Genomic DNA, 1,153,433 nt, shown 5'->3' with positions numbered 1-1,153,433 from the left:
ATTTGTTTGTTTTCCTTTTTGAAATTGTTTTTAAATTTTTATTTTTACTTTATTCTGTTTTACAATACTGTTATTATACAAGTAAAAAAAAAATCACCTGTGTGGTGAGTTGAAGACTCTGGTCCTTGGGCACCAGCATGGGTGATCTGATTGCTGGGGCTATGGTGGGACTCAGGAGGCACTGACCTTTCAAGAGCTACAGGCATATCGGAGGCCCACATCACAGTTTGGGAAGCACCACTCCAGGCAGTAGGGAGCCATGAAAGTTTTCGGAGCAGGGTTGTGCAGGATGCAAGTGGAAGGTTAGGTGGTGGTGTGCAGGGAGAAGTTACAAAGCCAATCTGTCCTTATGGCTAAAGGGGGAACAGGAGAGGAGAGGGAGGAGCAAAGCCATGAGGAGACAAGACGAATAACCTCCAGAACATGGTGAATTATCTCCAAAGTACTGAACAGAAACCGCTGACCACAGGGCTATTTCCAGCCTGTCCAGCAGCCCCTCTCAAAGGAAGGGGAACTTCCACTCCCTGCAGACCTCTCTCCCAGAGCTCCTGACCAAGGTGGCTCACAAGGGGACCATCTGCAGACCCCAAAAAAGCATCTTCTTCCACTGGAGGAAACCAGCCAGCATCTGGCCTCTCCAGGGCTTCTCCAGGGACAGATTCCAAGCTTGGGAGTGACCAGCAGGGACACAGGGCTCTGTGCTGTCCCAGCCAACACCCACCGGAGAGAAATGAGAAACCTTCCCTGGGAGTCGCAAGGCTCAGCTCCAACTCGAAGCTCAGGCCACAGATGCACATTCATCATTCGAAGGGACGGTCCCAGCAGGGAGGCGATCCCGAGGCCAGCATCACAATGGCTGTTTCTGCGGCCACTGGAGCCGAGAGGCCCTCTGGTTTGGAGATCCTGCAGCAGTTGGGGAGGGTGGCTGTGTTCGGCTCTGTGACAGGGTCTCGGCCAGGTGAGATCACTTCTCACGGGGCCTCTCTCTGTCCTGCCAGCAGCTTCCAAGGCTCAAACCCAGCTCTACTCAGAATAATACAGAGGTGTTTGAGCCTGGAGCCCCCGGCATTTGCTCCTTCCTTTGCCTCCAAGGGGACAGTCCAGCCAGGTAGCAGTGGGATTTCACCATAGAACAGCTAAATGCGAGGGAGACAAGGTAGGGGTCTCCTCTGCTCCACAAAAGAAGAGCTTTTGGTGGGGCAAGGGACAAACGGCTCTTACGTTAGTTCTTGGATCCTGCTGCTAACAAAGTGATCACTTGGAATAATATTTTCAGAAGGCCACCGTCCCTGCCCTTGGTTCTGACCTTTGACCTCAGACGTGTTCCCGAGTCACAGTCTCCACAAGGCCTTTCCCAGCACGGCACATCGTCCAAGATTCTACGATTTATCTGCAGAGAAACTCGGATTTCCTTCCACGTTATGCCCCCTCCCCAGTTACACGTTTTTTGGTATGTGGAAACTTGAACGATGCTGTATGGGTTGAACTGTGATAGTCGCTCAGTCGTGTCCAACTCTTTGTGACCCCATGGACTGTAACCCATCAGGCTCCTCTGTCCATAGAATTCTCCAGGCAAGAATACTGGAGTGGGCTGCCATTTCCTCCTCCAGGGTTGAATAGTATCACCCCTCCAGATTCATCTGATGGAGTCCTAACCCCCAGTACTTCAGACAGTGACAGTATTTGGAAATGAGCCATTGCCGGTATAAGTTAGGATGAGCTCATACTGGAGTGGAGAGGCCGCTAATCCAGTAGGACTAATGTTCTTATAAAAGGGGGAATTTGGACACAGACACACACACAAAAGGAAGACCGCATGAAGACAAAGGGGAAAGCCACCTCCATACCAAGGAGAGAGGCCTGGAACCAATCCTTCCCGTCCAGCCCTCAGAAGGAACCAGCCCTTCCGATGCCTTGATCTTGCCTCCAGAATTGTGAAACTATGTATTTCCATCGTTTAAACTGCCCAGCTTATAGCATTTTGGTACGGCAACCCTAGCATTAAATACAGAAGGGTATCAAGTATGAAGGGAAAGCTGACTCTCTCAGGTGCCTTCCTTCTGATCTTCCTCCAGGGTGGTATGCTGAGGCCACAGCACTCCGAACTACGTTCACCAGACTTGTGTACACATGGTTTCTGCACATGAGTTAGTTTCACCACCAAGGGGCATTCTCCTGTGATTTGGAAGGTGGGACTGAGGGAGAGGCCAGCCTCTGACTGCTCCCCGCACTGGCATGTAAACATCTGGCAGCGTCTCGAGATGTTTCATGGGTGTAGGAGGTGTGTACGGCAGTCAGGGCAGCAATGACCTCTGGGGTAAGGCCACATGGGGGGGCCCTTCCGCAAATCACCCCTGGCTCCCCTAACCTTCCAAATAGCACGGCAGGCACGTAGTCCGCACTGTTAAATGCCTTTCCTGGAAATGCCTTGAGAGTCTCCCATTTCCCATAATGGATCCTGACAGAAATAATTGCATAGATCTTACTTCAGACTTTTCTGCCAAGAATTTTATAACATTATTGATTTCCTAATTAATGCTGGGAAATTAATATCTCTTCATTAAAACTTTGGAATTACTTGTATACAAGAGAAAAGAGAAAAGAATCCTTTTTAACACTTTTGAAGTTTTTCCACTCTTTTCTCTGTGAATATGTTCCCCTCTAAGCTGGGTTCATAACGTGTATATGGTTTTGTAACTGGCTTTTCTATTCTTATCAATATGTAAATAATTCCCCATGTTTTACAGTTATTATCAGAAAGATGAGTTTTTAATCATGTTTAGATATAGATGACATTTTTATGTTTTAACTCACTTATAGGGACTTTTTTTTTTTTTTTGGTTTTAACTCACTTCTCTTGTGAGATACTACTAAATATAAGAGGTCATTAACATTTACAGTTTAAATAATAATTATAAAATGACCACACAGATAGGGAAACAGAACATTTACTCTGCCCTAAAGATGGGCTTGATAAAGGACAGAAATGGTATGGACCTAACAGAAGCAGAAGATATTAAGAAGAGGTGGCAAGAATACACAGAAGAACTGTACAAAAAAGAGCTTCATGACCCAGACAATCACGATGGTGTGATCACTCATCTAGAGCCAGACACTCTGGAATGTGAAGTCAAGTGGGCCTTAGGAAGCATCACTATGAACAAAGCTAGTGGAGGTGATGGAATTCCAGTTGAGCTATTTCAAATCCTGAAAGATGATGCTGTGAAAGTGCTGCACTCAATATGCCAGCAAATTTGGAAAACTCAGCAGTGGCCCCAGGACTGGAAAAGGTCAGGTTTCATTCCAATCTCAAAGAAAGGCAATGCCAAAGAATGCCCAAACTACCTCACAATTGCACTCATCTCACACGTTAGTAACGTAATGCTCAAAATTCTCCAAGCCAGGCTTCAGCAATACGTGAATCATGAACTTCCTGATGTTCAAGCTGGTTTTAGAAAAGGCAGAGGAACCAGAGATCAAATTGCCAACATCTGCTGGATCATGGAAAAAGCAAGAGAATTCCAGAAAAACATCTATTTCTGCTTTATTGACTATGCCAAAGCCTTTGACTGTGTGGATCACAATAAACTGTGGAAAATGCTGAAAGAGATGGGAATACCAGACCACCTGACCTGCCTCTTGAGAAAGCTGTATGCAGGTAAGGAAGCAACAGTTAGAACTGGACATGGAACAACAGACTGCTTTCAAACAGGAAAAGGAGTACATCAAGGCTGTATATTGTCACCCTGCTTATTTAACTTCTATGCGGAGTACATCATGAGAAACGCTGGACTGGAAGAAACACAAGCTGGAATCAAGACTGCCAGGAGAAATATCAATAACCTCAGATATGCAGATGACATCACCCTTACGGCAGAAAGTGAAGAGGAACTAAAAGCCTCCTGATGAAAGTGAAACAGGAGAGTGAAAAAGCTGGCTTAAAGCTCAACATTCAGAAAACGAAGATCATGGCATCTGGTCCCATCACTTCATGGGAAATAGATGGGGAAACAGTGGAAACAGTGTCAGACTTTATTTTTCTGGGCTCCAAAATCACTGCAGATGGTGACTGCAGCCATGAAATTAAAAGATGCTTACTCCTTGGAAGAAAAGTTATGACCAACCTAGATAGCATATTCAAAAGCAGAGACATTACTTTGCCAAAAAAAGGTCCGTCTAGTCAAGGCTATGGTTTTTCCAGTGGTCATGTATGGATGTGAGAGTTGGACTGTGAAGAAGGCTGAGTGCAGAAGAATTGATGCTTTTGAACTGTGGTTTTGGAGAAGACTCTTGAGAGTCCCTTGGACTGCAAGGAGATCCAACCATTCCATTCTAAAGATCAGTCCTGGGTGTTCAATGGAAGGACTGATGTTGAAGCTGAAACTCCAATACTTTGGCCTCCTTATGCAAAGAGCTGACTCATTTGAAAAGACTCTGATGCTGGGAGGGATTGAGGGCAGGAGGAGAAGGGGACGACAGGGGATGAGATGGTTGGATAGCATCACCGACTCGATGGATATGGGTTTGAGTAGACTCTGGGAGTTGGTGATGGACAGGGAGGCTTGGTGTGCTGAGATTCATGTGGTCACAAAGAGTCAGACATGACTGAGCAACTGAACTGAACTGAACTGAAACACTTATGAGTGGAGTCGCTTCTAAGACAAAGTCTACGTCATCAGCTTGATTAGATACTGCCAAACTTGATTTCAGTGTGTCTGTATCAGTGCACACTCCTGTCAACAGTGGATGAGTTCTCATTTCTCCACATCCTCACCAGCACTGGGCTTCCCAGGTGGAGCAGTGGTAAAGAACACACCCGCCAATGCAAGAGGCAAGAGATGCGGGTTTGATCTCTGGATTGGGAACATCCCCTGGAGGAGGAAATGGCAACCCACTCAAGTATTCTTACCTGGAAAATTCCACAGACAGAAGAGCCTAGCAGGCTAGTCCATGGGGTCACAAAGGGCTGGACACCCATGCATCACCAACACTAGGGGCCATCAGATTTTAACAGTTTTACTAGTCAAGTGATAATGTGAGATTATTTTATTGTGGTTGTAATTTTCACGCTCTTGATGACTAATAAAATTGAGTATCGTTTCATGTTGACTGGCCATTTGGATTTCCTTCATTGTGGAACTCTTGTTGAGATCTTTTGCCTTTTGCCAAGACAGATGAGCCTTTCCTGTGGGATGTCTGTCTTGTTCTTATTATCTTATAGGAATGCTTTGTACATTTTAAATACAAGTGCTTTGTCAGCTGTATCTGTTGCAAATATTTTCTTCTGATCTATGGCTTGTCTTTTGGTTTCCTTTATATATTTTGATGTGCATGTATTTATTACTCTTTGCCTTTTAAATTAGCACATTTTGAGTTCTTTAAGAAACTCTTCTTAATCCCAAGGTCAGGAAGATATTCTACCATGTTCCTTTCTAAAAGTTGTATTGCCTTGTCTTTCACATTTAGGTCTTTAAGCCATCTGTTATTTGTTTGTTTTTTTTTTTTTTTGGTTTATTTATTTATTGGTAAAAGGTAGTGCTCTAATTCTCCACAATTTTCCCAATGCCATTGTTTATTTATTTTTTAAATTGGAGTATAACTGCTTCACAACATTGTCTTGGTTTCTGCTGTACAATAATGTAAATCAGCTATATGCACATATATGCCCTCCTTTTTGAGCCTCCTTCTCAGCACCCCTCAACCCATCCCTCTAGGTTATCACAGAGCACCCACCTGAGCTCCCTGCCAGTATCATCATTGAAAAACCAATCCATCCTCTCCCACAGATCTATAACATTTGGTATCCACATATGTACAGACCTGTTTTTGAACTCTCTACTTTATCCCGTGGGTCTGTTTCTCTGCCTGCCTCAGGCTTTATCCGAGTCCCTTAATACAGAACTGTGTGGCTGAATCACCTTCTGAAAACACATATTTCCACAACCCTACAACTTCCATGTTATCCCCTCATTCACCCACCTGGCCTGTATCCTATTTCCATTTCTTCAGGAATGATTGTTGTAGCAGAACATATATGATAAATAGTCAAGTTCTTGACTCTTGAATTTCAAAAAGATACAGATAAGTCAGAGCTAGTATTTCACACCCCTAAGATGAGATAAAGATCACTTAGATGAGGAAAGGTGATGCAAGGGACAGAGAGAGCTTGAAGCAGGCTTCCTGTCTCTGGATCATCTCTCTTGATGCCTCTCTCTCTCTCTCTCTTCAGTCACTAAGTCATGTCCAACTTTTGCGACCCTATGCCTGTAGACTGCCAGGCTCCTCTGTCCATGGGATTCTCCAGGCAAGAATACTGGAGTGGATTGCTGTTCCCTTCCTTGATGCCTCAGGTTATTGGAAATATAAGAGCATAAGGAACAGATGCCCCTGACCTGAGTAGGACTGGGGACATTAGCAAAACCCCAGATTTGCCCTGTGCCTGGCAGTGTTGGAGATGGGAAGCAGAAGAGGCCCAGAAGGTGACAAATGTTTCCTGAATATCCGGGGGCACAACTGCGACTGAGAGAGTGCCCCTGTAAAGAGGCCCTGCAATGGAGCAGGAGGGTGTGAGCATGGCCCGCACGGCCTGTGGACAGAGTCCGAGAGCTGGGGCACTTGGGCTGACACTCCCCTCTGCATGCCGAGCTCCAGCACAGGGCTGAATAGAGCAGTGAAGCCTGTTTCTAGGGATGGGGTAAAGTGCTCCATACTTCTCATTAAACGTAATGTCAGCACTCCAGTTATTTTGTAAACAACCTTTCTCAGCTTGAAGAAGCTCCCTCTATTTCTAGTTTGCTGAGTTGATACCATGGATGAGTGTTGAATTTATCAAGTACTTTTTCTGCATACATGAGCTGATTATATGATTTTTGACTCTGTTCTATAACTCTAGTGAGTGATCTCTGAATTCTGTAATGGTCCTACATTCCCTGCACAACCACCACATGTTGCTAGACTTGGTTTGCTAATAAACATTTTCTAAAGGATCTTTGTGTCTATGTTGGTAAGATATATCAGTCTTTTCCTGTGATATCTTTGTCAGATTTTGTATTGGGGTTTTATGTTGGTCTTAAAAATGACATTGAGAGGTACTCCCTCCTCCTCTATTTCATAACAGAATTTCTATGAAATTGGTATCATTTCTTAATTAAATATTGATACAATTAACCAGTGAAGCCATTTGGTCTTGGAGATTTTTCCCTCTGGCCAGGTTTTTCTTTACAAATTTAATTTTTTATTTTATATAAGGTTATTCAGATTATATATTTCACCTTGTGTCAATTTTATTAAGTCATATTTTTAACTGTGCCCATTCATCTTTGTTACTGAATTAATTGACATAAAGTTATCTCTTGAGTGAGTGAAGTCGCTCAGTCATGCCCGACTCTTTGCGACCCCATAGACTGTAGCCTACCAGGCTCCTCTGTCCATGGGACTTTCCAGGCAAGAGTACTGGAGTGGGTTGCCATTTCCTTCTCCAAAGTTATCTCTTAATACTCTTTAAGTACTAAGTTATCTCTTATTACTCTTTAAATAGCTTCAAGATCTGTAGTGATAACCTCTTTTTCAATTGTATATTGGTAATTTGCGTTTAGTCTTTTTCTCCCCCTTGATCAGTCTTTGTAGAGCTTTGCTAATTTTTTAAAATTTTCAATACGCCGTCAATTTTATCTAGTGCATTCTTCATTTCAGATATTGCATTTTTCCGAATAGCCAATGAAGTGCATTTTTCCTAGTTTTTATTTCTCATTAAGATTCCCCATATAGTCACCTCTTGACTATTTTTTGTTAATTGACTGATTGATTGATTTTGGTTTCACTGGGTCTTCACCTCTACATGCAGACTCTCTCTGGTGAAGGTGAGCGGGGGCTGCCCTCTGGCTGGGGTGCACATGCTTCTCATTGTGGTGGTCTCTCGTGTTGCAGAGTGTGGGCTCTAGGTGTCTGGCCTTCAGCAGCTGCAGCACGCAGGCTCTAGAGTGTGCAGGCTTCTGTAGTTGTGTGCACGGGCTTAGTTACTCTGTGGCATGTGGAATCTTCCCAGGCCAGAGCTTGAACTCATGTCCTCTGCATTGGCAGGTGGATTCTTATCCTCTGTACCACCAAAGAAGTCCCAGTAAAAATTTAAAAAAAATATTATTTATGTATTTATTTATATTATTTATGTATTTCATTCTGTTGGGTCTTCATTGCTGCATGTGTGTGGTGAGTAGGGGTACTCTTCCTTGCAGTGTGCGGGTCGGGCCTCTCATTGCTGCGGAGTCTACTGTTGCAGAGCACGGGCCTACGGAGGCTTCAGTGGTTTTGCCATGTGGGTTCTACAGAGAGGACGGGCTCAGTAGCTGTGATGCACGGGCTTAGCAACTTTGCAGCATGTGGAGTCCTCCTGGCCAGGGGTCAAACCTGTGTGCCCTGCATTGGTAGACAGACTCCTATCCACTGCGCCACCAAGGAAGTCCTTGGCTATTTTATAATAGCTATCTCAGAGACCTTGTCTGAAATTCTGCTTCCCTCGCTTGGATCTTCTCTTGATTATAGGTTCCATTTCCCCGTATACATGTCCCCTAAGTGAAAGTTATTAATCACTGTGCAGCCACATCACTTCCCTGGTGGCTCAGACGGTAAAGCGTCTACACTGCGGGAGACCTGGGTTCGATCCCTGGGTCGGGAAGATCCACTGGAGAAGGAAATGGCAATCCACTCCAGTGCTATTGCCTGGAAAATCCCATGGACAGAGGAGCCTGATAGGTTACAGCCCATGGGGTCGCAAAGAGTTGGACACGACTGAATGACTTCACTTTCACTTTCACAGCAGCCACACAACCACAGATCTTGACAAGAAGACCTATGTAAGCAGAATTTAACAGGGCACAGTGCAAAATGGGTTCAGAATCAGAGTGGGGAGCCCTGAGTAAAACTCTGCCCAAGGTACTAAGAAAGGCTTGATTGAGGAGGAAATTCTGGGTATCTTCCTTTAAAGAGCAGCTAAGTTGTGGAGCAACAAAGCCTGTGCGCACAACTACTAAAGCCTGCACACTCAAGGGCCTGCCTGCCACAACTACAGGGCTTTCCCTGGTGGCTCAGGTGGTGCAGAATCCACCCGAAATGCTGGAGACCTGGGTTCAATCCCTGGGTTGGAAAGATCCCCAGGAGAAGGAAACGGCTACCCACTCCAGTGTTCTGGCCTGGAGAATTCCATGGACAGAGGAGCCTGGCGGGCTACAGTCCATGGGGTCCCAAAGAGTAGGATATGACTGAGCTACTTTCACTTCACTTCCTTTGAAGAATGTTAATTTTTGTGAAGTTCCTGTCTGCTAAATTTCTTGCCAGATATCTCAATTTTGTGGAGGTTTTTTTTCCTCACACTTGTTATGGAAATTCTGTTTGGGTTTTGCCATTGGTTTTAGGATAAATCTGAGATATAGTCTTGTCTCCTGATATACAGCCCAGTGGAGTTTCAGCGGACATTTCAAGGTGTTTGGAAAGCTCCTCTAACCTAGTGGAATCCTGAACTCTGACTTTCCTGCAATGGGAAGCAGCTGAATTTTTTTTTTTTTACTAGCTTTTTCAGTTAATTCTTTCCACTGTGTTCTGTCCAGTTGCCCCCATGCAACGGTTCCAGGAGTAACTGACTTAGTAAGGGAGCTGATAGGCAGATTTTGAAGTTCTCCTCTCCATGTCTCCTGCTTCCTCTGCTTTATCTTTTTCCATTTCAGATGAACTGTCAGTTCAAACCCCACCCTCCGATGCCTCAAGCCAATAATAAGGGAGCTTTCTTAGTTCTAATCCCCCAGTGCTCTGTGGCCTGGAGAGTGTCCTCCAGGAAAAAGCTGGATAAATAATACGCATGATTATAACAATATGTAGTTCTCTTCTTTCAAGAGTCAAATCTCCTTTAGCATTTGCCTGATTTTGGTCACACTCCAGTGCTTCAAATCATTTTTTTCTACTTTCCTTTTTTGTGTTTTTATTTATTTATGTATTGCTACTTTGTCCATAGTTTATTTTGCTATCTATGGGAGGGTTAATCTGATACACAATACACAGTTATTCCTATTGTTTAGTCACTCAGTTCTGTCTGACTCTTTTGTGACCCCCCTGGACTGTAGCCCACCAACCTCCTCTGTGCATGGGATTTCCCAGGCAAGAATACTGGAGCGGATTGCTATTCCCTACTCCCCTGTTACTAAAACAAAAACTCTTCTCAGTACTGTGTATTTTTAAAAAAGTATTATTGCATCTGCATTGAATTGCATGTTTTGGAATCTTAAAAAGTATTTAGCTTTTTAAAAAGGCACAAAAATGATAAAGTACTTAGAAAAATGATAATGATACTTCAAATGATAAAGTATATATGAGTTCTGTCATTCTCCTATGGTACTGAAAACATACCATTCAGTGGGTTTCCATTTCCTGATAATTTGTGAGCACTTTAAATTGAGCGCTGAAATCTCCCTGACAAGTAGACACACTGCTTCATGTCTCCTCCACACCCCATCCCAGCCCCAACATGAATTTTGGAAAAAGGCCGATCTAGTGTGAATTTTGGATCTGCCATTTATTACGTGAGCTCTCTGAACTTCCTTTCCTCCTCTGTAAACTGAAGTCAAGAATACTGATCTCATAGAGGTTAAGTAAATGGAGTAACTTATACAAAGTGCCCAGGACTTAGTAACTCTTCTATAAATGTTAATTTCATGATTCACAAGGGAAACATTCCATTTCTCTGAAGTAAGACTCATTATTTTACCGAAAACTCTTTGATTGTTTTAAGCTAAAAACTGGATATCCCAAGCTGTTTGTGCAAAAATATTTTATCTTAGTTGTTATTTCCCCTTGGCAAATAACCCCCAGATTCTGTTATCTTCTCCTGAAGAGCGTTGATTTTTGTGAAATTCCTGTGAAATTCCTGTCTGAACATCTCAATTTGGTGGAGATTTGTCTTTTACACCTATTAAGGGAAGTCTGTTTGGATTTTGCCATTGATTTTAGGACAAATCTGAGACACAGTCATTTGATGGCAAATGCTATTTGGTGGCAAATAACCCCACAAAGAGCCTAGAATAGAAGTAAAGAGAAACTAGTACTGGCTACCCACCGACCTAGCAGGCCATGGTGGGTGATGAAGGTGAGTGAGCCTTGGTTAGGGCCAGTCTGGTGTAGCAGCCAGGGACCCACAGGTGAAGGCAAGAAACCCCCAGTAAGGAGCCGAAATCTATCGGGATTAGTGGAAAGGGGCCTGGATGGGGTGAGGAGGCGTGACAGAACTCCGTCAAAGTGCCCAGGAAGGCTGGACTGATCTTGCCACAGAATCTCCATATTTCCTCAAGAAGAGAGGAGGTAGGCATTCCAGCCCCAGGATGCTATGTGGGCCAAAGCTCGGAGCTTTAAGAGAGGTGTCTGGTCCCTCAGTGGGGAGGTGTGGTGATGGGGGCAGGGGTTAGAACTCAGAGTCCGGAAAGGTGGGAGGAGGCAGGGTCAATCAGGGCCTTAAGGCGGTCAGGCCATCACTTCTGGGCTCGAACTGATGTCCTGTCTAAGCAGCAGAGTCCAGACAAAGTTTGCTTCTTTAGGAGGAAGAATGCGTAGACCCAGAGGAGGCTGGCCTGAAGGAGCAGGAAATGGTCAGGAGGTGCTCTGTACATCAGCTCTCGGGGAGGCACTGGGGTGGGAGGAGGGGCCATCCGGTGACTGCGTCCAGCAGGGGCTGGAGGACTTTGATGACTCACCGGAAGTGCGTCTGGAAGTTGATGACTCACCGGAAGTGCGTCTGGAAGAAGTCTTGAGCAACTGAGATTTCTAGGTGGGGCAGTGATGTAGGGGTGATACATTAACTGAAGCAGAGATAGGAGGTGCCCCAGGTCCTGTGAATTCTCTCAGTCTCGTAGGTAATCGTAATTGTGACCCCTTCAGAGGAGGAAGCCAGTCTCTGCCGCGGGCAACTCACCTGAGATCACAAAGCAGCAGGTGGCCTGGCGCAGGGCCTGGTCCATGTCTGTGGAGTTGATCGGAACCAGTGTAAACCAGAGCTTATTCTGGAAATTCCAATTCAAATAAAAAAGCCTGACTTGAAGCATTTGCCATTTCCTGAGTTGTAAATAGTCCTCCAACCTAGGCCAATTTCAGACCACCAGCAAGATGTCACTGAACATGGAGTTGGGAAGGGCTGTGTGCAAGTCATTGTCACGAGTTGGGTGAGTGGGTACTCGCCAGCTCATCCCTGACACTGACCCAGGTTTGGCTGGTACCAGGGCCCCTTCTTCCTTCACAGTGACAAACCAAACACCTCACAATTTCCCCACTTTCTTGCATTTTGAGTCACTGGCCTTCACCCCAACCTCTCCAGGATTTATCTCTCCACAGATTGGTATAGCAAGTGGGTTACAGTGAAATACAAATTAGTGAGAAAAGTCACACTTCCCCATCTGTGCCCAGGGCCCCTTTCCTGAGATTTCAGGGCAGTGAAATTCCTTGGAGCTGTATTTCAGGGCCTTTCTGCTGAATCTGCAGAGGAAGCACTCCAGCCAGCACACATTGTGTGTCTGGAGGACTCAGAGGAACCACACTTGGCAGCTGTCCTGGATCAGAAGGACTGGATATCTGCTCATCATTCAGAACCCAACACAGAGGTTTCCTGTCCTGAGTAGGGATGGTGTTACTAGTGCCACAATCTGGAAGTGGATTCAATACTCACAGCAGCTGTCTTTAGAGTTGTCCAAGCTACAACTTACAGACAGTTCACATTCAGACAATCTGCAGTATTTTAGCACTGACCCTACGAACATCCATGTGTCACAGGTCCTCCACCATCTTGTTTTTTGTGAGCATTTTCCTTCTGACTTGGAACTGACTGCTGTAGAGGCCGAAGAAAGGCAAACATATCAAGCAAGGAATTAGGGCAAGAGGAACCCCGTGGACCGTGCCCTTCTGTGGGTGAAAAGGGGATGAGGATTTAGGTGAAACCAAGCAACTCTGTGATGAACTCATCTCCAAAGCAACTTGGGGCAGCAAACTGCTGCAGAAGCCACTCTGGGGGAAGGGCAGTGTTAGGCCCTCAGCTGGGAGGCATGATGGTGGCCGGCATTGCAGGGACCCATCTAACAGGAAGTCACCAGGGGGTGAAATAGAAGTCGTGCATTCTCCCAGCTGGGCGACACCTAGCAGCCAAGCCCTGGGCAGTGGGCAGGCACAGAGGCCAGGCTGCCCTGTGACTCCCTGAACCTCAGGCCCCTGGCTGGGGCTGGAATGGGGCTTCCTGCCTTGCTGAGCTGCACGGCATATGTCTCACATCCTTCTGGGGACATGGCTCATGGCAGGCTGTGCTCACAATCTGCCTCAGAGAAACTGGCCCTGGTGAGCTTTTGCTGGCAGGCACACCCTTTTGGGAGAAGGAAAGGCTTGTCCCCAAATCTAATTTTAAAGAAGGCCTGTGAATCATAACCCAAACTGCTCATTACCCAGGGACTGCCTGGTGACTGACTCGGACCTTCAGCTCCAGCCAAGGAGAAGTTGGGAAGGCACGTGTTAACTGCGGTTTCCCCTGATCCCAAGAGCCTCTCAGAGACCTCCAGCCTCACCCAGGCCCAACAGGGGTCTCAAGGTGCCTTTGTCTATCATGAGGTGCCCTTATCGTCCCTTCATCGCTGCTTCTACTAACAAAGGATTACTCACGGAAGCCCCTGGCCTCGGCCTTGAAATTCAGTCACGGGCTTTAGCTTCCAGGCAGCACAGAAGCCAAGTAACAATAAATTGTTTTATTGAGAAATGAAATGAAATATTTCCTGCCATATCAGTAAACAAAGATATCACAGTCATTGGTGATTCCAGCCCTCCAGTGTGAGCTGAAGGGCCCTAAGGGCACTTAGGAAGAAGAATACTGGTATTCAGACTGCAGCCACTCTTGATGGTGAGCCCCAAGGGAGCTGAGGACGTGAAGAAACACCAGATACCAGCCCAGGAGAGCTGAGATGCTTATTAAAGGAATGATTTCAGTGAACCCAGATTCTTGCATCTTACAATACATAGAAAAGCACAAAACTCCTTAACTTGGGATATCTGGTTTTCTTTAATTAACAATAATCTCTTGATGTTTAGACTACCTGCCCTTTGTTGCAGAACTTCTGTATAAACTGGCTCCTCCTCTCACCTCCTCAGAGCCATTCTCTCAAGGTCACTTGAGATCCTGTCTCCCAGGCTTGAAGTCCTAATAATTCCCATGGATTAAAACATAACTCTCAATTTTTAGGTTGCGAATTTTTTTTTTAAAGTCAACATGTATTTTATACATTGTTTAGTCACAGTTGTGTCCAACTCTTCTGCGACCCCATGGACTATAGACCTGGCTCCTCTGACCATTAGACTCTCCAGGCAAGAATACTGGAGTGGGTTGCCATTTCCTTCTCCAGGGGATCTTCCAGCCAGGGATTGAACCCACATATCCTGTGTCTCCTGTATTGGCAGGCAAATTCTTTACCATTCAATCAACTGGGAAGCCCATATTTTATATATTACCTAAAATATATATTTTTATTTGTATAGACCCTCAAAACCTCCCTACAACATAGGCAAGGGGTCAGTGGTAAGACAGAAATTAACTGCCATTTGTGTTCAAATGTACACTTTTCTCTCTGGAAAAATGCCCTTGCTTCTGGTCACATGGATCCTAGTGTCTCTGGGCATGTCTATGCCCACCCTCCTCAAAGTCTTGGAGGAGCCCCTTACCTTGAGCTGCCATTCTTGTATCTTGCTTTGTGCTTTGATCTCATGGGACAAATATCTGTGACCTGGGATTGGAGATATATAACTCGTTCCCAAACAGCCCATCTACCTGCACCTTGCTTCTCCTCACCCCCGAGTCATCAGTAAATCTTCCTGCCTTTTTTCTCACTTTGCAATGACTCAAGTTTTGCAGCAACAAAATTAGGTTTGTTGAATTTCTGTTTTCACGGGATGATGTAACCAAGACACAGGGTGCAATATTCCCACAGTATTTCTTGAAGGCCATTTAGTTGTTAAGGTTTATTTTTAAAAGGTTTTATTAAATGACTAGTAGCGAAATGCCAGTGTCGACCAAGTGAAATACCAAATGACTTAATGTCAGAAGTGGCCAAATACTAAGGTCCCTAGGAGTGGATGACATACTACTGGAAACCAATCTGATGATCTAAAGTATGAAAAGGGCTTTGTGCAAAAGGCTTCAAATATAGTGTTATTCAAGATGGAATAGGATGCTTGAGGTGGCCAACAGCAGGGAAATTCTCAACTCTAATAAGAGGCCTCTAATGAGGGCCTTTAAAGACAATTGTAGATACAGTGTTTTAAGTGGGAGAGGGAGAGCAAGATGCCAAACAGTATGTATGCATACATTAAACTATAAAGAAAAACCCTAGAGAAATTTACTAAAATGGAATAGGATGGTGCATTCCTTTTCCTTCTCTACTTCCCAGTAGATCTATATTTGCATTGTGAAGACACTGTCATTTACAGTGGAGGAGACAGTCTTCATCTAAAACTCCAAATTGCTTCCTTCACAACATGATCGTTTGAATGTGCAGTTTTAGTTTTACGTTTCTAGTTTGCAGAGGGCATTCTGAGCACATGAATGAGATTTCCCCTTTAGTTATGTAACAGGAAGTGTTTTCCTAAAGAAAGACCTGAACTTAATTTGGAATTAATAAATTTGAAAGTCATTTGAGGTTTGGCTAGAAATGCTCTCTTTTCTGCAAATGGGACTATGTCTATAGCACTGAGCTAGGCGTGTGTGGGGCTGGAACTTGACACAGGGCGATGGGTTGGGGTAAATCAGCAAAAGGAAAGAGGAAGTGGCAGCCCAGAGGTGTCACCGACTGAACTGTGATGGGCTACTTAACAGAGAAAAATTCATTACAGATGCATCAGCTTTGTCTAAGCAGATTCCAGATCCGGCCTAATTTGCACCATTAAATAATTTAATCAATTTATTAAGTTTTCTCATTAGAAATCAATGGATAGCTGTTACCATTTTAAAGGAAATGTAGCTAGGATATTCTTAAAGAAAAAAAAAAACTTTGTTTTCATTTACATTAGTAAGAAAAGACAACCCTCATAACTGGAATATAATGAATGGTAAACTGAATATATTAAAAAAAAAAAATCTGACAACAGGCACTTAAGTGGCTTAACTGCACTGATGACAAGCCAACCTCAGATCTGGTTGGTCCTGTGGTTTTCAGTGAACATTTTACTCCCATCTCCTCCTCCACGTGGTTGTCATTGTTCAGTTGCTCGGTTGTGTTAGACTCTTTGTAACCCCATGGACTGTAGCACACCGGGCTCTCCTGTCCTTCACTATCTACCAGAGCTTGCTCAAACTCATGTCCATTGAGTCAGTGATGCCATCCAATCATTTCATCCTCTGTTGCCCCTTCTCCTCCTGCCTTCAATCTTTCCCAGCATCAGGGTCTTTTCCAGTGGGTCAGCTCTTTGCATCAGGTGGTCAAAATATTGGAGCTTCAACTTCAGCATTAGAGCTTCCAGTGAATATTCAGGGTTGATTTCCTTGAGGATTGACTGGTTTGATCTCTTTGCTTTCCAAGGGACTCTCAAGAGGCACCACGTTTCAAAAGCATCAGTTCTTCACTGCTCAGCTTTCTTTATAGTCCAACTCTCACATCCATACATGACTACTGGAAAAACCATAGCTTTGACTATATGTACCCTTGTCAGCAAAGTGATGTCTCTGCTTTTTAATATGCTGTCTAGGTTGGTTATAGCTTTTCTTCCAGGGAGCAAGCATCTTTTAATTCCATGGTTGCAGTCACCATTCACAGTGATTTTGGAGCCCCCCAAAATAAAGTCTGTCACTGTTTCCCCATCTATTTACCATGAAGTGATGGGACTGGATGAAAGTGAAAGTCGCTCAGTTGTGTCCAACTCTTTGTGACCCCATGGACTATACAGTCCATGGAATTCTCTAGGCTAGAATATTGGAGTGGGTAGCCTTTCCCTTCTCCAGGGGATCTTCCGAACCCAGGGATCAAATCCAGGTCTCCCACATTGCAGGAGCATTCTTTACAAGCTGAGCCACAAGAGAGGCCCAGGACTGGATGCCATGATCTGTTTTTTTAATGTTGAGTTTAAAACCGGCTTTTTCACTCTCCTCTTTCACCTTTATCAAGAGGTTTTTTAGTCCCTCTTCACTTTCTGCCATTAGGGTGGTGTCATCTGCATTTTTGAGGTTATTGATATTTCTCCCAGCAATCTTGATTCCAGCTTGAGCTTCATCCAGTCCAGCTTTTCACATGATGTACTCTGCATGTAAGTTAAATAAGCATCTGCCTGCCAATGCAGGAGATACAGGTTCAATCCTTGGGTCGGAAAGATCCCAAGGAGAAGGAAATGGCAATGCACTCCATATTCTTGCCTGGGAAATTCCATGGACAGAGGAGCCTGGTGGGCTAGAGTCTATTGGGTCACAAAAGAGTTGGATACAACTTATCAACTAAACACCAACCTCCTCCACATACATCTCTGTAAAAAAAAACAAACAAAACTCTGAAACATAGCAACACTTCTACATAAAGTCACACAAAATGAGTTGCTTTAATTTGATCCTCCGCATCGTAACATTTAGTTTCATTGTATTTATAACAAAACTAAGCATATTTGGTGTGAACTGGTCTTTTCCTTCAGGTGGAACAGGGACATTTTTTGAACACTGGGAAAGAACAGTGGGACCCCTCGAGGCAGCTGTGTGGAGCCACTTCACAAGACAGATCCCTTGCTGGCCTCCAGTCACTGTGGCAATAAGCTCCTTTGCAGCTGAGATTACAGCAGTTCACATGTAGCAATGCAGTTGAAACCCCTCAGGGAGGGCTGGCACCTGCTTCCTCCCATGACAAGAAACATAAGGAGAGATTTTGGAAGTCTGGGTCTGGGTAGAGCCCCTCAGCCACCGGCAAGCCATCCAGTGGGTAGGCAATCCCCAAAGTGTCATCTTCCTGGAGGAAGGACTTGCAACGTGAGAAAAGCTTCTGTAAACCCACTGTTCTCTGAACCTGACCACTATCCTTGGGAGGTGGTGTGGAGCCCACATCTCACTGGTACCCTGCGGAAACACTGAGTAACACATGAAGGTGGCTGCAGACACCACCAGAGCCTCTAGGTGACATTTCAAGTGCTGAGAACTGAGGTGAAACATGACTTGTCACTTAGCTTGGTCACACATCGTGACAAAGGTTGTGTTAGGAGGTATTAGCCAAGGCCCCCAGTCTGCTGTCTGCGCTGCATGTTTTGCTCTGCTCCAGTTGCGTCAGGATGCGGTTGGCCTTGTGAAACAGGATGAGGTCAGAGCGCTGGGCAGAAAGGAGGGGAGGGCAGACTTGCCTGCGGCTATCAGGAACTTGACCACTGGACTGATGGTGTCTGAGGCAGTGGGACACAGACCAGCTTCCGAGGATCGTGGCTCCTTCTGTGTCTGGGCTCAGAAAGGGCCCTGGAGGGGAGCACCACCCAGCCCTTCTGCTCTGAGACTCTGAGAGTGATGGCACCTCCTTTGTGCCAAGAGAGCTGCCATATGGCCTACATTATGCGACACGCAGCCTGTCTCCAGCCGAAGTCCTGCGTGCTAAGATCTGTCGTGCACGTTCTCACACTGGCTCAGAGGAACAGTGCTGGGAAAGCAATGTGGCCCTCCAAAAGTTAACGAGCTGCACCATCTGACCTGAGACAGCCTCTCCAGCCTCCACGCGGGCAGACCTCCCACACAGGCAGCCCACCCAGCCTGATTTCCTCCAAAACACAAGTGCGTGAGTCTGCTCGTGGCAAGAGGCTGGCACAGGTCCAAGCAAGCATGTGCCCTCCCTTATCCGTTTCAGTGAAGTTTAAAATGCTACCAAGTCAGCCTATTACACAATTCATCCTGCCTTCTGTACCAGAACCCCACACACCTGGTGGTTCTTGGTGGGAAGGGCCTGAAGGCTGGCTGGAGGAAGGAGGGGTCCGTGCATGTCTGTGCATTGCGATTGCCCCCCTTCACCACTTTCACATATTATCCTTAACTTTTAACAGGAATTATCTGGTTTGCGGTTTATGGGCCATTTCAGTTGAATTCTTCTCTGTATTTAAAATAAAGTTACAGAAGCTTTTAATTTTAATTAGATCCCTTTTATTTTTGCTTTTATTTCCAGTATTCTGGGAGGTGGATCATAGAGGATCCTGCTGTGATTTATGTTGGAGAGTGTTTTGCCTATGTTCTCCTCTAGGAGTTTTATAGTTTCTGGTCTTACGTTTAGATCTTTAATCCATTTTGAGTTTATTTTTGTGTACGGTGTTAGAAAGTGATCTAGTTTCATTCTTTTACAAGTGGTTGACCAGTTTTCCCAGCACTGCTTGTTAAAGAGATTGGGAGGTGGGAGGGGGGTTCAGGTTTGGGAACTCATGTACACCCGTGGCGGATTCATGTTGTATGACAAAACCAATACTGTACTGTAAAGCAAAATAAAGTAAAAATAAAAATTAAAAGAAAAATAAAGTTACACAAGCTAAGAGAAAGTCAAAAGTAACAAGTGAAACAGAGTTCTAACTAGAAAGCGTTCCAAGTTTAAGGGAAGAAGGACTCATCTGTAGGTCATGAGTGTGGGAAGCCGTGCAGTGGGCAGGCGGGACGGGACATGATCTGTGGGGAGGCATGCAGGGTGAGGACTGGAGCACGGATGGAGGGCCGGGCACTATGGGGCACTGCAGGCTTCTGCAGACGTGGGCCCAGCGCGCGGTCATCGCCTAGAAGAGACCCAGGACCACGGTCCAGGGAGACTCTCCACCTGTCATATCCACGCTGGGAGGGCCTGAAATGACACCAGGGTGGACGCGGGGGAGTTTCAGGGTCTCCTGGAAGATGAGTCAGAGGCGAGGCAGGGAGAGCGCTCCAGGCAGAGGGAAAGCAGGTGGAGACTTGACGTCCTCATGAACGAAGAGACTGTTTGGCTGGAGGTGGCACCCTGTGGGTCCTACAGAGTCTTCTTTCTGGACGGCAGGGGGAACCAGAGCTACTGATTTGGAGGGGTGTTTTAGGAAGAGGGAGTGTCCAACTGGAGCATGAGCCCAGGGGTACTGAGTTCAGGCATGGCAATGCCAGGGGAGTGAAGGGCTCCAACGGCATCTGTAGAGCCAGAGTCTTGATGAAGAGAGGGCAGCACTTCTATCATCAACACTGATGTCAGGAAGAGGAGCAGATGCGGGCAAGAATGAGATTAGGGAAGGAAGTGGCCAGTGTTAAAGGATCACTGGGACACCTGACGGGCACTGAGGCTCAACAAAGCAATTGCTCACACTCTGTCCTATGGTTCCCTATTACGATAAACAGGAGAGAACTTAACTGACTTTGTCATCAGGATGTATACTAGCTCTTCCTTACTGAAGAATAAAAACGTCTGTGCTTTTTTCCAAGGAAAAACTAACTACTCCCACAAAGTAAATGGCAATTAGGCTGAAGGACAGCAATTCCTACTGTGAGCACGATGTCATTATCCTGGATCTTCACTGTCATTACATGGTAAATACCTGTCCTGGGAGTGTAATTCACATCCACAAAGCTTGCTGCTTTGGCGTCAAAGATCTTACTTTGTTTGATTCTTAGATTATATGGCAACTGTGGGCAATTTATTCTGTAGCTAGATCCACCCTAAAATCCTGAGCACATTCAGGCACACAGTACCAGCAAGTGGACACTTGTTAAAATGCAGATTCTAAGGGGCCTAGCAGGTTCACCAAGGGGCCCTGAAAGATACACTTGTATCAAGAAGGCAGAGGCGGGCTTGGATCTGGTTTGAAGACTTTTGTTCTATAAAACACAGATTCAGCAAGTTCTTTAAGAAGAACAAACATAAGAGGACGCATTGATTCCAGCAAAAAAAAAAAAAAAAAAAAAGAGGAAAGAGGCACTTGAAAGTTTCATTTCCAACTGCAGTGCACATAAATATTCCCCACAAATAACTTGAAAAACCTTATGAATCAGTATTTAAGATCTTTACTCTCCAAATGTAATAAAATTCTTCAGCTAAAACAGGAGTAATGAGACAAAATGGTTTTGAAAAGTACAATAGAAAAATATTGTCCACTGGTTTATTTTTCCAAATGAGCAATAGGCTATTTACAAATAAGCAGATCTCCAATGATGTATATTAAAATGACAAAACTATTACTGTTTGAAATCTAAGTGAAAAAAAATTTATTAAGGCACATTTGTTCTGTGAGTCTAAAACAAACTTTCTGGTGTAACGACAGATTCATTTCACTTTTGTCCCCAAAACACATGAGCACCAGGATTATCAAAGAACACTCAATATTTAGTAAAACAGCAAGGAATGTAAAAATTGAGGAGAGGGAAGAGTTTTCAAAAAGAAATCTTTGGAGATCAGTTTACTGCAAATAAAATATACTAAACACTCCTTATACACATAAATACTAATAACTAACAGAAACTTGGGAAATGGTAGAGCTCTAAACAATGGATATTAAATAAATTAAAGGTATTTCAGATACAAAGGATAGAACAAAACAGTAATTAAAAATGAGACACCCATCTCCGTCAACGTAACACAGATAGGATGAAGTGAACAAAATTGGATACATTTTCCCCCAATGCTTTCATTAGGGTTAGGTTTCGTTTATTTTGTTTACCCTTGCATACATTACATTTATGGCAATAAGTCTTCTTTGCCATTCTAAATATTAATATTTTGTCTTTTAAAAAGAAGGGTCTGGAGAGGAGAAAGTGTCAGACTCTTCTTGAACTCTGATGCCAGGTCCATCAGGCCACGCTAATTGCAGTAAGAACAGCCATCTAGCTTACTATGCGTTCCTGCTCCCCTTGTTTTGAAAAATGAGACAAGTTTTGGGGAAACAATCACTTTTGGAAAGCTCTTGAGGACGATGACATAGCTACTATCACATTTCCTTATTTGACAACTGGAACATGAAATGGCTTAAAAAAACTGTTGTAAAAAAGACAAAAGGTAGAATCTGTGCAAAGTTAACAGTCAAAACAAAACATTTATCAGAGTTACAGTGTTTTGTTACAATAATACTTTGCAGTAACGTTCATGTTTTCTGCCATAGGACTATAGCAAAGAGGTCTGAAAAAGAAATATTAAAAAAAAGTTTTGCTCCTCAGGTACATTTCAAGTCATAATTAAGCACGTCTGCTACATAATGTTTAGCAAGAAAATGTGTTCAAAAGGCAAACATGATCACATTTTTGTTCAAAAAGCTCACTCTTCAAGGAGTCCTTTGTAAGAAAACCATGTGTAAAATATATCCCCTTGTATGGACTTCAAAAACTGATCGTACAAAAAAATTTTTGAAAAATAAATTAGATTAATTAAAAATGTCCTTTCCAGCAAAGCTGGACATTAGGCTGTCCTCACTGAGCCATTATTATTGCTGCTTTTACTATAATTCGGGTCATTTTTCTCTAGCCACATTTCAGCCAACTGCTGTGTGGACCCATATGTTGACGCTTTGGACCCCAAGCACATTTTGTACTGTTTGGGATCAAGGTTGGGATCGCAAAAGACAGGATGGTGGACATGGACTACTCCTACTTCTTGGCTCCTAAATGTCTTCAAACCTGCCTGGACAACCTTGTTGAAAAGGTCAACATCCTCAAGCCCCCAGCCTTGGATAGAAACATCAAAGCCGCCTACTCGGACGAGATCTCCCTTATAAATACAAGTGATGCCAAACCCATAGTTTCTCCAGAAGCCAGTTTTTTGAGTAAAGGCAAAATGGTTGTCACTGGGAACCTTTCCACTATAAACAATCTTTGGATCATACTGGCTAAAGATGATTGGAAAATATATTTGTTGGCCCAGAACTGTATTTGCTCGACATCGCTGGAGAAATTCTGCAGTAAATACAAGGTCAACGTCACAAAAGAAGAGCAAAGATTCATTATTAAACTGAGACGATCCCACTTCTAGGGCCAGAGCTCTTGAAAATTCTCCAGACACGGGCAAAATCTGCATGTCGGCTTTAGGGTACTTAATGCGGTAGTCTCTCATGAGTTCAACTTGCTTGGCCTTGTCAGGGTTGGAGTCAGAATTGAAAAGCAGAACAACGAGCTTGACGTTCTGATTCGGAATGAGGCATGTCTTCTCAAAGTTCCCCATAAATCTCACAAACATGTCAAACCGTCCAGACAAAGGAATCAATATATTGATCTTTCTTTCTTTGGGTTCTTTGTGCTCATTCTTGGACCCAGGAAGCTGAAAGGGAACAAGCTTCTTCAGGGAATTTGAGAGAAAGGACAAGGATCCGGATTCCTGATTGATTTTGTTGGCCAATTCCTTTGCGTCCAGCTCCTCGTGCTCCACAAACTGGATCTTGCTGAAGGTCTGCTGTAAATACGCGTGCCTCCGCACAGGGACCGTCATCTTCTTCCCTTTGTGCTTTTTGTACAGAAGCAGCAAGTCCAGAATGTACTCAGCCCCATACATGGGGTTCACTCGGCGATAGCCATACTGTATCTCCTTAAAATCAATTATGCGTCCTCTGGTCTTGGCGTTGGCGTTGATCATCTCCATGACCTGCATGACAATGTCATCCAAGGCCTCGCGCTGCGCGGAGTCCATCCCTCTCCGAGGGGGCTGGCTGTCAGCGGCTGAATACAAGTATTTCCCAGTCAGAAATTCCCATTCCAGAATCTCCTCTCGTTGGCGGGGCTGGAACCTCATGAAGGAAGGAGGGATTCCCAGCTGGAGGTCTTCTTTATGAATCTCGGTGTTGCTGTATTTGCTCATCAGGACAATCTCACGGTGCAGCTGGATGGTGCGGTGGCGAAGCTCAGCGATTTTGCGGCTGAGCATGTAGCTGTGCAGCCTGTACTGGTAGGGCGGGTTTTTGTTCGGGTGCAGAGTGATGGCGCGATGGATTTTACTGTTATGGAGGTCCCTAATGTACCCCTTCTTGTTCTGTTCATAGTTCTCATAGAAAAGCTGCTGCATCTGTGAAGAAATAGATAAGGTTTCTATTATTAATATGTGGCTGAGTGTCCCCCTTCTTGTACTTCCTTATATATCTGCATACTCTGTATTATAAATCTTTCTAAATGAGTCAGAACATACCTAAGGTTCTAGATAAAGCTCAAAAAACAGCAGTCCACTGATAGTAGAATAATTGTAAACTGCTTATAGAAACAAGACTTCATCAATAACCAAGGTGGCCAATACAATTCTGTAGGCAAACAGAACTATGAAAAAAAGTTTTCCCATAAAGTGAAAGTATAATCTTGAGCTCACAGTGCACCAATTCAGCATACCTCGAAGAGAATGCCACCTTTAGCCCCCAACAAACCTGGGAAGGGGACTGGAGAGCCAAGGTCCCCTCCCTGAAGACTGGCACCCACAAGGAGCTGCCATCTAAACAGGAATAAACCGTCATCAGTGGGGTGAAAAGGAGAACTCCAGGAGAATGAGCCGAGCACAGACAAATGCTGCTTCCAGGGAGCTGAGCAGAACCATCCAGCCACACGCAGAAAGAGGCCTGCCACTTGGCAGGGCATGCTGTAGGTAAAGTCAAGGGTCAGCAAGGTTGCCAGGACCACACTCTGAGAGTCCCTTAACCATCTGTATGTTCCTAGGCAGGCAGGAGAGGGCCTGCTTGCTAGCCACCAGCTCTCAAGGACCAGTGCAGAGGTGAAGGGCAGGCAAAGCAAGGGGGCTCATTATCCCATCCACTCTCCCTCTGTCTTAGGACACTGGTTTGGGAAACAAAAGTTTGAGGTCCTTCAGCCAAAAACAGGGCCTGCTGCCTCAAGCTAGATAGAGAATATACTTAATTATCTAGTACATTCACGCAACAAAATGATGACCTCTACAAAGCCTTCTGGAACGAAGAATTTAAAAATTTGCAAAAAGTGTTTTAGTAAAAACGACATTTGCAGCTGGTATCTGATAACCTAGCCTTTGTTTGATTTGTGGCTCAACTTTGTTTTTCTGAACATGTTACTAAAAACTAACTTTTGATAAAGGTACATGTATTTGGATCAAGTAGTTTATTTGCCTCTGGACAGTCATATTTTTGACTTTTTACCTTGAGCCACTAAAGTTGTAATAATAAAAAATACAGATTAATATTTTTACACCGTGTTTTCTTTTTCTATACAATTACCATAGGCTACCAATAAATAAGCCAGTAAGAGCAAAAAGAAGAAAAATGCTTCCAAAGAATGGCTTAAGTGGAAAAATAAAAAGGCGCACAGGTAATGCTACCGGTGCTGAGCAGGGACTGTGCGCACACCCACTGGCCCAATTCCCTAGAGCCACGAGTCTGCTGAACGCTGACCACCTACGTCCTGTCCTTGGAAGAGCAAGCCAGCCTGGAACTCATCATTTCCGACTTCGCTCTCCAAATCATCTAAAATCATCATACAAGGTACGTGTGCACATGGAATTATCCACTGAAATAATTTCCAAATGTTACAGTTAAGTGGAACAGGTAGTCAGGCAAAAAAAAGAAAGAAAAGGAAGCAGAGAGAGTGTCTCTAACGCTGGAGAGAGCACACCCTTCTCTCCTGAGCAGCAGGCACGCGGGGTGCTCACCCACGTGTGCAAGTGCCCACTCACTGTTCCTCTTGGCACAAATAGCACTTAGTTACTGAAAACACCCGACTTAGTAATGACCTGATTTGCTGAGAGGGCTTTCAATAACTGATGCTTGAACTCCTCCAGCCCCGGACAGACAGGCCACAGAATGATAAACAAGAAGAGTGACAAGGTTTGGATGATGATCATAAGGACCATAAGAATTTACCTTTCTTTTAATTTCACTCTTTAGACAGGTCACAACAAAAGAACTTTAATGAAATTCCTATCGAAAGTATTTTTACCATTCATTTTCTAGCTGGGGTGATTTCAAGAAGTACCTGGCTCCAAGGTGACAAGTGAGTGTCCTCTGAGGATTCAAAACCATGAAGAAACATTGGGGAAAACCCTTTGCAGATGCTAAAGATATGAAACAAATACCTTCAATACCGTCATTTCCTTCTCTGACTCTAACCCCTATATGCCCTAACAAGTTGAGATCATTCTTCCAGTTTTAATAAAGTCAGTCAGCCTTTACAACATCCATCAAATTAGCTAGGTGAGCCACCTGACCCCGCTTCCTCCTCCTGAGGACTCCACCGTGTGAGAAGAGTCACTCAAAGGTCAGCAACATCCTCATCACAGCAAAGAACTCAGCAAAACCCAATGCTCTGAGGTCAGGGAAAAGTACACTCACCACTGTAAGCTATATGATGGAAGGTTTCCTAACGATTTTGGCAGAGAGTTTAAATATTTGTTATAATTACAAATTATTTCCATTTGTCTGCTTATAACTTTCAAAGTTTTGAAAATGAGCACGAAGAACCACGACTGTTCTGGAAAGGTCCCTTTTACATCTTCAAGAATACAGACACAGTGAGCCATCAGCCTGGCCGTAAACACTGCTTTCCAACTCTGAGGATGCTCTGAAGCAGGCGGGCTCCTTCCTTGCCCTGCACTGCCAACCCCATCTGCACAGGCGTCTCGACTCTGCTCTGCTCCTGCCCTGCTGGCTGATATCTCGGTCTCCCAATGGATCTCCTTGCAGAATTCTGTTCTTTCCTCAATCCTGCATAGTACCAAAACCAGTCTTCTTAAAATATAAATCAGAGGCTTCAGGCTAAAATATGAGTGGTAGAACCCACATGAGTCTCCTTCCCAAATGCTCTTAAAAGAGAGTAAAGAAATGCAAAAGGAATAAACTCGTAAGGACCAAGAGAATGGGGTCACAAACACAGACACAGTAGGCAGGAAATGTCCCCAAATTCTGAGAAAATGGAGCATGAAGTTGAAACCAAACAGACTGCTCTGAAGAGTAAGCCAATTTATTTAATCCTGAGAACCCTGGGAAAAGATACTGGTGTTGCAAAAGCTAGCGGGCGGGGGAGCTGCAGGGCTGAACACAGGGAGAGTGGAGGAGCTGGGAGTAAGGGGCAGGGCGAGCCCCACGGCTCCTCCCACAGAGCATCTCGGGAGCGGAGGGAGGCCACTGGCAGGAGATGCCCAACGTCTTGAGAAACACGCTCCCAGTCACTCTGCCATTTAGATGATGGGTCTTTTGCCAGAATTCATGTAGAGTTGCCTATCGATTGTTGTACTGTGAGTAGCAAATACCGGCGGTTTCTTAATGCATCAATCATTTACAGTAGTTATTCCTGAATGTCCCTGTCTATAGGTTATCTTTCTTTATTCTGCTGGGGTTACTTCACTGATAAGCACATCAGCCTTAAGTTCAATCTCTCCAAAAATGAAATGTGAACACCTGCGTAGAGATGAGTTCAAAGCTGACAACAGGGGGAAGTGAAGTGAAAGTTGCTCAGTCGTGTTCAACTCTTTGGGACCCCATGGACTGTAGTCTGCCAGGGTCCTCTGTCCATGGAATTCTCTAGGCAAGAATACTGGAGTGGGTATCTGTTTCCTTCTCCAGGAGATCTTTCCAACCCAGGGATCGAACCCAGGCCTCTTACATTGCAGGCAGATTCTTTACTGTCTGAACCACCAGGGAGACAGCAAAGATACTAGTTTAAAAAAAATCTTGCCTACAGAGATTCCACTTAGTTTTTCAATGCTTCAGTCTCAAGTGACAATCAACAGCAAAGACCATCAGACGATTGAAAGAGGGTTCCAATGAGAAAGATGGAGACAAAACAAAGAAACAAAAAGCTTGGTGAAAATGCAAACAGTGAAATGAGGAGAAAAAAAACTCTAGAACCAAAACAAAAACCACCAGGTATTCAAAGAGAAGCTACTGTCTCTGTGCAACAGAAATAGAATACTATAAAAAAGAACAATCAGAAAACAAATAAGCTCTTGAAATTAAAATAGCAAAACAAAAAGAAGAGAGTTCAAAGATAAAACTGAATACCCCAGAAAACAGAAAAACAAGAACAGCACACAGGAGAGAAACATATTCATTCTAGAAAGAGAAAGCACATGGGGAAGAAAATACCAAAAAAGGGTCTAAAATGAAAGAGTTCAGATGCCTGGAATGAATCCTAAGTGCCCAGAACAGAGTATAGATTGGGAATGCTGCAGGTAAAACTATTAGAGGAGAAGAAAGGCTGCATATAAATAATTCAGAAACTGGAGTGGCACTAAACATATACAAAACTGAAGAATAATGCCTTCGAAAGTAAGGAAGAGTAAAAATTATTTCTTCATATAGAACTGTTTTCCCAACCAAACTATCCATCAAGGAAGAGGGAAGAAAGAGTTTCAGGTATTCAACGACCCACATTTCACCTTGCATCCATTCTTTCCCAGGAAGCTGTTAGAGAATGTGCCCACCCAGAACGAGGGTTACGATGACACAGGATCCAGGCAACAAGGGGAAAACACAGAAGGAAGAAAAGAGAGCCCAGAAGGACAGTGCCGGGGAGTCCTCCCAGAACAGTGCTGTGGACTGCGGTTCGTGTCCCCGCAGACTCGTGTGTCAGGAGGGAGGGCCTCTGGAAGGTGCCTGAGCTTAGACAGGCCGTGAGAGTAGGGCCCACTGTGAGACAGTGGACCTCACTCAAGAGGGGATGGAGTACCACGAGAGGACACAGCAGGAGGGCGGCTGTGTGCAAACCCCCGGACAGTCCTCCTGAACCCACAAGGCTGACACTCGGATCCTGGACTTCCAGCCTCCAAAACTGTGAGAAACTGCCGCTGTTTAAGCCACTCAGTCTACAGTATTTTTGTTCTAGCAGTTGAACAGATTAGACAAAGAGCTCTGCAGCAGGCTGAGGGTACCAGTGCACACGGAAAACGGCACAGATGGTTCAGTGCTTGCATCTCCAGAGTCCAGCTCAGTGCTTGACACACTGCAAGATACTCAGCTTGAATTAATGATCAACAGTGGTCCTGAAGCATAGCAAGTACCAAGAAATGAACGAACACAGCTGATGTGGTTAGACACAATACAACATAGGTGTGTTCCACTGACCAGGATACACTCTAAAACATAAAAATCAGCAGCGTGTTTTGAAAGAGAATACATACCCCGAAGGATATAGCTGTCATTTGTTTTTCACTCCCCAGACACCAGTATACAACTGTGTGTTTTATTCTTGGCTATCAAAACCCTGCATGACGAGAGCGAGGTCCATCAGGAGTCCTCTGTGAAAGCAGGTCTCCACCCGTGACTGAGAATTCTTACAGACTCAATATGACATCACGTTTCCAAACACTTTCAGGGAAACATTTCTCAGTATGTTTTAGAAGCGGTCCATGACCATTACTTCCATAGTGACTGAAGCAGAGGCCAGCTTTACCTGAAACACAGAGTTTCAGCGTGCTGCAGGAATAAATACAGAGAAGAGAACATGATTGACTAGCAGGTTTCAGATCCCCTGGAACTGTTGCAGACAGAATTTTAAGCTCTAGTAAAGCTGCTGTAAGCACCTTCTGGCTAAAGATTGGCTGAAAGAAATGTTGTATTATGTTCTTTTTTCCTTTTACTGAGAAGAAATCTGTTGCAAGACAGAAGTGTGTATGCACATTTGTGTGTGTGTGTGTTTAGTGTGGGAAGCACTTATTTTATTCCAAAGAAGGTCAAGTCTATACCTAGACTAGCTAGTGCCTCCCCTCAATTCACTCCGAGCGACTGACTTAGTCCACTAACACTGATACAAGATAAACGTTTTAGACAAAGAAGCCACTCACTTGGCACACAGGATGAAGTAACGTACCTGCTAGGATCTTAAGAAAAGTCTAAATAAATGTTCTAAAAGGGCAAATGCAAGTGCAAGTACTTTACAGCGAAGTAGACACAATGTAACAGGTGAGCACTGGCACCTCCGCATAAGGGTATTAATGGCAGTATTCAGTTCAGCTCAGTTCAGTCGCTCAGTCGTGTCTGACTTTGCGACCTCATGAATCTGACTTTGCGACCTCATGAATCGCAGCACGCCAGGCCTCCCTGTCCATCACCAACTCCCAGAGTTCAAACTCACGTCCATGGAGTCGGTGATGCCATCCAGCCATCTCATCCTCTGTCGTCCCCTTCTCCTCCTGCCCCCAATCCCTCCCAGCATCAGAGTCTTTTCCAATGAGTCAACTCTTCGCATGAGGTGGCCAAAGGACTGGAGTTTCAGCTTTAGCATCATTCCTTCCAAAGAAATACCAGAGTTGATCTCCTTTAGAATGGACTGGTTGGATCTCCTTGCAGTCTAAGGGACTCTCAAGAGTCTTCTCCAACACCATAGTTCAAAAGCATCAAGTCTTCGGTGCTCAGCTTTCTTCACAGTCCAACTCTCACATCCATACATGACCACAGGAAAAACCATAGCCTTGACTAGGCGGACCTTAGTCGGCAAAGTAATGTCTCTGCTTTTCAATATGCTATCTAGGTTGGTCATAATTTTCCTTCCAGGGAGCAACTGTCTTTTAATTTCATGGCTGCAGTCACCATCTGCAGTGAATTTGGAGCCCCCCGAAAATAAAGTCTGACATTGTTTCCACTGTTTCCCCATCTATTTCCCATGAAGTGATGGGACCAGATGCCATGATCTTCGTTTTCTGAATGTTGAGCTTTAAGCCAACTTTTTCACTCTCCACTTTCACTTTCAGGCTTTTTAGTTCCTCTTCACTTTCTGCCATAAGGGTGGTGTCATCTGCATATCTGAGGTGATTTATTATTAATAAGTATTTCAATGATCTATTCCTTGGCACATTCTTTGGAAAAATATTATAAAACGCAAAGCTGAAAAGCACTGCAGAAGAAAACACATATCAATGCGTATAGGTTATCTAATAATCACAAGGAATACCTTGTTGAAAACACTCTGAAGGCTTTTTACAATGGAGTACCACTGAAGGTTTGAAGTTAATTTCCAGTGTCCATAAAACAGCCCTTAATCTTTGATCTAAAAAGTAGCCCCATAATCTTGGATTCCAGAAATCTCTCTCTTTTCTGGGAGATGTTTCAAGACTCTGAGTCATTCCATTGTAAATCTGAAAGGGGTTAATAAATAGCAAGGTCACTCTATTCCCAGAACTTCTAGCCAGCTGGGAGTAACTATCCACTACCCACGTCTAATCTTTAGTTAACAAATACTTCAATGGTCTTCATTAGCAAATGTCCTTCTTGTCTTCTGTAATGAACATCAACATTCTCATTAAGTCAAGACTCTTGCCGTTAACTGTTTACACTAATGTCAGCATTAAGTATATATTTCAGCCATATCAACAGATTATCACTGCTCTGGATGGACAGCTATTTCTAACTGTGATTTATGCAGTGTTTTAATTCACTGCACAGAATTTTTCTTACCCTTTTGTCCTGAGAACTGATTTAAAGAAAATATGGATTGTGTAAATGTCAGGAGACCATAACTAGTGGTAGTTTCAAAGTAACTATATTCACAAGTCTTAAATACTTATATTAACAATGTCATAAAACCTGCAGGTAGGGTTTCCAGAAAATTTATTGCCTGAAGCAGGATCTTCTGAGATGAAAGAGGAAATCTGTTGATAATCAGGTCAAGACCACTGGTATAAACTGGGCCTGTTCCCAGCTCTCAACACATATGGGTCCTCTACATGTCCCTATTAGGTCTCTTCTAATTACTTTTGTGTAGGCTTTGCCAATTTTCATCCAATTAAGTTCAAGGATTAGGTGCTTAGTGTTTTAAAGACTCTATTCAAGAAAGTAAGTTTTCCATGGGAATTAAGCTGGGTCTTTAATGGTAAAAAAAAAAAAAAAAAAAAAAAAAAAGAACTATATGCATGTCTTGAATGGTTAGTGTTAAATTTTGAAATCTAAAAACAACCTTTTAAAAAAGCCTGACACATTTCAAAATAATTGAGAATTAATCTTGGCAAAGTAAATGAAAACTGTTGGTAGTAATTTAGGACTTCTGCCTCAGACAATAAAAGTACATGCAGAACTATCTTTAAATGACCAAAGTCTTATGCAAATACAGCACCAAATACTTGACTAAACATTCACATTAAAGGCATTGTACCATGCAAGGAAAATTCACAAGGCCACATATAAAGAAAGGATACGCAAGCATATCTACACTCACACACACACACTCTCTCTCATCTGCAACAGAGCCCAGCACTGAATAGCCTGACACAGGACACCAGTGAGGGGCTCCCTCTGAAACTCGACTCACAGCAGGTCCTTGGGTCCAGCCCTCACTGGCGCCTGCTGATCCATCACTCACAGAACCGGCAACTAGCTCCAGTCAACAGGCGACACACTAGCTCTCACACTTGACCAAAAGTCTTTGCGACAAACTGAGTTAAGCCGTGGTCTAGATCACCAAAAAACAAAGCAGAGCAAAACCAAAACTAAACGAGAGGGAGTCAGGAGAGCAGGCTATATAGGAATATAGCCCTGCGAGGCCAGATTTTTATAGAGAAGCTAGAAATCTGGCTGTTTTGTGTAGAATCTTCTACCTTTTAAATTTCAGCAACCATTTCAAACTAGAAAAAGAAACACAGGCCAAAATAAGTCTGCGGGTCAAATATGGCCTATAAGTTCATCTCCTTCTAGGATTTTTAAAGTCTATTCCTGATTTGTTATGGAACCTCATTCTGTCTAAAGATATTTTGTACCATTAATATTTTATTTTAAAATATTTTGTTTTAAAGCTGAATTTGTTACAGTATCACTTTTGGACACAAGACACCTGGAGTCTTAGCTCTCTGAAGAGGGATCGAACTTGCACCTGCTGTGTTGGAAGGCAAAGTCTTATTAACTACTGGACCGCCAGCTAAGTCCCTGTGCCATTTAACTTTCCACGTTTATCAAGTAGTGTCTCACCTAAGCCCACCCCCTAAAGATTCAAGCGGCCTCTAAGCTATGAAGGACTAGCGAATGGCGAGAGCTGCAGTCACGAGACAAGGCCATCAGGTGAAGGCAGCGAGCGAACTGCGGGAGGGGGTGGCGGGGAAAGCACAGCGCCATTACCCTGCATTTATGAGACCCTGCATGCCTCGTGGAGCACAGCCACCACTTCAGAACCAACGGTGTGTATTACAGGTTTGTTTCACACATTCAAGTCAGTATTTCAGCCAAGTACACAGTGCTGAGGAACATGCAGTTGAATTAGTGGATCAAGAGTGGGCTTGGAATGCTCAGGTTTAATGAACCCTGTGGGGTTAAAACAACCTGTGTTAAGTCTAAGAAGGGATTCTCAATATACAACTGTCACACAAACCCTTGAATTCTCAAAGTTTTCTTTCACAAAAGATTATAAGAAAAACTTTGTTGGAAGACATTTTGGCAATTTCTTATGAAACTAAATGTGTTCTTACTGTATGATCTAACAATTGCACTTCATGGCATTTACCAAACTGAACTGAAAACTTGTATCCACAAAAACACGTGCACATGGATGATCATAAGTGCCAAATCCTGCAATCAGCCAAGATGTCCTTCAGAGTGTGTTAGTTGCTCAGTCATGTCCGACTCTTTGCAACCCCATGGACTGTAGCCCTCCAGGCTCCTCTGCCCATAGATTTCTCCAGGCAAGAATACTGGAAAGTGAAAGGGAAAGTCGCTCAGTAGTGTCCGATTCTTTGCGACCCCATGGACTATACAGCCCAGGGAATTCTTCAGGCCAGAATACCAGAGTGGGTAGTCTTTCCTTTCTCCAGGGGATCTTCCCAATTCAGGGATCGAACCCAGGTCTCCCACATGGCAGGTGGATTCTTTTACCACCTGGGCTACAAGGGAAACCCAATACTGGAGTGGGTTGCTATTCTCTTCTCCAATGTCCTTCAGTAGGTGAATGGATAAACTGTGATGCATCCAGAAAATGGAATACTATTCGGAACTAAAAAGAAAGAGTTATAAAGCCATGAAAACACATGGGAGAACTGTAAGTGTGTATTATTAAGTGAAGGAAGCCAACGTGGAAAGGCTACATCCTACAGTATCAACTGTACCACATTCTGGAAACGGCACAACTAAGAGCACTAAGACCAGTGTCGTTAGCCGGAAGGAGAGAGGGATGGCCAGGTGAGGCACAGGGGATTTTTAGGGCAGGGAAACGAATCTGCATGATACTACAATGGGGGCCACGTGGCATCATGCACCTGTCAGAACCCAGGGAGTGTTCAACACCAAGACGGAACCTAAGGTGAACTATGGACTCTGGATAATTACGATGCAGGTTCATAGATTATAATAAATGTACCACTTTGTGAGGGATGTTGATAACAGGGGTGGCTTTGTGCGCTGGGGTGGGAGGGTTGGGGTATATGGGAACTTGGTACATTTTGCTTTGAAACTAAAACTACAAAAAATGGAGCTTATTACTTAGAACAAACAAACAAAAAATACAGGCCACCCACTAGGGAAAAAAGTCCTCAAAATATTTATGTTAATTAAGACAGATTCTAGGGGAAAATAGTAAATCTTTTTTCTCTGGATTCTTATTTATGATCAATTCTTTCATCCTTTCCTTTGTTCATAAATATATAAAATACTTAAAATTTCAGATCTTTGTGGAAAGAGGTAAGTTAAAATAAAAATGCAAGTGATTAACTATCACAATGAGTACAATCTTTTGTCCTTTAAGACAGTAATCCAAACTAAAAAGCCTTACAGAAAGAGAAGAAATAGTTCGGGCGTCTGACCATCTACTATGAGACATCATGCTTCTCTCCCTTTGATTCTCTCCACAAATGCAGCCATTTTTCACAACTTTAAACCCCTTGAGGGAAAACCTAGTTTTATTCATAAGCCATTGCCCCATCAGTACTTGCTGAAAAAAGGAACATCATTTCTCACATCACACAAATGAGGACAGAAAGATTAATCACTTAACAGTAAGTGGCTCCAGACAATATTTAACCATAACAAGGAAAAAGCAGCAGCAGCTTAGAAATCACTGGAAGGACTGATGCTGAAGCTCCCATACTTTGGCCACCTGATGTGAAGAACCGACTCACTGGAAAAGAGCCTGATGCTGGGAAAGATTGAAGGTGGGAGGAGAAGGGGATGGCCGAGGATGAGATGGTTGGATGGCATCACTGACTCGATGGACATGAGTTTGAGCAAGCTTCGGGAGTTGTTGATGGACAGGGAGGCCTGGCATGCTGCAGTCCATGGGGTCGCAAAGAGTCGGACATGACTGAGCAACTGAACTGAACTGATCACCGCATACCAGTTAGATAAATGCTGGAGATGATGCAGACAAAAGGGAATCGTCCTATAACTATTGGTGGGAATGTAAGCTGGTACAGCCACTATGGAGAATAACATGGGGGTTCCTCAAAAAACTAAAAGCAGAATCACCCAGTGAATCAGCAATCCCACTCCTTGCCATATATCCAAAGAAAACTCTAGTTGAAAATAATACATATGCCTCAAGTTCATGGCAGCACTGTTTACAACAGCCAAGACATGTAAGCAGCCCAGATGTCTGTCAACAGATGAGTGCATGGAGATGTGACACGCACACACACACACAGTGGAACAGGACTCAACTGCCAAAACCAGAGATTATCATACTAAGTCAAGTCAGAGAGACACATACCATATGACAGCACTCACACGTGAGATCCAAAGCATGATACAAAGGAACTCATTCACAGAACAGAAACAGCCGCACAGAAAACAAGCTTACGGTTACAAAGGGGAAAGTGCGGCAGGTGGCGGGCGGGGACGGGTATCCATCAGGAGTTTGAGATTGGTAGATACAAAGCATTATATATAAGATGAACAACAAACGACCGACTGTATAGTGCAGGGGACTACATTCAGTGTCATGTAATAACCTATAATGTAAAAGATGAAAAATATATATACACACACAAACACACACACACTATGTATACACACACACACACTGTATACACACACACGCTGTATATACACACAATGTATACACAATGTACACACACAATGTATATACACACACACGTATATACACACACATACACACACTATGTATATACACATACACACACTATGTACACACATGTATACACACACATACTATGTATATACACACACATACACTGTATACACACACACGCTGTATATACACACAATGTATACACACAATGTACACACACCATGTATATACACACACACGTATATACACACACATACACACACTATGTATATACACACACACACACTATATACACACACATACACACACTATGTATATACACACACACACACTGTATATACAATGTATACACACAATGTACACACAATGTATATACACACACGTATATACACACACATACACACACTATGTATATACACATACATACAATGTATCAACACACACACTGTATCTACACACAATGTATACACACAATGTACACACACAATGTATATACACACACGTATATACACACACACACACACTATATACACACACAATGTATATACACATACACACACTATGTACACACACGTATACACACACATACTATGTATATACACACACATACACTGTATACACACACACTGTATATACACACAATGTATACACACAATGTACACACACACAATGTATATACACATGTATATACATACACATACACACACTATGTATATACACGTAATAACCTATAATGTAAAAGATGAAAAATATATATACACACAAACATACACACACACACTATGTATACACACACACACACTGTATATACACACACACTGTATATACACACAATGTATACACACAATGTACACACACACAATGTATATGCACACACACTGTATATACACACACATACACACACTATGTATATACACACACATACACACAATGTATCAACACACACACTATGTATCTACACACAATGTATACACACACACATGTATACACACACACTATGTATATACACACATACTATGTATACACAATGTATCTACACACACATACACTATGTATACACACACATACACACACATATTATGTATATACACACACTATGTATATACACACACATACATACTATGTATCAACACACACACTATATCTACACACAATGTATCTACACACAATGTATCTACACACACAATGTATACACACACACATATATACACACACATGTATACACACACATACTATGTATATACACACATACTATGTATACACACACAATGTATCTACACACACACACACTATGTATATACACACACACATACACACATACTATGTACATACACACACAACTGAATCACACACACAACTGAATCACTCCACTCTATGCCAAAAACTAAGACTACACTGTGAAATCAACTGTATTTTAATAGAATAAATTCCAAGACAACCTATCTCCCTCATACAACCATTCAACGGGACTCTGTTATTGAAGTTACACGTGAGAACACAGGTCTTTTCCTCCAAAGGATTCTTCAGGGGCACTGGACTTTGTAACAAAGGCTTCTCACCTCCAACCCATAAAGGCAGGCAGGCATTAGTAAGCAGCGCCTCTGGGAGGGTCTGTGCAGCACTCAGCACAGGCTCACATGCGAGGCCGTGGGGGTCCTGCTGCCCGCCATCTCACACACGGCAGGGCGGGAGGGGTGTCGGGGGGGTAGGGTGCAGACCATCAGCAGCTACCCGGGGTCCCCAGGGGCGGGGCGGGCCCTGCTCTGGTCGGGGGGGTTTCACCCTCCAGGGCCAGAACAGGCAGTGTACGAAGACCAGCTGACACAGGAGGCTGAGGACCAGAAGGTGGGAGACTGGACAGAGGGGAGCTCTGCAGACTCAGGAAGGGAAGGCGCTCAGGCAGGGGGTATCAGAGCCAAGCCCGGTCAGAAGCAAGTGGGAAGGGAAGTGCTGCAGAGGACGCAGCAGGTCAGACCTGAGAAGACCATGCGCTCCCGAGGGCTGGCGTCCATCCACTCCACGCTCACCCACCCTGCCAGAAGCAGACCATAGCGGGCTCCCCTGAGCTCCGTGGCCCAAGGGGCCTTCTTCCAGCCCACAGGTGCTACTACAGTCCCTCCAGGCTGGCTCATAGCAAGGCATGTTCATGCGGCTGTGGGGCCAATGATGCTAGTTACATAACAGAGAGAGAGAGAGAGAGAGTGTGTGTGTGTGCACGCGCGCGTGCATGTGTATGTGAGTGCGCACTTCTGTGAAGAGAAGGCGGGGAGGGGAGGGAGATGGACAGAATTTTAAGAGCATAATCTTATCAAAGGTTTAAAAGCAGGAAATGGCTATCCCAAACTTTCTGAATAAGTGTGCGTCTGTACACAAACAGGGCTTGCCAGGTGGCACTAGTGGTCAAGAGTCTGTCTGTCTGCAGTGCAGGAGACCCGGGTTCAATCCCTGGGTGGGGAAGATTCCCTGGAGAAGGGAAAGGCTACCCACTCCAGTATTCTGGCCTGGAGAATTCCATGGACTGTATAGTCCAAGGGGTCACAAAGAGTCTAACAGGACTGAGTGACCTTCACTTTCATCCTACCCACAAGCATGAAGACCCCAGACTGATGGGAACCAGAAGGCTGATGATGCTGATTCCCACTTTACCTCACCACCAACCAATCAGAAGAACATCTATGACCTGATTACACCCTCTTTAACCCATTACTATAAAACTTCTCATTACTCTCTCCAACAGGGGACACACAGCTTTGGGGGCACAAACCTGCTGTAGCCTGGCCTAGCAAAGCAACAATGCTCTTCTCTTCTACTTCACTCAAAACTTTCTCCCAGATTTAATTTGGAGTTGGGTACAGAGGCCAGATTAGGCTTCAGCAACAAAACCAAATTATACTTGGTATACTTATTTTGTAAACATACCACACCCAAGTAATAATTCTACTTTTGACCATCTTATTTTCTTGAAACAGTGTTGTTGTTTCTTGAAACAACAGTGACTGCTAAATAAAATCAAGCTGTCAGGACTTTACGCAAAGAAAAAGAGTCACTAAAATTGTAAGCCATGAGGAAAGCAAAAATTTCATAGAAGCAAGAAAGCTGAAAGGTTAAAAGTAAAGGAATAAGGCATACATCAACCAAAGGCTAGAAGTGCAAACTTCTTTCATTAAAAAAAACTTTGGTGGGGGAAGAGTTATCAATGGAAGGGAATCTCATAAAGATTTAGAATCGAATTCAAGTTACATATTATGTCAACCCAAGTTCAGTTCAGTCGCTCAATCGTGTCCGACTCTTTGCGACCCCATGGACTGTAGCACACCAGGCCTCCCTGTCCATTAGCAACTCCCGGAGCTCGCTCAAACTCATGTCCATTGAGTTGGTGATGTGATCCAATCATCTGATCCTCTGTTGTCCCCTTCTCCTCCTGTCTTCAGTCTTCCCCAGCATCAGGATGTTTTCTAATGAGTCAGTTCTTCATATCAGGTGGCCAGAGTATTGGAGCTTCAGCTTCAGCATCAGTCCTTCCAATGATTTCTAAGCTGCTGCTGCTTTTTCCTTGTTATGTTTAAATATTGTCTGGAGCCACTTACTGTTAAGTGATTAATCTTTCTGTCCTCATTTGTGTGATGTGAGAAGTGATGTTCATTTATTCAGCAAGTACTGATGGGGCAATGGCTCATGAATAAAAACAGGTTTTCCCTCAAGGGATTTAAAGTTGCGAAGTAATTCACCATGAACTACAGACACATTCCTAGAATACAAAGGAGCAATACATATTTAGTTTTAATTATTTTAGTCTTTGTTTTATGTTACTTTCAAGTACAATCAACATAAGGGTTTTCCAGTGGTGCCAGTGGTGAAGAGTCTGCCTGCCAATGCAGGAGATTTAAGAGATGCAGGTTCAATGCCTGGTTCAGGAAGATCCCCTGGAGGAGGGCACGGCAATCTACTCCAGTGTTCTTGCCTGGAGAACACCATGGACAGAGCGGCCTGGCGGGCTACAGTCCACAGGGGCACCAAGAGTCAAACAGGACTAAAGCAACTTAGCATGCATGCAAGCAAGCACAATGCAAATTCTTAAGAATCAGATTTTGCTTTATTTCTTCCCAAAGAAGGTGGTGCTGTGTGTGCTCAGTCATGTCTGACTCTTTGCGACCCTGTGGACAGCAGCCCACGAGGCTCCTCTGTTCAAGGGATCCTCCAGGCAAGAATACTGGAGTGGGTTGCCATTTCCTCCTCCAGAAAAAAGGTGGTATTAATCTATTTTCCCTCACATTATTGGTAAATTTGACTGCAAACCTGACAATCACAAATTGGCCCCTGCCATCTACAACAATTAGATCATGCTGCTGCAGCTGCTGATCCTCAATCCCTGCTGAAAGGAGTTCAGGGTGGAGGGCAGACATGAGGTGCTCTGTGCTGGGGGGTGTGGGGGGCTGGAAGGCAGATCCTCAGATAGACAGTTTCAGGAGCTCATTTTACGAGCCCAAGTCTGGTATCTCCCCATAACTGGAAGAGCACTAAAATCCTTCATAGTGATGACCGTTCCTCACAACTAGCAAAGCTCCACAGGACTAACAGAAACCTTCTGGAAAGATACGTGCTTGACCGTATATATTCCCTCTTCACCAGAATCGAATATACACTGACCGTTCGCCCTTGCCTCTTCAGAATAGGCTCAGAGCTATCTGAGGTGCTGACTCCTGAGCTGCAGTCCTCATTTTGACCGAAATAAAACTTAACTCACAACCCTCACATTGTGCCTCTTTTTTCAGCCGACAAACTCATTAACTATGTTTTCTTTAGGCTCTGAGAATAGTAATAAAGCATTTCCATGCTCCCCAAACGGAACTCTAATCACAAATGCATTCTCAGTCTCAGTGCTACAGCAGGGGTAAAGGTAAAAGACACATAAAATAAATTTAAAAGGAGATACTCCAAGGGAAACTCCCAGCTGGACTGATTTGCTAGTTTCACACCGTAACTTGAGAATATTCCTAAGTCCTTACATTATATTCTACTATTACAGCCACCATGTTTTTCCATGAGAGGAAAACTCAGGGGAAGTATCTAAGGGCACCCTGAAATATGGCGCTTATATAAAGTTAATTAAGACCAAAAAACCATACTACATATAATAAAACCAAAACTACGAATGAAAGGGAGCCCCCCATAGCACTGAGTTTCCCTGCAAGCTTATCATTAACCTTTCTATCTGAACCAGTATTTCCTTTCAAGTCCCTTTTCTGTTCCCCTCGGGACTGAGGCTATCAAAGTAAACAGGATAATACTGAAACCCAGCGGGACCCTGCCAAGCCCGCCCTGGTACAAGAGCCCCCTCCACGTCCCCTGTTTCTTGTCTGTAGGAAAAAGTCTTTAGTCTCCAAAGGCCTTCCCTGAGTTAACAGAAAGCAGACTCAATTAGTAACTAATTAGGAAAGTGAGAGACTGCCGAAACAAAGGAACCGCAGTCAGGCAAGAAAAGTCATGAGAGCTCAACAGTCTCACGCAAATCTTCGAGCTGTTCTACAGAAACTAAGACCCTCACCCAGGTGGAGGATGGTGACGACAGATGCAGACCCCAGATGGCTCGGCACCAGAAGGTTCATGATTAAGATTCCCAAAACACCACGCTGCCCACCTGTCAGAAGAAACCCTTGCCCTGCACCCCTCACCCCAAATGCTGCCTCTAAAAGCCCCTCCCTGAAAGCCATCGGTCTATTGAGTATGAGCTGCCTCTTCTCCATGCTTTGTACTTGTTTGTGTTTAGAGGCTCAGTCGTGCCCGACTCTTTACGACCCCATGGACAGCAGCCCGCCAGGCTCCTCTGTCCATGGGGATTCTCCAGGCAAGAACACAGGAGTAGGTTGCCACGCCCTCCTCCAGGGGGTCTTCCCAACCCAGGGATCGAACCCAGGGCTCCTGCATTGCTGGCGGATTCTCTACTGCCTGAGCCCCCAGGGAAGCCCTGTGAATCGCACCTGAAAATAAACGCTGCACTTTTCCTCACCACAGCCTGCTGTCAGCAGACTGACTGGCTCTGCTGCTGATGAACTCAAGCTTGTTCCAGTAGTTCAGCTCAGTCCCTCAGTTGCGTCGGACTCTTCGCGACCCCAGGGACTACAGCAGGCCAGGCCTCCCTGTCCATCACCAACTCCCGGAGCTCACTAAAACTCATTTCCATTGAGTCAGGGATGCCATCCAACCAGCTCATCCTCTGTCGTCCCCTTCTCCTCCCGCCTTCAATCTTTCCCAGCATCAGGATCTTTTCCAATGAGTCAGTTCTTCTCATCAGGTGGCCAAAATATTGGAGTTTCAGCTTCAACATCAGTCCTTCCAATGAATATTCAGAGTTGATTTCCTTTAGGATGGACTGGTTTGATCTTGTAACAGAACTACAATGTATTGATGACCAGTTCCTAACAGTCATTGATTCTTGCCAATGGAAATGCTTGATAGAAAGCTATTTCCCATTCAGATCTCATATTAGCTTTTTAACCTAAAAGTCAATTAAATGGCACTGTGCAACTGTAATCCTTAAACATCTGACCCTGGTACACTGCCGTGATTTCCAAATGCGCCCCTGCCGGCTATCTTTTCAAGTCTGACTGTCTCCCCAGGCCCTGGTCTCCTCCTGTGCATGTACCCAGAGCACCATAACCGTGCAGCTGAGAATGAGCCGCCAGACAACGCGGAGAAATGAAACTACATACAGACCCATTCAGGTCCCTAAATGACTGTGAGGAGCAGAGTCGCTTCCGTCCTGGAATACACGCCTACCCAGACAGAAATTAACGTCCATCTCCACTGCATTTCTCAGGTGGCTGTGACCGTGTTCAGCCCTCTTCTAAGTCGTATGTAACTCTGTAGGATGACATCTCTCAAAAATTATGTAGCAACTATTTTCTGAGCAGGATTTTACATAGTTCATGTGATCGCATGCCAGTCCTGGGGATCATTCCCATTTAACAGAAGACAAAGAGCTTCAGGAAACCAGCTGAGCCGACAACGAGACGAGCGCCTAACGGCAGAGCTGGCATCTGAATGCCCGTGTCGTAACTGGAGCAGAGGCCAGCACGTTCACGGCAAGTCCTGCTTCTCACGCTCGTCTGTCTAACTACTGTCTATGGCTGCTTTTGTTGGGACAGAGACCTTACGGCCCACAAAGCCTGGAGGATTTACTGTCTGGCCCTTGAGAGGAAAAGTCCACTGACCCCTGATCCAGAGCCACACGCTGTCCCCGTGCCTCTGCTCAGCAGGGCCAAGCCAGGCACGCAGAGACTGTGCCTGGCGCAGTGGCCCCCCAGGGCCCACCTCCCTGCCCCCAAACCCACCACTCCTGACCAGAGCAGGGCTGCATCGCCCTCACACAAGGCGCTCCATTACACCCACGGAAGTCACATCTCTGGCTTCCGACCATCTCGACGCTATCTATACAGCTTAAAAAAAAAAGCAATTTCAAAATTAAGAACTTTATGTAAGTTGCTTAAAATAAATACTTGATTCAAGGGAAATTAAAAATCTGAAAACAGTAACACCAGAAGCAGAAAACACAATGCACCAAATTCTGCGTACTTTATACTCTGTGGTATATTTTCGTTTTGCTTTGGTTTTGTCCATAAAGGCCGTTTCAAGACACAAAACCATGACATAACCCTCCCTGAAATAGAACCCTCAAAGACCACGAACAGCAGACTTCTGTTCATTTTATCCCTGTTTCTAACCAGCACTGGAGTTGCAAGAGCAACTGGATATGAATGAGTCACAAAAGCTCCCAGAAGCGTCAGTCTCAAAAGGTATGAGAAAAATGACTTCATCTACACAATTCATTTCACAACAAATGGAAATGTTTGTTTTTCACAACAAATATTTTTTCAACACCTACTATGTATCAGGCAGAGGTGTACAGTCACCCAGGACTCTAAAGCATGAGCTAAGTATTTTTCAAGTACTCATCATCTACGTGACAAAACAGATTAAGACAAAACACAGTCACCACCTGCAGTCATTTAATGAGCCGATTACTTCTAGATTTTTAAATTTTCATTCTTATGTGTTTCAAGGTTAAAAAAAACGCGGGGTGGGGGGGCGGTTTGACTTCTCCCGCCACAAACCGCTAGCTGTGAAGCTTATGAAGGTCTGATCTATGTGACTGGTACATGTGCTGCGAAGAGGAGGCTGAGATCCCAGAGCCTGTTTAGCTCCTACAGGCTATGTGTTCTCAAACAAGTCTCAGCTTAATTGTGAAATAAAGCAATTGGGAAATAATGAAAGTCCCTTCCAGGGTTTTAATTCAGGGTAAATTAATAGTATGAACAAGATAAGGGGGCCCATTCAAACACTGTTCTCCAAGACAACACAAACAGGCACTGACAAGGATGCCTGGTTATCCCCTGCCTCCGACCTGCACCCCTGAAATCCGCAGTGCAGCCCAGGTGCTGCTGACACGCCGCTCCTCCGCAGCCTGCTTGTGAGGGTCCTGGTTATCACTGACCCTCATCGTGTCTCACCTGGCTACTACAGAAATCTCTTCTGCCTTCCCTGCCCCCAAGCCTCACCCTCCTCTAAACCTGTCGTGGTGACCTTTCAAATACATCATGCTTCTTGCTTGCTGGGAGTAAATCAGATCCACCCAAAAGAGCTGCTCTATGTAACCCCGAGGTTTCCTCGCATTCTAGCCATCTCCACCAGGCCTAATTCCGAGGCCCCTCTGGGGCTGGCAGCCACCCCATTCTGTGCGTACCAATCGCCCTGTCCCCCTGGGACTCAGTCTTTTCCTGAGCCGAAATCTGTGGGTCCAGGAACCTGGGCACTTTCTGCCACGTGATCTCCCGCTGCCTAATTCTGAGCCCTGCCTCCCAGGATGTCCTGGGGTGTACTCACAGGTGTGTGGGTGACTGGGGCAGGGGTGGGTAGGGTAGTTTGAGCCCAGACAGAACATAAACTCTAACAAAGCAGTGATTCTCCATGAGGAGAACATGGCAGAATCAATTGAGATTCACGCCCCGTGCAGATATAAAGAATCTGATGAGGCTGGAGTCAGAGAAAGGGGACCTCAAGAACTGGTGCCTATTACCCCACATGTGCCCTGCCCGTGAGTATCAACATGAAGGCACTCTGGCAGGAAGCATCATCTCTCAAATCCTGTGGCACAAAGGTGCGGGACAATGGATAAACCAGAAAAGACTTCATAAGAAAGATGCCAGAAAGCGGGCAGCAGATTGGTTAGCAACCCCCAGCTCACTCCGTGTCTTCATGGGGCTAATCTGCGTTTAACGTGTAGAGTAGTGGCTCTTCGTCCAGCAGGATGCTGGGCAAGCAAACAGAGGGGACCGAGTCACAGGGGCCAAATCTTCACTGAGAAGTGCGGCTGTGAGCCACCAGGTGGAGAGAGGACAGGCAGGCAGAAGAGTGGTGGCAGGGAAGAAGCGCAGACAGGCTCCCTGGCAGCTCTGGGGCCCCGCGACAGGGAGGGCTGCTCACGTCCTTCTGAGGTCCCCCTTTCTCAGGGAGACCAGGCTAGCCAGATGCAAAGGAGGGAAAGGAAGACTGTCGCCTTCCATCTTTCCTGAACTGAGACCGAGCGAGCACTGGACACTGCCTTTGTGCTGAGAAGTGACCGGAGGGGTGAGAAGTGATCTGAGGTCAGCAGCACTTGAGCCAAGGCCATCGCCAGATAGAGACAACCCTCAACTCTCCGACTGCACCAGAGCTTTCAATCTGAGCTAACGTGATGGGTCAGACTGCATGTACTGAGCGCTGTTTAGCAGCTTCAGAGGCTGCTGAGACAAGCTCTCATCCTAGCCAGCCTGCCAGGAAGGCAGGGGAGGGGTAGGCCTGGAAGAGGGCCTGGGCTCTGGAAAGAAGGGCAGTGGGGGACCAAGGCGTGTGGGACTGCTGGCAGCACTCACTGTTGGGACGAAGCAACCCCAACTTAGGGTGGTGGGCTTTTTCTTCCTTTTTTTACCTTTAAAAAGGCTGACTTATAAATAGTAGTTTGCATGTTTAGAAATTTTGGAAAGGTAGTTAAGACTGAAGGATAAAAATCATAAAATGAGAACCAATAATTAAAAGAGATCTATTTAATGGAAAACACACAAAGGAAAAAAAACCCAAAAATTGGTGAGATAAATTGTGTGTTTTAGGCTTTCTCCCTACCAGCCTGAACCAGCTATAATTTGAGGGGAAATGTCAGTATCTTTGGGCTTATACATAGACCAAGATTTCTTTTTTCTTCCCAAATCAATTTTGACCTGCTATAAAAAGGTCACTTGTTTCTAGAAGAAAACATTAATACCACCAGTTAACATATAATTTTTTAAAACTGTGACAACAAGATTCAGTAACAGCTATCTCCAACTAAATGAAACAGTGTTAGTCACTGAGTCCGACTCTGTGATCCCACGGACTGTAGCCCACCAGGCTCCTCTGTCCACGGGATTCTCCAGGTAAGAATACTGGAGTGGGTTGCCACTGCCTTCTCCAAAATGAAACAAGACCACCACATATCAACTTTTATTAAGAACTATTTAGATCTACAACCAAGCTTTAAGATGGAATATGCTGAGTTCCAGAAGCCACAGCCTCTGAAAGGGGAATGAAGACCATAAGACAGTCCAGGCCCCCAGAGAGCATTCAGTAGGTCCTGTCCAAAATTCCCACAGGCCACACACCTTCTCCCCTTGGGCCACTCACTGCACAGGTCAAGGCTAACACCCGAGAGAACAAGGTGAGAGTGGACAAGGGCGACACTGTTTAACCTCAACACAAACACTTAGCATATTCAGTCACTCAAACTATTTCTAGGAAAGTAAACAATTACCAAAAAGCTCCACTATAAAGTTGCCAGACATATAAACTAGCATCTGGTAAAGAATATCACCATTTGACAAACATCAGAGTAATTAATTCAGGCAAGAATCATGAATGGATGCTAAAATTAGTAGATGGCAGTAGAGGATAGCTCATGGTCTCAAAATATCTCCCTATAAAATAAGTATCTATTAATTACAAAGGGGAAAATAGTAATTTCATGGTGGAGACTCAGCAAGCAGTCAGAGTTACTCCTGCCTGTTGGGGGGGTCACACTGACATCACGTGTTCCTATTACGTCCTTATTCTTAGAAAATACATGCAGGGAGAAAAAAGTGTATAATGTTTGCAACTCATTCTCAAATGGGTCAGAAAAAATATACATACATAGAGAGAAAAATGACAAGGCAAATGTGGTAACCATTAACAACCGGGAAATCTGGATGAAGGAAATAGGAGTTCTTTGCACTATTCTCAAAATTATCCTGTCTGAAGTTATTTCAAAATGAAAAAAAAAAAAAAAAAGAGAGAGAGAGGTTAAAATTGACCACGGTCTTTTTCTATAATAGTTCATTCACCAACAAAGAAATCATGAATGACAGTATTTATCTCTAAAAGGTTCTTCAGCTGCTCAAAGATGTTTTCAGAAGTATAAAGCAAGATGCTTTTGATCTGTAACTGTTTTTATTAAACCTAGAGTTTCATTATTTCATCTTTTGGATCTATTTCCCATTTTTTTTTTTTTAAATCAACATGGCAATGCCTCATTATATTCTTTGAGGTTTCCTGGACAAAAACTTGTTACTATTCTTGTCTCTAATTCATCCTTTTTGCCTGCTGTGCTGTGGGCATGACATCAATGTATTATACCCAATAATTTACAGTGCCTCCTAGTTACTAAACTACCACCATGCACACGGATGATTCATGGCGGGGTGGCAGGGGGAAGGGGGGGGGGCTTAGTATGTACTGCTAGAACCAGTATACTCATCAGTTAGGAAAGAGCTTAAGTCTTTGTAGTCCCCTTAACATAAAAAAAGTATTCATTAATCTGTATATGTTCTATAAAACTTTCTGATAATCAAAGAAAATATACAGCTCTATCAGATCTTTATAGCCACTTGCTGAAAGACACATAACGCAGACCTAAATGGTATTATAAAACTCTTATGAATTTGACCTTTCAACTGACAACTATCTGTACTAGCCATTCTGACCCTGGGACACACAAACCCATACACTCTTAAACTGCTCAAAGTGGAAAACGTTAATTTTGAAGATGATTTAACAATCTGCTCTATCTCCCATGCTGTCGGTATGGTACTGATTTCTATCGGGTTGGTGCAAAAGTAATTGCGGTTTTAGATTTTTGAAATTTGCCATTTGATACTTGAAAACATTCTTAAATAAATGTGGTTATGTTACACGTCATTTTGATGCACATTTCTTTGCTTTGCATTTTTTTTGTTAATGACTTATTGTTTATTATTTATTTTAGACTAGGGAAATGATGTCAGACAAAACCCAAATTCAATCAATTTTCTTATTCAAGTTCAAAATGAGTTGTAAAGCAGTGGAGGTTCAAGAAGTCTTGCAAAGGAGACGAGAGCCCTGAAGATGAAGAATGTAGTGGCCAGCCATCAGAAGCTGACAACGACTGAGGGCAGTCATTGACGCTGTTCCTCTTACAACTACATGAGAAGCTGCCGAGAACTCAGCGTTAACAGTTCCACAGTCACTCAGCATTAGCAGCACACAGGAAAGGTGAAGCAAGCTGGGTGAACTGACTGAATATTTTAAAACTGGTCATTTTGAAGTGTTGTCTTCTCTTATTCTGTGAATCACCAATGAACCGTTTCTCAATTGGACTGTGACATGTGATGAAAAGTAGATTTTATATGACAACCAGTGATGACCAGTTCAATGTCTGGAACGAGAAGAAGCTCAAAGCACTTTTTAAAGCCAAGCTAGCACCAAAAAAAGGTCATGGGCACTGTCTGGTGGTCTGCTTTCTGAATCCTGGTGAAGCCACTACATCTGAGAAGTACGCTCAGCAAGCTGATGAGACGCACTGCACACTGCAATGCCTGCAGCAAGTACTGGTCGACAGAAGGGCTACACTGTTCTCCACAACAACGTCCAAATGTATGTCACACAATCAATGCTTCAAAAGTTGAGTGGATTGGGTTACAAAGTTTTGCCTCATCTACCATATTCATCTGGCTTCTCACCAACTGACTACCACTTCCTTCAAGCATCTCAGCAATTTTTTGCAGGGAAAACACTTCCAAGATCAGAAGGAAGCAGAAAGTGCTTTCCAAGAGTTCGCAGAATCCCAATGCACCAACTTTTACGCTACCAAATAAACGTACTTCTTGTTGGCTAAAGTGTGTTGATTGCAATGGTTTCTCTGTAGATTAATAAAGATGTGTTTGAGCCTAGTTATAATAACTAAAAATTCACAGTCCCAAACTACAGTTATGTTTGCACCAACCTAATATTTCAAGTGCATATAGGTAGGGAAAGAGTCCATCCTTAAACTAACTAAGGGTCTTTGATTTTTGATGAATATTACACAGTGTATGACCAAATGTGAAGTTTAAGTTCAAACCCAAACACAAGCCTACATTCCTCTCTCTCCCAGCTGGGGCAGTCTGAGCAAACAGGTAGGGTCTAGGAAATGGACTGAGGCCATATGGGCAGATCCGGCTCTTGTGCCAGGTGTGAGGTTAGACAAAGCAGCAGAAGAACCAATTCCCAAGTGTTTGTTTTTAAAGAGTCATAATGATCCACTGAGAAAGTCTGACAGATAACAACGGGCAGGGGAGTGTGCAGTCCATGGGGTCGCAGAGTTGGACACAACTCAGTGACTGAACAACAGTCCATTAGAGAAGCAACTAAGCCTCTGGGACAGGGTGCGGGACAGGGAGGAGCAGCGGGCTCAGGGGTTCACGGGGCTCTGAAGACCGCAGAATGCTAAGTGCTATGGTCACAACTGAGACCTGTTTCCCATGGAAGTAGCTCAGAGCAGATTTATATACATTCATTTCATACAAATAACACTTTAGAAAATAAATGAACAGATAACAACTTATCATTCACTGAAAGAATATGGTGTTGTATAAGTAAACTAGGGAAGTCAGAAAAGAGAGGAGCATTACACAACATCAATAAATCTGTCACAGAAAAGAACAGGGTAAAAGAGACGATCTAGCCTGTGAGAAAACAAAAGCATTAAAAAAAAAGGAGTTTTATTTATTTATTTTTTTGCTGTTCTGGGTCTTAGTTGCTGTACTGGCATAAATGCACTTATTTTTTCTTTTTTTTTTGCACACAGAAGTACCTTAATGGCAGAGAAGAATAGATGAGTTCTCCTGCAATTTGGAGGGCATAGTCTAAAGCAGTCCTCCAATAAATATTAAATTTCTTTTCCCACTTTCAATCTTAAACTCCTTCCTGACCCAGGGACAAACCTACATCTCCGGCACTGGCAGGCAGACTCTTCAGCTCTGAGCCACCAGGGGAGCCCAAGCTTCCATGGTTATCCTCCGGCTACTCATTTTTCCCCAACCTAGCAGCACACACTTGGGAACCCTTTTGGAGAAGCTTGGTTCTAAAACTAGAATTTTATTTAAAAGAAATAAGACCAGACGAAAGAAAACAAAACCAACAGCAAAGAAATAAAACTTAATGGGGGGAAATTTTAGTGGGATGTCTGAAACACATCTTGTCTAGTCAGGAAAAAAGCCCACTCACGATAAATATTTTCTATATTAACATAGCACAGTCAGCCAAAAACAGAAAACTCACTACCTAAAATGAGAAAGGCTTTCTTCAACACCTCATTTCTTGAAACAAACAAACAAACAAACAGAAAACTTTGGCCGAAAGAAGAGGTAAGAGTTACACCCATATAGAACTTCAGAATGGGAAGAAGCAGCATCACCAAGTACTTCTTGACTTTGCCAAGTAATAATGGTATTTTAGAAATTATTCATTCTGGTTTTTACAACACAATTCACTTTGCTGGCTGGCTAATAGCTATATAGTCTAATACTTTACATAATATTTTATTTCGATTTTAACAGATCATTTTTTTAAAAAATCTCAAGGTAACTTTATCATATTACCTATAAATGCTAATTTATCAAACACATAAAGTGCCTAATATGTTAGGCCTCTAAGAGGAATACAGAAATGGTTAAGACCCAATTTACCAGGAAAGAAACAAAATCGAAGATTTGATTCAAAGTCACACCGAGAGAAAGCAGATCTTCAAGAGAACATACTATCAAAACAAATACTGTTTTGGTAAATTTATCAATAGGATCTAGACTCAGGTAACTAAAACTACAAAAGCCTGTACGAAGGTGGATCTAAGGGCTCTGGTTCAAGACGATGAAGCAGAAGGACATGGGCTCATCTCCTGTGAGAGCACCGAAACCACAAGTAGCTGCTGAACAGCCACCGACAGGAGGACGCAGGACACTCCAGAAAAAGAGGCCCACGTCCAAAGACGGAGAAGCAGCCCCCACGAGACGGCAGCAGAGGCACCGCCACGGTGCAGTCACAGCCTGCGCCTGCTGGGGGGCGACCCACAAACTGGGGGCAGCGACACCAACGCAGCCCTCCCACTCTTACGAAGGTTCTGAGCCCCACGTGAGGCTTCCCAGCCTGGGGGTCCGGTAAAGGCACTGGGAATCCCCAGGGAACCTGACCTTGATGGCCAGCGGGACTTGACTACAGGACTTCCACAGGACTGGGGAAACTGACTCCAGTCCTGGGGAGCACAGAGAACACTGCACACACCACGCCCCAGAGGAGAGGAGCAGTGATCCCCCCGGAGGCTGAAGCAGACCTACTTGCTGGTGCTGGAGGGTCTCCTGCGGAGGCGAGGGTCAGCAGGGCTCCCCACAGGGATGGGGCACTGGCGGCAGCAACCCTGGAAGGCCCCCCCACTGCGTAAGCCCTCTCTGAGGTCGCCATTAACCTACCATCAACCCCTCAGATCCCAGGGCTGGGCTGCCTCAAGCCAACCCCACCCATCAGCAGATAACTGGATTAAAGCTTTGCAGAGCAAGACCCAGTTTTTCCCACTGCCAGTCCCTCCCATCAGGAAGCTTATATAAGCCTCACAGCCTCCTCCATCAGAGGACAGACAGAAGAAGCAAGGAGAACCACAGTTCCACAGCTAGAATAAAACCACATTAGAGAAAGTTCATCAGGATGAAAAAGCAGAAAGTCATGTCCCAGATGAAGTTGCCTTGTCCCAGACGACAAGATAAAGCACCAGAAAAACAACTAAATAAAGCAGAGACCGTCAATCTTCCAGAAAACGAATTTAGGATAATGATAGTGAAGGTAATCCAGGACCTCGGGAAAACAAAGGGAAAGATGCAAGAAACGTGTACCAAAGACCTGTAAGAACTAGAGGACAAACAGAGATGGAATCCACAGCAGGATAACTGAGGTAGAACAGATAAGTGACCTGGAAGACAGAATGGTGGGAAGCACTGCCACCGAACAGAATGTTGGAAAAACAAAGAAAAAAAAATGAAGACAGCCTACGAGGCCTAAACACACCAATATTCACATTATAGGGGTCCAAGAAGGAGAAAAGAGACAGAGAGGACCTGAGAAAATATTTGAAGAGATAATAGATGAAAACTTCCCAAACATGGGAAAGGAAATTGTCAACCAAGTCCAGGAAGTACAGAGACCCTCAGGCAGGATAAACCCAAGGAGGAACACACCAAGACACGTAGTAATCAAACTGACAAAAATTAAAGACAGATAAAATATTAAAAGCAACAAGGGAAAAATGACAAATAACATACAAAGGAACTTGCATCAGGCTATTGGCTCATTTCTCAACAGAAAACTCTACAAGGCAGACGGGAATGGCATGATGTATTTAAAATGATGAAAGAGAAGAACTTACAACCAAGAATACTCTACCCAGTAAGCCTCTCCTTCAGATTTGATGGAGAAATCAAAGCTTTCCAGACAAGCAAAAGTTAAAAGAACTCAGCATCATCAAACCAGCTTTACAACAAATGCTAAAGGAACTTCTCCAGGCAGGAAGCATAGCAGAAGGAAAAGATCTACAGAAAATAAACCCAAAACGACTGAGAAGCAGGTAACAGGAGCATATATATCAATCATTACCTTAAATGTTAATGGCTTAAACGCACCAAACAAGAAACACGGGCTGGCGGGGCCGATGGAAACACGCGCAGCATGTACACACTGCCGCTCGCCACACCACTCTGGCCCTCCCAAGCTGCTCAGTCATTTTACATCGTCAACCATCTCTCCATTAAGGCTTACAATCGTCATTCTCTCTTATTTTTTGTCTGGCTATTGATTGTGAAAACTGATAAACATCTTTTCTATTGTGATTATGTAATATTACTCAATTATCATTGTATCATGACTGGTCAAAAGAAGAATAATAGAAATCTCTATCACCAAAACTACCATTTAATAGAAAAACCTGTAATCACTTTTTAAAAATCCAGATGCATATCAGAATTATCTTAGAAGTTTTTGAAAAATACAAATGCCCAGTTATTGCCTTTGTCCTCCAGAGCTCCAGATATGTTTCTAAAGAGCAACCATATTTAAAAACAACTGAACTATATGAAGATTTTTTTCTTTCTTCCAGCTTGTTTCACTTTTTCTATTTTGTGCTTCCATTTCATTTTTCAGCTTATGTTTCCCAATTCCTCCATCTCTTTTTTTTTTTTGATGTTCTTTCTCAAGCCTTTATTAAGCATAGTAGAAAAGCTTTTGTATACATATATGTAAATAGTATGCATAATATATATCTTAGAAAATTTATTAATTTTTGCCTAACTAAACTCTACTTGTTTGACTTAGTATAACTAGAATGCTATATTTCTAACTAAAAAAAATTAAAATGTGCAACAAGTAACACAGATTTACTGTATATAGCACAGGGAACTATAGTCAATATCTTATAATAACCTATAATGGAAAAAATCTCAAAAATAATATATGCATATATGTATAACTGAATCACCTTGCTGTGCAGCTGTACTTCCACTAAATATAAATATTATGAAAAGGGAAAAAAGGATGGATTTAGGCTTCCTGCTCGTTCTGCACCTTTTCCTGAAGTAAAGCCACCAATGACACCAGGCAAGGCAAGGTCCCTAGCGGGAGGCAGGGAGCACCAAGGGTGGAGTACCAGAGCCTGAACAGTGCAAGAGCCTGAACAAGCTATACAAGGGTGTCCCATTAACCACATACAGTGGAATTTACCCAGCGAGTACGTATTTCTGAGGGTAGTGGGAGCTAGATTCTTCAACTGTCAAAGAAAGACACAAATATGGAAAAGGAGAAAATCACAATGAATCCTTTAGTGTTGAAATGGGACTCTGGGCACCAATGTAAACTCATGGATACAGATACAGACACATACACACACACACACTTTGTGGTTCAGTGCACTGAACAGGCCTGAGAGCGGCAATACCCCAATGTAAACTCATGGATACACACACACACACACAGACACATTAACTTTGTGGTCCAGTTCACTGAACAGGCCTGCGAGTGGCAATACCCCAACAGCAATGGGCACATTTAGAGCCGAGGTCTCCTTCCTAGTGACTCAGCTGGTAAAGAATTTGCCTACAATGCAGGAGACCCGGGTTTGACCTCTGGGTCGGCAAGATACCCTGGAGAAGGGAATGGCTATCCACTCCAATATTCTTGCCTGGAGAATTCCATGGACAGAGGAGCCTAGCAGGCTACTGTCCATGGGGCTGCAAAGAGTCAGACACAACTGAGCGACTAACACTTTCACTTTTCCACTTTCTTGGCTTCTAAATATTTCCCATTAAAATGATCCACGGTCTGAGATACGGCAAACTGGAGAGAAATAGCAGGGAGAAAAATAAGAGCTTGGAAGATCTTATTGTGCCAGAAAGCAAGAAACTACTCAAAATACAGACAGATACATGTCAAAAAGACCCAGAAGCCAACAATAAAATACAGGCACTGGACAAATCGGGGAATATTTAAACACAGAAAAATATAATAGTAAAAGATTATCACCCACTAGAAGATCCTTCCTCATACAGACACATACACGAATAAACAGACCGAAGAGCAAGCTCTATCTAGTTTCAACCAACAAAAGCAGAAACAATGACTGTAACTAGAAAAGCATCATTTGGCAATCATTTGTAATAATTTATTCAGCTAAAAATTGTTGATGGCTGTTAAAACTAGTGGGTATGAGTTTGATGAGGAATTTGCAGAGCCTGAAAGTTCCTGTCCATAATGACAATAATTACAAAAAAAAGTCAAGCACCCCGATTTTCACAGTGGCACTATTCACAGTAACCAAGACATGGAAGCAACCTATGTGTCCATTGACAGATAAATGGTAAAGATGTATATATAAATAAAGACAAACACACACACAGACTATTACTCAGCCATAATAAATTACAGTGACACTTGTAGAAACATTGATGGAGCCAGAGATTTTGGTACTGAGTGAAGCAAGTCAGACATGAAAAGATGAATACCATATGATATCACTTATATGTGAAATCTAAAAAGCAATACAAACAAACTTGTTCACAAAACAGAAACACATTCATAGACATAGAAAAAAAACTTACGGTTACTAAAGGGGAAAGGGGTGAGGCGAGATAAATTGTGAGTTTGGAAGTAATGGATACATACTGCTGCTGCTGCTAAGTCGCTTCAGTCATGTCCAACTCTGTGAGACCCCACAGACAGCAGCCCACCAGGCTCCCCCGTCCCTGGGATTCTCCAGGCAAGAACACTGGAGTGGGTTGCCATTTCCTCCTCCAATGCATGAAAGTGAAAAGTGAAAGTGAAGTCGCTCAGTTGTCTGACTCTTAGCGACCCCATGGACTGCAGCCCACCAGGCTCCTCCATCCATGGGATTTTCCAGGCAAGAGGACTGGAGTGGGGTGCCACTGCCTTCTCCAAGATACATACTACTATATATAAAATAAACAAGGATTTACTGTAAAGCACAGGTAATTATATTCAATGCCTTATAATAACCTATAATGGAAAAGAATATGAAAAAACCCTCTATATAACTGAATCATTTTGCTGTGCAACTGAAACTAACACGATACTGTAAAGTAACTATGTTTCAATAACACTTTTTTAATTAAAAAAAAAAAAAAGAGCAAGTAACTTTATAGTGGACACCACCACCTTGATCACGTGATCAGTGTTAACACCCCAGTAACAGAACAAATCAAAACCATTCACTTAAAAATATAAGAACATAGCATTATTTCCGTCATACTCCTGCCCCAAAGGCATAACTTTAATTTAATTGGGAGGAAACAATAAGCAAGTCCAAACTGATGAACACTTCACCAGTCTATGCTCTCCAAAAGCATCAAGGTCTAAAACTCAAGAAAAGACACAACACTCAGAGCACTTAAAATGCTACCTATTCTAATAAAATTTCAATTTGCACAGATTTATAGAAAAATGACAAAGAGAAGCACACCTGTATGCCATGAAGCCTTTTCTGTTTTAAGGGAAAGGGGCTAAGTAAAAACTTTGATCACTGATATTTGAGAGACTGGAAACTGTTATACAAATTCAAAGCTCCATATTTTAAAAAAGCTGCTAAATAAAATTACAAAGTCAGTTGCTATGCAGCAACAATGAGATATGTTCGCATGAAGTCAACAAAGGAGTAAACAACAAAAAGGCAGTAAAAATGAACCTTTCTCTATTTTCTATGTTCAACTTCCAGGGCAGGATACACAGTCAAGCCAGAAACTGCGCCCACAGAGGTATCTGCTTACACACGCGTCAGTTCACTGGAAGGGAATGGCTATGACCATATGGTAAAGCCTACTGGTATGGGACTGACCTACAGTGAAGGGTAATTTAAATAGCAGGTTCAATACAGAACGTGTAAAAAGTGCCGCCAACTTTGTACTTTAGCCCTTTTAAGAACACTCTGGAGGCAGCACTGTTAAAATACTGATCAAGTTTCTCAAAGTCCCTATCTCCGACCTTCAGTCCAGTATCTATCTTTCTACCTACTCACTCACCCTGATAAAACTTCCCAAATGCTTTAAGTAAAAAGTATGGAAAGGTAAGCTCAAAAGATCTATTAACCTTAACACAAGATTTGATAGTAATTACCCATTACACAGTTTGAGATTATACATTACCTTAAAATCGGTCAGATGTTTCACACACTTGGCCACAGGAAGTTAAGGTTAAGAGGTAGAGTCTATGGTCTTCCTGTCTTAGAGCAGAAGTAGCTCAGTAAACACCTTCAGTACGACTACAACACAGCTACACAAAAACACATTTTATTCCACCCTGATTTGTCCCATGTAGTTCTGTAATCAGGATCTGGGGAAACTTTAGAGTCCTTCCCTTGTCACAACATGGGATAATTCTGATTCCCGTAAGTTCCCTAGGAGGAATCAGGCAAAGTAAGCGGGGTATATTCAACTCCCTCTGAACAAACTGTGGAAATCTTTAAATCTCTTCATTGTAATTACTTTATCAGTTACACAAAGTTCAGCTTTTCTATACAATGGTCTGTTAGTTTACTTGTTTGTTATCTAATCAGGAAAAAAAGACTTTCGTTGAAACATCAAGGCAGTATGCAAAGAATAGGGTGCTTGTTGGATACCCTTATCCCCTAAAATAAAATCTAATCTAACCACTTGGTTCATCGATCTTTACAGTCTAATTTCCTACCAACCCATTATACTAAGACACATGTAGTTTTCATAGCATGTCGGTTCAGTTCAGTTGCTCAGTTGTGTTCGACTCTTTGCGACCCATGGACTGCAGCACGCCAGGCTTCCCTGTCCATCACCAACTCCTGGAGCTTGCCCAAACTCACATCCATCCAGTCGGTCATGCCATCCAACCATCTTATCATCTGTCGTCCCCTTTCCCTCCTGCCTTCAATCTTTCCCAGCATCAGGGTCTTTTCCAATGAGTCAGTTCTTCCCATCAGGTGGCCAAAGTACTGGAGTTTCAGCTTCAAATCAGTCCTTCCAATGAATATTCAGGACTGATTTCCTTTAGGATGGACTGGTTGGATCTCCTTGCAGTCCAAGGGACTCTCAAGAGTCTTCTCCAATACCACAGTTCAAAAGCATAAATTCTTCAGTGCTCAGCTTTTTGCACAGCAGATCAGACTATCCCATATTCATGGGACTTACTGCTACCTCACCCCTGTGAGGTTGGGACCATCCAGCAAGGCTCTGGGTCCCTGTCCTCCAACACGGGCTTCTCCCTCCCACCCCACTCCTCCACCCAGTCTGTCTGGTTTCCCAGAACACCCTGATCCTGGCTCTGCCAGCACTTCCCACTGAGATGTGAGTTTACATGCTCTCTCCCCTGCAGGACCACAGGCTCCTTGACAGTTGGGTCTCGTCTTACTCATCTTTGATCCTCCGCCTGCTTAAAAGCGGGACAATCCTTCTATCAGTCTGTACTGTTTCTATCAGATGATAAAAATGTCATCTAAAAAAATCCAGTGTCTGCAAGATGTGCCTTCAGTTATTATCACTGGCATTTTATTTGCCTTTGAGGGGAAAAGGATGGGATATAAGGCATAAAATTCATCTCTGCTGGGGGAAAACATCAAAAGAGAGTTGATGACTGTACATTCCCAGACTATCACGTGACTACCCTCAACCTGCCACCTTGCTTGCCCCTCCCCACCTGAACCTAGCCCAAATCACAAACAAAAATACAGAACCAAAAAAAGGCACACCGGCTGGGACTGACCATAAACAGGGTACTAAAAATCTCTGAAAACAACAGTAAGACATTAGGAGACACCTATTAGAACAGCTAAAATCCAAATCACTGACAAATCCAACTGCTGGAGAGATGAGAGCAACAAAAACCTCTCTCATTGCTGGTGGGGATGCAAACTGGGCCAGCCACTGTGGAAGACAGCTTGACAGCTTCTTACAGAGCTAAACACAGTCTTACATCATCCAGCAATCACACTTCCAGAATTTACCCAACTGATTTAAGAACTTATATCTACACAAAGTCATGCAGACAAAAGTTTTACAGCCACTTTGTTCATAATCACCCAAACTAAAAACAATCAAATTGTCCTTCAACAGATGAACAGATTAACTATGGTACAAACAGACCATCCATTTATCTATCAGTCCAGTACTTTGGCCCCCCTCATGCGAAGAGTTGACTCACTGGAAAAGACTCTGATGCTGGGAGGGATTGGGGGCAGGAGAAGGGGATGACAGAAGATGAGATGGCTAGATGGCATCACTGACTTGATGGACCTGAGTCTGAGTGAACTCCAGGAGTTGGTGATGGACAGGGAGGCCTGGTGTGCTGCGATTCATGGGGTTGCAAAGAGTCGGACACCACTGAGCAACTGAACTGAACTGAACTGAACTGAATACAGAGAAATAAGCTACCAAGCCACAAGAGACACGGATGAATCTTAAATCGATCATTTCTTCCTAAGTGAAGAAGCCAGTCAGAAAAAGCTACACAGTGCATGATTCCAACTCTATGACATTCTGGAAAAAGTAAAACTATACAGCTGGTAAAAAGAGGGGTGATTGCCGAGGGCTCAGAGGGTAACGGAGGAGGGACGAGCAGTGGACGGGTGAAGCACAGGGATCTCTGAGGTCAGTCAGTCCAGTTGCTCAGTCTTGTCCACCTCTCTGTGACCCCATGGACTGCAGCCAGGCTTCCCTACCCATCATCAACTCCCAGATTTTGCTCAAACTCATGTCCATCCACTAGGATTTTTGAGGATAGTGAAACTATTCTATGTAATATGAAACTGTAATATGGACGTAAAACACTATGCACGTATTTGTCAAAACCCATGGAACTTCACAGCATTTAAAGTCATTTAAAGTCACTGAAGGGACTGGTGGTCCAGTGGTTAAGACTCTGCATGTCCATTGCAGGGGTACAGGTTTGATCCCCAGCCAGGGAATGCAGATTCCCACATGCCATGCAGTGCAGCCCACCCAAAAAATTAAAAATAAGAAATGAAGTCATTTGAGAGGAAAGGCAAAGGACCTGAGCAGTAAAGCCAAGGGATGGTGGATGGTGAGAGCCCGGTTTTTCACTGCGTAGTGGAAAGGTTATAGTTAAGCAAAAAAAGGCTAGAGTGGTTCACGTGGTACTGATTCCAGTTGGGAGACACCAGTACGAGCTCATATTTAGTTTCATACAGATGTAGTTTGACATACAGGTGATTACATATAGAAATATTTATGGACATGTTTATGTACACAGGTCAGTATACACACACAGATGTCAGTATGAAGGGGGCACCTAGGAGCAAACGATACCCCAACAGCAACGAGCACACCCAGCACCCAGACCTTGTTTCTAACACTCTCCTCCAAGAGAAGGAGCCTGGCTGGGCTTCCTGAATAAACGGCTGACTCTAAGACCGGGGCAGAAAATTTATAACACGAGTCTGCAGCTTATTCTAGTGCCAGGGAGTATTCGGAAGATGGGCAGGGAATCCAACTGAAAGATGCCCCAGTGGCCAAACCTGGAACAATTCTAGCAACCAAATCAAGTAATGTATAACCCCAAATATAAATATCCATGAGTCCATAAAGTGATGTTAAAAAAAAAAATTGAGCAATTAAATGGGAGAGAAGAGACAAATCCATGCAGAATTCTAAGTAATATATGCAGATTGCTGCTGTTGTTGTTTCGACGCTAAGCCATGTCCGACTGCTTTGTGATATATGCAGATACTTCAAGCTTAAGACCAGGGGAGCGTAGGCCCTCACTCCTTAAGGGTGGAAGGGATTTCCTTCCAAACAGCACAGTGTGGAAATGAGAGAGGAGAATTTTTACAGTGGAGAAACCTGACAGTCCCTCAGCCAGGTAATCAAGGCCAGCTGCAATGGTGATGAGTCGTGTGGCGACATGTGACAGGAATGACACTTTAGCTTTGTGGTCCTCCTCTAAGCAACCCCAACTCCGCCAAAGCATGAGATAAACGATAACTCTTAGTAGAGGGACACTTTCAAAATGCCTGAGCCAACCTGTCAAGGTCATCAAAAACAAAGAGGGTTTAAGAAACTTAAAGAGCAGAGGCGCATAAGGAGAGGTGACGACAGAAAAAAGACGCTGGTAAAAACTATGGACGTCTGAATAAAGCATGTAATTCTTTGTAATTTTTCTGTAAACCCAAAACTGTTCTAAAGTCAAAAATTTATTTTAAAACACAGTGAAACAAACCAAAATCTCCTTCTATTCACAATCAAACCTGACACCAATGGTTGCCAAACTGCAGTCCCTGGACCAGCATCAGAATCCCCTGGAAACCTGTGAGAAAAGTGAATTTTCAGGCCCACACAAGGTCTGCTGATTCCATTCAGGGGATGGGGCTCAGCAATTGTGTTTTTAAAAAAGCCCCTCAGGTGACTATGAGACATGCTCAAGTCTGCCTGGGGGCTCTGATTTGATACCAGAAGTGAGCAGGACCTGAGAACCAGAAGATGCTCAGGCTGTGGGTCTGGGAGCACACTTCTGAAAATCTCTTGATTTACAAAAACCAAGCAGTAAGAGCGGCCGTTATTGGGTGCTTGCAGGTACTTACTGCAACACACCTGTGAGAAAGGTTTCACCACACCCACCGCAGAGCGCGACAGTGCTTCTTCTTGGCCGGGTAATCACCAACGGGACTGCGGAACCTTTGTCCTGCCCTCTCCTGGGGCAGCATTTCTGGGCAACACACTGTATTCATCTCCTGGCCAGCTATAACAAATGACCCTAGACCGGGTGGCTTAACACAACAGGAGCAGCTCTGGAGGCCGGAAGTTTGAAATCCAGCAGGGGAGAGCTAGCACCCCAAGGAGCAGGCACCGCCCTGCCTTCTCCCAGCTTCTCCGGCTCCTGGCCACATGGTTCCAATCTCTGCCTGTCTCCTCTGTGTGTCTGTGTTAATCCCCTGTTTCTCTCCTACAAAAACACTTAGGATGGCATTTAGGACCCAACTGGAGTCTCCTTATCTGAAAATCCTTAGCTTAAATACATGTGCAAAGACCCATTTTCCAAATAAGGTAACATTTACCAATTTGAGGGATGGGGACTTGATGCCTTTGGGTGGCGATTATTCAACGTACTACACATGTTGTAAGTCAGGATGCTAATCTAATGGATTTCTCCTATAAAATTATAGCAGAGAATGAAGATTTCTAACCAAGGATCTGACAGCTTTTTTCTTTCTACAGGCATGACCACACAATACCATACAAAATCAACTACAAATGTGAAATACTGCCGTCTTTTAAACTATCAAAAATTCAACTTACAGTTAATAAACACCTTCTACAAGGCTGGAGAATTCAAAGAACTTGTTTAAGAAGATCCTGATCTTTAAAGACTTTTGGGAAATTTTTAGGACTAGCTTAAAAATTTCTCAAGAAACTGATCTAGGAATGTTTGCTCTGCTGCTTTTACAATGAAAATTTCCTAAGAATAAATCTAGGGATTGAAAATCAAACTCCCCTTTGTTTGTTCTTAGGCTGAGGTCCACCACTTTAAACCCATTACATCACTGCTTTAAACAAGTTATTTACACTGGCTTGGCAGGAGTCTCAAAGAAAACCGAGAGAGTACTATTACGTCTAACTGCTATCCATTAAACATTATCTTAGTACTACATGAGCATACTAAAAATATTCTACCAAATAAAGAAATGTAAGGACCACAAAAATCTTCCCCTCTTTTCAGATTCCTGACAACTGAACTTTATGGGTTCTTTTCAAATGAATACTGGCAATATTTACAGCAAAAAGGCAGAGTGCAGTGAATTATAAAGAAAAAGAAAATGTCATTTCGTCCGAGTTAGAACTGCAGGATCTGCAGTTAGACTGCCTGGATTCAAATTCGGAATTAAGCACTTAACCTTTCGTACAACTCTGGATGAGTTAAGTAACCCTGTATTCACAGAAGAGGAAACAGACTTGGAGACCAGAGGTTAAAGCATAAAATGTCCTTTAAACCTCACCCCTCTCCAAAAACAAACTATCTGTTACAGTGGCTTAACTGAATAATGCTCAATTAAAGCTCTCTTCTGAAATCAATAGTGATTTCTGCCTTCTAAGTTAAATGCCCACTGGGAAACACTATGATCTACCATAACTATGACAAAACAACTTAGATCACTTGATGATAAACAGGCTTTCCACTGATTAGCAGGAGTTTTATAAGCAAAAAAATTGTAACAGAAAGGCTGAGCCCCTACTACATTTCTCTATCAACTGGTAAAGGTTGTGCAGTGATTCCATGATCAATGCATGCAATACTATGAGTGGCTTATCTTTCTAAAAATAAGCAAAACCATGTCATTCAAAAATCACTACAAGTAAGTGTTAAATTTCATGATAAGTAAAACCTCTGTAACGCAGGTGCACAAGCCTCAGCGCTTACTACTCCAAGCAAACAATGTTCTGGCTTCTGTTCAGGTGCTGACCACCAGCCATCTGTGGTCCACTGGTCTTCAGGTTGCCCTGAGGTTTATCAGTTTCAAGCAGTTCTCACAGACTTCCCTGGGAGCTCAGCAGCAAAGCATCTGCCTGTCAATGCAGGAGACGTTAAGTTCAATCCCTGGGTTGGAAAGATCCCCTGCAGAAGGAAATGGCAACCCACTCCAGTATTCTTGCCTGGGAAATCTTATGGACGGAGAAGCCTGGCGGGCTACAGTCCATAGCGGTGCGAAAGAGCAGAACACAACTCAGCAACTAAACAATGAAAATATTCCCATACACTAGTCATTAGCTGATTAAAAAAAGCTCCTCAACATTATGCCAGCACACCTCCCACCCTGCCTACCCGTATCAGGAAATTCATTTTAAAGAAGAAAATGATCACTTCTGATAAAAAAAAAAACCTCCCATATTATTATCTTTTAAATCAGATATAACAAGTACCTCAATGGCGGGTATTCAAACACTGCAAGTTAAAACTAAACAAACATCAATCAAAGGTAAGACCTTCCTCTTATTTCACCAGCCTCCCCTGCCCTGTCTCCCTTGCTGGATCCTTTCCATCTCTAACTTCTAACCCCTGGCAACCCCAGGACTCAGCCTTACAGTCCTTCTTCTATCTCCACTAACTCCCTAGGAGATGTTATTTGTCCTCTGGCTTTAAAAAATGTCTAGATGCAGACGACTCACAGAATTTCTCCAGTCTCTCCCACCACCTTAACCCTCTCTACCTGCTCAAGCAAGTTTCCTCTCCCCACATCTCATCCCTTAACAAACCCTACTGGAGGCAGGTCTGAAATCCACCCACAGTCTAACCACTTCTCCCCACTCTCACTGCTCCCTCCCTGGGCCCCGCTACCCTTCCCTCTTCTGGGGTTGCCTGTCTGGCTCACCGATCTCCCTGCTCCACACCTGCTCCCCTGCAGTTTCTTTGTCCACAAACCAGAGGAATCCTTCTGAAATACTGACAAGCTGCACTCCTCTCCCCACAACCCAGAGGGCCCTCCCAGATCACTCAGCATGGAACCCAGAGCCCTAACCGTGGGCAGGCCTTACAGCACCTGGCCTCTCACGCACACGCTCCAGCCACAAGACCTAACCACGCAACATCCTTTGCCCCAGGGCTCTGCACACCCCATTCCCTCCGCTGGAGATGACCCACCCCAATATAACAAGGCGTGCTTCCTACTCTTTCAGCGGGCTAGCATTCCCCCGCGGCTCCATCACTCTATCCCCTTTCCATGCCTATATTTTGTCAGAGGGGTTAGCACCACCTGACGCTATGTATTTTCTCCTTATTCTCTGATGTTCCCATGGAGGAGTAAATGTGTCACGAGTGCTCTGCTGTACTCCCTGCTGCGACCCCAGCGTCTAGAACAGGGCCTGCCACACCACGGGCATGCAGGTAGTTTTCTAATGAATTAACCACTAAGAAAAATTTAAGTATGCTTGCATCATCTGGGATCTCATACCCACCTGATCCTAATAAAACAACCAGAATTCTAAATGATTACAGAAACAACTTATAGAAATCTAAAAAGTAAACAGAAGTGTTCTTTGGGTGGTAAGAAAGAATTAAGAGTGGACTCATCTTTCTGCCTGAAATAAACCACATTGTTGTAAATAAAAATAAGCCTCATGTCTTTAAATGAGTGTTCCTGTTGAAGAGAAATGCATAGATGTTAACATATACGAAATGAAAAGTAGTACCTACAGTATTTATCAAAAGAAAAAACTGTTTTGAAAGAATTAAAAAAAAAAAAACCTTTGAAAATAATGATGACAGACATCAAAGACAATAATTTTGTACTGATTTAATCCCTGCAAAGGTCCACAAACAGAAACACAGAAGCAGAACATTCTAGGGTTAAACATGATGACATCGGCAAGGGTGCTAGCGCTAAATTGTTGAGTGCATGCTCAAAGATTCCTTTAAGCCAGGGAGAAGTTCTGCTGTAACAGTACCATTACAAATTTCTTACAGTAATAACACAGTGCATTATAAGCTTGCTCCAATGATAAGCTCTTTATGAGGGTTAAAAGCCTGCAGTCCTCTCAAACAAAGGCCTTTCTGTCTTGGATTTCCTAGAAGTCAATAAGCTAAAAATCACATCCTGCCTGATACTTAAGACTCACAGAAGGTCTTCTATGACTTTACCCGGTTCCCCAAGGCACTGGGCGGTCAATGTGACACGGTGGCAGAGACGGCAACCTCACTTCTGTGTCCAAATAAATCATCGATGGGTTCTTACTGCTTTTTATTTAGAAATAATTCCAGAATTACAGCACAGTTAAAAGGCAGTGGAGAGAGTTCCCATCTCTTCACCCTGCTTCCTCTAGTGTTAGCATCTTATGTAACTATTCAACACATATCAGAACTAAGAAAGTAACATTAATACACTATTATCTAAACTAGAGGCGTTATTCAGACTTCATTAGTTTTCCCACCAATGTCCCTTTTCTCTTCATTCAGCTGCTGTGTCTCCTTTGTCCCTTCCATTCTGGGACAGTGCCTCAGTCTTTCCTCGCTTTTCATGACCGTGGCCAAGTATTTCACAATATTCCTCAGCTCCGTCTATGTTTTCTCGTAGCTGACGGAGGACTAAGGCAGACGTGAAGAGCATTCTCATCCCATCCCACCCCCTGGTGTGCCATGGGTTTCTACTATAAAGTTACTATTTTTTCTATTCCCTACTCCATTCATTTAAACATGAGTCACCAAGTTCACTCCACATGCAAGGGGAGGGAAAGTAAGTTCCACCTCCAGGAGGGAAGGTTATCAAATAATCCGTGACTGTTAAAACCACCGTGCATGCGTGCTAAGTTGCTTCAGTCATGTCCGACTCTTGGCAACCCTATAGGTTACAGCCCGTCAGACTCTTCTGTTCACTGGATTCTCCAGGCAAGAATACTGGAGTGGGTTGCCATGCCCTCCTCCAGGGGATCTTTCCAACGCAGATGTCAAACCTGAGTCTCCTGTATGGCTCACGAGGGTTCTTTACCACTAGCACCACCTGCGAAGCCCAAAACCACCGTAGTGATGAATAAATACTTTGTAACTACTTTTTAAAACTGAAATTTGTTTGATAAACAAAGTTCAAGTTATGGTTCACAGCAACTAACAAAGACTGAGGCTTAAAATAGGAAAAAAAAAAAAAAAAGAAGAAGAAAGCTTGAGCCTTGAGAAAGATTTATAACCAGAACACATTGATATTTGAGAAATCAAAAATTGCAGGGACAAATAACAGTATTTTAAAATATCACTGACTTTTAGCTTTAAAGTGTTTGTCCATTTAATCTCTGCCCCAAAGTTCTTATTTTCATCATTGCATCTAAAAGAGATGCATTTACTCAGGATTTACTGTTGACCAGGACTCATCATCACTGACTTTATAAATCTGCCAGATTGCAATTAACATGGCTTAGAAAAGGAGAGAAATATATATATATATAAAGCATTAGCCTGCCAAACATAAATGACCAGAGGATACTGTGTGCCAAGTTTGGCTTCCCTACCAACTGGACTGTGAGTTCCTTCCTGGGAAGGCAAAAGTCTTAAACTCCTTTTCTGTGCTCTCCACCACCCAGGGCAAAGCCCTCCACAGGGGTTAAAGGAGATGATGGCAATTAACCAAAACAACTACGGTCTCTACTCAATTTCAAAACATACTGGATCAGGAGAAATGTTTTAAGGGTAAATAAATGGCATTAATAGTTCTTAAACATGAAAAAGGAGAACAATTAACAGAAGATGGTGGGAGACTAGGAGGATGCAGACTTCCCATCTCTGCACGACTCGGGCGCCTCCCAGGCAACTGGCTGTAAACCACCGACACCTAATGGGATGGAGGCAACCCCAGAGCCACCAGGTAGGACGTGGGTGGGGAGGAAGACGGGAAATGCACAGACCAGGGAGGGGACCTGTGACCTTGAGGGGCAGCTAGGGAGGGGTGTCCATCCCAAGAGGGGCCCACCAGTACGGAGGGTATCAGTGGTGAGGGGAAGACCCTTGGGAGGGCAGAAGATAGCAGGGGAACTTGGTCAGTGTCTCCTCTTCCCACATGGGTCCCGGGGAGCCTGCTGAGGTCTCGAACCTAATCTTCACCCTTTGAGGCCCTCTCTGGTCCTGTGGGTCCTGAGTCTAGGCCCCAAACACATCCTAATCCCTGCCTGTACCTAAGTCCCGAGTTGCCTAACCTCCACCATCTACAGTCAGTTCAGTCTCTCAGTCGTGTCTGACTCTTTGCGACCCCATGGACTGCAGCACGTCAGGCCTCCCTGTCCATCATCAACTCCCAGAGCTTACTCAAACTCATGTCTATTGAGTAGGTGATGCCATCCAACCATCTCATCCTCTGTTGTCCTCTTCTCCTCCTGCCTTCGATCTTTCCCAGCATCAAGGTCTTTCCAATGAGTCAGCTCTTCGCATCAGGTGGCCAAAGGACTGGAGCTTCAGCTTCAGCACCAGTCCTTCTCATGAATATTCAGGGTTGATTTCCTAGAAGACTGACTGGTTTGATCTTGCTGTCCAAGGGACCAAGAAGAGTCTAGCACCACAGTTTGAAAGCATTGATTTTCCGGTGGTCAGCCTTCTTTATGGCCAACCTCTCACATCCATACATGACTAATGGAAAAACCATAGTTTTGAGTATATGTTGGCAAAGTGATGTCTCGGCTTTAAAATATGCTGTCTAGGTTCTTCACAGCTTTCTTCCAAAGAGCAAGTGTCTTTTAATTTCATGGCTGCAGTCACCATCTGCAGTGACTTTGGAGCCCAAGAAAATAAAGTCTGTTTCCCCATCTATTTGCCATGAAGTGATGGGACCAGACACCATGATCTTCATTTTTTGAATGTTGAGTCTTAAGCTGGCTTTTTTTTTTTTTTTCCACTCTCCTCTTTCACTTTCATCAAAAGGCTCTTTAGTTCCTCTTTGCTTTCTGCCATTAGGGTGGTGTCATCTACATATCTGAGGTTATTGATATTTCTCCCAGCAATCTTGATTCCAGCTTGTGCTTCATCCAGCCTGGCATTTCACATGATGTACTCTTCATATAAGTTAAATAAGCAGGGTGACAATATACACCCTTGATGTACCCCTGTCCCAATTCTGAACCAGTCCAGTGAATTGTTCCATGTTCCGTTCTAACTGTTGCTTCCTGACCTGCATACAGGTTTCTCAGGAGGCAGGTAAAGTGGTCTGGTATACCCATCGCTTTATGATTTTTCCACTTTGTTGTAATCCACACAGTCAAAGGATTTAGCATAGTTAATGAAGCAGAAGTAGATTGTTTTTCTGGAATTCTCTTGCTTTTTCTGAACCAATGGATGCTGGCAATTTGATCTCTGGTTCTTCTGCCTTTTGTAAATCCAGCTTGAACATCTGGAGGTTCATGATTCACATATTATTGAAGCCTAGCTTGAAGGATTTTGAACATTACGTTGCTAGCATGTGAAATGAACACAGTTGTAAGGTATTTTGAATACTCTTTGCAATTGTCCTTTCAGATTGGAATGAAAACTGAGTTTTTCCAGTCCTGTGGCCACTGCTGAGTTTTCTAAATTTGCTGGCATATTGAGTCCAACACTTTAACAGCATAATTTTTTAAGGATTTGAAATAGCTCAACTGGAATTCCATCACCTCCACTAGCTTTGTTCTTAGTAATGATTCTTAAAGCCCACTTGAGTTCACATTCCAGGATGTCTGGCTCTAGGAGTGTGACCACACCATCATGATTATCCAGGTCATTATACCTTTTTTGTATAGTTCTTCTGTGTATTCTTGCCATCTCATCTTAGTATCTTCTGCTTCTGTTAGGTCCATACCATTTCTGTCCTTTATTGTACTCATCTTCGCATGAAATGTTCCCTTGGTATCTCTAATTTTCTTGAGGAGATCTCTAGTCTTTCCCGTTCTATTGCTTTCCTCTATTTCTTTGCATTGTTCACTTAAGAAGGCTTTCTTATCTCTCCTTACTCTTCTTTGGAACTCTGCATTCAGATGAGTATACATTTCCTTTTCTGCTTTGCATTTCATTTCTCTTCTTTTCTCAGCTACTTGTAAGGCCCCCTACAGCAAAGGTCTTTTCTGGCCTTTCTTTTGGGGTTGTGGTTGTTTTACCTTGTTGTTTCACTTATATTTTTATTTCTAATAATTTTTTTACTTTTACTTCTCACCTGTCATTGCTATGTTACTTTGGGCTTGTTTTCCCCTGCCCCCTTTTTCTTTTTCCTGCTGTTCCTCTGTTTTACCTTGCTGTAGTTGCTTCCATTACATTTTTACTTTTCCTAATATATTTTTAATTTTTACAACTTTATTTTGTTTTCTATTCTTTGGTTATTGTACCGTCCTTTCTTTTCTTTTGCCACATCATGCAGCTGGTAGGATCTTGGTCCCCAGGCTGGGGGTCAGGCCTGAGCTTCTGTGGTGAGGGTGCCAAGCCCAAACCGCTGAACTAACAGAGAATCTCAACCCGCCTGGAATATTAATCAGTGAGGTCCCATCTAGGTACCGAGTCCTGGCTGTACCAAACTGGCTGCAAACTCCAGTGTTAGAAACGTCATGACAAACAACCCTACCCATCAAAAAAGAGAGACAACCGGAAAGTGTGCTACAGACGAAGGAGCAAGGTAAAAACCAACAAGACCAAATGAATGAAGAGGAAACAGGCAACCGACCTCAAATAGAGTTCAGAGTAATGACAGTAAAAATGATACAAAATCTCAGAGCAGAATGGAGGCAAGAATTGAGAAAACACAATAAATGTTTAACAAAGATCTCGAAGAACTAAAGAACAAAGAGAGATGAACAACATCACACCTGAAATGAAAAACACACTAGAAGGAATCAACAGCAGAATACCGGATGCAGAAGAGCAAACACGAGAGCTGGAAGACAGAATGGCAGCAATAACTACCAAGGGGCAGAATGAAGAGACAGAAAGAGCTGAGGACACTCTCAGAGATCTCTGGGACAGCATTAAATGTATCACTATTCAAATTATAGGGGTCCTACAAGAATAAAACAAAAAGCAAAACAAAAAAACCGGCTTTAAGGAAATATTTTAAGAGATTATAGTTGAAAATTCCCCTAACATCAGAAAGGAAATAGCTACTTACTTTCAGGAAGTGCAGAGAGTCCCATACAGGATAAACTCTAGGAGAAACACATCAAGACACAGTTTAATCAAACTAACAAAAATTAAATTCAAAGGAAAATATTATAAGCAGCAAGAGAAAAGCAACAAATAATATATAAAGGAATCCCAGTAAGGTTATCAGCTGATCTTTCAGTAGAAACTCGGCAGGCCAGAAAGGAGTGGCAGGATACACTTAAAGTGATGAAAGGGAAAACCTACCACCAAGATTCACTGATCCTACTAAGACCTGAAAGAGAAATCACAAGGTTTACAGACAAGCAACGTAATTACCATTCACCCCTGCAACAAAAAGAGTAAAATATCTAGGACTAAATCTACCTACTGAGGCAAGAGACCTGTACTCAGAAAACTATAAAACAGTGAAAGAAATCAAAGAGGCCACAAGCAGATGGAGAGAGATGCCATGCTCCTGGATTCGAAAGCAATCCAAAGCAATCTACAGGTTCAGCGCAATTCCTATAAATCAGTAACACCAGTTTTCACAGAATAAGAACAAAAAAAATCTTAAAATTTGTATGGAAACACAAAAGACACTGAATAACCAAAGCAATCTTGAGAAAACTGGACTGCTGCTGCTAAGTCGCCTCAGTCGTGTCCGACTCTGTGCCATCCCATAGACAGCAGCCCACCAGGCTCCCCCGTCCCTGGGATTCTCCAGGCAAGAACACTGGAGTGGGTTGCCATTTCCTTCTCCAAAGCATGAAAGTGAAAAGTGAAAGTGAAGTCACTCAGTTGAGTCTGACTCTTCGCGACCCCATGGACTGCAGCCTTCCAGGCTCCTCCGTCCATGGGGTTTTCCAGGCAAGAGTACTGGAGTGCTACACGTAAAAGGATGAAACTAGAGCACTACCTAACTCCATACACAAAAATAAGCTCAAGACAGATTAAAGACCTAAAGGGAAGACTGGACACTATGAAACTTTTAGAGGAACACATAGGAAAAATACTCTTTGACATAAATCACAGCAAGGTCTTTTATGACCCATCTCCTAGGTTAATGAAAATAAAAACAGAAATAAGCAATGGAATCTAATTAAACTCAAAAGTTTCTGCACAGCAGAGGAAACCATAACCATATGAGGAAATAATAACCCACAGAATGGGAGAAAATATTTTCAAACAAAGCAGTGGACAAAGGAGTACTTTCCAAAATATACAAACAGCTCATGCAGTTCAATATCAAAGAAAACCAAACAGCCCAATCAAAAAGTGAGCAGAAGACCTAAGCATACATTTCACTGAAGAAGACATACAGATGGCCAAGAGGCACATGGAAAAGATGCTCAACATCGGTCATTACTGGAGAAATGCAAATCAAAACCACCATGAGGTTAACACCTCACACCAACCAGAATGGCCATCATCAAAAAAACCCACAAACAACAAATGCTGGAGAGGGTGTGGAGAGAAAAGAACCCTCTTGGACTGTTGGGGGGAATGTGAATTGATACAGCCACTGTGGAAAACAGAATGAACGTTTCTTAAAAAACTAAACATAGAACTACCATGTGATCCAGCAATCCTCCTGCTGGGAATATATGCTGAGAAAACCATAATTCAAAAAGACACGTGCAACCCAATGTTCACGGGAATACTATTCAACCATAAAAATTAATGAAATTGGGTCATCTGTGGAGATTTGATGGACCTAGAATCTATCACACAGAGTGAATTAAGTCAGAAAAAACCCCCAAATATCATATACTAACACATATACGTGGGCCTCTTTGTGACCCCACGAACTACAGCTCACCAGCCTCCTCTGTCCATCTGGATTCTCCAGGCAAGAATCCTGGAGTGGGTAGCTGTTCCCTCCTCCAAAGGATCTTCCTGATCCAGGAAAGAACCCAGGCCCCCTGCATTGCAGGCGGATTCTTTACTGTTGGAGCCACCAGGGGAGCCCCCAGAGTGGCCCAGAGGAACCCACCAGTGTGGCAGGAACAGAAGCACAGACGCAGAGAACGAGCGCGAGAAAGTGGCGGGGGCAGGGGCAAGGGGGAGGGGTGACCGGGAGAGTCCCGGAATTAACAGCTTTAGAAGCCTTTGCTGTTGCCATCCGGAGACCTCCCCCGGACGTGACAAGACAGCTTCTTAACTGCTCCCGACAGTCCAAGACCCAGCCATCTTCAGAGAACATGGTGGCCCAGACAGGGCAAGCCCCCTCCACAGCGTCCCCCAAGTCATCTTGCCTCATCCTAACTGTTCCACAGGCCCACCACCCTTTCCTGTGTGCTTTACACTACTTGCCCTGGCTTACTGTTGGCTTATTTTTATTAGCATTAGGTAATGAGGCATTTTTTGCATAGATTAGTCCATTTTCACATAGTAAGTTTCAGAGCTCACATTACAATGGCTTGTAAAGCACTTTGAATACTGAGATATAATTTAGAAGACAGACTGTCAGTTTATTACAAGAATTGGGGTGATGACCTTTATGATTTCAATCTTTTCAACTATACAGGAAATGCTCTTCTGCTGTACTGTAAGATAAAGAAAAGGATACATGGAGCCCATCTCCTGATAATGTTGCTAGGAGCCCTTTCCTGTCAACTGAACATTAAGTTAAATATGCCTTGTTATGAGTTTCCACTAAAAAAGGTGGTTAATATATAAAGCCTAGAATACCTTTAAACACACTCCTACCAAACGTGAACGTCATGAAGATGTATCTCCTTGCCTTAGATACACACCTTACAACCACAAGACTCTGCTATATTAAACACTGAGACCACTGCAGAGGTGTTTAAGTGCCTATAGGAGGTTTCACCTTGCCACGAAGATAATCACAGGTCCAAAGCAACGGACTTCTTCATTTCAGGTGAACTGTGATCTGTTCCATCAGAACAGTATTCTCAAAATTGTAAAAGAAAACAAAGATTCCAAGAAAACACTGTTATTACAAAGACAAAGTGTTAGTCGTTTAGTACTGTCCGACTCTTTGTGACCCCATCAACCACAGCCCACCAGACGCCTCTCCGTGGGATTTTCCTGGCAAGGATACTGGAGTGGGTTGCCATTTTCTCTTCCAGAGGATCTTCCTGATCTGGGATCTCCTGAACCCGCATCTCCTGCATTTGCAGGCAGATTCTTTACCACTGAGCCACCTGGGTACACGCATGCTGTTGCTTCAGTCATGTCGACTCTGCTACACCATGGACCATAGCCCGCCAGGCTCCTCTGTCCATGGGATTTCCCCGGCAAGAATACTGGAGTGGGCTGCCAAGCCCTCCTCCAGGGGATCTTCCGGACTCAAGGACTGAACCTGCCTCTCTCATGACGCCTGCACTGGCAGGCAGGCTCTTCACCACTCATGCCACCTGGGAAGCCCTCACAGGAACAAAGACATACGCCCCCCAAATGTTTTCAGACACTCTCTTCAGGACTCTGAATATTAATCAAAGGTCTGCAGTAATTCAGGAAGCATTTCTCCAAGAATAACTGAAATTTTGGTAAGAAGAGTGGGTCTTGTGACATTACAGCTTGCCCTATTTCCCTTCCCACATTCCTAGCAATGTGTTAAATTTGAAAATCACTAGCTCACCATCATGGTGAAAACCAGCGGCCTGGCAGCCACAGGAGGAGGCAGGATGGGGCTGCACGTCCTTCATAGCCCCGTCCCCCGAGAACCGTCATCACCAGACCTGTCCAGTGGTGCCCGAGGAGACCGCACTTGGAAGAACGCCTTTTTTATTTTTCGGTTGTGCTGGGTGCAGGCTCTCTCCAGCTGCACTGAGCGGGCCTACTCTTCGTGGTGGTGCACGGGCCTCCCACTGCCCACTGCGGCGGCGCCCCGAACCGAGTCCTCACCCTCCCCACCCCAGGAAATACTGAAGTCTTTCAAACGGAAATGAAGAGACACTGGGCAGTAACACAAATACACAGGAATAAGAAGTCCATTAAGAGTCACTACATAGGTAAATACAAAAGATACTATAAATGCATTTTAAAAAATTCTAAGTCTGTTTTTCTCTATCTTGATTTAAAAGACAACTGCATAAAGCAATAATTATAAATGTACCTCAATGGGTATACATAATTATACCGAGATAATAATTTCCCTATAATAACAGCATGAAAGACTGAGGGGAGAATTAGGTATACAGAAGCAAAGGTTTTGTATATTACTATTAAGCTGGAATTAATTTGACCAAGGTTTTTATCAATTAATATGTTAACTGTAACACTCAGAGTGACTTCTAAGAAAATTAAAAAAATAAAAAACAGAAATGACAAGAGTGAAAATGTATAGAAAATGTGCATTTAACACGAAAGTGGCATGGAGGAACAAAAAAAGACATGACATATAAAACACATAGCAAAATGAGAGACATAAATCCTCAGTTCAGTCGCTCAGTCGTGTCTGACTCTTTGCAACCCCATGGACTGCAGCACCCCAGGCCTCCCTGTCCATCTCCAACTCCCGGAGTTTACTCAAACTCATGTCCATCGAGTCGCTGATGCCATCCAACCATCTCATCCTCTGCTGTCCCCTTCTCCTCCTGCCCTCAATCTTTCCCAGCATCAAGGTCTTTTCAAATGAGTCAGCTCTTTGCATCAGGTGGCCAAAGTATTGGAGTTTCAGCTTCAGCATCAGTCCTTTGAATGAATATTCAGGACTGATTTCCTTTAGGATGGACTGGTTGGATCTCTTTGCAGTTCAAGGGACTCTGAAGAGAGTCTTCTCCAACATTACAGTTCAAAAGCATCAGTTCTTCAGGGCTCAGCTTTCTTTATATTCCACCTCTCACATCCATACATGACCACAGGAAAAACCATAGCCTTGACTAGATGGACCTTTGTTGGCAAAGTAATGTCTCTGCTTTTTAATATGCTGTCTAGGTTGGTCACAATTTTTCTCCCAAGGAGCAAGCATCTTTTAATTTCACGGCTGCAGTCACCATACGCAGTGATTTTGGAGCCCAGAAAAATAAAGTGTCACTGTTTCTGCTGTTTCCCCATCTATTTCCCATGAAGTGATGGGACCAGATGCCACGATCTTAGTTTTCTGAATGTTGAGTTTTAAGCCAACTTTTTCACTCTCCTCTTTCACTTTCATCAAAAGGTTCTTTATTCTTTTTCATTTTCTGCCATAAGGGTGGTGTCATCTGCATATCTGAGGTTATTGATATTTCTCCTGGCAATCTTGATTCCAGCTTGTGATTCTTCCAGCCCAGCGTTTCTCATCATGTACTCTGCATAGAAGTTAAATAAGCAGAATGACCATTTACAGCCTTGATGCACTCCTTTCCCAATTTTGAACCAGTCTATTGTTCCATGTCCAGTTTTAACTGTTGCTTCTTGACCTGCATATAGATTTCTCAGGAGGCAGGTCAGATAGTCTGGTATCCCCATCTCTTTGAGAATTTTCCACAGTTTGTTGTGATTCACATAGTCAAAAGCTTTGGCGTAGTCAATAAAGCAGAAGTAGATGTTTTGCTGAACTCTCTTGCTTTTTCGATGATCCAACGGATGTTGACAATCTGATTTCTGGTTCCTCTGCCTTTTCTAAATCCGGTTTGAACATCTGAAAGTTCACAGTTCACGTACTGTTGAAGTCTGGCTTGGAGAATTTTGAGCATTACTTTGATAGTGTGTGAGATGAGTGCAATTGTGCAGTAGTTCACTGTATCAGTAGTATTAAATATAAATAGGTTGAACACTTCAATCAAAAAGAAGAATGGCAAAATGGGTTAAAAAATGATCCAACTATATGGTTTCTAATAGACACACTCTTTTTTTAAACTTATTTTGTATTGGGGTCTAGCCAATTAACAGTGTTGTGATAGTTCCAGGTGTACAGCAAAGGGACTCAGCCATACATAAGTATCCATCCTTCCAGAAAACTCCCCTTCCATCCAGGCTGCAACGTAACACTGAGCAGAGTTCTGTGTGCTATCCAGTAGTCCCTGTCGGTTATCCATTTTAAATATAGCAGTCTGTCCATGTCAATCCCAAACTCCCTAACCACCTCTTCCCCCATCCTTCCATTGGCCAGCCATAAAGGAGATATACTTTAGAGTCAAAGATTCAAACAGGATGAAAGAGCAAGGATGGAACAAAAGGTACCATGTAAAAGAGATGGAGTGGTTATACTAATATCAGATAAAACAGATTTTTAGATGGTGGAGTAGAAGGACCTGCGCTCATCTTCTCCTGTGAGAACTCCAACATTACAACTCGCTGCTTAACAACCTTTGACGGGAGAATGTTGGATCTCACCAAAATAAGATACCCCACATCCGAGGGCAATGGAGAAGCCCCTGCAAGATGGCAGGAAGGGCGAAATTGCATTTAGAATCAAACCCCATACCCACCAGAGACGCTCGGAGGACTCAAATAAAACCTTCTGCACACCAGGACCCAGAGACCCCACAGAGACTGAGCCAGACCTGCCTTTGAGTGTTGGGGTGTCTCCTGCAGAGGTACAGGTCAGCAGTGGCCTGCGGCAGGGGCAGGGGCTCTGGGTGCAGGAGACCTGGGTCACAGCGTGTGGCATAAGCCCTTTTGGAGGAGGTCACCACTAACGCGACCACAGAGCTACTGAGCAGACAACCCACAAACTGTAGAGCAATTATACCAAGTAAATTCTAGGGCGCACAACAGATATCCCAACCTGGGGATCTGGCAAAAGGACTGAGAACCCCCAGGGAATCTGACTTGGAGGCCAATGGGTTTTGATTACAGAACTTCCCAGGACTGGGGAAGTAGACTCTTGGAGGGCACAAACAAAACCTTGTACACACCAGGACCCAGGAGAAAGGAGCAGTGAGCCCATAAGAGACTTGCGCGTCAGTGTCCAGGAGTCTCTGGCGGAGGCGTGGGTCGGCGGGGGCCTGCTGCAGGCTGGGGCCACTGAGTGCAGCAGCGCCTCCATGGGACTTGGAAGGAGGCTGCCCTTATCTTCATCACCTCCACCATAGTTCGGTCTCAGGTCAAACAACAGGGAGGGAACACAGCCCATCAACAGAAAATTGGATGAAAGACCTACTGAGCATGGCCCTGCCCATCAGAACAAGACCAGATCCCCCCTCAGCCAGTCTCTCCCATAAGCCTCTAATCCTTCCCCGTCAGAGGGCAGACAGAATGAAAACCAAAAACAGAAAACTAAACAAACTGATCACATGGATGACAGCACTGTCTAACTCAGTGTAACTACGAGCCATGCCTTGTAGGGCCACCCAAGACCGATGGGTCATGGTGGACAGTTCTGACAAAACGTAGCCCACAGGAGAAGGGAACAGTAAACCACTTCAGTATTCTTGCCTTGAGAACCCCATGAACAGTATGAAAAGGCAAAAAGATATGACTCTGAAAAATGAACTCCCCAGGTTGGTAGGTGGAGAAATAACTCTAGGAAAAACGAAGAGGCAGAGCCAAAGCAAAAACAATGCCCAGCTGTGGGTGTGACTGGTGACGGAAGTAAAGTCTGATGCTATACAGAGCAATACGGCTTAGGAACCTGCAATGTTAGGTTCATGCATCAAGGTAAATTGGAAGTGGTCAAAGAGGAGATGGCAAGAGTGAACATCGACATTTTAGGAATCAGTGAAGTAAAATGGACTGGAATGGGTGAATTTAATTCAGATGACCATTATATCTACTATTGTGGGCAAGAAACCCTTAGAACAAATGGAGTAACCCTCAAAGTCAACAAAAGAGTCCAAAATGCAGTACTTGGATGCAACTTCAAAAACGACAAAATGATCTCTGTTTGTTTCCAAGGCAAACCATTTAATATCACAGTAATCCAAGTCTATGCCCCAACAAGCAATGCTGATGAAGCTGAAGTTGAACGGTTATATAAAGAACTACAACTAACACCCAAAAAAGACGTCCTTTTCATCATAAGAGACTGTAATCCAAAAGTAGGAAATCAAAAGATACCTGGAGTAACAGGCAAATCTGACCTTAGAGTACAAATGAAGCAGGGCAAAGGCTAATAGTTTTGCCAAGAGAACGCAGTGGTCATAGCAAACACCCTCTTCCAACAACACAAGAGAAGACTCTACACATGGACATCACCAGATGGTCAATACTGAAATCAGACTGATATGTTTTTTGCAGCCAAAGATGAAGAAGCTCTATAAAATCAGCAAAAACAAGACCAGAAGCTGACTGTGGCTCAGATCATGAACTCCCCATTGCCAAATTCAGACTTAAGTTGAAGAAAGTAGGGAAAACCACTAGACCATAAAGGTATGACCTAAATCAAATCCCTTGTGATTATACAGTGGAAATGAGAAATAGATTCATGTGATCAGATCTGATAGAGTGCCTGAAGAACTATGGATGGAGGTTTGTGACATTGTACACGAGGCAGTGATCAAGACCATCCCCAAGAAAAAGAAATGCCAAAAGGCAGAATGGTTGTCTGAGGAGGCTGTACAGATAGCTGAGAAAAGAAGAGAAGTGAAAGGCAAAGGAGAAAAGGAAAGACACACCCATTTGAATACAGAGCTCCAAAGAATAGCAAGGAGAGATAATAAGCCTTGCTCAGTGATCAATGCAAAGAAATAGAGGAAAACAATAGAATGGGAAAGACCAGAGATCTCTTCAAGAAAATTAGAGATACCAAGGGAACATTTCATGCAAATATGGGCTCAATAAAGGACAGAAATGGTATGGACCTAACAGAAGCAGAAGATATTAAGAAGAGGTGGCAGCAACACACAGAAGAACTGGACAAAAAAGGTCATCATGACCTGGATAACCACAACGGTGTGATCACTCACCTAGAGCCAGACATCCTGGAATGTGAAGTCAAGTGGGCCTTAGGAAGCATCACTACAAACAAAGCTAGTGGCAGTGATAGAATTCTAGTTGAGCTATCTCAAATGATAAAAATGATGCTGTTACAGTGCTGCACTCAATATGCCAGCAAATTTGAACTGAAGAACTATGCAGTAGCCACAGGACTGGAAAAGGTCAGTTTTCATTCCAATCCCAAAGAAAGGCAATGCCAAAGAATGCCCAAACTATAGCACAATTGCACTCATTTTACATGCTAGCACAGTAGTGCTCAAAATTCTACAACCCAGGCTTCAACAGTAAGTGAACCATGAACTTCCAAATGTTCAAGCTGGACTTAGAAAAGGCAGAAGAATGAGAGATCAAATTGCCAACATCCGCTGTATCACTGAAAAAGCAAGAGAGTTCCAGAAAAACATCTGCTTCTTTATTGTGGATCACAACAAAGTGTGGAAAATTCTTCAAAAGATGGGAATACTAGACCACCTTACTTGCCTCCTGAGAAATCTGCTTGCAGGTAAGAAACAACAGTTAGAACTGGACATGGAACATGACTCGTTTCAAATTGGGAAAGGAGTACAAGGCTGTATATGGCCACTTTGCTTATTTAACTTATATGCAGAGTTCATAATGCAAAATGCCAGGCTGGATGAAGCACACGCTGGAATCAGGATTGCCGGGAGAAATATCAATAACCTCTGACACATAGATGATACCATTCTTATGGTAGAAAGCAAAGAAGAACTAAGGAGCCTCTTGATGAAAGTGAGAGGAGAGTGAAAAAGTTGGCTTAAAACTCAACATTCAGAAAACTAAGATCATGGCATCTGGTCCCATCACTTCATGGGAAATAGATGGGGAAACAATGGAAACAGTGACAGATTTTATTTGTTTGGGTTCCAAAATCACTGTGTATGGTGACTGCAGCCATGAAATTAAAAGACGCTTACTCCTTGGAAGGAAAGTTATGACCAACCTAGATAGCATATTAAAAAGCAGAGGCATTACTTTGCCGATGGAGGTCCGTCTAGTCAAACCAAAAAGCTATGGTTTTTCCAGTGATCATGTATGGATGTGAGAGCTGAACTATAAAGAAAGCTGAGCACCAAAGAATTGATGCTTGTGAACTGTGGTGCTAGACTGGAAGATCAAACCAGTCAATCCTAAAGGAAATCATCCCTGTATATTCATCGGAAGGACTGATGGTGAAGCTCCAAAACTTTGGCCATGTGACATGAAGACCTGACTCATTTGAAAAGACCCTGATGCTGGGAAAGACTGAATGCGGGAGGAGAAGGGAAGAACAAATGATGAGATGGCTGGATGACATGGCTGACTCTATGGACTTGAGTTTGAGCAAACTCCGGGTGTTGCTGATGGACAGGGAAGCCTCACCTGCTGCAGTCCATGGGGTCAAAAAGAGTTGGAACCAACCGAGTGAGAACTAAGACAAAAACTGTTACTAAAGATAAAAGAAGAAATTTTATAATGATAAAAGGAGTCATCCATCATGAAAATATAAGCGTTATAAACATAAATGCACATAACAAGAGAGGCCCAAAATGTATTAGGCAAAAACTGACATAATAAAATGGAGAAATACAGACAATTCAACAACAATATTGGAGATTTCAATATCTGACTTTCAGTTATGGACAGAAAAACTAGCCAGACAAAGACAGGAATAGACTTGGTCAACATAAAAACCAACTAGATTTAACAGACAACAGCCCACACAACAAGAGCAGAATACACATTTTTCTTCAGTCCATGTGGAACATTCTCCAGGGTATGCCACATGTGATACCATAAAAAAGATTTAGCAATTTTTTAAAACTGGAAATACAAAGTATGTTTTCCAACCATACTGAATGAAACTAGAAAGAAATCAATAACATAATATTTGGCCTCAAGACTATTGTGCCGGTCACAGCTGCATGTTCTCTTATTTTTCACTTCCTTTCATGCCCTTCCCACTCACAACTGACACAGTGCTTATACAGCAGCCCTCTTCTGGGGGTGCTAATAGATTAGAAGGTAATCTATTAGGGCTTGTAAACTGAACCAGCAAACTGCCAGAACAAAAGACGACGACTCAGTGTAAGACCACAGGGGCTCTGCCTCGAAGAAGCAGGCAGCACTAGTGCTCAGGATTTGTGCCGTCTAGCCATGTGGAAGCCTGCCTGGTTCTTGGGCAGGAAAGGTTAAAGGGCAGCCTAAAGGAACGAAGAAGGCATCCCAATATAACACAAACCAGCTCTATGACAATTAGCATTAAGAAATACTATTTCTTCTGTGATGAAAGGAAAAAAACTCAGGCTTCTGATGTAAGGATGTTCAATATTCCTTTAAAAACCAGTCAGACTAACACAGAAAAACGTCTCTTTATATTTTGCTCTAAACTCCAAGCTCCCTTGGTCTAAAAAAAGAACGTCATAGATCTTACCGTCAAAGCTATGGTTTTCCAGTGGTCATGTATGGATGTGAGAGTTGGACTATAAAGAAAGCTGAGCGCAGAAGAATTGATGCTTCTGAACTGTGGTGTTGGAGAAGACTCCAACCAGTCCATCCCAAAGGAGATCAGTCCTGGGTGTTCATTGGAAAGACTGATGTTGAAGCTGAAGCTCCAATACTTTGGCCACCTGATGAGAAGAGCTGACTCATTTGAAAAGACCCTGAAAGATTGAGGAAAGATTGAGGGCAGGAGGAGACGGGGACGACAGAGGATGAGATGGCTGGATGGCATCACCGACTCGATGGACATGGGTTTGGGTGGACTCTGGGAGTTGGTGATGGACAGGGAGGCCTGGCATGGTGCAGTTCATGGGGTCGCAAAGGGCTGGACACGAATGAGCGGCTGAACTGAATAGATCTTATCTTTCCCTGTTTTATACTTTTAAAATCAGTATCACAAAGTTTTACACTTCTAAGTTTTTTTCAACTATTTCATGAACATATATATTTTTATCTCCTTAACTAAAGTCTCTGAGAGAGAAAAAGGCCATTTTTCTTTCATCCTTATTTGGCAATTTCCTACCAATTTCCTTTAACAAACACTTACCAGTTAACTCAGACCTCACAACTGATGGTCTTGGTATACTGATGTATCCCCAGATAGTTCAGGATGTGCCAAACAACAACCCCTTGGGTCTGGAGGGGGCGGGTGGAGCATTAGGGGTTGGGGTAGCAGGAGCCCTCTGGAGGCAGCTTCCTCAGTATGTGTGCCATGATGTAAAAAAGACTGGGAAACATTAGGATACATCACTGGTTAGAAACACTGCTGGAAAAACACTAGAAACAGCCTGAATGCCATGAAAAAGGTAACACTCTTTCTGTACCAAATTGAAAATCTTCCAAGACAGGTAAGTGTAGCGTAGCAGGATGTGCACAGTATGTAAAGCATGCTACTATTTGTATAAAAGGGGGAAGACACACAAACGTAACTGCTTATGCACAGGACAGAGGAGCCTGGCATGCTGCAGTCCATGGGGTTGCAGAGTCAGGAATGCCTTAGGGCCTGAATAACAAGAGACCACGCACAGCGTGCAACTGTAAAGGCGCACTGCGGGGACTGACTTTGGGGCACCCAGTGGTTGGAGATAAAGGTGGGAGGACTTATCTTTGTAAGCCCTTTGCACGTACGAATTCTGAACCACGTAATGGCATTAACTATTAAAAAGATCTTTAAGTGGCTAAAAATGGGCTTCCCTTGTGGCTCAGCTGGTGAAGAATCTGCCTGCAATGCAGGAGACCTGGGTTTGATCCTTGGGTCGGGAAGATCCCCTGGCGAAGGGAAAGGCTACCCACTCCAGTATTCTGGCCTGGAGAATTCCATGGACTGTCTAGTCCATGGGGTCGCACAGAGTCGGACACGACTGAGCGACTTTCACTTTACGTCGCTGTATCTATCTATTCCTGTTACTGACTTTCACTGGTAATGATCATTATCTACCCCAAACACATTCAATACTGGTCCAACAGTGAGTTAAAATCATACAAGAAAGAGCTGGATGCTGGTTACCCAGCTGTGTCCAGTTTGCCAAAACCCACTGAGCTCTGCACTTAGTTATGATCTGTGCACTTTTCCAGAGGCATAACACACACTTCAATAAGAAATGAAGATGAATGGGTTACTTGGCTCAACTTTCGTTTTGTCCCTCCTATCAAAAGAGCAGTGTGTGGTATAATATGTCATGTATTTGCCTAAATAAATTACTGTTTCAAACTGTTCAATAATGTTCCTTAAGAAAAGACTGTGAGGTAGTGATGCTGACCCTATGTGACAAGGGGGAACCAGGCTTGCGAGCTCCTCCTGACGCTTTCCGACCAACAGTAACAGTCTCAAGGCCCACACTGTGCTGCGAGGTAACAAACCCTGAAGAGCCAAAAACCACCTAATGGTTTACTATATTTAAGTCACATTTTTTCAATATGAAAATCGTGTTTTGAAAATGCCAAGGTCATGAAAAACAAAGAAAGAGGCTGTGCACACATCCCAGATTAAAGAGACATGACAGCCAAATGTAATGCCTGACCCCAGGATGGAGGCTGTAACGGAGAAGGACGAGATGCTGCGGGGACTGTACCGACTCTACAGACATTACGTTTAATTTACTTAAGCGGTACTGTGGTGGTATAAGAGAATTTCTATATTTGTAGTCAAAATACACTGACACTGTTTAAAGTAAAGGGCCACAAAGAAAGCTAACCTTAAATGGTGGCTGAGTATGTCTATGTCTCTGTACTGGAAGGAAAGGGGGGCAAGTGGGAATACAAGCAAACGATGGCACAAATGGATAAAACATTAACAGGTTACTCTGAGTGTAGGCTTGCATTTCTTTTTTAATTCCTGTAATGTTCCTATAAAATTAAAATGATTGCCAAATAAAGTTTTTAAAGTCATGTATTAAGAATCAGCCACTATTAATAGACAAAACAGGGACTTCTCTGGTGGTACAGTGGTTAAGACTTCACGCTTCAAATGCAGGTGGTCACAAGTTCGATCTACGGTCAGGGAACTAAGATCCCCATGTGCTGCATGGCATAGCCCCCCCCCCAAAAAAAAAACAAGTGTAGAAATGAATCTGAATTTTGATTATGACAGTTGCTCCTGAGGAGCCACTTTAATTATATAAGTGTAATCCCAAGACATTATTTTGGACTTGCAAAAAGGAAAAAAAAAAAAAATACACCTTCTGGCTATGTTTATAACAGTACCTTCCAAGATCCAAAGCTTAACATAACTGTCTTTAATATAAGACTCGACCTCAATAATTTCTCATAATGTGAGCCTTAACAGAGAATCTAGATTTTACAGAAAGTTTAATAAAAGTTCCTCATCCACATGAGGGGATTATGGTGAACACAATAAATTCTAACGACTTTTCAGGTTAGAACTGCTTAAAGCCCTCCATAAAGGGAAAGAGAAAAGAAATCAAAAGTCTAACAAAGGGGTAAATGCCTCAACAGAATTCTTAAAAATGATGGTGATAAACTCTACGTGAAAATTAAATTTACAGAAAAATATATATAAAGTTCCTGTGACCCAAGGAAGGGAAGAATTTCTCAAGACATAAAATGCACAAACCATACCGGGAAAGAATGATGAATTAGACTACACTTAAATTCATAACTTGCATATATTAAAAATACCATATTTAAAGTGAAAAGACAAGCTACACTCCAGTAAAAGATTGCTGCTGTTGTTCAGTTGCTCAGTCAGGTCCAACTCTTTGGACCCCATGGACTGTAGCTTGCCAGGCTCCTCTGTCCGTGGGATTTCCCAGGCAAGGATACTGGAGCGCGTTGCCGCTTCCTCCTCCAGGGGATCTTTCCAACCCAGGGATCTAACTCGAGTCTCCTGCACTGGCAGGTAGATTCCCTACCTCTGAGCCACCAGGGAAGGCCCAGGTGAAAGACATTCTCCCACAAAAGGAGAGTCATCTAGTATAAGCCTTGTGGAGGCCAACCCAGCAGTATCTAGAAAAAAACTGTCTTCAGGCTTTAGAGAAATGCAGAGGAGTGGGGCCTGCATCCAAGGTGACTCAGGAGCTCCTGGGCAGGGACAAGCAGTGACGGTCACACAAGCAGTGAAGGGAGCTTCCTCCCCGACCAGGCCCTTTTTTTAATAAGGTCATTTACCAGACCCATCAAGTCTAACCAGCAGTTCCAAGTATACAGATGGGATGATTCCAGCACCCTCACTTCAGGCCTTACAAAACTTTGGCGATCACATGGTAAAAAGAGAAATAGCCCCTCAAACTGGCTCCCAACCCCTACTTTCTCCCTCTATCTCGGCACTAATGTCAGGTCTAAGTTCTTGATAACTCAGTGCACTGAGTGTTGGTGCCTACCAGCAGCACAGAAGGTCTAACAGTGTGCCAACACTGAGACAGACGCGCTTAGCAGGCGGTGTCAGCGGTAAAGAACCCGCCCACCAACGCAGGAGACAGGAGAGACACGGGTTCGATGCCTGCATTGGGAAGATCCCCTGCAGGAGGGCACGGCAACCCACTCCAGTACTCTTGCCTGGAGAACCTCATGAAGAGAGGAGCCTGGTGCGCTGCAGTCCGTAGGGTCGCAAAGAGGTACATAGGATGGAATCGACTTGGCACACACACGGCACACCTCAAAGGCAGGCCTATCCTCTACATTTCTAGCAAGAAGGCTAGCTCCTCAGAGTTCAGGGGCAGTATAAACCACTCCACAATATAAAGGGCATTACACATTTTAAACATAACGAAACATGTTAAAGTTAAAACTACTTAATTAAGGATGAGGAAAATGCAAGAATATCATCAGCTGTTATTTTGTTTAAAACGCCACAAAATTCCCAAATCGCTTTCCTAGCAGCAAAAATCCGTGAAAACTGAATCCCCCTTCGATTCAGGGAGCAACAGCTGGTGGATTGGGAGGCAGGGGAAGAGACAGAGATGACAGCGTTCACTCGGATGGCATTCTGACTTAAAAGGCAACTTTTATAATTGGAAACTGTAGGAAGACTACCTCCTGTGTACTTGAAAGTGTCCACTTCCCTAAAAGTTTAACCAAAAGAAACAGTATGATTAGGAGACATTTCGAAAGGAGTCCGGGGGAAAGACAAGTACGGGCAAGAACACCATTTCTTCACATAAGCACTTCAGAAAATTAACTCTGAAGACAGGCTAACAGTTTACATCTGAAGCTGCGTTTCTTTTTCTTGGGCAGAGGTCTAGCAATTCCCTCTGTGCCTCACAACTATCAGTAGTTTATCCATCTAAACACAACACAACCTAAATAATTTTTTCCATTCTGACTAATATCACATCCTGCAACTGCAGGCAAGAGGTGAACATCTGCCAATGAACACAAGAAAGTCAAAAGCTAACTCATATTCTCCAGAACTATTAAAAAGAAAACATCTCCAAGTCGGCTTCTTTCAAAAATCGCACTTATGTATCATAATATAACTCATAAACTGCCTATTTTGAAAGGAAAACTGTATTACAAACTTCCAGATCTTAGTAACTGTACAAAAGTCAAGGTTTAAAATAAATGCAAACCCAAATACTGTCGGTTGTTTTACATTATTACTCATTTTATGAATTCAAAACATGTAAGTCTCTAAACTATGCAGTCAGCAGGACCAGATGAGAGGCGTCAGGCCTTTGGAAGAAAAAAGGACACTCTCACAAATCACGTCTGCAGAATCAGAGGTCAGAATAAACGAGTCTTCGGGAAAATCATGAAAGTATCACCGTGACCTGTATTAACCCTTTTCTTTGGGTCCCAAATGCCATCATTAACTAAAATTTTAGGACCAAAGTACAGAAGGTAAATTTAAAAGCTAAGAGAAAAGGTAATAAGAGAGAACTCAAAAGAACTAAGGTAAAAATATATAACTTAGTACCAAATGTTAAGTGTTAAGGAGGACGTTATCAGAGTTTCCTATGACTGGTCCAGAACTAATGACAAAAATCAACAGATTTTCTTCTTGTTCTTACCTCGTAAGACCAGACGCACTGCACCCCCGCAAACCTTCGGACGCACCTTCCCACCTCAACGTCCTCGTGGGTCGTATACATTTCCCGGAGGCACTTGCCGATGTGTGGGACCATTCTCCGGAGAACTTCCCGGCTCATGATCACACCAGGGCCCCCCATACAGAAGTTCTCGCCAGGTTCCAGAGCAAGCTTCCCCATTTCTTCCGTGGTGCCCAGTCCCGTCTGCCCAAGAAAGAGGGGTTCACTACTATTCAAACTCCTCAGAAAACTCTCCAGACGGTCTCCTTTGATGTAAACATCATCATCTGCTCTCATAAACCATTCGTATTTGTCCAAGTAGTGGTCATGCATGTACTTGAGCATCATGAAAGACTTCTTCTGGGGCGGGTAGGAGTCGTCCACGCCCCGTAGCGGCACTACTGGAATTGAGATCGATGTGTCTGAACCCTCACTGGAGAAGAATTCAACTTTCCCAGGAATTGTCTTGGACCACGTCCTGGAATTAAAATAAACATCAGTGAGAGAACAGTTCATTCCAAGCTTCCCATTTCTATAAATTCCCATATCGACTCACGGTGAATCACTGTACGTTCAAAAGGATGATAAAAAGCTACTTGATATGCTTGCTTCTCCTTAACAGAAGCCCACACTACTGGGTATTGCAAAGTTCTAACTTGTTTTCAAAGGAATCCCAACAAAAAAGAATGACTAATATTAAAATATTTCCCAGATAACTATGTTTTGGCTAAGGCTGGAAAGTCGAAGTCTACATATTCAGGTTAACTTTCTGATACTACCGACTCCCTACCTATAAAGCCCTCTGCTCTATAAAACAAAATATTAAAAAATAAAATTGTTCATTCAACACATTTTCTTGGAGCGCTCATCAAGTGCCAAGTATGTGCTAGGCCACAGGGATGCAGCGGTGAGCAAAACACAGATCCTCCAGCTGAAGCGCAGTCCACAGGAGGGCAGATACACGTCTCTCTCCAAGGGAAAGGCAAGCACAGAAAGGATGCGAACCAGAGCGGAGGAGGGACTGCTTCCCTGCGGTGGGGGAACCTCAAGGGTGCAGCAGGCCCAGAGCGCAGGGGCAGTCTTGGGGGGAGAGCAGGGGAAAACTGCAGGGCCTGACAGCCCCCCAGTGATGGGGCCTTTCTGCTTTAAAACAGCAAGAAGCCTCTGGCGTCAAGGTGAAGGGCCCTGAGCTCTGGAACATATGCCTTTCATAGGAAACTGCTCATCCCACTGCCAGAGGAAACATTAGGGGTCAATTAAGAGAAAACAGTGACAAATTCTGCTGCCAAACAACAGATTTAAGGCCATCAGATTACATTTTTCCTTATGCTTTCTTTATGCTACATAAAGAGTTGAAGTAGTCTAGCTACAAAAATACATTTATATACAAACGACGTCTAGGAAAAACGTATCATAGAGAATAAATGAAACCATACATTTAGCCTTAATACAGTCAAAAAGCATAGTTTCCAAATGATGTTCTTTCCAATATAGCCTTATTGTAGGTGACTGTTACAATTGTATTTATTATAGTGAAAAACAACTGAAAGTCAACGGAAAACAGACTCCTGCTCTCTGTAGGCTCAGATGATGGTGAGCATTTTTAGCGATAAAATATTTTTAAATTAGTGTATGTACATTGGTTTTTAAACATGATGATATTGCACACCTAAAAGACCACAGTATAGCATAAATATAACTTTTATATGCAGTGGGAAGTCAAAAAAAATTGTGTGACTTGCATTCTCGTGATACTTATTTTTCTGCAGCAGCTACAAATTTCCAGTGTAACTATGAGATATGCCTATACCGCCAGTTGTAATCACATAATGCCAGCAACTGTAAAATGCACCTTCACTTCAGAGATGCTAAAATGTGAAAACAATTCCCATCTTAGAATGTATGTAGTATAGTAGTTGTATTGTAATGAGTGCTAAGTCGCGTCACCTGTGTCCAACTCTTTGCAACCCTATGGACTGTAGCCCACCAGGCTCTTGTCCATGGGATTCTCCGGGAAAGAATATTGGAGTGGGTCGCCATGCCCTCCTCCAGGGGATCCTTCCAACCCAGGGCTCGAACTTGCACCTCTTCTGTCTCCTGCACTGGCCTTTTCACTACTAATAGCGCCACCTGATAATGTTTTTCCCTTAACGCCTATGGATTTAAAATGGACCTACAGGTCTTATGCCAGTTATAGAACCCTTAACAAAGAATCTGGCATAAATGAAACCTGACTGGACTACAGAAAATATACCAGGTTACTACATTTTCACAAATGATATGCTCCTGAAAAGAAGTATGCAAACACAGCAGGAATGAGGCAATTAATGTAAAAAGAAATCAACCCCTCCCATAAAGAGAAGTCCATTTTAAAATGGGAATCAGCCCCAACCTACACAAAATAAAACTCATGTATCAGTCCCTGGCATGTAACAGTGTTCAGTAAACACTGGTCACCCGTGTGAAGTAAGTGACTGAAAAATACCTTTGTACATGTGTGGGCATGCTAAAGGGAAGAAACCATTTGTTTCTTATCTTTGAAAACTTTCCAAGAGAGCCACATTAATATTCCTATGTGCACAAAGAAACCAATTTTATCAAAACACAACTAGAATGCAATTATTAAGAGGTAAAATCCACAGGCATACTTGAGTTGAAATATACTACCATTCATGCTACTTTTGAAATGCAATTTAAAGCTAAATAGTCTGTAGTATCTCACAACTGATTTTAAAAGGGTAATGAATAAAATCAATTTAGCTTTAGCTTCCATCCAACTGCTTCTGTGATTAACAACACAGACCAAGTTCAAAGTAGTACTAAAGTAGTCAGTCCCAGAAGCCATTAAAATACTAAAGCATCATGGAATTGTCTGGAATACAGGGGCTGTAAGACAACGTCTACCTCCACAGGAAAAACCTGCTCTCAAGACACAATATGATGTGTGACGGCTAAAAGCACGGACTCAGGAATCAGGCTGTTGGGGTGAGAATCCTGCCCTCACTTTGGGCAAAATATTCTGTGCCTCACTATCCTTATCTGTGAACCGGGGATAATAAAAAATATCTGCTTTGTAGGGTTGGGGTGAGGGTTAAGTGGATTATTATATCTAAAAACGCCAGCCTGGCGTGAGATAAGCAAGTCTACAGGTGTGACTCATTAGGGAAGACAAGAGTTTGCAAATAAAATAAGGTACTGAAATAAAAATGAGAGAGAGAGGAAACTGTGGGCTGAACTTGGAACAGTCGGCCTCAAGATTACACCCCAAAGTGAAAGCACAGAGATAAATGCTGCTTCTCTTATTTCTGGCTGAAAACCTGACACTTAAGCTATATGACAAGTTCTATCACATTATGAACCTCAAGACAACATCAGTCTAAAAAGTCTAAAGAGACTAGTCTAAAAAGACTTTAAACTGTAAAAGCGCTCTCACTTAAAACTCCGCAATGCTTCATACTAAACTGAGGATAAAACCCATTTGGTCTGGCTCTGCTTCCCATGGCTGCCCCACAGAGAAGACAGAGATGGAAGCCTTAGTGGCACAACCATCAGTGACGTGATTGATGCTTGAACTGTAACCTGAAATGGCGTTAATGTGTCCAGGAAGAGCAAGCAAGTAATTCTAAAAACAGACAATCTAACTTCAAACCATCTCTGAAAGCCTCTCTGCAGCTTTAAGGTAACACCAACCATTATTATCTTTTCCTCAGGTGACCCATGGAAAAATCTCATGCTGCCCTTTTGCTTAGATGGCTGGTGATTTGAGGGAAATCTCTCAATAGAAGTTGTTGTAAATCCTTTAATCTCGATAAATTACTATCTTTTAACTTACGATACCTTTAGCTTAACTAGCTCCGTAAAGTTAAAGAGTTCTGGAACACAAATCATGATTCATCACCCTAGGGGAATCAAGGTGAGGGCATCGATAATTCCAAAGAAATGAAGAAAATGCTACTGAAGAAGCAAACTGCCCTCCCCTTTCTGAGACAGAAACAGGTTAGCAATCTTAATTTTCCTAAGCAGACATCAACTTTGCCATCAACACATTTGTAACTGGGGGGAAAGAGCTCCTACTTAATTGAAACCACAGAACATTTGAATGGGTCCCTGCCAGAAAGCTCACTTTTCAATGAGCTGATAACCAACTCTTGCTAAAGCAGACAAGATAACTGAAGTCTGTGAATGCCAAGTCAATAGTCTTCCTTTCCTCCAGGCTTCTAAACCCTGCCCCTATACCGAGTTAAGTCACAGTGAAGTCACACAGCTGGACAACATTAGCTTCGCTGAGGAATGCCTTTGCCGAATTGGGATTTAATAAAAGTCTCCATCTCTATTTACGTCACTTTAAGAAAAACGACACAAAATACATTTCTGTACAAAACCACATCTACAGTATGAGTACTGTCCTGGGTATACATTCATGCGGCTAATTTTTAAAAGCAAGCAATAGAATACCTGTGATACGGATTAATAGAGGAACAGAAGTACACACACAAAGTAAAATAATGTACAACTCTACCCCAAAGTGTTTACTGTAGTTGTTTTTGGATAGAGGATCAGAAGGGATTTACTTTTCTTCATGTTTTCTACAACAAATACAGAAAAAAAAAAAAAAATTAAGTCCAAGGGAAAGCTTCAAACTAAAAAGCATCCAAAGAAACAGAATTTGACAAGAGATAATCTTACTTGTGTAATACTTTTTACTCTATTCAATGGGGAAAAAACTAAGAGAAAAATGGCGTAAGATTGAGTACTTTTCTTTCACATTTTCTAAGCTTTAAAAGTTTATATTAAGTTTTATAAATAAGGAGAGATTTTCTGTGAGTTGCCCCAAATCACTATTATATATGTGGTCTGATGGTTACAGTGTAAGTTTGAAAGGACTCATGATCAAATCACTTTGCAATTTCTAGTCAAGGAAGGAAGGGAGAATATAGTTTTCCCCTACGAATTGATAGGTTTGTTTGTTTGTTCAGTCCCTCAGTCACGTCTGATTCTTTGCAACCCCATGGCCAGGCTTCCCTGTCTTTCCCTATTTTCCTGACTTTGCTCAAACTCATGTTCACTGAGTCAGTAACACCATCCAACCATCTCACCCTCTGTAGTCCCCTTCTCCTCCTGCCCTCAATCTTTCCTAGCATCAAAGTCTTCTCCAATGAGCTGGCTTTTTGCATTAGGTGGCCAAAGTATTGGAGCTTCAGCATCAGTCCTTCCAATGAATATTCAGGACTGATTTCCTTTAGGATGGACTGGTTGGATCTCTTTGCAGTTCAAGGGACTCTCAAGAGTCTTCTCCAACACCACAGTTCAAAAGCATCAGTTCTTCAGCACTCAGCCTTCTTTATGGTCCAACTCTCAACATCCATACATGACTACTGGAAAATCCATAGCTCTGACTAGGTAGACCTTTGTTGGCAAAGTGATGCCTCTGCTTTTTAATGCTGTTTGTCTACGTTGGTCATGGTTTGTCTTCCAAGGAGCAAGCGTCTTTTAATTTCATGGCTGCAGTCTCCATCCACAGTGATTTTGGAACCCAAGAAAATAAAGTCTGTCACTGTTTCCATCATTGCCCCATCTATTTGACATGAAGTGATGGGACCAGATGCCATGATTTTAGTTTTTTGAATGTCAAGTTTTAAGTCAGCTTTTTCACTCTCCTCTTTAACTTTCTTCAAGAGGCTCTTCAATTTCTCTTCACTTTCTGCCATAAGGGTGGTGTCATCTGCATATCTGAAGTTACTGATATTTCTCCCAGCAATCTTGATTCCAGCTTGTGATTCATCTAGCTTGGCATTTTGCATGATGCACTCTGCACAGAAGTTAAATAAGCAGGCTGACAATATACAGCCTTGACATACTCCTTTCACGATTTTGAAGCAGCTTGTTATTCTATGCCTGGTTCTAACTGTTGCTTCTTGATCTGCATACGGGTTTCGCAGGAGGCAGGTAAGGTATTTTAATTAAGGAAGCAGTAGCAGATGTTTTTCTGGAATTCCCTTGCTTTTTCTGTGACCCAACAGATGTTGGCAATTTGATCTCTGGTTCCTCTGCCTTTTCTAAATCCAGCTTGGACATCTGAAAGTTCTCAGTTCATGTACTGCTGAACCCTGGCTTAAGGGATTTTTGAGCATTACCTTGCTAGCACGTGAAATAAGTACAACTGTGAAGTAGTCTGAACATTCTCTGGCATTGCCCTTCTTTGAAACTAGAATGAAAACTCACCTTTTCCAGTCCTATGGGCCCTGCTGAGTTTCCCAAATCTGCTGGCATACTGAGTACAGCACTTTAACCACATCATTTTTCAGGATTTGAAATAGTTCAGCTGAAATTTCATCACCTCCACTAGTTTTTTGTTTGCAGTGATGCTTCCTAAGGCCCACCTGACTTCACACTCCAGGATGTTTGGCTCCCGTAATCATGCTTGCATAATTAAACGTACACATTTATATTCTTCCCTATTACAGAAAGGATTTAAGACAACTTAACCAAAATGCATACAAGATGAAAAGAATAATCAAAAAATTAGGCAAAAGAAAAACAAAAGTCGGAAAGTTGGAGCAAGGCATGAAGGTGGTACCTACAGCAGAGAGGACAAAATCAGGGTAGGGGCTGCCTGCCCACCTCAGTACCCATGACCGTGATTACCCAGTGAGCTCAAGGGGCGAGACCTCATCAGTTGTCACACGTCCTCTACGTCTGCTAACATGGCACCAAATTTAGTCGTAAGGTCTTTCAGCAGGCAACCAAGAGGAGCCACAAGTCTGAGCTCCACTGTACAGGGTCAAGTGGGATAATGATTCTAGATACTAAGACCTCAAGGAAGTTTCTCCCGTGTCTACGACAAAGAAATGGAGCAAAGGTCCGGAGCACCCTTACAGGAGGCACAACGCGACGGAGCAGCAGTCTTAGCTCAACCTCCCAAAAAAGCCCATGAAGGACAGTTCTAGACTGCCAGTCAGAGCAGCCACGGGCCTGGAGAACAAGGAGGGCTTCCCAGGCAGGCTACCCAGTGAGGACTCACAGCCTCTCCCGGAACTGAAGGAATGTCCCTGGCAGGAGACCACAAGCCTTATTCAGCCCATTACCTCCAGGAGCACTGCAGTCAGAGTACTAAGCTGCAGCTTCCCTCTTCTATGCATGTGGTTTCCGGTATGTGGCTTCCTCTTTTTAAATGTTTAACTGCCTCGCTGCTATGACCCTATGACATGAGCAATCTCAAAGTCTTTTGGAAGTGGGTGGGGAAGTATATAACAGGGATCACAAATGTTGGGAAAATTTTTTAAAGGAAAAATCATATTAGACCACTTACCATTAATCCTGAAAACTAGACTTAAGCTAAAATCAAACATTAAAGAGCTCCCCCACCCAATAAAGCTGCTGGAGGGTGGATGACAGCTTCCCACCTCAACAATGGCCTGGGCACAAGCCCAGGAGGCAGCATCTTTGGGCCTAGATTCACAGCAAACAACAGAAACACTTATCAACAGAGACCACAAATACGCCATCCATGAAACACAATAGTTAAACTTCGGAGTGTTAATAGCAGAAGATAAATTCTGACCCTGTGATCCATTTCCAAGCTTCAAGTCTTAGCTACTTTTAGAAAGCTATAAGTTTATATTTTGCTGCTTACACTTAAAAAGTGTAAACACACAACTAATTCTTAACCATGCATAAACAAAATTAAGTTTTCAAATGTAATTTTAAGAAAAAAAAAATCAGCGTTGTTTGAAACCACCCTGAACCCACAGCCAACTCCTGTGAAGCCAGTCGTCGTGTTCCGCTGGAGTGCTTCCTGGCATCAAGCGTGCTTCACAATCATCAACAACCAACAGTTACGGTGTAAGGGGCAGTGCACGCTGAGGGCACCAGACACTCAGACTTACGACAACGCCACGAGACGCGAGAGGCACTGAGACCCACCTTTTACAGAGGAGGAGACTGAGGCTCAGAGCCAGGTAAGTAACTTGCCCAAGATCACACAGCTAAAAACGTGGAAGCCAGGCCACCAGTGAGGTCCGACTCTAACACGCCCACTGGCTTGCACACGTCACACTGCTCTCCCAGGTTATTACCCACACTCCTGCAGTCCCTCCTCCGTGGCTCCGTGTTTGTGCTTAGTCCCTCAGTCCCGCTGACTCTTTGCGACCCCAGGCACTGCAGTCCGCCAGGCTCCTCTGCCCATGGGGATTCTCCAGGCAAGAATGCTAGAGTGGGTTGCCATGTCCCTCTCCAGGGGATCTTCCCTACCCAGGGACTGAACCCAGGTCTCCAGCATTGCAGGCGGATTCTTTACCATCTGAGCCACCAGGGAAACCCCAGCTGAGAAAACAGCCATCACAGATAAGGAGACAGCCTTATACCCGTTTCAGTCACTGCCTCCCATGTCATCTGTCTGCCTGGCTAAGACCTGCCCATCGAAGGATACCTTCATAGTTTGGGCAGATTTCAAAGGCCAGAAGACTTCATTCAAAACTAATTTCCTGAAACTTTCATTCTGTCTTTGGGTCCCTTTGTCACTCCGAATCCTGCCCAATTATTTTCTGGTATTAGGTTGCATCTAGGTTCAATTTACAAAGCAATCATTTTAATGGCATGAACAGCTACATTTTCAATCATCCTCAGGCTCTGCAAGCCCAGAGTTGACATCAAATCAGAGCAGACCACCTCATTTTTAATCATCCACAGAAAAATGTACTTACCTACAGAACAAATATAGTAGCCATGAACACTTCCGTTCATGACACAATTAAGGTGAGATGAACAGTTTCACTACCTTGTTCTAAAAAGATGTGTTTATCTTTTGGCCATGGAGGGTCTTTGTTGCCACACACAGGCTTTCTCCAGCTGTGGCGAGCAGGGGCGGCTCTCTGTCGCCGGGCACAGGCTTCTCACCGCGGTGGCTTCCACTGTGGAGTGTGGGCTGCAGGCTCAGCTGCTGTGCAAAACGGGCTCAGATGCTCCTCCGTACGGAGGATATTCCCAGAACAAGGATCCAACAGGTGTCCCCTGCATTGTAAGGTGGATTCTTTACCACTGGACCACCAGCCAAGCCCTAGTTTCGCTTCTTTTACATTGTAACTAAGTTTCTCATTCCTCCAATTTCATCCAGAACCAGAAGCCAAAAAGACATTGACAGAAGATGGAGGCAGAGAATACTATGAATACACAGAAGCCCTCACATTAAAAACACTGTCACCCGACTCTCCTCAGTATCATCTGGAAATGTACAGATACAGTAACTGATGAAATACAGTTATAGTAACACCACATAAATGTGTTATCCCTACATTTGGGGGGAGAGGAATAATTGTCATTTACTGAAACAAGAATAGCCCTGACCTCAAACCCCAGGGAACCCAGGGCCAACACATCCCCTGTGCCCAGCAGTCTGGCAGGTACCTGCAATTAACACGCTCAAAACTGCATTCACACTTCCTCCCAAGAGCTGTCACCTCTCTGCTTCAAAAAAAAAACTATAGTCATGTAGCTTTATAATAAAATAAGTTCTCCCTGCAGAAAAACTCAAAAACACAAAAAGTACCCAGAATATGAAAAATCATTCAGCATCATGGTATGTGTATCTTTTACACTTTCTTTTCTATATCACAGAAAAAGAAGCGTTTCATCTGATTTTAAAAATGGTCTCATACTTGGCATACAGTTTTAAAACCCACTCTCATTTAGATATATTATGAACTTTTCTTCATTCCGATAAACATATTCAGCCACACCATTTTTTAAGATTAGAGAAGCAGATCACAAAATGGACAAACTGGAGAAACCAATCACGGTCCGTCGTTCCTAATGCAGGACACCAAAGCTTCTCGCAATTCCCACTTCATAGAACACATGTTTGAGCGCATTTCTAAACTCCTTTGGAAACATTTCTAGTGGAATTGCTAGGTCTCAGGTCCCAGTCCCAGTGAACTGTTCTTTCTCATCATCCCTTCACTAACTCCTGCTATTTCACATTTCCAGGAACCTGTTGTGTCTGCCTCAGAAACTCCAGCTCATCCTTCAAGACTATGCAAGGGAAGAGGGGTAAGACTGTGAGGGAGACCTTCTTCAATCCCCTTCGTAAGTCAGTGCAGACCTCTCTCTTCTGCATCCACACAGTAACAAGTCCAGGCACCTTGCGAGCCCTTTCATTCAACAGTATCATTTGCTTCCTTCCCTAGACAATTAATTCCACAAGAATGGAATTATTAATCTACTTTCAAAAACTGCAGCTTAACTAATGAATGGGAAAAAAAATGAAATTGCCAATGCAACAAAAACACAATCGTGTTTATCTTCTATTGACAACCAAACTATCCTTGGAATATTCTGTTTGGAGACATCCAGATCTGGAGCCACGATATATAACATTAAACTCATTTTCAGGACCGTAATTTTCATGAGTTTTCTTATACAGGTAATTTATAATGTGAAATGGGTTGTGCCCCCAAAAGTTCACTTACATGTTAATTATTTTGACTACAGAAGGCTTTCAGTAATTTTTTGCCAAATTGAATTCTAAGAAAGCAAGCACTGCTCTAAACTGTTTCAAGATAAACATGGTTTACAGCATTCAAAAAAGAAGGAACTCTCAGATCTGCTCATGGAGACTGGTAAAAGGAACAGTTTGCCATCATTTAAAACATTAGGAAGAGGCCATTAATTGATAAAACATCTTGCAATAAGATTCCTGTATCTAAAGCTAGTGTTTCTCGAACTTTCTTCCCATAATTCCCTATAAACAGATGCTAATATTTCAGAGCACCCTTTATCACTCCTGGGGCAAAGAAGGGAAACCATCCACCTCTCTATTCTGAGAAAAAGAACAAATCAGTTCCCCATCTTCAGCCCAGGGGAAGCAAGAGTCAAGATAAATAGATAGCGCTGTATTAGTTTAGTGTTCAGGGCATAAAAATGGACTGAAATCTAAATACAAATTAAAAAAAATCAAACCATTAATTAAAAAAAAAAGTCCAAATAGCACCAAAACTCTCTCAACAGGAACAGGTAAGTGTAGCCAAGTAATGTTTGAACCAGAAGAGTAACAAAGGGGACTTGTCTACCGGATATTAAAATATTTTTCAATCCTCAATAATTTCAGTGGGTGGTACTGGAACAAGAACAGACAGAAAGATCAATGAATCAAAACAGGAAGTCCAAAAAGATACCCAAGAATCTTGAGTATGATGAAGATGGCATTTCAAATTGGTAGGGAAATAGGAGCTTATTTAACAGGTGGTGCTGAGACAATGTATCATTTGCAGTGAAAATGATGATGAGATGATTTGTACCCCTTCTAAAATGAGAATAATGTTCCTTAAAAAAATCTTGGGACTTCACTGGTTGTCCACCAGTTAAGACTGCACACTTCCAGTGCAGTGGGAATAGCTTCGATCTCTGGTTGGGAAACTAAGATCCCACAAGCTGAGAAGCACAGTCAAACAAAAAAAATCTCTCCAGGGCAATGAACTTTCTGCGCTTCCTGAAAGGAAGAGACTGAATTACACGGACGTCCAACTTCTGCATATCAAATGATGTAACTAAGAAAAACAGGAAAAAAAAAATTGCAGCTAGTAACAGTAAGATATAATGAACCCAGCCGGAGACTCTACTGAACTATCACTAACCAGCACACTAAATTACTTCAGAAGAATCACAGAACCATTTTAAAGTGAAATTACCTAGAATACAAATACTTTACAGATGAGTGGAAAAAAAAAAATCTTAACATATTGACTTGTAGAATACCACCCTATCCAGAACCCTAAGGGAATTTTAGTTTAAGACAGCTTGAGTTGCAACACTGTAATCACTTCAGATATAAATCTGTTCTCAATTCCTTTTAAAATTCATTATATTTATAAAACTAAGGACATATCCACCTGCTCCTATGCAAAACCAGGTTTCGGCTGACTTACCTCCTTCCCCCTAAATTCATTCGTCCTCTAGTTTTCCCCATCTCAATAAATGGCACCGCCACCCACCCTTTCTTTCAAGGCGAAATCCTACAAATTATCCTGAATTCCTCTCTGCTTCACGGCCTCTGAAGCATTTTGTCAACATGTCCCCAACTCTGGCTCCTACATATTTCGTGGGGAAATGATCCTCTCTCCATCCCAACCATCTTCACCTAGACCACCTCCTAACAGCTCCTTGCTGCCCCACAACCTATTCACACAATAGCATGAATTAACTTTTCAGAATATAATGCAAGCCCCTCCCTTTCCCATCTAAACCGTCCAAGTGGAAGATGCTCAGTTGTGTCCTACTCTTTGGAACCCCACGGACCATAGAGTCCGTGGAATTCTCTAGGCCAGAATACTGGAGTGGGTAGCCTTTCCCTCCTCCAAGGGATCTTCCCAACCCAGGAACTGAACCCACATCTCTCACATTGAAGGCAGATTCTTTACCAGCTGAGCTGCAAGGGATACCCAAGAACACTGTAGTGGGTAGCCTATCCCTTCTCCAGCAGATCTTTCTGACCCAGGAATCGAACCAGGGTCTCCTGCACTGCAGGCAGATTCCTTACCAAAGGAGCTATCAGGGAAGCTCAAAACCTCCAAAGGGTTTCTAATTCACTTAGAGTAAAATTCCATGACACCAGACACGCATCTTCTTTCTTTTATTGATCTTCTTCAAGTTTCAAACTGATTCCTGTCTCATAATTTACCAGCTCTTCCCCCTGCCAAGCACACTCATCCGTGACGTTCCCAGATCTTAGCCCAAACACCACATTCTCGGAGGTGTTCCCCAGACATCTAACAGAGAGGACATCCCATCACCCTGCTCTATTTGTTCCACAGTACCATCACTGGCTGAAACCCTCTCTTTAAGTATCTGTCCCTCTCACTAGAGCAGAAGCTCCATGAGGACAGGCATCTTCACGTTTGTGTTCCCAAACATTCAGAGTCCAGGTCCAAGGCACCATGCACGTATTTGTTGAACGAAGGGATGAATCCTAAGTGTATGGGATCATTTGATGAGCCAAGACCACTCCCGTGAGCATAAGAGCCACGGCATCTGCCCGGTGCCTGTGAAGGAGCGCCACTGCTGCCCTGTCTGAAGGCTCTGTTTTGCCTCGCCTGCTTTCAGCTGCACTGCTAACGTCTACTGGTGCTCCCTCTCCTCACTGAGCATATGGCAGAACTGAAAAGTCGCCAATGATGGTGCTCTCCCATCACTTAAGTGTACCAACTTTAGTGCAGACAAGTGTATCTCCTTGAATTTTTCAAAGGCTTTGATAGCTCCTTTCTGAATCTCAGACAGTTAGTAGTCCCTAAAGCTGAATTCTGACAGTCAACGTCCTAGCATAAAAGCACATCTTTTAAAAGTGTCATCTTTCTAAAAACACTGCCATCTCCTTCAACCTATAAGCCGAACAAAAATTTTTACTTTAATAAACAAAAATAAAAACATTGACTTTTTTCCTACGGTAAAGAACATATTCACTTTCAGCGGAAATGTAGAACTCAGTGCCAAACTAGAGTTCTACCCTGTGCTAGAAGATTCAAGCCAACTTTTATACTGCATGAAATTTCCAGTTTGAAAGCTGAGTGTGGACTTTTGGCCCAGGCTGCAAAGCACAGCAAAGCCATAATTATAAGTTACATCCTATAACCTCCATCCCAATTTTGGCTTTCCCCAGAAGTTCCTTAAGGCTAAAATCGTCTTGTGTCCTCTCCTACAGCCAGTCTAATCACAATGTGGACAAGCTGAGAAGGAGAGGACCTTAACTAGACAGGCAGGTCCACCCCTAGGCTCCAACTAATGTGACTACTTAAGATCAGAGAGATACCAGAAGAAGTATGCTGGAAAGCTGACTGAACGACTGTATAGAATATACCATTTCCCGGTAAGGGTTTTATCAAAAAGGCAGAACTTCCACAAAGAAGGGCCAGAGGACAAATTATGTTTCTACTTTTCCCTAGCTGCCTTAAAGAAAATAAACAATGAGATAAAATCCTACATCCAAAAAAGATGAGGTAGGAGATTTAGAAAGGAGGCCAAGCATAGAGCCTCAAGCATGGGTTTGGGGAAAGACCATTTCCAAGTGTTAAATAGTATCCAGTGTGCAAATCATTTTCTGAGTATTGCTGGTGTTACCAGGACCCCTTCTAGTTTGTGATTTTGTTATCTACGAAAAAGTATTTGCTTGGGGGGCAGGGAGTTACATGTCCATATTTGAACAAACCACTTTGGTAACTGTCCCAAACTTGATTTCAAAGAACGTGTCATCAAATTGGAGTCATATAGATTTACTTTAAAACCCATGTTGTAAACAATGTATATAGCTCATCCTCAATTTCTGATTAGATATTCCTTTTTTCAAAAATCAGATGTTTTTTTGATGTACACCTAAAACACTGTAAATCTACTATACTTCAAAGGAAAAAAGAAACAAACCACGAAACAACAAAAAGCACAACTCCACCTAATTCAATAGATCTGGGAGAAAACCATGATCTGCATGTTTGCTTCCAAGTCATGATCTTAGTCAAATTTATGCTACCTTTTCTAACCTTTTCAGGCCCTCAGTCCCCTTCTGGCAGAACCTAGGTCATGGACTTAACAAGATCCAGTGGAAACACAGGAATGGGAATCAATGCACTGAAAAGGCAGACTTTCTCTACTGCTCTCTACCTTCCTTTTCAATCCTTCACCTCCTCCTTTAGAGGAACGGAGACCCAAATATGCTTTTCTCCTCACAACATCTAATGCCTGAAAATTTAGACCAGGACTACAGTTAAAAGCTGAAGTTATAAAGGTGATGGCTATAAATTAAGAACAACAACCAGCTTGGCCTCTCTCAGTAATGACTGCTCTAAGAGTCCATTCCCAGCAGACCTCTCAGGTTGGTTTGCTCTGCGGTTGGATGAATACCAAATGTTATCTGTAGAGTAAGCATTTCTGTACTTCACACATATAAGGTTTCCATTAAATCTCTTTACTGAATCTATTAATACATCCTTCTTCTACCTCAAATTCATTCCAATATCATCTCTCTTTCACTCTTCTAAAGATTACTTTGGCTAATCCCTTTGTTAATCCTGAACATGATTCCAGCCACTTTTCTGACTCATATGGCCAACTAGGACCCAGATACCGGATAACACACACGTCACTAAACTGGGCTAGTTAACAACAAATCTACCATGAGCCAAGAACTGCTTTCCCAAAGGTTCTCTTTCCAGTTACAAAACAGTCTGGTGGGGTTGAGTGTGCAGCGTGTACCCCTTCCATTTACCAGAATGGTTCCAACAGTGAAAACTAAAAGTGGAAGGCCTCTGACCAAATTAACTTACACAGGCTCTAGTTCTGCAAGGCTAAAAGTGCAGGTTTCAGAGCCTCGAATAATAACCCCCGCTGCCACCACAATCACCAGTATTGTGCTGAGTTTTCCGAACACTCTTATGGGTGTTTGGAAATGTTCGGTGGTGCTCATTCAACAAAGGAAAGGACTAGGACAAGAGAAGATGAAGCGCGGAGCATAAAGTCCGCGTGAAGACTACACCCAGAGGGGCCAGGCTGGTCCGCTGGACCCCAAAGCCCCTGCTTTCGAGCGCTGAGCTCGCTATACCGCCCCTGAGCCCGCTGCCAACGCCCGGCACGCCCCACGGGGCACAGCGGCCCCACGGAAACCCAGCGAGCGCCGGGTCTGGGAGGCAGGCAAAGGCGCGCGCCGCACGCGGGCCGCGGGGCAGCGCGCTCGGATGCTGGACGCCGCCCGGGAGCGGGGACTCACCTGAAGGCCGCCACCGCGCGGGTCTGCAGGTACTTCTGGGCGGTCATGACTCCCACGAAGAGAAAGTTCCTGTCGCGCGGGACGCCATCCTGGGCCTCGCTGTGGGGCCAGAGCCGCTGCCCGCGCGCATCCCCGCGCGCCCCGCCGGCCAGGGGCACCGCGGCCGCCTGCCCGGGCCGGCAAGCCTCGGGGCTGGCGCGGCGCCGCGGGCCCGCCCGCTTCAACTCGGAGGCGCGGGGCAGCACGAGCCGCGAGGCCAGCACGAAACCCAGCACAAGCCCGAGCAGCACGCTGAGCCAGGCGCGCCGGCCGCGCACGGCCATGCCCGCGCCGCTCCGCCCGCCGGGCCGCCGCCGCCGCCGCTCCGCGCGCCCTCAGCCCGCCCGCCGAGGCCAGCCCGCCCTACGCGGCCCCGCCCGGGCAGCGCCGCGGCTGCGGCGGGCCCGCCGTGCCCATCGCGGAGCGCGGGCCGCCCGCAGGCCCCGCGCCGGCGCTCGGTCCCGCTCGCGCGCGCCCGCCTTCAGGGGCGCAGCATGCCCAGCGCGCGCCGGCCGCGGCCCCCCGCCCGCGCCCCGCGCCCCGCGCTCCCCGGCCGGCTCGGCTCCCCGCGCGGCGCCCCCCGGGCGCTCGGCTCCGCTGGCGCTGCGCGCGGCACGCTGATGTCCGTGGCCGGCGCCGGCGCGGCCGCTGCTCATCGTCCGGCTCCGCGCGCCATCGCCGCGGGGGCGCCGCACGTCACGCACGGCGCGCAGGGGGCGGTGCGCTGTGGCCCCGCTCGGGATCCGTCCGCGCCGCGCGATTGGCGCAGCAGTGAATGGGGGGCGGTTCACGTGGCGAAAGTTTGCCCGAAAAAGAAAGCCCAGCTCAGAGCCCCGCCCGCGCGGTCTGCGGCGGCCCCGGGCGGAGGGGGCGTGGGTCGGGCGCGGCGCCGCCTGGGGCCGGGAGCGAGGCGCCCGGCCGCCCGTTACCCGCCCCGCCGGGGCATCCCTGCCGCGGCGCGCGGCGCTGGCTCGAGGCCGTTCCGCCCGGCCTCCGGCTGCCGCGAGACGCTGCGCCAGCGTGGATCTTATCAGGGATTTCCAAGAAGGGGCTTCTTGGTCCTCGAACACTGCACTCGTGGAGGACGAGCCGAGCGTTCCTCCTGCACACACTGTCCTCAGACACACCCGCCTCCCCACGCCCAGCCCTCCAGCCGGGCGGACCTCTCCGGCCACCTTCCCTGCGTCCTCCCGATTCACACTGTATCTTTGTTCCCGCAGCTCTGTGGGTACGAGCGAGCATGTGTAGCATAAACAGCTCAGGAACCGTTTGAAACGTGCATGACTGCAGAATGAACCGTGAATTCAGCTACCTTGTTCTCTGCTACTGGTTTCTAAGCTAAAAACAGAAAGAAAAAGAAAGCTATACTCAGTGTCCAACCTTCGAACACTAGCAGCATTTAAAGGACGTTGAAGAAATGGTAGATGGTGTTAATACGCTTTTTCTTTACATTCTGTGTAGAAACTCATCAGTTTCTCTAGTCTGAGTCTTTGTGTTTTAACATCATCCATCCATAGAAGTGCCATGGGTTTCTAAAGACAGTTTTTGAGAACTGGCTTCTCTATGATGGATTTTGAATTTTATGCACTTCTTCTTAAAACAGCTAAGGTAACAAAAAGCTGACGAAATGACCACACAACAAATATTTGTGTAAATTATTATTATTTAGTCGCCAGTGTGTTGGAGTTTTTTTTTTTTTTTTTTTTTTAATGAAACTCCCAGACAGCAGAGTGGTTCCCTCGGCCTGACAGGTTCCCGTCATTTAAACAAATGAACCCAAGAATTAGGGACAGAAAATAAGCATGCTTGGGTAAACCTTGGATCTTTCTTCATTGCTAAGATGACCAAATGAAGAAATATACACAATTTAAAGTACCATCTTAGAGGAGAGATATCATCTCTGCAGCTAAATAGTGGTCACTCTTGGTATTCTTTGGATATCAGCACTTTCTTCGGCACTTGTGAATTGTGCCAGATATAGTTCGTTACCCACCTTCCCACAGGCTCCCTGGGTAGGTGATCCACATCTAAAAATAAAATACTCATTATACAGTGAACACAGGATTCCAACAGTGGTCTTGAGAAAAATGCAGAACCATGAATTAGAGACTCAAAAATCAGCCAAAGGGGTTTCCAGTTAGACCATAAGCCACAAATGCCAAGTTCCCCAAATTCAGCAACAGCCTCATAATTCACAATGATGTCCATAAAGCACAAATCTAGCTAGGTACAGATGTTCAATTTTTTGACATAATGATTTCAATATTTTCTAACTTGCTTTAAACTTCTCTGTTTCCTCATTTAGACTAAAATCTGATTTAAAAAGCACATAAATGGTGTGTTGTTGTTCAGTCACTCAGTCATGTTCAGCTCTTTGCGACCCTGTGGACTGCAGCATGCCAGGCTTCCTTGTCCTTCACTAGCTCCTGGAGCTTGCTCAGACTCATCCATTGAGTCAATGATGCCATCCAATGATCTCATCCTCTGCCATCCCCTCCTCCTCCTACCTTCAAACTTTCCCAGCATTGGGGTCTTTTCCAATGAGTCGGGTCTTCGCATACACAAAAGTGCCATGGATTTCTTAAGACACGTTTTGAGAACCAGCTTCTCAAGTGTCTTCTCCCCTAGCACCACAATTCGGAAGCATCAATTCTTCGGCACTCAGCTTTCTTTATGATCCAATTCTAACACCCATACGTGACTATCGGAAAAACCATAGCTTTGACTGAACGGACCTTTGTTGGCAAAGTGATGTCTCTGCTTTTTAATAAGCCATCAAAGTTTGTCATAGCTTTTCTTCCAAGGAGCAAGCATCTTTTAATTTCATGGCTACAGTCACTATCCATGGTGATTTTGGAGCCCAAGAAAATAAAGTCTGTCACTGTTTCCATTTTTTCCCCATCTGTTTGCCATGAAGTGATGGGACTGGATGCCATGATTTTAGTTTTTTGAATTATGTTTTGTCCCCCTCCATTTCCTGGCTCCTAGGTCCCCGTCAGTTCCTAGGTCAGTAGCCTTAGCTGCATACCTGTAGACTCAATGGGAGTGTGTGTTTCTTAATGTAGAGAAAATAACCTATTCTCAATAAAGATTGGGCCTGAAGGTTTAGAGCACCTGGGTCAAGGGAAATACTACACAGGTCAAGTCCTCCGGACAAGTGTGGGGTGATGCTAGGCTAGAAGCAGGCAGGAGACTAGGGAGGGCTGGGTCATGTAGGTGCCGGCCAGGGTCTCCAAGAGCCTGCAGGCTAGGGGTGGGACAGCTTCCCGAGTGCAGCCTGGGGAAGTGGAGAGGAAGCTCCTGCACAGCTGGACGGTCTGGCTAAAGCAGTTCTGGGGAGGGACGCAGAAGTGAGGACTCAAGGGCCTCCTCAGAGGTCTGCATCAGGAGGCAGAACTCTCCGGTATGGTAGGATTTCACAGCTGGAGGCACGCTCTGAGACCCCTGCCCTGCACACACATGCCCCCTCCCCGGAACTCCCTCAAGGTCAGGGCGGGTGCTCACTCCCCGTGTCTTCTTTTCCTTTATTTATTTGCAAAGGTGAGGAAGACGGTTCATCAGAGTTCCTAGGCGTTTCACCTCAGGAAACTGAGGAAAAATCTTTCCTCCAAGGAGCTGTACTAGGAGCCCTCTCTGTTAGGCTAAAGTCATTAACTGTCTTTCTCATATTAAAAAAGGAATGGTGTTAACCATAATCAGATAGAGGTATTCAGTGAGGAAGACTCCTAAAGGCACACCCCACCCATGAGGCGGCCTGGGCTGAATGAGGGCCTCACATCGAGTGTGGGGGTCTCTGTTTCCTTCTGCGTGGAGGGTATCCCTCCAGACAAGCATCTGCAGACTCCTCAGTGTCTTAGTTTCCTTGTGAGCCTTTCCACTAGTTCATGTTAGAAGTTTCTCCTCAGTGATTCTAGACAGATGATGAAAAAATTGTTCAAAAGTGCCACATCAGCCAACTTCCTTTCTGTTTTCATTAGTGTGATTCATCTCTACCTACATTACTGAACACTTTCTCACAAATTGCAACACTGTTCCCACACGTTACATTTTTTTCCTGTTCCTAATACATTGAATGCCTGTTACAGGTATAATATTTCATATAATTTGCAGCAATTTCTTGGAAACCCTTGGTAAATACCTCAATTGTTTGTTGGCAGCAAGCCTCGAACAACTGACAGAGTTCCCTGTAAGGGTTTCTTTAAAGACGCAGCTACTAGACTCCTGCCTCAAACAGGGGGCACTGCAAAAAGTGGTCATAATTTTTAAAACCTTTAGAAATGCCTCTTTTAAGAAACAGCAAATGCAGAGGAGGGAGTTATAATCTGTGCTTTCAGAAGGCTCTGTTCATTGCCTGCAAAGAAGAAAATCTATCATGACCATTTTACTAATATTACCACTTAACCTCTATTAACCCAATAAAACTTTGCGTTATTATTAATGCTGCTATTAAACTGACATTTAAGGTCCTCATTAGCTAATGAATTTTGCTCCCGGTTTCCCTTGTATTTGCAGCATTTCCAGCCAGATGCAGGAAAGGGCAACCGATATGCCTTGTGTCCTGGCTTCCACACCCTAATGGTTGCGACGCTGGCTGTGCTAGAATGTACTTCATGCTTCCTTGTTCTGCTTATCAGCTCTGTCCATTCTTCTGTCAGACACTGAGTCAGTGTGTGTGTGTTTCTCACACAAGTGCAAGTGTTCGTGTGTATGGGAGAGAGACGAGGAACTGAGCGCCACTCTGTGTGCTATCCGGACGGGATGTAATCTTACTAGAAAACGCTGGCAACCGCCAGCACCAGGAAACTGCCGGAATGTTCTCCGGGAGATAACCTCACTGCAGAGGCTGGCGACAGTTTGCTCCTAGTCTAGGACTTAATCCTTGTGTAGCAGAGCAGTTTGCCTTTCCCATTCATCGCCAAGTAATGCCATTAATCTTTAAAGCCGTGCTGGAGTTTCCACAGCTGGAGAGTTTGCACAAAGACAAAGCTTCCATTTCTCAAGAGGGAAGGAGTACCTCCCCACCCCCAGACACTGGTCAGCTGGCCTGCTGCCTTGCCACCTGAGGGCCGCACACAGTGGTGGTCAGGCCTGGGAGTCTCGTGGAAATGTTCCAGAAGTGCAACTCAAACTCTCTTTGCTTTACTCAAGGCCTAATGAAGCATAAAATTGCCTGGGGTGGTGGAGTGGAATTCAAGCTGCAGAAGAAGGTTTAAGCTTCAAACTGGGGCAGCAGAAATTCAGATCCACAAACGCATAACGGGCAAGGCAAGGATAAGAAAACTTTAACACCATAAAACTCAATAAATGACCTCACTGCATTGATCATTCATTTGTACACCTTGTTGTCATGCTATCATGCTCCGCTCAGGCTAGGGTCATAAAGACTTCTATCACCCAGTGATGGGTGATAACATTGTTATCAACCATGGTAGTAAGGCCTCTACCGGAGTTTAAAATAAACACAGTGGGATGAGACATTCTGTTGGGAAGTCTGGAGAAAGAGGCTCTGAAACCGGCTGGGAGAGCCAAGTCCTGCAACCCGTTTGGACGGCAGTTTCATCACAGTTGCAAATTACTAATGAATTTACTTTTGACTCAGCACCCTCACTTCTGAGAATTTTTCTTCCAGTCATACATACCAGTACAGATGGACACTTGTACTGGATTATTCTGTCACCTGTGTGTGATAGTAAACGATTAGACCTGTGTCCATTCAGAGGGGAGTGAGGAAGTAAACAACTCTGCATCCATCAGAGAATGAGATATTCTGCAGATGTAAAACAGGGCGAGGAAACACTCTTCCTTCTTAGACTGAGAGACTGCCATTCCGTCAGGACAAAAAGCAGAGAGAATAAGACTTTTGCTCAGGTCTTTACAACAAAACTCTAGAAGAATACACGCAAAATGAAATGAAACCTGGGGTGGGTGGTGGGGCTGGCTGAAAGAAGAGACCTAAGCCAGGAGTTCCCAATGGGTACTTTCAAATACCCTTCTGATTTTTTTAGTGTGTGACTGCATTATCTATCCACCTCTCCAAAAAAAGTACCCATTTCCTACAGGTTGAAGCCCTAAAATGCTATTAGCAGAGCATTGACTGTTAAGACCATTCATTCTCCCTGACAACTTATTTGCTTCCACTGCTCTTGTTTAATAGAAGTGGGAACTGGCGCCAGTTAGCCGCATGGTGAGAGCTGCCACCAAACCAGCCAGTCTGCCGGCTGCAGACTGTAAGCAAGAATCCCCCAAATATCTTCTTTCAAGCTTTGTCTCTTGCCCCTTAGGAACTGGTTAAAATGAGATCTAATTTCTGAGGTCTAATTACTTTTACTTTCCAGTTTCCTTAGCATATCATTTTAAGTGTTCTTCCAGCTGAGGAAATATTAAGAGCCTTCTCAAACCATCAAAATGGACATGCCTGTACTCATTTCATGGAGAAGGAAATGGCAACCCACTCCAGTGTTCTTGCCTGGAGGATCCCAGGGACGGGGGAGCCTGGTGGGCTGCCGTCTATGGGGTCGCACAGAGTTGGACACGACTGAAGCGACTTAGCAGCAGCAGCAGCAGCACTCATTTCAGAATCTCTTTCTCCATTTGTTTTGTACTGGCTCCTCCTTGGACTTAATTTTTGGATCTCCCATAATTTTAGGAGCTCTGGCCCCATCTTTTCCTCCCACTTAAAAGAAAAATCCATCTTTCAAAACTCTTGGACTCTTGGAGCACTACACTCAAGAAAGCCTGGAGCAGTGCTAGAACTTTGGGACAATGGCGCCCTCTTATGGTGTGTAGTTATTTCTGTCACCAGAAGGCCTGTCCTCTTGGACTCAGAGAATAATGCTGGGTATTTTATTTTATGGTTCCACTTTACCAGCATTTGCCAAAGTGATATCCTGGTCTTGGATTTGTGACTAACTAGCTGATGATACTGTAAAAATGAGAGGAATTGATATAAACAGTCAGCTAGAACCTACCCCTTCCTTATATTTTGAAATTGAGTGAGACACTCTGGGGGAGTTTTAGCACTCACTTCCCCTTCTTGACTCTGATACCCAAATAGTTTTGAGAGCCATGGATATCTGCTTTCTTGTGGAAAATTGGCTGATTTCCTCAATATATGAAAAGTGTCAGCCAGTGTAAATTGATTGTATATGGGAGCAGATTCCTCCTGCAACTGCTCAGATTCACAGCTGCAAAGGGGTTCACACTGGAGAGGCTGTCTGCAGGCCCCAGAACTCCACATGTCTTCTTTGAGATTCTTCTCGAAAAGCCACCTTTAATCCTTCTGATTAAACTGTTGGTGGTGTGGTCAACTGCACACAGCATTTGCTTCGGCTTTGCTCCCCACAAGGGCACCAGTTTCGACCCACACCTAAATTCAGACGGCGCCCTGTACATGTGCCCTCCTGCCTAGAAAACACAAGAAAAACCTCATCACTAACATGCTTTCATTATCACAAACTAAAAGTGGCCCTTGACACAGTTGGCCCTGATGCCGAACATTTCAGTGATGTTGAAGTGGACAGAAGGAAATTAACTAAACTAGTATAATTGGTTTCTGCTCTGTATATTCTGGGTTTTATGACATTTTCCAATCACTGTTTTATTTGGCTTAGTGAGAAATGAGCATTTATGTCACTGCAAAACATTCTTTATTTCTAAATATTTCATAGTAATGAAGCCAAGTTACAAGTGAGTGAACATCAGAAGGATGTTTGTACTTCGGCTCAGACATGGGGACTGTGCATGATGACACCTGGAACATATGCCAGGCCCAAACCACCTCTGCTTTACTCCTTGGTCAGATTTTGCGCTGTCAAGAGAGCAAAACTGGCAGAGACTCACAGATCCCACAGAGAGCTCTGATCCCCCATCACTATCACCTGTGCCATCAGAGTCTAGTTAGAGGATAGAAACCTTGCCAGTCCTTTGAACAGAAAGATTTTAAGTTTTATTGAGATCTAATTGATTTACAATAAACTGCACATATTTCAAATATACAATTTGTTAATTTTTTATACAAGTATGCATCTGTGAAAACATCGCCACTGCTATAAGCTGAATGTTTGTGCCCCCCTCCCAGTTCTTATGCTGAAATCCTACCCTCTGAGGTGAAGGCATCAGGAAGTAGGGCCCTTGGGATGGAGACCCCTCATGAATGAGGCTAGCATCTTTATAAAGGGACCCATACAGTTCTCTAGCCCTTCCTACCATGTGAGGACGCAAGAAGTCTGAAACCTGGAAGGGGACCCTCATCCAACTGTGCTGACACCCTCATCTCAGGCTGCCAGATTTCAGAACTGTGAGAAATACGTTTCTGTTGTTTATACACCACCTAGTCTGTTGTATTTTGTTACATCAGCGTGAACAGACTGAGACGACCATGATCAATGAAGTGAACTCATCTGTCATTCCTAAAAGTTACTCCTTCCCTGCCGCAGCCTCCATCTCGGGGACAGTGATCACTATAGACTAGTGTGCGTTTTCTATAGTTTTGCATAAATGGAATTACAGAGTACCTACTTTTAAAAATCTGGCTTCTTTCATGTACATTATTTTGGAGTCCATTCATGTTGTTGCATGTATCAAGAGTTCATTCCACTTTACTGCTGAGTAGCACTGAATTCTATGAACATACCAGCATTCACCTACTGATGGACATTTGTACTGATTTTGACTTAGGCTGTTACATGCAAAGCTTCTATGAATATTCATGTGGAAGTCTTCATAGGAACACATGCTTCCATTCCCATTAGGCAAATACTTAGAAGAGGAATGACTGGACTGTAGAGTAGTGTGATTTAACTTTTGAAAGTGAAAACTGCTCAGTCGTGTTCAACTCTTTGTGACCCCATGGACTGTAGCCTGACAGGCTCCTCTGTCCATGGAATTCTCCAGGCAAGAATACTGGAGTGGGTAGCCATTCCCTTGTCCGGGTCTCATGCATTACAGGCAGATTCTTTACCATCTGAGCCACCAGGGAAGCCTTCAACTTAGGAACTGCCAAATGTTTTCTCATTTTTTTTTCTTCTAGCAGTGAATTTCAGCTCTTTCACATCTTCATCAACACTTGGAATACTGAGTCATTTTTAATAACCGTTTTAATAAGCATGTAGTAGAACCTCATGGTCGTTTTAACTGCTTTTTCCTAATGACTAATGATGCTGAGTACCTTCTCATGAATACCTATCTGAATGTCATTTTGGTGATCTGTCTGTTCAATGCTTTTGTTCACTTTTAAAAAAATAGAAAAGAATTTATATGTGTGTGTGTGTGTGTGTGTGTGTGTATGAGTTACTTTGCAGTATAGCAGAAACTGCCACATAATTGTAAATCAACTATACTTCAATTTTTTCAAAAAAGGAAGGAAATCCTGTCACACATGGATCATCCTGCTGCAACACTCATGAACCTTGAGGGCATTATGCGAAGTGAAATGAGTCAATCACAAAAGGACAAAAACTGTGTGACTCCACTTATAAGAGGTTAAAACAGTCAAATTCAAAGAGACTGAAAGTAGACTGCTGGGTGCCAGAGGTGGCAGAGAGGAAGACGGAATAGTCGTTTAATCTGTAAGTTTTCTATTTTGAAAGGTGAACCTAGAGAGATGCTGTATAAAAATGTCAATATTCTTAACGCTGCTGAACTGCACACTTAAAAACAGTTCAGTCACTCAGTCATGTCCAACTCTTTGCAACCCCATGGACTGCAGCATATCAGGCCTCCATGTCCATCACCAACTCGCGGAGTTTACTCAAACTCATGTCCATTGAGTCGCTGATGCCATCCAACCATCTCATCCCCTGTCATTCCCTTCTCCTCCTGCCTTCAATCTTTCCCAGTATCAGGGTCTTTCTCAGTGAGAAAGTTCTTCACATCATGTGGCCAAAGCATTGGAGCTTCAGCTTCAGCATCAGTCCTTCCAATGAGCACCCAGGGCTGATCTCCTTGCAGTCCAAGGGACTCTCAAGAGTCTTCTCTCCTGGATCTTGAATTCTAATGAGCCTGGGTATATGACCAGGGCATAAATCAATTTCACTTTGATTGTTTGTGCACGTTGATTAAAGGTGAGCCTAGGGAACTATGTTAAAAAGAACTATGATAATGTGTAAGAACTTGATAATATATGTAAGAAAGACTGCCCCCCCCCAAAAAAGTCTTCTCCAACACCACAGTTCAAAAGCATCAATTCTTTGGTGCTCAGCTTTCTTTATAGTCCAACTCTCACATCCATACATGACTAATGGAAAAACCATAGCTTTGACTAGTTGGACCTTTGTTGGCAAAGTAATGTCTCTGTTTTTTAATATGCTGTCTAGGTTGATCATAGTTTTTCTTCCAAAGAGTAAGCGTCTTTTAATTTCATGATTGCAGTCACCATCTGCAGTGATTTTGGAGCCCAGAAAATAAAGTCTCTCACTGTTCCCATTGTTTCCCCATCTATTTGCCATGAAGTGATGGGACTGGATGCCATGATCTTTTCGGTTTTCTGTATGATGAGTTTTAAGTCAACTTTTTCACTCTCCTCTTTCACTTTCATCAAGAGGCTCTTTAGTTCTTCACTTTCTGCCATAAGGGTGGTGGCATCTGCATATCTGAGGTTATTGATATTTCTCCTGGCAATCTTGATTCCAGCTTGTGCTTCATCCAGCCCAGTATTTTGCATGATGTACTCTGCACAGAAGTTAAATAAATAGGGTGACCATATATAGCCTTGACATACGCCTTTGCCAATTTGGAACCAGTCTGTTGTTCCATGTCCGGTTCTAACTATTCTTCTTGACTTGCATGGGGATTTCTCAGAAGGCAGGTCAGGTGGTCTGGTATTCCCATCTCTTTAAGAATTTTCCAGTTTGTTGTGATCCACACAGTCAAAAATTTTGGCACAGTCAATAAAGCAGAAGTAGATTTTTTCTGGAACTCTCTTTTCTTTTCAATGATCCAGTAGATGCTGGCAATTTGATCTGTGGTTGCTCTGCCTTTGTTAAATCCAGCTTGAACATCTGGAAGTTCATAGGTCATGTACTGTTCAAGCCTGGTTTGGAGGATTTTGAGCATTACTTTGCTAATGTGTAAAATGATGTGGTAGTAAATTGATGTAAATTGATGTGCAATTGTGTGGTAGTTTGAGCATTCTTTGGCATTGCCTTTCTTTGGGATTGGAGTGAAAACTGGACCTTTTCCAGTCCTGTGGCCACTGCTGAGTTTTCCAAATTTGCTGGCATATTGAGTGCAGCACTTTGACAGCATCGTCTTTTAGGATTTGAAATAGCTCAACTGGAATTCTATCATCTCCACTACCTTTGTTCCTAGTGATCCTTCCTAAGGCCCATTTGACTTCACATTCCAGGATGTCTGGCTCTAGGTGAGTGATCACACCATCGTGGTTATCTGGGTCATGAAGATCTTTTTTGTTTAGTTCTTTTGTGTATTCTTGCCGCCTCTTCTTAATATCTTCTGCTTCTGTTAGGTTCATACCATTTCTGTCCTTTATTGAGCTCATCTTTGCATGAAATGTTCTCTTGGTATCTCTCATTTTTTTGAAGAGAACTCTAGTTTTTCCCATTTTATTGTTTTCTTCTATTTTTTGCATTGATCACTGAGGAAGGCTTTGTTATCTCTCCTTGCTATTCTTTAGAGCTCTGCATTCAAACGGGTATAACTTTTCTTTTCTCCTTTGCCTTTTGCTTTTCTTCTTTTCTCAGCTGTTTGTAAGCCCTCCTCAGACAACCATGTTGCCTTTTGGCATCTTTTTCTTGGGGATGGTCTTGATCACTGCCTCCTATACAATGTCTTGGTTACTGTAGCTTTGCAAGTCTTGAAATCAGGTAACATGAGACCTCCAACTTACTTCTTTTTGGATGTTGACTATTCTGATATTTTGAATACTTTACATCCTTTGTGAATTTTAGAATTGCCTTGTCAATTTCTATGAAAATGCCTACTGAAATTCTGATTGATACTGCATAGAATCTTGAGATTAATCTGGGGAAAAATATTGTCTTAACAATATGAAATCTTGCAACTCATAAATAAATAGGTATATGTTTATATATCTTTTTAAAATACAATCTATTCATGTTTTTTTTTAAATTTCCCTCAGCAAAGATTTATAGTTTTTAATACACAGATCTTTTACATATTTTTCAGATTTAAGTATTTCTTGTTTTTGGTGATAATGAGAAAATCATCTTAAGGTTTCAGTTTCCTGTTGTTTATATTCAGAGAAGGCAATGGCACCCACTCCAGTACTCTTGTCTGGAAAATCCCATGGATGGAGGGCCTGGTGGGCTGCAGTACATGGGGTTGCTAAGAGTTGGACATGATTGAGTGACTTCACTTTCACTGTTATGCATTGGAGAAGGAAATGGCAACCCACTCCTTGCTGGAGAATCCCAGGGATGGGGGAGCCTGGTGGGCTGCCATCTATGGGGTCGCACAGAGTCAGACATGACTGAAGTGACTTAGCAGCAGCATACAGAAATGCAATTGAAATCTGCATACTGACGAATCACACAGCCATGCTAAATTCAAAGGTTCAGATAACATTTTGTAAATTCTATCAGATTTTCTACATAGATGGTCAGATCATCTGCACATAATGACAGTTTCACTTTCCTTTCCAGTATGTATACAACTGGTTGTTTTTGGTAGATGCCCTTTATCAAGTTGAGGATGTTACTTTCTAGCCCTAGTTCACTGAGTTTTATTAGGAATTGGTGTTAAGTTTTGTAAAATGTTTTTTCTGTGCCTATTGAGATCATATGGTGTTCCTTAGTTTTTTAATACATTGAATTATACTGACTGGTTTTCAATGTTAAAACAACCCACACTTCATCATTATGTCATGACCTTATTGTTCTTTTTATAAATTATAGGACTTCATCAATTTTGATTTAGAATTTATGCATTTATGTTCATGGGAGATGTCTTGGGAAATGTTAAATTATAGTTCCTTTTTCTTGGTAAGGTGTTTGCATGATTTTCATATTGAGGTAATGGTATCCTTATAGAATGAGTCGGAAAGTTCTCTCCTCTTTGATTTTCTGCAGGAGTTTGTGTAGAATTTGTATTATATCTTTCTTACATGTTTGATGCAATGTACCAGGGGAGCCATCTGAGCCTGGAGTTTTCCTTGTGGAAAACTTTTAAACTATAGATTCAATTTCATTAATAGATCTAAGACTGTTTAGATTATCTGTGTGTGCATACGTGCTCAATCATGTCCAGCTCTTTGCAACACCATAGATTGTAGCTCACCAGGCTCCTCTGTGCATGGGATTTCCCAGGCAAGAACACTGGAGTGGGTTGCCATTTCCTTTCCAGGGGATCTTTCCAACCCAAGGATTGAACCCATGTCTCTTGTGTCTCCTTCACTGGCAGGCAGATTCTTTACTACTGCACCACCTGGGTTTTCTATTTTTCCCAAATAATCTTTGGTAGTTTGTATCTTCCAAGAAATTTATCTTTTTCCTCTAAATTATCAAATTTATTGGCATAAAGTTTGTAGTATTTCCCCCTTATCATTTTAATATCTACAGATTCTATAGTGATATTATCTTCCTCAATTCTAATATTGGTAATTTGTATCTTTTCTTCCCCCCACCAGATTAGTTTGGTTACAGATTTTTCAATTTTATTGATTTTTTTAAATCAAAGAACCAGCTTTTGGCTTTATTGATTTTCTCTGTTGTTTCAGTGATTCCTGCTCTGATCATTATTTCCTTTGTTCTAGTTACTTTGGGATTAATCTGCTCTTATTTTTCTTGTTTTTTGAAATAGGAGAGGTGGTAACTGATTTGAGACCTTTTTCTTTTGTGATATAGGTGTTTAATACTATAAATGTTCCCCCAAGTACTATGTTACCAGCATCCCACAAATTTTGAGTGTTGTAGTTTTATATTTAGTTAAAAATGCTAATTTTCCCTTTATTTTTTGACTCATGGATTAGATGTTTCCAAACATTTAAGAAATGGACTTTTCCAGATATCTTTCTGTTATTGATTTCTAATTTAATTCCATGACAGCCAGAAAAATAAAAAACAAAAACATGTTGTATGACTTGAATCTTTAAACACTTTTCAACATTTACTTTATGGCTAGAATATTATCTACCTTTGGAAATGTTCTATGAACACTTGAAAAAAGAATGTATGTTCTGCTGAGTTGGGGAGGAGTGTTCTGTAAATGTCAGTTGGATCAAGTTGATCTAAAACATCCTTGCTGAGTCTACTTTTTCCATCAGTTACTGAAGGAAGGCTGTGAAGGTTCCAGGCCCCACAGCCTGGCAATCTGGCAAGAGGAAATTGAGTCCCCAGGGAAACTGATCTTGAAGGCCATAGGGATTTGATTACAGAACTTCCATAGGGCTGAGGGAAACAGAGATTCTTGGAGGGCACAAACTTTGTGTGCACCAGGAACCAGGGGAGAGGAGCAGTGGCGCCACAGAGACTGAGCCAGGCCTCTGTGAGTGTCTGAGAGTCTCCTGCAGAAGCCTGGGTCAGCGGCGGCCAGCCTCTGGGACAGGGGCACTGGCAGCAGCAGTCCTGGGAGGTGTGTGCTGGTGTAAGTCCTCTGGAGGGTTCACTAGAGCCCTACCACAGAGCCTGTAGACTCTAGGGCTGGAAGGCCTCAGGCCAAACAACCAACAGGGAGGGAGCAGAGCCCCGTCAATCAGCAGACAATTGGGTCAGAGACTTACTGAGCATGGCCCTACCCACCAGTGAAGCGAAAGTGAAGTCGCTCAGCTGTTTCCGACTCTCTGCTGACTCCATAAACTGTAGCCTACCAGGCTCCTCTGTCCATGGGATTTTCCAGGCAATAGTACTAGAGTGGGTTGCCATTTCTTTCTCCAGGGGTTCTTCCCAACTCAGGGCTCAAACCCAGGTCTCCCGCATTGTAGGCAGATGCTTTACCATCTGAGCCACCAGGGAAGTCCACTAGACTTCCCACTAGAGTAAGACCCAATTTTCCCCACAGCCAGTCCTTCTCATTGGGAAGTCTTCATAGGCTTCTTATCCTCAGCCATCAGAGGGCAGACAGAAGAAGTAAGAACTACAATCCCACAGTCTCTAAAATGAAAACCACAATCACAGAAAGCTAGCCAAATGATCACATGGATCACAGCCTTGACTAACTCAATGAAGCTATGAGCCATGGCTGTGCAGGGCCACCCAAGATGGACGGTCATGGTGGACAGTTCTGACAAAATGTGGTTCACTGGAGAAGGGAATGGCAAACCACTCCAGTATTCTTACTTCTAGAACTCTATGAAACAATATGAAAGAGCAAAAAGATATGACACCAGAAGATGAGCCCCCAGGTTGGTAGGTGTCCAATATGCTACTGGGGCAGAGCAGAGAAATAGTTTCAGAAAGAATGAAGAGGGTGGGCCAAGGCAGGAATGACACTCAATTGTGGATGTGTCTGGTGGTGAAAGTAAAGTCTGATGCAGTGAAGAACAACATTTCATAGAGATCTAATGTTAGGTCCACGAATCAAGGTAAGTTGAACTTGGTCAAGCAGGAGATGGCAAGCATGAACATTAACATTTTAGCAATCAGTTAACTAAAATGGACAAAAATGAGTGAATTTAATTCAGATGATCATTATGTCTACTACTGTGGGCAAGAAAGGCTCAGAAGAAATGGAGTAGTCATCATAGTCAAGAGTCTGAAATGCAGTACTTGGGCACAGCCTCAAAAACAAGAGAATGATCTCAGTTCATTTCCAAGGCAAACCATTCAACATCACAGTGATCCAAGTCTATGCCCCAACCACTGATGCTAAAGAAGCAGAAGTTGAATGGTTCTATGAAGATCCATAATACCTTCTAGAACCAACACCTTTTCACCACAGGGGACTGGAATGCAAAAGTAGCAAGTCAAGAGTTACTCAATACTTGGAGTAACAGTCAAGTTTGGTTTTGGAGTACAAAGTGAAGCAGGGCAAAGGCTCACAGAGTTTTGCCAGGAGAACACACTGGTCTAGCAAACATGCTCTTCCAACAACACAAGAGACGACTCTACACATGGACCTTACCAGATGGTCAATACTGAAATCAGATTGATTATACTCATTGCAGATAAAGATGGAGGAGCTCTATAGAGTCAGAAAATACAAGACCTGGAGCTGACTGTGGCCCTGATCATTAGCTCCTTATTGCAAAATTTAGGTCTAAATTAAACAAAGTAGAGATAAGCACTGGGCCATTCAGGTATGACTTAAATAAAATCCCTTATGATTATACAGTGGAGGTGATGAATAGATTCAAAGGATTAGATCTTGCTAGACAGAGTGCCTGAAGGACTATGGATGGAGGTTCGTAACACTGTACAGGAGGTGGTAACCAAAACCATCCCAAAGAAGAAGAAATGCAAAAATGCAAAGTGGTTGCCTAAGGAGACCTTACACATAGCTGAGAAAAGAAGAGAAACAAAAGGCAAAGGAGAAAGGAAAAGATATATCCAACTGAATACAGAGTTCTTAAGAATATTAAGGAGAAATAAGAAAGACTTCTTAAGTGAACAGTGCAAAGAAATAGAGGAAAACAACAGAAGGGAAAGACTGGAGATCTCTTCAAGAAAATTGGAGAGATCAAGGAAACATTTCATGCAAAGATGGGCACAATAAAGGAGAGAAATGGTATGGACCTAACAGAAGCAGAAGATATTAAGAAGAGGTGGCAAGAATACACAGAGAAAGCTAGGCTCATACTTACTTACACTCAGTAAGATGGCAGAGTAGAGGGACAGGTGCCCATCTTCTCCTGTGAGAACACAAAAATCCCAACTAGCTGCCGAACACCATTGACAAGAGAATGTTGGAATCCACCAAAAAGAAAAAAAAAAAAAAGGATATTCACATTCAAGGGGAAAGGAGAAGCCAGAAGAAGACAGTAGGAGGGGTGCAATCACATTTAAAATCAAACCTCAGACCCACCAGAGATGCTCAGAGGGCGCAAATAAAACCTTGTGCACAGCAGAACCCAGGGAAAGGAGCAGTGACCCCCACAAGAGACTGAGCCAGACCTGCCTGTGACTGTCTCCTGTGGAGGCGTGGGTCAGCCATGGGGACAGGGGCTCTACCAGCACCAGTCCTGGAAGGTACAGCATGTGACATAAGTCCTTTGGAAGAGGTCACCATGACTGCCACTACCCCTACCATAGTTTGGTCTTAGACCAAACTACAGGGAGGGAACACAGCCCAACCCATCAGCAGAAAATTGGATTAAAGACTTACTGAGCCTGATTTTCCCTATCAGAGGAAGAACCTGATTTCCCCACAGCCAATCCCGCCCATCAGGAAGCTTCCACAAGCCTCTCATCCTTATCTATCAGAAAGCAGACAGAATAAAAATCACAGTCACAGAAAACTAACCAAACTGATTACATGGGTCACAGCCTTGTCTAACTCAGTGAAACTACGAGCCATGCCATGTAGGGCCACTCAAGATGGATGGGTCATGGTTGAGAGTTCTGACAAAACATGATCCACTGGAGAAGGGAATGGCAAACTACTTCAGCATTCTTGCCTTGAGAAGCCCATAATAGCATGAAAAGGCAAAAAGATATGACACTGAAAGATGAACTCCCCATGTAGGTAGGTTTCAAATATGCTATTAGAGAAGAGTGGAGAAATAGCTTCAGAAGGGAGGAAGAGGCTGAGCCAAAGCCTCAGAAACAACACCCAGTTGTGGATGTATGGTGGTGAAAGTAAAGTCTGATGCTATAAAAAACAATATTGCATTTGGTTCAAGATGGCAGAGTAGAAGGGTATGTACTCATCTCCTCCTGCAAGAGCACCCAAATTGCAACTAGCTTTTGCACAACCATCGGCAGGAAGATGCTGGAACCCACCACAAAAAGCTACCCCACATCAAAAGACAAAGAAGCAGCAGCAGTGAGACAACAGGAGGGGTTCAATCATGATAGAATCAAATCCTATACCCACCAGGTGGGTGACACAGACTGGAGAATAATACCAAAGAAGTTCTCGCACTGTTGTGAACATTCTGAACCCCCTGTCAGGCTTCCCAGTCTGGGGATCTGACAAAGGGACTAGGAACCCCTAGGGAATTTGAATATGAAGTTCAACTGGATTTTATCTCAGAACTTCCACAGGACTGGAGAAATAGAGACTCCTGGAGGACATAAACAAAACCTTGTGCGCACCAGGACCCAGGAGAAAGGAGTCCCCCAGAGGACTGGGGGAAACAGGCTCCAGTCTTGGAGGGCACAAACAAAATTTTGCATGCATAAGACCCAGAGGAGAGGAGCACTGACCCTACAGAAGACTGAACCAAAACTACCTGCTAGTGTTGCAGAGCCTCCTGTGGAAGCATGGGTTGGCAGAGGCTCACCACAGGGATAGGGGCACTGGAAGGTCCCTCTTGGTGGAAATCCTCCTGGAGTTTGCCAGTAACCCTACCATAAAGCCCACAGACCCCAGGGCTGGGTCACTTCAGGCCAAACAACTACTGGAGGGAGTGTAAACTCACCCATCAGCATATGATTGGATTAAAGCTTTTATCAGCAAGGCCATGCCCACCAGAGCAAGACCCATATTTCCTGTTGCCAGTCCCTCCCATCAAGAAGCTCACACAAGCCTCAGCCTCAGCCATCAGAGGGCAGACAGAAGCAGCAAGAGGGTAGCACAATCCCACAGTGCCTAAAACAAAAAACACATTACAGAAAGTTAATCACAATGAAAAAGCAGAAAGTTATGTCCCAGATGAAGGGACAAGATAAAATCCCAGAAAAACAACAAAATGAAGTAAAGATAGGCAACTTTCCAGAAGAAGAATTTACAAAAGTGATAGTGAAGATGATCCAGGGTCTCAGGAAAAGAATGGAGGCAAAAATTGAGAAGATGCAAGGAATGTTTACCAAAGATCTACAAGAACTAAGGAACAAACAAACAGAGATGAATAATACACTAGAAGGAATCAGTAGGAGAATAACAGAGGCAGGAGTACAGATAAATGACCTGGAGGACAGAATGGTGGAAATCACTGCTGCAGAACAGAATATAGAAAAAAGAACTGAAAACAGCCTAAGAGACCTCTGGGATATTAAACGCACCAACATTGGCATTATAGGGTTCCCAGAAGGAGAAGAGACAGAGAAAAGACCTGAGAAAATATCTGAAGAGATAATAGCTGAAAACTTCCCAAACATGGGAAAGGATATAGGCAACCAAGTCCAAGAAGCATAGAGAGTTCCAAGAAGGATAAACTCACAGAGGAACACACTGAGACACACAGTAATCAAACTGACAAAAATTGAAGACAAAGATAAAATATTAAAAGCAGCAAGGGAAAAATGACAAATAACATACAAGGGAACTCCCATCAGGCTATCAGCTCATTTCTCCACAGAAAACTCTACAAGCCAGAAGGGAATCGCATGATAGAATACTCTATCAAGCAAGACTCTTTTTCAGATTTGATGGAGAAATCAAAAGCTTTCCAGACAAGCAAAAGTTAAGAGAATTCAGCACCATCAAACCAGCTTTACACCAAGTGCTAAAGGAACTTCTTTAAGCAGGAAACAGAGGAGAAGAAAAAGACCTATAGAAAATAAACACAAAACAATAAAGAATACACTAATAGGATCACCTGAGTTAAATTCACCCATTCCAGACCATTTTAGTTCGCTGATTCCTAGAATGTCGACATTCACCCTTGCCATCTCATTTCACCACTTCCAATTTGCCTTGATTCATGGAACTGACATCCCAGGTTCCTATGCAATATTGCTCTTTACAGTATTGGATCTTGCTTCTACCACCGGTCACATCCACAACTGGATATTGTTTTTGCTTTGGCTCCATCCCTTCATTCTTTCTGGAGTTATTTCTCCACTGATCTCCAGGAGCATATTGGGCACCTAATGACCTGGGGAGTTCCTCTTTTGATATCCTATCATTTTCATACTGTTCATGGGGTTCTCAAGGCAAGAATACTGAAGTGGTTTGCCATTCCCTTCTCCAGTGGACCACATTCTGTCAGACCTCTCCACCATGACCTGCCCATCTTGGGTTGCCGCACAGGCATGGCTTGGTTTCATTGAGTTAGACAAGGCTGTGGTCCTAGTGTGATTAGATTGACTAGTTTTCTGTGAGTATGGTTTCAGTGTATCTGCCCTCTGATGCCCTCTTGCAACACCTACCATCTTTGGTTTTCTCTTACCTTGGGCGTGGGGTATCTCTTCACAGCTGCTCCAGCAAAGCACAGCCGCTGCTCCTTACCTTGGATGAGGGTTATTTCCTTACTGCCACCGTTCCTGACCTTCAACGTGGGATAGCTCCTCTAGGCCCTCCTGTGCCTGCACAGCCACCGCTCCTCGGGTTGCTCCTCCCAGCTGCCGCCCCTGGCCTTGGGCTTGAGGTGGCTCATCAGGGTCACCACCCCTGGCCTTGGGTGCGAGGTGGCTTCTCCCAGCTGCCCCTGACCTCGGACACGGGGTAGCTCCTCCCAGCTGCCACTGACCTCTGACGCGGGGTAGCTCCTCTTGGCCATTCCTGCGCCGTTGCAGCCTGGCACTCTAGGCCGCTGCCCCTGACCTTGGACATGGGGTAGTTCCTCTCGGCCACGCTTAGTGTGCCTGTCTACTACTGCGGGCAGGAATCCCTCAGAAGAAATGGAGTAGCCATCAAAGTCAACAAAAGAGTCTGAAATGCAGTACTTGGATGCAATCTCAAAAACGACAGAATGATCTCTGTTCGTTTCAAGGCAAACCATTCAATATCACAGTTATTCAAGTCTATGCCCCAACCAGTAACACTGAATAAACTGAAGTTGAATGGTTTTATGGAGACCTACAAGACCTTTTAGAACTAACACCCAAAAAAGATGTCCTTCTCATTATAAGGGACTGGAATGCAAAAGTAGGAAGTCAAGAAACACCTGGAATAACACGCAAATTTGGCCTTGGAATGCAGAATGAAGCAGGGCAAAGACTAACAGAGTTTTGCCAAGAAAATGCACTGGTCATAGCAAACACCCTCTTCCAACAACACAAGAGGAGACTCTACACATGGACATCACCAGATGGTCAACACCAAAATCAGATTGATTCTATTCTTTGCAGCCAAAGATGGAGAAGCTCTATACAGTCAACAAAAACAAGATCAGGAGCTGACTGTGGCTCGGATCATGAACTCCTTATTACCAAATTTAGACTCAAATTGAATAAAGTAGGGAAAACCGCTAGACCATTCAGATATGACCTAAATCAAATCCCTTATAATTATACAGTGGAAGTGAGAAACAGATTTAAGGGCCTAGATCTGATAGAAGGAGTGCCTGATGAACTATGGAATGAGGTTCGTGACACTGTACAGGAGACAGGGATTAAGACCATACCCATGGAAAAGAAATGCAAAAAGCAAAATGGCTGTCTGGGGAGGCCTTACAAATAGCTGTGAAAAGAAGAGAGGCAAAAAGCAAAGAGGAAAAGGAAAGTTAAAAGCATCTGAATGCAGAGTTCCAAAGAATAGCAAGAAGAGATAAGAAAGCCTTCTTCAGCAATCAATGCAAAGAAATAGAGGAAAACAACAGAATGGGAAAGACTAGAGATCACTTCAAGAAAACTAGAGACACCAAGGGAACATTTCATGCAAAGATGGGCTCGATAAAGGACAGGAATGGTATGGACCTAACAGAAGCAGAAGATATTAAGAAGAGGTGGCAAGAATACATGGAAGAACTGTACAAAAAAGATCTTTACGACCCAGATAATCATGATGATGTGATCACTAAACTAGAGCCAGATATCTTGGAATGTGAAGTCAAGTGGGCCTTAGAAAGCATCACTATGAACAAAGCTAGTGGAGGTGATGGCATTCCAGTTGAGCTATTTCAAATCCTGAAAGATGATGCTGTCAAAGTGCTGCACTCAATATGCCAGCAAATTTGGAAAACTCAGCAGTGGCCACAGGACTGGAAAAGGTCAGTTTTCATTCCAATCCCAAAGAAAGGCAATGCCAAAGAATGCTCAAACTACCGCACAATTGCACTCATCTCACATGCTAGTAAATGCTCAAACTTCTCCAAGCCAGGCTTCAGCAATACATGAACCACGAACTCCCTGATGTTCAAGCTGGTTTTAGAATAGGCAGAGGAACTAGAGATCAAATTGCCAACATCCGCTGGATCACAGAAAAAGCAAGAGAGTTCCAGAAAACATCTATTTCTGCTTTATTGACTATGCCAAAGCCTTTGACTGCATGGATCACAATAAACTGTGGAAAATTCTGAAAGAGATGGGAATACAGACCACCTGACCTGCCTCTTGAGAAATCTGTATGCAGGTCAGGAAGCAACAGTTAGTACTGGACATGGAACAACAGACTGGTTCCAAATAGGAAAAGGAGTACGTCAAGGCTGTATATTGTCACCCTGCTTATTTAACTTCTATGCAGAGTACATCATAAGAAACGCTGGGTTGGAAGAAACACAAGCTGGAATCAAGATTGCCAGGATAAATATCAATAACCTCAGATATGCAGATGACACCACCCTTATGGCAGAAAGTGAAGAGGAGCTAAAAAGCCTCTTGATGAAAGTGAAAGAGGAGAGTGAAAAAGTTGGCTTAAAGCTCAACATTCAGAAAACGAAGATCATGATATCCGGTCCCATCACTTCATGGGAAATAGATGGGGAAACACTGCAGATGGTGACTGGAGTAACAGGCAAGTTTGGCCTTGGAGTACAAAATGAAGCAGGGCAAAGGCTAACAGAGTTTTGCCAAGAGAACGCATGGTCATAGCAAACACCTTCCAACACAAGAGAAGACTCTATACATGGACATCATCAGATGATCAATGCTGAAATCAGACTGATAATATTCTTTGAGCCAAAGATGGAGAAGTCAACAAAAACAAGACTGGGAGCTGACTGTGGCTCAGATCATCAGCTCCTTACTGAAAAACTCAGTCTTAAATTGAAGAAAGTAGGGAAAACCACTAGTCCATTCAGTCATGACCTAAATCAAATCCCTTAGGATCATACAGTGGAAGTGAGAAATAGATTCAAGGGATTAGGTCTGATAGAGTGCCTGAAGAACTATGGACTAAGGGTCATGACACTGTACAAAAGGCAGTGATTAAAATCATCTCCAAGGAAAAGAAATGCCAACAGGCAAAATGGTCATCTGAGGAGGCCTTACCAATAGCTAAGAAGAGAAGTGAAAGGCAAAGGAGAAAGAGATAGATATACCCATCTGAATGCAGAGTTTCAATGAATAGCAAGGAGAGATAAGAAAGTCTTCCTTTTAAATGACAATGCAAAGTAAAAGAGGAAAACAATAGAATGGATAAGACTAGAGATCTCTTCAAGAAAATTAGAGACACCAAAGGAACATTTTCATGCAAAGACAGGCACAATAAAGGACAAAAACAGTATGGATCTAAGAGAAGCAGAAGATACTAAGAAGAGGCGGTAAGAATACACAGAAGAACTATACCCAAGAGATCTTAATGACCTGGATAACCACGATGGTGTGATATTTCACCTTGAGTTAGACATCTTGGAGTGAGGTCAAGTGGGCCTTAGGAAGCATCACTACAAACAAAGCTACTGGAGATGATGGAATTCCAGCTGAGCTATTTCAAAATCCTAAAAGATGATGCTGTTAAAATGCTGCACTCAGTATGCCAGCAAACTTGGAAGACTCAGAAGTGGCCACAGGACTGAAAAAGGTCAGTTTTTATTTCAGTCCCAAAGAAGGGCAATGCCAAAGAATGTTCAAACTTCCACACAATTGCACTCACTTCAGATGCTAGCAAAGTAATGCTCAAAATTCTCCAAGTGAGGCTTTACCAGTATGTCAACTGTGAACTTCCAGATGTTCAAGCTGGATTTAGAAAAGGCAGAGGAATGAGAGATCAAATATCCAACATCCATTGGATCATCAAAAAAGTAAGAGAATTCCAGAAGAAAAAAAAAAATCTACTTCTGCTTCATTGACTATGCTAAATCCTTTGACTGTGTACATCACAACAAACTGGAAAATTCTTAAAGAGATAGGAATATCAGACCACCTTATATACCTCCTGAGAAACCTGTATGCAGGTCAAGAAGCAACAGTTAGAAGTGGACACAGAACAATAGACTGGTTCCAAACTGGGAAAGGAGGACATCAAGGCTCTATAATATTACCCTGCTTATTTAACTTATATGCAAAGTACATCATGCAAAATGCCAGGCTGGATGACGATCAAGCTGGAATCAAGATTTCTGGGAGAAATATCAATAACCTCAGATACGTAGATGATACCACCCTAACTGCAGAAAGGGAAGAGGAACTAAAGAGCCTCTTAATGAAGGTGATAGAGGAGTGAAAAAGCTGGCTTAAAACTCAGCATTCAAAACACGAAGAGCATGGTATCTGGTCCCAACATTTCATGGCAAATAGATGGGGAAACAATGGAAACAGTGACAGACTTTATTTACTTGGGCTCCAAAATCACTGTGGATGGTGACTGCAGCCATGAACTTAAAAGATACTTGCTCCTTGGAATAAAAGCTATGATAAACATAGACAGCATACTAAAAACAGAAGCATTAGTCTGCTGACAAAAGCTCCATATAGTCAAAGCTATGCTTTCTCAGTAGTCATGTACGGATGTTGACAGTTGGACCATAAAGAAGGTTAAGCACTAAAGAATTGAGGCTTTCAAACTGTGGTGCTGGAGAAGACTCTATTGAGTCCCTTGGACAGCAAGGAGATCAAAGCAGTCAATCCTAAAGGAAATCAACCCTGAATATTTATTGGAAGGACTGATGCTGAAGCTGAAGCTCCAATACTTTGGCCACCTGACGTGAAGAGCCGACTCCTGGGAAAAGACCCTGATGCTGGGAAAGATATATAGCAGTAGGAAAAGGAGACAACAGAGGATGAAATGGTCGGATGGCATCATCAATTCAATGGACATGAGTTTGAGCAAATTCCAGGAGATAGTGAAAAACAGGGAAGCCAAAGACTTGGACACACTGAGTTACAATAACAAATGTTTGTTAGAATTCACCTCTGAAGCCATCTAGTCTTGAACATGTACTGGGGGTTTTTAATCACAGTTTCAATTTCAGTATTTGTGGTCTGTACATATTTTCTATTTCTTCAGTCTTGAGAGACTGTACCTTTCTAAGAATTTTCCTGTATCTTCAAGGTTGTCCTTTTATTGGCATATTTGCCTGTAGTGATCTCTTATGATCGTTTTCATTTCTGTGGTGTCAATTGTAACTTCTTTTAATTTCTAATTATGTTGATTTGAGCCCTTTCCCTTTATTTTCTTGATGAGTCTTCCTAAATGTTTATCAATTTTATCTTTTCAAATAACTTGGTTTTACTTTCATTGATCTTTTCTAGTTTTTTTGTCATTTCTATTTATTTCTGCTCTGATCTTAATGCTTTCTTCTGCTAGAGTTTTGTTTATTCATCTTTCTAGTTGCTTGAAGTGTAAGATTAGGTTGTTTGTGATTTTTCTTAGTTCCAGAGTTAAGATTATATTGCTATAAACTTTCCTCTTAGAACTGTTTTCGCCACGTCCCGTAAGCCTGGATCATTATATTTTCGTTTGTCTCTAGGTATTTTTTATTTCCTTTCTTTGACTCATTGGTTGTTTAATCATATTGTTTAGCCTTCACATTTGTGTTTTTGTTTCTTTCTTGTAGTCTATTCTTGTGTTGTGGTTGGAAAAGTTGCTTGGTAAGATTTCAGTTTTGTTAAATTTACTGACTCTAGCTTTGTGCTCAGCATGTGGTCAATTCTGGAGAATGTTCTATGTGCACATGAGAAGTATGCACATTCTGTTGCTTTTAGATGGAATGCTTTATAAATATCAATCAGTTTATCTAGTCTAATCTTGATAGAATTTCTTAGGCAGGTGGATAAGGAGCCCACGGGCCCAGTCATGTAGTCATACATGTCCTAGAATTTATGGCTGGTTGGAATTTATGGCCATTCACCCACATCAGAAACGGGAGCTAGGGAGCTGGTTAATTTGTAACATTGGAGCCATAGGAAAAGGTTCCTTGATGTTTTCAGCTGACCGGCCTTTGTCACAAGATCTAAGGGAGACAAATTGACCTAATGAATCTTATGCCAAAACTATTTTTAGTATAACAGGTCAAAAGGTGTATCAGTTCAGTCACTCAGCTGTGTCTGACTCTTTGCAACCCCATGAATTGCAGCATGCCAGGCCTCCTTGGCCATCACCAACTCCCGGAGTTCACTCAAACTTACATCCATTGAGTCAGTGATGCCATCCAGCCATCTCATCCTCGGTCGTCCCCTTCTCCTTTGGCCCCCAATCCCTCCCACCATCAGTCTTTTCCAATGAGTCAACTCTTCACATGAGGTGGCCAAAGTACTGGAGTTTCAGCTTTAGCATCATTCCTTCCAAAGAAATCCCAGGGCTGATCTCCTTCAGAATGGATTGGCTGGATCTCCTTGCAGTCCAAGGGACTCTCAAGAGTCTTCAACACCACAGTTCAAAAGCATCAATTCTTTGGCACTCAGCTATCTTCACAGTCCAACTCTCACATCCATACATGACCACTGGAAAAACCATAGCCTTAACTAGATGGACCTTTGTTGGCAAAGTAATGTCTCTGCTTTTGAATATGCTATCTAGGTTGGTCATAACTTTTCTTCCGAGTAAGCATCTTTTAATTTCATGGCTGCAATCATCATCTGCAGTGATTTTGGAGCTCCCCAAAATAAAGTCTGACACTGTTTCCCCATCTATTTCCCATAAAGTGATGGGACCAGATGACATGATCTTCATTTTTTGTATGTTGAGCTTTAAGCCAACATTTTCACTCTCCACTTTCACTTTCATCAAGAGGCTTTTTAGTTCCTCTTCACTTTCTGCCATAAGGGTGGTGTCATCTGCATATCTGAGGTTATTGATATTTCTCCCGGCAATCTGATTCCAGCTTGTGCTTCTTTCAGCCCAGCATTTCTCACGATGTACTCTGCACAGAAGCTAAATAAGCAGGGTGACAATATACAGCCTTGAAGTACTCCTGTTCCTATTTGGAACCAGTCTGTTGTTCCATATCCAGCTCTAACTGTTGCTGCCTGACCTGCGTATAGGTTTCTCAAGAGGCAGGTCAGGTGGTCTGGTATTCCCATCTCTTTCAGAATTTTCCACAGTTTATTGTGATCCACACAGTCAAAGGCTTTGGTATAGTCAATAAAGCAGATATTTTTCTGGAACTCTCTTGCTTTTTCCATGATCCAGCGGATGTTGGCAATTTATTTCTGGTTCCTCTGCCTTTTCTAAAACCAGCTTGAACATCTGGAAGTTCACGGTTCACATAATGTTGAAGCCTGGCTTGGAGAATTTTGAGCATTACTTTACTAGCATGTGAGATGAGTGCAATTGTGTGGTAGTTTGAGCATTCTTTGGCATTGCCTTTCTTTGGGATTGGAATGAAAGCTGACCTTTTCCAGTCCTGTGGTCACTGCCGAGTTTTCCAAATTTGCTGGCATATTGAGTGCAGCACTTTGACAGCATCATCTTTCAGGATTTGAAATAGCTCAATAGCTCATCACCTCCACTAGCTTTGTTCATAGTGATGTTTCCTAATGCCCCTTGACTTCACATTCCAGGATGTCTGGCTCTAGGTGAAAGATCACACCATTGTGATTATCTTGGTCGTGAAGATGATTATCTTGGTAGTGAAGATCTTTTTTGTACAGTTCTCCTGCATTCTTGCCACCCCTTCTTAATATCTTCTGCTTCTGTTAGGTCCACACAGTCTTGTCCTTTTTTGTGCTTGTCTTTGCATGAAATGTTCCCTTGGTATCTCTCTAATTTTCTTGAAGAGATCTCTAGTCTTTCCCATTCTGTTGTTTGCCTCTATTTCTTTGCATTGATCGCTGAGGAAGGCTTTCTTATCTCTTCTTGCTATTCTTTAGAAGTCTGCATTCAGATGCTTATCTTTCCTTTTCTCCTTGTCTTAAAAACTGTATGTGGGTCTCTTCCTACTCCTCCTGGTGACTGGGCTAGAAGCTGTCCCTATACTTCCTTTTACTAAAGCTTTACACTCCTGCAAAGACCCGAGCGACTGCTCCTTTGGTTCCAGAGTGAATTCTTTCCTTGGGAGACTACAGAGCCATACCCAACACAGAACGTGGTAGAACAATGTGCCATTTAAAGCTTGCACTTCCTAATTGATTTTCTGTCTAGATGACCTGTCCATTGACGAAAGTAGGATGTTAAAGTTCCCACTATTATTGTCTTACTGTTGATTTCTCCTTTTATGGCTTAGTATTTGCCTTATATTTTGGGGTGCTTTTATGTTGGGTGCATATATTGATATATCTTCTTGGATTGATTTCTTGATCATTATATAGTGTTTTTGTTTATCTCTTATAACATCTTTATTCCAGTCTATTTTATCTGAGTATTGCTATTCCAGCTTTCTTGGGATATCCACTTGCATGGAATGCCTTTTTCCTTCCCTCACTTTTAGTCTGTATCTGTCCCTAGATCTAAAGTCAGTCTCCTGTAGATAGCATATATGCAGGTCTTGTTTTTGTATCCATGCAGCCAGTCTATGTCTCTTGGTTGGAGCCTTTAATTCACTTACATTTAAGGTAATTTCCAATGTGTGTTCCTATTGTCATTTATTATGTTGGATTTGTTTTTGTAGGTCTTTCTTTTTCCCTTCCTGTTTTACTCTGTTCTCTTGTGATTTGATGATTTCGTGTTGTGTTTGAATTCATTTTTCTGTATGTAACTATTAGACTTTTGATTTGCAGTGACCATGAGGATTTGGTATAGCAGACTATATGTAAATAAGACTGTTTTAAGTTGCTGGTTGTTTAATTTCCAACGTTTTCCAGTATCCTGTATTTGTGCTCTCCTCACACTGCTAAGTTTTGATATCTGTATGAGATGATTTCCTACCTATGTTTGCCCTCACCAGTGATCACACCATCATGGTTACCTGGTGTGATCACTGGTGAGGGCAAACATAAAGGAACTCATCTCATACAAGTATCAAAACTAGCAGTGTGAGGGGGAGAAGGCGATGGCATCCCACTCCAGTACTTTTGCCTGGAAAGTCCCAAGGACAGAGGAGCCTGGTAGACTGCATTCCATAGGGTCACTAAGAGTCAGACATGACTGAGTGACTTCAATTTCACTTTTCACTTTCATACACTGGAGAAGGAAATGGTGACCCACTCCAGTGTTCTTGCCTGGAGAATCCCAGGGACGGAGGAGCCAGGTGGGCTGCCATCTATGGGGTGGCACAGAGTCGGACACAGCTGATGCGACTCAGCAGCAGCAGCAGCAGCAGCAATGTGACAGGACCCATGATGATGTGATCACTCACCTGGAGCCAGACATCCTGGAATGTGAAGTCAAGTGGGCCTTAGAAAGCATCACCACGAATAAAGCTAGTGGAGGTGATGGAATTCCAGCTGAGCTATTTCAAATCCTAAAAGATGATGCTGTTTAAGTGCTGTGCTCAGTATGCCAGTAAATTTGGAAAACTCAGTAGTGGCCACAGGACTGGAAAAGGTCAGTTTTCATTCCAATCCCAAAGAATGTTCAAACTACCACACAATTGTACTCATCTCACACACTAGCAAAGTAATGCTCAAATTTCTCCAAGCAAGGTTTTAACAGTACATGAACCAAGAACCTCCAGATGGTCAGCTGGATTTAGAAAAGGCAGAGGAGCCAGAGATCAAATTGCCAACATCTGTTTGATCATAGAAAAAGCAAGAGAGTTCCAGAAAAACTTCTCTTTTATTGACTACGCTAAAGCCTTTGTGTGGATCACAATGAACTGTGGAAAATTCTTAAAGAGATGGGAACACCAGACCACCTTAACTGCCTCCTGAGAAACTTGAATGCAGGTCAAGAGGCAATAGTTAGAACTAAACATGGAACTGGTCCAAACTGGGAAAGGAATATGTCAAGGCTGTATATGGTCACCCTGCTGATTTTACTTATATGCAGAGTACATTATCTGAAATTCCAGGATGGATGAAGCACAAGCTGGAATCAAGATTGAGGGGATAAATAATAATAACATCAGATACGCACATCAACCACCCTTATGGCAGAAAGCAAAATGGGACTAAAGAGCCTCTTGATGAAAGTCAAAGAGGAGAGTGAAAAAGCTGGCTTAAAACTCAACATTCAAAAAACAAAGATCATGGCATCCAGTTTCATCACTTCGTGGCAAATAGATGGGGAAACAGTGACAGACTTTCTTTTCTTGGGCTCCAAAATCACTGCAGATGGTGACTGCAGCCCTGAAATTAAAGACACCTATTCCTTGGAAGAAAAGCCATGACCAACCTAGACAGCACATTAAAAAGCAAGAGATATTACTTTACCAACAAAGGTCCGTCTAGTCTAGGCTATCATTTTTCCAGTAGTCATGTACAGATGTGAAATTGAAGTATAAAGAAACCTGAGCGCTGAAGAATTGATGCTTTTGAACGGTGGTGTTGGAAACTGTTTTGAACTGTTGAAGACTCTTGAGAGTCCCCTGGACTGCAAGGAGATCAAACCTGTCAATCCTAAAGGAAATCAGTCCTGAATATTCATTGAAAGAACTGATGCTTAAGCTGAATCTCCAATACTTTGGCCATGTGATGTGAAGAGCTGACTCACTGGAAAATATCCTAATACTGGGAAAGACTGAAGACAGAAGGGGACGACAAAGGATGAAATGGTTGGATGCTATCACTGACTCAATGGACATGAGTGTGATCAAGCACCGCGAGCTGGCGATGGATAGGGAAGCCTGGTGTGTTGCAGTCCATGGGGTCACAAGGAGTCAGACATGACTGAACTGAACTGAGCAGTGAGCCTTTCCACTTGTTTGTTGTTCCTAGCTGTCCTGTCTCTGCTCCAGACCCTCCAAAACTAGCAGATTGGAGATCTTGGCCCAGCCTCTTATGCGGTCACTCCTTTTCCCCTAAGTTCTGGTGCACACTAGACTCTTGGTGCCCTCCAAGAGTAGAATTTCTGTTTCTCTCAGACCTGTGGAATTCCTGAGACACAGCATGCTGACCTTCAAAGTCAGATTCTCTGGAGGCTCCTCCTTCCATTCCCAGACCCCCAGGCTGAGAATCCTGATGTGAGATTTAGACCTTTCACTCTAGTGGGAGAACTTCTGTGGTACAACTGTTTCCAGTTGTGGGTTACCCATCCTTTGGGTATGGGATTTATTGCAACTGCACCCCTCATATCATCTTGTGGCTTGTCTTTGCATGTAGGTTATCTTTTTCGGTAGGTTGCAGCATTTTTGTTGTTGTTCATGGCTGTTCAGCAGTTAGTTGCTAGTTTGTTTTTTTTGTAAGAAGGGATGAACTCTTGTCCTTCCACTCCACCCTCCTTTGCTGTCTTCAGTCATCTATTTTTGTATTAAGAACTGTGTGATGTTCATCTCCCTCCAACAGATAGAACGGCCCATGAGGGCAGGGCATATTTCTGTGCTGTTTATCATATCTTCTTTAGTGCCAGACTGGTATGACTCTGAGACTTTAGTTTTCCAGACAGAGCACATCATTTTCCAAGTTCTTTTGACACACAGTATTTGAATTGGGGTATGCTATGCTGACATTTTGTTTCAAGCTACAAACACCAATTTGCCTAATCATTCCATCAGACACTTGTGGTTTCTGCAGTGACCACTCACACTGATTACCTTTTGCCTTTTGTAACTTCAATATCAGCATTTAGAGCTCAGAAAGTTGAAGAAAAGTAGAAGATTGACAAGAAAGATAGGAAAAAAACAGACAAGTGCAGAGCCCAGAATTTGAGAACAGTTTTTCGAGGAGTGTACAGTTACTGCAAATGATGAAAGCCAAGAATGATCCATCAGATACATGTCACCTTAAGAAGAGCTTTAGTGAACCAAATATAACAGTAAATGGAGGAAGAGAAATAGGAAAGAGTATAGGAACTTATTCAGTAAGACCAGAAGTGCTGGGCAGGGTTGGCACAGGAGAGAAGTATGAGCTGTTTTGGGAGTAATGACCCAGAGTGTGGTGTTTCAGAAGGCAAGAGAAGGAAAAACTACAAGGGCTGTCAGGTCAAATAAGATGAAACCAAAAACTCCACTGGACTGTGAAACGGGATGATCCAGGGAGAGCGTCTGCAGCATTAAGCAGAGGGTAGGCAGAAACAGATGAATGAAGACAAGCCAAAGCTCGATCCATAGCAAAGAGCAGCAGCAGGAATCAGGGTTTCGTGAATGTGATGTGGCTTTATGCTTATGATAAAGACTTGACATATTTAAGGAGTAGCTAACAGAAACGACATAGGGGAGAACAGAAGATAGGTAAGAGTGGTCCTCGAGGAGGGGGGTGTCCTCTTTCCAACAGAAGCCGGGGCAATTGGCCAAGGCCACAACTCTAGGCACCAGGAAGTTTCAACTGCAGGTCTGTGTGTCTTTTGCCCACTTACTAATGTTACTCCACGATCAGGATGCACTGGGTTACGCATCATTTAAATACACAACTCCTGCTATCAGTTCCAAGTTGCAGCCCTCCCACTGCAGCATGAGGCAGTGTTCTGCCTGGTTCAGCTATGTTCTGACCCATCCCTTCTTTCCCATGGGCCTCAGATTCTGGCACCACTTCTTTCAACAGTAGCACAGGACCCACCTCCTCTGGCAACTTCAGTCCACCCTTCTGAAATATTTACTGCTCTTGACTTGTAGCACATAATACTTCATAAGTATTCACTATTCCACATGGTAACTGTTTCATTAGATACGTCAAGCTTGGTTTTCTATGACCCTTGGCTGTACGGTCTTTGGCTATCAAGAACACAAGAACAAACCGACTACAGTATCAGGGTCTTGCACCAGTTGACCCTCTAAGCTACAGTTTCTAAAAACCAAGGTTAATTAGAAGTACCTACCTCACAGGACTATAGTGAGGATTAACTATAAATGTATGTGCCTGGCACACAGCAAGTGCTCTTCAAATGCTGTTACACTAATTAGTTTCCTTCCCTCTTCTATTATCTGCCGATCAGTTAGTCACATGGCACCACCCCTCCACCACCAGTCATACTGCCAGATACAAGGTGGGTACACACAACTCAGCATTTCTTCCTATGTGTTTACACCTGATAATTCCTTAATTTATGGGGGAAAAAAAGGAGGTTTGAGGGAAAAGTCACAGCTAATAGTATACTGAAACATGCCTTCTATTCCTAAAATGAATAGTTAATAGCTGCTTAACTATGTATGTTCAACTACAGAAAATATTTTAAAGGAAGAACTCTTAAAAGTTCGTTTATATCCTACAGGGAATCAATCTCTCTGGACGTAAATAACAGACCTAGATGAAATATTTTAACCCAAGTCTAAAACTTTCCATTATTCTTTCTCATGATCTTGACATGAAGCAGGGATCAGCAAACTACAGGCGGCAGGACAAATCTAGCCCGTAAGCTAAATATTTTTAAATGTATTTAAAAATTCTTTAAAAATTTTAAAAATATAGACTGTGCCTAAAGCCTAAAATCTTTACTACCTGGCCCTTTATAACATACTTCACAGAGATTCTCGATAAGGACATAAGAAATGAGTGCGAGACTCACAGGGCTTCCCAAAACCCCAATAACCCCTGAGGTACTTACACGCAAGATGTTTCTTTGCCCTATTAATGCAGAAACTCAACTCCAAGTACCTGGTTTTGCGGATAAACCCCCAGGAGCCCTCAAGCTCTGAAAACCACTGCAGCTGTCCCACTTTTCACGCTCACTGAGGTGAGCAATAATGAGACGAGAAAGCAAATCTTATTAATGGGAGGTTATGAATGATAAAAAGCTGTATTATGTTAGACAGACAAATTCAAGTGCATAAAGAAATTTCCTTAAATTTAATAAAGATACTGAAAATGTTCTCTGCATTTTTTTTTTAAATATTTACAGTCTCTTTTTTTCTAAAACAGTTCTGTACATATAAATTTACAGAACAACCCCGTCAACTGTCTGCATCAGTAATCCTTGCTGGTGGGCTCACCATTTACAAGGAAGACATCATTCAACACAAGCTGTCACAGAAACTGTCCTACCAGCCAGGAGCTCTTAACTTGAAGGATCATTGCCAGGTCTCTTTTATCAAGATCACCAATCATCTGCAAGCCCTTAGCTACCAACTAACAAAGACCTGTAAAATCAATGAACAGTCACTGGCTTCAGTGCAGTGTGACTAACTGCAATTACTGCCTAGTGGCCATGTCCACACCCTATGCTGCCTTCAATCCTTGAAGTCATCAGTGTAGTTAAGAACAGAAAGAAAGCCCCTCCCCCTGGCTAATGACTGTGAAAAGCGTGCGTAAGACAATTGAGTTGAGGGTTAAGGATTCATCTTGCTAATGTCAAAAGTGACACTAACAAGATTCCTAGCCTCATCCACCAGATGAGGGTCCTCTGCGTCCAGGTCTCCAGGAGCAGGTTCCACCACCTTCACCAGACAAAGGATTGTAACCTGTGACGAGAGAAAGGAAGCAAAACAGTGCTAGAAGCATTTTGCATCAAACAGAGGACTGTAAGCCTGATATGCAAATCACTGCAAAGATATGATCCTACTCTCATAACATTTTCAGAAAACTTTAAGCTACCACGTGACAAAAAAAACTTTACAGTGTGACTGCATTCTATTGCATTGTATATACTGATCTTACTTTCTATAATGTGATCGCAGTCTGAACTGACTTGAATAAAACAAGCCATTCAGCTTCTGTTGTAACTATCAAAACATGAAAATCCCCTCCAAATACACAAAAAAATTGCCCCCAAAGCCTCTCAAGATGGCTAAATTTAAGTATATAAAGGTTTCTAACTGTAGTCCTTAATAAAATGAATACATTCAAGTAAGAACTGCTCAAGCTACAGAAAATAAATTATAAAAATCAAAACAGAATGGAACTTGCTGTTGCTTTCACCAGTCAGAACTGGGAAATCCACATGCCCCAGCCCCCACACTCATCCCTGCCCACTCATTAACTTACTAAAGTTAACAGACATTAGGCGACCATTCTGCTCAGGCTCTAGACTTAGCAAGACCTTAAATGAGGTGGTTTTGTTCCTTACTGTAGAATCTTTGGTCACCAACTCCCTGTGCCTCAGTTTCTTTAAGGCCTATAAAGACAGGCCATTCCAAGCCCCCAAGCTCTGGATTACTGGCAATGCTAGAGGCATGCACACAGCACACCATACATTCCATTTTCTACAATCGTCTCCTGAATACTACCACTCTTTGCTCTGCAAAATGGTCTTAGAAGATTATTTCTTGCTGGAGCAAGAAAAAGACTTAAAAAAGCATTTTCTTTTCAGACATACCACTCCCCTATACAAGCCAGCTCTGAGTTCCTAACACAAAGGAAGGGATTAGAACCCAGCCTTTAAGGGCAGCCCACAGGCTTCACAGACTCCCCTCAGTCCTCTAAGAGGTTGGCCAGGCTTCCACACCTCTGCCTCTGTGGCACCTACCCAGAGCAAACCCCTCTTCCCAGATAGAAGAAAGTATCTTCAGCCTAGAACTGGTTCCTTCCCAAAGCATTCTAATGCTTTTGCCCTCCCCTCTCTCCAGATGGAGGAGGAACTCCTGGCAGATCATAAAGGATTACTTATTTTCAACTGTGTGGGGGTCCCATCTTCCCAAAAGTACATGAAAGTCCTCAAGGATGGGATGGTACACACTGCTATGGTACCACCTAGAGTGCTTCAGGGTACTGCACACAAAAGGTCTCTTAATGAGTATCTATCTGTTCATGCCTCCTTGAGGGAGTTATTTGTAAGAAACAAGGCAGCTCTGGCTGGAAAGGCCAAAACTTGCGTCCTAGGCCCCTTGACCCACTTATATGCAAAACAGGCAAACTACTCCTTGCCTCACTTAACTTACCCCTTACAGGACTGGGATGAAGTGAAAAACACTAAAATACAACTGCAACCATCCCAATTATTTCCTGAGCGCCTCGAGTGACCTCCTTTTCTTTGCTCATCAAATGCTAACTTTTGTGAGGCCAAGGAGGTCAGTGGCCTCCTGGAAACAGGACATGCACCCACGCCCTTGCTGGAGGCCCAGGGGCAACAGTAGGGTTCAGTAGGTTGGTCATTTCTAGCTGCTGAAGGCTGTTTTATATCTGTTTCTTTTATTGAATCTTCATAACCTATACTTAGGAATTAGTCTCTGTTTACAGACTATGAATCAAGAAAAGAGAATCCTGTTTCAGGTAAATTTAGCCAGTCATTGTTCAGAATGCTTTAATGTTTGACACTTACCTCCTCCTCGCAAAGGCTTTCTGTCAGATTTTCGTTTCGGGATGACTGATGAAGTAGAAGGCCCAGGACTGTCTTCTTCCTGCTTGAACATATACAGGCTTAAGAATCTAGTTAAGACATTCTACTCCAGGAATCTTCACCTACTTGAAAAAAGTCCACTAGGTTGAAGGCTACATCACCTGAGGCTTTCTTGTATTTCCTTTATAACTTTTTCCTTCTTGCATGCTATCCCACATTTCAATCTTCTGTCTCCTTTTTTCTTCTTCAAGCTGAGGAAGAATCACACATGATACAAAATGAATTTATAAGCTGTCATCTTTCTCAAAGAAAATGCGCTTTTGATAATCTGTAATTTAAATGTTCTTCAAACTTTCACCTGCACTTTCTTCAGTTAATAAAGTAGCTGTTATCTAGTGGTGTGTGAGTTTAATTCAGATACAGAATCCTTCGCTTTTCCATACTATTAAAGAAAGCAGAAAGTGTCACAGAAGAAAGGATACCGATTCTTCTTTTAAACTAGGCATTTCTGGTCATGTTGAAGAACCCTGACTTGAAAAGGGTCAGTGTGTCTGGCAGGCATGCTTTGCTGCTATTTGGTTGTGTCACCTGAGGAAAGTCACTTAACCCTTCAACTTGGAAGGCTGTGAGGAGCCAATGAGAACAAATTTGAGAATTCTCTGAAAGTAAGGTACTATGGGAGTATAAGAGAAAACTAATCTCAGTAGGAAACCATGTCCAACAGTGAGCACCTGGGAAAGCTTGAGCAGTGAACAGGAGGGAAACACAGCACCCGAGGTCTTCATCTCTGCTTCCCACTCCTTGAACAACAAATGGGTACTGCAACGCACGTGCGCACAAAGGTCACTAACTCTCTCAGTTCCTGAGGCAATCCAAACCCAAGCTTCAATTCACTCTGGTTCCAATTAAACTGCGACGCCACAAAGATATGCAAGAGGATGCCTTAGAAAGCACATATCCAGAAATTTCTCAATGGTTCAGGGTCCATCACTGCTAAACCCAAATGCCTGTCCCTTCATGCCTTCACTGTCTGCAAGTACAGGAGGTTAAGGAAGAAACTGCTTCTTGATCTGAAAGCTGTTTTATGTTTATAGCCAACATGGAAAACACCAGAATGGTACATCAGTGACAAATTCTGAGACCACATACAAGAGAGCTGACTAAACTGTGAGACAGCAAGACTGTTACTTAAGTATACAGAACCACGTTGACTACACTAAAGTCTCTGACTGTGCAGATCACAAACTGTGGAAAATTCTTAAAGAGATGGGAATACCAGACCACCTTACCTGCCTCCTGCAAAACCTATATGCAGGTCAAGAAGAAACAGATAGAATCAGACATAAACAATCGTCTGGTCCAAAACTGGGAAAGGAGTACATCAAGGCTATACGTCACCCCGCTTATTTAACTTCTATTCAAAGTACATCATGGGAAATGCTAAGCTGAATAAACACAAGCTGGAATCAAGATTGCCAGGAGAAATATCAATAACCTCAGATATGCAGATACCACCACACTAATGGCAGAAAGCATCAAGAGCCTCTTGATGAAGGTGCAAGAGGACAGTGAAAAAGCTGGCTTAAAACTTAAAACATTGAAAAACAAAGATCATGGCATCCAGTCCCATTACTTCATGGCAAACAGATGGGAAACCAATGGAAACAGTAACAGACTGTATTTTCGTGGGCTCCAAAATCACTGTGGATGGTGACTGTAGCCATGAAATGAAAAGATGCTTGCTCCCTGGAAGAAAAGCTTTGACCAACCTAGCTAGTGTATTTCAAAGCAGAGACATTCCTTTGCCAACAACAGTCCATAATCAAAGCTATGCTTTTCCAGCAGTCATGTATGGATGTGAGAGTTAGACAATAAAAATGGCTGGGCAGAAAAGAATAGATGCTTTCAAACTGTGGTGCTGGAGAAGACTCTTCTGAGTCCCGTGGACAGCAAGGAGAACAAACCAGTCAATCCTAAAGGTAATCACTCCTGAATATTCATTGGAAGGGCTGATGCTGAAGCTGAAGCTCCAATAATTTGGCCACCTGATGTGAAGAACTAACTCACTGGAAAAGACCCCGATGCTGGGAAAGCTTGAAGGTAGGAGGAAACGGGGGTGACAGAAGATGAGATGGTTGGATGGCATCACCAACTCAATGGACATGAGTTTGAGCAAACTCCCAGAGATGGTGAAGGACAGGGCAGCCTGGCGTGCTGCAGTCCATGGGGCCGTAAAGAGCCAGACACACGAGTGAGAGACTGAACGAACAATATAGAACAACTAGAACGTTAGTTGTTTAAAACTCAACACAGGCTTCTATCCTTTCTCCAATTTTAGGAAGCTCATGTTACAGTTTTTAAAAACAATCTTTTAAAAGCTTTTCCCCCCAGCTACATCAGCAAACTGGGTAAATGATCAGGTTGTTTTTCTAACGCAAAAAACTCAGACCCTCAAGTCATTAATTTTGACACGTAGCAGGAAATTACCTTATTCTTGGGCTCCAGAAACAAAACAATTAAATATTCCTCAAAAACTTTAAAACACTTTCTAAAGTATTTTTTAGAAAGAAACAAAAAATAAAACTGCTTAAAAATAGCATCTATGTGTATTATGCTACCATTTCCATGGAAAAATGATATAAGCATGCACTTATATATGGATAAAATATTTCTGGAAAAATACCTAAAAAACTTTGCTCTGTCCTTTCACTCTGGGCTCCAGCCACGATGTGGATATCAGCCATGTACTAAGAGACCATGCAGAAAACAAAAGCCACCAGCGGTGGCAGAAAGGCATTTCCTTTCTGGAAATATCAGAGACACATGTAAGACCAGCAGGAAGACCAACTTCTCTGGTTTCCTTCTAAGGGGATAAACAGGGGCCCAGAAACATCTGTAATAAAACCAGAAACTGGGGCCTACACTTAGTTGCCTCAGTTACACAGACTGGGGCCAACACAGCAAGTGTGACTTCACGCCTCTGAAGAGCAGCACAACCCACCTGGCTGCTCAGGTCACTTCAACAGTAGCCCCTGGTTCTTCCTCGCCATCACCTCCAAAACCACCCATCACTCCCACAACCAAACCATTTGTCTAACAAAAGTCTTTCAGCACTCCATCTCCTGCTCTCCATCTTGACTCTAGGTGGAGTCCACCGCCACCCTGGCTCTTTAATCCACTAAAGAGTGGCCCCACCAAGTCAGGTCCTGCGAGATGCAAAGCCTGAAACTGAAGCAAGATGCTGAATGTGTTGTCTGGTGGTACGGCTCCTGCACACAGCACACTGTTCTATGGGCAAAATACTGCTATAAGGGAACCACTTAAAAGTAAAAACATAAATACAAGAGTACTTAAGAGTAATTATTTAAGGGATTTGACTCCTAAACATTAAGAAATTACACAAGTAAAACATGCTGAGCAATACTTAGCTAACTGGAAATGATTCAGCCTAAAACTGTTCCCTGTACCCACCATAATGTGAATGCATGCACACACACATACACACTTTTACCAACTAAACCTCAAATATCATGTATTTGAACTAAAACCAGTACATACCTGTCTTAATTTTTCTTTATGTTTTTCAACTTGTGCATTTAATTCTTCTTGCATTTTCAAACGAGCAGCTGCTAAAGCCTCCTGTCGTTTAACAACAATATCAGGTTCTGAAAAGGCAGAAAAAAATTGGAATAAAGCACCTTGTAAAATATAAAATGGAAACTCTTGAGGTCTATATTATTAGAAGTGTACAGAAATCAAACAATACAAAAATCTTTAGCATGAGTAAGTCTATCCTTCTGTATATATTTAATTACTGCTTAAAGGGGAAGGAGACTATCACATAGCCTCAGCTCAGAGTCCTTGTTAAATACTTACAGCATCACAAATTTCTGTTCACAACAGATTTCTGGGCTCCCTGAGCAATCCCAATTTAGAGAATCTGGCATGGGCCCTACAACTAAAATATAAGTGGTGAGGCAGCCACAGCGAAATTTTATTTCACATCCTGGATACCTCCTAACACCCAGCCTCTAGGCTGACCAGAATTCTAGAAGATAACCACAGGAAAGAAAGTTTTCTGATCATTAGCTATCACCTAGTTAGTCTATAGTTCTACTTTATAGAAATGTGAATTGTAGCAACATTTGAAATTGCTGTTTTATTCTTAGAAAAAAAGAAATTACGTGTGGATTTTTTAAACCTAATTTTCCTAACAAAATTGTACAACACAAAGTACACCTTTCACTGCACATCTCCTTTGTGCATCGCTTCCTTAAAACCAACTCCTCTTCTGAGATGCCCATCCCATTATGTTATAAACCCACTCCTCAGCTGTCAGCAGGTCACAGTGCCAGCAAAGGCTGTACCAGGTGACTGAAGCTGTTCTCTAACCTCATCCACGTCACACTGTCCTGCAACTTAAGCAAGATTTACAATTGTATTTTGTTTTGGGGGATATACAGCCAACAACCAAAAGTACTGAGATAATGGCAGGACCACAGGGTTTCATGCGAGAGGAGAGTGAAGGAATTTTTTAGGTCCTTCTGCTAATGACTACTTTTCTGTTATGTTTGTTTCTTTCCCAGCTTTATAACTCTGGTGATTCAGATCACTGACGTTTAGCATTTATTTAATTATACTACTATTATCAAAATACTGAACATTTCTTTTGAATATGTTCTCAGAAACTGTTAACTTCTAACAAGTTAAAAAGTGACTGTTTTAGAGGGAATGAGTTTTTGAAACAGCCATGTGTAAATATGCCATCAGGTCTGATGAGTAAGTTATGAAAAGCAAAATGCGGTGGATGTGAGGAACTAAGGCTGAGTTTCCTGTCACTCATAAGGGTTCTAGAGGTAACTGAGAGTCAGTAGGCACACCCATAAGTATGCAGAAGCTGTGACACTTTCATTTTAATCTCTCCTGTAAATGAAGAATGATGCAAGCAGAGGGTGTTCTACACATCATTAAGCAGGTTTTTCAACCCATCAAAAACTCTGAAATTTTAAAAAACACACTATTGCAATTCACCAAATTCCACTTCAGAAGTGTAAAATAGTTTTCCTCCCACACAGATTAGACTGATACCTCTTACTCCTAACAAAAGACTAACTTATAAATACTACAGTAAGTACGGGTAAAGCCACGTCTTCAATCCTCTTCCCTGGAAAATTCCACGGACAGAGGAGCTTGGCAGGCTACAGTCCATGGGCCCCAAACACTCGACCGAGCGTACACGCGCACATACACACACATACTAACCCAGAGCAGCGGCAGCCTGATCTAAGTGCCTCTGCCTCAAGGCCCTCAACCGGGTGGAAAGCTTCTGAAACACCACGTAGAGAAGGATGCAGCTGAAGACGATGTACCAGCCGTAAGTGGCCAGCAGGGAGCCCACTGAAAAGAATAAAACACAGTTTTCAAGAAACTAAAAAAGACACTACCACCGGACTTTCCTAGCGGAGGACTTCCTAAGAAGGCAGTTTAAACAGCGAGAAGTACAACCCAGGGATCCCTGAGAAGGTGCTTCTCAGCCGTCTGGGGAATCGGAGGGGCAAGCCCGGGGCAGGCGGGGCACGTCAGCCGGGTTTTGAAGGATGATGGGGGTGTGTCTGAATCAGGAAGAGAAGGGCTTTAAGGATCCAGGCAACGTACGAAAAGGGGTAGCCGCGGGGGGCCGGCACAGGGCAGAGTTGGGGGCTTGCGCAAGGGCGCGGTGGTGGGGGGAGCGCGGCTTGGCTGCAAACGCCAAGGACCCAGTGAGCCCAGTAACCGCGACCCGGAAGGGCTTGTACCGCCTGTGTCACGCGAGATAAAGGACTCGGGCAAACAAGGGCCGACAGCAAAGCCCAGGTTAGCCGGGCTCCGGGCGAGCCTCCGCGCGCGCCGTCGGCCCACCGCCCAGGCCTGTGGGTACCTGCCGCGTCCGGCCTCTGGCCGGCCCGGCCCACAGCGCCGTGGAGGACTACTCACTGAACATGGCGGCGACTCGGCGGTGGTGGCGCGGCCCCGCGGCCCGCGGCGCGCGCCCACTTACCTGTGACGTGAAGGAAACGCAGCCCCTCGGTCTCGAGGGCGGGCCGCGCGGACAGCTGATCCCCGTCCCGCTCCATGGCGACGCAGCTCCGGCCAGCGCCGCGCCGCACACGCCCGCCGAGTCAGCGCCAGCCTTCGCCTTCCGGCGGGCCCCTAGTACACGTGGCGCCCGGGGCCGGGTTTCCGGCCTCCCAGCCAATCGGGTGGCGAACCGGCCCCGACGCCCGACGCCGCCGCGAGGGCGTGGCCGAGGCGAGCTGAGCCCTCCGGGGCGGCACCGGGAACCTGAGCGGCACCTACACCCTGCGCCGCGTCGGATGTTTACTCTCGTACTGATTGGACGGCGAGGTCTCAAGACGTTGCCTTGGGCAATCAGGATTTGCGTCCACGCCCGTGCTCCCTTAAGCAACTGGGACTTCGCAGATTGGAAACTCCCTGCTGTTGCGGGTTCCAGCGTTCCCCTTCCGCTGCCTCTGTTAGCTTTCACAGTTGGGGAAGTCCCCGCTCCCCACCCGCCCCCCACCTCCACCCCCACCCCCACCCCCGCCATTGTCTCTTCCAGAATCAAAACCTCTTGGGAAAGAATTAGCGTTAACAATGGCTCCAACACGCCTTGAATCAGTAATTACTAAGTATTATAAGACATTACACTTATTTATAATAATGTTTTGTCTTTTCTCTGCCTGTCATGCCCTCTTCCACACCCACTCCTCTCTTGGAGCCCTACCTTAACCACCCTCTATGGAATTTGACCGTGAGCGTATTTTGGAGGAGGATTTAAAGTGAAAATACTCCTCGTGTCTCAAAAGAAGGGTTGAGGATTAGGAAGAGAAAATAATGAGCAGATAATGACTGATGCAGAGTGCTCTGCCACCTTGGCGAGCACAGACATGAGCCTGGGGTATGCTTGGGGGATTCCACCGCTGGTTTCCCTAGCAGTTTCTCAAAGGACTTGAACCTAGACCCACAAAATGACTTTTTCAGGCGTGTGTCAGAAAACAGGAGAAGAGGAGAAATGGGCTTCTGGAGAAAATTGGGAAATTGAGGACTCTGGGTTTTATCAATTAAGACTGTGAAGACCCATTGATTTGCCTTTAGAAGTGTTAGGGGAAGCACACTGACTGAAACTGCCAACCCTGGCCAGGCACCATAGCAACCATTTTCATGAGTTGTTTTATGACCGGAGATCCTGGTAAAGAACATGGAACTAAGAAGTCACCACCAACGGGGAGAGTTTGGAAACGTCAAAAGGAGACACCATGTGTATGACCACCTTCCAGAATCCTTGTCGCTGCCATCCATCTTGGCTCAGCAATGCATGTGCCACCAGGAAGGACTCTGAATCAGAATGATTGGCCAAAGACAACCTGGAAACGAATTCCATCTGCCTGTTCAGTTCAGTTCAGTCACTCAGGCATTTCTGACTCTTTGCAACCCCATGGATTGCAGCACACCAGGCCTCCCTGTCTATCACCAATTCCTGGAGTTTACTCAAACTCATGTCCATAGAGTAGGTGATGCCATACAACCATCTCATCCTCTGTCGTCCCCTTCTGCTCCCACCTTCAATCTTTCCCAGTATCAGGGTCTTTTCAAACAACTAAGTTCTTCACATCAGGTGGCCAAGTATTGGAGTGTCAGCTTCAGCATCAGTCATTCTAATGAATATTCAGGACTGATTTGCTTTAGGATGGACTGGTTGGATCTGCTTGCTGTCCGAGTGACTCTCAAGAGTCTGCTTCAACACCACAGTTCAAAAGCCTCAGTTCTGCGCTCAGCTTTATTTATAGTCCAACTCTCACATCCATACATGACTACTGGAAAAACCATAGCTTTGACTAGACAGATCTTTGTTGGCAAAGTATTGTCTCTGCTTTTTAATACGCTGTCTAGGTTGGTCATAACTTTAATTCCAAGAAGCAAACGTCTTTTAATTTCACGGCTGCAGTCACCATCTGTAGTGATTTTGGAGCCCCCGAAAATAAAGTCTGTCACTGTTTCCACTGTTTCCCCATCTATTTGCTGTGAAGCGATGGGATTGGATGCCACGATCTTCGTTTTCTGAATGTTGAGTTTTAAGCCAACTTGTTCACTCTCCTCTTTTATTTTCATCAAGAGGCTCTTTAGTTCTTTGTTGCTTTCTGCCTTAAGTGTGGTGTCATCTGCATATCTGAGGTTGTTAATGTTTCTTCTGGAGATCTTGATTCCAGCTTGTGCTTCATCCAGCCCAACATTTCACATGATATACCCTACATATAAGTTAAATAAGCAGGGTGACAACATACAGCCTTGACATAGTCCTTTCCCGATTTGGAACCAGTCTGTTGTTCCATGGCTAGTTCTAACTGTTGCTTCTTAACCTGCGTACTGATTTCTTAGGAGCCAGGTTAGGCAGTCTGGTATTCCCATCTCTTGAAGAATTTTCCATAGTTTGTTGTGATCCACACAATCAAAGTCTTTGGCATAGTCAATAAAGCAGAAGTAGGTGTTTTTCTGGAACTCTCTTGCTTTTTCAATGATCCAAAGGATGTTGGCAGAGGAACCTTTTCTAATCCAGCTTGAGCATCTAGAAGTTCACGGTTCATGTACTGTTGAAGCCTGGTTTGGAGGATTTTGAGCATTACTTTGCTAGCATGTGAGATGAGTGCAATTGTGCTGTAGTTTGAGCATTCTTTGGCATTGCCTTTCTTTGGGATTGAAATGAAAACTGACCTTTTCCAGTCTTGTGGCCACTTCTGAGTTTTCCAAATTTGCTGGCATATTGAGTACATCAGTTTCACAACATCATTTTTAGGATTTGAAATAGCTCAATTGGAATTCCATCACCTCCACTAGCTTTGTTCATAGTGATGCTTCCTTCCAAAGGTCCACTTGACTTCACATTCCAGGATGTCTGGCTCTAGGTGAGTGATCACACCATCATGATTATCTGTGTCTTGAAGATCTTTTTTTGTATAGTTTTCTTATATAATTCTTGCCATGTCTTCTTAGTATCTTCTGCTTCTGTTAGATCCATACAATTTCTGTCCTTTATTGTGCCCATCTTTGCATGATATGTTCTCTCGGTATCTCTAATTTTCTTGAAGAGATCTCTAGTCTTTCCCATTCTATTGTTTTTCTCTATTTCTTTGCACTGATCACTTCGGAAGGATTTCATATCTCTCCTTGCTGTTCTTTGGAACTCTGCATTCCAATGGGTATATCTTTCCCTTTCTCCTTTGCCTTTCACTTCTCTTCTTTTCTCAGCTATTTATAAGGCCTCCTTAGACCACCATTTTGCCTTTTTGGCATTTCTTTTTCTTGGGGATGGTCTTGATCACTGCCTCCTCTACAATGTCACTAACCTCCATCCATAGTTCTTCTGGCACTCTATCAGATCGAATCCCTTGAATCTATTTGTCATTTCCTCTGTATTACCGTAAGAGGTATGATTTAGGTCATAAGTTCTCTTATTTGCTAGTCTTTGATGACACATTCACAGGATGGATTGAAGCATTCCCTACCAGGACAGAGAGAGCTACAGAAGTCTGTAAAGCTCTGCTAAAGGAGATAGTGCCTACCTTTGGGGTGCCTTGATCACTTCAGAGGGACAATGGGCCCTCATTTACAGCCACGATATCCCAGAACCTGGCCATATGTTTAGGAATCAAATATCACCTCCACACATCATGGCAGCCTCAAGCCTCAGGGAAAGTATGCTATGCTTAGTCACTCAGTCATGTCCAACTCTTTGCGACTCATGGACTGTAGTCCATCAGGCTCCTCTGTCCATAGGGATTCTCCAGGCAAGAATACTGGAGTGGGTTGCCATGCCCTCCTCTCTGGGAAGGTGAAGAGAGCCAACCAGACTCTTAAAAGGACTATGGCTGCCCTACGTCAAGAAACACATAATAAATGGATCCATATGCTACCCATAGCCCTCAAGAGGGTACAGGCAGCCCCCAAATAGCTACTATTAAGCCCTTATGAAATGATGTATAGGCGTCCATTCTTACCTTCTGATTTTTTTTTTTTTTAATGAGGACACCAATGAACTCCTAAAACACAATTGACCTGGGACGGTTTCAGTAAGAACTGCGATATGGAGAAAGGTCTTCCTAGACCACAGGAGGACTTTAAAAAACCTAAGTAGAGCTGGGGGACCAAGTATTAGTAAAGACCTAGCAAGAGAAACGGAGTCCAAGCCAGATGTCTGAGAATTGGACAGGGCCATATCAAGTTGTCCTAGTAACCTCAACTGCTGTAAAAGTGAAGAGTCTATCAGCCTGGGTCCACAATTCTAGAATAAAACCCTATGGCCTTACAAGAGGGGGAGATGGGGACTGAGACTCCAAAAGCAGAGGACAACTATTCCTGTGAACCTGTTGAAGACTGTTGTTCAGGTGAAACACCATCAAATCTCTCAGGTAAGTCAATGCATCTTATGATGTTTCTCCTCTTCCTTATCATGCCTTCCTGCACAGCTATTAACTTCTCCCTTAATGATGCATATACGCTTGAAAACCGCACTGCTTCTTGACTCAGTGTAACTGCCCCTTGCTGAATCTGCATTAGCAGCGGAAGTTGGGGATATGTCCAACATATCCCAGGGTATCAATGGTCCACCCTTCCAGCCCAGCTACATGCTATCACCCAGTGTGCCCCATCTGGTCATGGCATGGCCTTTTGGGTAAAAGGGGAGGAAAACTTCATGCCTTAGTACCAGCAACAGCTGTCTTTATTTACTCCCATGATAGCATCTGCAATCCCACTCAGGCCCTTATTTTCTCTCTTGACTAACATTCCCCAAGTGACCTTCCCTATCTGTCTCAAAAGTGACTCCTCAACAGGGGTATCTGTGGGAAATCTGGACAACTCACAATGTGGGGTAACCTTCAGTGTCAGAACTGATGGAGAAAACCGGGATCTAGGAATTACTCTAGGGTAATATGATTTAGCCCAAAGCCTGGGGATTAGAAGTTCTGGCAGAACTGAAATGCTATACCCATCCCTGAGCATGAGGCTCTCCTCAGTTGCCATTAATTAGTCTCAAAAATCCATGTTTTGTTCTGGACGACCCAAAACCACACCTGATCATCCTAATTTCTAAATCAGACAGGCAACTCTGACCCCTGTTGTTCCCTTGTAGGGGTCCCCACCACTGAAAACATAACCCTATGCTGGGAACCTAAACGAAATACTCTCTACCTTGAGGACAGATCCCAGGCTGCCTCACAACACTTGAATCCCTTCCCAAATGCCCTCACTGCTGTGGTTTTGCAGCAAGTGGGGTGATGATCTCCTCCCAGCTGCTACAGAACTGCCCTGTTCCAGTTTTAAGGCAGATGGAAATCCTGTCCCCCTTTGGGAAGCTTGTTTTGTTGCCTAGCTTGAATCCAGTCATAGTGTCTACTTCATATGTGGGGATAAAGCTTGTTTATCCCTGCCACCTTTTTGGACAGGAACTTGCTCTCTAGGGTGTGTCATGCTATACATACATCTGGCCTGGAGTAATACCTCCTTGCCTCCACCAGTATTACCCACTAGAGGTCATGTCATGCAGTGGTACTTAGCCCCTTTTTCTGGCATTAGGGCTGACTTCTGGTTTGACAGAAGCTCCCACTGAGGGAACTTCTTTATATAAATTTCAGCAGCTTTCTACCAACACTTCTGTGTCCATAGAAAAAGCTGCAAGGACCCTCCAACATCTGCAATCCTGGTTAGAGTCCCTAGCCGCAGTGGTCCTACAAAATCACTGGACTCTAGATTTACTGACTGCAGGGCAGAGCAGCACTTGTCTCTATCTAAGGGAATGCGGTTTTTATTATAACCAGTCTGGGCAGGTCCAAGAAGATATCAAGGGGCTTTTGGAACAGGCCACAGAGATCTTGGATATGAGCTCAATAGGTATATGGAGTTCTCCTTCTTTCCCTTCTTGGCTCCTGCCATTTCTGGGTCCAGTGATAACTATCTTATTAGGAGTCCTATTGGGCCCCTGTATACTCCAACTCCTTACAAAGTTTACCTACAACAGGTTCCAACAGTTCCAAACCAAACTGATGTTACTGCAAGGGTTTCAGATACAGAACACCTCAACTTAGATCAGGTAGAGAGAGACTTCTGCTCTGCTAGGCAGGTCTATGCCCACGCACAGCAGGAAAAAGTTACAGAAGAGACCTCTGCCCCAATTCCCAAGAAGTATCTTGAGTTTGAAGTCTCTCAGGGGGGAGTTGTTAGGGGAAGCACACTGACTGAAACCGCCCACCCTGGCCAGGCACCATAGTAACCACTTTCATGGATTGTTTTTTGACAGGAGGTCCTGGTAAGGAACATGGAACTAATAAGCCACCACCAACTGGAGGAGTTGGGGAAAAGTCAAAAGGAGACACCACATGTCTGACCACTTCCCAGGATCTTTGTTGCTGGCATCCATCTTGGCTGAGCAATGTGCGTGCGACCAGGAAGGGCTCTTGAGTCAGGATGATTGGCCAAAGACAACCTGGAGATGCATCCCATCACCATAAACCCAAAACTGCAAGTCACGTGGCAGAGTAGTTCTCCTGGGTTCCCTTACCTTGCTGCTCTCCACCCGGGTGCCAATTCCAATAAAGTCTCTTCCTTCTATCAGCACATGTCTCCTCAGACAGTTCTCTTCTGGTGAGACAAGGGCCCACTTTTGGGGCCCTGGAGGGGGTCTCCCTTAATCCAACAGAAGAAGAAATTTTATTCCCCCTGTCCTTGCTGTTTCTCCTCTTATTGAAGCAGGAGATAGATGGTCTTCAGGCTTGACATTTACAACTGGCCCCCTGTTCATACTTTTGCCTTACCTAGAAGAAAAACCACCATGGGAGGGTGGGGGGTCTGGATACTAAGTTCTTTTATAGAACAGAGAGGGGAAGTTGAGGAAGTAAAGACCTTATCTTGCAAATATCTTCTGAAATGGCCAACCTTAGGGAGGGAAAGTTTTAATCTCTTACAGGCATAGAAAGCCACAATGAATGAAAACTAGCCAAGTTGATCACATAGATCACAACCTTGTGTAACTCAATGAAACTGTGAGCTGGGCCATGTAGGACAGCCATGTAGACAGATGGGTCATGGTAGAGAGTTCTGACAAAACGTGGTCCACTGGAGAAGGGAATGGCAAACCACTTCAGCATTCTTGCTTTGAGAACCCCATATACAGTATGAAATGACAAAAAGATATAACACTGGAAGATGAACTCCCCAGGTCAGTAGGTGCCCAATATGCTACTGGAGAAGAGTGGAGAAACAGCTCCAGAAGAAATGAAGAGGCTGAGCCAAAGTGGAAACAGTGCCCAGATGTGAAGGTGTCTGGTGGTGAAAGTAAAATCCAATGCTGTAAAGAAAAATATTGCATAGGATCCTGAAATGTTAGGTCCATGAATCAAGGTAAATTGGAAGTGGTCAAACAAGAGATGGCAAAAGTGAACATTGACAGTTTAGGAATCAGTTAACTAAAATGGACCAGAATAGGTGAATTTAATTGAGATAACCATTATATCTATTACTGTGGGCAAGAATACCTTATAAGAAATGGAGTAGCCCTCATTGTCAACAAAAGAGTCTGAGATGCAGTTACTTGGGTGCAATTTCAAAAACAACAGAATGATCTCATTTCATTTCCAAGGCAAATCAGTCAATATCAAAGTAATCCAAGTCTATGCCTCAGTCATGAATGCCTAAGAAGCTGAAGTTGAATGGTTCTGTGAAGACCTACAAGACTTTCTAGAACTAACACCACAAAAAAAAAAAAAATGTCCTTTTCATCATAGAATACTGGAATGCAAAAGTAGGAAGTTAAGAGATAACTGGTGTAACAGGAAAGTTTGGCCTTGGAGTACAATATGAAGCAGGGCAAAGGCTAGCAGAGCTTTGGCAAAAGAACACACTGGTCATAGCGAACACAAGAAATGACAACAACACAAGAAATGGCTCAGCACAGAGACACCACCAGATGGCCATTATCTAAATCAAGTTGATTATATTCTTTACAGCCAAAGATGGAAAGGTTCTACACAGTTAGCAAAAACAAGACCGGGAACTAACTGTGGCACAGATCATGAACTCCTTAATCCAAAATTCAGACTTAAATTGAAGAAAGTAGGGAAAACCACTAGACCATTCAGGTATGACCTAAATCAAATTCCTTATGATTATAAAGCGGAAGTGAGAAAGATTCAAGGGATTAGATTTGATAGACAGAGTGCCTGAAGAACTATGGACAGAGGTGAGTGACATTGGACAGGAGGCAGTGATCTAAACCATCCCCAAGAAAAAGAAATGCCAAAAGACAAAATGGTTGTCTGAAAAGGCCTAACAGATAGCTGAGAAAAGAGAAGAAGCCAAAGGCAAAGGGAAAAGGAAAGATTTACCCATTGGAATGCAGAGTTCCAAAGAATAGCAAGGAGAGATAAAAAAGCCTTCCTAAGTGAACAATGCAAGGAAACAGAGGGAAATAATAAAACGGGGAAGACCAGAGATCTCTTCAAGAAAATCAGAGATACCAAGGGACGATTTCATGCAAAGATGGGCACAATAAAGGACAAAAACAGTATGGATCTAAGAGAAGCAGAAGATACTAAGAAGAGGTGGCAAGAATACACAGAAGAACTATACCCAAAAGATGACCTGGATAACCACGATGGTGTGATCTTTCACCTGGAGTTAGACATCTTGGAGTGAGGTCAAGTGGGCCTTAGGAACATCACTATGAACAAAGCTAGTGGAGGTGATGGAATTGCAGTGGAGCTATATCAAATCCTAAAAGATGATGCTGTGAAAGTGCTGCACTCAATACGCCAGCAAATTTGAAAGACTCAGCAGTGGCAACAGGATTGGAAAAGGTCAGTTTTCATTCCAGTCCCAAAGAAAGGCAATGCCAAAGAACGTTCAAACTACCACACAACTGCACTCATTTCACATGCTAGCAAGGTAATAACTCAAAATACTTCAAGCTAGGCTTTAATAGTGTGTGAACTGAGAACTTCCAGATGTTCAAGCTGGATTTAGAAAAGGCAGGGGAACCAGAGATCAAATTGCCAACATCCACTGGATCATAGAAAAAGCTAGAGAATTACAGAAAAACTTCTGCTTCATTGACTATGATAAAACCTTTGACTGTGTAGATCATAACAAACTGTGGAAAACTTTTAAAGAAATGGGAATACCAGACCACCTTACCTGCCTCCTGAGAAAGCTGTATGCAGGTCAAGAAGAAACAGAACTGGACATGGAACAATGGACTTGTTCCAAACTGGGAAAAGAGACATCAAGGCTGTATATTATCACCCTGTTTATTTAATTTATATGAAGAGCGCATCATGTGAAATGCCAGGCTGGATGAATCACAAGCTGGAATCAAGATTTCTGGAAGAAATATCAATAACCTCAGTTATGCAGATGTCACCACCCTTATGGCAGAAAGTGAGAAGGGAATAAAGAGCCTCTTGATGAAAGTGAAAGAGTTGAGTGAAAGAACCAACTTAAAACTCAATATTCAAAAAAGCTAATCATGCCACCCAGTCCCATCATGGCCAATAGATATGGGAACAATGGAAACAGTGACAGACTTTATTTTCTTGGGCTCCAAAATCACTGTGAATGGTAACTGCAGCCATGAAATTAAATGACGCTTGCTTCCTTGGAGGAAAAGCTATGACAAATGTAGACAGTGTATTAAAAAGCAGAGACATCACTTTGTTGAAAAAAATTCCATATAGTCAAAGCTATGGTTTTTCCAGTAGTCTTGTACAGACATAAGTCTTAAACCATAAAGAAGACTGGGTGCTTAAGAATTGATTCTTTCTAACTGTGGGGCTGGATAGACTCTTGAGAGTCCCTTGGACTGCAAGGAGATCAAGCCAGTCAATCCTAAAGGAAATCAACCCTGAATATTCATTGGAAGGGCTGATGCTGAAGGTCCAATACTTTGACCACATGATGAAAATAGCTGACTCATTGGAAAAAACCCTGATGCTGGGAAAGACTGAAGGCAGGAGGAGAAGGGGATGGCATTGGATTAGAAGGTTGGATGCTCACTGACTCAATGGACATGAGTTTGAGCAAGCCTCAGGAGATTGAGAAGGACAGGGAAACTTGGCATGCTGCAGTCCATGGGTTCACAAAGAGTCATAGGTGACTGAGCAACTGAACAAAAACAGGCAGAGGGACAGGGATCCCTGAGGCAGGCCATTAGGGATGGGTTGTTGATAACTTACTGTGAATGGTGCAGGTATCCATGGTCTCTGAAGAAGAAAATTTTACTCTGGGACCAAAAGACAAGATCTCAGTCAATCAGAGCTTTGTGTAACAAAGTTTTATTTAAAGTGACAGGACAGAGAAAGCTTCTGACATAGATATCAGAAAGGGGTAAAAGAGTACCCACCTCACTGTTTCATGCAGGGCATTATATACTTTTCAATGGCTGCTGAGGATAGATAAGAATACCTCGAGGTTGTAAGAGTTCCACTGGACCCTTTCCCAAGGCATATATCCTGAGATGGCTTCAGTACAAGATTAACCAGAAGGAAACCAGAAGGAAATATTCCAGACAATGCTTTTCTGCATAAGATACATTGTTTTAAGAAACAGATTCACAGGCAAGATTTGTTGCAATTATAATCATTAACAAAGAGTCTAAGAAAAGCATTTCCATGAGTAGGCTTGGTTCTGTGTATTCATTTGCTCTGAAAGAAAGGCCAGTTCTGAACAATTCAACGTGGAGGCGGAGGTTGGTAAGCTGGAACTTATGTTCCAGAAAGCTGACTCTGATCTGGACTACATTCAGTTACAGGCTGGAATATGAAATCAAGACTAATTATCCTGATTCAGCAGGCAAGAAAAATCCAGTTACACTTTTAAAGGAATTGTCAGCAATAAAGTCTCGATATCAAACTTTAAAGCATGTTTGCTTTAAACCAATTGCTGTGGAGCAGAAAGAGACTAAGAGCCGCATCTGTGCTACTTTCAATAAGACTATGACCTTGATAAAGAAGTGCAGAAGGAAACAGACCTGGAGCTGTTACCACTGACTGAAGAAAAGAAAACTGTGGCGGAGCAATTAAGAGCTCACATGTCAGACTTATTAGGAAGAAATGGACTTGCACAAAGGAACTCTAATGGGGAAGAAATCAATCCCAGAAATTTAGGAAGATGTCTTGTTAACATTGATGACTATTGGTCAGGAGATGACCGAAAGGAGGTTTGGCTTGGGTCACTGGATAGTGATGCCTTCCACAGGAGAGGGGAATATGAGAGAAGGGTAGATATTGTATTAATAAAATTCAGCCAAAGAGGCAGAATGGAAAGAAAGAGATTTTAAAAATATATGCATACATGCTTAGTAATTTCAGGCAAGGAAGTCCCAACACCGTTTTGTATCTGTTTTTGTATAACTGGGATAACACAGATGTCCTGACTGACCTATTGCCAAAGAATATTATGTACTATCAGTCAGTCAGATGTGAATGAACATGCTTGGGAAATTAAAGGTTAGAAAAATATTTGTACTATATTATACACATGTGGAGAAGGCAATGGCACCCCACTCCAGTACTCTTGCCTGGAAAATCCCATGGATGGAGGAGCCTAGTGGGCTGCAGTCCATGGGGTCGCTAAGAGTCGGGTATGACTGAGCGACTTCACTTTCACTTTTCACTGTGATGCATTGGAGAAGGAAATGGCAACCCACTCCAGTGTTCTTGCCTGGAGAATCCCAGAGACGGGGGAGCCTGGTGGGCTGCCGTCTCTGGGGTCACACAGAGTCGGACACGACTGAAGCGACTTAGCAGCAGCAGCAGCAGCAGCAGCAGCATACATATGTAAATAATTTTATTGTTGAAAATTCTGATCGCAGATGTGGTCACATTATTGATGAGACTGCTAATATGTCACTTAACAGTCTCCCACAATACCTAACTTGGTAGAAAGCTGGCTTTTCTGTGACAGCTTCACTTTTATTTTTGTCCTGTTCCTTCTGCCTGCCAATGTTGAGCATGAGCTCTGCTTTCTAATGCTGTTTCAGATTGTCCTTGTCATATTTCAAGGACCTGAAGTATACCTTTGTTCTCCTCTAGTCTATATTACTGTACTTGTTCAGTTCATTCTACTGTAAATCTCTATATATGAACCTTCAAGCTGTGAACATTCAAAGACGTAAACATGTGTTTTCCCCTCCAATCTCATAAGTTAGCTCTGTTTGAGGAGGCACTTTTAGGTTTTGAGGCACAGGACCCAAATGTAGGATGGTACATGAAGGCTGCAGCAGCCATTCAGAATGTAATCCAGGGCTACTGTGGCATCTATGATGAGAAAAAAAGAGCTACCACTCAGACATTACTGAACTGTTCTTTCAAGAAGGTAAACAGAATTGAATCCAGTAAGGAACCAGAACCTGTGCCATCAATTGCAGGTATGAAATCGCAGCTTGCCCTCTGTCTCTTGTTGCTGATGACCCTTCAGCTCTACCATCTCCCTCCCTCCCTCCCTCTCCAGTCAGTAACTCTTCTTGCCTGTTCACTTGATTCCAGTCCCTGTTGTCCTGTACTACTGTGCTTTTCAAGATACTGTACTTTCAGATTAAAAACGTTTCATTTCTTTGAAAAAAAAAAAGAAAGAAAGGCCAGTTCTTGGGCAAGATACTTTGTTGCACAAGGCTTAAGGAAAGCTTGAGGGAGAATGTTCGCCTCCTCCTTAAAGGGCCTTGTACTGCCTGCCTAAGTGTTTCTGTCTTCAGGTAGAGGGGCAGAGTTCCCTGAGGCAGGTCATTATGTATGATTATAATAACAAAAGTGGGCTTCCCTGTGGCTCAGATGGTAGAGAATCTGCCTGCAATGTAGGAGACTGGAGAAGGAAATGACAACCCACTTCAGTATTCTTGCCTAGAGAATCCTGTGGACAGAGGAGCCTGGGGGCTACTGTCCATAGGCTCGCATGGAGTTGGACATGACTGAAGGGACTTAGCAAGCGTGCACGCATGGGGGCTTGATCACTGGGTCAGGAAGATCCCCTGGAGAAGGGAATGGCAACCCTCTCCTGTATTTTTGCCTGGAGAATTACATGGACAGAGGAGGCTGGTAGGCTACACAGTTCATGGGGTAGCAAAGAGTTGGACACAAATAAGCGACTAACACACTCACATAATAACAAAAGCAATAAAAAGCAAAGGTTATAGTCATATAGATTCATAATGGAGTCAAAATTGGCCCTTCCCTGCAACAACTACAGAGGCAGGGGATGCCAAACCATAATAAATCTTGCTATCCCCCACGCATAAAATCCACCTCGACTAAGGGGTGCATCCCCACCCAGGGGATGGCCCTAAGATAAATTAACCACTAGGGGTCAAAGTAAGATGACCGGCCAAGAAGACAAAGACCCAAAAGACTGTCCTCTTACAAAGAATTTAAAATTCCCAAACATACAACTCTAGCAACTGCTTGCCCATGCATCTTTCCACGCGTACTGTGCTTTTCTAATACTTTCTTTACTCTATAGCTTCTGACTCCTTGTCTGATTTTTTTCTTACAAGGAAACAAAGTCCCTAGGCAAAGACTAGGGACTTAGATTCTACACACTGACCCCTGTGTTCTAGGGGTTAGGATTCTTGGTTTCCACCCAGGCAACCAGTTAGGGAACTAAGTTTGATTCCCAGTCAGGGAACTAAGTTCTCACTTTCAGCTGCTGCTTACTACAAGCTACTGTTTTGTGAATCCAATGTTATTATTTGTAAAAGAGGATGAACTCTTTGCTTTGAGGTGAATTCTCACTTGCTCTGACATCTTGCAGGAAATCAGTGTGTTAAAATTGAATGACTTCTTGGGATTACAGATGCAATACTTGGCTTAACATATACTCATATGTAAATGCCAGTGAACCACTCAGGATGACTAGGGCTAGATGAAGTCTTTGATTATACTCTGGACACTAGGTACACTGTATTGGGGGGGGGGTGGGAGTCACTGTTCATGGAAGCAGCTGGTTATGATTTCTCTTTCAGGGAATTAGTGTTCTGAAAATTGATCTGGCACAACAGCTTCGGTCAATGTTTGGGAGTGCCCACCAAAAATTTATTCATAACCTGAAAGTTGAGAATTATGTTTGGGGAATTTTTAGAACGTCAGGCCCATGAGGCAGCATCTCAAGTGACCCTGAGAGAACTGCTCTGAGGAGATGAAGAGGAAGCTAGAATGCATAGGATATAGGAGTTTGTGACAAAGGGCAGGACAACAAACAATTCTGGTTAATTAAACAAAACCAGATATCCCAAGTTAAGGAATTTAGTGCCTTTCTATATATGGGAAGATGCAAGAGCCGCTGAAAGCCTTCCTCTGATAGGCACCTCAACTGTGTGGGGCCAATATTGTGTGTTTTTACATCCTGAGGAAACCCAGGGCTGACCTTATGGAGTGGCTGCAGTCTGACGGCTGCTAGAAGACAGGTATTCTTTGCTTCCTTCCAGAGTTCCCAGATGATTCACCAGCTCACTAGCACACCTTTGGTGGTGGCTGCTTGGCTGCAACCACTGATGACTGTGACACTGTTTACTGATATGGCAGGCAATATTACATTTATCAAGAGCAGTTTATTTTTATATATTAACTTAATGGTTAAGATTACTGGTGGCTTGGGTTAGCTAAGCAGACAGTCTTGGGCTTCCCTGGTTGCTCAGTGGTGAGGAATCCACCCACCAATGCAGGAGACAAGGGTTTGATCCCTCATCCAGGAGGATCTCACATGCTTCAGAGCAGCTAAACCCATGCACCACAACTATTAAGCCTGTGCTCTGGAATCTGGGAGCTGCCACTGCAGAAGCCTGCTAGTCCGAAAGCCTGTGCTCTAACTAGAGAACAGGTCTGGCTTGCCACAACTAGAGAAAAGCCCATGCAGCAGGAAAGATCCAACACAGCCAAAAATTAATAAATTAAATTAAAGGAAAACAGTCTTTATCAGACAGTTCCCTGCCTTAGTAAGTGGTGTCAGATAAAGATGTGAAAGCTTCAAGAATGTTTCAGTGAATATCATTTCTGAGTTCATGGTGAAGTGCAGGAATTAAGATACTTGGAGTAGATATGGAGAAAGAGCCCACATTGCAAAGATTTGCTGTTGCTGGCTTTCATAATAAGTCAATGAGTCGTCAATGAATTAAGACATCTTGCATATCATAAAAGTGTCAAAATGTTGCATCTGGTTAAATAGAAGAAAAGAGACTGCTTTATTAGCCTTGTTTACCCATCTTGCTCTGTAATGTTTGTAATCATAGATGGAATACATTTGTAACATTTAGTTTCTATTATATAAAAAAAATAGTGAACAATTCTTGTCATTCAAGATTGTGACAATAGAATAGAAATGAGCACAAGAGTCATGAAAATAATGTACAATTAAACATTTACAAGAACAAAGTGTCTGTAAATGATTTTGAACTATTGTGAACTTCTATATACTTCTGTATACTACTGTGAACTTCAGTGTATTTGTATGTATACATACATACGTATACATGTATAATGATAAAGAGTATATTCAACAGAAATTTAAGAAACTGATTTCAGAGCATGGATGATTTGTTTTCAGTTCCTAATATGTTGCTATTCTTATGGGCTCACTGATAGAAGTTACTCATTCTTCTTGGCTAGGCATATATGTTACCTTTGTCCTGTTAATCAGTGTATCATCTCACCTAGCTTGTCCAGAACCATAAAGTTATTTCAGCAAACATTTTGCTCAATATAACTGCTCAGGTGTTATTAACAAAAACAGAACAAAGGTAGTATCCAGGATTCCCAACCGGTCACTGACAATGGTAGACTAAATGATTGGCCCTAATCCATCACTCCTTGCAACAATACCCTTGCCATAGTCTCAAGGTGGGAGGAATGTATTTCCCCATCCTTTGACTTTGAACTTGGTCAGACTACTTGTTTTGGTTAATGGCAAGTAGGCAAAAGTAATAACGTGTCAGTTTTGAGTGTGGGTCTTAAGAAGCCTCTACTCTTTCCTTTTTGTGCCTTTGCCTGGTTGTCCAGGCAAAAAGAGAAAAATATGTAAAGCTGAACCACAATAGTTAATCCATAGATGTGAAGTGAAAAACAGAGCCAGCTGTAAGAGAAAATGGTGACTGTTGTTTAAAATAAGTTTTGGGGTGGTTTGTTATGCAGCATTAAAAAAATATTAGAGTATAATTGATTTATAATAATGTGTTAATTTCTACTGTATATTGAAATCACTTTATATATAGACATATAATATATATAGGCATATATATAGGCTTCCCTGGTAGCTCAGCTGGTAAAGAATCTGCCTATAATGTGGGAGATCCCAGTTCGATTCCTGGATTGGGAAGATCCCTTGGAGAAGGGATAGGCTATCCACTCCAGTATTCTTGGGCTTCCCTGGTGGCTCAGATGGTAAAGAATCCACCTGCAATGTGGGAGACCTGGGTTCGATCCCTGGGTTTGGAAGATGCCCTGGAGGAGTGCATGGCAATCCACTCCAGTATTCTTGCCTGGAGAATCCCCATGGACAGAGGAGACCAGAGGATTACAGTTTATGGGGTTGCAAAGATTCAGACATGGCTGAGCAACTAAAAACAACACAGCATGTATTATATAGATATGTGGCATCTGGTCCTATCACTTCATGTCAAATAGATGGGGAAACAATGGAAATAGTTACAGACTTTATGTTTATTTTTTTGGCCTCAAAAATCACTGCAGATGGTGACTGCAACCATGAAATTAAAAGATGCTTGCTCCTTGGGAGAAAAGTTATGACCAACCTAGACAGAATATTAAGAAGCAGAGAGATTACTTTGCCAACAAAGGTCCACCTAGTCAAAGCTATGGTTTTTCCGGTGGTCATATATGGGTGTTAGAGTTGGACTATAAAGAAAGCTGAGCACCAAATAATTGATACTTTGAACTGTGGTGTTGAAGAAGACTCTTGAGAGTCCCTTGGACTGCAAGGAGATCCAACCAGTCCATCCTAAAGGAAATCAGTCCTGAATATTCGTTGGAAGGACTGATGCTCAAGCTGATACTCCAATACTTTGGCCACCTGATGTGAAGAACTGACTCATTTGAAAAGACCCTGATGCTGGGAAAGACTGAAGGCGGGACAAGGGGATGATAGAGGATGGGATGGTTGGATGGCATCACCGACTCAATGGACATGAGTTTGAGTAAACTCCAGGAGTTGGGGATGGACTGGCATGCAGGGAAGCCTGGCATGCTGCAGTCCATGGGGTCATAAAGAGTTCGACATGACTGAGTGACTAAACTGAGCACTGACTGACTATATATATAAACTCTGTAACTATTTCCATTGTTTCCCCATCTATTTGCCATGAAGTGATAGGACCAGATATATATATAGTTCTTTTCCATATGATTTATTACAAGATATAGAACATGGTTTCTTGTGTAGGACCTTGTTGTTTATCCATTCTCTGTATAATAGCCTGCGCCTGCTAATTTCAAGCTCCCAATACAACCCCTCTTCAACCCCTACCCTCTTGTTTACTACAATTTTGTTCTCTATATCTGTCAGTCTGTTTGTGTTTCATAGACAAGTTCATTTGTGTCATATTTTAGATTACACATCTAAGTGACATCATATGGTTTTTGTATTTCTCTTCATGACTTACTTCAATTAATATGGTAATCTCTAGATCCATCCGTGTTGCTGCAAATAGTATTATTTCATTCTCCGTTATGGCTGAGTAGTATTCCATTGTATATACATACCACATATCCATTCATCTGTTGATGGACATTTAGGTTGTTTCCATGCCTTGGCTGTTGTAAATAGTGCTACTATGAAGATTATTGTGGCAGTAGTTAACTGATAAATTGTGAAATCTCAGCTTTTCACAAAAGTGTATGCAGCAAAACAGGGCTGAGGACTTGGTAGCTAAGGAGATTGCAGAGATGGCAATCAAACAATAGTGTTTCTCAGACTGAATAATACAAAGACCTCTCTTGGAATGACATTCTTGTAGACCCCCAGGTGTGGCCTTTAAAATATGTTAAACATACACACGGGTAAAACTAGATATGAGTGCAATTGTCTGGTGGTTAGCACATTCTTTAGTCATATCCTTCTTGGGAGGTGGAATGAGAATTGACCTTTTCCAGTCCTGTGGCCAGTGCTGGGTCTTCAAGATTTGCTGACATATCAAAAACAACACTTTGATGGCCTCATCCTTTAGAGTTTTGAATAGCTCTATTGGGATTCCATTGCACCCACAAGCTTTATTAATAGCAGTGTGACTGACTTGAGTAATCCAGTTTATTAAGATATGTTTTGTATAGTTCTTCAGTGTATTCTTTCCACCTGTTCTTGATCTCTTCAGCATCTACTTGGTCTCTACCATTTCTGTTCTTTATTGTGCCCATCTTTGTGTGAAATGTTCTCTTGATATTTCCAATTTTCCTGAAGAGAAGGTATTTCTTGAAGAAGAAGAAAATGAAGCCATGACAAACCTAGACAGTGTTTGGAAAGGCAGAGACATTACTCTGCTGACAAAGGTCCGTACAGTCAAGGCTATGGTCTTCCCAGTGGTCACATACGGTTGTGAGAGCTAGACTGTAAAGAAGGCAGAATGCCAAAGAATTGATGTGTTTGAACGGTGACTCTGAAGAAGATTTCTGAAAGTCCCTTGGACAGCAAGGAGATCAAACCAGTCAATCTTAAGGGAAATTAACACTGAATACTCATTTGAAGGACTGATGCTGAAGACGAAACTCCAGCAATTTGGTCATCTACTGCAGACAGCCAACTCATCCGAAAAGTCCCTGATGCTGGGAAAGATTTAGGGCAGAAGGAGAACACTGAGGTTGTTAAACAATGAGATGGTTGGATGGCATCACTGATGTAAGGGACTTGAACTTGGGCAAACTTCAAGAGATGGTGAGGGACAGGGAGGCCTGGAGTGCTGCTTTCTATGGGGTCACAAAGAGTTGGACATGACTGGGTGACTGAACAACAAGACAAATAGATATATATCTCTTAACTTCATATTCTTACACCCTCAGAGCCAGGGCATTTACTGATTGCATACAAATACATACATATTCAAATCAACATTTGAATCTAGTTCCACAGAAGCAAAGTTCTTTCAAGTGTTGCATGACTGTTTCACTGGTATAAAATTTCCTGCTATAACATGATACAAATTATCCTGAGTGAATCTCATGTTCTGAAAAATTGCACACTGAAAGTATTGGACTTCTGGGAAAAAAGTGGATTCAAGTAGAGCTAATTTTTCTGGTCCCAAGACACACAAATGGAGGTTGAGCTCTGAGCATAGAAGCCCTCACTTTCCTCTCATCAAATTTTTGCAAAATTTTCACTTGGGACAAGAGTATAAATAATGTTACAAGTTTCTTTTTTTAACCCTTTTTCCTCACTAGCCCTTAAATTACCAAGCCTGTGTCATTAAATTGTTTGATGCCAAAGCAATCCTATTCAGCCCACATTAAATCAGGAAATGACATTGAAGTCTCATGTTCTTGTTAAGTGCTGCACAACAGCCAAATCCAGAACCCAATTGAAGGTACTCTTTCGAGGTAAGAAATGTGATCAGAAAAAAGTTAACTGCAATCAACTTGTTAATTATGAGGCTATTGATCAGAGCTCTGGAGTTCCACTCAGTGAGGTGGCTCACAAAGGATGGGAGCAGGAAGCCTCTTGAAAATGGCATGTACACCCATGGTGGATTCATGTCAATGTATGGCCAAAACAATACAGTATTGTAAAGTAAAATAAAGTAAAAATAAAAATTAAGAAAAAAAGAGAAAATGGTAGACAGAGTATCTCTGGGTCTTAAATGTAGAAAAAAAATGCCAGAATCATTTTCAATGTCCTATCAGAAGTAGATACAACAGGTGAACTTGCATTACCAGGAAGTCTGTATGGAGATAGAAAAGGCATCCTTACTAGCACATGTCATGAAAGATGTGGGAGCTAAATTCTAATCTAGCTCAGGAAGAATTAGATCCTAAGACGTCCCCACCCCTAGTCCTTCAGTTCTGATTTATGCTCATGTAGCAAAATCCTAATCTCAAATGGAAACTTGGTGAGGGGATAGATAGAACATGAATTGCAGACACCAAAGAAGTTATCTTTTTCTGAAATTAACTGTAAAGTTTAAGCTTATAATCTCATCTATTATATATTTGTTTTACTTCCTGGGTGCCTAAATATCCAAAGAATCCATTTTATAAAGCATCGAGGGCTAATAAGAACTAGGCGGAAGGCAAGGGTGTTTAGATTAAGAATACATGTACTGGGGGAGACTTTAAAGATGGTGGAGTAAGACGTGGAGATTACCTTCCTCCCCACACATACATCAAAAACATGCTTGCATGTGGAACAACTCCTACAGAACACCTTCTGAACACTGGCAGAAGAGCCCAGACTTCCAAAACTGCAAGCTAATCTCCACAGAATTAAGTAGGGCAAAAGATATAAGAAAAAAAGGAGACAAAGGAATTGGGACAAGAAACTGCACCTTGGGGAGGGAGCTATGAAGGAGGAAAAGTTTCCACGCACTTGGAAACCTCCTGATAGGCAGAGATGGGGGAAGTTTTGGAACCTCAGAGGGAAATACAGCAGCAGATACTAAGAAGACAAAACAGAATTCACCACAGAGATGTTTGCTTACCAGCACTTCCCAGCTGGAAACATTTGTTTGCATGCTTTCCACAGCGACAGGAAGAAGGCTGGGTGCCAAGTCTCAGGTTTCCCAGGGAGATGACTGGGGTTGACTGCTGTGAAGATACTCTAATATACCTAATCCTATACATCTGAGGAGTTCAGGGGAAAGTCTCGGCCTGCCAGGGAAGCAAGAGATCATCGTCTTGTCTGGGCAGGTATCAGATGCCAAAGGGTGGTCTACAAGCAGAGGTGAGGCCAATACCAAAGCGGAGTGCCAGGGGCTGTGTGACCAAAGAAGAGGAAAGATGCAGTGGATTAAATCCCTGCAATTAACTTGAAACTGGACTTTGGGGCAATTGTGGACTTTGGAAGCAAGGACAAGCTGCAGTAAGGTCAGATCTGAGTTGGAGTAGACCCTACAGTGCTCACAGCAGGCCCAGAGGTCTTTCTAGAAATATTAGAGGTCTTTCTGGGTAGGCAGATTGACTTGAGCTCACTGTGTAGTGAGAACAACTGACACCACAGGATAATATTCCTCTTAAAGTAAAAAGTGTTAGTTGCTCAGTCATGTCTGACTCTTTGTGACCCTGGAGCCCATCAGGTTCCTCTGTCCATGGAATTCTCCAGGCAAGAATACTGGAATGGATAGCCATTCCATTCTCCAGAGGATCTTCCCGACCCAGGAATGGAACCTTGGTCTCCTGCATCTCTTGCATTGCAGAGGGATTCTTTACTATCTGAGCTACCAGGGAAGTCCATATTCTTCTTAATACCACCATATATATATATATATATATATATATGAACAAAATGAAAAAGCGTATTTTTCTTTAATATAAAAATGTTTTCTTTCATTTTGTTCTATTGTTCCTTTTTATTAATCCTTAATTTTTACTTTTACTAACTTTTTCCTTTTTTAATGCTTTTAATTTTAAATAAATTCACTTCCCCCTATTGCTACAACATCCTTTCATTGTATCCTACTTTCTTCATGTCTTTGGTTTTGTATTTTTTTTTACTCTAGTTTTTAGTATTTGTTTTCATTTATGGGTTTTTTTCCTTGCTTGATTGCTCTCTTCTTTTTTGGTTCTTCTCATTATGCTTTTTTTTTCTTTTTGTGACTGTGAGTTTGTGAGTTTCTTTTTAGGTTCCCATCAGATTAAAGTTGCTTTTACCATTAGTCTTAAGTTTTGGAAAATGCTATGGACAGAAGACGGAGAAGGCAATGGCAACCCACTCCAGTACTCTTGCCTGGAAAATCCCATGGATGGAGAAGCCTGGTAGGCTGTAGTGCATGGGATTGCTAGAAGTTGGACACGACTGAGTGACTTCACTTTCACTTTCATGCATTGGAGAAGGAAATGGCAACCCATTCCAGTATTCTTGCTTGGAGAATCCCAGGGATGAGGGAGCCTGGTGGGCTGCCGTCTATGGGGTCACACAGAGTCGGACACAACTGAAGTGACTTAGCAGCAGCAGCAGCAGCAGCAGCAGCAGCAGAGGAAAGAAGTGTTAGTCACTCAGTCATGTTTGACTCTTTGTGACCACATGTGCTGTAGCCTGCCAGGCTCCTCTGTCCATGAAAATTTCCAGGCAAAAATACTGGAGTGGGTAGCCATTCTTTTCTCCAGGGGAACATTCTCAATCTATGGACAAAACTCAGGTGTCCCACACTGCAGGCAGATTCCTTACCATGTGAGCTACCAGGGAAGCATCTGTGGCCTTCCCAGGTGGTGCTGGTGTTAAAGAACACTCCCGCCAATACAGGAGACATAAGGGATGTGGGTTCAACCCCTGGGTCAGGAAGATCCCCTGGAGGAGAAAATGGAAACCCACTCCAGTATTCTTGCCTGGAGAATCCCCATGGACAGAGGAGACTGGCAAGCTACTGTCCATAGGGTCACAGAGAGTCAGACATGACTGAAAAGACTTAGCACACATACACAGAGGAAGTAAAAATAATTAATAATGAACAATATAATTGAAATAAAAAATACAATGATGGTGGTTTAGTTGCTAAGTTGTGTCTAACTCTTGTGACCCCATGGGCTGTAGTCTGCCAGGCTTCTCTCCCCATGGAATTTTCCAGGCAAGAATACTGGAGTGGGTTGCCATTTCTTCCTCCAGGGGATCTTCTTGACCCAGGGATTGAACCCTGGTCTCTTGGACTGCAGAGAGATTTTTACCAACTGAGCTACTAGAGAAAAAATACAATAGAGGGAATCAATAACAGAATAACTGAGGCAGAAGAATGGATAAGTGAGCTGGAAGGTAGAATGGTGTAAATTACTAAAGCAAGGCAGAATAAAGACAAAAGAATGAAAAGAAACGAGGACAGTTTCGGAGACCTCTGGGACAACAATAAGCACATCAACATTTATACTATAGGGGGTCTCAGAAAACAAAAAAAAGAGAGAGAGAAAAAGAAAGGATATGAGAAAATACTTGAGGAGATTTTATTCAAAAAATTCCATAATATGAGAAAGGAAATAGCCACCCGAGTCCAGGAAGCCCAGAGAGTCCTATGTAGGATAAATCCAAAAACAAACGCACCAAGACACATATTAATCAAACTAATGAAAATTAAACACAAAAAATAAACATTAAAAGCAGCAAGAGAAAAAGAATAAGTATCATCCTCATAAGGGAATGGCCATAAGGTTAACAACTGATCTTCCAGCAGAAACTCTGAAGACTAGAAGGGAATGTCAGGATATACGCAAATGGATGAAACATGGTTAAAAAACAAACAAACAAAACAAACAAACAAACAAACAAAAAAAACCACAAACCTCTACAGCCAAGCTTTCTCTACCCAGCGAGGATCTCATTCAGAGTGATGGAGAAATCAAAAACTTTACAGATAATCAACAGTTAAGAGAACTGAGCACCACAAAACCAGCTCTACAACAAATGCTAAAGGAACTTCTCTAGATAAGAAGCACAAGAGAAAGAAAAGGCTTACCAAAACAAACCCAAATCAATAAAGTAAATGGTAATTGGATCATACATACCAATAATTACTTTTAAACGTAAATAGTTTAAATGCTCCAACTAGAAGAAAAAGTATGCCTGAGTAGGTACAAAAGGATCCCTGTATATGCTGTCTATAAGACACTCACTTCAGACCTAGGAGCACATACAAAATGAAAATAATACACTTTTCCCCCAAGCACACATGGAACAGTCTCCAGGATAGATCACACTGTGGGTCACAAATCAAGCCTTGGTAAATTAAAAAAAAATTAAAACTGTATCAAGCTTTTTTTCTGACTACAAAGCTGTAACATTAGATATCAATTACAGGAAAAACATCTGTAAAAAACAGAAACACGTGTAGGTTAAACAATACACTTCTAAATAGCAAAGAGGACACTGAATAAATTGAAGAGGAAATTTAAAAAATATCTAGAAACAAATGACAATGAAAATATGACAACTCGAAACCTATGGGATGCAGTTAGAAGCAGTGCTAAGAGGAAAGTTTATAACAATACAAGCTTACCTCAAGTAATGAGAAAAGCACCAAATTAAAAATCAACCAACATTAAACCAATCAACATTACAAACCTAACCAACATTACACTTAAAGCAACTAGAAAAACAACAAGAAACCTAAACATTAGTAGAAGGAAAGAAATCATATAGATCAGGACAGAAATAAATGAAAAAGAAATGAGGGAAACAATAGTAAATATCAATAAAACTAAAAGTTGATTCTTTGAGAAAATAAAATTGACATACCATTAGCCAGACTCATCAAAAGAAAGGAGAAGAGACAAATCAATAAAATTAGAAACAAAAAAGAAGGACAATGCAGAAATGCAAATTATCATAAGATACTATTATGAGCACTTATATGACAATAAAATAGACAACCTGGTAAAAAATGGATAAATTCTCTGTAAAGTACAACCTTCTAAGACTGAAAGAAAAAGTAGAAAATATGAACAAACTGTGAGAGTTGGACCATAAAGAAAGCTAAGCTCCAAAGAATTGATGCTTTTGAACCGTGGTGTTGGAGAAGACCCTTGAGAGTCCCTTGGACTGCAAGGAGATCCAGCCAGACCATTCTGAAGGAGATCAGTCCTGGGTGTTCACTGGAAGGACTAAAGTTGAAGCTGAAACTCCAATACTTTGGCTACATTATGCAAAGAGCTGCTTATTTGAAAAGACTCTGATGCTGGGAAAGATTGAGGGCAGGAGAAGGGGATGACAGAGGATGAGATGTTTGAATGGCATCAGCTACTCAATGGACATGACTTTGGGTAAACTCTGGGAGTTGGTGCTGGACAGGGAGGCCTGGCGTGCTGCAGTTCATGAGGTCGCAAAAAGTCAGGTATGACTGAGTGAGTGAACTAAACTAAACTGAGTCACAAATGCTGAAATTGACACTGTGATAAAAAATCTTCTAACAAACAAAAGGCTAGGATGAGATGTCTTCATAGAAGATTATCAAAAGTTCAGAGCAGAGTTAGTACTATCCTGCTCAAACTGTTCTTAAAATTTAGAGAGGGAGGAAAACACTCAAACTCTTTCTCTGATGCCATCACCCTGATATCAAAACTAGACAAAGATATCACAAAAAGAAAATTTTAGGTTAATGTCACTGATTGATGAGTGTAGAGGCAAAAATCCTCAACAAAGTTCTAGCAAACAGAATCCAACAATACATTAAAAGAATTATATACATCATCAGGTGGGGTTTATCCCACTGATTCAAGGATTCTTCAATATACGCAAATCAATATGATATATCATGTTAGCAAATTGAAAGAGAAAAACATGATCATCTCAATAGATGTAGAGAAAACTTTTGACAGAATTCAAACCTCATTTATGATAAAATTTTCCAGAAGATTGGCATAGACGGAACCTACCTCAACATAATAAAGGCCATATATGACAAACTGACAGCCAACTTCATCCTCAATGGTGAAAAGCTGAAGGTATTTCCTGTAAGATCAGAAACAAGACAATAGTTCCCACTCTCATAAGTATTATTCAACAAAGTTCTGGAAGTCCTAGCTATGGGATTCAGAGGAGAAAAGGAAATAAAAGGAATTCGGATTGGAGAATAAATAAAATATTCATTGTTTGCAGATAACATGATACTATAGGTTCAGTTCAGTTCAGTTGCTCAGTCGTGTCTGACTTTTTGTGACCTTATGGACTGCAGCACGTCAGGCTTCCTTGTTCATCACCAACTACTGGAGCTTGCTCAAGCTCACATCCATTGAGTCAGTGACGCCATCCAACAATCTCATCCTCTGTTGCCCCTTCTCCTCCTGTCTTCAGTCTTTCCCAGCTTCAGGGTCTTTTTCAATGAGTCAGTGCTTTGCATCAGGTGGCCAAAGTATTCGAGCTTTAGCTTCAGGATCAGTCCTTCCGATGAGTATTCAGGACTGATTACCTTTAGGATTGACTGACTTGATCTCCTTGCAGTTCAAGAGACTCTCAAGAGTCTTCTGCAACACCACAGTTCAAAAGGATCAGTTCTTCAATGCTCAGTCTTATTTATGGTCCAACTCTCACATCCATACATGGCTACTGGAAAAACCGTAGCCTTGACTAGATGGACCTTTGTCAGCAAAGTAATGTCTCTGCTTTTTAATATGTGGTCTAGGTTAGTCATAGCTTATGTTCCAAGGAGTAAGCATCTTTTAATTTCATGATTGCAGTCACCATCTGCAGTGATTTTGGAGTCCCCCAAAATAAAATCTCTCACTGTTTCCATTGTTTCCCCATCTATTTGCCATGAAGTGATGGGACTGGATGCCATGATGTTAGTTTTATGAATGTTGAGTATTAAGCCAGCTTCTTCGCTCTCCTCTTTAACTTTCATCAAGAGGCTCCTTAGTTCCTCTTCCCTTTCTGCCATAAAGGTGGCATCATCTGCATATCGGAGGTTATCAATATTTCTCCCAGAAATCTTGCTTCCAGCTGTGCTTCATCCAGCCTGGCATTTGGAAGAATGTAGAAGGCAATGGCACCCCACTCCAGTACTCTTGCCCAGAAAATCCCATGGATGGAGGAGCCTGGTAGGCTGCAGTCCATGGGGTCGCTAAGAGTTGGACACGACTGAGCAACTTCACTTTCACTTTTCACTTTGAGGCATTGGAGAAGGAAATAGCAACCCACTCCAGTGTTCTTGCCTGGAGAATCTCAGGGATGGGGGAGCCTGGTGGGCTGTCATCTCTTGGGTCGCACAGAGTCGGACACGACTGAAGCAACTTAGCAGCAGCAGCAGCAACTCTGCATATGATGATGCTGTGAAAGTGCTGTACGCAATATGCCAGCAAATTTGGAAAACTCAGCAGTGGCCACAGGACTGGAAAAGGTCAGTTTTCATTCCAATCCCAAAGAAAGGCAATGCCAAAGAATGCTCAAACTACTACACAATTGCACTCATCTCACATGCTAGTTAAGTAATGCTCAAAATTCTCCAAGCCAGGCTTCAGCAATACGTGAACTGTGAACTTCCAGATGTGCAAGCTGGTTTTAGAAAAGGCAGAGGAACCAGAGATCAAATTGCCAACATCTGCTGGATCATCGAAAAAGCAAGAGAGTTCCAGAAAAACATCTATTTCTGCTTTATTGACTATGCCAAAGCCTTTGACTGTGTGGATCATAATAAACTGAGGAAAATTCTGAAAGAGATGGGAATACAGACCACCTGACCTGTCTCTTGAGAAATCTGAAAGCAGGTCAGGAAGCAACAGTTAGAAGTGGACATGGAACAACAGACTGGTTCCAAATAGGAAAAAGAGTACATCAAGGCTGTATATTGTCACCCTGCTTATTTAACTTCTATGCAGAGAACATAATGAGAAACGCTGGGCTGGAAGAAGCACAAGCTGGATTGCAAGATTGCCGGGAGAAATATCAATCACCTCAGATATACAGGTGATACCACCCTTATGGAAGAAAGTGAAGAGGATCTAAAAGCCTCTTGATGAAAGTGAAAGAGGAGAGTGAAAAAGTTGGCTTAAAGCTCAACATTCAGAAAATGAAGATCATGGCATCTGGTCCCATCATTTCATGGGAAATAGATGGGGAAACAGTGTCAGACTTGACTTTTTTGGGCTCCAAAATCACTGCATATGGTGACTGCAGCCATGAAATTAAAAGACACTTACTCCTTGGAAGAAAAGTTATGACCAACCTAGATAGCATATTCAAAAGCACAGATACTACTTTGCCAACAAAGGTCCATCTAGTCAAGGCTATGGTTTTTCTAGTAGTCATGTATGGATGTGAGAGTTGGACTATGAAGAAGGCTGAGCACTGAAGAATTGGTGCTTTTGAACTGTGATGTTGGAGAAGACTCTTGAGAGTCCCTTGGACTGCAAGGAGATCCAACCAGTCCATTCTAAAGGAGATCAGACTTGGGTGTTCTCTGGAAGGAATGAAACTAAAGCTGAAACTCCAGTATTTTGACCACCTCATGAGAAGAGTTGACTCACTGGAAAAGACTCTGATGCTGGGAGGGTTTGGGGGCAGGAGGAGAAGGGGACGACAGAGGATGAGATGGCTGGGTGGCATCACCGACTCGATGGATGTGAGTTTGAGTGAACTCCAGGAGTTGGTGATGGACAGGGAGGCCTGGCATGCTGCAATTCATGGGATCGCAAAGAGTCAGACACGACTGAGTGACTGAACTGAACGGAAGTGAACTCTGCGTATAAATTAAATAGGCAGGGTGACAATATACAGCTTTGAGTTACGCCTTTCCCAATTTGGAACCAGTTCATTGTTCCAAGTCCCGTTCTAACTGTTGCTTCTTTACCTGCATACAGATTCCCCAGAAGGAAGTTAGGTAAGGCACTCTGGTATTCCCATCCCTTTAAGAATTTTCCACAGTTTGCTGTGTGCCAGGAATGAGCGTGAGGAACTTCGCCCATGGCAAAGGTCATGAGGAAGGAGGCTTGGCATATGCAAAGGCGTGATCAAGCCTCAGGAAACCCCCTGTTCCCGAGCATCTAACCCCAAAACCAGAGTCTGTTTTATGTTCTCACCGACACCTCTGACTTTACGGGGGGCTCTCCCCCATAACGGTTTCTCTTGGAGAAGGAGTAAACGTGCAGCTCCAAGTCAATAAAAATTCCTGGGCGTGACAAGAGTGTTTCAGCTTACGGACTCCTCTGAAGATTATCTAGCCTGCCTGTATATGTTCGTCCAGCCACATGTGATTGTTTACAGTCTCCCAATCTGAGAGGCAAGAGATGTTTTAGACTTACTAAAGGCAAATTCTTTTGGGGAGTTGGAAATTATTAGCATAGTGGGTTGGTTAGGAATTATATTGGTGAAGGGCTTTTCATTTGTTGTGCCAAGAATTGCTGCTAATTCCCTGCCCTGGGTGTGACAAGGGTGTCTTGGGTCAAACCTCTCTGCTGACAGACTAGCTTGTGTGACAGGATTATCCATACTCCTGCCACTACACACATGATTGTTTACTACCTCTCAACCATTAACAGCACAGAGAGTTTTGGAGTATTTTGAAAGTCTTAATTAGCATAGGGCTTTTCTCATTGTTGAGTAAATGATTGCCGCCAGGCCTCCATATCCTTACACACCAGGGAATATATTAATCAATGTATTTGGAATATAGAAAAGGAAATATAGTAGTTTTAAGGTTAGCAATACTAGACTTTTTGAGTTAATGAATTTTCTCTTTTGTAATAGATCACTGTACTTGGTTATAAATCACTATGTCCTTGTTATGTAAAAATGTAACTTTATCACTATCTTAAGACTAAATAGATCTTAAGTGGAACATTGGTGAAAGGATTTTCATTTGTTGGGCTGATGTTTGCTGCTAAATCTCCATGTTCCCTGCCCTTATAATGAATATAACTAGCATATAGGAGAAATAAGTATTAACCTTTAAGCATATGGGAGAAATAAGTATTAACCTTTAAGATTAATCATGTTAACCTTGGGTTAAATAAATTCCTTTCTTGATTGTAACTCACTGCACCCTCATCCTATAGGAATGAAACTTTATTTGGAGGGTGGTGCCTGGTTTAAGAAAAAACACCCTTGGAAAAAATAAGTTTTTTGGTTATCAGAAAGAAAGGATCATAAAATGTCAGCAGGTCTCATGGCCAGAAGATGATGTAAAATCCCTAAGACCTTTCTATGTGAAGCACCTGATTTTGATAAAGGTCAGGACGGCTGACCCCCGCCTGACTCTGTATTTATCCCTATGTGTTACAAAAGGTGTATAAGCAAACCCCAAAATAAAGAAATTGGATCAGTTTCCGGAAAGACTGATTCCCTCATGTCGTTCTTTTCTGCTCCCTGTTTTTCTGGCTGAATTCCCATCTGGAGCGTGGGTGCTCACCATATCTACTTACTTGCCCCGGTTTTCAAGCCTACGTGAGAAGGAGCCCAAGGAGGGGCACCTTTCGATATTCAAGTGGCACTGTTGGCACAATGTAGATGGTGCAAATTCCTTGTCTTGGAATTTTATTGGTAAACCACGTAAACCAAGTTATTCAGCCTCTTTTTCTCTCCTACTATTTTCTGGCCGAATTCCCCATCTGGTGCATGGGTACCCACCAAGCCTATTAATTTTGCCTGGGCTTCTAAGATCGGACTGGGGGTGGGGGGCCTCAGTGCCTCCTCTCCTTTGGGAGAATGGGAAGACTCCTGTGGCCTACATAGGTGGTGATTGGTATTCCATGTGAACCAAGTTATTCAGCCTCTTTTTCTCTGCTAATTTTCTAATCCCTCTCTATCTGTAATTAAATAAGTTATTTCTAAGGACGCCGATGCTGTCCCACCTTCGAATTCCCTGGATACACCAAGGCTGGACCCCGGCAGCTGTGACCCACACAGTGAAGGATTTGGCATAGTCAATAACGCAGAAGTAGATGTTCCTTTGGACCGTTCTTCCTTTTTCTGTGATCCATCAGATGTTGGCAATTTAATCTCTAGTTCCTCTTCCTTTTCTAAATCCAGCTTGAACATCTGGAAGTTCTTGGTTCACATACTGTTGAAGCCTTGCTTGGAGAATTTTGAGCATTACTTTGCTAGCGTGTGAGGTGAGTGCAATTGTGCGGTAGTTTGAGCATTCCTTGCCATTGCCTTTCTTTGGGATTGGAATAAAAACTGACCTTTTCCAGTCTTGTGGCCACTGCTGAGTTTTCCAAATTTGCTGGCACATTGAGTGCAGCACTTTCACAGCATCATCTTTCAGGATTTGAAATAGCTCCACTGAAATTCCATCACCTCTGCTAGCTTTGTTTGTAGTGATGCTTTCTAAGGCCCACTTGACTTCACATTTCAGGATGTCTGGCTCTAGGTGAGTGATCACACCATCATGGTTATCTGGGTCATGAAGATCTTTTTTGAACAGATTTTTTGGTGTATTCTTGCCACCTCTTCTTAATGTCTTCCGCTTCCGTTAGGTCTATAGTGTTTCTGTTTTATTGTGCACCTCTTTGCATGAAATGTCCCCTTGGTATATCTAATTTTCTTGAAGAGTTCTCTAATCTTTTCCATTCTATTGTTTTCTCCTGTTTCTTTGTGTTGATCACTGAGGAAGTCTTTCTTATCTCTCCTTGCTCTTCTTTGGAACTCTGCATGCAGAGATAGGTATATCTTTCCTTTTCTTCTTTGTCTTTAGCTTTAGAAAACGCTACAACACCACCAAAGGGTATAAGAGCTAATCAATGAAAGTAGTAAAGTTATAGGATATAAAATAAACACACACCAGAGACACACTGAATCACTGCATGAAGAAACTTGTGTAGGCAGTGTTCTTCGTGTAGTGAATATACGTAATTAGTATCTTGTTAAGACTGAGAGTTCTCTTTGAAAGGTATTAGCAAAGAGTTGCTGGCAATATGTTTCCTTCTCACCTGTCATAGAGTGATATTGCTGCAGTGAATAGAAAACGTGCAAACAGGGTTTTTCAAGCAACTTTGTAACTTCACATACCTAGCTTTCACAGGAAGAAAATACTGCTTTTGCCACCAGGCCCCAGTTTCTAAGGTGACAAACAGCACATACTCTGCAGCTTCCAACCAGCTAAACACTTGCCTTATCCACACTGATCTTTAAGGAAGAATCTTGTATGTGCAAAGTGTTCTGCATCTGGTGAATGCATACGTGTTATTGCCTGTTAGTCTTAGCTGTTCTTTCAGAGAGCTTCTTAACACAGAGCTGCAAGAACTCAGTTTATTTCTAAACTAAAAATTACTTGTCCAAAAAGATAGCTGAAGAATCTAGAACATAATAAACCAAAGTGGTTTTCAGACAGCTTTGAAGCCCCAACTGTATAACTTCAAAAAGGGGAAAAGCAGTTTCTGAGAAGCAAGAACACACACCTGAGACACACTGATCCATTCCACGAATAAACTTATGTGTACACAGTGTTCTGCATGTGGTGAATGCATACCAGGGTTAGTCCCCAGTAGGCCAAGGTGTTCTCTCACAGAGCTAATTGCGAGGAATTCTAAGAACCTTGTTTATTTCTAAAAACTCACTTGTCCAATGAGAGACCATGCTGCTGAATAGAGCACAAGCAGCCCAAGTGTTTTCCTGCAGCTTTGAGCCTGCAACTATCTAGCTTTCATCAGGGTAAAATACCGCTATGCCAGTAAGCCCCAATTTCCCAGGTGACACATAGCATCTTTCCTGCAGTTTCTGACTAGCAAAAACACATATGTAAGATACATTGAACACTTTCATGAAGAAACTTGTATACACAGAGTGTTTTTCATGTGGTGAATGCATACCAGAGTTAGTACCTTCTGTGCCTTGGTATTCTCTTAAAGAACTACCAGCAAGGAATTGCAAACACCCTTCTAAAGACTCACTTGTTTTGTTCCATTGATCTATATTTCTGTCTTTGTGCCAGTACCATACTGTCTTGATGACTGTGGCTTTGTAGTAGAGCCTGAAGTCAGGCAGGTTGATTCCTCCAGTTCCATACTTCTTTCTCAAGATTGCTTTGGCTATTCAAGGTTTTTTATATTTCCACACAAATTGTGAAATTATTTGTTCTAGCTCTGTGAAAAATACCGCTGGTAGCTTGATAAGGATTGCATTGAATCTGTAGATTGCTTTGGGTAGTGTACTCATTTTCACTATATGGATTCTTCTGATCCATGAACATGATATATTTCTCCATCTATTAGTGTCCTCTTTGATTTCTTTCAACAGTGTTTTATAGTTTTCTATATATAGGTCTTTAGTTTCTTTAGGTAGATATATTCCAAATGGGCCAAAGAACTAAATAGACATTTCTCCAAAGAAGACATATGGATGGCTAACAAACACATGAAAAGATGCTCAACATCACTCGTTATCAGAGAAATGCAAATCAACACCACAATGAGGTACCATCTCACACCAGTCAGAATGGCTGCGATCCAAAAGTCTACAAGCAATAAATGCTGGAGAGGGTGTGGAGAAAAAGGAACCCTCTTACACTATTGGTGGGAATGTAAACTAGTACAGACACTATGGAGAACAGTGTGGAGATTCCTTAAAAACTGGAAACAGAACTGCCTTATGACCCAGCAATCCCACTGCTAGGCATACATACTGAGGAAACCAGAATTGAAAGAGACACATGTACCCCAATGTTCATCACAGCACTGTTTGTAATAGCCAGGGCATGGAAACAACCTAGATGTCCATCAGCAGATGAATGGATAAGAAAGCTGTGGTACATATACACAGTGGAGTATTACTCAGCCATTAAAAAGAATACATTTGAATCAGTTTTAATGAGGTGGATGAAACTGGAGCCGATTATACAGAGTGAAGTAAGCCAGAAAGAAAAACACCAATACAGTATACTAACACATATATATGGAATTTAGAAAGATGGTAATGATAACCCTGTATGCGAGACAGCAAAAGACACAGATGTATAGAACAGACTTTCGGGCTCTGGGAGAGGGAGAGGGTGGGATGATTTGGGAGAATGGCATTGAAACATGTATACTATCATGTAAGAAATGAATTGCCAGTCTATGTTCGATACAGGATACAGGATGCTTGGGGCTGGTGCACGGGGATGATCCAGAGAGATGATATGGGGTGGGAGGTGGGAGGGGGGTTCAGGATTGGGAACTCATGTACACCCGTGGCAGATTCATGTCAATGTATGGCAAAACCAATACAGTATTGTAAAGCAAAATAAAGTAAAAAAAAAAAAAAAAAAAGACTCACTTGTTTAATGGAACACTGTTGTAGTGAATATAACACAAGCAACCAGAGTTGCTTTGATGCTGCAACTACATAGATTTCACAGAAGGAAATACTCCTTGTACCAGCAGGCTCCAGTTTAAAAGGTAAAAAATCCAGAATCTTTCCTTGCAGTTTCAAACCAGTGAAAACTGAACCTTTCCATTAAAAATCTTGAGTGTGCAGAATGCTCTGTGTGTGATGAATACATAGGTTGTTACCTTGGTAGGCCTAGTTGTTCTATGTGAGGGCTCCAAGCAAGGAACTATAAACACCATGAAAGTGGAAGTGAAGTTTCTCAGTTGTGTCCGACTCTTTGTGACCCCATGGATTGTAGCCTACCAGGGTCCTCTGTCCATGGAATTTTCCAGGCAAGAATACTGGAGTGGGTTGCCATTTCCTTCTCCAGGGGATCTTCCCAACCCAGGGATCGAACCCAGGTCTCCCACATTGTAGGCAGATGCTTTACCATCTGAGCCACCAGAGAAGCCCATATTTCCTTCTAAAAACTCACTTGCTGAAACAGAGACATTGCTGCAATGAATGAACACAAGCAATCACAGTGTTTTTCAGGCAACTTAGAGGCCACAAATTTCTAGCTTTCACAATGGAAAAATATTGCCTTTGACAGCAGGTTTCAATTATGAAGTATTTGATACACAATATCCTTTCTGTGAATGCATACCTGGAAGCGTTACTTGAATGCATACCTGATGCACCTAGTAAGGTCTAGGTGTTCTCTTAGAGGCCTGCATGCAAAGAATAGCAATCATCCAGTTTTCTTTTTTTTTTTTTTTCTAAAAACTCACTTGTTCAATGAGAGACATTACTGCAGTGAATAAGACACAAACAACCAGAGAGTATTCCAGACAGCGCAGGGGCCACAGCTACCCATCCTTCACAGGGCAGCATCTTTCCCTGCCATTTCCAACAAGTAAAAATAAACACCTGACACACAGTGACTCCTTTCATGAAAAACTTGTGTTCACTAAGGGTTTTGCATATGGCAATTACATTCTAAGCTAGTGCCTAATAAAGGCATAGGTGTTTCTCTTAGAGAGTTACTAGCAAGGCATTGCAAATACACTGTTTATTCTGAAAACTCACTTGTCCACAGACAGAAATTGCCGTAGTGAATAGAACAAAGGCAACCAGTGTGTTTCTCAGGCAACTTAGGGGCCACAACTGTATACCAGAGGGGAAAATATTGCTTTCACCAATTGGCCCCAATTGCCAAGGAGACAAACAGCATCTTTCCTTGCAAATTCCAACAAGTAAAAACACAAACCTAAGACACACTGAACCCTTCCATGAGGAAAACTGTACACACAGAATATTCTGCATGAGATGTGTGCATATCTGATATAGTACTGAGTTAGACCTAAGTGTTCTTTCAGAGGGCTACTAACAAGGAGTTTCTATTTAAAAACTCACTTGTCCATGAAAAGTTATTGATGCAGTGAATTGAACACAAGCAACCAAAGTTTTTTTCAGACAGCTTAGAGAGTGCAGCTAATGTAGCCTTTTTAGAGGAAAAATATCTCTCAAAGTCCAATTTCCAAAGTGACAAACAGGATCTCTCCGGTTCTTTACACCAGGAAAAACACACACCTGGGAAACACAGAACATGTCCATGAAGAAAACGTGCAGAAAATGTTCCACATGCAGTGAATACATAACTGAAATAGTAGTTAGTTAGTGTTGGGCCTAAATGTTCTCTAGGAGATGTTTCTAAAAACTCACTTGACCTGCAATAGATACACTGCAGTGAATACAACAAAGCAATCAGAGTGTTTTTCAGGCATCTTAGAGGTTGCAACAAATTAGCATTCATATGGGAAAAATATTGCTTTTGCCATAAGGATCATATTTTGAAACAAGTTCTCTAGTGAAAGGTTGCAGTGTGCTTCTAAGTGTGTGTTATACAACTGCCTGCAAGGGGCAGGGAAACCTGCTAGGTGTGAGCCTGGAAAGTTGGTTGTTATCATGAATTGCAGTGTGTTCTCACTTGGAATGCTGATGTAGTGCAACCCGAAATCCGCCTGGAAAAAGCATTGAATTTCTTTTCTGCTAGCTATTGCTGCAACACCTGTGGTCAAACCACCTAGTGTTCTGAAAGATACCGGCTGGTGGAACCTGCTTGCCTAGGAGCTCAGCTCACAGCACAGTTCCACCTATTCAGGAAAAACCAACCATCATGAATCAGTACCACCAAAGCACTCCCATGAAATAAGTTTTCTGGTATATTTCTGGTACATCTTCAGTGTGCTCTAGGGGTGTTCTTCAAAAGCTTGGAAAAGGCAGGGGAAACTTCTACGTGTGAACCTGGAAAGGTTTTTTTTTTTTTTTTTTTTTTTTGCTACTTGAACTGTGTGTGCACTCAGAATGTGAAGGGATGGCAGCACAAAGCTGCCTGGAACACCATTAGATTTCTTTATGCTTTTTCTGCAACATATTTGGTCAAACAACTGCATTTCCTGAGAGAGACTGGCTGGTGGTACCTACTTGCCTAGGAGCTCAGCATGCAGTACATATTTGCCTAGTCAGGGTAACCTAATCACAGGGTACTCAGTACTCCCAGAGCACTCTCCCCAAACAAGTTTTCCCATGAAAAGGTGCAGTGAGCTCTGTGTGTGTTCTTCAACTTCTTGGAAAAGGCAGATAAAACAGCTTGAAGTGAAGCTGGAAATTTGATCCTTTTGGCAAATTGCAGTGTTTTTGCCATATGAATGCAAACGCATGACAGGCAGAAAGTTGCCTAGAGAAACAATTGGATTCCTTTCCTGCTAGTCATAGCCACAACCTCCTTGGTCAAACAGCTGCATTTTTTTCCTGAGAAAATAATGGCTATATACAAGAAATTGACAGCTCACATTATTCTCAATGGTGAAAATCTGAAAGCATTTCCTCTAAGAATAGGAACAAGACAAGGGTACCCACTCTTGCTTCTATTATTCAACACAGTCTTGGAAGTTTTAACTACAGAAGTCAGAAGAGACAAAGATATTAAAGGAATCCAGATTGGAAAGGAAGAAGTAAAGCTTTCGCTATTTGCAGATAACATGATACAGTATATGCAAAACCCTAATGATACTATCAGAAAATTACTAGACTTAAGCAGTGAATTTCATATTTTTGCAGGATACAAAATAAATGCACAGAAATCACTTATACTTCTATACACTAACAAGGAAACATCAAAAGAGAAATGTAAGAATCGATCCCACTTACCATTGAAACAAAAAGAATAAAATACCTAGGAATAAACCTATGGACACAAAAGAGCTGTATACAGAAAACTACAAGACAGTGATGAAATAAAACAAAGATGACATAAACATATGGAAAGATATTCCACGCTCCTGGGTTTGAAGAATCAATATTGTGAAAATGGCTATACTACCAAATGCAATCTACAGACTCAATGTAACTCCTATCAAATTATCGATGGCATTTTTTCTCAGAACTAGAGCAATAAATACATTTCACAATTTGTATGGAAACACAAAAGACTCCGAATAGCCAAAACAATCTAGAGAAAGAAGAATGGAGCTAGAGTAGGAATCAATCTTCTTATATGCAGACCATACTACAGAAGTGGCACAAAATCAGAGATATAAACCAATGGAACAAGTTAGAAAGCCCAGAGATAAACCCACATAACTACAGGTGACTTATCTTTGACAAAGGAGGCAAGAATATACAATAGGGCAAAGACAGTATCTTCAGTAATGGTGTTGGGAGAACTACAACTATGTGTAAAAGAATGAAATTAGGACACTTCCTAACACCATACACAAAGATAAACTCAAAATGGATTTAAGACTGAAATATAAGACCAGAAACTGTAAAACTCTTAGAGGAAAACATAAAACACTTGATGGCATAAATCAAAGCAAGATCCTCTATGACCCATCTCCTTGAATAATGGAAATAAATAGAAAAATAAACAAGTGGGACCTAATTAAACTTAAACGCTTTGCACAGAAAAAGAGACTATAACCAAGGTGAAAAGAAAGCTCTCAGAATGGGAGGAAATAATAGAAAATGAAACAACTGACAAAGGTTTAATGCCCAAATCAAACAACTCAATCAAAAAATGAGCAATAGACCTAAACAGATATTTCTCCAAAGAAGACATACAGATGCCTAATGAACACATGAAAAGATGCTCAACATTGCTCACTATGAGAGAAATGCAACTCAAAACTACAATGAGATACCATCTCACATTGGTCAGAATGGCCATCCTCAAAAAATCCACAAACAAGTGCTGGAGAAAGTGTGGAGAAAAGGGAAATCCTTTGCACTGCTCATGGGAATGTAAATTGATGCAGCCATTATGGAAGACACAATGGAAATTCCTTAAAAAAACTAGGAATAAAACCACCATCAGTTCAGTTCAGTTGCTCAGTTGTGTCTGATTCTTTGAGACCCCATTGACAGCAGCATGCCAGGCCTCACTGTTCATCAGCAACTCCTGGAGTCCACCCAAACCCATGTCCCTGGAGTCAGTGATGCCATCCACCCATCTCATCCTCTGTTGTCCCCTTCTCCTCCTGCCTTCAATCTTTCCCAGCATCAGGGTCTTTTCCAATGGGTCAGTTCTTCACATCAGAAGGCCAAAGTATTGGAGTTTCAGCTTCAGCATCAGTCCTTCCAATGAACACCCAAGACTGACCTCCTTCAGGATGGACTGGTTGTATCTCCTTGCAATCCAAGGGACTCTCAAGAGTCTTCTCCAACACCACAGTTCAAAAGCATCAATTCTTCAGTGCTCAGCTTTCTTCACCGTCCATCCCTCACATCCATACACGACTACTGGAAAAACCATAGCCTTGACTAGACGGACCTTTGTTTGCAAAGCAATGTCTCTGCTTTTAAATATGCTATCTAGGTTGGTCATAACTTTCCTTCCAAGGAGTAAGCGTCTTTTAATTTCATCGCCACAGTCACCATCTGCAGTGATTTTGGAACACAAAAAAATCAAGTCTGACACTGTTTCCACTGTTTCCCCATCTATTTCCTATGAAGTGATGGGACCAGATGCCATGATCTTAGTTTTCTGAATGGTGAGCTTTAAATCAACTTATTCACTCTCCTCTTTCACTTTCATCAAGAGAATTTTTAGTTCCTCTTCACTTTTTGCCATAAGGGTGGTGTCATCTGCATACCTGAGGTTATTGATATTTCTCCCAGCAATCTTGATTCCAGCTTGTGCTTCTTCCAGCCCAGCATTTCTCATGATGTTCTCTGCATAGAAGTTAAATAAGCAGGGTGACAATATACAGCTTTGACGTACTCCTTTTCCTATTTGGAACCAGCCTGTTGTTTCATGTCCAGTTCTAACTGTTGCTTCCTGACCTGCATACAGATTTCTCAAGAGGCAGGTCAGGTGGTCTGGTATTCCCATCTCTCAGAATTTTCCACAGTTTGTTGTGATCCACACAGTCAAAGGCTTTGGTATAGTCAATACAGCGGAAATACCACCATATGACCAAACAATACTACTTCTAGTCATACAACCCTAGAAAACCAAAATTGAGAAAAGACACGTGTACCACATTGTTCACTGAAGCACTATTTACAATAGCTAGGACGTGGAAGCAACCTAGATCCATTGACAGATGAATGGATAAAGAAGTTGTGGTACATATATAAATCTAATACTACTCAGTCATAAAAAGGAATGCATTTGAGTCAGTTTTAATGAGATAGATGAACCTAGAGCCTATTATACAGAGTGAACTAAGTCAGAAAGAAAAAAATGTTATATATTAATGAACATATGAATAATGTAGAAAGCTGGTACTGATGAATCTATTTGAGGGCAACAGTGGAGATACAGACATAGAGAACAGAATTTTGGATATGGGCAGGGGCAAGGAGAAGGTGAGACAAATGCAGAGAGTTGCATGGAAGCATATACATTACCATATGTAAAATAGTTAGCCAATGGATATTTGCTGCATGATTCAGGAACTCAAATTGTGGCTCTGTAAAACTTAGAAGGATGAGAAAAGGTGGGAAGTGGGAGTGAGGTTCAAGAGAGAAGGGACAGATGTATATCTATGGTTCATTCATGTTGATGTATGGCAGAAATGAAATAATATTTTAAAGCAATTATCCTTCAATTAAAAAGAAATCAACTTATTTTAAAAATCCCCTTAGGCAGGATATATTAATATTATGACAGAATGCACAGAACCAAAAGGTGTTATTGACCCTTCCTTAGAGGTGAAATCCAATCATTTTTCTGGGCTCCTAGAAGATGAATATGGTAAACAAGACTGCTTATTCTCTGACTTCCATATCCCCTTCTGATTTTAGATCCTAATGTCATTTTATGTCCCAGGGGATTTTTAAAATTCTAGCCAGAACTGAATAACTCTAGAAATTCTGATTATTTTCCTTTCCTCTGGACACAGTCAGTCTGATGAATAGCTCCTTTTCTCTGGGAAAGACTTGGAGGAAGAATGGCAGTATAGACTGGTAGCCACAATGCAGAGTTCCTTTCAATGAGGTCTGATTAACAAAGGTAAGCTGAATCCAGTTTAAAAGAGTCCTTTATGCTTACATGTGCTACTACTCCCTAGTCCTTCCCAAATTATATATACCAAGCACAGCCTTCACGGATTTTGTATCTGTGTCATTGCTACAGAACTCGGGATCAATTGTTCATTGTCTCAGATGCTGTGCATCAAATTGCTTTGATTTACCTACCATTACTAGGGCTTAAGCTGGTAAAACCAGCTGTTCAACCTGGTTTTAGAAAAGGCAGAGGAACCAGAGATCAAATTGCCAACATCTGCTGGATCATAGAAAAAGCAAGAGTGTTCCAGAAAAACATCTATTTCTGCTTTATTTATTATGCCAAAGCCTTTGTGTGGATCACAATAAACTGTGGGAAATTTTGAAAGAGATGGGAATACCAGACCACCTGACCTGTCTCTTGAGAAATCTGTATGCAGGTCAGGAGGCAAGGATTAGAATGGGATATGGAACAACAGGCTGGTTCCAAATAGGAAAAGGAGTACGTCAAAGCTGTATATTGTCACCCTGCTTATTTAACTTCTATGCAGAGAACATCATGAGAAATGCTGGGCTGGAAGAAGCACAAGCTGGAATCAAGATTGCTGGGAGAAATATCAATAACCTCAGGTATGCAGATGACACCACCCTTATGGCAAAAAGTGAAGAGGAACTAAAAATTCTCTTGATGAAAGTGAAAGAGGAGAGTGAATAAGTTGATTTAAAGCTCACCATTCAGAAAACTAAGATCATGGCATCTGGTCCCATCACTTCATAGGAAATAGATGGGGAAACAGTGGAAACAGTGTCAGACTTGATTTTTTTGTGTTCCAAAATCACTGCAGATGGTGACTGTGGCGATGAAATTAAAAGACGCTTACTCCTTGGAAGGAAAGTTATGACCAACCTAGACAGCATATTTAAAAGCAGAGACATTGCTTTGCAAACAAAGGTCCATCTAGTCAAGGCTATGGCTTTTCCAGTAGTCGTGTATGGATGTGAGGGATGGATGGTGAAGAAAGCTGAGCACTGAAGAATTGATGCTTTTGAACTGTGGTGTTGGAGAAGACTCTTGAGAGTCCCTTGGATTGCAAGGAGATACAATCAGTCCATCCTAAAGGTCAGTCTTGGGTGTTCATTGGAAGGACTGATGCTGAAGCTGAAACTCTAATACTTTGGCCAACTCATGCGAAGATTTCACTCATTGCAAGGGACCCTGATGCTGGGGAGCATTGGAGGCAGGAGGAGAAGGGGACAACAAAAGATGAGATGGGTGGATGGCATCACTGACTTGATGGACTTGGGTTTGCGTAGATTCTGGGAGTTGTGATGGACAGGGAGGCCTGACGTACTGTGCTTCGTGGGGTTGCAAGGAGTCAGACATGACTGAGCAACTGAACTGATACTGAACTGACTAGGGCTTATCATGGTCACTGAATCCACTGTCTCTCTAGGTTAAGTCATGCCATCTGATCCTGCTATTCCAAGAGTTCATGGTGATATCTTCCACCATCATTTACTGTGAATTCCATGAATGCTGGAACTGTTTCCCTGGTGCCTTTCTAAGTATCTAGGTCAGGGAGTTATCCCTGAGTATTCCTACTTATGGCTGGATTATGAGTGTATTAATTGCACATGATGAATCTACTCCAACATTTCCACCTCTTAAAAACTTGGGCTTTTTCCTTTATAGTGTATTAAGGAAGCGCCAGAATTTCAACGTCTTTGGCTGAAGGCCAGTGTGAATCCAGATTTCAAGTCATTTTACTGAAAAATCTTCACTGTTAAGCTTTAAATGGATTGTTGGTACTGTTTAATCCCTTCATTTATAAACATAGTCAGTCCAGTGTTATAACTGGTCCTTTCTGGTTCTAATGTCCTTAACATAACTCACAGGCAACTTCACAGATTCCTGCCAACTACAAATATTCAAGATGCTGTGGTCACTCAAGTGTGTCTGCAATTCCCCTGGGTAATAGAACTTGAGGTTCTCCTTCTGGGCTGTGCTTGGATGTCACTTTGTTTTGGGCCTGAAACAATGAAAAGAGCATCCCTTGAGACTCAACTGACCCAGGAGGAGCCATTGAACAGCTTTTAGAAAACAAAAGCTAATCTGGTGTGGGGAAACATATTCAAACACGCCACTCCAAATTTCAGGGTCCCAAATAATGACAATGTGAAGGATTTCCTTTTGATAGCTTACAGTAAATAGTGTCAGATTCATGATCTCCAAGGGAGAAAATTTTGCTTCAGAATCAAAGATGCAGCTTTAGTCACTCAGAGCTTCGTAAGGCCTAAGTTTTATTAAAGTGAGAAGGGGCAGAGAAAGCTTCTGACAGACATCCGAAGGGGGCAGAAAGAGTACCCCTTTCACTTATCTTATATACTTTTTCAATTGGTTACTAACAATAGATCAAAAGAATGTCTAAAGTAGTAAAGGTCTTTCCAGACAGACTCCCTCAACATATATCGTAAGATAACAAGGTTAGTGGGAAGGAATGGGTTCCTGTTAAGGAGAGACACGTCCTCAAGCAAGATCCATTGTTGTTATATAATCATTAGCTCAGAGCTTAACGAGAAACAAACCCTTGAACAAGATGCATTATTTTGTTGTATAATCATTAGCTCTAGGCTTCAAGACAATTCAGTCAGTTCAGTCGCTCAGTTGTATCTGACTCTTTGCGACCCCATGAATCGCAGCGTGCCAGGCCTCCCTGTCCAACACTAACTCCCGGAGTTCACTCAAACTAAGTCCACTGAGTCAGTGATGCCATCCAGCCATCTCATCCTCTGTCATCCCCTTCTCCTCCTGCCCTCAATCCCTCCCAGCATCAGAGTCTTTTCCAATGAGTCAACTCTTCGCATGAGGTGGCCAAAGTACTGGAGCTTCAGCTTTAGCATCATTCCTTCCAAAGAAATCCCAGGGCTGATCTCCTTTAGAATGGACTGTTTGGATCTCCTTGCAGTCCAGGGGACTCTCAGGAGTCTTCTCCAACATGACAGTTCAAAAGCATCATCAATTCTTTGGTGCTCAGCTTTCTTCATAGTCCAATTCTCACATCCATACATGACTACTGGAAAACCATAGCCTTGACTAGACGGAACTTTGTTGGCAAAATAATGTCTCTGCTTTTGAATATGCCATCTAGGTTGGTCATAACTTTTCTTCCAAGGAGTAAGCGTCTTTTAATTTCATGGCTGCAATCACCATCTGCAGCCCCCCAAAAATCAAGTCTGACACTGTTTCCCCTGTTTCCCCATCTATTTCCCATAAAGTGATGGGACCAAATGCTATGATCTTAGTTTTCTGAATGGTGAGCTTTAAGCCAACTTCTTCACACTCCTCTTTCACTTTCATCAAGAGACTTTTTAGTTCCTCTTCACTTTCTGCCACAAAGATGGTGTCATCTGCATATCTGAGGTTATTGATATTTCTCCCGGCAATCTTGATTCCAGCTTGTTCTTCTTCCAGCCCAGCGTTTCTCATGATGTACTCTGCATAGAAGTTAAATAAGCCGGGTGACAATATGCAGCCTTGAAGTGCTCCTTTTCCTATTTGGAACCAGTCTGTTGCTCCATGTCCAGTTCTAACTGTTGCTTCCTGACCTGCATATAGGTTTCTCAAGAGGCAGGTCAGGTGGTCTGGTATTCCCATCTCTTTCAGAATCTTCCACAGTTTATCATGATCCACACAAAGGCTTTGGCATAGTCAATAAAGCAGAAATAGATGTTTTTCTGGAACTCTCTTGCTTTTTCTATGATCCAGCGGATGTTGGTAATTTGATCTCTGACTCCTCTGCCTTTTCTAAAACCAACTTGAACATCTGGAAGTTCACGGTTCACGTATTGCTGAAGCCTGGCTTGGAGAATTTTGAGCATTACTTTACTAGCATGTGAGATGAGTGTAATTGTGTGGTAGTTTGAGCATTCTTTGGCATTGCCTTTCTTTGGGATTGGAATGAAAACTGATCTTTTTAGTCCTGTGGCCACTGCTGAGTTTTCCAAATTTGCTGGCATATTGAGAATAGCACTTTCACAGCATCATCTTTCAGGATTTGAAATAGCTCAACTGAAATTCCATCACCTCCACTAGCTTCGTTTGTAGTGATGCTTCCTAAGGCCCACTTCACTTCACATTCCAGGATGTCTGGCTCTAGGTGAGTGATCACACTATCATGATTATCTTGGTCATGAAGCTCTTTTTTGTACAGTTCTTCTGTGTATTCTTGCCACCTCTTCTTAATATCTTCTGCTTCTGTTAAGTCCATACCATTTCTGTCCTTTATTGAGCCCATCTTTGCATGAAATGTTCCCTTGGCATCTCTAATTTTCTTGAAGAGATCTCTAGTCTTTCTCATTCTCTTGTTTTCCTCTATTTCTTAGCATTGATTGCTGAGGAAGGCTTTCTTATCTCTTCTTGCTATTCTTTGGAACTCTGCATTCAGATGCTTATATCTTTGCTTTTCTCTTTTGATTTTCACTTCTCTTCTTTTCACAGCTATTTGTAAGGCCTCCCCAGACAGCCGTTTTACTTTTGGCATTTCTTTTCCATGGGGATGGTCTTGATCCCTGTTTCCTGTACAATGTCACGAACCTCATTCCATAGCTCATCAGGCACTCTATCTATCAGATCTAGTCCCTTAAATTTAGTTACCATTCCACTGTATAATCATAAGAGATTTGATTTAAATCATACTTGAATGGTCTAGTGGTTTTCCCCACTTTCTTCAATTTAAGTCTGAATTTGGCAATAAGGAATTCATGATCTGAGCCACAGTCAGCTCCTAGTCTTGTTTTTGCTGACTGTATAGAGCTTCTCCATCTTGGGCTGCAAAGAATTTAATCAATCTGATTTCGATGTGGACCATCTGGTGATGTCTGTGTGTAGAGTCTTCTCTTGTGTTGTTGGAAGAGGGTGTTTGCTAAGACCCATGTGTTTCCTTGGCAAAACTCTATTAGCCTTTACCCTGCTTCATTCCGCATTCCAAGGCCAAATTTGCCTGTTACTCCAGGTATTTCTTGACTTCCTACTTTTGCATTCCAGTTCCCTAGAATGAAAAAGACATCTTTTTTTGGGTGTTAGTTCTAAAAGGTCTTGTAGGTCTTCATAGAACCATTCAACTTTAGCTTCTTCAGCGTTACTGGTTGGGGCATAGACTTGGATTACTGTGATACTGAATGGTTTGCCTTGGAAATGAACAGAGATCATTCCGTCATTTTTGAGACTGCATCCAAGTACTGCATTTCAGACTCTTTTGTTGACCATGATGGCAACTCTATTTCTTCTAAGGGATTCCTGCCCACAGTAGTAGATATAATGGTCATCTGAGTTAAATTCACCCATTCTAATTAGTCTTAGGCAAAATAGATTGTTGCCATGGCAACTCAGAGCTTAAGAAAAAACGTCTTACGTGACTAAGGCAAAGCCATGTAGAAAAAAAATTTGTCCCTTCCTCCTCCTCCTCCTCCTCCTTGAGGGTTCTGGACTCCTTATCAACCTACCTAGGAATTGACTCTCTCACTTTCCTTATAATTCCCACTCTGCAACCAGTATAGAGTCTGGTAATAAAATCTGTTCTTACTTTACAAGTCAAGTCATCAAGTGAGAGGACATTGTGTATATCATTTTTCAGCTGAGAACAACCTTGACTGATTTCTGTGGATCCCTACTAAATAATGCTGACCTCATTGTACCATTTTAGCACATTCTTTAGATGCCCTTTTATTTTTCTTAAATTTTATTTAAAAATTATTAGTATTTTTACATATATATGAATCTATTATCTTTCAAATTCTTTTCCTGTTTAAGTTATTACAGAATATTGTGCAGAGTTCCTTGTGCTATACAGCAGGTTCTTATTGGCTATCAATTTTAAATATAGTAGTGTGTACATGTCAATTCCAAACTCCCACTCTTTCCCTTCAGTCCACCCTTTTCCCTGCTAATCATAAGTTCATTCTCCATGAGTCTTTGCTTTATAAATAAGTTCACTTATTTTTTTTCAGATTCCACATATAAGTGATAACACATGATTATTTGTCTTTGTCTGGCTTACTTAATTAGTTGGCTTACTACTCTTTGTTGATGTTGTTTAGTCGCTAAAGTGTGTCCAACTTTTTCATGACCCCCTTGGATTGTAGCCTGCCAGGCTCCTCTTTCCATGGGATTTTTCAGGCAAGTGTACTGGAGTAGGTTGCTATTTCCATCTCCACAGGATCTTCCCAACTCAGGAACTGAATCCACTATCTTCTGCATTGTAGGCGAATTCTTCACCACTGAGCCATCAGGAAAGCCCATGATAATCTCTAGGTCCATCCATATTGCTGCAAATGGCATTAGTTTTTTCTTTTTAATGGTTGGCTAATATTCTGTTGCATATATGCACCACATCTTTATCCATTCACCTGTTGATGAACATTTAGGTTGCTGCCATCTCTTGGTTATTGCAAACAGTGCTACAGTGAACATTGGGGTGCATGTATCCTTTTATTTTTCGTATCCTTTTGATCCATGTTTTTCTACAGATATTTGTCCAGAAGTGTGATTGCTGGATCATGTGAAACTATTTTATTTTCTCAAGGAACCTACATACTGTTCTCCAGAGTGATTGTACCAATTTACATTCCCTGTGCCCTTTTGAAAAAAAAATTCCTTTCCAAACAAAAACATGTTTAAATTAATTAAAAAGTAAATTTTGGCCTTAGTAAACAAAAGTTCTCAGAAATTCACTCCATAATGTCCAAGTTTTCAAGACACTAGTTGCAGAGTGTAACATTTAAGCACAGAAGTTCTGAAGTACTTTAAGTCATATTTCCAGCACTTGAACTCTTTTTCTGCATTTTCCTAGGTCTTTAACATTGGGAAAGCCTCAGCTTTCTTATCAGTATAAAGGTGATAACAACAGTACCTCCTTCACAGGGTTCTAGAAGGACTGAATGATTCATCATATGCAAAGTTCTTAGCACACAGTCCTGCATAAAAGACAGCTGTGATTGTAATCTATCTATGAAGAGGCCTGTAGAACTGGTCACAGACCAGGGACAACTTGACAATTCTGGTAAGAGGGAGGGATTAATAAAAATGAAATGTTCACCATCATTCAAACATAGATTGAAGTAATCCAAAAGTAATTGCTGGAAATACCAAACTAGATACTTCTGACCCATCCAGCTGACATCTGAAAACCTAATGTCAGGTTCAGAAGCCTGTGCTAAGTCTTGGAGAAGAAGTGGAAGCTGGCAGAGACAGAAGAAAATGTCTCATAACTGCCCTCACTCCATTCTTCCAGTGGAGTATCCATCTAGGAGCAGGCTGGGCTGTCTTACTGAAGTCATAATAGGTGAGCTAGGAGAACTGATGCTTGTTTTCAGTAAAATGTGCTCAGTTCAAATTGACCAAAGTGGAGTGTAAAGCCTGTCCATCCTCAGTGGTGGCCATTGGTTTGTGATTATGTTTGCTAAGCTAGGTTTGGGGCTGCAGCACTTTCTCACAGAGAGGCTATTCAGACTTTAAGAGTAATCAGTTCTCCCTTTCACGTTCATGGATAGTGGAGGGACAGAAACCCAGAACCCTGCTCATACTATTTAAGCACACCTGAACTGTAGGTGAGGCCCTGGAGACTGGCACTTGCCTCCTTGTTTGGCTAGAGTGGGATTTCAAGCTCTCCATGGGCAGGGGTGGGTGTGTTGTTTGGGCTTGCAGGGGAGTCTCTGTTTCTGGGCTTCATCAAGAGTGGAGAATGGCACATACTTTGATCATAGGTCACAGGTCATTATAACCTCCCCCCTCTTTCTTAACATTTGCAGAATCTGCCTCTGGGTAGGGTTAGCAGAAGAGTGAACCTCCAAGAGGGGCAGTTGATGTTATACTCCAGCCGGTGGGAAGGCCCCCCACCCATGTGGACCTGAAAGCCCATGCCTTTTCCCAGCCTCCTGTTTGGCCATTCAAAACAAGAAAGATACCTACTCTTGGCTCAAATATTTCTGACAACATGTGCATTTATTTGTATTAGAAGTACAAACATAGGAATCCAAATACAAATACAGAGGGCAGCCTAGCCCACCCCGAGCAGGGCACAGTGGGACCAGACTGGCGAAGCAAGGTATAGTGCCTCCCATGTCTCAGTGCTGCCCGCGTTGCCAAGGCACGTAGGACACAAGTGTGCCCACTTTTCTCTAGGAAATCACGAGCCGCACAACTAGCAGGGAGTCACATCCTTGACAGAGAGGAGGAGGATGGCAGGACCTCGGACCCAGAGCCAGAGCCTTCAGGCCCTCATGGGATGACAGTAGAGCAGGGGCTGTTGGTGCCACTTGAAGGCAGGGACCCTGGTTTGGCTCTCAACTCACTTGCCTGGAAAGGGACCAGAGCACACATTTGGCCAGGGCAGGTCACCTCTCAGGACCAGGTCTCCACACTGAGCCTCTACACTGAGTGCTCAAGGCAGATTCCAAGAAACCCTCAGATTCTGAAATCCTTCTCCTCTCTCCCACTTGGAGGAGATGAATTCACAGGCAGGAAGGATTCCCTCCAGGCAGAGAGCAGATATGCAAATCTTCTCTGCCTTTCTGCCTGGAGCATCTCCTAGGGCACCTGACGGTTTTCCTTTACACAAGTTTCAAAAAGAGACGACTACACATTATGGTTAACTCTTACACATTGCACAGTTCACACTAAACCTGGTACTTTCTCACAATATACATGAAATCTGTGTCCTAAACAAGTGTTACAGAGGCTATTTGCCACCTATGTCTTGAAGAACTACTTTTGCCTTATCAGTTAAAATAGACCAGTATGCACAAGTGACCAAGAAATAACTTAAGTGTGCCCTAGTGAAAATGTGATGGTCTACTCTCAGTAGAAGGCAGCCTCATTTGGACTTCAAAACAATTTCTGATCAGTTATTTAAGCTTGATTTTCTTTTTAAAGAAAAACTGTGGCCCCACATTTTGAGGAAATAAAAAGATAGTTCTCCTATCTGTTTCTTTCTTTTTTTTCCATAAAAAGAAAAAGCTTGAGAAGCCTCCTTTTGATTTGTTTCAGCTATGTTTAGGGTGGTAGGTAGAGTAATACACACGCTCATAAGTTGTACTAGTTTTATCACTGTACGTAAGGATATAAATACACACATCACTGCATGTAAACACAAGATGGCCCCTTACGCCTCACAAAACAATCCAGGTCTAATCCCTGAAAATTGTTGCTCTTTAAGAACTTTCCACAGAGAATTCATTCATGAGGAATGAATCTCTCACTTAGTTCAGGAGCTGCTTATAAGGAAACACGTGTCATGTAGTTGCACAAACATATGCTTGTAAACATTGTTCACTAGCACAAAATTAGTCATTCTGAAGGTCAAGAATGATCGAAAGTTTCCTTTTAAATGTTTTCATAGAATAAGTCTAAACAGCTAATATAATAATAAATACTGTAAATTTCACTAATATGTTTTACATGTGTCTATTTCTATCCAAAAGTAAAAATCTCAAGATATATTAGAAAGAGTCAAAGGTTAGACCCAAATTATATAATAAGAAGCATATTGACTGTCCGTTGGGGCTAACAAAAATCTGAAGTGTATACAGAGGCATTCATTTTAGGGAAAAATGATAGATCATTCTTAGCCAACTTAAATGTTAACTTTCTTGAAAAGGAATAAAAAACGTCAAGCACCATAAAAACAACAAAACCAAACCAAGACAATATAAGAAACAAAACCACAAACCCACAAGCCACCGAAAAACAATTAGGTGGAATATTCTCCTAAGGAATAATTTCAAATTCTGATTGAGACGGGGTAGACAAACAGGACCTCTGTGGCAAAATACAGTTCTGGAAAGCACTTTTTTTAGGAAAGCAAATATTTGAACTGCGTATTTAATATTTAAACAAATCAAACTTTTTATTTTCTCTTTTTAAGTTCTAATTTTGTTTTAGTTTGGAAAAGATGTTAAACTTTCACGTTGTATGACTAGTTAAGCACTAGGATGCGTGCATGCATGCTCTGCAGTGTCCGACTCTTTGTGACCCATGGACTGTAGCCCACCAGGCTCCTCTGTCCATGGAATTCTCCAGGCAAGAATACTGGAGTGGGTTGACATTTCCTATTCCAAGGGGATCTTCCTGATTCAGAGATCAAACCTGTGTCTTGTGTCTCCTGCACTGACAGGCAGATTCTTTACAACTGAGAAACCCAGGAAGCCCCAAAGCACTAGTAAGTGTGTGCGTGTGTGTGTGTGTGTGTGTGTGTTTGTGTTCAGTCATGTCTGACTCTTTGTGACTCATGAACTGTACCCCACCAGGTTCCTCTGTCCATGGAAATTTCCAGGCAAGAATACTGGAGTGGGTTGCTATTTCCTTCTCGAGAGGATCTTCCTGACCCCAGGGTCAAACTCATATCTCTTACATCTCCTGCATTGGCTGGCAGGTTCCTTACCACAAGCACCACCTCAGAAGCCAGCACTAGCGTGGAACCTGGAAAAGGATTCGTAGATGATGATGATAATGATGATGATGGTGGTGGAGGTGGAGGTGATGATGGTTATGATAGTGGTGATGATGATGATAATGATAATGCAGCATAATTTACTTCTTCTAAAATTCTATCATATTCAGCTGCCAACTTAAAAATTTGGTCAGTAAGTTAAATGAGCTTTCTGTCAATATATATCATTTAATTACATTGAAAGTCACTTCAGAATGAAGTTTTTCTGTTTTCTTTAAACTCTCTGTAGCTTCTAGGGTCACCCTGCCCTAACCAGTGCTTGAAATCAGGGAATGGGGCAGGTTAGCTGATTGGTGGATGCATTGACTGGCACTGCCACAGCTAGTTAGGGTGATGAGGTATTCTAATCTCAACAAAGTGACTGAAGTGCTGCTCTGTGTATTGAGTGGCTTTCACCTGTCAGTTGACAAAGCTGACACCCCAAATCCTTCCTTTTGTAAACAAATAGCCAATTAAAACAAAATCTGCTGTAATAAACAAGAACCAAATTAAAGGGCTCATCATTTGCTCCTGAAAATCAGTCTGGCATTGAGTTCTTCTGCTTTTTAATGGAAAATAGGAGCTTTAATACTTTTTGTGGAAAAGTGGTTATTGGGAAAAATAAGGAATCTCAAAGAACTAGAAAAGCAGAAAATACAACAGTCACCTTCTCAGTCTGGGGGATTTCATTACTGGCAATCAATCTTCACAGTACTTTCCAACCTGCACAGTTTAAGCTGTTCAGCAGTTAGAGAAGACCATCCTTCCCTGCAGAAACCACTATCATCCTCACATTGTAGAACAGTCCACTGGGCTGAGAAAATGTTATGTTGTGCTTATAAATGCAAAAAAAAAAAAAAAAAAACCCAACAAACAAAAAACAAAACCAAAAATCCAAGGTGGTAGAGGTAAGTGATGATCTGAATAATTCAAGCAAAACAACTTTACAGTTCCCTCTCATTAGCTGAATGGTACATTCAAATCTGTTGCTCTATGTGTGAGTGTACATGTGCATCGGGAGCATGCTCCTGTGTTTTACCTACCTAATTATTTTCTAGCTCATGTTCCTGTATAATACAATTTTAAAAACTGGCTTAGTTAACTCAAAACATTGAAGACTTGTTAGTAAATGTACTACTTTCTTGGGACTGATATAAACCAGTCTAAACTTTGGTTTTTCTGTGAGCAGAGTAATGAGATTTAAGATGCTTCATTGACAACATTAAAAACCAAAGCATCATTTAACTAGACATTTTGAAAAGCAAGCAGGAAACATTCTCTTTTGATCTAAATAGAACTAGACTAGGTTTATCTCCTGGAGTTGCTAAATTTTAATCAGAATAAATTGTAAAAGAAGGAGTGGGACTGTCTAATGGCTGCTCTTCAAAGATTACCAGATATTTTATTTTAAAAGCCAAAGTTTTATTTTCCATAGATATGACTGGCCAAGTTGTTTACCTATTATCGCAACTCTTATCTCTGTCTTTTATGGTGTTTTATCCCCTTAATGATAGAAATATGTTTTTACCATAAAAGGTAAGTTAACAAAGAATTTGAGAAGGGGTGATTTAGCCTGAACTTTTACTTTTGGTTCTTTGGATATGATTATAGACTGTGGCAGTACTGTTAAGTTGCGTGAATCTGAAGGTTTTCTACAGGCAAATTTGAGGGGGAAAATGTACAGATTACACACTACCTCAGTTTTGGGAAATTTGAAGTGGACTTCAACAGAAAGTTTTGAGTTTTGTATTACAGTGTGTTTACCATCTGATTCTTTCTTTCTTATTTACAGACATCTTTCTGAATATTTTAAAATGTGATGGTGTTCTGAAGTCTAATAGTAAATATTTCAGTGTGCATTTGCATCAGATTATCCTTATCTCATCATTCACATTTTGTCTTTTTTACAGAAATTGAGGATTAAATTTCATATATATGTATAAATTTCAGAACACTTCAGACAGTAGCAAGATCATGGAGAGAATTAAAAATGTTTGTATTTTGAGAGCACTGATTTGGTATAGCAAGTATAATGGCATGGAGACTAGTTAGAGTCCTTCAAGTCTTCAAAGGAAATCACAGAAAGTTTTCAGTTATTGGCAGCCAAGATAAAAGTGATAAAAATGAGGTTTGTATTTGTTTTGAGTCTTAGCCCTTTTAATAAAGAATGCCCTGTTGTGGCAAGTATCCACCAATGCAAAATAGGGTTATCAATTACCACTCTTGCTTCCAGAGTGTGATATTTTGTGGAGGAACAAAAAAAAAATCTGTCTACACATTTTACTACAGCAAGCTGTGACCAGGTAAAAAGACTTGGTGTGAAGGGTCTAAGTGAACACTCACATCCTATCACAAGCACTAATGTCACTGACTTTTAGATTGGCCCTGATTTCTCATATGTAGCCTGAAAATGCTTTGTCATAAAGGAAAGACATTTCTTCAATTAAAGAGTCCACAAAAATTGAGTTTTTAACTGATCTGATAATACAATTAAGGATAAAACTGTTGGTCACATAAAGAAATCTTGTCTTCACCATTCATAAATGATAAATAAAATCTGGCAGGAAATGAAAAATCTAAATGATATATGTAATTTAAGATTTATGTGTTACTTTAAGGCATATGCTGGGTAAATTAGGGACAGTATTGACTGGGTCCAGAGTAAGTTATAGCTATATTGTCCTTCTCAGTCATGTATATGACAGTCTCTGTTCTGGCCTGTGGTATTCAGACTTTGCAGAAACTGAAACCTTCTAAGATCTGAAGATGCATTTTGCTCTAATTCCATTGATGTGTAATTTCTTTTTTCCTCTGGCCAGTCTAGATGCAGCTTATTAGAGACAGTCACAGTTGTCAGTATGAGCTGTGGTGGTTAGATATTTTTGTCAAAATGTGGAACAGTCATCTCCTTAATTTAGTGGTTCTAAAAGTGAGGAACACAGTAGCACTTTTGGAATACATGTCACTCAGCTTCCCTACAGCTGCCATCTAGCCACCAAACATCACTCTCTGTTCTACATGCAAAGCAATCTGGGTGGAGCTGTAAGGATGTAGTATCTGTGAACAGTCTTGTACAATGCTCACCATACATACGCTACTAACCAAGCATACCGGTGAAAGAGAGTCCTTCAGTTAAAGAGTGATACATCCCCCTCACACTATCCCAGTGCCCATCCTCTTCCTTCTTCCATAAAGTAAACTCATACCTACTTAAAAGCATGGCCCTGAGCTCTGCACCTGTGTGAGGTACATGCCAATTTCCCTTATTGCAGACTGAAATGGTTTATCTGTGGAGCTGGGATCAATATGGAGGACTTAAATGGGCAAGCTGCAGAGAAGCAGGCATTGGTGTGTTCTCAGGGAATGCTTTCGTTCTTCTTAGTAAGATCCCGTAGTGGATAGATGTGCAGAAATCCAGTTTAGGCTCTGTGATCTGTTACACTGTCTTGAGATGAATGTTCTGTTTCACGGAAAAGGAACCATAAACTAGTGTGTTTAGATCAGCAGAATGACTGATACTGGGAGGAAGAGATTGGTTGGATTCAGAAAACACAGATGATCCTATACTTATAATTTCATAAGAGTTGCCAATGATGCTCAATTATTGAATGGCCTTGAAACAAGAGGCCTCAGTAAAAAAATTCAAAGGTAAAGTTGGACTTCATATATGTGATAAAATGCTTTTAGGCTGTTTTCCTCCCAAGAATTTTGCTGAAAAATTCAGCTCCTTCCAGAGCTTTTTTAAAAAAGAAATAATGAATTGAAATTTTCATATTGCTACAAAGTTGAGAATTGTGTTTGAAGAAGAACCTTGGGATTCTCTCCCTGGGTGTTTAGTTCCTCTGGTGGGATGCAGCCAGGGCACCTCCAGAACCCCTCCCTGTTGTTGAGTGAGTGGGAGGTTGATGCCTGAGAGATAGGATGAGACTGCTAGTAGGCACAAGTCTCCAATAGCACAGAAATTTCTGTTGAGCTAATAGATTCAACCTGTTTCTCCACAAATACTTACTGTTTTTTGTGTTTTAAATTGGACTTCCAAAATAAAAACCAATTGGTTTGTGGCCTATGTAGTAAGAATCAAATCAAAAGGCATGGAAGGAGTTGACAGGAAGTAACTCAATGTCTCACATTATATAGACTTTTCCTTGAAAATTGGGTGATAAAGACCAACATATTTGCATTCACTTGATGTTCGTAAAAATTGACTCATCTAATTTCAACTCTTCTGGTCTTTTCCACTCCCATGTCTTCTGCGTCTGGTCTGCATTCATCAAATTATATGAAAAAGCACTTTTATATACTTTTCCTGCATAATGTTTTACCTTTTTTCCTGAATAATAATAGTATGCATAATACATAATTAAAATAAAATTATATGGTTTCCATAAAACAAATTCAATTTTCTATGTGATAAAGATGAGAAGCAGAGTTAGTACCAAAAATTTAATAATGGCAAAGCATCTGTTAAATTAATGGTAGGACTTTTCTTCCCCCTATCTATGGTGGAAAGCTTCTGAAGAGTCTTGTGAAATACATACTAGCATCCAGTTGTAACAAAGAACTAACATCAATAAGCAAGTTTGCTTTGTGTTATAAAAATATCAAAACAGTAATAATTTCAAGGTTTCTTTTCCTTTAGAATCTTGCTACCTACCCTTATTCCAAAATATAAAATAATTTTTTCATCAAAATATATCATTGATGATAGCCATGACCCATTGTTTTGCATCTAAAATTGATTTGACTTGAAAGTTAATATTCACTAAGAAAAATTTGTACAAATTCTATCTATATTTCTTTCACACTCTGGAAAACAATTTCAAAACCAAAGCTTGTGAATGCTATGTACCTTTCTTTGCAAGGTAAAGAGAATCGTTGAACCTATAATAGAGTATACTCTGGGGTTGCCTCTTGGTCTAGTAAAACACAATTCTTAGGATAAAATGTTGAACTTATGATGTTCAGAGATAGTAAACATCTTTGAATTCAGCAACATGAGAATTCTGAAAATCAGACTGTTGCCTCAACTGAAAACTTATGGATGAAACAGATATAACCTTTCCAAACTTAGGGTGAGGTTATTAGATTAAAGCACACCCACCAGTGAAGGTGGTGACAGAGCAAAGAGGCCACAGAGGGAGGAAACTGGGTGGTAACTCACTGCAGTTCACTCTTGATCTCAGACTACCAGTGGCCTGAGTGTCAGGCACCAGGGACCCTGCGCAACTGGGCGCCAGTGCCGCCGAGGGCCCAAGTAAAAACACAGAAAGGGTGGAGTCTGAGAGAGCTTCTCAGATATTTGCTTGTACGTTTCACAGATTTCTTCACAAAAGAAAATTGGGAACTGCTTCCAATATCCAAAACACATTTATAAATATCACCAAGCTACAGATTCAGCAAAGGATTAGCAAGAAGATCACTTTAACACTCAGTTAACTTGTGTGTGCACACGCATGTATCTGTGGGTTTGAAATACGTAATAGACATATTTGCCACATACTCCTACACGGCTCCAAAGTAATGTATTTCAGATAAACTGAGATGTGTCTTTCCTTGCTACTCCAGTTAGTCACTACTGGTCTGGGGACGGTGAAAGTGTAGAGGGGAACCTAACGCTCTTCACTTATCACCTGGAAGAAGAGTTAGAGATAGAGGTATCCCACCCAATAAACCAAGTTGAAGAGCAGGAATGATGTAGGGAAAAAGATCCGTGAATAAGAGTCCAGTTCCAAGATGTCTATGTGAATATGTCCTTTTCTCCAAGATCCTGATTTGCATTCTTCATAGCAGCAGAAGAAACTCTGACAGTCTTTGCCATCCAAACACTCATAGACACAGGTATCTTCTAATTCCTGCCAGTACGCGGAATTGTTTAGAGTAACTGTTACAGGTGGTGGTGGCCTCATGTCAAGGAGAGAATAGTTCTGCAGACAACAAGAACAACACAAAAATCATCATGAAATGCATCAAGGACAGCTCGAGATGAATCAAGCTATAAGCATAGATTACGGCTGTCCACAAATAATGTGACAATACTATGCCCCATGCCTGCTCCCCGATCCCTGCTACGGAGAGTTCAATCTTTGCAAATCTAATGGAAAAACAAAAAACTAGAGTTCAGTTTTCCAAATTTGTGTTTCTCAGATTACTGATAAGGGAGATTCAGGATTTTTTCAAATGTGTACTAGACATTTCAAGTCCCTGTTCTGCCTACTTCTCTGCTGATTTGGAGTATATATGCACACACATTATATACAATCCTTCAAATGTTAAACCAATACTTATCAACTTGTGGAGAAATAAATTTCTTTTCTTTCTAATTAGCAAACAGTAAAAAAGCTATGGTGTGTAGGAACGATAAGAGAGAATCTTCTTGTTCCATGTAATTCAGGTTAAAAAATGAGCTTTCAGTGTGTGAACACCAGACATTGCTTGTCATCTCTTAACAGTCAAAAATTGTATACAATTGGAATGTTTTGTTTTCTACTTCACAAGCTCTCTTCCTGATGTGGAGAAGTCAATATTTGGGCAGATGAGGCGAGGGGACGACTTATAGTCACTCATAAATGAGAGGAATCATTCTTAACCTTGAGTAATGGCTTCAAATAGACTTGTCAATTCTTCAGGCAGTTGAAGAACTCTCCTATACAACTAGAACTGTGTACTAAATTGAAGTTTTTAGAGAGGATCAGTTCAGTTCAGTTCAGTCACTCAATCACTCAGTCATGTCTGACTCTTGCAACCCCATGGACTGCAGAACACCAGGCTTCCCTGTCCATTTAGAGAGGACAAATTTCTAAGTTTGACTGAATAATGTATGAAAACTAAAAACCATAGTTGTCTTTCTGTTCTAATTTTACTTATGCTGCAGGAACTGAGGATCTGAGGTGTGAAAGGAAACAGTATGTGTCAGTGGAGGCTGAAATCAAGGGAGAGGGAGGCACACAAGCCCTTTGCGTAATGCTGCAAGAGAGGCCTTTCAGAATTCATCATGAATATGATATATATATATTATATATTATTATTACATATATTTTATTAATACATATATTATGTAATATACATAAAATAATATCATATAGTGTATATATACATATACAATATTGTATATTGTATAGACAATATATAATAGTGTAACATATTAATTATAATTATTAATATAATATACAATATATTATATTGTATACTATACTGTCTATGGGTATATTATATAATATACAAGAATTAATTAGAATTAATTTATTAATTACAATATTGTAATATTGTGATATTATTGCAATATTACTGGTATATTGTAATATATTATTGTATAATATATTATTGTATATATTATTGTAATATACAATATTGTATATGTATATAATACATATAATATAATTATATATAATATAATACATGATATATGACATATAATATATAAATATATATCAATATATAACATACATATATAATACATTATAGTATTATAAATACAGTGTTAATAATATAATATAATATAATATATAATACAAAATATAATGACCAGAAATAATAAATATATCATATAATATAATAATAAATATATTATATATAATACTATATATATTATTGTATATTATATAATTATATTATATGATACATATTATATTATAATACATACTATATGCATATAATTATATATTATTATATATAATTATATTATATAATATATAATTATACATTTATTGTGTATACATATATACATGTATATATGTATACAATATATATACATATATATGAAAACAATATATATACATGTATATATGTATATATGTATAATATATATAATACTGTATATATTATAATACATATGATACAATCTGTATCAGATAATATAGATAATATATATAATCTATTATCTAAAGATATATAATATGTATAATTATATAATATATGATATTATTATATATTAATTATATTATGTATTATTATATATTTATTAATATTTATTTATTTATATTAATAAATATATATTATATATTCTTGTATATATTTATATAAAACCAAAACCCATAAATACAAGGAAATGTGCACCTTTTTCCTTCTACTCTGGATATCACAATGTTTAGATATTTTTCTAGCTCTGTGGTAGAGCATTCAGTGTCACTACTGGTAGCCTTTGGGGCATCCTTTTAATTGGGAAATGTCTGTGTGAGGACTAAACTAAGTCAAGATGCTCTGGGCCAACAGCCAGTCAGGGAGCCATGATGCAGCTGCCTACTTTCTTCTACAATTCTAGGCAATCGGAAGAAATAAATACCTTGGTGTCCCTCTGGTTCTAGTGTAGGTGCATGTTCTCCAGGTTAATTGTTCTTAAACCTGAGTGGGTGTAAATTTTACCTGGAAGTTTGCTGAGAAAAGCAAATTTCTGACTCGACTCTGGTGCATTTGAGGAATTTTTTTTTTATAATCTTCAATTAGAAAAATCCGCTTTTATTAAATAATAATTGTACATGTGTTTTGACAGTGTTCAGCCAGATTTTCATCCTTTTATTTCTTCAACCTTTTTTACCTGTATAGTGTCACACAAAGATGTCCAGCCATTACAAGCAGGCAGGACCAACATGAAGAGCTGTCTCAAAATGGGCATCAGAAGTCTCTGCAGGGATGGAGACAGCTCACTAGAGATTAAAAGGATGACCAATGAGGTAACCGGCTAAAAAGCGTATGATTTCTGGGACAAGAGAACTATATACCTCACTTCGTCATTTAGAGAACTAAAATCTATGATCACTGAAACAAATAATAAGAGATCTCTACTTATATCTTTATAGCTCACTGTTGTAAAATGACATATTATAATATTGAAATAAAACTTATAATGTTAAGAACTGTAAATAGCCATATGTTAAATTAAGTACTTCTTTAAATTCAGTCCCTCCATTTGTTAAGATAATTTCAACTATGCCCCAAATAGAGATTTTAATTAATGGATCTCCAGGGTCATCTTCAGCCCAGCTAGTCCCTGCCTGACTCACTCCTGTTTTGCTTCTTTGTAAATGCAGTTCCTTGACTTCCTCAGAACCACTGCGCTTCCTGGGCAGCAAGTGCTACTGTATACTCACAGTGGACTAGCCTTGCATTTTATGGGTTAGGTAACTCAGGCACAGAACAGTTTGGACAACTTGTCCCAAAGCAACATATAACCCTCAGGGGGCCAGCTCCTGCCCCTGGTTACTGAGAGGCTGTTCATCTCTGCTTTCCCTTTTTGAGGAGAGTGGCCCCTTAACTAACCTGACACTAGATATTTCAGAATAGAACTGAAGACATTATCATCCAACAGTTGAAAAACTCCATTTTTTTTTTTTTTTTTTTGGTCTTCTGAACTCCTGTTGAAGACTTTCTGATGATGTCTTGCTAGCTGGCCTGGAGCCCTTTCTGTGAATTGTTTTTGTATGTACTTTCTTTAGGGTCATTGCATTTTCCAGCTTAAAAATTTCTAGTTTTGTGGCTATTTTTTTTCTCTATGTTAAAACATTCTTTATTACTTTTGACTGTATCATTTCTATACCAAAGATGTCAATATTTCTTCCTCCACTCTTAGCCCCCTGGTTGTGTGTGATAGTGTATTTTCTGGGCCTCAGACTATTTGTTCTGACTTGTCTCTGTTATTTAGCATCCCCTACTTCCACCCCTTCCCATTACCTTTCAGTCTGTTTCTATTTGGCAGCATTTGCTGGCAAAATCTACGTCCACTATAGCTTCCCACAGCTAGAAAAATGGCTTCACTTCTGTCAGAACTATAATGATACATACTTGCAGAGCATAGATAATTATACAATCTCCTGATGAAATTGATGGAAATGAACTGGACATAAGATGCTAATTAGGAGCTAGAAAACCATCTATTGTGTATGGGTGGGCATAAAACATTCAGTGCAATTTGTGACTTCTTATGTACAAAGGAATAAAAATAAAGTAAAAGTTGTCATATGGTAAAAGTGGCAGTTCACAATCAGTGATTTAAAGACATGTTTTCCAGTTTTTCAATAGAGTCTTACATTAAGCTATATACACTAAAAATTTGGGTAACACTAATAATTAAATATAACAATTTTTTAAATTGTGAAGGTTCAGTCAATACTTATAGGAGTTTACTTTTCCACATCTCAGTGTCCTTGTCAGTAGAGTGGGTTTTTGTGAAGATAGAATGAGTTGATACATGAAACGACTTAGAATATGTTGTCAAACAGAGTTAGCACTAAAAGAAAATCAAAAAAAAAAGAAAAGAAAATCAGGGAGAGCTATGTCATTCTGAAGATAGGAAAGGACTTCCAAGAAGGACACAAGAGGCAGATACCACAAAAGGAAATGCTGATAGATTTGACAATAGGAGATTGAAGACACTGCACGTGGAAAAAAGCATGAGAAATTGCAGTGAAAGCATTACTAATGAAATCTGGAATAAAAACTACATACAAAACCAGATTAGTATCCCTAATATATTCTATATGTGATTATATAAATTTTACATTGTATAAATGCAATAAATATAACTGGCAGATAGCATGGTACTTTAAAAAACTTAAAGGATAAAAATGTTATCAAAATTGTATAAAAAATTATATAAAAATTAATGGACAGAAAAAGCAATTCACAGGAATATGTGAAAATCAAAAACAAGTAAAAAATATATTAAGCTTTATCAATAATCAAAGCAATGCCAACAGGAATAGTTTGTAGGAGTTGTTTATATATTCAACTATCCAACTAAATGCAGGGAGAGTGACCTACATTGAGCAGTGAGTGACTCACACTGCTAACAAAACTGGTGAAATGTGATTTGGAAAAAAAACATGCAATTCTTTGGCCCAGGCATTCTGCTTCTAGGAATTAATACTAAGGAAACAGTCACAAGTATGTACAAAACGGTAGTGACAAAAATATGTTTAAAAGTGAAAAGTTGTGGATTAGCCCAGTGTCCAGCTGAGATCATCTATGCATGCATCGATCATGAACATATGATACAATCATCAAAATGATCCTACAAATTAATATTTTGACCAAGAAGTGTATTCAGAACATAATTCTGAATTACAGAAATATGTATGCTATACACTAATCCCTGAGTAGAAGTGATTTTTTTTCCCTTTATTTTCCAAATTTTCTAAGTTGAACATTTCTTTGTAAATACATTTTTTAGGGAATACATGCATTACTCTTTGGTCTTCAATAGATGCATCTGTAAACAATAATATTTTTCAATTATAGTTTACACAAAGTTCTCAGAAATATTTACACTTGCAATGTTATACGTACAGACGGGGCTTGTAGGCTTATCCTTTCATGAATCCATCTCGAGGAATCTGCATGTAGTAACTACAAGAAAAGCAGAAAAAGCCATTGAAAACTGCCATGGAATCTGTATTATAGAACACTCTGATAAAGAATAATCTTTAAGGTGTGATTACATCAGTCCATGACACTGGTAGGTGAGGCTGAAGACTGCTTGACAGTCACATTCATATCTTCTGCATACCTATCTTGTTTTTTAAAAGTCTTATTAAATTAACTATGTATATCATGTATAAAATCCTTATGAATAAGAACCATTTACCTAAAAATATTCTTCTACTACCTTCTGAGAAAATCTTTGCTACCGGAACTCACCGATGTTTTTTTCTTAGTGGTAGGTGGTTTTCTACAACTTGAATAGTAGTTGAGGGTAGCGTACTCCATCAGAGCAGCAAAGACAAATAAGAAGCACACAGTCACGAAAAGGTCCATGGCAGTCACGTAGGAAACGCGGGGCAAGGACTTCCTGGCTATGGTGCTGAGCGTGGTCATGGTCAGCACCGTGGTGATGCCTGCACAGGGGACACATACCAAGTCGTCAGAGAAGCCGAACAGAATCCCTCCATTCCGCACGGTGGTTTATTTTTATGCGAATCCTCCCTGACGTTGCGTAAACGTAATAATACTTTTAATTGTAATGTATATATAATATTATAAGCAACATTTCCATAAGATGTTTTATTATAGTCTTCACAATAACATTAAAATATATGAATTAAGTTGATATCATCCCATTTATTCAGTAATTTTTGTATTGTTTGACATTTTGTCTTTTAAATATATTTTTAATGAAAGCGAGATTTGCAGTCCTCTATACTTTGTCTGTTCCTCCTGTCACACTTCTCTTCTGCCCACGTAAACTATTTCCTGTCTTACTTCTCCTTCTGTATGCAATTTGTAAACTCACTTTTTTTTTGAAGACTCAGCAGAAACACCACTTTTTCTGAGGCAAATCATTTTATAGTACTCCAGGCAGAGCTGATGATACACACATCTTCACTATTCTTATACATTCTATGTGCCTCATTTTTTGCATGATCACAGAGAATTGCTTATGTCTTTGTGGTCTGTCTCCCTGCATAGAATGTGCAATCTTTAAAAGCAAAACTGTATCTTGCTCATCCTTTCTTGCCCATTACATAGCACCATGTCTAGCATTACAACTATTTCAATAAATGCTTTTTGTGAGTGCATTGATTCATTGGTTAATTAGTTAACTAATCACAGTATTAATCTGAATTTATTTCATATATGTTAGCCAACACTAAAGATTTAATCAAAGACTGTGGAGCAAATTTAAGAGATGTATATGTGATAGAAAGATCAGGTAGACATGACAGATGAATGCACATTAGTTCCCATCTTTGCACAAGCATCACAGCTCCTGTTTAGTGCCTCCCTGGTCTGTCAATCAGCAAGAAATTGTAGAATAAATCAAATAGAACAGCATGAACAGCATGGTCAGGTGTACAGGATATTGAACTAGAAGTCAAAGCCTTCAGCCTTGCTCTGGGCTTTCTCAATATTTGGTTAGATAAAGCCACTTACTCTCTTTGAATCAGTTTCTTTAATCAATACAGTGAAAACAGAATGTCAGGCTCTCTTTATTGTAGGTGGGAAAGTTGTGATACATTTTGTAAAAATGCACTGTAAATTTGAAAAGTGTACACTGATGGTGGGTAAATTTTTATGAAAAATATAGATTTTGTAATAAATGTTCAATTTAACATTTTCAAAAATGTGGTGACCATGCTATGTCTAAAGAATTTGTAGGTGGCTCAGATGGTAAGGTGTCTGCGCACAATGCGGGAGACCCGGGTTTGATCCCTGGGTTGGGAAGATCTCCTGGAAAAGGAAACTGCAGCCCACTCCAGTATTCTTGCCTGGAAAATCCCACGAACAGAGGACACTGGTAGTCTACAGTCCACGGGGTCACAACAGTCGGACGCAACTGAGCAACTTTACTTTCACTTTCATTTTCAAGAAAATTGCGTATTTTTACTAAATTTCTTCAAAAAATTTTAAAGTTGATTCTTTTTCTCTTTTCATTTTGGAGTACCAGTTGAAATTGTGTTATACATCTCTATATTGTCCCACAGATCACTGAGGCTCTGTTCAGTTTAGTTCACTTCAGTTCAGTCACGGTCGCGTCCGACTCTTTGCAACCCCATGAACGCCAGGCCTCTCTGTCCATCACCAACTCCTGGAGTTCACTCAAACCCATGTCCATCGAGTAGGTGATGCCATCCAACCATCTCATCCTTTGTCGTTCCCTTCTCCTCCTACCCTCAATCTTTCCCAACATCAGGGTCTTTTCAAATGAGTCAGCTCTTTGCATCAGGTGGCCAAAGTATTGGAGTTTCAGCCTCAACATCAGTCCTTCCAATGAATACCCAGGAATGATCTCCTTTAGGATGAACTGGATGGATCTCCTTGCAGTCCAAGGGACTCTCAAGAGTCCTCTCCAACACCATAGTTCAAAAGTATCAGTTCTTCAGTGCTCAGCTTTCTTTATAGTCCAACTCTCACATCCATACATGACCAGTGGAAAAACCATAGCTTTGACTAGATGGACCTTTGTTGACAAAGTAATGTCTCTGCTTTTTAATACGCTATCGAGTTTGGTCATAACTTTCCTTCCAAGGAGTAAACGTTTTTAAATTTCATGGCTGCAATCACCATCTGCGGTGATTTTGGAGCCCAGAAAAATAAAGTCAGCCACTGTTTCCACTGTTTCCCCATCTATTTGCCATGAAGTGAAGGGACCAGATGCCATCATCTTAGTTTTCTGCATGTTGATTCTTTTTAATCATTTTTAAATTCACATCTTCTTCTAATTAATAAATTTTATGTAATGATCAATTGTGCATGATCTCTCCCCTCCCTGGCATCTTCAATCTGCTCTTAAGCTCATTTAGTGATTATTTTCAATTTGACTATTGTACATTTTATTCCCTGGTGGCTCAGGCGGTAAAGCGTCTGCCTACAATGCGGGAGATCCGGGTTCGATCCCTGGGTTGGGAAGATCCCCTGGAGAAGGAAATGGCAATCCACTCCAGTGCTATTGCCTGGAAAATCCCACGGACAGAGGAGCTTAGTAGGCTACAGTCCATGGGGTCGCAAAGAGTCGGACATGACTGAGTGACTTCACTCACTCACATTTTATTCTAGAGCTTCATTTTTAAGAAATGTATTTGTTGATATTATCCATCTTGTCATTCACTAACATTGTATTTTCTTTTTAATCCTTGAACACTCTTATAATAGCTGCTTTAAAACCCATATCTGCTGATTCAACATCAGAGTTGCATTTTAATGTTGACTTTTTTTCTTGATCATGGATCACAATTCTCTGCTTCTTAGAAAGTCTAGTAATTTTTTACTGTATATACAATATTGTAGATGATACATGATGGACTATGTAATTGTTTTAAAAGAATGTTGAATTCTTCCCTATAATAAATAGTTGATTTACTGGTGGTTTTGCTTGATTTGTCATGGCATGATTTGTTTCATTTAAAGGAAGTCTAGAGTATTCCTTTATTAAGCAGGGCCCTTCAGATGTCTCAATTAAATTTGCCAGTGTTGAGATTTCTCCACTCTTCTGGTCAGCAAATCTATTATCTGAAAGAATGGTATATTTCTAGTATCTCTGTCCTCTTGACACCATGCTGGCTACTCTTTGATAGGACTTGCATAGTTTCAAGTTGTGCAGAAATATTACTCTGTTTTGAAGCTGATCTTTAAAGTTATACTCACTATGACCTCTGAATTTGTCATTGTGAGGTTATAACCTCAAGAATAGTTGCTAAATTTATATTATGCGTTCGTCAGCTGATTTATCACATACTTTCTATAAGAATGCAAAGCCAATATTGGGCAGAGGGTCAGTTCAGTTCAGTTCACTCAGTAGTGTCCAACTCTTTACAGCCCCATGGACTGCAGCACGCCAGGCCTCCTTGTCCATCACCAATTTCCAGATCTTTCTCAAACTCATGCCCATTGAGTTGGTGATTCCATCCATCCATCTCATCCTCTGTCATCCCCTTCTCCTCCTGCCTTCAATCTTTCCCAGCATCAGGGTCTTTTCCAGTGAGTCAGCTCTTTGCATCAGGTGGCCAAAGTAGGAGCTTCAGCTTCAGCATCAGTCCTTCCAATGAATATTCAGGACTGATTTCCTTTAGGATTGACTGGTTTGGTCTTGCAGTCCAAGGGACTCTCAAGAGTCTTCTCCAACACCACAGTTCAAAAGCATAAATTTCTTGGAGCTCAACTTTCTTTTTGGTCCAACTCTCACGTCCATACATGACTTCTGGAAAAACCATAGCTTTGACTAGACGGACTTTTGATGGCTAAGTAATGTCTCTGCTTTTTAATATGCTGTCTCAGTTGGTCATAGCTTTTCTTCCAAGGGTAAAGTGTCTTTTAATTTCATGGCTGCAGTTACCATCTGTAGTGATTTTGGAACCCAAGAAAAGAAAGTCTATCACCGTTTCCATTGTTTCCCCATCTATTTGCAATGAAGTGATGGGACCCAGTACCATGATCTTCTTTTTTTGAATGTTGCATTTTAACCCAGCTTTTTCACTCTCCTCTTCCACTTTCATCAAGAGGCTCTTTAGTTCCTCTTTGCTTTCTGTCATAAGGGTGGTGTTATCTGCATATCTGAGGCTATTGATGTTTCTCCTCACAATCTTGATCCCAGCTTGTGCTTCATCCAGCCTGGCATTTCTCATGATGTACTCTGCATAGAAGTTGAATAAGCAAGGTGACAATATACAGCCTTGACATACTCTTTTCCAAATTTGCAATCAGTCCTTTGTTCCATGTCCGGTTCTAACTGTTTCTTCTTGAACTGCATACAGATTTCTCAGGAGGCAGGTAAGGTGGTCTGGTAGTCTCATCTCTTTAAGAATTTTCCACAGGACAGAGGATATTAAAGGCTAATTTACCTTATTCAAAAATTACTGTTCTGTTAAACAAACAAGAATTAAAAAACCAACAGAAGCGGTGCAATGTAATATACAATATTTTGCAGTTTTTTAATATTGAGGTAGCTTGGTTTCCAAAGAAATTGTGAGAGTGCTGGTGGAAAGAACTATATATCACACATTATTAACAAATAAAAATATAGAAAGTTAGGCAAAATTTCTACCATAAAGAAAACTGATATAAAACATGCACTACAGTTCTAAAACCACTGAAATTTAATGTTTTATTAAGAGAACTTTGGGTACCAGAGAAAAATTTATGAAAAGACTTTGAGCTTTAATGCATAAATTATAGCTGAAAAGAATAATCATTTTCTTGTTTGCTGGTAAATTTGCTCTAAATAAGCAGCACTTCTTTTATTGAAAGATTGTTTTACTGATTTGGTCATCAATCCTCAAAGGTTCTATTTCCATACACTGTTCTATTTCCATTCACTGACATAATGAGACTTTTGAGTGTGGCAGTTTTCAGAACATGACTACATTTTTAATGACATCATCTGTAAAGCACAGTTCAGAATGATGCAATTGATTTATTCTGAGTACCTAACCTCACCTTAAGTGGCACACAGGGAATTCTATTGTCAGGAAGAAAAATCTAACTCATCTACTTAAAAATAAATACAATTATCAAGTAGCCCTCAAATTTGATCAGTTACATTTGAACTGGGTCTTTTTCATTGAAAGTATTTTTATGAATATAGTTATATTTTAAAATTACACAAAATGGTAGGAGACTTTTTTTGAAACTCACCTAATGCTGTTCTTGCTGGTGTAGCATCTTTTTTGATCCAGAATGATACCCAGGATAAAACCACAGTCAGTATACAAGGAATATATGTTTGAATAGTGAAGTATCCCATTCTTCTACTCAATTCAAAATATATAGTCATGACAACATAGTCACCTGTAATGAAGTATTGCCAAAATTAACACAACTTTCTTGTGTTAAAATAATTCAAGTAAATAATTTATAACTTATTTTGTTAAATGAATGACTTGATAAAAGTATTCAAGTACGGCATTTATCAAATTGGGGAAAGAGTCAGAATTCTGCTGCTCTGAAATTTAATTTTTATTATATCCATGGCTGTGTGAAGTATTTTACTATAAAAGACACAAAAATATACGTATTACTTGATATGTGTGATAGACATGCACATTTATTCTATGCCATTATTCTACACCATTTATTCAGGCCATTACTCAATGAGCTATTATCACTTCTGTCTAGCTGTATGTTACATGTTTAAAACCAAGGATAAGAAAAAACTCATCCCTCAAGTAACTCCATCCTCAGTTTGCTTTTTCAATAGGAATAGACCTATACATAAACTTTTATATCTAAACTTCGGCAACAAATTTATATTTACATTTTTGTAGTATGAATTTAAGCTTATCAGTCACTTACTATAATGTTTTACATAATATTTTAATATTTATCTTATCCCTTCATAATTACTCAGAAAACAAACAGAAGAAATCATTTTATGGATACTACTTTCTCTTTACTAATGCAAAGCCACACATAGAAGAGTTGGGATTAATAGAGATGTTACTGGAAATCTCATAAGAGTCCATGAGGGATTGTGAGGGTGTGCATGCCTAATACATTGTTTATTTTATTCCAAAGTCACCTCTACCCATGTCTTTTCTAGGTGATCTTCTGCAGAACTGTGTCTCTCCCCTTCCTCCAGTTTGACCTCCATCCTTCAACCTACTGGATTCAATCATCTGGCACCTGAAATTCACAATGACTAGAAATAAGCTGTTCTCTCTATCACACCAATACCTTCTCTTAGTTTAGGGCCTCCTTTCATTTATCCAAGGTGGGAACCTAGACAACCATTTCTGATTCATTTTCCCTTCTTCAACTTCTATATTTCCCCCAATTCCTCTTCCTACCTGGCCCATGTACTATTTACCAAAGCCCCTGGCTTGTCTCATAACAACCTTCAGTACTCTGGATCATTCTGCATCCTGTCACCATAAGGATCTTTCCAGAACACAGCATCTTGTTTCTCCTGTACAACTGTCAAAACTTTGTAATGGAGAGAATAAGATGGTGGAGGGGTAGGTGGACATGGAGTGCATGAATACATTAGGAATACACCTTCAGACACAGAAGCGCTTGTAGAACACCGGTTGAGAGTGGGCAGGAGCTCCTGACCATTGGAAAATAATATATAGAACCACATAAAACTCAGTAGAATGAAGGAAGTAGGGAGAAAAAGAAGCATTAGTAGCACTGGACCTGCCCCTGGCAGGTGGGGGAACTGAGTAGGGGTTCGACCTCCACACTGGGGCAATTGTTTGGGACAGAGGAGATATAGTTGAGGCTGAGAGTGAAGCAGCTGATCTGCGACAGTCTAAATTGAGTGAGAATCACACAGACAATCCTTGCCACAGCCATATATACCCCAGTCGAGGACGTGGGTCCCTTAGAAGGCATAGCAGCTGGGAGGTGGAGTGCAGGGATTGTGGAGGAATCCAGGGTGAGGTCTGCTGTTGATGGTGGGGAGATGGGTGGAGGGGACATGCGGGAAGAGATTGTGGCAGGAAATGCCTGTGGAGGAAAGCCAGGCTGCCTTGGAGGCAAGGCTGAGTCTGTAGGAGTGGGGCCATCACTTTAGCCTCTCTCTCCCACAGGCCAGCACCGGCAGCTGAACAACAGAGAGACTGGCCCTTCGAGCACCTGACAGCGCTGAGCAACAGAGAAGGACCCAAGTCAGGGGAGCCCTCTAAAGGCCTGAATGGGTGGGGCAATGGAGGAGGACTAGCTGAAGATCACCAGCTACCAGAGGCTAGAAGAAGACTCTGATAGGGCCATAGCTCCTGTGTTGAAGCCATCTGTGTCCCTGCACACTTGGCGCTGCTGTGCCACCTTCATGCTCAGGCCTCACTGGGGCAGAGCTGCCACAGACTAGAAAAAGCCCTAATAATACCATGTCTCCTGTGACAATAGACATTAGTGCTCCTGCATAGCCACCATTGCCAGGGTCCCTGTGATCCAAGCAACCGCACCACCTCCATGCATGATCCCTACTGGGAAAGAACTGCCAGAAGCTAGAAAGCGTCCTGCATCTATGCAAACGAGGTCACTTTGGTCATGTCCAACTCTTTAAGACCCCGTGGACTGTGGTCTGCAGGCTTTTCTGCCCAGGAGATTCTCCTGGCAGGAATACTGGAGTGGGTTGCCATACCCTTCTAGAGCATGATATTTCCTGCTGCCAGCTCCTTTGAGAACCTGGTGCTGCCAGGGCCCCTGTGAACTAAGCAGCTGTGCCACCTCCACAGTTGGCCCTCACTGGCACAGAACCAAGTACTCCAGGGCAGCCTCAGGAGCAAACCCTTCTTGATGACCCACATCCAAAGGTAGAGGTAAAGCTACAGTTGAAACCCAGGGGCAGTGTGGCTAGGGAAGAAGACCCCAAACCTTCCCACCCACTGTACAAACTAGATTAGATCCACACAATCAACTAGGAAGACTGTGTTTATGGAATATGTAAAAGGACAATGAGAGTTCTCACAAAGGAAAATGCACTAGTTCTGACACCTGTGGACGTTGAAGGCAAGAACACACAGGAATAGTACCAGATTAGAGTCTGAGCAGATCTCACAGCAGGTCCAGACACCAGCCCAGTATTGAAGGGCATCCTAGGGAGGTGAGGTGGACTGTGACTCCCAGTGAGGGAATGGATGCTGACAGCAGAGACTCAAGAAAAACATTTCTTATATTTTGACTTGTTCTGTAGTTGCTTCTGGATGTTCCCCCACCCCCTTTTCACTCTGTTGTTGTAGTTGATGATTTTTTACTAGTACTATTAAATCTATTTAAACTTTAGAGAATTTTTTAAAATCACACTTTTTATTTCTGTTATATACTGCCTCTGCATTGGCCTTTTGCAGTTCTGTGGGGTTTTCCTGTGGGGTTTTCATTTTTTTTTTTAACTTTTTGTTCTCTTTTTTATAAAAATTTAAAAATTTATTGTTAGTTTTTTCTACATTTATTCCTTGGTTTGCTTTTCCTACTGTTTTTTTTCCCATTGTAGTTAATCTTTACTGTATAAAAATCTTCTTTATCTACTTCTGCTTAACTTTGCATTTATATTTTTGTTTCTTTTTCTCACCATATTTGTCAGTTTGTTTTGTTTTTATTGTTTTATTACCCAGTTGGCACCTTGCTTTAGTTCTGTTTTCCAGTTTGCACTTGAGTTAGTTTTATTCTTAATTGGTGGATATCATTTTTGATTTCCTTTGTTTGCAAGGTCAATCTACTATACTTTATTTATTTATCTTTTTTGGACTTTTGGTTTTGCTTATGGGTGTGTATACATATATGTATGTATATTCCATTATTTTAGTTATTAGTTACCTGATTTTGTAATTGCCATTTATCTGGGATGCATCTTTTGTTTCTCACTTTTGTGTGTTTGTTTTAATACCATTTAATGCCCTAACAAACCACCTGTGGAATCTCTGTTCCTGGCCGGAGCCAAGGCCCTGAGACTTTGGTGTGGGTGTGCTGACTCCAAGTCCCTAGATTACCAGAGAACTCCTAACCCTAGGGAATATCAAATAGTGAGAACACCCACAAAGGCAACCATTTGTGTGCAAGACCTGGCACCACCCAACTGCCAGTAGCACCCTGTGCAGGATGCCTCATTCAAACAACAAACAAGACAAAAATACAAACCCAATCATCAGCAGACAGGATTATCGCCTCACTCAGTCATGCCCATCAGAGGGGAAAAAACTCACCTCCTCCAACAGGAACACAAGCACAAGTCACAGCCTACCTGAAACTTACATAAACCACTGGACCAACCTGATGAGGGCAGAAACCAAAAGGAAGAAGGAATTCAACATCAAAGCCTGGGAAAAGGAGGCCTCAAACACAATAAGTTAAAAATAAATAAATAAATAATGAAAAAGTAGAGAAATAATGTGCAAATGAAGGAATAATCTAGAAACATGCAAGTTCAAATAAATAAAGAGGAAATAGGCAGACTACCTGAAAAAGAATTCAGAATAATCATAGTAAAGATGATCCAAAACCTCAAAAAATAAAATGGAGAAAATGCAAGTATCAATTAACAAAGACCTATTAAATTAAAGAATAAACATACGGAGACAAACAGCACAATTACTGAAATAAAAAATACTCCTGAAGGAATAACTAGCAGAATACCTGAGGCAGAAGAATAGAAAAGTGAGTTGGATGATAGAATGGTGAAAATAACCGCTGAAGAGCAGAATAAAGTAAAAAGAATGAAAAGAACTGAGGATAGTCTCAGAGACCTCTGGGAGAATATTAAATGCATCAGCAATCGAATTATAGGGATCCCAGTAGAAGAAGAGACAAGGAAAGGGTATGAGAAAATTTTTGAAGAGATTATAGTTGAAAATTTCCCCAAATTGGGAAAGGAAATAGTCAATCAAGCCCAAGGAGCATAAAGTATTCCATACAGGATAAACCCAAAGAGAAACACACCAAGACACATACTAATACAACTAACAAAAATTAAACAGAAAGAAAGAATACTAAAAGCAACAAGAGAAAAACAACAAGTAACATACATAGGAAACCCCATACATTTAACAGCTAATCTGTTGGCAGAAACTCTTCAGGCCAGAAGGGAATGTCAGGATATATTTAAAGTACTGAATGGGAAAAAAATCTGTAACCAAGATTATTCTACCTGGTAAGAAGCTCATTCAAAATTGATGAAGAAATCAAAAGCTTTACAGACAAGAAAAAGTTAAGGGAATTTAATACCACAAAATGAGCTTTACGACAAATGTTAAAGGGACTTATATAGTCAGAAAATACAAGCGAAGAAAAAGATCTACAAAAATGAACCCCAAACAATTAAGAAAATGGAAATAGGAACATATATATCAATATTACTTTAAATGTAAATGGATTAAAGATCAAAAGATACAGACTGGTTGAATGGATACAAACAGAAAACCCATATGTATACGGTCTATAAGAAATCCACTTCAGACCTAAAGACACATATAGACTGCAAATGAGAGGATGGAAAAATATATTCAATTCAAATGGAAATCAAAAGAATGCTGGAGTAGTAATCCTCATATCATAAAAAATAGATCTTAATAAAATACATTACAAGAGATAAGGAAGGATACTATATAATGATCAAGGGATCAATCCAAGAGGAAGACATAGCAATAGATGTTGTAAATATCTATGCACACAACATGCTGCCGCTGCTGCTGCTAAGTCACTTCAGTCGTGTCCGACTCTGTGTGACCCCATAGACGGCAGCTCACCAGGCTCCCCCGTCCCTGGGATTCTCCAGGCAAGAACACTGGAGTGGGTTGCCATTTCCTTCTCCAATGCATGAAAGTGAAAAGTGAAAGTGAAGTCGCTCAGTCGATGCACCCAACATAGGAGCACTTCAATACATAAGACAAACATTGACAGACAAAAGAGGAGAAATTGACAGTAACACAATAATAGTTGGAGACTTTAACATCCCACTTACACCAATGGTCAGATTATCAAAAAGAAAATTCAAAGGGAAACACAATCTTAAATGACACATTAGACCAGATGGAGCTCATTGATGTCTTCAGGGCATTCCATTCAAATGCAGAAGAATGCACTTTCTTTTCAAGTGCACATGGAACATTCTCCAGGATAGACCACATCTTGGGTCATAAATTAAACCTCAGTAAATTTAAGAAAATTGAACTCATATCAAGCATCTTTTCTGACCACAACACTGTGAAACTAGATATCAATTATAAGAAAATAACTATAAAAACACAGATACATAGAGATAAACAATATGTTTCTATATAATGAGCAGGTTACTGAATAAATCAAAAGGGAAATAAAAAAAAAATTCCTAGAAACAAATGACAATGAAAATGCAACAAATCAAAAGCTATGGGACGTAGCAAAAGCTGTTCTAAGAGGGAAGTTTATAGCAATGCAATCTTAATTAAAGAAACAAGAAAATCATTGAATAGAAAATCTAACTTTAAACTAAAACAACTGGAAAAAGAAGAAGAACAACAAAAACCCTGAAGTCAGTAGAAGGAAAGATATCATAAGGATCAGAACAGAAATAAATGAAAATGAAATGAAGGAAACAATAGTAAAGATTAACAAAACTAAAAGCTGGTTCTTTGAGAAGATAAACAAAATCGACAAACCTTTAACCAGACTCATCAAGAAAAAAAAGAGAGAAGAACCAAATCAACAAAATTAGAAATGAAAAAGGAGAGGTTACCACAGACAGTGAAGAAATATAAAAGATTATAAAAGACTATTGTAAGCAACTATATGGAAATAAAATGGACAACCTGAAAGAAATGGACAGATTCCTAGAAAAGTTCAATTTTTTAAGACTGAACCAAGAAGAAATAGAAATTATGGACAACCCAATTTCAAGTACTGAAATTGAAACTGTGATCAAAATTCTTCCCCAAAACAAAAGCCCAGGGCCAGATGGCTTCACAGGTGAATTCTCTCAAATATTTAGAGAAAACCTAATGCCCATCCTTCTAAAACTCTTTTAAAAAATTACAGAGGAATAAACACTTCCAAACTCATTTTAAGAGGCCATGATCACCCTGATACCAAAACCAGGCAGAGACAACACAATAAATGAAAATTACAGGCCAATATCACTGATGAACATAGGTGCAAAAATCCTCAACAAAGTTCTAGCAAACAGAATTTAACAAATACTGAAAAGCTCATACACCATGATCAAATTGGGTTTATTCCATGGATACAAAGATTCTTCAATATATGCAAATCAATCAGTGTGATACACCATATTAACAAATTAAAAGATGAAAACCATATTGCAATCTCAATAGATGCAGAAAAAGCCTTTGACAAAACTCAGCACATACTTATGATTAAAATTAAAAAAAAAAGGGCCTAGAAAGAACCTACCTCAAAATAGTAAAGGCCATATATGATAAACCCACAGTAAACATTATTCTCAGTGGTGAAAAACTGAAATCATTCCCCAGCAGGAGCAAGACAAGGGTGTCCACTCTCACCACTATTATTCAACATAGTTTTGGGAGTCCTAGCTACAGCAATCAGAGAAGAAAAAGACATAAAAGGAATCCAGATTAGAAAAGAAGTAAAGTAGTCACTGTTAGTAGATGACATGATACTATACATAGAAAACCCTAAAGATACTCTCAGAAAATCACTAGAGCCAGTCAGTGAATTTAGCACTCGCAGAATACAAAACCAATACACAGAAATCATTTGCATACCCATATACTAACAGTGAGAAATCAGGAAGAGAAATTAAGGAATCAATCCCATTCATCATTGCAACAAAAAGAATAAAATACCTAGGGATAAACCTACATAAGGAGACAAAAGAACGGTATGTGGAAAATTATAAGACACTGATGAAAGAAATAAAAGATGACATAAACAGATGGAGAGATATTTCATGTTCCTAGGTAGGAAGGATCAATATGTGAAAATGACTATAAAATGTGAAAATGACTATACTACAAAATGCAATCTGCAGATTCAATGCAATGCCCATCAAATTACTAATGGTAATTTTCACAGAACTAGAACAAAAATTTTCTCAATTCATATAGAAACACAAAAGACTCTGAATAACCAAAGCAGTCTTGGGAAAGAAGAGTGGAGCTGGAGGAATCAAGCTTCCTGACTTCAGATTATACTACAAAGCTACAGTCATCAAGACAGAATGGTACTGGCACAAAACCAGAAATATAGACCAATAGAACAAGATTAAAATCCCCAAAATAAACCCATGCACCTATGGGTACCTTATTTTTCACAAAGGAATCAAGAATATACAATGGGGCAAAGATAGCCTCTTCAATATGTGGTGCTGGTAAAACTAGACAGCTACATGCAAAAGAATTAAATTAGAATAGTTCCTAACACCATATACAAAGATAAACTCAGAATAGATTACAGACCTAAATATAAGACTAAAAACTATAAAACTCTAGAGGAAGACATAGGTGGAACATTCTCTGACATAAATCACAGCCAGGTCCTCTATGACCCACCTCCAAGAGAAATGGAAATAAAAATGAAAATAAACAAATGGAACCTAATTAAACTTAAAAGCTTTTGCACAATGAAGGAAACTATAAGCAAGGTGAAAAGGCAGCCTTCAGAATGGGAGGAAATAATAGCAAATGAAACAACTGACAAAGAATTAATCTCCAAAATATAGAAGCAGCTCATGTAGCTCAATATCGGTAAACAACTCAATCAATAAGTGGATCAAAGAACTAAACAGACACTTCGCCAAAGAAGACATACAGATGGCTAACAAACACATGAAAAGATGCTCAACATAGTTCATTATTAGAAAAATACAAATCAAAACTATAGCGAGATATCACCCCACACCAAACAGGATGGCCAACATTAAAAAGTCTACAAACAATAAATGCTGGAGAGGGTGTGGGGAAAGCAAACCCTCTTGGAGTGTTTGTTAGAATGTAAATTGATACAGACACTATGGAAGACAGTATGGAGATTCCTTAAAAAACTAGGAATAAAACCACCATATGACCCAACAATCCTACTACTAGGCATATACCTGAGGAAATATAAATTGAAAAAGATACATGACCCCCAATGTTCATTGCAGCACAATTTGCAATAGTTAGAACATGGAAGCCACCTAGATGTCCATTGGCAGGTGAATGGATAAAGAAGCTGTGGTACATATATACAATGAAATATTACTCAGCCATAAAAAGGGATGCATTTGAATCTACATTCTAATGAGGTGGATGAATGGATAGCCTATTATACACAGTGAAGTAAGTCAGAAAGAGAAAGATAAATATCATGTATTAACACATATATTTGGAAACTAGAAAGATTGTACCAATGCATTTATTTGCAGGGTAGCAATGGAGAAACAGACGTAGAGAACAGACTTATGGACATGGGGCATGGGGAGGAAGGAGAGGGTGGATATATGGAGACAGTAACATAGAAACTTACATTACCATAAGTAAAATAGATAGCCAATGGAAATTTGCTGTATGACTCAGGGAACTCAAAATAGGGCTCTGTAACAACCTAGAGTGGTTGTTACAGAGGGAGTAACAACCCTCCCTAGGTGGGAGGGAGTTGGGAGGGAGGTTTAAGAAGGAGGGGACATATGTATACCTATGACTGATTTATGTTGATATTTGGTAGAAAACAACAAAATTCTGTTAAGCAATTATCTTTTGATTAAAAAAATAAAGAAAGAAAAATTTTAAAAAGGGAAAAACACTTTATTATGGTCTTTCTGGGGCCCAGGGTAAGCTACCCCAAAATATGTCTCAATAGCACAGTGATTTTTTTGAATTAAAGTTACTTAAGAAATGACCAATGCAAGAGATATATACTCTGACCCTCCTATTTGTCTCCAGAAGTAGGAAAATAATCTCTCATGTGAAAGGTGTACTCCCCATGTCTAGAGGTAGGACATCCTTATTGCTAGGCAGCCTGTATAAACAAACCTTTTCCCTTCTTTAATTGATTTCTCACTAATTAAGCACTCAAAACCCAAGTTCTTTATCCTATTAATTCCTCACAGATGTATTGTTCTTTTTGGTCTAAAAAGTAGAAAAGCTACATTTTGGGGCACTTCTTAGGTCCCATTTCTATGAGACCTCCTTGTGTATGAATCAAATTCTGTTTCTATTTCTCTTGTTAATCTGTATCATGTCAACTTTATCATTAATATTAGTCCAGCCATAAGAACTAAAGAGGGGTGGAGGGTGGGGGGAATTTCCCTCTCTCCAATAGTCTGCATCATTCTGAATGAAATGCCCCCTTGTCCCTGTATTCTTTGCACTTCCCCAGGTCCTCAGATGTGCCAAGATCCTTCCCCAATGGTTGCTGCATATCTTCTTTTCTGTGTAGAATGTGCTTCTTTTCACCTGCATCTAAATAGTTCACACTCAACTTTGAAGCTCAGCTTAGAAATCATTTAGTCCACCAGGAGCACTCTCTAATTGTTTCTAACTATGATTAATTTATTTCTATAATTCTAATAAAATATTAGACTCAAAACCAATAAACTAGTTGAGTTTTAGAATATATGCCTTGTTTATCAATGTAACTTGATAAGCAATCAGCTGGCACTTGTTTAAAAAAAGAAGATTTTCATGGTTGCAAAGAGTTGGACATGACTGAGCGACTGAACACCACACGTGCAGTTTCTCAGATAAGGCCAGATCCATTCCTAGTTTTATTTGTCATTAGTTCTAGGACTGGTGACTGAAAAAGAAATGTTTCTTCTATGAAAAACGTCCCAAAGTCCCATTTTTACTTAAAATATTCACAAGCAGACTATATGAAGCTCATATAAAATTATGCCTTTCAACAAATTAGAATATTTTTTGCAAAATATGGTGTTCTGTTGTAGCAATATTCAGGATGGCCAATAGTAACATCAACTTGGAGATTATTTCCCAAGAGACATTAAAAATTTTTAGCGAATTATTATTTCAGTACAAAGAAAGCAGAATGATTAGCCTGAAGCAATAAAAAACACAAACATATTTTTCTAAGTAATATAAAGGTCAAGTTATATCATTTCCTGGGGAAATATTATTATTTATGTGTGATATTTAAAGGTCTATCAATATTTACATAAAATTTCAATAAAAACTGAGCAGAAAATAGAAAAGCAAAACATAATAAAACACCCTAACAGTTATGAACACAATCTCAATGGAATATTCCACAAGTTGAATAATTTCTTCAACCACCATTGTAATTTCCTCAGTGAGAAAAACAGAGGGACAACTCCAGAGCAGATTCATTTTAACAAATCCATCTGCTTTGCACCAACCTGAGGTGAACAGGTTCCGCATATCCTGTGTTCAGAATACCCCTTTGCCTAACTCATGGGTCTGCCTGCATGTCCCACTGTCAGATGGGAAAGTGAGAAGGGGTTGTCAGGGCCGCATTCTGAGGCTTGGTTCTGTAACTCAGTTGGCTCTTGGTAAGGTTCTGGGACACAATATAAAAAGTGGTTCCAGAGACCCCCTGGCTCTGTTTCCAGCTTCCATGGGGAACAAATATCTGGAGAAGCAGTAGCAGGAGGAATTGTGGGTTCCAGCTTCACTGTCTCAGACAGGAACACCAATACAAAGCCAATGTGCCAGTCATCCCAAATTGGAAGGAAGAGGGCATAGGGCTCTCATTTTCAGAAACATCACGTTTCTATACATAATTTACTTGTCTAGCCTTAAGTTAAAACATATCTTCATAGAAGGCAAAACCATTTCCTTATTTCTGACAACGTGTGCCTATAAAGTTCCTTGGGGATTCCCAGGTAGCTCAGTTGTAATGAATTCACCTGTCAATGCAAGAGACACAGGAGACATGGGCTCAGCCCCTAGGTTGGGAAGATCCCCTGGATGAGAAAATGGCAACCCACTCCAGTGTTCTCACCTGAAGAATCCCATGGGCAGAGGAGCATAGTGGGCTAAGTTCATAGGGTTGCAAAAAGTCAGACACGACTGTGTGATTGAACACTACACGTGCAGTTTCTCAGATAAGGTCATCTGCATTCTTAGTTATATTTGTCATTAGTTCTAGGACTGGTGACTGAAAAAGAAATGTTTCTTCTATGTGCTTCCCCTCTGCAAGTGTACACATACCAGCACACATGCACGTTAGGAACACGCAGACACATACTCAGGGACCTGGCAAGGTCCAACTTGAGTATGAAGTCTCCTCTCCAAGTACATGCTTTTTAGAGGCCTTAATTCCTTCTCTGAGGTGTTTTAGCTGTTTACTCTGATAAATGTGCAGCCTTCGTAATGCAATTCATGAACTAAATTGAAGAGATTTTGTTTTATTGTGATCAGACACTTGAGTTTCCAATTAACTCTTATGACAGATAACAGGGTTCAGTGATTATAGAATCCTTAGAGGTCACCAGAATCTGCCATGCAATGTGTCTGATACCCATTTCCCAGGGGAAGATGGAATGGAAAAAGTTGGAGAGGGAGTGAGAAATTTCTCTGATTTGATTTATCAAGATAGACAAGTCATCTTGGGTCAGTGGAATTGTAAGAAGAATTTACCTTTTGCTAATTGCTCATTTTTGTGATTTTTTTTTCCTGAACCAAGGTAAGGAAAAGCTATACTGAAGACTTTTTGGGAGAACAGGTGAATTATTACTTTTTAGGACAACAGCATAGAACAGCCTGTTGATATTACTTATGAAATAAAAATTTGTTAAGCTAGTACTGTGTTCCATGAAATATAAAGATTAACAGCATACAGAATGTTCCCTGAAGGTTAAACAGTAGCTATAACTTCCATAATTTTCACTGTTCCAGAGAATACTATTATAAATCATTATTTACTCAGTGTCATGGATATCCTCATTTCTTTATCTCTCCTCAGACACCAAAGAAATACCTGGCAAACATACCCTAAAATGACTTTTAATCAGTCACACACATGTATAACTCTCTCCTCTTGAGAACCTGGGCAGAACATGTGATTTGGTTTTAGCATGGAGTTTGTAGATCCTGTTAATTTCAAGTTTGATCCAAAGAAAGATTATTGTGGGTGGGCCTGACTTAATCAGAAGAAAATCCTTAAAAGAACTGAGTCTTTCATGATGAAAAATTCTTCTGGTCTTGAAGAAGTGAGCTGTCATTAGCTCTACAGTTACAAACAATAAATTCTGCCAACAGTCTAATGAGTTTAGAAGTAAATTTTTCCCTAGTCAAGACTGCAGATGAAAATTAAGCTCAGGCTCAATCACAGCATTATGAGTGCCTAGACAAAGGACTCAGGTAAGCCACACCCATACTCTTTACAGAAACCGTTGAATTATGTTTATTTTGTCTTAAGCCACAAAATTGCTGGTAATTTGTTACAAAGAAATGGAAAAATAAAGGAGAATGACATCAGCACAGTGGCCAAACCAAAGGTCCCTTAAACAAATTGCTCCCTTCAGTTCAGTTCAGTTCAGTTCAGTTGCTCAGTCATGTCTAACTCTTTGCAACCCTGTTGACTGCAGCATGCCAGGCCTCCCTGTCCTTCACCAACTTCCAGAGTTTACCTAAACTCATGTTCATTAAGTCGGTGATGCCATCCAACCATCTCATCCTCTGTCGTCCCTTCTCCTCTTGCCCTCAATCTTTCCCAGCATCAGGGACTTTTCAAATGAATCAGCTCTTTGCATCAGGTGGCCAAAGTATTGGAGTTTCAGCCTCAACATCAGTCCTTCCAGTGAACAACCAGGACTGATCTCCCTTAGAATGGACTGGTTGGATTTCCTTGCAGTCCAAGGGACTCTCAAGAGTCTTCTCCAACACCACAGTTCAAAAGCATCAATTCTTTGTTGCTCAGCTTTCTTGACAGTCCAACTCTCACATCCATACATGGCCACTGGAAAAACCATAGCTTTGACTATATGGACCTTTGCTAACAAAGTAGTGTCTCTGCTTTTTAATATACTGTCTAGGTTGGTCATAACTTTCCTTCCAAGGAGGAAGCGTCTTTTAATTTCATGGCTGCAGTCACCATCTGCAGTGATTTTGGAGCCCAGAAAAATAAAGTCAGCCACTGTTTCCATTGTTTCTCCATCTATTTCTCATGAAGTGATGGGACCAGATGCCATGATCATAGTTTTCTGAATATTGAGCTTTAAGCCAACTTTTTCACTCTCCTCTTTCACTTTCATCAAGAGGCTTTTTAGTTCCTCTTCACTTTCTGCCCTAAGGGTAGTGTCATCTGCATATCTGAGGTTATTGATGTTTCTCCCAGCAATCTTGATTCCAGCTTGTGCTTCACTCAGCCCATTTCTCATGAAGTACCCTGCATATAAGTTAAATAAGCAGGGTGACAGTATAAAGCCTTGATATACTTCTTTTCCTATTTGGAACCAGTCTGTTCCATGTCCAGTTCTAACTGTTGCTTCCTGACCTGCATACAGATTTCTCAAGAGGCAGGTCAGGTGGTCTGGTATTCCCATCTTTTTCACTTATCCATGGATAAAATTGCCTTTGTGGGAGATGTGGTATTCAGCTAGGAGACTGAAAAAATGATGCTATAGAAGAATAGAGACCCAATGAGAAAACAGATTTATACCCAGATGACTGACTCATTGACTGCAGTCACAGTCTAGCTACAGTCTAGCTACAGACCTAGAAACAACTCTGATTGTGTTAGAATTCAGCTACAGTCCTGTTTGACTTTGGTTCTGTCAGCAACACCATATGCCTAGGGACCCACGAGGAGTCATACCTACTGTATGTTGGCTAGTACAGAATTTGGTCCCAGCTGTTGAATCAGCTCCTGCCCCTCTTAGCTGTGGTCAGGGAGCTCCTGAAAACACTGATTTAAACAATCACCTACAGATGAGAGAGATTTTGTCAGAATCCAGGAGTCTAGTGGAAAAGTTGCACTACTAGAGCAAATAAATCAAGATTAGACTGTACCCACATCATCTCTTCCCCGTAGGCAGTGCAGCTCTGAGCCAAGAGATTTTCTTCACCTGTGATTTCTCCCATAGGAGAAACTGAAAGCACATAAGTGAATGCCTGCTTTTCTAGTGTGGGAGATGCTGCTAATGAGACCCACTTTTCTCTTCCCTTACCCAGAGCACTGAATCCTGAGTGGCAACCTGAGGGGTGGTGAGCGCTTAGAGCTTGTAATGGACCTGAACAAAGGACAAAGATTCTACTAAGTGCTTCAGGGATTCAATCAGAAGGTGTGCCCACAATTTACTGAGGGCGCCTCACCTGTGGATTTCCCCAAATGGCCTATAGGCACTTCTAGGACTCTACATGTGATATCCTCCTGCAACCTGGAGCTAGCTCCCTATGTATGCTCCCAACAGTGGCAAGAGCAGGCTTTAGTAGATGGCTAGTGGACACATTGCAGAAAGCTGGCTCAAATGCAGGGCCTGAGAGAAACCACAAACATTCTTTTTTTCAAACTCATTTTTCAAACAATTTTAAACAAATATAAATTTATTTATTTTAATTGGAGGCTAATTACTTTACAATATTGTATTGGTTTTGCCATACATCAACATGAATCCGCCAGGGGTGTACACGTGTTCCCCATCCTGGACCCCAGTATTTTCTGGTTTTCCCCTGTTTCTTTTTTTAATTGAAGTATGTTTTATGCACAGTATTATATGTTGCAGGTAACAATTTAATGGTTCACAATTTTTAAAGATTTTTTTAAATGTTATAAATAAGATATTGGCGAAATACTCTGTATTGTACAATATATCCCTATACTTAATAGTTTGTAACTCTTTCCTCCTACTTTTAATTGCTCCTCCCAGCTTCCCTCTCCCTATTGGTAACCAGCAGTTTGTTCTCTGTATCTAGGAGTCTGCTTCTTTTCTGTTATATTCAGTATATGTAGTTTTTAGATTCCACATATAAGTGATACAATATTTTTCCACATATAAGTAATACAGTATTTTTATTTCTCTGTCAGATTCATTTCACTTATGCATTATGCCCTCCAAGTGCATCCATGTTGCAGCTAGTGGCAAAATTTCATCACTTTTTAATTGCTGAGTAGTATACCATTCTGTGCATGTGTCTCTCTGTGTGTGTATGTATGTATATATATGGTGAGATATGTATACTTCTTTATCAATATATCTTTTGATGGACACCTAGGTTGCATACATATCTTGGCAACTGTAAATAATGCTGCTATGAGCACTGGGATGCATGTATATTTCAAATTAGGGTGTTCAGGGTTTTGGGGGTATATACTCAGGAGTGGAATTAGCTGGGTCATATGGTAGTTCCAGTTTTAACTTTTTTGAGAAAACTCCATACCATTTTCCACACTGGTTGTACTCATTTACATTCTCCAAAACAGCATACCATGTTCCCTTTTCTTTACATCCTTGCCAACATTTGTTCTTTTTGTTTGTTTGTTCTGTTTTAAATATTATTTTATTTAATTAATATATATATATATTTTATTTTACTTTACAATACTCTATTGGTTTTGCCATACATCAACATGAATCCACCACGGGTGTACACGTGTTCCCAATCCTGAACACCCCACCCACCTCCCTCCCCATACCATCTCTGGGTCATCCCAGTGCACCAGCCCCAAGCATCCTGTATCCTGGATCAAACCTAGACTGGCGATTCGTTTCTTACATTATATTATACATGTTTCAATGCCATTCTCCCAAATCATCCCACCCTCTCCCTCTCCCACAGAGTCCAAAAGTCTGTTCTATACATCTGCGTCTCTTTTGCTGTCTCACATACAGGGCTATCGTTACCATCTTTCTAAATTCCATTTATATGTGTTAGTATTGGTGTTTTTCTTTCTGGCTTACTTCACTCTGTATAATCAGCTCCAGTTTCATCCACCTCATTAGAACTGACTCAAATGTATTCTTTTTAATGGCTGAGTAATACTTCATTAGGAGAAGGCAATAGCAACCCACTCCAGTACTCTTGACTGGAAAATCCCATGGATGGAGGAGCCTGGTGGACTGCAGTCCATGGGGTCGCTAAGAGTCAGACACGACTAAGCAACTTCACTTTCACTTTTTACTTTCATGCATTGGAGAAGGAAATGGCAACCCACTCCAGTGTTCTTGCCTGGAGAATCTCAGGGACGAGGGAGCCTGGTGGGCTGCCATTTATGGGGTCGCACAGAGTTGGACATGACTGAAGCGACTTAGCAATAGTCCATTGTGTATATGTACCACAGCTTTCTTATCCATTCATCTGCTGATGGACATCTAGGTTGCTTCCATGTCCTGGCTATTAGAAACAGTGCTGTGATGAACATTGGGGTACACATGTCTCTTTCAATTCTGGTTTCCTTGGTGTGTATGCCCAGAAGTGGGATTGCTGTGTCATAAGGCAGTTCTATTTCCAGTTTTTAAAGGAATCTCCACACTGTTCTCCATAGTGGCTGTACTAGTTTGCATTCCCACCAACAGTGTAAGAGGGTTCCCTTTTCTCCACCCCCTCTCTAGCATTTATTGTTTGTAGACTTTTGGATCACAGCCATTCTGACTGGTGTGAAATGGTACCTCATTGTGGTGTTGATTTGCATTTCTCTGATAATCAGTGATGTTGAGCATCTTTTCATGTGTTTGTTAGCCATATGTATGTCTTCTTTGGAGAAATGTCTATTTAGTTCTTTGGCCCATTTTTTGATTAGGTCGTTTATTTTTCTGGAATTGAGCTGAAGGAGTTGCTTGTATATTTTGGAGATTAATTCTTTGTCAGTTGCTTCATTTGCTATTATTTTCTCCCATTCTAAAGGTTTGTCTTTTCACCTTGTTTATAGTTTCCTTTGTTGTGCAGAAGCTTTTAATTTTAATTAGATCCCATTTGTTTATTTTTGCTTTTATTTCCAGTATCCTGGGAGGTGGATCATAGCAGAGCCTGCTGTGATTTATGTTGAAGAGTGTTTTGCCTATGTTCTCCTCTAGGAGTTTTATAGTTTCTGGTCTTATGTTTAGGTCTTTAATCCATTCTGAGTTTATTTTTGTGTATGGTGTTAGAAAATGTTCTAGTTTCATTCTTTTACAAGTGGTTGACCAGTTTTCCCAGCACCACTTGTTAAAAAGGTTGTCCTTAATCCATTGTATATTCTTGCCTCCTTTGTCAAAGATAAGGTGTCCATAGGTGTGTGGATTTATCTCTGGGCTTTCTATTCTGTTCCATTGATCTATATTTCTGTCTTTGTGCCAGTACCGTACTGTCTTGATGACTGTGACTTTGTAGTAGAGCCTGAAGTCAAGCAAGTTGATTCCTCCAGTTCCATTTTTCTTTCTCAAGATTGCTTTGGCTATTCGAGGTTTTTCGTATTTCCATACAAATCTTGAAATTATTTGTTTTAGCTCTGTGAAAAATATCGCTGGTAGCTTGATAGTGATTGTATTGAACCTGTAGATTGCTTTGGGTAGTATACTCATTTTCACTATATTGATTCTTCCAATCCATGAACATGGCATATTTCTCCATCTATTAGTGTCCTCTTTGATTTACTTCACCACTATTTTATAGTTTTCTATATATAGGTCTTTAGTTTCTTTAGGTAGATATATTCCTAAGCATTTTATTCTTTTCGTTGCAATGGTGAATGGAACTGTTTCCTTAATTTCTTTTTCTACTTTCTCATTATTAGTGTATAGGAATGCAAGGGATTTCTGTGTGTTGATTTTATATCCTGTAGTTTTACTATATTCATTGATTAGCTCTAGTAATTTTCTGGTGGCGTCTTTAGGGTTTTCTATGTAGAGGATCATGTCATCTGCAAACAGTGAGAGTTTTACTTTTTCTTTTCCAATTTGGATTCCTTTTATTTCTTTTTCTGCTCTGATTGCCGTGGCCAAAACTTCCAGAACTATGTTGAATAGTAGCAGTGAAAGTGGGCACCCTTGTCTTGTTCCTGACTTTAGGGGAAATGCTTTCAATTTTTCACCATTGAGGATAATGTTTGTTGTGGGTTTGTCTTTGTTTTTTTTTTTTTTTTTTTTGATAATGGCCTTTCTGACAGGTGTGAGGTGATATCTCTCACTGTGGTTTTGATTTACATTTCCCTGGTGACTAGGGATGTTGAGCATGTTTTTCAGTTCAGTTCAGTTCAGTCAATCAGTCATGTCTGACTCTTTGTGACCCCATGGACTGCAGCATGCCAGGCCTCCCTCTCCATCACCAACTCCCAGAGTTTACCCAAACTCATGTCCACTGAGTCACTGATGCCATCCAGTCACCTCATTCTATGTTGTCCCCTTCTCCTCCTGCCTTCAATCTTTCCAAGCATCAGGGTATTTTCCAATGAGTCAGTTTTTGCATCATGTGACCAAAGTATTGGAGTTTCAGCTTCAACATCAGTCCTTCCAATGAATATCAGGACTGATTTCCTTTAGGATAGACTGGTTGGATCACCTTGAGAGTCTTAAGGGACTCTCAAGAGTCTTTTCCAACACCATAGTTCAAAAGCATCAATGGAATATTACTCAGCCATAAAAAGTAAGGCATTTGAGCCAGTTCTGATACGGTGGATGAACCTAAAACCTATTATACAGAGTGAAGTGAGTCAGAAAGGGAAAAATAAATACCGTATTCTGACACATATATATGGAATCTAGAAGAATGGTACTGAAGAACTTATTTACAGGGAAATAATGGAGAAACAGACATAGAAAATAGACTTATGGACATAGAGGGTGGGGAGGATTGGGTGAGATGGATGGAAAGAGTAACATGGAAACTTACATTACCATGTGTAAAAGAGATAGCCAATGGGAATTTGCTGTATGGCTCAGGAAACTCAAACAGGGTCTCTGTATCAACCTAGAGGGGTGGGATGGGGAGGGAGATGGCAGGGAGGTTCAAAAGAATGGGGATATATGTAAAGCTATGGCATCCAGTCCCATTGCTTCATGGGAAATAGATGGGGAAACAGTGGAAACAGTGTCAGACTTTATTTTTTTGGGCTCCAAAATCACTGCAGATGGTGATTGCAGCCATGAAATTAAAAGACACTTACTCCTTGGAAGAAAAGTGATGATCAACCTAGATAGTATATTCAAAAGTAGAGACATTACTTTGCTGACTAAGGTCCGTCTAGTCAAGGCTATGGTTTTTCCTGTGGTCATGTATGGATGTGAGAGTTGGACTGTGAAGAAAGCTGAGCACTGAAGAATTGATGCTTTTGAACTGTGGTGTTGGAGAAGACTCCTGAGAGTCCCTTGGACTGCAAGGAGAGCCAACCAGTCCATTCTGAAGAAGATCAGCCCTGGGATTTCTTTGGAAGGATGATGCTAAAGTTGAAACTCCAGTCCTTTGGCCACCTCATGTGAAGAGTTGACTCATTGGAACAGACTTTGATGCTTGGAGGGATTGGGGGCAGGAGGAGAAGTGGATGACAGAGGATGAGATGGCTGGATGGCATCACTGACTCGATGGACATGAATATGAGTGAACTCTGGGAGTTGGTGATGGACAGGGAAGCCTGGCGTGCTGCGATTCATGGGGTCACAAAGAGTCAGACACGACTGAGCGACTGAACTGAACTGAACTGATGGCTGATTCATGTGAGGTCTGACAGAAAACAACAAAATTCTGTAAAGCAATTATCCTTCAATAAAAAATAAGTAATTTAAAAAAAAGAAAAGAAGAAGAAAAAATTATATGGAAACACAAAAGACCCTGAATAGCCAAAACAATCTTGAGAAAGAACAGACGTAATGTAATGTAATGAATACATTTGCCTGACTTTGGGCTATTATATGCATCTACAGTAATGAAAACTGCATAGTACTGTCACAAAAATAGAGATAAAAATCAAATGTTATATTTTAAAATGAAAATTAAGAGATTTCTGTCAGTGTTTATATGGATGTGTGTATATCTAGGTAGGTATTTGATAAACATCATATATTTCTATCTCTAAATGGCATGAACAAAAGTAATTTATAAATATGTTCTATTTAATTGGCCTTAAGAAATTAAGAACTTATATAAATTCTCTGAAATATAAAATACTAACCCAAACAAATTTCATGTTCATGAGTTCTAGGAAAAATGCATTATTAAACTATTATTTGGGAGGTTGGTTCAAGATGGAGGGGTAGAAGTATTTGTGTTCATCTCCTACTGTGAGAACAGAAAAATAGTAGCTAGCTGTTGAACAATCATCAACAGGAAGACACTAGAACTACCAAAACAGATACCCCATATCCAAAGGAGAAGCCACAACCAGATGGTAGGAGGGGTGCAATAATTATAAAATCAAATCCCATACTCTCTGAGTGGGTAACCACAAAACTGGAGAATACTAATACCAAATAAGTTCTCCCCTTGTTGTGAAGGTTCTGAGCCCCACGTCAGTTTTCCCAGCTTAGAAATCCAGCATAGGGACTGGGAATCCCCAGGGAATCTGACTTTGCAGGCCAGAGGGATTTGATTGCAGGACTTCAAAAGGACTGGGAGAAACAGAGACTCCATTCTTGAATGACACAGAAAAAATCTTCCTTGCACCAAGAACCAGAGGAAGGAGCAGTGACCCCAGAGGAGACTGAACCAGACCAAATGGCTGGTGTTGGATGGTCTCCTGAGGAGGCATGGGTCATCAGTGGCTTGTCTCAGGGAAGGGGGCTTTGGCAGCAGCAGTCTTGAGAAGCACTTCTTGGCATGAGATCTCTTGAAGGTCACAACTAGCCCTACCATAAAGCCTGTAGACTCCAGGGCTGGGTCACCTCAGGCCAAAGAGCTAATACAGAGGGAGCTCAGCCCCACCCATTAGCAATGAATTGGATCAAAATTTTACTGAGCATGAATATGCCTACTAGAGTAAGACCCAAGATTTCCCACCAGCAGTTACTCCCATCTTAGAGGGCAGATAGAAAAAGCAAGAACTACATTGCCATAGCTTCTAGAATGGAAGCCACATCACAGAAGTTTAATCAATAGGAAACAGCAGAGGGTTATGTCCAAGACAAAGGGACAAAGATAACTAAATGAAGTGGAGATAGTCAACCTTCCAGAAAAAGAATATAGAATAATGATAGTGAAGGTGATCCAGGATCTCAGAAAAAGAATAGAGAAGATGCAAGACAGGTTTACCAAAGACCTAGAAGAACTAAAGAACAAACAGAAAGAGATGAGCAATACACTAGAAAGAAAGAATAGTAGAAAAACTGAGGCAGAAGAATGAATAAGGGACCTGGAAGACAGAATGGTAGAAATCACTGCTGCAAGAGAGAATATAGAAAAAAAGAATGGAAAAAATGAAGTAAGAGACCTCTGGGACAACATTAAATGCATCAACATTCTCATTATAGGAGTCTCAGAAGGAGAAGAGAGAGTGAAAGTACCTGAGAAAACATTTGAAAGGATAGTAGGCTGAAAACTTCCCTAAAATGGGAAATAGTCAACCACATCCAGGAAGTGCAGAGAGTCCCAGACTGGATAAACTCAAGGAAGAACATAGTGAGACACATAGTAATCAAACTGACAAAAATTGAAGAAAGTGATAAAATGTTAAAAGCAACAAGGGGAAAAAAAAGCAATAACATGCAAGGGAACTCCCATAGGGTTATCAGCCGATTTCTCAAAGAAACTCAACAAGCCAGAAGGAAATGGCACGATATATTTAAAGTGATGAAAGGGAAGAACCTACAACCCAGTAGGACTCTTGTTCAGATTTATGATGAAATCAAAAGCTTTACAGACAAGCAAAAGTTAAGAGAATTCAGCATCACTAAACCAGTTCTATAACATATGCTAAAGGAACTTCTGTAGACAGGAAAGACAAGAAAAGGAAAAGACCTACACAAAACAACCCAAAACAATTAAGAAAACAGTAGTAGGATTATACATTTAAGGTATTGATAATTACCTTAAATGTAAATGGATTAAGTGCACCAACCAAAAGACATAGACTGGCTGGGCAGATGAAAACGTGTGTATGCATGCATCTCTACTTACCCCGTCACTCTACTTAACCCCTCAAACTGTATGTAATTATTTTATATTGTTAGGTTAATCATATTTCCATTATGGCTTGCACTTGTAATTATCTTTTGATTTTTGTCTGGCTATTGATTGTGAAAACTGATAAATATGTTTTACTATTGTGATTGTGTAACTATTAATCTCTTACAAATGTGAGAGTTTGACCAGAAAGAATGCTGAGCACTGAAGGGTTGATGCTTTCCAACTGTGGTGCTAGAGAAGACTCTTGAGATTCCCCTGGAGATCAAGGAGAGCAAGGAGATCAAACCAGTCAATTCTGAAGGAAATCAACCCAGAATAGTCATCAGAAGGACTGATGCTGAAGCTGAAACTCCAATACTTGAAAGTGAAAGGGACAGTTTGCTCAGTTGTGTCTGACTCTCTGATCCCATGGATTACACAGTCCATGGAATTCTCCAGGCCAGAATATTGGAGTGGGTAACCTTTCCCTTCTCCAGTCAATCTTCCCAACCCAGGGATGGAACCGGAGTCTCCTGCATTGCAGGTGGATTCTTTACCAACTGAGCTCTCAGGAAAGCTCTCCAATATTTTGTGGACCTGATAAGCCAGCTCATTGGAAAAGACCCTGATTCTGGGGAAGACTGGAAGCAAGAGTAGAGGGGGACAACAGAGGATGAGATGGTTGGATGTCACCACTAATTCAATGAACATGAGTTTGAGCAAACTCTGGGACTTAGTGAAGGATAGGGAAGCCTGGCATGCTGCTGTTCATGGGGTCGCATAAAGACAGAAATGACCTAGTGACTGAAGTAAATTGATCATGATTGGTCATCAGAAAATAATGAAATTTTATATCACTAAACCTACCATTTAATAGAGAAAAACTTGTAAACACTTTTTAAAATCCAGAAGCACATTATAATTATCTTGGAAAATTTTGAAATATCTAAATGTCCAGGTATTGTTTTTTCCTCCAAAGAATCTTTGACATTAATTTCTCACTTTGATATTGATTTCTCATTCAAATTTTTTCTTATTTTCAATCACCCTCTGTGCCTTTTCAGTCTTTTAGCTTTATTGAGGATTTCAATAGCTTAGTCAGAAATTGTCACTTTGCACTTGGAAATAAGTGGGTTATTTTCAAATATCATTTCATATTGATTTCTAACATAATTCCACAGTGATAAGAGATTAGACTCTGTATGATTTCAATACCTTTAGACCATGAAATTTTTGAGCATTGTTTTATGTCCCTGGATATGTTCCAATATCTCCAGATTTATAGTCTATGAAAACTTCAATAGAATTTGTATCCCACTTTTGTGTGAAAATTATCTGAATCTTAACTAGGTCAAATTTGTTCATAGTGTTTTTCAAGTCTATTCTATCCTTCTAGTTTTCTGTTTATTCATTCTATTAAATTTTAAGAGAATGATATTGAAACTTCAAATAAAAAAGTCTTTATTTATCTACTTAAAAATAATTGTATTATATAGTGGAGCAATATGTAACTTTGTCCTATATTTTCCAAGTCTACTGTAAGTGTGCTATCAAACTTTCATAATTAAAAAAAAATTGATGTTAAAGTAAATTGAAGTTTATTGGTTTAGTATATATATATATCTTTAGAGTAATTTGCACTACATATAACACTTTTATTGTTCCTATTCAAATAAGATCTTGTTATCTTTGTTATAAAAACTTTCAGCAAGAGGTATTTGGTATGATGATATTTGATAGGTAAATTAAATGCCAATGAGGTAAAGGTTTTAGGTGAATCATTTAAGAATATTATGATTTATGATATGTCAACTTAAAATTATCTGCTCCAAACTCTTCTGTAACTTGAAACTTTAGAGTTTTTCTAAAGTTAAACAGAAAAATATATTGAATATCTAGCTCATTTCCAAAAAAGATAAAATATTGAAACATTAATTACCAAACACAGGCTTCCTTGTGGAGAGAAAATAAAGATATTTGGAACTATTAATAAAATGTTTGATGTCACACTGAGAAATTTTCTATAAAAATGTACATGTGTTTAGAAATTATAAATAGTATCTATATGTTTGCCTGATGCTGAGGTTCCAATAACTTGGCCACTTGATGTGAAGAGCTGATTCACTGGAAAAGACCCTGATGCTGGGGAAGATTGAGGGCAAGAGGAAGAGGCAACAGAAGAGGAGATAGTTAGATGGCATCACTGACTCAATGGACATGAATTTGAGCAAACTCCAGGAGATGGTGAAGAATAGGGAAGCGGGTGTGCAGCAGTTCATGGGGTCATAAAGAGTTGGATATGACTTAGCAACTGAACAACAACAATAATATGTTTACCAATCTACAAAATGTTAGTGTAAAAACAGTTCATAGTTGCTTACATTGTAGCTTTCACGAGAAAGTAAGGTTTTCAAAGATTAAGAAATCTAATTTTTGTAATTAAAACTACTAAAAGTAATAAAAATAAAAATAAAAAAAAGTAATAAGGAACACATCTTAGGATGCAAAAAGAGAGAGAGAGAGAGATCTAAGAAATGGTAATGCATTTTGCTAAAAGAAAGTAATTTTGTCCTAAAGAGATATTAAGAAAAAGACCGGGGTGGGGGTGGGGGTGGGGAGGGGCGCGGGGCAGGGAACATTAGACAAAATCTGAAGTTAAAATAAGAAAGGCATAAAAGGTTTATGAAAAAGCAACCTGAAAAACAGAATTTTATGCATGGTCAGAATTGGCTGAATTTAGAGTATATTTAATCAAGTAAATGAATTTTAGTAATAAAAGTTCAGTTCAGTTCAGTAGCTCAGTCGTGTCCGACTCTTTGTGAGCCCATGAATCGCAGCACGCCAGGCCTCCCTGTCATTCACCAACTCCCAGAGTTCACTCAGACTCACGTCCATCGAGTCAGTGATGCCATCCAGCCATCTCATCCTCCGTCGTCCCCTTCTCCTCCTGCCCACAATCCCTCCAAGCATCAAAGTCTTTTCCAAGGAGTCAACTCTTCTCATGAGGTGGCCAAAGGACTGGAGTTTCAACTTTAGCATCATTCCTTCCAAAGAAATCCCAGGGTTGATCTCCTTCAGAGTGGATTGGTTGGATCTCCTTGCAGTCCAAGGGACTCTCAAGAGTCTTCTCCAACACCACAGTTCAAAAGCATCAATTCTTCAGTGCTCAGCCTTCTTCACAGTCCAACTCTCACATCTATACATGACCACTAGAAAAATCATAGCCTTGACTAGACGGACCTCAGTCGGCAAAGTAATGTCCCTGCTTTTGAATATGCTATCTAGGTCGGTCATAACTTCTTCCAAGGAGTAAGCGTCTTTTAATTTCATGGCTGCAGTCACCATCTGCAGTGATTTTGGAGCCCAAAAGAATAAAGTCTGACACTGTTTCTACTGTTTCCCCATCTATTTCCCATGAAGTGATGGGACCAGATGCCATGATCTTAGCTTTCTGAATGTTGAGCTTTAAGCCAACTTTTTCACTCTCCACTTTCACTTTCATCAAGAGGCTTTTAGTTCCTCTTCACTTTCTGCCATAAGGGTGGTGTCCTCTGCATATCTGAGGTTATTGATATTTCTCTTGGCAATCTTGATTCCAGCTGTGTTTCTTCCAGTCCAGCGTTTCTCATGATGTATTCTGCATAAAAGTTAAATAAGCAGGATGACAATATACTGGCTTGATGTACTCCTTTTCCTATTTGAAACCAGTCTGTTGTTCCATATCCAGTTCTAACTGTTACTTCTTGACCTGCTTACAGATTTCTCCAGAGGCAGATCAGGTGGTCTGGTATTCCCATCTCTTTCAGAATTTTCCACAGTTTATTGTGATCCACACAGTCAAAGGTTTTGGCATAGTCAGTAAAGCAGAAATAGATGTTTTTTTCTGGAACTCTCTTGCTTTTTCCATGATCCAGCAGATGTTGGCAATCTGATGTCTGGTTCCTCTGCCTTTTCTAAACCCAGCTTGAACATCAGGAAGATCACAGTTCACGTATTGCTGAAGCCTGGCTTGGAGAATTTTGAACATTACTTTACTAGCATGTGAGATGAGTTCAATTGTGTGGTAGTTTGAGCATTCTTTGGCATAATAAAAGTTAGCTGATGCAAAACTAGAGTTTGGTCTTCTCTCACCCTTAAGAGAACAAAATTTTCTTAGGATATTGATCTGTTTCTGATAATAGATTGTAAAGTTCTTTACCTTTTAGGTAACCTGTTGTAAATTTGTGTATTTGTCTTTGAAATCTTTTACTATCACTTTGGTTAAGTGAAAAGTATTTTTTCACAGTGACCTTGATCTTATTTGACCAATGTCTAAAATTCTCAAACTGCCACAAGTCAGACTCTAAACGAAGTTCTTTTGACCTTCAGGGTGCTTCAGAGGACTCCTGAAACATCTCAAAGGGACATATTAAACTGATTAGGTTATTTGGTATGTTAAATTACATGGGAAGCATTATCAAATGAGTGATGATAAGTATTCTCAGGCTATGTTGCATGGTAAATATTATTTTTATCATAAACGTTCTAAAAATTATTTGAAGTCCCTAAAATCTGGATATATCCTGATATAGTGTTATTATTCTAATTCTTGTATGTTGCAGAAATAATGAAGTTTCTTTGTTAATTTTATTGTTATCAGATCTTTAACCATTCAATTTTAGGTTTTTGTCATTTATAGAGAGTTATTATTTTATTCTGCAGCTTTTACAAAAATGAATATCTTCAAGAAGTTTCACAAAATTATTTTTTTGACAAATATAGGTTCCTGATAACTTTTAGATGACTCCTCTGGGCTTGATAAGAAATTACAGAACTCTAGTGGAAAACTTCTTGGTTTTATAAACTGCTAATAAAAGATAAATTTCAACAAGAATTAGTTACATAGGATTTAGTGAATTGACGAATATGGTTCAAAATATTCATAGTTTATTTTTTTGTACAAAATATTACTGGCTTTTTAATCTTGTTTTCCACATGTGATAAAACCTTTCCCTTTAAGCCAGCTATCACGTGCAGCAATTTGACAAAGCACAACTTTGTAAACAAACAGAAAACATTTATCTTTTCTGCTCTACCTCCAGAATTTGGAAACTCTTAGTGAATATTCTTGTTTTTATGGAAATATTATTATATAACATTAATACGAATTTATTCTCCCTATAAAAAGGACAAAATTGGGAACATTGGTTATATTATTAAGGTTTTGACTGTAAACATATATATGAAAGAAACATCCATAGACTCACATATGACTAGGCAAATTTAAAGAATCAAGGTGGACTATATGGTGCCAAAAATCCCTTCGGAAAAATGCCCTGATTCCTGCTTACAGGGTTTCCAACAGCCTTACTATGTGAGTAAGGAAAGCCATTTCCTGGCAGATGCAAGAACCTCACATTATTTTGAGGACCTCAAGAAAAGAAGGAGTCACCCAAATCTGAAGGTATTGCAAGGAAAATCTGATCATAAGTCCTTGGCACTGAGAGGCCATGAGTGGTCTTTTAAATATTCTATCTGAGATTCTTTATGAAAAGTTCCAGGTTTGCCAACTTAAAAGAAACTATCAATTGCTCTTCTTGTTGCTGCTGCTACTGCTAAGTCACTTCACTCATGTTCAACTCTGTGTGACCCCATAGATGGCAGCCCACCAGGCTCCCTCATCCCTGGGATTCTCCAGGCAAGAACACTGGAGTGGGTTGCCATTTCCTTCTCCAATGCATGAAAGTGAAAAGTGAAAGTGAAGTGGTTCAGTCGTGTCCAACTCTTAGTGACCCCATAGACTGCAGCCTATCAGGCTCCTCTGTCCATGGGATTTTCCAGGCGAGAGTACTGGCATGGGGTGCCATTGACTTTTCCGGCTCTTCTTGTAAATAATCAAGCTAAGTTTATTGAAATCAGAGTTGAACTAGCACCAATTCTACACAGTCATTACTAGAAAATAGAACAAAAGTAAACTTTCTCAAATCATTATATGAGATCAGATTTACCAATAACAAAAATCAGAAAACTAGGGAGAGAAGAGAAGTTCATTTATCTATTAACTCAGCTACATAATTTTCTCTAGTTAAATATAGCCTAAACTTATATTTAGGACTTCCCTGGTGGCTCAGATGGTAAAGCGTCTGCTTTCAGGAGACCTGGGTTCGATCCCTGGGTTGGGAAGATCTCCTGGAGAAGGATATGGCAACCCACTCCAGTACTCTTGCTTGGAAAATCCCAATGGACAGAGAAGCCTGGTAGGCTACAGTCCATGGGGGTCCCAAAGAGTCTGACATGACTGAGTGACTTCACTTTAGACTTATATTTAACGAGAATAACTGACTCAGTGGAGAAGGCAAAGGCAACCCAATCCAGTACTCTTTCCTAGAAAATCCCATGGACAGAGGAGCCTGGTAGGTTGCTAAGAGTTGGACATGACTGAGAGACTTCACTTTCACTTTTCACTTTCATGCATTGGAGAAGGAAATGGAAACCCACTCCAGTATTCTTGCCTGGAGAATCCCAAGGATGGGGGAGCCTGGTGGGCTGCAGTCTATGGGGTCGCACAGAGTAGGACATGACTGAAGCGACTTAGCAGCAACAACTGACTCAGTTCTAAAGAGCAAAATATTGAAAAGAATAAAATTCTAACATTAAAGTAGAGAAATCTGGCAGGCAATGGCTTAACCAAGTGGTCAATGTTAATATCACCTATAATAAGTAATGTTGATAACATATGATCCTTAACATTATGTAATGAAAAGTATGTAAAATGAAAAAACATCAGAAAATCTTAAGGTGAACACAATCCACAGAATATCTCACCAGTGTAAAAAATTTCCAAGACCAATATTTCATAAAGCATAGTGTTATTGATTAAGAGAGACTAAGGGAAAATGAAATCTAAATGTGATGTAGTGTCCAGGATTGTATCCTAGAACAGCAAAGGATATTAATGAAACAACTGGTGAAGTCTTGATAAAGGCTGTGGTTAACTAGTAAGTGCTATGCCTATATAAATTTCTTAGTTTTGATAACCTTGACATGGGTATGTAAGATGTTAACTAAGGGGAGAGTGAAAAAAAATGTAAATGAGAAGTTTCTGTTTTATCTTTACAATTCTGAATCTAAAAAATTTTTTAGAAAAGAAAACACTTCTGTCAACTTATAAGTCTATATTACCAAAAACATTCTCCAACAGTAAAGGCAAAATAAAAACTTTTTCAAATATGTAAAAATGGAAATGATTCACAGATCCACATTACAATAAATGTTAGAGGGGATCTTTTACACAAGCACATACGAATGGATAGATAGCCAATGGGAATTTTTTATATGACTCAGGGAACTCAAACAGGGGCTCTGTGACAATCTAGAAGGGTGGAATGGGGAGGGAGATGGAAGGGAGGGGACATGGGTGTACCTGTGTCTGATTCTTGATGTATGACAGAAAACTGCAAAATTCTGTAAAGCAAATATCCTTCAATTTAAAAAATAAAGTGGCAAAAAAATGTAAATATGAGGCTACACAAATGACTGGCCAGCCCTGGAAATGTTAAACACATAGGATAATATAAAACTTATTTTCTTAGTATTTAAATTTCATGAAACAAAAATAATAATACTGTAGTGTATATTATAACAGATGTAAAAGTAAAATATATGACAACAATAGCACTAGTTTGGGAGAGGAGAAATAGAAGTATACTCTTTTTAGATTCTTATAATAGTATAAAGTGGTAAAATGTCATTTAAAGGTTATTGCTCTTGTTGTTCAGTCACTAAATCATGTCCAACTCTTTGCAACACCATTGACTATAGCACACCACACTCCTCTGTTCCTCATTATCTTCCAAAGTTTGCTCAAATTCATATTCATTGAATTAGTGACAATATCTAACCATCTCATCCTCTGTCATCCTCTTCTTCATTTGCCTTCCATCTTTCCCAGCATCAGAATCTTTTCCAGTGAGTTGGCTCTTTGAATCAGGTAGCCAAAGTGTTAAAGCTTCACATTAGTCCTTTCAATGAATATTCAGGGTTGATTTCCTAGAAGATTGACTGGTTTGATTTCTGTGCAGTCCAAGTGACTCTCAAGACTCTTCTCCAACACCACAAATTGAAAGCATCAGTTCTTTGGCACTCACACTTCTTTATGGACCAGCTCTCTACCCATACATAACTACTGGAAAATCATAGCTTTGACTATAATGGACCTTTGTGGCAAAGTGACAGCTCTGTTTTTAAATATGCTGTATAGGTTTGTCATAGCTTTTCTTCCAAGGAATAAGCAGCTTTTAATTTCATGGCTGCAGTCACTGTCCTCAGTGATTTTGGAACCCAAGAAAATAAAATTTGTCCCTGTTTCACTTTTTTCCCCTTCTACTTGTCATGAAGTGGTGGGACTGAATTCCATGGTCTTAGTTTTGTTTTTTTTTTTTAAATATTGAGTTTCAGGGCAGTTCTTTCACTCTACTGTTTCACCCTTATCAAGAGGCTCTTTAGTTCCTCTTCATTTTCTGCCATTAGAGTGGTATCATCTACATATCCAAAGTTGTTATTTCTCCCAACCATCTTGATTCCAGCTTGTGATTCATCCAGCTTGTGATAGAGTCAAGCTTGTGATTCTAATTTGTGATTCATCATGCATTTTGCATGATGTCCTCTGCATTTAAGTTTAATTTATAGCCTTGCTGTATTCCTTTTCCAAGTTTGAACCAGTGAGTTATTCCATGTCCAGTTCTAACTGTTGCATCTTGACCTGCATACAGATTTCTCAGGAGACAGGTAAAGTGGTCTGGTACCCCCCGTTTCTTTAAGAGTTTTCCACAATTTGTTGCGATCCCCACAGTCAAAGGCTTTAGCATACTCAATGAAGCCAAAGTAGGTGTTTTTCTGAAACTCCTTTGCTTTCTCCATGATACAATGAATGTTGACAATTTGATCTCTGATTTCTCTGCCTTTTATAAACCCAGCTTGTACATCTGGAATTTCTTTGTTCATGTACTGCTGAAGACTAGTTTGAAGGATTTTAAGCAAAATCTTGCTAGCAGTAGTCTGTGATAATTTCAAGATATATACTATAGAACATAAAGGGAACTGCTAAAAGAAATAAAAACATTTTATCTAAAAAATTAGCAGTGAAGATAAAATGGAATCACAAAATATATTCAAGGAGCAGATAAAATAAGAAAGAAACAATGAAAAAACATATTTGACAAACACAACAAAAGAGTAGGATGATAAATTTAAAATGAAACATGTCAACAATCACACCAATTTGTCAGCTTGGATAAATAAGCAAGACTCAACTATAGGCTGCCTATAAGAAAAACACTAAATATAAAGAAAAATAGGTTAAAAGTAAAAGAAAAATGTATACTATGCTGGTACTGAACAAAGAAAGATCAAGTTACTATATAATATCAGACAAAGTAGATTTTAAAACTAAAACATATTACTAGAAATAAATAGGCTTATTTCATAAGAAATAACTTGTCAGTTCCAAAAAGAGGCAGTCATATTAAATGTGTATGGGCCTAATAAAAGAGCTTTGAAATATAGAAAGTTTAAACAAATAGATTTTTGCTAGGAGAAATGGCCAAATCTATAATTATGATCAAGGATTTCAATACTCCTCTCTCAATAAATGCTTGTACATGCAGTCAGAAAATAAGTAGGTATAAAAGATCTGGACAGCACTACCAACCAGTGTGACCTAATTCACTCTTCTCTATGTCAATAGAATATACATACTTTCCAAATATACATAAGCCATTTGCCAAAATGGATTATATTATGAACACTGAGGTGAGTTTGGGGGCTTCCCTGGTAACTTAGCTGGTAAAGAATCCACCTGCAATGTAGGAGACCCCAGTTCTACTCCTTGGTAGAGAAGATCCCCTGGTGAAGGGATAGGCTATCCACTCCAGTATTCTTGGGCTTCTCTGGTGGCTTAGACGGTAAAGAATCCATCTGAAATGTGAGAGATATTGGTTCGATCCCAGGGCTGGGGAGATCCCCTGGAGAAAGGAATGGCTGCCCACTCCACAAGGCCTGGAGAATTCCATGGACTGTATAGTCCACAGGGTCGCAAAGAGTTGGACACAACAACTTTCACACACATACATATGGTGAGTTTTAATAAATTTAAATGAGTTCAAGTCATAAAAGGTATGTTCTATTTTCAAATGAAATTAAATTAAATGTCAGTAACAGAGAGATTTTGGCCAAAATGGCAGAGTAGAGAGACACTGACTTCATCTTTCACAGACACACCAAATTTACAACTATTTACAGAGCATTAGTGAGAAAGACCAGAACCTACCAGGAAAATCTCCTAACAACTAAAAACCTAAACAAGGAACCACAATGAGACAGATAGGAAGGGTGGATATAGCTGTATAGTTAAGATTTGCATGCCATATGAATGATCCTTGAATAGGAGATAATTATAATTGCAGAGGTTCTCCCCAAGAAACCAGGAGTTTGGACACATTAGGTTCCCAAGTCCAAGGTTTCCTCATTGAGGACAAAAGAGGCCTTGGAATGATTGGAGTCGATAGTCAACAGGTCTTATTTTGGGGAGACAAAGATAGTAGTGAGAAATAGTCTCCACTCTTAAAGGGCACACACAAAACCTCCCAAAGACCCAGGACAGAAGTAGTTCTTTGAAAGATGTCTGGGTCAGGCCCACTTGCTCATCTTGGAGAACCTCCTGGTAATGTGAGAATGCAACTGGAGCCCACTCTGGGGACATAGGCACTGATGACAGCCATTCTGGAGCTTATTCTACCATACAGACACTGATGCTGGATCTTCCCTGTAGGCCACTAGCCTCAGTACCCAGCCTCACTCCTGCCCACCAGCCTGTCAGCAGTACTACTGGGATGCCTCAGGCCAATGAATAGCTTGACAGGGACATAGGCCCACCCACCAGTAGGCTGGTGGCCTTAGGACCCCCACGAGCCCACATAGCCTAGGAACTTTCCCAACAAAACTGTGTTGGCACTAGAAATAGAAATTCCAGGGCCTTGCAGATAGACATTCTGCACCTACCATCATTTTTAGCTACCATCAACTTTTTCCATCCATGGGACACACTGGGTCCTGGCCCCATCAATAAGCAGTACCAGGTCTGAGACTCCTTGGGCTCATAGGCTAGCCACTCCGGGATATGGCCCCATGCACTGGCAGGCCAGACCCAGGTTTGGGAACCCATAGCCAGCCATGTCAAGGACTGGCCACATCCACAGGCAGGTGGACACTAGATCTGGGAATCCCAAACCACACACTGTATAATCTGCCTTTGACTAGTGAGCCAGCACTAACTCCAAGACTTTCCAGGTTTTGAAGCCAGCAGCCTCTTGACATGGCCCTGACAAACAGCGGACAGCTGTCTCTGTACAAGATAGGGCCTGTAATCAAACCAAGCAGGGGTCAGCTAGGCCTACCAATCTACCCGCAGTAGTCAGCACAATAAGACAAATGGATGCACATAGCCAACATATATAATAACCCCTAGATGACATACTTGAGGTGACCAGAGGGGACCTCTCCCATAAAAGGCCACTACTCAAAGGTCAGAAAATATGACTAACCTACCACATATAAGGAAATAAAAACAGCAAATTAGGAAAAAGTAAGTGACAAATATATATGTTCCAAATGAAGGAATAAGATAAAAAACCAGAAGAATTAAGTGAAGTGGAGATGGGCAATCTACCCAGTAAAAAGAAAGAGTTCAAAGTAATAATCATAAACATTCTCAAATAAATCAAGAGAATATTGAATGAACATAGTAAGAAGTTAGATATTTTTAGAAAGAGTTAGAAAATATAAAGAATAACCAGAGATGAATATAATAATAAATGAAATGAAAACACTCTAGAAAGAGTTAACAATAGATTGGATGATGCTGAGGAACAAGTCAGGGAGATGGAAGATAGAGTAGTATAAATAATGTAAGCGGAACAGAAAAAAAGAAAAAAAATGAAAAGAAATGAGGATAGTTTAAGAGACCTCTGAGATGACATTGAATACTAACATTCACATCACAGGGGTCCCAGACGGAGAAGAGAGAGAGATCATATTTGAAGACATAATAGCTGAAAATTTCCATAACCTGGGACAGGAAACAGACATCTAGGACCAGTAGCATAGTGAGTCCCAAATAGGATCAACTCAAAGAGGACCATGCCTAAACACACTGTAATTAAAATGGCAAAAGTGAATGATGGAGAAAATTAAAAGGGATAGAGGAAAGGCAACAAGTTATGTAAAAGGGAACTCTTATAAGGCTATTAACTGACTTTTAAGCACAATTGTTCACCAAAAAGGAGAAGCATGTTAAAATTTAAGTAATGAAAGGAGAAAACTACAAAGCTACAAAAGAATTATGCTCCACTGAGTAAGGCTTTCATTCAAATTTGATGGAGAGATGGTAAGTATTACAGAGAATAAAAAGCTAAGAATTCAATACCACCAAAACAGCTTTATAAGAAATGTTACAGGGCATTCTATAAGCAAAAAACAAACAGTGAGAAATATGAAGGCAAATATAAAATAGTTAAATCACCCATATATGACAAGCACAGTAAAATCCTTTATACTCACAATTAATATGTAAAATATTATGATAAAAGGTAATGGGGAGTAGAATAAAAATTCAACATTGTTACAATTCATTCAAACTTCTTTAAGATATGAACATCTTAAAACAATCATGCTTATATACAGATTGCTGTATATAAGCCTCATAGTAATCACGAATCAGAAATCTATAACAGATTCACAGAGAAAAGAGAGGAAAAATTCAAATATAACGCTAGAGACACTAAAGGGACCAGAGCAAAAGAAGAATAAAAGAGTGTAAAAAGTACCCCCAAATCCCCAAACAACTGAAAAAATGGCAATAAATATACACCTACCAATAATTACTTAAAGTGTAAACATTAAATACTCCAATCAAAAGATATAGAATAACTGAACTAATACAAATGTAAAACCTTTATATGTGCTGCCTACAAGAAAATCACTGCAGATTTATTAATAAAGAAACAAAGTGAAGGGATGGAAAAAACACTCCATGTAAATGCAAATTAAACAAAGTTGGAGTAGCAACACTTTTATTACACAAAGTATACATTAAAACAAAGACTGTCACAAGAGACAAAGAAGAGCATTGAGGTCAACACAAGGGATCAATCCAAGAAGAAGACGTAACAATTTTAAGTATATATTCACTTAACATGTGCTTAATCACTCAGTCATATCCAACTTTTTGCGACCAATTGGACTGTAGCCTGTCAGGCTCCTGTGTCCATGGGATGTTTCAGGTAAAAATACTGGAGTGGGTTGCCATTTCCTCCTCATAGGCTAACCTAAATACATGATGCAAATTTTAATAGACATAAAGGAAGACAGTAACAATAACACATAAGGGTAGCAGAATAAACGAAAAAAAAAAAAAGCAAAAAATTGAGGATAGTCTCAGAGACTTCTGGGACAATATTAAATGCACCAACTTTTGGATTTTATGGGCCCCAGAAGGAGAAGAATAAAAGAAAAAGTCTGAGAAAATTTTTGAAGAGATTATAGCCAAAAAATTCCTTAATATGGGAAAGGAAATGGTTAATCAAGTGCAAGAAGCATAGAGAGTCCCATACATGTTAAACCAAGGAAAACACAGCAAGACATATACAATCAGACTAACAAAGATTAAACACAAAGAAAGAATATTAAAAGCAACAAGTAACATACAGGAAACCCCATACAATTAACAGCTGATCTTTCAGCAGAAACTGCAGGCTAGAAGGGAATGGCAGAATATATTTAAAGTACTGAAAGAAAGAAAATCTACAACCAAATACTCTACTTGGCAAGGATCTGATTCAAATTAGATGCAGAAATAAAAAGCTTTACAAACAAAAGTTAAGAGGATTTAGCACCACCAAACCAGCTTTAAAACAAATATCAAAGGGACTTCTATAGGCAGGAAATACAAGAGGAGGAAAAGAACCACAAAAACAAACCTAAAGCAGTTAAGAAAATGCAAATAGGAGGCGGTCCTAAAATGGTGTAGGAATAGGACGGGGAGACCACTTTCTCCCCCACAAATTCATCGAAAGAACATTTGAACGCTGAGTAAATTCCACAAAACAACTTCTGAATGCCAGCAGAGGACATCAGGCACCCAGAAAAAAAGACCATTGTTTTCAAAAGGAGGTAGGAAAAATATAAAAGACAAAAAGAGAGACAAAAGAGGTAGGGACGGAGCTCCATCCCCGGAAGGGAGTCTTAAAAAAGAAAGAGGTTTCCAAACACCTGCCGAGTCTGTGGTGATCCTTGGAACTACAGAGGGCAACATAACCGGGAGGAATAATAAGTAAATAATTAAAACCCACAGATTACGTGCCCAACGGTAACTCCCCCAGCAGAGAAGCAGCACAGATGCTTGCATTTGCCACTAGCAAGCAGGGGTTGGGCAGGCAGGTGCGGGCTGCATTGCTTAGAATAAAGACCGAGCCTGAATGCCCTGAGGGCAATCTGAGGGAACTAACTTGGCCTAGCAAACTAGACTGTGGGATAGCTACCATGCAAAAAGCCCTAACCTAAGATACTGCCAGACCCGCTTACAGAACAAAGGACTGACTAGAGCTATGCGAAAAGCCCTAACCTAAGATACTGCCAGGCCTGCTCATAGAACAAAGGACTGAGCACAGCTAGGTGGCTGCAGACCATCCCCCTCTGGTGACAGGCAGCCAGAGCCGGAAGGGGGCAATCACGGCCCCAGAGAGGCATTATCTACCAAAGTGCAAGCAGGCTTCATTGCTAACTAAGACTTCTTGGGATTCTGGATGGTCAACATCCGCCTGAGAAAGTGTGCCAGTTTTACACCCAGAAAACCAAGCAGCAGGGATGGGGGAGGCAATAAGTCACAGCGACCATGCTCGCCAAACACCTGGTCACCTGAGCTGGTTGGACCTGGGAAGGGCACAAAACGCAGATCTAACCAAGTCTGCACCTCCGAGGACTACCTGAGTACCTGAACCTGAGCGGCTTGGACCTGGGAAGTGCACACAACCCAGGGCCGGCCTCTGACAGTTCCCGGCAGAGCAACGTAGAGCCTAAGCAGTGTAGATGGGGAAAGCACACATGCCGTGAGCTAGGGCAAACCCAGTGTGGCCAAGTCACTGTGAGCACACACCAGTATTATCTGTTGGGAGTGTCCCTCCCTGCCCACAACACGACTGAACAAGTGAGCCTAAAAAAGTGTCCATAACCGCCCCAGTGTCAGGGTGGAAATTAGACACTGAAGAGACCAGCAAACAGAAGAAGCAAAAACAGAGGGAACCTCCTTGGATGTGACAGGTGCAATAGATTAAAACCCTGTAGTTAGTACTGACTACATAGGAAGGGGCATATAGATCTTGAGAAATATAGGCCAGATCAAGGAACTATCTGAAATTGAATTGACCCCACACTGCCCACAACAACACCAGAGAAAGTCCTAGATATATTTTTACTATCATTTTTTATTTTTTAATTAAAAAAATTAAGTCTTATATTACTCCTTTAATTTTCATTTTTATAACCTATTATTACTTTGCAAAGAAAGGAGAGAACATATTTTTTTAAAGCAAACTTCATATATATATTATAATTTTTGTGATTTTTTTTCTTTAATATTGTATTTTGAAAATCCAACCTCTACTCTAAATTTTTAATCTTTCATTTTTGGTATTTGTTAACAATTTTGTACCTTTAAGAACCTAATCTTCAGTACCCATTTTTACTTGTGAGCAAGATTACTGGCTTGACTGCTTTCTCCCACTTTGGACTCTCCTTTTTCTCCACCAGCCGCCTTCTCTTCTCTACCCAACTCTGTGAACCTCTTTGTGTGTTCCAGATGGTGGAGAACAATTAGGAAACTGATTACTGGCTGGATCTGTCTCTCTCCTTTTGATTCCCCCCTTTATCCTCCTGGCCACCTCTGTCTCCCTCCTTCCTCTTCTCTTCTCTGTGTAACTCCGTGAACATCTCAGAGTGGTCCAGACTGTGGAGCACACATAAGGAAATGATTACTGGTTAACTTGCCCCCTCCTCTTTTGATTCTACCTCATCTCATCCAGGTCACGTCTATCTCCCTCCTCCCTCTTCTCTTCTCCATGTAACTCTGTGAATCTCTCTTGGTGTCCCTCACTGTGGAGAAACTTTTCATTAACTTATGTTTTATCAATAGTGCTGTATAGATGGAGAAGTCTTGAGGCTACTGTAAAAATAAGACTGAAAACCAGAAGCAGGAGGCATAAGTCCAAATTCTGAGAACACCAGAGAAGCCCTGATTACAGGGAACATTAATCGACAGGAGGTCATCAAACACCTCCATACCTACACTGAAACCAAGCACCACCCAAGGGCCAACAAGTTCCAGAGCAAGACATACCAGGCAAAGTTCTCCAGCAACACAGGAATACAGCCCTGAGCTTCAACATACAGGCTGCTCAAGGTCACTCCAAACCCACTGACATCTCATAACTCTTTACTGGACACTTCAGTGCAATCCAGACAGAAGAAATCCAGTTCCACCCACCAGAACACTGACACAAGCTTCTCCAACCAGGAAACCTTGACAAGCCACCCGTACAACCCCACCCACAGCGAGGAAACTCCACAATAAAGAGAACTCCACAAACTGCCAAAATACAGAAAGGCCACCCCAAATGCAGCAATATAAACAAGATGAAGAGACAGAGAAATACCCAGCAGGTGAAGGAACAGGATAAATGCCCACCAAACCAAACAAAAGAGGAAGAGATAGGGAATCTATCTGATAAAGAATTCCAAATAATGATAGTGAAAATGATCCAAAATCTTGAAATCAAAATGGAACCACAGATAAAGAGCCTGGAGACAAGGATTGAGAAGATCCAAGAAAGGTTTAACAAGGACCTAGATGAAATAAAAAAGAGTCAATATATAATGAATAATGAAATAAATGAGATCAGAAACACTCTGGAGGCAACAAATAGTAGAATAACAGAGGCAGAAGATAGGATTAGCGAAATAGAAGATAGAATGGTAGAAATAAATGAATCGTAGAGGAAAAAAGAAAAGTGAATTAAAAGAAATGAGGACAATCTCAGAGACCTCCAGGACAATATGTAACACTCCAACATTCAAATTATAGGAGTCCCAGAAGAAGAAGACAGAAAGAAAGATCATGAGAAAATACTTGAGGAGATAATAGTTGAAAACTTCCCTAAAATGGGGAAGGAAATAATCACCCAAGTCCAAGAAACCCAGAGAGTCCCAAAGAGGATAAACCCAAGGTGAAATACCCCAAGACACATATTAATCAAATTAACAAAGATCAAACACAAAGAACAAATATTAAAAGCAACAAGGGAAAAACAACAAATAACACACAAGGGGATTCCTATCAGGATAACAGCTGATCTTTCAATAGAAACTCTTCAGGCCAGGAGGGAATGGCAAGACATACTTAAAGTGATGAAAGAAAATAACCTACAGCCCAGATTACTGTACCCAGCAAGTTTCTCATTCAAATATGAAGGAGAAATCAAAAGCTTTACAGACGAGCAAAAGCTGAGAGAATTCAGCACCACCAAACCAGCTTTCCAACAAATGCTAAAGGATATTCTCTAGACAGGAAACACAAAAATGGTGTATAAACTTGAACCCGAAACAATAAAGTAAATGGCAATGGGATCATACTTATCAATAATTACCTTAAATGTAAATGTGTTGAATGCCCCAACCAAAAGACAAAGACTGGCTGAATGGATACAAAAACAAGACCCCAATATATGTTGTCTACAAGAAAATCACCTCAAAACAAGGGACACATAAAGACTGAAAGTGAAGGGCTGGGAAAAGATATTCCACACAAATAGAAACCAAAAGAAAGCAGGAGTAGCAATACTTATATCAGATAAGATAGACTTTAAAACAAAGGCTGTGAAAAGAGACAAAGAAGGCCACTACATAATGATCAAAGGAACAATCCAAGAAGAAGATATAACAATTATAAATATATATGCACCCAACATAGGAGCGCCACAATATGTAAGACAAATGCTAACAAGTATGAAAGGGGAAATTAACAATAACACAATAATAGTGAGAGACTTTAATATCCCACTCACATCTATGGATAGATCAACTAAACAGAAAATTAACAAAGAAACACAAACTTTAAATGATACAATAGACCAGTTAGACCTAATCGATATCTATAGGACATTTCACCCCAAAACAATGAATTTCACCTTTTCTCAAGTGCTCACGGAAACTTCTCCAGGATAGACCACATTCTGGGCCATAAGTCTAGCCTTGATATATTCAAAATAACTGAAATCATTCCAAGCATCTTTTCTGACCATAATGCATTAAGATTAGATCTCAATTACAGGAGAAAAACTATTAAAAATTCCAACAAATGGAGGCTGAACAACATGCTGCTGAATAACCAACAAATCACAGAAGAAATCAAAAAAGAAATCAAATATGCATAGAAACGAATGAAAATGAAAACACAGCAATTCAAAACCTGTGGGACACTATAAAAGCAGTGCTAAGGGGAAAGTTCATAATAGCAATACAGGCACACCTCAAGAAACAAGAAAAAAGTCAAATAAATAACCTAACTCTACACCGAAAGCAACTAGAAAAGGAAGAAATGGAGAACCCCAGGGTTTGTAGATGGAAAGTAATCTTAAAAATTAGGGCAGAAATAAATGCAAAAGAAACAAAAGAGACCATAGCAAAAATCAACAAAGCCAAAAGCTGGTTCTTTGAAAGGATAAATAGAATTGACAAACCATTAGTCAGACTCATCAAGAAACAAAGGGAGAAAAATCAAATCAATAATGGAGAGATCACAACAGACAACACAGAAATACAAAGGATCATAAGAGACTACTATCAGCAATTATATGCCAATAAAATGGATAACGTGGAAGAAATGGACAAATTCTTAGAGAAGTACAACTTTCCAAAACTGAACCAGGAAGAAATAGAAAATCTTAACAGAGACATCACAAAAACAGAAATTGAAACTGTAATCAGAATCTTCCAGCAAAAAAAAAGCCCAGGTCCAGATGGCTTCACAGCTGAATTCTACCAAAAATTTAGAGAAGAGCTAACACCTATCCTACTCAAAATCTTCCAGAAAATTGCAGAGGAAGGTAAACTTCCAAACTCATTCTATGAGGCCAATATCACCCTAATACCAAAACCTGACAAAGTTGCCACAAAAAAAGAAAACTATAGGCCAATATCACTGATGAACATAGATGCAAAAATCCTTAACAAAATTATAGCAATCAGAATCCAACAACACATTAAAAAGATCATACACCATGACCAAGTGGGCTTTATCCCAGGGATGCAAGGATTCTTCAATATCCACAAATCAATCAATGTAATTCACCACATTAAGAAACTGAAAAATAAAAGCCATATGATTATCTCAATAGAGCACAGAAAGCCTTTGACAAAATTCAACATCCATTTGTGATAAAAACTCTCCAGAAAGCAGGAATAGAAGGAACATTCCTCAACATAATAAAAGCTGTATATGACAAACCCACAGCAAACATTATCCTCAACGGTGAGAAATTGAAAGCATTTCCCCTAAAGTCAGGAATAAGACAAGGGTGCCCACTTTCACCACTACTATTCAACATAGTTCTGGAAGTTTTGGCCACAGCAATCAGAACAGAAAAAGAAATAAAAGGAATCCAAATTGGAAAAGTAGTAAAACTCTCACTGTTTGCAGATGACATGATCCTCTACATAGAAAACCCTAAAGACTCACCAGAAAATTACTAGAGCTAATCAATGAATATAGTAAAGTTGCAGGATATAAAATCAACACACAGAAATCCCTGGCATTCCTATACACTAATAATGAGAAAGTAGAAAAAGAAATTAAGGAAATAATTCCATTCACCATTGCAACGAAAATAATAAAATACTTATGAATAAGACTCTTGAGAGTCCCTTGGACTGCAAGGAGATCCAACCAGTCCATTTTGAAGGAGATCAGCCCTGGGATTTCTTTGGAAGGAATGATGCTAAAGCTAAAACTCCAGTTCTTTGGGCACCTCATGCGAAGAGTTGACTAATTGGGAAAGACTTTGATGCTGGGAAGGATTGGGGGCAGGAGAAGAAGGGGATGACCGAGGATGAGATGGCTGGATGGCATCACTGACTCTATGGACACGAGTCTGAGTGAACTCCAGGAGTTGGTGATGCACAGGGAGGCTTGGCGTGCTGCGATTCATGGAGTTGCAAAGAGTCGGACACGACTGAGCGACTGAACTGAACTGAACTGAACTGAAAGAAAATAAAGACCTATATATAGAAAACTATAAAACACTGGTGAAAGAAATCAAAGAGGACACTAATAGATGGAGATATATACCATGTTCATGGACTGGAAGAATCAATATAGTGAACATGAGTATACTACCCAAAGCAATCTACAGATTCAATGCAATCGCTATCAAGCTACCAGTGGTATTTTTCACAGAGCTAAAACAAATAATTTCACATTTTATATGGAAATATGAAACACCTCGAATAGCCAAAGCAATCTTGAGAAAGAAGAATGGAATTGGAGGAATCAACCTGCATGACCTCAGGCTCTACTACAAAGCCACAGTCATCAAGACAGTATGGTACTGGCACAAAGACAGAAATATAGATCAATGGAACAAAATAGAAAGCCCAGAAATAAATCCACATGCCTACAGATACCTTATCTTCTTAGACAAAGGAGGCAAGAATATACAATGGATTAAAGACAATCTCTTTAACAAGTGGTGCTGGGAAAACTGGTAATCCACTTGTAAAAGAATGAAACTAGAACACTTTCTAACACCATACACAAAAATAAACTCAAAATGGATTAATGTCTAAACATAAGACCAGAAACTATAAAACTCCTAGAGGAGAACAGAGGCTAAACAGTCTCCAACATACATCACAGCAGGATCCTCTATGACACACCTCCCAGAATACTGGAAATAAAAGCAAAAATAAACAAATGGGATCTAACTAAAATTAAAAGCTTCTGCACAACAAAGGAAACTATAAGCAAGGTGAAAAGACAGCCTTCAGAATGGGAGAAAATAATAGCAAATGAAGCAACTGACAAAGAATTAATCTCCAAAATATACAAGCAACTCTTTCAGCTCAATTCCAGAAAAATAAACGACCCAATCAAAAAATGGGCCAAAGAACTAAATAGACATTTCTCCAGAGAAGACATACAGATGGCTAACAGACACATGAAAAGATGCTCAACATCACTCATTATCAGAGAAATGCAAATCAAAACCACAATGAGGTACCATTTCACACCAGTCAGAATGGCTGTGATCCAAAAGTCTACAAGCAATAAATGCTGGAGAGGGTGTGGAGAAAAGGGAACCTTCTTACACTGTTGGTGGGAATGCAAACTAGTACAGCCACTATGGAGAACAGTGTGGAGATTCCTTAAAAACTGGAAATAGAACTGCCTTATGACCCAGCAATCCCACTGCTGGGCATACGCACCGAGGAAATCAGGATTGAAAGAGTGTACCCCAATGTTCATCGCAGCACTGTTTCTAATAGCCAGGACATGGAAGCAACCTAGATGTCCATCAGCAGATGAATGGATAAGAAAGCTGTGGTACATATATATGATGGAGTATTACTCAGCCATTAAAAAGAATACATTTGAGTCAGTTCTAATGAGGTGGATGAAACTGGAGCCGATTATACAGAGTAAAGAAAGCCAGAAAGAAAAACACCAATACAGTATACTAACATATATATATGGAATTTAGAAAGATGGTAATGATAACCCTGTATATGAGACAGCAAAAGAGACACAAATGTATAGAACAGTCTTATGGACTCTGTGGGAGAGGGCGAGGGTGGGATGATTTGGGAGAATGGCATTGAAACATGTATAATATCATGTAAGAAACGAATTACCAGTCTAGGTTCGATGCAGGATACAGGATGCTTGGGGCTGGTGCACTGGGATGACCCAGAGAGATGGTATGGGGAGGGAGGTGGGAGGGGGGTTCAGGATTGGGAACTCATGTACACCCGTGGTGGACTCATGTTGATGTATATCAAAACTAATACAGTATTGTTAGGTAAAATAAAAATCAAAAAAATTAAAAATAAAATAGACAACCAGCAAGAACCTACTGTATAGCACAGGGAGTTTTGCACAATTTTCTGTAATAACTTAAACTGGAAAAGAATTTGAAAAAGGATAGATTTATGCACATGTATAACTGAATCACTTTATTGTACACCTGAAACTAACACAACATTGTTAATCAACTGTACTCTAATAAAAGCTAATTTTTTTTTAACCAGAGGAGTAGCCTCTCTGTTGCTAAATCTCTGCAAGGAAAATTTCAGGAAGGTTTCTGAGGCATGCTTTGACAGACAGAATCTCTGCTCCCAGCACAATATTGTGATTAATGTCTGTTCTCTAGGAACAAGCCTACCTATCTGCTTCTATCACTCATGTCAAATTTAGAAATGGAATAAGTTCTTTTTTGATCAGATAGTCTCCAGGCTAAATCTAAGGTCATATTTCACATTTTCATTTTCCCTTATTCTCCCAGTCATAGTCTCATTCATTCTGTCTTATTATAAGATTCATACATTAATTTTTTACTAAAATTTTCTGATAATAACAGAGGATGCTTGAAAATTACGAAAAATAATAGACATTTGGTGATATTTTTAAGAAAGATTATCATATCACATGTGGTATTGTAGATTTTGCAGTCCACTTCCCTAACTTGCCTTTTCATATTGTTCATGGGGTTTTCAAGGCAAGAAGACTGAAGTGGTTTGCCATTCTCTTCTCCAGTGAAAAGGCAAAAAGATAAAACTGTGAAAAATAAGCTCTGCAGGTCAGTAGATGTCCAATATATTACTAGGGAAGTGCATAGAAACAGCTACAGAAAGAATGAAGCAGCTGACCCAAAGTAGAAATGATGCCCAGTTGTGGGTGTGTCTTGTGGTGAAGTTTAATGTTGTAAGGAACAATAGTGCATAGGAACCTGGAACATGAAGTCCATGAATAAAGATAAATTGCATGTGATCAAACAGGAGATGGCAAGAGTGAACGTTGAAATTTTAGCAATCAATGAACTAAAATGGACAGAAATGGGTGAATTTAACTTAGATTCTGTGGCAAGAATCCCTTAGAAGGAATGGAGCTCTCATTGTCAACAAAAGAATCCAAAATGCAGTACTTAGTTGCAATCTCAAAATGACAGAATGATCTCAGTTCATTTCCAAGGCAAATCATTCAACATCACAGTAATCCAAGTCTATGCCCCAACCACTAATGCTGAAGAAAATGAAGTTGAATGATTCTGTGAAGACCTACAAGATCTCCTAGAACCAATCCAAAACAAAGCAAAACAAAACAAAAAAACTTTTTTTCATCATAAGGGCCTGGAATGCAAAAGTAGGAAGTCAAGAGATACCTGGAGAAAAAGGCAAGTTTGACCTTGAAGTACAAAGTGAGGGCAAAGGCTAACAGAACTTTGCCAAGAGAACAAATTTGTCGTATAAAACATCCTCTTCCAACACAAGAGATGACTCTACATATGGGCATCACTAGATGGCTAATACTGAAATCTTATTATAGTTTTTGCAGCTGAAGGTGGAGAAGCTCTATACAGTCAGCAAAAACAAGACTGTGGTTCAAATCATCAGCTCTTTATTGCAAAATTCAGGCTCAAACTGAAGAAATTAGGGAAATTGGGCTACTACTGGGCTTTCCTGGTGGTCTGATGATAAAGAATCCACCTGCAATGCAAGAGACCTGGCTTTGATCCCTGGGTTGGGAAGATCACCTGGAAGAGGGCATGGCAAGTCACTCCAGTATTCTTGCCTGGAGAATCCCCCATGGACAGAGGAGTCTGGTGGGCTACAGTGCTTGGGGTCACAAAGTCAGACATGACTGAACGACTAAGCACAGTAAAGTACAGGGGAAACCACTAGATCATTTAGGTATGACTCAAATCAAATCCCTTTCGATTATGCAGTGGAAGTGACAAATAGATTCAAAGAACTAGATCTGGTAGAGAGAGTGCCTGAAGAACATGGATGGAGGTTTGTGACATTGTACAGGAGGTCGTGATCAAAACCATCTCCAAGGAAAAGAAATGCAGGAAGTTGGAGTGGTTGTCTGAGGAGACCTTACAAATAACTGACAAAAGAAGAGAAGCAAAAGGCAAAGGAGAAAGGGAAAGATATACCCTACTGAGTGCAGAGCTTCAGAGAAGAGCAAAGAGAGATAAGAAAGCCTTCTTAAGTGTATAATGCAATGAAACAGAGGAAAACAATAGAATGAGAAAGACTAGAGATCTCTTTAAGAAAATTGGACATACCAATGGAACATTTCATGAAAGATGGCCACAATAAAGGACAAAAATGGCAAGGACCTAACGGAAGCAGAAGAGATTAAGAGGTGGCAAGAATACACAGAAGAACTATACAAAAAGGTCTTAGTGACCCAGATAACCACGATGGTGTGGTCACTCACCTAGAGCCAGACATCCTGGAGTGTGAAGTCAAGTGGGCCTTAGGAAGCATTGCTATGAACAAAGCTAGTGGAGGTGATGGAATTCCAGCTGAGCTAGTTCACATTCAAAAGATGATGCTGTTAAAGTGCTATAGTCAATATGCTAGTAAATTTGGAAAACTCAGCAGTGGCCACAGGACTGGAAATGGTCAGTTTTCATTCCAATCCCAAAGAAATGCAATAGCAAAGAATGTTCAAACTACCATTCAGTGGCAATCATTTCAAATGCTAGCAAGATTATGCTCAAAATCCTTCAAGCTTGACTTCAGTAGTACACAAACTGAGAAATTCCTGATGCACAAACTCGATTTAGAAAAGGCAGAGGAACCAGAGATCAAATTATCAACACCTGCTGGATCATAGAAAAAGCAAGAGAATTCCAAGAAAACATCTTCTGCTTCATTGGCTATGCTAAATCCTTTGACTGTGTGTATCACAACAAACTGGAATATTCTTGAAGAAGTGGAAATACAAGACCACCTTACTTGCCTCATGAGAAACCTGTATGCAGGACAAGTTAAGCAATAGTTAGAACTGGGCATGGAGCAATGGACTGGTTCAAAATTGGGAAAGGAGTACATCAAGACTGTATATTGTCATCCTGCTCGTTTAAATTATATGCAGAGTATATCACATGAAATGCTGGACTGGATGACTCATAAGCTGGAATCAAGACTGCCGGGAGAAATATCAACAACCTCACATATGCATATTATACCACTCTAATGGCAGAAAGTGAAGAGGAACTAAAGAGTTTCTGATGAATGTGAAAGAGGAGAGTGAAAAAGTGAATGTTAAAACTGAACATTCAAGAAACGAAGATCATGGCATCCGTTCCCATCACTTCATGGCAAATAGATGGGGGAAAGTGGAAACAGTGTCAGATTTCACTTTCTTGGCCTCCAAAATCGCTGCAGTGACTGCAGTCACAGAATAAAAAAATGCTTGCTCTTTGGAAGAAAAGCTGTGGAAAACCTAGACGTTGTATTAAGAAGCAGAGACATCACCTTGTTGACAAAATCTCTATAGTCAAAGCTATCAGCTTTCCAGTAGTCATGTATGGATGTGAGAGCTGGACCACAAAGAAGGCTGAGGGCCAAATTAATGTTTTCAAAATGTGCTGACAAAAGAAGAGAAGCACCTTTGAGAGTGCTTTGAGAGACAAAAGAAGACCTTTGAGAGTCCCTTGGACAGCAAAGAGATCAAACCAGTCAATCTTAATGGAAATCAACCCTGAATATTCTTTGGATGGACTGATGCTTAAGATGAAACTCCAATACTTTGTCCACCTGATGAGAAGAACTGACTTATTGGAAAAGCACTGATGCTGGGCAAGATTGAGGGTAAGAAGGAGAAGGGGATGACAGAGGATGAGATGATTGGATGGCATCGCTGAATCAATAGCATGTGTTTGAGCAAACTCAGGGAGATAGTGAAGGACATGGAACCCTGGCATGCTGCAGTTCATGCTGTCACAAAGAGTCAAACAAAAGACTTAGTGACTGAACAACAATATAACCCTAATTTGATATGAGAGTGAATATATGTGAAATAAAAATAAGTGAGATCATGGAGTAAGGTAGCAGATTTTTAGGATTTCAAGTTGAAAGATGAGACTTAACAGAGAAGACATATCCAGAAAAGGCAGGTTTTAGGGAGTAGAAATTTTAAGAGCTCCTTTATTCAGCGCACACTATGTTATGTCTGTGCTGGCCCTGAATTTCTGTCCGTAGATCTATCCCTGTCCCTTCCCTGCCTTACTCTGTGCCTCATGAATGCTAACAGCTGTGGCTATGTCACCAGCCCCTCGGTGAGTGGATAAACTGTTGTTAATGGGAAAGGTATCTAGCAGAGCAGAGAATGGAAGAAACTAAGGTGTTTTCCCCTCTTCTTGTCTATTTTGGTCTGTTTCCCAGGGGCATACAACCCACTAGCTTCTATGAGGCTGCTCTGAATTGGGCTTTCAAGAAACTACTCACAAACTCCCTTCTTAGTCCCACTAACCTGGGGGTATAGTGTCTTCCATCCTTACCCATCTCTGGGTTGTTTCACTATCCCAAATTTATCTTCTTTGTCCTTCAATCATCTCACCAATTCCATGAATTTACTCCCATCTTTTGTTTTCATATTTACTATTTGACAAGTTCAAGTCAGGTGATATTTAAGGCATATTTCTCATACAGGGAGAAGTATGCTTGCTTCTCTAAGTTTATATCTTCTGTGAGTATTTGCACTGTGTTTTCCAGACACTGGACCCTCTTTCAGTGGTAGAGACACTGTTCCATTCAACAGCCTGGCAGCTTAGAGTCACCTTCTCCTCATCAAATGCAGCCCTTTGCCTGTTGAGTACCACATTGTCTTTCAGTTCTCAGTTTCAAGTTTGCCTTCCTGACCACTGGGTCTAGGTCATGCTCTCCTGTTCCTGTCTGCTTACAGAGAATTGTGACCATTTGATCTCTATTCATCGCAGTTGTGATTTCATACTTCTCTGTGACACTGCTGATTAATAGCTATCTTTCCTACAAGACTATAAACTCCATGAGAGCTGGATTTGTGCTTCTGTCACTCACTATTTAATTCCCAATACTTAGCAAAAGACGTTAGTCATAGTAGATGATTACAAGATACACCAGCCAATAAAAGAATAAAAATCCAGTTGCTGCTTTAAACTAAAGCCAAATGGACTAGTATGTTAAGCAAAATATTGCAAAGGAAGGGGTTTCAGTGAGCTGTCTCTTTGGGTCATATTTTAAGCACCTGCCAACTTTCTGATGAGCTTTATAGGCTCAAGTACAATAGTGTTATTCCCTGTGCTTATCAGAATGACTGATAAGCATATTTTCTCATCCATCATTAGAATTCCTATTTTGTATAGAAGGAGTATGGTGCAGTATTTAAAAGCACAGCTATAGAAACTGTAGTGTCTGGATTTCAGCCTGGGTGGCTCATTTTTTGGTGCTCATCTTCCTCATCTGTGAAACATTGCCAACAATAATGGCAATAGGATTAACTAAGTTAATAAATGTAAATCCCTCAGAACAAGGGCTAGCAGAAGGAGGCTCTCAGCACATGTCAGCTGTGTTTTAAAGTCAGCTGTGTTTTAAAGTATGGGGTTCAAGATGGCAGAGTAGAAAAATATGTACTCATCTCCTCCCATCAGAGTACCAAAATTGCAACTAGCTGTTGAACAACCATTGATAGGAGGGCATTGGAACGCACCAAAAAAAGATAACCCACATCAAAATACAAGGAAAAAGCCACGTGAGATGGTAGGAAGTGCAGTCACGATAAAATCAAATCCTATTTCTGCTGGGTGGGTGACCCACAACCCATACAATAATACCAAAGAAGTTCTCCTATTATTGTGAAAGTTCTGAGTACCATGTCTGGCTTCCCAGCCTAGGGATCTGGCATAGGGATTGGGGATTCTCTGGAAATCTGATTTTGAAGGCCAATGGGATTTGATTATAAGAATTCTGCAAGACTTCGGGAAACAGAGACTCCACTCTTGGAGGGCACAAACAAAATCTTGTGTGCACCAAGACCCAGGGGAAATAATCATTGACCTCATAGGAGACTGAATCAGATCTTCCTGCTAGTGTTGGAGGCTCTCCTGTGGAGACATGTGTCTGCAGATGTTCACCATGAGGGTAGGGGCACTAGTAGCAGAATTCTGCAATTGCCTTGGCATAAGCCCTCTTGGAAGTCACCATTAACCCTACCATAGAGCCCGTAGACCCCAGGGCTAAGTTGCATCAGGCTTCTCTGGTGGCTCAGTGGTAAAGAATTTGCCTGCAATGTTGGAGATCCAGGTTTGATCCCTGGGTTGGGAAGATCCCCTGGAGAAGGAAATGACAACCCACTCCTGTATTAGGCTTCCCTGGTGGCTCAGACGGTAAAGCATCTGCCTACAATGTGGGAGACCCAGGTTCGATCTCTGGGTTGGGAATATCCTCTGGAGAAGGAAATGGCAATCCACTCCAGTACTCTTGCCTGGAAAATTCCATGGATGGAGGAGCCTGGTAGGCTACAATCTATGGGGTTGTAAAGAGTTGGACACGACTGAGCGACTTCACCTCACCTCAAACAACTAAGAGGGAGAGAGTGTAATCCCGCCTATCAGCAGACAATTGGATTAAAGTTTTACTGACCACAGCCCTGCTCACTAGAGCAAGACCCAGTTTTCCCCACTATCAGTCCCTCCCATTAGGAAAATTATACAAGCCTCTTAGCCTCCTTCATCAGAGGGACTGACAGAAGAAGCAAGAAGATCCTGCAGTGACTAAACTGAAAACCATATCACAGAAAGTTAATCAGAAGTATAAAGCAAAGAGTTATGTCCCAGATGAAGGGATAAGATAAACATCAGAAAATCAACTAATTGAAGTGGAGACAGTCAACCTTCCATAAAAATATTCAGAATAATGATAGTGAAGATGGTTCAGGACCAGGATCTGGGAAGAAGAATGGAGAAGATGCAAGAAATATTTACCAAAGACCTAGAAGAACTAAAGAACAGACAAACAGAGATGAATAAAACACGAGAAGGAATCAATAGCAGAGTAACTGAGGCAGAAAAATGAATAAGTAGTCTGGAAGACAGAATGGTGGAAATTACTTCTGCAAAACAGAATATAGAAAAAAAGAATTAAAAAAGTGAAGACAGCCTAAGAGACCTCTGAGACAACATTAAGCACACTAAAATTTTCATTATATGGGCCCCAGAAGGAGAAGAGAGAGAGAAAGGACCTGAGAAAATATTTGAAGAGATAATAGATGAAAACTTCCCTAAAGGGGAAAGGAAATACTCAACCATGTCCAGAAAGCACTGAGAGTCCCAAGCAGGAAAATCCCAAGGAGGAGCATAAGGAGACACACAGTAATCAAACCACAGAAGACTGAAGACAAAGATAAGATACTAAAAGTAACAAGGAGAAAAGGACAAATAACATGCAAGGTAACTCCCATAAGGTTATCAGCTGATTTCTCAGCAGAAGCTCTACAAGCCAGAAGGAATGGAGTGATATATTTAAAGTGATGAAAAGGGAAGAACCTGAAACCAAGAATACTATACCCAACAAGGATCTCATTCAGATTTGATAGTAAATCAAAAGCTTTTAAGATAGGCAAAAGTTAAGAGAATTCAACACCACCAAACCAGCTTTATAATAAATGCTAAAGGAATTTCCCTAGGAAGAAAACAAGAGAGAAGGAAAAGAACTAAACAAAATAAACACAGAAGAAAATGGTCCAGGATCACACATATTAATAATTATCTTAAATGTAAATGGATTAAATGGAAGACACAGAGCTGATGGACAGATGAAAACATGTGCATGTATGTACTTCCACTTACCACATCACTCTACTTAATCCTCCAAACTTTATGTAAATATTTTGTATTATTAGGTTAATCATATTTCCATTATGGCTTGCAGTTGTGTTTATCATTTCTTTTTTGTCTGGCTTTTGATTGTAAAAACTGATAAACATCTTTTACTATTATGATTATGTAACTATTATTCACTTAATATCATTGTATCATGATTGGTCAACAGAAGATAATGAAATTCTATATTACTAAAACTAACGATTAATAGAAAAATCTGTAAAAAAAAATCCAGATGAATTTTGGAATTGCCTTTAAATTTTTTGAAAAATATAAATGCCCAGGTATTGCTGTTTTTCTCCAAATCTCCAGATGTGTTTCTAATGAGAAGCAATGTTTAAAAACAGCATGTATTCAGAATACATAAAGAATATTTATACTACAACAATACAATATAAATAGCATTTTAAAAATTGGGCAAAGAACTGATAGACAATTTTTCAAAGATGATATCAACTGACCAATAAGCAGGTGAGAAGATGTTCAACATCACCAAGCATCAGCCAAATGCAAATTGAAATTATAATGAGATAATACTTCTCACTTACTAGGATGGCTGTAATCAAAACGAACAAAAACCAAAATGTGTTAGCAAGGATATGGAGACACTTCACTTTCACACATAGCTACTGGGAATGTAAAATGCTACTGCTACTTTGGAAAAATAGGATAAAAGTTAGGCATAGTGTTATCATGTGACCCTGCAATTCCACACCCAGCCATATGCTCAAGGGAATTAAAAGATGTCCATGAAAAGCTTGTGCATGAATGTTCACAGTAGCATTTTTTTAAATCATAGCTCCAAATTGGAAACAACCCAAATACCTCTCAACTGATGAATAAAGAAAATACTGTATATTCATACTGTGGAATATAAATCAATAACATAACCATAAAAATGAATGAAATATTGTGAACCATGCCACAACATGGATGAACCTTGAAAACTTTGTGCTAAGAGAAAGAAGTCAGACACAAAAGACCACATATTGTATGAGTCCATTTACGTGTGATGTCTAGAATAAGCAACTCATAGAGACAGAGGTAGGTTAGTGGGTTACAGAGAGTGGATGGAGGGGGGAATGTGTGTAGCTACTAATGGTTACAGAACTTCTTTTGGGGTGATGGGAATATTCTAGAATTTTACATGATAATGGTTACACAACTTTGTGAATATACAAAAAACATAAAACAACCCACTGAATTGTATACTCTAAAAGGGTGAATTTTAAAGAGTATGTATACTTATAACAGGATCACTTTACTGTACAACAGGAACTGATGATATTGTGAATCAGCTATAGTTCAACACAATTTTTTACAAAATAAAAGGGTGAATTTTGTGGTAATAACACTGGACTATATAATGAAATTTATTTTTTATCAAATTTTTTAAATCAAAAAATGGTGCTTATAATATTAATCAGTAGGCAAGTCATGTGAAAATGGAAAATGAAAATTGTAAAGCTTTCTTCTTTCAGATATGACGTATGCTTCCAAGGTGAAAGCATTATATTGGCCTTAGCTTCTCTAAAACAGCAGTCAATGCTGGAAGACAATAGAACTATGTCTACAAATTTCTGAAGGAAAGAAACTGAGACTCAGGTAAGATATAATTAAAGAATAAAGGCATTAGTAGACATTCTGAAACATGAAAAAACAATCAGGGAATACAACACTCATCAATCTTTCATGAAAGAAATAACCTTAAAATAAAATCCACCCAATTAAATATTGGCTCAAATTAAGAGCTCAGGGGAAAGAGAATATTACCTGGAAGGCTGGAAACCATTGAAACCGCTTCAACATAGAACAAATGCAAAACAACTGGAAAATTCCATACAAGTATATACACTAAAATTTACAGACTCTAACAGTGTAAAAAAATCACAATGTATGTAATAAGTAGCCATGTATGATATCAATGAGAGAATATATTCAAATAATACTGTCTCTGAGAAAGAGAAACAGTCTCTCACATCTGGGACCAGACCTAGCACTATTGGCCAAAGCTCTTTACTGCTGGATATTGTCCTGACACTGACAGATAGGCATGTGGCAGCAACCAAAATCCGAGCCACGCTCTACTCCCAAGTTCTGTTCCTTGATCTCCCTGTACTAAGATGCTCCATGGTTCTCACAGTGTGTGTTCTCCCTCACTGCAACAAGTAATAATCCCAACTTGTTCAGCTGTTGGTGCATCTCTGACTATCTCCAGCTGGAGGATGTGGCCACCAATTCATTTATAGTGTCAAGACTTTTGATTCTATCTAAAATTGGACCATATAGCAAATAATTATTCTAACTGTGAAATCTATAAAGGTTTTCTTAACTTCAGGGGAACCTTTAGGAAGTTACATATTTGTTAAAGGAAAAACATCTTTTTGAAGTTGTAATTTCTCTGTTTTCTCTTTAATTTCCTTTATTCTCTTAGAATCTAGGAACATAAATACACGTATTAACTTTGAAAATAGCATTGATAATATAAAATTGTTATAAAACACATGTACACTTCTACATTTTCTCTACATCCTCACAAACACCTATTATTTATTGTCTTTTTGTTAATAGTCATTCTGATGGATGTGAGGTTTGACTTGCGTTTCTCTGATGATTAGTGATGATAAGGCATATTTTCACATACTTGCTGGGTATCTGTAAGTCTTTTTTTGGAAAAATGTCTATGCAGACCCTCTGCTCTTTTAAAAAAATTTTAAATTTATTTATTTTAATTGGAGGCTAATTACTTTACAATATTGTATTGGTTTTGCCATACATCAACATGAATCCGCCACGAGTGTACACGTGTTCCCAATCCTGAGCCCCCCCCTCCCACCTCCCTCTCCATACCATCCCTCTGGGTCGCCCCAGTGCTTTTTGACAAAAAATTCCAGCTTTATTGAAATATGATTGACATAGGACATTGTAAGTTGAGGGTGTACATGTGTTGATTGATATATGTATACATTATAAAATGATTATCACTTTAGCTTGAGCCAAAAGTATCATCATGTAACATAATGCCATTTCTTTTTTCCTTTTAAGATCTACTGTTTCAGGTTTATAATATAGTGTTAACTATAATCACCATGCTCTACATTAGATCCCCAGCACTATTCATCTTACAAACATGAATCTGCACCCTTTGACCCAGACAAATTTTAAATAATTGAAATTAACTTTTTTAAATTGGAGGATAATGGCTTTATAATGCTGTGTTAATTTCTGCTGTACAACGTGAATCAGCTCTAAGTATACATATAAACTCTCTTTCTTAAGCCTCCCCTCACTCTCCCATCCCACCCTGCTAAGTCATCACAGAGCACCTAACTGAGCTCCCTGTTTTACACAGTAGCTTCACATGGTAGTGTATACATGTCAATACTCTCTCAACTCATCCAAATCTCTTCTTCTCCTGCTTTGTCCACAAGTCTGTTTTCTATGTCTGTGCCTCTATTCCTGCCCTGCAAAATAGGTTCATCAGTACCATTTCTCTAGATTCTATGTATGTGTGTTAATTATATGGTATTTGTTTTACTCTTTCTGGCTTACTTTGCTCTGTATTACAGATTCTAGGTTCATCCACCTCACTAGAACTTACTCAATTTCATTCTTTTCTATGACTAATATTTCATTCCACAACTTCTGTATCTATTCCCCTGAAGATGAGCATCTAGCTTGCTTCAAGCAGCTTACGCAGCTCATTGTAAGAAAAACAAACACCCAATCATAAAATGGGCAGAAGACCTAAACAGACACTTCTCCAATGAAGACATACAAGATGGCTAAGAAGCACAAGGAAAGATGCTAAACATCATTCATTATTAGAGAAAAGCAAATCAAAACTACAATGAAGTATCACCTGACTCTGGTCAGGATGGCAATCATTAAAATATCTGCAAACAATAAATGCTAGAGAAAGTGTGGAGAAAAGGGAACCCTGTTGCACTGTGAGTGGGGTTCTATATTTATGTTTATAGTTTTATATTTAACTATTTAAACAATATTGAGTTTATTTTTTTGAATAGTGTCAGAGAGTGGTCCAGTTAGAATCTTTTGTGTACAGTTGTCCAATTTTTCTAACATCATTTGTTTAAGATACTGTCTTTTCCATAATGTATATTCTTGTGTTCTTTACCATGGGTTAATTGTCATATAAATGGCAGTTAATTTCTGGGCTCTCTTATCTGTTTCACTGATCTATGTGACTGTTTCTGTGCCAGAACCATACTGTTTTGATGATGGTTGCTTTGTAGAATACTTTGAAATTGGTAGTTCAATACCTCCCGCTTTGTTCTTCTTCCTCAGGATTGTTTTAGTTTTTCAGAGTCCTTGTCAGTTCAGTTCAGTTCAGTTGCTCAGTTCTGTCCGACTCTTTGCGACCCCATGAATCACAGCACGCCAGGCCTCCATGTCCATCACCAACTCCCAGAGTTCACTCAGACTCATATCCAACGAGTCAGTGATGCCATCCAGCCATCTCATCCTCTGTCGCCCCCTTCTCCTCCTGCCCCCAGTCCCTCCCAGCATCAAAGTCTTTTCCAATGAGTCAAATCTTCGTATGAGGTGGCCAAAGTACTGGAGTTTCAGCTTCAGCATCATTCCTTCCAAAGAAAACCCAGGGTTGATCTTCTTTTGAATGGACTGGTTGGATCTCCTTGCAGTCCAAGGGACTCTCAAGAGTCTTCTCCAACACCACAGTTTAAACACATCAATTCTTCAGCACTCAGCCTTCTTAACAGTCCAACTCTCACATCCATACATGACTATTGGAAAAACCATAGCCTTGACTAGATGGACCTTAGTCGGCAAAGTAATGTCTCTGCTTTTGAATATACTATCTAGGTTGGTCATAACTTTTCTTCCAAAGGGTAAGCGTCTTTTAATTTCATGGCTGCAGTCACCTTCTGCAGTGATTTTGGAGCCTCCCAAAATAAAGTCTGACACTGTTTCCACTGTTTCCCTATCTATTTCCCATGAAGTGATGGGACCGGATATCATGATCTTTGTTTTCTGAATGTTGAGCTTTAAGCCAACTTTTCCACTCTCCTCTTTCACTTTCATCAAGAGGCTTTTAGTTCCTCTTCACTTTCTGCCATAAGGGTGGTGTCATCTGCATATCTGAGGTTATTGATATTTCTCCTGGCAATCTTGATTCCAGCTTGTGTTTCTTCCAGTCCAGCGTTTCTCATGATGTACTCTGCATGTAAGTTAAATAAGCAGGGTGACAATATACAGCCTTGATGCACTACTTTTCCTGTTTGGAACCAGGCTGTTGCTCCATGTCCCGTTCTAATTGTTGCTTCCTGACCTGCATACAGATTTCTCAAGAGGCAGGTCAGGTGGTCTGATATTCCCATCTCTTTCAGAATTTTCCACAATTTATTGTGATCCACACAGTCAAAGGCTTTGGCGTAGTCAATAAAGCAGAAATAGATGTTTTCTGGAACTCTCTTGCTTTTCCATGATCCAGCGGATGTTGGCAATTTGATCTCTGGTTCCTCTGCTTTTTCTAAAACCAGCTTGAACATCAGGAAGTCCACAGTTCACATATTGTTGAAGCCTGGCTTGGAGAATTTTGAGCATTAATTTACTAGCGTGTGAGATGAGGGCAGTTGTTCGGTAGTTTGAGCATTCTTTGGCATTGCCTTTCTTTGGGATTGGAATGAAAACGGATCTTTTCCAGTCCTGTGGCCACTGCTGAGTTTTCCAAATTTGATGGCATATTGAGTGCAGCACTTTCACAGCATCATCTTCCAGGATTTGAAATAGCTCCACTTGAATTCCATCACCTCCACTAGCTTTGTTCATAGTGATTCTTTCTAAGGCCCACTTGACTTCACATTCCAGGATGTCTGGCTCTAGATTAGTGATCACACCATCATGATTATCCAGGTCGTGAAGCTATTTTTTGTACAGTTCTATGTATTCTTGCTATCTCTTCTTAATATATTCTGCTTCTGTTAGGTCCATACCATTTCTGTCCTTTATCGAGCCCATCTTTGCATGAAATGTTCCCTTGGTATCTCTAATTTTTTTGAAGAGATCTCTAGTCTTTCCCATTCTGTTGTTTTCCTCTATTTCTTTGCATTGATTGCTAAGAAGGCTTTCTTATCTCTTCTTGCTATTCTTTGGAACTCTGCATTCAGATGCTTGTATCTTTCCTTTTCTCCTTTGCTTTTCACCTCTCTTCTTTTCACAGCTATTTGTAAGGCCTCCCAGGCAGCGATTTTGCTTTTTTGCATTTCTTTTCCATGGGGATGGTCTTGATCCCTGTCTCCTGTACAGTGTCACGAACCTCATTCCATAGTTCATCAGGCACTCTATCTATCAGATCTAGGCCCTTAAATCTATTTCTCACTTCCACTGTATAATCATAAGGGATTTGATTTAGGTCATACCTAAATGGTCTAGCAGTTTTCCCTGAACAGTATGAAAAGGCAAAATAATCGGATACTGAATGAGGAACTCCCCAGGTCAGTAGGTGCCCAATATGCTACTGGAGATCTGTGGAGAAATAACTCCAGAAAGAAAGAAGGGATGGAGCCAAAGCAAAACCAATACCCAGCTGTGGATGTGACTGGTGATAGAAGCAAGGTCCGATGCTATAAAGAGCAATATTGCATAGGAACCTGGAATGTCAGGTCCATGAATCAAGGCAAATTGGAAGTGGTCATACAAGAGATGGCAAGAGTGAATGTTGACATTCTAGGAATCAGAGAACTAAAATGGACTGGAATGGGTGACTTTAACTCAGATGACCATTATATCTACTACTGCGGGCAGGAATCCCTCAGGAGAAATGGAGTGGCCATCATGGTCAGCAAAAGAGTCTGAAATGCAGTACTTGGATGCAGTCTCAAAACGACAGAATGATCTCTGTTCATCTCCAAGGCAAACCATTCAGTATCACCGTAATCCAAGTCTATGCCCCAACCAGTAGTGCTGAAGAAGCTGAAGTTGAACGGTTCTATGAAGACCTACAAGACCTTTTAGAACACCCCCAAAAGATGTCCTTTTCATTACAGGGGACTGAAATGCAAAAGTAGGGAGTCAAGAAACACCTGGAGTAACAGACAAATTTGGCCTTGAAATGCAGAATGAAGCAGGGCAAAGACTAATAGAGTTTTGCCAAGAAAATGCACTAGTCATAGCAAACACCCTCTTCCAACAACACAAGAGAAGACTCTACACATGGACATCACCAGATGGTCAACACTGAAATCAGATTGATTATATTCTTTGCAGCCAAAGATGGAGAAGCTCTATACAGTCAGCAAAAACAAGACCGGGAGCTGACTGTGGCTCAGATCATGAACTCCTTATTGCCAAATTCAGACTTAAATTGATGAAAGTAGGGAAAACCGCTAGACCATTTAGGTATGACCTAAGTCAAATCCCTTATGATTATACAGTGGAAGTGAGAAATAGGGTCCTTATGTTTCCATATAAGTGTTAGAAGTATTTGTTCGAATATGGGTATTTTGATAGGGATTTCACTGAATCTGTAGATCTCCTTGGGTGATACGGTGTTTCTAACAACATTAAACCTTTCACTCTATGAATACATTCTATTTTTCTATCTGCTCCATCTTGAATTTCTTTCACCAGTATTGTTACAGAGCAGGCCCCTATGAATCCTTCCAAGAATAAACTCCCAGCCATATTCTCCACTTGCCTTTTGTCTGTAGAAAAAAAAACAAAAAAACAAAAAAACTTGAATAAAGAAGAAACTTAATCAGAAGAGTGAAAAAATGCAGGAAGAAAGGAAAACACTGAAAGAAGACAAAATAATACTACTTTATCCATTAAACAAAGTTAAGGACTTTAATTCTTCCTTGAGGACTAGAGATAATATTCTGAGCCATGTCTTTGAGATGGTTTATAGATATGGAAACTACCATCAGATGGAATAAACTAACTGTTTGCTGCCCAAAGTGCATAGAAAGTATATGCACAAGCTAATCATGTCTACACTCTGAACTATTACTATAAAACTCCTCACTACATCCTCCAGGTTGGAAGACACACTTTTGACAGCATTGGCCTGCTGAGGATCCCTTTGCCTGACAAAGTAATAAAGTTATTTGTTACCGCCTCACCCAAAATTCTGTTTCCAAGACTTAATCCAGTACCAGTGTATGAAGGCCAGGTTTCAGCATCAGTATCTTACATTTCTAAGTACAATTCAGTTCAGTCACTCAGTCGTGTCCGACTCTTTGCTACCCTATGAATTGCAGCACGCCAGGCCTCCCTGTCCATCACCATCTCCTGGAGTTCACTCAGACTCGCGTCCATTGAGTCAGTGATGCCATCCAGCCATCTCATCCTCTGTTGTCCCCTTCTCCTCCTGCCCCCAATCCCTCCCAGCATCAGAGTCTTTTCCAATGAGTCAACTCTTCATGAGGTGGCCAAAGTACTGGAGTTTCAGCTTCAGCATCATTCCTTCCAAAGAAATCCCAGGGTTGATCTCCTTCAGAATGGACTGGTTGGATCTCCTTGCAGTCCAAGGGACTCTCAAGAGTCTTCTCCAACACCACAGTTCAAACGCATCAATTCCTCTGCACTCAGCCTTCTTCACAGTCCAACTCTCACATCCATACATGACTACTGGAAAAACCAGAGCCTTGACTAGATGGACCTTAGTCGGCAAAGTAATGTCTCTGCTTTTGAATATGCTATCTAGGTTGGTCATAACTTTTCTTCCAAGGAGTACGTGTCTTTTAATTTCATGGCTGCAGTCACCATCTGCAGTGATTTTGGAGCCCCCCAAAATAAAGTCTGACACTGTTTCCACTGTTTCTCCATTTATTTCCCATGAAGTGATGGGACCGGATGCCATGATCTTCGTTTTCTGAATGTTGAGCCAGTTATCTTAAACTGTCTGATCTTTCTCTCTCTCTCTCTCTCTCTCTCTTTTTTTTTTTCTATTTGGCTTCAGTGATTTCCACTATGGGCTTCCCTTGTGGTTCAGCTGGTAAAGAACTGCCTGCAAAGCGGGAGACCTGGGTTCAATCCCTGGGTTGGGAAGATCCCCTGGAGAAGGGAAAGGTTGCCCACTCCAGTATTCTGGCCTGGAGAATTCCACGGACTGTATAATCCATGGGAGAGCACGACTGAGCCACTACTATTCTGACTTTCAGCTCCCTGATCTGTTTCTCTGCACCATATAATCTACTGTTGATTCCTTATTGTGTGTTTTTAAAGTTTTCAGCTACAGTGTTCTTCATCTCTGTTTGATTCTTTATAGTTTATCTTTGTTAAAAACTTCAAAGTTCTCACTTTTTAAATCGAGTGTTCTCTTGATTACTTTGAGGATCTTTACAGTTATTACTTTGAACTCTTTATTGGGTAGATTGCCTAGTTCTAATTTACTTAATTCTACTTTTGGTATTTTATCTTGGTCTGGTAGGTATGGTTGACCTCTTGTCTGTTTGGTTACTAGGACTTGCCTTGTGAAGGGACTGCCAGTCACTGGTGAGTGGGGCTGGGTCACAAGGCCACTAGCTGTGTCCCTCTGTGGGGTCCCAGGGTTAGAAGTGGCTCACTGATGAGTAGAGCCACATATTGTGTATGTAGTGTGATCCCAGAGGTCCCAAATTAAATGTCAGTCTATTGCTGGGCAGGACTAGTTCATGAAACAGCTGGCTGTGGGTTCCAGCCTATACCAAAACTTGTTTCTGCCTTGTGGTGAGTGGGGATGACTCATGGGGCAGCTGACTAAGGAATCCAAGGTGTCTCAGAGCTGTTGTTAGCCTTCTGGTGGTCCTAGACTCTGTAAGTCTGGCTCTTCAGAGCCTGGGGCTAGTGCTGGCCCACTAGTGGGCAGAGCTAGATTCTGAAAACTCTGGTTACAAAGCACTTATGGTCCTAGAGCTGGTGTTGGCACAGTGGGGTGTGGGGCCAGTTTCTGACACAGCTGGCTGAGGGGCTCACGGTGTCACACTGCTGGTGCTGGCCTGCTGGTAAGTGGACTGGATTCTCATGTGTCTGGCTGTGGTGGTCCTTTGTACTTTTGTCTACTTTTGAGGGTGTTTTCAATACAACAACAGATCTGTTACATGAAAAAGAATATGTCTTATGTTAAAAAAAACTTTAAAAACACATTTAGCACGATTTAACATTTGATGGAGGAAGATTTATTCTTCTATATGTTTTTCCTGCTATTTTAAAGTTTTCAAAAATAGCAATATTTTAAAATATATGGAATATGCACAAATAATTTAGAATGAAAAGAAAAACTTTTCAGGGATGAAAGCAAAACCATCATTATGATTTTGTTAAATTTGATTCCACTTCACAATTACATCCCAACAAGCACATCAAAGGTCGTATCAGATTTTATACAATTCTTTTCCCAAACATTCTATTCTAAGCATTTTCCTTGTTAAAAATAACTAATTCTTTTGCAGTCTTCCTATTCATTACAAATCACCCCTCTTCTTTAAACCATTGAATGGTTTGTGAATTGAAGGCACAGATTGATAATGGCACTTCAAATAGCAGATGCACTGCCAAAGGCCACCCTTTATATGGAAAAGTAAAAGCACAGATGTATTTTTGCCAGTGGTTCTTTCACTTATACAAAGAATGATATAAACATCAGTCTTAAATAAATGGCTGTTCCCCTTCAGTCAGACAGATGTCTTTATAAAACAAATGATATCAGTCCATTGAATCCAGGTATTACTTTGAAGATTCATCCCCTAGAAAACATCCTGGCCTTCAGTATAATAAAAATGGAAAGAAGAAAAGGAAACTCTGTACCAGGAAGGGAGTGGGAGGGGCATCTTAGTACAACAGTTCTGTCTACTCCAGTCTCACCTTCCCTCATCAAATAGCCCCAAACTGTCAGTCAGTGCAGAGATCCAACTTGCACCATAAGATTAACCACCCAATGATATTCTAAGAATCAGCAGCACTAAATTCACACCATCCTCAGAGTGTTTTGAAGGGAGATTTAAAACAAAACCAAAGCATGGTTTTTACTCCTTTTATCTGTAGTTTTATTATGGAAGAAATAAAAAGCTCTTGAAATGTATACTATAATTTTAATTTAGACAGTAAGGATGGGGAGCTATGGTGAATTCTTAGCCAAGTTTGTCTATTTGATTCCCCAAACTGGGCTTGCTAGTTTTGAGGCACAAGGGGGACCTCCCCCAGATGTGCCTCAATTGATTACTTTGAATTAAAATAAGAAATGGTCAACACAAAAGGACACTCTAACCCTCCTTTCTGTCTCTCTGAAAGCAGCAAACCAATCTCTGACATGAAAGTTGCCCGCCCTGCATTGGGAACAGAAAGAAACCTTTACCACCAAAGATAGGAAATTCTAGCTGAAAAGCCTAAATAAATTAACCTTGTTATTTTTTTCATTTGCCCAAGCCCCAAACTCTATTTAGATACCTTACCAATTAAGCACTCAAAGCCTGTTTCTTTGTCTGATTAATTACTCAAAAATTTACAATTTCTTTGTCTAAAAAATATAAAAACTGCCTACTACAGTTACTTTTTAAGTTCCATTTCTATGAGACCTCCACGAGCATGAATTAAAAATTTTATTTTGAGGGGGTCAATTTTATTATTAGTTCAGCCATAAGAACTCATAGGAGGTGGAAGGTGAAATTTCCCCCTCCCTGATACTAGCTTTTTTTTTTTTTTTAATTTCAGCATAATCAATCTTGACAAATGAGAAAGTCATGACATTACAATTCTAAAATCCAAACCTTTAAAGCTATTTATTGATAAAACAAAGGCTTTTGTTACAAAGGATCAGTAAATTATTCCAACATGTTTTGATAACAAAGTTTGATGAACAAAATTGTAATAGGGAGGAATAAGTCTTATTCCATACTATGTATTTCTTTACTTAATTTTTGCATTCTACTGTCTTGGCTACAAATTAATTACTAAAGGGATGCTGCCCATAAGCTTAAAGTATGCATAATGGCCCACCACTGGGAATCCTGCCTGCCTTGCCTGAATGTTAAGATAAAATACCTTTGTTGAGCTCACAGGGAACATCCTAATCTAGCCCACCTACCAATGACTGTGAGAAAGAAGGAATTAACACATTCTCTCTGGGGTCTGGCTGAAAATAGGAAATATTTGCAACAATTTATGACCTCTTTATTTTACTTCTTCACCTTCCCCCTCCTTCTTTTATAAAAGAAACTAGAATACAGACCTCCAGCAAGATGGTCCTTTAACATCAATCTGCCATCTGCTTGGTTTTCTGGCTTTTTAGCTAAAGTCACTCTTCCTTGCCCCAGTACCTCATTACCTGATTTACTGGTCTATCCTACAGTGCACAGTACAAGCTTGGACTCAGTAACAAAATTGCACAAGTCATAAGAGATATTGCTTAAAAAAATCATAAAGAAGGAAATATGATAGCATTGGTATCTAGGGTAATGGAGGAGAAAAATGTAAAGTATGTAAATTTCCAATACTGACATGTGCCTGAAATAGAAAGTGTTAGTTGCTCAGTTGTGTCTGACTCTGTGACTCAGTGGACCACTGCCCACCAGGCTCCTTTGTCCGTGGAATTCTCCAGGCATAAATACTGTTGTGTGTAGCCAGTCCCATCTTCAGGGGATCTTCCAGACCCAGGGATAGAACCTGGGTCTCCAGCATTGGAGCTGGATTCTTTACCATCTGGGCCACCAGGGAAGCCATGCTTTTGAAATAAGAAGACAGGAAATAAAACAGTAACTTCTGTCAGTTGCTCAGCTGCGTCTGACTCTTTGCAATCCCATGGACTGCAGCCCGCCAGACTCATCTGCCCACATGGGATTCTCTAGGCAAGAATACTGAAGTGGGTTGCCATTCCCTTCTCCAGGGGATCTTCCCAACCCATGGATCAATCCTGCATCTTTTATATCTCCTGCTTTGGCAGCCGGCTTCTTTACTATCTGAGCCACCAGGGAAGCCCATAACTTCTAAGTGGCATTGTCATTATTACCTCAGGGTAAGCTTTTCCTCTGGAGAAGGCAATGGCAACCTACTCCACTACTCTTGCCTGGAAAATCCCATGGACGGAGGAGCCTGGTAGGCTGCAGTCCGTAGGGTTGCTAAGAGTCGGACATGACTGAGTGACTTCCCTTTCACTTTTCACTTTCATGCATTGGAGAAGGAAATGGCAACCCACTCCAGTGTTCTTGCCTGGAGTATCCCAGGGATGGGGGAGCCTGGTGGGCTGCTGTCTATGGGGTTGCAGAGTCGGACATGACTGAAGTAACTTAGCAGCAGGAACAAGCTTTTCCTCAGACTGTTTGTCTTATTAAATTATGTTTCCCTCCTTAGAGTAATCAGGTTGACCAAGTAATGATTTGTATGCATTTTAAGAAGATTGGTGCCAGGTTAACAAGGAGTCAGTCACACGGGCTACAGTGAGAAGCTTGTGTCATGCAGAGCAGAGTAGACCTGAGGTCACATGGATATTCCAAGTAGATCATTTGGACAAAGGATTACAGCAAAGGGGGTACTGCCAAGAGCACTCCTGCTGTAGTAACTGTATAATGTTTTGATTAAGTCGAATAAGTGTCTTCTTGTTTAAAAGCAAATCAAAAGGAGAAGAGAAAGAACTAAGCTTAAAGAGGCCTGACTCTGACCTCAGATCTCTTCAGTGGCAACTAAGACAAGTATAAGGATGAGGCAAGGGCACTATGAAGAGATGACAGGGAAGGGGGATAGGTGAAGAGCTGGAAGTGGCACTGCAGCAAGCACTCTCATTCTCCTCTCTCAGTGAATTTTGGAGAGGAGAGTGGAAGTGGAAGAAACATCCAAAGAACAAAGTTACTGTCTAGAGAAGATGGGTATCTATAAGAAACTTCTTGCACTAAAGGGTCTTCTGTGAAAACCAGGAGAAATAGAAGCAATCTATATCATTGGACGAGTGGAAATGGTGCCCAGGTTGTCTAACTGATGGCTTACTGGGCTAATAACATCTCACCACATTATAAAAGAAGATTGGCAGTGACAGGCAACAATTTAGTTATTTAGAGAAATAGGCCTGAATTTCCCAGATTCTATCTTAAGCCAGAAAATAGAAGTTAAACCAAAATCTTCAAGTGAGTTGGATGCTTTATCTTCTGAATGGACTCTTTGTGACACCATGGACTATAGCCTGCCAAGCTTCTCTGTTCATGAAATTCTCCAGGCAAGAATACTGGAGTGGGTTGCCACACGCCCTTCTCCAGGGGACCTTCCCAGTCCGCATTACAGGTGGATTCTTTACCATCTGAGCCACCAGGAAAGCCCAAGAATACTGGAGTGGGTAGCCTATCTCTTCTTCAGGGGATCTTCCCAACCCAGGAATTGAACCGAGTCCTGCATTGCAGGCAAATTCTTTACCAGCTGAGGTACCAGGGAAGCCCCCCTTATTACGATATCACCTTAATATTCTCTTGCTAGTATTTCTAACATAAAAACTAAATGTTAGCAAAGAAAAATATTAATGTTTTTGACTTGTTTGCTAATCAAATTAATGGTTGTTTTCTTTTCCAAACATTGGTGTAACTATCAAATGCTTTCTTTGAGCCAATTAATTTGCTAGATCCCTGGGAAACAAATAGGTCAATCCATAGGGGAGCACACATAATATTAGTGCTAGATAATAATTACTGGCTTCTTTCAAGATTATTTAACCCTCAGAAGATTCTTATCTGTGAGGTAGGTATTCATATTGTCTTCCCATTTTATAGACGAGAACATTGGGTCTCAGACAAGTAAGATCACTGTCCAAGATAAAAACACAATTTGTAAGTTTAGGCTTGGAATTTAAACCTGGACAGAATGGCTGCAACGTTCTGTTCTCAATTGTGGGTCGTATTTCTTCTTTGATTATAATCAGCATACAATGCAATGTGATAAATGCTACCCTGGGACAAGGTCAGGACATGATGGAAGTAGATGGCTGCCTTACTTAATCTAGTCTTTGAGAAAGTGAAATACGGTTCCTGGCTGAAAGATGTCAGTGCTTAAGAACTATGAAAGTTAACCAGGTTGGTGTGGAGAGAACAGGGAGGAGTGTGGTATGAAGTAATTTTTAGGTTGCAGATAGAAACCAGTTTTCCAGGTGGCTTTGGCATAAGGCTGGAAGAGTTGTTTGACTTTTATCCCCTGCAGGACTCTCCTAGCACTTTCTATAGAGATGCACTCAATAGGAGTTTGAGGCTATCCCAGGATGTCTTGCCATTGATTTTTGTAAATAAGGATATTTTTAAGACTCAGCTTTGCCATCTGTATAATGGGAATAAGAGCATAACTATTGTATTTTGTTAATTAATTTATTTTGATTGGAGGCTATTTACTTAACAGTATTGTGTTGTTTTTTTGCCGTACATTGACACGAATCAGCTGCAGCTGTACATGTGTCCCCCTGTCCCCAAACCCCTCTCACCTCCCTCTGGGTTGTCCCAGTGCATCATCTTTGAGTGCCATTTCATGCATCAAACTTGGACTGGTCATCTATTTCACATACAGTAATATACATGCTTCAGTGCTGTTCTCTCAAATCATCCCACCCTTGCCTTCTCCCACAGAGTCCAAAAGTCTGTTTTTTATATCTGTGTCTTTTTTGCTGTCTTGTATATAAGGTCATTGTTACCATCTTTCTAAATTCCATATATATGTATTAATGTACTGTATTGGTGTTTTTCTTTCTGACTTCACTCCGTATAATAGGCTCTAGTTTCATCTGCCTCATTAGAACTGACTCAGATGCATTCTTTTCCACTGTGTATATGTACCACAAATTTCTTATCCATTTGTCTGCTGATGGACATCTAGGTTGCTTCCATGTCCTAGCTATTGTAAACAGTGCTGTGATGAACATTGGGGTGCACATATCTCTTTCAATTCTGGTTTCCTTGGTGTGTATTCATAGCAGTGGGATTGCTGGGTCATATGACAGTTCTATTTGCAGTTTTTGAAGGAATCTCTACACTGTTTTCCATAGTGGCTGTACTAAGTTGCATTCCCACCAACAGTGTAAGAGGGTTCCCTTTTGTCCACACCCTCTCCAGCCTTTATTATTTGTAGACGTTTTGATAGCAGCCATCTGACTGGCATGAAATGGTACTTCATTGTGGTTTTGATTTGCATTTCTCTGATAATGAGTGATGTTGAACATCTTTTCATGTGTTTGTTAGCCATCTGTATGTCTTCTTTGGAGAAATGTCTATTTAGTTCTTTGACCCATTTTTTGATTGGGTCATTTATCTTTCTGGTATTGAGCTGTGTGAGCTGCTTGTATTTTTTGAGATTAATTAATTAATTAAAACAAAGAATTAATCTGCTATTAGTTGCTTCATTTGCTATTATTTTCTCCCATTCTGAAGGGTGTCTTTTCACGTTACTTATAGTTTCCTTCATTGTGCAAAAGCTTTTAAGTTTAATTAGGCCCCATTTGTTTATTTTTGCTTTTATTTCCATTACTCTGGGAGATGGGTCATAGAGGATATTGCTGTGATTTTTGTCAGAGAGGGTTCTGCATATGTTTTCCTCTAAGAGTTTTATAGTTTCTGATCTTACATTTAGATCTTTAATCCATTTTAAGTTTATTTTTATGTATGGTGTTAGAAAATGTTCTAGTGTCATTCTTTTACACATGGTTGACCGTTTTCCCCAGCTCCGCTTGTTGAGGAGACTGTCTTTTATCCATTGTATATTTTTCCCTCCTTTGTCAAAGATAAGGTGTCCATAGGAATGTGAATTTTATATCTGAACTTTCTATTTTGTTCCATTGATCTGTATTTCTGTAGTATAGTCTGCAGTCAGGCAGATTGATTCCTCCAGTCCCATTCTTCTCTCTCAAGATTTCTTTGGCTATTTGAGTTTTTTGTGCTTCCATACAAATTGTGAAATTATTTGTTCCGGTTCTGTGAAAAATACAATTGGTAGCTTGATAGGGATTGCACTGAATCTATAGATTGCTTTGGGTAGTATACTCATTTTCACTGTATTGAATTTTCCAATCCATGAACATGGTATATTTCTCCATCTGTTTGTGTCATCTTTGATTTATTTCATCATTATTTTATAGTTTTCTATATATAGGTCATTTTTTTCTTTAGGTAAATTTATTCCTAAGTACTTTATTCTTTTTGTTGCAGTGGTGAATGGGATTGTTTCCTTAATTTTTATTTCTGTTTTGTCATTGTTAGTGTATAGGAATGCAAGAGATTTCTGTGTATTAATTCCATATCCTGCAACTTTACTATAATCATTGATAAACTGTAGTGATTTTCTGGTGATGTCTCTAAGGTTTTCTGTGTAGAGGATCATGTCATCTGCAAACAGTGAGTTTTACTTCTTCTTTTCCAATTTGGATTCCTTTTGTTTCTTTTCCTTCTCTGATTGCTGTGACTAAAATGTCCAAAACTATGTTGAATAGTGGTGAGAGTGGGTACCCTTGTCTTATTCCTGACTTTAGAGGAAAATGCTTTCAGTCTTTTGCCATTGAGGATAATGTTTGCTGTGGGTTTATCATATATGGCTTTTATTATGCTGAGGTATGTTCTTTCCAAACCTGCTTTCTGGAGAGTTTTAATCATAAATGGGTATTGAATTTTGTCAAAGGCTTTCTCTGCATCTATTTACATAATCATATAGTTTTTATCTTTCAATTTGTTAATGTGGTATATCACATTGATTGATTAGTGAATACTGAAGAATCCTTGCATCCCTGGAGTAAAGCCCACTTGATCATGATGTACAATCTTTTTACTATGTTGTTGGATTGTTTGCTAGAATTTTGTTGAAGATTTTTGAATCTATGTTCATATTGTGATATTGGCCTGTAGTTTTGTTTTTATGTGTGTGTGGCATCTTTGATTTTGTAATAGTGGCCTCATAGAATGAGTTTGGGAGTTTACCTTTCTCTGCAACTTTCTGGAAGAGTTTGAGTAGGATGGGTGTTAGCTCTTCTCTAAATTTTTGGTAGAATTCACCTGTGAATCCATCTGGTCCTGGGCTTTTGTTTGTTGGAAGATTTTTTTATTACAGTTTCAATTTCTGTGCTTGTGATGGGTCTGTTAAGATTTTATATTTCTTCCTGGTCCAGATTTGGAAAGTTATACTTTTCTAAGAATTCATCTATTTCTTCCAAGTTATCCATTTTATTAGCATATAGTTGCTGATAGTAGTCTCTATGATCCTTTGTGTTTCAGTGTTGTCTGTTGTGATTTCTCCATTTTCATTTCTAATTTTGTTGACTTGATTCTTCTGCCTTTTTTTCTTGATGAGTCTGGCTAGTGGTTTGTCTATTTTATTTATCTTCTCAAAGAACCAACTTTTAGTTTTGTTGACTTATCCTATAGTCGCCTTTGTTTCTTTTTCATGTATTTCTTCTCTGATTTTTATGATTTCTTTCCTTCTACTAACTTTGGGGTTCTTCACTTCTTCTTTTTCTAGTTGCTTTAGGTGTAGAGTTAGGTTATTTATTCGATGTTTCTCTTGTTTCTTGAGGTAGGCTTGTATTGCTATGAACCTTCCCCTTAGCACTGCTTTTACTGAGTCCAATAGGTTTGGGGTTGTTGTGTTTTCATTTTCATTTGTTTCTATGCATACTTTGCTTTCCTTTTTGATTTTTTCCATGATCCGTTGGTTATTCAGAATTGTGTTATTTAGCTTCCATATGTTTGTATTTTTAATAGCTTTTTCTCCCCCCCTGTAGTTGACAGCTAATCTTACTGCATTGTGATCAGAAAAGATGCTTGAAATGATTTCAATTTTTTTTTTTTAAATTTACCAAGGCTAGATTTATGGCCTAGGATGTGATCTATCCTGAAGAAGGTTCCGTGTGCACTTGAGAAAAAAGTGAAATTCATTGTTTTGGGGTGAAATGTCCTATAGATATCAATTAGGCCCAACTGGTCTATTGTATCATTTAAAGCTTGGGTTTCCTTGCTAATTATCTGTTTGGTTGATATACATAGATGTGAGTGGGGTATTAAAGTCTCCCACTATTATTGTGTTACTGTTAATTTCCCCTTTCATGCTTGTTAGCATTTGCCTTATGTATTGAGGTGCTTCTATGTTGGGTGCATATATATTATTAATTGTATCTTCTTCTTGGATTGATCCTTTGATCATTATATAGTGTCTTTCTTTGTCTCTTTTCATGGTCTTTATTTTAAAGTCTATTTTATCTGATGTGAGTATTTCTACTCCTGCTTTCTTTTGGCCTCCATTTGCATGAAATATCTTTTTCCAGTCCTTCACTTTCAGCCTGTATGTGTCCTTTGGTTTGAGGTGGGTCTGTTGTAGACAGCATATATAGGGGTCTTGCTTTTGTATCCGTTCAGCCTTTCTTTGTCTTTTGGTTGGGGCATTCAACCCATTTACATTTAAGTTAATTTTTGATAAGTGTGATCCCATTGCCATTTACTTTGTTGTTTGGAATTTGATTTTTTAAAAATAATTTATTTATTTTAATTAGAGGTTAAATTACTTTACAATGTTGTGGTGGGTTTTGCCATACATTGACATGAATCAGCCATGGGTGTACATGTGTCCCCCATCCTGAACCCCCTCCCCATCCCATCCCTCAGAGTTGTCCCAGTGCACTGGCTTTGAGTATCCTTTTTCATGCATTGAACTTGGACTGGTGATCTATTTCACATATGGTAATATACATGTTTCAGTGCTATAAACCTTTTTTATGTTTCCTATCTAGAGTTGATCCTTTTGCATTTGTTGAAGAGTTGGTTTGGTGGTGCTGAATTCTCTCAGCTTTTGCTTGTCTATAAAGCTTTTGATTTCTCCCTCATATCTGAATGAGATCCTTGCTGGGTACAGTAATCTTGGTTGTGGGTTTTTCTCTTTCATCACTTTAAGTATGTCCTACCATTCTCTTCTGGCCTGAAGAGTTTCTATTGAAAGATCAGCTGTTATCCTTATGGGGATCCCCTTGTGTGTTATTTATTGCTTTTCCCTAGCTGCTTTTAATATTTGCTCTTTGTGTTTGATCTTTGATAGTTTGATTAATATGTGCCTTGGGGTGTTTGGCCTTTGGTTTATCCTCTTTGGGACTCTCTGGATTTCTTGGACTTGGGTGGCTATTTCCTTCCCCATTTTAGGGAAGCTTTCAACTATTATCTCCTCAAGTATTTTCTCATGCCCTTTCTTTTTGTCTTCTTCTGGGACACCTATGATTTGAATATTGGGGCATTTAACATTGTCCCAGAGGTCTCTGAGGTAGTCCTCATTTCTTTTAATTCTTTTTTATTTTTCCCTCTTTGCTTCATTTATTTCCAACATTCTTTCTTCCACCTCCCTTATCGTCTCTTCTGCCTCTTATTCTACTCTTGGTTCCCTCCAGAGTGCTTTTGATCTCAGTTATTGCATTATTCACTATTGACTGATTCTTTTTTATTTCTTCTAGGTCCTTGTTAAACATTTCTTGCATCGTCTCAATCCTTCTGTCTAGTCTATTTATCTGCAAGTGCATTTTGTTTTCAATTTTTGGATCATCATTACTATCATTATTCTGAATTCTTTTTTAGGAAGACTCCCTATCTCCTCCTCTTTAGTTTGGTTTGGTGGATATTTATCATATTCCTTTACCTGCTGAATATTTCCTGACTTTTCATTTTGTTTATATTGCTGTGTTTGAGGTGCCCTTTCTGTAGGCTGGAAGTTTGTGTTTTCTCTTTATTATGGAGCCTGCTCCCTGTGGGTGGGATTGGACTAGTGGCTTGTCAAGGTTTCCTGGTTGGGGGTGATTGTGCCTATGTTCTTGTGGTTGGAGCTGGATCTTTCTCTCTGGTGTGGCCAGTACTGAGTTTTGGGGTGTCTATGGGTTTGCCATGGCTTTCAGCAGCCTTTCATTTAGTGCTAAAAGTTGTGTTTCTGCTTTTCTGGAGAACTAGTGTGGTATGTCTTGACTGGCATTTGTTGGCTCTTGGGTGGAGCTTGGTTTCAGTGTAGATATGGAGACTTTGGGGTGAGCTCTTGTCTATTAATGTTCCCTGGAGTCAGGAGTTCTCTGGTGTTCTCAAGTTTTAGAGTTAAGTCTCCTGCCTCTGACTTTCAGTCCTTCTCTTACAGTATCCTCAAGACTTCTCCATCTATACAGCACAGATGATAAAACATCTAGGTTAATGGTGAGACAATTCTCCACAGCGAGGGACACCCAGAGAGATTCACAGAGTTACATAGAAAAGAGAAGAGGGAGGACGGAGATAGAGGTGACCAGAAGGAGAAGAGGGGGAGTCAAAAGGGGAGAGACCAGTCTAAACAGTAATCAATTCCCTAAGTGCTCTCCATAGCCTGGAACACCCAGAGAGAAGAGGAGAAGAGGGGAGTCAAAAGGCGAGAGAGAAATCAAGCCAGTAATCACATCCCTAACTGAAAAGGATACTGAAGATTAGATTCTTAAAGGTACAGAATTGATAACAAATACCAAAAACAGAGATTAAAAATCTAGAATAGAAGTTAGACTATAAAAAATCCAAAACAAAATCCATCATAAAAATCAAAAAAATATATATTTGAAATTTGCTTTAAAAATAAGGTATTTTTTGCAAGGTAATAGTAGGGTATAAAAATGAAAATTAAAGGAGTAATAACTTAAAAGTTAAAAAAATTAAAAAGTGATAACAGTGAAATATATATGTATGAATTTCTCTGGAGCTGTTGTGGGCAGTGTGGGGTCAGTTCAATTTCAGATAGTTCCTTATTCCAGCTTGTACTTGTTATCAAGGTCTATAGGCCCCCTCCAATGCTTAGTCAATATTAACTGCTGGGTTTTAATCTGTTGCACCTGTCACTTTCAGAGCAGTTCCCTCTTCTTTATTTTGGCTTCCTCTTTTTGCAAGTCTAATTTCCTCCCTGACATGGGAGGACAAAGGTGGTCACTAATTTAGGCTCACTTGTTCAGTTGTGCTGTGTAGAGGGAGGGACACTGCAAACAAATAAAAGTAACTAGCATTTGAAACATGGAAATATACTATAGCATTCCTTGCCAGAGCTCTAAATTTCAATAATAACATAATTATTTTTATAGAATATCACACTGCAAACAAATATCACTTTGGCACTGGGGAGTGCTCAAAGTCAATGGACCACAAGGGGTTTTCCACAGCCCAAGGTGGCATGTGCTTCCTGGATCCACACTGTTCAGGCTGCAGGGTACTCTGCAAGGGCACTATCCCATGTGGGCCCTGGGTTTCATGCACTTCCCAGGTCTAGGCCGCTCAGATTTTTGGGTGCTCCATACAGGTACAGACCCAGCTGAGCATGTGTTTTGTGCCCTTACCCAAGCAGCTCAGGCAACCAGGTGCTTGGCGAGTGCATTGTCCCAGGTGGGCCGTGCATCTTATTCATCTCCCTGGTCCTGGCTGCTCAGTTTCCCAGGTGTTCAACAAGAGCACTGTCTTAGGTGTGCCGTGTCTCCTCTGGGGAGCTGATCTCAGGCTGCGACCCTACTGGCAGTGTCAACTGTCCAGGACCCCAGAAAGATGTGATTAGCAACTCGGAGCCTGTTCAAAGTTTGGTGGAAGATGCCAGCTCTGGGGCTGAGACTGCAGCAGCCTCACTTCATGGGAAATAGATGAGGAAACAGTGGAAACAGTGTCAGACTTTATTTTTTTGGACTCCAAAATCACTGCAGATGGTGACTGCAGCCATGAAATTAAAAGACGCTTACTCCTTGGAAGAGAAGTTATGACCAACCTAGATAGCATATTCAAAAGCAGAGACATTACTTTGCCAACTAAAGTCCATCTAGCCAAGGCTATGATTTTTCCAGTGGTCATGTATGGATGTGAGAGTTGGACTGTGAAGAAAGATGAGCACCAAAGAATTGATGGTTTTGAACTGTGGTGTTGGAGAAGACTCTTGAGAGTTCGTTGGACTGCAAGGAGATCCAACCAGTCCATTCTGAAGGAGATCAGCCCTGGGATTTCCTTGGAAGGAATGATGCTGAAGCTGAAACTCCAGTACTTTGGCCGTCTCATGCGAAGAGTTGACTCATCGGAAAAGACTTTGATGCTGGGAGGGATTGGGGGCAGGAGGAGAAGGGGATGACAGAGAATGAGATGGCTGGATGGCATCACTGACTCGATGGACGTGAGTCTGAGTGAACTCCGGGAGTTGGTGATGGATAGGAGGCCTGGTGTGCTGCGATTCATGGGGTTGCAAAGAGTCGGACACGATTGAGCGACTGAACTGACTGACCGACTGACTTGCCTTCCAGCTCTGGCTGTCACATGCCTGCCTGTCTTCTGTCTCCAGCAGGGAGGGGTCTATATGCAGCTGGCTCTCCTTTGGTATTCCTCAATCCTTTGTTCTGTGAGTGCACCAGGCTGCATGTTAGAGCCTTTCATGGGAAAGTTCTTTGTTTTTTTTTTTTTTTTCATTCCATTCCTCTCTCTTTGGAGATCCCAAGGTTTGGGTTACTGTCTCACGTTAGCTCCCTCAGATTGTTCTCAGGGCATTCAAGCCTGGGCCTTATCCTAAGGTCTGATGATGCAGCCTGTGCCTGCCCAGCCCCCACTTGCTGGTAGCAGTTGTGAGCTTCTGGGCTAATTCTCTGCTGGCAGTTGTGATTAGGCATGTATTCTGTTTTTTTTTTGTTGTTGTTTTGTTTTGTTTTGTTTTTTTTTGCCTCCCAGTTATGTTGCCCTCTGAGATTCCAAAACTCTCCACAGATCCACCTGTGAGAGGGGTTCCTACTGTGTGGAAACTTCTCCTCCTTCACGACTCCCTCCCCAGAACAGGTCTCCATCCCTAAATCTTTTGTCTCTCTCCTTGTCTTTTGCATTTTGTTCTACTTCATTTTGAAGAGAAAGAGCTGCCTTTCTGGGTACCTGGTGTCTTTTGCCAGCATTCAGAAGTTGTTCTGTGGAAGTTGTTCAACATTCAAATGATTTTTGAGGAATTCTGCCATCTTGGAACTGCACTCGAGCATAACTATTTTAAAAGGTAGATGATATAGTAGTATCAAAGAAGCATATAAAACAATAAAAGTTAACTAGCATTTGAAACATGGAAATATACTATAGCATTCCTTGCCAGAGCTCTAAATTTCAATAATAACATAATTATTCTTATAGAATATAATATAGTTTAAAATGATCATACGCTCTTATGCCAGCGCACAAATTTAAGATTTTTCTTCTGATCAAATGATTAAAAGAAATAATGTAACTCCATAGTGGAAAAAAAAGAATATATAATATCATGCATGCAAGGGAATATACCAAAAAAATGAAACATAACTTAACACTAGATTAGATAAAGTAAAATGTTCTGAAAACTAAAAGTTAGCCACAAAAGTAAATGGAAGAGCCACTGGTCTCACAGTGGGAGGGTCTAAAGTTAGCTGCAGTACATATTGTGTATGTGGCTGTGGTTCTTCTGATTGTGTCCATTGTTGGATAATAGAGGTAGTGGCACACACCCTACCTTCCTTAAAGTGCAAGACGAGGAACAGATGAAAAACTATACTTAACGTAGGATATGTAAAAGTACCACTGTCACCGTATACTAAATACTAGAATTTGTTCAGGTCTCATGGAAAGACAGATCTCATGAAAGACAGCAAAACTCTTGACTTTGAAAGAGTTGTTAGTTAAATCTGATATATAATAAAAGAAAGTCAGATGTGATTTGTATCATATGGTTTCAATTTTCTTAGCAGATGAGCAGTTCATTCAACCAAGCAGTGGCTTTTCCACATTTCCTCTCTGAATTAGAGGAGGATGACTTATAATCAGTTTGAAAGACTTTTCATTCAATCTTGTAGACAGTGATACTGTCACTATTTTTAAAGTTCTGATTCTAAAAGTCAGATGGATTTATTACTCACATTTCACTTGGACAAATATGACAAAAAGTCAAGAACTCACTTTAAGAGTTTCCTCTTTTGGGGCTATTTTAAATATATACATTTTTGCATTCAAGATATAAATCTCACAAATTTTACTCTGTAGAAGCACATCTCATTGAATAAAATTCTAACAGCCAACTTAATGGATCATTTATTAAATAAAAGCCAATATGTAAATTTCACAGTTCTCCCTCACAAGGAGCATATAAAGGCAATAATAATAGATATTGTATATATATATACACACACATATATATATATTTCATTAGCAATTATGTGCTTTATGTGTTCATTCACTTAAATTCACAACAGCCATATAAAGGAATAGGTAATGTCCTTGATGGGTGGATTACAGAAGTTGATCAAGGACAGATAGCAGGTGAGTGCTGCCAAAGAAGTAAGACCTAGATGGTGTGACTCTAGTGCTCTTAATCTCTACTCACTCTTCACCATGAGCACTGCCAGAGAAAACACTTTTTAAGAATCGCTTGGAACATGAATAACTTATGAACACAGACCATATATAAAACTTCATATACAGAATACTTTGCTTGCAGTTTAGAGAATTACTTATAGAACTTGCTAAACTTAAAGCTTAAATAAACTTTAAAAGTGTTAGATATTCACATCAAGCTGTGTGGCTTTTGCCATAGTCATGGAAAAACAGCTCTTTCCCATGGTCACTTCAACTATAACAAATTTATTCTCTGAGGGGTTGTTTGGGGCTTTGTAATAAAATAGGTACTGGCCCAAAGTATGGTGGGTCTAAAGTGGGATATGCTGTGTCACTAACACACCTGCTTTCAAAGACTTATTATAGTATGAATAAAAAATGTAAAATATCTCATTAATAATTTTTATGTTCATTGGGTGTTGAAATACTACTTTTTATATATGAGTGAATTCAGTATCTCATTAAAATTAATTTTACCTCTTTAAAAAATACAAAGAAAATAAAAGAGGCACCAAGGAAAAGCTTCTAGTTAGGTTAATTATGGATCTAGGCTACCAATGATCTCTTCAAGTCAGGAGACTTTTGCTAGAACTGCCTATAATACAGGACCACTTCTAAGTACGCTCTAGGCATACCCTAAGCTTGTCCTAAGTATGTCCATTTCAGAGCATATTTCATGTACTTAGCTCAAATTTCACAAAGCTTGCAATAGATGTCTTCATTCTTAGGATAAAAAAATGCTGTGTGCCTTACCCAAGTAATTTTAGACAATTGGACCAAGGTTCAAATGGACCGCATGGGTAGCCTTGGTATGGCAAAGAAATGGACTAGCATGCAAATTTTTTAGAGGTTTTATACAAGAGACAGAAGAAACTTGTTACAGTGATCAGAAAATTATCTCTCTTTCTCTCTTCTCAATTTTCTCCATTGTCTTTTGGTTTCTATGATTTCTGGTGAGAGGTCAGATGTCTGTGTTAATTTTGTTTCTATGAAAGCAATGTGTCTTTTTTTCTCAAGATGTTAAAAGACATACTTTCTGCCTTCAGTCTTCAGAAGTTCAAAGGTTTTCTTTGGAGTTCACAAGTATTCCTAAGTGTGTGATTTCATGTTTTCAGTTATCTAGTGTAATTTTAAGACATTATTTATTCAGATATTGCATCTCTATGGTCTGCATTTTGGGGATTTCAATTTCAATTTTTTCTTTATCAATTACATTTATATTAGAAATGTATTAGGGGCTTCCATGGTGGCTCAGACGGTAAAGTGTCTGCCTGCAATGCAGAAAACCTGGGTTTGATTCCTGGGTTGGGAAGATCCCCTGGAGAAGGAAATAGCAATCCACTCCAGCACTATAGAGTCCATGGAATTCTCCAGGTCAGAATACTGGAGTGGGTAGCCTTTCCCTTCTCCAGGGGATCTTCTCAACCCAAGGATGGAACCCAGGTCTCCCATATTGCAGGTGTATTCTTTACCAACTGAGTCACAAGGGAAGTCCATAGATGGCCTTACATTTAGGTTTTTAATCTGTTTTGACTATTTTTGTGTATGGTGTTAGAAAGTGTTCTAATTCCATTCTTTTATATGCAGCAGTCTACTTATTGAGGAGACTGTCTTTTCATCATATAATTTTCTGTTTGAGTAATCTGTCCATTGATTAAGTGAAATGTTAGTGTCCCCCACTCTTATTGTGTTGCTGTCAACTTCCCCTTTTGTAGCTGTTAGCATTTGTTTTATTTATTGAGGTGCTCCTTTGTTGCTTGCATAATATTTACAATTGTTATGTCTTTTTCTTGGATTGATCTCTTGATCATTATATGGTGCCCATCCTTGTCTCTCTTAATATTCTTTATTTTAAATTCTATTTGATCTAATAAGGTATTGCTACCTCAGTTTTCTTTTGATTTCAATTTGCATGGGATATGGTCTTCTATCCCTTCACTTTCAGTTTCCATGTCTCCCTACAACAGACTGGTTCCAAATAGGAGAAGGAGTACGTCAAGGCTGTATGTTGTCACCCTGCTTATATAACTTATATGCAGAGTATATAATGAGAAACGCTGGACTGGAAGAAACACAAGCTGGAATCAAGATTGCCAGGAGAAATATCAATAACCTCAGATATGCAGATGACACCACCCTTATAGCAGAAAGTGAAGAGGAACTAAAAAGCCTCTTGATGAAAGTGAAAGTGGAGAGTGAAAAAGTTGGCTTAAATATCAACATTAAGAAAACAAAGATCATGGCATCCAGTCCCATCATTTCATGGGAAATAGATGGGGAAACAGTGGAAACAGTGTCAAACTTTATTTTTTTGGGCTCCAAAATCACTGCAGATGGTGACTGCAGCCATGAAGTTAAAAGACGCTTACTCCTTGAAAGAAAAGTTATGACCGACCTAGATAGCATATTCAAAAGCAGAGACATTACTTTGCCAACAAAGGTCCGTCTAGTCAAGGCTATGGTTTTTCCTGTGGTCATGTATGGATGTGAGAGTTGGACTGTGAAGAAAACTGAGCACCAAAGAATTGATGCTTTTGAACTGTGGTGTTGGAGAAGACCCTTGAGAGTCCCTTGGATTGCAAGGAGATCCAACCAATCCATTCTGAAGGAGATTAACCCTGGGATTTCTTTGGAAGGAATGATGCTAAAGCTGAAACTCCAGCACTTTGGCTACCTCATGCGAAGAGTTGACTCCTTGGAAAAGACTCTGATGCTGGGAGAGATTGGCGGCAGGAAGAGAAGGGGATGACCGAGGATGAGATGGCTGGATGGCATCACTGACTTGATGGATGTGAGTCTGAGTGAACTCCGGGAGTTGGTGACGGACAGGGAGGCTTGGCATGCTGTGATTCATGGAGTAGCAAAGAGTCGGACACCACTGAGTGACTGAACTGAACTGAGGTCTGAAGTGGGTCTATTAGAGACCACATTTAGCCATTCTTGGACTTTTGGTTGGAGCATATCCATTTACATTTAAGATGATTATAAATATGTATGTTCCTATTATCATTTTCTTAATTATTTTTGGTTTGTTTTTTTAAGTCTTCTTATTCTCTTGTTTTATCTGCCTAGAGGATTTCCTTTAGGATTTGTTGTATAGCTGGTTTGGTGGTGCTCAATTCCCATAAATTCTCTTGAAACATCTTTAAAGCTCTTGATTTCTCTGTTGAATCTGAAAGGGATCCTTTTTTTGGTAATCTTGGTTGTAGGATTTTTCCTCTTTCATTACTTTGAATATTTACCATTTTTTTCTGACATGCAGAGTTTCTGCTAAAAGATCAGCTGTCAGCATCATGCAGATCCTCTTGTATGTTATCTGTTGCTTTTCCCTTGCTGCTTTTAATATTTTTTCCTTTGTGTTTAATATTTCTCTTGAGTTTCTCCTGTACGAGATTCTGTATTTCCTGAATTTGGTTATTTTCTTTCCCATGTTAGGAAACCTTTCAACTATAATCTCTTTGAATATTTTCCTCAGACTCTTCTCATTTTCTTCTTCTGGGATCCCTGTAATTCAAATGTTGATGCATTTGATATTGCCCTAGAGGTCTCTGAGACTGGCCCCAATTATTTTCATTCATTTTTCTCTATTCTGCCCCTTAGCAGTTATTTCCACCATTCTGTCTTCTAGCTCAGTTAACTGTTCTGCCCCAGTGAATTATTCTATTGATTCTTCCTAGAGTAGTTTCAATTTCAGTTATTGTGTGAATCATCATTGTTTGCTTATACTATAATTCTTCTAGATAATTATTAAATGTTTCTTGCATTTTTTCCATTCTATTTTCAAGATCATGGATAATTTTTATTATCATTACTCTGAATTAATTTTCAGGTATATTGCCTATTTACCCTTTATTTATTTGGTCTTGTAGGTTTTTGTCCTGCTTCTTCATCATAATGGGGGCTTCCCTGGTGGCTCAGATGGTAAAGAATCTGCCTGCAACACTGGAGACACTTTTTCAGTCCCTGGGTTGAGAAGTTCCCGTGCAGAAGGGAAAGGCAACCTATTCCAGTATTCTTGCCTGAATAATTCCATGGACACAGAAGCCTGGAAGGCTATAGTCCATGGGATTGCAAAGAGTTGGATGTGAATGAGCAACTAACACTTTGTGTCATCCTAATGATATTTCTCTTTTTATTTTGTCTAGCCTTCTGTGTTTGAGGTCTCTCTTTTTCTCAGCCTGCAGAGTTGTTTATCTTGTTTCTGGTCTCTGCCCTCAGTGAGTGAGGTTGGCCTAGTTTCTTGTGAAAGTTTCATGGGGGGAGGAATTGTTTCTGTGTTCTGGTGGGTGGACCTGAATTTTTTCCCCACTGATGGGCAGGGACATGTCAGAGGTGTACTTTGGGGTTTGTATTGGTGTAGTATGACTTTATTAGGCCTGTTTGTTAATGGTAGAGATTGTGTACCTGTCTTGCTTGTGGTTTGGCATAGGAGTCTGGCACTGTGTGCTCCAGGCAGTTGGGCGGAGTCAAGACATTGATTTTGATGGTGTAATATTCCCAGGGGCCAAGGCTTATCTGACTGTCCACTGTCCTGGACTTGTTCTCACCCTAGAGTCTCAGGCCTGACCTTTAGTCTGGGAACCAAGACACCACAAATCATTCATCACAGCAATAAAAAGGAATTGTTTTAAAATAGGAAAACTAAACAACAACAAAAGAAAAAAAAAGACTTAAAAAGACAAATGATAAAAGTAAAATCAAACAAAGAGAAATAAGAACAAAGGAATATACACACATAAGAAGTCAAAACAGAAGCAAAGAAAGCAAAGTACAAGACAGCAACCAACCAAACAAAAGAAATTAAAAAAAGAAATCCACAAATTAAAACCAAAAAAAGAATAATTAAATAGGAAAAAAAAAAACCTGAAGCAGAGTGCCAACTGAAAAACAAAGCAAAGAAAATGAAAACATGAAAATGGTAAGAAAAAAAAAAGAACAGAGAATCAAAGTTAAAATTATATTTAAAAGATCTATATACATTTTAGTCATAGTCAACAGAAGAATCCAAAATGCAATTCTTGGGTGCAATCTCAAAAATGACAGAATGATCTCTGTTTGTTTCCAAGGCAAACAACTCAGTATTACAGTAATCCAAGTCTACGCCCCAATCAGTAATGCTGAAGAAGCTGAAGTTGAATCGTTCTATGAAGACCTACAAGACCTTCTAGAACTAACACCCAAAAAAGATGTCCTTTTCATCATAGGGGACTGGAATGCAAAAGTAGGAAGTCAAGAGATATCTGGAATAACAGGCAAAATTGGCCTTGGAATATAAAATGAAGCAGGGCAGAGTTTTGCCAAGAGAATGCACTGGTGATAGCAAACACCCTATTCCAATGACACAAGAGAAGACTCTACATCTGGACATTACCAGATGTTCAATACCAAAATCAGATTGATCACACTCTTTGCAGTCAAAGATGGAGAAGCTCTGACACTCAGTTCAGTTCGGCTCAGTTCAGTCAATCAGTCATGTCCAACCCTTTGTGACCCCATGGACTGCAGCATGCCAGGCCTCCCTGTCCATCACCAACTCCCAGAGTTTACCCAAACTCATGTCCATCGAGTCGGTGATGTCATCCAACCATCTCATCCTCTGTCGTTCCCTTTTCCTCCTGCCTTTAATCTTTCCCAGCATCAGGGTCTTTTCCAATGAGTCAGTTCTTTGCACCACGTGGCCAAAGTACTGGAGTTTCAGCTTTGACATCAGTTCTTCCAATGAACACTCCTTTACGATGGACTGATTGGATCTCCTTGCAGTCAAAGGAACTTTCAAAAGTCTGACAGTGGGCAAAAACAAGAACAGAAACTGACTGTGGCTCAGATCATGAACTTCTCATGAACTTCTTGTTGCCAAATTCAGACTTAAATTGAAGAAAGTAGGGAAAACCACCAGAACATTCAGGTATGACCTAAATCAAATCCCTTATGATTATACAGTGGAAGTGACAGATTCAAGGGATTCGATGTGATAGACAGAGTGCCTGAAGAACTATGGACAGAGGTGAGGAACATTGTATAGGAGGCAATGGTCAAGACCATCCCCAAGAAAAAGAAATGCAAAAGTGCAAAATGGTTGCTTGAGGAGGCCTTACAAACAGCTGAGAAAAGAAGAGAAGTGAAAGGCAAAGGAGAAAAGGGAAGATATACTCATTTGAATGCTGAGTTTCAAAGAATAGCAAGGAGAGATAAGGAAGCCTTCCTCGGTGATGAATGCAAAGAAATAGAGGAAAGCAATAGAATGGAAAAAACTAGAGATTGCTTCAAGAAAATTAGACACACCAAGGGAACATTTCATGCAAAGATGGGCACAATAAAGGACAGAAATGGTATGGAACTAACAGAAGCAGAAGATATTAAGAAGAGGTGGCAAGCCAAGAGTGCCAGGCTGGGACGGTGCAGGAGAGGCTGAAAGGAGCTACCCCATGTCTGAAGTTGGGGCGGCGGCTGGGAGGAGCTACCCTACATCCGAGGCCAGGGGCAGCAGCCGAAAGGAGCAACCCCATGTCCAAGGAGCGGTGGCTGTGCTGTCACAGGAGGGCCGAGAGGTGCTACTCCACGTTCAAGGTCAGGAGGGGCGGCGGTGAGGAGCTATCCCTCGTTCAAGGTAAGGAGCAGTGGCTGCGCTTTGCTGGAGCAGCCATGAAGAGATACCCCACGTCCAAGGTAAGAAAAACCCAAGTAAGATGGTAGGTGTTGAGAGAGGGTATCAGAGGGCAGACACACTGAAACCATAATCACACAAAACTAGTCAGTCTAATCACACAGACCACAGCCTTGTCTAACTCAATGAAACTAAGCCATGCCATGTGGGGTCACCCAAGATGGACAGGTCATGGTGGAGAGGTCTGACAGAATGTGGTCCACTGGAGAAGGGAATGGCAAGCCACTTTATTGTTCTTGCCTTGAGAACCCCATGAACAGTATGGAAAGGCAAAATGATAGGATACTGAAAGAGGAACTCCCCAGGTCGGTAGGTGCCCAATATGCTACTGGAGATCAGTGGAGAAATAACTCCAGAAAGAATGAAAGGATGGAGCCAAAGCAAAACCAATACCAAGTTGTGGATGAGACTGGTGATAGAAGCAAGGTCCGATGCTGTAAAGAGCAATATTTCATAGGAACCTGGAATGTCAGGTCCATGAATCAAGGCAAATTGGAAGTGGTCAAACAGGATATGGCAAGAGTGAACATCGACATTCTAGGAATCAGCAAACTAAAATGGACTGGAATGGGTGAATTTAACTCAGATGACCATTATATCTACTACTGTGGGCAGGAATCCCTTAGAAGAAATGGAGTAGCCATCATGGTCAACAAGAGTCCGAAATACAGTACTTGGATGCAATCTCAAAATGACAGAATGATCTCTGTTCATTTCCAAAGCAAACCATTCAATATCACAGTAATCCAAGCCTATGCCCCAGCCAGTAACACTGAAGAAGCTGAAGTTGAACGGTTCTATGAAGACTTACAAGACCTTTTAGAACTAACACCCAAAAATACACAGAAGTGCTATATTAAAAAAAAAAAAAAGGTTTTCATGACCCAGATAACCACTCTGGTGTGATCACTCACCTAGAGCCAGACATCCTGGAATGTGAAATCAAGTGGGCCTTAGGAAGCATTATGATGAACAAAGCTAGTGGTGGTGATGGAATTCCAGTGGAGCTATTTCAAATCCTAAACGATGATTCTATTAAAGTGTTGCACTCACTATGCTGGCAAATTTGGAAAACTCAGTGTCCACAGGACTGTAAAAGGCGTAGAGTCCACAGGACTGTAAAAAGAAAAGCAGTGTCCTCAGGACTGTAAAAGATCAGTTTTCATTCCGATCTCAAAGAAAGGCAATGGTAAGAAATGTTCAAACTACTGCACAATTGCATTCATCTCACATGCTAGCAAAGTAATGCTCAAAATTCTCCAAGCCAGGGTTCAACAGTATGTGCTCTGTGAACATGCAAATGTCCAAGCTGGATTTAGAAAATATAGAGGAACCAAAGGTCAAATTGCCAACATCAGTTGATCATTGAAAAAAGCAAGAGAGTTCCAGAAAAACACCTATTTCTGTTTTGTTGACTATGCCAAAGCCTTTGAGTATATGGGTCACAACAAATTGTGGAAAATTCTTCAAGAGATGAGAACACCAGATCACCTTCCCTGCCTCCTTAGATGTCTGTATCCTAGTCAAGAAGCAACAGTTAGAACTGGACATGAAAGAACAGACTGGTTCCAAATTGGGAAAGGAGTACATCAAGGTTGTGTATTGTCACCCTGCTTATTTAATCTATGTGCAGAGTACATCCTGTGAAATTCTGGGCTAGATGAAGGGCGAGCTGGAGTCAAGATTGCCAGAAGAAATACCAATAATCTCAGATATGCAGATGACACCACCCTTACAGCAGAAAGTGGTGAAGAACTAAAGAGCCTTTTACTGAAAGTGAAAGAAGAGAGTGAAAAAGTTGGGTTAAAACTCAACATTCAGAAAAGTAAGACCATGGCATCCGGTCCCATCACTTCATGGAAAACAGATGGGGGAACAATGGAAATAGTGACAGACTTTATTTTGGGGGCTCCAAAATCACTGCAGATGGTGACTGCAGCCATGAAATTAAAAGACTCTTCCTCCTTGGAAGAAAAGCTATGACCAACCCAGAGAGTATATTAAAAAGCCAAGACATTACTTTACCAACAATTGTCCTTCTAGTCAAAGACACAGTTTTTCCAGTAGTCAATTATGGATGTGAGAGTTGAATTATAAAGAAAGTTGAGCACCGAAAAATTGATGCTTTTGAACTGTAATGGTGCTGGAGAATACTTCTGAGAGTCCCTTGGACTGCAAGGAGATCAAACCAGTCAATCTGAAAGAAAATCAGTCCTGAATATTCATTGGAAGGACTGATGCTGAAGCTGAAACTCCAATAATTTGGCCACCTGATGCAAAGAACTGACTCATTGGAAAAGACTCTGATGCTGGGAAAGACTGAAGGCAGGAGGAGAAGGGGACGACAGAGAATGAGATGGTTGGATGGCATGACTGACTCTATGAACATGAGACTGAGCAAGCTCCAGAAGTTGGTGATGAATAGGGATGCCTGACGTGCTGCAGTCCATGGGGTCGCAAAGAGTCAGACACGACTGTGAGACTGAACTGAACTGATATATATTTTAAAAGCAAAGAAAAAAGTGAAAAAGGAATGAAAGAAAACAAACAAACAAAAAATGCCCAGAACAACAGAAAACCCATTAAAAGCAGAAGTATATGAAAAATAGGACCTGTGACTAAAAGTATCCCAAAAGATTAAATAATAATAATAATAACAAAACAACAACCATAACAACAGAGAATAAAGACATAAGAAAACCAAAAAAGAAAACAGAACCAAAAGCATAATGAATCAAAGCATAAGAAGAATAATAAATGTTTTCCCAGGGTCTCTTAGTGTCCTTGTTCCCACCATGAGCCACAGTCTACCTATGCCTGCTTGGAGGCCGTTCAGTGCTGGGTGGGGGCTGGGTTCTGGACCTGTTGTAGGCTCTGTGAGGGCATCTGGTCCTCCTTCCTCATTTGCTTACCCTCAATGTCCATAGGTATCAGAAGTAGAGAGTTTTCTTTTGTGGGGACACTCATTGTATTTTTTGTGTGTTGTGGAACCTTGGGCAGTTTTTATTTTCCGTCAATGTATCTAGGTTACAAAGCACTGACAACAGGTAAAGTCATAATCATAGCCAGGCTGCAGATGGTTAAAGTGTGCATTTGTGTATCTAACAATGTGTGCACATTAACATTATAAAAAGCCAGTTACTTACATTTACAGTTATTATCTGTTTCACATGAAAACCAGTTCACCTCTGCATGTGGGCTACTCACAAGAGTCTGCTCCTGAGGCTGCCCTGGAGGACTTGGATCTGCTTCAGTGGGGACAGGGTGTAGAGATGGCATAACTGCTTAAATCTGGGGAACATCTATGGGGCCAGGTGAGCAGGGATGTCAATGGCCATGGGTGCAAGAGATATTGCCCTACTGGGATCCTTTTCTTGTTTCCAGTGACAGGCACTCAATGTGCAGTGCTGACCAGTCCTTCCAATGGCAGCTGATGGCATGTCAGGAGAGAGAGGCTACAGGGTGGTTCCACTCCCTGCATGTGACTCAACAGTAGTGCCCTGGTTCCATGGCAGTTTAGTTTTCCTCCAAAGGCATTCCATCTTGCATATTTCCTCCCTCCTCTTCCCTCAGGCTGTCTTCCCACAGCTGGTAGCAGTGCTCATTTGGGGATTGTTTTCCAATTCATAGGCTCCATCTCCCAGGCCCATACACAACAATGAGCATGCATCCCAGTCCAGGGTACGTTGGGCATGTACATGGATTGTGTGATTCTCACTTTATCCAGACTCACAGATCAGCTGCTTCATTCTCTTTTGACAGCCTCAAGTGCTTCCCTTCCTCACCCTAGGGTGCAGATCAGGTGCTGCTTTCTCTCCTCCTTCCTACTCAGTTACATGTGGATCTATATGGTCCTTTCTGGTGACCAGGTCTCCTGGTAGTGTTCAGCAGTGTTCTGTGAGTATTGTTGCAAGTAGAGATGCATTTCTGATGCAGCCATGGAGCCACATTCACCTACTCCTAAACCTTATTGGAACTCCCCTATCTTTTGTATTTGTAATTTAAATTCCTGAAGATGGTATGGTGGGGGTGGTAATGTAGTTGCTAAGTTGTGTCTGACTCTTGCGACCCCATGGCCAGGGTTCTCTGTCCTTGGGATTCTCCAGGTGAGAATACTGGAGTGGGTTGCCATTACCTTCTCCAGGGTATCTTCCCAATCAAGGAATTGAACCTGGGTCTTCTGCGTTAGCCGTCATGGTCAACAAAAGAGTCTGAAATGCAGTACTTGGATGCAATTTCAAAAACGACAGAATGATCTCTGTTCGTCTCCAAGGCAAACCATTCAGTATCACAGTTATTCAAGTCTATGCCCCAACCAGTAACGCTGAAGAAGCTGAAGTTGAACGGTTCTATGAAGACCTACAAGACCTTTTAGAACTAACACCCAAATAGATGTCCTTTACATTATAGGGGACTGGAATGCAAAAGTAGCAAGTCAAGAAACACCTGGAGTAACAGACAAATTTGACCTTGGAATGCGGAATGAAGCAGGGCAAAGACTAATAGTGTTTTGCCAAGAAAATGCACTGGTCATAGCAAACACCCTCTTCCGACAACACAAGAGAAGACTCTACACATGGACATCACCAGATGGTCAACACCGAAATCAGATTGATTATATTCTTTGCAGCCAAAGATGGAGAAGCTCTACACAGTCAACAAAAACAAGACCGGGAGCTGACTGTGGCTCAGATCATGAACTCCTTATTACCAAATTCAGACTCAAATTGAAGAAAGTAGGGAAAACCACTAGACCATTCAGCTATGACCTAAATCAAATCCCTTATGATTATACAGTGGAAGTGAGAAATAGATTTAAGGGCCTAGATCTGACAGATAGAGTGCCTAACTAACTATGGACTGAGGTTCGTGACATTGTACAGGAGACAGGGATCAAGACCATCCCCGTGGAAAAGAAATGCAAAAGAGCAAAATGGCTGTCTGGGGAGGCCTTAAGAATAGTGTGAAAAGAAGAGAGGTGAAAAGCAAAGGAGAAAAGGAAAGACAGAAGCATCTGAATGCAGAGTTCCAAAGAATAGCAAGAAGAGATAAGAAAGCCTTCTTCAATGATCAATGCAAAAAAATAGAGGAAAAGAACAGAATGGGAAAGACTAGAGATCTCTTCAAGAAAATTAGAGATAACAAGGGAACATTTCATGCAAAGATGGGCTCGATATAGGATAGTAATGGTATGGACCTAAGAGAAGCAGAAGATATTAAGAAGAGGCGGCAAGAATACACAGAAGAACTGTACAAAAAATATCTTCACGACCAAGATAATCACAATGGTGTGATCACTCATCTAGAGCCAGACATCATGGAATGTGAAGTCAAGTGGGCCTTAGAAAGCATCACTATGAAAAAAGCTAGAGGAGGTGATGGCATTCCAGTTGAGCTATTTCAAATCCTGAAAGATGATGCTGTCAAAGTGCTATTCTCAATGTGCCAGCAAATTTGGAAACCTCAGCAGTGGCCACAGGACTGGAAAAGGTCAGTTTTCATTCCAATCCCAAAGAAAGGCAATGCCAAAGAATGCTCAAACTAACACACAGTTGCACTCATCTCACACACTAGTAAAGTAATGCTCAAAATTCTCCAAGCCAGGCTTCGGCAATACGTGAACCATGAACTCCCTGATGTTCAAGCTGGTTTTAAAAAGGCAGAGGAACAAGAGATCAAATTGCCAACATACACTGGATCATGGAAAAAGCAGGAGAGTTCCAGAAAAACATCTATTTCTGCTTTACTGACTATGCCAAAGCCTTTGACTCTGTGGATCACAATAAACTGTGGAAAATTCTGAAAGAGATGGGAATACCAGACCACCTGACCTGCCTCTTGAGAAATCTGTATGCAGGTCAGGAAGCAACAGTTAGAACTGGACATGGAACACAGACTGGAAAAGGAAAAGGAGTACGTCAAGGCTGTATATTGTCACCCTGCTTATTTAACTTCTATGTAGAGTACATCATGAGAAATGCTGGACTGGAAGAAGTTGGAATCAAGATTGCCAGGCGAAATATCAATAACCTCAGATATGCAGATGACACCCTTACGGCAGAAAGTGAAGAGGAGCTAAAAAGCCTATTGATGAAAGTGAAAGAGGAGAGCGAAAAAGTTGGCTTAAAGCTCAACATTCAGAAAACGAAGATCATGGCATCCAGTCCCATCACTTCATGGGAAATAGATGGGGAAACAGTGGAAACAGTGTCAGACTTCATTTTTTCAGGGCTCCAAAATCACTGCAGATGGTGACTGCAGCCATGAGATTAAAAGACGCTTACTCCTTGTAAGAAAAGTTATGACCAACCTTGATAGCATATTCAAAAGCAGAGACATTACTTTGCCAGCAAAGGTCCGTCTAGTCAAGGCTATGGTTTTTCCAGTGGTCATGTATGGATGTGAGAGTTGGACTGTTAAGAAGGCTGAGTGCGGAGGAATTGATGTGTTTGAACTGTGGTGTTGGAGAAGACTCCTGAGAGTCCCTTGGACTGCAAGGAGATCCAACCAGTCCATTCTGAAGGAGATCAGCCCTGGGATTTCTTTGGAAGGAATGATGCTAAAGCTGAAACTCCAGTACTTTGGCCACCTCATGAGAAGAGTCAACTGATCCGCTCTGATGCTGGGAGGGATTGGGGGCAGGAGGAGAAGGGGACAATGGAGGATGAGATGGCTGGATGGCATAACGGACTCGATGGACGTGAGTCTGAATGAACTCCGGGAGTTGGTGATGGACAGGGAGGCCTGGCATGCTGCGATTCATGGGGTCGCAAAGAGTAGGGCAGGACTGAGCATCTGAATGGTACTCAATACATATATACGGAATCTAGAAGAATGGTACTGAAGTACTTATTGACAGGACAGCAACGGAGAAACAGACATAGAGAATAGACTTATGGAAAAGGGGAAAGGGAGCGGAGAGGGTGAGCTTATGGAAAGAGTAACGTGGAAATTTGTGTTACCATATGTAAAATAGATAGCCGACAGGAATATTCTATATGGCTCAGGAAACTCAAACAGGGTCTCTGTATCAACCTAAAAGGTGGGATGGGGAGGGAGATGGGAAAGAGTTTCAAACAGGAGGGGATATATGTATACCTATGGCTGATTCATGTTGAGGTTTGACCAAAAACAGCAAAATCTGTAAAGCAATTATCCTTCAATAAAAAATAAATGCAAAACAAAGATAATAAATATGAGGTGTTTCAAGCAAAAAAAATTTTGTTTTGATATTAAAAATATCCTTTGGAATGTTTTTTTAAAGTTGTTTTCTGGTAACATTATCTATTTTTCATTTATTATTTTTCTCTTCTCTTAAAAATATTAGTTATTTCCATACTAAAGTCTTTGATGGGTAACTCCAGTGTCTTAATGACCTGCGGAACTGTGTCTATACCCTATTATTTTTCCTATGGGTTTTGCTTATTTGACAATGGCACATACTTTGTAATGAAAATAGTGTTTTTTTAAAATCATATTTCAAAGATAATTCATTCTTTTTCTTTTTGATCAACAAGTTTGGGGCTAATCACTTCAATATGATCATGGATTAGTGTAACTCAAGGCTGAGTTGTAATTTGACAAGCTTGTTTCTTGGCTATTTCACATTTGTTCTAGAGATAACTCTTTAGGAATCCTGAGACCTTGGGCTGTTCACTATTCCCTTCTTCTGGTATCTCTCAATGATAATTTTTTTTTTCCCCAAACTGAAGGATGTTAACGCTCTATTCTGCTCCTCAGAGACTTTCTCCCTTGCTTTCTTAAACCCTTTTTCAGTATAAAGATTAAAAAATTTAATGTAGTGTAGAGTTGATTTCTCTTTACTTCCTCTGCCCATCAGTTCAGTTCAGTTGCTCAGTTGTATCTGACTCTTTGTGACCCAAAGGACTGGAGCACACCAGTATTCCCTGGTTATCACAAAATCCTGGAGCTTATTCAAACTCATGTCCATAGAGTCAGTGAGGCCATCCAACCATTTCATCCTCTGTCGTCCCCGTCTCCTCCTGCTTTCAATCTATCCTAGCATCAGGGTCTTTTCTAATGAGTCAGTTCTTCACATCATGTGGCCAAAGTATTGGGAACTTCAGCTTCAGAATCAGTCCTTCCAAAGAATATTCAGGACTGATTTCCTTTAGGATTGACTGGTTTGATCTCCTTGCAGTCCAAGGAACTCTCAACTGTCTTCTCCAGCACCACCATAGTTCAAAAGCATAAATTCTTTGGTGTTCAGCTTTCTTTATAGTCCAACTCTCACATCCATACATGACTACTGGAAAAACCATAGCTTTGACTAGATGGACCTTTGTTGGCAAAGTAATGTCTTGGCTTTTTGATATGCTGTCTATGTTGGTCATAGCTTTTCTTCCAAGTAGCAAGCGTCTTTAAATTTCATGGCTGCAGTCACCATCTTTAGTGATTTTGGAGCCCCCCAAATAAAGTCTGTCACTTCTTCCCCATTGATTTGTATGAAGTAATGGGACCAGATGCCATGATCTTTGTTTTCTAAATGTTGAGTTTTAACCCAACTTTTTCACTGTCTTCCTTCACTTTCATCAAGCTATTCCCTAGTTCTTCACTTTCTGCCATAAGGGTGGTGTCACCTTCATACCTGAGGTTATTGATATTTCTTCTAGAAATTTTGACTCCAGCTAGTGCTTCATCCAGCCTGGCATTTTGCAGTATTCTGCATATAAATTAAATAAGCAGAGTAACAATATACAGCCTTGCTGTACTCCTTTCCCAATTTGCAACCAGTCTGTTTTTCCATATCCGGTTCTAAGAGTTTCTTCTTGACCTGCATACAGATTTCCCAGAATGCAGGTAAGGTGGTCTGGTATTCCCATCTCTTGAAGAATTTTCCATAGTTTGTTGTGATCCACATAGTGAAAGGCTTTGGCATAGTCAATAAAGCAGAAATAGATGTTTTTCTGGAAACTCTCTTGCTTTTTCGATGATCCAGTGGATGTTGGTAATTTGATCTCTGGTTCCTCTGCCTTATCTAAATCCAGCTTAAACATACGGAAGTTCTCAGGTCATGTACTGTTGAAACCTGGCTTGGAGAATTTTGGGCACTGCTTTCCTAACATATGAGATGAGTGCAGTTGTAAGGTAGTTTGAACATTCTTTGCCATTGCCTTTCTTTTGGGTTGGAATGAAAACTGAACATTTGCAGTCCTGTGGCCACTGCTGAGTTTTCTGAATTTGCTGGCATAGTGAGTGCAGCACTTTCACAGCAACATATTTTAGAATTTGAAATAGCTCAACTGGAATTCCACCACCTCCACTAATTTTTTTTTCATAGTGGTGCTTCCTAAGGCCCACTTGACTTCGCATTCCAGGATGTCTGGCTCTAGGTTGGTGATCACACCATTGTGGTTATCTGGGTCATGAAGATCTTTTTTTGTATAGTTCTTCTGTGTATTCGTGCCACCTCTTCTTAATATCTTCTGCTTCTGTAGGTCCATATCATTTCTGTCCTTTATTTTGCCCATCTTTGCATGAAATGTTCCCTTGGTATCTCTAATTTTCTTTATGATATCTCTAATTTTCCCACTCTATTGTTTTCCTGTTTCTTTGCATTCATCACTGAGGAAGGCTTCCTTATCTCTCCTTGATATTCTTTGAAACTCTGCATTCAGATGGGTATATTTTTCCTTTTCTTCTTTGCCTTTCACTTCTCTCCTTTTCTTGGCTATTTGTAAGTCCTCCTCAGACAACCATTTTGCCCTTTTGCATTTCTTTTTCTTGAAAAAGAAATGGGATGATCTTGATCACTGCCTCCTGTATACTGTCACTCACCTCTGTCCATAGTTCTTCAGGCACTCTGTCTATCATATCTAATTCCTTCAATTTATTTGTCACTTTCACTGCATAATCATAAGGGATTTGATTTAGTTCATACCTGAATGGTCCATTCTGAAGGAGATCAACCCTGGGATTTCTTTGGAAGCAATGATGCTAAAGCTGAAGCTCCAGTACTTTGGCCATCTCATGTGAAGAGTTGACTCATTGGAAAAGACTGTGATGCTGGGAGGGATTGTGGGCAGGAGGAAAAGGGGATGACAGAGGAATAGATGGCTGGATGACACCACGGACTCGATGGACGTGAGTCTGAGTGAACTCCAGGAGGTGGTGAGGGACAGGGAGGCCTAGCGTGCTGCGATTCATGGGGTTGCAAAGAGTCGGACATGACTGAGCGACTGAACTGAACTGAACTGAATGGTCTAGTGGTTTTCCCTACTTTCTTCAATTTAAGTCTGAATTTGGCAATAAGGAGTTCATGATCTGAGCCATAGTTAGCTCCTGGTCTTGTTTTTGCTGACTATATAGTGCTTCTTCATCTTTGGCTGCAAATGATATAATCAATCTGATTTTGATATTGACCATCTGGTGATGTCTATGTGTAGAGTCTTCTCTTGTGTTGTTGGAAGTGAGTGTTTACTATGACCAGTGCATTCTCTTGGCAAAACTCTGTTAGCCTTTGCCTTGCTTCATTTTGTACTCCAAGTCCAAATTTGCCTGTTACTCCAGGTATCTCTTGACTTCCTACATTTGCATTCCAGTCTCCTATAATGAAAAGGTCATCTCTTTTGGGTGTTAGTTGTAGAAGGTATGGTAGGTATTCATAGGTCAGTTTAGTCACTCAGTCGTGTCCAACTCATGGCAACCCCATGAGTCGCAGCACGCCAGGCCTCCCTGTCCATCACCAACTCCTGGAGTTCACTCAGACTCACGTCCATCGAGTCAGTATTGCCATCCAGCTATCTCATCCTCTGTCATCCCATTCTCCTCCTGCTCCCAATCCCTCCCAGCATAAAAGTCTTTTCCAATGAGTCAACTCTTCCCATGAGGTGGCCAAAGTACTGGAGTTTCAGCTTTAGCATCATTTCTTCCAAAGAAATCCCAGAACTGATCTCCTTCGGAATGGATTGGTTGGATCTCCTTGCAGTCCAAGGGACTCTCAGGAGTCTTCTCCAACAACCACAGTTCAAATGCATCAATTCTTTGGCACTCAGCCTTCTTCACAGTCCAACTCTCACATCCATGCATGACTACTGGAAAAACCATAGCCTTGACTAGACGGATCTTAGTTGGCAAAGTAATGTCTCTGCTTTTGAATATACTATCTAGGTTGGTCATAACGTTTCTTCCAAGGAGTAAGCGTCTTTTAACTTCATGGCTGCAGTCACCATCTGCAGTGATTTTGGAGCCCCCAGAAATAAAGTCTGACACTGTTTCCACTGTTTCCCCATCTACTTCCCATGAAGTGATGGGACTGGATGCCATGTTCTTCTTTTTCTTAATGTTGAGCTTTAAGCCAACTTTTTCACTCTCCTCTTTCACTTTCATCAAGAGGCTTTTAGTTCCTCTTCACTTTCTGCCATAAGGGTGGTGTCATCTGCATATCTGAGGTTATTGAGATTTCTCCGGGCAATCTTGATTCCAGCTTGTGTTTCTTCCATGCCAGCGTTTCTCATGATGTACCCTGCATAGAAGTTAAATAAGCAGGGTGACAATATACAGCCTTGACGGACTCCTCTTCCTATTTGGAACCAGTCTGTTGTTCCATGTCCAGTTCTAACTGTTGCTTCCTGACCGGCATACAGATTTCTCAAGAGGCAGGTCAGGTGGTCTGGTATTCCCATTTCTTTCAGAATTTTCCACAGTTTATTGTGATCCACACAGTCAAAGGCTTTGGCATAGTCAATAAAGCAGAAAGAGATGTTTTTGTGGAACTCTCTTGCTTTTTCCATGATCCAGCGGATGTTGATCTCTGGTTCCCTTGCCTTTTCTAAAACCAGCTTGAACATCAAGAAGTTCATGGTTCACGTATTGCCGAAGCCTGGCTTGGAGAATTTTGAGCATTACTTTACTAGTGTGTGAGATGAGTGCAATTGTGCAGTAGCTTGAGCATTCTTTGGCATTGCCTTTCTTTGGGATTGGAATGGAAACTGACCTTTTCCAGTCCTGTGGCCACTGTTGAGTTCTCCAAATTTGCTGGCATATTGAGTGCAGCACTTTGACAGCATCATCTTTCAGGATTTGAAATAGTTCAACTGGAATGCCATCACCTCCTCTAGCTTTTTTCGTAGTGATGCTTTCTAAGGCCCACTTGACTTCACATTCCATGATGTCTGGCTCTAGATGAGTGATCACACCATTGTGATTATCTTGGTCGTGAAGATATTTTTTGTACAGTTCTTCTGTGTATTCTTGCCGCCTCTTCTTAATATCTTCTGCTTCTCTTAGGTCCATACCATTTCTGTCCTTTATCGAGCCCATCTTTGCATGAAATGTTCCCTGTTATCTCTAATTTTCTTGAAGAGATCTCTAGTCTTTCCCATTCTGTTCTTTTCCTCTATTTTTTTGCATTGATCATTGAAGAAGGCTTTCTTATCTCTTCTTGCTACTCTTTGGAATTCTGCATTCAGATGCTTATATCTCTCCTTTTCTCCTTTGCTTTTCACTTCTCTTCTTTTCACAGCTATTTGTAAGGCCTCCCCAGACAGCCATTTTGCTTTTTTGCATTTCTTTTCCATGGGGATGGTCTTGATCCCTGTCTCCTGTACATTGTCACGAACCTCATTCCATAGTTCATCAGGCACTCTATCTATCAGATCTAGACCCTTAAATCTATTTCTCACTTCCACTGTATAATCATAAGGGATTTGATTTAGGTCATACCTGAATGGTCTAGCCGTTTTCCCTACTTTCTTCACTTAAAGTCAGAACCATTCAACTTCAGCTTCTTCACCTTTACTGATTGGGCCATAGACTTGGATTACTGTGTTACTGAATGGTTTGCCTAAGAAATGAACAGAGATCATTTGCTCCCAAGTACTGCATTTCAGCCTCTTTTGTTGACTATGATGGCTACTCCATTTCTTCTAAGGAATTCTTGCTGACAGTAGTAGATATGATGGTCATCTGAATTAAATTCACGCATCCCAGTCCTCTTTAGTTCAGTGATCACTAAAATGTTGATATTCACTCTTGCCATCTCCTGTTTGACCTCTTTGAGACATTACTTTGCCAACAAAGGTCCGTCTAGTCAAGGTGATGGTTTTTCCAGTGGTCATGTATGGATGTGCGTGTTGGACTGTGAAGAAAGCTGAATGCCAAAGAACTGATTCTTTTGAACTGTGGTGTTGGAGAAGACTCCTGAGAGTCCCTTGGACTTCAAGGAGATCCAACCAGTCCATTCAAAAGGAGATCAGCCCTGGATGTTCTTTGGAAGGAATGATGCTAAAGCTGAAACTCCAGTACTTTGGCCACCTCATGTGAAGAGTTGACTCACTGGAAAAGACTCTGATGCTGGGAGCGACTGGGGGCAGGAGGAAAAGGGGATGACAGAGGAATAGATGGCTGGATGGCATCACTGACTCTATGGATGTGAGTCTGAGTGGACTCCGGGAGTTGGTGATGGACAGGGAGGCCTGGTATGCTGTGATTCATGGGGTCGCAGAGTTAGACACGACTGAGCGACTGAACTGAACTGAACTGAACTGAACTGAACTGAACTGAATACACTTTGATTCACAGACTTAACATTCCAGGTTCCTATGCAGTATTGTTCTTTACAGTATCGGACTTTACTTCCATCCTGTCACATCCTAAACTGGGCATTGTTTTTGCTTTGGTCCCATCTCTTCATTCTTTCTGCAATTATTTCTCCACTGTTCTCTGGTAGCATATTTGGCACCTACCGACCTGGGGAGTTCATCTGTCAGTGTCATATCTTTTTGCTTTTTCATACTATTCATGTGGTTTTCAAGGCAAGAATGCTGAAGTGGCTTGCCTTTCCCTTCTCCAGTGGACCACGTTTTGTCAGCCTTACATATTTCAATAATTTCTTTTTAAAAAACAGTCTTACTTTTTTGAAAGAATGGTGAAAATAAATTGTAATTATATTTTTAATCTCCCTGTAATTAGCAAAATAACTGATGTATCACTTCCCAAAGTTACTTTGCTATTTCTGTGGAATATTAAATGTCAAAGATTAGAAACCACCGCATTTATTTACCGCTTTCCTTGGCACCAGCTGCTGCCAATGGACGAGAAAAGTGAAGTTTAGAGACATTCATCAACTTGTGCAAGGTTGCAAAAATACCAAGTGCACAGATGGGAATCAAACCTAAGTCTGTTTCAAACCCATGCTCTCTCCCTCATAAGTGTACAAATACATTATAATTACAATAGTGAATTAAAACCCTGGTTCCCAACTGCAATTTAGTTTCCCTGATGTAGGCTCTCCCACTCCCATTCACTCACAGCACTTGTCATAGTACATCACTTCATATTTTTTGGGGTGATATTCTGTTTAATGTCTAACATCCCTCCTCCTCTCACACTAGACCAAAAGGACCATGTCCACTATAGGCAGGGATTCTATCTGTTTTTCTACCTCTGTGCATTCAACACCCAGCACAGTTAACATACCACAATAGAGACTATGGGTTCTGACAGCAGACAGAAACAAGTGTGTTCCTGGTTCCTTTTTTTTTTTTTTTTTTTTTGCAGTGAGGTGGCCAGGCATCAACACAACTTGAAAGTTTTTGTTGTATAGGACAATGGTTACAGACCCCAGAGATTCAGGAAGAACCACTGGTTGGACCCAACAAAAGACACTATTTCAGAGTTCTCTGGGCTGTGAGGGGACAGGCTTTTTCTGGTCGAATGTCTGTGGCAGTAATCAGTACAAGAAGAGCCACATATGAACCTAGTTTTTGGTGGGTGGGTGGTTAAGGAGGGCCAGCCTCATTTCAATTACTTGAGTGTGACCCTGAAGACACGGATGTGGATTACCAAGTTTGTGGATCTGGGTCAGTGGCTCTGCTGTATCTGTCCCTGGTTCCCGCTCACCCACAAGCTCCATGGTGGAGGTACTGGCTACCATGTACAAAGACTTGAAGCTGCCAGCCTGCAGCTGTAGGGCAATGTGGATGGCACAGTTGATAGGTAGGCCCAAGTGGTGGATGTAGATCTCAGTGCAGGCATTCTGATCCTTTGCCCCTCTGCCCAGCAGTTTCTGGCAGCAGGCCAGCTGGGCCATAAAGCCAGTCTTCTTGTAGATATAAATGTCTCTGGGCCTCCAGGTCTGCCATGGGGAAGCCACTTCTGCAGGATGTATTCCACTGGGTTGGGCTCAGCCTCGACCACACCAACTGATTCAGTTTTTGGCTATGCTGTGTGCCTCTCTCCAGTCCACAGGGCCCTCCACGTGCTCCTGGCCCCCTCCCCTGCCAGGCCACTCAAGCAACCAACTATAATACAAGACACTGCCCACAACACCCAGTCTGTAAGAAATGAAGACAAGGAACAGGGTCTACCGCAGGAATGACAGAATGCTAGCAATCCTAGCTTTTAAGAACAAGTTATTTTTCTCAGGTTCAATTTCCTTATCTAAAAAGATAGTATTACCTAACCCACTGGACTAAATTTATGGGGAAAATGATTTAATACAAATAAATTCCATAGCATGATGCCTTACAGTTAGCCAAAATTTAAACATGACTTATGAACAAAATGCTAGCTCATTATTATTCTTACAATCTTAACACTGAATAAATAGTTGTTGAATGGATGAATCTAAGCTCATTCAATTCAAAGTATGTGTGTGTGCTCAGTCACTCAGTCATGTCCAACTCTTCGCAACTCTATAGGCTGTAGCCCAGCAGTCTCCTCTGTCCGTGGAATTTTCCAGGCAAGAATACGGGCGTGTGTTGCTATTTTCTCCTCCAGGGGATCTTCCCGACTCAGGGATTGAAGCCACATCTCTGTGGTCTCCTGCTCTGGCAGGTGGAGTGTTTTACCACTGAATCACTTGAACATTGTCAGGTTCTTCTTTAATTTCATCCAGAAGGGCTTGCTGTGGTGCCACTGCTTTATCACACCGCCATCCAAAGTTTCTTTCATCTTAATTTTTTATGTAAAGGGATTCCTCAGTCTAACTGTCTGACCATAGGGCCTCTAATTACTGAATCTTATTGATACTCCAACACACGGTGCTAGTGGTTCATAGCACTTCCCATCCCCTTCCCCAGGCTCTACCTATATTGTTTGATTCATATTCTATTTCTAGATGCTCAGAAAATATTCCAAAAGATAAAACAATAATAGAATGTGGGTTCACCTCCCTGTGTGATGTCCACTTCTCCAGGAATTTGTCCCCTGAAGTTATGGTTGTTTCAACACCTGTCTCAAAACAGGTTTTAATATTACCCTATCCATTTTTTCATTTTAACTCAGGGAAAGATTTGGTGTGCTGCAAGCCGCTCAATAACCATTGGAAGCAGAACTTCACTTTTTAAATTTACCATTAAAAAAGATAAACTTTCAATTTAGAACAGTATTAGATTTATAGGAAAACTGTGAAGATATTTCATAAGTTCCTATATTCCCTAAGTCTAGTATCCATTAGAAACACATTACATTAATATATTCCATTTGTTACAGAATACTGAAATAAAGACCATATTTTATTCACATTTCCACAGTTTTTTCATAATATTCTTTCCTGTTTCAGGATTCCAATTAGGATACTACATTGAGATGGCTGGATGGCATCACCAACTAGATGCACATGAGTATGGGTGAACTCTGGGAGTTGGTGATGAACAGGGAGGCCTCAGTTCAGTTCAGTTCAGTCACTCAGTCGTGTCCGACTCTTTGAGACTCCATGAATCACAGCATGCCAGGCCTCCCTGTCCATCAACAACTCCCGGAGTTCACTCAGACTCCCGTCCATCAAGTCAGTGATGCCATCCAGCCATCTATTCCTCTGTCATCCCATTTTGCTCCTGCCCCCAATCCCTCCCAGCATCAATCTTTTCCAGTGAGTCAACTCTTCGCATGAGGTGGCCAAAGGACTGGAGTTTCAGCCTTAGCACCATTCCTTCCAAAGAAATCCCAGAACTGATCTCCTTCAGAATGGACTGGTTGGATCTCTTTGCAGTCCAAGGGACTCTCAAGAGTCTTCTCCAACACGAGAGTTCAAAAGAATCAATTCTTCGGTGCTCAGCTTTCTTCACAGTCCAACTCTCACATCCATACATGACCAATGGAAAAAACCTAGCGTTGACTAGATGTATCTTAGTCAGCAAAGTAATGTCTCTGCTTTTGAATATGCTATCTAGGTTGGTCATAATTTTTCTTCCAAAGAGTAAGTGTCATTTAATTTCATGGCTGCAATCACCACCTGCAGTGATTTTGGAGTCCAAAAAATCAAGTCTGACACTGTTTTCACTATTTCCCCATCTACTTCCAATGAAGTGATGGGACCAGATGCCATGATCTTCATTTTCTGAATGCTGAGCTTTAAGCCAACTTTTTCACTCTCCTTTTTAACTTTCATCAAGAGGCTTTTTAGTTCCTCTTCACTTTCTGCCATAAGGGAGGTGTCATCTGCATATCTGAGGTTATTGAGAATTCTCATGGCAATCTTGATTCCAGCTTGTGGTTCTTCCAGTCCAGCTTTTCTCATGATGTACTGTGCATAGAAGTTAAATAAGCAGGGTGACAATATACAGCCTTGATGTACTCCATTTCCTATTTGGAACCAGTCTGTTGTTCCATGTCCAGTTCTAACTGTTGCTTCCTGACCTGCATATAGGTTTCTCAAGAGGCAGGTCAGGTGGTCTGATATTCCCATTTCTTTCAGAATCTTCCACAGTTTATTGTGATCCACACAGTCAAAGGCTTTGGCATAGTCAATAAAGCAGAAATAGATGTTTTTCTGGAACTCTCTTGTTTTTTCCATGATCCAGTGGATGTTGGCAATTTGATCCCTGGTTCCGTTGCCTTTTCAAAAACCAGCTTGAACATCAGGAAGTTCATGGTTCACGTATTGCTGAAGCCTGGCTTGGAGAATTTTGAGCATTACTTTACTAGTGTGTGAGATGAGTGCAATCGTGCAGTAGTTTGAGCATTCTTTGGCATTGCCTTTCTTTGGGATTGGAATGAAAACTGACCTTTTCCAGTCCTGTGGCCACTGCTGAGGTTTCCAAATTTGCTGGCATATTGAGTGCAGCACTTTCACAGCATCATCTTTCAGGATTTGAAATAACTCAACTGGAATTCCATCACCTCCACTAGCTTTGTTCATAGTGATTCTTTCTAAGGCCCACTTCATTTCACATTCCAGGATGTCTGGCTCTAGGTGAGTGATCACACCATCATGATTATCTGGGTCATGAAGATCTTTTTTGTACAGTTATTCTGTGTATTCTTGCCACCTCTTCTTAATATCTTAATATCTTCTGCGTCTTTTAGGTCCATACCATTCCTGTCCTTTATCGAGCCCATCTTTTCATGAAATGTTCCCTTGGTATCTCTAATTTTCTTGAAGGGATCTCTAGTCTTTCCCATTCTGTTATTTTCCTCTATTTCTTTGCACTGATTTCTGAGGAAGGCTTTCTTATCTCTTCTTGCTATTCTTTGGAACTCTTGCTATTGATGGGAACCTGGAATGCCAGGTCTATGAATCAAGGCAAATTGGAAGTGGTCAAACAGGAGATGGCAAGAGTGATTCTTTCTAGAGGTCAACATTCTAGGGATCACCGAACTAAAAGGGACTGGAATGGGTGAATTTAACTCAGATGATCATTATATCTACTACTGCAGGCAGGAATCCCTTAGAAGAAATGGAGTAGCCATTATGGCCAACAAAAGAGTCCTAAATGCAGTACTTGGATGCAATCTCAAAAACGACAGAATGATCTCTGTTCGTTTCCAAGGCAAGCCATTCAATATCATGGTAATCCAAGTTTATGCCCCAATCAGTAATGCTGAAGAAGCTGAAGTTGAATGGTGCTATGAAGACCTACAAGACCTTTTAGAACTAACACCTAAAAGAGATGTCCTTTTCATTATAGGGGACTGGAATGCTAAAGTAGGAAGTCAGGAAACACCTGGAGTAACAGGCAAATTTGGCCTTGGTATACGGAATGAAGCAGGGCAAAGGCTAATAGAATTTTGCCAAGAAAATGCACTGGTCATAGCAAACACCCTCTTCCAACAACACAAGAGAAGACTCTACACATGGACATCACCAGATGGAGGAGCCTGATAGGCTGCCGTCTATGGGGTCGCACAGTCATATAGACTGCAGCGACTTAGCAGCAGCAGCAGATTAAGTTAAGAAATTGAAAACAAGGAATAACACTTATTTATAAAAAGAAAGTTATTTAACAAGGATCATCTTAAATGCCATTAGAACACTGTGGGTGCTTTCACATTGTGAAATGCCATAAAGCACAGTTGTGTTTTATGAATACTTATCAAGTAGTCTTAAATGTTGACACCTAATTCATGCTGCTGCTTCTGTTGCTGCTAAGTCTCTCCAGTTGTGTCCGACTCTGTGCGACACCATAGATGGCAGCCCACCAGCCTCCGTCATCGCTGGGATTCTCCAGACAAGAACACTGGAGTGGGTTACCATTGCCTTCTCCAAATTCATGCTGGATATGACCAAAAAAAAAACCAAAAAACAAAAACACAAAAAACAAAAAACAAAAAAACAAAAAAATACCACATATAGAATAACATATAGCCATGTGTGTAGGCATGTTATGACTTTGAGCTCTTTGTGTGTTCCAGTCCCACTCTCCCATTTCACTCTATCTTGAGTCCACAGTAATGGACTCAATTTCTATATATTAGAAATAATCTCATTCATTCCTGATGCACCTTCCTGAAAGCCTTAATTGTCACTAGAGGCTAAGTTTTCTCTGCAAAATTGGTTTTGGCTAAATGAATGGCTATAATAAAAATGCTTTGTTTGCTTAAAAAGAATTATGGAGAAGCTCATCAGCAAGGAAAAGTTGAACATTTGCCATGATGTTACTTTAGTATTTTAAGGGGATTATAGAACCTCTTTTTCAGATCCATTAGTTCTGGACATGAATCCTATTAACTTTGAGTTTCTACAGAAAGAAGCATATGATAACTTGGAATTCCCTAAGTGGGCTATCAGATCAGATCTCCCAAAGCTGAAATGATATTTGTGAGGCCACTCTAAAGATTTTACATAGATAGAGACTAAGAATTATGTGAGGAAACATATTGAACAATGTGTAACCCATTTGAATTATGTTGATCTTAAAGAGTATAAAAGCCAAATATTTTTTATCAGTAGATGAACTCATGTAAGAATAGGGACTTGTTTTGTTTTCATACTTGGAGATATTAAAACATAAAAAGTGACCACCAAATAAAGAAATCTCAAAAAGAGTTTATTTTTATGTTATTTATTTTGTAGAAACACATTCTACTAATAAAACCATTCCTTGATTAACATAATCCAGATTATGTCTATAATCAACAACTACCTGCTTGTGAGAATTGTGTTGTAGTTAATGCCCATCAATGGCTGACAGTGAATGTAACAACTATTAATTTGTAAGCATATAAATTGGACTTTTTAATCATCCAAAAGGATATTTTCTTTACAAATGCAGTAATACAAAGATTGACTATGGTTGTAAAGCTTTTAAAAATCATTGTTTTTGTTGTTCAGTCACTAAGTCATGTCCAACTCTTCACGACCCTATAGACTGCAGCATTCCAGGCTTCCCTGTCCTTCACTATAACCTGGAGTTTGCTCAAATTCATGTCCATTGTGTCAGTGATGCCATCCCACCATCTTTTCCTCTGTCACCACCTTCTCTTCCTGCCTTCAATCCTTCCCAGCATCAGGGTCTTTTCCAATGAGTCGTATCTTCAAATCAGGTGGCCAAAGAACTGGAGCTACAGCTGCAGCATCAGTCTTTCTAATGAATATTCAGGGTGATTTTCTTCAGGATTGACTGGTTTGCTTTCCTTGCATCCCAAGGGACTCTCAAGACTCTTCTAGCACCAGAGTTCAAAAGCATCAATTCTTTGGTGCTCAGCCTTCTTTATGGTCCAACTCTCACATCCATACATGACTACTGGAAAAAACATAGCTTTGATTATATGGACCTTTGTTGGCAAAGTGATTTCTCTGCCTTTTAATATATTGTTTAGGTTTGTCATGGCTTTTTTCCCAAGTAACAAGAGTCTTTTAATTTTTAATTTTTTATGGGCCATAGTATTGGTAAAAATAAATCAACTCATTTGAAAAAAATATTTTGCATAATGAAATGTATTATGAGAAATAAATCTGAAAAATTCTCTGTGGCAGAATGGAATTCTTTTCCTCTATAAGGATACATGTGGGATTTATGTGTAAATATTCTACTTAAATCAAATATAGACTTAATTATTGACTAGTATGCTAATTTTGTGAGGCTATTTTTTTTTTTTTTGCATTTTATCCTCAGCTATGACTGAAATACTCAATATGTCTTCTCAATCCATAAAACAGTATTATTATTCATAAATGAAATGCTCAGAGTGATGTTTTATAGACTAATAATGCCATTGTTGACATTCCATGAAATAAGTATTTTCTGGTAAAAGGAATTTGAGGAGTGCTGCTTTAAACACAGATTTATACAACACAATTCTTCCTTGTGTTTAGGGACACTGCACATCTTCAGGAATGTGCAATATGCATGTTTCCTACTGATTGCTGTGATTAGGAGACAGTTCTGCTAACACCAACCTTGGTACCTCATTAGGATACTGTGACCTGCAGAAGTAGAGAGATGCCAAGAATCCTGATCATTGTGATTTCTTCCATAGGGTGCCAGAACTGAGCCCTCCTCCTTTCTGTGCTTCTGCAGCAATTGTTGGGACACATTTATATTGACATATCTCTCAATAACTTCTAATTCCTTGTCTTCTGTGTTGTAGGCTGGAAGCTCTCCAGGGTCAAGAAGTATCCAACACATTCTAACTTTTCCATGAAACATTTTTTGCAACTAAATGAATTAATAGATAAGTGAATCTAAGAATCAGTTCAGTTCAGTCGCTCAGTCGTGTCTGACTCTTTGCGACCCCATGGACTGCAGCACGCCAGGCCTCCCTGTCCATCACCAACTAACTCTCAGAGTTTACTCCAACTCATGTCCTGAAAAATTCCAGGAATCTCTCTGGAAATGCAGGTGCAGTCTATTACTTGTATTTCCTTAGGGCAAAAAATATTCACAGGCTTGGAACAATGAATGGAGGGATCCAGTTTCAGGCAGGCATTATTCTAAAACCTGCTTTATCTAGGTCTGTTCTGACAGGTCTCATTCTCTTGGTGTGTGTGGCTTTAAGGACCCTGTTAGCATGATTCTATCACAGACTAATGATGTCAACTTGTTCAGCCCCATTTTGGAGATGGTTGGTGAACCTACCAATTGTTGTTCAGTTGTTCAGTCATGTCCAGCTTTTTGCGACCTCATGGACTGCAGCATGCCACGTTTCCCTGTCCTTCACCATCTCCTGGAGCTTGCTCAAACTCATGTCCATCAAGTCAGTGATGCCATCAAACACTCTCATCTTCTGTCATCCCCTTCTCCTCCTGCCTTTAATCTTTCCCAGCATCAGGGTCTTTTCTAATGAGTCAGCTCTTTGCATCAGGTGGCTAAAGTATTGGAGCTTCAGCTTCAGCATCAGTGTTTTCAATGATTATTCAGGATTGATTTCCTTTAGATTGACTGGTTTGATCTCTTTGCAGCCAAGGGACTCTCAAGAGTCTTCTCCAATACCACAGTTCAAAAACATCAATTCTTTGGTGCTTAGCCTTCTTTTTGGACCAACTCTCACATTCATACATGACTAATGGAAAAACCACAGCTTTGACTATATGGACCTTTGTTGGCAAAGTAATATCTCTGCTTTTTAACATGCCATCTAGGTTTGCCATAGTTTTTTTTTTTCCAAGGAGCAAGCATCTTTTAATTTCATGACTGCAGTCACCATCTGCAGTGATTTTGGAGGCCAAGAGAATAAAATCTGTCACTGTTTCCATTGCTTCCCCATCTATTGGCCATGAAGTGATGGGACTGGATGCCATGATCTTAGTTTTTTTAATGCTAAATTTTAAGCCACCTTTTAAACTTTCCTCTTTCACCTTCATCAGGAGGCTCTTTAATTGCTCTTCACTTTCTGCCATAAGGGTGGTGTGGTGTCATCTGCATATCTGAGGTTGTTGATATTTGTCCTAACAATCTTGATTCCAGCTTGTGCTTCATCCAGCCCAGCATTTCGCATGAGGTATTCTGCATATAAGTTAAAAGAGCAGGACAAGAACCTACTAGACTTGTAGTCATATTTACCATTTTGCAACCTTTTCATGAGTCAGAGCCTTGCTGTGATGAATGGGTTGCATAACTAAATGAAACCATGAGCCATGACATGCAAGATCACCTAAGAAGAACGGGTCATAGTAAAGATTACTGACAAAATATGGTCCACTGGAGGAGGAAATGGCAACCAACTCCAGTCTTCTTGTTTGGAGAGCCCTATGTACAGTATGAAAAGGCAAAAATATATGACATTGGAAGATCAGCCTCCCAGGTTGGAAGGCGTCCAATATGCTACCAGGAAAGAGAGAGGGCTGCTGCTGTTGCTTCAGTTGTGTCTGACTCTGTGCGACCCCATAGATGGCAGCCCACCAGGCTCTGCTGTCCCTGGGATTCTCCAGGCAAGAACACTGGAGTGGGTTGCCATTTCCTTCTCCAGTGCATGAAAGTGAAAGTGAAGTCACTCAGTCGGGTCTGACTCTTCACGACCTCATGGACTGTAGCCTACCAGGCTCCTCCATCCGTGGGATTTTCCAGGCAAGAGTACTGGAGTGGGTTGCCAGTGCCTTCTTCTGAGTAGAGGGCAATTACTATTAATAATAGCATCAAAAAGAATGAAGTGTCTGGGCCAAAGTGAAAATGACACTCAATTTGGATATATCTGGTGGTGAAATTAATGTCCAATGATGAAAGAACAGTATTGTATAGGAACCTGAAATGTTAGTTCCATGAATCAAAGTAAATTCGATGTGGTCAAGCAGAACATGACAGGACTGAACATTGACATCTTAGGAATCAGTGAACTTAAACGTATGGGCCTGGGTGAATTTAACTCAGATGACTGTTATACCTACTACAGCAGGCAAGAAACCCTTAGTAGAAATGGAGTAGCCCTCATAATCAACAAAAGAGTCTGAAATGCAATACTTGGGGACAACCTCAAAAATGATAGTATGATCTTAATCATTTCCAAGGCAAACCATTCCATATCACAGTAATCTATGATAAGTCTATGCCCAAAACACTGATGCAGAAGAAGCTGAGGTTGATCAGTTCTATGTAGACCTACAACACCTTATATGCTGCTAAGTCGCTTCAGTCATGTCTGACTCTGTGTGACTTCATAGATGGCAACCCCCGTCCCTGGGATTCTCCAGGCAAGAACACTGGAGTGGGTTACCATTTCCTTCTCCAATGCATGAAAGTGAAAAGTGAAAGTGAACTCGCTCAGTCGTGTCAGACCCTCAGTGACCCCATGGACTGCAGCCCACCAGGCTCCTCCATCCATGGGATTTTCCAGGCAAGAGTACTGGAGTGGGTGCCATTGCCTTCTCTGACACCTTATATAAGTAACAACAAAAAAGATGTCCTTTTCATCATAGAGGATTGGAATGTGAAAGTAGGAAGTCAAAAGACACCTGGAATAACAGGCAAGTTTGTCCTTGGAGTACAAAATGAAGCAGGGCAAAAGTGAACAGTTTTGGCAAGACAACACACTGGTCATAGCAAACGTCCTTTTCCAACAACCCAAGAGATGAATCTATACATGGGTATCTCCAGATGCTCAATATATCAAAATCAGGCTGATTATGTTCTTTGCAGCCAAAGATGGAGAAGCTCTATACAGTCAGTAACATCAAGATGTGGAGATGACAGTGGCTTAGATCACTAGCTCCTTACTGTAAAATTCAGGCTTAAGTTGAATAAACTATGGAAAACCATTAGGCCATACAGGTATGACCTAAACCAAAACCCTCATAACTATACAGTGGAGATGATGAACAGACTCAAGATTAGATCTGATAGACAGAGTGCCTAAAGAACTATAAACTGAGTTTCATAACAATATAGAGGAGCCAGTGGCCAAAACCATTCCAAAGAAGAAGAAATGCAAGAAGGCGAAGTGGTCGTCTCATGAGGCTTTACAAATAGCTGTGGAAAGAAGACAAGTGAAAGGCAAGGGAGAAAGGGAAAGATATACTCAACTGAATGAAGATTTCCAGAGAATAGTAAGGAGAAATAAGAAGGCCTTCTTAAATAAACAGTGCACAGAAATAGAGGAAAACAATAGAATGGGAAGACTAGAGACCTTTTCAAAGAAACTGGAGATGTTAAGGGAACATTTTACACAAGCTTGGACATGATAAAGGACAGAAACAGTAGGGAACTAACTGAAGCAGAAGAGATTAAGAAGAGGTGGCAAGAATACACAGATCTATGTAAGAAAGGTCTTAATGACCCAGATAACTATGACTGTGTAATCACTCACCTAAAGCTGAATATCCTGGAGTGCAAAGTCACACGGGCCTTAGGAAACATTACAACGAACAAAACTAGTTGAGTTGATGGAATTCCAGCTAAGTTAATTAAAATCCTAAAAGATGATGTTGTTAAGTGGGGCACTCATTGTGTTAGCCAATTTCGAAAACTCAGCAGTGGCCACAGGATTGGAAAATGTCAGTTTTCATTCCAATCTCAAAGAAGGGCAATGTCAAAGAATACTCAAACTACTGTACAATTGTGCTCATTACACATGCTAGCAAGATCATGCTCAAAATCCTTCAAGCTAGACTTCAGTATTACATGAACTGAGAACTTTCAGAAGTACAAACTGGGTTTGGAAGAGAAAGAAAACCCAGAGATCAAATTGCCAAAATTCATTGGATCATGGAGAAAGCAAGGGAGTCCCCCCAAAAAACATCTACTTTGGCTTCATTGACTATGCTAAAGAGTAGGATTATTTTGATCCGAACAAACTGGAAAATTCTTAAAGAGATGGGAATAGCAGACCACCTTACCTGTCTCCTGAGAAATCTATATCTGTGCCAAGAACCAGAAGTTAGAACCTGACATGGAACAATTGACTGATGCAAAACTGGGAAAAGAGTACAACAAGGCTGTATATTGTCACTCTGCTTATCTGCCTTATATGCAGAGTGTGTCATGTGAAATGCCAGGCTGGATGAATCACAAGCTGGAATCAAGATTGCAAAGGAGAAATATCAAAAGCCTCAGATGTGCCACTCTAATGGCCAAAACTGAAGAGGAACTAAAGAGCCTCTTAATGATGGTAAAAGAGGAGAGTAGAAAAACTGGCTTAAAACTCAGCATTCAAAAACTAAGATCATGGTATCCAGTCCTCTCACTTCATGGCAAATAGAAGGGGAAAAAGCGTAAGCAGTGACATATTCTTTTCTTGGGCTCCAACATAACTGGGAATAGTACTGCAGCCATGAAATTAAAAGATGCTTGCTCCTTGGAAGGAAAGTTATGACCAACCTAGACACCATATTAAAAAGCAGAGACATCACTTTGTAGACAAAGGTCCCTATAGTCAAAGCTATGGTTTTTCCCACAGGGTTCCCTGGTGGCTCCAGTTGTAAAGGTTCTGCCTGCAATGCAGGAGACCTGGGTTTGATTCCTGGCTCAGAAGATCCCCTGGAGAAGGGAATGGCAACCCACTCCAGTATTATTGCCTGGATAACTCCATGGACAGAGAAGGCTGGCGGGCTACAGTCCACAGGGTCCCAAAGAGTTGGACATGACTGAGCAACTAACAGACGCATGATTTTTTTTCAGTAGTTATGTATGGATGTGATAGTTGGACCATGAAGAAGGCTGAGTGCCAAAGAATTGATGCTTTCAAATTGTGGTGCTAGAGAAGACTCTTGAGGCTTCCTTGGACCGCAAGGAGATCAGATAAGTCAATTCTAAAGGAAATCAACCTTGAATATTCATTAGAAGGGCTTTTCATGAAGTTGAAGTTCCAGTACTTTGGCCACTTGATGAGAAGAGCCAATTCATTGGAAAAGACCCTTACACTGGGAAAGATTGAAAGGGAAGTGGCAGAGGAAGAGATGGATAGATAGCATCACCTACTCAATGGATATGAATTTTAGCAAAGTCTGGGAGATAGTGGTGGACAGAGGAGACTGGTGAGCTGCAGTCCATGGGGTTGCAAAGAGTCAGACATGACTTAGAGACTGAACAACAACAACCTAGATAAGAATTTTCCTCCAGAATCTGGAACAAATCCTATGATTCTCTCCAATTTGTGCCCAACGTTATATTACTTATCTGCTCACATATTGTTCCAAAGGCCTTAGTTCTTTCTCTTTTTGCTTTTGGAATCTGTTTAACCCATATAACACATCACTTACAAGACTTGTTCATTTGACTGACAGAAAGTGTTTTAAATATATTACTTTCTTTCTCTTCCCATTGCCTCTTTTTGACTCAAATCTCATGATTTCTTGTATCATCCCTCCTAAATGATCTCCTTGACTCAAATACTTTTGTCTCTAGTTCATTTAGGAGTATATCAGTAGAGTCAAGCCCCATATATGTACTTCATATAAATCAGTTAATGACATGGACAATGTCCCCTACATGGAATAAGATCAAAACATAAATATGATAAATACATACAGTTATATGGTAGATAAGATCAGCTTGTGAATGTTGAGAGTGCTAATAAGGTAGTCAGTATAGGATGCAATGAGACGATATTTCCTGAGACTAGATTTTTTAAAAAGCATGATGCAGTTTGTCAGTCAGAAACCCTGAGGAAGGGTGTCTATTGCATAGACAGAAAATAGCTTGTCCAAAACCATACAGTGAGACCATGATTGGTAAGGTTGAAGCAGAGTCAGAGAGAAGGTGGTGGGTGACATGTTGGGAACCATCATAGGCTAGATCATGTAGAGCTGTATAGTGCATTGTAAAGACTCTGGCATTTGCCCTAAGCAGAAGCAGGGGGAGGGGGGTCATGGAAGGTTCTGAGCAGAGAAATGTCAACTTCAGTGATGAAGAATAATCTTTTGATGGACTGTAGGTGGTCAAAGCTAGAACCAAAGGGGCAAATTAGGAGATTAATGTTATAATTGAGGTAAGAGATTATGGTGACTCAGATCAGTAAAACTGGGAGAAAATCCTATATATAAAGTACAGCCAACAGCATTTTCTGATACATTAGTTATGAAATGTAAGAAAAAGAGAAGAGTTGATGATGACCTTGAGGGTTTTGGATTAACCATATCAATGATGGGGGAGCCACCATCTGACAGGGGAAGACTACATGGGAAGTGCTTATTGGCATTGATTTGGGACATGTAAAGAACAAGCAATTGGATCCACAAGGCTGGAATTTCTGAGATATTTGATCTGGGGCTGCATATGTAATTTTGTAAGTTAACACCGTGGAAGTATGGATGAGACTCAGGGGGGAAGTGAGTATAGATAGAAAACAGAGACCTGGGGCACTTTTAAAGGACTATAATGTGGAGAAAGCAAAGGTACAACAAAAATGCGGAGAGACTGCAGTGGGAGAATATTCAAGAGAGGAGTCCTAGGAGACAAGAGAAGAGAAAAAAGAGAGAAAGATGAATAACGGTGAGAGAAGCATTGTATAGGTCTCTGGCAGGTGCTGAGAACAGTGCTGGTTAAGAAGTTTAGAATGAAAGCCCACTGAGGTAGAAGCCCTGGAATCAGTGAGACTACACAATTCTTTAGAAGGATTTGCTTCAAAGGGCACAAATAGGACAGTAGCATGTAGAGGAAGCAGAATGGGAATAACATTGCGTTGGGCATCTATTGCCCCTTCAACTCTTCCTTCTACTATTTCTACCAGCTTTATGCCTAGCTTGCTGGGCTGCCTGGACCACACTAGATGTTTTTCAAGCTTCAGCTTCTGGTTGAGCTCGACAACTGCAGGGAAGGAACAGATATTGTGAGGAGAGAGAGGTTGTGGCATTTATTCTTAGCTTACCTGCCTCAAGGCTGCAGGCTGGATGGATATTCTGCCAAAGCAACAAATGCTGAAATCCTTTTATGGAAAATTCCAGTAACCACTCTCTGTTCTTGTTTCTTCAGCCCTGAAGTGGTAACTGCTCCTCAGTATCACTGATTCAAGATTACAGCAATATGCCTGTATATTCCTATTGCTGTTGTTTAACAAATAACCACTTAGTGGTTTAAAGCAGCAAAATTATTGCATTTATAATTCTTTAGAAGTCTGGCATGTAGTTTGCTTGGCTAAAATCAGTAGGGTTTTGTTCCTTTCCAGAAGCTCTAGAATTCATTTTCTTGCTCTTTACATTGTCTAAAGCCACCTACATTACTTGGCTGGTTCCCTGATTACACCAACTTCAAAGCCAGCAGCTTTGTAACTCTATGCTTTTCTTCGGGAGTTGTTTCTCTGTCTGACTCTCTTCTGCCAACCTCGTCACAATGGGCCCTAATCCAGGATGCATCTCCATCTGAAAGTCAGCTGGAAAGCAACTTTATTCCATCTGCAACCTTAATGCCATTTACCATGTAACACGATGTACTCACAGGTTTGTGGGATTAAACATAGACCTCTTTGGAAGCCATTAGTCTGCCTGCCATAATGTCTTATTGAAATATATGCTAAGATCTGCCAGCAGCAAATAGCTCCTTCCTTTTATTAAATTCTTCCTAGTTACCCACTTTGTGCGTGTCCTTTGTTGCCTACTGGAGACCCAACCAGAATAAACTTTTTTTTTCTTTCACTTTTTGTGAAACAACAGCTTGTTTTTAAGTTTTTAGAGATAATGACACTGCAGAGACTAAAAATGTGGCAGAAGAGAGAGGGAGATATATTGGAGCAATCCCTTGTATAAGGTAGAAGGAGCAGGACCTAGTGCACATATGGATAAGCAATGGGTGTTCATCTGCAATACTCTGCATGAACAGGTAAGCAAATATGTTGGATGTTCTCTGATTGCTTTAGCATTTTAGGGAGAATTAGTGGCAAGATCACCAGTGGAAAATCAGGAGGAAAGCAGAGATGTCAAAGGTTGAAACCAAGAGCAAAATAGGAACTAGCCATCTAGGAGTGTAGGAGAATAAATAGACTAGCGTTTGCATTTTAATTGAAGTGATATTAACCCTAAAGGAATTTTGCTTTTGATGGGAGATGAAAAATCTTGGATATTACCATATGTAGGAGAAGGCAATGGCAACCCACTCCAGTACTCTTGCCTGGAAAATCCCATGGACGGAAGAGCCTGGTAGGATGCAGTCCATGGGGTCACGAAGAGTCGGACACGACTGAGTGACTTCACTTTGACTTTTCACTTTCATGCGTTGGAGAAGGAAATGGCAACCCACTCCAGTGTTCTTGCCTGGAGAATCCCAGGGACGGGGGAGCCTGATGGGCTGCCATCTATGGGGTTGCACACGACTGAAGCAACTTAGCAGCAGTCGCAGCAGCAGCCCTCTAAAAGGCCATGGAACATGAAAAGCTAAGTCAGAATATCTGTAGTATTAATAGTCCAAGGGACATAATAATGAAAAAATATTTTAAAATATGCAATGAATAAAGTATGAAGTATAAAGTATAAAGTATGAATAAAGTTTGAAAAACTTTGGACTAGCAAAATACAATATGATTACCTTAAGGCTCACTTGAAATCATGGAAGTGGTGTGTTTCTATGTATTTATTTTTTGTCCCATAATGCTGTTTGGGCCCAAGTGTAGAGTGGGCAGAGGGCTGGATTTAACTAGGGTTGTGTTTCATGCAAGAGAAAGGGGAAAGAGAACTGAAGGACTGTGCAAAAGAGGGACCATAAATGACTGATCAAGGACCTTCCAGCAGGAAATAAGACTTAGGACATTCTGAGCTATTGCAGACAGGTATGGGAAGAAGTGTTGCCTCTCTGGAGCCCACTCACTCTTATCTTCAAAAAGCTTGTGATTTGTTGAAGAAAAGTGAGTTTGATTTTTTAATGTAAATTTACTTATTTATGATACACTTTTTGCTTATTTTCTAAAGGATACACAATGAAAATATTTAACATGACATGAAGCTTCATATATAAACAGGGATGATAACTAAGAAGAACAGATGGAGAACACTCTTCTATCACACCAATACATTCATTGACTTTATGGGAAGACTCTGTTTGCCATGAGTGAGTAAAAGAATTTTGGGGAGATGTTAATTTTCTATTCATAAAAAAGTACTAATTTCTTCTGTCTTCCAAGCAATTGAGTTCAATATAATGTCTATCTGTAATGTTGATATATAAATTCCTAATTTACACATTAACCTGTCATGTCTAGCATGTTTTTCTAGTAAAACTGAAAGCTCCTATCTGTCATGAATGTTTTTCATACTTTTTTTTTTTACCCACAGTTCAGTTCAGTTCAGTCGCTCAGTCGTGTCTGAGTCTTTGCGACCCCATGAATTGCAGCACGCCAGGCCTCCCTGTTGATCACTAACTCTCGGAGTTCACTCAAACTCACATCCATCGAGTCAGTGATGCCATACAGCCATCTCATCGTCTACCATCCTCTTCTCCTCCTGCCCCTAATCCCTCCCAGCATCAAGAGTCTTTTCCAATGAGTCAGCTCTTCACATGAGGTGGCCAAACTACTGCAGTTTTAGCTTTAGCATCATTCCTTCCAAAGAACACCCAGGGCTGATCTCCTTTAGAAAGGACTGGTTGGATCTCCTTGCAGCCAAGGGACTCTCAAGAGTCTTCTCCAATACTACAGTTCAAAAAGCATCAATTCTTTGGCACTCAGCTTTTGTCACAGTCCAACTCTAACATCCATAAGTGTTGTAAGAAGGCATTAGAGGGCAGACACACTGAAACCATAATCACAGAAAACTAGCCAATCTGATCACATTGACCACAGCCTTGTCTAACTCAATTAAACTAAGCCATGCCATGTGGGGCCACCCAAGATGGACAGGTCATGGTGGAGAGGACTGACAGAATGTAATCCACGGGAGAAGGGAATGGCAAACAACTTCAGTATTCTTGCCTTGAGAACCCCTTAAGCAGTAGGAACAGGAAAAATGTTAGGATACTGAAAGAGGAACTCCCCAGCTTGGTAGGTGCCCAATTTGCTACTGGAGATTTATGGAGAAATAACTCCAGAAAGAATGAAGGGATGGAGCCAAAGCAAAAACAATACCCAGTTGTGGATGTGACTGGTGATAGAAGCAAGGTCCGATGCTATAAAGAGCAATATTGCATAGGAACCTGGAATTTTAGGTCCATGAATCAAGGCAAATTGGAAGATGGCAAGAGTGAACATTGACATTCTAGGAATCAGCGAACTAAAATGGACTGGAATGGGTGAATTTAACTCAGATGACCATTATATCTACTCCTGCAGGCAGGAATCCCTCAGAAGAAATGGAGTAGCCATCATGGTCAACAAAAGAGTCCAAAATGCAGTACTTGAATGCAATCTCAAAAACAACAGAATGATCTCTGTTCGTTTCCAAGCCAAACCATTCAATATCACGGTAATCCAAGCCTATGCCCCAGCCAGTAATGCTGAAGAAGCTGAAGTTGAACAGTTCTATGAAGACCTACAAGACCTTTTAGAACTAACACCCAAAAAGATGTTCTTTTCATTATAGGGGACTGGAATGCAAAAGTAGGAAGTCAGGAAACACCTGGAGTAACAGGCAAATTTGGCCTTGGAATACAAAATGAAGTAGGGCAAAGGCCAATAGAGTTTTGCCAAGAGAACACACTGGTCATAGCAAACACCCTCTTCCAACAACACAAGAGAAGACTCTACACATGGACATCACCAGATGGTCAACACCGAAATCAGATTGATTATATTCTTTGCAGCCAAAGATGGAGAAGCTCTGTACAGTCAGCAAAAACAAGACCGGGAGCTGACTGTGGCTCAGATCATGAACTCCTTATTGCTAAATTCAGACTTAAATTGAAGAAAGTAGGGAAAACCACTAGACCATTCAGGTATGACCTAAATCAAATCCCTTATGATTATACAATAGAAGTAAAAAATAGATTTAAAGGACTAGATCTGATAAGAGTGCCTGATGAACTAGAGATTTACACCTTAATCTAGTCATATGAAACAAATTATTATGGAGTTTTAAAAGCCAATAAATTATTTATATTAGCAAATAACTAGATCGGAAGAAAAACTGACTTGAAACCAATCTACTCCCCAAATCCTGTTAGAAAAAAATGAATTGCAAAATAGTGAACCATAGATTCTTATTTGGGAATTACCAGAAAACAAACCAAAAACATCCATAAAACAAAAAAGTGTATTTAAAGACATTAATAGGTGAAGCATCTCTTTCGTCTAAATACATGTTATAATATGCATATAATGTTCACTTAAAGCCAAAATGGTGGATAATTGTTGTGCTCAATATATTGAAAAAGAGACAAAGTTCAAAGGAAAGGAAGAAGCTAGAAACTGAAACTCAAAGGACATTTCACATCAGCTTTTTATTTTGTGTGTTATATATAGTATCTCATGTTTGTCATGTATGTGGAAAGTTGTAGAACTCTTACCATTAGAGAAATTGGCTTATATAAATCTGGTCAGTGATGAGAGGATTTATTGACATAATGCAGTGATAAGAGGATTTATAGACATAATGCCAACATGGTCTCAATTTAAAAGTATAAGGCAATTCTAATCACCCTTTCCCCATCACAATTAAAACATTGAACATTTTTGACTTTAGATCAGCTGTCTTGCCTCAAATATTACTTAGGAATCATGGCTGCCTGAGTATAATTAGCCAAAACACACATAGGAAGGAATTCTACATGAAAGATATGCCTTAGGCATCAAGGAAAAAGTAAGAGGGTTGGTTTATTTTTATGTTTTTTGAGGATTACACTTCTTTAAGTTATCTCTTACCTGCTGATGTTTGCACAATTTCCGTGGTGTTTCTGAGGCCCATGAAGTCAAACTGATAAAGCCGCCAGGATTTCTGATCAGCTGCCTCAACTGAGTTTTTTCTCCATCTATAAATCATTTCTTCTTTGGGGTAGCCATCTAAAAATGCAAAACAAATATTAATGCTTGAAGACATAGGATTGTAACGCATTAAAGTCAAAATTATAATTCTGATCAGTTAATAGGAGTTGACATTTCAGTCCATATTTAATCATTAACTTTTCCTCATATGCATAGAAACTCCAAAAATGAATGGGAAATGGCTACTTAACCCAGAAGATTTTTGCTGCAGATCTTCACAGTCAACAAAAGGTGAACAGCCACAAGCCATGTCTGTGTGAATATAGAATATATCTCTCAATGTGGAGGGCTTGGTTGTAGTTGACATTCAAATTATAGACCTGATCTAACTGCCTGGCTCACTCTCACCAGAACTTCTAAACTTTTCCAGAGCTGAGTCTGTCCAGATCTCAGGAAAGACAAATTTACTTTTTTATTATAAACTTTATTATATATATAGCTTTTCTTATTTATTACATATTTATATTTATTATTATTGAAGAGTAGTTGATGTACAATATTCTGTAATTTGTTGCTGTTGTTCAGTGGCCAAGTCGTGTCCAAATGTTTGCGACTCCATGGACTGCAGCATGCTAAGCTTCCCTGTCCATCACCAACTCCCAGAGCTTGCTCAAACTCATGTCCATCAAGTTGGTGAAGCCATTCAACCATTTCATCCTTTGTCAAACCTTTCTCCTCCTGCTTTCAATCTTTCCCAGCATCAGGGTCTTTTCCAAGGAGTCAGTTCTTCACATCAGGTGGACAAATTATTGGAGTTTCAGCTTCAGCATAAGTCCTTCCAATGAATATTCAGGACTGATTTCCTTTAGGATGGACAGGTTGGATCTCCTTGCAGTCCAAGGGACTCTCAAGAGTCTTCTCCAACACCACAGTTCAAAAGCATCAATTCTTTGGCACCAGCTACCTTTAGAGTCCAACTCTCACATTGATACATGACTACTGGAAAAACCATAGCTCTGACTAGATAGACCTTTGTTGGCTAAGTAATGTCTCTGCTTTTTAATATGCTGTCTCGGTTGGTCATAGCTTTTCTTCCAAGGAGCAAGAGTCTTTTAATTTCGTGGCTGCAGTGACTTTGCTTTTGCTCCTCTTGCACCAAACGCATTAATTTTCTCACTCTTGAGAATAATGCTTGCCATGGATTTGTTGTATATGGCCTTTATTATGTTGAGGTATGTTCCTTCTATGCCTACTTTCTGGGGAGTCTTTATCATTAACCAGTGTTGAATTTTGTCAAAAGCTTTCTCTGCATCTGTTGAGATCATCCTTTTTTTTTTTTTGTCTTTCAACTTGTTAATATGGCCTGTCACATTGGTTGATTTGCATATACTGAAGAGTTCTTGCATCACTGGGATAACACCCATGTGATCTTGATGTATGATCCTTTTAATGTATTGTTGGATTCTGTTTGGTAGAATTTTGTTGAGTATGTTTGCATCTATGTTTATGAGTGATATTGGCCTGTAACTTTCTTTATTGTGATATCTTTATCTGGTTTTGGTATCAGGGTAATGGTAACCTCATAGGATGGGATTGAGAGTTTCCCATCTTCTGCAATTTTCTGGAAGAGTTTGAGCAGGATAGGTGTTAACTCATCTCTAACTTTTAGAAGAATTCGCCTGTGACGTTAGCTAGCATTGGGCTTTTGTTTGTTGGAAGACTTTTTTTTATTACAGCTCTGATTTCTGTGCTTGTGATTAACTTGCTGAGTTCAGTTGCTCAGTTGTGTCTGACTCTTTGCAACCCCATGGACTGCAACATGCCAGGCTTCCCTGTCCATCGTCAACTCCCGACGCATACTCAAACTCATGTCCATCGAGTTGGTGATGCCATCTAAGCATCTCATCCTCTGTCATCCCCTTCTCCTCCTTCCTTCAATCTTCCCCAGCATCAGGGTCTTTTCCAATGAGTCAGTTATTTACATGAGGTCGAAAAAGTATTGGAGCTCCAGCTTCAGCATCAGTCCTTCCAATGAATATTCAGAACTGATTTCCTTTAGGATTGACAAGTTTGATCTCCTTGCAGTCCAAGGAACACTGAAGAGTCTTCTCCAACACCACCACAGTTCAAAAGCATCAGTTCTTCAGTGCTCAGCTTTCTTTATGGTTCAACTCTCACATCCATACATGACTACTGGAAAAACCATGGCTTTGACTAGATAGACATTTGTCACAAAGTACTGTCTCTGCTTTTTATTATCCTGTCTAGACTGGTCATAGCTTTTATTCCAAGGAGCATGCATCTTTCAATTTAGTGGCTACAGTCCCCATCTGCAGTGATTTTGGATCCCAGGAGAATAGTCTGTCACTGTTTCCATTGGTTCCCCATCTATTTGCCATGAAATGATGGGAATGGATGCCATGATCTTAGTTTTTTTAAATGTTGAGTTTTAAGCCACCTTTTTCACTCTCCTCTTTCACTTTAATCAGGAAGCTCTTAAGTTTCTGTTCACTTTCTGCCATGAGGGTGGTGTCACCTGCATATCTGAGGTTATTGATATTTCTCCCAGCAATCTTGATTCCAGCTTGTGCTTCATCCAGCCAGGCATTTTGCATAATGTACTCCACATATAAGTTAAATAAGCAGGATAATAAAATACAGACTTCAGTCACTCAGTTGTGTCTGACTCTTTGCGACCCCATGGACTGCAAAAAAAAAAAAAAAAATCTTTTTTGTAGAATTCTTCTGTTTACTCTTGCCACCTCTTCTTAATATCTTCTGCTTCTGTTAGGTCCATACCATTTCTGTCCTTTTTTGTGCCTGTCTTTGCATGAAACGTTCCCTTGGTATCTCTAATTTTCTTGAAGAGATCTCTAGTCTTTCCCATTCTACTGTTTTCCTCTATTTCTTTGTGTTGATCACGGAGGAAGGCTTTCTTATCTCTCCTTGCTATTCTTTGGAACTCTGCATTCAAATAAGTGTACCTTTCCTTTTCTCTTTTGCTTTTCACTCCTGTTATCTCAGCTATTTGTAAGGCCTCCTCAGGCAACCATTTTGCCCTTTTGCATTTTTTCCTTGGGGATAGTCTTAATCACTGCCTTCTGTACAATGTCACACATCTCTGTCCATAGCTCTTCAGGCACTATATTAGATATAATCCCTGGAATCTATTTGTCACTTCCAGTGTATAATCGTAAGGGATTTGACTTAGCTCATACCTGAATGGTCTAGTGGTTTTCCCTACTTTCTTCAGTGTAAGTCTGAATTTGGTAATAAGGAGTTCGTGATCTGAGCCACAGTCAGTTCCTGTTCTTCTTTTTTGCTGACTGTCTAGAACTTCTCCATCTTCAGCTGCAAATAATCTAATCAATCTGATTTTGGTATTCTCCATCTGGTGATGCCATGTGTAGAGTCATCTTTTGTGTTGTTGGAAGAGGGTGTTTGCTATGACCAGAGTGTTTTCTTGGCAAAACACTGCTGGCCTTTGCCCTGCTTCATTTTGTACTCCAAGGCCAAACTTGCCTATTACTCCAGATATCTCTTGACTTCCTACTTTTGCATTCCAGTCCCCTATGATGAAAAAGACATCTTTTGGGGGCATTAGTTCTAGAAGGTCTTGTAGGTTTTCATGGAACCATTCAACGTCAGCTTCTTTGGCATTATTGTTTGATGCATAGGCTTGGATCACTCTGATAATGAATGGTTTGTCTTGGAAATGAACAGAGATCACTCTGTGACTTTGGTCAATGCACCCAAGCACTGCATTTTGGACTCTTTTGTTGACTGTGAAGGTTATTCCATTTTTTCTAAGGGATTCTTGTCTACAGTAGTAGATATAATGGTCATCTGAATTAAATTTGCCTGTTCCAGTACTTTTTAGTTCACTGATTCCTAAATAGTCAGTGTTCATTCTTGTCATCTCCTGTTTTACCACTTCCAATTTACCTTGATTCATGGACCTAAAATTCCTGGTTTCTATGCAATATTGTTCTCTACAGCATCGGACTTTACTTCCATCACCAGTCACATCCACAGCTGGGCGCTGTTTTGGCTTTGACTCCATTTCTTCATTCCTTTTGAAGTTATTTCTCCACTCTTCTCCAGTAACATATTGGGCACCTACCAACCTAGTGAGTTCATCTTTCAGTTTCATGCTTTTTTGCCTTTTCACACTGTTCATGGTGCTCTGAGAGCAAGAATGCTGAAGTGGTTTGCCATTCCCTTTTCCAGTGGACCACGTTTTGTCAAAACTCTCCACTTTGACCCATCCATCTTGGGTGGCCCTACGTGGCATGGCTTATAGTTTCTTTGAGTTAGACAAGGCTGTGATCCATGTGATCAGTTTGATTAGTTTTCTGTGATTGTGGTTTTCATTCTGTCTGCCCTCTGATGGATAAGGATAAGAGGCTTATGGAAGCTTCCTGATGGAAGAGACTGATTTTGGGACAAACTGGGTCTTGTTTTGATGGGTGTGGCCATGATCAGTAAATCTTTAATCCAATTTTGTGTTCCCTCCCTTTTTTTTTTTTGGCCTGAAGGCAAACTATGGTAGGGATACTGAAGCTAATGGTGACCTCCTTCATAAGGACTTGTTCAGGCACCCTTGTATTCAGTGCCTTTGACCCTGCAGCAGGCCACTCTCTATCCATGCCTCCACCGGAGACTCCTGGACACTCATTGGCAAGTCTGGCTCAGTCTCTGTGGAGACACTGTTCCTTTCTTCTGGCTCCCGGTGCACACAAGGTTTTGTTTGTGCCCTCCAAGAGTCTGTTTCACCAGTTCTGTGGAAGTTCTGTAATCAGATCCCCCTTGCCAAAGGAGTTTTCAGTCCTGTTTGAGTACCACCTACAAAATTTAAGTTTCACATGCTCATGTAAAATATGAAAGTAATCTGTATCTTATGTTAGAGCTGTAAAAAGAAATTTGGAAAATACGACAGTTGTTACTATGCTAAACTGCTTCATTTTCAACAGTTCAGAGAACAACGTATGAACAGATGTACTCATTTTACAAACTAGTCACCCTAATGTGGGCCTGGAGAACAGAAAGAGACATGAATGAACTCACTGAGATGGGGAAAATACAGATTCTCTATCTTGTTTTTGGTGATGGTTACATGTATGTTACAAATGTGAAAATGTTTGCATTTTATAGCACCTAAATTATGATCTCAAAAGAAATTCAACTGTCTTTTTAGGTCATGGACTGGGAAACATGGCCCACTAACTTTCATCTTACCAGATATTTCTCAATATAGCTCTCATTTCATCTTTTATCATCTAGAATCAATGTCTTATACTAAACTGATGTTGACCAAAATGCAAAAAGAAAAAAAAAAAAAAACTCTGATTTTAACTACGTTTAATAATTAAGAGGCTATCTTTGCTAAGTTATTTATAAAGGTTATAGTTTAATATGAAATGAAATTTTTGTTTAAGAGTTTTAAAAATCTTTCAGAAGAATATTTTATTGATTTCTTTTGGAATTTCAAATCCATCATATATAAACTGTCAGTTTGGAAAAGAAGATATAATCTAAAAGACAATTCCAAGATACAGGCTTGGTTTGTGGCAAAGTTAACTTTGTTACCTTACTCTACACTCTTTAGCATAGTGTGACTGACTACATATAGCTACTATCTTTATCATGCCAAATTTCAAAATATTCAGTGAACTTATACAAACTTTAGGAAAGAATTTTGTAACATGAGCTTGTGAAATGTCAAACTAATTATAAAAAGAGCATATCCCCCAAATCCGAATAGGTATGTCTAGAACTTTACACTCTACATGCCTGCCACTATTGATACCTCTGAAATATTCATTTCTCTCTACTCTAAAAGTTTGGCTGAGTAATTTCGTGCTGGGAGCCAGTGTGAGGAATCCCGCCCGTGACAAGGTCATGAGGAAGGAAGCTGACATACGCAAGGCGTGCTCAGACTTCAGGGACCCCTCTGGAAATTCCTAAGCATGTGCCCCAACAAAAATCTGCCGGTTTTTGTGCTCTGCTTTTCCATTCTTCTTACATTTTCTGGAAAAAGTCAATTCAGGGCTTTAGTCTTCTGCATTTGAAAGAGTGTTTCAATCCAAAAACCCTCTGATGGCTTTCTAGCCTGCCTGCAGGACTTGTACAGCTGCGCGTGTGATTGTTTGAGGCCTCCTGACCGCAGGAGGCACAGGAAGCTTAAAACATCCTAGGAATGTAGGAGCTTCCGAGGAGTCAAAATCTTTATTAAAAGTTTCATTTGTTGAGTCAGTGCTTGCTGCTGAATTTTCATATCCTTTATTTTTAGATATAGTTGGTATATAGAAAAACAAGTAGTAGACCTTGTATTAGCAACATTAGATCTTTGAGTTAAGTACCTTCTTTGTTATAACCCACTGCACCTTTGTTCTATAGAGATGTAACTTTAATGCTTTAAGGAGATGCAGATTAAAGAAAAACACTTCAGGGGAAACAAAATTAACCTTCATTAAGGAAGAGAGCCAAAAGTGTTAACAAGCCTCTTGGCCAGAAGATAATGTAAATCACCTGAGACCTTTTGTATACAAAATGATATACAGAAAGAGTCTGAGCTGCGAACGCTACATAATTTTGTGTTACCCATTGATCTCCATGTTTTATCAAAAGTATAAAAGGCCTTCTGAACAATAAAGGATGGGACCAGCTTCTCGGACCAGTTTCTTGAACTAGTCTCTCGGCCTGGTTTCTTGGGAATCTGGCTCCCCCGTGTCTCTCTCTCTCTCTTCTTCTCTCCCTTTTCCTCCCTCTGCTCTTTACTTTAATTTCAGGCTGAATTTCCATCTGGGGCACGGAGGCTCGCCAGTTCTACTTACTTGCCCTGGCTGTTAAGACCCGCGTGAAAGGGAGCTTAAGGCGAGGCACCCTTAGATATTCAAGCGGGCGCCGGTGGCCCAACGTAGATGGTGCAAATTCCTTGTCTGGAATTTTATTGGCCTTCCATGTAAACCAAGCTATTCAGCCCTCTTCCTCCACTTAATCTTCCTACTACACGATAGTTTCTTAATCTAATCTTATATCAATTAATAAACAAGTCTTTCCATGCCAATGCTGTCCACCCGTCAAATTCCCTGGATCCACCGGGGCTGGACCCCAGCAATTTTGTATTTGAGCCTTACTATCCCAGAAATGTTCATGGCCATATACACATATATATATATGTATATATTTAGAGCTTTTCTAACAGCTTTTAAAAATATTTTCCAAAATCAGGGTTGAATACTGAATCAATTCTGTAAAATACTGCTGAAAATGCTCTTATGAAAATGCATACCAAGGAGTACAAGGCTGCTTTTTGTCACCCTGTTTATTTAACTTATACACAGAGGGCATCTTGAGAAATGCCAGGCTGAATGAGTTACAAACTGGAATCAAGTTTGCCTGGGGAAATATCAACAACCTCAGATATGCAGATGATACAATGGCAGAACATGAAGAGGAACTAAAGAACCTCATGATGAGGGTAAAGGAGAAGAGTTGATAAGCCGGCTTAAAACTTGATATTAAAAAAAACTATTATGGCATCCAGTCCCATCACTTCAGCAAGTACATGGGGGAATATGTGGAAACATTGACTGATTTCCTCTTCTTGGGTTCTAAAATCAATGTGGATGGTGACAGCAGCCTTGAAATTAGATGATTGCTTCTTGGCTGGAAAGCTATGACAAACATAGACAGTGTGTTAAAAAGCAAAGACATCATTTTGCCAACAAAGTTGCATATTGTCAAGGCTATGATCTTTCCAGTAGTCATGTACAAATGTGAGAGCTGGACCATAAAGAAGGCAGAGTACCAAAGAACTGATGCCTTCAAACTCTGGTGCTGGAGAAGACTCTTGAGATTCCCTTGGACAGCAAGAAGATCAAACCAGCCACTCTTAAAGGAAATCAACCTTGAATATTCATTGGAAGTACTGATGTCAAAGCTGAAACTCCTTTAATTTGGCTACCTGATGCAAACACCCAACTCATTGCAAAAGACCTTTATGCTGGGAAAGATTGAAGGCAGAAGGAAAAAAGGGAAAAAGAGGATGAGATGATTGGATGGCATCACTGATTCAACGGGCATTAATTTGGGCAAACTCTGGGACATGGTGTGGGACAGGGAAGACTGACGTGCTGAAGTCCAGGGGTCACAAATAGTCAGACACAAGTTGGTGACTGAACAACAACAAATATTTTCTATAAACATTTTTAATTACTTATATTGAAATTAACCATACTTTTCTGAAGATGCATGCATTAACTTGAAAGAACAAAAGTAGTCGGAGTTCCAGACGGCATGTGAATTTGGGAGGAAAATTTCAGTAATTTTCTTAGCCATTGAGTCCTCTTCCTATGCCTCTTCTTCCTGTTGATTACAACTACCACCACTTTCACTATCTTCTTCTTCTCTACCATAATAATAATCACTATCACTATCACCACCACCATTAGTATCATCATCACCACCACCATCATCATCATATTGCTATCTGTAATGAGGCACCAGGCAATATTTCAAGACTTTCAATGTGGTAAGTCTCACAACAATCCTAGTGGCATAGGTATTGCTGTCTCTGTCTTACAGATAAGAAAGTTGAAGCACAGAGATTCTGAGTCATGTACCTATGACAAAGCCAGAATAAAAACTTAGATTTTCTGACTTTAGGCTCCCTATCTGCTCACTTATTGCACTACACTGTAGTTGGTATCATGGAGAACTACACATAGAGGTTCTTCTAAAATCCTTGAAGGGCACTGTAACTGTTTTTGAGTAATACTGAATGACTAGAGAAAGCCTCCCATTCCCAATTGTTTCCTCTCTGTTGGCATTTTTCTTATATATTTGACATACTGAAATTGAAAATTTTATAGTATTAATCCCATTAGTCACTTCCATATTTATTTTGTATTTATGTTTAATCATTCCTTAAAGTATACCCAGATAAATACTTTCCAATTTTAAATATAATTATTTTATAGTTTTATTATATATTTCAATTAATAGTCATTTTGAAATTATTTTGGTCAAGGGTTTTCTACTTGATTGTCAAGTTTCTATGCAATCAGTGTGTGTGTGTGTGTGTGTGTGTGTGTGTGTGCGCGCGCATGAGTGTGTGATGTTAATGTATACTGCTGCTGCTGCTGCTGCTGCTAAGTCGCTTCAGTCGTGTCCGACTCTGTGTGACCCCATAGACGGCAGCCCACCAGGCTCCCCCGTCCCTGGGATTCTCCAGGCAAGGACACTGGAGTGGGTTGCCATTGCCTTCTCCAATGCATGAAAGGGAAAAGTGAAAGTGAAGTCACTCAGTTGTGCCCACCTTCGCGACCCCATGGACTGCAGCCTACCAGGCTCCTCCATCCATGGATTTTCCAGGTAAGCGTACTGGAGTGGGGTGCCATTGCCTTTTCCAATTAATGTATACTACATGATGTCAACCTTTTTTTCCCTTTTCCCTTTTCTTTCCATTGATTTTTTGTTGAGCTAGAATTAATGTAAAATAACTTATCTTCTTTCCACAGCTGCTTCACCTTTTCATCACCCTTTCAAATTTTAAAATATGTGTTTCACATAATTTTCAGGAGTTTTGTATTTAGTAGGAGAAATAAGGTAAAGATATCAACTATATCTTCCCAGAAACAAAAGTCTCCAATTCATAAGTGCTTTTAAAAGTGTACTATTTCATTTGAAAATATTTGAAATCTTTCCAGAGATATTTATGTTATTAAATTTTCCCTTCACTTAGTTTTTATTGAGTTATAGTTGACTTACAATATTGTATTAATTTCAGGTGTACAACATTGTGACTCAAAATTTTTATAGATTATACTTAAAGTTATTGTATAATAATGGGTATGTTCTCTGTGCAGTACAATATAGCCTAGAACCTTATTTATTTTATATATAATAGTCAGTTTCTCTTAATCCCATATACCTATCTTGTCCCTCCTTCCCCCCTCCCCATTGGTAACTACTACTTAGTTCTCAATATCTATGAGTCTAAGTTTTGTTTGTTTTCTAAGTTCATATGCTTTATTTTTTAGATTCTACATGTAACTTATAACATACCATGTTTGTCTTTCTCTGACATATTTCACTAAGCATAATATTGTTGCAACTTGCAAAATTTCACTCTTTTGTATGACTAAAATTCCATTGTGAGTGTGTATGTATACATATATGTGTCTGTACACACACACACACACACACACACATATATATATATATATGTATATATATATATATATATATATATATATAATTCTCCTTCTCCATTCATTTGTTCATGAAAACTTAGCTTACTTTCATATTTTGGCTATTGTGAATAAAGCTGTCACAAATATTAGGGTTCATGTGTATTTTTGAATTAGAGTTTTCATTATCTTTGAATATAGGCCCAGGAGTGGAAGAGCTGGATCATAGGAAACAATTTTTTAGCTTTTGAGTAAATGTCATAATCTTCTTTAAGTGAGTATACCAATTAATATTCTCACAAACAGTGTACAAGGGATTTTCTCCCCACACTAGCCAACATTTGATATGTGTCTTCTATTTAATGATAGTCATCCTGATGTGTATGAGGTTTCTTACTGCAGTTTTGATTTGCATGTCTCTGATGATTAACTATGTTGAACATCTTCTCATGAGACTGTTGCCATCTCCATATAGCTTCTTTAGCATCTCTATATAGCATCTGTATAGCTTCTTTGGAAAAATGCTTATTTATGTCTACTGCCCTTTAAAAAAATCACACTGTATGTTTTTTACATTGTACGAGCTATTTATATTTATGGATATTAATCCCTTATCTCCCAAGTCATATCACTTAAAACTAAGTTCTCCCATTCAGTGGACTGTCTTTTCATTTTGTTAATAGTTTCCTTTGCTGTAAAAATCTTTATAGTTTTATTAGTTCCAACTTGTTTATTTTTTGCTTTTGCTTTATTTGCCTTAGGGGATAGATTTTAAAAATATTGCTGCAATTTTTGTCAAAAAGTATCATGTCTGTGTTTTCTCCTAGGAGTTTTATGATTTCCCATCTTGCATTTGCATCTTTATTCCAGTTTGAGTTTATTTTTGTATGTGGTATGAGATAATATTCTAACTTCATTTTTTCCATGTAGCTTTCCTGGTCTCCCAGCAGTATTTATTGAAGAGACTATCTTTTCCAAAATATACTATTGCTTCTTTTGTTATTGATTAATTGATCATAAGTGCATGCATGTATTTCTGGGCTCTCTATTCTCTTCTATTAATCTCTGTATCAGTTTTTGTGCCAATACCATGCTGGTTTGATTACTGCAGCTTCATAATATAGTCTGAAGTCAGGGTCCATGATACTTCCAGCTCAATTCTAATTTCTCAAGAACGCTTTGGCTATCCAAGATCTTTTTCATTTTCATATAATTTTCAAAATGATTTGTTCCAGTTCTGTGAAAAATGCCATTGGTATTTTGATAGGGATTGCATTTAACCTGTAGATTACCTTGGATAGTATGGTCATATCAAATATTAATTCTTTTATTCATCAACAGAGTTCATTTTCCATCTTTTTATGTTCATTTTTTTTTTTTACTAATGTCTCATAATTTTTGGAGTGTGTGTGTGTGCTCAGACACTTCAGTCATGTCCAGCTTTTTGTGACCCTCTGGACCATAGTCTGCCAGGCTCCTCTGTCCATGGGATTCTCCAGGTAAGAATACTGGAGTGGGTTGCCATTCCCTACTCCAGAGGATATTCCCTATACAGAGATCAAACCCATGTCTCCTGCATTGCAGACAGATTCTTTATCCACTGAGCCACCTGGGAAGCCAAATTTTTAGAGTGAGGATCATTTACTTCTTTAGTTAGGTCAATTCCTAGGTATTTTAATCTTTCTGGTGCAACTGTCAATGGGATTTCTTTTCAGACTTCTCTTTCTGAGAGTTCATTGTTAATGTATAGAAATACAACAGATTTCTGCATATTAATTTTTTATCCTGCACCTTAACCAAACTCAGTGATAGTAGTAGTGCTTTGGGGCTGTATTTAGTGTTTCTATGTATAATATCATGTTTCCTCAAACAGTGATAGTTTCTGCAAACAGTGATAGTTTTACTTCTTTCTTTTGCATTTTTGTGCCTTTTATTTCTTTTGCTTGTCTGATTGCTATGGCTAGAACTTCCAACCGCATATTGTATAAAAGTGGTGAGAGTAAGACTCTTTATCTTCTTCCTGATCTTAGAGAAAATGCTTTCAGCTTTTCACTGTTGAATATCATATTTTAGCTGTGGGGCTATCATATATGGTTTTTATATGTTGAAGTACATTTCCTCCATACCTTTTAAATCATAAATTAATGTTGAATTTTGTCAAAAGTTTTCCTGCATTTATTGAGATGATCACTTGTTAATGTGGTGTATCACATTAATTGATTTGTTGATAATGAACCATCATTGCATCCCTGGGATAAATCTCATTTGATCATGGTGTAGGGTCCTTTAAATGTATTGCTGGATTTAGTTTTCTATTATTTTATTGAGGATTTTCACATCTATGTTCATCAGTGATAATGACCTATAATCTTTTTTGTTTTCTGGGTTTTTTTTGGTATCATTGTCTGCTTTGGATTTCAGGGTGATACTGGCCTCATAAGTTAAGTTTGTGAGCTGTCCTTCCTCTGCAAATTCTTGTAAGTTTCAGAAGGATATGTGTTAATTCTTCTCTAAATATTTGATAATATTGACCTGGAAATCCATGTGGTCCTGGACTTTTGTTTGTTGGGAGTTTTTAAATTACTGATTCAATCTCATTGACTAGTCTGTTCACACTTTTTATTTCTTGTTGGTTCTTTCTTCAGAGATTGTAGATTGCTAAGAATTCATTAATTTCTTCTAGGTTAGAGCATAGTTGTTTGGAATAGTCTCTTATGATTTTTGGTACTTCTGTGATGTTGGTTGTAACTTCTTTTTCATTTACGATTTTATTGATCTTGGCCCTTTTTTCTCTTGATGAGTCTGGCTAAACGTTTTTTTTTCCTCAGTCTTTTCAAAGAGCCAACATGTAGTTTCATTAATCTTTTCTATTTTTGTAGTTCCTATTTTTTAATTTTTATGATTTCATACTTTCACTGACTTGTGTTTTGCTTGTTTTTCTTTTTCTAGTTCCTTTACATGTTAGCTTAGGTTGTTTATTTGAAATTTTTCTCCCCACCATCCCCCCCACCTACCCAGGTAAGCTTGTATCACTATAAAATCCCCTCTGAGAACTGCTTTTGCTGCATCCCATAAGTTTTTGGTAGCTGTGGGTTTTTTTTTTTTCGTTTGTTTGCTTTGGTGTTTTTAAAAATATATGCCATGATCCACTGGTTGCTTGGTACCATACTGTTCAGACTCCACATCTTTGTACATCTTTGTGTTTGTTTCAGGTTTTGTTCCTTATAGTTGATTTCTAGTATCATAGTAGCTTGAAAATATATGTATATACACATACATGTATATATAAACTCATTATAACAGGTATCATAACATTCAGAGTGACAAAAGTGGTGAAAAATAGACACTTTTACACTGTCAATTCATATCAAATTATGGCATAAAATGTGGCACTATTTGTTGAAGTAATAAGTGTTCATAAATTTTGACTTATGAATTTATTTGACAGAAATATAGTACAAGCAAAAAATAATAATGATACTAATAGAATAAAATCAAAATGGACACAAACATTTATTGTCATGCTATTTTTAAACAACTTGAATGGTGGAAGCGATTATGTTCCAATCAAATTCTTGATTACTTCAGAGTCATTAAAAAGAAGTAGCATAAAATGTATTCCATTGGAAGAACGCCTGCAGCACTTTATAAAATACAAGATCCAGGATGGTATGTTGAGTATGGATTTGTCTGAGCAAAAAAACTCACAACCTGTGCATGTGCATATGTATGTATTTATGTTTTCCTGAGCAAACATACATGTGTGGGACAAGTACAATGTGTACTTCCCACAGCTCAGGGTTAAGCAAGGTTCTGGATGGCATGAGGAATGTTGTAATGCTTTTCCTTTACTTGAGACAGTTTAAAAATTATTGAAGCATGCAACTTATCACCAAAAAGTGGTCCCCAAATACTGTTTTTGTTTGTGTTTGCTAATATGGAAAAGTAGAAACTAAAAAAAAGTCAAATGAAACAGTGCATTTGGGGAAATTGTGGGCAAATTATTATCAATGGCAATGTTTTTTTAATTTTTAATGTTATGATAATATTATAATACACAAATTTATCCAATAGTGTTAATAGTATTCAAATACTCACACTTATTCAATACTATTATAATACCTAAATTTGCCCAAATGTTAGTTCAGTTAGTAAGTTCAAATATTCTTGGATATAGCTGCAACTCCAGAGGTATGGTCACTGGGTAATCATAATAATAGCACATGGTCTAATTCCACAGAATGGACCTACATTCAGTGATTTTCGACTTCTTGTGGTTCAGCCAGTCATAATTACATTTCTCTCACTCCCCATAAATTAGAAACAGCCAATTAGAAAAACTCTGGGGGAAAAAACTCAAAAATAACCATGAAATTGCAAAGGACTTTCCATGTAAATTATCACCATGACTTTTCAAACTTTACTATCCTAACTGTCATTTGTTTCCTAGTTTCCTTCTGGAGGATGACATCTTTCATTTGACAATACTTTTTGAAGGGGTTTTACCTTCCTTTTGGAAAGCTCCCACGTTGTCACCTGTGTCACATGACATAATCTGTCCTTGTCTCACAGCTCACATGTGCTCACATTGATGTTCCAGGGACTCACAGCAGATACGAGGATGTGAGACTGGGTCAAAAGAAGAGCAGCCACTACTGTATGGTGGCTGGCTCTGAAAGCATCTTTGTCTCACTGGGAGAATGGCATTTTCTGAAAGAAAATAGTCCCCTTTCATACTTTTATATTGATACATTTCCACTGGTCATCCCATATTACACCTAAAAATTCTTGAGACACAGAGTAACGAACAAGAGCTTTTGAGATTCATGGATGTGTGCTGGGGGGAGGGGTATGATTGACCAGAAGGAAAAAAGTCTTGTAAGAGAAGACATGATGGAGAGAGTATGAGGAGGATGTTGTGGGCACTGGGACCAGACGGGAGGGGCAGAAATATTGTAGAGATAGGAGATTAAAAGAGAACTGAGGTCCTGGGGAGGCAACACTTGCTGCTCCCTCCTTTTGATTCACTCTCCAGTGCCTGAGAGCCACATGAATCAAAAGATCCTCTAAAAGAATGTGTGCAGTCTAAATGCTCATCAATGCATCCTCTGCTGTAGTTTTCATGTAACAATTTGCAACAATTTAGCTCACATAGAAATAATCTCTGAAAAAAACAAGTACCCTATGATCACTCTTATATGTTGAACCTGAAAAACAATACAAAACAAAGCAAGGTCATAGATACAAAGAAAAGATCGGTGGCTGCCAGAGGCAGAGGACAAGGGGTGAGAGAAACGGGTGAAGGGAGTCAAAAGGCAAATAATAATAATAACAACTTCCAATAGATAAGCTTGGATTATTTTTCTTTTGGTGATTTGGTCGGGGGGGGTGGGGGTGCGGCGGGTAAGAGGCATAAGAGAGTGAGTCCTGTTCAGTTCATGCTGACTCCCACGAGAGGCACATTACATTGCCACAGAATCTCTGATGTTGATTGCTTCTCAGCAAGATAATGAGATGGAGTTTGCATTTTCTCGAATCAAGAGACAACTGTGGAACATTGCTCAAAAGAATAAGCATGTGAATGGGGATACAAGTGAATGGGGATACAATCTCAGGGGGAAAGGATTGCATTCCCAACAACCAAGGCTGTATTAAATTAAACTATTTCCATTTCAATCACAGAGAGAATTGGTTGGAAAAATGCATGTGACTGTCAAAAATACTATTATTAAATGGTCCTGTGGTGCTTTCCTACAAATTGTAGTAAAGACAAACAGCATGAATGTCAATGTGATTCAGAAACATGAGGCATGATCAAATTATGAGCCATTTAGTTGCACTTGAAGAATAAGAGAGATGTTTCTCCTAAAAATTGCCTTCCAGTGGATGGGTCACAACCTGCATTTGTTTGCCCTGAGAATGACACCTGAGTTGGGCAGACACTTTGAGTGCCTCAGGCCAGTGTCCAACATGTATCAGCAAAGAACTGTGATAAAATACCCATGTTCTTGGAATTCATTAGTCTTCCAATGTTCCATTGGCTTGATGGATGGTGGAAATGACTTTTTGAAAACTCAGGTGCAGTGCCAGGTAGGCGGCAATACTTTTCAGGATAAATACAAGGTTCTCCAGGAGGTTGCACATAGTTTGAATCATCATCCAGTAGACGGTGGTATTTCTCTGATGGTAAGAGTTTACAGCTTCAGAAATCAAGAGATGGAGATGGGAATGGTACTATCATTATTATCCTTAGTGATCCACTAGTGAAAATTTTGCTTCTAGTTCTCATGACTTATATTCTGCAGGTCTAGAGATCTTATCTTCCACAGGAGAGACCTATGATTCCACTGAATTGGAGGTTTAGATGGCCATCCAGCCACTTTGGGTTTCCATACTTCTGAATCATCAGGCAAGGAAGGAAGTTACTGGCTGGCGTAATTGATTCTGACTGCTGAGGGGAAACTGGATGACATCACTCCACAGTGGAGTTAAGGAAGTATGCTGGATCCCCTCGGACGTCTCAGTATTACCATGCTGTTTGGTTGAGGTTGATGAAAAACAATCCAACCTTAGCAGCGTTACTAATGGCTCAGTACTTTGTGAGAGAAGCTTTGGGTCACTCCTCCAACTGAAGAATGATAACTATCTTAGATATTTGCTAAAGTCAAAGGGAATATGTAATAGAAGAAGGTCATTATAAATATCAGCAATGACTACTATTACAGTAAAGAGGGCTGTATTTGTTTGAGTATTCTTCCTTATTTTGTTATGAGTATGTTTCTGTAGCAAATATTTTTCCTTCTCTTATTCTCTAAAAGATAACATGAGATATATTAACTTTATATCACAGTATTAAAGTATTAGTAACTTTACAGTATTTCAGTTGCTGTTCAGTGGCTCATTCATGTACTGCTCTTTGAGAGTGCATGGACTATAGCTTCCCAGGCTTCCCTGTCCTTCAGTATCTCCCAGAGTTTGCCCAAACTCATGTCCATTGATCGATGATGCCATCCAACCATCTTATCCTCCTGTCGCCCCTTGTCCTCCTGCTCACAGCCTAAGTTGTTCTTGTTCAGTTGTATCCAACTCTTTGAGACTACATGGACTGCAGCACACCAAGCTTCACTGTCATTCACTATCTCCTGGAGTTTGCTCAAACTCATGTCCATTGAGTCAATGATGCCGTCCAACTATCTAATTCTCTGTTGCCCCCTTCTCCTCCTGCCCTTAATCTTTCCCAGTATCAAGGGCTTTACCAATGAGTCAGCTCTTTGCATCAGGTGGCCAAAGTGTTGAAGCTTCAGCTTCAGCATCAGTCCTTCCAATGAATATTCAGGGTTGATTTCCTTTGGGATTTATTAGTTTGATCTCCTGGCAGCCCAAGGGACTCTCAGAGTCTTCTCTAGCACCACAATCTGAAAGCACCAATTCTTCAGTGCTCAGTCTTCTTTAGGTTACAATTCCCACATCCACACATGATTACTGGAAAAATTGACTATATGGACATTTGTTGGCAAACTGATGACTCTGCTTTTTAAAACATGGTCTATTTGTCATACCTTTCCTTACAAGGAGTAAGCATCTTTTCATTTCATGGCTGCAGTCATGGTCTGCAGTGATTTTTTGAGCCCAAGAAAATAAAAATCCCTCACTTCTTCCACTTTATTCCCATCTATTTGCCATGAAGTGACGGGCCTGTTGCCATGATCTTAGTTTATTGAATGTTGGGTTTTAGGTCAGCTTTCTCTCTTTCATCTTCATCAAGAGGCTCTTTAGTTCTTCTTCTCTTTCTGCCATTAGAATGGTATAATCTGCATATCTCACATTGTTGATATTTCTCCTGGCAATCTTGATTCCAGCTTGTGATTCATCCAACCTGACATTTCACTTCATGTACTCTGCATATACAAAGTAAATGTATATATATTGATGTACTTTGACAACCTAATGTGAGGAACTGACTCATTGGGAAGACTCTGACGCTGGGAAAGATTGAAGGCAGGAGGAGAAGGGGATGACAGAGGATGAGATAGTTGGATGTTATCACTGACTCAATGCACATGAGTTTGAGCAAACTCCAAGAGTTAGTCAGTTCAGTTCAGTCACTCAGTCGTGTCTGAGTCTTTGTGACTCCATGAATTGCAGCCCACCAGGCCTCCCTGTCCATCACCAACTACCAGAGTTCACTCAAACTCATGTCCATTGAGTTGGTGATGCCATCCAGCCATCTCATTCTCTACCGTCCCCTTCTCCTCCCAGCATCAGACACTTTTCCAAGGAGTCAACTCTTCGCATGAGGTGGCCAAAGTATTGGAGTTTCAGCTTTAGCATCAGTCCTTCCAATGAACACCCAGGACTGATCTTCTTTAGAATGGACTGGTTGGATCTCCTTGCAGTCCAAGGGACTCTCAAGAGTCTTCTCCAACACCACAGTTCAAAAGCATCAATTCTTCAGCACTCAGCCTTCTTCACAGTCCAACTCTCACATCCATACATGACCATCCAACTCTCACTGGAAAAACCAAAGCCTTAACTAGATGGAACTTTGTTGGCAAAGTAATGTCTCTGCTTTTCAATATGCTATCTAGGTTGGTCATAACTTTTCTTCCAAGGAGTAAGTGCCTTTTAATTTCATGGCTGCAGTCACCATCTGTAGTGATTTTGGAGCCCAGAAAAATAAAGTCAACCACTGTTTCTGTTTCTCCATATATTTCCCGTAAAGTGATGGGACCAGAGGCCATGATCTTAGTTTTCTGAATGTTGAGCTTTAAGCCAACTGTTTCACTCTCGTCAAGAGGCTTTTTAGTTCCTCTTCACCTTCTGCCATAAGGGTAGTGTCATCTGCATATCTGAGGCTATTGATATTTCTCCCGGCATGCTTGATTCCAGCCTGTGCTTCTTCCAGCCCAGCATTTCTCATGATGTATATAAGTTAAATAAGCAGGGTGACAATATACAGCCTTGATGTACTCCTCTTCCTATTTGGAACCAGTCTGTTGTTCCATGTCCAGTTCTAACTGTTGCTTCCTGACCTGCATATAGGTTTCTCAAGAGGCAGGTCAGGTAGTCTGGTATTCCCATTTCTTTCAGAATCTTCCACAGTTTATTGTGATCCACACAGTCAAAGGCTTTGGCATAGTCAATAAAGCAGAAAGAGATGTTTTTTCTGGAACTCTCTTGCTTTTTTTGATGATCCAACAGATGTTGGCAATTTGATCTCTGGTTCCTCTGCCTTTTCTAAAACCAGCTTGAACATCTGGAAGTTCACGGTTCACGTATTGCTAAAGTCTGGCTTGGAGAATTTTGAGCATTGCTTTACTAGTGTGTGAGATGAGTGCAATTGTGCGGTAGTTTGAGCATTCTTTGGCATTGCCTTTCTTTGGGATTGGAATGAAAGCTGACCTTTTTCAGTCCTGTGGCCACTGCTCAGTTTTCCAAATTTGCTGGCATATTGAGTGTAACACTTTCACAGCATCATCTTTCAGGATTTTAGTAATTATGGGCAAAGAAGCCTGGTGTGCTGCAGTCCATGGTATCACAATGAGTTGGACATGACTGAGTTACTGAAGTATACTGAACTGAACTCTGCATATAAGTTAAATAAGCAGGTTGACTTATACAACCTTGACATACTCCTTTCACAATTTTGAACCAGTACATTGTTCCATGTCTGATTCTAACTTTTGCTTCTTCACCCACAGAGAGGTTTCTTAGGAGGCAGGTAAGGTGGTCTTGTATTCACGTCTCTTAAAGAATTTTCCACAGTTTGTTATGATCCAACTGTCAACAGCTTTGGCATAGTCAAAGAAGCACAGGTAGATGTTTTTCTGAAATTCCCTTGATTTTTCTAAGATCCAACAAATGTTGGCAATTTGAAATCTGGTTCCTCTGCTTTTCTGTAAATCCAGCTTGTACATCTGGAAGTTTGAGTTTAATAGTGCTGAAGCCTAGCTTGAAGGATTTTGAGCATAAACTTGCAAGCATGTGAAATGAGTGCAACTGTGTGGTACTGTGAACATTCTTTGGCATTCCCTTTCTTTGGGATTGGAATGAAAACTGACCTTTTCCATTTCCGTGGCCACTGCTCTGTTTTCCAAATTTGTTGACTATTGAGTGCAGCACATTAACAGCATCATCTTTTAGGATTTGAAATAGCTTAACTGGAATTTCATCACCTCCACTAACTTTGTTTGTAGTAATGCTTCCAAAGGCCCACTTGATTTCACACTCCAGGATGTCTGACTCCAAGTGGGTGGCCACACCATCTTGGTGAAAGAAAGAAAGAAAGTGAAGTTGTTCAATCGTGTCTGACTCTTTGTGACCCCATGGACTGTAGCCTACCAGGGTTCTCCATCCATGGGATTTTCTAGGCAAGAGTACTGGAGTGGGTTGCCATTTCCTTCTCCAGGGGGTCTTCCCAACCCAGGGATTGAACCCAGGTCTCATGCATTGTAGGCAGACGCTTCACTATCTGAGCGACCAGGGAAATCTCTTCTTGGTTATCTGGGTCATTAATACCTGTTTGTTTGTTTGTTTTTCCCCCAAAATCTTCAGTGTATTCTTGCCACCTCTTCTTAATTTCATCTGCTTCTGTTAGTTCCTTGCTGTTTCTGTTCTTTATTGTGCCTATCTTTGCATGAAATATTGCCTTGGTATCTACAGTTTTCTTGAAGAGATCTCTAGTCTTTCCCATTCTATTGTTTTCCTCTGTTTTCCTGCATTGTCCACTTATCTCTCCTCGCTTTTCTCTAGACCTCTGCATTCAGCTGAGTATAGCATTCTTTTTCTTCTTTGCCTTTTGCTGGTTTTCTGAGGATCCTTACAAATAGCTGAGAAAAGAAGATAAGTGGACCCACTACCAGGAAAAATACACATATCACAATGTTCATAGCAGCACTATTATCAATAGGTAAAACATGGAAGCAACCTGTTCATAGATGCCCATCAATAGATGAATGGATAAAGAAGTCGTGGTACATATGAACAAGGGAATATTACTTAGCCATGAAAAGGAATGCTTTGAATCAGTTCTAATGAGGTGGGTGATCCTAGAGCTTGTTATGCACAGTGAAGTAAGTTAAGTGAGAAAGAGACAAATAAATATAGTATATTTATACACACACACACATATATATATGGCATATATGTGTGTGTACATATATATATGTGTATATGTGTATTTACATATATATATATATATATATAGCTTCTCTGATCGCTCAGATGGTAAAGGATCTGCCTGAAATGTGGGAGACCCAGGCTTTATCCCTGGGTCAGGAAGAGTACATCATACAAAATGTCAGGCTGGATGAATCTCAAGCTGGAATCAAGACTGCCAAGAGAAATATTGTTAACCTCTGATATGCAGATGACATTACTCTAATGGCACAGAGTGAAGAGGAACTAAAGAGTCTGTTGATGAAGATGAAAGAGGGGTATGAAAAAGGTGGCTTAAAACTCAACATTCAAAAAGCTAAGATCATGGCATCCAGTCCCATCACTTCATGGCAAATAGATGGGGAAACAACGGAAACAGTGACAAATTTTATTTTCTTGGGCTCCTAAATCACTCCAGACAGTGACTGCAGCCATGAAATAAAAGACACTTGCTCCTTGGAAGGAAAGGGTGGGATGAATCAAGACAGTAGCCAGGACATATATACACTACCAAGTGTGAAATAGCCAGTGGGAAGTTGCTATACACAGGGAGCCCAGCCTGGTACTCTGAGACGAAGTAGATGGGTGGGATGGGAAGAGGGGAGGAATGCTCCAGAGAGTGGTGATATATGTATAACTATGTCTGATTTGTGTTTTGTATGGCAGAAACCAACACAACATTGTAAAGAAATTTTCCTCTAGTTAAAAAATAAATTTAAAACAAAATTAAAGAAGTGTCGTGCATATATACAGTAGAATATTACTCAGCCATAAAATGGAATGAATGTAAATCAGTTGAACTGAGGTGGGTGAACCTAGAATCTGTTACACAGACTGAAGTAAGTCAGAAATGCAAAACAAATATTGTATATTCACACACACACACACACACACAGAATCTAGAAATATGGTACTGATGAACCTATTTGTATGTACCAATAGAGACATATGTGTAGAAAATGGACTTGTGAACACAGTGTGGAAAGGAGAGGATTGGACAAATTGAGAGAGTATCTACAGTCCATAGGGCCGCAACAAGTCAGACATGACTGAACGACTAACACATATATACACTATCATGTGTAAAACAGATGGCTAGTGGGATTTTGCTGTAAAACACAGGGAACTCAGCCCTGTGCTCTGTGATGACCTAGAGGATGAGATGGGGAGGGTGGGCTCAAGAGGGAGGGCATACAGATATAATTATTGAACCATGTTGTTAGTGCAAAAACTAGCACAACACTGTAAAGCAAATATCCACCAATTAAACTTAAATTTAAAAAATAAAGTGATATGGGAGAGGAGGTCAAAAAATACTTAGATACATGAAAATGAAACTATGGTGATCCAAATCTATGGGATGCAGCAAAGGCAGCTGTAAGATGGAAGTTTATAGCAATCAATCTTACCTCAGTAAACAAGAAAAATCCCAAATAAACAACCTAAATTTATACCTAAAGCAACTAGAGAAAGAAGAATAAATGAAACCCAAAGTTAGCAGAAATAAGGAATTCATAATAATCAAAGCAGAAATAAATGAAATAGAGACAAAGCAAACAGTAGAAGGCCTCAAAAGACATTGCCTTTGTTTGGTATGAGGTTTCAGCCATCACCATGAATGGCGTTTGGAAGAACTTTTTCCCATTCATGATTTTCATGGATCTGAGAAGGTAGAAGAGGAGTCCAAAGAGGTCATCAGCAATTTAGTGATTCAGCGAGAGGTTGGATCTGTCCATTGGATTATCCAGGCAAGAATACTGGAGTGGGTTGCCATTTCTTCCTCCAGGGGATTTTCCAGATCCAGGAATCCAACCCAAGTCTCCTGCATCTCCTGCACTAGTAGGCAGATCTTTGCCACTGAGCCACCAGGGAAGCCTCCTACTAATACCATTACTTTTATGAATTAGGATTTCAACATATGAGTTTAGTGGGACACAAATATCCAGACCATAGCACAGCTTTAGCAAGTATAATGTGAATTTTATAATAATATAATGGGATTGCAAATAATTCATCCATATTAATTGCAATGGAAAACACTCTGGCAGTTCCTCAACAGGTTTAACAGACAGACTATATGACCCAACAATTTCAATCTTGGCTATATACAAAAGTGAAGTGAAAACATGTCTATACAAAATTTTGTGTATAAATCCTTATAGCAGCCTTATTTATGATAGGATAAAAAATGTGTAGGAAATGTACATCAGCTGATAAATGGATTTTAAAAATGTGTTATATCTGTACAATGGAACATAATTTAGCAATGGAATGAACTGCAGAAATGAAATACACATGGACAAATCCTGAAAACACACTAAGTAAAAGAAGCCAATCACAACAATACCATATATCAAGTAAATTCTTTCATGTGAAATGTCCAGAAGAGGAAAATTTATAGAGACATAAATAGTACTTGTTTTGTATTAATATTTGTTTCAAAAGTTAAGGGACTGGGGGTATTGGAGAGTAACTGCTAATAAACTGGGGTTTGGGGGTGATTAAATTTTTCTGAAACTGATTGAGGTGATGGTTGCATAGTTCTGTGATGATGATAAGCATTATTGAATTACTCATGCTAAAAGAATGAGTCATATGGCACACAAATTATATTTAAATAAAACTATTATAAATAAATTATAAGATACATGTGGGAAAATGTAATTGAAACTAAAAGATACAGCAGAAGACAGGGAAAGATCAATCCTAAATAATGAAACTATCAGCCACAAATTAAAGCTTATCTTATCTTTAATACATTTAAGAAGACAGATAATAAGAGTAACAGTTTTGGTAAAGTACTGGAAGTCATATACAAAAAAAAAAAAGATAGAACTAAGAAACATAAATTCAAAATGAACAACTCAGTGGATAGGTTCAATAGATGATTGAATATGGTTGAATAATGCAATACCGAACTAGACCATAGCTCAGAAAAAGTTTCCAGAATCAATCATTGAGAACCAAACGGTGATAGGACTAACAAAGTAATGGGAGCAACACTGAATCTAACATGCATGCATTTGGGATTCAAGAAAGAAAACACAAGTATGGGAAAGAAGCAATTCTTGAAATATGAAGGTTAAGAATTTTCTAACACTATGGAAATGTTCAAAACCATAGATTAAAGAAGTTATAAAAGTAATACTGATAGATAAATATGAAAGTCACATATAGATATATCATAACACAGCTGTTGAAAACAAATGACAAAGAGAAAGTCCCAAAATCAGTTAGAGAAAATGATTCTTTCAAAGCAGCAGCAACTAGATTGGCAACTGACTTCTTAACAGAAAAATGAAATAAAAATACAGTTGTAGAAAATCTTCAAAGAGATGAAAGAAATTATCTTTAAACTTAGAACTCTATGGCAGGCAAAGTATCCTACAAAAAATGAAGTAGAAATACTTTCAGACAAACAAAAACCAAGAAAGTTTATCATCAGCATATCTGAACTAAAATATTGCTGGCTAGACTGAAATTATCTTAGAGGGACACATTAAAATGCAGTGAGAAATGAAATCAGGAAAAAGGGTAAATATGTTGGTAACACTGACATAATAACAATACACTATGGTAATTGAAATGTATACAGAATTAAAGTGTACAAACACAATACCATATAAAGTGAAGAAGAATAAATGAGGTTAAAGTGTTCTGAAGTCATTTCTGTTATCTGGAAATAATGAAAGCACACCAAATGTTATCAGTTGTGTCTTCCTCTTTGTGGTAAGAACTCTCAGTATTACACTCAACAAATATATATATATATTTGTTAAGAGTGTAATAAGATAGTATAGGGGCTTCCCTCATAGCTCAGTCAGAGACCTGGGTTCGATTCCTGGGTCAGGAAGATCCCCTGGTGAAGGAAATGGCAACCCACTCCAGTATTATTGCTTGCAGAATCCCACGGACAGAGGAGCCTAGCAGGCTACAGTCCAATAAGTTGTAAGAATCGGACATGACTTAGCGACTAAACCACCACCATATACATATATCACAGCAAAGTTAACTACAATTATGTTGTATATTGTATACTTAGTACTTATAACTGGAAGTTTGTGCATTATGACTACCCTCCTTTAATCCTCCATGCTCACTTTAGGTAACCACAAATCTGACATTTTTTCTATGAGTTGGTTTTTTGTTTGGTTTTAGATTCCACATGAGTGAGATCACACAGCATTTTTCTGTTTTCTTTCACTTAGCATAATGCCGTCAGAGTCCATCCATGTTGTCACCAATGGTAGGATTACCTCTTTTTTTATGGCTGAGTAACATTAAAAAGCAGAGATATTACTTTGCCAACAAAGGTCCATCTAGTCAAGGCTATGGTTCTGCCAGTGGTCATGTATGGATGTGAGAGTTGGGCTGTGAAGAAAGCTGAGTGCCAAAGAATTGATGCTTTTGAACTGTGGTGTTGGAGAAGACTCTTGAGAGTCCCTTGGACTGCAAGGAGATCCAACCAGTCCATTCTGAAGGAGATCAGTCCTGGGATTTCTTTGGAAGGAATGATGCTAAAGCTGAAACTCCAATACTTTGGCCACCTCATGCAAAGAGTTTACTCATTGGAAGATTCTGATGCTGGGAGGGATTGGGGGCAGGAGGAGAAGGGGACAACTGAGGATGAGATGGCTGGATGGCATCACCAACTTGATGGACATGAGTTTGAGTGAACTCTGGTAGTTGGTGATGGACAGGGAGGCCTGGCATGCTGTGATTCATGGGGTCGCAAAGAGTCGGACACAACTGAATGACTGAACTGAACTGAACTGAACATTCCATTGTGTATATATACTACAAATTCTTTATCCACTCATCCACTGATGGGCACTTGAATTGTTTTCATGACTTGGCTATTGTAAATGCTTCTTCTATCAACGTAGGGGTGTAGATACCTTTTTGAGTTAGTGTTTTCATTTCCTTTGTAAACATTCTCAAAAGTAGAGTTGCTGAATCATACTGTAGTTATATTTTTAATTTTTTGAGAACCCTCCATACTCCATAGAAGCTGTGTATGTGTGCATGCATGCTAAGTTGCTTCAGTCATGTCTGACTCTTTGCAGCCCTATGGATTGTAGCTGCCAGTTTCCTCTGTCCATGGGATTCTCCAAACAAGAATGCTGGACAGGGTTGCCATGCCCTCCTCCAGACAATCTTCCCATCCCACAATTTTACCCACATGCCTCACATCTCCTGCATTGGCAGGTGGGTTCTTTATCACTAGTGCCTCATGGGACACGCACTTAGTGTCTGTACCATACACAATTCCACTGGCAGAGCACAGGGGTTCTCTTTCCCCCACATACTTTCCAACATTGGTTATCTCTTGTTTTTTTTTTTTGATGATGGACATTCTAACAGGCATGTGGTTACATCTCCTTGGGGATTTGATTTGCATTTTCCTGATGTTAGTGATGTTGAACATCTTTTCAAGTACCTGTTGGCCATTGGTATGTATTCTCTGAGCAAAAAAGTCTACTCAGGTCTTCTGTCAACTTTAATGGAATTATTATTATTTTTTCCATGTAATAGGAATTTATGGGTTATATGACCTTTTGACCTATATGAGTTTCTAAATATATTTTGGATATTAACCCCCTATCATATATATATATATATATATATATATATATCATATATCATATATCATATATATATATGGCTTGAAAATATTTTCCCATTCCATAGATTGTCTTTTCACTTTGTTGGCTACTTCTGCTGCTGCAAAGGAACTTTTTAGTTGGATGTAGTCGCACTTAAAAAAAAAATTTGTCGCTTGTCCTTTAGGTATCATAGTCAGTTCTTCTAAGCCAGTGAGACTTGTATGTCATTAGTATCTTCTAAAAAAATAATGTACACTACCAAGACAAAGAAGGAGGAAGTACAATAATGAAATATAATCTATTAAAAGAAGGTAAGAAGGAAAGAATAAATAGCAAAGCAAGCTAATTAAAAACTAAATAGTAAGAGGAATATTTAAACCCAAGCATATATCACTAATTATATAATAAAACAGCTAATAGCTGTAATTAAAAGACAATATTCATCAGGTTGTACTTTACATAAAACAACTATATATTATCTTCAAGAAACATATCTAAAAGAAAGAGACAGAAAATTGGAAGTGAAGTGATTAAAAAAATTAAGGAAAGTAAAGCATATAGTCATTAGAATGTGTAGATTTTAAGATAAAATAAGGAATATTTAATCATGGTAAGCATTTCCATTTGGGGAATCTACAAGAATTCTAAATTTGCAGAAATATAATAATGTAGTCTTTGTTGTTGTTCAGTCACTTAGTTGAGTCCGACTCTTTGGCACCCCCTGGACTGCAGCATTCCAGGCCTCCCTGTCCTTCACCATCTCCTTGAGCTTTTACAAACTCATGTCCATTGAATCAGTGATGCCACCCAATGATCTCATCCTCTGTTGTCCCCTTCTCCTCCTGCCTTCAATCTTTCCAAGCATGAGAGCTTTTGCTAAGGAGTTGGCTCTTTGCATCAGGTGGACAAAGTATTGGAGCTTCAGCTTCACCATCAGACCTTCCAGTGAATATTCAGGATTGATTTCCTTTAGGACTGACTGGTTTGATCTCCTTGTAGTCCAACAGACTCTCAAGAGTCTTCTCCAGCACCAGAGTTCAAAAGCCTCAATACTTCAGTGCTCAGCTTTCTTTATGGTCCAACTCTCACATCCATACATAACTACTGGAAAAACCATAGCTTTGGGTAGATGAATCTTTGTCAGCAAAATAATGTGTATACTTTTTAATATGCTGTCTACTTTTTAATATTTGTCATAGTGTTTTTTCCAAAGAGCAAGCATCTTTTAATTTCATGAGTACAGTCACTATCTGCAGTGATTTTGGATCCCAAGGAAATAAAGTCTCTCACTGTTTCCATTGTTTTCCCATCTATTTTCCCTGAAGTAATGGGACTAGATGCTATGATCTTCTTTTTTGAATGCTGAGTTTTAAGCCAGCTTCACCTTCAAGAGGATCTTTAGTTCCTCTTCACTTTCTGCCATAAGGACGGTTTCATCTGCATATTTGAGGTTATTGATATTTCTCCCGGTGCTTCAACCACCCTGGCATTTCTCATGATGTACTTGCATAGAAATTAGATAAGCATAGTGACAATATATAGCCTTGACATCCTCCCTTCCAAACTTTGAACCAGTATGTTGTTCCATGTCTGGTTCTAACTGTTGCTTCTTGATCTGCATACAGGTTTTTCAGTCTTAAAATGTTCAAAGACTCAATGGACATAACTAGATATAGAAAAAGAAAAATTTGCAATCCTTTTGGAATATTTTAATGTACTTTTTGATGTTTTATGCTTTTCCTCTGGAAAATCATGACTAATAAGTGAATAAGTAAGCAAAAAAAATTGACTAAGTAGGGAAGAAGATTTGAAGAACTTGATTGACAAAGTTCATCTAACCCCTTAAGAATTTAGACAAAGAATAGTAAATTGCTTCATAATGTCAATATAAAAAAATCAGTTGTTCTCAACTCATTTTATGAATCCTTACTTGTTTTGAAAAGCTGACACCAAACTAAAATATTTCAAGGAAAGTATTTGACATGAACTCTTCAACAAATATTTATTTGAATCTAGCAATATATAGCAGAGAAGGCAATGGTACCCCACTCCAGTACTCTTGCCTGGAAAATCCCATGGACGGAGGAGCCTGGAAGACTGCAGTCCATGGGGTCACTGAGGGTTGGACACAACTGAGCGACTTCACTTTCACTTTTCACTTTCATGCATTGGAGAAGGAAATGGCAACCCACTCCAGTGTTCTTGCCTGGGGAATCCCAGGGATGGGAGAGCCTGGTGGGCTGCTGTCTATGGGGTCGCACAGAGTCGGACACTACTGAAGTGACTTAGCAGCAGCAATATATAGAAAGGATAAAATGTCATGATCAAGTGGAATTTATTCTACAATACAAAATTGTTTTAACATTTGAAAATTAATTAATGCAATTTGCAGTTATCAGCATAAAAGACAAAATAGTATGATTATTTCAATAGATGAAGTAGGCATTTAGCAAATTCAATGAATTCATGATGGGTGAATATATATATCATAAATGAATTAATGAAAAACCTTCCAGAAATTTTGAATAGATGGAATTTCTTTAACTTGATTATGAGAAATTCACAAATATCTATAGTTAATATCATACTTATTGGTGAAAATCTAACAAATTTCCCTTTATATCTGGAACAAGGGAAGACCATCTCTTGCCACTCTTATTCAGTGTTGTACTGGACATTTTAGCAGGGGCAATCAAACAGAAGAAATAAAACGCATGCAATTTGGAAAAGAAGAAAGAGAACATGATGTTTTTCTACATGTGTGTAAGAAACCATAATGAATCTACAAAAATTACGTAAGCTTTATGTCAATTTAGCAAACTCGTGTGTACAAGGTCAATAACTCAAATATATTACACTTCTGAATTAGTAATAAACGATTAAATGAAATTTAAAGCATAATACCACATAACTGCATTAAAATGAAATCCTTAGAAATAATTTTAACAAAACATGTGGTACAAGTATTGCTCAGAAAAATTAAAGAAAATAACTAAATGAAGAGATATAGCACCTTAATGGATTGATGACTCATTGATTCAAACAATTCTTTGCAAACTGATCTATATGTTTAAAGCCATTGTAATAAAAATTCTAGCAGGCATGTTACTAGAAATTGACAGGCTAATTCCAAAATCATATGGAAATTTACTGGACCTAGAATAGCCAAGATAATAAAAAAAAAAGATAAATTCTGAAATTTAAAATTTATCATAAACCAGTCAATGCCATTAATCAAGACAGTGTGGTATTGGAATAATGATACAAAAATTGATTAGTGGTACAGAATAGAGTCTAAAAACAGACCCATACATATTTACTCAGTTGATTTTTACCAAAAATGGAGGAGATAATCAATAGCTAAAATTGTGATTTCAACAAAAGTGAAATTCAATCTTTACTACAACATACAAAAATTAACTAGAAATTATTTAATGTAATTTAATAGATGTTTGAATGTAAAAGTTAGTGGAATAAATATCCAAGAAGAAAATCTAGGGGAAAATTTTCATCTCCTTTAGTTAGATCAAGATTACTTATCACAAAAGACAAAAATTACTAATCTCAATTTTTTTTTTTTTTTTTTTTTTTACAAATTAGCCTTCCCTAAGTTACTAACTTCTGTTCTCTGAAAGACACCAGTAAAAACTGAGAGAAGGAAGGTGGTCCCAGGATGGTGAAGGAATAGGATGGGAAGACCATGTTCTCCCTCACACATTCACTAAAGATCATTTGCATGTTGAGCAACTTCCACAAAAAAACTTCTGAACACTGGCAGAGGACACCAGGCATGAGAAAGGCAGCCCGATCTCTTTGAAAGGAGGTAGGACAAAACATAAAAGACAAAAAACAGAGAGAAAAGATTTAGGGACAGACCTTTTCTAGGGGGGAGATGTGAAGGAGAAGTCTCCACCCAGCAGGAAACCCCCTTACAGGCAGGTCTGTGGGGAGTTTTGGAATCTCAGAGAGCAACATAACCAGGAGAAAAAAACAAACAAACAAACCCACAGAATACATACCTAACCACAACTACAAGCAGAGATGGAGAAGTGGCTCTAATGCATGCACCCACCGCTAGCAACTGGGGGCTGGGCAGGGAGGCGTGGGCTGCATCATCGGTCCTTGGGGTAAGGACCAGGCCTGAATGCACTGAGGACAATCTGAGGGAGCTAATGTGAGACAGCAACCCAAACTGTAGGATCACCAGAGAGACTAAATAAATAAAAGACCTTTCCCATGAAAGGCTCTATGGCCACATGGCATGGTGACACCTTGGTGTGATCACAGAACAAAGGATTAAGCAAACAGCAAAGGAGAGCAAACCAGCTCACATATAGGGCCATCCCTCCCTGGAGGCAGAGAGACAGGCAACTGACATTAGAGCCAGAAGGCAAGGGGCTGCTGCAATCTTGGCCAAGAGACTGCATCTTCCGCCAAACTGTGAGCAGGTTCCCAGTTGCTAATCACATCTTCCTGGGATCCTGGAGGGTTCACATCTGCCAGGAGTGTCCCAGCCTGAGATCAGCTCCCCAGAGGAGATACACAGCACATCTGGGATTGAGCTCTTGCTGCACACCTGGGAAACTGAGTGGCTGGGACTGGGGAGGTGAATAAGATGTACAGCCCACCTGTAAGAGTGTGCTCGCCAAGCACCTGGTCACCTGAGCTGCTAGGACCTGGAAGGGTACAAGATGCACAGCCCATCTGGGTCTGTGCCCCTGCAGAGCACCCGAGAATCTAGCAGCTTAGACCTGGGAAATGCATGAAACCCAGGGCCCACTTAGGATAGTGCCCTTGCAGAGCACCCTGGAGCCTGAGCAGTGTGGACCCAGGAAGTACATGCCGCCTTGGGCTGTGGGAAACCCAGTGTGGTCCATTCCCTGTGAGAACTACCCACACACACCAGCCATATTTGTTTACAGTGTCTCTCTCTCCCAACAACACAGCTGAACAAGTGACCCTAAATAAGAGACCACCTTCACTCCCTTACATCAGGGTGGAAATTAGACACTGAAGAGACTTGCAAATAGAGGAAGCCAAAATAAACAAAGAAGAGAGAACCACGCTGGAAGTGACAGGTGCAACAGATTAAAACGCTGCATTTAATACTGAGACTGTGTATTTGAGGGGCACCTATAGACCTTGAGAACAAGTACAAGCCTGAACAAGGGACCATCTGACCCTGAAAAGAGAACAGTTACAATACATTAAATATTTATCCAACTATATCAACAATCAATTTAACAATGAGTGGTTTTAAATGCATCAAAACAGAGATTGTCAGAGTAGGATGAGAAACTTGATATGCATTTAGAAACCCAGATTCAAAGCAAAGGGATGGAAAAACATGTAACATGTTAAGAATAACCAAAGGGGGCAGTCCCAAGATGGCAGAGGAATAAGACAGAGAGACCACGTTCTCCCCCACAAATACATCAAAAGATCATCAGCATGTGGAGCAACTTCCAGAAAAACAACTTCTTAATACTAGCAGAGGACCTCAGATACCCAGAAAAGCAAACCAGTCTCTTTGGAATGATGTAGGACAAAGGATTAAGATGAAAAGGAGACAAAAAATTTGGGGGCAGAGAAACATCCTGGGGAGGGAGTCATGAAGGAGAAGTTTTAACACAATAGGAAACCCTCTCACAGGTGGGTCCGTGGGGAGCTTTGTAACCTCGAAGGCAGCATAACCAAAAGTAATCACTTCAGAAATCATGCCAAACAGCAATTACCAGGAGAGAAGTGGCTCACACACTTGCATCCACCCACAGAGAGTAGGATTGTATGTGGAGGTGCAGGCTGCATCACTGGTCCTGAGAGAACATACCAGGGTTGAATGCCATGAAGACACTCTGAGGGGACTAATGTGACATAGCACAGACAGAACAGGGTAAACCCAAACCATGGGAACACCAGAGAAACAAAGAAAAACAAAAGACCTTTCCCCATGGGAAGGCTCTAACACTGAACTGTCACCCCTGGTGTGTTTACAGCATAAAGGAGCGTGCCCTAGCAAATACCAAAGAAGAGTCAGCTGGTTTCCATTTAGGGCCCTCCCCAGACAGGACTGAAGTGACTGACCATGCACTGAAGTCAGAGAGGCGGGTGCACAACAGCCAGGGGCTGAAAGCAAAGGGTGGCTGCAATCTCAGCCCCAGAGACTGCATCTCCTGCCAAGCTGTGAGCAGGCTGCCCACGTCTACCTGCGATCCTGTATGGTTCATTTCTGCCAGGCGTGTCGCAGCTCCTGAGACCAGCTCCCCTGAGGAGACACATGACCCGCCTAGGACTGTGTCCTCGCAGTGGACCCGGGAGGTGCTTGCGGCCTTGGGCTGTGACAATCCCTGTGTGGTCCACCCACTGGGACTGCTCCCCACACCCACCAGTGTTATTCATTTGTAGTGTTCCTCCCTCTTCATGGCGCAACTGAGCAAGTGAGACTGAATAAGTGGCCATTTTCTCCCCCGTGTCAGGGTAGAGATCAGACAGTGAGAGAGACTTTCAGACAGAGGAGGCCAACGAAAGTAAAGAAAAGAAGGGAGAACTGCCCCAGAATTGGAAGTCTAACAGATTAAAATCCTGCAGTTAAACTGAGATTATGCATTTGAGGGAAATCTATAAAATTTGAGAACAAGTACAAACTGGAACAAGGGAATATCTGACACTGAACTGACTCCACACTGTCCACAACAGCTCTGGGGGTATTCCTAGATATATTTCTTTTTATTATTATTTCTTAATTTTTTTAAAAATATTATTTTTAAACTTATTTTAATTTTTTACTCTTATTTTTCTTTTTTTCTCTTCTTTATCCCTTTCTTTCCCTCCTCTTTTTCTTTATTCCCTCATAGTGTCCTAATATGGTTCTTTATTACTCCTTTAACTTTAATTTTTTATAGCCTCTGTTTTTTTTAAAATTATTTTTTAAATAAATTCAGTAGTTTAAAATTTTGTCTTCAATTTTGTTTTGCTATATTGTACTTTTGATTGTCTAATTTTTATTCTAGGTTTTTAGTTTTTGCTTTTTGATCTTTTGTTATTAATTTTGCACCTTTAAGAGTTGATTTTTAGAATTCATTTTCATTTAGGGATTGATTACTGGCTTAATAGCTCTCTTCCCTTTTGACTCTCCGTTTTCTACTTCTAGTCGCCTCTATTTCCTTCCCCCCTTGTCTCTCCTCTATATAACTCTGTTAATTTCTTTTGCTGTTCCTGGGTATGGGGAGTTGTTCACCATTAATCTAGGGGTTTTGTCTTCTGTGCTGTGCAGACAGAGAAGTCTTGATGTTTTTAAGAGGTTGGGACTGAAATCCAGGGGCAGGAGGCTCAACTTCAGAAGTTTGGATCATCATAAAACTCTTGACCCCAGGGGACCCTTGATAGATGAGATCCCCTGCCCCCAACTGCCCAAGAGCCTCCATACGTACACTGAGACCAAGCTCCACCTAACAGCCAGCAAACTCCAGGGCAAGACACCTCAGGCTTATCCTCCAGCAAATCAGGAACACAACCCTGAACATTAAAAGACTGCCTAATGCCATACCAAACCAACAGACACCCCAAAACTCACTATTGACATTTTACTACCCTCCAGAGAGACAAGACCCAGCTCCATTCACCAGAACACAGGCAGAAGCAAGCCCAGCTGGGGACCCTTCACAAGACACTGATCCAATGTTACCCAGAGGGAGTAGACTCCACAATTAAGAGGAACTATGACCCACCAGCCTGTAGAAAGGAGAACTCAAGCATAGCAAACTAAACAAAATGAAAAGGAAGAGAAATATCCAGCAGATGAAGGAACATGATAAACATCCACCAAACCAAACAAAAGGAGATAAGGAGTCCACCTGAAAAAGAAGTCAGAATAATGATAGTAAAGATGATACAAAATCTTGAAAGCAAATCAGAGATACAGAAAAATAGACTATGGACACAGATTGAGATGATGAAAGAAATGTTTAACAAGGACGTAGAAGAAATAAAGAATAATCAATCAGCAATGAACAACGCAATAATTGAGATCAAAGTATTCTGGAGGGCACCAACAGTAGAATAACAGGCAGAAGAGAAGATAAGTAGGCTGGAAGATAGAAAGGTGGAAATAAATGAAGCAGAGCAGAAAAAAAAAGAATAAAAAGAAGTGAGGACAGCATCAGAGACTTCTGAGGAAAGATTAAGTACCCCAACATTCAAATAATAGGTATCCCAGAAGAAGAAGACAAAAGAAAGGGCATGAGAAAATATTTGAGGAGATAATAGCCAAAATTTCCCCTAAAATGGTGAAGGATATAGCCATCCAAGTTTAAGAAGCCCGGACAGTTTCATATAGGACAAACACAAGGAGAAACATGCCAAGACACATAGTAATCAAACTAACAAAAATTAAACACAAAGAGAAAATATTAAAAGCAGCAAGGGGAAAACAAACAAACAAACAAACAAACAAACAAAACAAATAACATACAAGTGGATCCCCATAAGGGTAAAAGCTGCTCTTTCAACAGAAACTCTGCAGACAAGAAGGAAATGGCAGGATATATGTAAAGTGATGAAAGGGTAAAACCTACAACCAAGATTACTCTGCCCAGCAAGGATCTCATTCAGATTCGAAAGAGAAATCAAAAGCATTATGGACAGGTAAAAACTAAGAGAATTCAGCACCACCAAACCAGTTTTTCAATAAACACTAAAAGATCTTCTTTAAAACAGGAAACAGAAAAGGTTTATAACAATGAACACAAAGCAATAAAGTAATCGGTAATGGGATCATGCTTACCAATAATTACCTTAAACGTAAATGGGTTAAATGCTCCAACCAAAAGACAGAGATTGGCCAAATGGATGCAAAAACAAACCCATATATATGCTGTCTACAAGAGACCCATCTCAAACCCAGGGACACATACAGACTGAAAGTGAAGGGCTGGAAAAAGATACTTCATGAACATGGAGACCAAAAGAAAATAGGAGTAACAATACTCATATCAGATAAAATAGACTTTAAAATAAAGTGTTGAAAGAGATAAAGAAAGATGCTACATAACGATCAAGGGATCAATCCAAAAAGAAGATATAACAGTTATAAATGCATACATACCCAACATAGGAGCACCTCACTACATAAGGCAATTGCTAACAAAAACTAAAGGGGAAACAGACAGTAACACAATAATAGTTAGGGATTTTACTACCACACTCATATGAATGGACAGATCATGCAGACAGAAAATTAACAAGAAAACATAATCGATAAATGATATATTAGACCAGTTAGACCTAACTGATATATACCAGGCATTTCACCCATAAACAGTGGAGTTCAACTTTTTCTCAAGTGCACACGGAACATTCTCCAGGATCGATCACATCTTGGGCCGCAAATCAAACATTGGTAAATTTTTAAAAATTGAAATCATTTCAAGCATCTTTTCTGATCACAGTGCTGTAAGATTAGATATCAACTACAGGGGAAAAAAAACTATAGAAAACACAGACATATGGAGGCTAAACAATGCACTGCTGAATAACCAACAGATCACTGATGAAATAAAAAAAGGAAATAAAAATGTGCATAGAAACAAGTGACAATGAAAACACAACAATCTAAAACGTGTAGGATTCAGTAAAAGCAGTGCTAAGAGCGAAGTTCATACAATACAAGCGTACCTGAAAAAATAAGAGAAACATCAAATAAACAACCTAACTTTACACCTAAAGCCACTGGAAATGGAAAAACAACAACAAAAAACCCAGAGTAAGTAAAAGAAAAGTATATAAATCAGAGCAGAAATTAATAAAAAAGAAATGAAGAAGACTATGGCAAATATCAATAAAACTAAAAGCTAGTTTTTGAGAAGATAAACAAAACAGACAAACACATCAAGAAAAAGGGAGAAGCCTCAAATCAGTAAAATTAAAATTAAAATGGAGATATTACAACAGACAACACAGAAACACAAATGATTATTAGAGACTACTATAAGCAACTATGCAGGGTGCAGATGGCACCATCCTTATGGCCTAAAGAGATTCTTGATGGAGGTGAAAGAGGATAGTGAAAAAACTGGTTTAAAACTTAACTCAAGCTTCAAAACACAAAGATATTAAAAAAATGAAGATCATGGCATCTATTCACATCACTTCATGGCAAATAGATGAGGAAATAATGAAAACAACAAAAGACTTTATTTTCTTAGTCTCCAATATCACTGTAAATGGTGGCTCACCATGAAATTAAAGGACACTTCCTCCTTGGAAGAAAAGCTATGACAAATCTAGAAAGCATATTAAAAAGCAGAAACATTACTTTGTCAACATAGGTCTGTATAGTGAAAGCTATAGTTTTCCAGTAGTCATGTATGGGTGTGAGAATTGGACTATAAAGAAGACTGAGTGCCAAAGAATTTATGCTTTTGAATTGCAGTGTTGGAGGAGACTCTTTAGAGTCCCTTGGACTGCAAGAAGACTACTTCAGTCAATCCTAAAGGAAATCAACCCTGAATATTTATTGTAATGGCTGATGGTGAGGCTGAAGCTCCAATACTTTGGCCACCTGATGCAAAGAGTCAACACATTAGAAAAGACCCTGATACTTGGGAAGACTGAAGGCAGGAGGAGAAGGAGATGACAGAGGGTGAGATGGTTGGATAGCATCACTGACTCAATGGACATGAATTTATGCAAGCTCCAGGAGATGGTGAAGGACAAGGAAGATGTTACAGTCCACGGGGTTGCAAAGAGTCAGACATGACTGAGCAACTGAGCAACAACAACAATGAGGAACTATATGCCAATAAAATGAACAATGAGTAAGAAATGGACAAATTCCTAGAAAAATATAACCTTCCAAAACTGAATCAGGAAGAAATAGTCAATTTGAAAAGACTAATCACAAGGAAAGAAATCAAAACTATAATAAAAAATCTTCCAATGAACAAAATCCCAGGACCAGATGGCATCACAAGTGAATTCTACCAAAAATTTAGTGAAGAGCTAACACCTATCATATTCAAATTCTTCCAGAAAATTTCAGAGGAAGGATAACTCCCAATCACATCCTACAAGGCTACCATCACTCTGATACCAAAATCAGACTAAGATACTCGCAAAAAAGAAAATTATAGGCCAATATCACTTATGAACACAGATACCAAAATCCTCAGCAAAAGTCTAGCAAGCAGACTCCAACAACATATTAAAAAGATCATACATCATGATCAGTGGATTTACTCCAGGGATGCAAGGATTCTTTAATATTGGCAAATCAATGTGATACACCATATTAACAAAGGGAAAGATAAAAATCATATGATGTTATGATTATCTCAATAGATGCAAAAAAAGCATTTGACAAAATCTAACACTCACTTATAATAAAAAACACTTTCCAGAAAGCAGGCATAGAAGGAACATACCTCAATATAATAAGAACCATATATGAAAAACTCACAGCAAACGTTACCCTTATTGGTGAAAAATTGAAAGCATTTTCTCTAAAATCAAAACAAGACAAGGGTGCCCACTCTCACCACTACTATTCCAACATAGTTTTGGAAATCTTAGCCACAGCAATCAGAGAAGAAAAAGAAATAAAAGGAATCCAGCTTGGAAACGGAGAAGGCAATAGCAACCCACTCCAGTACTCTTGCCTGGAAAACCCCATGGATGGAGGAGCCTGGTAGGCTGAAGTCCATGGGGTCGCAAAGAGTCGGACATGACTGGGCAACTTCACTTTCACTTTTCACTTTCCTGCATTGGAGAAGGAAATGGCAACCCACTCCATGGGGGAGCCTGGTGGGCTGCCATCTATGGGGTTGCACAGAATTGGACACAAATGAAGTGACTTAGCAGCAGCAGCAGCAGCTTGGAAAAGAAGTAAAACTCACACTTTTTGCAGATAACATGATTGTCTACATCAGTTCAGTTCAGTCCAGTCGCTCAGTTCTGTCCGACTCTTTGTGACCCCATGAATCGCAGCACGCCAGGCCTCCCTGTCCATCACCAGCTCCTGGAGTTTACTCAGACTCACGTCCATCAAGTCAGTGATGCCACCCAGCCATCTCATCCTCTGTCGTCCCCTTCTTCTCCTGCCCTCAATCCCTCCCAGCATCAGAGTCTTTTCCAATGAGTCAACTCTTCGCATGAGGTGGCCAAACTACTGGAGTTTCAGCTTTAGCATCAGTCTTTTCAATGAACACTCAGGACTGGTCTCCTTTAGGATGGACTGGTTGGATCTCCCTGAAGTCCAAGGGACTCTCAAGAGTCTTCTCCAACACCACAGTTCAAAAGCACCAATTCTTTGGCACTCAGCTTTCTTCACAGTCTAACTCTCACATCCATACATGACCACTGGAAAAACCATAGCCTTGACTAGATGGACTTAGTCAGCAAAGTAATGTCTCTGCTTTTGAATATGCTATCTAGGTGGGTCATAACTTTCCTTACAAGGAGTAAGCATCTTTTAATTTCATGGCTGAAATCACCATCTGCAGTAATTTTGGAGCCCCAGAAAACAAAGTCTGACACTGTTTCCACTGTTTTTCCATCTACTTGCCATGATGGGACCAGATGCCATGGTCTTCATTTTCTGAATGTTGAGCTTTGAGCCAACATTTTTACTCTCCTCTTTCACTTTCATCATGAGGCTTTTTAGTTCCTCTTCACTTTCTGCCATAAGAGTGGTGTCATGCATATCTGAGGTTATTGATATTTCTCCTGTCAATCTTGATTCCAGCTTGTGCTTCTTCCAGTCCAGCGTTTCTCATGACGTACTCTGCATAGAAGTTAAATAAGCAGGGTGACAATATACTGGCTTGACGTACTCCTTTTCTTTCTTGGAAGCAGTCTGTTGTTCCATGTCCAGTTCTAACTATTGTTTCCTGACCTGCATTTAGGTTTCTCAAGAGGCAGGTGAGGTGGTCTGGTATTCCCATCTCTTTCAGAATTTTCCACTGTTTATTGTGATCCACACAGTCAAAGGCTTTGGCATAGTCAATGAAGCAGAAATAGATGTTTTTCTGGAACTCTCTTGCTTTTTTGATGATCCATCGGATGTTGGCAATTTGATCTCTTGTTCCTCTGCCTTTTCTAAAACCAGCTTGAACATCTGGAAGTTCATGGTTCACATATTGCTGAAGCCGGGCTTAGAGAATTTTGAGCATTACTTTGCTAGCATGTGAGATGTCTACATAGAAAACCCTAAAGATGTCACCAGAAAATTACTAGAGTTAATCAGTGAATATAGTAAAGTTTCAGGATATAAAATTAATACACAGAAATCCCTTACATTCCTATATGTTAACAATGAAAAATCAGAAAGAGAAATTAAGTAAACAATCCCATTCAACATTGCAACAAAAAGAATAAAATACTTAGGAATAAATCTACCTAAGAGACAAAAGGCCAGTATGCAGAAAACTATAGGACACCGATGAAAGAAAAAAATAACACAAACAGATGGTGACATATACCATGTTCTTGGATAAGAAGAATCAATATTGTGAAAAAGGCTATACTCCTGAAAGAAATTTATAGATTATATAGAAATTTATAGATTAAATGCAATCCCTATTAAACTACCAATGGTATTTTTCACACAACTAGAACAAATAATTTTACAATTTGTATGAAAACACAAAAGACCCTGAATATCCAAAGCAATCTTAAGAAAGAAGAATGGAAGTGGAGGAATCAAACTTCACTTCAGACTGTACTACACAGCTACAGTCATGAAGACAGTATGGTACTAGTACAAAGACAGAAATATAGATCAATGGAACTAAATAGAAAGTCTGGAGATAAATCCACACACCTATGGGTACACCTTTGACAAAGGAGGCAAAAATATGCAGTGTAGAAAGAACAGTCTCTTCAACATGTGGTGCTGGAAAACCTTGTCAACTACATGTAAAAGAATGAAAACAGAGCACGTCCTAATACCATACATAAAAATAGTCTCAAAATCTATTAAAAATCTAAATGTAAGACCAGAAACTATAAAACTCTTACAGGAAAGCATAGGCAGAACACTCACTGACATAAATCAGAGCAAGATCCTTTATAAATCACCTCCCAGAGTAATGGAAATACAAACAAAAATAAACAAATGGAACTAATTAAACTTAAAATCATCTTCACAATGAAGGAAACTATAAGCAGGATGAATAGACTGTTCTCAGAATGGGAGAAAATAATAGTAAATGAAACAACTGACAAAAAATTAATCTCCAAAATACACAAGCAGTTCATGTAGCTGAATATCAGAAAAACAAACAATGCCATCAACGAGTGGGCAAAAGACCTGAACAGAATTTTCTTCAAAGAAAATATACAGATGGCTAATAAACACAGGAAAAGATGCTCGACATTGCTCGTTATTAGAGAAATGCAAAGCAAAACTCAATGAGATATCATGTCACACTGGTCAGAATGGCCACCATCAAAACGTCTACAGACAGTAAATGCTGGAGAGAGTGTGGAGAAAAAGGAACCCTCTTACCTTTGGTGGTAATGCAAACTGGTAGTCAACTATTGAGAATAGTGTGGAGATTCCTCAAAACTCTGGGAATAGAACTGCCATATGACCCAGCAATCCCACTGCTGGGCATATACCCCAAGGAAACCAGAATTGAAAGAGACACATGTACCCCCATGTTCACTGCAGCACTATTTACAATAGCCAGGACATGGAAGCAACCTAAATGTCCATCAACAGATAAATGGATAAGGAACTGTGGTACATATATGCAAGGGAATATTACTCAACTACAAAAATGAATGTATTTGAATCAGTTCTAATGAGGTAGGTGAACCTGGAGCCTATTATACAGAGTGAAGTAAGTCAGAAAGAGACAAATACTCTATATTAACACACACACATATATATATACATAGAATATAGAAAGATGGTACCGATAAACCTACCTGTGGGGCAGCAAAGGAGACATAGATGTAAAGAACAGACTTTTGAACTCTGGGAGAAGGCAAGGGTGGGATTATTTTAGGGAATAGCATTGAAGCATATACATTCAGTTCAGTTCAGTTGCTCGGTGTGTCCGACTCTTTGTGACCCCATGAATCTCAGCATGCCAGGCCTCCCTGTCCATCACCAACTCCCGGAGTTCACTCAGACTCACACCCATCAAGTCAGTGATGCCACCCAGCCATCTCATCCTCTGTCGTCCCCTTCTTCTCCTGCCCCCAATCCCTCCCAGCATCAGAGTCTTTTCCAATGAGTCAACTCTTTGCATGAGGTGGCCAAAGTACTGGAGTTTCAGCTTTAGCATCATTCCTTCCAAAGAACACCCAGGACTGATCTTCTTTAGAATGGACTGGTTGGATCTCCTTGCAGTCCAAGGGACTCTCAAGAGTCTTCTCCAACACCACAGTTCAAAAGCATCAATTCTTCAGCACTCAGCCTTCTTCACAGTCCAACTCTCATATCCATACATGACTACTGGAAAAACCATAGCCTTGAGTAAGACATTTGTTAGCAAAGTAATGTCTCTGCTTTTGAATATGCTATCTAGGTTGGTCATAACTTTTCTTCCAAGGAGTAAGCATCTTTTAACTTCATGGCTGCAGTCACCATCTGCAGTGATTTTGAAGCCCCCAAAATCAAGTCTGACACTGTTTCCCCATCTATTTCCCACTTGAAGAAGCTGAAGTTGAACGATTCCATGAAGACCTACAAGACCTTTTAGAACAAACACCCAAAAAAGATGTTCTTTTCATTATAGGGGACTGGAATGCAAAAGTAGGAAGTCAAGAAACACCTGGAGTAACAGGCAAATTTGGCCTTGGTATACGGAATGAAGCAGGGCAATGGCTAATAGAGTTTTGTCAAGAGAACACACTGGTCATAGCAAACACCCTCTTCCAACATATCCATTACCATATGTAAAATAAGATGACCAATGCGAGTTTGATACATGAAGCAGGGTACCCAAAGCTGGTCCTCTGGGACAACTTAAGAGGGATAGGGTGGAACAGGAGGTGGGAGAGGGATTCAAGATGGGGGAGGGGGGCATGTGTACCTATGGTCAATTCATGTTGATGTATGGCAAAAACAATCACAATATTGTAAAGTAAATATCCTCCAATTAAAATAAACTAATTAAAAAAGAGTAACCAAAAAACCAGGGATACATTCATTAATATTAGAAAACTCAGAGTTCAGAAGAGATTACCAGCAATAAAGGGAGGCATTACATAATGATAAAGAGATGAATTCTCCAGTAAGATATGAAGATCCTAAACATGATGTATGCAGGTCAGGAAGCAACAGTTAGAACTGGACATGGAACAACAGACTGGTTCCAAATAGGAAAAGGAGTACGTCAAGGCTGTATATTGTCACCCTGCTTATTTAACTTCTATGCAGAGTACATCATGAGAAATGCTGGGCTGGAAGAAGCACAAGCTGGAATCAAGATTGCCGGGAGAAATATCAATAACCTCAGATTTGCAGATGACCCCACCCTTATGGCAGAAAGTGATGAGGAACTAAAAGCCTCTTGATGAAAGTGAAAGTGGAGAGTGGAAAAGTTGGCTTGAAGTTCAACATTCAGAAAACGAAGATCATGGCATCTGGTCCCATCACTTCGTGGGAAATAGATGGGGAAACAGGGGAAACAGTGTCAGACATGATTTGTTTGGGCTCCAAAATTACTGCAGATGGTGACTGCAGCCATGAAATTAAAAGACCCTTACTCCTTGGAAGAAAAGTTATGACCAACGTATATAGCATATTCAAAAGTAGAGACATTACTTTGCCAACAAAGGTCCATCTAGTCAAGGCGATGGTTTTTCTGGTGGTCACGTATGGATGTGAGAGTTGGACTGTGAAGAAAGCTGAATGCTGAAGAATTGACGTTTTTGAACTGTGCTGTTGGACAAGACTCTTGAGAGTCCCTTGGACTGCAAGGAGATCCAACCAGTTCATTCTGAAGGAGATCAACCCTGGGATTTCTTTGGAAGGAATGATGCTAAAGCTGAAACTCCAGTACTTTGGCCACCTCATCCAAAGAGTTGACTCACTGGGAAAGACTCTGATGCTGGGAGGGATTGGGGGCAGGAGGAGAAGAGGACGACAGAGGATGAGATGGCTGGAAGGCATCACCGACTGGATGGACATGAGTCTGAGTGAACTCCGGGAGTTGGTGATGGACAGGGAGGCCTGGTGTGCTGCGATTCATGGGGTCACAAAGAGTCGGACACGACTCAGCGACCGAACTGAACTGAACTGAAACATGATGTAGAAAGGCAGGGGAACCCGAGATCAAATTGCCAACATCTTTTGGATCATAGAAAAAGCAAGAGAGTTCCAGAAATACCATCTACTTCTGCTTAATTGACTATGCCAAAGACTTTGGCTGTGTGGATCACAACAAACTGTGGAAAATTCTTAAAGAGATGGGAAACCAGACCACCTTACCTTCCTCCTGAGAAATCTGTATTCAGGTCACAAGCATCAATTAGAACCAGATACGGAACAACAGACTGCTTCGAAATTGGGAAGGAGTACATTAAGGCTATATATTTTGACCCTATTTATTTAAATTTTATTCAAAGTACATCATGTGAAATGCCAGGCTGGATGAAACACAAGCTAGAATTAAGATTACCAGGAGAAATATCAATAAACTCAGATATTTGGATGATACCACCCTTATGGCAGATGGTGAAGAGGAACTAAGGAGCCTCTTGATGAAATTGAAAGAGGTGAATGAAAAAGTTGACTTAAAACCCAGCATTCAAGAAACGAAGCTCAGGTCCCATCACTTCGTAGCAAATAGATGGGGAAAGAATGGAAACAGTGAGAGACTTTTATTTTCTTGGGCTCCAAAATCACTGTTGATGGGGGCTGCAGCCATGAAATTAAAAGACATTTGCTCTTTGGAAGAAAAGCTATGACCAACCTAGACAGCGTATTAAAAATCAGCAACACTACATTGCTGACAAAGGTCCATCTATTCAAAGCTGTGGTTTTTCTAGGAGTCATGCATGGATGCGAGAGTTAGACCATAAAGAAAGCTGAGTGCCAAAGTATTGATGCTTTTGAACTGTGGTGGTGGGGACAACTCTTTGAGAGTCCCTTGGCCTGCAAGGAGATCAAACCAGTCAATCCTAAAGGATATCAGTCCTGAATATTCATTGGAAGAACTGATGCTGAAGCTGAAGCTCCTATACTTTGGCCACCTCATGCAAAGAACTGACTGACTGGAATAGACCCTGACGCTGGTAAAGACTGAAAGTAGGAGGATAAGGGGGAGACAGAGAATGAGATGGTTGGATGACATCATGTAATCAATGGACCTGAGTTTGAGCAAACTCCAGCAGACAGTGATGGAGAGGGAAATTTTACCTGCTGCAGTGTGTGGGGTCACAAAGATTTGGACATGACTTCATGACTGACAATAACAACAACTTAGGTACTATACTCTGGTTAATAAACTAGAAACTCTAGTTGTTTCCATGTGAGTATGGTTTTCAACCCTGAGAGCACTATGCACGTGCACTGGGATTGAATATTTAAGCAGATGAATGGGGGATTAATTAAGCAAGTGGAAGCTGGCATTCTAATTACTACTCTCTTTCTTGGCTTAGCTAGAGTGGACCTCTAGTCACTCTGGGACACCAGCAAGAGTGAGCAGGAAAGGACAGACACAAGTGCCCCTGGATCACCAGGGCTCACTGAGGCCAGCACACAGACCATGGGGAGGAGGCTCCTTCCCTTAGCAGGTCCATGAAATTTATTTGTATTTTGGACCTTGTGCATTTATTGGACACCCTAGTGTGCAATATGTAAATGCCAACCTGGTAAATTCATCAAAACAAGTAAAATCATGTCAACAGTTTGCAGTTTAATCTTTCAAAGGAGAAAAACTATCCAACTTCATTTTTTGATTTATTCATTCTTAACTTGTATATTAAAAATTATAAGCTATTCACAGTTTATAGTCTATTTCTGTTGAAGTCCAATCTAATTTCTACAGAGCAAGTAATGTTACCAATGCACAGAGTGGTTGGTTTTCCCAGTTTCAGTGGGGTAACTTATCAAAGAAGCAAAAACAATTTAACCATTAAAGCAAAAACAATTAACCATTAAATAAGTCATTGCTAAATTTTTTTCTATCTGGTTTTACCACAAAGTATATTTAATTTTTAAAAGCTAAGGCACTGAGACAACCCAGAGGGATGGTACAGGGAAGGAGGTGGGAGAGGGGTTCAGGATGGGGAACACGTGTATGCCTGTGGTGGATTCATGTTGATGTATGGCAAAACAAATACAATATTGTAAAGTAATTAGCCTCCAATTAAAATAAATACATTTATATTTTTTTCAAAAAAGCTAAGGCAGTAAAAAATAGCAAGCACTTCAGTTGGAACATCATCTGATCTTTATACTTTGAACACTGCCATTTACTTTTTTATACATTCTTTAGTAGATTTCCAACAAACACTTAGTATAAGAGGTACTATAGGTTACATTATTTGTTTGTGAATAACTACTTGTCTATTTCCTTAACTTCATGACCATTTTTACACCCTAGCAGGAAGATATACAACATGTTTTTTGAACTTTTTCAAATGTTTGCTAAAGGAAAAGAGTAAATTAAATATTTGATTATTTGCTAAGTATTTTACCAAAATAAATTTTATTTTTTAGCTTGAGAAGTCATTTGAATAACTTGCTCTGAGTAGGTGTGACTGGCTATTTTTCTGTAGGGTTCCCTTATATATATGTATTTTACCAATCAGAGTTAGATGGTGGGCTGGACTACAGGCAGTGAAAATTATTGTTCTGAGGCATACACATAAGCCGATATCGCATATTATCTATCAAAATAATCCATGTTACTTGAATCCATTTGACCTCAGATAACAGTGTTTTCACCACACAATATTTAGCTGAATGAGCTTTTAACATACATGAGCATCTGTTCTGTTCTCTGTGGTACAGGGAGTATTTTCTCACCTAGAAGTGAAATTGCAGGCTTTAATAAAATTTGCACTGAGTGCCAAATTACTTTTAAGATGATAGTACCGATTTATGTTATTTAAAAAATGCCTCTTTTCACACACTCATCATTGGACACTTTCAAGCAGTTTAATTTTTGCTAATCTTTAAGTTTGGCAATTCACTGTTTTTATTAATATTTTCTGTTTTAGTAAAATGGCGCTCATTTTCGTGTTAAATTTCTATTTGCAATTTTATTTGGGTGAATTTCCTTTCTGCATCACATGCAAATCTTCCTGTTGTATTATAGATTTTATTTATGTTTTTGGTATTTAATTGTGGAATTGGTCTGTTTAGGGGGATACTATATGTCAGTATTCTTTCAGTTGAAAAATCAAAAAATCAAATGCAAATTAATTTAACCAATAAAATTAATTTATTGGACTGTGTAATTGATAAAATCAGAGGCAGACCTGACTTACAAAAAAGAATGATCCAGGTACTCAAAAATGCATAAGCATCAAGAATCAATTTCATGGCACTGTTATCACCTTTATCCCACCCTTCACTGCTGTGGTCTGCTTGAGAAGGAGCCCAAATTTCTAGTTCCCTCACTTGGACCAGAAAAAGCAGAGTGGAAATTGCTTGAAATGTTTTGACCTGACTATGGGCTACCCTGACTATGGGTTACTCAGGTTATTCTCACCTGACTTCGAGGTCAGACAGAAATAGTAGCATAATTTGTATTTCAGGCGGAAAGTCACAAAAGGCAGTGGCAGACATAGACATAAGGGTAGGGGGGATGGAAACTGTATATCTACATATGCCTGTAAGCAAGAGATTATAGAGACAGGAATGCCTAAAATCCCTAGAAGAAACTGGGATATTGGGGGTATAATTTATGGCACTTAAAAGTGGTCAGTGAAAATTGGGGATAAACACACATGCAAAGGCCCAGAGGGAACACAAAGCTATAAAACATTTGAGATGAATTTAAACCTTCACCCTAGACCAATCTCAAGGGTCAGGAGCCTATTAATTGGCAAAGATCTTTCACAACAATCTGCAAAGATGGAGAATGTGGCTCTGTTTTTTAAATGCCCAACTTTCAACAAAAGATCATGACATACAAAGAGCCAGAGAAACACAGCACATTTAAAGGAACAAAACAAATATTCAGAAACAGCCACTGAAGGAAGTACACACATTGTTCTTACTAAATAAAGACGTGAAAACCTGTTTTAAGTATTCTCAAAGAATTAAAGAAAAAAATAAACAAAGAACTAAAAAATCATGGAAGTTGTATATGAACAAAATGATAATCTAGAGAGAGAAATTGTAAGATAGAACCAAAGGAAATCTGGAGTTAAAAACTATAGTAACTATTTGAAAAATTCACTAGAGCAGATTCTATCAGGCAAAAATATCAGTAAATATGAAGACATGTCATTTGAAATTATGGAGTCTAAGGAGCAGGAAAAAAGTAAAGTAAAGTGGGCAGAGTATGTAAGGAACCTATGGAAAACTATGAAATCAACCAATACAAGCATTTAGAGAATCTCAGAAGGATAAGGGTATAAAAGAAAAGATTAGAGTAGTTATTTAAAGAAACAAGGGATGAAAACTTCTCAAATTGGAGCAGACATGGGTATAAAAGTAGCAGATAAGCAATGAAGTAGGATAAATCATGGATACCCACATGGAGACACATACTCAAACTGTTGAAATCCAAATACAGAGGGAGAATCTTGAAAGTATCAAGGTTTACATCAATAAGGAACATCCTTTTGTCCACTTATTTTCCTGTGAAGTGCGAAAAAATTTATTTCATTCTTGGATTCTATAAATGTTATGACAGTATATTATTGTAGAGTTGGGGTGTGCAGAAGGGCCCAAATAGATAGCCCTAGAGGAACACTGAAGACATTTATAGAGATCATCTACTCAAAGAAAATTTCTTCTAATTGTTTATTTTAAAATTTTATTTCCCTACAAACTCTACGGTCTCTTCCCTTTCCATTATTCTTCTCTTCTCTCTGTATCTATCACTCTCTCTGTGACTTCAGTTTTTATTTTCTGATGCTAATTCTCTCTTTCATTAGTATTGCTTTTTTCTCCATATTCTGTAAGTTTTTCCAATTTCACTTATCAGATCACAGTGTTGTCTAATTACTAGTCTATCCATTTGTTATCTAATTGCTAGCCTTTCCCTTCTCCAGGGGATCTTTCCAACACAGGGATTGAACCAAGGTCTCCGGCATTGCAGGTGGATTCTTTACCAGCTGAGTCATAAGGGAAGCCCAAGAATACTGGAGTGGGTAGCCTATCTCTTCTCCAGCTGATCTTCTCAACCCAGAAACTGTACTGGGGTCTCCTGCATTTTAGGTGGATTCTTTACCAGCTGAGCTATCAGGGAAGCCTAGTCTATCCATTTAATGAATTTTAATTCTTGAAATTTTAGCATTCAAATATTTGACTCTACAGAGTTACTATATATATTATCTTCTATTTCTTTAGGGACGTATCAGGTACTTGAGTCTCTCTGAGGTTAATGATCTAATTATTAATTTTCTAAGGTTTTTCTACTTTGTGCCCCAACTCTGTTCTCATGGAGTGCATGATATCCAGTTGGTGTGCTTTCCAGACTTTGCTAGGACTCCACTGTTATTCAGCACACTTCACTGCAGATCCTTATTTTCATAGTGTTCAACTGTGGTACCATGCTACTAGAAAACTACTAGAGCTCATTAATGAATCTGGCAAAGTTGCAGGATACAAAATCAATACATTGAAATCTTGCACTTCTATATGCTAATAATGAAAGATCAGAAAGAGAAATTTAAAGAAAAATTCCATTTACATAGCATCAAAAAGAATAAATACCTAGGGATAAACCTATCTAAAGAGACAAAAGACATGCACTCTGAAAAATTTAAGACACTGAAAAAATAAAATTAAGACAACACAAGCAGATGAAAAGTTACACCATGTTCTTGAGTTGGTAGAATGAATATTGTCAAAATGACTTACTACTCAAGGAAATCTACAAATTCAATGTAATCCCAGTGATATATATATGTTTATAACAGAATCACTTTGGTGTACACCTGAAAATCACACAACATTGATAGTCAGCTATACTCCAGTATAAAATAAAAAAAAATTAAAAAGAAACACTTCCTAGATTTTCTGTGATATTATGAACTTATTCTTTTATGTTTTTGTAATGCTGGTGGGATTATGGAATAGAAGTAAATGCTATCCCCCGTCAGTCATTTTGTATTAAAAGTATCATTATTTTATTCAAACTATTGATATTTTCTCTAACCTCGGTCTGAATCTCCAAAAATGGAAGGAAAATCCCTTATTATTCATCATCCCTTGACTGTTCTGACTCAAGTTAAAAATATATATTTCTTATGATCAATTTATCTAAGAGAAATGAAATATAGGCTTGACAGATAACACAAGAATGTTTATTTTTTAAAAAAGTGAAAGTTGTTCAGTTGTGTCCTACTCTTTGTGACCCCATGGACTATACAGTCTGTGGAATTCTCCAGGACAGTATACTGGAGTGGGTAGTCTTTCTGTTCTCCAGGGGATCTACTTTCTCTAACCTAGGTCTGAATCTCCAAAAATGCAAGGAAGATCCCTTATTACTCAGCATTCCTTGGCTGTTCTGACTCAAGTTAAAAACATATATTCCTTATGATCAATTTATCTAAGAGAAATGAAATACAGGCTTGAAAGATTACACAAGAATGTTTATAATAACCTTTTAATAACAATAAAAATAAAATGAGAAACAATCCAAATGCACATTTATGAGAAAGGAAAATAAAATTTGTTTTTTCTTTGTGGTATTATTCATGCAACACTGCAATACTCATGAAAAAAATTCAGATAAGATGGAATAAGTATATTCCACCATAGTCCAATTGCTAATCATAACTAAAACCCCTAGAAAAAAAGTGTAAACCAACTCTCAAAAGACTAACACCTGGAGAAAGAGGTTAGAATGGCTAAGAACTTTAATACTTCAAGAGATGACTAGATAGTGAGTTCCAGGCATTTTGAATTTATATTTCTTATATGTGCTGGCCTGGAAAATTGAGCAGCCTGCAACTTGAAAACGCCAGTGACACAAATAAACACATGTGCACATATGTGTCCATGTTCACATGTGCATGGGGACACACACACACAACATATGGTCCCTACTTGAAATAAAGAAGAGGATGGCCACTTTGGGCTACACCATCCCTACTCCAGATGAACAGCATAAAAGAAACTGTGGTCCTCATCTTCCCCACTAGGTGCTGTACGGATTGTGGGGTAAAGCACTGTAAAATTCATCAACTCTTTGCCATCGTGAACACAAGCAGTGTTCTTTCCACTCCTCACTTGAGTCTGTAGAGACTGAGAGATAAAGACCTGCCATTCATTCCCACCATGCATGAAGTAAATAACGCAAAAAGTTGGCTTTCCAACTCTTCCACCTAAAGAGAAAATAAAGTAAAAAATATACTACATCTATGTATTAAGTCCCAGGCACACAACCGAAATGGTGCATAATGAAAACAACCAGAATTAACAGAGAAAGTTTCAAGAGTAAACTAGAATATGGAAAATGTAATTATAAATGTCCTTGGGTAGTACAAAGTAGGACAAGCTAGAATAGTGCTGAATACAATTTGAAAATAAAATTAACATTCAAATTACATCCCACAAATGTGAGCCAGAATGGGTATCTGGAAATGAACGGATTTATTTGTTTTTGCTGAAACAATAGATTTAAATAAGTACAGAAATCTTATAATTTCATACTCAAACTGTCTAGAATACAATCTGAAAATACTAATTATATCAAAAACAGTGAAGTCACAATTCAAATGAGAAAAGACAATCAAAAGATATAAATACCAAGAAAACATATGTGGTGAACTTCTTTAACAAAGATTTTAAAGCAGGGATTTAAAATACTTTTTAAACATATGGGAAAATAGGAAGTCTTGGTAAATAGACAATATAAAAGAACTAAATGAAAATTTTAGAAATAAAAGCTGCAGTAATTAGGATAAAACATTTAATCAATGGGCTCAAGAATGAAATACAGATGACAGAAGAAAAAAATAAGTGGATTTGAAGATAGAAGAATAGAAAATTTCAAATCTGAAAAAAAACGAATAAAATCAATTGTAAAAATAAGAACAGATCCTCAGAGACCTGTAAGATATAAAAAGAGAGCTAATATTTATATTATAGAAGTTCCAGAATGGGAGAAATAAAGTGTGGTGTGGCAAAAAGTTTTGAAAACATAATGGATGAAAAATTCCCAATATTGGTGAAAATGTAAACTTTCAGACCTAAGAAACTAAGAAATCCTCCCCAAAATATACACTTCCCCCTCCCCCAAATCCACATGGCCTTCCCTGGTAGCTTAGACAGTAAAGAATCTGCCTCTGATGCAGGAGGCCCAGGTTTGATCCCCAGATCAGGAAGATTCCCTGAAGGAGGGAATGGCTACCCATTCCAGTATTCTCACCTGGAGAATTCCATGGAAAGAGGAGGCTAGCAGGCTACAGGCTATGTGGTCGCAAAGAGTCAGACATGACTGAGCGACTAATGAAATCCATATGCAAACACATCATGATCAAATTTCTGAGATTTTTAAAAAATAAAACAAAGACATTAAAAAAAAAAACACCTCAAGAGCAGTCAAAAAGACATGGAGCACTGCTACAGAGGAAAAACTATTCAGATAGCAACAGATTTTTCATCAGAAATCACGGAAGTCAAAAGGAAATGGCACAAAATTTGCCACATGATGAAAGAAGACTGTCAACCCAGAAGTCTATATTTACAAAATATATTGCTCAGGAATCAAAACGAGAAAGACATTCTTGGACGAAGAAAAAACTAGGAAGACTGGTTGCTATCAGATACACTCTAAAAGAAGAGCGTATGGTTGCCCAGGGTGGGAGGGGAGGAATATTTAGGGACTTTGGGACGAACATGTACACACTGCTATATCTAAAATGGATAACCAAGAAGGATGTAATATACAGCACATGGACCTCTGCTCAGTGTTACATGGCAGCCTCGATGGGAGGGGAGTTTGGAGGAGAATCAGTCCATGCAGTCACTCAGTCATGTCTGACTGTTTGCGACCCCATGGACTGCAGCACACCAGGCCTCCCTGTCCATCACCAACTTTCAGAGCTTGCTCAAACTCGTGTGTATCAAGTTGGTGATGCCATCCAACCATCTCATCCTATGTATGCCCCCTTTTCCTCCTGCCCTCAATCTCTCCAGGCATCAGGGTCTTTTCCAATGAGTCAGTTCTTCACATCAGGTGGCCAAAGTATTGGAGCTTTGGCTTCAGCATCAGTCCTTTCAATGAATATTCAAGACTGATATCCTTTAGGATTGACTGGTCTGATTTTCTTGCAGTTCAAGAGATTATCAAGAGTGTTCTCCAACACCACAGTTCAAAAGCATCAATTGTTCAGTGCTCAGCTCCTTATGGTCCAACTCTCACATCCATACATGACCACTGGAGGAGAATGGATATATATATATATATATATATATATATATATATATGTATGTATGTATGTATGTATGTATGTATGACTGAGTCCCTTTGCTGTTCACCTGAAATTCTCACATATTGCTAATTGGTTATACTCAAATACAAAATAAAAAAGGTTTTAAAAAATAAATAAAATAAAAGTTGGAAATCTATTTATTTTTTTCAAAGTAAAGAAACATAATGTACTTTTATTTATGTCTAAATCAATGAAAAAAAGTATTTATGCAGGGTGTAAACTTTTTTAGCTTGAAGAGCTAAAAATTACAAAATCAACAATATAGAACCTTATTGTATTGGAACATAAATATCTTCCTGAATTTGAAAATGTTTTAAAGTGAAATTCATTCTTTTTATTTTATTATTTTTTTTAATTGGACGCTAATTACTTTACAATACTGTATTAGTTTTGTCATACATCAACATGAATCTACCAGAGGTATATACGTGTTCCCCATCCTGAACCCCCTCCTTCCTCCCTCCCTACACCATCCCTCTGGGTCATCCCAGTGCACCAGCCCCAAGCATCCTGTATTATGCATCAAACCTGGACTGGTGATTCATTTCATATATGATATTATACATGTTTCAATGCCACTCTCCGAAATCATCCCACCATCTCCCTCTCCCAGAGTCCAAATGACTGTTCTATACATCTGTGTCTCTTTTGCTGTCTTACATACAGGGTTATCGTTACCATCTTTCTAAATTCCATATATATGCGTTAGTATACTATATTGGTGTTTTTCTTTCTGGCTTACTTCACTCTGTATAATAGGCTCCAGTTTCATCCACCTCATTAGAACTGATTCAAATGTATTCTTTTTAATGGCTGAGTAATACTCCATTGTGTATATGTACCACAGCTTTCTTGTCCATTCATCTGCTAATGGACATCTAGGTTGCTTCCATGTCCTGGCTATTATAAACAGTGCTGTGATGAACATTGGGGTACACGTGTCTATTTCAATTCTGGTTTCCTTGGTGTGTATGCCTAGCAGTGGGATTGCTGGGTCATATGGCAGTTCTATTTCCAGTTTTTTAAGGAATTTCCATACTGTTATCCCTAGTGGCTGTACTAGTTTGCATTCCCACCAACAGTGTAAGAAGGTTTCCTTTCTTCACACCCTCTCCAGCATTTATTGATTGTAGACATTTGGATAGCAGCCATTCTGACTGGCGTGAAATGGTACCTCATTGTGGTTTTGACTTGCATTTCTCTGATAATGAGTGATGTTGAGCATCTTTTCATGTGTTTGTTAGCCATCTGTATGTCTTCTTTGGAGAAATGTCTATTTAGTTCTTTGGCCCATTTTTTGATTGGGTCGTTTATTTTTCTGGAATTAAGCTGCAGGAGTTTCTTGTATATTTTTGAGTAATTTACTTAAAAAAAAAAGAATTGCTAAAGGAACTTATTTAAACAGAAGGAAATGACATCAGAAGGAAACATGGAAAATCATGATTTATTATAACATACTATTTTTCTCTGAAGTTTAAAATTTTTTTTGATGGTTGAATAAAAAATAACTCTTCTAATGTAGATTTCAATGCTTAGAGTAGATATGAATGATGTAAAACAATTATATCATAAAAGGGAGAGGTGTAAATAAAGGAATTAAGAACTTGAACTTGTAAGGGTTCTACAATTCACATAGTAAAATGTTAACACTGGTGAACTATAAGTTAAATATGTAGACTATAATTCCCAGAACATTCACTAACACTATACAATTCTGATCAGGATCCAAGAATGCTTTTTCTTTAGATAAAAAGAGATATTTAGGGGCAGTCCTAAGATGGCGGAGGAATAGGATGGGGAGACCACTTTCTCCCCCACAAATTTATCAAAAGAACATTTCAACACTGAGTAAATTCTACAAAACAACTTCTGAATGCTGGCAGAGGACATCAGGCAACCAGAAAAGCAGATCATTGTCTTCAAAATCAGGTAGGAAAAACATAAAAGATGAAAAAAAAGACAAAGGAGGTAGGGGGGGAGCTCCATCCTGGGAAGGGAATCCTGGCCCAGGAAGGGAGTCTTAAAAAGAGACAAATTTCCAAACACCAGGAAACACTCTCGCTGCCGAGTCTGTGGCGAGCCTTGGAAGCACAGAGGGCAACATAACAGGGAAGAAAAATAAATAATTAAAACCAACAGATTACAAGCCCAACGGTAACTCCCCCAGCGGAGAAGCAGAGCAGATGCCTGCATCTTCCATTAGCAAGTGGGGGCTGGGCAGAGAGGCACAGGCTGCAGTGCTGTTTAAGAATCAGCCCGGAATGCTGCGAGTGTAACCAGAGCGAACTAACTTGGGCTAGCATACCAGACTGTGAGATAGCTACCATGCAAAAAGCTCTAACATAAGACACTGCCAGGACCACGCACAGAACAAAGGATGGAACAGAAATAGTCAGCTGCAGACCATCCCCCTCCAGTGACAGGCAGCCAGAGCCATAAGGGCTGGAAGGGGGCAATCGCAGCCCTGGAGAGACTTTACCTACCAAACTGCAAGCAGGCTTCTTCGCTAAGACTTCTTGGGGTCCTGGGCAGTCACCATCTGCCTCACAAGGGGCACCAGAGGTACACCCAGAAAACTGAGCAGCAGGGACAGGAAAGGCGATAAGTCGCAGTGACTGCGCCCGCCAAAAACCTGAGCTACTCGGTCCTGGGAAGGGCACAAAATGCAGGCCCAACTGAATCTGCACCTCTGAGGGCTACCTGAGCACCGAGCCTGAGCGGCTTAGACCGGGGAGGTGCATGCAGCCTAGGGCCGGCCTCAGACGGTTCCTGGCAGAGCAACGTAGAGCCTGAGCGGTGTGCACCATGTGCAGGGGCATGCCCAGCGTGGCTGAGACACTGCGAGCACACACCAGTGTTATTTGTTTGCAGCATCCCTCCCTCCCCACAGCGAGACTGAACAAGTGAGCCTACAAAAAAAAAAAAAAATGTGTCCACCACCATCCCCTTTGTGTCAGGGTGGAAATCAGACACTGAATAGACCAGCAAACAGAAGAAGCTAAACAGAGGGAACTGCCTTGGAAGTGACCCCACACTGCCTACAACACCAGAGAAAGTCACAGAAATATCTTTACTATTTTTATGACCATTCTCCTTCTTCTTTTTTTTGGTTGATGTTGTTTGATTGTTTTTTCTTCTTTTCTTTTTCTTCTTTTTTTTTAAACTTTTTAAAACTTTTAAGTCCTCTATTTCTCCTTTAATTTTAATTTTTATAACCTACTGTTACTTTTTTTTAAAAAAAGACCCTATTTTTAAAGTAAATGCCATATATATATATATATATATATATATATATATATATATATGGTTGCAGTTGTTGTTTTTTTAATAATTCTCGTGACTTTGTTTTTCTACTTCTTCTTTTCTTTAATATTGTATTTTTGAAAATCCAACCTGGACTCTAGATTTTTAATCTTTCCTTTTCGGTATTTGTTGTCAATTTTTTACATTTAAAAACCCAATCTTCAGTCCCCAATTTTACCTGAGAGCGAGATTACTGGCTTGACCACTCTCTCCTCCTTTGGACTCTCCTTTTTCTCCACCAGGTTATCTCTGCCTCCTCCCTTCCCCTTCTCTTCTCTACCCAAATCTGTGAATCTCTGTGTGTTCCAGACAGTGGAGAACACTCAGGGAACTGGTTACTGGCTGGATCTGTCTCTCTCCTTTTCATTTCCCTCTTTTATTCTCCTGGCCACCTCTGTCTACTTCCTCTCTCTCCTCTTCCCTGTACAACTCTGTGAACATCTCTGAGTGGTCCAGATAGTGGAGCTCACATAAGGAAGTGATTACTGACTAGCTTGCTCTCTCCTCTTTTGATCCCACCTCATCTCATTCCAGTCACCTCTTACTACCCCCTCCCTCTTGTCTTCTCCATGTAACTCAGTGAACCTCTCTGGGTGTCCCTCAATGTGAAGAAACTTTTCATCTTTAACCTAGATGTTTTATCATCGGTGCTGTATAGATGGAGAAGACTTGAGACTACTGTAAAAATAAAACTGAGAACCAGAAGCAGGAGGCTTAAGTCCAAATCCTGAGAACATCAGAGAACCCCTGAATCCAGGGAACATTAATCAACAGGAGCTCATCAAATGCCTCCATACCTACAGTGAAACCAAGAACCACCCAAAGGCCAACAAGTTTCAGAGCACGACATTCCATGCAAATTCTCCAGCAACACAGGAACACAGCCCTGAGCTTCAATATACAGGCAGCTCAAAGTTACTCCAAAACCATTGACATCTCATAACGCATTAGTGGACACTTCATTGCACTCCAGAGAGAAGAAATCCACCTCCACCCACCAGAACTCTGACACAAGCATCCCTAACCAAGAAACCTTGACAAGCCACTGATACAACCCCACCCAGAGCGAGGAAACTCCATAATAAAGAGAACTCCACAAATTCCCAGACTACAGAAAGGCCACCCCAAATGCAGCAATATAACCAAGATGAAGAGACAGAGGAATACTCAGCAGGTAAAGGAACAGGAGAAATGCCCACCAAACCAAACAAAAGAGGAAGAGATAGGGGATCTACCTGAGAAAGAATTCTGAATAATGGCAGTGAAAATGATCTAAAATCTTGAAATAAAAATGGAATCACAGATAAATAACCTGGAGACATGGATTGAGAAGATGCAAGAAAGGTTTAACAAGGACCTGGAAGAAATAAAAAAAGAGTCAATATATAATGAATAATGCAATAAATGAGATCAGAAACACTCTGGAGGCAACAAATAGTAGAATATCGGAGGCAGAAGATAGGATTAGTGAAATAGAAGATAGAATGGTAGAAGTAAACGAATCAGAGAGGAAACAAGAAAAACGAATTAGAAGAAATGAGGACAATCTCAGAGACCTCCAGGACAATATGAAATGCTCCAACATTCGAATTATAGGAGTCTCAGAAGAAGACAAAAAAAAAAAAAAAAAAAAGACCATGAGAAAATACTTGAGGAGATAATAGTTGAAAACTTCCCTAAAATGGGGAAGGAAATAATCACCCAAGTCCAAGGAACCCAGAGAGTCCCAAACAAGATAAACCCAAGGTGAAATACCCCAAGACACATATTGATCAATTAACAAAGATCAAACACAAAGAACAAATATTAAAAGCACCAAGGGAAAAACAACAAATAACACACAAGGGGATTCCCATAAGGATAACTGCAGATCTTTCAATAAAAAGGCTTCAGGCTAGGAGGGAATGGCAAGATATACTTAAAGTGATGAAAGAAAATAACCTACAGCCCAGATTACTGTACCCAGCAAGGATCTCATTCAAATATGAAGGAGAAATCAAAAGCTTTACAGACAAGCAAAAGCTGAGAGAATTCAGCACCACCAAACCAGCTCTCCAACAAATGCTAAAGGATATTTTCTAGACAGGAAACACAAAAAGGAAGTATAATCCCGAACCCAAAACAATAAAGTAAATGGCAACGAGATCTTACGTATCAATAATTACCTTAAACTTAAATGGGTTGAATGCCACAACCAAAAGACAAAGACTGGATGAATGGATACAAAAACAAGACTCCTATATATGCTGCCTACAAGAGACCCACCTCAAAACAAGGCACACATACAGACTGAAAGTGAAGGGCTGGGAAAAGATATTCCATGCAAACAGAGACCAAAAGAAAGCAGGAGTACCAATACTCATATCCGATAAAATAGACTTTAAAACAAAGGCTGTGAAGAGACGAAAGGCCAGTACATAATGATTAAAGGATCAATCCAAGAAGAAGATATAACAATTATAAATATATATGCACCCAACATAGGAGCACCGCAATATGTAAGACAAATGCTAACAAGTATGAAAAGGGAAATTAACAATAACACAATAATAGTGGGAGATTTTAATACCCAACTCACATCTATGGACAAATCAACTAAACAGAAAATTAACAAAGAAATCCAAACTTTAAATAATACAACAGACCAGTTAGACCTAATTGATATCTATAGGACATTTCACCCCAAAACAATGAATTTCACCTTTTCTTCAAGTGCTCACGGAAACTTCTCCAGGATAGATCACATCCTGGGCCATAAATCTAACTTAGATATATTCAAAAAAATTGAAATCATTCCAAGCATCTTTTCTGACCATAATGCATTAAGATTAGATCTAAATTACAGGAGAAAAACTATTAAAAATTCCAACATATGGAGGCTGAACAACACGCTTCTGAATAACCAACAAATCACAGAAGAAATCAAAAAAGAAATCAAAATATGCACAGAAACGAATGAAAATGAAAACACAAGAACCCAAAACCTGTGGGACACTATAAAAGCAGTGCTAAGAGGAAAGTTCAGAGCAATACAGGCACACTTCAAGAAACAAGAAAAAAGTCAAATAAATAACCTAACTCTACACCTAAAGCAACTAGAAAAGGAAGAAATGAAGAACCCCAGGGTTAGTAGAAGGAAAGAAATCTTAAAAATTAGGGCAGAAATAAATGCAAAAGAAATAAAAGAGACCATAGCAAAAATCAACAAAGCCAAAAGCTGGTTCTTTGAAAGGATAAATAAAATTGATAAACCATTAGCCAGACTCATCAAGAAACAAAGGGAGAAAAATCAATCAATAAAATTAGAAATGAAAATGGAGAGATCACAACAGACAACACAGAAATACAAAGGATCATAAGAGACTACTATCAGCAATTATATGCCAATAAAATGGACAACGTGGGAGAAATGGACAAATTCTTAGAAAAGTACAACTTTCCAAAACTGAACCAGGAAGAAATAGAAAATCTTAACAGACACTTCACAAGCACAAAAATTGAAACTGTAATCAGAAATCTTCTAGCAAGCAAAAGCCCAGGTCCAGACGGCTTCACAGCTGAAATTGTACTAAAAATTTAGAGAAGAGCTAACACCTATCCTACTCAAACTCTTCCAGAAAATTGCAGAGGAAAGTAAACTTCCATACTCATTCTAAGAGACTACCATCACCCTCATACCAAAACCTGACAAAGATGCCACAAAAAAGAAAACTACAGGCCAATAACACTGATGAACATAGATGCAAAAATCCTTAACAAAATCGTAGCAATCAGAACCCAACAACACATTAAAAAGATCATATACCATGACCAAGTGGGCTTTATCCCAGGGATGCAAGGATTCTTCAATATCCACAAATCAATCAATGTAATTCACCACATTAACAAACTGAAAAATAAAAGCCATATAATTATCTCAATAGATGCGGAGAAGGCCTTTGACAAAATTCAACATCCATTTATGATAAAAACTCTCCAGAAAGCAGGAATAGAAGGAACATTCCTCAACATAATAAAAGCTATATATGACAAACTCACAGCAAACATTATCCTCAATGGTGAAAAATTGAAAGCATTTCCCCTAAAGTCAGGAATAAGACAAGGGTGCCCACTTTCACCGCTACTATTCAACATAGTTCTGGAAGTTTTGGCCACAGCAATCAGAGCAGAAAAAGAAATAAAAGCAATCCAAATTGGAAAAGAAGTAAAACTCTCACTGTTTGCAGATGACATGATCCTCTACATGGAAAACCCTAAAGACTCCACCAGAAAATTACTAGAGCTAATCAATGAATATAGTAAAGTTACCGGATATAAAATCAACATAGAGAAATCCCTTGCATTCCTATACACTAATAATGAGAAAGTAGAAAAAGAAATTAAGGAAATAATTCCATTCACCGTTGCAACGAAAAGAATAAAATGCTTAGGAATATATCTACCTAAAGAAACTAAAGACCTATATATATATATATATAGAAAACTATAAAACACTGATGAAAGAAATCAAAGAGGACACTAATAGATGGAGAAATAGACCATGTTCATGGATCAGAAGAATCAATCTAGTGAAAATGAGTATACTACCCAAAGCAATCTACAGATTCAATGCAATCCCTATCAAGTTACCAGCGGTATTTTTCACAGAGCTAGAACTAATAATTTCACAATTTGTATGGAAATACAAAAAAACCTTGAATAGCCAAAGCAATCTTGAGAAAGAAGGATGGAACTGAAGGAATCAATCTGCCTGACTTCAGGTTCTACTACAAAGCCAAGACAGTATGGTACTGGCACAAAGACAGAAATATAGATCAATGGAACAAAATAGAAAGCCCAGAGATAAATCCACACACCTATGGACACCTTACCTTCGACAAAGGAGGCAAGAATATACAATGGATTAAAGATAATCTCTTTAACAAGTGGTGCTGGGAAAACTGGTCAACCACTTGTAAAAGAATGAAACTAGATCACTTTCTAACACCATACACAAAAATAAACTCAAAATGGATTAAAGATCTAAATGTAAGACCAGAAACTATAAAACTCCTAGAGGAGAACATAGGCAAAACACTCTCTGACATAAATTACAGCAGGATCCTCTATGATCCACCTCCCAGAATATTGGAAATAAAAGCAAAAATAAACAAATGGGACCTAATTAAAATTAAAAGCTTCTTCACAACAAAGGAAAGTATAAGCAAGGTGAAAAGACAGCCTTCAGAATGGGAGAAAATAATAGCAAATGAAGCAACTGACAAACAACTAATCTCAAAAATATACAAGCAACTCTTTCAGCTCAATTCCAGAAAAATGAACAACCCAATCAAAAAATGGGCCAAAGAACTAAACAGACATTTCTCCAAAGAAGACATACAGATGGCTAACAGACACATGAAAAGATGCTCAACATCACTCATTATCAGAGAAATGCAAGTCAAAACCACAATGAGGTACCATTTCACACCAGTCAGAATGGCTGCAATCCAAAAGTCTACAAGCAATAAATGCTGGAGAGGGTGTGGAGAAAAGGGAACCCTCTTACACTGTTGGTGGGAATGCAAACTAGTACAGCCACTATGGAGAATAGTGTGGAGATCCTTTAAAAATTTCAAATAGAACTGCCTTATGACCCAGCAATCCCACTGCTGGGCATACACACCGAGGAAACCAGAATTGAAAGAGACACGTGTACCCCAATGTTGATTGCAGCACTGTTTATAATAGCCAGGAGATAGAAACAACCTAGATGTCCATCAGCAGATAAATGGATAAGAAAGCTGTGGTACATATATACAATGGAGTATTACTCGGCCATTAACAAGAATACATTTGAGTCAGTTCTAATGAGGTGGATGAAACTGGAGCCGATTATACAGAGTGAAGTAAGCCAGAAAGAAAAACTGGTGTACTGTATTGGTATACAGTATACTAACACATATATATGGAATTTAGAAAGATGGTAATGATAACCCTGTATGTGAGACAGCAAAAGAGACACAGATGTTTATAATGGACTTTTGGACTCTGTGGGAGAGGGAAAGGGTGGGATGATTTGGGAGAATGGCATTGAAACATGTATAAATAATGTAAGAAACGAATCGCCAGTCTATATTCGATGCAGGATACAAGATGCTTGGGGCTGGTGCATGGGGATGATCCAGAGAGATGATATGGGGTGGGAGGTGGGAGGGGGGGTTCAAGATTGGGAACTCATATACACCCATGGCAGATTCATGTCAATGTATGGCAAAACCTATATAGTATTGTAAAGCAAAATAAAGTAAAAATAAAAGTTAAAAAAGAGATATTTAAAAATGTTCCACATACAGGGAATGAACTACATTAGAGAAGACAATTTTGACAGAGAATAATAAATTTAGAGGAATCCATATTACCTAATTTAAAGATATAATGAATATTTATGGATATAATGATAAGTATAGTGTGGAATTATCATAAATATAAACACAGATCAGTTAAACAAAATAGAAAGGGCAGAAATAGATTCAGACAAGTTTAGCCAACTAATTTTTGGCAAACATGCGAAAATAATTCAAAAGAGAATTGACAGTTACTTCAGCTCACTATGTTAAAACAGGCCAAATTGAACCTTACACCATATAGAATGCAAATATAAAATCAAATGAATCATAGATGAAAATGCAAAACACAAATGTAATAATTTTAGAAAATAGCATCTGAAAAACTTAACTGATCTAGGAGAGACCTAAGATTTGACACAAAATCAAGATCCATTAAAGAAAAAGTTGGTAAAATGAATTTCATAAAACTGAAAATGTTCAGCACAGTGAAAAACACTTAGCAGAAGAACAATGTAAGAAACATACTGGGAGAAAATATTTACAAGTGACATATTTAAGAAATTAAACATCTATAAAAAATATGCAAAGACTTTTCAAAATTCAATAGTAAAACAAAAACAGAAAAATTAGAAAATAAGCAAACAGTTCACCAAAGAAGCTACACAAGTGGTGAAAAGCACTGAAAATATCTTCAACATTATTAGTCAATAGGCAAATTCAAGTTAAAGCAGAATGACTAAAAATTTTTAAATGCTGGTGCCCATTACATTACTGGAGAACAGTGGAGAAATAAGAATGAAGAGATGGAGCCAAAGTGAAAACAATGCCCAGTTGTGGATGTGACTGGTGTGGAAGCAAAGTCCAATGCTATAATGAACAATATTGCATAGGAACTTGGAAGGTTAGGTCCATGAATCAAGGTAAATTGGAAATTGTCAAACAGGAGATGGCGAGAGTGAACATCGCTATTTTAAGAATCAGTGGAGTAAAATGGACTGAAATGGGTGAATTTAATTCAGATGACCATTATATCTACTACTGTGGGCAAGAATCCTTAGACCTCATAGTCAACAAAAGAGTACAAAATGCAGTAGTTGGGTGCAATCTCAAAAATGATGGAATGATCTCTGTTTATTTCCAAGGCAAACTATTCAATATCACAGCAATCCAAGTCTATGCCTCCACCACTAAGGCCTAAGAAGCTGAAGTTGAACGATTCCATGATGACCTAAAAGACTTTCTAGAAATAACACAAAAAAGTGCCCTTTTCATCATAGGGGGCATAGGAGACTGTTATGCAAGTAGAGGAAATTAACTTGCTTGGATTAACATGCAAGTTTGGCCTTGGAGTACAAAAATGAAGCAGGGCAAAGTTTAATAGAGTTTTGCCAAGAGAAGATATTGGTCATAGCAAACACCCTCTTCCAACAACACAAGAGAAGACTTTACACATGGACATCACCAGATGGTCAATACCGAAATCAGAGTGATTATATTCTTTGCAGCCAAAGATGGAGAAGTTCTATACAGTCAGCAAAAACAAGACTGGGAGCTGACTGTGGCTTAGATCGTGAACTCCTTATTGAAAAATTCAGGCTTAAACTGAAGAAAGTAGGAAAAACCACTAGACCATTCAGGTATGACCTAAATCAAATCCCTTAAAATTATACAGTAGAAGTGACAAATAGATTCCAGGGATTAGATCAGATAGAGTCGCTGGAGAACTGTGGACAGAGGTTTCATGATATTGTAAAGATCAAGATCAAGACGACTCCCACAAACACAAATGCAAAAAGGCAAAATGCTTGTCTGAGGAGGACTTACAAATAACTGAGAAAAGAAGACAAGCTAAAGGCAAAGGAGAAAAGGAAAGATACACCCATCTGAATGCAGAGTTTCAAAGAATAGCAAGGAGAGATAAGAAAGGCTTCCTCAGTGATCAATGCACAGAAATAGAGGAAAACAATAGAATGGAAAAGACTAGAAATCTCTTCAAGAAAATTAGAGATACCAAGGTAAATTTTCATGCAAAGATGGGCCAAAAAAAAAAAAAAAAGACAGAAATGGTATGGACCTAACAGAAGCAGAAGATATTAAAAAGAGGTGGAAAAATACACAGAATTGCACAAAAAGGTCTGAATGACCCAGATAACCAGGAGGGTATGATCACTCACGTAGAGCCAGATCCTGGAGGGTGAAGTCAAGTGGACTTTAGAAAGCATCACTACGAACGAAGCTAGTAGGAATTCCAGCTAAGCTATGTCAAGTCCTAAAATAATGCTGTGAAAGTGCTGCACTCAATATGCCAGCAAATTTGGAAAACTGAGCAGTGGCCAAAAGACTGGAAAAGTCAGCTTTAATTCCAATCCCAAAGAAAGGCAATGAAAGAATGTTCAAAATACCACAAAATTGCACTCATCTCACATGCTATCAAAGTAATGTTTAAAATTCTCCAAGCCAGGCTTCAACAGTACATGAACTGTGAATTATCAGATGCCTTCGCTGGAGTTAGAAAAGGCAGAGGAACCAGAGATCAAATTGCCAACATCCTTTGGATCATCAAAAAAGCAAGAGAGTTTCAGAAAACATCTACTTATGCTTTTTATTGACTATGCCAAAGCCCTTGACTGTGTGGATCACAACAAAGTGTGGAAAATTCTTAAAGAGATGGGAGTACCAGGACACCTTACCTGACTCCTGAGAAATCTGTATGCATGTCAAGAATCAACAGTTAGAACTGGACATGGAACAACTAACTGGTTCCAAATTGGGAAAACGAGTATATCAAAGGTGGATATTGACAACCTACTTATTTAACTTATATGCAGTGTACATTATGTGAAATGCCAGGCTGGATGAAACACAAGCTGGAATCAAGATTGATGGGAGAAATATCAATAACCTCGGATATGCAGATGACACCACCCTTATGGCAGAAAGCAAAGAACTAAACAGACTCTTGATGAAAGTAAAAGAGGAGAGTGAACAAGTTGGCTTAAAACTCAACATTAGGAAAACTAAGATCATGGCATCCCAGTCCAGCACTTCATGGCAAATAGATAATGGAAATAGTGAGAGACTATATTTTTGGGCTCCAAAATCACTGCAGATGATGACTGTAGCCATGAAATTGAAAGATGCTTACTCATTTGAGGAAAATCTATGACAAACCTAAGTAGAATATTAAAAAAGCAGAGACATTACTTTGCCAACAAAGGTCCTTCTAGTCAAAACTATGGTTTTTCCAGTAGTCAATTATAGATGTGAGAGTTGGACCAGAAAAAAAGCTAAGCACCAAAGAATTGATGATTTTGAAACGTGGTATTGGAGAAGACTCTTGAGAGTCCCTTAGACTGCAAGGAGATCAAACCAGTCAATCCTCAATGAAGTCTGTCCTGAATATTCATTCGAAGGACTGGCGCTGAATGAAGAACTGACTTACTGGAAAAGACCTTAATGTTGGGAAACGTTGATGGAAGGAGAAGAGTATAGCAGAGGATGAGATGGCATCACTGACTCGACGGACATGAGTTTGAGCAAGCTCTGGGTGTTGGTGATGGACAGGGTAGCCTGGTGTGCTGCAGTTCATGGGGTCACAAAGAGTCGGACACGACTGAGTGACTGAACTTAACTGAACTGAAGAAAGGGAAAAACGGGAACAGTGACAGAATTTATCTTCTTGGGCTCCAAAATCACTGTGGACGGTGACTGCAGCCATGATATTAGGATACTTTCTCCTTGAAAGAAAAGCCATACAAAACTTGACAGTGTATTAAAAAGCAGAGTTATTACTTTTCTGACAGAAGTTCATATAGTCAAAGTTATGGTTTTTCCAATAGTCATGTACAGATATGAGAGTTGGGCCAAAGAGAAGGCTGAGTGTCAATGAATTGAAGCTTTGAACTGTGGTGTTGGAGAAGACTCTTAGACTCTCTTGGACTTCAAGGAGAACAAACTAGTCAATCCTAAAGGAAATCAACACTGAATATTCATTGGAAGGACTGATGCTAAAGCTCCAATACTTTGGCCACCTGATGTGAAGAGTCAACTCATTGGAAAAGACCCTGATGCTGGGAAAGATTGAATGTAGGAGGAGAAAGGAACGACATAGGATGAGATGGTTGGATGGCATCACTGACCCAATGGATGACATTGGTTTGAATGAAAAAGACAGTTCAACAAGTTTACATCTTCCATGGTTCTATCTACTTAACATTTTTGAATTAGAAAATCAACTATGGAGAACACATTCGTGGTTGTGATTCATTAGATTTGAGTAGTATTCAATTGCTGAACAACAAGTCATGTTTGACTCTTTGTGACTCCATGGACTGCAGTATGCCAGGCTTCCCTGTCCTTCACTGTCTTCCAGAGTTTGCTTAAACTCATGTCCATTGAGCTGGTGATGCCATCCAACCAACTCATCCTCTGTCATCCCCTCTTTTCCTGCCTTCAATCTTTCCCAGAATCAGGGTCCTTTCCAAGAAGTCAGTTCTTTATATCAGGTAGCCAAAATATTGGAGCTTCAGCTTCAGCATCAGTCTTTCCAATGAATATTGAGAATTGATTTCTTTCAGGATCGACTGCTTTGATCTTCTTGCTGTCCAATGAATTCTCAAGTGTCTTCTCCAGCACCACAGTTTGAAAGTATCCATTCTTCAGTGCTCAGCCTTCTTTATGTTCCGTCTCTCACATCCATACACGACTACTGGTAAAACCATAACTTTGACTATATGGACTTTTGTTAGAGAAGTAATATTTCTGCTTTATAATACGCTGTCTAGGTTTGCCATAGTTTTTCTTTCAAGGAGCAAGCATCTCATAATTTCATGGCTGCAGTTATTGTCCACAGTGGTTTTTGGAACCCAAGAAAATAAAGTCTGTCATTGTTTCCATTTTTCCTCCATCTATTTTCCATGAAGTGATGGGACTGATTTTCTGATTTCTGAGTGATGATTTTTATTTTTTGAATGTTGAGTTTCAAACCAGCTTTTTTCTCTCTCCTTTTCACCTTCATCAATAAGTCCTTTAGTTTCTCTTCCTGTCTGTTATAAAAGCTTGCTGATATTTCTTGCGACAATCTTGATTCCAGCTTGTTACTCATCCAGTCTGGCATTTCACATAGGGTGTTCTGCATATAAGTTAAATAAGCAGGGTGACAATATACAGCCTTTATGTACTTCTTTCCCAATTTTTAACCAGTCAGTTCTTCCACGTCTGGTTCTAACTTTTGCTTCTTGTCCTGCATACATGTTTCTCAGAAGGCGGGTATGGTGGTCTGGTATTGCCACGTCTTTAAGAATTTTCCACAGTTGTCATCCATACAGTCAAAGGCTTTAGTGTAGTCAATAAAGCAGAGGTAGATGTGTTTCTAGAATTCTTTTTCTTTTTCTATGATCCAGTGAATTTGGCAATTTGATCTCTGGTTCCTCTGGCTTTCCTAAATTCAGCTTGTATATATGGAAGTTCTCACTTCATGTACTGTTGAAGCCTAACTTGAAGGATTTTGATCATTATATTGCTATCATGTGAAATGAACATAATTATATGGCAGTTTGAACATGCTTGGCCTTGCCCTTCATAAGATATATATATATGTAACTTCTGCATCATGATTAGTAAAGGTTATATAAACTTAGCAACATGATAATTTTCATAGATACATGCAGATATTTTCATATTTGAAAATATCCAAATAAAGCTTGAAGCTTAATTAATATTTTATATTTATGTTAATTTCCTTGCTCTGGTGATATTATATTAGGAGATATTGGGTAAAGGGTATACAATGTTTTTCTATACTATATCTGAAGTTTCCTGAAGGCAAAATTATTTAGAAAGCAGAGAGAACTTTAACTAGAAAAACTAGTTATACAAGCAATAACATGGAAGAAATTTTAGCTGTTAAAAGTCACCAGATAGAAACACACATGCACACACACTTACATGTACATACAACTGCATACTCTATGATTCCATTTTTCTGAAAACCAAGAAAAGAACAAAAGAAATCTGTGGTAGCAGAGTGTCTTTGTGAGGAGCTTTGTTAATTCTTCCCCATAAAAGCAATGATGAAAGTGAGAATGTTTTCAAAAACTGTGATTTTAAGTAACTAAATGTTGGCTGAAGGACACAAAACAATGAGAATAATTTATTTAATAAAAGCTACTGGGCTAGATGTAAATAATATCAGCCTGTGTCATTTTAGCCAGGTACTGTTTCAGCACCCTATCCCCACCCAGATCCATGCATTGGATCCATGCTTGGAAGGGTAGGGTGTTTCATGTATACTGGCAGTTCCATTGCACAACCACACAGGGCTATTTTATTTGGTGCATAGCATGGAAGAATCCCATTAAGATACCAAAATCCCATGGAAATTATTGAGGGGCATTGGCAAAATAATAGAAATTTTAGTAGCAAAAAAAGGCTAACAATGATTTAGTTGTTAATATTAATTAGTGATATTAGTTGAGGAAAGTTACCAACTAACCAGAAATCAAACACATAGATCCATCCAAAGAAGGCCTTGCTAAGATTTCCCATATCCTGCATGCATTCAGAAGAGATTGTTGAGGTCCTCTGTGGCTCCGATGGTAAAAGATCTGCCTTCAATGCAAGAGACCCAGATTCGATTCCTGGGTTATGAGGATCCCCTGGAGAAGAGAATGGCTACCCACTCCAGTATTCATGCACAGAGAAGTCCATAAACAGAGAAGCCTGGTGGGCTACAGTCCATGGGGTCCCAAAGAATCAGACATGACTGAGCCACTAACACTTCCTGGACCCAAAAGCATCTGACTGAACATAGGTCAAACTTGTTAGGTTTCTCAGTTTTAAAAATTTTACAGCAAAGTGTGGAAATATAATTCACTCAAGTGTTTTAAACACACCTCTAGGTAATCAACTGTCTCCACTTAGTTACTGACCCATTGAAAACATTTTGGAGTCAGACATAATTTTTTTTTTAAAGGAAAACATCAGACACCTTTTCTGTGAGACTAACAGATGCTACAGAATTAGTCCAGGTAAATCAATAAACAAAAATATGCAACAATGAGTATTGTTGTATGAGAATACTTTCAACAAAAATTATGAGACATTAGAAGAAACAGGAAAATAGGACTCATAAAAAGGAAAGATCATCAATAGAAACTCTCATTGAGGGGGTACAGATGTTTAACCAGCAGACAAAGGCTACAAAGATGATATTATAAACCTGTTCAAAGAACTAATGGAAAATTGTTTAAATAATCAAAGTATAGTAATAAGTAACCAATTACAGACAATGAATACATAATGAGCTTTTAATATTTGAAATGACAATAAATGAAAAAAATTCTTTAGAGGGACTTTGTAGCAGATTTGAATTGACAGAGGAAAGAACTAGTGAACTTAAAGAAATATCAATAAACACTGTTTACTCTAGAAACACTAGAAAAAAATAATGAAGAAAAATAAGATCCTAACAGACTTGTGGGACATCATTTAGCACTCCAACATACATGTACTCATAGTGCCAGGAGAGAGGAGAGATAAAGGAATAGGAAATCTATTTGGAAAAATAATTGTGAAAACTTCCAATTTTGATGTATACAATTTGCATGTCCAAAAAACTCAACAAACTCCAAGTAGAGTAAACACAAAGAGATCCATACCCACAAACATGATAGTAAAATTCTTAAAACTCAAAGACAACAGTAATTTTTAGTGACAGAAATCATAAGGCTATTGCTTTAGTGTTGTGAGGAATTTGAATGTAAAATTGTTTTAAAATGCAAGCTTTATTATTCAGATTGATGATACTAACAGAAGAAGAATCAATTGACCTTGAAAAGACAGTTCCCAAGAAGAGGGGTTATGCCATACCACAGGGGGCCACACAGAAGCACCAGAGTTAATCAGAAAGTAGGAGGAAAGGGGGGAATCTGTGAGCAAGAGTCTTTATTGTGTCTTTCATAGAAAGGAATGGATGAAATGGAGTAAGCAATTTAACTTTAGCTCAGTTCAGTTAGCCACTCAGTCATGTGCGACTTTTTGTGACCCTGGACTGTAGCAGGCTAGTCCTCCCTGTCCATCACGAACTCACAGAGCTAGCCCAAACTCATGTCTGTTGAGTCGGTGATGCTATCCAACCGTCTCATTCTCTGTTATCCTCTTCTCCTCCTGACTTTCATCTATCCACCAGGGTCTTTTCCAATCAGTCATTTCTTCATTCAGCATCAGTCTTTCCAATGAAAATTCAGGACTGATTCCCTTTAGGATTGACTGGTTGGATCCCCTTGCAGTCCAAGGGACTCTCAAGACTCTTCTCCAACACCACAGTTCAAAAGCATAAATTCTTCAGTGCTCAGCTTTCTTTATATTCCAACTCTCACATCCACAATTGATTACTGGAAAAACCATAGCTTTGACTAGACGGACCTTTGTTGGCAAAATAATGTCTCTGCTTTTTAATACATTGTCTAGGTTGGTCAAAGCTTTTCTTTCAAGGAGCAAGCGTCTTTTGATTTCATGGCTGCCCAAAAAAATAGTCTCTCACCGTTTCCAATGCTTCCCCATCTATTTGCCATGAAATGATGGGATTGGATGTCATGATCTTAGTTTTTGAATGTAGAGTTTTAAACCAACTTTTTAACTCTCCTCTTTCACTTGCATCAAGAGGCTCTTTAGTTCTTCTTTGCTTTCTGCCATAAGGGTGGTGTCATCTGCTTATCTGAGTTTATTGATATTTCTCCCACCAATCTTGATTCCAGCTTGTGCTTTATCCAACCTGGCATATTGCATGATGTACCCTGCATTTAAGTTAAATAAACAGGGTGACAATACACAACCTTGATGTACTCCTTTCCCAATTTGGAACCAATCTTTTCTTCCATGTCCAGTTCTAACTGTTGTTTCTTGACCTGCATACAGATTTCTCTGGAGGCAGGTAAGGTGTTCTGGTATTCCCATCTCGAAGAATTTTCCACAGTTTGTTGTGATCCATACAGTCAAAGGCTTTGGCATAGTCAATAAAGCAAAAGTAGATGTTTTTCTGGAACTCTCTTGCTTTTTCTATTATCCATCAGATGTTGGCAATTTGATCTCTTCTTCCTCTGCCTTCTGTAAATCCAGCTTGAACATCTGGAAGTTCTCAGTTCACGTACAATTGAAGCCTGGCTTGGAGAATTTTGAGCATTACTTTGCTAGCATGTGAGATGAGTGCAATTGTGCAGTATTCTGAACATTCTTTGGCATTGTCATTCTTTGGGATTAGAATGAAGGCTGCCTTTTCTAGTCCTGTGGCCATTGCTGAGTTTTCCCAATTTGCTGGCATAGTGAGTGCATCGCTTTAACAGCATGATCTTTTAGGATGTGAAACAGCTCAACTGGAATTCCATCACCTCCACTATTGTTCATAGTGATGCACCCTATGGCCCATTTGATTTAGTTCTTCAGATTCTATACATTTTAGAACTGGATGAATGAGACTATTTAGAAACATAAGGAGCACACACATGCACATAAACATATTCATGCATAGGGACACAAAGCAGAACACTTCTCCTAATACAAACACAATGGTTTGCTCTTTCTGCAGAAGGCATTCAGAGAAGGCCTACTTCATCCAATTCCTTTCTTTTCAGCCCATAATCCACTCTCCAATCTGTTCACAATTAACTTAGCTTTCTTTACACATCAACTCCAGAAAATAAAGGATCGGATTATGGTTTTTCCAACGAGATAAACTCTTTTTCTAAAATAAGTTGAATTGCTGCCATAGCTTAAATGTTAGTACTCTGATCATTTATAATGATTTAAATATATCAATAGTCAAGTCATCAGACAAATAAACTACAGGCTCAGAACATGGGTCAGAAATAACTACACTTGAACTTTAAATGGAGAAGGCTATGGCAACCCACTCCAGTACTCTTGCCTGGAAAATTCCATGGATGGAGGAGCCTGGTAGGCTGCAGTCTATTGGGTCGCAGAGTCGGACACGACTGAGAGACTTCACTTTCATTTTTCACTTTCATGCATTGGAGAAGGCAATGGCTACCCACTCCAGTATTCTTGCCTGGAAAATCCCACTGGTGGGCTGCCATCTATGGAGTCACACAGAGTCAGACATGACTGAAGCGACAGCAGCAGCAGCAAAGCTTTAAACATGCACTACATATTAGGTAACTTACCTAACTGCAAGACTATGAAGTTTCAAGATCCACACCTGACTCATACACTTGTAATAAAAATGTTCTTATTTATCCAAAGTAAGGTTTACTTCACTAGCAAGAAGTTCTCTCACTGGGTTGCCTTGTTATTGCTGAAGACCCAACTATAAATTAATTTCCATTGGTCACTTCGAAAAGATATTAAAGTCCTCGTTATCTAAAAGAGGATCTAGGAAAACTAGTTAAATCCAACCACACTGCATTTGGGTGTCCTGTAGCCCAGAGGAGGAACTAAGGAGAATATCAGAAGCTTTGGGGAAGGCTAGGAAGCAATAGATCATCAGTTGTGTGAAATGAAGTAGAATACCAGCTAATTTTCCTACCTCATAACTTTTTCCTGAGGCTTATGCTAATATCATAGATATAACAGTCTTTTTTTTTTTTTTTAAGGAGTGATATCATGCATGCCATAGGAGTTTACCACTTAGCATCTATTTGGGGACAATTTACTCAATCATCTGTAAAGTTAAAGGATACACTAAATGGTTTCCAAAGCCCCTTTCCTAATTACTTACATCTGTCAGGGATGTTTAAATTAATTGATGTTGAAATTCTCCACATCTTGTTCTAGTACAAACATCTCCGGAAGGTATTTTGAAATGAATACAGGCCAACTAAAATCTGTCTAAATGAGACATACAAAACCAGTACTAGATATTATTTCAAAAATTCCGCTGGTTACAAAGAGCCATGTGCACCTGAGGCACCGTCAGTGATGTGCCACATGGACGGTGTTGGTCATTTGGCACTCACAGCTCCAGTCTGCATCCCACAGCACCTCCTACAAGCCTTCCTCCAACTGCAAGTGACAGGATCTTAGCCAGTGATGGAAGGAGGTGAAGGATAAACTCCAAGCTTCCTTATTTCCAGTCAAGACAACCTGAGGTGTGTTACACCCTAGGCACCACAGTGGCTCTACACACAACTTTGATTGGCTGCCTGTCTTCTGTACCCCTGCCAATATTTCATGACGTCTCTCTCCAAATCCTCTAATGTACCATTTGTTACAGGCTTTGCTGCTGGGCAAACCCATCTGAAAGAGGAGAGTGAAAAAGCTAGCTTGAAACTCAACATTTAAAAAGTAACTAATATCATGGCATCCAGTACCATCACTTCATTGCAAATAGAAGTGGGAAAAAAGGAAGCAGTGACAGATTTTATTTTCTTAATCTCTTAAATCACTATGGGCTGCAGCCTTGAAATAAAAAGACAATTGCTCCTTGGAAGGAAAGTTATGACAAACCTAGGCAGTATATTTTAAAAGGAGAGATATCAGTTTGTGGACAAAGGTCCATATAGTCAAAACTATGGTTTTTCCAATAGTCATGTACAGATGTGAGTGAAGTGAAAAAGTGAAAATGTTAGTCGCTCAGTTGTGTCCGACTCTTTGCAACACCATGATCTATAGCTCACCTGGCTCCTCTGTCCATAGAATTCTCCAAACAAGGGTACTGAAGTAGGTATCCATTATCTTTATCACGGGATCTTCCTGACCCAGGTAGCGAACCTGGGTCTCCTGTATTGCAGGCAGATTCCTTACCGTTTGAGCCATGAGCTCTGCAGAATTGATGCTATTGAATTGTGTTGCTGGAGGAGACTTTTGAGAGTCCCTTGGGCAGCAAGGAGATCAAACTAGTGAGTCCTAAAGGAAATCAACCCTGAATATTTATTGGAAGGACTGATGCTGAAGTTGAAGCTCTAATACTTTGGCCACCTGATGCAAAGATCCAACTCATTGGAAAATACCCTGATGCAGGGAAAGATTGATGGCAAAAATAGAAGGGGCAGGAGAGGATGAGATGGTTAGATAGTATCACCAACTCAATGGACATGAGTTTGAGAAAATTCCAGGAGATAACAAAGGATAGGGGAGCCTGGCATGCTGCAGCCCATGGAATCACAAAGAGTTGGATACAACTTAGCAACTGAACAACAACAACTAACCCACCTTGAGACAATGGAAGTCCACAGACCTACAACCAAGGTGTATGGGTAAAGTATTTGTTTATGAATAAAAGAAGCAAACTTGAAACTAAGCAAAATATGAGATGGATACTTGAATTTCAAAAGGAAATATATTAATATAAAATTCTGGGAAACATCAGGTTGAACTCTTTTGACAAAAATAATTTAATTGTTATTTATGAAATCCAAAGAATACAAGAAGCCTTGGTCATCCCATCTGAAACGAAAGAATAAATAACAAAATAAAGAGACATGAAGAATATATTTTATAGTGACACATTAATTTGCATTTGCAGCGGGCCTCCAGCACCTGATCATTGAAAATCATTTAACTTTAACTGTAAATGGTATTCTTGTGTTGTGATTTGGATTATTAAGTAGGTATCACCAACATCATTGCCACAAATATATGGTCTGATGAGAATATCTTTTCTGACAAAATATTCTCTAGTAGCAGTTTTAGAAAGTGGAACTTGGTGCACTGGCCATAGCAGCTAGTTAATATGGGGCAATCACGAACTATGCAGACAAATGAAAGCGCGTGCATCTCTTCAAAGCTCAACAGCAGAAACAACTGTGCTGGTTTGCTTTTTCTTTTTCATTACCTTGACTTCCTGATTGAGAAAGAACTTCAGGAGAGCATGAGTGTCACAGCTGTGTTGTGCAGGACCACTGGCAAATTGTCAGTGTTGATAAGATTCATGGATTTGCACCCATTTTTTGGCTGTTAGAAAAGCAATTAATATTTTTCCAGTGGCCACTGGTAACACTTCCACACAAGAGAAACCAATGTTTGCTATATTAAGTACAGCAGGAAAGTAATGTGCCAGAGCGGTTGCTTCATTTTGCCATTCTTATTTACCTTCCACACAATTAAAATTCAATGTGGCTTTGTGTCATTGAAGTGCAGCTGATGAGGTAAACAACATTCAAATGCTTTAAACAAGCAGCTAATAAAGCAGGAGATGTCTGGTCCTCCTCTGAGGTGGCCTTCTGAGATTTCAAGGGTGAAAAACCGGTCCATGTCATAATGCCTGAAGTCTGCTGGACCAAGCAGCATGAGTGGTCCCAGACTTGGCAACTAAGATCTCAAGTGAAATGGCAGAAACACTTTGCAAAGCAATTTGGAGATTATCCAAACATGTAGGATATTGGCCACTATAGATCTTCTGATACTGACTGCAAAATAAAGCAAGAAAAAGGTGCAAACTGCTTTCTCCAAGCTATTGTTTCAGCAGCATAAGTGGTTAGCTGGCCATCTGGTTAGCAAATTTTTCCTGGAGATGTATACATTGCATTGTTCTCTTTACGTTTCTCTATATGCAGCTAAGTGTCCAATGCAGTTCTTATGGCTCTCAGAGTGGAAAGATGATGCAATATCACCCAGGCAAATGCTTTAGCTAACAGATGAGAACTGAGGACCTTGAATGATAAGTGACTATTTCACCGTTTAGTTCCACTTAAGGGATCCAGTCCCATTACTTCATGGGAAATAGATGGAGAAACAGTGGAAACAGTGTCAGACTTTATTTTTGGGGGGCTCCAAAATCACTGCAGATGGTGACTGCAGCCGTGAAATTAAAAGATGCTTACTCCTTGGAAGAAAAGTTATGACCAACCTAGATAGTATATTCAAAAGCAGAGACATTACTTTGCCGACTAAGGTCTGTCTAGTCAAGGCTGTGATTTTTCCTGTGGTCATGTATGGATGTGAGAGTTAGACTGTGAAGAAGGCTGAGAACCAAAGAATTGATGCTTTTGAACTGTGGTGTTGGAGAAGACTCTTGAGAGTCCCTTGGACTGCAAGGAGATCCAACCAGTCCTTTCTGAAGGAGATCAGCCCTGGGATTTCTTTGGAAGGAATGATGCTAAAGCTGAAACTCCAGTACTTTGGCCACTTCATGCAAAGAGTTGACTCATTGGAAAAGACTCTGATGCTGGGAGGGATTGGGGGCAGGAGGAGAAGGGGACGACAGAGGATGAGATGGCTGGATGGCATCACTGACTTTATGGACGTGAGTCTGAGTGAACTCCGGGAATTGGTGATGGACAGGGAGGCCTGATGTGCTGAGATTCATGGGGTCACCAAGAGTCGGACACGACTGAGCAACTGAACTGAACTGAACTGAAGTAATAAGTGGCCACTGACTTCCATTAAAGGCTTCTTTTAAAAGAATGGCTTTGTTTTTAATAACAAGTTTTAGTTAGTTGGGATGTGCTGAAGTAGTATGCAATCAGCATATACTGGATATTATTAGTTTTCCATGATGGGCCTCACATGCATATCTTAAGAGTAAGAAGGCAGAAGGAACACCCCACCATTGACCTCCATGTGACTCAAGAACAGGACTGGGGAGACTTTGTCAATACCCACAGCTGAAAGATTTTCTTTTATACCATTACTTCATAGCAGGAGGATCTGTATTCGAGTACTGAGATATTCCTAGAATCTCATGCAATTGAATAGCTGAATCATTTTGTGTTTAGGCAGCTGAATACTAGCAGTGTCTACATATTTGTTCCACCATCATTCCCAACAGAGCTTAGAGGTCAGGCAATTTTCCCAGTTATGCTTCTAATGTCCATTGACTGAAAGGTCCTATAAATGACACCTCACCTGGGGCATCTCTTTTTGTATTCTTTTCATAGGGACAGAGAAAAGAGACAAAGTAGGTGGTTAAATAGGTAATCCTACTAGGGGATCATAGTTAAAGGGAAAAGTATGGGAAACTCCTATAAGTTAGTGATCACTCAAGAAAGCAGATTTGCTTACCCATGAAACCAAGCAGGCTAGCGTAGCAACAAAACCATGCAAATAGGCAAAATACAGTTGTGAGCCTATGACAATGCTATTGTAATAGGGTGTGCACCCAATATATGTTAGGAACAGAAAAGCAATGGCCCCTGAATGGCTCATTCAACTCTTATGCAATCTCACAGTTAGGTGTTTGCAACAGAGCAGGGAAAAGAGATGAGATTCCACATATAGCAGCATTTATGCTTCAAGAGTAAAAGGAGCCAGAGGACTACCACCTTTTGGTGCAGGGTCTGACAGAAAACCCAACTGGCTACCCAGACAAAAGAGCTTAAACAAAATTCAGGAGATAAAACAAAAACCAAGTGAGTATCCATCAGAGTTTATAGAAAGGATTTATCAAGCTTATAGGCACAACACAGATTCAGACTTTGAGGTCCTGAGAATGTAAGGATGATAAATATGACCTCCATCAGGCAAAGTGCCCCAGATATTAAATAATTATAGAAATCAAATGGTGTATTTGAAATGAATCCTTCTCTATTAGTAGATGTTCAACAGTAGGAAGTATTCAATAGCAGGGAACAATGACAGAAGCAAGGAAATGTGAAAGGGAAAGCAGCTTTTCTGGTAGCAGCACTGAAAGCAAGTAACCCAAGGAAGGCTTTCCAGGTGGCTCAGTGGTAAAGAATCCGCCTGCCAGTGCAGGAGATGCAAGAGATGTGGGTTTGATCCCTGGGTCGGGAAGATCCCCTAGAGAAGGAAATGGCAACCCAGTCCACTATTCTTGCCTGGAAAATACCATGGAAAGAGGAGCCTGGTGGGCTACACAGTCCATGGGTTTGCAAAGAGTCGGACATGACTGAACAACTAACTGACCATGCATGCAATAGCAGTATAAGACAAGCCCCCAAACAAAAAAACAGTGTGGAATGAGACCCACATCCTGCCCAGCGAGTTCAACAAGTTAATGATTCCTAGGACATGCTTCTGTATGCATGTTAAAAGTCAAGTCTTAGAAAATGTAAATAATTTATTATTTGACCCTTGCATACATATTCAAGATAATTTCAAGATGTCGGGCTCCTTCAACTTTGAATTTCATCAGTAGAGGCCTTAGGTCACCAAATACTAAGTTTTCCCTTCATGATGGCTTTGTCAGTGTCCCTCCTTCCTTCTATTCCCTTACTGCCTTTCCTCTGTTGCCTGGGAAAAATGCACAACCTAAAAGTTTAGAATAATGTTTTATTCAGTGGACAAACTGAGGACTTAAACCTGGGAGGCAGCTTGTCAGATAGCACTGAGGGACTGCTCCAAAGAGGTAAACGAAGAGTCAAGATTATAGAGGAGTTTCGCAAAAACAAACAAACAAAAAGCAAGTAGTCAGAACAACCAAAGATTAATGTTAATTAAAGAAAAATCGGACATTCAAGTTAATGACTTTAGCATTTTCCTATGCATGGGAAGATGCAACAGTCTGGACTTATTGAAATAATTCCTTTGATATGTAACTGTGGACTTAAAAAGTTTCCACAACTTAAACATTGAGAGTTCTGTTTCATTCAGCGGGAATTTTTAGGGTTTTAAGCCTGGGAGACAGCATCTCAAGCAACCCTGAGAGATGTGCTCTGAGGAGGTGGAGGTGAGGAGAGGAGCCAGGTTAGATAGAAATTTTGCAACAAAGGGCAGGTAGTCTGACCAGCAAAAGGTTATTTGTTAATTAAAGAAAACCAGATAACCCAAATTGAGAAATTTAATGCTTTTCTAAGTGTGGGAAGAGGCAAGAGTCTGGGCTCACTGAAATGGTTCCTTTGATATGCACCTCAGCTGTCTGGGTCCAGTATCCCATTTTCACATTCAGAGTTTCCTTTTTTCAGGGCTCACCTTAGGGAGTGGCTGGAGTCTAATGGCTGCTAGCTGGCACGTATTCTTTCTTCCTGAGTTCTCCCAAGTTTCATCAGCTCACACTGTGGTGACTGCAGTTGCTGATGACTGTGACATCCCTGTTTGCTGATATGGCAAGAAATATTGCATTTCTCACATATTTTCCATTTCTCACATTTCTCCTATCTTGTTTTTCTTCATCCTGAATCCCCTTAGGGTATATCGCTGGAGCTACTGGCTTGATGGCTGCAACACCCTCTGTTTATTGAAGTGATAGGTGACACTTTTCGTCCACATCTCCCATACCCTTCAAGTCTCCATTTACTCAGTGTTTACCACTCAGTCTCCCAGACTCCTAAGCAGACGTGTACGTTCCTTCTCCAGTGTTTCTGTTCCTCATTTTAAGTAACTGAGGGGTAAGTGCCAGCTTTAGAGCATGCCTGAGTTTGACCCCCTCTGATGTGGGGTGAGTAATTCTACATTCCTGTGCTTTGGTATCCTATAAAACTGGAGGTGATGGTAACAGAATGGACCCATGTGTGCCGTGAGTGGTAAATGAGACGTGGTACAGCACGAGGGCAGTGTCTGTTACTGTTACTGTTATCGACATGTAACGTTTTCTGAGAGAGACAGTAGGTACTATGAGGTCACTCTCACGTCTCTTTTCTTATTCTTCACATGGCAACATTTTTGACCAGCTACCCTAGCATGTTGTGTGTGTAGTGTGTGTGTGGTGTGTGTGTGTGTCCAGGCACTTTGGCCCTCATACTGCCATCAGGCTTTCTAGTAGTAAGCCTCAGGAATGAGTTTGCAACCTACACCAAAGTGTTTGTCCTGGTCTCCATCTCTTGAAAATCATGAGATAGTCATTGACTTTTGATCTTATTCCACAATGAAAGAGTTAAATGAAAAAAAGGAAGTACTTCTTTCTAAGACCGAAAGGTGAATGGCCCATCTCTGGCCAGGGCCTCATGAGGTGGTAATGGTCCCCATCTAGAAGTACCTGGATGCAAGAAAGGGAGGGGAGAAAGGACAGCATGCTCGGAGAATGGATACACAGAGACATCTAAGAGCAGGACCCACAGTTTTTCTGATCTCTTTCCATTTCTTCTATGAAAACTTTCCGTACTACAATGGATCTGATTCTCTTTTCCTACATCTGGAATCTGTTTACCACAGAAGACAAGGGCAACCCATGAAGGTTAACCAGTGAGGACAGCATGGCATGGAGTAGGTACTGCAATTAATACATGATTAGTTGACTAACATTTAAATAATAAAGTCACATACAGTTCAGAAAGGTTGTCACATGTGTATGAAATGATTTTGCTGTAATATTTACAAACACCCGCCCCATATTTGAAGTATTTTAATTGGAAAAGACTCTGATGCTGGGAGGGATTGGGAGCAGGAGGGAAAGGGGACGACAGAGGATGAGATGGCTGGAATGCATCACCGACTCGATGGACGTGAGTTTGAGTGAACTCTGGAAGATGGTGATGGACAGGGAAGCCTGGCGTGCTGTAATTCATGGGGTTGCAAACAGTCAGACACGACTGAGTGACTGAACTGAACTGAACTGAAAGGTGTTTTTGAAAGTACAGCTTCTTCCCAGTTCTCTCTCTCTCTCTCTCTCTCTCTCTCTCTCTGTTTCTCTTTCTGCTTGTCTCTCCCTCCCTCCCTTCATTCTGTACACTCTCTCCTGACCAGCTTATTTCTCTCTCTCTTTATCTCTCTCTCTGCATCCTCTTCATGCATGAGTGGCAGCTGCAGGTATAGATTTGCAGAGATGGGTGATGCATAGACACAGCAAGGGTCAGCTTAGTAAGGACATGGGTACAAGGTTCTTTTCTGGAAGATTACAGGCTTTAGCAGCCATGCAGGTAATAAACAGATGCAAGAGAAATCTTGTGATAAGGTGAAGAAAATGTTATTGCTGCAGAGATGAGCAAAGAACTCGTGCCCTAGGAGCTGTGTGATGATCAGGATATGCACAGACACACCTTCACCCTGAGAACAGGGCTGGGAGAGAAAGACCTGGAAAGGCTGTGCCTTTTCCCTAAGGCAGATAGTTAAAGCAGAATAAGATGGCTCTATAACACAGGTGGCATAAATTTACAAGACCTGTCCCCAATACATGGAACTCAATGAGACTGATGCCATACAAAGAATTTACTCCTACAAAACATGCTGGAATTTTAGGGGATACATTTTTATCTTGCTCTCAAGATTTTTCTACATATTTTGCAGGAAAATGGTATGGGGTTGGAAATCCGAAATCGTAGACTCCTGTTGGCCATTGCCTCTTCTACAGCCAATGGCTCTTCCTCCTCTGTTATCCCCTAATTTTAAAGGACTGCATACCCTTTATTTTAGCTGTAAAAATAATTTATATCTCATTGTAATGTTTCTACATTACAGAAATGTTATGGACCTAACAGAAGCAGAGATATTAAGAAGAGGTGGCAAGAATACACAGAAGAACTATAGAAAAAAGATCTTCACGACCCAAATAATCATGATGGTGTGATCACTCACACTTACCTAAAGCCAGACATCCTGGAATGTGAAGTCAAGTGGGTCTTAGGAAGCATCACTACGGACAAAGCTAGTGGAGGTGATGGAATTCCAGTTGAGCTATTTCAAATCCTGAAAGATGATGCTGTGAAAGTGCTGCACTCAATATGCCAGCAAATTGGGAAAACTCAGCAGTGGCCACAGGACTGGAAAAGGTCAGTTTTCATTCCAATCCCAAAGAAAGGCAATGCCAAAGAATGCTCAAACTACTGCACAATTGCACTTATCTCACTTGCTAGTAAAATTCTCCAAGCCAGGCTTCACCAATATGTAAACGATGAAGTTCCAGATGTTCAAGCTGGTTTTAGAAAAGGCAGAGGAACCAGACATCAAATTGCCAACATCCGATGGATCATCAAAAAAGCAAGAGAGTTCCAGAAAAACATCTATTTCTGCTTCATTGACTATGCCAAAGCCTTTGACTGTGTGGATCACAATAAATTGTGGAAAATTCTGAAAGAGATGGGAATACCAGACCACCTGACCTACCTCTTGAGAAGCCTGTATGCAGGTCAGGAAGCAACAGTTAGAACTGGACATGGAACAACAGACTGGTTCCAAATAGGAAAAGGAGTATGTCAAGGCTGTATACTGTCATCCTGCTTATTTAACTTATATGCAGAGTACATCATGAGAAATGCTGGGCTGGAGGAAGCACATGTTGGAATCAAGATTGCTGGGAGAAATACCAATAACCTCAGATATGCCGATGACACCACCCTTATGGCAGAAAGTGAAGAAGAACTAAAGAGCCTCTTGATGAAAGTGAAAGTGGAGAGTGAAAAAGTTAGCTTAAAGCTCAACATTCAGAAAATGAAGATCATGGCATCCAGTCCCATCACTTCATGGCAAATAAATGGGCAAACAGTGGCTGACTATATTTTTGGGTTACAAAATCACTGCAGATGGTGAATGTAGCCGTGAAATGAAAAGACGCTTACTCCTTGGAAGGAAAGTTATGACCAACCTAGACAGCATATTAAAAAACAGAGATATTACTTTGCTAACAAAGGTCTGTCTAATTAAGGCTATGGTTTTTCCTGTGGTCATGTATGGATGTGAGAGTTGGACTATAAAGAAAGCTGAGCACTGAAGAATTGATGCTTGTGAACTGTAGTGTTGAAAAAGACTCTTGAGAGTCCCTTGGACTGCAAGGATATCCAACCAGTCCATCCTGGAGGAGATCAGCCCTGGGTGTTCTTTGGAAGGACTGATGTTGAAGCTAAAACTCCAATACTGTGGCCACCTGATGCAAAGAGCTGACTCATTTGAAAAGACCGTAATGCTGGGAAAGATTGAGGGCAGGAGGAGAAGGGGACAACAGAGGATGAGATGGTTGGATGGCATCACCGACTCAGTGGACATGATTTTGGGTAAACTCCAGGAGTTGATGCTGGACAGGGAGGCCTGGCGTGCTGCAATTCATGAGGTCACAAAGAGTCAGACACGACTGAGTGACTGAACTGAACTGAAATATTTCTATGGTTGTCATTGGGCTCTGATACCTAAACCTGAAAGGAGCTTTAAGTCCTGATTTCCCAGGACTGGCAGAGGGAAATGATGTCATTACGTGCTCCTGTTTCCCTTTTTCCTTCCTATTCTACCAAAACTGCCTTCAAGAGGAGACTTCTTCCATTTAGGCCTACACAACTCAAGTCTGGTTATTAGCAAATCAGTATACAAATGGAATATTTTCCTTTATTTTATGCTTTCTTTCATAGCAGAGTATACTTTGGCATGTGACCTGGCTCTGCACCCCCAACAGAATATGTGACTTGCACAAGTTAGGCAGTTTCTGAGACTCTGAGTTTTTACTTTTAATGAGAGTAAGAATTCCATTCTTACAAAATGTTTTGTAGACAGCCTTCTTAGGAATAACAAATTACAGAGAGAAAAATAGCTATATAGTAGAGAAATCTGGTGACCTGTCTCAACAAGTAATCAAAGTGAACCTCATTACCTAGTGACAGGGGTACCATGTGCCCCCATATGAGGCACAGCTGATTGCAGTGCTCCTGCCCAAATGCGTGACACAACTCTAACCACAAATAAACAGCACACAGATCCCAGTGGAGGGAGGTTCTGTAAAATTGCTGGTGTACCCATTACAGCAACACCACTATCTTAAGAAGGCTGAAGAACCAGCCCAGATTAAAGGAGACTACAATGACAGAAACCTAATGCATGGCTTGTTGTTTTAGACTGGGTCTTGGACTAGGAGGAGGAAGGGTCAGTATGTTTATGTATGTGTGTTCTTTAGGTGTAAATGTCATTCTGGACAATTGATGAAATTTAAGTAAGGCTTTTAGATTAGATAGTAGTAATGTATCATTGCAATGCCATTATTATAAATTTACTCTGATTATATAAAAGTATATATCAGTTTTTAGGAAATACATGTTAATTTATTTAGGAGTAAAAGGCAATATATCATAACTAGATCTCAAATGGATCAGCAAAACAAAACAAAACTGTGTGGTTGTAGAAAGAGATAATAATTAAGTAAATGTGGTAAAACTTCAAAATTTGGGGAATGTGAGTGAAGGGTATATAAAAATTTTTTTTTCTATCCTTGAAACTTTCCTGTAATCCTGAAATTATTTCAAAATAAAAAGGCAAAAATATGATAAAGCATATGAAAAATTTCACTTTGGCAGTGTAGCAATACTACATACCATATTTCATGATACTTACATTACTATGTTGTGGTTACCTTCCAGTAGGTTGGTAAACAGTCTGGAAATGGGCTACATGATCATGGTGTAGCCAAGTTATAAAGTTATAAAGAAGGTCTTTTTCTCTACAATCCATTCTAAGCAAACCATACTTCAAGGAATCTGGCAAAAATTAGTTCTGGGATTAGCTACACTCTCCTCCCCTCCATTGCTGTCTGCTGCTGCTGCTGCTGCTAAGTCACTTCAGTCGTGTCCGACTCTGTGTGACCCCAGAGATGGCAGCCCACCAGGCTCCCCTCATCTCTGGGATCCTCCAGACAAGAATACTGGAGTTGGTTGTCATTTCCTTCTCCAATGCATGAAAGTGATAAGTGAAAGTGAAGTCGCTCAATCGTGTCCGACTCCTAGTGACCCCATGGACTGCAGCCTACCAGGCTCCTCTGTATATGGGATTTGCCAGGCAAGAGTACTGGAGTGGGTTGCCATTGGCATCGATCTCTGGGAACTTCTAAAGAGACCATTCTTAGGGTCAGTATAGAACTGTGTACTCATCTACTCACAACAGGGATGCGTGTGTACCTTTCTCTTAGCTAAGCCTCTCCAGGCCTCTTCAATGGTACTTGGACAGGATCTCCGTGGACAACCACATCACGAGATGCCACACCTGTCAGTTCCTCCAAGCACACTTTTCCCTCATGACTGGAGCACTTTGTAGGGGTGCAAATGTTGCCACCCTAAGATGTCTGTGCCATGTGGATTATTTTAAACCAAATGCAATCAAGTCTTGAAACATTCGGGAAAAATCTAGGCGCTTCCCCCCTCAGAGTCCACTCTGTATCCCATTGTCTCTGCTGACACAGTAAACATTTATTTACCAAACATTTGCTTTTTCATCTGTATCTGAATTGCCTCCTTTCCTTTCAAAGCCGTGAACCTCTACCCAACATCCTCTTTTGTCTTTAGCTGAATTAAGGTGAAGATGTTAACCATTTTTGGAGTTCCTCAGTTTTCCTGCATCTCATCCATGGATACATGTTATCAAACTTTGTTTTCTCCTGATAATCTTTCATTTGAATTCTTAGATGAACCAGAAGAAGCTGGAAGGACAGAGGAACATTTCTTCCTCCCAGACAACCTCTTGTCCAGGAAACATCAATATGCAAACTTTGGCATCCTCAGGACACACAAAGTACAGTTTGCCCTAGGAGATCATACAAATACCCAAAAGGGCATATCCACACAGTACCTGCATATAATTGAGCTGTCTGCCATACAAGTTAAATTAACGAGAGACAACAACCCATGCCTTTTATTGGAGGCAGTCTATTTCATTTTTCTCTTGGAATGTATAAAACCACAAAAGGCTTTTAATAATGAAAACTTAATGAATAACAGAAACCCAGGTTTTTCAATGTTTCCTGAGGTTCCCCTGAGCATGGTTTGCATGCACAAGATATGGCCACACCAAGGTGCCTGGGCTTAGGTGGTGACCGTTCTGTCACTACCCCTCTCTTTTTGGTACAGATGTTAGTTACTTGCTCTTCTAAAGGAAGGTTGCTTTGGTCATTTAAATCCAATACATGTAAGTCATCGGATCCCACAGCTGCATGCCCAAACAGAAAGGCTCCAGCGGACAGGCTGAACATTAGGCTGGCTCATGCGGTCAGTCTTCCTGAGAGGTGTTCTGTCATCACGGCAGCCTTACTGGCCCCCCTCTCCATTTTCTTTCATCTGAAACCTCACAGGTTGTTCAACTCCTTCCATATAAGCCTAGGTCAGAGCTTTAATAGCTTACGTGTCTTAAAAGAACTAATGATAGCTCACATATTGTAACTGGTTTGGTTGTTGGGTAGGTCTATAAACGGCAAAGAGGGGTAGAGTAAATGTTCCTTCAATATGGGAAATCTGTGGAGACAGGGAAAATATAATGCTTCACTGATCAATTGTGGGGTTACGTCAGACAGAGAGGGAGATTGCCACTGACCATGAGCTTGTCCTCAAAAGATACAGTCCTTTCTGTGTGGCCAGGCTCTAACTGATGTGTCCAGCAAAAAGAGGCATTCTGCTGCCACAGGTAGAGGCAGGTGTATGCTGTCCTCACCATGGCACAGAGGAGGCGGCTGCCCTCTAATGGATGACAGACATTGACTGGGACCTCTGCCAGAACTGACTCAAGTCTTCAGACTGTTTAGAATCAAAGCCAAATCCTGGAGGGTGAGAAAATGGTGTAAAAATGACCTTACTTCTGATGTGCAGAGCACTGCCCCTTTCTAGGCTTTCATGAAATGTCATTTTGGCTCCCTTACTAAAGGCTTCCCTTTGGACTCAATCCTCACTCCATCCTGTGCTCACAGCACTGTTACAGGAGCCCTCATTGACTAAAAAAGTACACATTAGCACCACCCCAAGTTTCCAACCCTTCTTCCTTACTCTAATGACCTACTTCAGGTTTGCAAACACAGCTTGCTTTTTTGTCCCTTTGTTTCTAGAGTAAGTCCCATAACCTACTTCTTTCCTAGCTTGGGTATCTCTTCTTTTATTCTACAGCTTCTCCAAAGTACCATTCTCACCTGTATTTTCAGTTCAGTTCAGTTCAGTCGCTCAGTCGTGTCCAACTCTGTGACCCCATGAATCGCAGCACGCCAGGCCTCCTTGTCCATCACCGACTCCTGGAATTCACTCAGACTCATGTCCATCGAGTCAGTGATGCCATCCAGCCATCTCATCCTCTGTCGTCCCCTTCTCCTGCCCCCAATCCCTCCCAGCATCAAAGTCTTTTCCAATGAGTCAACACTTTGCATGAGGTAGCCAAAGGACTGGAGTTTCAGCTTTAGCATCATTCCTTCCAAAGAAATCCCAGGGTTGATATCCTTTAAAATGGACTGGTTGGATATCCTTGCAGTCCAAGGGACTCTCAAGAGTCTTCTCCAACACTACAGTTCAAAAGCATCAATTCTTCGGTGCTCAGCCTTCTTCACAGTCCAACTCTCACATCCATACATGACTACTGGAAAAACCATAGCCTTGACCAGACAGGCCTTTGTTGGCAAAATAATGTCTCTGCTTCTGAATATACTATCTAGGTTGGTCATAACTTTTATTCCAAGGAGTAAGCATCTTTTAATTTCATGGCTGCAGTCACCATCTGCAGTGATTTTGGAGACCCCCCAAAATAAAATCTGACACTGTTTCTACTGTTTCCCCATCTGTTTCCCATGAAGTGATGGGACCGGATGCCATGATCTTCGTTTTCTGAATGTTGAGTTTTAAGCAACTTTTTCACTCTCCTCTTTCACTTTCATCAAGAGGCTTTTTAATTCCTCTTCACTTTCTGCATAAGGGTGGTGTCATCTGCATATCTGAGGTTACTGATATTTCTCCCAGCAATCTTGATTCCAGCTTGTGCTCTTCCAGTCCAGGGTTTCTCATGATGTACTCTGCATATAAGTTAAATAAGCAGGGTGACAATATACAGCCTTGACATACTCCTTTTCCTATTTGAAACCAGTCTGTTGTTCCATGTCCAGTTCTAACTTTTGCTTCCTGACCTGCATACAGATTTCTCAAGAGGCAGGTCAGGTGGTCTGTATTCCCATCTCTTTCAGAATTTTCCACAGTTTATTAGGGGCTTCCAAAACATCTAGAAGGAGACTGCCTCCGTGGGGGCCTTCTGTGAATAAAATCACAATCTTGGCTGCCTTTGGCCATCTTTGTCTGACCCAGTTTCCTCCCCTGACTGGAACATCTTCTCCCTCAGAGCCAGTATCCACAAGGAAAACGGTCCTTCCCAGGCCCCATACCAGGCACTGGTTTTTGGATCAACTGATATAGACAAATAGTCATAGGCTTTAAGAGCAAAGGATGAGTAGGATCTGTGAGTGGCCATCCCTACCTCACAGATCTGCCTAAAATAAAGAAAGCTAGGCAGTGATCCTCAGAATAAGAATCTAGGTACAGAAAAGCTCTGGAAGATGGCAGAGGAATACGATGGGGAGACCACTTTCTCCCCCAACAAATTCATCAAAAGAACATTACAACGCTGAGAAAATTCCACAAAACAACTTCTGAATGCAGGTAGAGGACATCAGGCACCCAGAAAAGCAGCCCATTGTCTTCAAAGGAGGTAGGAAAAAATATAAAAGACAAAAAGAGAGACAAAAGAGGTAGGGATGGAGCTCCATCCCCGGAAGGGAGTCTTAAAAAAAAGAGAAGTTTCCAAACACCAGGAAACACTCTCACTGTCGAGTCTGGGGGAACCTTGTAACCACAGAGGGCAACATAACTGGGAGGAAAAATAAATAAATAATTAAAACCCACAGATTATGTGCCCAAAGGTAACTCCCCCAAAGGAGAAGCAGTGCAGACGCCTGCATTCACCACTAGCAAGCAGGGGCTGGGCAGGGAGGCACCGGCTGCATTGCTTAGAGTAAGGACTGGGCCTGAATGCCCCGAGGGCAAGCTAAGGGAACTAACTTGGGATAGCAAACCGGATTGTGGGATAACTACCACTCAAAAAGCCCTAACCTAAGACACCGCCCGGCCCACTCACAGAACAAAGGACTGACTCAGTTCAGTTCAGTTCAGTTGCTCAGTCATGTCCGACTCTTTGAGACCCCATGAATCGCAGCACACCAGGCCTCCCTGTCTATCACCAACTCCTGGAGTTCACTCAGACTCATGTCCATCGAGTCAGTGATGCCATCCAGCCATCTCATCCTCTGTCGTCCTCTTCTCCTCCTGCCCCCAATCCCTCCCAGCATCAGAGTCTTTTCCAGTGAGTCTACTCTTCGCATGAGGTGGCCAAAGGACTGGAGTTTCAGCTTTAGCATCATTCCTTCCAAAGAAATCCCAGGGCTCATCTCCTTCAGAATGGACTGGTTGGATCTCCTTGCAGTCCAAGTGACTCTGAAGGGTCTTCTCCAACACCACAGTTCCAAAGCATCAATTCTTCGGTGCTCAGCCTTCTTCACAGTTCAACTCTCACATCTATACATGACCACAGGAAAAACCATAGCCTTGACTAGATGGACCTTAGTTGGCAAAGTAATGTGCTATGCCAAAAGCTCTAACTTAAGACACTGTCAGGCCTGCTCACAGAACAAAGAACTGAGCAGAGCTAGCAGGCTGCAGGCCAGCCCACCCCCCTCCAGAGACATGCAGGCGAGGGCAGCCAGAGCTGGAAGGGGGCAATAGTGGCCCCAGAAGGGCATTATCTACCAAACTGCAAGCAGGCTTCATTGCTAACCAAGACTTCTTGGGATTCCGGATGGTCAATATCCGCCTGAGAAAGTGTGCTGTTTGTACACCCAGAAAACCGAGTGGCAGGGACGGGGGAGGAAATAAGTCACAGCCACTGTGCTCACCAAACACGTGGTCACCTGAGAAGCTCAGATCTGGGAAGGGCACAAAACGCAGGCCCAACCGAGTCTGCACCTCTAAGGACTACGTGAATACCTGAACCTGAGCGGCTTAGACCTAGGACATGCATAAAACCCAGGGCCAACCTCAGACAGTTCCCGGCAGAGCAACCTAGAGCCTAAGCAGTGTAGACAGGGAAAGCACACACACCGTAAGCGGGAGCAAACCCAGTGTGGCTGAGACACTGCGAGCACACGCCTGTCATTTGTTTGCAGCGTCCCTCCCTCCCCATGGCAAGACTGAAAAAGTGAACCTAAAAAAGTGTCCACCACCGCCCCCTTGTGCCAGGGCAGAAATTAGACACTGAAGAGACCAGCAAACAGAAGAAGCTAAAACAGGGGGACCCTCCTTGGAAGTGACAGGTGCAATGGATTAAAACCCTATAGATAGTACTGACTACACAGGAAGGGGCCTATAGATCTTGAGAAATATAAGCCAGATCAAGAAACTATCCAAAAATGAACTGACCTCACACTCCCCACAACAACACTAGAGAAAGTCCTAGATATATTTTTACTAATTTTACTATCATTCTTTAATTTTTTTTTTATTTTTAAGTCCTCTATTACTCCTTTAATTCTCATTTTTATAACCTACTAATACTTTGTAAAAAAAAAAAAGAGAGAGAGAGAGACCTTATTTTTTAAAGTAAGCTTCATATATATATCTATTTTATAATTTTGTGACTTTTTTTCCTCTTTTTCTTTAATATTGTATTTTTGAAAATCCAACCTCTACTCTAGATTTTTAATCATTGCTTTATGGTATTTATTATCAATTTTGTACCTTTAAGAACCCAATTTTCAGTATCCATTTTCACTTGGGAGGGAGATTACTGGCTTGACTGCTCTCTCCCCCTTTGGACTCTCCTTTTTCTCCACCAGGTCGCCTCTATCTCCTCCCTCCCCCTTCTCTTTTCTACCTAACTCTGTGAATCTCTTTGTGTGTTCCAGACAGTGGAGAACACTTAGGGAACCGATTAATGGCTGGATCTGTCTCTCTCCTTTTGATTCCCCCCTTTATCATCCTGGCCACCTCTGTCTCCTTCCTCCCTCTTTCTTCTCTGTATAACTCCGTGAACATCTCTGAGGGATCCAGACTGTGGAGAGTACATAGGGAAGTGATTACTGGCTAGCTTGCTCTCTCCTCTTTTGATTCCACCTCATCTCATCCTGGTGGCCTCTATCTCCCTCCTCTCTCCTCCCTCTTCTCTTCTCTGTGTAACTCGGTGAACCTCTCTGGGTATCCCTCACTGTGGAGAAACTTTTCATCTTTAATCTAGAAGTTTTATCAATGGGGCTGTATAGATGGAGAAGTCCTGAGGCTACTGTAAAAATAAGATTGAAAACCAGAAGCAGGAGACTTAAGTCCAAATCCTGAGAACACCAGAGAACTCCTGACTTCAGGGAACATTAATCGACAGGAGCTCATCAAATGCCTCCATACCTACACTGAAACCAAGCACAACCAAAAGACAACAAGTTCCAGAGCAAGAAATACCACACAAATTCTCCAGCAACACAGGAACATAGCTCTGAGCTTCAATATAGAGGCTATCCAAAGTCACTCCAAACCCACTGACATCTCATAACTCATTACTGGACACTTCATTGCATTCCAGAGAGAAAAAGTCTAGCCCCACCCACCAGAACACCAACACAAGCTTCCCTAAACAGGAAACCTTGATAAGCCATCCATACAACCCCATCCAGAGAGAGGAAACTCCGCAATAAAGAGAACTCCATAAACTGCCCAAATACAGAAAGGCCACCTCAAACATGGCAATATAAACAAAATGAAGAGACAGACGAATACCCAGCAGGTAAAGGAACAGGATAAATTCCCACCAAACCAAACAAAAGAGGAAGAGATAGGGAACCTACCTGATAAAGAATTCAAAATAATGACAGTGAAAATAATCCAAAATCTTGAAAACAAAATGGAATCACAGATAAATAGCCTGGAGACAAGGATTAGGAAGATGCAAGAAAGGTTTAACAAGGACGTAGAAGAAATAAAAAAGAGTCAATATATACTGAATAATGCAATCAGTTCAGATCAGTCACTCAGTCATGCCCGACTCTTTGCAGCCCAATGAATCACAGCACATCAGACCTCCCTGCCCATCACCAACTCCTGGAGTTCACTCAGACTCATGTCCATCGAGACAGTGATGCCATCCAGCCATCTCATCCTCTGTTGTCCCCTTTTCCTTCTGCCCCCCAATCCCTCTCAGCATCAGAGTCTTTTCCAGTGAGTCAACTCTTCACATGAGGTGACCAAAGTACTGGAGTTTCAGCTTCAGCATCATTCCTTCCAAAGAACACCCAGAACTGATCTCCTTCAGAATGGACTGGTTGGATCTCCTTGCAGTCCAAGGGATCTCAAGAGTCTTCTCCAACACCACAGTTCCAAAGCATCAATTCTTTGATGCTCAGCTTTCTTCATAGTTCAACTCTCACATCCATACATGACGACTGGAAAAACCATCGCCTTGACTAGATGGACCTTTGTTGGCAAAGTAATGTCTCTGTTTTTCAATATGCTATCTAGGTTGGTCATAACTTTCCTTCCAAGGAGTAAGCGTCTTTTAATTTCATGGCTGCAATCAACATCTGCAGAGGTTTTGGAGCCCAGAAAAAGAAAGTCTGACACTGTTTCCACTGTTTCCTCAGCTATTTGCCATGAAGTGATGGGACCAGATGCCATGGATTTAGTTTCTGAATGTTGAGCTTTAAGTCAACTTTTTCGCTCTCCTCTTTCACTTTCATCAAGAGGCTTTTTAGTTCCTCTTCACTTTCTGCCCTAAGGGTGGTGTCATTATGCAATAAATGAGATAAAAAACACTCTGGAGGGAACAAACAGTAGAATAACGGAGGCAGAAGACAAGATTAGTGAGGTAGAAGATAGAATGGTAGAAATAAATGAACTGGAGATGAGAAAAGAAAAACGAATGAAAAGAAGTGAGCACAACCTCAGAGACCTCTGGGACAATGTTAAACGTCCCAGCATTCGAATCATGGGAGTCCCAGAAAAAGAAGACAAAAAGAAAGACCATGAGAAAATACTTGAGGAGATAATAGTTGAAAACTTCCCTAAAATGGGGAAGGAAATTATCACCCAAGTCCAAGAAATTCAGAGAGTCCCAAACAGGATAAACCCAAGGTGAAACACCCCAATACACATATTCATCAAATTAACAAAAATCAAACACAAAGAACAAATATTAAAAGCAGCAAGGGAAAAACAACAAATAATACACAAGAGTTTCCCCATAAGGATAACAGCTGATCTTTCAATAGAAACTCTTCAGGCCAGGAAGGAATGGCAGGACATACTTAAAGTGATGAAAGAAAATAACCTACAACCCAGATTACTGTACCCAGCAAGGATCTCATTCTAATATGAAGGAGAAATCAAAAGCTTTACAGACAAGCAAAAGCTGAGAGAATTCAGCACCACCAAACCAGCTCTCCAACAAATGCTAAAGGATCTTCTCTAGACAGGAAACACAAAAACGGTGTATAAACTCGAATCCAAAACAATACAGTAAATGGCAATGGGATCATATGTATCAATAATTACCTTAAATGTAAATGGGTTGAATGCCCCAACTAAAAGACAAAGATTGTCTGAATGGATACAAAAAGAAGACCCCAATATATGTTGTCTACAAGAGACCCATCTCAAAACAAGGCACACATACAGACTGAAAGTGAAGTGCTGGGAAAAGATATTCCATGCAAATAGAGACCAAATGAAAGCAGGAATAGCAATACTCATATTAGATAAAATAGACTTTAAAACAAAGGCTGTGATAAGAGACAAAGAAAGACACTACATAATAATAAAAGGATCAATCCAAGAAGAAGATATAAAAATTATAAATATATATGTGCCCAACATAGGAGCACCACAATATGTAAGACAAATGCTAATAAGTATGAAAGGGGAAATTAGCAATAACACAATAATAGTGGGAGACTTTAATACCCAACTCACACCTATGGATAGATCAACTAAACAGAAAACTAACAAGGAACCACAAACTTTAAATGATACAATAGACCAGTTAGACCTAAATGATATCTATAGGACATTTCACCCCAAAACAATGAATTTCACCTTTTTCTCAAGCACACACGGAACCTTCTCCAGGATAGATCACATCCTGGGCCATAAATCTAGCCTTGGTAAATTCAAAAAAATTGAAATCATTCCACACATCTTTTCTGAACACAATGTAGTAAGACTAGATCTCAATTACAGGAGAAAAACTATTAAAATTCCAACATATGGAGGCTGAACAACACGCTGCTGAATAACCAACAAATCACAGAACAAATCAAAAAGGAAATAAAAATATGCACAGAAATGAATGAAAATGAAAACACAACAACCCACAACCTGTGGGACACTGTAAAAGCAGTTCTAAGGGGAAGGTTCATAGCCATATAGACATACCTCAAGAAATAAGAAAAAAAGTAAAATAAATAACCTAACTCTACACCTACAGCAACTAGAAAAGGAAGAAATTAAGAACCCCAGGGTTAGTAGAAGGAAAGAAATCTTAAAAGTTAGGGCAGAAATAAATGCAAAAGAAACAAAAGAGACTATAGCAAAAATCAACAATGCCAAAAGCTGGTTCTTTTAAAGGATAAATAAATTTTAAAATCTTTAATTCTTACATGCATTCCCAAACATGAACCCCCCTCCCACCTCCCTCCCCATAACATCTTTCTGGGTCATCCCCATGCACCAGCCCCAAGCATGCTGCATCCTGCGTCAGACATAGACTGGCGATTCAATTCACATGATAGTATACATGTTAGAATGTCATTCTCCCAAATCATCCCCCCCTCTCCCTCTCCCTCTGAGTCCAAAAGTCCGTTATACACATCTGTGTCTCTTTCCCTGTCTTGCATACAGGGTCGTCATTGCCATCTTCCTAAATTCCATATATATGTGTTAGTATACTGTATTGGTGTTTTTCTTTCTGGCTTACTTCACTCTGTATAATCGGCTCCAGTTTCATCCATCTCATCAGAACTGATTCAAATGAATTCTTTTTTATAAGTGAATGGGAAAACAGTACTTCTACAATAAACATTCTAATTTACTAGAGGCTACAAGTTGAAGCTACACAGTGACTTTTGGGATGGGTCCTATACCTCATATCACTAAACAAGAATACTAAATAAATGCATTATTGATATACTCAAAAAAAAAAATATAGGAATACCAGACCACCTGGTCTGCTTTGTGAGGAATCTGTATGCAGGTCAAGAAGCAACAGTTAGAACCAGACATGGAACAACAGACTGATTCCAAATCAGGAAAGTAGTAGGTCAAAGCTGTATATTGTCACATGGTATATTTAACTTATATACAGAGTACATCATGCGAAATGCCGAATGAAGTACAAGCTGGAATCAAGATTGCCGGGAGAAATATCAATAACCTCAGATACGCAGATGACACCACCCAAATGGTAGAAAGCAAAGAAGAACTATGAGGCCCTTGATGAAAGTGAAAGAAGAGAGTGAAAAACTGACTTAAAACTCAGCATTCAGAAAACAAAGATCATGGCATCCAGTCTCATCACTTCATGGCAGTTAGATGGGGAAATAATGGAAACAGTGAGACACTTTATTTTCTTGGGTTCCAAAATCACTGAAAATGGACTATAGCCATGAAATTAAAAGACACTTTCTCCTTGGAAAAAAAGCTATGACCAACCTAAACAGTATATTAAAAAGCAGAGACATTACTTTGCTGACAAAGGTCCATCTAGTCAAAGCTATGTTCTTTTCCAGTAGTCATGTTATGGATGTGAGAGTTGGGCCATAAAGAAAGCTGAGTGTTGAAGAATTGACACTTTTGAGCTATGGTGTTGGAGAAGACTCTTGAGAGTCCCTTGGACTGCAAGGAGATCCAACCAGTCAACCCTGAAGGAAATCAGTCCTGAATATTCATTGGAAGGTCTGATGCTGAAGTTGAAACTCCACTATTTTGGCCACCTGATGTAAAGAACTGACTCATTGGAAAACTGACTCTGATACTGGGAAAGACCGAAGGCAGTAGGAGAAGGGGATGACAGAGGATGAGATGGTAGGATTGCATCACCGAACTGATGGATATGATTTTGAGCAAGCTCAAAATTTGGTGATGGATAGGGAAGCCTATGTGCTCTAGTCCATGGGATTGCAAAGAGTCAGATATGATTGAGCAACTGAACTGAACTGAATTATTTTACTAAATTAACTACAGTAAACGTTTTCAAATTAGAAATTGTGTGTTAGTAAGTATTATTTCTATGTATCCCATAAAAAGTAGCTTGTAAATTTTCAGGAAATAATTTAGAGAAGGAAGATACTTAAATTGCTGATTAATTAATTAATACCTTCATCTCCCTCCACAAAGGAAAACTAGTCACTTCTAAAATTATATGTGGTATGTGAATTTTAACTTGTTTTATTCTATGTAGCTTTTTATAATGTTATTTAAGGTAGAATTGGAAAACAGTATTTGAGTACTAATTAAAATTATTAGATAAAAAAAAAAGGATAAATAAAATTGACAAACCATTAGCCAGACTCAGCAAGAAACAAAAGAAAAATCAAATCAATAAAATTAGAAATGAAAATGGAGAGATCACAACAGACAACATAGAAATACAAAGGATCATAAGAGACTACTATCAGCAATTATATGCCAATAAAAGGGACAACATGGAAGAAATGGACAAATTCTTAGAAAAGTACAACTTTCCAAAACTGAACCAGGAAAAAATAGAAAATCTTAACAGACCCATCACAAGCACAAAAATTGAAACTGTAATCAGAATCTTCCAGCAAATAAAAGCCCAGGTCCAGACAGCTTCACAGCTAAATTCTACCAAAAGTTTAGAGAAGAGCTAACACCTCTCCTACTCAAACTCTTCCAGAAAATTGCAGAGGAAAGTAAACTTCCAATCTCATTCTATGAGACCCCCATCACCCTGACAAAGATGCCACAAAAAAAAAAAAAAAAAGAAGAAAGAAAGAAAACTACAGGCCAATATCACTGATGAACATAGATGCAAAAATCCTTAACAAAATTCTAGTGATCAGAATCCAACAACACATTATAAAGATCATACATCATGACCAAGTGGGCTTCATCCCAGGGAAGCAAGGATTCTTCAATATCTGCAAATCAATCAATGTAATACACCACATTAACACTGAAAAACAAAAGCCATATGGTTATCTTAGTAGATACAGAAAAAGCCTTTGACAAAATTCAACATCCATTTATGATAAACTCTCCAGAAAGCAGGAATAGAAGGAACATATCTCAACATAATAAAAGCTATATATGACAAACCCACAGCAAACATTATCCTCAATGGTGAGAAACTGAAAACATTTCCCCTAAAGTCAGGAACAAGACAAGGGTGCCCACTTTCACCACTACTATTCAACATAGTTTTGGAAGATTTGGCCACAGCAATCAGAACAGAAAAAGAAATAAAAGGAACCCAAATTGGAAAAGAAGAAAACTCTCAATGTTTGCAGATGACATGATCCTCTACATAGAAAACCCTAAAGACTCCACCAGAAAATTACTAGAGCTAATCAATGAATATAGTAAAGTTGCAGGATATAAAATAAACACACAGAAATCCCTTGCATTCCTATACACTAATAATGAGAAAATAGAAAGAGAAATTAAGGAAACAATTTCATTCACCATCACAAGGAAAAGAATAAAATACTTAGGAATATATCTACCTAAAGAAAGAAAAGAGTTATATATAGAAAACTATAAAACACTAGTGAAAGAAATCAAAGAAAACACCAGTAGATGGAGAAATATACCATGTTCGTGGATCAGAAGAATCAATATAGTGAAAATGAGTACACTACCCAAAGCAATCTATAGATTCAATGCAATCCCTATCAAGCTACAAATGGTATTTTTCACAGAGCTAGAATGAATACTTTCACAATTTGTATGGAAATACAAAAAACCTCAAATAGCCAAAGCAATCTTGAGAAATAAGAATGGAACTGGAGGAATCAACCTGCCTGACTTCAGGTTCTACTACAAAGCCACAGTCATCAAGACAGTGTGGTACTGGCACAAGCAGAAATATAGATCAGTGGAACAAAATAGAAGCCCAGAGATAAATCTACACATGCATGGACACCTTATGTTTGACAAAGGAGGCAAGAATACACAATGGAGAAAAGACAATCTCTTTAACAAGTGGTGCTGGGAAAACTGGTCAACCGCTTGTAAAAGAATGAAACTAGAACACTTTCTAACACCATACACAAAATAAACTGAAAATGGATTAAAGATCTAAATGTAAGACCCAAAACTATAAAACTCCTAGAAGAGAACATAGGCAAAACACTCTCCGACATAAATCACAGCAGGATCCTCTGTGACCCACCTCCCAGAATATTGGAAATAAAAGCAAAAATAAACAAATGGGATGTAATTAAAATTAACAGCTTCTGCACAACAGAGGAAACTATAAGCAAGGTGAAAAGACAGCCTTCAAAATGGGAGAAAATAACAGCAAACAAATCAGTGGACAAAGAATTAATTTCAGAAATATACACGCAACTCCTGCAGCTCAATTCCAGAAAAATAAACGACCTAATCAAAAAATGGGCCAAAGAACTAAACAGACATTTCTCCAAAGAAGACATACAGATGGCTAACAAACACATGAAAAGATGCTCAACATCACTCATTATCAGAGAAATGCAAATCAAAACCACAATGAGGTACCATTTCATGCAAGTCAGAATGGCTGCTATCCAAAAGTCTACAAGCAATAAATGCTGGAGAGGGCATGGAGGAAAGGGAACCCTCTTACACTGTTGGTGGGAATGCAAACTAGTACAGCCACTATGGAAAACAGTGTGGAGATTCCTTAAAAAACTGGAAATAGAACTGCCATATGACCCAGCAATCCTACTGCTGGGCATACACACTGAGGAAACCAGAACTGAAAGAGACACGTGTACCCCAATGTTCATCGCAGCACTATTTATAATAGCCAGGACATGGAAGCAACCGAGATGTCCATCAGCAGATGAATGGATAAGAAAGCTGTGGTACATATACACAATGGAGTATTACTCAGCCATTAAAAAGAATACATTTGAATAAGTTCTAATGAGGTGGATGAAACTGGAGCCTATTATACAGAGTGAAGTAAGGCAGAAAGGAAAACACCAATACAGTATACTAACGCATATATATGGGATTTAGAAAGACGGTAACGATGACTCTGTATGTGAGACAGCAAAAGAGACACAGATGTATAGAACAGTCTTATGGACTCTATGGGAGAGGGAGAGGGTGGGATGATTTGGGAGAATGGCATTGAAACATGTATAATATCATATGTGAAACGAATTGCCAGTCCAGGTTCGATGCATGATGCAGGATGCTTGGGGCTGGTGCACTAGGATGACCCAGAGGGATGGTATGGGGAAGGGAGGTGAGAGGGGGGTTCAGGATGGGGAACACGTGTACACCCATGGCAGATTCATGTTGATGTATGGCAAAACCAATACAATATTGTAAAGTAATTAGTCTCCAATTAAAATAAATAAATTTATAGTAACAATAAATAAAATAATAATATGAGAAAAAAAAAAAAGAATCTAGGTCCATTAGTTTATAGAACATTATCCCAATTTAACTATACCGGTAATGGTGTTTCCAGTGGTCATGTATGGATGTGAGAGTTGGACTGTGAAGAAGGCTGAGCGCCGAAGAATTGATGCTTTTGAACTGTGGTGTTGGAGAAGACTCTTTAGAGTCCCTTGGACTGCAAGGAGATCCAACCAGTCCATTTTGAAGGAGATCAGCCCTGGGATTTCTTTGGAGGGAATGATGCTGAAGCTGAAACTCCAGTACTTGGGCCACCTCATGCGAAGAGTTGACTCATTGGGAAAGACTCCGCTGCTGGGAGGGATTGGAGGCAGGAGGAGAAGGGGACGACCCCGGATGAGATGGCTGGATGGCATCACTGACTTGATCGATGTTAGTTTGAGTGAACTCCAGGTGTTGGTGATCGACAGGGAGGCCTGGCGTGCTGCGATTCATGGGTCGCAAAGAGTTGGACACGACTGAGTGACTGAACAAGAACTAAACTAGTCTTTTTCGTTAGACAGAACTGGCTTTCTTAATCCTTAAATTCACTCCATGATGGGTGAAAGGTCCTCTAGCCAGTGACCTGAAAATTTACCCCATCTCACCCAGCCCTGTACCTGGAGCACTCATCCCCAAGTCTTCACAGAGGTCTTACTTCCCTAACTCTCACATCAGTTCACTTGTCACAGCTCAAAAAGGGCTCCCCTGACCACCAAGCCTTGCATACTCCCACAAGGCATTACCTAATAATCTTCAGAGTATCTATCTTTTCCTGAAATTTTAAGTTTTCTAAATCAGTTTTCTTCTGTCTTTGTCTCATTTCTGGCAGTCTGTCGCCCCTTCCTGGAAGGCTGTGATGGTGAGATCCAGTTCTGTTTCAGCCACATTCACCTCAGTTCACCCCTTGTTGAGAACCTTGATAGAAGCATTAGTTCATTCAATTCAGTTGCTCAGTCGTGTCTGACTCTTTGTGACCCCATGGACTGTAGAATGCCAGGCTTCCCTGAGCTTGCTCAAATTCATGACTATCGAGTCAGTGATATCATCCAGCCATCTCATCCTCTGTCATCCTCTTCTCCTACTTTCAGTCTTTCCCAGCATCAGGGTCAATTCCAGTCAGTCAGTTCTTTGCACGAGCTGGCCAAAGTATTGGAGCTTCAGCTTCAGCATCAGTTCTTCCAATGAATATTCAGGACTGATTTCCTTGAAGATTGACTGGTTACATCTCATTGCAGTCCAAGGGACTCTCAAGAGTCTTTTCCAACTCCACAGTTCTAAAGAATCAATTCTTCAGCTCTTAGCCTTCTTTGTGGTCCACCTCTCAAATTCGTCCAGGGCTGCATTTTTGCATGATGCACTCTGCATATAAGTTAACTACGCAGGATGCCACTACAGCCTTGACATACTCCTTTTCCAGTTTGGAACAAGTCCATTGTTACATGTCTGGTTCTAACTGTTGCTTCTTGACCTGGATACAGGTTTCTTAAGAGGCAGGTAAAGTGGTTTGTTTTCCCATCTCTTGAAGGATTTTCCATAGTTTTTTTGTGATACACTCAGTCAAAGGCTTTATTTCTGGGGGCTCCAAAACCACTGCAAATGGTGACTGCAGCCATAGAATTAAAAGACACTTGCTCCTTGGAAGAAAAACTGTGACTAACCCAGACAGCATATTAAAAAGCAGAGACATTACTTTGCCATCAAAGGTTCATCTAGTCAAAGCTATGGTTTTTCCAGTAGTGAAGTATGGATGTGAGAGTTGGACCATAAGAGGGCTGAGCATGGAAGAATTGATGTTTTTGAACTGTGGTGTTGAAGTAGACTCTTGAGAGCCCCTTGGACGGCAAGATCAAACCAGTCAATCCTAAAGGAAATCAGTCCCAAATATTCATTGGAAGGACTGATGCTGAAGCTGAAGCTCTAGTACTTTGGCCACCTGATGTGAAGAACCAACTTATTGGAAAAGACTGATCCTGGGAAAGATAGAAGGCTGGAGGAGAAGAGGACAACAGAGGATGAGATGGTTGGATGGCATCACTGACTTGATGCACATGAGTTTGAGCAATCTCCAGGAATTAGTGATGGACAGGGAAGCCTGGTGTGCTACAGTCCATGGGATTGCAGAGTTGGACCCAACAGAGCAACTGAACTTGCATGAAATGTTCCCTTGGTATCTCTAATTTTCTTGAAGAGATCTCTAGTCTTTCCCATTCTATTGTTTTCCTCTGTTTCTTCACACTGATCACTGAGGAAGTCTTTCTTATCTCTCCTTGCTATTCTTTTGAACCCTGAATTTAGATGGGTGTATTTTTCCTTTTCTCCTTTGCCTTTTGCTTCTCTTCATTTCTCAGCTATTTGGAAGGCCTCCCCATGCAACTATTTTGCCCTTTTTCATCTTACTAGGGATAGATGAATAGCTAGCACTTAACACTTGTGTGCTAAGTGAGTGTACCCAGGTCTTTCACACTCTCTCAGCACAGTAGACACTCTGCTGCTCCATCCCAGAGCCCTTCAGAATGGATGCACAGGATGCCAGCTGCTGAGAATGTCAGTTCATGGATGCATCTTGCACTGAGAATTACCCGCAGTTGCAAGGGGTGGCTTGCCTTAGTTATGTCACCTCCTTGGGGACCCCATAGCCAACGACCTCCGTATCAGTCTGTACTGATATGGAGATACAAAGATTTGGCTCTGTGGCTGCAACTTTGGACACTTCTGAAGGGCTGTCCCAGGTCCAGAGCTCCCACTAGCAAACACAGTATGAGTCAGGTTTTCTCCTTACAAATCCTTTCTCAATTCTTTAAGGGCTAACTGCTGAGAGGACTCCTCATTTGCATTCTGCTTGGAATTCCCCAGCTCTGCCTATTTTCAGGGAACTCTATGTAACTCAACTCTGTCCCTTTAGCTATACCCTCTTTTTGCTTCGATATTTGATCCTGCTAAGTTCTCTTTATTTGTCCTGCATCCTAGTTTTAAGCTTTGGGTGATATCTTGTGCTTGGCTGGACATGGAATCCTGGATAGGACTTCCTGGTGGAAGGGACCAGACTTCCTCCACATTTTCACCTCTAAATGTACAAAAATCTTATCAAACTATATACCAGGAGAAATGAAATGCACTCCTGCTAATTTCTTCTGGTAAGAAGAGAAGATTCCTTCATGCTAGATGGAAATGTGAAGGAAGTCTGAAATGTGGAAATGTAGTCTTCTTCCATTAGTGGAGACAGCCTCTGATGGTGGCCAGAAAGGTTTTAAAAAAAAAACTGAGGAGAACAAAAAATTTAATGAATTATGTACCAGTTTATAAGTCCTTAAAGCTGGAGTTGTTGCCAATATTTCTATATCTGTAGCAATACACAATTTCAAATTATTTTCATAAGCTGCAGTTTGTGCTTGCTTGCTAAATTGCTTCAGTCATGTCCAGCTCTTTGTGACTCTATGGACTGTAGCCCGCCAGACTCCTCTGTCCAGAGTATTCTCCAGGCAAGAATAGTGGAGTGGGTTGCATGCCTTCCTCCAGGGTATCTTTCTAACCCAGGGATCAAAGCAATGTCTCCTGTATTGACAGGTGGGTTCTTTACCACTAGCATCACCCGGGAAGCCCCCCAAAATAATTTATTGCTTTACTCTTATGTACTTTCTAGTCCCTGGAAACATGGGAGAGTATTATGTTTGGCAGTTTAACAACTTCTGACACATAATTATTTTGGAGAGATGCTTGTTTGAAGTATCAATGCATGCCTGCTAAGCCATGCCCGACTCTTTGTGACTCTGTGGACTGTAGCCCACCAGGCTCCTCTGTCCATGGGTTTCTCTCCAGGCAAGAATATTGGAGGGGGTTGCCATGCTCTCCTCTGGGGATCTTTCTGACCCAGGGATCAAACCCGCATCTCTTAAGACTCCTGCATTTATACCATTTTGTCTTTACCACTGGTACCCTCTGGCCCCAAAATACCAATATCTGCTCTCAAGTCTTAGATACAATGGTTAGCCCAAGCTAATTGGAAGCAGCAACAATAACCTGGAGCAGAACATGGATGTTGGAATCAAATAAAATGCATCTAGCTGAATGTCAAGGCATACAGAGCAATGCCTTTTTGGTAAAACTTCCATTTCCTATCACATGGTGAAATCATACAAATGGAAACATGTTCACCATGTGTCTGCTTTTCATACTTTAAAATACCAGATATAAAATGCTATCTCAAGGAGCTCTTAATGTACACTGAAAAATAAAACCACAAAAAGATGTTAATGATTAAAATAGGCATTAACCAGTTTTTACTACTTTCTTTGCTAGAAACCAGTCCTTTGAAAACCTCTACTTTTACAGAGCTTTCCTGGCACCTTTTACAGAATTATAAGATTACATTTTAAAATATTGATTCTTGACTTCTTCCAGAGAATACCTCCACAAACTGATTCAAACTTAAACATCATCTTTGAAAGTGAAAGTTGCTCAGTCGTGTCCGACTCTTTGTGACCCCACGGACTACACAGTCCATGAAATTCTCCAGGTCAATGTTTAAATTAATGTCTGAATGTCATGGTTGACTACCGTTGGGACACTGCTTGTGTGCAAAAATTCTCTCTTGATGGAACTTACTATCTAGATTCTACACTTTAACATAATTTTGCCATTGAAGTGAAACTAACTTTTGGGTGTTCCTGATAAAGAACAAGACAGAAGGTGATGGTAAAAGATGTTTTGCCACTTTTGCTCCTGTGCTTCTTAACATTCCATATGTACATTTAATTGAGCCAATCTGAACTCTTGAAAGACAGTCAATAGCATGGAGGAGCATCTAATACTAAATACATGTGAGCAAAAAAGTAAATAACTTTTTTGTGATTAACAATTGTAGTAATCATCATTAACTAGAAAGACTCCAAAGCTAAGAAAATATCTGTGTGTGTGTGTGTGTGTGTGTGTGTGTGTGTGTGTGTGTAAAATACACGTGTATGTTAATTTTTTAACCTGACATTTTCTCAAAAGTAAATAAAATGGGGGTTGGAATACCTTCAAAGGGGCTACTGAACATCAGCTAAATAAATCCTAATATTTAAGATGCAGGATAACAGTCATCTTGGGAATGTTGACATAACAGATTGAATGTGAAATTTTTTAATTTGACTTAATTGACACATCATCTTCTGTTAGCTGATAGCTAGTTTCAGAAATATGACATAAAGCAAATAACATTTATGTCAGAATAGATTAGCCCAGAAGAGCTGCCCTCACTTGCATCCATGCAGTCTGTTGGCCCTTCATGCTCATAAAAGGCTAGTCTCTCCACTGGGAGAAGAGGTCCGCTTGTCTTCTCCTGCATGAGAGTTTGTGAGGGTAAAAGCTGACCACACCGCTCAGTTTTCTGGTGGTTGCTAAATTCAATTTCTTAGATGTTGACCTGGGCAAATAATGCTCTTCCCTCTGTCTTTTCCTCCAGAATAGAAAGGTGTTTGGGGAGAGCATCTCCCCAGTCCCCAGTTTCAGTGCATTAGCATCATCCTGAGAAGTTAATTCAGAAAACTAACACATTGCATTGGCCCTTTCCTGCCTATAGGGCACCATTTAGGTGATCGGACATCAGCACCCAAGACCCAGAAAGGGGCTGTCCCCAGAGGAGGTAAGGATCCCTGGGGAAGCTCTCTTCAAGTGCCCTGTTAGATGATGCTACAATTCCAGGCATTCTGCTGAACCTGCTAGCTCAACATGTTACATAACATACTTGCTTCAGAGCCCTGGAGCCCTAGTCAATGAGAAGACCTTGCTCTCTGGCATGGTCTGGGAGAGGCCACAGTCATAATGGAACACAGGTATTGACTTGCTGTTTGCTTGGCACTGGTGCTACAGCATTTACTAAGCTAACTATTTCACCCTGGCCAGGTCCCATTGAGATGATAAATAACATCTTTCCCCTCAGTTGAGTCAGTCCCAGAACCAGTATTACAAGCTCATGCTGCTAAGGAGAGGTGGAGCTTAGCCCTCAGTACAAAAGCTGGACTCCAGGGTTGCCCAGCTGGCCACAAAGCATCCTCTGGATGCATTGAGGGTACCCTTTCACAAGAGGGGAGGGAGCATTCCACACACTCTTCTGGGAGCCAAAGACACGTGGCTCCTCATCCCAGGAGCAGACAGGAGTTGGGGCAAACTCTTTAACACTGAAGACATCATCTCTACAGCAGGGGTATCTCCTTTTGGCAGAAAGGGTCTGTCTTTTGTGTGATAGCTGCAGAGGGAGCCATGCATGGGCAAGAAAGGTTCAGCAGCCCTCTGACACACCCACAGGCAGAGCAGAGAGGTCCTCCTCCAGGACACACATCTGGCCTGGACAGATGGCCACAAGCTGTCTATTAGAATTACTCTCTACTGGCACTTCATGTTAATAAAATCTCCTTTTGGTACATTCTCACTGAAGGAAGCACACGTTCTGAGGAGGAATTTTCCCAAATAAATATTTTGCAACTGGAGTACTTTAACATCAATGCAAAGGAATGCTACATCTTTTTGCCCTGGGGCTCTGACACAAGCTCAGATCGTGTTCCATCAGAAAGTTTCTGCAGATCCTCCCTGCTATTTCTTTTTGGAATTGCACTCCCCAGGCTGCCTGAGGCAAAGCAACAGGTTCAAGTCTAGTCTGTATTCATGCCCATAGTCATCAGAGAGACGTGCCTGTACTGCCACAGCTATCTCAGCACCTCCTCTTGTCACCTCCTCTCCAAGGTCAGGAGTGTTTGGTGAGCCCCCGAGTATCTGCTCCCCTTGGGTACCACTTCTGACACAGTGCACTGTAGTCAGGGCATGCCCAGGTCCCACTGCCTCAGGCAGAGTGGCAGGTTCCCCTACCCTCAGACCCTAGAACAGAGTGGCTTGATTTTCTTCAACTGTATTTACATACTACAAAATATTGAATGCAGAAGCAGATATTAAAATCATTTGCCTTTTATTAAGTCAGACATTATAAAGATCTGTAAAAATGTAAAGTGGTGTCACTAAATTCTCACAAAATCCTTGAGTTTTGAATGATTTTGTTGTTGTTCAGTCGGTAAGTCGTGTCCAACTCTTTATGACCCCATAGACTGCAGCATGCAAGGCTCCCCTGTCCTTCACCATCTTCTGGAGCTTGCTCAAAGTCATGTCCATTGAGTCAGTGATGCCATCCAACCATTTCATCCTCTGTTGCCCCCTTCTCCTCTTGCCCTCAATCTTTCCCAGCATCAGGGTCTCTTCAAATGAGTCAGCTCTTTGCATCACGTGGCCAAAGTACTGGAGCTTCAGCTTCAGTCATTCCAATGAATATTAAGGACTGATTTCCTTTAGGATTGACTGGTTGGATCTCCTTGCAGTCCAAGGGACTCTCAAGAGTCTTCTCCAGCACCACAGTTCAAAAGCATCAATTCTTCTCTACTCAGCTTTCTTTAAGGTCCAACTCTCACATCCATACATGACTACTGGAAAAACCATAGCTTTGACTATACAGACCTTTGCTGACAAAGGAATGTCTCTGCTTTTTAGTACACTGTATAGGTTTGCAGCCACGAAATTAAAAGACGCTTACTCCTTGGAAGGAAAGTTATGACCAACCTAGATAGCATATTGAAAAGCAAAGATATTACTTTGCCAACAAATGTCTGTCTACTCAAGGATATGGTTTTCCAGTGGTCATGTATGGATGTGAGAGTTGGACTGTGAAGAAAGCTGAGCACTGAAGAATTGATGCTTTTGAACTGTGGTGTTGGAGAAGACTCTCGAGAGTTCCTTGGACTACAAGGAGATCCAACCAGTCCATTCTGAAGGAGATCAGTCCTGGGTGTCCATTGGAAGGACTGATGCTGAAGCTGAAACTCCACCTCATGCAAAGAGTTGACCCATTTGAAAAGACTCTGATGCTGGGAGGGATTGGGGGCAGGAGGAGAAGGGGATGACAGAGGATGAGATGGCTGGATGGCATCACCGACTCGATGGACATGAGTTTGAGTGAACTCTGGGAGTTGGTGATGGACAGGGAGACCTGGCATGCTGTGATTCAGCAAAGAGTCAGACACGACTGAGTGACTGAACCGAACTGAGCTGATAGGTTTGTCATAGTTTTTCTTCCAAGGAGCAAGCATCTTTTACTTTCATGGCAGCAGTCACAGTCTGCAGTGATTTTGGAGCCCCCCCCCCCCAAATAAAGTCTCTTACTGTTTCCACTTCCCCCCATCCATTTGCCATTCAGTCTTGGTACCAAATACCATGATCTTCATTTTCTGAATGTTGAATGTTAAGCCAGCTTTTTCATGCACCTCGTTCAACTTCATCAAGAGGCTCTTTAGTTCCTCTTTACTTTCTGCCATTAAGTGGTGTCATCTGCATCTGATATTGTTGATGTTTCTCCCAACAGTCTTTATTCCAGCTTGTGACTCACCCAGCCCGGCATTTCACATTATGTATTCTGCATATAAGTTAAATAAGCAAAGTGACAATATGCAGTCTTGACATGTTATTTTCCCAATTTTGAGCCAGTCCATTGTTCCATGTTTGGTTCTAACTGTTGCTTTTTCTCCTGCATACAGTTTTTCAGGTGACGGGTAAGGTGGTATGGTATTCCCATCTCTTTAATAATTTTCCACAGTTTGTTGTGATTGACACAGTCAAAGGCTTTATCATTGTCAATAAAGTGGAATTAGATTTTGTTTTGGAATTCCCTTGCTTCTTCTGTGATCCAGTGAGTGCTGGGAATTTGACCCCTGGATCCTCTGCCTTTTCTAAGTCCAACTTGTACATCTGGAAGTACTAAGTTCATATACTGCTGAAGCCTACAGAAATGGGACAACCAGGGTGCCAGACATGTTGTTTGGCTACCTGGAACAGCTGAAGGGCATGTTCCTACTAGTCAGGGCTTGGCAAAACATGGTCCATTGGAGAAGGGGATGGAAAACCACTTTGGTATTCTTGCCTTGAGAATTCCATGAATGCAATAAAAAGAAGTTATCATATGACTCAGCAATCCCACTACTGGGCACATTCCCTAAGAAAACATTATTGAAGAGAAATATGTACCCCAATATTCATCGCAGCACTATTTATAGTAGTCAGGACAAGGAACCTAGATATTCATTAATAGATGAATGGATAAAGAAGATATGATACATATATGCAATGGAATATTTATCAGCTATAAAAAGGAATGAAATTGAGTCAGTTGAAGTGATGCAGACTAACATAGAGCATGTTATACAGAATGAAGTAGGTCAGAAAGAGAAAAACAAATATTGCATATTAAGATAAAAAATGGTACTGATGAACCTATTTCCAGGGCATGATTAGAGGTGCAGACACAGAGCACAGGCTTGTTGACACAGTAGGGGAGACTGAACTGAGAGAGTAGCATTGACATATCTACACTACCATGTGTAAAAGAAATACTTAATGGGAAGCTGCTGTATAGCACAGGGAAATCAGCTTCAGCGCCCTGTGACGACCTAGAGGAGTGGAATGGTAAAGTGGGAGGGAGGCTCAAGGAGGAAGGGATATTTTAAACATATGCCTGATTCACGATGTTATACAGCACAAACGAACACAACTTTGTAAAGCAATTATATTCCAAAAAAAAATAAAGGACATAAAGCTGAAAAAAAGACCCAACTGTGCCACATGTTCTTCTTATATAGACATACCAGAATTTATTTAACATATCTCAGATTACGGAATATTGGCATTGGTTAAACTCATATGTGAGAAAACGTGAAGTGGACATGGATTTTTATAACAATGATCCTTTATTTCCTTAAGATAAAGTCCAACAATTAATATTTTTCAGTAAATGAACATTCCAGGGTTTCTGCTGTGTATTGTGGCAATTTTTTAAACATTATTCTTTTTTGCAAGTTAAGTCTATACACAGATGTTGAAGAAAATGTAAATTTAGTTTGAGGACAAGAAGGATTAAGGGAGCAACTCGTTCCTTTCAGATATGCTGCCTAATAGTTAGTCCTCAATAAATAGCGAAGAAATGAATAACTAAATGATGAAGCACAGTGGGAGCAGATTTGTTTCTGGAGCCTCTGACTGGAAGAATGAAAATCACAGAGAGACTTGCGGAGAGGTCAAGTTTGGTTGCACACTGAGACTTCCTTCCTCCCCCTGCTCTTTCCTCACTCCCCACTCTCCAGTTAGGGATGCCTTTTTCAAATTCTCACAGAAATCAAAAGTGAAATATATCTTTTATTATGTAATTGTCAAATTCATTATGGTTAATACTGTTTATAAATCACTGGAGTTCTTAAAAAAAAATAGCTGTATCAAACTACAAGTCACATGCCATAAAAATCACCCTTTAAGAGCAAACAAGTCAGTGGTGGTTTTTAATATATTCAAAAATTGATTACTGATGCATTGGTTATCAATATATAATTCCAGAACATTTTTTCACTCCAAGAAACCCTCTCTATGCATTTTATAGCTATCACGACTCATTCTTTCCTATTCCCAGCCTGTGGCATCCACTAATATATTTTTGTCTCTATGAGTTTATCATATAAGTGAAATCATACAAATATTTGTCCTTTCGTTTCTAGTTTCTTTCAATTAGTAAAGTGCTTCCAAGTTTTATCCATATTGTAGTGTACATCCAATAGTCCATATCTTTTTATTGCTGAATAATATTCTACTGTATAGATATACCACATCTGTTCTATATATATTCATCAGTTTGTGGACATTTGGTGGGGGGGTTTCCCCATTTTTTTTTTTTTTTTGTATATAATGGGCAATGCTGCTATGAGTATTCGTGTGAAAGGTTTTGCATGAATGTATATTTTCATTTCTCTTGGGCATGGAAATGATGAATCAATGTTGACTGAATGTTCAGCTATTTGAGGGACTGCCAAACTGTTTTGCAAAGTAGATGCACCATTTTACCTTTCCACCAGCAATGTACAAGGGTTCTAAATCCTCCATATCATAGCCAACAATTGTTATGATGGGTTTTTGTGTGTGTGTGTGTGTGATGTATCCATTCTGGTGGGAGCAAGATAGTATCTCATCATGGCTTTGATTTGTAGTTTCCTGATGATATTAAGTATGCTTTCCTGTACTGATTGGGTATTTGTATATCTTCTCTGGAGTAATGTCTATTATGATCCTTTGACCATCTTTAATTGACCTTTTTGTCTTTTTATTGTTCAGTTGTACATATACAGGCTCCTATTCTCATGATCTCTTTCCTTTACACACAGGAGAACAGATTACAGATTGAGGTTCACTAAGTAACTCCCAGCTGGTATCAGATTTTGAGACACAGCAGACTCCTATTTGTAGAAGATAAATATATTACAACTCACAACAAACACTAATGGAGACAGACCTTTCCCTATTGAATATGAATCCCTGAACACCCTCAGTTTTCCTGGCACAGTACAATTTAGTTCTGTTTTTCTCTCATAATTATAAATAGTGCTCTTTCCCTCTCAAAACTTTTCTCATTAGAACAGATCACATAACATGCAAGAGCTGCTAATCATCAAAAGCTCATTTAAAAAATTCAGTAATGAGAAATCAACCATCCTGACTGTAAACTATACTATAAAGCTACAGTAATTAAGTTAGAATGGTACTGGCACAAAAACAGAAATATACTTCAAGGGAACAAGACAGAAAGCCCAGAGATAAACCCACGTACCTATGGACACCTCATCTTTGATAAAGGAGGACTGAATATACTATGGAGAAAAGATAACCTCTTCAATAATTCGTGCTGGGATAACAGGAGAGCTACTTATAAAAGAATGAAATTAGAAGAATTTCTAACAGGATACACAAAAATAAGCTCAAAAAGATTAAAGACTTAAGGTCAGAAACTATAAAACTCCTATAGGAAAACATAGGCAGAACTTTGACATAAATCACAGAAAGATCCTCTTTGACTCATCTCCTACAGTAATGGAAATAAAAGAAAACAATTGGGACCTAATTAAACGTAAAAACTTTTCAACAGCAAAGGAAACTATAAACAGGATGGAAAGAGAACCCTTTTAGAATGGGAGAAAATAATCCCAAGTGAAATTGAAAAGTGATATTCACTAAGTTGTGTCTGATGTTTTTCGACCCTATGGACTGTAGCCTGCTAAGCTCCTCTGTCCATGGAATTCTCCAGGCAAGAATACTGGAGTGGGTAGACATTCCCTTCTCCAGGGGATATTCCCAATCTGGGGATTGAACCCAGGTCTCCTGCACTGCAGGCAGATTCTTTACTGTCTGAGCCACCAAGGAAGCCCAATTGCAATTGAAGTGTTATTCACTCAGTCATGTCCTACTCTATGTGACCCCATGGACTACAGTCCACCAGGCTCCTCCACCCATGGGATTTCCCAGGCAAGAATATTGGAGGGGATTGCCATTTTCTTCTCCAACTGCAAGTGAAGTTGCTGACAAAGGATTAATCTCCAAAGTATACAAACAGCTCATATAGCTCAATATAAGAAAAATAAACAATCCAAGAATGGGAAGAAGACCTAAATAGACATTTCTTCAAAGAAGACATAGAGATGGCCAATAAACATATGAAAAGATGCTCAACATCACACATTGTTAGAGAAATGCAAATCAAAACTACAACGAGGTATCACCACACAGTGGTAAGATTGGCCATCATCAAAAAATCTACAAAGAATGTATACTGGAGAGGATATGGAGAAAAGTGAATCCTCTTACACTGTTAGGTTAGGGAGAATGTAAATTGATACAGCCACTATGGAGGACAGTATAAAGAATCCTTAAGATCTAGGAATAAAACTACCATATGACCCAGCAATCCCAATATTGGGCATATACCCTGAGAAAACCATAATTGAAAAAGACACATGTACTTTAATGTTCACTGAAGCACTATTTACAATAGCCAGGGCATGGAAGCAATCTAGATGTGCACCAACAGATAAATGGATAAAGAAGAAGTGGTACATATATACAATGGAATATTACTCAGCCATAAAAAAGGAATGAATGTGAGTCAGTTGAACTGAGGTGGATGAACCTAGAGCCTATTATACAGAGTGAAGCAAGTCAGAAAGAGGAAAACAAATGCATATATTAATGCCTATATATGGAATCTAGAAAAACTGTACTGATGAACTTATTTGCAAGGCAGGAATAGAGACACAGATGTAGAAAGCAGATGTGGACACAGTGTGGGAAGGAGAGGGTGGGATGAATTGAGACAGTAGCATTGCAACATATACATTACCACATGTAAAACAGATAGCTAGTGGAAAGTTGTTGTGTAAAATGGAACTCAATCAGGTGCTCTGTGACAACCTACAGGATTAGGATGAGTGGGGAGGGAGGTTCAAGAGGGAGGGGATAAATGTATACCATGGCTGATTACATTGTTGTATAGCAGAAACCAACACAATATTGCAAAGAAATGATCATCCAATTAAAAATAAATTAAAAAAATAAGCATAGGAAAAGATATTCATATGTCATCACGGAAGTAGAAATTAAGACTATGAAACACACATCTACTAAAATGGCCAAAATCTGGAACACTGGCAACACCAAATGCTGTAAGGATGTGAAACAACAGGAACACTCATTCATTGTTGTTTAGAATGCAGAAGAGTACAGCCACTTTCAAAGACAGCTTGACAGTTGATCACAAAATTAAAATTTTTCTTACCATATGATCCAGCAACCATGATCCTTGGTATTACTCAAAAGAGTTGACTACTTGGGTTCACCTAAATGCCTGTACACAGTTATTTATGACAACTTTATTTATAACCACCAGAACTTGGAAGCAATCAAGATGTCTTTCATTAGGGTACTGAATAAAGAAGCTATGGTATAGTTAGAAAATGGACTGCTATTCAGTTCTAAAGAGCAATAGGCTATTGAGAGTGTTCATAGCCTTGGTAGGGAGGCCAGAGGTCCCCAAGTGGCAGGAGGAAATAAACTGCAAGTGGCAGACATTTTTTTCTTTTCTCTTCTAACCCTGTGTTGTCATGGTGACACCTTGTTTCCCCTGAACTTAACCATCTCAAACCTTGAGAAAATTAATGTGTTTTTCTTCTGGAAATGTTTTCGTAAGCTATGTTAATGAACTATGTATTTGATGGGAAATCTTTCTTCAAGATTGATGTCAAAATGCATGTTGTGAGTGAGGGGCCTGGTGCAACTCTCTCAGTTTTGAGGTGTTTCCTTTCTCTAGCAGCTTGCTAATAGGTATACAACTCTGTCACTTTCTGTCCCCTTCTGATGTCTATGTGAGAAGCTTTCACTATCTCTTTTATACTTATTTTGCTACACAAAAAGCTCTGTGTGATTAAACCTTGTCACTGGCCCTGGATTAAATTCTTCTCTTCTGGAGGCCACAAATCCTGGCATCACTCATGACTTGTAGCAGCAACCTTTCATTTTAGGGGCTTGCCTGGGAGTCTTCAGGACACGATAAGGACACTTGGAGCTCTAGTTCTTTGTTTTCTTATTAAACATGTTTTCTGTTTTACGATACTAACTCTACAGTGTGCCTGTGTGTGTGATTGACTGAAAATGTGAGACGTAAAAATGTGAGAAGCAACAGCTGTGTCCTAATCTGCAGTTCCATGATGACCTCATATTACGGCAGAAACCCTTTCAGGTAATTATACTGGCCTGCTAAAGTCAAGAGGCACCAGATATCTCCTCTGGGGGGAGCAGCCAGAGATGGATGAAGCATGTGGACCGAACTCACCTTTCCCAGTCAAACTTTTCCTGGTCTCCTTGACCATTTTGTAACTGCTTGGTAGTTGAAATCACTAATCTAATCTGTTGGATCATAGGTTTTCAAGGGATTTGCGATCCATGCTGTTACTATGTACTTTTACTTATACCTCAAGTTTGGAAGAGCCTAGCCTTGCTAGGCAGAGAAGGCAATGGCAACCCACTCCGGTACTCTTGCCTGGAAAACCCCATGGATGGAGGAGCTTGGTAGGCTGCAGTCCATGGGGTCGTGAAGAGTCAGACACGACTGAGCGACTTCACTTTCACTTTTCACTTTCATGCATTGGAGAAGGAAATAGCAACCCATTCCAGTGTACTTGCCTGGAGAATCCCAGGGACGGTGGAGCCTGGTGGGCTGCCATCTCTGGGGTTGCACAGAGTCAGACACAACTGAAGCAACTTGGCGGCAGCAGCAGCAGCCTTGCTAGGAGCAGAAAGTTTCAAGAGCACATTCAGGACCGAGGTCGGGTCCTAGCTCCAGGAATGTCTCTCAGGCTAGAGGTCGCTGCCTACCTCTTGGCGGCCTGCCTCTGAGGGCAGCGACCTGAAAGTACATCTTTCGTCATGGCTGTGTCTCTGATCCATGTGGATAGAAGCGCTGCTGGTGATCATGAGGTTTGTAAGGACACAGATCAGGAATCCCAGGATCTCGTCAGACTGCAAGTGCAATGGGCTTCCTCCTCCGGAAATGCTAGCTCTTATTGGACCAGGGGAGCTCTCCAGTGGCTTCTGTCTCAACTGCTTAGATGCTCTTTCTGTGAAATCTGTGTGAACTGGAAGGGTTGCCCCTAATAGCTCAAGGACAAAAATCCCTTTTCCCTTGCTGGTCAGCCCTTCATCACCTTTTTTAGTATCACATATTCTGGTGCGGTGACACTCGGAAGGAACATCTCGGGTTTTATGTTCACCCCTCTATGACTCACTTCTGCTGTTGTCAGGACTGTAGTCAGGAATGTGCAAAGGCACATGGAAGATGGATGGTTCTTCCTCTAGTGGTCTTTCCCCTAGAGACTTCCATAGTGGCTCAGATGGTAAAGCGTCTGTCTACAATGCGGGAGACCTGGGTTTGATCCCTGGGTTGGGAAGATCCCCTGGAGAAGGAAATGGCAATCCACTCCAGTACTATTGCCTGGAAAATTCCATGGACAGAGGAGCTTGGTGGGCTGCCATCTCTGGGGTCGCAAAGAGTCGGACACGACTGAGCAACTTCACTTTCACTTTTCCCCTATTGGTCTTCTTAGCTTGGGAGGCATCCCAGAAGGCTACTTTGTTGCACTCTGGGTGGCATCAGAGGAGGAGCGGAAATCAGACACTGGTTTTAATGGTAAGGAGCTGAACATCAATCTGGGATGCCATCAGGTCTACCCCTGGTGCATCTCCACCCTGCCTCAGTGGTAGAACCTAGAGAGACGAGCAAGCTGCCTGCATCAGTAACGGACAGACTAAGTCTGACCAGGAAGGGAAATCTTTGGTGGAAAGTCTGTCTCCACCCCCATCTAGAGCAGGGAAGGACGCCTCCAGTAGAAAAGAGCACTGGGCACTGCTTTTTTCTCTTACAGATGGGGGCTGGCAGTTCCAGAACCACCTCTTTAAAATGTATTTTGAGAAATTGGGATAAATTCAATCCCCAGAGCTTAACTTTACTTAGAGATATAATATATCCTGGAACAGATGCTAACTCCTGACTCAAAAACTTGAGTTTGGGGAAAAGCTGTTGTCTATGGAGATAAAATGGCTTGGTGATGAATTAGCAAAAAGTGGAAGGGTGAGATAGCCTCCTTCCCTACTGGGAATCAGACAGTTCCCACAACAGAGTCAGACTTGGACTATCATGGCTTAAGGAAGATAGGATTAGAGTCACTTTGTCAGGACTCTAGCAGGTGCACGCTAAGACTTTTACTATGCCAAACTGGCAAACATAAAACAGGAATAGAAGGAAGCTCCTGGTAAATTCCTAGACAGACTACAGGAGGCCCTTCACAGATTCACTGAGCTTGATCCCAAAAGTGTGGAGGGAGGAATGATCTTAAACAATAGATTTCTCACTCAATCAGCTCCAAATATCTACCATAAGCTACTAAAACAGGCATATGGACCAAATTAGTCTTAGATAACCTGTTGCAACTGGCTCAAACAGTTTATTATGGCAGAGAGGAAGAAGAGAAGAGGCAGAAAAAGACCAGGAAAGACTGAAGTCCCAGTGATGGTTTTCAGATCTGCTCTGAAACAGTCCGGGGAAAAGATGCCCAGAGGGACACAGGTGAAAAGGAACAGACTTGCTGTTACTGTGGAAAGGGGGGACACCTCAAGCAGAATTGCTATCAGACATCTAAGACACCCCCAGCTCCATGTCTGGTCTGAAAAGGACCACACTTGAGAAGAGACTGTCCTCAGAGGTGTAGGCCCCAGGGAAACCAACTCTCAATCAGGACTGAAGGTGCCCAGGGGTCCCCACACAAGCTCCCATCCTATTTACACCTGAGGAACTCTGAGTATTGATCACTGTGGGGACCAATCAGTTGATTTCCTTTTAGACACTGGGTCAACTTACTCTGTGCTTACTGAAGCCCCTGGTCGACTTTCTCCTCTATCCACTTCCATAATGGGACTGTCTGGATGAGCCAAATGTTATTATTTCAGTTGTCTTCTAAGCTGGAACTGAGACTCTGTGCTGTTTTCACAAGTTTCTGATCATCCAGAGTCTCCCTCACCCTTTTGGGAAGCGATATACCCAGCAAGGTCCGTGTCTCTGTTTTCATGAATATGGAGCCCTCCTTTTCTCTCCCATTAATTGAACAAAATGTAAATCCTACAATGTGGCCTGATGGAAAAACTGTGGGTTGAGCACAGAATGCTATTTCTGTCATTGTCACACTCAAAGACTCTCACATATTTTCACATCAAAAGCTGTATCCACTGAAACCCAAAGTTAAGAAAGGGTTAAGATCCACCACTGGGAATTTAAAGGACCAGGGGCTATTCCCTGGTGGCTCAGAGGTTAAAGCGTCTGCCTCCAATGTGGGAGACCCGGGTTCAATCCCTGGGTCGGGAAGATCCCCTGGAGAAGGAAATGGCAACCCACTCCAGTATTCTTGCCTGGAGATCCCATGGACTGAAGAGCCTGGTGGTCTGCAGTCCACGGGGTCACAAAGAGTCGGACAGGACTGAGTGACTTTACTTACTTTACTTAGGGGCTATTAATTCCCTGTAACAGTCCATGCAACACTTCTATTCTATTAAAAAATGTTAAATGATAAATTGAGACTAGTTCAAGATTTATGAATAATAAATGAGACTGTGGTTCTTTGCATCCCATGGTGCCTAATCTCTATACTCTATTGTCTGAAATTTCTGAACAAGTCAAGTATTTTTTAAAAGAAAAGTCATTGCTTTTCTTTTCTTTAAGGGATGAGGGCCATAGGCCCTGAGAAAATTATGCTTATACTAAACCATCCCCTACCTATGACTTTAAGACAATTGAGAGGATTTATGAGCATCCAAGCCTATTGCCACATTTGGATTCCAGGTTATGGGGAACTTGCTCAGCCTTTATATAAACTTATAACTGAAACTCAACAAGCCCAAACCGACAAGCTGGTTTGGGCTTCAGAGACTTAAGAGGCTTTTAAGGCTGTTCAAACTGCTCTCCTGCAGGCTTCCACTTTGAGCTTGCCCACAGGATCAGAGTTTAGTTTGTTACTGGAAAAAAAAAAAAAATCCTATGGCTATATTTCTTAAGGGTAATTGCTGCTATTGTTTTGCTAATGCCTAAAGCTCTTAAGTTCACTAATGGACAAAATATTACTGTACTGACTTCTCATAATGTTAGTGAAATCTTAAACTCTAAAGTTAATATTTGGATGACAGATCATCAGTTTCTTAAATATCAGTCATTGTTGTTAGAAGGACCAATAGCTAAACTTAAAGTTTGTGGAGACTTAAATACTGCCATTTTCCTTCCTGAGAAGAAAAATGAAACACCCCATCATGATTGTTCCCAATTTCTAACCTTAACCTTAAATTATACAGCTCATAAAGATTTAATGGATACTCCATTAGACAGTTCTGACATGGAAATATTTACGTATGACAGTTCTTTTGTCTGGGATGGGAAGTGGAAAACGGGTTCCCGGGTGGTGATGGCTGAACAGGTTTTAAAAGTAAAGTCACTCTCCCCAGGAATGAGTGTTCAGCTAGCGGAGCTTGTTGCTCTGACCCAAGCTTCAGAGTTAAGCAAAGGGCAGTGAGTAAATATCTACACTGATTCTAAATAGACTTACTTGAGATTACATGCTCATGCTGCAATATGAAAAGAAAGACAGTTTAAAACAGCAACAGAAGAAACTATTAAGCATTTCAAAGAGATTGAAAGACTTTGATGGCTACATATTGCCCTAAAAAAGTAGCTGTTATACATTACAGAGGGCACAGAAGGAACAGGAGTAAAGAAGCCTAGGGTTATCAGCTGGCTGACTGCCAACCGAGAAAAGGGGCACTTTAGGAACCCCTTTCATTACAGATGCCAATGGCCTGGACAAGTTCTCTTGAACAGGAAAAACCACAATATACTGAGGAAGAATTAAAAAGATATAGAAAAGAGGAACAAAGATTACTGATAAAGGATGGTTACAGTCTAAGGACAGACAATAATTCCTAAAAATTCTCAGTGAAAAATTCTTAAAGGCTTGCACCAGATTTTCCTAAAGCCTTGGAATTAACTAACTATGTAACTCAACTTTCAACTTTTCAGCAGACATTGCAGGAACTCCAGGAGGTGACTCCTGACCCAGCCTTTGAGTCAAGCAAGCCACTGTTTGACCCAGGAACTGAGGTCCTGATAAAAACATTGGGACCTTGGGTGCAAACTCTCGAGCCCCTCTGGGGAGGCCCTTACCAGATTATTCTTCCTCTCCCACAGCTGTCAAGGCATGAGCAATTGATTCATGCGTGCACCCTGGCCCAAACTAAGTGATGTCATTTTATGTCTTTATTCTCTATGCTTTTACTTTTTAACTTTTGAGATAGGCCGGATAATCTATGAGGGCCTGCTTCTGCTGACTCCAAAATTCCTGAGTCTGCTGTTTGACTCTCAAGACAACATCTTCCTGTCCTGGGCTGATTCCTATGCCACATTCCACAATCAGTCTAATTAATGAGTCTGTGGAGGACTCCCATCCTCATCAGTGGATGGCTTCCCATGGTGGGTGTCTCCACTTCAAGGAAAGGACTTCTCTAAGTCTCCAACTACCATCACAAACAAAAATCACTTGCGATGCCGCTTCTTAATCTGATGACACCTAACAATCCTAAAATGGACTAATGCAACACTTTGTACCTTAACATGGACACAATCTTACTTTTAACTTTGCTGATTGTTCTGGTTTTGTTGTTTGCTCCTTACATGTGTAACTGTTTAGCTGGATTTATTTCTAGCCTCATGAAGGCTTTTTAGTTACAAATGGTTGTTCAGGCTCCTACAAGTGCCATAGCCTCCTCCAAGTATTACTTGGGACATCTGGATCAGAGACAATCAATATGAGAGTTAGAAAAATATGTTGAATCAACAATATAGGGACGACACCGCTTACCAGCACAGAAGCAGTTATAGAATGAGAAAGCCACCCCTTTCCCTTGGCAACATAATTCGCCTGAATGAAAAGGGGGGTGAGACTGTTAACAGCCTTGGTAGGGAGGTCAGAGGTCCCCAAATGGCAGGAGAAAATAAACTGTAAGTGGCAGACTTTCTTCTAAATTTTCTCTTCTAATTCTGTGCTGTCATGGTGACATCTGGTTATCACTGAACTTTACTTTATCTCAAACCTTGAACTAACCAATGAGTTTTTCTTATGGAAATGTTTTCTTTCAGTTCAGCTGAGTTACTGAGTCGTGTCTGACTCTTTGCACCAGTCCATCACCATGTGTCAGAGCTTGCTCAAACTCATGTCCATCGAGTCGGTGATGCATCTAACCATCTCATCCTCCATCATGCCCTTCTCCTCCTGCCTTCAATCTTTCCTAGCATCAGGATCTTTTCTAATGAGTCAGGTCTTTGCATCAGGTGGCCAAAGTATTGGAGTTTCAGATTCAGCATCAGTCCTTCCAATGAATATTCAGAGCTGATTTCCTTGAGGATTGACTAGTTTGATTTCCTTGCAGTCCAAGGAACTCTCAAGAGTCTTCTCCAACACCACAGTTCAAAAGTATCAGTTCTTTGGCGCTCACCTTTCTTCATGGTGAAACTCACATCCATATGCAACTACTGGAAAAACCATAAATTTGATTAGATGGACCTCTGTCAGCAAAGTAATTCTCTGCTTTTTAATACACTATCTAGATTGGTCATAGCTTTTCTTCCAAGGAGCAAGCATCATTTCATTTCTTGGCTGCAGTCACCATCTGCAGTGACTTTGGAGCCCAAGAAAATAAAGTCTCTCACTGTTTCCATTTTTTCCCCATCTATTTGCCATGAAAAGATGGAACCAGATGTTGTGATCTTAGTTTTCTGAATGTTGACTTTTAAGCCAATTTTTTCACTCTCCTCTTTCAATTTCATCAATAGGCTCTTTAGTTCTTCTTTGCTTTCTGCCATAAGGGTGGTATCATCAGCATATCTGAGGTTATTGATATCTCTTCTGGCAATCTTGATTCCAGCTTTGCTTCATCCAGCCTGGCATTTTGCATGATGTAGTCTTCATAGAGGTTAAATAAGCAGGATGACATATATAGCCTTGACATACTCCTTTCCCAATTTGGAACCTGTCTGTTGTTCCATGTCCAGTTGTAACTGTTGCTTCTTGACCCACATACAGATTTCTTAGGAGGCAGGCAAGGTGGTTTTGTGTGCCCATCTCTTTAAGAATTTTCCACAGTTTTTTGTGATCCACACAATCAAATGCTTTGGCATAGTCAGTAAAGCAGAAGTAGATGTTTTATTGGAACTCTCTTGCTTTTTTGATGATCCAACTGATGTGTGCAATTTGATCTCTGGTTCCTCTGCCTTTCTTGAACATCTAGAAGTTTTTGCACAGCTTAAACATCTGGAAGTTCATGGCTCATGTACTGCTGAAGCCTCAATTGGAGAATTTTGAGCATCACTTTGCTAGTATGTAAGATGAGTGCAATTATGCAGTATTTTGAACATTCTTTGTCATTGCCTTTCTTTGGGATTGGAATGAAAACTGATATTCCATGTATTAATATATAAAATTATACTTTAATTTTTTAGTCCTGTGGCCACTGCTGAGCTTTAAAAATTTGCTGGCATATTGAGTGAAGCACTTTCACAGCATCATCTTTTAGGATTTAAAATAGCTCAACTGGAATCCCATCACCTCCATTAGCTTTGTTCTTAGTGATGCTTCCTAAGGCCCACTTGACTTCGTATTCCAGGATGTCTGGCTCTAGGTGAGTGACCACACCATCTTGGTTATCTGGGTCATTAAGATCTTTTTTGTACAGTTCTTCTGTGTATTCTTGCCACCTCTTCTTAATATCTTCTGCTTCTGCTAGGTCCATACCGTTTCTGTCATTTATTGTGCCCATCTTTGCATGAAATATTCCCTTGGTATCTCTAATTTTTTTGAAGAGATCTTAAGCTATGTTAATGAACTATGCATTTGATGGGAAATCTGTATTTCATCAAGATTCACGTCAATTGTTTTATGACCAGGGATGAATCACCTTGTGCCAGTGCTATCTCAGAATGCATGTTGTGGGTGAGAGGCCTGGTGTTACTCTCCCAGTTTTGAGGTATTTCCTTTTTCTAATTAGTAGTTTGCTAATATCCATATAAAGTGAAGTGAAGTGAAGTCGCTCAGTCATGTCCGACTCTTTGCAACCCCGTGGACTGTAGCCTACCAGGCTCTTCCTTCCATGGGATTCTCCAGGCAAGACTACTGGAGTGGGTTGCCATTTCCTTCTCCAGGGGATCTTCCCGACCCAGGGATCAAACCCGAGTTTTCCGTGTTCCAGGCAGACGCTTTAACCTCTGAGCCACCAGGGAAGCCCCTTGCTAAAAACTAGCAAGGGGGCACTTTCTTTCCTCTTCTGATGTCTATGCAAGAAGCTTTCATTATCTCTTTTATACATTAATAAAACTTTGCTACACAAAAAGCTCTGAGTGATCAAGCCAAGTCACTAGCCCTGGATTGAATTCCTCTCTTCCTGAGGCCATGAATCTCAGCATCATTCATGGCTTGTAGCAGAAACCTTTCCTTATTAAGCCATGAAAATACATAGAGGAAACTTATAATTTAAATTCCAGTTGAGCTTTTTCAAATCCTAAAAGATGATGCTATTAAACTGCTGCACTCAATATGCCAGCAAATTTGGAAAACTTAACAGTGGCCACAAAACTGGAAAAGGTCAGTTTTCATCCCAATCCCAAAGAAGGGAAGTGCCAAAAAATGTTCAAACTACCAGAAAATTGTACTCATTTCACATGCGAGCAAGGTAACACTCAAAACCTGCAAGCTACGCTTCAAGAGCATGTGAGCTGAGAAAGTTCAGATGTACAAAGTGGATTTAGAAAAGGCAGAGGAACCAGAGATCAAATTGCCAACATCCATTGGATCATAGAAAAAGCAAAGGAGTTCCAGAAAAACTTCTACTTCTGTTTCATTGACTATTGCAAAGTCTTTGACTGTGTGGACAGCAACAAACTGTGGAAAATTCTTAAAGAGATGGGGCATACCAAACTCCCTTACTTGCCTCCTGAGAAACCTGTATAAGGGTTAAGAAGTAACAGTTAGAACTGGACATGGAAAAACAGACTGGTTCAAAATTGGAAAAGGAGTATGTCAAGGCTGTATATTGTCACCCTGGTTATTTAATTTATATGCAGATAACATTATGCCGAATGCTGGGCTGGATGAAGCAAAGCTGGAATCAAGATTGCCAGAAGAAATATCAATAACCTCAGATATGTAGATGATACCACCCTTATGGCAGAAAGGAAGAGGAACTAATGAGCCTCTTGATGAAGGTGAAAGAGGAGAGTGCAAAAGCTGGCTTAAAGCTTAACATTCAAAAAATGAAGATCATGGCATCTGGTCCCATAACATCATGGCAAATACATGGGGATAAAATGGAAACATTGACAGAGTTTATTTTCTTGGGCTTCATTACCACTGCCAACAGTGACTGCAGCCATGAGATTAAAAGACACTTGCTCCTTGGAAGAAAAAGCAGAGACATCACTTTGTTGACAAACGTCCACATTAGTTGAAGCTATGTTTTTTCCAGCAGTCATGTATAGATGTAAGAATTGGACCATAAAGAAGGCTGAGTGCCAAGGAATTGATGCTTTCAAAGTGTGGTGCTAGAGAAGACTATTGATGGTCCCTTGGACAGCAAGGAGATCAAACCTGTCAAGCCTGAAGGAAATCAAACTTGAATGTTCATTGGAAGGACCAATGTTGCAGCTGAACCTCCAATACTTGGTCCACCTGATGAGAAGAGCTGACTCATTGGAAAAGACCCTGATGCTAGGAAAGATTGAGGGCAAGAGGAGAATGGGGTGAGAGAGGATGAGATGGTTGCATGGCATCACTGATTCAGTTAACATGAGTTTGAGCAAATAGTGAGGGACTAGGAAGCCTGGTGTGCTGCAGTCCATGGGGTCGCAAATAACCAGACATAACTGAACTACTGAACAACAACTTAATTGCATATTATTAAGTGAAGAAAATCAATCATAAAGACTAAATTCCACGTGATATCAACTCCATGACATTCTGGAAAAGGGAAAACTATAGACAGTAAAGAGATTAGTGGTTGCCAAGGGTGAGGAGGAATGAATAGGTGGTGGGGGGGAGTGAAAATACTATGTATACTATTACGTTGAATATATATTACACATTTGTTCAAACCCCCCAAAAGAAACAATACCACTATGGACTTTGGGCCATTAGTAGTAGCAGTGTTAGTCCCTTAGTCATGTCAGACTCTTTGTGACCCCATGGACTGTAGTGTACCAGGGTCCTCTGTCCATGTTATTCTTGAGGCAAGAATACTAGTTTGCCATTCCTTTCTCCAGAGGATCTTCCCAACCCAGGGATCAAACCCTGGTCTCCTGTGTTGCAGGCAGATTCTTTACCGTCTGAGCAATGGGGAAGTCATGGACTTTGGGCCATTGTGATGCATCAATGCAGGTTTATCAACTATCCCATTCTTGTGGCAGTTGTTGATAATGGGAGAGGATACGCGTGCCAGGGGGATAATATGGAAAAATCTTTCATTTTGCTATGAACCTTAAACTGCTCTAAAAGGAGTCTTAAATTTTGAAATCATAAAAAAAGTCTTTAAAAACTCAGTAATAGTGTTGTACCTCACTCAAGCTGCACCCAAGACATGTAGTACTGAAAATAGCAGGTGCAGTCACTGACCTCTGGGAGTTTTTACCTTGTCAGTGAAAGTCTTCCATAAACCCATGTTAGATATTGAGATTTGGGGAATGGAATCATGCTTAATACTTAGGTAATTCACTATTTTATAGACTGTACTCCATTTAAAGTTGTTGCAAAATAGTAGTTATATTTCCTTGTACAACACCATGGAGAACAATCTTGCTGATTACCTATTTCACGCACAGTAGTTTGTCCCTCTTACTCTCTTTCCCCAGTATTGCCCCACCCACTTCCCTCTCCCTACTGGTAACCACTAGTTTGTTATCTGTAGCTGTGAGTCTGCTTCTGTTGTGTTCATCCTTTGATTAATTTTTTTTTAGATTCCACATATAAATAACATAGAGTGTTTGTCTTTCTCTGACTTACTTCACTAAGCATAATACTCTCTAGATCCACACACATTGTTGCAAACAGAATTATTTCATTCTTTTCAGTAGCTGAGTAATAATGGAATTGGGCTACCCAGGTGGCTTAGCCCAACAGGGAATTGGGCTTCCCTGTTGCTCAGCCTGGGCTACCCAGACTCAAAGAATCTACCTGCTAATGCAGGATACACAGCAGACTCGGGTTTGATACCTGGGTCAGGGAGAATTCCCTGGAGGAGGAAATGGCAACCCACTACAGTATTCTTGCTGGGAAAATCCCATATGCAGAGGAGCCTGGTAGGCTACAGCCTACAGCATTGCAAAAAGCCAGACATGATTGAGCAACTGAGCAAACCTGCAAAATAACAGGATCATGCTTTAACTGCATGTGCCACCTATGTAATGAAATTCCGCAGTGAACCTTAACTAAATGTGAAAATTTTAAAGTAGATCCTATGGTGAGGAATGGCGGTAGTGGTTCAGTTGCAAAGTTGTGTCTGACTCTTGCAACCCCTTTGACTGTAGCCTGCCAGGCTCCTCTGTCCATGAGATTATCTAGACAAAAATACTGGAGTGGGTTGCCGTGTCCTTCTCCAGGGGATCTTCCCGACCCAGGGCTCGAACACAGGTCTTCTGCATTGCAGGCAGATTCTTTACCAACTGAGCTATGAGGGCAGTCCCTGGTGAGGCATACTGGTACCATAATTCACATAATTTTCTCTGAATCACTTTCTTAATCTTATCTACCCTAACTGCAACTACACTGCAAACTGCCCAAGACAGGATCATGCTTTATAAATGTTTATATCAATCTATGTCTAGCATTGCTATTTTAATTTATTGATCACTAGTCAATTTCCAAAAAAAAAAAAAGACAGCTGAAGGTTACTGAATTGATTTTGGACTTTACCTCCTATAATTCCTCCCATCTTTGAGTAGTGAGACCACTAGACCAAAAGTCAGAAGACATGGTTTCTCATCTTGTCTGTAAAAGTGAAAGTGAAAGTGAAGTCACTTAGTCATGTCCAGCTCTTTGTAACCCCATGGACTGTAGCCTGCACCAGGCTCCTCCATCCATGGGATTTTCCAGGCAAGAGTGCCAGAGTGGGTTGCCATTTCCTTTTCTGGGGATCTTCCCGACTCAGGGATTGAACCCAGGTCTCCTGCCTTGCAGGCACATGCTCTACCCTCTGAGCCACCAGGGAAACTTGGATGTATATATCATCTTGCATGTATCATAGGCCAACTGCATGCTTGACAGAAGCACAGGTAATCTCTCTGGGCCCTGGCTCTTAATGAGTGGAATGAAAGTCACACATGAGATTATCTGTAAGACATCTGCAAGCTGGAAACTATTAAGTGTCTCTGATGTATATGGAGAGAAATCCTGAAGGCTAATCACTGGAAGGTGATTTGGAGAGAAGAAAAACCTGTGACAAGAATGGTTTCTCCGAATAGTATATTGTGTGTACAAAGGAAAAAATTGTAACCCTCTGGTTTTGCTTAAGTTGCTGCTTAAGTTGGCAAAAAAAAAGTACTGAAGGGAAATGATTTTTATTACTGTCACTAAAGGAAAAAAATAGGGCAGTAAAGTATGCAGTCAGATATGCTCAGAAGAATAAACATGGTCGGCAAGTCTATAGGGAGCCCAAAAGCTATATTTCTAGAAGAAAGAATGTGGCTCATCCTTCCCATTAAAAAACTTGCTATTCTAAATCACAAAGTTTTAAGGTATCTCTGTTCTCTTCTCTAATAACCTGATAAACTGTGGAAAACTCCACAAAGGTCAGAAAGCAGGCAAGGTTTTGTTATTCCAACCAGATGGTTAAGAAACACCCTTAGAAGGGCTGCAAACAGAGAAAAACAAACCCAGTGTTTGGTTGACATATTCCAAAGCTGGACGATTTCAAAGGTTAACCTTGACAAGTCTGTAAGATGCTAGTGGAAGTGGAAGCTAAGGACATCATCCTTTGTCATTCCTACTGTTCCCTTTAAGGTAAATACATTCTCTTTATAGGTAAAACTTAGTAGAAGTGTGTCTCCTACGAAGAAATGACAGCCGTTTTCTGAGGAAGTTACTGCAGACACGACTCCCCTTTGCTCTTCTGCCACTAGAAAAGTCACGCTGCAAGTTACGTTTAAGCCCAGCCAGTGATAACAACCCAGGCAGCTAGAGCCTTCGAGGAGTGCTCCACTAATGGCTCCAATCTCATTTCTTTTTTAATTTTTATTTTTACTTTATTTTACTTTACAATACTGTATTGGTCTTGCCATACATTGACACGAATCCACCACGGGTGTACATGCCTTCCCAAGGCTACATACACGTCTGTATAGTCTAGTTGCTAGATTATGCCCAATTCTTTTGTGACCCCATGGACTGTAGCCTGCCAGTCTCCTCTGTCCACGGGATTTTCCAGGAAAGAATACTAGAGTGGGTTGCCATTTCCTTCTTCAGGGGCTCTTCCAAACCCAGGGGTTGAACTGGGGTCTCTGGCCTTATCACAGAGCTACCTGGTAAACCCCTGTGTGTACATATATGTGTATATATATATATTATCTGGCTTTTAGCAACCTAAGGCATCAAGGTCCAGGCCCACAAATGCTAAGTGCTGGAGTCATTTCTGATTCCTCCTCCTCCCTGCCTGCATACCTGAGCCTCAGGCATCATCATCAATCCTGGCACATTCTGCCCTGCCCACCTCACAACTCTGTATCTCATCTCTCTCTGCAACTCTCCCTAATTCTGCTACATCAATCTTTCTCAGACACACTGGTGACCCTGTCATTTGTTTAATTCAAAAGTTCTAAACATTCAGAAAGCAGTTCAGCTCTCCCAGTCTGATGTGCCCTTCTAGGCATCTGGCTTATTTTTCAAGGCACATTGTTTATGAGTTCCCGGGCCTTCCCACTCTTTTCTCTGTTCCCCAAACTGCTCCTAACACAACTGCTTGTTAAACCCTAACTTTAATAACTAAAATGACAATCTTCCCTGATTTCCATGACAGGAATAACCTCCCCACCCCTACAACCATGAAATGTCAGAAGACATTTTACTTCACTTCCCTGAATTATTATGAATTAGTATCAATGTATTATCTGCATATAATAATTAGAGAGAGGCAAAGCACAGTGGTTAAGAGCATGAGGTCTGGCATTTGTTTCAGAATTTTGAGTCATGTGACCTTGAGCAAGCTACTTAAACAGCTTGATCATCAGTGTCTTTATACAAAAAAAATGAAGAGAACAATGTATGTATCACACTATGTTTTCTTAAGAGTTTAATTAATTAATTAATATATGAATATAGCAGTCAAAGCAGCATTTCATACAGAGTAGGTGCTCAGTAAATGCTATAGCTCCTGGTTATTTATACCACTATACCTATAAATATACCTTTTATTTAATTTAATACTTGTTTAATAAATTTAAAAATTAGTAAAAAAAAAGTACAGGTTTATATACATCTAAATATATAAATATTTGTGCTTCCTAGATGGTACTAGTGATAAAGAACCTGCCTGCCAGTGCAGGAGATGTAAGAGACATGGGTTTGATCCTTGGGTCGGGATGATCCCCTGGAAGAAGAAATGGTAACCCACTCCAGTATTCTTGCCTGGAGAATCCCATGGACAGAGAAGCCTGTCCTGTGGCTACAGTCCATGGGGTCACAAAGAGTCGGACACGACTGAAGCAACTTAGTGGGTGTGCACATATAAGTATTTATACCTCTTGGTTAGATGCACGACTGTGTCAACCTCCTGGAAGACAAGGATCAAGCACACCAAGTGCTTCACGGCACCAGCATTGAGGTTCTCACTCGTTCCAATAATAACAGCGGCATATGACATTTATTTAGCTCTGCAATCTTTCATTTCAAATTTCAAGAGTATCTACCTTTGAAAATTCCTCTTAGCTATTGACTGGAACTGAAATGCCATATGAAGGGATTTCCAGGTCCAGCTGCAACATGAACAGAGCTTGGAAGTCATCACATCCATCTTTACCATGAGAAAAGGCTGGACTAACTGAAAGACACTGACTAGTCTTGGACCCATCAGAGAACTGAGGTCTGCAGAGCAATCAACACCCAGAAATCTGCAGAAACAAGGAAACATGGAGAGTCAATTTGGAGTCTATTTATGTGGAGGAGAAGTCACTGAAGTCCCAAACTGGCAGAAACACTTAGGTAATAAATTCGGTGTTTGCTGGAGGCTGTGTGAGCTAATAGGAGACCAAAAAACTTAGGGGTCAACAACCTCAGGGGGCCCTGAAAATTTTCATGGGTTTTACCTCCATGAGTCTTATAAGGTTCTTAATGTGAAGGTCCAAGAAAAATCCCTATTCTTCCTCTGAAAGGGGTACACTTAACATTGTAAAATACACACTAGCATTTGCCATAATGAAGACCTACTCTAGAAGGGGAGAGACCTTCCCAGGGCCTTATCCCATATGAGAGAAAGGCATCCTTGCACTCTGCCCCTCTCTAGTCTTCTTGTCCCACATTGAGGGGTAGAACAAAGTAAAAAAGGACTACAGATTCAAGGAAATAGATTGGGAATGCAGAAGCTGGGCGAGGTAGTAAGAGTTAGAGGGAAACCTATTCCACTGGAGAAATACTTGTGAAGGTCACAGCCCAGAAACACAGACCCACAAAAAGACTGGAGTATAATCATAAGATTACAGAAAGCTCCCCATCTCCAGCATTTCACTCCAAATTAACAGGACTCCAGTATAAGAACAGTGGATTACAGCCAAAAGAGCTGCAAGACCTAGACCCTCTCCAAGGAGGCACACTCAGGAAGCCCAAATCAAAAAGAAACAAACACTAGGGCGCTGGAGGAATTTTTAGCCTCTAGAACCTATAGTTGCAGCAAACATGATGCACAGCCCAACTCCAAGCCAGATTAATACAAAGTTTAGCTCTAAAGCTGTATTTACAAGAACATATTAACCAATGTGGGCTTCCCTGAGAGTTCAGTTGGTAAAGAATCAGTCTGCAATGCAGGAGGCCTTGGTTGAATTCCTGGGGTGGGAAGACCCACTGGAGAAGGGATAGGCTACCCACTCCAATATTCTTGGGCTTCCCTTGTGGCTCAGTTGGTAAGTAATCTGCCTGCCAAGCAGGAGACATGGGTTTGATCCCCGGGTTGGGAAGATCCCCTGGAGAAGGAAATGACAACACACTCCAGTATTCTTGCCTATGAAATCCGATGGACAGAAGAGCCTGGCGGGCTACAGTCTATAGGGTTGCACAGAGTCAGACATGACTTAGTGCATATGTGACACTACTACTACATTAACCAAGATAACTAGTCTGGATTTCAACCAAAAAAAGGATAAGGCATGTCAAAAGACAACAAACAAACAAACACAAAGCCATCTGGAGAGGCAAAGACGTCACAAAAGCCATACTCACAGATGCCACAGGTATTGGAATTATCAGACAAGCACTTTTAAATGACTGCCATTAATATGTTCTTGGTTGTAATGGAAAAAATGCCACTGATTAACATCTGCATTCTTGGGCCAGCTTTGTCTGAAATTAATTAGTTATTCTTTCCTTTGGTTAGTGTTAGTATATCTTTCTTCATGCCTCTGATAGTAACTTATATAAGTCTTTACGTTTAAAGTGGGTTTCTCATAGATGACATAGGGGTCTTTTTTAAAAATCCATGCTGACAATGTAGAGGCAGTAATTTCCCAAGAAGATAAAGAAATCTTAGATGTGTATGTACCTGATAAGTTAACATCAAAATATATGAGGAAAGACTGAGATAACTGAAAAATAAATCCACCATTATGGTTAAGGGAAAAGGTGAAAGTAGTGACAGATTTCCTCTTCTTTGGCTCTAAAATCATTGCAGATGGTGATTGCAGCCATGAAATCAGAAGATGATTGCTTCTTGGCAGAAAGGCCATGAGAAATCTAGACAGTGTGCTGAAAAGCAGAGACATTACTCTGCTGACAAAGGTCCATATAGTCAACATACGATCTTTCCAGTGGTCATGTATGGTTGTGAGAGCTGGACTGTAAAGAAGGCAGAGTGCCAAAGAACAGATGCTGTCAAACTGTGGTGTTGGAGAAGACTCCTGAGAGTCCCTTGGACAGCAAGGAGATCAAAGAAGTCAGTCTTAAGGGAAATCAACACTGAATACTAGTTAGAAGGACTGATGCTGAAGGTCCAGTATTTTGGTCATCTGATGCAAACAGCTGACTCATTTGACAAGTCCCTGATGCTGGGAAAGATTGAGGGCAGAAAGAGAAGAGGGCGTCAGAGGATGAGAAGGCTGGATGGCATCACCAATGCAATGAATGTGAACTTGGAAGAACTTCAGGTGAGGGACAGGGAGACCTGCCATGCTGCAGCCCATGGGGTCACAAAGAGTCCAACACGACTGGGTGCCTGAGCAACAACATTGCAGTTAGAGATCTCAGCACCCTTCTCTCAGTGTGTGTGCTCAGTTGCTCAATCATGTTGGACTCTTTGTGTCCCCATGGACTGTCGCCCGCCAGATTCCTCTCTCCATGGGATTTTCCTGGCAAGACTACTGGAGCGGGTTGCCATTTTCTTTCACAGGGTATCTTCTGGACCTAGGGATCAAACCCGCATCTCCTGAGTCTCCTGCAGGCTGATTCTTACTACAGAGCCACCTGGGAAGCAACCCCCACCGTCTCTCACTAAATACAGAAAGTTACTTAGCTACTAAATGGCAAAGATAAGACTCAAAATCTAAAAATAACCCAATGTTTTATCATTTGGTAATTTCCCAATTAATCAATAAATCTATGATCAAAGAAAGCACCAATTTTGGCTTTAAATTTCTAAATAAATGTTTATAAAATTTGATATAATGTTCAAAGCAATTCTATCATAAAATGATATAGTCTTTCAAAGGTCAACAGCATTTAATTCAGCTAAACTGAGAAATTGTTTCAAATACTCAATTCTGTCCAATATTAACTTTTCATTACAGGGCTCCTTTTATGAAATTTCTTCAGAAAAACTAGAAACGGAATGAGAGCTTTAAGAGACATACTAAATAGCAAAGCACATCTGTATTGATGTTTGAGGTCTGCATCAGACCTATAAGAATAAAAACAAATCATCACCTCCCATTGCTAAGGTACTAAGAATACTAAGGAAACCCCTCATCTAAACCAGGCCTGGAGTCCCTAAACTCCCCTGGAGTCCCACAAGGGTGTGCATTACGTCAGAACAACCTCGCAGAGTGATGTTCTTCACTCCCAATTCCCTCAGAACAGATCATGCATTCACAGGTGACAACCTAAGACCCTAGCACAATAAGTGCTGAGGAAATATGCCCCTTGATGTAAGCTCTATGTCAAATAAAGAATCTTGACAAAAGGTGGCTCTCATTCACCACAACTATTTTCCTAATTCACGTTCAAAGGATATGCATCATCCTCAAAGCCATCACCTCCACATGACTGGCATGGCTCCAATAAAATGGATGAAAATACACAGTTATCTATTTTCTCCAGCTCTTAGTCATCCAAAGAGAGGAAATGTGTCTACAAGTGAGAAATGCAAGTCCCCTGCAACATTTAAACATTACCAAGTCTGCCTTCATGATCCCACAAAGAATAACTGGATTGTTCCAGCTCTACTCCCAGATAATGGAAACCAATTAAGAATGCACCACAACTCTCCTTCTTCCTTCTTTTCTTTTCCCCCTCTTTCCCTTCCCTGGATAAAAAGTTTGGAATTTATTTGTGAATGAACACAATAAATGAGCAAGCTTTGAAGACTTTTAAGAAGAGTGATTCAGAATTCCTGCTTAGGTAGGTCATTTAGTTGAGTCAGTGGAGAGTAGATTTTAAATCTGGGTAGTGATGGAAGTTTAAAGAATGACAATGAGAGGAGGAAAGGAATTAATACACAAATCCAAGATATGCCTAAAATAATATGCATCTGGCAGTTATATACATTATGAATATATTGCCTATCAGGTTCCATTTCACTCTTTTTCACCTGCTCTCCGATAACAGAGCTGGATGCTTTCAGCACTTCACATTTCAACTAGCACAACGTTAAGCATTGTCATAGGAAAGAAACAGAAAGGCTCAGATTTCTTCCTGGTTGGGTGTGCTCTTCTTCTGCCTTCCTGTTGTTTCCCAACAGAGTGGGCAACAATGCGAAGCTTCCTAAGAGCCCAGACCACAGCCCAGAAACAGGGGAATCACGAGAGTTGTTCTGTGTCCAGGGCTCACCTGGCTCAGACAGAAGCCTCGGAATCAGGATCCAGGAGGCAGGCTCCCCTCTCCTGCTTGGTTCATTTAGTGGAAAAGGCGAAAGGGGAGATGCTCCAAAATTCCTAGTATACTTTATTAAGCTGGCTATGAACAGGTCTGCATGCTTTGATGAAGAATATGCCAGGTTCTTCCCTGAAAGATGCATGCCTTCCTTAGGAATCCCATGATAATTTTTATTTGCTTCTTCATTTGGGAGGAAGGAAGCAGTAGCTCTGTCATGTCTTGCATGCAGGCCCATGTTTTCTGATCACTGAATGAGGAGGCAATGGTCAGAGTACAGATGGAAGTGACAGAAAAAGCAGATTTCTAGAAGGCCACACATGGGTTCTTTTGCCTTGACACTGGGTCTCTTTAGCTAAAAACAAAAACAATAAAGACTGGGATGGAGAGAAGAACCTGGATTTGGGGAAGCAAGAGCCAAATTCACGCTATTGCTGTACCATGCACCAGTTGTATGATCCCACACTGCATTCTTTCTCTATGACTCAGTTTTCTCATCTGTGAAGGGGGGATGGCGGTGGGAATGGAGGGCTGAATGTGCTGCCTTGCACTCTGGCAGGAAACATACACATAGATGAGAGATCGTCTCTATTCTCTGGCCACACCTGGTGCCAGCCAGAGAGAAAACCAGACATGCGCTTGGGACTATTGTAACCATGCAGTGGCAGCACCCACATCTGCTGACATAGAGATTTGCTACCTGGCATTTACTCCACTTCCAAATTAGTTATTTTGGGAAAAAGTAGCATTGTCTTTTAAAACTCTGAATATCAGCCAACTTTCTCAGACATCGTCAGTATCATCATAACAGCAATATTTCCTAGATAATTTCTCAAGATAGAGTACAGTTACAGCTGGCACAGGTGTCAAAGATAAAGTGCGTAAAAGTACTTGCTGTGTTGTTTTTTTCACAGTGAATGGTTTAGAGGGGAGAAGCACTGCCGCAACAAAATACATCTCATACATTTCACACCTTGAGGCCCGAGTGTCTAATTCTCCTCCACGTGTCCTCTTGTAATAAGAACAAAAGCAACAGTTGTAATAATAATCAAGAGTGCAGACTCAACAGACATTCCGTTTTGTTTAATCCCAGCTGCCCTCACTCTCCAGGGTGATGCAAGCAGAGGACCTCCCTACCCCACACTGCATGACCTTGGCTGTTGAAGGCATGGAGGGAAACAGGGCTCCTCAGGGTCACTGTGTGGACACAATGGCCTGCAAGTGGCTTTCCAAGCAGGCACGGGGCCAGTCCAGAGCCTTCTTGATGCTCAATAAGGTTCACACTTTGTCATGTTTCAGAAAGCTTTCTGAACTTTATTTCAGTGAATACATACATTATACAAAACAATAGAAACACACAAAGAAGCTAGAGATTTCACTATTTCTACTCTCCCAAATAATGTTTAAGAATGCTCAAACTACCACACAATTGCACTCATCTCACACACTAGAATGTAATGCTCAAGATTCTCCAAGCCAGGCTTCAGCAATATGTGAACCGTGAACTTCCTGATGTTCAAGCTGGTTTTAGGAAAGGCAGAGGAACCAGAGATCAAATTGCCAACATCTGCTGGATCATGGAAAAGCAAGAGAGTTCCAGAAAAACATCTATTTCTGCTTTATTGACTATGCCAAAGCCTTTGACTGCGTGGATCACAATAAACTGTGGAAAATTCTGAAAGAGATGGAAATACTTGACTACCTGAACTGCCTCTTGAGAAATCTGTATGCAGGTTAGGAAGCAACAGTTAGAACTGGACATGGAACAACAGACTGGTTCCAAATAGGAAAAGGAGTCTGTCAAGGCTGTATATTGTCACCCTGCTTATTTAACTTATATGCAGAATACATCATGAGAAATGCTGGACTGGAAGAAAAACAAGCTGGAATCAAGATTGCCGGGAGAAATCTCAATAACCTCAGATATGCAGATGACACCACCCTTATGGCAGAAAGTGAAGAGGAACTCAAAAGCCTCCTGATGAAAGTGAAAGTGGAGAGTGAAAAAGTTGGCTTAAAGCTCAACATTCAGAAAACGAAGATCATGGCATCTGGTCCCATCACTTCATGGGAAGTGGATGGGGAAACAGTGGAAACAGTGTCAGACTTTATTTTGGGGGGCTCCAAAATCACTGCAGATGGTGATTGCAGCCATGAAATTAAAAGACACTTACTCCTTGGAAGAAAAATTATGATCAACCTAGATAGCATATTCAAAAGCAGAGACGTTACTTTGCCAACTAAGATCCATCTAGTCAAGGCTACGGTTTTTCCTGTGGTCATGTATGGATGTGAGAGTTGGACTGTGAAGAAGGCTGAGCCCCGAAGAATTGATGCTTTTGAACTGTGGTGTTGGAGAAGACTCTGGAGAGTCCCTTGGACTGCAAGGAGATCCAACTCGTCCATTCTAAAGGAGATGAGCCCTGGGATTTGTTTGGAAGTAATGATGTGAAAGCTGAAACTCCAGTACTTTGGCCATCTCATGCGAAGAGTAGACTCATTGGAAAAGACTCTGATGCTGGGAGGGATCGGGGGCAGGAGGAGAAGGGGACGACAGAGGATGAGATGGCTGGATGGCATCACTGACTCTATGGACATGAGTCTGAGTGAACTCCGGGAGTTGGTGATGGACAGAGAGACATGGCGTGCTGCGATTCATGGGGTCGCAAAGAGCTGGACACGACTGAGCAACTGAACTGATCAAGTCTTTGAATGAAGGAAACATTTTAAAGGCAAAGAAGTTTTTTTTTTTTTTCATAAAATAGTGAAAGTAACTGTTAAATGTCTCCCCTGATCCCCACTCTATTACTGCAATTAAATTTCCTCTGGAAAGCCACACATAAAAAACAAACAAACAAACAAAAAAAAAACCAAAGACTCTAATCTGAACAGTAAATGCTTGATAGAATTGTTAACCTAGGTAACCACTCAGCTGCTTAGGTAATTGTTTAGGCATTTTGAAGCCTTTCTCTCCCTTTCTCAATGTGCTACAGTCATCCTGCCCTTCTTTCCCTCCAAAACACATCCCAGAGCAGAAATGCTTATATCTCAGTCTCTATTCCTGTGAACTAATTTTCAAAACAGAAATAATGCGCAAAGATATGTAACAGAACTCTGAAAAATGTAGGGATGGATTCTTTTCTTCATAGCCAAGTAGACTTTTCTTTGAAATATTTATTTTGTACACTCTTCAGGATTGGCTCATCTGCCCCATAAGTAAGACAGCAGTTGTGGGATTGTGTTGGATGAATGGTGGAAAAGGTCTCTTACCGTAAACCAAGGAGGCAATGACCTTGTGATTAGATTCCCAGTTGTTGCTGATGAAATTTTGGTTTCATCTTCAGTGACTTCAATTTTTGCAAGATGTGAGGAACATGAAGTCTTTCCAACCTTGTTATTTTCACAAAATTTGCCTTTAATGCATGAAGCATCCATTAGTTTCCCCATCAAATCTATTTGTGTTATGGCTTTGAACCTCGGCAGGATCAGCTGCTCACTCTTGCTCTGGTGCTCACACTGGCTGTCTCTGGTCTCCGTGCTCATGTGGACGTGACAGCCAGCGATGGAGTGAATGTCCTGGTTGGCAGCACAATCAGCAGGTTGATGCTTTCCCCAAGTAGGACAGTTCTGCTGCTGCTGCTGCTAAGTCGCATCAGTCATGTCCAACTCTGTGCAACCACACAGACAGCCCACCAGGCTCCTCTGTCCATGGGATTTTCCAGGCAAAAGTACTGGAGTGGGGTGCCATTGCCTTCTCCAGGACAGTTCAGTGAGGTCCCATCTTAATCCTCAGAAGTGCTTGCTGCTCCCACTGGAACACAGAGAGCTGAACTAGCACTTGATGGATAGAATTTCCCATCAGTTGCCAAAAATGCACTCTTCTCTGTGTTCTCAGGTGGAAACCCTGATTTCTCTAAACCCTTAAAAATCACTGCACTGACAAAAACCGATGTAGTGAGCATGCCATTTATAAGGTCTAGGGAAAGGAGCGTGGCCAGCTTACCTTGGCTTTATTTTAACACAGTTGCAGAGCCCAGTGTCTGCAGGCTACCTTTATACAGAAGGGTGTCCATAGTTGGGTAGATTCTTTCAAACTGATGAAATTAAGCCTAGCATGGCTAATGACTAATGAGGGTTTGAATATTTTCTCTCCCCCAGAAGCTTTCCATGTGCAGAGTATGTCCAGCACAGCTGTGCATCCTTGGGGAACAGTAAGAGACAAAATGTGCAAACATCCCTCATACTTACTCCTGTCACCAAGCTTCCCTCAAGTCCCACATCTTTGGCTAAATAAACTAGGAATCTATAAAGGGTATGCCTCTAATCCTTTCCATCGTTATCCAGCTTGCTGCCATTCCCACTTTACAGATGGGAGAAAGAAGACCCAGTGGGATTTACAGAGGTGAAGAAAGTTCCCCAATAGTCTGTGGTGAAGCAAGCAGGCACCTGGGATTCCAGCCCAGGAAGACTTACTTCACAGCCTTGGTCCTTCCCTCTCAGGCTTCCCCTGCCCCCAGCAACACTCTCTGCAGTCACAAGGGTATCCACGGTGATGACAATCAGATGACTCCTTCTGATCAAAGAGGGAGCCCTGAGCAGGAGTTTCCCCTCACATGCACATTCCATTATTTAACTGAATCTTCACAGGGACAGATGAGGTGCATACTAAGAGAAAGCTAAGTCTCAGAGAATTTAAACAATCTGCAAATACCTAGGCAGTGAGATGTGCGGACATAGGGATGAGCTCTCCCTCTTGTTTGACTCCAGTCCCCAGTACTTCCTTTGTGCTGGTTCTCAGGCACTTGGTGTTCGGGAGGCGTGAATGTCATCTGTGCCACCCTCCAGTGCACACTCTTCTCCAGGTGACCTGGCACCTACAAAACCATTGTCTGCCAAGGGAAGAGGTGGTGCCTCCATGTGAGAAGATCTGAGACACTGAAAAGTCACCTTCTCTAGCACCTCCGCAACCTTCCTGCCACTGCACCATCCTACCTCCTTCCATCTACTGCTAAGAAAGGGGCACAAAACCTCCAGCGATTCACTCAGGTCATCTGGCTACAGAGGGATGTCATCAAACAAAAAGCTTCTGCACAAAAAAGGAACGAACAAAATGTAAGAGTCGGACACGACTGAGTAACTAAACCACCACCACAACCACAAAGCAATGTACAGAATGAGAGAAAATTTGCAACAGAATTTGCAAATCATATATTTGACAAGGGACTAATATCCAAAGTATATAAAGAAATCATACAACTCAATAGAAAACAACAAATAACCCGATTAAAATATGGTAAAGGACCTGAACAGGCACTTTTCTGAAAAAGACATACAGATTGCCAACAAGTACATGAAAAGGTGCTCAATCATCAGGAAAATGCAAGTCAGGAACACAATGAAATATCACCCCTCATTATTATCACAATGGCTTCATCAAAATGACAAGAGATCACATTGTTGGTGAGACTGTGGAGAAAAGGGAACCCAAGTACACTGTTGGTGGGAATGTAAATTGGTATAGCTGTTGCGGAAAACAGTGTAGAGGAAAAAGTAAAAGCAGAACTGCCATGTGGTCCAGCATTCCACATCTGGATACGAACCCAAAGGAAACAAAATCTCCATCTGCGTCCAATGCTGACATCGGCATTATTTACAGCAGCCAAGACAAGGAAATAAACCAAGTATCCATCCACAGATGATTGGATGGTGGTGATGTATATATATGTGTGTAAATTCACTCTTTGTAATAGTAGTGTAATTGCTCAGTTGTGACCAATTGTGATCCCATGTACTGTAGCCTGCCAGGCTCCTCTGTCCACGGGATTCTTCAGGCAAGAATACTGGAATGGTTTGCCAGCTCCTTCTCCAGGGGATCTTCTTGACCCAGGGATCCAACTCTGGCCCCCTGCATTGCAGGAAGATTCTTTAAATCTGAGCCACCAGGAAAGCCCTGGTGTCTTATGAATACCAACAAAACAGTTGCTTACAATCAGAGTGCTCTAGATTTAATAATTCGTAATTTTCTCTAATTTTAAAAGGATCTATCATTTGGCTGCCTATTAAGAACATAAAAAGACCTCTTATAGGTCTAATATAAACAAACAAACTTACAATACAAAACTTAGTAAGATCAGATAGCATATTTACATCTCAAAGACACAGACAAATCTGAGCTTCCCCTTAGAAGGCCTTGCTTAAGATTTACCAAGCCAGCTCTTAATTTTTAAGTGCATATGCATTTATGAGCTCCTTCAAAATTTAGGGTGAGATTTAATTTCCCCAGTTAACTAGGTACTTGCAAGTACGAGCTCCATTCCTTACGTCTTTCTACAAAAGAGCCACCTCAGTGTCTTTAAACTGAGCCCCAGGTATTTCTCGGTAAAAACTGAGTCTGCCACCACCCGTGCCTTCCATGGGTAGATATTTTCTCACTATGTTTCAACTGAGCCCTGGATGTACTTAATCAACTCCCTCCACCTCCCAGTGTCTTTCAACCAGGTGAGAATTCTCTCAGTATCTTCCAACCGAGCCACACCCAATATCTAGACCCTGGTGTCTTCCCCCATCCATCCCCAGTACCTTACCAAGAGGCGGCAGGCACCGGCTATACCCCACCAAATAAAAATTCATAGATACTATATGTATATATACATATATACGTATAGTGTTTGTTAGTTGCTCAGTTGTGTCCGACTCTTTGCAGCCCTACAGACTGTACCTGCCAAGCTCTTCTGTCCATGGGATTCTCCAGGCAAGAATACTGGAGTGGGTTGCCATTTCCTTTCCCAAATGTATGTGTACATACATTACATTATATATATATATATATATATATATATATATATGTTGCTATTATTTTATATATATATATGTTGCTATTCTTTGGAACTCGGCATTCAAATGGGTGTATCTTTACAAATGGGTGTTGCTATATATATATATATATATATGTTGCTATTATTATATATATACATATATACATACATATAAATCCAGCACAGTGTCACGCACCAGTGTTCACTTAGCACAGTGCTTTCAAGATCCATTCGTGTTGTTGCAAATGACAGCATTTTCTTTTTGAGGCTGAGTAATATTTCACTCCAGTGTTCCTGCCTGGAGAATCTCATGGAACCCGGTGGGCTATAGTCCATAAGTTCTGCATGATGAAAGAGTCAGACACGACTGAAAAAACTGAGCACACAAGTAGTAAACTATTGAAGGCACTATGCTAAGTGAACACTGTGCATGAGGGAGGGAGCAAGACCACCCCCAGGGAAGAGAAACACAAAAGGCAAAACGGCTGTCTGAGGACGCCTTACAGACAGCTGAGAAAAGAAAAGAAGCAAAAGGCAAAGGAGAAAAGGAAAGATGTACCCATTTGAATGCAGAGTTCCAAAGAATAGCAAGGAGAGATAAGAAAGCCTTTCTCAGTCATCAATGCAAAGAAATAGAGGAAAACAATAGAAAGGGAAAGACTAGAGATCTCATACAGAAGATTAGAGATACCAAGGGAACATTTCAGGCAAAGCTGGGCTCAGTAAAGGACAGAAATGGTACGGAACTAACAGAGTAGAAAATATTAAGAGATAGCAAGAAAACACAGAGTAACTGTACAAAAAGTTCTGAAAGACCCAGATAACCAAGATGGTGTGATCACTCACCTAGCGCCAGACATCCTAGAGTATGAAGTCAAGTGGGCCTTAAGAAGCATCACTACAAACAAAGCTAGTGGAGGTGATGGGATTCCAACTGAGCTATTTCAAATCCTAAAAGAAGATGCTGTGAAAGTGCTGCACTCAGTATGCCAGTAAATTTGGAAAACTAAGTAGTGACCACAGGACTGGAAAAGTCCGTTTTTATTCCAATCCCCAAAAAAGGCTATGAAAGAATGTTCAAAATACGACACAATTGTGCTCATCTCACACACTATCAAAGTAATGCTCAAGATCCTCCAAGCCAGGCTTCAGTAGTACATGAACCAAGAACTTCCAGATGTTCAAGTTGGATTTAGAAGAGGTAGGGGAACCACAGATCAAATTGCCAACATCCGTTGGATCATAGAAAAAGCAGGAGAGTTCCAAAATACATCTACTTCTGCTTTATTGACTGTGCCAAAGCCTTTGACTGTGAGGATCACAACAAACTGTGGAAAATTCTTAAGGAGATGGGAACAACAGACTACCTTATCTACCTCTTGAAAAATCTGTATGCAAGTCAAGAAGCAACAGTTAGAACAGGTCATGAAAGACTGGACTGCTTCCGAATTGAGAAAAGAGTACATCAAGGCTATATTGTCACCCTGCTTATTTAACTTATATGCAGAGTACATCATACAAAATGCTGGGCTTGATTCCTGGAAAGCTGGAATCAAGATTGCTGGGAGAAATATCAATAACCTGAGATATGCAGATGACACCACTCTTATGGCAGAAGGTGAAAAGAAACTAAGGAATTTCTTGATGAACGTGAAAGAGAAGAGTGAAAAATCTGGCTTAAAACCTGACATTCAAACAGCAAAGATCCAGTCCCATCACTTCATGACAAATAGATGGGGGAAAAATAGAAACAGTGAGAGATTTTATTTTCTTGGGCTCCAAAATCACTGCAGATGGTGACCTCAGCCATGAAATTGAAAGATGCTTCCTTCTTAGAAGAAAAGCTATGACCAACCTAGACAGCATATTGAAAAGCAGAGACATAACTTTGCCAACGATGTCTGTCTAGTCAAAGCTATGGTTTTTCCAGTAGCCACATATGAATGTGAGAGTTGGACTATAAAGAAAGCTGAGCAACGAAGACTTGATATTTTTGAAATGCATTGCTGAAGAAGACTTTTGAGAGTCCCTTGGACTGCAAGGAGAAAGACTTTTATTGTTATGATTTCAAATTTTAAGACTACTTTTAGAGCAGTTTAGGTTCACAGCAAAATGAAAAGATGTTTACATATCATCCCCCTGGCACACATAGCCTCCCCCATTATCAAGAGTGGATATTTGATAAACCTGCATTGATGCATCACAATGGCCCAAAGTCCATGACTTCCCTGTTGCTCAGACAGTAAAGAATCTGCCTGCAAGCACAGGACCCCTGGGTTCGATCCTTAGGTTGCAAAGATCCTCTAGAGAAGGGAATGGCAAACTCCTCTAATATTCTTGACTCAAGAATAACATGAACAGAGGACCCTGGTAGGCTACAGTCAGGCATTCTTCCTCTGCCATGACCTAGCCCCTAACCTCTTTCAACAACTTATCTCATTCAGCACCAGAAGAAAAGCAACCTGCCTTCAAGACTGGACAGCAGAGCCAGTGCAATCATAAGTAGCAGTGGTTTCTACCATAACAGTTCATGGGAAGAGACCTTAAAGCTCCATCCCTTCTGCTACAGGCATCACTGTCCTCATCGACAGCACCCTCCCACCACCTCCACCCCACCGCCCCCGCCAAGGTGTGAGTGTCCTCATCAGTGAGGTAGGTTGGTCAGGGAAGAGCTGGGGAGGCTAGTGATCCAGAAACATACAGGAAGATGACTTGGCCAGCATATGGGAAGATGACCTAGCCATCCGGTGAAAGGTGAGCATCTCAAGGAGTTTGGGTCAGGCAAAGAGACAAGCTGGCAAAATGCCCCTCACCCTCCACACTGGTCTGCCTGGTGTGGTCCCTGATGGGAAACCTGCTTCCCAGGGCAATGCCTTGATTCTCATTCTCAGCTCCAGGCTACAGGACTCCCCCCTCTCTCAGACATACCAAAAAACACCCTTTGGCAACATCCAAAGCAGGTGAGCTCAAGTGAACACAAGAACATTTTGGGGACCTTGGAGTCCACATATTTTATAGGATGGAAGGGTGAGAACTTCCCTTCCTGTATCAGTAAGTGTTCTCCAGAGAAATGGAACCAGTAAGGTAAGTATAGATGCAGAGATAGATAGAGATAAAGATATAAGAGATCATGCAGAAATGTCTATTTAGTTCTTTGGCCCATTTTTTGATTGGGTCGTTTATTTTTCTGGAATTGAGCTGCATAAGTTGCTTGTATATTTTTGAGATTAGTTGTTTGTCAGTTCCCATTCAGAAGGCTGTCTTTTCACCTTGCTTATATTTTCCTTTGTTGTGCAGAAGCTTTTAATTTTAATTAGATCCCATTTGTTTATTTTTGCTTTTATTTCCAGAATTCTGGGAGGTGGGTCATAGAGGATCCTGCTGTGATTTATGTCTGAGAGTGTTTTGCCTATGTTCTCCTCTAGGAGTTTTATAGTTTCTGATCTTACATTTAGATCTTTAATCCATTTTGAGTTTATTTTTGTGTGCGGTGTTAGAAAGTGATCTAGTTTCATTCTTTTACAAGTGGTTGACCAGTTTTCCCAGCACCACTGGGCCAAAGAACTAAATAGACATTTCTCCAAAGAAGACATACGGATGGCTAACAAACACATGAAAAGATGCTCAACATCACTCATTATTAGAGAAATGCAAATCAAAACCACAATGAGGTACCACTTCACACCAGTCAGAATGGCTGCGATCCAAAAATCTGCAAGCAATAAATGCTGGAGAGGTGTGGAGAAAAGGAACCCTCCTACAGTGTTGGTGGGAATGCAAACTAGTACAGCCACTATGGAGAACGGTGTGGAGATTCCTTAAAAATTGCAAATAGAACTACCTTATGACCCAGCAATCCCACTTCTGGGCATACACACCGAGGAAACCAGAATTGAAAGAGACACATGTACCCCAATGTTCATCGCAGCACTGTTTATAATAGCCAGGACATGGAAACAACCTAGATGTCCATCAGCAGATGAATGGATAAGAAAGCTGTGGTACATATACACAATGGAGTATTACTCAGCTGTTAAAAGAATTCATTTGAATCAGTTCTGATGAGATGGATGAAACTGGAGCCGATTATACAGAGTGAAAAACACCAATATAGTATACTAACACATATATATGGAATTTAGGAAGATGGCAATGATGACCCTGTATGCAAGACAGGGAAAGAGACACAGATGTGTATAACGGACTTTTGGAGAGAATGCCATTCTAACATGTATACTATCATGTGAATTGAATCGCCAGTCTATGTCTGACGCAGGATGCAGCATGCTTGGGGAATGCATAAGAATTAAAGATTTTAAAATTTAAAAATAAAAACTAAAATTAAAAAAAAAAAAGAGATCATGCATTACAGGAATTGGTTCATACAATATGGAAGCTGAGAAGTTCTACAGTCTATCCTCTGAAAACTGAAGACTCAGGAAAGCTGGTGGTATACTTCTGTCTGAGTTGAAAGGCCTGAGAATTAGGAGACTGAGGTTTTAAGTCCTGATCCAAGTCTGAGGCCTGGGAACCAGGAGCCACCTGATATCTGAGAACTGAAAATGCATGTCCCAGCTCAAGCAAAGAGCAAATGCCACTGTCATTCACCTGCTTCTTCTGCAGACAGACCTTGGAGATATTGTGTGTTCAGTTCCAGGTCATCACAGTGAAGAAACACGGCAACAAAGCAAGTCATGCAGAATTTCCCAGAGCATATAAATTTTGTTTACTTTATGCAACTGTCTATTAAGTATGCAAAGTTGTTGCTGTTGTTCAGTCACCAAGTCGTGTGTGACTCTTTGCGACCCCATGGACTGTAGCACACCAAGGCCTCCCTGAAAGACAAACCCACTCCAGTATTCTTGCTGTGAGAACAACATGAACTGTATTAAGAAAAAGTATGCAATAGCATTACACATTAAAAAAAGAAAAGGTTAATACCTTAATGAGAAAACAAGGCTGTTTAAGAAAGGATGCCATAAATTTCAATTTGTAAAATGAAATGCACTCTCTGTGAAGCACAGAAAGTGAAATGCAGTAAGAGGAAGCATGCCTGCATTTGGTCCTCAGAGGACTGGGTAACTCCCATCCATCCCATCCACATTGGTGAGGGCTATCTTCTTTCCCGTCTACTGACTCAAACTCTGACTACTGGACTACTCTAATAACTCCAGTCGGCAGCTTCACAGACACACTCAGAAACACTATTTTACCAAGTATCTGGGCATCTCTGAGACCAGCCAAGTGAACAATTGCTGTCTTCTTGGAAGACAGGCTTCCTATTGGAAATTTTGTACCTGAGCATTTGCTTCATAGAACACAGGGCCGCTGCTGCCATTTCACAGCATCTGCTATTTCTCTCTCATCCAAGAGATAAAGGACTTTCAAGGAGCTGCGTGGCTCCTTTCCTGCCAAGCAAAAGTCCTGTTTGCCAGGACATTCCACCTTGAAGAGGAATAACTGCATAACTGCATAACTGCATAATTAACTGCATAATTAACTGCATAACTCAGTTAATGCCCCGGGACAGCAGGCAGGGAATGGACAACTTTGTCTCTCTTTAAGACATATACCAGTTATGAAGACGGACCTTTGTCAACAAGGTGATGTCTCTGCTTTTTAATATGCTGTCTAGGTCTGTCATAGCTTTTCTTCTGAGGAGCAAACCTCTTTTAATATCATGGCTACAATCACTGTCTGTAGTGATTTTGGAGCCCAAGAAAATAAAATCTGTCACCATTTCCACTTTTTTTCCCCCATCCATTTGGCCATAAAGTAATGGGACTGCATGTCATGATCTTCATTTATTAAAAGCTGAGTTTTAAGCCAGTGTTTTCACTCTCCTCTTTCAGTTTTATCAAGAGGCTGTTTAGTTCCTCTTCACTTTCTACCATTTAAGTCGTATCATCTTCATATCTGAGGTTGCTGTTATCTCTCCTGGCAATCTTGATTCCAGGTTGAGCTTCATCAGCACGGCATTTAGCATGATGTACTCTGCAAAGAAGTTAAATAAGCAGGGTGACAATATACAGCCTTGATGTACTCCTTTCCCAATTTGGAACCCGTGCATTGTTCCATGTCCAGTTCTAACTGTTGCTTCTTGACCAGTATACAGGTTTCTCAGGAGGCAGGTAAGGTGGTCTGGTATTCCCATCTCCTTCAGAATTTTCCACAGTTTGTTGTGATCCTAACAGTCAGCTTTAGCATCATCAATAAAGTGCAAGTAGATGTCTGGGTTTTTTATTTTTATTTTTTTTATTCCCTTGCTTTTTCTATGATCCAGCAAATGTTGGCAATTTGATTTTTGGATCTTCTGCCTTTTTAAAATCCAGCTTGTACATCTGAGAGTTCTCAGTTCACATAGTGTGGGAGCCTAGCTTGGAGTATTTTGTGCATTACCTTGCTAGCAGGTAAATTGAGTGCAAGTGTATGGTAGTTTGAACATTCTTTGACATTATACTTTTTTTGGATTAGAATGAAAACTGACCTTTTCCAGTCTTGTGGGCATTGCTGAGGTTTCCAAATTTGCTGACATATTGAGTACAACACTTTAACATAATCATCTTTTAGCATTTGAAATAGCTCAGCTGGAATTCCACCACCTCCATTAGCTTTTTTTTTTTTTTTCAGTTCTTTTTTTAATTTTTTTAATTTTAAAATCTTTAATTCTTACATGCGTTCCCAAACATGAACCCCCCTCCAACCTCCCTCCCCATAACATCTCTGTGGGTCATCCCCATGCACCAGCCCCAAGCATGCTGTATCCTGCGTCAGACATAGACTGGCGATTCAATTCTTACATGATGGTATACATGTTAGAATGCCATTCTCCCAAATCATCCCACCCTCTCCCTCTCCCTCTGAGTCCAAAAGTCCGTTATACACAGCTGTGTCTTTTTTCCTGTCTTGCATACAGGGTCGTCATTGCCATCTTTCTAAATTCCATATATATGTGTTAGTATACTGTATCGGTGTTTTTCTTTCTGGCTTACTTCACTCTGTATAATCGGCTCATTAGCTTTGTTAAGAAGCTTTGAAGATGGGTTTCTTATCTCTCCTTGCTGGATCAAATGGTAGTCCTATTTTACATTTTTTGAGGAATATCCCTACCATTTTCCACAATGGCTGCACCAATTTAATTCACACCATCAGTGCAGAAGGCTTTCCTTTTCTCCAGATCCTTGCCAGTATTTGTTGTGCTTTTGATGATAGCCATTTTGATAGGTGTGAAATGATATTTCATTGTGGTTTTGATTTGCATTTCCCTGATTATTAGTGATGCTGAACATCTTTCCATATACCTATTGGCCATCTGTATGTCTTCTTCAGAAAAAATGTTTGCTTAACTTGTCTGCCCATTTTTAATAAAAATTTTCTTTGCTGTTGAGGTGAATGAGTTTACATATTTTGGATATTACTCTCTTATAATTTACAAATATTTTATCCATTAAGTAGGCAGCCTTCCCATTCTGTTGATGGTTTTCTTTGTTGTACAGAAGATATTCAGTATGATATGTAGTTCCATTTGTTTATTTTTGTTTTTTATTAATATAAATTTATTCATTTTAATTGGAGGTTAATTACTTTACAATATTGTATTGGTTTTGCCATACGTCAATGATGCATGATACTGGATGCTTGGGGCTGGTTTTGTTTTTGCTTTTGATGTCAGATTAAACAAATCATCACCAAGACCTATGATATGGAGCTTACTTATTTTTCTTGTAGGAGTTTTATGGTTTCAAGTCTTATGTTCAATTTTTAATATAATTTGAGTTAATTATTGTGTATAGTGTAAGACAGTGGTTGAACTAAATTCTCTTGCATGTAGATGACCCGTTTTTCCAACACCATTTATTGAAGGGATTGTCCTTTCTTCATTGTATATATTATCTCCTTTGTCATAAATTAGTGACCACATACATGTGAGTTTATTTCTGGGCTCTCTACTCTATTACACTGAGCTATATGTCTGGTTTTATGTGAGTGTCATACGTTTTGGTAACTATAGCTTTGTAGTATAGTTTTATTTATTTATTTATTTTTTGAATTCACAGTCTTGGAGGGCACTGAATACCCACCATGTGGTGTGTTTTTTTTTTGTTTGTTTGTTTTTTTTAATTTTAAAATCTTTAATTCTTACATGCATTCCCAAACATGAACCCCCCTCCCACCTCCCTCCCCAAAACATCTCTCTGGGTCATCCCCATGCACCAGCCCCAAGCATGCTTTGACTGTGGCATTTCCAGCTTTGTTCTTCTTTCTCAAGATGGCTTTGGCCTCCTTGGTTACACCTATCCCTAGGGGAAATTTTGCTGTCTATCTTATCTTTTTCTGAACTTAAAATGAACTGTACAATGTGTTTATCCATTATTTCACTTTGTCTTTTCACTAAAATGGCTAGTGAAGAAAGCCACAAAACCTTCTGCCTGAGAATTCATCACATTTGCATGTCATATCCCATATGCAATTTTAAAGATAGTCAAATAAACTTAGCTGAATTCTTATGAGTCATACTTAAGTATTGCGGTCAATATGTTTTAAATGAGCCATCATAAATTCTGAAAGTTTATTTATATATTGGCCTTTACTCTGAAACTTCATAATCAAATAAATTTGATATTTCCTTTTACTTGTATTGCTGTACTTAGCATTAGACACGGTCTTTAAGAATTAGTAAATGAGTACTTTTTAGCTCTAGCATCAATCATATGTAAAAACTGGACTAAATAAAATACTATGAAAAATTACATCCATCTATAAGCATAATGAGACAAATACAAACATATTTAAGCAAAACTCTATCTTTTTATTTTGAAGAGAAACCACCTGACTGAAGATATTAAACGTAAAATTATTGCAAAGGAATTCTATATACATTCAAATAGTACACACAGTTTATTAGCAGAAGGGTCTTTGGTAAGTCAACAGTTTATCAATTTCTGAGTCCTTTACTATTAGGACAAATGGTTTAAGTTACTCAAGGATTTATCAAAGCTACATATTTTGTAACACAGGTTCTATGTAACAAAGTCTAGAGTGAATACCCTCAGGTGGTCCAGACCAAAACTGTTACCTGTTTTCTCTGGTAGTACAGTGATGCTATAATCAGTCATATGACTGTTTACTAGAAATCAGCACAGGCTAGACAATCATTTCCACAGCAGTCATACCCCAAGTCAGTACTCACAGCTGGAGAATATCAGCGGGCAGGAGTGCTCATCCATGGGGAAGTTGTGCAGCTGCAGCTGGCATTCTGCATTTATGGTGAGCCTGTGGGGGAGCCAAGGGTCACTCTTGAGGTCAGCCAGGAGCAAACCAGCAAAGGCCTTAAGCAAGGTCAGGGGCGCTCACATTACCACAACACAGTGGGCAGGGCGCTGGGGTGGCCGCATGGAGTTCAGTCTTGGCAAGGCCACTATCCATTCAGTATACCATTTGGTTTCTGTGTGTTGCGTCCCTTTGTTTTACTTTTAACTATCAGAATCAAAGGAAATGTCCATTAGTAATCTCCTCCTGTCTAGAAATGCAAGCCAAGTAAGAGAGCAAACAAATCGAAGCAATGTCTCCTAGCTGCCACATATCTTTGTTTTTAATTTGCTTGACTGAATTAAATCCTTCCTCCATTTTGAAACGGATTCATTTGCCTAGTTAGGTATAATGCCAAGCTCATCCACTTGCAGGGAAGATTTCATATTTGGCCAGCCTCCCCACTTGAATAGGCAGGCGGTGACTGCACTAAATGCATGCATGGCATCTTTTCAAAGCAGACATTCCTGGGGTTTGAGTTTTTGTAAAGGATCCCAGGACTGGCCATGTCTCTATTATGATTTGCTTAAGCTCACATTCATTTCAGAGTCTCATTTATATTCTTTTAAGAATTGATGAGGAAATAGCTATTAAAAAGTCCTGTTTTCCAAATGTAACTCATCAGTAGAATTTCCTGTGGCATTTTTTTTGTTGCTGTTCCCAGTCTGCCAACATTATGATTTCCCTGAAACTTTAAAATTCTTTACTCTTCTGCTCATTTTGATGCCAATATGTACCTTTATCTATGTGGCAAATACTTATTTACTATATGAGTTACAGACTTTTCCTTAAGACCACAAATCACTTGCAATTAAAAGCTCCTCATACTGGATGTAGGGGGAGGAAGGTGTGTTCAGGGCTTGGCAGTGGTATTCACCAAGCAGGAGGCCAGAGGGACATGGTCAGAGGTATTAGAGCTACCACCTTCCCTGGTAGCATGCTGAATCAAATGTCTTTTGGGATTTCATGAGGAAATATCACATGGGCAGGTAGCTCAAAGAATCTGGTGCCCAGAAGGGACGTTAGGGATTGGAAATAATACATGGGATATGGAAGCCTTAGGAATGGATGAGCTAAGTCAGCAGGAAAGTGGAAATTGGGTGAAGTCCTAAGGCAGGAGCAGCAGAATGAGAAGGTGCCTTGTCAGGAGCAGGACAGGAGGTGCAGGAAACAGCCGTGGAGCAGCAAAGCCAGTGAGAAAGTGACCATGAGCACAAGGCGGTCAGGCCAGTGCTCTAGAGAGGCCTCAGAGAATGGGAGGGCAGCCTCCTTGATCCCAGGGCTGGATGAGCAGGAAAGACTGGCATAGCTGCCTATCATACATTCTGTGGTATGTTGCAGTCATGTGTTCAGTTAGACTCAGGTCACTCTGCAGGAGAGACTCTTGAGAGATACAGACCCAGGTTCAAACCCAGGTAATATTAGTTCCCAATGGAGACTTTGGGCAGGCAAGTGAGCTCACATTCTTTCAAATCCAGCTACTATTACCTTACTGGGTTTCTGTGAGGACAGCCTGGCCCCCAGGAGGACTCATTACAAGGTAGCTGTCAATTCCATTAAGGATGCATTAGAGAACGCCCTCTGTGATCTTTTGTTCCTTGTGGTCTCAAATTTGGCTATAATTAAATTTATCAATTTGTACACCAAGACATCTTCATTTCTTAATTGAATGGACCTGTGCCTTAAATATATTAAAGGTAATTCCACAGCCCACTTCTAGCAGAAATGGATGCTAATGAAGGAATGAGTTTATATTTATTAAAGATTATTTGTATCATGTTAGTTTTGCACATGTGGGATTAGGAAAAACTTCTTCAAGACCCAGTAGCATGCTGAACATGAGAAGTGATAGAACTTAGCAATGAAAATAGGGTCCCATTCCTACAGTGATCTAAAGTCCCCAGTGTCAGACCAGTAGTGGGATTAAATATTCACTAGCATCTCACCTTAAAGTATAAAGGATTTTCCCATCATTCCAAATTCTGAGGAGTTGATTGGGGGTAGTGATCCAGTGAGCCTCTGCAGTTTTGGAGTTTCGGAAGATCGTATCTGGAATCCATATTAACCCCACCATGTTGCTGTTCAGAGTAAGTATTTTCATTGTGCTGTTGAACCTAAGGCGACTGTCAGTCCAGGTCTGAGCAAAAAATATATCAATTTGATATTCCTGAAACAGAGCAAAAGGAGGGGAAAGACATTCCTATTAGTGGATTTTCTGCAGGTTTTGCTTTCTTTCTCAGGAGTTTGGTTCTGCGCATGGTTTCATCCTCACCTGTTAGCACTTAACATCATGCCTGGATCAACATGACAGACACTTAACAAAGGTAACCAATATCACTAGTCAACTGTGAGATAACACGTGAAAACACTCTGTAAACAGTAAATTGTAATAAATACATAAAGTGTAGTGAGAGGCCAAGAGAGGTAGTAGAAAGTGATTCAGAACATAGATGCAGACCTTCCTATATTCCTAAGTCCAAGTTCTGGCAGGTAGCAAAATCTAGCATTCTCTCAGTTCAGTCACTCAGCAGTACCCAACTGTAGTGTATAAAATGAATAGAATAGTAGGGTCTACATACTTCTTAAAGGAGTTATATGGAAGGAAATGATTAAATAAAAAGCTCTAGTGGCACAACACAAATTATCCAGAGAGTATTAGCTTATATACTAATAAAAATGATCATTTTCATCCAAATCACAAATCAACCCAAATCAAACAGAAAAGCAAAAAACAAGCAGCAGCAACAACAACAAAAAAATAGGGCTGACAGCCACCCAAGTCAAATGCCGATTCCAACAGAGGACTGAATTGGCAAATTTTTTCTGTAACTGGAAGCAACCCCAGTATGCACAGTACATTAGATACAGGATGGGACTGATGTTACTATGAGACCCAGAGAAATGACTCAAGTCTGGACCACATCTGGGGCTCTTCCCCCAGTCACAGTTTAAAGGATTATCTTTAGGTCCACAATAAAGAGGATCTAGATGATTAGTGATCTTATTATCTTTCATAGTTTTCTTCCATATTAGATAGTATAAAAGAATTGTTTTTACAGAGTTCAGTAATTCTCAACAAATCTCTTATTTATACTTTTCATTGAGTTTCTGGTTAAAGAACGTTTCCAAGAGGTAATTCGACAGACCAATCCAACCTTTCATTAACTAATTCCCTCATTCACTGTCTTTGTTGCACTATGTCAGGCCCTGCAAACCACTGAAGGCCCAGAACTGTGCTAACAGGAAAAGTCTCTGCCTCCATGGGGCTTATATTCCAATCAGGGAAGATAGGCCTTAGACAATTAAGGTGAAAAAAGCATGACATAACTGCTATTGACTATGCTTGGCAAGTTAACACAAGAAACGCATTACCTCAGAGGATAAATGGCCAGTTTGAAAGCAGCTATGAAAGTATGAACAGGGACTGTTGCCTGCCATTCCAGTAAACAGAGAATTTTGCCCAAATTTCCAGTTCTATAAGGAACAAGCCATCAGTCACTGAAGTGGCCCCCTCCACACACCCCCAGTGGCACGCCCTGAGGGGAATTCAGGATGGGGGGAAAAAAAGGGGGGGAAGCATTTTGTGGTTTGGAAACTGGCCCTAGATACTTAAGATAAATACCTAAGGGACAATTTCAATGAACCTTGATTCTCACTTCTTCTCATACATAGAAAAGCACCAAAATCATTAATTTGAGACACTTCTTCTTTGTAATTACCAGTGATCTTTTGATGTTTGACTACATTTTTTTCCCAGCAAAAACTATATCCTTGACTCTTCAGAGCCGGAGAAGGCAATGGCACCCCACTCCAGTACTCTTGCCTGGAAAATCCCATGGACGGAGGAGCCTGGTGGGCTCAGTCCATGGGGTCACAAAGAGTCGGACACGACTGAGCGACTTCACTTTCAATTTTCACTTTCCACTTTCATGCATTGGAGAAGGAAATGGCAACCCACTCCAGTGTTCTTGCCTGGAGAATCCCAGGGTCGGCAGAGTCTGTGGGGTTGCAGAGTCGGACACGACTGAAGCGACTTAGCAGCAGTAACTCTTCAGAGCAGTTCCGTAGAGCCGAGAGACTGCATCCTAGGCCTAAGTTCTCAGCTGTTTTTACTAGAGCCCACCAGGCTTTCCTTCTCCAGGGAATCTTCTCAACCCAGGGGTCAAACTCAACTACCTGTGTTGTCAGGTAGATTCTTTACCACTGAGCCTAAGTCCTCAGTAAGATCCCCAAATAATACTTAAGTTGCAACTTTTAGGTTGTGTGTTTTTCTTTAGTTGACAAAAGAGAAAAGAAAGATAAAACAAATACTGATTCTTGTTGGAAGAAAAAAATGCTTCTCACCCCATCAGTGAATCAGAGGATCAAGAAATGCTTAGAGTGTTAAAAGCCTATTGAAACTCAGCTTTGCAGAAATAATTCAAAATCATTGCTAAAAATCTCTAAATAGGTGTCACTGTGCAAATTTTTTAACTGTGCAAATATGGCCCCAAGGACAAGAGACTAACATATGACTTTTCCACTGAAGGCTGATAGGGCCAAGGTATCTGTGCTTAATTAAAGAGAAAGAGTAAAGTGAAAGTGAAAGCAAAGGGTTGGGTAGAGGCAGTGGCATTTGTTTGCGACCCCATGGACTGTAGCCTATCAGGCTCCCAAGTCCATGGGATTTTCCAGGCAAGAGTGCTGGAGTGGATGGCCATTTCCTTCTCCAGGGGATCTTCCTGACCCAGGAATCGAACCCAAGTCTCCTGCATTGCAGGCAGATGCTTTACCGTCTGAGCCACCAGGTAAGCCACAATTAAAGAGAAAGAGTAAAGTGAAAGTGAAAGCAAAGGTTTGGGTAGAGGCAGTGGCATTTGAAACAAAGGCATAGCACTGATCCTGGAATCGTGTTGACACAAGATCTATGCACATGTGAAATTGGTCTATGAAGTAAGAGACTGGCTAGGGTTTGTTTGTTTTTTTTTTTAATTGAAGGATAACTGCTTTAGATTATTTTGTCATTTTTCAGTCATACATCAACAAGAATCAGCCATGGGTACACCCATGTCCCATCCCTCCCATCCAACTCCCCATCCCACCCTTCTAGATTGTTACAGAGCCCCTGTTTGAGTTCCCTGAGTCATATAGCAAATCTCCATTGGTTATCTATTTTACACATGGAATTGTAAGTTTCCATGTTACTCTCTCCATGCAGCTCATCCTCCCCTTCCTCCCATCCCTCCAGTGTCCACAGGTCTCTTCTGTATGTCTGTTTCCCCATTTCTGCCCTGAAAATAAATTCATCAGTACCACCTTTTAGATTCAGAACCTCAAGTCAGGAAAAATGTCTGTCACTATTTGAGACTTAGATTTACTGTTGCTTTTCTTTCTGTAATGATAAATTGTAGCCTGGAAAATCTGGTCCAAAAGGAGGCTTATTCTTCAATGCCAATATTCCCATAGCTGGGACAGTTAATGGAAAAAGGAAATTCCCAGACAATGGAGTCAAGATCCCAATGAGAAGAGTCTTTGGGAGCACAACTCTGGGAGTAGAGTTAATCCAGACTTAACTCTAGAATATCAAAGATATTCTCCTCACAGGGAATAAGAGTCCACTCAGGATCTGCCCATTGGAGTCTCAGAATTGCTATAAATCAGTGCTGATTGTGATCATCCTGGCTCTTCTCCATCTTTGTAGCTATACTCTACACATGGCTGTGGTTTAGATAGCTCTCTCTTCAGTTTAGAGGTCAGTGGATCAAGGAAAGCCATGTACATTTTGATGTGGTATATACAGGCAGCCCCAATGTTGGGGATGGGACTAGGTGGATCTTTCGGGTTGCCTCAATTGAAGAAAGGAAGAGTGTGTCTGTCCTAAAGAGGGAGAGACAGACAAAACATCTGGCAGCTAGAGACAGATCATGGTGGGCACTGGTGCAATTCACCAAGTATCCCAGCATTCCTACTTGCAGGCATGTGGTAGAGTCACACACTCTCCTTTCAGGCCCTGAGAGACTGTGTGAAGCAGAGTCCACCTGATTCACACCAGATACATATTGTAGGTGCAAAAGGTAGAAGGGAGAGTGGGAGGCAGGGGTGGGGGCTGCAGTCCTCATTGAGAAGGTGACTTAGAACCAAGACCTCAGTGAGGTGCAGAGTGAGCTTGTCAGAGAGATGGCTCCCTTGCAGGGGCCCTGAATATAGAAATCAGGAAGGTCAAAGACATTCCTGAGAAGCAGGAACAATGTAGTGTACAGAATCAGCCCAGTGGGGCCAGGAAACAGGCCCCTTACTTCCTTGATGGCAGAATTTTAGCCTAACAAGGATGATTGCTGACTATGAAATAGCCTGCATTTGCACAGAGAACATGAGAACACACTCAAAACTTCAAATAAAATCCAGGGTGTGAGAATGGCCAGTATGGCCCATATTAATTAATTCCTTCTTCCCTTTAACACGAGTTTATTGGGTAAAGAAATGAGGAGAGGATGAAGATGCTCTCCCTAAATAGACAAAGTTCATGTGGACAGTTCAGTTCAGTTCAGTCGCTCAGTCATGTCCCACTCTTTGTGACCCCATGGACTGCAGCATGCCAGGCTTCCCTGTTCATCACCAACTCTCTGAGCTTGCTTAAACTCATGTCCATCAAGTCAGTGATGCCATCCAACCATCTCATCCTCTGTGTTCCCCTTCTCCTACCTTCAATCTTTCCCAGAATCAGGGTCTTTTCTAATGAGTCAGTTCTTCGCACTAGGAGGCCAAAGTATTGGAGCTTCAGCTTCAACATCAGTCCTTCCAATGAATATTCAGGACTGATTTTCTGTAGCCAATAAAGGCCCTGAGTATATTTTGGAAATAATCTATAACTATTCAGATACTTTGAATTCCAGTATTAATCAGGGATATTGAAACAAAGAAAACTTCAAGAATTTTATGAAAGTTGCCAAGGATTCCAAGTGAAAATTTCCAAGTGGGTTTTCATATTATATACAAATGCAATTATCCTTTAATAAAAAGTACATTGATTTTTTTAAAAATGGAAAAACAAAAAGTCTCCTGCTAACCAAATAGTCCTCCTCTTTAGGTCTTTTCTCTCCTTATCATCACTGCTTTCCATCCCCATTTATGTCCCTTCACAATACATTTTAAAATGCAGATCTGAGATGGGTAAATAGCAAGCTAGGCAGCATCACCTAAAGTCACTCCCATGAGGCACTCCCATGCTTCTGTACCCACCATTCACTGATTACTGAAATAGAGACAATAATGATTTTCTCTTAGAGGGTAAACCAAGGCCTGAGAGGTTAACGAACTTTCACCAAGTCAAAGCCTGCTTCCCAGAATAAAAGGTAACCCTCCTACACTGTCGATGGGAATGTAAATTGGTACAGCCATTAAAAGATGCTTGCTTCTTGGAAGAAAACCTATGATGAACCTATAAAGTGTATTAAAGAACAGCAAAATCACTTTGCTGACAGAGGTACATATAGTCAAAGCTATGGTTTTTCCAATTGTCACGTACAGATGTGAGAGTTGGACCATAAAGAAAGCTGAGCACCAAATAATTGATGCTTTCAAACTGTGGCACTGGAAAAAATTCTTGAGAGTCCCGTGGACAGCAAGGAGATCAAACCAGTCAATCCTAAAAGAAATCAACCCTGAATAGTCTTTGGAAGGACTGTTGCTGAAGCTGAAGCTCCAATACTTTGGCCACGTGATGAAAACAGCTGACTCAATTGGAAAAGACCCTGATGCTGGGAAAGATTGAGGCCAGGAGGAGAAGGGGGTGACAGCAGTTGAGATGGCTGGATGGCATGACTGACTCAATGGCCATGAGTTTGAGCACATTCTGATGAAAGACAGGGATGCCTGGTGTTCTGCAGTCTATGGGGTCGCTAATAGTTGACACAGCTGAGTGACTGAACAACAGCCACTATGGAGAGCAGTATGGAGATCCCTTTAAAAACTAAAAGTAAAAAAATAAAAAAATAAAAAATAAAAGTAACGCTACATATGACCAGCAATCCTCCTCCTGGGCCTATGTCTGAAGAAAACCATAATTTAAAAAGACACATTTATCTCAACGTTCATTGCCCCACTGTTTACAATAGTCAGGACACAGAAGCAACCTAAATGTCCACTGATGAATGGATAAAGAAGATATGGGACATATATGTAATAGAATATTAAGTGTGTTAGCTGCTCAGTCATGTCCAACTCTGTGTAACCTCATGGACGGTACCCCACCAGGCTCCTCTGTCCATGGAATTATCCAGATAATAATACTGGAGTGAGTTGCCATTCCCTTCTCCAGGGGATCTTCCTGACTCAGGGATCGAACCCCAGCCTCCCACATCATAGGCAGATTCTTTACCATCTGAGGCCACCAGAAAAAACCCTCCCAAGTTCAATCCCTGGGTCAGAAAGATTCTCTGGAGAAGGAAATGGCTACCCACACAGTATTCTTGCCTAAAGAATTCCACAAACTGAGCAACAATAGAATATTACTTAACCATGAAAAAGAATCAAGCAATGCCATTTGCAGCAACATGGATGGACCTAGAGATTGCCATATTGAGTGAAGTAAGTCAGACAGAGAAGGAGAAATATACCTTACATGTGGAATCTAAAAATAAATGACACAAATGAGATTACTTACAAAATAGAAACAGACTCACTTAATGTTTTGGTGAAAGTTTTAACTTTTGCTTCAGGTTCAAAGTGAAAGTCGCTCAGTCATGTCCAACTCTTTGAGACCCCATGGACTATACAGTCCATGGAATTCTCCAGGCCTTCCCAATCCAGGGATCAAACCCAAATGTCCCATATTTCAGGCAGATTCTTTACCAGCTGAGCCAAAAGGGAAGCCCAAGAATACTGGAGTGGGTAGTCCATTCCTTCAACAGCAGATCTTCCAGACCCAGGAACTGAATCGGGGTCTCCTGCATTGCAGGCAGATTCTTTACTAACTGAGCTATCAGGGAAACCCCATCAGGTTCAAAGGATTTATTAACAAAAGAAACCACTCATTATACAGAAATATGCAAATTCAATGTTTAATAGAGACTTATTGAACTTACTTTCAATATATAATCGTTAAAAGAAAAGAGAAATATAAACAGTAGAGGAGAGAAACAGCACATATGTCGCTCAGTTGGACCAACTAACACCCAGACTCAGTACTGGGAAGGCCCATGTAGCAGCAGTCTGGAGTCCCAGCTGAGACAGGCTCCCAGGCAGTGCATCCACTCCACTGGTGAGACTTTGAGTTGCAGTTTGGGGGGTTCCTGTTTATAATGCTAGGCTGCAAACTGATACCATCATCAGTTTGCAAGCAAACTGCAGCTCTGGTTTCACGTTAATCTTTCTACAATGCTGTTTGTTTTATCTTGTGAGTGATGGGTTTCCCCAGACCCCTTGGGATTGGCTGGACCCAAAGGGCTCAGTAAAATTCTGAGGCTCACTCTGTATCCCACCTATGGTGCTGCTCAGCTTACTGATGGCAACAGGTGCACTCGCCAGCAGCCATGAAGTCAGGGCAGTGTCCAGGCAGATCTGAAGGGAGGTCAGAGGCCTGCTTGGCTTTCTTGTCTCTGAGGCCCGAACAAAACTGTCTCCATTTAATTTCCTTTAACACTCACAGACTTAGAGAACACACTTATGGTTGCCAGGGCGAAGGATGGGGGGAAGAGTTAGTGAGGGTGTTTAGGGTGGACCTGTACGCAATGCTATATTTAAGATGGATAATGAACAAAGGATCTACTGTATAGGAAATGGAACTCTGTTCAATGTTATGTGGCAACCTGGATGGGAGAGGAGTTTGGAGGAGAATAGAAATGTGTATATGGATGACTGAGTCCCTTAGCTGTTCACCTGAAACTATCACAACATTACTAACTGGTTATACCCCAACACAAAATTAAAAGTTTCTTTTAAAAAAAAAAAGGACAAAAGGATTCATGCACCCCAGTGTTCACTGCAGTATTATTTACAATAGCCAGTACATAGGAAAACATCCATTGACAGATTAATGGATAAAGAAGACATATTATATATATATATACACCAGCAAATTTGGAAAACCCAGCAGTGGCCACAGCCTGGAAAAGGTCAGGTTTCATTCCAATCCCCCAAAAAGGCAATGCCGAAGAATGCTCAAACTACTGCACAATGGCAGTCATCTCACACGCTGGTAAAGTAATGCTCAAAATTCTCCAAGCCAGGCTTTAGCAATACATGAACCGTGAACATCCAGATGTTCAAGCTGGTTTTAGAAAGGCAGAGGAAACAGAGACCAAATTGCCAACACCCGCTGGATCATGGGAAAAGCAAGAGAGTTCCAGAAAAACATCTCTTTCTGCTTTATTGACTATGCCAAAGCCTTTGACTGTGTGGATCACAATAAACTGTGGAAAATTCTGAAAGAGATGGGAATACTTGACCACCTGACCTGCCTCTTGAGAAATCTGTATGCAGGTTAGGAAGCAACAGTTAGAACTGGACATGGAACAACAGACTGGTTCCAAATAGGAAAAGGAGTCTGTCAAGGCTGTATATTGTCACCCTGCTTATTTAAATTCTATGCAGAGTACATCATGAGAAACACTGGATTGGAAGAAGCACAAGCTGGAATCAAGATTGCCGGAAGAAATATCAATAACCTCAGATATGCAGATGACACCACCCTTATGGCAGAAAGCGAAGAGGAACTAAAAAGCCTCTTGATGAAAGTGAAGAGGATAGCGAAAAAGTTGGCTTAAAGCTCAACATTCAGAAAACGAAGATCATGGCATCCGGTCCCATCACTTCATGGGAAATAGATGGGGAAACAGTGGAAACTGCGTCAGACTTTATTTTGGGGGGCTCCAAAATCACTGCAGATGGTGACTGCAGCCATGAGATTAAAAGACGCTTACTCCTTGGAAGAAAATTTATGACCAACCTAGATAGCATATTGAAAAGCAAAGACATTACTTTGCCAACAAAGGTCCATCTAGTCAAAGCTATGGTTTTCCAGTGGTCATGTATGGGTGTGAGAGTTGGACTGTGAAGAAATCTGAGTGCCGAAGAATTGATGCTTTTGAACTGTGGTGTTGGAGATGACTCTTGAGAGTCCTTTGGACTGCAAGGAGATCCAACCAGTCCGTTCTAAAGGAGATGAGCCCTGGGATTTCTTTGGAAGGAATGATGCTAAAGCTGAAACTCCAATACTTTGGCCACCTCATGGGAAGAGTTGACTCATTGGAAAAGACTCTGATGCTGGGAGGGATTGGGGGCAGGAGGAGAAGGGGATGACCGAGGATGAGATGGCTGGATGGCATCACCGACTCGATGGACGTGAGTTTGAGTGAAGTCCGGGAGTTGGTGATAGACAGGTAGGCCTGGCGTGCTGCGATTCATGGGGTCGCAGAGAGCTGGACATGACTGAGTGACTGAACTGAACCATGTTTTATATATATATATATATATATATATGCATATATATATATGCACATACATGTGTATATATATATATGGATGAATATACAATGGAACATCATTCAGCCATAAAAAAGAATGAAATAATCCCATTTGTAGCAACATGAATGAACCTGGATATTTTCATACCAAATGAAGTAAACCAGATAGAGAAAGACAAATACCATATGATATCACTTATATGTGGAATCTAAAAAATGATACAAATGAACTTATTTACAAAACAGAAATAGACTCACAGAGATAGAAAACAAACTTATGCTTACAAAAGTTGTTGGGGGGGATAAATTAGGAGGTTGGGATTAGTATATATAAGCTAATATATAAAACAGAGAAACCATAAGGACCTACTGTATAGCATGGGGAATTATACTCAATGACTTCTAATAACCTATAATAGAAGAGAATGCAAAAAAATGTATATATCTATATATATGTATATCTGAATTACTTTGTTCTACACCTGAAACTAAGACAACATTGTAAATCAACTACATATCAAAAAAAACCATTTTTTAAACTCTGCTTTGCTGAATCTGAGTGTGAGCAGTGGCAGCAGCTGCAGTCTAGATCCTGGATGTGGGAACCACCACCGAGTGGTGAAGAAAGAACCCAGTGCAGGCGTCCACTCCACTTTTGCCCTGTTTGCAAACTGCGTGAAATTATTCACGTTCCTTGGCCTGTGATTCCTTCTCTCTAAAATGGGAGAGTTCAGTTAGATTAAATATAAGAACCTTCCACCTTTAACATTTTGTATTTCTGAAAACATGGAGTTAACCTTACAGTGGTGACAGCAATTGTTCTGTAGGGTGTACCATTTCCCTATAAGAAAAGGGATCATACCATGATGCTCTAGGGAGAGGGCTGCAAGTTTCGAGAGTGTTCTCTCTGTGTTCTGAAGCCTTGGCACAAACTCCAGCTCAAGAGAGTGGGCTGTGGATGGTGTGTGTGGTGCCTAATGTTGATGTATTATTGTAAGCACTTTTAACATAATGTTGGAGAAACATTCCCCACCCACAAAGTAACATTATGTCTCTCATAAAGTTTCTTTGTAACAACATTAAGGGAAAAAAGTCACTTTTACAAGGTCTATCTAAAACATTTTATATCTTTCATAAATAGCTATGAAATTGGGCTTCCTTGGTGGCTCAGTAGGTAAAGAATCCACCTGCAACGCAGGAGACCTGGGTTCGATCCCTGGGTTGGGAAGACCCCCTAGAGGGGGGCATGGCAAGCCACTCCAGTATTCTTGCAGGAGAATCCCCAAGGACAGACAAGCCTGGTGGGCTGCAACCCATGGGATCAAAGAGTCGGACAGAACTGAACGACGAAGCACACACAGTTATGGAATTAATGTGTCTGAAATACTAATTACTGTAACAGCTGACAAATGTACAACATCTCCATCTTCATGCTTGTAGAGAGCCTGTGCTGATAATTTATTTTAATAATCGGAGGGTGGCTTAATGATTCCTCCAAGGCCAGCAGCACTTGGAGCATATTAACAAAACAGAAGAAAGGTTATAATTCTTTATGTCCTCTCTCTGTAGCTTCTAAAATACTAGAAAGTTATTCTGTAATGCTTTTCTCCTTCCCTTTACCAAAGAAGAGGGCCACATGGAAAGATGATAGATTAATTAAGGATAGGGCTTGGAGACAGGAGGTTTCAGGAAACACACTCCCAGGCACAGGCACTTCTTTGCTTCCAGCATGTCAGGACCTCACCTGGAATGTGCTGGACAAATCTTTAAATGTTAGAAATGTCAACTTAAGAATATTCATAACCTAATAGTTGAGATCATGGCATCTGGTCCCATCACTTCATGGGAAATAGATGAGGAAACTGTGGAAACAGTGTCCAGCTTTATTTTGGGGAGCTCCAAAATCACTGCAGATGGTGACTGCAGCCATGCAATTAAAAGACACTTACTCCTTGGAAGAAAAGTTATGACCAACCTAGATAACATATTCAAAAGCAGAGACATTACTTTGCCAACAAAGGTCCATCTAGTCAAGGCTATTGTTTTCCAGTAGTCATGTATGGATGTGAGAGTTGAACTGTGAAGAAGGCTGAGCACTGAAGAATTGATGCTTTTGAACTGTGGTGTTGGAGAAGACTCTTGAGAGTCCCTTGGACTGCAAGGAGATCCAACCAGTCCATTCTGAAGGAGATAGGGGACGACCGAGGATGAGATGGCTGGATGGCATCACTGACTCGATGGATATGAGTCTGAGTGAACTCCGGGAGTTGGTGTTGGACAGGGAGGCCTGGCGTGCTGCGATTCATGGGGTCGCAAAGAGTTGGACACGACTGAGTGACTGAACTGAACTGAATAGTTGAGAATTATGTTTTACGGGAATTTTTAGGATTTCAAGCCCAGGAGACAGCATCTCAAGTAACCTTGAGAAAACTGTTCTAAGGAGGTGAGGGGAGGAATCAGGTTATATAGAAGTTTTGCAACAAAGGGCAGGTAGCCTGAACATCAAAAGATTATTGTTGATTAAAGAAAACAAGATAATCCAGGTTAAAGAATTTAGCAGTTTTCTATGGATGGGAAGAAACAAGAGTCAGGGCTTCCTGAAATCATTCCTTTGATATGCATCCTAGCTATCCGGGGCCAGTATCCTGTTTTCTCACATGCTGAGGGCTCACCATAGGGAGTGGCTGCAATTGGATGGCTGCTAGATGGCAGGTATTCTTTCCTTCCTGAGTTCCATCACCATCCGTGATGACTGCAGTCACTGGTGACTTTGATATCTTTGTTTACTGATAAATATTGGCAGGAAATATTTCATTTCTCAGAAGTTACTGGTAGTTTTCTTTATAATATAAAGAAATCACAGGTGCATGCCAATTAGAGGTTGTTTAAATGCCTCATCTAATAATGTATAATATGTAGTGACAATTAGAATGAAAACAATTTTTATTTTTTCCTTATCAGGTATGGGAGCATAACATATATTTTTAGTATTGCTTATTCAAACTTTCCTAGGAAATGAGGCTTTGTAGCTTGCCTCCATCTCTCCCCCAGAGACCTGCCCCAGCCCTGCCTCCAGCTGTGCAGCCTCCAGGGGCCACACCTGCCTTGCTCAGACTCCTGAGCCCCCTGAAAATTCTCTCCACCTACCCAAAGCTCCTCCAGTCTTTGGAACCCACTGACAAACTCCACCATGTAAGCCCTACTCTGTGCTGAGCATGAGGCTAGGTTTATATAAAGACAGATGCAGCCTCCAGGGAGCCAAAGAGAACCACCTGGGCAGTGCAGGGAGCTCTTCATGGACCATGCCTCCCATCAGATCCTAGAACTACTGGACAGAAAGTAGACAGTTGATGGGTGTATCAGTCAGGGAGGGCTGTAACAGAGCTGAGAGGAGTGAGACTGCTTCAGGTATGGTGGGTTGTGAAAAGTATTTGCTACAAGGGTGCCCCATAGGAGCATTTGAAAACCAGGTGACCTCAAGATGCAACAGAGGAATATGCGGACTTTCTAAGCAGGTCCAGGACTTGTCACCTGATACTAAGGCCCCCTTTAAGGAAAGGATATAAAAATATAAATAAAATATTAAATAAAAAATTTACTTTCAACTACAAATTGGCACTTGCTTGTCAACTATAAATTGGTACTTGCCAAGAGTATTTGCCAGTGACTGAACAAAGCTGGTTGTAGCTTTTCTTCCAAGGAGCAAGCATCTTTTAATTTTTGTGTGGTCTTTAGATAGATAGACAGATATTTTCAGAAACTGATTTCATGATCCCAATCCTTGCATCTCTTCATATTTAGAAAATCACTAAATCCCTTCATGGTGTCATCAGCTCCTTGCACTTTTTGTAAACCAGAAAGCCTTTTATAAAGTAAGCACTTGATTGCATTGAACTCTCCCTTCACAAAAATCTTATACATTGGCCTTCTCCCACTGCCTCTTTGGGGCAATCTCTCAGAGCTGTCTGAGGTGCTGTCTCCTGGGCTCCAGTCTTCATTTTGCCCCCAATAAAACTTAATTTACAACTCTCACATTGTGCATCTTTTTTTAGTCAACAGTACTCTTAATGAATATAAGATTTTGCATTCATTATGTCAGCAAGTCTGGAAGACACAGCAGTGGCCACAGGACTGGAAAGGGTCAATCCTCATCTCAATTCTCAAGTAGGGTAGTACCAAAGAATGTGCTAACTATCCAACAATTGCACTCATTTCCTGTGCTGGTAAGGACATGCTTAAAATCTTGCATGCAAGGCTTCAATATTATGTGAACCAAGAACTTCCAGATATCCAAGGTGGGTTTAGAAAAGGAGGAGGAACTAGAGATCAAAGTGCAACAGTCACTGGATTATAGAGAAAGCAAGGGAATTTCAGAAAACGACAACAACAACAACAACAACAACATCTATCTCTGTTTCATCAACTGTGCTAAAGCCTTTGACTGTATGGATCATAACAAACTGTGGAAAGTTCTTACAGAGATGGGAATACCAGACCATCTTACCTGTCCTCTGAGAAACCTGTATGTGGGTCAAGAAGCAACAGTTCAAACCTGGTATGGAACAACAGATTCAAGATCAACTGGTTCAAGATTGAGAAAGGAGTATGTCAGGCTGACAGAAAGGTGGCAACAGGCTGTCTGTTGTCACTCTGTTCAATCTATATGCAGAGCACATCATGAGAAATGCCAGGCTGGATGATCTACAAACCAGAATCAAGACAGGCAGGAGAAACATCAATAACCTCAGATATGAGGATGACGCCACCCTAATGGCAGAAAGCGGAGAGGAACTAGAGAGTCTCTTGATGAGGGTGAAGGAAGAGAGTGAAAGGGCTGACTTAAGACTAAATATTAGAAAACTAAGATCATGGCATCCGGCCCATTACTTCATGGCAAATACAAAGGGGAAAGGTGGAAGCAGGGACAGATTTCCTCTCCTTGGGCTACAAAATCATTGCAGATGATGACTGCAGCCATGAAATCAGAAGATGATTGCTTCTTGGCAGGAAAGCGATGACAAACATATACAGTATGTTGAAAAGCAGAGACATTACTCAGCTAACAAATGTCCAAATAGTTAAGGCTATGGTCTTCCCAGTGGTAATGTATGGTTGTGAGAGCTGGACTGTAAAGAAAGCAGACCACTGAAGAATTGATGCCTTCAAACTATGGTGTTGAAGACTCCTGAAAGTCCCTTGGAGAGCAAGGAGATCCAACCAGTCAATCTTAAGGGAGATCAACCCTGAATATTCACTGGAAGGACTGATGCTGAAGATGAAGGTCCAGTATTTTGGTCATCTGATGTGAACACACAGTTCGTTGGAAAAGTCCCTGATGCTGGGAAAGATCGAGGGCAGAAGGAAAAGAGGATGAGATAGCTGTATGGCATGAACTTGAACATGAACAGTTCAATGAACGTGAACTTGGGCAAACTACAGGAGATGGTGAGGGACAGGGAGGCCTGGCGTGCTGCAGTCCATGGGGTCGCAAAGAGTCAGACACAACTGGGAGACTGCACAACAACAACACTTACTTTGAATGAGGGGAAACATAAATACTTAAAAGTTTCAAATGCCACAAAATTCAGGAAAAGCAGACTTTGTTTTTATTTGCTAACTGGCTTACCTTCACCATACTCACACATCCTCTATGTTTTGCCTGCTGGCTCTTTGGTCACTATGGCAATGTCTTATGATGCTAGACCCAATTCAGGATAAGCAAGGGTCTGGAGGAAACACAGCTGTTGCTAGGGATGATGCTAGCGGTCAAGAGAATAGGAGGTAAATCTCCCTCCCTACTGTCCTGGTCTCCCAAGTGCCTCAGACTGGTGGAATCCAGCAGGAGGCCAGATGACCAGGCCTGGAAAGGCAGACTGTGGGGTCAGCCCGTATGATGGGGAGCAGTGCAGCGGAGGATGGGAAATGGGTAGAGAATCAGCAGGGGCATGGGAGGGTGGGAAGAGCACCCATCAGTAAGCTCGCTCCCCAGTTACACCCCATGAACATTTTCCTCATTCCCCTGCTCGCCTTTTTTATACTCCCTTCCTCGAATGGCTGTCCTTCCTCTGAATTTTAGCTATTCACTAACTGCTTTCATGTCATTTGTCTTTCAGATTAAAGCATTCCATTGGATGTTATATTCTCCAATGATTACTGCTACCCAAAAGCATACAGTGGCTACTCAAAGTCTAAGAATTGAGTTTAAACTCCTTTGCATGACACTCTGGAGAAGGAAATGGAAACCCACTCCAGTGTTCTTGCCTGGAGAATCCTGTGGACAGAGGAGCCTGGTGGGCTGCTGTCCATGGGGTCACACAGAGTTGGACATGACTGAAGCGACTTAGTTTGTATGCATGCATGATACTCAGGATTTTTTGCTTTATAACCCAAGTTGACCATCTGCTTGCTTGTAAACACACCCCTTACCACCACAATCTGCTCCCCGATGTGACATGACACCCCGCACACACCCACATCCTCCCTATCCCATCAGTGCTGTCCCCAAGCCTAAAGGCCCTCATGTCATCTCCTCAGTCCTATCATCTCCCAGTCCCCTGAGGTATGGCTCCTTAGCTTCAAATGTTTGACTGCAGCCAGCCCTTCTTTATAGTATCACTCATCACTTTCTTCTCCTGATGTGAATGCCTTGTGTTTTTCCCTGGAATAGCTCACAGCTGTTTTCAAGCTGAGCATGTAGCACTGTCACATGGTCCCTTGATCCCTGTCTATGGCACTAACACTTCCTCACCCCACCAAGAAAGCAATATCATTTAAGAGCACTTTCTTGACTACTAGAGAGTCCTACCAATTAGCAAAGATCTGAGGCCTTAATTATAAAGCTACCTGTTAAACCATAACTGCAGTTCTGTGGTCTTGGCTGCTAGCTAGTGCCACTTACCCCATGGATGGCTTGCTGCTCACCTACCATATACTTTTAAGTATGAGGTGGTGACTTGTGTCTGGGGGCTCAACCTCCAAATGCCTGTGCCTTTTCAGTGTGTGCCCATGCAAGAGAACTAACGCACTTCCTCCCCTCTCCAGAGGGGTCACAAAGCACTGCTTGGTCAGTGTGCCCCCGGGCACCTACTGAGCATCTCCACCAAGCAGACCAGGTCACACCTGTGGAGCCCTGTACTGAAGTCATAAGAAAACATCACCAGAATTAGCCAGGCTCCATGGCAACTATTGTCATGAGCCATCTTGTTCCTAAACAACCAGCTGCTATCTCCATATTAAGCAACATATGCACTATATAGAATCCTGATCAGTGACTAACACGACCACTCTCCATAGGAGTTTTCTTTGTCCTGAGACTATAATAAGTGGCCACAAGCCCATGAAAGGGGCTGGCTGTCCCTTGAGCCAGCTGCTTTCTCATTCTAAGGGGAAAATCCATTGTCCTGTTTCCTTTTCAACCTGGTAGGAGCTCATCACAGAGGTGTGTGCAGAGGTGGCTGCAGAAAGCTCAAGGAAATGCTTCTGAGCTGAGTTGCATGTTCCCCTCAAATTCACATAATGAAGTCCTAATGCCTGGTGCCTCAGAATGTGATTACTTGGAGACAGGATTCTCAAAGATGATTAAATTAAAATAAGTCAGATGGGTGGGCCCTAATCCAGTTCTGACTGGTGTCTTTTTGAGAAGAGAGACATACACAAAAGCAAGATACACACGGATAAAGTGGCCATCTGCCAGCCAAGAAGAGAGGCCTCAGGAGAAACCAGCTCTGGCAATACCTGGATCTTGGATCTCTAGCCCCCAGACAAGGAGAAAATACATTTCTGTTCTTTAAGCCACTGGGTCTGTCTGTGGTACTTTCTTGTGATAGCCCTAGCAAACTAATATAGAGGGCAAATTAAGACTAGATAAAAACATTATGGGCTTCCCTCATAGCTCAGTTGGTAAAGAATCTGCCTACAATGCAGGAGATCCCAGTTTGATTCCTGGGTCAGGAAGATCTGCTGGAGACCCCACTAGGTGCTCCCTCGATGAGCACTGATCCCACTAGGTGCTCCCCCTATGAGCACTGACCCCACTAGGTGCTCCCCTTCTGAGCACTGACCCCACTAGGCACCCTCCCCCCATGAGCACTGACCCCACCAGGCGTCCCCCACCCCAAGAGCACTGACCCCACTAGGAGCTCCTCTGATAAGCACTGACCCCAGACAGCTGAGATGCATATGAAAGGGATGGTTTCAGTAAGCCCTGACTCTTGCATCTTCCCATGCATAGAAAAGCTCTAATTTCATTAACTTGAGATATCTGGTTTTCCTTAATTAACAATATCTTTTGATGTTCAGACTACCTGCCCCTTTCTATATAATCTGACTCCTCCCACTGCCTCCTCAGAACAGTTTTCTCAGGGTCACTTGAGATGCTGTCTCCAGGGCCTGAATCCTAAAATTTCTACCCAATGAAACATAACTCTCAATTTCTAATTTGTGACTATTTTTTTAAGTCAACAATACTTACATACATATTTATGTATATATATGTATTAAGCAAATGCATATTAAATATATGTAACTATTAAACATAGTATAGAATTATATCTATATACTAACTTATGAAAAAGCATGCCTGGCCATGGCTGAGTGAGAACATGAAGTAATATCACCTTTTACAAATACCATGTTAACATGGCTCTCACTTTTACATACACATATCACTGAACATCAGCAAAGTCTCGTAAAAACTCTTGCAAATATAGAGAATATTGAGGGTGGAAGTAGTCACAATTCTGAGAGCTAGTTTCTAATTCATTAATGCTGTGCAATTTAGCAAGGCAAGTTTTACTGTCCATTTTGAAAAGCAATGCAAATGATGTCCTTTCTTGTCATAAGTGAAAGTGAAAGTGAAGTCGCTCAGTCATGTCTGACTCTTTGAGACCCCATGGACTGTAGCCTACCAGGCTCCTCCCTCCATGGGATTCTCCAGGCAAGAGTATAAGGTACTGTCAACTACAAATTGACACCCGCCATTGGCACTTGCCATCTACCTCTATGAAGATTAAATCATGTGTTGCCACAGCTGCTGATTTTCAACATGCCCTGAAAGGAGTTCAAGGTGGAGAGAAGAAAGGAGTACTCTGCCTTAGGTAGGGGGAAGGGGACTGGAAGAACAGTTTTTCAGATGGTTAGGTGTTTTTAGGGGATAATTTTATGAGTCCAGTTCTTGTATTCCCTCATATTTAGAAAAGCACTAAAATCTTTCATGCTGATGACTGCTCCTCATGACTAGCAGAAACCTTCTGCCAAAGGAAAAAAAAAATCTGCTTGATTACAAGTACTCCCCCTTCACCAAAATCACATATATACTGACCTCACATCCTGCCTCTTTGGAGCAGTTTTCTGTGGTGCTATCTCCTGGGCTATAGTTTTTAGTTTGGTCCAAATAAAACCTAACTTGCAACTCTCAGGCTATGTATTTTTTTTTTAATTCAATAGTACCCTTTACAGAAAGAAGTGTAAAGAATACCAGGGTGAATGCAGGTGCCTGGATGCTGGGCCCGGGTTCTGGGGTGGCCTGAAAAGCCCCTACATTAGATGTCTGCAAATATCTAATCTACATTCTCCACCCTTCAATGTTAGTGCCTGTAAGACCAGAGGGAGCACCTTTCAGGAATGAACTCACAGTCTCTTGGACTTGCCTCAACTTTCAGGAGAGGCAGAGAAGGCCAACAATGGCTTTGCTTATTGTTTAAATATAAAAGTTTGGAAAGATTCACACCTTCAGTGTACTGGTTTCACACCAATAAGAAGGCTCTTCATACAACTTTCTTTTATTTAACTTAAGATGATTTTGTTCAGTATTCTGTCATTAGAAAAGTCCCTGGTGTTGGGAAAAATTGAAGGCAGGAGGAGAAGGGATGACAGAGGATGAGATGATTGGATGGCACCCCCAATTCAATGGACATGAGTTTGAGCAAACTCTTGAAGACAGTGAAGGACAGGGAAGCCTGGTGTGCTTCAGTCCACGAGGTCACAAAGAGTTGGACACAATTGTGCAACTGAACAACAACAACTACCTATATGGGGGAAAAAAAACACTAAAAAAGAATGAATATATGTATATGTGTAATTGAATAACTTTGCTGTATACCTGAAACTAACCCAACATTGTAGAACAATTATGCTCCAATTAAAAAAAAATTAAATGACTTTGTTAACATGAATTTCTTCTAGAACATCTGTCCATCACTTTCCTAGTATATTTTCTTTCCAGATAGAACCTTTTTTGTGTGTTATTATATGTAATAAAATACGAGTCTTAGGAAGTTTCAGGAAGTTAAACGTCAGTAGCAAATGATACTTCCCTTTTCTTCTCTCTAGTTTGAATACTGGACAATACTTATTCCCCAAAGAGTCAGGAACATTCCTCTGGAAAGGTTTCTTCCAAGCGCTGTATCATCTACACAGGGATAATTTTCCAGTGCAGAAAGTTGAGTCAGCATTCACTGATGCCAGGACAGACCTGATGTATGCAAGGGATCTGGAGGATGATGCCCAGCAAGCCCAGGACATGGGCAGGGCACCATATCCTTCAGAAATAATCGATTCCCTAAGTTAAATTTTTAAATAGTTAGTGAGCTTCCACTGGGAGGCTTGGCATAGTATAACATCTTGAACAGGAGATAAGAAGAGAGGCCTGAGCTCTGGGTATGGCTCTGAGCACCTCAGCCCATGTGTGCCCTGTGTCTTTGCCAATAAATAAGGTGACCTCCAAGGTCTCTGCCACAGTGATGATACGTCATCACCACAATGCCTATGTCTAAAGAAAGTGAGTGGCACTGGTTACAAACTGCTACGTCTCTATCCATGATCTAAATGGTCATGATCAACATGCCCTCACTTTGCTGAAATTTCACAACATATCAATAATCCCATTTTACAGACAGGAACTAAAGGATCGGGGAGTCATCCACCCAATCAGTGACGGAGCTTCGCTGAAGCTCATGTTGTTTTTAAATGTCTTTTTCACAACTGTGCTCAGCAATAGTGAGGGGCTCCCCTCAGCTCCCCAGAACCTCAGTCAAGAGGCTGGAAGTGGGACATACACTTTTGGTGCCAGCCCCCATTCCAGTAAGTTGTCTTCCAACAGGTAAAGCTAAATTTATGAGGAGAAGGATACATTCCACAGATCTGAAGTTCGTTCGGGCAAAGTAACATTGTGCTCTGCTGTGCTTAGTCACTCAGTCCTGTCCAACATTTTGCAACACCATGGACTGCAGCCCACCAGCCTCCTCTGTCCATGGGATTCTCCAGGCAAGAATACTGGAGTGTGTTGCCAGGCCCTCCTCCAAGGGATCTTCCCAACCCAGGGATTGAACAAAGGTGTCTCACATCTCAGGCTGATTCTTTACTGTCTCAGCCACCAGGGAAATCCAGAGTAACATTAAATGAACTGAATCACAATTTGACAAGGCATTCTGCAGCATTCCTCAGGCATCATCATGGTAAGGGACTGATGGGAATTTCTGACTTGAATGAGAAGCCGTTTTAGCTCTTGGGACTTCAACAGAGATTTAGAGAATTCACATAATGTTCCAGATAGCTGCCTAAGAAGGAAGTGGGACTTCATAGTATTTTCCCTCCCTTTTCCAGCAGAGTACATCTGTTACCCTAGGGGATCTTCAGCATTAAAAATGAATTAAAAGAAGTAAATCTCCCTTTTGGGACATGTATTTACAAGAGGCCCTATAAAGCTAACAGTGGAGGCTGAAAAATGTAACTTCCCTGTGCCTGAAGAAAACTCTTGTAATTCTGTACTGAGTTACATTTAAAACTAAATATTTTAAAAGATGGGTGTCCAAGATATCTGCTTTGAGTTTTCTCTCAGAATAATAAATTACTTTCCCTTTAGGCACTGTTCTGAAGTACTTGTCACCAACCAAAAGGGAGTCATGAGAATGTCAGAATGTCAAATGAGTTAGCAATACTTTGTAGTGGAAGGTGTATCAGGTGCTTAAGTAAGCATAAGTTTTACTTCGTGTTACTTGGTTTTTACCCTTGAAGAACTGGCTTGGGCTCTTTAACCCATCAGAAACTTTAAAAACCAGGATTCTAAATTTGACAGTGTTTTTGTTTTTAACATGGTGGGTGTTAGAAGTGGGTATCCTTACATGGGTATTACACGGTGGGTATTACAAGATATGTTAACAGTGATCACCTACATTGTTTGAGGAAAAGGCGTGGTGATGTTCCATTTCCCTTCAGACTTATTGAAATACAATTGACATATAACATTGTATAATTTCAGGGTGTACAATGTGTTGATTTGTTATATCTATATACTGTAAATGATTACCACCATTGCATCAGCTGAGGTCCTCATTCCTTCACATAATAACCATTTTATTTTGTAGTAAAAATATTTAATTCCTGTCTTGCCTCAGTCTCTAAATCAGGAAGAAGATGCCCTATCCACTATTTAATGAGTCTTTTCAATGGGGCTTTGTTTTGTTTGGAGCTCAAAAATGTTTGATCTTTCCATGAGAAAATGGTTTAAGTTTTGCCATATGATCAATGGTTAGTGACCATTCCTGATCCAAGTTCATAGTCAAATCACATTTAATCCTCAGAATGAAGAATTCCTTTTTAAATATTTTGCCAAGAGAATGCACTGATCAGAGTAAACATGCCCTTTCAATACAAGAGACGACTCTACAAATGCACATCACCAGAAGGTCAAAACTGAAATCAGATTGATAATATTCTATGCAGCCAAACATAGAGAAGCTCTATACAGTCAGCTAAAGCAAGATTGGGAGCTGACTGTGGCTCAGATCATGAACTCCTTATTGCAAAATTCAGACGTAAAGTGAAGAAAGTAGGGAAAACCACTAGACCATTCAGGTATGACCTATTCAAACCCCACATACACTTACACGTGTGTACAATGGAAGTGACAAATAGAATAAAAGGATTAGATCTGATAGACAGAGTGCCTAAAGAACTATGGATGGAGGTTTATGACATTGTTCAGGAGGTGGTGACCAAAACCATCACCAAGAAAAAGAAATGCAAAAAGGCCAAATGGTTGTCTGAGGAGACCTTACAAATAGCTGAGAAGAGAAGAGAAGCAAAAGGCAAAGGAGAAAAGGAAAGATATACCCATCTGAATGCAGGGTTCCAAAGAATAGCAAGGAGAGTTAAGAAAGCCTTCCTAAGTGATCAGTGCAAAGAAATAGAGGAAAACAATAGAATGGGAAAGACTAAAGATCTCTTCAAGAAATTTAGAGATACCAAGAGACTATTTCATGCAAAGATGGGCACAATAAAGGACAGAAATGGTAGGGACCTAACAGAAACAGAAGGTATTAAGAAGAGATCGCAAGAAGATACAGAAAAACTGTACAAATAAGATCAACTCCTATAAAGAAACCTCTAGGCGACAGCAGCAGACCCCAGACTTCAGGGAAAACTCCTTGAAATGAGGTAGGAGAGAGGACGGAGACGTAAAGGGTGAAAAGATGGAGAACTTCTTGGGCAGGAACTTGTGTGCTGAGGAAGGGAGTGGGTCCTGAAACAGGAAGCCTTCCCAGGCACAGGGATGCTTCCCCACAGATGGGCGCAAGGGGGAGCTGCAGAGTATTGGAAAATGGGCAAAGCAGGGACTTAAGAGGGCAGAAAACAAAGCTGCACTTCTCAGCCTGTTAACAGATCCAGGACTATGGCCCCAACCAGACAGTGGGCTCGGGGATTGAGAGTATGCCTCGGGGAGGCATACAAACCTAGCCAATGCACACAACCCCTTCAAGACAGAGGGCGGGCACAGGTGGCTGAGTGAGGTGCAGCACACAAACCCCAGGAGCCCGCACAACTCTTGTGGTACAAAGGGCAGGCCCGGGGTGCCAAGACAAGGGAGGCATACAAACTTGGGCAGCACACACAACCCTCGCAGCACAGCTGAAGGAAGTGTGGAACACATAAGCTCCACAAGAGAGGGCAGGCGGTGAGAGGAAACAAGTGCACAAAAACCTCACGACGCAGAGGGCGGACAGAGAGAGCCCAAAAAAGCCCACACTAGATGCCGGACGCAGAGGCCAGGCCTGGGGAGCTGAAACAAGTGTACACAAGCCCCGAGACGCAGAGAGGGGGAGGCCCAGAAGCCGAGACAAGCGGCACAAGCACCAAGACACAGAGAGGAGGGGCAGCCCACACAAGTCTCCACCACGCAGAGAGCAGGAAGGGATCCACACACGCCCGCACTCGGCAAGCTTCAGCCAGCGGGGCAGGGCGGAGAAGCACGGGCCAGGATCCCAGGCACAAGCAGGGGGCTGGCGGCAGTGAAAATAGGAGGAGAGGGCCACTTTGAGGCGGCTGCGGAGATAGACGTGTTTAACACTGCCAAAGCCAGAAGGCATTTTGAACCCATCAGTTCAGTTCAGTCGCTCAGTCGTGTCCGACTCTTTGCGACCCCATGAATCCCAGCACGCCAGGCCTCCCTGTCCATCACCATCTCCCGGAGTTCACTCAGACTTGTGTCCATCGAGTCCGTGATGCCATCCAGCCATCTCATCCTCTGTTTTCCCCTTCTCCTCCTGGCCCCAATCCGTCCCAGCATCAGAGTCTTTTCCAGTGAGTCAACTCTTCACATGAGGTGGCCAAAGTACTGGAGCTTCAGCTGCAGCATCATTCCCTCCAAAGAAATCCCAGGGTTGATCTCCTTCAGAATGGACTGGTTGGATCTTCTTGCAGTCCAAGGGACTTTCAAGAGTCTTCTCCAACACCACAGTTCAAAAGCATCAATTCTTCGGCACTCAGCCTTCTTCACAGTCCAACTCTCACATCCATCCATGACCACAGGAAAAACCATAGCCTTGACTAGATGGACCTTAGTCAGCAAAGTAATGTCTCTGCTTTTGAATATACTATCTAGGTTGGTCATAACTTTTCTTCCAAGGAGTAAGCATCTTTTAATTTCATGGCTACAATCACATCTGCAGTGATTTTGGAGCCGATAAAAATGAAGTCTGACACTGTTTCTAGTGTTTCCCCATCTATTTCCCAGGAAGTGATGGGACCGAATGCCATGATCTTCGTTTTCTGAATGTTGAGCTTTGAGCCAACTTTTTCGCTCTCCTCTTTCACTTTCATCAGGAGGCTTTTAGTTCCTCTTCACTTTCTGCCAGATGGGTGGTGTCATCTGCATATCTGAGGTTATTGACATTTCTCCTGGCAATCTTGATTCCAGCCTGTGTTTCTTCCAGTCCAGCGTTTCTCATGATGTACTCTGCATATAAGTTAAATAAGCAGGGTGACAATATACAGCCTTGATGTACACCTTTTCCTATTTGGTACCAGTCTGTTGTTCCATGTCCAGTTCTAACTGTTGCTTCCTTACCTGCGCACAGATTTCTCAAGAGGCAGGTCAGGTGGTCTGGTATTCCCATTTCTTTCAGAATTTTCCACAGTTCATTGTGATCCACACAGTCAAAGGCTTTGGCATAGTCAACAAAGCAGAAATAGATGTTTTTCTGGAATTCTCTTGCTCTTTCCATGATCCAGCGGATGTTAGCAATTTGATCTCTGCTTCCTCTGCCTTTACTAAAACCAGCTTGAATATCAGGGAGTTCACAGTTCATGTATTGCTCAAGCCTGGCTTGGAGAATTTTCAGCATTACTTTACTAGCATGTGAGATGAGTGCAATTATGTGGTAGTTTGAGTGTTCTTTGGCATTGCCTTTCTTTGGGATTGGAATGAAAACTGACCTTTTCCAGCCCTGTGGCCACTGCTGAGTTTTCCAAATTAGCTGGCATAGTGAGTGCAGCACTTTCACAGCATCATCTTCCAGGATTTGAAATAGCTCTACTGGAATTCCATCACCTCCACTAGCTTTGTTCGTATTGATGCTTTCTAAGGCCCACTTGACTTCACATTCCAAGATGACTGGCTCTAGATTAGTGATCACAGCATCATGATTATTCAGGTCGTGAAGATCGTTTTTGTAGAGTTCTTCCATGTATTCTTTCCACCTCTTCTTAATATCTTCTGCTTCTATTAAGTCCATACCATTTCTGTCCTTTATCGAGCCCATCTTTGCATGAAATATTCCCTTGGTATCTCTAATTTTCTTGAAGAGATCTCTAGTTTTTCCCATTCTGTTCTTTTCCTCTATTTCTCTGCGTTGATCGCTGAGGAAGGGTTTCCTATCTCTCTTGCTATTGTTTGGAACTCTGCATTCAGATGCTTATATCTTTCCTTTTCTCCTTGGCTTTTTGCCTCTCTTCTTTTCACAGCTATTTGTAAGGCCTCTCCAGACAGCCATGTTGCTTTTCTGCATTTCTTTTCCATGGGGATGGTCTTGATCCCTGTCTCCTGTACAATGTCACGAACCTCATTCCATAGTTCATCAGGCACTCTATCTATCAGATCTAGGCCCTTAAATCTATTTCTCACTTCCACTGTATAATCATAAGGGATTTGATTTAAGTCATACCTGAATGGTCTGGTGGTTTTCCCTACTTTATTCAATTTGAGTCTGAATTTGGTAATAAGGAGTTCCTGATCTGAGCCACAGTCAGCTCCTGGTCTTGTTTTTGTTTTCTGTATAGAACTTCTCCATCTTTGGCTGCAAAGAATATAATCAATCTGATTTCGGTGTTGACCATCTGGTGATGTCCATGTGTAGAGTCTTCTCTTGTGTTGTTGGAAAAGGGTGTTTGCTATGACCAGTGCATTTTCTTGGCAAAATTCTATTAGTCTTTGCCCTGCTTCATTCCACATTCCAAGGCCAAATTTCTGTTCTCTCCCTCTTTTAACCTCTTTTCTACTTCCTCCTTTTCTCTTTCCCTTCCTTCTCTTCTTTTTTTTAATCTCTCTTTTTTTTTCTCCCTTGTTAGATTCACTCTCTTTTTTCCCCAAGCAACTTGAACTGCTGAGCTCTCTTTTCTATATTCCCCAGTTGGTCCTTTGCTCATGCAGTTTTCCAGACTGAGGATGAGCTAGTTCTGCTTTTAATTGCTTGATATCACTTTTTGTTTGCCTTGTTCACCAAGTCAGTTTCCTGTACTCTTTTCTGTATAACACTTTGGTTATAACTGTGTGTGTGGAAGTGTGTGTATATGTCTCTGTAATTACCTGCTTGATCTGCTGGATCTCCTCCCACTAGAACACAGGTACAAGTCATCCCTAACAAGAAATCAACACAAACCACCCAACCAATATTTCCCTCTGAAGGCAAAAACCAAAAGGAAGAAGGAATACAATCCTAAAGCCTGAGAAAAGGAGACCTCAAGTGGAGCAAGTTAGGGGAAAAGAATGATGAAAAGACAGAAATACAGAACAAATGAAAGAGCAAGATAGAAACTCACAAGATCGAATAAATGAAGAGGAAATAAACAGATTCCCTGAAAGAGAATTCAGACTAATGATAGTAAAGGTGCCTCAAAGTCTTGAAAATAGAACGGAAAAATGCAAGAAATATTGAACACAGTTAATACACTCATCAAGGACATAGAAGAAATAAAGAATAAGCAAACAGAGATGAATAACACAATTACTGAAATTAAAAATACTCTATAAGGAACCAGTAGGAGAATAACTGAGGCAGAGGAATGGATAAGAGAGTTGGCGGATACAATGGTGGAAATAACTGTTGAAAAGCAAAAAAAAAAAAAAAAAAAGGAGAGGAATGAAAAGAATTGAGGATATCCTCAGAGACCTTTGGGACAATATTAAACACACAAACATTCAAATTATAGGGGTCCCAGAGGAAAAAGAAAAAAAAGGCACTGAGAAAATTTTTGAAGAGATTATAGTTGAAAACTCCCTCCAAATGGGAGAAGAAATAGTCAAGCAAGAAGCGCAGAGAGTCCCTTACAGGATAAACCCAAGGAGAAACACATCAAGACACATATTAATGAAGCCAACAGAGATTAAGCACAAAGAAAGAATGTTAAAATCAGCAAGGGAAAAGCAATAAGTAACATACAAGGGAAGGCCCATATGATTAACAGTGGATCTTTCAACAGAAACTATGCAGGCCAGAGGGATATATTTAAAATACAGAAAGTGGAAAAAATCTGCAATCTAGATCTCATTACTAGATTACTAGATCTCAACAAAGATCTCATTCAAAATTGGTGGAGAAATCATATCTTCACAGTCAAGCAGAAGTTGAGAGTTAAGGACCACCAAACCAGCCTTGTAACAAATAATAAAGGGACTTAAGTAGCCAGTAAACACAAGAGAAAGGAAAGACCTACAAAACCAAACCCAAAACAATCAAGAAAATGCCAATAGGAACATATGCATCAATAATTACCTTAAATGTGAACAGATTAAATGCACCAACCAAAAGATACAGAATGAGTGAATGGATACAGAAACAAGACCCATATATATGCTGCCTACAGGAGACCCACTTCACACCTAGACACACAGAGACTGAAGGTAAAAGGATGGAAAAAGATATTCCGTGTGAATGGAAAACAAAAGAAAGCCAGAGTGGCAATCCTTATTTCAGACAAAATAGGCTTTAAAATAAAGGATATTATAAGAAACAAAGAAGGACACTACATAATGATCAATCTAAGAAGAAGACATAACAATTGTAAATATTTATGCATCCAACATAGAAGCATCTCAATACATAAGCCAAATACTAATAGGCATAAGAGAGGAAATAGACAGCAAGATCATCAAAAAAGAGAATCAATAAGGAAACACAAACCTTAAATGAAACATTAGACCAAATGGACCTAATTGATATCTTCAGGACTTTCCACCCAAATGCAGAAGAATACACTTTCTTCTCAAGTGCACATGGAACATTCTCCAAGATAGACCACATCTTGGGCCACAAAACAAGCCTCAGGAAATTTAAGAAAATTAAAATTGTATCAAGTATCTTCTCTCACCACAATGTTATGAGACTAAATATCAACTAAATGGGGGGGGGGGGACTGCAAAAAACTGCAAACTCGTGGAGATTAATCAATACATTACTAAATAAGAAAGAGGTTATTGAGGAAATAAGAAAGGAAATCAAAAGATTCCTGGAAACAAATGACAATGAAAACACGATGACTCAAAGCCTAAGGGGTTCAGCAAAAGAAGTTCTAACAGGGAAGTTTATAGATATACAATCAAACCTCAAGAAACAAGAAAAGAATTAAATAGACAATGTAAGTCTACATCTAAAACAGAATGATAAAGAAGAAGAAAAAAAAAATACCAAAGTCAACAGAAGGAAAGAAATCATAAAAATCAGAGCAGAAATAATGACGCAGGATGCAGCATGCTTGGGGCTGGTGCATGGGGATGACCCAGAAAGATGTTATGGGGAGGGAGGTGGGAGGGGGGTTCATGTTTGGGAATGCATGTAAGAATTAAAGATTTTAAAATTTAAAAAATAAAAAACTAAAAAACTAAAAAAAAAAAAAAGAAATAATTGAAAAAGAAATGAAGGCAACAATAGTGAAGATTAATAAAACTAAAAGCTGGTTCTTTGAGAGAAAAATAAAATTGATAAATACTAGCTGGACTCATCAAGAAAAAAAGGGAGAAAAATCAAATCAACAAAATTAGAAATGAACAAGGAGAGGTTACAAAAGATGACACAGAACTACAAAGGATCATAAAAGAATATTATTAGTAGCTATATGCTAATAAAATGGACAACCTAGAGGAAATCGACAAATTGTTAGAGAAGTTCAACCACCCAAGACTGAACCAGGAAGAAATTGAAATTATGAACAACCCAACTGCAAACACTGAAATCAAAAGAGTGATCTAAAATCTCCCAAAACACAAAAGCCCAGAGCCAGATGGTGTCACAAGGGAATTCCTTGAAACATTAAGAGAATAGCTAATGTCTACTTTTCTGAAACTCTTCCAAAAAATTGCAAAGGAACACTTCTAAACTCATTCTTAGAGGCTACAATCACTCTGATACCAAAACCAGGCAAAGACAACACAAGAAATCTACAGGTCCATATCACTGATAAACATAGATGAAAAAATTCTCAACAAAATTCTAGCAAACAGAATTCAACAACATTAAAAAGCTCATATGCCATGATCAAGCCAGGTTTATTCCAGGGATGCAAGGATTCTTCAAAATATGCAAATCAATCAGCGCAATACACCACATTAACACATTGAAAGATAAAAACCATACGATCATCTCAATAGATGCAGAAAAAAAACTTTGACAAAATTCAGCATCCATTTATGATAAAAAACGCTTCAGAAAATTGGCATAGAAGGAACCTGCCACAACACAGTAAAGGTCATGTATGAAAAGCCCACAGTGAACATTATTCTCAATGGTGAAAAATTAAAAGCATTCCTTCTAAGATCAGGAACAAGACATGGGTGTCCACTCTCACCACTATTATTCAACATAGTTTTGGAAGTCCTTAGCTATGGCAATTAGAGAAGAAAAAGTAATAAAAGGAATCCAGATAGGGAAAGAAGAAGCAAAACTCTCACTGTTTGCAGATGACTTGATACTACACATAGAAAATCCAAAAGAAACTATCAGAAAATTACTATAGCTAATCAGTGAATTCAGCAAAGTCACAGGATATAAGGTCAATACACAGAAATCACTTGCCTTCCAATACATAAAAAATTATGAAAAATCAGAAAGAGAAATTAAGGAATCAATCTCATTCACCATTGTAACAAAAAGAATAAAACAACTGGGAATAAACCTACCTAAGTCAAGCTATGGTTTTTCCAGTGGTCATGTATGGATGTGACAGTTGGACTGTGAAGAAAGCTGAGCACCAAAGAACTGATGCTTTTGAACTGTGGGGTTGGAGAAGACTCTGGAGAGTCCCTGGGGCTGCAAGGAGATCCAACCAGTCCATTCTGAAGGAGATCAGTCCTGGGTGTTCTTTGGAGGGAATGATGCTGAAGCTGAAACTCCAGTACTTTGGACACCTCATGCGAAGAGTTGACTCATTGGGAAAGACTCTGATGCTGGGAGGGATTGGGGGCAGGATGAGAAGGGGACGACCGAGGATGAGATGGTTGGGTGGCATCACAGACTCGATGGACGTGAGTCTGAGTGAACTCCGGGAGATGGTGATGGACAGGGAGGCCTGGTGTGCTGCGATTCATGGGGTCGCTAAGAGTCGGACACGACTGTGCGACTGAACTGAACTGAAGGAGACAAAAGATCTGTATACAGAAAATTATAAGATGCTGATGAAAGAAACCAAGATAGATGGGGAGATATTCCACGTTTTTGGGTAGGAAGAATCAACATTGTGAAAATGACTATACTACCAAATGCAATCTACAGATTCCATGTGATCCATACCAAATTACCAATGGCATTTTTCACAGAACTAGAACAAAAAAATTCACAATTTATATGGAAACACAGAAGACCTTGAATAGCTAAAGCAATCTTGAGAAAGAAGAATGCAGCTGAAGGAATCAATTTTCCTGTCAGACTATACTATGAAGCTACACTCATTAAGACAGAATGGTACTGGCACAAAAACAGAAATATAGACCAATGGAACAAGACAGAGAACCAAGAGATAAACCCACGCACCTATGGGTACCTTATTTTTGGCAAAGTGAATTCGCTCAGTTGTATCGAACTCTTTGTGACTCCGCGGACTGTAGCCTGCCAGGCTCCTCTGTCCGTGGGATTTTCCAGGCAAGAATAATGTAGTGGGTTGCCATTTCCTTCTCCAGGGGAAGTTGCTGACCTAGGGCTCAAAGCTGAGCCCCCTGCACTGCAGGCAGAATCTTTACCATCTGAGCCTCCAGGGAAGACCTATTTTTTTTTTTTTTTTAAGAAGGCAAGAATATACAATGGGGCAAGGATAGCCTCTTCAATAAATGGTTCTAGGAAAACTGGACATATGCATGCAAAAAAAATGAAATTATAACACTACAGAAAGATAGACTCAAAAAGGATTAAAGACCTAAATGTAAGACCATAAAGTATAAAACTCTTAGGGGAAAGCATAGGTAGAACACTCGATGAGATAAATCAAAGCAAGATATTCTATGACCCACAACTTAGAGTAATGGAAATAAAAACAGAAATAAACAAGTGTAATCTAATTAAACTTACAAGCTTTTGCACAGTGAAAGATACTACAAACAAGGTGGGGGGAAAAAAACGTTCAGAATGGGAGAAAATTATAGCAAAGGAAACAATTGACAAATAATTAATTTCCAAAATATACAAGCAGGTCATACAACTCAATACCAGAAAAGCAAACAACCCAATCAAAAATTCTGAAAGGGACCTGAAAAAACATTTCTCCAAAGAAGACATACAGATGGCTAACAAGGACATGAAAAGATGCTCAACATCACTTATGTAAATCAGAGAAATGCAAATCAAAACTACAGCGAGATTACTACCTCACACCAGGCAGAATGACCATCATCAAAAAATCAACATACAATAAATGCTAGAAAGGGTATAGGGAAATGGGAACACTCTTGCATTGCTGGTGGCAATGTAAACTGATACAGCCATTATGGAAAATGGTATGGAGATTCTTTAAAAAGGTAGGGATAAAATCACCTTACGATTCAGCAATCCCACTCCTAGGCATATACCCTGAGGAAATCAAAATTGAAAAAAACACATGTACCCCAATGTTCATTGCAGCACTATTTACAATAGCTAGAACATGGAAGCAACCTAGATGTCCTTCAACAGATGAATGGATAAAGAAGTTGTGGTACATATACACAATGGAATATTACTCAGCTATATAAAGGAACACATTTGAGTCAGTTCTAATGAGGTGGACAAACCTAGAGACTATTATACAGAGTGAAGTAAGTCAGAAAGAGAAACATAAATATCACATAGAGACACATATATATGGAATCTGAAAAGATGGCACTGATGAATTTATTTTCAGGGCAGCAATGGAGAAACAGACATAGAGAACAGACCTATGGACATGAAGAGAAGGGAGAAGGGGGATGTATGGAGAGAGTAACATGGAAATTTACAATACCATATTTAAAATAGATATCCAATGGGAATTTGCTCTATGACACAGGGAACTCAAACAGGCACTCTGTGACTGGCTGAGGGTGGGATGGGGAGGGAGATGGGAGGGAGGTTTGGAAGGGAGGGGACATGGATGTACATATGGCTGATTCATGTTTATGTATAACAGAAAACTGAAAAATTCTGGAAAGCAATAATCTTTCAATTAAAAATTTAAGAAGAAAGAGGAGAGAGAAAAAGCTGGCTTAAACCTCAACATTCAGAAAAACTTCATGGCATCCAGTCCCATTACTTCATGCAAATAGAAGTGGAAACATGGAAATAGTGAGAAACTTTCAAAATCACTGCAGATGGTGACAGCAGCCATGAAATTAAAAGATGCTTGCTCCTTGGAAGAAAAGTTATGACCAACCTAGATAGCATATTAAAAGGCAGAGACATTACTTTGCCGACAAAGATCCACTAGTCAAAGCTATGGTTTTTCCAGTAGTCATATATGTATGTGAGAGTTGAACTATAAAGAAAGTTGAGCGCCGAAGAATCGATGCTTTTTAACTGTGGTGTTGGAGAAGACTCTTGAGTTCCTTGGACTGCAAGGAGATCAAACCAGTCAATCCTAAAGGAGATCAGTCCTGAATATTCGTTGGAAGCACTGACCTTGAAGCTGAAGCTCCAATACTTTGGCCACCTGATGCAAGAACTGACTCATTGGAAAAGACCCTGATGTTTGGAAAGCCTGAAGGCAGGGGAATTGGGTGACAGAGGATGAGATGTTTGGATGGCATGAATTTGAGCAAGCTCCAGGAGTTGGTGATGGACAGGGAAGTCTGGTGTGCTGCAGTCCATGGGGTCACAAACAGTCAGACATGACTGAGCAACTGAACTGAACTGAACAACTGACAAAAGACTAGTACCCACTGTTTGTAAAGAAATTCTTGAAACTCAAGACTAAGAAAAAAATATTTTTAATAGGTTAAATATGTGAACTGACACTTCACCAAAGAGGATATAAAGAGAACAAACAGATGCATTAAAAGATGTTCAATATCCTTAAGTTGATAAGATAATACCATAAACCTATTTAAACTATTTTAACTATAGAATGGTAAATTTTTTAAAAGGCTGACAATAGCAAGGAATGTGGAGCAATTCCACATGTTTAACAACTCACCTCAAACTCTAGACTTTGTAGGTTTTCTCCTGCAGTTTCTTTAAAAAGTTTTGTAGTTTTTGTTTCACATGACGATCTATGACCCACTTAAGAGTTATTTTATTTATGTTTAAGGTATTTATGTCAAGGTTCATTTTTTCCTTATGAATATGTCTTTATGAATATGAATATGAATATTGTCAAGGTTCATTTTTTCCTTATGAATTTGTCCTTATCAATATGAATATGGTCTTTTCCAATACCACTCTCCCTCCATCAAATTTCTTTGGCAGATTTGGACAAAATCTTTTGGCCACATTTGTATAGTTTCTATGCTATTCTTTTGAACCATTTAGTTGGCCCTTTGTCACTGCCACACTGCATTGATTAGTATTATAGTAAGCTTTAAAATGGCTCTTTACTTGCCATGGGATTTTTTGATCATAGTCTTCATATTTTAAATTTTACTTTGTGAGACTCCAAGCCTTAAATTCCATAGAAAAAGTTGATACTTTGATCAGACGATTGACCTGGTTTAGGCTGCAAGTTACAAGCTGTTTTCTGTGTTTTGCGGCTCCACTATCAGTTGTATGCGAGAGTTCTAAGTGTATCTATATGTTAGAACTCTCAGATATATACTACTATATATATATATCTGTATATATACTACTATATATATACTGTATATACTTATATATATATATACATATATATATATGTGTGTGTGTGTGTGTGTGTGTATATATCAGAACTATATATCTATAGTTCTCTTCGGATATATTCCACATGTGTCTAGAACCTAAGTAATGGACTAGCAATTAGTCCACTCCTAAAAATCTTTGATATGCTAATTATGATTAGATCCATCCCTACGATCCATCCATCCATGTCCAAGATAAGTCCTGGAACATATAAACAATATTTTGAGATCATTTTCTTGACCACTTCCCTTTCTGCAATCTATCCTGTACTTTTTCCTTCTATCTTTCCTTTTTTAAAACCATAGAGTTTACTTTTTATTACGTTTAACATTTCTTGCTAAAGTTTGAACAGGATTTTGGACATCAAATCCCTGGTTTGCTTTTAATTTAGTCTTATGTTTAGCAGAATCATAACCACATGACATTAGACAATTCCGTACTTTTTCTGTAGATAGGACAGGGAGAGGAAAAAAGTAAGGTATTAATAGCTCTAGGAATGCAGCCCCACCAAATAAAGAGGAAGTCTCCCTCTCTTTCTCAGAGTTTTGAAACTTTTGGGTTCTAAAAGTTGCCATAATTATCACCAAAATGATATTTCTACCTAAGAATCAGGAGTTTTTTCCCAACACATCAAGCGAGATAAGAGGGTTTATTCTAGAACCTCACTTTCTGAAAAACAGGGCTGACTTCCAGATTTCAAGCAGTGTTAAATTCAAGCCAAGAGACTCTGGAGGAAAATCAAGGGGAAATTCCTTGACCATTTGGTGGTACTTCAAATTCTGGTGTTCTTTCCCAATCCATTTACTATTATTTAATTTTCTGTGTTTCAAATATTTGTTCCAGCCATTCTGATCATGTTTTATGCTTTTATGAGTTGGTAAAGAGTGAATCATCTTGATCTTATCACACACAGGAACTTACAAGTTGTATCTTTATGAAATTTTAATTTTCTGTTTTTTTTTTTTTTTTTTTTTGCTGGTATATAAAAATAATCGATTTTGAAATATTGACCTCATGGCAAAGAGCCATGAAAAACTGACACAATTTTGGTTTCTAATTTAATTCTATTGTGGACACTATGCATTGCATGATTTCAATCCTGTTAAATTTATTATGGCTTCTTTAATGATTAAGTATGTTGTCTTTCCTGGAGAATGTTCCATGTGCACATGAGAAAAATGTGCATTTTGCTCTTGTTAGATGAGTGCTGTAGAGAGGATTATTAGGTTTAGCTGGTTTATAGCAATGGCACCCCACTCCAGTACTCTTGCCTGGAAAATCCCATGGATGGAGGAGCCTGGTAGGCTGCAGTCCATGGGGTAGCTAAAAGTCGGACACGACTGAGCGACTTTCATGCATTGGAGAAGGAAATGGCAACCCACTCCAGGGTTCTTGCCTGGGGAATCCCAGGGAGGGGGGAGCCTGGTGGGCTGCCGTCTCTGGGGTCGCACAGAGTCAGACACGACTGAAGCAACTTAGCAGCAGCAGCAGCAGCAGCAGTGTTGCTCAAGACTTCTATTTCCCTGACGGTTTCTATTTGTTCTACCAGGATTGAAAGTGGAACTGAAGTCTCCAGATATGATTGTTGAATTGTATTCTTTTCCTATCAGTTTTCTCAGCATTTGCTTAATATATTTGGGTGTTCTGTTGTTAGGTTCATATATGTTTATACCATCCTGATAGGTTGACTCATTCCTCATTATGTAATACCCTTGTTTTCTCTAGCAACATTAGTTTTTCTTAAAGTCATTTTTACATTTGATATTAGCATAGTCACTACCAAGAAAAGAAATGCAAAAAGGCAAAATGGTTGTCTGAGGAGGCCTTACAAATATCTGAGAAAAGAAGAGAAGCAAAAGGCAAAGGAGAAAGAAAGATATATCCAACTGAATGCAGAGTTCTTGAGAATATTAAGGAGAGATAAGAAAGACTTCTTAAGTGAACAGTGCAAAGGAATAGAGGAAAACAACAGAATGGGAAAGACTGGAGATCTCTTCAAGAAAATTGGAGAGATCAAGGAAACATTTCATGCAAAGATGGGCACAAAAAATGGACAGAAATGGTATGGACCTAACAGAAGCAGAAGATATTAAGAAGAGGTGGCAAGAATACACAGAAAAACTATACAAAAAAGATCTTAATGACCCAGATATCCATGATGGTGCGATCACTCACTTGGAGCCGGACATCCTGGAGTGGGAGGTCAGGCGGACCTTAGGAAGCATCTCAATGAACAAATCTAGCGGAGGTAATGGGATTCCAGCTGAGCTATGTCAAATGCTAAAAGATGATGCTGATAAAGTGCTGCATTCAATATGACAGAATTTGGAAAACTCAGCAGTGGCCACAGGACTGGAAAAGGTCGTTTTTTATTTCAGTCCCAAAGAAAGGCAATGCTACCACACAATTGCACTCATCTCACATGCTAGCAAAGTAATGCTTAAAATTCTCCAACTGAGGCTTCAACAGTACATGAACTGAGAACTTCCAGAAGCTCAAGCTGGATTTGGAAAAGGCAGAGAAAGCAAAGATAAAGTTGCCAATATTCATTGGATCATAGAAAAAGCAAGAGAATTCAACAAAAACATCTACTTCTGCTTCATTGACTACACTAAATCCTTTGGCTGTGCGGATCACAACAAACTGTGGAAAATTTTTAAAGATGTGGGAATAGCAAACCATCTTACCTGCCTCCTGAGAAATCTGTATGCAGGTCAAGAAGCAACAGTTAGAACTGGACATGGAATGATAGACTAGTTCCAAATTGGGAAAGGAGTACTTCATGGCTGTATACTGTCACCCTGCTTATTTAACTTCTATGCAAAATACATCATATGAAATACTGGGGTGGATGAAACACAAGCTGGAATCAAAATTGCTGGGAAAAATATCAATAGCCTCAGATATGCAGATGACACCACCCTTATGGCAGAAAGGGAAGAGGAACTAAAGAGCCTCTTGATGAGAATGAAAAAGTTGGCTTTAAACTCAAAACTCAACAAACAAAGGCCATGGCATCCAGTCCCATCACTTCATGGCAAATAGATGGGGAAACAATTGAAGAAGTGACAGACTTTGTTTCCTTGGGCTCCAAAATTACTGTTGATGATGATGCCAGCCATGAAATTAAAAGACACTTGCTCCTTGGATGAAAAGCTTTGACAAACTTAGACAGCATATTAAGAGCAGAGACTTTTTTTTGCAGACAAAGGTCTATATAGTCAAATCCATGGTTTTTCCAATAGTCATGTATGGATGTAGATTTGGACCGTAAAGCTGAGCGCCAAAGAATTGATGCTTTTGAACTGTGGTGTTGGAGAAGACTCTTGAGAGTCCCTTGGACTGCAAGATCCAACTAGTCAGTCCTAAAGGAAATCAGTCCTGAATATTCTCTGGAAAGACTGACACTGAAGCTGAAGACCCAATATTTTGGTCACCTGGTTCAAAGATCTGACTCACTGGAAAAGACCCTGATGCTGGGGAAGGCTAAAGGCAGGAGGAGAAGGGGATGACAAAGGATGAGGTGGTTCAATGGCATCACTGACTCAATGGACATGAGTTTGAACATGCTCTGGGAGATGGTGATAGACAGATAATTCTGGCTTGCTGCAGTCCACGGGGTTGCAAAGAGTCAGACTTTTGAGTGACCGAACTGAACTGATAGTCTTTACAGCAATCTAGTGTCAGATGTTTGCATGATATATCTTTTTTAATATAAATTTATTTATTTTCATTGGAGGCTAATTATTTTGCAATATTGTATTGGTTTTGCCATACTTCAACATGAATCTGCCACGGGTGTACACGTGTTCCCCATCCTGAACCCCTCTCCCATTTCCCTCCCCATACCATCCCTCTGGGTCATCCCAGTGCATCAGCCCCGAGCATCCTGTATCATGCATCGAACCTGGACTTGAGATTTGTTTCACATATGATATTATACATGTTTCAATGCCATTCTCCCAAATCTTTTTTCATCCTTTTGGTTTCAAATCAGTAAAGAATCTCATAAAGTCTTATGTAAACAGCATATATTTTTCTTTTTATCTAATCTGACAATTTCTGCCTTTGTTTAATCCATTCATGTTTAATATTATTGGTATGTTTGGATTTACATCTATGATTTATTTTTTATTTTTGTATTGTTTATATCTTTTTATTCTTTTCCTCTTTGTTTACTTCTTTTGTATTGAGCACACATTTTCTAATATAACATTTCAGTTCCAGAAATTATGGCTGCTTGGGCTTCCCAGAGGAGGCTGGTGGCAAAGAACCTGCCTGCAAATGCAAGAGACATAAGAGAGATGGGTTTGATCCCTGGGTCAGGAAGATCCTCTGGAGCAGGGCGTAGCAACCCAATGTAGCATTCTTGTCTGGAGAATCCCGTGGACAAAGGAGCTTGGCAGGCTACAGCCCATAGGGTAGCAAAGAGTTGGACATGACTGAAACGACTTAGCAAACACAAGCTTCCCTGGTAGCTCAGCTGGTAAAGAATCTGCCCACAATGCAGGAGATCTGGGTTTTATCACTGGGTTGGGAAAATCCCCTGGAGGAGGCCATGCAACCTACTCTAGTATTCTTGCCTGAAGCATCCCCATGGACAGAGGTGCCTGTTAGGCTACAGTTCATGGGGTCACAAAGAGTCGGACATGACTTAGAAACTAAGCACAGCACTACACACATGACTCCTTCCCCTGGGATTCAGTTATTTTTGCTAGAATAGCTCACAGAACTCAGAGACACACTTACCTCTGCTAGTTTATAAAAGGACATGGATGAACAGCCAGATGAAGACACACTTTCAGGGAGAACTGGGAAGGTTGTTCCCAGCAGGAAGACCCTTTTTCTTGTTACTTTAGCAGAGCTATATTGTTGCCAAACTTGAATAAGTCGTGCCTGTGCTCTAGTCATATCCAGCCCAACCACACCTTTCAAATCTTTTGATCACACAATAGCTTCCCTAATTTGTTGGTTCTTTCCATCGATGAAAGAAGTAGAAATGAAGAATAAGTGATTAACAGATGACCAGCTCTCTTTCCTAGCTTCCCCTTCGGTGTGAAAGTCTGTCAGTTGTGTCCGACTCTTTACAATCCCATGGACTATAAAGTTCATGGAATTCTCTAGGCCAGAATACTGGAGTGGGTAGTCTTTCCCTTCTCCAGAGGATCTTACCAACACAGGGATCAAACCCACATCTCTGACATTGCAGGCAGATTCTTGCCAGCTGAGCCACAAGAGAATCCCAAGAATACAGACAGGTAGCCTATCCCTTCTCCAGGGGATCTTCCTGACCCATGAATGGAACCGGGGTCTCCTGCACTGCAGGCAGGTTCTTTACCAACAGAGGTATCAGGGAAACCCTACAGTACTCTCATGAACAAACTGTGGACAAGATAGCATCTAAAGAACTATTAGGAGAAGTTGGCAGGCCTCCAGGGGGGCATGGCAGTGACTCTGATCCCCATCTCAATGATTAACTAAGATTACTTCCCTTTTCCCTTTAAAATGATTCACGGCTGAGCAGAATCTTTGGAGATGGTTTGGGGACACTGAGTCCACAGCTCTGTAGATTTCCAGCATTCTGATTAAAAGCAATTTTCTGTTGTACCAAGACCTGCCTCTTTTGGGGGTACTGATTTTCAAGCGGTAAGTAGCCAGATGTGATTTAAATAACAATGGGATCTAGGGAGAAAGGGAGCCCCTATTTTGTTGGCTGTGCCTGTCTAAAATACAGGGCCTGCATAAGAGCTTCCATAAAATGAAGCTAGAATTGGGGGTGGCATGGGAGCAAAAGCCATCGACTCCTGCTGTAATTGAACAGGACCCTAAGGGGTCTCCTGAGGACAGATCCAGCCTCCTGTGTCCTCTGACTGTCTCTTATTTGTAGAAAATCTCCCAGGTCGCCCTCTAAGTCACAAAATCTTGGCTTAAGAATCAACAATTAAAAGAAAGTGAACAAAAGCAGCAGTTTAGGGCAGGAGATCTGGTAAGAATATAAACTATAAATCAGCCATATAGCAGTCACAGAATCTTTAGTTCCTTCTTAAAGGACATAGATAACAGTGTCTGATGCATTTGTGGTTCAGTCAGTAAGTCGTGTTCAACTCTTTGCAGCCACATGGGCTGAAGCACAACAGGGTTCCCTGTCCTTCACTCTCTCCCAGTTGTTGTTCAGTCATTAAGTCGTGTCCAACTCTTTGTGACCCCATGAACTGCAGCACATCAGGCTTCCCTATCCTTCACTACCTCCTGGAGTTTGCTCAGACTCATGTCCATTGAGTCGGTGATGCCATCCAACCATCATCCTCTCTCTCCCTCTTCTCCTCTTGCCCTCAATCTTTCCCAGCATCAGGGTCATTTACCATGAGTTGGTTCCTCACATCAGGTGGCCAACGTATTGGAGCTTCAGCTAGAGCACCAGTATACTTCCAATGAATATTTAGGTTTGATTTTCTTCAGGATTGAATGGTTTGACTTCTTGCTGTCCAAGGGACTCTCAAGAGTCTTCTCCAGCATAACAGTCTGAAAGCATCAATTTTTTGGCACTCAGCTTTCTTTATGGTCCAACTCTTACATCCATACATGACTACTGTAAAAACTGTAGCTTTAACTACAGCTTCTAACTATATGGACCTTTGTTTTGCAAAGTGATGTCTCTGCTTTTTAATATGCTGTTTAGTTTGTCATGTCTTTCTATCCAAGGAGCAAACGTCTTTTAATGTAATACCTGCAGTCATCATCCACAGTAATTTTGGAGCCCAAGAAAATAAAAGCTGTCCCTCTTTCCCATTTTTCCCAATCAATTTGCCATGAAATGATGGGACCAGATGCCATGATCTTCATTTTTTTTGAATATTGAGTTTTATGCCAGCTTTTTCACTCTTGTCCTTCACCTTTATCAAGAGGCTCTTTAGTTCTTCTTCATTTTCTGCCATTAGAGTGTTATCATCTGTATATCTGAGGTTGTTGATACTGCTCCCAGCAATTTTGATTCCAGCTTGTAACTCATCCAGCCTCACAATTCACATAATGTACTCTGCATATAAATTAAACAAGCAGGGTGACAATGTACAACCTTGTGATACTCCATTCCAAATTTTGAACCAGTCTGTTGTTTCATGTTCAGTTCTAACTGCTACTTCTTGACCAGCATACAGGTTTCTCAGGAGACAGGTAGGGTACTTCTGTACTCCTACCTCTTCAAGAATTTTTCACAGTTTTTGTGATCCACAGAGTCAACGGCTTTAGCATAACCAGTGAAGCAGAAGTAGATGTTTTTGTTTTTGTTTTTGGAATTCCCCTGCTTTCTCTATGATCCAACAAATGTTGGCAATTTGTTCTCTGGTTCATCTTACATTTGGAAGTTCTCAATTCAGTCCTGGGTTATTTTATAGATGCTAAAACCCTCACCAAATGGAAGATGTGAAATACTTGTTGAAAATGAGTGTGTAGTCCCCAGGCCTACTGGAGCCTGACAACAGATAATATTAACTCTGTGACATTACCCTGTGACCTCACCATCAACCAATCAGAGAATAGTGCACAAGCTGATCACATACCCCTATACTTCCCTCCTTCACCTTGCCTTTAAAAATGTTTCCCTGAAATCCACTGGGGAGTTTGGGTCTTTTGAGCATTACCTGCCCCAGAGTCCTTGTTTGCACCTGCAATAAATGCTGCAATTTCTTTCAGAACAACCAAGTATCAGTAAATTGGCTTTACTGTGTGCCAGTGAGCAGAGCCAAGTCTGGTTGAGCAACATGGTTGTTCTTACTGAGATTTAGTAGATTTCTTGAATGCATGCACTCAGGATGAGCTGTAGAGACTTTAATGATTATGTGGTGTGTGTTTGTGTGTTTATAATTTTCTGCAGTTGTTTTGTCAGGAGAAGAGCTGCTGAGCTTGTCATTCCATAAGACAAGTCTGCATCTCTGCTGCTGCTGCTAAGTTGCTTCAATCGTGTCTGACTCTGCGCAACCCCACAGACGGCAGCCCACCAGTCTCCCTCGTCCCTGGGATTCTCCAAGCAAGAACACTGGAGTGGGTTGCCATTTCCTTCTCCAATGCATGAAAGTGGAAAGTGAAAATTGAAAGTGAAGTCGCTCAGTCGTGTCCGACTCTTAGCGACCCCATGGACTGCAGCCTACAAGCCTCCTCCATCCATGGGATTTTCCAGGCAAGAGTACTGGAGTGGGGCGCCATTGCCTTCTCTGGTCTGCATCTCTAATTATCTGCAAATAAAGACAGTTGCATTTGCTCCTTACATTTTCCCCATTAAAGGAGTTGGATTCAGAGTGGGTCTATTTTTTTCCACTTTTACTCTTTACCTGTGGGATTTGTAATGTTGGGATTTGTAACCCAAAGTTTTCCTATTACACCAGACCTTCTCTTGGAGGGCACAAGACTCCAAATTTGTCCCCAAGCTAGCAAGGCTGACTAGAATTTCTGCTTAGTCTCTGTCAACAGCCTGTTCCAAAATGCAGATGTTCCTTAAAGTAACTGTCTGACTACTCACTGCCAATTTCCTTTATCACTTGAATCTTTGTTCCAAAAGGTTTTTCCAGCCATGATGCTATATTTCTGACACTTTAAACAGAATTTTCATATTTTGATCAGCTCTTATGGTAATTTTTAGTGGGTGAGTTGTTCTGATCACCCTTATCCATCATTATTAGAAGCAGAAGTCCAGCCCTTGCTTTTGAAATGGTTACAGAAAATAGACTTGAGGTCCAACACAGTTCAAAACCTAATGGCTACTAATAAGCTGAAGTCAGAGAAGTAGAAGGATATAAGGCATTCTCGTACCTATCCACCTCAACTTGGAGTATAATTAGCAAGGAAGATAATAAAATTAAATGTAGAACACATGCTGTCCCTCATTTTGGTGAAAATTGACCCCAAAAGACTTTTCTGACAGATCTCTCTCTTCAGGGCCACATTGCTTTCAGACTGATTCTAGAGAATCCTTAAGTTTCTCCATGAGTAGATTCTTTCACCCATAATGTCCTTAAAATTGGGTGAGCTGGTATCTCCTGACTAACTATCCCCATGTTCACCCTTTTTAGGACAGCACCTAGCTAGGCCTTCATCTCTGAGCACCCACTCTGTCCTCACTGGCTACACTTAAGTATCTCTTCTCCATTCTGAAACAACCACTGTCGAATATTTCCTTCTTAAAAAAATACTAGGATGTTGGGGTACTAGAATAGTGGTTGACAAATTGGGATGTATTAACAAAAGATTTTACAGAACCCAGAGTCAGAAGTGAAGGTGGGCACTGAAGACAATGTGAAGGTATTTAGAGAAGCAGCTGTCAGAATTAGCTGGAGGCATGTTAGGAACACAAAGCCCCACATCCAGAGTGTTCAATTCAGTAAGTGTTTGAGTGGGACCTGAAAAATTTGCATTTCTGACCATTTCCAGTTGATGCTGAAGCTGCTGGTCCAGAGGACAACCCCTTGAGAGCCTCTTCATTAGAACAATTGAACAGAAAATTATATTGTTGAGAACTGTTTAAAGTTGAGGTATAGAAAAGACAATAAGATACAGAGTATAGAGCCCTGGATTCTGATCCTCATCTGCTGCCATTATCTGGGTATGTGATCGTGCCAAGACCATGCTCCTCTTTCTTACTAGGATACTCTTATCTAAGATACATCGATCAAAAAAAAAAAAAAAAAAGCTACATCTGAAAGTAAAGAGTGTTTTATTCAGTGTGAAATTTTTAGAACTTGAAGCTCAGGAGGCAGCATCTCAGATAGCCCTGAGAAACTTCTTCAAGGAGGCAGGAAAAGGTGTCAGGTGATTTTGAAGTTTGTCACAAGGGGAGTAGGCAGTCTGAAAATCAAAGATTATTATTAGTTAAGGAAAATCAGATATCTCAAAGAATTTAGTACTCTTCTATGTACAGGAAGTTGCAAGTGTCTGGGCTCAGTGAAATCATTTCTTTCACATGCATCTCAGCTATCTGGAACCAGCACCCTGCTTCTTGATTTCTCACATCACCCTGCTCCCAGTTTCTCAGTGCTCACTGGGGAGGAGGGGAGCAAGGGGCATCTGACAGTTACTGCATCGCAGGCATTGTTCTCCCTTCGGTGGTAGGGGAGACCTCCAGGCTCAGAAATTCACATTTGGAGGCCTGAAATCGCTGATGACTGTGACATTCTTTACTGACATGGCAGGAGTTACTCCATTTCACAGATATTAGCTTGGCTAACTCTCTCACATATTGCCTTTACAATGAGGCCAACCTTGACACTTTATCTTGAATTGCAACGTTACCTCCACAGCTGCATCCTGCTCATGTTTCTTTATTTTATAGCACTGTCACACACACACACACACAATTTTCTTATTTATCATCTTTATATTGTCTGTTTTCCATTGAGAATGTAGTTCCACAGAAACAGGGATTTTTGTCTGTTTAAACCACTGGTGTACTTATGTAAAAATAGTATCTGCCATAGTAAAGACTCAATAAATAAACACAGGAATGAATGCCTTTTAACATTTTATTTGCAAACTGGCAATGTATAACCCTAAAGCAACTTCCAGCACTCCAATCTTTCTCCTTTCCCTCCAGCATTTACTTATAGTGAGCACATTTTGGTTCTGCATCAGTTGTATTTTTCTCTTTTTTATCTTTGCTATGTAGTGTTGCAAATCTTTTCAGATTCCCTTCATACATTCTAAATCTAATTCCATTTACATCGCTTCTCTAATGTCTACTTATTCTATATCTTGCACCCATCCCACACACAGTCTTTAGTACAAATAGATTAAAGGAATTTTCTCTGAATTTTGCAACAAAAATGGCAACATTAGTAGCAGTCAGTAATCCCTTTGCTTCACAAAGTGTCAGTCATCCAATTCACAGCATCATTCCTGAACTTTAGTGATGTTTTCAGTGAAAGCAGTTTTGATGTCTTGTGCTTTAAATCCTCAGTTCAAAATCAGAGTTTTCTATATTTCTACTCCCATAAAATTATTTATGACCAATATCAATATTACCAGGTAGAAAAATTACAATCTATCCACATCAGTAAATCTCTGTTGCTATGGAAATAGCTCCAATTTCTTTTTCCTTTCTCTGTTTTCTGAAAGCACTTCTATTTCCTGCTGTTATAGAAATCCTGGTAACTATAGTAACAGTTGCAGAAAGTTGATTTTCACATTGTTGCTTTTCTCCAATCTCTGCACACCGGGACACAGTCCTTAATTCAGCTAATTGACACGAATTATTATCTAGGAAATAATTAGGGTCAGATAACCTGTTCTAATATCAGTGTACAAATACTCCTCAAAGACTTCTGAGATGCCAGTTACCATAGGAAAACACCACTGCATCCATCTTTTTCTCACTCACACACACAAACAAGGAGGACAATGAAAAAGGAAGAATGTGGATTTTTCTAATGGAAGGCTGCCCCTCAGTGCATAGATCCATTTGTACATAGCAGAATGAATTGAGATCACAATTTCAACTCCAGGCATACAATTTACCTGGAAGGAATTCAATGATTTTGACAAAATTCAGGATATTCCAAAAGGACACAATAATCATTTTCTCTAGAATGTTTTCATTAACTAAAAATCTTTAGTTAACTAAAATTCAAATGTTTGATCTTGTAGTCAAATAAAAATGAAAATGAACCCAATTGCTGCCATGTTGATTAATTTCACTAGGATTTGATTACATGGTAGAAATTAGAAGGTGAGGAATAGACTATTTCCTGCCATATGAGTAAACAATGATGTCACAGTCATCATCCATCGTAGCCCTCCAGTGTGAGCCAGTGAACCCTAGTGAATTCAGGAAGGGGCAAATGTCTGCCATTGAGCAGCCATTAGACTACAGCCACTCCCTATGGTGGGCCGTTAGGAACTCTGGATGTGAAAATAGGATACTGGCCCCAGAAAGCTGAGATGCGTATCAAAGGACCCCTTCATGGACCACTGCTTTGTCCTGGCAAAGGGGCTTGTGTAACTCAATGAAACTATGAGCCATGCTGCGTAGGGCCACCCAAGATGGATGTGTCATGGTGGAGAGTTCTGACAAAACATGATCCACTGGAGGAGGGAATGGCAAACTACTAGAGTATACTAGCTTTGAGAACCTTATGAACTGTATTCAAAGGCAAAAATATATGACACTGAAAGATGAGCCCTCCACGTTGGAAGGGATCCAATATGCTATAGGGAAGGGCAGAGAACAACTACTAATAGCTCCAGTAAGAAAGCAGCTGTGCCAAAGTGGAAATGACACTCAGTTGTGGATGTGTCTGGTGATGAAAGTAAAATCCAATGCTATAAAGAACAGTATTAATAGGAACCTGGAATGTTAGGTCCATGAATCAAGATAAATTGGATGTGGTCCAGCAGGAGATGGCAGGAGTAAACATAAACATTTTAGGAATCAGTAAACTAAAATGAATGGGAATGGGTGAATTTAATTCAGGTGACCATTATTTCTACTACTGTGGGCAAGATTCTCTTAGAAGAAATGGAGAAGCCCTCAAAATCAACAAGAGTCTGAAATGCAGTGCAACCTTAAAAACGGTGCAACCTTTAAAACAACAGAATGATCTTGGTTCTGTTGTACACCAATGTACAAGAAGCTAACATTGATCAATTCTATGAAGACCTAGAAGACCTCCTAGAACTAAGACCAAAAGAAAAGATGTTCTATTAATCTAAAGGACTGGAATGCAAAAGTAGGAAGTCAAGAGATAGCTGGAGTAACAGACAAGTTAGGCTTTGGAGCACAAAACAAAGCAGGGCAAAGGCTAACAGAATTCTGCCTAGAGAATCCACTGGCAATAGCAAACACCTTTTTTTCAACAACACAAGAAATGACTTACACATGGTCATCACAAAATGGTCAATATGGAAACCATATTGATTACATTCTTTGTTGCTGAAGATGGAAAAGTGGTAAAAAGTCAGCAAAAACAAGACATGGAGCTGACTGTAGCTCAGATCATCAGCTACTCATAGCAAAATCCAGGCTTAAACTAAAAACAGCAGGGAGAAATCACTAGGCCAGTCAAGTATGACTTAAATCAAATCCCCTATGAATATACAGTGGAGGTGACAAATAGATTCAAGGGATTAGATCTAGTGAACAGAGTGCCTGAAGAACTATGGACAGAGGTCCACAATGTACAGGAGACAATGAAGAAAGCCATCCCAAAGGAAAAAAGATACAAGAAGGCAAAGTGGTTGTCTGAGAAGGCATTACAAATAGCTGAGGAAGGAAGAGCAGTGAGAGCAAGGGAGAAAGGGAAAGGTACACCCAACTAAATGCAGAGTTTCAGAGAAAAGTCAGGAGAGATAAGCCAAGACCTTCTTCTATGAGGAATGCAAAGAAATAGAGGAAAACAACAGAAAGGGTAAGACTAGAATTCTCTTCAAGAAAATTGGAAATATCAAAGGAAAATTTCATCCAAAGATGGGCACAATAAAAGACAGAAATGGTAAAGACCTATTAGAAGCAGAAGAGATCAAGCAGAGATGGAAAGAATACACAGAAGAACTGTACAAAGAAGATCTTAATGACCTGGATAATCACAATGGTGTAGTCTCTCACTCAGAGCCAGATATTCTAGAGTGTGAAGTCAAAGGGGCCTTAGGAAGCATGGCTGCTGGTAAAGATAGTGGAGGTGATGGAATTCCAAGAGATCTATTTAAAATCCAAAAAGAAAATGCTATTATAAAATGCTGTACTTAATAAGTCAGCAAATTTGGAAAACACAGTAGCAGTTCCAGTACTGAAAAAGATCAATCCTCATCCCAATCCCCAAGAAGGGTGTACTAAAGAATGTTCAAACCACTGGACAATTGCACTCATCTCCCATGCTAGTGAAGGTATGCTCAAAATCTTCCAAGCTAGGCTACAGTATTATGAGAACAATGAACTTTCAGATGTTCAAGCTGGGTTTGGAAAAGGCAGAGGAACCAAATTGGCAACATTCACTGGATCATAAAGAAAGGAAGGGAATTCCAGAAGAAATATACTTCTGTTTCACTGACTATGCTAAAGCCTTTGACTATGTGTGTTAGGGGAGACACACTGACTGAAACTGCCCACCCTGGGCAGGCATCTTAGTAACACTTGCATGAGCTGTTTTATGATAGGAGGCCCTAGTAAGGAACATGGAACTAATAAGCCACCACCAACTGGAAGAGTTCAGGAAAGGTCAAAAGAAGACACCACGTGTTCAACCACCTCCCAGAAGCCTTCTTGCTAGCATCCATCTTGGCTGAGCAATGCATGCACCACAAGGAAGGACTCTGAGTCAGGATGACTGGCCAAAGACAAACCAGGTACTAATCCCATCACCATAAAACCTGAGACTGTGAGCCTCATGGCAGAGCAGTTCTCCTGGGTTCCCTTACCCTCCTGCTCTCCACCTGGGTGCCTCTTCCCAATAAAACCTCTTGCTTTGTCAGCACATGTGTCTCTGCATACAGTTCATTTCTGAGTGTTAGAAAAGAGTCCACACTACAGTGCTGAAACAGGTCCCCCTTCCTACAACATGTGGATCATAACAAACTGTGGAAAACTCTTAAAGAGACGGGAATACCAGACCATCTTACCTGTCCCCTGAGAAAGCTGTATGCAGAACACTGTATGGAACAACTGACTGGTTCAGGATTGAGAAAGGAGTACAACAGGGCTGTTTATTGTCATCCCGTTTATTTAACTTGTACTACAGGCATATCAATATGATTTTGGTATTGACGATCTGGTGATGTCCATGTGTAGAGTCTTCTCTTGTGTTGTTGGAAGAGGGTGTTTGCTATGACCAGTGCATTCTTTTAGCAAAACTCGGCTAGCCTTTGCCCTGCTTCATTTTTTACTCCAAGTCCAAACTTGCCAGTTACTCCAGGTATCCCTTTACTTTCTACTTTTGCATTACAGTGCCCTATGATGAAAAGGACATCTTTTGTGGGTGTTAGTTCTAGGTCTTATAGGTCTTCATGGAACCATTCAACTTAAGCTTCTTCAGCATTAGTGGTTGGGGCATAGACTTGGATTATGATGATATTGAATGGTTTGCCTTGGAAATGAACAGAGATCATTCTATCATTTTTGAAATTGCATCCAAGTACTGCATTTCAGATTCTTTTGTTGACTATGATGGCTACTCCTTTTCTTCTAAGGGATTCTTGCCCACAGTAGTAGATATAATGGTCATCTGAATTACATTCATCCATTCCAGTCTATTTTAGTTCACTGACTCCTAAAATGTTGATATTCACTCTTGCCATCTGTTTTTTGACCACTTCCAGTTTACCTTGATTCATGGACCTAACATTCCAGGTTTCCATGCAATATGCAATATTGTTCTTTACAACATTGGACTTTACTTCCACATTCACAACTGGGCATTGTTTTCACTTTGGCTCCGTCTCTTCATTGTTTCTGGAGTTATTTTTCCAGTCTTCTCCAGTAGCATATTGGGCACCAACCGGCCTGGGGAATTCGTCTCTCAGTGTTATATCTTTTACTTTGCTGACCAAAGTCTGTCTAGTCAACGCTATGGTTTTTCCAGTAGTCATGTATGGATGTGAGAGTTGGACTATAAAGAAAACTGAGCACTGAAGAAGTGATGCTTTTGAACTGCAGTGTTGGAGAAGACTTTTGAGAGTCCCTTGGACTGCAAGGAGATCTAACCAGTCAATTCTAATGGAAATCAGTCCCGAATATTCATTGGAAGGACTGATTTTGAAGATGAAACTTCAATACTTTGGCCACCTGATGCATAGAACTGACTCATTGGAAAAGACCCCGCTGCTGGGAAAGATTGAAGGCAGGAGGAGAAGCGGACGACAGAAGATGAGATGTTCGGATGACATAAATTTGAGCAAGCTCTAGGAGTTAGTGATGGGCAGGGAGCCTGGCATGCTGCAGTTCATGGGGTTGCAAAGGGTCAGACACGACTAACTGAGCTGAACAGAGCATATCATGCAAAGTGCCAGGCCATATGAGTTACAAGCTGGAATCAAGATTGCTGGGAGAAATATCAAGAACTTGAGATACACAGATGTGAAATGACACTATCTCCTGCCATATTAATCAACAAGAAATGCCACAGCCATCACCGATTTCTTGTCTCCAAGTATGAATGAGGGCTCCCAAAACTATGATCCAGAGGGTGCTGCCACCCCCATGGTGACTGCTGAGGAGCTGGGGAAATGCAAAAAGCATGGTGAGTAAGGAAACAGGGTTGGCCAGATACTGAAGTGCATATGAAAGGAATGAGTTCAGTAAGCCCAGAGGCTTGCATCTTCCTATACATAGAAGGCTGAATTCCTTAACTTGATACCTGATCTTTGATGTTCAGACTGCCTCTTCCCTTTGTTGCAAACTTGTATAGCCTGACTTCTACCCTGCCTCCTTGGAAATGCTTTCTCAGAGCTACTGAGATGCGGTCTCCTGGGCTCAGAATCCTAAACATTCCCACCAAATAAAATAACTCTCTACTTTAAGGTTCTGATTATATCTTTTTGTCGAAAGTTTTGGTGACCAGCATGAAGGGACACGGAGCAGATGTCTCTCCTCTGCTTGAACTCTATGAGAAACCAGAGCCATGGAACCAACATAGGCCCCTTATGCATCTGCTTCCTCAGGAGTTCCAGACAGACTTGAGTAAGTCTCTCCTGGTCCTCGGATCTCCCATACTGATTGAGATCCAGAATTTTTATTTCATGGGCATACCAGGTACCTGCTCCCTCTCAGTAAGGTCGTGGGTGGAGTTGGGCAGTGAAAAGACACCAGAAAATACCTACCCAGGATCTAGATACTGGGTAGGGCTCGGTTGGAAGATACCTAGAGAATTTCCACCCAGTTGAAAGACACTGGGAGAGGGAAGGATTCGATTAAGGACAACCAGGGCTCAGCTGAAACATTCTGATAAAATACCTATCAGTGGAAAGGCACAGGTTGGGGCAGGCTCCATTTTTAGACAGAAATATTCAGGGTTCCATTGAAAGACACCAAGGTGGGTCTGTTGTACAAAGGCATAAGGAAGGAGCTCATACTTGCAAGTATGTAGTTAACTGGAGAAATTAAATCTCATCCTAAATATTAAGGGGGCTCTTTAATGCAGTTAAAAATTAAGAACTGGTTTGGTAAAATCTTAAGCAAGCCTTCTAGGTGAAAGCTCAGCTTTCTCTGTGTCTTTGAGAGGTAAATGTCCTATCTGATCTTTTATTGTTCTATTTTGTGTGTTTTTTTCATGTGTGTGTATTTTTATTCTATTTTGTGTTTATAGTTGTTCCATTGTGTGTTTGTTTATATTAGGCCTACAAGAGGTCTTTCTGCTTTCTTAATTGATGGCCAAATGATGGATCCTTTTAAAATTAAAGAAACTAACAAATTATTAATCTAGAGTACTGTTGTTGTAAACAATTGTTTTGTTGGTTCCTGTAAAACAAAGTCGAATTAACCTAACAACTTTTTTGAAGGAGAAAAACCAGTTTAGGAAGCTTCACTGAGGCCTTCTCAATGGGCGTTATAGACGCTAATAAGAGAAATTAAGAATATTAACAAAAAACTTGGAAAAAGGCAAAAAAAAGGTCTAGCTATTATTTCAATGAGGTAAAATTTTTTTTTCTACTAAAAAAGAAATTACCACAAATGAATTTAAAAAATTCTTTGGATGATTATTTAGAATGGGATAAACAAACAGACATTGAGGTGATTAAGACAAGCTTTGATATTGCTATACTACCTAAAGTTGGCTTTCCTGGTGGCTCAGATTATAAGGAATCTGCCTCCCAATGCAGGAGATTGGTCCTTGGGTTCCGAAACATCCCCACAGAAGGAAATGGCAATGGATATCAGATTTCCTGCTGGAGAATTCCAAGGCAAGAGCCTGGCAGTGAGCCTGGCAGGCTACAGTCTATGGAGTCACAAAGAGTCAGACACGACTGAGTGACTAACACTTCCACTTTCACCTATTAATGAGACAAGAGGGACCCTCTACTGGCCCCCCAAATTAAAAGCTAAACAAGTCTATTCTATTTATCCAAGTTTTAAGCTATATATTTTCAGTTCAGTTCAGTTGCTCATTTATGTCTGACTCTTTGTGACCTCATGGACTGCAGCACACCAGGCTTCCCTGTCCACCACCAATTCCCAGGGCTTGCTCAAACTCATGTCCATCAAGTCAGTGATGCCATCCAGCCATCTTATCCTGTGCCCTCCCCTTCTCCTCTTGCCTTCAATCTTTCCTAGCATCAGGGTCTTTTCTAATCTTTCTTCCCATCAGGTGGCCAAAGCACTGGAGCTTCAGCATCAGTCCTTCCAGTGACTATTCAGAACTGATTTCCTTTAGATTGACAGTTGAATCTCCTTGCAGTCCAAGGGACCCTCAAGAGTCTTCTCCAACACCACAGTTCCAAAGCATCAATTCTTTGGAGCTCAGCTTTCCTTACGGTCCAACTCTCACATCCATACATGATTTCTGGAAAAGCCATAGCGTTGACTCTACAGACCTTTGTCATCAAAGTGATGTCTCTGCTTTTTAGTATGTTGTCTAGGGTTGCCATAATTTTTCTTCCAAGGAGCAAGTGTCTTTTAATTTCATGGCTGCAGTTACCATCCACAGTAATTTTGGAGCCCCTAGAAAATAAAACCTGCCACCATTTCCACTTTTTCTGCATCAATTTGTCATGAAGTGATGGAACCAGATGCCATGATCTTAGTTTTTGAATGTTGAGTTTTAAGCCAGCTTTTTCACTTTCCTCTTTCACCATCATCAAGAGGCCCTTTAGTTCCTCTTCATTTTCTGCCATTAGAGTGTCATCATCTGAATATCTGAGGTTGTTTATATGTCTCCCAGCAATCTTGATTCCAGCTTGTGATTCATCCAGCCTGGCATTTTGCATGATGTACTCTATATAATTTAAATAAGTAGGATGACAATAAATAGCTTTGATGTACTCCTTTCCAAATTTTGAACCAGTGTTGTTCCATTTCTGGTTCTAACTGCTGCTTCTTGACCTGCATAAAGGTTTTTACTTGAGGCAGGTAAGGTGGTCTAGTATGCTCATCTCTTTAAGTATTTTCCACAGTTTGTTGTGATCCACACAGTCAAAGGCTTTAGCATAGTCAATGAAGCAGAAGTAGATGTTTTTCTAGAATTCTCTTGTTTTTTCTATGTTCCAACAGTTTGCAATTTGATCTCTAGTTCCCCTGTCTTTTCTAAATCCAGCTTGTGCATCCAGAAGTTCTCAGTTCACTTACTGTTGAAGCCTTCCTTGAAGGATTTTGAGCATTATTTTGCTAGTGTATGAAATGAGTGCTATTGTGTGGTAGTCTGAACATTCTTTGACACTGCGCTTCTTTGGGATTGCATGAAAAGTGACCTTTTCCAGTCCTGTGGCCACTGCTGAGTTTTCCTTGATTGCTGCACTTTAACACCTTCATCTTTTAAGATTTAAAATAGCTCAGCTGAAATTCCATCACTTTCACTAGCTTTGTTTATAGTGATGCTTCCTTAGGACCACTTGACTTCACATTCAAGGGTGTCTGGCTCTAAGTGAGTAATCACATTATCATGGTTATCTGGGTCATTAAGAGTCTTTTTTGTATAGTTCTGTATATTCGAGAGGTAGAATTAAAATACTTCCTGTTGCTTGCAGAAAGAAGTCACTTGAATTCTCAAATTCAAGAGATCTATTCAGTAAATAAACTCAGCAGTGGCCACAGGACTGGAAAAGGTCAGTTTTCATTCCAATTCCAAAGAAAGGCAATGCCAAAGAATGCTCAAACTACCGCACAATTGCACTCCTCTCACATGCTAGTAAAGTAATGCTCAAAATTCTCCAAGCCAGGCTTCAGCAATACGTGAACCGTGAACTCCCTGATGTTCAAGCTGGTTTTAGAAAAGGCAGAGGAACCAGAGATCAAATTGCCAACATCCGCTGGATCATGGAAAAAGCAAGAGAGTTCCAGAAAAACATCTATTTCTGCTTTCTTGACTATATCAAAGCCTTTGACTGTGTGGATCACAATAAACTGTGGAAAATGCTGAAAGAGATGGGACTACCAGACCACCTAACCTGCCTCTTGAGAAATCTGTATACAGGTCAGGAAGCAACAGTTAGAACTGGGCATGGAACAACAGACTGGTTCCAAATAGGAAAAGGAGTACGTCAAGGCTCTATGTTGTTACCCTGCTTATTTAACTTATATGCAGAGTACATCATGAGAAACGCTGGACTGGAAGAAACACAAGCCAGAATCAAGATTGCTGGGAGAAATATCAATAACCTCAGATATGCAGATGACACCACCCTGATGGCAGAAAGTGGAGAGGAGCTAAAAAGCCTCTTGATGAAAGTGAAAGAGGAGAGTGAAAAAGTTAGCTTAAATCTCAACATTCAGAAAATGAAGATCATGGCATCCGGTCCCATCACTTCATGGGAAATAGATGGGAAACAGTGGAAACAGTGTCAGACTTTATTTTTGGGGGGATTCAAAATCACTGCAGATGGTGACTGCAGCCATGAGATTAAAAGACACTTACTCCTTGGAAAAAAAGTTATGACCAACCTAGACAGTATATTCAAAAGTAGAGACATTACTTTGCCAACTAAGGTCCATCTAGTCAAGGCTATGGTTTTTCCTGTGGTCATGTATGGATGTGAGAGTTGGACTGTGAAGAAGGCTGAGCGCCGAAGAATTGATGCTTTTGAACTGTGGTGTTGGAAAAGACTCTTGAGAGTCCCTTGGACTGCAAGGAGATCCAACCAGTCTATTCTGAAGGAGATCAGCCCTGGGATTTCTTTGGAAGGAATGATGCTGTAGCTGAAGCTCCAGTACTTTGGCTACCTCATGCGAAGAGTTGACTCATTGGAAAAGACTCTGATGCTGGGAGGGATTGGGAGCAGGAGGTGAAGGGGACGACCGAGGATGAGGTGGCTGGATGGCATCACTGACTCGATGGACGTGAGTCTGAGTGAACTCTGGGAGTTGGTGATGGACAGGGAGGCCTGGCGTGCTGCAATTCATGGGGTCGCAAAGGGTCAGACATGACTGAGCGACTGAACTGAACTGAACTGACTTATAGGAACCGTCTCTGTGTACAGTTACTTGAAGAAATCAAAAGCTGTTTATTGATAGATAGTGTGCAATCTAATCTATTAACCTTCATAAAAAAATTAGCTTCATGATTAAAAGTCAAGCTATTTACCACAAAGTTCTTATCAATGCTGTTTTAAAATGTCATTTTGCTCATTCATTTTTTCCCCTCTATTTGTCTTCTTTGGTGGTAGCATTTTTAAGAGTTTTGCATAGGAGAGAAATAAAACTTGTTTTTTATCCTTTTAGTAACTTTTCTCAATATACCCTTTTAGAATTTAGTTCATTCTATTCTTTTGTATTAAATTATCTATCAAAGTTTTTTAGTCTGCAGAATGGTAAAATTCATCACTTTATTAAAAATAATACTTTAAAGAGAAGCAAAAATAAAAGCAAATTATGATTCTCCTTGTATTTTTCCTAGGAGGAATTTTTCAGGGTTAAGATCCCCTGCCCCATCTGTCCCTTCTAACTCAGGTCCCCTCCTTGGGCACAGGCTCCACTTCTATAAAACTAAGGGCTGAACAAGTCAGCTTTAAAGATTAATTCCAGACCTACAAGTTTCATTCTCTAAATGATGTGAGGCTAACTCACTTTATTACTTACAGTAGTAATGATATACAATACAGAATACAGCTGATGATGAATTTATCTTGATTTCCTGAAGGCAGTGCAAATTCATTAATTTTTACTCCATTAAATACTGAATGAATTTTTCATGAAAGCATTGATGCAAAAACAAAAAATGCAATTACTAAATTGAAGAAAATATGCAATTTATTAAATTAAACTTTCATATCTAAAAGTGAAGCTTGAACTCCTGATTTATATTATAAGAGATCTGTTTGTTTACTTATTGGTCAAATTGATGCAACTTTTTTTTCCATAGTTTTACATCAAAGCTTTTAGATTTGTTTTGAAAATATTACTACCAGAGATATCAGAGTCTCCTAGGAGAATGACTGTGTGTAAATGAAAGAAAGAAAAAAGCAATCTATGAATTACTTCATTTCCTCACTCAGTCCATATTTCCTCAGGCTACACTAAGAAAAATCTCTCTTATGTTTCTGTCTCACTTGTCCAACTCCTGCAAGATTTCCAGCTCTCTGCAAGATGCCCTCCCTCTACCATCTCTTTCTTGGGTAGAGGAATCTTGCAGGTAAAAACAGCAGGTACTGTCAGTCATTCTGTGACACCAGCTTTCTCTTCTTCCTCTCTCTTCTCTTTGGTCAAACACTAACTACAGAGGCTTCCCTGAGTGCAGGACAGAGCCACTGCACTTTTCTGAAGGATGCAGAAATGGAGCTGCTTTATTCCAGCAAACCAGAGAGATTTAGAGATAATTATTGTTTAATAATGAATAAAATGAAACAAGAGAAAAAATAGTTATCAGAAACAAAGAAAGATTTTATGCAATGATTTAAAAATGATCAAGCCACCAAAAGACAGTGATTCTTACATGCAACAAACAAGAGAACTGCAAAATATACACAACTGAAAGAATTAGAAAAATAAGTAGAGTAAGTTGGGGACTTCACCATCCCACTCTCAAAAATTCAAAGATCTACCAGGCAGAAAAATAATGAAGATATAGAATAACTGAACAATAACATCAGCAAACAAGATGTAACTGGCTTTTATAAGTCACTCCTCCCAACAACTTCAGAATGCAATGTAGTTGGGTCCTGTTTCATGGAGCTATTGCTCATTTAGTTGCATATACATGCTTAGTTTTAGAATGACCATGAGGAATGATCCAAGGGCTCTCAGGCCAGTAGCTACCTATCTATGGGAAAGATGAGAGGTGGACATTGGAGTGAGGATCAGCCTCCAAAGGAAGGACTCTCTTACATAAATAAATACTTGATCCATAGATTAAAACACATCACATCATTTTTGTTCTTTACCAAGGAAATTCTGTATTTCTTTACTTGATGTGGGGTTTCATATTTATGAGTGGTCACTTAGGAAGATATTTCCTAAAAGCACTTGAGCTCGCTGGACTCCTTGAATTATTAAAGTTCGTTTTTTATTTTTCCAAACACTGAAAATACAGACCGCATCATTTCCATCTGAAGTCATTTCTACCAGATTCTTTCCTAAAAACAGTTACCATCTCTTCTATCACTGTTTTCACCTCATACTTAGTAGACTTACCATTGTCTCCATCCCAACCTCAAGGCATAGCCTCAAGGAGCATCTCCCTATAACAACCCTTGTCAGAAGACAATGAAGCTGTTTGGAGTTTTACAAATGAAAAGTAGTGAGACAAACTAGCCAGCAGCAAAGAAAGAAAATGGTCCAAACATCAGGAGCTTCAACAGAGCTGAAACATCACCAGTTTCATGCTTGAGAGGAATGACTATTTCATTTGATTTTCTATAATCTAGAGAAAGAATAATAGTACCCAACATATAAGAGATAGATATTGCATGCATATCAGGTTGATTCAATGGAAGATTTTAGGAAATACTTGACAAGTAAATGAAACTTTAATGCAAAGGTCACTGCACTTTCCTTGACTTGACTCAGAACTTCTAATTTTGGATAAGATGGAACAGACTTAGAGATCTGATCTCCTTCTGTGTCTTTCCATGATGTGTGTGTGTGTGTGTGTGTGTGTGTAGTCTGTGGCTCAGAGAAGATATCACAAGAGAAATCAAAAATACACTCAACTGAATGAATATATGTGTGTGTGTGTGTACTCAGTCTTCTGGGACTCTTTGTGACCCCATGGACTACAGCCCATCAGGTTACTCTATATATGGAATTTTCCAGGCAAGAATTCTGGAGTAGGATGTCATTTCCTACTACAGGGGATCTTCCCCACCCCAGGAGCAAACCCATGCCTCTTGCATTGGTAGGTGGATTCTTTACCATTGCGCCACCTGCTGCTGCTGCTGCTGCTAAGTCGCTTCAGTCGTGTCCGACTCTGTGCCATCCCATAGGCGGCAGCCCACCAGGCTCCCCCGTCCCTGGGATTCTCCAGGCAAGAATACTGGAGTGGGTTGCCATTTCCTTCTCCAATGCATGAAAGTGAAAAGTGAAAGTGAAGTCGCTCAGTTGTGTCTGACTCTTAGCAACCCCATGGACTGTAGCCTACCAGGCTCCTCTGTCCATGGGACCTTCCAGGCAAGAGTACTGGAGTGGGGTGCCATTGCCTTCTCTGCTGCGCCACCTGGGAAGCCATATATATATATACATATATATATGGAAGCTCCATAAATATATCCATTTATATATATGTAGATTTGTAGGATGTGGCTTAAGCACCGCTGAGAAGGAAATTTATAGCACAAAGAATTTATAATAAAAAAGAGGAAAGGTCTTTGTATGATTATCTCAATGGATGCAGAAAAAAAGCCTTTCAAATAATTCAGAACCCATTTATGATAATAATTCTTCAAAAAATGGGCATAGAGGAACCTACCTCAGCATAATAAAGGCCATGTATGATAAACCCACAGCAAACATTATTCTCAATGGTGAAAAACTGAAAGCATTCTTTCAAAGATCAGAAAAAGATAAGGGTGCCCACTCTCAACACTATCATTCAGCATCGTTTTGGAAGTCCTAGCTATGGCAATCAGAGAAGAAAAAAAAATAAAAGGAATTCAGATCATAAAAAAAAAGTAAAGCTCTCACTGCTTGCAGATGACATGGTACTATACATAGAAAACCCTAAGGATAATATCAGAAAATTACTAGAGCTAATCAGTGAACTTAGCAATGTTTCAGGATACCAAATCAATACACAGAGATCACTCGCATTCTTATAAACTAATAATGAAAAATCAGAAAGAGAAATTAAGGAATCAATCCCATTCACCATTGCAACATAAAGAATAAAATATCTAGGAATAAACCTACCAACATAGACAAAAGAACCGTATACAGAAAGTATAAGACACTGATGAAAGAAATCAAAGATGACATAAACAGATGGAGAGATATTCCATGCTTCTGGGTTGGAAGAATCATATTGTGAACATGACTATGCTACCAAATGCAATCTACAGATTAAATGCAATCCCTATCAAATTACCAATGACATTTTTCACAGAACTAGAACAAATAATTTACAATTCATATGGAAACATAAAAGATACAATTAGACAAAGCAATCTTGAGAAAGAAGAATGGAACTAGAGGAATCAGTCTTCTTGACTTCAGACTATATTACAAAGCTACAGTCATCAAGACAGTATGGTATTGACACAAAACCAGAAACACAGACCAAAGGAACAAGATAGAAAGCCCAGAAATAAAACTCTGCACCTATCGGTACCTTATTTTTGACAAGGAGACAAGAACATACAATGTGGCAAAGATAGCCTCTTTAATAAGTGGCACTGGGAAAACTGGACAGCTACAGGTGAAAGAATGAAATTAGAACACTTCCTAATACCATACACAAAGATAAACTCAAAATGGGTTAAAGACATATATGTAAGACCAGAAACTATAAATCTATTAGATGAAAACATAGGCAGAACACTCTATGACATTAATTACAGCAAAATCCTCCATGACCCACCTCCTAGATTAATGGAAATAAAAACAAAAATAAACAAGTGGGACCTAATTAAACTTATAAACTTTTGCACAGCAAAGGAAACTATAAACAAGATGAAAAGACAATCCTTGGAATGGGAGAAAATAATAGCAAATGAAACAACTGACAAAAGATTAATTTCCAAAATATAGAAGCAGCTCATACGACTCAATACCAGAAAAACAAACAACCCAATCAAAAAATAGACAAAAGACCTGAACAGAAATTTCTCCAAAGAAGACATACAGATGGCTAACAAACATATGAAATGATGCTCAACATCACTTATTATTGGAGAAATGCAAATCAAAACTACTATGAGACACCACCTCACACCAGTCAGAATGGCCATCATCCATACAAACGATAGATCCTGGAGAGGGTGTGAAGAAAAGGGAACCCTCTTGCATTGTTGGTGGGAATGAAATTTATACAGCCACTGTGGAAGACAGTGTGGAGATTCCTTAAAAAATTTAGAAATAAAACCTCTATATGATCCAGCCAACCCACTACTAGGCACATACCCTGAGGAAACCAAAATTGAGAAAGACACATGTATCCCAATGTTCATTGCAGTATTATTTACAATAGCTAGAACATGGAAACAACCTAGATGACTATTGACAAGTGAATGGATAAAGAATCTGTGGTATACACACAGTGGAATATTACTCAGCCATAAAAAGGAACACATTTAAGTCAGTTCTAATGAGGTGGATGAACCTAGAGCCTATTATGCAGAGTGAAGTAAGTCAGAAAGAGAAAAACAAATATTGTATACTAATACATATATATGGAATCTAGAAAAATGGTACTGATGAAAGTATTTACAGGGTAGCAATGGAAACACAGACATAGAGAACACACTTAGAACTCTACACACATCAACAACTTAAATAAAATGGACCATTTCCTCAAGAAGCACAAAATACCAAAAATCAACTAACATTAAATAGATGACATGTATAGCCTTACAACTACTAAAGGAATTAAATTTATGGTCTAAAGACTTGTAAGGGGAAAATGTCTCTAAGTCTATGCGGCTGCAGTAGGAAATTTTAAAAATATTCAGAAAATTAAGATTAATTCTACCCAATCTCTTCCAGATGACAGAAGAGTGTAGAATGCTTTCCAAGTCATGTATTACCTAATACCAAAACCAGACAGCGCAAAGAAGGAAAAAATACCAATATCCTTCATGATCATAAATATAATAATCTTCAACAAAATACTAGCAAATCAAATTCAGCAATGTATAAAAATAATTACACACTAAAACCAAGAAAATTTTATTTCAGAAATGCAGTGTAAACTAAAAGAACATTGCAATTTATAATCACTAAAAATGAAATACATAGGTACAAATCTATTAAAATCGACACAGCACTTATACACTTAAAACTGCAATACACTGATTAAAGAAATCAAAACTCCAAATAAAAGGAAGCCACACTGCATTCATGAATTAAAGTTTCAGTATTTTTAGATGCCAATTCTCTTCACATTGATGTATAAGTTTAATATAATATTTATGAAAATCCTACAGGTATAGGAAAGTTTATTCTAAATGTGTATGCATGCATACTAAGTAGCTTCAGCCATGTCTGACTCTGTGCAATCCTATGGACTGCAGCCTGCAAGGCTTTTCTGGCCATGGGATTCTCTAGGAAAGAGTACTGGAGTGGGTTGCCATGCTTTCTTCTAGGGGATCTTCCCAACCTAGGGATCAAACCTCTTTACATCTACCTGCATTGGCAGGCAGGTTAAAAAGCACCATCTGGGAAGCTCCTTCTAAATTTATATGAAAAGGCAAATAAATAGGAACAGTTAAAGCATTTTTAAAATTAAAGAATAATTGAAGAAATTATTTTACCTGATTTAAAGACTTACTATACCCCGACAGTACTCAAGACAAAGTGGTACTGGCAGAAGAACAGAAATACAGATCAAGGGAAAAGACTAGAGAAGCTATACATAAACCCCCAAATGTATGACCAATTGACTTTGTACAAAAATGCAAAGACAATGCATTTGAGAAAAGGTAACTTTCAGTTCATGGTGCTGGAGCAAAAGATATCCATAGGTTGGGGAGGGAGGGCGGAATGAGACTAAAGCAAAATCTCAGACTTTATACAAAAATTAATTAGAAACTGATCATGAATTTAAAAGAAAATATAAAGCTACAAAACAGAAGAAAAACTAAGAATCTTCAAAACTTAAAGCAAGATAAGGAGTCTTACAGATGACACCAAAAGTACAATCAATAAAATTAAAAAAATAAATTGTACATTGCCAAAATTTAAGATATTTTAGGAAACTAGAATAATGATTTATAGACTTAGAAAAGGGAAAATATTTGTAAGCTATATATCTCACAAAAGATTCCTATCTGAATATATGAAGTATCAAAACAAGAACACAGAACAATCTAACTAGAAAATGGGCAAAAGATACTAACAGACATTTTACTACAGAGGAGATATAGATGGCAAATAAGCACATGAAAAGATGTTCAACATCATTATCCACCAGGGAAAGGCAAATTAAGGCCATGATGAGATATCAATACCTTAATAAAATAGCTAATTTTTTTTTTTTTTTTTTAAGTAACAACACGAGGGCTGCAGTGGAGGCAGAGAAAGTAGATTTCTTTTACACTGATGATGGGAATGTGAGTGGTACAACTACTCTGGGAAATAGTTTTGTGGTTTTGTTTAAAAAGCTTTTTTTAAACTAAATATACCCTCACTATGTTATGCGCAAATAGCAACCCTGGCCTTTTCTCTGAGAGGAATGAACATTTAGGCTCACATTAAAATCTGCAAAAAAAATGATCATAGTAGCTTTCTTTTTTATGTTAAAAAACTGGAAATAATTCAAATATCCTTCAATGAGTGACTGACTTCACTAACTGTGATACATTCATACAATGAAATTACTGGTCAGGAATAAAAGAAACAAACTATTGATGAAATTGGACCAGTCTCAAGAGAATTATGCTGAGTGAAAAAAGGAAAAGCAGCAAAGATTGCATGTTTATTCAATGCATAAAACTTCCTTAGAGGACAGATTAGTGGTTTCCAGAAGTTATAGATGGGTAGGAGATGTGTGTGCCTACCAAGGAAGAATGCAGGACATGTCCTCCTGAGATCTTTCCCGGATGGGAACAGTCCTGTCTCCCCAGTGTTGGCAATTACAGGCACCTACACCTGGAACAAAAGTGTATGGAGCCATAAAGAGGCACACAAATGAGTGAGCGTCGAAGTAGTGAAATCTGAATAAGGTCTGTGGATTGCACCAATGTTAGTGTTTTTTCTGTTGTCATACAGTTCTGTAAGATGTAAACTCTTGGGGAAACAGGGTAAAGGGTACGTAGTTCTTTCTGTAGGATTTTTGTGATTTCTTCTTAATGTATCATAGTCTCAAAATAAAAAGTTTAAAAAATTAAAATAATGGCTCCAGTGGCCCTAAATTTCTTCTTTTTACTGTTAAACAGTAGTAAATTTAGATTTCAATTATACTGATTTATGCTAGTTAAGATGAAAGTCTTTGATAATCTTTATTACTAGTGTTGTAAAGCAAAAATGAGGGGAAAAAGCAGAGAAAAGGGCTAAATGCAATAGAGAAACTATATCAAGTTACCAATATATGATTATATGAGTTCCTATGTACTTAAACAATGAAAGTCAAGGAATATTTTTGTACTCATCACTCTAATTATGCTATCAATCTCCTCTAGTTAGGCACCTGGACTGATTCTCAGAAACCTTCAAGGAATTTATGGTGATTAATTTTAATCTCTGTCTCAATAATTATATAGTATGAACTAGTACATACTCAGATATCCATACTCTGTAATATTGTATGGTGAATAGAAAAAAATTAAAATAATGCATAATGTGGATAAGTATAAGAAGGTTTTAAAATAACGGGTAGCCAGCCATTCATCATACTTTCCATAAACAACTCACAGTGTCCTCTTCTGTAAGCATTTCCTTTACTATGTTCCTTGGAGAACTGCCTTTATGGACTTCACCATCAAAAAAAAAAAAATGCAGTGTGTTTCTGCTTTCTTGCTGGTGTGAACCTGGACCCTCTATCTTCCCCAACAAGAGAAGTCACCTCCTTCCCTGGGATAGATGGTGAGCTAAGTCCTTGGCCTCAAGAGTTTTGCCTCACCCTCGCTTTCCTTTCTTGAGTGTCTTGCTGCTGCTGCTGCTAAGTCACTTCAGTCATGTTTGACTCTGTGTGACCCCTTGATGGCAGCCCACCAGGCTCCCCCATCCCTGGGATTCTCCAGGCAAGAAGACGAGTGGGTTGCCATTTCCTTCTCCAATTCATGAAGGTAAAAAGTGAAAGTGAAATCGCTCAGCCATGTCCGACTCTTAGCGACCCCAGGGACTGCAGTCCACCAGGCCCCTCCGTCCATGGGATTCTCTAGGCAAGAGCACTGGAGTGGGGTGTCATTGCCTTGAGTGTCTTACTAGTTGCCAAAACCTGACTTTTCCCTCCCTTCTCTTTTATGTAAACAAAGTGCAAACTTTTCCAAGATAGCCAGTCAATCAAACAAACTTTTTTTTCTATTTTAGCTAGGGGGGAAATGGTATAGTAAACTTAAGTACAATCCCAGTAAAACATGTAATTCTAATAACATGGAATGACAGCTGCGGGGTGATGTATAAAATATGTGTTTCCTGATCTGAATTCAAAGCCTGCTTCATCTTTGCTTTGTCAAAGGTTTTTTTTTTTTTTTTTAATACTTTTTTTTTTTTTTAGTTTTTATTTTTTAAATTTTAAAATCTTTAATTCTTACATGCATTCCCAAACATGAATAACACATTTTGTGGAACAGGCAATTTCTGTTTTGAGATGCTATAATCAAGATGGCAATGCAGGCCTGCATCAAGTCATTCTTACACCCTTTACTCAACTCTGCATCATACTGCATAACAAAATTCCTAAAACAAAACTCATCATTTCTATACTCAGATCTCCTGGTAATTAAGCCCAAGCTTATTTCTTAATAGTTTAAAATTATAATGTAGTTCATTGAAATTTGACCACGCATGAAGTTCTGTGCCAGGTACTTAGCAACATCTCATTTAATTCATGCCATACCCACTCTGAAAGGCTGAATATACAGATGTACAATGACTAGACCACATACGACAATGAAATTTTTTATCACAACCTCTGAAGCCAATAACCCAAGGTTCTAAACCATAATCTCTACAACCATCAGCTAAGAATAGACTTGATGGTTAGGACTTGATGGATGATTGACAGCTTCCCTAAATTTCACTCCCACTTCAACTCAGGGCCAACCACAGAAGGTCAAATATGCACTCTTAACCAACCACATAAGATGCTCCAACTTCCATGTGTAAACAACCTACAATCATAGTACACCTGGAGCCATCCATGTCTTCTGCTATAAAGCTTTCACATTCTTCTGCCTGCTTTTGAGTCTCTGCCAAATATAAGTAATGCTGGCTGACTCCCTTGATATAGTAAGCTCTGAATAAATAGCCTCTGAGTGGTCCTATTTGTTTTCACAAGTCCTAAAATCCAGCAAGATCATCTGCATGATTTGCAAATGTAGAGAGTGTGACCTAGGGTAAACACAAGTGTGATTATTAGTATGCCAGTTTAATGTCGCTATCATTCAGTCTCAGACCTCTTATTTCCTCTGTCATCTCTGTGCTCATATTTATCTGCTTTTATTATTAAAGGGTACCTTGAGCTTCTTTATCAGCCTTGCAATCACAGAAATTAATGACTAAAAACTGCACTTCTATTGACAACCTAATTTAAAATTTCAGGGTTTTTCTACTTGTCATAAGAAAAGTGATACCACTACTTGTACATACAATGAGGACAATTGATGTTTTGCCTGGTAGAGCCAGTTAGAAGGTACATTTTCTTTTATGTTTCAAGAGGCAGAAGAGGAATAATAAGCATTGAGAATTGTCAGATAACACTATCACAGAGGAAACAGACTTGGCTGTTCCAGCTGGTGTAGCATGAGGCAGGTATCCCAACAGGAGGAATGGGCTTTCTTGATTATTGATCATAAAACACAATTTCTTCAGTGCAATTCATAAAGGTCCTCTGATTTAATAGGACCAATTATAAAGCTTCATCTCAACACATTGCTTAAGATACTAAAAATATTAAAAATCTTATTATTTTAGGATCCTTAAAATAATACAATGGTCCTTATAGTCAAAGCTATGATTTTCCCAGTATTTATGTATGGATGTGAGAGTTGGACCATAAATAAGGCTGAGGGCCAAAGAATTGACGCTTTTGAACTGTGGTGTTGAGAGTCCCTTGGACAGTAAGGAGATCAAAGTAATCAATCCAAAGGAAATCAACCCTGAATATTTATTGGAAGGACTGATGCTGAAGCTCTAGTTCTTTGGCCACCTGATGAGAAGAGCCAACTCATTGGAAAAGACCCTGATGCTGGGAAAGATTGAGGGAAAGAGGAGAAGGGGACGACAGAGGATGAGATGGTTGGATGGTATCACTAACTCAATGCACATGAATTTGAGCAAACTCCAGAAGACAGTGAAGGACAGAGAAGCCTGGTGTGCTGCAGTCCATGGGATCACAAAGAGTTGGACACAACTATGTGACTGAACAACAACATGGTCCTCTTTCTCTTGTTAAACTTCAATTCAAAATACTAGGCATTTCTATGATTTTTGACTTCACACCAACCATAAGTATAACATAATTCAAGGATTTGTGGGCAAATACAGTATTTTGATAAAAGGATGAGACCTTGAAGACTAATTTATTCTTTAATGAAAATGCCTCCTGATAAATAGCTGTGTTGTTTCAAGTAGGATGGCTTATAAACAAAGTACTATGCATATCTAAGATTCATGTTTTAGAAAGAAAAACGGTAAGAAGGAAAAAGAAAAATGAAGGTAGAAGGAAGAATGGTAAATAAGGTGAGGATGGAAATGGTCTACTGGAAGGGTAGGTGAGTATTTAAGAGTTGGCACACATATTTTTGTGTAGCTAACCAGAATGACAAGTAGATGTACCATGTAAAGCAAATGAATTCTCACTTCAGAGGATTATTGTGTCCTTAATCTTACATACAGTGGGGGTTCTGTCCTCCCAAAGAGTTTTTGTCTCTTTCAGCAAGCAGTGTTTCTCTGAAGCATCCACTGAAATAATTTCTATTAAATGTTTACAGAGGTCCATGAAAATGGTGTGATAATAAATTTATGCTGCAATCCTGCTGAGATTCATAAGGAACTTTATCTAAGGCTCTGAGAATTCCTGAGATTACAAAGCAAATAAAAAGTTTAACTTGGTTTATTTTCAGCTCAGTTCAGTTCAGTTCAGTCGCTTAGTCATGTCCGACTCTTTGCGACCCCATGAATCGCAGCATGCCAGGCCTCCCTGTCCATCACCAACTCCTGGAGTTCACTCAGACTCACGTCCATCAAGTCAGTGATGCCATCCAGCCATCTCATCCTCTGTTGTCCCCTTCTCCTCCTGCCTCCAATCCCTCCTAGCATCAGAGTCTTTTCCAATGAGTCAACTCTTCACATGAGGTGGCCAAAGTACTGGTGTTTGACAAATATTTCCACATGCAAACTCTTCTCATCAGCCACAAGTTTAATTCAGATCTTCTATACTTGACGCCAATCTGTGATGTGTGGAGCTATATGACACAGGACTAGAAGCAGTAAGTAGGGTGTCATGGGTGTACACGTGTTCCCCATCCTGAACCCCCTCCCTGTACCATCCTACATATGTATAGAACATTCTTTTGGACTCTGTGGGAGAGGGAGAGGGCAGGATAATATGGGAGGATGGCATTGAAACATGTATAATATCATATATGAAATGAACTGCCAGTCCAGGTTCGATGCAGGATACAGGATGCTCGGGGCTGATGCACTAGGATGACCCATTGAGTCCTGATTTTGTTTATTTACAACCTTTTCTAGTCCCTTTCTGTATTCTATCAGAGCTGGCCTGTGTGACCAACTGAATACGGCAGAAGTGCTGTATTTACTACGAACAGCTGTGGCTCCCATCTTGGACTGCTCTTTCTAGGGACTCTTGCCCTGGGGCTAGCTGGCTGCCATGTTTGGAAGAAGGTCCAGGAGCCTATGAAGTTTCCATTCTATGAAGAGCTGAGGCCTCATTCCAACAGTCACATGAGTGACTTAGAAGATGATCCTCCTTCAGTGGGTCCTTCAGAAGACTGCTTGGCTGCAAATTCTGGAGAGAATTACCTTGAGCCAGAATAACCAAGCTCAGCCCCTCATAGACTCTTGATCCTCAGAAGTGGTGAGATATTAAATGTTGGGTTTTTTCAAGTTGCTAAGTTTGGAGGCAATTGGTTATGTAGCAATAGGTAATTTGATAATTAAGAAACTCTGGGAATATATCACTTTGGGTTTTACCATAGGGACACCCTCATTCATTCAATCAAACATATGAATTATACTAATATTACTTTGCCAACAACGTCCATTAGTCAAAGCTGTGGTTTTTCTAGTAGTCATGTATGGATGTGAGAGTTGGACCTGAACATTGAAGAATTGATTCTGTTGGACTACACTGTCAGAGAAGACTCTTGAGAGTCCCTTGGACTACAAGGAGATCCAACCAGTCAATCTTAAAGGAAATCAGTCTTGAATATTCATTAGAAGGACTGATGCTGAAGCTAAAGCTCCAATATTTTGGCCACCTGATATGAAGAACTGACTTATTGGAAAAGACCCTGATCCTGGGAAAGATTGAAGGCAGGAGGAGAAGGGGACGACAGAAGATGAGATGGTTGGATGGCATCACTGGCTCAATGGACATGAGTTTGAGCAAACTCTGGGAGTTGGTGATGAACATGGAAGCCTGGCATGCTGCAGTCTATGGGGTCACAAAGAGTCAGACACGACTGAGTGACTGAATATTATGAACTGGACACTGAGATACAAAACTGAATTAAACATGCAGTCTCTTCCTCTACCTTGAATATTCAACTGTCCATTATTTGTCTTTTAGACTCTCTCATGTCTACAGTAACTTTACTTGAAGCCTATCCCCCACCGATACCACTTTCTAGTAACCTGTGCAACACAGTGTGGAAATGGTATTGACTTCTCACCAATGGACTGTAAGCAGCTCATGCAACTTCTGTGTCTAGGACCATTAGCTCCCTCCTCTATAACCCCTTTTTCCTTGCTACCACCTGAAATGTAAATAGATTGTGGCCTATCACTGTAAAACAATATCATCCATGGATATGATGAATCAAAATCTGGGTCCCTGAGTGATTACACAGGGCAGGGTCACCCCATTGACCTGATGGTCCAAAACAGGGATCACATGAAGGGGGAATAAAAATAAACTTCCATTTTTTAAACTCTTGACTTTTATTTTTCTTTGTTATGGTAGTATAGACTGGATCTTATTCATGCAATTTATAATAACAAAGAATAGAGTATTAATTACATAGTTGACCTAAAATATTCATGTGTGTGCTAAGTGGCTTCAGTTGTGTTCAACTCTTTGCAATCCTATCGACTATAGACTGCCAGGCTCCTCTGACCATAGTTACTCCAAAAAAAGAAAGGAAGTCTTGATTAAGTATCAAGCAACAACAGAAATAATTCTATTTTGGGATTTAGGAGAAACATTTCTCTTCCTGTTACTGAGAGGGTAACAGGTAGGAAGGCCAGAGGTCCCCCAGCAACAGGGGGAAGTGAAGTCGCTCAGTCATGTCAGACTCTTTGCGACCCCATGGACTGTACCCTACCAGGCTCCTCTGTCCATGGGATTTTCCAGGCAATAGTACTGCAGTGGATTGCCATTTCCTTCTCCAGGGGATCTTCCCAAACCAGGGATTGAACCCTGGTCTCCGGCATTGTAGACAGACACTTTACCATCTGAGTCACCAGGGAAGTGGGAAATAAACTGCAAGTGGCAAGTTTTTTTTTTTTTTCCCCTTCTATCAGTTCAGTTCAGTTCAGTCACTCAGTGGTGTCCTGTTCTTTGTGATCCCATGAACTGCAGCATGTCAGGCCAACCTCTCCATTACCAACTCCTGGAGTTTACTCAAACTCATGTTCTTTGACTCGGTGATGCCATCCAACCATCTCATTCTCTGTCATCCCCTTCTCCTCCTACCTGCAATCTTTCCCAGCATCAGGTCTTTTCAAATGAGTTAGTTATTCGCATCAGGTGGCCAAAGTGTTGGAGTTTCAGCTTCAACATCCATCCTTCCAATGAACATTCAGGACTGATTTCCTTTAGGATAGACTGATTGGATCTCCTTGGAGTCCAAGAGTCTCTCAAGAGTCTTCCCCAACACTGGAGTTCAAAAGTATCAATTCTTCAGGGCTCAGCTTTTTTACAGTCCAACTCTCACATCCATACATGACTACTGGAAAAACCATAGCCCTGACTAGACAGACCTTTGTTGGCAAAGTAATGTCTCTGCTTTTTAATATGTTGTCTAGGTTGGTCATAGCTTCTCTTCCAAGGATTAAGCATCTTTTAATTTCATGGCTGCAGTCACTATCTGCAGTGATTTTGGAGCCCCCCCCCCCAAAAAAAAAAAGTCTGTCACTCTTTCCCCTGTTTCCCCATCTATTTGTCATCAAGTGATGGGACCAGATGCCATGATCTTTGTTTTCTGAATGCTGAGCTTTAAGCCAACTTTTTCACTCTCCTCTTTCAATTTCATCAAGTGGCTCTTTAGTTCTTCTTCACTTTCTGCCATAAGGATGGTGTCATCTGCATATCTGAGGTTATTGGTATTTCTTCCAGCAATCTTGATTCCAGCTTGTCCTTCATCTAGCCCAGCATTTACCATGATGTACACTGCAGATAAGTTAAATAAGCAGGGTGACAATATACTGCCTTGACGTACTCCTTTCCCTATTTGGAACCAGTCTGTTGTCCCATGTCCAGTTCTAACTGTCGATTCTTGACATGCATACAGATTTCTCAGGAGGCAGGTAAGGTGTCCTGGTACTCCCATCTCTTTAGGAATTTTCAATAGTTTGTTGTGATCCATACAGTCAAAGGCTTTGGCATAGTCAATAAAGCAGAAATAGATGTTTTTCTGGAACTCTCTTGATTTTTTGATAATCCAATGAATGTTGGCAATTTGATCTCTGGTTCCTCTGCCTTTTCTAAAACCACCTTGAACATCTGGAAGTTCATGGTTCATGTACTGTTGAAGCCTGTCTTGGAGAATTTTGAGCATTACTTTACTAGCATGTGAGATGAGTGCAATTGTGCAGTAGTTTGAGCACTCTTTGGCATTGCCTTTCTTTGGGATTGGAATGAAAACTGACCTTTTCTAGTCCTGTGGCCACTGCTGAGTTTTCCCAATTTGCCGACATATTGAGTGCAGCACTTTCACAGCATCATCTTTCAGGATTTGAAACAGCTCAACTGGAATTCCATCACCTCCGCTAGCTTTGTTCTTAGTGATGCTTCCTAAGGCCTACTGGACTTCACATTCCAGGATGTCTGGCTCTTGGTGACTGATCATACCATCATGATTATCCTTCTCTACACAAAATTTTTAAAGACTTCTTTTAATTCTGTGCTGACAATACCTGGTTCTGCCTTGAGCTGCTGCTGCTGCTGCTACTAAGTCGCTTCAGTTGTGTCCGACTCTGTGTGACCCCATAGACAGCAGCCCACCAGGCTCCTCTGTCCCTGGGATTCCCTAGGCAAGAACACTGGAGTGGGTTCCCATTTCCTTCTCCAGTGCATGAAAAGAAAAGTGAAAGTGAAGTCGCTCAGTTGTGTCCGACTCTTAGTGACCCCATGGACTGCAGCCCACCAGGCTCCTCCATCCATGGCATTTTCCAGGTGAGAGTACTGGAGTCAGTTGCCATTGCCTTCTCCACTCTGAGCTAACCAATGTGTTTTTCTTACGGAAATGTTTTTCTTAAGCTATGTTAATGAAACTATGTATTTGCTTTGGAATCTGCCTATCTTCAAAATGGTTCTACCTAAGACTATTTTTTCTTCTTTTCTCAAACCTTGGGCTGATAAAGGCTCAACAAACCAATTTTTATCACCAGGGATGACACATCGCATGCCAGTCAACCTCAAAAATGCATATTGTGGGAGAGGGTCCTGGTGTAACTCCTTCAGGCTTGAGGTGTGTCTCTTATCTGATTAACAGCTTGCTAACAGACATAAATCACCTTGCTAAAAACCAGCAAGGGGCATTCTTTCTGCCCCCTCCTGATGTCTATGTCAGAAGCTTTCTCTATCTCTCTTATAATTTAATGAAATTCTGTTACACAAAAAGCTCCAGTGGTCAAGCCTGGTCTCTGGTCCCAGATCAAAATATTCTCCTCTAGAGGTCATGAATCCTGGAGTAGCACATGGCTTGCAGCAGCAACTTTTCATTACTCTCTTTGCTTGCTCTTTTTCTATTTTTTATCATTGTAGACCAAGTCTTAAGGGTCAGCAAACACCACCTGATTCTATAAATAAAGTGTTATTGGGGCACAACCACACTCATCTAGTTACAAGCAGTCTGTGGCTGCTTTTGAAACTGCAACTTCAGAAGTGAATGGTTGCAACACATCATCTGACTCACTGGCCCAAAATATTTACTATCTGGTGCTTTACACAAAAAGCTTTTCAACCCTTGCTCTAGAGCAGCAGTCCTCAACCCCTGAGCCATATTCTAGTACAGTACAGCTTGTTGTGAACCAAGCCTCACAGCAGGAGGTAAGCAGTAGGTGAGCAAAGCTTCATCTGTATTATAGCTTCTCCCCACCCCCATGGCTAACATCACCGCCTGAACTCCACCTCTTGACGGATCAGCTATGGAATTAAGATTCTCATGGGAGCTCAAACGCTACTGAGAACTGTGCATGTAACGGAACTCGGTTGTGAGCTCCTGACGAGACTCTAATGCCTGATGATCTGAGGTGGAACTGAGGTGGTGATGCTAGCATGAGGAGTAGCTGTAAACACAAATTATTAGCAGAGAGGTTTGGCTGCACAGAGACCATAATAAATGCTTGGAGACTCATATCAAAACCCCATCAGTGAGTGCCAAATGATAATTAAACTGGTGGCAGGCAATACAGTGGCAAGTGAGTTGATGAACTTCAATAGTACAGCTGCATCTAGCAGGCTTTAAGTCAGAATCCAACACTTATTTTAGTCTGTCCCTGGCCTGCCCATTATTTTATTTACCACTTCCATCCATGCCTCTTTCCCTCAATGGATACTTGTATTAGTCACAGTTTTGGAATGCTCACAAGCTAACCCAAGCCAAAGTGAGTAAAAACTAAAGGTAACTGGAGAGCATCATTGAAAAGGGGGAAAGACTAAATGATGAGATAACAGAAGACTGACAACAAAAAGAATGTATTTAAAAGAAAATATTAAGAATCCTACTTAAATTATGGGTTTATTGCAACAGGTGATTCATATTCTCTAAGCCTGCTGTGTGTAATATGTGATGACTGGCTATCCAACTAAGCATGAAACCTTCAAAACTGCTTTGCCAGACCAAGCAAGCACCCTGTATTAAACAATAAGCCTTTGGAGGTTTTGTTTTTGTTTTTGTTTTTGTTTTTAATGTGAACATGAAGAACAGAAGTAATTACCAAAGGCTACCACTTCATCAAATGTGTCTGCACTGAGGGCAACATATTCACTGGCTAACTGCATTGCTAAAGCTAAGAAGACCTTTACTATTGATGAACAGTTGATCCTGCCTGCTGCTGAAGACATCTGTTGTGAACTTTTAGGAAAGGCTGCAGTTTAAAAACTGGCACACATTGCTCTTTCATCTAGCACCATAACTAAATGAATTAATGAGAAAGCAGAAGATACTGAATCACAGTTGTTAGAATTAATGAGTCGTCATGTTATACAAACCAGACTGACGAATTTACTGATGTTGACAACAAGGCAATAACCCTTGTTCTTGTGCCATAAATGTTCAGGATGGTGTGCATGAGAATATGTTATGTGCACTTTTGTTGCCAACCAACATCACAGCTGCAGAACTACTCAAGTGTTTGAATGATTACATATGAGGAAAACTGGATGGGTCATTTGTGGTCAGTATATGCACAGAGTGGCTGCCATGACCGGATAGATTTCTGGTTTTACTACTCAGGTCAAAGAGGTTGCTTCTGAATGTGAATCTACACACTGTGTCATCCATAGAGAAATCTTGGCTAACAGAAAAATGTCACCTAAACTTAACAGCATTTTCAGGATGTGATTAAAATCATCTACCACATAAAACTAAATATCCTTAACTCATGTCTATTAGCACAGCTCTCTGAGGAGATGGACACAGTACACACATTTTCTGTGAGATGTGAGATACAAAGTGAGATGACTTTGAAAGGTAGATTACTGGTCAGAGTTTTGGAGTTATGGGAGCTGCTCCAGAGATTTCTTTTAGAAAAAAGTCACCACTGGCAGCATACTTCAGTGACACCAAATAGGCTGCACAACTTGCCTACTTATGTGACATACTCAACCTGTTCAACAAGCTCAATCTGTCATTTCAGGGCAGAAAAACAATTGTGTTCAAGTCAGCAGAAAAAGTGGCTGCATTCAAATCCAAACTGGAAGTAGAAAACTGATAGATGAACATTGGGATTTTTGACATGTTTCAAACATTAGCAGAGATTTTGAAAGAGACTGAGCTAGCACCCTCTTTCTTCCTTCAGGTGCATGATCAACTAACTCAGCTTTCAAAAGAGTTTGACCATTCAGTTCAGTTCAGTTGTTCAGTCGTGTCTGACTCTTTGTGACCCCATGGACTGCAGCACACCAGGCCTTCCAGTCCATCACCAACACCCAGGGTTATTCAAACTCATGTCCATTGAGTTAGTGATGCCATCCAACCATTTCATCCGCTGCTGTCCCCTTCTCCTCCTGCCTTCAAACTTTCCCAGTATCAGGGTCTTTTCAAATGAGTCAGTTATTCATATCAGGTGGCCAGAGTATTGGAGTTTCAGCTTCAGTATCGGTCCTTCCAATGAATATTCAGGACTGATTTCCTTTAGAATGGACTGGTTGGATCTCCTTGCAGTCCGAGGGACTCTCAAGAGCCTTCTCCAACACCAGAGTTCAAAAGCATCAATTCTTTGGCACTCAGTTTTCTTTATAGTCCAACTCTCACATTGAGCATTACATTCCAACAACAAAAGTCCCCTGAACTAGGAAGGAATGGATCTGCAATCCACTTTTGAATAAGTCAGGTGAATCAACTTTGCCCATGCTGTAGGAAAATCAACTGCTTGAGGTAGTAAATGATGGTGGCCTTAAAAGTATGCTTGATAGCCCGATCAAATAATGGGCAGAGGATCTAAGCAGACATTTCTCAAAAAAAAAAAAAAAAAAAAAGATGGCTAATAAACACATGAAAAGATGCTCAACATTGCTCATTACTAGAAAAATGCAAATCAAAACTACAGTGAGGTACCACCTCACATCAGTCAGAGTGGCCATCATCAAAAGATCCACAAACAATAAGTGCTGCAGAACTTGTGGAGAAAAGGGAACCCTCTTGTACTGTTGGTGGGAATGTAAATTGATACAGCCACTATGGAGGTTCCTTGAAACACTAAAAATAGGAGCTATTATATGACCCAACAATCCCACAACTGGGCATATATCCTACGGAAACCATAATTGAAAGAGATGCATGTACCCCAATGTTTGTTGAAGCACTATTTACAATGCCTTGGACATGGAAGCAACCTAGATGTCCATCAACAGATAAATGGATAAAGAAGTTGTGGTACATATACACAGTGGAATATTACTCAGCCATAAAAAGAACATATTTGAATCAGTCCTAATGAGGTGGATGAATCTAGAGCCTGTTATACAGAATGAAGTAAGTCAAAAAGAGAAAAACAAATATCGGATATTAATGCATATATATGGAGCCTAGAAAGACGGTACTGATGAACCTATTTGCAGGGCACCAATGGAGATACAGACATAGAAAACAGTATTATAGACACAGTGGGGGAAGGAAAGGGTAGGACGAATTGAGAGAGTAACATGGAAACATACATTGCCATATGTAAAATCAATAGCCAGTGGAAATTTGTTGTATGATGCAGGGAGCTCAAATCTGGTGCTCTGTGACAACCTAGAGGGTGAGATGGAGTGGAAAATGGTGTGGAGGTTCAGGAGGGATGGGACATATGTATACCTATGTCGTATATCATGTTGATATATGACAGAGAACAACATAATATTGTAAAGCAATTATCCTCCAATCAAAAATAAATAAATTTAGAAGAACAAGATGACCGAGGAGTAGATGGACATGGAGTACATCTCTCTCCGTGGATACATCGGGAATATACGTTCAGACAAAGAAGATCTTGCAAAACACCAACTGAGAGTGTGCAGCAGTACCTGACTACTGGAAAAGAATATACAGAACCAAGCAAAACTCAGTAGTGTGAAGGAAGGGTGGAGAGAAAGAGGAGAGTGAGAAGGATTAGACCTGCACCTGGGGGGTAAGGGAACTGAAGCAGGGGTGAGATCCCCACATCAGGGCAATTGTTTAGGACAAATGAGAAGCATTTAAGGCTGTTGGAGAGGGAAGCAGCTGATCTGTGACAGTCTGAATAGAATGAGAATCACACAGACCATGGACAGGGACACAAGTCCTCTGGAAAGTGCAGCAGCTGGGAACAATCCCAGGGTGAGGTCTTCTGTTAATTATGAGGAGATGGCCCAAGAGAATGTGAGGGAGGAGATTGTGGTGAGAAATGCCTATGGAGGAAAACCAGGCAGCCAAGGAGGCAAGACTATGTTGCTGAGTCACACACAGAGGGTGGAGCCATCACTGTAGCCTCTCCCCACATGCCATCACTGGCAGCTGAAAAACAGAGAAAGACCCCAGAAAGGCTGGTCTCTATTGTTTGGAGCAGGAGAGAAGGACCCTCCCAGGGTGGCCATTTAAGTGCCTGACACGCTGAGCAATAGAGAAGGGCCCCAGTCCGGAGAGCTCTTTGAGTGCCTGAATGGGCCAAGCAACAGAGAGGCACCAGCCAAAGGGGCCTTCTGATTTACAGTTGCCAGGGGTTAGAAAATACTCAAATAGGGTCATAGCTCCTGTGGCTGAGGTAATCAGTATCCCCACACACTTGGCTTCACCAGGGTCCCCGTGATCCAAGCAGCTGCATCACCTCAATGCTCAATTCTCATTGGCTGCCAGAGGCTAGGAAAATTCCTAATATCACCATATCTCCTGTGACAGTAGCTGCTCTCACCCCTGTGTACCTGGCATTGCCAGGGTCCCCATGATCCAAGCAACCATGCCACCTCCACGCTTGATCCCCACTGGGACAGAGCTACCAGAGGCTAGAGAAAGCCCCAAGAGCACATTGTTTCATGCTTCCCTAGCCAACAGCGCCCCTAAGTACCTGGTTCTGCCAGGGTATCTGCGATCCAAGCAGTTGCGCCACCCTCATACCTAGTCCTCATTGGGGCAGACCCAAGTCTCCAGAGCAGCCTCATGACCAAACCTGTGTGGACGACGCACATGCAGAAGTGGAGATAAAAAACACAACTGAAACCCAGGGGCCATGTGGCTAAAGAAGAGGACCCAAAACCTTCCCACCAGCTGTACAAACTATAGATTAAATTCATATGATCAACTAGGCAGACTCTGTGCTTATGGAATATATAAGAGTTCTCATAAAAGGAAATGCACTAGCTCTGGCAGCTGTAGACATTGGAGGAAAGAAAATGCAGGAGTAGGACCAGATTAGAGTCTGAGCTGCACCCACAGCGGGTCCAGAGATCAGCTCAGTATTGAAGGGCAGCCTACAGAGGTGAAATAGACTGTGACCCACAGAAAGGGAAAGGAACCTGACAGCTGAGAACCAAGAAAAATCTTTATAATTATTCTCTTATGAGTTGTTCTTTAGTTGCTTATCGATTTTTTACTTCTCTTTTTTTCCCCTCTATTGCTGTAGTTGTTGATTTATTAGAACTATTAAATCTATAGATTTTGAGAATTTTTTTATATCACAATTTTAACTTTTTAATTTCCTTGTGCTTCCCTGGTAGCTCAGCTAGTAAAGAATCCACCTGCAATGCAGAAGACCCTGGTTCAATTCCTGGGTTGGGAAGATCTGATGGAGAAAGGATAGGTTACCCATTCCAGCATTCTTGGGTTTTTCTGGTGGCTCAGCTGGTAAAGAATCTGCCTGAAATGTAGGAGACCTGGGTTTGATCCTTGGGTTGGGAAGATCCCCTGGAGAAGAGAATGGCTACCCACTCCAGCATTCTGGCTTGGAGAATCCCATGGACTGTATAGACCAAGGGGTCGCAAAGAGTCAGACATGACTTTCACTTTTGTTTAATTTCCTTTATATACTCTGCCTCCACATTGGCCTTATGTGGTTCTGTGGGGGGTTTGCTTATTTTTTATTTTTTAAATTCATTATTTTCTTAATATTTATTATTTTGTTTGCTTTTCTTGTAGTTATTTTTAATATACATAAACCTTTTTATCTATTTCTATTTAACTTAGCTTTTCTATTCTTTCTTTCCTTCCTTTTCTTTTTCTCACCATGTTTGTTAGTTGGATTCAGTTTTGTTGCTTTATTCCCCAGTTGGCACTGTGCTTTGGCTTTGTTTTCCAGTTTGCACTTTAGTTAGTTTATTTTGTTGTTGTTTTTGAACTGGTTGATATCATTTTTGGTGGTCTATCTCTTGTACTTTCTTTTTTGGACTCTTTTGGTTTTGTTTATGTGTGCATATATTTGTGTATATTCCATTATTTTTGTTATTATTTGCCTGATTTTGTATTTGCCATTTGTCTGGAGTTTGTCTTTTGTTTCTTGTTTTGTTTTTTGGTTTTGTGTGTTTGTTTTAATCTCCTTTAATGCCATAACAAACCACCTGTGGAATCTCAGTTCCCTAGCCATAGATCAGCCCCTGAGCCTTTGGAGTGGGAGTGCTGACTTCAAGACCCAAGGCTGCCAGAAAACGCCTAACCTCAGAGAGTATTAATTACTGAGAACTCTCACAGAGGCCTCCACCTGTATACAAGACTTGGCATCACCCAATTGTTGGCAGTACTCAGTGTAGGACACCTCACCCAAGCAACAAACAAAACAGAAGCACAAATCCAAGCAACAGAAGCAGGATTACCACCTCACACAGCCCTGCCCACCAGAGGGAGAAAAAAAGGGCCACCTCTTCCCACCAGAATGCAAGCACAAGTCACATCCAACACAAAGCCTACACAAACCACTGGACCAACCTCACTCACCAAAGGCAGAAACCAAAGGGAAGAAGACATCTGACCTTGAAGGCTGGGAAAAGGATACCTCAAACACAAAAAGAAAAAAAGGAAAAGGCAGAGAAATATCACGCAAGTGAAGGAACAAGCCAAAAGCACATAAGACCAAACAAACAAAAAGGAGACAAGCAAACTACCTGAAAAATATTCAGAGTAATGATAGCAAAGATGATCCAAAACCTTGGAAATAGAATGGATAAAATACAAGAATTAATTAACACATTTAACAAGGACCTAGAAGAAATAAAGAATAAACAGAGACAAATAACACAATTACTGAAATCAAAACTACTGTAGAAGGAATCAATAGCAGAATATCTGAGACAAAAGAACTGATAAGTGAGCTGGAAGACAGAATGGTGCAAATAATTGTCAAAGAGCAGAATAAAGGAAAAGGAATAAAAAGAACTGAGGATAGTCTCAGAGACCTCTGGAACAAAATTAAATGCATCAATTTTTGAATTATAGAGGTCCCAGAAGAAGAAGAGAAAAAGAAATGGTGTGAAAAATGTTTTGAAGAGATTACAGTCAAAAAGTTCCCCAACATAGGAAATTCCAGTAGAGGATAAATCAAAATAGGATCATGCCAAGATATATACTAATCAACTAACAAAGATTAAATACAAAGACTATTAAAAGCAGCAAAGGAAAAGTAGCAAGTAACTTACAAAGGAAATCCCATTGATTAATAGCTGATCTTTCAGCAGAAATTCCGCAATCCAAAAGGGAATGGCAGGATATATTTACAGTACTGAAAGGGGAAAATTTACAACCAGATTACTCTACCCAGCAAAATTGATGGAGAAATAATAAGCTTTACAGAGAAGCAAAATTTAAGGGCATTTAGTACCACCAAAGCAGCTTTACAACACATGTTAAAGGTACTTAAATAGATAAAGAACACAAGAGAAGGAAAAGAGCTCCAAAAACAAACTACAAACTATTAAGAAAATTGCAATAGGAACATATATAAACAATTACTTTTAAAGGAAATGGATTAAATCCTCTACCTAAAAGACACAGAATAACTGAATGGATATAAAACAAGACCCATATATATTTGGTCTACAAGAGACCCACTTTGGACCTAGAGACGCATACACAATGAAAGTGGCAGGATAGAAAAAGAACTTCCACACAAATGGAAATGGAAAGAAAGCCAGAGTAGCAATTCTCATATCAAACAAAATAGACCTTAAAATAAAGAATATTACAAGAGATAAGGAAGGATATTACATAATGATCAAGGGATCAATCCCAGAGGAAGATGTAACAATTGCAAATATTTATGTACCCAACATAGAAGCACCTCACTACATTAGACAGACACTAACAGACATAAATGAGAAACTGACAGTAACACAATAATAGTAGGGTAACTCTAAACCCACTTACACCGGTGGATAGTGGATCATCAAAACAGAAAATTAATAAGGAAACACAAGCTTTCAATGATATATTGGACCAATGGAACTAATTGATATCTTTAGAACATTCCATCCAAATGCAGAAGAATACACTTTCTTCTCAAGTGCACATGGAATATTTTCCAGGATAGATCACACCTTGGGTCATAAATCTAACCTCAGTAAGTTTAAGAAAACTGAATTTGTGATCAAGCATCTTTTCTGACTATAACGCTATGAGACTAGATATCAATTATGGGGGGGGGGTATGTTAAAAAAACAAAACATGGAGAATAACAATACATTTCTAAATAATGAACAGGTTACTCAAGAAATAAAAAGGGAAAAAACTTTCCTAGAAATAAATGACAATGAAAACACAGCAACTCAAAATCTGTGGGATGTAACAGAAGCATTTCTAAAGGAAGTCTATAGCAGTACAACCCTATGTTAAGACACAAGAAAAATATCAAATAGGCAGCCTAAATTTACACCTAAAACAACTGGACAAAGAAGAACAAGAAAACGCTAAAGTTAGTAGGAAAGAAATCATAAAAATCAGAGCAGAAATAAATGAAGAAGAAATGAAGGAAACAGTAGTAAAAACTAAAGCTAAAAGCTGGTTCTCTGAGAAGACAAACGAAATTGACAAATCATTAGCTAGATTCACCAAGAAAAAAAATTGAGAACAATCAAATCAACAAAATTAGAAATGAAAAAACTAGAGGGCATGAGAGAAAAGCAATGCTACTGCTAAGTCACTTCAGTCGTGTCTGACTCTGTGCGGCCCCAGAGATGGCAGCCCACCCAGCTCCCCCATCCCTGGGATTCTCCAGGCAAGAACACTGGAGTGGGTTGCCATTTCCTTCTCCAATGCATGAAAGTGAAAAGTGAAAGTGAAGTCGCTCAGTCGTGTCTGACTCTTAGCGATCCCACGGACTGAAGCCCACCAGACTCCTCCATCCATGGGATTTTCCAGGCAAGAGTACTGGAGTGGGGTGCCACTTCCTTCTCCAGAGAAAAGCAATATATGCCAATAAACTGGGTAACCTAAAAGAAATGGACTGATTTCTTGAAAAGTTTGACCTTCCAAGGCTGAATCAGGGTGATACAGAAATTATGAACAAGTCAGATACAGGCATTGAAATCACTGACATAGAAACTGATCAAAATGCTTCCAACAACAAAACCCCAAACTTTTTCAAAAAATTGTAGAGCAAGGAACACTTCCAAACTCATTCTATGAGGCCACCATCATGCTGATACCAAAACCAGACAAAGACAGCACACAGGAAAAGAAAAGTACAAGTCAATATCACTGATGAACATAGATGTGAGATCCTCAACAAACTCCTAGTAAACAGAATTCAACAGTACATTAAAAAGATCACACACTGTCATCAGTTCAGTTCAGTTCAGCTCAGTCACTCAGTGGTGTTCAGCTCTTTGCGACCCCATGGACGGCAGCATGCCAGGCTTCCCTGTCCATCACCAACTCCCAGAGTTTACTCAAATTCATATCCATTGACCCGGTGATGCCATCCAACCATCTGATCCTCTGTCGTCCCCTTCTCCTCCCACCTTCAATCTTTCCCAGCATCAGGGTCTTTTCCAATGAGGCAGTGTTTCGCATCAGGTGGCCAAAGTACTGGAGTTTCAGCTTCAACATCAGTCCTTCCAATGAATGCTTAGGACTGATCTCCTTTAAGATGGACTGGTTGGATCTCCTTGCAGTCCAAGGGACTCTCAAGAGTCTTCTCCAACACCACAGTTCAAAAGCATCAATTCTTCACCGCTCAACTTTCTTTATAGTCCAACTCTCACATCCATACATGACCACTGGAAAAACCATAGCCTTGACTAGATGGACCTTTGTTGGCAAAGTAATGTCTTTTTAATATGTTGCCTAGGTCAGTCATAACTTTTCTTCCAAGGGTTTATCATAGGGATGCAAGGATTCTTCAATATACTAAAATCAATTAATGTGCTACACCATATTAAAAATTCAAAGCTAAAAGCATATGATAATCTCAATAGATAGTGGGAAAACCTTTGACAAAATTCAGCACTCATTTATAATAATAACCCTTCAAAAATCAGTCATAGAGGGAATCTACCTCAATACAAGAAAGGCCACATATAAAAAACTCACAGTGAAAGTTATTCTCAATGGTCAAAAACTGAAGCATTCCCCCTAAGATCAGGAACAAGACAAGAGTGCCAATTCTCATAACGATTGCCCAATATAGTTCTGGAAGTCCTAGCTATAGCAATCAGAGAAGAAAAAGAAATAAAATGAATCCAGATTGGAAAAGAAGTAAAACTCTCTCTGTTTGCCTATGATGTGACACTATATAGAAAACTCTAAAAATGCTATCAGAAAATTACTAGAGATGATCAGTGAATTTAGCAAAGTCACAGGATACAAAATCAACACACAGAAATCACTTGCATTCTTATACACTAACAGTGAAAATCAGAAAGATAAATTAAGGAATCAACATATTTACCATCGCAACAAAAAGAAAAAGATACCTACGACTAAACCTACCTAAGAATTCTTTGTATTGCTATGAACAAGCTAGTGGAGGTGATGGAATTCCATCTGAGCTATTTCAAATCCTAAAAGATGATGCTATTAAAGCACTGCTGTCAATATGCCAGCAAATTTGGAAAACTAAGTAGTGACCACAGGACTGGAAAACACCAGTTTTCACTCCAATCCCAAAGAAAGGCAATGCCAAAGAATGCTCAAATATTCACACAATTACAATTATTTCACATGCTGGCAAAGTAGTGGTTAAAATCCTTCAAACTAGGCTTCAGCAGGACATGAAATGAAAACTTCCAAATGTACAATCTGGATTTAGAAAAGGCAGAGGAACCAGAGATCAAATTGTCATCATTTGCTGAAACAAAGAAAAAGCAAAGGAACTCCAAAACAACATCTAGTTTTGCTTCATTGACTATGCTAAAGCTGTTGACTGTGGATCACAACAAACTGTGGAATATTCTTGAAGAGATGGGAAAACCAGATCACCTTACCTGCCTCCTGAGAAACTTGCGTACAGGTCAAGAAGCAACAGTTAGAACCGGCCATGGAACAATGGATTGGCTCAAAATTGGGAAAGGAGTATGTCAAGGCTTCATATTGTCACTCTGGCTTATTGAAGTTTTATACAGAGTACATCATACGAAATGCTGGGCTGGATGACTCACAAGCTGGAATCAAGATTGCCAGGAAAAATATCAACAACCTCAGATATGCAGACGATATCATTTTAATGGCAGAAAGTGAAGAGGAACTAAAGAGTCTCTTGATAAAGGTAAAACAGGGGAATGTAAAATGTGACTTAAAACTCAATGTTCAAAAAGCGAAGATCATGGCAATTGGTCCCAAAACTTCATAGCAAATAGATGGGGTGAAAGTTAAAACCGTGTCAGACTTCATTTTCTCGAGCTCCAAAATCAATGTGGACGGTGACTATAGTCATGAAATTAAAAGACACATGCTCCTTGGAAGAAAAGCTATGATAAAACTAGACAGTGTATTACAAAGTAGAAACATTAGTTTGCTGACAAAGGTCTGTATAGTCAGTTCAGTTCAGTTGCTCAGTCATGTCCGACTCTTAGCCAGGCCTCCCTGTCCATCACTAACTCCCAGAGCTTACCCAAACTCCTGTCCACTGAGTTGATACCACCCAACCATCTCATCTTCTGAGGTCCCCTTCTCCTCCTGCCTTCAATCTTTCCCCAGCATCAGGGTCTTTTCAAATGAGTAAGTTATTCACATCTACTACTGCTGCTAAGTCGCTTCAGTCATGTCCAACTCTGTGCGACCCCAGAGATGGCAGCCCACTAGGCTCCCCTGTCCCTGGGATTCTCCAGACAAGAAGACATCAAGTGGCCAAAGTATTGGAGTCTCAGCTTCAACATCAGTCCTTCCAATGAACATTCAGGACTGATCTCTTTTAAGATGGACTTGCTGGATCTCCTTGCAGTCCAAGGGACTCTCAAGAGTCTTCTCTAACACCACAGTTCAAAAGCATCAATTCTTCGGTGCTCAACTTTCTTTATAATCCAACTCTCATATACATACATGACCACTGGAAAAACTATAGCCTTGACTAGATGGACCTTTGTTGGCAAAGGAATGTCTCTGCTTTTGAATACACTGTCTAGATTAGTCATAACTTTCCTTCTAAGGAGCAAGTATCTTTTAATTTCATGGCTGCAATCACCATTTGCAGTGATTTTGGAGCCCAAAAAATAAAGTCTGACACTGTTTCCACTGTTTCTCCATCTATTTCCCATGAACTGATGGGACCAGATGCCATGATCTTAATTTTCTGAATGTTGAGCTTTAAGCCAACTTTTTCACTCTCCTCTTTCAATTTCATCATGAGGCTCTTTAGTTCTTCTTCGCTTTCTGCCATGAGGGTGGTGTCATCTGCATATCTGAGGTTATTGATAATTCTCCTGGCAATCTTGATTCCAGCTTGTGCTTCTTCCAGCCCAACGTTTCTCATGATGTATCCTGCATATAAGTTAAATAAGCAGGGTGACAATATACAGCCTTGAGGTACTCCTTTTCCTTTTTTGGAACCAGTCTGTTGTTTCATGTCCAGTTCTGTTACTTCCTGACCTGCACACAGATTTCTCCGGAGTCAAAACTATGTAAAGTCAAAGCTATGGTTTTTCCAGTAGTCAAGTAGGGATGTGAGACTTGAAGTATAAAGAAGGTTGAATGCTGAAGAATTGATACTTTTGAAATGTGGTACTGGAGAAGACTCTTGAAAGTCCCTAGGAAATCAAACCAGTGAATCCTAAAGGAAATCAACCCTGAATATTCATTGGAAGGACTGGTGCTCTAGCTGAAGCGCCAATACTTTGGCTACCTGATGCGAAGAGCCAACTCATTGGGAAAGACTGATTCTGGGAAAGATTGAGGACAAGAAAAGGAAGCGACAGAGGTTGAGATGGTTGAATAGCATCATTGACTCAACGAACATGAGTTTAAGCCAACTCAAGGAAATAGTGAAGGACAGAGAAACCTGAGGCATTTGAGTTCATGGGGTTGCAAAGAGTTGAACACATGCTAGTGACTAAACAACAACAAGGAGACAAAAGAGCTGTATCCAGAAAACTATAAGACAGTGATGAAAGAAATCAAGGATGGCATAAAGAAATGGAGAGATATTCCACGTTCCCAGGTTGGAAGACTCAATATTGCCAACATGGTTATACTACAAAATGGAATTTATAGATTCAATGCTATCCTTATCTAATTATCAGTGGCACTCTTCACACAGAAATATGACCAAAATGTCACAATTCATATGGAAGCACAAAAGACCTGAATAACCGAAGCAATCTTGAGAAAAACCTAACCACCAAGGGGCAACTTAGTTTTACAAAGGAATAACATACTATGAGGCAATGATATCCTCTTCAATAAATGCTGCTTGGAAACTGGACAACTACATGTAAAAAAAAAAAAAATGAAATTGGAGTACTTCCTAACACAATACCCAAAATTAAACATAAAATGGGTTAAAGACTTAAACTAGTTCTGGTAAGACCAGAAACTATAAAATTCTTAGAGGAAAACATAGGCATAACAGTCTATGACAGATCACAGCAAGATCCCCCATGATCCACCTCCAATGGAAATAAAAAAGAAAACAAACAAGTGGGACCTAATTAAACTGAAAGCTTTTGCACAGCAAAGGAAAGTATAAACCTTCATAATGGGAAAAAATAATAGCAAATGAAACAACTGACAAAGCATTAATTTCCAACACATACAAGCAGTTCATACAACTTATTACCCATAAAACAAACAGCCCAATCAAAAAATAGGCAAAAGACCTAAATAGACATTTATCCAAAGACATACAGATGGCTAATAAACACATGAAAAGATGCTCAACATTGCTCATTACTAGAGAAATGAAAATCAAAACCACATGAGAAGTCATCAGAATGGCTATCACCAAGAAATCCACAAATAAATACTCCACAGGGTGTGGAGAATAGGGAAACCTCTTCCACTGTTGGATGGAATGTAAATTGATACAGCAGTATTGACAATAGATAGGACTGAGCTTCTCTTGCAGCTCAGTTGGTAAAAAGAATCTGCCTGCAATGCAGGAGACCTGGGTTCAATTCCTGGGTTGAGAAGATCCCCTGGAGAAGGAAATGACAGTATTCTTGCCTGCAGAGTCCCACGGACAGAGGAGTTGGCAAACTACAGTCCTTGGGGTCACAAAGAGCCAGACACGACTTAGTGACTAAACCACCACCAGGACATGGAAGCATCCTAGATGTCCATCATCAGATGAATGAGTAAAGAAGTTATGGTACATATATGCAATGGAACATTACTCAGCCATAATAGGAGCCCATAATAGCCAAAAAGGAGTGCATTTGAGTCAGTTCTAATGAGGTGGATGAACCTAGAGCCTGTTTTGCAGGGTGAAGGAAGTCAGAAAAAGAAAAACAAATATCATATATTATTGCATGTGCACGGAATCTATAATGATCATATTGATGAATCTATTTGCAGGGCAACATGTGCTTCCTACATGGAACTACTGATAAAGAACCTGCCTACCAATGCAGGAGACGTAAAAGACGTGGGTTTGATCCCTGGGTCGGGAAGATCAAGAGATGCCAGTTCAAGCCCTAGGTTGGGAAGATCCTCTGCAGGAGGGCATGGTAACCCCCTCCGGTATTCTTGCCTGGATAATCCCAGGACGGAGGAGCTTGGTAGGCTATATCCATAGGGTTGCAAAGAGCCAGACACAACTGAAGTGACTTAGCACACAATAGATACACAGACATCAAGAATAGATAGGGACAGGGGAGGGGAGGAAGGAGAGGGTGGAGAGAGTAACAAGGAATCATATACATTACCATATGTAAAATTGATAGTCAATGGGTATTTCCTCTGTAACAACTTAGAGGAGTGAGACTGGGAGGGAGATAGGAGGGAGGTTTAAAGGGAGGGCACATAAGTATACTTACGGCTGATTCATGTTGATGTTTGGCAGAAACCAATACAATATTGCAGAGCAATTATCTTTCAATTATAAAAATATTTTAATTATATGAAAATAAAATAAATGTACAACTAGGAAAAATACTTGCAATCAAATGTGACAAATAATTAAATTTCCTTTTGAATAAAGATCTCATTCAGCTTATATTAAAATGTAAAAATATAATTCATAGAAGGAAAAAAATTAATTTTTAAAACGCTTGAGACAACTTCAAATCTCCATATGTTCTTAATTATAGTCAAGGAGAAATATCGTGATGTTGCCACAAAAGCACTCAAACACCTGTTTCCATTACCAAGATCCTATCTATCTTTTTGAAGCAGGTTTGTTTGCAGTAATAGCAACCAAAACAAGATATTGGAGGAGACTTGGACATAAGCTACATGTTTCAGGTGTCACTGTCTCCCATCACGCTCAGATGGGATTGTCTAGTTGTAGGAAAACAAGCTCAGAGTTCCCAATGATTCTGAATTATGTTGTGTTGTATAATCATTTCACTATATATCACAATGTGATAATAGAAATGAAGTGAATAATAAATGTAATGCGCTTGAATCTGCCCAAAACCAATATCCCAGCTCTCTTCTGTGGAAAAATTTCTTCCATGAAACTGGTCCCTGGTTCCAAAAAGGTTGGAAACTGTTGCTATAGGGGACGTGTTTCAATTGAATACTCTGTCAAAGACTCTTTACTACTGCCTCATTATTAAAAACCACAATTTCTAAAAATTCACTTGCCCTGATTCTAATTCAGATCCCCAAGAACTGAGTTTCTGCTGTTATTTTACAGAAGAAAAAGGGAAACAGAGGGAAAAAAGAAAACATACAGCCTTTTTTTTTTTTTTTTGAGTACAACTAATTTACAATGTTATGTTATTTTCAGGTGTACCCTAAAGTGAAAGTGAAAGTATATATGTGTATACATATATCCACCCCTTTTTAGATTCTTCTCCATATATGTTATTATGAATATTGAGTAGAGTTCCTTGTGCTACACAGTAGGTCTTAATTAGTTTTATATATATATATATATATATATATACATACATACATACATACATACATACATACATACAGGGAGAGAGAGAGAGGGAGAGAGAGAGAGAGAGAGGGAGAGAGGGAGAGAGATAGTAGTGTGTATATATGTTAATCCCAATGTCTTAATTTATCCTTCCCCCTCCCCTTTTGCCTTTGGTGACCATCAGTTTGTTTTCTATGTCTGTGAGTCTATTTCTGTTTATAAATAAGTTCATTTGTACTCTTTTTTTTTTAAGATTTGAATATAAGCAATATCTTGGGCTTTCCAGGCAGCTCAGTGGTAAAGAATCTGCCTGCTAATGAGGGAGATGCAGGCTAGATCCCTGCATCAGGAAGATCCCCTGGAGAAGGAAATGGCAACATACTGCAGTATTCTTGCCTGGGAAATCCCATGGACAGAAAGGCCTGGAAAGCTACAGTCCATAGGGTAGCAAAAGAGTCAGACACAACTTAGTCACTAAACAACAACATAAGAAATATCATATGATGTTTTTCTTTCAATATCTGACTTAATTCACTCAGTATGAAACTTCTACATCCATCCATGTTGCTGAAAACAGCATTATTTAGTTGTTTTTAATGGCTGAGTAATATCATTAACTTGTCAATGGGCATTTAGATTGCTTCCATATTCTGATTATTGTATATAATACTGTATATATAGTATATATATATGTATAGTATATATATATGTATATATAGTATATATATATGTATAGTATATATAGTATTGTATATGTATATAGTACATATGTCCTTTTGACTTATGGTTATCTCTAGATATATGCCCAGAAGTGAGATTGCTGGATTATATGATAATTCTAATTTTAGGTTTCTAAGGAACCTCCATACTGTTCTCCACAGTGGCTGTACCAATTTATACTCCTACCAACAGTGTAGGTGAATGAGGGCCATTCTGCCTGGTATGAAGTGATATTACACTATAATTTCCATTTCTCTAAAAATTAGTGATGTTGAGCATCTTTTCATGTCTATTTTGGCTATCCATACATCTTCTTTGGAGAGATATTTATTTATATTTTCAGCCCATTTTATAATTGGGGTTTTTTTCTGATATTGGGTTGCATTAGCTATTTGCATATTTTGGACCCTTTGCCAGTTGCTCTGCTTGCAAATATTTTCTCCCATTCTGTGAGTTTTCTTTTCATTTTGTTTATGGGTTCCTTTGCTGTACAAAAGCATTTAAATTTAATTATGTCTTATTAGTTTATTTTTGTTTTATTTTTGTTTTTGTTCAATGCAGGGTGCAGAGATGAACCAGAAAACCTGTACTCAGAAAACTATAAAATACTGATGAAAGATATCAAAGATGGTATAAACAGATGGTGAGATATACCATCCTCTTAGATTAGAAGAATCAATATTGTCAAAATAACTACACTACCCAAAGCAATCTACAGATTCAATACAATCCCTATCAAATTACCAAAGGCATTTTTCACAAAATTAGAACAACAAATTTTATAAACTGTATGGGAACAGGAAAGACCCCAAATAAATCTTTGGCAAGATTGCTATGGCAATCTTGAGAAAGAAAAACAACGGAATTGGAGGAATCAGGCTTCCTGACTTCAAAGTATACTACAAAGCTACAGTATTCAAAGCACTATGGCACCACCACAAAAAGAGAAATATAAATCTATGGAACATTGAAACATGTATAATATCATATAAGGAACGAATTGCCAGTCTAGGTTCAATGCAGGGTGCAGGATGGTTGGGGCTGGTGTACTGGGATGACCCGGAGGGATGGTGTTGGGGGGGAGGTGGGAGGGGGATTCAGGATTGGGAACACGTGTACACCCGTGGCAGATTCATGTTGATGTGTGGCAAAACCAGTACAATATTGTAAAGTAAAAAAAAAAAAAAATCTATGGAACAGGATAGGAAGTCCAGAGATAAACTCACACAACTGTGGTCAACTAATCTATGACCAAAGATGCAAGAATTTACAACAGGAAAAAGACAGTTCCATCAAGAAGTGGTCTGGGAAAACCAGAAAGCTACATGTAAGTGAATGAAATTAGAACACCCTGTAACACTATAAAACAATATAAACTCAAAATTGATTAAATATCTAAATGTAAGCCTGGATATTATAAAACTCTTAATGGAAAACATAGGTGGAACATTCTCTGACATAAACGGCAGCAATATCTTTATTGTACTCCCTTTTTGGTATGCACCCTTCCTCCTGAAGTATGCCCCCTTATGTGCTCAATTATAGACAGAGAGGTGGCTAAATGTTGCACCATGGCCCACAGCTGCTCTAGCAGGTCTCCTCCATCCTTGGGTGTATGATTCCTCCCTGATTCAAATAAAAGATTATTTTGAAGAGTTCAGAGCAGGCACAATCATAAATGAGTCTTTTTTCCAAGGTTTTTGAAAACATGCTGAGGGAATCCTTATGTAAACTGAAATATACCAGTGAAGGTTTATAGAAACTTCAAACCCAGTTACTATGAGGAAAAGGTAGGCTTTACTGACAAATTTATCATGCACATGTTTCCTCAAGATGTCCCTGAAGCCTGTACATATATGTCCTCTCTCTCTTTCCTCTTGATCCCCTAAGATGCAGGACCTGGTTTCACTCTGGTGGATTCCCTAGCCACCTACACAGTCCCACTCGGACACAGTTTCTAGCAGATGAATGCAGAGTGTGTGTATTTTCTTACCATTATTGTGACTGATACATAACACAACAGTGACATTCTTCCCACCTCCTCCCAACCATCCTGGAGGTGGCCACTCTGATGGAGAGGCCTGGGCCTTCTTTACCTCCACATCCAACGCCTGGAACATGGCATGACCCAGGCCAACAGCAAGTGGCTGGGAGCCTGAGTAATGGCAGAGAGAAGCACACACATTCAGTCATTTCTGCTGCAGGAGACAAGCATATCTCCAAAGCTTGTACAATTGGCCTGGAGATGTAAGGACATAAAGCTCAGACGTAAGATGTAAGAGAATTAAGGACAATAAAGCCCAGGGGGAAGGGCAAGCAAGAAAGCTCTAGCTGTGTGGAGGAGCCTTTTCTGTCTTCTCATCCAGCCCTGATATCTGGAAGACTTGCAGCACTAAAGGAGGGACAAAGCTAAATTCCTGAAGGTTCAGTGCTTCCTGTTTCTTCTCAGGCTCAATCTCCGTATTCACAGCATATAGAATTATAATAAAATAACAACAAATAATGATCCTCATCACCCAGGACCCTGAATTCACCCCTTCAACTTCCCCTGCCAATTCTCTCTGGAACAGCTCTTGGCTTCCATCACTGTCAAAGACTAGCTGAGTTAAACAATTCTCCTCACATGTTTTGGTATTGGATTGTGAATTTAAGATATACCATTTTTAAATGATATTTTCCCTTTAAATATACTTGGCTATGATTTCTGTATTGAACAAGCAGGCCTGCATAACCAGGTGCCAACAGACTGTGCCAAACAAAACTGGGGTCGCCAAACTATACTCCTGCACCTGTGTTTTGTGCCTTAAAGGCAGAAGAGAAAATTCAACTGCTAGGCATTTGCATACCTTCTCTTCGTGGGCTTTCCCTCATGTAAGTGAGACATTTCTAGACTTAAACTGCAAACACAGACCATTCATTATATTAGCAGAGAGAAATTTGATTCATTTTTATTCCTTTTAATTTCTACCTTCCTCAGATTATTTATTTATTTATTTGGCCATGACACATGGCTTTCAGGATCTTTCAGGACCAGGTATTAAACCCAGGCCCACAACAGTGAAAGCACTGAATCCTAACCACTGGACCAGGAATTCCCTGGTCCACTTTTCTAAGAGTGGTTTTTGGTTTTTCAATTTTCATTCTTTTTTATATTGCTTTGTGTGTGTGCTAAGTTGTTTCATTCATGTCCAATTCTTTGTGACCATAAGGACTATAGCCCGCCAGGCTCCTCTGTGCATGGAATCCTTCAGGCAAGAATACTGGAGTGGGTTGCCATGCCCTCCTCCAGGGGATCTTCTTGACCCAGGTATTGAACCTGCATCTCTTATGTCTCCTGCATTGGCAGATGGGTTCTTTATCACTAGCACCACCTGTGGAGAAGGGATTGGTAACCCACTCCAGTATTCTTGCGTAGAGAATCCCGTGGACAAAGGAGCCTTGCAGGCTAGTCTTTAGGGTCTCAAGAGTCGAACACAACTTAGTGACTAAACCACCACCACCACCACCACCACCACCACCTGGAAAGACCTTATATTGCTCTGTATCATTTCTTGAATATTCATCATTCTGTCCATTCAGGTAATTTCTTTTGAGTTTCTATGAATTTTGTTAGTAAGAATTTCCTACTATAAAAGAGTAAGTATTAGATGCTTCAAAACAATTTCCCACTGCATTTAGGATTATAGCTAACAGAAGCAGAAGATATTAAGAAGAGGTGGCAAGAATACACAGACGAACTGTACAAAAAAGAGCTTCACGATCCAGATAATCACGATGCTGTGATCACCCACTTGGACATCCTGGAATGTGAAGTCAAGTGGGCCTTAGAAAGCATCAGTACAAACAAAGCTAGTGGAGGTAATGGAATTCCAGTTGAGCTATTTCAAATCCTGAAAGATGATGCTGTGAAAGTGCTGCACTCAATATGCCAGCAAATTTGGAAAACTCAGCAATGGCCACAGGACTGGAAAAAGTCAGTTTTCATTCCAATCCCAAAGAAAGGCAATGGCAAAGAATGCTCAAACTACTGCACAGTTGCACTCATCTCACACGCTAGTAAAGTAATGCTCAAAATTCTCCAAGCCAGGCTTCAGCAATACATGAACAATTAACTTCCAGATGTTCAAGCTGGTTTTAGAAAAGGCAAAGGAACCAGAGATCAAATTGCCAACATCCTCTGGATCATGGAAAAGCAAGAGAGTTCCAGAAACACATCTATTTCTGCTTTATTGACTATGCCAAAGCCTTTGACTCTGTGGATCACAATAAACTCTGGAAGAGATGGGAATAGCAGATCACCTGACCTGCCTCTTGAGAAACCTATATACAGGTCAAGAAGCAACAGTTAGAACTGGACATGGAACAACAGACTGGTTCCAAATAGGAAAAGGAGTCCGTCAAGGCTGTATATTGTCACCCTGCTTATTTAACTTATATGCAGAGTACATCATGAAAAACGCTGGGCTGGAGGAAACACAAGCTGGAATCAAGATTGCCAGGAGAAATACCAATAACCTCAGATATGCAGATGATACCACCCATTTGATTTCTTTATTAACCTGTTCATTATTTAGAAATGTGTTGTTTAACCCCTATGTGTCTGTGATTTTTCACAGTGTTTTTCTTGTAATTGATATCTAGCCTCATAGCATTGTTGTCAGAAATGTTGCTTGATACAATTTCAATTTTCTTAAATTTACTGAGGTTTGATTTGTGACCCAAGATGTGGTCTCTCCTGGAGAATGTTTCATGTGCACTTGAGAAGTCATATTCTTCTGCATCTGGATGGGATGTCCTGAAGATATCAATGAGGTCCATCTCATCTAATGTATCATTTAAGACGTTTCCTTATTAATTTTCTGTTTTGATTATCTGTGCATTGCTGTAAGTGGGATGTTAAATCTATTACTGTTATTGTTCACTGTCAATTTCTCCTTTTATGTCTGTTAGTGTTTGTCTTATGTATTGAGGTGCTCCTGTGTTGTGGAGAAGGCAATGGCAACCCACTCCAGTACTCTTGCCTGGAAAATCCCATGGGAAGAGCTTGGTAGGCTGCAGTCCATGGGGTCGCTAAGAGTCGGACACGACTGAGCGACTTCACTTTCACTTTTCACTTTCATGCAGTGGAGAAGGAAATGGCAAGCCACTCCAGTGTTCTTGCCTGGAGAATCCCAGGGATAGGGGAGCCTGGTGGGCTGCCATCTGCGGGGTCACACAGAGTCGGACACAACTGAAGCGACTCAGCAGCAGCAGCAGCAGATTACATCATGAGAAACGCTGGGCTGGAGGAAGCACAAGCTGGAATCAAGACTGCCGGGAGAAATATCAATCACCTCAGATATGCAGATGACACCACCCTTATGGCAGAAAGTGAAGAGGAACTAAAAGCCTCTTGATGAAAGTAAAAGAGGAGAGTGAAAAAGGCTTAAAGCTCAACATTCAGAAAATGAAGATCATGGCATCTAGTCCCATCACTTCATGGGAAATAGGTGGGAAACAGTGGAAACAGTGGCTGACTTTATTTTCTGGGCTCCAAAATCACTGCAGATGGTGACTGCAGCCATGAAATTAAAAGATGCTTGCTCCTTGGAAGGAAAGTTATGACCAATCTAGATAGCATATTCAAAAGCAGAGACATTACTTTGCCAACAAAGATCCGTCTAGTTAAGGCTATGGTTTTTCCAGTGGTCAGGTATGGATGTGAGAGTTGGACTATAAAGAAAAGTGAGCGGCGAAGAATTGATGCTTTTGAACTGTGGTGTTGGAGAAGACTCTTGAGAGTCCCTTGGGCTGCAAGGAGATCCAACCAGTCCATCCTAAAGGAGATCAGTCCTGGGTATTCATTGGAGGGACTGATGTTGAAGCTGAAACTCCAATACTTTGGCCACCTGATGCGAAGAGCTGACTCACTGGAAAAGACCCTGATGCTGGGAAAGATTGAGGGAAGGAGGAGTAAGGGATGACAGAGGATGAGATGGTTGGATGCATCACCGACACAATGGATATGGGTTTGGGTAAGCTCTGGGAGTTTGTGATGGAGAGGGAGGCTTGGTGTGCTGCAGTTCATGGGGTCGCAAAGAGTTGGACATGCCTGAGCGACTGAACTGAACTGAATATTCCATTGTGTATGTGTGTATATATATATATATATACCACAACTTCTTGATACATTCATCTGTCAGTGGACATCTAGGTTGCTTCCATGTTCTAACTATTGTAAATAGTGTTGCAATGAACATTGGGGTACATATGACTTTTTCAATTTTGGTTTCCTCAGGGTATATGTTAGGAGTTGGATTGCTGGGTCATATGGTGGTTTTATTCCTGGTTTTTTAAGGATTCCCCATATCATCTTCCATAGTGCCTGTATCAATTTATATTCCCACCAACAGTGCAAGAATATTCCCTTTTCTCCACACCCTTTCCAGCATTTGTTGTATGTAGACTTTTTGATGATGGCCACTCTGACTGATGTGAGATGATATCTCACTGTAGTTTTGATTTGCATTTCTCTAATAATGAGTGATGTGAGCATCTTTTCAAGTGTTTGTTAGCCTTATGTATGTCTTCTTTGGAGAAATAGCTGTTTAGGTCTTTTTCCCACTTTTTTATTGGGTTGTTTGTTTTCTCTGGTATTGAGTGGTATATCAGAACTGATTGTATATTTTGGAAATTAATCCTTTGTCAGTTGTTTCATTTGCTGTTATTTTCTCCCATTCCAAGGGTTGTCTTTCCACTTTATATATAGTTTCCTTTGCTGTGCAAAATCTTTTACATTTCATTAGGTCCCACTTGTTTAATTTTGTTTTATTTCTATTACTCTAGGAGGTGATTCATAGAGGATCTTTCTTTGATTTATATCAACAAGGGTTCTCTCTATGTTTTCCTCTAAGAGATTTATAGCTTATGATCTTACATTTATGTCTTTAATCCATTTTGAGTTTATCACTGTGTATGGTGTTAGGAAGTGTTCTAATTTCAGTTTTTTAAATGTAGATGCCCAGTTTTCCCAGCATCACTTATTGAAGAGGTTGTCTTTACTCCATTGTATATTCTTGCCTCTTTTGTCAAAAATAAGGTACCCACAGGTGCATGGGTTTATTTCTGGGCTTTCTATCTTGTTCCATTGGTCTATAGTTCTGTTTTTGTGCCAGTACCGTATTGTCTTGATGACTGTAGCTTTTTATTATAATCTGAAGTCAGGAAGGTTGATTCTTCTAGCTCCATTCTTCTTTCTCAAGACTGCTTTGGTTATTCAGGGTCTTTTGTGTTTCCACATGAACTGTGAAATTTTTTGTTCTAGTTCTGTAAAAAAAAATGACATTGGTAATTTGATAGGGATTGCATTGAATCTGTAGAATGTATTTGGTAGCATAGTCATTTTCACAATATTGATTCTTCCTACCCAGGAACATGGAATATCTCTCCATCTGTTTATGTTGTCTTTGATTTCTTATGTCAGTGTCTTATAATTTTCGGTCTTTTGTCTTCTTAGGTAAGTTTATCCCTAGATTTTTTTTATACTTTTTGTTGCAGTGGGATATGGTACTGATTCTTTAATTTCCCTTTCTGATTTTCATTGCTAGTATAAAGGAATGCAAGTGATTTCTGTGTATTGATTTTGTATCATGTGACTTTGCTAAATTCACTGATTAGCTCTAGTAATTTTTTATAATACCTTTAGGGTTTTTATGTATATTTTCATGTCACCTGCAAACAGTGAGAGCTTTAGTTCTTCTATTCCTATCTTGATTCCTTTTATTTCTTTTTTTCTCTGATTGCTGTAGCTAGGACTTCCAAAACTATGTTGAATAATAGTGGTAACAGTAGACACCCTTGTCTTGTTCCTGATCTTAGAGGGAATGTTTTCAGTTTTTCACCACCTAGAATAATGTTTGCTGCATGCTTATCATATATGGTCTTTACTATGTTGAGATAGTTTCCTTCTATGCCAATTTTTTGAAGAGTTATTATCATAAATGGCTGCTGAATTTTGTCAAAGGCTTTTTCTGCATCTATTGAGATTATCATAGGTTTTTATCTTTCAATTTGTTAATATGGTGCTTTGCATTGATTGATTTGTGTATATTGAACCATTGGAAAAGATCCTGATGTTGGGAAAGATTGAAGGTGGGAGGAGAAGGGGGTGACAAAGGATGAGATGGTTGGATGGCATCACCGACCCAATGGACATGAGTGTGAGTAAGCTCTGGGAGTTGGTGAGGGACAGGGAAGCCTGGCGTGCTATAGTCCATGGGGACAGAATGATTGAACTGAACTGAAGAATCCTTTCATTCCTGGAATAACCCCAACTTGATCATGGTGTATGAGCTTTTTAATGTGTTGCTGAATTCTGTTAGCTAAAAGTTTGTTGAGTGTTTTTGCATCTATGTTCATCAGTGATATTGGTCTGTACTTTTCTATTTTTGTGTTGTCTTTGCCTGGTTTTAGTTATCATTGGCCTTGTAGAATGAGTTTGGAAGTGTTTCTTCCTCTGAAATTTTTGAAATAGTTTTAGAAGGATAGGCATTAGATCCTCTCTAAATGTTTGATAGAATTCACCTGTGAAGCCATCTGGTCCTGGGCTTTTGGTTTTTTGGGAGATTGTTGATCAAAGTTTTGATTTCAGTGCTTATAACTGGGTTGCTCATAATTTATATTGCATCCGGGTCCAGTCTTGGAAGATTAAACTTTTATAAGAATCTGTCCTTTTCTTCCAGGTTATCCATTTTATTGCTATATTTTTTTCCTAAAAGTCTCTTATAATATTTTGTTTTTCTGCTTTGCCTCTTGCAACCTCTTCTTTTTCATTTCTAATTTTGTTGATTTGATTTTTCTCTCTTTTTTCCTGAGTCTGGAAAAGGTATGTCAATTTTATTCTCTTCTCAAAGAACCAGCTTTTAGTTTTATTACTCTTTACTGTTGTTTCTTTCATTTCTTTTCCACTTATTTCTGCTCTGATCTTCATGATTTCTTTCCTTATGCTGACTTTGGGGGTTTTTTGTTCTTCTTTTCCCAGCTGTTTTAGGTGTAAAGTTATGTTGTCTATTTGATGTTTTTCTTGTTTATTGAGGTAGGGTTTTATTGCTATAAACTTCCCTCTTAGAATTGCTTTTGCTGCATCCCATAGGTATTGAGTTGGCATGTTTTCATTATCATTTGTTTCTAGGATTTTGATTCCCCATTTGATTTCTTTAGTAACCTGTTCATTATTTAGAAATGTATTGTTTAATCCCTATGTGTTCATCATTTCTTACAGTGTTTTCCTTGTAATTGATATCTAGCCTCATAGCATTGTTGTCAGAAATGTTGCTTGATATGATTTCAATTTTCTTAAATTTACTGAGGTTTGATTTGTGACCCAAGATGTGGTCTCTCCTGGAGAATGTTTCATGTGCACTTGAGAAGTTGTATTCTTCTGCATTTGGATGGAATGTCCTGAAGATATCAATGAGGTCCATCTCATCTAATGTGTCATTCAAGACGTGTTTCCTTATTAATTTTCTGTTTTGATTATCTGTGCATCGCTGTAAGTGGGGTGTTAAATCTACTACTGTTATTGTTCACTGTCAATTTCTCCTTTTATGTCTGTTAGTGTTTGTCTTATGTATTGAGGTGCTCCTGTGTTGTGGAGAAGGCAACGGCACCCCACTCCAGTACTCTTGCCTGAAAAATCCCATGGGTGGAGGAGCCTGGTAGGCTGCAGTCCATGGGGTCGCTAAGAGTCGGACACGACTGAGCGACTTCACTTTCACTTTTCACTTTCATGCAGTGGAGAAGGAAATGGCAAGCCACTCCAGTGTTCTTGCCTGGAGAATCCCAGGGACGGGGGAGCCTGGTGGGCTGCAGTCTCTGGGGTCACACAGAGTCGGACACGACTGAAGTGACTTAGCAGCAGCAGTTCCTGTGTTGGGTGCATATTTACAATGTTACGTCTTCCTCTTGGATTGATCTCTTGATCATCATGTAGTGTCCTTCCGTAACTCTTGTAATCTTCTTTATCTTAAAGTCTATTTTGTCTGATATGAGTATTGCTATTCCAGCTTTCTTTTGCTACCAATTGGCATGGAATATACTTTTCCACCCTCTCACTTTCAATATTTACGTCTGAAGTGGGTTTCTTATAGACAGCATATATATGGGTATTGTTTTAGTATCCATTCAGCCAGTCTTTGTCTTTTGGTTGGAGCATTTCATTAAAAAGGCAAGAGAGTTCCAGAAAAAACATCTATTTCTGCTTTATTGACTATGCCAAAGCCTTTGACTGTGTGGATCACAATACACTGTGGAAAATTCTTAAAGAGATGGGAATACAGACCACCTGACCTGCCTCTTGAGAAACCTATATGCAGGTCAGGAAGCAACAGTTAGAACTGGACATGGAACAACAGACTGGTTCCAAATAGGAAAAGGAGTCCGTCAAGGCTGTATATTGTCACCCTGCTTATTTAACATCTATGCAGAGTACATCATGAGAAACATTGGGCTGGAACAAGCACAAGCTGGAATCAAGATTGCCGGGAGAAATATCAATAACCTCAGACATGCAGATGACACCACCCTTATGGCAGAAAATGAAGAGGAACTAAAAAGCCTCTTGATGAAAGTGAAAGAGGAGAGCGAAAAAGTTGGCTTAAAGCTCACCATTCAGAAAACGAAGGTCATGGCATCCAGTCCCATCACATCATTGGAAATAGATGAGGAAATAGTGGAAACAGTGTCAGACTTTGTTTTGGGGGGGCTCCAAAATCACTGCAGATGGTGACTGCAGCTTTGAAATTAAAAGACACTTATTCCTTGGAAGAAAAGTTATGACCAACCTAGATAGCATATTCAAAAGCAGAGACATTACTTTGCTGATTAAGGTCCATCTAGTCAAGGCTATGGTTTTTCCAGTGGTCATGTATAGATGTGAGAGTTGGACTGTGAAGAAGGCTGAGCACCGAAGAACTGATGCTTTTGAACTGTGGTGTTGGAGAAGACTCTTGAGAGTCCCTTGGACTGCAAGGAAATCCAACCAGTCCATTCTAAAGGAGATCAGCCCTGGGTGTTCTTTGGAAGGACTGATGCTAAAGCTGAAACTCCAGTACTTTGGCCACCTCATGTGAAGAGTTGACTCATTGGAAAAGATTCTGATGCTGGGAGGGATTGGGGGCAGGAGGAAAAGAGGACGACAGAGGATGAGATGGCTGAATGGCATCACCAACTTGATGGACGTGAATCTGAGTGAACTCCAGGAGTTGGTGATGGACAGGGAGGCCTGGCATGCTGCGATTCATGGGGTGGCAAAGAGTCAGACATGACTGAACGACTAAACTGAACTGACTGAAAGTAATTATTGTTACATATGTCCCTCTTGCCATTTTCTTAATTACTTGGGGTTTGTTTTTGTAGATCTTTTTCTTCTCTTGTATTTCCTGACTATATAAGTCCCTTTAACATTTATTGTAAAGCTCGTTTGCTGGTAACAAATTCTCTTAACGTTTGCTGGTCTGGAAAGCTTTTTATTTCTCAATTAATTTTGAATGAGATCTTTGCCAGATCTAGAGTAGTCTTGGTTGTAGATTTTTCCCTTTCAGTAATTTAAATATATCCTGCCATTCCTTTCTGGCTTGCAGAGTTTCTTCTGCAAGATTAGCTGTTAGACATATGGGGCTTGCCTCGTATGTTACTTCTTGCTTTTCCCTTGCTACTTTTAATAGTCTCTGTGTTTAATCTTTGTCTGATTAGTATGTGTCTTGGCGAGTTTCTCCTTGACTTTATCCTGTATGGGACTCTTTGTGCCTTTTGGACTTGAATGACTATTTCCCTTGCCATATTGGATAACTTATCAACTATAATTTCTTCAAAATTTTTCGCATACCCTTTCTTTTTCTCTTCTTCTTCTGGGACCCCTATAATTCAAATATTGGTGAGTTTAATATTGTCCCAGAGGTCTCTTAGATTATCCTCAGTCCTTTTCATTCTTTTTACTTTATTCTTCTCTTCAGCTGTTATTTCCACGATTTTATCTTCCAGCTCACTGATCCATTACAAATATTGAATGCTTCACAAATTTCATGTCATCCCTGCCCAGGGGCCATGCTAATCTTCTCTGTATCATTCCAATTTTAGTATATGTGCTGCTGAAGTGAGCCCTATTTATGTATTCTTAATAAAACTACAGGCTTCCCTGGTGGCTCAGTGGTAAAGAATCTGCCTGCCAAATCAGGAGACAGAGGTTTGATGCCTGGGTTGGCAATGTTCCCTGGATATGGAAATGGCAACCCACTCCAGTATTGTTGCCTGGGAAATCCTATGGACAGAGGAGCCTGGAAGGCTACAGTTAATGGGGTTGCAAAAGAGTCAGACATGACTTAGTGACTACACAATAACACCAATATAAATATAGTTGGATTTTATTTTAGTAATTGACAAACTAAACTATTTCTAAAATATGGGACTGCAAAGCACCCATAGTAGCCAGTAAAATTTTGAAAGAGAAGACCAAAGGTGCAGAACTACAGATCCAATTTCAAGGTTTAGTTTAGAGATGCAGTAAATCCAGACAGTGTGATAAAGACAAATAAGTGGATCAATGGTTAGGACTGAGTCCAGATATGGATTGACATACATAGGGATAACTGATTTTTGACAAATATAAGAAGACAACACAGAATGATCCTTTCAACACATAGTGTGTAAAGATTATCTATCCACATGAAAAAAAATTTTTGATCCATATTTTACACTGCATACAATTATTACCTCAAAATGGGTTGTTGATCTAAATATAAAACTTAAACCTTAAAAACTTTTAGAAGAAAACATAGAAAATCTTAGATTTGCTGATAAATTTTACATAAAACTACAAAAGCATGACCCATGGGAAAAAAACTGATAAACTGGATTTCATCCAAATTGAAAATATCTGTTCTTCAAAAGACACAGTTAGGAAAATGAATGACAAGTGTAGACTAGGAAAAAGCACTTGCAATGCACGTATTTGATAAAGGGCATGTACATGAAACAAAGTACTCACTTTTGCTCTCTGAAATTTTTTCTCCTAATATTGGCCAGAATGGCTCTTTAAAATGCATGTCCATTCACATAACATCCCTGCCTAGAGCCTCCAACACTACCCGAGACTCCTGAAGGCCTCAGTCATCCCTAGCAAGTTTCTCCTGCTGTTTCTCAGGCATGAGAGCTTGAAGCTTGCTGGCCTTCCTCAGTTCTTCCAGAGGCAACTGTGTCTGTTTCTCTACACCACTAGGTCCTCCCCCTGATATTACCTCCAAATAGGATACTTTCTCATTTCTGTGCCCCTTCCTTGCAGAATAGTGCCTTGCTCACTTCTCAAGTGTCAGCTCAAACATCATGCCCCTCAAGATTCCCTTCTTAACCCTCCAGGAGATGTGGGCATGGATTCTCCCAGAATTCTGTGCTTCTCTTTTCTAGTATGTGTTACCACTGTGGCTTTAAAAGTAGTGGTCAGCTTAATGTTCATCTACTCAACATGAGGACAATGCCCATTGTCTCAGTAAGAGGCATTGCCCAACAAATAAAAGTATTTACAAATATTTGTTTGAACAATCACAACTGAACACAGTTGACTTGGCACAATAAATTCTAGGCACAGAATTTTTGGTTGATAAGTTTAAACCAAAAATGATTCCCACAGATAGATGGAAAGAAAATGAATGTTTTAAATATTTTGGTTTCCATCTGTGCATCAAATAGTCCCATCTGCTCCTAAAAGCAGCTATTAATAGGATTCATTTGCTCGTTTGAAAAAGTGACAAGTTGAAGTCTCTTAATATGGGGAAATATCCAAATATCAGTCACACCATCATTTCTGTTACAGAATGAATGGTTACAGAAGTCAGGATCTGGTGACTTAAGCAAAATAGCATCACACATTTTAGGTGAATTTTCTCGGGACTCAGTACAGTTTACAGATGACTGACCACTGGGGTTGAGATTGACATATCACTAAACTCTTAAAAAAGAAATTGTGGCTATGATAGTGCATTTCACTGTTGAATTTAAGTTATTTCTAATCTCTCCACTATAAATCCTAGTAGTAAGTAGATACTCTTTCAGGGAAGTTTATGTTCTCTTATCATCTGGATGCAATTCTGGCATTCTGTGCTATCTGTGGTGGCCCCTGGGTTTGATGCAAGCAGGCTCTGATGACTCCATTTCTAAAGAGGAATTCATTTAACAGTTATCTTTGGCTGTGATGGAAATGAGAGCCCAGGTGATTCAAAACAAATGGCTCTCACTTGTGCCAAACCGATACAATAATCAGTGGAGGAAACGTGTGTTTCTTTTGGGTAGAAAATAGCACTAGGCATAGTGAAGGGAGAAAAAGCCTATAGTTCAGTGGATTCTATTTTCTCAAAATTATTTGTTAATTAAAAGAAAAGCTTAAATGACTTCTTGATAAGTCATTTAAGTCTTTTGGTTCTACATAAGCATCCCTAGAAAGTTCTCAAATTGTTGAAGGCAGTACTTAATCAGGTAAGGATATTTGTCTCACCACAAATAATTAAGAATGAAAAATATGTTAGTAAAACTTAAAAACATAAAAAAAAAACCCTTACAAACATCCTCAAAATTCCAGTGGTTATTCAGTGTGGAAGACAGGGCAGAGGGAGGAAGGGATTAAGATGTCACCTCTTTGGTAAGGTAAAACTGGATCCCAAAAAGAAATCATCCATCTAATAGGAGATATGGAGCTCTAGAAAAGAACCACTAAGACTCACTACAGATGAACATATCTCTTTGCATCCCTACTTTGAAAATAGTATTCCTACAAGAAAGCATTATGGAGATGACTCTGGTTCAAGGTACCCAGCATGACTGGAAAGTAAAGTCCACCAACTACCTCCAGCTTTGATCACAAAAGGAAAAACAGATGATAACTCATGAAAGGAAATACAAAAGTGCCCTTCTAAACTCCGAGATGTTCTGTTCTCTCACAAGGCATACAGTGTATTTTCCCTCCCTTAAAAGATACTCAGGTCTCTTGCTCCTGCCCAAATAAGATGTACAAATATGGATCATTGTCTTCTATTCTAATATAATATGTTCAGAAAGAAAAGAATTTGAGAGAGAATGGGCAGTCTTGAAAATGAGCTCTGATTTGCCATATAGTCAGAATAGAAAGGCAAGTTGGACTCTGCTCAGAGATCTGTTGGAAAGAAAGAAGAAAGTGACAATAAAGAGCAAATACATTTTATAAAGAGCTGTTGGGTGGTAGTGGTGGGATCTACTGATTTACAAGGAAAAATAAGGAAATAAATCATATTATTGGCCTCAATTCTTAATACATAAATTTGAAGAATGAAAAAAGTGAACTCATAGAACGGAGGCTTTTTTAAAAGATAGAAATGTGGAAATTCAATAGCATGACTTGAAGTGAAAAAAGTTTTTCAATAATTTTGCAAGTTAGAAAGTTACTCCCTGAAGATAGAAATATGCACTAGGGAAAGTTTATATAAAGGGGAAAGGAAGGAAGAGGTAGTTTCTACTTATAATTCTCTGTCAACTTAAATGTCAGTGTGATAAGCACCATGTTATGTATAATTACATGTATTTGATATACTTATGTAATTAAACACATATAGGAGAAAAGATAGACTAGTACCAGGAGGGTATGTGATGCAGAGTGACATCTCATCCATCTTACCAACCCAAATCCCTCTATCCTGAGCAGAGGCAAGTGGTGGGGAAAGTCAGTTCTTTCCACTAATTCTCACTCTGATGTTTAATGTCAGCTCTCTAGATAATGCTTTGCCACTGGAACACATATTAATTTTCCAATTTTAAACTCCAGTAGCTGAAACTCCAGTACTTTGGCCACCTCATGCAAAGAGTTGACTCATTGGAAAAGACTCTGATGCTGGGAGGGATTGGGGGCAGGAGGAGAAGGGGACGACAGAGGATGAGATGGCTGGATGGCATCACTGACTCGATGGACATGAGTCTGAGTGAACTCTGGGAGTTGGTGATGGACAGGGAGGCCTGGCGTGCTGCGATTCATGGGGTTGCAAAGAGTCGGACACGACTGAGTGACTGAACTGAACTGATATGAAAACCAACTCTCTCAATATGGCTCTAAGACTGGTTCTCATATTGGTTACCTTTGTAACTTTAAATTGTCAGCTTCCAACTGCTTCCTTCTGCTGGAGATAAATCTTGATTCACAGTGTCACACAATAAGCTGACTTTATGTCCCATTTCTCTGTTTCTAATTTCTTTTACACAGAATTAAAGTTTTCATGTCTAAAGTTTCTAGAAGCTGAAAATTTTAAAGTATCATTGTTACCACAGAGATAGGTAGAGTAGCATTGTGCCATTTTATTTATGCACGTCTTACTTTTTTTCCTCATGACTGTCTTTCTCTTGGGCTTCTCTAGTGGCTCAGTGGTCAAGAATCTGCTTGATAATCCAGGAGATATAGGAGCTGTGGGTTTGATCCCTGGGTCAGGAAGATCTCCTGGAGGAGGAAATGGCAACCCACTCCAATATTCTTACCTGACGAATCTCATGGACAGAGGAGCTGCCTACAGTCCACATGGTTGCAAAGAGTCTGGCATGACTGAGCAACTGAGCATGCAGGCATCTTTCTTTTCTCCGTGTGTTATTGGCCCATGTTACATCATCCAATGCATACTTGCTTTGTCCCAGTGCTCTTCCTCCTGACCCTCGACCAATTCAGTCCATTTCAGCTGGTGTTACAGAGCATTGCCCTGGAACTCTCTTCATCTATCTCCTACATTGGGTTCCCTGTCTCTTGGATCTAGTATCTTTCTTCACATTTGGTTTATATACCTTTTTTCCTTGAAGGAGGCAAACTGTCTTAGCCCTTGACATATATTAATGTCTTTATTTTAGTATCACACATGTTATGGACTAATATTTCTCCAAAATTCCTCCAATGTGACTGTTTGGAGATAGGGCCTTTAAAGAGGTGTAATTAAAGTTAAATGAGGTCAGATTGGGATCCTGATTCAGTAAGACTCTTGCCTTGTAAGAAGAGGGAGAGATGTCAGGGAGGTATGCTAAGAGAAAAGTCTGGTTGGACACAGTGAGAACACAGTCATTTGCACATCAAGAAGAGAGGCTTTATGAGGAACCAACCATGCCAACATTTTGAGCTCAGACTCCCAGCCTCCAGAACTGTGAGAAGATAAATTTCTGTGGCTTGAGCCATGCAATCTGTGCTATTTGGTTATGGAAGCCCTAGCTGACTAATATAGCATATCACATATATTTGAGTGCTGGGTATGGGAATTAAGACACAAAATTATTTTCTGCAAGAAGTTTGAACACTTCCTCTCAAAGCTTATTTGTGTTTCAGCATCCAGTGTCATTGATGAGATTCTGAAACCATCATAATTTTCTTTCTATTCACAGCTGACCTCTTTTCCTGGTATTCCAAAATTTTACAGATAGGCATTGAAGAGAAAAATCTCTTATTTTTCTAGTCACAGTACTTGGCATTTGATTTCCTTTCCAAAATAAATACTTATTTTCCACTAAGGAATTTTTAAGTTATTTATTTCATAGTTTCCTTAACTCCACTCACTCTCTAAATCTTCTATTAGGCTGGATTCTGGATTTTTTTTTTTAAATAAATACTCTTTCTTTTCTTTACACTCATATTTACTATCCTTTCATGTTCTACATTTTTAATTTGTATTTTTAATTGGAGGATAATTTCTTTACAGTTTTGTGTTGTTTTTTGTCTGACAACACTGTGAATCAGCTGTGCTGCCGCTGCTGCTGAGTCACTTCAGTCGTGTCCAACTCTGTGCGACCCCATAGATGGCAGCCCACCAGGCTCCCCCGTCCCTGGGATTCTCCAGGCAAGAACACTGGAGTGGCTTGCCATTTCCTTCTCCAATGCATGAAAGTGAAAGTGAAGTCGCTCAGTCCTGTCCGACTCTTAGCGGACCCCATGGACTGCAGCCTACCAGGCTCCTCTGCCCATGGGATTTTCCAGGCAAGAGTACTGAAGTGGGTTGCCATTGCCTTCTCCATGAATCAGCTGTAAGTATACATAGTAGGAAGTTGCATAAAACAAGGAAGCTCAGCCTAGTGCTCCGTGATGACCAAGAGGGCTGAGATGGGGGAGGGGGACAGGGAGGCTCAAGAGGGAGGAGATATATGTATACTTACAGCTGATTCAGCTGCCCTACAAATAGGTTCACCAGCGCCATTTTTCTAGATTCCATATATATGTGTTAATATGCAATTACAGCTCAATATCAGAAAAACAAATAACAATCAAAAAATGGGCAGAAGACCTAAACAAATATTTCTCCAAAGAAGACATACAGATGGACCATGAACATTTGAAAAGTTGCCCAACATTGCTCTCTATTATAGAAATGCAAATCAAAACCACAATGAGGTATCACCTCATATCAGTCAGAATGGCCATCATCAAAAAATCAACAAACTTTTAAAGCTGGAGAGGATGTGGAGAAAAGGGAATCTTCTTGCTCACTGTTGATAAAAATGTAAATTGACACAGCCACTATGTAGAACAATATGGAGAGTCCTTAAAAAAACTAGGAATAAAGCTACAATATGACCCATCAACCTCACTACTGGGCATATATCCTAAGAAAACATACATGTTTATCCTAATTTAAAAACATACATGTACCCAAATGTTCGCTGCAGCACTATTTATGATAGCTAGGACATGGAAGAAACTTAGATGTTCATCAGCAGATGAATGGATAAAGAAGCTGGATATACGCAATGGAATATTACTCAACCATATAAAGAAACAATTTTCAGTCAGTTGAACTGAGGTGGATGAACCTAGAGCCTGTTATACAGAATGAAGTAAGTCATAAGGAGAAAAACAAAGAAGTTTTATTTTTAAAAGATATTTCTTGTGCTTTATCTCTCATTTTTAAACCAAAGTTTATATTTCCTTAATATAAAGAACCTTTATTATTATTCCCCAGTTCTTAACCCATCATAATATCTTGTTTTGTTGTATTTAACAGTTGCCATGCTTAAAATCTCACTCCAGATATGCTTATCAGAATGTTTTGTTTGAAGTTATCTGTTTCCTAAATTTTCTCCTCTGGACTATTAGCTAATCTTTTTTTTTTTTTTAATCAAGATGTTTCCTATTTACATCTCAGGTTTCCTTTTACTTTGTGATGATCATGGTTATCCATTTATGTTAGGTCTTAGATATAGAAAAGCTGCTTCTTAAGTAGGTGCAAGGCTACAGACAGGGAGGGTGGACTCAGGAGTATCTCAGGGACCCCCTCCCCCCAACTACCTGCCTGTTCAACTCTCCTGGAGAACAACTTTCGGGTATTTTCTGGGCACACATGACCTGCAGTGTGATCCTCAGGACAGGGAAAGTCATCCTCTATCTGTGAGGCTATTGTTTCCCAGCCCACATCTCCAGACTTGGGCTTCTTTTGTGCTGAAAGACCCAGCGATCTCTGAGTGGCCTTCCCACCTCTGGTTCCCCACTCTCCGTGAGACATCGCTCATTACTCACAATGATGATCCGCCTTCTCTGGTCCTCACTGTAGATACTGAGCGCTGTTCACTTTCTCACTACCATGGAAATGGGGGCAGGGAATGAATGTGCACTTCCCAAACTGTCCAGGGAAAGAGATTGCTGATGAGTTGCCCGAGAAGGCAAAGGGGAGTGTCTGAATTTGTGCCTTTGAAGAGTTGGAGGCTTGGGGAGAGTGTACTACACTGTCTTAGATAGAACTCAGGAGAGTAAAGAGAGGAGTCTTCATGGTGTCAGTTCAGTTCAGTCCAGTTGCTTAGTCGTGTCTGACTCTTTGTGACCTCATGAAACCTCAGCATGCCAGGCCTCCCTGTCCATCACAACTCCCGGAGTTCACCCAAACCCATGTCCATTGTGTTGGTGATGCCATCCAACCATCTCATCCTCTGTCATCCCCTTCTCCTCCTACCCTCAATCTTTCCCAGCATCAGGGTCTTTTCAAATGAGTCAGCTCTTCACATCAGGAGTTGAAAGTATTGGAGTTTCAGTTTCAACATCAGTCCCTCCAATGAACATTCACGACTAATCTTTAGGATGGACTGGTTGGATCTCCTTGCAGTCCAAGGGACTCTCAAGAATCTTCTCCAACACCACAGTTCAAAAGCATCAATTCTTCAGCACTTAGCTTTCTTTATAGTCCAACTCTCACATCCATACATGACCACTGGAAAATCCATAGCCTTGACTACACGGACCATTGTTGGCAAAGTAATGTCTCTGCTTTTTAATATGTTGTCTAGGTAGGTCATAACTTTCCTTCCAAGGAGTAAGCATCTTTTAATTTCATGGCTGCAGTCATCATCCGCAGTGATTTTGGAGCCCAGAAAAACAAAGTCAGCCACTGTTTCCACTGTTTTCCCATCTATTTACCATGAAGTGATGGGACCAGATGCCATTATCTTAGTTTTCTGAATCTTGAGCTTTAAGCCAACTTTTTCACTCTCCTCTTTCACTTTCATCAAGATGCTCTTTAGTTCTTCTTCACCTTCTGCCATCAGGGTGGTGTCATCTGCATATCTGAGGTTATTGATATTTCTCCTTGATCTTGATTCCAGTTTGTGCTTCCTCCAGCCCAGCGTTTCTCTTGATATTCTCTGCGTATAAGTTAAATAAGCAGGATGACAATATACAGCCTTGATGTACTCCTTTTCCTATTTGGAACCAGTCTGTTGTTCCATGTCCAGTAGGTAGATGTATTCCCAAGGCCTTGGAACATTAGGAGATGCTAGAAAGGTAACTACCAACTACATGTGCTCAGTCACTTTAGTCATGTCCAACCCTTTCTGACCCCATGGACCGTAGCTCACTAGGAACCTCTGTCCATGGGATTTTCCCAGCAAAAATACAGCAGTAGGTTGCCATGCCCTCCTCCAGGGGATCTTCCTGACCCAGGGATCAAACCCACATCTCCTACATTTCAGGTGAGTTCTTTACCTGCTGAGCCACCAGGGAAGCCAACTACCAGCTACAATAAATATAAAAAACAAGGCTTTGCAGAAAGCTGTCTGCTTCATTCAGGATATCCAAGGATATCTTGGAATAGAGAAAAAAGAAGTGTCAGGGGGTAGGTGGAAGTGGGGAGAAAGAGAGAGAAGGAAGAAACAGTAAAGATGCACCAGGAATTTGGTAGCAGAGTGGGAGGTGGGAAGTATGAGGAAGGCAAAACCTCCTAGAGGACTGAGATGTTCAGAAAATTTAAAAAGAAAGGGGTATACTTCTGACTAGGTGCCAGCCAACCTGTGTGCTGGAACATGGCAACCCTCCCTATAGATAGCCAGCAGGAGGTTTCCAGCCTCTCCCAGTGTTTGGGGTCTCCGGAACACTGTCTAGTGTGCAGAGTGGTCACTCATAGTTTGGAGCTATAAAGGAAACAGCTCTCAGCCTGTCGACATAGTGATCTAGGAGACTGGAAAGACAGTGTTTTAAATGTCAAAATTTGATAGACATTTAAGTGGCTTCCATACCTTGACTATTGTTAACACTGCTCTAATAAATGTGGGAGTGCAGATACCGCTTTTGTAACCTGTTTTCATTTCCTTTGGTCCAAGGGATGAGTGGATAAAGAGAATGTCAATTCAGCCATTAAGAAGAAGGAAATCTGGCCACTTGAGGCAGTGCAGGTGGACTTTGAGCCTGATTTGCTAAGTAAGTCAAAGAAAGACAAATACTGAATAATATCACAAAATCTAAAAAAGCCAACTCATAGTATAAGAGTAGAATGGTGATTACCAGGTGATGGGGAGTGAGGGAATTCAGGAGATGGTGGTTAAAGGGTACAAACCTACAACTAGAAAATGAAGAGATTCTGGGGACCTAATGCACAGCAGAGTAATTACAGTCAACAGTACTAGGCTATAAACTTCAAAGTCGCTAAGAGGCTAGATCTTAATTGTTTTCACCACACAAAAGAAATAATTATTACATGAAGTGATAGAAGTGTTGGCTAATGCTACAGTGGTGATGGTACTGCAATATATACATGGATGAAATAAGCATGCTGCACACCCTAAACTTACACAGTGTTATATGTCAACTGTATCTCAATAAAAAGACCATGTGTTCATTTTTAAATTTTGCATTGGGCATTACAAGTGTTATGATACTGAGATAAGGCATATATTTTTATGTCTAATCCTATTTACAAGTGGTCAAGAAGGAGACAAAAGTGAACATCAACATCTTAGGAATCCATAAACTAAAATGGGTGGGACTGGGCAAATTTAATTCAGATGACTATTATATTAACTACTGTAGGCAAAAACCCCTTAGAAGAAATGGAGTAGCCCTCATAGTTAACAAGAGTCTAAAACGCAGCACTTGGGTGCAATCTCAAAAATGACAGAATGATCTCAGTTTGTTTCCAAGGCAAACCACTCAACATCACAGTAATCCAAGTCTATGCCCCAACTACTTATACTGAAGAAACTGAAGTTGACTCATTCTATGAAGACTTAGAAGATCTTCTAGAAATAGCACCAAAAAAGATGCCCTTTTCATCACAGGGGATTGGAATGAAAAGTAGAAAGTCAAGAGATACCTGGAGTAACAGGCAGGTTTGGGCTTGGAGTGAAAATGAAGCAGGGCAAAGGCTAACAGTTTTATAAAGAGAACACACTGGTCATAGCAAACAGTGTTTCCCAACAATGCAAGAGACGATTATACACATGCACGTCCCCAAATGGTCAATACCAAAATCAGATTGATTATATTCTTTGCAGATGAAGATGTAGAAGCTGTCTATAGTCAGCAAAAAAAGTCAGCTCATGATCTAAGCCATGAGCTCCTTATTGTAAAACTCAGGCTTAAATGGAAGAAAGTAGGGAAAACCAATAGGCCACTCAGGTATGACCTAGATCAAATCTCTTATGATTATACAATGTAGGTAATGAATAGATTCAAGGGATTAGGACTGGATTAGACTGCCTGAAGAACTATGGACAGAGGTTTGTAATACTGTATAGGAGGTGGTGACTAGAACCATCTCAAAGCAAAAGAAGCAAGAATCAAAATAGTTATCTGAGGAGGCTTTACAAATAGCTGAGGAAAGAAGACAAGTGAAAGGCATGGGGAAAAGGGAAAGATATACCCAACTGAATTCAGAGTTCTAGAGAATAGCAAGGAGAGTAAGAAGGCCTTCTTCAATGAACAATGCAAAGAAGTAGAGGAAAACAACATAAAGGGAAAGACTAGAGATCTCTTCAAGAAAACTGGAGATTTCGAGGAACATTTCATCCAAGGATGGGTATGATGAAGGACAGAGAGTATGGACCTAACAGAAGCAGAAGAGATTAAGAAGAAGTAGCAAGAATACACAAAAGAAGTATAGAGTAAAGGTCATAATGATCTGGATAACCACCTGATGTGATCACTCACCTAGAGTCAGACAGTGGATTGTGATGTCAAGTGGCACTTACAAAGCATTGCTATGAACAAAGGTGGTTGGTTGTGGTGATGGAATTCCAGCTGAGTTATTTCAAATGAGAAAATTAATTCTTAGGTAAATTGATAAGAGTCCGGGCCCTCAAGGAGGAAGGGGTTCAGGGCCCTTGAGGAGGAGAAAGGAGTCTGGGGTTCTCAAGGAGGAGAAAAGGACAAATTTTTCTTTTCTACATTGCTTTGTCTTCCTCACATAAGACGATTTTTCTTAAACTTTGAATTGTTATGACAACGGTTTTTAAGACTAACTTTCTTTAATCCCAGAGCTAATGATTACACAACAAAACAACTCATCTTGCTCAAGGGTATGTTTTTCCTTAAACTCTGTACTAACGATTATATAATAACTATCTTACCCAAGGACATGTTTCTCCTTCTTAACAAGAACCTTCTGATTAATCCTCTTACATTAAGACAAATGTTGTGGGAGTGGGTCTGGTAAAAAGTATATAAGGCCTTGATGAGACTCTATGCACTCTATGCCCCCTTCTGATGTCTGTGTCAGAAGATTTCTCTGTCCTTTTCACTGTAATAAAACTTCTGCCACATAAAAGCTCTGAGTGATCAAACGTGGTCCTTGATCCTGAAGCTAAATCTTTTTCTTTGGAGATCACAAACCCAACATTGTTCACCACAGGCTATCAAAAAAAAAAACAATGATGCTATTAAAATGATGCAATCAATATATCAGCAAATTTGGAAAACTCAGCAGTGGCCATAAGACTGGGAAAGGTCAGTTTTCATTCCAATCCAAGGAATGTTCAAACTATTGTACAATTATGTTCATTTCACATGCTAGTAGGGTTCTGATCAAAGTCCTTCAACTAGGCTTCAGTAGTACGTGAACTGAGAACTTCCAGACGTAGAAGCTGGGTTTAGAAAACCCAGCAGAACCAGAGATCAAATTACCAATATTTGTTGGATCATAGAAAAAAAACAAGGGATTTCCAGAAAAACATCTACTTGTGCTTCATTGACTATACTAAAGCCTTTGGTGTATGGGTCACAACAAACTGGAAAATTGTTAAAGAGATGGGGGTACCATATCACCTTACCTGTCTTCTGAGAAACCTATATGTAGGTCAAGAAGCAACAGGTAGAGCTGAACATGGAACAACAGGCTGCTTCAGAATTGGGAAGGGAGTTTGACAAGGGTGTATATTGTCATCCTGCTCATTTAAATTATATGCAGAGTTCATCATGTGAAATGTCAGGCTGAATGAATCACAAGCTGTAATCAAGATTTACAGGAGAAATATCAACAACCTCAGATAAGCAGATGATACCACTCTAGTGGTAGAAAGTGAAAAGTAACTAAAGAGTTCTTGATGATGGTGAATGACGAAAGTGAGAAAGCTGGTTTAAAACTCAACGTTTAAAAAACTAAGATCAAGGCATCTGGTCCCATAACTTCCTGGCTAACAGAAGGGGAAAAAGTGGAAGCAGTGACAGATTTTATTTTCTTGGTCTCCAAAATAACTTTGGATGGTAACTGCAGCCATGAAATTAAAAGACATTTGCTCCTTGGAAGGAAAGTTATGACAAACCTAGACAGTGTACTGAAAAAGAAAAGACATCACTTTACCAACAAAGGTCTGTATAGTCAAAGCTATGGTTTTTCCAGTAGTCATGTATGGATGTGAGAGTTGGACTATAAGGAAGGCTGAGTGCTGAAAAATTGATGTTTTTGAATTATGATGCTAGAGAAGACTCTTGAGATTCTCTTGGACTGAAAGGAGATCAAGCCAATCAATCTTAACAGAAATCAACCCTGATTATTCATTGGAAGGACTGATGCTGTAGCTGTAGCTCCAACACTTTGGCCACTTGATATGAGGAGCTGATTCTTTGGAAAAGACCCTGATGCTGGGAAAGGTTAAAGGCAAAAGGAGAATGGGGGAGGCAGACGATGAGATGGTTAAATAGTATTACCGACTCAATGAACATGAATTTGAACAAACTCTGGGAGACTGCAAAGGACAGGGGAGCCTGACCCAGTCCATGGGGTCGCAAAGAGTAAGATACAATTAGTGACTGAACAACAACATTTACTTAAAGCCCAATATGCATCTCTTAAGTCGCCCCAGCACTCGGAAAACTCTAAGAAATTCAACTTTTTCCTTGTGTTCCTTCACAGACAATCTCTGTTCTGAGAAACTGGCTGCCCTAGGTCCATGCTTCCACTGAGCCAAGGACAAAAGGGCATTTGAAAACCTGCTATGGAGCACACAGTAGGACTCCTGTTATTTAAACAGCTAACAATAACTTGTTTCAAAATATAATTAGCATTTTCCCTTTGAACTGTAAGATCTTTTTACTTTATTTACTGAATTTAAAAAGCCCTCAGTGTTTTGGGTCAAATTGCCTATAGATAAAGAGAAAGATGGATGGATACCCTAGTGTTTCACATACTATTCTAAATGTTCATCAGCAGTAAAAAAAAAAAAACAAAACAAAACAAAACAAAAAACCCACCTTGAAAACAACACAATCTGGCCAATTGAAATGTGATTTTGTATAAAAAGCCAATCTAAACAAAACAAAACAAAACAAAACAAAAACCTGGCTTATTGTATTCATTTCTTATTGCTGCTTTGACAGATTATGCCAAATTTGGCTGAAAACAACACAAATTTTTATCTCAAGGTCAGAGGTTTCAAATGGGTCTGCAGGTCTTCCTTCCTTCAGGAGGATCCAGCAGAGAATCTGTTCCCAGCCTTTCCAGGCTTCTAAAAGGAAACTTCATCCCTTGGCCTGTGGACTGTACCTCTCCCACCTGTTTCCACCCTCACATCTTATCCAGCCTTCCTGCCTCCATCTTATACAAAGAAGCCTTGTGATTTCCTGGGGTCCACCTGGATAATCTAATATACCTTGCACCTCAAGGTCCCTCATGTATTACAGCCGCATAGTCCTTTCTGCCATGTAACATAATATATTCATAGGTTATAGGCATTAGGATATGGACATCTTTGGTGGAAGGAGGGGGCCCATTACTCTGCCTTCCACATTCACTAACAACCTATAAAATGTAACCAAATCCTTGTTATTTTCTGGGGAATTTTGGCATCTTCAGAGCCAATTTAGAAGAAAGGATGCTAGGCAGACCTGAACCTCTTCAACTTGAAAACTCCAGACCTGGATCTCAGCCTGGCTCTGCCCCTTAGGAGGGAGCGCTTTAGGTGACTGCTGGCTCAGGCACCATCCCACTCTCAAGGTCTCTTGATAAGCCACCCTACAACTTCACACCTCTGAGCTTCATACCAGCTTTGTAGCTGAAACTTCCCAGTTCACAAACTGTTTTTACATTTTTATGTTAACTCTTATTAACTACTGTTTTATTATCGGGTCATGTTGCTATTTCTGGATTTTGACAATCAAAACAAGTTGGATGATTCTGAGCTGATCATTACCCATGGTCTGACTTCCTCAAAGCATCACACTGCAAAGGTTCCACAGGCTATTGTCTCTCTACTGGAGGAAGTAACCTGAGAGGTGTCAACTACAAACTGGCACTTGCCATCTCCTCTAGAAGATTTAAATCATGTGCTGCTGTATATGCTGACTCTCAACACTCCCTGAAAGAAGTTCAGGGTGGAGAGCAGAAATGAGGCACCCTGTGCTCTGGGAAAAACTGGCAGAATAGTCTTAAGATAGTTGGATATTTTCAGGAACCAATTTTATGAGCTCAGTTCTTATATCTCCTCATATCTAGAAAAGCCTTGAAATCTTTCATCATGACATTTGCTCCTTGTGACTAGCATAAACTTTCTGCAAAGAAAATATGTGCTTGATTGCTTTGTACTCCCCCTTCATCAAAATCACATATATGCTGACCTTCCCTGTTACTTCTTTGGAGCAGTTTCTCAGCACTATCTGACATACTGTTTCCCAGGCTATCGTCCTCATTTTGCCCCAGAAAAAACTCTCACGTTGTACATATTTTGTTAAGTTAAGAGGGACAAGAGAGATGTGTTCCCATGCAGACTGCCAGCCGAAGCTGGTGTCTGGAGCTCTTCACTCTTGGTTTCACAAAACATTTCCAAGGAGGATTCCCAGTCCCTAAGGTATGAGGTATAAGCCTTTGCTCCTGCCTGTGCAGAGGATCAGTCATGGGGCAAGATACACCTTTGCAGATCAGCATCATTCAAAAAGCCAAGCAGGACATGGGAGCTATGGACTTTTGCTGCTGGGAGCCATTGCAGCCTGCCCAGAGCTGGTCCCTGTTCAGGCTGGGCCTGGGCAAACAGTCAAATATGAGAGAAGCAGGTTGTGGGAGGGGTGGTGGTTTGGAGGCCTGGAGTGGCCCTCAGCGGTGTTTGGCCAGGTGGGACCAGAGCAGGGCTGACTCTGAGGATATGGATGTGGCCACAGAAAAGACCTTCAAATTTAAACCAGACAGTGAAATTTCCTTGGTTAAAATAACAGAAACCTAGAATAACATTCAAGAACCCTCTCATGTGATTGCTTCATCTTAGAGGGTGCCTCCACTGTGCTCTGATGCCCTGCCTCTTTGAGGGTCCCTCATGCCCTGAACTCCTTCCTGCTCTGGGTCCCTGGCCCTTCTCTGCCCTCCAGCTCTGTGTGCAACCCCTCTCACATGTAGTCTCTGCCTGAAGGCAGCCTCTCAGACAGACCCTTCCCAATGTCACCCTGTCTCACTCACTCACACCCCCTCACCCTGGTCTTCCCTTTCCCAGTCTTTATCCCCACCTGACTCACAATTTCCATTGGTTCTGGTTAGTGTGCTGAGCAGCCAGGGAATTGCATGGTCCCCTGTGAGCTCTGGGGCAGGGTCTCTGCAGTTATTAGAAGAACTGGAAAACTGTAGGAAAACAAATTCTCCAGGGAAACCTGAAGATTCTTCAAAGCAAGGTGATTATGGTCAGGAATCTGGAAAATTAACTTCAAGCGTTAGGTTAAATCAGTTCTCTCATTAGAGAGCAGAAAATAAGATACATTAGAGAATGACACAACCTTTATGAACAACCCTGTTTAAAGCAGGAGATTTAAATTTTCACTAGCCAGTCACTTACTCCTCTCCCCAAAGAAAAATTGAGTTACTTAGAGAAGCTAAAAATAAAAGAACGAAAACTCAGCTCAAGGTAGAATGGGAATTATCCTTCCCATTTGATTATATTACAAAAGAAAATCCCAATAGCACAGGGCAGATTAAGTCCTGAGTGCAGCAAGATCAGTGAATTGCTGCCTTTCTTGCCAGAGATAAGTTTGTGGGCTCACTGTCCTGCTGTGTCCCCTGAGGCTCTGAGCATGGACACCAGGGCCCTTCATGGTCTTTCTAGAAGAAACTTACACCAGAGAGAACTTCCTCTCTTTAAAATTTCATTTTTCTAACAGTAAAAGGAATCAGTACACACAGAGGCAGGAAACCCTTGGGAAAACACATGACCAGGTTAATACAGAGTAGGTGTCAAAGACAAAAAATTTCAGATTAAAAATTTAAACTGCTAGACAGAATGTTGTGCTATTATTTATAACAAAATCCTCTGAACATGGACACTTCAGATTCTGAGATTTTTATTTGCATGGTAATATGGTTGGATTACTTCAGAAAACTCTTCTGGATGTAATATTGTCCGCCTCACCTGGTGTCAAGTTTGCAGGGATCAGTGGGGAGGTGTCCTCTCTCGGGGAGTCGAATTCTCCCAAAGATCCTGCCCCACACTTTCCTGCCAGTGTCTTTAATTTCCACTGCTGTTACCAAGTCCAAGCTCACTCTGCTTGCCGCAAGACTGGTCAATGAACCTGAGACAAGGTGTTGGGATCAGGAAGAGATCTTATGAGCCAGCTGACCATGAAGATGGAATGCTAGAGCCTCAAAATAACCATCTTGTCAGGGCCTGGTTGCCAGGTTCTTTCATGGGTCAGAGATGGGGTGGGGAGGAAGGGGAGGAAACAAAGTAAGAAGACTATTCAGTCCTTGAAAATGTCCCCTAGAATGGCAGGTCTCAGGCAGGGGAAGGTGTTAGTGTAACTTCCTTACAGTCCTTCACAGGTGGGCAGCGCAGGTTATCTCCCTGAGGCAGGCCATTATATATGTTTATAATAACTAAAAAGGGTTAGTCACAGAGGCTGATCCAGTGTAAATTTAAAACTAACCCTTCCCAGCTACACTACTGCACAAAGTCTCAGGTTGAAGGTCTAATAGGCTTGCCTAAGAAACATACGGCCCCAGTTTCCCCTGGCAAAGGGAGGGATGGAGGCAGCTTAGTTCTGGCTGACTAGGGGCAATCACATCTGTGTTGAGCATTCAGCGCCTATAAACAAGTCTCCTCTCCTGGGGTTCACACACAGGATAGGATGACTCCATTGGGAGCCAGGAAAGTAGTCTCGTACTGACACAGAGTGCCTGCCCAGCCCAAGGTCTGGGGCTGGTGAGGACCCAGGGGAGCCAGGCCTGGGCTGAGGAATGCAGTTCTGAGGGATCCTAGAGCCACCTGCTCAGAACAACGCAAAACCCAAGGCAAGGAGGAGAGACAGGCAGAGGAGAGTGAGGAGGAAGTCTGTCCCCATAGCCACTCTTTGACTTCTCACCAGCCCTCTCCCATCCATGGCTGAACAAACAGCCACATCATCCACATCAGATGATTAGTGCTGGAAGCACTAGGAAAGTGGGGGTGGCCTGGGGTAAGAGTAGAGGGGTTGGAGGTGGGGAGGGAGATGGCAAGGATCACTTTGGCATTCACATTTCCTCAGTACACATCTTTTTCAAGGAGGCTCATCCATACTGGGTTTGCAGGAGTCATTTCAATTTGCAGAGCTCTGGTAGGTACAGGGGCCCTAAGTTCTCAGGTCCTACACTGACTGGCCTTTCATGGGAAGCCACAATTTTTGGCCACACAGACCCAGACTCCAGGCCAGTAGGATATCAATGGCAAGGGTGGGACATGGTATCAATGGTAGTGGCACATGTCAAACAGAAGCCTGCAGCCAATTTTGCCCCTGCCAGCTTTGCTTTTTATCTGGACTCCTTGCTGGAGAATCACCTCTATTTGTGAACTAGAGAAAGGGAATCTTCAGTTACCTTCTAAGAATCAATCAGAACTTCACACAAATGCTCAAGTTATGAAAAAAAAACCCATTTAATAATCCTAAACAATATCTGATTTTTAAATATTGATATTAAATTCTTCATATTTCATACTTTACTAGATTTATTTAAAAAACTAATATATGGCTAGGTTTTAAATCAAAATGTTACTACCTTTTTGTCATTTGGATACTTTGATAAATACTGTATTGTGAAAATACTTTTTATTTTTAAATACTGTTCAGTGAAAAATAAATATGCTTTCTCATCCATCAGACAAGGCTGGAACTCCTTCTCCTAGGGAACCTTGCCACTTCCCTAAAATGCACTTCTGCTTATACTATGAAACTTCCTCAATGCTTCCCATCCCACTTATATCCTTACTATCCCCATTCTCCCCAGTGATGAGGCTCCCAAAATGGGGGTACAGCATGGACAAAGTAGAATAGTAGAACCCCACTGAACTATCAAGTATGGATGGATCAAGGAAGACCTTTGCCAACAGGTAGAGAAAGAGGGTGTTGAGAGAGAGTAGGAGGGATGGAAATAAAGGGGTGACTCGGTAATTAAGAGACACCAAGGGAATATTTCATGCAAAGATGGGCACAATAAAGGACAGAAATGATATGGACCTAACAGAAGCAGAAGATATTAAGAAGAGGTGGCAAAAATACACAGAACTACACAAAAAAGATCTTCATGACCCAGAGAACCACAATGGTGTGATCACTGACCTAAAGCCAGACATCCTGGAGTGCGAAGTCAAGTGGGTCTTAGGAAGCATCACTACGAACAAAGCTAGTGGAGGTGATGGAATTCCAGTGGAGCTATTTCAAATCCTAAAAGATAAACTCAAAACTCTACACTCAAAAAAAGAAAGTGCTGCACTCAAAATGCCAACAAATTTGGAAATCTCAGCAGTGGCCACAGGACTGGAAAAGGTCAGTATTCATTCCAATCCCAAAGAAAGGCAATGCAAAAGAATGTTCAAACTACTGCAAAATTTCTCTCATTTCACACATTAGCAAAGTAATGCTCAAAGTTCTCCAAGCTACGCTTCAACAGTATGTGAACCGAGAACTTCCAGATGTTCAAGCTGGATTCAGAAAAGGCAGAGGAACCAGAGTTCAAACTGCCAACATATGTTGGATCATAGAAAAAGCAAGAGAGATCCAGAAAAACATCTACTTCTAGTTTATTGACTACACTAAAGCGTTTGACTGTGTAGATCACAACAAATTGTGGAAAATTCTTAAAGATGAGAATACCAGAACACCTTATCTGCCTCCTGAAAAATCTGCATGAAGGTCAAGAAGCAACAATTAGAACCAGACATGGAACAACGGACTGGTTCCAAATTGGGAAAGGAGTATGACAAGGCTGTATATTGTCACTTTCCTTATTTCACTTTCATGCAGAGTACATCATGAGAAACGCTGGGCTGGATGAAGCACAAGCTGGAATCAAGATTGCCAGGAGAAATCTCAATAACCTCAGATACGCAGATGACACCACCCTTATGGCAGAAAGTGAAGAGGAACTAAAGAGCCTCTTGATGAAACTGAATGAGGAGTGTGAAAAAACTGGCTTAAAATTCCACATTCAGAAAACAAAGATCATGGCGTCCAGTCCCATCACTTCATGGCAAATAGATGGGGGAAATGTGGAAACAGTGACAGACTTTATTTTTTTGGACTCCAAAACCACTGCAGATGGTGATTGCAGCCATGAAATTAAAAGATACTTGCTCCTTGGAAGAAAAGTTATGATCAACCTAGACAGCATATTAAGAAACAGAAACATTACTTTGCCAACAAAGGTCCGTCTAGTCAAGGCTATGATTTTTCCAGTAGTCATGTATGGATGTGAAAGCTGGACCATAAGAAAGCTGAGCGCCAAAGAACTGATGCTTTTTTTTTTTTTTCCACTTCATTTTTATTTTTATTTATTTTTTTGGAGGCTAATTATTTTACAATATTGTATTGGTCCTGCCACACATCAACATGAATCTGCCATGGGCGTACACGTGTTCCCCATCCTGAAACCCCCTCCCACCTCCCTCCCCATACCATCCCTCTGGGTCATCCCAGTGCACCAGCCCCAAGGAGACTCCTTAAAAAACTGGAAATAGAACTGATGCTTTTAAATCGTGGTGTTGGAGAAGACTCTTGAGAATCACTTGGACTCCAAGGAGATCAAACCAGTCAATCTTAAAGAAAATCAGTCCTGAATATTCATTGGAAGGACTGATGCTGAAGTAGAAGCTCTAACACTTTGGCTACGTGATTCGAAGAACTGACTCTTTGGAAAACACCCTGATGCTTGAAAAGTTTGAGGACAGGAGGAGACGGGGACGACAGAGGATGAGATGGTTGGATGGCATCACTGACCCAATGGACATAAGTTTGAGTAAATTCTGGGAGATGGTGATGGACAGGCAGGTCTGATGTGCTGCAGTCCATGGGGTCGCAAAGAGTCGGACACGACTGAGCAACTGAACTGAACTGAACTGGAATTTTAGAACTCCAAGAAGAGCTTGGTGACACTCTTCTAATCCCAGGAAGGAGGAAGTGACTTAGATGCATTCATACTTAATAATTCAACCTCATATCTCAGAGTATCTTCTGAGGTAGGAGATAGATGGGCTTCAGGTTGGACATTTACAATCGGCCAGTTTTCTCTTTGCATTTCCTGAGATAAGAGATAGGTGGGGTCCAGTTGAGGAATTGACAATGAGATCCCCCTTTGCTCTCAGAAATAGAAGTAACAATAGAAACAGGGTAAATAGCCAGTCTTTGTCTCTTGTTAACACCTCAAGGGAATAACTGAGAGAGGCAAACACAAACAGAGGCAAAGTCCCTTCTAAGTAAAGGACAAGGAAGACATGATACATGCACAGAAAGGCTCCTTGGCGTCAAAAGTCAGGACAACTCCAGCTCATAATGAGTCTGGCTCCTCCCAAAAGCCTTCACTTCGAGATCCATCTTGGCTGAGGGGTGCGTATTCACCCCAGGGGAAGGTCCCAGGGGAGTTCAGGTGTGGAAAAATAAACTAGATAACTAGCCTGAAGGAAGACAAAGACCTGGGAGAACTGGCTTATAAATCTCTCAAGTGCCTCTTTCCTGGGCTCCTCCTCACTAGGGAGGATGAGCATACTCTTTCTCTCCAGGCGTGCTTCTCTGCCTCGCTTCTGTCTCAATTAAACAAACTGTTTCTCTCTGTGCTCTCCCTGTGTTCTTTTGCTGTGTCTCTAATAATAAACTTCGTACCTGCATTTATAGTTTCTACCTCTGTGACAAGTGCATTTTTCACTGGGGGCAAAGATCCAGGGAAAATTAGCTTCTTGCCTCTAGCCCCTTCTCATTTGGTGACTAAGATTTCTGGTTTTCATCTCGGCTACCCAGGTTCAAGGCTTGGGCAGGGAATTAAGATCTCTCTTCATAACACTGCTCACTGTTACCTTGCTGAGATCACTACAAGAATATAGGGCACAAAAAAGTGTTACAACTTATATTTATTCAGAATAGCATTTTTCAAAATAAGCGGCCAATAATAAAAGCAGATGCACAAAATTTTTTACTTTCCAAATATTCCAACTTTTCCAAGTTTCCCTTATTCTCTTCACTTGTAGTGGGGTAGAGGATGGGGGGTGGCACTGTCTTTGAAGGAACACCTCCCTTCTTTTATTTGTCCTGGGGAACCCTCACTGCTTCTCACCTCGGCGATCAGAAATACAAACTGCTCAGAGCATAATTTTGTAATGCAAAGCACAGAAACACGTGATGAATCAGCACTTGAAAATAGCTATAGGATAGAGTTTATTTTTCTAATAACTAGCCTACTGGTGACAGAATATGTCAGGGAAAAACAGGAAAGGCTTGTTGACCACATCAGAACTCTTCCCCTGCTGGAGTGAACTACACTGTGAGGCTGTGGTCTCTGGTTTGTGAAATTGTGCCTGAAGACTCATTTCTCCTCAGGCCTTCTGAAGGCAAGACAAGAAAATCAGAAATAATGGCCAGAGAAGGCCTGGAATTCCCAGGCCCTGGCTATGGGGACTGCTGAGAGGAACTCCGAGCAGCCTGACATTTGTACTCTTCCCACCTATAAACTTACTATTGGACTAGAAAATGTGATGAAATGCATAGCTCTTGTCATGGACACTGTCTCCACCTCCCAGAATACTGGAAATAAAAGCAAAAATTAAAAAAATGGGATCTAATTAAAATTAAAAGCTTCTGCACAACAAAGGAAAATAAAAGCAAGGTTAAAAGACAGCCTTCTGAATGGGAGAAAAAAATAGCAAATGAAGCAACTGACAAGCAACTAATCTCAAAAATATACAAGCAACTTAAGCAGCTCAATTCCAGAAAAATAAATGACCCAATCAAAAAATGGGCCAAAGAACTAAATAGACATTTCTCCAAAGAACACATACAGATGGCTAACAAACACATGAAAAGATGCTCAACGTCACTCATTATTAGAGAAATGCAAATCAAGACCACAATGAGGTACCACTTCACACCAGTCAGAATGGCTGCTATCCAAAAGTCTACAAGCAATAAATGCTGGAGAGGGTGTGGAGAAAAGGGAACCCTCCTACACTGTTGGCGGGAATGCAAACTAGTACAGCCACTATGGAGAACAGTGTGGAGATTCCTTAAAAAATTGCAAATAGAACTACCTTATGACCCAGCAATCCCACTGCTGGGCATACACACTGAGGAAACCAGAATGGAAAGAGACACATGTACCCCAGTGTTCATCACAGCACTGTTTATAATAGCCAGGACATGGAAACAACCTAGATGTCCATCAGCAGACGAATGGATAAGAAAGCTGTGGTGCATATACACAATGGAGTATTACTCAGCCATTAAAAAGAATTCATTTGAATCAGTTCTGATGAGATGGATGAAACTGGAGCCGATTATACAGAGTGAAGTAAGCCAGAAAGAAAAACACCAATACAGTATACTAACACATATATATGGAATTTAGAAAGATGGCAATGACAACCCTGTATGCAAGACAGGAAAAAAGACACAGCTGTGTATAACGGGCTTTTGGACTCAGAGGGAGAGGGCGAGGGTGGGATGATTTGGGAGAATGGCATTCTAACATGTATACTATCATGTAAGAATTGAATCGCCAGTCTATGTCTGACGCAGGATACAGCATGCTTGGGGCTCGTGCATGGGGATGACCCAGAGAGATGTTATGGGGAGGGAGGTGGGAGGGGGTTCATGTTTGGGAACGCATGTAAGAATTAAAGATTTTAAAATTTAAAAAAATAAAAAACTAAAAAAAAATACTCACAGTTATAAAAAAAATAAAAAATAAATAAAAATTAGAAAATATTTACAAATGTAAAAAAAAAAGAAAGAAAGAGACACGTGTACCCCAATGTTCATCGCAGCACTGTTTATAATAGCCAGGACATGGAAGCAGCCTAGATGTCCATCAGCAGATGAATGGATAAGAACGCTGTGGTACATATACACAATGGAGTATTACTCAGCCATTAAAAAGAATACATTTGAATCCAGTTCTAATGAGGTAGATGAAACTGGAGCCTATTATACAGAGTGAAGTAAGCCAGAAAGAAAAACACCAATACAGTATACTAACACATATATATGGAATTTAGAAAGACGATAATGATGACCCTGTATGCAAGACAGCAACAGAGACACAGATGCGTAGAGCGGACTTTTGGACTCTGTGGGAGAGGGAGAGGGTGGGATGATTTGGGAGAATGGCATTGAAACATGTATACTATCATGTAAGAAACGAATCACCAGTCTATGTTCGATGCAGGATGCAGGATGCTTGGGGCTGGTGAACGGGGATGATCCAGAGAGATGATGTGGGGTGGGAGGTGGGAGGGGGGGTTCATGTTTGGGAGCTCATGTACACCTGTGGTGGATTCATGTCAATGTATGCCAAAACCAATACAGTATTGTAAAGTAAAATAAAGTAAAAAAAAAAAAAAAAAAGTACTACTTTCTGCAATGCTAGAAGCATTCCTATATAAAAGTGTGATAATTCAGCATTTAAAATGTGGCTAGTGCCACTGAGGAAGCAAAGTTTAACTTTATTTATTTTTCACTAATCTAAATGTCAACAGCTTCCTGAGACCACTGGCAATAGTACTGGGCAGCAGGGGTCTGCAGGTAGTTAGAGCTTCTGCTGCAAGGCAGGGAGGAGACTTCAATTGATATACAACCCAGACTGTAGACTATCTGTCCATCTTTAAAGTTGTGATGGTTCACTGTTTCAGTGACATGATCCTTGATGGTAGAAACATAGACGTCTGAGCAGACGTCCTTCCAGGAGTAAAACAGAAATAGGCTCCTCCATGAGGTAAGTTGGGGGAAAGTGGCTGGATGCCTGATAGACACTCTGTGGCCAGTGACACAGACATCCCTCTTCTTAAGCTCAGAGTAGCCAATCAGGTCAGCCCAGCAGAGGTGATGCAGATGTGGTAGGGTTAGAAGGGAAGGTTGGACAGTATAGAAGGAGCAGAGGAGGATGCCGAGAAGGATATAAAGGGAGGAAACTAAATACCTACTTCAGCTGCCATCCACTCCCACCTGGCAGCAAGCATCATCATTGCCTTGGACTTAAGATCAGATCTGAGGCTCCCAGCCCACCTTGTCCTTCAACACTCAATCGGCTCAGCTTCTACAGATTATGAAAAATGTCATAATGTAATGCATCAAATAGAATTATGCAGAAACTTCTTTCTGAATGGCTTACTAAGTGAAGCATCATTTTCCTTTTCGCCACTCCTCCCTCACAGTGTCTGGTAAAAAAGTTTTCCAGCTTGGTTTGAAAGAGTTGGAATGAATAATCATGTAATATCCTTTAAGGTCACATTATTTAATCAATGTATGCTTCTCTGATAGCTCAGTCGGTAAAGAATCCTCCTGCAATGCGGGAAATCCCAGGTTGATTCCTGGGTCAGAAAGATCCACTAGAAAAGAGATAGGCTACCCACTCCAGTATTCTTGGGCTTCCCTTGTGTCTCAGTTGGTAAAGAATCCACCTGCAATGTGGGAGACCGGGGTTCGATCCCTGGGTTGGGAAGATCCCCTGGAGAAGGGAAATGCTACTCACTCCAGTATTCTGGCCCAGTGAGTTCCATGAACTGTATTGTCCATGGGGTTGCAAAGAGTCAGACACAAATGAGCGACTTTCACTTCACCACTCATCTAACCTTGTGGCTGAACTCACACTGCCACTTGGTTGAAGATGTTGGGGCCACAACAGTCTCTGTTTAATTCTACTAGGGACACGGACAGCAAGGAAGGTTGTAGGGTGACTTGCAGCAAATCAAGCTGGACAATGCCTCAGAGGGGTGAACAGGGAAGGCCTCTCTGATGAGGGGACACTTCAGCAGAGCCACAGAAAGGAAAGAGGGATTCAGAGATGGTCAACAGGCCCTGAGGCTGAGGTGGGGCAGGTCAGGCACCAGTTTCATATCTGCAACACGAAGGACATTAACAAAGTGCCCTTTGGAGGCTGTGAGCACCTTTCAGCAGGCACCTGGCAGAAAGCTTACCAACTTGCAGGCATCCAAGTGTGTGCTGCTCCCAGAGAGCCTGATGCTCTGAGATGTGGGGCTGAGCACCTCCCAGTTCAACCCTAGATTACAGTCAAAGCAAAAGTCTTCCCTGTGCTCTGTGTGTTTGGTACTGAAACTGGACTTACCTTAAGATTTCACAAAAGTGTCAAGCATCTTTTAAGAGATTTCAAGCATCTCACCTGAGCTTCTCCCCAAATGTGTCTACCTAGAGACGTTGGTGGTCAGTTTCACAACCCATCTCACATCCATCACATGTCCTAAGTATTCTTCCTTTTCTGTTCTTTCTAGTTATTTCAACTCTCTAATTCCATCCTATGCTGTCACTCCTTGAAGGCAAGCCCCACATGTCCCTCAACTGATATGCCACCCAGGCTGTAGACTATCTGTCCATGTTCAAAGTTGCAATGGTTCACTGTTTCAGTGACATGATCTTTGATGGTAGAAACACAGGGGCCCTGAGGTTCCAACAGTCCTTTTTTACTAGAACTACAGAAGCCATTCTCCCTTGTATCTTCCTTCACTCTTAAAACTCTTTCAATTTTATGTGACATAATATTCTGTGTGCAGTTGCTCAGTCATGTCTGCTTCCTTGTAGCCACACGGAATGTAGCCTGCCAGACTCCTCTGTCCATGGTACTTTCCAGACAAGAATACTGGAGTGGGTTACCATTTCCTTTTCCATGTGTCATGACTGGGATCATTAAAACACTTTACTGATCACTAATCTGAATACGGATGACCTTGAACCTGTTCTTAGTGCCAACATTGCCAATGGACCCACCTGCCACACTTGTATGTGGCAGTACAGCTTAGACACAGACACTGAGGTAGGATTAATTGCGTACTAATGTCAGATGCTGAGTAATACTCCTGTTTTCTTTGTTGGATTTTATGCTCTTTTCTGGAATTATATTTCAGTTCTTTGCCTTGCCCTTTGTTATCAGTTGTTGTTCAGCGACTCTTTGCAATACTAGGAACTGCAGCATGCCAGGCTTCCCTGGTCCTTCACTATCTCCCAGAGTTTGTTCAAACTCCTATCCATTGAGTTAGTGATGCCATCCAACCATTTCATCCTCTGTCGTCCCCTTCTCCTCCTGCCCTCAATCTTTCCCAGCATCAGGATCTTTTCCAATGAGTCAGCTCTTCACATCAGGTGGCCCAAGTATTGGAGCTTCAGCTTCAGCATTAGCCCTTCCAATGAATATTCATTCAGGGTTGATTTCCTTTAGGATTGACTGGTCTGATCTCCTTGCTGGCCAAGGGACTCTTAAGAGTCTCTTCAACATCACAGTTCGAAAGCATCAGTTCTTCAGCACTCAGCCTTCTTTATAGTCTAGTTCTCACATCTGTACATGACTACTGGAAAAACCATAGCTTTGACTATACAGACCTTTGTAGGCAAAGTGATGTCTCTGTTTTTTAGTATACTCTCTAGGTTTATCATAGCTTTTCTTCTAAGGAGCAAGCATCTTTTAATTTTGTGGCTATGGTCACTGTCTGCATTGATTTTGGAGCCCAAGAAGATGAATTCTGACACTGTTTCCACATTTTCCCCATCTATTTGCCATGAGGAGATGGGAATGGATTCCATGATCTTCTATATCAGTAGGATGAGTAATAGCCCATTCACTGCACAGTGTGGACTTACCTCTGACTCTGTAGTAAGATAATACTAGGTAGGAAGAGCAGGCTGTTGGCCCATTTCCCCAGAGATCACAGCAGACTAACTGGTGATTCATAGCAGGAGCCCACCAAGGCAGCCATGGGACCCATTCCTGGGTGGACAGAATGTTTTAAAAGCAGTGAGACTAAAAGAATTTGGAGCAGGGGCTTTGCCTGCTGCTTGATGTGGCAAGACTGGATGGACAGGACACCTGTCTGAAGGCCTTCAAAAATGATGACAAACAGTCAGAGAACAGGGAGGCAGAAACAGGTTTTCCACATACATGAAGTTAGTGGGAGGAAAAATAAACACAAAAGCATACAAAGGACACTGGAATAACTCTTATCTACATTCTCTCTGTGTTTCAGGCTTTGTTTTGTAATTATCTGCTTCCATGTAACCACATAACAGTTTGTAGTGGGGGGTATGTTCTTTTCTCTTAATTTTTTTCTTTCATGTCAGGGATGGGGTACTATGTTTAAACTTCAGCACAGGAATCAAAGTCAGAGGTTTTCAGTATCAGAAGGCATCAGTATCAGATCAGAAGGCATCGTTACAGAGGATGGTAAGGCTCTGATGGGAAGTCCACATCAGGTGAAAATCATCTTCATGGAGGTTCTGAGTGAAAAATGCAATCAATATTAGTAGCCTGCGTGTTCAAGGAAGTAAATCTGCAGAGGGAATGTGTCAGCTGAAGGAAGTGATGGGAACAGTGGGACTGAGAATTCAAGGAGGAAAGGGCTCATGAGGAGATTAGTAAACATGAGCTCATTTAAAATACAGGATTATGTATGTGTGTACATTTATTTGCATAGAAGCATGCACACAAAGTATATAATCAAACAAAAGAAACATCTGTAAATCGCAATGCTGCTTAACATCATCTTATATTTAGGTTACACTGTTTCTGAGAGATACAAAAATATCTCTCAATCAGGTTACACTGTGTTTGAGAGATACAAAAATATCTCCCAAAATATCTCTTAATCTTTTACTAATATTGGTGAACAGAATGACAGGAGGAGGAGGGGATGACAGAGGATGAGATGGTTGGATGGCATCCCTGACTCAATGGATATGAGTTTGAGCAAGTTCTGGGAGTTGGTGATGGACAGGGAGGCCTGGCATGCTGCAGTCCATGGGGTTGCAAAGAGTCAGACATGACTGAGTGGCTGAACTGACTGAATATTGAATAAAATACAAAAACATTTTATTCAATATTAATAAAACCAAAAGAAATGTTCTTTCATGGCAGGTCTTTGCAAATTGCTGCTAAAATATCAGACCATGAAAACCACAACATTTATCTAATTAGGTCTGTCATTATATTAATTCAAGGCAACTAAAGATGCTAGATTCAGCATCCTACTGCTTTGAGACTTGGGCCTTAATTAGAGAATTTGTCCAAATTTAATTTTACTAGAGTCAATTTAAAAATAAAAAATTCAGAGGGAAGGTCCTAAGATGGCAGAGGAATAGAAAGGGGGAAGTACTTTTTTCCCAAAAAAATTCATCAAAAGATCATTTATGCAGAGCAACTTCCACAAAACAACTTCTGAATGCTGGTGGAGAACACCAGGCACCTGGCAAGGCAGCCCATTCTCTTTGAAAGGAGCTAGGACAAAATATAAAAGACAAAAAGAGAGACAAGAGTTAGGGACGGAGACCCACCCCAGGGAGGGAGTCATGAAGGAGGAGAAGTTTCCAAACACCAGGAAACCCTCTCACTGGCAGGCCTGAGGGGAGTTTTGGAATCTCAGAGGGCAACATAACCGGGAGGGCGTGGGTGGGGATGGGGGGGTGTGGTGCGGTGTGGGGAAACACCATAGAACACGTGCCTAACTGCAACTCCCAGAGGAGAAGCAGCCCAGATGCTCACGTCTGCCACTAGCAAGCGGGGGCTGAACAGAGAGGCACAGTTGCATGCTTAGGGTAAGGACCGGGCCCGAATGCCCTAAGGACAATCTGAGGAAGCTAATGTGAGATAGCAACCCAAACTGTGGGATAGACAGAGGGAAAGAGAAAAAAAAAAGAGAGAGAGAGAGAACTTTGCAGCAAAAAGCTCTAACCTAAGGCACTGCTGGGCCTGCTCACAGAACAAAGGATTGAGCGAATACCAGAGGAGAGTTAGCCTGTTGCAGACCGGCCCACCCCCCACCAGAGGCAGAGAGGCAGGCAGTCGGCAGCCAGAGCCAGAAGGCGAAGGGCAAGCATGGCCCCAGACACGGCATCCCCTACCAAACTGCAAGCAGGCTCCCAGTTGTTAACCAAGTCTTTCTGGTATCTTGGACAGTTGACATCTGCCAGGAGGGTCACAGACAGAGATCAGCTCCCAAGAGGAGACACATGGCACACGTGAGACGGCACTCCCGCTGCGCACCCAGGAAACCTAGCAGCTGGGACAGGGAGGAGATAAGATGGACCCCCCTGAACCCACCTGGGGAGAGTACACTCACCAAGCACCCAGTCGCCTGAGCTGCTTGGACCTGGAAGTGCACAAAATGCAGGCCCAACCGAGTTTGTACCTTTGTGGAGTACCGGAAAACCTGAACCTGAGTGGCTTAGATCTGGGAGGTGTATGCAACCCAGAGCCCACATTAGACAGTTCCCCAGCACAGCAACCTGGAGCCTGAACAGTGTAGACCAGGAAAGTCCACATGCCATGAGCTGTGGGAAACCCAGTGTGGTCCACACCCTATGAGCACACCCCACACATGCCAGTGATATTTGCAGTGTTCCTCCCTCCCCACAGCACAACTGAACAAGTGAGCCTAAATAAGTGACCACTTTCACCCCCTTGCATTAAGGCATAAATTAGACACTAAAGAGACTTGGAAACAGAGGAAGTCAAAATAAACAAAGAAGAGGGAACCACTTGCAACAGATTAAAACTCTGTAGTTAACATTGACTAAGCATTGGAATGGAGAAGGCAATGGCACCCCACTCCAGTACTCTTGTCTGGAAAATCCCATGGACAGAGGAGCCTGGTAGGCTGCAGTCCATGGGGTCGCAAAGAGTTGGACACAACTGAGTGACTTCACTTTCACTTCTCACTTTCATGCATTGGAGAAGGAAATGGCAACCCACTCCAGTGTTCTTGCCTGGAGAATCCCAAGGATGGGGGAGCCTGGTGGGCTGCCATCCATGGGGTCGCACAGAGTCAGACACGACTGAAGCAACTTAGCAGCAGCAGCAAGCATTGGAAGGGGCCTATAAAACCTTGAGAAGAGGAATAAGCTGGAACAAGGAATTATTTGAAATTGAACTTACCCCACGCTGGCCTCAACAGCTACAGAGAAATTCCTAGATATATTTTACTACTATCATTTTTAAAATTTTAAGTTCTTTATTACTCCTTTAATTTTCATTTTTATAACCTACTATTACCTTGCCAAAAAATACCCTATTTTTAAAGTAAATTTCATATATATATATTTAATAATTTTGTGATTTTGTTTTATTTTTTTAATATTGTATTTATGAGAGTCTAACATCTACTCTAGATTTTTATTTTTATTTATTTATTTATTTTTTTTTTACTCTAGATTTTTAATCTTTGCGTTTTGGTATTTGTTATCAAGTTGTACCTTTAAAAATCTAATCAGCAGTACCCATTTTTACTTATGGGTGTGATTACTGGCTTGATTGCTCTCTCCTCTTTTGACTCTCCTTTTTCTCCCCCAGATCACCTCTATCTCCTCCCTCCGCCTTCTCTTCTCTACCCAACTCTGTGAATCTCCGTGGGTGTTCCAGGCTGTGGAGAACACTTAGGTAACTGATCACTGGCTAGACTGGTCTCTCCACTTTTGACTCCCCCTTTTCTTCTCCTGGTCATCTCTACCTCCCTTCTCCCTCTTCTCTTCACTATATAACTCTGTGGACCTCTCTAAGCGTTCCAGACTCTGGAGAGCACATAGGGAATTGATTACTGGCTAGATTGCTCTCTTCCCTTAGATTCCCCCTCTTCTCCTGGTCACCTCTACCTCCCTCCTCCCTCTTCTCTTCTCCTTGTAACTCTGTGAACCCCTGGGCATCCCTCACTCTGCAGAACCTTTTTACCATTAACTTATATGTTTTGTCATTGGTGCTGTATGGATGGAGAAGTCTGGAGGCTACTATAAGAATAAGACTGAAAGCCAGAGGCAGCAGGCTTAAATCCAAAACTTGAGGACACCAAAACCTCCTGACTCCAGTGAACATCAATCAACAAAAGCTCATCCAAAAGCCTCCATATCTACACTGAAACCAAGCTCCGCCCAAGAGCCAACAAGTTTCAGAGCAAACATACCAAGCTAATTCTCCAACAACGCAGGAACAAAACCCTGAGCATTAAAATACAGGTGGCCAAAAGTCACAGCAAACCCACAGACACCTCAAATACTACTGGACACTTCATTGTACTCCAGAGAGAAAAGTTCCAGCTCCACCCACCAGAACACAGATGCACGCTTCTCTAATCAGGAAACCTTGACAAGCCACTTGTCCAACCACACCCACAAGGAGGAACCTCCAAGATAAAGAGGAAACATAAATTTCCAGCATGCAGAAAGGCCCTCCCCAAACAGCAATCTAAACAAACTGAAAAGGCAGAGAAATATTCAGCAGATAAAGGAACATGATAAATGCCCCTCAAACCAAAAACAAGAGGAGGAGATAGGGAGCCTACCTGAAAAAGAATTCAGAACAATGATAGTAAAGATGATTCAAATTTTTAAAAACAAAATGGAGTCACAGATAAATATCCGGGAGACAAGGATTGAGAAGATGCCAGAAATGTTTAACAAGGGCCGAGAAGAAATAAAAAAGAGTCAATCAATAATGAGTAATGCAATAACTGAGATCAAAAGCACTCTAGAGGGAACCAATAGCAGAATAATTGAGGTAGAAGATAGGATAAGTGAGGTGGAAGATAGAATGGTGGAAATAAATGAAGCAGAGAGGAAAAGAGAAAAAAGAATGAAAAGAAATGAGGACAACCTCAGAGAGCTCTGGGACAATGTTAAATGCCCCAACATTCAAACCATAGGTCTCCCAGAAGAAGACAAGAAAAAGAAATGCCATGAGAAAATACTAGAGGAGATAATAGTTGAAAGCTTCCCTAAAATGGGGTAGGAAATAGCCACTCAAGTCCAATAAATCTGGAGAGTCCCATACAGGATAAATCCAAGGTGAAACACTTCAAGACACATATTAATCAAATTAATGAAGATCAAATACAAAAAACAAATATTAAAAGCAGCAAAGGAAAAGCAACAAATAACACACAAAGGGATTCCCATCAGGGTAACAGGTGATCTTTCAAAAGAAACTCTTCAGGCCAGAAGGGAATGGCAGGACATACTTAAAGTGATGAAAAAGAAAAACCTACAACTGAGATTACTATACCCAGCAAGGATCTCATTCAAATATGAAGGAGAAATCAAAAGCTTTACAGACAAGCAAAAGCTCAGAGAATTCAGCACAACCAAACCAGCTCTTTACCAAATGCTGAAGGATCTTCTCTAGACAGGAAACACAGAAAAGGTTTATAAACTCAAACCCAAAACAACAAAGTAAATGGCAATGGGATCATAATTATCAATAATTACTTTAAAAGAAAATGGGTTGAATGCCACAACCAAAAAACAAGGACTGGCTGAATGGATACAAAAACAAGACCCTTATATATGCTGTCTACAAGAGACCCACCTCAAAAATAAGGGACACATACAGACTGAAATTGAAGGGCTGGAAAAGATATTTCACACAAATGGAGACCAAAAGAAAGCAGGAGTAGCAATATGCATATCAGATAAAATAGACTTTGAAATAAAGGCTGTGAAAAGAGACACAGAAGGACACTACATAATAAGCAAAGGATCAATTCAAGAAGATGTAACAATTATAAATATATATGCACCCAACATAAGAGCGCTGCAATATGTAAGGAAAATGCTAACAAGTATGCAAGGAGAAATTAATAGTAATACAGAAATGGTGGGAGATTTTAATGCCCCACTCACACCAATGGATAGATCAAACAAACAGAAAATTAGCAAGGAAACACAAACCCTAAATGATACAATGGACCAGTTAGGCCTGATTGATATCTATAGGGCATTTCACTCCAAACTAATGAGTTTCAGCTTTTTCTAAAGTGCACACAGAACCTTCACCAGGACAGATCACATCCTGGGTCTAAATATAGCCTTGGTAAATTAAAAAAAAAAAAAAATAGAAATCATTTCAAGTATCTTTTCTGATCACAATGCAGTAACACCAGATGTCAACTACGGGGGGCGGGGGGGCGGGAACTGGTAAAAATACAAACATGGAGGCTAAACAACATGATTCTGCATAACCAACAAATCACAGAAAAATCAAAAAAGAAATAAAAATATGCATAGCATGAACGAAAATGAAAACACAACAACCCAAAACCAGGATTCAGTAAAAGCAGTTCTAATGCTGTGAAAGTGCACTCAATATGCCAGCAAATTCGGAAAACTCAGCAGAGGCCACAGGACAGGAAAAGGTCAGTTTTTATTCCAATCCCAAAGAAAGGCAATGGCAAAGAATGCTGACACTACTGCACAATTGCACTCATCTCACATGCTAGTAAAGTAATGCTCAGAATTCTCCGAGCCAGGCTTCAGCAATACATGAACCATGAACTTCCTAATGTACAAGCTGGATTTAGAAAAGGCAGAGGAACCAGAGATCTAATTGCCAACATCCACTGGATCATGGAAAAAGCAAAAGAGTTCCAGAAAAGCATCTATTTCTGCTTTATTGACTATGCCAAAGCCTTTGACGGTGTGGATTACAATAAACTGTGGAAAATTCTGAAAGAGATGGGATACCAGACCACCTGACCTGCCTCTTGAGAAATCTGTATGCAGGCCAGGAAGCAACAGTTAGAGCTGGACATGGAACAACAGACTGGTTCCAAATAGGAAAACGAGTACATCAAGGCTATATATTGTCACCCTGCTTATTTAACTTATACGCAGAGTACATCATGAGAAAAGCTGGGCTAGAAGAAGCACAGGCTGGAACCAAGATTGCCAGGAGAAATATCAATAACCTCAGATATGCAGATGACACAACCCTTATGGCAGAAGGTGAAGAGGAACTCAAAAGCCTCTTGATGAAAGTGAAAGAGGAGAGTGAAAAAGTTGGCTTAAAGCTCAACATTCAGCAAACGAAGATCATGGCATCTGGTCCCATCACTTCATGGGAAATAGATGGGAAACAGTGGAAACAATGTCAGACTTGATCTTCTTGGTCTTCAAAATCACGGCAGATGGTGACTGCAGCCATGAAATTAAAAGACACTTACTCCTTGGAAGAAAAGTTATGACCAACCTAGATAGCACATTCAAAAGCAGTGACATTACTTTGCCAACAAAGTCCATCTAGTCAAGGCTATGGTTTTTCCTGTGGTCATGTATGGATGTGAGAATTGGACTGTGAAGAAAGCTGAGTGCCAAAGAATTGATGCCTTTGAACTGTGGTGTTGGAGAGGACTCTTGAGAGTCCCTTGGACTGCAAGGAGATTCAACCAGTCCATTCTGAAGGAGATCAGCCCTGGGATTTCTTTTGGAGGGAATGATGCTGAAGCTGAAACTCCAGTACTCTGGCCACCTCATCCGAAGAGTTGACTCATTGGAAAAGACTCTGATGCTGGGAGGGATTGGGGGCAGGAGGAGAAGGGGACGACCGAGGATGAGATGGCTGGATGGCATCACTGACTCGATGGATGTGAGTCTGAGTGAACTCTGGGTGTTGGTGATGGACAGGGAGGCTTGGTGTGCTGCTATTCATGGGGTCGCAAAGAATCGGACACAACTGAGCGACTGAACTGAACTGAAGGCGAAGGTTCATAGCAGTACAAGCTTACCTCAAGAAATAAGAGAAAAACCAAATAAATAACCTAACTCTACACCTAAAGTATCTAGAAAAAGAAGAAATGAAGAGTCTCAGAGTTAGTAGAAGGAAGGAAATCATAAATTTAGGACAGAAATAAATGCAAAAGAAACAAAGGAGACTATAGCAAAAATTAACAAAACTAAAAGATGGCTCTCTGAGAAGATAAATAAAATACACAAACCATTAGCCAGAGTCATCAAGAAACAAAAGGAGAAGAATCAAATCAACAAAATTAGAAATGATAATGGAGAAATCACAACAGACAACACAGAAATGCAAAGGATCATAAAAGACTACTACTATCAGCAAGTATATGCCAATAAAATGGACAACTTGGAAGAAATGGAAAAATTCTCAGAAAAATATAAATTTCCAAAACTGAACCAGGAAGAAATAGAAAATCTTAACAGATCCATCACAAGCATGGAAATCAAAACTGTAATAAAAACTCTTCCAACAATCAAAAGCCCAGAACCAGATAGCTTCACAGGTGAGTTATACCAAAAATTTAGAGAAGAGCTAACACCTATCCTACTCAAACTCTTCCAGAAAATTGCAGAGGAAGGTAAACTTCCAAAGTCATTCTATGAGCCCACCATCACCCTAATACCAAAACCAGACAGAGATGCCACACACACACACACACACACACACACACACACACACAACTACAGGCCAATATCACTGATGAACATAAATGCAAAAATCCTTAACAAAATTCTAGCAAACAGAATCCAACAACATATTAAAAAGATCATATACCATGACCAAGTGGGCTTTATGCCAGGAACGCAAGGATTCTTCAGTATTCACAAATCAATCAATGTGATGCACCACATTAACAAATTAAAAGATAAAAACCATATGATTATCTCAATAGATGCAGAGAAAGCCTTTGACAGAATTCAACATCCATTTATGATTTTAAAAAATCTCTCCAGAAAACAGGAATAGAAGGAACATACCTCAACACAATAAAAGCCATATATGATAAACCCACAGTAAACATTATCCTCAATGGTGAAAATTTGAAAGCATTTCCTCTAAAGTGAGGAACAAGACAAGGGTACCCACTCTCACCACTACTATTCGACATAGTTTTGGAAGTTTTACCAACAGCAATCACGGAAGAAACAGAAATAAAAGGAATCCAGATTGGAAAAGAAGAAGTAAAACTATCACTGTTTGCAGATGGCATGATCCTCTACATGGAAAACCCTAAAGATACCACCAGAAAATTACTAGAGCTAATCAACGAATATAGTAAAGTTGCAGTATATAAAATGAACACACAGAAATCCCTTGCATTCCTATACACTAACAATGAGTAAATAGAAAGAGAAATTAAGGAAACAATTCCATTCACCATTGCAACGAAAAGAAATAAATACTTAGGAATAAATCTACCTAAAGAAACAAAAGACCTATATATAGGAAACTATAAAACACTGGTGAAAGAAATCAAAGATGACACAAATAGATGGAGAAATATACCATGTTCATGGATCAGAAGAATCAATATAGTGAAAATAAGTATACAACCCAAAGCAACCTATACATTCAATGCAATCTATACATTCAATGCAATCAAGTTATCAACAGTATTTTTCAAAGAACTAGAACAAATAATTTAACAATTTGTATGGAAATACAAAAAACCTCGAATAGACAAAGCAATCTTGAGAAAAAGAATGGAACTGGAGGAATCAACCTGTCTGACTCAGGCTATACTGCAAAGCTACAGTCATCAAGACAGTATGATACTGGCACAAAGACAGAAATATAGATCAATGGAACAAAATATAAAGTCTATAGATAAATCCAGGCACCTATGGACACCATATCTTGACAAAGGAGGCAAGAATATACAATGGAGAAAAGATAATCTCTTTAACAAGTGGTACTGGAAAAACTGGTCAACCATTTATAAAAGAATGAAGCTAGAACACTTTCTAACACCACACACAAAAATAAATTCAAAATGGGTTAAAGATCTAAATGTAGGACCAGAAACTATAAAACCCCTACAAGAAAACATAGGCAAAACACTCACTGATATAAAAATCACAGCAGGATCCTCTATGACCCACCTCCCAGAGTAATGGAAATAAAAATAAAAATAAACAAATGGGACCTAATTAAAATTAAAAGCTTTGCACCATGGAGAAACTATAAGCAACGTGAAAAGACAGACTTCAGAATGGGAGAAAATAATAGCAAATGAAGCAACTGACAAAGAATTAATCTCAAAAATATACAAGCACTTCATGCAGCTTAATTCCAGAAAAATAAATGATCCAATCAAAAAATGGGCCAGAGAAATAACATACATTTCTCCAAAGAAGACATACAGATCACTAACAAACACATGAAAAGTTGCTCAACTTCACTCATTATCAGAGAAATGCAAATCAAAATCACAATGAGGTACTGTCTCATACCATTCAGAATGACTGCTATCAAAAATCTACAAACAATAAATGCTGGAGAGGGTGCAGAGAAAAGAGAACCCTTTTAAATTGTTGGTGGGAATGCAAACTAGTACAGCCACTATGGAGAACAATGTGGAGATTCCTTAAAAAATTGGAAATAGAATTGCCTTATGACCCAGCAATACCACTGCTGGGCATACACAACAAGGAAACCAGAATTGAAAGAGACATCAGTTCAGTTCAAATCAGTCACTCAGTCAGGTCCAACTCTTTGTGACCCCATGAATCGTAGCACGCCTGGCCTCCCTGTCTATCACCAACTCCCGGAGTTCACTCAGACTCGCGTCCATCAAGTCAGTGATGCCATTCAGCCATCTCATCCTCGGTCGTCCCCTTCTCCTCCTGCCCCCAATCCCTCCCAACATCAGAGTCTTTTCCAATAAGTAAACTCTTTGCATGAGGTGGCCAAAGTACTGGAGTTTCAGCTACTGGAGCCTAAAATTGGAAAATTAATACGTGTTCCAGTGGCAAAGCATTATCTAGAGAGCTGACATTAAACATTAGCGTGAGAATCAGTGGAAAGAACTGACTTCCCCCACCACTTGCCTCTGCTCAGGATAGAGGGATTTGGGTTGGTAAGATGGGCGAGGATATGTCACTCTGCATCCCTCCCAGCATCAGAGTCTTTTCCAATGAGTCAACTCTCCGCATGAGGTGGCCAAAGTACTGGAGTTTCAGCTTTAGCATCATTTCTTTCAAAGAAATCGCAGGGATGATCTCCTTCGGAATGAAATGATTGGATCTCCTTGCAGTCCAAGGAACTCTCATGAGTCTTCTCCAAAACCACAGTTCAAAAGCATCAATTCTTTGGGGCTCAGACTTCTTCACAGTCCAACTCTCACATCCATACATGGCTACTGGAAAAACCATGGCCTTGACTAGATGGAACTTAGTCGGCAAAGTAATGTCTCTGCTTTTGAATATGCTATCTAGGTTGGTCATAACTTTTCTTACAAGGAGTAAGCGTCTTTTAATTTCATGGCTGCAGTCACCATCTGCCATGATTTTGGAGCCCCCAAAATAAGTCTGACACTGTTTCCACTGTTTCCCCACCTATTTCCCATGAAGTGATGGGACCGGATGCCATGATCTTTGTTTTCTGAATGTTGAGCTTTAAGCCAACTTTTTCACTCTCCTCTTTCACTTTCATCAAGAGGCTTTGGAGTTCCTTTTCACCTTCTGCGATAAGGGTGGTGTCATCTGCATATCTGAGGTGATTGATATTTCTCCCGGCAATCTTGATTCCAGCCTGTGTTTCTTCCAGTCCAGTGTTTCTCATGATATACTCTGCATATAAGTTAAATAAGCAGGGTGACAATATACAGCCTTGACGTATTCCTTTTCCTATTTGGAACCAGTCTGTTGTTCCATGTCCAGTTCTAACTGTTGCTTCCTGACCTGCATATAGATTTCTCAAGAGGCAGGTCAGGTGGTCTGTATTCCCATCTCTTTCAGAATTTTCCACAGTTAATTGTGATCCACAGTCAAAGGCTTTGGCATAGTTAATAAAGCAGAAATAGATGTTTTTCTGGAACTCTCTTGCTTTTCCCATGATCCAATGGATGTTGGCAATTAGATCTCTGTTTCCTCAGCCTTTTCTAAAACCAGCTTGAACATCAGGAAGTTCACGTTTCACGTATTGCTGAAGCCTGGCTTGGAGAATTTTGAGCATTACTTTACTAGCATGTGAGATGAGTGCAATTGTGCGGTAGTTTGAGCATTCTTTGGCATTCCCCTTCTTTGGGATTGGAATGAAAACTGACCTTTTCCAGTCCTGTGTCCACTGCTGAGTTTTCCAAATTTGCTGGCATATTGAGTGCAGCACTTTCACAGCATCATCTTTCAGGATTTGAAATAGCTCAACTGGAATTCCATCACCTCCAGTATTTTTGTTCACAGTGACGCTTTCTAAGGCCCACTTGACTTCAGATTCCAGGATGTCTGGCTCTAGATGAGTGATCACACCATCATGATTATCCAGGTCATAAAGGTTCTTTTTGTATAGTTCTTCTGTGTATTCTTGCCATCTCTTCTTAATATCTTCTGCTTCTGTTAGGTCCAGACTATTTCTGTCCTTTATCGAGCCCATCTTTGCATGAAATGTTCCCTTGGTATCTCTAATTTTCTTGATGAGATCTCTAGTCTTTCCCATTCTGTTCTTTTCCTCTATTTCTTTGCATTGATCACTGAAGAAAGCTTTGTTATCTCTTCTTGCTATTCTCTGGAACCCTGCATTCAGATGCTTTCCTTTTCTCCTTTGCTTTTCACTTCTCTTCTCTTCACAGCTATTTGTAAGGCTTCCCAAGACAGCTATTTTGCTTTTTTGCATTTCTTTTCCACAGGGATGGTCTTGATCCCTGTCTCCTGTACAATGTCATGAATCTCATTCCATAGTTCATCAGGCACTCTATCTATCAGATCTAGGCCCTTAAATCTATTTCTCACTTCCACTGTATAATCATAAGGGATTTGATTTAGGTCATACCTGAATGGTCTAGCAGTTTTCCCTGTTTTCTTCCATTTCAGTCTGAATTTGGTAATAAGGAGTTCATGGTCTGAGCCACAGTCAGCTCCTGGTCTTGTTTTTGTTGACTGTATAGAGCTTCTCCATCTTTGGCTGCAAAGAATATAATCAATCTGATTTCGGTGTTGACCATCTGGTGATGTCTATGTGTAGAGCCTTCTCTTGTGTTGTTGGAAGAGGGTGTTTGCTATGACCAGTGCATTTTCTTGGCAAAACTCTATTAGTCTTTGCCCTGCTTCATTCTGCATTCCAAGGCCAAATTTGCCTGTTACTCCAGGTGTTTCTTGACTTCCTATTTTTGCATTCCAGTCCCCTATAATGAAAAGGACATCTTTGGGGGGTGTTAATTCTAAAAGGACTTATAGGTCTTCATAGAACCATTCAACTTCAGCTTCTTTAGCATTACTGGTTGGGGCATAGACTTGGATTACTGTGATATTGAATGGTTTACCTTGGAAATGAACAGAGATCATTCTGTCGTTTTGGAGATTGCATCCAAGTACTATATTTCGGACTCTTCTGTTGACCATGATGGCTACTCCATTTCTTCTAAGGTGTTCCTGCCCGCAGTAGTAGATATAATGGTCATCTGAGTTCAATTCACCCATTCCAGTCCATTTCAGTTCACTGATTCCTAGAATGTCGACGCTCACTCTTGCCATCTCTTGTTTGACCACTTCCAATTTGCCTTGATTCATGGACCTGACATTCCAGGTTCCTATGCACTATTGCTCTTACAGCATCGGACCTTGCTTCTATCACCAGTCACATCCACAGCTGGGTATTGTTTTTGCTTTGGCTCCAACCCCTCATTCTTTCTGGAGTTATTTCTCCACTGACCTCCAGTAGCATATTGGGCACCTACTGACCTGGGGAGTACCTCTTTCAGTATCCTACCATTTTGCCTTTTCATACTGTTCATGGGGTTCTCAAGGCAAGAATACTGAAGAGGTTTGCCATTCCCTTCTCCAGTGGACCACAATCTGTCAGACCTCTACACCATGACCCACCCGTCTTGGGTTGCCCCATGGGTATGGGTTAGTTTCATTGAGTTAGAGAAGGCTGTGGTCCTAGTGTGATTAGATTGACTAGATTTCTGTGAGTATGGTTTCAGTGTGTCTGCCTTCTGATGCCCTCTTGCAACACCTACCATCTTACTTGAATATCTCTTACCTTGGGCATGGGGTATCTCTTCACGGCTGCTCCAGCAAAGTGCTAGCCAGGACATGGAAGCAACTTAGATGTCCATAAGCAGATGAATGGATAAAAAAGCTGTGGTACATGTACACAATGGAATGTTACTCAGCTATTAAAAAGAATGCATTTGAATCAGTTCTAATGAGATGGATGAAACTAGAGCCTTTATACAGAGTGAAGTAAGTCAGAAAGAAAAATACCAATACAGTATATTAATGCATATATATGGAATTTAGAAAGGTGGTTATGATGACCCTATATGGGAGACAGTAAAAGAGACATAAAGAACAGACTTTTGGACTCTGTGGAAGAAGGCAAGGGTGTGATGATTTGAGAGAATAGCATTGAAACATGCATATTATCATATTTTTAATAGATTGCAAGTCCAGGTTCAATGTATGAGACAGGGTGCTCAGGGCCAGTTCACGGGGATGACCCTGATGGATGGATGGGAAGGGAGGTGGCAGGGGGGTTCAGGATGGGGGACACATGTACACCCATGGCTGTTTCATGTCAATGTATGGCAAAAACCACTATAATATTGTAAAGTAATTAGCCTCCAATTGGAATAAATTAATTTTTAAAAATACATAAAATTAAAAGTCCAGAAAGTCTTATTAGTTTCCTTAAAAGAAAATGTTTATAAATAATATTTCATTATGTTAATGGATTCTTGGCTTCCCTGATGGCTCAGTGATAAGGAAGCTACCTACCAATGAAGGAGACATGGGGGAAGATCTCACATGTTGCAGAGAAACTGAACTCCTGCACCGCAACTACTGAGCCTGTGCTTTAGAGCCCAGGAACTGGAATTGCAACTACTGAGTTCATATGTCACAACTACTGAAGCCTATGTGCCCTAGTGCCCATGCTCTGCTCAACAGAAATCACTGCAGTAAGAGGCCTGCACAGCACAACTAGAGAATAGCCCCCATTTGCTGCAACTGGACAAAATCCTGCACAGCAATGAAGATGCAACACAACCCAAAATAAAAATACATAAATAGGCTTCAGGTTCAAGATGGCAAAGTAAAAGGACGTGTGCTTATCTCCTCCTGCAAAGGCACCAAAAGCACATCCAGAAATTGCACAACCATCACAAGAGAATGCTGGAACCCACAAAAAAGATACCCCACATTCAAATATATAGAGGAAGCTGCAACGAGATGGTAGGAGAGGCACAATCATGAAAAAATCAAATCCCATACACTCTAGGTCCATGACCCACAAACTGGAGAACAATACCAAAGAATTTCTCCAACTGTTGTGAAGGTCCTGACCCCACATCAGGCTTCCCAGCCTGAGGATCCAGTAAAGGGACTAGGAACCCCCAAGGAATCTGAGCTTGAAGACGAGCAGGATTTTACTGTAGGATTTCCACAGGCCTGGGGGAAACAGAGACTCCAGTCTTGCAGAGCAAAAACATCAAGACCCAGAGGAAAGAAGTAGTGACCTCACAGGAGACTGAACCAAAACCACCTGCTAGTGTTGGATAGACTCCTTTGGAGGTGTGAATTATCAGGGGCTCACCACAGGGACAGGGGGACTAGCAGCAGTAGGCCAGGAATGTTGCTCTTGGTGTAAGCCCTCTCAGAGTTCTCCATTAACGCTACCATAGAACCCACAGACCGCAGGGATGGGTCGCCTCAGAACAAACAACTACCAGGGAGGGACCACAACTCCACCCATCAGCAGATAATTGGATTAAAACTTTACTGAGCAACATCCTGACCATCAGAGTAAGACCCAGTTTTTCCCACTGCCAGCCCCTCCCATTAGGAAAATCACACAAGCCCTAGCCTCCTCCTTCAAAAGGAAGACAGAAGAAGCAAGAAGAATCACAATCCCACAGTGGCTAGAACCAAAACCACACCACAGAAAGTTAATGAGGATGAAAAAGAAAGTTATGTCCCAGATGGAGGGACATGATAAAATTCCAGCAAAACAACTGAATGAAGTGGAGACAGGTTAACCCTTCAGAAAAAGAATTCAGAATAATGGTAGTGAAGATGATCCTGAATCTTAGGAAAACAATGGAGAAGATGCAAGAAATGTTTACCAAAGACCTAGAAGAACTAAACAACAAACAAACAGAGATGAAAAGACGCTAAAAGGAATCAATAGCATAATAATAGATAAATGACAGAAAATAGATGGATGACCTGGAGGACAGAATGGTGGAAATCACTGCCATAGAACATAGGGGAAAGAATGAGAAAAAAAAAAAAAATGAAGACAGACTAAGAGACCTCTGGGACAACATCAAATGCATCAAGATTCACATTATCTTGATCCAGAAGGAGAACAAAGCGAATAAGGACCCGAGAAAATATTTGAAGAGATAAGAGCTGAAAACTTCCCCAACATGGGAAAGGAAATAGTCAACCAAGTCCAGGAAGCACAGAGGGTTCCAGGCAGGATAAATCCAAGGAGAAATACATCAAGACACATAGCAATCAAATTACAAAAATTAAAGACAAAGATAAAACAGAAGCAGCAAGGTAAAAATGACAGATAACATAAAAGGGAACTACCATCAGGTTATCAGCTGACTTCTCAAAGAAACTCTAGAAGCTGGACAGGAATGGCATGGTATATTTAAACTGAAGAAAAGGAAGAACCTACAACCAAGAATACTCTATCTAGCAAGACTCATTCAGATTTGATGGAGAAATCAAAAGCTTTCCTGACAAGCAAAAGTTGAGAGAATTTAGCACCACCAAACCATCTTTACAACAAATGCTAAAGAAACTTCCCTAGGCAGGAAACACAAGAGAAGGCAAAGACCTACAGAAAATAAACCCTGAAAAATTAAGAAAACGGTAATAGGATCAGGCATATTGATAATCCAGTTCACTTCAGTTCAGTTCAGTCGCTCAGTCATGTCCTACTCTGCGACCCCATGAATTGCAACACACCAGGCCTCCCTATCCATCACCAACTCCTGGAGTTCACTCAAACTCACGTCCATCGAGTAGGTGATGCCATCCAGCCATCTCATCCTCTGTCATCCCCTTCTCCTCCTGCCCCTAATCCCTCCCAGCAACAGAGTCTTTTCCAATGAGTCAACTCTTCGCATGAGGTGGCCAAAGTACTAGAGTTTCAGCTTTAGTGATAATTACCTTAGTGTAAATGGGTTAAATGTGCCAACCAAAAGAAATAGACTGGCTGGGCAGATGAAAACTTCTGCAAGTATGTAATTCCACTTACCACATCACCCTGCTTATGCAATTATTTTATATTATTAGATTAATCATGGCTTGCAATGGTAATTATCTTTTAGTTTTTGTATAGCTATTGATTGTAAAAACTGATAAATATCTTTTACTATTGTGATTATGTAACTATTACTCACTTAGTACCATTGTATCATGATTGGCCAAAGAAAAATAATAAAATTATCTTATCACCAAAACTATAATTTAATAGAAAATTCTGTAATCAGTTTCTAAAATCCAGATGCATATCAGAATTATCTTGAAAAATACAAATGCCAAGGTATTACTTTTTTTTCTCTAAAGCTCCAGATATGTTTCCAATGAGCTACCATGTTTAAAAACATCTGGGCTACATGATAATGCTTTACTTTTACCTAGTTTGCTTCACTTTTTCTATTTCATATTCAGTGCTCCCATTTCAATTAGTTGGTTTTCCAATTTCTCCAACTCTTCTTTTTCCTTCCTTCTTTTTAATGTTCTTTCTTAAGCCTTTATCAAGCATAGTAGAAAAGCTTTTCTCTATATATATAAATAGTATGTATATTATATTTTAGAAAACTTATGAATTTTTGCCTAACTAAAACATTTATGGCATTTTTATTCCACTTGTTTGATCTAGTATGGATAGAATGCTAGACTTCTAATTTTTTAAAAAAATTAGATATGCAACAAGCAACAAAAGTTTACAGCATAGTACAGGGAATATCCTATGATAATCTATAATGGAAAATAGTTTTGGAAATAATATATGTGTATATATATATATATATATAAATATAACTGAAACACCTTGCTGTGTGCCTGAAACACTTTAAGTCAACTATAGTTCAATAAAATATATATTTTTAGAAAAAATATTTTGTGCTAATGGAGCATCCTGTCTACAACTTTCTTTCAGTAGTGCAAAATATATTTTGATTGGGATTACACTGAACCTATAAATGAATATGAAGTTTAAAAAAAAAAGAAATTCCTGGCATTCCTACACGCTACAAGTGGAAAATCAGGAGAAATTAAGGAAACAATCCCATTCACCACTGCAACAAAAGAATAAGATACCTAGGACTAAACCTGCAATGGAGACTAGTGTCTCCAGACATGTACACAGATAAGTATAAGACACTGAAGAATGAAATCGAAGATGATACAAACAGATATTACAATGTTCCTGGACTGGAAGAATTAATATTGTGAAAATGACTATACCATCAAAAGCTATCTACAGATTCAAAGCAATCCCCATCAAATTACCAGTGGCATTTTTCATATAACTAGAACAAAAAATTTTTAATTTGTGTGGAATTACAAAAGACTCTGTATAGCCAAAACAGTCCTGAGTCAGGAAAAATGGAGCTGAAGGAAACAAGCTCCCTGATTTCAGACTATATTACAACACTACAGTTGTCAAGACAGTATGATACTGGTACAAAAACTGAAATATAGATCAATGGGACAAGACAGAAAGCCCAGAAATAAAGCCACACACCTATGGTCACCTTATCTTTAACAAACGGAGCAGAAATTTACAATGCAGAAAAGACAGCCTCTTCAATAGGTGGTGCTGGGAAAACTGCACAGTCACATGTTAAAGAATGAAATTAAAATTGCTAACAAATTAAAATTGCTTACTTGCTAACAAAGTACACAAAAATAAACTCAAAATGTATTAAAAACCAAGTATAAAATTCTTGGAAGAAAACAATGGCAGAACACTATTTAACATAAATAGCATCAAGATCCTTTTGGATCCACCTGCTAGAATAATGAAAATAAAAACAAAAATTAACAAATGGGACCTAATTAAACTTAAAACTTTTGCACAATAAAGCAAAACATGACAAAATGCAACCCTCAGAATCAAAGGAAATATTTGCAAAGGAAGGAACTGACAAAGGGTTAATCTCAGAAATATACAAGCAGCTCGTGTAGCTCAATATACAAAAAAAAAAAAAAAACAAACAGCACTCAAAAAATGAGGGGAAAACCTAAACAGACAGTTCTCCAAGGAAGACATACAGATGGCCAACGAGCACATGAAAAAATGCTCACAATGCTCATTATAAAAAAATACAAGTAAAAGCCACAATGAGGTATCAATCACATCACACTGGTCAGAATAGCCATCATCCAAAAAAAAAAAAAAAAAAAATCTACAAACATTAAGGTCTGGAGGGGATGTGGAGAAAAGAGAACTCTTTGGCACTCTTAGTGGGAATGTAAATGATGCAACCACTCTGAAGAACAGCATGAAGACTTCTTAAGTAAGTGAGTGACTGCTCAGTCGTGTTCCCATAGACTGTAGCCTGTCAGGCTTCTCTGTCCATGGAATTTTCCAAGCAAGAATCTGGAGTGGGTTGCCACTTCCTCCTCCAGGGGATCTTCCCAATCCAGGGATTGAACCCACGTCACCTCATTGCAGGCAGATTCTTACTGCTGAGCCACCAATTAACTAGAAATAAAAGCACCATATGACCTGACCTAGCAATCCCACTACTAGGCATATACCCTGATAAAACCGCAATTCAAAATGACACATAGACCACCCCCATATTCACTGCAGCACTATTTACATGAAAAGAACCTATATGTCTAAGCATCGAATTACTACTACCTTATATTAAGAAATCTTAATAGTAGCTGTGAATGCTTGGGGCAATGAAAATTCTTATATGAGAATAGGTTATGAATGACTAAAAACTACCATATAGTTTTGAAGATATTTGAGAAAATTGTTTTAAACAACATACAGGAAACAATCAGTATATTTATCAGCTGGGAAGATTGTTCAACCTAGGGAAATTTTTCATTGATAAGACACATGATTTCTGAACAACCTTATAAAGTTTTAATATGTATTTATTGATTACACAAGTGTTTCAAGTTTAAATAAATATTTTAAATTAGCATATAAAATTCAAGCACATACTTTTATTTAAAACTATATAAATGTTTAGATATACAAGTCTAGAAAATGAGAAGGCGATCATAAACTTTATTTCTAACAGATTTTGCTGCTTTTGAAATAATCAATATTTAACAAATATTATTGTAAAATTCTGAAGTTTCATTTTTGTTGTTTGACTACTGGGATTCTAACAATCATGACAGATTTGGAAGCATTTGAAGTGATTCTAATCCCTCTGTGAAAGTCACTCAGTTGTGTCCGACTCTGCGACCCTATGAACCGTAGCCTGCCAGGCTCCTCTGTCCATGGGATGCTCCAGGTAAGAATACTGGAATGGGTAGCCTTCTCCAGGGGATCTTCCCAACCCAGGGATCAAACCCAGTTTTACCACATTGCAGGCAGGATACTCTCTAGGTTAGTATTAATATTACAGAAGAGATGCTGCCTGTTCTTTTAGACTTCAAGTGAATTAAATCCATATTTGTTGATCACCTCTTAATGCTAGAGGATTTTGCTTGTCCTTATGGGAAGCAAAACAATTTTAAAAAATTCTCATCCAGATCTCCATAACGTCACAATGCCTTTCGTGTCTTCCCATGTTGTCGCCCAGTGTACATGAGATTGATGAAGTATGCTCCTGCACGAACTCTCAGGCAGCACTGAGGGGGGAGACGGGGTAAGGGGATGGCAAACAGGCAGAAGCTTCACTCTTTCTGTCGGTGGGTGTCCTGAAAATCAATGCCACAAAACACTGTCTCTCTCAGATTTCACTAACTCAAACATATTAAACAAATATAAGCATATTAAACAAATATGCTTCTTCATGAAGCATACATTCTGAGACTCCCACAGTCTCATTCATTACAAAACTAATAAGGAACCAAAAAAAGAAAAAAAGAAGTGGTAAACCCACTGTAACTGGGCTGTAGAGTCCCAGGATGATTCTACCATATTATGTCCAGTGCAGGAACAAGTGTAGAATTGATACAGTGTCTGAGTTAATACTTCTCCCCCTCCCTCTCCCTCCAGATGTAATTACAAGGTCCCAGTGTTCACAGTCTATGCACAACAAGTAGAAATAAAATTAAACACACACAGACTCACATAATTCACCTAGACCTCACAGAGACCCTTTAAATTTGCTGCAATATCTTCATTTTACAGATGAATCTACGTAGTTGGTTGAAAATTTACTTGAATGGGCCACAGCATCTTTCCATTCAGGCTGCTATAACAAAATATCAGAGGCTGGGTGGCTTGCCAACAACTGACATTTATTTTTCCAGTTCTGGAGGCTGGAGGTCTGAGATCAGATGCCAGGCTGGTCAGGTTCTGGTGAGAACCCTCTTTCTGGCTTGTAGACTCCCCTTTCTCATTCACCAGGATCTTCATAAAGCACTCTACAATGCCACTCTTCAGGTGATCAAATCATCATGATTCAGCACAGGGAAAGGGTGGTATTCATCTGAAAGCTGCATCTTGACACTCAGCTCTATGATTAGAAAGTTGCTAGCACTGGTCCTGCTATTGCAGAAACCAGTAATCGAGAAACCAAGCACCACACTTGGAGAGTTGGAGAACTCAGGTTTATTATGCCGACGGGCCCAGAGGAGTTACCACTCCAGTTCAGATCCCCGAACAAAGGGGTTACAGAGCTTTTGTAGACAGACTATAGTGGACAACACTAGCCGCTAATATGTTTGTTCAAACTATGGGGTTTCATGAGCACGGAAATAGCAGTCAGGACAGGGTGGGGGGTGCCTGACCTTTACACAGACAGGCATGATTAAGCAGTTTTGCAGGGGCTGGGCAATTGCAAAGAGCAGGACAAGGGTGAGTGAAATAATCTCTAGTTCCCAGAAAGTTGGAAAGTCCCCACTTTCCAAGACTATACGACCTATGTGATCCAGACTTTCCAAGGAGTAAGCTGAGTTACAGAGGCAGAATGAGCAGGAGGTTATGTAAAATTACAATTTTTCCTCTTCACTGCCACTATATACTTCCCATTCAGTTCAGTTCAGTTCAGTCGCTCAGTCATGTCTGACTCCTCATGACCCCATGAATCGCAGCATGCCAGGCCTCCCTGTCCATCACCAACTCCCGGAGTTCACTCAAACTCATGTCCATCGAGTCAGTGATGCCATCCAGCCATCTCATCCTCTGTTGTCCCCGTCTCCTCCTGCCCCCAATCCCTCCCAGCATCAGAGTCTTTTCCAACGTGTCATTTCTTCGCATAAGGTGGCCAAAGTATTGGAGTATCAGCTTTAGCATCAGTCCTTCCAATAAACACCCAGGACTGATCTTTAGGATGGATTGGTTGCATCTCCTTGCAGTCCAAGGGACTTTCAAGAGTCTTCTGCAATACCACAGTTCAAAAGCATCAATTCTTTGGCACTCAGCTTTCTTCACAGTCCAACTCTCACATCCATACATGACCACTGGAAAAACCATAGCCTTGACTGGATGGACTTCGTTGGCAAAATAATGACTCTGCTTTTGAATATGCTATCTAGGTTAGTCACAACTTTTCTTCCAAGGAGTAAGCGTCTTTTAATTTCATGGCTGCAATCACCATCTGCAGTGATTTTGGAGCCCAGAAAAATAAAGTCTGACACTGTTTCCACTGTTTCCCCATCTATTTCCCATGAAGTGATGGGACCAGATGCCATGATCTTCGTTTTCTGAATGTTGAGCTTTAAGCCAACTTTTTCACTCTCCTCTTTCACTTTCATCAAGAGGCTTTTTAGTTCCTCTTCACTTTCTGCCATATAGGTGGTGTCATCTGCATATCTGAGGTTATTGATATTTCTCCCAGCAATCTTGATTCCAGCTTGTGCTTCTTCCAGCCTAGAGTTTCTTATGATGTACTCTGCATATAAGTTAAATAAGCAGGGTGACAATATATAGCCTTGACGTATTCCTTTTCCTATTCGGAACCAGTCTGTTCCATGTCCAGTTCTGTTGCTTCCTGAGCTGCATGTAAGTTTCTCAACAGGCAGGTCAGGTGGTCTGGTATTCCCATCTCTTTCAGAACATACTTCCCATTAGTTCCATAGATTCAATTTCATCAGAGTGTATCATTAACTTTTATGAATTATGTTAGTTTCTAACTTTTTCAATAGCCTAGAAAAATCATTTAATTCAGCAATCATCTTAATATGCATTTTTCAAGTACCTTTGGTATGCTTAGAAGCTAGTTGTGCTAAAATTTGTTAGATAAACAACACAAATATTTGATCAAATGTCAGCTCCCACTGGGTTTATAATTTTAATAGGAAGACACGATAGGAAAAATCAGTAAGCATGAAACAGCAAAACTCTGAGGAGCCCTCTCAGGTACAAATCCTTCCCTTGCCCCCTGTTTCTCATTTGTAGGAAATAGGCTTCTTAAGCCTCCTTGATCTTCCCAGAGTTCCAAAGGGAAGGTTCAAATAGTTGCTAATGAGGGAAGGGAGAGGATGCAAAGATAAGGGAGGAGCAGTCAGAAACAGTAATTCAGCCATGGGGCAGGGTCCTGGTTCTTCCTTAAGAGAACTTTTGAGTACTTTTGTAAGAACTAAAGCCCCCATCCAGGTGAAGGATGGTAACTTTAGGCTGAGCAAGATTCCTGGAGTACCACTCCGTTACCTCACCACCAACCAACTGGAAGAAAGTCATTCACCCTACAGCATTCACCTCAACTTACGCCTATAAAAATTTTTTTTCCCCAAAAAGCCATGAGAGAGTTTGGGATCTTTGAACTAAGCCACCCATTCTGCTTGCTTGGCCCTGCAATAAATCTTTCTCCACTCAAAACATCACCATTTCAGTTTGTTTGGCCTCCCTGTGTGTTGGGCATATGAACTGGCATTCGGTAACAAGAACAGGTATTCTTTGCAAAGAGGAGCTTCTTTCATTCTCCTTTGGTAACAATGACCTGAGAGGGGTAGGATAGATCAGTGCACAGTGCACTCCTGATTGGGACAAAACAGTGTGGGGATTAAGCGACAGTCTCTGAGGGTCCCAGCAGACCCCAGAAGCAGTGAGTTACAGAATCAGTGACTTTTTTTTTTTTTTTAGGAAATTCTGAAATAATTATTTGATTTTAAACTATCTTCTTTTATAAATATTATGATTACATAATGAAGTAGGGGGAGAGGATTCTATACATTTCCTTATGGATATCAGAGTTAGAATACTTCAAAGGCCTGGCTGATTTTCTCCAACAGAAATATATGGGTACAGTCACTGGGACTCAATGATTGTATAAAAATTTTTAGTTTAATATGGCATGACTCTGGTCACGTCACAGGGAGACCATTCCAAATGCAGAGCATGTAGAAATAACAGAACAGTGATAAACACTGGAGGGTTGACTGGACACTAAAGTAGAATGGTACCTGGTTGTAAAAGAATCCAGTTTTTTGAATTGTTTTAGTAAAAAAAATACAAAATAACATACAATTTCAAGCTATAAATTCCAACAATCCATAACATTAAATCCTAGCAATTTTGTTTTAAGATTGAACTGTAGCCAAGGAAAGAAGCTGGTGCCAGATGGATTTCAGACCCATTATAATACAAACATTCAGCCCCTAAACGCAGCCTCCTCTTAAATATCTTCTATTCACAATGGCCTTTCACATCCTCTGCCTCTTATCAACCATTTGCCTGTAATAGGACTAATTTGCCAAAAGCCAGAGCCCTAATTCCTGACCTCTGAGTTCTCCTTTGAAAAGAAGATACAGCTCCAGGCACTCTGAAAGAGCCTAAGTAGAGAGGGCACAGTAACTGATTTTTAATTTAATCTAGTCTTTTTCTAAACAGTTGAAGAGGTGCCTGTACTCTTAGCAAGCATGAGAATGTCTCTATGGAAAACTCTGTGTTCGAAAGAACGGAGAAGACATGTTCAGAATGTGAGCATGTTACCAAATCCAAGTTCATGTGCCCAAGGCACAGTGAGGCCAAACAAGCCTCAGTGCTGGAGTTTGGAGCAGAGAATGGTTTATTGTAGGACCAGCAGGGAGGATGGATAGCCTGTGCTCAATGACCCCAAACTCTCTGATGGCTTTGAGGGAAAAGTTTTTACAGGAAAATCTGGGATAAGGGCTGCAGGGTATCAATTTTCTTCTGATTGGTTAGTGGTAAGGTAACAGGGCAGTGCTCCAGCAAACTTATGCTCAGCCTGAAGTTACCACCTTCACCTGGGTGAGGCCCTTAGTCCCTTCAGAAGAACTCAGAGATACAGTTATGTATGTTTCTTAAAAGGGAACCCTATCTCAAGGCTGCACTGTTTCTTGACTGCTGCCGCTGCTGCTAAGTCACTTCAGTTGTGTTCTACTCTGTGCGACCCCATAGACAGCAGCCGACCAGGCTCCACCATCCCTGGGATTCTCCAGGCAAGAACACTAGAGTGGGTTGCCATTTCCTTCTCCAAAGCGTGAAAGTTAAAAATGAAAGTGAAGTCGCTCAGTCATGTCCAACTCTTCCCGACCCCATGGACTGCAGCCCACCAGGCTCCTCCGTCCATGGGATTTTCCAGGCAAGAGCACTGGAGTGGGATGCCATTCCCTTCTCCTTTTCCTTCCTTATTTCCAGATCCCTTCCTTTCCCTGATGAGAAGCTGTTTGAATCTGCACTTTGGAACTGAGGGAAGTTCAAGGAAGATGAATGAAGCCTATTTCCTACAACAAGAAATAGGGGACGTGGAAAAGACTTATACCTGGAGGGTCCCACAGGGTCCTGCTCAGTTTCCAGTGCTCCCTACTGGTTTTAATGAACATCCTGAAATACACATAAAATGGGATCACCTTTCAAATGTCTTTCACCTTGGGGAGCATTTGGTCAACTGCAGCAATTTTGAAAGTCACATACACAGTAACTGGGAAAGTGAAAGTGAAGTCGCTCAGTCCTGTCTGACTCTTTGCAACCCCATGGACTGTAGCCTACCAGGTTCCTCCATCCATGGGATTTTCCAGGCAAGAATACTGGAGTAGGTTGCCATTTCCTTCTCCAGGAGATCTTCCCAACCCAGGGATTGAACCCAGGTCTCCCACATTGTAGGCATACGCTTTACCATCTGAGCCACCAGTAACTGGGAAGAAAAAAACAAATGTAAGAGGTGTTGGGGGGAGACAACGAGGGCTGGGAATGAGATTAACCCTCCCTTACATGAAAAGTTTACTTTAAGCATTAGTTGCTCAGCAATGGATAGTAGAATTTTTTTTTTTTTCCCAGCAAAAATCTTAAACAGTATTCATCAGGCCTCTGTCTGAATACCTCCACCCTTTTTAAAAAAAACAAAAGTGCAATAGAATTTTAAAACAAAATAGGGCTTAAAATAAATAAATCACTAACAAGCATCCTCTTCTTCCCTTGCATTCAGTCACTTACTACTCTGCAGTGTGGTACAGGAATCACCAGCCCACACATGTTTGCGTGTGTGTGTGCACAGTTGCTCAGTCATGTCAGACTCTTTGCAACCCCATGGACTTGTAGCCGCTAGGCTCCTCTATCCAAGGGATTGTCCAAGGAAGAATACTGGAGTGGGTTGCCATGCCCTCCTCCAGGGCTTCTTCCTGATCCAAGGATCAAACATGCATTTCTTATGTCTCCTCACTGGAAGGAGAGTTCTTTACTACTAGTTCTTTACCAATAGTGCCACCTGAGAAGCCCTAGGGAAACCTGTAGTACGATCCTTCAAAATGTTTATAGACTCTTTGGTGGAAACATCACAAACCGATGACACCTTAGGTTAGTACAAGTGACAGAGAGTCCCTCCTCAACCAACTTTAACCAGGCTCTTCTTACAACCAAGTAGAATTAATTTTGATCCCATATCGGATCTGTTTCTGTGACTGCTAAATCCTGTTTTTTGCTTCTTTTGTTATTATAGCATGCATAATGGTCTGCCTCAGGGAACCCTGCTCCCCTCTGCCTGATCCTTAAACTAAAGTGTCTTTGTTTAGCTCACAGGGAGATAACTTGGCCCTGCACAGCTGTGAAGGACTGTGGCATTCTCGAGTTCCTTGTGTGGGAAATAGCATAGTCTGCTGCTTGCCAGCATGGCTCAGAAATTCACATTTGGGGACATGGGAATCAACATATTCCATTTCACACCAACTGTGAAATGACTGTGAGGAAGTGAAACTAGCACATCTGCCTGCCTGAGGCTTGCCATTCCAGGAGATATTTGCAAGAATTAAATGGTCTTTTTGTTTCCTCAACTCCCCCAATCTCTGATCACTAAAAGAACCTGACATCCAGCTCCAACAAGATGGTTATTTTGAGATGTTAGTCTGCCATCTTTTTGGTCAGTCAGCTCTCCGAATAAGGTCATATTCCTTGCCTCAACACCTCATCTACTGGATTTATCGGCCTATCATTCAGTGAGCAGAGTGAGCTTGTACTCTTGGTAACACTCTGAATCCCAGTCTCCACTAGCAAGAATTCTACGTCAGTTATTCAAAAATCGACCCCACTTCTGCACCCTACCTATCTTAATGTCTGCTCAAGATCCTCATCCCCATGTCTGATGTAGACCTCCTGACTTGCCAACAGCAAGGATCCCTCCACCCTTGATATCTAACCAATTTCTCTTAGTAAGTTTCTAAACACTGACCTTGTTACTCTCCCCACTATCTATGAATTCACACCATACTGGAATTTAAGTCCAGTCGCTCTTCCCTATTTGCAACAGTGTTTGGTGCTGAAAACTTGGCCTCTGTGCACTGCTGTTGAATCAAATCTCAGAGAAAGAGTTTGGGATGAAAAATAAAAGAATAGCTCTGTTGCTTTGCCAGACAAAGGGAGATACAACAGGTCTGTCAAAAGTATGTGTCCCAGGACTTGGTGAGAAGCTTTCAAGGGTGGGGTTCATGATCAGGATCATGGTATACGCAAAGCCTGCACTTCTTTAATCTAGTCTCAGGTAATCTGATGAGTTCCTGTGGTTCCTTTAATATGGCCTCAGAGAGTTTCTTAAGTTTCTCTAGTTCCTTTAATCTGAAATAAAAAATGCTAACGTCCTCCATTCATTCGGGCCTTTAGTTCTGTAAAGAGCTTAAAGATATTGTTGTGTGTATTCCTTGAAGGATAAATCTCAACATTTGAAAATGGATCACAGCATCTGGTCCCATCACTTCATGGTGAATAGATGAAGGAACAGTGTAAACAGTGAGAAACTTTATTTTCTTGGGCTCCAAAATCACTGCAGATGGTGACTGCAGCCATGAAATTAAAAGACACTTGCTCCTCGGAAGAAAAGCTATGACAACCCTAGAGGGCATATTGAAAAGCAGAAACACTACTTTGCCAACAAAGGTCCATCTAATCAAAGCTATGGTTTTTCTAGTAGTCATGTGTGGAAGTGAGAGTTGGACCATAAAAAAGGCTGAGCACTGAAGAATTGATGTTTTTGAACTGTAGTATTGGAGAAGACTCTTGAGAGTCCCTTGGACTGAGAGGAGATCAAACCAGTCCATCCTAAAGGAAATCAGTCCTGAATATGTATTGGAAGGACTGATGCTGAAGCTCCAATACTTTGGCCACCTGATGCAAAGAGTTGATTCATTACATTAGAAAAGACCCTGATGCTAGGAAAGATTGAGGACAGAAGGAGAAGGGGATGACAGAGGATGAGATGGTTGGATGGCATCACTGACTCAATGGACATGAGTTTGAGCAAGCTCCAGGAGACAGTGAAGGACAGGGAAGCCTAGCATGCTGCAGTCCATGGGGTCACAGAGTCAGACAGGACTGAACAATGCTCCCTTGAGGCAGAATCAGGACCCTGCCCCAAGACTGCACTATTATTTCTTGGCTGATCCTCACTTGTCTCTGCATGCCTTTGTATCTCTCAGCAGCAACTGTTTGAATCTGCCCTTTAGAACTCAGGGAAGGTCATGAAAATTGGAGTCTATTTCCTATGACAGAAATGGGAGTCATGGAAAGGCTTTCATGCCCAGCAACCCCACAGGGTCCTGCTCGATTTCATCTTGAATAAAATATGAATAAAGTTTTTGTTGTTATTACTGAAAAGACTTCAATAAGTGCCTGATTGCTAACCAAACTCTGATTTAGCTGCTCACGTTTCAAAAGCTAATACTCCAGAGACAAGTGCTGATAGAAATGGGGTAGTTGCTTTATTCAGAAGGCTGGCAACCTGAGGAGATGGTTAACTCATGTCCAAAAACCAGCTCCAAAAGTCTGTTCAACCATGAATCTAAAATCCTACCTTTGATGTATGTCTAAGATCATATATGCAAGTATCTATACATAGGTTTGTTTCTGTTCCTTTGATTTCCCTGTGCATTTCCACACCAATTTCATATACGATAATTACTAAAGTTTGATAACAAGTCTTGATAAATATCAGGCCAAGGGCATGTAGCAATTTCTATTTTCTTCATCAGAGTTTTGACTATTTTTGGTCTTTAGCAGAATAATTCCACAAAATTGTTACACTAAATCCATGTAAGATTTAGAGTCAGTGTCTACTTGACATGGGTACAAATGGTGTTAATGCAAAACTAATTTATTTCCATATGCATGTGAGAAATGGCAAAGGAAATTATATATGTATCATTTAAAAGTGTATCAAAAGCATATTAGCTACCTTTGAGCAAATCTAAAGGAGACACGATTATACAATGCAGTCCTGCTGCACTTTCAAATGGTATCTTGTATATAATTCCCTTTGCCATTTCTTACATGCATAGAAATAAATTCGTTTCTTATTAATGTTGTTTGTACCCATGAAGCCTGAGCTTCATGCTTCAATCTATATCATATTAGAAAATTAGAAGAAAGTAATCATAAGATGATAGCAATTGATAGGAAAAATTCATAACAAAAGTTCTTAACAAAGAATATAAGGAATCTTTTTAAACACAAGTAATTGAAAAAAAAACTGTAGCAGAAATCATAATGAATGATGAAATAATGAAAGCTTTCTTTTTGAAGAGAGAAAAGATAGCAATGTCTACTAACAATAATCCTAAGAATTGTACCAGATGCCTTGGCCAGAGCAAGAAAGAAAACTATGAAGTATTAGTATTGGAATGGAAAACACAAATCATTTTTAGATAATGAAATTTTGCATACTAAAAAGTAAATATAACCCACTTATATAAAAGTGCAACCAATCTATGAACTTTCATTATGGTTGTAAAGCTTATGTTAAATATAATTCAGAGTTTATAAAAATAGCTTCATTAGAGTTACACTAATAATTGTAGAGAAAAACTGTATTAGTTGAATTAATAACTGATATAAAATGTTTTCTAACTCTTAAGCATAAATACTGTCTCTCTGTTGAATGGACAGTGGAATATGCTTTCCAAAAGTGTGTCAAACATCTACTGTGTAATAAAACACCTCGAAACTTAGGCTTACAGAAACAACTAGGTACTAATTTTATTGATCCCATGGATTGAAAGAGAATAGGTCCTGTTGCTCTTTTGTGAGCTCACTTTCATGAGCTGGGCTGCAGGCTGAGGGAGCTGAACAATTTCCTCTGTGCAGTCTTAAGTCTCAAGAAGTTCAGATGAGATTATTAGCATGGTGGCAGTGTTCCACACACAGCAGATATCAAGGATCTGCCCATGTCAGATTTGCTTAGGATCCAGTGACCAAAGTTGAAACCCATCAGAATCTTCCTGATACCAAAGCCCTTCTATAACCCCCATTTCTTTTTTGTAGGAAAAAGGTTTCAGCTTCCTAGACCTTCCCGGAGTTCCAAAGGGTAGATTCAAACAGTCACTAATTAGAAGAGTGAGGGAATGCAGAGAGGAAGGAAAGGAAGTCAGGAAACAACAGTTCATCATCCGGCAGTGTCCCAGTTACCCCTCAAGGGGCATACATATCAAGCCGATACAAATCTTTCAATTACTCTACAGGAACTAGGGACCCCACCAGGCGGAAGATGGTAACTTCAGGCTGAGCCAAGCACACAGACTCCTGACTCGCTGGAACCAGAAGGCTGATATTGCTGTTACCTCCTCCACAACCAGCCAGAGGAAAGTCACATACTGTGCGCACAGATGTGCTAAGTTGCTTCAGTCGTGTCTGACTCTTTCTGGCCATAGGATTCTCCAGGCAAGAATACTGGAATGGGTTTCCATGCCCTTCTCCAGGGGATCTTCCCTACCCAGGGATCAAAACCAAGTCTCTTATATCTCCTGCATTGGCAGGAGGGTTCTTTACCATGAGTGCCACCTGGGAAACCATACCCCGCACACCTCTTCACAAATTCTGACAATAAAAATTGTCCTCAGAAAACAACTGGAGAGAGTTCAGGGTTTTTTCAGCATTAGCTACCCTGGATTCCTTGTCTGGTGTTTTTCATTAACATGTTACACTTTCTTCACCATGATTCAGTGTCAGTAGATGGCTAAACTGTGCATGTGAGGGGACTTAAGTTTGGTTCCATACAAAGTGACCACACAATCAAGTACAGCATCAATGCAGAAGGGGTTGTACAACTATGGACTCTTAAGAGCTATTGATGAAACCGCAGCAAGTGCATACAGAGTGCTCTGAGGACACTCTGAGGACAGAGTGGATATTTCAAGCTGTCTCCTAGTAGAAACCAACACCAGAGTTCAGGCAACCCCTGTAAGGAAATCAGAGGCTCTTCCACTGGTAAAAAGACATTCTGGATTCATAACAGATCAGCATAGACTCACTGAGTGATTTGGGTCTAAGATCCCCCTGTTTCAGAGCTTTTCTTTCACCACTGTTGACTTGCAACCTATAGTGTCAACTCTGTAGAGGATTGAAACTTTAAAGGTGATATGAGAAGTGCTAGGTCAACATAAAGCATAGTTGATAGAAAAGCAAAGCTAAAAAAAATATACAACCATATACAATGGTTACAAGACTTGTATTTAAGGGTTTTCACAGACAAGAATGTGCCACTAGTGGCACCTGCAGCTTAATCTTGGTTTCAACCCCTCACTACCAGGCAAGAGACATGTGACCACGCTGGAGATTAGAGAATGGGCCAGCAGTGATTGTGGAATGAGCCCTTCTGAAGTCTAAGCAGTGGGCATTGACCTGAGTGGCATGAGCCGCAATCTCTCATTCCCACTGGGCACCTCCTACAGCCTGAAGAATCACACCAGTGTGTCTGCATGGTATGTACCTCATAAAATCTTAGAGTGGAATCTGTCCTAAAGTGGAAGCAAATTTAATAAATTGCATGCCTGATACAACCTGTATCTCACCCTGGATCAAGGTAATGTCTATAGTTCAGAGGAAGTTGAAAGTGATTCACAACAAATCTAAACCCAGAGTGAGAGATGCAAGGAAAAACATCACATGGTAATACAAAGAAGCACCATGGTAGTATATGACTGGCACTGTATTTTTCACATAATTCCAGGAGGAGGTCTTACCTCATTAGAGATACAACACCATTAGATTATGTAAGAAGAGGGAACTGCCTGTAGAAATTATGTTTCAAGGAATCATGTATACAAACAGCAAGTACTACCCCTATGTAAGAAACAAAGGGCTTGTCTTTGACTTTTTGTCTTAATCTGAAATAACATAGAAATGATAAATGTCTCCATTCTGTCTGATGCTTTTGCCATACATAATTCATTTACTACACCCGCATAAGAAAGACAAAATTGTTTTTATATTTTTTTCTAAGTCTTCCAGTCTAGGAAGAAAAAAGTCCCACCCCCACTTCAGCTTTACACATGCCAATTTAATGAAATGCTTAAATTGAATTTATTACTTTTAAGGATAAATACCCAATCTCAGAAATATACCAACTTATGTGGAATAAATTCTAGAGTTACTGAAAGATAACCTGAGAATCAGCCCCAAGCATCTAAGAGGACGCACAGAACTGATGGGCAGTGAGGTGTGGGCTTTCTCTCAAAGACAAGTCCCATCAGCTGTGCCGGGACTTGTACACATAACTAGACCTGTTTCTGGAATCTCAATCTTGCAAAGATTTGGGGGACATTTATTTCTTTCAACAAATGTAGAAGCAGTTTAAGTTAGATATTAAAATTTTGATAAATTTCTAAGATAAAACAAAAATCTTGGCACTTCCTGATTGGATTATGCCCAAAGGCTGGATTTATGGCTTGTCTCAAAAAGGAGTTGAGATTCCATTGGCTGGAGCTCAGGTCACCTCCGTCAGGGTCCTGGAAGCAGGCATTAATGATACAAGCATTCTTTGGAATGGGTCATTTACCTAGTGGTTACATTACTCACAAGGAAGCTCTGCTGTATACATGGGTCCGAATTTTTATTCATCAATGACATAAGCTGAAAAGTCTCAAGTAAAGACTTCACATTGACCAAGTGGAAAATTCTCTGAAAGTGAAACACCAACTTAGTAACTAGAAGCTGATTACTCCACAGCATATACTCCCAGCATCACTGACTCAGAGAATAATGGTTCTAGACCCAAGGGCACAACCTTACCTTCCTCAGGTTAATATTCCAGGAAGAAGAGGATACAGGCACACCAACAAGGCGTGCATGTTACTGAGCAAGTAGAAGCTAGGCCTTAAAGGCACTAACACATCTACTCCTCATAGCAACCTTGGGGAGAAGGCATTTCCATTTGACAAATAAGAAAACTGAGCCCCAGAGAAGCTAAGACATCTGCAGAGGTCACACGATAAGGCTATGGCAGGTCTCAGATGGTGGCCCTGGGCCACGTCCTTATTGTGCTACAGCCTGAGGCTGGGCTCAGAGAGAAAGTGGCATGGGTTTCTGTGAGGTCTAGGAAGACTGTTTTTGTTATATAATTATACGCTTTCTCAGTACAGTATTGCATCAGCCAAATATCATAGGACTAGACACAATAGAATAGAATGGAATTAGGAGTAGCTGATTCTAGATAAACTTTAGTTTCTTTTTTGGCATACTTATAAATTTTTATTCCTTATTTTTCATCTTATCAGACTAGTGGGGAAAAAAGGAAAGATATTAGGATATTCCTCTGTAAAGTTCTGTGGTCTGGAGGGGTTTCTCTGAATTACAAGTGCTTGGCTCATAATATATAAAGAAGGGGAAAAATGATATTGTAAATTTTAAAAAATTATTGAAGTACAATTGATGCACAATATTATATGTTATAATTTTTAAAGATTATATTCCACTTATAGTTATTATAAAATATTGGCTATAGTCCTCATGTTGTACAATATAGATATTGTAAATTGAAAAAGTTTTACTCATTTAACTGGGTATACAAAATGACACTTTCTATAGAATGTGTATTTTCACATTTTGTCTAACAGCTTCATGATTTTCTGAAACATAAAAGTCTGAATGGGGGCAACGTTTAAGCCCACTGTCCTTCAGCACCCTGAGTCAGGCTCTGTAGTGACTGTCAATGTGTCTGGTGAATTCTGCAGAAACATGTTCATGGTGTGGGTGCACTGAGGGATGCGTACCTCTGTACACTGAATGATCATTCTTCCCAAAGTCATATGTTGAAACTCTAATTCCCAATATGATGGTATTTGAAGGTGGGGCCTTTGAGATATTACCTGAGGTCATGAGGGTGATGTCTCCAAGATAAGAGTAGTGCCATTATGTAAAGAAAAAGAGATATGAGATGTCTCTCCACTATGTGAGCGCAGTGAGAAGGTAGGCATCTAACCAGGAAAAGAGCCCTTACTAGAACTTGACTATGCTGGCACCCTGATTTCATACATCGTACTTCCAGCCTACAGAACTGCGAGAAATAAATGTTGGTTGTGAAAGCCTATGATATCCTGTTATAGCAACCCAAGCTGACTGAAATATGCACTCTATTCCACTTCTCCATGCTTGCTCTCAAGGATCCGCTAAATAAAACAACAAGGATTTTTTTTTAATGGAAGTCTATCTCACCCTTAGCCAGAAGCCCCCAGTCTTCACCACAGCCAGAGAGAAAGGCTCTCATGCTTCCGGGCAAGCCAGCACACCTCACTACTCCTCCTCAGCTCAGGCTCCACTGCCCCCCTCCAGGGGCGAGAGGAGCTGCTGCAGGGCTAGGCATCACTCACGTGAATGGATGCTCACAGAGGGCTGTTTGCTTCCTGCTGTTTTTGCTCTGCAGTCCTGCTGACCGACAGCACTCTCCTCCACAGCCAGTGCCTCAGAAGGGAGAACACAGACTTCTCATCAACTCACTACTTCTAGGGTGCAGGGAGAGAGAGTGAGCTTAACCACCATGGACCTAACTAGTCCAGTTTTTTCAGGAAGGAATAATTAATACACTGCATCATTTTTCCACTGAAAACGTTTCTTTGTAAAGAATAATTCAGACTCATAATGTGTGTCAAAATACATTCATTGAGTGAAAGAGAATGGCCTTTCCCTTTCATCTCTACCTCCTTGCCTCCTGCCTCCAAGTCAAGGTTGAATGGTCATAAGCAGAATTTTCAGATATTCTCTGTAGTCTCAGCACTTAGAACATGATCTTACAAAACAGCTGTCACAATTCATACCAAAGCCAGAGTCACCACTGGTGTACTCTGGGTCTCACCCTTGGTCCACTGCATTGCCCAATTGTCCTTTTACTCTTCAACCACAGTCCAGAAGGATTGTAATCCTGTCCGGTAAGTGGCCATGTGTATAAGAATATTTCAGCTTTTGAATAAGGCAGAAAGGAGCCTCCAGTTAGATCCAGATGAAATGACAGCTGTTTGGACCACACTCCACTGCATTTCAGGCCAGAGGCATGAAACGAATAGATTATTCAAGTCCGTTGAATTTTTAGCATAAGTCAGATTTATTCTCTATTATTTTAGAGAATCATTTTAAGTTTGAAGAAGCTGCCCTCAATTCATATTTCATGTGGCTGAACACCATTTCCAAGCTCAGTTAGACTGAATTATGACATACATGGTTTCCTGTAACAAAATTCGATTTTAACTTCATTTAACACAGCAACAATTATTATCATAAACCGTGCTTCCATTTTCCCTGAGACAAATCAATCTAAAATTGTTTGACTTTTTATAGTTCATTTTCACTTTAAATTTATTTTTACCTCAATTGTAAGAGATCCACTACAACTTATTGTGTAGTCAGCTTTATTATTTATTAGCGTAAAAATTAAATTTTTGTACAGAGAAATTATTGTGAACTTCAGGTAAACAAGAGTGGTATTAAAGTTTTCCCATCTAATATTTAGATCAGTTAATGGAGTAGAAAGAATCTTTGCAAAGATTAAAAAATTTTAATATGTTTTGCACAGTTTAGATAATTGGATTATTATTTCCTTCATATAACTGTGGAAGAGTCAATACAATTTAGATATTCTCTGCCTATCAAGGAAAACATGAAAGTGTTATCATATAAAGCAAATGAATTATTTTAAAAGAAAATGACAATAAGTTTGAAACTCTTATTTTCGTGTCTGCATCCAGGATATTAAGGAGGGTTCTATTCTAGGATGGCAACCTTGACCAGCCCCTGCCTTTTTTGGCCAAAAGATTTAAATCACCAAAATTGAGATTTCAAGCTCACATTCATGAAATATAGCAATGGCATTTAGAAATTCAGAGTTGATTTCATTAAAGTCGAACATCTCCTTGGAATAGGTCCGTGCCCACCTCTTCTGCCTCTAAAGTTCCCATTTCATAATACCTTCAGCAGGTGAACTTCATAAAGTGTTCTTAAAGGAAAATATAATCAGCCCTCCATATCCACAGGTTTCCACATACAGATTCAACCATCCAACAGACAGCAAATCTTAGGAAAAAAATCCAGAAAGCTTTCAAGAGTAAAACTCAAATTTGCCCCATGCTGACAACTATTCACATATTATGTACATTGTATTTGTAACTATTTACAGGGAATTACATTATATTGCATTAGGCATACTAAATAATCCAGAGACTATTTAAAGTAAATGGCAGGATATGTGTAAGTTAGGTGCAAATTATACATGTGCAATTCTATATGTGTAGGTTAGGTGCAAATTTTATAAAAATCATTTTATATAAAGACTTGTGCATCCTCAGATGTGAGGATCCACAGGAGGGGAGGGTCCTGGAACTCATCTCCCATGGACCGAGGGACAACTGTATACTGCTCAAGTAGTCTCCAAAGTTATCAAGAAAGGGTATGGCCTCATGACTCCATATGATTTTAAGTCCTTTTTTGAAGTCTAGTTATTTTATTATTATTACTATTATTATTACTTTAACTATAATACTGTTCTCTTGAGTTTATAGTATTGAACATACAGGATTCTTTTTTTCACACAGGACTTTTAAAAATTTAGATGCTTGGAAAAATACTTAAAATATAAAGGTTCTTTAAAGTTCTTGGTTTATTTATGCAAATACATGTAGTGCTGTTGTGCACATAATGTGGAAACACTGCTATGAGACTTGGATACTTGATATTTCATGCAGAATATTTAGGTACATTAAAAGCTTCTGTATTTTCTTGAATTCTGTTTAATATTAAGAAGAAAGTACACAAATACACACTCACACTGATATTTTAACATTTTAAATTTGGTCCAATCACTGAAAATACAGTTTTAAAACTACATTCACTATGCAAAGGACTAAAACAATGACCTAGAACTGAGCTTTAATGCCTCCTTTACAGCACTTTGCCATTGTTAAAGACAAATACAACAGCATGGTGGGTTCAGGCCTGCAATTTGTAAAATTCGTTTTTATGATACACACAACATACAGTACTAAGTCATTTAATAGCTTAATACCAAAAGTAAAATTAAATAAGTCCACAACACAAGTCTTTCTTATTTTCAAATGGCAATTTCCAAAGAGAGCTGGGATGATTATTTTCTTCATTATTAAAGAACTAAAGGGGACTTCCAGGATGCCAGAGGAGTAAGATGTGGAGATCATTCTCTCCCCCACAAATGCATCCAAATTACATCTGAATGTGGAACAACTCATACAGAACACCTACTGAACACTAGCAGGAGACCTCAAACTTCCAAAAAGGCAAGGTAATTGCCACATAACAGAGTAAGGCAAATGAAATAAGAAAAAAGAGACAAAGGAATCGGGATGAGACCTGCACCTCTGGAAGAGAGCTGTGAAGGAGGAAAACTTTTTGCACACTCAGAAATCATCTCCTGGACAGGCACAGGGGGACGTTATGGAAACCCAGAGAGAGCAAAGCAACAGGTGCATGGAGGCAAACCCCTGAGAGAATTCAGAACAGAGATCAGTGATGACCAGCACTTCACATCCTGTGACGCTTGTCTGCATGCCTGCCATGGCACTGGAGGCTGAGTGCTGAGGCTCAGGCTTCAGAGGTCAGACCCAGAGAGAACTTGGGTTGACTGCCATAAAGATAGTCTGAGGGGTCTAGTACTGCACAGCTGAGGGAGTCCATGGAAGAGCCTGGACTTGCCACAGAGGCAAGAGATGCTTTTTGCGTGGTCTGCTAACTCTGTGAGATCACAGACAGCAGGACACCACCTTCATGAGTGCCGTCATAGGTGGGAAGAGCTGCAGGTGCAGTTAACAACCCCAGAGGTGCTCATGCTGGCTACAGCCTCTGCTTGTTTGAGTGCCAGAGGCGAGGCAGGTTGTGGCTGTAGTCTCTGAACCCAGAAATGGGTGCAATGGCTGTTGGAGCCACTGGCCAAGCTGTGAGCAGGAACAAGTCACTGCCCACACCTTCCTGGGAGCCTGTGCAACCTGGCACTGCCAAGTGACCCACGACCTGGGGCCAATTCCCCCAGGAGAGTACTAGACCATTTCAGGCGGCATCAATTTCCCACAGGCCTATGCCACCACAGGAACTCCCTGCATATAGGAATTGTGTCTGCCATATACTTTCCTCTCCCTAACCTGACTAAACAAGTAAGCCCTACTCAGGCTCTGCTTTAGACCCCTCTTGTCTGAGTGAAGAATAGACTCTGGAGGGCAGCCTACAAACAGACCATGGGCCAAAACCAAAACTGAGCACCAAAAGCTGTGTCACCAAAGAACAGGAAGAAGATTTGAGTAGTGGACTAAATCCCTGACGTTGGCAAGAGGTTGTGGGCTTTGGGGGTCATTTTGGACTTTGGAAGCAAGTAAAAGCTGGGGTAAGGCCAAATCTGAGTCTGACCAGACCCCACAGTGTCCACAGCAGATCCAGAGACCTTCCCAGAAATATGGAGGACTTCCTGAGTAGGCAGATTGGCTGGAGCTCACTGCATAGTGAGGACATGACAACTAAGGTCATAGAAAAACATTCTTCTTGTTACCACTCTCTCTTTATCTATCTATATATTTTGTTTTTCTTTTTCGTTTTGCTTTGTTTTTGTTCTTTTTAAATTACTCCTTTAATTTTTATTTTTTACTTATTTTTTAACACTTTTATTTTAAAATAAATTTATCCTATTTTATTGTTTTCCTATTTCTACAGTACATTTTTTTTAAACCATGATTTCAGTTTGTATATTTGCTTGTCTAGTTTTTAGTTTATTTTCATTTATGGGTTTGTTTATTGGTATCATTGCTCCCTTTTTTTGGACTCCTCTTTTTATTCTTTCTTTTCTTTCTTCTCTTTCCTTTTTGTGAGTGTGAGTATGTGAGTTTCTTTGTGTGTTCCTATCTGCTTAATGTTGCTTTTACCATTTGTCTTGGGTACAAGAGCTTTTGTCTATTTACATTTTGTCTATCCATTCTGTTTTTGCTTGTATGTTGCTTGATTTTTTTCTATCACTTTCTTTCTTTTTCTCTCCTGTGCTGTGGTGCTTGTGGAGTCTTGGTGCTAGAGTAAGGGGTTGGGACTGAACTCCCAAGATGGGAGACCTGAATTAAGGGCATTGGATCACCAGACAACTCCAAATGCTGAATATTAATCTGAAGATCTCTGCCTAAGGCCTCCATTTCAATCTTAAAATCTCGTCACACCCAAAGGCCAGCAAACTACACTGCCAGACACGTCACTCCAAACAGCTAGCAAAAGAGGAAAACAGATCTACCCATTAGCAGACTGCTTGAAGCCACAGCAAGCTCACAGACACCCCAAAACACACCACTGGGTGAGATACTGCCCTTCAGAGAGATAAGATTCAGTAACACCCACTACAACACCTGTACCAGTCCCTCCCACCAGGAAACCTTCACAAGGAACTGGTCCAAACATACACAAGCACAGACTCCACAAGAAAGAGGAAAAGAAATATTGCAGCCTATAGAAAGGAGACTGCAAACATAGTAAATTAAACAAAATGATAAGAGAAACACAGAGCAGATGAAGGAGCATGGTAAAAACTCACAAGACCAAACAAGTTAAGAAAATAAAGGCACTCTACCTGAAAGAGAATTCAGAGGAATGATAGTAAAGATGATCCAAAATCTTGGAAATAAAATAAGAGCGACAGATAAATAGAATGGAGGCACCGGTTGAGAACGTTTTAAAAAAAAAAAAAATGTTTAACAGAGACCCAAAAGAAACAACCTCTTCATGAATCAGCCTTGCCATGGTGAAGGGGGCCTGTGTAACTCAATGAAGCTCTGAGCCATGCCATACAGGGCCACCCAAAACAGATGGGTCATAGTGGAGAGTTCTGACAAAACATGGTCCACTGGAGGAGAGAATGGCAAACGACTCCAGTATTCTTGCTAGGAGAACCCCATGAACAGCATGCAAAGGCGAAAATTTATGACACTGGAAGAAGAGCTCCGCAGCGTGGAAGGTGTCCAATAAGGAAAGAGCAGAGAGCAATTAATTACTAATAGCACCAGAAAGAATGAAGCAACAGGGCCAAAGTGAAAATAATACTCAGTTGTGGATGTGTCTGGCAATGAAAGTAAATTCTGATGATGTAAAGAACAATGTTGCATAGGAACTTGGAATGTTAGGTCCATGAATCTAGGTAAATTAGACATGGTCAAGTGGGAGATGGAAAAATTGAACGTCAACATCTGAGAAATCAGTGAGCATTTTAGTCTTCATGAACATTCCATTTTAGGACAGGAATTCAGATGACCATTATATCTACCATTGTGGGCAAGAATCCCTAAGGAAAAACAGAGTAGCCCTCATAATCAACAAAAGAGTTTGAAATGCAGTATTTGGGTACAATCTCAAAAATGACAGAATGATCTCAGTTCATTTCCAAGGCAAGACACTCAACATCAGAGTAATTCAAGTCTATGCACCAAGTACTTATGATGAAGAAGCTGAAGTTGACCAGTTCTATGAAGACCTACAAGACTTTCAAGAACTAACACCACAAAAAGATACCTTAGAAATCACTGAACTGAAATGAACAGGAATGGGTGATTTTCATCAAAGGGGATTGGAATGCAAAAGTAGAAAGTCAGGAGATACCTAGAGTAATAGGCAAGTTTGGCCTTACAGTACAAAATGAAGCAAGGCAAAGGCTAACAGTGTTGCCAAGAGAATGCACTGGTCATAGCAAACAGCCACTTCCAAGAACACAAGAGATGAGTCTACTCATGGATGTCACTAGATGCTCAATACCAAAATCGGACTGATTATATTCTTTGCAGCTGAAAATGGAGAATCTGAACATAGCAAAAATAAGACCTGGAGCTAACTGTGGCTCAGATCATCAGCTACATATTGTAAAATTCAGGTATACATTGAAGAAAGTAGGGAAAACCACTAGGACATTCGGGTATGACTTAAATCAAAGCCCATGTGATTATACAATGGAGGTGATAAATAGATTCAAGGGATCAGATTTGGTAGACAGAATGCCTGAAGAACTATGGATGGAGGTTCATAATTGTTCAGTAGGCAGTGACAAAAACCATATCAAAGAAAAAGAAATGCTAGAAGTCAAAATGATTGTCTGAGGAGGCTTTACAAACAGCTGAGAGAAGAGGAGGAAAGGCAAGGAAGAAGGGAAAGATATGCCCAACTGAATGAAGAGTTAGAGAATAGGAAGGTGAGAAAAGTAGGCCTTCTTAATATGAACAATGCAAAGAAATAAAGGAAAACAACAGAATGGGAAAACTAGAAATCTCCTCAAGAAAACTGGAGATATTAAAGGACAGAAATGGACATAATAGAAAGAAAAGAGATTAAGAAGAGGTGGCAAGAACACACAGAAGAACTATTTAAAAAAAAATCTTAATGACCTGGATAACCACAATGATGTGATCACTCACTGAGAGCCAGACATCCTTGAGTGTGAAGTCAAGGGGGCCTTCAGAAGCATCACTAAGAACAAAGCTAGTGGAGGTGAGGGAATTCCAGCTAAGCTATTTCAAATCCTAAAAGATGATGCTATAAAGGTGCTGCACTCAATATACCAGCAAATTTGGAAACCACAGCAGTGGTCCCAGGACTGGAAAATGTCAGTTTTCAATCCAAATCCAAAGAAGGACAATGCCAAGGATGTTCAAACTACAGTACCATTGTTCTCATTTCACATGCTACAAGATTTTGCTCAAAATCCTTCAAGCTAGGCTTCAGCAGTATGTGAGCTGAGATTTTCCAATGTATAAGCTAGGTTTAGAAAAGACAGAAGAACCAGAGATCAAATTGGCAACATTTGTTGGATCATAGAGAAAGGAAAAGAATTCAAAAACAAAAATCCATTTCTGCTTCATTGCCTATGCTAAAGCCTTCGACTGTGTAGATCACAACAAACTGTGGAATATAATTAAAGAGATGGGAATACCAGACCACCTTACCTCTCTCCTAAGAAACCTGTATGCAAGTCAGAAGCAACAATTAGAACCAATCATGGTCAGACATGACTGAAGTGACTTAGCAGCAGCAGCAGCATGGAACAATGGACTGGTTCAAAATAGGGAAAAGAGTATGACAAGGCTGTATATTGTCACCCTACTTATTTAACTCATATGCAGAGTCCATCATGCATTATACAGAGCTGGATGAATCACAAGTTGGAATCAAGATTGCCAGGAGAAATATCAAAAACCTTAGATATGCAGATGATACAACGCTAATGGTAGGAGGTGAAGAGGAACTAGAGAACTTCATGAGGAGGGTGAAAGAGAGTGAAAACTCTCTGGCTTAAAACTCAGCATTCGAACACTAAGATCATGGCATCCAGCACCATCCTTTCATGGCAAATAGATGGGGGGGGGGGAGGAATTGGAAACAGTGACAGATTTCAGTTTCTTTGGCTCCAAACCCACTGTGCATGGTTACTGAAGCCTGAGATTAAAAGACGCTTGCTCCTTGGAAGGAAAGTGATGACAAACTTAAACAGCATACTCAAAAGCAGAGATAAACTTGCTAACAAAGGTCCACATAGTCAAAGTTATGGTTTTACCAGCAGTCATGTACAGATGCAAGAGTTGGGCCATAAAGAATGCTAAGCACCAAAGAATTGGTGCTTTCAAATTTGGGTGCTGGAAGAGACTCTTTAGAGTCCATTGGAGTGCAAAGAGATCAAAACAATCAATCTTAAATGAAATCAACTCTGAATATTCAGGTGAAGAACTTTTTCTGAAGCTGAAGCTCCAATACTTTGGCCGTCTGATGTAAAGAGCTGACTCAGTGGGAAAGACCCTGATGCTTGGAAAGCCTGATGGCAAAAGAAGAGGGTGGCAGCAGAGGCAATGATTAGATAGCGTCACTCACTCAATGGACACGAATTTGAGCAAACTCTGGGAGATACTGAAAGACAGGGAAGCCTGGAGTGCTTCAGTCAACGGGGTCACAAACAGTCAGATGTGACTTAGTGACTGAACAACAGAAGAAACAAAGAACAGATGATTAGTAATGGACAACACAATAAGTGAAATAAAAAACACACTATAGGGAACTGATAGCAGAATAACTGGGGCAGAAGAATGGTAAATGACCGGGAAGATAGAATGGTGGACATAAGTAAAGCAGAGCAGAATAAAGAAAAAAGAATGAAAAGAAAAAAATGACAGGCTCAGAGACTTGTGGAACACCAATTACCATTCTAATATCTGAATTATAGGCTTCCCAGAAGAAGAAGAGGAAAGGAAAGTGCTTGAGAAAATATTGGAGGAGAATCATTGAAAACTTCCCTAATATCAGAAAGGAAACAGTCATCCAAATCCAGGAAGCCCAGAGAGTCCCATATATGATAAACTCAAAGAGAAACATGCCAAGACACATTAATCAAACTAATAAAAATTAAACACAAAGAACAAATATTAAAAGCAGTAAGAGAAGAGTAACAAATAACATAAGTAAATTCCCTTAAGGTTAACACCTGATGTTTCAGCAGAAGCTCTGCGGGCCAGAAAGGAGTGACAGGATATACGAACAGCAATAAAAGGAAAAAAACAGAAAAAAGAAAAAAACCTATAATCAAAATTTCTCTACATAGCAAGGATATCGTTCATATTAGAGAAATAAAAAATTCCATAGATAAGTAAAAGTTAAGTGAGTTCAGAAGCACCAAAATAGGTTTACAACAAATTCTAAAGGGAATTTTCTAAATAAGAAAAACAAAGTGAAAGAAAAGGGGTACAAAAAAAAAAAATCCCAAAGCAATAAAGTAAACAGTAATAGGACCATAGAAAATGAAAGTGAAAGTGAAGTCGCTCAGTCGTGTCTGACTCTTTGCGATCCTGTGGACTGTAGCCCACCAGGCTCCTCCGTCCATGGGATTCTCCAGGCAAGAATACTGGAATGGGTTGCCATTTCGTTCTCCAGGGGATCTTCCCAACATATCAATAATTACCTTCAATGTAAATGGATTAAATGCTCCAACCAAAAGATACAGACTGGCTGAATGGGCAAGAACACAATACCCTTACATATGCTTTCTACAAGAGAACCACTTCAGACCTAGAGACACATACGGACTGAAAGTAAGATGCTGGAAAAGATATTCCATGCAAATGGAGTCAAAAGAAAGTGGGAGTAGCAATACTCATATCAGATAAAATATACTTCAAAATAAAGATCATTACAAGAAACAAGGAAAGATACCATATAATGATCAAGGGATCTATCCAAGAAAAAGATGTAATGATTATATATTCACCAAAAAAAAAAAAAAAGAAGCACTTCAATACATAAGGCAAATGCTAACAACTATAAAAGGGGAAATCATATATAACACCATAACATTCAGGGACATTAACACCCCACTGACACCAATGGACAGATCATCCAGATAAAAAATTAACACAGAAACACATGCATCCATAAATGACACATGTGACCAGAGGAACTTAATTGATATCTACAGGACATTCATTCAAAAACATTAGAAAACTTTTTTTTCATGGGTACATGGAATAATTTCCAAGATAAACCATATTTCACATGACAAATCAAACCTTGTTGAATTTAAGAAATTGAAATATTATCAAGCATTTTTTCTGACCACAATACTGTAGATTGGAAATCATTTACAGGGAAAGAACTGTAAAAAACACAAACACATGGAGGCTAAATAATACATCTCTAAATAACCAAGCGGTCACTGAAGAAATCAAAGAGAAATAAAAAAAGTAACTAGAAACAAATGGCAATGAAAATATGAGAACTCAAAGCCTGTAGGATGCAGCAAAGGCACAGCTAAGAGGGACGTTTACAGCAATACAAGTCTACCTCAATGAGAAAACTAGGAAGTAAAATCATCATATACATAAAGCAACTAGAAAAAGAAGAAGAAGAAAAAAATCCAAAGTTAGTAGAAGCAAAGAAATCACAAAAATCAGAGCAGAAATAAATGAAAAAGAATTGAAGGAGACAATAGCAAAGATCTACAAAACTACAAGTTGGTTCTTTGAGAAGGTAAACAAAATTGACAAACCATTAGCTACACTCATCAAAGAAAAAAGGGGGAAGACTCAAATCAATATAATTGGAAATGGAAAAGAAGTTATAACATATGATGCAGAAATACAAAGGATCCTGAGACACTATAACAAGCAGTGTTTGTCACTCAGTCGTGTTTGACTCTTTGTGACTGTAATCCAGCAGGCATGTCTGTCCATAGAATTCTCCAGGCAAGAATACTAGAGAGGAGCCATTCTCTTCTCTAAGGGATCATCCTGAGGCAGAGATTGATCCTGGGTCTCCTGCATTACAGGCAGATTTGTTAGCATCTGGGCCACAGAAAAATTCTAGTACAAGCAAGTATATGCCCTGCCAAAATGGACAAACTGGAAGAAAAGGACAAATTCTTAGAAAAGTAAAACCTTCCAATACTGAATCAGGAATAAACAGAAAATATGAACAGACCAATTACAAGCACTGAAATTGAAGCTATGATAAATTTTTCCCCCAATAACCCAAAGCCTGTGGCCAGATTGCTTCAAAGGCACATTATATTAAATATTTGGAGAAAAGTTAACACTTATTCTGCTCAGATTCTTCCAGAAATTACAGAGGGAGGAAACCTCTTAAACTTGTTCTATGAGGCCACCATCACCCTGATACCAAAACCAGACAAAGATATCAGACAGAAAAGTTATAGGCAGTATCTCTGAGGAATATAGATGCAAAAAATCCTCAGCAAAATTCTAGAAAACAAAGTCCAACAACACATTAAAAGAATTATACACCATGATCAAGTGGGGTTTATTCCAGGGATCCAAGGATTCTTCAATATACACAAATCAATCAATGTGAGACATCACATTAACAAACTGAAAGGCAAAAACCATACAATCACCTCCACAGATGCAGAGAATGCTTTCAACAAAATTCAACACCCATTATGATGAAAATTCTCCAGTTAACCAGCATTGAAATAATCTATCTCACTATAATAAAGGCCATATAGAAGAAACCCATAGCAAACATTATTCTCAATTGTGAAAAAGTGAAAGTGTTTCCTCTAAGATCAAGAACCAGACAAGTGTGTCACTCTCATCACTAAGATTCAATAGAGCTTTAGAAGCCCCAGCCATGTCAATCTAGGAAGAAAAAGAAATAAAAGGAATTCAGATTGGAAAAGAAGAAGTAAAACTCTCCCTGTTTGCAGATGACATGATACAAAAATAGAAAATCCTAAAAATTCCATCAGAAAATAATTAGAACTAATCAATAAATTTAATAAAGTAGCAGGATACGAAATCAATATAAAGAAATACCTTGCATTCCTATACACTAACAATGAAAAATCAGAAAGAGAAATAAAAGAAACAATCCCATTCACAACAGAAAGAGTAAAATAGCTAGGAATAAAAACCTGCCTAAAGAGAAAAAAGGTTGTATTCAGAAAACTGTGAAAGAAAGAAAGAAATCACTGATGAAAGAAACCAAAGATGACACAAACAGATGGAGAGAAACACCATATTCTTGGATTAGAAAAATCAATATTTTGAAAATGACTAATCTACTCAAAGCAGTCTACAGATACAATGCAATCCTTATCAAATTATCAATGACATTTTTCACAGAACTAGAACAAAGAATTTTATAATTTGTATGGAAACACAAGACATCAAATAGCCAAAGCAAATTTGAGAAAGAAAAATGGAGTTGGAGAAATCAATCTTCCTGACTTCAGTTCAGTTCAGTTAAGTTCAGTCACTCAGTCGTGTTTGACTCTTTGTGATTCCATGGACTGGAGCATAACAGGGTTCTCTGTCCATCACCAACTCCAGAAGTTTGCTCAAACTCATGTCCATTCAGTTGGTGATGCTGTCCAACCATCTCATGCTCTGTTGTACTCTTCTTCTCCTGCCTTCAATCTTTCCCAGCATCAGGGAAGTTTCCAAATCACTTCTTAGCATCAAGTGGCCAAAGTATTGTAGCTTCAGCATTAGTCCTTCCAATGAATATTCAGCACTGATTTCTTCTAGGATTGACTGGTTGGATCTCCTTGCAGTCCAAGGGGCTCTCAAGAGTTTTCTACAACACAACAGTTCAAAAGCATCAATTTTTCGGTGCTAAGCTTTCGTTATAGTTCAACTCTCACATCCATACATGACTACTGGATAAACCATAGTTTTGAATAGATGGACTTTTGGTGGCAAAGTGACATCTCTGCTTTTTAATATGCTGTCTAGCTTTGTCATAGCTTTTCTTCCAAGCAGCAAGCATCCTTTAATTTCATGGCTGCAGTCACTATCTGCAGTGATTTTGGAGCCTGTAAAATAAAGTCTCTCACTGTTTTCATTGTTTCCCCATCTATTTCCCATGAAGTGATGGGACCAGATGCCATGATCTTAGTTTTCTGAATGTTGAGTTTAAGCTAACTTTTTCACTCTCCTCTTTCACTTTCATCAGGAGGTTCTTTAGTTCTTCTTTGCTTTCTGCCATAAGGGTGGTGTCATCTGCCTATCTGAGGTTATTGATAATTGTCCTGGCAATCTTGATTCCAGCTTGTGCTTCATTCAGCCCTGCATTTTGCATGATATATTCTGCATATAAGTTAAGTAAGGAAGGTAACAATATACAACCTTCACATATTCCTTTCCCAATTTGGAACCAGTCTGTTGTTCCATGTCCAGGTCTAACTGTTGCTCTTTGACCTGCATACAGATTTCTCAGGAGGCAGGTCAAGTGGTCTGGTATTCCCATCTCTCTAAGAATTTTCCACAGTTTGTGGTGAACCACACAATCAAAGGCTTTGGCGTAGTCAATAAAGGAGAAGTAGATGTTTTTCTGGAACTCTCTTGCTTTTTCAATGATCCAGTGGATTTTGGCAATTTGATCTCTGGTTCCTCTGTCTTTTCTAAATACAGCTTGAACACCTGCAAGTTCACAGTTCATGTCCTGCTGAAGGTTGGCTTGGAGAATTTTGAGTGTTAATTTACTAGGGTTGAGATGAATGCAATTGTGTGGTAGTTTGAACATTTCTGGCATTGCCCTTCTTTGGGATTGGAATGAAAAGTGACCTTTTCCAGTCCTGTGGCCACTGCTGAGTTTTCCAAATTTGCTGACACATTGAGTGTAGCACTTTCACCACATCATCTTTTAGGATTTGAAATAGCTCATCTGGAATTCCATCACCTCCACTAGCTTTGTTTGCAGTGATGCTTCCTAAGGCCCACTTGACTTCACATCCCAGGATGTCTGGCTGTAGGTGAGTGATCACACCATCATGGTTACCTGGGTCATGAAGATCTTTTTGCATAGTTCTTCTGTGTATTTTTGCCACCTTTCTTAATATCTTCTGCTTTTGTTAGGTCCATATCATTTCTGTCCTTTATTGTACCCATCTTTGCATGAAATTTTCACTAATTGTTTGAAGAAGATCTCTAGTCTTTCCCATTCTATTGTTTTCCTCTATTTCTTTGTATTGATCAGTGAGGAAGGCTTTTTTATCTGTCTGTGCTATTCTTTGGAACTCTGCATTCAAATGGGTTTATCTTTTGTTTTCTCCTTTGCCTTTCACTTCACTTCTTTTCTCAGCTATTTGAAAGGCCTCAGACAACCAGACTTCAGAATATACTGCAAAGCTTCAATCATCAATTGAGTCTGGTACTTGCATAAAAATTGAAATATAGATCAATGGAATAAGACAGAAAGCCAAGAGATAAACTCATGTGCTTATGGACTTCTTATATGCAATGGAGAAAAGGCAAGAGTATACAATGGAGAAAAGACTGCCTCTTCAATAAGTGGTGCCAGGAAAACTGGAGAGTTACATTTAAAGGAATAAAATTAGAACACTTTCTAACACCATACACAAAATAAACTCAAAATTGATTAAAGAATTAAATGTGAGGTGAGAAATTATAAAGCTCTTAGAGGGAAATATAGGCAATACACTCTTCAAAATAAACTGTAGCAAGATCCTTAACCTCCTACAGTAACAGAAGTAAAAATGATAATAAATATATGGTTCCTAATTAAACTTAAAAGCTTTTGCACAGCAATGAAAAGATAGAGAAGAGATATCACTCAGAATGGGAGAAAATAATTGCAAATGAAGCAACTGACAAAGGTTTAGTCTCCAAAATATATAAGCAGCTCATACAGCTCAGAAAATAAACAACCCACTCAAAAAATGGGCAGCAAGCCTAAACAGACATTTCTCCAAAGAAGACTCCCAGATGGCCAACAAACACACGAAAAGACGCTCAACATTGCTCATTATTAGAGAAAAGCAAATCAAAACTATGATACAATGAGGTATTACCTCACAACAATCAGAATGGTCATCATCAAAAGATCTACAGACAATGAATGCTGGAGAGGATGTGGAGAAATGGGAACCCTCCTGCGCTGTTGATGGGAATGTAAACTGATGCAGCCATAGTGGAAAACAGTATGGAGATTCCTTAAAAAACTAGGAATAAAACTACCATATTACCCAGCAATCCCACTACTGGACATTACCCTGGGAAAACCACAATTCAAAAAGACACATGTGCCCCAGTGTTCACTGCATCAATATTTATAATAGCCAGGACTTAGAAGTAACCTAGATACCCACTGACAGATGAATGGCTAAAGAAGAACTGGTACACATATACAACGGAATATTACTCAGTCATAAAAGGAAGAGATTTGCGTCAGTTGTAGTGAGGTGGATGAACCTAGAGCCTGCTATACACAGTGTACTAAGTCAGAAAGAGAAAAACAAGTATCATATATTAATGCATATATATGGAATCTAGAAAAATAGTACTGGTGAACCTATATGCAGGGAAGGAATGGAGACACAGACATAGAGAATGGACTTACGGACACAGCAGGGGAAGGAGAGGGTGGGAAGAACTGAGAAAGTAGCATGGATATATATACACTATCATGTATAAAATAGATAGCTAGTGGGAAGCTGCTATATAACACCAGGAGCTTGGCTTTGTGCTCTGTGATGACCTAGAAGGTGGGGTGTGGGGGAGGGGAGGAAGGCTTAAGAGGGAGGAGAAATATATGTGTGTGTGTGTGTGTGTGTGTGTGTGTGTGTGTAATTATGACTGATTTGTGCTGCTGTATGGCAGAAACCAATACAATATTGAAAATCAATTTTCCTCTATATAAATAAATGATTGGAAGAAAATCTGTATGTACTAGGAGTAATAAGATAAATATCAAATTGAAGAAGAGACAAAGCTCATCAATAGAGGGAGAGAGAGAACTAATGCTAGGTTTGCGTTCCTAGACCCATTCAAGGTATTAAAGCTGTCCAGATCAAATTAGTTAATAAATACGTGTAAGTAAAAATGTAAAAAAGAAAAAAAGAATGAAATGAGGAAGAGGATATCTATTCACACACATCCATATACACACACACAAAATGTCAGTAGCAGTAGTCAAACAAAAACAAAACAAAGAAAAACAATAGTAAATAGCTTCAAGAAAACACTGGCAAACTATACAAACACCAGAAATTATAAGAGCCTTTGCTTCATTTTTCACGTGGAACAAGTATTTCTAGGGGAAAAAATCTACAATTAAAAACAGTTCATAATGAGAGGAGTAACATCTAGAACAAAGTGAGGATAATGACTATGGATAACCATCCATTACAGGCTTGTGCACATACATTCTTTTCAGATGTAGAATGACATTCTAACAGGTGGAGGACAATAAATATATGTAGAAATAACTATACAGTATAAAAACTAGTTCATTTGAGCTGTACTTCTTGTTCAATGATTATCATCATAACGCATCTCAGATTTATTCTATAGAATTGATATATAGCAAGTTCAGAATTCTGTATTACAATATATTTTAATTGGTGCTAAAATGTTTTATTTGTAAAAAGACAGTAAATATTGCAGTTAATCTATTTGAGCATTTAAAACTATAAAAGTATGTATTAAAAGTATTTATTAATTAAATACTTTTACAGAATTAAATAAAATAAATTGGATTAAATGATTAATTAAATATTTAAATGCAGAATTAAAAATATTTATTCTTAATCATACTTTTATACATAAAAGTTACATATGGCATATCAAGATCACAAAGAAAAATATATCTGGTAGACTGGAATTATAAAACAATTGCCTCAACATCTAGATTACTTTTCAAGCACAGATACACTAAAAGTCTTCTTTAATAAATACTTGATAAAATTTCCTTACTTCATTGTTGAAAGTAGTAGTTGATTTTTCTCCTTTAGTAAAAGACATTTCCATGGTTGCTTTGATCTCTTCAATAACTGTGAGGTTACCATATTTTCTTATTTTTGTTAATAAACTTGATACCTTATTGTTAATTCAATAAGCTTTTAATTCAGTTAATACTTAGGGACCCTTAGAATCTTTCCCTCATGGGTCTGTGGATGTGTTTGCAACTTATGCAGAACATTCTTTTATTTTATCTTTTCCTTCCTTCCTTCCCTTTGCTTTCTTTTATTTCACTTTATTTTTTTGTAATTGATGTCTTTTTTTTTAATTTTTATTTTTACTTTATTTTACTTTACAATACTGTATTGGTTTTGCCATACATTGACATGAATCCACCACGGGTGTACATTCATTCCCAAACATGAACCCCCTTCCCACCTCCCTCCCCATAACATCTCTCTGGGTCATCCTCATGCACCAGCCCCAAGCATGCTGTATCCTGCATCGTACATAGACTAAATAAGGATAAGAATTTCCTTGGGGAGGCACAGGCCTTGATTTTCCTTTCTTTTCTGACAGTGAGGGGCTGTGCACCCACCCTTTGACCGCCCTTGGGACCCCGTTTTCCCAGGTGATAAAGCCAGAGTGTAAGGGAAGATGCTGACTATGAATAAATGGCCAAGGTGCCCAGGACAAATTGGGTGAGCATGCTTCTGTTCTCATTTCCCCAACTGTAGAGGGAACATGATTGCAGGTCAAAAGAGAAATTGCAGACTTGGCACTCCTTGCACTTGAAAGGTTTCCCTGGTAGAGTACATTAGCTAAAAATGGAAGCAAACTCCCCTGTACAACACTCCTATGCAGGGAAATTCACCAACTGGAGCTCTGAGTGCCCAGATGGCAGCCTATTAGCCTGCCATGCAGGGTGGCACATGCTGGGACAAGAGCTGGACACTCACCAAGCCTCTCCTTATGCACAAGTACTGCCAGCACTCTTGCGTCAGCATGGGTGGCACTGCCAGTCAGGCCGGCCATGAACTTGGGGAGCTCCCACCTCCTGCCCGGAGCAGCAAGGTCTGGCGGTGGCTGCAACCAAGCGCAAGGCTCATGTTATCCTTCCCTGGCGTGCTTAGTCCCTGAGAGAGCATCCACCTTGGCCCGTGGCATCCCCAAACCTGTTCCTCAAACCCCTGAGGCAGCTCACACACGCAGCTCACTCCCTGACACGCAGCTCACTCCCTGACACGCAGCTCACTCCCTGACACACACCTCCAGCTACGTCCTGAGGGCCCATGTCTCCAAGCCCTGGGGCAGAGTCCTCTTCTCCGGCCCTCTCGTCTTCCCCACCCCCCATCAACTCAGGCCATGGCGGCTGTCTCTTTCAGCCCCCCTCTGCTAGAGTTTTCACCCCTGCCGCTGGGTTTTCCAGGACTCACACCCATCAGCACATTCCCAGGACTGAATGCATCCACACTGCCATCTCTATACCTGTGCCTGTCTGCTGGCCTCTTCTAAAGAAAATAAACGCTCAGAAGTGCTCATAAGCACCAAACGGAGCAGTAAATCAGCTAACAGCCTTAGGCACAGGCTCTGCCTCTGCCCTTTCCTCCGGGCTCTGCTCTGTCTCCTAGAAGCTCCAGTGCTCTTGCTCCAGACCCCTTCTGCACTCATAGCATTCCACAGGTATCCTGTGACTCCCAGAAACCTCTTCCAGCCACATTCTGATGGAGGGCTTCTTTAACACCCAGAGCAGGAAAGCAAGCCAGTTAAAGTGCAATGGCAATTCCAGGTACATTTTACCAGACAGGCTGTAAAATTCATCATGCTGTTTCTGAGGTGTTATTCTTGGAACTTGGCAGTCCTCCAAGAAGTGGTATTAGTCGGAAGCTTGAAGGTTACCATATTTTAATATGCATCCCTCTGAACAGGACACAAATGGTTGCAAAAATGGAGAGAGTCTTCACAACTCACAAGTCCAGCACTGGCTTTAGATTATTCTTCCTCAGGCAGGAATGAAAAATGAATTTTACAACGTATCTAAGTAAAATCTTAGAATGAAGCATTGGGTGGTGGGTAAAGGCGGGACTCCTACAAGGCCAAATTCTCCTGGCGGGAACTGTGATTCTACAACCTATAGGGACATTCTACAACCTATAGGGCAGTGTCCCAGAAACCAGGGCCCCCATGCTGTAAGACATGAACAGTATCATAGGAAAGACAGGAGGGGATTTCAGATATAGCTATTGTTTCTAATTCAAAATATTTTTATATTAGCCTGTAAGCTAAGACATGATTAAAACAGTGGAATTAAGATGAAAGAAATAAGAGTAAAACATTTGATTCTGAGTATGTGCTGGTGAGCATACCCTGGAGGATGAAAGAAAAAGTGTTATTGATCTTTCTTTCAAGAAAGGAGTGAGGTGAGGGCTCCCAGGGGTGGGAGAATGGCTGCCCTGGTCCCCACACAAGGAGTTAATGCTGTGGCTGGATGGCCATTTCCAATTCTGAAAGACACTGCCCTGCAGGTTATAGAATCACAGAGCCCACAGAAGAATTTCTTTTCCTTTATAAAGGAAATGTATCATCGTATTGAATAATGCTTCCTCCAGAGATGGCTATGAAAAGCTGTGCTTTCTGAATGGAAAAGGAGCTGCATTAAGCTCATGAATAGCACTGCTAAAGTAATATATGGAATCTACTAAAATTACTCCTAAATCCACAGCATGAGCAAATGTTATACTTGTAGGGATTTAGGAATAATCTCATCTGTTACTTCTTAGCCTTTTCTTTCTGCTATCTTAAATACCTTGGAAATGGAGTTCATTCTGATCACAACAGAGAGTAAAGTAGTTGTTGTCAGGGGCTGGGGGTTGGCAGAAATGGAAGAGAGTCAACAGGTTCATGATGAATAAGTTCTAGGTATCTAACGTAAGGCATGGTGACTGTACTTAGGAATATTGTATTATATAGTTGAATATTCCTAAAAGAACAGATCTTAATTGTTCTCACCACAAAAAAGAAATGGTAAATATGTGATGAGATGAAGGTGTTGGCTACTACTTTAATTGTGATCATTTTGTAACATAGATCAAATCAACACATTGTACACTTTAAATTACACAGTTATATCATTTTTATCTATAAAGCTGTGAAAAAATGCATTCTCATCATAAACATCTTGTGGAGATTCTTTGTGAGGTTGCAGAAAGGCATTCCAGTAACTACTGATGTCTAGTCAACTCCCATTCAGGTGAGGAAACTGAGGCACACAGGGAGGTAGGTCCTAGCTGGGTTACCCTAGGCTTTAACAGAAACTACTTGGACCCCACGTCCAAGGAGCAGCAGCTGAGGGGTTCAGGAGGGCTGAGAGGAGCTACTTCACATTCAAGGTCAGGAGGGGTGACCTTGTCCAAGGTAAGGAGCAGCGGCTGCACTTTGCTGGAGTAGCTGTGAAGAGATACCCCACGTCCACAGTAAGAGTAACCCAAGTAAGATGGTACGTGTTGCAAGAGGGCATCAGAGGGCAGACACACTTAAAATATAATCAGAGAAAACTAGCCAATCTGATCACATGGACCACAGCCTTGTCTAACCGAATGAAACTAAGCCATGCTGTGTGGGGCCACCCAAGACGGATGGGTCATGGTGGAGAGGTCTGACAGAATGTGGTCCGCTGGAGAAGGGAATGGCAAACCACTTCAATATTCTTGCCTTGAGAACCCCATGAACAATATGAAAAGGCAAAATGATAGGATACTGAAAGAGGAACTCCCCAGTTCGGTAGGTGTCCAATATGCTACTGGAGATCAGTGGAGAAATAACTCCTGAAAAAATGAAGGGAAGGAGCCAAAGCAAAAACAATACCCAGCTGTGGATGAGACTGGTGATAGAAGCAAGGTCCGATACTATAAAGAACAATATTGCATAGGAACCTGGAATGTCAGGTCCATGAATCAAGGCAAATTGGAAGTGGTCAAATAAGAGATGGCAAGAGTGAACATCGACATTCTAGAGATCAGCAAACTAAAATGGACTGAAATGATATTGTACATGTTTCAATGCCATTCTCCCAAATCATCCCACCCTCTCCCTCTCCCACAGAGTCCAAAAGACTGTTCTATACATCTGTGTCTCTTTTGCTGTCTCACATACAGGGTTATCGTTACCATCTTTCTAAATTCCATATATATGTGTTAGTATACTGTATGTATTGCAGGATGCTTGGGGCTGGTGCACAGGGATGACCTGGAGGGATGGTGTGGTGGGGGAGGTGGGAGGGGGTTTGGGATTGAGAACACGTGTACATCCATGGCAGACTCATGTTGATGTGTGGCAAAACCAATACAATATTGTAAACTAAAAATAAAAATAATAATAATAATAAATCATACTTTGAGGGGAAACACCCAAAAAATAAAAATTTAAAAAATGGACTGAAATGGGTGAATTTAACTCAGATGACCATTATACCTACTGCTGTGGGGCAAGAATCTCTTAGAAGAAATGGAGTAGCCATCATGGTCAACAAAAGAGTCCAAAATGCAGTACTTGGATGCAATCTCAAAAACAACAGAATGATCTCTGTTCGTTTCCAAGGTAAACCATTCAATACCACGGTGATCCAAGCCTATGCCCCAACCAGTAATGCTGAAGAAGCTGAAGTTGAACGGTTCTATGAAGACCTACAAGACCATTTAGAACTAACACCCAAAAAAGATGTCCTTCTCATTTTAGGGGACTGGAATGCAAAAGTAGGAAGTCAAGAAACACCTGGAGTAACAGGCAAATTTGGCCTTGGAATGCGGAATGAAGCAGGGCAAAGGCTAATAGAGTTTTGCCAAGAGAACACACTGGTCATAGCAAACACCCTCTTCCAACAACACAAGAGAAGACTCTACACATGGACATCACCAGATGGTCAACACCGAAATCAGATTGATTATATTCTTTGCAGTCAAAGATGGAGAAGCTCTGTACAGTCAGCAAAAACAAGACCAAGAGCTGACTGTGGCAAAGATCATGAACTCCTTATTGGCAAATTCAGACTGAAATTGAAGAAAGGAGGGAAAACCACCAGACCATTCAGGTATGACCTAAATCAAATCCCTTATGATTATACAGTGGAAGTGAGAAACAGGTTTAAGGGACAGAGTGCCTGATGAACTATGGACAGAGGTTCGTGACACTGTACAGGAGACAGGGATCAAGACCATCCCCATGGAAAAGAAATGCAAAAAAGCAAAATGGCTGTCTGAGGCGGCCTTACAAATAGCTGTGAAAAGAAGAGAAGTGAAAAGCAAACGAGAAAAGGAAAGATATTTCCATTTGAGTGCAGAGATCCAAAGAACAGTAAGGAGAGATAAGAAAGCCTTCCTCCGCGATCACTGCAAAGAAACAGAGGAAAAGAATAGAATGGGAAGACTAGAGATCTCGTCAAGAAAATTAGAGATACCAAGGGAACATTTCATGCAAAGATGGGCTCGATAAAGGACAGAAATGGTATGGACCTAACAGAAGCAGAAGATATTAAGAAGAGATGGCAAGAATACACAGAAGAACTGCACAAAAAAGATCTTCACGACCTGGATAATCATGATGGTGTGATCACTCACCTAGAGCCAGACATCCGAGAATGTGAAGTCGAGTGGGGTTAGAAAGGATCACTACCAACAAAGCTAGTGAAGGTGATGGAATTCCAGTTGAGCTCTTTCAAATCCTGAAAGATGATGCTTTGAAAATGCTGCACTCAATATGCCAGCAAACTTGGAAAACTCAGCAGTGGTCACAGGACTGGAAAAGGTCAGTTTTCATTCCAATCCCAAAGAAAGGCAATGCCAAAGAATGCTCAAACTACCGCACAGTTGCACTCATCTCACATGCTAGTAATGTAATGCTCAAAATTCTCCAAGCCAGGCTTCAGCAATATGTGAAATGTGAACTTCCAGATGTTCAAGCTGGTTTTAGGAAAGGCAGAGGCACTAGAGATGAAATTGCCAACATCTGGTGGATCATGGAAAAAGCAAGAGAGTTCCAGAAAAACATCTATTTCTGCTTTATTAACTATGTCAAAGCCTTTGACTGTGTGGATCACAATAAACTGTGGAAAATTCTGAAAGAGATGGGAATGCCAGACCTGACTTGCCTCTTGAGAAACCTATATGCAGGTCAGGAAGCAACAGTTAGAACTGGACAAGGAATAACAGACTGGTTCCAAATAGGAAAAGGAGTCCGTCAAGGCTCTATATTGTCACCCTGCTTATTTAACTTATATGCAGAGTACATCGTGAAAAACACTGGGCTGGAGGAAGCACAAGCTGAAATCAAGATTGCAGGAAGAAATATCAATAACCTCAGATATGCAGATGACACCACCCTTATGGCAGAAAGTGAAAGGGAGCTAAAGACCGTCTTGATGACAGTGAAAGAGGAGAGTGAAAAAGTTGGCTTAAAGCTCAACATTCAGAAAAGGAAGATCATGGCATCTGGTCCCATCACTTCATGGCAAATAGATGGGGAAACAGTGGAAACAGTGTCAGACTTTATTTTGGGGGGGCTCCAAAATCACTGCAGATGGTGACTGCAGCCATGAAGTTAAAAGACGCTTACTCCTTGGAAGGAAAGTTATGACCAACCTAGAAAGCAAATTGAAAAGCAGTGACATTACTTTGCCAATAAAGGTCCATCTAGTCAACGCTATGGTTTTTCCAATGGTCATGTATGGATCTGAGAGTTGGACTGTGAAGAAGGCTAAGCACCAAAGAATTGATGCTTTTGAACTGTGGTGTTGCAGAAGACTATTGAGAGTCCCTTGGACTGCAAGGAGATCCAACCAGTACATCCTAAAGGAGACCAGTCCTGGGTGTTCATTGAAAGGACTGATGCTAAAGCTGAAACTCCAGTACTTTGGCCACCTCACGCGAAGAGTTGACTCATTGGAAAAGACCCTAATGCTGGGAGAGATTGGGGGCAGGAGGAGAAGGGGACGACAGAGGATGAGATGGCTGGATGGCATCACTGACTTGATGCACATGAGTTTGGGTGAACTCCGGGAGTTGGTGATGGACAGGAAGGCCTGGCTTGTTGGGATTCACGGGGTTACAAAGACTCGAACACGACTGAGGGAATGAACTGAACTGAACTGAACTGGATGCTGCCTCATGGGCCAGCACGTCACTATGGGCCAGAAAAATGTCAGGTCCTAATGATTACCTACTTCCCAGGGAGGGTGAGGTTGGGTAAAACTATGTCTTATTGAGGTTCTCGAAAAACTACTTCTGGGACTTCTGTGGTGCACCAGCGGTTAAGACCTCACCTTCCAGTGCAGGGGGTGTGAGTTTGTGATTAGGACTCTGTCTTCCAATGCAGGTGGTGTGGGTTTGATCCCTGGTCGAGGAGCTAAGCTCCCACCTGGCTTGCAGCCAAAAAAACAAAATATAAAATAGAAATAATATTGTGACAAATTCAATAAAGACTTTAAAAATGGTTGTCATCAAAAAGAAAGAAAAACTACTTCCTAAGCAGTTGGTTAAGTGGATTAACACAGCTCAATATTTCAAGGTTTCTAAGAAAATGATTCTGTACATAGAGACACTAAAATCCAGGTTTGAATTTAACAGCTTTGCTGAAATTTTATTTTTTCTGTGTTTTATTTCTCTCAGTGATAGCAAAGTAGGGATGCAAACACGGGACACTACTGAGTCCCTTTTCTCCACAAGATGCACTTAACTATTCACCATGCTTCCCTGGTGGCTCAGACAGTAAAGAATCTGCCTGCAATGCAGGAGACCTGGGTTTGATCCTTGGGTTGGGAAGATCCCCTGGAGAAGAGTACTGGTGACCCACTCCAGCATTCTTGCCTGGAGAATTCCAAGGACAGGGGAGCGTGGAGGGCTACAGTCCATGGGGTTGCAGAGTCAGACACGACTGAGCGACTAACACTAACACTACGGGAGACGGGGGATCAGCAGTGGGAGCGCAGGGAATATTCTGAGCTCTGTGAACTCCAGGCTTGATGCCCAACCCCAGCAGAGAATAAGGTAGTAATGATGAAGCAGATTAAAGTTTTAAGAAATATCCAATCTTAAACGCTGGTAGATTCTAGAAATATATTTAAAAGAAGTGGTTCTAAACACAGAAGAGATTGTATATAGGAGTGTACTGTCACAGGAAAAGGAGGGCAACCAGTGTGTCCTGCAATGAAGAAGTAGGTGGCAGACGTGGGCACAGTCACTACCTGGACGTGGCTGAGCATCATCCAGTGGAGCAGGACTCCTGACGGCAGCATCTGGTGGTGGACAAACGTGCGATATCCTTTACATCTATCTCAGTTCAGTCGCTCAGTTGTGTCCGACTCTTTGCGACCCAATGGATTGCAGCATGCCAGGCTTCCCCGTCCATCTACTTAGTTACCTCTTAATATGGTAGTATTAGTACTATAATGGTAGTAATATGGTAACATGTTATCCATATATCTATATATATATACGGTCACACACAAATGGAGAAGGAAATGGCAACCCACTGCAGTATTCTTGCCTGGAGAATCCCATGGATGGAGGAGCCTGGTGGGCTACAGTCCACAGGGTCGCAAAGAGTCAGACATGACTGAGCGACTTCACGTCACTTCACTTCACTTCACACATATAAAGATACAACATCCATTTCTATCTATCTATCTAGTATTTTGAACATTTGAAAAAACCTACCAAAATGCTAAAGGTGGATATTTAAAATTTTTTCTTCCTATTTCAATGTTTTGAAATGCATTTCTATTACTTTGGTAAGAAAACAATCATTTCATTATAAGTTGCTCTCAAATTTCAGCACAATAAAAATACATATGTTTTCAGTTCAGTTCAGTTCAGTCGCTCAGTCGTGTCCAACTCTTTGTGACCCCATGAATCGCACCATGCCAGGCCTCCCTGTCCATCACCAACTCATGGAGTTCACTCAGACTCACGTCCATCGAGTCCGTGATGCCATCCAGCCATCTCATCCTCTGTCGTCCCCTTCTCCTCTGGCCCCCAATCCCTCCCAGCATCAGAATCTTTTCCAATGAGTCAACTCTTTGCATGAGGTGGCCAAAGTACTGGAGTTTCAGCTTCAGCATCATTCCCTCCAAAGAAATCCCAGGGCTGATCTCCTTCAGAATGGACTGGTTGGATCTCCTTGTAGTCCAAGGGACTCTCAAGAGTCTTCTTCAACACCACAGTTCAAAAGCATTAATTCTTTGGCGCTCAGCTTTCTTCACAGTCCAACTCTCACATCCATACACAACCACTGGAAAAACCATAGCGTTGACTAGACGGACCTTTGTTGGCAAAGTGATGTCTCATATGTTTTAGTTGTTTATAAAATAATTTCTTCAGGGCACCTCACATCAATGTTGGATTGGAAAGAAATGCTATAAAGATAAAAATGGATGTTGCATCTTTAAATTATTTATAGTCCCCGTTTTGTGCTTTTATAAAGAATAAGTCACAAATTTTAATTGTTTCAAATCTACCCCTCAAGGAAGTAAGAAAGAACCAACCAGAAGAGGTAAACAAATGGAGGAAGGTGCGACGAGCTCTTCGGGTTGGCAGGACTGCTTTTAACTCTGCTCCAGGCTCTGGGTGCCCAAGGGCAGCAGGGAGTCTAAAGTGAGACTGAAAGAGAGGCCCCCACTCTCTTAGCAGGGCCTAGCCACTGTCAAGATTCTGACGGGATCATGGAGTGCGTCCAGCTGAATACCAGATTCACTGCAAACAGCTCTTATGGGCCTTAAGGCCTTAAACACATTCGGGGCTGGGGAGCTCCTGCCTTGTGGGGCAGGGTTCTGTCACCTGACACCTTTAATTCTTAGACGTCAGGTTACACTGAGTAACTCTTGTGTTCCTGCCATGTGCACTTACATCGTATTCAAGTACTTCAGGACCCCAAAATTCACGCCCTCCACCAAATCACCTTAGGAATTTAGGACTTTGCTTTTCAGATCTTAGGCTTGGACGTTGCAACAAGAAACTCAAGGGAAGAAGTAGGTAGGACAGGAAGCACATCGGTAACAACTACAGTGGAGACTTCTTTGGCATGAATTTTCCCTCAGGCACTCTCCCATGCATTTTTCAGGAGATCCCCTAATATCCCTGAAGTAGGATCACAATAAACTGTGGAAAATTCTGAAAGAGATGGGAATACTAGACCACCTGACCTGCCACTTGAGAAACCTATATGCAGGTCAGGAAGCAACAGTTACAACTGGACATGGAACAACAGACTGGTTCCAAACAGGAAAAGGAGTACATCAAGGCTGTATATTGTCACCCTGCTTATTTAACTTCTATGCAGAGTACATCATGAGAAACATTGGGCTGGAAGAAGCACAAGCTGCAATCAAGATGGCTGGGAGAAATCTCAATAACCTCAGATATGCAGATGACATGACCCTTATGGCAGAAAGTGAAGAGGAACTAAAAAGCTTCTTGATGGAAGTGAAAGTGGAGAGGGAAAAAGTTGGCCTAAAGCTCAACTTCAGAAAATGAAGATCATGGCATCCAGTCCCATCACTTCATGGGAAATAGATGGGGAAACAGTGGAAACAGTGTCAGACTGTATTTTTCTGGGCTCCAAAATTACTGCAGATGGTGATTGCAGCCACGAAATTAAAAGATGCTTACTCCTTGGAAGAAAAGTTATGACCAACCTAGATAGCATATTGAAAAGCAGAGACATTACTTTGCCAACAAAGGTCTGTCTAGTCAAGACTATGGTTTTTCCAGTGGTTATATATGGATGTGAGAGTTGGACTGTGAAGAAATCTGTGAGCCGAAGAATTGATGCTTTTGAACTGTGGTGTTGGAGAAGACTATTGAGAGTCCCTTGGACTGCAAGAAGATCCAACCAGTCCATTCTGAAGGAGATCAGCCCTGGGATTTCTTTTGGAGGGAATGATGCTGAAGCTGAAACTCCAGTACTTTGGCCACCACATGCAAAGAGTTGACTCATTGGAAAAGATTCTGATGCTGGGAGGGATTGGGGGCTGGAGGAGAAGGGGACAACAGAGGATGAGATGGCTGGATGGCATCACGGACTCGATGGACATGAGTCTGAGTGAACTCCATGAGTTGGTGATGGACAGGGAGGCCTGGCATGCTGTGATTCATGGGGTCACAAAGAGTCAGACACGACTGAGTGACTGAACTGAACTGAGGCTCTTCTATGGCCCTCATTTCACATGTGGAGGCACCCTGCCTTGAAGGGACATCACCAGAAAACTAGGGAGCCCATACCCAAACCTTCCATCCCTAGCTGGCCCTCTCCTGCTGTAACTCTCAGTATTGAAGGAATCTGATTCCGACTGGAGGGCAGTACTCACAAAGCACGGTGCCTTCTGCTGAAGAATGTGCTGGAGCCCTAAGATTCACTGAGGTTCCCCAGGTAGAGAATAAGAAAGGAAAAAAGTTGAGGCCAAAACTATAGGGAAATCTTTATTGGAATGCAGAAAGATTACATTAGAAAGAGTTTTTTAAAAATGATTATGAGCCAGCTCAAGAAAACCAAAGTACCTGCTGTCCTCAAGCTAAGTGTATTTCAATCATGTAACCTAACTGGGCAATCATAAAGATACCTAGTGCTCTTCTTAAATAAATCAATAAGAGATAAAACAGCATCTACATCATTTTTATTTGCCATCCAGACAGGGAAGGTCAGTTTGCTGACCTCAAATTTTGATTAGCTGAGAAACAGAGGGAAGCAACAATTTATGAAACTAGACCAAGTTACATTTACCCAGACGACACACACAGAAGAAATTAAGGGCCATTTAGACATTCTTGAAAACATCTTCTTGGTTTTAATAAGGCAAAAAATTATAGAATCATCTGGAAATGTAATTTAAGTCAAAGTTGTGATGTTATCCTGCAGGGTTCCCTACAACCTGTGTACACACAAGAGATTCTCTAGGTTCCACAGGGCCTTCTAAAACGGCACCCCCAAAACAATGTCACTTACATAAGACTCTTTTTATGAGTACTTAAAAAATTAGCATCCACTCAGTCACTCTGCCTTAATCTTGGTTTTGTTTGTTTCTGCTTATTTTGATTTTATAATGCCTCAACTCTTGTAGTCATTGATTTTTAATTTAAGGATGTAAAGTACTATAACATAAACTAATATTATGTCAGGATTTATACCAATGGCCTTCAGACTCTTAATAAATAGGAAGAGAAGGAGGTTTCTTACAGTTTGCATTGGAAGCAGAGCAAACATCCAAAAACACAGGTCAGTGAAAGAAGGAGAAAAATCACATCGCTGTATCCATCAGCAGACAAAACTCCTTTAAATGTCTTATACGATTTTAACCGTCTGTTTAATAAAAGGTTTCATCTATGTATTGTTGTCATTCAGTCACTCACTCATGTCCGACTCTGCGATCCCATGGCCTGCAGCACGCCCGGCCTCCCTGTCCTTCACCATCTCCCTGAGCTTGCTCAAACTCATGTCCATTGAGTCGATGATGCCATCCAAACATCTCATCCTGTCATGCCCTTCTTCTTCTGCCCTCAGTCTTTTCCAGCATCAGGGTCTTTTCCAATGAGTCAGCTCTTCAAATCAGGTGGCCAAAGTACTGGAGTTTTTGCTTCAGCATCAGTCCTTCCAATGAATATTCAGGACTGTTTACCTTTAGGACAGACTGGTTCGATTTCCTTGCAGTCCAAGGGACTCTCAAGGGTCTTCCCCAACACCACAGTTCAAAAGCATCAATTCTTTAGCATTCAGGCTTTTTATGGTGCAACTGTGACATCTATACATGAGCACTGGAAAACCATAGCTTTGACTAGGTGGATCTTTGTTGGTAAAATAATATATCTGCTTTTTATTTTTTTTTCCTCATTCTCCCCTCTGCCCCCACCAGCCCACCTAAGCTGAAGCACACTGGCTTCTGCACTTCCAAGGTCTCTCTTTCAAAGCCCACCCTGCCAGTCTGGAGCAGTACTGTTAGGAAGTTTGTCCTAACTTTTACCCTCTAGTTGGGGTAACTGCAAGCTGGTTATGTTCCTTTCTTTTTTATTTTATTTTTTTATTATTATTATTATTTTTTACTTTACAATATTGCATTGGTTTTGCCATATATCAACATGAATCTGCCACGGGTGTACACGTGTTCCCAATCCTGAACCCCCCTCCCACCTCCCTCCTTATACCATCCCTAGTCTAGTTTGTCATAGCTTTTCTTCCAAGGAGCAAGTGTCTTTTAATTTCATGGCTGCAGTCACCATCTGCAGTGATTTTGGAGCCCAAGAAAATAGTCTGTCACTGTTTCCATTGTTTCCCATCTATTTACCATTAAGTGATCGGACCAGATGTCATGATCTTCATTTTTTGAATGTTGAGTTTAAGCTAGCTTTTTCACTCTCCTCTTTCACCTTCAACAAGGGGCTCCTTAGTTCCTCTTCATTTTCTGCCATTAAAATGGTATCATCTGCATATCTGAGGTTATTGATATTTCTCCTGGCAAACTTGATTCCAGCTTGTGCTTCATCCAGCCCAACATTTCACATGATGTGCTCTGCGTGTAAGTTAAATAAGTAGGGTGACAATATAGAATCTTGATGTACTCCTTTCCCAATTTTAAAACAGTCCATTGTTCCATGTCTGGTTCCTAACTGTTGCTTCTTGACTTGCATAGAGATTTCTCAGGAGGCAGGTAAGGTGGTTTGGTAAGGTGGTCATCTACTTATCATGCACTGCTGCTGCTGCTAAGGCTGCTGCTGCTGCTGCTAAGTCACTTCAGTTGTGTCTGACTCTGTACGACCCAATGAATGGCAGCCCACCAGGCTACCCTGTCCCTGGGATTCTCCAGGCAAGAACACTTGAGTGGGTTGCCATTTCCTTCTCCAATTCATGAAAGTGAAAAGTGAAAGTAAAGTCACTCAGTTGTGTCCGACTCCTCTGTCCATGGGATTTTCCAAGCAAGAGTACTGGAGTGGGGTGCCATTGCCTTCTCCGTATCATGCACTAATTCCCTTTAATTATTCTATGTCACCCAGAGCAGTTCTCTTCACTGAATGCAACTTAGGACATGTACCTCACTGTTTGTTGAGTGACAGGAAAAAGAAAAGAAAAAATAAATAGGTCCACATTCAACCAACTGAAAGGTTAAATAATACTTTGTGTATAAATTATTGTCAACTTTAAAGACTGAAATGAATTCCTGATCATAGATTAATGAAAAGAAGAAAGTAGTAAAATACTACTTACTGTTAATGCTAGTGAGCATGTAATTGGGAAATTTGTTGGAAAAACTTGTATCAGTTATGGTAAAAATAGACTTTGACCCAATGTTTATAATTCTGAAAATCTGTTTCAAGTAAATCGTATTAATTAAAGAGCAGGTTTTATTTTAAAGAAAAGAGGAAGCAGGAATCAAGTTTCACTGAGGCTGTGCCCTTTGGCTGTCTAGCTCTGGAGCCAAGCACAGCAGTGTGTGGTCAGCACGACCCTGGGGGATGCAATCTGCAGGTGGGTGCTTTTGGCTGTTGGCACACAGCTGCAGGACAGAGGCCAGGAGGATGGAAAGTGGAGTGGCAGGGGTCCACATTCAAGCCCCCAGGCAATGAAACCCATAGACAAGAGCACATCCATCACCTGGCTTTATCTTGCGGTCTCCTGTCACCTGCTGTGGGTGGGTCCAGAACCATGGAAGTTGCTGTTAGCTTTACAATTCAGGACAGAATTTCTCTTAAATCCTATGTGCCTAATACTGGGGAAGGAGTTTCACCCAAATTGGACTCTTTCCTACAACTTGAAGCAATACTATAGGACCTGGAGGAGAACCAGTCATTGTCCCAAACTGAAACCCATGCTCACTACAAGGCCAGGAGTGATGCACAGACAAAACTGGTGTCTGTGCCCATATGTAGAGCAATGCGACCTACAGGAAACATGGAAAAATATGGCACATGGTACCCTTGGGCCCTTACAGTCCCTGTGCTTAGTTGCTCTGTCATTTCTGACTCTGCATGACCCCACACACTGTAACCTGCCAAGCTCCTCTGTCCAGGGGGATTCTCCAGGCAAGAATAGAGTAGTGGGTTGTCGTGCCCTCCTCCAGGAGATCTTCCCAACCCAGGGATCAAATCCAGGTCTCCTGCATGGCAGGCATATTCTTTACCATCTGAGCCACCCGAGCAGCTTAAAATTTAGGAAAGAAAAGGTAATTAAAAACCAATGAAGGGGAAGCTACAGTAAGGATTCCAGAATCTCAAGGGAGGGAGTTAGCACTCGATCTGTAGTCAAAAGAAGCTGCAGAGCAGAGCAGGGCATGGGTAAACTGAAAGAGTGGTCAGGTCCTCTGTAGGGTTTGTATTCATTACTCATCACTCCAAGAATCAGAATAACCATAGCTGCCTTTCTCTGTGTGAAGTGGATGCACACAGAATCTTTATCTTACTCTGCAGGTAGAGAAATAGAGACTCACTGAAGGTGACCTGCCAAGGTCACCTTCCTGTTAGCATCAATCCCAGTGATTCAGTAGTGTCTCACTTCTGAGTCCTGTTTTAAACCCTGCTTTCTTCTATGGAACACATAGGCCATAAGACTGGTACTTTTGAAATGTTGCTTTGGAGAAGACTTGAGAGTCCTTTGGACTGCAAGGTGATTCAGCCAGTCCATCCTAAAGGAAATCAGTTCTGAATATTCATTGGAAGGACTGACACTAAAGGTGAAGCTCCAGTACTTTGGCCACCTGATGCAAAGAACAGACTCATTGGAAAATACCCTGATGCTGGGAAAGATTGAAGGTAGGAGGAGAGAAGGGGACAACAGAGGATGAGATGGTTGGATGGCATCACCAACTTGATGGACATGAGTTTGAGTAAACTCCGAGAGTTGGTGATGGACAAGGAAGCCTGGCGTGCTGCAGTCCATGGGTTCGCAAAGAGTCGGATACGACTGAGTGACTGAACTGAACTGATAAGATTTGCACTGAAGGTAAGATTGACACATGAAAATCATCCTCAGCACTTGGTCTTAGAGTTGAAAGAGGAGACATTCAAGCAGGCCTGCCATGCTTGAATGGCATGGGGCATGGGTAGGGATGTGGGGGAGTCTGAAACGCAGGGAGTGGAGCCCCGAATGAAGCATTCATCACCGCTGAGTGAGGGAAGCAGACATGCCGATCCAAAGCATACCACTTTGGCTATGGAGTATTTTGAATTAATAGATGAAGAAACAGACTTTGTCAGAGCTTCTCCCATCTGACTAAGAGCAGAATCTTTTGAAGAATGAGCACTGTAAATCCCCTCTCCAGGAAGAAGAGGGAACACCAGCACCAAAATGGGTACAAACATCACCAAATAACCCTAATCTTCCATTAGCGTCCCATATTTTTACCTGCTCAGAATTTATTACCCCTAGAAGATCAAAACCCTTTTTCTTTGTCTTGTTATTTCTCCACAAATTAGTGTCTCCAGGTCTGACTGCTCTTTGGGGTTTTCATTTTGTTTCTATGAGGCTGGCCATCTCATATAAAATATTTTTCTCTTGTTAAGGTCTTCTATCTGTTCAATTTGCAAGGCTCCAGTAACACTGAACCTAAGAAGAGCTGCTTCTTCAGGAAGGGGAAGTTGGGCTACAACTCTGTACACCTGATGCCAAGAAGACAGAGAACCCCTCCGCCTACCCCGCCCCACCCTCATCTCAAGAGAAGAAGCTGTGAGCAATGGCAAGGCTACCTCAGAACACCAGGAGACCTGCCCCAACTCCTGTACTCCTTCCACCCAGTCCTGGGGCTGGGTGTCTGTGGGTCCACACTCCCTCTCAGCATCCACTTTAGGGAGAGGCTCTGCCTACTGGAAGACATGTCTGGCCTCCCAGGGGATCCCCTAGACTGCCCTGGAAGGAGAGACTGGCCAACCCCACTTTCTGGTGTTATGTGTCTATCTCGAGAGCAGAATGGTTGGCCTACCTCTATGTCCCTCTGAGGAGCATAACACACTGAATGGCAAATGAAAGTGAGATGTGATGGCTAAGATGCCTCACAGTTTATAAAACACTCGCTGTGCACAAGCTCCGGGTGCTACAGGCAGGGGTAAGATGCAGACTTTTAACAGCCAGTGTGGGTCCTGGAGACTCCTGATAGTAGAGGCAGAGTTTTTCATTTCTGGGGCCTGGGGCAGAACCGGGAAGGCCATTCCAAAGGTCCCAGGATGGGGCTGCGAGGTCTTCAGGACAGTGGCATTGCTCAGCTCTGTGGTCGTCTCTCAGACCGACACCTGTGAATAATGAGGAGCTCAGAGACATGGAGCTCTGTTCATGGCATAGAGCTGTTGCAGCTGGGCACTCACTTCCAGTCAACTGAGAGCATTACTATAGCCACAGCAGATACTCAGACATCTCTCAACTGAAAAGAATTGATCAAACACAATGGCCAGTTTAAAGCTGGGGCGATCACCCCTGTAGAAACAGTCACAGCATGAGCCCCACTCGAGGTCCTGCTGAGCACTGGTGCCTAACAATTCAACCCCAGGAGCAGGTTTGGACAATTATGTGGTGGAGTCTTCTTGGAAACATGATGGAGGTCAGAGTAGGTGATCTGGAGACATGAAGAAGCTTCTGCCCCCAAGATGGTACTGAGGGCAGTTGCCATGCGGCTCTGATTGCTTCAAGAAGCCACCCTGTGACCCCAGGTGGCAGGACTGAGCTGGTGCCCGCTCTCTAATTTTCACTATCTCCAAAGGTTTCTGCTTGTTGCAGACCCTTCTGTCTTCCCTTTCCAGCCTAGGTAAACTTAATCTTTGTAAATCTAATTGTCACCAATTCCAGAGCTCATCTGTCCCCCCACCCCCTGTCCGCTGCAATGCAGGGTCTGAGTCCAAGAATGGCCTGCAGTGCCCTGGAGGCAGCCTCTGGGCAGTTCTAGCCTCTGCCTAGTTCTTCTTCTAGTTCTTGCAGCCACCAAACAGCCAGGCTCTGCCTGTCTTATTCCTAACATGCTGCGAATGAGCGAATGCCATGTGAGGACATCTGTAAAGCAGAGATCTGCAGGTAATTTCCTCAGTGTAGTGCAGGTTTATCCTCACCGAGTCCTCAGGGCATCAAGCTGTATGTAACATGACCAAGGACAAGTCTCCATCTCTTCTGAGGTCAGGAAGGTCAGTGCAGGAAAACACACTTAGAAATCATTTTTAATTTGCACCCATAATCCTAGGTAACCAAGTACAGTGCCTAGAAGAAAAACTAGAAAATTGAGACTGTGACCCAGAAGAAACATCCCTAGGACCAGAAAAGCTATATGACACATGGCTTCACAGAAGGTCACTGCCTGCAATCATCCGTCATGGACCAATCATTATATATCCACACACCTGACCCAAGTGACTCAGAACATGAGCATCTTTGCCTGTGATTCATGCCTGAAATTTGATATCAATTCTCCCACGAAAGTTTTGCATTTGTGTTTAATAACAGAGGATCACATAAGAAGAGGCAAACTTAGCTTTTACCAGTTAATAAAAATAAGGGTTCTAAGATCCTTGCCAAGTATGGGAGGATATTAGAAGAATCTATTAAGATTGGACTTAGGACCTCAATGGGATCAAAGCTTGCAGAATGCTGAACTACAGGGAAGCACAGGAAATGTTAGATGGGAAGAATGAGGTGCAGCCAGGAGGGACACATGCCTCCTTCTAATCATGGCCCTTAGGATGCAAGGTGCATGAGAAGGACTTAGCTTTAGAAGGCCAGGCAGGAGGGAAAGAAAGAGTAAGGAAGGCAGACAGAGGCACATCCGTGATCCTTCTGCCCAGGCTGTGTACAGCCCTCCCCACAGTGCTTTCTGGAATCCAACACTGGGCGGGGCACATCTCACATTCCCAACATGCTGAGTTGCATCAGGCCTTGTTTAGGGTGACTTTTCATGAACAGCAAAGTCATAGAGAGGACTCAGAAAGGAGCTAGAGAAAGAGAGGCTGGGGAGCTCAGAGGCCACCTTGAGCCTACAGGGTCCCAAGCCAGCTGCCAAGCAGCTATGCTGACCCCTCTTCCTCCTAGATTCCCAAACTCTCCCTGCAAGGAGTTGCCTTAAAATGCTGGCTACTGCTTTTTAAAGGAATATCGGTATCAACTACATATAACATAGTCTAAGTGTTAGCAAGGAGAAGTCTGGCAGAATATCTAGGACAGAAAAATGAAACAAGTGAGAAGAAATGCAAAACCTAAATCCGAGATCTGCCTCCCACCAATGTGCATGTATTTTCAGACATTGATGACATAATGAATATAGCTACAGTTAAATACAATTCATTCTATTATCTGAACACAGCATTTGGACATTTGCTTTGTTTTCACACAAGGTAGCAGGCAGAAAGGGTACTTCGTTCCCCCGAAGCTCTCTAATTGCCTACTCCTGCTTCCTCAGAAGGAAGGTGGGGGCATGCATACCAATGACCAGGGTTTTCAAAAGCTATTTGATGAAATAAGGCAAGTGTTTTCTGGGTGGGAATGTTTCAGTTGGAGTCAGTGTTAAATCTGTTTGGGAAATTGTGGAATAAATGAAGCTCATTTAAAGGCAGAAGAGCCTGAGTTTCATCTTCTAATTAATTTACCTAGAAAGTAAGCAATATTCCTTCTTTAATTAATGTTTTTTGAGCAGTTTGAGGTTCACAGAAAAACTGCCAGGAAGGCAGAGAAGTTCCCACACACCCCTTGCCCCACGTATGCACAGGTTCCCACACACCACTTGCCCCACATATGCACAGCCTCCTCCACTACCAGCTGTGGTTTTTGTTAGGTCGCTAAGTCCTACCTAGCGACCCTGAGGACTGCAGCATGCCAGGTTCCCCTGTTCTCCACTCTCTGCTGGAATTTGTTCAAATTCATGTCCACTGAGCTGGTAGTGCTCAGTGAGCATCATCTGTTGAACCTTCTCATCCTCTGCTACCCCCTTTTCCTCCTGCCCTCAATTCTTTCCGAGCATCAGGGTCTTCCCAATGAGCTGTCTTTCACATCAAGTAGTCAAAGTACTGTAGCTTCAGCTTCAGCATCAGTCCTTCCAATGAATATTCAGGATTGATTTCCTTTAGGATTGGTTGGTTTGATCTCCTTGCAGTCCAACAGATGCTCAAGAGTCTTCTCCAGCACACTTCAAAAACATCAATTCTTTGGCGCTCAGCCTTCCTTGTGGTCCAACTCTCACATCTGTACATGACTTGAAAAACCCATACCTTTGACGATACAGACATTTGTAGGCAAAGTGATGTCTCTAGTTTTTAATACTCTGTCTAGGTTTGACATATGTTTCCTTCCAAGGAGCAAATGTCTTAATTTCACTACCAATACCTCCCACCAAAGTGGTGTAGGGCTTCCCTGGTGGCTCAAATGATAAAGAATCTGCATGCAATTCAGGAGATCCAGGTTCAATTCCTGGGTTGGAAGATCCCCTGGAGAAAGAAATGGCAATCCCCTCCAATATTATTGCCTGGGAAATCCCATGGACAGAGGAGCTTGGTGGGCTACAGTCCACAGGGTCCCCAAAAGTCAGACATGACTGAGCAAATGGCACACAAAATGGTGCACTTGTTACAGCTGATGAACCTACAGAGGTTGATGAACCTCAGTGGGCATCACTATCATCATCCAAAGTCTGTCGTTTACACAAGGATTTACTCTTGGCATTGGATAGTTTATGCTGTTGTTGCTGTTCAGTCACTATCCTGTCCTCTCTCAACTTGCTGCCCACTGGTCTTCTGTTGTGCCCCTGGCTGCTACAGCAGTGTGAGGTTCTACTTCTCAGAGTGGATTTGGCCTAATAAGAGGCATCTTTCATTCCACTGTGGTCAGTGACAACCATCTCTACTTATGTCTGCTGGGTCACTTAGGAAGGTCCTTTCTTTTTACTGTACCATGCCATTTTAAAGCTCCTAATACACCTTATTATTGCATGTCGTGTGTGTGTGTGTGTGTGTGTGCTTAGCCCTGTATGACTCTTTGCAATCCAATGGACTATAGCCCCCCAGCCTCCACAGTCCATGGGATTTCCCAGGCAAGAATACTAGGGTGGGTTTCCATTTCCCTGGAAGGTGGATTCTTTACCAAAGAGCCACCAGGGAAGCCCTGTATAGTCTATGGATTTGAACAAATATATGATATGCATTCACCATATATATTACACAGAATAGTTTCAGTATTCTAAAAATCCTCTGCCTGTTCATTTCTCCCTGCATGCATGCTATGTCACTTTAGTGTCCAACTCTTCATGACCCTATATACTGTAGCCTGTCAATCTCCTCTGTTCATGGGATTCTCCAGGCAAAAACAGTGGAGTGGGTTATCATTTGCTTCTCCAGGGGATCCTCCTGACTTTAGGACTGAACCCACATCTCCTACATCTCCTGTGATGGCAGGCAGGTTCTTTATCACTAGTACCACATGGGAAGCCCTTATTACCCTCTGTGCTCCCCTAAACCCTGGCAACCACTGATCCTTCTGCTGTCTCCATAGTTTTGTCTTTCCCAGAATATTTAGTTGGAATCAGAAGCAGATAGCCTCTTCTGATTGACTCATTTCACTTGGTAATATGCATTTTTATGGTTTGTCTTTTCTTTTTAGTGCTAAGTAGTATTTCATTGTCTAGATAACCCACACTTTATTTATCCATTGACCTACTGAAGGACATCTTGATTGCTTATAAGTTTTGGCAATTATGAATAGAAGTGCTATGAATATCTGTGTGCAGGTTATTACATGGACATAAAACTCAGCAGTGGCCACAGGACTGGAAACGGTCAGTTTTCATTTCAATTCCAAAAAAGGCAATGCCAAAGAATGCTCAAACTACCAAACAACTGCACTCATTTCACATGTTAGTAAAGTAATGCTCAAAATTCTCCAAACCAGGCTTCAGCAATACGTGAACCGTGAACTTCCTGATGTTCAAGCTGGTTTTAGAAAAAGCAGAGGGAGGAAGAGTAAAGATGGCGGAGGAATAGGACGGGAAGACCACTTTCTCCCTCACAAATTCCTCAAAAGAACACTTCAACGCCGAGCAAACTCCACAAAACAACTTCTGTAGGCTGGCAGAGGACATCAGGCAACCAGAAAAGCAGACCATTGTCTTCAAAAACAGGTAGGAAAAAATATAAAAGACGAAAAAGGAGACAAAGGAGGTGGGGAGGGAGCTCCGTCCTTGGAAGGGAAGCCAGTCCCGGAAAGGGAATTTTAAGAAGAGAGGTTTCCAAACACCAGGAAACACTCTCCCTGCCAAGTCTGTGGCGAGCCTTGGAAACACAGAGGGCAACATAACAGGAAGGGAAAAATAAAGAAATAATTTAAACCAACAGATTACAAGCCCACCAGTAACTCCCCCAGCAGAAAAGCAGCAGAGAAGCCTGCATCTGCCACAAGCTAGTGGGGGCAGGGCAGGGACGTGTGGGAGGCGCGGGCTGCAGTGCTTTGTAAGAATCGGGCAGGAACGCCCCACGCGCAACCAGAACGATCTAACTTGGGCTAGCAAACCAGACTGTGGGATAGCTACTGCACGAAAAGCTCGAACATAAGACACCGCCAGGACCGAGCACAGAACAAAGGATGGAACGGAATAAGCCGGCTGCAGACCATTCCCCGCCGGGGACAGGCAGCCAGAGCCATAAGGACCGGAAAGGGGCAATTGCAGACCTGGAGAGACTTTACTTACCTAACTGCAAGCAGGCTTCTTTGCTAAGACTTCTGGGGGTGCTGGACAGTCACAATCTGCCTCACGGGGGGCGCCAGCAGTCCACCCAGAAAGCTGAGCAGCAGCGGCAGAAAAGGTGACAAGCCGCGGCGATCGTGCTCACCAAACTCCTGAGCTACTCTGACCTGGGAAGGGCACAAAGCGCAGTCCCAGCCGAATCTGTGCCTCTGAGGGCTGCCTGAGCGCTGAACCTGAGCGGCTTGGACCAGGGAAGTGCACGCAGCCTAGGGCCGGCCCCAGACGGTTCCCAGCTGAGCATCGTAGAGCCGGAGCAGTTTGTGCGCCGCGAGAAGGGACAGGTCAAGCGGGGCTGAGACACTGTGTGCACACGACAGTGCTATTTGGTTGCAGCATCGCCCCTCCCCACAGCACGACTGAACTAGTGAGCCTAAAAAACCAGCAAACAGAAGAAGTTAAACAGAGGGAACCACCTTGGAAGTGATCCCACACGGCCCACAACATCAGAGAAGGGCCAGATATATTTTTACTATTTTTAAAATCATTCCTTTTTTTTTTTGTTTTGTTTTTTTTTTCTTTTTTCTAACTTTTTTTTAATTGTTAAGTCTTCTATTTCTCCTCTAAATTTTATTTCTATAACCTACTATTACTATTTTAAAAAAAAAAGACTTTTTTTTTTTTTTTTTTAAGGCAAACACCATATATAGTCTTTGGACGGTTGTTGGTGGTTTTTTGTTTTTTTGTTTTTTTTTCTTTCTTCCTTTTTCCTTCTGCTTCTTTTCTTTAATATTGTAGTTTTGAAAATCCAACCTCTACTCTAGATTTTTAATCTTTGCTCTTAGGTTTTCGGTGTCAATTTTGTACATTTAAAAACCCAAACTTCACTACCCAAGTTTACCTGAGAGCGAGATTACTGGCTTGACCACTCTCTCCTCCTTTGGACTCTCCTTTTTCTCCACCAGGTGGCCTCTGTCTCTTTCCTCCCCCAACTCTTCTCTATCCAACTCTGTGAATCTCTGTGTGTTCCAGACGGTGGAGAACACCTAAGGAACAGGTTACTGGCAGGATTTGTCTCTCTCCTTCTCATTCCTCTCTCTTATCCTCCTGGTCACCTCTGTCTACTTCCTCCCTCTCCTCTTCCCCGTATAACTCCGTAAATACCTCTGAGCAGTCCAGACTATAGAGCGCACTTAAGGAAGTGACTACTGGCTAGCTTGCTCTCTCCTCTTTTGATCTCACCGCATCTCATTCCAGTTACCTCTAACTACCCCCTCCATCTTCTCTTCTCCTTGTAACTCAGTGAACCTCTCTGAGTGTCCCTCAATGTGGAGAAACTTTTCATCTTTAACCTAGATGTTTTATCATCAGTGCTGTATAGATGGAGAAGTCTAGAGACTACTGTAAAAATAAAACTGAAAACCAGAAGCAGGAGGCTTAAATCCAAAGCCTGAAAACATTAGAGAACTCTTGAATTCAGGAAACATTAAGCAATAGGAGCTCATCAAATGCCTTCATACCTACACCGAAACCAAACTCCACCCAAGCACCAACAAGTTCCAAAACAAGACATACCACTCAAATTCTCCAGCAACACAGGAACACTCCCCTGAGCTTCAATATACAGGTAGCTCAAAATTATTCCAAAACCTTTGATGTCTCATAACCCATTACTGGTCACTCCACTGCACTCCAGAGAGAAGAAACCCAGCTCCACCCACCAGAACTCCAACACAAGCCTCCCTAACCAGGAAACCTTGACAAGCCACTGATAGAACCCCACCCACAGTGAGGAAGCTCCATAATAAAGAGAACTCCACAAATTACCAGAATATAAAAAGGCCACCCCAAACGCAGCAATATAACCAAGATGAAGAGACAGAGGAATACTCAGCAGGTAAAGGAACAGGAGAGTTGCCCACCAAACCAAACAAAAGAGGAAGAAGTAGGGAATCTACCTGAGAAGGAATTCTGAATATTGATAGTGAAAATGATCCAAAATCTTGAAATCAAAATGGAATCACAGATAAATAGCCTAGAGACAAGGATTGAGAAGATGCAAGAAAGGTTTAACAAGGGCCTAGAAGAAATAAAAGAGTCAAAATATAATGAATAACGCAATAAATGAGATCAGAAACACTCTGGAGGCAACAAATAGTAGAATAACGGAGGCAGAAGATAGGATTAGTGAAATAGAAGATAGAATGGTAGAAATAAATGAATCAGAGAGGAAACAAGAAAAACGAATTAAAAGAAATGAGGACAATCTCAGAGACCTCCAGGACAATATGAAACGCTCCAACATTCAAATTATAGGAGTCCCAGAAGAAGAAGACAGAAAGAAAGATCATGAGAAAATCCTTGAGGAGATAATAGTTGAAAACTTCCCCAAAATGGGGAAGGAAATAATCACCCAAATCCAAGAAACACAGAGAGTTCCAAATAGGATAAATCCACGGCGAAACACCCCAAGACACATATTAATCAAATTAACAAAGATGAAACACGAAGAACAAATATTAAAAGCAGCAAGGGAAAAAACAACAAATAACACACAAGGGGATTCCCATAAGGATAACAGCTGATCTTTCAATAGAAACTCTTCAGGCCAGGAGGGAATGGCAAGACATACTTAAAGTGATGAAAGACAATAACCTACAGCCCAGATTACTGTACCCAGCACAGATCTCATTCAAATATGAAGGAGAAATCAAAAGCTTTACAGACAAGCAAAAGCTGAGAGAATTCAGCACCACCAAACCAGCTCTCCAACAAATTCTAAAGGATATTCTCTAGACAGGAAACACAAAAGGGTGTATAAACCCAAACCCAAAACAATAAAGTAAATGGTAACGGGATCATACTTATGAATAATTACCTTAAACGTAAATGGGTTGAACGCCCCAAACAAAAGGCAAAGACTGGCCGAATGGATACAAAAACAAGACCCCTCTATATGCTGCTTACAAGAGACCCACCTCAAAACAAGGGACACATACAGACTGAAAGTGAAGGACTGGAAAAAGATATACCATGCAAATAGAGACCAAAAGAAAGCAGGAGTGGCAATACTCATATCCGATAAAATAGACTTTAAAACAAAGGCTGTGAAAAGAGACAAAGAAGGCCACTACATAATGATCAAAGGATCAATCCAAGAAGAAGATATAACACTTATAAATATATATGCACCCAATAGAGGAGCACCACAATATGTAAGACAAATGCTAACAAGTATGAAAAGGGAAATCAACAATAACACAATAATAGTGGGAGACTTTAATATCCCACTCACACCTATGGACCGATCAACTAAACAGAAAATTAACAAAGAAACGCAAACTTTAAATGATACATTAGATCGGTTGGACCTAATTGATATCTATAGGACATTTCACCCCAAAAAAATGAATTTCACCTTTTTTTCAAGTGTTCATGGAACCATCTCCAGGATAGATCACATCCTGGGCCATAAATCTAAACTTGATAAATTCAAAAAAATCGAAATCATTCCAAGCATCTTTTCTGCATAATGCATTGAGATTAGATCTCAATTACAGGAGAAAAACTATTAAAATTCCAACATATGGAGGTTGAACAACACACTTCTGACTAACCAACAAATCACAGAAGAAATCAAAAAAGAAATCAAAATATGCATAGAAACTAATGAAAATGAAAACACAACAACCCAAAACCTGTGGGACACTATAAAAGCAGTGCTAAGAGGAAAGTTCATAGCAATACAGGCATACCTCAAGAAACAAGAAAAAAGTCAAATAAATAACCTAACTCTACAACTAAAGCAACTAGAAAAGGAAGAATTGGAGAACCCCAGAGTGAGTAGAAGGAAAGAAATCTTAAAAATTAGGGCAGAAATAAATACAAAAGAAACAAAAGAGACCATAGCAAAAATCAACAAAGCCAAAAGCTGGTTCTTTGAAAGGATAAATAAAATTGACAAACCATTAGCCAGACTCATCAAGAAGCAAAGAGAGAAAAATCAAATCAATAAAATTAGAAATGAAAATGGAGAGATCACAACAGACAACACAGAAATACAAAGGATCATAAGAGACTACTATCAGCAGTTGTATGCCAATAAAATGGACAATGTGGAAGAAATGGACAAATTCTTAGAAAAGTACAATTTTCCAACACTGAACCAGCAAGAAATAGAAAATCTTAACAGACCCATCACAAGCACGGAAATTGAAACTGTAATCAGAAATCTTCCAGCAAACAAAAGCCCAGGTCCAGATGGCTTCACAGCTGAATTCTACCAAAAGTTTCGAGAAGAGCTAACACCTATCCTCCTCAAAATCTTCCAGAAAATTGCAGAGGAAGGTAAACTTCCAAACTCATTCTATGAGCCACCATCACCCTAATACCAAAACCTGACAAAGATGTCACAAAAAAAGAAAACTACAGGCCAATATCACTGATGAACATAGATGCAAAAAATCCTCAACAAAATTCTAGCAATCAGAATCCAACAACACATTAAAAAGATCATACACCATGACCAAGTAGGCTTTATCCCAGGGATGCAAGGAGTCTTCAATATCCGCAAATCAATCAATGTAATTCATCACATTAACAAATTGAAAAATAAAAACCATATGATTATCTCAATAGGTGCAGAGAAGGCCTTTGACAAAATTCAACATCCATTTATGATAAAAACTCTCCAGAAAGCAGGAATAGAAGGAACATTCCTCAACATAATAAAAGCTATATATGACAAACCCACAGCAAACATTATCCTCAATGGTGAGAAATTGAAAGCATTTCCCCTAAAGTCAGGAACAAGACAAGGGTGTCCACTTTCACCGCTACTATTCAACATAGTTCTGGAAGTTTTGGCCACAGCAATCAGAGCAGAAAAAGAAATAAAAGGAATCCAAATTGGAAAAGAAGAAGTAAAACTCTCACTGTTTGCAGATGACATGATCCTCTACATGGAAAACCCTAAAGACTCCACCAGAAAATTACCAGAGCTAATCAATGAATATAGTAAAGTTGCAGGATATAAAATCAACACACAGAAATCCCTTGCATTCCTATACACGAATAATGAGAAAGTAGAAAAAGAAATTAAGGAAACAATTCCATTCACCATTGCAACAAAAAGAATAAAATACCTAGGAATATATCTACCTAAATAAACTAAAGACCTATATATAGAAAACTATAAAACGCTGATGAAAGAAATCAAAGAGGACACTAATAGATGGAGAAATACACCATGTTCATGGATCGGAAGAATCAATATAGTGAAGATGAGTATACTACCCAAAGCAATTTACAAATTCAATGCAATCCCTATCAAGCTACCAGCCATATTTTTCACAGAACTAGAACAAACAATTTCAAGATTTGTATGGAAATACAAAAAAACCTCGAATTGCCAAAGCAATCTGGAGAAATAAGAATGGAACTGGAGGAATCAACTTGCCTGACTTCAGGCTCTACTACAAAGCCACAGTCATCAAGACAGTATGGTACTGGCACAAAGACAGACATATAGATCAATGGAACAAAATAGAAAGACCAGAGATAAATCCACACACATATGGACACCTTATCTTTGACAAAGGAGGCAAGAATATACATTGGAGTAAAGACAATCCTTTAACAAGTGGTGCTGGGAAAACTGGTCAACCACTTGTAAAAGAATGAAACTAGATCACTTTCTAACACCGCACACAAAAATAAACTCAAAATGGATTAAAGATCTAAATGTAAGATCAGAAACTATAAAACTCCTAGAGGAGAACATAGGCAAAACACTCTCAGACATAAATCACAGCAGGATCCTCTATGATCCACCTCCCAGAATGCTGGAAATAAAAGCAAAAATAAACAAATGGGACCTAATTAAAATTAAAAGCTTCTGCACAACAAAGGAAAATATAAGCAAGGTGAAAAGACAGCCTTCTGAATGGGAGAAAATAATAGCAAATGAAGCAACTGACAAACAACTAATCTCAAAAATATACAAGCAACTTCTGCAGCTCAATTCCAGAAAAATAAATGACCCAATCAAAAAATGGGCCAAAGAACTAAATAGACATTTCTCCAAAGAAGACATATGGATGGCTAACAAACACATGAAAAGATGCTCAACATCACTCATTATTAGAGAAATACAAATCAAAACCACAATGAGGTACCACTTCACACCAGGCAGAATGGCTGCGATCCAAAAATCTGCAAGCAATAAATGCTGGAGAGGGTGTGGAGAAAAGGGAACCCTCCTACACTGTTGGTGGGAATGCAAACTAGTACAGCCACTATGGAGAACAGTGTGGAGATTCCTTAAAAAATTGCAAATAGAACTACCTTATGACCCAGCAATCCCACTGCTGGGCATACACACCGAGGAAACCAGAACTGAAAGAGACACATGTACCCCAGTGTTCATCGCAGCACTGTTTATAATAGCCAGGACATGGAAACAACCTAGATGTCCATCAGCAGACGAATGGATAAGAAAGCTGTGGTACATATACACAATGGAGTATTACTCAGCCATTAAAAAGAATTCATTTGAATCAGTTCTGATGAGGTGGATGAAACTGGAGCCGATTATACAGAGTGAAGTAAGCCAGAAAGAAAAACACCAATACAGTATACTAACACATATATATGGAATTTAGAAAGATGGCAATGACGACCCTGTATGCAAGACAGGAAAAAAGACACAGATGTGTATAACGGACTTTTGGACTCAGAGGGAGAGGGTGGGATGATTTGGGAGAATGTCATTGTAACATGTATACTATCATGTAAGAATTGAACCGCCAGTCTATGTCTGACGCAGGATACAGCATGCTTGGGGCTGGTGCATGGGGATGACCCAGAGAGATGTTATGGGGAGGGAGGTGGGAGGGGGGTTCATGTTTTGGAACGCATGTAAGAATTAAAGATTTTAAAATTAAAGAAAGAAAATAAAATTTAAAAAAAATCAAAAAAAGAAAAAGAAAAAGCAGAGGAACCAGAGATCAAATTGCCAACATCCGCTGGATCATAGCAAAAGCAAGAGAGTTACAGAAAAATATCTATTTCTGCTTTATTGACTATGCCAAAGCCTTTGACTGTGTGGATCACAATAAACTGTGGAAAATTCTGAAAGAGATGGGAATACCAGACCACCTGACCTGCCTCTTGAGAAATCTGTATGCAGGTCAGGAAGCAACAGTTAGAACTGGACATGGAACAACAGACTGGTTCCAAATAGGAAAAGGAGTCCATCAAGGCTGTATATTGTCACCCTGCTTATTTAACTTATATGCAGAGTACATCATTAGAAACGCTGGACTGGAAGAAACACAAGCTGGAATCAAGATTGCCGGGAGAAATATCAATAACCTCAGATATGCAGATGACATCACCCTTATGGCAGAAAGTGAAGAGGAACTAAAAAGCCTCTTGATGAAAGTGAAAGAGGAGAGTGGAAAAGTTGGCTTAAATCTCAACATTCAGAAAATGAAGATCATGGCATCTGGTCCCATCACTTCATGGGAAATAGATGAGGAAACAGTGGAAACAGTGTCAGACTTCATTTTTTCGGGCTCCAAAATTACTGCAGATGGTGACTGCAGCCACGAAATTAAGAGATGCTTACTCCTTGGAAGCAAAGTTATGAGCAATCTAGATAGCATATTCAAAAGCAGAGACATTACTTTGTGACTAAGGTCCGTCTAGTCAAGGCTGTGGTTTTTCCTGTGGTCATGTATGGATGTGAGAGTTGGACTGTGAAGAAGGCAGAGCACCGAAGAATTGATGCTTTTGAACTGTGGTGTTGGAGAAGACTCTTTAGAGTCCCTTGGACTGCAAGGAGATCCAACCAGTCCATTCTGAAGGAGATCAGCCCTGGGATTTCTTTGGAAGGAATGATGCTGAAGCTGAAACTCCAGTACTTTGGCCACCTCATGCAAAGAGTTGACTCATTGGAAAAGACTCTGATGCTGGGAGGGATTGGGGGCAGGAGGAGAAGGGGACGACAGAGGATGAGATGACTGGATGGCATCACTAACACGATGAGTCTGAGGGAACTCCAGGAGTTGGTGATGGACAGGGAGGCCTGGAGTGCTGCGATTCATGGGGTAGCAAAGAGTCGGACACGACTGAGCGACTGAACTGAACTGAACTGAAGTGTTCAGATCCTTTGGATAAATGCCAAGGAGCACAGCTGCTGAACCATATGGTAAGAGTATGTTTTGTTTGGTAAGAAACTGCCCAGGTGTCCTGCCAAGTGGCTCTACATTTTGCATTCTCACAACAGTGAATAAGTGTTCCCATTTCTCCACATCATCAACAGCATTTGGTATTGTCAGTGCTCTAAATTTTGGATGTTTTAGTAAGTGTGTAGTAAGTAGTAGCTCGTTGTCTTAGCTTGCATTTCCATGATCTCACATGACGTGGAGCATCTACATATGCTTACTCACCATCTTCACTGGTGAGGTATTTTTAAAGGTCTTTGACCTATTTTCAGTCAAGCTGTTTTCCTTACTGATGAATTTTAAGAGTTTTTCATATATTGTATTTTGGAAAAAGTCCTTTATCATATGTGTCTTTTACAAATATTTTCTTCCAGTTGTTTCCAATCTTCTCATTCTCTTGAAATCTTTCCTAGAGCACAAGTTTTTAATTTTAATGAAGATTTTATTTTTCTGTTGTGCTCAGACTTGTCTGATTCTTTGCCACAGCATGTACTGTAGACCAGGATTCCCAAGGCTCAGTGGTAAAGAGTCCACCTGCAATGCAGGAGATGAAGGAAAACTGGGTTCAATCCCTGGGTCTGGAAGATCCCCTGGAGGAGGGCATGGCAACCCACTTCAGTATTTTTGCCTGGAGAATCCCATGGACAGAGGAGCATGACAGACCACAGTCCATAGGTCACAAAGAGTTGGGCACAATGGAAGGAAATGAGCACGCATGCACACAAACACTGAACAGAATGAAAAGGCAAAAATATATGAAACTAAAAGATGAACTAACCAGGTCAATAGATGCCCAGTATGCTACCTGGAGAACAGTGTAGAAATAACTCCAGAAAAAAATGAAAAGACAGAGCCAAATCAAAAACAACACCCAGTTGTGGATGTGACTGGTGATGGAAGTAAAGAAAGTCCCATGCTGTGAAGAAAAATATTCCATAGGAATCTGGAATGTTAGGTTCATGAATCAAGGTAAACTGGAAATGGCCCCCAAAAAGATGGAAAGAGTAAACATCAACATTTTAGGAATCAGTGAACTAAAATGGTCATGATGGGTGAATTTAATTAAGATGGCCATTATATTTACTACTGTGGGCAAAAATTACTTAGAAGAAATGGAGTAGCCCTCATACTTAACAAAAGAGTCCAAAATACAGTACTTGGGTGCAGTCTCAAAAATGACAGGATGATTTCTGTTCATTTCCAAGGCAAACCATTCAATATCACAGTAATCCAAGTCTATGCCCCAACCACTAATGCTGAAAAAGCTGAAGTTGAATGTTTCTATGATACCTACAAGAACTTCTTGAGCTAACACCAAAAAAGATGTCCTTTTCATCATAGGAGACTGGAATGCAAAAGTAGGAAGTCAAGAGATATCGGCAGTAACAGGCAAGTTTGGCCTTGGAATACAAAATGAAGCAGGGGAAAGGCTAACAGAATTTTGCCAAGAAAACGTACTGGTCATAGATCACACCCTCTTCCAACAACACAAGTGACGACTCTACACATGGACACCCTCAATACCGAAATCAGATTGATTATATTCTTTGCAGTCAAAGGTGGAGAAGCTCTATACAGCTAGCAAAAACAAGGTCAGGGCTCACTGTGGCTCAGATCATGAACTCCTTATTGCAAAGTGAAAGTGAAGGTCGCTCAGTTGTGTCTAACTCTTTGTGACACCATGAACCATACAGTTCATGGACTTCTCCAGACCAGAATACTGGAGTGGGTAGCCTTTCCCTTCTCCCAGGGAATCTTCCTGACCCAGGGATCGAACCCAGGTCTCTCACATTGCAGGTGGATCCTTTATCAGCTGAGCCACAAGAGAAGCCCCCCTATTGCAAAACTCAGACTTAAATTGAAGAAAGTAGGGGAAATCACTAGACCGTTAGGGTAAGACCTAAATCAAATCCCTTATAATTATACAGTAGAAGTGACAAATAGATTCAAGGGATTACTTCTGATAAGAGTGCCTGAAGAACTATGGATGTAGGTTCATGACATTGTATAGGAGGCAGTAATCAAAATCATCCCCAAGAAAAAGAAATGCAAAAAGGCAAAATGGTTGTCTGAGGAGGCCTTACAAATAGCTAAGAAAAGAAAAGAAGCAAAAAGCAAAGGGGAAAAGGAAAGATATACTCATTTGAATGCAGAGTTCCAAAGAATAGCAAGGAGAGATAAGAAAGCCTTCCTCAGTGATCAATGCAAAGAAATAAAGGAAAGCAATAGAATGGGAAAAACTAGAGCTCTCTTCAAGAAAATCTGAGATACCAAGGGAACATTTCATGCATAGATGGGCACAATAAAAGACAGAAGTGGTATGGACCTACCAGAAGCAGAAGAGATGAAGAAGAGATGGCAATAATACACAGAAGTACTATACAAAAATATCATAATACCCCAGATAACCATGATGGTGTGATCACTCACCTACAGCCAGACATCCTGGACTGCAAAGTCAACTGGGCCTTAGGAAGCATCACTATGAACAAAATTAGTGGAGGTGATGGAATTCCAGCTGAGTTATTCCAAATCCTAAAAGATGATGCTGTCAAAGTGCTGTACTCACTATGCCAGAAAATTGAGAAAACTCAGCAGTGGCCACAGGACTGGAAAAAGTCAGTTTTCATTCCAATCTCAAAGAAAGGCAATGCCAAAGAATGTTCAAACTCCTGCACAATGGCACTCATCTCTCATGCTAGCAAAGTAATGCTCAAAATTCTCCAAGCTAGGCTTCATTAGTATGTAAATGGAGAACTTCCACATGTACGAGCTGGATTCAGAAACGGCAGAGATATCAGAGATCAAATTGCTGATAAAATTGGATCATAGAAAAAGGCAGAGTTGCGGAAAAGTATCTACTTCTGCTTTATTGACTATGCTAAAGCCTTTGACTGTGTGGATCACAACAAACTGCGGAAAATTCTTAAAGAGATGGGAATACCAGACCACCTTACTTGCCTCCTGAGAAATCTGTATGCAGGTCAAGAAGCAACAGTTAGAACCGGACATGGAACAATGAAATGGTTCCAAATTGGGAAAGAAGTATGTCAAGGCTGCATATTGTCACCCTGTTTATTTAACTTATATGCAGAATACACCATGCAAAATACTGGGCAGGATGAATCACAAGCTGAAATCTAGATTGATGGGAGAAATATTAATAACCTCAGATATGAAGATGACACCACCCTTATAGCAGAAAGTGAAGAGGAATTAAAGAGCCTCTTGATGAAAGTGAAAGAGGAGAGTGAAAAAAAAATGGCTTAAAACTCAACATTGAAAAAACTAAGATCATGGCATCCGGTCCCATCACTTCATGGCAAATAGATGGGGAAACAATGGAAACAGAGACTTTATTTTCTTGGGCTGCAAAATCACTGCAGATGGTGACTGCAGCCATGAAATTAAAGATGCTTGCTCTTGGAAGAAAAGCTATGACAAAGCTAGACAACATATTAAAAAGCGGAGACATTACTTGCCAATGAAGATCCATCTGCTCAAAGCTATGGTTTTTCCAGTAGTCATGTATGTATGTGAGAGTTGCAACATGAAGGAAGCTGAGCGCAAAAGAACGGATGCTTTTGAACTGTGGTATTGGATAAGACTCTTGAGAGTCCCTTGGACTGCAAGGAGATCCAATCAGTCCATCCTAAAGAAAATCAGTCCTGAATATTCATTTGAAAGACTGATGCTGGAGCTAAAGCTCAGATACTTTGGCCATCTGATGCCAAGAACTGACTCTTAAGAAAATACTCTGATGCTGGGAAAGATGGAAGGCACGAGGACAAGGGATGATAGAGACTGAGATGGTAGGATGGCATCACTGACTCGATGGCCATGAGTTTGAGCAAGCTCTGGGAGTTGGTGATGGACAGGGAAGCCTGATGTTCTGCAGTCCATGGGGTCCCAAAGAGTCAGACACAAATGAGCAACTGAACACTTCTGAACTTTCAGACTTAACTGAACATGACTACACTATAAAATAATACATTTTAAAAACTGGATTCTAGTTTCAGAGAATATAAACTCTCTGGAGTGTGTTTGTTTTTAAGACAGGACATCTCCATGTTTCGCATATTGTTTTCTTTGCAACATTTCTCTCTTACATCAAAAGTCTTGTTTATCACACAGTAAATAACTTTCCAGTTATGGTTGAAGTGACTCATTTTTACATTAACTTTTCATAGGTTCTTAAAAAAAATGTCGTATTACTGCTCCCATGATCTAGTGACCAGGTGGCAAGGAATAGAGATGTAGAAGCAGACTCACTCCTGGAAAGCCTTGGGTCTCTCAGGCACACTGAGCCTCAATCTTCTCCTTTGCAAGAACAGTCTCCTAAAAGCTCCTCCCTTGAAGGATCTGTGAGGGTCTCACATGAAGTCCATGTGGACCTCGACTAACATAGCTCTCATCATTATATCTAGCATAGACATAAGGTCCACCCATGAAAATGTCCAAGGAGCTAGCTGGGTGTAAGCTGAAACTTCTGTGAACCTAAATTCCTCAAGTTCTGATTTACTTTAAGATTTGCTTTCTGAGTTTTATGCTGTTGGAAGCTGAGAAACACCATAAGAAATCGAGAGAATTGCAACAGACATTCTTCTGACAGCATCCAAATGTTATGAGAGTGTCAGAACAGGGGAGAGACAAGACAAAACGAAAGGAAACAGTCACAAGCTGTCAGAGAGCGCTGGCCTCTGGAACTGGGGCCCGTGGCCAGCACCACAGCCACTGGAGGGCTTTCTGGGCACCAAGGGTCACCACTGAACCCCAGCAAGCCCTCGAGTCAAGGACCACAGAGCAGTTTATAGTCAATTAACTGTCTTTGAAATGGCAGAATTGCAAAATATGTTTTAGAAATAGTGCTACCAAAAGGTGATTAAACCTATTAATGTGGCTTGGGGATAATGTGTATTTACATGTGCTGACTGGTTCCTTGTAACTCTGGACACAGGGAGTGTTCGCTGGGTTCCTGTATTCAAGGCTCCTGGTCACAAAGAGAAGAAGGCAGGCAGGCAAGATGCTGCTGTCCCCAGAAGCCCTGCCTGCAGGCAGCGGCCAGTCAGCAGGGGAGGCACTGGGACACCACAGCTGGGCCTGCTCAGCTCACATGCAGGCTTGTGTGACTGAAAGCCCATGTCCTGGTATTCGCTCATGGGCTCACACCCTTCAGCGTCTTTTCCCTCTGGCTCGGAAAGTAATAAAAATGTATTCCCTGGGACTCAAAGATGGCCTGTGGTATTTCTGTAAACTTTCTTTTATTTCTACCTTCTGATAAGAAAATGGTTAAGAAGACACCTTGATCAGGGGTCTCCTAGGGATCTGGAGAGACTAGTGTGAGACAGTGAGGAGCATGTTCCCAGCAACATAGCCTCTGCCTGCTCAGATGAAGACCCTCCTCCAGCAAGGCTCTCAGGCCAGAGCTGTTCCCACTTTGCTCCCCTCTGTGCCCCTAGTGGCGTCTGTAGGATCTGCTGGGTTCTGGAGACAGGAGTGCTTCTCCTCCTACTCTGCTAGCAATCAACTTCTAAAATGGCAATATTTGAATGTTCAAACCACAATTTGCTGCCACCATATTCCCTAGTGTTCTCAAGCACTAAGTGTTTGGAATATTCTCCATCACACTTAGACATCACCAGAGGAAACATAAGCGTGTCGGCTCACAGCTGGCAGTTCTCTCCATCAGGTTAGAGGTTGAGTGGAGGGTGTTGCATGCATGTTCCTATGTTTGTGTGTGCGCAGATGGGGCAGAGGAAGGATGTAGATGTGTCAAGAAGACCACAGCTGGGAGGCCCTGGCTGGGAAGGGTAGGAGAGGGACAGAGGGCCACACCACTGTGCAATGGGACCCAGAAAGTTGAACATCTCCCCCATAGGGGGAAATGTGAACATGGATACTCTTCTTACATTCACTTTTTTAATAGTTTTCATGAGTGAGAGACCATCTATGTGGTCTGCAATGGGGAGAGGCAAATTCAGGGAGAATTACAGATGTTTTTGAAGGTTGGGGAGGGAGGAAGGGATCCTGTCCTCAACTCTGCCCCCTTCCTGGGCTCATAGTCTGGCTCCAGTGGTCTTCAGCAAGGGGCCTTCTGGGCCTTCTGTGCAGAGCTGGCCTGTCCTCAGCCACACAGGCATGATGCTTGAGCCAGAGAGGAACCAAGCTTCTGATGGAGCCCATGAATACATGCTAGGCCTTCTTCCCATCCTACACCCAGTGGTAAAGAAATGATCTGGCAATGCAGGAGATGTGGGATCGATCTGGCAACGCAGGAGATGTGGGTTTGATCTCCCAGGTTGGGAAGATCCCCTGGAGGAGGAAATGGCAACCCACTCCAGTATTCTTGCTTGGCAACCCACTCCAGTATTCTATTATCCAGTATTCTCTCCCATGGACAGAGGAGCCTGGCAGGGTACAGTTCATGGAGTCACAAAGAGTTGGATTTGACTTAGTGACTATGTACACATGCAAATGTTAGCTATGACACATGACTCCAAGCCCTAAGGATTCTAGGCTAGTCTTATGGACCAAAACTGTGGAGACCATAACAGATTTGTGGACCAAATCTGTTCCCAGTATTTACAAACACTGTGATCCAATAGGGTGTTTGGAAGCACCCTAGGGCATGCGGCCACCTGCTTATTGCTCAGAACAGCTGTTCTTTTCCTTGGCCTAGATTCCTCTCTCCCTTCTTCCTTCTCCCTGGTATCTTTCTCTCTCTCCTCCCTATTCTCTCCTCCCTCTCTCCCCACCCTCCTTCCACACACAAACACACACACTCCAGGGTGGGTTAGATGCTGTTCTGGTCCTGAAGTGATACTCTGTCTGAGCTCTGTGGGCTGACCTCATGGCGCACCACTCTGTGGAGTATCTGCTGTCTGACCCTCCTCCTGACCTGTCCACAGTTAGGGGATAGAAGCCACACCTTATAGCTGAGTATCCAAAGGACACAACACATCATCAGGTACTCAGCTGAAACTAATTTCTTTTTAATCCGTTCTCTAGAATTCAAGTCAGATTGTTAGCCAAGTAGTACACAGGGGCTTAAGACATATATTCTGCTCTTCTTCTCCTGTCCACTTTACATTTGTTTGGATTCATGGGAATTATTACAGAGGAAGTGTGTAGAGATGGCTGGGTATCTACAGAATTTGAGAGATGTTGTTTTTGGTGTTTCTTAAAGTATGGATGAGCTAGAAAGCTGGAGTTAAAGAGTTGAAACTGTAGTCAACATCAGTAAAAAAAAAAAACTTTAAATGAAGTAAATCTCAAGGGCCTACATTGAAGATTTATGGTAAGGAGTGATAAATATAGTCCAAGAGTGACATTAGGTCTCTTGGGTCAAATACACCCTGAGAGTTGTTTCTGTACATAAAGTTTCACTGGGACATGTCCATGTCCACCATTCACATATGGTCCACAGCTGCATTCACTACAAGGACACAGGAAAAGAGGCCCAAGTTTCACAAAGCCTGATGCATTTACTACCTGGCCCTTTACAGGAATACTTTTCTGATCTCCTCCTGTAAGGAGTAAAAAGGGACACTTCTTTACTTTCTCATGCCAGAAGGTAAGCTCTTTGAAGGAAGGCCTGCATCTGCTCTGTTCAGTGATGCATTTTGAGCCAGGGAAGTGATACCAGTATGTCAGCACCTGACATAGGCAGGAACACCCTAAACACTGATTAACATGCTGCTCTCTGGAAACATATATGTGATGTTCTCATTTTATCTCATGCAAAATTGCCAGAAGTGAGCATATATTTTTAGAGTAAGCAGTATTTCAAGTATGGCTCATAGAATTCAACTTCTTTGTTGAATATGGTCACAGACTAGGTGTAAACATTCATTCTATTTTTCCCATGGTGTTGTTCTTTGTTCAAAAGAGGTAGAAGCAATATCTTAGAAAAAGAAAAGGAAGAGAGAAAGAGAAAAAAGAGGAGAGAGAGAAGAAAAGAATGAAGGATAGAAGGAAGGAAAAGAGTAGAAATAGAAGAGAAAAAATAAGGACAGTTCAGTTGGGAAGCTGAAGCTGTGGGTACTTCACTTGGAGCACAGACCCCACAATCCTAATGGGGGACACACTCACACTAGCGGTAGCAAATGGAAATCAAGTTAATCTTGGCATTAAGATAAATTCTGGAAATTTTTCCTTTGTTGCAATAAGAAACAGATCCACTTTAAAACAAGTGTATCACCTTCAGGATCAGACTAAAATATCAGCTGTTATTCTAACCAGACAATCGAAAACCAAAGCAGTCTGTCAACTTGTGGTTCTTCAATTCCATTAAGCTTTGGCTCCATCAATCCTTGATCCTTTCTTCTGAAACAGCTTCCATAGAATGCATACTTGATTGTTACTCCTGTATACTCCACTGGATACAAGCCCCAAGTGCAACTGTGAACTCCATGAACTTGGCTGCTCTGTTTCCTGATGGTATCACTTTTGATGGTTACTCTCCAGGACACAAGCAGCTGCCTCCTCCTCCCATGAAGATCAGGTAAATATTCAGTTAAAAATGTAACAAGTGAAGAAAATAGGAATATGCTTATTTTGCTACTCAGGGTAGCAATGGTATTCTCTGCCTATAAAGATCAACTTCTGTCTCACACAATGGAGCAAAGTACAAGTTTCATTGTGAAAACTGATCAGAATGGAAGGCTATGATTTTCCAGTTTTGTAAAGTTTCATAAAAGTAGACACCTGGTAGAAAACCACAAGGATGATTCCACCCACCCCTCCTCTTTGTGCTTTTAGAGTTGGTAGGACACCCTCCACTCCTGCTGAGGAACTGTGCTCTTGGTACCTCATTGGACCTCACTTTGTAGAATGGCAGTGACACTATATCCAGCAACAGTGACAGCTGTGACACTTACTGAACACTTAGCATACTCAACATCGTATGCAGGGAGCACCTCAGACATTTCCTTCTTTAACTGCTCAGCAACCCAGACAGCACTGCCCATATTCATGCATGAAAAGCTATGACCCAAATGGCCAATGACCTTATGTAGTAGGACTAAGCTGGAATTTGCACTCAGGACTTCCTCCTCAGGATTAAGGGAGACTCATCTCTGCGTGCTGCTTGCCTCATTGGAATATTATGAGGACTAAATGAGATAATGCATTTTAGGACAAAACAGAGCCTGGAACAGTGTGGCCATTAGGTGTTTTTCTTTGCTGTTGTTAAAAAAAAAAAAAGTCAGCAAAAATTCAAACAAAAATTATGGTAAATTCAGTAAAGACAATTAAAAATTTTATTGGAGTGTAATTGATTTACAAAGTTGTGTTATTTTCAGCTGTATGATAAAGTGAAAGAAAGTGAAAGTCACTCAGTTGTGTCCAGCTCTTTGCGACCCCATGGACTGTAATTCATGGATTTCAGGCCAGAATACTGGAGTAGATTAGCTTATCCCTTCTCCCAATTCAGGGATCGAACCCAGTACTCTTGCATTGCAGGCAGATTCTTTACCAGCTGAGCCACAAGGGAAGCCCAAGAATACTGGAGTAGGTAGCCTATCCCTTCTCCAGGGGGTCTTCCCGACCCAGGAATCAAACTAGGGTCTCCTGCCTTGCATGTGGATTCTTTTACTAACTGAGCTATCAGGGATGCCCAACAATAAAGTGTGTGTCATATATATATATATATATATATATATATATATATAATACATAATATATATAATACATATATATTTTGTATGTATATATATTACATTTATATATCATACAAAAAGAATATATTATATATATACTAATATTATATCAATATATCATATATAATATCAATAATATAATAACAATATATTATATAATATATAAAATAGATGATATATAATATACATTAATAGAATATAGTAATAGAACATATCTATATATATAATATATAGCTAATGTATATATATATATATATTCTTTTTGGATTATTTTTCCATATAGATCATTACAGAGTATTGAGTAGAGTTCCCTGTGCTACAAAGTAGGCCCTTATTAGTTATCTATGTTGTATATAGGAGTGTGTATATGTCAACCCCAGTCTCCCATTTTATCCCTCCACCCTACTTTTCCCCTACAAATAAAACTTTAAAATTAACTGAGTAGTCTCAATAGCAGAAAGAACACACCAGAAGATAAAGTCTATATGAGTGGTAACAGATGAGAAAAATTCACTTGATTTAAATACAGAGAAAATAGACTGTAAAGCGCAAAAAATAAATAAATAAACAAAACAAAAGAGTCTTAGGGAATTATATGTGAATTACAAATCAGTTACTACTCATATCATCAAAGCTGCAAAAGAAAAGAGTAGACTGATAAAGTCTTAGAAGAAATAGTGGCTGAAAGCTTCTACAAGACATGAGCTTCCAGGTTCAATAGAGTGAGCAAACCCCAATTAAAGCAAATCCAAATAATCCATGTTTAAATACATCAATATAAAATTAATGAAAATAAGATCAAGAGAAAATCGCTGAAGGCGCTAAATCGGAAAGGCGCTAAAGAGAAATAACATACTATATATGGGCAGATGTCAATGCAAACACCAATACACTTTTCATCTGAAACCACAGATGCTGGAACATGACACACCACACTTCAACTGCTAAAAGAAAATAACTATCACTGTGACTGTTCTACTCAGCCAGTGAAAATACTTCCCCATCCATATGCCCTGGCTCAGGTGGTAAAGCATCTGCCTACAATATGGAAGACCCAGGTTCAATCCCTGGGTTGGGAAGATCTCCTGGAGAAGGAAATGGCAACCCACTAGAGTATTCTTGCCTGGAAAATCACATGGGTGGAGAAGCCTGGTAGGCTACAGTCCATAGGGTTGCAAAGAGTCAGACATGACTGAGCGATTTCACTTTCACTTTCCGTATGATGAGGACAGAAAACACATTCTCAAAGAAGAATTCAGCAAATCTGTCACTAGTAAATCTCCCTTAAAGAATGACTAAAGGAAGTTCTCTAAACTGAAAGAAAATGACAATGAAGAAATCTTGGCACTTCAGAATGGAAAAAAGAGCTTGAAGATGAGTAAGAGCAGGGATAAAACACAACAGACAATTCTTCTGATGAATTTCTTAAATAATATTTGATGTCTAAATTTAACACTAATATGGTGTTCAATGTATGTGTAGAAAACCTCCAAGACAATTATATCTAAAAAGTAAAGTGGGCCTAGGAAACTACACTTCACTCAATGTCATAAAACAATGAAACCATTATAAATCAATAAGGTATGTTATGATTCTAAGAGTGGCCATGAAGAAAAACATATAAAGCAATATCTTCAAGAACATTATAGCTAAATCAGAGTAGAATAGTAAAAATGTTCATGTAACCCAAATAAAGATAACTAAAGAGAAACAGAGAAATGATTTAAAAAATTAAACAAAGGGAAAACAAATACAACAGTGGCAGATTTAAATGTTAATATCTTATGTCAATAGTTATCTTAAATGTAAATGGAATGGACACAACAATTAAAATATAGAAATTGACAGTTGATTAAAAAAACATGCTCCAACCAAATGCTGTCTATAAGAAATTCACTTGAAACTCAACATAGGTGGAATGGAAGTAAAAATATGGAAAAAGGTAACATGTGAAAGAATGAGATTAGAACACTTCCTAACATTATACACAAAGATAAACTCAAAACTGTTTAAAGACCTCAATACAAGACCAGAAACTATAAAACTATAAAACATAGGCAGAACGCTGTATGACATAAATCACAGCAAGATCCTCTAGCACTCACCTCCTAGAGTAATGGAAATAAAAACAAAAATAAATAAGTGGGACCAAATTAAACTTAAAAGCTTTTGCACAGTAAAGGAAATTACAAGCCAACCCTCAGAATGGCAGGAAACAATACCAAATGGAACAACTGACAGCGGATTAATTTTCAAAATATATAAGCAGCTCATACAACTCAATACCAGAAAAACAAACAACCCAATCAAAAAGTGGCCAAAATATCTAAACATACATTTCTCCAAAGAACACATACTGATGGCTAACAAACACATGAAAAGATGCTCAACATCACTCATTATCAGAGAAATGCAAATCAAAACCACAATGAGATACCACCTCACATGAGTCAGAATGGCCATCATCAAAAACTCCACAAACAATGAACGCTGGAAAGAGTGTGGAGGAAAGGGAACCCTCTTGCACTGTTAGTTGGAATGTAATTTGATACAGCCACTATGGAAGACAGTATGGAGATTCCTGAAAAACTAGGAATAAAACTACCAGCAATTCTACTACTAGGCATGTACCACGACAAAACCATAATTTAAAAAGACATGTGCACCCCAGTGTTCATTGCAACACTGTTCACAATAGATAGGACAGGGAAGCAAGCCAGGTGTCCATTGACAGATACATGGATAAAGAAGTTGTGGTACAAATACACAATGGAATATTACTCAGCCATAAAAAGGAACATATTTGAGTCAGTTCTAATGACTGACTAGGATGAACCTAGAGCCTACTACAGTGTGAAGGAAGTCAGAAAAAGAAAAACAACTATTATATATTAATACATATATATGGAATTTAGAAAGATGGTAGTGATGAACCTATTTGCAAAGCAGCAGTGGAGATGCAGATATAGAGAACAGACTTATAGACATGGGCAGTGGGGAGGAAGGACAGGGCAGGACGAATGGAGAGAGCAGCATGGAAGCATATACACGACCGTGTGTGAAACAGATAGCCAGTGGGAATTTGCTTTATGACTCAGGAAACCCAAACTAGGACTTGGTAACAACCTAGAGAGGTGAGAATGGGTGAGAGATTGGAGAAAGCTTCAGGTGGGAGGGGATAAGTGCATACCTATGGTTGACTCATGTTGATGTATGGCTGAAACCAACACAATATTGTAAAGCAGGGGCAGTCCTAAGATGGAGGAGGAATAGGATGGGGAGACCACTTTCTCTCCCACAAATTCATCAAAAGAACATTTAAACACTCAGTAAATTCCAAAAAAACTTTGGAATGCTGGCAGAGGACATCAGGCACCCAGAAAAGCAGTCCAATGTCTTCAAAAGGAAATGTAGAAGTCTTGAGACTACTGTAAAAATAAGACTCAAAACCAGAAGCAGGTGGCTTAAGTCCAAATCCTGAGAACACCAGAGAACTCCTGACTCCAGGGAAGATTAATCAATAGGAGCTCATCAAACACCTCCATCCCTACACTGAAATCAAGCACCATCCAAGGGCCACCAAGTTCCAGAGCATGACATACCACACAAATTCTCCAGCAACACAGGAACACAGCCCTAAGCTTCAATATACAGGCTGCCCAAAGTCACTCCAAACCCATTGACACCTCATAACTCATTACTGGACACTTCAGTGCACTCCAGAGAGAAGAAATTCAGCTCCACCCACCAGAACACTGACACAACTTTGCTAGCCAGGAAACCTTGACAAGCCACCCATACAACCCCACCCACAGTGAGGAAACTCCACAATAAAGAGAATTCCACAAACGGCCAGGATACACAAAGGCCACCCCAAACACAACAAAATAAGCAAGATGAAGAGACAGATGAATACCCAGCAGATAAAGGAACAGGATAAATGCCCACCAAACCAAACAAAAGAGGAAGAGATAGAGAATCTACCTGATAAAGAATTCCAAATAACGATACTGAAAATGACCAAAAATTTTGAAAGCAAAATGGAATCACAGATAAATAGCCTGGAGACAAGGATTGAGAAGATGCAAGAAAGGTTTAACAAGGACCAATAAGAAATAAAAAAGAGTCAAAATATAATGAATAATACAATATATGAGATCAAAAACACTCTGGAGGCAACAAATAGTAGAATAACGGAGGCAGAAGATAGGATTAGTGAAGTAGAAGATAGAATGGTAGAAATAAATGAAGCAGAGATGAAATAAGAAAAATGAATTAAAAGAAATGAGGACAATCTCAGAGACCTCCAGGACAATATTAAATAGCCCAACATTTGAATCAGAGGAGTCCCAGAAAAAGAAGACAAAAAGAAAGACCATGAGAAAATACTTGAGGAGATAATAGTTGAAAACTTCCCTAAAATGGGGAAGGAAAGAATCATCCAAGTCCAAGAATCCCAGAGAGTCCCAAAAAGGATAAAACCAAGGTGAAACACCCCAAGACACATATTAATCAAATTAACAAAGATCAAACACAAAGAACAAATATTAAAAGCAGCAACGGGAAAACAACAAATAACACACAAGGGGATCCCCATAAGGATAACAACTTATCTTTCAATAGAAATTCTTCAGGCCAGGAGGGAATGGCAGGACATACTTAGAGGGATGAAAGAAAATAACCTACAGCCCAGATTACTGTACCCAGCAGGGATCTCATTCAAAAATGAAGGAGAAATCAAAAGCTTTACAGACAAGCAAAAGCTGAGAGAATTCAGCACCACCAAACCAGCTCTCCAACAGATGCTAAAGGATCTTCTTTAGACAGGAAACACAAAAAGGGTGTATAAACTTGAACCGAAAACAATAAAGTAAATGGTAACGGGATCATACTTATCGATAATTACCTTAAGGGTTGAATGCCCCAACCAAAAGACAAAGACTGGCAGAATGGATACAAAAACAAGACCCCTATATATGTTGTCTACAAGAGACCCACTTCGAAACAAGGGACACATACAGACTAGAAGTGAAGAGCTGGAAAAAGATATTCCATGCAAATAGAGACCAAAAGAAAGCAGGAGTAGCAATACTCATCTCCGATAAAATAGACTTTAAAACAAAGGCTGTGAAAAGAGACAAAGAAGGCCACTACATAATGATCAAAGGATCAATCCAAGAAGAAGATATAAAAATTATAAATACATATGTGCCCAACATAGGAGCACCACAATGTGTAAGACAAATGCTAACAAGTATGAAAGGGGAAATGATTAACAATAACACAATAATAGTGGGAGACTTTAATACCCCACTCACACCTATGGATAGATCAACTAAACAGAAAATTAACAAGGAAACACAAACTTTAAATGATACAATAGACCAGCTAGACCTAATTGATATCTACAGGACATTTCACCTCAAAACAATGAATTTCACCTTTTTCTCAAGTGCACACGGAACCTTCTCCAGGATAGATCACATCCGGGGCCATAAATTTAGCCTTGGTAAATTCAAAAAAATTGAAATCATTCCAAGCATCTTTCTGACCACAATGCAGTAAGATTAGATCTCAATTCCAGGAGAAAAACTATTAAAAGTTGCAACATATGGAGGTTGAAAAGCATGCTGCTGAATAACCAACAAATCACAGAAGAAATCAAAATATGCATAGAAACGACTGAAAATGAAAACATAACAACCCAAAACCTGTGGGATACTGTGCAAGCAGTGTTAAGGTGAAAGTTCATAGCAATACAGGCATACCTCGAGAAACAAGAAAAAAGTCAAATAAATAACCTAACTCTACACCTAAAGCAACTAGAAAAGGAAGAAATTAAGAACCCCAGGGTTAGCAGAAGGAAAGAACTCTTTAAAATTAGGGCAGAAATAAATGCAAAAGAAACAAAAGAGACCATAGCAAAAATCAACAAAGCCAAAAGCTGGTTCTTTGAGAGGATAAATAAAATCGACAAACCATTAGCCAGACTCATCAAGAAACAAAGGGAAAAAAATCAAATCAATAAAATTAGAAATGAAAATGGAGAGATCACAACAGAAAACACAGAAATACAAAGGATCATAAGAGACTACTATCAGCAATTATATGCCAACAAAATGGACAACGTGGAAGAAATGGACCAATTCTTAGAAAAGTATAACTTTCCAAAACTGAACTAGGAAGAAATAGAAAATCTTAACAGACACATCACAAGCACGGAAATTGAAACTGTAATCAGAAATCTTCCAGCAAACAAAAGCCCAGGTCCAGACGGCTTCACAGCTGAATTCTACAAAAATTTAGAGAAGAGCTAACACCTATCATACTCAAACTCTTCCAGAAAATTGCAGAGGAAAGTAAACTTCCAAACTCATTCTATGAAGCCACCATCACCCTAATACCAAAACCAAAGATGCCACACAAAATAGAAAACTACAGGCCAATATCACTGATGAACATAGATGCAAAAATCCTTAACAAAATTATAGCAATCAGAATCCAACAACACATTAAAAAGATCATACACCATGACCAAGTGGGCTTTATCCCAGGGATGCAAGGAGTCTTCAATATCCACAAACTAATCAGTGCAATACACCACATAAACAAACTGAAAAATAAAAGCCATATGATTATCTCAATAGATGCAGAGAAGGCCTTTGACAAAATTCAACATCCATTTATGATAAAAACTCTCCAGAAAGCAGGAATAGAAGGAACATTCCTCAACATAATAAAAGCTATATATGACAAACCCACAGCAAACATTATCCTCAATGGTGAGAAATTGAAAGCATTTCCCCTAAAGTCAGGAACAAGACAAGGGTGCCCACTTTCACCACTACTATTCAACATAGTTCTGGAAGTTTTGGCCACAGCAATCAGAGCAGAAAAAGAAATAAAAGGAATCCAAATTGGAAAAGAAGAAGTAAAACTCTCACTGTTTGCATATGACATGATCCTCTACATAGAAAACCCTAAAGACTCCACCAGAAAATTACTAGAGCTAATCAATGAATATAGTAAAGTCGCAGGATATAAAATCAACACGCAGAAATCCCTTGCATTCCTATACACTAATAATGAGAAAATAGAAAGTGAAATTAAGGAAACAATTCCATTCACCATTGCAATGAAAAGAATAAAATACTTAGGAATATATCTACCTAAAGAAACTAAAGACCTATATATAGAACACTATAAAACACGGGTGAAAGAAATCAAAGAGGACACTAATAGATGGAGAAATATACCATGTTCATGGATCGGAAGAATCAATATAGTGAAAATGAGTATACTACCCAAAGCAATCTATAGATTCAATGAAATCCCTATCAAGGTAAAAACGGTATTTTTCACAGAGCTAGAACAAATAATTTCAAGATTTGTATGGAAATACAAAAAAACTCAAATAGCCAAAGAAATCTTGAGAAAGAAGAATGGAACTGGAAGAATCAACCTGTCTGACTTCAGGCTCTACTACAAAGCCACAGTCATCAAAACAGTATAGTACTGGCACAAAGACAAATATAGATCAATGGAACAAAATAGAAAGCCCTGAGATAAATCCACACACCTATGGACACCTTATCTTTGACAAAGGAGGCAAGAATATACAATGGAGAAAAGACAATCTCTTTAACAAGTGGTGCCAGGAAAACTGGTCAACCACTTATAAAAGAATGAAACTAGAACACTTTCTAACACCTTACACAAAAATAAACTCAAAATGGATTAAAGATCTAAACGTAAGACCAGAAACTATAGAACTCTTAAAGGAGAACATAGGCAAAACACTCTCCAACATAAATCACAGCAGGATCCTCTATTACCCACCTCCCAGAATATTGGAAATAAAAGCAAAAATAAACAAATGGGACCTAATTAAACTTAAAAGCTTCTGCACAACAAAGGAAAATATAAGCAAGGTGAAAAGACAGCCTTCTGAGTGGGAGAAAATAATAGCAAATGAAGCAACTGACAAACAACTAATCTCAAAAATATACAAGCAATTCCTGCAGCTCAATTCCTGAAAAATAAACAACCCAATCAAAAAATTGGGCAAGGAACTAAACAGACATTTGTCCAAAGAAGACATATGGATGGCTAACAAACACATGAAAAGATGCTCAACATCACTCATTATCAGAGAAATGCAAATCAAAACCACAATGAGGTACCATTTCATGCCAGTCAGAATGGCTGCTATCCAAAAGTCTCAAGCAATAAATGCTGGAGAGGGTGTGGAGAAAAGGGAATCCTCTTACACTGTTGGTGGGAATGCAAACTAGTACAGCCACTAGGGAGAAGAGTGTGGAGATTCCTTTAAAAACTGGAAATAGAACTGCTTTATGACCCAGCAATCCCACTGCTGGGCATACACACTGAGGAAACCAGAAATGAAAGAGACATGTGTACCCCAATGTACATTGCAGCACTGTTTATAATAGCCAGGACATGGAAGCAACCTAGATGTCCATCAGCAGATGAATGGATAAGAAAGCTGTAGTACATATACACAGCGGAGTATTTATTACTCAGCCACTAAAAAGAACACATTTGAATCCGTTCTAATGAGGTGGATGAAACTGGAGCTTATATACAGAGTGAAATAAGCCAGAAAGAAAAACATGAGTACAGTATACTAATGCATATATATGGAATTTAGAAAGATGGTAATGATAACCCTGTATGCGAGACAGCAAAAGAGACACAGATGTATAGAACAGTCTTTTGGACTCTGTGGGAGAGGGAGAGGGTGGGATGTTTTGGGGGAACGGCATGTAAACATGTATAATATCATATAAGAAATGCATCGCCAGTCCAGGTTCAATACAGGATCCTTGGGGCTGGTGCACTGGGATGACCTGGAGGGATGGTACGGGGAGGGACATGGGAGAAGGGTTCAGGATGGGGAACCTGTGTATGCCCGTGGTGTATTCATGTTGATGTGTGGCAGAACCAATACAATATTGTAAAATAATTAGCCTCCAATTAAAATAAATAAATTCAAATTTTAAAAAATATCATAAAGCAATTATCCTCCAATTAAAAATATTTTTAATGGAGAAAGACATACCATAAAATATTAATTTTAAGCAAATGGAGGAATAGCTCTATTAATATATCATGAAACAGACTTCAGAGAAAGAAAATTACTAATGACACAAAAACGTTACATAATGATAGAAAGATCATCTCTTCAAGAAAATATAACAGCAATATGCTATGAACATCAAAGTGCATAAAGCAAAAATTGATATATCTATAGATACAAAAAATTCACAACTATGATTGGAGATTTAAAACCCCACTCAAACCATTGATAGAACTATTAGACAGATCATTGAGGACACAGAAGAACTGAACAAATCAGTTTACAAACAGAATCTGTAAAATAATTCACACACGTAGAAAAACTCCCACCTAAAACAGAAGAGTACACATTTTTAATCCAATACCTTTGAAGCATTTATCAAGATAGACCATATCCTAGGCCATGCAATAAACTTCAAGAAATTTAAAGTAATTGCAAACATCCAGAATTTGTTCTCTTATTAAAAGGAAATAAAAACAGAAATAAAAAAGGAGAGAACAACAAGAAAATCACAACGTATAGGTGTAGTTTATATATCAAAGAAAAATTTTTAAATGCATGAAACTGAATAAAAGTGAAAATACAAAATATCAAAATATGTGGAATGAAGCTAAAGCAGTGCTTCAAGGGAAATTTATAGCACTGAATGCTTTACATTAGAAGAAAGATCAAAATTCAGAAATCTAAATTATTAACTTAAAAAAAAGGCAAAATAAACCCAAAGCCAGCAAAAGAAATGAAATAATAAACATAAGAGCAGAAATTAAAGGCATTGAAAATAGGAAAACAATAGATAAAAAACAAAGAAACAAAAAAACTGATTTTCAAGTCAATAAAAGTGATAAATCTCTAACAAGAAGGAAAAAGCAGAGAAAAGGCACAATCACCAATATCAGGAGTGAGACAGAGGATATTCCTACAGACCTTCCAGCCATTAAGAAGAAATGGTAGATATTATCAACAACATTACACTCAAATTTGATAATTAGGAAAAGATGGAACAATTTCTCAAAATCTACAACCTGTCAAAATTCAACTTAGATCAAATAGACAACCTGAATTGTCTTTTACCTTTGAATAAATTATATTTATAATTTAAAAGCTCCCCCCAAATAAATCTTCAGACTCAGATGGTTTCATTGGAGAATTTCCATAATTTGTGTTTGGAGCATAAGCTTTCTGAAAGCAATGATCATGCTTATATTCTTCAGTCAGTCAGTTCAGTCTGGCTCTTTGCAACCCCATGAACTGCAGCATGCCAGGCCTCCCTGTCCATCACCAACTCCTGGAGTTTACCCAAATCCATTTCTACTTTATTGAGTTGGTCATGCCATCCAACCATCTCATCCTCTGTCATCCCCCTCACCTCCCACCTTCAATCTTTCCCAGCATCACAGTCTTTTCAAATGAGTCAGTTTTTCACATCAGGTGGCCAAAGTATTGGAGTTTCAGCTTTAACATCAGTCCTTCCAATGAACACCCAGGACTGATCTCCTTTATGATGGACTGGATGGATCTCCTTGCAGTCCAAGGGACTCTCCAAAGTCTTCTCCAACACTACTGTTCAAAACCATCAATTCTTCGGCACTCAGCTTTCTTTACATCCAACTCACATCCATACATGACTACTGGAAAAACCATAGCCTTGACTAGACGGACCTTTGTTGACAAAGTAATGTCTCTGCTTTTTAATATGCAGTCTAGGTTGGTCATAACTTTCCTTCCAAGGAGTAAGTGTCTTTTAATTTCATGACTGCAATCACCATCTGTAGTGATTCTGGAGCCCCCCCAAAATAAAGTCTGCCATTGTTTCCACTGTTTCCCCATCTATTTCCCATGAAGTGATGGGACCAGATGCCATGATCTTAGTTTTCTGACTGTTGAGTTTAAAGCAACTTTTTCACTCTCCTCTTTCACTTTCATCAAGAGGCTTTTTAGTTCCTCTTCACTTTCTGCCATAAGGGTAGTGTCATCTGCATATCTGAGGTTATTGAGATTTCTCCTGGCAGTCTTGATCCAGCTTGTGCTTCACTCAGCCCAATGCTTCTCATGATGTACTCTGCATAGAAGTTAAGTAAGTAGGGTGACAACATAGAGCCTTGACATACTCCTTTTCCTATTTGGAACCAGTCTGTTGTTCCATGTCCAGCTCTAACTGTTGCTTCCTGACCTGCATACAGATTTCTCAAGAGGCAGGTCAGGTGGTCAGGTGTTCCCATCTCTTTCAGAATTTTCCACAGTTTGTTGTGACCCACACAGTCAAAGTCTTTGGCATAGTCAATAAAGTAGAAATAGATGCTTTTCTAGAACTCTCTTGCTTTTTTGATGATCCAGTGGATGTTGGCAATTTGATCTCAGGTTCCTCTACTTTTTCTAAATCCAGCTTCTACATCTGGAAATTCACTGTTCATGTATTGCTGAAGCCTAGCTTGGAGAATTTTGAGCATTACTTTACTAGCATGTGAGATGAGTGCAACTTGTGGTAGTTTGAGAATTCTTTGGCATTGCCTTTCTTTGGAATTGGAATTAAAACTGACCTTTTCCAGTCCTGTGGCCACTGCTGAGTTTTCCAAATTAGCTGGCATATTGAGTGCAGCACTTTCATAGCATTATCTTTTAGGATTTGAAATAGCTCAATTGAACTTCCATCACCTCCACTCGCTTTCTTTGTAGTGATGCTTCCTAAGGCCCACTTGACTTCACATTCCAGGATGTCTGGCTCTAGGTGAGGGATCACAACATCATGATTATCTGGGTCATGAAGATTTATATTTTTAGTAACAAGCAAAGCACCTGGGATAGAGTAAGTGATTAGCAAATAGCGAGGTGAATCAATAACCTGCAGAGGAAAACCCCTCAGAGAATACTGTAGAGTAATAGGTGTTGTTATTGTTGTTTTGTCACTAAGTCATGTCTGATTCTTTGTGACCCCATGGATTGTAGCCTGCCAGGCTCCTCTGTCCATGGAATTTCTCAAGCAAGAATACTGACGTGGGTTGCCATTTCCTTCTCCAGAGATAAAACACAGATCTTCTTCATTAGCAGGTTGATTCTTTACTACTGAGCCACCTGGGAAGCCCAATGGCTGTATACGTGTTCATATAAAATACATATATTAAAGTTACCTGATTGATATAATTTCAATTATTTACTGTGTTTGCCCCTAGGGACAGGAGCAGGATTATGTGGCAAATGGTTGGATAACTCCTTTTTACACAATATATTTCTCTAATCTATACAATTATTTTTCATTCAGAGCATATGTTCATGCATTGCTCTTGGAAAGCAAACGTCTTTTAAAATAAACCAAGGAAGAAAATAATGCATGTTTTAGTGTTTAAATAAAATATATTTAAGCAGTTTTTAAAGAAGGAAACAACACTTTTTGCACTGTTGGTGGGAAGGTACATTGACACAGTCACTGCAGAAAACAGTATGTTGACTCCTTAAAAATATTAAAAATATTATCCAACAGCCCCATTCCTGGATATATATCTCAAAGAAATAAAATCACTGTCTAAAAGAGTTATCTGTGGCCCAATATCCACTATATCATTAGCATTATTCACAATAGTCAAAACACAGAGTTAACCTGTGTCCATTGATGAATAAATGGATACAGAAAATGTGGTGTATATAGACAATGGAATGTTGTTTAGCCATAAAAAAGGACACCCTGCCTTTTACAACAACATATATGAACTCTAAGGGCTCTGTGCTAAGTGAGATTAAATCAGACAGAGAGATGTACTGTATGATCGCACTTATATGCAGACTCTCAAATCATAAATTCAGAGAATAGCTTGAGCTTGCCAAAGGTGGGGGCTGTGGAAGTGGGAAAATGGGTAAAGGTGGCCAAAAGGGAAACATTTCCAGCTATCAATAAGATCTGAGTACGTAATATATAGCATGATTTTACATTAACAATTAACAATATGGATCGTAAGAAAGTAGGTCTTAAAAGTTGTCATAAGGAAAATCATTGTAACCACATGAGGTGATAGACGTTAACTATTCTTATTGCAGTAATTATTTTGAAGAAATATATGTATATATCAACTCACCATGCTGTACACCTGAAACTAACACAATTTATATGTCAACTATATCTAGATTAAGTTGGGGAAAAAGCCATACTTTGACAGTTTTTCAAGGCCCAGAGCCATTTCAATCACTTCTTCAACTCCTTCAAAATAGCACTTCTGGTAATTAAATGTGCAGTGTGCTGGATAACATCAAGGAGTTGGGATCCAAAGTACTGGCTTTGTATCCAGCTCTCCTCTCTCCTTAGTGGTGCAGTCTGGGCACCTGCTTCATCATTGGGTTCTCATCGTCACCATCTCACCACAGGAGCTAAAAGAGTGGTACAAAGTCAATTTTTTCTCCTTTCTAGTCTTTCTATTGTCCCAGGGGAGACTAAGATAGGTTATTTATGCCTTATCATTCAGACTTATGGCCACATGATCAGATACATGTTTGCCATACACTTAAAACCCCAGCTGATCATTTCATGGCTCATCTTAAAAAAAAAAAAAAAAAAAAAAAGCTAAAAGAAAAGAGACAAACATTTGTCATCTGTAAAATAATATTTCCCAAAGTGGAAATCAAGGATTTTAAAAAATCCACCACCTAAGGCTCTTCTTAGATGAACTGATCATTCCTCATTGAAAACTAAAAATAAATCACAAAAGCACAAGTTTTATTTTTTTGCTGTTTTTCCTCTATTTAGCTTATCACCCTAAGACAGCAGCCTTGGTTATCAGGGCATGTCATGTTAGGATTTCTGTAAGCATCAGCTGCCCATCAGCCTAAACCAGCAGTGGCTCATTTTTGTCAAGTGGGCATCCTGTTAATGAGGCTGGTAAGCATGCACACTGCTGTGTCTCTCAGCAGGGCCCTTCTGATTCCCAGCAGCTGCAGATTCACAGGAACAGCTGGATATTCAATGTGACCACTAGACTCTAGCACAAATGTGTCTGGCTGGTAGCTGTGTGGGAAGCTCTTTATTCTAACCTCTCAGCTAAATGCCCTCCTCAAGTCATCTCGTTCAACTCTCAGTGAGTAGGAACTGTTACCTCCATTGTGGAGTGGAAGCCCATTCCAGGCACCAGGTCCTTCAATTCTTATGTGAATCCAGATACAGAACACAGTCTTTCTGAATCCTGAGTCTAACACAGTATCTAGTATAGTATCTAACTAAGTACCTAGTATAGTCTGGTAGAAAAAAAAAGTCAAGTAATATCTTAACTAGGACCTTAGAATCTGAATATAACCAGAGAGAGCCACTTTTGAGTGCTGCAGTCTTTGGTTTACTGCTGCTTACCTATGGCTTCCCTGGTGGCTCAGATGAAAAGGATTTGCCTGCAATGCAGGAGATGCTGTGTTCAATCCCTGGGTCAGGAAGATTCCCTGGAGAAGGGAACAGCAACCCACTCCAGTATTCTTGCCTGGAGAATTTTAAGGACAGAAGAGCCTAGTGAGCTACAGCCCATGGGATTACAAGAGTCAGACATGACTCAGCAACTAACACTTTTACTTTCACTTAACACTTCAAGGAGTTTTTACAGAAGTATGATGCCCAGTATGCATGTGTAAGTGAATGAATAATCATTTACTATTGGTGTATTATGTAACAGAAAAAGGGAAAATGGCCTCCACAAAGATGTGGTGGGGATGCACATGTGTGGTCAGATGGTATACACATGATAGTCATCAGCATAGAAGAGACAGAACTAGAAATTCATTCAGACAGAAATCATGGAATCTGTTTCTGGCCCTAACCTCAGCCTGATCCTTTCAGTGGATGCTCTGAGTGGTCACACATCTGTAGCACAGTTTGCCTCATTTGTTGCATCCCCAGGTTCTTGCATTACAATACGCTTGTCACACAAATCTGGCCTAAGATAGCAGTTTAGATAAGACTTGTAGTATTAACCAAGGGTGTGAGTGGTAAAGAGGCCTGTCTTCTGTTTTTCCCTTCCTGATGGATAAAATCTAAAATGAAGAACTCTGGGGGTAATGAGAGAGTTTTCTTGGGCAGGTTGATAAGGAGTCCCAGGCTCTTGAGAAGGAGAAAGGGCTAAACCTCTTTTTCTACACTCCTTCATCTTAGTGACATAAGACATTTTTTTCTTAAATTCTGAGTTCTTATGACAACAATCTAAGACTAACTTTCTTCAAGACTTAAATTTAAATAATTTAAGACTTAAATTTCTTTAATCCTAGAGCAAATAATTGCACAACAAAACCACTCATCTTGCTCAAGGGTATGTGTTTCCTTAAACTCTGTACTAATGATTATGTAACAACAATATATCTTGCTAAAGGACATATTTCTCATTCTTAACAAGAACCTTCTGACTAATCCTTTTCTGGTAAGACCTTTCTATTGTTCTAATCCTTTTATCTTAAGATGCATGTTATGGGAGTGGGTCTGGTAAGACCTTTCTATTGTTAGTAACCAACTGAAAAAGTATATAAGGCCTTGATAACTAGCAAGTGGGGCACTCTCTGCCCCCTTCTGATGTCTGTGTCAGATGCTTTCTCTGTCCCTTTTACACTTTTATAAAACTCTTCTGCATAAAATCTCTGAGCGATCAAGCCTCGTCTCTGGTCCCAAGGCTAAATTCTCTTCTTTGGAGATCAGGAATCCGACACCATTCACCATAAGCTATCAGTAGGACAGGTGTGCTGACTTGAGATTCCCTAATGATAACACCCTCTAAATGCCCACGTGGTATGGGCAGCTCTTAGTGGCCCTTCCCCCAAGACCCTGAACAGAGGCTGCTCTTAATAAAAATTCTCCTGCCAGGCGTGTGCTCGCAATTCTCCACCCTGAAATGTTGAGCGATACATAGATTTGATGGTGGTGAGATATTTATTTAATTTTAGCCCTTCAGTTCCTTAGATCCTTACTGAAATGCTCCACGTCATGAAGACTGAAACTGGGGCTCTTGTAAGTAGAGATGGTACAGTCTATAATAGCAGCTGATGTGAGAGAGGAATTTCCAACACTGCTATGGACTGAATTAGGTCCCTCCAAATTCGTATGTTGAGGCCCTAACTCCCAATGTGATTACATTTGGAGATTAGGCCTTTACAGAAGTAATTAAGGTTAAATGAAGTCATAGACGACCCTGGTAAAATTACTGTCTTTATATGATTAGTGTTCACTATGTACACAAAGGAGGTCCCACCTGCAAGCCAGGAAGCAGATTCTTACCAGTCACCAGATCAATCTCAGACTTGTGGCATCCAAAACTAGATGTAAATTTCAGTTTTTTAAGTCAACCAGTCTACATATTCTGTTAGAACAGGCTAAAACAAACCCTAAAATACTAAGCCAAAACAATTTTGCATATTAGGTTGGTTAGTCCAAATCTTGAGTCCTAAGTAGGTATAAGCTAGACAGTTTCCAGTGGCGATGAGGAGTGCATATGCTAACAGTGACAAAATGCGAATGGTGAAGAGCACTCACCAGTTGGTTTGGGCCCAGAAAGGACCAAAGAGAAAACAAAAGAACAATAAAAGAAAACAGTGCTGGTGGTCAGGGTGTGTTTCAGTTATCCCTGGAACTGACCCTGGCTAAACACACACACACACACACACACACACACACACACACACACACACTGTATAGATTTTAGAAAAGGGATCCAGGTCACAGTACTGTTAACCACGTAAGTGATTCATGGTTGCAGCCCTGCAGGAAGCAGAGAGTAAAAGAGGAGCGGAACCTGGCTCAGGGCAGTGGGGTGATGGTGAACCATGGAAGGTAAATGCAGGCTATGCAAATAAGGAGTGTCTACTGAACTATCAGGGAGGCACTGAGCCATTTGTGGATGGAAACACACCACCAAAATTGACTGAAAATAAGTGATCTGGAAGACTTTTACAGATGCTGTTTTGTTGAGGGTCATTTTTTTTTTCCTTTCACTCAAGCCATTTGCCCATCTATTCAGAGTTGCTGTTGAAAGATATGTATGTGGTGCGTGTTAGTAGCTCAGTTGTATCCAACTCTTCGTGACCTCAAGGACTCATCTGGCTCCTCTGTCCATAGAGTTCTCTAGGCAAGAATACTAGAGTGCATTACCATTCCCTTCTCCAGGGGATCTTTCCAACCCAGGGATTGAACCTGGGTATCCTGAGTTGCAGGCAGATTATTTACTATCTGAACCAGCAGGGAATCTATTCAATATTCTCAACCAATGGTTCTCAAGCCTTTACATACTTAGACAGTGCTAATAAGGTTCTTCAGAAACAGCATTTGTTCATGGAGGACATGCCCAATTTCTCTCTCCTGCCCCAAGTGCTAACCAACACCTCTATGAGCACTGTAATGAGGAAAACAAATGCCTGATCCCAGCATTTCCTGGGAAAGCTGAAGACCCTTGACTGTTCATCAAGAAGTCTGCAATCCACGCAGATGAGTAGCATGCAAGATACACCATGAGACAGCACTGCTCAGACTCCTCAGAGCTGACTTCAGTCACATCTAAGAGGGAATGAACTTACTGTGAACCAATAAAGTTTGGCAACAGGGAGGAAAGAGGCACAGTCTGAAGGCATACAAGGCTGAAGAGGTGATTCTCCCCTTTCTCACAGTGATTCTCCCCTTTCTCACCTCAGATAACTGTTTTCTTTTCCAAACACTCAGTGCCTCTTCTGGCCTCCATTTACTGTAGGTTGTGAAATTAATACTACGAAAAAATAAATAACAGATGACAAGAAATCGGGAATCAAACTTAAGTTCTGAAAACTCAAGGTCCCTGACAGGCAATAGAATCCTAGGATGTTCTTTTTCTTTGTATTCTAGGAACGTATGAATTCTAAATATTATGAAACTGGAAACTGCTCACTTAGGTAGTTCCTGTTTAAAGTTTTCATATTATAGCACAGGGAAACATGGTAAATATCATACAGTCAGACTAAGCATAAAGCTATCAGATTTTTATCCATCTAAATCAAAGGAAATTGTTATACTAAGAAGTTATAGACTGAAAACAAGCAATTACAAAACTAGAACCACCATTATCAATAAAAGTAGAAAATGCACAAAGGATCTTATTTTGGATGTACCTAATGCACTATTATCTTGATAAAATGAATACAAAGTGACATTGTGTACTGCATTGTATGGGACAGGGGACAGTGCATGGGGCTTTGCTTTGCAACACATCCTTGGAAGGAAGGCTGACAATACTATATCACTAGATTACTAAACTGGACATGTTTTGAAATGGTAAATCATGGTACTTCAATGATGCTATTATTTTCATTTTAAAATAAGTCATATTTCTGATTCTGACATTGATCTGAATTCCTGAAAAGGAATTTTCACAATTTCTAACTTTCAGGCTTGTGTGAGTTTTGTTTTGTTTTGTTTTGTTTTTAACTAAAAGCACAAATTGAATGAATCAGTAATACTCATCAATACTTGAAGCATCTATGAAAAGCCGGTTTGTTTAAGGTAGTACCCTGGGAATCCCTGCAAAGTTTTTTAAAAATTGAAATGCATGTTGGAGTAGTTCAGGGCATTCCCCTGCTGTTAACCACAGACATGAGACATCCAGGTAGGTGTGACGCACACAAGCCAAACCGCTAATTCTTTCCCCATTAATCAGAGAGTCATAATTTGGGCACTGTTACTGATGCTCTTCACTACCTTCTCTATAATCAGGCAGTGAGTCCAGCATCGCATCTCTGGCATTTCCCAAGCTCTCCTTCCAGTAGAAAAGGACACAATGGGAACTTTACACAACAAGTCTGAAAATTTCCAACTCTTTCAGCACTCCACCATGCAAGTTCTTGGATTTGAACCCTCTTCTGGGAAGCGTGCCTGACTTTTAAGAGCAGAGTCAACCTCTAGTGTTAAAATAACTAGTTAAGGAGGCCATTAGTCCAAAGTTGCTCTAAAACCCTGGTAAATAAGCAAACCTAAACCTAAACCAAAGTCAATTCCTGTAAATGCAATGGTATCCCAGAAAATGAAGTTTAAGAACAACCCATCATAAATAACCATCTAGGCTTTCCCGAGTAAGAAAACTGCTTAATCTGTAATTAATCAAATAAATATCTTGCTTTGCTTCCCCATCTGCTCAAAAAAGGGCTTTCTCAGTGGCTCAGTGGTAAAGAATTCACCTACAGTGCAGGAGACATAAGAGATGTGGGTTCAATCCCTAGGTCGGAAAGATCCCCTGAAGGAGGGCATGGTAACCCACTTCAGTATTCTTACCTGGAGAATCCCATAGACAGAGGAGATTGGTGGGCTACAGTCCATAGGGTTGCAAAGAGCTGGACATGACTGAAATGACTTGGCTCTTACACTGTTCAAAAAGGGCTTCCTCAGTGACTCAGTAGTAAAAAAACAATCCATCCACAATGCAGGAGATGCAGGAGACGCAGGTTCGAACCCCAGGTCCAAAAGATCTCTTGAAGGAGAGCATGGCAACTTACTCCAGTATTTTTTGCCAGGAAAACCCCATGAACAGAGGAGCCTGGAGGGCTATGGTCCATGGGATCCAAACAGTCAGATACAACAGAAGCAAATGAGCACACATGCACACACTCTGCTCTATAAAAGTCGTATCCCAAGCTCCTGTTGGTAGAGTGCTCCTAACCATTTTTGGCTTGGTACTCAGTTCCATTCAGTTCAGTCACTCAGTGTGTCTGACTCTTTGCAGCCCCATGGATTGCAGCACACCAGGTCTCCCTGTCCATCACCAACTCCTGGAGTTCACTCAGACTCACATCCATCAAGTCAGTGATGCCATCCAGCCATCTCATCCTCTGTCGTCCCCTTCTCCTCCTGCCCTCAATCCCTCCCAGCATCAGAGTCTTTTCCAATGAGTCAACTCTTCGCATGAGGTGGCCAAAGTACTGGAGTTTCAGCTTTAGCATCATTCCTTCCAAAGAAATCCCAGGGCTGGTCTCCTTCAGAATGGACTGGTTGGATCTCCTTGCAGTCCAAAGGACTCTCAAGAGTCTTCTCCAACAACACAGTTCAAAAGCATCAATTCATCAGTGCTCAGCCTTCTTCACAGTCCAACTCTCACATCCATACATGACCACAGGAAAAACCACAGCCTTGACTAGACGGACCTTAGTCGGCAAAGTAATGTCTCTGCTTTTGAATATACTATCTAGGTTGGTCATAACTTTTCTTCCAAGGAGTAAGCGTCTTTTAATTTCATGGCTGCAATCACCATCTGTAGTGATTTTGGAGCCCCCCAAAATAAAGTCTGACACTGTTTCCACTGTTTCCCCATCTATTTCCCATGAAGTGATGGGACCAGATACCATGATCTTTGTTTTCTGAATGTTGAGCTTTAAGCAACTTTTTCACTCTCCTCTTTCACTTTCATCAAGAGGCTTTTTAGTTTCTTTTCACTTTATGCCATAAGGGTGGTGTCATCTGCATGTCTGAGGTTATTGAGATTTCTCCCGGCAGTCTTGATTCCAGCTTGTGTTTCTTCCAGTCTAGCATTTCTCATGATGTATTCTGCATATAAGTTAAATAAGCAGGGTGACAATATACAGCCTTGACGTACCCCTTTTCCTATTTGGAACCAGTCTGTTGTTCCATGTCCAATCCAACTCTAATTAATGTTGCTCAAATAAACTCTTAAAAATTTTAACGTTTCAGTTTATCTTTTAACACTAGAAATGCTTAAAGTAACAACTGAACTAGTCTTAGTACAGAAATTACTTGCTCCTCTACTTAACAGCTCCTCAAACTCCACAACTGCTGAACTAGACACATCTTGTTAGAATGATTTATTAACCCTCTTTCCTCCTTGACAGCAGGAAGGTAAGTGTAGGTCCTTTGGCATAACTAGCATAACCAAGAGTAACACCAAGCTATTCTATAAACATTGGTTCATAAACAAGTGATTAAAGAATGAGTATCATTACCTTTTCTAAGCCCACAGTAGTTTTTTGGTGCTAGTAAGCATTTTAGCGCCTGTAATGTGTTCAATAGCTGTATTCCCTGGGAACACAGATTTAGAAAGAGAATTTAACTGTTAGATTATAGGAATAAAAGGGCTGGGCAGTCATATATACTTGGGAAATGCTTACTGTTAGCTCTCTCTCTGAGAAATGTATGCACATCAGCATGCTGAAGACTGTGTTGATCTCTTAAATTTAAAAAAGGAAAATGTTTAATTTTGCTTAGCAGTCAAATTGGAGCTACAGAAAGTATTTTTTCTTGTTTGTTACTTTTTTGGCATACCTTTTTATGTAAGCCAGAAGAAATTTCCCAATACCACCTTTTGTTCCATGCCCTTTTAATATAAGGTTGCTAAGAGCTGAGTCTCTTTAAGCCTTTTATGCTGCAAGACTTCCCCCAGGCCACTCTGCTGAGGGGACTCTGCAGGTGTGCTCAGGGGAAGGGACAATGGCTCCTTTCTTTCCTTGTAACCAGCAGTTAGAGGTGAAACTGTTGAAACACCAACGGAATTATTCTTAGCACAAAGGTCAGGATGCATTGTGAGGGAAAGAGAGTAAAGGCTTCCTCTCTTTAGGATGATCCTGAAGGAAGTCTGACCCACCCAAGGGCCATCTGTCATGCTTTCTAGCATTTATCCTCTTCCTGGGAACATAATGTCTCCATAAGAGGTATTTGTCTAGGTCTTATCTAATCATAAATTGATTTTTAATTTAAAACATTATTGGGCAGTGGAATCAGGATGGCTGCATAGTTTCTAAATTTCCCCAAATTCCCCAGTGCAAGTCAGACAGATCATTGAAGATGAGGATAACATGAAAAATCCATATCTTTAAAACAAACAAGGGTCAGGGAATAACCTTGAAACCCAAAATACTGGTAGGTGGTTACACCAGTGGGTGGTTACACTGGTAGGTAGGGTTAGCATCAGGGTGCTGGGGTGGCAGATGATGTAAGGAAGAGGGCACTTGAAGCCTCTTGGCTGATCCCCCCCAAAAGAGGAGCTGGCCCCAAGTAGAAGCAACCAGGGCAATGGGTCAGCAGACTATACAAAACTGAGAAGCCCTGTAGGCCCTAAGCAGCAGGTTTGTGGAGCAGAGAGACTGACAGTCACAGGGCACCAGGGAGCTCATGCTGGTCACAAACACTGAGGAAGCTACAGGATTAGACCCTGACCCGTGCAGAGCAGGAACCGTGCGCAGGATAGATAGAAAGACTCCTGGGTTGGGGGTTGCAGCAAACCAGATTGCAGAGAGACAGAGAGACAAAAGCCCACCATCCCCAGAGGAAGGCCCACTGGAAGGCCAGTGAACATGTGGCTGGTCCTTGGTCCTGATGGTTTCTTTAAATACTATATACTTCCTAGCTCTGAATGATGGACATTTCTAGGAACTGTGACAAACCGATAGCAACATCCATCCCTAAGTGCCAGATGGTGGTGGTGGGGGGGGGGGGGGTTTAGTTGCTAAGTTGTGTCCAACTCTTGCAATCCCATGGACTGTAGCCTGCCAGGCTCCTCCGTCCATGGGACTCTCCAGGCAAGAATACTGGAGTGAGTTGCCATTTCCTTCTCCATGGGATCTTCCTGACCCAGGAATAGAACCTGGGTCTCCTGCATTGCAGGCAGATTCTTTACCGAATGAGTTATGAGGGAAGACAGATAGCATTTTTGAAATACCATTCTCCACTGAGTGGGGACAGAGCCCCATAGAAATTAATTCCATAACTTCGGAAAGAAGCATACAAAGAGATTCTGGGACGTCATGTGACACCTGAGGAGGGTCATGTCAAATGTCACAGAAGGCAATCTGAAAGGGTTTCCATTCACCAAAGACAGGAAAATGTGAGAATCAGAAAAGTAACTACTATAAAAGATACATGCACCCCCGTGTTCACAGCAGCACCATTTACAATTCCAGAGCATGGAAGCAACCTAAATGTCCATCAACAGATAAGAGGATAAAGACTATTTGGTACACATATACAGTGGAATACTACTCAGACATAAAAAAGAATGAATTAATGCTATTTGCAGCAACGATAGATGGACCTAAAGATTATCATACTAAATGAAGTCAGACAGAGAAAGACAAACATAGGATATTACTCATACATAGAACCTAAAAAAATGATACAAATGAACCTTTTAACAAAAAGAAATAGACTCACAGACATAGAAAACAAGCATGATTACCAAAGGGTATATGGAAGGGATAAATTTGGAGTTTGGGATTAACCACAAACATTACTCTACATAAAATAGGCAAGCAATAAGAACCTACTGTATAGTATAGAGAACTATTCTTGATATCTTACAATAACCTATAGTGTAAAAGAATCTGAAAAATATATGTATATATGTATATATGTATATATAACTGAGTCACTTTACTGTATACCTGAAATACTGTATACCTGAAAATATAGTAGACCAACTATATTTAAAATAAAAATATATTGAATATATAAGGATGTATGGGCTTATAACAACATTTAATAAAGCTCACATTTTAATGTGAGTGAGGGAGGGGAGGGAAAGGGAAGAAATGGGAGGGGAGGCAGGAGGAAGGGGGAGAAGAGGAGCGATAACAGTCACTGGTCAGCAGTGGGATGCCTACAGTATCATTCAGCATTGATCCTCCCTCTCCTTTGTGTAATGTACCTAAGTAACCAAATAGCTCTTAATTGATGAGGGACAGTGGTTTTGTACTGAAGGATTCTATTAAAGTGGAAGAAACAGTGCCTAATGTGATACAACATATGAAATGCAGGAACTGTGGGTAGAGAATAAATAGCTCCAGAAGAAAGAAAGCAGCCAATCTCTTCACACATCAATGAATAGAAAAGTATGCACATGGATGTTCTGCTGAAGAAGAAAGGACACCATCAGACACGTGGACAGAACAAATGTAGATGTGGATAGCCTGAAGCTGCTTTAACAAGGCAGCCACACAAATATGACTGGGTGTGGTTTGCACATTACAGGATGCCAGGGAAGCACTGGGGATTTTGTTGGTAGTATAATAGTACTGTTGTTCGGTTTTAAAAGTCCATGTCTTTTAGCAAAGAATTCTCAAGTATTTAGCAGGAAATGATGAAAGGTCTGAGTTTGAATTTAAATATTTCACCATCAAACATAACAAAAATTTGGGGATATCTTGATAATTATTGAATCAGATGAGCATACAAGGTAAACTAGTCTTTCGTTTGGTATGTGTTTAAACATGTCACACAAAAAATTTTCCTACAAATATTGTGAGGGAAAAGGCACCTAAATATACATATTTATAATTAACTACTAGTAAAAGATAAAGTATCTGAAGCAGGAAATTCTATTCAGAATCTTCCCTCTAGGTTTCTCCCCATCTCTCCCCATCCCTCTTAGCCCAGCCCCTCCCTCCCCCATTCTCCCTCCTTCTCGCTCATAAAAACACACCAACCTGTGTCCAGATGGCTTGGAACTGCCAACTGAAGGAACAGACTAATGGGCATGTGTGAAGGTTATCTTCCCAGCACTGCCAGAGCAGCCAGCTCCCTGCTGAACTGCTAATGGGACCTTAACTGCAAACTGCAATTCCCTACATCAATAAAGAGGCCCACATCCAGAACATTTCCAAATGAAGTAGGTAGTTAAAATGCAACAAGAAGAAAGCCCTGGCATTTCAACTTTAGAGCCAGAAAATGATTATAGGCTTTCAGAATGAAGCACTATACACTTCTGTCACAAGAGATGAGGCCAGCCGTTGATGGTGTGTTGCTCTGCTAGTCTCAGTGTGGCTTGAAAGCAGAAGGAGCAATTCCTAGGTGTATTCACAGATGGATGAGTGGGATTCAGGTCACTTTAATGACAATGGACTACAAACTGCTGCTAGCATCCTTACAGAACCATTATCTGCATGGTGCAGGGCATCTGGATGCTTTGCTTAGCTCTCAGACTCACTAGCTAATCCTGAGGCCACAGTTTTTCCAGGTGCAGAGACTTGGACTATTAAGGCTGTATGGGCAATGGAAACCCTTCTCTGAGGTCAGAATACTATGGGAATCCAAGGATCCCTCAAGGAGGAGGCAGGTTCCAGCCCAGTAATGATTTGGATTAATTTTAAATGGGTGATGGCACTTGCAGTCATACTTAACTTGGCAAAAAAGATTCAAAGAACATTTCTGGCTCATGGAAGTCTGAGGCTGCAGCTGCACATGTGCTGCATGCATTCACTAGATGAGGCGATCCTGCAAGAGGTCAATACTCAGGTCTGGCTTTCCTTCTGAACCTCAGGGATGCAGAAAGACAGAAGCAATCCTGGGTAAATGATACGGAGAGTCAGAGTTCAACATACGAAAGCGCAGGATAGTAACTTGGGAATAAATAATCTAAGTCTTAGAAACCCACGATGCCAAGGTACAGAATTCAAAGGAGAAAAGCAGAGTGAGGGTGAGACTCAGTGGAGAGCCCAGCCATAATGATACCCAGAAAAACTCTACAGTCTAGGGAGCCACGATGCTGTGGACTAAAGAGTCTCCCATGACTTTCCAGGCACAACTCCATGGATTCCAGGGAAGCTTCACTTCTCAGAGCCGACAATTCCTCTGACACACCTGGCCATGATGCTCTATCCCTGTCACACTGTAATTTTTGTTCTGCTTACACAGTTCTCCTTTGGGCACCTTGGAAGCTAAGATCACCCTTATTTGCATCCCTTCACTGCACCTAGAACAACGATGTTCGATGCAAGCATGAGTTTTGGTTGACCTAGAACCTCCGTAACACGCCACAGAATGTGCACAAACACTAGACAGAAACAGATAAAACTTCTATTCTAGGTTGCTAGGGAGAGAATAATTTTATTTCTATTTATTATGATTTTCTTAATTATCTGTATAATACTTCTCTCTCTCTTCATATACTAAATACACACACACACACACACACACACACACACATACAATTTGGGATGAAGAGCAAAAGGCATGGCTAGAACCTTTGGGCACTCCCACTAGGGGTAATGATTTGAGGAGAACATCTCTGTGCACCAATATTCCTTTATTTCTAGCTTTTATGTTGGTAGCCCAAGGGAAAGAATAATAATTTTATTTAATATTAAAAGACATAGTTAAGCGAAGGGGTTTCATGATTTAAGATTTGTTGCAGATTCTCAAAGCTCTAATTTACTTCCTAATTTTTGAGCATGGATTCTAACAGATTGTATTCTGTATTTTTAGGAGAAATGTTTGATGATTTGGCTCTAACATCAAACTCATCTAGCCAGGTGCAAGCAACATAACCCATGATCCGCACTCCAAGATGTTGGCCCTCTGTCCACCCGCTTCCTCCTTACCTAGCACCAGATCAGCTCCAGCGTTTTTGCCGCTGCCTAATGAACAGTCTGAGTCATCTGCAGAGCGAGAGCTAAAAGCACAATCTAAAAGGGACAGCCTTGAAAGTAGTAATTATATATTTTCAATTTAAAATTGCTTGAGTTGAGAGATTCAAAATCTATTTGGGGAATGAATAATGATACACTGATAACTGGCACATCAACCTTCCTCTTTTAAACACTCATTTGGGAAAACTGGCAACAAAATGCCAGTGAAATAAAAAATGAAATCTTATTTCTTCACACATCTTATTTGCTCCATTCTTCATATGATTCCACTGTCATGATTTCAAAATTATTAAGAACACAAATAAAGTGATTGAAAAAATGATATATTGGGCTATTAATGGAGTATTTAATTATATACAATGGGATTTTATTGATATGTTTTTGTTTGCTTTCTATCTTGCATTTTTTTACTTGTCACAATATTCTTTGTTCTTTGTATTTTTCTTTTCTGTATTCTTTTTGATAAACTAAAATGTGTCTTAGTATTCTACTATAGTTCCTTTAAGTGATACTTTGTGTTATTTTTAATGGTGGCTCTATAGTTTATAATACATGTATTTTAATTTATCAATGTCTACTATAACATTTTATTATTTACCTATCATATGAGATACTTACAGCTGTCTACATTCAACTCCTCTCTCCCCTCCTTTGTGCTAGTATTGTCTAATGTTCTTTCCACATATAAACTTGCCCATATATTGGATTATTTTTGCTTTAAATGGTTGTCTTTTGAAGAAATTAAGAAATGAGAAAGTCTTTGAAAATTGCTTATATATTTCCACTTATGTGAGCTCTTCAATCCTTCAATACACTCAGATTTCCATTTGGTGTAATTTTCCTTCAGCCTGAAGAAACATTTTTAATGTATCAGGTAGCACTCTTCTGACGGTGATGGATTTTCTCTCACTCATTAACCATTTTTTTCAATACACATTTTAAAGGATACTTCCCTTGGAAATATAAATTTTTACTCGATCTTTCTCTCTCTCTCCCTCTCCTTTGAAGATGTTAATCCACCGGTTTTTTTTTTTTTTTATAATTTATTAATGGAAGGATAATTGCTTTACAGTATTGCACTGGCTTCTACCAAACATCAACATGAATCAGCTATAGGTTTACCCCAGTCTCTTCCCACCTGAACATCCCTACCACCTCTCTCCCCATTCCATCCCTCTGTGTTGTTACTGAGTCATGGTTTGAGTTCCCTGAGTAAAACAGCAAATTCCCATTGGCTATCTATTTTACAGACGGTATCCCATTGGCTATCTATTTTACAGACGGTAATGTAAGTTTCCACCTTACTCTCTCCATACATCTCACCTTCTCCTTCCTCTCCCTTCCCCCATGGTGATAGTTCTGTTCTCTATGCCTGTGTCTCCATTGCTGCTCTGCAAATAGGCTCATCGGTACCATCTGTCTAGATTCCATATATATATACATGCATTAGTATACGATAACTGCTTTTCTCTTTTTGACTTACTTCACTCTGTATAACGACTTTAGGTTCATCCACCATATTACAACAGACTCAAATGTGTTCCTTTGTATGACTGAGTAATATTCCACTGTATGTGTATATATACCATAGCTTCTTTATCCATTCATCTGTTGATGAACATCTAGGTCACTTCCATGTCCTAGCTATTGTAAATACAGCTGCAATAAACAGTGGGTTACATGTGTCTTTTTCAATTTTGGTTTCCTCAGGGTATGTGCCTAGTAGTGGGATTTCTGGGTCATATGGTGGTTTTTATTACTAGTTTTTAAAGGAATCTCAATACTGTTCTCCATAGTGGCTGTGTCAATATGCATTCCCAGCCATAGTGTAAGAGGGATCCATTTTCTCCACACTCTCTCTCCAGCATTTATTGGTTGCAGATTTTTTTGATGATGGTCATTCTGAACAGTGTGTGGTGATATCTCATTGTAGTTTTGATTTGTGTTTCTCTAATAATGAGTGATGTTGAGCATATTTTCATGTGTTTATTAGACATCTGTATGTTTTCCTTGGAGAAATGTCTGTTTAGGTCTTTTTTCCATTTTTTGATTGGGTTGTATGTTTTTCTGGTACTGACTTCTATGCTGCTGCTAAGTCACTTCAGTCATGTCCGACTCTCTGCAACCCCATAGATGGCAGCACACTGGGCTCCTCTGTCCCTGGGATTCTCTAGGCAAGAATACTGGAGTGGGTTGCCATTTCCTTCTCCAATGCATGCATGCATGCTAAGTCACTTCAGTTGTGTCCAACTCTGTGTGACCCCATGGAAACAGCCCACCAGGCTCCTCTGTCCACGGAATTCTTCAGGCAAGAGTGGGTTGCCATTTCCTCTCCAATTGACTTCTATAAGCTGCTTGTATATTTTTGAAATTAATCTTTGTCATTTGTTTCAGTAGCTGTTATCTTTTCCCATTCTGAGGGCTATCTTTTCACCTTGTTATAGATTCCTTTGCTGTGAAAAAGCCTTTAAGTTTGATTAGGGTATTCCCTGGTAGCTCAGATGGTAAAGAATCTCCCTGAAATGTGGGAAACTCAGGTTTGATCCCAAGTTGAGAAGATCCCCTGGAAAAGGGAAAGACAACACACTCCAGTATTCTTACCTGGAAACCTAAGTTTAATTAGGTCCTACTTGTTTATTTTTGTTTTTATTTTTAGTACTGTAGGAGATGGGTCACAGAGGATCTTGCTGTGATTTATGACATAGAGTGTTCTGCCTATGTTTTCCTCTAAGAGTTTTATAGTTTCTTATCTTTAATCCATTTTGAGTTTATTTTTGTGTATGGTGTTAGGAAATGTTCTAATTTCATTCTTTTCACCATAGCTGTCCAGTTTTCCCAACATCACTTATTGAAGAGGCTTTACTTGTCCCCATTGTATATTCTTGCTCATCTGTCAAAAATAAGTTATACATAGGTGTCTAGGGTTATCTCTGGGCTTTCTATCTTGTTCCATTGGTCTGTATTTCTGTTTTCTGTGTTGGTACCATACTGTTTTGATGACTATAGCATTGTACTATAGTCTGAAGTCTGGAAGGTTGATTCCTCCAGCTCCATTCTTCCTTCTCAAGATTGCTTTGGCTATCCAGGGTCATCTGTGTTTCCCTACAAATTGTGAGTTTTTTTTTTTACTCTAGTTCTGTGAAAAATGCTATGGTAATTTGATAAGGATTGCATTGAATGTGTAGATTACATTTGGTAGTATAGTCATTTTCACAATATTGATTCTCTCCAACCCAGGAACATGGGATATCTCTCCATCTGTTTATGTTGTCTTTGATTTCTTTCATCAGTGTCATACTTTTCTGTATACAGCTCTTTCGTCTCCTTAGGTAGGTTTATTCCTAGGTATTTTATTCTTTTTGTTGCAGTGGTAAATGGGATTGATTCCTTCATTTCTCTGATATTTCACTGTTAGTGTATAGGAATATGTCTTTTCTGTATTGATTTTGTGTCCTACCACTTTGCTAAAATCACAGAGTACCTGTGGCAATTTTCTGATGGTACACTTAGGGTTTTCTTTTTTAATTAATTAATTTATTTTAATCAGAGGATAATAAATTTACACTATTGTGAGGGTTTTTTGCCATACATTGACATGAATAAGCCACAGGTGCACATTTGTCCCCCTTCCTGAACTCCATTCCCTCCTCATCCCATCTCTCTTGGTTGACCCAGAGAGAAGGCTATGAGTGCTGTGCTTCATACATTGAACTTGCACTGGTCATCTATTTTACATATGGTAATATACAAGTTTCAATGCTATTTTCTCAAGTCATCCCACCTTCGCCTTCTCCTACAGAGTCCAAAGGTCTATTCTTTATATCTGTGTTTCTTTTGCTGCTTGGAATATAGGATCATCATTGCCATCTTTCTAAATTCCATATATATACTTTAATATACAGCATTTGTGTTTCTATTTCTGACTTACTTCAATTTGTGTAATAGGCCCCAGTTTCATCCACCTCAGTAGAACTGACTCAAATGTGTTACTTTTTATAGTTGAGTAACATTTCATTGTGTGTATATATATATATATACAACTTCCATTGTGTTTGTGTGTGTGTGTGTAGTTATACATATGTACATATACACATGTAGGCAGTGGTTGGTTCCATGTCCTAGCTATTGCAAACAGTGCTGCAATGAACACTGTGGTAGACGTGTCTCCTTAAATTCTGGTATCCTTAGTGTGTATGCCCAGCAGTGAGATTGCTGGGTCATATGGCAGTTCTATTCCCAGTTTTTTTTAAGGAATCTCCACACTGTTTTCATAGTGGTGACACCAGTTTGCATTCCCCAAAACAGTGTAAGAGTGTTTCCTTTTTACACACCCCATGCAGTATTTATTGTGTATAGACTTTTTGATGACGACCATTTTGACTGACATGAGATGATACCTCCTTGTGATTTAGATTTGCATTTCTATAATAATGAGTGATGTTGAGCATTTTTTCAGATGTTTATTAGCATCTGCATGTCTTCTTGGGGGAAATGTCTGTTTAGGTCTTTTCCCACTTTTTGATGGGGTTGTTTATTTTTCTCGTGTTAAGCTGCATGAGCTGCTTGTATATGTTGTTCCACTGAACTATTTTGTTCCACTGAACTATATTTCTGTCTCTGTGCCATACTGCCTTGATGACTGTAGCTTTGTAGTACAGTCTGAAGTAAGGAAGGTTGATTCCTCCAGTTCCAATTTTGTTTCTCAAGATTGCTTTATCTACTTGCGGTTTTTTTTCTGTGTGTGTGTGTTTGTGTGTGTGTGTGTGTGTGTGTGTGTGTGTTTCCATACAAACTGTGAAATTATTTGTTCTAGTTCTGTGAAAAATACTGCTGATAGCTTGATAGGGATTACCTTGAATCTATAGATTGCTTTGGGTAGTATACTCATTTTCACTATATTGATTCTTCCTATCCATGAACATGGTATATTTTCCCATCTATTTGTGTCATCTTTGATTTCTTTCATCATTGTTTTATAGTTTTCTATATATAGGGTTTTTTTTTTCCTTTAGGTAGATTTATTACTACTTATTCTTTTCTTTGCAATGGTGAATGGGATTCTTTCCTTAATTCCTCCTTCTGTGTTTTCATTGCTAGTGTATAGGAATGCAAAGAATTTCTGTGTATTGAATCTATATCCTGCAACTTTAGTTTATTCATTGATTAGTGCTAGTAATTTTCTGGTGGTATCTTTAGGGTTTTCCATGTAGAAGATCATGTCCTCCACAAATAGTGAGAGTTTTACTTCTGCTTTTCCAATCTGGATTCTTTTTATTTCTTTTTCTTCTCTTATTGCTGTGGACTTATTGCCAGGACTTCCAAAACTATGATGAATAGTAGCGGTGAGAGTGGGCACCCTTGTTGTGTTCTGGACTTTAGAAGAAATGCTTTCAATTTTTTGGCATTGAGAATAATGTCTGCTGTGGGTTTGCCATATATGCTTTTTATTATGCTGAAGTATGTTCCTTCTATGCCTGATTTCTGGAGTTTTTATCATACAAGTGTGTTGAATTCTGTCAAAGGCTTTCTCTGCATCTATTGAGATAATCATATGGGTTTTATATTTCAGTTTGTTAATATGGTATATCACATTGATTGATTTTCAAATACTGAAGAATTCTTGCACTTAAATGCAAAAATGTTTTTTATTCTGTTTGCTATAATTTTGTTGAGGAATTTTGCATCGATGTTTATCTATGATATTGGCCTGTAGTTTTATTTTTTTCTGGCATCTTTGTCTGGTTTGGTATCAGGGTGACGGTGGCCTCATAGAATCATTTTTGGAGTTTGCCTTTCTCTGCAAATTTCTGGAAGAGTTTGCGTTAGCTCTCCTCTAAACTTTTGGTACAATTCACGTGTGAATTCATCTCCTCCCAGGCTCTTGTTTCTTGGAAAATTTTTTATTATAGTTCTAATTTCTGTGCTTGTGATCGGTCTGTTCATATTTTCTATTTCTTCCTGGTTCAGTTTTGGAAGGTGAGACTTTTCTAATAATTTGTCCATTTCTTTCAAGTTGTCCATTTTATTGGCATACAGTTGCTCATAGTAATCTCTTAGAATCTTTTTGTTTCTCTGTTGTCTACTGTGATTTCTCCATTTTCATTTTTAACAATTTTTCTATATTGTTGATCTTCTCAAAGAACCAGCTTTTAGTGTATTGATTTTTGCTAGTATCCTTTGTTTCTTTTTCATTTATTTCTGCTCTGATTTTTATGATTTATTTCCTTCTACTAACTCTGGGGTTTTTTCTCCTTTTTCTGTTTGCTTTAGGTGTAAAGTTACATTGTTTATTCAATGTTTCTCTAGTTTCTAGAGGTAGGCTTGTATTTCCATCTTAGCACTGCTTTTACCGAATCCCATGGGTTTGGGGTTGTCATGTTTCCATTATCATATGTTTCTATGTCTTTTTTTATTTCTTCCATGATTTGCTGGTGTTCAGAAGCATGCTGTTTAGCCTCCATATGTTTGTTATTTTTTATTTTATTTTTTTTTCTGTAGTTGATATCTAATCTTGCCATATTCTGATCAGAAAAGATGCTTGAAATGATTTCAACTTTTTTGAATTTACCAAGGCGGGCTCCAAAATCACTGCAGATGGTGACTGCAGCTATGAAATTAAAAGACACTTACTCCTTGGAAGAAAAGTTATGACCAACCCAGATAGTATATTCAAAAGCAGAGACATTACTTTGCCGACTAAGGTCCATCTAGTCAAGGCTATGGTTTTTCCAGTAGTCATGTATGGATGTGAGAATTGGACTGTGAAGAAGGCTGAGTACCGAAGAATTGATGCTTTTGAACTGTGGTGTTGGAGAAGACTCTTGAGAGTCCCTTGGACTGCAAGGAGATCCAACCAGTCCATTCTGAAGCAGATCAGCCCTGGGATTTCTTTGGAAGGAATGATGCTAAAGCTGAAACTCCAGTACTTTTGCCACCTCATGCGAAGAGTTGACTCATTGGAAAAGACTCTGATGCTGGGAGGGATTGGGGGCAGGAGGAGAAGGGGACGACTGAGGATGAGATGGCTGGATGGCATCACTGACTCAATGGACGTGAGTCTGAGTGAACTCCGGGAGTTGGTGATGGACAGGGAGGCCTGGCGTGCTGCGATTCACGGGGTTGCAAAGAGCTGGACATGACTGAGCAACTGAACTGAACTGAACTGAGATTAGTGGCCCATGATGTGATCTATCCTGGAGAATGTTCCATGTGCATTTGAAGAAAAGGTGAAATGCTTTGGGGTGAAATGCCCTGTAGATATCTATTTCATACTTTGTATCATTTAAAACTTGTGTTTCCTTGTTAATTTTCTGTTTGGTTAATCTATCCATTGGCATGAGTAGGGTATTAAAGCTCCCCACTATTATTGTGTTAGTTAATTTTCCCTTTCATAATTGTTAGCATTTAGCTTATACATTGAGTTGCTCCTACATTGAGTGCGTATATACTAACAATTGTTATATCTTCTTGGATTGATCCCTTGATCATTATGCAGTGTCCTTCTCTGTCTCTTATCACGGTCTTTATTTCAAAATCTATTTTATCTGATATGAGTATTGCTACTTCCACATTCTTTTGGTCTCCATTTGCATGAAATGATTTTTTAGCCCCTCACTTTCAGTCTGTACGTGTCCCTAGGTTTTAGGTGGGTCTCTTGTAGACAGCATATATATATATATAGGTTTTGTGTTTGTATCCATTTGGCCAGTCTTTGTCTTTTGGTTGGAGCATTTAACTCATTTACATTTAATGTAATTATTGATAAGTATGGATCTGTTACCATTTACTTTGTTGTTTGGGGTTTGGTTTTATAAACTTTTTATGTTTTTCTTGTCTAGAGAAGATCCTTTAGCATTTGTTGGAGAGCTGAATTCTCTTAGCTTTTGCTTGTCTGTAAAGCTTTTGATTTCTCATTCATATCTGAATGAGATGCTCTCTGGGTTGAGTAATGTTGGGTGGAGGTTTTTCTCTATCATCACTCTAAGTCTGTCCTGCCATTTCCTTCTGGCCTGAAGAGTTTCTATTGAAAAATCTGCTGTAATCCTTATGGGGATCCCCTTGTGTGCTATTTGTTGCATTTCCCTTGCTATTTTTAATATTTTTTCTATGTTTAATTTTTGTTAGATTGATTAATATGTCTCTTGTGTGTTTCACCTTGGCTTTATCCTGTTTGGGACCCTTTGGGTTTCTTGAACTTGGATGGCTATTTCCTTCTCCAGTTGAGGGAAGTTTTCTACTATTATCTCCTCAAATACTTTCTCATGCCCTATCTTTTCTGTCTTATTCTGGGACAGAAGATTTGAATGGTGGGACAGTTAACGTTGCCCCAGAGGTCCCTGAGGTTATCCTCATTTCTTCTGCCTTTTCCCTCTCTCCTTCATTTATTTATACGATATCTTCCACTTCACTTATCCTTTCTTCTACATCAGTTATTCTACTGTTTGTTCCTTTCAGAGTGTTTTTAATCTGTTATTACATTCTTCATTATTGATTAAATTTTTTTTATTTCTTCCAGGCCCTTGTTAAACATTTCTTCTATCTTCTCAGTCCGTGTCTCTAGTCTATTTATCTGTATCTCCATTTTATTATCAAGATATTGAATCATCTTTACTATTATTATTATCAATACTTTTTCAGGTAGATGTCCTGTTTACTCCTCTTTGTTTGGTTTGGTGGTTTTTGCTTTTTTTTTTTTTTTAATCATGTTCCTTAACCTGCTGGATATTTATGTGCCTTTTCGTGTTGTTTTTTTTTTTTTTTTTTTTTTGAGTTGCTGTGTTTTGGGTGCCATTTCTTCAGGATGGAAGGTCGTTGGTTCCTCATAATTGTGGAGTCTTCTCCCTGTGGGGGGGAATGGACCAGTGGCTTGGTTGGGGGAACTTACGTCTGTGTTCTGGTGGGTGGAGCTGGATCTCTTCTCTCTGGATTGGAATTAAGTATACAGTAGTGAGTTTTGGGGTGTCTGTGGATTTAGTATGGCTTTAGGCATCCCACATTTTAATGTTCAGGGTTGTGTTCCTGTTTTGCTGGAGAAGTGTTTGCTGTTTAGCGTGGTGTGTCTTGCACCAGAACTTGTTGGTTCTTTGGTGGCTCTTGGCTTCAGTGTACATATGGACTTTTGGGTGGGAACTTGTCTATTAATGTTACATGAGCTCAGGAGTTCTCTGATGCTATAAAGTACTGGAGTTGAGCCTCCTGCCTCTTGGTTTCAGTCCCCCTCTTACAGTAGCCTCAAAACTTCTCCATCCATATAGAAGAGAAGATAAAACCCCTAGGTTAATGGTGAAACAACTCTCCAGAGCCAGGAACACCCAGAGAAATTCACAGAGTTATATACAGAAGAGAAGAGGGAGGAGAGAGATAGAACTGACCAGGAGAAGAAAAGGGAGAGTCAAAAGGGGAGAGAGCAATCAAGTGAAAGTCACTCAGTTGTGTCTGACTCTTTGTTACCCCGTAGACCGTCCATAGAATTCTCTAGGCCAGAATTCTGGTGTCTGTTGCCTCTCCCTTCTCCAGAGGATCTTCTCAGCCCAGGGATCAAATCCAGGTCTCCTGCATTGCAAGCAGATTCTTTACTAGCTGAGCCACAAGGGAAGCCCAAGAATACTGGAGTGGATAGCCTACCCCTTCTTCAGTGGATCTCCCTGACCCAGGAATTGAACTGGGGTCTCCTGCATGGTAGGTGGATTCTTTACCAACTGAGCTAACAGGGAATTAAGAGCAATCAAGCCAGTAGTCAAATCCCTAAGTGAAAACGGATAATGAAAAGTAGATTTTAAAGGTAAAAAATTGATAACAAATATCAAAAAGCAATAATTAGAAACCTAGAATAGTTTTCTCAAAAATACAATCTAAAAAGTACAATACAAAATCAATTACAAAAATTAAATATATACATAGGGAATTTGTTTTAGAAAAATAGGGTTTTTTTTTTTTAAGAAAAGTAATAGTAGGCTATAAAAATAAAAGCTAAAGGAGTAATAAAAATATTTTTTAATTAAAAAGTAATAATAGTAAGAATATATATAGGAATTTCTCTGGAGCTCTTGTGGGCAGTGTGGGGTCAGCTCAGTGTCAGATCATCCCTTATTCTGGCTTCTGCTTGTTCTCAACGTCTATATTGTCCCTCCAATGCAGTCTCAGCATTAACTGCAGCTTTCCAATCTGTTGCACGTTTCATTTCTGGGGTGGTTCCCCTTCTTTGTTTACTTTGGATCCCTCTGTTTGCAAGTCTCCTCAGGGTCTAAATTCTAACCTGAGATGAGAGGGTGAAGGTGGGCACTTATTCATGCTCACTTGTTCAGTTGTGCTGTGGCAAGGGAGAGACACTGCAAAGAAATACCACTGGCATGTGTGGGGAGTGCTTGCAGTAAAGGGACCACACTGGGTTTGCCAGAGCCTAAGGTCTGGTCCACACTGCTCAGGCTCTAGGGTGCTCTGCAAGGGCACTGTCTCAAGTGGGCCCTGCATTTCGTACACTTCCCTGGTCTAAGCTTCTCAGGCTCTCGGGTACTCCACAAGGGCCCAGACCCAGATTGGCTGTGTGGTTTTGCACTTCCTGTGTCCAAGCTACTCAGGCAACTAGGTGCTTGACTAGTGCACTGTCCCAGGTGGACCATGAGTCTTATGCAACTCCCTGGTCCTGGGTGCTCAATTTCCCCAGTGCGCTGCAGGGGCACAGTCCCAGGTATGTCTCCTCTGGGGAACTGATCTCAGGCTGTGACACTCCTGGATGATGTGAACCATCCAGGATCCCAGGATGATGTGATCGGCAACCTGCAGCCTGCTCACAGTTCAGTGGGTATTGTGGTCTCTAGGGTGAGATTGCAGTGGCCTCTGGCCTTCTGCCTTTAGGTGTTGCACATCTGCCTCTTTGCCTCTGAGGAGGGAAGACCCTAAATGGAAGCTGGATTGCTCTCCTTTTGTATTTGCTAGGGCACACTCCTTTGTGCTGTGAGCTATGCCAGGATCACCATGCAATGCTAGAGCCTTCTGGCAGGAAAGACCCTATTATTCTCTCTCTCTCTCTCTCTCTCTCTCTCTTTTTTTGGGGGTGGTCTCTCTGGTGATCCCATGGTCTGGATTGCTATTTGCTAGGTCACATTAGCCCCTTCCGATTGTCCTCAGGGCATTCAAGCCTGGTCCTTCCCCTAAGAACTTACATATGATACAGCCTGCACCTCCCTCTTCAGCCCCCACTCACTGCTGCTGGAAGTGAGTGTCTGAGCCATTTCTCTGCTGGTAATTGCTGTTAGGCACATATTCTGGTTTTGTTTTGTTTTGTTTTTTTTCCTGGTTATGTTCCCCTCTGAGATTGCAAAGTTCCCCACTGACCCACCTATGATAGGGTTTCCTAGTATGTGGAAACTTCTTCTCCTTCATGACTCTTTCCCCAGGACATGTCTCCATTCCTAAATCCTTTGTCTCTGTTTTTGTCTTTTATATTTTGTCCTACCTCCTTTTGAAGGGATTGGGTTGTCTTCTGAGTGTCTGGTGTCCTTTGCCAGCACTCAGAAGTCATTTTGTGGAAGTTGCTCCACATTCAAATGACCTTTTGATGAATTTGTAGGGGAGAGAGTGGTCTCCCTGTCATATTCTTTGACCATCTTAGGACTGCCTCTTTTTAGGGATTTCTATATCTAATATCATGTCATGATAAAACAGTGAGAGTTTTACTTCTTGTTTTACAATCTAGATTCATTTTGCTTCTTTTTCTTCTGATTGTTATACCTAGCACTTCCAAAAATATGTTGAATAATAGTGGTTAGAGTGGGCAAACTTGTCTTGTTTCTGATCTTAGAGGGAATGCTTTCTAAGAATAATGTTATCTGTGTGTTTATCATATATGGCCTTTATTATACTGAGCTAGGTTCCTTCTATGCCCATTTTCTGAAGAGGGTGTATATAATGGGTGTTGTATTTTGTTGAAAGCTTTTTCTGCATCTATTGAGGTTATCAAATTGTTTTTATTTTTCAATTTGTTAATATGGTGTATCACATTGATTGATTTGCATATTCTGAAGAATCCTTGCATCCCTGGGATAAACTCAACTTGCTCATGGTACATGATCTTTTTAATGCACTGTTGAATTCTGTTTGCTAGAATTTTGTTAAGGATTTTTGCATCTATGTTCATCAGTGATACTGACCTGTAATTTTCTTTTCTGTGTGTTGTCTTAGTCTGGTTTTGATATCAGGGTGATGGTGGCCTCATAGGAGTTGTTAGTGTTCCTTCCTCAGCAATTATTTGGAAGAGTTTTAGAAAGGTAAGGATTAGTTCTTCTCTAAATGTTTGATATAATTCCACTGTGAAGTCATCTGGTGCTGGGCTTTTGTTTTTTTGGGAGTTTTTTTTTTTTTTTTCACAGCTTCAATTTCAGTGCTTGTAATTGGATTGTTCATAATTTCTATTTCATCTTGGTTCAGTCTTGTAGATTGAACTTTTCTAAAAATCTGCTCATTTCTTCCAGGTTTTCCATTTTATTGGCATATAGTTGTTTGTGATACACTTATGATCCTCTACATTTTTGCATTGTCTGTTATAACCTCTCCTTTTTCATTTCTAATTTTGTTGACTTGATTCTTCTCCTTTTTTCCATTGTTATTTTTAGTTTGCATTATTTCATATGCAAAGTTAGCATATTTTAATCAACCATCTGTGTAATGTGCTGCTTCTCTCTCTGGTTGCTTAATTTTTTCTTTTCTTTTTTGTTGCAGCAATTTAATTATAATTTTCCTGGGTAGAATTTTCTGCCTAGGATTGCTTAAGTTTCTTTGTCCTAAAGACTTTTTTTATTTCTCAGGTGAACTTGGGAAACATTCAGCCATTATTTCTCTAACTATCTTCTCCCAATTCCTCTCTCCTTCTGGGGCTGCTATTATACATACTTGAGACCACTTGACAACTTAACATTTTCTCAGAGATCATTCAGGATCTGATCATTCTTTCAGCAATTTTCCTCCAGTATTTGAGCTTAAATGTTTTCTAGTAAAGATATAGTCTTCAAGTTCACTGATCTTTTCTTCTGCAATATATCCAATATTAAATTTCCTGTTAAGGCCACACATTATTTTTTTAAATTTTAGACAGTTTTTCTTTTTTTAGGTCTAGAATTTTCATTTGATTTTATTCATAGTTTTCATGCTCTACTGAGATTTCTCCTGCCTTCTTTCATTATCGTCCTATTTCCCTTCAAATCTTTAAGAATATTTGTAATAGCTCTCTAATGCCCTTGTCTATTATTTCTACCATTAGTATCACTTCTGAGTCTTTTCTGTGAAGATTAGATTTTCTCTTGACTATTGCCATAATTTCTTATTTCTTTGCATATCTAATAATTTTGAACTGTATTATGACACTGGATGCAAGTGTCTAGATTTTGTTGTCTTCTTTCAAGTACATTGAATTTTGTTCCAGTAATTAGTTAATTCAGCTTATTCCCTTTGAAGCTTCTTTTTAATATTTTTTGAGTAGGTCTAGAATTTCTTACTTTTGGGTCAGCACCACAGGACTGGAAAAGGTCAGTTTTCATTCCAATCCCAAAGAAAGGTAATGCCAAAGAATGCTCAAACTACCACACAATTGCACTCATCTCACATGCTAGTAAAGTAATGCTCAAAATTCTCCAAGCCAGGCTTCAGCAATACATGAACCGTGAACTTCCTGATGTTCAAGCTGGTTTTAGAAAAGGCAGAGGAACCAGAGATCAAATTGCCAACATCCGCTGGATCATCCAAAAAGGAAGAGAGTTCCAGAAAAACATCTATTTTTGCTTTATTGACTACGCCAAAGCCTTTGATTGTGTGGATCACAATAAACTGTGAAAAATTCTTCAAGAGATGGGAATATCAGACCACCTGACTTGCCTCTTGAGAAATCTGTATGCAGGTCAGGAAGCAGCAGTTAGAACTGGACATGGAACAATAGAGACTGGTTCCAAATAGGAAAAAGAGTACGTCAAGGCTGTATATTATCACCCTGCTTATTTAACTTATATGCAGAGTACATCATGAGAAATGCTGGACTGGAAGAAACACAAGCTGGAATCAAGATTGCCGGGAGAAATCTCAATAACCTCAGATATGCACATGACACCACCCTTATGGCAGAAAGTGAAGAGGAACTAAAAGCCTCTTGATGAAAGTGAAAGTAGAGAGTGAAAAAGTTGGCTTAAAGCTCAACATTCAGAAAATGAAGATCATGGCATCTGGTCCCATCACTTCATGGGAAATAGATGGGGAAACAGTGGAAACAGTGTCAGACTTCATTTTTTTGGGCTCCAAAATCACCGCAGATGGTGACTGCAGCCATGAAATTAAAAGACGCTTACTCCTTGGAAGAAAAGTTATGACCAACCTAGACAGCATATTCAAAAGCAGAGACATTACTTTGCGACTAAGGTCCGTCTAGTCAAGGCTATGGTTTTTCCAGTGGTCACGTATGGATGTGAGAGTTGGACTGTGAAGTAGGCTGAGCGCTGAAGAATTGATGCTTTTGAATTGTGGTGTTGGAGAAGACTCTTGAGAGTCCCTTGGACTGCAAGGAGTTCTAACCAGTCCATTCTGAAGGAGATCAGCCCTGGGATTTCTTTGGAAGGAATGATGCTGAAGCTGAAACTCCAGTACTTTGGCCACCTCATACAAAGAGTTGACTCATTGGAAAAGACTCTGATGCTGGGAGGGATTGGGGGCAGGAGGAGAAGGGACGACAGAGGATGAGATGGCTGGACGACATCACTGACTCGATGGACGTGAGTCTGAGTGAACTCCGGGAGTTGGTGATGGATAGGGAGGCCTGGTGTGCTGCGACTCATGGGGTTGCAAAGAGTCGGACACGACTGAACTGAACTGAACTGATCTGATCCCTGTTTCTAAAGCATTAGCTTCACTTAGGTTAAAATAAATGCTTAATGTCTGTCTTTGGCAGGTCTGAATTCTAATGTCTATAAGTTCTATAAAATTTCCAAACTACCATTCAACTTGAAGCTTCCCAATAATTGTTCCCTTCCAGATTTGGTGAACACTTCCTCATAGCTTATTATTTTGGTCAGATTTCTGAAGCTGTTCTTTCTGAACCATAGTTCCCTCTTCTCTGATATCCTTCCTGTATCTCCAGCCACATCAGCATCACAGAACTCTCATCCCCATCTCCTCAGCTGAGTGAGGCTAACACACTCTGCCTGGGCTCTATCTCCTTGCTCCAGGAATAGAGAGCACTTCTAAGCAGAAGGGCTTCCCTGGTGGCTCAGATGGTAAAGCATCTGCCTACAATGCGGGAGACCTGGGTTCAATCCCTGGGTCAGGAAGATCTCTTGGAGAAGGATATGGCAACCCACTCCAGTATTCTTGCCTGGAAAATCCCATGAACGGGGGAGCCTGGTAGGCGCTAGTCCATGGGGTTGCAAAGAGTTGGACACGACTGAGCAACTTCACTTTCTTTCTAAGTAGAAAGTCAGATGACAATGAGGCTCACCTCTCAAGTTTCCCTGCTCTCCAAGAAGATGGTTCTGTGCTTCCTCCTGCCCAACACCTAAAACAATCATTTCATGCATTTCATCCAATTACATACTTATTTAATGGTGAGAAGGTCAGCATGACACTTCACTTCTGCATTGCCAAAACAGGAAATCAGCACAGATCTTTCCAAGCTACAAGTTGTAGGGATTAATGTGGTTTAGTTCTACCAAAGCACAGAACCAGAACTATGACTGCCTCCTTTTCTGAGAAAGAAGACAGTAAAGGTAACAAAATGGCCCTGATAGTTGTAAGAAACTCTGAGATTTAATTGAGTTGTGTGTATGGTGGTTTGGGTTTGAGGAAGACAGACCAATTTAGTGATGGAAGGGTAAAATGAGTTCAGCTGTTTTTTTGTGTCTCATCTCTGACTGAGACACTGTGTTGACCACACCTGAGGCAACATGGACATTGGCCTCACCAGAACTGAGAAAACCAGATGGGGACTAACTAACAAGGCATTTCCCCCACTCCAAACCAAAATAAAACAAGATGGGCAAATGAATTACAATCCTATGGTCTCTGCCCAAAGGAGGAAAAGATAAGGTCTGCATTGTTTTCCTCTTGAGGAACAACTGGTAGCTTTCTGAAGCCTGGAGCTCTGTCCTAAAGTTTATCTTACAGACCCCAAGCTACCTATGTTCACACTTTGGGGCTGTCATATAATGGGACTTGGCCTCCCACACAGACATCCTTTGGCAAACTCATGCATACACATAAAGGATTATTACCTAATAGGCCAAAAAGAAAAAGATGACAGATTCTGTAAGAACCAGACACAAATTAATTTAAAATTTTATTATAATACCCAGGGAAAGCCCAGAAGCTGCCATAGTCTCTCCAGACCATGTTTATAGTGTTAATGCATGCAGAATGCAGCCCTTTCTGGAAAAAAAAAATATGGGTGCATTGTGTGGTAGTTTGAACATTCTTTGGCATTGCCTTTCTTTGGGACTGGAATGAAAACTGACCTTTTCCAGTCCTGTGGCCACTGCAGAGTTTTCCAAATTTGCTGGCATATTGAGTGCAGCATTTTCATTGCATCATCTTTTAAGGTTTAGAATAGCTCAGCTGTAATTCCATCACCTTCACTAGCTTTGTTTGTGTGATGCTTCCTAATGGCCCTTGACTTCGCATTCCAGGATGTCTGGCTCTAGGTTAGTGATCACACCACTGTGGTTATCTGGGTCATGAATATCTTTTTTGTATAGTTCTTCTGTGTACTACTGCCACTTATGTCCTTTATTGTACCCATCTTTGCATAAAATATTCCCTCGGTATCTTTAATTTTCTTGAGGAGATCTCTAGTCTTTCCCATTCTATTGTTTTCCTCTAATTCTTTGCATTGCTCACTTAGGAAGGCTTTCTTCTCTCTTCTTGCTATTCTTTGGAATTCTGAATTCAGATGGCTATATCCTTCCTTATCTCCTTTGCCTCTCGCTTGTCTTCTTTACTCAGCTATTTGTAAGACCTCCTCAGACAACCATTTTGCCTTTTTGCATTTCTTTTTCTTGAGTATGGTTTTGATCACCTCCTCCTGTACAATGTTACAAAACTCCGCCCATAGTTCTTCAGGCAGTCCGTCTATCAGAGCCTTTGTCCTGCTTCATTTTGCATTCCATGACCAAAATGCCTGTTACTCCAGGTATCTCTTGATTTCCTATATTTGCATTCCTGTCCCCTATGATGATAAGGACATCTTTTTTAGGTATTAGTTCTAGAAGGTCTTTTAAGTCATCATAGAACCGCAAAACTTCAGCTTCTTCAGCATTAGTGGTTGGGGCATAGCCGTGGATTACTGTGATATTGAATGGTCTGCCTTGGAAGCAAACAGAGATCATTCTGCAGTTTTTGAGACTGCACCCCAGTACTGCATTTCAGACTCTTCTATTGACTATGAGGGCTACTCCATTTTTTCTAAGAGATTACTTGCCCACAGTAGTAGATGTACTGAATTTAATTCTCCCATTCTGGTTTATTTTAGTTCACTGATTCTTAAATTGTCATGTTCACTCTTGCCATCTCTTGTTTGACCACTTCTAATTTACCTGGATTCATGGACCTCTAGAATCCTATGCAATATTGTTCTTTACAGCACTAAACTTTACTTCCATCACCCTTCACATCCACAACTGGGCATTGTTTTCACTTTGGCTCTTTCTCTTCATTCTTCCTGGACTTGTTGCTCCACCCTTCTCAGTACCATATTGGGTACCTACCAACTGGGGAGTTCATCTTTCAGTGTCATATCTTTTTCTCTTTTCATTCTGTTCATGGGGTTCTCAAGGCAAGAAGTGGCAAAGCAAGAAATGGTTTGCCATTCCCTTCCCCAGTGAACCACATTTTGTCAGAATTCTGCACCATGACTCGTCCTTCTTGGGTGGCCCTACGTGGCATGGCTCACAGTTTCATTGAGTTAGACAAGGCTGGGATCCATGTGATCAGTTTGGTTAGTTTTCTGTGATTGTGGTTTTCATTCTCTCTGCCCTCTGATGGATAAAGTTAAGAGGCTTGTGGAAGCTTCCTGATGGGAGGGTCTGGCTGTAGGGGAATCTGAGTCTTATTCTGATGGGTGGGGCCATGGTAGTAAATCTTTAATCAAATTTTTTGTTGATGGGTGGGGATATGTTCCCTCCCTGTTTTTTGGCCTGAGACCAAACTATGGTAGTGGTAAAGGTGGTAATGGTGACCTCCTTCAAAAGTACTCATGCCAGTCCTGTTATTTTCAGTGCCCCTGACTCCACAGCAGGACATTGTCAACTCATGCTTCTGCCAGAGACTCCTGGACACTCACAGGCACGTCTGGCCCAGTCTCTTATGGGGTCACTGCTCCTTTCTCCTGGGTCCTGTTGCATACAATGTCCTGGGGCACTCCAAGGGTTCATGTCCCCAGTTCTGCAGAAATTCTGTAATCAAATCCTATTGGGCTCCAAAGTGAAATTCCCTGGGGATTCTCAGTCCCTTGGCCAGATCCCTAGGTTGGGAAATCTGTTGTGGGTCCCAGAACTTAAGTTCGAGAACTTCATTGGTATAATTGTTCTCCAGTTTGTGGGTTGTCTGCTCAGTGGCGCTACGGTTGGGCTAATGGCGACCTTCTCCATGAGGACTTATGCTGCACGCTGTGCCTCCCAGGTCTGCTACAACCAGAGCCCTTGTCCCCATGGCAGGTCACTGCTGACCCGTGCTTCTGCAGAAGACACTCAAACACTCAAAGGCGGTTTGGTTCAGTCTCTGTAGTGTATCTGGTTCCTGGTACACACAAGATTTTGTCTGAGCCCTCCAAGTATCCCTGGCAGGTATGGTTCTAAATGCAATTTTGCCCCTCCCTATCTTGTTGGGACTTCCCCTTTGCCCTTGGATGTGGACATATATGCAGAGAACATCATGAGAAACGCTGGACTGGAAGAAGCACAAGCTGGAATCAAGACTGCTGGGAGAAATATCAATAACCTCAGATATGTAGATAACACCACCCTTGTGGCAGAAAGTGAAGAGGAACTAAAAAGCCTCTTGAACGTGAAAAGGGAGAGTGAAAAAGTTGGCTTAAAGTTCAACATTCAGAAAACTAAGATGATGGCATCTGGTCCCATCACTTCATGGGAAATAGATGGGGAAACACTGGAAACAGTGTCAGACTTTATTTTTCAGATGGTGACTGCAGCCATGAAATTAAAAGACGCTTACTCCTTGGAAGAAAAGTTATGACCAACCTAGATAGCATATTCAAAAGCAGAGACATTTTGCATTTTGCAAACAAAGGTCCATCTAGTCAAGGCTATGGTTTTTCCAGTGGTCATGTATGGATGTGAGAGTTGGACTGTGAACAAAGATGAATGCTGAAGAATTGATGCTTTTGAACTGTGGTGTTGGAGAAGACTCTTGAGAGTCCCTTGGACTGCAAGGAGATCCAACCAGTCCATTCTGAAGGAGACCAGCCCTGGGATTTCTTTGGAAGGAATGATGCCAGAGCTGAAACTCCAGTACTTTGGCCACCTCATACAAAGAGTTGACTCATTGGAAAAGACTCTGATGCTGGGAGGGATTTGGGGGCAGGAGGAGAAGGGGACGACAGAGTATGAGATGGCTGGATGGCATCACTGACTCGATGGACGTGAGTCTGAGTGAACTCCGGGTGTTGGCGATGGACAGGAAGGCCTGGCGTGCTGCGATTCATGGGGTTGCAAAGAGTCGGACACGACTGAGTGACTGAACTGAACTGAATTGAGATGACATACTCAACTAGTAAGTCCTTTTGTACATTAAAAAAGTAATTTTTTTCTTAATTTAAAAAAGGAGTATTACCTAACAGGCTAAAAATGAATAACATATTAGATGGCTGATTCTATAAAAAAAAGATATGAGAATAAATTAATTTAAAACTTTATATTGGCCTCATAAACACTAAAAATTAATGAACTATATTAGTAATGTTTGATATAAACATTAAAATAATATATTAATCAGGATGACTAACTGAATAGATATAGCTGAGGATCAACTTAAAATTCAAAGACTAGATTGAGTAAATGCCAGTGGATAAGAAAACACAAAGTCATATGAAAGATAAATGGAAAGTTAAGACAGATTCAAGACACAGGCTGAAGTACCATCATCCAGATAACAGAAGTCCTAGAAAGAGACAAACATGAAAGCAGGTTGTGAGAAATAGGTAAAGAAAGAGGGAATTTAAAGAATTTTTAAAATTCAAGAAAAACTTTCTACTGAAATGACCTATGGAGAGTCAAAAATATTTCAGGTGTTTGCCCCCAGTTCCCAAAATAAGGCTTCTGAATCTCTTGTAAATAGAGGTGGGTAAGAAAAACTTTTGTAATAATACTTAGTCTTTGACCCCAGTTCTCAGCACAAAGCTTGTGAAACCCTTGAAAATCCCTAAGTAGTAAAAGCACTAGGAATCTTTCATACTAATATTTGGTGTTTAATCCTGGTTCCTGACGCAGAGCTCCTAAATCCCTTGAAACTCCCTGGGTAACAGGAGAGTCTTTGCTCTAATGAGTTGACTGGATGGGCACCTGGAGGGTGACTGGTCACCAGGAAGATCAAGCCATTATCGAAGCTTAGAACTTTCAGCCCCACCTTTCATTCTCTAGAAAAGGGAGAAGGTCCGGCAACAGAGTTACTAACCACCCTTATATGACAAGGACTCTATAAAAATCCCAATTGTATGGGATTCAGGAAGTTTCCAGGTTGGTGAACACATCCACATACCAGCGTATAATATACCCCAACTCCACAGGGACAGAAGCTCCTGTACATGGGACCTTCCCAGATTTCTGATAAAGTGTCTCTCCATCTGGCTGTTTATCCATATCCTTTTTTAAACTAGCAGAGTTAAGTGTGTCTCTGAGTTCTGTGAGCTATTCTAGCAAAAATGACTGAATCCCAAGGGGATGAAGTCATGTGTGCTATGCTGTGCTTAGTTGCTCAGTCATGTCTGACTCTTTGTGACCCCTTGGACTGTAGCATGCTTCTAACCCTTTTTCCATGGGGATTCTCCAGGCAAGAATACTGGAGTGGGTTGCATGCCCTGCTCCAGGGGATCTTCACCACCCAGTGATAAAACCCAGGAATCCCACATTGCAGGCAGATTCTTTACCGAGCCATGAGGGAAGCCCAAGTATACTGGAGTGGGTAGCCTATCCCTTCTCAAGGGGATATTCCTGACTCAGGAATTGAACGGGAGTCTCCTGTATTGCAGGTGGATTCTTTACCAGCTGAGCTACAAGGAAGCAAAAATAACTGAATCCCAAGGGGAAGGAGTCTTGGGAACCTCTAATTGTAGCCAAATCAAACAGAAATTCTGGTAACCTAGGGACCTGCATGTATGTAGTCTAAGTTGCTTCAGTCGTGTCCGACTCTTTGCGACCCCATGGACTGTAGCCCAACAGACTCCTCTGTTCATGGGATTCTCCAGGCAAGAATACTGGAATGGGTTGCAGTGGCCTCTTCCAGGGGATGTTCCTGAACCTGGGATTGAACTCACATCTCTTAGACTTTCTGCATTGGCAGGAGGGTTCTTTACCACTAGTGCCCACTAGTAGGAAACCCAACCTGGGGACCTACTACTTGCAGGTGGCACTGAAGTTGGAGGTGGGCAGTCTTGTGGGACTGAGCCCTTAACCTGTGGGATCTGACACTGTCTCCAGGTAACACCGTCAGAACTGAGTTAGACTGTAAGACACCCAGCTGGTGATGAGGGATTGCTTGACATGTAAATAACCTCCCAACAACCTGTGAGAGTAAAGGAGAAACACAAAAGGAACACTGAATTTTCTGAAACAGAAAAATGCCAGAGCACATACGAAGGAAATGAATCAAAATGACATTACATTGGCTATGAAAAGATATTTGGGTAGTATTTTCAATATTTTTTAAATTTACTTTTTTTAATTGGAAGTTAATTATGCTACAAGATTGTAGTGGTTTTTGCCATACATTGACGTGAATCAGCCATGGGTGTACATGTGTTCTCCATTTGGAAGCCCCCTCCCACCCCCCTCCCCATCCCATCCCTCAAAGTAACAGTGTTTGGACTTCCCTGGTGATTCTGTGATGAAGAATCTGCCTGCCAATGCAGGAGACATGGGTTCAGTCTCTAGGTCAGGAAGATTCCTTGGAGAAGGAAATGGCAACCCACTCCAGTATTCTTCCTGGGAAGATGTGCCATAGGAAGATTCACATTGATAACTGTGTTTAGGTAAAGTACCTACTTAGATAAGTGCTTAGAAAAGGTGGAAAGACAATCAAGGAATTTCCATGTAAGATGCATGACCAAAAAAGCCTCAATAGTTTGTTGTGTTAAAAAGAGAAATATATCTATAACACACCATAAGTAAAGCATGGGTAACATCTACATGATAGGAATGGGAGACCAAAGGATGCAAAAACTTGAAAAATTTTGCCTTAATTTACTCTTTAAAGTCCATTTAATTAGTGAAATTAACACAGAGCCTCTAGCTTTCTTTAGTTGGGACTTGTCCTGCTATATCTTTTTCATCCTTTTGTTTTCAGTTTTCTGCGTTCCCTAATGCTTTTTTCATGTGTCAGTGGTAAACAGCAAATATTTGTATCTGATTTTTCCAAACTGTTTTCTTCTACTTGGAGAGTTTTATATATTTCTATTTTAAACATTTTTATGCTTGGAACTATTTCTCCCATCTTATTCTATTAATTTGTCCTTCTTCATCTGTACTTCTTTTTAGTCATCTCTTATCTTCCCTTTTGTAATTGATGGATCTATCAGTTCTGTAGAAAACAAGGATTTAGAATATTCTCACAATTGTCAGTGAACCCCTCATCTATGAATGAAGCCTTGTTCTAGGTAATAGAGATATAAGTGTAAAATAAACAGAGCATCTGTTCTCAAGATAGTGCAGGGGAGAAAATCAGTTTCCACATTTCTAGGACAAAAGATGCCTCTAGCTAACTGGTAATTTTATATCTCTTTAAAACATATAATTTTTTGAAACAAAAAAAAATAATTGATACACTAATGGAAGGAAAGAAACAAAAGATGCCAGATAGTATAAAAATATACAACAGCAATTATTGAACTCAGTTTTTAAGCAGTATTTCACAAAAGTATATGAAGCAACATAGCATAGATTTTTAAATGCCCATTAAAAATTCCTATGTTGATTGATGCGAGTTCCTTCTGAATTACTACTGCTGCCACTGTAATAGTCTCCCCAGCCAGCCAGCGGCGGGCTGAGTCTATGGCACCTACACCTCAAACAGAGATCCCAGTAAAGGGTGTATCAACCACCTCCTCTGCATGGTCGTTAGTGGTCTCACTTAGCCAGAGAGGAGCCTCCCCCTCCCTCTGTTGTATATAAAAGGAGCCAAAACTTGGACTGAGAAAACATGTTTTGTTTTGTTTTTGTTTTTGTTTTTTTGAGATCCTAGTTTACAATCTTTTCAGTCAGGTAGCTTCTCAATGAAAATTGTTATTCCTTGTTCCGACAACTCATCTCCCAATTTACTGACCTGTCATGCATCAAGTAGAATGAGCTTAGGCTTGGTAACATATCATGTCTGTAACTGAGGATGAAGACTGACTTCCCAAGTAGCAAGGGAACCACTGAAGAGCTTCTGGTCCATTTCTCTTCCAAAGATAATGACTCACAGCTTACTCATAAATAGGAAGAAATAATATAACATGTTGGTGTTCCCCTATAAGTCTCAGAAAAGCTTGTGAATCATGGTTCCTGTATTGACTTTCGACTTCTGGTTCCCATCAAGTCACTTCATTGCCTCTTTTTCAGTTTCAGGATCATATGTGAGGAACCCCAGAATAACATCTGTGAAACTGCCCTGAAAAACATACATTTTTATACCCCTTTAATTTATGGAGAGAAAGACATTCTGAGAATGGAAACAAAGTCCTTTATCCCTCTATCCAGCACTATGTCTATTCCTGTCATCAAGGAAGGCTGGCCCCCTTCTGAAGGGATAATATAAAGAGAAACGCTTGAATGTTTTCACTATTTCAAAAAGCCAAACAGGCATTTCTAAGATCCAGGATCACATTTAATGCGTTCCTATTAGAAAGTTGGTTTTAAAAAATGAGATTTTTCCACAGAAGCTATTTGTATGGCAAATAAGGATGTAAAAAAGATGTTCAGCGTCACAGATCACTGAAAGTCACTCAGTCGTGTCCAACTCTTTGCAACCCTGTGGACTATACAGTCCATAGGATCCTCCAGGCCAGAATACTGGGGCGGGGGGCGGGGGGGGCGGGTAGTGTTTCCCTTCTCCAGGCAATCTTCCCAACCCAGGGATTGAACCCAGGTCTCGTGCATTGCAGGCAGATTTTTTACTAGCTGAGCAATCATTGGTTAAAAAAAAAAATTTTCCACAGAAGATATTTGGATAGCAAATGAGTGTGTAAAAAAGATGTTCAGCATCACAGATCATTAGGGAAATGCAAATTTAGACCAAAATTACACACCAATCAGAATGGCTAAAGTAAAAATAGTGATAAATTCTGTGAGCTTGTGGAGAAACTGCATCTGTCATAGATTGCTGTGAGAGTCTACAAAGATACAGCCACTCTGGAAAGCAGTTTTGGCACTTTCTCATAAAACTAAACACGCACTCACATACAACTCTGTAATTAAACTCCTAGAAATGCAAATTTATGACCACAAAAATTCTGTACACTAATTGCTATGAACTCAATCCATATGTTGAACTCCTAATCCCCAATGTGACCATATTTAGAGATAGGTCTTTCAAGAGTGTAATTAAGGTTATATGAGGTCACTAGGTTGGGGCCTTAATCCTATAGGACTGGTGTTACCATAAGGAGAGGAAGAGATACAGGAACATGCTTGCTTCTCTCTCTTTCTTTCCCTACACCTGTCCCCAAGTGCACAATCTTGAAAAGCCATTTGAGGTCATAGCGAGAAGACAAAAAGGTGCCATCTGCAAGTCAGAAAGAGGTTGAAGCTGAAACTCCAATAATTTGGCCACCTGATGTGAAGAGCTGACTCATTTGAAAGGACTCTGATGCTGGGAAAGATTGAGGGCAGGAGCAGAAGAGGATGACAGAGGATGAGATGGTTGGATGGCATCACTAACTCAATGGACATGAGTCTGGGTAAACTTCAGGAGTTGGTGATGGACAGGGAGGCCTGGCGTGCTGCAGTTCATGGGGTCACAAAGAGTTGGACACAGCTGAGTGACTGAATTGATATTCTTTGCAGCCAAAGATGGAGAAGCTCTATACAGTCAGCAAAAACAAGTCAAGGAGTTAACTGTGGCTCAGATCATGAACTCCTTATTGTAAAATTCAGACTTAAATTGAAGAAAGTAGGAAAAACTACCAGATCATTCAGGTATGACTTAAAACAAACCCCTTACAATTATACAGTGGAAGTGACAAATAGATTCAAAGGACTAGATATGATAGAGTGCCTGAAGAACTGTGGACAGAGATTCATGACATTGTACAGGAGGCCGTTCCCAAGAAAAAGAAATACAAAAAGGAAAAATGGTTGTCTGAAGAGACCTTACATATAGCTGGGAAAAAAAAAAAAAAAGAGAGAGAGAGAGAGAGAAGTTAAAGGCAAAGGAGAAAAGATATATTCATCTGAATGCAAAGTTCCAAAGAATAGCAAGGAGAGACAGGATGCTCTCGTAAGAGAACAATGCGAAGAAATAGAGGAAAACAATAGAATGGGAAAGACCAGAGATCTTTTCAAGAAAATTAGAGATGCCAAAGGAACATTTCATGCAAAGATGGGCTCAAGAAAGGACAGAAATGGTATGGACCTAACAGAAGCAGATGATATTAAGAAGAGGTGGCAACAATACACAGAACTATACAAAAAAGATTTTCATGACCCAGATAACCACGATGGTGTGATCCCTCACCTAGAGCCAGATATCCTGGAATGTGAAGTCAAGTGGTCCTCAGGAAGTACCACTACAAACAAAGTTAGTGGAGGTGATGGAATTCCAGCTGAGCTATTTCAAATCATAAATGATGACGCTCATAGAGTGCTTCACTCAGTAGGCCAGCAAATTTGGAAAACTCAGCAGTGGCCACAGGACTGGAAAAGGACAATTTTTATTTCAATCACAAAGAAAGGCAGTGCCAAAGAATGTTCAAATTACCACACCATTCCACTCATTTCACATGCTTGCAATGTAATGCCCCAAATTCTCGAATCTAGGCTTCCACAGTACATGAACCAAGAATTTCCAGATGTTCAACCTGGATTTAGAAAAGGCCAAGGAAACAGAGCAAATGGCCAACATTTGTTGGATCATAGAAGAAGCAAGAGAATTCCAGAAAATTATATACTTCTGCTTCATTGACCCTGCTAAAGCCTTTGACTATGTAGATCTAAAGAAACTCTGGAAAATTCTTAAAGAGATGGGAATACCAGACCTCCTCACCTGCCTCCTGAGAAACCTGTATGCAGGTCAAGAAGCAACAGTTAGAACTGGACATGGAACAACATACTGGTTCAAAATTGGGAAAGGACAATATCAGGCTATATATTGTTACCCTTCTTATTTAACTTACATGCAGAGCACATCATGAGAATTGCCAGGCTGGATGAAGCATAAGCTGGAATCAAGTTCACTGGGAGAAATATCAATAACCTCAGATATTCAGGTGACACCACCGTTATGGCAGAAATCAAAGAGGAACTAAAGAAGATCTTGATGAAGGTGAAAGAGGAAAGTGAAAAAGATGGCCTAAAACTCAACATTCAAAAAATGACAATCATGGCTTAGGGTCCCATCACTTCATTGGAAATTGATGGGAGGGAATGGAAACATCAACAGACTTTATTTTATTGGACTCCAAAATCACTGTAGATGGTGACTGCAGTCATGAAGTTAAGATGATTGTTCCTTGGAAGTAAAGCTATGATCAACCTAGACTGCATATTAAAAAGCAGAGACATTACTTTGCCAACAAAGGTCAGTTTAGTCAAACCTATAGTTTTCCTGTAGTCATGCTTGATATGAGAGTTGGACCATAAAGAAAGCTGAATGCCAAAGAATTGATGCTTTTGCACCATGGTTTTGGAGAAGACTCTTGAGAGTTGCTTGGACTGCAAGAAGATCAAACCAATCAGCCTAAAGGAAATAAGTCCTGAATATTCATTGGAAGGACTGATGCTAAAGCTGAAACTCCAATACTTTGGCCACTTCAAAGAAGAGACAACCCATTGAAAAAGATCCGGATGCTGTGTAAGATTGCAGGCAGGAGGAGAATAGGATGACAGAGAATGAGATGGTTGGATGACATCACCAACTCGATGGACATGAATTTGAGCAAGCTCTGGGAGATGGTGAAGGACAGGGAGGCCTGGCATGCTACAGTCAATGGGGTTACAAAGAGTCAGACATGAATGAATGACTGAACAACAACAAGCTACTATGTTAAATCCTGATAAAGAACTTTGTCATATACTCCAGAGCTGTAGACCTAGAAGAAGAAAGCAAAAATTTTATTTATTGTTAACAAATGCAAAAGTAACCCTCCCATCCCTACCCCACCCACCAAAAAAAAGAAAAGATGAAAAAGTAACTGAATATAGGTTCATTTTTCAGAGAATGCCTATGGTTTTGTGAAACAGAAAAAAAATATTCCCCGGAAGTAGACACAAAGTCCTCCAAACAGAGATGATAAACTCCTATAAACTGAAGAAAAGAGAAAAATTGGGAGTTTATATTACAAAATAGTCACAGATGTCTCATCTGTGTTGGCCCTAGTATATTGTACACTAGGCCTGGTTGTCCAGAAAGGATGTGCAGAGAGTGTTTAGAACACCTAATATTAAATGCACATTGCTACTGTTACTACATCAAAAGAAAAAAAAAAAAAAAACATGATCTGCTCTTATATTAGTAAAGGCTTCAAAATTTATGACAGTGTAATATGTTTCTTTGCAGACATGTAATCCGCAGATGGGTGGACACACCTGAGTGACTGAACTGAACTGAATATATTTCTTCAGCCTTATTTCTTTTTTAGGACTAGGGAATCACAAGCAAAAGCAATAGAGTATAATGTTACTGAATTACGGTTTTCACTTTAACCTTCAATCTTATATTCATCTCCCTTTAAACCATCCATAATTTGATTTGGAGTTAGTTGAATAAACTGAGCTTTAACATTCCAAACTATGCTTGCTCCCTGGCATACGTTAGCTCAGGAAGGGGAATCTTTCCAGGCCAGGGCCCTTGGCATTCTTCTCATCTACATTGCAGTGATCTGCCTGCTCCTCTTCCCTAGCCACCTCACTCCACATGCTTCTTCCTAATTTGAAAATTTTGGTCTTGGTCTTTACTTGGGGACTTTTATATCAATTGTTTTGCTTCCTCGCAATTCTCTCACAAATTTCCTCAAGCTCTCTGAGAAGGGATTATCCACTTATCCATGAACCTTTACTTAGCCCACTCTGTGCTAGGCAACATGCCATTGGCTATAAGAACAAATCTGTAGGGTCACGGCATACTGCAGGATGGGGCAAAGATAGCCATTACAAGACAGATTAATATATGAGATGAAAGGCTTAACCTCCAGGGTGTGGGGGGTTCAAAAGAGCTCAAAAGAGTCTTCTTGGAGTGTCGGCTGAATCTGGGAAGCCACAGGCAGGAAGGCAAAACAGGTGGAGTCCCAAGGTGTTAAGACAGAGACCCTTTACAGCAGTCTTGAGTCTGCTGCCATGAGCAATGGTGAGAGGAAAGTGGGAGAACTGAGGCTGGATTCAGACTATGTAGCATCTTGCACGTCCCATGAGGCATCATCAGGCCTTTCTCATAGAGTGGAAATCGTGAGAATTCCATGATGAGTGGCAAGTGGGAATCACAATAGTTCTTTAATCAGAGGAGTGACCTGGAAGAAGAGAAGTCTGGAGGCAGCCCCATCAGCAGTCATTCAAAAGAGAAGGCCTAAACAGAGGGGATATGGGGAGGGTGGTCTGTACTTGACAGAATTCAAGTGGTATAATTGTCGCTATTAACTAAGTTATATGGTGTGGGGAACCTAAGATTATCTCATATTTTCTAGACTGGAGAATATATTTTAAAATATTGTATATCAATACAGAGTATTCTACAATATTTAGAATACTGTATCTAAGAAAATACAAATGAAAATGCCATTTAAAAGTTTTAAAGAACTTATATTCATTTCCACATACTAAGAACATGAGGCAGCTAAAGCATGATCATATTACAAGAGATCATTTAACTGAGAAATTATGTCTATTATATGTGACTATTATATCTATTATACATGATAATTTAACTTTATCACCTCCTGGTAAAACACAAGGAAAGACATGGAATTGTACAGTCACATTCTAACCCCTAAAATTAAAATCTACACTTTAACTGAAATCATTTTCAATTATTTCAGATATAATTTAGAAGCATTAGAACATAGTCAAAAAATTTTTTTCCTGAAAATCACTTTCTCAAAGCTTTTATATGTCAATTTCACATTCTGTATCAGCCATTATAAAATTCAATCCAAATTTTTACACTTTGAAGATCTTTCTAAGTGATTCCCTAATGCAGAAGTCATTTTGTCAAATATTCCTTTCAGTTCAGTTCAGTCGCTCAGTCGTGTCTGACTCTTTGCCACCCCATGAACCGCAGTATGCCAGGCTTCCCTGTCCATCACCAACTCCCGAAGTTTACCCAAACTCATATCCACTGAGTCAGTGATGCCATCCAACCATCTCATCCTCTGTCGTCCCCTTCTCCTCCTGCCCTCAATCTTTCCCAGCATCAGGGTCTTTTCAAGTGAGTCAGCTCTTCACAGCAGGTGGCCAAAGTACTGGAGTTTCAGCTTCAACATCAGTCCTTTCAATGAATGCCCAGGACTGATCTCCTTTAGGATGGACTGGTTGGATCTCCTTACAGTCCAAGGGAGAGTCTTCTGCAACACCAGAGTTCAAAAGTATCAATTCTTTGGAGCTCAGCTTTCTTTGTAGTCCAACTCTCATATCCATACATAACTACTGGAAAAACCATAGCCTTGACTAGATGGACCTTTGTTGACAAAGTAATGTCTCTGCTTTTTGGGAGACATTAAAAGGATAAAATGCTTAATTCATATTTAATGAACACAACATGTTCTTGACATATGTGTCATGGCTCGAGCTTAAAATATGGGCCTGCCATTTCTTTAGCTTCAGGACATTGTGTGGCTGTGGATGCTACAATATCCATTCCTTATGGTGCAGTCAGCTCTTCACAACTCCCACTTAGCAGGAAGAAAGGAACAGGCTTACTGAGCATCAGCTCAGGGTACAACACTGCACTTTTTCTCCTGTCTCTCCTTTAGATGCACAAGAGACATAATGTCAATGCTGAAGACATGCAACTTGTCCTGGGCCACACAGCATACTCCAGACATGATTTGCTTGGTCAGTCAGAAAGAAAGATCCTTCCTGAATGTCTCAGCAAAGTACTGGACTGCTGGAGATACTTGGAAGTAGCTTCTAAACAAATTAGGATGGTGTACAGAGCTTCTCTTGCTGCTTACAAGAACAGACTCTCTTCAAGCACGTAAGAACAGTCACTTAGGAAAATAGTCTTTATCCATTCATTCAAAAAAGCTCTACCTGGGCATACATTCTTACTTTCAAAGTTATTTGATGTTTTCCCTAATTAAGATAGGTTGTTAGTTTATTGTTTATTTGTATAGGAACACACACACATACAAATCTCAATCACATTTATATAAACTATTGGAATTTATCAGGATAAAAAAGAAGCATTCTGCCTACATAGCCACTGATTATTTGTCACCAGTTGAATATAAACACTTATTAATCAGTATAATCAGATTTTTTAATACAAATTTTAGGGAAAATCACTGATCTTGCTTTGTCTGATGTATGAAAGTCCAATTTTATCACTCACGGTGTTAACTGTTCTCATCATAGTTTGAAAAATCAACTGTAATTTGGGGAACACCATCAGTGAATCCCTGGAAATTTGTATCCTTTTTTCATTGAGGACCAGACCTATGAGGTTTTGAAATAAAACATAGACACTTAAGAAATTATCTCTATCTTCAAAAAAAGTCTTGAGTTTCTTATAGAGAAAATTGTTTTTCCATTGGCATCTACTTTGGAGAAAGTGTTAAACAGTGCTGACTATGAGTGCAGTAGGATCACTGTGGAGAATGAAACCAACATGAGCAGAAGTCCAGGAATGCTTCCTGGAAAAGGGATTTGAAAGAGGGCTCTGAAACTAGGATTATTTGTACTTGTGGTTATTCTGAAGAAGACAATTCACAGGTGGAAAGGGGAGGGGTTGAAGGGACTAGCCAGGAGTGGGAAAACCAGAGACTAGTGTGGTAAGCACAGGAGCTTCAGAATATGGAGTGGACAGTGAACAGACTGATCACTGTTTTCGTGGTCTTCTGAAAAAGGGTAGCACCAAGTAAGACTGCAACCCACTCCAGTACTCTTGCCTGACAAATCCCATGGACGGAGGAGACGGATAGGCTGCAGTCCATGGGGTCGCTAGGAGTTGGACACGACTGAGCAACTTCACTTTCAATTTTCCCTTTCATGCATTGGAGAAGGAAATGGCAACCCACTCCAGTTCTTGCCTGGAGAATCCCAGGGACAGGGAAGCCTGATGGGCTGCCGTCCTGGGGTCGCACAGAGTCGGACATGACTGAAGCGACTTAGCAGTAGCAGCAGCAACTAAGACTGGTGCTTAGTCTTTAGGGAATCCCATCACAGAAAGTTGCAGAGGGGATCCCTTTTGAATACAGTGAAGGGAGGGGATGGCAACAAACTGACATACCTCAATGACAAGAACTACGGCATCTCTAGGAGAAATCTATATTTAGCATGTAACATCCACTCTAATTTATATGTACATTTAAGTTGATGATATATATTTTAAAATCTGGTCTCAGGCCAGTCATTATGGTCACAGTCAAGGCCATTTCCTACATTAGCAATTCCCCAGGAATGAGATAAATAATATGTAAGACAATTTTGTTGATGCCTGTGGATAAGCTCAGATATGTGCTACTGGTTTTCCTTAGATGATGGGAGGTAAAAAGTAAAGCATTTAATTTTAGAGAGGACCTAAGAGTCAGAGCAAATAATGTCAGAATTCCATTGGTTCATGAGTAAAGGAATATTGATTTTCTGTAACTAAATACTTAAAACGCAAGTAGTTCAAAGAAATCCCCTCCAGGGCCCCTCTCTGCCCTCCAGGACTCTGTCCTTCCTGCAAGGGCCCCTCCACCCACCAGACTGAGCACTCCACCATCTATGGGGGCCCCACTGGACCCTCCAAGCTCCACTCTGCTTTCCAGTTTCCTCCCCTCCCCAGGGCCCCTGTCTTGTCGTCTGGGATGGGCCCTCAGTCCTCCAGGATCTCCCTCCATCCTTCTATCTCTCCTCCTTTCAGGACCCCCTCCCTCAATCCTCCAGGGCCACCCTTCTTTCTCTGGGCCCCCCTCCACCATCCAGGCTGAGATGTCTGCCTTCAGGTGACATACCTGTGCACTCCAGGGCCCCACCTGTTCTCCAGGGCTCCCTCTAAGGACACTCACTGACCATGTAGGTCCTGTGGGTGCTGGATGGAGGGGACAGAGCAGGCTCGATGGGGAGTATTGCTCTGGGTGTGGAGTATTGGAGGACCCAGCTGGTGCTTCCAAACCCACTTGGCCCTGGGGATCCTCCGGGGGACCTGGGCCTGATCCTCTGCACTTGGAAGTCAGAGGCACTACAGGGGCCCCCATGGCTGGGAGGAGCCCAGGTAACCCTCCATACCCACCCAGGGCCTTTTGTGGAGGCATCAGTCCTGAATCAGGAGCCCAGCCCCGCCTAAATCTCACCTCTACTTAAAAACCACTACCACCTAAGCCCTTCTCCACGTAAGCCCTTCTCCATGTAAGCCCTTCTCCACCTAAGCCCTGTCGTTCACAGCAAAGGTATCTTTTTTGTCTTTGTTTTGTTTTGTTGTTCTGCTTTTGGTTTCTTGGGGCTTGGTTTTATTTTTGTGCTATTTGCCAGTGGAGTTCAGTTATACCCGCCAGTGGTTGTTTCATACACATTCTTATTTTTTCTACTATTTCTCTTAGTTTTCTGAACTTGTTTTATTTTTTTACTCTTCATTATTATTCTGCTCCCTCATTTTTATTATATACACACATACACATATATTTTTCCTTCTCCTTCTTTGCTACTGGAGTCCAGGTTTATTCTCCAGGGAGTTGTTATTTTTTAATCTTTGTTATTGTTATGCTTTTTTTTTTTCTTTTTTTCCCCCCCACAACCCATGACTTGTGGGATCCAGGTTCACAGGACACAGATCGGGCCTGAGGTCCTGAGGCAGGAGTGCTAAGTCTGAACTGATGGAATAACAGAGAAGGTTAGGCCTGAGAGAGTATTAATCAGAGTGAGATATCCCCAAGGTCCAACATCTCAACTCCAAATCTGACTCTACCCAACTACCTGCAAACTCCACTGCTGGAAACCTCAGGCCAAACAACTACCAAAAAAGGAACACAGTTGCACTTATTTAAAAAAAAAAAAAAGGAAAAACAACAACAAAATATGTTACAGATGAAGGAACAAGGTAAAAAGCTGAAAGGCCAAATAAATGAAGAAGAAATAGGCAACCTATCTCAGCAGGAATTGAGAGCAATAATAATAACAAAGTTTCAAAATATTGAAAATAGAATGGAGAAAATATAAGAAATATTTAACGCATTTAACAAACACCTAGAAGAAATAAAGAATAAACAAACAGGGATTGAAATTACAAAATAATATACGAGGAACCAATAGCAGAACTGAGGCAGAAGAATGGATAAGTTGCAAGATAGAATTAGATAAATAACTGCTGAAGATCAGGATAAAAAAAATAATGAAAATAATTGAGGAATGTCTCAGAGACCTCTGGGGCAATATTGATCACATATTAATCAAGCGAATACATATTAGTCAAAAGACACATATTAACCAAACTAACAAAAATTGAACACAAAGATAAAATATTAAAAACAGCAAGTGAAGAGCAAAAAATAACATAAAGAGAATCCCATTGGGCTAACAGCTAATTTTTCAACAGAAATGCTGCAGACCAGAAGAGAGTGGCGAGATATATTTAAAGTAATAAAAGAGGAAAGCTAAATTACTCTACCCAGCAAGGATCTCATTCAGAGTTTGATGGTGAAAAACTGTTACAAGAGATAAGGAAGGACGCTATATAATGATTGAGAGAACAATCCAAGAGGATTTAACAATTATAAATATTTATGTGCCCAACACAGGAGCATCTCAGTACATAAGGCAAATGGCTGCTGCTGCTAAGTTGCTAAGTTGCTTCAGTCGTGTTCGACTCTGTGTGACCCCACAGATAGCAGCCCACCAGGCTCTCCCATCCCTGGGATTCTCTAGGCAAGAACACTGGAATAGGTTGCCATTTCCTTCTCCAATGCATGAAACTGAAAAGTGAAAGTGAAGTTGCTCAGTTGTGTCCGACTCTTCACGACCCCATGGACTGCAGCCTACCAGGCTCCTCCATCCATGGGGTTTTCCAGGCTTTCATCCCTAAAAAAGGAAATCCACAGTAACAAAATAATATTAGGGGACTTTAACACCCCACTTACACTGATGGATAGATCACCCACAGAGAAAATTAATAAGGAAACACAAGTTTTAAAAAATACGTAGGACCAGATGGACCTAACTGATATCTTCAATACATTCCAACCCATAACAGTAGAATACACATTTTTTCTCAATTACATATGAACATTCTCCAGGATAGATAACATCTTAGGTCAGAAACCACGCCTTGGTAAAATTAAGAAAACTGAAATCATGTCAAGAATCTTTTCTGACCGTGATATGAGAGTAGATAACAACCACGTGAGAAAAAAAAAAAAAAAAACACAGTTAAGAAAACACGAACAAACGGAGGCCAAAAAATGTGCCTCTAAATAACCAGCAGGTCACTGAAGACATCAAAATGGAAATCAAAAAGTACCTAGAAACAACTAACAATGAAAATATGATAAGCAAAAACCTATGGGATGCAGCAAAAGCAGTTCTAAAATGGAAGTTTACAGTAATACGAGCCTACCTAAAGAAAGGAGAAAACCATCAAATAAACAATCTAACCTTTTACACCTAGAGCAACAAGAAAAAGAAGGACAAAAATTAAAACAAAACGTTAGAAAAAGGAAAGAAATCATAAAAATAAGAGCAGAAATAAGTGAAAAAGAAATGAAGGAGACAATATCAAAGATCAATAAAACTAAAAGCTACTTTTGAGAAAATTAACAAACCAAACTGACAAACCATTAGCCAGATTCATCAGAAAAAAAGGGAGAAGACTCAAATCCATAAAATTAGAAATGAAAAGGAGTAGTTACAACAGAAAGTGCAGAAATACAAAAGATCAGAAGAGACCACCATGAGCATCTATGCCAATAAAATGGACAACCTAGAAGAAATAGACAAGTTCATAAAAATGTACAACCTTCCAAAATGGAACCAGAAAGAGACAGAAATCATGTCAGACCAATCACAAGTACCAAAAATCAAAACTTTGATAGCTTCACAGGTGAATTCTATCCAAAGTTTAGAGAACTAACACCTGTTCTCCTCAAACTCTTCCAAAAAATTACAGAGGGAGGAACACTCCCAAACTCATTCTCTGAGGCTACCATCATGCTAACACCAAAGCCAAACAAAGATATTTTAAAAAAAGGAAAATATCACTGATGAACATAAATGCACAAACCCAGAATAAAATATTAGCAAACAAAATCCAGCAACAAATTAGAAAGATCATACACCATGATGAAGTGAGGTTTAGCTCAGGGATGCAAGGATTCTTCAATATACAGAAATCAATCAATATGATACACCATGAAAACAAATTGAAACATAAAATCCATAAGATCACTTCAGTAGATGCAGAAAAAGATCTTGACAAAATTCAACACCCATTTATGATAAAAATTCTCCTGAAAATGGGTACAGAAGGAACCTAACAATATAATAAAGGCCATATTCAACAAACCCATAATAAACATTCTCAATGCTGAAAAAGTGAAAGCATTTCCTCTCAGGTCAGGAACAAGACAAGGATACCCACTCTCATCACTATTATTCAACATAGTTTTGGAAGCCATAGCCACAGCTATTAGAGAAGAAAAAGAAATTAAAGAAATCCAGATTGGAAAAAAAGTAAAGCTCTCACTTTTAAAGCCAACATGATACTATATATGGCAAACCTAAAAATGCCAGCAGAAAACTACTAAAGCTTAACAATGAATTTAGTATAGCTGTAGGATACAAAATTAACACACAGAAATCCCTGGCATTCCTATACACCAGTAAAGAAAAATCAGAAAGATAAACTGGGAAACAACTGCATTCAACATCGAAACAAAAAGAAAAAAATAATACCTAGGATTAAACCTATAAGGTTCGTGCAAAAGTAACTGCAGTTTTGCATACTTGAAAATTGCTGTTTGATATTGGGATACATTCTTAAATAAGTTCAGTTATGTTTTACATAATTTTAATGCACATTTCTTGCTTTTTGCTTTTTTGCTAATGACATTACTTGCTGTTTATTTTATATTTGCTTTACACTAGGGAAATAATGTTAGACAGAAAAAGTAAATATGAGTGATTTTCATATTTGAGTCCAAATGGGTGATAAAGCAATAGAGACAACTTGCAACATCAACAAAGCATTTGGCCCAGGAACTGCTAACAAACATACAGTGCAGTGGTGGTTCAAGAAGTTTTGCAAAGGGGATGAGAGCCTTGAAGATGAGTAGCACAGTGGCTGACCATTGGAAGTGACAATGACCCAATGAGATGATCATCAAAGCTGACCCTCTTAGCACTACATGAGAAGCTGGCAAGGAACTCAACATTGACCGTTTTACAGCATTTGAAGCAAATTGGAAAGGTGAAAAAGCTTGATAAGTATGTGACTCATGAACTAACCAAAATTTTTTTAGATGATTTTTTTAAGTGTTGTATTCTCTTATTTGACACAACAATGAACCATTTCTTGATCGAATTGTGAAATGCAATAAAAAGTGGATTTTATATGACAACCAATGATGACCAGCTCAGTAGCTGGATGGAGAAGAAATTCCAAAGCACTTCCCAAAGCCTAACTTGCACCAAAAAAGGTCATAGTCACTGTTTGGTGGTCTGCTGCCAGTCTGCTCCACTGCAGGTTTCTGAATCCCAGTGAACCAATTATATCTGATAAGTATGCTCAGAGATGCACTGAAATCTGCAGTACCTGCAGCTGACATTGGTCAACAGAAAGCAACCAGTTCTTCATGACAGTGCCCAACTGCATGTTGTACAACCAACACTTCAAAAGTTGAATGAATTGGGCTGCGAAATTTTGCCTCATCTTTCATATTCACCTGACCTCTTACCAACAGACTACCACTTCTTCAGGAATCCTTTTTGCAGGGAAAATGCTTCCACAACTAGGAGAAGGCAGAGAATGCTTTCCAAGAGTTCACTGAATCCCCAAGCATGATTTTTATGAATAACAAGCTTATTTCTTATTGGCAAAAAAGTGTTGACTGCAATGGTTCCTATTTTGATCAAGAAAAGATGTGCTTGAGCCTAGTTATAATGATTTAAAATTCAGGGTCCAAAACTGCAATTATGTTTGTACTAACCTAATACCCATGGAAACAAAAGACCTGCATACACAAAACTATAAGACACTGATGAAAGAAATTAATGACAAGCAGATGGAGAGATAAAACATGCTCTTGGATGGAAGAATCAATACTGTGAAAATGACTATACTTTCCAAAGCAACCTACAGATTCAATGCACTCTCTATCAAATTACCAATGGAATTTTTCACAGAGGTAGAACAAAACATTTCAAAAATTGTTCAGTTCAGTCACTCAGTCATGTCCGACCTGTGACCCCATGAATCGCAGCACGCCAGGTCTCCCTGTCCATCACCAACTCCCAGAGTTCACTCAAACTCACGTCCATTTGAGTCAGTGATGCCATCCAGCCATCTCATCCTCTGTCATCCTCTTCTCCTCCTGCCTCCAATCCCTCCCAGCATCAGAGTCTTTTCCAATGAGTCAACTCTTCGCGTGAGGTGGCCAAAGTACTGGAGTTTCAGCTTTAGTATCATTCCTTTCAAAGAACATCCAGGACTGATCTCCTTTAGAATGGACTGGTTGGATCTCCTTGCAGTCCAGTAGAAACTCAAAAGATGCCAAATATTCAAAAAAATCTTGAGAAACAAAAATGGAGCTGGAGGAATCAAACTTCGTGATTTCAGACTATACTATAAAGCTACAGTCATCAAAATAGTACAGAACTGGAACCAAAAAATATATATATAGATCAATAGAAAAAGAAAGTCCTGAGATAAACTCACACATGTATGGGCATCTTATTTTTAACAAAGAAGGCAAGGCTATACAAAGGAGAAAAGACAGCCTCTTCAGTAAATGCTGGGGAAACTGAACAGCTATATGCAAAAGAATGAAATTAGAATACTTCCTAACACCGCACACACACAGAAAACAAACCAGATTAAAGACCACAATGTAGTGCCTGAAACTATAAAACTCAGAGGAAAGCACAGGCAAACCACTCTTTGACATAAATCACAGCAAAATCCTCTTTGACCCACCTCCCAGAATAATGGAAATGAAAATAAAAATTAATATGTGGGACATAATCAAATTTTCCTTTGTTTCATGTAAATAAGATGAAAAGACAACCCTCAGAATGGAAAAAAATAATTGCAACTGAAACAAAGGATTAGTCCAACAAAGGATTAATCTCCAAAATATAGAAGTGGTTCATGCAGCTCAGTAGCAGAAAAAAAAAAAAAAAAAACCCAGTCAAAAAGTGGTCAGAAGACCTAAAAAGACATTTCTCCAAAGAAGACAGGCAGATGACCAACAAACAGATAAAAAGATATACAGCATCTTGAACATGTACTTTTGAAAATTTTTTTCCAATCTGTCTCCTAGTCACTAGACCAGTAGGACCTTATCTTCCTTCTAATTTGCTACCTATCAAAACCAAATGCTATATCACTGCCTAACACAGATCAAGGTGCTGTCAGCCCCAGACACAGCTTCCCTGCTGCCCACTGAGCCCCAATGTCAGTGCTGCATATTTTATGCTTTTGGTTATTAGGTCATCCATTCCTGGTACTAATTTCTGATTCCATCATGACGGGCTATACTACACTATCATAAAAAACAACCCCACAATTTCAGTGGCCCGGAGCAACAAATGTCTACTCTCTTGCTTTGCAGTGTCCATAGCAGGTTGGTGGGCATAGTGCTGTGTCATCTTCATGCTGGATTTGCTTCATTAAGGGTCTGACTCACACATAGGGGAGGGGCAAGAGAGCTCAGAAGGGTCTTGTACTCGTCTTTCAATGCTCAGGTCTGAGACTGACACCCATTGCTTCTGCCGAAAATTCATGACCCTACCCACTACCAAGTCCCTTAGACTCCCCAGTCTTCTCATCTGTGAACTGTAACAATATCTACCTCTAGGATATCTGTGAGGCTTCAATAGGATAATGTGTGTGAAGAGTGGGTAAAACGGAAACCCCATCCTACCCTGTCCTTTCTCAACTTGATGCCCACTGGTCTTCTGTTGTGCCCCTGGCTGCTATAGCAGTGTGAAGTCTTACTTCTCCCAGAAGATTTGGCCTAAGAAGAGGCACCTTTCTTTCCACTGTCATCAGTGACAACCATCTATAATCACATCGGCTGTGTCACTTAGGATGGTCTTCTCTTTTTACTGTACCATGCATTTTAAAGCGCCTAATACACCTTATTTGGAGAAGGCAATGGCACCCCAATCCAGTACTCTTCCCTGGAAAATCCCATGGATGAAGGAGCTTGGTAGGCTGCAGTCCATGGGGTTGCGAAGAGTTGAATATGACTGAATGATTTCACTTTCATGCATTGGAGAAGGAAATGGCAACCCACTCCACTGTTCTTGCCTGGAGAATCCCAGGGACAGGGGAGCCTGGTGAGCTGCCTATGGGGTCGAACAGATTCGGACACGACTGAAGCGACTTAGCAGCAGCAGCAATACACCTTATTATCGTGTGTTGTGTGTGTGGGTGTGCACTCAGTCATGTCTGACTGTTGCAACCCATCAACTAGCCCACAAGGTGCCTCTATCCATGAGATTTCCCAGGCAAGAGTACTGGAAGGAGTTGCCATTTCCTACTCCAGAGGATCTTCCTGATCCAGGGATAAAACCCACATCTCTTGCATTGGCATGTGGGTTCTTTATCACTGAGCCACCTGGAAAGCCCCTACATCTTATTTTTATTTGCCTTGAATTCCATTAAGGGGCATTCAACACAACATTAGATCTGATGTTGCTTTTACTGTTGACAGTCTGAAGTAGGCTCTGGGATACTGTCACACAATCCACAAAACCCAACCCTGCGGGGAATGCAGGTTGGTTGCTTGGCACCATGTTTTATTTTGACAGCCCATCTCCCTCTCTGGAACACAGTACTCTAGCTAGCAAAGCTATTTCTTTACATACTTTTGAATTATCTTTTATTGCACAGCAGTGGTTGCTGAATCTATCCATCAGTGAAAGATTTCGGCTTTCTTTTTCCCCTCAAAAAAGAAAAAAAAAAAAGTCCTTTGGCATATGGTCACACTGAAACTCTTTGGGATAAAAAAAGGTAGTATAATTAAATGAAGATGTTTTGGAAATGCAACTAACTGTTGTCATTAAAAGCCAATATCTGATGAACATCTGAGGAACAACAAGCCCACAATGACTAATAAGCAAGCACTTAGAATCATATTGGAAGGGACTGAGTTTTCTAGAAAGCAGTAGCTATAGTTAAAGCAAAAATGTAATTATGAGGCTTCAAAGACCTATTTTTGAAAGAGAAGGAATTTTATCAACATTTCTGAAACAGAAAAAGCAAAAGCAGGGTAAGCTTTCAATATGTACCTTTTTCCCCAACAGAACCAGAACAGCTCTTCCAGGATTCTGCAAGTGTAGAGAGAAGCTGGAGCTTCTTCAAGGCAAGGCACTGGCATGTGTGCTGGGCAGAGTTTACTCAGAGACTCACAGCTGCTCCCACCAGAGAGTTAACTATATCTCTTTCTATTCTTCTCCTCCCCTTTGAGAGCTGTTATCCAAAATGAGGTGTTTATTCACACACTGAAGTATGGAAATGTGATACTCACACAGCCACATTTCTGGGAATGATTTCCCTTTAATGAGAGACAAAACCAACAAAGCCCATGGACATTAATCAAGGATGACAGGACTTCAGTGATGACCACAGTCGAGGCTATGGCATGTGCATTTCTCCATCCACTCCCCCATCACACCATAGAGCAAGACCATCTGTCTGGTCTATATAGAAACATGATGGAGACTGAATAGCTTGGACTGTGTTCAGTCCAGGCCACTGGGCTTTTGGTTTGGTTCAGTCCAATCTACCCTCAAAGCTCCATTTCCTTACCTGTTAAGTGGATAAAAACTCACAGGGCTGCCATGAGAACAGGAGATAAAGTGCCAGTAAACTAGACACAAATGGGATAAATATGTGTCTACATACTTTTTTTTTTTTTTTTACCACAGTTGTTTCAACAATCGCATTCTACTGGTTGTATTTAGTGGGTAAACCTTAGTTTTACAACATACAAAACTGTATATAACTATCTCAGTAGAAATTATAATAGACTTGGCAAATTATTCCCAAATCCTAAAAGGATATGAACACAGGCCATTTCACCATGATTTTATGAGAGTCAAACTGCTCCAAAGGTTGGCCTCCTCTCTCCTGACCTCTAAATAACTCATACAATACAAATTTTAATTCAATCTGGATTTTAATTCACTCACTAAAATGTAAGCTTCCCAGGCAGGTCTATGTCAGCAGAAAAGAATCTAAAGAAGTGGGTGTTTGGCAAATGTATGTGGATAGATGGATAGGCAGGTTAAACAAATGGATGAATGGATGGATCATACCCCTTCAATGATCACAGTCACTCCAAGTGACCATGCTGTACTCTTCTGTGTACATTCAGTCTTTGGGGTCCTGTTCAAACTGTAAGTATCTATTTTGTAGATATATTTCTCCCCAACAAGACACCAAGTTGTTTGAGAGCAGGGGTTGGGTATAAGTTATCTTTATTTCTCCGATTGCACATGGATGGTGCTTAATAAATATCTATTGCCTCACTGTAGAAAATGGCAAAGAAAATGTGCCAAGATGTTCAATCAGACAAAAGATATTCGACATCTAAAAGGATGAAAACTACCTTTTTCATGAACACATTACTATACCTACTTAATTCATTAGCATATTACAACTCTCAACAAACGTTTTACTCACATATAAAGAAAAAAGATTCTGTAGATGCCCTATTAGGCAAAATCAACATGTGGGGTTAACATGGTTCTTAGAAGTTTGGAAAGTAGAGAGAAAGGAACTCCAAGTCATTGCTGTGAGCCAGGCCCATTTGTGCTCAACATCTTATTAGAAGTGGGCTAGACTGACATTTGGGACCATACTGATATTACTGAAACAATTCCCCAGCTTTCCTGAAATGGTAAACATAGTCTTCCAAATACCAAAATGAGTGGCAGGGAGAGGGTATGAATTAAACTACTTAGGTGCAGAAGGTATATTGCTTTACTGAGGTTCAAGCATAATCATCAGCTTATTATCTACTTTGTTTAATGGTGGATATCTCGCTGAACAGTCACCTCCTAGCACCCAGGCCTAATGGACTGATGTAGGATTGGGGAACCAGGCCAGCAGTATGTGCAGTGGTACCTTCTCCAAAGCACAGGTTGTCTGTAACTGCAGATGGTAGCAAAAAGTTACTCTGAAATGATGCTGCTTTGGCTTTCTCTTCAATTTGTTTTCCTTTGTGCTGTTTTACCAAATTCAGAGCAGGGCCACACACATAAGTAAATTCCTCTACATGCTGAATAATAATTCCTAATATCTGCATTGGGTTTGAATCCACTTCTCGCTGTGGGAATTTGAAGAAGTTACATCACCTTTTTGTGCCTAGGTTTCTTTTACAAGAAAGAAGAAAACAATGACAATATATTTCACAATGTGGTTCTAAAACTCAAATGGAGTACTGTATATGAAACACTTAGCACAGTGTCTGGCTCATAAACATTTGTATCTATATCATCCCTCATTACTCAGTTGGTAAAGAATCCACCTGCAATGCAGGAGACCCTGGTTTGATCCCTGGGTCAGGAAGATCTGCTGGAGAAGGGACAGGCTACCCACTCCAGTATTCTTGGGTTTAACTTGTGGCCCAGTTGGTAAAGAATACGCTTGCAATGTATGGGGATCTTCCCAACCCAAGGATCGAACCCAGGTCTCCTGCATTGCAGGAAGATTCTTTACCAGTTGAGCCACAAGGGAAGCCCTTGTGTTCTTTTCACAAAACTAGAACAAATAATCTCAAAATGTGTATGGAGACACAAAAGACCCCAAATAGCCACAGTGGTCTTGAGAAAGAAAAGGAGAGCTGGAAGAATCAGGCTTCCTGACTTCAGACTATACCACAAAGTTATAGGCATCAAAAAGCATGGTACTGGCACAAACATAGAAATATAGATCAATGGAACAGCATAGAAAACACTGAAATAACACCATGCACTTATGATCAATTAATGTATGACAAAGGAGCCAAAACAATACAGTGTCTGACACACAATCTCTTCAACAAAAGGTGCTGGGAAAACTGGACAGCTACATGTAGAAAAATGAAATTAGCTCATATTTTTACAGCATACCCAAAAATAAGCCCAAAATGGATTAAAGTCCAAAATGTGAGCCTGAACACTATAAAATTCCTAGAGGAAAACATAAGCAAGATACTCTCTGACATAAATCACAGCAACATCTTTTTTGATGCATTTCCTGGAATACTGGAAATAAAAGCAAAAATAAACAAATGAGACTGACTGAAACACAGAAGATTTTGCACAGAAAAGGAAACAATAAACAAAACAAAAAAGACAAACCACAGACTGGGAAAAATATTTGCAAATAATGTGACTGATAGGGATTAATTCCAAAAATATACAAATAACTCACAATGCTTAACAGCATCAGAACAAACTACCCACTCAAAAAAAATGGGCAAAAGACCTAAATAGACGTCTCTCCAAAGAAGACATACAGATGGCCAACAGGCACATGAAAAGATGTTCAACATCACCAATTATTAGAGACATGCTAACCAAAACTACAAGGAGATACCACCTCACATTAGCCAGAATGGCCATTATCAAAAAGTCCACAAACAGTAAATGCTGGAGAGGGTTTAGAGAGAAGAGAATCCTCCTACATTTTTGGTGGAAATGTAAATTAGTACAGCCACTATGTAGAACAGTATGGAGGTTCCTTAAAAAACTAAAAAACAGCTACATGTGACTGTGCAATCCCATTCCTGGACATATTTCTGGAGAAAAACATGATCTGAAAGTATCCAAGCACCCCAACATTCAGTGAAGCACTGTTTACAATAGCCAAGACAGAGAAGTAACGTAAACCTTCATTGACAGAGGAATGGATAAAGCAGATGCGGTGCATATATACAATGGAATATCACTCAGCTATTAAAAAGAATGAAACAATGCCATTTGCAGCAATGTGGGTGGACCTAGAGAGTGTCATACTGAGTGAAGTTAGCCAGTGAAGGGGAAATGTCATATGAAATGCCTTATATGTGGAATCTCAAAATAAATGACACAAATGAACTTACAAAACAGAAAGAGACTCACAGACTTAGTAAACTAACTTATGGTTGCCAGGGGGAGGGCACAGTAGGAAGTCTGGGATTTTCGTGTGCACGCTGCTGTATATAAAATGGATAACAAACCAGGACTACCGTATAACACATGGAACTGTGCTCAGTGTCATGTGGCAGCCTTGACTGGAGAGGGGTTTGTGGGAGAACGGATACATGTATATGTATGGCTGAATCTCTCTTTGCTGTTCACCTGAAACTATCACGACTGTGTCAACTGGCTACATCCCAATACAAGATAAAAAGCTCATTATAAAAATGCCAGTGGAGGTCAGCTAGGTTAGATGTAAGAAAAATAACTATATGTGCATGACGATGAAGGGTAACATGCAATAAAGAGAAGTAGGGACAGGGGCAAGAGAAGGAGCAATCGACCTGTTAAAAGGGAGCAGCTACTCCTCAGTTCATAGCAAACTTGCCATGTAAAAACATACCTAGTGTATTAGGCTTTTTGAAATCTGGAAATACCTGTTTTTTAACATACAATTTCCTAACATTTAAACAGTAGCAATGGATTTAACTGTTTAAACATCATGTGTCACAAACAGACTTGAAGGTGGTCCTCCATGATCCCCAACCCCTGGTGTTCATATTTTTGTTTAATCTCCATTTCTTCAGCATGAGCAGAAACTACATTTTGCTTATATCGAAGAAAACACAGAGAGGTAACAGGACATAATTCCAATGATTCTGTGACATTGTATAAGGGTCTAGAGACCCTTGTTGTGGACGGATGAAGTGAGCAGACAAGCAGGGAGAGCCCCTATGCCAGGGATCTGAGGCTTTCCCAAGAGTGGACTCCAGAGCTTAGGGTGGCCTCTATAAACAACCTGAGTAATCGTGGAAGCAAATTCTTACCCAGCTGAGCCTCCAGATGAGAACACCTTCAGAGGACACTTAGATTGCAGACTTCTTAGACCCTAAGAAAGGACCCAGTTAAGCCACATCTAGACTCATGACCCATAAAGATTAAGAAATAATCAATGTGTGCATTTTAAGTCACTAGTTTGTACTCATTTGTTATATGACAGTATGTAACTAATAAATTCACAATGCAAAAGGAACAAATCACATCTAAAGAACATAATTCCCCATGAACAGCTAATAGCATCTGCTGTATTCCATTAAACCTGGCATCAATATTTGCCAGAATTATAAGACTATCTAGGCTGAGGGTTCAAAGCCCTAAGTGTCAACATACTACATGCAAGCTGAGTTTTTTCTACTTGATTTTCCTCAATAGTCAATCAAGAGGATGACTGAAACATAACCCTGAATTTTGCTATCACACCGACTTTTGATAATTTTTATTGATCCATTGTGGCCTAAGTAATAACACAATTAGCTTCAGAGTTAGATTCTAAGCTAGAACTCAACAGACATTTCTCCAAAGAAGGCATACAGATGGCTAACAAACACATGAAAAGATGCTCAACGTCACTCATTATTAGAGAAATGCAAATCAAAACCACCATGAGCTATCATCTCATGCCAGTCAGAAAGTCTACAAACAGTAAATGTCGGAGAGGGTGTGGAGAAAAGGCAACCCTCTTACACTGTTGGTGGGAATACAAACTAGTACAGCCACTATGGAGAACAGTGTGGAGATTCCTTCAAAAACTGGAAATAGAACTGCCATATGACCCAGCAATCCCACTGCTGAGCATACACACCAAGGAAATCAGAATTGAAAGAGAAATGTGTGTCCCAATGTTCACTGCAGCTGTGTTTGCAATAGCTAGGACATAGAAGTAACCTAGATGTCCATCAGCAAATGAATGGATAAGAAAGTTGTGAAACATATAAACAATGGAATATTACTCAGCTATTAAAAAGAATGCATCTGAGTCAGTCCTAATGAGGTGGATGAAACTGGAGCAGATTATACAGAGTGAAGTAAGTCAGAAAGAAAAATAACAATATATTATATTAAAACATACATATGGAATTTAGAAAGATGGTAATGATGACCCTTATTTGACACAGTAGAAGAGACACAGATATAAAGAACAGACTTTCAGACTCTGTGCAAGAAGGCGAGGGTGGGATGATTTGAGAGAATAGCATTGAAGCATATATATTACCATGTTTGAAACAGATGACCAGTCCAAGTTCAATGCATGAAACGGGCACTCAAAGCCAGTGCACTGGGATAACCCAGAGGGATGGGATGGGAAGAGAGGTGGGAGGGGAGTTCAGGACAGGGAACACATGTACATCCATGTCTAATTCAAGCCAATGTATGGTGAAGATAACAATACATTATTATAAAGCAATTAGCCTCCAATTAAAATAAATTAATTAATTTTTTAAAAAGATTTACTGGGCATGATTCACCCATCAGAACAAAATCAAGTTTCCCCCACACTCAGTCTCTCCCATCAGGAAGCTTCCATAAGCAGCTTAACCATATTCATCAGATAGCAGACAGAATGAAAACCACAGTCACAGAAAACTAACCAAATTGATCACATGGATCACAGCCTTGTCTAACTCCATGAAACTATGAGCCACGCCACATAGGGCTACCCAAGATGGATGGGTCATGGTGGAGAGTACTGACAAAATGTGATCCACTGGAGAAGGGAATGGCAAACCACTTCAGCATTCTTGCCTTGAGAACTCCAAGAACAGTATGAAAAGGCACAAAGATAGGACACTGAAAGATGAACTCCCCAGGATGGTAGGTACCCAATATACTATTGGAGAAGAGTGGAGAAATAACTCCAGAAAGAATGGAGAGATGGAGCCAAAGCAAAAACAATGCCCAGTTGTGGATGGGACTGGGGATAGAAGTAAAAAGAGCAATATTGCACAAGAACCTGGAATGTTAGGTCCATGAATTAAGGTAAACTGGAGTGGTCAAACAGGAGATGATAAGAGTGAACATCAACATTTTAGGAATCAGTGAACTAAAATGGACAAGAATGGGCAAATTTAATTCCAATGACCATTATATCCATTACTATGTGCAAGAATCCCATAGAAGAAATGGAGTAGCCCTTATAATAAACAAAACAGTCCAAAATGCAGTACTTGGGTGCAATCTTAAAAAGAACAGAACAATCTCTATTCATTTCTAAGGTAAACCATTCAATATCACAGTAATGCAAGTCTATGCTTCAATCACTAATGCTGAAGAAAATGAACTTGAATGGATCTATGAGGACCTACAAGACCTTCTAGAACTAACACCAAAAAAAGATGTTCTTTTCATCACAGAGGGCTGGAATATAAAAGAAGAAAGTCGAAAGATACCTGGAGTAACAGGCAAGTTTGGTCTTGGAGTAAAAAATGAAGCAGTGCAAAGGCTAACAGTTTTGCCAAGACAATGCACTGGACATAGCATACACCCTCTTTCAAAAACACAAGAGCTGACTATACACATGGACATCACCAGATGATCAATACCAAAATCAGATTGACTATATTCTTTGTAGCCAAAGATGAAAAAGCTCTATACAGTCAACAAAATCAAAAGTGGGAGCTGACTGGGTCTCAGATCATGAACTCCTTACTGCAAAATTCAGACATAAATTTACAAAAGTAGGGAAAACCACTAGACCACTCAGTTCTGACCTACATCAAGTCCCTTATGATTATACAGTGGGAGTGCAAAAAGATTTAAAGGATTAGATCTGATAGACAGTGCCTGAAGAACAATGGACAGAGGTTATACAGGAAGCAGTGAACAAGATCAACCTCAAGAAAAAGAAATGCAAAAATGCAAAATGGTTCTCTAAGGAGGCCTTACCAATAGCTGAGAAAAGAAGAGAAGTGAAAGGCAAAGGAGAAAAGGAAAGATATACTCATCTGAATACAGTTTTGCAAAGAATAGTAAGGAGAGATAAGAAAGCCTTCCTAGTGATCAAAGCAAAGAAATAGGGAAAAGGGATCTAATGGAAAAGACTAGAGATCTCTTCAAGAAAACTAGAGATACCAAGGGAACATTGCATGCAAAAGAAAGAAAAAGGAAAGTGAAGTCGCTCAGTCATGTCCGACTCTTTGCGACCCCATGGACTGCATCCTACCAGGCTCCTCCATTCATGGAATTTTCCTGGAAGGAGTACTGGAGTGGGTTGCCATTTCATGCAAAGATGGGTACAATAAAGGTCAGAAATGCTAAGAACCTACAGAAGGAGAAGATATTTAAAAGAGGATGGCAAGGTACACAGAAGAATTATACAAAAAAGATTTTCATGACCCAGATAACCATGATGGTGTGATCATTCACCTAGAGTCAGACAACCTGAAATGTGAAGTAAAGTGGGCCTTAGGAAGCATTACTATGAACAAAGCTAATAGAGCTGATGGAATTCCAGCTGAATTATTTCAAGTCATAAGAGATGATGCTTTGAAAGTGCTGCACTCAATATGCCAGCAAATTTGGAAAACTCAGCAGTGGCCACAGGACTGGAAATGGTCAGTTTTCATTCCAGTCCCAAAGAAAGGCAATGCCAAAGAATGCTCAAACTACCAAACAGTTGCAGTCATCTCACAATTCTCCAAGCGAGGCTTCAACCGTATGTGAACTGAGAACTCCAGATATTCAAGCTGGATTTAGAAAAGGCAGAGGAACCAGAGATCAAGTTGCCAACATCCATTGGATTATATAAAAAGCTAGAGAGTTCCAGAAAAACAACTAATTCTGCTTTATTAATTATCCCAAAGCCTTTGACTGCGTGGATCACAACAAACTGTGGAAAACTGTTCAAGACAGGGGAATACCAGACAATCTCACCTGCCTCCTTAGAAATCTGTATGCAGGTCAAGAAGCAACAATTAGAACTGGACATGGAACAGTAGACTGTTCCAAATAGGGAAAGGAGTACATCAAGTCTGTATATTGTCACCCTGTTTATTTAACTTTCATGCAAACTACATCACATAAATGCCAGGCTGGATGAAGCACAAACTGGATTCAAGATTGCTGGAAGAAATATCAATAACCTCAGATATTTAGATGACACACCCCTTATTGCAGAAAGCAATTAGGAACTAAAGAGCCTCTTGATGAAAGTAAAACAGGAGAGTGAAAAAGTTGGCTTAAAACTCAGCATTCAAAACACAAAAATCATGGCATCCAGTCCCATCACCTAATGACAAACAGATGGGAAACAATGGAAACCATGACAGAGTTTATTTTGCGGGCATCAAAATCACTGCAGATGGTGACTGCAGCCAAGAAATTAAAAGGCTCTTGCTCCCTGGAAGAAGAGTTATGATCAACCTCAGTTCAGTTCAGTCACTCAGTCGTGTATGACTCTTTGCGACCCCATGAATCGCAGCATGTCAGGCCTCCCTGTCCATCACCAACACCCAGAGTTTACCCAAACTCATGTCCATTGAGTCAGTGATGCCATCCAGCCATCTCATCCTCTGTCGTCCCCTTCTCCTCCTGCCCCCAATCCCTCCCAGAATAAGGGTCTTTTCCAGTGAGTCAACTCTTTGCATGAGGTGACCAAAGTATTGGAGTTTCAGCTTCAGCATCAGTCCTTCCAATGAGCACCCAGGACTGATGTCCTTTAGGATGGACTGGTTGGATATCCTTGAAGTCCAAGGGACTCTCAAGAGTCCTCCAACACCACAGTTCAAAAGCATCAATGCTTCGGCACTCAGCTTTCTTCATAGTCCAGCTCTCACATCCATACATGACTACTGGGAAAACCATAGCCTTGACTAGACGGACCTTTGTTGGCAAAGTAATGTCTCTGCTTTTTAATATGCTATCTAGGTTGGTTATTACTTTTCTTCCAAGGACCAAGGGTCTTTTAATGTCATGGCTGCAATCACCATCTGCAGTGATTTTGGAGTGCCAAAAAATAAAGTCTGACACTGTTTCCATTGTTTCCCCATCTATTTCCCATGAAGTGATGGGACCAGATGCCATGATCTTAGTTTTCTGAATGTCGAGGTTTAAGCCAACTTTTCACTCTCCTCTTTCACTTTCATCAAGAGGCTTTTTAGTTCCTCTTCACTTTCTGCCATAAGGGTGGTGTCATCTGCATATCTGAGGTTATTGATATTTCTCCCGGCAATCTTGATTCCAGCTTGTGCTTCCTCCAGCCCAGCATTTCTCATTATGTACCCTGCATTGAAGTTAAATAAGCAGGTTGACAATATACAGCTTTGATGTACTCCTTTTCCTATTTGGAACCAGTCTGTTGTTCCATGTCCAGCTCTAACTGTTGCTTCCTGACCTGCATATAGGTTTCTCAAGAGGCAGGTCAGGTGATCTGTGATTCCAATCTCTTTCAGAATTTTCCACAGTTTGTTGTGATCCACACAGTCAAAGGCTTTGGCAGTCAATAAAGCAGAAATACATGTTTTTTCTGGAACTCTCTTGCTTTTTCCATGATCCAGTGGATGTTGGCAATTTGATCTCTGGTTCCTCTGCCTTTTCTAACACCAGCTTGAACATCTGGAAGTTCACAGTTCACATATTGCTGAAGCCTGACTTGGACAATTTTGAGCATTACTTTACTAGAGAGCATATTAAAAAGAAGAGACATTACTTTGCTGACAAAGATTCACCTAGTCAAAGCTATGGTTTTTTCCAGGACTCATGTATGGATGTGAGAGTTGTACCATGAAGAAAGCTGAGCACCAAAGAATTGATGCTTTTGAACTGTGGTGTTGGAGAAGACTCTTGATGAAGATCAAACCAGCAAATCCTAATGGAAATCAGTCCTGAATATTCATTGGAAGGACTGATGCTAAAGCTGAAACTCCAATACTTTAGGCACCTGATGCGAAGTGCTGACTCATTTGAAAAGACCCTGATGCTGGGAAAGATTGAAGGCAGGAGAAGAAGGTGACGACAGAGGATGAAATGGTTGGATGACATCACAGACTTGATGGACATGATTTTCAGCAAGCTCCTTGAGTGGTGATGGACAGGGATGCCTGGCCTGCTTCAGTCCATGGGTCACAATGAGTCAGACTCACTGAGTGACTGAACTGAGCTGAACTGATTGTTAAATTCAAAGGCATGCTGTGAGGATTGCTTCCCACAGGAGTGGTTGCACTGAGACAAGAACCCTACTTGTAGTCAACTGACACACTGCCCAGGCATGAAACATAGTAACTGACAATGCTGATATAAGCACAAATTTGAGGAGTTTGGGGGATGGGGAAACTGATAGTCACACAGTCATGTCCGAATCTCTGCATCTCCTCTGTTCCTGGAATTCTCCAAGAAAGAATACTGGGGTAAGTAGCCTATCCCTTCTCCAGGGGATCTTCTAAACCAGGGACTGAACCCAGGTCTCCTGCATTGAAGGCAGATTCTTTACTGCCTGAGCCACCAGGGAAGCCCAAGAATATTGGAATGGGTAACCTATCCCTTCTCCAGATGATCTTCCTGATCCAGGGATTAAACTGGGGCCTCCTGCATTGCAGGCAGATTCTTTGGTTCAGTACCAGGGAATCCACGAACTTTTCATCATTGTTTATTAATATCAGTGAGACTGATGAATCACATATAATAAAGGTAACAACCTTCAAGATAACTGTAGTGGGAATGGTGGTTCACCCAACCAGCAGAAAATAACATATCCTGAATTGAAAAGACAGTGCTAGTTGCTCAGTCATGCTGAACTCTTTGCAATCTCATGTACTGTAGCCCACTAGGCTCCTCTGTCCATGTAATCTTCCAGGTAAAAAATACTGCAGTGTGTTGCCATTCTCTTCTCCAAGGGATCTTCCCCAAGCAGGGATTGTACCTGGATCTCCTGCATTGCAGGGGGATTCTTTACCATCTGAGCCAACCAGGGAACCCCAAAATATCCTGATCAAGACTCAGTTTGAGGTATTTCAACCCATGGTATCTGGTGCATATATCAGTGACTCCTGGTCTGAAAGAATGAGTGTTTCCATATGGCGCCTAGTCTCTCCAGACCTGTGAGGGAGCCTCTGATTGGCATGTCTCCTTTCTTCAACATTTCTGCTATACTGAATCCTTTTCCTGCAAAAAATAAAGAAACTCTAGCTTTATAGGCTTCCTTGGTAGCTCAGCTGGTAAAGAATCCACCTGCAATGCAGGTGACCCCAGTTCGATTCCTGAGTCAGAAAGAAGCACTGGAGAAGGGAAAGGCTACCCACTCGAGTATTCTTTGGCTTCCCTGGTATCTCAGCTTGTAAAGAATCCACCTGCACTGTAGGAGACCCCAGTTCAATTCCTGGGTTGGGATGATCCCCTGGAGAAGGGAACGGCTACCCAATCTAGTATCCTGGCCTGGAGAATTCCTTGGACTCTATAGTTCATGCGGTCACAAAGAGTTGGAATGACTAAGTGATTTTCATTTTCACTTTATACGCATCACTCTTGTGGGTCCTGTGGGGTTTCTTAGCAGTTAAATTCTGTCTATTAATAAATGCCAGCAATAGTAAATTAGTATAACCAACTTAAATTGTGTACCAGTAAATCACTATTTATATTTATTTCATTTCTTAAGTTTGTGATAATATGAAATATAAAACTAAGGATACATTTTAACTTAAGAAAGATATCAATATTTATCTAAAATATATATTTCCAGAATTTAAAGGATTGATAACATCTGCTTCTAACTCCATCTAATATCATTGCATCTAACAAAGATAATAAATCTTTATCTACTAAAGATAATAAATTTATTTGCGATAAAGCCTGAAAATGCTAATTACACCTGTGATTAGCAGTGTGATAGCATATTTCCATGGGTAAATAGAATAACCCTTTTGGGTAAAGATTCCCTTATTCTCTCAATAAATCTGTACTTTATATTATCTAATATATTAACTTTTTTCCCTACTTTCCATTTTAAATCATTATTTTCATTCATCAACTAAACTATCCTGGAAACTAGTAGCAGAATGTTTATTCATGCTTACTTAGCTATTTTCATGACACATTTTTTAAATCAAAAGTTGCTTTTTTGAAGAGAGTACAGCAAAGGATTCATAAAAAACTGCTATATTACAGCATTGGTATTATTCTGGGAAAGCTACGTGTACTTTGCAGAGTAAAGCAAATGAAGAATTAAGTCAGGAAACTGGGATTCTCAACCATCAGAGAAATGCTTGAAACTTATACAATTATATGACCGATGAAGTTAAACTAAATCATGTAGTCCTAAATTTGAATTAAATATATCAGTTTGAACTCAGGCTGGATCTTAGCTGAAAAAAAATTCCCTAAATTGCTCCACTGAAAAAGCCTAGAAACCATATCAAATGTGGTATCAATGAGTACCCTAGATTCCAAATATTAGCCTCTGAAAACTAGTTAGCAGTACAGGGAACAAGAATTCCTTGAAGAATTGGTCATCCTGGGTTTAAATATATAAGATAAACACAGGATATCTTGTTTTCAGTTCAGTACAGTTCAGTCACTCAGTCGTGTCCGACTCTTTGGGACCCCATGAATCGCAGCACGCCAGGCCTCCCTGTCCATCACCAACTCCCGGACATCACTCAGACTTACGTCCATCGAGTCAGTGATGCCATCAAGCCATCTCATCCTCTGTCGTCCCGTTCTCCTCCTGCCCCCAATCCCTCTCAGCATCAGAGTCTTTTCCAATGAGTCAACTCTTCGCATGAGGTGGCCAAAGTACTGGAGCTTCAGCTTTAGCATCATTCCTTCGAAAGAAATCCCTGGGCTGATCTCCTTCAGAATGCACTGGTTGGATCTCCTTGCAGTCCAAGAGACTCTCAAGAGTCTTCTCCAACACCACAGTTCAAAAACATCAATTCTTCAGCACTCAGCTTTCTTCACAGTCCAACTATCACATCCATACATGACCACAGGAAAAATCATAGCCTTGACCAGATGGACCTTGGTCGGCAAAGTAATGTCTCTGCTTTTGAATATGCGGTCTAGGTTCGTCATAACTTTTCTTCCAAGGAGTAAGCGTCTTTTAATTTCATGGCTGCAGTCACCATCTGCAGTGATTTTGGAGCCCCCCAAAATAAAGTCTGACACAGTTTCTACTGGTTCCCCATCTATTTCCCATGAAGTGATGGGACGGGATGCCATGATCTTCATTTTCTGAACATTGAGCTTTAAGCCACCTTTTTCACTCTGCATTTTCACTTTCATCAAGAGGCTTTTTAGTTCCTCTTCACTTTCTGCCATAAGGGTGGAGTCATCTGCATATCTGAGGTTATTGATATTTCTCCCAGCAATCTTGATTCCAGCTTGAAAAGAAATGCAAAAAAGCAAAATGGCTGTCTGGGGAGGCCTTACAAATAGCTGTGAAAAGAAAAGAGGCGAACAGCAAAGGAGAAAAGGAAAGATATAAGCATCTGACTGCAGAGTTCCAGAGAATAGCAAAAAGGAATATCCCACGTTGAAGGTCAGGAAGAGTGGCGGTGAGGAGATACCCTTCATCCAAGGTAAGGAGAAGTGGCTGTGCTTTGCTGGAGCAGCCATGAAGATACCCCACGCCCAATAAGAGAAAACCAAGTAAGATGGTAGGTGTTGCAAGAGGGCATTAGAGGGCAGACACACTGAAACCATACTCACAGAAAACTAGTTAATCTAATCACACTAGGACCATAGCCTTGTCTAACTCAATGAAACTAAGCCATGCCCTGTGGGGCCAACCAAGACGGGCGGGACATGGTGGAGAAGTCTGACAGAACGTGGTCCACTGGAGAAGGGAATGGCAAGCCACTTCAGTATTCTTGCCTTGAGAACCCCAAGAAGAGTATGAAAAGGCCAAATGATAGGATACTGAAAGAGGAACTCCCCAGGTCAGTAGGTGGCCAACATGCTATTGGAGATCAGTGGAGAAATAACTCCAGAAAGAATGGAGGGATGGAGCCAAAGCAAAAACAATATCCAGCTGTGGATGAGACTGGTGATAGAAGCAAGGTCCAATGCTGTAAAGAGCAATATTGCATAGGAACCTGGAATGTCAGGTCCATGAATCAAGGCAAATTGGAAGTGGTCAAACAAGAGATGGCAAGAATAAACGTTGACATTCTAGGAATCAGTGAAATAAAATGGACTGGAATGGGTGAACTTAACTCAGATGACCATTATATCTACTACTGAGGGCAAGAATCCCTCAGAAGAAATGGAGTAGCCATCGTGGTCAACAAAAGAGTCTGAAATGCAGTACTTGGATGCAATCTCAAAAATGACAGAATGATCTCTGTTCGTTTCCAAGGCAAACCGTTCAATATCACAGTTATCCAAGTCTATGCCCCAACCAGTAATGCTGAAGAAGCTGAAGTTGAATGGTTCTATGAAGACCTACAAGACTTTTTAGAACTAACACCCAACAAAGATGTCCTCTTCATTATAGGGGACTGAAATGCAAAAGTAGGAAGTCAAGAAACACCTGGAGTAACAGGCAAATTTGGCCTTGGAATGCAGAATGAAGTAGGGCAAAGACTGATAGAGTTTTGCCAAGAAAATGCACTGGTCGTAACAAACACCCTCTTCCAACAACACAAGAGAAGACTCTACACATGGACATCACCAGATGGTCAACACCAAAATCAGACTGATTATATTCTTTGCAGCAGAGATGGAGAAGCTCTATACAGTCAACAAAAACAAAACAAGGAGCTGACTGTGGCTCAGATCATGAACTCCTTATTACCAAATTCAGACTCAAATTGAAGAAAGTAGGGAAAACCACTAGACCATTCAGGTATGACCTAAATCAAATCCCTTATGATTATACAGTGGAAGTGAGAAATAGATTTAAGGGTCTAGATCTGAGAGATAGAGTGCCTGATGAACAATGGAATGAGGTTTGTGACATTGTACAGGAGACAGGGATCAAGACCATCCCCATGGAAAAGAAATGCAAAAAAGCAACATGGCTGTCTGGGGAGGCCTTACAAATAGCTGTGAAAAGAAGAGAAGTGAAAAGCAAAGGAGAAAAGCAAAGATATAAGCATCTGAATGCAGAGTTCCAAAGAATAGCAAGGAAAGATAAGAAAGCCTTCTTCAGCGATCAATGCAAAGAAATAGAGGAAAAGAACAGAATGGGAAAGACTAGAGATCCCTTAAGAAAATTAGAAATACCAAGGGAACGTTTCATGCAAAGATGGGCTCAATAAAGGACAGAAATGGTCTGGACCTAACAGAAGCAGAAGATATTAAGAAGAGGTAACAAGAATACACAGAAGAACTGTACAAAAATGATCTTCACGACCCGGATAATCACGATGGTGTGATCACTCATCTAGAGCCAGACATCCTGGAATGTGAAGTCAAGGGGGCCTTAGAAAGCATCACTACGAATAAAGCTAGTGGAGGTGATGGAATTCCAGTTGAGCTATTTCAAATCCTGAAAGATGATGCTGTCAAAGTGCTGCACTCAATATGCCAGCAAATTTGGAAAACTCAGCAGTGGCCACAGGACTGGAAAAGGTCAGCTTTCATTCCAATTCCAAAGAAAGGCAATGCCAAAGAATGCTCAGACTATCGAACAATTGCACTCATCTCACATGCTAGTAAAGTAATGCTCAAAATTCTCCAAGCCAGGCTTCAGCAATACGTGAACCGTGAATGTCCAGATGTTCAAGCTGGTTTTGGAAAAGACAGAGGAACCAGAGATCAAATTGCCAACATCCACTGGATCATGGAAAAAGCAAGAGAGTTCCAGAAAAAACATCTATTTCTGCTTTACTGACTATGCCAAAGCCTTTGACTGTGTGGATCACAATAAATTGTGGAAAATTCTGAGAGTGATGGGAATACCAGAACACCTGACCAGCCTCTTGAGAAATTTGAATGCAGGTCAGGAAGCAAGAGTTAGAACTGGACATGGAACAACAGACTGGTTTCTAATAGGAAAAGGAGTCCGTCAAGGCTGCATATTGTCACCCTGCTTATTCAACTTATATGCAGAGTACATCATGAGAAACGCTGTACTGGAAGAAACACAGGCTGGAATTAAGATTGCCGGGAGAAATAGCAATAACCTCAGATATGCAGATGACACCACCCTTATGGCAGAAAGTGAAGAGGAACTAAAAGCCTCTTCATGAAAGTAAAAGAGCAGACTGAAAAAGTTGGCCTAAAGCTTAACATTCAGAAAACAAAGATCATGGCATCTAGTCCCATCACTCCATGGGAAACAGATGGGGAAACAGTGGAAACAGTGTCAGACTTTATTTTTCTGGGCTCCAAAATCACTGCAGATGATTATTGCAGCCATGAAATTAAAAGATGCTTACTCCTTGGAAGAAAAGTTATGACCAACCTAGATAGCATATTCAAAAGTAGAGACATTACTTTGCCGAATAAGGTCCATCTAGTCAAGGCTATAGTTTTCCTGTGGTCATGTACGGATGTGAGAGTTAGACTGTGAAGAAGGCTGAGCGCCGAACAATTGATGCTTTTGAACTGTGGTGTTGGAAAGGACTCTTGAGAGTCCCTTGGACTTCAAGGACATCCAACCAGTCCGTTCTGAAGGAGATCAGCCCTGGGATTTCTTTGGAAGGAATGATGCTAAAGCTGAAACTCCAGTCCTTTGGCCACCTCATGTAAAGAGTTGACTCATTGGAAAAGACTCTGATGCTGGGAGAGATTGGGGGCAGGAGGAGAATGGGACGACAGAGGATGAGATGGCTGGATGGCATCACGGACTTGATGGACTTGAGTCTGAGTGAACTTCGGGAGTTGGTGATGGACAGGGAGGCCTGGCATGCTGCGATTCATGGAGTCGCAAAGAGTCGGACACGACTGAACTACTGAACTGAACTGACTGTGATATTATAAAACAAACATTAATAGACATATAAGAAATAATACAAAAAACATAGTAAGGGACTTTTACATCCCAGTTAAATCAATGGATAGAACATCCAGACAGAAAATAAGGCAACAATGATCTTAAATGACACATTAGACAAGACAGGCTTAACAGATAATAGAGGTGTTCAATCTAAAATCAACAGAATATACATTCCTTTCAAATTCACATGGAATGTTCTACAGGTGGATCACATGTTACAGGACACAAAGTAATTCCTAACATTTTTAAGAGGATAGAAATTATACCAAGCACTTACTTCTGACCACAATGGTATGAAACTAGGAATCGACTACTGGAAGATAACAGCAAAAAACACAAACATGTGGAGACAAATAATAAGCTACTAAAAGGAAAAATAAAACAGTTCTTTCAAGAAAGAAATCAGAGAATATGTCATGTCACAGAAAAATGGAAACACAACTTTCCAAAATGTATAGCATTGAGCATAAACAGTTCTAGAGGGAAAGTTATAATGATGCTATCGTACTTCAAAGACAAAAAATAAATCTCAAGTTAATACCTAGCCTATCATTTAAAGGAACTACAAAAAGAGCATCAAAGCCCAAAGAAAATAGAAGGAAAGAAATACTAAAGCTCAAAGAAGAAATAAATAAAATAAAGACCAAAAAATAAAATACGTTAGTAAAACCAATAGCTGAATTTTCAAAAATAAAAATGAAACTTACAAACCTTTAGCCAGGCTTACCAAAAATTTAAAAAATAGAGAAAACCAAAACAAACAAAATAAGAAACGAAAGAGAAAAAAATTACAACCAATATCACAGATAAATGAAAAATTATAACAGTATACCAAGAGCAGTTATATGTCAACAATTTGAAAAACCTAGAAGCCCTGGAAAAATTTCTAGAAACACAAACTCTTACAAAACTGAATCAGGAAGAAATAAATGATCAAAACAGAACAGAACAATCATTTCCACTGAAATTAAATAAATAATTAAAAAAACTGCCAGCAAAAAACTGTCCAGGACTAGATGACTTTATGGGAGAATTCTACAAAACAGACGAAGAAGTGATAATACCAAACCTTGCCAAACTATTCCAAAAATTTGAGGAGGATGGAGCATTCCAAAGTCATTCTACCAGGGTACCATCACCGTTAAAACCAAACAGACAAAGACACTATAAAAAAATTAATTGAATCACTATTCAATAAGGTGCAAAAATCCAAGAATTAAAGATTTTAAAATTTTTAAAAAAATAAATAAATAAATTTTAAAAATGAAAAAAAAAAATCCAAGAAAATATTAACACCAGCAAACCAAATTCAACAATACATAAAAAGATCAAATACCATGATCAAGTGGGAGTTATTTTAGGGATGCAAAGATGGTTCAATATCCACAAATGATATAATGTAATACAGCATATTTTAAAAAGGAAGGATCAAAATCATGATCATATCAACAGATGCAGAAAAAGTACTTGACAAAATTCAGCATCCATTTGTGATAAAAATATTCATTAAAGTTGGTATGGGGAGACATGTATCAACATAATAAGGCCATATATGACAAAACCACAGCTAACATCACAGTAAATGGTGAAAAACCAGTAGATTTTCCTCTAAATTCAGGAACAAAGAAATAAAGAATATTGACTACTTCCACATTTATTCGATATTGCATTGGAGGTCTGAGACATTACAATCAAACAAGGAAAAAAATAAATAAACATCATCCAAACTAGAAGGGAAAAATTAAGACTATCACTACTTGCAGATGACATGATACTATATAGAGAAAACCCTAAAGACATCACCAAAACACTTTAGAACTATTAAATAAATAACTTAAGTTGTAGCATACAAGATTTGCATATATATATATATATATATATATATATATATATATACACACACACATAGAAATCTATTGCATGTCTATATGCTAATAATGAACTATCAGGAAGAGAATGCAAGAAAAATGTCCCAATCAAAATTGCACCAAAAAGAATAAAATACCTAGTAAAAAATTAACCTTTGAGATGAAAATATAAGAAAACTGTAAGACATTGATGAAGGAAATTAAAGTTGATACAGAAAATGGAAAAAATACCATCTTCATGCATTGTAAGAATTAATAGTGTTCTTACATACTAACCAAAACAATCTACAGATTGAATGCAGTCCCTATAAAAATACCTATATTTTTCACAGAACTAAAGAAAATAATTCTAAGATTTATAGTGAAGCAGAAATGGCCCCAAATAGTCAAAGTAACAGTAAGAGAAAAGAACAAAGTTGCAGGTGTCACCCTCTGAAACATCAGACTGCACTACAAAGTTGCAGTGATCAAAAAAGTATGGCATTGGTCAAAAAAAAAAAAAAAAGACACACAGATCAATAAATCAGAAAAATGAAATAAAGATCTCAGAAACAAATGCATGACTTATGGTCAATTACCCCACAACAAAGGAGGCAAGAATATACAAAGGTGAAAGACATTCTCTTCAGTAAGTGTTGCTAGAAAAACAGAACAACTACTTATAAAAGATTGAAACTATAGCGGAGATCTGAGACACTGTAATCAAACAAGAAAACAAACAAACATCATCCAAACTAGAACAGAAAAATAAGACTGTCACTATTTGTAGATAACATGATTGTTGTTCAGAAGCTTAGTCTTGTCCAACTATTTGCAACCCCATGGACTGCAGCATACGAGACTTCCCTGTCCTTCACAATCCCCCAGAACCTGCTCAAACGCATGTCCATCGAAATGGTGATGTCATCCAACCATCTCATGCTCTGATATCTCCTTCTCCTCCTGCCCTCAATCGTTCCCACCATCAGGGTCACCAATGAGTCATCTCTCTGCATCAGATTTCCAAAGGATTGGAGCTTCAGCTTAAGCACCAGTCCTTCCAATGAATATTCAGGATTGATTTCTTTCACTTCATCATCAACAGGCTCTTTAGTTCTTCTTCGCTTTCTGCTATAAGGGTGGTATCATCTGCATACCTAAAGTTATGGATATTTCTCCTGGCAGTCTTGATTCCAGCTTGTGCTTCATCCAGTCCAGCATTTCTCAGGATGTACTCTGCATATAAGTTAAATAAGCAAGGTGACAATATACAGCCTTGACGTACTCCTTTTCCTATCTGGAACCAGTCTCTGTTGTTCCATGTCCAGTTCTAACTGCTGCTTCCTGACCTACATACAGATTTCTCAAGAGGCAAGTCAGGTGGTGCGGTATTCCCATCTCTTTCAGAATTTTCCACAGCTTGTTGTGATTCACACAAAGGCTTTGGCATAGTCAATAAAGCAGAAATAGATGTTTTTCTGGAACTCTCTTCCTTTTCCATGATCCAGCAGATGTTGGCAATTTGATCTCTGGTTCTTCTGCCTTTTCTAAAACCAGCTTGAATATCTGGAAGTTCACAGTTCACGTATTGCTGAAGCCTGGCTTGGAGAATTCTGAGCATTACTCTACTAGCGTGTGAGATGAGTGCAATTGTGCGGTAGTTTGAGCATTCTTATTGCCTTTCTTTGTGTTTGGAATGAAAACTGACCTTTTCCAGTCCTGTGACCACTGCTGAGTTTTCCAAATTTGCTGGCATATTGAGTGCAGCACTTTCACAGCATCATCTTTTAGGATTTGAAAGAGCTCAACTGGAATTCCATTACCTCCACTAGCTTTGTTCATAGTGATGCTTCCTAAGGCCCACTTGACTTTGCATTCCAGGATATCTGGCTCTAAGTGAGTGATCATACCATCGTGATTATTTGGGTCATGAAGATCTTTTTTGTACAGTTCTGTGTATTCTTGCCACTTCTTCCTTTCTGCTTCTGTTAGGTCCATACTATTTCTGTCCTTTATTGAGTCTACCTTTGCATGAAATGTTCCCTTGGTATCTTTAATTTTATTGAAGAGATCTCTAGTCTTTGGTGTAACCACAATGAAAAACAGTACAGAGTTTCCTCAAAAACTAAAACCAGGTGTGTCATATGATCCCGCATTTCTACTCCCAGAGTATACTGGAAGAAAATGAAACACTTAACTGGAAAAAATACATATACTTGAAGGTTTATAGTATTGTTATTTACATTGTCATATACAAAAGTAACGTAAGGGCCCATGAATAGATTAATAGGTAAAAATGTCTGCAAATGAATCAGTATGATATGCCACATTAAGAAATTAAAGAATAAAAATCATGAAATCATCTCAATAAATGGGGAAAAAAAGCTTTGATGAAATTCAAAATCCATTTATGATAAAAAAAAAATCTTCAGAAAGTGGGCATAGAGAGATAATGTACCTCAGGATAGTAAAGGTCATATATGATGAACACATCGCTAACATCACATTCAAAGGTGAAATGCGTAAAGCATTTCTTCTAAGATCAGGAACAAGACAAGGATGCCAACTATCACCACTTTTATTCAACATAGTTTTGCAAGTCGTAGTCACAGAAATTAGAGAATAAAAATAAATAAAAGAAATCCAAATTGCAATGGAAGAAGGAAAAGTGTCACTGTTTATAAATGACATGATACCATACATAGAAAATCCTCAAAACACTACCAAAAACTGCTAGAGCACACCAATGAATTCAGCAAATTCCTGGATACAAAATTAATACAGAAACTTGTTTTCTCTCTCTACACTAACAACAAAACATCAGAAATTGAAACTAAGGGAATAATCTCATTTACCATGACATCAAAAAGAATAAAATATCTAGGAATAAACCTATCAGAGGAGGCAAAAATAATCTGTACTGTGAAAATTTTAAGATGCTAATACAAGAAACTGAAGATGACACAGACAGATGGAAATATATATCATGTTATTAGAACAGAAGAATCAATACATTGTTAAAGAGATCATACTACCCCCCAAGACAGTCCCTATTAAATTACCAATGTCATTTTTCAGAACTGGGACAATTTTGTTTATTAATTAGTAGAGATATAGAAAAGACTCTGAATAGCCAAAAACTAATCTTGAGGAAAAAACTATAGCGCTGGCAGAATCATGCTCTCTGACTTCAGACTATAAAACAAAGCTACAGTATCAAGAATGTGATACTGGCACAAAAACAGACACAGATCTATGGAATATGACAGAGAGCCCAGAAAAAACCCATGCACTCATGATAATTTAATCTACAAAAAAGGAGACAAAAACAAACAAGGGAGAAAAGACAATCTCTTCAATAAATAGCACTAGGAAAACTTGACAACTGCATGTAAAAGAAGAAAGTAGAATGTATCCTCACATTTACAAAAATAAAGTCAAAATAGATTAAAGATGTAAATTTAAGACTAGATACCATAAAATTCCTAGAGGAAAAGACAGGCAGAACAGTCTGACAAAAATCACAGCAATACATTTTTTGGATCTGTCTCCTAGAGAAATAAAACTAAAATAAATAGAACCTAAGTAAACTCAAAAGCTTTTGCACAGCAAAACAACAGACAAAACCACCTAAGGAACTGGAGAAAATATTTGCAAATGATGCAACTGACAAAGATGTAATTTCCAAAATAGACAAACAGCTCATACAGCTTAATATTAAAAAACAACAACAACAACAACAACAACAACAACCCAATCCTGCAGTCCCACTCTTGCACGTATATCTTGAGAAACTCGAATTCTAAAAGATACATATACCACAATGTTCACAACAACACTACTTACAATAGCCAAGACATGAAAACAAAGTATGTGTTCACTGAGACATAAAGATGTGGTATATATGTGTATACACAATGGAATATTCCTCAGCCATAAAAGAATGAAATAATGCAATTTGCAGCAACATGGATGGAGCTACAGAGTATTACACTAAACCAAGTAAGTCAGACAAAGACAAATACTATATGATATCACTTATTTGTGAAATCTAAAGAAATGATACAAATGAACTTATTTACAAAATGGAAGCAACTCACAGACATAGAAAACAAACTTGACAGTTATCAAAGGGAAAATAGGGCCATGAATAAATTAGAAATCTGTATTTAAGAAACACACATCACTGTACTTATGTAAACAGATAAACAACAGAGACCTACTGATAAGCACAGGCAACTATATTCAATGTTTTGCAATAACCTATAAATGCAAAAAAGCAAAATGGCTGTCTGGGGAAGCCTTACAAATAGCTCTGAAAAGAAGAGAGGCAAAAAGCCAAGGAGAAAAGGAAAGATATAAGCATCCGAATGCAGAATTCCAAAGAATAGCAAGGAGAGATAAGAAAGCCTTCCTCAGTGATCAATGCAAAGAAATAGAGGAAAAGAATAGAATGGGAAAGACTAGAGATCTCTTCAAGAAAATTAGAGATACCAAGGGAACATTTCATGCAAAGATGGCCTCAAAAAGGACAGAAGTGGTATGGACCTAACAGAAATAGAAGATATTAAGAAGATATGGCAAGAATACACAGAAGAACTGCACAAAAAAGATCTTCATGACCCAGATAATCACAATGGTGTGATCACTCATCTAGAGCCAGATATCCTGGAATGTGAAGTAAAGTGGGCCTTAGAAAGCATCACTATGAACAAAGCTAGTGGAGGTGATGGAATTCCAGTTGAGCTATTTCAAATCCTGAAAGATGATGCTGTGAAAGTGCTGCACTCAATATGCCAGCAAATTTGGAAAACTCAGCAGTGGCCACAGGACTGGAAAAGGTCAGTTTTCATTCCAATTCCAAAGAAAGGCAATGCAAAGAATGCTCAAACTACCGCACAATTGCACTCACTCACACAAAATTCTCCAAGCTAGGCTTCAGCAATACGTGAACCGTGAACTTCCAGATGTTCACGCTGGTTTTAGAAAAGGCAGAGGAACCAGAGATCAAATTGCCAACATCCACTGGATCATGGAAAAGGCAAGAGAGTTTCAGAAAAACATCTATTTCTGCTTTACTATGCCAAAGCCTTTGACTGTGTGGATCACAATAAACTGTGGAAAATTCTGAGAGTGATGGGAATACCAGACAACCTGACCTGCCTCTTGAGAAATCTGTATGCAGGTCAGGAAGCAACAGTTAGAACTGGACATGGAACAACAGACTGGTTCCTAATAGGAAAAGGAGTACGTTAAGGCTGTATATTGTCACCCTGCTTATTTAACTTATATGCAGAGTATATCATGAAAAACGCTGGGCTGGAAGAAGCACAAGCTGGAATCAAGATTGCCAGGACAAATATCAATCACCTCAGATATGCAGATGACACCACCCTTATGGCAGAAAGTGAAGAGGAACTAGAAAGCCTCTTGATGAAAGTGAAAGTGGAGAGTGGAAAAGTTGGCTTAAAGCTCAACATTCAGAAAAGGAAGATCATGGCATCCGGTCCCATCACTCCATGGGAAACAGATGGGGAAACAGTGGAAATAGTGTCAGACTTTATTTTGGGGGGCTCCAAAATCACTGCAGATGGTGATTGCAGCCATGAAATTAAAAGACGCTTACTCCTTGGAAGAAAAATTATGACCAACCTAGATAGCATATTCAAAAGCAGAGACATTACTTTGCCGACTAAGGTCCATCTAGTCAAGGCTATGGGTTTTCCAGTGGTCATGTATGGATGTGAGACTTGGACTGTGAAGAAGGCTGAGCGCCAAAGAATTGATGCTTTTGAACTGTGGTGTTGGAGAAGACTCCTGAGAGTCCCTTGGACTGCAAGGAGATCCAACCAGTCCATTCTGAAGGAGATCAACCCTGGGATTTCTTTGGAAGGAATGATGCTAAAGCTGAAACTCCAGTCCTTTGGCCACCTCATGCGAAGAGTTGACTCATTGGAAAAGACTCTGATGCTGGGAGGGATTGCGGGCAGGAGGAGAAGGGGACGACAGAGGATGAGATGGCTGGATGGCATCACTGACTCGATGGACATGAGTCTGAGTGAACTCCAGGAGTTGGTGATGGACAGGGAGGCCTGGCGTGCTGCGATTCATGGGGTCCCAAAGAGTTGGACACGACTGAGTGACTGAACTAAACTGAACTGATAAATGCAAAAGACTCTGAAAAAGAAAAATATATATATATAACCATCATTTTGCTATATACTTTAAACTAACACAATACTGTAAATTAACCATACTTCAATCAAAACGATGTGGTGCATGTTTATATATATATATGCATATGTATATGTATATATACATATGTATATAGATAATGCAAAACTATACATAATTTCATGCATATAATGCAAAATTTTATGTGCAATTTACATATGTGTATGCAATTTAAATATGTATATATTTGCATATGTGTGTTTATATACATGTGTGTATGTGGTTTACATATGTATATGTAATTTACATACATGTATGTTTATATATATATAATGCAAAATTACTCAGCCATACAAAAGAATGAAATTTTGCCACAACATGAATGGACTTGGAGGGTATGACGTTTAGCAAAACAAGTCAGACAGAGAAAGACAAGTACTGTATGGTATCACTCATATGTGAAATATAAGATATAAGAAAAAAATGAATAAAATCAGAGTCACAGATCCAAAGAGCAAACTAGTGATTACTAGCGGGGAGACAGAAGGGAGGAATGGTAAAACAGGGATAGGGGATAAAGAGATACAAACTACCACCTAGGAAGTAAATAAGCTAAAAGGATACATTGAAGAGAGAGGATTTAGCCATCATTTATAACAACTTTAAATGGAGTACAATCTATAAAATATTAATCACTAGGTTGCACGCCCAAAATTAACACAATACTGCAAGCCAGTTAAACTTCAACTTGAAAATAATTAATTTACTATAAAAACACAGAAATCAAAACAAAAAAATTTTCCCTTCATCAATTCATATGGTTCATTTGCAGTTGTCGGCACCTTACGTTCCCCTCCAAGTGCACTTGACATCAGGGCTTTTGCTGAAACTGTCAAGAAAGGCAGTTTACCCTCCTGAGATAGCAGGTGGTGGAGCCCATGGAGACTAGGGCCTGTCGGGGGCCACGTTTGGTCCAGGAAGAGAGAGCCTGCCTGAGAAAGAAGCTCAGACAGAGGAGAGCATAATCTGAACACTGACACTTAGTCATACCTGAAGCAAGGGATATCCTTGGACTTATCAGTTACTTAAGCCAAAAAGCTCCTCTAGGCTCGTTTGAGTATCTAGAAAAGAATACAAAGGTTAGCTCTGGATGGTGATATTTTAGGAGCTATTCCTGCTTTCATACTTTTCTGTCTTGTTTGAAGTTTGTACAATAAATATGTATCATTCTTCTCTAAAGTAGAAATGATACTACAACACAACAAAACAGCAGTATTGGGGATATCACCCTATAAAAGAATTAATTCTGCAATCTTTGGATCTCTTAAAGTCAAAATTAAAGAAAAAAATTCTAAAGTCATCTTGGTTACACTAATATTCCAGACAAGAGAACCTGATACATGTGGAAAGCTCATAAGAAGGGAAGTCTCTCCCCTCGACCACCAAAAATTTCCAAAACTTGCCATTCACCATTTGGAAAGTCTTCCTTAGCTTTAAGTCTGAATGCTCTTGGCTGACATCTTATTCTCCCCTTGGTCCAGAGGCACAGGTGCTCATCCGGCCACATTTCCACTGGGACCCTTTCCCTTCTTGTATTTGGTCCTTAAAAAACAAGCTATCACGTGAGACATCCAAAAGAAGGGGTCAGGCCTTTCTATTGAGTGTAGAAGGAAGCAAGAAGAAGGCAAGCTGCTTTTAGACTTTAAAATAACAACTTCCCTGCTTGAGCCTTCTTGAATGGGGAAGTCTTTTCCTATCAGCTGGAGCTGCCTGAGGGAATTCTATTCCCATCCAAGTGGTGTCATGGTTCCAGGTTATAAACAGACTATTCTTACCACCGATCCTAGACCAATGTCTGATTTCTGGACACTCCCCACCTTCTGTGACTGTGCTGGTATGGCCCTATGATTCCCAATGTCTGTCTAAATATTTCTAAGGTACCTGAGACTGTCATCTCAAAGCACGCAAAAACCAAGTACATTTCCACATGCAGAGTGGCTCTACTTTTTGAATCATCAAAAAAGATTAAGTGTTTAGTATAGTTTTTCTATTTAATATTGAATCGGCAGCTATCCTCACATTTCTATGAATCACATCTTCAGATATTTTTGAAACCTCTGCAAGAAGCATCCGCAGCAATTTGTTGATGGTGCAAATGTATAGGGGAAAGAGGATAAGGAGGTAATCAATCTAGACAAGAAAAACTATGTCTTTGGATTGAGGACAGAGGTCAATGGTCATAGGCACTGTCACTGGAAAATAAAATGAATACTAAAGCAAACCTGAGATAAGTAAAATCCATTAACTATGGATTCAAGAAGCAACCACTTTAAAAATAAAAATAAAAAAACATGGCTTATGCAGGGGAGGATTCTATAATGCCTTAATATAGACAGGTAATGTTGTATTGTGGAAAGAGATTAAGCTAGGAAACAAAGCACTTGGGTTTGATCATACACTGCAGCACACCAGGGTCCACTGTCCTTCACTACCTCCCTGAGTTTGCTCAAATTCATGTCCATTGAGTCGGTAATGCCATCCAACCATCTCATCCTCTGTTATCCCCTTCTCTTCCTGCCTTCAATCTTTCCCAGCATCAAGGTCTTTTCCAAAGAGTCAGCTCTTCCCATCAGGTCACCAAAGTATTGGAGCTTCAGCTTCAAGAGCAATCCTTCCAATGAATAGTCAGGGTTGATTTCCCTGGTTAACTAGGATTATTAACTGGTTTGATCTCCTTGCTCTCCAAAAGACTCTCAAGTATCTTCTCCAGTACAACTCAAAAGCATTAGCTTTTCAGTGCTGAGCCTTCTTTATGGTCCAACTCTCACATTCATACTTGACTACTGGAAAAAAAGTAGCTTTGACTATACGGACCTTTGTTGGCAAAGTGATGTCTCTGCTTTTTAATATGCTGCCTAGGATTGTTATAGTTTTCCCCCAAAGGAACAAGCGTCTTTTAATTTTTTGGCTACAGTCACCATCTGCAGAGATTTTGGAGCCCCCAAAATAAAATCTGTCACTGTTTCCACTTTTCCCTCATCTGTTTGCCATGAGGAAATGGGACCAGATGCCATGATCTTCACTTCTTGAATGTTGAGTTTTAAGCCAGATTTTTCATTCTCCCCTCTCATCCTCATCAAGAGGTCTCAGGGACATTCAGTTTTAAGGGATCCAGTATGTTGCATTTTCTTCCTTTGTGTGCCATTTCTCAAGGACTCTCTGTTCCTTATCAGTTCCGGGAATACAGGAACAAGTAGAGCTGCATGCAGTTCTCAGGACTGAGATCATGGGAGAAGCACCTGCTTGGATTCCCTTCAGTGACTCCCTTCAGTGACCTTGTACTTAATAGACTATCCATTTTGTTAAAGTTGTGATTCTGCCATTTCAAGGTAATTCTACACCACCACCCCCTGATATTTGACAACAGGTGGAACACTTGTTACATGAATATGATTTAGATGATGAAACTTTACAAAAGGCTCAATTAGAACAACATAAAATATTTCTAAATTTTCCCACCAGCCCTGCCCCAAGTGCTCCTCCTCCTCCTCTTGTAACAGGCACAAAACCGAAAGTCCCCTCAATCCAAGAACAAGATGACCCTGAAGATGATTCTTCTGAGGCTCTTTTTGACACTAAGACTGACAATACTTTTCTTGATGACAATGATAAGCCTTTGGCATACACTCATACTCATGAGAAAATACTATCCACCCCTTTCCCTGGCAGCCATATTCTCCTAAAAGCAGGAGAAAATGAAAGAGTTAAAGCTTAGGCAGACAATCCAGTGCCCTATAAAGAGGAAGCAAACTTTCTCACTCATGCTTTCCTTAAGCCTTGTGCAACAATGTATCTTGCCAGAGAACTGACCTTTCTTTAGGTCGGGAACTAATGATTACATAGCACAGTGTCTTACTCATGGCAATGCTTTTCTTAGGCTCTTTGTTAATGATTATAACAAATCTTGCCTGGGAACCTGTATCTCAAGACTTGTACCCCTGATTACATAGCAAGAGTATATCTTGCCCAGAGACGTTGTCTGGAACTTGTTCTCCCTGGCTAATCTTGTGCCAAAGTTATCTCAGGATGTATGTCTTGGGAAAGGGTCTAATGGAACTCTTACAACGTTGAGGTATTCTTTTTATCTATTCTCAGCAGCTAGTTGAGAAATATATAAGGTCCCCCATAAGCTAGTGAGGTGGATACTCTTTCTATCCACTTCTGATGTCTATTTCAGACGCTTTCTCTGTTCTGTCACTTTAAATAAAATTTTGCACACAAAGCTCCGAATGACTGAGACCTCTCTTTGGTCCCGGAGTTAACTCCTTCAGAGACCACTAATCTGGCAGAATCATTCACCATAAGCTATCATCTTGGGGGCTCATCGAGGAATTCAAAGAAGTTACCCTTGAAGCTTGGGATCAAATTACTCCTCAAGGGGAGCCTAAAGGCAGCTATACAAAGATATCCCAAGGGCCTAATGAAGCCTATGCTGATTTTTTAGCTAGATTGCAAGTTGCTATTTCCCATAGTGTTATCGGAGAAGAGGCCATAATGCAACTAGGAAAACTACTTGCTTATGAAAATGCAAATCAGGACTATCAAAGAGCTATCACTCCAGTTCATGAGACTGGGACTGTTATTGATTATTTGAAGGCTTATCACAACTTAGGATCAGAAACTCAGAAAATGCAAATATTAGCTAAAACAATGACTGCTGCTTTTAAAAGGGAAATGAAGGATATTTTACATGTGGGGACAAGGTGCATTTACAAAGGGATTTGCCTAAAAGGCACACAGAAAAAAAATAAAATTGTTTAAAAAACCTCCAGGAATCTGCCTTCGTTGCCATAAAGGGATACATTGGGCCAGGGGATGTCGATCTAAATATGATGTTGAAGGGAAGCCTATTTCAGGAAACTCCAAGCTGGGGAACTCCCTGGGTCCCTATCAACAAAACCCAGGGACAAACTCCATCTTTTCCCTCAAACCCCCAACATCCGGCAGTGCTGCCATGGATATACCAGCCCTAAATGATTTTCTTCTTTTCGCTCAAGCAATTCCTTCTAGAATACCTACTGGACTTTTTGGACCCCTTCCTCCACAAACCTTCGGCCTTTTACTTGGCCAATCCAACTTGACTTCTAAGGGAATTACTGTTCACCCTGGAATAATTGATTCAGATTATAAGGGAGAAAATCAAATTATGAGGTCATCTCAGATACTATGGCAATTCAAAAAAGGGGACAAAATTGCCCAATTACTTCTTTTATCTTACATTTCTATTAACTCCTCTAATGACATACGGACAGATGGATTTAGCAATACAGATCAAAAACAATCCTTATGGACATCCAAATATCTGAATATGCACAACCAAATATATATATAAATATATATATATCAAAATTAATGGCAATAGATTTTCTGGTCTCCTTGATACTGGATCCGATATTACTATTATTTCCAAACATTTATGGCCCAAATCTTGGACTATACAGAGAATTTATTGCCAAATTACAGGAATTTCTCAAACCAAAATACAAGAAATCTATTGAAATATTCAAATTTATCCTTATGAGGGACCAGAAGGCCAGCCTACAACATTGCAACCTTATGTGATAGATGCACCCCTTAATATAATAGGAAGAGATTTACTTATGCAATGGCAAACTCAAATATATATTCCACATTTTTCCTAGGGGCCACTGATCATTTGACAAACAATGCAATTATTAAAATAACTTGAAAGAATGATGAGCCTATTTGGACACAGCAATAGCCCCTTACAAAAGAGAAATTAGAGTCTACTAAGGCACTCATAACAACACAATTGGAATGAAAACATATTGAGGAGTCTTATTCCCCTTGGAACTCTCCAATTTTTGTTATAAGAAAGAAATCTAACTAACAGCATCTCTTAACAGACCTTTAAAAAGTTAATGCATCTATGAAACCTATAAATGCATTGCAACCAGAATTCCATCACCAACCACTATTCCTCAAAACTGACATATTATTATTATAGATTTACAAGACTGCTTTTTTACAATACCTTTACACCCTCTAAACCGAGAGAGATTTGCTTTCTCTCTTCCTTATCTAATCACACCAGGCCTCATAAACGGTACCAATGGACTGTACTACCTCAAAGAATGATGAATTCTCCCACCATGTGCCAATACTATGTAACCAAAGCCCTTAAACCTGTAAGAATACAATTTCCTAACTGCCTTGTTATTCATTATATGGACAATATTTTGTTTTCCGCTCCATCTGTTTTAGAAACTCAACAAATGTTTGACATAGCTCAACAATACTTAAAAGACTCTGGATTAATCATTGCCCCTAAAAAGATTCAAACCTCTACACCTTACCATTACTTAAAATTTGTTGTTAATAGACAACGTATTACTTCCCAACTAACACAGATTCGTACTGATAAATCATCAACCTTGAATGATTTTCAAAAACTTTTAGGTGATATAAACTGGATTAGACCCTCTTTAGGCATTGCAAATTATCAACTGACTAATCTATTTAACACTTGAAAAAGAGATCCTGATTTAAATAGCCCTCTTTCACTTTCACAAGAGGCATAAGAGGAACTGTGTTTAATACAAAATAAATTGCAAAAATAGTTTCTTACTAGTATTATACTTGATTTACCTCTAGAGTTATTTATACTCCCCCTCTCCATTCCCCCACAGGACTTCTTGCCCAACAAGAACACCCAATAGAATGGATCTATACCCATTTTAGAAGGACAAGGTCACTTACGCCCTATCTTGATTTGATCGCTCTAATAATTATCAATGGGAGAAATAAAACTGAGACTCTAATTGGCTCTGATCCTCATAACATAAATCTCAATTCCAGAATGCACTACAAACTTCTACCGATTTCCAAATAGCCTTTCTGGAATATTTTAAAGAAATTTCATTTCATTAACCTTCCAACGAACTCTGGAATCTCTTTAAAAATACTGAATTTATTATTTCTCACATTATCAGCTCACAACCTATACCTCAAGCTGATATTTTCTATATAGATGGGACTAAATTCCAAAGCCTCATTCTGCTCTCTCAAAGAATATAAAATCTTTTATACTAAATTTCATTCCACTCAACAAAATGAATTAAATACTCTTATTCAAATTATTCACCTACATCCTTACCCCATTATATAATTTCTGACTCCTTATATTGTTTTTATATTAAAAATATAGAAACCTCCACTATAAACTCCAATCAACCTATAATTCAACAACTTTTTCTCGAACTACAATCTCTTATTAGGAACTGCACCTTCCCCATTTATATGACCCATATACAAACACATCACACACTGATACTACAAATAAAAAAAATTTTAAGGGGGAATACACAGGAACACTTCTATCTTCCTTATTCAGAGCTGACTTTACTAGATTCCAACACAATATATTCTTTAATCCTATAACTATAGTTAATACAGCTTTATTTGTTTTAAATTTTTAAACTTACCGCAAGGAGATATTTCGACAAAAGCAGAAAAACATTTCAAGTCATTGAAGGATACCTCTCTTCCTCTGCCCATTTGGTATCAAGATGGGTTGACTAAACAATGGAAATCTGGAAAATTAATATTACAGAGAAAGAGGTATTCTTGTATTCCTCCTGATGGATTCAACGAAATCAGTTGGCTCCCTCTTTGGAATATCCCCCCCAGGGGAGCCACTAGCATTCAAGATAGAGAAGAAACAGTGAAATGCCCAGGAGGAGGAGATTCCAGTACAAGCCATGGCTGCTTAAAAAATTTCCAAGAAAAGCTGCACTTGATGTCACCAAACAGATAAAAACCCTTACTAATAAAGCTGAAAATCTGGTTTTTCAACAGGGAATGGCTCAGAATCCTGAAAATATTTTTGTCACTATGCTTGCTTTTGCTTCCCCCCCACTCAGGCTGACTTGATTAATCACACTTATTGGGCTCATATACCTAACCCCCCTTTACTACAGGTTGTAAAGTGTACAGATATAGGACCGATCATATCCACTAATAACTCAGTACATATGCCTCCTCCTTGGAACTTGGAGGGGCCCTTTCATCCTGAGGAAGAAGGGAGACTAATTAATATTTCTCTAGGGTATGAAGTCCTTCCTCTATGCATGGGTCCAACAGAATTAGGCATTAACGTTAGCCAACAAATATGGGCTTTCATTCTACCTACCAAGAAGAACTTTTGGACCTTGCTTAGACTGTTTACTGCCCTTTCTTTCTATGAGAACCATGTCAACACTACTGAAACTCTAGGAAAAGGACAAAAATCATTATGCAAAGGGTTTGCATATAAGAACTACTCCTGTTATTGGGACAGATGTCAAACTAAATCAGGGAAATTAATGTTTGTGGCCAATTACACCATTGTTGATTGGGGACCTCATGGTATGTGGTTATCTAACTACTCAGATGATATTAACAGCACTGTATGTGATTATGCTACTCAAGTAACATAGAAGGTTACTAATACTATGCTGGAACATTACCATGACCAAGGATTTCTTGGCTGGCATCACGGTGGAATGGCACCCCCTCGCCCTCGAATCATCCTTGATAAGCAGATTGGGCCTGAACAATGGGACATCTGGAAACTTGCCACGAGCACCAAAGAACCTGGAACTTGAACTGGATATTTTATGGGGACCAGTCATAGTCATAGTAACTATTCCTTTCGTTATAATCATTCATATTTCATACAAGCTTGTGTTCCCCTTCCTTTTGTTATAGCTATAGGGAACTTGCAGTTTAATAAATCTTTACATTCTGTGACTTGGAGAGATTGTGAATTGTATACTTGTCTTAATTCCTCTGTTTCTTTGGAAAACGAGTCCCTTTTGATTCTCCAATCTCGACATAATCTGTGGTTGCCAGCAGATCTCCAACAACCCTGGGAGGAGGGTCCCATGGCAGGGCTTGCCTCCCAGCTACTTACTAAATTACTTCGAGAATCTAAACGATTCACTGGATGGTTAATTCTTGGCATTTTGGGATTAATAGCCATTTGCACTACTGTCACTGTCACAGACATTGCTTTACAAACCTCAATTCTAACACACAACTTTATTCAAAATTGGGCCAAAGATGCTTATACTATGTGGACCAGTCAGGCTCAGATAAATAAGGAAGTTCAAGATGAAATACAGGAAATAAAAATAGCCATCCAATGGGTCGGAGACAAATTAATGGATTTACAAAAACAAGTTATACTAAAATGTGACTGGAATTCTACTCAATTTTGTACTACCCCTGTTCGGTTCAACTATTTTGCCTACAACTAGGAACAAATCAAATTTCATTTGCAAGACTTACATGATAATGCTTCCTTAAATGTACAGTTATTACAAAAGGAAATCTTTGAAACCTTCTCTAAGAGTCTACCCTCTTCCAACAATCTGGAAACCTTAGCTGCACAGCTAGCTGATCAATTATCTGGGCTAGACAGACCCTCAAAGATGGTTTCAAAGTATTACACATGGTATTGGATCTGGAGCTATAATACTGATAATTATCCTTATGATTATATTTATAGTATACCGATGCCTTTTAACTAAAATTGTTCAAACTAAACAAACTCATTTGGTCAGGGCCTTTTTCACAAAAGTATCTACAGTCACCCCCAGTAATGAAAAACTAAAAAAGGGGGAATTATCAGGGGACCTTCAACTTTAAGGGATCCAATATGTTGCATTTTCTTCCTTTGTATGCTGTTTCTCAAGGACTCTCTGTTCCTTATCAGTTCCTGGGATACAGAAACCAGTAGAGCTGCACGCAGTTCTCAGGACTGAGATCATGGGAAAGAGCACCTGCTCGGATTCCCTTCAGTGACTCCCTTCAGTGACTCTCTTCAGCGACTCTCTTCAGCGACCTTGTACTTGATAGACTATCCATTTTGTTGCAACTGGTGGAATTTCATTCTTTTTAATGGATGAGTAATTATTTTACTGAAGATATATAAGCATGTATTTCTGCTAATAAAATACCCTTGTTCAACTGGAGACTTTGGTCCCTCATATCCTTCTTTTGTCTCCAGCAAGTTCTTCGGAGCATGGAGGCCTGCCGAGCTCACTTTCTCACTCAGGCTTTCAAGACCTCCTCAGGAGGATGCCCTGTGCCTTCGTGAGTGGTACAAGACCTGTGTATGGGCTTTATTGGCTTTCCACGTAACCCGAGGGATATTGCTTCTTCTCTCTCTTTTTCTCTCTTTCTTTTCATCAACTCCAGTCCCCAGGTCCCAGTCTGTAAAAGACCGCAACAAAGAGGCTCTTTAGTTCCTCTTCATTTTCTGCCATTAGAGTGGTATCATCTGTATATCTGAGGTTGTTGATGTTTCTCCTGACAATCTTGATTCCAGCTTGTGAGTCATCCAGCTGAGCATTTCTCATGATGTACTCTGTATATAAGTTAAATAAACAAGGTAGTAATATACAGCCTTGACATACTCCTTTCCCAATTTGGAACCAGTCCGTTGTTCCATGTCTGGTTCTAACTGTTGCTTCTTGACCTTAGTACAGGTTTCTCAGGAGACAGTTAAGGTGGTGTGGTAGTCCCATGTCTTTAAGAATTTTCCATAGTTTGTTGTGATCCACACAGTCAAAGGCTTTAGCATAGTCAATGACGCAGAAGTAGATGGTAGATGTTTTTCTGGAACTCTCTAGCTTTTTTTATGATCCAACAGATGTTGGCAATTTGATCTCTGATTCCTCTGCCATGGGCTTCCCTAATGACTCAGATGGTAAATAATCCATCTGCAGGGCAGGAGAACTGGGATGATCCCTGGGAAGAATCACATGCTGATTCACTGGAGCCTGAGTGAAGACTAGGACAACAGCGAGAAAGCCCCATGGGCCTGCCATAAGTGATACCCCAAGCTTCCTTGAATTTTCTCTCAGGAATCCCCCTTCCAGAATCTATGATATTGTGATTTATAATAAAGCATATTTTGATTTCATCCCCTTTTCTGGTGCAGATCTCCTAAAACTGTGGGAACATCTGTTGGAGAGCAACTAAGTAGTCTTTTGTTATGTGAATGAGCTGACTTTTGGACCACATGGAAGCATGGGGCCTGGCTGCAAGGAGAAACACCCATGTGACTAGAAGTTTCAAACATTCAGTGCCATATTCCCTGACCTCAGATCTCCTAAGAAACGAGAAGAGCTGGAGGGTGACTCAATGGCTAATGGCCAGTACTTTAGTCAGTCATGACTAAGTAAGGTAACTTCCAGAGAAACCCCAAAGGCTGTTTGGAGAGCTTCCAGGTGGAGATGCCAGACAAGTGGCATGCCTGGAGAAGACAGTCTAATGACTGGAGAAATATTTGCAAATGATATGACCAAGAAGGGAACACCTTCCAAAATACACAAACAGCTCACAAAATTCAATAACAAAAAACAAAAAACACCCAATCAATAAATGGGCAGAAGCCCTAATGAGACATTTATGAAAGGAAGACATATAGATGGTCAACAAAGACATGAAAAGATGCTCAACATTGCTAACTGTTAAAGAAATGCAAATCAAAATCACACACCAGTCAGAATAACCATAACTTAAAAGTCTACAAATAAAAAAATGCTGGAATGGTGTGGAGAAAAGGAACTCTCCTACTCTACTCTGTTGGTGGGAATGCAAATTGGTGCAGCCACTATGGAAAACAGTATGAAGGTTACTCAGAAATCTAAAAATAGTGTTGCCATATGATCCAGCAATCCCACTTCTGGGAATTTATCTGGACAAAATTCTAATTCAAAAAGATACATGCATCCCAATGTTCATAGCAGCACTATTTGCAATAGCCAAAACATGGCAGAACCTAAATGTCCATCAACAGTTGAATGAGTAAAGGAGATGTGGTACACATACACAATGGAATATTTGTTGTTGTTCTTGTTCAGTTGCCAACCCCATGGACTATAGCACATCAGGGTCCCCTGTCCTCCACTGTCTCCCAGAGTTTGCTCAGATTCATGTCCATTGAGTCAGTGATGCTATCGGATCATCTCACCCTGTGCTGCCCCACGCTCCTTTTTAGCCTTCAGTCTTTCCTAGCATCAGGCGCTTTTCTAGTGAGTCGGCTCTTTGCATCAGGTGGCCAAAATATTGGAGCTTCAGCTTCTACAGCAATTCTTCCCATGACTACTCAGGGTTGATTTCCTGTAGAATTGACTGACCTGATTTCTTTGCAGTCTAAGGGACTCTCAAAAGCCTCAGTTATTTGGCGCTCAGCCTTCTTTATGGTCCAATTCTCACAATTCTATATGACTACTGGAAGGATCATAGCTATGACTATATGAACCTTTGTCAGCAAAGGGATGACTCTGCTTTTTAATACACTGTCTAGGTTTTCATAGCTTTCCTTCCAAGGAGCAGGTGTCTTTTCATGGCTGCAGTCACCATCCACGGTGACTCTTGAGCTGAAGAAAATAAAATCTACCATTGCTTCCACATTTTCCTCTTGTATTTGCTATGAAGTGATGGGACCAGTTGCCATGATCTTAGCTTTTCAAATGTTGAGTTTTAAGCCATTTTTTCATTTTCCTTTCTCACCCTCATGAAGAGGCTTTACTCTCTCTCCCCACTTTCTGCCATTAGAGTGGTATTATCTGCATGAAATAATGTCATTTGCAGCTACATGGATGAACCTACAGATTATCATACTAAGCAAAGTAAATCAGAAAGAAAAAGACAAATACCACGTGGCTCTTCCTGAGTTATATCTTTAATAATAAACTAGCGATCTAGTAAAACATCTCCCTGAGTTCCTGTGAGCCCCTCAAGCTAATCAATCAAATCCAAAAAGAGGGTCATTGGAATCCATGATCTATACCTAGTTGGTCAGAAACACAGGTTACAAATAGGACTTTCAACTGATGTCTATAGTTGGGGGTGAGGCATACCTGTGGGAATGAACCCTTATCCTACGGCATCTGATGCTATTTCCAGGTAGACAATGTCAGAATCGAGTTGAATTACAGGACACATAGTGTGATAAAATTGCTTCTTGGTATGTAACCACACACACACACACACACACACACACACACACACACACAGGAACTGATACTCAGAATCCTTATATTCTCATGATGCAGATCCTAAATAGATTCTCTCATGGCCCTGGTGGGAGAAGGAGGGAAACCATATCATGTAATGTTCACAAAGCCTTCTCAATAACAAAGCCTACTCTCCAGGGGAAACTACTTTGCAAGAGCAAAATTCTGAAACTTGTTTCCATCTGAGGAAGAAAGTTTACCATCTGGGAAAGAATCTCTAACCATGGGAATACAGACAGCAACATTTATGAAACCCAGAGCCCTGAAACACAGGTCCACTAAAAGAATGAGACTATATTAGAAAAGTACTGAATAGTCCTGCCACTTCATATACACCATACCAAGGCAGCTGCTGTGTAACAGTGGGTTGTAGCTTAAATGGCTACAAGACAGAGACTCTGAATGACAACTGATTCTAGGACTAGGGAGGGAATAGTATGAGATGATCAGGGAGATTCTTATAGTTCAGAAAGTAAGAAATTACGAAAAGTCAACAAACAAGCAAACAAAAAAATTACCAAAAAAATCCACAATAGACATATGACAACTAAATTTTATATGATATCCTAAATGGGATTCTGGAACAGAAAAATGACATAGAACGCACTGTTTTATATTTTCTCTAGGGCAATATAAAGTATGGGTATCAGCTATTAGTGTGTATCAATACTTGCTCATCACTTGTAACAAATGTACCACATTGGTGTAAGATGTTAACAAAAGTGGAAACTAGGTGTGGGATATACGGGAACTCACTGACGGGAGCTCACTGTACTATCTTCGTGACTTTTCTATACATCTGAAACTATTCTAAAATTAAGAATTTATTTCTTTTAAATGGCATAACTATTAGAGATAATATGACCCTATTACTATTTTATGGTAGATATTATATAAAGTTGAAGATACTGTATAAATTTGTCCAAAGAAACCATCTGTGCAAGGAGATTTCTTTTTGGAGAAATTTATAATTAGAAATTCAATTTCTGCAGTAGCTCTAGGGATATTCAGATTGCCAATTTAATCCTGGTTGAGCTTTGGTAGTTTGCAGTTTTCAAGGAATTGGTCCATTTCTTAGAGTTGTTGAAATTATGAGGCTGAAGTTGTTCTTAATATTTCCTTGCATGCTAAGTCGCTTCAGTCCTGTCCAACTCTTTGCAACTCTATGGACTATAGCCCATCAGACTCCTCTGTCTGGGATTCTGCAGGCAATAGCACTGCAGTAGGTTGCCATGCCCTCCTCCAGGGGATCTCCCTGATCCAGGGATTGAACCCTTGTCTCTTATGTCTCCTGCATTGGCAGGCAGGTTCTTACCACTAGTGCCACTTGGAAAGCCCATAATATTTCCTTACTACCTATTTAATAGCTGTAACATTTTTGGTGCTATCTCTATTTCATTCCCTATAAAGTGATTTGCATCATCTCTTTTTATCAGTTTTGCTTATCAATGTTATTAATATTTTTGAAAAAAACTTTTGTTTTACTGATTTATTCCATTGTTTTCCAAGTTCACCTTGAAATGATCTCTGGTCTCATCATTGTCTTCATTGTCTTGTCTTCCTTCTGTTTTCTTTGGGTTTATTTTGCTTTTACTTTTCTTATTTCTTGTGGTAGGAGTTTAAATTATTTATTTGAGATAAACAACAAGGTCCTACTGTATAGCACAAAGAACAATATTTAATATTCTGTGATAAACCATAACAGAAAAACATATGAAAACTATTTATGTATGTGTAACCAAGTCACTTTGCTGTACAGCAGAACTTAAACACAAGTGTAAATCAACTATACTTCAATAAACTATTTTTTAAATTATTGACTTGAAATCTTCCCTCATTTCTAATGTATTTCCTTCTATGAATTTCCCTTTCAACACTGCTTTAACTTTATCCCCACATATTTTAGGGCTTCCCATATCTCTGCTGGTAAAGAATCCACCCACAATGCAGGAGACACCAGTTCTAACCCTGGGTCGGGAAGATCCCCTGCAGAAGGGATAGGCTACCCACTCTAGTATTCTTGGGCTTCCCTGTTGCCTCAGACAGTAAAGAATCTGTCTGCAATGCAGGAGACCTGGGTTCAATCCCTAGGAAGATCCCCTGGAGAAGGGAACGGCTAACCATTCCAGCATTCTGGCCTGGAGAATTCCATGGACAGAGAAGCTTGGCAGTCTACAGTCCATGGGGTTGGAAAGAGTCAGAAACGACTGAATGACTTCCACTTTCTTACACATATTTTGATATATCTTCATTTTTACTCAGTTTGTATATTATTTATTTGAAAGTTCTCAAATATTTTGGTGTATGGATTATTTAGAAATGTGTTCATTTCCATTTGCTTAGAGATTTTCTTGTATTTTCTGGCACTCATTTCTAGTTTGCCTTATGATCACACCACAAACTCTGTATGACTTAAATTCTCTTAAATTTGTTGAGGTTTGCTTTGTGAGTAAATCATCCCTCTTGGTAAATGTTCTATGAACACTTGAATAAAATGTGTATTCTGCTGTTGGTAGAGTGTTCAATGCATGTAAACCAGATCCTGTTGCTTGATTTTGCTGATCAAACTTATTATATACTTTCCAAGTATAGTTTTGAATTCATATATTTCAACTTTGTATGTTTTTGCTTCACGTATTTTGAGGTTCTATTGGTTTATGCACACATTTAAGATCATTATATATTTCTGGTGGATTGACCTTTTTAACATTATGTAAAGGCCCTCTTTATCTCTGGTAGTTTTCTTTGCACTAAATTCTATTTCATCAGATATTAACATATTCCTGTTTTTTAATTTTAATTTACTATTTTTATAGCATACAGTTTCCATTCTTCTACTTTCAATCTACCTATATTGTTGAATTTGAAATGAACTTCTTTTAAACAACATACAGTTGAGCTTTCCAGTTCAGGTTGGTGGAATATAAGGACATACACTCATCTCCTCATGTGAGAGCATGAAAATCACAAGTAGCTGTTGAACAACCATAGACAGGAGGACACTGGAACCCACCAAAACAAGATACTCCCTGTCCAAAAACAAAGAAGCTCCAACAAGATTGTAGGAGGGGCACAGACATGATAAAATCAAATCCCATACCCACAAGGTAGGTGACCCACAAACTGGAGAAAAATAATACCAAAGAAATTCTTCCTCAGTTGTGAAGGTTCTGAGCCTCATGTCAGGCTCCCAGCCTGGCAATCTGAGAAAGGAATTCCTAGGGAATCTGACTTTGTAGGCCAGTGGGAGTTTATTACAGGACTTCCACAGGACTGGGGGAAACAGAGACTCCACTCTTGGAGGTTGGGAGCAGGACACAAACAAACTCTGGTTTGCACCAAAACCCAGGGAAGAGCAGTGACTCCACAGGAGACTGGACCAGACCTACCTGCTAGTGTTGGAGGGTCTCCTGCAGAGGTGTGGGTAGGCAGTGGCTCACCTCAGGGACAGCAACACTGACTGGAGCAGTTCTGGAAGGTGCCCCCAGGAAAAATTCCTCTTGGAGGTTACAATTAACCCTACCATAGGGCCCACTGGAGGAAATGGCAACCCACTCCAGTGTTCTTGCCTGGAGAATCCCAGGGACGGGGGAGCCTGGTGGGCTGCCGTCTATGGGGTCGCACAGAGTTGGATACGACTGAAGCGACTTAGCAGCACCAGCAGCATAGGGCCCATAGACTTCAGGGCTGGGTTGCCTCAGATGAAACAACAAACGGGGAGGGAGCACAACCCTTCCCATAAGGAGATAAATGGATTAAAGTTTTACTGAGCACAGCCCAGCCCACCAGGCAAGACCCTGCTTTTCCTGCTACAAGGCCCTCAATCAAGAGGCTTACACAAGCCTCTTAGCCTCATTTACCAGTCAGCCAGAAACAGCAAGAGAGCTGCAATCACCACAGCAGCCAGAATGAAAACCACATTACAGAATGACCATCAGAATGAAAAAGCAGGGGAGTATGTCCAGATGAAGGAATAAGACAAAATCCCAGAAAAACAGCTAAATGAAGTAGAGATAGGCAACCTTCCAGGCAAGGATTCAGAATAATGACAGTGAGCATGATTCAGGTTCTGGGAAAGAAATATTTACCAAAGACCCAGAAGAAGTAAAGAACACATAGCTGAACAACACACTGGAAGGAATCAACAGCAGAATAACTGAAGCAGAAGAATGGACAAGTCACCTGGAAGACGGAGTGGTGGAAATCACTACTGCAAAACAGAATATAGAAAAAACAATGAACAAAAAAATGAAGACCACCTAAGAGACCTTTGGGACAACAATAAACACATTAACATTTACAGTATTAGTATCCCAGAAGGAGAAGAGAGACAGAAAGGATCTGAGACAATATCTGAAGAGATAATAGCTGAAAACTTCCCTAACATGGGAAAGAAAACAGACAACAAAGTCCAAGAAGTGTTCCAGGCTGGAAAAACCCAAGGAGGAACACACCAGGACACACAGTAAACAAAATGATGAAAATTAAAGACAAAGATAAAATATTAAAAGCATCAAGGGAAAAACTACAAATAGCATATATGGGAACTCCCATCAGGTTACCAGCTGATTTCTCAACAGAAATTCTACAAGCCAGAAGGGAACGCACAATATATTTAAAGTGATAAAAGGGAAGAACCTACAGTTGAGAACGCTCTATCCAGCAAGATTCTCATTCAGAGTTGATGGAGAAATCAAAAGCTTTCCAGACAAGCGAAGTTAACAGAATTCAGCACCACCAAACCGTCTTCACAACAAACGTTAAAGGAACTTTTCTAGGCTGGAAACACAAGAGAAGGAAAAGACCTACACAAAACAAACCCAAAACAATTAAGAAAATGGTAGTAGGACCACACGTGCATGTGTGCTCAATCCCTTCAGTGTGTCTGACTCTTTGTGACCCTATGGATTGTATCCCACCAGGTTCCTCTATCCATTGGCTTCTCCAGGCAAGAAGACTGGAGTGGGTTGACAAGCCCTCCTCCAAGGGATCTTCCCAATGCAGGCATCGAACTCATGTCTGCTGCATCAGATCACTCTACTTAACCCCCTAAGTTGTATCCAATTATTTTATATTGTTAGGTTAATCATGTTTCTAGTATGGCTTACAATTATAGTTATCTTTTATTTTTTGTCTGGCTACTGATTGTGAATACTGAGAAACATCTTTTTCTATTGTGGCTATGTAACTATTATTAGCTTAATACTACTGTAGCATCAACAGAAAACAATAGAATTCTACATCACTAAAACTACCATTTAACAGAAAAACTTATCATCACTCTTTAAAATCCAGATGTGTATCAGAATTATCTTTGAATTTTTGAAAAGTATAAATGCCCAGGTATTGGTCTTTTCCTCCAAAACTCTAGATGTGCTTCTAATGAGCAGCCATGTTGAAACACAACTGGATTATATGATGATATTTTGCCTTTTTCTAGCTTGTTTTACTTTTCCTGGTTCACATTCAGTGCTGCCATTTCATGTAGTTTATGTGTTCTAATTTCTCCAGCTCTTACTTTGTTATTGTTGCTCTTCTTTCTCAAGACTTTATCAAGCATAGCAGAAAAGCTTTGGTACACACATAGTAGTAGCTTTGGTATACACAAGTAGTGTATATAATATATATATATATATATTAGAAAATCTATGAATGTTTGCCTAGCTGAAAATTTATGACATTTTGATTCCACTTGTTTGACTTACTATAAATAGAATGCTAGATTTCTAATTTATATTCACTTAAAACTTTGATTTAATTCCATATATTTTAGCATCTAGTATTACTGCTGAAAATCTAGAAAATTTATTATTTACATGATTTTTAAAAAACTGAATGAGGCTTGAAACTTCTAACTGAGAATATAAAGAAAGAGTATGCTGTAAAAAAAAATTTTTAAAGGAAATTAACATGTGATACAGTACTATTAACCAAACTACAGATTTTGTTCAAATTTCACAAAATTATATGCTACTATCCATTATTTGTTTCATATCTTATTCAAGAATCCACATTGCATTTAGTTGGATTGAGCAGCTTCAGCCTCATGAAACAAATTCTGATAAATTCTTTTCATTTTTATTCTGTTACACATATTTTCTAATTTTCCTTCCTATGTCTACTTCAGTTCAGCTCAGTTGCTCAGTCATGTCTGACTCATTGCAACCTCATGGATAGCAGCATGCCAGGCTTCCCTATCCATCACCAACTCCCAGAACTTGCTCAGACTCATGTCCATCGAGTTGGTGATACCATCCAACCACCTTATCCTCCGTTGTCCCCTTCTCCTCCTGCCTTCAATCTTTCCCAGCATCAGGGTCTTTTCAAATGAGTCAGCTCTTCACATCAGGGGGCCAAACTACTGGAGCTTCAGCTTCAGCATTAGTCCTTCCAATGAATATTCAGGATTAATTTCCTTTAGGATTGACTGGTATGAGCTCCTTACAGTCCAAGGGATTCTCAAGACTCTTCTCCAACACCACATTTCAAAAGCATCAATTCTTCACCACTCAGCTTTCTTTATAGTCCAACACTCACATCCATACACGACTACTGGGAAAACCATAGATTTGACTAGATGGCCCTTATCGGCAAAGTAATGTCTCTGCTTTTTAATATGCTGTATAGGTTGGTCATAGCCTTTCTTCCAAGAAGCAAGCATCTTTTAATTTCTTGGTTGCAGTCACCCTCTTCAGTGATTTTGGAGCCCCCAAAATAACATCTCTCACTGTTTCCATTGTTTTCCCATCTATTTGCCATGAAGTGACAGGACTGTTGCCAAGATCTTAGTTTTCTGAATGTTGAGTTTTAAGCCAGCTTTTTCATTCTCCTCTGTGAGAGAGGAGAGGCTCTTTAGTTCTTGTTCACTTTCTGCCATAAGGGTGGTGTCATCTGTGTATCTGAGGTTATTCATATTTATCCCAATAATCTTGGTTCCAGTCCAGCATTTCTCATGATGTATTCTGCATAGAAGTTAATTAAGCAGGGTGACAATACACAACCTTGACATACTCCTTTCCCAATTTGGAACCAGTTCATTTTTCCATGTCTGATTCTAACTGTTCCTTCTTGATCTGCATACAGATTTCTTAGGAGACACGTAAGGTGATCTGGTATTTTCCACAGTTTGTTGTGATCCACACAGTCAAAGGCTTTGGCATAATCAATAAAGCAGAAATAGATCTTTTTCTGGAACTCTCTTGCTTTTTTGATGATCCAGTGGATGTTGGCAATTTGATCTCTGGTTCTTCTGCCTTTTCTAAATCCAGCTTGAACATCTACAAGTTCATAGTTCACATACTGTTGAAGCCTGGCTTGGAGTTTTGAGCAGTATTTTGCTAGCGTGTGAGATGAGTGCAATTGTGCAGTAGTTTGAGCATTCTTTGACATTGCCTTTCTTTGGAATTGGAATGAAAACTGACCTTTTCCAGTCTTGTGGCCACTGCTGAGTTTTCCAAATTTGCTGGCATATTGAGTGCAGCACTTTCACAGCATCATCTTCAAGGATTTGAAATAGCTCAACTGGCATTCCATCACCCCCAATAGCTTGGTTCGTAACAATGCTTGCTAAGGCCCTGGAATGACTTTGCATTCCAGGATGTCTGGCTCTAGGTGAGTGATCACAGCATCATGATTATCTGGGTCATGAAGATCTCTTTTGTATAGTTCTTCTGTGTATTCTTGCCACCTCTTCTTAATATCTTCTGCTTCTGTTAGGTCCATACCATTTCTGTCCTTTATTGTGCCCATCTTTACATGAAATGTTCCTTTGGTATCTCTGATTTTCTTGATGAAATCTCTAGTTTTTCCCATTCTATTGTTTTCCTCTATTTTTTTTGAATTGATCACTGGGGAAGTCTTTGTTATCTCTCCTTGATATTCTTTGGAACTCTGCATTCAGATGGGCATGTCTTTCCTTTTCTTAAGTCACTCAGTCATATCCAATTCTTTGTGACCCCATAGACTATACAGTCCATGGAATTCTCCAGGCTAGACTATTGGAGTGTGTAGCCTTTCACTTCTCCAGGAGATCTTCCTAACCTGGGGATAGAACCCAGGTCTCCCGCATTGCTGGTGGATTCTTTACCAGCTGAGTCACAATGGAAGCCCCTTCTTAGGTATACCTATTATTTAAAAGTAGACATTTAATTTCCAAATACACCAGGTTTTTAAAGTATCTTTAATATTAACTTCCCATTTTTATATTAATTTCCCACTTAAATGCTTTCATCTCTGCAATCACTCTGTGTTTTTCCAGAGAAACACAGTGTTCTACCCACATACTGGAGTAGGTAGCCATTCCCTTCTCCAGGGCATCTTCCCAATCCATGTCTCCTTCCATTGCAGGTGGATTCTTTAATATCTAAGCCACCAGGGAAGCCCAAGAATACTGGAGTAGGTAGCCTATCCCTTCTCCAGGGGACCTTCCTTACCCAGGGATCAAACCAGTATCTACTGCATTACAGGCTGATTCTTTATCAGATGAGCTACCAGGAAAGCCCATTTTTATATTAATTTCCCACTTACATGCTTTCTTCTCTACAATCACTCTCTGTGTTTTTCAGTCTTCTAATTTTATTGAGGCATTCATTGGCTAAGTCAAAAATCTCTGTTGGTAAATGTTACATTGCACTTGAAAATATGTGGGTTATTTTCAAATATCCTTTGATATTGATTTTTAACATAATTCCACAATTATAAGGGAATAGATCCTGTATGATTTCAACACCTTTACACCACAAAATTTTTGCACCTTTTTTATGTCCCTGGATATGCTTTATGTTCCAATGTCTCCCAGTTTATAGTCTATGGGACTTGAATAGAATCTGTATCCTACTGTTGTGTGAAAACTGTATGAAGCTTAATTATGTTGAATTGGTTCATAGTGCTTTTCAAGTCTACTATAGCCTTCTACTTTTTTGCATATTCATTCAATTAATTTTTGAGAGTTAGATATTGAAACTTCAACTGAAAATCTTAATTTATCTACTTAAAAAATAATTGTAATACATAGTAAAACTATATGTAACCTGTTCTGTATTTTCCAAGTCTTCAAAAAGAGGAAAAAAAATAAAATAAACAGCATATAGTGGAATTATTTACATTTATTTTTAAATTCTTAATCTACTCTGCATATCTCTATCTTTTAAAAAATATTTATTTATTTGGGTGTGCTTCGTCTTACTTAGTTGCAACATGTGGGATCTTTCTAGCTGCATCATGGGAACTCCTAGTTGCAGAATGTGGGAAATAGTTCTCTGATTAGGATCAAACCCAGGCCCCCTGCATTGCGAGCATAGTCTTGGCCACTGGACCAACAGGAAGTCCCTATCTTTTAATTGGTGTATTTTGGCCATTTACATTTTAATATCATTTTTGATGTGTGCTGGAGAAGACTCTTGAGAGTCCCTTGGACAGCAAGGAGATCAAACCAGTCAATCCTAAAGGAAATCCATGCTGAATACTCACTGGAAGGACTGATGCTGAAGCTGAGCTCCAATACTTTGTCCACCTGATGTGAAGAGCCAACTCACTGGAAAAGACCTTGATGCTGGGAAAGACTGAAGGCAGGAGTACAAGGGGTCAACCGAGGATGAGATGGTTGGATGGCATGACTGACTCAACGGACATGAGTTTGAGCAAACCTGGGAGATGGTGAAGGGCAGGGAAGCCTGTTGTGCTATAGTCCATGGGGTCACAAAGAGCTAGACATGACTTAGGAACTGAACAACAACAACGACTGATATATTAGAGCGTAAGCCTGTCATTTAATATTAAATATCACTATTTGTTCTCTCTGGCTCCCTTAATTATACTTTTTAATTCTAAAAAAACTTATAGCTACACATAGATAGCATTGGCAAGAAAAAATGCAATTTGTTATAATGACTTTCTCTTTGTGATTTCATTTACTTGTATTTCAGTGTATTGCATTTTTCATATACTGTTCAAACAAGGAGATAGGGGGCAACTAAGCTTTTGTTCTTACCCAGACAGACTAACCCAGTTATAAGAAAAAAATCTATGTTGAAATGCCCATTTAATGCAGTTTAACATCTCACAGGAAACACAAGTAATGCCTGTATAACAAATGCATAAAACAGCATGAGCCGTGTTTAAAACAGCACCACCTAGACCCTTATGCCAAAGGTCTAGGCAGCCTTCAGGGTTTCCTCAGTGGGTAAATAAGTGACAGAAAAGATTTAATGCAATCTATAAACAAAACTACAAACCAGCTGGCAAACATTAAAGTGCACTCAAAATTCACAGCTCCCTGAATGAGCAGCACCTACATTCATACTCAAAAGCCAGGACATCTTGGCTTTTAGCGGGCCACGCCTGTGACACTACAAAAGCCTCTGGAAAGCAGGAGCGCTCTGTCAGGATGAATTAGTCTATCCTTGCTTACAGATATGATGCAGTCAAGTGCCATGGGCAAAAAGTTAGAAAAGATATCATAGAAAATTACTAAAATTTTTGTTTTGAAATAGAAAATATAGCTGAACCTTCTACAAATAAGAGCTAAAAATGGTTATTTTTCATGTGACTTCACATTTCATTGAAGTAGGTTTTTTCCTTCCCCAAACACAATAAAGCAAGGGATGTTCATTTTCTGCGACTACTGTATGCATGTATATTGCAGTGAAACTGCTTCAACGTGGTAATTTACACATACTGAGCTCCACAGTTCCACAAGGTTCTGGCTGAGGTTGCCTTTTGTTCGTTAAAACCAGTGCTTAATTTTTTCCTCACTAATCATTAAAGAAAGTTTTAACCATGAAAAGCAGCTATGTCAAAGGATCATTTAAAAGGCATGTACTCTGTATCTGAGCACTTTTAAAAGAGCCAGAGAAACCTGCGGGCATATGTATCCTGAGCTATTGATGTTCTGTCACCTCAAGCAGGTGGGAAGAAAACAGAGAACAGAAAGGGGAGTTAACTGCTTTTAATATAGTGTTGTGTTGTATGCTCATTATAATAGATAAGTAAAACTTCTGTAACTTGTAAGAGCTAATGAATAAAGACTTAAAGGGAAAGCAATTCCTTTATACCCTTCTCCTCTTGGGAGCTGCCTGACCATCCTTTGGTGGAAACACTGGTCCTGTTGCTTCTGATTACCTCCCCCGCAGGGCATCCCTGTTTCATCCCAACAGGCCCTGCTCTGAGCCCCTTGGGGGGACAGTGGCTCCCACGTATGCCTGAGTGGGGACCTTTGACACCAGAGGAATTAACTTTAAGCATTAAACAAGAGCTAAGGTGGCTTCACTAACACTTGAAGCAAAGGGGGTCGGTTCCAAGGAAGAGACAAGGACTCCAGGAAGCCTGGAACGTCCCGAGGCTAGTTGCGAGGTGTCACTGAGGGTTATCACTGTGTGATGAAGACAGGGCACAACCAACTATTAAATTTTCCACATTCATTTAAGGTGAGAAAGATTATGAATATGACTATAAAATAATATTATATATTGGTTTCTGTCCCTGGTTCCTGGAACAGAGCTTCTAAAACCTTGAAATTTCCTAAGTGATAAGAGCATTAATATCTTTTGTTCTAATATTTGACCTTTGACCCAACTTCAGACACAGAGCTCCTAAATCCCTTGGAATTTCCTAGGTGATAAAAAGTTTTTTGTAATATTAAGACAACTCTTGGTAGGCACCTGAGAGATTCAGGATGGGGGCTGGCCCCCAGAAAGTTGAGGTCAAGATTAGAATATTACAATTTTCAGGCACAGCTCCCACCCCACACTCCAGGAAGGGGAGAAGGGTGGGACTGAAGTTAATCATTGATTAGGCTTATATGATGAAGCCCCCATAAAAATCCCACTAGCTTCCAGGTTAGGAAACATATCCCTGTGCCAAAAGGGTGATACACCCCAACTCCATGGGGACAGAAGTTCCTATGGTTGGGACCCTCCCAAACCTTACGCTATATATCTCTTCATCTGGCTGTTCATCTGTATCCTCTATGGTGGCCTTTATTATATTGATACAATGAGCTAGTAAACATAAGTATATCCCTGAGTTCTGTGAGTCAGCCTAGCAAATCGTCCAACCCAAGGAAGGGTACCTTGATTTATAGCTGATTGGTCAGAAGTATAGGTGACAACCTCTGACTTGTGATTAGCATCTGAGGTAGAGATTTTCCTACAGGACTGAGTTCTTCAGTGTGGAATCTGAAGCTCTCTCCAGGTAGATAGAGTCAGAAATGAGTTAAACTGCAGGACACTGAGCTGGTGTCACAGAATTGTTTAGTGTGGAAAAGTCTCACATCTGCTGTCAGAAATGTGTGAGCACGGGAGAGTAAAAGATAAACAGAGAAGTGTTTTTCTTGTACAATGACTATTACTTATTTCATAATTCACCAATCTGAATGCTTGGCACAATCAGTATTTTTAGCTTTTTAAAGAAAAACACTGTGAAGATATTAGCTAGAAATTATGCTGCCTTATTTCTACCAGTGGCAGTTTTGTTTATCACAGGATTTTCAACATTTGACACATGGTTGATTTTTAATAAGGGTAGTACCCCTGGGCTGTGGAAGAAAAAATACAAACATGCCCAGATCACAAAACACACCTAGATCACATATTTACGTTGAGAGATCGGATACTAGCAAACACACATACTAAATTTAAATACTAAAATTATTCCCTGTTGACACTTTTCCTGGGAGAATTGAGCTCATTAGTTAGTGTGGGGGCAATTCTGTGATTTAATTCATAGCATCATTTCCTCTGTCCATGGGATTTCCCAGGCAAGAATACTCGAGTGGGTTGCCATTTCCTTCTCTAGACGATCTTCGTAACCCAGGGATCAAACCCCCAAGTCTGTTGCATTGCAGGCAGACTCCTTACTGTCTGAGCCACCAGGGAAGCCCAAATAGTCTCTAAATTGATGCAAATACTTTCTTAATAATAGTCTCCCACCATGTGAAATCCCCATCTCCTAGAAAACCTATTATTATTATTATTATTAAGCCAGGCCATGTATCTGACAGCCCACTAGGGAAAGAAATATGCCTTCAAATCATTTTTAGAGCCAAATTTATGTTTCTAACTCCTCTGATTAATTATTCCAAACTCCTCAAATAATCAGACCACTAGGAATAAAGAAGCAAGTCATAACAAAAAACAAAAACTTTCATTTCCAAAACTGTATGGACAGTGGCAGTTTTCAGGATCTTACATTTTTAAGATGAAAATGACTTAAGTGGCTCCAAAAGCATCTAACATTGATAGCAGCCAAGGTATTTAACTGCACATGTGGCCCTTGCTAAGCCAAGCCCAAGAGGAAGACCTAGTTTTGAAGAACTCTGACAGAGGAGGCCTTGTTTACACTTGAGTGGCCTGCTAGCAGCAAGGCTGTGTGGGTTCTCGAAATACAAATTACACACTCAGTGGAACCTGCTGTGAAGAGCCTCACTCAGACCAGAAGTCTTCATTGAATACAATAATGTCCAAATCTTTCTTAACACATCCAGATACATGCAAAAAACATGCATTTTAACTTTCTTCTTGAGATCATTAAGGTTCACATTCAGTTTTAAGAAATGATGCAAACACTACCCATGCCCTTCACCTAGTTTTCCCAATGACATCATCTTGCAAAACTATATAACAAGTTAACAAGCAGGATCCACCAACTTTATTCAGATTGCACCAGTTTGCCTGCACAGTCCGAATAAAGTTGATGAATAGTGTATTGTGTTTGTGGATAATGTATATGTGAGTGAACTTAGTTCTATGCTATTTTATCACGTGTAGACTCATATCACCTGCATCATAGTAAAGACAGAGCTGCTCCATTACAAGGATCTCTCATGCAACTCTTCCTGATCCATAATTATCTTTCTTTTGCCTCCCCACTTATCCCCCAACATCTGGCAGCCACTAAATCAGTCTTTGTTGCTATAATTTCATCATCTCAATATTACATAAAGGCAATCATACAGTATATAATCTTCCGAGTAGGTTTTCTTTATTTAGCTTGATTCCCTTGAGAACCATTCAAATTGTTCTGTATGTCAATAGTTAATTCCTTTTCAAAGTTGAGGAGTATTCCATGGTAGAATGTATCACAGGTTGTTTAACCATTCTTGTCAACTGAAAAAGATTTGGCTCTTTCCAGATTTGGAATTATACATAAACCTGTTATGAACAGGTTTGTACATGCTCTTATGTAGACATAAGTTTTCATTTCTTAGTGACAAATGCCCAAGGATGAAATGGGCTAGATAATAAACACATGCAAAGCTTTGTAAGAAAATGCCAAACTACTTTCCACGGCAACTGTTCTATTTTACATTCTTACCAGACATATATAAGTATTCTGAATTCTCAACATTCTAGCTCCAAATGTCAGCATTTGGCATTATCACTATTTTTTTGTTTTAGTCATTCTGATAGGTCTGCACTCATATCTTTCTGTGGTTTTAATTTTTATTTTTCTAATGGCCCTAGATGGCATATTCAAAAGCAGAGACATTACTTTGCCGACTAAGATCCATCTAGTCAAGGCTATGGGTTTTCCAGTGGTCATGTATGGATGTGAGAGTTGGACTGTGAAGAAGGCTGAGAGCCAAAGAATTGACGCTTTTGAACTGTGGTGTTGGAGAAGACTCTTGAGGATCCCTTGGACTGCAAGGAGATCCAACCAGTCCATTCTGAAGATCAACCCTGGGATTTCTTTGGAAGGAATGATGCTAAAGCTGAAACTCCAGTCCTTTGGCCACCTCATGCAAAGAGTTGACTCATTGGAAAAGACTCTGATGCTGGGAGGGATTGGGGGCAGGAGGAGAAGGGGGCGACCGAAGATGAGATGGCTGGATGGCATCACTGACTCGATGGACGTGAGTCTGAGTGAACTCTGGGAGTTGGTGATAGACAGGGAGGCCTGGTGTGCTGCGCTTCATGGGGCTGCAAGGAGTCGGACAAGACTGAGCGACTGAACTGAACTGAACTGAATGGCTAACAATGTTAAACAACTTTTATTCTCATTTGTTTAATCTTCTTTTGGTGAAATGTCACTTCATGCTTTCTGCCCATATTGTAACTGGATGGTTTGGTGGTCCAGTTTTTTACATTTAGGTTGGAGATTCCTTTTTAAGTTCTAGACCTTAGTGTATTGTTGGGTATGTGGTTTGGAAATATTATCCCTCAATTTGTAAACTGTAATTTCATCCTCTTTAAAAGGTCTTTGGCAGGGTCTTAATTGTAATGAGATCAGCTAACCGTTTTGTAGTTGTTGATCTTTATGAATCTTGGTCAAGTCTAAAATTTATTTTTACTAGACTTAGATCCTAGGAACTTCTCTATTTTAAAACTAAAGAGCTGATAGTTTTATATTTTATTTTGAGTCAGTTTTTCACATAAAATGTGAAGTGAATGTTGAAATTTTTGTGGGTTTTTTGCTTGTTTGTTTGCCTGTGTCAAAAGTCGACTGAGCATAACTGTGTGGGTCTATTTCTGGATTCTCCATTCTGGTTCACGGAATTATCTGTTTATTCCTTGGCCAGATTACACTTTATTATTAGTGTTGCTATATAAAAAGCCCTAAAATCAGGAAGGCTAATTCCCCCAACTTTATTCTCCTTTTTCAAAATTGTTCCAGCTATTTTAGGTCTTATGAAACTCCATATAAATTTTAAATAAGTTTGTCTTATATCCAACAAAATCTTGTGCTATTTTGATAGGAATTAATGCATATATATGGAATTTAGAAAGATGGTAACGATAACCATGTATGCGAGACAGCAAAAGAGACACAGATGTATAGAACAGTCTTTTGGACTCTGTGGGAGAGGGAGAAGGTGGGATGATTTGGGAGAATGGCATTGAAACATGTATAATATCATATATGAAACTAATCGCCAGTCCAGGTTCGATGCAGGATACAGGATGCTTGGGGCTGGTGCACTGGGATGACCCAGAGGGATGACCCATACCAGATGGATGGTACGGGGAGGGGGGTGGGAGGGGGGTTCAGGATGGGGAACACATGTACACCCATGGCAGATTCATGTTGATGTATGGCAAAACCAATACAATATTGTAAAGTGAAAAAAAAATTTTTTTAATAAAAATTACCTTGACAACAAAAAATAAAAAATAAATATACTATATAGGAGAAAACTGACATCTTTATTGAGTCTTCCAATGCAGGAACAAAATATTTCTGTATTAATTTAGGGTTTCTCTAATTTCTTTCACCAGCATCGTATAATTTTTATCATAGAGAATTCATACATATTTTGTTAGATATATACCTAAGAATTTCATTTTCTTGAGCAATTACAAATGCTATGTTTTTAATTCAATACATTCTTTATTAATATATGCAAATATAACTAAATTTGTGGGATGATCTTTAATCCTGAGACCTTGCTAAATTCATTAATTCTAAGTGTCTTTTACAGATTCCTTATGATTTTTACAAGACAATCAGGTTACCTGTAAATTGACAGGCTTTTATTCTTTCCAATACAATGCCTTTTTTCAGTTTGGCTATATTGCAGCAGCTTGAACCACCGTGTTGAACGTGAGCTGTGAAAGCATACACCCTTGCCTTGTTTCTGATTCTCAGTCTTTCACCAGTAAGTCTAATGTTAGCTGCAGGTTTTACTTGTTTGAATATTTTAAATGCTTCCTATATCAATTTAAAGAAGCTTCTCCTTATTCCTAGTTTGCTGAGAGCTTTTAACCATAAATAGGTTTGGAGAAGGAAATGGCAACCCACTCCAGTGTTCTCGCCTGGAGAATCCCAGGGACGGGGGAGCCTGGTGGGCTGCCATCTATGGGGTCGCACAGAGTCGGACACGACTGAAGCGACTTAGCAGCAGCAGCAGCAGCAGGTATTGGTTTTATCAAATACATTTCATACATCAAACAATATGATCGTATGATTTTTTTCTTTAGTTCATTGCTTTAGTGGGTTGCATTGGTTGATTTTGAAATCAAGTTGAACCAGCCTTACATATCTGGTATAAATCTGACTTGGTCATAGTGTATAGTTCCTTTTCCTTTCTGGATTCTGTTTGCTAATATTTGTTGAAGTTCTTTGCATTTAAGTTCATGAGAGAATCTAAACGACAGTTTAGTACACTGCCTTTATCAGGTTTTGCTATCAGATAACAATAGCTTCATAAAAACACCAGAAGGGTGTTCCCTGTGTTTCTATTTTATGGAAGAGACTGTGTGAAATTTCTATTAATACAGTAAGTCCTCTACACACAGTCTTTCAAGTTGCAAACTTTCAAAGATGTGAACATTTGTTGCCTTGTCAAATCACGTGAATTAGTTCATGTGACTGGCTTAGACTGCTACGTGTGTGAATCCTCCGTAAGCGGTTGTGCTTTTGTGTCTGTTAATGTGCAATACAGTATAGAGCAGAGTTCAATCACTCAGTTGTGTCTGACTCTTTATGACCACCTGGACTGCAGCAAAATAGGCTTCTCTGTCCTTCACTATCTCCCAGAGCCTGGTCAAACTCATGTCCATTGAGTCAGTGATGCCATCAAATATCTCATCCTCTGCTGCCCTCTTCAGTCTTTCCCAGCATTGGAGTCTTTTCCAATGAGTTGGCTCTTTGTATCAGGAAGCTAAAGTATTAGAGCTGGAGCTTCAGCTTCAGCATCAGTCTTTTTCAATGAATATTCAGAGTAGATTCCCTTTAGGATTGACTGGTTTGATCTCTTTGCTGTCCAAGGGAATGTCAAGAATTCTCTCCAGCAAAACAATTCAAAACCATCAATTCTTCAGCAAAAAAGCCTTATTTATGGTCCAAATCTCACATCCAGACATGACTACTGGAAAAACCATAGCTTTGAATATGGACCTCTATCAACAAAGTGATATTTCTGTTTTTCACATGCTATCTAAATTTTTCATAGCTTTTCTCCCAAAGAGCAAGAATCTTTTAATTTCACGGCTGCAGTCACCATCCACTATGATTTGGAGTTCAAGAAAATAAAGTCTGTCGGTTTCCATTTTTCCCCATCTATTTGCCATGAAGTGATGGGACCAGGAGCCATGATTGTTGTTTTTTGAATATTGAATTTTAAGTCAGCTTCTTCATGCTCCTCTTTCACCTTCATCAAGAGGCTCTTTAGTTCCTTTTTGCTTTCTGCCAAATGGTTGGTGTAATCTGCATATGAGGTTATTGATATTTCTCCCAGCAATCTTGATTCCAGCTTGCGCTTCCTCCAGCCCAGCGTTTCTCATGATGTACTCCAAATATAAGTTAAATAAGCAGGATGACAATATACAGCCTTAACAGGCTCCTTTCTCAATTTGGAACCAGTCCATTTTTGCGTGTCTGGTTCTAACTGCTGCTTTTTGAACTGCATGCAGGTTTCTCAGGAGACAGGTTAGATGGTCTGGTATTCCCATCCCTTTAAGAATTTTTACAGTTTGGTTTGATCCACATAGTCAAGGCTTTAGCATAGTCAATTAAGCAAAAGTAGATTTTTTAAAAATTCACCTGCCATGTTCTGTGATCCAACAAATGTTGGCAATTTGATGTCTGGTTCCTCTGCCTTTTCTAAATCCAGCTTGAACATCTGGAAGTTCTTGGTTCAGGTACTACTGAAGCCTAGTTTGGAGGATTTTGAGCATTACCTTGCTAGACTTTGAAATGAGTGCAATAGTGTAGCAATGTCAACATTCCTTGGCATTGCCCTTCTGTGGGGTTGGGATGAAAACTGGCATTTTCCAGTCCTGTGGCCATTAATTTGTTGGCATATTGAGTGCAGCACTTTCAGAGCATCATCTTTTAGGATTTGAGACAGCTCAGCTGGAATTCCATCACCTCCACTAGTTTTGTTTGTAGTAATGCTTCCTAAGGTCCACTTGACTTCATGCTCCAGGATGTCTGGCTCTAGGTGAGTGATCACACAATCGTGATTGTCTGGGTCATTAAGATCTTTGTTGTATAGTTCTTCTGTGTATTATTGTCACCTCTTCTTAATCTCTTCTGCTTCTCTTAGATCCATACTGTTTCTGTCCTTTACTGTGCCCATGTTTGCCTGAAATATCCCTTGGTATCTCTAATTTTCTTGAGGTCTATAGTCTTTCTCATTCGATTTTTTCCTTCTATTTATACTATAACATGCATAGGCAACTGTAATGTGCTAAATTTTGTCGCACCTAAAATTCATATATTGAAGTCGTAACCTCAGAATATGACTATGGTTAGAGATACGGTCTTTAAAGAGGTAATTAAGTAATAAAAGGAGGTCATTTGAGTTTGCCCTAATCCATGCCTAGTGTCTGAAAGAAGGTGGGTGGGACACACACATGCACAGAAGGAAGGGCGCATGAAGACAGAGAAAAGAAAGCCATCCACAAGCCACGGAGAGAGACCTCAGGAGAAATCAAGCCTGCATATACCTTGATCTTGGTCTTCCAGACTCCAGAACTGAAAGAAAAGAAAGCTCTTATTTAAGCCACCCAACCTGTGGAATATTGTTATGATAGTCCTAGCATACTGATGCAGTACTATGCCACAGTCTCCTGGTAGTGACATGGTATCACTTTGTCAGAGGCAGGAAGAACTCTTCTATTTAGGTCCTTTTACCTTCCCCACCTTTTTTAAACCAATAATTTCTATTATTTGTTGATGGCTGTGCTAGGTCTCCATTGGTGCACAGACTTCTCTCTAGATGCGGTGAGCTGGGGACACTCTCTGGGTGCAGCGCACAGACTTCTCACTATGGTGGCCTCTCCTGCTGTAGAGCATAGGCTCTAGTGCTTGTGTGCTTCCGAGGTTGAAGCAGATGGCCTCAGCAGTTGCAGCTCCCAAACTCTAGAGTACAGACTTGATGGCTGGGGCACATGGGCTTAGCTGCTCTGCAGCATGTAGGACCTTCCCAGATCAGGGATCGAACCCATGTCTCTTGCATTGGCAGGCAGATCCTTCACCACTGAGCCACCAGGAAAGCACTACTTTCTCTACTTTTACAATATGATTGTCTAAAGTATCCCCTCTCTATACTACATTCTTATTTATCTTGATGTTGGCATCAGTTTATTTTCTCAATCCTATTTGATTTTACTCTTTCATTGTATGAGGAATGAGTTTTGGTTGTGTCTGTGGCAGCTAGGAAATCATCTTATGGCATTGGGGCTAACTCACTGCTGCATTATTCCTTGTTCTAAAGGCCCTAGGCAGTTTGCCTTTTTCTTATCATCTTGCAGTATTCCTATGCTGGATTGCTGCGTTATGTCCAGCGACTTTTAGTCCTCAAAGGAAGGATGCGAGAACAATGATGTTGCTCCCCCTTGATGGTAACTTCATCATTTTTAAACATTCTGTCTGATGCAATGAGTGTTTCTATCTTTTTGATCATTTCTTTTTATCATTTTCCATATGGAAATTTGCCCTATCTGAATTTTATAAGATTTTCTGATTTACTTTAATGAGAAGAGACTCTGCTTGTCTATTGGACTTGGGAGATTTCTAGCTCTAAATCTTGGAAACAGACATGGGAAAGACTTACATTATTTAAAGAATAATCTTAATGAAAACTATATTAGATTAAAAAAAAAAAAACCTAACAAAGTACTTTCTCTCCCTAATGTACAAGTCAGGCTGCTTAAAAATAATAATAATAAAAGGTGAGTATTTTCGAAGTTAGGCCCCATGACATTAACATTCATTAATTCTAAGGGCTCAAAACTTCTCTTCTTGTATTCTCAGGGCATATTTACAAAAATTCAACATACTAAAATTGTGACAATTCCAAATAATTGAGTCCTGACACTATCTCTGTGTTATCCACGAATTCAATGTTTTTGTTACTTTTAATTCCACTACATCTCCTTGCAACATCTCTGATAGAAAAGAAAAATAGAGTTAAGATGAGAAGAAATATTAGCTAATAATGATAATAGCTTTGGAGTATAATCATGATATCCTTATCCTAGATATTCTGATTCTCTAGGGCAGAGTTTTGGCAAATAGATGGGGAAACAGTGGAAACAGTATCAGACTTTATTTTGGGGGCTCCAAAATCACTGCAGATGGTGATTGCAGCCATGAAAGTAAAAGATGCTTACTCCTTGGAAGAAGAGTTATAACCAACCTAGATAGCATATTCAAAAGCAAGGACATTACTTTACCAACAAAGGTCAGTCTAGTCAAGGCTCTGGTTTTTCCTGTGGTCATGTATGGATGTGAGAGTTGTACTGTGAAGAAAGCTGAGCACTGAAAAATTGATGCTTTTGAACTGTGGTGTTGGAGAAGACTCTTGACAGTCCCTTGGACTGCAAGGAGATCCAACCAGTCCATTCTAAAGGAGATCAGTCCTGGGTGTTCTTTGGAAGGACTGATGCTAAAGCTGAAACTCCAGTACTTTGGCCACCTCATGCGAAGAGTTGACTCATTGGAAAAGACTCTGATGCTGGGAGCGACTCGGGGCAGGAGGAAAAGGGGATGACAGAGGATGAGACTGCTGGATGGCATCACCGACTCGATGGATGTGTGTTTGGGTGAACTCCGGGAGTTGGTGATGGGCAGGGAGGCCTGGTGTGCTGCAATTCATGGGGTCGCAAAAAGTTGAACACGACTGAGTGACTGAACTGAACTAAACTGAGGGCAGAGATGCTCAATATTTTTTTTTACACTATTGACTTTGGGGTGAGATAATTCTTTATTAAGGTGGGGGACATTCCTGTTCACTTTAGGATATTTAAGTTCTGCCTGGCCTCTACCCACCAAATGCAAAAAGCACAGCTCTTACAGTCTGCACCAACAAAACCATCTTCAAACTTTGACACTGTTGCTGGTGTGTATATGTTGGGATAGGGGTTGGAAAATTACCCTGGTTGATTATAACTGTTTTAGGGTGAACAGATAATTTAGAACAATATGAAAACTCAAAAAGGACACTGAAAGATGAACTACTCAGGTTGGTAAGCTGCCCAATATGCTACGGGAGATCAGCGGAGAAATAACTCCAGAAAGAATGGAGAGACAAAGCCAAAGAAAAAACAAAACCCAGTTGTGGATGTGACTGGTGGTGGAAGTAAAGTCCAATGCTGTAAAGAACAATACTGCATAGGAATCTGGAATGTTAGGTCCATGAATCAAGGCAAATTGGAAGTGGTCAAATAGGAGATGGTGAGAGTGAACATCGACATTTCAGGAATCAGTGAACAAAAATGGACTGTAATGGGTGAATTTAATTCAGATGATCATTATATAATTCAGATACTTGTGGGCAAGAATCCCTTGAAAGAAATGGAGTAGCCATCATAGTCAACAAAAGAGTCCAAAATACAGTACTTGGATGCAGTCTCAAAAATGACAGAATGATCTTTGTTCATTTCCAAGGCAAACCATTCAATGCCACAGTAATCCAATTCTATGCCTGGACCAGTAATGCTGAAGAAGTTGAATGGTTCTATGAAGACCTACAAGACCTTCTAGAACTAACACTCCCAAAAGATGTCCTTTTCATTATAGGGGACTGGAATGCAAAAGTAGGAAGTCAAGGAATACCTGGAATAACAGGCATTTGGCCTTGGAGTACAGAATGAAGCAGGGCAAAGTCTAACAGAGTTCGGTCAAGAGAACGCACTGGTCATAGCAAACACCCTCTTCCAACAACATAAGAGAAGACTCTACACACGGACATCACCAGATGGTCAATACCAAAATCAGACTGGTTATATTCTTTGCAGCCAAATATGCAGAAGCTCTATACAGTCAGCAAAAATAAGACTGGGGGTTGATTGTGGCACAGATCATGAATTCCTTATTGCCAAATTCAGACTTAAATCCAAGAAAGTAGGGAAAACCACTAGACCATTCAGGTATGACCTAAATCAAACTTCTTATGATTATACAATAGAAGTGACAAATAGATTCAAGGAAATAGATCTGATAGAGTGCCTGATGAACTATGGATGGAAGTTTGTGACACTGTACAAGAGGCAGTGATCAAGACCATCCCCAAGAAAAAGAAATTTAAAAGGGCAAAATGTTTGTCTGAGTAGGCCTTACAAATAGCTGAGAAAAGAGAAGGGAAAGGCAAATGAGAAAAGGAAAGATATACCCATCTGAATACAGAGTTCCAAAGAATAGCAAGGAGAGATAAGAAAGCCTTCCTCAGTGATCAATGCAAAGAAATAGAGGAAAACAATAGACTAGAAAAGACTAGAGATCTCTTCAAAATTAGAGATACCAAGGGAACATTTCATGCAAAGATGGTCACAATAAAGGACAGAAATGGTATGGACCTAACCGATGCAGAAGATATTAAGAAGAGATGGCAAGAATACACAGAAAAACTATACAAAAAAGATCTTCATGAGCATTGGCTACAGGACTGAAAAAGATGAGTTTTTATTGCAGTCCCAAAGAAAGGCAATGCCAAAGAATGCTCAAACCACTGCACAATTGCACTCATCTCATACGCTAGCAAAGTAATGCTCAAAATTCTCCAAGCCAAGCTTCAACAGTATGTGACCTGTGAACCTCCAGATGTTTCTGCTGGTTTTAGAAAAGGCAGAGGAACCAGAAATTAAATTGCCAACATCCAATGGATCATCAAAAAAGTGTGAGAGTTCCAGAAAAATGTCTATTTGTGCTTTATTGACTACGCCAAAGCCTTTGACTATGTGTATCACAACAAACTGTGGAAAATTTTGAAAGAGATGGGAATACCAGACCACCTGTTCTGACTCCTGGGAAATCTTTATTCAGGTCAAGAAGTAACAGTTAGAACTGGACATGGACAACAGATTGGTTCCAAATTGCAAAAGGAGTACGTCAAGCCTGTGTGTTGTCACCCTGCTTATTTAACTTATATGCAGAGTACGTAATGAGAAATGCTGGAATGGATGAAGCACAAGCTGGAATTAAGTTTACCAGTAGAAATATCAATAACCTCATATATGCAGATGATACCACCATAATGGCAGAAAGTGAAGAGCTAAAGATGCTCGATAAAAGTGAAAGAGGAGAGTCAATAAGTTGGCTTAAAGCTCAATATTCAGAAAACTAAGATCATGGCATCTGGTCCCATCACTTCATGGCAAATGGGAAACAATGGGAACAGTGAGAGACTTTTTTGTTTTGGGGCTCCAAAATCACTGTAGATGGTGAATGCAGCCATGAAATTAACAGACACTTGCTCCTTGGAAGAAAAGTTATGACAAACCTAGATAGCATATTAAAAAGCAGACATTACTTTGCCAACAAAGATCTGTCTAGTTAAACCTTTGGTCTTTCCAGTAGTCATGTATGGATGTGAGAGGTGGACCATAAAGAAAGCTGAGCACTAAAGAATTGATGTTTTTTAACTGTGGTGTTGGAGAAGACTCTTGACAGTCCTTTGGCCTGCAAGGAGATCCAACCCATCCATCCTAAAGGAGATCAGTCCTAGGTGTTCATTGGAAGGATTGATCATGAAGCTGAAACTCTAATACTTTGGCCACCTGAGGTGAAGAACAGACTTATTGGAAAAGACCCTGATGCTGGGAAAGATTGAAGGCAGGTAGAGAAGGAGACAACAGAGGATGAGATGGTTGGATAGCATCACCATCTCAATGGACATGAGTTTGAGTAAGCTCCAGGAGTTGGTGATGGACAGGGAAGCCTGGCATGCTGTGGTTCATGGGGTCACAAAGAGTTGGACATGACTGAGAGACTAAACTGAACTGATAGTTTAAAGAATATCATATTAAAGCTGAAGCACTAAAAGAAGAAAAATTTGAGACAAGGAGATGGAAAGAGGGGAGGAGAGAGGGAATGAGAGGGAAAGGAAAGGAAGAAAAGATAAAACTAACTGGAAAAAAAAATCTCCATGCCTTCGGAAAAATGGTGAATGAGACAAGCTGTGTCTACAGGAGAGATGCTCTTTCTTCCTGTTTCCACTTATGTCCTTATGCCCCAGGTATATATGTCCTAAAGCCTCATATATCCAAGATTCACACTAGCATATACCCCTTCCTTTAAATCACTTTGTGTCATCATTCCAGGCTTTCCCAGTGAAGCTTCCCCAATTATTCACGCTTCATATACGCACATTTTAGTCACTCATCACACTAGATACTCCCTAAGGGGAAGACTTTCTCTGACCAACCTGTTTCCTCAGCAGCGCCAAGTCCAGGGCCTCTATACAGTCGTTCTCAATAAGTATTTGTTAAATTGAACGACAAACCTGATGAAAAAACACAAGTAAACTAGAACCCTGCTTTGCGTGATAGCATCTGTTGTGAATCCATGGAAGAGCAACTTTTCAAGATTTAGTACAAGCTGATTGTCAATATTTTGCTGAGACCAATACCTAGTGAATTGGAGCATTTCTGAATGTAATAATCTACATCCTTCCAGGCTGACCATATGGTGTTTGTTTATCAGATGTGATAATCCAGGTCAAGCGCAACTACTGGAAACTTAAGAGCTGTTAAGAGCACATAAAAGGGGAAGGCAGGCCCCCTGGGAAATTCTGCCATTGGGAGGAATTCAGACTCAGAATCGGGAAGACACTGATAGGGCGCCTCTGTCCAAAGTCTAGAGTTGTGTGAAGAGGGAAGCCAGAGGGCAGAGAGAGCCGGGGGGCTGAACGCCCCTCTCGCTTCAGAGGGTGGAAAGACACAAGGGTTTGGGCTCTGTCATCATGGTAGGCTCTAGAGGCCTCTCTTCGAAGAGGCTAAATTGCCAAACACTTGTTCCACAGAGCAAAGCATCCCAAGGGAAACATATAAATTTAATGAAAGATGGGGGGCAAGTGACATTTGTCTCCCTTCTCCAGCTTTGGCATCATTCTCTGCTGGCAAGAGATTAGTATAAACTTGTTTGTGAGAAGTCTGGGGAAGTTTTGTGAACTGTAATGGGAAGCACCTACATGTGATATCAGAAGGAAGGGATTCCACTGTCAGATATCACCACACTCCAGCACATCACCAAATATCTAAAGGGAGACAGAGGTCTAGACAAAGAGGATGATTTCCAATGAGAAAGCTTATATCCCTCACATCAAGTGACAGGAGAGAAGCTGAGACAGAGCCTGCAGATGTAGTTATGGGCTGAGTCTTCATACCAAGAACTCTCCCTTGCCATTATAGAAGGTGTGTGCATCGTGTCTGCATATCTGTCCTACGAAATTCAGTAAAATCCATGCCCAACAGTCAAGACAACTGTATTGATGCCTTCATTCAATAGAGTTGTGACAGCCAGCTACAGAGACATATGAGCCAGATACTCTTGAAAAGATGATGAAAAGACAGGCTAACAAGCGGTGAATTTGTTAACTGACATTTCTTTTTTATTTTACTTTTTAATTTATAATGAGAGACATCAATGTGACTTTTATTACTTATGTGCACAGATCTCTGCCTCTCAGTTGAGACTGTTAAGTTCCTATACAGAGATAAAAAATTTAACTTATGACTATAAGAAACCATGATGCAAGGCTTCCTTGGTAGCCCAGTGGTTGAAAAATCTGTCTCGCAATGCAAGAGACACCGGTTCAATCCCTGGTCCAGGAGGACCCCATGGGCTATGGGGCAAATAGGCCTATGTGCCACAACTACTGAGCCAGTGCTCTGAGGCCTGCAAGCCACAACTACAGAGCCTACGTGCAGTTCAGTTCAGTTCAGTTCAGTCGCTCAGTCGTATCTACCAAAGCCTGCATGCCCTAGAGCCCATTCTCCGCAAGGGAAGCCACTGCAATGAAAAGCCCGCACAAAGCAACTAGAGAGTGGGCCTGGCTCTTCACAACTAGAGAAAGTCTGCACACAGAAACAAAGACCCAGCACAGTCCTAAATAAATAGATAAAACAGTTTTTAAAAGGTATCATGCTCTGGAGAAAGCTTTGAAGTAGCAATATGAGCTAAACTAAACTGTTTTTTTTAAAAGAAACCATGGTGTAGATGTTAATGACACAGGTATTTATGATGTGTTCATGTGAAAAGCAGTTTGTAAAATGCTATTTTCATCATAAACTGTCCACGTATATGTTGTCACCATGTATATATTTGGAAAATTATATTCTAAAATGTAAATGGTGATATTTAGAATTTTTCTTTCTCTGTGCTTTTCTATATTTTTGAATCTCAACAGTAAATATCTAATACTTTTCTGATCAGAGAAAAATCTTCTAGGTAGGTTTTTTCAAACTATCTTTGGAGTGTACAATAATCACAGGGAATAGAAATGTTCTTAGGCCCTAGTGCATCAAGATAAGACACCTGCCATTCCCTGCAAGTTGCAGAACTCTTATCATCTACCTACATGCTCTGGGTACCTAGAATCTGGGCAGTCTCCTCCCATGGCCAAAGACTTTTCTTAGAACTGAGAAAGGGCAATCACATATGACTGCAATCTAATCTCTGTTTTCTCTGGTTCAGATTGGGAGACACTGCTTTCTGGACTAGGCAAGTTACAAACACCAGGGCAGACAACTTTTCAATAAGGCAATGTGGTGATATGAAAAGCTCTGGAGTCTGACAGCTCTTATTTGGAATCCTCAGTCCTCCTACATGCTTTGAGCAATATTCTTAGTTTCTCTGAGACCTGGCTTCCAAAACAATACCAAGAAAATAGCAGTAAACAATGCAGCCCCTGAATAATTGATGATTCAGTTGAAATGGGAAAGGCCAGTGCCTAATGCTTGGCTCAGAGCCCCCTGGTAGGGCAAATGAAAACAGCCCGCTTAACAAAAGCCTGAGGACTGTACTCGGTAGATGTCTGCCGCCGTCACCAGTGCTAACTGTGTATGTCTGCTATGTGCCAGGTACTTTGTTATGTGATTTGCATCCATGAAATCCGCTGTACCTGTCAGAATATTTGGGGGGGGGGGGATGTATTACTATGCTCACTTTGTAAATGAGGCACTTTTTAAATGAGCAAGACCACACACTTGCTCATGACTCCATGGAGTTAGCCTTGAAATCAGGTAATATGACCCAATTTGAGCCACTATGTTCTGTCATCTCACATAAAGCAAGAGATTAACAAACTCATTTACATGCTGAGGGGCCCTCCATATTCAAAAGGTACGGTAGTGTCAATATCATTTCGAGTTCCTTGTTAGGGCTCTTCCTACTCTGACATTTCCTCTATTATATGGAAAACTGGGTTTTGAGATTGAGTGCTCGGGCACTGTTGCCAAAATTCTCCAACACAGTATCTTTTTTAATTAAAAAAATTGAAAGTTGTAAAGAAATTTCTTCTCACAAAAACATCCTGGGTATCAGCATACATAGTCTTTCTGTACATCCAATAGAAGAGTTCACAGTAGAGCTGAAGAGAAGGTGCCCAGGGTGGAATATGTGCACAGTGAAAAGCAGACTCCCTAAACTCACCAGGGAGCTGCATCGCCCAACGCATGCCACGCACAGCAATTATGAAGATCCCAGTTCACACTCAAGCTACTTAAAGTACCATCCGAGGTGCTTTATACTTTTTCTCACCAACACTGTCTATCACTTGCTATTCCCATTGTACTGATGGGGAAACTGAGTTACAACATATTTGGGTGTTCTGCCCAAAGACACACAACAGTAACGGCAAAGCCACAGTGTAACCCAATCCACTTGGCCAGCCCTCCCACGAGATCGCTGCTCTCCCACCTCTGGCTCAGCAGCCCGGCTACACTTGACTTGGGTTTGTCCTTCTTTGCTTGCACAGTCCCTTCCTCTCCTGCCTCAGCCTCAGCACCAGAGCTTTGTCCTCAGGCACTGACGCACTATATCACCCATCCCTCCTGACGACGTGCCCTCATTCGCACTGACCACTACAGGTCTACAGGAAAGGATAGCAGCAGCATTTCCAGGACTAGGAAAAGATACAAGGAAACATACTAGGAAAGGAGGTACTTTCTCAGTTGCCTTTAAATTGTACTACACAGGAATCTGAAATTCTAGTTACCAGAGAGGCCTCATGAAGAAGAACTTCTAGATACAGACACAAACAATTGTGTGGTACAGCATTGGGTACATTCTGGAGAGGAGGGTTCTGTTAGATGACAATCTTTTGTGAATTCTTTCCCTAATCTATAAAATGAGGATACTGAATAGATCATATCAAAGGTCTCTTTCTGTTCTGAAAATTCTGTAAACCAACTTGCAGGCAAGAGAAACAAATATTTAGTAAGCACATCTCTCTTTGATGGCAAGCCTATCTGTTGTTTTTGCCAGCATTAAATCTTGAGAGACTGAGTATAACGAGCCCACGTGGCCTGGGGTTCACTATTCTGAGCCTCTAGAATACTGGTTTCTGGTGAGACAAGAAAAACCATTGACAGTGTCATGGGTCCTTACATAGTGGCTATTGGTTAGTAGCAGCTGACAAAAGCAGGCATGTCAAGGCAGAACGACATCTCAGAAAGTGGAAGGGAAAAGCAGAAAACTGTACCTGCATGCCCCAGGATCTTGCGAAAATAAGATAACAGAGAAACCAAGTAAGAAGGATCTCTGTGCCACACCTGCACAAATACTAAAAACTTCCACACGTAAAACATTCTTAATAAGGCTTAAATATGAACATCAGAGTTCCCTAAAGTAAAGGGTCCCCATTTCTGTCATAAAAGAAGGAAAAAGCTGGTAAACCAAGTCGTGAAGGTTACAATGACTGGTTTAATAGCTGGTATAATATGACCCAGACAGAAGCCATGGATTAATGAATGTAATAGAGGGCTTTATATAGGGCTTACCTGGTGGTTCAGAGGGTAAAGCATCTGCCTACAATGTGGGAGACCCAGGTTCGATCCCTGGGTCGGGAAGATACCCTGGAGAAGGAAATGGAAACCCACTCCAGTACTCTTGCCTGGAAAATCCCATGAATGGACAAGCCTGGTAGGCTACAGTCCATGGGATAGCAAAGAGTCTGAGCAACTTAACTTTCACTTTTTACTTTCTTTATGTAAGACAGAAAAATGACGAGAACGCTTAAAATTTCAGATTAAAAAGTTAATGTTTGAGGACAACGTGATTATGTATTAAAATGTATTTGACAGTATTAGCATCATAAAAAATAGCAGAGTACATACCATTGGACCATCCTTTCCTAGAAAAACTTGGCAAAAATTATCAGAATCAACCTGATCGAAATTCTCAAAGGTAGTGAAAGGTTTGCAGGAACCAAGTGAGCCAAGAGAAAGTCCACAAAAACAGGCCTGGAGAGTTCTGTGGCATTTTAACTTATCTAGGCCAATCCTCCCACCCAGAGCACAATCAGTCTTGAAGACAGCAGCCAATGTTCCCCTGTGAGCACCTGGTGCTAGGGACAGCAGAGCAGACCTTACTCCCACAAAATTGTGTTTGTTGGTTTTGACCTGTCAGGGACTAACAAGGGATCTAGTCACAAAGAAAATAGAAAATCTGAATAAACTCATAACAACTAAAGAGATTGAACCAACAGTCAAATCCTTCCAACAAAGAAAAGCCCAGGAGAGATGGTTTCCACCAAATATTTAAAGAATTAAAATCACTCTTTCTCAAACTTTCCCAAAAATAAAAGAGGAGGGAATATTTCCTAATTCCTACAAGGTCACCATTACAAAGTCAGCTAAAGATATCACAGGAAAAGAAAACTACAGCACAATATCCCATTTATAAGCAAAAGTCCTTAACAAAATACTAGTAGACTGATTGCAGCAGCATATTAAAGGGATTATATCTCATGACCAAGTGGGATTTATCTCAGGAATGTAAAGAAAGTTTAACATATAAAACTTAAGATAATACACCAGATTAAGGAAATAAAGAAAATAATCTACACGAGCAACTCAACTGATCCAGCAAAAGCCAACTGCCAAAATGCAGCAGCTTTTAATAATAAAACCACTCAATAAACTAGAAACAGAAGAGGCTATCCTCAAAATTATAAAAGGCATATATGAAAACTCCACATTTAACATCAAGTGAAAGTGAAAGTCTCTCAGTCGTTGCCAACTCTTTGCAAGCCCATGGACTATATAGTCCATGGAGTTCTCCAGGCCAGAATACTGGAGTGGGTAGCCTTTCCCTTCTCCAGGCGATCTTCCCAACCCAGAAGCTGAACCCAGGTCTCCCTCATTGCAGGCAGATTCTTTACCAGCTGAGCCACCAGGGAAGCCCATCTAACATCAAACTGAATGACAAAACACTGAAAGCTTTTGCCCTAAAATCATGAACCCATTAAGATAAAGGAAGCCCAATTCTGCCACTTCAGTCAACATTGTACCGGAAGTTATAGCTAGAGCAAGAAAGCAACAAAATAAGTAAACTGCATTCAAACCAGAAAGAAATAAGTAAAACTATCTCTATATACAGATGACCTGATTTTGCATGTAGAAAACTCTAAAGAATACACACACACACAATGTTAGAGTGAATAAACCACTTCAAAATCAGTGTTGCAGGATATAAGACCAACTTATGAAAAATTAGTCTATTTCCCTACACTAGTAATAAATAACCTGAACAGGGAATTAAAAAGAAAATTCCACTTGATAGTATAAAATAAAATACTCAGGAATAAATTTCACCAAGTAGATGGAAGTCTTTTGTACTGAAGACTATAAAACATTGCTGAAATAAAGATAAGAATTGAAAAGGCATCTATATGCATGTATAGGGTGTGTACATACAGGAGGTACAGGGTGTATCCTATATGCATGTATAACACTTAACATTGATAAGATGGCAATATTATCCAAAACAATCTACAGGTTCAATGCAGTCTTTACCAAAATCCCAAGAGATTTTTTGGCAAAAATACAAAATGTGGCCTGGAAATACATATGGAATTTCAAGGGACCCCAAACAGCCAAAACAATCTTGTAAAAGAACAAATTTGGAGGTCTCAAACTTCCTGATTTGAAAACTTACTAAAAAGTACAGTAATTGAAAGAGTGTAGCACTGGCATAAGGACAGACATACAGATCAACAGAATAGAACTGGGAGTCCAGAAATAAACCCACATGGTATGCGTGCTCAGTCATGAACAACTCTTTGCAACCCCATGGACCACAACCCACCAGGCTCTTCTGTCCATGGAATTTTCCAGGCAAGAATACTGGAGTGGGTCGCCATTTCCTTCTCCAAAACACATATATCTATGGACAATTGGTTTTAAACAAGTGTTCCAAGACCATTCAATGGGGAAAGAACAGTCTTCAACAAATCATGCTGGGACAACTGAATGCACATGTGAAAGAAAGAAATCTTACCCTTATCTTACACCACATGCAAAATGTAACTCAAAGTGAACCAGACCTTGGATTTAAGGTCCATAGCTAGAAAGAAAGAAATCTTACCCTTGTCTTACTCCACATGCAAAATGTAACTCAAAGTGAACCAGATCTTGAATTTAAGGTCCATAACTATCAAACTTTTAGAAGAAAATATAGAGGCATATTTTCACAACCTCTGATTCACCAATAGTTTCTTAAATTATATTGAAAGCACAAGCAACAAAAGAAAAATATGTAAATCTGGCTTTATCAAAATGAAAAACTTGTGCATCAAAGAACATTTAACAAGAGAGATAAAAGATAAGACAAAGGTAAGAGAAAATATTTTCCAATCATGATTAATAAAGTTCTAGTATCCAGAATATATATATTAAAAGCTCTTACAATGCAACATTAAAAAGACAACCTAATTTAAAAAATTATCACAGAATTTGAATAGATATTTCTCTAAAGAAGATATATAAATAGAGAGAAAGCACATGAAAAGATACTCAATATCATTAATCATTAAGAAAATACAAATACATCCTAGAAGAAATGGGGGAAGGAACAGAGGGTATATATATATGAAGAAATAATGGTTCAAAATTTCCAAATCTTATGAAAATCGTGAGTCTACACTTCCAAGAAACTCAGTAAATTCCAGGTAAGATGAACTCAAAGAGACCCACACTGACACCAGAAAAAGAGACACCAGAAAGAGAGAAAATATTGAAAGCAGCAAGATTTGCATTTCTTTAATAATTAGTGATGTTGAACATCTTTTCATGTGTTTGCTGGCCATGTGTATGACTGAACATCTTCATAAAATCTACAAACAATAAATGCTGGCGAGGGTGCGGAGAAAAGGGAACCCTCTCACACTGTTCGTGGGAATGTAAATTGATACAGACACTATGGAGAACAGTATGGAGGTTCCTTAAAAAACTCAACATAGAACTAGCATGTGACCCAGCAATCCCACTACTGAGGAAATAACCCAGAGAAAATCATAATTCAAAAATACACATGTATCCCAGTGTTCACTGCAGCAATATTTACAATAGCCAGGACATGGAAACAATCCTAAATATCCATCAAGAGAGGAATGGAAAAATAACATGCAGTATGCAAAATGCATATGCAAAATGGAATATTTTGTTGCTGGCGTTCAGTTGCTAAGTCATGTCCGACTCTGCAACTCCATGGACTGCACCGTGACAGGCTTTCCCGTCCTTCACTGTCTAATGGAGCTTTCTCAATTCATGTCCATTGAGTTGGTGATGTCATCTAACCGTCTCATCCTCAGCTGCCTCCTTCTCCTTGCCTTCAGTCTTTCATAGAGTAGGGTCTCTTCCAGTGAGTCAGCTCTTCATGTCAAGTTGCCAAAGTACTGGAGCTTCAGCTTTAGCAATAGACTTTTCACTGAATATTCAGGGTTGATTTACTTTAGAACTGACTGGTTTGATCTCTCTGCAGTCCAAGGGACTCTCAAGAGTCTTCTCCAATACCACAATTTGAAAGAATCAATTCTTCAGCATTCAGCTTTCTTTAGGGTCCAACTCTCACATCCATTCATGACTACTGGAAAAACTGTAGCTTTGAGTATATGGACCTTTGTCAGCAAAGTGATGTCTCTGCTTTTTAATACACTGTTTAGGTTTGTCATAGATTTCCTTCCAAAGAGCTGGCATCTTTTAATTTCATGGCTGCAGTTACCATCCACAGATTTTGGAGCCTAAGAAAATACAGTCTATAACTGCTTCCACATTTTTCCCTTCTATTTGTGATGAAGTGATGGGCCCAGATGCCATGATTTTCATTTTTTTAATGTTGAGCTCTCATCAAGAGGCTCTTTAGTTCCTCTTCACTTTTGCCATTAGAGTGGTAGCATCTACATATCTGAGGCCGTTGATATTTCTCCCAGTAATCTTGATTTCAGCTTCCAATTCATCTAGCCCCAAATTTTGCATGATGTGCTCTGTATGTAAGTTAAATAAGCAGGGTGACAATATACAGTCTTGACACACTCCTTTCCCAATTTTGAACCAGCCAGTTGTTTCATGTCCAGTTTTAACTGTTGCTTGTTAATGAGCATACAGGTTTCTGAGGAGACAGGTAAGGTGGTCTGATACGTCCATCTATTTAAGAGTTTTTCACAGTTTTTTGTGATCTACACAGTCAAAGGCTTTAGTATAGACAGAGAAGCAGAAGTAGATGTTGTTTCTGAAACTCCTTTGCTTTTTCCATGATCTAAGGAATGCTGGCAATTTGATCTCTGGTTCCTCTGCCTTTTCTAAATGCAGCTTATACATCTGGGAGTTCTCAGTTCATGTATCAGTGGGTCTATAATGAAGGATTTTGAGCATAACTTGACTAGCATTTCAAATGAGTGCGATTATATGGTATTTTGATCATTCTTTGGGATTGGAATGAAAGCTTTTTCCAGTCCTGTGGCCACTGTTGAGATTTCCAAATTTGCTGACATATTGACTGCAACACTGTAACAGCATCATCTTTTAGAATTTTAAATAGCTCAACTGGAATTCCATCACTTCCCCTAGCTTTGTTTGTAGTAACGCTTTGTAAAGTCCATTTGACTTCACACTCCAGGGTGTCTGGCTCTACGTAAGTGATTACAACATCACGGTTATCTGGTTCATTAAGACCTTTTTTGTAGAGTTATACTGTGTATTCTTGCCACCTCTTTTTAATTTCTTCTGCTTATGTTAGGTCCTTACCATTTTTGTCCTTTATTGCGCCTATCCTTTCATGAAATGTTCCCTTATTTTCTTCAACCTTCTCGAAGGGACATCTAGTGTTTCCCATTCTATTGTTCTCTATTTCTCGGCACTGTTCACTTAAGAAGGCTTTCTTACCTTTCCCTGTTGATCTCTGGAGCTCTGCCTTCAGTTGAGTATGTCTTTCCCCTTCTTCCTTGCCTTTCCCTTATCTTCTTTCCTGTTACATGTAAAGCCTCCTCAGACAACTACTTTGTCTTCTTGAATTTCTTTTTCTTTGGGATGGTTTTGGTCACTGCCTACCATACAATGTTACAAACCTCCATCTATAGTTCTTCAGGCACTCTGCCTAACAGATCTAATATCCTGAATGTGTTCATTACCTCCACTGTGTAATCATAAGCTGTTTGACTGATGTCATATCTTCATGGCCTAATGGTTTTCCTTACTTTGTTCAATTTAAGACTGAATTTTATAATAAGGAGCTCATGATCTGAGCCACAGTCAGTTCCAGGTTTTTATTTTGCTGACTGTATAGAACTTCTCCATCTTTGGCTACAAAGAACATAGTCAATCTGATTTTAATATGGGGTATTACTCAGTCATAAAAGGAACAAAATTGGATCATTTGTAGAGACATAGACGGACCTAGAAACTGTCATAGAGAGTGAAGCAAGTTAGAAAGAAAAGACAAATATTGCATATTGATATATATGTGGAATCTAAAAAAAAAAATGGTGGAGAAGATCTTACCTACAGGGCAGAAATAGAGACACATACATAGAGAACAAACGTATGGAAACCAAGGGGGATAGAGGGAATGGTGGGATGAATTGGGAGACTGGGGTAAACATACATAAACTATTGATACTACATATAAAAAAGATAACTAATAAGAATCTACTGTATAGCACAGGGAATTCTACTGAATGCTCCGTGGTGACCTAAATGGGAAGGAACTACAGAATAGGGTGGAGAAATGTATACATGGCTGATTCATTTTGCTGTTAAGTAGAAATTAACACAACATTTTAAAACAACTATACACTAGTAAAAAATGATTTTTAAAAAAAGCAAGACAAACGTGATATCATCACACATAAAGCATCCTCAATGAGATCATCACATTTCTTACTGGAAACTTTGGAGGCCAGAAGTAGTGTGTTAATACAGTCAAAGTGCTAGAAGAAAATAACTGTTGAGAAAGAATTCTATATCTGGTAAACCTGTCTCTCAAAAGTGATCAAGAATGCACTTAAAACTAATACAGTAGTAGTATGTCAATTATATGTCAATAAACTGAGGAAAAAACATGAGGCGAAAATTAAAACTTTCCCAAATAAACACAAGCTGAGGGAGTTTGGTACCTTTAGACCCGGCTATAGGAAATGCTCACAGGACTCCCGAAAGGTAAAATGAAAAGACAGTACACAGTAACTTGAAGTTGTTTACATACAAATCTCAGCAAAGGCAAATAAATGGGCAATTGTTATATAAAGAATAAAAAGGCTGGGAATAAAGTGTAAAGGAGTGAATTTTTGTATTCTACTGACAATAAGCACATATAAATTCAAATTAGAGTATTATAACTTTAGGATGTTCCCTGTAATCATCAAGATAACTAAAAACAAAGTAGCTATAGAACATACACAAAAAGAGATGAGAAAGTAATTTAAACATTTCAGTAGAAAAAAAAAATAAACTAAAAACACAGAGAAAAACAGTAATGAAGAAAATGAGGGTCAAAAGAGCTACAGGAAACAAGCAGCAAAGTGACAGAAGTAAATTCCTCCTTATCAGTAGTTACTTTAAATGCAAATCAGTAGTTACTTTAAACTCAGAGAGACAGAGACTGACAAAATGAGTAAACCCCTGACTCAACTATAAGCTATCTATAAGAGATGCACTTGTACAAAGACACAAGTAGATTGAAAGTGAAAAGATGGAAAAAGTATTATATACAAAACATAAACAAAAGTGAGTAGGGGTGGCTACACTAACATCAGACCAAACATTAAGTCAAAACAGATTATGAGAGGCAAGGAAGGACATAATACATTAATAAAAATTTTAATAAAGAAAGGTGATATAACCATTTATGCACCTAATAACAGACCATGAAAATACAGGAAACAAAAACTAATAGAACTAAAGAGAGAAGCAGAGTTTTAGAATAATAGTTGGGCACTTCAAATCCACTCACAATAATGGATAGAATAATTAGAGAGAAGGTAAGAAAGAAAGCAGAATTGAAGACTTAAAAAACACATTAACCCACCTACATCTAACAGACATACACAGAACACTCTACATGATGACAACAGTAGTTTACACATTCTTCTCAAGGACACACAAGACATTTGCAAGGATAAACTTGATGTTAGAACATAAACCAAGTATCAGTAGATTTAAAAAAGAGAACTATCATACATAATAGCATCTCCAAGAACAGCGGAATGAAATTTCAAATCAGTAACAGAAAAAAAAAAAGAAAAAAATCACAAAATTGTAAAAATTAAATAACGCACTTTAAAACAACCAGTGGAGAAGGGGACAATCCCCAGACGGCAGAGGAACAGAATGGGGAGACCACTTTCTCCCTCCAAAATATACATCAAAATATCATCTGCACGTGGAGCAAATCCCACAGAACAAATCCTGAATGCTGGCGGAGGACCCCAGATGTCCAGAAAGGCAAACCAATCTCCTAGGAATGAGATAGGGCAAAGAATAAAGACAAAAAGAGAGACACAGGATTTGGGGATGGGGACCTGTCCTGTGAAAGGAGTCGTGAAGGAGAAGTTTCCACATAATAGGAACTCCTCTCACAAGCAGGGTCAGTGTGAAGCTTAGGAAGCTCTGAGGGAAGCACAACCGAGAAAACTCACCACAGAGATCATGCCGAACGGCAGTTACTAGTGGGAAGTGGCTCACATGCTGAGGTCTGCCCGCAGTGAGTGGGAGCGGGGTACGCTGGCTCTGGCTGCATCATGGGTCCTCAGGAAAAGGACCGGGGTAGAATGCCAGAACATTCTGAGGTGGCTATGCAACACAGCACAGACATAATGGGGAAAACCACGGAATCACCAGAGAAACAACGGAACATTCCTGCAGGAAGATTCGAACGCCGCATTCTGAGCCCAGGCACGCTCACAGAACAAAGAATCACGACCTAGCAAATATCAAAGAGGGTCAAGCTGGCTGCCACCTATGGTCCCAGAGGCAGAGAAGCAGGCACGCAACAGCCAAAGATGGAAGGCAAGGGGCCACTGCAGTCCCAGCCCCAGAGACAGCGTCTGCAATCTGAGTGGATGGCCCACAGTCCCACCCACGTCTTCCTGGGATCATGGACAGCCCAGCTCTGCCAGGAGAGTCACAGCCTGAGTCCAGCTACCCTGGGGAGATGCATGCCCACCTGGGACTCTGCTTCACAGCTCACCAACAGCCCGAGCAGCTTGGCCCTGGGGGATGCACACCCGCCTTGGGCTGCGGCAACCACGGGTGGTCTAGCCACTGAGGGCACCCCACACATGCCGGCAGCACTTGCAATGTCCCTCTCTCTCCACAACACAGTTGAGCAAGTGAGCCCAAATGAGAGGCCATTCTCGCTCCTCTCATGTCAGAGCAGAGATGAGACACTGAAGAAAGACTTGGAAGCGGAGGTGGGCCCGGTGAGCAGAGCAATGAAGGGGGAGCTTCTCTGGAAGCGGCAGGTGCAACAGAATAGAATCCTTCCGTTCAACTGAGATTGTGCATTTAGGAACAACTGTAGACTTTGAGAAGTGCTCTGTTGGACATGACTGCTGTGACTTAGCAGCAGCAGCAGCAAGCCAGAGCAAGAGAATATCTGTAACTGAACTGACTCCACACTGCACATAACAGGTCCAGACACCTTCCTAGATATACTGGAGGACCTTCTGAGTATGCAACTCGACTGAAGCAGGAAAACGGAGGAATCACACGAACATTCATCACACTACGACCATATATGTATACTTCCTGCCTCCTATAAAAGTTTTCTTTATTATTTTTTAAATTGTATTTTATTATTACTTTTTAATTTAAATTTTTTTTTCTTTTTTTCCTATCTTCCCTTCTGTTTTTCTTTATTCCTTCATACTGTACTAGCATAGTTCTTTTTACTCCTTTAATTTTTCTTCTTGCTGCCTACTCTTACCTTTCTAAAAAACCTATTTTTTTAATAAATTTCATATTTTTGTTTCTGTTTTTTTTTATATTGTACTTTTGAGAGTCTAATTTTTATTCCAGGTTTTTGATTTTTGATCTTTTGTTGTTAATTTTGTATCTTTGAAACTCTGATTTTTAGTATCTATTTTACTTAGGGATGTGATTATTGAATTGATTGCTCTCTTCTCTCTTGATTCTCCTTTTTCCCCTCCTGTCATCTCTTTCTCCTTCTTCCTTCTTCTCTTCTCTATATAACTCTGTGAATCTTTTTGGGTGTTTCTGGCTGTGGAGAGTTATTTCACAATTAACCTAGGGGTTTTGCCTTTTGTACTATGTGAGCAGAGAAGTCTTGATGCTACTGTAAGAGGTCAGGACTAAAATCTAGAGGCAGGCGGCTCAAATCCAGATTTTGGACCATCAGAAAATTCTTGACCCCAGGGAACATTAATAGATGACAGCCCACCCCAAAGCCTCCATACCTACACTGAGACCAAGCTCCACCCAAGAGCCAGCAAGCAATGCAAGACACTCCACATCAATTCTTTAGCAAAACGGGCAACCTGCACATTAGTAAAGAAGCTGCCCAAAGTCATACCAAACCCACAGACACTCCAAAACTCACTAATGGACACTACTCTGCCCTCCAGAGAGATAATAGTGGAAATAAATGACTCAGAACTGGAATAAAGAAAAAAAGAAGAAAAAGAAATGATGACAGCCTAAGAGACAGAGACCGCTGGGCAATGTTAAGTGGCCAACATTCGAATCAGAGGCATCCCAGAGGGAGAAGACAAAAGGAAGTAACACGAGAAAATATCTGAAGAGATAGTAGTTAAAATTTTCCCTAAGATGGGAAGGAAATAGCCACCCAAGAACCACAGAAAGTCCGATACAGGATAAACCCAAGGAGAAACACACCAAGACACGTATTAATCAAACTAATAATATGGAAAGCAGCAAGGGAAAAGCAACAAATAACATACACGAGGATTCACCATAAGGATAACAGCTGATCTTTCAGCACTAACTCGGAAGGCCACAGGGAATGGCAGGATATTAAGTGATAGAAGGGAAAAGCCTATAACCAAGATTACTCTAACCAGCTAACACCTATCCTGCTCAAACTCTTTCACAAAAACTGCAGGTGAAGGCAAACTCCCAAACTCATTACAAGGCTACCATCAACTTGGTACCAAAAACAATGATGCCACAAAAAAAGAAAGTTACAGGCCAATGTCACTGATGAACATGGATGCAAAATCCCCCCAAAATTCTAGCAAACAGAATCCAACAACATATTAAAAACATCATACATTATTATCAAGTGGGCTTTCACACTGGGATGCCAGAATTCCTCAGTACACGTAAATCAATCAATGAGATACACCATATTAACAAACTGAAAGATAAAAAGAATACAATTTTTTCAACAGATGCAGAGAAAGCATTTACCAAAATTTAACACCGATTTATGATTAAAAACTCTCCAGAAACTAGGCATAGAAGGAACATACCTCAACAAAATAAAAGTCATATATGACAGACCCAGAGTAAACATCATCATCAATGGCAAAAAAAATGAATGCATTTCCTCTAATATCAGAAATAGGACAAGGGCGCTCACTCTGCTGCTGCTGCTGCTAAGTCACTTCAGCTATGTCTGATTCTGTGTGACCCATAGACGGAGCCCACCAGGCTCCCCCATCTCTGGGATTCCCCAGGCAAGAACACTGGAGTGGGTTGCCATTTCCTTCTCCAATGCACGAAAGGTGCTCACTCTAACTGCTACTATTCAACATAGTTTTGGAAGTCCTAGCCATAGTAATCAGAGAAGAAAAAGAAATAAAAGGAAGCCAGAGTAGAAAAGAAGAAATAAAGCTCTCACTGTTTGCAGATGACATGATTCTCTACATGGGAAACCCTAAAGATGTCACCAGAAAATTACTAGAGCTAATAAATGGATACAGTAAAGTTGTAATGTAAAATTAATACACAGAAATTCCTTGCATTCCTATAAACTAACAATGAAAAAACAGAAAGAAATGAAGGACACAATTGCATTCTCCATTGCAACAAAAAGAATAAAACATTTAGGAATAAATTTAGCTAAAGCAATAAAATATCTGTACACAGGAAACTATAAAACACTAATGAAATAAATCAAACATGACACAGGTAGATGGAGTGATCTATCATATTCTTGGATGGGAAGAATCAATATTGTGAAAATAACTATACTACCCTAAGCAATCTATATATTCAACACAATCCCTATCAAACTACCAAAGGTATTTTTCACAGAACTAGAACAAATAATTTCACAATTTGTATAGAAACACAAAAGACCCCAAACAAGCAAAGTAATCCTGAGAAAGAAGAATGGAACTGGAGGAATTAATCTTCCTGACTTCAGACTATACTACAAAGCTATAGTCATCAAGACAGTATGGTACTGGCACAAAAACAGAAATATAGATCAATGGAACAAAACAGAAAGGCCAGAAATAAATCCATGCACTGCTGGATACATTTTCTTTGACAAAGAAGGCAAGAAATATACAATGGAGAAAAAGTCTCCTCAACAAGTTTTGTTGGGGAAACATCAACTATGCATAAAAGAATGAAACCAGAACACTTTCTAACACCATATCGAAAAATAAACTCAAAATGGATTAAATACCTAAATGGAAGAGCAGAAAATATAAAACATGATCCTTGTAGCACTCCCCCGCCCCCCGCCTCTGAAAAAAAAAAAAAGAAGCAGAACAATAACAGAACAAAATTTTTTAAAAAATCAGAACACTAACAGATATATTAGAAAAAATAAAGATGTAGATGAAACAACTGAGAGGTAAAACAGAAACACAACGGTGATTTTAAAAAGCCAGAGAAGACTTGAGGGTGTGGCTTAGGTGCAGGGGGGTTTAGGCCTATGCTCAGGACACAGGCATCCAGAAAAGGCCCTGGAAGGTTGGGGGCCCGGGGCTTAGAGTCAGCATGGGCTGAGGAGCCCCAGAGTTTCTCTGGCCTCCTTGGAGAACGTAGGATTAGGTCCAGGCCTCAGTGAGCTCCCTGGGCCTGAGTGGGTGGAGGACATGCTAGGTGAGCTCCTCCCCTCCCCTATCCTCTGGTCCCCCAAAGTTCCCTTCCCACTGGCCTCTATTTTTTTTTCTCAGAAAAAAACTATCAGCTTGGTGCAAATGTAATTGTGGTTTTGGACCCTGAATTTTAAATCATTATAACTAGGCTGTAACACTGTATTAATTAAATTAGGAACCATTACAATCAACACATTTTTGCCAATGAAAAATAAGTTTATTTATTCCTATAGTGTATAAATCCATGCGTGGGGATTTGATGAACTCTTGGAAAGCATTTTCTGCCTCCTGCTGGTTGTGGAAATGTTTTCCCTGCAAAAAGATATCGAGATGCTTGAAGGAAGTGGTAGTCCACTGGCGAGAGATCGGGTGAATATGGCAGATGAGACAAAACTCTGGAGCCCAATTCACTCAACTTTTGAAGTGTTGGTTGTGTAATGTGTGGTTGGGCACTGCCATGGAGAAAAACTGGGCCCATTCTGTTGACCAATGCTGGCTGCAGGCGTTGCACTTTTTAGTGCATCTCATCGATTAGCTGAGCACACTTCTTATACAATGGTCTCGCTGGGATTCAGAAACCTGTAGTGGATCAGACTGGCAGCAGACCACCAAACAGCAACCATGACTTTTTTCTGGTGCAAGTTTGGCTTTGGGAAGTGCTTTGGAGCTTCTTCTCAGTCCAACAACTGATCTAGTCACTGCTGGTTGTCATATAAAATCCACTTTTTTGTCAGATTTCACAAGTTGATTGAAAAATGGTTTGGTGTTGTGCAGAATAAGAGAAGATAGTGCTTCAAAACAACGATTTTTAAAGGTTTTATTGAGCTTTTGCAACTTTACAATTTGCTTTACATCCAAATGACTGTAGAACGGTTGACAATGAGTTCTTTGGCAGCACCTTGTGTAGTTCTAAGAGGATCAGCTTTGATGATGGCTCTCAACTGTTGTTGTCAACTTCTAATGGCCAGCCACTATGCTCCTCATCTTCAAGGCTCTCTTCTCCTTTGCAAAACTTCTTGAACCACCCTGAACTGTACATTTGTTAGTAGTTCCTGGAGCAAATATGTTACTGACATTGCGAGTTGTCTCCCTATTTACAACCAAGTTTGAACTTGAATTAAAAAATAGCTTGTATTTGCTCCTTGTCTAACATCATTTCTATAGCCTAAAATAAATATAAATTAAACAGCAAGTAATAATTCATTAGAAAAAAAACATAAAGTGACAAATGTTCATTAAAATGAAGTATAACATAACCACATTTTATAATGTAAAAAGACAAATAGATACAAGGGATTAGATTTGATAGACATAGTGCCTGAAGAACTATGGATGGATGTTCATAACATTGTACAGACAGTGGTGATCAAAACCATTCCCAAGAAAAGGAAATGCAAAAAGGCAACATGGTTGTTTGAGGAGGTCTTACAAATAGCTGAGAAAAGAAGAGAGGCAAAAAGCAAAGGGGAAAAGGAAAAATATACCCATCTTAAGGCAATGTCCCAAAGTATAGCAAGGAGAGATAAAAAAAAGCCTTCTTAGCTGAACAATGGAAAAGAAATAGAGGAAAACAACAGAATAGGAAATACTAGAGATCTCTTCAAGAAAATTAGAGATACCAAGGGAACATTTCATGCAAAGATGGGCATAATAAAGGACAGAAACAGTGTGCATCTAACAGAAGCAGAAGATATTAAGAAGAGATGCTAAGAGTACACAGAGCTACACAAAAAAAGGTCTTAGTGATCCAGATGACCACATCGGTGTGGTCACTCACCTAGAGCCAGAAAACCTGGGGTGTAAAGTTACGTGGACCTTAGGAAGCCATTACTATGAACAAAGCTAGCAGAGGTGATGGAATTCCAGCTGAGCTATTTCAAATCCTAAAAGACAATGCTGTGAAAGTGCTGCACTCAATATGCCAGTGAATTAGGAAAACTCAGCAGTGACCACAGGACTGGAAAAGGTTGGCTTTCATTCCAATCCCAAAGAAGGGCAATGAGAAAGAATGTTCAAAACTACAGCACAATTGCACTCATTTTACATGCTAGCAAGGTAATGCTCAAAATCATCCTAGCTAGGCTTTAACAGTACATGAACCAAGAATTTCCAGATATACAAGCTGAATTTAGAAAATCCAGAGGAACCAGAGATCAGATTGCCAACATCTGGTGGGTCACAGAAAAAGCAAGAGAATTCCAGAAAATCACCTACTTCTGCTTCATTGACTACACTAAATCCTTTGATTGTGTGGATTACAACAAACTGAAAATTTCTTAAGGAGTTGGGAATACCAGACCACCTTACCTGCCTCCTAAGAAACCTGTATGCAGGTCAAGAAGAAACTATTAGAACTGGACATGGAACAATGGACTGGTTCAAAATTGGGAAAGGAGTACATCAAGGCTGTATATTGTCACCCTGCTTATTTAACTTATATGCAGAATACATCATGAGAAATGCTGGGCTGGATGAAGCACAAGCTGGAATCAAGATTGTCGGGAGAAATATCAATAAAACTCTTATGGCAGAAAGCAAAGAGGAACTAAAGAGACTCTTGATGAAGGTGAAAGAGGAATGAAAAAGTCAGCTTAAAATTTATCATTCCAAAAACGAAGATCATGGCATCTGGTCCTATCACTTCATGGCAAATAGATGGGGAAACAGTGGAAACAGTGACAGACTTTATTTTCTTGGGCTCCAAAATCAAGTGGACAGTGACGGCAGCCATGAAATTAGTAGATGCTTGTTCCTTGGATGAAAAGCTATGGCAAAACTAGACCGTGTATTAAAAAGCAGAGACACTACTTTGTTGACAAAGCTCCATCTGGTCAAAGCTTTTGTTTTTCCAGTAGTCATGTATGGACATGAGAGTTGGCCCATGAAGAAAGGTGAGCACTGAAGAACTGATGCTTTCAAAACATGGTGTTGGAGAAGACTCTTGAGAGTCCCCTGAACAGTAAGAAAATCAAACAGTCAATCTTAAAGGAAATCAACCTTGAATATTCATTGAAAGGACTGATACTGAAGCTGAAGCTCCAATACTTTGGCCAACTGATGTGAAGAGTTGACTTATTGGAAAAGACCCTGATACTGAGAAAGACTGAGGGCAGGAGAGGAAAGGGGCAATAAAGGGTGAGATGGTTGGATGGCATCATCGATTCAATGGACATGAGTTAGAGCAAATCCAGGGAGACAGCAAAGGACAGGGAAGCCTGGTGTGCTGCAGTCCATGGGGTCACATAGAGTTGGACATGACTAAGCAATTGAACAACAACAAATATACTGGTAAATTATTTTTGACACAGGTTTTAAGATAAGTGGAAAAAGGACAGTAAACTACTCTGTGTCCTTCCCAACACCCGCCCCCTCACCCCCAACCTCACAAGCCCTTCAGTCTGTTCATCAGCTTTCACTGCCTCAGACCCCACTTGGACATCATTTTCCCCTCTCTGAAGTGGAATTCAGGGCCTCTCCCCACTGAGTCTTGTTTAACCACAGGCCCCACTCTCTCTCTCCATGCTGTATTGCAGGATACAAGCGTCTGCTCCTCTCCTGTCCTGCACACTGCACCCCACATGGCCAGGGGAAAATCTCTTCCCTCAGCAGACTCCACCACCCACCTGCCCATGGGATATCATTCCTCCTGGATGGGGCACACTGTCTCTTCTCTCAGGTCTTTGCCCGGGCCCTGGAGGCCCCAGAATGGGGGTGGATCCTCTAACCACATCTGTCCTGCTCTCTTTCCCTTTCCCCAACTTTCATGGGTCTCCTTGCTGTTACAGAACTTTACAGAGTTCTTCTGCCTCTGAAAACTGTTCCCCACTGGAATGCCATTTTTTCAGAGTCACACAGCTGCCCCTCAGCCACTACAGGTCTCTCCACTCACACACACACACGCACACACCTCATAGACACAGACACACACATACACTCACAAGCACACACACAAGCACACTTGCAGAAACACAATCACATACAGAGACACAGCAGGCCCTCCTTATTTCCCTTCCCTGCTTTACTTTTCTGCATAGAATTTATCACCATTTGTCAGATTATATGTTTGTTTTTCTTTGTAACTGCCTCATCCCACACCTTGGAATGTAAGATCCCAGAGCACAAGATTGTTTACTCACTGCTATGTTCCAAGTATCCCTGGGAGGTGTTTAGTACAACTAGGTCTCCAGTAAATATATACCGAGTAAATAAACATCATAGAGATCAGAATAAAAGAATTCTGGCCCAGGTCAGGAAGTGCTGAGGCTGGGATGTGACCAGGTATCCTTGACCTCAGTCTGCAGAGTCCAGCTCTCACCATAGCAAGGTCTCATGCCTGATGTCCATTCTGCTCCACTGAACTGTAGCTTCACCTGGGGTCAAATGTAGATGTGTTTGGCTCCAGCTGTGTCACTCGGGGTGAGAGGTGTCTGAGGTCACCTAAGCTGTGTCCGCCACAAACAGCCTGGAGCTGCCATGAGAGCACCTGGAGGGCCCGGTGCTCCTGTTGGGCCGCACATCCACGGCAATGTCTCAGTCACCTGCTAGCTTCCTTGGTCCTGTGGACTCTCTGGGAATGGAGGCTCTGGCTTCCTGAAGGGGTGGAAGGTCCCGAGGGCCTCCATCTGTCCTGGATACCTGGGTCTGGACAGAAATCTGCAGGGATGGTGAGGAAACAAGTATGTCGGTCGAACAGCCCTGAGAACCCAGCAGAGACCTGGGGGCCACCAGAGTCCCAACATAGCAGCAAGAACCCTGTGCAAAGATTGCATGCTAAATATGTCAAAAATAAGTCAGCAAATCCAGATAAACCTCAGTATTTTTTTTTCATGCTTTACTTAGGAAGTAGAGATTTAAATAAACTGTCCATTGAGAAGGTATTTATCTGCCCACAAACTTGAATGCATATATGAAAAAGCTGTTAATATAACAGTACAATGTTTGTTAAATCACTTTTCAAGTTAAAATGTACTACATTTTCAATAGCTTTCCATTGTATAGGACTTTCCAATATGAAACATGCTTTTACACAGATTATTCCTGATTTCAGTAAATCCGGGTGAGACTGACAGGGTCATCGTTACTGCCCACGTTCTCAGAGAAAGAAGCAGGGCCTTGAGCTCAGTTCGCTTATGATGCCTGTCCAGGCCTCAGCCTGTGCCGACTTCTGACCAGCCCTGTAGAGCTCAGCCCTGCCCCACCCCCAACAGGAGCCCACTGCACTTTGGAGGGGGGTCCTCCCACCACAGGGGACACGCTCTCTCCACTCCCCAACAGGAAGCATTTCATAAAGTATGGCCTAGAGTGGCGACCAGCATCAACAGGTTCACAAACATTCATCTATCTGACTCCCCACTCCCATGATCTTTATGGAAAAAAAGGGAACTGTCAAAATTCCAAAACTTTCAGTAACTGCATTGCATCCTTAAAATTTTGTTAAGAAGTTATACTCATGTCAAGTGTTCTGATCACAGTAAAAGAAAATTTTAAAAGAATTAGAGGATGAAAAAACTGAGAGAACAATCAGCTGTTAGTTTGAATGATGCTATTTTGGACTGCAAGGAGATCAAACCAGTCAATCCTAAAGGAAATTGACCCTGAATATTCACTGGAAGGACTGATGCTAAAGCTGAAGCTCCAGTACTCTGGCCACCTGATGTGAAGAGTCAACACATTGGGAAAGACCCTGATGCTGGGAAAGATTGAGGGCAGGAGGAGAAGGGGTGGTGGAGGATGAGATGGTTAGATAGCATCACTGACTCAATGAATATGACTTTGAACAAACTCCAGAGGATAGCGGAGGACAGAGGAGTCTGGCAAGCTGCAGTCCACGGGATCAAAAGAATTGGGCACAGTTTAGTGACTGAACAACAACAATAACCATTTAGAGTTAGTTTTAAGCTCTTTCATAAAATGTTTATTGTTGGTGACTACAGCGCATGAGTCACTATCTTCCATCTCAAAAGCATCATATATTCAAAGAGTATAATTTTTAACTTTAGATTTATAAGAGGAGAGTAAGTTGTAAAGTTTACACATGATAGGAAGGCCTTTCACTGCTAAAATAATATGCCAGACACAAAAATAAACCAAAGAATTTCTATTATATATTCAAATTAATATTTTAAAATTAACTGAGGCTTGGTGCTACTCGCATGAATATATACACATAAATGCTCCCTTACTCTATCTCTCCCTATCTTACATAATTTTTAAAAACTGTCATTAATCATTACATTAGCAGATTTTAAGTTAAATGGATAGTATCCAGTGCTTGCAAGTGGGGAAAAAAGCAACCTTGTATTGATGGTAGTAATTTGGGACAAGATTTTAAGCTTCTTTGCAAGTGAACTTTGGCAATGACTATGCAAATTAAGGGCTTCCCAGATTTCAAAGGGTTCTAACCCTTCAAAGGGTTCCCTAGCAGTAAACAACCCACCTGCCAATGCAGGAAGTGCGGGTTCAATCCCTGAGTTGATTGAAGATCCCCTGGAGGAGGGCATGGCAACCCACTCCAATATTCTTGCCTAGAGAATCTCATGGACAGAGGAGCCTGGTGGGTTACAGTCTATAGGATCACAAAGAGTTGGACATGACTAAAGCAACTTAGCGCATGTGCATGCTTGGATGCACACACACAAATGAAAGTGCATAGACCTAGAGAAAAGCAACTTCTTTTCAACTGATTTGTTTAGGGAAAAACTAGAGACACCATCAAGAGCATACTGGTTAAAAATAGGCCATGGAGCCACAATGGGGAATATTTTTCACCAATTAAATAGAGCGGAGCCCATCTATTAACTTTACGTTAATAGTGATCTATTATTATTACAACCAAATGAGGTTTAAAAATCATTTGGTGCAAAAAAAAATTACAGAAAACAAAATTACCACTGAGAGATGCAGCATCCCACTCACCTCCAACTTCTCCTTCAGGATTCTCAGAATCATGTGATACTGACCATCAAATCAGCCTGGAAATAAAGTATTTACTTGCCTTCTCATACAGCGTGTCCTGCTCTCATTCAATCCTGCCCCTAAGAAGTACGCAATAACTTTGAAGTAGTTCTCAACATGCAGCACATCTGCGAATTGCTCAGAGAGCCCCTTTGCTGTGAAAGAGACCCAAGTGCTGCATAGTCAAACAGACAATTAGAAAATACCAACATCAAAACAAGAATCAAATTCTATGGTAACCCTGTTTGCTTAGGAAGCAAAGGAATGAGCTTTGCAGAGTAAGGCCCTCCCCTTGAAATGGCTCAGGCTTTGTGACTTCACCAGTGATGGACAGAGGTGATTATTTAGTTCAGCGGTAATTAGTTTAGTGTCTGTTCCATAAAGCCAAAGCTTTTTTGACCATGTGTATACAATTTGTTAACTAATTATTGATTTCCATAATCTAAAACAGACACAATGAACTAACTGATAAGCAATTATCAGTATACCTTAAACTTCTCAGAAGTCTCCCTGACTCTGGCACCCCCAGGCCCAGGCTAATCTAAAGGGCTTTCACATTTACTGTTGTACTACGGCCCTGACTTCTAAGTGTCTCCTGACTTGTCTCACTACAAAACCTCCTTGGGTTAAAGATGGAGATAGTCTCTATCATACTCCAATGTCATATGGCAGTGCCAGGGCAGAACAGACATAGATTCCCATTCTGAAAGCATGTAGAAGGCATCTGACAATGCATTGGAGACATAGACATTCAGGGTTATTCCCTGTATTTTGTGTTACCTAGAGACAGCGAATGAGAAACAGGCATGGGAAACTAAAAAAAAAAAAAAATAGAAGTGGCAAGGGAAGGTCTAAGAGAGACACAAAAGACTGCATGAATCCAGAGACATTGAGGGTAATGCAGACAGGCTTAAAGCCAAGGCAGCATTTGGATTTGCACAAAAGAATGAGCATTTTCAGGGAGACTGGCATACTTGGATGGGTTTTGACGGGAGCATCAACAGAGTGGCTGAGGCAAGACAGGATGGGCTAGATAAAACATGGTCCTACTGGGATCCAGAGTCCTCATGCAGTTAGGGACAGAAGCTTAATTAATCTGTCCACTGCCCCCCTAGCTCAGAAACCAAGTCAGCCTTGACTCAGAAATCCCAAATCCTCTTTGCCTGTGGACAGTGTAATGTACAAATCATTAAGTAGATTCATGATGGTATAGACAGAAAAAGGTTAGCAGTTCACTTTCACACCATGTTTTTAAAAGCAAGGCTTGTTGTATAAATACAACGTAGAAACTCTAGAAAACAAACATTTTCAGAGCTTTAAAGCACCCTTGTTCCACATACACAGTGAAATGACACTGCACGCAGAGCCTGAGACTTGTGATGCCATTTGGAAAGCATGCATAGCTAGACTCTGATATGTGTTTTGGGGAGACTCACCCTTGCTGAGGCCATGCTTGTCTCCTTTTGCATTTAACTGAAAGCATTTGGAAGTGTCAAAACTTTCTTTCAAAAATAATCAATAGGTCTTTTTTTCAGTAATCAAATTTTGCCATCAATCAGCTCAGATGACTAAAATTTTTATGTAGCTTCCGTTGTGAATAAAAGTAAAAAAAAAAAAAATGATCTTGGCCTTTGTTGATGGGGGTTAGCTTGCTTGCCTAAAGTGCTATTTTAGTAATGAAAACTGTCTTTTATTTTTCCCTGCCTCATTTATGTTATGCTAAGCAAGCTTGTAAGTTCCCATTAAAAACATGAAAGATTACTCAGCCATAAAAAGGAACAAATTTGAGTCAGTTCTAATGAGGTGGATGAACCTAAAACCTATTATATAGAGTGAAGTGAGTCAGAAAGGGAAAGATAAATACCATATTCTAACACTTATATATGAAATCTAGAAAAATGGTACTGAAGAATTTATTTACAGGGCAACAGTGGAGAAACAGAGAGATAATAGACTTATGGACATGGGGAGAGGGGAGGAGAGGGTGAGATGCATAGAGAGAGTAACATGGAAACTTACAGGCTCCTCCGCCCATGGGATTTCCCAGGCAAGAGTACTGAAGTGGGGTGCCATTGCCTTCTCCAAAATTACACTATAGATTCACACAAAGGCTTTCTTAAACACAGAAAACGGTTTCTGGGGAAAACCTGCAGCGCTGAGAACCCTGCAGGATGCGCAGAGGTCAGGGCGCTGGCTGGGACTCTGGCTGACGAGGCAGGGCGTGCTGCGAGCCGGTGCTGCTGGGGCAGGCTCTCCCTAGCTCACCACAGTCCCTAAGGGTCTTCATTCACCAAGCCAGGGGTCTACAGCAGCCTTACTGCAGAGAACATTAAAAGGCATCTCATAGTTTCTGAGAGTCATCTCTCATCCTTCTGGTAGCAAGCTAAATAAGCTTTCTTGATCCTTTCCACACAAGTCACATGTTCTGCCAACCATCTAATGATACCATGGGTTTCCTGCAATCTTAAATTCTCTGTGACATCCTTCCTCAGTTACAGGAATGAGAAGCAGGCCCAGCCCTTGCGTTAGTGGTTCTGAATCAGGTTACACCAAATGCAGTGCACCTAATCATCTGGATTCCTCCAAAAACATTTCTGATCTGAAACTCTACCGACAGTTTTCTGTCTAATATTTTGAAAATTCAATTAAGAATCTGATGAGTGTCATATAAGCTCATGTATTTCACCAAATAAATGAAAGATTATACATTGAAGGTATCTGAATTCACTCTTCCCTATGCCTGAGGCTTTATTTCCTTTGTCTAAACCAGAATAGTGGCTTAGACCTCCTCAGAGAACTGTGCAGGCTGCCAGATCAGAAGCCAAATGTCCTCTAACTTACTTTTCAGACATCTTCTCATGCCTGATACCACCCACCATAGAAAGGGAGTAGATTGCTTCTGCCATTCTGGCAAAGAACATGGCAGCAGGTATAAGGATCATATCCAGATTCAGCCATACAGAGAACCCTCATGAGAGGGAAAAAAATGCTTCCCATGATGACAGCTAGGTATTTTATCTGTAATTTGGTATGATATTTGCCTTGCCTCAAAACTAAAAATTCACCAGAATGTGTTCAGATAAAGGCTATAACTTAGGCAAATTCTGGGTTCCAAAGAGAAGTCTCATTGAGAATTAAAACTCAATTCAAGCAAAAGTGCTCAGTAAATAGCCACTGGAGGCATCTGCCATACCGCCAATACAGCTCCCAAAGCCTTTTTTTTTTTAATATTAAAAATCTATTTGACACTCATGTGGTCAAGCCATGAACATTCAAAGTATGTCTCCCCCAGTGAGTGGGGTCAGCCATAAGCAGATGGGCTCACTTACAGGCTATTAGACTCTGACTGTGAGAAGATGAGCTACTCGTAGCTTAACAGGATGGGAGGGCTTCAGTTCTGCCCAGCCACTCAGCGTTCACAGCCTGTCCCTTCCCTCTCTGCTCACAGAGCCAAGGAACACTGCACACAATGTATTCCAACCCCTGTCTGGGGACTAGCCCTCTCTGGTCCACACACACAAGGCATGATTGTGGAGGTGAAGAATGCTAGTAAGTACATTTCTTGATTACTGATTATACTTTTATCTTTAATTTAGAATCAGTAACTGAGTGAATATTTAATTAATTTTACATGAATATTTTTTTAGAAAAGGGCAGTAGTTAAAAACAACAACAACAACAATTGCACCAGAATGTTTGTTACAATTCAGATCAAGTCCAAAATTTCCCAACCCAAACAGCCTGATGAAATAGGAAAAGCCCTCAACCTAACATCAGAATAAGCAGACCCTGGTTCTGTCGCTGTGAATCCATCACTCTTCAGGACCTCAGTTTTCTAATTCGCAAACTAAATGTTTGTCAAGGTTAGTGCCTGTAAGTGTTAGCTTTCACCATAGCCGACACTTAGTGGCTTAAAACAACAATCGTTAATTATTTCTCGTGAGTCTGTACGTCAACTGGGTGGTCCTGGTTAGCTGGGTCAAGCTTGACTCGTTCAGGCTGAGCTCACTGGTGGGTGCCATGAGGAGATGTCTCACCTGGAACAGCATCAGCTGGAACGGCCCATCCCTACTCCATGCAACCTGGCATCCCTGGGCAACACACCTGGTTTCCCTGGTGGATGGGAAGGGTCTCAAGCAAATAAGTGAGAACAACAAGGCCTCTTGCCTCCCAGGCTCGGAAATGAGAGGTAACTTCTATCTCTTTCTATTGTTCAAAGTGAGTCTAAGCCTGATACAAAGGATAGAGAAAGAGACTCCTCTGAATGGCACAGATTAAAATGTCACACTGCAGTTGCAGAGGGATGTGGACACAGAGAGGGGCGTAACTAGAACCACTGCTTGTAGGCAAGCATTCAAGATGTCCACTGAACTTTAAAATAGTATCATGTATCACTTGTTCCCCAGTGGGTTACCTAGAGATTATCCTCACTAAAAGCCAGCCCCTAAAATATCAACTTCTGCATGCAAAACGTGAACTGGGAATTATTTGGGGAGGACACGATTCTGCTAGGAATATAACCAAAAGAAAAGTAAGTCTGAGAAAGTGAGAGTCTTTTTTTATTTAATTCTCCACCAACCTATTCTTTGCCATTAAAGGTCCAGATGATGCCATGTCTGGGGCTGGCATGAACCAGTTCTCAGAGCTGTTCAGGGATTGTGTTGGAGGCTATATGCTCAATTTACCTTACTTCCAAGCAAGGTTATGGAAGTGTTTGTTATTTTTAAAATAATGTTTATGCCTGGGATGGGTCCCACAGGCTAAGACAACAAGTTTGCTGACAAACTCCCACAAGGCCTCTTTCATGAGACTGCTGTACTACCATTTTGTCCCCTTTTATTCCAGCCACTCCATAGACTGTTAGCCCTTGCCAAGATTTAAATTCAGCTTCCAGTGAAATTTTACCCATTCACAATATAGGTACCCTATTTTCTAAATTTATTTCTAGCTTTTGTACTTAAATCATCATGAAGACCTGTTTCTCTAAACACCTCCCCTGCTCCCATTCAACTTTAAATAGAACTTAATTTTTTAAAGTATCATTGTAATTCCTAATAGTTCTTCATCCTGTAAAAGAACAGGGTTTTCTATGTGCCTATTTTAGTACTCTCCTGTTGCCTCTCTACCCTTTGCCTTTGCATTTTCTTTCAGCAATTGCCAGTGCTTTGGAAATATTAACGACTGTCTTCACTGTTCACCGCACCATTCTCAAAGGTGCTATGGTTATATTCATGCCTGATCTTGCCAATGGCCCAAGATCAAGATTCTGGTTGGCCCATGCTCTTTCTGAGAACCCTAGAGGAGAATCTATCCATGACTTTCACAGCTTCTGGTGTTGCCAACAACCTTTGGTGTTCCTTATCTTACGCACTCATCACTGCAACCTCTGCCTCCATCACCGCTGGGCCCTCTGCCTTTATGCCTCTATATGCCTCTCTCCTCTTGCTATGACAGTCATATTGAAGTAGGATCCACCCTACTGCACTATCAATTCAGTTCACTTGCTCAGCCATGTCTGACTCTTTGTAATCCCACCTACTACAGCATCTTAGGCTTCCCTGTCTATCACCAACTCCCAGAGCTTGCTCAAACTCATCTCCATCCAGTCAGTGATGCCATCCAACCATCTCATCCTCTGTCGTCCCCTTCTCTTCCTGCCCTCAATCTTTCCCAGCATCAGGGTCTTTTCAAATGAATCAGCTCTTCACATCAGGTGGCCAAAGATTGGAGCTTCAGCTTCAGCATCAGTCCTTCCAAAGAATATTCAGGAATGATTTCCTTTATGGTTGACAGGCTGGATCTCCTTGCAGTCCAAGGGACTCTCGAGAGTCTTCTCCAACACCACAGTTCAAAAGCATCAATGTTTCGGTGCTCAGGTTTCTTTGTGGTCCAGCTCTCACATCCATACATGACTACTGGAAAAACCATAACTTTGACTAGATGCAACTTTGTTGGTAAAGTAATGTCTCTGGTTTTTAATATGCTGTCTAGGTTCGTCATAACTTCTCTTCCAAGGAGCAAGTGTCCTTAATTTCATGGCTATAGTCACTGCCTGCAATGATTCTGGAGCCAAGAAAATACAGTTTGTCCTGGTTTCCATTGTTTCCCCATATATCTGCCATAAAGTGATGGGACTATATGCCATGATCTTAGCTTTTTGAATGTTGAGTTTTAAACCAGATTTTTCACTCTCCTCTTTCACTTTCATCAAGAGGCTTTTTAGTTCCTCTTTGCTTTCTGCCATAAGGATGGTGTCATCAGCATATCAACTACACTATGACCATATCTTATCTAGCTACGACAATCCTATTTCAAAATAAGGTCACATTGTAAGGTTCTAGGAAGGAGACATTTTGGGGAGACACTATCTAACAATAAAGGCCTGTTTATTAGATCAGCTGTTATTCATTGAACTGATAATAAGGTCATCATGCAAAAAGACATTTCATCCTGACAAAAGCAGTCTCAGGGAGAGACTATGACTACCCCTGGACCATCTCGGTATTAGGAAGGAGCCCTGTAGCTTTTGAGGGCCTGGGATGACTCAAAGGAGACATGTCTTTCCTAGAGAGATTACTTTCTTCCAAACACATGTGACTCCTTTGAAATGTGACACACTGCCTCACATTTCACCTGATCTAGAGATTATTCTTAGCTCCAAATGAGGAGAACCTGGACAATGACCCAGTGATGCTGGTGCCAAGTCACGTCCTCTAGAAGGCGTATTCTTCCTTCTGTCGCTTCAGTATTCCACACGTGGCGTGTGTTTCACTTTCACTACGGTAGTTTTATTTTACTTCTACAGATTCCATAATGTGTTATAATCAGAGCTTATTTTTCCTTTTCTAAATATGGGGTTGTTGTTTTTTTTTTTTTTCCCATGGCACAGACAAGAGCTAAGAACTTGGTTTTCCAAACTTAGAAACACTGTGAGAAGAACTGAGTAAATGGTCAAAATATCAAATGATAAGATGAAACAAGGTGTATTAGTTGGAGTTCTTCAAAGAAAGAAAACCAATAGGACATATATAGTGAGATTTTTTAAAAGGAATTGGCTCATAGAATAATGAGCAAGTCACAAGATCTGGAAAATGAATGGGCAAGGTGCAGACCCAGGAGGGCTGGTGGGCAGCTCCAGTCCATGTCTCAGAGGCTACAGTAAAGAGAATCAATGATGGCATTCTTATTTGAAGGCTGCAAACTCAAGGCATCAAGATTTTGTGTTTCAATTTGAATAAAAAAGAAAAAACTCGATGTTCCAGTTTGAAGGTGACCAGGTACGACAAAGTCTCTCTGACTCAGAGAAGGTCAGCCTTTTTGCTTGACTCAGGCCTTCAAGTGATTGGATGAAGGTCATCCACATTAGGAAGGACAGTCTACTTTTACTTTGTCCACTCATTTAAATGTTAATCTCATCCAAAAACACCCTCACAGACACATCCAGAATAAAGTTTTACCAAATGTCTGTGCACCCTCTGGCTCACTCAAGCTGATATATAAAATTAACCACCCAAGTTCAGTCAGTAAAGGATCTGCCTATAGTGCAGGAGACCCAGGTTCAATCCCTGGGTTGGGAAGATCCCCTGGAGAATAAAATGGCAACCCACTCCAGTATTCTTGGCTGGAAAATCGTATGGACAGAGGAGCCTGGATGGCTACAGTCCATGAGGTTGCAAAAGTCGGACATGACTTAGCAACTAAACCGCCACCAAAGGAAACCCACATTCTATGTGCTCAGCATCTCTGAAAGCCTGGGTAAATAGTAACACGGACTATGTTTAAGCCCTTGATGTGACCCGACCAGAAACCCCTGCTTTGTGAGCCAGGGCACAACACAAGTGTGTGCTGGGCTCTGGTGGTGATCAAAGTTGCACTACAGAGAAGATACAACCTTAGAACTTGCCCTCCCTCTGACCCACGGGCCTCAGTCCTAAACACTGTGTAGGACTAGAGAGAAACAAACGTAGAAAACCTTTGGTTTTCAGAGCTACCTTCAGCTGAGTAAAAGAAAAGATTAGCTGATCACAACAGAGCCTGAAAAATCACCGGCCGTCTCAGGGAGCCATTTCTTTCATCTTTACCCAGTATTCTAAAAACACTCAGGAAGCTGATAGGGCAACGGGGAGGAGGGCTCGCAGAGATGGCAAGGACGATGCTCATGGTCCTCCGGGTGCCCCTGCCCATGAGGGTCAGCCCAGGAGACAACCCATTAAGTCAAGAGGGGCATATGCAAATAAGTCCCTATTTGTCTTGGTATTTCTAAAATTAGTGCGCCCCAGAATAGAACAGAATAGAGGAGAAATGAGAGAATGAGTGAGCAGCTGCCCTGGAAAATGCAGCGGGGCTTGAAGCAGCCTAATGAGCTGGCATGTGGCTGTATGAGCCCTTGGGGACATGTGGGTCTTTTCGTCCTAATTCTTGTTGGAAACAGCGCAATGCTCACACGACTGGAACCGTATGGCTGATAAAACGTACACCGCAAACACAGCAGCAACACAGTGGCTGTCCAGGGAGGCAGGGAGTGCAGAGCACATTTGAGAAGCCACATCCCTCTGGTGAGGCTGCTTTGCCAACATTCAGCCACCATCTGGCTAAGACTGCCCAGTGCCCAGGCTCACGGGATGGTCTGTTCTGGAAAGTAGCAGAGGAAGACAAGTACCTCAAGTATAAAACCTGGTGGAATTTCAGCATCTAAACTCAGAGGTCTACATAAGAGCTACCCAGAGGGAGGCCTGTGGAGGGCAGACCATCTAGACACTCCCAAATCAATCCTGTCATATACCAATGGAAGCTTCCTGGGCTGACTTAACAGAATATCACAAATTTGGTGGCTTAAATCGACAGAATTTTTTCCTCTCACAGTTCCAGAGATCGGAAGTCTGAAATTCGGACTTTGGCAGGGACTCACTCTCCCCAGAGGCTCTAGGAAAGACCTTCTTTGCTTCTTCCAGCTTTGGGTAGCTGTCTCATTCCGTGGCTTGTGGCATTACACTCTAGTCTCTGCTTTCTTCTTCCCTCTGTCTGTCTCAAACCTCCCTGCTTCTCACTGGATTTAGAAGATCTCCAGATAATCCAGGATGACATCATCTCAGGATTGATAAATTAATCCCATAGTCACAAGTCCTTTTACAAATAAGGCATCGTTCACAAAACCCAGGGATTGAACATGGATATCTCTTATTGAGCTGTTCTTCATTCTTCCACAGAAGTGCAAGGTGAGATCATCTATAAGACATATCCAATGCTCACACTTTGAACCAGTAAATACAAGCGCTGTGGTCCCACCATCCTTGTGAAACCAAGACAGAAAGGAACACGTGCAGGGCCAGCAAGAAGGACACCCGAAGTCTAAGACTAGCAAGATGAGGACTGGGAAGAAGCACTTGAAAATAAAATGCCCACAGAATTCAATGCCGAAACTCCGAGTTTCATTGCATTCTTGGAGGGACTGGTAGATGGCAGACAATACAGACATGTATCTGGCGGCAATCACCTGCATCCGGACCTTCATATTATGGTTTCTCTAGACTGGAATCGTTTACAACTCACAATGTCTGACAGACAAGGGACTTTCTTCAGCACAAACATCACCTCCATCAGGAAGCCAACCTGTCTTTCTCACAGAAAATTAAGCTCAACAAAATGATTTGTAAATTCCTTGGACAGCAAAGATCACATTTTCCTGTCCTGTGACTTCTAAAAATTATTCTAACTATGTAACTTTGAACATTGCTTGCAGTTCATCTTGCATGTTTTAAATGGTTTGACTTTCATCTTCACTGAATTATTCAGAGGGTAGAGGGATTTCTTGTACAAACACCATAGTAAAAACTCTCCACTGGCTGCCTAAAGGTGTCATCTTCTGGGAGCTGCCTTCATTTATGCACTTGGTTGAGAATGAATTATATAACTTACTTTTTCTAAAGATCCACACTGAGCTCCCACTCTGTAGTTGGCACAATGCTCGGGGCTGGGCTGCCAAAGCAAGCATGATTCGGTTTCTTTCCTCAGGAACCCATGATGCAGCTCAGTCAAGGCAGAACCTATTGACTTCAAAGTTGAATATGCCTTTTGCTGTCTCGCATACAGGCGTTTGCAACTTTGAAGTCAATAGGTTCTGCCTTGAATGGTATTGTAAAGTAAAATAAAGTAAAAATAAAAAAAACTAAAGTTGAATATGCCTTAAAAGTAACATAAATTTATCCCACTAAATACTTCTAAGATATTCTGCTCAGTAAAAGAAGGCAGTCTTTCTGATAAATAATTTTTCACATAACCTCAAGTGCTATTAGTAGCAAGTGTTATTACTCTAAACAAATGAGAAGAAATGATAATCAAAATAGCCAACCTACATTTTAAAAATTATTTTATTAATAAAAATTATGCTTGATTTATCATTTATCATTTATCATTATGCTTGAAGTTTATCATTTAAGATTCACACACTGATATAGCAAAGACATCTTTTCCAAATGTCAACATTGAGCACAATCTTTCACTTTTCACTTTCCTGCATTGGAGAAGGAAATGGCAACCCACTCCAGTACTCTTGCCTGGAAAACCCCATGGGCAGAGGAGCCTGGTAGGCTGCAGTCCATGGGGTCACGAAGAGTCGGACACTACTGAGTGACTTAGCAGCAGCAGCAGCAGCATGACTATGATGATTACTGAAAACTACTCACTGCTGCTGCTGCTAAGCCGCTTCAGTCGTGCCTGACTCTGTGCGACCCCATAGACGGCAGCCCACAGGCTCCCCCTTCCCTGGGATTCTCCAGGCAAGAACACTGGAGTGGGTTGCCATTTCCTTCTCCAATGCAGGAAAGTGAAAAGTGAAAATGAAGTCACTCAGTCATGTCCGACTCTTCGTGACCCCATGGACTGCAGCCTACCAGGCTCCTCTGCCCATGGGGTTTTCCAGGCAAGAGTACTAGAGTGGGGTGCCATTGCCTTCTCAGAAAACTGCTTAAAGGGTGTAAATAGTGTCTCAGCCTTTTGAACCCAATGGTTACTCCTGGAACTTCAGGATGAAGCCTCAGTGTGACATTCATTTCCTTTACAAACTATCCCCAGCCTGTCTTTTAAGCTCCATCTTCTAGTCTCTTCCACTTTCCACCTGTTCCTTGCATTTACCTGCCCAACCACCCCCCAAACACACACACACACACACACACACACACACACACACACACACACACGGTGCTACACTACATACTAAATTTGATCTCTTGCTGTACCATGTATTATCAGGCTACTAACTGATCTAAACCTCAACAGATGCATTGCACTTTGTTGTACACAGTAAGTGCCACATTCACATACAGGACATCCTCAATAAAGGCTCTACGACAGCCTGAATTTTTCTCACCTCCTAGTCCCCAAGCCCTTATATAATCCAATTTCCCAGAGCGTAGGCATGAGCAGTGACTTGCTTCTAACAAAGAACACACAGAAAAGTGACCAGATGCTACTCCTGTAACGTCTTCATCTTGCTAGGACTCTTCCCGTGGCTGGCTCTGACAGAGCAAACAGCTACACAGGATGGGTCCTTCCTTACAGCAAAGGTGACGGCAGTCTCTGGCCACAGTAACAAACTGAGGCCCTCAGTTTAACTGCATATGAACAATAACCACAAAATCTTGGGAGCTGAGCCTTCCTCAGCCAAGCCACAAGATGAGAACACAACGCCGGCTGACACCTTGATCTCAGCCCTGCAGATAGCCCAGCTAAGCCATGCTTTGAAGACCAGAGGGACTTAATTTCAGAAGAGCCAGAAGACTGTGGGAAATAAAGACTCACTCTTAAAGGGTGCACACAAAGTCCCACCTGCTCTAGGACCTCGGGTAGAGCAGCGATTTGAAAGGAGCCTGGGTCAGACCCACCTGCTCATCCTGGAGAACCTCCTAGATAGGAAGGCGGAAACTGGAGCTTATCCTGGGGACACAGACACTGGTGGCAGCTATTTGGGGAGCTCTTTCTACCACATTGACACTGGTGTTTGCAAGTGCCATTTTGGAACCTTCCCTCTAGTTTATTAGTCCCAGTAGCCAGCACCGCCCGCCAGCCTGTGAGCACAAGTACTGGGATGCCTCAACCAAGAAATCAGCAGGGCAGAGACACAGCCCTATCCATTAGCAGGCCTGCCGCCCTAAGACTCCCCTGAGCCCACGAGCTCCCTCAGGACCTGGACCTGCACACCAGGGCTTCAGCACAAGCCCCAGGACTAGTCTTACACAACAGGAAGCCAGCACCAGCCCTGGGACCTCCTGGGTCCTGGGCCCCGGCCCCACCCAACAGCAGGCCAACATGAGCTCCAAGACTCCACAGGCCTCTCAGTCACCACACTGGGATTCAGTAGCACCCAGCAGCAGACTAGGGATGTTCTCTAAATAAAGAAATAAGAAAAGAAAAGAAAAAAAGGTAGAAAAACCAAGTGAAGTGGAGATCTATCCAAGAAAGAGTTCAATGTAATGGCTATAAACACGATCTAAGAACTTGGGAGAAGAATGGATGAACGGGGTGAAGAGTCACAGGGGAGCCTGGTGGGCTGCCGTCTATGGGGCTGCACAGAGTCGGACACGACTGAAGCGACTTAGCAGCAGCAGCAGCAGAACTAAACAGGTGAAAAATACAATAATTAAAATGAGAAATATACTAGAATAAATCAATAATAGACTAAATAATACAGAGGAATGGATCAGTGAGCTGGAATATAAGAGAAGTGAAAATCACTCAAGCAGAACATAAAGAGGAAAAGGGAATGCAAACAAAGGAGGACACTATATGAAGCCCCCAGGACAACACCAAGTGTGCTATCATTCACATTATAGGGGTCCCAGAAGAGGAAAAGAGGGCGGCAAAGGGGCATAAAGAGTTCGAAGATATAACTGCTGAAATCTTTCCTCCAAGGGTAAAGGAAACAGCCATCCAGGTTTTCTGAAATGTCACAAAAACTGAGTCACAAACAGGAGCAACCCACAGAGGACCACATCAAGACATACAGTGAAATAAAATGACAGAAATTAAAGATAAAGAGAGAATATTAAAAGCAGCAAGGGAAATTACATACAAGGGAACTCCCATAAGGGTATAAACTGATTTTTCAGCAGAAATGCTGACCAGAAGGGGGTGGTGGGTAACAGGCAGGAAGGCCAGGGGTCTCCAAATGGAGGAAATAGCCTGCAAGTGTCAGACATTCTAATCTCCCTTAAGCGGCAGGAGGAAACAAACTATCGATATTTTTTTCCTTCTCTATACAAATTTAAAAGAAGGTTTCTCTTAAAATTCTGTGTTGCCATGGCACCTGGTTTCACCTGAAGTTAACCAATGCCTTTTTCTTATGGAAATGTTTATCTTAAGCTATGCTAATGTACTATGCATTTACCCCAAACTCTGTCTTCAAGTCGGTTCCGCCTTTTGGGCTCAGAACCTACTTGATAAACCAGTATGTTATACTCTGAAATTGTTCCTCTAATCTATGTTAACGACACTATTTGTATGGTGCTCTGCCCTTCTTCAAGATTCAAGTTCATCCTTTTATGGCCCAAGATCAACCATTTGGAGCCAAGATTATCCCAAAATACATGTTATGGGTGAGAGGCCTGGTGCCATTCTAAGTTTTGAGGCATTCCTTTCTTTCATTAACAGGCTGCTGGTGACTATATAACATCCAGCTAAAGACTAGCAGGGGGTACTCTTTCTGCCCCCTTCTGATGCCTATGTCAGAAGCTTTTCTATCTCCTTTACACTTTGATAAAACTTTGTTACACAAAAGCTCTGAGTGATCAAGCCTCGTCTCTGGCCCCGGACTGAATTCTTCTCCTCCGGGGGCCAAGAATCCCGGCGTCGTAATTCATCAACAACCTTTCAGTGGCATGCTATATTTAAAGTGATGAAAGGGAAATACCTACAGCCAAGAATACTCTACCTGGCAAGGCTTTCATTCAGATTTGATAGAGAAATCAAAAGAGGTTTACAGACAAACAAAAGCTTAAAGAGTTCAGCACCACCTAACCAGCTTTATGAGAAAAGACTTCTCTATGTAAAAAAGAAAAGGCTGCAACAAGAAATATGAAAACTACAGAAGTAAGAAGCTCATTGCTAAAAGCAAATAAACAGTAAAGGTAGTAAATCTGCAATATATAAAGCTAGTAGGAAGGCTAAGGAGAAGGCAATGGCACCCCACTCCAGTACTCTGGCTGGGCAAATCCCACGGACGGAGGAGCCTGGTGGGCTGCAGTCCACGGGGTCGCGAAGAGTCGGACACGACTGAGTGACTTCATTTTCACTTTTCACTTTCATGCACTGGAGAAGGAAATGGGAACCCACTCCAGTGTTCTTGCCTGGAGAATCCCAGGGACGGGGGAGCCTGGTGGGCTGCCATCTATGGGGTCGCACAGAATCGGACACGACTGAAGCGACTTAGCAGCAGCAGCAGGAAGGTTAAAAGAGAAAAGCAGCAAAATCATCTGTGTCTACAATAAGCAGTTAAGGGAAACACAAAAGATACAAAATATGATAACAAAACAGTAAACACAGGAAGGGAGTAAAAATGTACATTTGTTCAAATGCATTGGAATATACCGACCAGCAACTTCAAATAATCACATATACATAGATTGCTATGTATAGTGTGGGGAATATAATCAACAACTATGTAATATCTTTGTATGGTGACACATAACTAGACATCATGACGAGCATTATTAAATGCACAGAAATATCAAATGACTATGTTGTGTAACAGAAACTAACGTAATATTGCAGGTCAATTATATTCCAAAGAAACAAAGACGCAAACAAACAAACTCACTGGAAAAAAATCAGACTAGCAGTTACCAGATGCAGGGTGTGGAGTGGGGAACTGGATGAAGGTGCTCAAAAGATATAAACTTCCAGTTATGAGATAAATTAAGTGCTAGTGATATAATAAGCAACATAACAAATAAAACTAGCCCTGCTGTATGTTTATATACAAAGCTTTCTAAGAGAGTTCTCAACACAAGGAAAAAGTTTTCTCTTGCTTATTTTGGATCTCAATGAGATGATGGGTGTTCGCTAACCCTACTGTGATAATCATTCATGACCTATGTAAGTCAAATCATTATGCTGTACACTTTAAACTTAAGAAGTACCGTATTTCAATTTGCTGTTGTTATTGTTTAGTTGCTGAGTCATGTCAAACCTTTTGAGACCCCATAGACTGTATTTCACCAGGACCCTCTGTCCATGGGATTTTCTAGGTAAGAACACTGGAGTGAGTTGCCATTTCCTTCTCCAGGGGATCTTCCCAAACCAGGGATCAAACCCTCGTTTTCCATATCACCTGCACTGCACACAGATTCTTTCCTGCTGAGCCACCAGGAAAGTATGTCAATTACATCTCAATAAAATTAGAAGAAAAAAATTCAATGAATAAATAAAATCTTTTCACTCCTTTTTCCTTTTAAAAATAATAAGAATAATTCTCAAACATGGGGACTCAGGACTTCATAGATGTTCAGGTGACACTGCTGTCTTTAAAACAAGCTTAACAACCAAGGTTTGTTTCACGTGGTCAGTGTAGCCACCATGTAGCAGGAGCACACGCTGCGCTCAAGGAAGGCACCCTGCTGATACCCACCTGGCATGAGGCCTTGGTGGACCGCGGACAAGGCGCAACCTCCAGAAGGCAGAACAGATGCCACAGCTCCTCCTCTTCAGGGCAGAGATGCTTCCTCTGCCAGTGGGACCTCTTGAGGGTAGGTTCTAGGGGTTGTGTGCACCCTTTCTTCTCTTCTCCTGAAGCAGGTTTCTATGCAATGGTTCTGGCTCTGCTTCTCCACCATGTATGAACATCTTTGTGCACAGACACTGCAGGGCTCATAAATCTCTGGATCCAAGGAGTCACCTCAGACTAGACAAATGAGCCAAACACTTTGCACGTTAAGCCAGAAGCAGTGCTTGACAGGGATATAGTTGCTTGCTTAGGACAGCAGTGATGTGCTTGTTCTACATTTCAAAAATCGTCTGGTGACGAGAGGTGTGGATTGTTGCAGAAATAGTTAATCATCCACCAGAAGTCCACAGTTTCCACTCCACAGAGTAAAAATGTCCCTGGGATTGATGAGCACTCTATTTTGACTGCCTTGTAGAATCCTAAAATAAGATGAATCCCTGGCTGGCTATGAATGAGTTTTCTAGAATAAGAAGGGTGCTTTAAGATAAGGTGGTAAGATGCTGAGACAAACTTAATCTATTTCACAGTATTAGAAAATGGATTGGGGACAGGAATCTCATTTATAAAATTTAAAGCAAATAATTTCTTTTCTTACAGATAAGATTCTTCAGATCATAAAAAGGCTTTCAAGGAAAGTATCTAGCCTTCAGGGACATAGACAAGAAGAGACTGACATCACAAATAGCAACACTGGGGATGAGGTGCTGTAACAGGAGGCTCTCATTTCTAAGGGTAGGATGAGAAAAGCAAGGTAGTATTAACTGAGATCCAGCTTTGCACATGGCTTAGCTATTGTCCTGATTCATTAGCTGTGACCCTGATTTCTTGTCTGTGCCCTGAGGCTGGCCAACAGGCAGAGAAAACTCTGTGACTTTTTATTTACATGAATTGGTACAGCCTGAGAGGAAGTGTCAAGATCATTTTTCTGTATTCCCACAACTGTGAAAGAGAAAAGTAATTGTTATTCATCAGAAAACTTATTCTAGAGCTCCTGAAAAGACTGTTCAAGGTCTAAGGTAAACATTAAGCCAGTTACACCTTAAAACCAAAATTCAGAGTAACTATCCATATCTGACTGTAGACATAATTTTGGCATTTCCAGGAAACAAGTCTTCAGCATATTTAGAGCGGGTGCTGCCTGACTGCTGAGAGGAAGAACCCATTCCTGCCACACTATCCCCAGAAGGGAGAGACTCCAGTGCCATGTAATATGTTTGTCTTGGCATTCCCACAGTTTGCACATTGCCCAGTAAATGGACAGAGACTGTTTTTCTAGACATGGGGTTAAAAATCAGAGATGTATCAAGCTACAGCACCAAGTCATGACTGATAAACAGGCTTTCCCTAACTAAGAACACTCAAGTTTGCAGTCATCAGTGCATGCAGCAGTAAGGACAGAAAGCAGCGAGCGGGCTGTGTGTTAGTAACTGTATAATCAGCACTATCCCTCCTTGTTCCTTGCTTCTGCACAAAACCACCTGAGCAGATGGAACTAAGAGAAAAGAGGGCAGGGAAGCTGCAGGTGGTGAAAGGATAGATGTGTTGCTTCCTTGGCCTGTATGCACGATGCAGCAGCACCAAATGCCACTGGCTATCGGCAGCTCTGATCCAAAGGGTCAAAACGCCGATACCAAAGTCATTGTTACTAGTCTGGAGTAGGGATTATGACAGGAACACACAAGTAGCCTCCCACTTTGGATTACCTGTGCTGTAAATGCTTGCCTAGGATGCAAGGGAGTCTGGATTTTGAAAACACTGACACTGAATCAAGATCAGACATCTTTCAAATTAGTCAGGTGGAGAAAAATTAGAATGCAATATCCAAGCGGATTCTCCAGTACTTCAGGACTTCCTGAGGTGGGAAAGGGCCTTGCATAATTCATTTGCATTTGCAAAGTAAAGCGGTTTCAGCCAGACGGTAGGAGATTGAGCAACTATCTAAACACAAACAAACATTAATTGGGTAGTTCTCTTTTTCTAAACTCAGCATAAAATATAACCACTTATCTCTGAGACATTTACTTCCCTTTCTTAATTCAAAATTTTCTATTTATTAATACTAAATAAATATATGCTACCAGTTCACTTCATTGCTGGCTTCCCAGGGTGACTTTAGGGCCAGATGGTTTAGGGCCAACCAGGAACAGGTTTCATCTTCTTCCTTTATACCAATTATCATGAGCCTTAAAACTTCATCAAATCTTAATCTCTAAGACAAGAAAAAACAAGGATGTGAACTGACCACAAATTTTCAGACTGTTGGTAAGCACAATTCCATTCCCAAAGATACAGGACATGAAACTTACATTTTGTGGACGTGAAACTTACATTTTCAAGACTTTTCTTTTAAAACCGATTTTACTCATTAAGAAGGATGCAGTCTAACGGAACAGAAAAGGAAATGATGACATAGTAACAGGTGTCATGGGGCCACAGTCACTCTCAATAATGAAAAATAGATATTGACTACTCGACAGATGGCCGTAGCTACTCGATACTGTCCCAGAATACCCCTGTGCCACATCAAAGGCAGTGATGAGTTACCAACGGGAAGCAATACCCCAAATTGATTTTTTGCCCCTTTTTATATTGGCACTAAGGACACAAAGCAAGGTTTAAACTGCACTCAGGATGTTGGAAACTTTTGTTTTGCAGAAAAGGTGGCATAAGTGTAAACAGGATGCCCCCTCCTTAAATGGGGATGATTTCCGCCCAGGGGTCTGCATTTCCAACCTCTGCCTCCCGGCCTTCTTGCTTCCCCAACACACTTGGAAAATTCTTCCTCTTCTAACCTGCTCTTCTTTTCCTGGAAATGGCAGCTTGAATCATCTTTGAGTAACAGAACAATCACCATGCTCAGAGACCATTGAGGATGTTTGAAAACAGGCTTCTGTCCAGCAGACAGAAGAGCATTGCAAGAAAGCACAGACCCACAGAATGCAAGCTCTGTGTGCTCATTTCTTCAGGGAGTGTGCGCTGCAGAGGCACTCCATTTTTGCACGTGTGTAACACTGGTATATGTAATCTACAAAATGTTGAGGTGAGTATTACTTCTAATAAGATTTATTTCTTCCAATGATAAGTGTGATGCATTCCGACTGTGCAACATTTTGAATGAGGCCTTGGTAAAGCATGCTGAAGGAAATTTAAATCACCCATAATCCTGGGATAACTATAGTGAACCTTTTAGTCTATATTGTGTCAGTCTTTCCCTCACTATTTACATATAATATACTCAGACACACATATATGCACAGAGAGAAGTGAAAGGGAAGGCATAGATGTGTACATAGTCTGTGAATTCTCTGAATACACATCTTTGATACAAAGAACTATAGACTACACGGTATTAAGAACTTGTTAAGGTAACGCATTCATTGGATGGATGCAACAATTGAGACAGGTGCTTGGGAGAGGATTTTCACAATGACCCAGCTACCCCTGGAGGGAAGCAGTCTGCCTCTGAGCGCAATGATCTCTCCACTGGGCCCTAAAAGTTAAGGAGAAGTGTCTCCTTGCAACTTGACACTAGACCTTGGGAATATCACAAACAAAAATCCACCAGTATGACACATTGCTAAAAAGCCTGGAGCTACTTAGGGGTTCTATGAGAAACCCAAGGCTCAAAGGAACACTGTATCCATCCAGCTGTTTCTGTGACAGCAAAGATACAGGACTGCAAGCTTGCTAAGTAATTTGATCCAGGCCTCCTCTCAGACACCACTTTCCCTTGGGATTGGGAATCCCATTTGCCAGGGGGAAAACAACCTATTTTTAAAAGTGGGGAGTTTCTGCAAGATGCCTGAATTGTGTCCTTGCTGTAAGAGTAGGATATTGTAATAGGGAAAAACCTTTTGTAATCCATTACAAGTTAATCACTAAAGGGACATTTCCCATAAGCTTAAATTATACATAATGGCCCATCTCTGGGAACCCTCCCTTCTAGGTAAAGGGCATTAAGCAAAAAAAAAAAAAAAAAAAACACAGAAGAAATACCTTTGTTCAGCTCAAGGGAAACATCCTGACAGGCCCACCTGTGAATGACTGCAGAGAGGAAGAAATTAACACCTGCCCTCCTGAGGCTGAAGAGAGCCAGGAAGTGTTTGACTTTACTCCCTCCCATTTAACTCAAGCAATTTAGTTTTTTGGGGTATAAGCCTATCATCTTCTCAGTTGTCTGACTTTCTGAATAAAGTCATTATTCCTTGCCCCAACAACTCGTCTCTTGGTTATTGCCCTGTCTTGCAGCAAGCAGTATGAATTTAGACTCAGTAACAAATTTGGGGGAGCTAGCCAGGAGCCTTGCTGCTTGTGGCCAGCCTGCCCCAGTTGGAAAATTTTCAGGTAAGGTCCTAGCAGCTACCAGGACCACTTTTCCTGAGGATCTGCCCTCCAAAATTCCCTAACACAGCATTGGCTGTTCCAGCGCTTGGCAGCTAGAACAAGGAATCATCATTTGGGAGCCAATGGGCTCCTTACAGTAGGGTAAGTCACTCTGCTGTGTACAGCCAGGAACTCTATTTCCCCTTCATTTATTGCTTTTTCTATGGAAAAAAAGCCAATTTGTTTTGTTTTTGAGTGGGGTAGCCCGTTGGAGAGAGGAAAGAGTTGCTGGACTTGTACCCATTCTGTTGACCTTGTTTCTTTGGAAGCTAGCATGTGTTTGTGTTTTGTCTTGAAGCGGCGGAATGCTTCAACTATCACCTAAAGAAAGTCCTCTGTGGCACATTTTGGATAAGGGACCTGATTATAGCTCTGAACTCACAGGTGAGAGGAAGAGGATACCTTACCATAACAATATGTGGCCACAGTGCCTGTTAAGATCCCCACAGGGTTCAGGAAGGGTTATCTTGGGACCCCATGCACCACGAGCTGCTGTTCTTGCTGTGTTAATTACACCATTCATGGTCTCCTGTGCTGTTGGTATATTTAAATCCCCAAGACCAAACCTGAGGGTTTATTTAGAATTTTCTACTTATTCTTTGGCTTTTTTTTTTTTTTTTTCATTTCGTGTGGTATTATTTCTCCATTCATAGCCAAATCAGTTCTGTGATACTTCAAACTTTTAATGACATCAGATGGAGGAAGGTAATAGGAAAAAAAAAAAAAGTCTGTTCTTGCCCAGAAGTGGGACAGTCCAAGGAACAAGAGAAAGAGGTTCCACTTCATCCCTAAAATCACCAAAACATACAAGTAGAAATAGAAGTGTCTTTTCCACAAATACAAGTATAAGGATTTAGCTACGCAGACAGATGACCTTGATTCATGCCATTACCCAAAGCCCAATGTGAATCCAATGTGTTTTATAACTGATAGGTTTCACAGCTGACTTTTGGAATGGCAACTATGAGTTCCCTGTGTTTGTTTGTGTATGTGTTACAGATGTGTGGCACTGCCAAAATTAATTTGTAAAAGAGCTCTATTTAATTGGCTTAAAGAAAATTGCTTTTATAAATACACAAATATAAAGGAAACTGGCCAGAATGAGTTTCAGGTCCACATGATCTAGGAAATACTCAATATTGAATTAATATCTGTTGCTAAAGATAGCTGAAGCTTGTCAGTTTGATATAGATGTCTTTAGAGTCATCAACATTAAGTATAGTACTTCCACTGTATCTAGGTTTACTAGAAACCAAATAATATCCTATTCCTGATACAAAGTTTGTCCACAGGAAAATAACAATGTGAGAAAGTTTTTAAGTAAGTAAAATAAAGATGAATGAAGCAAAGAGTTTTGGGGTAAACTCTATAGGGATAATACTTTGGGAATGATTATCTAGAACAGCCTCTCCAGATTTTCAAAACTTGAAGCTAAACTAAGTTCTAAAATAAGGTTGAAATTAATTAAGAAAATAAATCTTAAAGATATAGTGATGATAAAACCTGAATTTGGTTCTCTAAGAGGGCAAAGTTTTCTTAAAATATTGAACTGCTTTTGGTAATAGATTATGAGTTTGTTTAAGTGATCTGTAGTGACCATTGAGATCTTTTATTATCCCTGGTTAAATTTTTTTTTTATATTTTTGACAAAGTTATCCAGTTCTAAATGGGGTTCATTTGACCTCTGGCTAACTTTGAGGTTTTCCAGAATGCCCCTACAATACCTGAAATTATTTGTTTTCTTTCCATCTCAGGAACATTAAACTAATTGAGCTTGTTTGGTGTGTTGAACTGCATGGGAGGTATCATCAAAAGAGTGATAAAACTCCTTTAGACTGCATTATATGGGTAAACATTATTAATATATGTATTATAGGGTCAGTAGCCGAGAGGAGCTACCCTGCGTCCGAATTGGAGTGGGGGCCAGGAGGAGACACCCCGAGTCTGAGGTCAGGGGCGGTGGCCAAGAAGAGCTACCCCACGTCTGAGGTCCGTGGTGGCCAGGAGGAGACACCCCGCGTCCGAGATCAGGGGCAGCCAGGAGAAGCCACCTCATGCCTGAGGCCAGGGGTGGTGACCTTGAGGAGCCACCCCGAGCCCGGGGCCAGGGGCAGCAGCTGGGAGGAGCCACCCGAGGAGTGGTGGCTGCGCAGGCACAGGAGGACCTAGAGGAGCTATCCCACGTTGAAGGTCAGGAACAGCAGCAGTAAGGAGATACCCCTCAACCAAGGTAAGGAGCAGAGGCTGTGCTTTGCTGAAACAGCCATGAAGAGATACCCCAGGCCAAGGTAAGAGAAACCCAAGTAAGATGGTAAGTGTTGCAAGAGGGCATCAGAGGGCAGACACACTGAAACCATACTCACAGAAAACTAGTCAATCTAATCACACTAGGACCACAGCCTTGTCTAACTCAATGAACCCAAGCCATGCCTACGGGGCAACCCAAGATGGGCAGGTCATGGTGGAGAGGTCTGACAGAATGTGGTCCACTGGAGACGGGAAGGGCAAGCCACTTCAGTATTCTTGCCTTGAGAACCGCATGAACAGTAGGAAAAGGCAAAATGATAGGATACCAAAAGAGGAACTCCCAGGTCATTAGGTGTCCAATATGCTACTGGAGATCAGCGGAGATATAACTGCAGAAAGAATTTAGGGATGGAGCCAAAGCAAAAACAATACCCAGTTGTGGATGTGACTGGTGATAGAAGCAAGATCCGATGCTGTAAAGAGCAATATGGCATAGGAACCTGGAATGTCAGGTCCATGAATCAAGGCAAATTGGAAGTGGTCAAACAAGAGATGGCAAGGGTGAACGTCAACATTTTAGGAATCAGCAAACTAAAATGGACTGGAATGGGTGAATTTAACTCAGATGACCATTATATCTACTACTGTGGGCAGGAATCCCTCAGAAGAAATGGAGTAGCCATCATGGCCACCAGAAGAGTTCGAAATGCAGTACTTGGATGCAATCTCAAAAATGACAGAATGATCTCTATTCATCTCCAAGGCAAACCATTCAATATCACAGTTATCCAAGTCTATGCCCCAACCAGTAACACAGAAGAAACTGAAGTTGAACAGTTTTATGAAGAACTACAAGATCTTTTAGAACTAGCACCCCAAAAAGATGTCCTTTTCATTACAGGGGACTGAAATGCAAAAGTAGGAAGTTAAGAAACACCTGGAGTAACAGGCAAATTTGGCCTTGGAATGCAGAATGAAGCAGGGCAAAGACTAATAGAGTTTTGCCAAGAAAATGCACTGGTCATAGCAAACACCTTCTTCCAACAACACAAGAGAAGACTCTACACATGGACATCACCAGATGGTCAACACCAAAATCAGATTGATTCTATTCTTTGTAGCCAAAGATGGAGAAGCTCTATACAGTCAGCAAAAACAAGATGGGGAGCTGACTGTGGCTCAGATCATGAACTCCTTATTACCAAATTCAGACTCAAATTGAAGAAAGTAGGGAAAACCGCTAGACCATTCATGTATGACCTAAATCAAATCCCTGATGATTATACAGTGGAAGTGAGAAATAGATTTAAGGGTCTAGATCTGATAGAGTGCCTGATGAACTATGGAATGAGGTTCGTGACATTGTACAGGAGACAGGGATCAAGACCATCCCCATGGAAAAGGAATGCAAAAAAGCAAAATGGCTGTCTGGGGAGGCCTTAAAAATAGCTGTGAAAAGAAGACAGGCGAAAAGCAAAGGAGAAAAGGAAAGATATAAGCATCTGAATGCAGAGTTCCAAAGAATAGCATGAAGAGATAAGAAAGCCTTCTTCAGCAATCAGTGCAAAGAACTAGAGGAAAACAACAGAATGGGAAAGACTAGAGATCTCTTCAAGAACATTAGAGATACCAAGGGAACATTTCATGCAAAGATGGGCTCAATAAAGGACAGAAATGGTCTGGACCTAACAGAAGCAGAAGATATTAAGAAGAGGTGGCAAGAATACATGGAAGAACTGTACAAAAAAGATCTTCACGACCCAGATAATCATGATGATGTGATCACTAATCTAGAGCCAGACATCTTGGAATGTGAAGTCAAGTGGGCCTTAGAAAGCATCACTATGAACAAAGCTAGTGGAGGTGATGGAACTCCAGTTGAGCTATTTCAAATCCTGAAAGATGATGCTGTGAAAGTGCTGCATTCAATATGCCAGCTAATTTGGAAAACTCAGCAGTGGCCACAGGACTGGAAAATGTCCAGTTTTCATTCCAATTCCAAAGAAAGGCAGTGCCAAAGAATGCTCAAACTACCACACAATTGCACTCATCTCACATGCTAGTAAAGTAATGCTCAAAATTCTCCAAGCCAGGCTTCAGCAATACGTGAACCGTGAACTTCCTGATGTTCAAGCTGGTTTTAGAAAAGGCAGAGGAACCAGAGATCAAATTGTCAACATCCCTTGGATCACGGAAAAGGCAAGAGAGTTCCAGAAAAACATCTATTTCTGCTTTATTGACTATGCCAAAGCCTTTGACTGTGTGGTTCACAATAAACTGTGGAAGATTCTGAAAGAGATGGGAATACCTAGACCACCTGACCTGCCTCTTGAGAAACGTATATGCAGGTCAGGAAGCAACAGTTAGAACTGGACATGGAACAACAGACTGGTTCCAAACAGTAAAAGGAGTACGTCAAGGGCATATATTGTCACCCTGCTTATTTAACTTCTACGCAGAGTACATCATGAGAAACCCTGGATTGGAAGAAACACAAGCTGGAATCAAGATTGCCGGGAGAAATAGCAATAACCTCAGATATGCAGATGACACCACCCTTATGGCAGAAAGTGAAGAGGAACTAGAAAGCCTCTTGATGAAAGTGAAAGAGGAGAGTGAAAAAGTTGGGTTAAAGCTCAACGTTCAGAAAACGAAGATCATGGCATCTGGTCCCATCACTTCATGGCAAATAGATGGGGAAACAGTGGAAACAGTGTCAGACTTTATTTTGGGGGGCTCCAAAATCACTGCAGATGGTGACTACAGCCATGAAATTAAAAGACACTTACTCCTTGGAAGAAAATTTATGACCAACCTAGATAGTATATTCAAAAGCAGAGACATTACTTTGCCGACTAAGGTCCGTCTAGTCAAGGCTATGGTTTTTCCTGTGGTCATGTATGGATGTGAGAGTTGGACTGTGAAGAAGGCTGAGCACTGAAGAATTGATGCGTTTGAACTGTGGTGTTGGAGAAGACTCTTTAGAGTCCCTTGGACTGCAAGGAGATCCAACCAGACCATTCTGAAGGAGATCAGCCCTGGGATTTCTTTGGAAGGAATGATGCTAAAGCTGAAACTCCAGTCCTTTGGCCACCTCATGCAAAGAGTTGACTCATTGGAAAAGACTCTGATGCTGGGAGGGATTGGGGGCAGGAGGAGAAGGGGATGACCGAGGATGAAATGGCTGGATGGCATCCTGGCCTCGATGGACATGAGTCTGAGTCAACCCCGGGAGTTGGTGATGGACAGGGAGGCCTCACGTGCTGCGATTCATGGGGTCGCAAAGAGTCGGACATGACTGAGCAACTGAGCTGAATTGAACTGAACTGAACTAAATATACATATTCTAGAAATTGTATGGGATTCCTACAATTCTAGTATATTCTGGTAAATGACCAGTCATAATTTACAGTGAAGTGAAAGTCGCTCAGTCGTGTCCGACTCTTTGCAACCCCATGGATAGTCCATGGAACTCTTCAGGCCTGAATACCAGAGCGGGTAGACTTTCCCTTCTCCAGGGGATCTATCAAACCCAGGGCTCCTGCGTTGCAGGTGGATTCTTTACCAGCTGAGCCATAAGGGAAGCCCAAGAATACTGGGGTGGGTAGCCTATCCCTTCTCCAGCAGATATTTCTGACCCAGGGATAGAATCGGGGTCTCCTGCATTGCGGGTGGATGCTTCCCAGCTGAGCCACAAGGGAAGCCCATTGTCACAGCAGTAGTCAAATTTCTGTTGACCTGCAGTGCAATTCCACTTGGTTGATGCCAAAACAAAAAGACATTCTTTTAGTAGTTGGGCTTTCATGGTGGCAAGGCCTTGAAAAGGAAAGCCAAGCAAAAGTGGTTCAACAAAATTCAAGAAATTCAGCAAAACAAATGAAGACCTCTCTGAATTTTTGGAAAGCATTTTATGAGACCTACAGACATCAGGTCCTGAGGCCCCTAAAAATATTAGAATGGTAGATTTGATCTTTGAAGGCACAATGTCTCAGACATCAGGAGAAAGTTGCAAAAATTAGATGGTACATTTGGAATGAACCCTTCTCAACTGGTAGATGTTGCTGTTAAAGTATTCAACAGAGGATAGCAATAGAAGAAAGAAAAAGCGAGACCAAACATCACTTTTTTTGGCAGTGGAACTGGATTCCCAAAAGGCAAGTAACTTGAAGTAAGGCTCTACTGGGGACAGAACAATGTGTCTACTATAAGGAGGAGGGACACTGGAAAACAGATTCCCTAGACTAAAGCAGAACAATGAAAGAACCTCATGTTTGGCAGAGAGAGGAACACTCTGAATGAAGAGGCCAGGGGGCTCCCTCGGATTTGAGGGACCTAATTCCCCACAGAAGCCTCAGGTAAAACTGACATTGGGGAATGGGCTGATTACTTTTCTGATAGACCTCACCCTGAAGTTATTCACCAGAAAACTTTGAATCAGAGTCCACCAAAGGACTGAAATATAGACTTAACTGAAATGCCCAAACTGCAAAAATTATAGTTAACCTGCTAGTGTTTGTGTGGACACATTTTCAGGATGGATGGAAGCATGAACCACATGGACGTGAAATCTCTGAAGTGGTTCCACTTAGAGAAATTATCCAGCTTTGGATTGAGGTGTTAACACAACATTCATCCTACAGACCACAATCAACAGGAAGACGAATCATATATTAAAAGCCAAGAAAATGAATCATATATTAAAAAGAAATGTCACTAAAATGTCAAGAATCATTTAACTTGGAATAAGACCTTGCCAACTGCCCACTACAGATCAGAAGCAGGCTTAAATTAAGCCCCTTTAAAATATTATATTCTGGGTATCTGCCCAGGTACTTGTTCAGTTGCTCTATCATGTTCAAGTCTTTGTGACCCATGGAATGTAGCACGCTTGGCTTCCCTGCCCTTCACTTTCTCCTGGAGTTTGTTCAAATTCATGTCCATTGAATTGATGATGCCATCCAACCATCTCATCCTCTGTTGTCCCCTTCTCCTCCTGCCTTCAATCTTTCCAAGCATCAGGGTCTTTTCCAATAAGTTGGCTCTTTGCATCAAGTGGCCAAAATATTGGGGCTTCAGCATCAGTCCTTTCAATGAATATTCAGGGCTAATTTCCTTTAGGACTGACTGGTGTGATCTTCTGTAGTCCAAGGGACTCTCAAGAGTCTTCTTGAGCACCACAGTTCAATTCTTTGGTGCTCAGCCTACTTTATAGTCCAACTCACACATCCATACATAACTACTGGAAAGACCATAGCTTTGACTACATGGACCTTTGTTGGCAAAGTAATGTCTCTGCTTTTTAATATGCTGTCTAGGTTTGTCAGAGCTTTTCTTCCAAGGAGCAAGTGTCCTTTAACTTCACAGCTGCAGTCACCACCTGCAGTGATTTTGGAGCCCAAGAAAATAAAGGCTGTCACTGTTTCCATTTTTTACCCGTATAGAAGAATCAATGCTAAAAGACCTAGAGGTTGACAGTTATATTAAAACTTTTGGGCACTATACTATTCATGAGTTTGCCTCCAACAGGTCTGTCATCCAACTGAAGCAGATAATTCCATTACAACTGGAGAAACGGTAACCAATTTGTTTCAGTTCAGTTCAGTCACTCAGTCATGTCTGACTATTTGAGACTCCATGGACTGCAGCACGCCAGGCTCCCCAGTCCATCACCAACTCCCAGAGCTTACTCAAACTCATGTCCATTGAGTCGGTGATGCCATCCAACCATCTCATCCTCTGTCATCCCCTTTTCCTCTCGCCTTAATTCTTTCCCAGCAGCAAAGTCGTTTCAAATGAGTTAGTTCTTTGCATCAGGTGGCCAAAGATTGGAGCTTCAGCTTCAACATCAGTCCTTCCAATGAATATTCAGGACTGGTCTCCTTTAGGATGGACTGGTTGGATCTCCTTGCAGTCCAAGGGACTCTCAAGAGTCTTCTCCAACACCAGTTCAAAAGCATCAATACTTCAGCACTCAGCTTTCTTTATGGTCCAACTCTCACATCCATACATGACTACTGGAAAAAACCATAGCTTTGACTACATGGAACGTGGTTGGCTAAGTAATGTCTAGGTTGGTCATAGCTTTTTTTCCAAGGAGCAAGCATCTTTTAATTTCATGGTTGCAGTCACCATCTGCAGTGATTTTGGAGCCCCCCAAAATAAAGTCTGACACTGTTTCTACTGTTTCCCCATCTATTTCCCATGAAGTGATGGGACCAGATGCCATGATCTTAGTTTCCTGAATGTTGAGTTTTAAGCCAACTTTTTTTTTCTTTTTTTTTCTTTTTTAAATTTTAAAATCTTTAATTCTTACATGCGTTCCCAAACATTTCAACTTTCATCAAGAGGCTCTTCAGTTCTTCTTCGCTTTCTACTGTAAGGGTGGTGTTATCTGCATATCTGAGGTTATTTATATTTCTCCTGGCAATCTTGATTCTAACTTGTGCTTCATCCAACCTAGCGTTTCTCATGATGTACTCTGCCTATAATTTAAATAAGCAAGGTGACAGTATACAGCCTTGACGTACTCCTTTCCCTATTTGGAACCAGTCTGCTGTTCCAAGTCCAGGTTTAACTGTTGCTTATTGATCTGCATACAGATTTCTTAAGAGGCAGGTCAGGTGGTCTGGTATTCCCACCTCTTGAAGAATTTTCCACAGTTTGTTGTAATCCATACAGTCAAAGGCTTTTACATAGTCAATAAAGCAGAAGCAGATGTTTTTCTGGAACTGTCTTGCTTTTTCTATGATCCAACAGATGTTGGCAATTTGATCTCTGTTTTCTCTGCCTTTTCTAAATCCAGCTTGAACATCTGGAAATTCATAGTTCACATATGTTGATACCTGGCTTTGAGGATTTTGAGCATTAGTTTGCTAACATGTGAGATGTGTTCAATTGTGAGATAGTTTGAACATTCTTTGGTATTGCCTTTCTTTGGGATTGGAATGAAAACTGACCTTTTTCAGTCCTGTGGCCACTGCCGAGTTTTCCAAGTTTGCTGGCATATTGAGTGCAGCACTTTCACAGCATCATCTTTTAGGATTTGAAATAGCTCCACTGGAATTCCATCTCCTCCAATAGCTTTGTTTGTAGTGATGCTTCCTAAGGCCCACCTGACTTTGCACTCCAGGATGTCTGGCTCTAGGTGAGTAATCACACCATCCTGATTATCTGGGTCATGAAGAGCTTTTTCGTATAGTTCTTCTGTGTATTCTTGCCACCTCTTCTTAATATCTTCTGCTTCTGTTAGGTCCATATCATTTCTGTCCTTTATTGAGACCATCTTTCCATGAAATGTTCCCTTGGTATTTCTAATTTTCCTGAAGAGATCTCTAGTCTTTCCCATTCTATTTTTTTCCTCGATTTCTTTGCATTGATCACTGAGGAAGGCTTTCTTATCTCTCCTTGCTATTGTTTGGAACTCTGCATTCAAATGAGTATATCTTACCTTTTCTCCTTTACCTTTAGCTTCTCTTTTTTTCTCCCCTATTTATAAGGCCTCCTCAGACAAATATTATTTGCCTTTTTGCATTTCTTTTTCTTTGGGATGGTCTTGATCACTGCCTCTGGAACAAAGTCACAAACCTCCATCCATAGTTCTTTAATTTTGTCCAAATAAATAGCGCAGGAATTTAGTATACCTTTGGGGAACTGGAACCAAAACTCTAAGTTCAATTAAATTGAATAAATAAAATGCTAAGCAGTCCCACTGGGTTCAAATAGTCATGAAATACAAAGGATTGACTAAAGGTCCTAAGGAATATTCATGACCCTCATTCAACAGAATGGTCTTCCTTTCTTTCCCCACAAGATGGTGGAATGGATGTTGATAGTGGGGATTTGTAGGGAAGAACATTTTGTAATCTATTATAAGCTAATTACTTAAAGGATATTGCCTATAGGCTTAAATTTCACAAAATGGCCCATCTCTGGGAACTCTGTTTTGCAGGTAATAAGCCTTAAGCTAAAACACCGTTCAGCTCACAGAAGACATCGTGACCAGGCCCACCTGTGGAATGGCTACAGGGAGGAAGAAATTATCACCTCCCCTCCAGAGACCAATGGGAACCAGAAAGTGTCTCACTTTATTCCCTCCCCTTTTAGTGTAAGAAGAGCCTGACTTCTAACTCTGATAAGATGGTCCTATGGGGCATGAGCCCACCATCTTCTCAGTTTGCTGGTCTTCCAAATAAAGTTATTCCTTGCCTCAACAACTTGGCTCTTGATTACTGGCCTGTCACAGTGTGAGCAGTACAAGGTTGGACTCAGTAACAACATGGCAGGCAAACCCCCAAGTGCTGGACACTTCAGAAGATTCAGAAAGTCTGGAAGAGTGAGAGATTAGGGGCCCTGATTAGATTTGAACTGTGGTGTTGGAGAAGACTCTTAAGAGTCCCTTGGACTGCAAGGAGATCCAACTAGTCCATCCTAAAGGAGATCAGTCCTGGGTGTTCACTGGAAGGATTGATCTTGAAGCTGAAACTCCAATACTTTGGCCACCTGATAACAAAGAACTGACTCATTTGAAAAAACCCTGATGCTGGGAGAGATTGAAGGCAGGAGGAGAAGGGGACGACAGAGGATGAGATGGCTGGATGGCATCGCCGACTCAATGGACATGGGTTTGGGTGGACTCTGGAAGTTGGTGATGAACAGGGAGGCCTGGCATGCTGCGGTTCATGGGGTTGCAGAGTTGGACACAACTGAGCAATTGAACGAACTGATTAGATTGAAGTCTTCACTACAGCTCTGAGGAAATGTTTTTCACTTTCCTTTTTGAAAGCATTAAAATCAGCCTGTTCAGAGTCCTGCCATTTTGCAGTTCCACTGCATATTTATCATAAGTGCATATCACATATGCCCTATCCTATCTGTGACCAGTAAAGCTTCTACTAATGCATCAGATGAGGAAATACAGCACTGTGCCAGTTATCCACATACGGCCTCTCAGCACTGAATTTCTCCATTGCCTAATCCATGAAAGTGGATCTGGATCCTATAAATGATTCCTTGGCCAACTGGCAGTAAGTTTTGTCATTGGGGATGCTGGAGAGACACTGCAGAGGTTCTGCTTCTGGGCTCCAGAGTGCTCCCTGAGCTGGCTGCTACAGCACAGCCACATCTCCAGGGCCCAGCTGCTTCGGTGCATGGGCTCTTCGAGCTCCAGACTCCAGAGGAACAGCCCCCGCCCCCTGTGCCCAGCTCCTGCAGCACCTAGCTCCACAGTGTACAGTATTCAGTGGCACCCAGTGGCCAGCTTTACAGCACCCTTCCTGGGTGGTTTTGTACTAGAATGACCCCTTGGGTAAATGGATTTGCCCAGCAAATTGGAAGGTGGATTTCTGGCAAGTTCCACTGGTACAGGACCACAGTGACTCCTTTGTTGTCCAGCGAGCCATGGGCACAGACCCTTTGACAATGTCTGCATCTCAGCCCACGTTCCCTTCCTGAGGTAGCTATCCTCCTTTTACATGCTATGACTTTATTTATGAGTGTTCTCTGTACTTCTTACTAGCCCGTCCCCTTTACATAACTCTGTTATAGTTAGAGCAATTCTTTATACTACACTGTTAGAAAATCACATGGAAGTCATCCTGTTCAGGCTTCAGAGACAAGAAAGCAGAGCAGGCCTCTGACCTTGCTTCTGACCTGCCTGACCAGGCACACCTGAAAATGTGTCTGCTGTGAGTGCAAAATAAGCAGCCCTGCAGATGAGAGAGGGAGTGGGCTGGGATTGTTGAGCCCCTACAAGGGATCTGGCCAGCCACCCTGGGACTTAACAACTTTCCAAGATTTGCAAGACAAAACAAATAACATTGTCCAAAAAGAAAAAAAAAATAACATAAAACCAGAGCTACAATTTGCAGCCTGGGATTATAAGCAGGAACCCTCAAAGTGCAATTTTGAAGTCTCAACAGTGGAGCCGAGGGGCTGCCTGGGACCTTTTCCCGAATGGGACTCCAGATTGCTGTTTGCTGTCTGTCTGGGATGCTGCTTGGATGCCAGTCAAAACCCAATCTGATGATACATGTACTGTTATTATCCTTTACTATTCTATTTCTCTTTCCTTTAATGAATGCTTATTGCAAGTATGATAGATCATTCCCTATTAAATATTAAAATTATTTATTTGTGTATAATGAATGGTTTCTTTTGTTAAGAAATCCTTTGAATCTGAAACGAAAGTTAAAGCTTCCAGCACCTACACTTTCCCCCTCAAACTACCCTATAGCTTCTTTCTCCTGAGCTGACCTGACAGACACAGGCATCAAGCTGTCAAAGTTCTGTGGCTGCAGACAGCATATACTGACTCAACTGAGAACAGTAGAGGATTCAGTGCAGGATGTGCAGCAGTTCACAGAATGAAGAGAAGGGGTGGAGGCCAGGCTTGGGAAGGAGATAGACCTTGGCAGATAGAGGGTTCTAGGAGCCAAAGCTGATGAGAAGGGCCTGACGGGGTCAGCCTCCCTAAAGCTGAACCTGGAAGATGCTGTGGGCAAGCAACAAATGTAGGACATGCCCAGGAGTAGGAGAGGCAGGGAAGCAAGGGAGGGCAGGAGGGAGAGCCAAACAGGGTCTTAGCTGGAGGCAGACTGACCCCATGGGGGCACTCTGGAACCCAAACACAACGACAGAATTATTCCACTAGGCAAAAGGGGCAGGCTCTTGCACTACCTGTCACTGGCAAGCCCTCCTCCAGGCAGGGTGCCTCCATTCAGCCAAGGGATGTTCTCTGGAAAGCTGCTAAGTTGGCAACACAACAGCAGCATCTTCCAAGACATCATAAGAGAAGTAAGGAAAGAAATGGCAGCCTCAAACAGACACAGGGAATTACCTTCTGAATGGGGACAGACTTTACAACAGCCTTGCCACAGCAGCTTTAAGATGAAACATAGGAGTGGGAAAATGCAAACAGCTGAAGCACTTCCAAGCCTTGTTTGCTGCTTTCATCTGAATGAATCCTCCCAATTCCATGTGATTCCAAAATATGTCCTGTCTCACTAAGCTGCAGACCCCCTGGCTTGGGAGGACTGGAGCAGAGCAAATCATATGCCTCCTTGATTGGGAAAGAAGTGCAGAAGAGAGGAAGGCCGTGGGGCTTGTAAGATGTTTGATGTGTGTGGGAAATTTTTAAATCTAGCAGTATTCATGTATATGTCAATTGCTTCATTTTGCTTGGAAGATGCTAGTAGTCAAATAGTTCCTATCCTCCCCAAAGTCATACTCACATGGAAGAGGTCTGTGTGTTTCTTCATTGTTTGTTTCTGATTCAATTTGTCTCACTTGCCCTTGACATGCTGCTTCGCAACATTTCAAGATGTACTCTGAGTTTAGCTATGCAGTATTTTAAATAAATGTTACCAGTCTCTTCACTTGAAGTGCAGAATTAACAGGATAAAATCAGAGTAGAATTAACAAGATAGAATCAGAAAAGGGATTATTTTCAAAGCACCCGCATGAAAATGGTGCTATTTCCCAAGATGAAGGGGAATGGGAGTCCAGAAAAAGTGACCTAGGTGCAGCCTCCTGAGTCGTGAGCTGGCCCTCCTTCTCCCTGCCCCTGCAGCTGCAGCTGCGCCTCCATCTCTGACACCTTCTATACCTGCTCCGAGGTTAAAGGGTCTTTTTTTTTCCCAACAAGGATCTGTTTTACTGTGTTTTCCACACAGATAGAAATAAGACTTTTTTTGATGGGGAAAAAAAAGTCTTTACAGAAACAATCTATAATTAAATCAGTAACAAAATTTAAATAAGTACTCTGCATTTGAAATTCAATTTTACAGACTTTCAAAATTAGTGAAGTCTGGTAGGAAAAAGAAACTAGCAGGAAAGGAAAAGATATCCTTTCAACTAATGAAAAATCATAAACTTTTTTCTTTAGATTGTTTTGGGGAAACACATGGCATAGTTATTTAAGAAGGGTTATTTAAGGGAGGCTTAAAGAGTTTCAAGTTGAGTGATCTTCAGACTGAAAACTATTTTAAGATTTTCCAAGAAATTGAAGCTTTCCTTGCAAGGGTGGACAGCACTAGTCCTTCCTGAAAGTCCTTCAAGTGGCCTGATTCCAGTTTTAAAGGCATCCATTCTGGTGGCACCTCTCCTTTTTCTGCCAGGAATATTTGAACCATAGCTGAAAACACACATCAGCATTGCATTAAAAGCACTCCCAATTGTTCCAAAAGGTTAGTGAGATGCTTTTTCTTGCCCAAAGTTTGAGCCCATGATCTCCCAGAGCACTTAGCAGCAAGGTTTAAGCACCACCATATGTCCAAAAACCAGAGATACAGAATAAAAGGGCACCATGACTTCAGGAATATTTAGAAAAGGATGGAATAAATGAAACAGATTATATATTTGATGTTCAAAAGATACATGGTTAGTATTAAGCAAGATTCCTGTGAACACATGTATATTACAGTAAGAACTGCTAGCTCTATCAGGCACTAGGGAAATCTAAAATATAATTGACCAAAGGATTTTTCTAGAAAACTAATCTTTAGTTATTGCAAACAGCCGTATCACTTTAGTTCATTTATTTCAGCTATTATGGAGAAACATCATAGAAATGTGATCGTGCAAAATTAGTTATTTTCTAATACTGATACAAAGTATTTTTAATACTTTGGAAAGTATTAATATGTAGCAAGGAAAAGCCACCTTCCCAAAGAGAATGCTTTCCCCTTTAAAAGTCTAAATCCAAGCTGACTTGCCTAAATTGACTAGGATTTCATTTGTGCGAAAGGAGAAGTCCAAACGATACTGTAGCTGTCTAGTTAAATTCCCCACAGAGGATTCCAGTGGAGATAAAAGCTTCAAATACACTCAGGTTCCTTTTCTACTGTTTCTCAAAAAAACCACATAACCTGCTGAGATCTATCATGCTGTATTTTGGCCCCAGCAATTGCCTGATCATTACTCAGCAGACAGCTAAGTTCTGTTTTGTCCTCTTCTCTTCTCTCATTACTTCCCTAGAAAAGATCTTCTGCTACACATCAAAGCAACACAGAGCACCAAAAGGTGATTTGATTCTCAAATCCACATTAACCTGCTGATCCAAACCCATGGGACATCACAAATAAGAGGAACAGAGATCCACCTGTTCCACAGAGGATCTTTCAGGGGATCTACAGGAAGGAGGGACGTTGGCCCCGTGTTTTTACCACTAATAAACACCACTGACCCACCAGAGGAAAACTTGTATATTCCTGACACTCTGCCTCCAATATCTTCCTACTGTAGTGAAACACCTTGATATCATTTCGAACTCTTAGAAGTACAGATATATGTCTAAAAGCAAGTTTTCAATGAGTGCAATTCCTAGCATATTAACATCCTACCATTGCTGTGATAGAAACATCAACAACATCTAAATATAAAACTTGTTTTAAGTTCTCATTTTGCCATGGTTCCAGCTTTGCCTTTGCCTTGCAACAGTTTAGCCAGGCATGGGCAAGTCAGTAATAACAGCACAGTATAGACTACACCCCTTGAGTCTGTCCCACATGAGGGAGAAAAGTAACAACCCACCTGCTGTTTACATTATGCAGTGCAAAATACAACTCCTCATGAGACTGTAATATATCAGTTCCTTTTATAGGTAAATCGTCAGCAATATTAGAGTTTAAAGAGATTGTAGCTATACTTCAGGAGAATCCACTTAAATGTACAAATGAGAGAGTAATTGTTAAATTTCTCTTTTAGTGTTTATTGTTTCTTTAAAAGGTCCTTTTTGAGTTCAGTAAACATTAATTAAACATTAGTAAATATTACCAACATATTCGGTCCTTATGGGGCCTACCAAGTATAAAATACCTAATTAAACTATTTATCCAAATCCAGTCAAAAATATGTATTCCTAGTCTCAAGCTAAAGATGGAAATATCCCCAGTATTTTAAAAACAGCCAGGTTCAATGACACGTACCACCCCCGCACCCCTGTGAAGACAAGCGCACAGACGTTCAGAGACAATAGGTGTGTGCTCCGGGGCAGGGAAACCCCAGAACTTGGGGGCAGGGGCAGGGCAGATGAGCACAGCGACTGACTTAACTGTCTGAAAAGCAGCCGTGCGTGATGGGTCAGACTTGTTCTGTAAGACTCCAGAAAGCAAATACAGAGTTAGAGGACAGAAGTAAAAGAGGCATATCATAGTTGCATGAGAGGAACTTTTCCATTAGGATTGTTCAAAAATCTAAGTGTCTTCCAGTGAAAATGCGAAAGCAGGCAGTAGGTGGATCCTCTGATATTCTGTGCCCAGGGAGAATTGATTCCCCGCTCTCACCAAGTTCCAGTTACCTTCTTAAGATGGGCTTGCTGTTGGGAACCAAGTTACTTGAAGTTATCAGCTAACCTGAGGTCAGAGCTGGAGTTTTAGTTTCAAGGAGAAACAGCTATCTTTTCCTTTTTTTTTTTTTTTTTTTCATTTTTTGGTGTGGAGGCAAACAAGGCAGACAAATAGAAGATGGGGAGTCTGGCTCCACAAATCAATCCTAACATTTTCTTTGGAACTGACGTTAAATCTTTAGCTGCATCCGACTGGCACATAAGGATATAACTAATAAGCAAATCATTTCAACTTGGGAGAGATGAGATTATATCTAAAGAGTTGCTGTTGTTAAAATTAATCAGATTTTATCACTTAACTGGAAAACATCACATAAAAAATTTTCAGCTGCATAATGACTCTTTAGAATCCACCCAGCACAGTATAGGGTATGAGACCAAAGTGTGTGATGTTGCCACACAGGGGCTTCCTTGAGGGACCAATGAAATTAGGGAGTTTACTGCACCAGAAATATAAGAACATAAGTTTGGTGAAAGTTCCCATCATCATTAAAAGTACAAAATAACATCTCCATAATGTAGCCTTTCATTTCCTGCCAGCATGGACACACTTGTCTGCAAGTTATTTACCTTTAATGGAAAAAAAAAAAAATACTAAACCCACCAGAACAACAGCAAGTTACCTCATTGCTAATAATATTCCTACTTTGCATCATGATCTTCCCTTCTATTAAACTCAAAATGTTTTATCTATGGCTTCAATCTTTTGAACTGTATCGAGGCATTGCTGCTGAGTATAAACTACAGAATATTTAACAGCATTTAGAGCCTTCCAGGGACGACAGAGCCTGGTGGGCGGCCATCTATGGGGTCGCACAGAGTCGGACACGACTGAAGCGACTTAGCAGCAGCAGCGCCTTCCATGGGCTTCCCGAGTGGCTCAGTGGTTAAGAATCTGACTACCAATGCAGGAGATGCAGGTTCGATTCCAGCGTCAGGAAGATCCCCTGGAGAAGAAAACAGCAATGTACTCCAGTATTCTTGTCTGGGAAATCCCATGAGCACTGAAGCCTGGCAGGCTACAATCCGTGAGGTCACAAAGAGTTGGACATGACTGAGCAACTGAAGAGCATCAGCAGCACCTTCTTTAGAAACGAAACTCCTACAAGGACTACACAGATGAAACACATGGAACTAGAGTCAGAACTTCAAGTCTGTAAAGAGAGAAACAGAAGGATCAGACCTAAGATCACAATCCTTTCACAGAGAGGAAGAAACTTTGGGGCTCCAAATGCACAAAGTAACCAACGAGCTTGGCAGAGTGGAGCTCGCAAAGGGACTTGTGAACAGTAAGACGTACCATCCAGGCTTTGCAGTCATATGCTGGAAACGGCAGAGCACTCACTGTCAGCCTGCCTCCCTGAATGCCCCAGGGGCAGAGGAGCCTACCAGCACAAAATGTTCATTTCAGAATCCCTAGTAAAAAACGTCTATACTCTCCAAATCATTGAATTACTTGAGTTTCTTCTTATGGCAGTTTGGTGTTCCCAACCAACAAATGGAGGTCTGAAATTATTTTAACAGTGCCTATGGGATCCAAAATTCATTTGTGTATAAACTTCACCAGTGCTTTTTATTGGTGACAATGACTGCATTTAGCCTAAGAGCTTTAAAAAAGATTTTTAATGGTATCTATGTGATGTAATGGGATCATTTTGCAGTTTATAAATGTATCAGACCAACCCACCAAAAACCTTAAATTGAACACGGTTTTGTCAATTATATCTCAATAAAGCTGGAAAAAACAAAGAAAATACATACTTTCTTGCAATACAACAGCAGTTAACAGCAATTTTATGGCATAGTTTCAGACTTAGTACTTATCAATTCTGAACAATTCAAGGAATTTACTGAAATCTAATGGGCTAAATAAATTAGGCTTCAGCACCACAAGGATACAAGGATGCATTCAGACAGTCATCTGTACAGTTACTCTGATTATTTATGAAATGGTAGCTCTTAGTTTCCATTATAGCAATTTGATTCTTAAGTACTTTGACAAATAGAAACAGATAAAAAACAATAACCTAGAAACTAGATGTGTAGCCACAAAGTTTAAAATACATATGTTAATTTCCAAATTCAAGGATACTACGACTTTTGGGTAAGCATCACATAAAACTTACTGTTTAGTAAGTTTCTCAAAACTTACTCAAATTGAGAAGTCAAATGATTCAGACCTTGCTGACAGTTAACACTGATAAACCTTTAGCCAGACTCATCAAGAAAAAAAAAAGAGAGGACTCAAATCAATAAAATTAGAAATGAAAAAGGAAATGTTACAACAGACGCCACACAAATACAAAGGATCATAAGAGACTACTATGAGCAACTGGATGCCAATAAAACAGACAACTGGGAAGAAATGGACAAATTTTTAGAAAGTCATAGTCTCCCAAGATTGAACCAGGAAGAAATAGAAAATATGAACAGACCAATCACAAACATTGAAATTATAATTAAAAAACTCCCAACAAACAAAAGTCCAGGACCTGATGGCTTCACAGGTTAATTCTATCAAACATTTAGAAAATAGTTAACATGTATCCTTCTGAAACTCTTCCCAAAAATTGCAGAGAAAGGAAAACTTTCAAACTCATTCTATGAGGCCACAAGCACCCCAATACCAAAACCAGACAATGATACTAGAAAAAAAGAACATTACAGGCCAATATCATTGATGAACATAGATGCAAAAATCCTCAACAAAATCCATATTAAAAAGACCATACACCATAATCAAGTGGGATTTATCCCAGGGATGCAAGGATTCTCCAATATCCACAAATCAATAAACGTGATACATCGGATCAACAAATTGAAGAATAAAACCACATGATCATCTCAATAGATTTTAAAATAGCTTTTGAAAATTCAGCATCCATTTATGATAAAAACTCCCTAGAAAGTGGGCAGAGAGGGAACTTACCCCAATAAAATAAAGACTATATAAGACAAACTTACAACTAACATCATACACTATTGTGAAAAGCTGAAAGCACTTCCTCTAAGATCAGAAACAAGAGAAGGATGTCCACACTCACCACTTTTATTCAGCATAGTTTTGGAAGTCCTAGTTACAGTAATCAGTGAAGCAAAAGAAGTCAAGGAAATTCAAATTGGAAATGAAGAAGTTAAACTGTCACTATTTTCAGATGACATCACACTATGCATAGAAAACCCCAGATGCTACCAGAAAGCTATTAGAACTCATCAATAAATTCGGTAAAGTTGTAGGTTACAAAATTAACACAGAGAAATCTGTTGCATTTCTATAAGGTAACAACAAAAGATTAGAAAGAGAAATTCAAGAAATAACTCCATTTACCATCATATCAAAAAGAATTAAGTGCCTGATGATAACCCTACCTAAAGAGACAAAAACCAGAACCCCCAAACTATAAGATGCTGATGAAAGAAACTGAAGAAGACACAAACAGATGGAAAGGATATGCCGTGTTCATGGACTGGAAGAATCAATGTTGTTGAAATGACTATACTGCCCAAGGCAATCTATAGATTCAATGCAATCTGTATCAAACTACCCATGGCATTTTTCACAGAACTAGAAGAAAAAAAGTCCCAGAATTTGTATGGAGAAAGAAGATCCCAAATAGCTAAAGTAATCTTGAGAAAGAAAAACAGAGCTAAAGGAATCAGGCTTCCTGACTTTCGGCTATACTACAAACTACAGTCATCAAAACAGTATGGTACTGGCACAAAAATAGAAATATAGATCAATGCAACCAGATAGAAAACCCAGAAATAAGTCCCTGCGCCTATGGTCAATTAATCTATGACAAAGGAGCCAAGACTACACAATGCTGGAAAGACAGTCTCTTCACCAAATGGTACTGGGAAAACTGGATAACTACACGTAAAAAAAAGTGAAATTTGCTCATTCTTTAACACCATACACAAAAACAAGTTCAAAATGGATTAAACACCTAAATATGAGACTAGACACTATAAAACTTCCAGAGGAAAACATAGGCAGAACACTCTCTGACATAAATCATAGCAACATTTTTTCAATCTGTCTCCCAGAATAATGCAAACAAAAATAAACAAATGGGACCTCCTTAAACTCATAAGCTTTTGCACAGCAAAGGAAACAATAAATAAAATGAAAAGGCAACCCACAAACTGAGAGAAAATATTTGCAAATTATGAGACTGACAAGGGATTAGTCTCCACAATTTACAAACAGCTCATGATGCTTAACAGGCATCAAAACAAGCAACTCACTCAACAAATGGGAGACGACCTAGACATTTCTCCAAAGAAGACATTCAGATGGCCAAGAGGCACATGAAAAGATGTTCAACATCACTAATTATTAGAGAAATGCAAATCAAAACTACAATGAGATACGACCTCACACCAGCCAGAATGGCTATCACCAAAACATCCACAAACAATGCCAGAGAGGGTGTGGAGAGAAGAGAAGTCTCCTACACTGTTGGTAGGAATGTAAATTGGTACAGCCACTATGGAGAACAGTATGGAAGTTCCTTAGAAAACTAAAAACAGAGCTACCATATGACTGTGCAATCCCACTCTTGAGCATGTATCTAAAGAAAAACATGATCTGAAAGAATATATGTACTCGTGTTCACTGCAGCACTGTTTACAAGAGCCATCACATAGAAGCAACCTAAATGTCCATGGACAGAGGAATGGATAAAGAAAATGTACATATATACAGTGGAATATTACTCAACCATTAAAAAGAATGAAATCATATATTTGTAGCACCATGGATGAGCCTAAAGATTGTGAACCTGAGTGAAGTCAGTCAGACAGAGAAGAATAAATATCATATGACACCCTTATTTGCAGAATCTAAAAGAAATGATACAGATGAAATTACAAAACAGAAAGAGGCTCAGAGAGTTAGAGTTGGTTGGCAGTGGTGGGTTGCCACTGTATGGTTGCCAGTGGTAGAGGGAACAGTAAGGGAGTTTGGGATGGCTAGGTATATACTGCTATATTTAAAATGGATAACCAGAAAGGTCTACTGTATAGCCCCGGGAACTCTGTCAATGTTATGGGAGTAGAGTCTAGGGGAAAATGGATACATGTATATGTATGGCTGAGCCAATTTGCTGTTCACTTGAAACTACCATGACATTGTTAATAGGCTAGACCCCAATGAAAAAAGTTTTAAAAAATCTTAAAATGAAAAGTATAAAAAATTGTTACCCTTATCTGCCACTTATTAATTACACCAAACTGAAGACAACTATCTTGAGGGAGCTAGATAAACTCTTATCACCAACTGCTCCATTCTCAGATGCATAGTAAACCTGAACCCCTGGACTTCTGGGGGGAAATCAACAGTTCTCTCATTTTATTCTGGCATATTTAAGACCTGTGTGCTCTGATGTCTTATCATTGTGAGTCACCATGGGAATTCAGTAAGGTAGGACTTTATATTCAAAGGCTGTCTTTGCAGATAGAGCAGATTAGCATACTTCAGTAAAAGTCCATAGCCTCTCCATGCAACTGTTTGTAAAACTCTGCATGTAAATCTTCCAAAGGTTCACCATGACATGAGTGAACAAGCATCTTCCCAGTTGAACCCATACACTCTCATGTCATGCAGCAAGTCTGGTTGCACAGCGCAGGGCAAAGGCCCTCCTGGTACTGCAACGGAAGCTGGAGGTAATAATCTTCTATCTGGATATATGCAGAAACTCTCCGGATGGACACAGTCACTTCTTTTTTATGTACTTGTCCCCTGGACTTCATCTAGGCAAGTTAAGTTTGGTCTGTTTTTAGACTAAATGGCCAACATTTTAAACTATGTTATTTTACACCTTACCAATCAGGATGGTAATTTTCCAAAGAATAAATACATGGGATAATCCCTTTAAAACAACATCACATTTTACACATGGCACTCATGCAGGGCATGCAGTGGGAGCCCTAAGTGATTAAGACTTTCCTCGTGACCAGCGCCCTCTACCACCCAATCTGTCCAGGCAGCATAGAAGCATCCTCCAGGAGTGTGCAGTGCCACGGATGGGTAAGGCCCAGACAAAACTCAATAGCCCAATAAGACACATCCTCTGGAATCCTTTGGTTTTGATAAATCTCAGACACTCTAGTTGTCACTTGCCATTTTCTCCTAAAAACCAAAAGCATAAATGACCATAGATGTTAAATCCAAGTTGCTTAATTAGATTCAAAAAACATTTTGGAACTACACTGGAACTACAAAAGCAAAAATAGTTTAATCCCATAAAAACTAGGTGTCTGATGACTTGTCCTGATCCAGCTTGTGCAAAGAATCCAATTAGAAAAAGTCTTTATTGAAGTTCTCAGTTACTTTGGGGTATGGAAAGCTGAAGGGTATGTCGCATAACAGCTCACATCCATGTGCTCTCACAGAAGGAAGAGGAAGTGCCCCTGGGATTATCAGAAGCTCAAAATCTGGAGGCCAGAAAACTGGGGTTCAAGTACTTAATGTTTCAAAGCAGGGCCAGGGTTATGGTCTCCTGGCCACCATCTGGACAATGGATACAGAAGAACCGTGTACTCCAGACTCTGTCTTTGGATCCTCAATCCTTTGAAATAAGAAAGAGTACAGAGTCTAGTAAAAGGGAGAAATAAACAGTGATTTTATTATGTGCTTCTTCGATGAAGGTTCCAGCATTTGTATACCAGCTAATTTGCAGTTTTTTCCTGATCGAAGTCTTGAGTCTTGAGAAGAATCAGTGCAGGAATGGAGAGGAATGTGCAAGAATCCTTGAAAATTGAGTTTCATTTATTATAGAATAAATATGACAAATATAATTTAAAACACCTCATTTTCCATCTGGCACATGTACTGGTTTTGTTTGCAGTAGATGCCACTGTGGTGGGGCCTCAGGGTTCCCATCCAGTTGTGTGAGACAGACTTAGTAAACATGAAATGACAGGCTTCTAGACAGGCCTTCTCAAAGCTGCTCTCTACAAACCCCAGGTTTATTCTCTCACCAACACTGGACGATGCTCTGACCTCTTCCCACAGCCTTTCCAGCACTGTCAGAAGGTCTCTGCCAATTCCCAGAGTGAATTTTAGGTGTTAAATTTTATTTCAGAACCTAAAACAATGCCAGACCCAGAGAAGAAGCTCGTGGATATTTATTAAATGAGTGACTTTCTTTGATTACTGATTCAAAAATTGTTTTATATCATTATTTTCCTTTTTAAATTATTTTTTCTTCTCTCTCTCTCTCTTTTTTTTTTTTTTTTTTTTTTTTTTGGCCATGACACACAGCATATGGGAACTTAGTTCTCTGACTAGGGAACAAACCCATGACTCCTGCAGTGGAAGCATGGAGTCTTAACCACTGGGCCACCAGGTAAGTCCCTGCATCATTATTTTGTATTGGTGATTCTTTAGTTTAAATGAAGAATTTTTTTTTTAGTTTTTGTGTTGTGCGTTTTACAAAAATATTTTTTCCAGTACTTCTGGGATAATGATGGATTTTTTTTCTTATTCATTTTTGAGAACAGTTTTATCTTTACTCTCAAACCTTTAGGAATCTCTGCCATGTTCTAATGTTTCATCTCTTTTCAGTCTTCTAAATATATAATCGTATCATTAGCAAACAATTTTAGAGCTAATAGCTTCAAGTTACACCGCATCGTGTCCATGGGACTCTTAGTACTGGTTGATCTTATTCAAAAACCTGTTACATGGCTATATTGTTTTACTGCACTTTGCTTTCCTGTGCTTTGCACACTGAAGGTTTGTGGCAACCCTGCATTGAGCAAGTCTATTGGTATCATTTTTCCAACAGAATTTGCTCTCTTTGCATCTCTGTGTCACATTTTGGCAACTTTCATGGTACTTCATACTTTTTCATCATTCTTACATTTGTTAAAGTGATCTGTGATCAGTGATCTTTTATGTTGTCACTGCAACTCACTGAAGTCTCAATGACGATGAGTATTTTATAGCAATAAATTATTTAAGTAAGGTAAACATATTGTTTTTCCAGACACAGTGCAACTGCACACATCATAGACTGCTGTATAATGTAAAAATAACCATCCACACACAGAAACAAAAATGTGACTTATTTTATTGTGATATCTGTTTTATTTTGGTGGTCTGAAATTGAACATTCAGTACTTCTGTGGTGTGCCTGTAAAGACAAAAAGCTAGGGTGTTGGCAAACTTTTTTCTATAGAGAGCTGGGGAGAAAATATTTCAGGCTTCATGGAATAGAGATTCACATACTACTGTTTTGTTTCTTGAGATTTGCTGTTGCTGCTGTTTCTTTTACAATACTTTTTTAAATGTACAGATTTTTCTTAGCTAACTAGCAATTTTAAAAAATTAGTCTTGGCCCCATCTGGCCCCTGGGCTGTAAATTACTGAACTTTGATTAGTTTCATGCCCAGGTATTGGTTTGAAAACCAGTGGAACTAACAGGAAGGTTATAAGAACCTAGACTCCACTCGTGGGGAGTGCAAAGATGATTTCTTACTCTCAAAACAAGGCAGAGGAAGTAGACTGAAACTGTCTGGGACTCTCTCCAGTTTCCTGTGACCACCCCCAGTACACCCTGGCCCAGGCTGTGCACCTGGCTCCACACTAGGATAGAGGCTGCCACTGCCAAGGAAGGTGAACGGCTGGAGGGAAGGACTGGGATGGGGCCCAGCACTGCATCTGAATGGGATGAGGGCAGTTATCACTGGTATTTATAGAGACCTAAAGAAAGCTGAGCACCAAAGAACTGATGCTTTTGAACTGTGGTGTTGAAGACTCCTGAGAGTCCCTTGGACTGCAAGGAGACCCAGCCAGTTAATCCTAAAGGAAATCAGTCCTGAATATTCATTGGAAGGACTGATGCTGAAGCTGAAACTCCAATAATTTGGCCACCTGATGCAAAGAACTGACTCATTGGAAAAGACTATGATGCTGAGAAAGATTGAAGGTGGGAGGAAAAGGGGACGACAGAGTTTGAGACGGTTGGATGGCATCACCAACTCGATGGACATAAGTTTGAGTAAACTCTGGGAGTTGCCGATGGACAGGGAGGCCTGGTGTGCTGCGGTTCATGGGGTCGCAAAGAGTCGGACATGACTGAACAACTGAACTGAGTTTTGACTGGTGCAAGGACCATGCAGTGAGCACTCTGGCCCATACCTGGTACACAGTCCAGACTCTCTTACTCCCAGGGCTATTCCTCTCTGGCTTTATGTACCATTGCTGGGAGAGGATGGAGCACACATAAGGAATGGAGTAAGCTCAGACCCAACACTCAGTGCTTCTGCTCCAGCATCGTGGGACGTGAACGACCCCTCAGGGGGCAGTGACAGCCACTGAGCAAACAAAAAGCTAAGCTCACACATGGCCCTGGCCCCTCCACCTCCAGCCCCACTTCTCACCAAGATGATAGCTGCTAGCATACTCAGGGAAGGTATCACCCCATGGTCCTGTCAGATCCAGCTCTCCCACAAAAGCCGATGGACACATGCAAACTGCACAGGGCTATTCCCACAGAAAGACACTCCCTTAAGCCCAAAGTGGGTGACCATTTCACCTAATTTCATAGAGAAAGCGAATCAAAATAAGACAGAGGAATTAGTTACAAATGAAAAAACAAGGAGGAAAGAAACCTGAAAAAGAAAACAACAAATGAAACAGAGACAATTTATAACATAAAGAGTTCAGTCAGTCAGTCAGTTCAGTCACTCAGTCGTGTCCGACTCTGCAATCCCAAAGTCTGCAGCACACCAGGCCTCCCTGTCCATCACCAACTCCCAGAGTTCACTCAAACTCATGTTCATCGAGTCAGTGATGCCATCCAACCATCTCATCTTCTGTTGTCCCCTTCTTCTCCTGTCCTCAATCTTTCCCAGCATCAGAGTCTTTTCTAATGAGCCAGCTCTTTGCATCAGATGGCCAAAGTATTGGAGTTTCAGCTTCAACATCAGTCCTTCCAATGAACACCCAGGACTGATCTCCTTTAGGATGGACTGGTTGGATCTCCTTGCAGTCCAAGGGACTCTAAAGAGTCTTCTCCAACACCATAGTTCAAAAGCATCAATTCTTCAGTGTTCAGCTTTCTTCACAGTTCAACTCTCACATCCATACACGACTACTAGAAAAACCATAGCTTTGACAAAATGGACCTTTGTCAGCAAAGTAATGTCTCTGCTTTTTAATATGCTGTCTATGTTTGTCATAGCTTTTCTTCCAAGGAGCAAGCAGGGTTCTTCCATGAGAACCCCATGAACAGTATGAAAACACAAAAAGGAGTTCAAGGCATTAGCAATAAGAACACTAACTGAACTTGAGAAAGAAATGGATGAACACAGTGAGAAGTTTAACAAGGAACTAAAAAATATAAGAAGTCCAGTCAGAGTAAAAAAATATATAATAACTGAGATGAACAACACACTGGAAGGAATTAATAGCAGTCAAATAGAAGAACACATAAGTGACCCGGAAGATAGAATAATGGAAACCACACAATGAGAAAAACAAAAAGGAAAACAAAATTTTAACAATGAGAACAGTTTAAGGGATTTTTTGGACAATACAAAGTGTACTAGCATTTGCATTACAGAGGTTCTCCACAAGGAGAAGTCAAAGAGAAAACAGCTGAAAATGTATTTGATAAACTTATGGCTGAAAACTTCCCAAACCTAAAGAACAAAACAGATATTCAGACCATGATACACACAGGATTCCAAACAAAAATGAACTAAATAAGACACATGCCAAGCTATACCATAATTAAAACAGCAAAAATTAAAGAAACAGAGATAACTATAAAAGCAAAGAGAGAAAAGCAAAGAGTCACATACAAGGAAACTCTCCCATAAGTCTATCAGCTGATATTTGTGCAGAAACTTTGCAGATCTGAAGAAAGTGGCATGGTTTATGTAAAGCTGTGAAAGGGGAAAACCTACAACCGAGAATACACAGCAAAACTGTCATTTAGAATTGAAGGACAGATAAAGAGCTTCTCAGGTAAGCGAAGTAAAAGGGTTCATCAATACTAAATGGACACTAAAAGAAATGATAAACAGTCCTCTTTAGGTGGAAAAGAAAGAGCTACCATAAGAAAATGGAAAGTATAGGAAAGGAAAATTCTGGTAGTAAAGGAGGATCAATCACTCAAATAAGCTATTACAAAAATTAAAAGATAACAACTGTAAAATCCATTTTAGCTATGACAAATGATGAAGGGATAAACATAAGGATATAAAGTATGACCCCCGAAACACAAAATGTGAGGGAGGAGAATAAAAATGTACATTTTTCAGAATGTGACTGAACTATATATACAAGCATTGGTAGATATGAAGTGAGAAACTGACAATATGACCACCGTAGGGGACTTTGATACCTGAACTTAAATCAATAGTCAGATTCTCCAGACAGAAAGTCAATAAGAAAACAGTGATCTTAAATGATACAACTGGACAGCTGGAATTACATAACTACAGGACACTGTACCCAAACAAAACAGCATCCTATTCAAGTGCACGTGGAATGCCCTCCATGTAGATCACGTTAGGCCACAAAAATGACTCAAAAAATTTAAGAGGATAAAAATTATATCACATTCCCCTCTCGCCAAAAACGATATGAAACTAGAAATCAATCACAAAAAGAGAAATTTTTAAAAAACACAGGATACAAAATCAATACACAGAAATCACTTGTATCCCTATATACTAACAATGAAAATTCAGAAAAAGAAATTAAGGAATCAGTCCCATTCACCATTGCAACAAAAGAATAAAATATCTAGGAATAAACCTACCAAAGGAGACATAAGAACTGTACATAGAAAATTATGAGAAATCAAAGATGACATAAACAGATAGAGAGATATTCCATGTTCCTGGGTTGGAAGAATCAGTATTGTGAAAATGACCATACTATCAAATGTAATCTACAGATTCAATGCAATCCCTATCAAATACCAATGGCACTTTTTACAGAACTAGAACCAAACGTTTCACATTTCATATGGAAACACAAAAGACTCTGAATAATCAAAGCAACCATGAGAAAGAAGAATGGAGCAGGAGGAATCAACCTTTGTGACTTCAGACTATACTACAAAGTTATACTACAAGACAGTGTGATACTGGCACAAAAATCGAAATATAGAGCAATGGAACAGTATAGAAAGCCCAGAGATGTATGCACACACTTATGGAGACCTTATTTTTGACAAAGGAGGCAAGAATATAAAATGGGGCATAGATAGCCTCTTCAGTAAGTGGTGCTGGGAAAAATGGACAGCTATGTGTAAAAGAACAAAATTAGAACACTTCCTAACACCATACACAAAGATTAAACTCAAAATGGATAAAGGCCTAAATGTAAAAATCATTAAACTCTTAGAGGAAAACATAGGCAGAATACTCACTGACATAAATCAAAGCAAGATCCTCTATGACTGCTCCATTAGAGTAATGGAGATAAAAACAAAAATGTACAAGTGGGACCTAATTAATCTTAAAACCTTTTGTACAGCAAAAGTAACTATAAACAAGGTGAAAACACAACCCTCAGATGGGAGAAAATAATAGAAAGTGAAACAACAGGCAAAGGATTAACTTCCAAAATATACAAGCAGCTCATACAACTCAATACTAGGAAAACCAACGTCTCTATCAAAAAGTGGCTGCTGCTGCTGCTAAGTCACTTCAGTCATGTCCAACTCTGTGCGACCGCATAGATGGCAGCCCACCAGGCTCCTCCGTCCATGGGATTTTCCAGGCAAGAGTACTGGAGTGGAATGCCATTGCCTTCTCCGATCAAAAAGTGGGGAAAAGACCTAAACAGACATTTTGCCAGAGAAGACATACACACGACTAACAAACACATGAAAAGATGCTCAACATCACTCATTATTCAGTTCAGTTCAGTCCAATTGCTCAGTCCTACTCTTCGCAACCCCATGGACTGCAGCATGCTAGGCCTCCCTGTCCATCATCAAATCCCGGAGTTTACCCAAACTCATGTCCATTGAGTCAGTGATGCCATCCAACCATCTCATCTTCTGGTGTCCCCTTCTTCTCCTGTCCTCAATCTTTCCCAGCATCAGGGTCTTTTCTAATGAGCCAGCTCTTTGCATCAGGTGGCCAAAGTACTAGAGTTTCAGTTTCAACATCAGTCCTTCCAATGAACACCCAGGACTGATCTCCTTTAGGATGGACTGGTTGGATCTCCCTGCAGTCCAAGGGACTCTCAAGAGTCTTCAACACCACAGTTCAAAAGCATCAATTCTTCAGCACTCAGCTTTCTTTACAGTCCAACTCTCACATTCATACATGACTACTGAAAAAACCATAGCCTTGACTAGATGGAACTTTGTTGGCAAAGTAATGTTTCTGCTTTTTAATATGCTGTCTAGGTTGGTCATAATTTTCCTTCCAAGAGAAATGCAAATCAAAACTGCAATGAGATATCACCGCATACCAGTCAGAATGGCCATAATCAAAAAATCTACAAACAATAAATGCTGGAGAGGGTGTGGAGAAAAGGGAACCCTCTTTCACTGTTGGTGGGAATGTAAATTGATACAGCCACTATGGAGAACAGTGTGGTGATTCCTTAAAAAACTAGGAATAAAGTCCAACAATCCCACTACTAGGCACATACTCTGAGGAAATCAAAACTGAAAAAGACACATGTACCCCAGTGTTCACTGCAGCATTATTTACAGTACCTCAGACATGGAAATAGCCTAAATGTCCATCAACAAATGAATGGATAAAGACGCTGTGGTACATATATAGAATGGAATATTACTCAGCCATAAAAAGGAACACATTTGAGCCAGTTCAAATGAAGTGAATGAACCTAGAGCCTATTATACAGAGTGAAGTAAGTCAGAAAGAGAAGGGCAAATATCATATACTAATCACTTTATGGCAAACAGATGGGAAAACAGTGGATACAGTGTCAGACTTTATTTTGGGGGGCTCCAAAATCACTGCAGATGGTGACTGCAGCCATGAAATTAAAAGACGCTTACTCCTTGGAAGGAAAGTTATGACCAACCTAGACAGCATGTTGAAAAGCAGAAAACATTACTTTGCCAACAAAGGTCCATCTAGTCAAGGCTATGGTTTTTCGACTGGTCATGTATGAATGTGAGAGTTGGACTGTGAAGAAAGTGAGCACCAAAGAATTGATGCTTTTGAACTATGGTGTTGGAGAAGACTCTTGAGAGTCCCTTGGACTGCAAGAAGATTCAACCAGTCCATTCTAAAGATGAGCCCTGGGTGTTCATTGGAAGGACTGATGCTAAAGCTGAAACTCCAATACTTTGGCCACCTCATGCGAAGAGTTGACTCATTGGAAAAGACCCTGATGCTGGGAGGGATTGGGGGCAGGAGGAGAAGGGGACAACAGAGGATGAGATGGCTTGATGGCATCACTGACTTGATGGACATGAGTTTGAGTAAACTCCGGGAGTTGGTGATGGACAAGGAGACCTGGAGTGCTGCGATTCATGGGTTCGCAAAGAGTCGGACACGACTGAGTGACTGAACTGACTGAATGCATATATATGGAATCCTGAAAGATAGTACTGATGAAATTACTTGTAGGGAAGCAATGGAGACACAGACATAGAGTACAGACTTATAGCCATGGGGTGGGGGGAAGAATGAGATGTGAGATATATGGAGAGAGTAACATGGAAACTTATTACCATATGTAAAATAGATAGCCAATGGTAATTTGCTATATCACTCAGCAAACACAAACAGGGGCTCTGTAACAGCCTAGAAGGGTAAATGTGAAAGAAGATGGGATGGAAGTTCAAGAGGGAGGGGACACATGTATATCTATGGCTGATTGATATTGATGTTTGGCAGAAACCAACGAAATTCTGTAAAGCAATTATCCTTCAATTAAAAATTAACAAATTAAAAAAAAAAACATGGAAACTAAACAACACAGTACTAAAAAAAATGTGTCATTGAAGACATCAAAAATGAATTCAGAAAATATCTCAAGACAAATGAAAATAAAAACACAACTTTCTAAATTCCTTGGATGCAGCAGAATCAGTTCTAAGAGGAAAGATTATATTGATACATGACTAGTTTAAGAAACAAACAAACAAAAATCTCAAATAACCAACCCAACCTATCATTTAAGCAAAATATAAAAGGAAAAACAAAGCTTAAAGTCAGTAGGAGAAAATCATAAATATCATAGAGAAAAATAAAATTGATCCCCCAGAAAAACAAACAAACAAACAAAAAAGATCAATGAAGCTAAGAGCTGGCTTTTCGAAAAATAAACAAAATTGATAAGTTTGTAACCAAGCTTACCAACAAGAAAAGGGAGAGGACCCAAATAAACAAAATAAGAAATGAAAGAGGAGCAATAGCAATTGATACAACAGAAATACAAAAAATCATAAGACAATGAACAACAAACTGGACAACTTAAAAGAAATGGATAAATTTCCAGAAATATATAATCCATTTTCCAAGACTGGATTAGGAAGAAATAAACAATCTGAATAGACTAATCAGTATCACAGAAATTGAATTTGTAACCAAAAAAAAAAAAAAAAAACAATCCTAGTAAATCAAAGTCCATGAACAGATAACTTCACAGAGGTATTCTAACAAATACATAAGTAAGAGCTAATACCTATCCTTCTCAAAATATTCCAAAACACTGAAGAAGAGGAAACATTCCCAGATTCATTTTACAACCACCATTACCCTGATAGTAAAACTAGATAAAGACATTTAAAAAACAAAATTACAGGCAAATAACTATGATGAATATATATTAAAAAACTGGCACCAAAATATTAGCAAAATGAATCCAAAAATATATTAAAAAGATCACACATCAAGTGGGACTTATACAAGGGACGCAAATCAATTAGTGGGATATATGACAGTAGCAAAAGGAACTATAAAAACCACATTTTCAGCTCAATATATGCATAAAAAGCATTTGTCAAAACTGAACAATGATTATGATAAAAAATTAGTCTCATCAAAACTGGTGCTAAATTGCTTCAGTTTGTCCAACTGTTCGTGACCCTATGGGCTACAGTCAGGCTCCTCTGTGCATGTGATTCTCCAGGAAAAAATACTGAAGTAGGTTGTCATTTCCTCCTCCAGTGGATCTTCCGGGCCCAGGGATCGAAACTGCATCTCAGAATTATGTCTCCTGCGTTGGCAGACAGGGTCTTCACCACTAGTGCCACCTGGGAAGCCCCAAAATTGGTAAGCCCATCAAAACTGGTAAGAAGGAACAAATGCTTACATGATAAAGGCCATTTATGAAAACTGATAGCTAACATATTCAGTGCATAAAAGTAGAAAACATATCCTCTAAAATCATGAAAAAGAGTTACTCACTCTGTACACATGTATTTAATACAGTACTAGAAGTCCTATTCACAACAATATGCCAAGAAAAAGAAATACAGGTCATTCATATTGTAAAGGAACTCACTATTGGCAAATAACATAACATTATATAGAGAGATGGGGAAGGCAATGGCACCCCACTCCACTACTCTTGCCTGGAAAATTCCATGGACGGCAGAGCCTGGTAGGCTGCAGTCCATGGGGTCTCGAAGAGTCAGACACGACTGAGCGACTTCACTTTCACTTTTCACTTTCATGCATTGGAGAAGGAAATGGCAACCCACTCCAGTGTTCTTGCCTGGAGAATCCCAGGGACGGGGGAATCTGATGGGCTTCCGTCTATGGGGTTGCACAGAGTCAGACACAACTGAAGTGATTTAGTAGCAGCAGCAGCAGCATATAGAGAGAACAGTAAAGTTTCCACCAAAATAAAAGCAGAACTGATAAATGAATTTAGTAAAGTTGTAAGATATAAGAATAATACACAGAAATTGGTGGCATTTCTACATATGAACAATGAACTATCAAAAAGAGAAAGCAAGTAAAACAATCCCATTTGAAATTGCATTCAAAGAATAATGTATCAGGAATAAACAGCCAAGGTGGTGAAAGACCTATGTTCTAAAAATGATAAAACACTGATGAAGGAAACTGAAGATGACACAAAGAAACAGAAAGATATCCTGCATTCATGAATTAGAAGAATGAATATTGTTAATACTGCCCAAAGCAATTTAGATTTAATGTGATCCCTATCAAAATGCCAATGACATTTTTCACAGAACTAGAATAAACAAACCTAAAATTTATATCAAACAAAATGACCCTGAATAGAAAAAGCAACCTTGAGAAAAGAGAACAGAGCTAAAGGTATCATATTCTCAGACTTCAAACCACACTGCAAAGCTACAGAAATCAAAACAGTATGCTATTGTCACAAAAACAGACACTGAGCTCAATGGGCTCTCCCCAAAATAAGCCCAGGCACTTCTAGTCAATCAATTTACAACAAAGAGACAAGAATACACAATGGAGAAAAAACAGTCTCTTCAATAAGTGGCACTTGGAAACCTGGACAGCTAGATGTAAAATAATAAAACATCTCACAATATCTACAAAATGAACTTTAAGTGTATTAATAACCTACATGTAAGAATAGAAACCATAAAGCTTCAAGAAGAAAACACAAAACACTCTTTGACATAAATCTTGGAAATATGTTTCTGGATCTATTTCCTAAGGCAAAAGAAATAAAAGCAAAAATAAAAAAAATAGGGTCTAATTAAACAAAGGTTTTGCACAGCAAAGGGAACCCATCACAAAATGAAAAGACAGTTCTATTACTATGGAGTTGGAGAAAATATTTGTAAATGATATGACATATAAGGAGTTATAAATAGTTCATATACTTCAATATCAAAAGATACTGAACTCAATCAAAAAATGGGCAGAAGACCTAAAAATATATTTTTTTCCAAAGAGGACATGTAAATGGTAATGGACACACAAAAAGATACTCAACATGGCTAATTATCAAAACTACAATGAGATACTTGTCAGAAAGGCTATCATCAAAAAGAGTATAAAAGACAAATACTGGTGAGGATTTGGAGAAAGGGACACTCATGCACTTTTGATGGAAATTTAACTTTGTGCAGCCACTATTGAGAACAATATGGAGGCTCTTCAAAAAACTAAAGGGAGAAGTATCATATGAGCCAGCAATTCCACTCCTGGATATATATATATCATAAGCATTGATTTCAGAGGATACATGCACCCCAATGCTCATGGCAGCACTGTTTACAATAGCCAAATTAGTGAGGCAACATAAGTGTCCATTAACAGTTGAATGGATAAAGAACATGTGGTGTGTATACATGTGGTGAGTAGTGGAATACTGCTCAGCCATAAAACAGAATGAAATACTGCCATTTGCAACAATACAGATGAACTTAGAGGGTATTCTACTCTGTGAAATGAGTCAAAGAAAGATATTGTATGTTTCCACTTATAAGTGGAATATAAAAAATTAAACAAACATATATAACAAAACAGAAACAGACTCCCAGATACAGAGAACAAATCAGTGGTTATCAGCAGGGAGATGGAGGGGTAGGAACAAAATAGGGGTAAGAGATGAAGGTGTACAAGCTGCCAGGTATAATAACATAAGATACAAAAGAATCTAACTGGACGACTCTTCACACCATGCTGCTTGCTGCTGTTGCTGCTGCTCAGTTACTTCAGTCCTGTCCGACTCTGTGCATTCCTTTGGACTGCAACCCGCCAAGCTCCTCTGTCCATGGGATTCTCTAGGCAAGGGTACTGGACTAGGTTGCCATGCCCTCCTTCAGGGGCTATTCTGGACCCAGGGATGAAACTCGGGTCTCCTACATTGCAGGCAGCTTCTTTACCACTGAGCCACCAGGGAAGCCCCTTCACACCATGTAACAAACTAAAAACAGATTAAAGACTTAAATTTAGCACCAGAAGCCATAAAACTCCTAGAAGAAAACATAGGCAGGATAAACTTTTACATTGGTCTCGGCATTATTTTTTTGGTTATGTTTCCCCAGGGAAGGGAAACAACAGCAAAAATAAACAAAATGGGACTAAATCAAGTTAAAAATCTTCTGTATGGTGAAAAAAATTATCAACAAAACAAAACAGGTCACTTACTGAATGAGAAAAGACACTTACAAACAATGTCTCTGAGGGGTTGATACCCAAAATATATGAAGGACGCACACAACTCTACATCAAAAACATACCATCTGATTAAAAAGCACAGGCAGAGATCCTGAATAAACGTTTCAAAAGACATACAGATGGCCAACAGACACATGAAAAGATGCTCAACATCATTAATCATGAGGAAAATGTAAATCAAAACCACTATGAACGTGTCTTGAAATGTGTTATAGTTTGTATGAGTGACACTCTCATTTGTGGGATTATGGCCTGTATAAACACACCAAGTGAAAACAATGCACAGTTGGAAGGTTCAGATTCACCAGAAGCCAGGCTGCCTATGTAATTTGTTGGGTCCTACATAAGAATAGAAGTACAGGACGCCTGACCAAAAAAAATTAAGAATGTCCACAAAAATACAATGGATCATTAAGACATTACCATAAACTATTATACACCAATAAGGTGGGAGAAGAAACCTAGAAGAGACAGATGAACTAGAAATGTACAACCTCCCAAGACTGAATCAGGAAGAAATAGAAAACAGGGACAGACTAAGTGTCAGTTGTCGGGAGCTGTGTTAGGCATTACTGACAAAATGAAGGCATGGCCCCAACCCCCTCTCCTCATCCCGCAGGCATGGTCCCGGGATGAAGGAGTTAGGTCTTGTGATTCTGACTTGTTTTTTCCTTTCTTCGGTTGAGTTGGTTGGAAAGAATGTTAAGGTGCTTATTGTTCTTGAGAGGAGCATGAGAAGGCACAAAGCCTTCTGCAGTTGTGCCCAGAGAATAATCCATAAAGTTAACCATTGACATTTGTTCAAGGATCTTTACAAAGCATGTTCCAGGATGAGCACATAGGCCACAGCTTGAGGCCATGGGAAGGATTGTTATCTGGGACCTGTTTGTGAGGGAAATGTTTATGGCAAAGGAAGTTTGCTGAATTTAGGGTTTAGGAATGATTAAGAATAATTATAAGCTAAAAATTTAAAGAATGCTGTAGTGTTTGCATATTTTCCTATAGCTTATAGAGATGAGGAATTTTAGACATATTAATAGCTAGAAGCCTTTTTAGGAGATAGTGAGCTTAAGATACTAGGGGCAAACAGGATTTAGAAAGATAAGAAATAAACTGAGGAATGTGGTATGCAGCCCAGACATAAGCATGAGTTACAATGTAATCACAAGTTAAGTATAAAACACATAAGAGAAAGTAGGTAATAGTTAGTAAACCTGATTCTGAGAGAATCACTGAAGCAGGAACTCTGTATGAAAGGCAACAGTGATTTCTGGAGACGATAAATCTGGGTGAGGGGGAACTAAAAATGTCAAACTTCTGACCTGATGCTTTTGTCAAAGTGTAAAAGAAAACCTGAGCTTGAAATAAACATGCAGTCCCGCACCTTGAGCCAGAGGCTGCATCATTCTCCACCGACACCGCTCATCTCTTCAGGCGGATTCCCTGGCTACTGGAGCTGGACTCCGGCAGTCAGTAATGAAACTGACCAGTTTGCAGTTGAATATGGAGAATCTCTATACACTGAGCAAAAATGAGACCAGGAGCTGACTGTGGCTCAGATCATGAACTTCTTATTGCAAAATTCAGACTTAAATTGAAGAAAGTAGAGAAAACCACTAGACAATTCAGGTATGGCCTAAAACAAATTCCTTACAGTAGAAATTCCATACAGTGGAAATGACAAATAGATTCAAGGGATTAGATCTGATAGACAGAGGGCCAAAGAACTATGGACAGAGGTTTGTAACACTGTTCAGGAGGGCGTGATCAAATCCATCCTCAAGAAAAGGAAATGGAAAAAGGCAAAACAATTGTCTGAGGAGGCCTTACATATAGCTGAGAAAAGAAGAGAAGTAAAAGGCAAAGGAGAAGAGGTAAGATATACCCATCTGAATAAAGAGTTTCAAAGAAGAGCAAGGAAACATAAGAAAGCTTTCTAAGTGAACAAGGCAACGAAATAGAGCAAAACAATAAAATAGGAAAGACTAGAGATCTCTTCAAGAAAAGTAGAGATAGCAAAGGAACATTTCATGCAAAGACTGGCACAATAGACACAAACATTATGGACCTAATAGAACCAGAAGGTATTTTTTAAAGGTGGGAGTAATACAGAGAACTATGCAAAACAGGTCTTAATAACCTAGACAACTATGATTGTGTGATCACTCACCTAGAGCCAGATAGAGCCTGGAGTGTGAAGTCAAGTGGGCCTTAGGAAGCATTTCTACAAACAAAGTTACTGGAGGTGATGGAATTCTAGCTGAGCTATTTCAAAACTTGAAATATTGTGATGTTAAAGTCCTGCACTCAATATGCCAGCAAATTTGGAAAACTCAGCAGTGGCCACAGGACTGGAAAAGGTCAGTTTTCATTCTAATCCCTAAGAAGGAAATGCCAAAGAATATTCAAACTACAGCACAATAACACTCATTTCACATGCTAGCAAGGTCGTGCTTAAAATCCTTCAAGCAATGTTTCAACAGTATGTGAACTGAGAACTTCCAAATGTACAAGCCAGATTTAGAAAAGACAGAGGAACCAGAGATCAAATTTCCAACATCTGTCAGATTACAAAAAAGCAAGAGAATTCCAGAAAAACATCTACTTCTCCTTCATTGACTATGCTAAAGCCTTTGACTGTGTGGATCACAAGAAGCTGTGGAAAATTCTTGAAGACCACCTTACTTGCCTCCTGAGAAACCTGTATGCAGATCAAGAAGCAACAGCTAGAACTGGACATGGAATAATGAACTGGTTCAAAATTAGGAAAGGAGTACATCAAGGCTGTATATTGTCACCCTGCTTATTTAACTTATGTGCAGAGTACATTATGTGAAATGCTGGGCTGGATGAAGCACAAAGTGGAATCAAAATTGCCAGGGGAAATATCAATAATCTCAGATATGCATATGACACCATCCTAATGGCAGAAAGTGAAGAGGAAATAAAAAGTCTTTTGCTGAAGGTGAAAGAGGATGTTGACAAAGATGGTTTAAAACTCAACACTGAAAACACTAAGATCATGGCATCGGATCCCATCACTCCATGGCAAATAAATGAGGAAACAATGGAAACAGTGACAGACTTTATATTCCTGGGCTTCAAAATCACTGTGGATAGTGACTGCAGCCATGGAAGTAAGACACTTGCTTGTTCCTTGGAAGAAAAGCTATGACAAACCTAAACAATGTATTAAACAGCAGAGACATCACTTTGCGGATAAAGGTCTGTATAGTCATAGCTATGGTTTTCACATTACTCATGTATAGATGTGAGAGTTGGACCATAAAGAAGGCTGAGCATTGAAGAATTGATACTTTTGAACTGTGGTGTTGGAGAAGACTCTTGAGAGTCCCTTGGACAGCAAGGAGATCAAACCAGTCATTCCTAAATGAAATCAACCCTGAATCTTCATTGGGAGGACTGATACTAAAACTGAACCTCCAATACTTTAGCCACCTGATGTGAAGATCCAACTCACTGGAAAAAACCTCGATGCTGGGAAAGATTGAAGGCAGGAGGAGAAGGGGATGACAGAGGATGAGATAGTTAAACGACATCATTGATTCAATGGACCTGAGTTGGAACAAACACCAGGAGATACTGAAGGACAAGGAAGCCTAGCATGCTGCAGTCCATGGGGTTGCAAATATTTGGACATGACTGAGCAACTGAACAACAATGAACAACACCATGATCCAGTGGAATTTATCCCAGTATTGCAAGGAAGCAACAGTTAGACCTGGACATGGAACAACAGACTGGTTCCTAATAGGAAAAGGAGTATGTCAAGGCTGTATATTATCACCCTGCTTATTTAACTTATATGCAGAGTACATCATGAGAAACGCTGGGCTGGAAGAAGCAAGAGCTGGAATCAAGATTGCCGGGAGAAATATCAATAACCTCAGATATGCAGATGACACCACCCTTATGGCAGAAAGTGAAGAAGAACTAAAAAGCCTCCTGATGAAAGTCAAAGAGATGCTCGAGGCTGGTGTACTGGGATGACCCAGAAGGATAGTATGATGAGGGAGGTGGGAGGGGGGTTCAGGACAGGGAACACATGTACAGCTGTGGCAGATTCATGTTGATGTATGGCAAAACCAATACAATAATGTAAAATAATTAGCCTCCAATTAAAATAAATAAATTTATATATTTTTTAAAAAAAAGTTGGCTTAAAGCTCAACATTCAGAAAATGAAGATCATGGCATCTGGTCCCATCACTTCATGGGAAACAGATGGGGAAAAAGTGGAAACAGTGTCAGACTTTATTTTGGGGGGCTCCAAAATCACTGCAGATGGTGATCGCAGCCATGAAATTAAAAGATGCTTACTCCTTGGAAAGAAAGTTATGACCAACCTAGATAGTATATTCAAAAGCAGAGATATTATTTTGCCAACAAATGTCCGTCTAGTCAAGGCTATGGTTTTTCCAATGGTCATGTATGGATGTGAGAGTTGGACTGTAAAGAAAGCTGAGCACCGAAGAATTGATGCTTTTGAATTGTGGTGTTGGAGAAGACTCTTGAGAGTCCCTTGGACTGCAAGGAGATCCAACCAGTCCATTCTGAAGGAGATCAGTCCTGGGTGTTCATTGGAAGGACTGATGCTAAAGCTGAAACTCCAATACTTTGGCCACATCATGTGAAGAGTTGACTCATTGGAAAAGACTCTGATGCTGGAAGGGATTGGGGGCAGGAGGAGAAGGGGACGACAGAAGATGAGATGGCTGGATGGCATCACTGACTCGATGGACATGAGTTTGAATGAACTCCAGGAGTTGGTGATGGACAGGGAGGCCTGGCGTGCTATGGTTCATGGGGTAGCAAAGAGTCAGACACGACTGAGCAACTGAACTGAACTGAACTGATTGCAAGGATGATTCAGTATCTGCAAATCAATCAATGTGATAAACTACATTAACAAACTGAAGAATAAAAATCATAGTTATCTCAATAAATGAAGGAAAAGTATTAGACAAAATTCAACATCCATTCATGATAAAAAAAAAAAAACTCTCATCAAAGTTGGTTGGGAGGGAATACATATCTCAATTTAATAAAGGTTATATATGACAATCCCACAGCTCATATCATACTCAACAGTGAAAGTGTTTCCTCTAAGATCAGGAAGAAAACAAGGATGTCCACTCTTACCACTTTTACTCAACATAGCACTGGAAGTCCTAGCCACAGCAATTAGACAAGAAAAAAAGGAATCCAAATAGGAAAGAAAGAATTAGAACTGTCCCTATTTATGGATGATACTATATATAGAAAATTTCTAAACACATTGCCAAAATACTATTAGAACTCATCAATGAATTCAATAAAGTTGCAATACGCAAGTTAACATACAAAAATCTGTCAAATTTCTATACACAAAGCTTCAGTCATCAAAAGAGTATGGTACTAGCACACAGACAGATGCATAGATCACAGGAACAGAAGAAATGCCCAGAAATAGTGAGCACTTACATGAACTTATAGCCACTGCAGCACTATTTACAACAGGCAACATCTGGAAGCAACAAGTGTTCATCAACAGATGAATGTGTAAAGCTGATATGTACGCAGCTATATAGGCATTACTCAGGCATTCATTCTTGTCATTTGTGACAAGGATGTACATGGAGGGTATTTGGCCGAGTGAGATAAGTCAAACAAGAAAAAGACAACACCATGTAATTTCACTCACATATGGAATCTAAAAAATAAATGAACAAACGTAACAAAATGGAAACAGACTCATGGATACAGAGAATAAATCAGTGGTTGTCAGAGGGTCAGGGAACAGGGAAATTAGTGTGATAGGTAAGAGAGATTGAGAGGTACAGACTTCCAGTTACAAAGTAAACGAGTCGGGGATGAAACGCGCAGCATGTGGAATACAGTTATTTATACTGCAGTGTCTTTGTATGGTGACAGATGCTAATGAGACACATCATGTTGATCACTTTGGAATGTGCAGAAATATCAAATCACCAAGTTGTGCACTTGGAACCAATGTAGTGTTATAGGTTGATTATACTTCAATTAAAAATAAAATATTGGATGGACCAAAAAGTTCATTCAGTTAGTGAATACATTGTTCAATAAAGTTCTTGGTGAAAATGAAAACTGTGTTTTTGCTATTAAAACTGAACAAACTTTTCGGATCATCCAATATGGAGACACTAGAAGCAAATGCAAAAAAAAAAAAATCAAGCCACGGACCCCAGTAGAAATGAGTAAAGGTAGTTAAAAGGTGCAACTTCTAGATATAAGATAAATGTTCTGGGGATGTAATGCATAGATTTATGGCTATAGTTAGTAATAGTGTATTGCAAATTTGAAAGTTTCTAAGAGAATAGGACTTGAAAGCTTTAATCATAAAAATTTTAACTCTGTATGAAGATGAATGTTAACTAGATGTAACTGGAGTGAGCATTTCAAAATATATAGAAACATCAACTCATGTTGTTTGTCTAAAACTGATATTACATCAATTGTATGTCAATAAAAATACCACATCTTAACATCCTTTGAAGAACACAGTAAAAGCAAACTATTTAAAATACACATTCTTAAACATTTATAAATATTTCTTCATCATGTTCTTCTGGAGTATAGAATCATAAAATGTGACTTTTTGAGCTCATTAATTACCAATTTATCACATTGGTCACAGCAAACACCCTCTTTCAACAACACAAGAGATGACTCTACACATGGACGTCACCAGATGGTCAATATGGAAATCAGACTGAGTATATTCTTTGTGGTTAAAGATGGAGAAGCTCTATACAGTAAGCAAAAACAAAACCTGGAGCTCAGATCATCAGTTCCTTATTGCAATATTCAGGCCTAAGTTGAACAAAGCACAGAAAACCACTAGGTCATTCAGATACAACCTAAATTAAATTGCTTATGAATATACTGTGGAAGTGACAAATAGATTCTAGGGATTAGATCTGGTTCACAGGGTGCCTGAAGAACTACGGATGGAGGTTTGTAACTGTACAGGAGGTGGTGACCAAAACCATTCCCTAAAAGAAATTCAGGCAGGCAAAGTGATTGTCTGAGGAGACCTTACAAATAGCTGAGAAGAGAAGTGAAAGGCAAAGGAGAAAAGGAAATACATAACCAACTAAATGCAGAGTTCCAGAGAACAGCAAGGAGAGATAAGAAAGTCTTCTTAAGTGAACAATGCAAAGAAATAGAAGAAAACAATAGAATGGGAAAGACTAGAGATCTCTTGACACACCAAACCCATGCTTATCACATAGTAAATCCGAACCCCTGACCCCTCACAGGAGCACTATCTGCCCTCCTAATAACATCTGGCCTCATCAAGAAAACTGAGGATATCAAGGAAATCAACCCTGAATCTTCATTGGGAGGACTGATGCTGAAGCTGAAGCTCCAATACTTTGGCCACCTGATGTGAAGAGCAACTCACTGGAAAAGACTCTGATTCTGGGAGGGATTGAGGGTAGGAGGAGAAGGGGACAACAGATAATGAGACGGTTGGATGTCATCATTGACTCAATGGACATAAGTTTGACCAAACTCCAGGAGACAGTTAAGGACAGGAATGCCTGGCATGCTGCAGTACATGGGGTTGCAAAGAGTCGGACATGACTTTGCAACTAGACAACAATAACAAAGACTCCCTAGATTCACCAAAGCCTGTCTACATGCTGCTAGATTTTCTGAAACAAGTTAAGAATGAAAAAACAAAACACCACCACCAGAGCTTTAAACCCATGGGGGTGGGGGTCTGGGATTGCAGAGCCCCACATGGCTGCCTGAACACCTGCTTTTGCAGCCACCCTGCTGAAGCTGGCTGGGAAGCTCCTCATCAGTCTCTGACCTCAGAGCTGCTCCCTTTCTCTGGTATCTGCGCGTAGACTTCCTCCGCCAGGTCGTGTGTTCTGACGAGCCCAGGCAGTGGTATAGAGTGGGGACAGGCAGCCCAGGCGCTTCTGTAGGAGGGTCAGGGACTGACTGCACTCTAACCAACTCAAGTGTCTCAAAGCACAACAGAGACAGAGATAGAGGTCAGGGAAGTCCTTAATAAGGGGCCACTTCAGCAAACATCTTCAGAAGGTTACGACAGAAGCACTGTGCAATTCAGGCAAAGGACGGGAGCCAGTCTTGAGGTGTCTGGCTGTGGCAGAGCAGAGGTGCTGGTGGGAGGATGTTACACTCAGTGAACACAGGCACTGGGGGGCAGAAGCAGCACTCTGGGCTGATCCTAAGCCTGGCTGATCAACCTGGGCTGATCCTAAGCCTGGCTGATCAACCTGGGCTGATCCTAAGCCTAGCTGCCTGGCTGGAGGACTCTGAGCCCAGAGGAACCACAAGTGGCTGAGCACATAAGTCATATCACGGTGACAGTATTCAATCCCTCACACATCTCCAGGGAAAGCTTTCCAAAGGTGATTTTTCAAGCAGTTGTTTAAGAGGAAGGCATCTTTGTTTTTAAAGGAGAATTATGATGCCAGTTCTCAGGGAACTGACTGAGGCTATGATTTTACGTTGATAGCATAAATGGCAATCCCAGGACAAAAATCTGCATGTTTTTCTCAACCATCTAAAATCCAGGTGTTACTCCCACTGTGATAGGGCACAGGGGCAGACATAAGCAGGGCCCCATCACCCTGCCTGCTATGCCCCGCAGAGGGGCTACACTCTTCACTCTCTTGCGCACATTCCCAGGGCCCAGATGCCAAGGGCCAGATCAACTCCCTGTGGCTTTTCTAAATACCCCTCTGTCTAGTGACTGCTTACAATATCAGCTATAGGCTTGGCACCTGGAATTTATATGGGTTTCCCTGGAGATTTTGACATTTACCTGGTCTATGTCCAAAAGCTCTGGATCAGAGAGTGGGCTGGCCCAGAAACAGTGCTGATGGCCTTCCATAGGAAGAGAGAGGAAACTGAGCCTCCAGGCCTTCAGCAGAGCAATGAGCACATAAGAAGGGGGAGTGGGCCCTTCTGTCCCATGACCCGCATGCCCCTTGCCAGAGCCTCCTCCCAGGCTGGAAGAAGACCCTTGTTCCCAGATGCAGACCTCTGTCCATCCCCTCCCCAAGGCACAGAGGCCCTTCCAAGGTGTCAACTTGTCAACTTCGTAAATAAGCTATCCTCAATTTCTTTGCTTAAACTTCTGTTCATCTGATTCTCCTTTTTTCTGTAATTCAGTTGTTTCGCAAATTAAATTATTTGTGTTCAAAACATTTAGTAAAATGACCTTGATTAAAACCTAGTGAAAAGTATAAGTGTCAGTAACTCAGTCATGTCTGACTCTTTGCAACCCCATGGACTGTAGCCCACCACTCTCCTCTGTCCATGGAATTCTCCAGGCAAGAATACTGGAGTGTGTTGCCATTCCCTTCTCCAGGGGATTTTCCCAACCCAGGGAACTAACCCAGGTTTCCTGCATTGCAGGCAGATTCTTTACCGTCTGAGCCACCAGGGAAGCCTAAAGAAAGATAAAAACCTAAAACCTAGGAAACCCAAATAAAGATAAAGTATACAAACATCATCTCCTAGATTAAGTCCATCCATCTTGCCTCCATTTGTAGCCCCCAAACAAATTCACCTTGCCTCTCCTGGACCACCAAAGTTGCTAGCAGCTTGATAGCACATATAATATTATTTCCAATATGTTTCTTTTATTTTTTTATTTTTTTTGACTGGATAGTGCATTTTATTATTATTTTTTTAATTTTAAAATCTTTAATTCTTACATGCGTTCCCAAACATGACCCCCCCTCCCACCTCCCTCCCCACAACATCTCTCTGGGTCATCCCCATGCACCAGCCCCAAGCATGCTGCACCCTACGTCAGACATGGACTGGCGATTCACTTCTTACATGATAGTATGCATGCAAGACAGGAAAAAAGACACAGATGTGTATAACGGACTTTTGGACTCAGAGGGAGAGGGAGAGGGTGGGATGATTTGGGAGAATGGGAATTCTAACAATTTGTTTCTTTTAAAACAGAGTCTGACCATGATTCTCAGAAGCTAAGAATAAGGATGCCTGCAAAATAAAAAATTTTAAGAGTCCATTGCCAAATATTGAGCTTCTTTGGTGGTTCAGATGGTAAAGAATCTGCCTGCAATGCAGTAGACCCAGGTTTGACCCCTGGGTCAGGAAGATCCACTGGAGAAGGGAATGGCTACCCACTCCGGTATTCTTGCCAGGAAAAGTCCACAGACAGAGGAGCCTGGAGGGCTACAGTCCACAAGGTCACAAGAGTCGGACACAACTGAGTGACTAACACTTTCATTGCCAAATACATTTCAAGTACTGAAAATTCCCTTTTCCTTATTCAGTAAATGGAACATCTATACAAATGGAACTAACCTTGTCTTTTAGCTGAACTTTTCTCATATGCAACAGGTATATGAGAACTGAGAATCATGAACACATTTTGAAATGCATACCAGCCCCTGTGAAGACTGGTTCAAGAGTTAATGATAAGGAAATGGGCAGATTCAGAAACAAAGAATAGCTGTTGGACCGGAATCTGGTAACAATTCAGATCACACCTAGCAGAATCACTCAACTCCCAGTTCCTGAAAGATACAGATAAAGGCCTAATACACATTCCTAAATTGTTTTTAGAGGAAGAAGACCCCACCAGATGAAAACCGCTGACTGCAAGCACAGAGATCCCAGACCGGTAGAAACCAGAAGGTTGATGATGATTAAAACTTAACCCTGATGCCAGTCATTCAGCAACTGAGCACAAGCTGATCACACACTCCACAACTCCCCTCACTCACATTGCCTTTAAAACCCCTTCTCTGAAAGCCACGGGGGCATCTGGGTCTTGGGAGCCCTACACTAAAAGCTGTGCTTTGCTTCACCACAAACCTGGTCTCAGTAGACTGGCTTTACTGTACACAGGTGAGAAGACTCAAATATGGCTCAGTAGCAACATCTGGTTTGTATAGTTAATCATGATAGTCTTTTTAGGGCTCCCTCTAGGCCAGGCAATAGGTGTGACAGTTGTGCCTAAGCCTTGCAGAGTCAGAGGTACTGGGTCCCACAGTTCTCCAGTGAGTCTCTTATAAAACTAATGACCCATGAGAGGTATGGATCCCTTACCCAACTCAGGATAACGTGCACTCCTGGGCTTTTTACTCCTCAGTAATGCCAGTGATGTAAGAACCACAAGACTGGAAGGTACCACTGAGGACAAGACAACTTGACAGAGTGTTCCTTCATAACACAACCACCTAACGATGCCCAACTTGTTGGATTTTAAAGGAACATATGGTGGCTTATCTCTGGAAAGGAAGCAAGCATGAAGAACTGTGCAACAACTAGCTGAGTAAGCAGCTGACACCATATGTCCCACTGCAGACATATCTTACGTCATCTCTCACCACCACAGAGTATCAACGGGAAGAGATACTAACAGGACATTTAAAATAAATAACAATATATGTAAAACAAGAAAGACAAGACCTTTCGATGTAGCCACGATAGCAGTTGCATTTGGCCACAGTTTTGCCCCAAGACGTCAAATTATGCTAAGTGTCTGTGAGTTGCAGATGTGCCAGATTATATTCTAAATCCAAAATGACAAAAGCTGTAAGACAAAACTGTATTGAGTGTTCTCTTCCACTCTTTAATATTTTAAAAGCATGTGCCTGTTTTGAGACCTCCAAAACACACGCCTCCCATATGCAAGAGCAATGAAACATGAGCATGAGGTAACTTCGAAACTGGAGTTCAAAGAACTTCCTATTATTATTTTAAAGAGCAAAAGAAGTATAAAGGACCAGTTCCTCCTGTAACACAGAGCTGCAAATCAAAGACCAAAAGGGAACCAGGGCATGCATAAGGATGTAGGAGCACGGTCTGCGGCGATCCAAAACACAGTGATTTTCATGCTGCTGGAGAACACCGGAATGCACCAGAGAGCCACGGAGGAAGAAGAAATGATTTTAAGACGCATGTAAGAGCCTGGATGCTCCTTCTCATTACTCTGATCTGGGAACTCTCTGCAGTTCTCAAGTCAAGTTGACATCTGCCACCTGCTCTGACACAGCACACATAATTAGCACCACCATTTGCAGATGGAGAGACTAAAACTCTGCTCCAAAGTCAGCCAGGATTTCTCTATGCAACTGGAATTAATTGGCCAGTTGGCAGGAATTTGGTTTTGCTACAAAGTGAAGACGACCCCACCTGTAGAGCACAAGGTGCTTCAGGCCACATCTAATTGCACTTAGTTCTCTGTAAACACACTGAGAATACTGACTTCATACTGTTCTGTAAGGACTATATGAGATAATGCGCATAAATTCTTTGGTAAGTCCTGGGAACTTAGCAGAAGCTAATTCCTCTTTCTTTCTCCTTCACTGAATGCACATATCCTTTTGATAGAGCAAAGCAGTACCATTGCTAACGTTCCTTGATACCCAGCAATTCTGGTAGATTTGTGGTTTTATGCTGTAGCTAAAATCTGCTTAAATTGATTGCTGTCAAATCATGTATCATTTCATTCATTCTAGATAGTTTATCCTGCATTAGGTACATCCAGAAAGAAACAGAAGAGCCTGTGTGCTAATCAAACAGGATGGAGAATAAGGCACTGACCTTCTAAAGTTTATTTTCTGGCTGGAGCTGGTGGGATATTTGCCCTCTTCTGCAATATATGGGATGTGCTACGTAGTAGCACTCAGCACAAGGTCTTTGCACCTATTTTTCCCTCTTATTCAGGATGCCCCAATGCCACCCATCAGTCTTCTGCCACCTACTGCTGGGTTAGACTCAACTCATCCCCTTAGCTTCACAAGTCCCCCAAGAAATCCTCCTATGATCTCTGATCCAGGCCAAGCTCCCTCATGACATCACTCCAAAGCTGCTCATTCCATTTCTTCAAATAATTTATCTCAACTTGTATAGTAATATATTTTAGTGGTTATATGAATTAATGACAATTTGATCTTCCAAGCTAATCACTTTGATCTCAGAAACTACATCTAGTTTGGCATAAAAAAGCATGTGGTTGTCAACATCTAAAATGGTTCCCAAATATCTCCCCTGCCCGACACACCAGCCCTTGAGGAGATGCTTTCTGTGGGTTGGGACCAGCGATGTGCTCCTGATGAGGAGAACACAGAAGTGACAGGCCACTCCTTCTAGATTAGACTATAAAAGCTTGCCCATGAGGCCTCCCCTCCTCTCCCTTTTATTCCCTCTCCCTCTGGCTGGCTGGCTGTCTCTAGTCTCTCTCTAATACAACCAGCTGCCCTCTGGAGAGGCCTGTGTAGCAGAATCTAGGAAGCGCCAGACAAAGACCATCAAGGAACTGAGTTATCCAGCCCAACAACCAGCGAGGAATTGAGTCCTGCGGATGCCACCTGAGGATCCTGGAAGCGGACTCTCCCCTAGCGAAGCTGTGAGATGACTGCAGCCCCAGCCTCATCTGCAGCCTGCGAGAGGCACTGGAGCAGGGGTGCCAGGTCAGTCACACCCACATAACCAGGTGAACTGTAAATAAGAAATGCATTACTGTGCACTTGTAAGCAGAATCTAAAAAATGATAAAAATGAACTTATTTACAAAACAGAAATAGACTCACAGACATAGAAAGCAATCTTATGCTTACTAAAGGGGAAATGAGTAGGAGGAATGGTTAATTAGGAATTTGGGATTAACAGAGACACACTACTGTGTATAAAATAAACAACAAGAATTTACTGGATAGTACAGGGAACTATTCAATATTCTGTATAACCTATAATGGAAAAGACTATGCATAAATATATAAACAAATATATATATAATATATGTATAGGCATAACTGAATCGTGGTGCTGTATACCTGAAACTAACACTACATTGCAAATTGACTATGCATCACTTTTTAATGGTTAAAAATACAGTGAAATCCATATATTTTTTAAAAATCTGTCACTTTAAGCCCTTGAGTGCTGAGATAACAAATAACTTCACTGCATAGTCAGAACCAAAGGGAGAAACACATATTTAAATCCAAGCATCAGGAAAAAAGATGGGGTGTTTTTTTTGTGTGGTTTTTTTTTTTTTTTTTTTTTTTTGTTTGTTTGTTTTTGTTTTTGTTTTTTTTTTTTTTTTTTAGTTGCAGAAAAAGAAATTCACCAAATTCAGTTCGGTCAACAATTCTTCCTGGGTTTTTTACAGAAAGATTTACTGAAGAGCCAGTATATATGAAGGTTGGGCTGGAAAGACAGAAAATCCACCCTTAGGGATGGGCTCGCATGCAGAAGCTAGTCAAATACGGATGGAGCACGAGACAGTTACTGAGCATGTGCTACGGCTCAGGCACAAATCAGGACCCCACCCTGGACAGCTGTGAGTGAGACCCACACACAGACGCACAGACAGAAAATCCACCCTTAGGGTGGGCTCACATGCGGAAGCTAGTCAGATACGCATGGAGCACAAGAGAGTTACTGAGCATGTGCTACGGCTCAGGCACAAATCAGGACCCCACCCTGGAGGCTGTAAGCAAAACCCACACGCAGACGCAGAGAGAAAAAATCAGCAATGGCGTCTGATAAGTGTCTAACACAGCAGGAAACGGCCTCTGCCAAGTCTGGAGTAAGGGCAGGAAACGTCCCAGGGATTAACAGACACACACAACTATGTATAAAATAGTGGAAATAGTAAAAGTTACATGGACAAAAGGAGCTGAGCATTCCCTTCAGAGTCAATGGCACGAACCAAGGGACAAAGTCCCAAATACCTTGTGGACAGCTTGACGTCCATGGCAAGAAGCCTGGACTTGAGCACAGAAGCTGTAAGAAATGAGGGGATGTGAACAGGTGACCAGGAGGAGGCACCAGGAGCCACCAGGCCAAAAGAACCTCCCAAAGCACCATGCTGGTGATACATGATGATGCCCCGGGCCTGGAGGAAGGGGAGGGAGGGGCAGGGACAATGACAAGGAAGGGGAGCTGCCACAATCACACAGCCACATGAAGGGGGCAAAGAATCGTCCTCAAAAGATGTTCAAAACCTATTCTTCCAAAAGTATTCCATAATGAAAGGAAGGAATACTTCCAAATTCATTCCACAAGGCCACCATCATCCTGATACCAAACCAGACAAAGACACCACAAAGAAAATTACAGGCCAATATCTGAGAGGAAAATAGACCCCAAAATCCTCAACAAAATTCTAGCAAACTGAAAGCAACAACACATTAAAAGCATCATACACCATAATCAAGTGGGATTTATTCCAGGAATGTAAAGACTTTTTAATATTCACAAATCAATCAATGTGATACATCAACCAACTGAAGAATAAGGTTGTTATTCCTATAATCATCTAAACAGATGAAGAAAACACTTCTGACAAAATTCAACATCCATTTATGAAAAAAAAAACTACAGAAAATAGGCATAGAGGGAACATTAAAAAAAAGCCATATATAACAAACTCACAGCTAACTCCATACTCAATGTTGAAAAGCTGAAAGCATTCCTTTTAAGGTCAGGAACAAGACAAGGATGCCCAATCTCACCACTCTTATTCAGCATAGTTTTGAAGTTCTAGCCACAGAAAGCAAAGAAGAAAAACAAAAGGAATCCAAGTTGGGATGGAAGAAGTAAAACCATCACTGTTTGCAAATAACATGATACTAAAAAAATCCTAAAGATACCCAGAAAACTACTAGAGCTCATCAATGAATTTGGGAAAGTCTTAGGATCATAATTCACACACAGAAATCTGTTGCATTTCCATACACTAACAATGAAATTTCAGAAAGAGAAATTAAGCAAACAGTCCTATTTACCATCACATAACAGAATAAAATGTCCGTCTAGTCAAGGCTATGGTTTTTCCAGTGGTCACATATGGATGTGAGAGTTGGACTGTGAAGAAGGCTGAGTGCCGAAGAAGTGATGCTTTTGAACTGTGGTTTTGGAGAAGACTCTTGAGAGTCCCTTGGACTGCAAGGAGATCCAACCAGTCCATTCTGAAGGAGATCAGCCCTGGGATTTCTTTGGAAGGAATGATGCTAAAGCTGAAACTCCAGTACTTTGCCTACCTCATGCGAAGAGTTGACTCATTGGAAAAGACTCTGATGCTGGAAGGGATTGGGGGCAGGAGAAGAAGGGGACGACAGAGGATGAGATGGCTGGATGGCATCACTGACTCGATGGACGTGAGTCTGAGTGAACTCTGGGAGTTGGTGATGGACAGGGAAGCCTGGTGTGCTGCAATTCATGGGGTCGGAAAGAGTTGGACACGACTGAGTGACTGAACTGAACTGAACCGAACAGAATAAAATACCTAGTAATAAACCTACCTAAGGAGGAAAAAGACCTATACTCCAAAAGCTGTAAAATGCTGATAAAAGAAATAGAAGACAACAGAAACAGATGGAAAGATATATCATGTTCTTGGATTGGAAGAATCAATATTAGTAAATTGACCATACTACCCAAGGTAACCTACAGATTCAATGCAGTTTCTATCAAATTACCAAGGCATTTTTCATAGAACTGAAACAAAAAATTAATTTGTATGGAAATATAAAAGATCCTGAATCTTGAGAAAAGGAATGGAGCTGGAGAAATCACACTCCCTGACTTTAGACAATACTATAGAGCTACAGTAATCAAAACAGTATGGTACTGGGACAAAGACAGCCTTAAAGATCAATTGGACAGGATACAAAGCCCAGCACCTGTGGTTAATTAATCTACAACAAAAGCAGCAAGAATATAAAATGGAAAGAAAAACAAAAACAGTCTCTTGAGAAACTGGGCATGTAAAAGATGTAAATATGTAAAACAATGAAGTTAGAACATTCTCTAAGACCATATATAAACTCAAAGTGGTTTAAAAACCTAAATGTAAGACCATATATTATAACTCTTAGAGGAATATACAGACAGGATACTCTCATATAAATTGCAAAAATAAATTTGGGATCATTTCCTAGAGTAACAGAAACAAAAGCAAAAATAAGCAAACGAGACCTAAGTAAGCTTGAAAGGTTTTACACACACACACACACAAAGAAACCATAAAGGAAAATACAACCCATGAACTGGGAGAAAATATTTACAAACAATGCAATTAATCTCCAAAACATACAAACAGCTCACATATCTCCCCATCAAGAAATGGGCAGAAGACCTAGGAAATATTTCTCCAAAGAAGATGTGTGTGTGTGTGTGTGTGTGTGCACAACTCTTTGCAATCCCATTCATGGCCTATAGCCCATCAGGCTCCTCTGTCCATGGGATTTCCCAGGCAAAAATACTGGAGTAGATTGCAGTTTCCTTCTCCAGGGGATCTTCCCAACCCAAGGATAAAATCCAAGGCTCCCACATCTCCTGCATTGGCAGGTGGATTCTTGACCACTGTGCTACCTTATAGACGCCCAAAAGCAAGTGAAAAGATGTTCACCATCACTAATTGTCAGAGAAATGCAAATCAAACCTACAATGAGGTATCACTTACACCCAAAGGAACTAGAAAAAGAAAAACAAAGAAACCCCAAAGTTAATAAAAGGAAAGAAATCACAATGATCACAGTAGAAATAAGTGAAATAGAGATTTAAAAATGATAATAAAGATCAATGAAATTAAGAGTTGATTTTTAAAAGATAAACAAAACTGATAAGCCTTTAGCTAGACTCATAAAGAAAAAAATGAGGATCCAAGTCAACAAAATCTGGAATAAAAAAGAAGAAGTTACAATGTACACCACAGAAATACAAAGGATCACAAAAAATTACTACAATTACATGCCAATAAAATGGTCAACTTAGTAAAAAATGGGTAAATTTCCAGAAATGTACAATTTCCCGAGACTAAATCAGGAAAACAAAGAAAATATGAACATCACTAATTATCAGAGAAATGCAAATCAAAACTACAATGAGGTATCACCTCACACGACTCAGAATGCTAATCATCAAAAAGTCTACAAATAATAAATGGTGAAAAGGGTGCGGAGGAAAGGGAACCCTCCTACACTGCTGATGGGAATGTAAATTGGTAGAGTCACTATTGAAAACAGTATGGAGGAATCTTAAAAACTAAAAATACAGCTACCATATGATCCAGCAATCCCACTCCTAGGCATATATCTGAAAAAGAGAAAAAGTAATTTGAAAAGATAAATGTACCTCAGTGTTCACACCAGTACTATTTACAATAGCCAAGCATGGAATAAACTTCAACAGAGGAATGGATAAAGAAGATATATATATATCTTCTTTCAGTCATAAAAAGAATGAAATAATATCATTTGCAGCAGCATGCCTGGACCTATAGACTATCACACTAAGTTAAGTCAGACAGAGAAAGAAAAATATTATATGACATCACTTATATGTGTAATCTTAAAAAAAAACCACACAAATGAATTTATTTTCAAAACAGAAATAAATTCAGATGGAAACATTTTTTTCCAGCAGAAGATAGGCTGACTCACTTTACCCAGGTGAGAAAATCGGTGAAGGAGGAGCTCTTCCATTAACAGATGAGAGTGTGGCTACAGAGGAGACCCAGAAGAGCTGTCTTTTGCATCAGGTGAGGCCATCAGGATGTTGTGTCTCCATAAACAGATCTGGTCTTTGGGACCCGCACTCACTGAGGTCACGATGCTGCTCTACCTCAGTTTTCTCTAAAGAAATCAAACACCACCAATTTAGACCCACAATGGGAGACCTGCCTCGTGGGCCATCCTTCCTGCATGGATATGAAGACCTACCGGAAGAGCTCCTATACTAGGTCGGGATGCAGGACAGTCTACCCAGGGGACTGCGCAGAGCAAGTCCTGAGACAAGCAGCATTGCGCCTGCTGCCATGTCCCTATGCAGGTGCTGAGTTCAAACTCCACTACCCTGCTATGCTCGAGTCACTGGGCCAGCGCACCGCGGCACAAGACAGACTGAGAAAGCAAAAGACACAGATCTAAGATGATTCCAACTCTCTGCAGGGTTGTTTTTGATTGGATGACTCATCGTGAATATGCTGCTAACTTTATGACAACCAAGAAGGGGAAGTTGGATGGCCAAGATAGAATGTTCAGTTAGGAATTAGTTGACTGAGGAATAGTAACTGGATAGCCTACACAAAATCTAGAAAGACATCAGAAATCATGTCTGCAGCTCAGTGTTAATAAGAAAAAAAGAGACTCCAATTACAAAATTTTCAAAAAAGGAACATGATGTATCGTGCTTATAAACATCTAAAGTTCTCCCTTCAGTGGTGTTTAGCCTGTCCAACCCTGCTGAGGGCAAGGGAGAGAGAGAGATTTTCAGTAAATAGTCTACAAATGCTGCTTGAATGCTGCATACTGGAAGAGCTTTCACACACCAGGGCACCTTACAGAAAGGCCAGCTCCTCACAGAGAAGTCTTGACTGGTCAATCTCAACAGAACACAGTGCCTCAAAGAAGGCTGAACAATTTGAGAAGAAAAGAGAACTGAATTCACAGCATCAGATTTTTTTATCTCATGTAAATTCCTTTCAGATGCCTAAAACTTAATTGCTTCTTTTTTTAATTTAAATGTCTTTCTCGAAATATCTAACATAACTCTGAAGCCAAAAAAATAAAGGAAAACACTATTTTACGGCTTTCTTCCATAACTCCAGCTCATTTTTATTCTTTGCATAGCTCAAGGACAAGTATTTTTAGACTTCAGTATTATGGAAGAGAAGGATGGGCAGATTAGAGAGTCTAGAAACAAAAGGGGAGTGATTGCAAATCTTGAAAATCATTGGCAAAAGTAATTTTTCATTGGAAATTAAATTTCCAAGTTTCTTCAGTTTCATAAAATCAAATTTCCCTGCTGTGTCCTAAAATCATAGGACATTTGGTCTGAAAGAGACCAGAGAGGACCCAGTGTACAAGAATATCCATGTGCCCAGCAGCTCGGTGTCCATGGGGCAGCTCCATAACCTGGGAACAGGTGGCTTTGCACTACGGGAAAGGTAAAACTTGCCTGCCTGCAAGGCCCGGCCATTTGTTTTATTCCAGTTCTGTCCCCTTACAGAACTTCACACACTCTTCAGGGGACAAAGCAGCAGGCAGCATGCTTTGTGCAGACTCGAGCGTGTCTCAGGATCCTTCCAGCCCGGATGCTGAGCAGCCTGAGGAGCGCACTCAGCAGACCGCTGCAGAGCAGCGGGACTCAACCCATCAGGACACACACCCACCCCTGCTCAGCTGTTGTAAACAATGGGACAACATAGGCACAGGGACGTGAATGGGGCAGCTGGCCCATCAAGGCCAGGGCGAGAGCGGGACACAAGCAAAGGAGAACCAAGCTGAACAAAGTGAGGATGCAGAAAAGCAGGGAGGGAAATGTCCAGTGAGGACGGATGTCCCAGGGGTGTAAGACAAGAAGCAGAATCTCCTGGGTACGTGGCTAAGTAAGAAGTGCAAGGGAACTGCAAGAGAGGACTTCAGGGCTGGCCTGAGCCTTGGCAGCAGCATCACTGGACCACCACACGTTGTCAGCGGTGGCCCGAGAGATGTGTGAAGGTCAGCAATCCTTCATGCCCGCGAGGTCTGATAATTACTTTAAAACAGGTGTCAGGAACATGATTTCACTTTTGAATTGCTGTGAAACTCGCTCCGTCATGTCCAACTGTTTGTGACCCCATGGACTATACAGTCCATGGAATTCTCCAGACCAGAACACTGGGGTAGCCTTTCCCTTCTCCAGGGGATTTTCCCAACCCAGGAGACCCCAAACTGGATCTTCCCAACCCAGGAGACCCCAGTTTGGGGTCTCCTGCATTGCAGGTGGATTCTTTACCAGCTGAGCTACCAGGGAAGCCCAATTGCGGTATCTTTTCCAAAAACCCAAACCACTCCTGCAGTATGTATTGACTAAACAGCATCTGGACAGAACTACAGATTAATACATTTCTTTTCATCCTCTTCCATATTATGCATGCTATTGATTCACCCCTTCTAACTTGTTCAGTGAGGCAAGGCACACGTACATCTACCTGGTTTAAAAGAGCTAGCACAGACTGGAGTAGTCTGGATAGAGGAGTAGGTGGGACCCTGGGCTCACATCCCTCCCACGGGCACACCAAACTACAACTATTTACAGAGCAACTGTCTGTCAGAATGACCTGAAGACTAGCAGAAAAGATTTTCCAGAAGTAAAGATGTAAAGAAGGAACCACAATAAGACAGCTAGGAGAGGCAGAGACATGGTACAGTCAAGACACACACCCTGGGTGGGCAACCACACACAGGGAAATAATTACATGGCAGAGTTTTCTCCAGTGAGCCAGGGGCCCAAGACCCACATTAAGCTCCCCAGCCCAAGGATCCTGTACCAGGAAGACGAACCTCTAGAATGTTTGGCTTTGAAAACCCACAGGGCTTAATTTCAGAAGGGCTGTGGGAAATAGACTCACTCTTACAGCACACACGCAGTCTCACATGCTCCAGGACCCAAGGGCAGAAGCAGTCATTTCCAAGGAGCCTGGGTCAGACTCACCTGCTGATCTTGGAGAATCTCCTGGAGTGGCAGGAGGCAGCTGGAGCTCACCCTGAGCACAGATGCGGGCACAGCCACTTGGGGGTGCTCTTTCTACCATGAGGACACTGGTGCTGGCAAATACCACTTTGGAGTCCTTACCCTCCCAACAGCAGGTTGGCACCAGTCCTGAGACACCCCCCCCCCGCCCCCGCAAGTCAAGCAGTCAGCTGTACAGGGACCAAGGGCCACCCACCCGGGGACTGATGGGATCTGAACCCGTCCAGCAGCAGATCCTCAGGACCCAGCCCCAACCCCCAGCAGGCTGACACCCACCCGTGGGGCCCAAGGCCCCACAGCCAGCAATGCCGACACCCAGCCTGGTCAGTGGCTGTTAGACTGCACAGAGGGCAGGGCCTAGCAGCCAACCAGCTCAGCAGCCATGGCACAGCCACAGCCCCAGAGGTCGGCCCTGCCACAGAGGAGGGTCCACACAGCCCCAGAGGTCGGCCCTGCCACAAAGGAGGGTCCACACAGCCCCAGAGGGCATCCCTAGGTAACACAGCTCTGGAGACCAGAGGAGAGTGTGCTGCTGGGCCCTGTAGGACATCTCCTCCATGAGGCCACTAGTACCAGATTGGTAAGTGTAACCGACATATCTAATGCACACAGAGACTTAGGCAAAATGAGGCAACAAAGAAGTATGTTCAAAACAAAGGAACAAGATAAAACCCCAGAACTAATTGAAGTAGAGATAAGCAATCCACCTGACAAAGACTTCAAGGTAATACTCATAAAGATCATCAATAAATTCAGAAGAATGGATAAACGGAGTGAGACATTTTAACAAAGAGTTAGAAAAATAGAAAAAGAAACAAACAGAGTGGAAGAATACAGTAACTGAAATAAAAATACACCAGAAGGAATCAAGAATACCTTGGATGATACAGAGGAACAGATTGACTAGCTAGAAGACAGAGGAGCAGAAATCACTAATGCTGAACAGATAAAAACAAACTTATAAACTGAGGACAATTTAAGAAACCTCTGGGACAACATCAACTACACTAACATTACATTATAGGAGAAGAGGGAGAAAGAGGAAGAGAACATATTTGAAGACAAAATAGCGGAAAACTTCCCTAATCTGGGAAAGGAAAGTCACCTAAGTCCAGGAAGTGAAGAGTCCCATACAGGATTAACCCAAAGAGGAACACAACAAGACACACAGAAATTAAAACGGCAAAAATTAAGGAGAAAAAATGAAAAGCAGCAAGGGAGAAGCAACAGAGAACTCCCGTGAGACTATAGCTGACTTTTCAGCAGAAATTCTGCAGGCCAGAAGATAGAGCCACAGTATGTGTCAAGTGATGAAAGGGGAAAAAACCCACAACCAAAAATACTCTCTCTGGCAAAACTAGCATTCATACCCGAAGGAGAGGTAAAGCATTTTACAGACAAGCAACAGTCAACAGAGTGCAGCACCACCAAGCCAACTTTATAAGAAAATTTAAAGGGAATTCTCTAAGTGGAAAAAAAGAAGAAACACCGGAAATATTAAACTTATGCAGAAAAAATCTATTGGTAAAGACAAATATACAGTAAAGGCAGTAAATCAACCACTTACATAGCTACTAGGAAGGATAAGAAACAATCGTAGTAAAATCATATATATCTACAATAAGTAGGTAGGGGTTACACAAAACAAAAAGATGTAAAAATATGATGTAAAATACACTAAATGTGTGAGGGGCAGTAAAAATGCCAGCCTGTTAGAATGCATTTGAGTGTAAGAGATCATCAGGTTGAAATGAGAATATATATCTATAATTGTCATATATGAACTTCATGCTAACCACAAACCAAAAATTTATAATAGATACTTACAGATACAAAAGAAAAGGGAATCTAAATATAACACTAAAAATAGCCATCAAATCACAGGGAAAAGATCAAAAGAAACAAAAAAGAAATACAAAACAACTTGAAAAAATTTCGCAAAATGGCAATAAGTAAATATTTATTAAAAATCAGTTGAAATGTTAATGGACTAACTCTTCCAAATAAAATCATAGACAGGCTGAACTGATGAAAAATATAAGACCCATATATATGCTGCCAATAAGAGACTCACCTCAGATGTAAAGATTCACATAGGCTGACAGTGAAAAGATAGAAAAAATTATTCCATGCAAACGGAAATGAAAATAATGCTAGGCTGGCTATATCAGACCACATAGACTTTAAACCAGACACATCAGACCAAATAGACCTTAAAATAGAGACCATCACAAGAGACAAGGAAAGTCATTACATAATGAAAAAAATGATTGATGGATCCAACAAGAAGATATAAAAACTGTGTATACATATGTGTGTGTGTATACACACACATACACACCCAACATAGGAACACCTAAATACAAAAGGCAAATCTTAACAGACACAAAGGAAGAAATTCACAGTAACACAGTAGTAGGGGAATTTAACATTCCAATAATCAGTCCTGGGTGTTCTTTGGAAGGAATGATGCTAAAGCTGAAACTCCAGTGCTTTGGCCACCTTATGCGAAGAGTTGATTATTGGAAAAGACTCTGATGCTGGGAGGGATTGGGGGCAGGAGGAGAAGGGGACGACAGAGGATGAGATGGCTGGATGGCATCACTGACTCAATGGACGTGAGTCTAAGTGAACTCCAGGAGTTGGTGATGGACAGGGAGGCCTGGCATGCTGCAATTCATGGGGTCAGAAAGAGTCGGACATGACTGAGCAACTGAACTGAACTGAACTGAACATTAATAGGCAGATCACCCAGACAAAAAAAAAAAAAAACCAATAAGGAAACATTGGCCTTAAACTGTACAGATAGATTTAATAGCTATCAATAGAGCATTTTATCCAAAATAGAAAAATATACATTCTTTTCAAGCATACATGGAACATTCTACAGAATAGATCATATACCAGCCCACAAAACATGGACCTATATGGTATTATGCTAAATGTAATAAGTCAAAGAGAGAAAGGCAAGTATGATTTCACTTATATGTGGAGTTCAAAAAATGAAAGAAACGAACAAACATAACAAAACAAAAACAGAGTTATAGACAGAAATCAGAAAGGTTGTTACCGGAGAGCAGGGGGCTTGGGGATGAGGGAAATAGGTGAGGGAGATTAAGAGGCACAAATTTCCAATTACAAGATAAGCGAACCATAGGGATGAAACGTCGAGAGTAGCGAATACATCCAGTACTAATTTAATATTTACGTCCGATGACACTGATTAGACTCATTGTGGTGATTATTTGGTAATGTGTAGCAATATCAGCTCACTAGGTTGCATAGTAGGAACTAACATAGTATTGTAGGTCAAATACACTTCAGAAATAAACTCAGAAAAGATCAGATCTCTGGTTACCAGAGATGGGGTGGGTGCGGAAGAGGGAACTGGATCAAAATTGCAAACCTCCAGTTATAAGCTAAGTACATATTTGGGACGTAATGTGCAACATGATTAATATAACTAACATTGCTGTAACTTATATATGACAGTTGTTGAGACATCACAAAGGGGCATGACTGCTCCATGCAACAAGGCATTTTAAGACATGTTGTATAGAGCAGTGAAAAGTTCCAAGACACAGGAGGATAAACAAAAGAGGAAAAACAGCCTGTTTAAAATGCACTGGTTTTACACGGACAAGCCCATCTACCTTCAGTTCACGTCAGTCTCAGTCATGTCCAGCTCTTTGTAACCCCATGAACTGCAGCACGCCAGCCTTCCCTATCCATCACCAACTCCTGGAGCTTACTCAAACTGAAGGTAGATTGAAAGGTGTCCATTGAAACATGGAGATCAAAGGGATGGAAATAAACCATAAGCATAAGGGACAAATGGGACTTGGGAGAAATCCTTAATAGTCACAGGACTGGAGCCCTAGAACATGAAAAGAGAGAAATAGAAGGTTACTGAAGCAATATTTAAAGAAATGGAGGATAGTGATAAACAGGATTTTCAGGGCAGTGAAAATACTCTACACTATTGTATTCAGTTATGGTGAGTACATTACACATCTCGTCATACATTTGTGAAACTCCATACAAGGAACACCGCCAAAGGTGAACCCTCATGTAAACTATGAGCTTCATCTAATAATGTGACAGTATCCATTCATCACTCATAACAAAATGCACCACAATAATGGCAAGATGTTAATAATATGAGGAGCATGTGGGTGTGTGTGCATGTAGAAGTATATGCGAACTCTCTGTGATTCCCACTAGGTTTTTAGTAAATTTAAAATTCAGTTCAGTTCAGTTCAGTAGCTCAGCCATGTCCGACTCTTTGCGACCCCACGAACCGCAGCACGCCAGGCCTCCCTGTCCATCACCAACTCCCAGAGTCCACCCAAACCCATGTCCCTTGAGTTGGTGATGTCATCCAACCATCTCATTTAAAATTATGCTATATGAAATAAGTCAGAGTAACACAAATACTCTATGATCATACTTATATGTAGAATCTTATAAACCAGAAATCATAAGAACAGAGCAGATCCATTGTTTCCAGGGATGGCAGAGGGTACTTGTGGGTAAATGTTGGTTGAAGTGTACAAATGTCCAGTATTAAGATAAGTAAGTCCCAGGGATAGAATATATAGCACAGTGACTACAGTTAACAATATGGTTAATATATACTTGATAGTGTCTAAATGAGTAGATCTTAAAATTTTTATCACCCACACCAAAAAAAACGATCATGTGTGGCAAAGAAAGTATGAACTAATGTTACTGTTTCAATTATTCTGCAATACATATATATATATATATATATATATGTACAATCACCTTAAACTTATATAATGTTATATATCAACTATATCTCAATGAGTTGGGAAAAATTTTAAACTGCTCTAAAAACAAAGTCTATTAGTATTTTTAATAACAGGAAAATTTTATCCCAACATCAGACTCGCCCTCGAGCCCTTTCCATCTCAAGTTTCAAGCCCGAGCTGTAGCTCTCTAGGTGTTGCTGCTGCACGTTCTGATGACCACAGACACAGCAGGCTGGAGACAGAAACACTGCTCCAAGGTCTCCATCCAATCAGCTCCATCCAGCTCCTCCTCACAAATACGTGCAAAAGGCAATATCTTCTCTACCATGAACTCATAGAAGATCATACAAGACAGGCGGATAGCACGGAGGAGGCATCAAAACATCAGTTTACTTTGTTCCATTCCAGTAAGGTCTCTTATGGTAAATATTCTCAAAAAAAACTCTCAAGCTTCCTTATATGCAGCTTCCATACAAGGCTTGAAACAAATCATGGGTAATTCTATGAGGAGCTGTGCACATTTAGATATGTTAAAATTCGCACAATGACAAAGACAGAGGATGTGATTGAAGCTTACAGAAAAATAGAAAAAGGTTCTCTTCAACCCATCTGAATCGTTTCTAATCTCTCTGTAACTAGAAAAAGGATAAACAACTCCAGGAGAGAAAAGACAATGGAAAACACTCTGTTAAGGAAGTAACTGAATGCAACTTCATTTTATTTAGCAGGGAGGAAAATGTCTGAGACTGAAACTTCACCATGAATAATATCAATAAAAGAAGCAGAAAAGCAGGAAGGAAAAGAGGAAGAAGAGGAAGACATCGTTTTCTCTCTTTCCTTGTTAAATGAATAGTTAGAGGAAGTCATAAATTTATCAGGCTTTAGCTACAGTCAAAACTGCAATAAAAATTTACATCATTAAATCCTGTACACATCTCTAAATTGTGCCTTTCTCCCACAATGTGTTTTTTAATTTGTTTTGGTCTCTCTCATATTCTTTTTTATATTATTATTGCTGACTCCCCAATTCCCAGTTCAATAGTCAGTTCTCTACTTTTAAATTGCTTTTCTTTTTCATGAGGTCCACATTAAAGCACTTTACAATACTTTTTGAAAGTGTATCATTTGCTTTCATGGATACAGTGGGTAAATGTAATGTACCTGGCAATGTGAGAAGAAGCCCTCTATCACTCTGACTTCTAAGCAAACAGCTAGGAACACAAAGGCTGGAAGTACTCATCCTTCAGGAAGCAGATGCAGAGAGAATGTTTGGGGCAGTGGAACTACTCTGCATGATACTGTGATGGTTGAAACATGTCGTTACAGATTGGTCCAAGCTCACAGATGTACAACATCAGGAGGGACTCCTAATGTAAACCGTGGGCTCTGGGTGATGATGACCTGTCAGCATGGGTTTACTGATTGTAACAAATGTTTTCACAGTCGGGGAGGCCGTGCATGAGTGGAGGCAGGGAGGAATATAGGGAATCTCTGCACCTTCTTCTCAACTTTGATGTGAACCTAAAAATGTTTTTTCACAACTAAAAATTTAAATTTAAAAAAAAGGAAGCCCTTGCCTCCCGAGGCCTCTGAAACCTCCCTCAGGGGTTTTGCACATTCCCTCCTTCAGGAAAGTGAATCTGTCTTTGCTCTGACCCCTCGGCATCAGGATGGCTTGTTCATAAATCTGGATTTGAGCCAATCTCTCGTGAAGTCAGACTTGCACTTACTCAGACGGGAGTGTCCACACGCTCCCCAGTGCAGGGTCTGTCCAGGGCAGAGCTGAGGGAAAGCCAAACTCTCAGCACATGCGGCCTCCAAGTCTCAGTCCCCACAGTTCCCCAGGCCACGCACCCCATGGCTTCAAACATCAAGTCAGCTGGTCCCCAGCTGCGTCACGTGTCTGTTGTCCTGCTTTTTCCTGCCGACTTCCCACTTGTCCCACCTGTCCGAGCCCCGCCTAGCAGCCTCACCTCAGGCTGAAAAGACCTCATCAGAGAAATCTATCCTAACTGCAATGGGCCTTCCAAGGGGGTGCTGGCCGTTAGCAGAGCTCTTATCACCCTGTGGGGACTGTCACTTATTTTTAGCCTCCTCTGCAGGCTATGATTTTCACACAGAAAAGTCTATCAATTCCAGCATCAAAGACTGATTCTGGGCACAGAGTAGATCTCAAGGTCACAGGAGTTCATGAACATCCCTAGATATGCAAATACAAGCAACTGTTCCTAAAACAGTTTTATGACTATGTATCTTTGGAGGCACTTCTGTTTTCGTGTTACACATAAAGCAGTGTCTGAATAAAGCATTACGGAACTAATACAAGTAAATAAAATTCCAGAACAGGAAACACTGAGAGACTGATTACTGAATCAGAGAAAAGCACAGTTTACAGTCACAGTTTGCCTTTCACGATCTGCAGCCAATAGTCTGTGTAGAGCAAATCTTCTTTCATTCATGTCCCCTCTTTGCTAGTGGTCCATCTCCACTGCATGGATGACACAGGGGATTTTTTTTAAAGTGAGTGACCCATAAATAGAATTTCAGCCCCACATGGAACCTTTCTATCATCAGAGAAAAGATGGGCACTTTTAATACCAGGCAATGAAAAGAAATAATTTTGCTATTACTTTTGGAAGGATTATTTCCATCCACAGAACTCTGCAATGAAAGGAAGGCTTCTTAAGCTGGCATTGTGCAATCCCCCTTCAGCCTCATGCATCTGCTGAATCCAGGAGCCACTGTGCAGCAGGGAAGCACAAGGACGAGCCCAGTGTTAAGTCACTGGCCCGCAGGCAAGGGCCTGCTCCTAGAATCCGCACACTCTGGTCAGGGAGGCCCACTCTGGCCTACAGTGCCTATGAGGGGACCCTGACACTAGTGGATTCCAACATTCCAGCACCTTCCTAAGAACCAAGCACTCTGTACAGGAAAGGACATCTACACTGGAAACAGTTACTTCTGGAGACTTTTTGCTTATAAGTATGTGAAAACATACTAAATTTTTATTCAGGGAAATTACACATGTACTTGACCCCATATTTTCTTTTAAAAAACAGGCAGTAGTATATTTACCCCCAGGAAAACAGAAGTATAAGCTGAGTATTCTCACATTCTTTCCTGAGAAACACTGAAAGGCAGGTCTTTTGGACCTTGAAAAAATGAACTAAAATTTTAAAAATGTCATTTATATTCATCCCTAGTTTTAATGAGGTCAGACACAGCCAATGACTACACAACTGCACATAACATCACATGGAAATCTACATACAGTAAACAACGCATGGACAAGATGGGGATGGACACACTACGGTTCTAGCACAAAAATGGAAACACATATCAATGGAATAGGATAGAAAACCCTAAAATAACACCATGCACGAATGGTCAATTAACCTATGACAAGGGAGGCAAGACTACACAATGGTGAAAAGACAGTCTCTTCAACAAATGGTGCTGGGAAAACTGGACAGCCAAATGTAAAAAAAAAATGAAAATAGATCATTCTGTAACTCCATACACAAAAATAAGCTCCAATGGATTAAAGACCCAAATGTGAGACTGGACTCCATACAACTGTTAGAGGAGAACACAGGCAGAACACTCTGTGACATAAATCACAGCAACATATTTTTTTGATCCATCTCCCAGAATAATGGAAATACAAACAGAAATTTTAAATGGGACCTACTTAAACTCAAAAGATTTGCACAGCAAAGGAAACAATAAACAAAACCAAAAGACAACCCAAAAATTGGGAGAAAATATTTGCAAATGATGTTACTAATGAGGGATCAGTTTCCAAAATTTACAAACAGCTCATGACACTTAACAGCATCAAAACAAACAACCCACTCAAAAAATGGGCAGAAGATCTAAATAGACATTTCTCCAGAGAAGACCTACAGATGGCCAACAGGCACATGAAAAGATGTTTAACATCATTAATTATTAGAGAAATGCAAATCAAAACCACAATGAGGTATGACCTCATACCAGCCAGAATGGCCATCATTAGAAAATCCACAAACAGTAAATGCTGGAGATGGTGTGGAGAGAAGAGACTCCTCCTCCACTGTTGATGAGAATGTAAACTGGTACAGCCACTATGGAGAACAGTATTGAGGTTCCTTAAAAAAACTAAACATAGAGCTATCATAAGACCCTGCAGTTCCATTCCTGGGCATATATCCAGAGAAAAACATGGGATGAGATACTTTTTAATCGCCATCTCTATTCCTTGAGTTTTATCACTTTCAGTGTTTAAACTTTCAATAAATGCTATATATTTAAGAAGCCAATTGTGAGCTTAAACTTGCATGATAAATCTTGAACAGAAATCCACAATAAGAACGTAAGCAAGAACTGATACAAAGACCATCAGATCAGAAAAGAAGCTTCTTACCATGTTTATTGATGACACAGGACCAATGCTGTTAACATAGATGTCAACATCAATTACAGTGGGTTTTACTGTGGAGAAAACACATGTATATTAGTTAATACAATGGGCCAGAAAGCGCTCCTCAACTTCCTCTGAGTCACACACTGACAGCTCAACAGCATATGGAAAAGTGGTGGATTTTTCTCTGGGACCTGCATGGCAGTTACAATTCTTAAATGATGAAGGATTCTTACAGTTAGTAAATTTAATTGTAAAAAAACAGGATATTTATACACTGCAAGTTGTCAGTGATAGATGACTGTGATACTCTTTAGTCTTTGTTTAGCTGATTATATGACAGAGAAAACATAAAAAGGTTAAATATAAGATATCACATAAGAAATATCAAAGTTATGCTATGAAATCAAACCTAAGTAATGAGTAATATTGGAGGAGGAAATGGGAACTGACTCCAATATTCTTGCCTGGAGAATTCCATGGACAGAGAAGCCTGGTGGGCTACAGTCCATGGAGTCACAAAGAGTCAGACACGACTGAGCGACTAACACACACCCACACAATGAGTAATATCAGGGATAATTCAAGTTATTCATCCATTACTTTGGTGCAACTCAAAGCAAAGATCTGGAGAATACATATACCAAAGGAGATTAAGAAACATTCATTGTTACCATTATTACGTAAAGACACACACGCATATCACAGATTTCAAATTCTGCAACTCAGAAAAGAATAACACTTCAGTCAGTTAAGGACTGACTTCCAACTATGAGGGAGTAAAATTCATACAACAAAAAACTGTCATATCTAACTGTGCATCAGAGGTAAAATTAGCTCATTTAACCTTAAAGAAAATCAGTTCCCCTCTCTATGGCAGAAATGGAACTTGAAAGACCAATAATGAGATTCCCAAAACAAACTCCAAGTCAGGGGTCTGTGCCACTGGAAAGGAGGTGGCTTCCTTTCCCCAGCACTCAGCAACTGATTGGTACAGGGGAGAAGAACACCAATTTCAGAGTATTTCTGCCCTGTTGCTGCTGCTGCTATGAAGTCGCTTCAGTTGGGTCCGACTCTGTGCAACCCCAGAGATGGCAGACCACCAGGCTCCCCCATCCTTGGGATTCTCCAGGCAAGAACATTGGAGTGGGTTGCCATTTCCTTCTCCAATGCACGAAAGTGAAAAGTGAAAGTGAAGACGTTCAGTCATGTCTGACTCTTCACAACTCCATGGACTGCAGCCTACCAGGCTCCTCCGTCCATGGGATTTTCCAGGCAAGAGTACTGGAGTGGGTTGCCATTGCCTTCTCCATTTCTGGCCTGGAGGAACATAAATAAGACTCCTGAACCTCTGCATATAAATAAGGTATTTCTATGGAAACAAGAGTTTTTGTATCAGCAATTATTACAACAAGCTTCCTCCAGTTTTGCTAAATAAGTAATCATTGATGAGTGGCACCTGTAAGCTCAAGTCTGTTGTTCAATTACATACCCAGCAGTCTGCAGCCATGTTGTCCAGATCTTCACGAAAATAAAAATGATGATAATGACCTGGAGTCAACTATTCTGTCAGCACAACCTAGTCATGTTAGCTTCAGAGCTGTTGGCATTTTGGAAAACACCCCAATATGATTCTATGAACTATGTACATAGTGTTTAAATTTTATTAAAGAACTATTCAGCATTTTAAACTGAGCTTTGCTAACTACTTTGAACAGCAAGTAGCATCTTTCTTCAACTTAATTGGATTCAGCAAATATTCTGTCTCCAAATGCTGCATAACCTTATTAATGTTATACAAAGGCTATATTAAGTCAGTCAGTTGAGGACCTACTTTTTGCAAGAGATTTTTTCTGGTTGTTTCATGGTATTTACCAGATTTTAGGTGTCTAGAGCTTTTAATCTTATTAAATAAAAAGGATCTACAGATGCAAAGCCTTAACAACTTGAAGCGGGAAGTATCAAATAAGTATTAAGTGCAATAGTATAATAAAGGTTTTAAGAGAACAGTTTGGAAAACACACACACATACACACACACACACACACACACACACACACACACAACCTGGGAGAGAAGCTGTTTTAAGCAACTTCTCCTTTAAGCAGTGTCATGCTAAAGTAAAAAGAATCTTTAGGAAAGTGGCCCTGACAGTGGTACTCAGGAAACAGGGTGGCCACAGGAGGCTCAAGATTTACAACTCAAGGACCAGAGATTAAGCCATAACAAATGATTTTCAACAGCATGTCAAGACCATTCAGTGGGGAAAAAGTATTTACAACAAATGGTGTTATGTAAACTGGATACCCACAAGCAAAAAAATGAAGTTGAACCTTTACACAATATAGAAAAATTAACTAAAAATGGATGAGAAACCAAAAGGATGGTTTGAAACTACAAAGCTCTTTGAAGAAAACACAGGAGAAAAGCTTAATGACATTGAATTTGGTAATGATTTCTTATATATGACACCAAAAGCACAGGCAATAAAAGAAAAAAATTAACTGGACTACATCAAGATTAAAAAGTCCAGTTTATTATTTTTGTTGCATCAAAGGACACAATTAACATAGTGGATTGTTGTTGTTGTTGTTGCTGTTGTTCTTTGGTTGCTAAGTCATGTCTGACTGTTCTATGATCCATGGATTATAGTCTGCCAAGCTCCTTTATTCATGAGATTTCCCAGGCAAGAATACTAGAGTGGTTTGCCATTTCCCTTTCCAGGAGACCTTCCCGACCCAGGGATCAAAACCGCATTTCCTGCATTGGCAGGCAGATTCTTTACCACTGAGCCACCTAGGAAGCCCAACACGGTGGATAGGCAACCCGTATAATGGGAGAAAACATCTGCAAATCATGTATGTTGTACGTTTGATATCAAAAAAATAAAAAGAACTCCAAAAACTCAACAACAAATACGCAAAACAACCTGATTTAAAAATGGGTAAAGGACTTAAGGCAAAAGAGACAAACAATGACCCATAGGCACATGAAAAGATACCTAACATTATTAGTCACTAGGGAAAGGCAAATGAAAACAGCTTCATATCCATTATGAAGACTGCTATTTAAATTTTAAAAAAAGCATAAACAAATGCTGGCAACAACATGGAGAAAACGAAAACCGTGTGCACTGCTGGTGGGAATACAAAATGATGCAGGCACTATGGAAAACAGTATGGTGGCTCCTCAAACATACTAAAAACAGAACCACCCTGTGACCCAGCAATTCCACTTCTGGTTATATACCCAAAGGAATTAAAATCAGAGACTCAAACATATGAGTACATCTATGTTCACAGCAGCCAAAAGGTGGGATCAAGTCATATGTCCTAGAGAGATAAATGGGTAAACCAAATGCAGCATACACACGTGGAATATCACTTAGCCTTTCTGTGCTTGTTCACATGATGGTCAGTCAGCTACAGCTCAGGACAGGCTCAGGAAAACAAAGCTAATTCACTCCCAGGTCCTAGAGATGGGTGGTACGGCATGCTTTGCAGGACTACATGGGAAAGGCGTAAGGGTGGTCGGGAGGCAGAAGACAGGGCAAAGGAGGGGATGCTGAGGTCATGATCTGAAAAGAGGTCTCTGGGGGGAAAGGTAACAACTCAGATCAGCTAGTTTGGCTAGCTTGAATAACTCCTGTGGGCTTGCAGCTATACACGTGGTCTCCAGCGGCCTGGTACCAGGTCTTGGGATAATTAAAACACCAGAGTATTGTCTCCTGTGATGTAAAAGCCATCACATAGAGGAGATATGACTCTGGATTGGACAGACTGTATGCTCAAAGACCTGCTCCAAGCTGGCCCCTTGCCATCACAAAGAACTGGCTAACCCTGGAAGGGGCAGTAGCTGCCCAATCAGGAAGCATTTTTAAGATATCAAAACATAATAATACACAGAAAGATTTAAATATATATGTATATGTATGTATATACAGTACATTGACACATGTTACAACATGGATGAAGCTTGGGCACATTACACTGAGCGAAATTAGACAATCACAAACAGACACACTGTGCTTCCACTTATATGAAGCACCTAGAGTAGTCAAACTCGCAGAGATAGAACTTAGAACGGTGGCTGCTAAGAGGCAGAAGGCAGAGACAATGCAAAGTTAGTGCTTAAAGGCTACAGGTTCAGTTACACAAACTGAAGAGCTCTAGGGATGGATGGTGGTCATGGCTGCACAATAACCTGAATGTACTAAATACCACTGAGCTGCATACTTGAAAGTGGTTAAAATAGCAAGTGTTATGTTATGTGAATTTTACCAGAAATTTTTAAAAAGGATTAAGCTCTGGGTAGTTGGGAGAAGGATGAAGGGTTACACAGATGCAAGAAAGTCAGGAATGAGGGGAGAAGGGATGGCAATTTTCTGAGTGAAAAAGAACAGATTTTATTGAAGAAGAGCATAAAATAGGACTGATGGAATTGAGCCCTCTGCATTTAGTTCAAAAAGGAATTCACTTTCAAGTTTTCATTTCATTTCTATCTTGGAAATCTATTTGGAAATTCTATCAAGCAATTCTATTTGGAAATCACCATTTCCTAAAGATTCATAATCTGTATATTTGAGAAGAATCATATTCATAAACTGTGCAATATAAATGAACACTGCAAAGCTGCCTAGGGTAAGTTTTACTAAGAGTCAACCACATTTGTTTCCTCAAAAGACTGACGGCACCCAAAGAGGAATTACATGGACTATACTTTCTACTTGCCTCTGCCACAATACCAATGCAAATTTTTGTTTGGTTGCTGTTCTTTGCCCCATCCTGAACCTTCTCATCCTAAAATTATCAATCATGAGCTGAGAAAATGACCCAGACACCAAGACAGGAAATGGCCTCTGTCACAGTGCCCCTTGTCACAGTGGCAGGACTGTCTGCTGACGAGTCCAGAGACACAAGACTGACCTCTTTATCCAGATTGCCACTTAGAGCCTGGAGGCGAACAGACTCTTTGTCTTACTTATTGCGCACACACACACACACACACACACAAACTCATCATGCTAAAAAGTCAATAAATTATATTTTAATGAAAAACATTATTGACATTATATTTTAGTGAAAAAAATCTTGATGTCAATCTTTTTGGGGCTAGGCAATCAAAACCACATATAACATAGCGTTGTTCAACTGCTAAGTTGTTTCCAATTCTTTGTGATACCACAGACTGCAGCATGCCAGGCTCCCCAGTCCTTGCCTATCTTCTGGAGTTTGCTCAAATTCATGTCCATCGAGTTGGTGATAATATCTAATCATCTCGTCCTCTGCCACTCCCTTCTCCTTTTGCCTTCAATCTTTCCCAGCATCAGGTTCTTGTCACTGAGTCAGCTCTTTGCATCAGGTGGCCAAAGTACTGGAGCTTCAACTTCAGCATCAGTCTTTCCAGTAAATATTCAGGGTTGATATCTTTAGGATTGACTGGTTGGATCTCCTTGCTGTCCAAGGGACTCTCAAGAGTCTTCACATTCAAGACTAGAGTACCACATTCAAAAGCATCAATTCTTCAGTGCTCAACTCTCACATCAGTACATGACTAAAAGAAAAACCATAGCTAACAGAAAAAGAACTTTTGTCTGCAAAGTGATGCCTCTGCTGTCTAGGTTTGTTTTATATAGCTTTCCTTCCAAGGAGCAAGCATCTTAATTTCATGGCTGCAGTCACCACCTGCAGTGACTTTGAAGCCCAAGAAAACAAAATCTGTCACTACTTCCAATTTTTCCATTTCTATTTGCCATGAAGCAATAGGGCCAGATGCTATGATATTTGTTTATTGAATGTTTAGTTTTAAGCCACCTTTTTCACTCTTCTTTTTCACCTTCATCAAGAGGCTCTTCAGTTCCTTTTCACTTTCTGCCATTAGAGTGGTATCATCTGCATATCTGAGATTACTGATATTTCCCCAGGAATCTTGATTCCAGCTTGTGCTTCACCCAACCCAGCATTTCACATGATGTACGCTGCTGCTGCTGCTGCTGCTGCTGCTGCTGCTAAATCACTTCAGTCGTGTCTGACTCTGTGCAACCCCACAGATGGCAGGCCATCAGGCTCCGCCTGTCTGGGATTCTCCAGGCAAGAACACTGGAGTAGGTTGCCATTTCCTTCTCTAATTCATGAAAAATGAAAAGTGAAAGTGAAGTCGCTCAGCTGTGTCCAACTCTTCGCAGCCCCATGAACTGCAGACTGCATATAAGTTAAATAAACAGGTTGACAATATACAGGCTTGTTGTACTCCTTTCCCAATTTGGAACCAGTCAGTTGTTCTATGTAAGGTTCTAACTGTTGCTTCTTAACCTTCATACAAGTTTCTCAGGAGACAGGTAAGGTGGTCTAGTATTCCCGTCTCTTTAAAAAAGTTTTCCACAGTTTGTTGTGATCCACACAGTCAAAGGCTTTTGCCTAGTCAATGAAGCAGAAGTAGATGCTTTTGTGGAAGTCCCTTGTTTTCAGTATGATTCACAGAAAGTTGGCAATTTTATCTCTGGTTCCTCTGCCTTTTCTAAATCCAGTTTCTATACCTGAAGTTCTTGGTTCATGTACTGTTGAAGCCTACCTTGAAGGATTTTGAACATAATCTTACAAGCATGTAAAATGAGTACAATTGTCTGGTATTTCGAACATTCTTTGACCCTGCCTTTCTTTGGGATTGGAATGAAAACTGACCATTTCCAGTCCTGTGGCCACTGCAGTTTTCCAAATTTCCTGACATATTGACATGATATGAGTCAGTGAACTAAAATGGACAGGAATGGATGAATTTAACTCAGATGACCATTATATCTACTACTGTGGGCAAGAATCCCTTAAAAGAAATGCAGTAGCCCTCATATTTAACAAGAGTTCAAATACAGTACTTAGATGCAGTCTCAAAAACAACAGAATGATCTGTTCGTTTTCAAGGCAAAACATTCAACATCATAGTAATCCAAGTATATTCCCAAAGCACTGATGCCAAAGAAGATGAAGTTGAATGGTTCTATGAAAACTTTCTAGACTAACACTAAAAAAGATGTCCTTTTCATCACAGGGGACTGGAATGCAAAAGTAGGAAGTCAGAAGATACCTGGAGTAATAGGCAAGTTTGGCCTCAGAGTACACAAAGGCTAACAGAAATTTTCCCAAGAAAATGCACTGGTGATAGTAAACACCCTTCTCCAGCAACACAAGAGACAACTCTACACATGGACATTAACAGATGATCAATATCAAAATCAGACTGAGTATATTCTTTGCAGGCAAAGATGGAATAGCTCTATACAGTCAGCAAAAAAAAAAAAAAAAAAAAACTGGAGCTGACTGTGGCTCAGATCATCAGCTTAAGCTCAATCATCACACTAAGTCTTCTATCCCAAGATAATGAAATATCTTTCCATTTCCTTGATGAAGATTTCATCAACGTTTTATAGCTCACCAACCCCTTCATGGATCACTGCCTTATCATGGAAAAGGAGCTTACATAACTCAATGAAGCTATAAGCCATGCCATCCACGGCCATCTAAGATGAATGGGTCATAGTAGAGACTTCTACAAAACATGGTCCACAGGAGGGAGAGTGGCAAACCAACCCCACATGCTTGCCATGTGAAACTGGCTTTAGAAAAGGCAGAGGAGCCAGAGATCAAATTGTCAACATTCGTTGCATCATAGAGAAAGCAAGAAAATTCCAGAAAAACATCTACCTCTGCTTCATTGACTGCATTAATGCCTTTGACTGTGTTCAATTCAGTTTCAGTTTAGTCGCCCAGTCATGTCCAACTCTTTGTGACCCTGTGGACTACAGCAAACCAGGCTTCGCTGTCCATCGCCAACTCCTGGGGCTTACTCAAATTCAAGTTCATCAAGTCAGTGATGTCATCCAGCCATCTTATCCTCTGTCATCCCCTTCTACTTCTGCCTTCAATCTTTCCCAGCAACAGGGTCTTTTCCAATGAGTCCGTTCTTCACATCAGGTTGCCAAAGTATTGCAGTTTCAGCTTCAGCATCAGTCCTTCCAATGAATATTCAGGGACTGATCTGCTTTAGGATTGAATGGTTGGATCTCCTTGCAGTCTAAGAGACTCTCAAGAGTCTTCTCCAACACCACAGTTCAAAAGCATCAATTCTTCAGCACTCACCTTTCTTTATACTCCAGCTCTCACAACCATACATGACTACTAGAAAAACCACACCTTTGACTAGATGGACCGTTGTCAGTAAAGTAATGTCTCTGCTTTTTAATATACTCTCTATGTGTGTCATACTTTTCTTCCAAGGAACAAGTGTCTTTTCATTTCATGGCTGCAGCCACCATCTGCAGTGATTTTGAAGCCCCAAAAAATAAAGTCTCTCACTGTTTCCACTGTTTCCCCATCTATTTGCCATGGAGTGATGGAACCAGATGCCTTAGATTTTTGAATGTTGAGTTTTAAGCCAGATTTTTCACTCTCCTTTTTCACTTTTATCAAGAGGCTCTTCAGTTCCTCTTCACTTTATGCCATAAGGGTGTTGTCATCTGCATATCTGAGGTTATTGATATTTCTCCCGGCAAGCATGATTCCAGCTTGTGCTTCATCCAGCCTGGCATTCCCCATGATGTACACTGCATATGGGTTAAATAAGCAGAGTGATAATATACAGCCTTGATGTACACTTTCCCCATTTGGAACCAGTGTATTGTCCCACATCCAGTTCTAACTGTTGCTTCCTGACCTGTATATACGTTTCTCAGGAGGCAGGTAAGGTGGTCTGGTATTCCCATGTCTTCATGAATTTTCAACAGTTTATTTTGATCCACACAGTCAAAGACTTTGGCATAGTCAATAAAGTAGAAATAGATGTTTTTCTAGAACTCTCTTGCTTTTTTGATGATTCAGTGGAAGTTGGCAACTTGATCTGTGCTTCTCTGTCTTTTCTAAGTCCAACTTGAACACCTGGAAGTTCATGGTTCACATACTGTTGAAGCCTGGCTTGGAGGATTTTGAGCATTACTTTGCTAGCACGTGAGATGAGTGTAGTTGTGTGGTAGTTTTAACATTCTTTGGCATTGCCTTTGGGTTTGGAATGAAAACACCTTTTCCAGTCCTGTGGTTACTGCTGAGTTTTCCAAATTTGCTGGTATATTGAGTGTAGTACTTTCAAATCATCATTTTTAGGATTTGAAATAGCTTAACTGGAATTCCATCTCCTCCACTAGCTTTGTTTGTAGTGATGCTTCCTAAGGCCCGCTTGACTTTGCATTCCAGGATGTCCAGCTCTAGGTAAGTGATCACACCATCCTGGTTATCTAGGTCATGAAGATCTATTTTGTATAGTTCTTTGTGTATTCTTGCCACCTCTTCTTTATATCTTCTGCTTCTGTTAGGTCCATACCATTTCTGTCCTTTATTGTGCCCATCTTTGCATTAATTCCCTTGGTATCTCTAATTTTCTTGAAGAGATCTCTGGTCTTTCCCCTTCCATTGTTTTCCTCTATTTCTTTGCATTGGTCACTGAGGAAGGCTTTCTTACCTCTCCTTGCTATTCTTTGGAGCTCTGCATTCAGATGGGTACATCTTTCCTTTTCTCCCTTGTCTTTAGCTTCTCTTCTTTTCTGATATTTTTAAGGCCTCCTCAGACAACCATTTTGCCTTTCTGTATTTCTTTTTCTTGAAGACAGTCTTGATCACTGCCTCCTGCACAATGTCATGAACCTCCATCCTTAGTTCTTCAAGCACTCTATCATATCTAATCCCTTGAATCTATTGGTCCCTTCCACTGTGTAATTGTAAAGGATTTTATTCAGGTCATAGCTGAATGGTCTAGTGGTTTTCTCTACTTTCTTCTATTTAAGTCTGAACTTGGTGATAAGGACTTCATGATCTGAGCCACAGTCAGCTCCTGGTCTTGTTTTTACTGACTGTATAGAGCTTCTCCATCTTTGGCTGCAAAAATATGATCAATCTGATTTCAGCATTTGAGTGTCGATCATAACAAACTGTGGAAAACTCTTAAAGAGATGGGAATACCAGATCATCTACCTGTCTCCTGAGAAATCTGTATGCAGGTCAAGAAGCAACAGTTAGAATCTTGTATGGAACAACTCACAGGATCAGGATTGGGAAAGGAGTACAACAAGGCTGTTTGTTGTCACCCTGTTTATTTTACTCATATACTGAGCACATCACGAGAAATGCCGGGCTGGATGAGTTACAAGCTGGAATCTAGACTGGTGGGAGAAACATCAACAACCTCAGATATGTGGATGATACAATTCTAATGGCAGAAACCAAAGAGGAACTAAAGAGCCTCTTGATTAGGGTGAAGGAGGAGAGTGAAAAAGCCAGCTTATAACTAAATATTTAAAAAACTAAGATGATGGCATCCGCTCTTCATGACAAGTAGAAGGGGAAAAGGTGGAGGCAGTGACAGCTTTCCTCTCCTCTTCTCGGGCTCTAAAATCACATTGATGTTGACTGCAGGCATGAACTCAGAAGGTGACTGCTTCTTGGCAGGAAAGCTATGACAAACCTGGACAGTGTGTTAAAAATCAAAGACATCACTTTGTGGACAAAGGTCCATATAGTCAAGGCTATGGTCTTTCCAGAGGTCACATGGGGTTGTGAGAGCTGGACCATAAAGAAGGCAGACAGCCAAAGAATCAAAGCCTTCAAACTGCGGTGCTAGAGAAGACTCTTGAGAGTTTCTTGGACAGTAAAGAAATCGAACCAGTCAATCTTAGAGGAAATCAACCTTGAATACTCATTGGAATGACTAATACTGAAGCTGAAGCTCCAATACTTTGGTCATCTGACGCGAACAGCCAACTCATTGGAAAAGACCCTGATGCTGGGAAAGACTGAGGGCAGAAGGAGAAGATGCATCAGAGGATGAGATGGCTGGATGTTATCACTGATACAATGGACATGAACTTGGGCAAATGCCAGGAGATGGTGGGGGACAGGGAGGCCTGGCATGCTGCAGTCCATGGAGTTGACTGGGCGACTGAACAACGACAGTTTATCATATAAGTCTTTAATCTCCTTTTTAGGTTTATACACAGGTATTTTATCTTTTTTGATGTCATTTTATTTTTTATTTTTAACTGGAGGATAATTGCTTTACAGTACTGTGCTAGTTTCTGCTATACATCAACATGAATCAATCATGGGTATACATATGTCCTCTCCCTCCCACCTCCCACCACATCTCATTCCTCTAGGTCATCACAGGCACCAGGTTTGAGCTCCCTGTATCATGCCGCAAGTTCCCACTGGCTGTTTATTTTTCATATGGTAATACATATCTTTCAATGTTACTCTTTCAATACGTCCTTCCCTCTCCTTCCACCATTTGGTCCACAAGTCTGTTCTCTATGTCTGCATCTCCAATGCTACCCTGCAAATACATTCATCAGTATCATCTTTCTAGATTCCCATACACATGTTAATATACAATATTTGTTTTTCCATTTCTGACTTATTTCACACTGTATAACAGGCTCTAGGTTCATCTACCTCATTAGAACTGATTCAAATGCATTCCCTTTTATAGCTGAGCAATATTCTATTGCATATATGTAACACAATTTTTTATCCATTCATCTGTTGATGAACATCTAAGTTGCTTCTGTATCCTAGCTATTGTAAGTCATGCTGCAATGAACACTGAGGTACGTGTGTCTCTTTCAAGATGTGATCTATCCTGGAGAATGTTCCACGTGCACTTGAGAAAAAAGGCAAACCTACTATTTTTGGATGAAATATCCTGTAGATATTAATTAGGTCCAATTGGTCCAACAAATCATTTAAAGCTTGTATTTCCTTATTAATTTTGTGTTTGGATGATCTGTCTATTATTTTGAGTGGGGAGTTAAAGTCTCCCACTAATACTGTGTTACCATGGATTTCCCCTTTGATATTTGTATTTGTCTTATATATTGAGATGTTCCTATGTTGGGTGCACTATATTTATAACTCTTGTATCTTCTTCTTGGATTGATCCCTTGATCATTACGTAGTGTCCTTCCTTGTCTACTATAATGGTCTTACTTTTAAAGTCTGTTTTATCTGACATGAGAATAGTTACTCCTGCTTTCTCTTGATTTCAGCTTGCATAGAATATCTTTTTCCAGCCTCTCATTTTCAGTCTGTATGTGGCCTTAGGTCTGAGGTGGGTCTCATGTAGACAGCATATACATCAGTACATGTGTCTTTTGGCTAGAGCATTTAGTCCATTTACATTTAAGGTAACTATTGATATGTATGATCCTATTACCATTAACTTTATTGTTCTGGGTTTGTTTTCATAGACCTTTTCTCTCTATTTTGTTTCCTGTCTAGAGAAGTTCCTTTAGCACTTGTTTTAAAGCTGGTTTGGTGGTACTGGAGTCTCTTAACTTTTGCTTCTCAGTAAAACTTTTGATTTCTCCTTTGAATCTGAATGAGATCCTTTCTGGATAGAATAATTTTGGTTGTAGGGTTTTGGTTTTTTTTTTTTCCCCCTTTCATAACTTTAGGTATATCCTGCCACTCTCTTTTGGCCTGAAGAATTTCTGTTGAAGTCTAAGCTATTAGACTTATGAGATCCCCTTGTATGAAACTTGCTGCTTTTCCCTTGCTGCTTTTAAAATTTGTTATTTGTATTTAGTTGTTGTTAGTTTGATTAATATACGTCTTGGCATGTTTCTCCCCAGGTTTATCCTATATGAGACTCTCTTGGCTTTCTTGAACTGGGTGGCCAATTCCTTTCCCATTTTAGGGAAGTTTTTGACTATAATCTCTTCAAATATCTTCTCATACCCTTTGCTTTTGTCTTCTTCTTCTCAGACCCCTATGATTCAAATGCTATGTTTAATGTTGTCCCAGAGGTCTCTGAAACTGTTCTCATTTCTTTTGATTCTTTATTTTCTGCTCTGCTTCATTTATTTCCACCATTCTATCTTCCAGCTCACTTGTCTGCTCTTCTGCCTCAGTTATTCTGCCAGTGGTTCCCTCTAGTGTATTTTTCATCTCAATTATTGTGTTGTTCATTGCAGATTGCCTGTTCTTTAGTTCTTCTAGGTCCTTGTTAAAGATTTCTTATATATCTTGATCCATGCCTCCAGTCTACTTAATCTGCACCTCCAGTCTATTTATCTGTGCCTCCATTTTATTTTCAAGATTTTGGATAACATTTACTATCATTACTCTGAATTATTTTTCAGGTAGACTGTCTATTTCCTCTTCATTTGTTTAATCTTGTGGGTTTTTACCAAGTTCCTTCATCTGCTGCATATTTTTCTGTCTTTTCCTTTGTTTAATTCACTGTGTTTGGAGTCTCCTTTCTGCAGGCTGGAGGGTCACAGTTTCTCCTAATTGTGGAGTCTGCCCACCATGGGCGGGCTGGACCAGTGCCTTGTGAAGGTTTCCTGGTTGGGGGGACTTGTGTCTGTGTTCTGGTGGACAGAACTGGATTTTGTGTCTCTGAGGGGCAGTGCTATATCCCCTGGTGTGTTTGGGGGTGTCTATGGGTTTGGCATGTCTTTAGGCAGGCTGTCTTCTAACGTTCAGAGCTGTGCTCCTATTTTGCTGAAAGATGGGTGTGTGGAACCCATCACTGGAACTTGCTGCCCTTTCAGTGGGGTTTGGTCTTAGTGTTGAGATGGAGGCCTTTGGGAGAGCTCCCATCAACTAATGATCCATGGGGTTGAGATTTCTCTGGTGGTTCAATGTCCTGGATCAGGTTTCCCATCTCATGGGTTCAGGCCTGATCCCTTACTATCGCACCAAAACTTCACAGGTCACACAGCACAGAAGACAAAACCCTAAGACAATTGGTGAAAACAATGCTCAACATCCCAGAACACGCAAAGAAACTCACACCTAAGTCCTCTTGATATTTCTGGAAAGTTCTCTGAGCCTGTTGTGGGCAATGTGGAGTCAGCTCAATCTCAGATCTGGCCTTACTCCACCCAGTACTTGGAGTATTAGGTGCACTCCCAAAGTCCACAGCTGTCCCCAAAGTCCACAGTCTCAGGCTAACTGTGGGAGTTAAATCTGCTGCACCTGCAGCTTCAGGAGCTAATTCTCCTTCTCTTCTTCCATCACACAGCTCCTTTGGTTTAGAGCCTGCCTCTTCCTATAGGCCACCCTTGGATTTCTGTTACCTTCCCAGACGTGAGGGGCAAACACCAAGGCTTATTAGAGCTCATGTGCACACTCAGGTGGGGGAGACAGGGGCATGGCATCCACAGGTGGGCTGTACCAGGGCGTGCTCATGGCAGTAGAGGCTTCACAGATGTTGTTACAGACTGCAGCAAGTCGTGCACTCCTCCAGAGGAAATGGCCCCGGGTCGTGCGTCTCTAGGAAGACCAAGCTGGTTAGGCTTCCATCAAGGCGTGGGCGGTAACCTGTACCTATTCACAGCCTGGTGGCAACTGCCACCTCTGGGGTCAGGACCACAGTGGTGGCATTTTGTCTGCTACCTCAGGCACTCTCCTCGGCTTTGGCAGTGGCTAGTGGCTTATGCTTCCCTCTCTGGATAGTAAACTACAGTCAAGTCTAATTCCACCCCTGGGGCTCCTATTGGTTTTGCAGGTTTGGGCAGTTTCTGGGGCACACAGCCACCGTCTTTGAGACAGTAGGCACTTTGGTGAGAGTAGGCACTCTTGTCTTGTCCCTGATCGTAGAGGGAATGATATCAGGTTCTCACCACTGAGAATAATGTTTGCTGTTGGTTTGCTGTATATGGCCTCTGTTATGTTAAGGTAGGTTCCTTCTATGCCCATTGTGCACAGAATCTTGTCAAAAGCTTTTTCTGCATCTATTGAAATTATCATGTTTTTTATCTTTCAGTTTCTTAATATGATGTAGCACATTGATTGATTTGCATATATTGAAGAATACTTGCATCTCTGGGATAAAACCACCTTGATCATGGTATATGATCTTTTTAATGTGTTGTTGAATACTGTTTGCTAAAATTTTGTTGAGGATTTTTGGATCTTTGCTCATCAGTGATATTGACCTAGAATTTTCTTTTTTTGTGATGCCTTTGGTTTTAGTATCAGGGTGATGGTGGCGTCATAGAATGAGTTTGGAAGTGTTCCTTTCTCTGCAATTTTTTGGAAGAGTTTCAGTCTTGGAAGGTTGAACTTTTCTAACAATCTTTCCATTTTCAATGCCATTCTTCAGACAACTACAACAAGAAATTTCACGATTCATATGGAAACACAAAAGACCCAAAATAACCAAAGCAATCATGAGAAAGAAGAATGGAGTTGGAGGAATCAACTTACCTGATTTAAGACTATATTACAGAACTACATACAGTCATCAAGGAAGTTTGGGACTGGCATAAAACAGTAATAAAGACCAACGGAACAAGAAAGAAAGCCCAGAGATAAACCCATGTACCTATAATGACTTTATTTTTGACAAAGGAGGCAAGAATATACAATGGGAAAAAGATAGTCTCTTCAATAATTGCTGCTGGAAAATCTGGACAACTACATGTAAAAGAATGAAATTAGAACACTTCCTAACACCATACACAAAAATAAACTCAAAATTGATAAAAGATCTAAACATAAGACCCGAAACTATAAAACTCTTAGAAGAAAACATAGGCAGAACACTGTACGACATAAATTTCAGCAAGATCCTCTATGACCCACCTCCTAGAATAATGGAAATAAAAATAAAATAAACAAGTGGGACCTAATTAAGCTTAAAAGTTTTTGCACAGCAAAGGAAACTATAAACAAGGTAAAAAGACAACCCTCAGAATGGGAGAAAATAATAGCAAAATAAACAACTGACAAAGGATTATCTCCAAAATATACAAGCAGCTCATACAATTCAATACCAGAAAAATAAACAACCCAATCAAAAAGTGGCCAAAGACCTAAACAGACATATCTCATGACTCAAAGGAAGTGAGGTTGCTTGATCGTGTGCGACTCCTTGCAATCCCATGAACTGTAAGTCTACCAGGCTCCTCTGTCCATGGAATCTTCCAGGCAAGAGTACTGGAGTGGGTTGCTATTTCCTTCTCCAGGGGATCTTCCCAACCTGGGGATGAAACCCAGGTCTCCCACATTGCGGGCAGACGCTTTACCCTCTGAGCCACCAGGAAAGCCCAAAGAAGACATAGAAATGGCTAAGAAACACATGAAAAGATGTTCAACATCACTCATTATTAGAGAAATGCAAATCAAAACCACAATGAGACATCACACCAGTCAGAATGGCCATCATCAAAAAAATCCACAAACAACAAGTGCTGGAGAGGATGGGGAGAAAAGAACCCTCTTGCACTTCTGGTGGGAATGTAAATTGATACAACACTATGGAAGACAGTATATATAGACTCCTTAAAAACTAGAAATAAAACCACCGTATGACCCAGCAATACCATTTCTAAGCATATGCCCTGAGGAAACCAGAACTGGAAAAGACACATGTACTTCAATGTTCATGGCAACACCATGTACAATAGCTAGAACATGGAAGCAACCTAGATTTCCATCAACAGATGAATGGATAAAGAAGCTGTGGTACATATATACAATGGCATACCACTCAGCCACAGAGAGGAACATATTTGAGTCAGTTCTAATGAGGTAGATGAACCTAGAGCCTATTATACAGAGTGAAGTCAGAAAAACAGTATCACATATTAACACATATATATGCAGTCTGGAAAGATGGTCCTGATGAACCTATTTGCAAGGCAGCAATGGAGATGGAGACATAGATAACAGACTTATGGACAGGGCAGGGGGCAGGAGGAAGGAGAGGGTGAGATGAATGGAGAGAGTACCATGGAAGCATATACACCACCATATGTAACACAGATAAGCAACAAAAACTTGCTGTATGATTGCGGGAACTCAAACTTGGGCTTTGTAACAATCTGCAGGGGTGGGTAAGGGTGGGACAGAGGTTCAAAAGACAGGGGACATATGTATACCTATGGCTAATTCATGTTGGTATATAGTGGAAATCAAACAAATATTGTAAAGCAACCATCCTTCAATTAAATATATATATTATAATGTGTGTGTGTGTGTGTGTGTGTGTGTGTGTGTGTGTGTATTTTAAAGCCTAGGGAGATTCGAGTAAGATGGGGAGATTGCTGGCCTCCCCACATATACATTAAAAACTTATCAAGATATGGAACAACTCCTACAGACCAACCTCTAGGCTACAGCAGCAGTCCCCAGGCCTCCAGGGGGACAGGCTAAGCTCCATGAAATGAGGTAGGAGAGAGGATGGAGACATAAAAAGAGAAAAGGGCAAGAGCTTGCACCCCAAGGGAGGGAGGGGGTTCTGAAAAAGCAGGAGATCCCAAGCACAGGGAAGCTCCCTCACAGGCAGGCCCAAGGGGGAGCTGCAAAATCTCAGAAAACCAGGCAAAGCAGAGACTTGGCAGAAAACAGAGAAAGCTACACTCCTCAGCCTGTTAAGAGCTCACGGACTGTGGGCCCAATCAGACGGCAGGCTGGGGTAACTGAGAGTGAGGAGGCATAGGAACCTAGCCAGCACACACAACCCTCGCAGCACAGCTGAAAGAAGTGTGGAACACATAAGCTCCACAAGAAAAGAGGGCAGGCAGTGAGAGGAAACAAATGCACACAAACCTCACGATGCAGAGGGTGGGCAGAGGGAGCCCCAACAAGTCCACCCTAGACGCAGGACACAGAGGCCAGGCCTGGGGAGCTGAAACAAGTGCACACAAGCCCCGAGACGCAGAGGGCGGGCCCCAGAAGCTGAGACAAGTGCCACAAGCCCCGTGACACAGAGAGGAGCTCAGGGGTGGAGGGGAGCCAACACAAGTCTCTGCCATACAGAGGGCAGGAATAGATCCACACACGCCCCCACCCGGCAAGCTTCAGCCAGTGGCGCAGGGCTGAGAAGCACGGGCCAGGATCCCAGGCACAAGTCGGGGGCTGGCGGCAATGAAGATAGAAGGAGAGGGCCACTTCGAGGTGGCTGCAGAGATAGACGTGTTTAACACTGCCAAAGCCAGATGGCATACTGAACCCATGGACATTCAAAAACTTACTGCTGGACACTGCACTGCCCTTCAGAGAGACGAGATTCAGCTCTATCGACCAGAACACAGGCACGAGCTCCCCCAACCAGGATACATCACAGGACACTAACCGAACCCCAGGCACAGGGCCAGACCCCACAATCAGGAAGAAATATGACCTTGAGAACCATTTTTTTCTTTTTTTCTTATAAATCACAATGTTTATTCTTCCTACATATTTCCACCTTCACATTAGCCCTTTTCAGTGCTGTGGAGTTTTCCTCTTGGACTTAACTGATTTTTTTTTTTAATTCATTTTAAGACTTTTTTTCTTTTTTTCTTATAAAGCACACTGTCCATTGCCCCTACATATTTCTACAGTCACATTAGCCTTTTGTGATACTGTGGAGTTTTCCACCTTGTGTTTCTTGTCAAAAAAAAAATTCATTTTAAGATGTTTTTACTTTTTTTCTCTTTTGTACCCTTTTTTAAAATGAGTTTTATTTGTTTTTGATATATTCCACTGGTTTTCCTATAGTTCTTTACCAGCTGTGGCTCTTCCTGAATATATGTAAATCTTTACCATATATATCTATTCATCTTTGCTTTTCTAGTTTTACTGTTCTCTCTTTTTTAACCCTCTTTTCCATCTCTTCCTTTTCTCTTTTCCCACCTTCTCCTCTTTTCCTATCTCTTTTTCCTTCTCCCTTTTCCCCTTCACTCTTTCTTTTATTCCCTAAGCAAGTTGAACTGCTGGGCTCTCTTTACTATGTTCCCCAGTTGGCCCTCTGCTGTTTTCCAGATTGAGCTTTAGTTAGCTCTTGGTTGATGATCACTTTTGGTTTACCATCTTCACCAGGTCAATCTCCTGTACTCTTTTCTTTGTAACACTTCGGTTATAATTGTATGTGTGGAAGTGTGTGTATATGTCCCATTATCTCTGCAGTTACCTGCCTGATCTGCTTGATCTCCTCCCATTAGAACACAGGGACAAGTTACCCTCCAACAAGAAATCAACACAAACCATCCAACCAAATTTCCCCCCAAAGTAAAAAACCAAAAGGAAGAAGGAACACAACCCTAAAGCCTGGGAAAATGAGACCTCAAGTGGAGAAAGTTAGAGAAAAAATGATAAAAACTCTCAAGACAAAATAAAGAGGAAATAAACAATCTTCCTGCAAAATAATTCAGAGTAATGATAGTAAAGTTGCTCCAAAGACTTGAAATCAGAATGGAGAAAATCCAAGAAACATTTAACATAGTTAATACAATTGCCAAGGATATAGAAGAAATAAAGAATAAGTAAAGAGATGAAAAACATAATTACTGAAATTATAAATACTCTAGAAGGAACCAAAACCAGAATAACTGAGGAGAGGAACAGATAAGTGAACTGGCAGATAGAATGGTGGAAATAACTACTGAAGAGCAAAATAAGGGGAAAGGAATGAAAAGAATTGAGGATATGCTCAGAGACCTTTGGGAAAATATTGAATGCACCAACATTCAAGTTATAGGGGGTCCCAGGTGAAAAAAAAAATAAGAAAGGCACTGAGAAAATTTCTGAAGCAATTATAGTTGCAAACTTCCTCAACATGGGGAAGGAAACAGTCAGTCAAGTCCAAGAAGCACAGAGAGTCCCTTACAGGATAAACCCAAGGAGAAACACATAGGGATATATGTTAATTAAGCTAACAGAGATTAACTACAAATGAAGAATATTAAAAGCAGCAAGGGAAAAGCAAAAAGTAACATACAAGGGAAAACCCATACAATTACCAGCAGATCTTCCAGCAGAAACTGCAGGCCAGAAGGGAATGGCAGGATATCTTTCAAGTACTCAAAGACAAAAATCTACAACCAAGATTACTATATCTGGCAAAGATCTCATTCAATTTATGGAAAATCAAATGCTTTACAGACAAGCAGAAGTTGAGAGAATTCGGCACCACCAAACCAGCCTTGCAACAAATACTGAAGGGGCTTACATAGCCAGTAAACACAAGAGAAAGGAAAGACCCACAAAAGCAAACCCAAAACAATCAAGAGAATGCCAATAGGAACAATTGGCATTAAGTATGTATTGAAGAATTATGTATCAATAATTACCTTAAATGTAAATAGATTAAATGCACCAACCAAAAGATACAGACTGACTGAATGGATACAAAACCAAGACCCATATATATGCTGCCTACAGGAGACCCACTTCAGACCTAGAGACACATGCAGACTGAAAGAGAAAGGATGGAAAAAGATATTCCATGTGAATGGAAACTAAAAAATAAAGCCAGAGTGGCAATCCTTATTTCAGACAAAATAGACTTTAAAATAAAGAATATTTTAAGAGACAAAGAAGGACACTACATAATGATCAATGGATTAATTGAAGAAGAAGACATAAAAATTGTAAATATTTATGGAACCAACATATTAGCACCTCAATACATAAAGCAAATACTAACAGGCGTAAGAGGGGAAATAGACAGAAACACAGTAATAGTAAGGGACTTTAACACCCCACTTACACCAATGGACAGGTAATCAAAAGAGAGAATCAATAAGGAAACACAAACCTTAGATGAAACATTAGACCAAATGAACCTAATTGATATCTTCAGGACTTTCCATCCAAATGCAGAATATATTTTCCTCCCAAGTGCACATGGACCATTCTCCAGGATAGAACACATTTTGGGCCACAAACCAAGCCTCAGTAAATTTAAGAAAATTGAACTTGCATAAATGTATCAAGTATCTTTTCTGACCACAATGCTATGAGACTAGATATCAAATAAAGGGAAAAAAAACTGCAAATAAAGCAAATTCATGGAGATTAAACAGTGCAGTACTAAATAATGAAGAGGTTACTAAATAAATAAGAAAGAAAATCAAAAGATTCCTAGAAACAAATGACAATGAAAACACAATGACCCCAAACCTATAAGATTCAGCAAAAGCAGCTCTAAGGGGGAAGATTATAGCAATACAATCATATCTCAAGAAATAAGAAAAGCATCGAATAGACAACCTAACTCTACATCTAAATCAGCTGGAAAAAGAACCAAAAATCCCCAAAGTCAGCAGAAGGAAAGAAATCATAAAGATCAGAGCAGAAATAAATGAAAAAGAAATGAAGGAGACACTATGAAAGTGAAGGTCGCTCAGTCGTGTCCTACTTCTTGTGACCCCATCGACTATACAGTCCGAGGAATTCTCCAGGCCAGAATGCTGGAGTGGGCAGCCTTTTCCTTCTCCAGGGGATCTTCCCAACACAGAGATCAAACCTAGGGTTCCCGCATTGCAGGTGGATTCTTTACCAGCTGAGCCACAAGGGAAGCCTGAAGGAAACAATAGCAAAGATTAATAAAATGAAAAGCTAGTACTTTGAGAGGATAAACAAAATTGACAAACCACTAGCCAGACTCATCAACAAATAGGGAGAAAAAATGAAATCAACAAAATTAGAAATGAAAAAGGAGAGTTTACAACAGACAAAACAGAAATACAAAGGATTATAAGAGAATATTGTGAGCAACTCTATGCTAAAAAAATGGACAGCCTAGAGGAAATGGACAGATTCTTAGGAAAGGTCCACCTCCCAAGACTGAACCAGGAAGAAATAGAAATTATGAACAACCCAATTACAAACACTGAAATCAGTGATCAAAAATCCCCCAAAATGAAAATGCAGATCCACATGGCTTCACAGGGGAATTCTATCAAACATTTACAGAAGAGCTAATGTCTATTTTTCTGAAAACCTTCCCAAAAATTGCAGAGGAAGGGATGCTTCCAAACTCATTTTACAAGGCCACAATCACCCTGATACCAAAGCCAAGCAAAGACAACATGAAAAAAGAAAATTGCAGGCCAATATCACTGATAAACATAGATGCAAAAATCCTCAACAAAATTCTAGCAAACAGAATTCAACAACACATGAAAAAGCTCATATGCCATGAACAAGTTGGGTTTACCCAGGACATGCAAGCATTCATCAATATATGCAAATCAATCAATGTGATACACCATATTTACAAATTGAAAGGTAAAAACATGATTATCTCAATAGATGCAGACAAAGCTTTTGACTAAATTCAGCTTCCATTTATGATTTTTAAAAAAAAAGCTTCAAAAAGTGGGCATAGAGGGAACCTACCTCAACATAGTTAAGGCCATATATGCAGAGCCCACACCAAACATTTTTCTCAATGGTCAAAAACTAAAAGAATTCCCTCTAAAATAAGGACAAGGGTGTACACTCTCACCCTATTATTCAACAAAGTTTTGGAAGTCCTAGCTACAGCAATCAGAGATGAAAAATAAAAGTAATCCAGATTGGCAAGGAAGAAGCAAAACTCTCACTGTTTGCAGATGACATAATACTATACGTAGAAAACCCAAAAGAAACTATCAGAAAATTTCTAGAACTAAACAGTGAATTCAGCAAAACCGTGGGATACAAGGTCAGTACACAGAAATCGCTTGCATACCTATATAAAAACAATGAAAAGTCAGAAAGAGAAATTAATGAATCAATCCTATATACCACTGCAACAAAAAGAATAAAATATCTAGGAATAATCCTACCTAAGGAGACAAAAAAACTTGTACATGGAAAAGTATAAAACACTGAAATAAAAGATAACATAAACAGATGGGGAGATATTCCATGTTTGTGGGTAGGGAAAATTAACATTGTGAAAATGACTATACTACCAAATGCAATCTACAGATTCAATGCGATCCCTATCAAATTACCAATGGCATTTTTCACAGGACTAAAAAAAAAATTCACAATTCACATGGAAACACAAATGACCCCAAATAGCCAAAGCAGTCTTGAGAAAGAAGAATGGAGCTGGAGAAATCAACCTTCCTGACTTAAGACTATACTACAAACCTACAGTCATCAAGACAGTATGGTACTGGCACAAAAACAGAAATATAAACCAATGGGAAAAGATAGAGAATCAGAGATAAACCCACATACCTACGGATACCTTATTTTTGACAAAGGAGGTAAGAATATACAAGGGGGCAAAGACAGCCTCTTCAATTAGTAGTGCTGGGAAAACTGGAAAGCTAAATGCAAAAGAATGAAATTAGAACACTACCTAATACCACACACAAAGATAAACTCAAAATGGATTAAAGACTTAAATGTAAGACCAGAAACTATAAAACTCTTAGAGGAAATCATAGGTACAACACTCAGTGACATAAATCAAAGCAAGATCTTCTACAACCCACCTCCTACAGTAATGGAAATCAAAACAAAAATAAATAAGTGGGACCGAATTAACCTTAAAAGCTTTCGTATAGCAAAGGAAACTACAAACGATGTGAAGAGACAACCAACCCTCAGAATGGGAGAATATAAAAGCAAAGGAAACAACTGAGAAAGAATTAATTTCCAACATATACAAGCAGCTCATACGACTCAATACCAGAAAAGCAAACAACCCAATCAAAAAGTGGGAAAGGAACCAGAAGAGATATTTTTCCAAAGAATATATACAGATGGCCAACAAGCACGTGAAAAGATGCTCAACACCATCCATTATTCAGTTCAGTTCAGTTGCTCAGTTGTGTCCGACTATTTGCGAGGCCATGAGCTGCACAACACCAACTCCCGGAGCTTACCCAAACTCATGTCCATTGAGTCGGTGATGCCATCCAGCCATCTCATCCTCTATCATCCCCTTCTCCTCCTGCCCTCAATCTTTTCCAGTATCAGGGTCTTTTCAAATGAGTCAGCTCTTCGCATCAGGTGGGCAAAGTACTGGAGTTTCAGCTTCAACATCAGTCCTTCCAATGAACACACAGGACTGATCTCCTTTAGGATGGATTGGTTGGATCTCCTTGAAGTCCAAGGGACTCTCAAGAGTCTTCTCCAACACAACAGTTCAAAAGTATCAATTCTTTGGTGCTCAGCTTTCTTTATAGTCCAACCCTCACATCCATACATGACCGCTGGAAAAACCATAGCCTTGACTAGATGGACCTTAATCGTAAAGTAATGTTTCTGCTTTTGAATATGCTATCTAGGTTGGTCATAATTTTCCTTCCAAGGAGTAAGCATCTTTTAATTTCATGGCTGCAGTCACCATCTGCAGTGATTTTGGAGCCCAGAAAAATAAAGTCTGACACTGTTTCCACTGTTTCCCATCTATTTCCCATGAAGTGATGGGACTGGATGCCATGATCTTCGTTCTATGAATGTTGAACTTTAAGCCAACTTTTTCACTCTCCTCTTTCACTTTCATCAAGAGGCTCTTCTGTTCTTCTTCACTTTCTGCCATAAGGGTGGTGTCATCTGCATATCTGAGGTTATTGAGATTTCTCCCAGCAATCTTGATTCCAGCTTGTGCTTCTTCCAGCCCAACGTTTCTGATGATGTACTCTGCATAGAAGTTAAATAAGCAGGGTGACAATATACAGCCTTGACGTAAACCTTTCCCTATTTGGAACCAGTCTATTGTTCCATGTCCAGTTCTAACTGTTGCTTCCTGACCTGCATATAGGTTTCTCAAGAGGCAGGTCAGGTGGTCTGGTATTCCCATCTCTTTCAGAATTTTCCACCGTTTATTGTGATCCACACAGTCAAAGGCTTTGGTTTAGTCAATAAAGCAGAAATAGACGTTTTTCTGGAACTCTCTTGCCTTTTCCATGATCCAGCAGATGTTAGCAATTTGATCTCTGGTTCCTCTGCCTTTTCTAAAACCAGCTTGAACATCTGGAAGTTCATGGTTCATGTATTGCTGAAGCCTGGCTTGGAGAATCTTGAGCATTACTTTACTAGTGTCTGAGATGAGTGCAACTGTGCAGTAGTTTGATCATTCTTTGGCATTGCCTTTCTTTGGGATTGGAATGAAAACTGACCATTTCCAGTTCTGTGGCCACTGCTGAGTTCTCCAAATTTGCTGACATCCAGAGTGCAGCACTTTCACAGAATCACCTTTTAGGATTTGAAATAGCTCCACTGGAATGCCATCACCTCCACTAGCTTTATTTGTAGTGATGCTTCCTTAGGCCCACTTGACCTCACTTTCCAGGATGTCTGGCTGTAGATGAGTGATCACACCATCATGATTAACTGGGTCATGAAGATCTTTTTTGTATAGTTCTTCTGTGTATTCTTGCCACCTCTTCTTAATATCTTCTGCTTCTGTTAGGTCCATATCATTTCTGTCCTTTACTGAGCCCATCTTTGCATGAAATGTTCCCTTGGTATCTCTAATTTTCTAGAAGAGATCTCTAGTCTTTCCCATTCTATTGTTTTCCTCCATCCATTATTACAGAAATGCAAATCAAAACTACAGTGAGATACTACCTCACTCCAGTCCGAATGGCCATCATCAAAAAGTCTACAAACAATAAATGCTGGAGAGGGTGTGGAGTAAAGGGAACCCTCTTGGATTGCTGGTGGGAATGTAAAGTGATATAGCCACTATGGAAAAGTTATGGAGAATCCTTAAAAAGCTAGGAATAAAACTACCATATTACCCCCCTAGGCATGTACTCTAAGGACATCAAAATTGAAAAAGACACATGTACCCCAAAGTTCATTGCAGCATTATTTACAATAGCTAGTACATGGAAGCAACCTAGATGTCCACTGACAGATGAATGGATAAAGAAGCTGTGGTACATACATACAATGGAACATTACTCAGCCATTAAAAAGAATGGAATAATGCCATTTACAGCTACATGGATGGATCAAGAGACTTTCAAACTGAGTGAACGACGACAGACAGAGTGAGAATGCATGAATGTGTATGGCTGAATCCCTTCACTATGCACCTGAAAATATCACAACATTGTTCATCGACTGTACTTCAATTTAAAAAAAAAAACAAAGCAAGAGTTAATTCTTTAATATTTTCAACAAAATTGGTAAACCCTCCTAGTTGCACTGGAGAAAAATATATAAGACTCAAAAATATTGTAAATGAAACAGGGATATTAAAACTGATATCAAAACAACAAAATTCTGTAAAGCAATTATTCTTCAATTAAAAAGTAAATAAATTTTTAAAAATTTCTAAACTCATTCTATAAGGTGAGCATCATGATTCTCATACTAACACTAGACAAAAACATAACAAGCAAAGTACAGACCCAATATCTCTGATGAAGTCTCATGAAAAATCCTCAACAAAATGGGAGTAAACAGAATTCAACAGGAAATTAAAAGTATTATACATCATGACCAAATAGGATTTACTCTTGAAAAAGCAAGATGGTTCTCTATATTAAAAACAATTAACACAATAATAACAGTAACACAATTAAGAAAAAGCCATGATTATCTCAATTGATTCAAAAAAGAAACATGATAGAATTTCAATTTCATAAGGAAAAACATTCAACAAACCAGCAACAGAGGAAAACTACCTCATTACATTAAAGTCCATAAAAGAAGAGCTCACAGCTAACCTGAAAAGAAATAAAAAGCATCTATATTGTAAATTATCAGTTTACAGGAAAATGCATTATTTACAGAAACATTATCTTATAAACTGAAAATTCTAAAGATTCTACACACACACACACACACACACACACACACACAGTGTTATATCACTAGTTTTAAAATTTGTCAAAATTTTGGGATATGTGCTAAGTCACTTCAGTCGTGTCTGACTCTGTGCGACCCCATAGACGGCAGACCACCAAGCTCCCCCATCCCTGAGATTCTCCAGGCAAGAACACTGGAGTGAGTTGCCATTTCCTTCTCCAATGCATGAAAGTGAAAAGTGAAAGGGAAGTCGCTCAGTCATGTCCGACTCTTAGCAACCCCATGGACTGCAGCCTACCAGGCTCCTCCATCCATGGGATTTTCCAGGCAAGAGTACTGGAGTGGGGTGTAGAATCAATAAAAATTTGCTGTGTCTCCATATATTAACAATGAACAATTTGTAAAAGAAATTAAATAAAAAGTTTCATTTATGAGAGCAGAATAAAAATAAGATACTTATTGAATTATTCAGCTAAGGGGGGGCAAATGACTTGCAGGCTGAAAATACTACAAACTATTGCTGACTGAAATTAAAGAAGACACCAATAAATGAAAAGACATCTTGAGTTGATGAAGGGAAAGACCTAATATTTTAAAGATGTCATTATTACCCAAAGTGTTCTAAGATTCAATCTATTCTCTATCAAAATACCAATGACATTTTTGGCAGAAACAGAAAACCCCTCCTGAAGTTTATATGGCAACTTGAGGAACTCTGAGGAGTAATGATATTTTCTGGAAAAAAAAGAAAAGAGGTAGCTGTCTCACACTTCTCAACTTGAAACAACTACAAAGCAACAATAACCAAGACAGCATGGTACCAGCATAAAGATAGATATTTAAACAATGGAACAGAATAAAGAACTCAGAAATAAGCCCTGATGACATGGCTGAAACTGGACCGATTGTCAGAGTGAAGTAATTCCAGAAAGAAAAACACCAATACATATACAAGGCATCAGATGTTTTAATATACTTTATTTTCTGGGGGATGATTTGGAGAATGACATTCTAACATGTATACTATCATGTGAATTGAATCCCAGTCTATGTCTGACGCAGGATGCAGCATGCTTGGGGTGATGGGGATGACCCAGAAAGATGTTATGGGGAGGAGGTGGGGATGGCAACATGTTTGGGGATTACATGAAAAAATAAATAAATAAATAAATAAATAAATAAAATAAAATCTTAAATAAATAAATAAATAAATAAATAAAACAATGGAACAGAATAAAGAACTCAGAAATAAGCCCTGGTGTACATGGCTAGATAATTTTTGACAACAGTGTCAAGACTACCATCAGTATCATTCCAATGGGAAAGGACAGTCTCGTCAACAAATAATTTGAGGAAAAATAGATATCTACATGCAAAAGAATGAAGGTAGACTCTTACCTAACCTCATTTAGAGAAATTAACTCAAAAGGCATCAAAGATCTTTTTTTAATATAAATTTATTTTTTTAATTGGAGGTTAATTACTTTACAATATTGTATTGGTTTTGCCATACATCAACATGAATCCGCCACAGGTATACACATGTTCCCTATCCTGAACCCCCCTCCCTTCTCCCTCCCCATACCATCCCTCTGGGTCATCTCAATGAAAAACAAAACTTTAAGATGCCTAGATTTAAAACCATGTGGGAAAAGATTCATGACACTGGATTCGGCAATAATTTCTTGGATGGGATGGCAACAAAGATAGATAAATGGGATTACATTAAACTTAAAAAAAAAAAAAAACAATAATCAAGTTACCTAAACGTCCATCAACTTATTGACATTAGATATGCATTAGATCTTTATTTACGTACCAAGACTGAATAAAGTAAGTATGGTATATACAAACAATGGAGTATTTATCAGTCTTAGAAAAGAAGGAAATTTTGTCATATGCTATAAGCATGGATGAACCTTGATGACATTAAGTTAAATGAAATGAGCCAGACACACAACTCAAAACCTATGGGATGCAGTAAAGCAGTGCTAAGAGGGAAGTTTACAGCAATGCAAGCCTACCTCTTGCAGAAACAAGAGAAACATCAAATAACCTAACATTACACCCAACTAGAAAAACAAGAACCAAAAAAATCCCAAGTTAGGAGAAAGAAATCACAAAGCTCAGAGCACAAAAAGATAAAAAAGAAATGAAGGATATAATAGCAAAGATCAATAAAACTAAAAGCTGGTTCTTTGACATGATATACAAAATTGACAAGCCATTAGCCAGACTTATCAAGAAAAAAAGAATATTCAAATCAATAAAACTGGAAATGAAAAAGAAGTTACAACAGACAACGCAGATATACAAAGGATCATAAGAGACTACTATGAGCAACTGTATGGCAAACAAAAGGAACAACCTGGAAGAAGCGGACAAACTCTTAGAAAGGTACACTCTTCCAACACTGAACCAGGAAGAAGTAGAAAACAAGAACAGAACAGCGACAAGCACTAAAAATTGAAACTGTGATAAAAATCTTCTAACAAACGAAAGCCCATGGTCAGACGGCTTCACGTGCAAAGTCTATCAAAAGTTCAGAGAAGAGCTAATAGCTATCCTGCTCAAACTGTTAAAAAAAACTGCAGAGGAGGACGTATTCCCAAACTCATTTTATGAGGCCATCATCACCCTGATACCAAAAAGAGACAAAGATACCACAATCAATGTGCTACAATATATTAACAAATTGAATGACAAAAACCATGTGATCATCTCAATAGATGCAGAGAAGGCTTTCAACAAAATTCAATGCCCATTTATGATATAAACCTCTCCAGAAAATTGGCACAGAAGCAACCAACCTCAACATAATAAGGGCCATATACAACAAGCCCAGAGCAAACATTATTCTCAGTGGTGAAGAACTGAAAGCATTTCCTCTAAGATTAGGAACAAGACAAGGGTGCCTTGTTCCTTTACTGCAAACAGTAAAACTCTCACTGTTTGCAGATGACATGATACTACACATAGAAAACCCTAAAAGAAGCTACCAACAACTACTAGAGCTAATTAATGAATGTAGTAAAGTTGTAGGATATAAAATTAATGCACAGAAATCTCTTGTATTCCTATACACTGACAATGAAAAAATCAGGAAGAAACTCAGTCGTGTCCAACTTTCTGTGACCCCATGGACTATAGTCCACCAGGCTTCTCTGTCCATGGGATTCTCCAGGCGAGAATACTGGAATGGGTAGCCCTTTCCTTCTCCAGGGATCTTCCCAACCCAGGGATCGAACCCAGGTCTCCCACATTGTAGGCAGATCCTTCACCAGCTGAGCCACCAGGGAAGCCCACACATAGAAAACCCTAAAAGAAGCTACCAACAACTACTAGAACTAATTAATGAGTAGTAATGTTGTAGGATATAAAATTAATGCACAGAAATCTCTTGTATTCCTATACACTGACAATGAAAACATCAGAAAGAAATGAAAGAAACAACCTCATTCACCACTGCAACAGAAAGAACAAAATATCTAGGAATAAGCCTACCTAAGGAGACAAAAGATCTGTGTGCAGAAAACTATAAGACACTGATGAGAGAAATCACAGATGGCGCAAACAGATGGGGAGATATACCCTGTCCCTGGATTGGAAAAATCAATATTGTTGAAATGACTATACTATCCAAAACAATCTAAAGATTCAATGCAATCTGTATCAAATTACCAATGGCATTTTTTCACAGAACTAGAACAAAAAATTTCAGTTTGTATGGAACACAAAAGACCCTGAATAGCCTAAGCATTACTGAGAGAGAAAAAATAAAGAAAAATGGAGCTGGAGGAATCAACCTCCCTAACTTCAAATTTTACCATGAAGCTACAGTCATCAAGAAAGTATGGGACTGGCACAAAAACAGAAATATAGACTAATAGAAACAGATGTAAAACCCAGAGATAAACCCCCACACCTATGAGCACCTTATCTTTGAGAAAGGAGGCAAGAATATACAATGCAGAAAAGACCACCAGCCTCTCCAATAAATGGTGCTGGGAGAACTGGACAGCTACATGTACATGGACGAAACTGGAACACTTCCTAACACCATACACCGAAATAAACTCAAAATGGATTAAAGCCTTATATGTAAGGCCAGAAACTATAAAACTCTTAGAGGAAAACAGAGAAGTACATTCTTTGACATAAATTGCAGGCAAGATAATCTCTGACCCACCTCTTAAATTAATGAAAATGAAAACAAAAATAAATAAACGGGACCTAATAAAACTTAAAAGCTTTTGTACAGCAAAGGAAACTATAAACAAGATGAAAATACAAGCCTCAGAACAGGAGAAAACAACTGCAAATGAAGCAACTGACAAAGAGTTAATCTTCAAAATATATGAGCAGCTCATGCAGCTAAATATCAGAAAAACTGATATAAGAACTCACTTATAAAAATGGACAGAAAACTTAAACAGACATTTTCCAAAGAAGATACACAGATGGCTAATAAACACATTAAAAGATGCTCAACATTGCTCATTATCAGAGAAATGCAAATCACAACTACAATGGCATGTCTCCTCACACCATTCAGAATGGCCATTGTTAAAATCTACAAACAATAAATGCTGGAGAAGACATGGTAAAACGGAACCCTCCTGCACTGTTGGCGGGAATAAAAACTGACAGAGCCATTATGGAAGACAGTATGGAGATTCCTTTAAAAATTAGAACTAAATCTACCATATGACCCAGCAATCCGACTACTGGGCATACACCTTGAGAAAACCAAACTCTAAAACAGACACATGTACCCCAGTGTTCATTGTAGCAATATTTGCAACAGGAAGAGGTGGCCCAGTGAGGAATCTGCCTGCAATGCAGGAGATGCAAGAGACAAGGGTTCGATCCCTGGGTTGGGAAGATCCTCTAGAGTAGGAAATGGCAACCCGCTCCAGTAGTTTTACCTGGAAAATTCCATGGACAGAGGAACAAAGAGTCAGACACGACTGAGCGCACGCACACAAACACACACACACAGGACATGGAAGTGTGTAGATGTCCATCTACAGATGAATGGATAAAGAAGCTGTGGTACACTCATACGAACAAATGTTAACTCAGCCATAAAAGGAACGAATTTCAGTCAGCTATAGTGAGGTAGGTGAACCTAGAGCCTCTTATAGAAAGTGAAATAAGTCAGAAGGAGAAAAACGAGTATCATATATTAATGCATATATATGGAATTTAGAAAAATGGTACTGATAAACCTAGTAGAGAACAGACTTGTGAGCACAGCAGCTGAAGGTGAGGGTGGGCCAAATTGAGAAAGCAGTATTGCCATATACACACTATCCTAGGGATAAGCCCACGTTAGTTATAGTGGCTCACTCCCCCAGATTTACTACACCCTACACAGGGCCATGCAGCCTTGGCTGGAATTGGTTTCAGATAAGCATACAGCCCAATTATATCCAATGAGTTATAAATATTTAGAGTTCCAGAAAGAGAGACTGGGAAGATATTTTAGTCACGAAATTTCCAAAACTGAAGAAAGACTTCATAGCATAGATTTAAGTAATTCATCAAAACCCAGGAATCTTAAATATAAAGAAAACTATTACCTAAACATGTCAGTAGAAAACTGCTGAGTAGCCATTAAAGAAAAAAAAAAAAAAAACTTAAGAGCAGCCAATGAAAGGTAAATTATATACAGAAGGAAAAGTATGGCTGTTACATCTTAAGAAATAATGGAGGACAGAAAACAATGGTATAAAAAGCATTAAAAGAAAAAAAATGTTAACCTATAATTCTATACACAAAAAATGTTCTTCCAAAATAAAGGGGAACTAAAGTATCAGATGTGTGTACGTATGCACTTATTTACTGGCACCTAATAGTCCTTTCATCTAACTATATTACTCAATAAAACTCAAATATGGTGGTAGGATTAGCACCTTCTAATTTTCACAACCAGCTTGGTATTTCACAGGACAAAACTGAGAAGAAAAGTAACTAGATTCCAAAGACCAACCCACTCAATTTCAATACTGATGGATTGTTCTTTATGGACTGCTATCAATACCCAAGCTGTATAACTGGGATTCTTTATGTGCCTAGAAGAGGCCACATCAACCCAGTGTGTGTCTGAGGAGCTTCTGTAGATGCCCAAAGCAGCTGTAGCAGAAGCTGAGGACAAAACCAGGGTCAGAGTCCAACAGACTTTTGCTCAGAGGATGTTTCAAATTGCCAACATCCATTGGATCATAGAAAAAGCAAGAGAATTTCACAAAAACATCTACTTCTGTATATTGACTATGCCAAAGCCTTTGACTGTGTGGATCACAGTAAACTGTGGAAACTTCTTAAAGAGATGAGAATACAACACCACCTTACCGGTCTCCTGAGAAATCTGTATGCAGGTCAAGAAGCAACAGCTAGAATCGGACATGGAACAATGGACTGGTTCCAAACTGGGACAGGATTACGTCAAGACTGTATACCGTCACCCTGCTTATTAAACTTATATGCAGAGTACATCATGCAAACGCCAGACTGGAAGAACTACAAGCTGGAAGCAAGATTGCCGGCAGAAATATCAATAACCTCAGATATGCAGAGACACCACTCTTATGGTAGTAAGCGAAGAAGAACTGAAGAGCCTCTTGATGAAAGTGAAAGAGGAGAGTGAAAAACCTGGCTTAAAACTCAGCATTCAAAAAATGAAGATCATGGCATCTGGTCCCAATCACTTTGTGGCAAATAGATGGTAAAAATGGAAATAGTGGCAGACATTTATTTTCTTGGACTCCAAAATCACTGAAGGTGGTGACTGCAGCCATGAAATTAAAAGACACCTGCTCCTTAGAAGAAAAGCTATGACAAACCCAGACAGCATATTAAAAAGCAGAGACAGTACTTTACCAACAATGGTGCATCTAGTCAAAGGTATGGTTTTTCCAGTAGTCATGTATGGGTGTGAAAGTTGGACCGTAAACAAAGTTGAGTGCCAAAGAATTGGTGCTTTTGAACTATGGTGCTGGAGAAAACTCCTGAGTCCCTTGGACTGCAAGAAGATCAAACCAACAATCCTAAAGGAAATCAGTACTGAATATTCATTGGAAGATAGATGCTGAAGCTGAAGCTCCAATATTTTGGCCACCTGATGTGAAGAACTGACTCATTAGAAAAGACACTGATGTTGGGAAAGATTGAAGGCAGGAAGAGAAGGGGATGATAGAGCATGAGATGGTTGGATGGCATCACAGATTCGATGGACATGACTGTGAACAAACTCTGGGAGTTGGGTGATGAACAGGGAAGCTGGCATGTTGCAGTCCATGGGGTCGCAAAGAATCGGACACAACTGAGTAACTGAACCAAACTCAACTGAAATGTATCTTCAGCCAGACAAAACCTGGGATAATTTATTCACTGTAGATCTGTACTATAAAAAAATTAGAAGAAATTCCTCATAAAATTAATTAAATTTTAACATCAGAAAGAAGGAATGAGGGATACCAGAACAAAACTGGTAAAGTCATTACCAGACGATTTAGTTCAATCCAAACCTACTATGGTCTGACTATGACAAAATGTTATATCAGGGGGAGGGGAAGCATAAGGACAAGTTAGATGAAGTGCCTTTGAAACTCTTACAATGAAGTAAAGAAAATAAAATATATAGGTCTGAGAAGAGAACAAAGTTGAAAGTAATATATTCTATTAACATTACATGTATATTGTAGATTTATACTGTGGTCTGCAGAGAAAGCTCAATGTACAGCATGATCTTTTGAAGTGAGGCTACGCTAACAGAAACAAGTATCCTAGGCAGTCAAATAGCAGGAACAGCGGTAGGGAAATCACTAAATACGTAGTGGGGCCATTAGCATGGTCCTTATCCTTAACGGGTAGAATATTACACACATGAAAGAAAGAAGGGCAAATATGTTGGAAGAAAGGTTTACTATAAAAATTATTATACATGTTTCTCTGAATAAGAAGTTAAACTTTCACGTTTAAGAATTTTTAACAAAGGAAACAAGGAAAGGCTCTGCATCACTATGGATTTTCTCCAGATGGTTCTGGCTATAATGGAAATGCTATAAGGGTCAGATATGTAATTAGCAGGCCAATTGGAACTGATTTTAAAAGCTGTCCATGTGAACTTAGAGTCTGACAGCGGAGCACCTCAAATATAGATTGGGAAATAGTGCAAACAGTGTCAGACTTTATTTTTGGGGGCTCCAAAATCACTGCAGATGGTGATTGCAGCCATGAAATTAAAAGATGCTTACTCCTTGGAAGAAAAGTTATGACCAACCTAGATAGTATTATTCAAAAGCAGAGACATTACTTTGCCGACTAAGGTCCATCTAGTCAAGGCTATGGTTTTTCCAGTAGTCATGTATGGATGTGAGAGTTGGACTGTGAAGAAGGCTGAGTGCTGAAGAATTGATGCTTTTGAACTGTGGTGTTGGAGAAGACTCTTGAGAGTCCCTTGGACTGCAAGGAGATCCAACCAGTCCTTTTTATTTTTTTATTTATTTTTTTTCTCTTTTGTATCCTTTCCATTATGGTTTACCCCAGGTTATTTTTTTTTTTTAATTTTTATTTTTACTTTATTTTACTTTACAATACTGTATTGGTTTTGCCATACATTGACATGAATCGACCACAGGTGTACATGCGATCCCAAACATGAACCTCCCTCCCACCTCCCTTCCCACAACATCCCTCTGGGTCATCCCCGTGCACCAGCCCCAAGCATGCTATATCCTGCATCGGACATACACTGGCGATTCAATTCTTACATGATAGTATACATGTTTCAATGCTGTTCTCCCAAATCATCCCACCTTCTCCCTCTCCCTCTGAGTCCAAAAGTCCGCTATACACATCTGTGTCTTTTTTGCTTTCTTGCATACAGGGTCATCATCGCCATCTTTCTAAATTCCATATATATGTGTTAGTATACTGTATTGGTGTTTTTCTTTCTGGCTTACTTTACTCTGTATATTTAAAGGAGATCAACCCTGGGATTTCTTTGGAAGGAATGATGCTAAAGCTGAAACTCCAGTACTCTGGCCACCTCATGTGAAGAGTTGACTCATTGGAGAAGACTTTGATGCTGGGAGGGATTGGGGGCAGGAGGAGAAGGGGACGACCCAGGATGAGATGGCTGGATGGCATCACTGACTCGATGGACGTGACTCTGAGTGAACTCTGGGAGTTGGTGATGGACAGGGAGGCCTGGAGTGCTGTGATTCATGGGGTCGCAAAGAGTCAGACACGATTGAGCGACTGAACTGAACTGAACTGAACTGAAACTGCAAATATATATCTAAGTAGTAGTCTGGGTCAAAGTAATAGGTTTTGGAAAAGAAATGTTAATACATAGGGATGATGGCTGAAACCACAAATATCAATGTTACTATCAAATTAAAGATAATTTAAAAGAGAAAGAGAAGGAAATGAAAGAAATTACAGGGAATTCAACATATACTCGAGGACTTCAAGTCTCTTCATTCAAGAAGAGTACTACACAGAAGATCTATAGGGAAACAGAACACTTGAATAACACTATAAAATCACAAGATGTAGCAGACTTCTGTAGAACAGCAGCAGAATACATATTTTTAAGTGCATAAAGAGCATTCTAAATGATAGTGTATGAGCTAGACCATAAAACAAACCTTGACAAATGTAGAAGAACTGAAGTTATTCAAGGATGCTCGCTCCAATCATAATGGAAAGATATCAGAAATAACAAAAAAATATTGATAAATATTCACTACTAAATAAACAATGGCAATTCCAATCCTGTATGTATATTTGTGAGAAATCAAAATATTTGTCCACACAAAATACACAAATATTTATATCAACATTATTCAGACTAGCCAAAAGTGAAAATAATCAAAATTCTTTACTAAACTTTATTATTATAAATTAATGAAGGGATGAACAAAATATAGCATAGCCATACAATAGAATATTACTCAGCAATACAAAATGAAATACTGATATAGTCTATCATAAATAGATTTTAGCATAAGTTTTTTATCATGCTAAGTAAGAGAAGTCAGAAACAAAAGTCCACGTATTTTATGAGTTTCATGCAAGTTCCAGAAGGACAAATGCAAACAGATATAATCCATACAGATATACAGGCTGATGGTTGTGCAGGCTCAAGGAGGGGAGGTGGGAGCAATGGGGAGTGACTGCTAATAGGTACTTGTTTCCTTTTAGGGGTGATTACAATGTTCTAAAAAAATCATGGCTACATATCTCTGTGAACATCTGAGAACCAGTGAATTATATATACACTTAATTGGATGGATTTTGTGCTGTAAGGTTTATATACCAGTAAAAACAAAGACTAAAATATTTTCAGACAAACAAATACTGAAAGAAATCATTACCAACGCATTCATATTGACAGAATAGCTAAAGAAAGTCCTTTAAGTAGAAGGAAAATTATAAAGGACAAAAATATTTATTTACACACAAAAAGGAAAGCACTAAAAATAAGAATGATATGAGTGTGTAATTAATATATAATTGAACCTATTTATTGGAGAAGGAAATGGCAACCTATGCCAGGATTCTTGCTTGGAGAATTTCATGGACAGAGGAGCCTGGCAAGCTACAATCCATGGGGTCTCAGAGTCAGACACAATTGAGCAACTGTCACTCACTCACTTAATCTAATTAAGAGATAAATGTCTGTTTATGTAAAAATAACAACAATATATTATAGCATTCATTACATATGTTTAAGTGAAATAATGACCACAACTCCATAAAGTCTATTAGGAAAGAGACAGAAATATATAACTGTAATATTTTTATACTATGTATGAAATAGTTTAATATTACCTGAAGGTAGACTATGATTAAGTTAAAGATGTATACTATAAATCTTTAACACAAGCACTAAAAAAGTAAAATCAAAGTTTATAGCTAATAATAAAGCAAATAAGATGGAAACATTAGAAGAGGGGGAAAGCAACAAGGGACAGGATCTACAGCAAATCAATAAAAATATGACAGACAAATCTAACCACATCAATAATCACATTAAATGCAAATGGTCTAAAGACTCCAATTAAAATGCAAATATTGGAATGGATTGGTTCAAGATGGCAAAATAGAAGGACATGCATTCACCTTTTCTTGTGAAGAGCGCTGAAATCACAGCTAATTGCTGAACTACAGGAAGACTCTGTAATGCACCAAAAATGAATCCCCACATCCAGAGAATAAGGAGAATCCACAGTGAGACAGTAAAAGGGACACAATCATAATAAAATCAAATCCTGTAACTGCCAGGTGGATAAACCACAAAAATGGAGAACAATTATACCACAGAAGTTCTCCCACTGGAGCAAAGTTTCTGAGATCCATGTCAGGTTTCCCATCCTAAGGATCCAGCAATGGGAGCAGGAATCCCCAGAGAACCTGACTTTGAAGGCCAGTGGATTTGATCATAGGACTTTCACAGAACTGGGGAAAACAAAGACTCCACTCTTGGAGGGTACACACAAAGTCTTGTGCTCACCAGCAGTAGTGATGCCACAGGAACCTGAACCACACCTGTCTGCTAGACCACTGTAGGGTGTCCTGCAGGGGACAGGGGCTGCTGTGGTTCACCCAGAGGACAAGGGTTAAAGCAGAAACAGTTCTGGGAAACATTAATTGGTGTGAGTCCTCTCAGAGGCCTCTATTAGCCCCACCATACAGCCTGTATACTCCAGTGCTGGCTCACCTCAGGCAAAACAATGAACAAGGAGGGAACACAGCTCTAATGATCAGCAGAAAAGTGGATTAAACTTTTACTAAACACAGCCCTAGTCACCAGAGTGAGGTCCAGTTCCACCCACCACAAGTCCCTCCCATCAGAAAGTTTGCACAACCCTCTTAGCCTCATGCACCAGAGGCAGAGAGCAGAATCAAGAAGAACTACAATCCTGTAGTCTGCAGAATGAAAAGCATAATCACAGAAAGTTAGACAAAATGAATAGGCCGAGGATTATGTTCCAGATAAAGGAACAAGATAAAATCTGAGTAAAACAACTAAACAAAGTGGATACTGGCAACCTTCCAGAAAAATGATAGAATAATGATAGAGAAGATAATCCAGGATGTTGGGTGGGGGGAAAATGGAGGTAAAGATTGAGAAGATGCAAGAAATGTTTAACAAAGACCTTCAAAAAACTAAGATCATGCATGGCATCTGGTCCCATCACTTCATGGCAAATAGATGGGGAAACACTAGAAACAATGACAGACTTTATTTTCTTGAGCTTCAAAATCATTGCAGATGGTGATTGCAGCCATGAAATTAAAAGACACTTGCTCCTTGGAAGAAAAGCTATGACCAACTTAGCATATTAAAAAGCAGAGACATTAGCGACAAAGGTCCATCTAGTCAAAGCTCCGGTTTTTCCAGTAGTCACGTATGGATATGAGAGTTGGACCATAAAGAAAGCTGAGCACAGAAGAACTGATGCTTTTGAACTGTGGTGTTGGAGAAGACTCTTGAGAGTCCCTTGGACTGCAAGGAGATCCAACCAGTCCATCCCAAAGGAAATCAGAACTGAATGTTCATTGGAAGGACTGATGTTGAAGCTGAAACTCCAATATTCTGGCCACCTGATGTGAAGAACCGACTCATTGGAAAAGACCCTGATGCTGGGAAAGATTGAAGGCATGAGGAGAAGGGGACAAGAGAGGATGAGATGGTTGGATGGCATCACCAACTCGATGGACATGAGTTTGAGTAAACTTCGGGAGTTGGCAATGGACAGGGAAGCCTGGTGTGCTGCAATCCATGGGGTCACAAAGAGTCAGACATGACTGAGAGACTGAACTGAACTGAGAAGAACTAAAGAATGAGCAAACAGAAATGAACAATAAAATAACTGAAATGAAAAATACAACAGAAGAAATCAATGGCAGAATAACTAAGCCAGAAGAACAAATAAGTGACCTAGAAGGCAGAATGGTGGAAATCACTAACACGGAACTGAATAAAGAAAAAAAGAGAAATGTAAACAGCCTAAGAGACCTCTGGGACAACACTAAATGCATCAACATTCACAATATCACGGTGCCAGAAAAAGAAGAGAGAACCTGAGAAAATAATTTAAGAAATAATAACTGAAAACTTCCCTAACACAGGAAACAGTCAACCAAATTCAGGAAGCACAGAGTGTTTCAGGCAGGATAAACCCAAGGAGGAACATACCTAGACACATAGTTATCAACTAGACAAAAATCTAAAAACATTAAAAGCAACAAGGAGAAAATGACAAATAACATACAAGGGAACTGCCATAAGGTTATGAGCAAATCTCTCAGCAGAAAATTCACAAAGAAAGTGAAAGTGAAAGTCACTCAGTCGTGTCCAATTCTTCGCCACCCATGGACTGTCAGTTCAGTTCACTTGCTCAGTCATGTCCAACTCTTTGCAATCCCAGGGACTGTAGCACACCACGCCTCCCTGTCCCTCACCAACTCCCAGGGTTTACTCAAACTCATGTCCATTGAGTTGGTGATGCCACCCAACCATTTCATCCTCTGACGTCCCCTTCTCCTCCCACTTTTAATCTTTCCCAGCATCAGAGTCTTTTCTAGTGAGTCAGTTCTTTGCATCAGATGGCCAAAATATTGGAGTTTCAGCTTCAACATCAGTCCTTCCAATGAACATTCAGGACTGATTTCCTTTAGGATGGACTAGTTGGATCTCCTTGCAGAGATCCATGGAATTCTGTAGTCCACGGAATTTTCCAGACCAGGATATTGGAGTGGATAGCTTTTCCCTTCTCCAGGGGATCTTCCCAACCCCAGGATCAAACCCAGGTCTCCCACATTGCAGGGGGATTACCAGCTGAGCCACATTCACAAAGGAGTGGCACAATATATTTAAAGTGATGAAAGGTTCAGTTCAGTTCAGTCGCTCAGTCATAAGGACATACAACCAAAAATATTCTACCCAGCAAGGCTCTCATTCAGATTTTACAGAGAAAACCTTATAGACAAGCAAAGATTAAGAGAATTCAGCAACACCAGACCAGCTTTCCAAGAAATGCTAAAGAACTCCTCTAGGCTGGAAAGAGAATAGTAACTTTAAAAATATCTTTAACATATATAGACTACTATATCAAAACCTCATGAAAATAGCAAACCTCAAAACTACAATACATACACACACAAAAGAAAAGGGAAACCAAAGACACACTAAAGACGGTCATCAAAACACAAGAGAGAAGAACAAAAGAGTAAGGGGAATAAAAGACATACAAAAACAAACCCAAATCAATTTTTTAAATAGCAAAGGGAATACACATATTGGGATATATTGATAAATACCTTAAATGTAAATGGATTAAACAGGCCAACCAAAAGACAAGACTGGTTGAGTGGATACAAAAAGAAGATGCATATACATGCTGTCTTTAAGAAACCCATCTCCAACTTAATGGACACGAACAGACTTAAAGTGAAGGGATGGAAGAAGGCATTCCACACAAATGGAAATAAAAGGAAAGCCGAAGTAGAAATACTCATATCAGGAAAAAAAATAGACTTTAAAACAGACTTTTACGGGAGACAAAAAAGAACACTACATAACGATCAAGGGATCAATCCAAGAAGATATAACGACTGTAATTACATATGCAATAACACAGAAGCACCTCAATATATAAACAAATATTAAAAGCCATAAAGGAAGGAGGAATCAGCTTGTGTTACTACACAATAACAGTGAGGGACTTTAGTGCCCTGATTCATCAATGGACAGATCATCCAGAGAGAAAAAATCAATAAGGAAACAGGCTTTAAATGACCCATTAGACCAGATGGACTTGACATTATAGAACATTCCATCCAAAAGCAGCAACATACACATTCTTCTAAAGGGCACACAGAACATTCTTCAGGATTGTCAACATGCTGGGCATCAGAATGAGCCTTGGTAAATTTAAGAAAGCTGAAATCATATCAAGCCCATTTTCTAATCACAATGCTATAAGATTAGGAATAAACTACAAGAAAAAAAAAACCTATATGAAAACACAAACCCATGCAGGCTAAATAATAAACTATAATTCATTTCAATCCTTATCAAATTACCAATGGCATTTTTCACAGAACTAGAGCAAAAACACTTAAAATTTTTATGGAGACACCAAAGACTCAAAGAGCCAGAAAAATCTTGAGAAAGAAACATGGAGCTGGAGGAATCAGGTTCTGTGAATCCAGACTATACTACAAAGTACAATCATCAAAATAAGATGGCCCTGGCACAAACACAGAAATACAGATCAGTGGAACAGGTTAGAAAGCACAGAAATAAATCCACGTACCTATGGTCAATCAGGGGCTTCCCTGGTGGCTCAGTGGTAAAGAACCCTCCTGCCAGTGCAGGAGCTATGAGTTCATTCCCTCTGTTGGGAAGATCCCCTAGAGGAAAAAAGGGCAACACACTCCAGTGTTCTTCCCTAGGAAATCTCATGGGCAGAGGAGCCTTGCAGGCTAGAGTCCATGGGGTTGCAAATGAACCAGACCTGACTTACCGACTAAACAACAAAATGGTCAATTTATAACAAAGGGGGTATGACTACACAATGATGCAAAGACACTCTCTTCAACAAATGGTGCTGGGAAAACTGGACAGCTACATGTAAAAAATAATAAAATTAGATCATTCTTTAACACCATACAAAAATAAGCTCAAAATGAATTAAAGAACTACATGGGAGGCTGGACAGTATAAAACTCCTAGAGGAAAATATAGGCAGAACACTCTGACATAAATTATAGCTATATCTTTTTCAATTCATATACTAGAATAATGAAAATAAAAACAAAAATACATAAATGATACATAAAAACTCAGAAGTTTTTGTACAGTAAAGGAAAACATAAAGAAAATGAAAAGACAACTCACACACTGGGAGAAAATATGTGACCGACAAGGAATTGGTCTCCAAAATTTACAAATAGTTCATGAAGTTAAATATCACTAAAACAAACAATCCAATTTTAAAAAAATGGGCAGACCTAGACATTTCTTCACAGAAGACATATATGTGGCCAAAAGGCAGATGAAAATATGTTCAACATAACTAATTATTAGAAAAATGCAAACCAAAACTATAGCGACACATAACCAGCCAAAATGACTATCTTAAAAAAAAATCCAAAAACAATAAATGCTAGAGAGGTTGTGGAGAGAAGGAAACCCTCATATACTGTTGGTGGGAATTTAAATTGGTACAGCCATGGTGGATAACAATATGGAAGTACTTTTTATTTTAATATAAATTTATTTATTTTAATTGGAGGTTAATTACTTTACAATATTGTATTGGTTTTGCCATCAGTTCAGTTCAGTTCAGTTCAGTCGCTCAGTCATGTCCAACTCTTTGTGACCCCATGAATCGCAGCACACCAGGCCTCCCTGTCCATCACCAACTCCCAGAGTTCACTCAGAGTCACGTCCATCGAGTCAGTGATGCCATCCAGCCATCTCATCCTCTGTCGTCCCCTTCTCCTCCTGCCCCCAATCCCTCCCAGCATCAGAGTCTTTTCCAATGAGCCAACTCTTCACATGAGGTGGCCAAAGTACTGGAGTTTCAGCTTTAGCATCATTCCTCCAAAGAAATCCTAGGGTTGATCTCCTTCAAAATGGACTGGTTGGATCTCCTTGCAGTCTGAGGGACTCTCAAGAGTCTTCTCCAACATCACAACTCAAAAGCATCAATTCTTCGGGGCTCAGCCTTCTTCACAGTCCAACTCTCACATCCATACATGACCACAGGAACAACCATAGCCTTGACTAGATGGACCTTAGTCGGCAAAGTAATGTCTCTGCTTTTGAATATACTGTCTAGGTTGGTCATAACTTTTCTTCCAAGGAGTAAGCATCTTTTAATTTCATGGCTGCAATCACCATTTGCCGTGATTTTCGAGCCCAAAAAAATGAAGTCTGACACTGTTTCCACTGTTTCCCATCTATTTCCCATGAAGTGATGGGACCAGATGCCATGATCTTAGTTTTCTGAATGTTGAGCTTTAAGCCAACTTTTTCACTCTCCATACTTTCATCAAGAGGCTTTTTAGTTCCTCTTCACTTTCTGCCATAAGGGTGGTGTCATCTGCATATCTCAGGTTACTGATATTGCCATACATCAACATGAATCTGCCACAGGTATACACGTGTACCCCATCCTGGACCCCCTCCCTCCTCCCTCCCCGTACCATCCCTCTGGGTCGTCCCAGTGCACCAGCCCCAAGCATCCAGTATCATGCATCAAACCTGGACTGGTGATTCATTTCATATAAGTGATTATACATGTTTCAATGCCATTCTCCCAAATCATCCCACCCTCGCCCTTTCCCACAGAGTCCAAAAGACTGTTCTATACATCTGTGTCTCTTCTGCTGTCTCGCATATAGGGTTATCATTACCATCTTTCTAAATTCCATATATATGCGTTAGTATACTGTATTGGTATTTTTCTTTCTGGCTTACTTCACTCTGTATAATAGGCTCCAGTTTCATCCACCTCATTAGAACTGATTCAAATGTATTCTTTTTAATGGCTGAGTAATACTCCATTGTGTATATGTACCACAGCTTTCTTATCCATTCATCTGCTGATGGACATCTAGGTAGCTTCCATGTCCTGACTATTATAAACAGTGCTGCGATGGACATTGGGGTACATGCGTCTCTTTCAATTCTGGTTTCCTCAGTGTGTATGCCCAGCAGTGGGATTGCTGGGTCACAAGGCAGTTCTATTTGCAGTTTTTGAAGGAATCTCCACAGTGTTCTCCATAGTGGCTGTACTAGTTTGCATTATTCCCATCAACAGTGTAATAGGGTTCCCTTTCCTCCATGCCCTCTCCAGCATTTATTGCTTGTAGACTTTTGGATAGCAGCCATTCTGACTGGCATGAAATGGTACCTCATTGTGGTTGTGATTTGCATTTCTCTGATAATGAGTGCTGTTGAGCATCTTTTCATGTGTTTGTTAGCTATCTGTATGTCTTCTTAGGAGAAATGTCTGTTTAGTTCTTTGGCCCATTTTTTGACTGGGTCGCTTATTTTTCTGGAATCAAGCTGCAGGAGTTGCTTGTATATTTTTGAGATTAGTTGTTTGTCAGTTGCTTCATTTTGCTATTATTTTCTCCCCATTCTGAAGGCTGTCTTTTCACCTTGCTTATAGTTTCCTTTGTTGTGTAGAAGCTTCTAAGTTTAATTAGGTCCCATTTGTTTATTTTTGCTTTTATTTCCAATATTCTGGAAGTTCTTCAAAAAATTAAAAAGTGAGCTACCATTTGATCCTGCAATCCCACTCCTGGGCATGTATACAGAGAAAAATATGGTGGTCTGAAAGAATACATGCACCCCAGTGTTCACTGTAACACTGTTTACAATAGCCAAAACATGGAAGTAAGGTAAATGTCCATTGACAGAAGAATGGATAAAGAAAATATGGTACATACACATAATGGAATATTACTCAGTCATGAAAGAATGAAATAATGCCATTTGCAGCAACATGGATGGACCTAGAGATTGTCATCAGAGAAGGCAATGGCACCCCACTCCAGTACTCTTGCCTGGAAAACCGCATGGATGGAGGAGCCTGGTGGACTGCCATCCATGGGGTCACACAGAGTCAGACACGACTGAAGTGACTTAGCAGCAGCAGCAGAGATTGTCATACTGAGTGAAGTCAGAGAAAGAAAAATATCATATGATATTCCTTATATGGGAAATCTAAAAAGAAATAGCACTTCCCTCATAGCTCAGTTGGTAAAGAATCCACCAGCAAGGCAGGAAACCCCAGTTCAATTCCTGGCTTAGAAAGATCCACTGGAGAAGGAATAGGCTGCCCACTCCAGTATTCTTGGGCTTCCCTGATGGCTCAGCTGGTAAAGAATCCACCTGCAATGCGGGAGACCTGGGTTCAATCCCTGAGTTGGGAAGATCCCCTGGAGAAGGGAAAGGCTACCCATTATTCTGGCCTGGAAAATTTCATGGACTATAAAGTCCATGGGGTCGCAAAGAGTTGGACACAACTGAGAGACTTTCATTTTCACTTTCAAAAGGAAATAATACAAACGAACTTATTTACAAAGCAGAAACAAACTTAGAGAATGAATTATGGTTACCAAGGGGGAAGAGACAGATAGGGAGTTTGCAACTGACATGTATACATTACTCTATTTAAAACAGATTATCAACAAGGGCCTACTGCATAGCACAGGCAACTGTGCTCATTGTTATGTGACACTGGATGTCAGGGGAGTTTGGAGTAGAAAGGATACATTTAAACGGTGGCTGAGTTGCTCTGAAATTATCACAGCATTGTTAATCAGCCCTAATCAGCTATCAGTTCAGTTCAGTTCAGTCGCTCACTCGTGTCCGACTCTCTGCGACTCCATGAATCACAGCACACCAGGCCTCCCTGTCCATTAACTCCCAGAGTTCACTCAGACTAACGTCCATCAAGTCAGTGATGCCATCCAGCCATCTCATCCTCGGTCGTCCCCTTCTCCTCCTGCCCCTAATCCCTCCCAGCATCAAAGTCTTTTCCAATGAGTCAACTCTTCACATGAGGTGGCCAAAGTACTGGAGTTTCAGCTTCAGCATTATTCCCTCCAAAGAAATCCCAAGACTGATCTCCTTTAGGATGGACTGGTTGGATCTCCTTGCAGTCCAAGGGGCTCTCAAGAGTCTTCTCCAACACCACAGTTCAAAAGCATCAATTCTTCAGTGCTCAGCTTTCTTCACAGACCAACTCTCACATACATAGATGACCACTGGAAAAACCATAGCCTTGACTAGACTGACCTTTGTTGGCAAAGTAATGTCTCTGCTTTCCAATGTGCTATCTAGGTTGGTCATAACTTTCTTTTCCAAGAAGTAAGCATCTTTTAATTTCATGGCTGCAATCAGCATCTGCAGTGATTTTGGAGTCTGAAAAAATAAAGTCTGACAGTATTTCCCCAACTATTTTCTTTTTTTTTTATTTTTTATTTTTTCATTTATTTATTTTTAGTTTTTTATTTTTTAAATTTTAAAATCTTTAATTCTTACATGCATTCCCAAACATGAACCCCCCTCCAGTGATGGGACCAGATGCCATGATCTTCGTTTTCTGAATGTTGAGCTTTAAGTCAACCTTTTCACTCTCCTTTTTCACTTTCACCAAGAGGCTTTTTAGTTCCTCTTCACTTTCTGTTATACTCCAATGTCAAATTAGAAGTTTAATAAGAAGGAAATATTATCCGATTGGATTAAAAAAGCAAGACCCACCTACATGGTGCCTACAAGAAGCACACTTTTAACCCAATGACAAATATAGGTTAAAAGTAAAATGACAGAAAGACATATGCCATGCTAACACTACTCAAAAGAAAGCTGAATGTCTACTTTAATATCAAAGTAGATTTCACAGCAAACAATATTGCCAAGTATAAAGATATTCATCTTCTAAACTGTATAGTAATTATACTCCAATTCAAATAAATAAATTTTAAAAATTTTAAAAAGATGAATTGTTAAGTTTATCAAGAAGACATAAATATCCTAAATGCTCTTACCCCTAATACCAGTATTTCAAAATGAATGATTCAGACACTTCCAGAACTAAAAAACAAAATCAGCAAATCCACAGTTACTTCCAGAGACTTTGATCACCTACTCTCAGTATTGATGAAAATAGTTTTAAAAAATCAGCATGCAGGATTTTTCAAAAGTCTCAACCAACTTCATTCACTTAACTGAATTAAAGAACACTCCATCTGACAAGAGCAGAATATACATTCTTTCCAAGTGTACATCAATATAGATCATACTCTGAGCTGCAAAACAAGTCTCAAATATAAATGAATTCAAGTTATACAAAATATATTCAGTGACCACAGTGATAATAAGTTATAAATCAATATCTTAAAGGTATCTGGAATAATTTAAAGTGTTTGAAAAATGAATACTACACATCTAAATGAACACCACATATGGATCAAAGGAAAAACGTTGTTGTTGTTCAGTCACTCGGTCATGTCCAACTCTGCAACTCCATGGACTGCAGCATGCCAGGCTTCCCTTTTCTTCACCATTTTCCACAGGAAAAATCAAAATGGGAATTAATAGTCTTTTTTTTTTTTACTGAATGTAAATGAAATAAAAATATTGAAATCCCTGAGATGCTGCTATAGTAGTAATTAGGAAATTTATAGCACTAAACACTAAAATTTGGAAAGAGGATATTAAAGCAATGATGTCAACTTCTGTTTAAAGAAACTAAAGATAGAGCAAATTGGGAGTTACATCAGCATCATGGTATACGTAATGAGATGTCCTCTTTGTCTCTCTTCTTCAATCTACAACCAGAAAGACACTCACAATTCAATAAAGGTACTTCTGCAAACACACGAGGCCACACCAGTGCAATGGGGGCACCCATAAACCTGACTACACCAGACATGGCAGAGGCAAGCCGACCCAGCTCCTCCCATCCCCCATCTCCCACCCCAGCAAGCCTGTGACTTAGGAGAGCCCTTATACAGCAGGTTAAAAATAAAGGCATGTAAAATGATACTCCACGTGAATTGCAGCCAAAAGCAAGCAGGGCAGCCATACTCAAATTAGACAAAATAGACTTTAAGCCAAAAAAGCTAACAAGAGACAAAGATGTACGGTATATAATTATAAAGAGGACAATTCATCAAGAAGACTTAATAGCTATTAATATAAATGCAACTAACTTAAAAGCACCAAAATATATAAAGCACTTACTAACAGACACAAAGGGGAAAGCTGACTGCAACACAACTTTAACACCCCACCAATGGGTAGATCATCCAGACAGAAAATCAACAAGGAAGCAGTGGCCTGACATGAAACATTAGGCCAGATGAATTTGACAGATTTGCACAAAACATCCCATCCAAAAGCAAAAGAGCACACATTCTTCTCAAGTTCACATGGAACTTCCTCAAAAATAGATGTGTTAAGACATCAAACAAGTCTCAATAAATGTAAGGAGAGTAAAATCATTTCATACATCTTTCTAATCGCAAAACTAGAAATCAACTATAAGAAGAAAGCTGGAAAAGTCACAAATATGTGGAGAATGAACAACATACTACTGAACAACTACTGGATCAATGAAGAAATCAAAGGGGAAATTTAAAATACTTGAAGCACAGTGATGCAACACTCGATGCAACACAAGAGTATTAAGAACCAGGTTTACAGCAGTCAGACCCATCCCAAGCAGCAAGGAAAACCTCAAATACAAGAGTATTAAGAATCAGGTTTACAGCAGTCAGACCCATCCCAAGCAGCAAGAAAAACCTCAAATACAAGAGTATTAAGAATCAGGTTTATAGCAGTCAGACCCATCCCAAGCAGCAAGAAAAACCTCAAATACAAGAGTATTAAGAATCAGGTTTACAGCAGTCAGACCCATCCCAAGTAGCAAGAAAAACCTCAAATACAAGAGTATTAAGAATCAGGATTATAGCAGTCAGACCCATCCCAAGTAGCAAGAAAAACCTCAAATACAAGAGTATTAAGAATCAGGTTTATAGCAGTCAGACCCATCCCAAGCAGCAAGAAAACCTCAAATACAAGAGTATTAAGAATCAGGTTTATAGCAGTCAGACCCATCTCAAGTAGCAAGAAAAACCTCAAATACAAGAGTATTAAGAATCAGGTTTATAGCAGTCAGACCCATCTCAAGTAGCAAGAAAAACCTCAAATACAAGAGTATTAAGAATCAGGTTTATAGCAGTCAGACCTATCTCAAGTAGCAAGAAAAACCTCAAATACAAGAGTATTAAGAATCAGGTTTATAGCAGTCAGACCTATCTCAAGTAGCAAGAAAAACCTCAAATACAAGAGTATTAAGAATCAGGTTTATAGCAGTCAGACCTATCTCAAGTAGCAAGAAAAACCTCAAATAAACAATTTACCCTTTCACCTAAAGGAGCTAGAAAAATAAGAATGAATGGAAGCCCAGAGTGAGCAGAAGGAAGAAAATAATAAAGATCAGAGCAGAAATAAATGAAACACAATCTAAAAAGACAACAGACAAGATCTATGAAACTAAGAGCTAGTTAATTCTATGAAATGGTAAACAAAACTGACAAACCTTTAGCTAGACTCAGTGACAAAAAAGGAGGCAAGGCTCTAATAAAACCAGAAATTAAAGAAAAGAAACAATAGATATCACAGAAATATAGAAAAATATAAAAGAATATTATGAACAGCTATGTGCCAATAAATTAAACAACTGAGGAGAAATGGACAAATTCTTAGAATGACACAACCTTCTAAGACTGAATCATGAAGAAATAGAAAATCTGAATAGTCTGATCACTAGCAAAGACTCTGAAACAGTTATCAAAAACCTCCTCCAAAACAAAAGTTCAGGACCATAAGATCCACAGGTGAATTCTCAAAAACATTCAAGGAAGATTCAGTTCAGTTCAGTCGCTCAGTCGTGTCCGACTCTTTGCAACCCCATGAATTGCAGGACGCCAGGCCTCCCTGTCCATCACCATCTCCTGGAGTTCACTCAGACTCACGTCCATCGAGTCACTGATGCCATCCAGTCATCTCATCCTAGGTCGTCCCCTTTTCCTTCTGCCCCTAATCCCTCCCAGCATCAGAGTCTTTTCCAATGAGTCAACTCTTCCCATGAGGTGGCCAAAGTACTGGAGTTTCAGCTTCAGCATCATTCCCTCCAAAGAAATCCCAGGTTTGATCTCCTTCAGAATGGACTGGTTGGATCTTCTTGCAGTCCAAGGGACTCTCAAGAGTCTTCTCCAACACCACAGTTCAATAGCATCAATTCTTCAGCGCTCAGCCTTCTTCACAGTCCCACGCTCACATCCATACATGACCACAGGAAAAACCATAGCCTTGATTAGATGGACCTTAGTCGGCAAAGTAATATCTCTGCTTTTGAATATACTATCTAGGTTGGTCATAACTTTTCTTCAAAGGAGTAAGCATCTTTTAATTTCATGGCTGCAGTCACCATCTGCAGTGACTTGGGAGCCCCCAAAAATAAACTCTGACACTGTTTCCACTGTTTCCCATCTATTTCCCATGAAGTGATGGGATCAGATGCCATGACCTTCGTTTTCTGAATGTTGAGCTTTAAGCCAACTTTTTCACTCTCCTCTTTCAGTTTCATCTAGAGGCTTTTTAGCTCCTCTTCACTTTCTGCCATAAGGGTGGTGTCATCTGCATATCTGAGGTTATTGATACTTCTCCCAGCAATCTTCATTCCAGCTTGTGCTTCTTCCAGTCCAGCGTTTCTCATGATGTACTCTGCACAGAAGTTAAATAAGCAGGGTGACAATATACAGCCTTGACATACTCCTTTTCCTATTTGGAACCAGTCTATTGTTCCATGTCCAGTTCTAACTGTTGCTTCCTGACCTGCATACAGATTCTCAAGAGGCAGGTCAGGTGGTCTGGTATTCCCATCTCTTTCAGAATTTTCCACTATTTATTGTGATCCACACAGTCAAAGGCTTTGGCATAGTCAATAAAGCAGAAATAGATGTTTTTCTGGAACTTTCTTGCTTTTCCATGATCCAGCAGATGTTGGCAATTTGATCTCTGGTTCCTCTGCCTTTTCTAAAACCAGCTTGAACATAAGGAAGTTCATGGTTCACGTATTGCTGAAGCCTGGCTTGGAGATTTTGAGCATTACTTTACTAGCATGTGAGATTAGTGCAATTCTGTGGTAGTTTGAGCATTTTTTTTTTGCACTGCCTTTCTTTGGAATTGGAATGAAAACTGACCTTTTCCAGTCCTGTGGCCACTGCTGAGTTTTCCAAACTTGCTGGCATATTGAGTGCAGCACTTTCCGGGCTCCTCCGCCCATGGGATTCTCCAGGCAAGGATACTGGAGTGGGTTGCCATTTCCTTCTCCAGGGGATCTTCCCAACCCAGAGATCGAACCCAGGTCTCCCGCATTGTAGGCAGATGCTTTAACCTCTGAGCCACCAGAATATCAAGGAAGATTAGATACCTATTGTTCTCCAATTCTTCCCCAAAATTGAAGAACAGGCAATACATGCTAACTCATTTTACAAAGCCAATATTATCCTGATACCAGACAACAACTAAAAAAGGAAATTACAAGCCAGTATCTCTGATGAACACAGATGCCAAAATCCTCAATAGAATATTAACAGATAAAATACAACAATGCAGTAAAATGATCATACACTATAATGAGATGAAATTTACTCAGGAATGCAAAGATGGTTCAATATCTATATACTAGTGTGATACACTACACGAAAAAAAAATGAAGGCTAAAAACATGATGATCATCTCAGTAGATACAGGAAAAGTGTCTGACAAAATTCAACATCCATTTATGATAAAAATCCTCAATAACATGGGTATAAAATGAATGAGCTTCAAGATAGTAAAAGCCATACAATGATAAACCACAGCTAACATCACCCTCAATGGTGAAAAACTGAGAGCTATTCCTTTAAAATCAGAAAAAGGACAAGGATGTCCACTCTTGCCACTCTTACTCAACGTAATGCAGTAAGTCAGTCAGAGAAATTAGGCAAGAAAAAGAAAAAAAGCATCCAAATTCTAAAGGAATAGTAAAACTCACTATTTGTAGATGACATGATTTTATATATAGGAAATCTCAAAGACTCCACCAAAAAAACTGAGATAACAAATACAGTAAAGTTGCAGGGCACAAGATCAATATATAAAAATCTGTCTTATTTCTATATGCTAACAATGAGAAGGAGAAATTAAGAAAACAATACCATTTACAATCATGACAGAATAAAATACAAAGAAATTTAACAAAGAAAGTGAAAGACCTACACACTGAAAACTAAGACACTGTTTAATGAAACTGAAACATCACAAATAAATGGAGAGATATTTCATGTCCATGGATCTGAAGAATTAACATAACTAAAATGTCTATACACCTAAAGTAATCTGCAGACCTAATACAAGTCCTATCAAAATATCAATGGCATTTTTCACAAAGTTAGAATAAATAATTCTAAATTGCATGGAAATACAAGAAATTCTGAATAAGCAAAGAAATTCTGAGAAAAAAGAATATAGCTGGAGCTATCACACTCCCTGTTTTCCAAGTATATTACAAAGTTATCATAATCTACATAGCATGGTATTGTCAGGAAAACAGATAAACAAGTCTATAGAACAGAACTGAGAGCCCAGAAATGACCCAGGCATATATGGATAACTAATTTACAACAAAGTAGCAAACAGCATACAATGGAAAAAGATAATCTCTTCAATAAATAGTGTTGGGAAAACTAGAGAGCTACATGCCAAAAAAAAAAAAAAAAAAAAGGACTGAGACCACTATCTCACACCATATACAGAGATCAACTCAAAATGAATTAAAGAATTGAAAGGAAGACCTGAAATAATAAAACTAGAAGAAAGCACAGGCAGTATGCTCTTTGACATCATTCTCAGTAATATATTTCAAGATATGCCTCCTCAGGCAAGAGAAACAAAAGCAAAAATAAACAAATGGAACTACATCAAACTAAAAAAGCACAGCACAGGGAATAATCAACAAAACAAAAAGACAAGTGAATAGGAAGATATTTCCAAATCATATATCAAATAAGGTGTTAATATCTAAAATATATAAAGAACTCATACAATTCAAAAACAACTTGATTAAAATATGAGCAGAGGAACTGAATAAACATTTTTTCCAAAGAAGACATACAGGTGGCCAACATGATTTTCAACATCATGAATTAATAGGGAAATACAAATCAAAAACCACAAGAAGATATCACCTCATGCAGGTTAGATGGTTAGACCGACCATTATCATTAGGCAAGAAATGACAAATGTTTGCAAGGATATGGAGAAAAGTGGTGGTGGGGATGTAAACTGGTGTAACCACTATGGAAAACAGTATGGAAATTCCTCAAAAAAACTAAGAATACAACTACCATATGATCAAGATATCCCATTCTTAAGTATATATCCAAAGAATAGAAAAAGCACTCATTCAAAAATGCATGCACTCTGTTCACTGCAGCATTCTTTACAGTAGACAAGATATGGAAACAAGTGCTCATCAACAGACAGGTGGATAAAGAAGACATGGCATGTGCATACAGGTGGATACATACATATATACAGATACACAATGGAGTACCACTCAGCCTTAAAAAATGATGGAACCTGGGAATTCTCTGGCAGCCCAGTGGTTAGGACAATGAGCTCTCACTGCTGCAGACCCAAGTTCAATCCCTGGTCAGATAACTGAAATCCCACAAGCTGCAGGGTATAGCCAAAATAAGAGATGAAATGTGTTATACCATGTGTGATACCATGGATGGGCCTTGAGGGTATTCTGCATAGTGAAATAAGTCAGGCAGAAAGACAAATGCTATATGATTTCACTCATAATTGTAATTTTTAAAACAAATGCCAGAAATAAATTCACAACTACAGTCAATCTTCAACAAAGAAGGCAAGAATATACAATGGAGAAAAGACAGTCTCTTCAGTAAGTGGTGTCAGGAAAGCTTGAAAGCCACATATAAATCAGCGAAGTTAGAGCACTTCATACATATGCAAAAATAAGCTCAAAATGGCTTAAAAGTTTATATAAATATAAGATTTGACATCATTAAACTTCTAGACGAGAACACACACAGAACATTCTCTAAGTTGCAGCAATGCTTTCTTAGATCAGCTTCTCAAGGCAATTTTAAAAAAAGCAAAAACAAGCAAATGAGACCTGATATAACTTTTAATCCTTTGCACAGCAAAGGAAACTATAAAAAATAATAATAATAAGGTAACCAGAATGGGAAAAAAAAATTTGCAAACACTGTGACCAACAAAGGATTAATTTCTAAAATAAACAAACAGTTCACACAATCAATAACATAAAAAAATGAAAAAATGGGCAGAACACCTAAATAGATATTTCTCCAAAGAAGATACAAAGATGACCAACAGGCCCATGAAAAGATGCTCAACATGGCTAATTATTAGAGAAATGCAAATCAAAATTACAATGAGGTATCCCCTTATATCTATCAGAATGGCCATCAACATAAAGTCTACAAATAATAAATCCTGGAGAGTGGAGAAAAGGGAATCCTCTTACACCATTGGTTAGAATGTAAATTGGTGCAGCCACTATGAAAAACAATATGGAGATACCTTAAAACACTAGAGTTGCCATAAAATCCAGCAATCCTAACTCTGGGCATATATCTGAAGAAAACTCTAATTAAAAAAGATACATGCAGCCTAGTGCTCACAGCAGCACTATTTACAAACAGCCAAGGCACTGAAACAACCTGCATGTCCACTGCCAGATGAATGGACAAATATGTGGCACAGATACAAAAAAGAGTATTACTCAACCACAAAAATCATGCAATGATGCCATCTGCAACAACACCGATGGGCCTGGAGGTTATCATACCAAGTGAAGCAAGTCAGACAGAAAGACAAATGCCACAGGATACCACAGACACGTGCAATCTAAAATACGACACAAACGAGCTTATTGATAAAACATAAACAGCCTCACAGACACAGAAAACAAAACTTACTGTCACCAAAGGCAAAAGGGGGAGGAAGAGGAGTAAATCTGGAGTTTGAGATTCGCAGATAAACAGTAATGTATATAAAATAAACAACAAGCTCCTACTGCATAGAATAGGGAACTATATTCAACATCCAGTAATAAACCATAATAAAAAAGAAAAAATAAATTCTCAGACAAAACAACGCAAATACACACACATGGAGACAGAGAACAGAGCAGTGGTTGCCAGAGTGAAGGGGGCAGGGCAAGCAGAGAGTGAGACAGGCAAAGGGGGTCAACCTGAAAACTGTGCCTACTACACCTGCATCTGCTCTCAAATGTGAATCAGTAGGTTAATGACCTCATTGGCATTGCTCAGTAATACTTTATAAGCGTGTCTGTGAGATCTTTGGGATCGGGATATTAGTTACAGAACGAGGCAATGCTGACACTCAACAGAAGTCTCAGTCTAAGACAGACTCTCACGACAGTGGAGCTCACAAATCAAGCTGAAACTGCAGTCGTGACAGCATGTGGGTTTAGGGACACATGGCACCAGTTACTTTCTATTCTCTCTACTGGCCAGGACATACAGGCTACAACTCTTACAACAGGACTCGGATGTCATTTTAATTACTCCATTTAGAGATGGAAAGCTCTATCAGTGAGGTTAGGGAGTCTGCTGGTAACTGGTAGAAGAACCCATTGAATTCAGATTTTTTCTCACTCAAATACTCTCTAATCTATCGGAAGCTAATCTGCTCAACTCCTGCAGTAGTAATGAATAAACATAAGAAATAAATAATTTGTTAGTCTATAAGCTGAACTGCATATTCAAATCAAGTGCAATCACTAGATTATTTCTAGGGACACGTGACCTGAGTTATTTACTGAATTACACATGAGAAAAAATGAAATACTTATACATTGAAACCTCATTATATATTCTCTATAAGAAAAAAAAAAACAGCCTAGTTAAAGGCATTTTTACCAAACGGCATGCATACAGTCTTATCTTACATAGAATGAAGCCTTAGGTAAGCGTGCCACAGGGGTGAGGTATGCGTGCCACGGGGGTGAGGTATGCATGTGAAGGCAGGGGAATACACAGGGAAGGGTTGCCTACCAGAATGCATTGGGCTGAGGTAATGGCCCTTCACTCAGCATCCTCCTGATGCCTAAACAGTCTCTCAAGGAGATGACAGGTATAATTTCTCCAGAAACCTTGCTCTCCACCTCCCTTATGCATTTGAATTAACTCTGTGAGCGAGAGTTGGCTAAGGCTACAGTAATAGCTCTTGCTTAAAGCACAGCAATTAAGAGTGCCTGCTTCCTCTCCTCCTACATCTGTGCTGAGAGGGGAGTGAATACACTCGAATTATTTTCTGGATATACAGTAATTGTCAGAAATGACAACTCACCAGTTTGTAGAGTATGCTGTGCTTTTTTAGGTGAGGAATACCCAGGCTAACCTAAACGTTCAGTTGAGACAGTCATCTGCTGTGCCGCAAGAAAGGAAAAAGACAGTTTGGCTTGAGTTAGTCAGGGCAGTCATCCAAAAATCAGTGCCCTGGTGAGGCAGTTAGACAGTGACCTACCAGTGTGCTACGCTTCAGGGACCTCAAAGTATTCCCCACCCCACCTCCAACTCCCTCAGTCTCTACAAGCACCTGCCCATCAACCTTCATACTTCATTCCTCTGAATTTCTTAAAATATAAAACCCATCAGGATGAGGGACAATTCTATAGAAATAATATAAATCATAACTGCTAAATATTTAATTTTGTATGGCCCTTCACACATTTTCTTCACACATTTGACTATGTCAAAGCCTTTGACTGTGTGGATCACAATAAACTGTGGAAAATTTTTCAAGAGATGGGAATACCAGACCACCAGACCTGCCTCTTGAGAAATCTGTATGCAGGTCAGGAAGCAATACTTAGAAATGGACATGGAACAACAGACTGGTTCCAAATAGGAAAAGGAGTATGTCAAGGCTGTATATTGTCACCCTGCTTATTTAACTTCTATGCAGAGTACATCATGAGAAATGCTGGGCTTGAAGAAGTACAAGCTGGAATCAAGATTGCCAGGAGAAATATTAATAACCTCAGATATGCATATGACACCACCCTTATGGCAGAAAGTGAAGAACTAAAGAGCCTCTTGATGAAAGTGAAAGAGGAGAGTGAAAAAGTCGACTTAAAGCTCAACATTCAGAAAACGAAGATCATGGCATCTGGTCTCATTCAGTTCAGTTCAGTTCAGTCGCTCAGTCATGTCTGACTCTATGTGACCCCCATGAATCACAGCACGTCAGGCCTCCCTGTCCATCACCAACTCCCGGAGTTCACTCAGACTAACGTCCATTGAGTCAGTGATGCCATCCAGTCATCTCATCCTCGGTTGTCCCCTTCTCCTCCTGCCCCCAATCCCTCCCAGCATCAGAGTCTTTTCCAATGAGTCAACTCTTCGCATGAGGTGGCAAAAGTACTGGAGTTTCAGCTTTAGCATTATTCCTTCCAAAGAAATCCCAGGGTTGATCTCCTTCAGAATAGACTGGTTGGATCTCCTTGCAGTCCAAGGGACTCTCAAGAGTCTTCTCCAACACCACAGTTCAAAAGCATCAATTCTTCGGTGCTCAGCTTTCTTCATAGTCCAACTCTCACATCCATACATGACCGCTCGAAAAACCATAGCCTTGACTAGATGGACCTTTGTTGGCAAAGTAATGTCTCTGCTTTTCAATATGCTATCTAGGTTGATCATAACTTCTCTTCCAAGGAGTAAGCGTCTTTTAATTTCATGGCTGCAACCACCATCTGCGGTGATTTTGGAGTCCAAAAAAATAAAGTCTGACACTGTTTCCACTGTTTTCCCCATCTATTTCCCAAGAAGTGATGGGACCATTACTTCATGGCAAATAGATGGGTAAAGGGGAAACAGCATAAATAGTGGCTGAATTTATCACTTCATGGGAAACAGATGGGGAAGCAGTGGAAACAGTGTCAGACTTTATTTTTGGGGGCTCCAAAATCATTGCAGATGGTGATTGCAGCCATGAAATTAAAAGACACTTACTCCTTGGAAGGAAAGTTATGACCAATCTAGACACCATAATAAAAAGCAAGAGACATTATTTTGCCGACAAAGGTCTGTCTAGTCAAGGCTATGGTTTTCCAGTGGTCAGGTATGGATGTGAGAGTTGGCCTATAAAGAAAGCTGAGTGCCAAAGAATTGATGCTTTTGAACTGTGGTGGTGCTGGAGAAGACTCTTGAGGGTCCCTTGGATTGCAAGGAGATCCAACCAGTGCATCCTAAAGGAAATCAGTCCTGAATATTCATTGGAAGGACTGATGTTGAAGCTGAAATTCCAATACTTTGGCCACCTGATGCGAAGAGCTGACTCATTGGAAAAGACCCTAATGCTGGGAAGGATTGAGGGCAGGAGCAGAAGGGGATGACAGAGGATGAGATGGTTGGATGGCATCACTGACACAATGGACACGGGTTTGGGCAGACTCCAGGAGTTGGTGATGGACAGGGAGGCCTGGCGTGCTGCAGTCCATGGGGTCGCAAACAGTCGGACACAACTGAGCAACTGAACCGACCTCACTCATTTCAAAATTCTCTGAAATTCAGTGATCAATCTCAAAGCCTTGGCAGGGCTTGGCAGGAGTTGTTGCATTTATACAACCCAGGAACCAGGGGAGGAAGAGATGGGAACTTCCTCTGGCTTTCCGTGGGCTGAGCCAGGCCTGTCTCAGAGATATCACACGCGTGTGTGACCAATGGTCTCTAAGTATTCAATTCATATTTCTATGGTAACACAGTTATGCTCATAATTTTTCACTGAAAGATGATTAAAGAACACCATTATAAGGTTTGCTTTAAAAATTATACTTTAAAGTCCACTTATGATTTATTTTTGTTTTTAACACAGATATTCTGCAATAGAACCAACAGCTGTCCCATGGGGGATCATATCCCCATCATTTAGTAATTTCCCTTCTTCCTACATTACTGAGTACATGACCCCAGCAAGGGCAGCAGCTCCTCGTACAGAGCTCCACGCAGTCTGCCTGGGTCACGGCAGTGCCTGAGTCAGTGCCAGGCTGCCACAGCCACTCCACAAGCCCGAAGGAAAGAAAGGCCAGTGGCATCTGCTCTCTGGCTCTGACTCCACTGGGGCCCATGGGCATCCCTGACCAGGAGCAACTGGGGGCCTGTCTTGCCCCAGGGAGGCATGTCCTCACCCATGTCATCAGCTTCCTCTCACACTAGATGCTCCTCGATCCACATTTAGAAGAAGTTCTCATTAAACTCAGAAAATAAGCTTTAGGAAAGCCTGAAAAAGAAATCCAGATGTGCAAACACCTGAAGAAGAGGGACAAAAATAAATCCCTCTGGCTATAGACACAGCCAAGAGGAGAATTTTCGAATGTTCTGCCTGAATGAAATGAGCCTGTGGGTCATCTCTATCCATTGTGCATGTCTTCATTGTGTTGATTCATCTTTCAAAGGCAATTCTATTTTTCCCAACACTGACTGCATTTTGCATAGACTGACAGATTATGGACAGGGAGGGAATTTGTATTCTATATGTGGAGACATTAACTGACAACACTGCCTCGGTCAGGCTCTCCTGCCCCACTCTGTCACACCCTCATACCTTAGGTCTTGTAAACAATGACACTGCTGACCTTAGTAGCACTGTGCCTGTGTGCCCACTTGGCCATGGGCCACTTTTGTCCGCCTTAGTATTTAAGTAGTCTTTGGAGACTCCTGGCTGCTGCTGCCCAGAGAGAATGAACATGTCTGCAGTCCCTACAGCTCCTTGAGTCTTCTTCCAGCTTCCTCGGTTGCACCTTATCCACCCTGGGTTCAGCGACCAGTGTGAGCGGCAAGACACTATAATAATCTATTTTCAGGAGAGTGCCTCAAATTTCTTGAAACCCTGAAGGGGGAAAGTTTTACTCAGATCATTAAACCTTCTTTTTCACAACTGTCTTATTAAAAGGTTTATCCTCCTCCAGCCTTATTGAGCCCACATGACAAGATTTGTTGGCAAGATAAATGACACCCTGCATAGCCCTGAACTAGCAAAGGACACAGCTGAAGTCTTACTTAGAGTGATGGATAGTTAAAGATGTGGAACTAAAACAGACACATCCATAATTTAGAGAAGTGAGGAAAGACAATAGTTGGGAAAACAGTATTTTTAAAACACAAGGATCACAATTTGTATTATGAAAACTAATTACAGTAACGTGGACATGTTACTTCTATGTAACATAAATGAGCCTCTGTGATTCTATTTACTTTTGAGCCATTTATTTTTCCTGATTTTATATCTTTGCTGATGCAGTTGGACTACGTATGATGGGAGATGGCAAAACAAACCAACGCATCTAAAGTTAGGAATTAGGAACTGTGTCCTAGGGAACAGTTCTCAGCTGCAGACTTGTGAAAAGCACACAAAAATGTTACCGAAAGTGTTTCACAGTTATACCACATTACACCATCCTCAGGACAGTCCTTTAAAATTTAATAATCACGTGTAAAAGATGAAAAATTGATGCTAAAAGGAATCAAAGGAGAAACACTTGGTCCAGCCTGGCAGGGAGGTGAGGGGGTGTAGGCCATGGATGAAAACATGAAGGCTGGAAGGGAGGCGGGAATGTGCCCCACACAGGAAACAGGAGAGCAGGCAAGGGGATCACAGGCTGGAGCGAGAACGCAGATGAAGAAGACGGGAGGCTAGGTATTACACATCAAAGTGGAGGCAAGGGCCAGAGAGAGGCTTACCTCTGTCATCTGAAGGTGCTTAGACTTTATCCTACAAACAAGTGGCATTTTCAAGGAGCTTAAGCCAGGGAGAGCCTTAACAGGCCTGCTTTACTCCAAAGTGGGAACAACATTACCAATCCTAGATGCTACCTGAGAACCCTTCTTCTCCCCCTCCCACTCAGAAGAACCTGAGTGAAGGCAGTGTCAGGGCAGTTCCCCACCTGTCCACAGGCCAGGGCTACGTGAAGAGTGGATGCCCAGAAAATGTAGGCTGGCTGGCTGAGGGCAGCAGGACTGATAAGGAAGGGCAGCAAATAAACTGGTAATCACAACAAACAACTGATAAATCCATGCACAAAACTGCACAGATTAAACTAACTACACCTTGATAAGGAGATACAATGGCTACAGCAAATAAAATATTCTACATGTGAATAAAAATAGTATGAAGAGAAAATAAATTCATATATTTGCAGTAAATTATCCCTTAAAGCCCTTCGAAACCATGAATTAAAATGGTGTCTAATTTGGTTTCTTTTAGATACTGAAGAGTTACAGAGGAATTGTGTCCCTGGGCAGTTACTGAGTATCAGCAAGTTGCTGGATTCTGCCATTCAGAGGTTATCTAGCATTTACGTGAGACAGGAAGAGGAGTCCTAAGGAACCCAGAGATCCTCAGGTCACTCTGCTGCCCCAGGGCCATTACAGCGTGCATGGTGAACTTTCAAGCCATGAAACCAAAGAAGAGCATCTGCTACACAGTTTTATATTTAGTTGTTTTTTAAATCTTTTTCATGCAAAAACCACAGAGCTCTTCCCATATATGAAGATGACTTCCAAGGACCAAGTGACATGAGGCTTTAGAAGAGCTGCCTTCTAAAAAAGAAATATCCGTTCTTTTCATTATGCTGTTTCATTTGGAAAATTCATGATTCCTTATGTAATAAAGGAAAAATGAAATCTTTTAATTGAGATTTCTGCTTGCTTGCTGCACATGACAGAGTCTTAGTATATTCCCTTCAAAGTATTGTCATATGAGTGTGTAATGGGGAATCCAATTTTGAATGGGCTTGCCTTGCATTTTCTATAAATACAGCAGTGATATAACTACAGTCAGAGAGATCTGGGTTGGATGCCAAACTCACCCACTTTCTACCCGTGTCCAACTTTCCCTCTCAGATGATGAATGTGGTAATGAATAATAACACCATGTATGGAAGGCCCTTTGCTAAGTTCTAGCACAAGATAAGCAAAGGACCAATTGGACTAAACTTACCCGGAAGGGCAAATGGTGAGTCTTATTTATCTTTGTGCTAAGGTCAAGCACAGTTTGAAAATTAATGAGGAAATTAGTAACATTTTCTCGGTCTTCCCTTTCCATATAAATGCATAATTGCTGCACACTTCCCATACTGGGTAGGCCTTTTATGTAATTATGATGGGAAAATTGTGGTCACAACTGAATTTATGAACCCAAGCAATAGTAATCTGATGTACTGCTCACTAAATAAATACCTTAAAACAAGAAGGAAGTTTAAGAGAATTTTTTTCCCCTGCTTCATCATATGGAAAAGGCAACTGAGACACAGGAAGGTAGTATCACAGCTCCCGGACTGCGCAGGACATGCATCTCCAAGACCCCTGCACATTACAACATCAGGATTTTGAAATTCTATGCTTACTGAGTGGGACTGGCGTAATTCTACGTCCTGATACAGATAAACTAGAGAGGAAGCCTCAAATCTGGAAAAACACAGGGACAGCAGCTAGGGCAGTATGAGGGCTGGCAAGCTGCAGGGCTCTAAGTAAAACTGAGCTCCAAGGAGAAGAGGGAAACAGGCCACAGTCCAGCTGCACTCTACGAAAAACGTTCACAACAACCTCAGCGTTCGGACCATCACCATCAGCAGGCATGCATCTCTCTCCTGGCCAAGAACACTGTTCTTGTCTTGGTCTTTTTTAATGTATCAATTGTTAAATCAAAAAAAAAAAAAGATAGAAAAACTAGACAGAAAATTGGCAAAGATATAAAACTCAACAAAACCATTAAACAACAAGATTCAATTCCTCCAGTAACAGAAGAATACAAATTCTTTACAAGCACCCATGGAACAGTCACACACAAAAAAAACATATCCCAGGTCATAAATTAAATAGCAACAAACTGTAAAAATTTTTAAACTTATAAAGAGCATGTTCTGTAACCACAATGGAATTAAGCTAAAAATTAGTGATAGGTAACAGAAAAACTTCTAGACATTTGGAAATAAAAAATATACTTCTAAATAGTACATGAACTAAAGGGGAAAAAAATCTCAAGGGTAGTCAAAAATACATTGAACTGAATGAAAATGAAAACACAAACATCAAAATCTGTGAGATACAGCTAAAATAGTACAGAGCAGGCAACTTAGAGCACTAAATGCTTACATCAGAAGTCTCAAGTTGAGACTCTAAATGCTACCTCAAAGAAGAAGAGCAAAATAAATCCAAGAAAGAAGAAGAAAGTAAAAATAATAAAGATTAAAAGTAAAATGTAATAAAACTGAAAATAGAAAAATAATGAAACAAAAGTTGGTTCTTCAAAAAGGTCAGTGGAACCCACCTCCAGCAAGATGACAAAGAAAAAAATGACAACACAAATTACCAGTACCAGGAATGAAGCAAGGAACATTATTGTTGGCCCCACTGATATTAAAAGGATTATAAAGGATTAGCAAATAGAACACAGCAACATATAAAAAGAGTTTTTTAAAAATATTTATTCTTAAACATGATAACTAGGTGGGGTTTATCCTAGGGATGCAAGGCTGGTTCAATATCTGAAAACCAACCAATGTAATTCACCATACAGCAGGACCCCTACATATAAACGTTCAAATTGCAAACTTTCAAAAATGCAAGTGTGTGTTCCATCAACATTAGGCATATGTGAAGTTGCAGCTTACCCTCTGTCTTCTGTTGCTAACGATCTTTCAGTTCTACGGTCTCCCCGCTTCTCACACTCCTCCAGTCAGTAATGTTTTCTTGCCTGTTCACTCGATGTCACATCCTGTATGCCACCTGTTATACTGAACTATTGTGCTTTTCAAGGTACTGTACTGTAAGATTAAAGTTATTTTATTTGTGTGTGTGTGTTTGTTTTTTATGTATTATTTGTGTGAAAAGTATTCTAAATCTATTGCAGTATAGCACTATATAGCCAATTGTGTTAGTTGGGAACCTAGGCTAACACTGCTGTACTTATAAACAAACTGGGCTTACGAACACACTCTCAGAATGAAACTTGTTCATAGGTACGGGACGTGCTGTATTAGCTGCCTTAAAAAAAAAAAAGCACATTGAATATCAATTAATGCAAAAAATGTATTTGGCAAAGTTCAACACCCATTCCTGATTTAAAAAAAAAAAATTATTTCAGAAAATTAGAAATAGAAGGAACTTTCTCAACTTAGTGAAGAATATACATAAAATATATCTAGCTAACATCACACTTAATAGTGAAGACTGAATACTTTTCCTCTAATATCTGGAACAAAGCAAGATGTCCACTCACACTACCACTATTCCTGTAGCATTGGAAGTGCTAGCCAGTGAAATAAGGCAAGAAGACCAGTAATAAGAGGCATGCAGATTGGAAAGCAAGAAATAGGTCTCATTTGCAGATGATATGATGATGTACACAGAAATTCTCAAGGAACCTATCAAAAAAAATTTCCTAACATCAGTAAGTGAGTTTGGCAAGTCAGAGGACACAACATTAACTTATATAAGGTAACCATACTGCTGTATACTAGCAATGAACACAGGGAAAAATAAATTTTAAAATATAGTGTTATTTACAAGCACTCCAACACTGTGAAACAGCTAGGTGAAAATCTAACAAAATATTTTTAGAACTTGTATACCAAAAACTGCAAAACATTGAATGTAAGGAAATAAACAAGATCTAAATAAATGGAAAGATATACCATGTTTATGGATTAAAATACTCAGCGCAATAAAGATGTCAGTTCTTCCCAAACTGATATAAAGGCTTAACATGAGATTTTTTTTCACTTATAGATAAGATAGCTCTAAAATTAATATAGAAAATATATACTAAAATAATTTTTAAAAATAAAGTGACTGAATTAATTTTACCCAATTCCAAGACTTATCATACATAGCTGCAATACTCAAGACTGCAGGTTGACACAACGATAGACACACAGATAAATGGAAGAAATTAGAGAAACCAGAAACAGCCCACAGAAGTTGAGCCAACTGACTTCTGATAAATGTGCAAACATAAGTCAAAGAGGAAGGATAGGATATTATCACCTTTTCAACAAGTGATAATAAAGTAACTAGAGATTCATAAGCAAAAGGAAAAGAAACAAACTTAGCTATAAACCTCACACATTGATTTTCTATAACAGTTAATTCAAAGCTGAAAATGAATTAAATGTAAAACATATATTAAAACTTTTAGAAGAAAATAGGAAAAAAATCTTTAGGAGTTAGGGATTTATGAAGAGCTCTTAGACATTACTCTAAAAGTATACATTCCCACTGTTGGCAGGAATGTAAACTGATGTAGCTACTATGGAGAACAGTATGGAAATTCCTTCAAAAACTAGGATTAAAATTATCATATGGCCCAAAAATCCCACTACGTGGTATGTACCCTGAGAAAACCATAACTGAAAAAGATATATATATCCCCATGTTCATTGCAGCACTATTTGTCACAGCCTAGAGTATGGGATGGGGTGGGAGGTGGGAGGGGGCTTCAAGGAGGAGAGCACATATGTACACCTATGGCTGATTCATGCTGATGTACGGCAGAGACCAACACAATATTGTAAAGCAATTACCCTCCAATTAAAAGTAAACCAAAAAATGCTTGCCACACACAAAAAAAGTATATTCCATAAAAAGTAAAAAGAAAATCAATAAATTGGACTTCTTCAATATTAAAAACTTTTTTTCTTTGAAAGACCCTACTAAAAGGATGGGGGGGGGGGAAAGCCATACAAAGAGGGAAAAAAATCTGAACACTTCATCTGGCAAAGGAATCATATCTAGACTGTAGGAAGAACACTTAATAAGGCAGGAGAAAAAAATAAATAAAGCAAAATACTCCAACTTTTAATGCAGCAACTAATATGAGGAAACATTTTGATGAAGAAGATATACTATTGGTAAATAAGTGCATAAAGAGAATTCAATAGCACTAACAATCAGGAAAATGTAAATCAAGACAACAAGGCAATATCAAACTATTGGACATACACACAGTAGAGTAGCTAAAACAAAAACCTGTGACAGTACCACCTGCTGGTGAAGATACAGAGAAACTAGATCTCTTACACCTTGACAGTGGGATAGAAAATGGTACATAAACTTTGGGAAAGAGTTTGACAGCTTCTCCCTGGTGGCTCAGACGGTAAATCGTCTGCCTGCAGTGCGGGAGACCTGGGTTCAATTCCTGAGTCAGGAAGATCCCCTGGAGAAGGAAACGGCAATCCACTCCAGTAATCTTGCCTGGAAAATCCCATGGACAGAGGAGCGTGACAGGCTACAGTCCATGGGGTCGCATAGAGTCGGACACGACTGAACGACTTCACTCACTCACTCACTCACTTAAAAAATAAACCAATATTTATCACAGGACCTGGCAATCACATTCCTGGGCATTTATCCCAGAGAATAAAATCTTGCATCCACACAGATACCAGGAATAGAAGCAACATACCTCAACATAATAAAAGCTATACATGACAAACCCACAGCAAATATTATCCTCAATGGTGAAAAACTGAAAGCATTTCCCCTAAAGTCAGGAACAAGACAAGAGTGCCCACTCTCACCACTACTATTCAACATAGTTTTGGAAGTTTTGGAAACAGCAATCAGAGCAAAAAAAGAAGTAAAAGGAGTCCAGATTGGAAAAGAAGAAATAAAACTCTGTTTGCAGATGACTAGATCCTCTACATACAAAATCCTAAACACTCCACCAGAAAATTACTAGAGCTAATCAATGAATATAGTAAAGTTGCAGGATATAAACTTAACGCACAGAAATCCCTTGCATTCCTATACACTAACAATGAGAAAACAGAAAGAGAAATTAAGGAAACAATTCCATTCACCATTGCAATGAAAAGAATAAAATACTTAGGAATATATCTACCTAGAGAAATAAAAGACCTATATGAAAGAAATCAGAGAGGATGCAAATAGATGGAGAAATACATCATGTTCATAGATTGGAAAAAATCAATACAGTGAAAATGAGTATACTACCCAAAGCAATCTATAGATTCCATGCAATCCCTATCAACCTACCAACGGTATTTTTCACTGAACTAGAACAAATAATTTCACAATTTGTATGGAAATACAAAAAACCTAGAATAGCCAAACCAATCTTGAGAAAAAAGAATGGAACTGGAGGAATCAACCTGCCTGACTTCAGGCTATACTACAAAGCTACAGTCATCAAGACAGTATGGTACTGGGACAAAGACAGATATATATATCAATAGAACAAAATAGAAAGCCCAGAGATAATTCCACACACTTATGGACACCTTATCTTTGACAAAGGAGGCAAGAATATACAATGGAGAAAAGACAATCTCTTTAACAAGTGGTGCTGGGAAAACTGGTCAACGACTTGTAAAAGAATGAAATGAGAACACTTTCTAACACCATCAGTTCAGTTCAGTTCAGTGACTCAGTCATGTCCAACTCTTTATGACCCTATTAACTGCAGCATGGCAGGCCTCCCTGTCCATCACAAACTCCTGGAGTCTACCCAAACTCATGTCCATTGAGTAGGTGATGCCATCGACCATCTCATCCTCTGTTGTCCCCTTCTCCTCCTGCCCTCAATCTTTCCCAGCATCAGGGTCTTTTCAAATGAGTTGGATCTTCGCATCAGGTGGCCACAGTATTGGAGTTTCAGCTTTAACATCAGTCCTACCAATGAACACCCAGGACTGATCTCCTTTAGGATGGACTGGTTGGATCTCCTTGCAGTCCAGGGGACTCTCAAGAGTCTTCTCCAACACCATAGTTCAAAAGCATCAATTCTTTGGTGCTCAGCTTTCTTCACAGTCCAACTCTCACATCCATACATGACTACAGAAAAAACCATAGCTTTGACTAGATGGACCTTAGTCGGCAAAGTAATGTCTCTGCTTTTCAATATGGTATCTAGGTTGATCATAACTTTCCTTGCAAGGAGTAACGTCTTTTAATTTCATGGCTGCAATCACCATCTGCAGTGATTTTGGAGCCCCCCAAAATAAAGTCTGACACTGTTTCCACTGTTTCCCCATCTATTTGCCATGAAGTGATGGGACCAGATGTCATGATCTTTGTTTTCTGAATGTTGAGCTTTAAGCCAACTTTTTCTCTCTCCTCTTTCACTTTCATCAAGAAGCTCTTTAGTTCTTCTTCACTTTCTGCCATAAGAGTGGTATCATCTGCATATCTGTGGTTATTGATATTTCTCCCAGCAATCTTGATTCCAGCTTGTGCTTCCTCCAGCCCAGTGTTTCTCATGATGTACTATGCATAGAAGTTAAATAAGTAGGATAACAATATGCAGCCTTGATGTACTCCTTTTCCTATTTGGAACCAGTCTGTTGTTCCATGTCCAGTTCTAACTGTTGCTTCCTGACCTGCATACAAATTTCTCAAGAGGCAGGTCTGGTGGTCTGGTATTCCCATCTCTTGAAGAATTTTCCAGTTTATTGTGATCCACACAGTCAAAGGCTTTGGCATAGTCAATAAGGCAGAAATAGAAACTCAAAATGGATTAAACATCTAAATGTAAGACCAGAAACTATTAAACTCCTAGAGGAAAACATAGGCAAATCACTCTGTGACATAAATCACAGCAGGATGTGTGACCTACCTCCCAGAGTAATGGAAATAAAAGCAAACATAAACAAATGGTACGTAATTAAACTTAAAAGCTTTTGTACAACAAAGGAAATTATAAGCAAGGTGAAAAGACTGCCTTCAGAATGGAAGAAAATAATAGCAAATGAAGCAACTGACAAAGAATTAATCTCAAAATATACAAGCAACTCCTGCAGCTCAATTCCAGAAAAATAAACAACCCAATCAAAAAATGGGCCAAAGAACTAAACAGACATTTCTCCAAAGAAGACATACAAGTGCCTAACAAACACATGAAAAGATACTCAACATCACTCATTATCAGAGAAATGCAAAGCAAAACCACAATGAAGTATCATTTCACGCCAGTCAGAATGGCTGTGATCCAAAAGTCTACAAACAATAAATGCTGGAGAGGGTGTGGAGAAAAGGGAACCCTCTTACACTGTTGGTGGGAATGCAAACTAGTACAGCCACTATGGAGAACACTGTGGAGATTTCTTCAAAAATTGCAAATAGAACTACCTTATGATCCAGCAATCCCACTGCTGGGCATACACATGGAAGAAACCAGAATCGAAAGAGACACGTGTACCCCAGTGTTCATTGCAGCACTGTTTATAATAGCCAGGACATGGAAGCAACCTAGAGGTCCATCAGCAGAAGAGTGGATAAGAAAGCTGTGGTACATATACACAATGGAATATTACTCAGCTATTAAAAAGAATGCATTTGAATCAGTTCTAATGAGGTGGATGAAATTAGAGACTATTATACAGAGTGAAATAAGCCAGAAAGAAAAATACCAATACAGTATGTGAGACAGTAAAAGAGACACAGATGTATAGAACAGTCTTTTGGACTCTGTGGGAGAAGGTGAGGGTGGGATGATTTGAGAGAATAGCATCGAAACATGCATATTATCATATGTGAAAAAGATCGCCAGTCCAGTTTCAATGCATGAGACAGGGTGCTCAGGGCTGGTGCACTGGGATGACCCTGAGGGATGGGATGGGGAGGGAGGTGGGAGGGTGGTTCAGGATAAGGAACACATGTACACTCATGGCTGATTAGTGTAATGTATGGCAAAACCACTACAATATTGTAAAGTAATTAGCCTCCAAATAAAATAAATAAAAAATAAACAGTAAAGCTTCTGAATCATAAGAAAATATTTTCATGTTATCAGTACAGATAATATTTCAAAAAATGATCATTATGTTAAACTATATTAAAATTCATAGAGTTTATATTTCGAAATATACATTAGAAGTGAAAAAGTAATATATAGATTGGGGAAAAAACCCTGTATGCTTACTAACGCACACAGTCATTTTATTTGTAATAGACAAAAACTGGGAATAACCAATATGTTCCTCAATAAACATTAAACAAACTATGGTCCGTCCATAGCATGGAAGATTACTTAGCAATAAGTAAAACAAACTACTGATACATGCAACAACTTGAATGGATCCCAAAATCACTTTGCTGAGGAAAGAAAAGCCAACCCGAAAAAGTCAGGTACTAAATGACTGCACATAGGCCCCATTCTCAAAATGACAAAATCATAGAAATAAGGACTAAATTACTGGTTAACAGGTTGGAAAGTTTGGAGGCGCGAAACAGATGAGACTCTAAAGCAATAGCAGGAAGGGAAACTTCATGGTGATGAAACCGTTCTGCATCTCAATTACAGTATCATTACACAGACCCACATGTGACAAGACAATGTGGAGCCATGTACACACACTCTGCCAATGTCAACTCTTAGTTCAACACCCATGAATTGCGTGACTCTGCACTATCTTTGCCACTCCCTGAGAATTCATAATTACTTAAAATTAAAACTTTAAAAATATATCACACTATGTTTCCTACTAAAATAGCAAACATCACTCACTTCCAATATCTGGCCTCAGCTTCTTATCATATTCTCTTAGCAACTTGTTGAGAATAAGAGTCACATCTGTGTCTTGGGATTTCGGAGCCAAGACCCACTTTTGGTTTGATGATGAATCTTCATATTCATCTTCTTCCACCTTCCTGGTCCTGTAATTTCAGCACAAAGTGTGACATGTAAGTTGTAGCAATGATTCCAGTAATTGTCTTAAGCTTTGGCCCACCCAAGCACCACTGAAATAGGTAGAAAATCCCCAGTACATTCAGTCCATTCAAAAAATTACCTCTAAAATCTTAAAAGTAAAACAAAACACACAAAAAGGAATCCAATAAGAAGAATGCCAGTGCTATTAACATAACATGATCCTTTCATTAAATGTCATAAAAAATTCCAAGTCCATGTTAAATCATAGACATCATAATAAGTAATCCAATACATGAAGGCCAACAAGCAGAGAGTCAGCCTTCCTTATATCAACCCTGAGATCTTCTGAAGGTCAAGGCAAGAACAACTGGCAGCTTCCACTTCTCATTGCCAAGACCTCATTTTAGCTTAAGGTGAACAGCTTCTGCAGAATGCACTCACTGAAAATAGTTGAGTCTGACTCTGTGCTTCTCATGGAGCACCTTTGGTCTAGGCAGACACAGGGACATAAGGAGGTGATATCCTCAGCCAGCACCCATGTGGGGTGCCAAGGAAGAGATATTGGTTGGTAAATACTCTGGTAATTTCACATACCTCCTACCACACAAACTGATTCACCTCGTACAGAGTAGGCTTGCTGTTATTGTTCAGTCACTCAGTTGTGTCTGACTCCTTGTGACCCCGTGCACTGCAGCCCACCAGGCTCCCCTGTCCTTCACCATCTCCCAAAGCTTACTCAAACTCATGCCATCCAACCATCTCATCCTCTGTCATTCTCTTCTCCTCCTGCCTTCAATCTTTCCCAGCATCAAGGTCTTTTCTAATGAGTCAGCTCTTCACATCAGGTGGCCAAAGTACTGGAGCTTCAACTTCAGCATCATATTCAGGATTGATTTCCTTTAGGATGGACTGGTTGGATCTCCTTGCAGTCCAAGGGAATCTCAAGAGTCTTCTCTAACACCACAGTTCAAAAGCATCAATTCATTGGCACTCAGCCTTCTTCATGGTCCAATTCTCACATCTATACATGACTACTGGGAAAACCATGGCTTTGACTATATGGACCTTTGTTGCCAAAGTAATGTCTCTGCTTTTTAATATGCTGTCTCTTTCAATTTCATGGCTGCAGTCATCACTTGCAGTGACTTCGGGGCCCAGGAAAATAAAGTCTCTCACTGTTTCCATTCTCTCCTCATCTATTTGCCGTGGAGTGATGCCATGATCTTCGTCTTTTTGAATGTTGAGTTTTAAGCCAGCTTCTTCACTCTCCTCTTTAGTCTTCATCAAGAGCTCTTTAGTTCCTTTTCTCTTTCTGCCATAAGGGTGGTGTCATCTGCACATCTGAGGCTATTGATATTTCTCCTGGCAATCTTGATTCCAGCTTATGCTTCATCCAGCCCAGCGTTTCTCATGATGTACTCTGCATAGAAATTAAATAAGTAGGTTGACAATATACAGCCTTGATGTATTCCTTTCTCAATTTTCAACCAGTCCAGAGTTCCATGTCCTTTTCTTACTGTTGCTTCTTGACCTACATACAGGTTTCTCAGGAGGCAAGTAAGGTAGTCTGGTATTACAAAAATTAAAATCTTTCTAACATGTCTTTAGCATTTGGCCCTTTAATAGATGAATCCAAATGAATGCTGAGCATCAGAATCTGTCCCAAGAAGGGCTGAGCCTGACAGCCACCTCTCCCGGGTGTACTTGAATGGAAAGGCCTCAAAATGACAAGGTAGTTTCTTTAGTGAATGAGGCCATCTCAGCAGCACAGCAATTTGGGCCTGGAAAGAGGAGAGTCTCCTCTGCAAAGCAGCACTTCTAGGAGGCCTGCCATTTACCAATGCAAAAAAGCCTGTCACACACACAAAAAAAAAAAAAAAACAAGAAAACTTGTTCCTTCATGGCTTGTCAGTATGTGCACCATAATGACATATCTTCCTTCATAAAAGACAACAAAATAGAAAACAGAAAATTGCATTGAGGTTTATTTGTCCTGATTAAGTATAAGCTCGTTTCTGTTTAGCTTTCCAGATGGGACCCAAAAAGGCAGCAACCTCACAAGGCAGTTGGCTTCTGGGACATATATTTGTATGTTAATTTCTGTCATTGTTCACTCACTCAGTCGTGTGCAACTATCTGTGACCCCATGGACTGCACCACACCAGGCTTCCCTGTCCTTCACTGTCTCCTGGAGTTTGTTCAAACTCATGTCCATTGAGCTGATGATTCCATCCAACTACCTCATCCACTGTTGCCCCCTTCTCCTGCCCACAATCTTTCCCAACATCGGGGTCTTTTCCAAAGAATTGGCTCTTCTCATTAGATGGCCAAAGTCTCCAATGAACATTCGGGGTTGATTTCCTTTAGGATTGACTGGTTTGAGCTCCTTGCTGGCCATGGGACTCTCAAGAGTCTTATCCACCACAATTCAAAAGCATCAGTTCTTCAGCTCTCAGCCTTCTTTATAGTTCAGCTCTCCAATCCATACATGACTACTTGAGAAACCATATTTTTGACTATACAAACCTTCGTCAGCAAAGTGACATCTCTGGTTTTTAATATGCTGTATAGGTTGTTCATAGCTTTTATTCCAAGAAGCAAGCATCTTTTAATTTCATGGCTGCAGTCACTGTCCGCAGTGATTCTGGAGCCCAAGAAAATAAAATTTGTCACTGTTTCCTTTTCTCCCCATCTATTTGCCATGAAGTGATGGGACTGGATTCCATGATCCTTGTTTTTTGCACATTGATTTTTAAGCCAGCTTTTACATTCTCTGCTTTCACCTTCATCAAAAGGCTCTTTAGTTCCTTTTCACTTTCTGCCATTTGGGTGGTATCATCTACATATCTGAATTTACTGATATTTCCCCCAGCAATCTTGATACCAGCTTGAGATTCATCCAGCTTGGCATTTCACATGATAAAATCTGCTTATTGGAGAAGGAAATGGCAACCCACTCCTGTATTCTTGCCTGGAGAATTCTATGGGCAGAGGAGCCTGATGGGCTGCAGTCCAAGGGGTCACAAAGAGTGGGACACGACTGAGCAACTCACACACACACACACACACACACACACACACACACACACACACACACACTCTGTATATAAGTTAAATAAGCAGGGTGACAATGTACAGCCTTGAGTGTACTCCTTTCCCAGTTTTGACCAGTCCATTTTTCCATATCCGGTTCTGACTATTGCTTCTTGACCTGCATACAGGTTTCTCAGGGGACAAGTAAGGTGGTAAGGTATTCCCATCACTTTAAGAATTTTCCATAGTTTGTTGTGATCCACAGTCAGAAGGCTTTAGCATAGTCAATGAAGCAGATGTTTTTCTGGAATTCTCTTGCTTTTTTTATGCTCCAACAGATGTTCACGATTTGATCTCTGCTTCCTCTGCCTTTTCTAAATTCAGCTTGTGTATTTGTTCTCGGTTCTTGTACTGTTGAAGCCTAGCTTGACGGATTTTGAACATTACCTTGCTAGCATGTGAAATGAGTACAATTGTGTAGTAGTTTGAACATTATTTGGTATTGCCCTTCTTTGGGATTGGAATGAAAACTGACCTTTTCCAGTCCTGTGGCCACTGTTAAGTTTTCCAAATTTGTTGGCATATTGAGCAGCACTTTAACAGTATCACCTTTTAGGATTTGAAATAGTTTAGCTGGAATTCCATCACCTCCACTAGCTTTGTTCATAGTAATGTCTCCTAAGGCCCTCTTGACTTTACATTCCAGGATGTCTGGATGTAAATTTTTAGTATAGTCTAAATTATCTGTAGGTTTCCCTGGTAGCTTAGTGGTAAAGAACCTTCCTTCTTATGCAGAAGACACGGGTTGGATCCCTGGGTTGAGAAGATCCCCTGGAGATGGAAATGGCAACTCATTCCAGTATTCTTGCCTGGGGAATCCCATGCACAGAACAGCCTGGCGGACTACAGTCCATGGGGTTGCAAAAGGTAAGGTAAGGTAAGGTGAAGTCGTTCAGTCATGTCTGACTCTTTGCGACCCCGTGGACTGTAACCTACTAGGCTTCTCCATTCATGGGATTCTCCAGGCAAGAATACTGGAGTGGATTGCCATTTCCTTCTCCAGGGGATCTTCCTGACCCAGGGATTGAACCCGGGTCTCTCACATTGGAGGCAGATGCTTCAACCTCTGAGCCACAAGGGAAGCCCAAGTTGGACACAACTTAGCAACTAAACAACAACAATATAACATAATATTATAACATAACTATAATATATAACATCTGTAAAATCTTATGTATATGTCATATGGTATGTACATGAGTCTTTTAATGAGCGTTAACTAGCTTTAACATAGATCAGAGCAGTATCAGCCTAGTTCTGTATGAATATATACACAAACATGAAGTTCTCATAATAGTACATGGCATATATCTTGAAGATTGAATTCATTTAACTTTTCCCTTGGCTAAGATCCCCTGGAGAAGGAAATGACAACCCATGCCAGTACTCTTGCCTGGAAAAATCCCACAGAGGAGCCTGGTAGGTTAAAGTTCATGTGGTCACAAAGAGTTGGACACAACTCAGTGACTAAATGATAACAACAATATTAAACTATAATTCTATTTCTTGACAGAAAGCTTAGAATATATATATATTCCACAGAACGATAAATTGCCATGGATTTTTTGCCCTGAATATTCACCATCAATAGGAACTTAAAAAACTTGGGACTGATATTCAAGAAGTGATATGCTTCATTTAATTACTGGTAAGACTTTTTACTTTTATAAATAACATTATCAAACCTAAAATGTTACAGAATAATATTTTATTTATCAAGAATATTAATTTTATCATCTTTAAAAGAAGCGGGTTGAAGAAGGACATGGATTGCTGGGAGCCAACCACCGCCCACAGGCCTGGCAGCTCAGTCCACAGCAAAGGCGCTCGGGACTCTGTGGGCAGAGGGACGGCTCACCTGGGCAGGATCACATGCAGCACCCTCAGGACTCCTTCCAACTCGCCCACAGTGCAGCCCTCTGCCCCTCTGGAGTCTCTCTGTCTTTCCCCTCCTGCCCTCCCTCAGAGACAGCTTACTAGTACAGACCGGACCATGCTTTCCACACTCTGCATCTTCTCTTGCCCCAACACTCATATGTACACAGAAGCACACTAACTCTTCATCAGTTCTCTGTATGCACAGCATTAGTTTCTGAAAAATACTTTGAGCTACTTCAATAACAGGTATTATAATGTGACTAATTCTCCCTCTAGCGGTGAAGTGGTGATGGGTGTTTTCCTGAAATTGCGTAAGATTCCTGGTTCAGGGTAGGTGAAGGGGAAGACAAAGAAAAGGACAACAGCAACATCTTTTCAGCACCTTCCCCTTCAGAAGGTGGAATGGGGCACCTGCAGTTCTGTGGCTGGGTTGTGGGGAGAGCAGGTAGACACAGACTGAGATGCTCTGGGCCATCACTGGGCTCCTCCCAACCCTGAAGCCTCATCAGTTTGTGCAGGACTTCAGAAAAGGAAATCAAAGCTTCTCAGCACTAGGGGCAGACCACCAGCCCTACAGAAAACCTTCCCTTTGTAGAGAACCCAGTCTCATCTCAAGGACTCATCAGAATATGAATAAAACAAAAATGTTCTGTTTTTCTACATTCCAAGTCAGTTATATATAATATTAACGAATGTTCTGTTATCAGGATTGTTGGATCCTAAATGCCATCATTAGCTTTTTCTTAAAAACAAATTAGCGATAAACTTACAGATCAGCCCTCAGATGGTATTTTCATGTCTTACACCTTCTCTTCAACTGCAAGGGCAGAGACAAAGCTGGATGTATCCGCAAACATAAAAAGGAGCTCCTAAACTTCAGATGGCACTTAGCCATTCACTTAAGGTGTCACTAAGCCCCAGGTGTGACTTAGTGCTTTTAATGTAGAATAAGCTCTGCCAAGGGTGTCAGAACGGGGTGCATTGCTCTCCACAGAGCTGCCAACCTACCACCACACAGCACAACTGTCAGAACCTTCTCTGGGGCTTTTAAACACCAGGAAGGCAGGCCAGAGCACAAATGAGAACTCTCTCAGAATTAATAACAGTTTTGAACAGTGAGGACTGCCCTGGTGGCTCAGATGGTAAAGAATCTGCCTGCAATGCGGGAGACACATGTTCGATCCGTGGGTCAGAGAGATCCCCTGGAGAAGGGAATGGCAACCCACTCCAGTATTCTTGCCTAGAGAATTCCATAGAGAAGAGGAGCCTGGTGGGCTTCAGTCCAAAGGGTCACAAAGAGTCAGACACGACTGAGTGACTAACACTTGAAAGGTGATGCTGGTCACTGGATTACTTCACATGTCTGTAACCCATTCAAAGAGCAAAGATACTTTCAAAGAAGAGACATATAGCAATAACATTAGTTTAAAACTTGGATTATTTTTAACTGATATGCAACTTCTATTACCAAGGCCATGGAATCAACCCAGACAAAGAATATATTAAAGTTGTCACATCTGCTTTGGCAAAATGGAAGAATGAGAATACCCAAAGACTGTATGTGTCTTTAGGAACCCCTAGACACCTGAGTGCTTCATGTCATACACCCAGGTATCGTCCTACTAAGCACATAAAGTAATGAGAACAATGAGCAGATTTCCTTCTAACATGTTAAGTATCTGTAGATCCAAACAGTTGATTTTCTAACCCTCAACTGCAGGTCACTTCATCCAGTCAGTAGCAGTAGGAAATTCAATTAGACATAACCTCAGATTGAGATATGACCTGGGACATCTACATTACGCCTGGTGTTGTTTGTTTCTAAACAGAGATACATCCAAGCACGGTCAGCCTCAGAGGGCACACTTCCATTTCCTTCCCAGCTTGTTCCTTAGACAGGAAGCAGCTTCAGTTGAAGGACCAAGGAGTGTGCTGCCTGGCTGAGAGAGTTTCCAGTGAGTCTGCCTTCCCCAGCACATACAATCCACCTTTCTTACTTTCAACTCTTTGCAAAGACCAGCGGTTTGTGGCAGGGAGGAACATGACTCTCTTCCTCACAGTCTGTCAAAGGGAGGAAGGGAGAACTATGACCCTTCCAAATTCACATCTTGTAGGATTTGTTAATGTGCCTTCCTAGTTCCTCAGGGGGCTTCCCTCAGTGGCTCAGGGGTGACAAACCCTCCTGCCAATGAAAGAGCTGCAGGTTCAATCCTTGGTTCTGGGAGATCCTGTGGAGAAGGAAATGGCAACCCACTTTAATATACCTGCCTAGGAAACCCCATGGACAGACAGAGCCCAGTGGGCTACAGTCCATGGAGTCACAAAAGTCAGGCACGACTGAACAAGTTCCTCAGTACTCCACGAATATGAATGAACAGGCAAGACCTCCCAGCACTGCACGCTGACACCTGCAGAGCTTATGACCCACAGGAAGGCTCTCAAGCTCCCCGACCTAGGAAACGAAGAGGGTATCAACTGTTTGGGGAGTCGAGGTGCTTGGAGATTCTTGGGGTCCTGAGGGCAGCAGAAGGAAGGGAGCTGCTCTAATTTTTAAAGCACAGGGCAGTCTCTAGGCTCTTGACCAGAGATCAAATCCGAGACAGAATTAAAGGAACCAAACCCAGAATATCCATTTATATTTACAGCAACAGGGTTTAACCCTTCTGGTCCCACTGTCCTTACATCCTCATGAGCCATCTTCATCTCCTCCCGAATTACTTTTAAGCTCCCATCAGCTGGTTGGTGTGCTGGGAGGAAGGGTAAGGGTGTCTATGGTAAGGTAATTTCCCACAGGTATTAGGTAGAAACCTCATTATCAACTTCAGAATGCTTGCTTCATACGGGGAGGTTTATGCATGCTGATGCATGTGAAAACGGCTCATACGGAAGGGGTGCTTATGTGTAGCGTGCATGTGTTCACAGAACCTGGGAGGGGAATCCTTTCCGAGAAGCAGAGCTCCTGGCTGCCCAGCATGCCCCATCCTCCTCCGTCTGTCTCCAGCCCTGCTACTCCTCATAAACACCGCTTTAAACTGGGCCGCTCGGAAACCTGACTCCAGGGTCCCGGGAGATTTCAAGGAGGGAAACGATACAGAACGGTGATGTGTGTGTGTGTGTGACATACAGAATGTTGGTATGTATCTGTGTGTGTGTATTCGCGCGCCCGGGGGCGCGCGCGGAACCCTGAAACACTTGGGGGAGGGGGAGGAGCGAGATAAAGAGGTAGACACCGGCTTCCCCCAGTGCTGCTGGGCTTCGAAATCCCTTAAACCCACCAGACCTTACAAGGTTCAGGAGAAAAGCCCGTTAGTCTCGGAGTCCCCGCGCTTCAGGCTGCAGAGAAGGCTGCGGTCGCCTAGCCCGGAGAGGCAGACGGCCGTGGCCGAGGGAGACGGGACAGGTAAAGCGCCTGCGACTCCCCGTCTCCTGCCCGCTCGGCCCCGGCGGGAGACGCCGCAGCCCAGACGACGATGCCCGGGCGCGCCTGGCACTGGGGACCGACGGAGAGCGCGCCGCCGCCCGCCCGCCAGGCTCCGCACCCCGGGCGCCACTCACCGCGCGTGCAAGCCGGAGAGCAGGCAGAGGAGCAGCAGCAGCTTCGGGGCCATGCCGCCGCGGAAGGGGGCGCGGGGTCGGCGGCCCCAGGCCGAGCGAGGCTCCCTGCGGGGCGCGGGCCTCCGCTCCGCGGCTTCTCCCGGCCCTCGCTGCCTCCGACGGCGCCGGGCCTCTGCGGCGGGACAAGTGCGGACTCGGGCAGCGGCCGCGCCCCCGACGGCCGGCGGGTCTGCGCGCGCCTCCGCGGGGCCCACGCGGGACGCCGGCCCCGCCCGCGCCCCGGCGCCGGGTCTGCGCAGCGGGCTGGCGGGTGCGGGCGGTTCGCGGCCCGGATACCCGCGGCCCCGCGCCGCCCACGGCGCCAGAAGCGAGAGCCGCGCCGCGCGCAGATGCCGGGCGGTGGGCTCTACGCCGGCCGCGCGGCCGCCGCGCCCGGGGGTGGGGCGGGGAGGCGGCCGCTCCTCGGGCGGGCAGCGCCTCCGAGGCGGCCTGGGAGGGGAGGAGTTCCCCCAATTACACGGTCGACAGTGCGCGAGGCCAAGAGAGGTTTCAATGGACCCTGAGCGTGAGGCCGGGAAAGGGGCGGGGAAGCTCTGGGTTCCCGCCCGGAGCCTAAGAGAGGGTCCTAGAATTGGCACCCCTTGGTCTAGAAAGACCCCTTGGTTTAGAAGTCCCGAAAGGATGCTCCCTTCCAGGCATTCAACACCGCATTGTGGTTCTCTGCGTTCCCAGACCTCCGAGAACGTCCCCACCTAGGCGCCCTGGCGAAGGCGCGAGATGGTCTGCTGAGCAGCCAGTCCTTCGCACACGTCGTGCTAAATCGACTGAACCTCTTCAGTGCACTGCTGAGATTGTGTATGGAAAAGTGGCTCGCTGGGCAGTACTTTGTAAAAAGGAACCCCGGAGTGTACCTTTCACACAGAGAGACTAATACATACCGATGGCAGCAGTAGTGAAAGAGAATGTTGAAGGTTGGAGACCAAGACCTCTACCTAGATAAAAGCAAAAGACATGTGGTTGAAGTATAACACGCAGCTCATTGAACATAGACTCAGACTGAAAATTACATTTGTTTTCATTAGTAATAACCGTTCAGAATGTTATTCTTTCGCTTATAATTATTACAAATCAGCATACCTTAGACTACATTCAGTAAGAAGTTGGCTTTTATATTGGGGGAAAAAATAGGTCTTAGAAAGTATTTTTTTTTAAATTCTGAACTACTGTTCATAGAATTATAAGGATGTGATGTTTCTTTAATATACTGTCAAACAGCTGTGTTCTTAGGATATATGCAAGGGTAAGTAGAAAATTGTCTGTTTTTTTCCTCTCTATTTCTGGGTTCACCAGCATGAACGTGGTTACAGAGTAAAGTTGTTGATGATAAGGATATATAGATATATAATAAATAGATAGGGGCTTCCTGGGTGGTGATAGTAATAAAGAACCCACTTACCAGTGCAGGAAACCTAACAGATTCAATTCAATTCAATTCCCAGGTTCAATTCCTGGGTCAGGAAGATCCCCTGGAAGAGGGCATGGCAACCCACTCCAGGATTTTTGCCTGGAGAATCTGGACAGAGGAGCCTAGTGGGCTACAGTCCATGGGGTAGCAAAGAGCTGGACATGACTGAAGCAACTTACCACGCACACATAGATAGATAGACAGACAGATAGATGTATGTATATATAGGGGGTTTCTCAAGTGGAGCTAGAATCCCAGGGACGGGGGAGCCTGGTGGCCTGCCGTCTATGGGGTCGCATAGAGTCGGACACGACTGAAGCAACTTAGCAGCGGCAGTGGTAAAGAACCCACCTGCCAATGAAGGAGATGCAAGAGACCGTTCACTCCCTGGGCAGAGAAGGTCCCCTGGAGGAGGGCATGACAACCCACCCCAGTATTCTTGCCTGGAGAAGCCTATGGACAGAAAGAATCCCATGGAGCCTGGCGGGCTACGGTCCACAGGGTCTCAGAGAGTCAGATGTGACTGAAGCAACTTACATAAAGTGTGTATACAGATACACTTTACCAGTCAAGCCCTTGGCCTTCTTTGTTTTGTCATCTTCCTATCTCTGTCTCTGTCTCTGTGCCTTGAGCTTGCTCCAGCTCATCCTTTCCTGGGGTCCTTACGACATTCCCCACTGCCTTCCACATTTTTCTCACTCAGGTCATGACGCTAAGAAGACTCCCAGTCTTCCTACATTCTGCCACTTTCAACAGCGTCAACACTTCTTCCAGCTTCAAGGGAATATGAACATTTATCATACTGTACTCTAATATTTATAGAGAAGGCAATGGCAGCCCACTCCAATACTCTTGCCTGGAAAACCCCATGGAGGGAGGAGCCTGGTGGGCTGCAGTCTATGGGATTGCTAGGAGTCGGACACTACTGAGCGACTTCACTTTCACTTTTCACTTTTCACTTTTATGCATTGGAGAAGGAAATGGCAACCCACTCCAGTGTTCTTGCCTGGAGAATCCCAGGGATGGGGGACCCTGGTGGGCTGCCCTCTATGGGGTCACGCAGAGTCAGATATGACTGAAGTGACTTAGCAGCAGCAGCAGCAGCCCTAATATTTCATTTTCTCTATCCAACAATTAAGTTGAGCGTTTCAGAAATCAGTTAGATGATCATCTATTTGTTAATTGCTTTTGAAATATGTTGTCTCCAAATACTTATGTGTGCTATGAGAAAACTGCATGCAAAAAGAAACAGTTCATCTATGCCTCAGTTTTAAACACAGTAATAGGAACTTGAGTAAAATAACTATCAGACATTGATAAATGAACTAATTTTAACTCTCACAACACTATACCCATTCAAAGAAGGATGAAACACACAGAGAAATTGTTATTCCACAGCTAGGAAGTTGAGGACTGGGAGTTAACACCCCAGCAGCAGGTGCCAACATTTCTTAATCACGATGCCATACTGCTTCTCAGGTGAATAGGAGCTCAGTAAACATTTGTTGCTTGGTTCTTCGACCAATGTTTCAGACTCCTTGCTGTATTCTTTATAATCTGAACATGACTACAGATGCTTTCAAGTTGTTTGTAATAGAAACAGACGGATACTTGAATGTATTTGCAAAATTTCAGTATAATGGCAAGTGTCCAGGGAAGTTTTTACAATACAAACAGTGGAAAAGAAAATGTGATTTCTTTATTGTTTATTCTTTTCCTTTCTTGCATATTTTCAATCTGTTATCATGATCTCTTCCAGCTGTTGACTCCATTTATTACACTTAGCCGGTCAGCTTGACAGGTTTGAATATTTTACCATAGAAAGCACCCCCTTCCGTGGTGCTGTCTGAAAAAAGATTTTTTTTTTTTTTAAGCTAAATGAGTTGAAGAAAGGCAAATTCAAAGCAAGCTTCCTGGGCAGAAGTGTGAAAGCAAAATTCAAGGTCAAGAATCTACACCCTTCAAAGGAAAATCTTTCTGGCTTTGATTTTCCTGCTTTGCCCAGCTTAACCAGCTTGGAGACAGGGGACGGTGTGGCGCAGCAGGCGGGGAAGAGAGGGGCAAATAGTGAGAGAAGGAGGAAGGTGTGGGGGGCGGGGGCGCGGGGTGGGGGGCGAAGATGCTTTACGGAGCATGCGCAGTGCTCATTCTCCGTTTTTTTGTGTGGAGATTTTATTGCCTCAGCCCTCTCCGTCCTCAGCTCTAAAGAAGCTGATCATTTGGTTCCACTTGGGCGAGCAGCATTTGCATTCCATTCCCCTAGTTAGCAGGAAAGGGGAAATGAAAAGTAACCTGAGAGGTGAGGATTGGAGCACATGCACTTCTGAGAGTATGGAACACTCTCCAGTGATGCGTGCAGTTTGTTTCAAGTGTTGGCATCTGATCCAGATTCAAGGCTTCTGCGGAAGACCTGGGCTGGCCGCTGCGTCTGGCTGGAGCCTGGAAAGAAGAGCCCTAGATGGCGGCAAAACTGGATTACCTGTACTTGAGACCCTCTTGTAGCTTCTCCAACAAATACTTCAGAATCCCTCCTACAGGTGCGAAGAAGGCGGCCAGCTATGGTGCGGAATATAATTGAATTGCTGCCTCAGCTGGTCTTATTCTTTACGCTTCTGGGTTTTCTCTTTGAATAAAATCTCTCACACTCTCAAAAGTATACTTCTGAATTGTATTACGATGTTTCATGATTTAAATAAAAAAAAACTTTCTTGCTCAACTTTTAAATAATTTTGTTAATTTATTTTTAATTGAAGGATAATTGCTTTACAGTAGTGTGTTGGTTTCTGCCAAACATCGGCCTGAATCAGCCATAGGAATACCTATGTCCCCTACCTCCCACCTCCCTCCCCACCACCCCTCTAGGTTGTTTTTATTGAAGAGGGCAACCAGGATGAGACAGTTGGGTAGCATCACTGACCAGGATGAGACAGTTGGGTAGCATCACTGACTCATGAATTTGAGCAAATTCTGGGAGATAGTGAAGGACAGGGAAGACTGGCATGCTGCAGTCCGTGAGGTCTCAAGGAGTCGTACATGACTGAGTGACTGAAAAACAGCAACAATTCACATACAACAAAATGCACTCACCTTAAATGTATGAGTCAACGTGTGTTCACATATGTATATACCATATGGATAAGAATAGCATGTGTTTATCGCCCAGATTAAGATAAAAAACATTTTCCCAAAGCCCTCTCCTGGGTGCTGAGCTAGCTTTGGGACCAACACCAACTCTGGCAATCACTATTCCATGTTCCATCGCAATGGACTGATTTTGCCTGCTCTTGAATCTCACATGGAATTGTGTAGTGTGTCCTAAATTACCTCTGGCTCTCTCGTCCAACATAATGTGTTCTGGATGTATCCACAATGTCACAGGTAGCAAGCATCCATTACTTCTTAGTCTGCTTGTGGTATTTCACTGTGGTATTCAATATGGCACACAGTATTTAGCTGACATGAACATACTCATGCCTGTCTTTTGGTTTGGCATATGTGCTGATTTCTCTTGGCTATCTGACTAAAAATGGACTTTTTAGATCACAGGGAGGGCGTTTTTGTTTAGTGATAATAAACATTACTAGAGATTTCCAAAGTAACGCTATCCATTACCACCCATTGTCTGTGTATGAGCTCCATCAGATCAGATCAGTTCAGTCGCTCAGTCATGTCCAACTCTTTGCAACCCCATGAACTGCAGCACCCCAGGCCTCCCTGTCCATCACCAACTCCCAGAGTTTACTTAAACTCATGTCCATTGAGTCATTGATGCCATTTAACCATCTCATCTTCTGTCATCCCCTTCTCCTCCAGCCTTCAATCCTTCCCAGCATCAAGGTCTTTTCAAATTAGTCAGCTCTTTGCATCAGGGGGCCAAAGTATTGGAGTTTCAGCTTCAGCATCATTCCTTCCAATAACACTCAGGACTGATCTCCTTTAGGGTGGACTGATTGGATCTCCGTGCAGCCCAAGGGACTCTCAAGAGTCTTCTCCAACACCACAATTCAAAAGCATCAATTGAAACATCAATTCAAACACCACAGTTGAAAAGCATCAATGAGCTTTGTATGTAGCTGTAAAATGTGACCTCCTCATTCTGAGGTAAGAGATAGATGTGTGCCTGAGCTGGGCACCTGGTATTTGTTCGAGTGGAGTAAAACCGAGCCTTTGTTCTCACCCAGGCACTTCAAGGACAAAGCTAGTGGCAAAAGTTGAGTCCTGCTATAGTAAAGAGATAAGGTACCCACTCCTGAGGTCCAGGAAGACTTCCCTATCTGCACATGTGCAGGAAAGCTCCTTGAGGGTCAAAAAGGGAGAGTGCCCACCCTGTAATAAGTGTGTACATGTACCCACAGGTCTCTACATTGAAATCCATCTTAGAAAAAAGTTGTGCAAGCATCTTGGGGAGGGTCCTAGGACTAGTGAGATGTGAAGAAAAAAGATAATCGGCCAAAGGTAAACAAGACCCAGAAGGACTGTCCAATATAAGTGATTTAAATCAACTTTTTAGTGCCTTCCTCATTGAGGACACCCACACTCCTCTCTGGTTATCTTCCTCCCCATTCAGGATGCCTGCATTCCTCAGTGGGTGTGTATTTCTGCCTTGCTTGTGTCTTAAATACATAGTTTCTCTGTATACTCTCCCATACATTGTACTGTGCCTCTAATCATAAACTTTGTACCTGTTTTTATAGTTTTTACCCCCTTGAGACATTCTTGCTTTCAGATGGAGGAAAGAGCCAGGGAAATTTGCTTTTACCTTCTGACCGCTGGTGGTCTCGTGGCCAGAATACCTGGTTTTTATCCAGGTTACCCAGGTTCAATTCCTGGGCAGGAAACTAAGGCCTCCCTTCAGGAATGCTCACTGCTGTCTCTCTGAGATCAGTTTTGGTTGGTTATAGCCATTCTGATATTTCATTCTGGTTTTAATTTCATTGAGCTCCTTTCAAAGTCGTGAAAGTGAAAGTCGCTCAGTTGTGTCCGACTCTATGTGACCCCATGGACTATACAGTCCATGGAATTCTCCAGGCCAGGATACTGGAGTGGGTAGCCTTTCCCTTCTCCAGGGGATCTTCCCAACCTAGGGATTGAACTCAGGTCTCCCACATTGCAGGCGGATTCTTTACCAGCTGAGCCATGAGGGAAGCCCAAGAACCCTGGAGTGTGTAGCCTATCCCTTCTGCAATGGATCTTCCTGACCCAGGAATCAAACCAGGGTCTCCTGAATTGCAGGTGGCTTCTTTAATATCTTCTTTTAGAAAGTATCATCCAAGTCTCTTTCCCATTTTTAAGCTAGGCTGTTTGTCTTCTTTTTGTTTGTAGAAGATTCTGGCGTTTTTGATATGAGTCTTTTAATGTGTGTGATGAATATCTTCTCTTGGTTGATGGTTTGCCTTTACTCTCTGCAAATAGAGTCTTTTAATAACCGTATTGCCTTGCATGCTAGTTAGCAAATCATTGCCTATCCAGAGGTTATAAAGATAGTCTGCTGTGTTTTCTTCTAGAAGCTTTAGAAGAAAGTTCCTTTTAGGTCTAGGCTTCATTTTGAATCAATTTTAATATATGGTTGAATTTATGAGTCAATATTTTATTTACTTCCATTCTGATAACCAATTGATTTAACAGGACTTATTTAAAATGCTATCTTTTTACCACTCAGTTTGTATAAATCATGTGACCATATATGAATGCATTTTTATGAGCTGTTCTCTTGATCTATTTGTCTATACTTGCATCACTGCCACTTTTTTACTAGTATAACTTTAAAAATTGAATTTAATATCTACTTTTTAGTACTTGAATTTATCCTCTTGGCTCTTCTTGGTTCTTCATTTCTGAATGTCAGCTTGTAAAGTTTTCCAAAATCTTAAAAGACTACTTAATATGAAATATTCACAAGTTTAAAAAGAAATGTGTAAGAATCATATGAAAATTTCCATATATTATAATCTACAGTCCACAGTCTAATTTTGTTAATTGTTCCAGTTATATCTTCAATATCATTTTCCCCCAACTGGTCCAAAATCCTATACAGGATAACACAATTATTGTCAGTTATCATGCCTTTTAGTCTGCTTTTAATCTAGGGCAATTGCTTGGCCTTTTGTAGCATCATGACAGTTTCCATAGAGACAAGTGATTTTATAGAATGCATCTCAGTTTGAGTCTGTCTGCTGTTTCCTCATGATCAGATTCAGGTTATGTATTTTGGGCAGAGATACGATATAAGTAATGTTGCTTTTCTCAGAGCACCATAACAAGGGCAAGTAATGCTGGTTTGTCCTACGGTGGGTCATGTTAATCCCTTGGTTAAATTAGTATCTGCCAGCCTTCTCCCCTGTGAAGTTGCTTTTTCCTTCTTATATTGTTAAATATTCTTTGGAGGGGATTCTTTAAACATATTTAAGCATTTTAGTTTTAGCTTTCATTGATGATTCTTGTCTGCTAGCTGTAAAATGGAGAACTACTAACTCAATTGTTTCTTCTGCATTTATGAATCGGTATTTTATGGTGAGGAAGCACTTCCCTGCTTCCTCTATTACTATTTTTGATATGAACTCATGACTTGTGTTACTCAATGCATTTTACTCTGTCACTGTTCTTATTTATTGTTATTCTCAAGGTATCCAAGGTTGAAAGAGCAGGGGCCTCTTTAACCTGACACCTGGCTCCTTTTAGCATGTCTCCAACGTATTTGTTTTAATTTATTTATTTTTTAGTTGAAGATAATTGCTTTCCAGAATTTTGTTGGTTTCTGCCAAACATCAGCACGAATCAGTCATAGGTATACATATGTCCCCTCCCCCTTGAACTCCCTCCCATCTCCCTTCCCATCCCACCATTCTAGGTTGTTACAGACCTCCTGTTTGAGTTCCCTGAGTAGTATAGGAAATTCCTATTGACTATCTATTTTACACATGGCAATGTAAGTTTCCATGTTACTCTCTCCATACAGCTTACCAACTCCTTTTGCAACATCCGTAAGTTTGTTCTCTATGTCTGTGACTGCATTGCTGCCTTGCAGAAAATTTCATCAGTACTACCCTTCTAGATTCCATATACATACATTAGTATACGATACTTATCTTTCTCTTTCTGACTTACTTCACTCTAGGCTCATCCACCTCATTGGAACTGACTCAAATGTGTTCCTTTGCATGACTGAGTAATATTCCATTGTATATATGTACCACAGCTTCTTTATCCATTCATCTGTCAATGGACTCTATGCTGGTTACTTTCAAGTTCTAACTACTGTAAATAGTGCTCTAATGGGATACATGTGTCTTTTTCAATTTTGGTTTCCTAGAAGGCAATGGCACCCCACTCCAGTACTCCTGCCTGGAAAATCCCATGGACGGAGGAGCCTGGAAGGCTGCAGTCCATGGGGTCACTGAGGGTTGGACACGACTGAGCGACTTCCCTTTCAGTTTTCACTTTCCACTTCCATGCATTGCAGAAGGAAATGGCAACCCACTCCAGTGTTCTTGCCTGGAGACTCCCAGAGAAGGGGGAGCCTGATGGGCTGCCATCTATGGGGTCCCACAGAGTCGGACATGACTGAAGTGACTTAGCAGCAGCAGCAGCAGAGGGTCATATGGTGGGTGTTTTTATTCCTAGTTAATTAAAGGACTCTCCATACTGTTCTCCATGAGGCTGTATCAATTTACATTCCCAGCAACAGTGCAAGATGGTTCCCTTTTAACCACAGCCTCTCCAGCATTTATCATTTGTAGGCTTTTTGAAGATGGCCATTCTGACTGGTGTAAGGTGATGTTTCATCATATTTTTGATCAGCATTTCTTTAATAATGAGTGACATCGAGCACTTTTTCATGTGCTTATTAGTCACCTGTATGTCTTCTTTGAAGAAATGTCTGTTTAGGACTTTTTCCCAGGTTTTGATTATGTTGATTGTTTTTCTGGTATTGAGTTGTATGAGCTGCTTGTATATTTTGGAAATTAATCCATTATCAGTTGTTTCATTTGTTTTTATTTTCTCCCATTGTGAGGGTTGTCTTTTCACCTTGTTTATAGTATCTTTGCTGTGCAAAAGCTTTTAAGTTTAATTAGGTCTCATTTGTTTATTTTTGTTTTTATTTCCATTATTCTAGAACATGGGTCATAGAGGATCTTCCTTTGATTTATGTCATCGAGTGTTCTGCCTATGTTTTCCTCTAAGAGTTTTATAGTTTCTGATCTTACGTTTAGGTCTTTAATCCATTTTGAGTTTATCATTGTGTATGGTGTTATCAGTTCAGTTGCTCAGTCATGTCCGACTCTTTGTGACCCTATGGACTGCAACACACCAGCCTTCCAGGTCCATCACCCACTTCCACAGCCTACGCAAACTCATATCTGCTGTGTCAGTGATGCCATCCAATCATCTCATTCTGTGTCATCCCCTTCTCCTCCTGCCTTCAATCTTTCCCAGCATCAGGGCTTTTTCCAGTGAGTCAGTTCTTTCGCATCAGGTGGCCAAAGTTTTGGAGTTTCAGCTTCAGCATCAGTCCTTCCAATGAATATTAAGGATTGATTTCCTTTAGGATGGACTGGTTGGGTATTCTTGCAGTCCAAGGGACCCTCAAGAGTCTTCTCCAACACCACAGTTCAAAAGCATCAATTCTTCAGGGGTCAGCTTTCTTTATAGTCCAACTCTCACACACATGACTACTGGAAAAACCATAGCTTTAACTAGACAGACCTTTGTCTAGGTAACGTAATGTCTCTTCTTAAAATGCTTTCTAGGTTGGTCATAGCCTTTTTCCCAAGGATCCAGAGTCTTTTTTAAAATTTCATAAAAACTGACCTTTTCCAGTCCTGTGGCCACTGCTGGGTTTTCCAAATTTGTTGGCATGTTGAGTGCAGCACTTTGACAGCATCATCTTTTAGTATTTGAAATAGCTCAACTGGAATTCCCATCACTTCCACTAGCTTTGTTTGTAGTGATGCTTCCTAAGGCCCACTTGACTTTGCATTCCAGGATGTCTGGCTCTGGATGAGTGATCACACCATCGTGATTATCTGGGTCGTGAAGATCTTTTTCATACAGTTCCTCTGTGTATTATGGCCACCTTTTTTTTTTAAAATATCTTGTGCTTCTGTTATGTCCATACCATTTCTGTCCTTTATTGTGCTCATCTTTGCATGAAATATTCCCTTGGTATCTCTGATTTTCTTGAAGAGCTCTCTAATCTTTCCCATTCTGTTGTTTTCCTCCATTTCTTTTCATTGTTCACTGAAGAAGGCTTTCTTATTTCTCCTTGCTATTCTTTAGAACTCTGCATTCAAATGGGTACATCTTTTCTTTTCTCTTTGCCTTTAGCTTGTCTTCTTTTCTCAGCTATTTGTAAGGCCTTGTCAGACAGCCATTTTGCCTTTTTGCATTTCTTTTTCTTGGGGATGGTGTATGGCGTTAGGAAGTGTTTTAATTTCATTCTTTCATATGTGACTCTTCAGTTTTCCCAGCACCTCTTATTGATGAGTCTGTCTTTTCTCCATTGTATGTTCTTGCCTTCTTTGTCAAAGATAAGTTCCTCGTAAGTGTGTGGGTTTATCTCTGGGCTTTCTCACTTATTCCATTGGTCTGTTTCAGTTTTTGTGCCAGTACCATACTGTCTTGATGACTGCAACTTTGTAGTATAGTCTGAAGTCAGGATGGTTGATTTCTCTAGCTCCGTTCCTCCTTCTCAAGATTGCTTTGGCTATTCAGGACCTTTTGTGTTTCCATATGAATTGTGAAAATTTTTGTTCTAGTTCTGTGAAAAATGCCATTGGTAATTTGATAGGGATCACATTGAAACTGTAGATTGCATTTGGTAGAATAATCATTTTCTTAATATTGATTTTTCCTACCCAGGAACAAGAAATATCTCTCCATCTGTTTATATTGTCTTTGGTTTCTTTCATCAGTGTCTTATAATTTTCTGTATATGGTTCTTTTGTCTCCTTCAGTTCAAATCAGTTGCTTAGTCATGTCTGATTCTTTGCGACCCCATGGACTACAGCACACCAGGCCTCCCTGTCCATCAGCAACTCCCAGAGCTTGCTCAAACTCATGTCCACAGAGTCGGTGTTGTCATCCAACCATCTCATCTTCTGTCACCCCCTTCTCCTCCTGCCTTCAGTCTTTCCCAGCATCAGGGTCTTTTCCAATGAGTCAGTTATTCACATTAGGTGGCCAAACTATTGGAGCTTCAGCTTCAGCATCAGTCCTTCCAATGAATATTCAGGACTGATGTCCTTTAGGATGGACTGTTTGGATCTCGTTGCAATCCAAGGGACTCTCAAGAGTCTTCTCCAACACCACAGTTCAAAAGCATCAATTCTTCAGCCCTTAGCTTCCTTTATAGTCCAACTCTCACATCCATACATGACTACTGGAAAAATCATAGCTTTGACTAGACGGACCTTTGTTGGCAAAGTAATGTCTCTGCTTTTTAATATGCTGTCTAGGTTGGTCATAGCTTTTCTTCCAGGGAGCAAGCATCTTTTAATTTCACAGCTGCAGTCACCATCTGCAGTGATTTTGGAGCCAAAGAAAACAAAGTCTGTCACTGTTTCCATTGTTTCCCCATCTATTTGTATTGAACTGATGGGACCAGATGCCATGATGTTAGTTTTTTGAATGTTGAGTTTTAAGCCAGCTTTTTCACTCTCCTCTTTTGCCTTCATCAAGAGACTCTTTAGTTCCTCTTCTCTTTCTGCCATAAGGGTGGTGTCATTTGCATATCTGAGGTTATTGATATTTCTCCTGGCAATCTTGATTCCAGCTTATGCTTCATCCAGCCCAGCATTTTGCATGATGTACTTTACATATAAGTTAAATAAGCAGAATGACTAGATACAGCCTTGACATACTCCTTTCCCATGATGGAACCAGTCTGTTGTTCCATGTCCTTTTCTAACTGTTGCTTCTTGACCTGCATACAGATTTTTCAGGAGGCAGGTAAGGTGGTGTGGTAGTCCCATCTCTTGCAGAATTTGTTTCCTTAGGTAGGTTTATTCCTAGATATTTTATACTTTTTTTTTTTACAATTGTGAATAGGATTGCTTCCTTAATTTCTCTTTTTTGATTTTTCATTGATAGTATATAGGAATGCAAGTGATTTCTATTCATTGATTTTGTATCCTGAAATTTTGCTAAATTCACTGATTAGCTCCAGTAATTTTCTGATGGTATCTATTTTTGAGCATATCCTTACTTTCTTGTACAAGGGGTTTTTCCAGGCTGACTCATAATTTCCTTTTCTCAGCCCTTAAGTCACACTTTCTCCCTGGTTTCTTTTAATTAAAAACAATATTTATAAAATTTTAGGCAAAAGAAGAAGAGGGTGGCAGTGGATAAGATGGTTAGATAGCATCATTTACTCAATGGACATGAACTTGAGCAAACTACAGGAGATAGTGGAGGACAGGGAAGCTGGAATGCTGCAGTACATAGGATCACAAAAAGAGCTGGACAAGACTTAACAACTGAACAACAACAATGACAATATTTAGAATACAAGAAGAAAACAAGATCTAATTGTTTTAAAATATCATTGTTTTGAACTTAGAGGTGAGAAATAGCTCAACATAGTTCTAATTTTCATTTTTCTTATTATGAGTAGTTTTGAACATTTTAAAATATTTGTGGCTAATTTCTATTTTAGGAAATTATCTTTTCATGCCCTTGCACTTTTTTGTGTAAGATTTCTTCATATGTTGTCCTCAAATTTTGAGCTTTTCTGATTTCTGTAGTATATGTTGAAAGTAATTTCTTCCCATTTGTCATTTTTCATTTGATTTGTTTGTATTTTTCTCATCCTGCAAATTTAAAATATTCTCCTGTAGTCAAATTTATCAGTATTTTATTGCATCTCTATTTAAATACATAAATAACTAATAGGTGGAAACCTTCCCCACACACTCAAGTTATAAAAACATTCACTCATGATTTACTCTGATCACTTATATAGTTATATCTCCAATCCATTTGGAGTACATTCTGATGTATTATGTGAGGCGTGTTGCTATTTTGACATTTTCCAGCTGGTTATCCAGATCTCCACACACTACTTATTCAAAAGTTTAACTTTGTGCTCAGTTGCTCAGTCATGCCCAGCTCTTAGCAACCCGATGGACTCTAGCCCACCAGGCTCCATTGTCCATGGAATTTCCTGGGCAAGAATACTGGAGTGGGTTGCCATTTCCTCCTCCAGGGGATATTCCTGACCCAGGGACTGACCTCAAGTCTCCTGCGTATCCTGCATTGGCAGATGGATTCTTTACCACTGAGCCACCTGGGAAGTCAAAATTTCAACTTCACCCTACTATTTTTAAATACTTTATCATATACTAAATGTCTATATATATTATAGAAATTAGTTATTATTCATGCATATAAATGTTTCTGTTATTTTATATTACTTTTATAGCCTACTTGCCTCTGAATTCTCCTGATGTCTGAGTTAATTGATCACTGATTCTCTAGTGTTCTCCAGTTTTTTATCACAGTATCTACAAATAGAGGTAGATTTACTTCAATGTCATCCAATTTTATGATTTCAGTATTTCATTTTTGTCTAATTCCAGGAGCTAATAATTTAAGTTTGATGATAAAGAATAGAGGAAGTAGTGGAGGAAATTTCTTATTTCAAATCACAGTGAAAAAGTCTTTACGGTCTCTTAATGAGACAGAGAGAGAGACAAACAGAATGAGAAAGAAGACACGCCCATAAATAATTATTACTGAGTGTTTTTTTAAACAAATCAGAAATTAATATTGAAATTTGTCATATATGTAGCATCAGTGGAGTTAATCAAATGTTTCCCATAGATGATTAATAATGGATTTAAATTGTTAAATTTCCTAATATTGAATAATTCTTCCACAATTGAAAATAAACTGAGAAGTTTTTCTTCATTTTCCATGTTCTTAATTTATTTAAATTGAAGTTCTAAGGTCTCAAAAGGTTAGTGAAATCCTATGAAGACATCTGGGCCCTTTGTATGTACCTGTGTGTGTGTGTGTGTGTGAAGTTTCTTTGATAAAGTTCTCTTTTTTTCTTCCATGGCAATTTGACCTCCTTAACTTTATATCTGTAATGGGGTCAATTTCAGTAAACTTTATTTCCTCCAAGAAACTGTCCATTTCATCTATGTTTCAATGTTGCTGAGCAAAGGTGTGCTAAGTACTCTTTTATGACTGCTGCTTGCTTTTCTTGGTTTTATGTAATTTGTTTCTTATATTGTGTGTGTCACTCCCTTTTTTCTTCAGTGGCTTATAAATTTCATTTTGTTAATCCCCAGACTTTTGATTCATTAGTTGTTTCCACTGTTTTTATATGTGCTATACAATTAAATTTAGCTTTTTGTCTTTATTTTACTTACCTTGCATTTTCTTTTGGTTTGTTTCATTGTTCTACTTCTAGATTTGTGAGTGGGAATTTAATTCTTTTCAAATTTTCATTTGTATTGATATAAATGTTTAAGAATATGAATTTTCTTTTGATGTGCCTTAAATATACACCATAGATTTTTATGTGTAATTTTACATATTAATTTTGAGTTTTAGAAATTTTGACAATTTTTGCATCTCCCTTCAACCTTGTGTTATTTAATAGAAAAAAATTTTAATTTCCTGTTGGAAGAGATTTTTAAAATTTTATTTTTATTTTCTAGTTTTATCATCAGAGAGTTATCATCAGATATTTATGAAATATCTACTTTATAAATATACTGATATTTGTTAATATTACTAAATAAACTAATATGAGATTAATTTTGTGACTGGTCCTTGTGAATTTGAAAACGAAGTCTATTCTTAATTATGAGATGTAATGTCAAAATAATCATAAGGCCGGTCTCATTATGTTGTTTAATTTTTTTGTATCTTTACTTACTTTTTCTTCTCTTGCCTTATTTTATCCTAATATTAAAGTCTTTATACATATATATGCATGTATATATATTGTATATATGTATGTATATATACTGGTCTCCTTTCATCTTCTATTATTTCTACTTTGTATGGGCGATGGCCATACTTTTTGGTGTATTTCTAGGTGTTCTAACTGTTGTATCTTTGCTTTTAAATGTGTTTTGTTGTGTTAAATCTCTTTATAACTGAATGTCACCATGCCTGATGTTAGGATTTCAAGCTCTGCTTTCTTCTAGTTTTCATTTGGCCGGTATATCTTTGCTGATACTCTCTTTAGCCTTTTTTGATCACTGGGTTCTGTGTGTGTTTTTCTGTATTGCAGAGTTGAGTTCTGCTTTATGAACCTATTTAAAAATATTTTCCTTTCGATAGAAGAGTAAGTTCTTCACTTTTATGATAAAACTTCATTTGGTACCAGGTCTCATCTTTCTGTATATGTCTTCTTTGCTGTTTTTGGATTTCAGTTTAGGAACACAGCAAGTTTTGTGGTTTTGTTCTGGTGCTTGTAATCCTTTTTCTTGTCTAACCTTTCAGCAGTTTGTCTGTTTTGAATGCCCTATGCTGACTTTTACCTGCTGTCTCTACAGCAGTCAATGGACTAGCTTCATTTCCGCCTTTCTCCGCTTCTTCCCTATTTTCCCCTTTCCCTTCATTTCCTCCTTCCTCCGCTCACCAGCATAATTCTTTATGCTCTGTCAGAGCATTCAAGATTGTGCCCTGTACTTCTGTCCTCGTTCCGGCCTTTTCATTTTGGATCCACAATTAAACATTAAAGGTTCCCTGAGGCTTGCCAGGATTAAGTTACAAATGGTTTACTCCATCAAAAATAAGTATTATATAACATACGATTTTATATTACATGTATAACATAACACACAAGAATATGTTAACTCTAATCAGGCAGCTGCTTTCTGGTATATGCAGGAATTCATGTTTATCTTTTATTTTCTTCATGCACACTAGGTGATTTTTAATTGCTTTGTGTGTTCAATGTGAGTTTGGGTTTATCAGCATGTTTGCAACATTTTTGCTCACATTTCTTTCTTTTATATCAAAGATTCTTTCTAGGATCTCCTTCCACTGCCTAGAATTTCTTTTAATGAGGATCATTTGGCATCCTCAGATTTTTTAAACCTAAAAAGGTCACCACTGTGTTTTCCTTCTTAAAATATAGTTATTCGGGGTATAAAATTCAATTTGAAAGTTATTTTCTCTTAGCTTTCATTGTTCTCTGGTCTTTCATACGCTATGGAGAAGGTATCAGTTTAACTTTATTTTGGTCTTTCTTCCCTCTGCATTTTTTTGAAAATCACTGTAACTTTTAATTAAATTTATTTTTAAAAAATTAAAGAATTGTAGATTCAACACGAACTTGTCAAAATGATGCAGAAAAATCCCACATAACTTTTCCTAAATTTCCTCCAAAAGTAACAACTTAAAAAACTATGGTACAATATCATAAGCAAGATATTGGCACTGATATATCAAGACACTGTACAGTTCCATCACCACTAAGGTCTGTCATGTTGTCCTTTTATAGCCACACCCACGTGCTCCCACCCCGCCCCCCCTCCCTGGCATATCCACTCTTCAGTCTTGTGTCATGATTTACACCACAGAAACCTTGATCACCTTTCCCTTCCAGAAGAGGGGGTGACTCAAATGCCATGAGCCTACTCTTACATTCTGCCTCTCTGCCACAGCTGTGGCCTCCTGGGTGATTCCTGCAAACTGTTGGGTGAAGGAAAATGACCCCAGCCTGGTTTCCAGGTGATTCTGCACACTATGCAGGCAGCACCTGAAAGCAGAGAGTAGTGCTTCTGCTCTACTGGGACACCCCTGAAGCACAAGGAGAAGGGGCATCCTTTGATTCGACACAACTTCGAACAATATGTCTCGTCCGTTTCGCCTAGAAGGAAAGAGGTCTAGAGGTATGAGTCTATTCATTGTCATGGGCTTTGGCCAGTGGTGTGGCTGGATGGTCAAAGGTTTGGAGAGAACACAGTTGGAATGATGGTGAAAGGGCAGCCTGAGGAAGGAGTATGTGGAGAGGCCTTTCTGTGTGCACAGAAGGAAGCTGTGTCCTTTATGAATGCTCCCCAACAAATGACTTCAGCAGAGATGAGGTTTAATAGTTAACTAGACAGTTTGGCCCATGCTTGGGATGCTAGTCAGCCTCTTTATCCACCCTGTCATAGCCCAGTGGGCCTCATGAGCAAAGTGCCATGGGAGCAGGGACTGAGTTTTTGCCTCAGCCTAGCAACGCGGACTTCCCTCAGTTCAGCTGGCCTGGCTACGGCCCCTGCTGAGGGCCCAGTCTGCCAGCGGCAGAGAGCAGTGCTGAGGCCCCAGAATGGCATGGTTCCTCGTGGCGAGCAGCCAGCTACCTGGTGGGCAGATGGTTAAACTTGAGTACTTCCATCACGAAAGGGGTGCAACTTCACTCTTACTGGAAGAGATGCTTACTCTGGATATGCAGTTACTCTTTTGCCAAAACCACTTCCTATGGACTTAGAGAATTCCTTTTCCATCCCAGTGTTATTCCATACACCACACACCATTGCTCTGATCGAGGAACTCATTTTATAACAAAAAAAGTGTGACAATGGGCCCAACTCATGGACTTCATTGGTCTTACTATGTTTTCCCTTATCCTCCAGCTGGCTTCTTGATAGAACAGAGGCCTAGTATTCTCAGCTGAATATCCATGTTTCTCCCAAAGGTATATGTTGACATGCCAAGGTCCCCCTGTGATGGTATTGGGAAACCGGGCTTTTGTGCTGTGAGTGTGACATGTGAGTGTGAAATGAGTAGTGAGTTAGTGCCCTCAGGGTTAGTGCCCTCAGGGTTAGTGCCCTCAGAGTTAGTGCCCTCAGGAAGAGACTCCTGAGAGCTTGCTTTCTCTGTCTCTGCTCTCTCCCATGTGAGGATAAAACAGGAAGACCACCATTTGAAGACTGGAAACCGGGCCCTTGTCAGACACAGGGTCTACCTTGACCTTGGACCTGCCATCCTCCAGAATTTTGTGAAAGGAATGTTTGTTGTTTCAACCATCCACTCTATGGTAATTAGTTACAGCATCCTTTGAAAACTCACCTATGACACCAGCCAAGTGGCAATGCCTAGAAAAGTTCTGGTTCCTATCTCCTTGATCTTATACTCTGCTGGTCTAGAGGTCTCAGTTCCAAAGAGTGGAGTGTTTCCACCTGGGGACATGACAAGGATTCCACTGAAAACAGAATAAGACTGGCCATCCATTTGGAGCTCAGGCATCTGAATCTACAGGCCAAACAAGAAATTGACTCTGCTGGCTTGGTGATTAACCCTGACAACCACAGGGAAATTGGAGTGCTGCTCCACAACAGAGGTTAGGAAGAGTATGTCTGGGATGCAGGAGATCTCCTAAGGAGGCTTTTAGTATTTTCATGTTCTGTGATAAAGAGCTTCAACAATTCAGCAGAAACTCACCAGAATGCATCTGGGTCAGCCTGTCAGGCAAAACACCATCACCAACGGAAATGTTTGCTGAGGGTAAAGTGAATATGAAATGATTAGTGGAAGGTGGCATTTGTAAATACTAGTTATAATGATGTGACCAGTTTAAAAAATTGGTCTAACAGTATGAATATTTCTTCTTTATTTTGGTATAAATATGCTTCTGTGTATATAAAAAATATTGTTGTTTTCTTCCCTCTATTATCCCCTTATCTAATATAAACAATGTCAATAATAGTTAATTTTATGTCTCATTATTTAGGTTATAAGATACCAAAGGATAAGTGAACAGTACTCAAAGACTTCGTGTTCTCTTCTGGAGAAAGTGTTAGCATGTTTTGGGTTGTAGGTATGTTACGTACATGTGTCCTCAGTCGTGTCTGTCTCTTTGTGACCCCATGGACTGTAGCCTGCCAGGCTCCTCTGTTCATGAGATTCTCTAGGCAAGAATTCCAGAGTGGGTTGTCCTCTCCTCCTCCAGGGGATCTTCCTGACCCAGGGACCAAACCTGAGCCTCTTGCATTGCAGGTGGATGCTTTACTCCTGTGCCACCTGGGAAGCCTCTGTAGGTAGGTTAGTTGTATCATACACACCTCTTTAAACCATATTTACTTAATCTCCAAATAAAGACAATAACAAAGTTACTAAAATGTAGGTAGGTTAGTTGCATCATTTTAGGCAGAAATACAACTTTGTTACTGTCTTTATTTGGAGATTAAATATGGTATAAGAGATGTACATGGGTGCCAAGTTGATGAGGGGAAGACTGTAAGTGGCATTTTGATTTGTCAGCTTGGTTAGGCTACTGCCCCCAATTATTTAATCAGACAGGCATAAATCTAGGTGCTATTGTAAAGGAATTTGGAGGTATAATTAAAATCCCTAATCAACTGACTTCAAGTTAAGGACATTTTCCTCAGTGGGCCTTATACCTAATCAGGTGTAAAGCCTTGAAAACTGGATTGAGACTTTCTGGAGAGAGAGAGAGAGAGAAACTGAGAAAGAGAAAAGATTCCCACCTGTGGGCAACATCCTCCCTGGAGTCCCAGCCTGCTCCTGATGGTTGCTTCCTAACGGCCTGCTCTGTAGACTTTGAACTTGCCTAGCTAGGTCCTGCAGTGTGTGAGCAATACTGATGTATGTCAGTCACATACATCTATATATTTATAAATCTGTATCTATATCTCTTATAGGTTTTCTCCTCTGGTTTATTGCTGAAGAATATAAAATCATGTCAAAGGGGTCACAAAAATATTCAAACTACTTCCTCTAACAGACAGTGCTCAGGAGTTCAGAAGAGTGGTTTCCAATGACCAGAATTTGCCTTACCTTTGCCTCTTTCATGCCCAGATACTTCAGTTAGAATACTTTGCTAAGAAAACCCCTCCATACAATCAGGATCTACTGACTCACTCCTGTAAGCAAAAACAACAGGTGGGAAAAGTGGGAAATATTTCTTTTCCCTTCTCTTTTTTTACCATGTGAAAATTTTAGGATGTTGAAGATTTGGTATAGTTTCTAGTAAAGCATGGAGCTTCCAGGAAGAAATTAAGATTAGAAATTAACCATTTTAAATGTGAGGTATTCTCAAGGCCAAGACACAGTCAGTAGCTATATGCAACAAAAGAAAATAGCCAAGCTTTTCTTAAAGAGTTCCCATAGCCCACCCTCTCACCTTTTGTCATGTGGAGTCAAGAAAAAAAAATAAAAAAATTCTGATTCAAACTATGTTTTTGAAATGGCTTAAAATAGTGATGGGGCATAGTGGAATTTAAAATTAACTCATTTGAAAGTAAGGTGCACGTTTTCTGAAATGCCCCAGTTCAAACTCGTCTGCAAAAGGTGCTGCAGACAAAGTCTGTAGGGTTAGGGTTAGCAGAGGAATTGGGAACTGTAGGAACTCAATAGTGGATTCCCAGCCCAAGGGAGAATGAACACAAGTCTCAATTTGCTTCAGTCAGTTGTGATTTATGCCTGTTTGCATGGTGTAATTATCAGTTTTGAGTCCTCTTATAAGTGTCCTAGTTTGAACAATGAATTCCTTATTTACTCTCATTATGTTTTGAGAACGTACTTGATATGATTTTAATCTTTTAAAGTGTATTTAGATTTCTTTCATGGCTCAAAAAGTGCTCTATCCTGGAGAATAGCACAGGCGCACTTGTAAAGAAGGTGTGTCTGTTCTGCTGTTGCTGGGTGGAATGTTCTATTCATAGCAGGGAAGTCGGATTGGTCAGTAGTACTCTTCTTGTCTTCTGGCTCCATGTTGAATTTCTGTCCAATTGCCCTATCAGTTTCTGAGAGTGGAGGAGCATTAATGTTTTCAACTATTATTGTTGCAATGTCTATTTCTCCTTTCAGTTCTGTCATTTTTTGCTTCATATATTTTGGGACTGTGTCCTTAGGTGTGGATCTGCTTTGAATTTTTAGATGTTCCTGATGAACTGATGGTTTTATTGCTATAAAATGTCCTTTTTGTCTCTAGTAATACTCTTATATTAAAGTTGTGGGTTTTTTTTTTATATCAGTATAATCATTCCAGCAGTCTTGGTTTCTGTATGCATGCATGGTGTATCTTTTTCATCTTTTTACTTTCAACCTATTTGTGCCTTTAAATCTGAAATCTGTCTCTTATTGACAGCCTACAGGGGAATCATTTTGTAAAATTCAGTCTATCTCTACCTTTTCATTGGACTACTAAGTGCATTTTTAACATAATCATTGATATGATTGAATTACATCTCCTGTTTTGCTTTTTGTTTTCTTATATCTTCTTTGTTCCTGTGTTATTCCTTTTCTGCTATCTTCTAGGGCACCACTTGAATTTCTTTGTTGGATTCTTTACTCTTTTTTTATTTTACTTGTTTTCTTATAGCATGGGGATTAAACATGCATCCTACCTAAAAACAACATAGTTCAGATTATTATTAATTTAGTTTCAAAAGTATACATAAATTTTGTTCCAATATAGGGCTCTGTCCTTCACCCATCATGGTATTATTACCTTACAAATTTTTGCTTATAAGCTCAACAATGCAGTTTTATAATTATTATTTCAAATAACTATCTTTTAAAATGAGCTGAGAACTATTTAAAAATATATTCATATTTTCTATTATATTTTCTTATGTAATTACTTTTAAGGATTTTCTTTCTTTGTATGGATTCAAGTACCATCAATCATTTATTTTCCTCCTGAAATACTTCCTTTGATATTTCTTGTTGAGTAGGTCTATTGTAGATTAATTACTCCATTTTTATTTACCCAGGAATGCCTTTACTTCAGTTGCCTTTTGGAAGGATAATTTTGCTTGATATAGACATTTTTAAATATTTGTTTATTTTTGACTGTGTCAGGCCTTAGTTGTGGTGCGAGGGCTCTTCCTCGGCATTCAACCTCCAGAGCACATGGGCCCTGTAGTTGCTGCATGCAGGCAGTTGTGGAAGGCTCTCGAGTTGTGGTGTGCAGGCTCAGTAGCTGCAGCAAACAGGCTTAGTTGCTCTATGGCATGTGGGATCTTTGTTCCCATCAGGGATGGAATCTGTGTCCCCTGCTTGTTTCTTACTCACTGGACCGCCGGGAAAGTCCCTAGAAGCTTTGATTACTATTCTTCAGTATTTTTCTTCATCTCTTTTCTCCTGCTGCTGCTGCCGCTAAGTCACTTCAGTTGTGTTCAACTCTGTGTGACCCCATAGACAGTAGCCTACCAGGCTCCTCTGTCCCTGGGATTCTCCAGGCAAGAACACTGGAGTGGGGTTGCCGTTTCCATCTCCAATGCATGAAAGTGAAAGTGAAAGTGAAGTCGCTCAGTTGTGTCTGACTCTTTGCGACCCCCTGGACTACAGCCCACAGGCTCCTTGGTCCATGGGATTTTCCAGGCAACAGTACTGGAGTGGGGTGCCAGTGCCTTCTCCTTTCTCCTTCTAGGACTCATTAATATTTCACACACATTGATCTGTTTGATAGTGTTTTACACATATCTTGCAAATCCCCAGGTGCACAGTGATAAAGAATCTGCCTGCCAATGCAGGAGACACAAGAGATGTGGGTTTGATCCCTGGGTCGGGAAGATCCCCTGGAGAAGGAAATGGCAGCCCTCTCCAGTATTCTTGCCTGGGGAATCCCATGGACAGAGGAGCCTGGTGGGCTACGGGCCATGGGGTTGCAAAAGAGTTGTACACGACTTAGCAGCTAAACAAAAACACTGAATATTTCAGTTACTGTACTTTTAAACTACAGTTTCTAGTTGGTTCTTTTTAAAAGTGATTTCTCTTTATTGCTGTTATCTATTTTGTGAGACGTTGTTGTCCTACTTTTGTTTAGACTTTTTATTTTATTTTATTTTTAATTTTAACACCAAAACCATTTTGTGTTGGGGTATAGCCAATTAACAATGTTGTGATAGTTTCAGGTTAACAGTGAAGGGACTCAGCCACACATATTCATGTATCCATTCTTCCCCAAACCCTGCTCCCATCCAGGCTGGCACATAACATTGAGCAGAGTCCCATGTGCTATACAATAGGTTTTTGTTGGCTATCCATTTTTAAGTGTAACAGTGCATGCATGACCTTGGTGTCCTTTAGTTCTTTGAACATACATATAAAAGGTGATTTAAAGGCTGCCTACTATGCTGAACATCTGAGTATCCCAAGGTTAGTTTCTTTAGATTGTTTTGTTTCCCGTACATAGGCTATACTTCCCTGCTTCTTTGTATATCTCATAGTATTTGTTGAAAACTGGGCATACTAAATTATTTTAGTAACTTTGAAATCCAGTCATCTCTCCCTTCTGCTCTGCTGGTTGTTGTATTTTTTATTATTGAAAATTAGATTTTTTTTTTTTTTTGCTGTTGTTTAGTAATTTTCCTTGACCAGTGTTTGTAGTTCCTGTAATATGAACTTTAATTTTGTTTAATTTTTAGTTTTGGCTTTGTAGGTGTCATTCCTGGATCAGCATAGCTCTCTGTGCTCTTTCTTTACTGTTCACACAGCCCTGAACATGCACTTGGATTTCCAGATCTAGCAATATGTAAGAGGTTTTCAGTCATTGGAAAAGACTCTGAAGCTGGGAGGGACTGGGGGCAGGACGAGAAGGGGATGACGGAGGATGAGATGGCTGGATGGCATCACTGAGTCAATGGACGTGAGTCTGAGTAAACTCTGGGAGTTGGTGATGGACAGGGAGGCCTGGCGTGCTGCGATTCATGGGGTCGCAAAGAGTCAGATACGACTGAGCGACTGAACTGAACTGATGGACATGTGAATCCCTACATTATCTTTTTAAATTTTTGGCTGGACTCTTTTTAGCCCCAGCTTACATCACAGCCCTTGGAACCTGCACAATTTACTTTCCCTAACTGCTACTGATTTTTATTGTTGTCAGCACCACCTTGGGAATGAAGCTTCTCTGTGGAGTTGCAAGTCAGGTCAAAATTGGCTGCTGTTCTCCACAGGACCACACAAGTAGCTGGCAGGGAGAGGGGAGTATCCCCGAGTTAAAGTGTCATAGACTCCACTGCTCTCATTGAGGGTCAGTAGGTTTCTTCAACAAACACTTTTAATTTGTTGTGTGCCTTTAGCTAAATATCCAGAGTTCTGAAATGGTTGCTTTAATAATCTTGCCAGGGTTGTCACTGCGTTTTGAGGAGAGATGATTTACTGAGGTGCTTGCTTCACCATCTGGAAGTTTCACCTCTGCATAGTAAATTATATGGTTATTTACCTAAATGGTCTTCCTGCTACTCAGGCCAAGCCAATTGTTGCTGTTTGGGGCGGGGGTGGGGGGGGGTGGTTGTTCCCAGTGTTGTTATGTGGAATATGAATAGGTTATGGACGGAGGAGCCTGGTAGGCTATAGTCCATGGGGTCGCTAAGAGTCAGACACGACTGAGCGACTTCACTTTCACTTTTCACTTTCATGCATTGGAGAAGGAAATGGCAACCCACTCCAGTGTTCTTGCCTGGAGAATCCCAGGGACAGGGGAGCCTGTTGGGCTGCCATCTATGGGGTCGCACAGAGTCGGACACGACTGACGTGACTTAGCAGCAGCAGCAGCAGTAGCAAAAATCTCAAAAGTCTTATTTTATAAACTCTTACAGACATATTTTCCTTAGGTGGGATACAAAACCCTTACCCAAAGAGGTTTCATCACATCCAGTCCACCCACTTTCCAGTATCCTTTCCTTTCATCAATTTACTGTCACTGAGCACCTGTCACTGGCCTGGAATAGTGTTCACTGCTAGGGAGACAACACAAAGAATATAGAATAAATTAGACTTAAATTACTATATTGAATCAATTAAAACTAATTTCAAATTTTCCTTTTTAAAAATTTTATTTTCAATTGGAGGATAACTGCTTTACAATATTGTGATGGTTTCTGCCATACATCAACATGAATCAGCCATAGCTATACATATGTCCCCTCCCTCCTGAACCTCCTTCCCACCTTCCTTCCCATCCCATCTAGGTTGTCACAGAGCACAGATTTCCCTTTTAAGGCTGTTCACTGTAAAATGTGGTGTCTGATATTTGACTTTTTGTTGTTGTGCAGCTTAGTCATGTCCAACTCTGTGACCCCACAGACTGCAGCATGCCAGTCTTCCCTGTCCTTCACCATCTCCCAGAGCTTGCTCAGACTCATGTCCATTGAGTCAGTGATGCCATCCAACCATCTTTCTCCTTCACTTGCCTTTCAACTTGACTTCAGAAAAATGAAGGAAAAGCATTTCTTCAGACTTTTATATTAGGGAAATTCTAAGCAGTAAATATTTTTCAATCATGAGTTTCCATAAAAAACCCAAGCTCATTTTAAAATAAGCTACAGAGCCACTGAGATTGGAGTTGAGATATCTATTGAAAATGGCATCAACAAACAGATAATCATGTAAATCTTTGATGAAATGAACCTTTTTGCATACTTCAAAAGCATTACCTTACATCACTGCAAACCTGGCAAGTAATTGCAATAATCAGAGTAATTCATATTCAAATTCACCATGTTTGCTTATAGTGTTGATAGTCCCAGATGTGCTAGTATTGTAGAAAAGACATTAGGAATAATTTTTTAATATTTAAAATACTGTTTTCACTGAGAGACCTATAGCATTTCCAATTAAAAAAAATCAAGTTCTTTTGTGATTTGAAGCTAGTTCTTACAGCAGAGCTGTATTGCCTGGAGACTGTGTGTCATCATAGTTCTGCTTTCTCATTGAGTAGACCCTGCCCCCCACTCCAGTCACCTTAATCATTTGCACGGGTGCTCAGCAAGGAGCAATCACATCCAGACACTGGGTTCTAGCCAGTCAGCGCTTCTCTCTCTTTGCTCCCTGCAGCATTGCTCCTTCCTCTCTCTCTCTGTCAGGTGAGGAGAGTGCTACAGGTCTATTCTGTCAAGAGGAGTTTCTAAGATCACAGAAGCACAGAAATCTTATATAAGGAGGAACAGACTTAAAGGTCACATTTTCAGTATAAAAAAATATTCTCCAGAGCATTCTTAATAGATAATCAGATAATCATTCAACCAGTGCTTAAAGCAAGATTTTCCAATTTAGGTTACATTTTTGTTCTTAATCAGCTTCCATCTGGAAGCAATTGCATGGTGTTGTGAAGTCAAGTTTAGAAACTATGAGAATTGAAATACATTTTCTCCTAATATGTGATAAGATTTGAGCCAATGGATTAGCCTCTTTGGGTTTCAATGTCCTTAGTGACTCGATGGACATGAGTTTGAGCAAGCTTCAGGAGTTGGTGATGGACAGGGAAGCCTGGAGTGCTGCAGTTCACGGGGTTGCAAAGAGTCGGACAGGACTGAGAGACTTAACTGAACTGATCCTTATTTGTAAAATAAGAGATTTCTCATTTACCTTACCTATTTCCCCTAACTTATCCCAAAGGAGACACAGAGCCTTATTCCTAAAGCATCAACATAACAAATATATTAGGGGATTTACATAATCCTTGCCAATATTCAATGCAAGGTGTTGCTGTACCACTTTAATTTGGATAGTTACTCTAGAAATATCTGAACCAAATTGTTGTATATAAGCATTTAGGTCAACTTTCACCACAGCCTGCCCTAAATGGACCCATCTCTTCCTGAGAAACAGAGAATACTGCTGCTGCTGCTGCTGCTAAATCACTTCAGTCGTATCCGACTCTGTGCGACCCCATAGACGGCAGCCCACCAGACTCCCCCGTACCTGGGATTCTCCAGGCAAGAATACTAGAGTGGGTTGCCATTTCCTTCTCCAATGCATGAAAATGAAAAGTGAAAGTAAAGTCGCTCAGTCGTGTCTGACTCTTAGCGACCCCATGGACTGCAGCCTACCAGGCTCCTCTGTCCATCCATGGGGTTTTCCAGGCAAGAGTACTGGAGTGGGTTGCCATTGCCTTCTCCGGAAGTAATACTGATTGCTGACTTATTAGGCTATTCTTCCTATTTGTGGTGATGTCAAAAGAGATATGTTAAATACTCTGGTTCTAAAAGTAGGGCAGTGAAATTTATAATTATTTTCAAAATTTTTATCCCCTACCTCATCATTTTTCCCAAGGTTATTCTTCATTATATCCTCATTAAAAATAACAAACACTGAAATATCTATAATACAAAATTAACAGAAAACTAATGTGATCTTTTTCACTAAATTTTGCTCAGATTTAAGGCTGAGCAGCATATAAATGCAGCAGTATCCTCAAACTGGAATTCCCCTAGCAGGGCTCTGAGGGTTTCCTGTAACAAAGGCTCGAATTTGTCAAGAAAATTATGCAACCTAGTATGGAAGATAACATTTCCCATTAGGATTGAGATGTTTAAGGTGAGTGTTTGGGTGTAGCCTTTTAGATCCAACCTATAAGTTTCTCCAAACTACAATGCAAAGCTAAAATGTGAAGACTACATAAACAAATATAAACAAACAGTAAATAAAAACAGAAGTTGCACAGTCGGCATCAGATTTGCCTTTGGTTTTGGCTGATTTTATGCTGTGGTATAATGGAAAGTGAAAATGAAAGTCTCTCAGTCGTGTCTGATTCTTTGTGACCCCATGGACTATATAGTCCATGGAATTCTCTAGGCCAGAATACTGGAGTGGGTAGCCTTTCCCTTCTCCAGGAGATCTTCCCAACCCAGAGATCAAACCCAGGTCTCCTGTATTGCACTCAGATTCTTTATTAGCTGAGCCCCAAGAGAAGCCCAAGGATACTGCAGTGGGTAGACTGTCCCTTCTCCAGTGGATCTTCTCAACCCAGGAATCGAACCAGGTCTCCTGCATTGCAGGTGGATTCTTTAGCAACTGAGCTATCAGGGTATAAAGGAAAGCACACATAATTCTACAAATATACCACCATTTGCAAAAGAGAAATGCTTCTTGCGTAAAGTTTTAAGAGCATCCTTTTTGTTGACCTTTACTTTTCTATTATGATATCCTGAAACAAGGCAGAGAAGGGGCAATGGAACCTCCATATATTTAATGAACCAGGGATGCCATAAATGGGCACCAGTCTTTTTGAAGAATGTAGTAGTTCTGTGCATCTCTCACACTACTGTGATAAAATATAATCAGTTCAGTTCAGTCTCTCAGTCATGTCTGACTCTTTGCGACCCCATGAACTGCAGCATGCCAGGCCTCCATGTCCATCACCAACACCCAGAGCTTGCTCAAACTCATGTCCATTGAGTCGGTGATGCCATTCAACCATCTTATCTTCTGTTGTCCCCTTCTCTTCCTGCCTTGAATCTTCCCCAGCATCAGGGTCTTTTCCAATGAGTCAGTTCTTTGCATCAGGTGGCCAAAGCTGGAGTTTCAGCTTTAGCATCAGTCCCTCCAATGGATGTTCAGGACTGATCTCCTTTAGGATGGACTGGTTTTATCTCCTTGCAGTCCAAGGGACTCTCAAGAGTCTTCTCCAACACCACAGCTCAAAAGCATCAATTCTTCGGTGCTCAGCTTTATGGTCCAACTTTCACATCTATACAGGAAAATATAATACTTGATATTGAATCCTGTGGAAAGATTTCCCAGAATAAGTACTTGGGAGTTTTCAGTGAATAGATGCTATAGGCATTTATATAGTTATTCAAGATAAAAGACTTCTGAATATGTGCTTATACATGTGTCCATGGCCATGACCATATCTGTGTCGCTCAAACATGCTGAGGTGTATGAGTTTTTAAGAATTAAGTTCCATGAAGTAGTCAGTTTAGGCGGGCATAACTTTGATATGTGAACCGTGAAATTCTAGATGTTCAAGCTGGTTTTAGAAAAGGCAGAGGAACCAGAGATCAAATTGCCAACATTCGCTGGATCATCAAAAAAGCAACAGAGTTCCAGAAAAACATCTCTTTCTGCTTTATTGACTATGCCAAAGCCTTTGACTGTGTGGATCACAATAAACTGTGGAAAATTCTGAAAGAGATGGGAATACCAGATCACCTGACCTACTTCTTGAGAAACCTGTATGCAGGTCAGGAAGCAACAGTTAGAACTGGACGTGGAACAACAGACTGGTTCCAAATAGGAAAAGGAGCACGTCAAGGCTGTATATTGTCACCCTGCTTATGTAATTTCTATGCAGAGTACAATATGAGAAATGCTGGGCTGGAAGAAGCACAAGCTGGAATCAAGATTGCCAGAAGAAATATCAATAACCTCAGATATGCAGATGACATCACCCTTATGGCAGAAAGTGAAGAAGAACTAAAGAGCTTCTTGAAGAAAGTGCAAGAGGAGAGTGAAAAAGTTGGCTTAAAGCTCAACATTCAGAAAACGAAGATCATGGCATCCCAATCCCATCACTTCATGGCAGATTGATGGGGAAACAATGGAAACAGTGGCTGACTATTTTTTCAGGCTCCAAAATCACTGCAAATGGTGATTGCAGCCATGAAATTAAAAGACGCTTACTCCTTGGAAGGAAAGTTATGACCAACCTAGACAGCATATTCAAAAGCAGAGACATTACTTTGTAAACAAATGTCCGTCTGGCCTAGGCTATGGTTTTCTCAGTAGTCATGTATGGATGTGAGAGTTGGACTAGAAAGAAAGCTGAGTGCCGAAGAATTGATGCTTTTGAACTGTGGTGCTGGAGAAGACTCTTGAGAGTCCCTTGGACTGCAAGGAGATCCAACCAGTCCACCATAAAGGATATCAGTCCTGGGTGTTCATTGGAAGGACTGATGTTGAAGCTGAAACCCCAATACTTTGACCACCTGATGCAAAGAGCTGACTCAGTTGAAAAGACCCTGATGCTGGGAAAGATTGAGGGCAGGGGGAGAAGGAGACAACAGAGGATGAGATGGTTGGATGGCATCACTGACTCAATGGACATGAGTTTGGGCAAACTCTGGGAGTTGGTGATGGACAAGGACACCTGGTGTGCTGCAGTCCATGGGGTCGCAAAGAGTTGGACACAACTGAACTGAACTTTGATACCATTTGCTAATAGTCATAAAATCCCTTTATGAGAGGAAAAAGAAACTGTTCCTTTCATACATGTTATCCCTCTAACAGTAAGTAGATGGTCTGCATGCAGCTCTTTTTAATCACTCTTCACAAACAACAAAAGGAAAGGCATGGCGACTGAACAGTAAGCTTACCTTCAGGGAGGACTCTATTGAGCACAGACCGGTGGAGAACTGTATCATGGAGATGTATGTGATGGAAAGAACTTCTGGTTCTACCTATTCACCCCATTGTGGTTGAAGTCAGCTTTCTCTTTACATGCTACCCAGAAGAATCAGACTGGAACAGAGATGAACAGCTAAGTAAGAGGCTTTTTTCCCAAGCACCTTCATGATGGGTTTCCTTTATATCATCTTTAGAAAATGAGTCAGTACACCCACCAAAATTTGAAATATTTTCAGAAAATGACATATTTTCCACAAGATCAGTCTCATTTTTATTTTTTAATGAACATTTAGGGTTCATATACAAAAGCTAACAGAGCAATAAGTCAATCATGAAATAACATACAGGTAAATAAAATGGAAAATAACTCATTTACAGTTTCTCACCACTGAAGCACTATACTCTGGCTGCAGTGAATTGTGGTCAGTGTTTCCGACAGTGTATGCTCAGGTCAGATGCCAAGACTGTCATCACACTACTTTTTGTTTTGAGATCTTTTCTTTCTTGGTCATTGTTCAGTTAGTCAGTAGAGGGGTGGGTGGTCAGAGGGACAGAAGTAAGTTTTACTCCCACTCCACCAAAAAAAAATTTTTAAATAGTTAAATTTTTCCTTGGGGAAATATTTTATCTGTCAATCTAACATACTATATGCTTCTATTATTAAATATCTGCATAAGTATTTATTTTATTTAACATAAGATCATGCAGTAGTTTTAATTTCAGAGCAATTAAATTCTTTAATTTCAAAGAATTATCAAAGGCAATTAGTTTTGTACATAAATGCCCAGAGTTGAATTTTCAATGCAAAATGTGCTCTTTGTGATACCTGTTTCTTGTGAGAGTTGGTCAAGTAATAATCATGGAGCATTTCCTAAAATATTTATTTGCTGGGAAAATTTGTATGAAATGACATCTGAAGTATAAAAAACAGTGTTAGGTAACACTTGGAACAGTTAAAAATATGCTTGTTTGTAAACTATCAGTGTAAGGTGCTGAGCATCTGAGTGTCAGTGCCATGTCTCCTGTTTTTCTAGAAAGTGGCTTGATTTATTTATCAATGTGTCATCTCTGAAACATCTGACATTATATTTAGAAACATCAAGGCAATATTATTTGTACATATAATTAAACATGCAAAAATTTCCTGAAAGATAGTGCCCAAATAAGGAAGGCCCCCCAAGTTCAACCTCTCCTTGGTGCCCGTCACTGACGTATGGCTCTCTTGCAGTTTGGGAGCACGAAAGGTCATTTTGGAGAGGTAGCCCCTTTAATCACTGGCTCCCTATTCAAATATGTTGCCCAGTAGACTAGGTTGAAAGTGCCAAACAGAAGTGGGAATATAATTCGGGACATTTTGTCAATCTTGCTGATGCTGTTGTAAGTCTTTTTGTTTTCAGAAGTCTTGTCTTCAGGTTTTACTGAGGCTGAAGAGGCATTTGTGGTTCCTGCGGGGGTCTGCTCCTTTGGGATGTTTGGGGGGTGGGTCATCTTCCCAGTAGTATAAGCATTAGTTGACTTATTTATTTTAAGCTCACGCTCTTTTTTCTGCAAAATACAAGAAGAATGTAAGGGCATGATGTTTGCAAGCAACTATCAGTTCTCACGGAGAAGGCAATGGCACCCCACTCCAGTACTCTTGCCTGGAAAATCCCATGGACGGAGGAGCCTGGTAGGCTGCAGTCCATGGGGTCGCTAAGAGTTGGACATGACTGAGCGACTTCACTTTCACTTTTCACTGTCATGCACTGGAGAAAGAAATGGCAACCTACTCTAATGTTCTTGCCTGGAGAATCCCAGGGACGGGGGACCTGGTAGGCTGCCGTCTCTGGGTTCGCACAGAGTCGGACACGACTGAAGTGACTTAGCAGCATCAGTTCTCAAAAGAGATAGAGACAGACGGGGGATCAGCTTATCTCTGGCGGAGGACAGCCTTCCACAGACTTCTAGGCTTAGAACCCCGTGTGGCCAGTCTTGAATGTGAAATTCTAGAACAGGCAGAATAGTTTACGGTAGAAAAGTTAGGAAATGGTTCCCTTTGGTTCGGCGAGGACAGGAATGGACTGGGAAGGGGGACAGTGGCCTTCTGGAGTGTGACAACACGCTCTGTCATCATAGGGATTTGGGTTATACAGTTGAGCATGTTCGTCAAACCTTCTCAAGAGTACACTTAGTGTTTGTGCACGTCATACTATAAATTTTTGCTTCAAAAGAATCAAACAGTAAATGAATATTGAACTCTAATTAGTGATATGCTTGCTGAATTATTTAGTGGGAAATGTATTATTTACTTTGAATCCATCAAGAAAGAGTTAAGAAGCATTGATGGATTGAGGATGGCTGGATGGGTGAATGGATAGATAGATGTTACGTCACATAAATGATAGGTGGCGATGACAGAAGCACAGTAAAACGTTAACAGTAGAGGTTTTCATTGTGTAATTTTTCAACATTTCCACGTTTGCAAATTCGCATGATAGAATGTTGGGGAAAATTCTGTTCTTTTACCAAGTTAACATAGACTCATTGAATTAAATTTAGAAAAACACAGGAATACATTAAAGATAATAGATCACCATCTCGGTGATCAAGACAGAACACCATCAGCACTCCAGAAGGTCACCATGCCCCTTCCCAGCCCATTTCCATTCTTATCCCAGCAAAAGGAACCACTATTCTCAGTTTTTATGCCATAAACTATTTTGCCTGTTCTAGAATTTCACATCCAAGACAGTATTACTCACAATAGCAAAGACTGGTAACAACAAGTATCCATCAATAGATGAATAGTTAAACAAAATGCACATATATGTATATATATATATGCATATACACACAGCTGAAGTGACTGACCATGAATATACATATATATATATATATATGAATGCTGTTTGGTCGCTAAGTTGTATCCCACTCTTTTGCGGCCCCATGGACTGTAGCCCACCAGGCTCCTCTGTCCATTGGATTTTCCAGGCAGGAATACTGGAGTGGGTTGCCATTTCCTCCTCCAGGGGATCTTCCCGACCAAGGGATCGATCCTGTGTCTCCTGCACTGCAGGTGGATTCTTTACTGCTGAGCCACCGGGGAAGCCTCATACTATATACTACACACACACACACACACACACACACACACACACACACACACATACACAGTGGAAAATACTGTTCAGCCAAATGAAGCAAATCCTGCCATTTACAGCAGGGATGGACCTTGAAAGCACTGTGCTAAGTGAAATAAATCAGACAAAGACAAATACCATATGACTTCACTTATCTGTAGGACCCAAATAAACAAAAAGCTGAACTCATAGATACAGAGAACAGACAGGGGGTCAGCAGAGGTCAGAGTGGGGTGGGGAGCAAAGTTGATGAAGGTGGTCAAAAGGTGCAAACTGCCAGTTTTAAAATAAATAAGATCGGGAAATGTAGTGCACAGCCTGGTGACTATAGTTTTAAAAAAGAAAAGAAAATATATTAACTATTAAATATATGTGAAAGGTAAAAAGCAGAGAGGAAGGGCATGGAGAGGGAGCAGGAAGCAGCGGTGGAAAGCGAGGTTGAGTTACGTGTGCGCACAGACCCAGGGAGCATGAGAACCTGGGCCCGCGGCGAGGACGACCGTGAGCCTCAGAGCAGAGCAGGCCTGTGAGCAACTGTGCAGGAGGGCTCTCTGCAGACCCTGTGGCTCTGCGCGCCCGTGCGGGGCTGCCTCCAGCCTGACAGACCAGCTCCGTCAGCGTCTTGTGCAGCCTTCACGTCCTGGGGTAAGCAGGGCAGGGCACACACTGGAGGACAGCAGAGTGGTCTCAGGCGCGGGTGTCCTGCTCGAGGGAGGCGGCGCACAAGCCTGAGGACCGTCACGGCAGTCGGAGACGGGCCCTGGTGCTCCTTCCGGGAAGACTTGCTGCCCAGCGCAGGGCGCAGAGGCCAGCAGACCGCTCCCTTCACGGTCAACCTGAACTTTTTCCTCTACCCTTTCACAGGTGTTCACCCCTAAAAACTGCCTGGCACCCCCAACTCTGAAGACCCCAACAGGTAATGATGGTAAGCAGTTTGGTGTTCAAGTTTTCTCCGCCTGTATGTAAAAGCCAGTTCACGCAAAAAGAGTAAGGATATGCTTCCTTATTCGTGCTCACCGCCATGTCTAAAGTAGGGCTTGCTGGCAGGGATGCCTGCAGATACCCTGATACCTCCACTGGCCAAGGGCATGAGACCCCCCACTCCACAACCTTTGGGGGCAACACGCGGTCTTCCAGGAGATCAGTGCTAGTCTGGAGTGAGATAAACTACTTTACCTCCAAGCCCTCCTCTCCCTTCTGGTCTGTGTTCAGACCTGTGATGAGTGGGAAGAACAGGGAGGCCAGGTACGGGAAAATGAAGTGGCTGACGATGATGACGGCCCACTCGGTAACATTCAGGGGCACTGTTCCTTCCTCCTAGGCTCACAGACACAAGCCTGATGGTCTCAGTTCCTGCCGCACCTCCCAGCTGGCTGCCCCACTCAAGAGGGCCACCTCCAGTCCACCGTCACCAGGCCCATAGCAAACGTTTACTTCCCTGCAACACGGTGCTGGGAAGCCCCTCTCCCCAGACTTCATGTTTGCTGGGGTACAAACACCCCTGTGGCTCTGCCTGTTGGGACCCTTCAGTCAAGAGTCCCCAGTCTGACAGTCCTCTGCCTCCGCAGTGTTCTCCCAGCTCTCTGCCAACCACCTCCTCTGCTCAGCTGGCTCCTGCCCCCGTCACCTCCCCCAGACACACCTGTCTGGGAGAGTCATGCCTGTCAAGCCCCCCTCCCCAACACCCCGGCACCTCTCCCCACCCCTCCTGCCCTCAGGGGCCTGATACAGCCCCACTAGGCCTTCTTCCATCTCCATACAGGTGAGCTGGGCCTGGAAGCAGGTCTTTCTTGCATGACTAAAACCTCAGTGTGGGAGTGGACTCACAGTGCTTGGAAGTAGGAAGAATCCGATGGGCCAGGTCAAGTCAGAACTGTGGACTTTTCATAAGAAAAGTTGAATGAAAAAACAGCTCTGCAGCTGTGGGTGTGCACCCCCGAGTGCCCTCAGCAGCAGCAGAGTATCCAGGCGCCATCGTGGGTCTGGGGTCCAGTCTCCAGGAAGGCCCCAGGACTGCCCTTGTGATGATTTCCAAAGGACAGATGGAGTTTCACGTTCAAGCCTGTTCTGGCAACTCTGGCCTGCTCATCTCTCATCTCTCATTTGCTCGTTTGTTTTCTGTATGGTATAATGAGCACTTTACCATGTGCTTTTTCTTTTCTCTTCCATGTATGTTATTTTCTTTTCCCCAAGGACCTGGTTCAAGTTGGAATGTTGCACAACCTTTTTCTTTAAATATTTTTTAGACTCAGGCACCAATCTCTTTCTATATACTCAGCACTTAATTGCTCTGTACAGAAAAATGCTTCCCATGATAACTCTTGCCTCGTTTAAGCAAGCCAGATCATCTCATGAGTAGAATCAGGTGTGTTTGCTGTTGTATTGCTTTGAACAATTCAAATGCTCCCTTCAAGACCTTCAGCCACCTTGCAGAAGACACTGCATGGTGAAGTAGCAAAAGAATGAGCAGAACCATTGACTGCACAATTCAAAACTGGGTAAGCAGTCCCTGAACAGACAGAAGGTACTTCATCAAAAGTAATAGGCCTGAGGATAAACAAGCCCAAACCATCACCATGAAATCAGATCTTTCCCTTGAATGAAGCTGGTGATTGAAAATAAAGTTAAAACAGGATCTGTTATAAGACTTTGTAAGGTCCATGAATATAAGGGAAGGAATCATTTTTCAGGGGGAGGGACGTAGGGAAGAGAAACACTTGGCCTTAGAGTTGGACATAAAATCAGGCCTATTTCCTCTGGAGTAAGGAGGGAAATGAAGTCAGTACCTTGATCTTGGCTGCTTCCAAGGCTTTTTTCCCATCCCAGGCCCAGCCTCTCTTTGTGAAATAGTTGACGGTGGCAAACTCGATCAGCGCAGAGAACACAAAAGCGTAACAGACGGCTATGAACCAGTCCATGGCTGTTGCGTAGGCCACTTTGGGCAGCGAGTTCCGGGCGCTGATGCTGAGGGTCGTCATGGTCAGCACCGTGGTCACCCCTGGTCAAGATAAGGGGAGGACAGTGGAACAGGGTCAGCTCTAGCACCGGACCCCAGCATAACACCCCTGCATGAGACACGGACAGAAAGAACCTGTCTCAGCCCAGGTCTCTCCACGAGTCTCATAGCACAACACGCGCCTTTAAACACTGCCAGTGTCCTTATCTTGTCCGTTGTCTCCTTTGCCGGAACATGGATCGAGGCGGGCAGGGATTGGGTCTGATTTGTACACATACCCTAACTGCGTCCCTGTTGTCCTGACCTGAGCCCTGCAGAGAGCGGATGCACAACACGGATAAGTTAGAAGACTGGGGCATCTTTGTGTTCCTCAGAAAAGTAGAGCTGAGATGGGCAGGGATGTCCCCACGGCTCTGGGGAAGCGCTTCACAAAGACTCACTGTGCCCCTGACAAACTGTGGGATCCAGAAAACTCGTAAAGCAGACTCACTTTCCCATGGACCTACTGGAGCCTGCAGACTCCGAGGACCCAAGTGCAACAGAAGTACCACATCTGAATCTAGGTCTTGGCACTCCCTTTAAGAACGAACTGGGTCACCTTGAGGCTGCTGTGTAACATGCCTGTAGCCATCTGCTTGTCTTCTGGGGAAATCTGCAGTGAGCACACAGCCAGTCTAGATCCTCAGAGGGAGCTGTTGAGCCTTTACTGGGCATCTGCGAGGGGCCAGCCCCTGATCTAAGCTACATTCTGGATGGGTGTCAATATTCACATTTGGCAGGTGAAGAGCTTAAAGATTTAAAAATAGTAATGCACTCAAATTCACCAGCGGGCAAATGAGAGCCAATACTAGACCCAGGTCTGCTGAACACTTACAGCCCGTGCAGTTTCCACAAGCTCTGTCTTCCCTTTTAGCCCAGTTTTGCTTGCATAAGGGTACATGTCTATGCACGGGGTGTGAGTGCAGTGCAGCTGTTCCAGGGGAACTGTGCGCCACCCTCCCCACATTCAGAGGCTGAAGTCCTAATCTCTGGAACTCAGAATTACTTTCCAGCATCTTACTTAGAAACATGGTGTTTATAGAAGTAATGACGTTACAATGAGGTTATTAGGGTAGGCCATAATCCAATATGACTAGTATCTTTCTCTCTCTCTCTCTCTCACACACACACACACCCAGGGAAAACCCCATGTGAAACCCAGAATTATGCTGCCACATGCCAAGAAACTACCAGAAACTAGGAGAGAGGCCAGACACAGAGCCTTCATTCAGAGAAAACCAACTCTGCTGATTTGGGACTTATAGCTTTCAGAACAGTTAACTCCAGGCAGTTAACTCCTATTGCTTAAGCCCTCAGTGGGAGGAACTGCACTAGGGCAGCCCCAGAAAACAGCATCAAAAGAGTGTAATGTTGCTGGTGGTCATAGCAGCTTAGTGTTCATTCAGTGTCATCCTTCAGAGATATTTACATACCCTCAGCGAACACAGCACTGTGCATGGAATTGATGCTTAAAGAGAAATCAGTGGTCACCCTTGATTTTTCTTAGAAATCCAGCTCATCATTGTGCCAGAGAGCAGTGCTCTGTGTGTGACCTTAAACAGGCTTCTTGTGTCTCCTTGAGTCTTTTAACATCCTAACACTAGTTGAAAATCTCTATGAGGAAGCAGACTGGAACATAAGGCATCCTCCAAACTAATATTTTTTCCTTGCCCATCTACTAATGTTCTCCTAAAGAGCGGGGGGAACACTGTCTAGCCACAAGCCAACCCCCACACCTTCCTGATGCTAAATCAGAGGGGGCAGATGAAGCACGTGGTTGGAGGCAGAGAGCTGGTTGCACAGAAGCAGTCCTGAGCGCTTCCTGGAAATCTCCAGGATCTCCAGCTTCTTCCACCTACAGGAGTTTTGGCAGGAAATGCAGGGCGCCTTTCCTTCTTTGGAAGAAAAAGTAAAATAGGAAGAGCTGAGGTGGGAACAGTACTTTACAGTTTAGAAAGATATGAATATCCATTACAGCTGACCCATAAAATTACTTTTAATGTTGAATTTGATGAAATGAGCTCCCAAGTAAGAGTTAAACATTGGATCACGTCTGCTGTGTCAAGGTGCTAGCTAGCTAGACGTGGCTAAATTTGATTTATGTCTCAGGGATGTCAGATAATATTCTTATACTTATGTATACATATATACACATATCATACATGCATATATCTCATATATGTGTTTATTTATACATTTGTTATTCTTGTTCAGTTGCTCAGTCGTTTCCGAATTTCCGTGGTCCCATGGACTTTAGCCTGCCAGGCTCTTTTGTCCATTGAATTTTCCAGGCAAGAATACTGGAGGGGGTTGTCACTTCATTCTCCAGGGGATCTTCAGAACCCAGGGATCGAACCCACATTTCTTACGTTTCCTGCATTGGCAGGTGGATTCTTCATCACTAGCACCACCTGGGAAGCTCATATTTATACATATATATATGGTAATAGGTAGCGTTTCCCTGGTGGTTCAGTGGTAAAGAACCTGGGTCGGGAAGGTCCCCTGGTCGCAAAGAGTTGGACACGACTGATCAACTAACACACACACACGGTAATATGTATTATATTATATATATATGATCTATTACTATCATATTCTATTTTATATATATAACCTATTACTATCATATCACATACAACATATTGAGTGCAGCTTGGGAGTTAATTTTGAAGTGGCATGCACATTTCAAAGAAAACTGCCTGATAACATAGAAAATAGTACTTCATGAGACTTGTGAAAATATTGTAGCAAAATCTCATGTAAGACAGATTGCTGGAGATTTGAAAAACACTGTCCTGCCCCCACCGCCAACCCTGCCTCAAAAAAAAAAAAAAAAAAAAAGAAAGGAAAAAAAAAACCCAGGCTACTGGTGAAAGGCTTTTCAGGAGGGAAAGGATGATCAAATTGCTCTGAACCCTGGTTCAGAAAGCAGCCCTACATCTAGTCTTTTAAGACTGAATTTGTTTTCAAGGTCACAGAATAGACAGGCAGCTCTAGGCTGTTGTTTTCTGGGATGTTAGACTAGGCAGAACACAGCCTGCAGGCCTGGGTTAGGCACACTCACCAAACACTGTCCTGGCGGGAACTGATTCTCGGTTCAGCCAAAAGGACACTTGTGACAAGATCACGGTCATGATGCAGGGGAGGTAGGTCTGGATGACAAAGTAGCCAATCTTCCTCTTCAGATGGAAATGAGCTGTCATGATTGTGTATTCACCTGCAGATAAGCAAATCAGTGCAGTCAGCCACCTAAAGGAAGCCCTACAGTCCCGCCCTGTGCTTCCTGCCCCTGGTCACAGTCTCCTTGGGAGCTCCCTTCTCCCCACCTTCCCTCTGCACAAATCGTCTTGTTTGGGTGAAGGAGAGGCTGGTTGTTTTGTAAGTCTCCTGACCCCTGGCCTCTGAAGAGCCTCTGCGGGGGGATGCTTTTCTGGGGAAAATCAGATTTGTGTGTTTTCCTAATCCCTGGTTACAATCTGTGCCGCCCTCCACCTGCCCCCCTCACTGCTACTGCCCTCAGGATTTCAGGATTTAGCCTCTCTACATATAACTCAGGACATCACAGAGCGCTGTCGCGGGTGGAGGGTTTTTCCTCATTTCCCAGCCACAGAGGGCTGGCAGGGGTGGTGGGCTTCCCGGGCCCCACAGACTCAGTGCCCCGCCCCTGGCTAGGGGGTGAGAAGCAGCAGACCCAGGAGGTGGCGGGTCCTGACCGCGCCTCCCAGGGACAGCGGGGGCATCTCCTTGGCGATGCCCCAGTGCCTTCTCTGGATCTGCCTGGTGGTGTGGGAGGCGAGCGCCGACCTCCCCCTCATTGCGGAGAATGACGCTGCACTGACGGTGAACTGGTAAGCAGCCAAGGCGGCTACCGGGGGAGCGGGGTGAGACGGGCTCCTTTGCTGCGTGAGTCTGCCTCTCCCTGGGGAGACGGGAAGGATGCCTCCAGACGTGAAGGCAGAGCTGAGTTGATCTGAGGACAAGAGTCCATTGACTGATTGGAGAATCAGACGGTGTGGCCAGTGAGTCTGGCAGAACTGTGGATGCAGGTGGAGGGTCGGGGGGCCTCTGCTGAGGCGGACCCCAGATGGGGCCATCTGTTTGAGGGTGGTCAGACTGCAGCATGGGCTCAGTGTTGAGGCGTTTGAGACTGGTTGAAGTGTGGATGCTTGCTGTTGGAATCAAAGCCCAGCGCTCAGTAAGGTCAGCTGCGGATGTGTCCCTAGGTGCCTTTCCTCACAGCATGCATTAAGATCGCGTGTGGCAAAACCTGCTCCCTACAGAGGAGACTAGAATTCCCGCAGGGCCGAGAGCCACCACACCCTCCCCACAGCCCCAGGCAGGCGCGAGGAGAGACTGGGCTCCGTCCCACAGAAGGAGACAGGGACACAGAGAAGGGGGGAGGTATGCTTTGCCATGATCTGATTTTGCCTCTCAATGCTTGAGAAGAGGGAAAACGCCATTCTGTTTCTTTGCATTCAGATTTGAAGTTACTTTCCAACTTATAAATTCTTTTGCTGTTACGGTTCTTTTCATTCTGTTTTATTTTTGAGTCGAGGATAGCAGTATAAGATAACAATCAAAAAAGGTCATTTTTTAAATGCAAATAGGGGCAGAATCTCATTTTAAAATGTTTACAGAATGACACGAAACAGTAGCACTCTTCATTAGCGTTGCACTCCTTAACCCCAAGTATCTGCCATGCCACCTTCCCACGTCCCGTAAAACCCGGCCTGCCGCCTCTTCCTTCCCCTTGAACGCAGCAACAGTATGTTGCAGCAGCCTCTTCCCAGGCCTGCCAGGCTCTTTCTGAGGACACCAGCCCTCTCCAGTGGACGGGCACTGAGTGGAAGGCTGCAATGTGCGTTCCTTGCTTCTGGCCAGTTCCCAGGGGTGGTGATGCTGACCCGGGGACCATCTGGGGCTTAGAACTCATGCTGCGAGCAGGACTCACTCCACCCTTCTCCCACATTTCTCCTGCCATCTGGTGCCCTGGAGGACCCTCCCGTGCTCACAGCCAAGCTGGTGATCATGACCACTGGGGCTGGGGTCTGAGGACAGCCCGTGTTGCTGTAGGCCAGGAATGCACTGTGTTCCTTTGGAGACCTTGCCCACATGGCATCAGGTGACGCCAGGCCTGTGCTGCCAGAGGGCTCAAGCCAGCCCTGTGCCTGACAGAGTTAACTGCACCCTCGAAGGCTGTGGCGATTTCTACGTGGCTCGCTGTGCTTGCCAAAATTCAACCCCAGGGGAATCCCTGAAATGGTAAAACGGAAACAGCAGAGCAGGTAAATGGGAAAATGCGCAGGAAGCTCTCTGCCTTTGCTGCAGAGGCTGCTGCTGGCATCTCGGTGTTTGGCAGGACTGTTACATAAGCAGGGCCCGCGGTCACTGATGCTCACATGGGGGCAAACGCACCTCGGATTAACGTCCCTCGTGACCCTTAATGCCGGGACGCCACAGCTGCGCCTCCGTACGCGGCCGGAGGTGGGGCTGGACGTGGCAGCTTCTCGTGGCTCAGGAGAGCTGGGGCTCCCCCTGGGTGTGCGCCCGCGGTGGGTGCGGGAGAGGAAGGCTACCTGTGCTGGTGCTGATGTTCTCCGTGCCCACGGTCTGCCCCATGAGGTGGTACTGGTTCAGCCTGGAGCCATCTTCTGCCACCACCACTGACTTGGCGGTGCCATTGGTCCAGACATAGACGACTTCAGAATTAGGATATGCATCTGCATGGCAAGGGACAGAAAGCAGTGTAAGCCTGGGACCGTTTGCAGCCTGGTACAACCACACATGTTTATAAGAGTAGTGAGAGGGATGACTGAAGAGTCAAACGACCTATAGAAAGCACAGGCAGTCAGACCAGGGCAGATAGCTCCACAGTCGAAGCCCTTCTCATTTCCACAGGGCAGAGCGCTCAGAAGTCAGGCCCAGTGCTTCCCACAGACTGTCTTCTCTTCTGGGTGCACCGTTGCACAGGCCAAGACCACAGGGCCTGGGGCTCTGCCAGCTCCATGCTCTGGGGCAAGGCTCCTGTTCTGTGCTCAGTGCTTCTATCTGAGAATGGGACTGTGACAGTCTGCCGGCCATTGTTACAATGGAGCTGATGAGAGCTCTATCAGGGTGTCAACGGTTCATTACGAGTCAAAGTAAACACAATGAATCACTCAAGAAGCAATGAGTAAGTTCACTGTGCACACACCAAAAAGACAGTTTGCAAACCGAGAGCTCTCAAACCAAAGCACGGATTGAGGCTCAGGGGTACACTGTTATAAGGCAGCTTGTATAGCAGGAAAGAGTTGATGGTTTATTATTCAAAGTGGTTGGTTACAATATTAGAATTTTCTTAAGTGATACGTAATTGGTCAGTAGTTACCTCATATCAACCCTGGGAAACAGTTTAAGTTTTATTTCTAATTCTTAGAGGCAAATGACCCAGGTCAAGTTAGCCTTAGAAAATAAGCTAAATTAAGCTTCATTTGTAGGATGAACCTGGTTGTCTGCTCAGTGAGTTTTCATGTCTGGTCTCCATTTCTTTGTGATTCTAACAACTTGCAGCAGCATCTGACTACATCAGCTCCTATAAAGGTTTCACTTTGCAGAAGGCACTTGTCCGGTTGTCTGCACTGTCCTGGCAGGCAGGTGATGCAGGCAGCAGGAACTTTAACCCCAGTGTCACGTCTGTGACTGTTACCTTACACGGCAAAAGGCACCGTGCAAATGGAATGAAAGCTATGGGCCTTAAAATCAGGGGATTTCCTAGATGATCCCAGTGGACCCAATATAACCATGTTAGTCCTTAAAAACAGAGAACTTTCTCAAGCTGAGGCCAGTCAGAGAGACCCAGCTCAGAGAGATTCGAGGCAGAAAGAAAGGACTCAACTTCCATTGCTGGTTTTAGAGGTGTAGGAAGGGGCCGTGACCCAAGGTATGGAGTCAGCCCTTCTATGGGCAAGAATGACTCCTGGTGACAGCCAGCAAGAAACAGAGACTTCAACCTGCAGATCGTGGAATTGAATCCTGCCCGCAGCCTGAGGGACTGGATGTGGACTCGCCCCCAGAGCTTCCAGAAGGGAGGGCAGCCCTGCTGACACCACGATTCTGGCCATGGGAAACCCAGAGCTGGGACACCACGCAAATTCACTGTCTGACCTGTAGAACTAGAAGATAATACAAGTGTTGTTCTATTTTTTAATGTTTTAACTGTTGAGATACAATGGACACATATCATTGTATAAGTTTAAGGTGTACAATGTCATGATTTTATATACGTATATATGTGAAGAGTTGACTCATTGGAAAAGACTCTGATGCTGGGAGGGATTGGGGGCAGGAGGAGAAGGGGACGACAGAGGATGAGATGGCTGGATGGCATCACTGACTTGATGGACATGAATCTGAGTGAACTCCGGGAGTTGGTGATGGACAGGGAGCCCTGGTGTGCTGCGCTTCATGGGGTTGCAAAGAGTCAGACAGGACTGAGTGACTGAACTGAACTGATATTATAAAATGATGACTACAATAAGGCTACTTAATAAATACGTTGTTTCAATTAAATTGCCAAGTTTGTGATAACATGTCACGGCAGCAGAACACTAGAACAAGTGGATGGAAAATAAACAGAAGACCGTCTCCCAGAGGAGGGAGACAAATATACATGAACATGTTATATGTGAGGTGGTAGTGCGTGCTACAGGGAGACACACGCTCTGCTGAGGGGAGATGTGCAGCTTTCAGTGGGGTAGTCTGGGGAGGTGAGATCGTGGGGCGTCAGCACACGGACGTCATGGGAAGCAGCGGCTGGGGTGTGTGTCGGTGGAGGGGAGGGGCCTGCAGGGCCCAGATGCTGAGAGGTGAGGAGGCAGCAGAGGCACTGGCGCGGCGGCCACTGCACCGGGAGGACGAGGAGCACGCTTCCGGGGGCCTGGGTCACAGGCTTCGGGGGACAGCTGGGGTCGCCTCTGCAAGAGTGGCTCCCGGGAGCGGCTGGCGTGAAGGAACCCGCACGCTCGAGCGCTCCTCGTGTCTCTCGAGGCCCCCGACGGTGAACCCACACACCTAGAGCGTCTGCATGGCTGCCACACACAGACCCCAGCGCCTCCTGCACAAGCCTGTACGCTGGGCTCCCCGCCTGACATCAACCCCCAATGCAAAGAGCCGTGCGCCCTCACAGGGAGGCCTCTGCAGGCATCTCAGGAGACAGGCGGGCTGGCAGGGAAGGCATCCCTGGGCAGGGTGGCAGGTTCCGGGACTCCACCAGGCAGGGCCTGGTGCACAGCTCATGGGCCCGGTGCAGCCACTGCTGGGCAGACGGGCAGGAGTGCACGTGTGGCCACAGGCCTCCACAGAAGGAGCCAGGAGAAGGGTCATGCCAGTGATGAGTACTCCTTCCTAATAAGTGTGTGAGTTTCTCTGCTAGCACATATCACTACCCGTATTCTTGATTTACGTACAAAAGAGCATTCCTAATATTTGAAAAATAATAAAACAAACAAGTATGGAGCAAACACTGAGTTAACACAGAGGAAACTTCCAGGCCCTCTGTGAACTCACTTTCCCCACAACAGGTTCTATTCCAAATGACAATAATCACATAATCACTGCATTGTTTGCTCTGTAGTTTTACAGACATCACTAAACAAAGGTTTTATTTTTTTTGCTATGTTTTCTTCATAAAATCTGATTGTGTTTTTTACCCATTTGAATCATGTTTTCTTTATAATTTTTTTGTTCCATGTGTTGTAAACAGCCTCTTCAAGTTGTGCCTATATCACTTTGCTCACTTAAAAAATATTTTTTTATAAATGAGTTAAATTTTATAAGTGAGTTAAATTTATCAACCTTTTAATCTCTGCATCTTATTTCGGAGGCCCTCCTGATCAAAGCTGGAATGCTCCATCTTTAACCATTAGGGCCTTGACACGCTGACTTCTGTACATATTTTCCTATATAAGTATCCAATTGCACCGTCTCCATGAGATTTTCTGTGCTGCCACTGGAATCATTAAGCTGTTCCTCCCTCCCACATCCTTGCAGGGCCTTTTCTGACAAGTAAGGTCTCCTTCGGGCACAGGATCTCTCTGTGGAATTGTCTGTTCTGCTTCCTTTTTCTATCGCGATTTCAAGCCCCTCGTCTTAACCACACAGAGTGCAGAACTCTAGACACCAGCAGCTGGAAGAACAAGGTGTTCCCTTTTCATCTTCACCCACACACATTAGAATCAGGCTTTCCCCGAAATACTCTGATGAGATTTATCTTGGACCTGAACTAGATCTACAGATTTAGATTGGGTGACATTACATCTTAGGTATCGAATCTTTTTACCAGGGACATGATGTGAATGTAGGTCTCTGGAGTGCAAGTGACTGCTAATAAACTTTTTAAAATTGTAGTGTTAAGTGCCTGGCATCAAGCTTTCAATTGCTGATTGCCAAGGCACCTGTTTAAAAGGCATTCACCTGATATGAGCATGTTCCCAGATACTCCACTAGATAAAGGACCAACCCACCCACACAGTTCCTCTTCAAGAAAACCCAAGGTGACCTAGATAACTGACAATTCTCGCTAGGTAGAACACCTAATTCCCGTTCTTATGTTTTGAATTTGCCAATAAAAATTGAACTGGTGAAACCCTATGCACCCCACCCTGGACCCCAATGAAGGCAGGGCCCCACATCTATGTTCTTCCTCTTTCCCTCACCCATGACTGTGCTGCGTGGCCCTGGGTGTGCTGTGTGCCCGCTGAGATCTCTGAGTGATAAACCTGGTTTTTTCAAAGCTCCCTTTTCCGGGCGGTTGCTGCTGAGTATGTCACGAGGTCCTAACAGGAACCACGGAGGCCCGTCCAGCTTCAGCACTGGCTCCCGTCAGAAAATGTGAGCGGGCTGCCATGGCTCATATGGGCCTGGTGGGCACCCCAAGCATTCCTAGCCAGTGTGTGTCTGACGGCTAATGATGACCTGAGGGCAACACAGAACAGTGCTCTAGGTGACACGTCTCTCGGTGAGGTTGTATCACTTTCCTCTTTGACTGGGTGTTCTCCCCTCAGTGCGTCCTGTCTCTGAGCAAAGCTGCAGCTCCCAGAGTTGGGAACCCTACTTCTCAGGAGGCTCCTTGGCGAGGGGGTCATTAGAACCCTGAGAATTAGTGACACGATTCCAGTGCCATCTGTGTATGAGTAAGATATCAAACAGAATGATGTAAACAGAGCAGACGTGCTCACCAGTCAATGGGGTACTACGGATGCTACACTTGAATTACACCGCAAGTGGAGGCTCAGTGTTCTTGTCATGTGTTTTTAAATTAGCACGACCTTCCAAGTCTCAGGTAATGCAGAAGCGTGTTTTCACATGAGCTGCATTGGAGCCCTCCAGTGCAAGTGCGTTCTGCCGTAAGTTCCCTTCTCTGTTGTGGGGGACGTGGCCGGGGTGGCATGGGGGGCTGACGATGCGCTCCAGACTGGCAAGCTGCTTTCCAAGTGTCTGGTCACAGACACAGTCAGGCTTGTGCTGACAGCTCCCTGAGTTCCCCATGAACAAGGTGAGATTTCCTTCTTTCTATCATTCACACGGCACAGCATCCTGAAGGCTGCAGGGCCGTGGCGCTGAGACATGGACTGGAGCAGAGTAGCACGCTGGGTTCTGGCCAGGGCTGAGTGTGGAGTGGGTGGTGGACGGTGATGAGGCTCCCCGCTGTCCCCAGACTGGCGCAGGCATCTCGCTTCCTGCTGTATTGTGCCCCTGTCCTTTCCCCAGCCACTGTGCCCCAGGGCAGGCCAGGCTGCTGCTCTGTGAGGCTGGCCCCAGCCCGGCCATGTTCACAGGGACGAGGGCTGCCCACGTCCAACCAGCACCCCCTCATTCCGGTCCCAATCCACACACTATGGGCTGTGAGTCTGTCCCCTGCCCCAGAGAAGTACGGAGGCCCCCACAGCCCCTGGAAGATGTGAGCCGGCCAAGAACTGTGAATCACAAAGCTTAGAAAGGAGCACAAACCTTGGGCCAATAGGTCTCATTGCCCCAGGCAGTTCTGAGAGCCAAGGACGACTGGGTGCAGAGACATGCGGGAGAGCAGAGAGCACCTTCCCTCCTCCCCCAACTGCGGAGCGACCCACTCAATGCCAGTGTCCTCAAGGAAGATGGGAAGAGGGCGAAGAGTAGGGGGCACAGGGAAGAGGGGGGCCTTTGGGACAAATGAGGCTTTCAGGAGGGCATGGGAGCCCGCCTAGGTGGCCTGGAGAGAAGCCATCCAGGACGTGGGCATGCAGGTGGGAGCTCTGGGGTGGTGAGGCCGCAGACGTGGCGGGGTACAGACTGGACCGCTGGGCACGCGGTCCTGACTCTCCCCATGGGTCTGTGTGTGGCTGAGCATGTGGTCCTGACTCTCCATGGGACTGGGTGTGGCTGGCCATGTGGTCCTGACTCTCTCCATGGGACTGGGTGTGGCTGGGCACGCGGTCCTGACTCTCCATGGGACTGGGTGTGGCTGGGCACATGGTCCTGACTCTCCATGGGACTGGGTGTGGCTGGGCACGTGGTCCTGACTCTCCATGGGACTGGGTGTGGCTGGCCATGTGGTCCTGACTCTCTCCATGGGACTGGGTGTGGCTGGCCATGTGGTCCTGACTCTCTCCATGGGACTGGGTGTGGCTGGCCATGTGGTCCTGACTCTCTCCATGGGACTGGGTGTGGCTGGGCACATGGTCCTGACTCTCCATGGGACTGGGTGTGGCTGGGCACGTGGTCCTGGCTCTCCCCGTGGGACTGGGTGTGGCTGGCCATGTGGTCCTGACTCTCTCCATGGGACTGGGTGTGGCTGGGCACGTGGTCCTGACTCTCCATGGGACTGGGTGTGGCTGGGCACGTGGTCCTGACTCTCTCCATGGGACAGGGTGTGGCTGGATACATGGTCCTGACTCTCTGTGGGACTGGGTGTGGCTGGGCATGGGGTCCTGACTCTCCATGGGACTGGGTGTGGCTGGGCACGTGGTCCTGACTCTCTCCATGGGACAGGGTGTGGCTGGATACATGGTCCTGACTCTCTGTGGGACTGGGTGTGGCTGGGTACATGGTCCTGACTCTCTATGGGACTGGGTGTGGCTGGGCACGTGGTCCTGACTCTCTCCATGGGACTGGGTGTGGCTGGGTACATGGTCCTGACTCTCTCCATGGGACAGGGTGTGGCTGGGTACATGGTCCTGACTCTCTATGGGACTGGGTGTGGCTGGGTACATGGTCCTGACTCTCTATGGGACTGGGTGTGGCTTTCCTTGAGCTTTGCAGCCAAGGGGCATGCAGACCAGGAAAGCCTGTCTGTGCTTCAAGGATCAGAGGCTGAGGAGAGGCTGCCTCTGTTACCTGCAGGCTCACCGGCCTTCAAGCCTCTTTCTCCACTGCTGATGGGGATAGGGTGGGGTAGATTATGGACCACCATAATCCAACAATAAGGACCCCAGAAAATCAGAATTGTAACTAGATAAAAGTTAACTGAAATCACAGAGAAATGTATGAGTGTCCACTACAATGCACACTAATAACTCATATCGTCTTGGTTTTCAAATTGCTAGTATTAAATGGCCTATTGATATCAATGACATTTAGCAGCACTAAATTCTGCTCTCTGTGTCAGATGCGTGGCAAACAATCTCTTAGCTGGGACAACCGTAAATGAGGCCATCAAGTTTGCCATGCCACCGTCCTCTGTCATGATTTAGAGCTCCAAAAACATAACGCTTGCCTTCCTCCAACTATACATCAGTGGAGCTAGGCAAGAAGGTTCGAAACATTTTCACCCACAGCCAACCTGGCAATTCATCACTGCTTTCCGAGCAGCTCTGTCCCCGGGTTGACACTTCCTATCTGTCCTCTTCTGGCACTGCAAATCCTGAATAAATGGTCACAATGGCACACCAACCCCTTGCTTACAAGGCCTTTAGAAGCCGCGAGTTTTTGTCTAACGATGAGAGAAAGATTTTGGCATGATCCCAACCGCCGCTGTTCTGCTCCAAGCTCTGCTTTGTCATCTGCAGATTGAGGGGAACAGCCTGGAGGTGCTCAGGGCAACATGAACCCGTGACAGCCAAGTATTTACCATGTGCCTGATTCACAGTACATCCACAGTAAACAGCGACCAAGGAACAGAGCCACAGGCTGGACAGAAGTTTTGTTTGGTGTCAAATCCAGTCTCATGAGAAGATCTTTGTACATGAATTCATTTTCTAATTGTCAAAAGCAAACCGAGTGTGTGGGAACCACCGGTTAGTCTTACGTGACGGGCTGTGAGGACAGCGAGGAAGCCTCTTCTACTCTGTGCATTCACTGCCTATGTTAGAAGCAATGCAGGTTAGGAGGTGATCAGAATTCTGATGATTGGCAAACTGTATAGGATTTTAGTTCTCTGATGCCCATGTCCTCAGTCTTCCTCCTTCTTCTAAAACTGAGGTAGGAATCGGCAGAGTACCTGTCCCAGGTGACCTCACCAACCATACCTGTGTGACCCACCTGCCTTCAACTGCCCCGTCAGTCTCCTGAACTGAAAACGAAGTCAACACCCAACCCATCAATTCCATAATCTAAATTAGAAACTTTGTAAAATATAAATGTCTACATTCCGCATCCCTGCTTTCAATCAAGCAGGTACCAATGAGATCACTGGGGCTTTGCCTGTCCAGAATCAGCTGAGAAGTGAGTGCAGCTCTCTGCAGATGGAGATGAACAGACAACATTGCTGCTCTGTTACCCAGAAAGCAATAGTGGAAGACAGATTTGCTAGTCAGATGGCCCATCACCACCCCCACAGTTGGGTCTCTGTAAAATTACATGGGGTCACTGACTACCCGCTGGTCTAGGGCAGAGTTGAGAGACCATGCTCTCTGTGTCTACAGACTTAAGTGGAATCAAATCAGGGAAGAACAAACGCCTGTCACCCTCCCAGCAGAAGGGCTGCTTCCTTTGTGAAGAAGAATGAGAAGCAAGTCAAAGGCCAGGAATAGGAGGATCAAACCCCTCCATATACTTTCCTGTCCCTTTCATAATCCAATTAGCTTTTTACACATTCATGCCAGTAGCTCCTTCCAATCACTTCCCAATTTCTCATAGACAATAGCATTTTGTAAGTCACCTGGTCTTAAATCACAATGTCGTCTTTGACTCACACATGGGCCCAGAGCCCATCTCATAATCTACTTGTCACACTGGCCACCACCCTGCTCTCAGCTCTCATCACCTCCACTGCTTCGTGACATTCCAAGCACTTGTTTTCACTTCCAAAACAATAACTTCAGCACATCCTCCCCTTATTCCACATCACTTCTCTGTCTGTCTCTACCTTTTGGAATTTAAGGCCCTTCCTATCTGGGAGCAGAGAATAAGGTGTTAGATAGCATCACTGACTCAATGAACACGAATTTCAGCAAACCCTGGGCGACAGTGGAGGACAAAGGAGCCTGGCGTGCTGCAGTTCATGGAGACTGACTTAGTGACTAAACAACAACAACATATAACAACAACAGCAGCAGCACGAGGTCACAGGGAGACATGACTGAGCGACTGAACAATACCAACATCTGAATTGTGACACTGCCCTTCTCTTCCCCAAAGGGGGACGTCAGTGCCTCCACAAACTCATCACCTGTCAACTGTGTTTTCTCCTTTATCCATCATGCCTTCTTCCATCCAGATCCTCCAGGCTCAGTTCAGAATATGACCCCCATGAGCTTCCCCAAACAGCCCTCAGTTTCACAAGGGTTTTCACTGAATTATTTAATCTGCTCAGCATTCGCTCCTGGAACCCTGGCCATGCCTGTTTCCCACTATACCTCGCAGGGTGCTAAGAGCAGAGCACCCCCGACACAGCTGCCAGACAGTAATCAAGGTCAACCAACGCACAACACAGATAAAGCTCCAGCGTGTCTCCACGACCTCACACCAGGCTCTCTGAAACCTGCACTCTAGACACCCATAGACCAGCAGAGTTGCTCCATACTGGCATGACCAAAGCAGTGGCAGAGCTGTTTTCTTACATGTTTGAACACTCTAACAGCTCAACCTCATGACACTTATGGCCCGAAACTGTGCCTACTGGAGAGCCACCAAAATAGTGTCCACGTCGAATTTAGAGTATGTTCTCATCAATTCAGATGATTTCTCATGAAACTTGGTCTACTACTTAAGGCGTAACTTCACAAATAAAACAAGAAAAGGACTATTTCCTTCTCTAAATAGTCTTGATTTGTTTAAGCACTCACTTCCAAATTTAAGCCATGCCATTAGACCCTGATGCTGGGAAAGACTGAAGGCAGGAGGAGCAGGGGATGACAGAGGATGAGATGGCTGGATGGCATCACCGACTCAATGAACATGAGTTGAGTAAACTCCGGGAGTCGGTGATGGACAGGGAAGCCTGGCATGCTGCAGTCCATGGGGTTGCAAAGAGTCGGACATGACTGAGTGACTGAACTGAACTGAATTATCTTTAAGGAACTTCCTTACAGACTGGGAAACACAGCTCTAGAAGCCAGGGCTAATTTCAATAACTGTTTGAATTCTTGAGAGTAGATATAACAGTAAGAGAAATGTATGTTAATTCAGTTCTGCGTTAGAGAAGCCAGAGCATGTGGCTCATCAGAATAATGACGACAATCTGCATTGCTTTGTCTCCTAGCAGCAGAGAGTTGTTGGACTGGGTAATTTGAAACTCATCATATTATCACATTTAGCTTCTGCAGCCTTGGATGCCAAGGGTAGAAGTGAGCTATTTGACCAAGCAGCTATTTTTAGTAAATCCAAAAGATAAAACACAAGTAAGAAAAACACTTCACTGAATAGTATTTCTCCTCCTAAAGCTATTTAGTTCTGAGTTGAAACCATAGGAGCTGAGGAAAAGTGAAGTCTATGAAGTTTTCTAGGTTTTGGTCAATTCAAACATGATATATGAGGAAAATCTTCTAAGCTGCCTTGCATATCATAGTAATGATAGTAACAGCAAATATAAATAAGTGATCACATCAATTTCAAACCAATCTTAAAATATCAGGCAGATAAAAATAAATTTGGTATGAGAGTTAAGAAATGTTCATATTGGTTTTGTCTCTCTAGGAAGTTCAAGAAATGCGTACATTTGTGTATACACAAATTTTTATATTATATATATATATATAAATTGATGTTGTTTGGTTGAATGTAGAGATGAAGAGGTCCTATTAGATACATATTTTAGCTTTGAATATTATAAATTATATAACCATAGTTGGGGCATCACTGAATATGAGATGATATAAAGAATGTTTAAAAGCTCACATACTTTATTTCCCCCAAAATCGCTCTGTGCTGCCTGCCCTGCACACCACTGCCATTAAATCTGAACATCACATTGACTTGAATTTATTTAGATAATGATGAAAAATAACAATCTTTTACTTTTAGTGTCCTACCTTTAATCAAATGAAGAGCATAGTTTTCAGGTACAAAGAGTGGCATAATTTTAAGTGCCATAATGACTCAGAGTTTCCTAAATGAGGTGCCCCAGGGACCTTTTGAAGGGTTTGTCCCAACTGCTGATGTGCTTAGCCACCAACAGCAGTAGGAGTTTAAATAAATTTTAGTGAGAGTCCCTTTCTATTATACTACTTTCCCCAAGTAAACGTATGTGTTATCTCTACATGGCATTTGAAGATCATAATTTGAAAAAAAATGATTTATTCCCATAAATTAACTTAATTTTGGTTCATCACACATACTTCTAATTCCCCAAATCCCTTTGGAATTAAAGAAGGATTAATTTTAAAGGAAACCCTCAGAATTAAGGAAGTTCCCTGCCAGTAATGGCAGAGTGGCTATTAGTAGGTAATCACTATTAACTTTGGACATCATATGAAAAATAACTCCTTGAAGGAAATGGAGAGTGAACAAGGGCAGGAGGGCCCCAGAGAGGAGCTGGCACTTGGATGCAGGGAGTGACTTCTCTTTAAAAGAGATAAATAAAAAGACAGAAAATAATCACTTGACTCCAGTCACATACCACAGAAAAGATGCTGCCTTGTCCCAACCAAGGCCCGCAAAGAGAGTGCGGAGCTAGGCTTTCCCCTCAGCAGCTATGAGGAGAGGTCCAGCCTGAGGGCAGGGCCTTCTGTCGGTGGGCAGCACTGACACCCACTCTCTGCAGGGGCGAGAGGGCGAGGGGAGCCTGGACGCCCACCGACGAGCAGGAGCAGTCCTCCTGACATTTGCTGGGGCTGTGTCACAGGTGGCCCAGCGGAAGCTCAGACTCCTACCACCCCGAGGCTAGCCGACCCACACGGTGTCAGGGGACACTGGTACGGAGCTCGAGGTCCTGTATCTACCAGCAGCAGCCAAACCCAGGCCCCCCTCTGTCAACGGAAGCTGGGGGGAAGCCTCAGTTCAGTTCAGTCACTCAGTCGTGTCCGACTCCTCGTGACTCCATGAACCGCAGCACGCCAGGCCTCCCTGTCCGTCACCAACTCCTGGAGTCTACTCAGACTCCTGTCCATCGAGCTGGTGATGCCATCCAGCCATCTCATCCCCTGTCGTCCCCTTCTCCTCCTGCCTTCAGTCTTTCCCAGCATCAGAGGGGAAGGCTACCTGGCAGTAAGAAGGCTGTGCTACACCTTTCCCTGCAGAGCAGTGATTTTAAGTCTAGCTAAAACAGAAGCTTTCAATAAATCTAGAGTGTTATAATGTAATACATGAAATGTCCAGGTTTCAATAAAAACACATGTGTCCTGATCATAACCAGGAAGATCAAACTGGATCTTTTGAAAAATCAACAGATGTCAAGGAAGATATGACAGAGATGTTAGAATTACTTGACAAAGTTTTTTAAGTAGCCACTGTAAAATGCCACAATGATTAATTACAAACATGCTTGAAACAAATAAAAAAATAGAGTGTCTCAGCAAAGAAATAAAAGAGAGAAACAAAACTCAAGCATAAGTTTTAGTATTTGTGCTTGTCTGCTTGGGCTACCATAACAAAGTACTATAGACTGGTTGCCTTAATCAAAATTTATTTTCTCACAGTTCTGGAGGCTGCAAAGTCCAAGATGAAAGTGTTAGCAGATTCTGGTGAGGACTCTTGTCCTGATTTACAGAGGGCTGCCTTCTTCCTGTGTACTCACATGGCCTCTCCTTGTTGCATGCATGTGGAGACAGAGAGATCTCTCTCTTCCTTTGCTTATAAAGGCACTAATCCTATCAGATGAGGGTTGTACCTTTATGACCTCCATTAACTTTAGTTACAAAGGCTCAAATGTAGTAACACTGAGGATTAGGGTTTCAAAATATGAATTTGGGAGGCATAATTCAGTTCATATCATTCTACCCTGGGACCCAACAAAATTCATGTCCTTCTCACATGCAAAATATATTCATTCCATCCTAGTAAGCCCCAAAGTCTTAAATCTAATGTCTGAAGTCCAAAGTCTCATCTAAACGTCATCTAAATCAGATATCGGTTAGATTCAATTCATCCGGAGGCAAAATTTGTCTCTAGCTGTGAACTTGTGAAACAAGTTATTTTGTTCTAAAATATAATGGTGGGATGGGTATAGGATAGACATTCCCCTTTCAAAAGGAAAAGAAGGGCTGCTAAGTCTCAAGCAAGTCCAAAACCTAGCAAGGCAAGTTTCACTAGATCTTAAAGCTCGAACATAACCCTCTCTGGTTCAGCGTTTGGGGAGCAGCCTCACACCCACTGCCTTGCAGGGAGCATCACTCAGGGTTCTGCTGATGGCAGAGGAGAGGCGGCCTCACCCCCTGGCCCGTGCATGCTGCACCTGGGCCAGGACTGGCACCTTTGAATCACTCACTTTGGAGCTCATTCTTCCTGCTTCAGTTGAGATGGCTTATAACACCATGGTAACCTTTTTTTGTTTTTTTGGTGTTCCATCATGAACAAACGTCCTCATTTTTGCAATATGAGTATAAGAATTTCCCAAATCTTTAAGTTCTGGAATTTGTTTTCATTTCTTTGTTTTGGCTCAACAATTTCTTCTTTAATTCATCTGTTGCCTCTCAAGAGGAACCAAACAACTCCTCCAGCACTTTAGAAATTTCCTCAACTAAATACCCAATTTCATTACTCACAAGGTTTACCTTCTACAAACCAGTAGAATACAAATCAGTCAAGTGCTTTGCTGATTCATAACAAGGAGCATCTTTCCACCATTTTCCAAAAACCTGTTTCACATTTCTTTCTGAGACCTCACCAGAAAACCTTTAACATCCAAGTTTCAAGCAGCATTCTATTCATGATTATTTGGGTATTCTCTAAGAATATGAAAATTTTCTCTCTAGCGCTTTTTTTTTTTCCCTTTTGGAGCCCTAACCAGTATCTTCAACATCCTCATTTCAGCCAACAACAGTCCTTTCATAGCAACCTCAGCTTTTTTAAACATCCACTATAAAACTCTCCAGCCTCTATCCCGTACCCAGTTCTAAAGCCACATTCACATTTTCAGGCATTTGCCAGAGTAACACCTACTTCTCATAACCAAAATCTGTATTAGTCAGGGTTCTCCAGAGAAAGAGAAACAATAGGATATGTATGTGTATATCACCTCTATGTAGACATATATATACATACATATATATGACTAATTATAAGATACACACATTTATGTATATGATTTATTATAAGGTGTTGCCTCATGAAGTAATAGTAGCATGAAGTCCCAAGATCTGCAGTCAGTAAGCTGAAGACCCAGGAGAGCTGATGGTGCAGTTCCAGTTTGAGAACTGTCAGGCTGGAGACCTAAAAACAGCTGTTTCAGTTTATATCCAAAGGCAGGAGAAGACCAACATTTCTGCTCAGGGCAGTCAGGTAGGAGGGCTTTCTTACCCACGGGAAAGTCAGCCCTTCTGTTCTATTTCAGGTCTTCAGCTGACTGAACAAAGTCCACCCACATTAGGGAGGGCAATCTGCTTTATTTAGTCAACCAATCTAAATGTTAATCTTATTAAAAAATATCCTCACATGCACACCGAGAATAATGTTTAACAAGTATCTAGGCATCCAGTGGCCCAGTCAAATTGACACATAAAATTAAAGAAAATAATAACTAATAACCATAATAAGAAGCTCACTAAATGGGTTTATCAGCAAGATGGAGGGAACAAAAGAAAGTATCAGTAAAATTAAATATACAACAATAAAAATTAAGTTTATCTGAAAAATAGAGCATTGGATTGCACCTCTTAGGCCTAGGAGGCCATCCTCTGGACTGAAGAAACAGGCAGTGACAGAGGTGTCAGTGGTTTAAAGGATGAGGGAGCTCACACGTCTGAAGCAAGGTCCTGGGGCAGCACCCCACCATGTGTGCTGGGTGGCTGGCAGGACATGGTAATCCCCTTTGCTCAGAGGGAAGGGGAGATTGCCAATTACACGGGGAAATGGTACCAAGTTGGCTCATCAGTTACTAGGGAGACCACCAGTCCTCACCAACCGTTTGATAAGAGGAGAGGAGAGTTGAGTTCTGACCTAAAGCTAGAATAGTCGATAGCTGGGGCCTGGGACATGTACCTAAGTTAGTCGTGTGAATAGGGTGTAGGTGTATATCCACTGGTCAGGCAGGGGATATACAGAGAACAAGAGGACAGCCATCTTGAGGAGCCTGACCATACACAGATGCAATAGGAAAAAACGCAAAGAGCCTCAGAACTTGGGGGAATAAACAAAAGATTTAATATTCACGTCATTGGAATCAGAAAAGAAGAGAAAGAGGATGGGGCAGAAAAAGTATTCAAAGTAATAACTGCTCAAACTTCCTAAATTCGACCAAAGCCTATAGATTCAAGAAGTAGAGCAAATCTCAAATCAGATAAACCCAAAGAAATCCACACTAAAACACAACATAGTCAAACTTCTCTAAAGACAAAAAAAAGAAGCTTGAAAGCAACAAAGAGAAAAGATATCTCACCTATGAAGAAAATATGATTTGAATTACAGCAGATTTCTCATCAGAAACCATGGAGGCAAGATAAAGTAGCACATTTTTCAAATGCCACAGAACGGTCAGAACAGAATCTTATATTCATTACAAATGTTCTTCAGGTGTGAAGAGAGGAATCAAGACATTTTCAGATGAAGAAAAACTAAGGGAATTTATTGCCAGAAGTCTATCCTAAAAGAATGGTTAAAGGAAGTTTGCTAAGCAGTTATAAAGGAGGCCGTAGCCCTTCAGGCTGCTCTGTCCATGGGGATTCTCCAGGCAAAAACAATGGAGTGGGTTGCTAAGCCTGCCTCCAGGGGATGTTCCCAACCCAGGGATAGAACTCAGGTCTCCCACATCAAAGGCAGATTCTTAACCATCTGAGCCACCAGGGAAGCCCAGTTTTAACATAACATTTATTTCAAAATGTTTTATTTTTATGGTAAAATAATTTTGAGTTATAAAAGAAGAAATCTTGGGACACTGGGAGTGCAATAAAAGAACACCGTAAGTAAAAATAGAGAAAAAAATACCCTTTTTATCTTGAGATTTCAAAATTAAGTTTGACAGTTCAAATAAACACAATACTCTCTGATGTGATTCTAGGTGAATACGGACAAAATGTTTAAGACAACTATATTGTCACTATCTTAGGATAAAGGAACATAGCTTTCATATGAACTGGTAAAATAAGAACAACAGTAAACTGTAATAAGTCATGTATGTATAAAGTAATATCTACAGCAATAACTAAAAAGGTGTATAAGAAAATGGAAACTAAACAGTATAAATTAAAAAAAAAAAAACCAGAACCATAATAAATGTTCAGCTAACCACATGGAGTTAGGAAAAGGAAAATAAAGAAACAGAAAACACAGAGACCAGAAAACCAAAAAATCAAATAAAGTGGCAGACAAGCCTTCCAGAAAGTGTAAATTATGAGAATACACCAATTAAAAGATAAAGACTGGCAAAGTGAATTTAAAACTATGACCCAAACATACACCAACTTAATCATCACGTTAAAAGAAATTCATTTTAACATAATGATTAAGCAAATGGAAATATATATATATATATATGTATATATATATATATATATATAATTCAAATATAATCAAAAGAAAGAAGGAGTGGCCGTATAGATTTCAGGTAAGGTAGACTTTAAAACAGAAAATTATCACAGACAGGGAGGAATATTATGCAATCACAAAGGGCTGATTCACCCAGAAGAGACTATAATCCTGAATGTCTGTGCACCAAAGAAAAAGTGAGAAATACATGGAACAAAAAAGTACTGAATTGAAAGTAGGAATAGTTAACTGCACAATTAGTTGGAGACTTCAACACCTCTTGCTCAACAACTGATGTAGACAGAAAATCAGCAAACAGTATAGAACTCAAAACAGCATAGTCAACAGGATCTAATTAATACTTGTAGAGCATTCCACCAAGTAACTGCAAAATATACATGATTTTCAAGTGTTCAAAGAACAAATACCAAGATGAATCCTCTGCGTCATGAAATAAACTCCCATAAATGTAAGAAAGGTGAAATCATATAGAAGGTATCCTCTGATTATAATGGAGTTAAATTAGAAAGCAATAGCAGAACGATAATAGGAAAATCCCAAACTGTTTGAAAATTAAATAACCACATATAAATAATAAAATGTTCATATGGAATATCTGAGAAGAAGTGACTCAACATAGCAATGACTACCACGCAATAAGGAGTTCTGAAGTGTGTAATGGAAATTGGGTCATTAACGGCCCCTGGAGGAGATGACCTGAAATCTGAGAAGTGAAAACAAGAAAGAACTGCCCAGTGCAGGTCTGCTGGGCAGTTCAGGTCTGCGGCTGCTAAGTCGCTTCAGTTGTGTCCGACTCTGTGAGACCACATAGACGGCAGCCCATCAGGCTCCCCCGTCCCTGGGATTCTCCAGGCAAGAACACTGGAGTGGCTTGCCATTTCCTTCTACAATGCATGAAAGTGGAAAGTGAAAGTGAAGTCGCTCAGTCGTGTTCGACTCTTAGCGACCCCATGGATTGCAGTACACCAGGCTCTTCCATCGATGGGATTTTCCAGGCAAGAGTACTGGAGTGGGGTGCCATTGCCTTCTCCAAGCAGGTCTAGGGGTAAGGAATTGTTTCCCCAGGAGCATATCCTAGAGGGCAAAAGCCTCCACTTGCATTCTCTCAGTTACAGGCAGGGAAATCATTCTGAGAGGACCAGTGTGTGTGCCTTACTGACTCTCCAGCTTTCCCAAGCAGACTGAAGCTCATCTCGAGTTTATTTACATATAGTATCTAAATGCTTCTAAATGAATGTGGAAATAACCCCAAAGTATATCCATGGTTCTTACTTGTGAAAATAACTTACAGCTGCCAAATTTCAGAGGGCAGGCATGGGCATCCATTGGAAAGTCTTCAAGTTGCATTGGGCACTCTGCAGAGATGGTCAAGCTGAAAAACAAGAGATGGGGACCTTTCAATGACTCATCAGCTCCATTTATTGGACACCATGTTCCAGAAAGGCATATTAAGTACTCCACTCATTATTTTAATTAAAGTCTTTTATGACATTTTCTAAAATGTTGCATTAAATTACATAGGATTACATTGTAGGTGAATATCATTTAGAAATAAAGTTTAAATCAAATCTACTCAGGAGTTCTATGGCTTGATGTGTCTGTACATACATTACCACTTGTAAGGCAATTTGAGATGCCTTTAAAAATAATTTATTCTTTTATTCTCGCATCACTTACCAAGAGTAATCTAAAACACTTCCCTTGACCAGGCTGGAAATATATTTTTTTCTGAAATAATTTATAAGCTCAAAAATATAATTGTGGAATAAATGCACAGTTCATATTTTGGCCCCTGAATATTCATTGGAAGGATTGATGCTGAAGCTGAAGCTCCAATACTTTGGTCACCTGATGAGAAGAGCCAACTCATTGGAAAAGACTCTGATGCTGGGAAAGATTGAGTGCATGAGGAGGATGGGGTGGCAAAGGATGAGATGGTTGGATGGCATCATCGACTCAACGGATATGAGTTTGAGCAAACTTCAAGAAATAGTGAGACAGGGAAGTCTAGCGTGCTGCAGTCCATGGGGTTGCAAAGAGTCGGACCCACTGAGTGACTGAACAACAGCAACCAGCTGTAACCAGAAGCTGGCTATGATTATCAGGTACAGGGCTGCTACCATGAAACTTCAGAGTAAGTGAAACAGCAACTTTCTTACTGTTTTTAATCCAAGTCCGGTCTTCCAGATAATAATACCATCCACTACCACTGTCACTGATGACTAAAACAGCACTGGTCATACGAGCTGCTGGTCTGTGCCAGGCACTGTGTTAAATGCTTCACCTATATTAACACATCTAATTAGAACAGCGCGATTTACTGCTGTTTTCATCCCAGTTTCAAGGTGAGAAAGTCAGACACAGATATTAAGGGATCCAGACAAGAATGCACAGACCTAACGACAAGTCCTCCCACATGCTCTGTGACCTGAGGCTGGCTGTATTTGCAGAGCTGTCCCCGAACCCCCCTCCCACACCATCCCTCCAGGTCATCCCAGTGCACCGGCCCCAAGCATCCTGCACCCTGCATCGAACCTAGACTGTTGATTCATTTCTTATATGATATTATACATGTTTCAATGCCATTCTCCCAAATCATCCCACCCTTGTCCTCTCTCACAGAGTCCAAAAGACTGTTCTACACCTCTGTGTCTCTTTTGCTGTCTCACATAGAGGGTTATCGTTACCATCTTTCTAAATTCCATATATATGCGTTAGTATACTGTATTGGTGTTTTTCTTTCTGGCTTACTTCACTCTGTATAATCGGCTCCAGTTTCATCCACCTCATTAGAACTGATTCTAATGTATTCTTTTTGATGGCTGAGTAATACTCCGTTGTGTATATGTACCACAGCTTTCTTATCCATTCGTCTGCTGATGGACATCTAGGTTGCTTCCATGTCCTGGCTATTATAAACAGTGCTGCAATGAACACTGGGGTACACGTGTCTCTTTCAATTCTGGTTTCCTCGGTGTGTATGCCCAGCAGTGGGATTGCTGGGTCATAAGGCAGTTCTATTTCCAGTTTTTGAAGGAATCTCCACACTCTTCTCCATAGTGGCTGCATTCTCACCAACAGTGTAAGAGGGTTCCTTTTCTCCACACCCTCTCCAGCATTTATTGCTTGTAGACTTTTGGATAGCAGCCATTCTGACTGGTGTGAAATGAAACCTCATTGTGGTCTTGATTTGTATTTCTCTGATAATGAGTGATGTTGAGCATCTTTTCATGTGTTTGTTAGCCATCCGTATGTCTTCTTTAGAGAAATGTCTGTTTAGTTCTTTGGCCCACTTTTTGATTGGGTTGTTTATTTTTCTGGAATTGAGCTGCTGGAGTTGCTTGTATATTTTTGAGATTAGTTGTTTGTAGGTTGCTTCATTTTCTATTATTTTCTCCCATTCCAAAGGCTGTCTTTTCACCTTGCTTATAGTTTCCTTTGTTGTGCAGAAGCTTTTAATTTTAATTAGGTCCCATTTGTTTATTTTTGCTTTTATTTACAGTATTCTGGGAGGTGGGTCATAGAGGATCCTGCTATGATTTATGTCAGAGAGTGATTTGCCTATGTTCTCCTCTAGGAATTTTATAGTTTAGATCTTTAATCCATTTTGAGTTTATTTTTGTGTATGGTGTTAGAAAAGTGATCTGTGGTGCTTTTATTTCTTTATAGAGCTGCTAATTAGGTAGTAAATCTAAATTTCTTTAGGAGTTAATCTTCTGTTTCTCAATGTTTAATTCTATTATTTAAAATGAAAAATAATCATATAAAGTGAAATCAAGTTGCACAATTTTCAACTTTAAAATGGATGTTACAATTCTATTTTGTTATATTAAGTCTGGATCTTGCCTATGTGCCTGGGATGAGAATCAAAATATACGATCATTTTTGTCTTTACTGTTTCCTTCTTTCAAGAGATTAACCTTTTGCTCTTTAATTGGGCACATAATTCATGTTTGACAATTCCAGATGGAGTGGTCAATGCATGTATTCTCTGAATGGAGCTAAAACATGTGTCAGTGGAAGGAAGGTGTGTGTCCATCACAGAGAAGAAATTTTCCGGTGGTCTGGGGGACCACTCTCCCCAAAATGGGGTCAGTTCTAAAGATGGGAGTGCACGTGGATGAGAATATACTAAAAGTTTCACATTCAGGCAGGGAGATGATAGTTGAAATTATATGCCACCTATGTTCATAGAAAAATATGGAGAAGGCACATAAATTATAAGTATGAAAGTTACAAATACATATCATTTCACTTATAATTTCACCTCATACATTTTGTCCAGATTTTTTCACAGATACATACGTTCTTATTTCATTGTTCTTGGTTTCTAAAATTCAGTCTTTTGGTTACCCAACATTAGAGTAGAGGTATTCCCCAAATCATTAAAATCTCTACACAATCCTGACTTCTAAAGGTGCAATATTTAATCGTAGCATGCAGATATGTAAGCATGCGTAGGATATGGATATATCTGTACATGTGTGGACATCTTCAAGCATAAACTATATAAAACAGATTATCATTAGAGACTACGAAATAAGTAAGGTAAAGGAATATTTATTTAGTATAACTAAGAAAACAGGACTTAAAAACCACGGCCTGAGGAAGACACTCAGCCAACATAAAAGAAAATAGTGTTACTCTGTTCGGTTGTTAGTAAACTTTAGCCATTTGTTAAAAGCTATAGTGGGACAGGAAAACTTAAGTATGTCAAATATGTTCTAGAGAATAAAATCACAATGACCCAGTAAATCTAGAATTTTCTTGAGAAATAAATTTACAGTAGGGAAATAGAAAGCATATACAAAGCTACAGTGCCATGTGCAAAGCAATAACTGAAAATAAGCACATGAAGGAATGGTGATATGGAAGCACAGAGAATGCTAATGATTCGGAGAGTCTGTCTCACATGCAGCCTCCACTCCAACAGCTGATGGCCCTGGTGTAAGGAAGATGCTGGGCTCAGCCCGTGGGAATGCTGCGGGGCAGTGAGAGGGGTGCTTCAGGTGGAATCGACTGGCCTAGCTCTGCTGCAGGGCACACAGACCCCAACCAGCAGACCCAGTGCTGCAGACGTCAAGTTGCCCCCACCCAGCTCAACAACTACTGGCTGCACTCCCACCACAGAGTAATACAGAGAGGGTCCTTCCGTGGCGGAATCTCCTCTTGAGACACAGGCATGGCTGGAGCTCACACAACTGGGCTTCTGTCCCTTGGAAGACACCCCTTGGCCCACTGGGTCTGGAGGCTGCCCTGGAGCCAGATCTGTTGGCCGGGTTCTTGACAATGTGGTGAGTCATGGTTAACTCCTCTGCCCCTTGCTTGGAGCTGGTTCTCTGCTTCAGTATCCATGGCCACAGGGGGCACCTACATTCCTGCTGTCTGCCCTTATTTGTCAGAGAAGACCCCCGCAGGGAGACTTGGCCTCCCACCTTTGTCACTCTGCCCACTCCTGAATTTTTCTCCATTTCTTCACATACTCCTTTTTCTTGGCTAACACTGTGTGTCCATAAGCGAGGTAAGGAGCCATCCCTTCTGTAACTGTGGGCTTAGCATCGCATGTCTTGCTTTATCCTGGCCGTTTGGCCCTGAGATCTAGGCCAAGGCTACTGCACTGACATTTTACAATGGCAAGGAATGTATGCCAAGGAGTCTGCTTTTAGCATACAGTAGGAGAGAGGCTGGGTAGAGACAGGTAGAAAGAATTTAAGTGGACCTAAAAAGAAAACTCTTTTGAAGAAAAAACATAAAACATAGTAAAACATTAAAAAAAGTAAAAGCATAAAAAAGATTCTACAATTACCATCTTGATGAATGCTATCATTCAGCTCAGTTCAGTTCAGTCCAGTCACTCACTTGTGTCCAACTCTCTGCGACCCCATGAATTGCAGCACGCCAGGACTCCCTGTCCATCACCAACTCCCGGAGTTCACTCAGACTCACGTCCATCAAGTCTGTGATGCCATCCAGCCATCTCATCCTCTGTCGTCCTCTTCTCCTACTGCCCCCAATCCCTCCCAGCATCAGAGTCTTTCCCAATGAGTCAACTCTTCGTATGAGGTGCCCAAAGTACTGGAGTTTCAGCTTTGGCATCATTCCTCCAAAGAAATTCCAGGGCTGATCTCCTTCAGAATGGACTGGTTGGATCTCCTTGCAGTCCAAGGGACTCTCAAGAGTCTTCTCCAACACCACAGTTCAAAAGCATCAATTTCTTGGCACTCAGCTTTCTTCACAGTCCAACTCTCACATCCATACATGACCACTGGAAAAGCCATAGCCTTGACTAGATGGACCTTAGTCAGCAAAGCAATGTCTCTGCTTTTGAATATACTATCTAGGTTGGTCATAGCTTTTCTTCCAAGGAGCAAGCGTCTTTTAATTTCATGGCTGCAGTCACCATCTGCAGTGATTTTGGAGCCCCCAAAAATAAACTCTGACACTGTTTCCACTGTTTCCCATCTATTTCCCATGAAGTGATGGGACTGGATGCCGTGATCTTCATTTTCTGAATGTTGAGTTTTAAGCCAACTTTTTCACTCTCTACTTTCACTTTCATCAAGAGGCTCTTTAGTTCTTCTTCACTTTCTGCCATAAGGGTGGTGTTATCTGCATATCTGAGGTGATTGAGATTTCTCCTGGCAATCTTGATTACAGCTTGTGTTTCTTCCAGCCCAGTGTTTCTCATGATGTACTCTGCATAGAAGTTAAATAAGCAGGGTGACAGTATACAGCCTTGACGTACTCCTTTTCCTATTTGGAACCAGTCTGTTGTTCCATATCCAGTTCTAACTGTTGCTTCCTGACCTGCATATAGGTTTCTCAAGAGGCAGGTCAGGTGGTCTGTATTCCCATCTCTTTCAGAATTTTCTGCAGTTTATTGTGATCCACACAGTCAAAGGCTTTGGCATAGTCAATAAAGCAGAAAGAGATGTTTTTTTGGACTCTTTTGCCTTTTTGATGATCCAGCAGATGTTGACAATTTGATATCTGGTTCCTCTGCCTTTTCTAAAACCAGCTTGAACATCTGGATGTTCACAGTTCACGTATTGCTGAAGCCTGGCTTGGAGAATTTTGAACATTACTTTACTAGTGTCTGAGATGAGTGCAATTGTGCAGTTGTTTGAGCGTTCTTTGGCATTGCCTTTCTTTGGGATTGGAATGAAAACTGACCTTTTCCAGTCCTGTGGCCACTGCTGAGTTTTCCAAATTTGCTGGCATATTGAGTGCAGCACTTTCACAGCATCATCTTTGAGGATTTGAATAGCTCACGTGGAATTCCATCACCTCCACTAGCTTTGTTCATAGTGATGCTTTCTAAGGCCCACTTGACTTCACATTCCAGGATGTCTGGCTCTAGATGAGTAATCACACCATCGTGATTATCTTGGTCATGAAGATTTTTTTTTTGTACATTAGTGCCTCATAGATTGTTTCCCCAATTTAATAGACTTCCTTAGAATTAGAATTCCAAACATCAAAAAAATATACTTCATTTATGGTAGCATCTCTCCTCTAAGGAATCAATGTATTATTCAGATAAATTTCCCAATAGCAAATGTTTCAACCTTCAACCTTAGTAAGAGAACATTTAAAGTTTTGATGCCTTTGAACATATTTTTTAAAGGCTTTTATATTATTCAAACAATGTCTATAGATAAGAGAGACCCTTCCATTCACAGGATCCTTAAAATGTAGTGTCCCTTAACGTACGATCAACCTCCTTCACACAAAATTTAGATCAAAGCACTCCATGGAATATAGACTGTCATAGCAAAGGAGCCAGCCAGGGCACCTCATAGAAACACTTTTCTCAAAAGGCTAATGAATGTGTTTATGGAAAAACTTCAGTGAATTACTGGTAGATCCAAGGATACGGTTTTCTTCCCCAAAGGTTATATTTCTGTTTTACTTCCAATTTCTAAAGACAGTCAAGCATTAACTTATTGGAACATAAGGTCCATTTTTAATATCTTAATTTTAGAGCCGGGAAAAGGGCATTTTGTGACTTAAGCTGTTTGCTTCAACTTGGATGTAAACTCCCTAGAGAGCCCTTTGTTTGCGCAGGGGCAGTCCACAGTGCAGCATGCTTTAAGATGTTAAAACAGCCAAACTCTAGAGTAGCTTTGCCATTAAGGAACTGTGAGACCTTTGTAAACTGCCTAACCTCTCTGATCCAGCTTATCCAAATGGAAAAGAAAATAGTAACAGCTGCTTTATTCTCTGGGGAAAAAAAAGAAAAGTTAATAGGTGTGAATAGAGATTTCTACCCAATATGCTCTTCAGAGCCAAGCCTTCATTTACATGAAAATACTATATGGATACAATAGGTGTAATGGCAGGCAGAATAATGGTCCTCCAAAAATGTCCATGTGCTAATCTCGCAAACCTCATGACTTGTAAACATGTTACCTTAAATAGCAGAAGGGCTTTGAGAATGTGATTAAGTGAAGGCCTCTGGGAGATGGGAGATTATCTTGGATTATCCAGATGGGCCCAGCAGAATCACACAGGCAGGAGTGTCAGTCAGAAGCCATGCGGTGGGAGATTGGTTCAAGCCAGCAGAGGAGAAGGGTGCGTGCTCACCTCCTCCCGTGAGAGCACTGAAATCACCACTAACCACTGAACACTCATCGATAGGGGGTGCTGGAACCCACCGAAAGAGATACCCTGTGTCCAAAGACAAAGCTGCAACAAGAGAGTAGGAGGTGCGTAACCATAACAAAGTCCAATTCCATAACCGCTGGGTGGGCGGCCCACAGACTGGAGGACAATCACACCACAGAGGTTCTCCCCCTGTTGTGAAGGTACTGAGCCTCAGGTCTGACTCCCAGCTTGGGGATCTGGCAAAAGGATTAGGAATCCCCAGGGAATCTGACTTTAAAGGCCAGCAGGATTTGCCTGCAGATTTCCACAGGGCTGGGGGAAACAGATTCCCCTCTTGGAGGACACACACAAAACCTTGTGTGTACCAGGACCCAGGGGATAGGAGCAGTGAGCCCACAGGAGATGGAACCAAACCTGCCTGCTAGTGCTGGAGCATCCCTTGCAGAGGCACGGTTGGCAGAGCCCCCCTAAGGGACAAGGGCACTGGCAGCAGCAGGTCCAGATGTACCTGTAGGCATGAGCCCTCGTGGAAGTTGTTGCCATTGCCCCTACAGTAAAGCCTGTTGAGTCCAGTGCTGAGTTGCCTCAGATCAATTCAAACCCATCCATCAGCAAACAACTAAAATAAATTTTACTAAGCAAAGTCCTGCCCCCCAGAACTAGAACCAGTGCTATCCATGGTCAGTCTGTCCCATCAAGAGCTTCATTCACCAGAGGGCAGACTGCAGAATCAAGGCCAAATTACTAGAACCTCCAGAATGAAAACCACAATCACAGAAAGTTAATCAAAATGACAAGGCAGAGGATTATGGCCCAGATGAAGGAACAAGAGAACACTTCAACTAAATGAACTAAATGAAGCAGAGGTAGGCAACTTTCCAGAAAAAGAATTGAGAATAAGAATAGTGCAAATAATCCAGGATCTCAGAAAAAGAATGGAGGCAAAGATCGAAAAGATGCAAGAAATGTTTACCAAAGACCTGGAAGAACTAAGGAATAAACAGAGATGAAAAATACAATATAATACCTGAAATGAAAAACTCACAAGAAGGAATCAATAGCAGAATAACTGAGGCAGAAGAATGGATAGGTGACCGGGAAGACAGAGTGGTGGAAATCACTGCCACAGAAGAGAATGAACAAAAAAGAATGAAAAGAAATGAAGACAGCCTAACAGGCCTCTGGAAGAATATGAAATAAACCAACATTTGCATTACAGGGGGTCCCAGAAGGAGAAGAGAAAAAGGACATGATAAAATATTTGATGAGATAATAGCTGAAACCTTGTTTAAAATGGAAAAAGCAACAGCCAGCCAGGTCCAGGAAGTGCAGAATCCCAGGCAGGATAAACCCAGGGGGGACATGCTGAGACACACAATAACCAAACTGACAAAAATTAAAGACAAAGATAAAAATATTAAAAAACTACAGAGGAAGGAATATTCCCAAATTCATTCCCACCAAAAACAAAGACACCTAATACATTATAGGCCAATATCACTGATGAACATAGATGCAAAAATTGTCAATAAAATACTAGCAATACAAATCTAACAATACATTAAAAGAACATAAAGGGAACATACCTCAACACACAAAGGCCATACAAACCTACAGCTAACATCATACTCACTGGTGAAAAGCTGAAAGCATTCCCTCTAAGATTAGGAACAAGACATGGAAGTCCATTCTCGCCACTTTTATTCAACATAGTTTTGGAAGTCCTAGCACCGGAATCAGAGACGAAAAAGAAGTAAAGGGAATCCAAATTGGAAAAGAAGTTAAACTGTCATTGTCTGCAGATGATATGATACTATACAAGCTTCCCAGGTGGCGCCATGGGTAAAGAACCCACCCGCCAATGCAGAAAACATAATGAGACATGGGTTCAATCCCTGCATTGGCAGGAGGAAATGGCAACCCACTCCAGTATTCTTGCCTAGAGAATCCTATGGACAGAGGAGCCTGGCAGGCTATAGTCCATGGGGTCTCAAAGACATGACAGGAGCAACATAGCACACATGATACCATACACAGGAGATCCTAAAGATGCTCTGAGAAAACTACCAGAGCTCATCAATGCATATGGTAAATTGCAAGTTACAGAATTAACACACAGAAATCTGTTGCATTTCTATACACTAACTAGAAAAGACCAGAAAGAGAAATTCAAGAAACAATTACATTTACCATCACATAGGAAAGAATAAAATAGTAGGAATAAACCTACCTAAGGAGACAAAAGACCTGTCCTCTGAAAACTGTAAGAAATTGAGGAAGACTCAAACAGATGGAAAGATATACTGTGTACTTGGAATGGAAGAATCAATATTGTCAAAATGACTATACTACCCTAAGCAATCTACATATTCAATGCAATCCTTATCAAATTACCAATGGCAATTTTTTTCAACAGAATTAGAAAAAAAATAAATTGTATGGAGAGACAATAGACCTGAGTATCCAAAGCAATTTTGAAAAAGAAAAACAGAAGTCACAGAATGGCTCTCTGACTTCAGATTATACCATAAAGATACAGTTATCCAAACAGTATAGTACTGGTGCAGAAATAGAAATATACATCAAGGGAACAGGGTAGAAAGCCCAGAAATAAAGCCATGCATTATGGTCAATTAATCTCTGAAAAGGAGGCAAGACTACACAATGTTGGAATGACTGTCTCTTCATCAAATGGTGCTGTGAAAACTGAACAGCTGTCTGTAAAAAACAAAATCATATCCTTCTCTAAAGTAAGCTCAAAATGTTTAAAGACCGAAAAGACCTAAATGTGAAACCAGACACTCTAAAACTCCTAGAGGAAAACACAGGAAGAAATCACAGCAATATCTTTTTAAATGTCTCCCATAATAACAGAAATTAAAACAAACATAAATGGGACCGACTTAACCTCAAAAGCTCTTGCACAACAAAGAAAACAACAACCAAAACAAAAAGACAACCACAGACAGAGTAAAAAGATTTGCAGATAATGTGACTGACAAGGGATTAGTCTCCAAAATCTACAAACAGCTCATGAAGCAAACCAATCAAAAAATGGTCAGAAGATCTAAAAAGATCTTCTCCAAAGAAGACATACAGATGGCCAAGAGGCACATGAAAAAGTATTCAACATTACTAACAATTAGAGAAATGCAAATCAAATCTACAATGAGATATCAACTCATACCAGTCAAAAGGGCTATCATCAAAAAATCCACAGCCAATAAATGCTGGAGAGGGTGTGGAGAGAAGGGAACCCTCCTACACTGTTAGTGGGAATGGAAGCTGGTACAGACACTATGGAGAACATGGAAGTTCTTTAAAAAACTAAAAGTAGAGCTATCATATGACCCTGAAGTCTCACTCTTGGGCATATATCCAGAGGAAAAACACTGGTCTGAAAGGATACATGCACCACAGTATTTATTGCAGAACTGTTTACAATAGCCAAGACCTGAAAGGGACCTAAACGTCCATCATCAGAGGAACGGATAAAGCAGACATGACATATATATACAATGTAATATTACTTAATATTACTCAGTCATCAGAAAAGAATGAAATAATGTCATTTGCAGCAACATGGATGGACGCAGAGATTGCATAGTCGGTGAAATAAGACAAAGCAGAAACATCCTATGACACCCCTTTTATGTGGAATCTAAAAAGACATGATAGAAATTAACTTATTTATAAAACAGACTCACAGATTTAGAGAACGCACTTATGGTTGTCAGGGGGAAAGGTTGGGGGGAAGGGAAAGTTGGGGAGTTTGGATGCTCAGGTACACTCTGCTGCATTTAAAATGGATAATCAACAAGGACCTACTTACTGTACAGCAGAGTGTACTTACTGCACTCTGTTCAATGTTATGTGGCATCCTGGAAGGGTGAGGAATTTGGGGGAGAATGGACACATTTATATGGATGGTTGAATCCCTTTGGTGTTCATCTGAAACTGTAACAACATCATTAATCCATTACACTCCAATACAAAATAAAAAGATTTTTTTTTTTTAAAGAAGAAAACAGTAGCAGAAGGGAAAGTCAGAGTGATTCAAAACATAAGACAACGTCATCATTGCTGGTTCAAAGATAAAGGGAAACACGATGAGGAATGTAAGTGACCTGAAGGAGCTAAGAGAAGAATCCAGCTGACAGCAAGAGCACATCCTCAGCACTGCGACCACAAGAAGCTGAATTCTACCAACAACCTCACACTGCTGATCCTGTTCGTGATGCCCACTGTCTTGCTGTTTACACTGTTCACTGAAGGCAGGTAGACAAGGCGCCATCTAAGAGGCTGGAGGGAAACTCGAGGAGCCATAGGAACTGCAGAGGCATTTATTCTCACCTGGCTGGCGCAGCAGCCACAGCAGTAGACACGCTGTAGTCGCTCTTCTCGTGACTGATGCCACAGACACGGCGTGTTGCAGCAGTAATGCCGCTGTTTTCTAGGTGGAGCTCACATGTGCCGACCGCACAAAGTAGCTCGTGAGCAAGCGAGTACCTCGTGACGTGCATGCGTGGTGCTACAAATGGTCTCACTGTCACCTAGTCATCATTTACAAAATGTGGTGTGAGAAAGCTGAACACGGCATCCTGGCCAATTTGCTCTCTCCCCACAAACCCAAGTGAGCCTGGGAACAGATCCTCCCCCACAGTCTCTGGCTAACAGGCCAGATCATCAAGCATCTTGATTTCAGCTCTGGGAGACCCAAAACAGAGGAACTAGATGTCTGACCTACAGAACCATGAGACAGTAAAGTTGTGCTGTTTGAGGCCACTAAGCACATGGTCATTTGTTATTATATTACAGCAAAAGAAAAGTATTGTACCAGATAACCAATCCGAACTTTCCTTCTACTCCAAGACTCATCAGAATCCAGGCCTACTCAACTAAGCCCAGCTAGTTTCCCTCTGCTCACAAACACTGGCTTTTGATTTCTGCTAGGTCAGGCTCAGCTCTGTACATAGAACTTTTATTTTTTGAAGTAGAAAAAAAAAAATAAACCAGTAGATGATGACTGTATAGTATGAACTCAGAGAATGTGTGGTGTGTGCAGATCTGTGTTGTCCAGATCCCTCTCAAGGAAGGCCTTCTGCCCCACTGCAGGGGTACAGTCAGCGGACAGCCCCCGCTGTCAGCTCTTGGAGGACCCCCTTGAGCTGCAGGGAGCCAACTTCCTCAAGGCCATACTCTTCCCAAGGAAGTCTGTGTCTGTGACTAAGCAGGGGAGTGGACAGAGAGAGGCTCGACCATTTGGGCTTAACGTGGGCCACTCTGAATGTTCATGAGGCTGGCTGACTCCCTATCAGGCCCACGTTGCAGTTTGACTTCTTCTTGTGCCCAAACCTGCTCCTCGTTTTCTTCAAAGGTTAATTCCCAATAAACAACTCGAAACTTGCTCCCCTTCAAAAGCAGTGATGAATGACAAAAGCAGGATTTAATGGGACTGCCGTCAGGAACCCTAGGGATGCAGGTGGTTTCTTGAAGCTGGAAGAGGCAAGGAAAGGCTTCTCCCCTAGAGAATCCAGAAGGAACGCAGTCTTGCTGCCTGCAACTTGATTTCAGCCTCATAAGACCTTTTTTAGCCTCTTTTTGGACTTTTGATCCAAAGAACTGTAAGATAAATTGTGTTTTAGCCAATAAATTTGTGATAATTTGTTACAACATCAATAGGAAAATAATACAAAATCTGCTACCTGGAAGTGGGATGCTACTGTAACAAATACCTAAAAAATGTGGAAACGATTTGGAACCGGACAACAGGAAGGAGCTGTAAGAATTCTGAGCGTCATCACAGAAAACACCTAGGCTACACTGAACAGACTAGTACTTGAAATGTGAATGTTGATGATTGTGTAATGAGAACTGATAGTGAGAAGCAAGGTAGCTAAGACCTACATTAATAAACACACAGTTTCCTAGCAATATGGACATTAAAGGCTAATGATGAGGGCTTAGAAAGAAATTAGGAAACTGGAACCTGGAGGACAGGAAACTCTCGCTGTACAGTGACAGAAGGCTTATGTGGGAAGCAGAACTTATAAAAAGTCATAGCAAGCTAAACAATGCCCCTTAAAGATATCAGGTCCTAATTCTGGGAAGTTGCAAACATTACCTTATATGGGAAAAGAGTCTTTGCAGATGTGATTAAGGTAAGGGTCTTGAGATGGGGAGCCTGACAAGATGGGCACTAAATGCATCATAAAGACATTTATAAGGGAAAGGCAAAGGAGACCACACGTAGACAAAAGAAATGTGATGGGATGAAAGCATAGCTATTTGAAGATGCTGTGCTGCTGGCTTTGAAGATGCAGGAAGGTGTCCTGAGCCAAGGAATGCAGGTATGCAGCTCTGGAGACTGGAAAAGGCAAGTAAACAGACTCTGGCCTAGAGCATCTGGGGCCCTGCTAAAACCTTGATTTTGTTCCAGTGCCACAGATTTCAGACTCATGGTCTCCAGAAATCTAACAGAATAAATGCGTGTTGTTTTAAGTCATCAAGTGTGTGGTAAAATTTTTTATAGTAGCTATAAGAAACTGATACAATAATGAAATTAGGCCCTTATATGAGGAGAGGGCAGGCAAAGTGTTAAAGTTGTGGCCTCTTCCTATCGCTTATAGCAAAATGCGAGAAGAAATAGATTAAGGTAAGAACTGTCAATGAAAAAGGGACCAGGACTTGATTTGGGAAAACTGTCAGTTTATCCAGGTTACAAAAGACGCTATACTTGGGTGATTCATTGTAAGGAAAACAAATGCTTAAGAGGAAGCCAAGGGTGCGGCTGGACAACCTTCTGCTACTGCTTCAGACTCTCTGAGGAAATTAGGTGTGTGATTCATGGGTTGTCTCAGCCATGTTACCAAAAGCCAGGAATAAGGAATGAATTATTCATGAAAGACATATGGAGGAGGTCTAGTGGTGTAAATTCTTGAGACATATGCAGGAGACCTACGTGATTCTTCAAAACACACTGTCAGTTTAGACTGAAAAGGACAGACAGAAGCCAAAATGAAAGAAGGCTGTCAGAACCCCAACATTCTACATGCAGGAAATAGGTAGGAAAAAACCTACTCAACTGGAAACATGCCCTATCCTTCATGAAAAAGGAAGGATGACACCACGGACAGAGCTTTAGTCACCGGTGATTAGGCCCAGGCCTTGAAATCTACTGCTGTTTGCCTAACTGGATTTAGAAACTTGGGTGGAACACTGCTTCCTTTTGTCCTATTAGTTTCTTTGCTTTCAAATGGCAATATCTTTAACTGTTATCCTATGCTTGTCCCACCATTGTATTCTGTCGGTAATACTTGCGGGCTGAAGCTGAAGCTCCAATACTTTGTCCACCTGATGCGGTAGAGTCAACTCATTGGAAAAGACCCTGATGCTCGGAAAGGTTGAAGGCAGGAGAAGGGGGTGACAGAGCATGAGATGGTTAGATATTAGATAGCATCACCGACTCAGTGGACATGAACCTGAGCAAACTCCGGGAGATAAGGAAAGACAGGGGAGCCTGGCGTGCTGCAGCCTATGGGGTCACAAAGAATCAGACATGATTTAGCAACTGAGGACAATGAACAACAACATATTTGTTTCCTGAGCTCCACAAATTCACAGATAAGAAGAACTGTGCCTCGCGGAAGATTATATAGCTGATTTAGATGATTCAGACTTGGAACTTTGGAGCTGATAAGATTTAGTTGACATTATGGACTTTAATTCGCTTCTGTAATAATTTAAGACTTTGGGGGATACTGGAAGGAGATTAATATTTTTTCCATGTGTGACAGACATGAATTTGGGTGCAGAACATAGACTGAGGTAGGCAAAACAATGATTTTGCCAAAGATGTCCATGTCCTAATCCTTCCTCTTCCTACTTATGAACATAAAACCTACCATGGCAAAAGGGACTTTTCAGATGAGATTAAATTAAGGATTTGGGGGTGGGGAGATTACCCTGATTATCTGGGTGGGCCCATGTAGGCACATAGGCTACTTATAAGGAGACAGGAGTGTTTGGGTTGGAGGGGGAGACGTGATGCTGGAAGCGCTGATGGTGGAAGGAGTGATGAAGGACCATGAGTCAAGGGATGCAGGCAGCCTCCAGAAGTGGGGGAAGGTAAGGAAATAACTTTCCTCTAGCGAATCTGGAAGAGACACAAACCTCCCAATGTGAGACATGTTTCAGACTTCTGGTCTCCAAAACAGTGAGATAATAAATTTGTACAGTTTTAAGCCACTAAGTTTGTGGTAATTTCTTACAACAGCAACAGGAAACTAACAGATTAGTTTTAATAAAATAAAATAATAATAATATTACTAATCCAATAACCAGTTGTCAAATAATCTTCACAAAGTTGAAAAAGAAATTTGATTTTGTCAACTTATAAATAGTTCACAAAGTGTTCAGTTCAGTTCAGTCACTCAGTCATGTCTGACTCTGTGACCCCATGGACTGCAACACACCAGGCTTCCCTGTCCATCACCAACTCCCAGAGCTTGCTCAAACTCATGTCCATCAAGTCGGTGATGCCATTGGACCATCTCACCCTCTGTTGACCCCTTTCTCCTCCTACCATCAATCTTACCCAGCCATCAGGGTCTTTTCCAATAAGTCATTTCTTTGCATCATGTGGTCCAAGTATCAGAGTTTCAGCTTCAGCATCAGTCATTCCAATGACTATTCAGGACTGATTTCCTTTAGGATGGACTGGTTTGATCTCCTTGCATCCAAGGGACTCTCAAGAGTCTTCTCCAGCACCACAATTCAAAAGCATCAACTGTTCGTCAGTCAGCTTTCTTTACGGCCCAACTCTCACATTCAGACATGACTACTGAAAAAACCATAGCTTTGACTAGAAGGACCTTTGTTGCAAAGTAATGTCTCTGCTTTTTAATATGCTATCTAGGTTGGTCATAGCTGTTCTTCCAGGAAGCAAGCATCTTTTAATTTCATGGCTGCAGTCATCATCTGCAGTGATTTTGGAACAGAAGAAAATAAATCTCGCACTGTTTCCCCATCTATTTGTCCTGAGTGATGAGATTGGATGCCATGATCTTAGTTTTCTAAATGTTGAGTTTTAAGCCAGCTTTTTCACTCTCTTCTTTGACTTTCATCAAGAGGCTCTTCAGTTCCTCTTCGCTTTCTGCCATAAAGGTGGTGTCATCTGCCTATCTGAGGTTATTGATATTTCTCCTGGCAATCTTGATTCCAGCTTGTGCTTCATCCAGCCCAGAATTTCGCATGATATACTCTGCATATAAGTTAAGTAAGCCGAGTGACAATATACAGCCTTGACATACTCCTTTCCCAGTTTGGAACCAGTCCCTTCTCCATGTCAGGTTCTAACTGTGTTTCTTGACTTGCATACAGATTTCTCTGGAGGCAAGTAAGGTAGTCTAGAATTCCCATCCCTTTAAGAATTTTCCACAGTTTGTTGTGAACCACATAGTCAAAGGCTTTAGTGTAGTCAAAGAAGCAGAAGGAGATGTTTTTCTGGAATTCTCTTGCTTTTTTATGACCCAACAGATGTTGGCAATTTGATCTCTAGTTCCTCTGCCTTTTCTAAATCCAGCTTGAACATCCACAAGTTCTTGGTCTATGCTCTTTTGAAGCCTAGCTTGGAGAATTTTGAGAATTACTTTGCTAGCGTGTGAGATGAGTGTAATTGTGTGGTAGTTTGAACATTCTTTAGGTTTGGAATGAAAACTGACCTTTTCCAGTCCTGTGGCCACTGCTGAGTTTTCCAAATTTGCTGGCATATTGAGTGTAGTACTTTCACAGCATCATCTTTCAGGATCTGAAATACCTCAGGTGGAATTTCATCACTTCCACTAGCTTTGTTCATAGCGATGTTTCCTAAGGCCCGCTTGACTTCACGCTCCAGGATATCTGGCTCTAGGTGAGTGGTCACACCACTGTGGTTATCTGGGTCATGAATATCTATTTTGTATAGTTCTTCTGTATATTCTTGCCACCGCTACTTAATATCTTCTGCTTCTGTTAAGTCCATACCGTTTCTGTCCTTTATTGAGCCCATCTTTGCATGAAATGTTCCCTTGGCACAAAGTGTTCACTACCATGAAAATCACAGCCTGGCTAATGAAATGGACTGGACGCCTCATGCAAAGTACCCTGGCTTGATCAGTGACTAAGCTCCAGGCTGCACCTCCACCATTTTTACCCCTTCCCTCCTCCTACTCCTTGGCAGCCACAAGTCTGGTCTCCAAATCACTAAGTGTATTTTGTTCATTAGATATAATTTGTGCCATATTTTAGATTTCACACTTAAGTGGTGTTGTATGTATCTGTCTTTCTCTGACTTACTTCACTCGGTATGACAATCTCTAGGTCCATCCATGTTCCTGCAAATAATATTATTTAATTCTTTTTTACAGCTGAGTAATATGCCTCCACTGGTCACTCAGCCTATCACGAGGCTGCAGTGACTCTCAGGCAATATATGGGATTTATTTGAAGACTCTTGAAATTCAGTACTCACACAGTACTTACTGATTGGCATTATGGGGAAGAGGTGAGGCTTAATTTGCCTGTGATAGGTTTCCAAGTGAGCTTTTGGAAGGGACATACATGTGTGTGTTAAGTCGCTTCATTTCTGTCCAACTCTGCGACCCCATGGACTTTAGCCCACCAGGCTCCTCAGTCCATAAGATACTCCAGGCAAAAATACTGGAGTGGGTTGCCATGCCCTCCTCCAGGGGATCTTCCCAACCCAGGGATCAAATCCCCATCTCTGTACTAGCAGGCGGACTCTTTACCACTAGTGCCAACTGAGAAGCCCCTTGGAAGGAACACAGAAATGCTTAATGTACACAACTTTCTATTGACTGTGGCTGCACCCATCTGAAGCACTGCTGGGTCTGGAGGTGGCGGAGGTCTGGCACTGCCAACTGGCTTTACTGCATGCAGCACCATCATTGTTCCATAGCCTCCCTGCGCTGCTCTGGTTATTCCTGTCTCGGTGGGGCTGTGCAGGGCCCCTTCAACACTCCGGAGACTCTTCCGTGCTCTGCACCTGAGTCTCGTCCTCAGACAGAAAGCTGCAGATTCATATCTGCATGAGGGACACATTTTGTGCTGGGCAGAGACGGGGGAGGTCTCTGAAAGAAGCCTACCTCTGAGGATGATATGCTTCTTTTCCTTATATTTGACTTACCTCTAGATTGGCAAATAACAGAGGTTTACTCAGGTATTACAAACAGTTCATCTTTTTATTAGTATAATATATGCTTATTTACATGTCCACACATTATGTATTTATTAAGTCACTGGTGCTAGGTACAGATAGCCCTACTTCTCCTTCAGAAACTTCCTCATGAACCCTGCTCAAAGTCAAAATCTTATTTATTGGAGCTTTCTCCCTTATACTCCTATGCTTAGAAGAACTGCAAGCTTCTTCAGTAAATAAAAGAATACATGAATGCATTTCTCTTCTGGTAAACAATCACTGTTCTGTGTGTCGTGATAAATAGTGATATACCATTTTCACTATCTGTCACATAGGCATTGCTGGTTTTCCTGAAAACTAACTATGATTCATAATAATGTTTTGAGGAAAACACACTCTGAGGCTCATATATATATAACAGAAACTCAGTTCTATAAAAACAGAACTTTTAAAATCTAAACACTGACACATTGGGAGCAAGGTATGTTGGAACCCAAAGGTCACTGCCAGGTGCAGCCGTCCCCACCCTGTCCTTTTACTAACTAATCTGTGAAAACTGGCCCCTTCGGTGACCGTTGTAGACCTACTGAAATTGTGTTTGATCCAAATCAGAAGTGCAAGCCTAGTTTTATTCAGAGTCTGGCCATGCTGCCTGTCCTGGTTAGTTGCCCTCTTGAGGAATCTTGGCCTTAGCACTTACCCTGGCCTAACCAAATCTAAAGAAGGGGTTTGGTCTGTGATAAAGATGAGAAGAGATACCAAGTTTAGCAGATACAGTCCAGGAAGGGGTGGGGAGCGGTCAGTGAACAAAGGGTACAATGGCTTGTTTAAAGGTAATAGAATTTAAATTTAGTGAAGGACAGCCTTGTAGAAAGCAAAACTCAGGGCATTATCTGAAAGTTCCAATAATACTATACTAAAATGATCCGTGTTTTTTTTTTCTACAACTGTAATATTCCACACTTCAAAAACACCTGTTATTGAAATAACATAGTGAAACTCTTCCTTTTAGCAATGAAATCAAATTCTACAACTTACTTCCAGTTTGAGTTACACATTTCATGTCATCCTAAAGCTAACTGATTCATTTTGTACTCTTCAATGTAATAGGAATGTACAAGGGACCAACCATCAAAATTATTCTGCTAAAAATCCTCTCTGAACTTGCACTGTTATTAGGACTATCATTCCCCTTCAGCTGTTGGAAGGAAGATGCCAGAAATTCTTCTATCTTTTGGGAAAACTAGTAGATAAGTGACAATTTTACAAACAGTCATACTGCTTAGCAAAAAGGGATATAAGCTTTATTGATCTATTTTGATTAACACAGCTCTTTCTTTTTCAATGCTTGTGTTTCTCAGGAGGACACTATGACTGATGTGAGAATGGAAAATTTTGGTTAATTTTGTATGTGTATCCACACACCCAGCAATAAACCATCTTAATAAATCAAATGTAGGAAAATAAACACAAGCCTGAGCAATAAAAAGAATGCTGCAAAAAAGAAACAGCACAAGTATACAAAGACATTCCTTTCTCAAAGTGAAATTCAAGTACATCTCTAATCATGCGGCATAATGCAATCAACAGTGTCATGGGGGAGAGAGTAGATAGTAAAATGGAACAGACCCAACTCCAAAGCTCAGCTCAGCTCAGTCTCCATGTACCATTTCCCTATAAAGGGGATTATATTGATATAAAGCTTATCGTATAGTGTTAAGTCCCAACATACCAAATACCAATACAGATGTGTTGTACAAAGCCTGACACACAGTAAATGCTCTGAAAATTCTGGAGAAGTAAAGGTAACATCAGTAGAAGTGAGGGACTAGGGAACAAACACAGTGAACAAGCTGCAAAAATGGTCAGGATCTACTTTTTATGGAACTCTGGCATTTATAAAATAAAAAATAGCCAGAGAATATTTTGTAAAGAAAAAACACAAAGCCTGAAAACCAGTAAGCAAGTTCTGTAGCATTTTAATTTACCTTGGTACCAGCCCCCACTCTCCACCTTTGCAGTGGTCTTGAAAATAGGAACTCATATTCCTGGTGCAGGTTGCTGGTAACAGGAATGATATGGACCTTATTCTCACAGAATGTTAGTTGCTTGTTTTGATCTGTCTTGTGGGTCCTGAAGGACTGGCTCAAAGGCTTGCATTTGTTTCAACTGACTCAGAGATGTCTTCCTAGGGTATTTGGGTTGAAAACATCTGCAGGTAAATGTATTCAGCATGGTAAAAGGGCAATGGACATAGATGGGGCAAGCAAGAAACAGACTGAAAGCCTAGGAAGGAGATACTTGAGGAAAGAGGGGGTGAAAAGTGCCCACATATTCCAGAGAATCCAGAAGGCTATATGCATGCTCAGGACTGAATATACGCTCAGAAGAGACCCAAGAAGACCCTAAGTTCTCATCTCCAGCTGACCCTCAGGCTCTGAACATGCAGGAAATGAAAACTAAGGCAAAGTTTTAAAAGGCTAAGTGTTAAAAAGCACTCCAACATACACATGAGGCGATCCACAAAGACTGAGTTTTTCTGTTTTTTTGCTCCAGGTTATTAAGGAATCTCTATCAAACCACTTGCTGGCCATTAATCTAATGAGTTACCACACATGACAAAGAATACAGACTTTAAAAAGTTGTTGAGAAAACTCACTAAACAATACCACAGAAAGCAAAACAGGAAACTCTATTGATGGAGCAGGATCTGATTTTCTGAGTCACTATATTAAGATAATCAAAACATCCAATTTCAACAAAAAATTAAGAGGCATAAAAACAGATCCCACAAAAATTGATATCCCATTCACAAGGGAAAGAAGAAATGAACAGATGCAGTCCCTGAGGAAGCAAAGATACTGTATTTACCAAAAATCCCTTTAAATCAATTGCCTTAAATGTCAAGGAGCTAAAGAAAATAATGGACAGAGAAATTAAGCAAACCTAGGGAACAACACCTCAACAAAGAGAAAATATCAATATATAGAGAGAAGATATAATAAGAATCAAACAGAAATTCTTCAGGTCAAAAAATATCAATAATTGAAAGGAAAAATTCACAAGAGGGTTTCAATAGCAGATCTGAGATGGAAGAATCAGCAAATTCGAAGATAAGTCAAGTAAAATTATCCAGTTCAAGAAAAGAGAGAAAAAGATGGAATGAAAATGATAAAGCCCAAGAGACCTCTGAGAAACCATCAAAAATATCAAAATGGGGACTTCCCTGCTGGTCTCTGCACTCCCAGTGCAGGAGGTCTGGGTGCAATCCCTGGTCTGAGAATTAAACCCCACACACCACAACTAAGAGTCCCCACGCTGCAGCTAAGGTCCTGCATACCACAGTGGAGATCAAAGATCCCACTAACACGACCAAGACCTGGCACTCAAACAAATAAACTGATTACATTTTTAAAAAGAATACCAAAGGGTACACAATAAGAGTCCCAGAACAAGTGCAAAATGAGAAAGGGGCAGAAAGAGTGTCTGAAGAAATAATGGCCAAAAATGTCTTCATTTAATCAGAAATATCAACATCAAAGTAAAAAAAAACTCCATGTAGGATAAACTTAAAGAGATCCACACTAAGACACCTTATAATCTAACTGCTGAAAGCCAAAGGTGAAGAGAGAATTTTGAAAGCAGCAAAGTCGAAGTAACTCATCTTGCTCCGGATATGCTAAATAAGGTTAAAAATTGATTTCCATCAGAAACTATGGAAGTCAGAGGCAGTGAAGGGGCATGTTCAAAGTGCTGTAAGAAACTAAGTATCCTTCAAAACTGAAGGAGATATTAAGATATCCCAGACAAACAAAAGTTGAGGGCATTCATTGTTGATAGATCTGTTCTATTATAAACACTAAAGGTAGTCCTTCAAGTGACAACAAATGCACTAGGAGAAACTGTGAGTCACGTGAAGAAATGAGGGACACCAGTGCTAATGCAGACACAGGTAAACAAAACATAAAAGCCAGGATTATTTTTATTTTTGCTTCATAGACCTCCCTGTTTTATGATTTTAAAGGCAATGCATAAAATGGTAATTATAGATCCATGTTACTGGGTACTCTCTATTTAAAGATGCAACTTGTGATGGTAACAACATAAGAGGAGGACAGAACTATAGGATCAAACTTGTATATACTGTTGAAACTACGTCAGTATCAATTTGAACTCGATTGTGATAGATGTAGAAGCTAATGGAAATCCCCAGAGTAACCTTTAAGAAAATCACTCAAAAATAAACAGCAAGAGAAGTGAGACAGAACTGAAATAGTGCATTATAGAAACATAACTAAATACCAAAGGAAGCAATAATGGAAGAGCTGAGGAACTAAACAAAAATTAGGGCATAAAGAAAGCAAATAAACTTAATCGCTTCTTTAAAGACCCTATCTCCAAATACAGTCACATGCTGAGGTACTGAGGATTTAGGATTTCAACATATGAATTTGGAAGGACACAGTTCAGCCTGTGACAACATCCCTTACTATATTACTTTGAGTCCTTGTCAGTAATTATATTAAATCTAAATGGAAACAAACACTTCAATTAAAAGCAAGAGATGAGTAGAATCAATAAAGAAATATGAACTAACTATATACTGTCCACAAGGGATTCACTTTAGTTCCCAAAATGTTAACACTAGTTAAAAGTGAATGGATGGGGGCGGGGGGAACCAGCCAAAAGAGAGCTCAACATAAAAATTTTTACAAGAGACAAAGAAGGACCCTATATAATGACAAAAAACACTCAATCAGTTTAGAATATATAGAAATTATAAGCAAAAATGAATCTCAAAAATATATAAGGCACAAATTGACAAAATTCAGAAAAATAGACAGTTTTACAATAATACTTGGAGATCTCAATATCCCACTTTCAGTAATGTTAGAAAAACCAGAGAGAATGACGACAGAACTAGGTTTAAACTATACTATAACCCTAGTAGACCTACCAGATGTACACGGAGAACTTCATCCATAATAGCCATCTTTTCAAAGGCACACAGACCACACCAACAGCCACAAAACAAGCCTCAAAAAATTCCAAACTACTGAAATCATACAGAGCCTTTCCCCTGACAGCAATGGAATGAAACGAGGAATCAGTAACCGAAGAAAAATGGAAAATTTCTCAAACATGTGAAAATTAAATAATACAGTCCTAAATGACAAATGGATCAAAGAACAAATCACAAGAGAAATGAGATAAAACTTTGAGATGAATGGAAGCAAAAACACAGCATTTGCAAACTTATGGGACGCATTAAAAAGAGTGCTCAGAGTGAAATTCAGATCTGCAAATAGTCTGCATTTAAAAAAAAGAAAGATTTCAAATCAATAACCCGATTTTACATATTAAAGAACTAGAAAAAGAAGACCTAACTAGACCCAAAGCTAACTGAAGAAAGGAATAATAAAAACTGGCTAAGTGAAACAGAAAATACAAAAGTCTCAGCTTTTCTCACAGAGAAGCCAAAGGGTGCTCTGAGCAGTTGACTCAGGCCCACAGCACCAGTCTTCCCCACCACAGATGCTGTAGTTTTCCATGCCTGAATCTCTTCTTCCAGAATTCTAAATGCTGTGAATAATGGACATTAGAGCAGGATTTATCATGTTATCTAACATATTTTAACAATCCAGAATCTTTCAGATGATGACCACATCCTTCTTTGGGGAGCTGACAGAAAGGGTGGTGCTGGAGCACGTGGGTAAGGAGAGACACGTGCTAAACCAGGAGATGCTCGACAGCTGAGTGCCATCTGAGTGGTGGCTGCAGCCTCCTTAAAGCGAGGATTGGGTTAGATTTTCTGTTGGCCTCACTGAACAGTGAGGATTTCTTTGTCCAGACTTAAAAAGAGACTCAGTGATTTTCTTCCTAGATTGTTCATGGAAAGAGACTCTGGAGACCCTTCTTCCTGGGGACTTTGTTTTTCACTTAGGACACAAAGAAGAATCTAAGGCCTTTACCTGATGCAGGAAAGCTTATTAACAAAAAGGAAAGAAAGAGCAGGTCACAGAGTCCAACACAATTGAGTGACTAAGCACACACAGAGAAAGAACAGGGAAAACACCTCAAGAGTGAACTGCGCCAGGCCAAGGGGGGCAAATGGCCCTGCAGAGCTGGGGTGCAGAGCTGTTAATGCAGGGTTATTTGCATAGTCCACGGGGGTCACTGATTGACAGCTGCATGTTATACAACAGGATGCTCTCCTGTACATGCACTTCCGATAATTCAGTCTGTTATAATCAGATGCATTTATTCATGGCATATTTATGAGCAGTTAATAACTCCAACGGCTGCCAAAGGTTACTTTAGTCAGGACAGTGTGAGGCCTGCACATGTGCTAGAGTAGGGAAAGTCCTGCCAGTTGGCCACGGGGATTCTTCCGGCCCCTTGACTATCTTTGGAGTACTGCATTGGGGGTGGGGCTGGTAAATTACTTGGTGGGATTAGGAGGCGACGGATGGTTAGCTGAAGGGGCCGCCTCTCCTTGCTCTCTGCTAACTTCCTGCCTATCAGGACTGCCCATCAGTATCATTCCTCTCAATTTCCATGACTGTGGTTTGGCCATCACTCTCTTCTTTTCACTTCACATTTCAGAATGCTCTACTGTCTACTCTGGCAACTCATTCTGTGACAGTCTATCATTTCCAGTAAGTGGCCAGACAAATATTTCGAAACTGCATGGAGTTTCTGTGAATCAGGAAGAGTTTCAGGTCTTTCTATCATTTAAATTTCTGAGCTCAAGCCTACCTTAGGGAAAGTGCATTACTTTTAGAAAACAGTGTGATAAAATGTGCCCAGAAAGTCCCTTTCCGGATTAGTTTTTATCCCCAGCACACAGCGAATAGCCTATAAGTAATGCTGACTGGTCTTCATGATGCAAGTTTGTAAAGCAGAGAATGAGATACTTATAGCACAAAAGCTGAGCATAAAATAGGAAAAGTGACAAGAGGTTCTGCCTATCATTAGCAGACTTATCATAAAAGATGTATGCATTCTGAAACTCTAGATTTTACCAGTGAGGAACCTGCACTTTTCCAGGTCTGTAAGGAATTGAGAATGTGGTGAGGAAGCCGTGCACAGTGGGTTGGGATGGTTTGTACGGCGCTGTAGCTTTTCATTGATGTCTGGGTGTGTTTGCTAAGAGAGCCAAAGCAAAGTGTCACAGATTCAAGGGCAAAAACCACAGTAATAAATTTTCTCATAGATCTGGAGGCTGGAAGTGTGAGACCAAAGCTGGCCTGGTGTCTACTGAGGTCTCTCTCCTCGGCTCACAGATGCCTTCTTCCCCCGTGTCCTCACAGCCTCTGCGCCTACCTGTGTCCCCGTCTCGTCTTATAAAAAGACACCAGTCACAGTGGGCCAGGATCCATTCCAAAGACCTCTGTTTAACTTAGTTACCTCTTTAAACGACCTATCTCCAAACCCAACCACATTCTGACGAATCGGGGCTTATGGCTTTAACACATAAACTTGGTGGGAAGGACACAATTTGTCCCACAACAATAATGAAATCACTTGCTTCTTACCTGCAACACTCTCCCCCACCTTTCTGACTTAACAAAAATTATGGCATACAGACTAAAACAATAAGGAAATCTACCTGAATCTGTGAATTTGGATAGTTGAAAAGTGACTTTACAAAGCGGGTGAAGATTTGGAACTTGTGAGACATTATGTTTCATTTCACATGCCTTTTATGAGATCTTCTAAACAGTTCTTTTATGGCTGCTTTGCAGAGACACCAAGAAATTTTTGGTTCATTTGGGGCCAACATTCATGCACATACCCAGAGACACCTCAGAGCCCTTATATATATATATATATATATATATAAAGGCAATCTATTCCAAATAGCCTTTCTACTCTTGTGTGACTCAAGGCAAGGAGACCCCAGAAGTGCTGGGTTCTGAGCAAATTCAAGATTGAGGAATGGCCAAGGGTGGGAAGGATGTAAATGGACAACTCTGGAGGAAAAATGTGTAATGAAAGGGAGGTGATTGGGGGCCCCTCCATCCCTTCATAGGAACGCCTGAGCAGGGTCTGCTTGGCTTTCACGGAGACCCTGACCAGCCTGGCTGACAACTAAATGAGTTTCTCCTCTGGCCAGTAAAAAAAAAGCTTTTGAAATGCTGTGAAGAAGCTTTTTTCACTTGTGTTTTTAAAAACCCTGGAACACGGGTACTATTTTTATACCCATCTTACAAATGAAAAAGTTACAAAATCTCTCCCATGTCGCACCATTAGTGGCACAGTTAGGATTCCAACCCAAGTGGAATAGTTCCAGAGTCTGCACACAAGTTGGCGTCAAGTCAGGAATTTGCAAGTTAGTTAACAAGCTCTGTATCCCTAACAAGAGACACTCAGTGCTTCAAATTGTCTTGGCTTCTGTATTCAGAAGGACTCCCTGAGAGCCAGGAACCAACCAAGTGCCAAGGCAGCTTTCCAGTGGAGGTGACAGGCCCACGTGGCCGCAGGGCAGGGCAGGAAGAATAGGCAGGCCCTGGTAGCCAGGGCTGAAAAAAACACCAACAAAACACTAGGGAGGCACTTGCTATTTGGGAAGAATTCTAGGCCACATTTCAGACCTTGACAGATGAGCCTGAGGGGGTGTCCTACAGGTCATCATTGTGTGGTCAACGCGGGACCACACAAGATGAAATCAATGCTTGCATTTTACAGAACATCAGCAAATAGACAGGCTGGGCCACGGAAACAGAAGAATTTTCAGAAAGGAAACCTGGGAATAAGAAGACGAAGTACCCAAGGGCCTGATGCTCTGCTGGCCAGGCTGCCTCTGGGTCTGTGTGGCTTTAAAAGGTACCAAGTCTCAGTTGAGCTCTACAGAAAAGGGGAGAATATACACCTAACATCTCTAAAGGAGAGCATACGTACCTTGAATGGCTAAAATAACAGGTATTAGCATCTTCTAAGTGTGGGAGGAAAGGAAGAGTCTGGTGAGCACAGAGCCCAGGGAAGCACAGGTTTACACAGGGTACGACGGTGAATGCCTGCAGAGGGGATCATATCCCAGCGTCCAGAGGCCAAGGGATTAAAATGAAGGCCAATGAGGGGAAGTGGGTCTCACTGGGTTCATCCTCAACAATCAGGGACCGGCGTTTATAAACACGTGACAGACAAAGGGCAACAGCCTGGAGCTGCGCTCTCGGCATGCTGCTGATCTGCTGCAGAGAGCAGCGGTCCCTACTCTAAGGCATCTGAGAAGGGAGGAGAAGGCTGGTCAGTCGAGGGGCCAGGAGAGTTCTGCTCTTTGCCCCAGAATCCCCAGGAGCCTAGAGCAGAAGGAACCTGCCTTGTATACAGAAAATAGGTCCTTCAGTTCAGTTCAGTTCAGTTGCTCAGTCGTGTCCGACTCTTTGCGACCCCATGAATCGCAGCACAGCAGGCCTCCCTGTCCATCACCATCTCCCGGAGTTCACTCAAACTCACATCCATCGAGTCGGTGATGCCATCCAGCCATCTCATCCTCTGCTGTCCCCTTTTCCTCCTGCCCTCAATCCCTCCCAGCATCAGTCTTTTCCAATGAGTCAACTCTTTGCATGAGGTGGCCAAAGTACTGGAGTTTCAGCTTTAGCATCATTCCTTTCAAAGAACACCCAGGGCTGATCTCCTTTAGAATGGACCAGTTGGATCCAGTCCATATGCAGGTCAGGAAGCAACAGTTAGAACTGGACATGGAACAACAGACTGGTTCCAAACAGGAAAAGGAGTACGTCAAGGCTGTATACTGTCACTATGCTTATTTAACTTATATGCAGAGTACATCATGAGAAACACTGGGCTGGAAGAAGCACAAGCTGGAATCAAGATTGCCGGGAGAAATCTCAATCACCTCAGATACGTAGATGACACCACCCTTATGGCAGAAAGCGAAGAAGAACTAAAGAGCCTCTTGATGAAAGTGAAAGAGAAGAGTGAAAAAGTTGGCTTAAAGCTCAACATTCAGAAAATGAAGATCACGGCATCCAGCCCCATCACTTCATGGGAAATAGATGGGGAAACAGTGGAAACAGTGTCAGACTTTATTTTTGGGGGCTCCAAAATCACTGCAGATGGTGACTGCAGCCATGAAATTAAAAGATGCTTACTCCTTGGAAGAAAGTTATGACCAACCTAGATATTGTATTGAAAAGCAGAGACATTATTTTGCCAACAAAGGTCCATCTAGTCAAGGCTACGGTTTTTCCTGTAGTCATGTATGGATGTGAGAGTTGGACTGTGAAGAAAGCTGAGCGCCAAAGAATTGATGCTTTTGAACCATGGTGTTGGAGAAGACTCTTGAGAGCCGCTTGGACTGAAAGGAGATCCAACCAGTCCTTGTCTGCCTTTTATTCTTCTGAGATATCATCACACATTTTTAATGCTATTTCACTTTGACTCCTAGTTCCATATTTTCACACATTTTTTTGTCCCTATGTCTAGAGCACACTTGCAAATCTCCCCCTCAACCCACACAGCCATGCGCCCCCACAACTCAGCTCAGTCTTCCATCACTCCCTTTGTTAACCTTGCCTCCTGCCTACCAGCCCAAGGCAGGTCCCCATGGACCTGTTCCCAAATATGCCTGCCTCCATCTCCATGACATCCAGGGTCTACGGATGGTATTTATGCACCATCTAAACTGGAGCTGGCCTGTCAGTCTGTCTCCTGACCTCCACCCTGTGAGCTCTTCTCTGAACCATCTTTTTCTCTCCTCTTGCTCCATCCCTTCATCAGCTGAGAGAAAAAGAGGAGAAAATGATGGTTCAGTGAAGAGCTCACAGGGTGAAGGGCAGGAGACAGACTGGCGTACAGGTCAGCTCCAGTGATCGCTGCTTACTTATTTAAATTAACACACAGGGAGATGAGTGAAACCAACCTTCATCTTGCCTCCTCCTCCTGTTTAATAGTTTAATAATACACTTTCAGCTGGAAGATTAAGGCTCATCCCCTCGCCGCCTCCCACACACCCACACAAGCTCACACGTTGCTCTGACTCTGGCACTGACAGCCTCTATAACGTCCTTCCACAAGCTCAGGCTCGCACCAGGAAAACAGAGAGCAGGGGAGGAGAAGGGGAATGACCTCCAGATGTCTGTACAACTGTCCATTTTCCAGCCGGGGTGTGAGTACAGCTTGTGCGCTTGGCGGGGAGGGATCACTCTACTTGCAGGGGTGGGGAGGCCAGCAGAACCCCGCTGGGACAGCTCTGTCGTCTGCTGGTCCTTCAGACCTGCTGCTCAGGGCGTGGCCTCTGCTGATCAGCACCCAGGGAAAGGGTTTAACAACCTATTGAAAGTCAAACCAAAATGTCGAGCGATAGCATCTTTGTGTGCAGCCTCAGAGCCACACGGTCTGAGTGTAATGAAAATGGAATTCAGCCTTCCTCTGACCTTTTCAGGAAATCCTGGTGCCCTTCAGCTGTCCTCATGCACACATTCCCTCAAACTGTGACCTTGGAACAGTGCTGCTTTGCAAGACAAATCTGGGAATCATTGTTGACACTTGTCATGCACATATCTCTCCGTTTCAATTCCACCAGCAAGTCCTGTCAGTTCTCCTCTAAAATGACTGTTTCACCTCATTTCTTTGGTTTTGTCTCCCAAAGATCTGTCCTCATCTCCTGCCTGATGTGGCAAACCCCCTAAGAGCACTGTGTGATTCTACTCGGAAGTCTGATTCCTCCAAGCCCTGTTATGTTTGCAAGACAGCAGATACCTAAGCTTAAACCTCTGCACTTCACTCCCTGCCTCAGCCTTTCCTCCGCTCCTTAAAATGCCTGGTGTCCTGCACCAAGCCAGTGCCACCTTGTCCTTCTGGCCACAATTGCAAAGTGACTTAGAGAAGCCTTTCCTGGGCCCACCCCCGATATAAAGGGCCTTTCCTGTTATTCTCGCCCATGTTCTTTTTCTTCTCTGTTTTAATACTAACAGAAAATAACATTTTCTAGGTTTATATTTAAAGGTGTGAGCTTCCTGGGTGGCTCAGTGGTCAAGAATCCACCTGCATTGCAGGAGACACAGGAGACATGGGTCAAGTCCCTCGGTCTGGGAAGATGCCCTGGAGGAGGGCATGGCAATCCACTCCAGTATTCTTGCCTGGAGAATCCCATGGACAGAGCAACCTGGCAGGCTACAGTCCATGGGGTCACAAAGAGTCAGACGCAACTAAGCATATACTGACCTTATTAGTACTGTCTGAAGCACTGTGGGGAAGAAATTGGATTCAGCTGAAAAAAATAGGTTCAAAAATAAAAACCAGATTTGCAATGTTTATTATTTTTTGTTGGATGCCTTTAAAAATATTTAGAATCTATTTGATTTTTCATATGTTTAAATGCTTTTTTTTAAGTTAGTGGATTCATGTCAATGTATGGCAAAACCAATACAGTATTGTAAAGTAAAAAAATAAAAAAATAAAAAAATAAGAGAAAAGAAAAAGAACAACAAAAAAAACCTTGATCTTCTCTGTAAAAATAAATAAATAAATAAAAATAAAGTTAGTTTATTAAAAGAGGAGTGACATCATCACACTGAAGGCCCAGTCCCTTTCCCTCCCAATGGTCAACAACTGCATTGCTCTTCATGAACAAAAACAGCTCTGAGAGATCTGGAGCCCACTCTCCACTTCTTAGGAGATGAAGATCTGGGTGAGTGATCAGGTTCTACAGGTATTTACAACACTTTGCAAAGGTCCTATTTCACTTACATGCAACGAAGACTGGCCAAACCGATGTACGACATGGCTAGATACAGGAAGAAAAGCAGGGGCTACTAGGAGCAGCCACAGAGCAGAATGACCGTGTCTCACAGTGACCCGCTCTGTAGACAAAACCGGCAGTCGCCAGTGAGGAAAGCAAAGGCAGCGCAGCCACTGTCAAAACCCTGCAGACCTCTCCAGCTTTCACCTCAGAGGCATCTCACTGACACCAGCCATCTGAGTCTTTCCCCAGTCCCTCTCCTGTGTCCCCGCCAGAGCCTGGGCACCACACCAGCAGCCAGCCCAGGCCTCTGCGTCTGCATGAGTTCCCGCCGAGACATCGCCACTGAAGGCCACCACCATGTGCACACTGAGGCCAGCACACCCAGCAGGCCTATAAACACTGTGAGCCTCCACTACAGGGAGGGCACAGGGGAGCACACCAGAGCCAGGGGCCCCACCACAGCTGGTGGGCCCGGAGTGGGTCCTGTCTTCTGCCGCTGACCTATGCCACTGCACTCCCCTGCAGCTGGCCCCTTCTGTCCCACTGTGTGCCACCATCATGCCACACCCATGGCATGATCCAGCAATCACTAGTGCACACGGACATTCAGGGCCCCCGTGGTTGGCCTTGCCCCTCCACCATTACATACGCGTCTGCAGCTGGCCCCTGTAGGTGAGTGTGTGCATACCACCAGCTCTGGCAACCACAACGGTTAAGTCCTTATCCAACAACAATTACTTGATGTAAATGTAAACAGATTGAATTTTCCAATCAAAAGGTACAAAATACGTGGATGGACAGAGAAACGTGACCCAGTCATAAGTGGCCTATAAGAGACTCACAATAACTTTAAGGACACAAAATGGCTCAGAAAAAGATATTCCATGAATATGGAAGCTGAAAGGAAGCAGAGATAACTGTACTTATACGAGAAAAAACAGACTTTAAACCAAAACTGTAAGAAGAAACAAACAAGGTCATTATATAACGATAACAGCTCAGTCCATCAACATGATATACCAATCCTGAAAATATATGCACCCAATATCAGAATACCTAAATATACTGACCAAATACTCATAGATCTGAAGGGAGAAACAGATAGTACAATAATAGTAAGGAACTTCAATACCCCACTTGGAACAACACCATTGCTTCAACTTTTGCTATCCAGACGGGAAATGAATAAGGAAAGCTGGACTAGAATATACTTTAGACCAAGGGACCTGACAGCCACATACAGAACATAGCGCCCAAGAGCAGCAGGACACACTCTCTCCATGATGCACATGGAACACTCTCCAGGACAGGACATGGAAAGTCTTAGCACACTTGAGAAGACTGAAATCATGCCCAGTGTCTTTCTGATCATGATGGTATGAAACTAGAGATCAACAACAGAAGAAAACTGGGAAACTCATGAGTATATAGAAATTAAATAACACTCTCTTCAATGACCAAAAGGTCAAAGAAGAAATCAAAAGGAGGGTCAAAAATACCTTGAAGCAAATGAAAATGGAAATATAACACACAAAATCCTATAGGCTTTCTAACTGGTTTCATCGGTCTGTATTTCTGTTTTTGTGCCAGTACCGTACTGTCTGGATGACTATAGCTTTGTAGTATAGTCTGAAGGCAGGAAAGCTGATACATCCACCTCCATTCTTCTTTTACAAAATTCCTTTGGATGTTAGGGGTCTTTTGTGTTTCCACACAAGTTGCGAAATCATTTGTTCTAGTTCCATGAAAAATACCCTTAGTAGTTTGACAGGTATTGCACTGAATTTATACACTGCTTTAGGTAGTAGAGTCATTTTCACAATATTGATTTTTTCAACACAAGAACATGTTATATCTCTCCATCTGTGTGTGTTGTCTTTGATTTGTTTCATCAGTATTTTATAGTATTTTTTTTTTTTTTTGCATACAGGTCTTTTGTCTCTTTAAATAGGTTTTAAAGTGAAAGCGTTAGTTGCTCATTCGTGTCTGATTCTTTGTGACCCTCATGGACTGAGTATGCCAGTTTCCTCTATCCATGGGATTCTCCAAGCAAGAATACTGGAGTCAGTAGCCCTTCCCTTCTCCAGGGGATCTTCTCAAGCCAAGGATCAAACCCAGGTCTCCTGTATTTCATGTAGATTCTTTACCAACTCCTCCTAGGTACTTTAATCTTTTTGTTGCAACGGTGAATGGGATTGTTTCTGGAACTTCTCTTCCTGATTTTTTAGTGTTAGTGTATAAGAATGCAATGGATTTCTGTGTATTATTATCAAATCCTAAAACCTTACTGTATGGAAAAGCTCAGAGATAAACCCATGCACCTATAGGCAAACGATATTTGACAAATGAGGCAAGACTATACAATGGCAAAAAGTCTCTTCAATAAGTGGTACTAGGAAAACTGGACAGCTACTTGTAAAGGACTGAAATTAGAACACTCCCTAATACCATATATAAAAATAAACTCAAAATGGATTAAAGACTTATACATAAGACCAGAAACTATAAAACTCTTAGAGGAAAATATAGTCAAAACACCCTTTGAAATAAAGCACAGATGATCTCTGACCCACCTTCTAGAGTAATAGAAATAAAACAAAAAATAAACAAATGGGACCTAATTAAACTTAAAAGCTTTTGCACAGTGAAGCAAATTATAAACAGGGTGAAAAAGACAACCCTTGGAATGGGAGAAAATAATAGCAAATGGAACAACTGACAAAGGATTAATCTCCAAAATATGTAAGCAGCAAATGCAACTCAACACCAGAAAAAAAAAACAAAAAAACAAAAAACAATCAAAACGTGGGCAGAAGACCTAAACAGACATTTCTCCAAAGAAGACATGCAGATCACTAATAAACACATGAAAAGATGTCCAATATTGCTAATTATTAGAGAAATGCAAACCAAAAGTACAATGAGGTATCATACCTCACACTGGTCAGAATGGCCACCATCAAAAAATCCACAAATAATAAATGCTTGAGAGGGTTTGGAGAAAAGGGAACTCTCATACTACTGGTGGTAATATAAACTGATACTGCCACTGTCTGTAGAGAACAGTAAGGAGATTTCTTAGAAAACTAGGAATAAAACTACCAGACGACCCAAAAATCTCATGAATGAGCATATGCCTTGAGGAAACCATAACTGAAAAAGACACATATACCCCAATGTTCATCACAGCACTATTTACAATAGCTAGGACATGGAAGCAACCTAGATATCCACTGACATATGAATGGATAAAGAAGGTGTGGATTGCCTATATACAATGGATTATTACTGAGCTATAAAAAGGAACACATTTGAGTCAGTTCTAATGAAGCAGATAAACCTAGATCCTATTATACAGAGTGAAGTAAGCCAGAAAGAAACATGTACCATACGTTAATGCATATATATATGGAATCTATATATAATCTATACATATATACACACACATATGGAATCTATATATAATCTATGTATAATCTATATGGAATCTATAAAGATGGTACTGATGAGCCTGTGTGCAGAGCAGCAGAGGAGACATAGGCATAGAGCAGACCTGTGCACACAGCAGGGGAAGGAGAGGGCGGGACCGACAGAGAGTAGCGCTGAAACACACACATTTAGTTCAGTTCAGTTCAGTCGCTCAGTCGTGTCCAGCTCTTTGCGACCCCATGAACTGCAGCACGCCAGGCCTCCCTGTCCATCACCAACTCCCGGAGTTCACTCAGACTCATGTCCATCGAGTTAGTGATGCCATCCAGCCATCTCATCCTCGGTCGTCCCCTTCTCCTCCTGCCCCCAATCCCTCCCAGCATCAGAGTCTTCTCCAATGAGTCAACGCTTTGCATGAGGTGGCCAGAGTACTGGAGTTTCAGCTTTAGCATCATTCCTTCCAAAGAAATCCCAGGGCTGATCTCCTTCGGAATGGACTGGTTGGATCTCCTTGCAGTCCAAGGGACTCTCAAGAGTCTTCTCCAACATCACAGTTCAAATGCATCAATTCTTCGGCGCTCAGCCTTCTTCACAGTCCAACTCTCACATCCATACATGACCGCTGGAAAAACCATAGCCTTGACTAGACGGACCTTAGTTGGCAAAGCAATGTTTCTGCTTTTGAATATACTATCTAGGTTGGTCATAACTTTTCTTCCAAGGAGTAAGCGTCTTTTAATGTCATGGCTGCAGCCACCATCTGCAGTGATTCTGGAGCCCCAAAAAATAAAGTCTGACACTGTTTCCACTGTTTCCCCATCTGTTTCCCATCAAGTGATGGGACTGGATGCCATGATCTTCGTTTTCTGAATGTTGAGCTTTAGGCCAACTTTCTCACTCTCCACTTTCACTTTCATCAAGAGGCTTTTTAGCTCCTCTTCACTTTCTGCCATAAGGGAGGTGTCATCTGCATATCTGCGGTGATTGATATATCTCCTGGCAATCTTGATTCCAGCTTGTGTTTCTTCCAGTCCAGCGTTTCTCATGATGTACTCTGCATATAAGTTAAATAAGCAGGATGACAATATACAGCCTTGATGTACTCCTTTTCCTATTTCCATAGGGAGAAAAGATGGTCCACAAGCTTTGCTATATGACACAGGGAGCTCAAGCTGCTGCTGTGTGATGACCGAGTGGTGGGGTGGGGCAGGAGGCAGAAGGGAGGTTCAAGAGGAAAGGCACGTATGTATATCTATCACTGATTCATGCTTATGTATGGCAGAGACCATCATCGGAGAAGGCAATGGCACCCCACTCCAGTACTCTTGCCTGGAAAATCCCATGGATGGAGGAGCCTGATATGCTGCAGTCCATGGGGTCACTAACAGTAGGATACGAATGAGCTACTTCACTTTCACTTTTCACTTACATGCATTGGAGAAAGAAATGACAACCCACTCCAGTGTTCTTGCCTGGAGAATCCCAGGGACGGCGAAGCCTGGTAGGCTGCCATCTATGGGGTCGCAGAGTCGGACCCAACTGAAGTGACTTAGCATGGCAGAGACCAACACAATTTTGTAAAGCAGTTATCCTTCAATTAAAAATAACTTTTAAAAAATCCTATGGGATGCTGCAAAAGCAATGCGAAGAGGAAAGCATACAAATGCCTCAACTAGAAAAAAGAAAGAAAGATCTCAAATAAATGCTCTAACTCTATACCTCAAGGAACTAGATAAAGAACAAACTAGGCCCAAAGTTTGCAGAAGAATGAAATAACAAAGATCAGAGCAGAAATATTAAAAAGACAGACCAGGAAATAACAAAGATTAACAAGCCTAATGGGTTTTATTTTTAAATGGGACCAAAATGGACAAAACTTTAGCTAGTCTAAGAATAAAATAGAAAAGACTCAAATAAATAAAACCAGAGATGAAAGAGAAAATTTTACAATATCACAAAATACAAAGAAGCATAAAACTACTATAAACAAATATATGCCAAAAATTGAATAACTTAGAAGAGCTGTATAAATTCTCAGAAACATACAACCTTCCTAGACTGTTATAGGAAAAGTAAAAAGTATGAACAGACGAAAAATTAGCAAGAAAATTTAATCATTATCGAAAATCTTCCAACAAAGAAAAGTGTTAAGACCAGACGGTTTCACTGATGGATGCTACCAAACAGTAAAAGAACAATGAAAACAATCTTTCTCAAAGTCTTCCAAAATTGAAGAGGAAAGAACACTCCCAAATTCATTTCACAAGGTCAGCATCACCTTGATACCAAAGCCAGACAAGGGTACTATTATGAAAACTACAGACAATGTCCTGGATTAATCTAGATGCAAAAATTCATAACAAAATATTAGCAAACCAAATTCAACAGCATATTAAAAGGAGCATACATTATAATCAAGTGGGATTTACTCCAGAGATGCAAGGAATTAATAAATATGATACATCACATAAACACTTTAACCACTTGATGCAAAGAGCCAACTCATTGGAAAAGACCCTGATTCTGGGAAAGACTGAGGGCAGGAGGAGGAGAAGAGGATGACAGAGGATGAGACAGTTGGATGGCATCGCCGACTCAATGACATGAGTTTGAGAAACTCTGGGAGATACTGAAGGACAGGGAAGCCTGGTGTGCTGAAATCCACAGGGTTGCAAAGAGTTGGACATGACTGAGTGACTGAACAACAACAACAATCACATAAACAGAATAAAAGATAAGGATCTTGCAATTAACTCAATAGAAGTATTCACTGAAAATGAATTCATCCTTTCATGATAAAAATAAGATCCTACCACAATAAAAACATTTAACAATTTCAGTATACAGTACGTCTCAATGTAATAAAGGGAATATATGACAAGACTGGGGCTTGGCAGATGGCGCTAATGGTAAAGAACCTGCTTGCCAGCACTTGAGACATAAGAGGTGTGGGTTTAATCCCTGGGTCAGAAAGATCCCCCAGAGGAGGGCATGGCAGCCCACTCCAGTATCCTTGCTTGGAGAATCCCATAGACAGAGGACCATAGGGTTGCAAAGAATCAGACACAACTGAAGTGACTTAGCACACATATGTGACAAGACCACTGCTAGCCTCACACTCAACAGAGAGAGACTAAAAGGCTTTTCCTCTAATAATAGGGATAAGACAAGAGTACTCTCTCTCACCACTGTAATTTGACATAGTTACTGCACATCCTATACAGAACAATCTGGCAAGAAAAAGAAAAGGGGCCACATTGGAAAGAATGAAAAGTGTGTTTGTGTGCAGATGATATGATCTTATATATAGAAACTTAAAAACTCCCATCAAAAACTTATTGGAACTAATCAATGAATTCAATAAAGTTGCAAGACACAAAAATCACAAGCAAAAATCAGCTGTAATTCTATACATTAATGACAAAATATCTGAAAAATAAAAACATCTCATTTGAACAGAACAAAAAACAATAAAATACTTAGGAATAAGTTTAACCAAAAAGATGAAAGTTCTATTCACTGAAAAGAACATGATTTTGAGGAAAGAAATTTAAAAAGACACAAACAAATGGAAATTTTTCATATTCATGAATCAGAAAAATCAATATTGTTAAAATTTCCATATTACCCAATTGTCTATATATTCAATGTAATCCTTTTTAAAACTTGAAAGTCATTTATCACAGAGATACAAAACCAATCCTAAAATCTGTATAAAACCACAAAAGACACCGAATAGCTAGAGCAATCCTGAAAAAGATGAACAAAGCTGGAGGCATCATGGTTTCAGATTTCAATTATACTACAAAGCTATAGTAATCAAAGCAGTATGGCATTGTCTTAAAAACAGAAACATGGACCAATGGAACGAATTGAGAGTCCAGAAATAAACCTTCTAACGTATAGACAATTAATGTTTCACATGGGAGCTAAGAATACTCACTGGCTAATAATCTCTTCAATACCTAGTGTTTGGAAAACTGGATAAATGCATGCATAAGAATGAAATCAGAGCCGTATCTTACACTAGTCATAAAAATTAACTCAAAACAGATCAATGACTTGGACACAAAACTTGAAAAAACTGCTAGAAAAAAGTATAGGGGAAAAATGCCTTGACATTGGCGTTGGCAACCATTCTTTGGATATAACAACAAAAGCAAACAAAGAAACAGACAAACAAATTAAAACGCTTCTGCACATTCAAAGAAATAATCATCAAAGTGAAAGCACAGCCTACAAAATGGGAGAACATATTTGCAAATCACATATCTGTTAAGAGTTTACTTTCCAAAAAACATAAAGAACTCATACAACTCAATAGCCAAAAGAAAAAAAAAAATCCAACTTTTAAAATGAGCAGAGGAGCTGAAAAGACATTCTCCCAAAGAAGACAAACAGATGGCCAACAGGTACAGGAAAAGATGCTCAACAACTCGTTGCCACAGAAACGCAAATCAAAACAACGAGACACCACCTTACACCTGTCAAAATGGCTATCATGAAAAAGATAAGAGATAAAAAGTTTGGAGAAGGTGTGGAAAAAAGGGAGTCCTCCTATACTGATAGTGGGTATGTAATGTGGTGTAGCCACTAGAGAAAAAGAATATACGTTCCTCAGAAAATTAAAAATTGAACTACCATATGATCCAGCAATCTAACTTTGGGGAATATTTCCAATGGAAACTAACTACAAGAGATACTTGCACTACCTGTAATCCTTATTGCAGGATTTTTCACAAATCCTGTTATTAAAAAAAAGATAAGTTATAAAAACAACCTAAGTATTCATCTCTGGATGAGAGAATGTGATATATACTCATATTTGCACATCCAAGAGAATATTATTCAGTCATGAGAAAGAAGACAATTCTCCTATTTGCAACAACTTGGATGAACCTTGACGGCATTATGTCAGACAGAAAAAGGCAAATGTATGAATTTAAAACTCCAAACGTCCAGAAATGAGAGTAGACTGGTGGTGACCAGGGCTGGAGGGTGGATGAATTGGGGAGATACTGGTATAAAGGCACAAACTTCTAGTTAAGAATGAATCAGTTCTAGGTATCCAGAGTGGAAGGATGGTGATTATAGTTGTAATGAAAGTGAAGTCCAAGGGACTCTCAAGAGTCTTCTCCAACACCACAGTTCAAAAGCATCAATTCTTCAGTGCTCAGCCTTCTAAACAGTCCAACTCTCACATCCATACATGACCGCTGGAAAAACCATAGCCTTGACTAGACGGACCTTAGTCGGCAAAGTAATGTCTCTGCTTTTGAATATACTATCTAGGTTAGTCATAACTTTTCTTCCAAGGAGTAAGCGTCTTTTAATGTCATGGCTGCAGTCACCATCTGCAGTGATTCTGGAGCCCAAAAAAACAAAGTCTGACACTGTTTCCACTGTTTCTCCATCTATTTCCCATGGAGTGAAGGGACAGGATGCCATGATCTTCGTTTTCTGAAGTTGAGCTTTAGGCCAACTTTTTTACTCTCCTCTTTCACTTTCATCAAGAGGCTTTTTAATTCCTCTTCACTTTCTGCCATAAGGGTGGTGTCATCTGCATATCTGGGGATTTTGATATTTCTCCCGGCAATCTTGATTCCAGCTTGTGCTTCTTCCAGTCCAGCGTTTCTCATGATGTACTCTGCATATAAGTTAAATAAGCAGGGTGACAATATACAGCCTTGACTATTTCCTGTGTATTCATTTTCATCTGCTTCATTTGCCTCATCTATGAACAGGGATAATGATGGTACCAAGCTGTTAGGGTGATTTGAGGATTAGATGAATTTATATTTCTAAAGTATCTGGCACATAAAAAAGGCTACATACTTTTTTTGAAAAGCAATTAGCAGCCCAGGTCAAGAGGTGTTCTCCATTCAACATTACTTAGGGCCTGGGCCTTACCTTTGTGAGGCTGGGGATGGGGTCTAGAACCAAGTCACTAGCCAGCAGCTGCCTGGGACTTGCCGCCCACCTCCTCCCACCCACTGCCTCCAAAGAGAGGCCATAGAGATTCCTCAAGACTGTGGGAGCTGCGGCCTTGAGCTTAAAGTCCCTGCCTGGACAGGGAAGCCCGAGACTCCAGCCCACAAGACCACAGTGGAAGGAGCCTAGAAGTGAGTGTCTGACAGCCTTTGTTGGTTCAGAACCTAAGAAGACAAAAATGTGCTGGAATTGTCCATCTGCAAAGGATGAAGTAATCCAATCTAATGGTCTAAAAATTGACACTAACTGCAGGGAGCTGACCCAGGATGATTCCAGACACATTTTCAAACCAAGCAGCCAAGAAACCCGTAGTAAGATGGCCTCACGTGGCCCCAAAGTACAATTTGTTAGCCAAACATAAACTTGAATCCGAATAAAACTGGCAGACACCCAAGCACTGAGCATGTCTGTGGAAATTTTCTAGGTCTCCCTTCTAAATCTGTCAAACTAAGGGCTGAGCAGTGATGTAGGCGAGATTAAGGAAGGTGTTTTGTTCATTATGGTTTGTGTGTGTGTCAGTCACTCAGTCGTGTCCGATTCTTTGTGATCTCATGGACTGTAGCCCACCAGGCTCCTCTGTCTATGGGATTCTCCAGGGAAAAATACTGGAGTGGGTTGCCATTTCCTTCTCCAGTCATTATGGTTTACTCTTCACAAACATAAACTCCTCTTGAGGGCTAGGAGCCAGGCTTCTAGAGTCCACGGACTGTAAGAAATCACAGAGAATCATGCATGGTCAAGGCATAGGCCCTTCCCCAAAGATGCTCTGAAGCTCAGCAGGGATGTCAGATGCAGATGGCAAATGCTCCAGGCAAGATTACTCGGGGGCTGTGAGCGGGGACTCTGAGAAAGCCGAGGCCAGTGAGCTGGAGAGTAGGAGGCTCCGGCGTGTCATCTGGGGAAGTCTGGGGCCCAGTGCTGGAGGAAAACAAGGGAGGTTGAAGGTGCACTCTGACAGGAAGATGGAGGTGGGCGTGGAACTGTACAGCCAGGTGCCCAGGCCCTCATTCAGGGGGAAAGGCCATCTTCGGTCAAGTCAGTTCACAAGCTGCTCTGCGAGACGCGTTTCCCAAAGGGAAAGAAGAAGGCTGGTGTGAGTATAAATCTCAGACTCACCGGGACACATGGACCTTTCTATTGCTGGTTGCATCTCAGGTAGCACAACAGGCTGCTGCTCTGTTTTCAGTCCCACGGGTAAAATGTCAGCGAGGAAGTAAACGGGACCACCCCTCCTCCCCTGCTGGAGGGAGGGAGTTTGGTAGAGTTTTTAGAGTAACATGGAAATATGTACTGAAAGGCTTATCTTTTAACCAATACCAGGAATTTATGCAATGGATAGAATTATGTGCTTGCAGCAAGGAGATCCAACCAGTCCATCCTAAAGGAGATCAGTTCTGGGTGTTCATTGGAAGGACTGGAGTTGAAGCTGAAAGTCCAATACTTTGGCCACCTGATGCAAAGAGCTGACTCATTTGAAAAGACCCTGATGCTAGGAAAGATTGAAGGCAGGAAGAGAAGGGGACAACAGAGGATGAGATGGTTGGATGGCATCACAGACTCGATGGACATGGGTTTGGGTGGACTCCGGGAGTTGGTGATGGACAAGGAGGCCTGGCGTGCTGTAGTTCATGAGATCACAAAGAGTCGGACACAACTGAGCCACTGAACTGAACTGAACTGATTACAATGTTTATCATAAAGTAAAAAAAAAAAAAAAATTAAAATGACATGCATTTCTTTAGAGAAATATGACAGGATTCTGACCTGATGGATGTAATGGATCACAAACTTGAGAACAATGTTTAATGAGGCGAAAAGGTGCTCAATATACTTTAGATCATAAAGCTATTTACAAAACAATTTTCAGAGAATGAGACCACTCGAAATCTATAGGAGAGGATGTGTGGACACACGCAGATATACACACGTGCGCCCACACAGGTGGACACGTATATGCCATACAGACCAAACCGTTAACACTCATTTTCTTTGGTCTCAGCGTCATAACTGTATTCCATATTTGGTGATTTTCCTTGTTTCAGAAATATTTAAATAATACATTGATTCTAATCGTTAAAATCAATGTTAGCTTAAAAATGTCAAGATCTGGCCAATACATCTACCGGTGTCATGAAGGACACTGGTTTACATGTAGGGATGTAGACACTCTTAAACACACACCAGTGCTTAGTTACAAACTTATAATTATATATGTATGATCTCCTTCAAATATATTACCCACAAATCAAACATATGTAACGTGTATATAATCTCCTTCAAGTAAGTTGCTTAGACTAAATGGTCGCTGCCAATCACTATGCAAAAATGTGACTGTGTTGCCTCCCAGCGGCCATTTAAGGAATAGCTGTATATGTTCTCAAACTGACATTCTCAGAGCCTGCAGGTACACTGTACTGAAAGAAAGAAATAAACAATAACAAACAATGGTTCTAAGAGATTAAAGTAAATCGGCCAAGTATTCATGACCACTAAATGATAAGGTCAAGATCTGAACTTAAGTGAGCCTAACTCCAAAATCCATGCTCCTTTCAAAGCAGTGATGTCTACTAATAATGAAAATCCAAACGGGGTGTAAACAATCATAAAAATACGCCTTTCTCAAAATAAAAATAGCACAGAGAAATACATAGTGTGCCAGAGTGATTCCGGTCTGCCCAGGGCTCTTTTCCCCAGTGCAGGGCATTCCATGACCAGGACGGCAGTCACTGGCACTCTCAGACACCTGCCCACGGGCATGGACACAGTGACCCCAGATGCAGCAGCAGCAAGGTTCTCTGACACCATGTGATACTACCAGAGCCCGCTTCCCTGTCAGCGCTTTCTTGCTTGTTGCAGTTTCCTACACCACAGACTAGAGAGACTGGCTCTTCCGTCAGGGACCCAAAGACCAGGACACTGAGCCCTGTGTGGTCCTCACAAGTCTGCACCTTCAGAAGGCATGCAGGAAACAGAGGTGAGAGCTGGTGCTCACTATCTCCCAGCTCACCTGTTACAAAGAAAATGTGTCATGAGGTTTGGCACATGCCCTCCCGTGGTCATGTCTGAGCTTGCAGGGGAGTGAAATCAAAACTCACTACTACTCAGTGATGACCTAAAGTTCCACCCAGGGAAAAACCTCAGGCAATTAGTGAGGCCGGCCAGAAGGGCAGTAATTCAGTCCTTGGGTGGACAGAAGTCGTGCTCTGGATTCTGTGCCTCTTCTCTCCCCAGCTCTGGCAACGACAACCCAGGGAAACTGCTGTGCTGGGGCTCCCCTTAAAGATGCCGGGCCACTGGTCTGGTGTCCACAGTACACCTCTGGGTATGGCTCTGTAAAACTTATCACTTTTATTTGCTACAAGGTCGTTCTGAAGGTAACTGCAGAGCATTTTAAGGGTCCTCTCTTTGATGGTCTAACAGGAGATGTCTATGGCTCTCTTTGGACTTACCTTTTTATCATCAGATTCTATAAATAGATTATGCATAGGTGGTAGAAAGTTCTTCGGAACTGAAATTGTACATCAGCTCTAGGCAAGCACCAAAGGCTTTTTAGAAGACATTTTGGGAGCAAATGGCATCAATAGCTTATGTTCCCTTAGCTTCTTTGGAATCACCTAAGGAATTTCATCCATCTGAATTGTGTGTGTCTTTTAATATTACCTTAAATGATTTCTGGAGCATGGTGGGGATGTTATATAAGTGAATCTCTCCCATAGAGTTACTTTTCAGAAGTTGGTAACAGTACTTTTCAAATATTTCTCAATATGTATCTCAGGTTAAAAGTGTAGGATGTGAACCCTAATTTCTTCTTCATGTTTCATCTTTTGTATTAGATTCAAAGTCTGAATAAAAATTTTTAAACACAATTTTAGTTGAAAAAATGTGCAGAATTTTTATATTTTTCCCTTTGTTTGGTGTCGTAAGTAACATGATAGTAGAAACCTTTGTGCATAAAGCTTAGTCCTTACTCCTAGTTATTTCCTTAAGACAGACATTACATAGAAATTACTGGGTCAAAGTATATCACTGCTTTTATAAGATTTGGTGGGAGGGACCAAAGAGCTAGATAGAAAGGCTGTACTCTAAAGGCCCAGTGACGGGGTGAGGCCTGGATGGGGCTCTGTGCCCTGTCCAGTTAATTATGATTGCCATCTCACCATCTCTGCTAAATCTGTAGACTAAAATGCTATCAAATTATAGCTATAGGTCCAATCATACTATAATTCCTAATGCTTTCAACTGTAGCTAGTTCTCCTTTCCACATGTTGAATCAGACTGGAAAAGAAAACTGGTTATCAGCTTTGCAACTCATTAGCAGCAGGCTTGCTCTGCACAAATAAGAACAATCCCTGCTAAGTTTCTCTGGTTTCTCACCACTTCCTTCTGGGCATGACATTTTCCCAAAGGTAAGAAGGCCATTGCATGTCTAATAATGCTGCATCCCTCCGATTTCCAAATGTGGTAGATTAAACAAGGAAATTGCTCATACCAGAACTCAGATTCCTGCTGCCACCACCCCCTTCATAGTTGTGACCTTGGGCTGATTACCAAACATTTCTGGCCTCTGCCTATTTGTTGGTTAGTGGAAATGCTGTCCCCTGGCTGGGCAGTCTGAGGGCTGAAGGGCTGTGTGTATTGGAGACATTTTTGGTATACAGACACTTGGTAAGAGGCCCCTCTGCTGCCTCCTCCCCTTCTGGACAAGAGGCTTATCTTATACCCTGTCCATGCAACTTTGCCCAGGACAAAGGCATCCCATCGTATTAGGCAATGGACCAAACTGACCCCTGCAGGACGGGAGCCAGGTGTGAATCAAGGACAAGAATCTATGCAGACTGGGAACAGAGCACAGGTGCACGGCAGGCCTACCCAGGGCCTCCTCTGCAGGGGAACCCAGCACCAGCCAGGATGCAGGGCTCATCTCCACACTACTCCCTGCTCATAGGCTGAGCGCAGTGCCCTGTCTCACTGCCCAGCCTTCCTTCCCACAGCACGATGACAGAGGACCCCAGCACCGGCCAGGATGCGGGGCTCGTCTCCACACTACTCCCTGCTCACAGGCTGAGCACAGTGCCCTGTCTCACTGCCCAGCCTTCCTTCCCACAGCACGACGACCGAAGACTGAACGTCAGCCCTCGGGATATTCCTCAGCTTTCCTTCCCACAGCATGACGACCGAGGGCCGAACGTCAGCCCTCGAGATATTCCTCAGCTTTCCACATGCGTTCTGCATGGGTAAGGCATTGATGTGATGCTCGCAACTCCTATCTCCATCTACAGGTGAAACACCTTCCATATCCATGTAGGGAAAAAGGAAGAGTAAAGGCTGGAACAAAACATCAAGGTGTGTGTGCTGATCACTGATCAGAATCCTTACTGGGCTGGTATAAGACAAACCACGGCCAGCTGTCAAGCAGGTTTGGGACACAATAGGCCAAAGCGTTCCTCAGAATTACGTTAGGACATGCAGTCTTTGAAGATAACTGTATTCACATTATTTTCCACTACAATTACCCTTTTAAATATAAAGTTTATTGTGAATAATTATAACTAAGATAGAAAATATCTATAGCAGCTACCTAAATAATGTACCTTTTAAACAACCTGGCTTTCGTGCTTTTTTCTTTCCTTTTCTCTTTTTCATTAATTTAAAAATATCTTCTAAAGTCTACTTAGACCCACCATGGAAGCTGAAAAGCTATAAAGAAGTCTTTCTCACTGGTCAATGTATTGATTTACTCAGATGCAATGAATAATTCAGAATCTTCAAAAAATGACTAATGATCATTTTAAATGACAAGTGCTAAAATTTAACCTCAGTGCTGGAAATGTTATCAAACCACACAACAAACAGACTTTTAAAACTTCAAAATACTGCACAATCGCAACAAAAAAGGAGTCTGCTTAGACTTTTTAAAAATAAAATCTGTTAAATTTTCCCTAGCTTACATTACCACTCTTCTAAAGATGCCCTTGATCTTGAATCAAATAAACAAGTATAGATAAATACTATGAACTCATAGTAGCCCAAAGAAATAATCTACATGGACATCAGTATGGGCAAGTCAGAAGGTGAAAAGCACCCATCTCACACAGACACACACAGACACACACACAGACACACAGACACACACACACACACACATACAAAGATAGGACAAACCCTCCAACTAGCCAGCTTCGGCATGGCAGCGCCAGCCGGCGGCACTCACCGCATGGTGTAGAGCAGCGTGCCGTCGTCCTCCAGACGCAGCAGCTTGTTGGGCGTGGTCATGTTGTGGGCGATGGACTTCTTCCCATTGTGGAAGAACGTGTCTGGAGTCCAGATTTTGCTGGCGAGGAGATTGTTGAGAGGAAGGCGCTGCATGGGCCCTTTAAATCGAAGCCTTTCGTCTTTCCAGCTTTGTCGGAAAAACACGTCGATGGTGTATTCCTAGCACAAAACGGAGGCAACCAAGTGACGGCTCGGCAGGGCAGCCCTGGGCCGGTGCCGTCAGGGCTTAGCGTGGTCCCGGCGGGGCCGCAAGCACACTCACCATCTCCGTGTCGGACACGGGGCCGAAGCTGGTGACGTAGATGTCCGTTCTCACCTGCGTGATACGCTCTGAAACACAGACACAGGTTCCTCGCCAGGGCCTCTGCTCACAGTTCAGAGGGACATAACTCAGGGAGGGCGCGGTAAAATGGGGTCAGGGAGCCTACGTGGACTGTTCTTGTCAAAGAGGCAGAGAGGGTCAACCCATGGTTTAAGCAAATGCCCCTGATAAAAAATGCAAATAATGAAGAAGGACTAAACATTTTCCTCTGGGGATGGATTTGCTAGGGGGGTCCCTCCTCACCTAACGGAGCAGGTTCAAATGTACACATGCAAACCTGGCGGAGCCAAGGGCCCCCCCACAGGCCTGAAACGCATGGGACTCCCAGCACAAAATCAAGCCAGCTGTACCCTGAAAGCATATTTTACTACTCATTTAGTTTCATCAGCTTTATAGGGTCAAAGTAAAAACTAATTATGGCTCTAGTGAAAAGTTAAACCTGTAATAGGCAACGTGTAAAGAACACTTGCACTAAATAGCGGATTTCTGAAAAGGACTTGCAGAGACAGGAGGGTATGAGGTTGATGATAAAGTATTTCCTAACACGGGGTAACTTCAGCTTCAGTATCACCTAAGAAGTGGTTTCTCCTTAAGTGGACCAGAATGGATGTTACCATTATCTGGAGAGAAAAAGGAGTTTTCAGGGAGATCACTTCCCCTGGCTTCTTGCATCTGGAAAATGACAACATGCAGCAGCCTTGCAACCCCACCAAGTCAAACTGCTAGCAGGGAAGCCCTTTGAGGAACTGTTTGAATCACAGCAAACGTGAGCTCGAGACTGGGTGTAAGCAGAAATGTGCCTTGGGCCCGAGGGCCTCAGCCAGGGCCCACACCCACCTCCGAGCCCGGGCCTCAGTCTGTTGTCGTAACCATCCAGCAGCCCATCCAGAATCCTGGTGAATATCGTGATGTTGTCATCGGTCTCAGCTTTTACAGAGCTGGTTGGCATTTGTGAAAAGCTTTTGAACAGAGAAACAAAAGAAGGAGATCAGACTTTCTTAATTGTTTCTTACAATTTTTTCTCAAAGTATAGAAACAGGGAATGATATGTTGACTTGTCTTGGAGGCAGGATATCTAAGAATGATCTCCTGTACTATCCAAGCTGTTTTGCTTACATAATCCTTATTCTTGAATATTTAAATAGCCCTAATTCTTGAACAGCCAGTCTGAGAATGCTGGCTCTGGGCTGGTCACCCATCAAATCAAACTCCATGTCTCCCAGACTCTGAAGAACTATTTGTGTTGATAGTGTAGCCATTTTTAAGACATGTTAGTCACTGCACATGGACTGGCAGAGCCTCACCCACTTGTGGGGCATTTCAGCAGTTTGGTTCAAATACAGAGAAACTGAGCCTTCATTTCGTTAGTTATTCCACTGCAATGGACTCTGGGGTCCCGGGGGACATTAGAGCTTCTATCTAATTTGAAAGTAAGATTGGTGTGCCCACCTTTTCCTGCATTCTTGACTGGGAGCACTTGTGCTGTGAGCATTATGCCAGGATGGATCGCTGGTGAGGGATGGTGGTGGGCTTCCGCACCGTCAGCTCTGCTGGCACGCTCCCCTCAGTCAGAGCACAGGCCGGCTGAGCAGGAGTTGCGAAGCCTGGACTGAAAACCTCAACTTTACATGATGCCCCAGAGCAGAGACTCGGGGAACAGAGTGTTCTGTGACCAACATGTCAACTTACAATAAAGCGCTGAGCAGAGCGGGTGGACCCTTGCAGGAGGTTCACAGGAAGAATGGTCTAATTTGTACAATCCAGCAACAAACTGAGGCCTCAAAAGTCTATGTCAAAAAAAAGTGCATGCCAATGGAGCAGGTGGAAATGATAATCGGCCCCGAGCAGATCTGGGAAAAGCTGAAGAAGTTATCAGCAGGGAAAGAAAGCCACAGTCTAGATGGCTGACACAGCTGAACATCACGGGCTCCACCTCAGATGTCCATCCATTGCTACCTGTTCAGACGTGCAAATAGCAAGATGTGTGTTATTACCAAGAACCTGACCTGCCATCTGGCTCGGCTTCAAGGGGAACTCATCCAGCTGAGAGTTGGCTGTGGTCCCAAGAAGTCAGCACCCCTGCTACTTGGGAGGAGAAAGGGGGCTCCTGGAGTCCCTCTGAAGTGTCACTGTGGGCTCCACTCTGCTCACAGAGTAGCTGGAGTGAAAACTGAACCTCGCCATCAGCAGGCAGTTCTTGGGGCAGCACAGATGTATGCCTGCCCCGCCCACTTCTTGAAAATTGGCCATTTTCACCGACTGCATCTAAACAGATCAACCCTCTAATGACCTAAAGTGTCTCCATTTTGAATGAACGACTATAATGTTCTTTGGATCTAATTTTCTCATCACCATTAAAATGCATATAGTTGAAGCTCTAACAACCTAAAATTCAGTCCTGTTAAAGACTGAATTATGTACCTTTGGAGCCCACAGACACTTTTTTTTTTTCTTTACTCTGTGACTTAGTATTTAAAAACACTGAATTCCCTTTTCTCTGACATCCATTGTAGTTTCACACAGGAAGACAAAGCATTCAGCCTTGAAAACCTAATGTCAGGATGAAAGGCCTTAACACTGTCCTCCAAATTTATGAAAGAAAGTCTGTGCATGGGCCCAGCTGAGCAACAACAGAGCAACTATTGCTCAGACTAAGTCTGGCCTCAACGTCCACTTCGCGTGAAGCTCACAATGATCACCACTTTGGTTACTCAATTCTAGGTTTTGTCCAAGTGTCCAATTTTTGGAATGTCCCGGTTGGCTCTTTAACAGAAGAGAGATGAGAGCACGCAAACTAGCAGAAAAAAGCTATCACCTGTATGTGAAATCTAAAATAACCAACTCATAGAAACAGAGAGTATCCAGGGGCTGGGGTGATGGAATTTGGGAGATGTTGTTTAAGGTTACAAACCTATAACTAGAAAAAAAAATAATTTGGGGGAATCTAATGCACAATGAAGTAATTCTAGTTAACAATACTATGTTATAAACTTCAAAGTTAATAACAGGCGAGATCTTGTTTCCATCACAAAAATGAAATGACTTAATAATTAGGTGACATGACAGAGGTGTCAGCTAATGCTAAGGTGGTAATCACATTGCAATATATAAATGTATCAAATCAACATGCTACATATCCCAAATTTACACAATGTTACATATTAATTTTATCTTAATAAAAAATTTAAAAGTCACAATTAAAATAAAAAAGAAAAGAAAAAGCATACCTTAATGTTTCAAGTACATTTTAAAAACTATTACATTATCTGTTGTGAAAATATTCTTAACTTATATTTGCTCTGAATAGCCTTGACTGTCAAGAGATAGAGACCATGGAGATGTCCACAGACCACGTAGTCCTATTATGTCTCCAGGAGCGCTGCCTCCTAGACACCCTTGCAGGAATTTCAGCATTTGGCCTCTTTTGCTATAACTGTTTCTTGCATTTATCTGCGGTCTTAAAAAAAAAAAAAAATAGATGCCAGGCTGGGGATTTGCCATGATTTCTTCTCTGAAGGTAGGCCCTAGGACGTCGCAAATAGTTTCTTTAGAAGTCCTGAAAAATGCCTGTCAGGGCAGGTGAGGTTCCTCTCGTGAGCAACTGGAAAGTCCTCCTCAGTCCATAGACCCTTCTCAGAAACCATTCCTTTGTAAGTGGTGGTTACAAAATGCACTGTCTTCACAGCTATGGAGAGGAAGGCCTCTCCTTACTGCTGAAAGCAAATGGTGTGCCAGTTTACAGGAGATTCTCAGCATGGCCTGGTGAACTTTCTCATGCATATCAAGTTGTATAACTTTTACAGAGTGCTTCTAACATAGAGAGTGACTTCAGCTTGCTTTGTTCCATTTGGGCTAGGAAAACAAAACGACACACAAATACGAGCTGTGCCTTCAGTGAGCAATTCCATGCAGTGAGCAAATCCACAAGGCCTCCAGGTGGAAACACAAGATACCCTCAGCCCTCTGGGGTACAGGGAGCAGGCTTCAGCTTGCGTCTTCTGAGTAAAACCAAAGAGCTCTGCCGGCCCTCAGGTCAGCTGTGAGTACACGGCCACTTCTCAGGCAAGCTGAAGGCTCTGTTCTTGCGGGGAGCAGATTCTGTGAAGCAAGACTAGATGCACTATTTTTGAGAACAATTTTATATAAAATAGAAATCCTTGAAAAATGTGGCAATTTTCCCTTCAGTATCAGGATTAATAAACTAGGTTGTCTGAAAATTTGAACCATTTTCTTATAGTTAGTACATGTTTTCTATAAATAATGTCCATGAAACAGCTGCAACATTTTCATATTACTGATGTTCCAGAAAAGGGACAATAAAGGAAATATAGATCCAACCACTCATGTTAAAACATCCTCATTTTTTACATCTTCTATACAAAAGGCACAAGGACTCGATCCCTAAGCTTGAACACTGAGCCCCATGTTCCAGGCTGAGGAGGGAAGGTGATGGCTGGGACATGGGCAGGGACACAAATGGGACTTGACGCTCAGGTGGTGGAAGGACTTCCTCAGACGCTGTGAATGGCCCCCGCCAGGTCTAAAGGTCTGGGTCTTTCAGGGACTTCTGAGGAGGTGGAGTAGGGAATAGGCAGCCATAAAATGTGGTGCACCGATGGGTTTATTTCACATAGAGTTTTCCCGAACAAAAAATATGCATGACTCTAGAAAGCCTCAACTCTAGTAATTGTGCAAATTTCCCACCTGTCCCTGTGGTCTTACCTCTGGTGTCTTCAGGGCATTTGAATCTGTGACTTTTGCATTAGCTTCTTCTGATTTCTAGACCCTAGAGACTCGGCCTTAGGAGGAATGGGCACTGGTATTTTTTAAGGTCCCCAAGTGATCTTCATGTGAAGTCAGAGGGGAGAGGGACTGTTTTAAGACTAGAGAGCTAAGTCGGAAACAGGCTGCTCTGTGAACCAGCTGCCAGAGCGACTCCAAATGACCCCAGAGAGCACCTCTCTCATCACGTCTTCACAGACGTTCACTATCCCAGCAGCTCAGCCCAGCAAAGGCGCTGTGGGTGTCTGCCATGTGCCTGGCATTGTGGTGGGAACTGTGACGATGACAAAGGTGGCACCCCTAACCTTTGGATCTAAAAGAATGGGCCATGCTCCCAGAGGATTCCTGAAGAACATGATTGCTTCAGGAGTCTTAAATGCAGGGCGTCCTAGGACCTGGAAGTAGAGGGATCAAGCTTTGTATGAGGCCAGAAGAAAGGAGAGCAGACCTGAGCCTTCGAGCATGAAGATCAGGCCTCAAGCCAAAGGAAGGGGTCTGTGAGTAGAGGCACTAAGAAAAAACGCTGGTAGATTGGGATTGATGTATACACATTATTATATATAAAACAGATAACTAATAAGGACCTACTGTATAGCAAGGGAAATTCTATTCAATATTCTGTGATGACCTATATGAGAGAAGAATCTATAAAAGAGTAGATATCTGTATAACTGATTCACTTTGCTGTACAGCAGAAACTAACACAAGATTGTAAATCGACTATCAGTTCAGTTCAGTTCAGTTCAGTTGCTCAGTCGTGTCCAACTCTTTGAGACCCCATGAATTGCAGCACGCCAGGCTTCCCTGTCCATCACCAACTCCCGGAGTTCACTCAGACTCACGTCCATCGAGTCAGTGATGCCATCCAGCCATCTCATCCTCTGTCGTCCTCTTCTCCTCCTGCCCCCAATCCCTCCCAGCATCAGAGTCTTTTCCAATGAGTCAACTCTTCTCATGAGGTGGCCAAAGTACTGGAGTTTCAGCTTTAGCATCATTCCTTCCAAAGAAATCCCAGGGCTGATCTCCTTCAGAATGGACTGGTTGGATCTCCTTGCAGTCCAAGGGACTCTCAAGAGTCTTCTCCAACACCACAGTTCAAAAGCATCAATTCTTCAGCGCTCAGCCTTCTTCACAGTCCAACTCTCACATCCATACATGATCACAGGAAAACCATAGCCTTGACTAGATAGACCTTAGTCGACAAAGTAATGTCTCTGCTTTTGAATATGCTATCTAGGTTGGTCATAACTTTTCTTCCAAGGAGTAAGCGTCTTTTAATTTCATGGCTGCAGTCACCATCTGCAGTGATTTTGGAGCCCCCCAAAATAAAGTCTGACACCAATCGACTATACTCCAATAAAAATTTTAAAAAAAAAGAAAAATATTGACATTTGCAGTGGGCATGTAAGAACCCTAGTGAGAAGAGCCCTGTGTGGGGGTTCATATTCATGTGACAAGCTCCACCTGCAGGATCTGGCCTGAAGGTGGTGGGAAAGGCAAAGCACCTCAATAGGCTCATTGTCTTTCCGTGTGGCCCCAGGCACCTGGGGGATGATGGGCTTATCAGAGGTAAGACTGGAGGTGGAGAGGGCCAGTGCTCAGGCCACGCAGGGCTGTACAGGTGGGATGGACAGGCCATTAGCAGGGTTTCCGACGCGAGCTGGGGAGGAATGCGGAGGGAGTAATCTGAATGCAACGGGACAAGGATCCCAAGAAAGCTTTCTCCAAAACCAGGTATCAGGGTGGGTGAAACCTGCAGTAGAATCCATGCATTACTCTGAAAGAGGAGAGTTGTATCGTCGTCAAATCCAAGAGTCTTTTTGTTTCTGAGGAAACTTTACTCCAACGTAACTTTTCTATCAGTATGAATGTCTCTACCAGTAATAACAACACTATGCGGTAGAGTCCATCTTTAAAGGTGTTTCACTTTACCAAGTGATGCTTGATGATGCCTCCTTACTTCAGTATTTTAAATGGTTCAAGTTGAACAGTTACGTCGTCACTTCTGGGGAAGAAAAATCTTTTGAGTCTCATACCACAAATGGTGCTATTGATGGCAATATGCGATGCATTTCTTGTGATCCCTGCTTATGCTGACAGTCATTTTCGATTTCCATAAAATGGTATAGATAATTGCATCTGCAGACCAGCTTTAATGTGAACTTACTTTGGGACTTGAACAGAATTGCTTTTAAGCAGCAGCTTATCTGTTTTCTGGAACTGCATTTCTTTCTGCATTCTTTCTCCAGTATATAGTTACTTCTGAGAAAAGTATCTTCAGTTTATTCATTCATTACTTTAAGCTCACTAAATAAATACCTCTAAATGGCATTGTTTTGTGATGTTTTCCTCAAATTTCCATTACACACCACTTTAGCTAACCATGCTAAAATATGTAAAATTTTTAAAATATCATGGTGGATATAACCAGACATGAAAATAAAACTCGAGTTTCCAATTAAATTGCTTCCTCTTATGATGGAAAATATGGACTGATTGGCACATGTGCTTTATGTGGATAAAGTTGTGCCCTTAAAGCTTTATGCCAGAACTCTTAGGTGGCTTCCACGTCAAAAGTGCCCCTGGTCCTGCCCATCACCTCTCTAGACAGAGCTCAAGCCCACCCCACCCTTGGACACCACCCTTCATGTAGATGTCCCACTCTTGTCCCCACGACTGCAGCCTGGTTCAGAATCCTACAACCCGCAGGGTAGGACCCAGGTGACTGCCTTACAGGCAACACCCCCGTCATCTGACCCCAGACTTCCAGAGTCTCATCCCCTTCCTTTCCCCCAGCCACACTGGATGCTCCACAAATGTGGTTATAAAGCACATGAATCATCCCAGTGCTTATTACACGTGGGTCTCCCTTCCTCCCTAACCATTCCCATCAGTAATTACATCAGGTCTTTGAAAAGTCTCTCATTCACCCTATACTCCATTTCAGGTATTGCTCCATCCTCAGCCTCTCGTCTGAAGAGAGGCCCTCTCACTGAAGATCTATCTCCTCAAAGGTCTCTGCTGTCACTCTGCCCTGCTCTTGCCCCCGCCTCACCCAGGATCCCAGTGAAATCCTCTGCGGCTGCTCCTCCCAGTGCCAAAACTGTGGGTCCAGTCTCAGTCCTCAGCTGAGCCCATCCCCTTCTTACAGTGCAAGACTCAGCCTCTTCTTATCTTCCCCCGCCTCTTCTCCTTAAACCTGGCATTTCCCAGGGCTGTCTAGAGACACTCCTTCAGTCTAAACTCAATCTCTAATTGATCCCATTCAATCTAATGGCTTTAAATCTCTCTCAAGTTCATGTCTCCAGTCCCAAACTCTCTCTCTCTCTCTGAGTCCAGACCTGTATGCCCAATGGCCTGCCTGGCCACTTAGGTATCTAACAAAGCTCGCACAGGTCCAGAACTGCACTGATAATTCTCAGCGGCCTCCTCCCCTCTGTCTCTTCCAGCTCAACAACAGCCTATTGAACCCACCGCCTTTTCAGGTGTTCGTTCATGTCCATGGCAGCCCATCAACTGATCCCGCTGCCCAAAACATCCCTCCCCTGCGGCACTGCCTTTGCCTCTTGACTGCCTTTCCTGGCCCCTCCTTTACTAAGCCTCCCCACCCAGACTCTGAGTTTACTCTCCACTTATAGCCAGAGTCAGCTTTACTGTTTGTAATTCTACTGTCAAGTCTCAGTGGGATCAGATTTCACTCTTCAAGGCCAACTGCTTATCCCAATGCTACCCCGCATGGCCTACAGACGATCTGACTGTCCCCCACCCACGCTGCCTCTCTGGCCCTGCCTCCCACCAACCTTCCCCGTCCTCAAGCTGGCCTCTTCAGTCACCCTGCCTCTGCTGCTCCTCTCAACTGTCCGATCATTGCTACCAAGACAGGCTCATTCTTCAGACATCTGCTTGAGTACATCTCCCAGCACACTCACTATCTCCTACTCTGAATTACTCTTCACTGCAATCCATGTGACCCAATTGATAAGTATGTATTTACTTACTGCACCAGAAGGAGCCCTCCTGGAAGGTAGGCTTTGCTCTGCCCATCACAGGATCTCAGCACCTAGGACAGTGCCTGGCATGTAGGAAGGACTCAAGAGACCCTGATGTAGCTGCAGGGCACCATCCTGCAGAATGCCCAAACCCCGATCCAGAACCTATAACTGAATGTGCACCCTTATACAGAAGGGAGACTCTGCCAATGGGACTAAGCTTGTGGACTTTGCTGTGCCCAGCCCATGAGTCTAGCAAATCTTGGCGCTTCTTGGTCACAATACCCAGAAAGACAGTGCTAGCCTGGACTTAGCACTCCCTTCTTACCTGGCCATGTTTCAGCATTTAGCACACATGCATTTACCCTTCACATCAACCCTGTGGCATAGGATCTGTTATTACTTTCACTTGGAGATTAGGAAACTTGAGTTGCAGGCAGGCTTAGTAACTGCTGCCACAAAGAACAGCTTCACTGTCCTCTGTCAAAATGATACCTATATCCCTGAAGTAGGAACTAAATTGATTATGGAGTGATGGCCCAATTTCTTCCTGTGGTTAAAAGTGAAAATGAACTGCTCCTGGGTTTCATTTATTTTTAGGTTTGCCTTTTGATCTTGAGATAAATTGTTAAATAAATACAAATAAAACAGAATTTTCAATGAACTGCTAAAGTCTGTTTCATTGTATATCTTAATTTTCCTAGAACCTGGTTCCCTCTCTATTACATCATATTTCATAGTATATATTTTGCATTTGATTTTATTCAGGCTACGAAAGACTATCTTTAGAGCAGTGCTATTTGAGTTCTAGGTTAGAATATTCCAATGTACAGATTTCCCCCATTCTATCCCTTTTCGTTGCAGCTTAAATATCCAGACATTCTGGAGAAGGTCCTGCATTGATGGTGCAGGCTCAGGCCCTGGAGATGGACCCTGACTTTCCCACTTTTCAATGATGAAACTTAGACATGTTTCTCTGTATTCTATCACCTTCACTCTTTTCACCTACAGAGAGAGGATTCTGTGAAAATTAAACAGTACATTTCTTTTGAAAATGCATTCTGGAAATGAAGAAGTGCTCATGTAAGCACTTATAAGTATTTGTTGCTGCCACTAGAATTCTACTTTTGATTCTAATATTTTCCTTTGAAATGTCACACCAATTAAAATATGCACGTTATGCAATTGTACCTTTGTAGAAAAAAAAAAATCCAGACACCTACATTCTCCTTCGCCCCTTGAACCAAGCCAGTTACTCATCTTGGAGCTGATGGCCAGAGCAGGGCTGGCTGGGTCGACTCCGGCTGACTGTCCATCTAAGCTGTGCTTAGCAGTTTTAAGTTTCTAAGCAGGTAATCTGGAAGTATTTCGTTTTGGTGCCTTAAAAAAATGTTGGCCTTACTCTGTAGCAGGGTCTTAGTCAGGCTTTCCTGGAATGTAGAAGACCCCAGTTCAATTCTGGGTCAGGAAGATCCACTGGAGAAGGGATAGGCTACCTTTTCCAGTATTCTTGGGCTTCCCTGGTGGCTCAGATGGTAAAGAATCCACCTGCAATGCAGGACACTTGGGTTTGACCCCCGGGTCGAAGGGAAGATCCCCTGGAGGAGAAAATGGCCACCCACTCCAATATTCTTGCTTGGAAAATCCCTATGGACAGAGGAGCCTGGTGGGTTACAGCCCATGCGGTCGCAAAGAGCTGGACACAACTGAGTGACTAAGCACAGCACAGCACAGGGTCTTCGTCACCCGAAGTGTTTCCTATATGCAAGGTCTCTGGCTATCCCTGCAGCCTCCACATAAGCGCCTCCTCACCTGTGAGCATCCTATCTGCTTCACAGCACTTCTCTGTGGTTTTATAATTGTCATGATGACCATCAGTCCTGGTCTTGTGACTCTACAGTAACAAGCAGGAAGAACTTTCCATATGGGAATTTCCCTCTTGCCATTTAAAAAGACATCGTGAGTACGTGAGTGACTCAGAGAGAGTGCACTTTCTGCTCTAGTTAAGAGAAGAGAACTGTCCTTGAGAACGTGTATGAACAGGCGCTCTTCATGAAACCAACAGTCCCGGTTAGCATGCTTGTGTAGACAGATAAAGAACCTTATCTGTTCCTTTTCTTAAGCTAGTTCTGCAAGAACCTGCCTATAATTGCCAATTATAGAATAGTGTTTTCCAAAGGCTATTTGAATTATAGCTCCCATGTGATAAAATTCTAATGCATTTTTTACTTTCTAATAGATAAACCTCTAAACAGTATTTAATATTACTAAATGAATGGAATCAGATTTCACCATATTATTGAGCTGATAATCCTCAAATTTATCTTGCAATTATCACTGATCTGATCAAGTCTGAAAAGTATGATTTCTCAGATGATGATAAAGTAACTTCAGATTAAATTATGTTTGATGCAAACATCGTTTCTGTGCTGGTGTCTTTATACCATGTATGTGTCATTACTGATTAAAATAACTATAACGCCTCCAATTATGCCATGCCTCTGAATGTGACATCACACAAGGCCGACAGTCAGATATGTCTCTGCTCTGTTATACACTTGACTCATGCTCTGTTATATAACTTAAAACTAACAGAAGAATTACAAAGGCTACTGAAAATGAGCTACTGGTGGCTCTGATCAAATTTAGAAAATAAAAGGGAGAAGACATGAGACTCATATTTTCAAAGCAATTTCACCGCATCTTATATAATCACCAAATACATTTTACTCATCACATATAAATTTCCTGATAGCCAGATCCACGTTTTTCACAAACAGTGTATGATTTTGTATTGCACAGAAGCACAAGCGTCCTGCCTCTTTCCTCTGCTCTCTGACTGAGAGCAGTTTCCTATCACTCTCTTTACCCTTCACCAGTTGTCTGATTTTCTCTATGTATTTACAGGTATCCACATTTCTTCTGTCCCACAATGTGCAAATTACAGCCTTTCATGCTTCCCTGTTCACCTTTCTTGAGAACAAAATCACATAAACTCTTTCTTTGGAGGAAGATAACAGAGCTTACCAAGCCCTTTTTTTCTGTAATCTCAGAACAGAAAATTCTCTCTACCCTGATGCAGAGAATTCCTTTCAAAATTATGTCCCCTTCCTCTATAGGTCAGTCTAACTAAGACCTTCCATGCAAACCGTGTGAAGTCAAGACGAGAACCCCAGGACCACCCAGCAGGTTCCCTCTGAGGAGGGCTGAGGACAGAACCCCAGCACAATCAGCATGGTAAACCCACCAGTAGCCATCTTTTCCTCCCATCTCCCTGACTGTAAGCCAGGGCTAACGATGCTCAGCTCCTAAATGTCCTCTAAAACAGACAACGTAACAATAGTCACTTCATATTGCAATAGATATTATTTTGTCAAGATTTTAAATCAAATAAGTGTTCTGAAACTTTCTTTGCAATTTGACAAAAGTATTCTTAAGCTCATTTACAGTAATAACCAAGTGAGAAGAGCCTTGTATAAAAAGGGAAATCGATAGGGCCTTGTGCCCCTAGACGTCAAGATGCTTTCTGCTGAAAACCATACCCTACTTGACTTCCCACTTTGCTACAGATCTTGGTCCCCAGAAGCAACTGGATGCCCCAAACCAAGAGCTAAAAGCACTCAGGGGAGCTGAGTACAATTCCACTTACAGAAATATCTTCTAATAGAAATGAACTCAAATACTTAAAGCAATTGTAGGATGGGTATGTTCACAGATATGTAGGAGAACAACACAATCGGAAACAATGCAAACACCCCTAATTAGGGAAGTAGCCCATGACAAAGCATTTATGCCCATTTTACATCATACATTCTAAGACTCTGTGGTAACAAAGTATTGCTGTGAAGAAAGCACAAAAATTACAGAACTGAAAACACAGTCTGATCCCAACTGTGTAAAGCTAGGCATAGAAGCAAGGGGAAGAAGCACACCAGAATGGGAAGGATGATTATATCTGTGGGGTGGAATTAAGGATATTTTCCTTTTTCACATACTATTCTGGGTCTCATTAACTTCTGCAGTTAGTCGGTGTCATTTTAGGAGGGACTATTAAACTTATATTTGACAGGTTCAAAACTTCTCCAACAAACTAACTGTCTAAGGAGATTAAGGAGTATTCCACTACTTGTTCTGTATTAGCTTCTAGAAACTAAGAGTTATCTCTCTATTTTGAAAATGACCTCAGAAAGTCATCAAATTGAGTAAGAAATCAAGCCCAGTTGCTTCTAATGGCCAAACTCCATATGCACATTTTTTCATACTTCAGGCTTTCATCCACCAGGTAAGCATAATACCTTCTTGACTATAGAATATGCAGATTCACAGAATTATATTCGACTAAAATCTCAGGGAAAAAATACATGTTTCCTTCTTACATCTGAAATATTGATAAATGTATGCAATATATCAGTAAGCAAACTACTTACCTAATGTATTAACTTGGAAATTTAAAATATTGTGTCTGATTTCACTTCCAAACACACTTCTCATGCAGGAGGGATGTATGCAGGATGTATGTGGGAATACTGTGGTTAAATCCTAGAAAATTTAACAGCAGGGAGAGCCCTTGGAAGGGAAGATATTCACTGAACAGATAAGGAAACCAAAGGCACAGGTAGGGAAGTACCCCTTCAAGACAAGCAGCAAGGTAAGGATAACAACTGACACTCTGTCACAAGGGAACGCCCTGACTGGCTAGGAGGCTAGGGCATGGGTTGCATGCACACTCTGTCCCCTTCACGGTGCTGAGGGCCAGACAAGTCTCTGATGGAGCTGGAACACAGCCCCATGCCGTCATGTACCAGCCACACACCTGATGATGGTCACAGACCTCTCTCTCTCTGCTTTCTCGTCTGTACAGACCTGGGAATGTCAGAAGTACATAAAATGTCCTGAGAACAAAGAGAGAGGGTCATGGACTTTGGAGGGGCCTCCTTCCTGCTGACTCGTGGGGATGTACTGCAGAGCCACTGTGCCCTGTAGATGCCTCCATGATTCACACAAGGGCAACCTTCACCACTGATTTTCACATAAGGGGTGTTTGGCGACTTTTGTCCTAAAATTTAACTTCTTAATTACACTCCACCAACTTTAAGTTGGGGTCTCCCTGCTGGCTCAGGGGTAATGAGCCTGCCTGCCGAGACAGGAGACACAGGTTCAATCCCTGGGTGGGAAAGATCCACTGGAGAAGGAAATTGCAACCCACTCCAGTATTCTTGCCTGGAGAATCCCATGGACAGAGGAGCCTCGCAGACTATAGTCCAAAGGGTTGCAAAGAGTCGGATATGACTTATCGAATAAACACACCACCAACTTCAAGTTACAATCCTTGGGATTAGCCAGAGCAATTCTGGGAAGAAGAGGACAGAGTCAGCACCTCATAAGAAGTTTGTCAGGACCCTGGGTTATCACTAGTTTGATGAAAAACTATTAGAATCAGTACACTGATACTAAAGGCCAAGATGAAAGAGCTTAAAGGCACTAGTAACACCAAACGCCCTGGGGTCCTGCACATCATCAGACACATGCAGTTTCTGGTATCTGCGTTTGCATTCCGATGGCCACAGTTCAAGGCCTTTGGCTCAAGTCAGGACCACGGCAAGTCCTTGTCAGAACTAAGGACGACAATCTTTAGTTTGTTTAGAACCAAGGATGACAAAGAATGTTGCCCACTGCTTTGTCCAACAAGCAATAAATGTCCTTCATGCAGGTCAGCTTTTGAATCCTGCTTTAACTTGAGTGGGAGGAAACACAGCTTACTCTGAAACCATCTTCAGCTTCCACTCCTGAAAACATAATCTGCCTCTTTTCTTTAACTGACTTCAGAGACCTTACACTTGGAGCAGGCTTGCTCGGAATTAAGCGTAGGGGAAAGCAAGGACTCTGATAAGTCTGTGGGACTGCAAAGGTGGCCAATGAGGGTTTGCTGATATACTGCTCAGCAAAGTTTCTAAAAGGTATATGTGCCCTGAAAATTGTAAAATCAAAGCATAGATGATAACTTACCCAAAGTGACTGGCTAAGTTCAAGGAAATACAAAAGAGAAGGAGGTTTTTGATCATGATAAAGCTAGAGAACATTCCATTGTCCATTCCCAGTAAGAATAACAGCTGAAGCAGATGAATTGGGAAGAATAGCTATTCCTTTCTCCACCTTGATCTTGAAGCTGAAAGGGGAAAAAACATACACATGAATGTTGTCATGAAACAGTTCCTAGAATCAAATCACACTGCCAACACACACAATTCATAAAGAAAGGAGCCGGGCTGTCCTTGTCCATCACAGCTCCATATCAGGAACTATCTGTGTTCACTAGCCAGTAAGTTGGGGTGTAAAAAGAAATTACAGTAGGCTTGATTTTCACCTTTACTCAGGGTGCAGAATCATTCTCCTAATTTATCTTTCCCATGTCGCAAATTCTTTGTTTGACTTTTTCCATGTGATCAAATGACCCTCTAGTCCTATTATTAGAATCAATGCCTGAAGTTATCTAACTGTATTTTACATCTGTCAAATCCACAAGTGGAATAATTTTACCTTTCTGAAATATTTGCCACACGTCAAAGCCAGCAAGCTACTCCTTGTTCTGCAAGGTGCTATGAGAAAGTATGTGGAAAGAGGGGAAAAAAAGGCACATATAAACAGGTCTTCTGCAAGATCACGACAATATAAGAACTGCTTATAAAAGAAGGCTGCCACTTTCTCAGCAATCTGTCCCCATGACTAAAGAACTTACTAATCACTGCATTTTGGAAAGTCTCTCGGCTCTGGGTTATATGGTGGGCCCTAATGAATGCATTTGAAATCCAAGCAGGCACCATCCCTGGGCTTTGCAACTAACCCTAGAGAAGGGATATATTTCTCAATATGCGCATAACGCAAATGGATAGACATCATAAAGGAGCACAGCGTGTTCAAAAGCAACATTTTCCCGAGGAGACCCCAGGCCAACTCCGGAAGAGAGAAACACACAACAGGTACTTCCACCTCCGAAACCAAGGCCCTCGAGTCGAGAAAGGCAGGGCGGGGATTGCCTGGGTGCGTCCAGGGGCTGCTCCCCAAACCCGGGCCGGAGTCCCGGCGGCAAGCACGCGGCGCTGCATGCGGGAAACCCGGGCGGCACCTCCTGCCGCCCTCAGCCTGGTGACAGTCTGGACCAGGCTTTGGGGGAGTCGGGACCCCTAAAGACAGCCTGGCTCCCACGGTCCCGGGACCGCCGCGGGGGCTCGCGGGCGCGGGGGTGGCACTGCAGAGCTGCAGCCTCCGCGCCCGGGCGCCCGCGGCCGGGTAGAGTCGGCCGCCCGCCCGGTCCGCAGCGGCGCTCCCAGAGCCAACCGTTTGCCCACCCTCCCCGGCTCGCTTCTGGCCCCGGCAGACCTGCCCTGCTGCCGCCCCGGGTCCGAGCGGAGCGTCCTGCCGCGCGGCGCTTTCCTCCTCGGCCCGGAGCGCGCGGTGCAGCGTCGGCTCCGTGTCTCCCGGCCTCGAGCCGCCAGAGCGACCCGCTCGCGCCCCCGCCCCCAGTCTCGAGCCTAAGCCCGCGCCCACCCTGCAGGAAGCGCCCAGCCCGCCGCGCCTCGGAGCCCGGCGGCTGGCGGGGCCCCCGGGGGGCGTTTTCGGCCCTCGGCTCCGATGACCGCGGCGGGAGCCTCGTGCCCCAGTTCCTACCGGCAGGTCCGTGGGTCCTGCGCCCCGGCGCCCCGTCCGGCGGCGCCGCGCTGCTCTGGACGCCCCTGCCCTCCCGCGGGTGGTTGCGCCTCCGCAGTCGCCGGGGGAAAGTTTGCGCTCCCGGCCGCCCGCGGCGCCCCGCCTGCCTCCACCGCCCTCCCGGAGCCAGGCAGCCTCGAGGAGAGGCAAGCGGGCCGCGCCGGGGCCGCTTGCCCTCCCGCCGCCGCCTGCAGCTCCTGACCCCACGGCCCCGGTCCAGCGCGCCCGGGCTTACCCCGCGCGCCGGCCCGGGAAGGCGAGCCGTCGGCGAGGGCGCATCCTCCTCCCCCGTCTGCTCTCCCCGGCTGGCAGGCGCGGAGGCCGGTGCGGCGTCACCGCCCCATGCCGCCAGCGCGAACTTCCCCGGTGCTCCCGGGCCGAGCGCCTCGGGCACCCCCGCGCTCCCGCCGCCGCCCTGCGGCTCAGCTCCGCGCCCGAGGCCGCGCGCCGCCCCGCTGCAGAGCCCCCGGCGCCCCCGGCGCGCCGGCGCGCGCTCTCACCTCGCCCGAGCGCTACATGTCGGCTCCGGCTCTGAGAAACGCTCCTCTGCCGAGGCGCTCCGGTAGAGGCCGCCAGACTCTCACCAAACGCGCCCTGGCCCCGGGCCGGTTGCGAGGAAGGGCGAGGGGGCGCGTTCGGGGTCCCCGGCTTGGCCAGCTCTGGGACAGGCCACGATTCTGATGAAGTTTCTTGGTAGCCTGCGGGAGTGTATCGGTGCCTCGTGTCCCTCTTCCTAGGGCTGAGATGGAAAGGGGGTGTCCAGGCAGGCGCCGAAGGCCGGGGCGGCGAGAGCTTTCCTGTCTCAGGACCAGCCCTGAGCGCCTTTCTGGCCGGGCCTAAGTCCTGCCTCCACGCAGGCCCCTGTGTCTGCAGCTCCTACTCTCCATAGAAAGAAACTGGCCTCTGAGGCTACTTTTTAAAAAATTGTAATTCATTGCTATGGGAAGGAAAGTCAGTAAAATGGATTAATTAGAATTAAACGCTTACCTAATTGCTCTGTACATTTGGGGAGGCTGGGAAGTTCCCTTTCTGGACAAGAAGCCTTCTTGTCAGTGACAAGAGGACTTAGGGTCTGCAGACTTGTGAGTGGGTATCGGGTCTGCAGACTTGTGAGTGGGTATCAGACGTGAATTTTGCTGTAGGGCGTTACCTCCCGCACCCACGAACACGTGAAATTTCATTATTGCGGTCATGTTCGTCTCTGCCTCAGCTTGCCTACCTTGAGTGCTGAGGCTGGCTGGCACAAAAGACGCTTGGGCAGGATAGGGAAGCAAAGCAAGCACAGTTCTGGTTTTAAGATGGCAGCGTCTGTTTTTCTCCGGACCGGATGCCTCTTGGCTATGAGAACACCCAGGGGGAGATGTTCAATATTTAAATAAACCCAGCAAGAACCTGATGGGCAGTGTATTATCATTTCTGTGTCTTTTGTCGTACTCTGACAAAAGACAAAGGAAGACTTTGAGAGTCAGAGTCAAAAGACTGAATTGTTTACAGTCACTCTTAACAAGAATAATTGTGGAAGGGCAAATTTCTAACTCTCCTCCAGAAAAGATCTTTAATCATTCAATGTGTGAAGTCACACTATCCTTAGTTATGTTTAATACAACGCAGTCCAAATCTAAGCTAACTGCTGGCACTTTTGCACGTGCCAAAAATTCTAAGATTTTCTAAAAATAGCAGCTTCTAGATATATTTCAGAAATAGGACATAAAAATACATAAGTGTTCCAAATATAAGGAAATGTTATTCTGAGTATACACTTAGTCATAGTATTAAATAGCTCTGATTCCAGTGATTATGCATGAAATATAAATTAGATAAGATGCTTATTTGAAAGGCTTTTCTGATTCTAAAATGAATAAATTGAACACAGACATTTCTTCATTTTCTAATTACTCAAAAATCATATCACTAAGATAAAGCTCATTGACAATCAAAATCATTAAATTAAAAGCAATAAAAATCAATATAATTGTAACCTATTAAGTGTTAGAATTCTAAGCTTAGAGATACCAGTGATAATTACTATTTTCCCAATATTAAACAACATAAGGCAAATCAAAGAGTTCAAATAACTAGTGAATTTAAAGCCTTAGAGATTACCAAAGGAAATCATTTAGTAATTTTTGCAAATAAATGTAGATAAACCAGGGATTATTTTGTATTAGTGAGAGTTACAGATACTGATTTTTAATAATAATACTTAACCGAATTTATGTTCTTTTCATGAATTATTTTTAAAATTCGCATCTTTTCCCTATCAGTCTAATGTCAATGCATTTTATTGAACACATGGAAATTATGTTTATTGAGAGCTAATCTTTAAATTTTGTTTAGCCATGTGGCTTAAATACTTAATTTCTCTATGTGATGAAATGATAGTCCCATCTCTTCTCTTAATATTTATGAACATATAAAGAGCCTTACATTGGACCTGAAAGGATAGTAAAATAATAAGGCATACCTTATGGAAATTCACGTTAGAAGAATATATATTAGCATTTCATAATATTTGTTTTAATACGAAATTCAGTGTTTGCCCTGGGAAATGATGGTCTATCCACTTAATTCCCATTTGTTCTATTAGCATTTTCCCTTGTGTTGAATGACAGAAAGCAAAGTAGTCATGGTTCTGGAAAGCAGTAGAGGGCACCACAGTTCCACATAACCTTAAGTTGGACCAGTCTCCATAAGAGCTTCCAAGTGAGAGACTAAAATAGCTGAACCTGGGGAAGCTGGGCAATGG

The 1,153,433-nt window shown here is 40.7% G+C and overlaps 4 protein-coding genes, 1 non-coding gene and 1 pseudogene across 10 annotated transcripts; all 6 read right to left on the bottom strand.

Annotated features, from left to right (window-relative positions):
* Nucleotides 1-20,988: 20,988 nt before the first annotated feature.
* CHSY1 (chondroitin sulfate synthase 1) lies at nt 20,989-103,585 on the bottom strand. Of its 3 annotated transcripts, none has more exons than XM_060401964.1 (4): nt 102,845-103,013; nt 95,805-96,111; nt 87,085-87,580; nt 20,989-23,981 (listed from the first exon to the last, which is right to left on the bottom strand). In XM_060401964.1, the coding sequence occupies exons 3-4, from the start codon at nt 87,448-87,450 to the stop codon at nt 22,389-22,391; spliced, it is 1,959 nt and encodes a 652-aa protein (XP_060257947.1). In that variant the 5' UTR covers nt 87,451-87,580; nt 95,805-96,111; nt 102,845-103,013; the 3' UTR covers nt 20,989-22,388. The 3 variants fall into 3 exon arrangements, with proteins under 3 accessions (XP_060257947.1, XP_060257948.1, XP_011953707.3); XM_060401965.1 differs by having other exon boundaries at nt 95,879-96,111; XM_012098317.5 differs by lacking the exon at nt 95,805-96,111 and having other exon boundaries at nt 102,845-103,585.
* Nucleotides 103,586-136,736: 33,151 nt separating this feature from the next.
* Nucleotides 136,737-145,346, bottom strand: SELENOS (selenoprotein S). 2 transcript variants are annotated; one of them, XM_027956998.3, is made up of 6 exons: nt 145,218-145,346; nt 144,443-144,577; nt 142,739-142,845; nt 139,342-139,431; nt 139,163-139,244; nt 136,737-137,366 (listed from the first exon to the last, which is right to left on the bottom strand). In XM_027956998.3, the coding sequence occupies exons 1-6, from the start codon at nt 145,291-145,293 to the stop codon at nt 137,287-137,289; spliced, it is 570 nt and encodes a 189-aa protein (XP_027812799.1). In that variant the 5' UTR covers nt 145,294-145,346; the 3' UTR covers nt 136,737-137,286. The 2 variants fall into 2 exon arrangements, with proteins under 2 accessions (XP_027812799.1, XP_014957339.2); XM_015101853.4 differs by having other exon boundaries at nt 139,163-139,241.
* A 48,248-nt stretch (nt 145,347-193,594) lies between these two features.
* On the bottom strand, nt 193,595-1,027,077 carry GABRG3 (gamma-aminobutyric acid type A receptor subunit gamma3). The gene is made up of 10 exons (XM_027956997.3): nt 1,027,025-1,027,077; nt 1,018,355-1,018,503; nt 947,636-947,703; nt 483,919-484,139; nt 481,854-481,936; nt 331,679-331,816; nt 213,157-213,309; nt 207,727-207,923; nt 207,376-207,435; nt 193,595-202,022 (listed from the first exon to the last, which is right to left on the bottom strand). Exons 1-10 carry the CDS (start codon nt 1,027,075-1,027,077, stop codon nt 201,741-201,743), a joined length of 1,404 nt encoding a protein of 467 aa, XP_027812798.3. The 3' UTR covers nt 193,595-201,740.
* On the bottom strand, nt 312,614-314,077 carry LOC114109092 (ribonuclease P protein subunit p20-like; annotated as a pseudogene).
* LOC114109286 (U6 spliceosomal RNA) lies at nt 585,429-585,534 on the bottom strand. Its single transcript, XR_003585959.1, has one exon. It is a non-coding gene; the product is annotated as a U6 spliceosomal RNA (small nuclear RNA).
* A 30,708-nt stretch (nt 1,027,078-1,057,785) lies between the features above and the next one.
* GABRA5 (gamma-aminobutyric acid type A receptor subunit alpha5) lies at nt 1,057,786-1,151,220 on the bottom strand. 3 transcript variants are annotated; one of them, XM_027957495.3, is made up of 11 exons: nt 1,151,188-1,151,220; nt 1,149,521-1,149,579; nt 1,148,990-1,149,149; nt 1,135,050-1,135,171; nt 1,134,153-1,134,220; nt 1,133,829-1,134,049; nt 1,086,971-1,087,053; nt 1,069,229-1,069,372; nt 1,066,717-1,066,869; nt 1,063,444-1,063,655; nt 1,057,786-1,059,083 (listed from the first exon to the last, which is right to left on the bottom strand). In XM_027957495.3, exons 3-11 carry the CDS (start codon nt 1,149,073-1,149,075, stop codon nt 1,058,784-1,058,786), a joined length of 1,389 nt encoding a protein of 462 aa, XP_027813296.1. In that variant the 5' UTR covers nt 1,149,076-1,149,149; nt 1,149,521-1,149,579; nt 1,151,188-1,151,220; the 3' UTR covers nt 1,057,786-1,058,783. The 3 variants fall into 3 exon arrangements, with proteins under 3 accessions (XP_027813296.1, XP_060257946.1, XP_060257945.1); XM_060401963.1 differs by lacking the exon at nt 1,149,521-1,149,579; XM_060401962.1 differs by lacking the exons at nt 1,149,521-1,149,579; nt 1,151,188-1,151,220 and adding an exon at nt 1,150,923-1,150,956.
* Nucleotides 1,151,221-1,153,433: the final 2,213 nt, after the last annotated feature.

Source organism: Ovis aries, chromosome 18 (genome assembly GCF_016772045.2).
Source record: "Ovis aries strain OAR_USU_Benz2616 breed Rambouillet chromosome 18, ARS-UI_Ramb_v3.0, whole genome shotgun sequence".
In the NCBI taxonomy this organism is placed as follows: Eukaryota; Metazoa; Chordata; class Mammalia; order Artiodactyla; family Bovidae; genus Ovis; species Ovis aries.
The sequence above is the reverse complement of the archived record's forward strand: the minus strand, read 5'-3'. Positions and strand labels throughout refer to the sequence as shown.

Bases quoted from the DNA above. Each gene is read 5' to 3' on its own strand.
- CHSY1 (XM_012098317.5), bottom strand. From the start codon at position 103,167: ATGGCCGTGCGCGGCCGGCGCGCCTGGCTCAGCGTGCTGCTCGGGCTT. The intron at 87,581-102,844 runs GTGAGTCCCCGC...TTTTAATTCCAG, and splicing joins CGCGCGGTGGCGGCCTTCAG to GACGTGGTCCAAGACAATTC. The intron at 23,982-87,084 runs GTAAGAACAAGA...ATTTCTTCACAG, and splicing joins AGTGCGTCTGGTCTTACGAG to ATGCAGCAGCTTTTCTATGA.
- SELENOS (XM_027956998.3), bottom strand. From the start codon at position 145,293: ATGGAGCGGGACGGGGATCAGCTGTCCGCGCGGCCCGCCCTCGAGACC. The intron at 144,578-145,217 runs GTAAGTGGGCGC...TATTCTTTTCAG, and splicing joins GCGTTTCCTTCACGTCACAG to TGGGCTCCCTGCTGGCCACT. The intron at 139,432-142,738 runs GTATGTACTGGT...ATTCTTCCTCAG, and splicing joins ATAAAGAAAAATTAAGACAG to CTTGAAGAAGAAAAAAGGAG.
- GABRG3 (XM_027956997.3), bottom strand. From the start codon at position 1,027,077: ATGGCCCCGAAGCTGCTGCTGCTCCTCTGCCTGCTCTCCGGCTTGCAC. The intron at 481,937-483,918 runs GTGAGATGCTAG...GCTCCCCCACAG, and splicing joins AAAATCCTTTATACTTTAAG to GCTCACCATAAATGCAGAAT. The intron at 207,436-207,726 runs GTGAGTTCCGGT...CTTTTCTTGTAG, and splicing joins CCACTAAGAAAAAAACATCG to TTACTACATGCAGATTCCTC.
- GABRA5 (XM_027957495.3), bottom strand. From the start codon at position 1,149,075: ATGGACAATGGAATGTTCTCTAGCTTTATCATGATCAAAAACCTCCTT. The intron at 1,069,373-1,086,970 runs GTAAGTTATTTT...CTTGCCATGCAG, and splicing joins CCCTCTGAAATTTGGCAGCT to ATGCATATCCTAATTCTGAA. The intron at 1,066,870-1,069,228 runs GTAGCCTTCCTC...GCTTATCTGCAG, and splicing joins GAACATCAGCACCAGCACAG to GTGAATACACAATCATGACA.